The sequence below is a fragment of the Mobula birostris genome, chromosome 12 (genome assembly GCF_030028105.1).
Source record: "Mobula birostris isolate sMobBir1 chromosome 12, sMobBir1.hap1, whole genome shotgun sequence".
Classification (NCBI taxonomy): Eukaryota; Metazoa; Chordata; class Chondrichthyes; order Myliobatiformes; family Myliobatidae; genus Mobula; species Mobula birostris.
In genome coordinates this window covers 60,366,896-61,427,548 of record NC_092381.1, presented here as the reverse complement: position 1 = coordinate 61,427,548, position 1,060,653 = coordinate 60,366,896, and the positions used below count along the sequence as shown (strand labels likewise).

Genomic DNA, 1,060,653 nt, shown 5'->3' with positions numbered 1-1,060,653 from the left:
CTGAAATTTGTTATCTTAGCAGCAGCAGTTCAATGCAATACATAATATAGAAGAGAAAAAATAATAAATAAATTACAGTATATGTGTATTGAATAGATTAAAAATCATGCAAAAAAACAAATAATATACATTTTATGTAAGGTAGTGTTCAACGGTTTAATGTTCATTTAAGAATCGGATGGCAGAGGGGAAGAAGCTGTTTCTGAATATCTGATTGTGTGCCTTCAGGCTTCAGTACCTCCTACTTGATGGTAATAGTGAGAAAAGGGCTTGCCCTGGGTGCTGGACCTTTCTGAGACACCTCTCCTTGAAGATGCCCTGGGATACACACACAGCAGATGAAGCTTTAAGTACCAAACTGTAAAATGATTTTATTTAGGAAGAATGGAAGAAATCAAACAGCTAGTTTTAATGGATGCCCAGGAACCAACAGGCTTGATGATATATGCCGACAAATCTTTGAAACTGGCTGAACAACTTGAGAAGGCTGCTAAAATATAGAATCGATGTATGAATTTTTCTGGAACACTGGTTTTACCTGAACTAAAATATTCAGTTTTGAGCACTAAACTTTAAGAAACACATCAAAACCTTGGAGAAGGTGCAAAAGAAATGATAAATAGAATGCTGATATTCTATTTGTAATTATTCTGTGCAAAGTCTCCATCCTAAATGGATGACTCTTCATAATAAGACTGTGACATTTGATACTAGGGAATACATCAGTTCTGCTATACCTTATGAAATCTCTTCTGAATGCTGTAGCTATTGATGAGATCACATCTCATTCCTTTATATCCTGGCAGGTGTAAATTCAGCTTATGAATCTCTACTCAAGCAACAAATCTACTGTACCTTCACAGGAATCTGGTGAACCTTTGCTGCAATAATGCAAATATATTTCCTTAAGTCAAGAAATTAAATTTGCATTTAATCTTCAAGATGTAGTTTCACCAGGCATCTGTACAGTTCCAGTAAGGCAACTTTTCTCTTGTATTCAGATAGTACTGTAATAAATTTCAACATACAGTTTCTCCTAATTGCTGGCTGAAATTGTACATTAACTTTCACATACAGTGAGACCTGGGACCCTAATAATGTTTCGCCAATAATATAATCTACACTTCTGTTTCAGACTTTGTGACTTCCTGATCCTCTCATCTCTCTCCATTCACCCCTCCTCGTCTCTTGGCATTTCCTTTGCAACTTACAGAACCTGTCCCTACACCACCTCCCTCATCACTATCCAGGGACTTAAACAGCCTTTATAGGTGTGGTAGAGATGCATACGCACCTCTTCTGACCTCTAACTGCATTTGATGATCCCAGTGTGGCCTGCTCCACATCAGTAGGACCAAGCAAAGACCAGGCAACCAGTTTGCTGTTCATTTGCACCCTCTCCCCCCCCCCTCACCCCCAGAGACATCTTGTGCCTCCAGTGACATGTCACTATTATTCCCCATTCTCATAATGACTTGTTGATTCTAGGCCTTCTGCACTGACACAATAAGACCGAATGCAAGAATGGCTCATCGTATTCCACTTGTGTAGCCCGAAACACAATGGTATGAAAACTGAATTTTCCTTTTTCAGGTAATTCACATGCTCTGTGTTTCTTCCCCACCCTTGCTGGTTCACCCAGGCACTACCCCCATTTGCTTCCCTTTTCCATTTCTGTTTCTCCACCCACATACCTATCCACCTGGGCTGCTTTGTCCCAGCCTACCGTTCCTTATGCCTCCCCTCTATCTGTCCATCATCCCTCTCTTATCTGCAGTGTGAACAGCAGCGGGCTGAGCACACAGCCTTGAGGAGCACCAGTGCTCAGTGTCTTCAGCATGAGAGATGTTGCTGCCCACACTGACTGACCGTGGCTTGGCTGTTAAGAAGTCCAGTGTCCAATTGCAGAGGGGGGTGTTGAGACCTGGTAAGGACAGTTTTCCCACCAGTTTCTGGGGCTCGATGGTATTGAACGCTGAACTGTAGTCTATAAACAGTAGTCTGGCATATGAGACCAACTTGCCTGGTTTCGCCTATTACTTACTAGACCTTGTCTCAGCTCTCCCTTTCATCTGCCCATACTGATTACCTTCTGTCCACATGCTCAGCCCTGAAGCCGGATCATGACTCATCAATTATTCCTTTGATTCCACAGATGCTACTTAATTCTTCCAGCATTTTTGTTTGCGCCAGATTTTGTCATCTGCGGTCTCTTTGTGACTATATTGTATTTCTACTTTTTACCAAAACATTTTTCCACATCATATTCAATTTGACATGTCTTTTCCATTCGATTAACCTGTCTCCCCCCAACTGTCACTCAGATTTTTATCAGCAACATATGTGGCTATATTGTGCTTAATCTCCCTTCACCTACAGTATGCCATTGAAATAGATTGTGAACAGTTGTGTCCCTAGCACTTGTTCCTTGATTTAAGGGTTCCCTTTGGGGAAACCTTCTAAGGGGGCTCGAGTTAGTGTGGAAACTTCGGGGCTTTGACTCAAGAGGCTTCAACAAGAAGGGCCTCAGGCCAAAGAAACAGGTAAGAAGGGTATGTTTTTCCTTTCAGTATTGCTGATTTGGTCTTAGTTGCCCATTGTACAGTGCAGGCAGGATGGCAGATATGGCAGTGGAATGCTCCTCCTGTAGGACGTGGGAATTCATGGAGCCTGATAGTCTCCCTGTGGGAAGTGCAGCCAACTCCTGCTCCTGAAAGCCCGCATTAAGGGGCTGGGGCTGGATGAAGTAAGGATCATCCAGGAGGCAGAGCAGTTGCTAGAATTAGACAGGTGGTTACACCCAAAGGCACAATTCAGGGAGTGGATGGGTGAATACTGAGAGAGGTAAAGGGAGAAAGAAGTCCCCCTGAGGCCATTCCCCTCAGCAACAGGTATACCCCTTTGGATTCTACTGGGGGGGGGGGGTGATCTATCTGGGCAAGGCAGCAGCAGCCAAACCAATAGCACTGTGGTCGGCTCTGAGCCTCAGAAGGGTAGGGTGAAGTCAGGCAGAGCAAAAGTCATAGGGGACTCGATAGTTAGGGAGACAGATAAGAAATTCTGTGGCAGCAAATGAGATGCCAGGACAGTGTGTTGCCTCCTAGGTGGTAGGGTCTAGGATATCTCTGAGTGGTTGCAGAATATTCTTGAAGGGGAGGGTGAGCAGCCAGATGTCATGGTACATGTTGGTACTGATGATATAGGAAGGAGAGGGGTAGAGATCCTGCACGGTAAATTTAGGGGGTACGAAGGAGGCTGAAGTGCAGGTCCTGCAAGATGGTAATCTCCAAGTGCATTGAGCCAGGGAAGGTCAGAACAGGAAGATAGAACAGATGAATGAGTGTCTGAGGAGATGGTGTAGGGGGCAGAGTTTCAAGTTCTTGGATCATTGGAACCTTTTCTGGGGAAAGGGAGGGAAGCCAACAGCTTGGGAGGGAGCTAATGTGATTGGGGGGGTTTAAACTGGATTTGCAGGGGAGTGGGAACTGAAGTGAAGAGCCAGAGGATGGGGTGGTTGGTGCACAAGTAGAGCAGCTTGTAGGGAGTTTGTGAGGAAAGGTAGACAGATGATGGAGCAAAGATGCACTCGGCCAGATAGTTTGAGATGTGTCTATTTTAATACAAGGAGTTTCATAAACAAGGCGGATGATCCATACATGGAACTATGACATTGTGGCCATTATAGAGACTTGGATGTCTCAGGCAGGAATGGCTGCTGAGTGTGCCAGGCTTCAGATGTTTCAGAAAGTACAAGGAGGGAAGCAAAAGAGGTGGGGGTGTGGTATTGCTAATTAGGGATAGTATCATGGCTGCAGAAAAGGAGGAAGTCATAGAGAGATTGTCTACTGAGTCAGTGTGGGTGGAAGTCAGAAACAAGAAGGGAGCAATAACTCTACTGGATGATTTTTATTGATCCCCCACCCCCACCCCCAATAGAATCAGAGACATCGTGGGGCAGATAGGGAGGCAGATTCTGGAATGGTACAATAATAATAGGGTTGTTGAGCTGGGTCATTTTAACTTTCCTAAAATTGACTGGCATCTCTTTAGAGCAAGGTGCTTGGATGGGGTGGAGTTTGATAGGTGTGTTCAGAAAGGTTTCCTGACGAAATATGTAGATAAGCCAACTAGAGGAGAGGCTGCACTTGATCTGATATTGGGAAATGAACCTGGTCAGGTGTCAGATCTCTGAGAGCATTTTGGAGGTAGAGATCACAACTCTATCTCCTTTACCATGGCGCTGGGGAGGGATAGGAGCAGACAGCTTGGGAAAACATTTAATTGGTGTAGGGGGAAATAAGATGCTATTAGGCAGAAACTTGGGAGCATAAATTGGGAGCAGATGTTCTCAGGGAAATGCATGACAGAAATGTAGTTGTTCAGGGAGTATTTGCATGGTGTTCTGCATAGGTATGTTCCATTGAGGCAGGGAAAGGATAGTAGGGTAGAAGAACCATGATGTTCAAAGGATGTAGAAAATCTAGTTAGGAAGAAAAGAAAAGCTTACAAAAGGTTCACGAAACTAGGTACTGTCAGAGCTCTAGAAAATTACAAGGTTTCCAGGAAGGAGCTTAAGAATGAAATTAGGAGAGCTGGAAGGGGCCATGAGACCATAAGATATAGGAGCAGAAGTAGGCTATTTGGCCCATCAAGTCTGCTCCACCATTCAATCATGGGCTGATCCAATTCTTCCGGTTATCCCCACTCCCCTACCTTCTCCCTATACCTTTTGATGCCCTGGCTAATCAAGAACCTATCTATCTCAGCCTTAAATGCACCCAATGACTTGGCCCCAACAGCTGCTCATGGCAACAAGTTCCACAGATTTACCACCCTCTAACTAAAGTAATTTCTCCGCATCTCTGTTCTAAATGGACGTTCTTCAATCCTGAAGTCATGCCCTCTTGTCCTAGACTCTCCAACCATGGGAAATAACTTTGCCATATCTAATCTGTACTTCTAGAAATGAATGTCAACATTGTATTCACCTTCTTCACCAATGACTCAACCTGGAGTTTAACCTTTAGGGTATCCTGCTCTCAAGTCACTTTGCATCTCTTCATTTTGAATTCTCTCCCCATCTAAATAATAGTCTGCCCGTTTATTTCTTCCACCGAAGTGCATGATCATATACTTTCCAACATTGTATTTCATTTGCCACTTCTTTGCCCATTCCCCTAAACTATCAAGTTTCGCTGCCAGCTCTCTGTTTCCTCAACACTACCCGCTCCTCCACCTATCTTTGTATCATTGACAAATTTAGCCAGAAATCCATTAAAACCATAGTCCAAATCATTGACATGCATTGTAAAAAGCAGCGGTCCCAACACTGACCCTTTTGGAACTCCGCTGGTACTGGCAGCCAGCCAGAATAGGATCCCTTTATTCCCACTCTTTGTTTTTTGCCGATCAGCCAATGCTCCACCCATGCTAGTAACTTCCCTGTAATTCCATGGGCTCTTATCTTGCTAAGCAGCAGCCTTATGTGCGGCACCTTGTCAAAGGTCTTTTGAAAATCCAAGTACACCACATCTACTGCATCCCCTTTGTCTACTCTGCTTGTAATTTCCTCAAACAATTGCAGTAGGTTTGTCAGGCAGGATTTTCCTTTCAGGAAACCATGCTGGTTTTGGCCTATCTTATCATGTGCCTCCAGGTACTCCCTAATCTCTTCCCTAACAATCGATTCCAACAACTTCCCAACCACTGATGTCAGGCTAACAGGTCTATAGTTTCCTTTCTGCTGCCTCCCACCTTTCTTAAGTAGCGGAGTAATATTTTCAATTTTCCAGTCATCTGGTACAATGTATCAATTCCAAAGAAGAAACATACAAATTAGCCAGAAAAAGCAGCACACCTGAGGACTGGGAGAAATTCAGTGTCCAGCAGAGGAGGACAAAGGGCTTAATTAGGAAAAGGAAAAAAGATTGAGAGAAAGCTGGCAGGGAACATAAAAACTGACTGTAAAAGCTTCTATAGGTATGTGAAAAGAAAAAAGATTAGTTAAGATAAATGTAGGTCCCTTACAGTCAGAAACGGGTGAATTGATCAAGGACATGGCAGACCAATTGAATAACTACTTTGGTTCTGTTTTCACTAAGGAGTACATAAATAATCTTCTGGAAATAGTAGGGGACCGAGGGTCTAGTGAGATGCAAGAACTGAGGGAAATACATGTTAGTAGGGAAGTGGTGTTAGGTAAATTGAAGGGATTAAAGGCAGATAAATCCCCAGGGCCAGATGGTCTGCATCCCAGAGTGCTTAAGGAAGTAGCCCAAGAAATAGTGGATGCATTAGCAATAATTTTTCAAAACTCTTTAGATTCTGGACTAGTTCCTGAGGATTGGAAGGTGACTAATGTAACCCTGCTTTTTAAAAAAGGAGGGAGAGAGAAACCGGGGAATTATAGACCAGTTAGCCTAACATCGGTGGTGGGAAAAATGCTAAAGTCAGTTATCAAAGATGTGATAACAGCTCATTTGGAAAGTGGTGAAATCATCGGACAAAGTCAGCATGGATTTGTGAAAGGAAAATCATGTCTGACAAATCTCACAGAATTTTTTGAGGATGTAACTAGTAGAGTGGATAGGGGAGAACCAGTGGATGTGGTATATTTGGATTTTCAAAAGGCTTTTGACAAGGTCCCACACAGGAGATTAGTGTGCAAACTTAAAGCACACGGTATTGATGTGGGTAGAGAATTGGTTGGCAGACAGGAAGCAAAGAGTGGGAATAAACGGGACCTTTTCAGAATGGCAGGCAGTGACTAGTGGGGTACCGCAAGGCTCAGTGCTGGGACCCCAGTTGTTTACAATATATATTAATGATTTAGATGAGGGAATTAAATGCAGCATCTCCAAGTTTGCGGATGACATGAAGCTGGGCAGCAGTGTTAGCTGTGAGGAGAATGCTAAGAGGATGCAGGGTGACTTGGATAGGTTAGGTGAGTGGGCAAATTCATGGCAGATGCAGTTTAATGTGGATAAATGTGAGGTTATCCACTTTGGTGGCAAGAACAGCGAAACAGATTATTATCTGAATGGTGGCCGATTAGGAAAAGGGGAGGTGCAACAAGACCTGGGTGTCATTGTACACCAGTCATTGAAAGTGGGCATGCAGGTACAGCAGGCGGTGAAAAAGGCGAATGGTATGCTGGCATTCATAACAAGAGGATTCGAGTACAGGAGCAGGGAGGTACTACTGCAGTTGTACAAGGCCTTGGTGAGACCACACCTGGAGTATTGTGTGCAGTTTTAGTCCCCTAATCTGAGGAAAGACATCCTTGCCATAGAAGGAGTACAAAGAAGGTTCACCAGATTGATTCCTGGGATGGCAGGACTTTCATATGAAGAAAAACTGGATCGACTAGGCTTATACTCTCTGGAATTTAGAAGATTAAGGGGGGATCTTATTGAAACGTATAAAGTTCTAAAGGGATTGGACAGGCTAGATGCAGGAAGATTGTTCCTGATGTTGGGGAAGTCCAGAATGAGGGGTCGCAGTTTAAGGATAAAGGGGGAGCCTTTTAGGACCGAGATGAGGAAAAACTTCTTCATACAGAGAGTGGTGAATCTGTGGAATTCTCTACCACAGGAAACAGTTGAGGCCAGTTCACTGGCTATATTTAAGAGGGAGTTAGATATGGCCCTTGTGGCTAAAGGGATCGGGGGTATAGAGAGAAGGCAGGTACAGGGTTCTGAGTTGGATGATCAGCCATCCAACGGCGGTGCAGGATCGAAGGGCCGAATGGCCTACTGCTACACCTATTTTCTATGTTCCTATGTTTCTATGCCAGAATCTATCGATTCTTGAAAGTTCATTGTTCATGCCTCTGCAGTCTCTCCATCTACTTCCTTCAGAACCCGAGGGTGCATTCCATCAGTTCCAGGAGATTTATCTACCCTCAGACTATTAAGCTTCCTGAGCGCCTTTTCAGTAGTAATTTTCACTGCACGTACTTTACTTCCCTGACACTCTTTAATGCCCAGTATATTGCAGATGTCTCCCACTGTGAAAACTGATGCAAAATACACATTCAGTTCTTCTGCCATCTCTGCATCTCTCATTACAATATCTCCAGGGTCTTTTTTATTGGTCCTATATCTACCCTCAACTCTCTTTTACGCTTTATATACTTAAAAAATCTTTTAGCATCTTCTTTGATACTAGTCACCAACTTCCTTTCATAATTCATCTTTTCCTTCCTAATGACCTTCTTAGTTTCCTTCTGCAAGTTTTTAAAAGCTTCCCAATCCTCTATCTTCCCACTAGCTTTGGCTTCTTTGTATGCCCTCTCTTTTGCTTTTACTTTGGCTCTGACTTCACTCGTCAGCCACGGTAGTGTCCTTCTTCCATTCGAAAATTTCTTCTTAATTGGAATATATCTGCTTGCACTTCCCTCATTTTTTGCAGAAACTCCAGCCATTGCTGCTCTGCTGTCCTTCCTGCCAGTGTCCCTTTCCAGTCAACTTTGGCCAGTTACCCTCTCATGCCATTGTAATTTCCTTTATTCCACTGAAATACTGACAGATTGGATTTTAATTTCTCCTTCTCAGATTTCAAAGTGAACTCAATCATATTGTGATTATTGTTCCCTAAGGGTTCCTAAACCTTAAGCTTTCTTATCACCTCTGAATCATTGCACAACACCCATTCCAGCACAGCCGATACCCTAGTGGGCTCAACAACAAGCTGTTCTAAAAAGCCATCTCTCAGACATTCTACAAATTCTCTCTCTTGAGGTCCAGTACTGACCTGGTTTTCCCAATCCACTTTCATGTTAAAATCCCCAATGATTATCATGACATTGCCCTCCTGATATGTCCTTTCTATCTCCTGCTGTAATTTGTAATCCGCATCCTGGCTGCTGTTTGGAGGCCTGTATACAACTGTCATTCGCGTCCTTTTACCCTTGCTATTTCTTAACTCAACCCATAGGGACTCTACACCTTCTGATCCTACGTCATCCCTTTCTGATGATTTAATATTATTTCGTATACACAGGGCCACACCACCCCCTCTGTCTTGTAACCTATCTTTCCGATATACCATATATCCTTGGATGTTCAGCTCCCAGTGGCAGCCAAGTTTCAGAGATGGGCACAATGTCATACTTGCGAATCTGTAGCTGAATTTCAAGATCGTCCATTTTCTTCCTTACACTGCGTGCATTCAAATATAACACTTTCAGTCCAGTATTTGTTGCTTTCTGTCTTAACTGCACCACACCTCTATTGCCCTGTAACATCCTACTGGCTGCGATTATGCCTCATCTCCTGCCTGTCCCTTCTATCATCTCTATTGCACGCTATCTTTGATTTATTTCTGTTTTTCCCCTTCCTCATCCCTATCACTCTGGTTCCCATCCCCCTGTAAATTAGTTTAAACCCTCCCTAACAGTTCTATTAAACCTGACTGCTAGGATATTGGACCCCTTTGAGTTCAGGTGTAACCCTTCCTTTTTGTACAGGTCGTACCTCGCCAGAAGAATCTCAGTGATCCAGGAACCCAAAGCCCTGACCCCTACACCAGTCTCTTAGCTATGCATTAATATGCCTGATCATGCTATTCTTGCGCTTGTTGGCACTAGCACAGGCAACAATCCTGAGATTACTATCCTGGAGGTCCTGCTTTTCAGCTTTCTCCTTAACTCCCTCAGTTCTCTCTTCAGGACCTCCTCCCATGAGAATGCCTTGGTGAGCAGGATTACGGAAGAGCCCAAGGTACTCTACAGGTATATGAAAAGCAAGATGTGAGAATAGGTCCAATCAGGTGCAATAGTGGAAACATGTGAATGGAGTCGGAGGAGGTAGCGGAGGTGCTTAATGAATGCTTTGCTTCAGTATTCACCAGGGAAAAGGACCTTGGCAATTGTGGGGATGACTTACAGCAGATTGAAACACGAGCATATGGACACTAAGAAAGAGGATAAAGCACTAAGTTAGATAAGTCGCTGGATCTGCATGAGATATACCCCAGGCCTCTGTGGGAAGAGAGAGAGGAGGTTGCTGAGCCTCTAGCAATGATCTTTGCATCATCAATTGGGATGGGAGAAGTACCAGAGGATTGGAAGGTTGCAAATGTTGTTCACTTGTTCAAGAAAGAGAGTAGAGATAACCCAAGAAATGACAGACCAGTGGTGGGCAAGTTGTTGGAGAAGATCTTGAGAGGCAGGATTTATGAGCATTTGGAGAGACATAATCTGATTAGGGATAGTCAGCATAGCTTTGTCAAGGACAGGTTGTGCCTTATGAGTCTGATCTAATTCTTTGAGGATGTAAGAAAACACATTGAAGGTAGAGCAGTGGATGTAGTGTATATGGATTTCACTAAGGCATTTGATAAGGTTCCCCATGCAAGGCTCATTCAGAAAGTAAGGAGACTTTGCTTTGTGGATCCAGAATTGGGTTGCTCACAGAAAGCAAAGGGTGATTGTAGATGGTTTGTATTCTGCATGGAGGTCGGTGACCCCAGGGATCTGTTCTGGGGACACCCCCCCCCCTTTGTGATTTTTATAAATGAGCTGGATGAGGAGGTAAAAGGGTGAGTTAGTAAGTTTGCTGATGACACAAAAGTTTGGGGTATTGTGGGTCTGGAGGGTTGTCAGAGGTTACAGTGGGACATCAATAGGATGCAGTACTGGGCTGAGAAGTGGCAGATAGATTTCAACCCAGATAAGAGTGAAGTGGTTCATTTTAGTGGGTCAAATTTGAAGACAGAATATCATATTAATGGTAAGACTCTTGCAGTGTGGAGAATCAACGAGATCTTGGGGTTCGTGTCTATAGGACACTCAAAGTTGACAGTACTGTTAAGAAGGCGTATGGTGTGTTGGCATTCATCAATCGTGGGATTGAGTTCAAGAACCCTGAGGTAATGTTACAGATATATAAGACCCTAGCTAGACCCCACTTGGAGTACTGTGTTCAGTTTTGGTCACTTCTCTACAGGAAGGATGTAGATACTATAGAGAGAGTGCAGAGGAGATTTACAAGGATGCTGCCTGGATTGGAGAGTATGCCTTATGAGAGTAGGTTGACTGAACTTGGCTTTTCCTCCTTGGAGGGACAGAGGATGAGAGGTGACATGATAGAGGTGTATAAGATGATGAGGGGCATTGACTGTGTGGCTAGCCAGAGGCTTTTTCCCAGGGCTGAAATGGTTAACACAAGGGAGAATAGTTTTACGGTGCTTGGAAGTAGGTATAGCGGGGATATCAGAGGTAAGTTTTTCACTCAGAGGGTTGTGCGTGTGTGGAATGCACTGCCAGTAATGGTGGTGGAGGTGGATACAATAGGGTTTTTTAAGAGACTCTTAGATAGATACTGTACATGGACCTTAGAAAAATAGAGGGCAATGCGGCAGGGAAATCCTAGGCAGTTTCCAGAATAGGTTACATGTTTGGCACACCATAGTTGATCTAAGGGCCTGTAATGTGCTGTATATTTCTATGTTCTATTGAAATTGTCTCATTGGGACTTTTTTTCTTTCACATTAACCAATCCTCAGCCATGTCACTATATTATCTCTAATACTATGGTTCTAATTTTGTTTAATAATCTCTTAAATGGTAGTTTATCACCTGTGTGGATTTATGCAAACACAAATACAACATATCGGTAGGCTTACCCTTATCTTTTCAGCGTTTTCCAATCTTAAATGGTTACAAGAGATTTGACAAACCTGATTAACCTTCCTTCCATCCATATCGAGTCTGTTCAGTCCGATCATTATTTCCCAAGTTCACGATTACCTCTTATTTTATGGCAGATTCTAAATGATTGCTTTATCAGGAATATCACAGTAATTCGTCTATAATTCTATTTTTACCCCCTTTTTTTAAATAGTAAGATTGCATTTAGTATGTTCCAATCTATGGAACCATTTCAAAATTTGGAATTTGAAACATGACAACTTGTGAATCCACTTTTTTGTTAGCAACATCCTTCAGAACTGTAGAGTGCATCTCATTAGGGCCTGGGGATTTATTGCTCTTCACTTATAATAATTTCAATACTTTAAAAAAATTAATGCTAATTCCTTTGAAGCCCTTATTCACCCTAAATCAGTAGTTCTTCATTATTTCCTGATTTTCTGCCTTACATAAAGGTAGACTCAGAATATTCATTTATTTATTATTTTGCCATTTCCTTATTACCCCAATGTGACTTATGCTGTCATATTCTGTAAGAGACACACCCAATTTAATTTCTAAAGCTTCCTCTTTATAGAACTGTTAAAGGTCCTACAATATATCTTGTGTTGCTCAGTAGGTTATTTTTGTGTTTGTTTCTCTTTTCTTATCAAAGCCTTAGTCCTCTTTGGCTAATTCCTGAACTCTGCCCAATCCTCAAGTTTATTGGGTTTTTTTTTTTGGCTTGGCAATGCTGTTAGCTTCTTCCTTCATTCCTGACGAAGGGTCTCGGCCTGAAACGTCGACTGCACCTCTTCCTACAGATGCTGCCCGGCCTGCTGCGTTCACCAGCAACTTTGATGTGTGTTGCTTGAACTTCCAGCATCTGCAGAATTCCTGTTGTTTCCTTCATTTAATATTATTTTAATGTTGTGGTTTCTCCCCGGGATGGATCAGTTTTTCTGCTATATTATCTCAAGCGGATATATTATTTTACAGGGATATATTATTTTACGTTAACTCTTTATTGTTATATCTTCTGATGCAATTTCCCAATAATCTTTAGTTTTATGCACAAATCCTCTTTTAACCAAGGTCAACAAACCATTTGCCTTTTGAAATGCCAGTAGTATCTGAACTTGGTTTGTCTCAGTTCGGCTTGAAGCTTGTTCGTATCGTTATTACCATTTGGGAACAGGCAGTTTAAACGGTTTCAGCATGGACTGGACGGGCCGAAGGGCCTGGTTCTTTGCAGTAATTTCCTATGACTATTTCCATTGTCATTTATTTTTGTGTATCAAAAAACTTGGAAGCGTTACATTTGGTTCCCCACCCTCCGTTCCCGAGCCAGATTATTAATTGAATCATGGCAATCCAATAATTTCAGGATAATTTTTCGACAAAATTAGCATTTTATTTCCGGGATTTCTGCGTATTTAAACTCTTTCTTATTGTACAATATGCCTTTCTTTGAATGCGGAATTTCTCTTCCTGCTGATATGGACTATTTATTTATAAAATACTTTTATTTACAAATTATTTTCAATCCCTCACTACGGCACTGAAGGGAAGTGGTTGGACAAATTCACTTGGATTTAGCCAAATAGTGCGCTGATGACTGACGGGCTGATCTTCCATATGATTGGTTACCCAGCCTGAACGGATCGCGGATTGGTGACCTCCGCTCCTCCAGTAAAAAGTGGTGAGTCCTCGCAGGTTGCGAGTGCCTATTGGTCAAATGGTTTGCAGTATTTGCTGATTGGTAAAAGGATGCTACGCGTTGGCCAGCTGCACCCGTGGCAGCGTCGCTGATTGGATGGTTTCGGTTGGTAGGGGAAGGGTGACAACGCAGAGCTGGATCGGCAGGAAGATGGCGGGGATCAAAGGTAGGATGCGCCTCAACAGTGCCCACGAAACTGCGTTTGGAGTCTTCCTAGTGAGGCCTCAGCTATAGTAGAGGCCTCACTCGGATGACGGGGGTCGGTGCCCGCTCGGTCGGAAATCACACTACCGTCATATTCACAGCGAAAAACCTCGGCTTCTCCTGGGAAGCTGGATCTTGTTGGTCAGCAGCGGAACTCCTCCCAAGTGCCGCTCTTCACTCGTGAGCCCTGACAGTGAGTGCCAATTGTACAGTATAACAGCGGGAGCGATTCCACCCTCCTGTCCTGCAACTGAGAGTTGGGCGTATTCCCTCCTTCCCTTGTGTAGGGTCATAGTGGAACAGGCTTAGTATCTGAGATGGAACCCTAATGCTGTATACCACTCAGTGTCATTCTGATTGTTGAATATCTTCAAGCCGAAGCATTTCCTCCTTATTTATGGTCTGAAACGCTAGACAGAAGAGACTACAGATGCTGGAATCTAGAGCAATAAAAACAACAGCTGGAGGAACTCAGCGGGCGAGGCAACATCGGGAGGAAAATGGACAGTTCCCTCTACAGATGTTGACTGATCAACTGAGTTTCTTCAGTTTATGTTTTGATTTGTCCTGACGAAGGGTCCCGGTCCGAAACGCCGACTTCCTATAGATGCTGCCTGGCCTGCTGCGGTCACCAGCATTTTCTGTGTGTGTTGCTTGAATTTCCAGCATCTGCAGATTTCCTCGTTTTTATATTTTGATTTGCTTGGTTTTCATTTAACAGGGATAAAGTGTGGTACTCACTACCGTGAGAAAAAATGTTTCAAATAAGCAATTAGTTTCTCAATTGCTAAGAAAACATGTGTTGAGTGTGGATGAGGGTTCTTCCTCAAGCTCTTCAGCTGTAACTTATTTTTGGTAGAGCCAATTTCTCAAGTGGCTTCTAAATGTCATTACACAAATCCATATCTGAGGCCCATAGGGAGACGTGTTGGGCCAAAAGCTTGATAAAGGAACTGGATTTTAATTCAGGGATTCAGATAGAGAGATTTAACTAGTGAAGGCTGTCAATGAAAAACTAATAAAGTTGATGAACTCCAAGGCTAGAAGTTTTTTTTGAGTGGAGAAAATTACAGAGATGTTGATCAGCTCTTAAAACAGATAACTAATGTGAAGATAATGCAGGCTGGTATGAGTTGGCATACGGGCAGCAGTGTTTTAAATTGATTTGAGTTTTTGTATGGCGGGAGAATGGTTTCAACTGGGAGTTCACTGGAATAGTCAAACTGAGAAGAGACAAAGCTGTGATTGGTTGTTTCAGCACCTAAGGTGTAAATAAGAGTTGTTATACGTAGGGAGTGATATATTTGGTTTGGGATTGGAAACTCAACTTTGAGTCAGATAGGATGTCAGGGTCCGGTTTCTCTTTGATATTCTGAATGGTTGAGTATGGCTCTTAAGAACAAAAATTGTGGTGAGGTATTGACCTTTTCATTTTTTATTGAACGATATTAATGCCCATAGTGTATAGTTTATCAGGCAAATAGTGACGTTAGAGGGAGCCAGACAGTCCAAGTATTTTGATGGACATGTTATTGATAACTTGCCAGATGCAATAAATGGAGTGGCTAAATCAAAAGATTTAAGATTTCTTAAAGCAAATTGCATTTGGCTGAAATGATTGAATTCCTGGAGATAATGGAGAAGGCTAATCAACGAAATTTAGTGGGTGATTTCTAGATGTTAGGAATACATTCAGTAGCGTAACACAGGAGCCAAGAGGATGTTGGTTAAGTATTGGCTCAGTGGAAGAAATTAAACTGTAAAGCTCAGAGGATGTTTTTCTCTCTTCAGGACCTCCTACCATTTCCGAATATGTCATTGGTTCCAATATGTACTACGTATGTCATTGGTTCCAATATGTACCACGTATGTCGTTGGTTCCAATATGTACCACGTCTTCTGGCTGTTCTTCTTTCCCCTTTACAATGCTGTAGACGTGACCCTAGACATTTCTGACCCAGGCACCTGGGGGACAAAATACCGTCTGGATGTCTTTATTACATCCACAGAATCTATTGTCTGCTCCCCTAATGATGGAAACCCCTATCACTACTGCATTCCTCTTTTCCCTCCTTCTCTTCTGAGCCACTGAGACAGACTCAGTACCAGTGACCTGCTCACTGTGGCTTTTCCTTGATAGGTCAATCCCCCCCCCCCCAATCAGTATCCAAAGAAGTATACTTCCTGAGGAGAACTGCCAGAGGGGTACGCTGCACTGGCTGTCTATTTCCTTGCCCTCTTCTGACAGTCACCCAGGTACAATTGCAAGGAAAAGTTTCTGAACCCTCTGCAATTACTTGTTTTTTTGTTGTATTAATTGCTCATAAAATGTGGTCTGATCTTCATCTAAGTCACAATAATAGACAAACACAATCTGCCTCAACTAATAACACACAAACAATCATATTTCTTTTCATCAATGCTGAGTACACCGTTTAAACAATTCCAGTCTAATTCAAAAATGCATGTGAACCTCTGGGGTAATGCCTTCTACAAAAGCTATTTGGAGTCAGGTGTTCCCATCAATGAAATGATCTGAAAGTGATAAGAGAGCTTAAGGTTAAGGTTCCCTAGGGGAAACAGTGATCACAGTATGATTGAGTTCGCTTTGAAACTTGAGAAGGAGAAGCTATTTTCCAGTGTGTCGGTATTAAAGTGGAATGAAGGAAATACAATGGCATGAGAGGGAAACTGGACAAAGTTGACTGGAAAGGGACACTAGCAGGAAGGACAGCAGAGCAGCAATGGCTGGAGTTTCTGTGAAAAATGAGGGAAGTGCAAGCAGATATATTCCAATTAAGGAGAAATGTCAAATAGAAGAAGGACACTTCCGTGGCTGACAAGTGAAGTCAGAGCCAAAGTAAAAGCAAAAAAGAGAGCCTACAAGGACGCCAATGCTAGTGGGAGGATAGAGGATTGGGAAGCTTTTAAAAATTTGCGGAAGGAAACTAAAAAGGTCATTAGGAAGGAAAAGATGAATTATGAAAGGAAGCTGGCGACTGATATCAAAGAAGATACTAAAAGCTTTTTAAGCATATAAAGGGTAAAAGAGAGTTGAGTGTAGATATAGGACCAATAAAAAAAGACGCTGGAGATATTGTAATGAGAGATGCAGAGGTGGCAGAAGAACTGAATGTGTATTTTGCATCAGTCTTCACAATGGAAGACATCTGCAGTATACTGGACATTCAAGACTGTCAGGGAAGTGAAGTATGTGCAGTGAAAATTACAACTGAGAAGGTGCTGAGGAAGCTTAATGGTCTGAGGGTGGATAAATCTCCTGGACCTGATGGAATGCACCCTCGGTTCTGAAGGAAGTAGATGGAGAGATTGCAGAGGCATGAACATTGATCTCTCAAGAATCAGTAGATTCTGGCATTGTACCAAATGACTGGAAAATTGAAAATATAACTCCGCTATTTAAGAAGGTTGGGAGGCAGCAGAAAGGAAACTATAGACCTGTTAGCCTGACATCAGTGGTTGGGAAGTTGTACGGAATTGATTGTTAGGGAAGAGATTAGGGAGTACCTGGAGGCACATGACAAGATAGGCCAAAGCCAGCTTGGTTTCCTGAAAGGGAAATCCTGTCTGACTAACTTACTGCAATTTTTTGAGGAAATGACAAGGAGGGTAGACAAAGGAGATGGAGTAGATGTGGTGTACTTGGATTTTCAGAAGGCCTTTGACAAGGTGCCGCACATAAGGCTGCTCAGCAAGATAAGAGCCCATAGAATTACAGGGGAGTTACTAGCATGGGTGGAGCATTGGCTGATGGGCAGAAAACAGAGAGTGGGAATAAAGTGATCCTGTTCTGGCTGGCTGCTGGTTACCAGTGGAGTTCCACAGGGGTCGGTGTTAGGACTGCTGCTTTTTACGATGTATGTCAATGATTTGGACTATGGGATTAATGGATTTGTGGCTAAATTTGCCGATGATACAAAGATAGGTGGAGGAGTGGGTAGTGTTGAGGAAACAGAGAGCCTGCAGAAAGACTTAGATAGTTTAGGGGAATAGGCAAAGAAGTGGCAAATGAAATGCAGTGTTAGGAAGTGTATGGTCATGCACTTTGGTGGAAGAAATAAATGGGCAGACTATTATCTCGATGGGGAGAGATTTCAAAATTCAGATTTGCAAAGGGACTTGGGTGTTAGCCTCCAGGTTGAGTCGGTGGTGCAGAAGGTGAATGCAATGTTGACATTAATTTCTAGAGGTATAGAATATAAGAGCAGGGATGTGATATTGAGGCTCTATAAGGCACTCATGAGACTACACTTGGAAGTATTATGTGCAGTATCGGGCTGCTTATTTTAGAAAGGATATACTGACATTGGAGAGGGTTCAGAGAAGATTCATGAGAATGATTCCAGGAATGAAAGGGTTACCGTATGAGGAACGTGTAGCAGCTCTTGGGCTGTATTCCCTGGAGTTCAGGAAAATGAGGGGTATCTCATAGAAACATTCCAAATGTTAAAAGGCCTGAACAGATTAGATATAGCAAAGTTATTTCCCATGGTAGGGGAGTCTAGGACAAGAGGGCACAACTTCAGGATTGAAGGATGTCCATTTAGAACAGAGATGCAGAGAAATTACTTTAGTCAGAGGGTGATAAATCTGTGGAAATTGTTACCATGAGCGGTTGTGGAGGCCAAGACAGAGATAGATAGGTTATTGATTAGCCAGGGCATTAAAGGGTATGGGGAGAAGGCAGGGGAGCAGGGATGACTGGAAGAATTGGATCAGCTCATGATTGAATGGCAGAGCAGACTCGATGGATCAAATGGCCTATTTCTGCTCTTATACCTTATGGTCTTAAATGAGATTGGCAGTGTGGGTTGTAGAAGTGCCCTTCCCTATTAAAAATGACACAAAGTCAGTTTACTGACAGAGCTTGCTCATCACAAGAAAGATCTGTTTATGTGTACCATGCCTTGATCAAAACAACTTTCAGAGGATCTTAGAAGAAGAATTTTAGAGATGTATGAAGCTGAAAAAGGCTGCAAAAGCATTCCTAAAGACCTGAGTGTTCATCAATCCACAGTAAGGGAAATTGTCTACAAATGGAGGAAATTCAGTACAGTTGCAACTCTCCCTAGTAGTGGGCATCCTGCAAAGATCCCACCAACTGCACAACATGCAATGCTGAAGGAAGCACAAAAGAACCCAAGAGTAACAGCGAAAGACCTGCTTACTAAAGTCTCTGTTTATGTGCCCACCATAAGAAAAACACTGAACAAGAATGGTGTTCATAGGCAACACCACTGAGGAAACCACTGCTCCCTTTAAAAAAAAATCATTGCTGCACATTTCAGGTTTGCAAAAGGCCAAGTGGATGTTTCACAACACTTCTGGGACAATGTTCTGTGGATGTATAAGACAAAAGTTGAATGTTTTGCTAGAAATGCACAGCACTGTGTTTGGAGTCAAGAGGGCACTGCACACCAGCACCCAAACCTCATCCCAACTGTGTACAGTGGAAGGGCATCTTGGTTTGGGGCTGCTTTTGCTGCCTCAAGAGCCTGGACAGTTTGCATTGAATGATTAAACAATGGTTCAATAAAGACATGAAACGTACAATTGTCAGTTCAGCCAGATTTAGTTTGTCTAGTAATGTGACTTAGATGAAGATCAGACCACATTTTTTGAGCAAATAATGCAGAAAAACAGGTAATTGCAAAGCGTTCACAAACATTTTTCTTGCAACTGTACGTGCCTCCTGCAACTTAGGGATGACTACCTACCTGTAGCTCCTGTCACCACCTCATTCTGTATGAACCAGAAGTCATCATGCTGCAGTCTCTAAGGAGCTACAGCACGGTGCACTTCATGCAGATGTAGTTAGCAGGAATCCAAAGTTCTCTCATCTCACTCAAGGAACTCTGGACCAATTCTCAGCAGACTAGCTATGGACTAATAGACAAAGTGGAACAAAAAATAAACTTAGAACCTCCAACTGTGCTTCCTCAAGCCTGTTCTTGGTTGAGCCTGTTGAGCCAAAGTTGGACCACTCTAACACTGCCCCACTCCAAAAATGCCCACTCCACTAACACTGGCTCAGTGAAGACTCACTACTGACAAGACTGAGTTTTTAAATGGTTCCTGCCCTCCAAGATTTTGCTGTCACTCATAAAACTATAACTCATCCCTGACGAGACTTGTAGTTTTCTTAAATACTACCAAGGAATATTTTAAAAATAATTTGAAAAATTGTATTTAAATCCATTTTGATTCTGTTCATGGGAAGTTTACGTTGGGCTATACACAAATAAATTTGAATAGTATCAAGAGAAAAAATGCTTTACAAAATGAATACAATACTAGGCCTTATTTTTGCTTGACTCAATAGCTGTTGTGTAGCAGTATAACTTCGGGGTTGATATCTTTGATCTATCAGTTGCTCTGTTGGAGAGTGCAGAAGAAAATCTTGCTGCATGTGGGGTTTCAGCATACCATGTTTCCTTTTGGAGTTACAAAGCTTATGAATGGAAAATGCTTGAAATATTCATCAGGTTGCACAGGTTAGTTCACACTGGAGCATTGTGTGCAGTTCTGGTCACCACATCAAAGGAAGGATATGATTGTGTTGAGCAAGTGCAGTGGAAATTCACCAAGATGTTGTCTGAAATGGAGGACTTTAGTTTGGAGATGTAGAGCGAAGGAGGCTGAATGGTGATCAGATAGAAGTTTATAAGATTATGAGAGGCATAGGGTAGCTAATTAAAATATTTTTCTAATGAGTGTATTATCAAATCGGGGGCATAGGTTTACTGTAACAAGAGAGAGCTTTAAAGGAAATTTGAAGGGTAAGTTTTTTGCATAGTGGTTAATAGCTCGAATGCCAGTGGAGGTGGTGGATTCAAGTAGAATTACCATGTTTAAGAGACATTTAAACAGATACTTAAGTAGGAGAGGCATAGAAAGATAGAGACGTAATGTGATTAGTGTAATGAGCAAAAAGATTGGCATGGACGAGGTGGGCCAAAGGGCCCATTTCTATGCTGAACAACTCTGGCTTTGATTAACGTTTCAAGCTAGTCGCATTTCATGAGAGCCCTTGCATTAAGATAAGATACTTTACTGAGCTCTGGTTGTATGTCATTGTATTTTCATTGAAATGGCAGCCAACATTTGTACAAATTAGGCTGTTAAATACCAAATACGATTTAGTGGGAGTTGGAGTTAGGATCTAGGAAAATGCCCTGCTTTTCAAATAGCATAATTTGACTCTAAGTATAACAGATAGGCATTCTAACCTTTGGTTTTCATGCCTCACCTGAAAGATGTACTCAACCAATTTTTGAATATATAGGTGAGAGAAACCAGTTTTGGATCCGTGATGGAAAATCTGAATATTAGTGGCAAAGGCCTGGAAATTGTCCTTTTTTTTGGGGTAGCACTTGGGTATAAATAACAAAACAAGAAAACTAATCAAATACGGGCCTTTATTTCAGATGATTTTGAAGTTTAAAAAATGTATGTAGATCAGCTATACAGCACCTTGGTCACACTTCATCTGATACATTATTCCTTTCTGGACACTGTGTCAAAGGGGGCATATATTTAACTTGAGAGGAAGGAGTGAGGAGTAAAGTGTCGGCTAAAGATCTAGGTCTAGATATTTGATCTAAGCATAGCACATAACAAGCTATTCCCTCTTGTGGTCCGACCTTAAAATAAGAATTATCTTATTCGGGTGTGAAGCCAGTGGTTCATAGAATTTTCACCTCTGGCAGATTTTGATTGCTGCGGTCAAAATTTTTTAAGTGTTACTGAAAAAGAACATGAAGGTATGCAGTTAGAGGGGCAGTGAAAATGTGATTGGCTAAAGACTCCCTTCATAACCAAAGATGTTTGAGGAGCTGTCCAAACTGCCACTTATGTTCCAAGCTCCTCCACCAAAGCATACTAAAATATTCACTAGGAGAATTCTCAAGTTGTAAAGTGGGCTTGGTTCTGCAATTTCTCGCTTGAGCCTGAATGTTTTCACTGGACCAAACTCAAAGTTTGGTGATAAGTTAATGTGAGAGGATTGAGGTGGGAAAGGGTTTGTCACCATTTTTGATCTTGATGTTACTATTCTAGAGAAGGAAAAGCTCAGATTGATGGAAGCATGCAATTTGTTGAAAACAAATATTAATCAGTACCATACAGGATGCCCAAGGCTTGAGAGGTCTGGAGGAATTAGACTAATGAAATGTAGAAGAAATACAGTTATCAAATTAGAGATCTGTAATGACAAATGAGCAGTGACTGTACAAGCAACATGATGGATTTCACACTGAGGATTCATAGAGTTCCTGTAACAATCTGTGGTGGAGGAATGGGTATGCTGTTCTCTTCATTGAAAAGAAGAGCACATCATGTGTATCCAAAAAATTATTCTGTTTCTTTTATTAAAAGCATGCTTTTATAATTCAAACTGGAACACTGTTTCTACAGTTAATGCAGGAGCACATTGTATGTTAAGTAAATCCGCAATACTTTGAAAAATGTTAAATAGTACCCCTCACATTATGGGATGTTTGCATTCCTAGAAAATTATCCATAGCACTAGAAGCCATCACTCTGAAATTATCTGAAGCTAGGGGACATGTGTCTGTATTATACAGTTTGTTTGCAAGTAAATGCAAAGAGTCATCGAACAACATGCTACAAGCATGGAGACCTGATTTGCATGAGAACCTGTTAGAAAGAGAGTGGTCAGGAGCTTGTTCCTTAGTTTAAACTCAATCAGTGAACACTCATTCTAAATTACTACAATACGAAATGGATAACCAGACAGTACATTACTCCACTCAGGTTGCATCACTTTAACCCCAACATTCCAGACGCACGCAATAAATGTAATCACCAAAAGGGGTCTCTGTTCCATTGTATGTGGGAGTGCCCCCAGATAATCTGCTTCTGGAAGAAGGTACTGGATTTGATTAGTCAGATTATTGGAAAGAAGGTGTCCCTTGATCCTAAATTATGTATTCTGAATATTTATCCAAAGGACTTTGTAACCTCCAAAAATGTAAGGTCTCTGCTTAATATTTGTATTTTGGAAGCCAAACGCTGAATAGCCTATTCATGGAAGAAACCAACAACCCGTGGGCTCTCACAATGGCTGAAAGGAATGACTTCTTATCTTGCTCTAGAAAAGATAAGCTACATCACAGAAGCAAACTTGGCAAATGTTGGGAAATTTGGGACATTTTCTATAAGTTTCTGGAGAACAATATTCAGGATGATGAAAGTAACGAACTGAATTGACTGCTTTTTTTAATGGCGAGGTGTTTGCTTTTTTGTGTTTTTTTTCTTTTGATTTGTTATGTACTTTATTTTGTCTTTAAATTTGTTGTACTTTCAAACCTATGGATGATCTAATGTATTTTCATTCTGTAAAAGCAATAAAGAGATGTTTTTAAAAAAATTATCCATATCACAATATTCTTGTTATGTGAAATTGTCTCACTTGCATGAGTCAATTGAACTGAGATGGAACAAAAAATAGTTTTTCAATTGTTATTTTCCCCCCATTTTGTAACAGCAAGTTTTATTCCATTTCTTAAATCTTTGGGTAATTACTTGTGAAATCGTAAGGGCAAACCTCCAACACCTGAACAGCCATACTCCTTACTTTATTCTTGGTTGGTGCAACTGTAACGAAACCCAATTTCCCCTGGGATCAATAAAGTATATCTGTCTGTCTATCTATCTATCTATCTATCTATCTATCATAATGTAGCCATTGTCTGTGTAGTGCACATGCTGAATCTTGATGATGTTTATTTTTATACATCTTCCAGAATTTGGGTATCATTTGCAAGGCCAGCACTTATTTTCCATCCGTAATTGTACTGGAACTTGGTGATTTATTGATATACGAGGGGTGATTGATAAGGTCGTGGCCTAAGATAGGAGGAGTCGATTTTAGATTGCCTAGCACATTTATTTTTCAACATAGTCCCCTCCTACTTGTATACACTTAGTCCAACGGTCGTGGAGCATATGGATCCCTTCTTTGTAGAAGTGGCCCACAGCAGGGGTGATTGATAAGTTCGTGGCCTAAGGTAAAAGGAGATGAGTTATACAGCTCTCGTTGCATGCATGTGCAGTTTAATTCTTTGAGTGAAAATGCAGAAAGTCTGAAGTTTCTCCTCATCTCCTACTTTAGGCCACAAGACACCGACTTCTACAAAGAAGGGATCTGTATGCTTCATGACCGCTGGACTAAGTGTGTAAATTTAGGAAAAATAAATGTGCTAGGTTTTCTAAAATTGACTCCTTCTACCTTAGGCCACAAACTTATCAATCACCCCTCGTATTTAAAAGGTTCATTTTATTATCAATGTATGCAGAATACAGCTCTGAAATTTGTCTTCTCCAGATAGCCATAGAATACAAAAACCATACAAGTAGTTGAAAGAAAGGTGTCAATCTCCTCTTTACAAAAAGGTAAAGAAACAAAAATTCACAAACTGCTAACACGTTCAACCCCTCTCTCGCACAAAAACTAACAGATCACCCAACCCCAAGCCCCCAATATACAAAAAAGAATGGCGAGAACATGTAAAAAACATAGAATTGAAAGAAGCCAATATGAACTACAGTCCAATCTATAAATCTCAGAATTTCAATATATTTATTGATAGGTTTCAGAGAGCTTTTTAAGTGTCAATCAACAGGAATTCTGCAGATGCTGGAAATTCAAGCAACACACATCAAAGATGCTGGTGAACGCAACTTTGATGTGTGTTAAGTGTCAATCATATTGGTTTGTCACGAACTGCAGTTAGGCCAGACCAGTAAGGATGGCAGATTTGTGGTCATCATTGCTAATGACTTTTTTAAAATTCAAGATTGTTAATCAATTTTATCTGAAAGTACCAAGACTTGAGTGTCAGCCACTAGTAAGTTTTAAAGTTAGTTTGTGTTCAAAAGTATGCATATATTTCAACACAAATACTTTAACATATTTAATTCTGCAGTTTTAAGATTGAGGGGGAAAAGAGTTGGAGCAGGGTGTGATAAATTATTTCCTGTTCACTTGAAAGGTAGAGATTGATGAGGAATTGTGAGAAATGCAATGCATTGTGGCATTCATTACATGTGTAATGTGTAATAGAAGAGAAGTTCAAGTTGGGAGAAGATTCAGTAATCATCGTGAACAACTTTTAATGAAACTTGTCACGTGAAAACACTGAGATTGTCTAATATCCACATTATGTAAATAGTTTGTAAATGCTGGATAAGATACATATTTGGATAACTTGCCCTCTCCATTTTACTTGCAGCTCTAGTTGGTTTATCCTTCAGTGGTGCCATAGGCCTGACTTTCCTCATGTTGGGATGTGCCCTTGAACAATACGGGTAAGATTCTGACTTTTTTCAGTTAAACTCTTACCAGAAAATAATGTTCCTTTTAATTCTGTGGATGTTGCTTGTTCCCTCTACAAGACTGTTTAATGAGTCAGAAGTTACATTCAGTGGTAATTAGCTACCTCTCTTCAGCGTTTTGCTTTCATATTTGTGTAGAACAGCAGGCGGAACCATTAGGAGTCCTGATTACTGTTCAATAAATCGTGCAGAAGTGTGATAATCTAGCTGAGATCATTCATGGACTTGAAACTATTCAGAGCACACACGTGAAGATTTTGTACTTGATTGATGTGTTAAGAAACAGTGATAATTAGTTAAATTGTACCATCATCTTCTGGAAAGGAGCAGCATTGGAGTTTAAAAAAAAGTGCAAAACTGAAAAATATATTTTACTGAATTTGTCCTTGTTTCAAAATAGAATGATGTGTTATCTCAAGAGCAATATGTTATATAGCCCAGAACATATCTGTAGAACCACAATTTGTTTATCTTGAACATGAACTTTCTTGGTTAAGCCCATAGTCTAATTGTTGTAAGTAGACATGTTTTAAAGTCATTTAGTTAATGAGTGAAATTTGGAAATGGGTAGATGCTAGTAATTCCTAGCTTCAGAAGTAGCCAATCGGGAATAAAAAACTACATTTTAATCTTGTTATACAAAAATACAGGTTTTATAACTTAATACACTTCCAGCCAACTTATTATAGTAAGTTTTGGACCAAGGATAATGTTCTGCTGAGTAGTATTGTGTCATGAGTTTATTAGCATTGGTGGTGATTTTGTTATTTTGGAAATGCAGTCTGGATCCTGATGGTCTGACATGGCTTAAGACCTGCTAAAAGGGTGAACCTTTTATGGTAAGAGAATGGTAAAATGGTAAGAGAAATCTAGTGGTGGTCCTGGAATTGGAAAGTACATGCAATTCTTTATATGTGAAATTTAGTGGATCCAGCAGAACTGGGAAAAGGGCAAAGTATTGGAAAGGACAGAATTTGATGGTGTGAACACATTATTAGAAGGTGTTCCAGTTCAACGGCAGGTTTTGCAGTTTTGTAGGTGCTTGGGAAAAGCTAGGCCTGGAGTAGGAGACAAGGTGCAGATCTGATGTCAGTTGCCTCTTTTCGACCAATCAAATTCTTATACACAATCTTATATCTATTCCACACTTAACTATGTCCCCTTATTTGTTACTTTCTATTGTGCCTCTAGTTCAAACAAATTGATGTTTTGCTCCAATGTTTTCAACAGTTCCATTTAATATCAGAGAATGTATACAATATGCAACCTGAAAATCTTGTTCTTTGCAGACATCCATGAAAACAGAGTATCCCAAAGAATAAGTGACAGTAAAAACATTAGAACCCCAAAGCCCCCCTACTCCTCCTCCCACGCACACAGCATCGATCCTCTCCCTCCCCCAATTACTTCAGCAAAAAGCATCGGCACCCTCCAGCCACCAAGCAAGCAATTGGAAAACCTCCAGGAAAGGTCATGATCTGCAGCACAGCAGAAATAGTCGTTCACCCAACAATTCTTCCTTGTTTCTTGTTCCTACATAGTCTTCTTTACCTTACCATTTATTCCAGTTTGATCATTTAACTGCATTTCTTTTAAATGTAATTAAGAGAATATTTGCACAGTGCAAGCACAAAGACCTGTGCCATTAAAGAATCAGTATTTGAAAAGAATGAGGATCAAAGTATGCTGAAGTTGGCAGTAGAAAGGTCTACAGAAAGTGGTGGATGCAGCCCAGTGTATCACAAGCAAAGCCCTTCCCACTTTTGAGCACATTTACATGGACCGTTATTGTAAGAAAGCAACATCCATCATCAGCAACCTCCACCATGCTACTACCGTCGGGCTGGAGGAACAGGAGCCTTGGATTACGCATCAAGAATGGTTTAATGTCGTCAAGATTGTTCGATGTCGTTTCCAGTACATAAATGTACATGAGAATGAAATAATTGTTATTTTGGATCTGATGTAGCACAAAAGAAACACAGTAAGATAAAGAACGCAATTATAAAAAAGCACAATAAATCTAAGCTTATATACATTGATTGTATGTCCATAAAGTGATGCCAGCACAGGCGTGTCTGTACATAAAGTGATTGACTGGAAATAATAAAGTAGTGGTGGTTACCCTATAACTATCAGACTTCTGAACTGTTGAAGACTCATCACAACTCTGAACTAATTTCACAACTTACAGCCTCGCTTTCAATGACTCCACAAATCGTGTTTCAGTATTACCTTGTTTTGAACAATCTTCTTTTGCACGTTGGTTGTTTATCAGTTTTTATGTTTTAGTTTTTCTAGTGTATAATCTTAGTGTTTCCCTATTTTCCTGTTAGTACCTGTGAGAAAGTGAATCTCAAGGTAGTATATGGCAACATACTGTATACGTACTTTGATAAGTTTGCACTCAGTGGCCACTTTATGAGGTACGCCTGTACATCTGCTTGTTAACGTAACTATCTAATTAGCCAACTATATGGCAGCAACTGAATGCACAAAAGAATGGAAACATGGTCAAGAAGTTCAGATGTTCAGACCTAATATCAGGACAGGGGAGAAGTGTGATCTAAGTGACTTTGACAGTGGGATGATTGTTGGGGTGATTTGAGTATCTCAGAAACTGCTGATCTCCTAGGATTTTAATGGACAACGGTCTCTAAAGTTAACAGAGAGTGGTGTGAGAAACAAAAAACATCCAGTGACTTATCAGTTCAGTGGGTGAACATCCCTTGTTAATAAGAGAGGTCAGAGGAGAATGACCAAGCTGGTTCAAGTTGACAAGAAGGCGACAGTAACTCAAATAACCACGCGTTACAGTAGTGTGCAGAAGAGCACCTCTGAATGTAAAACTAGTTGAACCTTGAAGTGGATGGATTTTGCAGCAGAAGACCGCAAGCATAATTCAGTGGCCACTTTATTAGCTTAAGGAAGTACCTAATAAAATGGCCACTGAGTGTTCTTTGACTTTGAGTAATAACCAATTCAAGAATGCAATGTAATCACTCCTTGTTAATATATTTTGGTGTTCAAGCTTTCTCTCAGTTGCCCATTTGCTATGATTTGAAGATCTCAAACATCAAATTTGTTTAAATTTCTTACTGCTTTTCAGCTCTATTATATTTTGGCTACTAATTTAAGTTCCCTCTTTTAAGAGACTTAAAAGTATAAGTGAGAGCGTTTTATGAAACGTTAACCTGGTTTCAGTTAGAGGCATATGCAAGCCCTTTTGTCAGTAGAATTTATAAAGGTTTAAATCTTCTTACTTTAATTATTTTTCATTTTCATTTTTAACTCCACTGCAGCATTTACTGGCCCTTGTTTGTGCTGATATTTTACTTCCTGTCACCTATCCCGACCTTTATTGCACGAAGATTGGGTGATGACACCGATGCAGCAAGCAGTGCCTGTCGTGAACTTGCATATTTTTTCACCACAGGGATTGTTGTTTCTGCCTTTGGGCTCCCAATAATACTTGCTCGAGTTTCAGTGGTAAGTCCTTCCTAAACCTGACTGAAAACTGTGTTGTCATTCTAGCTTATTATCTATTTGTAATTTTCTGCTTGTCAAAAATAGGATATTTGTGCTGTAGGGTGGAAATATGTCCAGCCACCACGGTAGCATAGGGGCTAGCGTGATACTGTTACAGCTTGGGGCATTCCAGAGTTTATAGCTCAATTTCAGCATGCTTCTGTAAGGAGTCCCTGTACATCCTTCCCGTGGAATGCGTGGATTTTACCCAGGTGCCTCCGGTTTCCTCTCTCAGTCCAAAGGTGTACCGGGTACTTCAATTGGTCATTGTAAATTGTCCCGGAATTAGGTTAAGGTTAATCGGGGTTGTCGGGTTGCTGGGACAGCATGGCTAGGAGGATCTACTGTGCACAGTCTCTCTAAATAAAATAAAATCAACCAAGTATGCAGTGAAATAAAGGGATAAGGGCAATGTTTAAAGGTAGACAGGTTCTTGTATTATTAATGAGGTGGAATTAGATGGTCTTAATGATGCTACAGCTCAGTAGTCATTCGCTAAACATGGTGAAATATGATAGGAAGGTTACAAACAATCTAGTTTAATTGGAAATGGTGTCCAGAGAGGGAGATGGAATTTATGACTGAGGAAAACAGTTCTTTTGATAGTGACTGGATCTTCCCAAGTAATGACATCCAAATAAATTGCTCTTTCACTATTGCCAGATAAGGTGGTGGAGTCAGATACAATCATTATGTTTAAGATTCTTTTAGAAAGGTGCTTAAAAAAAGCAGGGAGTGGGATACAGGCCTAATGTGGACAAATGGGATTAGTGTAGATGGACAAAAAGATCTATAAGTAATCTTGCAATTCAGGGAGCACTGGGTCATATTTCTGTACATATAAGAGCAGACAGTCATTATGGTTAATGTTATTGAGGCGATTGACATTTATGTAAAATAAAATACAGTAATAGACCAGGGAATCCAGATTGAAGCAGAACAGCTTATAAATGTTGAATACATTGTCAAATACTGCATGTTTGAGATTTACATTCATGTGCTACAGTTTCCAATGTGCTCACTTAATATGGGTATAATACAATAATCTTGTGTTACTAAGATGTGTATTTGATATTTGATTAGTGTACCAGTTAATTTAATAGAATATATACTGAAAATTTCAAATTATTATCAAGTTTGGGACATGATATCAGACAGCATTTGTAGATTACAAAACAATTAAAGCTTCAAGACAAATGACCTTTTAAAATCCAATTTTTTAAATTCTTCTATTTTGCCCTTCTCTTCATACCATTCACATAACAGCATGGCTGAAGGTGGGGAAATTGCAAAGATGGGGTTACTAATTCTTTCATACAGTTACACAGCACTGAAATTGGTCCTTTGGTCTATCACATTTATGCTAACTTTTGGTCCATCTACACTAATCCCTTTTCTCCACATTAGGCCTGTATCCTATTCCCTGCCTTTTTAAGTGCCTGTCTAAAAGTATCTTAAAAATAATGATTGTATTTGACTCCACCAATGTATCTGGCATCAGGTTTCTAGACCATAAGATATAGGAGCAGAATTAGGCCATTTGACCCATCGAGTCTGCTCTTCCATTTCATCATGGCTGATCCATTTCCGTCTCAGCCCTAATCTCCTGCCTACTGCTGTATCCTTTCATGCTCTGACAAATCAAGAGCCTACCTCTGCCTTAAATATACCCAATGACTTAGCCTCCACATTCAGCTGTGGAAATGAATTCAATGGATCTATCACTGTCTAGCTAAAGAAATTCCTACTCATTTCAGTTCTAAATGGATGTTCCTCTAATCTGAGGCCATGTTTTCTGATCTTAGATTTCCCAAGCTATAGGAAACATCTTTTCCACATCCACTCTATAGAGGTCTTCCAACATTTGACTGGTTTTAATGAGATCCTCCCTCATTTTTCTGAATTCCAGTGAGTACAGGCCCAGAGCCATCAAATGCTCCTCATATGATGAGCCTTTCTATCCCGGAATCATTTTTGTGAACCTACTTCGAACTTCCTGGGGTGTAGACCATCTGGTCCAGGTGACTTACTTATCTTCAGACCTTTCAGTTTCCCAGGCACCTTCATCCTAGCGATGGCAACTTCGCTCACTTCTGCCCCCTGACGCTCGAACTTCTGGCATACAGCCAGTGTCTTCTACAGTGAAAAATAAATGCAACATACATAATTAGTTTGTCTGCCATTTTCTTGTCCCCTATTACTACCTCTCCAACATCATTTTGCAGTGGTCTAATATCTACTTTTGCCTCTCTTTTACACTTTGTATATCTGAAGAAACTTTTTGTATTTTCTTTAATATTATTGGCTACCTTACCTTCATAGCCCATCTTTTCCGTAATGATTTTTTAACTTGTCTTCTGTTGGTTTTAAAAAGCTTACTAATCCTCTCACTTTCCACTAATTTTTGCTGTATTATATGCCCTCTCTTTGGCTTTGACTTTTCTTGTCAGCCATGATGCTCTGCTGTCATCCCTGCTAATTTTGGCCAGTCCTCTCTCATGCTACTGTAATTCCCTTTACTCCACAGTAATACTAATACATTTGACTTTAGCCTCTCCTCTAATTGCGGGATGAATTCATCTTATAATGATCACTGTCCCTTTACCTTAAGCTCTTTAATTAATTCCAGTTCATTGCACAACGGCCAATCTAGAATAGCTAATTCCCTCGTGTGCTCAATCACAAGTTTTCTAAAGAGCTATCTTGGGATCTAGCACCAACCTGATTTTTATAATCCTCCTGCACATGGACCCTCCCTCCCCCCCCCATGACTATCATAACATTGCCCTTTTGACATGCATTTTCTTTCTCTCGTTGTAATTTGTCGGCCACAACTTAGCTACTGTTCTGAGATCTGTATGTAACTTCCATCTGGGTCTTTTTACCTTGCTGCTGCTTAGCTTGACATGCAATGATTCTACAGCTTCCATTCCTGTGTCACCTCTTTCTAATGATTTGATTTCATTTTTTTACCAGCAGAACCATCCCACCACCTCTGCCTACCTGCCTTCTTTTGATACAAAATGTATGCTTGGATGTTAAGCTCCCAGCTATAATCTTCTTTCAGCCACTATTCAGTGATGCCCACAACGTCATACATGCCGATCTGCAACTGTGCTATGTTCATATTCCTTATTCTATATACTCCGTGCAGTCATATGTAACACCTTCAGTCCTGCATTCATCACTCTTTTTGATTTTGTCTCCTTTTTACTTTGCAACTCATATTGACTGCAATTTTGTCCTATTGTCAGCCTTTCCTTGCTAGCAATGCAGCAGTGTGTTTGTAAACCTACTACCCCATCATCAGCCCTAGCAAACCTGACCGCGATGATATTGGTCTCCCTCAGGTTCAGGTGTAACTTGTCCCTTTTGTAAAAGTCATACCTTCCAAAGCGATCCCAATGATCCAGTAATCTAAACGCCCGCTGCCTGCACCAGTTCCACAGCTATATACTCATCTGCCAGATGCTCATATTCTTACCCTCACTGGCATGTGGCACAGGCAGCATTCCAGAGGTTACTACCCTGGAGGTTACGCATTTTAGCTCCCTAAAATCTCTGTTCAGGACCTCCTCAGTTTCCACCCTATGTTATTGGTGCCAATATGTATGAAGACTTCTGGCTGCTCACCTCCCCCTTTAGACCTGATCGAAGACACCCCTGACCCTGGCACCTGGGAGGCAACATACCATCTAGGTGTCTCTATCGCATCCACAGAATCTCATCTTTTTTCCTTTAGCTATGCAATCTCCGATCACTATTGCAGTCCTCTTCAAATCTCTTCTCTTCTGAGCCACTGTCCCAGACTCAGTGCCAGAGGACCCAGTTGCTATGCCTACCCCCTCCTTCCCTTAGGTTGCCCTCCCCCAAACACTTTTCATGAGATTTTAACACTTTCCCCTCAAATCACCTTTAAAGCTCCTTTCTGTTATATTAAACCTATGTCCCATTGTTCTTGATAGCCCTAGCCTGGAAAAGAGATTCTGACTATGTACCTTATTTATACTTGTTAAAATCTTATGCACCTTGGTCAAAGTATCCTTTGGCCTTTGCTCCAGGGCAAAAAAAGTAGGGCTGTCCAATCTCTCCCATAAACTAAAGTTGTTCAGTGCAAAACTGGACAAGTATGGCCCAGCCAGTGTTTGGTAAAATTGCAACATAACCTCCACCTTTTATTTTCTAAGCTCCAACCTGTGAAAGCAAGTGTGCCATATGCCTTCTTCGCCAACCTATCCACCTGCGTTACCACTAAAGTCCATATAAATAATTTTGTATCACCCTGCCTTTGTCAATCTTCTTGGTTGCTTCCCTTTAAAAGAAATTGATCAAATTATCCTGCATAAAGCCACACTGACTATCTTTGATCAACCTCTGTGTTTCCAAATGATCCGAAGATGATCCCTTAGGATTTTCTCCAATAAATTCCATACCACTGATATAAATCTCATTTAAACCAACAGTAGATTTATTTCCAGTCATCAGTCCCTGTACCTTTATGTTCAAAATGAAAATTTATCTCAAGGTTTATGAAATGTATCACCAAAAATATAATAAAAATAGTTCTGAAAATGATGCACCTCAAGTTAAAGAGGAAACATAAACATAAATGTTACTACTTTTTGAATTGCTATGTAATCCAATCAATATGTTGAAGTAAAAGTTAATTACTTCATTGACCCATTGATTGTCATCTGAAGTATAGTTAAAAAATACCCATTTACATACTTCTATAGTTACTTCAAATTGTAGGCTTCATTGGGGATAATTTTCTTCATTATGGAGAGCAAGAGCATGAACAGATCAGAGCTAAGCCAGCAATGAATAACAACTTTGCAGATAGCTAATTTGTAGTGGAACGTTTATTTGAATGTGCTTGCTGCAGTAGGGTACAGGTAATGTTCAATTTTTTAAAAACCTATTATGTTGAGATTGCTGTCCTGTGTTTCATATTTCAGATCCAGTGGGGAGCCTGTGGACTCGTGCTGGCAGGCAATGCAGTAATCTTTCTCACCATTTTGGGCTTTTTCCTAGTGTTTGGTAGAGGGGATGACTTTAGTTGGGAGCAATGGTAGTTTTGCAATGAACCCTGGATATGATGACCCTTTGATGCTGAACCTACTAAAACTCCAACTAAAGTGCAGTGTGTACCATCTGTAAATGCAGCATTCAAAAATAACCCAAGATTTATTTGTATATTAAATTTAGTTATTTCATGACCTAGGTCTGTGCTAATCTCGCAATTCCAAAATAGTAAAATTTTATTTGAACACAAAGATGGGCCTTTGCAAATATTTGCCTGTGTTGACCAATGAACAAAATATATTGTAGGGTGCATGATGACATCTACTCCGATGAGAGGAAAACATACTCCTTGGTTCTTGAAAGGTGCATCAAATTTTTCGTTTTAATACATTGTATAAACAAAAGTAAAAAAAGTAAAACTAATGGAGGAGTTCTGATGTGATTGGTGGCGTTGTTAGTTGAATTTGACTGGGGGATTTACCATTGGCCCACTCCTCCGGTATAGAGAGGTATAAATCCTCTTGACTAGTTAGTTATTTGTTCTGCCTCTTTTTAGTCAAAAAGACCATCATTATTGACCTGGCATTTACCTTGATGTCAGAGCTTTTACAATGCATCTTGAGCAACTATATATTATTTCCAATGAACAGAATGTCACCATTTGCTCTTTCAGAGTTTGTCTTTGCCATTTTGATATGCTTATATAAAAGTTCATTGTGCTTTAAGAACTTAAAATGCAATGTATTAAGTTATCCTTAAGATCTCTAGGATCTTTTTCTTTTTGTACTATATGCAAGACAAAAAGAGGTTTGAAATGCTTAGAAACAGAAGCACTACTCAAAAATTCTTGACAACCATTGTATTGTGTTCTACCCTTTCTAATGCTGACTGTCTCATATTTTGAAGAAAGGATTATTTGACTAAAACAGACATTTATTGTATCTTCTATGTATTAACATTAAAGTTAATGTAAAGAGTATCTCCACAACTCTCATGTTGTACCTAGTGGAGAAAGACTTCTGAAATTTAAGTATCTAAAAAGAATGTGATGGGGTTATGGGAACATTGAAGCTGATTACATTATGTGGTATTTGTAACCAATAATTTCACAGTAAATTATCGATATTGTATACCCTTCATGAAAGGTTTTATTTCAATATTAAGCCAAGCCCAAAGATATATGTATAGATGCAGCATTAAATGCCATACTTGTGGTAACTCATTGGCACCATGCTGTGCCTACTGTTGTTAATACATTGACTTATGTTCTCCCAAGTGGAACCAAGAATAAGAAATACATTAAACTTAAAGCATGTGACCATCTTGACAATTTCTATATTTTGTTTCCAGAATGATTTTGTAACTTGCAGGCTTATCCATGGAGCATGCTTTTTTTTGGAAGAAGCTTTGACTACATATTGTAGAATATGTCAAATGAAATTATAAAGGCTAGTGTTTCATAATATTAGATGAATGTCTAATATGATATTTGTATGCTTATTCAATGCTGGCATTAAGTATTTAATGGCATGGTTTCCATATTTGTAGTTAATATTTCCTTGATTAAATTTGGCCTTGTTATTTGAAATGCAGTCAAAAGCTAATTGGAGAAAAACATTCTGAAGTCAGTATCTCTCCCATTTTGTTATTTGTGTATTCAATTTCTTAAACCATAGTCTCTGGTAAAGCAAAATTGTAAACAAAACCTTGATTAAATGTTGAAGTTGTAATTTGCAAATGAAGATTATGCCCATCTTAAATAGTGTCCTTTTGCATGTATAGAAACTGAAATATTGTGTGCAAAATTATTCATCATTCATTTATATGCTGGCAGGGCACAGGTCATGAATCAGTTCCTTGCCTTCAGATCATTTAAATGTTGCACTAAGTTGGAAACTTGTTTTGACTATTCCTGTTGGTCATTTGATACAAGTAAACTGTGGAAGAATAACATTAATTATTGATCTTCAAATTTAGAAGATATTTTTAATAGATTTATTTGTGGAGGCAGGGATTTACTTTTTGTTAAATGGGGTTCCCTTTGGTTGAAGTTTCTTATTATGACTCTGTAAGAATATTGTAAGCTTCAAATGCCACAGATTGCTTTTAAACTTTTGTATGTGAATTGTTTACTGAATGTTATTGTCAATAAATTTTCAATACTTTTTCCACTGCATACCTTGTAAGCTAAACTAATTGTAGAATAATGAATTTGGCTGATACAGTATCTCAAGTTGATTCTTATACAGTTTTGTGTTTGAATTTAAATGTAAATTAATAAAATGCAACTTTTTTGTTACCTGAATTGATTACATGTTCCAGGAGTTCATATTAGGAACAGGAGTATCTTCCCATTTCAACACTGATAGTAACCATATTAAGATAAGTGGTTGGAAGCAATTTAAATCTTCCATTTTATTTTCTCATCTCAATTATCCAATTATATAGCAAAGTATGTGACGCAAGTCAATTTATTGCTATTTCCATGCTTGGGTCATTGCTTATGAGGAACTGGAGTACCAGGATCAGTCATCAAACCTGCAGACAAGGGTGATTGTATTGTGGTCTGGCAGACTGATTTCTACCCTGCGGAGGCCTACCAACAGCTCTTGGATACCTCCTCTTATCAACCCCTAGGCTATGATACCACCGACAAACTCCAGGTCATCATCTTATGCACTGTCAAAGATGTCATCACATCAGAAGATCTCCCTTCTATGGCCTCTAAGCTAATAGTTCCTCAACCATGCACTTGCCACTTTTACTTTTTTGCTGAAGGTTCACAAACAGTACTGTCTTGTTAGGCCCATTGTTTCTGCCTGCTCTTGCCCCACCAGACCTGTCTCCAAATATATTTGCTCCATCCAGTCTCCCCTTGTTCAGACCCTTCCTAACTACTGGGACATTTTGCATGCCCTCTACCATATGGACAACTTCTCACTCCCCAGCCTCATCTTCTCCATGGATGTTCAGTATTTATACACCTACATCCAGTTTGGAAGATGCAAGATCCGCTACTTCTTTCCAGCACAAAGGTCCAACCAGTTACTCTACACCAGCACTGCCATTGGCCTGGCTGAACTTGTTAGAACTATGCCTGACCTTTAGTTAGCTACGGAGAATGATCTCTGTTCCAAAACTGTTGGTACCACTCCTCCAAATCTTTCTCTGTTACGTTGATGACTGCATTGGTGCTATTTCTTGCACTGATGCAGAACTCATCAATTTTATCAACTTGGCCACCAACTTCCACCCTGTTCTCAAATTCACATGGGCCATTTCTGACACCTCTTCCTTTTTTGAATTTCCCCTGCATCTGTTGCCCACCTCATTTCTCTCAATGCGAGTGGTTCCCATGCTCGTTTGCTTATCAGATTTTGGCATTGGTAGCTTTTGGTTTTCCTGCTACCTGCCTTCATTAGTTGTGTCCAGTTTTCATCTAGAGCTATGAAGAAAGATTTTTGACCTGAAAATTGGATTGTCCATTTTCATCCATACATGCTGTCTCAGACTGCTTGTGTTACTGCAGATTGCAACACCTGCAGTCTTCTGTGACTCCATGCTAATTATGTGACCTGTTCTCTGGTTGGTACGTTTGCTTGGGAGAGGCTGCTGCCTGGTTTGTCTATCCTGCTTTGTGGCTTTGTATGGTTTTGTGCAGGTAGCTTTGGTGGTTTTTCCACTGCTTTCAGACAGGAACTGTAAATTGTTATACCTCTAATCCAAGCAGAATAGTAGGGATTACTGTGACATGGTAAATTATGAGTGGTGCTGGGATTGAGATCATGGTCTTTGAACACCTTGCAGCTGGCAGATCAAGGCTATATCATATTTTGAGGTGAAGAATCTACATCATTGACTTCCTTTTCTGACCGGTGATTCATGAGTAAGGGGAACTGATTATTTTGGGTTCTCATATATCTTGATTGTTGGGATGATGTGAACAATGACGGCAGGCTTGTGAAGTATGTTTGCCTTCTGGATATTTAGTGCAGGGCCCTTTTCATTTTTCAGTGAAAGAATTAACTAGGGTTTAGAGCTCCGGCATAGCCTAAAACATTAACATAGTTGCTGTCTCTATTGATGTGGCCTGACCTATTGAGTATTTCAAGCATTTTCAGTTTTTATTTAAATTTGTTTGCATTTTTAGTTTACTTTTGATTTTTAACATTTGCACTTGTTTTACTTTATTCTGCCTAGCCCCATTGACCCTCACGTGGACTGTAGCCCTCCATACCCCTCTCAACTAAGTACTTATCCAAACTTGTCTTATGTGTCGCAGTAAAAACTGCATCCACCACTCCTGCTGGCAGCTCATTTTGCACTCATGCCACCTTCTGAGTAAAGAAGTGTCCCTCAGCTTCCCCTTAAATATTTCATCTTTCACCCTATCCCTATGACATCTGGTTCTAGTCTCACTGAACCTCTGGGAAAAATCTTAAACAGAAGGCAAGCTGCAGATGCTGGAAATCCAGAGCAACACACACAAAATGCTGGAGGAACTTGACAGGTTAGACGGCATCTATGAAAATGAATAAATTGTTGACATTTTGAGCCAAGACCCTTCATCCGGACTGGAAAGGAAGGGGGAAAACTCCAGTATAAAAAGTTGGGGGGAGGGGAAAGATGACAAGCCAGAAGGTGGGTGGGGAAGGTACCCAATATCCAACACAACATTCTCCGCAATTTTCACCATCTTTAAGAGAATCCTACCACCAAACACTTCTTTACTTCCTCCCACCCTACTTTCCACTTTCAGCAGGGATTGCTTCCATGATTCCTTTGTCCTTCTGTCCCTCCCCGCTAATCTGCTTCCTACAAGTGAGAGAAATGCTTCACCTCCTCCCTAAATCCATTCAGGGCCTCAAACAGTCCTTCCAGGGGAGGCAACACTTTTTCTGCAAATCTGTTGTTGTCTATTGTATCTGGTGCTTCAGATGCTGCCTCCTCCATATCGGTGAGTCCTGACCTAAGTTGGGGACTGCTTTGTTGAGCACCTCCACTCCATTCATCAAAAGTGGAATTTCCTGGTGCCGACCATTTTAATTCCTATCTCCATTCGTGTTCCATCATGTTGGTCCATGCCGTTGTCTTCTGCCACGATGAGGCCACTTAGGGTGGAGGAGAAACACCATGTATTCTGTCTAGGTAGTCTCTAATCTAATTACAGGAACACTAATTTCTCCTGGTATTTTTTTTCTCTTTTTTTTTCTTTTTCCTTCCCCCTTCGCTCTTCTATTCCTCACTTTCCTGTTACCTCTTCTCCTTACCTGCTGGTCACCTTGCTCAGTGCCCCTCCTCCTTCCCTTTCTCCCATGGTCCAATCTACTATCAGATTCCTTCTTCTCCAGCCTTTTGCCTTTCCCACTCACCTGGCTTCACCTATCATCTTCTAGCTTTACCTCTTTCCACTCTCTCCGCTTTTTACTCTGGCATTTTCCCCCTTCCTTTCCAGTCCTGATGAAGGGTCTCAGCCCAAAACATCAACTGTTTATTCATTTTCAAAGATGCTGAGATCCTCCAGCATTTTTGTGTGTTCTGTGGAGAAAGGCTGTTGCCTTTACCCCATCTATACCTTTCATAGTTTATATATTTCTATCAAATCTCCCCTCATTCTCCTCTGCTTCAGGGAATATAATCCTAGGCTATTTAACCTGTCCTTATAACTTAGGTCCTCATGTTCCAGCAGCATCCTTATAAGTTTTCTTTGTTCTCTTTCAATTTCATTGATAATTTTCCTACAGGTAAGTGACCAGAACTACATACAATACGCTGAATTTGGACTCACTAATGCCTTGTGTCACTTCAACATAACCTCTCAACTTTTGTACTTCATTTTCTGATTTATAAAGGCCATTATGCCAAAAACACTCTTTCTGACCCTCTATGGCCCTATCTTCCTAAGACACCATCTCCAAGAAATTATGGATCTGTATTTCCAGATCCCTCTATTCTACTGCACATCTCAGGGCCTTACTGTTCACTATGCAAGTTCTGCCCTGGTTTGTCCTCCTGAAGTACAACACCTTAGACTTGTCCGCTTTAAGTTCCATCTGTCAATTTTTCTAGCAGGTCCAAATCCCTCTGCAAGCTTTGAAACCCTTTTTCGCTGTCCACTATGCCTCCAATCTGGTTTTAAAATTGTAAAAGATAATTGCTCAGTCCTTTATAAATGCACAGTCCATCAAGCTGGTGACCAGCACTTTTTGTCTATTTTGGAATATGCATTTTACTCCTCATCATATCCATGAAGCAGCTGGACACTGAAGGCCCACTGAAAGCCAATAGGATTTGAATAGCAAAATTGGCATCATTTTTGACATGCTGATTAATTGCAACATTATAGGCAAAGGCACCCAGCATGTTCTCTTTAAAACCTGGGGGTGTTTAAATTAACAGGAAAAGGCACATATTCTCTAATCGTGCCAATTATATCTAGTGTGAATAAGTTAGAAACTAAAATTACTGTCTGGTATAATAACTGTTAAATATAGCTTTCAGCTCACCATTTGGACGAATAGATCCTGTTTCATCCATCTAGAGCACAGGGAAACTGTTGAGCTGATTATAAGCAAAATGAATCCTTTGAATATTGTTGGAGACAGAATGTTCTCAAGGAAAGTAAGGCTACTAACAGCAGAAGGTCATTTAGTAATTTGAAGTGTGCCTTAGAAAGTTTAGATAATGCATGGAGTGTATATTATCCTCACTTTATCATGTTCAATTTTGACTAGTTTATATTTAGATATGTTTTATAAAGTTACCATGTTTCATCAGATTACACCTACAAATGTATTCTACTTGGATATGGTTGTGCATGAACGGGACTGAGTGCGACTTGGCTGAAGTAATTCTTTGGTGTTTGGGTGGAGGAATAGAGCCATAGAGCACAGAAGCAGGGCCTTCAGTCTACCTAGTTCCATCTACAAGCACCTGAATCATATCCCTCCAAACACTTTCTATCCGTGTACCTATCCAAGCTTCTCTTAAATGTTGAATTGAACCATGTCTATCAATTCCGCTGGCAACTTGATCCATACTTGCACCACCTGCTGAGTGAAGTTTCCCCTCAGATTTCCTTTGAATATTTCACTTTTCACCGTAAACCTAAGACCTCTAGTTCTTGTCTCGCCCAATCTTGGGGGGTGGCGGTGGGTGGGGGGAGAGCCTACATGCATTCACCCTATCTATACCACTCATGATTTTGTGTACCTCTAAAAGATCTCCCCTCATTCCCCTGTGCTTCAGGGAATAAAATCCTAATCTATTCTACCTTTCCTATAACTCAAGTCCTCAAGTCCTGGCAACATCCTAATTTTTCTCTGCATTCTTTCATGCTTTTTTTGATATTTTCCTGATTGGAGGTGATCAGACCTCCCTCCACACAGTACTGTAAATTTGGCCTTGTCAATGTCTTGAACAACTTTAACAGGCAACTCCTGTACTCACTGAAGGCCAAGGTACTACAGAATCTCTTCACAACCTTATCTGCCTGTGATGTCACTTTCAAGGCATTATGGATTTGTATTCACAGGCATTGATCGTGTGGATAGTCAGAGGCTTTTTCCCCAGGACTGAAATGGTTGCCACAAGAGGACACAGGTTTAAGGTGCTGGGGAGTAGGTACAGTGGAGATGTCAGGGGTAAGTTTTTTACTCAAGAGAGTGGTGGGTGCGTGGAATAGGCTGCCAGCAACGGTGGTGGAGGCGGATACGGTAGGGTCTTTAAGAGACTTTTGGATAGGTACATGGAGCTTAGAAAAATAGAGGGCTACGGGGAAATCTAGTAATTTCTAAAGTAGGAACATGTTCGGCACAACTTTGTGGGCCGAAGGACCTGTATTATGCTGTGGGTTTTCTATGTTTCTATGTTCCTTTCTCTAATGCACACCTCAGTGCCCTACTGATCAGTGTGTGAGTCATACTCTGGTTTGTCCTTCTACAGTGGAACACCTCACACTTGTGTGCATTAAATTTCATTTGCCATTTTTCTGCGCATTTTCCCATCTGGTCAAGAACACACTGCAAGGTTTGCTAGCCATTCTTGCTTCTCTTTATGCCCCCAATTTTACTATCATCTACAAATTTGCTGATTCATTTTACCACATCATTAACATAGATGATAAAGAATAACACAACCAGCACTGATACTGTGGCACTAGGTACAGGAGTATCTGTGCATAAGATGACTCTGACAAGAAATGATAGAGCATGTGGTGGGGTGGGTTAGTGGGTGGAGGTATTGATCAGCCTCACTGCATGGGGAAAGTAACTGTTTCTGAGTCTGCTGGTCTTAACATGGATACTGTTTTGTCTCCTCTTCAGTGGGAGTGGGACAAGCAGTCTATGAGCAGGCTGTTGAAGTGCAGTTGCCTTTGTGGAATAATCTAAAACAAGAGCTTCAGGTTAAAGAGTTACTGATTTAAGACATAAAAAGGGAGGAACATCTTTTCCCAGAATGCTCCCACTCTTTTTCCCCAGAGAACTGTATTTTTGAATGTATTTAAGACCGAGATAGATTTTGCATTGAAGGGTAATTGCAGGTTATTGTGTACAGGTAGTAAAATGGAGCTGAGGCCAACATCAAGCCAGCTAGGCTCTTTTTGAATGTCAGAACAGCTCCTACTTAAACACAAGGAAATCTGCAGATGCTGGAATTTCAAGCAACACACATAAAAGTTGCTGGTGAACGCAGCAGGCCAGGCAGCATCTATAGGAAGAGGTACAGTCGACGTTTCGGGCCGAGACCCTTCGTCAGGACCCTGACGAAAGGTCAGGTCCTGACAAGTCCATGCCTTCTCTACTTAGAGTTTAGGGATGTTAGGTAGATTTAAGAACTCGGTGGTGTAGGAAAAAGTGTTTTGGATGATTGTTTTCCTCTCTTCTGAGGAGAAGCTGCATCATCTATCACCTTCGTACTTGACAGTTGAATGGTGTTTTGAAGGTTGGATTGTCAAATTGTGCTTTACTGTGGAGGTGTAGTATGAGAGAGAGAGCGAGGGAGAATAATTGGGAACACCTGCTTCTAGAAGATTTTCAAATGTCTGAGAGTCATCCACCAAGCTGGGTGTAGTCTAACTTGAACAGACTTTGGTCTACTTAAACAGGAAATGTTAAGTTTTTTTCTAGTTTTATTTTTAAAGTGCAGTTCATTATTTATTTGGAAATCAAATAAAATACTTCTAAATTAATGTATTAAAAGGAACAAGTACTTTAAGCATGTTATGTCTTAATTATGAAAATTACAAGTAATGAGGTTTGAAATGTTTCATAATTGGGTGAGGGAAGGTAGTGGGGGCTGGAACAATAATCTGTTGATGACTTTCATGTTCCAGGATGTGAATGGTTACTACAGTATTTGATTAGTTCTTAAGTATCTGAAAGAATCTTAGTCAACACCAAAATGTTACAGCTAACTTGAACCAGAAACACACTCAATGTGTTCTTTGTACAGGGTAACCTTAAGCAATGTTTTTGAACTGCAGTGGAAAGGCATTTTTCATATAGCTTTTGTAATAGAATAGCTGTTCTGGGCAGAATATTATTACCAATAAAAAAGCCAGATTGTCATGGCTGGTATTGATTCCTGGCTCTAGTACAACAAATTTATAGAAAACTGCTGGCTGAATTTGATCTATGTTTTAAAGGTAGAAATTAAAATAAAAATAGGCTGAATTTGTGAAAAGGATTGTGCAGTGATTAACTTATTTACCATTCTGTTTTCTTTTCCCTGTTCAATAAACATGATAAAACTTAAATTATGTACTCAAATTTTAGGAAATATATTCTTTGGGATTATAAATAAATTACATAATTTCAGTCTAAAATGACAAGCAGTTGTGAAGGAGAATCAAGGAACTAATTTCAGAAAGGATTTAGAATTTGGCTGGCCTTAAGCTGTTCAAAAATCCTAACAAATACATTACTTAAATTATAGGATTTTAAGGAATCGAAGGACTGAAAGGCACCATTTAATCCATCATAGCAAAGTAGAATCAACCCAATGCATGTCCTTTCCCTTTCGGCTTGATTTATTAATTTGGTCTTTATCAAATATTTATCCACTTTTGGATTCAGCCTTCATCATTGTTTCCAGTGAAAATTTTGCATCCTTCTAACCTCCTGAAAGATGTAATATTTTCTATCCTTTCATTAATTATGTTATAAATTTACATTTCACGTTTTGTAGTGGAATTGTTTTTTCATCTTTTATCTTTAAAAAGAGTAGTCATAATTTGAGTTCAATTGGGTATACATTTAACTTCTTTGTAATGGGAAGGGTCCAACGTTTCCCTTTATCTTTATTCCTGGTATCTTTCAGAAATATCTTTTGTACCCTTATTGTGGTTATTGTTGTGTTTAAATACAGGTGGAACATTCCATTCTCCTTGCTATCAATTAGAAAGATCAGTGAGTGAGAATTATTTGAATCAGAGCAGAAAAGAAATTGAATGGGTAATTGAAAGATGTTAACCAGGTTAGTTATCCAAATGACTTTGCAGGTGAAGGTCGAGATTAGTAACATGGAGTTGGATGGAAGGGAATATTTGGATCATGTCAAGCCAATGTAGTTCACCAAATTCTGAATTAATTTCTGTAATTATATTATAAAATCCTACATTCTCATTTATTTATCATTGAAATTGGATATGTAAACTTCTCATGCTGTAGTTACATCCACTTGTTACTGGATGGTGCTAAAGTGCCTCATTTGGGGGAAGATGTAATTATGGTGTAGGTTTTCGTAAATAAAACAACAGAGGCGTTTTAAGTTTAAGGGAAACCATAACAACTCCTTTATTCTCAACCCAACATAGAACATAAAGTGCGGTAAAAACTTCACGACATTACATCATCATGTCAGTCCAGCCTCTTGAAGTGAACCCAACCCAATATCGGTGGTTGTGAATTATGCCTATTTCCATCCATTACATTACCCTGTGCAGAACTTCACCCCCCACCCCAAGAATTCACCAAAACTGCCATTGTAAGCCTGTCTGGAGCTCAGATGAGCTGTCCGGCTCAGGTCCTGTGTTCCAGGCTGGAGTAACAACAACTGCCTCTGGCTTGTCCAGAGGTGTGTTGACATGCTTGTGGTCCTGTTGTGATGCTGGGGCACGGTAACGGAATCCTCTAAATCTTGGTGGGCTGGTTTAAGGTGATATACCGAAATCCATTCAGGTTTACCCCTCCTATCTATGATAAAAGCCTTTTCTCTCCATTCCAAAATGTGGAATGAGCCATCGTAAGGAGGCCTAAGGGAATGGTGGTGTGTGTCATGGTGGATGTATATGAACAAGGTAGAATGTACATCAATAGGAACCCAAGAGTGCTGTGCCCCATGATGGGAGGTAGGAATAGGTGCAAAGGAATTGAGCTTACTGAGGAGGGTGAAACACTGTTGAGTGGCCGATCAGGTGGTCTTGGCATTAGGAATAAAACCACCTGGCACTCGTAGTGGCTGCCTGTATACCAACTCAACCATGGACAACTGCAGGTCCTCTTTTGGAGTTATTCTGGGGCCTAGCATTTCCCACGGAAGACAATCATGCCAACATTCATCAGTCTGGGAAGCCCTCAGATGGACCTTTGAGGAGCGGTGGAACTGCTGCATAGGTCATTGGACTGTGGGTGATACACCATGGTGTGATATAGCCTAACGCCAAGGTTCTGGGCCATCACAGCCCAGAAGTCTGATGTGAATTGGGGAACGTAGTCAGAGGAAATATCAGCTGGGGTGCCAAACTGAGCTATACAGGTGCTGACGAACGCCCAAGCCACATCTGCAGCTGTCATCGATGTGAGAGGGATGACCTCTGGCTAGCTGGTGGTATGGTCCACCTTGATAAGGAGGAGCATGAAACAGCAGGAGGGGTAAGAGGACTAACCAAGTTCACATTGACATGGTAAAACAGTGGCTTAGGGATCTCATAAGGTGCCTGATCATGACAGTTAATTTTCGCTCACTGGTATTCAACACAGGCTGTACTCCAATCACACACAGTCCTCTCTAATGCCATGACACACAAACTTTAGTGCAATCAGTGTCTGTGAGGACTTCCGGCCCGGATGCAAGAGGTTGTGATTGGAGTTAAAAACAGTGTGCCTCCAGTTTGTGGGCACTATGGGGCAAGAGTGACTGGTTCAAGACATCGCATAGGAGAGAAACCCCAACTTCCCCAAACTTAATAGCAGGCCTGTGACCCTGGACCTCTGGGTCAATAGATTGGTCAGGTGCCAGGCTGATATAGTCAGCCCCTATGTGTACAGCCTCAAGGGCTAGCCATGAGAGCCAATCAACCTATGGCATTATTTTTTTTCCCTTTAAGTGTTGTGTATCAGCTGTGAACTTTGATAAGTAGGCCAGATGGTGTTGCTGCCATGCAGACCAAGGGTCTGATATTTTGGCCATCATGTGCATGAGGAGTTTGTTGTCAATGAGCGCTGTGAAATGGTGACTCTAGTAGAAAATGAAAATGGTAGACAGCCAGGTAGAGACCGAGAAGCTCACGGTGAAATGTGCTGTTCTTTCTTTCAGGGGGGTGGAACTGCCAGCTGAAGAAGGCGAGAGGCTGCCACACGCCTCTGATCAACTGTTTGTGCTCAGCACCCACAGCATAGTTCGAAGAGTCAGTAGTGATGGCTAGGGGTGTGTTGAGGAGTGGATGCGCCAGTGGGGTCGTGTTAGAAAGAGCTCATTTGGTGTCATCAAATGCTCTGGTCATATCTGCTGGCCAGTCAAGCACGTGATTAGAGGCATTCCCTTTAAGGGCACTATGCAAAGGGGCATAAGGTCATGGATTGAAACGGTGATAGAAATTCACCATACCTAAAAACTCTAGTAATTTATTAGTATTTGGGGTGATGGGAAATATAATAGTAGCTATTGATGGGAGGGGTTTTGCCCCTTCTGTGGAGATATGATGGCTGAGAAAGTCAATGGTTGACAACCCAAACTGGAATTTAGCAGGATTAATAATCAATCTGTGTTGGTTTAAGCACTTGAAAAGTGTGAGGAGATGTGATACCTGTTTGGATTTGGATGCATTGGCGATAAGTATGTCATCCAGGTAAACAAAAAACAAGAAACTAAGCGAAAGTCTAAGTTTTTTAATACAGAGTCCATCAGCTGTTGAAAAGTCTGTGCTGTATTTTTCAGTCCAAACAGCATGTGTAGAAACTCAAAGAGGCCAAATGGGGTTATCACAGCTGTTTTGGAAATGTCCTCTGAGCACACGGGCACCTGATGTTAGCCCCAAACTCAGTCAACTTTAGAAAAAATTAAATGTCTGGCTAAACATGTTGAAAAGTCTTGGATGTGTGGGACTGGGTAGTGATCAGGGGTGGTAACTTTGTTAAGGCGTCAGTAATCATCACATGGGCAGCAACCACCATCAGGCTTAGTGACCATGTGGAGGGGCAAAGCCCAGCGGCTATTTGGCCCATGTACAATACCAAGACTTGCCATGTTAGTAAGCATACCCTTTGCGGTTGACAGCTTTTCTGGGTCCAGTCTACAGACATGGACATTGACTGGCAGGCCAGTTATGGAAATGTGGTGCTTGACCCCATGTTTTTTGACTAGTGGAGAATGTGGGCTTGGTGATGTTTGGGAAGTTACCCAGCAATCGAGTAAACTCGCATGTGGTGGTGCATGCATTTGACAGATTTGTTGAGGGGAACTTACTGAGGGAGCAGGGTAATGAACCAAAATCCTTGACATCCACAAGTTGTCAGTTCTTAAGATCAACAAATAGTCCTTGTGCACACAGGAAATCTGCACTGAGCATATGTCCAGCCACTTTAACCAGGACGAAGTCCCATGTGTAACATCGTCCACTGATGCAGAGCGTCACATGTCACGTCCTGTAAGTTTGGGTCCTGCTGCGATTGGCGGCTTCCAGCGAGGTGTTGTCGCTCTCTGCCTTCTAAATAACAGATGATGCTGGCAGCACACTCACTTCAGCATCCGTGTCACACAAGAAGCATCATCTAAAAGGATGTCTGTAATAAACAGTAGATGGCCCTGGCAGCTGGAACTCATGGTGTTCACAGACCTCTGATGTCCTGATCCTCTGGCACTGTTGAAGCTGTAAGGTGGTCAGCACTTCCTAGCATTTGTACCAAAGTGAGTGTGGTAAAAGCACAGACCCACCATTGGCTGTTTCGCAGCTGCAGCTGTGTGTGTGTTGGAGGCCCTGCTGACCGGGCTTGTTGAGGCTGGGAACAGAGGAGGAATGATGTATCTCTACCTGGCTGAGTGTGGACTATCAGCTCTTTTAGCAAACTCCCTATCGTCACTCACAAGTACGTTAGTGCGAGCTATGCAAAATTGCTCAGGCATTTGTTGCGTAAAGAGTTCTTTAAAAATAAAACAAGGATGGTGATTTTCCTGGAGTTTTCCTGTAGTTCATTAGCTCTGAAGGCCTAGCATCCCCCAGGTCAAGCAAGGAGAACAACTGTTTGATGTGCTCAGATTCTGATAGTCCAAAAGTCTGTAATAAGCGAGTTTTCAGTGTGTGGTATTTATTGCGTTCAGACTAGTGTTCAAGCAGACTCACCACTCTCACTGCTGTGGAATTTGCCAAACGATACTACTATGTAGTAATATCGGGTGTTGTCTGCAGAGATTTCTCACAGCATGAACACAAACCAAGCAACGGCATTTTGCTCCCAAAACTCCAGCAGTTTTAAAGTGACTGCATTTGTTCAATTATTCTGGAATCGACCTACAAAATTGGGGTCACCAATGTGGGTTTTTATAAATAAAATGGCAGAGGCATTTTACGTTTAAGGGAAACTGTAAAATGTCCTTTATTCTCAACCCAACACAGGACATAAAGTGCGGTAAAAACTTCACCTAATTAAGTCATCACATCAGACCAGCCTCTCAAAGTGAACCCCAATCCAATGTCGGTGGTTGTGAATTATACATATGTTTCCACTCATAACATTACCCTGCAACAGTTTGCCAAGTTTTCCATTACCATTTTAAATGTGAACATAAAAACTTAAAGGAAAAATCTGACAGAAGATTTGCAAGCATATTTTGGCATAATTAGTTTGCTATGGAATGAATTGCAGGACCACTAATTTACAATGACTGTTACTAAATTCTGCTTGTAAAAAGATATTGATACTTTATCTTGCTATTTGAGAATTCCATATTACAATCAATAATACTCTGAAAATTAGGCGAATGTCATTTTTGCATATTCTTTTCCCTTTAACTCATTTTAAAATATCTTTTCCATTGCTTTAAAGTTGTGAATGCAGAGTAAGTTTGTAAGCACGTGCACCAATTGCATAGTAGGAAGTTGTTGAGGATATTAGGAGAAAAAAATGCTGGAAGAGCTCAGCAGTTTGGGCAGACTGTTTGGAGAGAGAACTGGAATTAATGTTCCCAATTTGATAATTGAGAACTGATGAAAGATTATTGGCCTGAAATGCTAAATCTGTCTATTTTCACAGATCATGGAATTACTGGTAATTAGAAATATATAGAAGGAAATTGGTTTCATCATCTACTTAAGTTGTTGCTGGGATAGGAAATGGGTATCTACCTACTGGGATTTGGGAGAGACGACAGTTTTTTGTCATTATGAACTAGAAGTCTGCTTCACTCAAGGATTTGCTCAAATTCAACAAGAGGAACATCAGCAAAGGCAATAACAGGTATGCTGTGATTAGCCTGTTTAGTTTTCTGTCTCAATTTCTTCAGAAATGAACAATGTGAATTTTACTTGAATTAAGAATTTGCTGTTTATCCTGCAATTATACTTCCATTTTCCTGTATGAATAAGTAGAATTTCATGGAAGAGACCCATAATTCACAGCTAACAGAATGATGCTGTTATATCATGGAAATGTGAGATGCCAGGATGTTTTTTGAAGTGTTCATTTAAAAAAAAAACTACACTCTGTTTTTGGATTTTGGTCCTGACGATCATGAGACATGTGTAAGAGAGAAAGGCTATTCACATCATTTCTTTACTGATCCTTCTAATTAGATCCCATAGTCCATTTCTTTTCCTTTCATAGTATCTAGCCAATATCTCAGGATCCTTCTTTTCATTATTGAACTACTGGTCACATTGTATGGTAATTTGTATGAAAAACCTCCTAACATTGTTATTACATTTTGCCTTTTACTGGTATGAACATGTATATCTTTGAAGTTCTTGTTTCATATAAAGTGAAATTTGAGATTTTATTGTGATTATTATCTCCAAAGTGTCTGCTTTAATAGCTGATCAACAACTTCTGATTCCAGTAACATAATTTAATGATCCATATGGATATTTTAATTCCACCATGGACAGTCCCAAACCCGGCTGCAAAAGGCGGGTTGGGCATGAGGCCAGCAACCCCATTCTGTAAAAACCCAGTGCTACAGAAACTCCAAAGACCTCATCCCTAGGAGAGGAAGGTTCTTCGATGGACTACACCTGGGGACAACTTGAAAGACTGGCCCAGGACAGAGGACTCTGGCAAGCTGCTGTCAGTGGCCTATGTCCCAGTAGGGGTCATGGGCTTAATCAGAAAATATGGAATTGGAATTGGTTGATTATTGTTACGTGCACAGTGAAAAAAACATTTTCCATAGAACCATAGAACATTACAGCACAGAAACAGTCCTTTTGGCCCTTCTTGGCTGTGCTGAACCATTTCTTTGCCTAGTCCCACTGACCTGCACCTGGACCATATCCTTCCATACACCTCTCATCCATGTACCTTGTCCAAGTTTTTCTTAAATGTTAAAAGTGAGCCCTCATTTACCACTTTATCTGGCAGCTCATTCCACACTCCCACCACTGTCTGTGTGAAGAAGGCCCCCCCTAATGTTCCCTTTAAACTTTTCCCCCTTCACCCTTAACCCATGTTCTCTGGTTTTTTTCTCCCCTAGCCTCAGTGGAAAAAGCCTGCTTGCATTCACTCTATCTATACCCATCATAATTTTATATACCTCTATCAAATCTCCCCTCATTCTTCTACGCTCCAGGGAATAAAGTCCTAAACCTATTCAACCTTTCTCTGTAACTCACTTTCTCAAGTCCCGGCAACATCGTTGTAAACCTTCTCTGCACTCTTTCAACCTTATTAATATCCTTCCTGTAGTTTGGTAATTCCATATACATCATTTCATTACAACAGTCTTGGAGATAGTGCAAGGAAAAAAAAAATGCAGAATACAGTAATGTGTTACAGAGAAAGTGCAGAGCAGGCAAACAATAAGATGCAAGGCCATAACAAACTTGTGAGGTTTAGAGTCCGTCTTATTGTACTAGTGGACCATTCAGTAGTTTTACAACAATCGATAGAAGCTGTCCTTGAGCCTGATGTTGCATACTTTCAGACTTTTGCACCTTCTACTCAATAGTAGAAGAGAGAATGTCTGGGGTGAGTGGTGTGTGATTATGTTGGCTGCTTGGTAATAACATCTCCTCCACATTGATAATCAACATAGGTGAATCTCAGGGATGCATGCTTAGCCCACTGCTCTATTCTCTCTACACTCATGACTGTCTGACTGAACATAGCTCAAATGATGACACCACTATTGTCTCAAATGACAATGAGGAGGCATACAGGACTGAGGTGGATCAGCTGGTTGAGTGATGTTGCTACAAAAACCTCACACAACGTCAGCAAGTCCAAGCAATTTGACTTGTGGACTTCAAGAAGGTGAAGTTGGGAGAACACACACGAGACCTCATTGTGGGGCCAGTGATGGAGAAGGTGAATAGATTTAAGTTCCAGGGCATCAACGTCTCAGAGGATCTATGCTAGGCCCAACGCATTGACGCCTTCACAAAGAAGGAATGCTAGTGGCTCTATTTCATCAGGAGTTTCAGGAGATTTGCTATGTCACCATTGACTTAAATTTCTGTGGACGTACAGTAGAGAGCATTCGCTCTGGTTGCATCTCAGCCTGGTATGAAGGCTCCAATGCACAGGATCGCCAGAGGCTGCAGATTGTTGTAGATTCAGGAAAAATGAACAGACTATTTTCTGTTCTATGAGGTGCCATAAAGCCAAAGAAAATACTATCCTAGACTATAATCACTGAAGTGTTTCAGTTCAGGAACAACTTGTAGCAGCTTTGGTTTTGTTGTACAAGTAGTATATTTTTAATTGGTAAAATCGTGAAACACAATTATAATAAAACTCATTGTAAATCACTCAGCTGTATAGTCTTCAAGATCAGTGGACCAAACAAATGTGTCAGAATGATGATAGACACATTTCTCACTCATAATTAAACTTCAAAAATTTCTTGAAGTCCTTAAACTCCACTGTTGACTATCTGGCATTCCCATCCCAAGCTACAAGTTGTGACCGATGTTAGGACTTGGAGCAATCAATCTGTTTCACAGCAAAGTATACTTATTCAGCAGACTGAAAAGCAAACATTTAGACTATACACTAAATTTATTTAAACAGGAACTAAGATATTCTGAACTATAGCAGACAGAACTTTTGACCAAGATTTCACTAATGTCTAATAAAAGTAGCAAAATACAGTAGGTGGCGGAAAATGCAGATTATGTTGTTGACAATATTTTTAGGTACTAGTGCTAGTTTGTTACAGAGTGGAAGATGACTGAGTTAATATTTCTGCTTGGAAAAATGATATCACAATAGACAACTGTTATCCTACTTACATATAGTCTCTTCATGGTGCACTTTATGATACATTTAATTTTATAGGGCATGAGGATTCAAGTTTATACCTGGTATTGGATAGCAAACTCTGCAATATTCCAGACCTTCATTGCATATCAAAGGTGTATGTGGAGAGAAAAATGTGAAGAGTGTTAGATCAATATAGGAAATTCAAATAAATTGTCAGTAATTTTGTTTCTGATTATTCATTTTAACTTTTCCATTCAAACTTTCTGATCTAGTAATCTAGATGTCTGGATAAACAATCCAGAGACCAATTCAAATCCCACCAAGATCATCATACAAAAATCCATTTGATCACATATGCCCTTCAGGGAACTGAATTCTCCATCCTTGCCCGGTCTGGCCTGTACACAACTCCAGAAGCACCCCAAGCAGTTGGCTCTTAAGTGCCCTAACAAAGCCACTCTGTTAGCTACTCATGCTTCAATACTGTTGCATTCAAACAGAAAGAAATAAAAATGGACATTGATACCGACACTGAATTTCAACATAAAGTTGGTCTCTATGTGGCCAACCTGGCAAAATCCTCCTCACAAACATCTAGGGCCTAGACTAGACTGGGAGACTGCTTAGGCAACAGCTTGGTGTGGCTTTTCTCACAGAATGATACCATTAAGATACTGTACCAGACACCTCTATCACAAGCCTTGGGTACGTCGTGTCCAATGGCAGTACAGCTCACAAGAGGTGATAGCACAAGTGATATATATTTAAGAAAGAGTATCTGTTAGAGCCCTCAACATTGACTCCAGATTCCATGAAATGTCATGGTCGCTGGTCCAATGGTGAAAAGTTCTTGTCTACTTTCCTCAGAATTGAGCAATCTTCGAAATAATACTGAAAATGGGAAGATTACAGAATGAACTCTGGATGAACTTCAAGAGTGGTTTGTCAGCACCAGCACTTACCAAGCTGGCTGAGTATCCAAGGCAATAGCTGCCAGTCAGAATCTGTGGTAGCAACTGGGTGAACCAACAGGAGGATTGACCAGTTTACCTGTGGCAGGTGTATCAGTTTCCAAAAGCATTTATAGCCGTGACACTGAGCAATCCTTGACTTCATGCTGCCAAAGGTGCATCTACTAAGTACTGATTTGAAAGAGGTGAGTAATTATGCAATTATTTTGAGTTTAATCATTGCAATAAATTTAGACTAATTAGTAGAAATTTGTTTTGCACTTTGACGGAGAAGTGTCTTTGCTGTTGATCAGTGTCAGAAAACCCACATTAAATCCACCGTAATTCAATGTTGTAAAATAATAAAACATGAGTACTTTTTATCAAAATTGTATATATATGAAACACTCTGGTTTTGTTGGCTGTGTAAGTCTAGGGAAGGCAACCTCTGGCCCCACCAAATTTGGGAGATGGAAGCACAAGCCCCCCACAAAACCCCCTGTTTCTGGGATGCTGTGTAAAATTCATTACCCTATTACAAATAGGGACCACGAAATAACAGATAGTGCATTGCATTCAATTAAATGATTTAGCTTTATAATTCTTAATTTGACTAAAGGGTTAGTAAAGAAAAAACAAAAAGAAAAGGGCCGATTTTAATGAAACAGTCTAATGAAACAGGCTGCACAAGTTGGAGCTCATGGTTTCCCATTTGCTGATCCTCCTTTGGTTTCCCCAGGCTTCGTTGAATCATGGCCCCGCTCTGGGTCGAGCCCTACAACCTCTTCTCTCCGGCATCCTCTCCCTTCATCTCCTGCCGAACAAAAGACCCCACTCACCCCGGTGTCAGGCACACATTGTGAAAAACACACTCCCTTCATTGGACAGCTCATATTCCAAAGCACTCGTTATCTCTAACCATAACTGCTTCTACAGAAAGACAATAGCAGTGAAACCTTTCCCAGGGTGTTACATATATTTTCCCCATTCTTTAAATTGAATCTCTATTTAAAAGACTGGAATCTCCGATCCTATACTAGGTCAGATTGATCAACACTGGTGCACCTCAGGGGTATGTGCTTAGTACACTGCTCTACTCTCTCCATACCAATGACTGTGTGGCTAGGCATAGCTCAAATACCATCTATAAATTTGCTGATGATACAACCATTTTTGGTAGAATCTCAGATGGTGACAAGGGGGCATACAGGAGCAAGATATGCCAACTAGTGGAGTGGTGTTGCAGCAACAACCTGGCACTCAACGTCAGTATGACGAAAGAGCTGATTGTGGACTCCAGGAATGGTAAGATGAAGGAACACGTACCAATCCTCATTGGAGAAAGTGAGCAGTTTCAAGTTCCTGGGTGTTAAGATCTCTAAGGATCTAACCTGGTCCCAACATATCGATGCAGCTACAAAGAAGGCAAGACAGCTTCTATACTTCATTAGGAGTTTGAAGAGATTTGGTATGTCATCAAGCACACTCAGAAACGTCTATAGATGTACCGTGGAGAGCATTCTGACAGGCTGCATCACTGTCTGGTATGGGGTGGGGGGGGGGCTGCTGCACAGGACCGAAAGAAGCTACAGAGAGAGGGTTGTAAATTTAGTCGGCTCCATCTTGGGTACTAGCTTACAAAGTACCCAGGACATTTTCAAGGAGCGGTGTCTCAGAAAGGCAGCATCCATTATTAAGGACCCCCAGCACCCAGGGCATGCCCTTTTCTCACTGTTACCATCAGGTAGGAGATATAGAAGCCTGAAGGCACACACTCAGTGATTCCCCTCTGCCATACGATTCCTAAATGGACGTTGATCCCCTGAACACTGCTTCACTTTTTTAATATATATTATTTCTGTTTTGCACGATTTTTAATCTATTCATTATACATATACTGTAATTATTTTTTTCTTCTATATTGTGTATTGCATTGGACTGCTGCTGCTAAGTTAACAAATTTCACGACACATACCAGTGATAATAAACCTGATTCTGATTCTGATGCAAAACGAAGAGCTTCACAACATATGCCAGTTATATTAAACCTGATTCTGATTCTGACTGAAATGGTATGATCTGGCTTCATGGGCTTCCAGAGTTCCAGCAGGTCTTCACACCACCAGGTTCAGGAACAATTATTACCCCTCAACCATCACGCTCTTAGACCAGAAGGAGTAACTTCGTTCGCCTCATCACTGAACTGTTCCCATAATCTATGGGCTCGCTTTCAAAGACTCTTCATCTCATGTTCTTGATATTTATCACTTATTCTTTATTATTTTTTTCTTTTTGTATTTACACAGTTTGTTCTCATTTGCACGTTGGTTGTTTATCTGTTCTGTAGGGTGTGGTCTTTCATTGATTCTATTGAGTTTCTTGTATTTACTGTGACTGCCCACAGGAAAATGAATCACAGGGTCGTATATGATGATACGTACATACTTTAATAATAAATTTGCTCTGAACTTTTGATATTAAAAGACCATCTGGGCTGAAATGGCCGGTTTCTATGCTAAATATTTTATAGTTTGCTTCACTCATTAACTAGAATTCCATTAATTACCCTCCTCCCTTTCACCCTCAGATTTATTTCTTCTCAAGCCTCTGATTGTGCTTTGCTTGAATATTGCACTTCGTCTTGATGCCGAATATTCATTTTTCATAATTCTACCTGTGATGTTTAAAAGTTGAGAACAGATTTAAAAGAGGTGCTGAGAATTGCAGGAATTTGTGGAAACAAGGAATTATTTCCATTATGTTTGGTAAATCTGAAACATAAGATTAATTGAAAGAAAAAACATGGAGCTGGGGATAACTCCTGTACATAGTTTATTCTACTTTAGTGAGGCGTGCATTTGTGATGTGGTGGCATAATGATGTATGCTATTCACATACTTTTACATGTAACCTGTAATTAATTAGGAGAACAACAAAGAATGCTAAATCAAACAATATATTTACAATATTACTCACATTACTGATATATTAAATACATAACACTCCTCCCTGGTTAGCTATAAATTCCAACTCAATATAGAATGCATCTTAACTTGTTTGCATTCTGTATATATACAGTATACTATATAATATAAATACTATATTGATCTCTACAGCGTGTAAGTTGTCCCATTCAGGCCTAAAGATTTAATTTCTTACTTTTGTGGGAAAATGCCTTTCCTGACAAAGGGGTCCAATCTGCTTGGCTGGTGAGGCTCTTGACTGTGAAACTATTTCAGACTCTGGGGCATCCTCTATGGTGGTTGTAGAAGTTGACTCTGACACTATAGGAAGTGGTTCTAACATCTCTGGACACCTTTCTTCTCTAACAATTGCCTCTGCTCTCTTCAACTGACTGATGTGTCATCTCCAGCTGACATTAGATGCAAACTCTGCTGCACAGGAGAGTGGTCCAATTCTGTACTTAATCTTTAAAAGTACCCACTTTTGCTCATCTCTGTAGTTCCTTGCCAGGACTGCTTGTCCAGGAGTAAAGCATCGAACTTTGTTTGAGGAACCCTCAATTTGTCTCAGCTTTCTATTCTGCATAGTACTTCTGAGACTGGCTTTGAGGAGATCGAAGCATGAATGCAGCACAGGAACAGCATAGCTGATGAGTGTTGGTTGTGGAGTGTGCTGCATTGTGATATACAAGGAGGAATTTGGTGAGCTTTTGATTCAGTGTCAGTGTGGTGTGCTGTGCTGATATTGCTTGCAGTAAATTCTGGACAATCTTTTCCACCAAGCCATTTGTCGCTGGGTGGTCTGGGACAGATGTAATACATCTTATTCCATTCATTTTCAGGAATAACTGAAACTGTTTTGCCATAAACTGTAGTCCATTGTCACTTACAGAGCATTCTGGAACACCAGTCCTTCAGAAGTGGCTTCTCACACATCAGCACGTGCGAGGCTGTAGTGGAGGCTATTAGTAAAACTTCTGGCCATTTTGTAGCTGCATCATCTGGGCATGTTGACATCTTGAACAGTTCATGGGAAGCTATTTGATCTGCTGGTCTACTCCAGGCCACCAGACAAAGCTTTGGGCCAATGCTTTCATTTTGACCATGCCTAGATGACCACATGTAGCTTCTCCAACACTTTTGCTCTCAGCTTGGATGGTACAACAATTCTCAATCCCTACATCCGGCCTCTGGTTGCAGTAAGCTGGTGACGCACTCAATTGCAGCAGCTTCTATGGGGTCAACAAAAAGTGCTTTAGTGCTTTTTAAATATATCTTTTTACGATGGTAATACCCTACTCGATACTAAGAACTTAAAGTACTGCAAGTCTACCCCATCAGTGAGCTGCTTGTTGGCGGAGAAAATGAAGGAGCTGTGCATCGTGCTACTGTCTGCATTGAAGGAGGCGTACACTCAATATTGAGTGATCGGCTTGTTCACTTTTCTTGTAATGGCAAGACCCTTTTGGGTGTTGTAAATGTGGAATGCTGCAAGTTCAAATCACTGTTTTATTGGCGGAGAGCAGAGATGGGCGGCGGGGAAGCTGCGTGGCTTCAGTCTTAGCAAGGACTAGGCCTGAAGGTGTGGTGTCACCTGTCTTCAGCCGCCAGGAGAGAGGCGTCGGAGCTGGTGCACTCGCAGCACCCAGGCTGGAGTCGGCGCTGCACCTCCCGCCAGAGTTTGCTCAACAGAAGACGAGCTGTATTGTGGTCGACTGCAGAATTCTGCAGCATTTATGGACTCAGGATTTAGACGATATATATATTTTTTGCATGGCTGTATCTTACTGATATCTTGTATGTGCTTGCAATCTTGTATTTGTGAGGACGTGGTCCGAAGCTGTGGTGTCACCTGTTTATAGCCAGCAGGAGAGAGGCATCCAGGCTGGAGTTGGTGCTACCCTCCAGTGCTAGCTTGGCAGAAGACAAACTGTATTGTGGTCGACGGCAGATTTCTGTGGTATTCATGGCTCGGATCTGGACTTTTTTTTGTGTGGCTGTATTTTACTGATGTATTACATGTGCTTGATATCTTGTATGTGCTATGTGTGCTTTGAGCTGTGTGACTGTTGGTACTGTGTTTTGTACCTTGGCTTGACACTGGAAAAACGCTGTCTCATTTGGCTGTATCCATGGTATTCACATATTGTTAAATGACAATTAAACTTGAATTGAATTGAGCATGAAGCAACCTATGTCAATGGCAAGTTCATCCTGGTGCTGGTAAAGATGGAGGAACTGGAATTTCTGCTGGTCATTCCAGCCATTTTGAGTTGCCATGTAGACCTGAGACAGTGTGGGATCTTTTCTCTTTTGCCTTTGGATCATCTCTGTTGTAAAAGGAGAGACATTTGATTTGCATTGGGGAGAATACATCAAGAGCAATGTCCCCTTTTGTAAATTTTTTAGGTATTTCCTTTTCCTTTGCTGACAGTCCATTAGCATTTCTATGTTTAGTCATCCTCTTAAATTCAATCTTGTAATTGTGCCCTCCAAGAAATAGAGCCCATCTCTACATTTGTGCTGCTGCTTTTAGTGGAACACCTTTCTGTGGATTGAAAATGGGTATCAGTGGTTGATGACCAGTAATGAGGGTAAATTCACTTCCATACGAGTACTGGTTGAAATGTTTTGTATGCCAAACCAGACTCAAACTCTCTTTTGTCAATCTGTGCATAATTTTTCTCTGCAGCGGTAAGGGAATGTGGTGCAAGGTCCATGGGGCATTCATTTCTATCAGTTTAGCATGTCACATGACTGCACCTATACCATAAGGCGAGGCATCACAGGCAAGCTTCCCTATTTGGTGTGAATCTTAATGTGTGAGTACAGTGCCTGATGTCACCATTTCCTTCTCCGTTTGGAAAGCCACCTTACAATGCTTCGTCCATTGCCGTTTCCTCCTCATCTATAGTAATGAGTTCAAGGGGTGGTGCACATTAGCTAGGTTTGGCAGGAACATATTATAGTAATTGATAAATCCTAAAAAGGAACCACAATTGTAACATGCCCTCTGGCATTCACTGCTGCTTGAATTTTCTCAGCATACTTGTGTAATACTTGTGAATCAATGGTGTGATCACAGTAAGTGATGGTTGGTTTAAAGAATTCACACTTGTTGCATCATTCTCAGAGCCCATAATCTTTATAACACTGTCTTGAGATTTTGGAGCTGTGCTTGTCATCCTTTCCAGTAACAATGATGTCATTCAAGTAACGCTGAGTGCCTGGATGGCCTTGCAGTATCTAGTCTATAGCTTTCTGCCAGAGTGCGAGTGCAGCTGCTACTCCAAAAATAAGCCTATGGTAGTGATATTACCTTTTGTGTGTGTTTAGTGAGAAACACTTTGGACTCTTATTCCATTTCCATCTGTAGGAAGACCTCAGCTAATTCCATTTTGATGAGGTACAGTCGACGTTTCGGGCCGAGACCTTTTGTCAGGACTAACTGAAAGAAGAGATAGTAAGAGATTTGAAAGTGGGAGGGGGAGGGGGAGATCCAAAATGATAGGAGAAGGCAGGAGGGAGGGATGGAGCCAAGAGCTGGACAGGTGATTGGCAAAAAGGATATGAGAGGATCATGGGACAGGAGGTCCGGGGAGAAAGAAAAGGGGGAGGGGTGAAGCCCAGAGGATGGGCAAGGGGTATAGCGAGAGGGACAGAGGGGAAAAAAAGGAGACAGAGAAAAAGAATGTGTGTATGTAAGTAAATAATGGATGGGGTACGAGGGGGAGGTTGGGCATTAGCGGAAGTTTGAGAAGTCAATGTTCATGCCATCAGGTTGGAGGCTACCCAGACGGAATATAAGGTGTTGTTCCTCCAACCTGAGAGTGGCTTCACCTTTACAGTAGAGGAGGCCGTGAATAGACATATCAGGGAATGGAACGTGGAATTAAAATGTGTGGCCACTGGGAGATCCTGCTTTCTCTAGCGGATAGAGCGTAGGTGTTCAGCGAAACAATCTCCCAGTCTGTGCCGGGTCTCGCTAATATATAGAAGGCGCATCGGGAGCACCAGAAACAGTATATCACCCCAGCCGACTCACAGATGAAGTGTCGCCTCACCTGGAAGGACTGTCTGGGGCCCTGAATGGTAGTGAGGGAGGAAGTGTAAGGGCATGTGTAGTACTTGTTCTGCTTCCAAGGATAAGTGCCACTCCCCCTCGTACCCCATCCTTTATTTATTTATTTATATACACACATTCTTTTTCTCTCTCTCTTTTTTCTCCCTCTGTTCCTTGTCTGCTGAAGTCTGCTGTGGCATTATCCAATATCTTAATTTACTTTAGGATGATTCTATTACAGGGGATGTGGCACGCAAATAGTGGAAGAATCTCCAATCAAGCCTAGTTGTCTCAGCCACTCAAATCCCCACAATGCTGGCCCTCCTGTTTTTGTCACATACAAGACAAATATGGCTTGTTTTTTGTTATATTTCACTGTTAAAATGTCATTCTCACAGGAGTTATTTTTACTCCAGTACAGGCTCTCAGTTGGATGTCTGTAGGCTTCAGTTTGGTATCTTTGAATTGCCATCCGAACTCATTTGTGGAATGACTGAAACAGCTGAGCTAGTGTCCAATTCCATTTTAATTAATTTCCCATTCACTTCACTATACCCCATATTGCTTGTCTATGGTTAGCTTTCATATTTTAAATCTCAAGGCTATCTAAACCCATGACACTTTCATGATTATCAGATTTTTCCTCAACAGCATGCAGATTAGTGCTCTTTTTGAAAATGCAACTTGACTTTTTATCTTTTTCTTTTCCCTGTGCAGTCCATTTACTTGTGTCTGCCTGACATGCTCTTTGTATGAGTCCAACTTTGTTGCATTTTCTGCAAGTTTCACCTTTAAATCAGCTTTGGTCTGGTGTATTTGAGCCCTTGCCACAACAGCAGCACAATTTGTTTAGCCAGGCTAGTTTCTGTTTAGATGTTGCAATTTTGTTGATATTCCCTTTCATTCCTGACTGTAACTCCATTGTGTCTCTATCTGCTGTTTCCATTGACACAGCAATTTCAACTGCTCTTTTAAATGTTAGTTGTTCCAGTTAGGAGCCATTCTTAAATGCTTTCTTGTGACCCCTGTTTCCATCCAGGGGGTCAGTGTGGACATGGTTGAGGATTACAAATGCCTGGGGATACAAATTGACAATAAACTGGACAGGTCAAAGAACACCGAGGCTGTCTACAAGAAGGGTCAGAGCCGTTTCTATTTCCTGAGGAGACTGAGGTCCTTTAACATCTGCCGGACAATGCTGGGGATGTTCTACGAGTCTGTGGTGGCCAGTGCTATCATGTTTGCTGTTGTGTGCTGGGGAAGCAGGCTGAGGGTAGCAGACACCAACAGAATCAACAAACTCATCCGTAAGGCCAGTGATGTTGTGGGGATGGAACTGGACTCTCTGACAGTGGTGTCTGAAAAGAGGATGCTGTCGAAGTTGCATGCCATCTTGGTCAATGTCTCCCATCCACTACATAATGTACTGGGTGGGCACAGGAGTACATTCAGCCAGAGACTCATTCCACCGAGATGCAACACTGAGCGTCATAGGAATTCATTCCTGCCTGTGGCCATAAAACTTTATAGCTCCCCCCTTGGAGGGTCAGACACCCTGAGCCAATAGGCTGGTCCTGGACTTATTTCATAATTTCCTGGCATAATTTACATATTACTATTTAACTATTTATGGGTTCTATTACTATTTATTATTTATGGAGCAACTGTAACGAAAACCAATTTTCCCCGGGATTAATAAAGTATGACTATGACTATAAGGTTCCATAAATTACCCAATCTTTAATTCAACATTCAGCCACTACAGAACTGGTAGTCCTCAGACAATTTCTTCAATTCAGTCATGTAAGCTGAAATGATCTCCCCTTCCTTTTGATTGTGCTTATGAAACATAAAACGTTCTGCAATTACCAATGGCTTCAGATCTAAGTGTTCCTGCATTACTTTCATGACATCAGTAAAGCTTACTTAGGCTGGTTTGGTTGGAGCAGTTAAACTTATAAGGAAACTGAGTTCATTTCCATCTATTACACTCAGCAACACTGGCACTCCCTTTGCATTGGTTATTTCATCTGCTTCACCTCTGTTTTTATGATTATTATCATCCTGTTTAGAAAGACTGGATCGGCTAGGCTTAAACTCTCTGGAATTTAGAAGATTGAGGGGGGATCTTATTGAAACGTATAAAATCCTAAAGGGATTGGACAGGCTAGATGTAGGAAGATTGTTCCCGATGTTGGGTAAGTCCAGAACGAGGGGTCACAGTTTGAGGATAAAGGGGAAGCCTTTTAGGACCAAGATGAGGAAAAACTTCTTCACACAGAGAGTGGTGAATCTGTGGAATTCTCTGCCACAGGAAACAGTTGAGGCCAGTTCATTGGCTATATTTAAGAGGGAGTTAGATATGGCCCTTGTGGCTAAAGGGATCAGGGGGTATGGAGAGAAGGCAGGTACAGGGTTCTGAGTTGGATGATCAGCCGTGATCATACTGAATGGCGGTGCAGGCTCGAAGGGCCGAATGGCCTACTCCTGCACCTATTTTCTATGTTTCTATGTTTCTATGTTTATGAACCTGTGAATTATGGTTTGTAATTTTGTAATTATGGTTTGAATTATGGTTTGTAGAACTGGAGAATGGCTCATGTTGTTCCGTTGTTTAAAAAAGGATCGAGAAGTAATCCAGGAAATTATAGGCCAGTAAGTTTGACGTTGGTAGTGGGTAAGTTATTGGAGGGAGTACTAAGAGACAGAATCTACAAGCATTTGGATAGACAGGGACTTATTAGGGAGAGTCAACATGGCTTTGTTCATGGTAGGTAATGTTTGACCAATCTATTGGAGTTTTTCGAGGAGGTTACCAGGAAAGTGGCTGAAGAGAAGGCAGTGGATGTTGTCTACATGGACTTCAGTAAGGCCTTTGACAAGGTCCGCATGGGAGGTTAGTTAGGAAAATTCAGTCGTTAGGTATACATGGAGAGGTGGTAAACTGGATTAGACATTGGCTCAATGGAAGAAGCCGAAGAGTGGTAGTAGAGGATTGCTTCTCAGAGTGGAGGCCTGTGACTAGTGGTGTGCCACAGGAATCAGTGCTGGGTCCGTTGCTATTTGTCATCTATATCAATGATCTGGATGATAATGTGGTAAATTGGATCAGCAAATTTGCTGATGATACAAAGATTGGAGGTGTAGTGGACAGTGAGGAAGGTTTTCAAAGCTTGCAGAGGGATTTGGAGCAATTGGAAAAATGGGATGAAAAATGGCAGGTGGAGTTTAATACAGACAAGTGTGAGGTATTGCACTTTGGAAGGACAAACCAAGGTAGAGCATACAGGGTAAGTGGTAAGGCACTGAGGAGTGCAGTAGAACAGAGGGATCTGGGAATTCAGATACAAAATTCCCTAAAAGTGGCGTCACAGGTAGATAGGGTTGTAAAGAGAGCTTTTGGTACATTGGCCTTTATTAATCAAAGTATTGAGAATAAGAGCTGGAATGTTATGGTGAGGTTGTATAAGGCATTGGTGAGGCCGAATCTGGAGTATTGTGTTCAGTTTTGGTCACCAAATTACAGGAAGGATATTAATAAGGTTGAAAGAGTGCAGAGAAGGTTTACAAGGATGTTGCCGGGACTTGAGAAAGTGAGTTACAGAGAAAGGTTGAATAGGTTAGGACTTTATTCCCTGGAGCGTAGAAGAATGAGGGGAGATTTGATAAAGGTATATAAAATTATGATGAGTATAGATAGAGTGAATGGAAGCAGTATTTTTCCACTGAGGCAAGGGGAGAAAAAAACCAGAGGACATGGGTTAAGGGTGAGGGGGGAAAAGTTTAAAGGGAACATTAGGTGGGGCTTCTTCACACAGAGAGTGGTGGGAGTGTGGAATGAGCTGCCAGACGAGGTGGTAAATGCGGGTTCTTTTTTAACATTTAAGAATAAATTGGACAGATACATGGAAGGGAGGTGTATGGAGGGATATGGTCCGTGTGCAGGTCAGTGGGACTAGGCAGAAAATGGTTCGGCACAGCCCAGAAGGGCCAAAAGGCCTGTTTCTGTGCTGTAGTCTTTCTATGGTTTCTAATTCCAGAACAGAATTCTAATCAAAAGATAAACACAGGGCACTGGAAGTAATATGTGTCTACTTAGTTTTTACTTCAGTGAGGCATGCACTTGTGATGTAATGACATAATGACGCATGCCATTCATATACTTTCACATATAACTCAATGAATTATGTAGAGTAGAGCTACTAGGACTTGACGTTTCAATCCGTATGGTAAATTGGCACTCTCGATGTTGACAGTGGGTTTGGAGTGGTGACAAGGAGGGAGGGTAGGTATGTCATCGGGGTCATCAGGTGGGCACCCTCCTTCTTTGATGTTTTGTTGTTAAGCCCACGACGTCTCCAGAGGGCTCAATGGTGCTACCTGGCGTCCCAGATACACCCCCTTCAGTTCCATACCCTCCTGTCTTCATCTTGCAGCCCAGTTGTTGTATTTCCTTTTAATATCAATCCAATTGCTGCTTTCTTCTGCTGCATTTGACAAGGACTTGATTGCTTGTTGGAGGGAGTGACCCCTCACCCCCATTTTCTTCAATAGACTGGTCGTAGATGTAGCAACGAATCCCCTGCATCCCACTTCTACAAGGAAAATCTTGGTCTTCCAGCCGTTCTGGGCAGCTTCAGTTGCCAGTTCAGAGTACTCGGTCTTTTTCTTCTCATAAGCTTCTTCAACACCATCTTCCCATGGTACTGTCGATTCCACAACGTATGCCAGCTTGGCTGTTGTGGACCACAGGACCATGTCTGGCCGGAGTGTTGTAGCCGCAATGTCTGGGGGAAACACAAGAATGCTTAGTCAAACAATATATTTACAATGTCATTCAAATATTACTGTAGTATGAAATACACAACAATTTCCATGCCAGGACCACTGTTAACCACCGGTTTAAGATAATAAGCAGAGGGGAATGAAAATGTTTATGATCACCGTCTGTTGTTATGACTTGGAATGTTCTACCCAGTAGCTTAGTGGGGAAGTAGATTCAATAGAATGAGAGAATTATAATTTTATTTGTTTAAAAAAACAACTTTGTAAAGCCTTAGGAAAGAGCAGGTTTGTGACTCTGATCAATTAGTCCTTGTTGGATGCAACACAGCCATTAGGCTTTTCTGTGCATCTTAGCCACAGAAATAGATAATCCTCCTGTGCTATAGTGGCCAACATCTTAATCCCACAGAAGTAATGGTAGTTAACTCCCATTTTCTGACTGCTTTAATATCCTGTTATACCCATTTAAAAAAATATTTAAATGTAATAATGTTTATTTTTCCTCACTTATGTAGAATTTTCTTTTCAAAGGCCTTTGAACAGGAATCCTCCAAAAGGTAGTGGATTGGTCCAGTACTTCATGGGTAAAGCCGTCCAACCATTGAGCACATCGACATGAAAAGCTGTTATAGGAAAGCAGCATCCATCAACAAAGATCCTCAGCACCCAGGACATGCCCTTTTCTCACTCCTGCCATCAGGTAGAAGGTACAAGAGCCACTGGACTCTCACACCAAGTTTAGGAACAGTTACTACCCCTCAACCATCAGGCTCTTGAATAAAAGGGGATAACCACACTCACTTGCTCCATTATTGAAATGTTCCTACAACCGATGATCTCACTTTAAGGACTCTATTTCGTTATCTCTTGTTCTTGTTATTTATTGCTATTTATTTATATTTGCATTTGTACAAGTTGTCTTCTACACTCTGGTTGATCTTTCATTGATCTGTTATCGTTAACTATTCTATAGATTAGATGAGTATGCCCACAAGGAAATAAATCGCAGGTTTATATATGGTGACATATATGTACCTGTGTAATAAAATTTACTTTGAACTTCCTTTTAGATAAAATCTCCATTACTATTCCCATCATGGCATTGGAGTGGGCCTTAACACCAAAACATCAAAGGTATCGGAAACTGTATTGTTTCATGGTCTCTAATATCATATGCATCCTTTTTAGTTTTTACCTTGGCTGAGAGAGGTACTTACTGATAGGCTTATTTCTTTATCATCAAATAAGTCTGAAATCAAGTATGCCTCTGTGTGATACCATCTGTAGAATGGAATCAGCACACTGTTGCAGATTTTCATTGAACTTATTTAAATCAAATGTCAATATTGAATTATGGTTACTATGCTTTGCTGCTCATTGATAAATGTGAAGATAGAATATAATAGTGTTTCAAAATCAATTATATCAAGCAAGGACAACATTTTATATATTATTTACATGATAACTAATATTTCCGCAATGATCTTGATTTTTTTTGGTTCATTTTTAATTTCAACTGGAGATTACTCAATAGAGCACAATGTGACTGATGCACATGTGCGTAAGAACTCTCAGGAGCAGCAAAGGAAAATTTCAAACACAATGACTAGAGTCAGAAGAATATTACAATCTAATCTTGATGCAAGGTGGAAATGGTTCTATATCTGGCAGATGGCATTTAGAGTTGAAAAAAGCATTGTTACTGTTATGGACAGGATTAATACCAAGGATATAATTATGATATGTGGAAGGATACAGCACCTTTCAGGCATTTGGCTCAGGACATCATGCTGATCTTGTTGCCAATTTAATATCTTACTCCTATGTATCATCTATGCACATATTCCTGTGTCATTGATATATATCAGAGGCCCCAACACGGATCCTTGCAGACCACTACTGGTCACGGGCCTCCAGACAGAATAACATTCTTGCACATTTGTTTTTTTTATGGGGGAAACTAGTTCTGAATCCAAACTTGCAATTCACCCTGGAGACTATGTACCATTATCTTCTGAATCAATCTACTCTGAGGGACCTTATTAAAGTCCATACTGATAACATCAACTATGAAGCACCTTTATCACCACCTCAAAAAAAATTCTATCAGTTTTATAAGGCATGGCCCAGCCTGCAAAAGCATGCTACTGTACCTAAGCAGGCAATGTTTTTCCATATATGCATTAATCCTATCCTTTAAGAGGTGACAAAAGGGTGTACAGGAATGAGATATACCAGCTAGTTGAATGGTGTCACAGAAACAACCTTGCACTCAATGTCGGCAAGACCAAAGAGCTAACTGTGGATTTCAGAAAGGGTAAGATGACGGAACACACACCAGGCCTCACAGAGGGATCAGAACTGGATCATCAGCTCTCCTTTAGACATCTCCTCATGTTAGACGTGGACTTGTCTGACAACAGCTGCTCCCAATCAACATTCCTTAGCTCCTACCTTATCTTGTCATAATTTGCCTTCCCCAATTTAGTACCTTTTCACAAGATCCAATTATATCTTTACTCTTAACTATCTTAAAACATAATGAGCTGTGGTCCCTAGTCCTAACATGGTCACATTATTTGCTCTGTCACCTGCCCTGCCTCATTTCCCAATGTCTAGTATCAAAGTTCAAAGTACATTTATTATCAGGGTGTATATAACATGTACAACCCTAAGATTTACCTTCTGGCAGGCAGCCACAAAACATAGAAGTAATAGAATCCACAAAAAACCCCACCCAACAAAGACTGTCAAACATCCAATGAACAAAGAAAGAACAAAACGTGCAAACAATAAAAAAAGTAAACAAATAATATACAGAACATGAACCGCAGAGTTCCTGCAAGTGAGTCCACAGCCATGGAACAAGTTCAGTGCTGAGGCGAGTGAAGCCTCACAGAGTTATGAGCTGAACACCGGTTGATCTTTGACCTCAGCCTCGATGTCTTAATCTTTTTAATTTCGTTCGGCACTTAAATCAGATGAACATTGGCTAATGTATGTTTTGTCCCCTAGCTGGATTCTCCATATACTGTTTCAAAAACCCCTCTTGGATGCACTGAAGAAATACCGCCCCATCTAAGCTTCTTGTATTAAGGAAGTTCCAATCAATACTGTGAAGTTAAAGCTTCCCACTATGACAAACCTGTCGTTTCTGCATTTTTCCATAATCTGCTGACATAACTGTTCCTCCTCCTTTCTGTGGCTATTGGATGGCCTAAAGTATAATCCCATCAGCATAATTACACCTATCCTATTTCTGAGCTCCACCCAAACTGCACTTGTTTGATTTTCACTTATCAGTAGTGCAAGCCCTTCACCTCTTTTACCCCCACCCCCTGTATCACATCTAAAACAACAAAACGTAGGACTATTGAGTTGCCATTCCTGCCTGTCCCTTTCACGCCCAGGTCTCTGTTATGGAAACAACATCATAATTCCATATATTGATCCAGGCTTTACGTTCATCCTCTTTTTCCATAATATTCCTAACATTAAAATAAGCACATTTCAGCCTATCAGTCCTACTACATTTATTAGTCTGTGCCTTGCTGTTCTTTTCACTTTTACTTGTCATACCATCTTTCTTGTACCTGTTGCTCTGCTACTGTGGTTCTCATCCCCCTGCCACTAGTTAATCCCTCCAAAGCAGCACCAGCAAACCACCCAGTGAGGATCATGGTTGCTCTCCAGTTCAGATGAAAACTGTCTTGTTTGTGGGGTTGTAGCTGCCCTGAAAGAGAGCCAAATGGTCTATAAATTTGAAGTTCTCCCTCCTGTATCTGCTCCTTAGCCACATGTTGAACTCATAGTCATAATCATACTTTGTCGATCCCGGGGGAAACTGGTTTTCGTTACAGTTGCACCATAAATAATTAAATAGTAATTAAATAGAACTGCATGCTGTATCCATTTCTCACCTCACATATGAGATTACAACCCGAAGTCCTGCTTTTTAATTTTATGCCTAGCTCCCTAAAACCCTTTTGCAGGTCCTTATCCCTACTGCTGCTAGTCCACGTCATTGGTTCCATCAGTATCTAAAGAGGCATGTCTATTGGTAAGGGGAATGTCCACAAGGTGTGTCCAGTCTGTTAGCTGAGTGAACATCGCAGAGCTGTAGTGTACCACCCTGGTAAAGGTTTCACTGCTAATGTGATGCTCTTTCTGTCGAAGCAGTTTTTGGGTTATGGTTAGAGATAACGAGTGCTTTGGAATGTGAGCTGTCCAATCGGGAGTGGGTTTTATTTTTGTATGCCTGACACTGGTATGAGCTGAAGGGTCTTTGTTCAGCGGGAAATGGAGAGAGAAGAAGCTGGAGAGAACCGGTCATAGGGTTCGAGCTGGTGGGAGATCATGATTCGATGGAGCAAGGTGCAGAGGTTAACTGAGGATCGGTGAATATGACTTTTGGAAGAGTTGAGCTCCAACTTGTGCACATTTGACTGTTTAATTGTAATGGGCCCTTTTTGTTTTTCTTTCTTTTCTTTACTAACCCTATAGTTAAGCTAACATTCATAAATATAGTTCCTTTATTCGTATGCAGTGTGCTGTCTGTTATTTCTTGGCACCAAGTTGTAACAAGGTAGCAAATTACACAGCATCCATACAAACCGGTGTTTTGGGTAGGAGAGCCGTGCCAATCTCACAGATTTGGTGGGACTGGAGTGTGTATTCCCTAGATTTACGCAGCCCAAGGAAACGAGGGTTTCAGTAGTCATTAGGGAGACTGCAAGGTTCCTTGACTGTTCACGTCTTACAGGAGGGGCAATCCGCTGCCCTCCTGCAAGATGTGAGCAGTCAGAGAACTGGTGCAGGTACCTCAGGTGCACCTCAGAGAGATGGGTGTCCAGCAGGAGAAGTAAGGTAGGTCAGCAGAGTGCAATAATGATAAAATGATATCCTTTTATCTACACTGTCAAAGATCATAGATTAACAGGAAAATAAAATTCTTACCTGAATCTTATTTGCCATTCACCTGTGCCTCCTCACCAAAACTTCTCAAGGAAAAACATCATCTCCCCATTCCAACACTGGCCTACCATCATAATGGCCACTCTGCTCAAATCTACTTTCTTTTCATTGGTAAAGTGTATAGCAACTCAAACAATAGAAACAAATAACTTCTTCAGACTTGCTGTCTCCTCTCCGTTGCTTCTCTGGCTGCAACAATTGTTGAGAGAAAAATGCAGAATGGTCAGTTTAAGTCTGTTGGGTGAGACGTCTACCTAGAAAGTCTTAACTTGGGGAGCTTGATTTTAGGGTAAGTGATCAACAGTTTAGGATAGAAATAAGAAGAAATGTTTGAATGGCTGTAAGTTCTTGGAATCCTCTGAGAAATAGGATACTCCATCATCATGTACATATTTTGGACATTAAGGAAATTGAAGGAAATGGTGGGAAAGTGGTTGGAGTACAGAATTAACTGTAGTCTTTTTGAATTGCAGAGCAACATGAGAAGCTCGAAGGCTTAGTTCTTTCTCTATATTCTGATATGTATGTCTCTAAAGATTTGGGGCCTGCACTGAGAGGATTAAGAAAAAGGAAATCATTAAAAAGGAATGCTGAAACGATCCAATATTACACAAAAAAACTACAGTATTTTAGTTATTTTTGACACCAAGTTTTGGCTTAGTTTTAGGAGTGATGTCAGTTCTGGTTTCCTAGATATACTTCTTTGAAAGAGTATTATTGAAGTACAAACTAGGCAGTTAGATCTTTTTGTTCAGGAAAAGTGGTGACAGTTGAAATATTTAAAATGATGAACATTCAGATTCATTCCATATGATCAGGGTAATTGAATTTAATTATAGGGCAACAAGTCTTCCAAGAGGACCACAACCTTGTCATAGAGTTTGGAGGCTTGCATGCCTCAATAACCAGGAGAACTATGTTGGCTTTGTGCTTTGGCTCTTGGTAGGGTCACTCGTGCCAAACAAGTCAAAGGGTAGAGGCCAGATTAAGAGCGGTCCACCGGTCCTCCAGGTTTGGAGGTTCAGTTCAGGGCTAACAAGCCTGACTAGTCAGAATAAATTGTCATGGAAACAGCAATGAAGAATCCTTCTATACAGACAGAGATGAAGGTCCTTCATTGCTGTCCTAAACGCCAGTGGTGTAATGGGCAGTAAGTAAACAACAGAGCAACAAGTAGAATTGCATGTAAATTACATAGCTAAAACTAGGGTGATTTTTGATTTTTACATAGGATCACTGAACTTTGGAATCTAGCTGACTAGTGAGTGCAAATTTGCTGATACTTCATGGGAAAACTGGATGAGTTTCTGGAGAAGTGTAATATCATGTGGAAAAGGTAAGCACCATAGTGTCACAGACAAGAGAAAATCTACAGATGCTGGAAATCCAAGCAGCACACACAAAATGCTGGAGGAACTCAGCAGGTCAGGCAGCAGTTATGGAAAAAAGTACAGTTGACGTTTGGGCCGAAACCCTTCGACAGAATGTGGTGTAATGTGCTTTGTGGTTATTGTAATATTTTAAACTCATCTTTGAATTGATTTGAGAATAACAATTTTCAACAATGACATTTTTTCTCTCTGGAATGCTCCAACATTGTTGTCTTTTTTTTTTTTGCCGGCTTGATGGCTGTTGGTTTGTGTTGGATTTCACGTTGCCAAGATTAAACATGACTGTTCTGTATTTTCAAATGTTGATGCAAAATAATCAAAAAAAGACAAGCAGATAAAAACTGCACAGCTGGAAGATTTGGCTCCACTGTATTTCAGTGTTCCAAGCACTGCACTGGTTCTGCTTGTGTCTGGCATTTGGGTATACATTTGTTGTGTAGCTTTTCTGGCTGACACACTTATAAATGTGTGCTGGAAGTATAAAGTGTAGGCAGATCAAGACATCAATCGAAATGTAATCCTTATTTGATACCAGTGCTCCAAATTAGAACATAATGATCCAGCTAATATCTTACTTCAGCCTTGTGTTACGAAACATGCGTCAACTACAAGCAGCAGGATGAGGGGGAAGGTACTAATGTATAACGTGCCAATTCTTCAAACTCATTTCAGCACAGAAGCCCCTACTTTGCTGAGAGCCAAGAGAACCACAGAACTTATCAAGAAGGGAGAATGCATCAGGACCTGATGGAGGGGGCATCTTAAAACAACCTCTTATCCTTTGATGCAATATTCTTTGACTTCATACCACTAAAAACTGTTTGATCCATATTCACTAACAAACCTGGACTGACAAGACTCTGAAAGACTGTATTCTCAGGAGCAGCTAGTACTCTGTTGCTGTAAAACTTGGTGGAGAGAAAATTCACATAGAGGGGGAGTTCAGATGCAAATTCACAACTGGGAGGAAGACTGTTATGTTTTTGTAACTCCAGAAACTAATTGAAAGAAAAATACAGAAGCCTGGAAAAACTTGTCTACTTCGTTTTTTTTTGGGTGAGGTGCTCACATATGACGTGTTGGTGTAATGACGTATGTCATTCATGTATCTCTTACATAATATAACCTGCAAGCAAAGAATGTTTAATCAAACAAAATCTTTGCAGTATTACTGAAATATTAAATACACTACAAAGAAAACATTCTGCAGGCCCATAGAGGCATGATGTACTTCAAGAAAGTTGAATTTGATTGCAATAACTAGAGGGGCTTTCTGAATTTGAATTTATTTAAATCTTGCACCCATCCCACAACGTGAGGGAGTAAAAATCTTTGTGTTATGACTCCGTCACAATGTACAGACGTGAATTTAAATGTCTAATGGCTTGTAGAAAGAAGCTGTCCCATAGCCTGTTGGCCCTGGCTTTAGCACTATGGTACCGTTTGTCAGACAGAAGCAGCTGAAACAGTTAATGGTTGGGGTGACTGGTGTTCCCAGTGATCTTCCAGGCCTTCTTTCTGCACCTGCTGCCGTAAGTGAGGGAGGTTCACATCCACAGTTGCGCTGGGCTGTCCGTATGACTCTTTGCAGTGCCTGGTGATCAAGGTTGGTGCAGTTCCCGTACCAGATGGTGATACAGCCAGTCAGGGTGCTCTCAATGGTGCCCTTGTAGAAGGTCTTTAAGGTCTTTCCTGCTGTTTGCCAGGGTTCTCTTCAATTTCTTCCTTCCCAAGGTCAAAATGGTAATCCCTGTCCAAACTATGTCACTTCCACTCCAGAATGCAGTTACTTCAACTTTGCTTATTGAACTGGCCACTATTGTGTATGTGCATGCTCGCGATCACCCTGTGTACAGAAAGTATAAGACCTTCCATAGTAATGAGGCCTTAATTACAATTAGTGTATTTAGTGGCCAGGCCACATACTTTGTATGCCCAATACTGGACTCTGAGCTCCATCGTGGCAAGAGACTATCAGGTGGACAGATGAAAGAGCCAAAGGATGTTATCAAAGCCTTCTTTCAAAATGTGTTACATCTTCACCAACTTTGGGAATCCCCAGCTCATGACTGCTTAAAATGGAGAAGGAAGATTTGGGATGGTACTGACAACCTTAATATTGACGAGATGGCGGTGGAGGTGTGGCCTGACCCTATGTAGTTTGGGGAGCACACAAAATGCTGGGGGAGCTCAGCAGACCAGTAGTTGGGGGACATCTTTGATCCGTCCGCCACAAAAGGCAGGATTTCCTGGTAGCCTTCCAATTTAATTTGACTTCCCATTCTTATTCTGACATGTTGGTTCATGTCCACCTATCACCTCCCAGCTTTTTACTTCATCTCCCCTTACCCAGCTACCAACCTTCCCCCTCACCTGGTTTCACCTGGTGCCAGCTTGTACTCCTTCATCTAACCCCCAACTTCTTATTCTCACTTCTGCGCCTTTCCTTCTGGTCCTGGTGAAGGAGCTCAGCCTGAAGTCTGTTTATTTTCTTCCACAACAGTGCGATCACTCAAGTTCAGTATGATGTTCTCCTAAGGGGTTGTCTATTGGTCTGTCCTCAGGTAGCTGTGGAGGCCGATCTACGATGCAGGTATTCTGATGCAGCGTGGGCGAGAGTAACTGGTGGCTGTGGAGGCCGATCTACGATGCAGGTATTCTGATGCAGCGTGGGCGAGAGTAACTGGTGGCTGTGGAGGCCGATCTACAATGCAGGTATTCTGATGCAGCGTGGGCGAGAGTAACTGGTGACTGTGGAGGCCGATCTACGATGCACGTATTCTGATGAAGCGTGGCGAGAGTAACTGGTGGCTGTGGAGGCCGATCTACGATGCAGGTATTCTGATGCAGCGTGGGCGAGAGTAACTGGTGGCTGTGGAGGCCGATCTACGATGCAGGTATTCTGATGCAGCGTGGGCGAGAGTAACTGGTGGCTGTGGAGGCCGATCTACGATGCAGGTATTCTGATGCAGCGTGGGCGAGAGTAACTGGTGGCTGTGGAGGCCGATCTACGATGCAGGTATTCTGATGCAGCGTGGGCGAGAGTAACTGGTGGCTGTGGAGGCCGATCTACGATGCAGGTATTCTGATGCAGCGTGGGCGAGAGTAACTGGTGGCTGTGGAGGCCGATCTACGATGCAGGTATTCTGATACAGCGTGGGCGAGAGTAACTGGTGGCTGTGGAGGCCGATCTACGATGCAGGTATTCTGATGCAGCGTGGGCGAGAGTAACTGGTGGCTGTGGAGGCCGATCTACGATGCAGGTATTCTGATGCAGCGTGGGCGAGAGTAACTGGTGGCTGTGGAGGCCGATCTACGATGCAGGTATTCTGATGCAGCGTGGGCGAGAGTAACTGGTGGCTGTGGAGGCCGATCTACGATGCAGGTAGTCTGATGCAGCGTGGGCGAGAGTAACTGGTGGCTGTGGTTAGTGGTTGGGTCTTTTGGTTTTTCAGTCTCACTTTTTGCAGTCGCCGCTTGTTCACTGTGGCACTGCTGAGGTTGTTCTCATGTAACACACAGCTCCCTCTTGAACAGATTTCTTCCAGATGTATCTATTGAGTGCAATGCCTTCCAGTTTTCAGATGCAATGTTGAATTTCTTCAGCCTGATTCTGATGTTGTCTTTGAACTGTTTCCTTTGCCCACCAGTGGCTCGCTGATCTTTCTTCAGCTGGGAGTAAAAGATCTGTTTGGGGAGATACACCCTCCATAGCTGCCACCTGACTTAATGAGTTCCTCTAGCATATTGTGTGTACTGATAACTTGAAGTTCCTTTATTGGGGGTAAACAGTGTAAATGGCAGAGGGAATATGCTACCCCTCAAACTTCTTACTGGTGTGACAGCTCACGTGCCTTCTGCAGCAATGCCTGCAGGTCTCACATTGCCTTTGTCCATCACTAATAATCATAGGAATGAAGTGAGAGGAAGCCATCCTCAATCCTGAAAGACTGCCTGAGGGGAGGGAGGCAGATGAAAAATGCCTCTGAGTTGTCCATCAGTTAAGAGATTTTGGATGCAGCATGTTCATCGGAATCTTGTGTGAATTGGGCAGCATATGCTCTGCATCTAGCTAATTCCAGTGGCTGGCTTCTTACCCGGAACAGCCAGAAAACAGTTGCTGGCCAGGTGGGAACATTGCACTGTCAGATGACAGGTGAATGTCAAAGGTCATTGGTGGAATGGGCTTCCACATTCCGATAAACATAAGAGTTTATTGGAGCAAGGAAAAGAGAGCTTTTCTTGTGAGATTGTCGAAGCACCTGTGGTTCTTAGCCCATTTGGATTTCCATCAATGGATGGCATTGTTCTGCTCAGACCTACAGTTTTGGGTTCCTGATACCATAATTGGAAGCTGATCCGTAGTATTCCTCTGGATACCTGTAGGTGTCCATCTCAATTGTTCAAGGAATAAGAAAAAAAATTGGTTGGAATGGGACATTAGTTACATTTAGTTATCTGATTAACTAAATTAACTAACTTATGTTTACCTAGCTTCCAGAAGGGTTAAAATCACACATATTATTCTTCTTTAACCAACTGTAGAAAATACACTGTATAGTTGGCACATGTTGCTCACAGATGTTTTCCAGATGTGCTATACTATTTCTTAATTTAAAATTGAGGAACTGAGTGAGAGAAAGATAAACCAGAAGCTTTATTTTTTGAAGGTATTAGAAGCAGCGGATATTCTGTAGGTCAAAAGTAGATTTGCCTGTTTCATCTGGCTCATTGTATGTATGATTATTTTCATAAGTCATTTGGGCACAGATATATGAGTACAATTCCAGAGTACATGGGCTTATATTTTTTTCCCAGAAAAAAAAACCGTCTTGAAATTCAGGTCATCAGCTTTATGCTTCACCCATGAACAGTAGACAGAAAATTTTGGCCTGCTGAAGTAAACCTCTTAAAGGCAGATTAACCTTTTGTGGCCATGTATTGTCTTTTGGAATTTTTATTCATTGATACCTGTATTTGTGCCACATGCTTTCAGATAGATCTTTATTTACTCATTTCTATGGCTTTCCTTTATTTATATCTCCTTAGACTCTTTCAGTGCAATGCAGAAAGAAGCGACTTCACTTTTGGAGTCCATAACAGTTCCTTCAAAGGGTGGTTCAGTTAGCTTCCACCCTACAATTATTTCTCTATTTATTTATTCTATTTTTTGAGTGTTAGTAAATTTTGAGTTTATTTCCACTGCTCTGTTAGGCATAGCCATTCATTTATTAAGTAAGTTTGTTCTCATGTAACCTCTTCTCTTGCCAAACACTCTAAATATGTAAAGTTTAAATAATGTCACATGGGGTGGGGGGTAAGAGTTGTTCTACATTACAATATATGAATCCTTCATGATTTTAAACACATTTACTGAATATCCTCTTTGCCGTCTCAGCTCGATTGGGTGCAGTTGACTTAGAAACATAGAAACATAGAAAATAGGTGCAAGAGTAGGCCATTCGGCCCTTCAAGCCTGCACCGCCATTTATTATGATCATGGCTGATCATCCAACTCAAAACCCCGCCCCAGCCTTCCCTCCATACCCCCTGACCCCCGTAGCCACAAGGGCCATATTTAACTCCCTCTTAAATATAGCCAATGAACTGGCCTCAACTGTTTCCTGTGGCAGAGAATTCCACAGATTCACCACTCTCTGTGTGAAGAAGTTTTTCCTAATCTCAGTCCTAAAAGGCTTCCCCTCTATCCTCAAGCTGTGGCCCCTCGTTCTGGACTTCCCCAACATCGGGAACAATCTTCCTGCATCTAGCCTGTCCAATTCCTTTAGGATCTTATACGTTTCAATCAGATCCCCCCTCAATCTTCTAAATTCCAACGAGTACAAGCCCAGTTCATCCAGTCTTTCTTCATATGAAAGTCCTGCCATCCCAGGAATCAATCTGGTGAACCTTCTTTGTACTCCCTCTATGGCAAGGATGTCTTTCCTCAGATTAGGGGACCAAAACTGCACACAATACTCCAGGTGTGGTCTCACCAAGGCCTTGTACAACTGCAGTAGTACCTCCCTGCTCCTGTACTCGAATCCTCTCGCTATAAATGACTTCACCAACCTATCCATGTAACTCATTCCAGGCAACCTTCCTATAAATTTCTATTGCACCTTATCCAAAGCCACCTCACCCTTCACAAAGTATGGTGCCCTGAAATGAACAATGCAAAGTTTTATAAGTCTGACTCCTTACTTTTATTCTTTATCCTAATGTTCCTAATGAACAGCATCCCTCTCACTTTGCTTACTGTTTTGTTGATTTGCTGTGCCACTTTAAGAATTTATGCATTCTTTTATTTGCACCACTTCAAAATTGATCCATTTATATTGCATTGTTTTGACTCCTTCACCATCAAAGGATTCACCATAATATAAATAACATCAGATATGCTGATGACATCGTACTAATAGCTGACTCAGAAACAAAACTTCAAGAACTACTCACTAGGGTGGCAGTAGAAAGTAATCGCAGAAGCCTCTCAATCAACACCAAGAAGACAGAAAGCATGGTCATCTCCAGAAAGACAAACATCCCACAATGTGTGATCAAGATCGGAAATACAAACATCAAACAAGTCAACAAATTCAGATATCTTGGCAGCCTAATAACCGGTGATGGTAGGTGCAACACAGATATCAAATACAGAATAGCAATGGTGAAAGAAGCTTTCCAAAAAATGAAGACCATATTAACAGACAGAAAGATGAGCACGTACACTAAAAACAGAATATTGCAGTGCTACATTTATTCTACCCTGACTTATGAAAGTGAATGCTTACCATTTCTCCAGCAATGGAAAAGAGACTAGAAACAGCTGAATTATGGTTCTACAGGAGAATGTTAAAAATATCATGGACCACACACACATCAAATGAAGAAGTTCTTAGAAGAGCCCAGCAGTTCGATCACTCATACCAACAATAAGAAAAAGACAAATCAGATTCCTAGGACACATCATGCGGAAAGATGAATTAGAAAAACTCATACTCTCTGGAAAGATCAAGGGGAGCAAACCTAGAGGAAGACCTCGGCTTATGTACATCAAATGCTTAGCCAGGTGGCTACACATCAAGGAAATGGAAGTTATCCAAAGAACGAGGGATAGGTCTACATGGAAAACCATGGTCACCAATGTCCGCATTGGATATGGTACCTAGACAGACAGGCAGACCACAATGTGATCACCTGCGATCTTTTTCCATGAATCTCATTTACTATATGTCTGTCCATTTCACAGATAGTCTATTTTAAGTCTGTTATCTTTCATTTTTGTTGTTTTTGTTGTCTTATGGACAAAAGCATTTAAATGATATAAAAGTGCACAATTTTGAATCTTCATATACCCAAAGTTGTATCATGGCTAAAAGAGTAATGGAATTAATGCACACATGAATAGCTATAGTGTTTTGTACATTTGCCTAAATTCTTGGAATCTTTTCCACCCTCCCCAACCCTTTTTATTTACAAAGAATTTCCTCTAGAATGATATGTGTTCTTAAAATGCCAAAATAAACATAAAATTCCAAAGATACATTTTAAAGTATGGGCTGTAACTTCAAGTAAACACAATAAATTTGGATGTCTTTTGGAAAAGTTGATCATTAACTGCTTTGGGATTCAAGGAAAGTAGACTCCCTGACCTTTTATGTGTGGGACCTGCTTTTGAAACAAGATTATGTTGATCAGATTTGAGGTTAAATGAATCCCACATCTGCACTTTTAAGTTTTAAAAGTTCAAATGACTCTATCTCAAAGGACAACAGGAGAGCTGCTGGCCTGATTTTTCTGCCAATATTTATCCCTCAGCCAATATTAACTGAACAAATTCATACAGCTGATAGGAAACGTTTGCTCTGTGCAAATGGACTGCTGCATTTGGACCCAATCACACCTGAAAAGTACTTATTTGCTTTCAAAGAACTTTGGGGGCCCCTGAAAGGGACAAAAAGCTCTCTAAAAGGGCAACTCTTTACTCTACATTGAAGAGGAGTATTTTAAAGAGATAAGCTCTGTGCAGCACATAGACTGTTTGGGAAATAGGAGCTTGGTTTTGCTGCAATGTGAATATTTAGGATTCTGAAAGGCTTTTTAAAAAGTTAAATCATACCTCAAAAGCTCTCAAGTCACTAGGAATGTTTTCGTTCAGTGATATGGAAGTTATTCAAGAGATTTTAATCATGTAAGTATTGTTAAAACATATTTTCCTGATCTTTTTGACTTTTCTATTAGCACCTGTATGCAAATACTTGTTAATGAGTTTGTCAGTGGCACACAGATAAGTGGTGCAGATAGAAGTAGAGCATAAAGAAATTAATTGATTAAATATAAAGTGGAAACTGTGCTAAATAAAGTGATAAACAAGTTGAGATCCAAAGTGATTTAAAGAAATATGTACATTGATCATTAAAACATATCATTGATAGATTCGAAAAATAATTTTAAAAAAAGAATTTTGATCTTTATGTCTGAAGAATCTGAATATGAGGGATTAAAAGTTACACATTGTGCGACACACACAAAATGCTTGAGAAACTCAGCAAGTCAGGTAGCACTTATGGAGGGGATTAAACAGCTGACAATTTGGGTCCGAGACCCTTCAAACCTGAAAGTGCCACTACACTCTACCGATTCCCTATTGGATATGGTGCAAGTCGTTAGATTCTGGACTAGTTCCTGAGGATTGGAGGGTGGCTAATGTAACTCCACTTTTTAAAAAAGGAGGGAGAGAGAAACCGGGGAATTATAGACCGGTTAGCCTAACGTCGGTGGTGGGGAAACTGCTGGAGTCAGTTATCAAGGATGTGATAACAGCACATTTGGAAAGCGGTGAAATGATTGGACAAAGTCAGCATGGATTTGTGAAAGGAAAATCATGTCTGACGAATCTCATAGAATTTTTTGAGGATGTAACTAGTAGAGTGGATAGGGGAGAACCAGTGGATGTGGTATATTTGGATTTTCAAAAGGCTTTTGACAAGGTCCCACACAGGAGATTAGTGTGCAAACTTAAAGCACACGGTATTGGGGGTAAGGTATTGGTGTGGGTGGAGAATTGGTTAGCAGACAGGAAGCAAAGAGTGGGAATAAACGGGACCTTTTCAGAATGGCAGGCGGTGACTAGTGGGGTACCGCAAGGCTCAGTGCTAGGACCCCAGTTGTTTACAATATATATTAATGACTTGGATGAGGGAATTAAATGCAGCATCTCCAAGTTTGCGGATGACACGAAGCTGGGTGGCAGTGTTAGCTGTGAGGAGGATGCTAAGAGGATGCAGGGTGACTTGGATAGGTTGGGTGAGTGGGCAAGTTCATGGCAGATGCAATTTAATGTGGATAAATGTGAAGTTATCCACTTTGGTGGCAAAAATAGGAAAACAGATTATTATCTGAATGGTGGCCGATTAGGAAAAGGGGAGGTGCAACGAGACCTGGGTGTCATTATACACCAGTCATTGAAAGTGGGCATGCAGGTACAGCAGGCGGTGAAAAAGGCGAATGGTATGCTGGCATTTATAGCGAGAGGATTCGAGTACAAGAGCAGGGAGGTACTACTGCAGTTGTACAAGGCCTTGGTGAGACCACACCTGGAGTATTGTGTGCAGTTTTAGTCCCCTAATCTGAGGAAAGACATCCTTGCCATAGAAGGAGTACAAAGAAGGTTCACCAGATTGATTCCTGGGATGGCAGGACTTTCATATGAAGAAAGACTGGATGAACTGGGCTTGTACTCATTGGAACTTAGAAGATTGAGGGGGGGATCTGATTGAAACGTATAAGATCCTAAAGGGATTGGACAGGCTAGATGCAGGAAGATTGTTCCCGATGTTGGGGAAGTCCAGAACGAGGGGCCACAGTTTGAGGATAGAGGGGAAGCCTCTTAGGACCGAGATTAGGAAAAACTTCTTCACACAGAGAGTGGTGAATCTGTGGAATTCTCTGCCACAGGAAACAGTTGAGGCCAGTTCATTGGCTATATTTAAGAGGGAGTTAGATATGGCCCTTGTGGCTACGGGGGTCAGGGGGTATGGAGGGAAGGCTGGGGCGGGGTTCTGAGTCGGATGATCAGCCATGATCATAATGAATGGTGGTGCAGGCTCGAAGGGCCGAATGGCCTACTCCTGCACCTATTTTCTATGTTTCTATGTTTCTAAGTCATGGAATTTTAGTTTTAAGGGAAACAAGTTCAATGCATCCTTTTGGGTGTCATATCTGTGTGGTAAACCATATATATGTTGTAACTGGGTTAACTGTCTGGACACACCCCTCTGCTGACTGCCCCTGTGGCTCCTCCCACTGATTCCTGTATAAAGGTGTTTCACCTTGCCCCTCCCCCTCAGTCCCGGGGCAGACACTCAGCATGGAGGTCATATTGTACAGCGAATAAAAGCCTTTCAGTATTTTACCCAAGTTCAGTCTTTTGGAGTTATTGAAGGTGCGCTTCAATTTTATTCGCTGTACATTTTAAAGCATGGAACACACGCTGAGACCCGACAGGTTAGACCACGATCTGCAAACGCCTGAAGCTGGAAACGCTTTCGAACTCTGGCTGGCCTGCTTTGAAGCGTACCTAGAGGAGATTAATGCGGCCGACCCCGTAGCGAAGCGCAGAGTTCTACTCTCCAGGGTCAGTCCACGGGTCTATTTGCTAATCAGAGACCAGCCGAGCTACGACGGCACGATGAGCGCCCTCAATGGACAATACCTGCGTCCGATAAACAGCGTCTATGCTCAGCATCACTTAGCGACAAGGCAACAATGGCCCGGAGAATCAAGTGCTGAGTTTGTCCAGGCCCTACGGACACTTGTGTGAGCCTGCAATTGCCAGGAGCTGACGGCGGTGCAGCATGCAGAACTCCTAGTGAGATATGCCTTTGTCACAGGAACCAGGTCAGTGTATGTGCGCCAGCGGCTGTTGGAAAAAGCCGATCTTACCTTAAGTTCGGCGATCGAGCTGGCCGACACGCTGGATGTCGCTCTGCATAACTCCGAGGCTCTCCAGGCACACGATCCCCCGATGGCCTCGTGGGCGTCGCAGACCCCGCAACCCGCCGGTGAATCGACCTCGGCTTCTGCCAGTCGCCAGTCCCTGCAACCCGCCAGCGAATCGACTTCGGCTGCCGCCAGTCGCGAGTCCGCGAAGTACTACTTCTGCGGACTGGAGAAGCACCCCTGGAAATGCTGCGCGGCCCGATAAACTACTTGCTCCAGCTGCGGAAAGAAGGGCCACTTCGCCAAGGTCTGTAAGTCCAAATCGCGAGCGGGATCGAGCAGTGCTGCGTGTGAGACATGGGGGTCGCCATCTTGCCTGTTGCCATCTTCCTTGCACGCCGCCACCACGTGCGAGACATGGGGGTGGCCATTTTGGTTGGCGCCCCTCCCACCGCCGACGACCAATGGGTGCTCACAGGGCATCCCACCGTGCTGGACCAAGACAGCGACTCAACCCTGGCCTCCGTGACCTTGACCAAAGCGCTCTCCACCAGCTCGCAAGGTCAATGATGGACATCCTGGTGGAGGGGCGCAGGACAAGCTGCCTGTTTGACACAGGCAGCACGGAGAGTTTTATCCACCGGACACAGTGCAGCATTGCGGACTCGTGATACGGCCGGTAAGTCAGAGGGTCACCATGGCTTCCGGGTCGCATACAACAGACATCCGGGAGGGGTTGTGTAGCGAATCTAGTGGCGCAGGGCACAGAATATCTAGACTTTACGTTACTGGTCATACCTCAACAGTGTGCCTCTGTGCTACTGGGGCTCGACTTCCAGAGCCACCTGAAAAGCGTGACAATGAAGTATGATAGGCCCCTCCCATCAATTACTGTCATAAATCCCCAGTTTCGTAGGGATACATCACATACCCCGCTACTGACCACACACACACACCGACCTGCACATCCCACCCAACACCATGCCAACTGCCGCACCACTGACGCCACTTGCGGCCTCTCCACCCTCAGGATCCCTCTCCCACCGCTGTTTGCCAACCTGACCCCGGACTGTAAACCTGTGGCAATTAAAAGCAGGAGGTACAGCGTGGGGGACAGAGCCTTCATTAAGTTGGAGGTGCAGCGGCTGCTCAGGGAGGGGGTCATTGAGGCTAGCACAAGTCCTTGGAGGGCGCCAGTGGTCGTTGTTCGGAACGGGGAGAAGAATAGGATGGTCGTGGACTATAGCCAGACCATCAATAGGTTCACGCAGCTCGACGCGTACCCTCTACCCCGCATCGTGGATACGGTCAATCAGATAGCACAATACAAGGTGTACTCGACCATAGATCTAAAATCCGCTTACCATCAGCTCCCCATCCGCTGGGAAGACCGCGCTTACACCACCTTCGAGGCGGATGGCAGGCTTTATCAATTTCTGCGCGTCCCCTTTAGTGTTACGAATGGGGTAGCTGTCTTCCAGAGGGCAATGGACCAGATGGTGGACCAGTGCCAACTGAAGGCCACGTTCCCATATCTGGATAACATCACCATCTGCGGTCACGACCAGCAGGATCACAACAACAACCTCCAAAAATTTCTCCAAGCGGCCAAAGCCTTCAATCTCACCTATAACAAGGACAAGTGTGTATTCGGGACCACCCGACTTGGGTGCGTCGTGGGGAATGGAGTCATCGGCCCTGACCCCGACCGTATGCACCCCCTGTTGGAACTCCCTCTTCCCAACACCCTCAGAGCCCTCAAATGGTGTCTGGGCGTCCTTTCATATTACACCCAATGGGTCTCTAACTACGCAGACAAGGCCCGCCCCCTGGTCAAGTCCACCACATTCTCCCTCTCAGCCGAGGCCCGCGCGGCCTTCAGCCGCATAAAAGGGGACATTGCCAAAGCAGCAATGCATGCGGTGGATGAGGCCATTCCCTTCCAAGTAGAGAGTGACGCCTCCGACTTCGTGCTGGCTGCTACCCTCAACCGGGCGGATAGACCGGTGGCGTTCTTCTCCCGTACCCTTCATGGCCCTGAAATTTGGCACTCCGCGATAGAGAAAGAGGCCCAGGCCATAGTGGAAGCTATTAGGCACTGGAGACACTATCTCGCCAGCAAAAGGTTCACCCTGCTAACTGACCAGCGCTTAGTCGCATTCATGTTTAATAATCAGCAGCGGGGCAAAATCAAAAATGATAAAATTCTGAGGTGGAGAATCGAACTCTCCACCTACAACTATGACATCATGTACAGGCCTGGGAAGCTCAACGAGCCCTCCGATGCCCTATCCCGGGGAACGTGTGCCAGCGCGCAGATCGACCGGCTATATGCCCTACATGTAGATCTTTGCCACCCGGGGGTCATCCGGCTTTTCCACCGTGAAAGCCAGGAACCTGCCTTACTCCCTTGAGGAGATCAGGACGATGACCAGGGACTTCCAAGTCTGCACAGAGTGCAAACCGCACTTCTACGGACCCGAAAAGGCACAACTCATCAAGGCCACCCGCCCCTTTGAGCGACTGAGTGTTGACTATAAGGGCCCCCTTCCCTCCACTGACCGCAATGTGTACTTTCTTAACGTTATTGACGAGTACTCGCAGTTCCCCTTTGCCATCCCCTGCCCCAACACCACTACCATGTCAGTTATAAAAGCCCTGCGCAAGCTCTTCACTCTGTTCAGATACCCACGCTATATCCACAGTGACAGAGGGTCCTCGTTTATGAGTGACGAGCTGCGCCAATACCTGCTGGCTAGGGGAATTGCAACTAGTAGGACCACGAGCTATAATCCCCAGGGGAATGGACAGGTGGAGAAGGAGAATGCCATGGTGTGGAAAGCCACACTCTTAGCCCTCAGGTCAAAGGGACTGCCGGTCTCCCGCTGGCAGGAGGTCCTTCCCGAGGCGCTCCACTCCATCCGCTCCCTGTTATGCACAGCCACCAATGCCACCCCTCATGAACGGCTCTTTTCTTTTCCCAGAAAGTCGACCACTGGAACCACCTTACCATCTTGGCTGACGTCCCCGGGGCCAGTACTGCTCCGGAAACATGCGAGGAGCAATAAATACTCCCCGATGGTCGAGAGGGTTCACTTACTTCATGTGAACCCTCAGTATGCCTACGTGGTTTTACCTGATGGGCGGGAGGACACTGTCTCCATCCGCGACCTGGCGCCCGCAGGAGCACCGGGCCCCTACCCTGAACACTCTATGGTGACTATTGACCCCGTACCCATCAATGTATGTACCCATGAGACACCGCGCACTCCAAGCCCTACACAGACACCACATGACACTCCCATACCAGGCGCGATGCACACACACGAGGGATTAACAACACCTAACGTGCTGACACCTCAAGTCAGGCCGGAGCCAGCACAACTGCTGTCGCCGATGCAATCACCACCGGTGCTACGTAGATCACAGCGACGGACTCGACTGCCTGATAGACTTAACCTGTAAGTATACTTGTTTTAAATATTGTCAGTCACTTCACCCCGCGGGACTCTCTTTTTTAAAAAAAAAAAGGAGGGGTGAATGTGGTAAACCATATATATGTTGTAACTGGGTTAACTGTCTGGACACGCCCCTCTGCTGACTGCCCCTGTGGCTCCTCCCACAGAGTCCTGTATAAAGGTGTTTCACCTTGCCCCTCCCCTTTAGTCCAGGGGCAGACACTCACCATGGGGGTCGTATTGTACAGCGAATAAAAGCCTTTCAGTAATTTACCCAACTTCAATCTTTTGGAGTTATTGAAGGTGCGCTTCAGTCTGTGACCAGAGGTGCATTGCAGGGATCAGTGCTGGGACCTTTGTTGTTGATGAATATTGGAGATATCATTAAAAGGTTTTCAAATTAAAAAGGTTTGTTTATTTAAAAAGGGAGCTTCACGGGTGTTTGGCCATTGCAGAGGCCCTATCAGTGGTGGGAGCAGAGTACTGCAAACTAAATAAAAGTACAGGAGGGACAAGCAGAGCGGCCATTTGTTGAGAGTAGGCCAGTGGAGAGAGTAGAAGTGTCAGGCCTTGGTTTAAAGGAAGCTTTGGCTCGGAGAAGCTATTGGCTGTGGGAAAGCTTCTGTTATGGTTTTCTTTTTGTTTTTCTCTTACTGGTCTTGGTATAGGAAATGGCAGTTGTGGTTTCTTCATGCCGGATGTTGGAGACCTGGGAGACCCAGAGTCTCCCAGGGAATTACATCTGCATGAAGTGCATCTGGCTGCAGCTCTGTGAAGACCATGTTAGGGATCTGGAGCAGCAGCTGGATGACCTTCGGCTTGTACGGGAGAGTGAGGAGATAATTGATCAGAGTTACAGGGAAGTAGTCATCCCGAAGTTGCAGGAGACGGATAGCTGGGTTATTGTCAGAAGAAATGGAAATATAAATAGGCAGTTAGAGCAGAGCACACCTGTGGCCATTCATCTCAAAAATAAGTATACTGATTTGGATAATTCTGTGGGGGATGACCTCCTGGGGGAATACCACAGCGACTGGGTTACACGCACTGAGCATGGGTCCATGATGCAGAGGAAAAGAGAGAAAAGGGAGCGGTGGTGATAAGGGACTCAATAGTGAGGGGAACAGACAGGAGATTCTGTGGGTGTGAACAGGATACCCGGATGGTATGGGTCAGGGACATCTCAGATTGCGTCTACAACATTTTGGAGAGGGAGGGCGAGCAGTCTTGGTACATATTGGTACCAATGACATAAGAAGGAAAAGCAAAGAGGTCCTGAAAAGAGATTTTAGAGAGCTAGGTAGAAAGCTGAGAAGCAGGACCTCTAGGGTAGTAATTTCTGGATTGCTGCCCTTGCCACGCGCCAGTGAGGGTAGAAACAGGATGATTTGGCAGATAAATGTGTGGCTGAGAAGCTGGTGCAGGGGGCAGGGCTTCAGATTCTTGGATCTCTTCTGAGGGACGTATGACTTGTTTAAAAGTGACGGGTTGCACTTGAATCTGAGGGGGACCAATATTCTCATGGGTAGTTTGTTAGAGCTGTTGAGGAGGGTTTAAACTAATTTGGCTGTGGGGTGGGAACTGGAGTGATAGTCCTCAGGATAGGATGGATGGTAAAAAAGTAAAGATAGCATGCAGTCAGACTGTCAGGAAGGGCAGGCAGGTGATGGGACATCCAACAGGGTGAGTATCAGTACATTAGGGATGCAAAGTCAAAAAGGCTGGCAAACATGGTACTCATGGTGTTGTATCTCAATGTGCGGAGTATAAGAGGTAAGGTGGATGATCTTGTTGCGTTATTACAGATTGCCAGGTATGATGTTGTGGCCATCACTGATTTGTGGCTGAAGGATGGTTGTAGTTGGGAGCTGAATGTCCAAGGTTACATGTTATATTGGAGAGATAGGAAGGTAGGCAGAGGGGGAGGCGTGGCGCTACTGGTAAAGAATGGCATCAAATCAGTAGAAAGATGTGACATAGGATCGGAAGATGTTGAATCCTTGTGGGTTGAGTTGGGAAACTGCAAGGATAAAAGGACCCAGATGGCAGTTATCTACAGGCCTCCCAACAGTGGCTGGGAGGTGGACCACAGATTATAACAGGAAATAGAAAAGGCGTGTCAAAAGGGCAATGTTATGGTGGTCATGGGAGATTTTAACATGCAGGTTGATTGGGAAAATCAGGTTAGTAATTGATCTCAAGAGAGTGAATTTGTTGAAAGCCGAAGAGATAGCTTTTTAGAGCAGTTTGTCATTGAGCCTACTAGGGGATCAGCTATACTGGATTGGATGTTATGTAATGAACTGGAGGCGATTAGGGAGCTTAAGGTAAGAGAACTCTTCGGAACCAGTGATCACAGTATGATTGAGTTCAACTTGAAATTTGATAGGGAAAAAGTAAAGTCTGACATCGCAGTATTTCATTGGAGTAAGGGAAATTACACTGGTATGAGAGAGGAGCTGGCCAAAGTAAATTGGAAGGAGCTGTGAGCAGCAATGGTGTGCATTTCTGTGAAAAATGAGGAAGGTGCAGGACATGTGTATTCCAAAAGTGAAGAAATACTCGAATGGCAAAACAGTACAACCGTGGCTGACAAGGGAAGTCAAAGCTAATGTAAAAACAAAAGAGAGGGCATACAACAAAGCAAACAATAGTGGGAAGATAGAGGACTGGGAAGTTTTTAAAAACCTACAGAGAGCAACTATAAGAATCATTAGAAAGTAAGAGATGAAATATGAAAGCAAGCTAGCAAATAATATCAAAGTGGATAGTAAAGGCTTTTTCAAGTATGCTAAAAATAAAAGAGAGTTGAGAGTGGATATAGGACCACTAAAAAATGAAGCAGGAGAAATAATAACAGGGGACAAGGAGATGGCAGATGAACTAAATGAGTATTTTGCATCAGTCTTCACTGTGGAAGACACTAGCAGTGTGTCAGATGTTGTAGTGTGTGAAAGAAGAGAAGTGGGTGTAGTTACTATCACAAGGGAGAAGGTGCTCAAAAAGCTGAAAGACCTAAAAGTACATAACTCACCCTGACCAGATGAACTGCACCCTAGGGTTCTGAAAGAGGTAGCGTTAGAGATTGTGGCAGCATTAGAAATGCTCTTTCAAAAATCTTTGGACTCTGGACTGGAAAATTACAAATGTCACTCCACTCTTTAAGAAAGGAGGAAGGCAGCAGAAGGAAATTATAGACCAAATAGCCTGACCTCAGTGGTTGGGAAGATGTTAGAGTCAATTATTAAGGACGAGGTGATGGAGTGCTGGGTGACACAGGACAAGATAGGACAAAGTCAGCATGGTTTCCTGAAGGGACTATCCTGTCTGACAAACCTGTTGGAATTCTTTGAGGAGATTACAAATAGGATAGCTAAAGGGGATGCAATGGATGATGTATATTTGGATTTTCAGAAGGCTTTTGACAAGGCACCACACATGAGGCTGTTTTCCAAGTTAAGAGTCCATGGTATTACAGGAAAGTTACTAACATGGTTAGAGCATTGGCTGATCGGAAGAAGGCAGTGAGTGGGAATAAAAGGATTCTTGTCTAGTTGGTTGCCAGTGACTAGTAGTGTTCTGCAGGGGTCGGTGTTGGGACCACTTCTTTTTATGCTGTATATGAATGATTTAGATGATGGAATAGATGGCTTTGTTGCCAAGTTTGCAGATGATACGAAGACTGGTGGAGGGGCAGGTAGCGTTGAGGAAGCAGGTAGGATGTAGAAGGACAGTCAGATTAGGAGAATTGGCAAGAAAGTGGCAAATGAAATATAATGCTGGAAATTGCATGGTCATGCACTTTAGTAGAAGAAATAAACGTGCAGACTATTTTCTAAATGGGGAGAAAATCCAACAATCTGAGATGCAAAGGGATTTGGGAGTCTTTGTGGAGAACACCCTAAAGGTTTACTTGCAGTTGAGCCGGTGGTGAGGAAGGCAAATGCACTCTTAGCATTCATTTCAAGAGGTCTAGAATACAAGAGCAGGGATGTGATGCTGAGGCTTTATAAGCCACTGGTGAGGCCTCACCTTGAGTATTGTGTACAGTTTTGGGCTCCTTATCTTAGGAGAGATGTGCTGGAATTGGAGAGTGTCCAGAGGAGGTTCACAAGGAAGATATCAGGAATGAAAGGGTTATCATACGAGGAACGTTTGATGGCCCTGGATCTGTACTTGCTGGAATTTAGAAGGATGAGGGAGGTTCTCATTGAAACCTTTCAAATGTTGAGAGGACTAGACAGAGTCGATGTGGAAAGGATGTTTCCCATGGTGGGGGAGTCTAGGACAAGAGGGCACAGCCTCAGGATAGAGGGGCGTCCATTCACAACGGAGGTGCGGAGAAATTTTTTTAGTCAAAGGCTGGTGAATTTGTGGAATTTGTTGCCACATGCAGCTATGGAGGTCAGGTCATTGGGTGTATTTAAGGCAAAGATTGATAGGTTCTTGATTGGATACAGCATCAAAGGTTTCGGAGAGAAGCAGGAAATGGGCTTGAGGAGGAGGAGGAAAAAAGGAAGAGCCATGATTGAATGTTGGAGCAGATTTGATGGGCCAAATGGTCTAATTCTGCTCCTATATCTTATGGTCTTATAAATTACATGAAGAAGGTTGTATAAAGATACAATTTGATATAGATTAGATGAAAAGTTGGATGGAGAATGGGGAGGTGGCACTTAATCTTGACAAGTGCAAGCTGATGCATTTTGGCAAGTCAAACAGGGGTAGGACAGGTACAGTAAATGGTAGGATGCTCAGGCATCCTGATTAACAGAGGGACCTTGAGGTTCATGTCCATGGTACCCAGACAGGCTATGGGTTATAAAAGTTGGGATGCTATGTTGCAGTTTTACAAAACACTAGTTACATTGCTCATGAAATGTTGTATGCAGTCAAGTTCAGGTGTAACTGTCATTCAACTGTACATGAACACCAATGAATACAGCCAATTGAAACACCGTCCCTCCACGGTCAGGGTGCAAAACACAGTACGAACAGAATTACACAGCACAAGGCAGGACGATCACATATGAGATAGCAAGTAAACATCCAGTCACGCAAAAATATTTATTTAGCCCAAGTCCCTGAGTGACATTTTCTGTAACTTGTTAGTGCATGGGCATTATTGGCAAGAACAAGTCACTGCAGTCTCAGCGGTCCACAGATGAAAGTTCACAAGCATGCACACAATCCAGCTTGTCTTCCCCCAAGCAAACGCTGGATGGTAGCACCGACAGGAGGTGCTAGCCCCCGACTTAGCATGGATGCCGCACTACACCGCCTCTGGCATCTCCTCTGCTGGGCTGCTGCACCAGGAAAGCCCACAGCTTGAGGCCTGGTCCTCACTACAACCGAGGCCACACAGCTCCCCTGGTTTCTGTCTTCCCAACAAACAAGGAAAACGGACTTGCAGTATTTTACATCACCTATGTCCGACAGGGTCTTGAGATCGTAGGAAAATGTCCAAGACAGTCACTGCTGTTGGAGTGCTCAATGCTTTCGTGCACCGACTCCGATGCCTTTCTGTAGCAGGCAGTAACATGGTCAGCATCAAGTACAGCTCTCGAGTTCTCTGACAAAGAGCCACTCTGTGGTGGGGTAAATACTTGAAGTTCTTAATGTCCAGCATTGTCTTGTGATCATAAAAAAGCCAAAGCACCTTTGGTTGGCTCCCAAGAAACTGTTGCATCTAAACGCGCTGCCATCTTATCAGAAGCAAGAGTAAATCTGCAGATGGTGGAAATCCAAGCAACGCACACAAAATGCCGGAGAAGCTCAGCAGGCCAGGCAGCAGCCCGAAACGTCGACTGTATTTTTTTCCACAGATACTGCCTGGCCTGCTGAGTTCCTCCAGCATTTTGTGTGTATTGCCATTTTACTGGAACTCACTCTGATATAGGATGGATCGGTTGCACTTGAATATGGAGGAGATTGACCAGGAAGTTGCCTGGTTGAAGGACTTTAGTTGTAGGAAGAGATTGGATGGGTTGTGCTTGCTTTTCCTGGAATAAAAGAAGTTGAGTGATATATAAAATATTAAGAGGAATGTATAGGGTAGCTAGTCAGAATTATTTTCGCATGGCAGGTGCATTAAACACAAGGTTTAGATTTAAAATCAGAGAGAAAATTTAAGGGGGTTTTAAGGGAAAAGATTTTAAAAAGAGAGTGGTTGATATCTTGGAATGCTGTTAACTTACTGCCCGTTACACCTGCTGGCATTTAGGGCAGCAGTGAAGCTCCTCCATCTATGTCTGTCCTTGGCCATCTTCTCTATTGTGCCCTGGGTGTGGTTCAGGGCTCTCATTTCTTTCTTTATGATATAGCGCCAAGTTGTTTCTGGTCTCCTGTGTTTCCTCCACCCTTCAGGGATCCAGTGAAGTGCTGTCTTGATGATGGATTTGGCCTCTTCTCATCACGTGCCCAGTCCATCTCCAATGTTTCCTCATGATGATTGTGGTTATGTCCTCTTGATGATACTGAAGCAGTAGGGTGTGGTTGGAGATCTTCCTTTGTCAGAAGATATGGAGGCTCTTGGTATGAAATGATGAAAGCTTGACAAGGTCGCTCCCTGTCATGTGCCAGCTTTCTCACCCGTACAAGAGTGTGGACAGAACACAGCTCTGGTACAGCTTCACCTTGGTGTGGACGCTATACTTGGTTGATCACTATATATTTCCCATTGATCTGAAGATGTTTGTAGCTTGGTCCTTGCTGCCACCATCCTGCTGAATGCTGGTGCACAAGTAGGTGAATCTGTCGGTGCTGGCTAAGTCAACGCCATATGCCTTGACGGGAGTAGGACACTCTACATTGAGAGTCATGGTCTGTTTTCTCTGGCTGATTCTGAGTAATCTGTTCACCAAAAGTACACAGGCGCTGAGTTTTCTCTTGCATCTGCTGCTGTGTGTGATAGTAACGGAAGGTCATCTAGAAAGTTAAAGTAGAGAATAGAGTCCACCTCATGTCTCTCTAGTTATCTGTCATTGTTTGCATCATAACCCAGTCAATCACCAGGTTAAACAACATCTCTGACATCACACAGCCTTGCCTGACCCCTGTCTTGATTTCAAAGCTCAGGTTGCTGTGCCCAACTGTGCAGGTGAAGTTAGCAGAGAAACTCTGGATGAGCTGGATAACTTTGGAAGGGATCCCGTATGATCTGAGAATTCACCAGAGGCTTTCCCTGGGGATGCCAACAAAAGCCTTTACAATGTCCACAAAATTCACATGCAGTTGTCTCTGCCACTCTGAGCACTGCTCTGTGATGTTATGCAATGTGAAGATGTGGTCAGCACAGTTCTGTTCTTCCTGAAACCAGCTTGCTCAAGTACACATTGACAGCAACTATAATCCGTTAGACAATGACTATGGTGATAATCTTGCTAGGCACAGACAAAAGTGTGATGCCACATCAGTTACTGTAATCACTTAGCACTCCTTTCTTGGGAATCCTAACAATGACTCCCTTTGTCCATTTCTTGGGTACTTGGGCCTGTTCCCAGATTATAGTAAACAGTGGTTGCAGGATGGCTGCTGCAACCTTTGGTTTAGCTTTGAACAGGTTGGCATTAAATTGTTGTGTTCCTTAGTGGCTTAGTTACAGCAACACTTCGGCAGGCCTGAAACGTCGACTGTACCTCTTCCTAGAGATGCTGCCTGGCCTGCTGCGTTCACCAGCAACTTTGATGTGTGTTGCTTGAATTTCCAGCATCTGCAGAATTCCTGTTGTTTGCCTTAGTATTTTTGTCTTTTTTTTTATGAGGCTGATATGCTAGCTCGCTGCTGAACCCAACACAGATGGAAAGCATGCAAGGAGCTGGCTGGATTCGAACCCAGGACAACTCACCTTGAGGTCTGGTGTGGATGCCACTACACCTCCGGACAGCTGGTCTATGCAGTAATTCTCTGAAATTGTACATCGTGCTGCTTGTTCTTTCTCAGTTGTCAAAAGCAGACCATACTTGTCTCTCAGAGGACCACTGGATTTGGCCTGCAACTTTCTGCTTACCAATTTTGAAATCTTGTATATATTTCCCTGGTCATTTGATTGGCTGGTTCTTTGGCCTACGCTGCATGGTCTTCCATGTAAGACTCTCTTATTCTTTTTACAAGTCTCTTCACTTTCTTATTAGCTTCGGTGTAGGATAGTTGAAGTTTCATCTTGAGTCGTGTTGACTTTGCATCTAGAGCTTTCTTCTTAATTTTTCCATTTTTCCTCTAAGGCTGTCCATGTTTCCTGCTGTATCCATTCTTTGTTATTTTTTTTCAACTGTCTGTCCTAGACAAGCCTCACTGCTCTCCTTGAAGACTGAGGTGATATGTTTCCACATTGTGTCGATCTTGTCTAACACATCCTTGTCAAGGTCTTCCAAGGCCTGGAATCTGTTCTTAAGGTGAATGATGAATGCAGATCTCACACTGGTTTCCTTGAGCTTTTCAACATCAAAATGTCTTTGTACATGTGTTCTGGTTCCAGTGCTTCTCAGCTTGAGTTTCATCACTGTTACGACAAGGTGGTGATCACTTCGTGTATCTGCTCCTCTCTTCACCTTTACATCCTGTAATGATAGTCTCCATGTATCATTGATCATTAAATGGCCTATCTGCCTCTTGTCGTGCCCACTGGGTGAGAACCATGTCAATTTGTGGATTTCATGGTGTGGAAAGATGGTCCCTCCTCAGATCAGGTTGTTCATGGCACAGAATTCTACCAGTCTTTCACCGTTGTTGTTCATTGTTCCACGTCCATGCGTGCCCATGACCCTAGTGAAGTGTGAGTTGTCATTTCACACTTTTGCATTTAGATATTCCATGACAATGATTACGTCATGGTGTGGTGTTAACTCCACCTCCGATTGCAGCTGTTTGTAGAAGACATCGTTTTCTTCAATGTCAATATCGTTAGTTGGAGTATAGCACTGCAACACAGTCATGTTCACTTGTTTTTTCATTCTGACTCTCATTAGCCTATTGTTTATTGATTTCTACTCCATCAAGGACTCCTCAGTTCCTTTCTTCAAAATGACAGCTACACCATCATGATACTGAGAACTTTCTCTTCCTGAGTGTAAGACTGTTTCTCTAGTTGCTGCCTTTAGTCTGCCAGACCCTGTCCATCTGCTTTCACTGAGACCCGGTATATGTAGGCTGTAATGATGCATTTCTGCAGTTATTTGTGCTAGCTTGCCAGAGTTGTACATAAGACCATAAGACCATAAGACAAAGGAGCAGAAGTAGGCCATTTGGCCCATCGAGTCTGCTCCGCCATTTTATCCTGAGCTGATCCATTTTATCCTATTTAGTCCCACTGCCCCGCCTTCTCACCATAACCTTTGATGCCCTGGCTACTCAGGTACCTATCAATCTCTGCCTTAAAGACACCCAATGACTTGGCCTCCACTGCTGCCCGTGGCAACAAATTCCATAGATTCACCACCCTCTGACTAAAAAAATTTTTTCGCATTTCTGTTCTGAAAGGGCGCCCTTCAATCCTGAAGTCATGCCCTCTCGTACTAGACTCCCCCATCATGGGAAACAACTTTGCCACATCCACTCTGTCCATGCCTTTTAACATTCGAAATGTTTCTATGAGGTCTCCCCTCATTCTTCTAAACTCCAAGGAATACAGTCCAAGAGCGGACAAACGTTCCTCATATGTTAACCCTCTCATTCCCGGAATCATTCTAGTGAATCTTCTCTGTACCCTCTCCAACGTCAGCACATCCTTTCTTAAATAAGGAGACCAAAACTGCTCACAGTACTCCAAGTGAGGTCTCACCAGCGCCTTATAGAGCCTCAATATCACATCCCTGCTCCTATACTCTGTTCCTCTAGAAATGAGTGCCAACATTGCATTCGCCTTCTTCACTACTGACTCAACCTGGAGGTTAACTTTAAGGGAATCCTGTACGAGGACTCCCAAGTCCCATTGCATCTCAGAACTTTGAATTCTTTCCCTATTTAAATAATAGTCTGCCCGTTTATTTTTTCTGCCAAAGTGCATAACCATACACTTTCCAACATTGTACTTCATTTGCCACTTCTCTGCCCATTCTTCCAATCTATCCAAGTCTCTCTGCAGACTCTCCGTTTCCTCAGCACTACCGGCCCCTCCACCTATCTTCGTATCGTCAGCAAACATAGCCACAAAGCCTTCTATTCCATAATCCAAATCGTTGATGTACAATGTAAAAAGAAGCGGCCCCAACACTGATCCCTGTGGAACACCACTGGTAACTGGCAGCCAACCAGAATAGGATCCCTTTATTCCCACTCTCTGTTTCCTGCCAATCAGCCAACGCTCTATCCACGTATGTAACTTTCCTGTAATTCCATGGGCTCTTATCTTGTTAAGCAGCCTCATGTGTGGCACCTTGTTAAAGGCCTTCTGAAAATCCAAATATACAAAATCCACTGCATCTCCCTTGTCTAGCCTACTGGTAATTTCCTCAAAAAATTGTAATAGGTTTGTCAGGCAGGATTTTCCTTTAAGGAATCCATGCTGAGTTCTGCCTATCTTGTCATATGCCTCCAGGTACTCTGTAACCTCATCCTTGACAATCGACTCCAACAACTTCCCAACCACCGACGTCAAGCTAACAGGTCTATAATTTCCTTTTTGCTTCCTTGCCCCCTTCTTAAATAGCGGAGTGACATTTGCAATTTTCCAGTCCTCCGGAACCATGCCAGAATCTATTGACTTTTGAAAGATGATCGCTAATGCCTCCGCAATCTCCACAGCTACTTCCTTCAGAACACGAGGGTGCATTCCATCTGGTCCAGGAGATTTATTGACCTTTAGCCTATTCAGCTTCCTGAGTACTTTCTCTGTCGTAATTGTGACTGCGCACACTTTTCTTCCCTGCCACCCTTGAGTGTCCGGTATCCTGCTGTCTTCCTCAGTGAAGACTGATGCAAAATACTTGTTCAGTTCCTCTGCCATCTCCTCATCTCCCATTACAATTTCTCCAGTATCATTTTCTATCGGTCCTATATCTACTCTCACCTGTCTTTTACTCTTTATATACTTGAAAAAGCTTTTAGTATCCTCTTCGATATTATTTGCTAGTTTCCTTTCATAGTTAATCTTTTCTCTCTTAATAACCTTCTTGATTTCCTTTTGTAAAGTTTTAAAGACTTCCCGATCCTCTGTCTTCCCACTAATTTTTGCTTCCTTGTATGCCCTCTCCTTAGCTTTAACTTTGGCTTTGACTTCTGTTGTCAACGACGGTTGCATCCTTTTTCCACTCGAAAATTTCTTCTTTTTTGGAATATACCTGTCTTGCACATTCCTCATTTCTCGCATAAACTCCAGCCACTGCTGCTCTGCCGTCTTTCCTGCAGTGTCTCTTTCCAGTCAACTTTGGCCAGTTCCTCTCTCATGCCACTGTAGTTTCCTTTACTCCACTAAACACCGACACATCAGATTTCGGCTTCTCTTTTTCTAATTTCACAGTGAACTCAATCATGTTATGATCACTGCCTCCTAAGGGTTCCTTCACCTCAATCTCTCCAATCACCTCTGGTTCATTACACAATACCCAATCCAGTACAGCCGATCCCCTAGTGGGCTCAACAACAAGCTGTTCTAAAAAGCCATCTCGCAGACATTCTACAAATTCTCTCTCTTGAGATCCAGTGCCGACCTGATTTTTCCAATCTACTCGCATGTTAAAATCCCCCACAATTATCATAACACTGCCCTTCTGACAAGCCTTTTCTATTTCCAGTTGTAATTTGTAGTCCACATCCCTGAAGCTGTTTGGAGGCCTATAAATAACTGCCATCAGGGTCCTTTTACCCCTGCTATTCCTTAGCTCAACCCATAAAGATTCTGCACCTTCCGATCCTATATCACCTCTTTCTAATGATTTAATATCATTTCTTACCAATAAAGCCACGCCTCCCCCTCTGCCTACCTTCCTATCCTTCCGATACACCGTGTATCCTTGGACGTTCAGCTCCCAGAGACATGCATCCTTTAGCCAGGTCTCAGCGATGGCCACACATGGCTTGTACATTCCAAAAATCAATTTAGGTTTGGTCTTGATAGTTTTCAGGGCTTCCTTCATCATGCTGGTAGCTTCCTCTTGGTTTTCACTACTGTCAGCCATGCAAATCCTGGGCGGAGACTCAGGAATACCATCGCACACAGATACAGAAAGACTTTTCAATGCTATTTCTGTAACAGTTTTGTTCGACCAGTCAGGCCCTCAGCTGAACCCCCGAACCTGGAGGTCAGGTGGATCTTTCTTAGTCTGCCCTCTATCCTTTGACATACTTGGCATAGTTGACCCTACTAAGAGCCAAGGCATAAGGTCCTGACTCCAGGCAGCATAGCTCTCCAGGTCACTGATGCATGCAATCATCCAAACCACTTCACAGCTGTGGTCTTCTTAGAAGGAACTCTGTTAAAGGAGCTGTAAAAAATCAAATAAATCGCTGTGTTTATGAGACAATTAGACAGACATATAAATTGTCAAGGCATAGAGGGATATTGAAAGTTCAAAGTAAATTTATTATCAACAGATATGTCACCAAATACTACATTGAGATTGATTTCCCTACAAGCATTCACAGTAGAATGGAGAAAAATGATATAATCATTGAAAAACTGCACACAAAGAATGACCAATGTGAAAAAAAGACAAACTGCGAATAAAAAAACATAAATAAATAAATAAGAAAATCCATAATACTGAGAAGATGAGCCCATAGTTTGTGGAATCGGTTCAGAGATGAGGTGTGTGAAGTCATCGACCCTGGTTCAGGAGCCTGATGGTTGCGGGGTAATAATTGTTCCTGAATCTGGAGGCGTGAGACCTAAGGGTCCTGTCCTGTCCTGTACCTCCCTCCCGATGGGAATAGCGAAGAGAGAGAATGGCATGGATGATACATGCTGCTTTCATGTGGCAGATATGCTCAGTGGTGGGGATCGCCCGGGCTGTGTCCATCACTTTTAGAAGGCTTTTCTGTTCTAGGGCATTGGTGTTTTTATACCAGACCATGATACAAACAATTAGGATACCCTGCACTATGCACCTACAGAATTTTGTCAAAGTTTCAGATGACATGCCAAACTTGCGCAAACTTTGAAGAAAGTAGAAGCACTCCTGTGCCTTATTTGTGATGGCACTTGCGTGCTTGTCCCAGGACACATCTTCTGATATGATACCAGAAAGGAATTTAATGTCATTGACCCTCTTCACCTCTGTTCCCCTAATGCAGACTGGCTCATGGACCTCCGGTTTCCATCTTCTGTAGTCAATTGGGAAAATGGGGTTATTGTAAATGGTTGGTCTGGACATGATGGGCTGAAGGGCCTTTTTCTGTACTGTATAACTCTATGACTGTATGAACGTTCATTTAAAAAGGTTCACTTGAACCACCTTAAGAGCGGGATTCTGGAATCTGCCAATTCTCATTGCAAAATATAATACCATAAATTTATTCTAATGCTCTCATAAATGTCAGTCTTATGTGTTTGCACTCTTAATAGGCTACTTAACATGTTCAGTCTTCTCCATATATCCTCATTATGTTGAAGTGAAGACTTACCTGAATCTCCCACATGCCAATTTTTTTTTTCATTCTCTGGATCTCTCAATTCCAAATAAAATATGTGGTTCAATTGAAAATAGGTTTAAATCAGACCAGGGCAATTTTGCACGCAAATTCTGCCCCTGACTTTTCATCAGGATTTTCATTTGTACAACCCTTTATTTTATTTTCTCACACAAATGCTGCTAAAAGTAGTGCAATGTCCAAAGTCACTGTGATTCTTAAATTTATTCATCTGAAAAGGTATTATTTTTAATAGTTCCATAATGTTTTATGGAAGCTGTTTTCCCTAAAACTGTGCTATTTAATAGGCTAACACAACACACATTTTTGTACTTGCTGAGGCATGTGCCCTCTTGCTATCTTTACACAACCTTTTCAATAAATTCCAAAGTTATTCTCAGTTCTTCAAGCTTTGGGTTAATTCCAGGCTGCTCCTGCTCATTGCTGCTATTTGCTGCATTAGTGAAGTACACCTGAACTTCATCTTCTTTTCATTCAGCCAAAAAGAGTAGTTGTATCAGATAGCGAAATTGCCTTCAGTGGAATTCCCCAGCCTGTCATATTTCTTTAAGATGTAAAAGAAGGCTCTTTGGCCCATTAAGTCTACACTAATCATCAGATACCATCAATACCAATCTTACACTAATCCCATTATATTTTCCCACATTCTCATCAACTTCTCCAAGATCCTACACTCACTTACAAACTAGGGGTAATTTACAGTGGTCAATAAACTTACCAACATGCATACCTTTGGAATGTGGTGGAATCCAGCACACTTGTGGGAATCTCAAGGCGTTACATAGAGAATGTGAAAGTTCCACTCAGCCAGCACCAGAGTTGAGGATTAAAGCTGGTGACCGGCACTGTGAGGCGGCGTTTCTACAAGCTGCAGCTTGTGTCTCCCCTAACAGACTGCATTAATATTCGTTCCTGTGCAGACCTCGAAGTATTCTCTTGCCTAGTTGCAGCCCAGATGAGTCTCCATACCCCTTGTGCCAAAAACAAGCCCTCTGCAACCATTTGTCGCCAGCATCCTCTTTGACTTTCTACCATCAGGCAGGAGACTCCGATGCATAAGAACAAGAACGGTCAGGATGGGAAGCAGTTTCTTCCCTCAGGCCATCAGGCTTCTGAACTCCCAGCTGCATCGCACTCGAAGTGTCACCGGTTAATCTGTTCCGTACCTGGCAATATTTAATTTATGCACTTTAGTTTGTTATTTATATGTGATTCATCTATAGAGTTTCTCCTTGCCTTCATAAGTTCTCATGTGTTATGTGTACTACTGTGCTTTACACCCTGGTTTGGAGAAATGTTATTTCTATGTGCATTATACATTATGTACGTTGTATACGTGTATATAGTTAAATCAGAATCAGGTTTATTATCACCGGCATGTGTCATGAAATTTGTTAACTTAGCAGCAGCAGTTCAATGCATAATATAGAAGAAGAAGGAGAAAGAAGAAAAAAATAATTAAATCAATTACACTATACGTATATCGAATAGATTAAAAATCATGCAAAAACCAGAAATAATATATATTAAAAAAGTGAGGTAGTGTTCACGGGTTCAATATCCATTTAGGAATCTGGATGACAGAGGGGGAGAAGCTGTAGACCTGACCTGACTTGACTTGACCCTGGGAGCACTCTTACACCGTCCCTTTCATCATGCCACATCCATTCATTCAGTAGCAAAACTCCCTTGTAGCTGAAGGGGTGTAGCTTATATTTTGATGTGTCCCTTTAAGAGCTTTCAGCAGAGATCACAAGTGAGATTAATTGCAGCTGTGAATAGTTGCAGTCAGGCAATGGAATACAGAGCCACTGAAACAGACACAGTGAAAGAGAATCCCAACAACACTGCTCTGTTGAGGATCTCGGTTGTTTTAGCACATTTGCAAACAGCTTTAAGGTGACTGACAACACTGCTTTACCACCATTATATGGGAATAAAGCAATTTCTCAGCTTTGACCTTTAGATAGCCTGCTGAGTGCTATCACTAACTCTCACTCAGTAACTGGCCATCCTTACACATTTCACCAGCTATTCCTATTGTACAAAATAGTAACCTATTTTAGAAAATGGATCTGTTGGTACATTTTTTATTGATGTTTTTCCATGGATTCAAAGAAGCAATAGGTTACTATGTTACTTTAGACACTTTATTTTTATATTTACAACACATAGTGGGGATGTAAATCATGGCAGAATGCAGCAGCCCTTCACTCGTGTGAATGTCATCATGAAAAGATAAATCGTTGGTGCTTAGTGAGTGAATGAGTCATGGGGTGTGGTTTTGAAATTAAGGATCAGGAAGATTCAGGTTCAAACATCAATCTGGCTAAGTCAAATGATCTTGCTCTAAAATAAGCTTCAAGGTCCTTGGGGCACAGTTTCCATTTGTAATGGTTACCTCTATTTAAAATCACTAGTAAAGATAGGAAACCACTCAGCTGTGATGACCCATTAGGAGGAATAGCCCACGTCCTCAGACCAAGATATTTTTTGTTGGCAGTTGTGTTGTAACAGAATTTTACTTGCTTGACTGATGTGGCACTGCTTCCAGCTAATTCCAGGAATGGGTCTAATTTAAATTTTACTGATGGCCACTGGTCACCCAGCATGATTCCTGATGGAAAATTCCTGTCATTGGCCTTTGGCATGTCCAATAGTAGATTGCTTGGCAATGTGATCTTGGCCAACACATGCTTCATATAATGTGCCAGATTAAATGAAAATTGACAATTTTGCAATAAATCAATGAGCCTGTATTTAATTTTTAATATATTTCTAAAGGCTAAATGAATTGTTAGTACCTTTTTGCATAGAGATAATCCCTACATCTCATCGATGTGACAGTATTTACGGACAAGATAGCATCATGACATGTGGTTACTAAAGCAACACACACAAAATGCTGGTGGAACGCAGCAGGCCAGACAGCATCCATAGGAAGAAGCACAGTCGGGTCTCAGCCCGAAACGTCAACTGTGTTTCTTCCTATGGATGCTGTCTGTCCTGCTGCATTCCACCAGCATTTTGTGTGTGTTGCTTGAATTTCCAGCATCTGCAGATTTCCTCATGTTTATGTGGTTATTAAAGCTTATTTGCCTGTTTTTAGGTAGTTATTTCAAAGATCTAGGAAAAATAGGACTGTAAGATGGCTCTAAGAACAGAAATATGCAGAAATCTAGCATGATGGGTCCCCAGTCATTTTTCTGCCCCAGAATTACTCAAGGAAACCAATAGGGAGAAAAGTTTCTCTTTGAATGTCTAGACTAAGATATGAAGAATGTACATTTGGGCAAAGCCCAAGAAGGCTTCTGGAAATTCTGAAAACGTACTCCAGCAAAAATCACAACCTTTGCGGAGAGAATTTTAAGAAGAAAATTTCCTCCATTTTTTGTTGTCTTGGTACCAATATGAATATAATGTATAGATCAATTACAATAAATTTAGGACAACGTAAATAAGGATTCGATATTAAATGAATATAAGATCATAAGAAATGTGAGCAGTATTTGGCCTGTCATCCCTTACTTTCAAAATGATTGTGGTTGATCTTTCACCCCAGTACCACTTAAAAACCATAGAAACCATAGAAAAACTACAGCACAGAAACAGGCCTTTTGACCCTTCTTGGGTGTGCCGAACCATTTTCTGCCTAGTCCCACTGACCTGCACAAGGACCATATCCCTCCATACACCTCCCATCCATGTATCTGTCCAATTTATTCTTAAATGTTAAAAAAAGTCCACATTTACCACCTCGTTCATTCCACACTCCCACCACTCTCCATGTGAAGAAGCCCCCCTAATGTTCCCTTTAAACTTTTCCTCCTTCACCCTTCACCCATGTCCTCTGGTTTTTTGTACAGGCGATGTTTCAGGCCAAGACCCTTCGTCAGGACTAACTGAAGGAAGAGTTAGTAAGAGATCTGAAAGTGGGAGGGGGAGTCTCCCTCTCCCCCTCCCACTTTCAAATCTCTTACTAACTCTTCCTTCCCCTCCCACTTTCAAATCTCTTACTAACTCTTCCTTCAGTTAGTCCTGACGAAGGGTCTCGGCCTGAAACGTCGACTGTACCTCTTCCTAGTGATGCTGCCTGGCCTGCTGCGTTCACCAGCAACTTTGATGTGTGTTGCTTGAATTTCCAGCATCTGCAGAATTCCTGTTGTTTTTCTCTGTTTTTTTTCTCCCCTTGCCTCAGTGGAAAAAGCCTGCTTGCCTTCACTCTATCTATACGCATCATAATTTTATATACCTCTATCAAATCTCCCCTCATTCTTCTACGCTCCAGGGAATAAAGTCCTAACCTATTCAACCTTTCTCTGTAACTGAATTTCTCAAGTCCCGGCAACATCCTTGTAAACCTTCTCTGCACTCTTTCAACCTTATTTATATCCTTCCTGTAATTCGCTGACCAAAACTGAACACAATACTCCAGATCTGGCCTCACCAATGCCTTATACAACCTCATCATAACATTCCAGCTCTTATACTCAATACTTTGATTAATAAAGCCCAATGTACCAAAAGCTATCTTTACGACCCTATCTACCTGTGACACTACTTTTAGGGAATTTTGTATCTGTATTCCCAGATCCCTCTGTTCTACTGCACTCCTCAGTGCCTTACCATTTACTCTGTATGTTCTACCTCGGTTTGTCCTTCCAAAGTGCAATACCTCACACTTGTCTGTGTTAAACTCCATCTGCCATTTTTCAGCCCATTTTTCCAGCTGCTCCATATCCCTCTGCAAGCTTTGAAAATCTTCCTCACTGTCCACTACACCACCAATCATCAGCAAATTTGCTGATCCAATTTACCACATTATCATCCAGATCATTGATATAGATGACAAATAACAATGGACCCAGCACTGATCCCTGTGGCACACCACTAGTCACAGGCCTCCACTCAGAGAAGCAATTCTCTACTACCACTCTTTGGCTTCTTCCATTGAGCCAATATCTAATCCAGTTTACCACCTCTCCATGTATACCTAGCGACTGAATTTTCCTAACTAACCTCCCATGCGGGACCTTGTCAAAGGCCTTACTAACTTTGCTAACAAATTCTCTGATTCCCTTCATAAACAAGCATCTGTTGACTCTGACTTGAACATGTTTAGTGACTGACTCTCTGAAGGCCTGCAATTCAAGTGGAGGATTCCAAAGATTTCTCACCTGTGGATGAAGAAATTTCTTCTCATTTCAATATGGAATAATTGACCCTTAAATTTGAAACTGATCCCTGATTCCAGTAATCCCACCCAGGGTAAACAGTATCCCTGGATCCATCCTGTTCATAAGGGGTGTATTTAAACCCTCTTGCAATAATGTCCAAACTATTGTTTCCTTTCCCGATTGTTTTATGTACCTGAATGCTAATGTTCCGTGATTCATAAGGCTCTGAACACCAGCACCTTCCAAAGCTCGCTATTTAAAGCAAATCATGCTTTCCTATTTCCTACAAGTGCTCTAAGATTATTTTCCACATGCCATGCCCTCATCCATTCACTGAACATGACTATATCTTCCTGACACGTTTCTGCAACCTCTTCTTGTGACATATCTTAAGCAATTTTGGAAATAGTACAGTTGGATCCCTTATCCAAATTATTGCTATAAATTGTAAATATTAGAGTTCCAACAGTAATCTCTATGGCATTAGACACAGCCTTCCAACTCAAAAGTGACCCATTTAGCCCGGTTCTTGTATTATAACATTAACAAATCCTGTTGATGTCAGTATATTACCCCTGCCTAATTTTAACCCATGTAATTCATTGTAATAAACCTTACTGAAAGTATTTTGAAAATACATCTAATAGTTTCCCCCATGTTCTGTGGAGTAAAACATCAAAAACTCTTTGCAAACAGGATTTCCCTTTCATAAATCTTTTTGAAATGAACAATCATATTAATATTTCCAAAATGCTCCATTACTATTCACTTAAGAATGAATCTTAGCATTTTCCTGTTTGATGTCAGACTAAATAGGTTATAAATTTGCTCTTTCCTTGCTCCCTCCTTTTTAAATTGTGAGATTGTATTTGCTAATCTGAATCTGTGAGAATTGTTCTAGAACTGATGGAATTTTAGAAGATGACAAGCAGTGCAGCCACTACTTCCATTGTCACCTGCTTCAAAATCTTATGACACAGGGCATTAGCTCCTAAGAATTTAAGGGCTATCAATTCTATTAATGTCTTCCATATTATTTTTACAAACTTTTTTTTTTCAACTCATTATTCTCTGTAGAGCTGTTGTTCACAATTTCTCATTTTTAATGGCTGCTGTCAACAGACACACTATGTTTAGCTTATTTTATATTTTGTTTCTTTTATTGCCATTCTTACGGTCTCATTTTATGTTTCTCACTAGATTACTTTTATATTCTATCTTTCCTTTCCATATCAACATCTTGGTCTTCCTTCGCCAAATTCTGAAGTTTTTTCAATCCTCTTACAAGCCTTTTCCTTTGATCTAATACCAATTTCTAATTAACAAGACAGATTCTGCTGATGTTGGAAATTCAAAGTAACATACACAAAATGCTGGATGAACTCAGCAGGTTTGGCAGCATCTGTGGAAAGAAGTAAAGAGTCAACATTTCAAGCTGAGACCCTTCAGGGTTTTCTTTAGCATTTTGTGCAAGTTACAAATTTCTCCTTGTCTATAATTGAGCTGTTTTTAATGTTTGAGATTTTACGCCCAGGGATATACATTTGTTATAAACCACATATTATTTGAATGTCAGTCACTGTTTGTTCACTGCTGTTTACCACATGCACCATAATCAACTTAGGTTTTTGCGTTTGTGGTTTGCTTTGTTTATATTTACGACCTGATTTCATATTGAACTAAACCATCATAAGTATTTCTGTAAAATTTTATCTGGCCAAGTTGATTCTACTTACTGGATTTTGGAGTGGAGCTCCATAACTCTCTGCCATTTTAATTCAATACTTTATTATTAGGATGATCCCCTTCTTTTTTATTTTGCCTGTCTCTTGTAAAAGTTAAGAATCCTGGAATATTTAAGTTGGTAAATTGGTTTAAAATTGTTACATGTACCAAAGTATAGTGAAACATTTGTCTTGTATATCATTCACACAGATCAATTCATTACACTAGCCCTTTGAGGCAGTACAAGGTAAAAGAATAAAGCAGAGCAAAATAAAGTGTTATAATTGCAGAGAAGGTGCTGTGCACGTAGACAATAAGGTACAAGGCCATAGCAAAGTAGATTGCGAGGTGAAGAGTCCATCCTATGGTATTCAATAGCTGTCCTTGTGCTTGGTAGTACATGCTTTCAGGCTTCTCCTCCTCAATGTGAGAGAGGCGAAGAAGAGAGAATGTCAGGGATGTGTCTGTGTGTTTGGGGGGGGGGTGTCTTTGATTATGTTTGCTGCTTTATCGAGGCAGTAAGAACTGTAGACAGAAACCTACAGATGTTCATTCCTAGGAGCCTGAAGCTCTCAACCCTCCTAACCTCAACATCGTTGATGTAAACAGAAGCATGTGTACCTCCAGCCCTCCCTTCCCTAAAGCCAGTGATAAGCTCTTTTGTTTTGCTGATTTTGAGGTAAAGATTGTTGTTAATAACACCATGTCACGAGCTTTTCCTGCACTTTATCCTGTACTTCCTGGACTCATTATTATTTGAATTATGGTCCACTACCGTGGTATCATCTACAAATTTGTGCATGGAATTAGAACACAGTATGATCACACAGTTGTGAGTGCATCTGGATTTGAGTGGGGTCTGATGATGCAGTCTTGTGGGGCACCGGTGCTGGGAATAATTACGGAGGAGATGTTGCTACCGATCCTTACTGATTGTGGTCTGTTGGTCAAGTTGCAAAGGGAAGTGTTGAATCCCAGGAATAGGAATTTGGAGATGAGTTTGATTGGAAATAGAGTATTGAAGGTGGAGCTGCAGTCAATAAAAATAGTCTAACTTCGGTGTCTTTACTGTCCAGGTGCTTCAGAAATGAGTATAGAGCCAGAAAGGTGGAGTCTTCAATAGGCCTCTTTCAGCAGTAAGCGAATAGTAGTGGGTTGAGGTTGCCTGGGAGGCTGGAGTTAACGCATGCCATGACCAGCCTCTGAAACACTTCATGATTAATTATCAATTAGGTAACTTTGTAACCTATAGTACTGCGCAAAAGTCTTAGGCTAGGATGTCTAAAACTTTTGCACAGTACTATATTTGTCAACGTGGAGCAGGGAGCAAGTTTGTATGTCTGGCAGGAGCAAAGAATGTTAGGAGTGCCACGTGAGGGGTGTGGGACAGGTGGCAGAGAAAGAGTGCCAGGGCAGAGGGTAGCGTGGGTGCAGACACTCCGAGTCCTGAGACACCAGGAAAGGTCATTTGATTCCAAACAATTGGTTTATTGATCATTACACAATGTCTCTCTGGTGCTTCCCACTCCTTCCCCTCTCCCTTCCCCTTTTCCCAAGCATGATTCCCCTCTCCCTGCCCCCTTCCCACTCTCAGTCCTTAGTCAGTCCTTAGTGGAGATCCATATCAGAATTAGGTTTATGATAACTCACATATGTCATGAAGTTGTTCTTTTCTAGGCAGCCATGCAGTGCAATATATAAAATTACTACAGTACTGTAGTAAAAGTCTTAGGCACTCTAGCTATATATATGTGTGCCCAAGACTTTTGCACAGTACTGTAGATTCATTAATGATTTGGAGACAAGACTGTATGCCTTTGTTTAGATTTGTACTATTAATTTATCTATCATTATTATGAGTGTTGTGCATACAGATATCGTTTTTTTGCTGTTTTTAAGTTATTACCTCCTCTTAACAAACTCTGGTTATGCTACTGGGCCTTATCATTCTGTTCTTTCTCTTTTAATTTTCTAAATTCCCCTCACCAGAACTCTCCCAAACACTATTTAGCTAAAAGTCTTTATCTACAGCCCCATTTATTGATTATGGCTTGAGGATGGCAGTCTGCAAAATGTTAAAAATGGTTTGCTGCAGGTCAAATTTCTTCAGTTTGATTTGCTCCTCAGCCAGCTTCATAATTTCACCATTGCTAGACACCACAGATCCCCTGGGAATACTGGGGAGACTATTAGCATTCATCAGTATGGAGGGCAGTAAATGCTTTGGGAAAACCGACTTGTCCAGTTAAACATGGGAATCCAGAAGCTGCTGCCAGGAAATCCCTGTTCCTCCACTGGATGTAGTCTCAGTGCAGTAAGCTGCATTGAAAGCAAAAATTACTAAGACATTAAGTTTCTAATAAATCATTCTTGCTGTAAAATCATTGTAATGTATTACATATTGTTAAATGAGGTGTAATTAAGTTTTTTATGTCTCATAATCATTGCTGAACAACCTCCTAGTTGTGAAAATTTGATTTTGTATGTTTGGATTTTCTTTCCCTCAGTATAAGGGAATGAAAACTCAACTATATAAAGGCTTTGAGTGGGTTTCCTATCTTAGGCAAATGCTGGCTGGTGGCGTAGTGGCATCAGCACCGGACTTCGGAGTGAAGGCTCCAGAGTTTGAATCCAGCCGGCTCCATTGCATGCTTTCCATCCGTGCTGGGTTGAGCGTCGAGCTAGCAACTTGACCTTGTAAAAATATGCAATCCTGCTAAAAAAAAAGCACTGTCATAGCGGTGTCCTGATGACTCCACTCGGAGTTAAAGGCTTCCTTCTTCTTCTATCTTAGGCAGGGGTACTGAATAAAAAAGTCAGCACATTATGTTGCAGTTGTACAAGACAGAGTTTAGGCTACTCTTGGAATATCACTTGCAGTGTCGAAAGGATGTGGTAAGTGCTGGAAAGAGTGCAGAAGAGATTCATCAGGATTTATCCTGGATTGGAGAGCTTTAGTTACAAGGGGAGAATGAATATGCTGGGATTCTTCACATTGGAGCACAGGAGGTTGATGGGTAACCTTGCAGAGATTTATAAAATTATGAAGGGGATAGATAGGATAGCTAGCCACAGTCTTTTTCCAAGGTCAGAGGGGCCTGAAACTGGTGAACCCAGGTTAGGGATGAGAGGGAAAATAATTAAAAGAGAGCTGGGTAGTAGGTTTTTCACCTGGAACAGACTATCAGAAGGGATGGTAGAGACAGGTACACCACAGCATTTAAAAGGCAGTTTACAAGTGTATGGATAGGATTGAAATAGAGTGGGAATAGAAGAAGAGGAGAGGGGGAGGGGATTTTTTTTTACCAGAAGGAGAAACTGATTTTCATGCCATCAGGTTGGAGACTACCCAGACAGAACATAAGGTGTTGCTCCTCCACCTTGAGAGTGGTCTTATCGTGGCACAAGAGGAGGCCATGGACCAACATGTCAGAATGGGAATGGGAGTCGGAATTGAAATGTTTGGCCAGAGAAGTCCTGCTTTTGGCGGATGGAGCAGAAAAGCACGATGAAGTATCGGCTCCAGTTTATGATGGATCTTACCAAAACATTTCGATTGGCTGGAGTATGTCAAAGTAGTATCTCTGATTGAAGAGGAATCCTGAGACACTGGAGCCAAACACAAATGAGTAAAAAGCAAAACAATATTTCTAGTTGACTGTTTAATATATATTCCAAAGATACTAATTGCCCAAATAATGTTTTCATCAATGAGATGAAAATTGAACTTTTGTGTAAGATTGTTTGTGATCTAACATAATTAGTGCATATGTTTCATATGTTTGATATAATTTTACCACTTTGACAGTTTGATTTTCTGACGTTCTATGATTATTGCTGCCAAAATGATAAAGGTGAATAATTTGATTCTAGATTTTGGAACCTTTATTGATAGTGTGATTCAAGTTTATGAATTTATTTATTGTATATGTCACAATGGTATGATCATGTGGATTTAAGGATCCATTGATAAAAGTATTCTACGATGTGATCAGTTGTTAATTGGGTCTCTGTTATTTTGCAGCTTTCTCTTCTTCCATATGTTGGTCCTTGTGTACAAGAAAGCTCAATGGATTATAACATTAGTCTGATATACAAGGACTTGCTTGAGTTAAAGCTTAAAAATAAGATGTCTGATTCTTTCAGCGAAGTGTAATCCCGATCTTTAGTGATCAGAACTGGAAGCCTTGACTGTTCACCTTTCATATAAAAACACAGCTAAATGTTGATGTTTCTGGGGTTTGTTTTAAATTGTGTTTCTGAATATTTCAGATTAGGAAATACAGTGCAATATGCAGGTAAAAGTTTAGACCTTTGATCAGTCTGGCTATTTATCAGGAAGGAAGTGGAATTCATGAGGGCTGTAGTTATTGTAAAAGATAAATGTAATTCTATCTAGCTTTTGTTTTGTTTTAGAACTATCAATGAAATCAAAACTTCCTAAAAAAAATGGCAGTTTGTGTAAAATATACTTGCAGTATCAGCACCAAGTAATTGAGCAGTTTTCGCCTTAACTGAAAGCTTTTATAGTAAATCCAAAGATGATCAAAAGAAAGGCACTATTTCTAAAACAAAAGACAGCACGACATCATTAAATGTTGGGCCTGAGCTTTGTGGAAGTTGCCAGCAGATCTCCATCACACGGCTGGCATTTATATACAACATCCCTTGCAAATGTCCACAAGCTCAAGACTCTCACAAGAATGCACATGTCCCAAACTTGCTGGTCAGGCTGAAATGGTGACTTGCTAGCTCTACTCACAGATGAACTGCACCCGAGGGTTCTGAAAGAAGTAGCGTTAGAGATTATGGTGGCATTAGAAATGATCTTTTAAAAATCATTGGATTCTGGCATAGTGCCAGAGGACTGGAAAATTGCAAATATTATTCCACTCTTTAAGAAAGGAGCAAGGCAGCAGGTCAGAAAGTTAGCCTGACCTCAGTGGTTGGGAAGATGTTAGAGTCAATTGTTAAGGATGAGGTGATGGATTACTTGGTGACACAGGACAAGATAGTACAAAGTCAGCATGGTTTCCTTCGGGGGAAATCCTGCCTGACAAACCGATTGGAATTCTTTGAGATTAGTAGTAGGATGGATAAAGGGAATGCAGTGGATGTTGTATATTTGGACTTACAGAAGGCAGTTGACAAGGTACCACACATGAACCTGCTTACCAAGTTAAGAGCCCATGGTATTACAGGAAAGTTACTAACATGGTTAGAGCATTGGCTGATTGGTAGGAGGCAGTGAGTGGGAATAAAAGGGTCCTTTTCTGGTTGGCTGCCAGTGACTAGTGGCGTTCTGCAGGGGTCGGTGTTGGGACCACTTCTTTTTATGCTGTATATAAATGATTTAGATGATGGAATAGATGGCTTTGTTGCCAAGTTTGCAAATGATACAAGGATTGGTGGAGGGGCAGGTAGAGTTGAGGAAACAAATAGGATGCAGAAGGACTTAGACAGATTAGGAGCATGGACAAGAAAGTGGCAAATGAAATATAGTGTTGGAAAATGCATGGTCATGCACTTTGGTAGTAGAAATAAATGTGCAGACTATTATCTAAACGGGGAGAAAATCCAAAAATCTGAGATGCAAAGGGACTTGGGAGTCCTTGTGCAGAACACTCTGAAGGTTAAATTGCAGGTTGAGTCATTGGTGAGGAAGGCAAATGCCTTGTTAGTGTTCGTTTCAAGTGGTCAGAATATAAGAGCAAGGATGTGATGCTGAGGCTTTATAAGGCACTGGTGAGGCCTCACCTTGAGTATTTAAACAGTTTTGGGCCCCTCATCTTAGAAAAGAATGAAAGGGTTATCATACGAGGAATGTCTGATGGCTCTGGGTCTGTACTCGCTGGAATTCAGATGGATGAGGGGGGATCTCTTTGTAGAGGAGCACTTTGGTTCTAGTGATCATAACACCATTAGTTTCAACTTGATCATGGACAAGGATGGATCTGGTCCTAGGGTTGAGGTTCTGAACTGGAAGAAGGCCAAATTTGAAGAAATGAGAAAGAATCTAAAAAGTGTGGATTGGGACAGGTTGTTCTCTGGCAAGGATGTGATCGGTAAGTAGGAAGCCTTCAAAGGGGAAATTTTGAGAGTGCAGAGCTTGTATGTTCCTGTCAGGGTTAAAGGCAAAGTGAATAGGAATAAGGAACCTTGGTTCTCAAGGATATTTCAACTCTGATAAAGAAGAAGAGAGAGTTGTATGACATGTATAGGAAACAAGGAGTAAATAAGGTGATTGAGGAGTATAAAAAGTGCAAGAAAATACTTAAGAAAGAAATCAGGAGGGCTAAAAGAAGACATGAGGTTGCCTTGGCAGTCAAAGTGAAGGATAATCCAAAGAGCTTTTACAGGTATATTAAGAGTAAAAGGATTGTAAGGGATAAAATTGGTCCTCTTGAAGATCAGAGTGGTTGGCTATGTGCGGAACCAAAAGAAATGGGGGAGATCTTAAATGGGTTTTTTGCGTCTGTATTTACTAAGGAAATTGGCATGAAGTCTATGGAATTAAGGGAAACAAGTAGTGAGATCCTGGAAACTGTACAGATTGAAAAGGAGGAGGTGCTTGCTATCTTGAGGCAAATTAAAGTGGATAAATCCCCAGGACCTGACAGGGTGATCCCTTGGACCTTGAAGGAGACTAGTGTTGAAATTGCAGGGGCACTGGCAGATATATACGGGTGAGGTGCCGGAGGATTGGAGAGTGGCTCATGTTGTTCCATTGTTTAAAAAAGAATCGAAAAGTAATCTGGGAAATTATAGGCTGGTAAGTTTGACGTCGGTAGTGGGTAAGTTATTGGAGGGAGTACTAAGAGACAGAATCTACAGGTATTTGGATAGACAGGGACTTATTAGGGAGAGTCAACATGGCTTTGTGCGTAGTAGTTCATGTTTAACCAATCTATTGGAGTTTTTCGAGGAGGTTACCAGGAAAGTGGATGAAGGGAAGGCAGTGGATGTTGTCTACATGGACTTCAGTAAGGCCTTTGACAAGGTCCCGCATGGGAGGTTAGTTAGGAAAGTTCAGATGCTAGGTATACATGGAGAGGTGGTAAATTGGATTAGACATTGGCTCAATGGAAGAAGCCACAGAGTGGTAGTAGAGGATTGCTTCTCAGAATGGAGGCCTGTGACTAGTGGTGTGCCACAGGGATCAGTGCTGGGTCCATTGTTATTTGTCATCTATATCAATGATCTGGATGATAATGTGGTAAATTGGATTAGCAAATTTGCTGATGATACAAAGATTGGGGGTGTAGTGGACAGTGAGGAAGGTTTTCAGAGCCTGCAGAGGAACTTGGACCAGCTGGAAAAATGGCAGATGGAGTTTAATACAGACAAGTGTGAGGTATTGCGCTTTGGAAGGACAAACCAAGGTAGAACATACAGGGTAAATGGTAAGGCACTGAGGAGTGCAGTAGAACAGAGGGATCTGGGAATACAGATACAAAATTCCCTAAAAGTGGCATCACAGATAGATAGGGTCGTAAAGAGAGCTTTTGGTTCATTGGCCCTTATTAATCAAAGTATTGAGTATAAGAGCTGGAATGTTATGATGAGGTTGTATAAGGCATTGGTGAGGCTGAATCTGGAGTATTGTGTTCAGGTTTGGTCACCAAATTACAGGAAGGATATTAATAAGGTTGAAAGAGTGCAGAGAAGGTTTATAAGGATGTTGCTGGGACTTGAGAAACTCAGTTACAGAGAAAGGTTGAATAAGTTAGGACTTTATTCCCTGGAGCATAGAAGAATGAGGGGAGATTTGATAGAGGTATGTAAGATTACGATGGGTATGGATAGAGTGAATGCAAGCGGGCTTTTTTCACTGAGGCAAGGGGAGAAAAAAACCAGAGGACATGGGTTAAGGGTGAAGGGGGATAAGATTAAAGGGAACATAAGGGGGAGCTTCTTCACTCAGAGTGGTGGGAGTGTGGAATGAGCTGCCAAACGAGGTGGTAAGTGTGGGTTCTTTTTTAACATTTAAGAATAAATTGGACAGATACATGGATGAGAGGTGTATGGAAGGATATGGTCCGTGTGCAGGTCAGTGGGACTAGGCAGAAAATAGTTCAGCCCAGCCAAGAAGGGCCAAAAGGCCTGTTTCTGTGCGGTAGTTTTTCTCTGGTTTTCTATGGTTTTTCTATCTCATTGAGACCTTTCAAATGTTGAAAGGCCGAAACAGGGGGGATGTGGAAAGGATGTTTCCTATAGTGGGAGAGTCAAGGACAAGAGGGCACAGCCTCAGGATAGATGGGCGCCCTTTTAAAACAGAGATGCGGAGAAATTTCTTTAGCCAAAGGGTGGTGAATTTGTGGAATTCGTTGCCACGTGCACCTTGGAGGCCAGATTGTTGGGTGTATTTAAGGCAGAGATTGATAGGTTCTTGATTGAACATGGCATCAAAGGTTATGGGGAGAAGGCCGAGGAGTGGAGCTGCGGAGGAGAAGGAAAAAGGATCAGTCATGATTGAATGGCAGAGCAGACTTGATGGGCCAGATAGCCTAATTCTGCTCCTATGTCTTATGGTCTAAGTTGTAGGTTATTCTACCAATAAAAGAGAAGTTTCAGATGAGCCTGAAATTTGCATTGATCACGTGATTACAATCAAGTTTTCTTACTTCTCTGACCAGATCACCGAAAGTAGCTCAAATTTAATTGACTCTAACATTGAAGTAATTCAACATCTCATAATCAACTAAGTTATTTGATATATGATCAACAATACCCCAAGGTATTTTTAACCAGTTAGCCTGACCTTAAAGGTCAACAAAGGAAAGTCTTTCACAATTTTAGATTACCCAAAAGCACATTACAGGCATTCTTTGCATATTTACTGTTATAATGCAGAAAATTGGCAGATAGGTTGCACATAATTATTTGGCAAGAAAATATCTGTTATTCATTGAAGTACAATCTATCACTGCATCTTTGGGATTCACTAAAGAGAGCAGAGTTTACAGCACTGAAAACTGAACTGACAATATACCTGCCAAGGTTGCAAAATAATCACATACCATTCTCAATAAACATGCAGCACAATGTCCCATGGGTGGAAAAAGCAATGAAAGGTTTACCAGTGCTCTGTGGTTACAGGTTGCATTATTTCAGCTGATTATATTCAAGCAGTGCCTGGTTGTACACAACAAGCAATTACACCTTGGTGACTGACAATCTCTGCACCAGATCCCTGGACATGGGTGACACTTCTGATTATAGTTTGATAGATTTTCACAGATGCAAGCCATCTATCTGATTTAAGAACTAATACAAGAGTAGAGATTTAAAGATCAAGAGCTGAAAGATTGGCTTTATTTGTCACCTGCTCGAGAAAACAAGACAGTGTAATGTGTTGTTGGCATTAAATCAAATCAGCGAGGGTTGTGCTGGGCACCCTGCAAGTGTTGCCATACTTCCAACCCCAGCAATAGCATACTCTCAACTCACTTGCCCTAACTGTACATCTTTGGAATATGGGAGGAAACCAGAGCTCCTGGAGGAACCCCATGTTGCCACGGGGAGAACATACAAACTCCTTACAGATGGCAGTGGGAATTGAACCCAATATTACAGCTGATTGTCATGAAATATTAAATACTAATTTCAAAATAGTGCTTCTTTAGCCATTAAAGGAATATTTGTTTAACTAAGATTTCAGTGGATTATGAAATAATGATGGATTAATCAAAATCAAATAACATTAATTGTGAAAAACAAACTGACGTCCATTATTAAATTGTATAGATGTAATTTACTCAGACTTTATGTCCAGATTATAAAAGATCTGTGAGGAAATGAATCATGTTTTCCAGAGGTGATGTTATGAACCCATATTGTCAGAGCGCAGTGTGGCGCAGCTGGGTCAGATTAGTCGAGGACCTTGGGATTTAGAAAATTGAGTGTTAAGGCATTTACTTTTATATGCTTCAGTGAACAAGTTGACAATATCTTGGAGCTTGGCTTCTGAAAGTGCACAAACACAAGCAGACTGCGAACTGTAGCTTGACCACTACCATTCCTTTAATGGTTAATGTGCCTCTAAGAAGCACTATTTTAAAATTAATATTTCATATTTCATGCCAATAAGCTGTAAGATTGGGCAATCTTGATTCTGGAGTGTTTTGGCACAGTCCTCAAAGTTACCTCCAGTTCCACTGGAAGTTTGTTGAAGGTAAGGTTACGAAGATTGAATAGAGTATTTGACTGGATGCCTCTTCACTTTAAGAACTGACAATATTTCAAGTGTGTCTCATTATCTGTTATTATCTTAACCTCTTTTGTTATTGCCTCCACTCTTCCAGTTTACTGGCAGCATTCTCTGCTCGAGTGAAACCAGATGCAACATAGTTATTTAACTTCACTGCCACAGCCCTTGCTTCCACAAGATAACTTCTTTTTGATCCTTATTGCAGACTATGGATGAGATTTCATATAAACTATATTCAATGTCTAATCTGCACAAAGGGATTAAAATCTTGATTACAAGACAAAGAAGCAATTTTCTTCCCCCAATGTTGAACACTTCCATGTGAGTTGTTGAAAATATCCAGACCCTACCCAGTACGTTTTTTGGCATTAATTTCATGATGATAATTTTGTGAAATCCTGGAAAATTAAAAAAAAAACTTTAATTTTGTTATGTGGAATTAATTCTTCCAGCCGCATTGGCTGTGGTTTAACCTCCAAATATTGATGGACTCTGCCAAGTTTAAAGCTGATTTTAGCTAATTAAGAGCTGTTTAAATGGTTGCTCATATTTCCAAAATGATGATGTGAACCAGAGGGTAGAAGAAATAATATAAGTAAATTATTTTAGGGTTAATTTTCACAAAGAGTAGGAGTCAAGATAAGTTAGATTTGATGAGCTATAAGAAAGAAGAAATAGACCTGGGAAGGTGGGAGGAATTTGGATAACTTGGCAAGCACAATTTAAGTTTTTGCTTTGTGAAATTAGAGTAATCTTTTAAAAAATACAAAAGAAGCTGAAATATTGTGACCCATTTTATTTTTCAATTTGTGATGAAGAGACAGCAATTGATGTTAATTTTACTTAAAGATTTCAATAAAAATAATGGACAATTTTCAACCCAAAATATTGACATTCAACCGCCACCCCCCCACACACACATTCTACTGTGTTCCACCTGATTGTTTGTTGCTCCCGATTTCAGTACCTGTAGTCTCTTGAGTCTGTAAACAAAAATTAAGCTGTAGCGTGCTGGTCCTGATTATCTCGCTGTTACTTGTGCATGTACTTCTCTGCTCATGGTCCGACGGCCTTTCTTGCTAGCCTGCAGCATTATTGCCTCCAGTGGCAAAGTCAGAATCATAAAGCGGATTCTGCATTGTCGGAGAGAGCTAGCAGTTCAGCAGGCATGTATGGAGTTTAAGGTACACATGATATAAATGTAAAGGAACAAAGGAAGGGGAAGGGCAGGATTGGGTAGGCACTGAGAAAGAGAATGCCCTAGAAAAGTCAAGAATGAAATCTGTGAGCTTTGTGCCCAGTCCACTTCCCCAATAGGCAAGACTTCACATGTATCACACTCAAATAAATCAGGCATAAATAACTTCATATTTTAGGCAAAGAGGGCTCTGAGTAAAATGCACTCTAATCCAGCAACTAATCCTAGATGCTTCACACACATAGCATTTTTAGTGCATGCAGGTAGGCACAACAAAAGGGCTGTTTCCAACGAAGCGTTTTCAATAAGGTTGCATGTCTAAATAAATACTTATCAAGTACTTGTAAAAATGGGATTTAATTGCAAGTGAAATTATTATTTTCTTTCACATGTATATTTATGTATATTGTATATAAATATTATAAAAATTCACCACACAAGGAACTCTTCAGACTTTGGAGATTTTGATTGTTTGGGTTTTCACAATTCTGTCTGTCAAGTTGTGTGAAGTGTGAGCTGATAATGGGTGCAGGTGTGGCAATAAGTTTGTCACTTGATCAGCATTGAGAAATACTCATACGAAAGTGTAAATGGGAGTGAGTTAATATCAAGTCAAAGTAGATTTATTATCAAAGTACATATATGTTACCATATCCAACCCTAAGATTTGTTTACTTGTGGGCATACGCAATAAATCTATAGAATAATAACCATAACAGAATCAATTTAAGACCGTTCAACTAGAGTGTTCGACCAGAGTGCAGAAGACAACAAACTGTGCAAATACAAAAAGAAGAAATAACAATAATAAATAAATAAGCAATAAATATCGCAAATATGAGATGAAGATTCCTTGAAAGGGAATCCATTTGTTGTGGGAGCATTTGAATGATGGAGTAAATGAAGTTGAGTGAAGTTATTACTTTTGGTTTAAGATCCTGACGGCTGAGAGGTAGTAACTGTTTCTGAACCTAATTGTGTGAGTCCTGAGGCTCTTGTACCTTCTTTCTAGATAGATAGATATACTTTATTGATCCCGAGGGAAATTGGGTTTCGTTACAGCCGCACCAACCAAGAAAAGAGCATAAATATAGGAATACAAGAACCACAAACAATCAAACAACAAAATGCAAACTATGCTAGATGGAAATAAGTTTCTAATGGCAGCAGTGAGAAGAGAGCATGTCCTGGTGTTTGGGGTCCCTGATGATGGATGCTGTTTTCCTGTGACAGTGTTTCATGTAGATGTGCTCAGTGGTTGGGAGGGTGTCACCATGATGAACTGGGTTGTGTCCACTACTTTTTGTAGGATTTTTCATTCAAGGGCATTGGTGTTTCCATTCCCAGGCTGTGATGGACTCTCCACTGCACATCTATGGAAGATTGACAGTTCTAGATGTCATGCTGAATTTTCGCAAACTCCTTAGGAAGTCGAGATGCTGCTATACTTTCTTCATAATTGCACTTACATGCTGGGTCGCCCAGGACGGGTCTTCTGAAATAATAAAACCTAGGAATTTAAAATTACTGACCCTCTCCACCTCTGATCCTCCAATGAGGACTGGCTGATGAATCTCTGGTTTTCCTCTCCTGAAATATATAATCAGCTCCTTGTCTTGGTGATATTGTATGGCAATGTAATTTTGGTGGAAACATACATAACTCACAACCACTGGCATTGAGTTGGGGTTCACTTTAAGCAGCTGGTCTGACATGAAAATATAATTATGTAAAGGACTTTTACTGCGCTGTGTGTTCAGTTTCTTGGAGTTTAGTAAATGAGCTGTTGTGGTTTTTCTTAAGCATTAAATGCCTCACATCATTTTGTGTGTGAAAACCTACAACATTGAGTAAGAAGTTGTTGTTATGACACCACTCAGCCAGGTTTTCAATCTCCTTCCTATATGCTGATTCAGCACCACTTTGACATGGTCTATAGCAGTAGTGTCATCAGCAGTCTTGAATATGGCATTGGAGCTGTGCTTAGCCACACAGTCATCAGTGTAAAGTGAGTAGAGCAGGGGGCTTAGCACACAGCCTTGTGTGGCACCTGTGCTGATGAAGATCCAAGGAGGAGACACTGTTGCTAATCCAAACTGACTGGGGTTTGCAAGTGAGGAAGTCAAGGATCCGATTGCACAAGGAAGTATTGAGGCCAAGGTCTTGAAGCTTATTGATTAGTTTTGAGAGATTGACGGTATTAAATGCTGAGCTGTAGTCGACAAATACATCCTGATGTATACATTGTTGCTGTTCAAATGTTCCAGGGTTGAGAGAAGAGCTAATGATATAGGATCTGCTGCGGTAGGGAAGTTGGAGTGGATCTACGTCTCTCCTCAGGCAGTAACTGATATGTTGGCATGATGGTAGGGGTAGGCATCTGTGGCTGACAAAGGGAGTTAAGGACTGCATAAAAACCAAGAAAAGGGCATATAAAGTAGAAAAAGTGAGGGGGAAGTTGGAAGATTGGGAAGCTTATAAAATCCAACAAAAGGCAACTAACAATGCTATAAGAAGGGGAAAGATGGAATATGAGGGCAAACTAGACAAAATATCAAGTTTTCTCAGTTATATACAGAGTAAAAGTGAGGCCAGAGTTGATATTGGACCACTGGAAAGTGATGCTGGTGAGGTAGTAATTGCGGACAAAGAAATGGCTGATGAACTTAATGGGTACTTTGCATCTGTCTTCACTGCCAGAAGTCTGTGAGTGTCAGTGAGTAGGAGTGAGTGCCATTGCTGTTACAAAGGAAAAAGTGCTAGGCAAACTCAAAGGTCTTAAGGAGGATAAGTCACCTGGACCAGATGGACTACATCCCAGAGTCCTCAGAGATGTTGGAGAAGAGATAATAGATGTATTCGTCATGATATTTCAAGAATCAGTCCCAGAGGACTCTTTAAGAAGGGAAGAAGGCAAAAGAAAGGAAATTATAGGCCAGTTAGTCTAAACTCAGCGGATTAGAAAGTGTTGGAGTCTGTTATTAAGGATGAGGTTTCAGGGTACTTGGAGACTAATGAGAAAATAAGTCAAAGTCGGCATGATTTCTGTAAAGGGAAATCTTGCCTGACAAATCTGTTAGGTTCCTCAAGGAAGTAACAAGCAGAGTGGACAAAGGAGAGGCAGAGGATTTTCAGAAGACATTTGATAAGGTGCCACATATGAGACTGCTTAACAAGATAAAATCCTATGGCATTACAGGAAAGATACTGGCATGGATAGAGGAATGGCTGACAGGCTGGAGGCAGCGAGTGGGATTAAAGGAAGCTATTTCTGGTTGGCTACCAGTGACTAGTGGTGTTCCTCAGGTGTCAGTATTAGCACCACTACTTCTGAAATCGTTTGTCAGTGATTTTCATAATGGAACTGATGGCTTTGTGGCAAAGGTTGCAGATGATACGAAGATAGGTGGAGGGGTATGTAGTGCTGAGGAAGCAATGTGATTGGAGCAGGACTTAGACAAATTGGAAGAATGGACAAAAAATGGTAAAGAGAATACAGTGTTGGGAAATGTATGATAATGCATTTGGTAAAAGAAAAAATAGTGTGGACTATTATCTAAATGGGGAGAAGGTTCAAACATCAGGGGTGCAGAGGGACTTAGGAGTCCTTGTGCAAGACTCTCAGAAGGTTAAATTACAGGTTGAGTCTGTGGTAAAGAAGGCAAATAAAATGTTGGCAATTATTTGAAGGGGAATAGAATATAAAAACAAGGAGATAATGCTGAGGTTTTATAAGACATGAGTCAGGCCACATTTGGAGTACTGTCTGCAGTTTTGGGCTCCGTATCTCAGAAAGGATGTGTTGTCATTGGAAAGTGTCCAGAGGAGATTCACGAGGATGATTCTGGGAATTAAGCAGTTAACATATGAGTCATGTTTGGCAGCTTTGGACCTGCACTCACTGGAATTTAGAAGAATACTTGAGGATCTCATTGAAATCTACTGAATGTTGAAAGGAGTAGATGGGGTGGATGTGGAGAGGATATTTCCTATGGTAGCGGTATCCAGAACTAGAAGGCACAGCCGCAAAATTGAGGGGTGACCTTTTAGAACAGAGCTAAGGAGGAATTTTTTTAGCTGGAGAGTAGTAAATCTGTGGAATGCTCTGTCACAGACGGCGGTGGAGGCCAAGTCCGTGGGTATATTTAAGGCGGAGTTGATTGTTTCCTGATTGGTCAGGGCATCAAAAGATATGGTGAGAAGTCAGGCGTATGGTGAGTGGGATCCAGCAGCAGCCATGATGTAATGGCAGATCAGACTCGATGGGCTGAAGGGCCTAATTCTGCTCTTATGGTCTTGTGGTTTGATGTTTCATCTCTAACCTCTTAAATCACTTAATCACTGTGGATGTAAGTGCTGCTGGGTGATAGTTAGTGAAACAGATCACCAAACTCTTCTTGGCCACCAGTGTGATTGAAGACTGTTTGGAGCAGGTGGATACCACACACTGCTGAAGCAGGACGTGAAAGATCTCAGTGAACACACCAGCTGGTTGATCAGCACACATCATTAGTACTTGGCCAGGTGTCCCATCTGGGCCGGATGCTTTTTGTGGATTCACCTTCCTGAAGGCTTCTTGCACATCAACTCTAGAGGCTGAAATCATTGATTATCGGGAAACATTCGTTTGTGATGGTTCCTGCATGTTTTGACAGTCAACGGGTATTAAACTCACCTGGAAGCAAAGCCCGGTTGTCCCCATGTCCTTTGATTTAACTTTGTAAGAGGTGATAGTATTCAAGCCCTGCCACAACTGTTGAGCATCCTTCATTGATTTAGGTTTGGTCTGAAGTTTCCACTTTGCCCATGAGATGGCTTTCTGGCGACAGTACCTGAACCTCTTGTAACTTTCATCTTCACCAGACTTGAATCAGATGCGGTGAAAGCTAAAGAGAAATAATTGTTTAAGTAAAAGAGTAAAACCAGTGAAAATATATATTTTAAAATCTATTGTACAACAGCAATTAATGGCTAAAGGAATAAGCCTTCACAATTAGATATTTAATTTTTAGTGAACAAGCTGTTGATTGCCAGTAATTAATAATCATCTCTTCATTAAAAGATGCTTTTGTGCAGTGAGTTTTGTTCATATGCACAATATTCTATGTGTTCCCACAACAAGATGAATGAGGGATTGTTTCAAGGAGGTAATTTTGGAATAACGCAATTTGATTAGTACATAGTGGCACTTCACCACGTCAGTCTGTGCTCTTCAGCTGAAGGTGGTTTGCAAATTTTTCCACACATTTTGAAGAGTGCTGTTGGTCCCATTGGTTTCTTAGCAACAAACCCTGACTGTGCTAAAACAATCAATGGAACACATACCTTCCAGCCTCAACAGATCTTTGCATATGATTTATGAATGTGATAACTAGTGGAGCTTTGTACTAAACTGTGTGAGGAATATAGAAAGCAGTATATACAGAATTCTTTCAAGGGGTAATGAAAAATGGAAAATGCTGGGAGCATCCGGAAAGTTAGGCAGCACCCATGGAAGGAGAAATGGAATTAATGTTTCGGATTGAAAGCCCTTCATCAGAACTGAACAGAATTTAATTCTTTATTTAATTCTTTAATCCTTTTGAAGGATGTTGGAAGGGGAAAGGTGGATAGGTGTAGAAAACATATTTTACTACTGTGCACATTCTGTTCTAATTTAAAACTAAGTCATGTTATCAGGCAGATAGAAGATTATTCATCCAATTATTCAATGCAAGATTGTGCGCATATCAGTGTACCTAAAATGCTCAAGTATCATTCCATAATCACAACAATCAATGGAAAAGCAAAACCATTGATAGGTGTTGGTAAAATTAAACTTGATATTGTTACTGAGACACAAGAGACAGCAAATGCTGGAGCCTGGAGAAAATAAAACAAGCTGCTCCAACTCAGCATGTTGAATAGAATCTGTGGAGGCAAAGAGGTGGTCGACATCTTGGGTCAAGACTTAGCATCAGTGTTGGGTGTTATTGTCGGACTTAATATGGTTATGGTATGCAAAGATAGGAAATGAGTGAGAATTTTCAGCAGAATATTTTAGTTTCACATTTCCCATATCAGCATATTTTCCTTCCATTGCCTTCCAATACTAAGGTAGCTTAACTATTTTAACAACTGATTTTATTCCTGCTGGGACAAATCTGTCGACAATATTCATATTTTTCTAACTTTCTTCCTAATTCATTTGCCGAATTCCATGGCATAGAAAATTCACTTGTCTTCCAATTTTGAGTTTTGATGAAGAATCTACTCCTGCAAACTTCAATATACCTTCTCATACTCATTGTGGCAGCTGATGTCTATTCCTAGCAGTTTGTTTTCCTTTACTTTTGCAATATACACAGTTTTATTTACTTGAATGTATTTTGAATTAAGACCAGGAAAGTTGTTAACACATTGAGTAAATCCTCCCTTTGATCTCTGAAGGAAGGCAACATCTGACAGAGGATATTTTGATCCGATTTAAAATATGTAAGCAGATGTTGCATCTGTCACTCACTTACCCTGTCTCTGGGCCCAAATGCCATGAATACCACTGGCTGAAAAGTGGACTGTCATGAGGGAGGGGTGCTGGGAGCGGACCAAAGTGCAAGACACAGACACTGAGGTACTAGGAACAGGACTAGGTGTGTCAAGAAAGCCAGGGAAGTGGGGAAGAAACGACGCTGGACATGACACGGGCCCTGGACGAGACAAGGATTCAGGATCTGGGCTAGGACTTAGACTAGAGACACGGGACCGTGGAACTAGGAATGGGGAGCCTGGACTAGGACCCTGAGCCAAAGACTGGACAGGGGCCCAGAACCTGGGTCTTGACTCAGCTCAGGACCCAGATTTAGGTGAGGACAAGACGTGGCTACAGGACGGGATGAGAGACTCCTGGACAGGACAAGGGGGCTTCAGCCCAGGACGAAGGATCTCCAGCACCAGGCTGGGTGAGGTGCTCCTGGGCTGGGCAAGGCACAAGGACAGGACAAAGCCTAGACTTGGTCGAGGGAGACGGGAACGCAGAACACAGAGCCTCGGTGGTCTTGGGAGACGGGAACGCAGAACACAGAGCCTCGGTGGTCTTGGGAGATGGGGACATGGAACACAAAGCCAGGACAACCTCCTTGGGAACAGGACCTAGGGCCAGGACTCATACATGGAATGCTGAACACAACATGACAGTTCACAACACAAGGTAGCGGCAAACAGCCAGACCTACCTAGTGAAGACATGGACACAGAGACAGTTCCCAACACAAGGTGGCGGCAAACAGCCAGACCTAATTAGCAAAGGCTTGGACACAGAGGCAGTTCCAAACAGCAGAAAGACAGTTCCTTATCTAGACACAGCAAGGCTCCGGACTTGCTCTGGTAGTAGAACTTGACGGCAAGCATAGGCGAGGACGCAGACAAGGCTTCAGGCGAAAGGTAGCAGGTGAAGCTTCAGCCAAGGGAGGGGAGGAGAAGGGAAGGGAACAGTCCAGCACTGAAGCTCAACCCAGGAGCTGTTTATGTAGCCAGCCCAAAATGAGAATCATGTGTCTCAATTAAGGCACCAACAGAACAAGGAAAAATTGGAAAACCTGGAATAAGGATCAATGGACTGGTCCGTGAACCAGAATGGGGACTTCACGGACCAGACCATGACACAGACAGGCTAAGACTGACTTTTCAAGTAGTGGATGTTTTCTCCTCCAATAGTTTCTAAGGGTTGTTGGCATTTATTGTTACATGGACATGATTAATTTTCACTTTAAGGAGAAAATATTTGTGATTATCAAATAGAGTGAAAGATTGTTGTGGTGAACAGAGAGCACATTACCCTTAAGTAATGATGGTTTAAGCAACTGCATGGTGGGTTGATGTTTCTTCATTACTTCAAATTACACCTTAGTTACGTTTATATCTGTCATGGACCGGTCCATGAAGTCCGTATTCTGGTTCACAGTCCGATCCATAGCTCCTTATTCCAGGGTTTCTAGTTTTCCCCCGTTTCTGTTGTAGGCACATGATTCTCGTTTTGGAGCTGAGACAAACACCTCTGCAAACCAGGGATTCTCTGCTGGACTGTCTGTTCCCCTCTTTGTCTTTCCCCCCTTGCCTGACTCTGTACCTGCTCACCTAGCCTGGACACCCCACCTGTATCGCTGAAGTTTTACTGCTGGAGCAAGACCAGAGCCTTGTTAGGTCAAGATAAGGAACTGTCTTTCGTTGTGTGGAATCGTTTCTCTGTGTTCACGCCTTTGCTACGTAGGTCCGGCCGTTTGCCGCTACCTTGTGTTGGGATCTGTCCCTTCATGTTCAGCATTCTGTGTATGAGTCCCGGCCCTACGTCATGTTCCCAAGGAGGGGTCCCGTCTCTTCTAGTCCAAGGCTCTGTGCTCCCGTCTCTTCTAGTCCAAGTCTCCGTGCTCCCACCTCTTCTAGTCCAAGGCTCCGTGCTCCTGAAGGCCCTCATCCGGTCCGTGCCTAGTCCAGTCCTATCCGAGTCCTGTCCATGTGCCTTTACCTGTCCTTGCGTCTAGCCCTACCCAGGAGTGCCTCACCCAAGCCATGTCCAGTCCTGTAGCCTCGTCTTGTCCTCGCCTAGTTCTGGAGTCCGAGCCCCAGGTTTTGGGTCCTTGCCCAGTCTCTGGCTTGGAGTCCATACCCAAGCCTCGAAGTACCCTAGACCCAAGACCCAAGCCTCAAGCCTCAAGACCCCAAGCCAGTCTCCAAGCCTCAAGCCTCAACCCCCCAAGCCTGTCTCCAAGCCTCAAGCCTCAAGACCCTAAGCCTCAAGCCTCTAAACCCCAGCCTCCAGTCCTGCAGTCATGTCATGTCCTTGCCTGGTTCTGGGGCCCGAGCCCGAGGCAAGAGCCAGGTTCTGGGTCCTTGTCCAGTCTCTGGCTCAGGGTTCAAGCCCAGGCTCCTAGTTTATAGTTCCTTGTCCGGTTTCCCTGTTTCTTGTCCATGTCCTAGCCCAGGTCCTGCATCCTTGTCCTGTTCCCAGTACTTCAGTGTCTGTGTCTTGCATTTGGGTCCGTTTCCCAATGTCCCCCATTGTGACAATATCACATGCTTACTGAGAAGCAGCAGTGACTTAAAATATATAGAAGCTTTTTGTAAAATGATTACATTCTGTATTTAGAACGTAGTATAAATCACTTAGCCAATGCCATGAGCGTCTCATGTTTCTGCCAAGTCTGTTTCTCCAAACAGTAAAGAAACTTGTCTTGATATTGCTATTTACATGTTATTCTCTTACTCGCCCTCGGCCACTGAGATGGGCATCAGAATATCGATTGCTGTTAAATGTGATAGATGAGGGCTTGAGGAGGGCTCACAGGGTTAATTGGAATGATGAGGCTCAATTGAATGGCGCTGTGTTCTCTGGACTGTGGAAGAGATAATTAGTTTCGCACAACCTTGAATTTCATTTCAGAGCCTGGTTTGCTGGTTTCTTTATTTTGTTAGGCCAGTGCCTCTCATGCACTTTTCTGGATCCAGGTAACTTAACCTTACAAGCATACATCACACTGGGATTATTTTGAGTGCTTTTAAAATGTAAGCTTTAGCATTAATTTTTTTTAGATTTGCTCAGCCAACATATCTGACCACATGGATATACCGTACTTAATAGACATTAATTGAAAAGGTACTCTGGAATGAATGTTCTGCAACACATTTTTAGAACCTTCTTTTAGATTTCAGTTCATTCACATTTATTTTAGCATCTTTAGTCTTCTATCACAGACACAAGAGAAACTGCAGATTCTGGAAATCTTGAGCAACACACAAAATTGCTGGAGGAACTCAGCAGGTCAGGCAGCATCTATAGAAGGAAATAAACTACTGAGGTTTTGGTCCGTGACCCTTCATTAGGACTGGATAGGAAGTGGCAGAAGCCACAATAAGGTGGGGGGAGGGGGAGTACAAGGCAGCAGGTGTTAGATGAGACCATCCCTCCCTGCTGGTATGTTCTGGCACTTATCCTTGCAAATTGGACAAGTGCTACATCTGCCCATAAACCTCCTCCCTGATCACCATTCAGAGCCCCAAACACTCCCTCCAGGAGAGGCAACGCTTCACCTGTGAGCCTGTCAGTCACCTATTGTATCCAGTGCTCCTGTGCGGACTCCTCTGTCAGTGAGACCCAATGTAGGTCGGGAGCAAATTTGCGCTGTCTATCAGAAACTGCAGGATTTCAATTTGACCTCCCATTCTCATGCTGACATGTCTGTCTATGTCCACTGCCATGATGAGGCCAAACTCAGGTTGGAAGAGAAACACATCATATTCCATACCTGTAGCTTCCAATCTGATGGCATAAGCTCAATTTCTTGAACTTCTAGTATCTTCTCCCTACCTCCCCCCCACCCATTGCTTTCTTTCTCAATTCCCCATTCTGGTTACCCTCTCTGCTCTTTTCTTCTCCTCCTCCACTCTCATGAACTGCACATCACCTCTCTCTGGTTCCTTCCTACTTCCCTTCAGTCCTTGGTCAATTTTGCTCTCCTATTAAATTTCTCCTTCAGCCCTTTACCTCTTACACCTATCACCTCCCAGTTTCTTACTTCACCCCCCTCTTCCACCCACCCACCTTCCCCCTCACCTGGTCTCACCTATCCATCTGCTACCTTGTACTCGACCACCCCCACCCCATATTTTAATTCTGGCTTCTCTCCCTTCCTTTCCAGTCCTGATGAAGAACTTTGGCCTGAAACCTCAACTGTTTATTTTCTTCCATGGATGCTTTATGACCTGCCAAGTTCCTCCAGCATTGTGTGTTTATTAGTCTTTTATCAGGTTTGCTAAATTGGTCATATTTAGATCATAAGCATATGAGCAGAATTAGGTCATTTGAGCCACTAAGTCTGCTCCACCAATTGGTAATGGCTGATTTAATCTCAATCATATTCTCCTGCCTTATAATTATATAACCATATAACAATTACAGCATGGAAACAGGCCATCTCAGCCCTTCTAGTCCGTGCCGAACTCTTACTCTCACCTAGTCCCACCGACCTGCACTCAGCCCATAACCCTCCATTCCTCTCCTGTCCGTATATCTATCCAATTTAACTTTAAACGACAATATTGAACCTGCCTCAACCACTTCTGCTGGAAGCTCGTTCCACACAGCTACCAATCTCTGAGTAAAGAAGTTCCCCCTTATGTTATCCTTAAACTTTTGCCCTTTAGCTCTCAACTCATGTCCTCTTGTTTGAATCTCCCCTACTCTCAATGGAAAAAAGCTTGTTCACGTCAACTCTATCTGTCCCCCTCATAATTTTAAATACCTCTATCAAGTCCCCCCTCAAACTTCTACGTTCCAAAGAATAAAGACCCAACTTGCTCAACCTTTCTCTGTAACTTAGGTGATGAAACCCAGGTAACATTCCAGTAAATCTTCTCTGTACTCTCTCTATTTTGTTGACATCTTTCCTATAATTCAGTGACCAGAACTGTACACAATACTCCAAATTTGGCCTCACAAATGCCTTGTACCGTTTCAACATTACATCCCAACTCCTATACTCAATGCTCTGATTTATAAAGGCCAGCATACCAAAAGCTTTCTTCACCACCCTATCCACATGAGATTCCACCTTCAGGGAACTATGCACCATTATTCCTAGATCCCTCTGTTCTACTGCATTCTTCAATGCCCTACCATTTACTATGTATGTCCTATTTTGATTAGTCCTACTAAAATGTAGCACCTCACATTTTTCAGCATTAAACTCCATCTGCCATCTTCCAGCCCACTCTTCTAACTGGCCTAAATCTCTCTGCAAGCTTTGAAAACCTACTTCATTGTCCACAATGTATACTAACGCATCCAATTTACCACCCCATCATCCAGATCATTAATGTATATGACAAATAACATTGGACCCAGTACAGATCCCTGAGGCACACCACTAGTCACCGGCCTCCAATCTGACAAACAGATATCCACCACCACTCTCTGGCATCTCCCATCCAGCCACTGCTGAATCCATTTTACTACTTCAATATCAATACCAAATGATTGAACATTGCTAACCAACCTTCTGTATGGGACCTTGTCAAAGGCCTTACTGAAGTCCATATAGACAACATCTACCGCTTTACCCTCGTCAACTTTCCTAGTAACCTCTTCAAAAAATTCAATAAGATTTGTCAAACATGACCTACCATGCACAAATCCATGTTGACTGTTCCTAATCAGACCCTGTCTATCCAGATAATTATATATACCATCCCTAAGAATACTTTCCATCAATTTACCCACTACTGATGTCAAACTCACAGGCCGATAATTGCTAGGTTTACTCTTAGGACCCTTTTTAAACAATGGAACAACATAAGCAATATGCCAATCCTCCGGCACCATTCCCGTTTCTAATGACATTTGAAATATTTCTGTCAGAGCACCTGCTATTTCCACACTAACTTCCCTCAAGGTCCCAGGGAATATCCTGTCAAAACCTGGAGACTTATCCATTTTTATATTCCTTAAAAGCTCCAGTACTTCCTCTTCTTTAATCATCATAGTTTCCATAACTTCCCTACCTGTTTCCCTTATCTTACACGATTCAATATCCTTCTCCTTAGTGAATACCGAAAAAAAGAAATTGCTCAGGATCTCCCCAATCTCTTTTGGCTCCACACATAGCTGTCCACTCTGATTCTCTAAGGGACCAATTTTATCCCTCACTATCCTTTTGCTATTAATATAATGGTAGAAACCTTTGGGATTTATTTTTACCTTACTTGCCAAAGCAACCTCATATCTTCTTTTAGCTTTTCTAATTTCTTTCTTAAGATTCTTTTTACATACTTTATATTCCTTGAGCACCTCATTTACTCCATGCTGCCTATATTTATTGTAGATATCTCTCTTTTTCCGAACCAATTTTCCAATATCCCTTGAAAACCATGGCTCTCTCAAACTTTTAACCTTTCCTTTCAACCTAACAGGAACATAAAGATTCTGTACTCTCAAAATTTCACCTTTAAATGACCTCCATTTCTCTATTACATCCTTCCCATAAAACAAATTGTCCCAATCCACTCCTTCTAAATCCTTTCGCATCTCCTCAAAGTTAGACTTTCTCCAATCAAAAATCTCAACCCTGGGTCCAGACCTATCCTTCTCCATAATTATATTGAAACTAATAGCATTGTGATCACTGGACCCGAAGTGCTCCCCAACACAAACCTTTGTCGCCTGACCTGTCTCATTCCCTAACAGGAGATCCAACACTGCCCCTTCTCTAGTTGGTACCTCTATGTGTTGCTGCAAAAAACCATCCTGCACACATTTTACAAACTCCAAACCATCCAGCCTTTTTACAGAATGGGTTTCCCAGTCTATGTGTGGAAAATTAGAATCTCCCACAATCACAACCTTGTGCTTACTACAAATATCTGCTATCTCCTTACAAATTTGCTCCTCCAATTCTCGCTCCCCATTTGGTGGTCTATGATTCACCCCCATAAGAGTTACTACACCTTTCCCATTCCTCAATTCCACCCAAATAGCCTCCCTAGACAAGCCCTCTAATCTATCCTGCCAGAGCACCGCTGTAATATTTTCTCTGACAAGCAATGCAACACCTCCCCCTCTTGTCCCTCCGATTCTATCACACCTGAAGCAATTAAATCCAGGAATATTTAGTTGCCAATCACACCCCTCCTGTAACCATGTTTCACTAATAGCTACCACATCATACTTCCAGGTATCAATCCATGCTTTAAGCTCATCCACCTTTCTTATAATGCTCCTAGCATTAAAATAAATTCATTTAAGAAATTTTCCACCTTATACACTCTGCTTATCACTAACAGTGCAAACAACTTTACTATTTTCTTTTTCTTCCTTCTTCCCTACATCTGTTCCTACACGCTTGTTCCCCTCCACCCTTGTATCTAGTTTAAATCCACCGAAGCCTCTAGAGCAAACCTACCTGCAAGAATATTTGTCCCCCTCCAGTTCAGATGTAGACCGTCCTGCTGGAACAGATCCCACATTCCCTGGAAAACTGCCCAATTATCTATAAATCTGAAGCCCTCCCTCCTGCACCATGTCTTCAGCCACGTGTTGATCTGCGCTATCTTAGTATTTCTAAACCCGCCTGCATGTGGCACTGGTAGCAATCCTGAGATTGCTATCCTGCAGGTCCTGTCCTTTAACTTGGCACCTAACTCCCTAAGCTCACCTTTCAGAACCTCTTCACTCTTCCTACCCACGTCATTGGTCCCTACATGAACCACGACATCCAGCTGCTCACCCTCCCTCTTGAGAATACCAAGAACTCGATCTGAGATATGGTGGACCTCGGCACCAGGGAGGGAACAGACCATCTGGGATTCTCGATCTCTTCCACAGAACTTCTTATCTGTTCCCTTAACTATTGAATCCCCTATCACTACTGCTCTCTTCTTTTCCCTCCTTCCTTTCTGAGTTGAGGGTCCCATATTGGTGCCAGAGACTCAACCACTGCAACTTGTCCCTGGTAGGTCGTCCCCATCAACAGTATCCAAAACAATGTATTTTTGGTGGGAACGGCCACAGGGGTGCTCTGCTCATTCTGTCTATTCCCCTTCCCTCTCCTGACAGTCACCCAGCTACCTGTCCCCTGACTCTTAGGGGTGACTATCTCCCTGTAATTCCCATGTACTTCTGCCTCTGCCTCCCGAATGATCCGAAGTTCATCCAGCTCCAGCTCCAGTTCCCTCACTGGGTTTGTCAGAAGCTGCAGCTGGATGCTCCTTTTGCAGGTGTAGTTATCAGGGATGATTGTGCTCGCCCTGACTTCCCACATCCTACAAACGGAGCACTCAACTGCCCTAACTACTCTTAAGGTAATTAGATTTATTAAAGGAACTTACCCAACTTTACCTCACTTGGAGTGAAGCTCTTCCTCAGCCTCTGCTCGCCGAAGCTTCTACCGGTAGTTTTTGACACCCAGACTAATAAGGAACCTATCTACCTCCACTTTAGATATACTCAATGACTGGGCCTCCATAGCCATTACTGGCAATGATTTCCACAGATTCACTACCCATTGACTGAAGAAATTTCTCTTTATCTCTGTTCTGAATGTATATCCCTCTGATGTGAGGCTGTGTCCTCTGGTCCTAGACTCACTCATTATAGGAAACATCCTCTCGGCATCCACTCTATTTGGCCTTTCAATATTTGATAGGTTACAGTGAGCTCCCTGCTCTCGTTTTTCTCCCTATTTATAAAATAGTTCACACCTTTATTCCTTCTACCAAAGTGTGTGACCATACGCTTTCCTACATTAAATTCCATTAGCCACATCCTTGCCCATTCTTCCAATCTTCCCAAGCCTTTCCAAGACTTTGACCTATATTATCATGGTCCTCTAATGCCCTGAAACTTAATCCTTAATAATGGACTCCATCATCTTCCCAGCCACTGAAGTCAGGCTAAATGGCCTGTAATTTCCTTTCTTTTGCCTCCCTCTCTTCTTAAAGAATGGAGTGACATTTACAATTTTCCAATCCTCCAGAATCATTTGAGAATTTAGTGATTCTTGAAAGATCATTATTAATGTCTCCATGATCTCTTCAGCTACCTTCTTCAGAACACTGGGGTGTAGTCCATCTGGTCCAGGTGACCCATCTACCTTCAGATCTCTCAGTTTCCCAAGCACCTTTTCCTTCGTAATGTCAACTACACTAACATCTGTCCTTTGACACTTCCGAATTTCAAGAATAATGTTTGTAATTTCCATCGTGAAGAGAGTCACAAAATACTTATTAAGTTCATCTCTCATTTCTTTGTCCCTGTTACTACCTCTCCAGCATCTTGTTCCAGCTGTCTGATATCTACTCTCCTTTCTTTTTTACTCTTTATATATCTGGACAAAAACTTGATATCATTCTTTTACATTATTGGGTAGCTTGCTTTCATATTTCATCTCTTCCCTCCTTATGGCTTTTTTAGTTGCCTTCTGTTGGTTGTTAGACGCTTCCCAATCTTTTAACTTCCCACTAATGTTTTCTATATTATATGCACTCTCTTTTGCTTTTATGCTGTCTTTGACTTTTCCTTGTCAGCCATGGTTGCCTCATCCTATCTTAAGTATGCTTCTTTATCTTTAGGATGTACTTCTTCTGCACCTTTCAAATTGCCTATAGAAATTCCAGCCTTTGATGTTCTGCCATTATGCCTGCTAGTGTCCCCTTCTAATCAACTTTGGCCAGCTCTACTCTTGTACCTTTGTAATTTCCTTTACTCCACTGTAATACCAATACATCTGACTTTATCCTCTCCCTCTGAAAATGCAGGGTGTATTCTATCATATTATGATCACTGTCTCCCAAGGGTTCCTTTACCTTAAACCTCCTATCAAATCTGGTTCATTACACAACAGCCAATCCAAAATTGCCTTTCTCCTATAGGGCTCAATCACACTGCTGTAAAAAGCTATCTTTTAGGCATTCTGCAAATTCCCTCCCTTGGGATCTAGCACCAACCTAATTTTCCAGGTCTATCGGCATATTGAAATCCCCCATGACTATCGTAACGTTGCCAGTTTTACAAACCTTTTTTAGTTCTCATTATAATTTGTAGCCCACATTCAGGCTATTGTTAACACAAAATAATCTGCAGATGCTGGGGTCAAAGCAGCACTCACAATATGCTGGAGGAACTCAACAGGTCGGGCAGCATCTGTGGAGATGATCAGTCAACGTTTCGAGCCGGAACCCTTTGTCAAGACTGAAAAGAGAAGGTGCCGGGCTGCCCCTTCCCTCTTCAGTCCTGATGAATGGTTCCGACCCAAAACGTTGACTGATCATTTCCACAGATGCTGCCCAACCTGCTGAGTTCCTCCAGCGTGTTGTGAGTGTTGTTTTGGCTATTGTTGGAGGCCTGTACATAACTCCCAACAGGGTCTTTTTACCCTTGCAGTTTCTTCATTCTACCCGCAAGGATTCCACATCTTCTGATCCTATGTCATCTCTTTCTAAGGATTTGATTTTATTTTTCACTGAGAGCCACTGCACCCTCTCTGCCTACCTGTCTGTCCTTTTGATACAATGTGTATTCTTGGGTGCTAAGCTCCCAACTATGATCTTCTTTCAGCCACGGCTCAGTGATGCCCATAATGTTGTACTTGCCAATCTCTAACTATGTTACAATATCATTGACCTTATTCCGTACGCTGCGTACATTCAAATATAACTCCTTCGGTCCCATATTCATCAGCATTTTTGATTTTGCCCCCACGTTGCGCTTCAACCCATCCCACTGACTGCAAGTTTGCCCTATCATGTGCCTGTCCTTCCTTACAGACTTGCCCACAAGGATATTGATCATCCTTGGGTTCAGATATAACCCACCCTTTTTGCACAGGTCATACTTGCCTCAGAAGAGATCGCAAACAGTCTGAAATCTGAAATCCTGTCCCTTGCACTACTTCCTCGGCCACACATCATCTGCCAAATCATCCTATTCTCACCTCTGCTAGCACATGGCACCAGCAGCAATCCAGAGATGACTAAACCTGGGGGTGCTGCTTTCCAGTTTTCTACCTAACTCCCTATATTCTCTTTTCTACTTATGTCATTACTACCAACATGTACCATGACTTTTGACTGCTCGCTCCAGCACCCTTAGAATACTGTGGACCCAATCCAAAATATCCCTGACCCTGCATCTGTGATGCAAAATACCGTCCGAGTGACTTTTTCACATCCACAGAATCTCCTGTTTGCTCCTGTAACTGAGGGAAGGGTAATATCTCTCTTCCAAGTGAACATGATATGAATTTTATTTCTTCAGAGCTATTTCTAATCTATCTGGAATTCAAAAGCAACAGAAGTTATTGGTTTAATACCCTGCTCTCGTCCAACACTACATCACTCTGCTTCTCTCTCCTTCCCTTCTGAGCCACAGAGCCAGACTCGCTGCCCAAGACCCTATTGCAGCGCTTCCCCTGATAGATCATATCCAAAGTGGTATACTTAATTTCAAGGGGAATGGCCACAGGGTACTCTGGACTGGCTGCCTACTTCCTTACCTTCCCTGGCAGTCACCCACGTATCTGCCTCCGGAAGCTTCGGGGTGACTGCCTCTCTGTAGCTCCTATCCTCACCTTCTCATTTTCTCTTATGACCTGAAGGTCATCGAGCTGCAGCTCCAGTTCCTTAACACAGTCTCTAATGAGCTGCATCTAGATGCACTTTGTGCAGGTGTAGTTATCAGGGAAACTGGAGGTCTCTCAGAGTCCTGACATCGCAGACGAAGAACATACCATTAACTCTGGACCCATTCTCCATGCACTGTGTAATAATAGATGGTGGGGGGGGGGGGGAGAAAACGTACTTGAAATTTACTTTGAACTTCCATCTGTGCTGCCTAAGCCTGTTCTCGCCAAAGTCTCCCTCTCTAACACTGTCCCATTCCAACAATGGCCGCTCTGCTTTCACCTCCCTTCTTTTTATTGGCTCAAATAAAACTCACTCCCAAGTGAAGGGGGTTAAAATGAGTCAAATCTTGTGAATTGAATTTTACTATTTGTGAGTCAGGCTTAGGTGTATTTATGATCTGTAAATTCTTAAATATAATCAACCTTTGTTAATAAATGCATCCCATCTGCCCATCATGAACATTCTCCTTACACTTGTTACCCTTCCCATCTCCCTATCTTTATGCCATGCTCCCCATTTTCTCCTGTCAGATTTCAACATTGTCAGCACTTTGTTACTTCTACCTGGCCCTCCCAAGTTCTGGCTTCATTCTCATTTTCCCCCGTCCCCGTCTGTTCACCACCCATGCTCCTAATCCAGATCCAACTGTCACCTCCCAGCTCTTGATCCATGCCTTCACCTTATATACTGGCTATCTACCCTCTGCCTTTCACTCCAAATGACCCTAAACATTGTCCATTTCCCCCCACAAGTGCTGCCTGATCCACTGAGTTCGTTTTGTGTTGCCCCAGATTCCAGCATCTGCAGTCTCGGGTCTCCATTGATCCTAACCTGTTCCTTTTCAAAAATAGTTTCCTCACTCCCAGTGTTTTTGGAGGTAGGTTGTTTGTTAATCTTTTTGGACCAAGAAAAGTAATGGATACAATGGATAAAAGTCATTGGGTATATTTAAGGCAGAGCTTTATAGATTTGTGATTAGTTAGGGCATGACAGGATACAGGGAGAAAATGGGAGATTGAGGCTGAGAGGGAAATGGATCTGCCATGATAAAATGGTGGAACAGACTCAAAGGGCCAAATGGCCTAATCCTGCTCTTATATCTTATGGTTTTATGGATTTATGGATATTGTTTTTCATGAAAGAATTACCATGGAGCTATATTTCAATCAAAATAGAAATTTAAAAAGATGCCCATCAAAAGTAGAAAGCTTTGCCCTGGTCTAATAAAAAGTATTCTGAACTGTATTCACCAAGATAATGAAAATACAACAACTCTGCCTATTAAGTAAGAATCAGATACATCATGTGCTTAGTCAGGAACATGAAACACCTGGAATACTGGAGACTGTTTGTTGCAATAGATTTTGAGTGAACTGTAAGGTGTCTTCATCATTGCTCCGTACATTAACAGAAGCATATTTGATGTTAGACTTTCATCATATCAGTCATGTTACTCCCTTAGGGGAAGGTGATTGATGTCACCAGCAGATGCCCTTTGTGCACATGTTAGCATTGCACTGTAGATGAGTGAAATTTTATAGCTTCATTGGAGATGGTTCCCACTGAGGGAATCCAGCTAATGGTGGAAATAGGAAGTTACACTCAGAGGCCACTTTATTAGGTATGTCCTGTACGTTCGTGGTCTTCTGCTGCTGTAGCCTATCCTTTCAGGGTTCGACGTGTTGTGTGCTCGGAGATACTCCTCTGCACACCACTGTTGTAATGTATGGTTATTTGAGTTACTGTCAGTTTCTGACCATTCTCCTCTGACCTCTCTCATTAACAAGGCACTTTTGTCCACAGAACTGCTGCTCACTGGGTGCTCTTTTCTGCTTTTAACACCATTCTCATAAACTAGTGTGTAAAAATCCCAGGAGATCAGCAGATTTTTCACACAGAGGGTTGTGGTTCTGTGGAATGCTCTGCCTCAGAAGGCAGTGGAGGCCAATTCTCTGGATTCTTTCAAGAAAGAGTTAGATAGAGCTCTTAAAGATAGTGGAGTCAAGGGATTTTGGGAGAAGGCAGGAACAGGTTACAGATTGTGGATGATCAGCCATGATCACAGTGAATGGCGGTGCTGGCTCAAAGGGCCAAATGGCCTACTCCTGCACCTATTGTCTATTGTTTTGAGATATTCAAATTACCCTGTCTGGCACCAACAATCATTCCACTGTCAAAGTCAATTAGATCACATTTCTTCCCCATTCCAATGTTGAAACTGGATCTCTTGATCATGTCTGCAAGCTTTTACACATTGAGTAGCTGCCACATAATTGGCTGATTAGATATTTACAATTACAAGCAGGTGTATAAATGTATCTAATAAAGTAGCCACTGAGTGTCAATTTACTCCGACCCCATGACAGATTATCCCCCACTTTCTGAGCACATTCAAATACATGTGATCTGTATCTAAACTCTCATTCTCCCACTTGCGTCTCATCCTGTCCTGGCACCCTTTACCAATGCACTGCCAGTCCAGCAGTATCACTATTTTAGAATGCGTGTCCACTTTTCAGAGCTGCCAATGAATTGCTTGGCCCTTGCTAGTTAACATGAAGTGACAGCTCTTCAAAATCTCTACATTGCTTCCAATCGCTACCCACCTCAGCTCCCATAACTGTATCATCTGTAAGCTCTGCCCTCAATATTTCTTTCCCTAAACACCTCAGTTTCTTCTCTTTCAAATATTCTTTGAAGCTTGAGTCTTAGAAGCCATAGGTCCTTATGAATGAGAAGCCACTTCAGCCCGTCAAGTCCATGCTGTCTCACAGACCAATCCCATTCTCTATTAATTTTCCCCATAATCAGTTCTCTCAAGTTTATAGTACAGTCTTTGCTGCTGTATCAATCTGCAGCAAAGTAGACCCAGTAGTACAAATGACAAGGAGTGAAACTGTAATTCGGTAGTGCTGGCAGGTGTATAACAAATAAATATATTTTAATCAGAATATTTCTTCTCAGGTATACAGTGGAGTAATTCTTTGAGATGAACGCTTTTGATTGCATATGCTCTGATCTTATCAGCTTTGCAGATTATTCCCCTTTCATGATATTATTCTCCTTGAGGGTATGTCTCTTTCCAGTGTTCACGTTTATGGAGGACTCCTATTTTAATGATGTTAAACACGACAACATCTTGAGAGTCTGACATTACTTTATTTGTTTTTGATATGTTATCCTTGCTTCAACATGCTTCAATCTCTAAATTTTATGGATTGTTCAGAGGGCATTTGGTCTATATTTGCTTGGGATATTGCCTGTGGAAAATTTAGGCCACTATCATTTTGTTCAGTATAGCATTGCCTGAAAGAAAATGACATTGGGTTGTAAATGATACCATATAAATGTAAGACTTTTCATTATTGTACATTACATGTGGATTCCTACATTAGCACAAATCCTTACTTTCAGTGGAAGAAGACAGAAAAGTGTTGAGTTGAAGAAAATCTAGAGAGAAAAGAATACAGTAGTTAAGAATTGGATTTCTTCTGAATATTTCTGACAAAATGTTAAGCGTGATTATGACTTTTAAAATTTATATGTTCCTTAGGAACCTTGAAACTAAGATAGGTATAGATTCAACAGAATGGGATAACATAAGTTGAAGCCCTGAAAAGGTGATGACTAATTCAAGTTTGATTCTTCAAGGGTAAATAATAACAATGTAATTTGTTTGGAGTCAGACATGAATCATTGTTCTTAATTGAGCTGAAGATATAATAGAGATTCACAGATAGCAATGTGGAAACTATTTCTCAAAAACCCCTTCCAATCATTAAATTAGTATATTCTGCCTGTTTTCCAGAAACTCAAGGATCTTTTACCTTGTGTGTTTCAATGTTTTGATCAGTGCTCTTTCACTTTTAAAGTGCCTTTCCACAAAGACTTCACCTGCCTTCATTTAGTCCGTAGTATATAGGTGATAGAACAGTATACCACAGGAACAGGTAATTCAGCTCTCCATGTCTATGTCAACATACTGTCAATTTAAACTCATCCTGCCTGCTTACATATTGTCTGCTCCCCTCCCCCATTCATTCCCGGTCATGTGTCTGTCTAAATGCTTCTTAAATATAACTATCATATCTACTTCTACTTCATCTCCTTCAGCACTCTGTATGTTTAAAACAAAACCTTGCACTTCTCCTTTAAACTTTCCAACTCTTGCCTTGAAACTATGTTCTCTAGTATTTAACCTTTCCACCCTGGGGGTAAAAAAGACCCTGACTCTTTATCTTTCTCTGCCTTTCCTCATTTTATTTACTCCTATTAGGCTGCCCCTCAGTCTCCATTGCTCCAGAAAACACAAGTTTGTCTGATCTCTCCTTATAATTAATGCACTCCAATCTAAGCAACACTGTGGTGAATCCCTTCTGCACCTTCTCTAAAGCTTCCACGTCCTTTAACTAGACAACTCATTCCTATAACAGGTCTGGCCTCACCATTGATAGATCTTTTTTTGTTGTATTCATCCCTCCATAATCTTCTCTGTGATTTAAAAAAATGGCACTTTATCTCTCTTTCCAACTTTTGATAAAGGATCTGAAAAATATGAAATGTCAATCCTGTTACTTTTTTCATAAATGCTGCCTCATCTGTTAAATGTTTCTAGAATGTTCTGCTTTTACTTCGCATTTCCAGCATTTGCATTGTATTGAATTTTGTTTAATGATGTTTGGTTGCTCTGAAGCAATTACTGTTCTCTTGAAGTATAGGGGCAGTTATGATATGGGAAACACCATGGCCAGGTTGTGCTCAGCACAGTCTCACAAACAGCAGTGGGTCTTTGAAAAATAAATATTACATTTATAAACAACATATTGGATTTTTAATAAAACGTCACCTGTACTCTTTTCCATAGATGTTGCCTGGCCTGGTGAGTTCCTGCGGCATTTTGTGTGTGCTGCTCGGATTTCCAGCATCTACAGATTATCTTTTGTTGATGATATGGTAAATCTTTCTAAACACTGGTTAAGTCTAAATTGTGTTCAATTGTGAACATCACAGTTTTGGAAAGAAGGATGTCAAAGACTGGGAGAAGGAACAGAGGGGATTTACTATATGGTATCAGGGTATGAAATAGAACATAGAACATAGAACAGTACAGCACAGTATAGGCCCTTTGGCCTACAATGTTGTGCCGACCCTTAAACCCTACCTCCCATATAACCCCCCACCTTAAATTCCTCCATATACCTGTCTAGCAGTCTCTTAAATTTCACTAGTGTATCTGCCTCCACCACTGACTCAGGCAGTGCATTCCATGCACCAACCACTCTCTGAGTAAAAATCCTTCCTCTAATATCCCCCTTGAACTTCACACCCCTTACCTTAAAGTCATGTCCTCTTGTACTGAGCAGTGGTGCCCTGGGGAAGAGGCACTGGCTGTCCACTCTATCTATTCCTCTTAATGTCTTGTATACCTCTATCACATCTCCTCTCATACTCCTTCTCTCCAAAGAGTAAAGCCCTAGCTCCCTCAATCTCTGACCATAATGCATACAAATAATTCTCAGGTGGAGAGATCAAACAAACAGTGGTTGTTATTCTTAAAATGGAAAAAGTTCAAAGGCGCTCAAATCATGAATCGGATTATTAAAACAAGAAGAATCTCTTTCCAGTGGCAGAATTCTTGGTAGCCAAAAGACACAATCGTACAGTCTTTTCATTTAAATGCAGTAGTGTGGTTTTGTATGCTTTACCTAAAAGGCTGTTGAAAATATCTTCATTATTAACATTCAAAACAGAATCAGACAAATAGTTCACAGGGAAAACACATGCAGTGCTGTGGGAGAAAGCGGGGTAGTGAGATTTAGTGGGTAATGGCTCTTTTACATAATAGGCACAATGGCCTTCTTTTGTGCCTATATCATTTTGTAATTCCATGGCATTGTACCAGCTAAGGGGGGCCCATTTCCCCTTTCCTAATAACTAAAATTGCTTTGACACCCTTGCTTGAAATTAGCCAGAAAGTGCCCATTTTCTTATACTCCTGAAACTTGCCAATGCTAGCTCCTTTCTGTGTAGTATTAAACATATAGATTTAGTAATGTGATTGTGAGAGCTTTACAGAATGCTATCTACAAAAGCTGTACTATTCCCATGTCTTGGGGAAGAATACCAATGTGAAAATTGCAAATCATAGTGGAAAAAAAGTTTATGTAATTGTAATCAGATGTGTGTCCGTTATAACACGAACATTCCGTAATCTGCTTACAGTTAAAAACAACATTTATCAAACTAGTTTTTTTTTAATATAACAGGTAGGCCTAATTAATATAAAGAAAATACATTGCAAAATAAAATTCTCCCTGGAAACAATGGTGGAAACGTTGTTCACATACTCGCTTTTAAAGGCGAAATTAATATAAATTCGGAAAAGGCATTGTCGTTAAAATTATCGACAAAACTTATAAGCTTTCTTTGAAACTGCTCAAAACTCCTGATCAGAATTTTGCATAATCTTCTGATCCGTTGTATAGTTATGAATATTGCTCCCAATCCAAGCTATAAATGATTGATATGGGGCTTTTCCGATCCTTTCTATGGATGCTTATTAACCAATTCATTCGCAGGGATATTTGTTACCTTTTGGTCGTGCACCTGCAATTGTTCATACTTCCGTACTATGTACAGCACATACTATGTATTACACTTCACTGCCTAATTTCATTCTTTTTATTGCAGTTTCCCCGCCCCCATTATTGAATTGATTATGGATCGGGTTAAATTCCTAGTCATGTGTGCCCAACTGATGCCTACGCTCGTCTCTTACAGATCTGTTTTCTTTCCACGTTATTGAACGGCTTCAGATGACTGACTTGTTTTTTTTTCCCTTCTCGACCTTCTCCTGAAAGTGTAAACTTGCCGCAATTGATCCTGATAATACCAATCATTTCTCAGTTTCTTTGCTTTCTGCACGGTGATGGCTTAATCCCGACCTGTCAGTGTCCTTGTCCTAAACCCTCCATCGCCCATATGTTTGTCTTCATCATACCTCCTCTTAGGTATTCGACTCATGCAATTGCCCACCTCTTGCCCCCTCGGATCTGTGTCTGACGCAGTCACTACCCACTTCCTCGCTATATTACTCAGCGCTCATCTCTGATCCATGTCGACACAGAGTTGTTGTAACCTACTCTGATCAGTGCCCGGAATGAGGTGCGGTAGCCACGTGTGAATTAACGTCAGTGAAGCAGGAGCCAGGCTCGGGGCAGCCAGTCACGGGCTCTGCGCGACCGCTCTCCTGCCGTGAGGTAAGAGGAAAGGCTCGCTGCATTCTCATCTGTCTGTGTCGCGGTAACGTCCATTACCCAGCCCGACTGTTAGTTGCCGTACCGGCATGGGCTCTTATCACAGTTATCGTGATGTTCGCAGAGTGATTCTTGCAGTGAGGGAGCCTGTGAGTCTTTGACAGGAGTTGGGATAAGGGGCTGCGGCATGTAAGTTTTAAAAGACTGTTTTCGTTTACTTTTGGAGAGAGCTGTCAGCGGGGAGCGTATTTTAGATGTCAGACATGAAATACCGTTTGCAGGGCACTCAGATCTTGCAGGAAAAGTGAAATATAAAAGTTTATGTGAAACGAAACTTGCTGGGATTAAATTTATCTGATTTAATTTGGTGAAGAATCTAGTTTGGTCTTTCAAAGATCTGCTTTACTTTCTATCCGTTAATACCAAATAGAGAATGATGAGTGATTAGAGACGTTTGCATTTCGAGGAATACAGATTCGTGGAATGGGTGGCATGACCCTCTTGTTTTTGAGTGTAAGGAAGGGCCAAACCCTCTGCGCATCAGTACTGGACCGTCAGCGGTATCGAGCTTTTTGCATAGCTCCGTGCTAGTTACGCTATTCTACGTCGGCAGGTAAAAGTTTTGCCGAAAACTTCTTTTAAAGACCACGCCTTGCTTTACATTGTAACATTTTAGCAGAGTATAATTGTGAATACAAACAAACAGAAGATCACCGAATGCAAATCGGATTCCGAAAGGAGACGAAACCGCCCGCCGAAGATATATGCCAACTCTGAACACAGGAAAAAGTTGAGCAAATGTTTCCAAACAACTTGATAAGTCGGCTGGCTTTCACAATGGATTAATAGCTTTGGGTATATTTAAGCAAGCGAAATTGGTTTTCACTATTGTCACTTTGTTGAGCAAACATTGGCATTAGTATTTAGTTAAAGTTATTGTCAGATCCAAAGTCATCAGCTGCCAAATATCTAGATTCCCACTTGTGATAGGTATGGGGCAATAATTCCTTTGCTGAAAGATTGAAATTGAGTGGATTAATCTGTCACTGTCACCTTCGGTGGGGCAGATGGATCTATCCTTGCAGTATTTTGTATTTCTAATCGCTGTGCCACTGGCTACTGTTAGCCCCGGGCTTCCCTCCTGCCTCTCAACCTCTCTTATATGTATCCCCCAACAGATAGATCTACGTCAACTGGTTTAGACAGGGGTTCGCTAAATCTTCGAATGGGTATGACCATCTATGATTTATTTTAGTATGTTAATGTGGTCTGAATTTATATTCCAGTAAGCTTTGCGCTGTCTGAAGTATTCCTGACCACAGTGATGCCCTGATGCTGCTTCTCATTTCTGCATGCATTTCTTACCAACATTTCTTACTTGTTATTGGAGGATAATCTGTGAGAACTTGAAGATGCGGTTTATTTTAACAGTAATCCAGTGTGTGAGATTAATTATATTAAAATCAATTTTGATATTTGTGCAGTTTTAACTTTCTTGCAAACAATTATGAAGATGTATTTCTACCAGTAACAGGAGATGGTCTACACACACTAACTGCTGGAGGAACTCAGCAGGCCAGGCAGCATCTATGAAAATGAGTAAACAGTCCATGTTTCAGGCTGAGACCCTTCATCAGGACTGGAAAGGAACTGGCAAGATGCCTGAATAAAAAGGCAGGTGGGGAGGGGAGGGAAAGAGGACAAACTCAGGTGGATGGGAAAGGTAAAGGGCTGGAGAAGAAGGATTCTGATAGGAGAGGTGAGTGGACCATGGGAGAAAGGGCAGGAGGAGGAGCACCAGGGGAGGTGATAGGCAGGTGAGGAGAAGGGAAGAGGTAAGAAGCCATAGAGGGGAATAGAAGAAGAGGGAAGGGGAAGGAAATTTTTAGGGAAGGGGAAGGAAATTTTTGGGGAAGGAAATTTTTAGCGAAAGGAGAAATCAATGTTCATGCTATCAGGTTGGCGGCTACCCAGATGGACTATGATGTATCGCTCCTCCACCCTGAGAGTAGCCTCATCATGGCAAAAAGGGAGGCCATAGACCGACATGTCGAAATAGGAATAGGAACAAGAATTAAAATGGTTGGCCACCAGGAAATTCCGCTTTTGGTGAATGAAGCGGAGGTGTTTCACAAAGCGGTCTCCCAATTTACATCAAGTCTCACCAATATAGAAGGGGCCGCAGCAAGAGCACCAGGTATGATAGACGACCCCAAAAGGTTTGCAGGTGAAGTGTTGCCTCACCTGGAAGGACAGTCTGGGGCTCTGAATCGAGGTGTAGGAGCACGTGAATGGCTGGAGTAGCATTCTGTCGCTTGGGGGAGGGGTTAAGTGCTAGGAGGAAGACTCATGGGGAGGGATGAATGGACAAGGGAATCACAGAGGGGGCGATCCCTGTGGAGAGTGAGGGGAAGTAGAGATGAGCTTGGTGGCAGGATCTCTTTGAAGGTGGGGGAGGTTGTGGAGAATGTGTTGGATGTGGAGACTCTGGGGTGGTAGGTGAGGACAAGAGAAAGTCTATCTTTGTTAAGGCAGCGGGAAGATGGGGTGAGCACGGATGTCCAGGAAATGGAGGAGATGCAGGTGAGGGCAGCATCAATAGTGAAGGAAGGGAAACCCCATTCTTTGAAGATGCAAGAATTCTCTGATGTCCTGGAAAGGCGAGCATCATCCAGGGAACAAATACGATGGAGATGAAGAAACTGAAAGAAGGGAATAGCATTATTACAGGACAGCATCGATTTCTCCTTCCAGAGAAGTGTGTGTTGCTCTGGATTTCTAGCATCTGCAGTATCTTTTGTGTATTTAGGAGATGATCTAATGTTTGTGGCGTGTCAATGTGTATTTGAAATATATTATTTAAGTTCTGAAATTAAACTTGCTAATAATAGAATCATTCAAAACAATCTTATTGTTAGCACACAATCTTCCCCCACTACTTTTATGCAATTCTACTTCTACATAAATAATTCATTATCCTGCATTGTTCACTGCTGTTCAGCCAAATGGCTATTAGGGGAATCCTTATATTCCCATGGGGAGGGATCACTGCACACACCCAGCAGGCAGATGAGTTAGTTTTCCCAGCACAACCATAGCAAAGCAACAGGAAGCTGTTTGGCTTGGCTACTACAATACAAGTGCTTAAGATTAGAAGTATAGACAGTAATAGCTTAGTCATGAATGCACACGTTTGATGTGTCCTAGATATGTCCATTTCGGAAGTCCTTGTACTGCCTTTGGAGTGGTCAGTAACACTTGGTGGGGTCCTTTCCAGTGAAGCTCAAGCCTCTTTCTAAGATGGTTCTTTACAAGAACGAAGTCTCCTGGGTGAACTCGATGTTCATCTTCCAGTTCCTCTCCTTCTTGGTGGGCCTAATTCACCAGTGAATACAAGACCTGGAGAGATTTGGTTAGTGCCAGGCTATAACCTATAATTTCACTCAACATTTGATTCAGGTCCATCGCAGGTAATTTTCGGGTCAGCAAATCAGCCTTCCAGGGGATTCTTACAGTCTGCCATATACTATTTTGGCTGCCGACAGACCATGTTTGTTCTGATACTGAGTTCTCATCTGGAACAAGACTATCGGCAGCACTTTGAGCCAATTTTGACTGATTTCTTGTCCTAGTTTAGCCAATTTGTTTTTCAGTGTCCCATTAGCCCTTTCAATTAGGCCAACAGCCTGCGGTGTGCGGGGGCAATGGAATGTCTGTTTAATACCCAGAGCCTGGCATAGTTGGCGATTAATCTCACCCACAAAATGAGGGCCATTGTCAGAAACAACTTGCCCCAGTACCCCAAATCTGGGAATGATTTCTTTCAACAAAATACGCACCACGGTATCGGCTTTGTTACCTGTGGTGGGATATGCTTCAATCCATCTACTAAAAACATCAAGAATTATAAAACCATACTTATAGGTGTGGTAATTCGATAAAATCGAGTTGTAGTTGGCAGAAAGGGTGTCTTGGCAACCGGGCATATCCCTTTGGGCATGAGTTGCCTTTTCCTGGATTATGTTCTTGGCATATCAGACATCGTCTAGCAACATTCTCTACTACCTTCTTCAGGTCCCGGCTCCACACATTGCCTTACCATTCCCTCCTTGTCAAGGTGAGTTCTGGTTTGTACAAAATCTATAATATGGCCCAGTATAGTTTCGGCACGTAGACCTGATGGGCAGGAGTAAGCCCGAGGCCCTCGGTCGGTGGGTAAAAACATCCAGCCGATTTCCAGGTGGCTTTCTATTTTCCGGAGGTGTCCCTCTGTAAAACATGCTCATCCTTAATTCCAGGCACACCCTTTGATTCAGAAACGGGGGATTCATTTTTACCCCGGCGATTCGTCACTTGGGGAACAATCAGTGCTCTGGTAAGGGCAGCTTGTTTCACAGCCGAGTCAGTTCTGTTGTTTCCACTGTTACATACCCCGTAACTGGGTTGCCAAACCAGCAGAAATGGACCACTTAGTTGGAGCCTGGATTACTGGAACTAAGAAAGTTTTATTAAAGAAATAAGCAACACAGTACTCTATTAGTAAGGATATAAATGCAACAGGTTAGCAATGAATAAACACACATGTACACAGAACTAGGATAATAGGATCAATCAAGCTCTATCGCAGTCTAGGGGTAAAATGATCAGTCACAAGTGACACAGAGTTCAGTTCAGTTTCAGTTCGCAGTAATCGCTGTCGTGCCGTTGGGGAGAGAGGGAGAGAACGAATGAATATGCAAATCGGATTCCAAACAGACCTTCGATATTCCTCGCAGTTAGCTTTCGGGCGAGCCCTTTGTAATGTCTTCTGAGGTCACCGACTGTGACCCCTCCGTTCCAGATACGATCGTTCTTCTGCGGTGAACCCGGCACCCAAGCAAGGGCGGACACACACACCGGGTACCCGCCCGACCGCACCTTTCCACCCTGTGCGTCTATGGCTGGTCTCGTGACCAGACCTCCAAAACTCCCACCATCTTGTGGGGGCACACCACTTCCAGGGTCTCGTTACCTCATGGTGTCATGTGTCTGTTGCCTTAGCGAACCTGTCCCTTTTTATCCCCCTGCTGGGGTATTGCCTGTCCATCAAACTTCAAACAGTTCAGGTTCAAAGCAAACCGGTCTCTGACAATACTCGGAACTGTGTCTCCTTTTCGTTAATCCCTTTTGTCTCTCTCTCATTAGCATTTTGAATGTTCCCCCATTGTCCTCTTATTGGCATCAATCTTCTGATAATTTGGTCTGTTGTCACACCACGGTCAGTCTCTCCAGTGTGTGCAGAGCGTTTAATAATGGCCAGTTGTGCAGGAAGACAGATGGTTGTCGATGTAAATTTTATTAGTCATGGGCATGCCAGAGGAGGTGACATAACACCTAGCTTTCCAAAGTTGGCCGAAGTCATGAATCCCTAGCTTTCCAAAGTTGGTGACTCCAAAGGCATATCTAGAGTCTGTAAAAATAATGGCCGATTTTCCAATGGCTAGGATGCAGCTCTTTTGCGTGCAAAGAGTTCAGCTTGCTGCGCCAAGTGAGGAGAAAGAAAGGAAGCAGACTCCGCGGTTTCTATGTCGGAAACAACAGCATAGCCTGCATGGCGCTGGCCCTGGTTGTCTATAAAGGAGATCCCATCTACATAGAAGACTAAATCCGGGTTAGCGATGGGGACGTCAGTCATGTCAGGTCGGACTTCTGTCAATTGGTGATTTATTGTTACACAATCATGGGGAGGTGAATCTAGACGTTCAGGTGGGCATATTAAAAAGGTGGCTGGGTTCATAGAAGAATGGGAAAAAATGGAGAAGGGGATTCTGTAGGAATCTGTTTAATACAGACAAGTGTGAGGTTTTGCACGTTGGAAGGACAAACCAAGGTAGAACATACAGTGTTAATGGTAAGGCACTGAGGAGAGCAGTGGAACAGAGGGATCTGGGAATACAGATACAAAATTCCCTAAAAGTGGCATCACAGGTAGATAGGGTTGTAAAGAGAGCTTTTGGTACATTGGCCTTTATTAATCAAAGTATTGAGAATAAGAGCTGGAATGTTATGATGAGGTTGTATAAGGCATTGGTGAGGCCGAATCTGGAGTATTGTGTTCAGTTTTGGTCACCAAATTACAGGAAGGATATAAATAAGGTTGAAAGAGTGCAGAGAAGGTTTACAAGGATGTTGCCAGGACTTGAGAAACCCAGTTACAGAGAAAGGTTGAATAGGTTAGGACTTTATTCCCTGGAGCGTAGAAGAATGAGGGGTGATTTGATAGAGGTATATAAAATTATGATGGGTATAGAGAGTGAATGGAAGCAGTATTTTTCCACTGAGGCAAGGGGAGAAAAAAACCAGAGGACATGGGTTAAGGGTGAGGGGGGAAAAACTTTAAAGGGAACATTAGGGGGCACTTCTTCACACAGAGAGTGGTGGGAGTGTGGAATGAGCTGCCAGATGAGGTGGTAAATGCGGGTTCTTTTTTAACATTTAAGAATAAATTGGACAGATACATGGATGGGAGGTGGATGGAGGGATATGGTCCATGTGCAGGTCAGTGGGACTAGGCAGAAAATGGTTCGGCACAGCCAAGAAGGGCCAAAAGGCCTGTTTCTGTGCTGTAGTTTCTATGGCTTTCTATGGAGAAGGACCTCATATCTAGTGCGGTGGGAATTGACAAGGCCCAGGAATTTACGCATCTGAGTTGGCATAGTGTATTAACAATGGGGGTTAATTAGCACAAATCGGGGGCTAAATCTGGCACCTTCTGGTCTATTACGATCTGTACTACATTGGTGCCACACTTGAAAACTAAACAAATAAATCTTTCTTTCTGACAAACTAACACACTAGATTTTTTTCAAAAAAAAGTATAATGTAGTGTGCTTATATTCAGAATTGGACAAAATCAAAAATCAACCTTTCCTCACAAGGAAAGAAAACAAATATTAAAATATAGTGGATTGCTCCAGCACTGAAAATTTTAATGAACGTTTTTCCCTTTAGATGGCCTCTGTGGTTTGCTTTGAAAAACTGAACTAGACATTTCTTTCTGACAAGGCCACAGATTGTTAATGCAGCCACAATGATAAATAATGAACGTCTTTATCGGATTTACAGCTTTCCTAGAAATACTTTGTCTTTGTAATCTACTAACTCGTTTTAAGTGGCATTCTGAAGCTTGAGTGGATTCTAACCAGTTCATATTGTTGACTTTAACTTTGTCGGCCACCTTGCCGGGCAGGGCTCGGAGGAGAGCACAGTACTGTGGGGACTGGTTCCTAGCTACGTAGAGCGGACCTCCCGATCGTGCAGAATAAACAGCGTTAAAGCATTCTGCAAATCATCAGGGGTCTCACCTTTCCTGGGTTTACACTCTAAGTTACGTTTATGGAGGGGACCAAACGTGGGACAAGGCGTCCAATATATTTTCAATTATCCGCGGTTTGGTTTGGCAGGTCGCGCTTAACTGGTCGTAGTTGCCATGTCTGAGCCAAGTGCCGAATCGTGTCTGATCGATAGGAGTAAAGGCGGCCATAGCCGGGGGTGGGATCTCAGGAGTTAGCGGAATAGTCAGGACAGTTCTTAAATAACTACAGAACCCTTGGGGTCGACCTTTTTTGTCAGGGGCTGCATTCAGTAACCACAGAGTTCAGAAGGGATCCAGGGCTTATGGATCTGCAAAGTAGGTGCTTGTCCCGCCACTCCGGCTTCTGGGTTAGGAACGGTCCTCATAGGCAATTGATACAGAGTTTGTATCGGTCCCGGTGAAACCAATGGCCCTGGTTCGGGGGTCCAGTCCGGGAAAGATCCAGTTTGACTGCATGTGCGGGCAGAAACGGGTACTGGGCTTCCCAGCCGTTTTGGAGGAACTACATCGGTCGGTGGCGATGCGATGACTGTGGAGTTGGCGCCTGGGACACCAGGGCGAGAACCATATGGGGGTGGGGAACCTGACCGTGGTAAAGCAGGCGCCGATACAGTTGTGGGTAGTACGGAGGGATTATTAGGTCGCTTTAGCCATTCCCAGTCATCATCAGTATCGTTTGGGGAATCGGTCGGTATGTCTGGATAGAGGCGGGGTACCCCAGAATTATTTTTATTTTCTGTTTCCCTTTCCCATTTATTCTTTCTTCCATGGCCAGTATGTTTTGTCTCTGATACAATTTCTTTCTCCGTCCCCTTTGTCTGTTTCTATCCCTTACACCATTCTTCACAAATCGCTCTCAACTCTTGCCATCTCCACGTACGTCTAACCCTCTTCGCTTGGCATTATCGGTCCAACAATTTAATTTATGTCTTTCTTCTTTTATTTTTGCCTCTTGTCGCCATAGGCCAATCAGGCGACCATACTCTTTCCCTGCCTTCCCTTTCCATAGTCCCTGTTCCGCCTACCGTATTACATTTAAATCAAATGTATCCTCCTGCAGGCCAATAGTCTTTCCCCACATGTTTAGACAATTCAAATGACATTTGTCTCAGTTTCCTTTCATTGTCTGGATATTTGTATATTATTTTCTGTAACGAACTACTCCCCCACCCCCTCTTTGTCTAAGTGCGCACCCATCGTATTCCGGGGGATTTAGGAGAAGACTGGAATTTCTCAATTATTCCGGGGGATTCGAACCACCTGTCTCCTCTTTCCGGGGGACTCAAACCGCCCGTCTCTTCTTTATTCCCTTTGGGCCCCATCAGTGGATTTTCCCCTGCCAAAATGAGGGAACAAACAGAGTCGTCGGAGAGCGGAGAGGAACCAAGGTTAAAGTTTACCTTGTGGGCCCGTTCGTCTCTGATTTACCCCAACGGCCCGTTCGTCCACTTACAGTATTCAGTTTTGGCGAGGGGGGGTCTACCACATATTGGGACCTGCTCGCTGCTGCGCCAAGACGTCCATCTGCCTCTCTACCAGAGGATTTTGGGTTCAGACCCAGGAAATAATTGTCAAACACACTTTATTTAAAAGTACATACTGTTTATTAGCAAGCTTGCGTCGCTCAGTTGACAAAACAGAGTCGCCGATCACAGAGCCTGGGAAAATCTGCAATCAAGTGAGCACCCCGAGTGCTGTGTGGGGCTGCTGTTAACACATTCATACTCTGATTGTTGCTAGGCATCCTTGGCAGCTTTCCCATGTAACAATCCCTTCATTAGTTATCTTTGCAACATTATTAGCCAAGCTGCAAATAAATCAGATAGGTTTTAGCCCTTTTAATTCTGCATATTATTCCTTCACTGGAAGTAATGTTTTAAAAAGTCTCAAGAGCAGCGATTGTTAAATGTTCAGAGAGCGCAATAAAGAACCAGAAAAAATAAAGTCCATTGGCTTCAACATCTAGTCGTTGAGTTCCAGTGATTTCGGTATTAGTAGTAGTCATATACAGTGTGTTCTTCGAATATTACTCAGCGTAAATCGGGAGCGAACTTTGTTAAAATTTTGCTTATGATTGTACCCCTATATGGCAGGAGAAGCAGAGTTTGTTAGTTTGGATCATGAGCTCCATTACGCTCAAGAAATAACATTTGGGGATGTTTTATAGTTACAAAAGACTGTGAGAAAACAATGCAGCAGAATGCCAATGAGTCACAATGTTTTTGTTTTTCTGTTTCATTTTATGTTCTTTTACCAGTTACAAATTTCTCGTATAGATTACCTTATAACTGACTACATGTGAATTTATCTGCACTCAGACAGTGGAAGGCACAAACGCACCAGAACTTAAACCAACATACATCATAGCTTCCTCAGTGATTTTTGTAGTCACTCTCAAATAAAATGATCTTAAAGCTTCTTTATGAATAGTTTTAACAACAGGCTTCCAAGGGTCTACTCTGGGCAATTGAAAGTTAGAGGTTCAACTGTATTAGACGCAGGACAATTTCTACATTGATCAATAGAGTGTTTAAGGTTGATTCAACAGCCAGACAATGTGTGACTAAAATAATTTGTTCAAAGCATTAAGCGGTGTTGGTGATGCTGCTTTGCTGGCAATTCAGATGGTACAACTATGCAGTTTATTTCAGGTGATAATTTCTGAACAATGTAATATGAGACCAGAATATTTGTTGGAGAATTGTATGGCCAAAGTTTAACGATTTGACAGAAAGGACTATTAATTCCACTAATATCAAATTGGGGTCCAATTTTTAGTGTTGTTTGGTTATGTATTTACAGGTTATCAGCAATCTCTAATTGCACTCTCTAAACCTATGATAATAACATAGAAAAAAGCAGATGTGTTGTAAACCAGAAAAGGGAAATTTTTGAACTTGTGTCCAGTTACTACATGCAAATGTATTATTGTGAATCTTGTTTTAAAAAATGTGTGGGACATTAATAAAATTCTTTATCAGACCCCTTCTTTTTGACTGAGAAGCCTGGCTCCAGTCCACGATGTTTCCCTGTGATGCCGTCCATGCAAAGTGTAAAAACTCAGTAAAGTGCTCCTGTGGTAGGGAGTTATTGTGCTGGATATAATCTATCGATTTCAGTTCTGTAATGTTACACTGGGGTGATGTACTGTCGTTAGACAGACCCATTTCATGACTTATGATTATGGCTCGCAGACCTCCACCACCTATTTTAGATTGCACACTGAACAAAACTTGTTTTTAGAATCACTATAGATAATTGGGGAAAATTATTTATTTGTCAACAGAAATTGCAGTAAAAGCTATGGAACTAGTGGGAATCATGGATAATCAGAGTTTTCCATTGCCACATGTAACTAGAAATATGGCAGAGAGAATTATATGCTAATAATTGATCTCTGCAATTTTTAAGTCATTCAGTGGAAAATCTCTCAGCAGTATTTCTGACCTAATTTTTCTTTATACTAAGGATTGAGAAAATTCCCCTTTGATTATTTTAAAATAGCAAGATGCTGGTAAGAATATTAAGGCATTGCCATTATTACTGGATCTGCAGACTCATTTTGACGAGTGGGAGCTTAAATCTTTGGCCATAGATTTCAATATCAAAGCTATACCAATCAAAGTATTTCAGCAAAAATTGTGAGGATATTGATGTTGTGTGCAAAACAAGCACCATAGCAAATTGGTCAATGGCCAGAAGGGAAAAGTGTGTGAATCTTTTGAATGAATTAGTTCACTGAAGTTGCTGGTGTTTTCCAAATTTAAAAATTTAAATTTTGCAGGATTTTTTCTTTGTAGAAATTATTCTCACTCTGTTAGATTATGTTCTGCTGCAAATTAATTTAAACGATTTTTTACATGAATGGCAATATGCAACTTGGATGTCTTTATTCCATTTTGTACATTTCAGGTTCCCTTCAGCTAAGAAATGATGTTACTGGAACTTGTGACTGCAACCTTGTGCCTGGGTAAGTCAAAGGTTAAACCTCTTATGGTATCCCTTTGAAATATGGGTGATTAGTCTACAAATAGACTACAGATATTTCTATTCTTGGTTCCTATGTCAACAAAATGGACAGCTGTGATGGCAAGGAAGCAACTGGGCCTGTGATGTTATCCACGCCAGTTTGTTATTCAAGTCACCTACAGCAGGAACATAGAATTTTATTTCTTAGTGATTCTTTTGATGAAAGTTGTTCATTTTCTCCTTCAATGAAAGGAAAATTGTTAATTTATTTTTCAAACCACTTTTGGAAGAATATACAAATTTGCTCGATTGCATTTTATGTAGCAGCATGGCAGTTATACACTCAATGGCCTCTTTATTAGTTGACTGCTGTACCTATAAAGTGGTCACTGAGTGCGTGTTTGTGGTTTTCTGGTGCTGAGGCCATGCACTTCAAGTTTTGACATATTGTGTATTCAGGTATACTCTTCTGCACATCACTGTTGTAAATGTGGTTATTTGAGTTACTGTCACCTTCATATCAGCTTGAACCACTCTGGCTATTCTCCTCTGACCCCTCTCATTAACAAAACATTTTTTGCCCACAGAAGTGCTGCGCACTGGCTGCTTTTTGTTTCTTTCACCATTTGCCGTAAACGCTAAACTGTTATGCATGAAAATCTCAGGAGATCAGCAGTCTCTAAGATACTCAAACCACCCTGTCTGGAATCTACAATCATTCCACAGTCAATTACTTAGATCACATTTCTTTCCCATTCTGATGTCTGAACAAACCTCATGACCATGTCTGCATGCTTTTATGCATTGAGTTGCTGTCCCATGATTGCCTGATTAGATATTTGCATGAATGTGCAGGTGTGCATGCGTACCAAATAAAGTGGACACCAGGTGTCTATCTATTAGCTAGCTGTTGGCTTTATTGATCAATTCAAGAGTTAAGAGGTCTACCATCTGCAGGAAGCCCTTGGTTTGAGTTAGTGGCTCAAATGCAAGTAGCACAATGGTTATTGCAAAATGGAAGCAACATTAAAGCTGCAAGGACACAGGACCTGAACATATAGTCACACAGTGGACAGACATTGAGGAAGTGCTGCTGGGCAGCTGAGTAAACATGTGACAAGAAATGGAAGCACTCCACCTGTGGAGGAGCCTGCCATCACCACGAAGCACTGGGTGTAGTCAGGTCTCCCTCAATAGGGGGCACAATTGACAACATCCTTGCACCAGTGAATGACAAACCGCTAGATACAGCAACAGTCTGCAGCTTCAGACTGCTGGATGCCGGATGTATAGAAGATAATGTCCAGCATTTCCCTGAAAGCAAATGGCACAGTTGTCCTCATCGTGCTCACCTGGATGTAACTATTAGATTTTACTGAGAACCTCCTACTGGACTGCAGATCCTCAAAGCTTAGACTTCCCAAGCAACTTTGGTGGATGTGGCCAACTGCTGGGAGTTCTGCCTTCCTACTATCCTCTACCCCCTCTTCCTCCCAACAACTTTTTCTAATCTGCATTGTATCTGTTAATATTATCTGTGCTGATCAGTTATCATGTTACCTTTACGATCAGGGGAATCTTCACTAACACACTCATGTTTGGGGTAAATTAGATCATGCTGAAACTCTGAAGTCAAGACAAAAACCTTCGGTGCTAGGCACACTACTTGCTCGAGACATTGATCACTGTAAGATAAACCTTAGAACAATCTAAACACTTGCTGATTTGGAGCAAATAACCTGTAACTAATTCATTACTTTAAACAGCAGTGGCAGGATTGGAGTTTGGGGATCCTTCCTAAACACAGAGATGTTTTGAGTTGTGTGAGTTCAAGAGAGCTCATTAGTGGAAACATCGGACTCCGGTTTTACGGTGCTGGCATTGACTCAGCATTGGATGCTGAGTTACTTAATGATCTGCCATTCTAAGTATCTCTGGCAGCCGTTGGCTCACCTTAGCAACGTGGCACCAGGTGTAACTTGTGCCACAAATATGCATGGTCACATTGATCAGCATATTGGAATTAATTTGATAACCATGGGCCCAAAAAAAGAGAAAACTTGGGAGCCACATGTTGCAGTCACAGAATTCTTTAAGTACTTTTCTTTTGAATAGGTGTAAATTTTACATTTTAATGTACGGGGAAAATATTTTTTACATTCCTTTGGTATTAGTATAATATTGCTGTTATAAAATGTACATTGTCAGTGTCATATAAAGGTTGGAAAAAAGTCTTGTGTACAATGTTATGTAAAAAGAAACATGTTGAAGATTGTGCTGTTATAAGATAATGGTGGGAAAGTGATAGTTTCTACCATTTACTGTAATCTCTCCTCTCACACATCTCTTTTGATGAAGTTGTTGACATGTGGTTTGTCACTTTTCACTTAAACATTGGCATATTCATCAGAATTCTGTCTTGCATAAGACCACGAGCTTTATCAGGGAAGGAGAAAAATAGTTGACGTTTTAATATTTTGTTTTTGCAAGCCAATTTTTCCATCTGTACATGATCAACTATTTGGAGATTCTACTATTGGAGTAATGTTCTCTCTACCCTCCCCCTCTCCATTATATTCATTGTATCCATGAGTTTTATCCTCGGATTTTCACCATTCTCCACTTTGTTTTTAAATTATGAGCCCTTTAGCTTTTAATCCACAGTCATTTTTCCCACATACGATGGCCACCAGCCTGTCAAAATGCTAGTTACTTTGAATAAGAGTACTTGTCTAAACTAGTCAGTAATGTGTTTTCTCCACATGTGTTGAAAGACCGTGTTTCCAGCATTTTCTATCTTTGTTGCCTATTGATTTGTGCGAGGATTCTATTTGTCAGTATAGGGATAGTTATGTGGGGTAATGTAATGACAGTTTTTTCAAGATAGAATCTGTTCTATATAATTCACAAACATCATCACTGAGGTGCTATGTTCACTTTAAGAGATGGTGTCTGAAATAATGACATCAGTGCTTTTGGTTTGCTCGTAATGGTAACAAAGGGCTGTGGCTTTTGTTAAGCACATCAAATGACTTACGTGTTTTATTCACAAAATCCTACAATGGTGACTCTGGCGATCTTAGAACCACTAAATGACATGTCAACCAATGCAGTCGCTTCAAAGCTGCCAGAGTTTTGGGAGCAGTTACCGAGTGGTTTGTACAGGCAGAAGTCCAGTATGCGCTGCAAGAAATCACCATGAACAATACCAAATTTTATGACATTACAATATTGTTAAGTAGTTCCACTGCAGTCAGAGTGGGGTCTACTAGAAGACCTGCCTACATGTGATGTTTCTCACTCTGAAGACTCACCTATTACGGTTTTTGGACCGTCTGAGTCTGAGTGCGCCAAACATTTGCTGTCCTTGCCCGTCATGGGTGACGCTAGGCCTTCAGAACATGTGTTCTCTCTTGGGCAATCACCATCCTAGTTTTATTTTTAGAGAACTCTTTGTGCAACAATTGCCTAATCAAAATTGCACAACCCTCACTAATGCACCCATGAGGACTACAGGGAGCTTGCTAAAATGGCCGATAGTCTACACTCAGCTGGGCCGAATGCATCATTTCTCCTGCTTTCCCTGTCTCTATAAGCCCTGTCAGCAGAGCCTCCAGCAGACTCACACCCATGACTCCGAAACAAACAACATCTGGTTTATGTTTTTTTTTACCACACATGCTTTGGCAGGAATGCCAAGAAGTGCCGAGTGCATTGCAGCAAGACATCAAAGGTCTGTGAACACTGTGGGTTCCAGCTGCCAGGGTCATCGACTGTTCATTACGGACACTCTTTCAGGACCACGCTTCCTGTGTGGCACGGATGCTCAGGTGAGTGTGTTGCCATCATTGCCCATTGATTATAAGCCAGGCAGCAACAGATCCTTGCTAAAGGCTGCCAATGGCAGCTGGATCTGGACGTATGGGACACAGCACGTGATGCTGTGCTTCAGTGGATGAAACAACACATGGGACTTTATCTTGGCTAAAGTTGCTAGACCTCTACCCGGTGCCAAAGGGCTGTTAGTAGATCTTATGAACTGTCAACTTGTGAACGCAAAAGACTTTGGGTAGTTATTCTGTACCTCAAGCCTCACCAAGCCCACTTTTTCCAGTACATGGGGTTGAGCATCACAGTCCCACAACTGGCTCGCTGGTCCGTGCCGGTGCGCATAGACTGGACTCAGAAAAGCTGCTCAGCGCAAAGGCTGAGCTTGCTAACATGGAAATGCTTGGCACTGTACACAACTCGATTAGCCCTTGGCTTTCACGCCTCCACGTGGTCCCTAAACCCGATGTGCTTACATCCATGCAGCAACTATTGCTGCCTTAACGAGGCCATCAGCCCCAATCAGAACCTGGTCCAACATGTTTAGGACTTTCAGCACGGTTAGCCGGAAAGATAATCTTTTTCTGAAGTGGACTTAGTCAGGGACTACCATGAGGTGCCTGAGTGCACTGAGGGTGTTCCCAAAACTGCTGTTACAACACCATATGGCCTATCTGAGTTTCTGCACACGCTGTTTGGGCTGAAAAATGGAGCACAGACTTTTCAACGGCTGATAGACTCTGTGTAAAGACTTAGATTTTCTTTTGTTTTTACTTGGAAGGCATACTTATCACCAGCACATCCAAAACCAAACATTTATCACATCTCTGCACACATTTCAAGCTCTTAAGCCAATGTGGGCTGATTAATAACCCCACTAAATGCCAGTTCAGGTCGTCTACTATTGACTTTCTCGGCCACCACAACTCCTAATAAAGTACGACATGTCTGCTAAGAAAAGTTACCACCAGTATGACTTTTCCACTGCCCCGCACTACCAAAGCACTGCAGGAGATTTTAGGTATGGTGAATTTCTGTCACTGTTCCATTTCACGAGCCACTGAACTTATGCTGTCCTGGTATCGTGCTCGTAAGGCAATGCCAAACTCGCATGTTTGATCGGTCAGTAGATATGACCAGAGCATGTAACAACGCCAAATGAGCCCTTTCAAACGCGATCCTACAGGTGCACTGCTGCACGGCAGCAATGCCATTTGTCCTGCATTTTGGAAGTCACATACAGCTAATGTGAATTCACAAACATCTTCTTACCATGGTGGACGGTGCCACCAGGTGGCTAGAGGTTGTTCCTCTTGTATTGATGGCGGTTGCAGACGTGGCTCGTGCGTTCAACACCTGGGTCACTCAGCTCGGCATCCCATCTGATATTTCTTCCGATAGCGGTCCCCAATTCAAATCAAACCTCTGAGCTACAATGGTGTTAAATTGCAGCATATCACCCGCAGTCCAATGTCCTGTGTGAGCGATTTCACCATTCCTTAAAGGCTGCTCTGAAGGATGAGTGTTGGCACAATCATCCTCCGTGTGTCCTACCAGGGCTCAATATGGCTCCAAAAGAGGACCTGCAGTTCTTCTCATCTGAGTTGGTGTATGGGCAGACATTACAGGTGTTGGGTGATCTTATTCCTGGTCAGTGGCTCAGCAGTATTCTGCACTCCTTGGTAAACTCAATTCTTTTACACCTCTTCTTACTTCCCATCATGGCACACAGCACTCTTGAGTTCGAGTTGACCTACCTTCTGCCTCATCATTTCTGTCTGCCATGACACACATCAACATCCCCTTATGACGCATTTTGGAACTGGGCAGAAAAAATATATTGCAGATAGTGTTATGTACCCCTAGGGGTCATATCCCTATGAACTGTGCTTTTAAAAGAGAGAGCGAGAGTTGTACATCACAAGCACCTTGTTATTAAGACAGAGAGAGGTGAAGACTACTTTGAGATGGTGTTATGGTTTCTCTGCAGCATGTTTACACTTTTGCAAGAACACTGCCAGCTTCTGTGTTCTTACAGAGAGAGAAGGGAGGAGCTACTTGATGGACAGCTGGTGTTCAGCATGGTGAGATAAATAGAAGGTCAGCTGGTAGGCAGACAGACGCATGATTTTGGATACTGGATGAACTTTGTAGTGCCCGAGGAACGGTGGGTTTTTGGAGGATCGATCAGGAGGATTGATCAGTTGCTCTCGCAGTGTGGAAAAGGAGTGACCGGTGGGGAGTTATTAGTATGTCCAACCCTCCGCTGGGTTGATAACTCCAGCACAGGAAATGATCCCCTTGTTGTGGTCACATTCGGTGACTTCTAAAGGATTTTGGAGGACAACGGGAAGATCAACAGCATCAGCTCAGCTGAAGAAATAAACACCACCCTCTCTCTCTCCACCACTACTCAACTCAATACCACGAACTGAACTGAACTTTACTCATCACCATAAGACTGTATCCATTTACCCCTAGGCTTGAAGAAGCTTGGTTTTTCTATTTCCACACTTGTATACATATAATCTTTGCTAACCTGTTTAATATATCTGAAATTATATTACTGTATTGTGTAGTTACTAGTAAATAGTATTGGTGAATAGCAATACCAGACTCCAAAGTGTTTTCCATTTCTGCTGGTTCTTTAATCCGTCACAGGGTACATGACAATAGGAAGGGTAAACCTGAATGTATTTGTGGAGATTGTTTTAAACCAGCCCACATGAACCTGGATGGTTCCACTACCATACTCCATACACCACAACATGACCGTGTGTGTGCCAGCATACCCGTGGATGAGGCAGAAGCACTTACTGTCACCCCAGCCAAGCCACATAGGGCTCGAGTCAGACAGACTCACAAGTCTGGGAGGGCCTGTGTAGGGTAAGTAATGAGTGACAAGATGACACATATTGTTCATCATACAAACTGTTCTATGCAATTCACAAACACCATCAGTGAGTTGTTGTGTTCACTTTCAGAGATGGCGTCTGATGTAATGATGTCAATACAGTATAATGTTGTTGGTTTCTTCATAATAGGAGTAAAGAGTTGCAGTTTTGTTAAGCACATAAAATGTCCCTCGCATGTTTTATTCACAAAATTCTACATTAACACAGGAACAAAGGAAGTTGATCTTACACATTTGCAAAAGTGCTAAGTTGTGAAATGGACTATTATGAGCCAAATCAGGCAAATATTGTAGAATGCAATTGGTGATGCCTCCAAGGAATTTATAATTGGGGTCTCCAAATGTTTACACCACAAACGTCAGTGCTAATCTAACCGGCAGAGTAAATGGGAGGAGACAATTGAGAAAGAATTTTCAGTGAGTGGTGAATAGGACTTTATTTTGGGGCAATTCATTGGGAAACTTCCCTGAAGATTCCACAAGGTTGTAGTGTGAATTGCCGAATGACGCACAGTTGGGAACTGTGGTGGACTAAAGAAACTTCTAAGGTTGCATAATTCAGTAAAAAGACAAAATATAATTTTTTAAAATATTAGCTTCCATTTTCTCAGGTATGTTGGATCACAATGTGATGGAGGTTGTCTAATAGTTGCACAGCATTCCGGTTTGATGTCATTTGGAGTTCTGCATTTAGTTTGGGAATTTCCCCTGCCCTGAGATGCAATATAGCATAAAATGAGTGCAGTGCCAGGGCTAGAGAGTTTAAGTTACAGGCAGCAGCACTGACACATTTTAGTAATTTAATTGAGGAGTTTAGACTGATTATTAATTATTAAAATAATTGATATTGCGTAGTTGGGTCATTTTCTCGACAGTGTAGTTCAGAACAAAGGGATACGACCTTAAAAATAAATCTTACTCTACGGATGCGTGCTTAAAGGAAACATACTTTTTAATTTTGTCTCTCCTAGTGAAAAAAAGTTGTTGCATCTTGTGTACCTGAAAAAAATTACATTAGAGGTTGATTTTGGAGGCCATTGATTTTAAGGGCTGTTAAAATATGTATGTGTCCTTTGTATTAATTTAATAACGTACAGGTTTAGGTGTCTGGATTGGCCAACCTGTTACAGTACTATCGAAACAACTAAATGATTCAGTCTCTCCGGGTTAAGATATTTTATCTGAAATATATTTCTTATATTATTGGACAGGCAGCAGAATCTATTGATCATTTAGTTTAGAAAATGGTCAAACAAGCTTAGTCACCTGCAGTTTTCCAGATTCCTCAGAACTTCAAACCAGCAGTTAGTGAACAACCGGAAAAAAATGTCCCTGGCGATATTTTGTTTCTCTAAGTTTCTACCAATCTCCTGAAGTTGTAGCAAGTGATTGAGTGATCTTCCCTGCAAATTGTACGTAGCTATTTCATGAATTGCTGTATAAAATGTTGATTGGCTATTTTCATTGCATCTGTCTGACACTCATTTGGAATTAATTAAGAGAAGTACAAATAAGTTATTGATACTGAGGGACTATTGTTGGATTTTAGAGGCTTATGTAATTTAACACAAGTCTTTGATTCTCTGAGACAATCAGAAAAGTATTTCTACTTCAAGCATCAAAGTAAAACATTTACAACTATTATGTTCAAAGGCTAAATCTGAATGTTATGCAAAAAAGAAACTAACAGGTGAATTGGTTTATTACTATAACCCGTGCAGAGGTACAGTGAAAAACTTGTCTTGTATATCATTCAAACAGATCAATGAATTACCAGTCAATGAATTACAACAATACATTGGGGTAGCACAAGGTAAAACAATTACATGGAGCAGAATGAAGTGTTACTGTTACAGACAAAGTGCAATGCAGGTAGACAATAAGTGCAGTCATTTCAGAGTTGACTGTGAAGTCAAGAGACTATCTTAATGTACTAGGGAACTGTTCAATAATCTCGTAACAGCAGGATAGATGCTGTCCTTGAGCCTAGTAGTATGTGTTCAGGCATTTGTATCCCCTACCTAATTGGGTGGGGGCGGGTGGTTGGGAGAAGAGACAATCCTCAAGTTGAGTGGAGTCTTTGATTATTCTGGATATTTTACTAAGGAGGTGAGAAGTGTAGTCAGACTCCATAGAAAGGAGACTGATTTCCATGATGTGCTATGTTGTGTCCACAACTCTCTACAGTCTCTTGTAGTTGTGGGTAGAGCAGTTACCATACCTGGCTATGATGCATCAATTAAAAATTGTTGAGGATTAAAGGGGACATGCTGAATTTCTTTCGGCTCCTGAGGAAGTAGAGGTGCTGGTGAGCTGTCTTGGCTGTGATCTCAGCACGGCAGGACTAGGCTATAGGTGATGTTCACTCCGTGAAACTTGAAGGTCTCAACTCTCTTGACCTCAGCGCTGTTGATGAATGCTTCAATGATCAGCTTTTTGTTTTGTTGATACTGAGGGAAAGGTTGTTGATAGGTCACTAGGTGTCACAAAATCAAATTCTGTTGTCTCTAAGTTAAATTTCGCTACAAAGGTTCAATTGAATTGAATCAAAGATTTATTATCCAAGGAAAATAAATCTAATTCTCTTGTAAGTAATCCAGAATTTAAGAAATCTAATCTTTCAGCAAAGTTCCACAGCATTATTTTTTCCCATAACTTAAATTCCTGATTCCTAAACCACCTTCTTGGGTTGTTTCTTTACCTTGAAATAAGACTATGAAAAAGAATACTTTTTAAAATTTACATTTGCAACTGGTTCTATATATGATTCGATTCTAAATTTTTTCTGTTTCCCAGTTTTTTGTGGATTGACTTCAGTGGACTTATGTCTAAATGTAGCACAGTTTTACTGATTTATGAAATAACCTGCTGTGAATAGCCAGTTGTATTTGAGCTCTGTTTCCTCTGAAAGTTGGTACAATAAGTGATAAATCGTGATGAGTTACGCACAGTTACAGCAGAATATGTCGGTGCTACAAGGGTTTTGTAGTTCACTGAAGCTTGAGCTTATGAATAACTTGTTTTAAGAAACTTTGTCTGAAAATATGTCAGTTAGGAAGTTGGAGGTTACTTGGATTAATTTGCTATCTTTACCTTTTTGTGCCGTGTGATTCAGACTTGGTGTGTATGAAGCTTGTCGAGGCAGAGCAATGTTGTGTTAATGATGTCAATGACGTGATGTGTTGTGGTGCAGTGCAGTATATGATCGTCCTCTTTAGCCAGTGGTCCCCAACCTCCGGGCCGTGGACCGATACATTGCCGCGAAGAATACAGCGGTACAAAGTAGCCAGAACACACCCAGCACATATTTAAGAAGAAGGCCGAAATAAACAAGCTAATTAATTACCTTATATTCCATCTGGGTAGCCTCCAACCTGATGGCATGAACATTGACTTCTCTAACTTCCATTAATGCCCCACCTCCCCTTCGTACCCCATCCCTTATTTATTTATTATTATTATTATTTTTTTCTTTTCCCTTTTTTTCTCTCTTTTTTCTCCCTCTGTCCCTCTCACTATAACTCCTTTCCCATCCTCTGGGTTCCCCCCCTCCCCCTTTCTCTCTCCCTAGGCCTCCTGTCCAATGATCCTCTCCCTTCTCCAGCCTTGTATCCCTTTTGCCAATCAACTTTCCAGCTCTTAGCACCATCCCTCCCCCTCTTGTCTTCTCCTATCATTTTGAATCTCCCCTTCCCCTCCCACTTTCAAATCTCTTACTATCTCTTCTTTCTGTTAGTCCTGACGAAGGGTCTCGGCCCGAAACGTCAACTGTACCTCTTCCTATAGATGCTGCCTGGCCTGCTGCGATCACCAGCATTTTTTATGTGTTAATTAATTAGGTGCCGCCCAGCACGTAAATGTTGGCCCAGGTCAGGTTGCGTCGCCTCTGATCTGGGCCGACATTTACGTGCCAGGCAGCACCTAATTTATTAGCTTGTTTATTTCAGCTTTTTTTCTTAAATATATGCTGGGCGCATTCCAACTACTGCTGCACCACTGCATTCTTCGCGGCAATGTATCGGTCCGCGGCCCGGAGGTTGGGGGCCACTGTCTTTACCTAATAGTGCTTGTAGTCAGAAACAATCTGGTAGAATGGCAACTCTATTATAAATGATTCAATAAATAAATGCTGCTTGGAAGGCTGCTTGAAAACTCATGGTATTCGGCCTGACAGGCACAGATCTTTAGACTGCAAACATAAATGTGTATATTTTTATGAATAGTGGAAGACTGAATAATGCTGATATTCAGATGTCCTTGTGCACAAATCACTAAGTTTACATGCTGGTTCTGCAAACAATTCAGAAGGCAAATAAGATGTAAGAGGATTTGCATATCAGAACTGAGGACGTCTTGGAGTTATGCAAGACCTTTTTGAGTCCGCACTTGGAATGTTCTATACAGATACTGGGGAGTAATTGTACGAGGAGAAATTAAATAGACGTTGAATCTAGATTCTTTTGCATTTAGAGTTTCTCATTTAAACACACTGAATTATTAAAGGCATGACAGAATTCTCCTGGCTAGAGCTTTTAGAACCAGGGGCCTCAATATCAAAATAAGGGCTTGGCAAGTTGGGACTGGGATAAAAAGAAATTTATTTACACAGTATGTAGTGAAATAGGAATTCTCCGTCAACCAGTGCTGTCAAAGGATCAAATGGCCTGTTCTGCTTCTGTTTCTGAAATTCTGAGCGAGCTGATCAAAAGGCAAAGAGAAAGGTATTCTTGTTCACTTAAATTTAATGTTTCTTTTAACAAATCAATTTAAAATAATTTTTTTTTCATTGTAAAATTATTTCAAAGTTTAAAAGCTCCTATCAGGTTTGTTTTGTTTTGGTCAGTACCTCTGCAATCAGCTTTTCTTCACTGGTCCATGTTGCTGAATTCTAGTGGTGGAAACACAATCTGCTTCAGGCCCAGATGGGTGTAGCACTGCTTCAGGGTGTTCCAGTATGATCCAGCCTATTAAGTGCACCAAGCAATACGATTGCTAAATGTTTCACATCAGGTATAAACACAGGGCAATCTTAGTAATATACAATTGCCACAGATTCCCCCAAATCATTTACCTCAGTGTTCCACTTCCACAGGCAGTCTTTCCCAATATACTTGTGCTGAAAAAAATAATTTTAATTTCAGTATTGAATGCTGTGTCAATTAATATTAGTTATGTAATCAACATTGATTCTTAGTTTATTGAAATCCACATGTACCACTGAAGGAACCCATGATCCCATATCCATTGAGTTTCTAGTTGAACCATGTTTCTATGGAGGTATTATTGCTTGCTTGCTTTGCATGATGAATGATGGCCAGGTTCCAAGTTACTTGATTGCTAAAATGCGGGAAGAGTGAGAAAACAAAACATTTACATCAGAGCTACACACTACATTCAGATTGGTTCTCAGTTGAAGCTCTGCCATTAATAATGGCGAGGTAAGGTTCACGTAGTCTCTGAGATTTACTGCCTACATGTTCATTCGTTATGTGCCTTGTCATATGACGTGAATGATCTTGGTCTTTCCATGAACATGATTGGTCTTGGCAAATTTATCTACAGAAGTCCCATTGCCTTCTTCTGAGCAGTGTCTTTACAAGATGGGTGACCCTAGCCATTATCAATACTCTTCACAGATTGTCTACCTGGCATAACCATGACTTGTGATATGCACCAGGTGCTCATATGACCATCCACCACCTGCTCCCATGGCTCATATGACCATGATTGAGAGGCTAAGCAAGTGCTACCTCTTGCTCAAGGGTGACCCGTAGGCTAGAGGAAAGAAGGAACACCTTATACTTTCTTTGATAGACACATACTTCCACTCCGCCATCTAAACTGTCCACTGATATACCATTTAATACAAAACATAAGATACATTATATTACATGGCTTCTTCTGTGAAAATAAAAGTGAAACTGGAAATACATTTGTGTGTCACTTTATATTTGAATTTTGTAAATACATTTGAAAGGAGAAAAATTTATCTGAAGGTTAAAGGTAGACAGGGTCATAAAGAAAGCTCGTGGCCTTCATAAATCAAAGTATTGAGTACAGGAGTTGGAATGTTATGCTGAAGTTGTATAAGACATTGGTGAGGCCTAATTGGAAGTATTGTGTGCAGTTCTGGTTACCTATCTACAGGAATGATATCAATAAGTTTGAAAGAGGGTGGAGAAAATTACAGGGAAAGTTACAGGGAAAGGTTGAACAGATTAGGACCTTATTTCCTAGAGTGTAGGAGAATGAGGGGACTTTTGAGAAAGGTAATCAAATTTATCCAACTTTGTTATGAAGGTACAGATAGGGTAAATGCAAGCAGGTGTTTTCCACTGAGTTGGGGTGAGACTACACTAGAGGTTGTGGGTGAAAGGTGAAATGTTTAAGGGGAACTTCTTTTCTCAGAGGATAGTGAGAGTGTGGGATGAGCTGTTGCTCGTGGGTTCTATTTCAACACTTAAGAGAAACTTGGGTAGGTACGCAGATGGGAGGGGTATAGAGGGCTATGGTCTGGTTCAGGTCGATGGGTCTAGGCAGATTGATAACTTGGAATAAACTAGACAGGCTGAAAAGCATGTTTCTGTGCTGTAGTGTTCTATGACTCTGTGACTTTTAACTGAATCCATTAATCTTATTGGTAAAACCATCTGATTTATCTTATTGCAGGTGTTCCCAACCTTTTTTATACCGGGGACCCCTACAATTAACCAAGGGGTCCATAGATCTCAGGTTGGGTACCCCATCTTATTTGAAAATGTAATGCACTTCCTACAAAGGAAAGTTTTAAGAAGTAAGTTCAGAGGGTAACTCACATGACTTAGTAATGACAAAGTAATTTATTGTAATCTCATACTTTATTTCTGAAATAATTGATATTGTTTTGAACCTGTGTATTTGGTCAAGTGTGTCAGTGTTGTTACTCTCCAGCGTATAATAGCGCCTTAGGAAAAGCAATTGCTTACTAAGTGCCACCAAGTCACAATTGACATATCAGACATGTATAATTTGTTTTAGCTCACTGCACACCACTTCCTCCCTCTGTCCTGAGGGATCTGTGTACTCACTGGAATCTTTGCCATGGATTAATTGATTGATTAGAGATGAGGGATCGTAGTGCAAAGAATTCACACCGCGGTCTGTAAGGAGCTTGTGCGTTCTCCCCGTGACCACGTGGGTTTCCTGCGGCATCTCCGGTTTCCTCCCACACTCCATACTGGTTGATAGGTTAATTGGTCACTGTAAGTTGTCCTGTGATAAGGCAAGGGTTAAATTGGGGATTGCTGGGTGGCGTGGCTGGAAGGGCCAGGAGGGCCTATCCTGCACTATATCTTGATCAATCAATAAGTAAAACTGGGCAGAGTGCCAGCATGACATTTTTGAAAGGCCTTATATGCACCATTCATACATTGGAGCCAATCCAAGAGGAAAGTTCTGCAAACCAATCAGAACAATAACATAGGCAAAGTTATGTTGCAAAAAGGTGAGGAAACAACTGCTACTGAGTGTTTAAAACTTTTTCTATTCTTATTGTGATAAGGTAGGATTGGTTGGGGAGAAGGTTTGTGGTTAAGTTCAAAGTAAATTTATTACCAATGAACATATATCATATACAATCCTGAGCATTTTCTTGTGGGCATACTCAATAAATCTATAGATAATAGCTATACCGAATCAATGAAAAACAGCCCAGCTAGGGTGTTCAACCAGAGTGCAGAAGATAACAAATTGTGCAAATATGAAAAGAAGAAATAATAATAATAAAAATAAATAAGCAATAAATATTGAGAACATCAGATGAAGAATCTTTGAAAGTGAGTCCATTGGTTGTGGGAGCAATAACCCCATCCACCCAGACAAATCCTCAGCATAGTCATAACTCTAAACCTTAAGATCCCAATAAAGGCAAGTAGTATTGAACTAGGTTAACGAAGGCATGGACCAGATCAAAGTTGCAGAGTCAAGTGACACTTACGCTCCAGTAACAAGATCAAGAAACACAGGAGGGATAGTTTTTCCACAGCCTGTGTGTGTGTGTGTGGGGGGGGGGAGGGGGGAGTGTGGGGTTGGGCCGGGCCAGTGTTTGTGGGAAAGTAGGGGTTAGGGTTGAGGATAAGGGTAGGGTTGGGGAATGGAAGTGAGAGGCCAGAGGAGAAAGGGGTGTGGAGTTTAGGGTTAGCGGCAGGGTTGGAAGATGGAGATTAGAGCCTGGCGGGGAGAAAGCTCAGGTTTGGGGGTGTGTAAGCAAGGATTTGTGGTAGTGTGTGGTCTAGGGTTTGTGGGAATGTGTGGGCCAGGGTTGTGGGGGTGTCTGGGCCAGGTTTTGTGGGAACAATCCTATTGTCAGAGCTCTAATTTTATAGGTACAATCACCATTTAAAGGCCTAGTTATTAGGCTTAGTTTTGACCAGTTGAAGAGTAGGTATTGTTTTTCTGCATAGTTATTAGATTTCATTTCAAAGAAGACATAGCTTCCCTACTTTGTGTAGTTTTTTTGTGATCTCTTTTGTAACTGGGTGCGTGGGGGGTGGTGGAAGGAGGGTAGTTTTCCCAGCATTACATTAATGGAGAATAGTCCTGCTCCCTTTGGGGAGTAGGTTTTGTTTTTTGGTCTAGTTCTTAGGCTTCGTTAAAAAGAAGACATAACTTCCCCACTTTGTGTAGTTTTCGGTGATCCCTTTTGTACCTGGGTGTGGCGGTGTATTGACTGTCCTGAATAATTACATCTTTGGTTCTCTCCTTTCTTTGCAGGAGCATCTGTTTTAGTTAACGCACATGATCCAGAAAAAGCCTTTGAGATTCCACCATGGAATTTTACGATGTTTTGCACACTGCAGAAGCACGGAGCTACTGAAAAACACAGAAGCTGGCAGACCCAGTTGTACAGGAATTCAAGCTGTCTCCATTCTTCGCTTAGAGAGTATATGCGAAGTGCAAATACATCACGTTCAACGGACCAAGATGGCTTTAGCTGCTGTCTCTGGAAAGAGGCTGATGCGCATTGCCCTGCACAGTTCATCAAACAAGAGAAAAGTAAGAATCTATTTTCATCAGTTGCGTTGTGTTTGTAAGTGGTTCTTTTGATTTTAAAAGGACCTTAAAAATCCACAGCTTGTGTAAACATATTGAAGGAAATCCATGTATAAAAGTCACTGAGGATTAAGTCCAAATGTGGTAAAACTAACTGATAACAGATGTGTTTAGCCATGGAATTATAATTTGCTTGATGGTAACATTGTTAACCGGTGGATTTTGTAAAAGAATTGGCAAATTCTAGCAAAACTCTGTTGAAATGGAGATCTATTTGCAAAGGATTGATTTAACACAAAAAGCTTTTATTTATTATTCACTTGAATAATGGATCAGCCCTTTTACTTTTTGAGTGTAATCCAGCCCACAGAGGTCTATAGGAAAGTTCTGATCTCTGGCACTGCAAGTGACCTTTCTCAAATTAAAATCTGGTGGCCATAAACTCAAAGGATAAAATTGGCACGAGTAGGTATAGATTGGCACCAAGCTCTAACTTTTGCTTGGACAGCTGAATTCCTGTAGACACAACAGGAACTTGGTGGGGGTGGGGAGAAATTGCCAGGACAAAACTATTAGCATTGCAGTTTATTCAAATTGTGTTAATCTGATTGGCAAGGTCCTTAGTGTGACTAGAATGGCATGTCGAACATCAAATATGCTCCACTGTCTAGTCTTAACACCTCTAGCCGAAATTAAAATTTTAAAACGTAATCTTATATCTTTTAAAAAATTAGTTTACTTAAGAGTCTTATTTATAAATCTGAGATCAATTGCAAAATTGTTCCACAGGCCATTTCCTGGTTTGGAGGGCCCAATTTATGGATACTTGTACCTATGAATGACCTCCTAAATGCTGTTAAATTCAGATGTCCACACACACTGTACATATATCTGATCCTCTGGATGTCAGACTCATTTCCTCTTTCTCTCCACGTTTAGCATATGTTCTCTCTTATTGTTGTTCTCTGATTTTGATAATTATTCTACTCAAAACTGCAGAATATGGTTACCACATTGAGAGATTTTTGTGTATTTTATGGCTTATGGACAAAATTGACATGGACATCTGTAAAAACGGAACCTGTTCTTTACCCCTGGGATGCTTTGTATTAGTCAGACTGGGAAGTGCAGAAGAAGTCAGTTCACATCTGGCAACATGGTGGTCTTCAGCAAACAAGGAAGATAGAGGTGGGGGTCTTGGGGAGAAGGTACCTCGTGGCTGGGAAGGGTGGGAAGATAGTGGCCAGGTTTGTAGGATTGGGTGTTTGGCCATGAAGGATGGTGTGTGTGGAGAGTGATAGTGAAGCAGGTCATCTAGAGGAGTGACACTCACTGGGAGTATAATGAACTGTTAGAAATGGTGGTGGTGCTTGGAATGTGTGGAAATTTGTGTTCATTGACAGAGTGGGTGCGGCAAGATGCAGGATGAATATTCTCAGAAGGAAAACTTGTTAAGGTTGAGTGTGCAGGATAGGTAATAGGATTTAAGAACTCAGTAGGGGATTGGTGTCCGGCAGCACCCTGAGTTTGCCCTTCATGGGTTTTCCTCTGCTCTTGGGCAGGTACAGCTGATCAGAATTTGTGCATGTGTCTTTAAGGCCCTCCCTTTAGGTAGCATACAGACCTTGGCAAAAGCCAGGCTTGCCATGAAGGCATCAACCTGGTTTCTGGCTTCTGATTTTGACATGTAGGCAGAACCTGTGTCAGTCATAGGGCATAGAGCAGTAACAAGCCCATCTAATTAAACTAATTCCTTCTGCCTACACATAGTCTGTATTTGTTCATTCTCTGCCTGTTCATGTGTCTGTTTTAGAATCTTTTCATCAACACACCTAGCCTCACGTTCCACTTCTGAATCAAATGAGTATGTTTTCTCACTGCTTTAATGGAGCATTGGAGGTTATTGTTTAACTACAGATTATGAGGTATGTGTGGATTTAACTTTCCTCCAATGTTCTCAAAGTTTATTCGATCTACTGGGATACAGTAGGATATCTGAGAGCACTCCACAAAATTTAAACACGTATGAAATTGTTGATTCACCAGTCACCAAAGTAACTGACCAATTCTCACAGATATCTTGACTTTACCCCAGCTTCCTGCCACCCTAACAGAGATAGAGTTCCTCTTGTCTCTACCTTCCTTCCACGAGCCTGTGAATCGTGCTCTTCATTGTCTGTGACTTCTGCCATCTTCAACAAGATCCTACCACCAAAAAATGTTTAGCCCCCTCCCCCAACTCTCTAGTTTTCATAGGGATCGCTCTCTCCATGTTCACCTTGTATATTTGTCCCTCCCCACTACTGTGCTTCCTGGCACTTACCCCTGCAAGTGAAAGAAGTGCTATACCTGTATCTATCCATTCACCTCCTCCCTCACCTCCATTCAGGGCCCCAAACAGTCCTTCCAGGTGAGGCAACACTTCAGTTGCAAATCTGTTGGGGTTGTGTATGGTATTGAGTGCGTTCGGTGTGGCCTGCTCTACATTGGTGAGACCCAATGTAGATTGGGGGACCGCTTCATCGAGCACCTTCGATCCATCTGTAACAAGCAGGATTTGCCGATGGCTAATCATTTTAATTCCAGTCCCCACTCCCATTCCAACATGTCGGTTCATGGCTTCCTCTACTGCTCTGATGAGGCAACTGTCTGGTTGGAAGAGCAACACCTCATATTCCATATGGGTAGCCTTCAACCTGATGGCATGGGCATTGATTTCTCTAACTTATGGTAAGTTTTCCCTTTCCTCTTCCATTCCCTACTCTGGCTCCCCTGTTTTCTCTTGTCTTCTCATCTGCCTATCACCCACCCCCCCCCTCCCAGCTGCTCCTCCTCCTCCTCCCTCTTCTCCCATGGACCACTCTCCTCACCTGCAGCCCTTTACCTTTTCCAGCTATCATCTCACAACTTTTCATTTCATTCCCCTCCCGCACCCACCGGGCTTCACCTATTACCTTCCATCTTGCACTCCTTCCACCCTTCTCACCTTTTTATTCTGGCTTCTTCCCCCTTCCTTTCCAGTTCCCGGCCTGATACATGGACTGTTTATTCCTCTCCATGGAGGCTGCCTGGCCTGCTGAGTTCCTCCAGCTTTTGTGTGTGTGTGTGTGTGTTGCTAAAGAAACTTTTCCTTGACGCAGGAATTAAGTTTGAATTTTACCTTCATCTAAAGATGTTAGTGCTGGATAAAGCAACATTTTAATTTTAGATGTGCAATGCCACTTTCAAGTTGCAGTAAATGCTTTGAGCTGCAGAGGAATAAATTCTTTTCTTCGACAGCCTCCAAATGTTGTAACACTGATCACTTCTTTTCCAGACTTTGTACCTTTCTGACCGATTTCCACTTCTGCACCCTGCATTGGAAATTTGGTCACACACTGATTTTTAATGAACTTGTAAAGTGTGCTTTTTGGCATTGAGTTTGGCTTTAAGGCCCTTGTTTTGAATGTTAAATATTTTAAAATTCACTGTAAAGTGTGAGTTGCCAGTGGGTACCTTTACCTGGACCTCTTAGCCAATGAACAGACATTTGGTATGACATAGAGAGGCACAAAACACTGCAGATGTCAGAATCCAGAGCAACAAGTAATCTGTGGAGGAACTTAGCAGGTCACACAGTGTCTGGTAGGGTGTGAGGAAGCTGGTAAGGAGGAATTCTCGAAGTTTCAGGTCAATACTCTGCATCATTTGCGCAAGCATGTTGTGATTTGGCTTGTACGTGCAGTAAAAGAGTTTTCAGATATAGATTAAATGTGCATAACCATTTCTTGAAAATATGCTGAAAATCAAAAATTGGAGAAATTCTAGTTGATGTATTTTATTGTCTGATTATCTGGGAAGGCAGTGCATTGAAATTATAGACTCCTTACTGCAAACAGAAGATATAGTATTGCAGAGAGGTAGGATGATACTTTGTCTTTAATACATGTCCAAGTTACAGATCTTGTCATTATAGTTTAATCCTTTTAGTGTTGGCATCATTCTGATGTATCTGCACGGCAGGACTAAGGCACTGAGGAAATGCTCCAGTAGGGTGGGTGGCATGCCTGGAGGAAGAAATCAAGCTTGTTTCAGGTTAGTAATCTTTAATGAGAAAAGTAAGCAAGAAAGCCAGCTTTAAGTTCCAGAAACAGGAGGGATGAAATCGGGTGGAAAGCAGGAGAGAGTGAGTGATAAAAAAAATGTGGACGTGGTAATGGAATAACAGTTCGGAAAAGATGGGTCTAATGGATGTGGACCTTCCAAGAGGAGCACAACCTTGTTGTGACTTGGAGGCCCGTGTGCCTCAATGACCCAGGGACTTCTGTTGTCTGGAGTCAGAGATTTGTGGTTAGGCTGTCGGTAGGGTCACCAATGCCAAACAGGTCAAAGGATAGAAGCCAGACTAGGAGTGGTCTACCGGTCCTCCAGGTTTGGGTATTGAAGACGAGGCTAGCAACCCTGACTGGTAAAACAAAATTGTTACGGAAACAGCAATGGAGAATTCTTCTCCGTCTGTGTGTGACAGTACTCCTGAGTCTACACCCAGAACTTGCATGACTGTGAGTAGTGAAAACTGAGCCACTGACATGATGAAGAAAGCCCTGAACACCACGAGAGATGGAGGACCTTCATTACTGTCCAAAATGCTAGTGGTGTTACGGAGGGTAGAGAGAGACTGGATGTGAATAAAATCTGAAATGAGGATAGAAGTTGCTGGAAATATGGGGACATGAGAGACTGCAGATTCTGGAAGCGAGAGCAATAAATAAACTGCTGGAAAAACAGCAGATCAGGCAGCATCTGTGAAGCAAAATGAGCAGTCTACATCCTTCATCTGGACTGATTCAGAGTTCTGATGAAGATCATAAGACATAGGAGCAGAAACAGGCTATTCTCCTCATCTCTGTTCTGGACATCCCTCAATTCTGAAACAAATAGTGAAAACTGACACAAAATACTTAATAAGTTCATCCACCATTTCTTTGTCCCAGTGGTCTGATTTCCACTCTTGTCTCTCTTTTACTTTTTTTTTATGAAGGGACCTGACCTGAAATATTGACTCCATGAATTTTTCTCCATTTTGCTCCATGAATGCGGCCTGATCCGCTGAGTTGCACAAGCACTTTGCTTGTTGATGGAAATATGACCTGTAACATCTAGTTGTCAGTTTTCCTGTTAGCTGTGGCCAGATTCAATTGGAGCAGAGGTTTGTGCAGGTGTACTATATGTCTTTCAGTCTCAGTAGCCAACTTTCCATTAGCTTTTTTTTGATCTCCTTACAGTTATTTATGTGCTTGATCTTCTCAAGGAAGAATTCTTCAAAATTAAGAATGTAGGATCTCAATACTATTTAAGGGAATGAGAAAAAAACAGAAGATAACCATTTCACTTTGGCTGTGTTGCAGTTTGGCAAAAGTATGATGCAAATTATTTGTCCAAAAGAACTGACTATTTTTCGGTAGTAACTTGGTTGGAAAGTTGCCACTGTATTAACTTATTAGGAATGAGAAAATGTCTTGTTTTTTATCAGTTTTGCAAACATTTAAGGACTAGGCAATGCATGCTTTTATGATCATTGCTGAATCTGCAGAAATGCTGTGCACTTTAGATGTTAGTATCTTATTTAAGTTTGTGGGTGAAATTAAGGTGATTGATGAAAAGTTATAAAGGAACTGTTGATGAGAGGAAGATATTGCACCATCTGATAATACTTAAGTACACTGGACTGATCTGCAAGCTCAGTGGAACAAAGCTTCAATCACCTGAAAACAGTGGGGCATGATTTCTAATGTACTCTTGGTCCAAGACTTGTTCCACTTGTGAATTGCTGTTACTACAAATAAATTCACATTATTGTAAAGGACAGAATCTTCAAAGGCAAGAGTTATCTCATCATCTGATAGTTGTTCCAGAATATAAAATATTGAATATAGTTCCAAATATTGTATTTGACATAAAGCACAATAAGCAGTATTGCTACAATTTAGTAAAATTCACTAAAAACTCATTCGAAGTTCAAAGTAAAATTTATTATCAGAGTACATACATGTCACCATATACAACCCTGATATTCTTTTTCCTGTGGCATACTCAGCAAATCTATAGAATAGTAACTGTAAACTGGATCTATAAAATAGCAAGAGCATAGACAACAACAAACTGTTGAAGTGCAACTACTAATAAAATAACAATAAATAACCAGAATATGAAATAACAAGGTAGAGAATCCTTAAAGTGAGATCATTGGTTGTGGGAACACGGCAACAGATGAGTGTAATTATCCTCGTTTGTTCAAGAGCCTGATGGGTGAGGGGTAGTAACTGTTCTTGAACCTGGTGGTGCGAGTCCTGAGGACCTTCTACCTGATGGCAGCAGCAAGAAATGAGTATGGCCTGTGTGGAGATGCTGCTTTCCTACAACAGTGTTTCATGTAGATGTGCTCAGTGGTTGGGAGGGATTTACCCATTTCACCAACAACCATGAAAACACCTGAATGTATGACTGACTGGTTCCATCAGCCCTGTTTTATCACTTCTATGTTTTGAACATGTTCCAGGGTTGTAATTATTTTAATACCAAATGAAATGGTTTATTAGCTTCATTGTAGTAATTATGAACACTGTTTCCTCTAAACTCGGCAGTTGTGCAGCCGTGCAGTAACTGAAATAGCCTTTGTTGCCGTATAGCTGGAATTGTCTCTTATATAATGTTAATATAATTTTGAAATTTGTTATTTATTTGTGAACTACCTTGTAATTAATTATGTGTTAGTGAATCCATAAATTTTCTAAATAATAAATGTACCACAACTTTTACTTTGAAACATTTTAGAGCTTCAACGTATTTCAAATTATCGCACTATTACAAATTGTAACAATAAACACAGAATGGAAGTCAGTAGCTCATTGTTAATTAACTCCCAGCCAGCTGAATGCCATTGCTATAATATGCCCATTACAAAAAAAGCATTTAAGGTGCTGCACATTTTTCAGGCTGTGTAAAAAAATTTCCTGTTCAGAGTAATGGTTGGTCTGTGTAGCCGCGAAAAAAAATTAGAAAGAATGTTGATTATGAATTACAACTCCCTATAAAAATCAGGAAGTTTGTTGGAAATTACAACTTATCCCAAACTAGTTGATCAGTTGATAGCTATAGATGGCACTATTGCAACGTTGTAATTGTTTGTTAGCTACTCAGTGTAACTTGATAATTTAATGCTGGCAATTTTTTAATTCATCTAGAATGATCTTAGGCAGCAAGAATGTAATTTACTAACATTGAATTTCAGAACATTTGCTGAAATTTGCTTAAATTCTTATTAATTGAAACAAATGAATGATAAAGTCATACAATAAAACTAATTGAAAAATGCTTGTTTAAAATTAAAGAAGATGTAAAATTGGGTAAATGTTACAAGATTTAATTATCAAAAAGTAATTTAAATATTTGGAGCTGTAATTTTAAGATTGGAATATGATGTAGTTGCACTTTTAAATGCATTCATTGTCCTTCTCTCTGAACCTTTGGTTGTGTCACAACAGCTGTTACATTTTAACCTGGTTTAACAATCACCACCCCATCCGTTCCATTACTTACGCTATGTTTAAAGAAATATTTCTTAACATGAGCCATTAATTTCAGTATTACTGGTATGTTCTATATGATTTTTTTCTTGTAGTATAATATTTTAATACATTTCTAAATTTAAGTTCCTGATGAGTCTCCTAAGGTTATTTTTATTTGTCTGTTGTTAAATTTGAAGTGCTGGTTAACACTGACACTTGCTTCAGGACTGAAGTTGATGTGTTGTGGTATGATGGTAATGGTGGTAATTATGGAACACAAAGTAATACAGTTTAATCCATAGTATCTGCTTCGCTACAGAATGCCCTCTGGGCAAGAGCTTATTATATAGTTAAATATCTCACAATCCTATTTAAATTCCAGAATTTTATTCAGAATCTCCCTCCAGATTTGAATAACAGTACATTATTTCTAGTCTGTAAAATTGTTCATATAAATACTGGTTGTTTCAATGCCAATAAAAATCAATACTAGAAATGCACATGCATATCATACAAAAAAAAGTTCTTCCCACCAGTCTGCATTTTAACATTTTCAGCCACACAGCACTTTGTTTTCGAAAGTGACACTTGTAGATGTGAATGAAATGCTCAGGTTGACATTTATTATTACTGCTTAATTGTCCCAAGAAGCTCCTTGCAGAACATCTTCAATTGCTGTAGTCCATGAGAAATTCTATCAGGTGAGATAGGCGTTTTAATTACTGTAGAGGGGCTGCATTGCCTGAAGGTCATATGCAAAATTAGTAATATGAGAAATAATGGTTGTCAAGGCGTTGGCAGATGAACTAAGTGAGTATTTTGCATTAGTCTTCACTGTGGAAGACACTAGCAGTGTTTCAGAAGAGAGGGAATAGAAGTGAGTGCAGTTACTATTACAAGGGAGTAGGTGCTCAAAAAGCTGAAAGGCCTAAGGGTACATTAGTCACCTGGACCAGATGAACTGCTCCCTAGGGTTCTGAAAAAGCTAGTGTTACAGATTGTGAAGGTATTATTAATAATGATCTTGCGAAAATCACTGGACTCTGGCATGGCGCCAGAGGACTGGGAAATTACAACTGTCAATTGTTAAGGATGAGGTTATAGAGTACTTGGTGACATAGGACAAGATAGGACAAAGTCAGCATGGTTTCCTTCAGGGAAAGTCTTGCCAGATGAATCTGTTGGAATTCTTTGAGGAGATTACACATAGGATAGATAAAGGGAATGCAGTGGATTTTGTATATTTGGACTTTTAGAAGGCCTTTGACAAGGTGCCATGCATGAGGCTGCTTTCCAAGTTAAGAGCCCATGGCATTACAGGAAAGTTACTAGCATGGTTAGAGCATTGGCTGATTGGTAGGAGGCAGTGAGTGGAAATTAAAAGATCCTTTTCTGGTTGGCTGCCAGTGGCTAGTGGTGTTCCGCAGGGGTCGGTGTTGGGAGCACTTTTTTAATGCTGCATATCAATGATTTAGATGATGGAATAGATAGCTTTGTTGCCAAGTTTGCAGATGATACAAAGATTGGTGGAGGGGCAGGTAATGTTGAGGAAACAGGTAGGCTACAAAAGGACTTAGACAGATTAGGAGAATGGGCAAAAAAGTGGCAAATAAAATACGATATTGGAAAATGCATGGTTATGCACTTTGGTCATAGAAATAAATGTGCAGACTATTTTCTAAATGGGGAGAAAATCCAAAAATCTGAGATGCAAGGGACTTGAGAGCCCTTGTGCCAAGCACCCTAAAGGTTAACTAGCAGGCAGACTTGATGGTGAGAAAGGCAAATGTAATGTTAGCATTCATATCTAGAGTTCTAGAATACAAGAGTAAGGATGTGATGCTGAGGCTTTATAAAGCACTAGTGAGTTCTCACCTTGAGTATTGTCAACAGTTTTGGGCTCCTCATCTAAGAAAAGATATGCTGGCATTGGAGAGGGTCCAGAGGAGGTTCACAAGGATGATGCTGGGAATTAAAACGTTATATGAAGAATGTTTGATCGCTCTGGGTCTGTAATCGCTGGTATTTAGGAGAATGGGGGGGGGGGATTTCATTTAAACCTTTTGAATGTTGAAAGGCATAGACAATGTAAATGTGGAAAGGATGTTTCCCATGGTGGGGGAGTCTAGGACAAGAGGGCACAGCCTCAGGATAGAGGGGTGTCCATTTAAAACAGAAATGCAGAGAAATTTCTTTAGCCAGAGGTTGGTGAAATTGTGGAATTTGTTACCACAGGCAGCTGTGGAGGCAGGTTGTTGGGTGTATTTAAGGCAGAGCTTGATATGTTTTCAATTGGACATGACATCAAAGGTTATGGGGAGAAGGCCAGGGAGTGAAGCTGATGAGGGGAAAGAAAAGATCAGCCATGATTGAATGGTGCATCAATCATTGAAAGCCACATGGCTAACTGCAACCTCAGTTCAGAGGCAACAAAAAGGAAGCAAGGTGTTGGCATTGTCAATGAAGTTTATCATGAATGAATGATGTCAATAGAAATCGATCTTTCATAATATATAATTGGTCTAACTTCTGTCTCAGACTAGTATTTAACAAGATAACAGGCAGTGGTGGGATGCAAGGCAGCAAAACCCATCCATCCCTGACAACACACATCAAAATTGCTGGTGAACGCAGCAGGCCAGGCAGCATCTCTAGGAAGAGGTACAGTCGACACTTCAGGCTAAGACCCTTCGTCAGGACAAACTGAAGGAAGAGTTAGTAAGAGATTTGAAATTGGGAGGGGGAGGGGGAGATCCAAAATGATAGGAGAAGACAGGAGGGGGAGGGATGGAGCCAAGAGCTGGACAGGTGATTGGCAAAGGGGATATGAGAGGATCATGGGACAGGAGGCCTGGGGAGAAAGACAAGGGGGGGGGGAACCCAGAGGATGGCCAAGGGGTATAGTCAGAGGGACAGAGGGAGAAAAAGGATAGTGAGAGAAAGAATGTGTGTATAAAAATAAATAACGGATGGGGTACGAGGGGGAGGTGGGGCATTAGCGGAAGTTAGAGAAGTCAATGTTCATGCCATCAGGTTGGAGGCTACCCAGACGGAATATAGGGTGTTGTTCCTCCAACCTGAGTGTGGCTTCATCTTTACAGTAGAGGACGCTGTGGATAGACATGTCAGAATGGGAATGGGATGTGGAATTAAAATGTGTGGCCACTGGGAGATCCTGCTTTCTGGCAGACAGAGCGTAGGTGTTCAGCAAAGCGGTCTCCCAGTCTGCGTCGGGTCTCGCCAATATATAGAAGACCACATCGGGAGCACCAGACGCAGTATATCACCCCAGCCGACTCACAGGTGAAGTGTCACCTCACCTGGAAGGACTGTCTGGGGCCCTGAATGGTGGTAAGGGAGGAAGTGTAAGGGCATGTGTAGCACTTGTTCCGCTTACAAGGATAAGTGCCAGGAGGGAGATCAGTGGGGAGCGATGAGGGGGAACGAATGGACAAGGGAGTCGCATAGGGAGTGATACCTGCGGAAAGCGGGGCGGGGGGGGGGGGGAGGGAAAGATGTGCTTAGTGGTTGGATCCCGTTGGAGGTGGCAGAAGTTACGGAGAATAATATATTGGAGCCAGAGGCTGGTGGGGTGGTAGGTGAGGACCAGAGGAACCCTATTCCTAGTGGGGTGGCAGGAGGATGGAGTGAGAGCAGATGTGCGTGAAATGGGGGAAATGTGTTTAAGAGCAGAGTTGATGATGGAGGAAGGGAAGCCCCTTTCTTTAAAAAAGGAGGACACCTCTCTCGTCCTGGAATGAAAAGCCTCATCCTGAGAGCAGGTGCGGCGGAGACGGAGGAATTGCGAGAAGGGGACGGCATTTTTGCAAGAGACAGGGTGAGAAGAGGAATAGTCCAGATAGCTGTGAGAGTCAGTAGGCTTATAGTAGACATCAGTGGATAAGCTGTCTCCAGAGATGGAGACAGAAAGATCTAGAAAGGGGAGGGAGGTGTTGGAAATGGACCAGGTAAATTTGAGGGCAGGGTGAAAGTTGGAGGCAAAGTTAATAAAGTCAATGAGCTCAGCATGCGTGCAGGAAGCAGTGCCAATGCAGTCGTCGATGTAGCAAAGGAAAAGTGGGGGACAGATACCAGAATAGGTACGGAACATAGATTGTTCCACAAAGCCAACAAAAAGGCAGGCATAGCTAGGACCCATATGGGTGCCCATAGCTACACCTTTAGTTTGGAGGAAGTGGGAGGAGCCAAAGGAGAAATTATTAAGAGTAAGGACTAATTCCGCTAGACGGAGCAGAGTGGTGGTAGAGGGGAACTGATGAGGTCTGGAATCCAAAAAGAAGCGTAGAGCTTTGAGACCTTCCTGATGGGGGATAGAAGTATATAGGGACTGGACATCCATGGTGAAAATAAAGCGGTGGGGGCCAGGGAACTTAAAATCATCGAAAAGTTTAAGAGCGTGAGAAGTGTCACGAACATAGGTAGGAAGAGATTGAACAAGGGGGGATAAAGCTGTGTCGAGGTATGCAGAAACGTGATTTCCACCCAGAATAGAGATTCCATCGACATTTCCTCCCAGCTTCCTTGTTTCATGCAACTTTATCTTCAGTGAGTCTTCTGAAGCTTTGCAAGAAGTTTAGGAATAGAGCTTTGGGAATGCCTGAAACTTATTTTTTTGCTCGAGAGAATAAAGAGGCCGCAGGCAACATCCCTACATGTATACACGCCTGCAGGTTTACTCGGTGCAATGTAGTGTGGCCAGTTTACTTACTAGCCAATTCGTCTCTGGGGAATGGGAGGAAATTCGAGTATCCTGGGGAATGGGGAAAAGGGGTAAATTCCTAACAACAGCACCAAAAGTCAGTATTGAACCGTATGGCCCCAGCGTTTAACATTCAGTTATGGTTTGTATTATTTTAAATATGATGTGTTGGTCGCGGAACATCCAAATCTGCATTAATAGAATGGTAGCACCATGCAGCAGCTTTTAAATATAGTTCCTATTGTCCCATGATACCTGTGAGTTTTAGGTTCTTTCATGTTCAATGACCTGATTATAAGGAGGTCATCCTCGACCCCTTGATCTGTTTATTTGCTTTCTCTGTCATGGGTACAGTATTGGGGTCAGATGTTAACATTACTGCACACAGACAGATTCCTAGTGAAATGTGTTTGAGATTGTACTTAAAAGAAGGAAGATTATATTAAGCCACTGTATAAGAGAACCTTTTCCAGTCAAACAAAATCTTCATAGCATTTACACATGCCAGGCTCTGCCACAATGATGGGTCTTGCTTTTTAGCCCCAGGAAGCAATTTGACTACGGTGGATCTGCAAAACATAAATTCACACTTGTTGTGTACATCAGAGTTAATCGCTCAGCACTGACAGCAGGTTCTGGCATATTGGGCCTATACTTGCTTTGTCTGTTGTCTCCCCTTTGAATATAAGCAGTATGTAATCTGTTTACAAGCTTACGATTCTTCCTCACTGTTCTATTTCTATCTCACTTTAGTTGTCTTATAACTTGATAGCCCGTTCTTTGCTTTAGTGAGCTCTCCACTGTTAACTATGTAAACTGATTTGATGATAGATGAATTGTAAATGGCACTAAGTGAAAACTATGTCTAACATTAAGCAGGAACTACAGGCTGGTAAGCCTAACTTCAGTGGTGGGAAAATTATTGGAGGTGATTCTGAGGGACAGGATCTACCGGGATCTGGAAAGGCAAGGGCTGACTGGAAATGGTCAGCATGGCTTTGTGTGTGAGAAATTGAATCTTACCAATGTTACACTTTTTTAAAAGTTGATCAAGAGGATTGAAGAGAGCAGGGTAGTAGACTTGTATACATGAACTTCAGTAAGGCCTTTGATAAGATCTTGGGCGGGCTGGTTTGGAAGGTCAGATCACATAGAATCCAGGATAAGCTGGAAAATTAGCTTGGTAGTAGGTGTCAGAGGATAGTAATGGAGTTGTTTTTCCAGACTGGAGACCTTTGACTAGTGGTGTACCACAGAGGTCAGTGCTGAATTCACTGTTGTTTGTCATGCCTCTCCTCCTCTGTCTCTTCTTCTCTCATCTTCTTTTATCCTGACTCTTTGATCCTGGAGTCATGTAGCCCTGGCCTCATCCGCTTCTTGTTCTCTCCCTACTCTTGCCGCTTCCTGATGACGTTTAGTGTCATCTGTTGACCATAATGTCCCCCTTCCTTTCCGCACGGCATAATTAGGCTGACCACTTTTTTACCCTAATGCTGGATAGAAGATACGAAACAGTAACACCAAAGGATGCTGATTATTCTTGATGATGTGGTTGGTGCTCTGCTAAATGGATGTGATATAGTCACTGCTGTCTTTTGACTGCAGCAGAGGGTCTTATGGGTGTCTCGAAGTATGTCATTACAATAAGATTTAATTATCTCTTATTGATGAGTGGCAGTTAGATCCGTCCCAATCCTGCACATGCTGATGGTGGTGTTAGCAGAATGTGACCCCTCGAAATAGAGCTGCCCTGCCCTTTTGCTCCAGTAGGTGTCGCTGCTGAGGCTGGCCGTGCGCATGCGTCGGGCTGTCGCGCCCCGACTTCCATGTTGGCCGATCGGGTCTCGGGTTAAAAGGGAGCCTGTTTATTTTGGCGAATGAGCAATTTTATACGAATATATAACCCTGAACTTTGCCTGCATTCTGTAAGTTAGCACATTTTAATTCGATTTAGCCAAAAAAAGTACCACTGTAATGCACCGTTTGTGCTAATTGGAGGCCACAAACAGACAGACAGAGCATGAGAGTTTTGGTAGTATATAGATACACTTTAATTTCAGCTTGTTGATGAACTATTTAAGTGAAATCCATTTTGAAACAATGTTCCTGTTTCATGGAAGGTTATCTTTGAAAACTAGAATTAAATGATTGAGATTTATGTTTTTATCCAGAGGTTGGGGAAAATATTACAGAACTAGTGAGGAGAGTAAAAATTTTACCATTGGTGAACTGTGTATTGTCATTGCAGTATGTGAATTGGGCTTTACTTGTTCATCAGCAAACATGAGGAGTTAAAACAAACACAGAAATCCTAAAACACTCAGTGTCTGAGCTATTAACTGCAGTTCAGGTTACTCATGTGCTCATTTTCAAATTAGATTGGTTAAAATGATTATATTGCTCAGATGATTTTGATTGCTACAGCATGACCCATTAATGCATTAATGAGGAGCAGGAAAACAAAGTATTTTTTCCATTACTCTTTTAGTCAAAAGGGTCCAGGATCAATTGGATGTCCAGAGCTACCTTTATTCAGCCCGTCATAGGTGCAATATTCCTGCTCGATGTTTGATTTCACATCACAGGATACATTTCTACACTGAACCATTAGAGCAGGAACTAAATCATCTGAAACTATTTAACTTTATTTTTTCATGAACTTTTTCTATTTCTTGGGTTTCATTGGATTTTTTTTTGTTAATCATTTATCCTTGTCAGGTATAAGAATCGACATCAAGTGTTGGGCAACCGAAGACCTGACATTATTCGTCTGTACATTGGACCCAGAAGATTGGAAAATGAGCAAGTTTGCAAAGTACAGAATGAAGCATCAAAATCAGCTGTAAGTTAACAAACTAAATAATCTTTTTTGGTGACATAATCTAGCCAAAGGAAATTCCCTGAAGTCCAGAAAATAGACCAAAGTTGATTTTGTTTCCGGCAGTGCTGTGGGATATTTGGAGGCCATTCTCAAAGTAATGCGATATGGATCAATGCCTGAAATTCCATTCATGGTGACCATAGTTACATTTGTGTAAAAGTAGAAGTTGCTGCCTCCCAATGACATTATGTTCTGTTATTGGAGAACAACATTGACTGCTAACTTTGGCATGATTCCACAGCAAACTGGTCCATGAATAAAAAGGATGAATCAAATCTACTAAGAATCAGATGAAACTGAAATGGGGCCTCTCTCAATTGGCTACTTGTAAGGATTAGAGAATATTTATTTTGGCAACTTCTTATTTGTCTGGCAAATAACTTTAGCTGCTTCATCGAAGTTCGAAGAGTTCAAAGTAAATTTTATTGTCAGAGTACATGTATGTCACCACATCAGACTCTGAGATTCATTTTTCTATGGCCATACTCAGCAAATCTATAGAATAGTAACTATGACAGGATCAATGAAAGATCAAGTAGCGTGCAGAAGACAATAAATTATGCAAGAAGATAAATACCCATAAATAACGAGAACATGAAATTACAAGATAAAGAGTCCTTAAAGTGAAATCATTGGTTGTGGTAACATTTCAGTGGATGGGCGAGTGAGTGTAATTATTCCATTTTGTTAAAGAGCCTAATGGTTGAGGGGTAGTAACCGTTCTTGAACTTGGTATTGCAAGTCCTGCGGCTCTTGTACCTTCTACCTGATGGCATCAGCGAGAAAAGAACATGGCTTGGGTGGTGAGGACCTCTGACAATAGATGCTGCTTTCCTACGACATTGTTTCATGTATATGTGCTCAATGGTTGGGAGGGCTTTATCCAAGATGGCTTTCCATCCAGCATAGTATCAGAGGTGGGGATGTATGGGGATGACTATACCATGCTCAATTGCACATAAAATTCCTCAGTGAATGAGGCAGCCATGCCAACATGCAGCAATACAACATTCAGGCCTGGTAACAACAATTGTGGCATGAAAGTACCAGGCAGACACTCTCCAACAAGAAAGGATCTAACCACCTACACGTGAAATCCAATGGCATTACCATTGTTGAGTTCTTCATCAGCAGTGCTGTATTTCTGTGGTCATCATTAACCAGAACCAGAAATCTAGCTGAACCAGCCAGATTCATACCGTGCTACAACAACGTCAGAGGAAGAGATCATGAGGCAAATGACTTGCCTCCTAACAACCCAAAGACATTCCACCATATACAAGGCACAGTTCATGAATATGATGGAATATTCTCTGCTTTCCTGGGTGAATATAAGTCCAACAACTCTCAACTAGCTTGACACCATCCAGGACCCATTCAGCACCCCAAATATTCATTCCTCTACCAACATTGCACAGTGGTTAAAGTGTGAACTAACTACAACATCCACAACAGTTAACTGCCAAGCTATAACGGCAACCTTTCAAGTAGGACAAGTGTAGTTAGCTTAGGAGTCCCCTGCGGCTTGCCCGTTAACTTGATTTGAAAATTGATTTGGTTTAAATTGTGGAACTCCAGATCCTGAAAATGAATTAACAAATATAAACCTGCTGTCCCCTTTGTAATATTTTGACATGATGAAGATGATGCATGGGGTTAATGTCAGCCAGGTTTCCTGCTGCTTGGAAATGTGACTGATGATCCAGTGGCCTAGATACTTCTGCCCCTGACCACAATCTGTATTGGAGCTGGTTCTTGGTGGTGAGTGGTCCTCAAGGAGGTGCACTTCCAGTCTGTAGAAGAAATACTGAAAACTCCTCAAGTAGACTTAAATGCTAAGAAATAAAGTTCAATCAAAAACATTAAATTACAAAGAGTAATTAAAAATAAACTGCATTCCCTATTGTAAAACTGTGAAGTGGATGCCAAGCGCATCTGTTCTGTCTGTTCAGTTAGTCTAGTTTCACTATTTCTCTTCCAGAGCACACTGAGCAATTGATTTTTATGATCTACGTTCCACTGCCAGTGGTGGAGTTTAAACTCTATTGCACTAGCATCTGACTTGCAACTTTCAAAGTGTTTGCAAACAAGTCTGATAGTATCAAAAATTGGATGGTTGCTCATCAGTTGTTCACCAGAGAACCTTCAGCTGTGTTGGCGTGTGGCCAAGTGGTTAAGGCATCGGTCTAGTGATCTGAAGGTCGCTAGTTCGAGCCTCAGCTGAGGCAGCATGTTGTGTCCTTGAGCAAGGCACTTAACCACACATTACTCTGCAACGACACTGGTGCCAAGCTGTATTGGCCCTAGTGCCCTTCCCTTGGACAACATCGGTGGTGTGGAGAGGAGAGACTTGCAGCATGGGCAACTGCCGGTCTTCCATACAACCTTGCCCAGGCCTGCGCCCTGGAAACCTTCCAAGGCGCAAATCCATGGTCTCACGAGACTAACGGATGCCTATAGGTTAAAAACAATTCAATCCACTTTTTAAAAATCACCAAGAATTATGTTGTTTGTTTGTTAAGGAGAGGATAGATTAGAATCAGTTGTCTGTTTTATTTTAAGGAAGAAGTTGCAATCTTTCCAGTTACAATCTAACAAGACATTTCAGGAAAAGAATGTTGATAAACTTAAATGACTTTAAAAGACTTATTGTGATTTTGGATTGTGCTTCTTTGAAAAATTTAGAATGGATTAAACTGAATTAGAAGGCATATGCTATAATGAGAAGTTGAACAAATTAAGATTTTCTTTGGAGCGATGAAAGCTGAGGGAAAACTTGAAGAAGTTTACAAAATGATGTGAAGCATAAGTAGACAGCTGGTATTTGTTTCCCAGATTTGATCTCTCTAATACAAGAGGGCATGCATTTATCATCAGATGGAAAAGTTTAAAAGAGATCTTTGGTGCAAGTATTTTTTTTGCAGAGTGGTGGAAACAGATATGATGTGGGCTCTTGAGACATTTAAATAGGCATTTGAGTATGCAGAGAATGGAGGGAAATCGACCATGTCTGGTCAACACACACAAAAAGCAGGAGAAACTCAGCAAGTCAGGCAGTGTGAGTAGAGGGGAATAAACAGTTCATGTTTCAGGCCAAGATACTTCATCAGGACTGGTAATGAAATGGGCAAAAACCAGAATAAGAAGGTCGGGGATGGCAAGGGGGACAAGCTGGCAGATGATAGGTTAGAGAGAAGGTGGGTGGGTTGGTGAGGTAGGAGGAATGAAGTGAGAACCTGGCAGATGATAGGTGGAAGAGGTAAAGGGCTGAAGGAGGAATCTAATAGGAATAGACAGTGGACCATGGAAGAAAGGGAAGGAGGAGAGGAATCAGAGGAGGTGAGAAGAGAAGAGAAGCAGTGAGAGGGTAGTCAGAATGAAGAAAGGAAAATGACAGAAGGACAGGGGAAGAGAAATTACTGGGCTAAAGAAATCAACGTTGATGCCATCAGGTTGGATGTTACCTGAAAGGAGTATGAGGTGTTACTCCTCCAACCTGAGTTTGCCTCATCATGGCAGAAGAGGAGACCATGCCTAGGCATATCAGAATGGGAATGGGAAGTCAAATTCAAGGGGTGGCCACCGGGAGATCCTGCCTTTTATGGCAGAGAGTTCAAAGTTGCTCAGCAAAGAAGTCCCCCAATCCACACTGGGCCTCACCAATGCAGAAGAGTCTGCACGGGGCGCATGGGATATGGTAGATGACCCAAACAGACCTGCATGTGAAGTGTCACCTCATCTGGAAGGACTATTTGGGGACCTGAATGGTAATGAGGGAGTAGGTGTGAGGACACTTGTCACACTTGCAGGGATAAGTGCCAGGAGGGAAATCAGTAGGGAGGGATGAGTAGGCAAAGGAGTCTTGTGGAGAGAAATCCCTATGAAAGTTGAAGGGGTTGGGAGGGAGGAAAATATGTACTTAGTAGGCTAATGTCTGGGTAGGAGGGATTTAATTAGGCAGCATTTAGCTTAGTTAGTTCAGTGCATGGTGGGCCAAAGGCCTGTTCCTGTGCATGTCTCACATTTTAAGATTAGCTCCCTGTTTACTCACATTGTGGGGCGATCATGTATTGTGGACATCTTGTCCTATTTATCCCTGTTTACATTTCTGAGAGTACTGCTTCAGGGAGGAGTATAGTTCAATAGCAGCTGACAACCTGGTGTACTTCACATATTAACTCATTGATTATTGTTGGCCTGTGCTATACTTCGGAATTGTCAAAGGAATACAATCAGCTAACAGAACTAAACCTTTAGACTTGAAAGAGTGCCTGGTAGGAACGTTAACTGTGGTTACTACCACATGTATTGAGTGCTTACAGCTACATAGGTTTGTTTTACAATATTGAGATTACTGATCTTGAAGAGTAAAGGCCTTCTCTGACATCCCCGTTCCACTGAGAATTGGTACTTGAGTTGTCTTTTGCATCTGCTGTTTGCAGGTTATTTGACCAGAAGGAAAGCAACACCTCAACTTACAGTAGTAGTTGTGTGGAGCAGCAAGTAATTCAATGCACTATCCCTTCCCCCGATCTCAATCACAAGTATTTCATCTGGATAGAGCTGATTACCAATTCTGGAACCTTGCAGTCACCTTTGATGTTTGTCATGCCAATAAATGTAGGTAAGTCTGGAAGAATTATGCTCTTGCAGTGTTTAATGCAATAAACAATTTTGAGTGTATTATCATGAAGGATGAAATGAGAAGCAGAGCAAACACTTCAGCTTACATTAATAATTGTGTGTGTGGAGCAGCATGTAATGAATTGCACCATCCCCTCCCCTGATCTGAATCACAAGTATTTCATCTGGTTAGGCTGAGAAAAAGTATTATTTCTAATGGTGGTTGAATGACCCTTGACTAAACCTTTAAAGTCTGTTGACTGTGGAAGAAAGAGTTAGTCAAAAGTTTATGGAAAATAACTCGTATGCTTGATTTTACATTTTAAGAGTTTTCAGGTAGCTAAGGTATTGGATGGAGCACATTTAGAGCAAACAGCGTTTCACTTCAAGTGAGCAGAGTAACATCATCATTAGTTTCTGTAAAACATAGAATACCTTTGAAGATATTTCAGATCAGTCGTCCATACTGTAGCCCAATTATGTGGCACTTTTGGTTAGCCAATATGATGTTTTATTACACTTCACTGGACTGTAAGTGGATCTCCTGCAAATTAGATGGAAATTGGAAGAGATACACTCTTAGTAAAGGTGGATATAAAATCAATTTTATGTGAAATTTTCCATACTGTTTTCAGCTGCCTTTCACCACAGTAAATTCCAGATCAACTCTGAAACCTGGTATACTTTGTTTGGTATAAGGTTTGGGACCCAAAATCTTTTTTTTTGTGAATTCAATTTTTCAGTTTTCAGACTCGTTTATCTGAAGAATTTGTTAACCGGAGGTACATGTGGAATGAATATTTTCAATTTTACTTTAGGGTGTTGGAGTACTTTTACAAATAACAACTCAATGTTCTTTCTCTTCCCATACTTTGCACTCATCAATATGGTGCACTGCAAATCAATCCCTTCATCGGCTTGGGATTTAGTCAAAAGACTTGAAGTTGGCATTGGCAGCAAGGAAAGTTTCTCCATCAAAGGCAGGGATTTTGTTTTTCTCCTGACATGGCTCAACCATGCCCATGTTAGACCTGTTTATTTGTCCTTTTGGGCTAGCTTCCTATTGTCTCTTTTCTTTATAACAGCCCATTCTGAATGTTAGCATTTTCCTATCCTCAGTCCAAGTTACTTGATCCCCTTTCTTTTCTTATCTTTGTTGTATGCTAGTTTCTGCTGTACATCAATAATCTGTTTTAGCTACAGCAATATAGTTCCATTTCTCACCCCAGGCACTTTAAAAGTCTGAGCAAAATGCAAATTATGACTACCCTTTGGTGCTCACGATACTGGTTTATTAAGAATCAAGTCAAATATCCCCTATTTTAATAGATTACAATTCTATTTAATAGAATAAAATCAGTTAGTTTGTCTTTTGGCAGTGCTTAACTTAGTAGAAAATAAATATTTGGAACATGTGACCCAAATCGTGCCGTGTGAATAAATAACTTTACATTTATTTGAAAAGGGCACAGCCAATGAGTCACAAATGTTCTGCCTCTATGTCCAACAGCCCAGCAGATTCATTTTTCACTTCTTGTGGGTAAACTTGATTTTTCCTTCAAATGTTGCATGTCTAATGCAGCCAACACATTTGGGTAGCCTTTCCTGAGCAATTTGCTAACAACAGTCAATATCATGTTGCTGGGAGTTTCAAACATTTAAAGCTTAATTTCCCCACTTCTTTATAATCCCTGTGTCATCTGGCTGCTGCTTTCAGATGCACAATGCAGAATTAATAAACAAAGGAAATTTACACCACAGAAGCGGGGCATTCATTCTATCCAGTAGAATTAGAATTAGAATTTGTTTAAATCTTCCACCTATCACACAATGTGAGGGAGTAAAAATCTTTGTGTTATGACTCTGTTGCAATGTATAGAAATGCACAGTATCCGCCAGTTAAAAAAGAGCTGTCCAACCTCAATTCAGCTTCCTGCGCTTTGAGCTGTAGCCTGGTTCTTAAATCCATATCCAATATTTTTAGTATGTTGATGTTTCTTCCTTTAGCGTCCTTACAGGAAGTGACTTACAGGTACCAAAACCCGCCTGGGTGAGAAAATGTTTCCTCACTGGTGGGGTAATTAAATTAACATTCTATACATTATTCAAAATAAAGAACTTACTAAAGTGTGAAGGTGTACAGTTGCTGTGGTACAATAGTCTCTCTGAAAGAATAAACTCATATGAATGCACATATTTCCCACTAAGAATCAGATAACAAAGTTTTACATTGGAACTTTCAGTAAAGTGCTTTCAGGAAGAAAGACCTTAATCAATGAAAGATGACAAGACTCTTGATTATGCATCAGTCACAAAGAATTGATTATTATAATATATGCAAAGCACTTGCTGTGCTGCCTAATGCAGAACTTTGCATGCCTTAGACAATTATGTTTTTTTCTGTTCTAGGTTACAAATATATTTCTGGTCAGTAAAATAGTCAGCGCTGCATTATTTTCTTCATTGTCTCTAAGTATTCTCATTGATTATGTAAAATAATGGGAGTTGTAAGTCTGAACAGAAAACCACATTGAATGGAATATTCAGTTTCAAAAAGGACACAATGTTGAGGCATGTGAGAAAAACTTTTACCAACTCCTCTCTGATAAATTGATTACTATTTTTGTCAGTTTTGCCTTGAATCCAAGCATTTTTCAGGAATCACTTCTCAAGGTTAATTTAATTCTTGCTTTATTGAATATTTCTTTACTAAAGAGTTTGATATTATATTGTCAAGTCAGTGAAGACCTGAGTCAATTCAACATTTTATGAGAAACATATTAACCTGCCATGCCATCACAAGCTTGACAAACTCAACCATGTTCAAAACAAGGTATAACTTTCTTTTATCTGCCACATCATACTGAGTAAATACTGTAAAGGAGATCTTGACAGAAAATTGATGTAGGTGAAAGAATAAGATCAAAAGAAGCTACTTGGAAGGAACAAAGAAAAGCTCATATATTGAAAAACCGTAGCAGGTAATAATTATAAATTGTGAAGGAACTGATCAAATGATTATCTTCCAAAGAAAAAGGTATTTTTAAAAAAGTGCACTCTGTCAAACTGTGAGGACCATTATATGTGCCAAAATGGGCGTTCAGCTGTTCTGAGTGGTGGATCTTTGAATAGATGGCTCCAATCTGATGGCATGAAATTGCATGTCATCTTGATCCATGTGGTTAGCCCAGACTTGTTAAGAATTTGAAAAGATGAGAGCTCCTCTGTAGGTCCACTTGCTAAGTGCCCTGCAAATTGATGAACTGAACAGGAAGTCACAAAAGCAGCCTGCATTCTGAAAGGAGTTAACAATAGTAGCCAGGTGTCTTTCAAACTTTCTTTGTCCTGTGCTAGATTTAAGATTCTTCAGATATAATAGGAAAGGAAGCATTAGCACATTTGAAAGAGAAAAAATAACTGTAGTCTCTGAAATTCCAGATAGTAATGGAAAATGCCGTAAATTGAATCTGAATGTTTTCTTATTGGAAATAAAATAATAGTTTTGGATTTTGCAGGGATTATCTGTAATGTCAGTCAGCTTAATTGTATCAATGATATTTTTCTCTTTGTAATTTGCAGTGAAGGTAAATCCTCCCCAGAATCTTCAGACTGAAATGACAGTTGAAGGAATTTTCAACCTTAGTTGGTCAAGCCCAAACCCTGAACCATACCTCCTCCAGTTTGAGGTAAAATACTCCACAGGCAACCCAGAGAGGGTCTGGAAGGTATGCTAATTTTATTTAGAAAATATATTTGTCCATTTATTATCATTTTCAAACAGAAAATTAAACAATTATTTCCAAAACCCTTGTGCAAACAGCATTGACAAGATTTTCTTTGCATCTTCGATAAATGTGTGGCATATTTTTGATCATTAATAGTACTGTTTAAGGACATCTTGGTGTATAACCCTGATTCAAATTATCTTGCCAGCTATTTTTCCTCTTTGTTTCTAAAGCAAGTCCTGTACTTTTCCCAATGTGTGAGACCGTCTGTCACACTGTAGTAGCAAACAATTGCATCAACTCAGCCATGTAAAAAGAGAAGAACAAGGTATTCAGCTTATCGCATGTGTTCATAGGCCATTGAGAATTATGTGTTGTGATATTATATCACCTTCTTCTTCTTGAGCTCATCACCCCTAATGGGGCATTGACCTCCAACAGCAGCTTGCCCGAGTCCTCTGTCCTGGGCCAGCCCAGGTGTACAAGTTGTCCACAGGTGTAGCCCATCTTCTTGACTTCTAGATGAAGATCCTTCCTCTCCCAGGGACGAAGCCTTTGGAGCTTCTGTTGGCATTTCTGTAGTTCTGGGATTTTATGGGATGGGGTTTGCAGCCCCATATCCAACCATCCTCTTTTCACAGCTGGACTTGGGACCATCCACGACTGATTTATATCACCTGGCACAATGTTTTTGTGCATGGCACCTTCAGTTTATCAACATTCAGTTATGATTAATGCACTTTTGGACTTCTAGTCCAAATTTTCTCTTCATATGATCCACATACAAAGGGGGGCCACCAGGCACAACCAGTGGAATCAAATGACACACTTTTAAGCTACTGATATCAACTATTGGACAATCAAAGATTCCCCCACCATCTAAGCCATACTGACTTTTTGCAACTACCATTGAGCAGAATTACAGAAAGCTGAAATCCTTCACCACCAGGCTCAAGAACACTACTTCTCTTTAGCCAATTGGTTCCCGAACCAACTGGCAAAGCCTAGCAACACCATGACCGCTTCAATCACTTTGCACTAAAATTGACTTTTTTGTTCTAATTGTGTTCTTTCTTGTAAAAAATATGCATAATTTATGTTTAATTTATGTTTTCTTGGGAATGCTGCTTAGTTGATGCCATGTGCTTGTGGTGCTGCTGCAAGTAAGTTTTTGATTACACCTGCGCAGACATGTATATATGATAATAACTTGTTTAATAAAAGAGTGGCCAGCTCCAATATGATATCTCCCATCAGTCACATCAGCCCCTCTTGTCCCACTTCTGCATATCACAGGTGTTATGTTTTGTAACTTCAGAACATTAAACTATTACAAAGGAAGATATGGGAGCCCGTAATGTGTGTCTAACCAGGTATTACTTTAAGTGAGGTGCACACAGATCACATGGTAGTGTCATGACGTATGCAATTCACGTATTTATACATATAACTTGCAATGAATTACTTAAATAAACAAGAATGCTTAATCAACAACATATTTACAGTACAAGATTACTCAAATATTACTGAAATATTAAATGCACAACTCTCCCTTCTTAGCTATAAACTCCAACTCAATATAGAATGCATCTCAACTATACTGTATACACAGTATACTATATAATACAACTACTATATACAGACATCCACAGCATAGTAAATTTTGATTGTCCCATTCAAGCATCAAGATTTAGTCGCCGTGGAGGCTTTGTTACTCTTGTGGGATAACATCTTTCCTGAAAAGGGAGGTTACTCTGTGTGGCAGGTGAGACTTGTGGCTGTAAAAAAAAACCTCAGTTTCTTGGGCCTCCTCCGTGATGGTTGTAGGAGTTGGCTCTAAGACTGCAGGAAATGGTTTTGACAGCTCAGGACACCTTTCTTCTCCTTCCTCCTTCTTCCAGTTTGTGCATCTGATCTTGAGAAGGGCCATTTAGTTCACTGAAATATTCTCTTACTAATCCTTCTATTGCTCCTTTTACAATCTGATCTAACCTCTTGGTTTCCTCATCCACAACATTCCCCAATGAATCCTCTGTTTTTGTATCTGCATTGACTGCTTTCTTTTTGGCCTTCCATTCATCCTGCTGGGCTTTGATCTTTGCATCTATTTGGACGAGCAGCTATTTGTCCCCCTCTTGAAGTTCATGCAATTACCTTAAGCACGCAGAGTAAATTTTGGTTCCTTATTCTCACAAAAGTGGAATGTTTGCATTTTCTGAAGCTGCTTAACTCTCTCCCAGCTTAAAACCAAGCCACATTTCGCAAGTAACTGCCGGCTTAACACATCAGAAGCTTTCTCAGATATGTTGGCTACAAAAACTGTTGTAGTCAGACCACTGCTTTTATCACTTTCACAATTCCACTGGCCAGCAAGGCCCTTCCTTGGTCCAATATGCTTTCCAACCAGAGGCACAAAGGTTGGCACCAACACCTGTTTGCCCACTTTTGGGCCACGATTCATGCTGCACAGCATGGAGATAGTTTTGGCATCATCCAGTACCTTTCTTAATTCACTTTTAGTTGGCTTTATTGCAGGGGATATGGCATGCAAATGATGAATGGATCTCCAATCATGTTGTAGTTGTCTCAGCCAATCACGTCCCCACAATGCTGGCCCTCCTGTTTTTACTACATACAAACTCAATGTGGCTTGCTGGTTTTTGCATTTCACTGTCATGAATGTCATTCTCACAGGAGTTAACTTTTCTCCTATATAAGTTCTTAATTGGATATCTGCAGGTTTCAGTTCAGTACTTTTGAAATGCCTTTCAAAATCATTTTGTGCAATGACTGAAAGAGCCAAACCTGTGTCCAATTTCATTTTAATTAATTTGCTGTTCACTTCTGGTGTATATCACGTTGCTTGTCTATTGTTAGTTTTTAAATTGTAAACCTCAAAAGATCCCAGTCCTGTGTCATTCTTGCCATTATCAGACTTTTAATCAACAGCATGTAGATTAGTTCTTATTTTGAAACTCTAGCTTTTTCTCGTTCCTGCACAGTCCACTTATTTTGGTCTGCCTGACATGCTCTTTGTATGTGTCCTACTTTGTTGCATTTTCTGCAGATTTCACCTTTAAATCTACATTGGTCTGGTGTATTGTTTGGCCAGACCAGTTTCTGTTTAGATGTTGCAATTTTGTTCATACTTACTTTAATTCCTGACAATTGTGACAATTTCAACTGCTTTTTTCAATGTAAGCTGTCCTTCAGCTAGCAGCCATTTTGAATGCTCTTTTGTAAGATTCCACAAACTAAATGATCTTTCAGTATCATTAGCCTCAACATTGAACTGGTAATGTTGAGACATTCTTTTCAATTCAGCCATGTATGCTGAAATGGAATCCCCTTCCTTTTGATTCTGCTTACGAAGTCTAAAACAGTTTGCAATGATTTTGGTATTAAGTGTTCCTGCATTATTTTCACAATGGCAGCAAAGCTAATTTCCACTGGTTTCGTTGGAGCAGTTAAACTTTGAAGTGAATTTCCAACATCTGCAGATTTCCTCATGTCAGCAAAATTGGTTCTCATTTCTCATTGGCTATTTCATTTGCTTCAAAATACTGTTCAGTCAGCTCAGTATACATAAGCCAGTTATCCGTTGAGCAATGAAACACATCAATTTTTCTGATGTAGACAGCCATTTCTGCTATTTTTAATGATTATTATCACCCTCTACTCAATCTTAATGAACCCGTGAATACTTGTGTTTACTACCTTATCTTTAACTTGAAGGTTTCTGTAAGTGCTGGGCTGTATTTTTTATTCACTGATTCACTGTTCCTCACTACATTTTTTTTTTAACTTGGAAATTTCATTTCTCTTTAACAGGTTGGTAGCCTTTTCGAGTTTGTTTTAAAAATACCTTGTTGCCACTGTTACGTTTTGTAACTTCAAAATATTAAATGAATCCAGAGGAAGACACTGGAGTCTGAAATGTGTGATTCTATCTTTAAGTGAGGCATGCTCGTTTCACATGGTAGTGTCGTGACATATGCAATTCGCGTATTTTTACATATAACCTGTAATGAATTATTTAAACGAACAAGAATGCTTAATCAACAACATTTTTACAAGATTACTTAAGTATTACTGAAATATTAAATACACACCAACAGGATCCACTTATTTCATGACTCCTTAGCTCACTCTTACACTTCCACCAAACACTCGTCTCCCACAGCACCTTCCAATGCAACAGGAGAAAATACACCCATCTGTTCACCTCTTTCCTTCCCACCATCCACTGATTCAAACAATCATTTCGGGTAAAACAATGATTCACTTGCATTTCTTACAATCTAGTCTTCATTTGGTATTTGCAATGCGGTCTCCTCTGCACTGGGGTAACCAGATTCAGACTGGGTGATCGCTTTACCAAACACTTGCATTCAGTCTGCAACAGTGCTCCTAAGGTTCTCATTGCCTGTCCTGATTCACCACCCGATTCCCACTTTGACCCTTCTCCTACTCTGCTATAGTGAGGCCCAAAGTACATTCGAGGAACAACAGCTCAATTTTTTTTGTGCATTGCAAGACTCAGTATTGAATTCCCCAGCTTCAGATAACTTGCTCTTTCTGTTTTAAGACTGGCCATTTGCACTTACTATTCAACTCCTCCTTTCTTTCATTTGTACATTTGTATATTGGGGCTTGCTCAGTACATTCCAATATGCCAGACCATACAATATTACCTGCGCCTCTCAAAATTAGCAATATATTCCACCGGCAAAGGAGCTTCACTATCTATTCAATGGAAGTTTTATAGACATTCCTTTAGTTCTATCCATTGTCCTCTTTACTTTCTTTGTTGCTTAAATAAACTTGCTTTTTCTCTTTTACAGTTCTGATGAGCAGGTTTCTCTATCCACAGATGCTGCCTGAATGGCTCTGTTCTTCCTGCATTTCTGTGTTTCCCTCTTACGTAGGAGCTGAACTAGAGGGTTGAGATCTGGTTAGTTGCTATTTGTAGGTGGGATGACCTCACCAGGGTTACTGCTCAGAACCCAAACTAGGGTCTTGGTAACTATTCTTGGTGTTCATTCCCACTGCAGCCATTTCACTGCAGATAACCTCATAGCCCATGATTAGCTGTCCAACTGATTGGCCCTGATCTTGACTGAATTGCCACATCAATTGACAGCACCGCCTTACACCAGACCCAACACCTCCACTCCCTGACCAGGATCTGAGCCAAGCCTCCTCTGTGACCATTCCCTGACACTGCATCCTCCACTCACCATTGATTCAATCTACTTCTCTTTGACTCCTTCCCCCCAAGCTTGAGAACGTGTACCTGCCAGGCTGAAGGACAACTATCCCCCAATCCACTCTTAAATGGACTTGCTGAACACTCGATTTCTCAGTCTACCTCATCATGCCCTTGCATTTCATTTGTGTACCTGCATATCATTTTCTTTATAAATGTAAAACTATGTTTTGCATATTTTTCTTTTTTCATGAAATATGTTTGGAATAGTTTGTCTGGATGGGATACAAACAATTTTTTTCTGTATCCTGGACATGTGACAACAATAAACCAACCGCCATTACCTCAAACCCCTATTTTGAGAACCGCCCATTTGTATTTCTGGATCTCTTCTCTGTCCAATTCTTTGACAAAACGTTCCTTTTTCACGAAGCCAGTGGTATATAGTTTTTTAAGAAGGTGAGTAAGGGAAAGATATTCCAAAGTTCATTATCAGAGTATATTTGGCATCCAATTACAACAGCTTTCTAACTGGGGCTTCAGAGTAGTTTTGACAAAAGGATATTACAACTATATGGTGTCAGCTTCTAGCAGAAGCACACACATAATCTTTGTCCATTGGTCTAGACTTAATATAAATGTATGTATTTGTTTTAAGTGTGATTTTAGCTCCGATTGGCAAGTTCTGCTGATGACAATTCTATTATTTGGATAAACATAGATTTTCCATAATGTATAATGCTTAATTATTATCATTGTTGTAAAACACACATGAGTATATTTAAAGTTTATAAACTTTATCTTTTATTCAAATAACTTAATAGTGTTTATAAGCACTTGTAAGGAATCTAACGATTAATATGGCTGGAAAAAATGTGTTAGAGAGGCTAATGGGCTTAGGGCTGATAGATTCCCCTAGACCTGATAGATAGATTTTAGGATTCTACATAGATGGCTACAAAGATAATGGACAAATTGGTTGACAATTTTGCTAGATTCCCAAAAGCCTCAGCAGATCGGAAAACAGCACAGATAGCAATGGAAAAAAGTGACAGACAAGACAGGACATGACAGTGGGGTAAATCCTAGAATCCAATATTAAGGAGGTGATAACTGCTTGGCAAAAAATATATTGCATTGCATTTGGAGTTATTGTGATTTTATCAACAGAAAACATTGTATATTAATGTTTTTGAGTTCTTTTGAGTATGTTGTCAGCCAGATGGGTAAAGCGGAGCTAGGAGATGTAAAATTTCCAAAAGTTATTGGAGAAGGTGCTGCAAAAAATATTGCACAAATTAAAGGCATGTAGAGTTGAAGGTAATGTGTCAGAATAATGTGGTTACGGGCAATAAGAGGAAGGTAAGGATAATAGGTCCAATTTCAAGCTGGTGTTAGTGGGTTGCTTTGGGGATCACTGCTGGGTCACAGTTAATTACGATCTATATTAATGGTTTCAATGAAGTAATTGTGCATAATCTAAGTATGCAAATGAATTGAAGATGGGAAAGTAAAGTTGTGAGGAGCACACGTGCCTGCAGAAGGATATGTAAGTTCAAGGAATGGGCAGATGATGGCAGGTAGGGTATATTGTGGGAAAGTGTTATGTCTGTTTTGGTAAGAAGAGAAGGAAGCAGATTATTTTTTAAGTATAAGGATATTAAATGTTAGTGTATACAGAGACTTATTTGTCTATATACAATAACACACATTTAGCATGCAAACACTCCAAGTAATTAGGAAGTTGTTTGGAATGTTGACCTTGATTGCATTTGACATGCTTACAAGTAAGGAAGTCTTAGTGCAGTTACATGAGATCACAGCTGAAGTACTGCAGTCCATGTTAGACTCTTTATTTATGGAAAAGTATATTCACATCTATGCGCTGATGATCCACAATGGATCCCTGGAGTAACCTGGATTGCCGGATGAAGGATGATGAGCAGAATGAATACATGTTGTTTGGAGCTCAAAAGATCAAGGTGATGCTGAAACGTATGATTCTGAAAGGAACTGGCAAGGGTAGGAGGATGATATGAATGTGTTTTCCCAGTGGAGGAATCTTGAACTGGTGTGTTTGTCTCAGAATAGGGGATAGCCATTTAAAATTGAGAGAAGGACCAATTTCTTATGAGGGTCGCGAATCTCAGAAACGCTTGACCCTAGAGTACTGTGGAATCATTAAATATGTTTAATTCTATTATTAGAGATCAGGCAGGGAAGTGGGGATGAGATCTAAAATCAAGTTAATCATACCTTATTAAAAAGCAGAGCAGGCTATCCCTGTCCCTATATAATCTCTCCATGTTCCTGATTCTAATGTTTGTATGTTGATAATCCTACCTAATAGGTTAAGAATATCTGGCAAAACTCTTTGATTCTTCATAATTTGGAGAGTGGCCAAACTTATCGTATTGTCATTCGCTGTAAACGTCGTAGTGGCCCAGGGTTTTGGAGTGATTGGAGTGATTCCCTACAAGTGAACGTACAGGGTAAGTATTGCATTGCTGTACTCAATAAGTAGAAGGCAGGACAGCAAATAGAATGTCTGTTTTTTAAGCATTTACTTTATCATTAAAAATTATAGAAAATGTCGTTGAGCTCAAACAACTTAAACAAAGGGATGACTGTTTAGATTTCCTAAGTAATCGTTTTTGATGTGTTTTTGCATGCTAGTTATTTTTTTCCCATGGACATAAACTTATCTCTTTGAGGGATGTCCTTTTCATTTCTGGTTCATGCCATGATAATTACATATTTTCCCTGGTTAAAGGTTTATTGTATCATGAGGAACCTCGCCCAGAGGAAAATTTACCTACTGTAGATATTGTCACTTGTATTGGTTAAGGGAATAGAAGTAATTGTGCTTACTGGTTATTAATTGGCACCAGATAGTACAAGGGGCCAGAAGGATGGTACATTGTAAATGGTAGGGCATTGAAGAATGCAGTAGAACAGAGGGATCTAGGAATAATGGTGCATGGATCCCTGAAGGTGGAATCTCATGTGGATAGGGTGGTGAAGAAAGCTTTCGGTATGCTGGCCTTTATAAATCAGAGCATTGAGTATAGGAGTTGGGATGTAATGTTGAAATTGTACAAGGCATTGGTGAGGCCAAATTTGGAGTATTGTGTACAGTTTTGGTCACCAAGTTATAGGAAAGATGTCAACAAAATAGAGAGAGTACAGAGAAGATTTACTAGAATGTTACCTGGGTTTCATCACCTAAGTTACAGAGAAAGGTTGAACAAGTTGGGTCTTTATTCTTTGGAATGTAGAATGTTGAGGGGGGACTTGATAGAGGTATTTAAAATTATGAGGGGATAGATAGAGTTGACGTGGATAGGCTTTTTCCATTGAGAGTGGGGGAGATTCAAACAAGAGGACATGAGTTGAGAGTTAAAGGGCAAAAATTTAGGGGTAATATGAGGGGGAACTTCTTTACTCAGAGAGTGGTAGCTGTGTGGAACGAGCTTCCAGCAGAAGTGGTTGAGGCAGGTTCGATGTTGTCATTTAAAGTTAAATTGGGTAGCTACATAGACAGGAAAGGAATGGAGGGTTATGGGCTGAGTGCAGGTCGGTGGGACTAGGTGAGGGTAAGAGTTCAGCACGGACTAGGAGGGCCGAGATGGCCTGTTTCCGTGCTGTAATTGTTATATAGTTCTATGGTTATATAAGGAAGACTCCTACATGAATATATTAATTTATAAATCATTTTGCATTTTTTGGCAAAGGTATGGGCATTACACAGCTTTATCTGGGCTTGGTAGGAAGGAAAGTTAGGACTTTAAATAAAGCCTTACTAGTTGCCTCTGCTATTATTCCCGCAGTACATTCAACACCCAAATCACTCTCACGTAAAAAAAATCCTCATGTCACTTTAGGTTCTTTTACCAAACATGTTCATTATTTGGGCCCCAAGCTCTTGATCTGTCTGGCACTAGGAAAAGTTTATCTGTCAGCCAAAAGTCTACATGATTTTAAGTACCTACATTATGTATTTTTGCAATGTCCTCTGTTCCAAAGGGACCAGCCACATTTTCTCCCATCCGTCCTCTAGACTGAAGTCTCTCATTGCTGAAATAATTTTAGGATTTTTTAAATAATTATAAAACTGCAAAAGCCATTAAGTGCCACAAAGCTTCAGCTAAAAAAAAGACAGATCATAAACTGGGTTTACAGAAGTGGAAGGTTTCACTGTTCCAGCTTAAATCAAAGGTTGTGAAACTGAGCAGGAAAACCAAGGCACTTCTGCAAACATGGATTTATGTCCTTGAGCCAGGATTTCATTTTACACCCTGTTGTTGCTTGGATGACTTGCTGCATTCCATGTTAAAAGCTGACCACTGTGACTGACAAGGTTTGTCAGTGCTTTTACTGCTGTGTGTCTTCCTGAGAAAATGGACACATGTGACCTTTATAGTCTCTGATCAGTCGAAGGCTGTTGAGCATTTCTCATTTAAAATTCCTGTCACGTGTCTCAGCTGGTACAGCTTGGCAAGAGGCTGCACTGAGAGCTAAACACTGCTCTGTTAGCTATTTCTGAAGGGTTGTTTGATCAATGTCAATAGATAGACTTATGCTGTTACGAGATGACTGTGAATCAATTGCATAAAATGGTATGTGGAGCAGCATCTTTAAAGAAAAGAGAGTCCACTGTTCAGCTTGTTGAAGAGCAAGTTGAGTTTGTCCTCTTGCCTCAACCCTGGTCCCAATTGGCTTGTTTTTTACATTTTGAATAATTCCCCATTTTAGGTGCCACTGGGGTCCTGCTGTGGCACCTACCTTCAGGAATTCCCATTTCATTTATCTGTAGCTTCCTCTGTGGATGACCCTGGTGGATCTCCACACGACTTGCTTTCATTTAGGAGATCGGCAGATGCTCTCCCTGAGGTCTGTACTCTTTTCTTTAGATCAACCTGCAATATATCCATGAAAATAGGCATGTTGGATTGGAGAGCATATCTGTAAAATGATTTAAACTAGTTCTGAATAAAAATGGAGATGTAGATCATTGGAAAATGCCACTTGAAGCAATCTTAAAATGATTTTAGATAAAACCATCTGCAGGCAGACACAAATGATATTACTTAACCTCCTCTACTAATACACTTTCTGGATTTTCCCAGTCCTAGACTTGAAGATCCCAAAATCCATCAATTCTGAACTTCCTGAAAACTCACGGTACTCACAACAGCCTATGTAAATTTGGTTATCTCGAAATGATTATCCAAGTTTGGGTTTGGAAATTTGCCATATTTTTCAGGTGTTAGTTATGGAGAAGCTTGCTGGTTTCACTACTCTGGGAGAATTCAGCTCCACATATAGATTGTAAAACCTTCACACTATTGTTCATCAGTTAATGAATAATCCTTTCAGAATAGAAAAAGTAAACACGTTATTATAATAGAAAAGAAAATGAGTACAACTTCTAGTTGGTTGAGTGGTGGAGTTCATGCCCCTCAGTTTGAAATGTGTTGACTCACTCCCCATTATGGAACCTTGAACAATTTGGGAGTTATCATCAGACACTGAATGCTGTTCTGTCAGAGCTGAGTCTTTCAATTGAAGCCTTGTCTATCTGCTCTGAAATAATGCATCGGAACCAAAAGAAGGGGAGTTCCACCAGTTCGGACAAAATTTATTCTTATACCAACAAATCAGAATCAGATTTATTATTACTGACTAATATGACATAAAATTTGTTGACTTGCAGCGGAATTAACTGATCAGTTAATTCTTTGTTCTTGCCCGTGTACAAGTTTACTGCCAGAGCAATTTGCATGTTTTTATTTGCACACTGAAAGGATTATTCATTCACTGATGTACAATGGTGTGAAGACTTTGCTAATAAATGTGGAACTGAATTTACACTGAGATTGTACAAGATGCTCTAGGAGTTATGACACGTGGAACTTTCTGCCTTAATCTATAGCCCCCAACTCTCACCCCTACTTTCAACCCATGTGTCGGAATTGACCACCATCAGATCAGGCACGGGAGTGGACAACGTCCCTTCCTGGCCTCCAATTTCATAAGCCCTAACCTGGCATAAACAGATGCATTCCTTGAAAAGGACTTCCATGAGTAAATCTATCATTGAGAGGTCTCTGGGCCTCTGGACCTCCCTCTGCAATTGGATCCTCAACTTCCTGACTGGAAAACTACAGTCTGTGAGGATTGGTGATAACATATCCTTCTCACTGACAATCAACACTGGCACACCTCAGGAGTGTGTGCTTAGCCCACTGCTCTACTCTCTATAGACACATGATTGTGTGGCTAGGCATAGCTAGAATACCATCTATAGGTTTGCTGACAATACAACCATTGTTGGTAAAATCTCAGGTGGTGATGAGAGGGCGTACAGGCGTGAGATATGCCAACAAGTGGAATGGTGTTGTAGCAACAACCTGGTACTTTCATATCAGTAAGATGAAAGAGCTGGTTGTGGACTTCAGGAAGGGTAAAACAAAGGAACACATACCAATCCTCATAGAGGGATCAGAAGTGGAGAGAGGGAGCAGCTTTACGTTCCTGGATGTCAAGATCTCCGTGGATCTAACCTGGTCCCAACATATCGATGTAGTTATAAAGAAGGCAAGACAGCAGCTATACTTTATTAGGAGTTTGAAGAGATTTGGCAGGTCAACAAATACACTCTAAAACTTCTATAGTTGTACTATGGAGAGCATTCTGACAGGCTGTATCACTGTCTGGTATGGAGGGGCTACTGCACAGGACTGAAAGAAGCTGCAGAAGGTTGTAAATCTGTCAGCTCCATCTTGGACTCTAGCCTACAAAGTACCCAGGACATCTTTAGGGAGCAGTGTCTCAGAAAGGCAGCGTCCATTATTAAGGACCTCCAGCACCCAGGACATGCCCTTTTCTCACTGTTACCATCAGGCAGGAGGTACAGAAGCCTGAAGGCGCACACTCAGCGATTCAGGAACAGCTGCTTTGATTTCTAAATGGACATTGAAGCTTTGGACACTACCTCACTCTTTTTTTAATATACAGTATTTCTGTTTTTGCACATTTTTAAAATCTAAAATTGATTTAGTTTATTTATTATTATTATGTTTTATTTTATTTATTATTTATTTTTCTCTCTGCTAGATTATGTATGGTATTGAACTGCTGCTGCTGTTAACAAATTTCACGTCACATGCCGGTGATAATAAACCTGATTCTGATTCTGATTCTGATTCATTTTCATCATGCCCTTACCGTAATGAATCTAATACATCTTCTCCTGACCCTGCTTCTTCTCTCCTTGTGCAGTCTTTTCCCTTGCCCTCTATGCTGCAGCTTAATTTGATGCTCTGCCACTCTTTCTTGTTTCCTTGCACTAACAGTTTCATTTTGACGTCAGATGCCTAAACTCTCTGCAACCTCCATTCTTCATGGGGCTGGTGCAGAAAGTCTGAGCATCTGTGGAGAAAATACAGAGACTCTGGGCACCCGACTGCATTCCGATAACTGTCATCCTCCTTTACCGATTAACATTATTCTCATGTTGATGTGCTCAACATGACTCCATTCAATTCCTCTGTACAAGTAATGTTGCTGTAGGGGCCCATATAGATCTTAGCTATGACCATTTAAAACAAAGCCATTTGATACTATCAAAATCTTACTGGTACTAAATTACTGAAGGAATAGAATAGATCTAGGGAACCAGTCCCTAGGCTTAACTCTACATTTATTCTAATGGCAAATGAATAATATATTTGTTGTCTATTCTTGCTCTTAACTCAAATTTCCTCAGGACATGCCTGGGTGTTTTTTTCCCCCCCATCACTGTTTTAATTGGGTTGTCCGTCACCTAATTCTGGTGTGGATGAACCCTGGGTTTATTTACTCACGATCACCAACTGTACTTAAGATATTTTAGTTTAAACAAAGTAAGGGCTGAGAACCTGGGCAGTACTAACACAATTGTAGAGATGCTGCCTCATAGTTGAGGTGACTTGGGTTCAACCCTGATTTTCTGTGCTGCCTATCTGGAGTTTGCACATTCTCCTTACATCTGTGCGACTTTCTCCTGGGTGCTCTGGTTTTCCTTCCTACGATGTGTGAGTTAGTCAATTACCCCCAGTGATAGAATCTAGCATGTTGATTGCAATGTGGGGTAAATGAAATGCATGAATGTAGAATTAATGTCAATGGGCATTTCGTGGCTGTTGAGTAATGCAGTTGCTACTTTCCGCAAGGTTCGCTTACAGTAATTTCGGAAGTTTTTGCATCTATTATGCTACTGTTTTACCCTTGCCTCCCCATGCGATGAGGACAATTTAAGAAGAGAATAGATAGATTAAGATTCGATCAGCAATTTCGTAGATTAAGCTTTAGTGCGCCGTACGGTAACATCCTAGGCAGAAAAAGGTGAGGCTATATTTCACGGGTAGGCAACCTCAAGCACAAATGATTTTCCAGCATGCGTTATTCATTAATTTGAGGCAAAGCATAACTAGATTTATTTAAATGGATAATTCCCATATTTCAAGTTTTTTATGGCATTTATCTGGCCCACCGTCCACTCATTAATACGCAATCTGGCCCACGGAGGCAAAAGGGTTGCCAACCCCTGCTATATTTCCTTTTATAAGATGTTTGTCATTTGCTACAGAACTAATGAATAAACATGCAAATATTAAGAAAAATATTTTTCTTTTGACAGAAATTACTTATTACCCATCCCAAGTGCTGACAACTGTTGGCTCGGATGTCACTGTACGGTGCATTTTCTATAATCGGACTCTGACCAATTATAGTGTAGCCTGGTGGTTAAATATGCATGAGAAAATTCCAGAAGATAATTATGCTTTAATCAGTGATCATGAAACTAGTGTCACTCTCCTCAATGTAACATCAAATGGACAGTCTGGATTCAACATATTGCAGTGTTGCCTGCGAGATGAACAAAGAAGTATATGTAACTTTCGCTATGCTGAAATAATTATAATTGGTAAGATTTGCTCTAAGTATTAAGTAGCTTGCTTTCTGACACTTTAAAATACTTTGAATCTCTTATATTATTTTAATCAATTAGTACAGGTGTATAATTATTTCCCACTTTTATACCATTTAAAATAAATTTATCTTCCTCCCTTGACAGTGCTGGGTTACACTTAAAAATAGCCTGATAATTATTTAGTATGGAAAACAGGTACTTGTACAAGAAAAGCATCACACACAAAACACTGGAGGAATGCAGAGGGTCAGGCAGCATCTGTGGATGGAAATGAACAGTTGACATTTTGGGTCAAGACTGTTCATCGGCCTGTTTCAGGGTCTCAACTCAAAATGTCGACTCTTCATTTCTATCCATAGGTGTTGCCTGACCTGCTGAGTTCCTCCAGCATTTTGTGTGTGTTGTTCCAGATTTATAGCATGTGCGGTCTGTCTTGTGTTTTCAGAAGAACAGCAGTGTTTAGATTAGATTATAGTGTTTACTATAAAAAAAGAATGATTGGTCACATCATCTTCCCTGATCCTGAGAGGAGAGCATGAGATGAGCTAACAGGTAGGTATCCTAATCTTTAAGATTATGAAAGATCCAAATGAAGAATGCAAGTGGAAAAATGAAATATTTTTCTACCTGCTTAGAATAGCATAACTAAAGTTCACTAATATGCGGCAATCACATTTGTAAAAAGGAAATTCAAAAGAAAAATCCTGATCTAGTAAGAATATGACAATCTTTATCAAGGAATTTATTGCACATGTATTGAAGGAGAGGTTAGAGGGACTGAGAAGGAATAAATGGTTATTTGGATAGTTATATAAGAAATAAAAATGAATAATGCTGGAAACACTCAACAGGTCAGGCAGCTTCTGTGGAAAGAGGTATAGACTTATGATGTTAGTCAAAGCCCCTTCATGAGTTTAGGGTCTATTGAAGCTTCTTTGATCTGAAACATTATCTCTGTTTCTTTATCTACAGCTGCTGAGTGATTCTGGTAATTTCCAGCAATTTCAGCTTTTTGGTTTTCAGTTAAATAAGCAAAGTCAAGAGAAGGACAGTAGGAGAAGTAGTTGTTGGTTGAGTGGGTGGGTTGTCTTTATGTTGTATATCGTGAACAATTCTTTTAACATTACTCTCATAATAATTGATTTTGTGGATTTAATCATGCATAGGATATAAAATATCTTTTTCCCATATCTTTATTAAAACTACTTGTAACATTTCTTTATATTGATATTTTAATTAGACTCAAAAATTAATATTTCATGCCAGACTGATGGTGCATTGGAAACAATGATCTGCAGATGGCACACAAATATATGGAAATCAGAAGCTATCGGTGACTACAAGTTAAAATATTACATGCAAGTATAATGTCTTTATTTTTATATTGGGGTGAGGTTTAACTCCTGGTTGCTCACTGAAGGATTTTCACTGCCTTAAACTGATTCGGGCAGGTTTTCAGACTTGTTCAACGTCTTCCATGTATGTCCCCTGTCACCTCTACACCAGATTCACTTCGATAACTGTCAGCTTCACATATTAAAGTCCCCTTTACATAAAAGTTTATATTGTGAAATCTTCATGAAGGTGCAAATTGGAGCTCTGTCTATTTTATTTGAATAAAATAAACTTCCTGATCCAGTAAGAATATGACAATCCTTATCAAGGAATTTATCGCACATGTATTGAAGGAGAGGTTAGAGGCTGCATACCGAGTCCCCTCCTTTACTCCCTGTATACCCATGACTGTATCACCGCCCACAGCTCCAATCTGCTAATTAAATTTGCCAATGCCACTACATTGATTGGCCTTATCTCAAACAATAATGAAGTGGCCTACAAGGAAGAAGTCATCTCTCTGACACAGTGGTGTCAAGAAAATAACCTCTCCCTCAATGTCACAAAAACAAAGGAGCGGGTTGTGGATTACAGGAGGAATGGAGATGGGCTAACCCCTATTGACATCAATGGATCTGGGGTTGAGACTGATGAACTCACGCTGATTTGAGTATACTCTATATTACATTGACTGCTCTATTTATTATAAATTATTGCAAATTACTATGATTGCACATTGCACATTTCAATGGAGACATAACATAGACTTTTACTCCTCATGTATGTAAAGGATGTAAGAAATAAAGTCAATTCAATTCAATTAAATTAAATAATATGCCTTAACTCCAAAGTAAAAACAATATTTCCTTTTAACAGTTTTATCCCATTTCCATTTAAGTGCTCTCCAGATTGATTGACTATTTGTCATGGTATCAGAACTTTAGGACAAATTGGGTTGAATTTGTCTTAACTCATTTTTTGTACACCATTACTTAAAAACCAGCAGGGATCCAGTGAATCCAGATACTGGAGGTGAAAGCATAAAGTGCTAATTTCCTGTGCCATCTAATTTACAAACATATATTATCTGATTTGATCATAACTAAGTACATTTTTTTAAATTTTTCTCCTGGAAAAGGAAAGAGTCTTGGTGTGATAACTCGGAAGTTGAAAGCAATAGCATTGATGTTGAGGAATGCACGGTGCAAAAGAATGAATTTGGCCATTGTCTTATCAAGCCAATTAATGTCACTTTTGGCCATGTGATGTGGGTGGAATTCAGCCTTCAAGAGATGGCGTTCAAATCTGAACCAACCTGCGTGATTCCCATGGACGTGGGTAAGTTCAGCTTTAATGGTTCTACTAAGGTGTCAAGGTCCAGCCAAGGTTCAATTTCCTCTTAACGTTTGCAATTTGAAATCCCCACCTTGTTTGGTGGTCTACTGGCTATCATTTGTATTTGCTACCGTAGAGGTTTAATAAGGAAATACACTCTTCTGATTCAATCTATGCATTAATAAGTGAGAAACTCCTACCTAGTTAAGAGTGCCTTTTATTGAAAGGGATCAATTTTTTTTTAGGCCTGTATGTGGTATAAATGGAGAACTTTTTTGTCTTGAAATTGTTAGCTTCACAAACCTTGAATACCTACTAATGGTGAAAGGTTTACCCATATGTTGCCTGGGTGGGGGACTATAAGGAACAGTTCAATAAATGGATTGTTTTGGTCAGAACATTGGAGGCGAAGGGTTAACCTGATAGAAGCATATAAAATGATGAGAAGCTGAGGTGGACTGGATAGGCTGTACACTCCAATGGTGGAGCAGTGGAGAGATCAAATACTAGAGACTGTAGATTCAAGATGAGAGGGAGAAAGCTTAAAATAAAATATTTGTGAGGCAGGTTTTTTCACACATTGTGTTTAGAATGCATTGCTAGGAGAGGTGGGTGAAGCAGATACAATAATAACATTTAAGAGACACTTAGGCAGGCACAGGGGATAGAGCGATGTAGACAAAATGCAGGTCGGTGGGATTAATTTAGATTGGCGTCATCTTCGGCAGAAGTAGCGTGTGATGAAGGGACTTTTCAAGTGCTGTCCGATTCTATGCTCTATCAGGCCAGCTGGTCTGCAGAGAATTGGCAGGGATGTTTCCTTGCAGTTCAACTTGCCTCTAACTTCTCATTTTGCTCAATGGAGTGTGATAGTGACAGAGATGAGCTGGGTCACATGTGCTGAGTTCAGTGATGGATCAGAGACACTGAGAGCAGGGTGCACTTTTCACCTAGCCTCTTAGACTTGTGTCAGGGAGGGCTGGCATAAGAAACACAGCCCAGTCATTAAATAGAATGCCTAATCTTAATTTTAAAAAGTAAGTGCGAGCAAACATTTTATTTATTTATAATTCTAATGCTTTAATTGATTTCTAGTATATTAATATAGTTTTCGTTCAGTTTGTCATGTTTTGCTTATTTTATTAAATCATTTATATTATGTATTTAAATTTCATCTTGTCAGGGAATGGCCTTTGAAAGTAGGGAATCCTCGAAAGGCTGTCAGTTTGTCCAGGGGCATGGCCTGGGTTTATTTAAAGTAGAGGTTCTTGATTAGTAAGGGTGTCGAAGGTTACGGGAAAAAAAGCAGGAGAATGGGAGTTGAGAAGGATAATAAATCAGCCATGATGGATTGACAGAGTAGACTCAATGGATCGAATGGCCTAATTCTGCTCCTATGGATTTATAGTTTTATATCCATGAGCTGCCAGTCCTGCCTCTCTCTCAGCTATGTTTCTATTAAGGCTAGCCACTCCACACTCTGAGTTCATCAGCCTTACTTCTTAAACCTGGAGCAACAAAATAAATACAGTTTAACTGAGTATTCCTTTCTGTGCCCCTAGCTGTTCTGACTACTAAATTCTCTTGTTCAGAGTTTCATTCTTCATCCCATGACTTGCTCCTGTTCAGTGTCTATCTCTGCACCCCACGCTCCCATGGCCCCATCTGGCCAAACTATTTTAAACCCTCCTGTTTATCACTATTCTGCAAGGATATTCGTCCATTGGTCCAAGTGCAACCTATACCTCTTGTATGGGTTGCACCCCAGAAGAGATACTAATGATCCAAGAACCTGAATCCCTGCCCCTTGCACCAGCTTTTCAGCCACAAATTTGTCTGGCCTGATTTCTATTTCAGACTTTATTAGCACATGGCACCAAGACTAATCTGGAGATCACTACCCACAAGGTCCTGCTTCTAACTCCTTACCTAACTAGTGGTAAGCAAGATGTGGGATGATCGTGGGGATTGGTGTAAGGATGTTGTGGTCGTATGAGTTTACAGCTGGATGTGATCGGTTTAAACACAATCTGCTGCAATGAATTAGGAGTATATGCAACTTGTTACACCATTTATCATGGGACCAAAGTGAAACCCAGGTGATTTTTTCCAATTTGAAACAGCATGAAATCAAATATATCTTGTCCTTTTTTCCCTGAAACCTTTAAGTCTTCTTATTGCTTTATTAAAATGCTAATTTGTTTTAACCTATGTGAACTTATTTATGTAACATAAATTCCTTATTTTGTAAGTCCTTCAATACCCATCAGAATTCCTTTCTCCTTTTCATATTTTTAGTGAAACCTTGGGCACCCTCTAATGTTGATGCAGAAATGACCTTAAATGGAAGTTATCTAAATATAAGCTGGGAAAAGCCTCTTCTGCCACCTTACACACTTCTGTTTGAAATTCAGTACTCTGAGGATGGAATAGAGAGTAATTGGAAGGTAGGGTGATTGGTTAAAATTTTTAAAACTTAAATAGTATAGCCATGATTGTGAGATGTACATACACTCAACCTACCTTGTCACCTACCTTGTTGTCGAGGTGTGTCAGATGTAGGTAATTTCAATGTAAGGGCAATGTACCTTGCCTGTTTTCTACCACCCTCTTCCAGAACAATATTATGAGCATGCCTAAGGATGTAAAGTACTCGTCATGGAAATTGACTTGTGATAAATGAATCTTTCAACTAAATTTCTGTACATCTTTGTAAAGTCACAAGGAAAGAATAGCTTGTGGATTCACACTTTGTCTCTCTGTGGAAAAAAATAGCTTGGTTCTAATTCAATGTTGAGAGATAATTAGGTGTCCAATTCTGTATAGATCTTATCTACATTTCTTTACATTGACATATCTTCATGTATCCAGGCTTGCTTTGATCTCTTATTTTAAACATGATTAACTTAAAGATACTACGAGTGTAACTTCAGATTTAGATTTTATAGTATTGGGAAAAGAAGACTGCAGAAACAAAGCTCACTAAAGCATTTGGCAATTTGGCAACTAGCGAAATGTATAACTTGATGCAGACTGTGTAGCACAGGTTGCATGGTTGGAAGGTCTGCTATCTTGGGACTGCTCTAGAGGAAGCTTCAACAATGTTAACATTCTTCAAGTCAAAACTAGAAAAAAAGCAATTGCTAGAAAATAAAAGGAGTATTGTAGATAGAAGGTCCTTTAGCAACAACACTGAACATCTCGTTTACTCAGCACAATCTTCAGCTACAATATTCTGCAATTGTCAGACTTGACCTGGTCGGTGAGTGTTTAATATATTGCTGCAAGGGTATTCAGCCTTTAATCTCATTATTAGCAAAGCTGTTGATCATGGAACTAGCAGGCCTTCTCACAATGCTTTTAATTTCAGCGTGAAATCATAACATGTCACTCAGCTTGTTCACAAATACAAGCAATTATTTTCTGGAGGGTTGCATAACATATTGCAGGAAGTAGTTTCAAGTTTACTTAATGTAATCAAAAATGTTTTTGCGTGTCCAACAGATTAATTTTTCCTTCACTATTCCTCGTGTGCTCTTTCATTCTAGAGTACAGATTTCAATGTATCAGCTTCCTACAGGGACTGCCTCTGCAGCCCTTGTAAGTAATTTCAATGTGACCCAGCAGACAGACAATTTATTACATCAGATGCCAGTTTCTTTTTCTTTAAACTTGGACAATGTGTAAAACAGCAGTGTCTGCAAGATTTGTTTCCAGCCAGGCAAATTAGATTTCTTTCTTTAGTCTTCACTATAACCCAACAAGAAAGCAGCATTCACCATCCAGGGCATGCTCTCCTTTTAGAACATAGAACATAGAATAGTACAGCACAGTACAGGCCCTTGTGCCGACCCTCAAACCCTGCCTCCCATATAAGCCCCCATCTTAAATTCCTCCATATACCTGTCTAGTAGTCTCTTAAAGTTCACTAGTGTATCTGCCACCACCACTGACTCAGGCAGTGCATTCCACGCACCAACCACTCTCTGAGTAAAAAACCTTCCTCTAATATCCCCCTTAAACTTCCCACCCCTTACCTTAAAGCCATGTCATCTTGTATTGAGCAGTGGTGCCCTGGGGAAGAAGTGCTGGCTATCCACTCTATCTATTCCTCTTATTATCTTGTACACCTCTATCATGTCTCATCTCGTCCTCCTTCTCTCCAAAGAGTAAAGCCCTAGCTCCCTTAATCTCTGATCATAATGCATACTCTCTAAACCAGGCAGCATCCTGGTAAATCTCCTCTGTACCCTTTCCAATGCTTCCACATCCTTCCTATAGTGAGGCGACCAGAACTGGACACAGTACTCCAAGTGTGGCCTAACCAGAGTTTTGTAGAGCTGTATCATTACATCGCGACTCTTAAACTCTATCCCTCGACTTCTGAAAGCTAACACCCCATAAGCTTTCTTAACTACCTTATCCACCTGTGAGGCAACTTTCAGGGATCTGTACCCCCAGATCCCTCTGCTCCTCCACACTACCAAGTATCCTGCCATTTACTTTGTACTCTGGCTTGGAGTTTGTCCTTCCGAAGTGTACCACCTCACACTTTTCCGGGTTGAACTCCATCTGCCACTTCTCAGCCCACTTCTGCATCCTATCAATGTCTCTCTGCAATCTTTGACAATCCTCTACACTATTTACAACGTCACCAACCTTTGTGTCGTCTGCAAACTTGCCAACCCATCCTTCTACCCCCACATCCAGGTTGTTAATAAAAATCACGAAAAGTAGAGGTCCCAGAACAGATCCTTGTGGGACACCACTAGTCATAATCCTCCAATCTGAATGTACTCCCTCCACCACGACCCTCTGCCTTCTGCAGGCAAGCCAATTCTGAATCCTCCTGGCCAAACTTCCTTGGATCCCATGCCTTCTGACTTTCTGAATAAGTCTACCATGTGGAACCTTGTCAAATGCCTTACTAAAATCCATATGGATCACATCCACTGCACTACCCTCATCTACATGCCTGGTCACCTCCTCAAAGAACTCTGTCGGGCTTGTTAGACACGATCTGCCCTTCATAAAGCCATGCTGACTGTCCCTGATCAGACCATGATTCTCTAAATGCCCAGAGATCCTATCTCTAAGAATCTTTTCCAACAGCTTTCCCACCACAAATGTAAGGCTCACTGGCCTACAATTACCCGGACTATCCCTACTACCTTTTTTGAACAAGGGGACAACATTCGCCTCCCTCCAATCCTCCGGTACCATTCCCGTGGACAACGAGGACATAAAGATTCTAGCCAGAGGCTCAGAAATCTCTTCCCTCACCTCGTGGAGCAGCCTGGGGACTTATCCGTCCTAATGTATTTTAACAACCCCAACATCTCCTCTCCCTTAATATCAACATGCTCCAGAACATCAACCTCACTCATATTGTCCTCACCATCATCAAGTTCCCTCTCATTGGTGAATACCGAAGAGAAGTATTCATTGAGGACCTCGCTCACTTCCACAGACTCCAGGCACATCTTCCCACCTTTATCTCTAATCGGTCCTGTCATCCTTCACTCCTGTCATCCTTTTTTCTTCACATAATTGAAGAATGCCTTGGGATTTTCCTTTACCCTACTCGCCAAGGCCTTCTCATGCCCCCTTCTTGCTCTTCTCAGCCCCTTCTTAAGTTCCTTTCTTGCTTTCCTATATTCCTCAATAGACCCATCTGATCCCTGCTTCCTAAACCTCATGTATGCTGCCTTCTTCCACTTGATTAGATTTTCCACCTCACTTGTCACCCATGGTTCCTTCACCCTACCATTCTTTATCTTCCTCACCGGGACAAATTTATCCCTAATATCCTGCAAGAGATCTCTAAACATCGACCACATGTCCATAGTACATTTCCCTGCAAAAACATCATCCCAATTCACACCTGCAAGTTCTAGCCTTATAGCCTCATAGTTTGCCCTTCCCCAATTAAAAATTTTCCTGTCCTCTCTGACTCTATCCTTTTCCATGATAATGCTAAAGGCCAGGGAGCGGTAGTCACTGTCCCCCAGATGCTCACCCACTGAGAGATCTGTGACCTGAGCCGGTTCATTACCTAGTACTAGATCTAGTATGGCATTCCCCCTAGTCGGCCTGTCCACATACTGTGACAGGTATCCGTCCTGGACACACTTAACAAACTCTGCCCCATCTAAACCCTTGGAACTAATCAGGTGCCAAATCAATATTAGGGAAGTTAAAGTCACTCATGATAACAACCCTGTTATTTTTGCACCTTTCCGAAATCTGGCTCCCAATCTGCTCCTCTGTATCTCTGCTGCTACCAGGGGGCCTGTAGAATACTCCCAATAGAGTAACTGCTCCCTTCCTGTTCCTGACTTCCACCCATACTGACTCAAAAGAGGATCGTGCTACATTACCCACCCTTTCTGTAGCTGTAATACTATTCCTGACCAGTAATGCCACCCCTCCTCCCCTTTTTCCGCCCTCTCTATCCCTTTTAACGCACTGAAATCCAGGAATATTGAGAATCCATTCCTGCCCTGGTGCCAGCCAAGTCTCTGTAATGGCCACTGCATCATAATTCCGTGTATGTATCCAAGCTCTCAGTTCATCACCTTTGTTCCTGATGCTTTTTACATTGAGGTACACACATATCAGCCCTCCTACCTTACAGTCTTTACACCGTTTATTCTGCTTCTCTTTCCTCAAAGCCTCTCTATATGTTAGATCTGGCTTTACTCCATGCACTTCTTTCACTGCTCTATCGCTCTGGGTCCCATCCCCCTTGCAAATTCGTTTAAACCCTCCCGAACCATGCCAGCGAAGCTACCTGCGAGGATATTGCTCCCCCTCGAGTTCAGGTGCAACCCATCCAATCTATACAGATCCCACCTTCCCCAGAAGAGATCGCAATGATCCAAAAATCCAAAACCCTGCTCCTTGCACCAACTCCTCAGCCACGCATTCAACTGACATCTCCTCCAATTCTTACCATCACTATCACGTCGCACTGGCAGCAATCCTGAGAATGCCACCCTTGAGGTCCTGTTCTTCAGCCTTCTGCCTAGTTCCCGAAACTCACACTTCAGGACCTCATCCCTCTGCCTGCCTATGTTGTTGGTCCCAAAATGTATCACGACTTCTGGTTGCTTTCCCTCTTGTACCAGGATGTCGTGCACCCGGTCAGAGACATTCTGGACCCTGGCACCCGGGAGGGAACAAACCATGCGGGTGTCCTTCTCACGTCCAGAAAATCTCCTGTCTGCTCCCCTGACTATAGAGTCTCCAATGATGACAGCTCTCCTCTTCTCTGTCCCACGCTTCTGCACCACAGGGTCAGACTCAGTGCCGGAGGCCCTGCCACCGTGGCTCACACCTGGTCGGTCGTCCCCACCAACAGTATCCAGGACGGTAAACTTATTATTCAGGGGAATGGCTACAGGGGTGCTCTGCACTACCTGTCTGCTCACCTTCGCTTTCCCCCCTCTGACTGTCACCCAACGACCTGCTTCTGACAGCCTAGGTGTGACTACCTCCCTTAGCTCTCATCTATGATTGCCTCATTCTCCCTTATGAGTTGAAGGTCATCCAGTTGCTGCTCCAGATTCCTTACACGGTCTTCCAGATCGCCCAGCCGTATGCTGTTCTGGCAGATGTGACTCTGTGGTAGAGGGGCGTTCCCCCAAGACTGCCACATCTCACAAGAGAGGCACATCACCATCTCAGGAGGCATTGTAAAGACTAACTGCGAGCAAGCTCGTCCTCTGCCTCTTCTCATCAAAGCCTCTTCTCATCAAAGCCTCAAAGCTCCACTCCTTCACTGGCCCACTCACTCACTGGCCGCTTTCCATATTTTTTTGCTGCTGTCATCAGGAGCCTCAGGTTCCACACCTCCCGATTTAGGAACAGTTATTACCAGTCAACTTTCAGGCTCCTGAATCAGAGGGGGTAACTTCACACACCTCAATTCTGAATGGATTCCACAACCTATGGACTCACTTTCAATGAGTCTACAACTCTATTCTCAGTATTATTTATCTGCCAGAGCTTTTAAAAAAAATTTGCACAGTTAGTCTTTTGCACGTTGGTGATTTGTCAGTCTTTGTATGCAGTTTTCCATTGATTCTATTGTATTTCTCTGCTCTGTATGAATGCCTGCAAGAAAATGAATCTCAAGATAGTATATGGTGACATATATGTACTTTGATAATAAATTTACTTTTTACTTTTGTACTTTGTATAAGGACAGATTCTGTTGTGTCTGGTCATGCTATGAAGTCAAATGGCAGCAAGTATTACTGGATAACCATGAAGAAGCATAGATCATTATCAGAATGCTGGACAAGAACTGTGATGCGGCTGTGGTAGTGGCATCTGTATGACTATGGTGCTGGCTACAGGAAGTTAAACATTTGCTGTATAATTAGTTTCCTGTCTGTAGTGTGACAGTAGGAACTGTCATTAATGCTCCCCAATAACATGTTTATTTTGGGTTGGGCTATTCATTGAGATCCTTAACGTCTTGCTTCAGCAATATGAGGTACCCTCCTGCTTCAAACAGGCTTCAATTATACCAGTGCCTAAGAAGAACATGGTGATCTGCTGCAATGACTATCATCCAGCAGCACTTACATCCACATTGATGAATTGCTCTGAGAGGTTGGTCATGAAACATATCAATTGCTGCCTGAGAAGTGACTTAGATTCGCTCCAATTTGCCTACTGGAGCAACAGGTCCATAGTAGTTACAATCTCATTGGCCTGTCACTCAACCCTGGAACATCTCATAGCAAAGATATACACATCAGGATGCTCTTTTTTGACTATAGCTCAGCATTTAATGCTATCGTCCCCTCATAACTAATTAATAAACTCCTAGACCTTGGCCGCAGTACTTCCTTATACAATTGGACCCTCGATTTCCACACTTGCAGTTCAGATTGGCAACAACATTTCCTCCAAGATCTCCATCAGCACAGGCTGTGTGCTTATTCCCCTGCTCTACTCACTTTACACCTATGACCGTGTGGCAAAGCACAGCTCCAATGCCATATTCACGTTTGCTAATGACACCACTGTCATAGGCCGAATCAAAGATGGTGATGAATCAGTAGATTCGAGGGAGATTGAAAATCTGGCTGAGTGGTTCTACAACAACAACCTCCTAGTCAATGTCAGCAAGACCAAGGAGCTGATTATTGAGTTCAGACGAAGGAAACAAGAAGTCCACAAGCCAGTCCTCATCAGAGGACCAGAGGTGGAGAATGTCGGCAACTTTAAGTTCTTTGATGTTCTTATTTCGGAGGACCCGTGCTGGGCTCAGGACATAAGTGCAATTATAAAGAAAGCATGCAGAGCCTCTACTTCCTCAGGAGTTTGCGAAGATTCGGCATGACATCTAAAACTTTGACAAACTTCTATAGCTGTATGGTGAAAAGTATATTGAATCGAATTGAATTAATTTTATTACTTATATCCTTCATATACATGAGGAGTAAAAATCTTTACGTTATGTCTCCAGCTAAATGTGCAATGTGCAGTTTATAGTAATTTATAATAAATAGTATGTACAACAGGACAGTCAATATAACATAGAAATACAGTTGTGTCAGCATGAGTTAATCAGTCTGATGGCCTGGTGGAAGAAGCTGTCCCAGAGCCTGCTGGTCCTGGCTTTGATGCTGTGGTACCCTTTCCCGGATGGTAGCACCTGGAACAATTTATGGTTGGGTGACTCAGGATCCTTCGGGCCCTTTTTACACACCTCTCTTTGTAAACATCCCAAATAGTGGGAAGTTCACATCTACAGATGCGCTGTGCTGTCCGCACCACTCTCTGCAGAGTCCTGCAATTGAGGGAAGTACAGTTCCCATACCAGGCAGTGATGCAGCCAGTCAGGATGCTCTCAATTGTGCCCCTGTAGAAGGTTCTTAAGATTTGGGGGCCCATACCAAATTTCTTCAACCGTCTGAGATGAAAGAGGTGCTGTTGTGCCTTTTATGCCACACAGCTGGTATGTACACATCACTGGAAACACCAGTGACCTGGACTGACTGGAAACACCAATGCCCTTGAAAGGAAAATCCTACAGAAAGTAGTGGATACAGCCCAGTCCATCACAGGTAAATCCCTCACCACCACTGAGCACATCTACATGCAACACTGTTGCAGGAAAGAAGCATTCATCATCAGGGACCCCCATCAACCAGGACATGCTCTCTTCTTGCTACTGCCATCACGAAGAAGGTACAGGAGCATTAGGACTCACACCACCAGGTTCTCGAAACAAAGGGGATAACTTCACTCAACTTCGCTTGCTCCATCGTTGAAATGTTCCCACAACCAATGGACTAACCTTCAAGAACTCTTCATCTCATGTTCTTGATATTTATTGCTTATTTATTATAATTATTTCTTTATTTTTGTATTTGCACAGTTTGTTACTTTTTGCATGCTGGTTGAATGCCCAAGTTAGTGCGGTCTTTCATTGATTCTGTTATGGTGTTGGGCACGTGGCCAAGTGGTTAAGGCATTTGTCTAGTGATCTGAAGGTTGCTAGTTGAAGCCTTAGCTGTGCAGCATGTTTGTGTCCTTGAGCAAGGCACTTAACCACACATTGCTCTCGTGTCTGTGCGAGGTGTGGCGCCCTACACAGACTTCCAATCTGCACCTTGTAAGGCATGAAAATACCCGACACAGGCCTCTCAAGGTCTGAGTTGACGTTTCCCCCCCCCACCCCCGTTATGGTTATTATTCTGTGGATTTATTGAGTATGTCCACAATAAAATGAATCTCAGGGTTATATATGGTGATATACTGTATATGCATTTTGATAATAAATTTACTTTGTACTTTTTTGAGTTTGATAAAGAGCAAAGTCATCAGGTGCTATTCATAGGCACATGAAGGGTTCAGAAATCTGATGTTGGAGGGGAAGATGTTTCAAAAATATTGAGTGTTCTTATTTGGGCTCCTGTACCTCCTCCATGATGGTAGTAATGAGAAGAGAAGATGGTGAGAGGATGCCATCTTTTTGAGACACTGCATTTTGAAGATGTTTGGTATAGTGAATGAAGGGATATGGATCATGTGCAAGCAGAAGTGGTTTTCGAATTTTGCTTCATGTTTGACTCAGACATTGTGAGCCCAAAGATCTGTTCCAGTGCAGTTCAGTTCTATGCTCTATGTTCTAAGGTACAAAGGAGAATTACAGTTAATCGGGATCCGGAAGAATGCTATTCAGTAGATAAAGAGATATATGTGTAATGCAAAGGAAGATGGTGTAACTGATGGGGGCAGACACAAGTATTGTTAAGAACGATTGATAGGAACAGATAGAATGGATAAGAATAGGAACAGCATCCACTCCATCAGCGTCGTCCTCTCACCAGCTTAAGAACAACTCTAAGGCAATGTAATCAATTTCATTCATAAATTTCCTTATGGTATAGCATTTCATGGCAGTATAGAGTAGGAACTGAGTGTCATCCGGACAGGCTGCATGACAGGTTGCTGAGTCAGGGAACCACGGGCGTGAGTAGTGACATCAGTGGTGGGTAGCTCCTGGAGGTAATTTTGAGGGACAGGTCCATCAACAAGCTAATTTGGAATAGTCATCAATGCTTTGAGTGCGGGGAAATCATGTTCGAGAACGAAGAATTTTTTTGAGGATAGATGATGCTAGGGCAATGGAAGGTGTTTCTTGGTCTGGAGACCTGTGATGAGTTGTGTGCCAAAGAGGTTGTGGCTAGGACCTTTGTTGTGCATAATTAATATAAATAATTTGGATGTGAGCGTACAAGGCTTGATTAGTAAGTTTGCGGATCATACTAAAGTAGGTGGTATTATAGATACTGAAGAGAGTTACCAAGAACTACAGAGGGATCTTATTCATCCAGGAAAATGGGATGAAGATTGCCATAGGCACAAGAGATCTGAAGATTGCCAAATGGCTTTCAATTTGGATAAGTGTGAAATGTTGCACTTTGGAAAGTCAAACCAAGAAGGACTTGTAGACTGGTTGCACCCTGAGAGGTGCTGGGGAAAAGAGGATCCTAAAAGTACGAATACACAGTTAGCTGAAAGTGAGATCACAGAGAGACAGGGTGGTGAAGAAGGTGTCTGGCATGCAAGCTATCATCATTCAGACATTGAGTATAGTGTTGCAGTTGTACAAAATGTTGGTGAGACTGCACTAGGAGTATTGTGTGCACTATTGGTCGTCCTGTTATAGGAAGAACTTCATTAAGTGAGGATGTGCAGAAACGGTTTCTGAAAATGTTGCCAGGACTTGAGGACCTGATTTATAGGGAAATGTTGGGCAGGTTAAGACTTTCTTCCTTAGAATATAGGAGGTTGAGTGCTGACCTTTTGGAAGTGTATAAGATCATGAGGGGTAAGGATAGGGAGCATGCATAACAGCAGCATTCCAAACCAAATTGAGTCCTTAGATCTAAATCCCTGGAGCAGCCTGGAGCAGGCCCAAAGCCTTGGTATTCAGTTCTTCATATTAGCCGGGCAGGTCATCACAAAGTTTGGCAGATACGAAGCACAGCAGCTAGGGACAACCTCACAGCCTCAATGTCATGGAGAGAAGAGCCCTTAGTCTCTATGGGCTGGCATTTAAATTGACTGAACAGTAGATCGTACCTTCCATTAGGACCTGGGCTCCATTGTGGCGAATCACTCTGGGCCTAGAACACACCACCCAGTTGCTGTCTCTTCATCCTTCTGGGTAGAAATTCAGGATTTCCTTTGGTTCCACCAAGTTTGCGTGCAGTCAAATTTTACATTTCAATTTACCATCTAGAAATACATTGAAATGTTGCAGTTGTGGAGAAGTCTCAAGTTGTCAACATTTTAAAAAATGTTGCAATTTCCTTGCGAGCTGATTTCTGGAGGGAATTGGATAGCTCGCCATCAGTGATGTGAAAGTAAATGGTTGGGTGGGAGTGAGTACAACAAAATAATCTCATTGAAGAGCTCATATGATGATGTGAACTGAAATAGCAAAGCTTAAGTGGTTTATTTTTATCTGAATTTTTGTCATACAATTACTTCCACTGCAGTTACTGCTACCCACACAGATGATTAGAAATGAAACTATTATTTTAAAACTAACCCCTGTCTCGAGTGCAAAACATATTGGCCTGGAAATTCATTAATGTCCATTTTTGACAGCAAAGTGGGAGCAGGATAGTTCAAAAAGTTCAAAAGTAAATTTATTATTAAAGTACATGTTTGTCACCGTTCACAACCCCGAGATTTATTTTGTTAGAGGCACACACAGTAAATCCAAGAAACATTATAGAATCAATGAAAACCTGCACCCAACAGGATGGACAAACTACCGCTGTGCCGATGTGCAAAAACGAAAGAGAAAATAAGAAAAAATAATATATAAACAATTAATAATGAGAACATGAGGTGAAGAGTCCTTGAAAGTGAGTCAATAGGTTGTGGGAATAGATCAGTGATGGGACAAGTGAAGTTGAATGAAGTGATAACCCTCTCGTTCAATAACCTGATGGGTGAGGGTTCAGAACCTGAAAGGACAGCAGAAAATGGCATTGTACTATATGCATTACAGTTAGTTGCTCTCAGGAAGGGCTGCCCTTAAATCATTGCAGTGTTCCTAGCAGCAAATGGCCACAGTGAGGTCCAATTTTGCAAAAGTGCATTCAGCCCCGTGTCTGTATGTGCAGCAGTAGCAGAGGTAGTGTGATCTCCTGAGTATGATGCTCTCTTCAGGGGCTGTACAAGCCGATCTGGAATTCATGCATTCTGGTGCAGGTCTGGCAAGTGTAAGTGGTTAGTGGTCAGGTCATTTGGTTGTTCAGTCTCTCCCTTTGCAGATGCTACTCGTTCCCAGTGGCACAGTGAAAGTCAGTCTCATGTAGCACCACTTCCTCTTGAACAGATTTCCTCCAGGTGTACCTATGAGTACAATGTCTTCCCGGTGTTTCGATGTAATGTTGAATTTCTTCCGGCTGATTTTGATGTTATATTTCCTTTGTCCACCAGGAGTTCACTGACATTTGTTTAACTGGGAGTAAAAGATCTGTTTGGGGAGATGTGAGTTGGGCATCCAGATAACATGATCTATCCATTGGAGTAGGTATTGCTTTATCATAGTGGAGATGCTATTCATGTTGGCCTCCTTCAACATGATGATTATGTGAACCGTCCTTCCAGCTGAGCCTCAAAGTCTTTTCTACCTCTCTGTAAGTCCAAAGAAACCAATGACATGGGCTCAGCATTAAATTTTAATTCTTCTCTGAATCTCTTATTTCCTTTTTAAATGAGGCATTGTGTCAAGATGATGGGTATGGGAGCAAGTTGAGATGGCTGCAGAGTGGAGAACACATCCAGCCAAGAATGGAGAAAGTAAGAATGAGTGGGAGGGGCAAGAAAATGGTGTTTGGGTTGAAAGCAATAGAAGGAAATCTGGAGTTGGGTGGATCTAGTTAGGACCTCAGTTTAAAACTTGAAGCCAGTTGATCACTGGTGTGGGTGGTTGCTGGTAGATGTAGATGAGATGAGATCAAGGCCACCTGGTGCAATCTGCAGTGACAATTTCAAAATCTGCGGAAAGGATTTGGTCAGCAAAGGTCAGTAATATAAGGAGATACCTGAGTAGGCTGTTTTCTGAAGAAGTGTTCTTGAGTATGGAAGGACAAAGTCTTTGTTGTTCAGAATATTAAGTTAACTTATGATCTGCTTCTGTCATGACCTTCCTTTCATCACATAATCAGATGTGAGGTTTTGTGGTCCAACAGCCTTGGCTGCACCCTGTGCTCATATCTGTTTCTTGATATCACGAGGAGTGCATTGAACTGGTTGGAGGCTGGCTTCTATGCTGGTGAAGATCAGGGGACAAAGGCGAATGAGTCATTAGCTGACATTTTTGACTGAACACGGTTGTGAATGCTTCACCTTTGTCATTAACTGTGCATGTTGGACCCTGTCATCACTGACAATGGGATATATCTGGAGCCTTCTGATACCTGTCAATGTCTGCTAAGACCCTTATGCATCTCTGTTCTTCCCATTGTTTACTAGAGTAAATGATGAAATACATTTCTTTTCTGATTGCTTGTGCAATTCTTATTATTGCTGTTTCTCTTTGCAGACTTTATTTGCTGTCAATGAGACATTTATCATCACTGAAGTAGCTGATCCTTGTGCGATATATGTTGTCCGTGTACGCTGTATGAGGTTTGAAGGACCTGGATACCAAAGCGAATGGAGCAGTTTAGTGAATACAAATCTTGCAGACATCCAGGGTAATTTTTTTGTCTAGCTTTAGACTAATAAATAACCAATAAAGTTCCTCAAATAATTCTGTGAAAAATAGATTAAGGTCATAAGGTTATATTTGGTGTATCAATGTCATTTAACTTCAACAAGATGTTTTTACAAACGATGTTCTTCAGATTACTTATGCATTTTCTTACTTCCATTTTTGCTTCCTCCTTCTTTTATGCTGTCCCATCTCTGGTTCACACTTGTGCCTCATCTTTGGGCACAACTACAGGTCTCTTAACTGTACTGAACAGTGGCAGAAGATTATGGTTTTACTTGGTTTCATTGCTGGTCACAATCCCAAACACTTCAATAGGTGGAGCTTTTCCCAATTTCCCAATTAGTGCCAAAAAGTCCTAATAAAGAACAGCGGGCAATTTCCTTTGAAGGGTAACATGCTGATATTCACACCTGAAAGGTTAGAACATGGTTATGAAACAAGAACTGTATAAAATACATGTTTTATTTTTGAGCATTCAGTACAAATTTGTTTTGCGTAAATACAGTTATTTGGCGGGGGTGACAACTGTAAAAGTCATTCTATTAGAAATTATTCAATGTGCAAAACAAAAGTAATGATAAATCACTTCAAATTTTTTCAAATTGTTTATCAAAGTGACACTTTACAAAGTAATGACTTTTGCAGCAGTTTGTAACTAGATTAAAATATTCTTGATTGTTAATTTGGAAGACTCTTGGGCAGGGATTTGGGAGTTTTCCCTCATGTACACCCATTGCCAACATCTAAGTTTTCTGCATTTATAGCAGACTAAAGCAACTGTTCTTAGCACCTAATCTCAAATGAACTGTGGAATTTTTTCCTACTCAATTTTAGTAGCAAGTTATTGCTGAAACATTTAGTGCTCTAGCTGGAATTCTGAGTGTGCACCCAATATGTAATGAATTTAATGTAATAATAGTAACGAGTGCTGTGATTTTTCCAGGTTGAGGCACTGGCATAAAGCCCTTAAACCCAAAGAGAATTTTTGTCAAATTGTCTATGATTCATATTGTGCTATAGCAGTCTTGTGGAATGAGTAGTAAAGCAGCCTACCGTCTGTGATTACTACTGTACATATAGCTATATGTTTGGCATTTGGCATAATTACAAAATTGTTCTGTGTTACTGCAGCAATGCACCTGAGGTATTAATCTCTCTCTCTTTTGGGCTGATAGTGCTGACTAATTAATGTTTCCTGTGCTTGTTAGATTTGCTGCTTTTCTTTATTAAATGTCTATAGTTCAAGCAGTTGGATAATATCATATTTTTAGAATTACTTGTATTCTATATTAAAAATGTGAATACTTTTTTAACATTTTCTTCTGCAGAACCAACCACAGGGCCTGACTTTTGGCGATTTATTGATAGTGATCCCTTGACCAAGCAGTCAAATATCACTCTGATGTGGAAGGTAAAGAAATTTATTTTCAAAATAGTTTTTTAATGAGCTAAATACTTGCTGATCGTGCAGTGTGTAGCAGCAGATGGTGCCTTGGTTAGCTAATTCACTGTATTCCATCTCACTAAACTGCTTCTCTCAATCCAGTTTTTAAGAAGTCCTTTAGTGTGCTTCAGGCAATTTAGATAAAGAAGTGGATAATCTGGCCTAGGTCATGTTATGAGACATCTGCCACTTCTCAAATTCTTTTCTTTGTGTGCTCTGGATCTTGTTTAAATATGCACTTTTGGCTTAACAAGATAGAAAAAGAACAGGCAAAAAAGTGGAAACATATGTTGTAAACATGCATAAAAACCAACACTATGCATACGTTAATCCTGAATTTAATATTAAAATAAGATTTCTGTACCACGATTTCGATATCGTAGAGTAAAAGAAAAGTACAGCACAGAAGCAGGCCCTTCAGCCCATCTAGTCTATGCAATCCATCTAAACTGCCTACTCCAATCAACCTGCACCAGGACCATAGTCCTCCATATCCTTCCCATTGATGTACCTGTCCAAACTTCTCTTAAACATTGAAATTATGCTTGCATGCACCGTTTGTGCTAGCAGCTTATTCCACATTCTCATGACCGTCGGAGTGAAGAAGTTTCCCCTCAAGTTCCCCTTAAACTTTTCACCTTTCACCCTTAACCCATCCAACTAGTTGTAGTCCCATCCAACCTCAGCAGAAATAGCCCGCTTGCATTTGCCCTATCTATACCCCTCAGAATTTTGTACACCTCTATCAAATCTCCTCTCAGTCTTCTAAGTTCCAGTGAATAAAGTGCTAATCTATTTAATCTTTCCTTATAGCTCAGGTCCTCAAGACCCGGCAACATCTTGTAAACTTTCTCCGTTCTCTTTCAACCTTATTTGCATATATCCTGTATGTAGGTGACCAAAATGGAACACAATACTCCAAATTAGGCCTCATCAATGTCTTAAACAACTTCAACATAACATTCCATGTAATGAATTTCATGATGCTATACTGATGTAAAACAACACACTAAGCATTGGAGGAACTCTGAAGGTTTGGGAAGAAAGCGGTTGAGACCCTTCATCTGGATTGTAAGCAAGAGAGGAAAAGTATAAAAAGGTGGAAGGAAGGGATGGAGCCAGAATTGGCAGGGTATGGGTGCATCCAGGTTCTTTGTGTGCTGCTCCAGATTTCAGCATCTGCAGTCTCCTGTGCCTCCGGTGTACTGATACGATTTCACAGTGGACTTTCTGTCACCAGCTGGAGGAGGAATTCCCAGGCACATGAGTTTGTATTTTTCTTTGCTTATACACAACAGAAAATGGTCAGATGTCTGTATCTTACTTGCTCACATTTGAATAGCTGAGTATTTGGAGTAATTTGGAGCATCTGTTGTAATTTTTGAAAACGTTTGGGAAAACTCACTTTGGGAAATAACTAGTTTTTAAAGCCAACTTCTTCCAATAGTTCAGAATTTTCAGGAAGTGCCTGTTGCCTACCTGTGAAATCCAGAAATCTCACTTGTGATTAGAATGGGAGAAATAGAAAATGTAAATGTACAATCTTTGCTTAGTTAGAAAGAACTTGGCATTTATTGTGAGAAGTTTTTAAAATGAGTTGCTGATCAAGTGGTCTTTGGTTGAGAAAGTGGACTCTGTGATCCTGGCAAAAATGGAGCTACGATAGATGACATGGAGTCTTTTAGGACAGTGGGGCACTATGCAGCAGGCATAGTTAGTGGAGCTGCTGCTTCACACACTTGAGACCTGTGTTCAATGCTGTGCTTTGCTGTAATTCTGGATTTCCCACAGGCCTCCAATTTCCTTGCACGTGACAAAAGATACACAGATAGGGTAATTGGCCCTGGTAATTACCCACAGTGTAGGTGGCAGGAGAATTAGTGGGATGCTGATGAGAGTGTGAGAGAAAATAAATTATAGGGAATTTCGTTGGGAGATGGCACAGATGGGAATGCCCTGAAATTGGCATAGTTTCGATGGGCTGAATGGTGGAAGGCACTAGGGAAGGGATGCATTATTTTGATCCATTGTTTCTCAGGTTCGTTCATGTTGGCTTTTGGATAGTACTCTGCATGGTTTCAAGGAGTAAAATTCACAGTTCAATCTGTTCAAATTAACATGACATGAACAGATGCAGATGCAGATGAGAAGAGGTGGTTTAGATTCAGAATTAGGTTTAATATCACCGGCATATGTCGTCAAATTTGTTAACTCAGTGGCAGAAGTACAATGCACTGCATGATAATATAAAAAAAATAATAAATAAACAAATTACATTAAGAATATATATGTATATTGAATAGTTAAATTAAAAATAGTGCAAAAACAGAAAAAAGTGAGGTAGTGTTCATGGGTTCAATGTCCATTCAGAAATTGGATGACAGAGGGGAAGAAGCTGTTCCTGAATTGCTGAGTGTGTGCCTTCATGCTTCTGTACCTCCCTCCTGATGGTATCAATGAGAAGAGGGCATGTCCTGGGTGATGCGGGTCCTTAATACTGTAATAGATGTCGACTTTCTGAGGCACCGCTCATTGAAGATATCTTGAAGATATGGAGACTAGTACCTCTGATGGAGCTGACTAATTCTGTACTTATGCCCCTGTGCAGTGCCCCCCCCATTCCAGACGGTGAGTTGGTGATGCAGCCTGTCAGAATGCTTTTCACAGTACTTCTGTAGAAGTTTTCGACAGTTGTAGTTGTAGGTGACAAACCAAATCTGCTCAAACTCCTTATGAATTACAGATGCTGTCTTGCCTTCTTTATAGCTGCATCAATATGTTGGGGCCAGGTCATATCCTCAGAGATCTTGACACCTAGGAACTTGAAATGGCCCACTTTCTTTACTTCCGATCCCTCTATGACAATTGGTTCATATTCCCTCTTACCCTTTCTGAGATCCACCATCAGCTCTTTGGTCTTACTGACATTGAGTGCAAGGTTGTTACTACGCCACCACACCTAGCTGGTATATCTCGCTCCTGTACCCCCTCTCATCTCCATCTGAGATTCTGCCAACAATGGTTGTATCATCAGCAAATTTATAGATGGCATATGAGCTATGCCTAGCCACACAGTCATGGGAACAGAGATAGTAGAGCAATAGACTAAGCTGACACCCCTGAGGTGCGTCCGTATTGATCATCAGTGAGGAAGAGATGTTATTACCAGTCAACACAGATTGTGGTCTTCCAGTTAAGAAGCTGAGGGTCCAATTGCAGAGGGAGGTACAGAGACCCAGGTTCGGTAGCTTTTTGATCAGGACTGTAGGAATGATTATTTACCTATCTAACAGGCATTAGGTAATTTGTTTTTGCTAGTAATACATCTTTAAATTAATCACACCATTTCAATTTAAATAGCTTCACATAGTTCAAAGTAAGTTTATTATCAAAGTACGCTTATGTTACCATGTACAACCATAAGATTCATTTTCTTGCAGGCATTTACAGGAAAAAGAAATACTGTACAGTAGAATTATTTGAAAAACTGCATAAATAGTCAAAGACTGACAAAGAAGACCATTCTGTGCTAATAAAAGTAATACTGACCGTGTGAGTTGTTGGAGTTTGACATCTTGAAATGAATTGCTGCAGTTCAAATTGATTTTAACTAAAATGAACGAACACACACACACACTTTTATGAACTGATGCATGCTTGAGCAATACGAATGTGAATTAAAATTAAGAAATATAGATTAATGATACAGGAAGAGCTCAAATAGAAAGATAAAAATTACAAGTAAAACCATCTACACATTTCTGTTTATGTAGTGCATTTACCATAGCAAAGAAATTCTACGTATTTCACAGGATTATTACCAAATACAATCTGATAGTGAACCATGTAAGGAACATTAGTGCAGTTGATCAAAATGTTGGTCAAAGAAATTAGTCTTGAGCTGTTTAAAGAAAAAGAGGGCTGGAGAAGTCGGTACCTTGCTTCATAAACATAAGGCTGCTAATGGTGGAGTGAATATATTCCGGGATGGCCAGGAATTGGAGGAATGAGAGTTACAAAGTTTAGGGAAAGTGTCAACATGATTTTAAAAACAAGGATAAAAATTTTAAAATTAGAGGCTGGTTTAATTAGGTACCAGTATAAACCAGTGGTATGTGGAAGGAACTTTTCGTAAGGTAGCATGTGAGCAGCTTTTGAATATTCTCAAATTTATGAGGAAATAGGAAAGAGAGGGCCAGACAAAAGGTGGATTAAATGAGGCAGAGTGTTTTGATACCAGGCAGCCCAAGGCAGAAGTGGTTTATAATAAGATGACAATTGCTTCTATTGATACTTATGCAATAATTTAATAAACAATTATTAAACAATCTACAAACCCATGAAAACCAGCCAATGAGCGTGGGCATCCTGATTCTGTACCATTATAACAAGGCAGTGGAAGACAGCAAATACTAATATTAATTGATGTTCATTAACACCACCCTTTACAACACTGGGAATGTTTGGTTATTACATTGAGAGATTGTGTATTTTTCAATTTATATACATTATCGACTTGATGGTGATAAGAATGGAGACTTGTATTTCTGCTCAGGGTCAGATATGATGAAGACTGTAAATAGTCTGATCCAGATTCAGACATTTGGCATGGGGGATAATTTGTTAAGGAAACAAATTTTTGATGGTGACCAAATGACTTCCTTCATTGCAAGAAAGTGCAATTCCTTCGACAGGATTATACTATGGATCCACTCTCCGCTCCCCAATAGCTGCCAATAGATGGCGGAACAGATATGCAGGCAGATTAGGGAAAAGTACAAAAACAACAGGTTTTTCATATTGGGTGACTTCAGCTTCCCCAAAACAGGGTTCGATCTCTTTAGTGCAAAAAGGTTAGATGCGGTATTTATTGGGGGTAACCAGGAGAGCTTCCTCAAATGGTACAGTATGTGGATTATAGAACTAGAGCAGGAGCTGTACCTGGATCTAGTGTTGAGAAATGCGTCTGGCCAGGTGAAATGGCATACAGAGATTAATCACGGCAAGTGTGAGATGTTGTACTTTGGCAGATCGACTATATGGGGAAGGATGTGGTTAATGGCAGCAACCTTAATAGCATCAGAGGGTTACAGAGGGATTTTGGAAGTCTCTACCCATAGCTCCCTGAAAATGGCTGCACAAGTCAATGTTGTGGTAACGAAAGCACATACCATGTTTGCCTTTTCATTGGCTGAGGCAATGAGTTCAAGAATCAGGATGTTATGTTGCAGCTTTATAAAATTCTGGTTAGGCTGCACCTGGAATGTTGCATTCACTGCGTTACTGCAAGGATGTGGAGCCTGAGGAGAGGATATAGTAGAAGTTTAGCAGAGTTCTGCCCTGGTTAGTGGGCATGTGCTATAAGCAAAGGATGGGCATGCTTGGGATGTTTTCTCTGGAGTGGTAAAGGCTGAGGGAAGACTGATAGCAGTTTATAAAATTGAGAGGCATAGAATGGGAATCACGTTTATTACCACTGGATTTATATGTCATAAAACTTGTTGTTTTGCAGCAGTACAGTACAAAGATATACCAATACTATAGGTTACAAAAAGAAATATATAGCACAAAAGGCGGAATATTGAAGTAGTGCTCATAGGTTTCGTGGCCATGTTCAGAAACCTGATGGCAGAGGGGGAGAAGTTGTTTGTGAGTCAGAGTCTTCAGGCTACTGTACCTTCTTCCCCTTCCTAGTAACGAGAAGAGAGCAGAGAGATAAAGTAAGATAAAATGCTGGAGGAGCTCAGCAGGTCAGGCAGCATCGATGAAGAGGAATACACAGTTGACATTTCAGGCAGAGACTCTTCACTGGGACTGGAAAGGAAGGGGGAAGAAGCCAATATAAGAAGATGGGAGAGTGGAATGAGTGCAATCTGATAGGTGGTAGGTGAAGCCTGTGAGGGGGAAGGTAGGTGGCTGAGGCATGAAGTGAGGAGCTGGGAGATGATAGATGGAAAAGACTAAAGGAGAAATCTGATGGGAGAGGACAGTGCCTCATGGGAGAAAGGAAAGGAGGAGGGGCACCAGAGGCACGTGATAGGCAGATGAGGATTAGAGAAAGTGTAAGAGGGGATCCAGAATGGGGAATGGAAAAAGAGAAAAGGGAGGGGAGAAATAATTGGAAGTTAGAGAAATCAATATTCATGCCATCAGGTTGGAGGCTGCCTGGATGGAATTTGTTCCTCCAACCTAAGCGTGGACTAATCCTGGCAGTAGTGGAGGCCATGGACTGACATGTCAGAATGGGAATGAGGAGGGGAATTAAAATGCTTGGCTACTGGGAAAGCCAGCCTGTTGCAGATGGAGTGAAGGTGTTCGACATAGTGGTTCCCCAATGTACGCCAGGTCTCACCATTGCAGAGAAGGCTACGTTGGAAATACTGGAAACAGTAGATGACCCCCACAGACTCAATTTGCAGTGTTCCTTCACCTGGAAGGACTGCTTGGACCCCTAAATGGATGTGAGGGAGGATGAGAATGGGCAGATGTGGAACAACTTCTGCTTGCAGGGAGATCAGTGGAGAGGGATGTATGGACAAGGCAATCACCCTGCAGAAATGCAGAGTGATTTTGGGGTGGGGAAGAGGAAAAGATGTACTTGGTGGTAGAATCCCATTGAAGACGGTGGAAGTTGTGGAGAATAATTCCAGTCCTTTCTAGTTTCAAAATCATTTATCAGTCAAATCAGCCCACTGATAATGCCACAGCCTCTGCTCTCCACTCCAGCCTGTCCCACCTGGAAAACGGTGCCTCATACACCAGAGTGCTGTTTATCGATTTCAGCTCAGTGTTTAATACGATCATTCTTCAGAGGCTGGTGGATAAACTGTACTGATTGGGTCTCACTACCTTTCTCTGTAACTGGATCTTGGACTACTTGACAGAAACACCACAGCCAGCCCGCATTGGCAGCAACGTCTGTAGCTCCATCATGCTGAGCACTGGCACCCCTCGTGGCTGTGGGCTCAGCCTGCTACTGATGCATGGCTGCACTGATGGATCCAGTTCAAACTGAGTAAGCAGGTTTGCTGAAGGCACAACAATGGTTGGCCTCATCAACAATGACAACAAGACAGTGTACAGGGAGGATGTAGAGTCATTCGAGCACAGTGTGGACAAGACTAAAGAGGTGATTGTGGACTTCAGGAAGGTGCAGGCTGACCTGTTCTTACTGCACATAAATGGCTCATCCATGTGGGCAGTTAGGAGCACAAAGTTTCTGGGAGTGTACATGGTGGACGATCTCACCTGGTCTCTCAATGCCATCTCTTTGGTCAAGAGAGCACATCGTTGGCTGAAGTGCTTGTTCACATGCTGTACCATTCTATGTCCTAATTTATCACCGTTGGGTAAATGATGATGCTTTGTAAAATGTAGGTTTGATTAATTTCCATGAATGAACCATCTTGTTAGATTTAAGTGATATTCTGCCCAACTTATTTGGTATTGCAATTGTATTTACAAAGAAAATCAATAGAATATGAACCTGAAGTCATTATAGTAACAAAATGAGATTTTTTTTTTCTCTTCAATACAGCCTCTGACAAAAGGTGAAGCCATGTGCACTGTGAAGGATTATACATTGAAATATCAATCAAAAGAAAACATTACGTGGTTGAAACGTGTTGGAGATGTTACAAGTTACAGCTTTCCTCTGACAAATGAAATTAAAAGTGTCTCTGTGATTGCTATCAATTCTATTGGTTCTTCCAGAAGGAATTTTAAATTAATCTTGTCAAAGGACAACAGCAAAGGTTGGTTCAATATACTGCAGTTCACTCTGTGCTTCTTGGTTTTGTTTGCAGAACATAACAGGAATTCTGTGCAAAATTAGATTACAAGGAAGTTATGAATAGATTTGTTAATTGGAATGCTCAAATGGGTTATGAAAGCTTTGTATTCATTGATATTCTCATATTTTATTTAAAACACTTATTTTGAATCACAGCCGAGACTGTTCTTCATTCACTTCATGCCTCCGTAATAAACAACAGTTGTGTAGCTGTTTTTTGGAGAGTGCTTCCTCTTAATTGCCAGCCAACGTCTTTTGTGATAGAATGGAAAAGCCTGGCAAATAACCGTGTGAAGAACTTAAAGTGGATAAGGGCCTCTGAGAACCTTACAAGCATCTACATTCATGGTAGGTTCAGTTATGTAATTTAAAACAAAACTGGGAATTATTATGTTGCAAGACTTCCAAATATGTGCCTTATCAGAAGGGATGGAGCCTTTTCCACAGGGTATAAATAACTAAGCCGTTTTCACCGTAAACACACACACTGGTATTTTGATTAGGAATAAAGGTACAGTATGAATGTCTGGGAATTATGCTTTTGTACAGTTCTGTCGGGTCAGTGGTAATGGAATGGTCACAAGTTTAGTTTGATATTCTACTTGAAGGACAATTAGGTCTAATATTGAATATAAATTTAGATTAGATTATGAGGACACACAGTCCTCTTTTATTGTCATTTAGTAATGCATGCATTAAGAAATGATGCAATTTGTTCCTCCAGAATGATATCACAGAAACACAAGACAAACCAAGACTAAAAACACTGACAAAAACCACATAATTATAACATATAGTTACAACAGTGCAAAGCAATACCGTAACTTGATGAAGAACAGACCATGGGCACGTAAAAAAAAGTCTAAAGTCTCTTGAAAGTCCCATCATCTCATGCAGACGGTTGAAGGGAGAAACTCCCTTCCATGAGCTTCCAGCGGCCCAAACTTGCCGATGCAACATCCTGGAAGCATCCCAACCACAGTCCAACTCTGAGTCCATCCGAAAACTTTGAGCCTCCGACCAGCCCTCCGACACCAAGCACCGAGTACCATCTCTGCCGAGCGCTTTGACCCCAGCCCCAGCAACAGGCAATAGGCAAAAATAGGCAAAGCTGAGGATTTCGGGCCTTCCCCCCCGCCCCCCGGAGATTCACGATCGCACAGTAGCAGCAGCAGCGAAACAGGCATTTCAGAAGTTTCTCCAGATGTTCCTCCGTGCTTCTTCACATCTGTCTCCATCAAATCAGGATTGTGCATGGCATCCTACTTCACAAATATGACATCATATGGAGCGGCAGCGCGTGGTGCATCGCATCGCCATCTTCTCCTCCCCTTATAAGGATACAGGCCGTCACTGGGTTACAAGTGGGTTCAATTATCACAGATATACATAAGTTGAAAAATACACAAACTCTCTCAATGCAGTAACCATATCTTCACTGTGTTGCAAAGAGCAGTGTTAATGAGGGTCAATAACATGAGCATAAATTGTCTTGTGCTGCCTAGTTATAATGAATAGTACAGAACCGGGATGTCCCATGCTCAGTGGTTAGTTTTCATGGGTTTCAGCTTGTGTTCTCAAAAGACAATGGTGTATGATTACTGTGGAGAGGTTCCATATCAACAGCATTTTTTCCCCAAGACTGGGTCTCAGTTGAATTTAGTAATATCTATGAAAGCTCATTTGTATGTAAATGTGTCCATAAGTCAGTCATTCAAAACCTGTGAAGGGCCTAAAATGCAAATTTGCTTCATGCTGTTGTGGTCTGGGGATCATCCGTAGTTCATAGAATCATTGAAGTTTATAACACAGGAGCAGGGTAGTTGGACTATGAGTTTCAAAACAACTAAAAAAGGAGCTGTTTGGAGTAAATTCCTTTCTCAGTTCTTGATCTACAGCCCCACAGAGTTCAGCATTTTGAGTTCACATCCAAATACATTTTTCATAGAGTATACTGATGGATTGCAGCCTCTCCCTTTACAGCAGGAACTTCCAGAACTTCATTGTTCTCTGGTCTATAAGATATGGGAGCAGAATTAGGCCACTTAGCCGATCAAGTCTGCTACACCATTTCATCATGGCAGATCCACTTTCCCTCTCAGCCCCAATCTCCTGCCTTCTCTCTGTAACCCTTCATGACCTGACTAATCAAGAATCTATCAACCTGTGCCTCTGGCTTAGCCCCCACACGCGTCCATGGCAACGAATTCCACAGATTCACCACTCTCTGGCTAAAGAAATTCCTCCCCTCTATTCTGAAGCTGTGTCCTCTGGTCTTGGTCTCTCCCACCATCGGAAACATCCTCTCCACATCCACGTTATTGAAGCCATTCAATATTCAATAGATTTCAATGAGGTCACCCTTCATTCTTCTGAATTCCGGTGAGTAGAGGTCCAGAGCCATCAAACACTGCTTATATGATAAGCCTTTCAATCCTGGAATAATTTTCGTGGACCTCCTTTGAGTCCTCTCCGATGTCATCACGTCCTTTCTTAGATAAAGGGCCCAAAACTCTTCAAAGTACTCCAAGTGAGGCCTCACCAGTGCTTTATAAAGCTTCAACATTACGTCCTTGCTTTATATTCTAGTCTCCTCAAAATAAACGCTAGCACCACATTTGCCCTCCTCATCACCAACTGAGCCTGTAAATTAATCTTTAGAGAATCCTGCATGAGGACTCCCAAGTAACGTTGTACCTCAGAGTTTTGAATTTTCTCTCCATGTAGAAAATAGACTGTGCTTCTATTTCTTCTAACAAAATGCATGACCATGCACTTCCTGAAACAGTATTCCATCTGCCACTTCTTTGCACATTCTCCTAAACTGTCGAAGTCCTTCTGAAAAATACTTATTCAGTTCGTCCACCATTTCCTTGTCCCCAATTACTATTTCGCCAGCATCATTGTCCAGCAGTCTGATATCTACTCTCACCTCTCTTTTATACTTTACGCATCTGAAAAACTTCTGGTATTCTCTTTAATATTATTGGCTATTTCATCGTATTCCATCATTTCATTCTTTATGATTTATGATTTTTTTCATTGCCTTCTGTTGGTTTTTAAAAGTTTCCCAATCCTCTAACTTCCCGCTAATGTTTGCTCTATTATGAGCCCTCTCTTTGGCTCTTATGTTTGCTTTACTTCTCATGTCAGCCACGGTTGCATCATCCTGTCTTTAGAATACTCTTTATTCTTTGGGATGTATACACTGCCTATAAAAAGTGTTCATCCCCCGGTCCCTGGAAATTTTCATGTTTTATTATTTTACAACATTGAATCACAGTGGATTTAATTTGGCTTTTCTGACACTGGTCAACAGAAAAAGACTTTTGTGTCAGTGAAAGCAGATCTCTCTAACTCTCTCTCTCTCTCTCTCACTCACTCTCTCTCTCTCACTCACTCACTCTCTCACTCTCTCTCACTCACTCTCTCTCACTTTCTCTCTCACACTCTCACTCTCTCACTCACTCAATCTCTCTCACTCTCACTCTCTCTCTCTCTCTCACTCACTCTCACTCACTCTCTCTCTCTCACTCTCACTTTCTCTCACTCTCTCACTCACTCACTCTCTCTCACTCTCTCTCACTCTCTCACTCTCACTCTCTGTCTCTTTCTCCCTCTCACTCTCACTCTCTCTCTCTCACACTCTCTCTCTCACTCACTCTCTCTCTCTCTCACTCACTCTCTCTCACTCTCTCTCTCACTCTCTCTCTCACTCTCACTCACTCTCTCTCTGTCACTCTCTCTCACTCTCTCTCTCTCACTTTCTCTCACTCTCACTCTCTCTCTCTCTCTCTCTCTCTCTCTCTCTCTCTCTCTCTCCTCCCCCCCCCATAGGATGATGATGGTTTCTTTCAGTCAGTTAGTGGGGTAATTACCCCACTCCTCAGAAAGGAACAGCATGTGCGTGAGTGGATTTTAGGTGAGTAGGGGGTTGCACAGGTCCAGACCCACCCTCTCGACATCCCCTCCTGGACCCAGCGGCATGGTGGGGTCCAAGACGGCTGGGGGCAGTTCTGTTGCAGTGAAAGGCCAGACCAAGCTTTGCTGCAAGGGATGCCCTTACTGCGCTTCACGGCACGTGTTTGCTAGATGGCTGTCGACCCTGTGAGAGGGTTCATCCGCCCTTTGACAGGTCTTGTTTTTCATCCTGCAGGGTGTCTAGCCACCCTCCTCACCAGGCAAGCCTGGTGGGGGAGCTGGTTTAGTCGCCGACCACCCGACCATGCGACAGGTAGTACTGGGTTACATGGTACCAGTAGCACTCAGACAAGTGACCTGACCCTTAAATACAAGTATAAAGCATGAAATAATTACGTGTATTCACTCCTTTTAATATGACACACCAAATCATCACTGGTGCAACCAATTGGCTTTAGAAGTCACATAATTAGTTAAATGGAGATCTGATTTTGGAGACCTGTGTACAGTCAAGGCGTTTGAATTGATTGTAGTAAAAATACACCTGTATCTGGAAGGTCCAACTGCTGGTGAGTCAGTATCCTGACAAAAGCTACACCATGAAGACAACAGCACACTCCAAGCAACTCCATGAAAATGTTATTGAAAAGCACAATAAATGGATACAAGGAAATACCCAAGTCACTGAATATCCCTTGGAGTACAATTAAGTCAATCATCAAGAAATGGAAAGAATATGGTACAGCTGTAAATCTGCCTAGAGCAGGCCATCCTCAAACACTGAGTGACCATGCAAGAAGGGGACCAGTCAGGGAGGCCACCAGGAGACTTATAACAGCTCTGGCTTCAGTGGCTGAGATAGGAGAGACTGCACATACAACATCTGTAGCCCGAGTGTTTCACAAGTCACAGCTTTATGGGAGAGTGGCAAAGAGAAAGCCACTGCTGAAAAAAACTGACGTGAAATCTCAGCTAGAGTTTGCCAGAAGGCATGTGGGAGACTCTGAATTCATATGGAAGAAGGTTCTATGGTCTGATGAAACCAAAATTGAGCGTTTCGGCCATCAAACTAAATGCTATGTTTCGCATAAGCCAAACACCGTACATCATCAAAAACACACCATCCCTACCCTGAAGCATGGTGGTGGCTGCATCATGCTGTGGGGATGCTTCACTGCAGCAGGCCCTGGAAGGCTTGTGAAGGTAGACGGTAAAATGAATGCAGCAAAATACAGGGAATTCCTGTAGGAAAACCTGATACAGTCTGCAAGAGAACTGCGACTTGAGAGAAGATTTGTTTTCCGGCAGGACAATGACCCCAAGCATAAAGCCAAAGCTACACGGGAATGGCTTAAAAACAACAAAGATAGTATCCTGGAGTGGTCAAGTCAGAGTCCAGACCTCAATCCAACTGAGAATTTGTGGCTGGACTTGAAAAGGGCTGTTCACTCACAAACATGGATTCTGATGGAGCTTGTGCAGTTTTGTAAAGAAGAATGGGGAAAAATTGCAGTTCCAGACATGCAAAGCTGACAGAGACCTATCCACACAGACTCAAGGCTGTAATTGCTGCCAAAAGTGCATCTACTAAATACTGACTTGAAGGGGATGAGTAATAATGCAATCAATTATTCTGAGTTTCCAGTCCTTATATACTTCCATCCCCCATCAGGAAGGTCTCAAAGCTCTATGCTTCTTTTTGGATTCCAGACCTAATCAGTTTTCCTCTACCACCACTCTGCTCCGTCTAGCGGAATTAGTCCTTAATCTTAATAATTTCTCCTTTGGCTCCTCCCACTTCCTCCAAACTAAAGGTGTAGCTATGGGCACCCATATGGGTCCTAGCTATGCCTGCCTTTTTGTTGGGTTTGTGGAACAGTCTATGTTCCGTGCCTATTCTGGTATCTGTCCCCCACTTTTCCTTCGCTACATCGATGACTGCATTGGCGCTGCTTCCTGCACGCATGCAGAGCTTGTTGACTTTATTAACTTTGCCTCCAACTTTCACCCTGCCCTCAAGTTTACCTGGTCCATTTCCGACACTTCCCTCCCCTTTCTAGATCTTTCTGTCTCTGTCTCTGGAGACAGCTTATCCACTGATGTCTACTATAAGCCTACTGACTCTCACAGCTATCTGGACTATTCTTCTTCTCACCCTGTCTCTTGCAAAAACGCCATCCCCTTCTCGCAATTCCTCCGTCTCCACCGCATCTGCTCTCAGGATGAGGCTTTTCATTCTAGGACAAGGGAGATGTCTTCATTTTTTAAAGAAAGGGGCTTCCCTTCCTCCAATATCAACTCTGCTCTTAAACGCATCTCCCCCATTTCACGTACATCTGCTCTCACTCCATCCTCCCGCCACCCCACTAGGAATAGGGTTCCCCTGGTCCTCATCTACCACCCCACCAGCCTCCGGGTCCAACATATTATTCTCCGTAACTTCCGCCACTTCCAACGGGATCCCACCACTAAGCACATCTTTCCCTCCCCCCCCTCTCTGCATTCCGCAGGGATCGCTCCCTACACAACTCCCTTGTCCATTCGTCCCCCCCATCCCTCCCCACTGATCTCCCTCCTGGCACTTATCCGTGTAAGTGGAACAAGTGCTACGCATGCCCTTACACTTCCTCCCTTACCACCATTCAGGGCCCCAAACAGTCCTTCCAGGTGAGGCAACACTTCACCTGTGAGTCGACTGGGGTGATATACTGAGTCCGGTGCTCCCGATGTGGCCTTTTATATATTGGCGAGACCCGACGCAGACTGGGAGACCGCTTTGCTGAACATCTATGCTCTGTCCGCCAGAGAAAGCAGGATCTCCCAGTGGCCACACATTTTAATTCCACATCCCATTCCCATTCTGACATGTCTATCCACGGCCTCCTCTACTGTAAAGATGAAGCCACACTCAGGTTGGAGGAACAACACCTTATATTCCGTCTGGGTAGCCTCCAACCTGATGGCATGAACATCGACTTCTCTAACTTCCGCTAGGCCCCACCTCCCCCTCGTACCCCATCTGTTACTTATTTTTATACACACATTCTTTCTCTCACTCTCCTCTTTCTCCCTCTGTCCCTCTGAATATACCCCTTGCCCATCCTCTGGGTTCCCCCCCCTCCTTGTCTTCCTTCCCAGACCTCCTGTCCCATGATCCTCTTGTATCCCTTTTGCCTATCACCTGTCCAGCTCTTGGCTCTATCCCTCCCCCTCCTGTCTTCTCCTATCATTTTGGATCTCCCCCTCCCCCTCCAACTTTCAAATCCCTTACTCACTCTTCCTTCAGTTAGTCCTGACGAAGGGTCTCGGCCTGAAACGTCAACTGCACCTCTTCCTACAGATGCTGCCTGGTCTGCTGCGTTCACCAGCAACTTTGATGTGTGTTGATTCTGAGTTTAATAATTGTTATAAATTTAGACCAATTTGTAGAAATTTGTTTTCACTTTGACATGAAAGAGTCTTTTCTGTTGATCAGTGTTAAAAAAGCCAAATTAAATCCTCTGTGATTCAGTGTTGCAAAACAATAAAACATGAAAACTTTCGGGGGCCGGGGGAGGTGAATACTTTATAAAGGCACTGTATTAGGATCTTTTTATGCTTGCAGTTCCTTAGCTCTACCCACAATGATTCAACACCTTCGGACCCTATGTCACCCCTTTCTAATGATTTGATTTTATTTTTAACCACAGAACCACACCACCCCTCTGTCTACCTGCCTGACCTTTACATACAATGTGTATTCTTGTACGTTAAGTTCCCAGCTGTAATATTCTTTCAGCCATGACTCAGTGATGCCCAAAATGTCATATATGCCAATCTGTAACTGTGCTACAAGTTCAACTACCTTATTCCGTATACTGTGTGCATTCAAATATAACACCTTCAGTCCTGTATTCACCTTTTTGATTTTGTCCACCTTTTACATTGCAACTCATCCTGTTGAATTCCATTTTGCCCTATCAACCGCCTCTCTTTGTTAGCAATCTCACTGCACAATGCCTCTGTTTGTAAACCAACTGCATCATCCTCAGTGCTATCACTCTGGTTCCTGCCACATTAGTTTGAACCTTCCCGAAATGCTCGAGCAAAGCTGCCCACAAGGATATTGGTCACCCTCGAGATCAGGTGTTACCCGTCCCTTTCCCAAGAAGAGATCCCAGTTTACGGAAATCTGAACCAGAGATCATGGAAGAGGTTGAAAGATGAGAAGTGTAAGGGGAACATGAGGGGAAACTTCTTTACTCAGAGGATCAGGAGAGTGTGGAATGAACTGCCAGCACAAGTGGTGGATGCGAGCTCGATTTCAACATTTAAGAGGTAGATACACGGATATTAGGGATATGGAAGGCAATGGTCCGGCTGCAAGTTGATGGGAGTAGGCAGTTTAAATGGTTTCTCATTGACTAGATGGGCCGAAGTGCCTGTTTTCTGCTGTACTTCTCCAGGACTCTATGACACTACCTAGCTACCTAAAATCTCCCTTCAGGACCTCCACAGCTCTCCTCACTCCGGCACCTCAGTGGCAACACATCATCTGGGTATCTCTATTGCAGAATCTTATCTATGCTGCTCTGGCTATGGAATCTCCTATCACCACTGCAGTCCTCTTCACCTCTCTTCTCTTCTGAACCACAACACCAGACTCGTTGCTTGAGCATGTACAGACCTAGACCTTTTTTCCTTGTCATTATTCCCTAAACAATACAGTATAACAATTATTTACATAGCATTTACATTGTATTAGGTATTATAAGTAATCTAGAGATTATTTAAAGTATACGGGTGGATTTGCGTAGGTTACCGCGGATCGGGATCGATAAAAAAAAACCTGGAAGTTCTCTCTCCAGCACTCATTGCTTGAGCATGTATTAGGTATAAGTAATCTAGAGATGATTTCTTTCTTTTCAAATATTTTTATTATTATTATATTATTCAAAAATAACATGAGTACATCAAAGTAAGCAACACACAATGTTTCAAGGAGAAAAAAACTTTAAGTTAAAGATTGAAAAATTTTGGTGATAATAAAAAAAAACTCTACTAAGCAGAAAAAGTGGGGGGAACCCCATTAGGTGCTCAACCCCGGAGCCATGTGTCACACAAAAAGCTTCTAACGATAAACATCAAACCGCCAGCAAGAAAAAAATATACCAAAAATTTACTATTAGATCATGGAGGAAATCTATCAATTAACTCAAATGATAGTAACAAGCAAATGAACCCCATCTTTACTCAAAATCAAATAAAGGTTCAAAGGTTCGACTTCTAATTTTCTCCAAACTAAGACATAGCATTACTTGGGAGAACCATTGTGACAAAGTGGGAGCTGATGTATCCTTCCACTTCAACAAACTGGCCCTCCTAGCTATCAATGTAACACATGCAATAACATGTTGGTCAGACACAGAAATACCATAGATATTTTGAGGAATTATTCCAAAAAGCACAGTTAATTTGTTAGGTTGTAAATTAATTTTAAGTGCTCTGGAAATTGTCGAAAAAACTGACTTCCAGAACTGTTCCAGTACAGAACAAGACCAAAACATGTGTGTCAGTGTAGCTGTCTCAGTTTTACATCTATCACAATAACTATCAACATTAGGAAATATTTTAGACAGTCTCTCCTTCGTCAAGTGCTAATGAAATACAATTTTTCATTGAATCAGTGAATGACTACCACAGATCGAAGAAGAGTTAACCAGCTTCAGAATCCGCGTCCAATCCTCCATCATAAAAGTTAAATTGAGTTCCTTTTCCCAATCTTGTTTAATCTTAAATAAAGGAGGCTTATCCAATGTGATAATAAATTATAAATTCTTCCAATAGAACCCTTTGTCGAAGGGTTCATACTCATAATAGTATCTAACAGGTCAGCCTCCAATATGTAAGGAAAATTACTTAAATATTTTTGTAAGAAATTGGATCACTCAAAGAAGGCTTAAAAAAGTAATTTCGATAAATTAAACTACAAAGTTTAAATGTTTTTAAGATTAAAAAAATTGCGGAACTGGAGCCAAATTTGTAAAGAATGCTTAATCACAGGGTATAGGTTTAAATTAGCAACTTTAGCGAATTGTATCATTAAAGCTACTCCCAATAATGAGGTTAAATAAAACTGTTTCACAGCTTTCAATTCCAGGTCTGCCCAAATTGGCCGATCGTTCTTATCAACCCAATATAACCAAAAGGACATGTATCGCACATTAACAGCCCAGTAATACATTCTTAAATTAGGCAAAGCGAGATGAATTCCATGGACTCAGTGATTATGTTAGAGACTGAAATAAGGAAGGCCCAGGCAAATAGAGAGTCAGTAGTGGCAGTGTTCTTTGACATTGAAAAAGCCTATGATATGATGTGGAAGGAAGGATTATTAATTAAACTGCACAAGATGGGGGTTGGTGGGAGAGTTTTTAATTGGATTAAAGATTTTTTGTTTGGTAGAAAAATTCAAGTTCGGATTGGATCAGAATTATCAAAACAGTACATGGTGGAAAATGGCACACCTCAAGGTAGTGTGATTAGCCCATTACTTTTCATGATTATGATCAATGATGTCTTAACAAAGGTACCAGTGGATATAGGTAGGTCACTGTTTGCGGATGATGGGGCCTTGTGGAAAAGAGGCAGGAACATGGACCATATAATCAGGAAACTACAAGAAGCAATTGATGAAGTGGTGGAGTGGGGTTATGACTGGGGATGTAGATTTTCAGTAGATAAAACTCAAACTGTATTTTTTACCAGGAAAAGGGTTGAGGTAGGGAAGAAGTTAAGGATGTATGGGGTTGAATTAGAAAGGGTTGCATCATTTAAATTTCTGGGAGTTATATTTGATTCACGATTAACATGGGCAGGCCATATCAGGAAAGTTGAGGAGAAATGTAAAAAAGTAATAAATGTGATGAGATGTTTGACTGGTAGGGAATGGGGAGCAAGTTGTTCAGCTTTGAAGAGAATGTATGTGGCTTTAGTAAGATCTGTATTGGATTATGGAAATATAGTATATGGATCAGCAGCTAGGTCTCTTATAAGGAAACTGGATGTGATTCAGGCTCAGGCCTTGAGAGTGTGTAGTGGGGCTTTTAAAACGTCACCAGTGTCAGCCCTACAGGTAGAAATGGGAATAATACCTTTGGAACTAAGAAGGATGCAACTGATGGCAAACTACTGGGCTAACTTGCAGGGGCACAATGATTCTCACCCTACTAAAGGAGTGTTGCAGGAGTGCTGGAAAAATGGGAGGTTTCAGAGAGATACCTTTAGTTGGGTAGGGAATGATATCGCGAAAGAATGTGGAGTGTTTGATCTGAGGATAAGTCCTTCAGTAGTTTATCCGGTTGTAGCTCCATGGAAGCTTGTATGGCCTGACATAGACTGGCATTTGTTAGAGGCAAAAAGGAAAGAAAGATATAAAACAGATTTGGTAAATGCAATTAACTGTCATGTGATGGAAAAGTATAGTGATTATACTCACATTTATACGGATGGTGCGAAGGAACCTGAAACAGGAGTGACAGGATTTGGGGTGGTAATACCAGCAAAAGAAATTGGAATCAGCAGAAGAACATCTAATAAGTTAGGGATGTTTACAGTGGAGATGCTGGCAGTGTTGGTTGCGTTGCAATGGGTGTAGAAAGCCAGACAAGCCAAAGCATTGATATATTCAGATTCATCCTCAGTTCTAGCAAGTTTAAGGTCTATTCACACAAACAGTCAGCAAGATGTACTTCATGAAGTCCTTCAGTTAGTTACAAGAATTGCAAATCAGGGAGGTCAGGTAAAATTTCTATGGGTTCCAGCACATGTAGGGGTGAAGGGGAATGAGAGGGTGGATGAGTTGGCAAAGAGGACGTTAAAAAAAGAAAATATGGAAATGCACATTAGTATCAGTAAAGCAGAGGTTAAGTGTGTAATCTGGGAAAAAGTCAACCGAATGTGGCAAGAAAGATGGAACAGGGAGGGGAAAGGGAGGCATTTATATCAAATACAAAAGAGTGTTGCAGTTACTAGGGTAGGTAATGGAAACAGAAGAGAGGAAATTGTGTGGACTAGGTTAAGGCTGGGGCATTGTGCATTAAACAAAACATTGAAAATGATAGGGAAACACCAGACAGGATTGTGTGAGTATTGGCAGGAAGAGGAGTCAGTAGAACATATAGTTTTGTGTTGCAGGAAGTATGGGATACAGAGAGAGATGATGAGAAATAAATTAAGGGACTTGGGGATGCAGGAATTCACATTAAAAGGGTTGCTGGGCATGGGTGAGAGAGCACAAGTCCGGGTATTTTTAGCGTTTTTAAGGGGTACAGGGGTTTTTTATAGACTATGACGAATAAACAGGAATAGGATACTAGGATGGTCAAAGATGGGAGGGTGAAGTGTAGGTTTCTATGTGTGTGTGTGTGTGTGTGCGTGCGTGTGCGTGTGTGTGTGCGTGCGTGTGCGTGTGTGCGTGCACGCGCGCGATTGGGTGAAGGGATTTAGAATGTATGTCTAGTGCACATTCCGGAGCAGAGGGTGGCGGTAATGCACCATTAAGCTGGATGCCAACCGCCGTAAAACAAGATACAGACAGGCAGGCAGACCCCTGCCCTTTTTCAACTTTTGTAAGTGACGTTTACTAATTCTTGGTCTTTTATTATTCCATATAAAAGATAAACTAATAGAATCAATCCAATCAAAAAACTTCTTAGTCAAAAAACAGGGATCTTCTGAAATAAATATAAAAATTTTGGTAAAATCATCATTTTAACTGTATGGATATGACCGACAAGTGAAAATGTAAGTGGACTCCATCTACTAAATAAATACTTCATGGAGTCTACCAAGGGAATGAAATTGGCTTTATAAAGATCCTTATATTTTTTAGTGATTATAACACCTAAATATTTAAAAGAATCTGTGACTTTGAAAGGAGTATTATCATATATAGAGACAGATTCATTTAAAGGAAACAATTCACTTTTACTAAAATTTATTTTATATCCTGAAAAATCTCCAAATTCATTGAATAATTTTAGCAAGGCAGGAATCGATTCTTTGGGATTAGATACATAAACCAGTAAATCGTCAGCATAAAGAGAAATCTTATGAATGGTCTCATTCACAAGAATCCCATGAATATTTTTAGCTTCACAAAGAGCAATAGCAAGAGGTTCTAATATTAAATTAAATAACAAAGAACTTAATGGACAACCTTGTCTTGTCCCCCATGAAAGCTGAAAAAAAGGAGACCTACAGTTGTTAGTGACAACAGTAGCAATAGGAGCTTTATATATCATTCTAATCCAATTATTAAAACTAACACCAAAGCCAAATTTCTCTAAAGCATTAAATAAATATTTCCACCCGACTCGATCGAACGCTTTTTCAGCATTCAAAGAGACGACGCATTGTGGAGTTTTAAAAGAGGGTGAATATATAATGTTAAATAGTCTCCGAACATTTGAAAAAGAATAACGACCCTTTATAAAGCCTGTTTGATCTTTAAAAATAATTTTACCTAAAATATTCTCCAATTGATTGGCCATTATCTTTGACAGAATCTTAGCGTTGACATTCAATAATGAAATAGGTCTACATGAGGCACAGTCAGTAGGATCTTTATCCTTTTTAAAAATTAAAGAAATAGAAGCCTCATAGAAAGTAGAGGGTAAATCACCTTTCACAAAAGAATCCTTAAACATTTCCAACATATACAGCGAAGGTAGGGTAATCGGTGGACAGATCTAGGAAAGCTTATGGTTAGTCTGGAATCATTAGAGTTGAGTCATTTTGCAGAAGCTGATGTAACAGGTACAGGAAAATAGCTTGATAAGGAAGAAATTAAAACTCGTAGCTAACAGTAAGGTTTTAAAGGACAGGTGGGCAAGAGACAAAGCTTGATAAAAGAATTGGGCAACAGAAAAGTTGGGAGAAAGGTTAGTAGAATTTGGCGTTCAAGGCTACATAGATGAATGGTGGTTATGTCAGAACTCACAACTTGGTAGGAAATTTAATTAAAAAGGAATTGTCGTTAGATACTGTCATATCAGTGGAAACAGTCATAATAAGCATCACTTTGTTTATGAATGTAGGGATAAATGAAAGTGTGAAGTTACTGTTGATCCTCTGAAAGAGTGAGATAGCAGTAGTTTGATTTCATGCAAAACAAAACATAAATGCTTATTTATAAATGTCAAGAGTGACATAAATTGTTCCACTGCAAACAGTAATTCTTTATTCTTTGACAGTGAGGATAATCTATCATTATGTTACTGATTCAAAATGAACCAAAAAGTCTAATATGCATCTTAATATATGCTGCTTTCCCTGTGTGTGTGTGTGTGTGTGTGTGTGTGTGTGTGTGTGTGTGTGTGTGTGTGTGTGTGTGTGTGCGCGTGTGTGTGTGGTAACTTGGCTGAATCTGAATCTCCCACAATAGTGAACTGAAGAGCAACAATTTATAAACCAGCAGCAGAAGATGATAAAGTAGTCCTCTGTGAGGTTTTTAAAACACCAGGAGCCCAAATAATTCATAAAATAACAACATAAACAAACTTAAAGTTGTTGTACACAAGAAGACTTCTTTGCTATGGGCAACAAATATCTGTGGATCCAAAGCAGTGATTACAGAGAACTTACTCCTTCCAGACATTTTTATTATGTGCATTACTTTTTTTTTCTCCCATGGGCGAGGCTTCTATTGTAGGAGGCAAAAGAAACTCAGACCATTCTTGTTCACTGACATGTTTCTGGTATATAAAGCTGTTCATAATCTGAACACATAGCCTCAGCTTTGATGTTAACATTTTGGTGAAAGCAGTAACTATAGAGAAAAGGGAAGAATCGAGGGGGAGGGAGAGGGGGAGGGAGAGGGAGAGGGATTTCAGTGGTAGTCTAAAATGAGTGGTAACAATATAGCCTTACATGCTATCCATCTTTTTTCTACTAATTTATTATTATTATTATTATTATTATTATTATTTAGCTAGAGTGATGGTATTGAGTGCCAGCGACCCAGGGGTCAGTTCCGCCACTGCTTGTACATCTTTTGAACATTCTCTCTGTGACTTTGTGGATATCCTCCAGGTGTTCTGGTTTCCTCCCACATTTGAAAGACATACCAGTTAGTAGGTTAATTGCTCACGTGGAACTAATTCGGCAGCATGGGCTCGTTGGGCCAGAGGGGTCTGTTATATATATTCCTCTCTCTGTCCCTTTCCCTCTTGCCCCCTCTTTCCCTCCTTCCCTTGTCTCTGTAGTTATTGCTTTCACCAAAATGTTAACATCAAAACTGAGGCTATGTGTTCAGGTTATGCACTGGTTTATATACCAAAAACATGTCTGTGAACAGGAGTGGTCTGAGTTTCTTTTGCCTCCTGTGATAAAAGTGCCTAGCCCAAAGGAGAGAAAAAAAACGTATTGCACATATTAAAAATGTCTAGAAAGAGTAAGCTCTTTGTAATCACTGCTTTGTACATCATGCAAAAAGCAAACTTTATAATTGGAAGAAGCCTTTTGCCAAAAAATTCATGGCACTATTTAAAGAGAACAATGGTTTCTTCCATATTAAACCCATGACAATGTAGACTGAAATCAACGGATGTTTCTTGGAGTTATTGTAATGGTATTTAGCTATCCTGTTACTTATCATTAGTACACTTAGGTGGGGAAAAATTAATTGGCTGTGAAGAGCTTCTGAGAAGGTTAGAAGAGGCTTCTTCTAAATATAAAGTCTGCCGTTTGTATGACGTGCATTCTTGGCAGGTTGTGTTCAAATTCATGACAGCACCTGTGCCTTTACCCTCAATCTTCTTCCCAATTTAACACGAATCTGGTCATTACTTGCAATTATGTTTGTGGAGGTGTCTACATCTGGAAGAACCAAATTTTCAACTTGAGCAGAGTTTACTTTATGCTCTTAGATTCTAATTGATGTTAAATACCTTGGATGTCATTTTAGATACGGCCAAACAGCAGCCAAGAATAACTATCTCCAACAAATCAAAAAAAATCATAAACTTCACCGTGACATTGACTGACATTGTCCTCTTCAAATTTCCCCTAAATGAATTCTTGGGAATCAGTATTGACTAGAAATGTAACTGGACCAGGCACACACAGCATTAATTCCAAGAGGAGATCAGAGGCTGAGAACTCTGTACCAACTGACTCACTTCCCAAGTCCCCATTGTGCCCACTCTGCCACCAAAGATTTTCGACCATCTGCATGGTACAACCTTGCAACAGGAATACAGTGCTCTCGCTTTGATAAGTTTGGTTTCATTGACACTCAGAAAGAAACTTGACACTATTGGAACAAAGGAGCCTACTTGACTGGCGTCCAAATTCTCTTCATCAATCATATTACTTACATAAAAATTATCTTACAGATGAGATGGAATGTATCAGCTATCAGAAACATGTCCTTGCAGAAAATTCACAGACTCCCCAACAGTACCTCCTGGACCTGTGACCTCTATCTAAAAGGCAAGATAACAGCTGTAAGGGGGCATACAAATATGAACTAGGATCTGGAGTTAGCAACTCAGCGTCTCATGCCTCCCCATCATTTGATAACAAAATGTCTGATCTAATTTGAATTTCAACTCTGAATTCCTTTTTACCTACACGTCCCTCCTTTCTTGTCAAGTATCTGTTTACCTCTATGTAAAAATGTTAAAGTTTCCACCTGCAAACTTGCTACTATCTGAGAAGAAATGCTTTTACCTCATGCTTGGGTGACTTCTTTTATTCAACAGTGACTACTGATTCTAGATTTTCACTATGGCCTGGGTGCAGGTAGATGGGACTAAGCAGAAGAACAGGCTGGCAGAGACTAGATGGGCTGAAGGGCCTGTTCCTGTGCTCTAGTTCTCTATAGCTCTATGACACTATAATTGTTGTGCATTAGCACCGCTTTAAGCTTACCATTGCAATGTTTTATCTTTACAGACCATTTTTATCCATCTGTTCAGTACCAACTGACGATATATCCAATGTTCTCTGAAAAGGAAGGACAACCAAGCAGCCTTTATATGAAGATTAAAAATGAAGGTATTATTTAATTTTTTTAGTGCTGAGTATTTTAATTGGTAACACATACTTGCATAGGAGGAGAAGGTGATGATGGAACATATGAGTACTCAAACATTGTCCAAATAATACAAATTTATTCCAGTGGATTCCTTTACCATATAAAGGCCAAACAGAAGCTAAGAAGCATATCCTCAGGTCTTTTACTGCACTTGCATTATTTGATTCAACATCCACACTGTAAAGACCTAATTTCATTCCCTCTGCTACTGTTCAGTGGGTCCTCCCTTTCTTTCATTCTCTCAATAAACATTTGACCAGTGTTTTCAAAATTGTAATTGTTAAACCTTAGCCCTTATTTCATTTACAGTCCAATACAGAATTGGTATGATAAATTATTTTTAAGGCGATGGGTAGTTTTTAAAAATTTCTCCCATTCTGATAACTAAGCTGCTGCTTTTGTTTCATTATTGACTCAATGACACATACGCTCAGTGGCCACTTTATTACGTGTCTCCTGTACCTAATAAGGAGGCCAATGCTTCTGTAACCCATCCACTTCAAGGTTCGATGTGTTGTGCATTCAGAGATGCTCTTCTGCACATCATTGTAACAGTGGTTATTTGAGTCCTGTTGCCTTCCTGTCAGCTTCAACCCAGTCAGGCCATTCTCCTTTGTCCTCTCTGATGAGCAAGGCATTTTTGCTCATAGAAATACTGTTCTGGATTTTTTTTTGCATTGTTCTCTGTAAACTCTAGAGACTGTTTTGCATGAAAATCCCAAGAGATCAGTAGTTTCTGGGATACTCAAATCACCCTGTCTGGCACCAATAACCATTCCATAGTCAAAGTCACTTAGATCACATTTCTTTCCTTTTCTGGTGTTTAGTCTGAACAACAACTGAAAATGTCTGCATGCTCTAATGCATTGAGCTGCTGCTACATGATTGGCTGATTAGAAATTTGCATTAACGAGCAGATGTACAGGTGTACCTGATAAAGTGGCTACTGAGGGTATTTTCAACTGTACATCAACAGAGTTTGAGACTCGGTGCATCTCATGGAGATCTAATCCATGTAATCCTGAAGTCAAACTTGACAGGACTTGGTAAGATTTCTGAGTTTATTTAAGTGTGGTTTAATTTAACCATGCTTGTTTAGAATATTTCCAGAATTGCCAAGAGCAAATGGTGCCCAAGTGCAACATAGTACTAGGGGCAGAGAAATTATTTTTTGAATTTCCCCCTATGCCTTCCAACAACTCTTCTATATTCCACCTTTGGGCTGAAGGTTTATTTCTTCATTGCTTTCTTCACCCAAGATTTTGACGTTAAGGACCAATATCAATTCATGACTGCGTCATTATCATAAAACATTGCCTGAATGTTGTCTAGGTCTTGGTGCATTAGAAGCAAACATGTTAATGTATGACACTGCTGCATGCTGCAAGATTCAAACAACATTTCAGGCATGTGCTGATAAGAGCGAGATATGACTGATGACACAAAAGTAACAAACAATCATTTCTTAAAAAAGAGAGTCTAAACAGCTATCCCTAATATTCAATAGCATTTCTATTGCTCAACCCTGCTTTGACCAGAAATGGAATCGGACTGGCCTGTTAAATACTGTAGCTACCAGAGCAACAGAGTCTGAGTATCTTGTGCAAATGTTGTGAGCAGATTTGGCCTCATATCTAAGAAAGGCATTGGAGAGGGTCCAGAGGAGGTTTATGAGAATGATCCTGGGAATGAAAGGGGTTAATGCATGAGGATCATTTGATGGCTCTGGGCCTGCACTCACTGGTGTTTAGAATAATGTGCAAGGTGGGAGTGGGGGTGGTTTCATTCAAAGGCCTGAATAGAGTGAACATAGAACATACAAGTCTACAGCACTTACAGGCCCTTCAGCCCACAATGTTGTGCTGACCAGGTAACCTATAGAAACTGCCTAGAATTTCCCTAGCGCATAGCCCTCTATTTTTCTAAGCTCCATGTACCTATCTAAAAGGCTCTTAAAGGACCCTATTGTATCTGCTTCCAGCACTGCCATCAGCAGTGCATTCCACACACCCACCACTCTGTGTGGAAAAACTTACCCCTGACATCCCCTCGGTACTCATTTCCAAGCACCTTAAATCTATGCCTCCTCATGTTAGCCATTTCAGCCCTGGGAAAAAGCCTCTGGCTATCCACATGATCAATGCTCTCAACATCTTATACACCTCGATCAGGTTACCGGTCATCCTCCTTTGCTCCAAGGAGAAAAGGCCAAGTTCACTCAACCTATTCTCATAAGGTACACCCTCCATTCCGGGCAACATCCTTGTAAACCTCCTCTGCACTCTCTCTATAGTATCCACATCCTTCCTGTAGTGAGGTGATCGGAACTGAGATGTGGAGAAGATGTTTCCAATTATGTGAGAGTCTAGGATCAGGGGCACAGCCTCAGAGTGGAAAGATGTCCCTTTAGAACAGAGATGGGGAGGAATTTCTTTCACCAGAGGGTGGTGATTCTGTAAAATTCATTGCCACAAATAGTTGTGGAGGCCAAGTCATTGGATATATTTAAAGTGGAGTCAGATAGGGTTAGACCATAAGACATAGGAGCAGATTAGGCCATTCATCCAATCAAGTTTGCTCCGCCAATCTGTCATGGCTGATCTGAGATCTCATTCAACCCCATACACCTTCTCCCCATATTCTTTGATGCCCTGATCAATCAGGAATCTATCAACATCTGCTTTAAATATACCCACAGACTTGGCCTCCACTGCAGTCTGTGGCAGAGCATTCCACAGATTCACTACTCTCTGACTAAGAAGAATTCCTCCTTACCTCTGTTCTAAATGGTCGCCCCTCAATTTTGAGGCTGTGCCCTCTGCTTCTGGATACCCCCACTAGAGGAAGCATCCTCTCCACATCCACTTTATCTAGTCATTTCAACATTTGGTAGGTTTCAATGAGATTCCCCTTCTAAATTCTTCTAAATTCCAGTGAGTACAGGCCCAAAGCTGCCAAATGCTCCTCATATGTTAACCCTTTCATTCCTGGAATCATCCTCGTGAACCTCCTCTGGACTCTCTCCAACGACAACACATCCTTTCTGAGATATGGGGCCCAAAACTGTTGACAATACTCCAAGTGCAGCCTGACTAGTGTTTTATAAAGCCTCAGCATTATCTCCTTGCTTTTATATTCTATTTCCCTTGAAATAAATGCCAACATTTCATTTGCCAACATGATTTTTGATTAGTAAGCACGTTCAAGGTTGTGGGGAGAAAGGCAGGAGAACGGGGTTGAGAGGGGGGAAAAGTCAAACTTGATTGAATGGCAGAGTAGACTTGATGGTCCGACTTACCTAATTCTGCTCCCACTGTGTGTCTTATGGTCTTAGGGTCTCACCTCCTAATACCCAAAACAAGCCCACCATCTGGGAAGGACATCATGAATGTGATAGAAACTCTCCACTTATTTAGACAGGCATGGTGATAACAACACTCACAAACCTCATCTTTATCCAGGACTAAGCAGCCCATCAGGTGTGAAGATAGCACTGAAAGATATAGGAAAGCTTGCTTAGAATATGATTCTGAGTTGCAGGCTGGAAACGAGCCCACGGAGATAGTCTTTGTGGCCGAGTCACACGGTTGATTCAAGTGATTTTAATGGACAGCCAGGACCACACCAGTTCCAAAGGGATTAGGCTGCATATCAACTGCATTTGAAAGGCAGGAGGTGACATTATGGGAGACATCCAGGCTCAGAATGCCCAGGATTGTAATTAGATGCAATCCCTTGAAGCCATTCATGTCTTAAGTGCAGGAGAGAAGAGCGTGTAACATTGTAAGCATTAGTGACATGATTCATCCTGTGAATGTACATTCCTTTTTGTGACAATATGATGTGATACTCATGACTCATGGCATGGTATTATGTAGTCTATAGCTTTGCATCAGCTGCTAATGTTCTTTAAACGCAGCTTGAACCTGATGTAACTCCTCTATTCAGCAATAATACGAGGTCTTTCTAGAAGGATCTTTTTTTTTCTTCTGAAGTCACTGGCTTACTGTGACTTGAACAGAATTCAGCAACCTTCTGAATCAGAATCAGGCTTATTATCACTGGCAAGTGGAATGGAAGTTCTTTTGTGGCAGCCGTACAGTGAAAGACATGAAATTACTGAAAATTACAATAAAAATTAAATACAGTAGTGCAAAAGAGAAATAGTGAGGTAGTGTTCATGGATACCTCACATTGCTTGTGTGGGACTTTAAACTTGGCATTGCATCACACCACAGCACAGCTTTTTCCTTATTTGGTCACAGGATCAGAAACTAGAAACAGAAGCTGATCATTAATAATGGACACTGATGTGAGTTGGTGCACTCAGCTGCCTTCTTCAGCTATCAGATTACCTCCAATGCACACTCAAGACTGAACCGTAAACCTTAAGCTCTGAAGAACAAGGTAGCACTTACCCAGCCAAACAATAGAAAAAAAAAACACCTATTTTCATTTAATAATGACAACCCACTATATTACTCATGCTATGAGTGCATTTGTATTGACCTTTCTGTAACAGTTTAAAAAATGACATCAGAAATCCTATTTTTTCTTTCAGGAGAAGTGACACGAGCCAACAATGATGGAATGCAGAATGTCATTCTACCACTCGTATTTTTATCCTCGGTTTTATTGATTGGAATCTTTTTGATATCCAAGCAAAGGTATGTTTGCATATCTATTAGATTTAGGAATGTTAAAACTCATCAGAATGACTTGCTAAAGTTGTTTCTTTTCCCAATGTGATTTAAAGAATGCTTCAGAGATGATCTGAGTCACCAAGCTGACAAATTCTTAATTTTTCAAATAGTACGTTTGAAGTCAAGCTCAGAAATGGGTTTGGAGATTGGAGTTTTGCAGCAATTAAAACAAAATCATTATTAATTTAACTTGAAAATGAGACTTTTAAATACATCTGCAGTTTGCAGTTGTGCAGTGAGTATGACAAGGTAGCAGAATGAGCAGTTAATTGTACTCTCACAATCACAGGCCAAAACAGACCACACAATAAATATAGGGCTTCCTTCTGTTGCTCACGTTCTGAGAACAAATATTATTGAGAAAACAGCAGAAAAATGTCATGCAAAATGTAATAAAAAGCACAAGTTTTACTGTATCAGGAATGTCCTGTACTCAGAAGGACTGGATCATTCCAGCACCCTCTGCCCACTGTCACAACAGGTCCACAGCACATGCCATTTCATTGGCTCTTCACTCAATCCTGGAACATTTGGTTAACATCAGGATGCTCTTTATTGACTACAGCTCGGCATTCAATACTATCATCCCCTCAAACAAATCAATAAGCTTCAAGACTTTTGCCTCAATATCTCCTTGTGCAATTGGATCCTCGATATCTTCACTTGCAGATCCAAGTCAATGCAGATTGGCAAAAAATTCTCCTCCAAAATCTCCATTAGCACGGGGGCACCACAAAGCTGTGTGCTTTAGCTCCGCTTTACTTAGTTCATACTTATGATTGTTAGGCTAAGCACAGCTCCAATGCCATTTTTTTTTAGATTATGAGGACACGCAGTCTTCTTTTATTGTCATTTAGTAACACATGCATTAAGAAATGATACAATGTTCCTCCAGAATGATATCACAGAAACACAAGACAAACCAAGACTAAAAAAAACTGACAAAAACCACATAATTATAACATATAGTTACAACAGTGCAAAGCAATACTCTAATTTGATGAAGAACAGACCATGGACACGGTAAAAAAAAGTGTCAAAGTCTCTTGAAAGCCCATCATCTCACGCAGACGGTAGAAGGGAGAAACTCTCCCTGCCATGAGCTTCCAGCGCTGCAAACTTGCTGATGCAGCACCCTGGAAGCACCTGACCACAGCCGACTCTTGAGTCTGTCCGAAAACTTCGAGCCTCCTACCAGCCCTCCGACACCGAGCATCGAGCACCATCTCTGCCGAGCATTTCGACTCCAGCCCCGGCAACAGGCAATAGGTAAAGCCGAGGATTTGGGGCCTTCCCCTCCGGAGATTCTCAATCGCACAGTAGCAGCGGCAGTGAAGCGGGCATTTCAGAAGCTTCTCTAGATGTTCCTCCCTGCTTCTCACGTCTGTCTCCATCAAATCAGGATTGTGCACGGCCCCTATTTAACAAATACAATATCATTTCAGAGCTATTAAAAACTATTTAAGTTTGCTGGTGACAAAGCTGATGAAATAAAGGTTATGACAAATTAGCATGTAAGAGGGAGATTGACAATCTTTCTGAGTGATGCCAAAACAACCTCTCACTCAATGTCAGCAAGATCAAGGAGCTGATTATTGACTTCAGGAGGAGGAAACTAGAGGTCCATGAGCTACTTCTCATCAGGAATCAAAGTTGGAGAGAGTCAATGATTTTAAATGGCTTGGAGTTATCATTTCAGAGGATCTGTCATTGGTCCAGCACATAAGTGCCATTGCAATAAAAGCATAGAAGTGCCTCTACTTCCTTAGAAGTTTGCAGGCATTCAGTACAACATCTAAAACTTTGACAAACTTCGGTAGATGGATGGTGAAAAATATATTGGCTGGTTGCGTCACGGCCCAGTATGGAAACACCAATGCCCTTGAATGGAAAATCCTATAAAAAGTAGTGGATATGGCCCAGTCCATCATGAGGAAATTCCTCCCCAACACTGAGCACATCTACAAGGAGCACTGTCGCAGGAAAGCAGCATCCGTCATCCAGGCCACGCTCTCTTCTTGCTGTTGGAGGAACAGGAACCTCAGGACCCACCTCACTAGTTCCAGCAACAGTTATTATCCTTCAGTTCTCAGGCTCTTGTGCCAGAGTTAATAACTTCACTCAACTTCACCTGCCCCATCACTGAACTGTTCCCACAACATCTGGACTCACTTTCAAGGACTCCTTATATCATTTTCTTGATACTTATTGCTTGCTTATTTATTTATTATTATTATTATTTCTTTCTTTTTGTATTTGCAGTTTGTTGTCTTTTGCAGACTGGTTGTTTGTCCATTCTATGGATTTTCATTGATTCGATTGTGTTTCTTAGATTTACTGTGTATGCTTGCGAGAAAATGAATCTCAGTGTGGTATATGGTGACATATATGTACTTTGAGCTTTGTAGCTGTTCCAATGAATTCAATAAAATTAAGACTGATCTGAATCATGGTCTAAACTCCATCAGAATTGAGAATCTGATGTATTATCACTGGCTTTGTGATGAAATTTGTTGTGTAGTGGCAGAAGTATAGTGCAAAGATAAAAAAATACTATAAAGTACATGAATAGTATATAAAAAAAAGGAATAGTGAAGTACTGTTCATGGGTTTCATGGACTGTTCAGAAATGTGATGGCGGAGGGGAAGATGCTGTTCCTGAATCGATGCGTATGAGTCTTCAGGTTCATGTATTTCCTCCCTGGGAAGAGAGCAGGTCCTGGATGGTGCGTGTCACTAATAACATGTGCCTCCTTCTTCAGGCACCATCTCTTGAAAATGTCCTTGATGGCAGTGAGGGTTACACCCATGATAGTTACCATCACTTTGTATTCCTAGATTAACAAAAATCCTATTGAGTTCAGATTTAAAATTACTGAGCTAGCATCAATGACTTTCTGTGCAAAACAGCGGATCACTTCCAACACCCCTTGCTTAATTTCCCTCCTAAAAGGTGTGTCTCTGATTTTCATGTATGAGCCTGTGCTTTCTATACCCTTATCCACTGAGAAATGTTCTCTTCCATCTGCACTAACAATTCTTTTCAAAATCCTAAAGTATTGAGTTGATCAACAACGTTCCAGTTTACGTGACCCCCTTCTCATAACCAAGGTAACATTCTGGTGAATCCAGCCGGTATATCCTTGCTAAAGTTTCATAACCAGAATTGTACTCTTGTGCACAAACACTTGTATGCATCGGGAGCAGGAGGAGGCCTTTTGGCTCTTGAACCCTGCAGTCTGATTTAATAACATCGAGACTGATCTCAATTCTCTATCCATGAATGTGCAATAACCTTTCACTTTCCTGCCTTTCATGCATCCATCTACTTCTGCCTTAAAAATACCCGATGATTGGCTTTACCTCCTTTACGAGAATTCTAAAGATTCATAATCCTCTGAGGGGAAAAAGAACACTTCTTCTCTGTCCTAAATGAGTAAGTCTTTATTGTTAAATAACAACCCCTAGTTCTAAATTCTCTCACATGGGAAAAAAAAAACATCCTTCCACGTTCACCATATCAAGTCTCATGGGGCAGTGGTCCCCAACCTCTGGGCCGCAGACAGATACATTGCTGTGAAGAATGCAGTGGTGCAGCGGTAGCCAGAATGCACCCAGCACATCTTTAAGAAAGAAGCCAAGAAAAAACGAGTTAATTAATTAGGTGCTGCCCGGATGCTATCATGCCTCTCTCATTAGCCTAGCCTGTCCATCCTTTCCTTAAAAGGCAACTTGACTGTTCTAAAGGATTGGAGAAAACTACAGAAATGTGTAAACTCACCCATGTCCATCATGGGCACTAGCCTCCCCAGCATCGAGTACACCTGCAAATGGCAACGCCTCAAGAAAGTGACATCCATCATTTAGGACCCCCATCACCCAGGACATGCTCCCTTCTTATTGTTATCATCAAGGAGGAGGTACAGGAGCCTGAAGTATATGCTTATTGTTTCAGGAGCAACTTTTTCCCCTTTGCCATCGGATTTCTGAATGGACAATGAATAGAACCTCACTATTTTTTGCTCTCTTTTTTGCACAGCTTTTTAAATTTATTTTTATGTACAGTATAAAAATATTATGTATTGTAAACACGAGCAAATCTGCGGATGCTGGAATTTCAAGCAACACACATAAAATTTGCTGGTGAACGCAACAGGCCAGGCAGCATCTCTAGGAAGAGGTACAGCCGACGTTTTGGGCTGAGACCCTTCATCAGGACTAACTGAAAGAAGAGCTAGTAAGATGCCCCGCCTCCCCTCGTACCCCATCCGTTATTTATTTATTTATATACACACATTCTTTCTCTCTCTCTCCTTTTTCTCCCTCTGACCCTCTCACTATACCCCTTGCCCATCCTCTGGGCTTTCCCCACTCCCACTTTTCCTTCTCCCTGGGCCTCCTATCCCATGCTCCTCTCATATCCCTTTTGCCAATCACCTGTCCAGCTCTTGGCTCCATCCCTCCCTCTCCTGTCTTCTCCTATCATTTTGGATCTCCCCCTCCCCCTCCCACTTTCAAATCTCTTACTAGCTCTTCTTTTAGTTAGTCCTGACGAAGGGTCTCGGCCCGAAATGTCGACTGTACCTCTTCCTAGAGATGCTGCCTGGCCTGCTGCGTTCACCAGCAACTTTTATGCGTGTTGCTTATGTATTGCAATGTACTGTTGCCGCAAAAAACAACAAAATTTCATGAGATATGCCTGTGATGTTAAACCTGATTCTGGATACTGATTCTAAACATTACACTAATAAACCTTCTCAGAACCACTTTAAACTTCAAAGTAAATTTATTATTAAAGTACATACATAGATGTGTTGAATGGTTGGGAGGGTTTACCTGTGATGGACTGGGCCGAATCCACAACTTTCTATAGGGTTTTCCATTCAAAGTCATTGGCTGTGATGCAGCCAATCAATACACTCCCCACTACATACCTATAGAGATCTGTCAAAATTTTAGATGTCATGTTGAATCTTCGCAAACTCCTGAGGAAGCCGAGTGGCAGCTATGTTTTCTTCACAATCGCACTTACTTGAAGGGTCCAGGACAGGTCCTCTGAAATAGTAACACCCAGGATTTTAAAGTTGCTAACCCACTCTATTTCCGATCCTCCACTGAGGACTGGGTCATGCCCTCTGGTTTCCGACTCCTGAAGTCTATAATCAGTTCCTTGGTCTTGCTGAAATTGAGTGAGAGGTTGTTATTACTTTACTTTATACTTTATTGTCGCCAAACAATTGATATTAGAGCGTACAATCATCACAGCGATATTTGATTCTGTTCTTCGTGCTCCCTGGAGTACAAATCGATAGTAAATATTAAAAATTTAAATTATAAATCATAAATAGAAAATAGAAAAGGGGAAGTAAGGTAGTGCAAAAAAACCAAGGGGCGAGTCTGGATATTTGGAGAGTACGGCCTAGGTCCGGGTCAGGATCCGTTCAGCAGTCTTATCACAGTTGGAAAGAAGCTGTTCCCAAATCTGGCTGTACGAGTCTTCAAGCTCCTGAGCCTTCTCCTGGAGGGAAGAGGGACGAAAAGTCTGTTGGCTGGGTGGGTCGTGTCCTTGATTATCCTGGCAGCACTGCTTCGACAGCGTGCAGTGTAAAGTGAGTCCAAGGATGGAAATTGGTTTGTGTGATGCGCTGGGCTGTGTTCACAATCTTCTGCAGCTTCTTTCGGTCTTGGACAGAACAACTTCCATACCAGGTTGTGATGCACCCTAGAAGAATGCTTTCTACGGTGCATCTATAAAAATTAGTGAGGGTTTTAGGGGACAGGCCAAATTTCTTTAGCTTTCTCAGGAAATAAAGGAGCTGGTGGGCCTTCTTGGCAGTGGACTCTGCTTGGTTGGACCAAGTCAGGTCATTTGTGATATTGACCCTGAGGAACTTAAAGCTTTTGACCTGTTCCACTTGCACACCACCAATTTAAATGGGATTGTGCGGTCTGCTACTCCTGGAAGTCAACAACCAATTCCTTCGTCTTGCTGACATTGAGGGATAGGTTATTGTCTTCGCACCATCCCACCAGGTTCTTAATTTCCTCTCTGTACTCAAACTCATCATTACCCGAGATACGGCCTACAATTGTGATGTCATCAGCAAACTTATATATTGAGTTCGATGGAAACTTGGCTACACAATCATGGGTGTACAGTGAGTACAGCAGGCGGCTGAGTACACAGCCTTGTGGGGCGCCAGTGCTCAGAGTGATTGTCGAGGAGAGCTTGTCCCCTATTTTTACAGCCTGGGTCCTGTCTGTGAGGAAGTTGAAGATCCAGCTGGTATTATGACACCACTCAGCCAGAATTTCAATCTCCCTGCAGTATGCTGATTCATCAGCAACTTTGATTTGGCCCACAACAGTGGTGTCATCAACAAACTGGGATGTGGCATTGAAGCATTGCTTAGCCACATAGTCATAGGTGTAAAGCAAGTAGAGCAGAGGCTAAGCACATGACCCTGTGGTGCACCTCTGCTGATGGAGATCGTAGAGGAAATGTTATTGTCAATCCGAACTAAATGGGTCTGCAAGTGAGGAAGTCGAGTATACAATTTCACAAGGAGGTATTGAGTGCATTAATATCATTTCCGTAAATAAGGAAACCAAAACTATACTTAATATTCCAGATATATTGTCTTGTCAATGCCCTGCATTATGGATAACATTCTTACCTTTGTATTCAGGTTTTCAACCAATAGACAATACCATTATTACCTTTCCAATTACTCCCTATTCCTGTAGCAGGACATTCCCTTCCCTTGGCATCATAAAACTCGGTAATCTCTCACCAGTAAGATAACATGCTTTCTTAGTTTTCTTGACCAAATGTACACCATTACCTTCCCAACCCTCCCACATTATACTCCATTTGCTCTTTTATTCTATATTTCAGATACTAATGGCTTCCTGTCTATCACATCTACCTGACCTATTATCTTAAGGAAGTTGTGAGTGTGCAATCCAAACCCCTCTGTTCCTCTACTCTTTGTACTCTATTATGCATTCAAATACCTTGCTTGCCTTTTCCAAACATATTGCCTCACTTCCCAGGGCTGAATTCCATTTGCAGTCCTTTTCAAATTTCTGAATAGTTCATGAACGCCACCTCACTATCCCTCTTTTGCACTATTTATTTTAACTTATAGTCATTTTCAAATGTTGTGAACTGTACCGATGCCACTAACAACCTTTGTCAGTGAGAATAAACCTGATTATGACGTTAATCTATTCTGTTACTTATCTATTACTGTCTTTCTGCAATCTACAGCTCCAACACTCCTAATGTTGGTATCATCATACCCTTCTATCCATGATTCAACATTTAATCTGAATCATTGATAGAAAAACAGATTTAGTGTTTCAATACCCTAACACCTCTATACTTACCTGTTGCGAAAACTCTCACTGAGCTATACACTTTGCTCTCTGCCACTTGAGTTCACTTTGAATTCATCTTGCCACTTTCCTTGGAATCCTATGATCTAATCATCACCTACTGTCAACTTCTCAAAAAAAAACAGTTGTTATTCAGACATAACTTTTTCTCAAGCCTATACTGACTGTTCTTGATGAACTAGTGTTTTTCCAAATAATGTGCCAAAGATGCTATGGAAAATAACAGTCGTAAACTCAGGCACAGGTCAAACCAGAAGATGCTTGAGTCATTCTACTTATGGTATACTTATGTGTACAAAGTTTATTTTGAGGTCAAAATTACACATTATGAACAATTTGACCCAAAGACTTCTTCCAATAATTTTCTTTCTACAGATGTCAGCCTGACAGGCTATGATTTCTCATTCTATCATTTTTATGTTTTAACAGCTGTATGACATTAACAGTTTTCCAGTCATTTGGCGGCATGCCTCTGGCTAGAGATTTGTTAAATGGTCAGAGTCGCTGCTATTTGCTCTACTTTTAAGAGTCTGGGATACATTAGATGCACTTGTGATAGGTGGTTGGGATAGGCTTCTTCATGGAGGAAAGTGGAAGTGAGAGGTTGGAAAGTATTTTAGAGATTCAGGTCTGCGAATGCCTGTGAACTTGGTGATATGCATTAGTAGAATTTGAGAATGTGAACAAATGTTGTAGACTTGGAGGGAATGAGAGGAAGAGATGACTGAGATATGAAGTAATTTAAAATAAGGTTGAGAGTTATAACAGAGGTACCACTTAAGCCTCAAAGAGCACAGGAATCTTGGATTAGAAGTTAAAATGCAAACTGAGAGGCTGGTCAGGACCATGCAGGAAAGCCAAGCTGAGTTTTAAAGAGGCAAAGGAGAGAATTTCAGCAGCTAAGGCAAGAGCAGAGCCTGGTAATGATGCAGGGCTGAAAGCTGTTGGACTTTGTAATGTTCAGTTACAGGGTTCAAAGATCCTCTCAAGGTCAGATTTTGCAAACCGCCGTGCTGGTGACAGGAATAATCGAGTAAAGGGGCCACAAAGACTTTAACCTCCTAATTTTCTAGGGAGTAGCTAGGAGATTTTTCCTCATCCTCTAATGCTGTTGGACATGTCAGAGTTGATAGAATAATGAAGGGAGTTAGCAACGAGGTTGAGTTGTGACAGATTCTTGAAAGACAAGGTATTTGATAAATTCAAACCTAGCAAATTGAAAGGCCGTGTGATCACAAGGAAAGTGAGAATTTGGTCCCAAAATTGGTTCTGCTGTGGAGAGCAAAGGTGACAAGAAAGTAATGCTTGCCTTTTAGGTCATATTTCCAACGATATCAGGTAGATGAGAATCCTTGGAGGGCATTGGAGATAAATGTCAGAACAGAAAAAAAATCCTTGCAGTTGATTCTCTGGCTGCAACTGGATAAATAAGGATAGGACCGGATGTGTGGTTTAGCCTGGCAGGTGAAGAGGTATATTTGGGGAGGTTGGTATAGTCGATCCTGTCAAAGGATGCAAAAGGCACAGGGAAAATGCTGGTGGAGGTGCTGCATGATGGATTCAATCCTGGCCTCGGGGCATGTCTGTGTAGAATTTGCATGTTTTCCCTTTGACTGTGTGGGTTTCCCTGTCTGCTCTGGATCCCTTCTATATCCCAAAGGAGAGGGTTAGTTAGCTACTTTAATTTAAGAGAGTGGTAGAGTCTGGGGATATCTGAGGGAATTGGTGGCAGGATAACTTGGGATCATTGTTAATGGACGCTCGGTGGTCAGCATGGAGTCAAGTGGGCTAGAAGGACTGTTTCTGTGCTGCATAGTTTTATCTTTCAAAATAATCATGATAGTAACAAAAAGGAAGTCAACTAAGCATTCAGATTATAGTGTATAAGTAGATGGAATTAATTAATATCAACTTTTAATTATTTCATCAAGTACTGAAGTGTTTTTTTCACCAGCCAAATAAAGAACACATAATAAGGATGACCTGAAAACCAAAGACGGTTATTACAAGTAAACCCTTCTTATAGTTCTGCATAGTGAATTCCATACTAATGGTCAGTGTTTTTCAGTTAATTTAATAACAAGAGACAAACAGGTTTATTTTTTTTTTGCTGAGTTATAAGGACTGGTAAGTAATAACATGGCATGTGTCCACAACTGAACACAGCAAATCAATTAGTATTAATTAAACCTAATATTTAAAGAAATGTGTTAGCTGTAAGGGCATAAAATCAATGTCACATAATATTAACTGCAATGGTGGTAACATCATATCCTTCAGTGTCTCAAAGAAGACTTTCAGCAGATGAACATTTTAATGTTTGTCCAAAAGAAAGCAATTTGTTATTCCCACTGATGCCAGGAAGGTATTCATGTTCTCCAGCAAAGTATTTCCTCATTATTCCCTAAGATTGTTTTTTTTGGTGTACAACTGCTAACATTATTTTGCATTAATGAGCATTTGTTTGTAGATTGCTTGAATTAAACAAAGTAATTATCACGTGTATGGTTAATATGGTATTGAATCATTTCAATAAATCCCTTCTGATAGAATGTTTCTACCAAATAAAGTTTAGGTTTTTGATTTCATATCTTTAATTTTACAGCAATAGATCAATAATTTCATCTAGTTAATGAAAGTTCTCATTTCAGTACATTAGACATCCAGTAATTTTGCGGTATTTTAAAAAGTTTCTTTATTGGTAAATTGTTTTATTATTGTCACATGTACTGAAGTACAGTGAAAAACCTGTCTTGCATACAATTGTTCAGATAATTCATTACAACAGTGCACTGAGATAGTACAGGTTAGACCAATAGCCGTGCAGAAGGGTATTGTCATTATAATTTTAGTTGATATTTTCCTATAACTTAAAGAATATTTCAGGTGATTAAAATAATGGATCAAGAGTATTTTTTGTTGGTCTTGTTCAGTTTTTTTTCTCGGATGTATAGCCCTGTATATTTTTGTGTTTCTTTACCTTTATTGCGGCTACTCATTTGCTTCTTTGACTGATCTCCAAGTTCACTTTATTACTTACCCATTAATACCTGGTTTATTTGGGTTCAAGGCAGGCTTTAGTAGGAATTTCAAAGCATATTTCTACAATTGTGAGGAGCCACTACGTTGCATCAAGGCTTGTCATTATTTCATTACTGAATTAACTTGCTTTCAGATTAATAATTGAGATGAAAGCATCCAGCATTTTCTTGAACACAAGGCTAACAATCACCACAGTACACATAACTGAAGATCAGCTGAAAGTACTATTCAGCAGAGAGATGAAATTATGTGCGTGCTTGCTCTGCAATAAAACATTTAAATGAAACTGTTTCAGAAATGCAATGAATTAATAAGTAACATTCTTTACCATTAGAATAAGAAGTCTTGTCTGGAAAGAAGTTCCTAATCCTAACAAATGCTCGTGGGCTCAAGGAATTAACTTTAAAAAGGTGAGTTTTTAAATTCCCTTGTTCCTTCACTTGTTGTGAATTTGTCAATAATGAACATACAAGTTTGACTACAGAGACTTCCTAACCGGAAGACCACAATCTGTGAGGATCGGTGATAACATCTCCTCGCTGATGATCAACAGGGGTGCACCTCAGGAGTGTGTGCTTAGCCCACTACTAGATACACATAACTGTGTGGCTAGGCATAGCTAGAATACCATCTATAAATCTGCTGACGATACAAACATCGTTGGTAGAATCTCAGGTGGTGACGAGAGGGCGTATTAGAGTGAGATGCCAATTAGTGGAGTGGTGCAGCAGCAACAACCTGGCACTCAACATCAGTAAGACGAAAGAGCTGATTGTGGACTTCAGGAAAGGTAAGACGAAGGAACACGTACCAATCCTCAGAGAGGGATCAGAAGTGGAGAGAGGGAGCAGCTTCAAGTTCCTGGGTGTCAAGATCTCTGAGGATCTAACCTGGTCCCAACATATTGATGCAGTTATAAAGAAGGCAAGACAGCAGCTATACTTTATTAGGAGCTTGAAGAGATTTGGCATGTCAACAAATACACTCAAAAACTTCTATAGTTATACCACGAAGAGCATTCTGACAGGCTGCATCACTGTCCAGTATGGCTACTACACAGGACTGAAAGAAGCTGCAGAAGGTTGTAAATCTAGTCAGCTCCATCTTGGGCACTAGCCTACAAAGTACCCAGGACATCTTCAGGGAGCGGTGTCTCAGAACGGCAGTGTCCATTATTATGGACCCCCAGCACCCAGGGCATGCCCTATTCTTACTGTTACCATCAGGTAGGAGGTACTGAAGCCTGGAGGCACACACTCAGCGATTCAGGAACAGCTTCTTCTCTCTGCCATGCAATTCCTAAATGGACATTGAACCCTTGAACACTACTTCACTTTTTTAAATATACAGTATTTCTGTTTTTTGCACATTTTTAATCTATTCAATATATGTCCCGCTCCCTCCGGATGAACCGGACCTGATGGCATCGAGATTCATCGTCACCGAGGAGGACGTTAGAAGGGCCTTCCTGAAGATAAATCCAAGGAAGGCGACAGGCCCAGATGGCGTCCCAGGACAGGTTCTCTGGGTCTGTGCAAGGAAGCGAGCTGGAGTGTTTGCTGATATCTTCAACCGCTCCTTGCTTCAGTCTAAGATCCCCTCATGTTTTAAGAAGGCAATGGTAATCCCAGTGCTGAAGAAGAGCAAGGTGGCATGCCTGAATGACTATCGACCTGTGGCTCTGACATCAATTGCTACGAAGTGCTTCGAGAGATTGGTTATGGCACACATCAACCACAGCCTACCGGTCAACCTCGACGCTTTGCAATTCACCTACCAGAGCAACAGGTCAACGGCAGATGCCATCTCTCTGGCCCTACATTCCTCCTTAGAACACCTGGAGAATAAAGACGCATACGTAAGGCTCCTTTTCATTGACTACAGCTCTGCCTTTAATATCATCGTTCCAAATAAACTGATTCCTAAGCTCTGGAACCTGGGCCTTGGCACTCAGATCTGCAGCTGGATCTTCAACTTCCTCACAGACAGGACCCAAGCTGTAAAAATAGGGGACAAGCTCTCCTCTACAATCACTCTGAGCACTGGTGCCCCACAAGGCTGTGTGCTCAACCCCCTGCTGTAATCTCTGTACACCCTTGATTGTGTAGCCAAGTTTCCATCAAACTCAATATATAAGTTTGCTGATGACACAACAATTGTAGGCCGTATCTCGGGTAATGATGAGTTCGAGTACAGAGAGGAAATTAAGAATCTGGTGGCACAGTGCGAAGACAATAACCTATCCCTCAACGTCAGCAAGACGAAGGAATCGGTTGTTGACTTCAGAAGGAGTAGCGGACCGCACAACCCAATTTACATCGGTGGTGCGCAAGTGGAAAAGGTAAAAAACTTTAGGTTCCTCGGGGTCAATATCACAAATGACCTGACTTGGCCCAACCAAGCAGAGTTCACTGCCAAGAACGCCCACCAGCACCTTTACTTCCTGAGAAAACTAAAGAAATTTGGCCTGTCCCCTAAAACCCTCACTAATTTTTATAGATGCACCGTAGAAAGCTTTCTTCCGGGCTGCACCACAACCTGGTATGGAAGTTGTCCTGTCCAAGACCGAAAGAAGCTGCAGAAGATCGTGAACACAGCCCAGCACATCACACAAACCAATCTTCCGTCCGTGGACTCACTTTACACCGTATGCGTCGGAGCAGTGCTGCCAGGATAATCAAGGACACGACCCACCCAGCCAACAGACTTTTCGTCCCTCTTCCCTCCGGAAGAAGGTTCAGGGGCTTGAAGACTCGTACAGCCAGATTTGGGAACAGCCTCCTTCCAACTGTGATAAGACTGCTGAACGGATCCTGACCCGGATCTGGGCCGTACCCTCCAAATATCCGGACCTGCCTCTCGGTTTTTTTGCACTACCTTACTGACCAATTTTCTATTTTCTATTTATGATTTATAATTTAAATTTTTGATATTTACTAATTTTAACTATTTTAATATCTTTAATATTTAATATTTGTAATCCAGGGAGTGGGAAGCGCAGAATCAAATATCGCTGTGATGATTGTATGTTCTAGTATCAATTGTTTGGCGACAATAAAGTATAAAGTGTAAAGTATACTGTAATTGATTTATTTATTATTATGATTATTATAATTTTTTTCTCTTTTATATTATTTATTGCATTGAACTGCTGCTGCTAAGTTAACAAATTTTATGTCACATGCCGGTGATAATAACCCTGATTCTGATTCTGATGTTGAGTGAACAATTAGAGTAATAGATATTCGAGAGTGTTTGTGTAGAATTGAGCAAATATTTTTTGCACTGAATGTAGGATAACAAACAACGTTACACAAATGAGTGTGATACTGAGATTAATGTTCTGTGTACTGGATGATTGCAATTAAAATAATTTATTGTTGAGTTAAGGCCTTTTAAAAGTACCATAATCAAACACCGAATCAATAAAAATCTGGTTGAGGGAATCATATTAAATAAGCACTGAGTAAATAGGTTCAGTATATTCTCAGCTGATATATTAATATCAAATTAGATCAAATATTTTGCACACTTTGTAATTTTTCTTTCCAAGTGATTAATATCAATTAAATCGTATTTATAGCACACCTTTCCTATTCCCCATATGTTCTCCTGTGTTCTAGAACTGATGATTTACTTTTGAAATGCAGTCACTATGGTTAACTGAGAGTCAAAATACACTCAGCAGGTTCCCCCTAAAGATAATGTGATATAAGCAGATCATTTGTTTCGCTGATATTGACTGAGAATGCAGTATTAGCTAGGTCACTGGAAGACTCTACTTCTTTGTGAAATAAAAATATAAGATCTATTCAGTCCAGTCGAGGGGGCAGGGAGGCGTAAGCCATTTAATTCCTTGGGTACTTCTCAGAGGTGGGAGTACTACCAATGACAGGCGATGAATATTGTGACTAGTGTACTTTGGACTGTCTTTGAAGATAGGTCATGAATTAATTGAAATTTAGTGTTAAGTAGCTGAGGATTATATATAGTCCTTTATTACAACCACCGAAAATACAATACTCTTTGAAAAGAAGTGTGCAGAGGGGAAGAATTGACATTGCTCCCAAATATCTCTGTGTTTAGCATCTCCAATGGTGAAGACTGGTGAGCAGTTGACTTTGGAACACTATATATTGGTCTAGTTCCTTAAATTTCTGGAATTTAGACCGTAAGACCATAAGACATAGGAGCAGAAAATAGGCCTTTTGGCTCATTGAGTCTGCTCTGCCATTCAATCATGGCTGATCCTTTTTTTCCTCCTCAACCCCAGTTCCTGGCCTTCTCCCTGTTACCTATGATGCCATGTCCAATCAAGAATCTATCAATCTCTGCCTTAAATACACCCAATGACCTGGCCTCCACAGCTGTATGTGGCAACAAATTCCACAAAATCACCATCCTCTGGCTAAAGAAATTTCTTCACATCTCTGTTTTAAATGTATGCCCCTGTATCCTGAGGCTGTGCCCTCTTGTCCTGGACTCTCCCGCCATGGGAAACATCCTTTCCACATCTACTTCATCTAGGTCTTTCAACGTTCGAAAGGCTTCAATATGAGACCCCCCCCCGCCACCCCATCCTTCAGACCAGAGCCATCAAACATTCCTCATATGATAACCCTTTCATTCCTGGAATAATCCTTGTCAACCTTCTCTGGACGCTCTCCAATGCCAGCACATCTCTTCTAAAATGAGGAGCCCAAAACTGTTCACAATACTCAAGGTGAGGCCTCACAAGTGCCTTATAAAGCCTCAGCATTACATCCCTGCTCTTGTATTCTAGTCCTCTTGAAATGAATGCAAACATTGCATTTACCTTCCTCACCACCGACTCAACCTGCAGGTTAACCTTTAGGGTGTTCTGCACAAGGACTCCCATGTCCCTTTGCATCTCAGATTATTGGATTTTCTCCCCATTTAGAAAATAGTTCACACATTTGTTTCTACTACCAAAGTGCTTGACCATGCATTTTCCAACATTATATTTCATTTGCCACGTTCCTGCCCATTCTCCCAATCTGTCTAGGTCCTTCTGCATCCTACCTGTTTCCTCAACACTACCTGCCTCTGCACCAATCTTCATTATCATCTGCAAACTTGGCAATAAAGCCATCTATTCCATCATCTAAATCATTTATATACAGCATAAAAAGAAGTGGTCCCAACACTGACCCCTGTGGAACACCACTAGTCACTGGCAGCCAACTAGACAAGAATCCTTTTATACCCACAAGGATTCTTTTATTCCCACTCACTGCCTTCTTCCGATCAGCCAATGCTCTAACCATGTTAGTAACCTTCCTGTAATACCACAGACTTTTAACTTGGCAACAGCCTCATGTGTGGCACCTTGTCAAAGGCCTTCTGAAAGTCCAAACATACAACATCCACTCCATCCCCTTGTAATCTCCTCAAAGAATTCCATCAGGTTTGTGAACAAAGTTTTCCCTGAAGGAAACCATGCTGACTTTGTCCTATCTTGTCCTGTGTCAACAAGTACTCCATCACCTCATCCTTAACAATTGAATTTAACATCTTCTCAACCAGTGAGGTCAGGCTAACTGGTCTATAACTTCTTTTCTGCTGCCTTCCTCCTTTCCTAAAGAGTGGAGTGACATTTGCAATATTCCAATCCTCTGGCACCAAGCCAGAACCCAGTGATTTTTGAAAGATCATTGCTAATGCTGCCACAATCTGTAATGCTACCACTTTCAGAACCCTAGGGTGCAGTTCATCTGGTCAGGGTGACTTATGTACCTTTAGGTCTTTCAGCTTTTTGAGCACCTTCTCCCTTGTAATAGTAACTGCACCCACTTCTCTTCCTTCACACACTATAACATCTGGCACACTGCTCGTGTCTCCACAGTGAAGACTGATGCAAAATACTCATTTAGTTCATCAGCCATCTCCTTGTCCCCTGTTACTATTTCTCCTGCCTCATTTTCTAGTAGTCCTATATCCACTTTCTAGTAGTCCTATATCCACTCTCATCTCTCTTTTATTTTTTACATACTTGAGAAAGCTTTTACTATCCACTTTGATATTACTTGCTAGTTTGCTTTCATATTTCATCTTTTCCCTTCTAATGATTCTTTAGGTTGCTCTCTGTAGGCTTTTTAAAACTTCCCAATCCTCTATCTTCCCACTAACTTTTGCTTTGTTGTAGGCCCTCTCTTTTGTTTTTACTGCCATTGCTGCTCTGCTAACATGTCTGCCAGCAGTTCCTTCAAATTTACTTTGGCCAACTCCTCTCTCATACCACTGTAATTTCCCTTACTCTACTGAAATACTGCTACGCCAGACGTTACTTTCTCCCTATCAAATTTCAAGTTGAACTCAATCATACTGTGATCACTGGTTCCTAAGAGCTCTTTTACCTTAAGCTCCCTAATTGCCTCCAGTTCATTACATACCACCCAATCCAGTATAACTGATCCACTAGTAGGTTCAATGACAAACTGCTCTAAAGAGCCATCTCTTATGAATTCAACAAACTCTTCAATCTGTTGTTGCTCTCAGCTCTTCAATCCACCTGTCTACCTGAAATAAACACGGATCATTAAATTGAAACTCAAAAAGAATCATCAAAATCAGCAATCGTTCTTTCTTTTTTATTTATGATTTTTTGTACAAATTGAAGACTATTCACCCTAAAACTATCAGCAGATATTCTGATAATTACACCTCGCTTGCTTTTGTTAGTCAGATTCCCAGACAATGGAGAGTCAGAAGTAAGAAAATGGTGTTTTGTTACAACATTGGGAATACCTCATAGGACCTACGTAAATACCATCAAGGACACACCTCTTGCCATGACAATATGCTTCCTGAAATAGCAACTCAATTAATTTTCCAGTGGCTATATTAACAATGTAAGATAGTAATAAAAATAATTTTTAAATGAGGTGCATGCCTATATATGATCATATCATATGCACTCTTTTGATCAATTACAAAATAGCATTTCAGTATTATTTGCTTTTTTGTTATTCTATTGCAGATTAATGCAAGAAGAGAAATAGTGAGAACTTAAAAGTACAATATCGGATATTACTAGTCCACAATTGAACATAAAATTTATAAATAATGTTACTTGCTATTTGCTACTTGTAAAACCACAAATATTTTCATAATTAGCAGAAATGGCTGTTGCTGATGTTTCTTATTTTAATCTTTAGAAGGATCTTAAAATTATTTAAAATGTTGTCTTTCTTTTGCAGCCTGACGCCGCTGCCAATGTATTTGGGAAATACAGTCAAGGTGTATTACCTGTTTCCCCACAACTTGTGGAATCAGAAATATTTGCTGCAGCAATCATAGAAGAGATAATACAATTTAAAGAAGACAAAAGTGTAATTGCTGTGGATTCTGGAAGTGAGGTAGTAATGAAGCAAAATGCAAATTCATCAGATATTCAAGGTCTGAGTGAAAGTAATAACATAGATGGCAAAATAGAAGACAATGTGGAAACTACTTGTGCACAGTCAAAATCTGAATATTCGAAGATTATGATAGACGTGGAAATGGATCCACTTTGCACAAAACAGAAGTGCGTAAGCAGCTATTCCGATGAAGGTGTGTATTCAGGCAATGAAACTGACAGTTCTAGTAATGAATCTAATAACCTGTGGGAATTTCAAAAACATACACTCATGCAGTTAATCCAATTTGATGAAGCCAATTCAAGTTCTATTATTTCTTCAGAGGGTTTCTCTGAATCTCATGAACAAGAAAGCAAAGTCTTCTTCAATGGCAATGATGAAGGAGTAGATTTTTGTTACTTGGAACAGACTTCATTCGAGGACGTTGCTAACAGTAACATAGAAGGACACACTGTGCAAGAGCTGCCACTTCTGGAAAAATGTTTATCTCTGGACTTTCAGAATCCATCTGAAATTTATTCAATATCTTACCTGAATTCATTATTGAAATTCAGCCTGAATGGAGATCACCCTCCTCAGAGGGCACTCAGGTCATATATGCCTCAGTTTCAAACAGACTTCTAAGCACTGAAAAGCAAGCAATATTGATGACCAAATATCATCTAGCCATCTTAAAGGTTAGCCTGCAATTGACTGATGTTTTTGACTATGTATACATTACATTGTATCATTTTGTGTTGTTTAAATCCATTCCAAACCCAGGACGAGTGTGTTCATGAATAATGGCCTTATGTGTACTGAGCATTTCATTCTTGCACCCTATTAATTTGATTAGCTAATAATATTAGAAAGGATGGTAAGACAGTGCAATAAATTCAAAAAGCCATAAAAGATTAATTATTAATCAGTATTTATTGATAAGGTATTGAATTAAGTTCTATGGCTTTAAAAATCACAAATTAAGGCATAATATTTTGGAAGTGGATGGGATTTCAACGAGGTTAGAATGCCCAAAATAGAAAGTACATACAGGGTACCACTTAAATTTCAGACGCATGACATTAGTATAAGTACAAAGTAGAGAGTAAAGTTTAAAGGACTGAGGTGGTCTCTAGATTAAATTCTATGCCTTGATATCATTAAGTACCTTGATAACTTCAACGGTTTGAGTGTTACATTGGCATAAAGTGAGTACTCTGATGAATCTGATATGATTCCATGAGTGCATTAGAATGCATAGAACTCTGAGCCTGTACTGTCAACCTATTAAATAAATGCTGATACGACTTCTACTTTACATCATACACAAATAGAGGCTCTCATTGACGCATCAGTATCTTTTTATACAAAGAATAAATAAATTCAAAATATTCATTCTACTAACCAATGTCATGTACCATTACTTAATGCTGAATTCACCATTATTCCTTCAAGAAGCTTAGCACATATTTTTTTGAGCCTTGATTAAACTTGATGTCTTGAGGGCTTTGTTCAGTGTTAGCCTGGATGCCATTTACTTACTGTGCAGGGGCTTATATGTTTGGTGCCAATATGATGGTAACAAGTTTAATGCATGAACCTTGATATGATCTCCAAACACTAAGGGTCCACACTTTGTTTCTGGACTACAGAAATAAAAAATCAGCCAAAGTCCATGTAAAGAATCGTTGATTTATGTTGAAAGTCATTGAATCTTTACAGGAGTCTATTTTCCGGCATAAAACCAGGAAAGCAGATTCTTTTCTGAAGTAAATGGGATACTTTTTATCCAGAGAATAGTTGGAGATTAGTCTTTAAGCTGGTAACAGTGTGTGAAATTGGAATTAATTTATTATTGTCATATGGACTGAGATACAGTGAAAAACATTTTGCAAGTCATCATGTGCATCATTTCAACAGACAAATACATTGAAGACAAGGGAAACACAGCAGAGAAGGAAGAACATAGTGTTACAGAGAAAGTGCAGTGCAGTAATGGGGTAGGTTGTGAATTCCTTAATGATGGATGCAACCTTTTGAAGATGTCCTTGTTGGTGGGAAGGCTTGTGCCCATGGTGGAGATGGCTGAGTCTACAAGCCTCAGTAGCTTTTCTTGTTTCTATGCATTGGCGCCTCCATGCAAAGCAGTGATGCAACCAGTCAGAATGCTCCCCTTGGTAGAAATTTGCAAGTGGGGTATGCTGAATCTCCTTTGTTTTCTGAGGAAGTAGAGTGCAGGTGTGTTTTTTTTTGCCCTATGTGGTTGGGCACCAACAGACCATTGGTGATATTTACAGCAAGGAACTTGACCATCATCATTGATAATTACAGGAACATGTGCTCCACCCTGCCTCCTGCAGCTCTTGTTTTGCTGATATTGAGAGAAAGTTTGTTTTCCATGACAACATGTTCATAGGTTTTCTATTTCTTACCTGATTCAGCTGAAGCAGGTAAGTGCCAGCCATGTTTCGATGTGTCAGATCCCTTCAATAAGTAACTTTCACTTTAAATTCATCTCCTTTAGTTTCAATGACCTGGGTGTTTGCTGGGACTACACTGGGGAGGTAGGGACTTGATTCTGGTTTACTTGTTATTTGAGATCTGGTCTACTATGGTGAACTTGTAGAATCTGGCCACTGCATAGGAAATAAAGTAGGGAGGAGAGGACTCAACCTTGTGGGTCACCAATACTGAGGACAGTCATGGATGAGGCATTGCTGTCTATGCTTATCTGCGAACAAATGCAATCTTCTACCTGCTTCTGCAGTAATAAATAGGCCAAGGTTATCTGGGAAGTTGGAGATGATGTGACCATGACTAGCCTATTGAATCATGTAATGATGTTATCTGAATTGCTATGTTAGTGATTAATGAAGTGAAACACTCCCTGTTATCCTCCTCTTCCTTCAATCATTACAAACCACACTTACATAACATGGGCAAAATAACAACGATAGAGAAAGGATAGGAAAGGAGCATTTTCCATTTGAAGTATACATTGATTTACACTACTATTAATGTGCCTTTTGCAAAATTATACCATTTGAAAGAAATATATAGATATGAAATATTCCTTCATACATTTTAATGCTGAAAATATTTACATGCTAAAGTTTATTTTTTCACTAAATGAGGCTTGCAGTTGAAAATGTGGAAATGTAAAATTGTCCCTTATATCAAGGATTGGAATGTTTTGCATTTTGTGATTTTTTTAATTCTACATATAGTTTAGCATCTTTGTTATGTGTGTGGTGCTAAATGTTATAACTTACAACAAATTGTATATATTTGCATTTAATAACCTGTTTGGTTCATAAAAACATAAGAAATAAAACCAGAACTAGGCCACTCCACCTTTGTGCCTGGTTTACCATTCAAAAAGGTCATGGCTGCAGTTTTTGAATAAAAGTATCTCAACTCTCCTAAACTAACCCCACATTCCATGCTTCTCTTGCAATCCATGACACAGCGTTATCAAAGTCAGTGTTCCATCTATCCTTTTGCTGTACTCTATGGGTTAAATATTGATGAGTCATCTTCATCTCAAGTATCATTTTGTTTGGAAGAGCTGTGAATTATTTTTAGTTTGCAGGTGATGGATAGAGTGGCCTTTTGACCCACTCTTATATAACCAATATGCTTTTGTGTTTTTGTGGAAAAATATTATTTTTCTTCTCCATGTCTGTTTTAGTCATCTAACTATACTTCAAAATTTCCAGTTGGGAGATCAGTGTAAGAGATTCTAGATTGAAAGTCCATAATACCTATAAGAAAGGAGTTACTCCTCCTTTCCCCACCTTCTTACTCTGACTTCTCCCCTTCACTTCCATCCGCATGAAGGGTCTCGGCCTGAAATGTCGACAGCTTGCTCTTTACCATAGATGTTGCCTGGCCTACTGAGTTCCTCCAGCATTTTGTGTATGTTGCTTTGGATTTCCAGCATCTGCAGATTTTCTCATGTTTGTGATACCAGATTTTGAAAAATTTGTTTTAATAACAATTTTGTTACTTAGTATCGCAAAGGCGTTTCTTTGCTATAAAGGACAGGGGCATAGACGGTGAATATTTAGAGTCACTAGTTTTATATTTCTGTCACTGCTGCTCTACCCTTCAAACCATAATTATTTACAGTGGCCATCTAACCCTCACATATATTAGTGGTCAACAGCTCAAGCACCTTCTTGCCTGTGTTTCTTATTTTCATGGCAGTTTGTTATAAGACCATAAGACATAGGAGCAGAATTAGGCCATTTCATCATGGCTGATCCTGGATCCCACTCAACCCATACACCTGCCTTCTCCCTATATGCTTTGATGTCCTGACCAATCAGCAAACCATCAACTTCCGCTTAAATATACCCCTGGAGTTGGACACCACCGCAGTCTGTGGCAGAATATTCCACAGATTCATTATTCTCTGGCTAAAAAAACTCCTCCTTACCTCTGTTCTAAAAGGCCACCCCTCAATTTTGAGGTTGTGCCCTTGAGTTCTGGATAACCCCACCACAGGATACTCCTACCATAGGAAACATCCTCCCCAGATCCATCCTATCTAGCCCTTTCAACATTCAGTAGGTTTCAGCGAGATCCCCCCCATTCTTCTAAATTTCAGTGAGTACAGGTCCAAAGCTGCCAAACACTCCCCATATGTTAACCCCTTCATTCCTGGAATCATCCTCATGAACCTCCTCTGGATTCTTTCCAATGACAACACATCCTTTCTGAGATATGGGGCTCAAAATTGTTGACAATACTCCCAAGTGCGGCCCGACTAGTGTCTTACAGAGGCTCAGTATTATCTCCTTGCTTTCATATTCTATTCCCCTTGGAAAAATGCCAACATTGATTTTGCCTTCTCTAAAGCAGACTTCACCTGTAAGTTAACATCCTGGGAGTCTTGCACGAGGATTCCTAAGCCCCTCTGCACCTCTGATGTTTGAACATTCTCTTCATTTAGATAATAGTCCGCACTTTTGTTCCTTATACCAAAATGCATTATCGTAGATTTCCCAATACTGTATTCCATCTGCCACCTTTTTGCCTATTCTTCCAATTTGTCTAACTTCTGCTGTAATTGCATTGCTTCATCAGCACTACCTATCCCTCCACCTATCTTTGTGTCATCCACAAACATTTCCAAAAAGCCTTTAATTCCATTATCCAAATCATTGATGAACAATGTGAAAAGGTCCCACTACTGACTCTTGTGGAACACCACTAGTCACAGGCAGCCAACCAGAAGAGGCTGCCTTTATTCCCACTTGCTGCCTCCTGCCTATCAGCCATTCCTCTATCCACACCAGTATCTTTCCTGTAACACTTTTGTTGAGCAGCCTTATGCGTGGCACCTTATCAAATGTCTTCTGAAAATCCAAGTAAATGACATTCACTGCCTTTCCGTTATCCACCCTGATTGCTAATTCCTTGATGAACTCTAAACAGATTTTCAGGCAAGCTTTCCCTATTTCCCTTTACGGAAACCATGCTGACTTTGACCTATTTTATCATTAGTATCCATGTACCCCAAAAGCTCATCCTTAATAATAGACACCAACACTTTCCCAACCACTGAGGTTAGGCTAACTGACCTACAATTTCCTTTCTTTTGCCTTCCTTGCTTCTTAAAGAGCGGAGTGGCATTTGCAATATTCCAAATTCTTGAAAGATCATGACCAATACATCTGTTATCTCTTCAGCAACCTCTTTAGGGACTCTGGGATGTAGTCCACCTTGTCTAGGTGACTTATCCACCTTAAGACCTTCGAGCCAGCCTAGCACTTTTTCCTTTGTAATAGCGATGCACTCACTTCTGCTCCCTGACACTCACAGTCCTCTGGCACACTGCTAGTGTCTTCCACAGTGAAGACTGATGCAAAATACCCATTAAGTCCATCTGCCATTTCTTTGTCCCACATTACTAGCTCACCAGCAACATTTTCCAGTGGTCCAATATCAACTCTCACCTCCCTTTTACTCTTTATATAACTGAAAAAACTTTTACTATCCTACTTTATATTATTAGCTAGTTTGCTCTCTTTTTTCATCTTTTCCCTTCTTATAGCTTTTTAGTTGCCCTTTGTTGGATTTTAAAAGCTTCCCAATCATCCAATTTCCCACTCATTTTTGCTACCTTATATGCCCCTTCCTTGGCTTTTATGCAGTCCTTAACTTCCCTTGTCAGCCAAGGTTGCCTACCCCTTTCAGTTGAGAATTTCTTCTTCTGTGAGACATATCTACCCTGCACCTTGTGAGCTATTCCTAGAAACTTGAGCCATCTCTACTCTGCTGTCATCCCCACCAGTATTCTCCTCTAATTCACCTGGGCAAGTTTCTCTCCCATGCCTCTGTAATTCCCTTTATTCCTTTGCAATACTGTTACATGTGTCTTATGCTTCTCCCTCTCAAATTGCAGTATAAATTCAATCATATTATGATCACTGCCTCCTGAAGGTTCCTTTACATTAAACTCCCTAATGAGATCTGGGTTATGCATCATGCCCAATCTGAGATAACCTTTCCCTGAGTAGGCTCAAGCACAAGCTGCTCTAAAAAGCTTTCTCATAGGCATTCAACAAATTCCCTCCCTTGTGATCCAACACCAACCTGATTTTCCCAATCCCCTTGCATATTGAAGTCTCCCATTACAATTGTGTCATTACCCTTATTACATACCTTTTCCAGCTCCCTTTGCAATCTCAATCCTACATCTTGGCTACTATTTGGAGGCCTATATATGATTCCAATAATGTTTTTTTTTTAACCCTCACAGTTTCTTAACTCCATCCACAAAGATTCAACATTCTCTGACCCTGTATCACCTCTTTCTAAAGATGTAATCCCATCTCTTACCAACGGAGCCTCATCACTGCCTATGCCTTCCTGCATGCCCTTTCAATACAAAGTATATCCTTTGATGTTAAGCTTCCAAAAATGGTCTTCTTTCAGCCATGACTCAGTGATGCCCACAATGACATACCAACCAATCTCTAATTGTGCCATGAGTTTGTCCACTTTATTCAGAATGCTACATGTATTTAAATACAGCACCTTCAGTCCTACATTCTTCACCCTTTCGAACATTGCCTCTGTGGTACAATTTAACTCTTTCCTCTGTTTGCATTTGTACCCAGTCATTGGTTTATCCTTCCTTACATTCATGTTACATCATCTATTTTTAACCTGCTGGCTCATCCTCAGCTCTATCATACTGGTTCCCACCCCCTTGCCATATTAGTTTAAGCCACTTCCAACAGTTCTTGTAAACCTGCCCGTAAGAATATTGTTCCCTGTTGGATTCAAGTGAAACATGTCACTTGGTACAGGTCACACCTGTCCCAGAAGAGGTCCCAATTATTCAGAAATCTGAATGTCTGCCCCTGCTCCAATTCTTCAGGCACGCATGTATCTTCCACCTCATTCTATTCCTATCCTCACTGTCACGTGGCCCAGGAGCAATCCCGAGGTTACTACCCTTGAGGTCCTGCTTCTCAGCTTCCTTCCTAACTCCTTGTACTCCTTCCTTTTTTTTTTAACCTACGTCAGTGGTAACAAAAAGTACCACGACTTCTCGCTGCTCACTCCCACTTTTTGGGATATTGAGGACGCATTCAGAAACATCACGGACCCTGGCACCTGGGAGGCAAACTACCATTCCTGTTTCTTTTTTGCCCTTGAGCAGGAGCTCCCAATTTGTTATAATGTTATGGACCAATACCATTAAGCAAGGGGCCCAGGGTGGGAACCTTTGCCCTTGGGGAAAGTTATTTTATGATGTTATTTATTCAGCAGCAGGCTTTCAATTCACAACCTTTCCTTATATGTGTGGAACCACTGTTTTACAAAACAAATAGTACTTTTTTTTTCAGAAGTCTGCTTGTAGCTAATTTGCAAAATAAAATTGAAGCTAATAAGGAAAGACTGTGGAACATGTTTGAAATTAAGTTTCTAAAAAGGAAATCAATTTGTCTAGTATATAATGTGTGAGAAAAAAAATCTAATCATCACTAATGTGAATGCATGTTTTAAATGTGTAAATTTTACTTTGTAAACTGTTTTGAAGACCGCAGTAATTTATGTATAAAAGTGATAGATGCTGGTGTTGAGCTGTATTGACAGTGGGGAGCAATACAGCAAACTAAGGAAAAGCTTCAGTAGCTTGAACTATTAATGAATGTGAGTGTTGCAACGATTTGTTTTATCTACTTTTCAATGTAGTGTCTAGGCTGACTGTATTTGAAGTTATGGGATCAAATCTCTATGATTCCATCTGAAACTGGGATAAGTTGCAGCAGACAATAGAGTAAAATCAGGCAGCAAGTCCTTCCCAATCCTGACTTTATTTCCACAAACTGATGAAGGACAAAGTGGGGCTATAGCTTTTCTTTTCTTTTTATTTTGGCATGTGCCTGCGTGCGTGCGAGTCTGTGTGCGTGCGTCTGTGTGTGCATGCGTGCATCTGTGATGATGTCATTTTCATGGCTTTTACAAGGCGCGGAGCGAGAAAGAGACCGTGTGGCACACCACTCCTCACACAGACATTTTTGCAGTACTTTTCCCTTTATTTTACGAGGTTGAGTTGTGATCTCGACACTCAACCCTGCACGGATGGAAAGCGTACTCGGGAGCGGGCCCGACTGGTTTTGAACTCGGGAACCTCCGCTCCCAAGTCTGGAGCCGATACCATTGAACCACCAGCCGGCCCGGGCTATAGCTTTTCAATTGATATATATTCCCAACCCTCATTCTCACCATTATTCCTAGACACCATTATTCTTACCAGTCTTAAAATTTGAACATTTGTAACTGACGCAAAAGGGAAAAGAGAACTTCCTTCCCTCCAATTTTGGCCCAAGTCAGAAAATATCCAAAGTTCATTTGATGTGGCAACCATACCTCAAAAGTATTGTAAAGAATGATATTGAAAATGTATAAGACTGAAAAGTAAGAACAATCACTGAGAGTGGAAAGAGAGAGGAACAATATTTGGACTTTTGAATTTAATACTATGGGAGCTCATTCATATGTAGGGGTACCCATAAGTTGGGTGATTGTAACCCAGAGATCGCCTGTTCTTCTTTCCACTGTGTCTATAAGAACTCTAGTGCAAATTCAAAGTCTATGTTATGCCATTCTTCAACATCCCAAGTGAGCTTTCATTAGTAGTGCCTACTCAACCTCATCCAAAACATATTGCACTTCCCCTTCAAGAGAAACATACTGGCCTTAAGCAGAGCAGACTACATTTAACCTCCAGTATCCACTCATGATACTGCTACCTCCACCCCAACTGAAACAACAAAATGATGAAGAGACATCATGCACTCATCATTATAAAGTTGGCACATTTTCTGCATTTGACTGAACAGGGGTGGTTTATTCACAGAGCAGGATTGCTACACCGGCTTTTGGAATATATTGAAAGTTGGCCATCTAATTTCTACGACTTTTACTTTTGTTTTTACACGTAGTATTTGCTGCACAAGAAAACAGTCTCAGTAGAATTGAGCTGACATTAAATTGAATTGTTATATGATTTAGTAGTAACCTGAAGAACTTTGGTTTCTGCTCGGATGATCATCTATCGTCACGTGATGGAATAAAAGTAGCTGAATGACGGAACGAGCTTCATCTAAAGTCGTATGAACTCAGGAGAGGTAAATAAACTTTGTTCTGCATTCTTTGGTTCTTGGACTCCCATCATCTAAGGGTCTGAAGTAAAGGAAACCTGTAGATAAATAAAATATTTGAAATTAAGCCAGTTCAAGGCTTGGACATATCACAATTCACCAAAGCCTTAAAAGGCAGAAACAACTAATTCTGGAGATTCTGGATCGTAACTGCAATTTATTATTAATAGATTATGCGTAAAGGATTCATAACTTGTTTACCAGCCTGGCACACATGAAATTAGACTCACTCCTAAAAAAATAAATATTCACAGTAAATTTGAACAATATGCAAGCAATGGAAAGCTGGCATTGTCAAGCCTGATAAAATTGATTGTTGCATGTTTTCACTTGTGATAACATAAACTAAAAAAACATGATGAAGTGATGAAATTACAGTCTTGCATCAGGGAAACTGCCTCAAGCATGGAAAAATGTTGGATGGGACTAATATTTGAAACTCTACCAATAGTACCATTGCACAAAAAGAGGGACCAAGAGGTAGCATAAAACTGAATGGGAATTGATCCAGGAGGGAACATGTTTGCTTTCAGATGCCTTGAGCATTATGGGGACATTTGGATGGAAACTGCAATGTAATTCAAGTAATTTCAGATAAATGTAAGAGAATGTGATTCTTTTGAGTTTTTGGGACATGGACATCACAATTAAGACTTTCCCTGTGAAGATAGTGAAGTTAGTTTATGATGAAAGCACTCTTACACTCCTGCTGGTTGCCAAGTTGGAATTTTCAGGATCTAAAGCTGCTGGTGATGAAGGACGAGCAATATACTTCCATGTCAAGATGACAAGTGGCTTTGTGTTTACCATATTGTCCTTCTTGGTGCCAGAGACTGCTGGTTTTGAGGTTGTGGTTGGAACAGCTGGGCGAGTACCTGCAGTTCAGATTATAAATAGCACACACTGCATCCACTGTGTACCAGTGATGGAAAGAATGCAATGGATGAAATGGCAAAGAAGTTACTTTGTCCTGGGTAGTTTTTCAATTGCTGTTGGAACGCCAGTCGCTCAGGCAGGCAAGCAGAAATTATTCCATCACATCCCCTACTTTGTTCCATAAAGAAGAAAAAGCTTTCAGGTGTCATGAAGGTAGTCATTTCTTGCAGATTCCCCAGATTTGCTCTTGTAGCTTCCATATGTATGTGGCTGGTTCCATAAAGCTTTAGTCAGTGTAGTCCCATGATATCAATAGTGAGGGACTTCATAATGGTAAAGCCATTGAACATTCATGGATGGCTGGGAAGATGGGGTATATTTTAAAACTCCAATCCAGGAATAAAACTGGCATTATTGATCAGTTGCCTATGAGAAAATTCATTTTAGAAATCAGAAACTTGCTCAGTTTTATGCTTGCATACCAAGTTGAAAAGCTTGTCTGGTTCCTGAAAGTTTTGTGCACAGTTTTGGCCTGCTTACCAAAAGGAAACAGGGGAATTGGAGGCTGTACAAAGGAGATTCATTGAACTAACTTCTGGGATGAGAAGGTTGACCTACAAAGAGAGACTAAATGTTTGGGCTCGTATTCCTTGAAATTTAAAAGAATGAGCAATGACCTTATTCAAACATTAAAAAAAAACCTAAAGGGTTTCTCAGGGTAGGTGTTGGGATGTTTTCACTGCTGGGAGAGTTTTGAACAAGGAAACATAACTACAAGGTGCCAGTTATTTTAAACTGAGATACACCACCCTCAGCAAGAAGACATTTCTATGTCTCTCTGGAAATTTTGGTTCCACTGGGTGGTGAAATCTGGATCATTAGAAGAATTTAAGGAGGAGGTGAATATATACTCAATAGTTTGAGGAACAGAAGGGTAGCAGTCAGCATGGATAGGACTGATGGCCCACCCAGTTCCTATTTTGTGATATTCTTTTGTTCAAAACCAGTTTGAGATTAACATAACATTTGTGATTTATGCTACTTTGATTTATCAGACAACTTATGATATCCTTGTAAATGTATCTTTACCTTTTGCAAATTATCACCTGTAATCTTATATTGCAGATAACTATACGTGGAAAATGATAGGACTACATGATGCAATTACTTTGCTAAATAAAGCAAGCAGAATATAGAAAATAAGATTGAAGAAGGGTTAGAAAGACATTTTCATTTACACTTGTTTGGAATTGGCAGTAATATATTCAGTGATAACATTAAATATTGGAGACATGAAAGGAATGAATAGAGAGAGCACTGAATTGAATGCCCATTGGTTGCCTGGTCTAGTTTGAAAATGATGTTTAGCAGCCACCCAAATTACAGGTCTGTGTGTTATTGGCTGGAAATGTTCAAAGCCAGAGTGTGAAGTCAAAGAGTTATCCTTATATAGCTGTGTTGTATAAAATTATCACTTGTATCTTCCAATGCAAAATGACAGGTACTTTACATAATACGCAGTAACTAGGGAAATGAAATTCATGAATTGACAGCAAGATATGCATTCACTGATATTTTTGCGTCATCACAGTTTACAATTCTTACCCATGCAGTTTTATCCTCCAAAAATTGTCACTGCAGAATTAGTATCTTGGTTAAACTCTTATCTTTCTCTTTTTCATCAAAATTAAATGCTACAATGCTGTACATCAGATTATATATTATTACACTTACTTAAAATAAATATTGCTGTTTCCTCCCCATTTTGAAATTATTTCAGCCTGAATTGTGGCTTACTGCCTTATTCTGTCACCACAAAAGTTGAAAATGAAATGAATATGTTTAGGAAGTAAAAAAATGAGCAAGACAAATATAAATTAAATGGAACAATCTTCAAGTAGACACACATAAGGTCAAAGAAGCTCTGTGGATTCATGTGCATTAAACGTTTAGCATGAATAAAGCTGTTTAAAAAAGGACAGAAAATTCTAATTAGAGAACAAATATAAGGAAGTTCTGGTAAACTTTTCCAAGTGGTTAGTTGGCCTCACACTTCAGAACAGACAGCAAGATCTTTGCAATGGTGTAGAGAAGGTGTATTAAAAAATTACCAGGGATATGGGGCTTAATCGAGATACGAGAAAAGATCGAGATTTTCTTCGAGGAACAAGGGGTGACTAAGGGTAAATTTAATATTGTGGGTTGTTTTGAATGAAAGTTGGGAAACAGAAAGTACACATTTAAGATAACTGGTCAATAATCTTGAAGGGTGATAAGTGAACCAAACTGCACTGCCTGAAACTGTTTTATATGTACTTAAAAAAGGAGCATTTCTAAAATGATCGGAAAGATGGTTGATGGAACAAAATGGTTTCTTCTTTCAAAGAGTTGGCTTGGGCTTGATGGACAGAGTACATTTCTATGTTGTGTGCTTCTATAGGCTATACATTTCATTGCACATTAGTCAAAAAGCTGGCATTGTGTCAATGAAAAACTTATCAGCTAGACCAGCACTTGTTCTTTGAGCTGACATTAGTTGTTAAAAAGTATAATTTTGTGTGAGAAATTGATGTAGCCTTGTACCCTTTTTCTAGCAACTATCCATCATATGATGTCAAAGTTCACATTCAAAGTGCAGTTATTATCAAAGTGTGTTAAAATTATACAACATTGAGATTTGTCTTTTTACAGGCATCCACAAAACAAGGAGACCCAAAAGACACCTTTTAAAAAAAGACTGAAACACCGGATGTGCAGAGCAAGAAAACAAATCATGCAAACAATAAAAGCAAGCAAATAGCATTCAGAACTGAGGTTCTGAAAGAGAGTACATCTACAGACCCTTAGCTCAGAGTAGAGCCAAGTAAGCTGAGCCAAGCTGAGTCAAGCCAGCTCAACAGTAAACTGATGCCCAAAATCCATTTCCAACATGAGTTTCAAGTACGGTATTCTAAAATATAACTAATCCCATTGTGGTACAGAAACATGAAGCTTTTAATTATCCTGAAGTCTCAAACTGAGTTATTTAACGAATGAAGAACTTTACTACAGCTTTCATAGGCTGGTGTTGCACAGCTAGCCACCAAACCAGCCTCAGATGTACCAACACAGAATGGAAACCCAGTCACCACATCAGCAGGTGGTTTCAGCAGATATTCCTTCAACCTCAAATAGCCAGAGGTGTCAGAGCAAATCTGGCTGAAAAAGGTAAGTGGTTTTGTATTCATCCCATCAAAAATGAATAACAGTTGAGAAAGGCAATTGGCAAAGCTGTTAGAATTTATGACTGGAATTTTCCAGGGAGCTATATATAAGGGCAATGAATACCCTCATTGAATACCAGAATTTATGGGAGCCATGCACTGCATCCAAATGCCATTTCCAGATGTGAACAGAAAGGTTGTATTTATCTAAAGTAGAAGGCTCCCCACCTTCCAGCGCAAGAGATTCTTGAATTCTCCAATACTATGGTGAGCAGCAAATGGTCACATATGGTATATCTGAGCAGACCTCCCTGCAAGGATCCCAGTGCAGTGTTAATGAGTTGGAGTGACTCTGACATTCACTTTGAGATACATACATTTCTTGGGGCTTGCCTAGGACACAAATTAAGATTCCATGATCCTCATCACTTCCTCAGTGTAACAATGCATTGGATTCAGGGAGAGGTGATAAATATTAAGGTCAAGGTTTCAGGGTACTTGGAGACTTATGATAAAATAAGTCAAAGTCAGCAAGGTTTTTGTAAAGGGAAATCTTGCCTGACAAATCTGTTGGAATTCTTCAAGGATTAAAAGCAGGGTGGACAAAGGAGAGGCAGAGGATGTCATTTACTTGGATTTTTAGAAGGCAATTGATAATGTGCCTCACATGAGGCTGCTTAACTAGATATAATCCTATGGTGTTACAGGAAAGATACTGGCATGGATGAAGAAATGGCTGACAGCCAGGAGGCAGCGGGTGGGTATAAAAGGAGCCTTTTCTGGTTGGCTGCCAGTGACTAGTGGTGTTTCTCAGGAGTCAGTGTCGGGCCCACTATTTTTAGCATTGTTTGTTAATGATTTAGATAGTGGAATTGATGGCTCTGTGGCAAGATTTGCGGATGATATGAAGATAGGTGGAGGGATAGGTAGTGCTGAGGAAGCAATGCAATTGCAGCAGGACTTAGACAAATTAGTAGAATGGGCAAAAAAGTGGCAGATGGAATACAGTTTTGGGAAATATATGATAATACATTTTGGTAAAAGGAACAATAGCGCAGACTATTATCCAAATGGGGAGAAAATTCAAATATCAGAGGTGCAGAGCGACCTAGAAGTCCTCATGCAAGACTCCCAGAAAGTTAATTCATAGGTTGGGTCTGTGATAAAGAAGGCAAATGCGATGTTGGCATTTATTTCAAGGGGAATAAAGTATAAAAACAAAGAGACAATGCTGAAGCTTTATAAGATACTAGCCAAGCTGCACTTGGAGTATTGTCAACAGTTTTGGTCCTCATTTCTCAGAAAGGATGTATTGTCATTGGAGAGTGTCCAGAGGATATTCACGAGGATGATCCCTGGAATGAAGGGGTTAATGTATGAGGAGCATCTGGCAACTTTGGGCCTGTACTCACTGGAATTTAGAAGAATATGTGGTGATTTCATTGAATGCTACCGAATGGTGAAAGTACTAGATAAGGTGGATGTGGAGAGTATGTTTCCTTTGGTGGGGTATCCAGAACTTAAGGGCACAGCCTCAAAATTGAGGGGTGATATTTTAGAACAGAAGTAAGGAGGAATTTTTTTAGCTAAGGAGTGATGAATCTGTGGAATGCTCTGCCACAGACTGCAGTGGAGGTGAAGTCAGTGGGTATTTAAAGCAGGAGTTGATAGATTCCTGATTTGTCAGGGCATCAAAGGTTATGGTGAGAGGGCAGGTTTGTGGGGTTGAGTGGGATCTGGGATTAGCCATGATGAAATGGCAGAGTGGATTTGATGGGCTGAATGGCCTAATTCTCTCCTATGTCATGGTCTAATATCTGCTGTAGATCGCTGATCTGAGCATGGGATGAAGACGTCACAAGCTGTTTTGACATTGCTGCTAAGAGCAGGTGCACATGAGGCATTACCTGTCTGGCTGAAATCAATTTAGCAAGACAAGCAACAAAGCAGCATTGATGAAAATCCATACCACCATTTGACTACGCTCTATACCTCCTGAGACCCTGAACAACCAAATGCACACTTCAATTTGCTGTGTTGTATGCCACACTGAAATTGTTCTCTGGCAATTCACAAAAAATACAAATTTGATAGAATCAGTGCCCATGGTGTTGAATTGAATAGCCAAATTTGCTCTAATAAAACAGTGCAATTTCAGATTATAGTTTATTTTAGACAGACGTTTCCCTACTGCTTCTTTCAGATTATCAAATGTTACACATCAAAGGTGACTTTAATACATAATCTTTTGTTTCTTTACACAGTTATTAAAGCTCTGCCTCTTGGATTCAAACCTATACCATCTACAAAGGTAATGTAATGCAGCGGTGTTCTATAACTTTTCTGTTGAAATTATTTTCTTGAATGTACAACTTCTTCCCTTTGGCAATAAAAAATGGTGCTCATGTTTACCTTTACCTCAAATTAAAGCAGGAAAATATAGCCTGACTCTTTGACGGCATTATTGAAAAATGCATTGCTTGTTAAGGCCACCTACAGTTGACATGATAAAAAATTCCAGGTGTGATATCTGCGTAAGGGGTTTCGTCTTTTATGTTACTGTGTAGGCTAATCAAAATGGCTTCTTTGTTATGTTAACTGCTGAGAAAGTTCTCTCACCAGCTGCTTGTTTGGGTTATAGAGTGAGTTGTATTCAGTTGCTAACCAATTGGGATAGATGTTATTCTTTCTTGTGTGTCTGTAAGCTATTGTGATACGCGGGTTTTGGGCAGAAGGCACGATGGGGAGAGAGAGAGTGGACGCGATGCTGTGAGCTGGCCAACAGGGAGGACCATGAGCTGAACTCTGAGGTCCAGCGTCTTCAGTGAGGAGAGGAGATGAAGACAGACTTGTGTGGAGCATCTGGTCGACCACCGTGGTTGGTCCCAGGCGGCAGGTCGAGGTGGTCAGAGGGGATCGAATGTTGAGAAGAGGACCGTTACTAGAGCTCCAACTGTTTGTGCATGAAGAGGTTGAACTTTGATAAGTTTGGTGCCTTTTACTTTCCTTTTTTATCTTTATTAATTATATAGTTCCAGTGATATCTATAAATTGTAATCATTTAATCATATATGGTGTATTGTCTGTTATTTGGTGGGGTGGGGTACATCACACTGCATCCACACAAACTTGATTACCCAGTTTGGCGGGGCCAAAGGCTGCTCCCCCTAGACGACAGCGAGTTGAGCGACCCTGAGGCTTACCGGGGGGCTACATCTGTATTTTGATGAGTTAGCTGATGGCAGTTGAGAGAGGAATTACAATTCATCTCAGGTGTTTCTGTTTGGAAGAAATCACATAAATGCCTCTTCCTATTCCTGGTCCACTCTTGTAGGTATTAAGTGAAAAAAGTAAGTGAAGAAGGATGACAAAGTATCAGCAGCAATATCAATCAGAGTTACTCATCACTGCTTTGCAGAAGTCAAGAATAAATTCTGATAAGGGAACCATTGTTACAAAAAATTATGAAGATAAAATTTAGCATAATAAAAAGTGATGTTGTAAACAAGTTATCATCTATGAGGCATCTAAGAGCCAAAAATGGGCTCTGCAAATAATTATCTAAAATTTATTGAAATAAATACAAAGAAAGGAATACAAGGAATTGTTCACTTCTAACCTCCCTCAATTGCACTGTGTGTATTGTGCATCTCAATTTCAAATATCCATCTTAACTTTTCTATCTCTTAAAACATTGGTCCATGAAAATGAATTGTGCATCTTTCCGGGCCACACTTGAAAGGGCTATTGAACCTGAGATGTACTGATGGCAGACTGGAAGATATTTTTGTGGAGCCAGTGATATAATTAATGCTGTTAAAACTCCACCCCCACCCCATACAAACACATCAGAAATCACTTAAAGCACTTACTTGTTATTGTTACACACATAAAAGTTGCTGGTGAATGCAGCAGGCCAGGCAGTATCTCTAGGAAGAGGTGCTGCCTGGCCTGCTGCGTTCACCAGCAACTTTTGTGTGTGTTGCTTGAATTTCCAGCATCTGCAGAATTCCTGTTGTTTTTGTTACTTGTTATTATTTCTGTCTTGCTTAAGAATCAGAGTTTCAGTCCAGGCACATTCACTATTACTTGGCAGATAGTATGAACTTTGTGAATTGATAACCAACTACTCCCTTGCAGCCCAACAACTTGTTGACTATACCAGAGCTTATGTGGTCCATCTGTTACAAACAGTAATGACTGACCACAGTTAATCTAACAAACAGTTATTGATTGAGATTAGCATACTCCAATTGTTCAAGTGAAATGATGGCTGTTTTATAATTCTAGGTGTAATGGCTTCTCTGTAATGTTAACTAATGTAATGACTTCTCTGTAATGTTACCTGCTGAGGTAATGGTTTCTCTGTAGCAGAAATATTTGGGTTATGAATAGAGATAATGAGACTTTGGAATTCAGTGGCTAACCAATTGGAGAAATATTATCCTTTCTTGTGTGTTTGGGAATGGGGTTTTCGTGGGTTTTCGTCGAAGAGGGAAGAAGAGGAAGGACGCGTGTGGAGAGTGCTGGTAGACCACTGGAAGTTGTATACTGGGATCCGAGGGTCGGCGACGTTTGGCAGAGATCGATGGTGGAGGAATGCCTGCTGAGTGAGCTCCAACTGAAACTGTGACTTTAATTTGGGCCCTTTTTTGTTTTGTTTATTTTCATACTAACCCTATATTCAAATAAGATTCATAAAGTCTATCATTTAATTGCATATGGTGTACTGTCTGATATTTTGTGTTGCGGGTTTGTAATCGGGGTACATTACACAGCATCCACACAAATGTGAATACCCAGTTTGGCGAGGCCAAAAGCTGGTTCCCCTAGATGAATACCAGCGGGTGAACCTGTGGGTTACAATTTTGGGGCTTGTCCGGGATTGATTCTGTTGGATGCTGTGCGATCGCCTTGTTTAAACCAGTGCTGGTATGGATGCTGCTGGGGTGGAAAGCTGGTGTGCCTCTGTGGGATTACCGGTTATTAATACATGTGTGTTGAGTGGGGTGCATATTCGTACCCTGCATGAATTGTTAATTCAATTTTTGAGCATGCTTAAAGCAGTTGGCAAAGTTGAAATCATAGCACGAAAGTTTGATAAAATAGTGAGCTCAGACCTTGTTTTAATTCAGACTAGCACTGACGTAACAGCGGTGGAACTGCCAGTGTCGATCGGTGCTCTGAGGAGGCGGGTCCATGGGCTGTCCATACTGTCAGGGAGGAGGAGAAAGGAGCCCAGCAGGCTGGGTCACAAGCTGAGTTGCCTGCAGCTGGGGGTGGAGATTTGAGAGACAGGGTTCTATCATTTCTGCAGAGTGAGGGGAAAGAGTGGTCGGATTCGGAAAGTTTAATTAGTCCCCGTCCCCCAGTGGAGAGTGAGGATTCTGAGTTGGTATCAGCCCTTACTTCCCTGACGAATAAGTGGCCCAGCACACAGGCAGGGGGATCCCGCCAGAAGCTAAGAATTTTCTCTGGAGTAACGCCCACCCCCGAGGGGGAGGAGGATTATGAGACATGGGTGGAGCATGCCTTTCAGTTGTTGGGTGAGTGGCAGTGCTCTGATGTCAAAAAGCGACAGAGATTGGTTGAAAGTTTGAGGGGGTTGGCAGCCGAGGTAGTAAGAGGCGTGAAAGTTAACCAGCCCTCTGCTTCCCTTGCTCAGTATCTAGATGCATTAGTGAGTGCTTTTGGGCTGACCAGGAGCACACTGGAGCTCCTGGGGGGGGGTTTCAAAACATGTGTCAGGAGAACGGGAGAAGCTTTCCGCGTACCTTTTTCCGCGAGTGAGACAGCTAAATTGTTTCAGGCAGCTGAGGTGGATCAGCTAAGGATGGACCAGGTAACCAGGGTTCGTCCAGGCCCAGGACATGATTGCTTGGGGTCTCCAGCAGTCCCGTAAAATGCACCCCCCCTCCCTCATTTGCACGACTAATCAGAGAGGTGAGGGAGGAGGAGAACGCGTTGGGGCCACAAGAGGACTCCGTCAGCAGGGTGCCGTCCTTGGTAGTAGCCCCTTGTGGTGAAATGACTGGGGCCAGCTCAACCCAGGAAGTGGTAAAGGAGGTGAGAACTGAGATGTCCCGGGGGTTCCCGGCAGGTGTGGGCCCTCCATATGATAGGACCAGGAGAAAGGCCCCCGCAAGGGGATGGACTTCGCAGAGGGCTGTGGGTTGCTGGGGTTCCGTGAGAAGAGGATTGGCCGGTAGCGTGTGTTCAAACTGTGGGGAAGAGGGACACTTCCGGCGGGAATGTGAGCGGCAGGAAGCCCCTCGGAGAGCGAGCCCACCGGTATCCAAGCAGGGAGAGGTGTCGGGAAACTTAGAGGAAACCCAGCGAGGAAATGGCCTGGTGTCTCTGGGGGAACATGTTCCCAGCAATGTACCAAGGAACTCCCGAAAGCTAACCACCCTATTCCTGAAGGATTAGTGGGACCACACTCCATCGTTTCGCTACGAATAGAGGGAATTTATATTGAAGCCATACTCGACACCGGGTCGCAGGTCAGGAGTGGGAGAGCATTCCTGCCCCTGGGGTGAAGGCCATCTGTCAGTTTGCCATCACCGTGAAGGCAGAGGAAAAGGAGAGGTCGGATCGAGCAGTGGATCAATTGGGAGCTTCTGACGACACCATACCCCAAGTTTACTGTAACCTGACTGTGCTGAAGACCAAGCAGCTGCCGGACTTGAGTTCTGAGGAAGTGGCAGCTGCTCAGCAAGATGATCTGGGCATTGACACTATTTGGTCAGCGGTTGAAAAGGGAGACATGGCTCAGGCGGGGAGGATGAAACACGCTTCGGTGCCTCCATTACTGAAAGAATGGCCTCAGTTGAAGTTGAAGAATCAGATCTTATATCGGGTCACGTCACCCCCAGACCGACCTCAGTGTTGCCAGCTGGTTCTGCCCAAGGAGTATCGGAGGATTGCACTGAAGTTACTTCATTATGGTTCTGGACATTAGGGGGTGGAAAAGACCTATGGATTGCTCAGATACCGGTTTTACTGGCCCCAAATGAAGTTGGAGGTTGAAGAATACTGAAAGTCATGCATTCACTGCATACGGCGGAAGACACTGCCTACGCGGGCAGCTCCTTTGTCCCACTTGCGGAGTGCAGGGCCTCTGAACCTGGTGTGTATGGATTTCCTATCCATAGAACCCAATGCCAGCAATACAGCAAATGTCTTAGTCATCACGGACCACTACACCAGATATGCTCAGGCTTTTCCTACCAAGGACCAGAGGGCAACTACGGTGGCAGAAGTGTTATGGGAGAAGTATTTAGTTTATTGTGGCCTTCCCAGGCGGATACATAGTGACCAGGGACGGGACTGCGAGAGCAGACTCATCTATGAGTTACTGGGCATGCTTGGAGTTGAGAAGTTGAGGACCACGCCCTATCACCCGCAGGGCGATCCCCAGCCTGAGAGGTTTAATTGGACCTTGCTAGGTATGCTCAGGACCCTGGAGATCAGCAAGAAGAGCAGGTGGAATCAACATATTGGGCATCTGGTTCACTGTTACAACTGTACACGAAATAAAGCTACTGGATACTCGCCATATTATCTGATGTTTGGGCGCGAGATGAGGTCAGGTTGCCCATTGACCTTTGTTTTGGGACTGATGAGGGTGACTTACCACCGAAGCCTTATCTGAAGTATGTGTCTGATATGAGGGGAGAGCTGAAAAGGGCTTATGAATTGGCTGGGGTCGCAGCTGCCAAGCAGAATTGTGGAAATAAGAGGAGATATGATCAGAAGGTGAGGTTCTCCCAGCTCATGCTGGGAGATCGAGTCCTCATAAGGAACTTGGGGCTACCTGGAAAGCACAAGTTGGTTGACCACTGGGTGGCCTCACCCTATGTGATGGAGAGTCAGATGCCAAACCTACCGGTTTTCTGGGTGAGACCAGAGGTGGGGAAGGGGCCTGCCAACATTCTCCATCCGAACCATCTGTTGCCCCTGGGACAAGAGGTGCAGGTAGACCCGGAGCCTGACTTGGAGCCTACACCTAGTAAGAGGACTCTGCGAGAACGCGGGTCGACTGCAGGGCCCCTAGTGGGAGAGGTTGGGCTGGGACCCACCCCTGAGAGGGATACTGGTTTGGAGGATGATGATCTGGATGTGTGGTACATGCTGCCATTCGCTAACTCCCCATTAATTGAGGCAGACTCCTGGCCCTTCTACCACTGAGTCAGGTGAGGTGGGGGGGGGCTATCTGTGGGCAGCCTGGGTTACAGCAGGACCTTGAAGGAGAGGAAGCAGGGCCTGGACATGGGACAGAGGGCTCTGAGTTGCTGGGGAACACAGGTGATAGATCAGGAGAGGACTCTCCAAGTAGGCCCGAATTATCCCCAGTAGCGCCTGAGCCTGAAGAGTTAGGTGAGGAGGTATGAAGGTCTCAGAGAATTAGGAGACTACTGGATAAGTTGGCCTATGTAGCGCCTGGGTAACAGGGCGTGATCTCTACTGTTTTGGGGAGCAATGTCACTGCCTTTTGCACCTGGATTGGGCTTTGTGTTTTGCAGGAAGGGTTGGCAAATTATCTCAACGTCATGAGGACATAACTAAATTTGGTGGGGGGAGAATGTAATGGCTTCTCTGTAATGTTAACTGCTAAGGCTAATGTAATGGCTTCTCTGTAATGTTAACTGCTAAGGCTAATGTAATGGTTTCTCTGTAATGTTAACTACTGAGGTAATGGTTTCTCCAGCAGAAATGTTTGGGTTATGAGTAGAGATAATGATACTTTGGAATTCAGTGGCTAACCAATGGGAGAAATGTTATTCTTTCTTGTGTGTTTGGGAGCGGGGTTTTCGCGGGTTTTTGTTGCAGAGAGAAGAAGAGGAAGGACGCATGTGGAGAGCGCTGGTAGACCACTGGACAGCGTGAAATGGGATCCGAGGGTCCGAGGGTCGATGACATTTGGTGGAGATCGATGGTGGAGGAATGCCTGCTGCGTGAGCTCCAACTGAAACTGTGACTTTAATTTGGGCCTTTTTTTGTTTTGTTTATTTTCATACTGACCCTATATTCAGATTAAGATTCATAAAGTTGATCATTTAATTGCATGTGGTGTACTGTCTGATATTTTGCGTTGCGGGTTTGTAATCGGGGTACATTACACAGCATCCACACAAATGTGAATACTTAGTCTGGCGGGGCCGAAAGCTGGTTCCCCCAGACAAACGCGAGAGGGAGAACCTGAGGGTTACATAGGATTTCTAAATTCTTCTTTTAAATATTTTTGTGAAATGTTTCTTATTAATTTTGATGTACTGTTTCCCTCTATTACATCATGTTTTTCATACTCTTCCTATACAGCCAGATCTCAATATGGACAAATTCACTGCAATAAATTTAATTTCTTTGCAAAATCTGATGCTAAGATGTGCTGGGACCTATTAATGGGATCCTATAAGCAAGCTTAATTGTGTTACTGGAAACAGTGAAGAATGCAGTTGACCTTTTCCAGTGGCATGTAGCAACAATTATCTTGTATTAATGTATTTTACCATTGCTAGTTTGTGTTGTTTAAGAACTATATTAAATCAAAAACAAATTGTTCAGGTTCATAAATAACAGACATGTTACATTCCAAGTCTACATTCATGATCTTTCAATAATTATTATGAATCATATTTTGCACAGAACTTCATATAAATGAAGCTTAGTTATGATGGTGCTAAATGGCGACTCCTTTGTTTGCATCTTCAGAAACAGCTCTATTTCCATTTTTAATATCTCTATTTTTCCCTTTCAGGGATCTTTTGAAGACCCTGACCTGGAGTTACATGCTGACTTCAGTTCTTTGTGGGAATGGGACCTGCTCTTGGGGTTTCTCAACTGGCCGTTTTTCGACATGCCAAGGATGTGGCCTAAGAGTTCAGTTCACCTTGGGAGGTCTGGGATCTCATAGCTCTGGAGATGGGCGGATTGAAGGTCAGTGTCCCGGCAGGAAATCAGTGTGTCGTGGGAGTTGGAAGATCTCTGGCTGTGTGCCCAGAGACCAAAGACCTATAGACACAGAGCTTGGAAAAAGCGATGCAACAGACTTTTAACATTGTAAACCAGTGAGTTGTTTGTTATGTCTCCCCTCTCGCTGTGAAATAGAGGCACCTCTTTCTCCCTTATTCAGGAGAGGAGGGAGTCTGTAGTATGTCAATTACCGGGTGAACAAGTAGTCTTTGGGGTACTGCAAGTCTGTGTCTTTGCTGTTGTTTCGCTGCACACTTGAGTACTCAGTGGTGGGTGCCGATGTTTTCTTTTTGCCGGTGAGGGAGATGGGATCATTGCTTTGCTGCTGCTTATGGGCGGGAGGGAGGGGAGCTGGGGGGGGGGGGACTTTGGGGTTCTAACTTTTAACTGTCATTCATTCTTTGGGGCACTTCTCTGTTTTTGTGGATGGTTGCAAAGAAAAAGCATTTCAGGATGTATATTGTATACATTTCTCTGACATTAAATGTACCTTTGAAACCTTTGAAATTACACGGACTGATAGCCCTTTGTATTACTTAGATAAAGTTCAATTTTTGAAATGTTTTCTGGTCCTTATCTTGATCCTATCATGACTTGAATGTGATAGTGCCTGCCTATAATCTTGATGAACAATTAATAATTAAGCAGTTATCATCTACCTGTCAAAAGTTAAATAAATTACACTTGACATTTATTAGATTATATTAGATTAGATTCAACTTTATTGTCATTGTGCTTACAGATATAACGCCAATGAAATGCATTTAGCATCTGACCAGAAATGCAAGGAATAGTGTTATTTACAAAATAACTGCGAATATAATAAGTGCTACAGCACACAAATATAAAAGTACTGAGACAGTACAATACGGATGCAATACTGCTTAGCGCTGTGATGAGAGGTTCAGCAGTGTCACAGCCTCAGGGAAGAAGCCCTTCCTGTGCCTGCTGGTGCGGGAGCGGAGGCTCCTGTAGTGCCTACTGGATGGGAGGAGAGTAAAAAGTCCATGGTTAGGGTGAGATGCATTTATAAAAGAACAAAGAAGTATTCCCAGACGCATCGTTATTTAACTAGCAGTTTACAAAAGTAGCAGCTTATTATCTTCAATCTTCTTCCTGCTAGTTATTTTCACAATATACATGCACATACAGTACATGTATATACAGAATTGAGAGAGAGAGAGAGATGATGTACTTTGGGAAGTCAAAAAGGCATAGGGTACTAAGGAATGGTGATGAATCTTGATGTTCAAGTCCATTGTTTGCTGAAAATGGCAACCCTGGTAAATAGAGTGATGAAGAAGGCCTGTTCCTGCGATGTATGGCTTTGTCACTCTAAATAAACATACTTCTGCACTTCAGTAGGGGAAATTACAGAGATGAATTAAAAATGACAATGGGAAACTCTCTGTAAAATTCTCGTCATTGTATTTTGGAACCTGACACCAGCTTGTATAGAAAATCTGAGTCTAAGTTCTGATCTAGCTAAATTAAGGTATTTGCTTCATTTTTAGCAACTGGCATTCATTGATAATGAATAGTTGTTGCAGACACAAGAAGCGGTAGATATTGGAAACTGGAGCAGAAGAAACACTGAGGAACACAGCAGGCAATGCAGGATCTGGAGGGAAATGCATATTCGATGTTTCAGGTTGAGAAACTTGATCTGGACTCTAAAATCTGTTCGTTTTATGATGGGACAAACCTTAAAATTAATGTAGACAATAGACAGCTGTGCTGTTCACACATTTTAATATTTGGTGGATAGAATTATACATTTGCTTCTGATCATAATAATCAAATGTGCTAAAAATTCAGTAATTGAAATTGTTATTCAAGTACAATATTTGTACAATACATGTTGATGTAGGATATACACCAATTGTGATATTGGCATGCCACTTTTTTTTAGCCTCTACACCTATTGAAGAAAATTAGCTGAGACTTTGTTATAATATATTGTTGCATATATACCTTTTGAAACACAGAATTCAGAAAATGTTTTATATTTTTCAATCAATTTATTTGCAATTGTTACTATTTTCTGTCTCTATAATCAGTCAAACTCATATTTAAATGTTCAAAATTTTTTCAAAAATTACAAAGTGTAAATGTGTGAATCTATTTAATCTAACCAGTTCATTCCTTTTGCAGGATTTCAATATTCTCTCCCTGGGTAATTCTTGATGGTTGTGGGATTATCTGTCTTCATAGTAACATGTTGGAGATAATTTTAAGTAGATATACAGTAACGTGTTTCTTGCAGCAGTCCTAAGTTGCCACACTTTCCATATCAATGACTACTTCCAAGTTCAAGTTTATGTTTACTGTCATTCAACCATACGTATGTATCCAGCGAAATGAAACATCGTACCTCTGGGCCCAAGGTGGAAAACACGGTAAATATAGTTATGATCCAGCACATACAGTCACAAAATAATATTAGTACAAGTCTGGGTGGCATAGCCTGAAGATTGATGGTGCCTGTAATGCTGTTCTGGAACCATGTTCCTGTAGGAATACGCACCAGTCATCTACCCAGCAATGTGGAAAATGCACAGGTATATCCTGTATACAAGAAACAAGACAAGTCTAATCTATCCAATTACCGCTCTGTCGGCCTACTCTCAATCATCAGCAATGTAATGGAAGGAGTCATCAACAGTGCTATAATGCAGCACCTACTTGGCAATAACCTGCTTACGGATGCCAGTTTGGGTTCCATCAAGGCCACTTGGCTCCTGACCTCATCACCTCCTTGGTCCAAACATGGACCAAAGAGCTAAATACCAAAGGGGAGGTGAGAATGATAGCCCTCAACGTCAAGGCAGCATTTAACTAAGCACGGTATCAAGGTGTCCTAGCTAAAATGGAGTCAATGGGAATTAGGGGGAAACCCTCCGCTGGTTGGAGGTCAATCATCTCATCATTGCAGGAGTTCCTCAGGGAAGTGTCCTAGGACCAACCATCGTCAGCTGTTTCATCAATGACTTTCTTTCCGTCATAAGGCCAGAAGTGGGGATGTTCGCAGATGACTGCACAATGATGTGGACCATTCGTGACTCCTCAGATATACAGTAGGTGCTGGACAATATCCAAGCTTGGGCTGACAAGTGGCAAGTAACATTCAAGCACCAAGCAATGACCATCTCAACAAGACAGGCTCTAACCATCGTCCCTTGACATTCAGTGGCATCACCATCAATGAATCCCCTACTATCAACATCCTGGGGTTTACCATTAACAGGAAATCGAACAGGTCTAGCCATATAAACACCATGGCTATCAGGGCAGGTCAAATGCTAGGAATCTTGTGGCACTTAAATCACCTCCTGTCTCCCCAAAGCCTGTCCACCATCTACAAGGCTCAGGTCAGGCACACCCACACTCAAATGCACTGTGGGTGTACCTACATCTTCGGGACTGCAACGGTTCAGGAAGGCAGCTCATCACCACCTTCTCAAGGCCAACTAGGGATGGGTAATAAATGCTGGCTTAGCTGGTGACACCCACATCCCGTAAATGAATAAACTTAAAAAAAAACACACTAGTCCCAACCATGTGCTGCAAATTTGTGTCAGAACTCTAATCATCACAATCTTTATTTATAAACTACAGTTGTACTTATATCCTGCATTAAATTAAGTTCTTTGGCACTCACACTGCTGTCTTCATGGAAGCTCCAATTAATGTAGGATTCGGTTTGTTTAATGACTTCAATTAAATTTGTTCAACAATTATATTACATGCTTGCCACATAGCACTGAGTCTATGAATCTTAGTGCTAAGATGAATCCTTCAATGAGGCAAATTATTCTCTAACAGACTCCTGATTCCTCATTTCAAAATTTTACTCCTGCATAATTTCTGGTAGCTTAGAACTGTATACCTTAGTCTAATATATATATGCTTCAGTTCAAAGAATGTCTTTCTGCAGTCCATTCTGGCATCATTTTGTGCTGGTATAATTTTTGTGCAGTTACTGTTCGATATCTGTTATACAATATGTAACTATTTGTCATGTGCATTTTATCTGATAATCTTTGGAATTAGTTTTTGCATGTTGATCCCAATTCTGGTTTTGGATCTTATCCTATATGCCCATCCCCTCCCCGAACTTATTACTTCGTTCATTGATACCTTTCTGTTTTCTCTGCACAAGTGTGCTAATAGAGAGAGTGGGCACAGTTCAGCTCAGCACGTCAAGGACACCAGCTTCCCTTCTGTGGACTCTGTCTGTATTTCTCACCCTCTCAGTAAAACAACCAGCAAAATCAAAAACCCATCCATGCCGGATATTCTGCCTTCTCCTTTCCCCCATCTGGCAGAAGATACAAAAGCATGAAAGCATGTACCACCAGACTCAAGGATTCAAAGACTCAAAGCACATTTATTATCAAAGAACGTATAAATTATACACCTTGAGATCTGGTTGCCACAAAGCAAGAACTTCGAATGACCTAAATTAAAAAAAAGAAAGACCCAACACGACTGTGCAGAGAAAGAGAGAAAACAGAACACAAATCATATGAATGATAGAAGCAAGCCAACAGCACTCCAAAGCAGACAGAACCCCAGATCCGCTTCCCGAACTGCCGGAGTAAATCCAGGCCTTGGTCCCAGATCATCACAGCAGCGGGGTAAAAACACCGAGCCCCAGATCCGCTTCCCGAACTGCCAGAGTAAATCCAAGCCTCGGTCCCGGATTATCACACCAGCGGGGCAAAAGCACTGAGCCCCAGATCTGCTTCCCGAACTGCCGGAGTAAATCCACGCCTCGGTCCCAGATCATCACACCAGCGGGGCAAAAACACCGAGCCCCCCAGATCCGCTTCCCGAACCACCAGAGTAAATCCAAGCCACAGTCCCAGATCATCACACCAGCGGGGCAAAAACACTGAGCCCCAGATCCGCTTCCCGAACTGCTGGAGTAAATCCACGCCTCGGTCCCGGATCATCACACCAGCGGGGCAAAAACACCGAGCCCCCCCAGATCCACTTCCCGAACTGCCGGAGTAAATCCACGCCTCGGTCCCGGATCATCACACCAGCGGTGCAAAAACACCGAGCCCCCTCAGATCCGCTTCCCGAACTGCCGGAGTAAATCCAAACCTCGGTCCCGGATCATCACACCAGCGGGGCAAAAACACAGAGCCCCAGATCCGCTTCCCGAACTGCCGGAGTAAATCCAAGCCTCGGTACCGGATCATCACACCAGCGGGGTAAAAACACCGAGCCCCAGATCCGCTTCCTGAACTGCCAGAGAAAATCCAAGCCTCGGTCCCGGATCATCGCACCAGCGGGGTAAAAACACCGAGCCCCAGATCCGCTTCCCGAACTGCCGGTGTAAATCCAAGCCTCGGTCCCGGATCATCACACCAGCGGGGCAAAAACACCGAGCAGCCAGGTCAGTTCACAGCCTCGGCACTGTGGAGAAGGAAAGAACATTTGTGGAAGAGCGAGTGAAATCAGCCCAACCCTTGAGCTTTCAGTCTATCCATGCCAATGTTTAAATTGCCCAAGCACTGCGTACTGCCTCGCTTTAGGACCTAGACCCTGGTGCCACTATACGCTGGGCTGCCCAGCCTGAAGCCATTCTCAATCTCACCAAATCGGCTTGATGCTTGGAGTGGTCCAACCTTGCACCTGGGTTAGGTGGTTGGGCATCGAAACTCTTCCACATTGATTCTTCTCCAAAATGCTCACTTCATCTCCAGCAGTGATACCAACTTTGCCTGCACCTACGCCACTGTTTTACCACTATTAAATGGTTCCTTAGTATGATAGTAGAGACTCCTGACTGCCCAATCTACCTAATATTTTTGCATGTCATTGTTTTCCTCCACTGCACTTCCTCTGTAGCTGTTACAGTTTATTCCACTTTTTTTTCCCTAATGCACTGTATACTGATTTGATTTGTATGAGCATTATGCAAGGCAAACTTTTCACTGTGTCTGGGTACATGATAATAAAAAACCAATTCCAATTCCATCTTCTATTAAATGGTTACTTTAAAATATGTCAGCCAGACAGAAACAGCATTGAAAATTTGGCTTGAAAGTAGAAAGTGCAACTTCAGCACAATGGTCTTTGGTCGTCATTTTACTTAGTTCATAGTTCTTAGTTCATCATTGCTACTTGTCACTGGACAGTGCTTTGGCATATTGGCATAAGGCCGACTCTCATTCTTAGTTCTCCTACTACTTCTCTTTTCAGCTGATCCACCAACTTTTTCTAAGTCAGTAAAAAATCCAATTTTTAAACTCTTGGATTTATTTGTATCAAATAACATGTGGCATTGTATTGTCCACTGAAAGCATTGCCTAGTTCCTGTGGTATTCAGTCCTGAGGGAGAGTGCAGAGCACACCACGACCCCAGCCTTGCAGGATATTCAGCTGAACTTTATCAGTAACACTACTTGTACAGCATGTGGGAGAGACTAACTGTGTGGCAGAGGGATAACATTATTAACTACCACCACATTCTCCCTTTTTGGAAAATAAAGCATAACTAGAATGTACTTCTTGTCCAAAGAACTACATTGAAATTATAGTCACTGAAATTGAGTGATTGAGTTCACTTTACCCAGAGTACTTAACTTATGTACTTTACATAAACATAAAAAAGGATTGCCAACCTGCTGTCTCTGGTCTCTCTTTGTTTTTAATGGTCTCTCTCACTTTGTTTTCCTCCTTTGTCTTCACCAATTCCTTTTTTAAGAACAGTCTCATACAATGTTTTCAACATTAGAACTCTTTTTAAAAAAGAACACTAAATCCTATGGAGGTCAGGATAGACTATTTGAACACTCCAGCAAAGTGAGAGGGTTATTCTGTCTCTTTAGTCACTTGCCCTAAACTATTAGTCTATGGAGTACATTTCTGTGGTGGGACAGATAAACGACCATATCTAGTATAGGTTCTTGGAAGTGTTGGAGCGGATGGAGATTCTTCAACAGGTGCGTCCATCTCAGGCAAGTGGTTCTTGTCATAAGGATCAGGCCACTCTATTTCTTTCTCTACCTTTCATGGACTTTGAAGGTGTAAAAGTGCACACCTGTTCCACCTGATCTCACCTTGTGATGTTCTGATCATAAACGATCGTGATGTCTGCTGCCGGACTATTGTTTCGTTGGTGAATACCTCAACAGCTTCACCACTCCAAAGCAGCGACAAAGATTTTTCTCTGTGTCTGAGATCATGCACGCTCTTTGTTTTCTCAAGCTGTATTGTCTCAAAATTTCTCACTTTGTCTAAATTTGGTAAGTGGAGTTGTAGAAGGGAAGGAAGAACACAGGCTTGTTCTCAGTCTCTGGCTCATTGACAGTTCTGATGGACTATAACCATTTGCAAGAAGTGTGAAGTGATAAGCAAGCAGTGGTATTTTGGCTTCAGTAGAAGATTCTTAAGAGTTTGCACTGCTCTTTCCACTTCTCCATTTACCAGTGGACTGCTTGTCTGGTGTTTGAACTCATAGTCCCTAGCAAAGGCCTTGAATTCTGAGTAGCTGAATTATGGATCATTGCCTGACACAAGGGTCTCTGGTATTCCATGGTGAGTGAATACAGGTTTCAGGTGCTGTATAACTGCTGCTTAGGATGTGAGGACAGTTTAGACATTCCATGAGTAGTAATCCACAGTGAGAAGATATTTGTCTCTTCTCAGCTCAAAAATGTCTGTGCCTGCAACTTGCCAAGGAAGGTCTGGGAATTCTGTGGGACAGAAAGGTTCAGCATGAATTTTGTGCCACTCCCTGCATGTTTCACGTTGCTTTACATAATCCCAGCTGTGTGCTCATAGCAGGCATCCACACAGATTGCCTTGTCTTAGGTGACACTCTTCAATGCCTTGATGTCCTAGGTGGATTTGACTGATGATCTTGGCATACGTAGATTCAGAAATGATGAATCTAGGGGCCTTTAGCAGCAAACCATCAAGAGTGGTGAGTGTGTCTCTCTCAAGCCAGTAAAGTCTAAATTTTTGAAATCCTTTTGGAACAGTTGGCCATCCATGTTCACAGTACTGCATGACCTTGCTGCAGATTTCGTTCCATTTACTTTGTGATGCAGGAAAACTTTCACGAACCTGAGCTAAGTAGATGTTGATATCTTCCATGAGGGTAGAATCAGCTTCTGTCCACTCACTCACAGAGTGTCTGGTGTTGTGAAAGATTTGCCAGGGACATGTTGAATGTTATAACGGTATTGCATCTGCATCATTCGGAATCTTTGCGGATGTGGAGGCAAGTCATCCAAGTGTTTAGAGCTGAGGAGGCTTACAAGTGACTTGTGGTCTGTTTCAAGTAGGAATTTCATGCTTATCAAGTAGCAGATGATGTGTTCACAAGCCCACACTAGTGCCTGCATCTACTTTTTGATTTGGGAGTAACACTGTTCAGTAGGAGTCAATGCCCTTGATGTATATACCACTGATTTCCATACACCACTGCAGTATTGCATGAGCACTCCCCCTAGGCCAAAGGAAGAGGCACCTACTGAGACCTTGGTTGCATGTTCAGATCAAAGAATGCCAATGTTGGTGGGGAGATGAACTCTGCTTTAAGTGATGAGAATGACTTCCCCTGTGGTGTGTCCCAGGTACAAACGTTCATTTCAGCTTTGTTTCTATGCCAAATCTGGAATGAACATTTCCAGCTGGTTTGCCTTGCCAAGGAAACTGCAGATCTCTGATATGTTTGTAGGTTGTTCGATGTTCTGAATTCCAGCCAGTTTGTTTGAATTTGGTTTTACTCCCTGTGAGGATAGTTGGTGGCCGAAGAACTTCACATCCAACTGCAAATTCACATTTCTTTTTGTTCAGGGCGATTTCAGCCTGTTTCAGTTTCTCCAAGGCAGCTTTCACTCTTTTTGTCTTGTTCCTCATTTGAGCTTCTGAAGGTGAGAATATTCTGCATGTGGGACACTACTCCTTCCAGTCTCGCCAAAATTTGGTTCATCCTCATGGGCTGATGAGATGCCAAAAGAGAGTGTCTTAAAGGCATAGCATCCATATGATGTGATAAAAGTTGTGAGCTTCTGTGACTCTGGAGCTAAACAATCTGCCAGAACCCTGAGTTTGCATCTAGTTTGGTGAAAACTTTGCTCCACCCAGCTTACCCAATGTGTGCTCAACAGAGGGCAGAATAAGTTTCTCCCACCTCACTGCACTATTCAACTTTGTTAGATCAACACAAATCATCACTGTGCCATCTGGCTTGGGAACAGGAACAATACCCACACACCAGTCAGTAGGTCCATTCGCTTTAGTTATGATGTCAACCACTTCCACTCTCAAGTTCAGCTTTGATTTTGTTCATCAATGGGACTGGTACACACCTTGCTGTGGTCAGAGAGTAGGGCGTCACTCCTGGCCTCAGCTGAATAAGGCACTCTTTGTTCAGCACCCCCAGACCTGTGAAAAACTCTGGGTACTTCTCCTGCCACTGGACATGGTTTAGCAAATCCAACCTTGCAATGAGGTTCCATTTCTTGATGGCCTATCATCCCAGCAGTGGTAAGAAGAGATTCTGAACAACATATATATATATTTTTTAAAACTGTTTTTCATTTTTATAGATGGGGGAAAGTAAACATTCCTTTCACGCTCAGCTTATGTTTCCCTGGCCCCATGAGCGCTTTCTTTGTTGGGCTGTGAGGACGCTGAAGCAGGGACCCAATTGCAGACCGAGTACTGTGCACACTGTGATATTCACTGAGTAGCAAATCCAGAGGGGCAACGAAGTCAGTGTCAAAGTTCAGGCAGAGATCAAAAATTCCAGAGAAATCTAAAAAGCTGGAATCGACAGAGAGACAGCTGATACAAATGCTAGAACAGTTCAGGAAAACTCACTGGCACAATCTGATGAAAACACAGGACTGAAATACACTGAGCAATAAACAGAGAGGCAGATGATAGGTGGAGCACAATGAGACAGAAGTGGCAGCAAAACGGTTAACAATGAGAAACGGGTGAGAGGCAGAGTAATACAGGGGCTGGAGTAGAGCAGAAGCAGAGACAGGAACACATGGGGCATGGAAGCAAACAAGAGCACATGGCAATACAAAACCACAGACTGATGGCTAGGGGGAAAACACACAAAAAGACAGAGTTCAACTGGAGGTAATGACACGGTCTTAGCATAACGACTGTTTTCTTCACCAGTTTTGTGAACAGACATTCATGGATGGCTGTGATTATCTGTTCTAGTGTTCATTTTAAACATCACTGCCTCATTTTGTAACTAAACCATAGTAAACCAGCTTTGTCTATTTGAATCTAGAGCCCCAAGAAAAGCTCTTTTTCGTCTGAATCATGTCTTCTTTGACCTTCTGAACTGTTTTGAGTGACTCTGATTTTTATAATGGCCAACTCTATTGCATTGGTGGTATTTCACTTCTTTTGCTGGACAGAGCTCTTTAGATGGGGAATGGAGACTTGCCACATCTCCTGCAGTTGGACATTTTACCTGCTCTTTGTTTCACTTGTCTGTTTTATTTGAGCTGAGCTCTACTGTCACCTCCTTCCTGTAGTCTTTCTGACTGCACCTCATTTGTACCCTTTTTTGTGCAGCTTCTAGCTTTACCTCAGCATCCTTTTTTGTGCCTGAGATCTGCCTGTTGCTGACGAACATTCTCACTCTTTCTGACTATAGTGATAGTTTTCTCTAGCGTGAGATTTGCCTGCAACTGAAGTCTCTCTGACAATTTGGTGTCTAGTAGCCCAACAACAATCCGGTCTCTAATGAGCTCATCTCTCAGGTTTCCATTTGCACAGTGGTCTGACAATGCTGTGATGAAGTCATTTACACTTTCACCCGGCTCATGTTTTCTGCCCCCTCTTGTATCACATTTCGCTTTCTTGTGAAATATTCTTTGAATTTGTCCTGCACTGTTTTGTACTTCTTTTTCCGAGTATCTGTCAGTCCTAATCCACCCATGATTTCATCTGCTTTGTCTCCCATGCAGTATTTTAGTGTGTTTACTTGATGCTCTTTTAAAGCCTGAATGAGATTGCTTGCATCCGAGCCATCTCTCAAAGTCCCATGGTTTAGAGAAATTGAATGTCTCTGGGGCTTTATTTGGTAAGTAGATGTAGATACTGCAGGTATTTGCTCCATTTTCCTGTTTGCTTATTTATTATTTTATTTATTTGGACTACAAAAATTTTGTTCCTTTCTCTCCCTGAGAGTTTGACTGACTTCTGTGCTGTGTCTGTATCTCTGTGTACTTCCCCAGGCTAGTGGCCCACAGATTATTACAATGTATCCACTTGTGTGTGCAACTTGAAGGCATTGGTTAGCAACCCTGGCCAGTTCTCAGGTCTTGCCTCATGATGCATACAATTTACAATTAGCAGAGGCTGTTTTGGTTGATAAGTCTCTGGATATTTTTCATCGATTATATATGAACAGGTTTACAGTAAATACTTCCTTGTTGGGGATTTCACTTGGTCTGTGGCACCAATCCATTGACGGTCATCCACTTCTGACACCATGTTGTGTTCGATATTAAGGGATAGTGTAGATTACATTGAGATGTCAACCTTGCAGGATAGTCAGCTAAACTTTATTGATAGCCCTGCTTGTACAATATGTGAACTCCTCCCATGAGAAAGTGGCTACTGAGTGGAATAGGAATAACACTATTAATTACCACTACATCTACCCTTTTTAAGCTCTAAGGTGAGGATCCAAGTATTTATGTACTCCAGGAGTTCCCAAACTTTTTTTATGCCATGGACCCCTACGATTAACCGAGTGATCCGTGGACCCCAGCTGGGGAAACCCTGATCTACTGTTTTTCTGGTCTTTGTGTACTGAATAAGAGACATTATTTTGAGCATTGATTTCAGGGAGGAGAACTAGGAGGTAAGCTGCAAAATCTGGAGCAACAAATGAAGCAAGAGAAATAATTAAAATCATCTTTCTTTCTTTGTTGCCAATGCCTTGGAGTGAAATATATTTTTGTTGAATTGTAAGACTATCTGTCAGTCTACTTATTAAAGCAATACTGTCCATGTGAAATAAGAAAAATGTTTACCTTGTTCAAGACATAATTCCTGAGATGCACGTTTTCAGTGCCAGTGACAAGGCTTATTGCTTTTTATGGCTGGAGGTAGGTCAAGAAAAGTAGACCTCACGTAAATGGAGAAATCAAGTCTTCATGTATTTGTATGATGATTTATGAATTAACAGACTATACCTCAGAGTCAGAATGTCATTAACTATGAATATTGCAGATATAGTTACATACAAGACATCACTACCTGCAACGGACTGCATTCATTCATTTTTTTTCCTGTTTCCTATACTTGAATCTCTAACTTAGAGCTGATCGAAGTCCACTGAAACAGCTGAAGAACTAGAGAGATAATGCACAATTTTAAACACAGGAAAAATTATTTCCCCTCACTTTTTTTAAACAATGGTGTTGAAGTAGGCCATAAGTGATGCAGAAAGGTTGGTGGAACCTAACACCACCTTGCGTAGTCACTATACATTGATGCATTGTCATTAACTGTATGGATAGAACTCTTTTTAAGTGTTTGCTTATAAAATCAAGTTACCAACGTTACATGCTGTATTGGAATAAGATCATTATAGGTATCTAATTCAAGAGATTGGTTATTGCTTTCACAGCAATAATCTTCCATGAATGACTGTTTGCACAGTATCCTAGTAACACTTTAATTTGCTTGCATTTCTTTATGATTATGCAAGCATGACAAGTTTGATGCCAATGGAAATGATCTTTTCATGACTGATATAGATGGTATTTGTAAGTAGTTTTCCATCTGCCCTATGCTTTTCAGTTGGAGTCTGCAACAAATCAACAGCATTTAGCTAGGATACACTTACTGCTGTTAATGATTTCTCAAGAATAATAGAACCAGTTCAGCCATTTATTGCAGCTTTACAGTTGAAGAGGCCACTCCTTGTATTACTATCAATACTAATGGACTTTATGAAGACTTTATGTAATTTTGACAGTATATTGGTTGTAGAGATAGTGAAGTAAAGGTCTGTTCATTCTTATTAATGGAGAGCAATCCGTAATAGCCTAATAATGACCCTTCCTGGTTAAATTTCATTGACATAGCTACAAATATAAATTATGGAACATATTTTCTCAAGAGAAGATGAGAAAGAAGTTGGATCAATGCATTCAAAAGTTACGTACACAATAGATAGCCAGAGAATGTTTTAACGTGGCTGATATGCAATCATATTATATTTAAAGCAAGGCTGATGCTCCAAAGATGAGCTTGCAGTGTTGGATGGAAATTCTGTGAGATATTAAAGAAATTGTAGGAGTTCGCAAAGAGTTGAGAGCTTGCAACATTGATTTCTGTTCTGTTCTCCAACTGCTTGTATTTACTTTGCTAAGGAGGAGGGAGTAAAACAAGTACTACTTTACAAGGGCAGTGTAATACTGAGTAACACACATAAAATGCTGAAGAAACTCAGCTGGTCAGGCAGCATCTATGGAGAGAAATAAACAGTTGACATTCAGACTGAGGCCCCAGGTCCTCATGAGGTTATTTCTCTCCATTGATGCTGTCTGACCTGCTGAGTTCCTCCAGAATTTTGTGTATATTACTCTGGATTTCGAACATCTGCAGAACCTCTTGTGTTTACACACTTCAACGCTTGTGGGGCGGAAGGCCAGATTATATTGAGATGTTCAAAAGTGGGTGAACACAAGACCATAAGACATAGGAGCAGAATTAGGTAATTCAGCAAATTGAGTCTGCTCTGCTATTCCATCACGGCTGCTCCTGGATCCCACTCAACCACATACACCTGCCTTCTTGCTATAACGTTTAATGCCCTGACCAATTAGGAAAGAATCAACTTCTGCTTTAAATATACCCACGGACTTGGTGTGCACCATAGTTTATGGCAGAACATTCCACAGATTCACTACTCTCTGTCTAAAAAAATTCCTCCTTACCTCTGTTCTAAATGGTCACCCTCAATTCTGAGGCTGTGCTCTCCAGTTCCGGAGACCCCCACCATAGGAAACATCTTCTCCATATCCACCTTATTTAGTCCTTTCAACATTCAGTAGGTTTCAATGATATCACCCCACATTCTTCTAAATTCCAGTGAGTACAGACCCAAAGCTGCCAAACGCTCCTTATATGCTAACCCCTTCATTCCCGGAATCATCCTTGTGAACCTCCTCTGTACTCTCTCCAATGACAAAATATCTTTCCTGAGATATGGGGCCCAAAACTGTTGATAATACTCCAAGTACAGCCTGACTGGTGTCTTATAAATCCTCAACATTATCTCCTTGCTTTTATATTCTATTCCCCTTGAAATAGATGCTAACATTGCATTAACCTTCCGTACCACAGACTCAACCTGTAAATTAACCCTCTGGGAATCTTGCACGAGGACTCCCAAGTTCCTCTGCAACTCTGATGTTTGAAATTTCTCCCCATTTAGATAATAGTCTGCACTATGGTTCCTTTCACCAAAATGCATTATCATACATTTCCCAACATTGTATTCCATCTGCCACTTTTTTACCCATTCTTCCAATTTGACTAAGTCCTACTGCAATCCCATTGCTTCCTCAGCACTAGTTACCCTTCCACCTATCTTCGTATCGTCCACAAACTTTGCCACAAAACCATCAATTCCATTATTCAAATCGTCTTGAATACAAGAGCAAGGATGTGATGCTGAGGATTCATGAGGCACTAGTGAGGCCTCACCTTGAGTATTGTGAACAGTTTTGGGCCTCTCATCTTAGAAAAGATGTACTAACATTGGAGAGGGTCCAGAGGAGGTTCACAAGGATGATTCCAGGATTGAAAGGGTTATCATATGAGGAACGTTTGATGGCTCTGGGTTTGTACTTGCTGGAATTCAGAAAGATGAAGGGGAATCTCATTGAAACCTTTCAAATGTTCAAAGGCCTAGACAGAGTAGATGTGGAAAGGATGTTTCCCATGGTGGGAGAGTCTAGGACACGAGGGCACAGCCTTAGGGTAGAGGGGTGCCCTTTCAAAACAGAGATGCGGAGAAATTACTTTAGCCAAAGGAATTTGAGGAATTTGTTACCACATGCCCCTGTGGAGGCCAGGTCGTTGGGTGTATTTAAGACAGAAATTGACTGGTTCTTGATTGAACATGGCATCAAAGGTTACGGGGAGAAGGACAGGAACTGGGTTTGAGGAGGAGATTAAAAAAAGGGATCAGCCATAATTAAATGGCAGAGCAGACTTAATGGGCCAGATGGCCTAATTATGCTCCTATGTCTTGTGGTCTTATGGTCAATGTGAAAAGTAGTGGCCCAATACTGACATAGTGGTGAGGAACACTACTATTCACTGGTAGCCAACCAGAAATGGCCTCCTTTATTCCCACTTGCTGCCTCCTGCCTGTCAGCCATTCCACTACCCATGCCAATGGCTTTCCTGTAACACCATAGGATTTTAGAAAGTTAAGCAGCCTTGTGTGTGGCACCTTATCAAATGCCTACTGAAAATCCAAGTAAATGAGATCCACTACCTCTTCTTTGTCCATCCTGCCTGTTACTTCCACGAAGAACTCTAACAGATCTGTCAGACAAGATTCCCCTTTACAGAAACCATTCTGACTTTGACTTATTTTATCATCAATCTCCAAGTACCCGAAAACCTCATCCTTAATCATAGACTCCAACACCTTTCCAACCACTGAGGTTAGGCTAACTGGCCTATAATTTCCCTTCTTTTATTTTCCTCCCTTCTTTAAAAGTGGAATGGCGTTTGCAATTTTCCATTTCTCCGGGACCATGCCAGAATCAAGTGATTTTTGAAAGGTGATGACCAATACATCTGTTATCCCTTCAGCAACCTCTATCAGGACTCTGGGATGTAGTCCATCTGGTCCAGGTGACTTATCAAAGTACTCATTAAGTTTCTCTGCCATTTCTTTGTCCCCTATTACTACCTCACCAGCATCATTTTCCAGTGGCCCAGTATCAACTCTCATCTCCCTTTTACTCTATATATAACTGAAAATCTTTTAGTATTCTGCTTTACATTATTGGCTAATTTGCCCTTGTGTTTCATTTATTCCCTTATAGCTTTTTCAGTTGCCTTTTGTTGCCTATTAAAATATTCCCAATTGTCCAACTTCTCACTCACTTTTGCTACCTTATATGCCCTTCCCTTGGCTTTTATGCAGTCCTTAATTCTCTTTGTCAGCCACGTGTGCCTACCCCTGCCATTTGAGAACAACTTCTTCTGTGGTACATATCTATGCTACACTTTGTGAACTATTCCCAGAAACTTCAGCCATCTCTGCTCTGCTGTCAACCCTGCCAGTATCTTCCAATTCACCTGGGCCAGCTCCTCTCTCATACCTCTGTAATTCCCTTTGCAATACTGATACATGCGACTTATGCTTCTCCCTCTCAAACTGCAGTATGAATTCAATCATATTATGATCACTGCCTCCTAAGGGTTCCTTTACATTAAGCTCCCTAATGAGATCTGGGTTATTACATAACACCCAATCAAAGATAACCTTTCCCTGAGTAGGCTCAAGCACAAGCTGCTCTGAAAAGCCATTTCATAGGCAGTCAATAAATTCCCTCTGTTGCAATTTGACACCAACTTGATTTTCCAAATCCCCTTACACATTGATGTCCTCCATTACAATTGTGACATTAGCCTTATTATATGCCTTTTTCAGCTCACTTTGCAATCTCAACCCCACATCTTGGCTACTATTTGGAGGCCTATATATGATTCTCATAATTTTTTTTTACCCTTGCAGTTTCTTAACGCCACCCACAAAGATTCAACATTCTCTGACCCTATATCACTTCTTTCGAAAGATGTAATCTGATCTCTCACCAATAGAGCCACATCACAGCCTATGCCTTCCTGCATGTCCTTTCAATGCAAAGTATATCCTTTGATGTTAAGCTCTCAAATGTGGCCTTCTGTCAGCTACAACTCAGTGATGCCCACAATGTCATACCAAACAATCTGCTACTGCACGGTGAGTTCATCCACCTTATTCCGAGCGCTACATGCATTTAAATACAGCACCTTCAGTCCTGCATTCTTCGCCCTTTTGAATTTAGCCTCTGTCTGCATTTGGCTTGTCCTTCCTTATATTCATGTTACATCCATCATCTACTTATAAGCCTCAGCCCTATCATACTGGATCCCATTCCCTTGCCGTACTAGTATAAACTACTCCCAACAGATTAATGTCTGAGTGTCCTGGAGTAATACAGACACTTTGACCCACCAATTGGTCTAAATATCAACTACCTATTTACACTAATCATGCACTTATTCCGTTTTATTTACTCTGACAAATCTGTTCGAATTCTTTGAGAAAATAACAAGCAAGATAGGCAAAGGAGAATGGGTGGATATCGTGTACTTGGATTTTTCAAGGGCCTTTGATATAGTGCTGTACGTGAGGCTGCTTAACAAGATAAAAGCCCATGGTATTACAAGAAAGATACGTACATGGATGAAGCAGTAGCCGATTGACAGGAGGCAAAGAGCGGAAATAAAATTACCTTTTTCCGGTTGGCTGCCAGTGACTAGTGGTGTTCCTCAGTGTTCGGTGTTGGGACCACTTCTTTTTATGTTGTATGTCAATGATTTGGATGATGGGAATTGATAGCTTTGTGGTCAAGTTTGTGGATGATACAAAGATAGTTGGAGGCACAGGTCGTGTTAAAGAAGCAGGGAGTCTGCAGAGGGGACTTGAACAGATTAGGAGAATGGGCAAAGAATGGAAAATAGAAAACAGTGTTAGGAAGTCATGCACCTTGGTAGAAGGAATAAATGCCTAGAGTATCTTCTAATTGGGAGAAAATTCAAAAATCCAAGGAGCAAAAGGACATGGTAGTCCTGTGCAGGGTATTCTGAAGGTTAATTTTCAGGTTGAGTCTATGGTGAAGAAAATGCAATGTTACCATTCATTTAAGAGGTCTAGAATATAAAATCAAAGATGTAGTGCTGAAGCTTTGGAGGGCATTAGTGAGGCCCAACTTGGAGTACTGTGAGCAGTTTTAGACCCCTTATTTAAGAAAGGACATGCTGACACTGGAGAAGATTCAGAGAAGGTTCACAAGAAAGATTCCGGGGATGAAAGGCTTATTGCCTTCTTCTTCTTCATGTGCCTTGCACGTTACACGCTTGGGCGATCATGGCACTCCATATCGAACGATCCCTCGCAGCGTCAATGACATCTCGCACACTTAGATCTCTTAGTTCTTACACAATGTCCATATATTTTCTTCTTTGCCTTCCTCTTCTGCGTTTCCCAGACATAAGGCCTTGTAATGTAAGGCATTCTATTTCTCCCTTTCTGATGACATGGCCCAGGAGTTTAAGTTTTCTCTCATTTAATGTTCTCATTAAAGATCTTTTTATATGGGCACGTTGGAGTACTGTCTCATTAGTTACCCTATCTCTATATGATGTTTTCAGCATTCTTCTAAGAAACCACATTTCTGTTGCTTCTAAGTTCCTTTGGAGTTCTGGTGTTCTAGTCCATGTTTTGGAAGCATACAGCAAAATTGACCAGCTGTAACATTTTAGTAGCCTTGTTGTCATAGAAATGTGTTTGTTGGTAAAAATGCGTTTCATTTTTTGGAAGCTGGTTTTGGCAATGGCAATTCTTCTTTTTATTTCTACTAGCGTCTTGTGATATGAAAATACCAAGGTAATTAAAGCTGATCTTTTGTTCAGTCTCTTGGTTACCGATGCACAATTGGCAGTTGGGAGTATCCTGCTGTTTTGATATTACCATACATTTGGTTTTTTTTTTACAGTTGATGGTTAGACCAAAATCTGCACTTGTTTGTATTACTTTGTCTAGGAGGATTTATATGTCTTCTGCAGCACTTGCTATTAGGGTGGTATTGTCTGCATATCTTATATTGTTAATGTTAACACCTCCAATTTTTATTCCATCTAGGTGTTTTATTTCTCTGAGAATCATTTCACTATAGATATTAAATAATTCCGGTGAGGCAATGCATCCTTGTCTAACTCCTTACTGAATTTTAGTCCAACTGCTTATATTATCATCAATTTTTACCGCCGCCGTTTGATTCCAATATAAATTCTGAAGCAGTTGTTGGCCCCTTCCATCAATGTTTAGTTTAGCGAGAATTTGAAATAATTTCCTGATATTTAGTTGGGACCCAGCCACCCCATACACCCCAGGCTTATTGTATGAGGAGCAATTGTTGGCTCTGGGCCTTTACTCACTGGAATTTAGAAGAATGAGTGGGTACCTCATTGAAACCTATTGAATGTTGAAAGGCCTTGATAGATTGGATGTGGAGGGAATGGGTCCTACGTTATGAGAGTCTAGGACCGGCAGGCACAGCCTCAGAATAGAGGGACATCCATTTAGAACAGAAATCAGGAGGAATTTCTTCAGCCAGAGAGTGGTGAACCTGTGGAATTTGTTGCCACAGGCAGCTGTGGAGACCAGGCCATTGAGTGTATTTAAGGTGGAGGTTCTTGATTAGTCAGGGCATGAAAAGTTACAGGGAGAAGGCAGGAGAATGGGGTTGAGGGGGAATTGGAGCAGACTTGAAGGACCAGATGGCCTAATTCTGCTCCTATGGTTTCTGGTCTTATGTTCCCATCAATCCTGCCAAACTCTACTACTTCTTAAAACACTGCAGGAAGTTTACAATAGCCAATTAACCTACCAAATGAAAAATTAGAGTACTCATAGAAAGATAGTGAAAGGTCCACAAAGACTGGAAGGCCTATGACAAAGTCCTGGATGGGACGCTGGTCTAGAAGGTTAGCCCTCTTGGCCTTTAGGATGATGTAATAAATTTGAGTCAACATTGGCTTAGTGGAAAAAGACAGAGATAGTAACATAGAAACATATGTAATGCTCAGTTATATTGGCTCGTATATGTCTAGGGGAAATCCCATCCAGCACCTGCCTCAATGCTTCCCACGGAGTCGGTTTCCGCCTGAATCATTTCCAAACATCAATCATCAGCCAGCACACCCAGTATGTTTTACCAAGTACACTTTATAGATATTACTAATTCTAATTTTTTCTTAGAGAGTGGTTGGTGCGTGGAATGCACTGCCTGAGTCAGTGGTGGAGGCAGATACACTAGTGAAGTTTAAGAGACTACTAGACAGGTATATGGAGGAATCTAAGGTAGGGGCTTATATGGGAGGCAGGGTTTGAGGGTCGGCACAACATTGTGGGCCGAAGGGCCTGTACTGTGCTGTACTATTCTATGTTCTATGACATTAATATAAATTCGATACAGTAAAGGAAGTAATAGAAAAAAAAGGTGCCAAGACTCATCAAAGTCCAAGTTCTTCGTGCGGAACCGTTGGAGTTCAATGGATTCCTGACGACCATCCGAATCCTGTCGACTCACGGCTCGGGACCACCCGAAGTGATCGACCGGAGCCTTTCCGCATGTCCGCCGTCCTCCCCGTCTCTCCTCCGACTCCCCGCCAAAAACCCCCGCACGTCCGCCGTCCTCCTCGTCTCTCCGGCTCCCCGCCAAAACCCCATCCCCAGTCATATGATACAGCATTATCATCCAAAAACAAAATGATACATGAACACCCTATCTGTACTAACGCAAGCAACTGTCTAGCTACAGACTTTCTCAGCATTTTACATAACAAAGAAGCATTCCCCAGTATAACATAACAAAGAAGCCACTTTAAATTTAACATACAAAAAAAAGAAAGACCCCGTACACATAGAAAACCTACAGCACAATACAGGTCCTTCGGCCCACAAAGCTGTGCCGAACATGTCCTTGCCTTAGAACTACGTAGGCTTACCCATAGCCCTGTATTTTTCTAAGCTCCATGTACCTATCCAGGAGTCTCTTAAAAGACCCTATCATTTCCGCCTCCACCACCGTCACCGGCAGCCCATTCCACGCACTCACCACTTTCTGCGTATAAATAAAAAAAACCTACTCCTGACATCTCCTCTGTACCTACTTCCAAGCGCCTTAAAACTATGCCCTCCCGTGTTAGCCATTTCAGTCCTGGGAAAAAGCCTCTGACTATTCACACTATCAATGCCTCTCATTATCTTGTACACCTATGGTGAATTTCCCACTAAAGACCAGTGACTAGTGGTGTGCCACAGTGATCAGTGCCAGGTCTGCTGTTGTTTCTAGGACCATAAGATATAGGAGCAGAATTAGGCCACTTGGCCCATCGTGTCTGCTCTGCTATTTCATCATGGTTGATCCAATTTTTTTCTCAATCCCAATGTCCTGCTTTCTTCCCATATCCCTTCATGCCCTGACCGATCAAGAATCTATCAACCTCTGCCTTAAATATCTATAAAGACTTGGCTTCCACAGCAGCCTGTGGCAAAGAATTCCACAGATTCACCAATCTCTGGCTGAAGAAATTCCTCCTCATCTCCATTCTAAAAGGATGCCCCTCTAATTTGAGGCTGTGTTGTCTGGTTCTAGACTTTCCTATCATAGGAAACATTCCCTCCACATCCACTCTATCAATTCATAATTCAATAGGTTTCATTTAGGTTACCCCTCATTCTTATAAATTCCAGTGAATTTATGAGCCATCAATTCTGTTTTTCAAATCATTGACATATAATGTTAAAAGAATTAATCCCAACACAGACCCCTGAGGAACACCGACAGCCAACCAGAAAAGGCTGTCTTTATTCCCACTCTTTGCATTCTGCCAATCAGCCGCTGCTTTATCCATGCTAGAATCTTTCCTGTAATACCATGGCCTTGTAGCTTGTTAAGCAGCTTCATGTGCAGCGCCTTGTCAAAGGCCTTCTGAAACTCCAAGTACACAACTTAAATCAATTCTCCTTTGTCTACCTTGCTCGTTATTTCTTCAAAGAATTCCAACAGATTTGTCAGGTTAGATTTTCCCTTGAGGAAACCATCCTGAGGAAGGCCTATTTTATCACGTACCTCAAAGTACCCTGAGACCTCATCTTTAATAATCAACTCCATCATCTTCCCAACTACTGAGGTCAGACTAACAGGCCTATAATTTCCTTTCTTCTGTTTCTCTCACTTCTTGAAGAATGGAGTGACATTTGCAATTTTCCAGTCTTCTGGAACTATTCCAGAATCTTGAGATTCTTGAAAGATCAATACTAATGCCTCCAGAATCTCTTCAGCCGCCTCTTTTAGAACCCTGGGGTGTACACCGTCTGGTCCAGGTGGAAAGTGTATGGTCATGCACTTTTGGTGGAAGAAATAAATGAGCAGACTATTATTTAGATCGGGAGAGAATTCAAAATGCAGAGATGCAAAGGGACTTGGGAGTTCTTGTGCAGGTTAACCTCCAGGTTGAGTGGTGGTGAAGAAGGCGAATGCAATGTTGGCATTCATTTCTAGAGCTATAGAATATAAGAGCAGGGATGTGATGTTGAGACCCTATAGGTACTCGTGAGATGACACTTGAGTATTGTGTGCAGTTTTGGGCTTCTTGTTTTATTTTATCTTATTTTAGAAAGGATATACTGCCATTTCAGAAAGGATATACGCTCGACCATGGTTTTCAGTCAGGTGCCGAGTGCTCAGAGAGACTCGGCGGGGGGCGGGTGCCCAGTGCTTGGTTGGGGGCCATAGTCGAGTGGTCGGGGACTTGGGCCGGCTCCCCCACCGGACTTAGTCTGGTGAGGAGGGTGTGAGGACACCCAGAAGGACTAAATAAAAAACAAGACTTGACAAAGGGCAGATGAGCTCCTTGTGAGCCAACGGCCATCTTCTGTGGAAGAGTTTAAAGCCTCACTGCGTATCTATGAATCGTATGCTATGCACTTAGTTAGAAGAGACATGATGAACTTGGGCGCTGCACTGTGTGTCTGGACCTGCCCAAGGCCTCCGCCTAAGGGAGGGCTGAGCTCGAAGAAGCGGCCGCGGCTGGAGGCCGATACGGCCTCGAGCTCGAGTTTGGCGGGGGTGGCAGCGGGCAGTGCCAAGGTGGCCAGCGAGAACAAACTGGAGGAGAGGCTGTACTCGGTGCTGTCGTAAGATCAAAGAAGATGGAGGTGTATAGCTGCCAACCCCAGATTCGGGACGGCACCCACTGACTGACTGACTGCCATTAGAGAGGGTTCAAAGAAGATTCACAAGAATGATTCCAGGAATGAAAGGGTTACTGTATGAGGAACGTCTGGTAGCTCTTGGGCTGTATTCCCTGGAGTTCAGGAGAATGAGGGGTATCGCATGGAAACATTCCAAATGTTAAAAGGCCTGAATAGATTAGATATGGCAAAGTTATTTCCCATGGTAGGGGATTCTAGGACAAGAGGGCATGACTTCAGGATTGAAGGATGACTATTTAGAACAGAGATGTGGAGAAATTACTTTAGTCAGAGGGTGGTAAATCTGTGGAATTTGTTGCCACGGGCGACTGTGGAGGCCAAGTCATTGGGTGCATTTAAGGCAGGGATAGATAGGTTCTTGATTAGCCAGGGCATCAAAGGATAGGGGGTGAACGCAGGGGAGTGGAGATGACTGGAAGAATTGTATCAGCCCATGATTGAATGGAGAAGCAGACTCGATGGGCTGAATGGCCTACTGCTGTGGTCTTATGGTCTTATTTACCTTCAGAATTGAAAGTTTCCCAAGAACCTTCACTCTAGTATGGTAATTTTACACACTTCTTGCTCCCTGACACCTGGAACCTCTACCATGCTGCTAGTGTCTTCCACAGTGAAGGCTCATGCAAAGTACTTATTCAGTTCATCTGCCATTTCCATGTCCCCCATTACTACCTCTTCAGCATCATTTTCCATCATTCTGATATCCACCTTCACCTCTCTTTTACACTTTGTGTATCTGAAGAAAAACTTTTGGTTTCCTCTTTAATATTAATGGCTAGCTCACTTTCGTATTCCATCTTTACTTTCTTAATGATTTTTTTACTTGCCTTCTGTTGGTATTTAAAAGATTCCCAATCCTTGAACTTGCCACTAATTTTTTGCTCTATTATCTGCCCTCTCTTTGGTTTTTATGTTGGCTTTGATTTCCCTTGCTAGCCATGGTTATGTCATCTTGTCTTCAAAATACTTCTTCCTCTTTGGGATGTATATATACTATGCCTTACAAATTGCCTCCAAAAATCCCAGTCATCGCTGCTCTGCCATCATCCCTGCCAGTGTCCTTTTCCACTCAATTCTGTCCAACTCCTCTCTCATGCCTCTGTAATTTCCTTTACTCCACTGTAATACTGATACATCTGACTTTAGTTTTTCCTTCTCAAATTTCAGGTCAGGGTGAATTCAATCATATTATGATCACTTCCCAGAAGGGTTATTTTACCTTAAGCTCTCAAATCAATTCCAGTTCATTGCACAACATCCAATCCAAAATAAATGATCCATGAGTGGGCTCAACTATGAGCTGCTCTAGAAAGCCATCTCGTAGGCATTCTAGAAATTCGCCTTCTTGGAATCCCGCACTAATCAGATTTTCCCAATCTATCTGCATAATGAAATTCCCCATGACTATTGTAACATTGTCCTTTTGGCATGTATTTTCTATCTCCTAGGGTAACTTATACACCACATTCTCGCTACTGTTTGGGGGTCTGTCTATAGCTCTTGCAGTTCCTTAGCTCTATCCACAATGATTCAACACCTTCCAACCCTATGTGATCTCCTTCTAACGATTTAATTTCATTTTTTACCAACACAGCCATGTCACTCCCTCAGCTTTTCTGCCTGTCCTTTGGATTCAATGCATATCCTTGGACGCTAACCTCCCATCTACTTAACAAATATCATCTATGTTAATAATGTAGATGATAATATGCTACATTGATCAGCAAATTTGTGAATGACACCAAGATCAAGGGCATTGTTAACAGTGAGAAGGACTATCAAAGTTTGCAGCATGATCTGGACTTGCTGAAAAATGGACTCAAAAGTGGCAGATGGAATTTAATGAGACAAATGTGAGATGTTGCGTGTTGGCAGGACAAACCAGGACTTACACAGTTAACAGTAGGTTGCTGAGGTGTGTGGTAGAACAGAGTGATCTGGGAACACATACATAATTCATTGCAAGTGGCATCACAGGCTGATAGGGTCATGAAGAGAGCTTTTCGCATATTGGCTTTCGTTAATCAGGGCATTGATGTTATGTTGAAATTGTGAGTGAGTCCAAATTTGGGGTATTGTATGCAGTTCTGGTCACTTACCTTCAGGAAAGATATCAATAAGCTTAAAATAGTGCAGAGAAAATTAACAAAGATGTTGCTAGAACTTGAGGACCTGAGTTCTAGGGAAAGATTGACTAGGATAGGATTTTATTCAGTGCAAGACTGAAGGGAAATCTTATAGAGCTATACAATATTATCAGAAGTGTCGATAGCATAATTATATGTGGGCCTTTTTCCCTGAGATTGGGCAGAACTAGAATTAGAGGTCATAGGTTTATGGTAAATGTTTAAATATTTAGAGGAAACCTGAGGGAGGAACTTCTTGACTCAGAGGGTGGTGTTAGTGTGGAACAAGCTGCCAGCGCAAGTGGTGGATGCAGGTACAATTGCAATATTTAGCTGAAGTTCGGATAGGTACATGAGAAGTAACGGAGGGTGTGGGTAATCTAGGTGTGGGTAGATGGGACTAAGCAGAAAAACTGGTTGTAATGGACTAGATGGTCTAAAAAGCCTGTTTCTGTGCTCTATGATTATAACCAGAGGTCAGTTGTAAACCTGTATCACTTGAGAGGTGAGCTCTGATAGCTGTGTCTCTGCTGTCACTTGGGCAGTAATTTTGCCTTTTGTGAGTGATGGGAATATTGCCATTCTCAGTAGTGAGCAATCCCGAGGTGGATTTTATGATTAGACGATATAACGCACCTGATTCACCTAAGTGTTGGTATTTCTGTTGTTCATAGAGTTGTTAAATGGCCTGAATGAGGTTCAGATTGAATGGAAGCCTTGTAAAAGGATTGCTTACGCAAACGCGAGAAATTCTGCAGATGCTGGAAATCCAAAGTGACACACACAAAATGCTGGATGAACTCAGCAGGTCAGGCGGCATCTATGGAAAAGAGTAAACAGTCCACGTTTTGGGCCAAGACCCTTCATCAGGTCTGGAAAAGAAGGGGAGAGGAAGGTGAGGGGAATGGAGGAAGAAGTACCAGGTGGCAGGTGATAGGTGAGACCGGGAGATGGAGAGGGGGTGAAGTGAAGAGCTGGGAAGTTGGTTGGTGAAAGAGATAAAGAGCTGGAGAAGGGGGAATCTGATAGGGGAGGCTTACTGGTCTGCAATTCAACTTTGTTTTTCTTCCCCTTTTTATAAATGAGGTTATATTTACTTATCTCCAATCTGTAGGAACTGCTTCAGAATTTTAGAGGATGAACATCAATGTGTCCACTATTTAGGACAGAGATACGAAATGTCTTTAGTCAGATGATGGTGAATCTGTGGAATTCATTGTCACAGATGGCCGTGGGTACGTGACTTATATGCCACTACATGGCTTCTGAGATTCATCTTCTCTGTTCGCTTATCTATGCTTTCTCTTTGCCCTGCTAATTCTTGTGTTACCAATTTGTTTCTGTTTCATGTCACTCTATTTTTTTTGTTAACTATGAAGTTCAGCAAATTGTTGCTCTATGTTTCCCTCTTGTGGGAATATATCTAAACCTTATTCAAAGCATCTTTTTTCTTGTAGGCCTCCCACTGCTAAATTACAAATCTGTTAGATTCCAATTTACCTTGGCTGTACAAAATGTTCAAACTACTGAATTCATTCTTTCTCCTTTACAAGATATTTATTGTTCTTTGTCATTTCTTATGGCTAAACTATGGTATTTACTATTTTCCTAACAATGCTCCATTGATCCATTCTTTGCTTTTTCTTAGTCCATTCCTCAACTGATTTCACAGTGCCTTATGAAAGCAATAAAAAAAAGGAAAAAAAAATAGCAGATCAAATATTATCTCTGGAAAGGGAAACTGAGGAGCTGACTGATAAGACCATAAGGTACAGGAGCAGAATTAGTCCATTTGGTCCATCAAGTCTGCTCCGCCATTTCATCATGGCTGATCCAATTTTCCTCTCAGCCCCAATCTCCTGCATTCCCCCCATATCCCTTAATGCCCCAACCAATCGAGAATCTCCCTGGCTAAAAAAAGTTCTTCCTCATCTCCACTCTAAAAGGATGCCCCTCTATTCTGAGTCTGTGTCCTCTTGTCTTAGACTCTCCCACCATAGGAAACATTCTCCCCACATCCAGTCTATCAAGGCCTTTCACCATTCAATAGATTTCAATGCGGTTACCCCTTATTCTTCTGAATTCTCATGTTTTCAGGGCCAGAGCCATTAAACGCTCTTCATATGACAACCCTGGAGTCATTTTCGTGAACCTCCTCTGAACCCTCTCCAGTTTCAGCACATCCTTTCTAAGATAAGGGGCCCAAAACTGCTCACAATACTCTGAGTGAGGCCTCACTAATGCCTTCTAAAGTTTCAATATTACATCCTTGCTTTTATATCCTAGTCCTCTTGAAATGAATGCTAACATTGCATTTGCCTTCCTCACTACTGACTCATTCTGCAACTTAATCTTTAGGGAATGCTGCACAAGGATTCCCAAGCCCCTTTCTGTCTCAGTTTTTTGTATTTTCTCTCCACTGAGAAAATAGGCAGCCCTTTCATTTCTTTAACCAAAGTGCATGAACATACATTTCCCGACACTGTGTTCTATCTGCCAATTCTTTACCTATTCTCCTAATCTAAGTCTTTCTATAGCTTCTCTTCTTCCTCAAAACTACCTGCCCCTCCACCCATGTTGATATTGACTGCAAACTTTGTAACAAACCCATCAATTCCATCATCCAAATCATTGACATATAATGACAACAGAGACACATGTGGAACACCACTAGTTATCGATAGCCGACTGGAAAAGGCTTGCTTTATTCCCACTCTTTGCCTCCTGCCAATCAGCCACTGTTTTATCCATGCTAGAAACTTTCCTGCAATACCATGGCTTTGAAGCTTGTTAAGCAGCCTCATGTGTGGCACCTTGTCAAAGGCCTTCTGAAAATCCAAGTACACAACATCAAATGATTCTCCTTTGTCTAACCTGTTTGTTATTTCTTCAAAGAATTCCAACAGATTTGTCAGGCAAGATTTGCCCTTAAGGAAATAATGCTGACTGCAGCCTATTTTATCATGTGGCTCCAGTACCCTGAGACCTCATCCTTAATATTGAGTCCAACATCTTCCCAGCCACTGATGTCAGACTAACTATAGTTTACTTTCTTCTGCCCCTCTCCCTTCTTGAAGAGTGGAGTGGTATTTGCAATTTTACAGTGTTCTGGAACCATTCCAGAATCTAGGATTCTTCAAAGATGATTACTAATGCCTCCATGAGGAGTATGACACTTGACATGTATACGAACGATGTAAGATATAAAGTCAATTCAATTCAATGACACTTACATCATTCTCGCCATTCTGCAACAGTGCTATAAGTTCATCTACCTTGTTCCGTACACTGCGTGTATTCAGATACAACACATTCAGTTCTGTATACCCCCTTTTCAGTTTTGTACACCTTTTACATTGCAACTCACCCAGTTGACTGCAACTTTGCCGCATCAACAGCCTCTCCTCTCTACATGTTGCTGCTGTTCGTAAACCAGCTGCCTCATCTTCAGCACTATTATCTGCCTTTCCTTTGATACTTCTTGCATTTAAATATAGGCAGCTCAGGACACTAGTTGCGCCATGCTAAATCTATTGATTCCTTACTTTGTCTGAGGTCTTGACAATATCTGCCTCAACAACCTCTCCACCAACTGTCCCACAACCCTCATCTAAACCCCACCGTGCAGCATTAACAATACTCAGCATTGATCTGCTGAATACTTCCAGAACATTCTGTTTTTACTTCATGTTGAATTGGAAATGTGCTGATCAAGAAAGTTCTCCAAAGTGCATTGCAGAATATTACTTTCTCTTCCTGTCCATTACTATATTAAGAAAGTTGGATTCCCTCCACTTTTTCAATGTTTGGTGGTTTTTGCATTCAATTTAATTAACCTGCAAATTTGCTTTCTATGCTCCTGAAATGTACGAGAAGGCAAGGATCACAGCTGTTTGTAAATCATGGACTCTGTGCCAGTCTTGAAGTTTTAATCTTCAATCTTTTCCTCAGATGGTACACTTGAGGAAACAGTGACTTTCTGTCAGTGTGGTGAACATTTGCTGAGAGGTGAACCTCCTTGCAAATGGAAAGAGGTCATTTTTTTCAGAGTTTTGTCATGGATGTTGATTGTCAGGTGATAATGGGAGCAGATTGGTCGAAAACCTTTGTTTTATGGATGCTTTGCTTGGGCCTGTTCTCTTATACTCTTCAATATGAATTAATAATGATGTAGAGTACTCCACATGCTAAAGCAAAACAAGAGGTAGTATATTTACTGGTAAGGGCAGATTCAGAACATATGAGAAAGTCAAAGAGATGTTTACCGTGTTAAACACATAAATTGCTAGTGAGCTGAAGGTATAAAATGGTAAGCAGGAATATGAAGTGGTATTATGATTTTCTGACTTAGACTGATTCCTGGCTTAAAATGAAGCATGATTGGGCACCCAGCATGATGAGGATAGAGAGAAGAGGAAAAAAGAGGGATTGTCAGAATTGATTTAAGAAATATTTACAGTGGTGGAAAGAGAGAATATTTTCTGGTGGTGTTGAGGATTTAAAACCTTCTGTTTCAAGGATCAAGAAGGATGCCTTTGTTTAATTTGGGTTCATTCTATAGATAGCCACAAAATGGCTGAAAGATGGAAGAGTGAGTTGTAGGGATTACTGTTTGAATAGAAGGTTGCTGTAGATAACTGGGAACTTCAGCTACCCTGATATTGATTGGACTAATATCAGAGCATAGGATAAATAATGAGGAAGAATTCAGAATCCGAACAGCAAATTCCTGCCACAATGAGGAAGGAGTCATTGCTAGATTTGGTTCAGAAGTTGAGCAACTGTTCATGGTGGAGCACTAAGGGTGTTGTGATCTTTGAACCGTTAGGTTTGGTTTAGTAATGGAAAATATTATGCAGCTGTCAAATGTGCAGTTCTAATTTAGTGTTCATGATTAATTTGAATCAACACTGACAGGGAAAGCTGAAATAGAACAGTTGGTAGACTTGAAAAGGAAATGGTTTGGATCCTGGACATTCCCGGTAATGAAGTGAAGAGGTCCTTGGCTGATAAAAGAGATAGAAAGGAGGAGGATGTGTAAAAGGCAGATATGTCACTCATAACAGTCTAATAACACAAGTGAGATAAAGAGTGAATGTAGAGTGCTCAGAGAGGAAGCGAAAAAGGAAATGAGATCAAAGAGAATTGGAGAATGCCTTGCAGGAAACATGAAAGAACAAACAAAAGTATATAAATAGTAAGTGGGTAAGGTTAGGAGGGATGGGTTAGGTTAGAGTCTAAAAAGATCTATGATTGGCACAGAAGCAATGAGTGAAATATTTAATGTATATGTTTAATGTGAATCTACCAAGGAAAATGCTGCCAAGACATCAAAAAAGATAGGCAGCAGAATTAAAACCAAGAACCAAAAAATGGTTAGGTTAGATTAGATTATGAGGACACTCAGTCCTCGCTTATTGTCATTTAGAAATGCATGCATTAAAAAATGATACAATTTTCCTCCAGAATGTTATCACAAGAAACGCAGGACAAACCAAAACTAAAACTGACAAAATCATACAATTATAACATGTAGTTAAAACAGTGCAAAGCAATACCGTAATTTGATAAAGAGCAGACCATGGGCATAGTAAAAAAAAGTCTCAAAGTCCCAATAGCTTCATCGTCTCATACAGATGGTAGAAGGGAGGAACTCTCTCTGCCATGAACCTCCAAGCACTGCAAACTTGCCGATAAAGCACCATTGGAAGCATCCGACTACAGCGGACTCTGAGTCTGTCCTAAAACCTCGAGCCTCCAACCAGCCCTTCGACACTGAGCACTGAGCAGCATCCTCTGCCGAGCGCTTCGACCCCGTCTCGGCCGCCGAGCAACAAGCAAAGCTGAGGACTCGGGGCCTTCCCCTCTGGAGATTCTGGACCACACAGTAGCAGCAGCAGCGAAGCAGGCATTTCAGAAGTTTCACCAGATGTTCCTCCGTGCTCTCACGTCCGTCTCCATCAAATCAGGATTGTGCACGGCACCCTATTTGATAAATAACAGACATCACCACCGGAGTGGCCACTGCCAGCTGCGTTGCGCCACCATCTTCTCCTCTCCTGGAATGGTGAGTTTAATCTTAGTATCAGAGGGAAAAAATTTAATTGTTACAAAGAAGTCTGATTTGATAAAGCATCTAAACATTGATTTTTCAAAGGCAAGTTTTGTTTGGCTGATTTTTTATTTTTTATTTATTGATGCCACCCAGCAATCTGCCAATTTTATCTGAGCCTAATCCCGGGACAATTTACAAAGACCAATTAACTACCAACCTGTACGTCTTTGGACTGTGGGAGGAAACTGAAGCACCTGGAGGAAACAGGGAGAACATGCAAACCCCTTACAGGCCGTGGTGAGAAATCTCGGTCGTCTGTACTGTAAGGCATTGTGCTAACCTCTAGTCTAGTCTGGCCTGGGTTTTATGAAGATGTTTGATGTGATAACAAAAGGGTTGATGAAGACAATGCAATGGGCTCCTACCCACATGGCTTCACCTATCATCTTCTAGCTATCCTCCTTCCCCTCCCGCCACCTTTTTATTCTGGCATCTTCCCCCTTCCTTTCCAGTCCTGAAGAAGGGTCTCAGCCCAAAATGACGACTGTTTATTCACTTCCATAAATGTTGCCTGACCTGCTGAGTTCCTCCAGCATTTTGTGCGTGTTGTTATATTGCTGAATTTTCAGAAGGCAGTTTATATGGTTCAGAATTAAACGCTGCTTAGCAAAGTTGAAGCTCAAAGAATGAAAGGGTTAGCTACTGCACGAATAAGAAATTAGCTCAGGGACAGGATATACGATCATGATAAATGGTCGCTCTTCGGACTGAAGTAATTTAGATGCTGACATTTGTTATGGTTGGGCACTGTACTCTCGTTTTTTAGATATATTATTTACTGTCATGAGTACACAAAACAATATTTCCATATTTGTCAAAGATACAAATTTTAGAAGTATAGTAAACTGTGAGGAGGATAGTAGTAAATGTCAAGAGAACATAGATTAGCTGGGGAATAGGCAATGATATGAGGTTGAAATTTAACGCCAAGAAGTCTGAATTGATATATTAGGAGAGACACACTAGATTAAATGCTGCAGTTCTTAAAGGGGCACAAAAATAGCAAGTCCTGGATGACAAATCAAGTTCAAGTTTATTGTCATTCAACCCTATATGTGTATACTGCCAAATGAAACAGTGTTCCCCAGACCAAGGTCACAACACAATACATACTGTATAACTCACACACAGAACATGAAGTAATATTACCATAAATAAATTAACAAATAATAATGTGGATTTACAACACAAGTTAAAAAGTGAGAAAATATGACCCTACTGCCACTTCATACATGGTCAGACCTGTGTCATGGCAGGGAGTTCAGTTGTCTCATGGCCCGGGGGAAAAAGCTGTTTTCCATTCTATCAGCCTTTGTCTGAATGCAACAGTACCTCCTGTCTATTGGTAGATGGACAAAGAGATTATTGGATAGATGGGAGGGATCATTGACAATGCTAAGAGCCCCACATACAGGACTCCTGGTACATATCTCAGATGGGTGGAAGAGAGACCCTGATGATTCTCTCAGTGGTCCTTGCAAGCCTTTGTAGGGTCTCACAATCAGATGCCTTGCAATTCCTGTTCCAGATGGTGATGGTGCTCCTGTAAAAACTGTTTAAAATTGTGGGTGAGGGGAGCCTTGCTCCCCTCAATCTCCTCAGGAAGTGGAGATGCTGCTATGCTTTCTTGACTAATGCAGTAGTGTTGAGGGACCAGGTGAGATCATCAATTATGTGCACTCCCAGAAACTTGGTGCTCTTAACTCTCTCTGGGGAGGAGCAGCTTATGTGCAGTGAGGAGTGATCAGCCTGCACCCTCCTAAAGTCCACAATCATCTCTTTAGCCTTGTCCACATTGAGTCCCAATTTGCTGTGCTCACACCATTGGATTAGCCTTTCTAGCTCCTCTCTGTATGCCATTCGTCACTGTTGTTGATGAGGCCAGCTGCTGTTGTGTTATCAATGAATTTGATGGATCGGTTTGAACTGGATCTCATGGTTCAGTCATGCATCAGCAGTGTGAACGGTAGTAGGCTGAGCACGCAGACCTAGGGACACCAGTGCTCATTGCGAAGGAGCTGGAGATGTTGCTGCCAACACAGATTGACTGTAGTCTTTCTATCAAGAAGTCCAAGATCCAGGTAGAGAGAGAGAGGTGCTGTGATCCAACAAGGACAGTCTACCCACCAGCTTCCAAGGGATGATGATATTAAATGCTGAACTGAAGTCAATAAACAGCATCCTGGCATATGTGGCATTATTTTCCAAGCAGACAGGATGAAGTGGAGTCAAAGGCTATGGAATTATCAGTGGACCAGTGGACCAGTTTGGGAGATAAGCAGGAAGAAGGGATTTAATACGACCTATAATCAGCTGCTCAAAGCACTTCACTATTGTTGAGGTCAGTGCCACTACATGGTAGTTAATAAGGCCAGTTACTGTCTCCCAATTGGGCACCAGGATGATGGTGACTGTCTGCGGTGACAGTGGATGGACTGTTCCAGAGAGACGTTGAAGATGTCCGTTAGAACCTCTGGTAACTGGGTTGTACAGTCCTCCAGCACCCGACCAGCTGTGTTATCAGGCCCTGCAGCTTTACATAGATCAAGCCTGGCTAGGGTCTTACGCACGTCAGCTGTGGCCATACAGAGTGCCTGCTCCTTGGGGGAAGGGGGTCCTTCCTCTCTGGTACATCGTTCCAAGCATCAAACCTTGTGTAAAAGACATTCTCACTGAACAAGAATGGAAGATAGGCATTGATCCCAGTCTCTCAGCACTGCCGGGACCTCTGCTGTCAGCCATGGGTTCTGATTTGCCTTCACCGAGAAGTGTTTAATAACGGTGACATCCTGATGCACTTCTGTATGTTGCCAGTCACAGATCTCACATATTCATCAATGTTAATGTGATTGTCATAGGTAGCTGCCTCCCTGAACGTGCTCCAGTCCGTGTTTTCAAAACAGCCCTGTAATGCTGCGGCTGCTCTTTCTGGCCTGGTCTTGATCTCCCTTTGAACTGGTTTGACTCAGCAGTGGTCTTTCTGCAGGAATTAGCATGACAGATAAATGGTCAGATTATCCAAAGTGGGGGTGAGAAGCAGCACAGATGTTGGTATAAACCAGGTCTAATGTGTTCTCACGTCTGGTAGCAGTCAACCTGCTGATGGAATTTATGCAGGACTGTTTTTAAGTTAGCATGACTGAAGTCACCAGCAACAACAGAGAAACCATTGGGATATGTGGGTAGGAGGTCACTGTGAAGCTCATGTAGTGTTTCCCCAACATTTGCACGGGGGTGGGCGCACGTGATGTATACAACTACAATTGCAATGACAGTGAACTCCCTCGGTAAATAGAAGGGCCTGCACTTCACTATTAAAACTCTACCAGAGGTGAACAGTGGCTCATTTCTACCGAAGTGTTCACACCCCAGTTTTTATTAACGTACATTCAGTCCTCCTCCGCAGGTTTCAATAGAGGCCGTGAGACAAAACCCTCTTTGCTGGATGGTCATTTCAGGGGTGGTATCCTGGAGCCATGTTTCCATCAGGATGAGGGTGCAGTTGTCCTTTATCTCACACTGATTCGATTTTTGATTATGAAAAGGCAGGTTTACAAACACCACAAAAAACATAAAACCTTCATAATGGGTTACAAAATAATGGAAACGTTGAACCTTTATAATGTGAAGTACTGTATCCATTTCTGATCATTAAACATTCTGAAGGATATCAAGTGGATTTGCTGGATATGTTTCTCCTGATTCCACAAGGAATGTTGAGCCATCCCCTGGTATTGATCCATGTGTGCCATATTCCCATGAGACACTATTGAGAGAATACACCAACAGCTATTTTTGATATCTGTATACTGTCGGAAGGGGGCCTCTGCATCAAACAATTTCTCTGACTTCCGATTATGAAAAGTAAGGTCCAAGTCTTCAGATGGCAATGTACTACTGCTGTAAAGCATCAAATTTCATGCCACATAAGATCATGATGATAAACTTAATTCTGATCCTGATTTATCCTAGAGTTAGAATTAGGCTCATAAACAAAAAAAACACTTTAAAAGAATGGGGGTGGGGGGGAATTATTGGAAAAAAAGTGACACCTTGGGAATCAAAAACACATAAATTATAACATAAAAATATAATCTGATACTACATTACCACAGGTTGGTCGGCTTTCAACAAACACGTAAATTATAACATACAAATATAATCTGATACTACATTACCACAGGTCAGTTGCCTTTCAACAAACATGTAAATTATAACATACAAATATAATCTGATACTACATTACCACAGGTTGGTTGGCTTTCAACAAACTAAGTGGCCATGTATTTAAGTCTGAGGTCCTCTGTTGCCGGGGTCAACTATGGGTGTTGCATCCTGGCTGTCATGCGCAAGCCAGGGCAGGACCATATGCAAAGCAAGCTGTTGCCCATGCAGCAGGCTCCCCTTCTCCATGCAGTTGATGAATCCAAAGAAAAGGCAGAGACCAATACAGCTTGGCACAGTAGTTGCCAGTCAATGTTGAACTCAACGTAGGTCTGCCTTCGGGACGCTAGAGCCAGACTTTTCCTTGTGGTTTACCGCTGAAGCTTTTCCCATGAGGTGGGTATAGCCGCAAGGCAGTGGAGGTTTAAGATCAGAGTTCTTCTTCTCCTTGATAAGCTGCCAACCATGGCTGAAGATCCTCATCTTCCAGAAGTGACTGGTTTTAAGGAGTCAGTAACCTGCTTTTGCCCCTTCTCCTGTCAGTAGAAACAGTTCCACTGGACTTAGCAGCTAAGCCACTCGTGGCCAGGAGCTGAACTTGGTTGTCAGAGGCTGTATGAGACAGATGCTATCGAGAGCATTTAATAGGTAGTGGGAGCTTATCCCCACTATCAATGCCCTCCACCCCTCCGAGTTGACAACCGTGGCAAATGGATTTAAGCAGTCTTGTCCTTAACGTACAATAATTATATATTCAAATGTAATTGTAGTTTATTGTTCAAAATCCATTCATTTTTATATTTGTATGTTCTGCACAATATTTCTTAAATTTTACCCAAGTTTAATGTCCTGTCCTCCATTCCTTCTTATTAGTATCAAGTGAAAACTCAAGCTCAAAAAATTGGTTAATATCCATAAAGTTTGATGAATTCAGTCAATGGCATTGTAGGTTGTAGCTGTTTGAGAATACTACTTTGTTTCTATGTAAGCTTGTTTCCTGGAATGATAAAAGACTGTTTCCCTCCTCTGCTTCTTTTGCCTTTGAGGTACATTTCTAAATATGGCCTTGCAAATGTTTCCTAATGATAAACAATAAGTTGTTCCCTGATTAATTTTCTTGACGTTCCATAAAACATAGAACAGCACACCCCAGCAACAGGCCATTTGATCCACCATGTTGTGCTGAACTAATGAAACTAGTAATCAAAGCCCATTAAACTTGTCCCTTCTCCCTACACAATGGAAGGGTATGGACACACAATGGCACTCAGCTATCTTGCCATTAACGGTGTACTGTCTCTTTAGATCTGATCTCCAAAAGTGCATCACTTCATATTTTTACTAGGTTAAACTCCATCTGCCATTTCTCTACCCTATCTACAACTAATTTATATCCTGCTGTATACTTCGGCAGTCTTCAAGGATATTCACAACACCATCAATCTTGTATCGTCTTCAAACTTAACCGTCTACATTTTTGTTCTATATATCACCAACAGCAGAGGTCCAGTATGAATCACTGAAGAACACCATCTGTCATAGACATTCAGCTGGAATAAGTTCCTCTTCCCTCTGTCTTCTGATGGCAAAACAATTCTGAATATAACCCATGCATTTTAATCATCTGGATGAACCTCACATGAAGACCTTGTCAAATGCTAACTAAACACCTGTAGTGCAAAGCTCAAAGTGAATTTATTATCAAAGTACATATACGAGAACCCAGCTGGTGGCGCAGTGGCATCAGCGCCGGACTCCGGAGTGAAGGTTCCCGAGTTCGAATCCAGTCATCCAGCACGCTTTCCATCCATGCCGGACTGAGTGACGAGCTCGCAACTCAGCCTCGTAAAACAAAAACTGCACCGTGACAAAGAACGTGGGGGAATCACTCACAGAATCTTTCCTCCAAGACAACCACTTGAAAAAGTGGTTGCCGAGGCGCTGGCAGATTATGGCACACAAAAATCATATACGAGGGGTGATTGATAAGTTTGTGGCCTAAGGTAGAAGGAGTCAATTTTAGAAAACCTAGCACATTTATTTTTCCTACATTTACACACTTAGTCCAGCGGTTGTGGAGCATACAGATCCCTTCTTTGTAGAAGTCGGCATCTTGGACCTCCAGAAGTGGTCCACAGCAGGGGTCATTGATAAGTTTGTGGTTTAGGGTAGAAGGAGATGAGTTATTAACTTCAAGCTTTCTGCATAATCACTGAAAGAGTTGAACTGCACGTGCATGTAACAAGAGCTGAGTTATCCCCTCTGGTTCAAGAGCCTGATAGCTGAGGGATAATAACCGTTCCTGAAGCTGGTGGTGTTTGCCCTAAGGCTTCTGTACCTCCTCTTATGGCAGCAGCAAGAAAGAGCATGTCCTGGGTAGTGAGGGTTTCTGATGATGACATGCTTCAACCTTTCTACCTCGTTCTACCTTTCCTGTGACAGCACTCCATGTAGATGTGCTCATTGGTGGGAAGCACTTCACCCGTATGGACTGGGCTGTATCCATTATTTTTTTGTAGACCTTTCTGTTCAAGGGCATTGGTGTTTCCATACCAGGTTGTGATGCAACCAGTCGTCATACTCTCCACGACATGTTTATAGAAGTTTATCAAAGTTTTAGATGACATGTCAAATCTTCTCAAACTTCTAAGAAGGTAGAGGCGCTGTAGTGCTTTCTTTGCAAAAGCACTTGCAAGGTGAGCCCAGGACAGATCCTCTGAAATGGTAACACCGATGAATTTAAAGTTTTTGACTCTCTCCACCTCTGATTCCCCCATTGAGGACTGGCTCATGAACCTCTGTTTTCCTCCTCATGAAGTCAATAATCAGTTCCTTGGTCTTGCTGACATTGAGTGAGAGGTTTTTGTTGAGGCCACAGTTTAATTCTCCCTCCCATCTGCTGATTCATCACCACCGTTGATTCCACCAACGACAGTGGTGTCTTCAGCAAACTTAAGTTTGGCACTTGAGCTGTGCTTAGCCTCACAGTAATAAGTATAAAGTGAGAAGAGCAGGTGTTAACCATACACCTTGTGGTGCCCATGTGGTGATGGTGATTGTGGAGCAGATGTTGTTGCCATTCCGAACTGACTGGGATCTGTGTGTGAGGAAATCGAGGATACAGTTGCAAAAGGAGCAATTGAGGCCTGGGTCTTGGAGCTAGGATCTAATGGGGAGACTTTATAAAGCACAGCTGAGGCCTCACATGGAGTATTGTGAGCAGTTTTGGGACCTTTATCTTAGAAAAGATGTGCTGAAACTGAAAAGGGTTCAAAGAAGGTTCATGAAAATAATTCCAGGATTGAATGGCTAGTCATACGAAGAGTGTTTGATGGCTCTGGGCCTGGATTCACTGGAATTCAGAAGAATGAGGAGTGATGTAAATGAAACTTATCGATTGGTGAATGATTTTGATAGGATGGATGTGGAGAGGATGTTTCCTAAAGTGGGAGTGTCTATGACCAGAGGACACAGCTTCAGAATAGATGGGTGTCCTTTTAGAACAGAGATGAGGAAGAATTTCTTCAGCTAGACAGTGGTGAACCTGTATACTTCACTGCCACAGATAGCTGTGGAGGCCAACTCTTTGTGCAAACTTAAGGAAGAGGTTGATAGATTCTTGATTGGTCAGGGCATGAAGGGATAGAAGGGAAGGCAGGAGATTGGGGCATGAATCAGCCATGATGAAATAGTGGAGCAGACTTGATTGGCCAAATGACCTAATTCTGCTTATGGTCTTATGGTCTTATTGATTAGTTTTGAGGGGTTGATAATACTGAATGCCAAGCTGCAGTCAATGAAAAGCATTCTGAAATATGCATCTTCACTGTCCATGTGTTCCAGCATTGAGTGAAGAGCCAAAGAATTGGCATCTTCTTTTGACCTGTTGTGATGGTAGGCAATTAGAATGGATCCAAGTCGCTCCTCAGACAGGAGTTGATATGTTTCATCAGCAACCTCTAAAAGCACTTCACAGTAGATGTAAGAGAAGGTAGGAGGACAGCCAGAAGGTCAGACTTCCTGAAGTGCAGTCTAGGGATGGAACAGTAGGCACTCCTGATAGTAGTATAACAGTGGTCGAGTGTGTTCTAAGGTTCAAAGGTTCATTTTATTCTCAAAGTATACATGCACAATACAACTCTAATACTCCAGAGAGCCATGAAATACAGAAAAAACCATGGGAGTTGTTGAAAGAAAGGGCATCCACTACCCTCTGCTGGCATGAAGAAGAAGTAGAAAAGAACCAAATCCCCTACCCCTCCCTTGCACAAAAAACTAACAGATCGTCCACACGGAAAATGGCAGCTAGAACATCAAAAACCCCAAATCCCCAACCCCCTCCCTCACAAAAAAATGATGATAACATCAAATCCCCAACCCCCTCTCTCGCACACAAGAAACTACCAGATCGCCCACACAGAAAAACACAAACAAGAACATCATTCCCCAAATCCGCAACTCCTATCCTCTCACAAAAAGTAGCACATTGCCCACCCACCAATCAGCAACAAGAAAGAAAACAGCGAAATGTGAAAGAGACCAATATAAAGTACAGTCCATGATCACATAAATCTCAGAATACTGAAAACATCCTCTCATCAGCATTTGAGGAGTGTGGCCGCCTGAACTCAGTCCTTCCGTGAAGCATAACTGCCATGCCGGGACTGAATGCCCCCGACCCAGCTACCATCCACTATCGTCCCTGTGGCCTCCATTGAGGGCAACCACTGACCTCGATGATGTAATCTTCCTTGACACTTCAGATTGGAGTCATTCATGACCCCGCGTCCTGTCTCTGCTCGTGTTCTTGGTCCTCTCTGGACACTGCAGACCACTAGATCATTCGACTGAATTCTGAACTGCACATTACAGGCTACAACAGTTTCCGTAACACAATCAAGACAAAAAGAACCAGCCGAAGATGCAGAGAAAGTGAAATAATTGAAGAGATTGGCTATCTGGAAGATGTTGCCCGAGGAGTTGTTGTTCATTGGTGCCATCTTGATTAGAAGTGACTAGAAGTTGGGACCCTTTGTGCTGCAGTGAGATATGGACAACATCCATATGTCTACCCCCATCTACACCTTTGTCACGTCCATGAAAAAAATCAATTCAGTAAGGCAAGTGCTGCTCCAGGCAAACCCATGTTCACTACCCCTAATTAAGCCACGGCTTTCCAAATGCTCATAAATCCTATCCCCTGCGAGTCCTGTCCAGTATCTTCCCTCCACTGAGTTGAGACTCACTGCCCCTGGCTGCTGTGCTTCATGTCTGCAAACTTTACGATGATTTGCCCCAGTAATATGATGAACTGAAGGTTTTGGGACTATTCTAGGCTGCTCTGGGGATTTGGATCTAAGGGCTCAACTTGGTTCAGAATGCTGTTGTTGTTGTTCACATCTATTGTGTAAATGATTTAGTTTGCGTTTTTCCCCTTTCTCTGTGGGCACCGGCTGGGGGGGGGGGGAGGTCTTTTTTTAAAATTGGGTTCTTTCAGGTAACCAAACAGATCTCAAGGTTGTATAATTTATACATTCTTTGATAATAAATGTACTTTGAAACTTTGAAACCAATCCATAGTTTCCAGGATTATGCCCATTTCTCTCCTGGTCCTCAAATGTGGCTAGAGAGGACATGAATGACATTGGCCAAGGTTCCAGCAGTCTCATCTTTTGCATCTCTCAAAAACTTGGGACTTGACAACTTTAATGTGTTTCAAGAGACTGTACACTACCTCCTTCTTTATCTCTAGCATATTAGCCAGCACTGCACTGATCTCCTAATCCAGTAAGTCCTCCTGCTTGGTAAACACTCATACAAAGAACACATTTCAGGCATCCCTACATTCTCCACCTCCAAATACATATTCCCTTCTTTATCCTTCAGTGGTCTATCCTCTTGCTCTTGATGTAAGTGTACGGTGCTTTGGAATTCTCTCTAATCTTACTTGCCAAGAATTTTACATGAACCTCACCCCCTACCAGCTCTTCTAATTCCCTTCTTGACTTCTTGTCCGTCTACTTTATTATCCTCAAGGGCTCTTTTGATTTGTTTGATTTTAGCTTCCAAAACTTCACATACATTTCCTTTTCCTTCTTGACTCAATTCACCATGTCTCTCAACTTTGAAGGTTCCCCTACCCCGCCATCCTTCTCATTCCTTGTTACTGGGACATATCTATCTTGTACTCTGTCTTTCACCCTCCGCACGTCAGATGTGGATTCACCCAAAACCAGCTGTTCCCAATTAACTCTTCCTAATTCCTCACTATTATCCACAGAATTTATCCTACTTCAATTTAAGAGGCATACTTGTTGTGCGGGTTCATTCTTATCCTTACCTGTAGCTATCTTAAAATTTAAGGATTTTTGATCACCAATCCTTTACTGTTCTTCCATTGAATGGCAACTAATCTGACCAGGCTCATTCCCCAACATAAGGTCCAGTATGTCTCTTCCTGCTCTTGGACTATCTAAATACTGATTTAAGAAACCCTCCTGAATGTACCTAACAAATGCTACCCTCTTTAAACCTCTTGCACTAAGGAAGTCCGAGTCTACATTAGGGAAGATGATATAGACAACCACAGCAACCCTGTTGTTTTTACACCTGCATATCTGTTCCTCAACGTCCCTGTGGCTATCGGGGAGGGAGGTTCGTGGCAGAATTGTAGTCACCTTCATAATGATTGCACTTCCTTATTTTTGAGTTCTACCCATATAGACACAATGCATGAACCCGCCTTTATGTATTCTCTAAGTTGAGCTGTGATATTGTCCCTGATTAATAGCACAACTTCCCCAACCCCCTTTCACCTCCTCTCTATGGTTTGTTTTTAAATCTCAAAACCCTGGAACATTCAGCATCCATTCCTACCCCTCTCTCAACCAAGCCTTTGTTATGACCACAACATCACGGGCCCATGTCCTGATCCACGCTCTTAAGTTTATTCCCTTACCCGTAATACTCCTAGCATTAAAATACACACACACCAACCCTGCCATCCCATTGTTTCTATTACTTTATGCCTGCCTGTTCTTACTGGTTATGACATTTATCTTTCTCTTAATCACTCCGTTTGATGACTTGGTGCTCTGGTTCCCATCTCAAGCTAGTTTACTCCCTCCTGAGTAGTACTAGTGAACCTCCCGGTCAGGATATTGGTGCCCCTCTGTTTGCAATGCAATCTACCCCTCTTGTACAGTCACTCCTGTACTAGAACAAGGTTCGAATGATCCAAGAACATGAAACCCTGCCAACTGAATCAGTTTCTCAGCTAATCCTTCATCTGTTATATATTTCTTTCTATTTCTGCCCTGACTGGTGCATAAAACTGGGAGTAACCACATATTACCACCTTCGATGTCCTGCTTTTCAGCCTCTTTCCTAACTCTCCACACTCACTGTGGAGGACCTCTTCACCCTTTCTACCTCCCTGGGTCTTTGACGTCAATGTGCACCATGGCCTCTGGCTGTTCAACCACACTCTCCACCCCCAGAATGTTCTGCAGCTGTTCTGAGACATCCTCAACCCAGCACTATCCACCACAGAACCTCTTGTCCCCTTGACTATCAAGTCTCCTATCACTATTGCTCTGCCTGACTTTCCCCATCCCTTATGAGCATCAGAGCCTGTCACGGTGCCATTGATAACATTGTGTCCTGAGAGGTCATCCGAAAAGGTATTCTCATTGTGAGGGGAAAGGTTACAGGAGGATCCTACACTGTCCTTGCCTCTTCTGCTGGTCACCCAACTCCAAATTATCTGTGGCCTTTACTCTTAGGCATGACCACTGTACTAAAGTCCTGTCCATACTGCTCTTGGCATCCCTGATGACCCAAAGTAATCCAACTCCAGCTCCAGTTCCTTAACAAAGTCAGTCAGGAGCTGCAACTGGATGCACTTCCTGAAGTGATGTCATCTGGGACACTGACAGACTTCCTGGTCTCCCACACCCTGCAAATGGATCACTGCCCTAACTAACATTCCAGCTACTCAAATAGAAACACTAATTCTTAGAAAAACCTCACTTGCACCAACCTGCTCAGCCTCTGGAACTAAAGTCTCAACCCTCCTACTCAGCAGCAACACCTACGCCTCAAACATCATCAATTCCTTAAAATGGCCGCTCTGCTAGCACCTGCTTTCTTCTTGCACGTCTTCTTCTGAAGTCCATCACCCTTAGTGGGGCATAGGCCTCCAAGGGCAGCTTGCCAGAGTCCTGAGACCTGGACCAAAGGTTGAATGGCCCTGTGGCTTCCAGTTTCAGCATGGTACTCCATGTGCCTTCTAGCCAAAGAATATTCCTCTCCCAGCGATTTCTGTTGGTGTTTCTTTGGCACTTGGTTTTTACAGGATAGGGTTGCTAACCCTATTCCTAACCTTCCTCCTTTCATAGCCGGGCTTGGGACCGTCCATGGCAGAGCTTTCCCTTTCATAACTGCAAAAATAAGCAACTGGACAAATGAGTTCTTAAGTGAAAAATAATATTCAAAAAGGTGTTGCCTCCACACCCCCACACCGCTTCTGTGGCTGCTGCACGTGGACAAACTTGATCAATGGTCAGAAACTTAGTGCCTATTGAAAGCAGAATGAATTTTGCCCAGCTACTCACACCGGAGGACATGAAATGGAGTTGCTGATTTATTATCTCGCTGCCAGACTGCAGGGGACAGGGAAGGGGGAAAGTCACTGAGGATAGAGTTCTGGCCGTAGCCAAGAGATTTTGAAAGATTTTGTGTCTGCAATGGAAATGGACTGTCCCCAGTGGCACTAGGATAGAGTCATGGAGAAGTCTGGTAGAGAAACAGGGTCTTTGGCCCATATAGTCCATTCCTAAACTTTTTAAACTGCCTATCGCCATTGACATTCACAGGGACCATTGCCCCTTCATACCCCCTACTATCCATGTACCTATCCAAACTTCTCTTAAACATTGAAATCGACCTCACTTGCACCACTGGTGCTGGCAGCTCATTCCACACTCTCACAACCCCCTGAGCGAAAGTTTCCCCTCACTTCTCTCCTTTCACCTTTAACTCATGACCTCTGGTTATAGTCCCATCCAACCTCAGTGGGAAAAACCTACTTGCATTTATCCTATCTATATCCCTCATAATTTTGTGTACCTCTATTAAATCTCCTCTCAATCCTCTATGTTCTAAGGAATACAGTCCTAACCTATTCAGTCTTTCCTTTTACTGTAACTCAGGTCCGCCAGTCACAGCAGCATCTTTGTAAATTTTCTCTGTACTCTTTCATCATTGCTTGCATCTTTCCTGCACACAATACTCCAGATTAGACCTCACCAAAGTCTTATACAACTTCAGCATAACATCCCATCCCCTGTACATTGATTTATGAAGGTCAATGTGCTAAAAACTTTCTTTATCACACTACCTACTTGTGATGCCATTTTCAATGAATTACAGATCTGTATTTCCAGATCCCTTTGTTCTTCCACATTCCTCAGTGCCCTACTTTTCACCGATTAAGATCTACCCTGTTTGGTCCTACCGAAGTGCGAACTCTGCACTTGTCTACATTAAATTCCGTCTGCCATCTTTCAGCCCATTTTTCCAGCTGATGCAGATCCCTCTGCAAGCCATTATGTCCACTATACCCCAAATGTTGGTGTCATCAACAAATGTGGCTGATCTGGTTATAGGACCTAGCACTGACCCCTGCAGTAGACCAAATGTCAGAGAGGCAACCATCAAGAACAAGAACAAGAAAAGAACAGGCAATTCTTGAAGTGTGGTTCTCTACAGAAGGATCCATCAACAAACACATCAACATAGATCCAGTATATGAACCCTTACAGAGAAAAGAGAAACAAAGTCATCAACAATCAATGAATTATCAGTAATCTCGCAATCTGGACAGCGAAGCGAACACTTCCAATGGACCTCTCTCAAAGCTAGCCAGTCAGAATCTTCTACTGCTAAACTGTTCACAGTGTTTTGAAACAGCCAACAAGATGACAATGTCCAATTAATATCCATTCAGATTCCGGAGGAGTATATAAACTGGCATTCTGAAGAGACAACACCCTCAACCGCGCACTGAAGATGGCTTCTCGATTGGAGCCAAAACGTCTGCCTACATTTTGCCAAGCTCGGTGATCAACCAAACTTCCATCCACTACCACTCTCTGGCTTTTCCCACAAAGCCATTGTCCAATCCAATTTACTACCTTATCTTGAATGCTGAGCAACTGAACCTGCTTGACCAACCTCCCATGTGGGACCTTGTCAAAATCCATGCAGACAACATCACTGCCTTGCCTTCATTTACTTTCCTAGTAACATCCTCGAAGATCTCCATAAGATTGGTTAGACATGACCTACTATGCATGAAGCCATATTGACTATTTTTAATCAGTCCATCTCTATCCGGTCCCTTAGAATACCTCCCAACGACTTTCCCACAGCCAATGTCAGACTCACCAGCCTATAATTTCCTGGTTTATATTTAGAACCCTTTTTAAACAGAACAACAGTGGCTATCCTCTGGTACCTCTCCAGTCACTAAGAATGTTTTAAATATCTCAGCTACGGCCTCAACAATTTCAGTACTTGCGTCCCGTTGGGTCTGAAGGAACACTGTGACAGGCCTGGGGATTTACCCACCCTGATGTGCCTCAGGGTAGCAAATACCTCCTCTTCTGTATTCTGTACAGGGTCCATGAAGTTGATGCCGCTTTGCCTCCCTTCTATAGACTCTATATCCGTGTTGTGAGTAAATACAGATGCAAAGAATACATTTAAGATCTGTTTTGGCTCCACACAAGGATTACCATTCTGATCTTCCAGAGGACTAAATTAGTCCCTTGCTGTCCCTTTCCTCTTAACATGTCTGTAGAATCCCCTAAGATCCTCCTTTACCTTGTCTGCTAAAGCAACTTCATGCCTTCTTTTAGCCTTGCAGATTTCTTTCTTACGTGTTCTCTTGCATTTCTTGTACTCCACAAACACCTCATGTGTTCCTACTTACCTATACCTGCTATGCACCTCCTTTTTTTTCCTCTTAACCAGGACCTCAATATCTCTTGAAAACCAAGGTTTCCTACACCTTTTATCTTTACCTCTTATTCTGACAGGCACATATAAGCTTTGTAATCTCAAAATTTCATTCTTGAAGGTCTCCCACTTTCCAAGTACCCCTTTGCCAGAAAACAGGCCATCCCTATCCACACTTGCCAGATTATTTCTGATACCATCAAAATTGGCATTTCTGCAATTTAGAATCTCAACCCGCAGACCAGACGTATCTTTTTGCATATTTACTTTGAAACTAATGGCATTGTGCTCACTGGATGGATCTACTGTGATAAGTGTTTTGAGAGGTTGGTCATGGCTAGAGTCAACTCCTGTGTAAGCAAGAACCTGGACTTGCTGCAATTGGCCTATTGCCACAAGAGGTCTACAACAGATGCAATCTCAGTGGCTCTCCACTTGGCCTTGGATCTCCTGGACAATAGCAATACCTATGTCAGGCTGCTGTTTATTGACTATAGCTCAGCTTTCAATACAATCATGGTGCTAATCAACAAGCTTCAAAATCTGGGCCTCTGTACCTCCCTCCTCAACTGGATCCTTGATTTCGTCATCGAGAGACCACTGTCTGTGCGGATTGGAAATAACAAATCCTCCTCGCTGACAATCAACACTGATGGCCCCTCAAGGATTCAAGGATGAGTGCTTAGCCTACTGCTCTACTCTCTCTATCCTCATGATTGTGTAGCTAGGCACAGCCAAAATACTGTGTATAAATTTACCTATGACGCAACTATTGTTGGCAGAATTTCAGATGTATGGAGAGGCCACTGCACAGGATCAGAAAAATCGTGCAGAAACTTGAAAATGCTGCCGGGGCACCTTGGACACTATCCTTCCCAGCATCCAGGACACATTCAAAAGGGGATGCCTCAGAAAGGCAGCATCCATCATTAAGTATCCCCATCACCCAGAACATGCCCTCTTCGCATTGCTACCATCAAGGAGGAGGTACAGGAGCCTGAAGGCACACATTCAACGTTTCAGAAACAGCATCTTCCCCTCCACCATCAGATTTCTGAATGGACAATGAACTCATGAACACTACCTCAGTACTTTTTCCCTCTCTTTTTGCACTCCTTATTTAGTTTTTTTTTAAATATATACTTCTTATTCTAAGTTATAGTGTTTATTATTATGCATTGCAATGCACTGCTGCCACAAAACAACAGATTTCCTGACACATACCAGTGATACTAAACCTGATTCTGATCCTTCTTTCCCAATCCAAGGGATTTGTTTTTAGCAGGTGAATATCCAGATCATTGCTGGAAACACTCAGCAGGTTAGAGAGGAAATCTAAAACTGTTGTTTTGATCACAGAAATTGGGAGAACCATTCCAGAAAAAAATGTCCAGATAATTACTGTTGGGTTAGTTTGAATTCATTCACCCAATGTATGTCACCTGATTCAATCTTCACTGTGCTCGGTATAGTTTTTCTGTTGTAGCAATTTACTGCTAATCATAAGGAATTGTTAAGAGCAAAGTCATTGATTATTCTGATTTTCTTTCTTATGATTATGCAATGCCCTCTGAATCTGAATAGATTTCTAACACCATATTTGTACTCAAGCATGAAGATTAGTCATATGGACAAGATGCTAACAACTCCATGTTTCTCTAACTTTGAGCATATCCCAGTCAGTATGAATATAACCAGAGTGTTGAAAATTGAAGGGAAGCAAATGATATAAAAAACAGACAATGCTGGAAATACTCAGTAGGTTAGACAGGATATTTAGAACTGTGTTGCTTTGGTCACAGAAATGGGCAGGACCATTCAAGAAAAAAATAATTAATGGATCTCGTCTTAATTTGCTGTATATGATATGATACATTTTAATGTGGGGTATTTCACAATATTATTCAACCCCGTCCAGTCATTAATATACTGTAGGTATATGAAATTAAGCCTTTGCCCTAATACTGATTCTTAGGGAGTGCCACAATTCACCTTCCTCCATTCCAATATCTGTCTCTGTCACTGATCCAACTTTCTATCCATTCTATCGGTGCCCCTTTCATGTCATGCAATATTATGTAACACATTACAAAACCTTTTGCTTTGTTCTTCAAGCATCCTCTGATTATCAATCCAAAAAAAATTGTTGCTGAATTTGTATCTTAAGAATTTTATTTTTTGTTAAATATGTTAAAGCTCAAAATAAACTCAAAATTAGTATATGTATCTATCAAACACTATCCACTGCATTACTCTCATAATCACTATCTATTATCTCAGCAAGAAATCCCATTGTTGATTAAAGATAATCTTTATTAGATCTGTTCTCGTTTGCCCTAACTAACTTATTAACCTCCAGATGATTACCAATCTTGTCCTAAATCAATGTTTTAATTTATTTTTCAGCACCAAAGTTAAACTGACTAGCTCATAGTTGCTGGGCTTATGCAATAATGGAGTAATATTTGGTATAGGAATTTCATTTCTTATTTTTCATTTTTCTTTTTATCATGTTTAATTACATTAAGAGTTTGGGAGGCTTGGTATACTTGCGTTATCTGTAGTTCATATTTGCATATGTTAATTATCAATAATGTATTCCCGATCTATTTGTACTAATATTGTTGTTATGTTTATGAATTTGAAAATTAATAAACAGATTGAGAAAGAAAGAAAGGAATTTCCATGGACCACTGGAAGATAACGGTCATTTCAGTAGCAATTTCCTCCCATATTTCACTCGTAAGGCTGGAATAACTTCCACCCACTCTTTGTGACTTATCTTCTTTAAGTTCAGCCTGCTTTTTTAATACTTCCATGATATCAATTTTTAAGATACCTGAAGTCTCAAATATATATTTCTTCACTGTCACTTTGGAAGTTCCTTCTTTCCTTGTTTTAATTGTCTGCCCCATTCCCACTCCGGTTTCTCTTCTCTAAAGGAAGAATCCTACACTGTTCCTTGAGGAACAACATTTCTTCCTCCATTTGGACCTCATACTTGATTTCAATAATTTCAATATTTCAGGTAATCAGCACTTTTCTCCTCCATTCACAGATATTTACCGGATATTTCAATTTCAATTTGCTCTGCTGTCTCTAACTCCTGGAATTTCAAATAATAGTTACCTTGGCAACTTCACTCTGAACTCTGTCAGAGATATTCCTTTCATTATTTGCACCCTCTCTCACTCGGAAATTTAAAACAGATTTTATTTTTTATTTTTCTAGCTTTACTGAAAGGTCATTAACCTGAAATGCTGACTAATTTTTTCCTCAATGGATGTTGTCATTTTGTTTTACTTGCATTTTCTGTTTTTGTTTCTACGAAACTGTGGTATAAAGGGAGGATGGGAGGATGAATACAGGGCCCTGGCGGAGGACTTGGTCAAATGGTGCAAGCTGAATCATCTGCAGTTCAACATCAGTAAGGCAAAAGAGATGGTGGTGGACTTTAGGAAGACTAAGTCTGCACTGCTCCATTACTATCGATGGCGAGGATGTGGATGTGCTGAGGACCTACAGGTATCTGGGGCTGCACCTGGATGACAGACTTGAGTGGAGCACCAACACAGAAGCTGTGTACAAGAAGGGCCAGAGTCACCTCTAATTCCCGAGGAGACTGAAGTCCTTTGGAGTATGCAGACCTCTCCTTCACATGTTCTACCAGTCTGTTGTTGCCAATACAATCTTCCAGGCGGTGGTGTGCTGGGCAATGGCAGCCATATGGGTGATGCCAAGAGGCTCAATAAACTGATTAGAAAGGCAGGCTCTGTTATAGGAATCAAACTGGACACTCTAGAGGCTGTGGTAGAAGAAAGGACCCTACAGAAAATCCTGGCAATTCTGGGCAATGTTTCTCACCCTCTGCATGCCATCTTGGCTGAATAGAGGAGCAGTTTTAGTAATAGATTAACATTACTGTGCTGCTCTAAAGAGCGCTACATGAGGTAATTCTAACCCTCAGCCATGAGGCTCTATGAGTCAACCTATAGCTGGGGAAGTGATGATCTGTTCCTGTTAGACCGTTTGAGATAACTTATTTTTTTATTCTTTCTTACCTCTCTTCTAATATTTGTATATCTGTGCACTTGTAATGCTACTGTGACACTGTAATTTCCTTTGGATCAATAACGTATCTATCTATCTATGTGAACTAGTGTCTTAAAAATTGATTTTGTTATTAAATATCAAATGTTGCTAATTATGTTGAAGTTCAAATTGAATTCAATATTAGTATATATGCATATATTCAGCAACAAAAGTTACCCTAAATATATTTTTAAAGAACCACAGTGGCATTTAAAAATTAGAGCAAGAGTAGATCATTGGAGCCTAGTCCACCACACAATAAATCATAGCTCAAAAATACATCTTCATTCCCTGTCTCTCAAAGACTTTTGTATTTAGAAATTTATCTTTCCCCTGCTTAAACATATTCAGTGACTTGATCTCCATAGCCACTTTTGGTAGAGAATTCCAAAGATTTACTACCTCCTAATAGAAGAAATTTCTCCTCATCTCAAACCTCAATGTCTTTCCCTGTATCCTCAGACTGTGATCCTTACTTATAGACCCTCAAGCAGGGAAAACATCATCCTTGCGCTCAGCTCTTCCAGTATATGTGAAGTTGATCTAATCTCTCATCATAGGGCAATTTAATACAAAAGAGTTTTTAATTTATTGATTTCCTTACGATCTGATATCATAACAAAAGGTATCTCTGGAAGTATCGCTTTATCATTTCAGCAAGAGAAAACAGAAGAGGTTCTTATGACAATGGAGGATTAGGGAGACCTGAGAAAACAATTTGAAAGGCTACATGGTGACCCTTGTGACAGAATCACCTTGCATTGCACTAATAATTGCTGCCACAAGGGAGAGCTATTGTTAGTATTTGTTGGTAAATTTTCCACTGTGCTACCCTTGCACAAAGAATAAAGGAGAGGATAACCTCTAAAATCATTTAACTCTCATGGCTTATGTGACTGTATCTAAAGAGAAAGAAGATGGGGTATATGAAAATATGAAGTCAAGAGGTGATGTGTGAAATGAGGGTTTTGTTTTGGATTGTGAAATCATCCTTGCAACTCTATGTATGACAGTTTTTGTGCTGTACAATCCTTAAGGACCTTTAAGTTTCATTGATTCTTTTTTTCTCTTCCTCTAGAGATTTAATATTCAGGGATTTCATTTTTCCCTAATTGCCTTTCTCATAAGGAAGCTTGTAATTTGCAAAGAGGAAGTCCATAAAGAATTTACTTCACTTTGGACTGCCTACCCCAGTGGTCCCCAACCTCTGGGCCACGATGCATGCAGGGGTGCAGCGGCGGCTGGGACGAACCCAGGACATCTTTAAGAAAAAAGCCGAAATAAACAAGCTAATTAATTAGGTACCACCCGGCACGTAAATGTCGGCCCAGATCAGAGGCGATTGCCGAGAAAACGCCTCTGATCTGGGCCGACATTTATGTGCCGGGTGGCACCTAATTAATTAGCTTGTTTATTTCGGCTTTTTTCTTAAAGATATGCTGGGTGCGTCCCAGCTACCGCTGCACTACTGCATGCTTCATGGCTGGGTATCGGTCTGTGGTCCGGAGGTTGGGGACCACTGGCCTACCCCATGTTGCCAATCCTAAGTGATACAAACTGAGTCACTGGCGATTGGTTAGTGATGCTAAAGGGCTTTAAGCTATAGAGATATAGAATAACTCAGCACAGATTTAGGCCTTTTACCCCAACCATTCCACTCTGTTTTGGAGCCTACCCACTTGTCCCAATTCATGCATTTGTCCTATATCCATCTAATCCTGCTGTTCCATGTACCTATCCAAGTCCTTCTTAAATGATGCTATTGTACCTGCCTCAACCATTTCCTCTGGCAGCTTATTCTCATACTTACCACCCTCTGTCAGACGAAGTTGCCCCTCAAGTTCCTCTTAAATCTCTCCCATCTGACCATAAACCTGTGTCCCATAGTTTTAGCAACACACACAAAATCCTGAAGGAACTCAGCAGGCCAGGCAGTATCTTTGGAAAAGAGTACAGTCAATGTTCCAGGCCAAGACCCTTCAGCAGGACTGGAGAAAAAAGCTCCGGTTTTAGATTCCCTTGCCACTCAACCTTATCTATGCCTTTGCAATTATAAAAGTTGCCCCTCATTCTCCTACATTCCAAAGAATGTAGTCTGGCAACCTCCCCCTATAATTCAGGCCTCCTAATCCTGGCAACATCCTCCTAAACCTTTTCTATACTCTTTCCTGTTTAACCCCACCTTTCAAAACTGTTCACAATATTCCAAGTGTGGTTTCACCAATGACTTACGCAGCTGCAACCTAACGTCCCAGCTTCGAAACGCAGTGTCCTGACTGATTAAGGCCAGTATGCTAAACATCTGTTTTGTCATTCTGTCTATCTGCGATGCCGCTTTCAATGAAATATTCCCTTGTACTGCTAGGTTCCTCTGTTCCATTACACCGCTTGTGCCCAACCATTCATGGTACAAGACCTACTGTGGTTTGACATTCCAAAGATGAATCACCTCACACTTACCTGTATTTAAATCCAACTGCCACTCCTCAGCCCCGTCCCCTAACTGATCATGATCCCCCCACCCCATAATCTATGATACCTTTCTTCACTATCAACAACACCTCTTAATTTTATGTCATCAGCAAACTTACTGATCAAGTCTAGTGCGTTCACATCCATATCATTTACACAAATAATGAATAAAAAGGATCTCAACACTGACCCCCTGCGGTACACCACTAGTCATTGGTCTCCATCATGAGAACCAACCTTCAACCTCCATCCTTTGCTTCCTACCTGTGAACCAATTTTGAATCCCTGGATTCCATGGGACCTAACTATCCAGACCAGTTTACCATGCGGGACCTTGTCAAAGGCCTTGCTGAAATCCGAACAGGCAACATTCATTGTCTTACTCTCATCTGAGTCAAAACCATAACTCAATGTCCTCAATGCCTCAGTGGCGTTTGTCTAGTGATCTGAAGGTCGCCAGTTTGAGCCTTAGCTGAGGCAGCGTGTTGTGTCCTTGAGCAAGGCACTTAACCATACATTGCTCTATGTCTGTGTGAGGAGTGGCGTGCCACACAGTCTTTTGATCAGCGCCTTGTAAGGCATGAAAATGCCCAACGCTGGCCTCTTAGGCCTGAGTCGATGACTTCCCCCCCCCCCCCCAATGTCCTACATAAAAAAACCTTTAAAATAGATATAAAAGATCAGGAATATAACTGCACACATACAAAATACAGGGCACAGCATTAATTTTCAGTTCCAAATATTCCACTTTGTCTGGATATTTTTGCCTTATCATGCCCAGTAACGTCACAATAGTTTAGTTCTTGTATTTCTGGCTATATACTTCTTGCCAGGAGTTATAGTCTAGAATGACAATCAAAATGTTTTAAATGCATTTTCTGTATTTTTGTCTTATGCTATAAATAACTGTTTTAACCTGGTTATAGGTGTTAGCCTGTTTTAACCATAGTCTGGAATAGTTTGTGACAAGATACTCTTGGTTCCTTTCATTTTGCAAGGCTAAAAATTGATTTGTTGATGGAGAGACTGGCTTGAACAAGGAGTGGAAAGTAGACATTGCACTAATACCTTCCATCATTGATCTTGGGACAAATGCCAGTAGCCTGCATTGTCCTTGATAAAGGGACACCAGCTTTGTAATAAGCTCCTTAAATTACAAATGATCAATATCAATGAAGCCTTTAAAATCACCAGGGTTTTATAAGTGTGAAGTCTTCAGACTCTAATAGCAAATAATTTTGGATTAGGATTGTGTCTTGAGGGTGCAATGCAGTGTTGTAAAAAACCCATATCTTTAAGTTGATTACAGAATTAGTAATTCATGAACATTTCTGAAAATCTGTGACTATATTTATGGGTGATATTTGGGATTTACCTTTAGACATCTGATGGTGATACTGAACAGGAATTAACAGCATTTAATTTATTTCTGCTGGCCATTTGGAGGATTTCTGAATGGAGCCCCTTAACCAAGCAAGTGTCTGCCGTCTCAGTAGAAAAATATGTGTCCCAGGAGGTAGGTGGAAGTGAGAAATAAGAGAAGATAATATACAATAGACTAAGATCTTAAGATGGAGAGCAAGACAATTAATTCCTTGTGCAGGAAATGCACATTCCACATATCACAGACTCCACTCACTCAGTGTTCAAGAGAACCTACAATTGGCCTCTGCTACTTTGTACTTTGAAGAGAAAGACATGATATGTATCTTTTGGATATCTAAATAATTTCATAACCCAGACCCTAACCTTTGTCGTCTTTGCCTTGCATAAGTAATATCTCTTATACCCAGCTGCTCCTGCAGCATAGTAATCATTATTTTTCAATAGGATATTTCACAATTTTCATTCAGACCTGTAAATATAATCCCTCTTGCTGTCACTGTCAAAACCGTAAAAAGCCTTCAGAATGTTTTGGAATGTGACCTCAAGATCCTCCACCTGAAGCCATGTCATCGTGTGTTGGTGGCCTTGAGGTTGATTGGTAAGATACAGCTTTTAAGATAAGTGCTGCTCTGGGAAAGGGTTGAGGTGAGAAAATATGGCCAGTGATTCAGACCAGCTAGTCTGAGCCATTATAAGCAATAACAGCTTGGAATCTTCCCCTTTGGCCTCCAGTGTGAACACTGATTTTGAATGTGTGGAGAGTAACTAATAGTTGTTCCTATTGTCCACTTGTTCCTCTGTCTTTTCCATATTTATACATCTGAAGATACTTCTCAGTGTATTTATTATTGAACAACTCTTTACCTAGAAAATAGATTTTATCTTTTTTGGTACATTAAACCAGATTTCTGTCTTGGTATTATTTTTCCTTACTTCAAAGACATGTAATCACACTTTCTGAAGGAGGGACTTCAGGAAATTAGAGCTAGGTGCCACAATCAAGTGAAACAACAACTAAATATTGCCTGTTCTCGAAGAGCTTTCACTGCTGTGTAGGATTTTAAAGCTGCTGAGATAAGGTTAATTAAAAGCAATTCCTTCAATGGGATTATGTTATCGTACAGTGAGAACAACTGATTATTGTGAGCAGAATGAACACTCTTCAGCTGAGAGTGGCTTCTCATTTCAGAATCAGAACCAGGTTTAATATCACAGGCATAGGTCATGAAATTAGTTAACGTTGCGGCAGCACTACAATACAATTCATCTCCTAAGTTACAGAGAAAGGTTGAACAAGTTGGATCTTTATTCTTTGCAGCGTAGAAGGTTGAGGGGGGACTTGATAGAGGTATTTAAAATTATGAGGGGGATAGACAGAATTGACATGGATAGGCTTTTTCCACTGAGAGTGGGGGAGATTCAAACAAGAGGACATGAGTTGAGAGTTAAAGGGCAAAAGTTTAGGTGTAACATGAGGGGGAACTTCTTTACTCAGAGAGTGGTAGCTGTGCAGAACGAGCTTCCAGCAGAAGTGGTTGAGGCAGGTTCGATGTTGTCATTTAAAGTTAAATTGGACAGCTACATGGACAGGAAAGGAATGGAGGGTTATAGGCTGAAGGCAGGTCGGTGGGACTAGGTGAGAGTAAGAGTTCGGCACAGACTAGAAGGGCCGAAATGGCCTGTTTCTGTGCTGTAGTTGTTATATATGGTTAATACATGATAGATATAGAAAATACTGAATTACAGTAAGTATATACTGTGCCTATAAAAATATTCCCCTCTTGGAAATTTCATGTTTTATTATCCTACAACATTGAATCACAGAGGATTTAGTTTGGCTTTTATGACACTGATCAACAGAAAAGACCCTTTTGTGTCAAAGTGAAAGCAAATTTCTATAAATTGGTCTAAATTTATTATAATTATTAAACACAAAATAATTGATTGCATAATTACTCACCCCCTTCAAGTCAGTATTTAGTATATTCATCTTTGGCAGCAATTACAGCCTTGAGTCTGTGTGGATAGGTCTCTATCAGCTTGGAACATCTGGACACTGCAATTTTTCCCCATTCTACTTTACGAAACTGCTCAAGCTCTGTCAGATCGCATGGGGATTATGAGTGAACAGCCTTTTTCAAGCCCAGCCACAAATTCTCAATTAGATTGAGGTCTGGACTGACTTCGCCACATCAGGACATTAACTTCTGTTGTTTTTAAGCCATTCCTGTGTAGCTGTGGCTTTATGCTTGGGGTTATTGTCTTGCTGGAAAGCAAATCTTCTCCTAAGTTACAGTCCTTTTGCAGACTGCGTCAGGCTTTCCTCCAGGATTTCCCTGTATCTTGCTGCATTCATTTAGATTATGAAGACACGTAGTCATCTTTTATTGTCATTTAGTAATACATGCATTAAGAAATGATACATTATTTCCTCCGGTGTGATATCAAAACACAGGACAGACCAAGACTAAAAAAACTGACAAAACCATGTAATTATAACATATAGTTACAACAGTGCACAATACCATAACTTGATGAAGTCCATGAGCACAATAAAGTTCAAAGTTTCTCAAATGTCCCACATCTCACGCAGACGGAGAGAAGGAAGAAAAACTCTCCCTGCCATACCTGACCACGGTCTGACTCTGAGTCATCCGAAAACTTCGAGCTCTGCTCAGCTCTCTGACACCGAGTACTGAGCGCCATCTCTGTCCGAATGATTTGACCTCCTTCTCGGTCGCCAAAAGCAGGCAGGGCCGGGGATTTTGAGGCCTACCCTCTGAAAGATTCCCGACCACACAGTAACAACAGCAGCAAACGGGCGTTTCAGAAATTTCTCCAGGTTTCTCTGTGCTTTCACGTCCATTCTCCATCAAATCAGAATTATCCACGGCCCCTACTTAACAGATACAATATCATTTTTCACCGGAGGGCTGCGCACACACAGGCGCGCCACCATCTTCTCCTCCTGCTTTTATCCTCTACCTTCACAAGCCTTCCAGGGCCTGCATCCCCATGGCATGATGCAGTCTCCGACGTGCTTCACGGTAGGGATAGTGTGTTTCTGATGATGTGCGGTGTATGGCTTATGCCAAATGTAGCATTTAGTCCGATGGCCAAAAAAGCTCAATTTTGGTTTCATCGCACCATAGAACCAAATCATCCAGCTGACTTTAGAGTCTCCCATATGGAAGGCAAGGGCAGGATTGAGTGGTGGATCAATTGGGAGCTTCGGATGACGCCATTCCACAAGTTTACTGTAACCTGACTGCTCTGAAGACAAATCAGTTACGGAATTGAGTCCTGGGGAAGTATCAGCTGCTCAGCGACATGACCCGGGCAACGGTACCATTTGGTCAGTGGTTGAAAAGGGAGACATAGCCCAGGTGGAGAAGATGAAACATGCTGCGGTGCCTCCATTACTGAGAGAATGGCCCAGAATGGAGTTGAGGAACTGGATCCTATATGGGTCACCTGACCTCCAGACCGACCTTGATGTTCCCTGCTGGTTCTGCCTGAGAAGTATCAGAGGACTGCGTTGAAATCACTTCATGATGATTCTGGACATTTGGGGGTTGAAAAGACCTATGGATTGCTCAAAGATAGGTTTTACTGGCCCTGAATGAAGCCGGAGGTCAAAGGATACTGCAAGTCGTGCATTCGATGCATATGGAGGAAGATGCTGCCTACGCGGGCAGCTCCTTTGTCCCACTTGCAGAGTGTGAGGCCTCTTGACCTGGTGTGTATGGATTTCCTGCCAACAGAGCTAGATGCCAGCAACATGGCGAACGTCTTAGTCATCACGGATCACTACACCAGATATGCGCAAGCTTTCCCTACCGAGGGTCAGAGGGCATCCACAGTGGCCAAAGTGTTATGGGAGAAGTATTTAACTTATTATGGCCTCCCCAGGTGTATACATAGTGATCAGGGATGGGAATTTGAGAGTAGGCTCATCCATGAATTACAGAGCATGCTCGGAGTCGAGAAGTCAAAGACAATTACTTATCACCTTCAGGGTGATCCCCAGCCCGAGAGGTTTAATTGACCTTGCTAGACATGCTTGGAACCTTGGAGGTCAGCAAGAAGAGCGGGTGGAGTCAACATATTGGACATCTGGTCCACTGTTCCAACTGTACCCGAAGTGAAGCTACCGGATACTCGCCATATTATCTGATGTTTGGGTGCGAGGCGAGGTTACCCATTGACCTTTGTTTTGGGACAGACTAGGACGACCTACTACCGAAGACTTATCTGAAGTATGTGTCTGATATGAGAAGGGAGCTGAAAATGGCTTATGAACTAGCTGAGGTCGCGGCTGCCAAGCAAGACCATGGTACGTGTGCTTGCAACACTGTGTGTCCGACAGAGTGATCAGCAGCACTGGGGCTCCACAGGGAACTGTCTTGTCTCTCTTTCTCTTCACCATTTACACCTTGGACTTCAACTACTGCACAGAGTCTTGTCATCTTCAGAAGTTTTCTGATGACTCTGCCATAGTTGGATGCACCAGCAAGGGAGATGAGGCTGAGTATAGGGCTACGGTAGGAAACTTTGTCACATGGTGTAAGCAGAATTATCTGCAGCTTAATGTGAAAAAGACTAAGGAGCTGGTGGTAGACATGAGGAGAGCTAAGGTACCGGTGACCCCTGTTTCCATCCAGGGGGTCAGTGTGGGCATGGTGGAGGATTACAAATACCTGGGGATACGAATTGACAATAAACTGGACTGGTCAAAGAACACTGAGGCTGCCTACAAGAAGGGTCAGAGCCATCTCTATTTCCTGAGGAGACTGAGGTCCTTTAACATCTGCCGGACGATGCTGAGGATGTTCTACGAGTCCGTGGTGGCCAGTGCGATCATGTTTGCTGTTGTGTGCTGGGGCAGCAGACACCAACAGAATCAACAAACTCATTTGTAAGGCCAGTGATGTTGTGGGGATGGAACTGGACTCTCTGACGGTGGTGTCTGAAAAGAGGATGCTGTCCAAGTTGCATGCCATCTTGGACAATGTCTCCCATCCACTACATAATGTACTGGGTGGGCACAGGAGTACATTCAGCCAGAGACTCATTCCACCGAGATGCAACACAGAGCGTCATAGGAAGTCATTCTTGCCTGCGGCCATCAAACTTTACAACTCCTCCCTTGGAGGGTCAGACACCCTGAGCCAATAGGCTGGTCCTGGACTTATTCCTGGCATAATTTACATATTACTATTTAACTATTTATGGTTTTATTACTATTTAATTATTTATGGTGCAACTGTAACGAAAACCATAAGAGGAGGTATGATCAAAAGTTTAGGTTCTCCCAACTCATGCTGGGAAATTGAGTCCTCATAAGGAATTTGAAGCTACCTGGGAAGCATAAATTGGTTGACTGCTGGGCGGCTACGCCCTATGTAGTGGAGAGTCAGACGCCAAACCAGAGGATGGGAGTGGGTCTGTCAAGATTCTCCATCGGAATCACCTTCAGCCTCTGGGACAAGAGGTGCGGGTTGACCTGGTGCCTACACCTAGTAAGAGGACTCTGTGGTGTCGCAGGTCGACTGAAGGACCAACAGCGGGAGAGATTAGACCGGCCCCTGCCCCTGAGTGGGATACTGATTCAGAGGATGAGGAAATTGGGGTGTGGTATATGCTGCCCTTTGCTACCTCCCCACTGATTGAAGAAGAGACTCCCAACCTTCTCCTGTTGAGTCAAGTGAAATCGGGGGGGGGGGGGCGCGGGGGCGGGGTGCTATCTGTGGGCAGCCAGGAGTCCAGCGGGACCCTGCAAGGGATGAAGTGGGGCTCGGCCAAGGGACGGAGGGGTCCGAGTTGAAGCGGGGCACAAGTGATAGGCCTCACCAGGTAGACTAGAAGTATCCCCGATAGTGTTGGAACATGAAGAGTTGATGAGGGGATATGGAGTTCTCAAAGAATCAGGAGACCAGAGGCTGGCCTTTGTACCACTGAGGGAACAGAGTGTGGCCTCTACCACTTTGGGGAGCTATGTCACTGCCTTTCACACATAGAAAAAATAGGTGCAGGAGTAGGCCATTCGGCCCTTCGAGCCTGCACCGCCATTCAATATGATCATGGCTGATCATCCAACTCAGAACCCTGTACCAGCCTTCCCTCCATACTCCCGATCCCTTTAGCCACAAGGGCCATATCTAACTCCCTCTTAAATATAGCCAATGAACTGGCCTCAACTGTTTCCTGTGGCAGAGAATTCCACAGATTCACCACTCTCTGTGTGAAGAAGTTTTTCCTAATCTCAGTCCTAAAAGGCTTCCCCTTTATCCTCAAACTGTGACCCCTCGTTCTGGACTTCCCCAACATTGGGAACAATCTTCCTGCATCTAGCCTGTCCAATCCCTTTAGGATTTTATACGTTTCAATAAGATCCCCCTCAATCTTTTAAATTCCAGACAGTATAACCCTAGTCGATCCAGTCTTCCATCATATGAAAGTCCTGCCATCCCAGGAATCAATCTGGTGAACCTCCTTTGTACTCCCTCTATGGTAAGAATGTATTTCCTCAGATTAGGGGACCAAAACTGCACATAATACTCCAGGTGTGGTCTCACCAAGGCCTTGTACAACTGCAGTAGTACCTCCCTGCGCCTGTACTCGAATCCTCTTGCTATGAATGCCAGCATACCATTCGCCTGCTGTACCTGCATGCCCACTTTCAACGACTGGTGTACAATGACACTTAGGTCTCGTTGCACCTCCCCTTTTCCTAATCGGCCACCATTCAGATAATAATCTGTTTTCCTGTTTTTGCCACCAAAGTGGATAACCTCACATTTATCCACATTAAATTGCACCTGTCATGAATTTGCCCACTCACCTAACCTATCCAAGTCACCCTGCATCCTCTTAGCATCCTCCTCACAACTAACACTGCCGCCCAGCTTCGTGTCATCCGCAAACTTGGAGATGCTGCATTTAATTCCCTCATCTAAGTCATTAATATATATTGTAAACAACTAGGGTCCCAGCACTGAGCCTTGTGGTACCCCACTAGTCACTGCCTGCCATTCTGAAAAGGTCCCGTTTATTCCCACTCTTTGCTTCCTGTCTGCCAACCAATTCTCTATCCACATCAATACCACTACACCCCCAATACCGTGTGCTTTAAGTTTGCACACTAATCTCCTGTGTGGGACCTTGTCAAAAGCCTTTTGAAAATCCAAATATACCACACCTGGGTTGGCCTTGGTGTTTTGCAGGAAGGGTTGACAAATTATCTCAAAGTCATGAGGACATGACTAAACGTGGTGGGGGGGAGAGTCTGACACCCTGGGAAAGGTTTCACTGCTAACGTAATGGTGAGCTTCCAATGTGCACATTAGACTGTTTCATTAAAATGGGCCCTTTTCTTTTTATTTTTCTTTACTAGTCAAATTAAAAATTATAAAGCCAAATCGTTTACTTGCATATGGTGTACTGTTTGTTATTTCGTGGTACTGATTTGTAACAGGGTAATAAATCATGCAGCATCAACACAAACAAGAGGTTTTGCATCTCAGATTTCACATGTTCGATGGGGCCAGAGACCGTCTTCCCCAGACTAATGCCGCCGGTCGAACCTGAGGGTTACATGTATATGTATATCAAATAATTAAGTTAAAATAAGAAGTGCAAAAACAAAAATAAATTTTAAAAAGTAGTGAAGTAGTGTTCATGGGTTCAATGTTCCGAATCGCTGAGTGTGTGCCTTCAGGCTTCTGTACCTCCTTACAGTAACAATGAGAAGAGGGCATGTCCTGGGTGATCAGGGTCTTTAATAATGGATGTTAACTTTCTGAAGCACCGCTTCTTGAAGATGTCTTGGATACTACGGAGGCTAGTAGCAATGATGGAGCTGACTAATTTTACAACTTCCTGCAACTTACTTCAATCCCTTGCAGTAGCCCCTCCCCACAAACCAGACAGTAATGCTCTCCACTGTACATTTGTAAAAGTTTTTGAGTGTTTTAGGTGACAACCAAATCTTCTTAGACTCCAAATGAAACATGCCCACCACCTTGTCTTCTTTATAGTTGCATCGATATGACCAGGTTAGGTTCTCAGAGATATTGACACCCAGGAACTTGAAATTGCTCACTCTCTCCAGTCTATGAGGGTTGGTTCATGTTCCCTCATCCTATCCTTTCTGATGTCCACAATCAGCTCTTTGGTCTTATTAACATCTTCATCAGGGATGATGCCTAGGCATGTTTCGTCCAGTGGTACGTCTGTAGAAGTCATTGTCCATCTCTCCTGATTGGTTAGTCCTCATCCAGTCAGGTTTCTGCTTTCCCACTTTGTTTAAAATTGAATTCCAGTTCTTACTTGGAGAAAGACCTTGTTGTATCATCAGTAAATTTATAGATGGCATTTGACTTATACTTAGCCACACAGTCATGGGTGTAGAGAGAGTAGTGGGCTATGCACACATCCCCGTGGTGCACTAGTATTGACTCTCAGCGAGGTGGAGAAGCTATTCCCAATCCGCACAGACTGTAGTCTTTCAGTTAGGAAGTTGAGGATCTAGGTGCGGTGGGGGGTAGGGGGTGGGTACAGAGGTCCAGGTTCTGTAGCTTTTCAATCAGGACTGCAGGAATGGTTGGTGTTGAACACTGAGCTATAGTCAATAAACAGCATCCTAACATATTTATTTGTATTTTCCAGGTGACCCAAGGGTGCATGGAGAGCCACTGAGATCGCATCTGCCGTAGACCTATTGTGGTGATACGGTCCAGGTCCTTACTCAGTTTGGAGTTAATTCTAACCATGAGCAACCTCTCAAAGGATTTCTTCACTATAGACTTGAGTGCTACTGGACGATATTTGATAAGGTAGCTTATACTGTTCTTCTTGGGCACTGGCATACTTTTTGCCCTTTTGAAGCAGGTGGGAACCTCATAGCAATGAGAGGCTGCAAATGTCTTTGAATACCCCCACCATCTGGTTGGCACAAATTTTCGGAGCCTTACTGGGTTACTCCATCAAGGCCTGCTGCCTTGTAAAGGTTCACCCTCCTGAAATGTTGGCCTCCAAGACAGAGATCACAGGGTCACCAGATGCTGCAGGGATCCTCACAGCTGTAGTTCTATTCTCCTTTCAAACGGAGCATAAAACACATTGAGCTTGACTGGAAGTGAAGCACCATTGCCAATCGTGATGTTGGGTTTTGCTTTGTAGGAAGTAATGGCTTACGAAACCTGCCAGAGTTGGTGTAGAGCCAACATTGCCCCTTACCTCTCTCAGAATTGTTTCTTAGCTCTTGAAATAGCCCTTTGCAAGTCATACCTGAATTAATTCAGTGGCTCGAAATGAACGATTTTCAATCTGTGCTATTAATTTCTGACAGATGTCTCTTAATGCATCCATTCAATTTGTACTTGATCAGAGTTGCTATTTAATAGTTCAGTAATATTGTAAATATATTGGTTGATTAAGCATTCTTGCAGTTGACATAAGGCACTGTGGGTTTTCTGTAAAAGTACTTAAATGGTATACACATCACACCATGAAGTATACACATTTATCTCCTGGCTCCTTGTTTTGATTTCAATTAGTTTTAATGTTTTGAAGATGCAAAACATAACAGTGGTGATTAGAAACTTTTAAATGAACCTGAGACAAATACCTACATGTTGAAGTGCGGCGAGGTGTTCGAGTTTAAAAGAAGAGCAGTGAGAAATGGTTGAGTTAAAAAAAGCACAACTTTTTTTTTCTTTAGAGCAACACATCTTCCTCACAAAAGGATAGGCAACTGAGTAAAAAAAAAGGTTGAAAATGGAAGAATTCTGTGGTTCATAAACAGTGGGTACTGGGTGATAATAGTCATTGAAAAGAGCAGAAATGCTGGCTACATTGGAAAAATTGATCTGATAGATTACACAACAGGTAACTGGATATTGCATATCGAATGGATTGAGCAGTACTATAAAACAAATGGAATAACCAATGAGAAACAAGTGCCAGTTTTGTTGAATGTATTGGATTTAAAGGCATACAGTTTGCTTCAAACTTTAACTGCTCCAACCACACCAACTGAAATTAGCTTTGCTAAGATCATGAAAGCAATGCAGAAACATTTAGAACTGAAACCATTTTTGATTAGAGAATGCTTTAGATTTCATAAGTGGAATCAAAAGGAAGGGGGGTTCATTTCAGCATAAGTGGCTGAATTGAAAAGATTGCCTAAGCATTGTCAATTTGGAAATGGACTTAACGATGCACTGAGAGATCATTTAGTTTGTGGAATCTTACAAGAAAGCACTGGCTCCTAACTGAACCACAACTCACATTTAAAAGAGTAGTTGAAATAGCTGTATTAAAGGAAACAGCAGACAGAGTCGCAACTGACTTGCTGTCAGAGAAAACAAGGTGAGCGTGAACAAAGTTGCAAAGTCTAAACAGAAACTGGCTTGGTTGAAGAAATTCTGTAACCGCTCTGGCAGGGACTAACATACACCAGACCAATCCAGATTGAAAAGTGAATCCTGGCAGGAGGATGGGAACAAGTATGAGTATGAGCTGAGGATGCACCAGCAGGTTTACAAATAAATGATGGGTGTAACACGAATGTAAGGAATAACAAGCCAATGATTAGGTACACATGGAGACAGAGCAAAGAGTTAAATTGTACCACAGAGGCAAAATTCAAAAGGGCAAAGATGCAGGAGTGAAGGTGCTGTATTTTGGTAAGTATAGCATTCAGAATAAGGTGGACAGCCTGGTGGTGCAATTTGAGATTGGTTAGTATGATGTTATGGGCATCATTGAGTCTCAGCTGAAAGAAAGCCATAGTTGGGGGCTGAACATCAAAGGATATTCTTTGTATCGAAAGAACAGACAGGAAGGACTAGGCGGTGGTGTGGCTCTGTTGGTAAAAGATGGGATTACATCTTTAGAAAGATGTGACATAGGGTCAGAGAATGTTGAATCTCTGTGAGTGGAATTAAGAAACAGCAAGAGTAGCCAAGATGTGGGGTTGAGATTGCAAAGGGAGCTGGAAAAGGCATGTAATAAGGATAATGTCATAATTGTATTGGGCGACTTCAATATGCAAGGGGATTGGGAAAATCAGGTTGGTGTTGGATCACAAGACAGGGAATTTGTTGAATACCTATGGCTTTTTAGAGCAGCTTGTACTGGAGCCTACTTATGGAAAGCCTTAGATTTGGTGTTGTGTAATAACCCAGATCTTATTAGGGAGCTTAACGTAAAGTAATCCTTAGGAGGCAGTGATCATAATATGATTGAATTCATACTGAAATTTGAGAGGGAGAAGTATAAGTCACATGTATCAGTATTGCAATGGAATAAAGGGAATTACAGAGGCATGAGAGAGGAGCTTGCCCAGGTGGATTGGAGGAGGATACTAGTAGAGATGGTGGCAATGCAGAGATGGCTGAGGTTTCTGGGACTAGCTTACAAGGTGCAGGATAGATAGGTCCCGCAGAAGAAGTTGTTCTCAAGTGGCAGGGCTAGGCAACCGTGGCTGACAAGGGATGTTAAGGACTGCATAAAAGCCAAGGTCCCAGAGGACTGAAAGATTGCAAATGTCACTCCACTCCTTAAGGAGTGAGGAAGGCAAAGGAAAGGAAATTACAGGTCAGTTAGCCTAACCTCAGTGATTGGAAGTGTTGGAATCTATCATGAAGGATGAGATTTCGGGGTACTTGGAGACTAATGATAAAACAAGTCAAAGTCAGCATGGTTTCTGTCAAGGGAAATCTTGCCTGACATATCTGTTAGAGTTCGTCCAGGAAGTAACAAGCAGATGGACAAAGGAGAGGCAGTGGATGTCATTTACTTGGATTTTCAGAAGGCATTTGATAAGGTGCCACACATTAGGCTGTTTAACAAGATGAAATCCTATGGCATTACAGGAAAGATACTGTCATTGATAGGGGAAAGGCTGACAGGAAGGAGGCAATGAGTGGGAATAATGGGGGCCTTTTTTGGTCGGCTGCCAGTGACAAGTGGGGCTCCTCAGGGGTCAGTATTGGGATTGCTACTTTTCACATTGTTTATCAGTGATTTGAATAATGGAATTGATGGCTTTGTGGCAAAGTTTGTGGATGATATGAAGAAAGGTGGAGGGGTAGGTAGTGCTGAGGAAGCAGCTGGACTTGGACAAATTGGAAGAATGGGCAAAAAAGTGGCAGATGGAATACAATGTTGGGAAATGTACGAAAACACATTTTGCTAAAAGGAACAATAGTGAGGACTATTATCTAAATGGGGAGAAGGTTCAAACATCAGAGGTGCAGAGGGACTTAGGAGTCATCATTGAAGACTCCTAGAAGGTTAATTTACAGGTTGAATCCGTGGTATAGAAGACAAATGCAATGTTGGCATTTATTTCAAGGGTAATAGAATATAAAAGCAAGGAGGTAATGCTGAGCAACACACACAAAATGCTGGAGGAACTCTGCAGACCAGCAAGCATCTATGGAAAAAAGTGCAGTCAATGTTTAGGGTCGAAACCCTTCGGTAGCCCGAAACATTGACTGTATTTTTTTTCCATAGATACTGCCTGACCTGCTGAGTTCCTCCAGCATTTTGTGTGCGTTGTTCAGATTTCCAGCATCTGCCATTTTTCTCTTGTTTGAGAGAACCTAAGGCTTTCTGAGACACTTGTCTGTCCACACTGGGGGTATTGTCAACAGTTTTGGGTCCCATATCTCATAAAGGAGATGTTGTCATTGGAGAGAATCCAGAGGAGGTTCATGAGGATGATTTCAGGAATGAGCAGTTAACATATGAGGAGCGTTTGGCAACTTTGGGCCTGTAGTCACTGGAATTTAGAAGAATGAAGGGGGACCTCATTAAAATCTACTGCATGTTGAAAGGACTAGATAGGGTGGATGTGGAGAGGATGTTTCCTCAGGGGAGATGTCCAGAACAGAGGGCCCAGCCTCAGAATTGAGGGTAACCCTCAATTTGCAGGGGTAAGGAGGAAATTTTTATACAGAGGGTAGTGAATCTGTGGATTGCTCTGCCATAGACTGGACTGGAAGCCAAGTCTATATTTAAGGCGGAATTTGTTGACAGCTTCCTGATTGGTCAGGGCATCAAAGGATATGGCGAGAAGGCAGGTGTATGGGGTTGAGTGGGATCTGGGATCAGCCATGATGTAATGGCAGAGCAGATTCAATGGGCTGAATGGCCTAATTCCACTCCTATGTCTTATGGTCTAAAATGAAACAAAGTAGGACGCATGCAAAAATTATGTTGTGTAGACTAGTGGTCCCCAACCACCGGGCTGTGGATCGGTACCGGGCTGCAAAGCATGTGCAACCGGGCCGCGAGCCGTGAGGAAATGATATGATTCAGCTGCACCTTTCCTCATTCCCTGACATGCCCACTATCGAACTTTAATGCACGCGAGGTCAACAGTGACCCAAGATGTGCAAAGGAATGTGTCTGTGACCTATTTGCGAATGTTTCCGGTGAATCTTCCATGTCAGCGCGGGAAAAAGATCAACTCCTCCAGCTTGCAAATGATGGCGAGCTAAAAAGTATGTTTGACATAATATCTCTGCCAGCATTCCAGATCAAAGTCAAGGCTGAATATCCTAAGATAGCCACGAAAGCACTGAAAATGTTGCTTCCACTTCCAACATCATATCGCTGCGAAGCGGAGTTTTCTGCGATAAATGCAATGAAAACTAAATTGCGGAATAGACTGGACATAAGGAACCCCCTTTGAGTATCTGTCTCCCATCACCCCTCGATGGGACCGTCTTGTTGCAGGAAAACAAGCCCAGGGCTCCCACTGATTCAGCGATATTGGTGTGTTGCAATGATTTTATATGTTCATGTGAGGAAAGTATGCGCTGTGTGTTTAATATCCAAACATTTCTTAAAATGTTATGATGCTATTGACTTATAAGTGACTTATAATTCAGTTGTCCCCAACGTCTGGGCTGCGAAGAATGCAGAGGTACAGCGGTGGCCGGAACGCACCCAGCACACCTTTAAGAACAAAAGCAGAAATAAACAAACTAATTAATTAGGTGCCACCCATCAGGTAAATGTCGGTCCAGATCAGAGGCGATTGCGTTCCGGCCACCGCTGTACCGCTGCATTCTTCATGGCAATGTATCGGTCCAAGGCCCGGAGGTTTGGGACCACTGTTATAATTGACTTATCACTATATTCATGGGAGGAAAATATGCGCTGTGTGTTTAATATTAAATTCATTAGATAAACCCCTTTAGAAACAAAATTGAGTGTATTAGCCATTTATAAGTGACTTATAGTTGACTTGTCACCTATATTCCCATCATGATTAACACACCCCCACCCCCACCCCGGTCGGCCAGTCCGCAAGAATGTTGTCAATATTAAACTGGTCTGCGGTGCAAAAAAGGTTGGGGATGCCTGGTGTAGACAAAGATAAATCGACTGTACAGAGAAGAGAAAACTAAAAAAGTCAAGTTGCAGTTTCAAAAGGAGCACTAATCTGCATTCCATTGATGAAAAATAAGGTAATGATGAAAATGATACAGGACTGAGTTCCTTGAGATTTACAGCGTGAAAATTAACACGAAACAAGCAATATTGCTTACACGAGAAGTGAATGGCAAATTCATTAAAATGGAATTGGATATTGGCTCAGCTGTTTTAGTCATTCCACAAAATTAGTTTGAATGGCATTTTAAGGGCAATAAATGGAAGCCTGCAGGTATCTAAATAAGAACTTATACTGAAGAAAAGGTAACTCCTGTAGAATGGCATTTGTAACAGTGAAATACAATGAGTCACATTGAGCTTGTACGTGGTAAAAATAGGAGGGCCAGCATTGTGGACTGTGATTGGCCAACTCAGCTACAACTTGGTTGGAGATCTATCCACCATTTGCATGTCATATCCCCTGCAAAGTCAACTGAAAGCAAATTAAGAGAGGTACTTTATGATGCCAAAGTTGTCTCCATGCTCTACAGAATGAACTGTTGCCCAACAGGGGGAAGCAGGTGTTGGTTCCAACTTCTGTGCCTTTGTTTGGAAAGTGTATTGGACCAAGGAAGGACCATGCTGCTCAGAGGAAGCGTAGAAGTGACGAAAGCAGTAGTCAGGCTACAATAATTTTTGTTGGCAACATATCTGAGAAAGCTTCTGATATGTTAATCGTTAGCTCGTTCCTGTTTCTGTGGGTCTGTTTCTCAATCTCTTGGCATCCTCCATTGGTACTTTTGTAATCAGCACATTTTCATTTCTATACATATCTCTTTCAACATCTTTTTACTATTTTCATTTTAATTAACCTTCTATTATTTGGCATGTATTGAAATGGGAAACCATGGAGTATCAATCAGTTACAGCTGAATGAAGAAAAGAAGTAACAAAAGTAGATGGGGGTGAATTGGGTGACTTTCAATTCTCCTAGATGATCATTGTATTCATTTCACTTAGTCAAAGATCACAATGAAAAAGACAGCTATCAAATCCTCCTAATTCATTAATTAAAAATATTCTTAACAAGCCTTCCCCTATTATAGTGTTCAGTTATTTTTCAAATGATACTAAGGAACTCACTTTCTAAACTGTCTTAAAATTACCTATGCATAATTAGATTCAGTGTGCTCTTGTTCCCTTTCTAATCTCTGCTAAAGTAATGATTCCAGTCTCAGGATTTTACGTCCATAACCAATTTCTCCATCTCCATGAAGCAAAACTATTTATTTAGAATCCAACACATCATTGTGAAATACTGTATATTTCTCAGCATGTATTGAAGAGTTTTAAATACTTCAGCAGTCTTTTATGAGCCTTGGCAACAGAATATTTACCACATAGCTGTGGTCAGAATATTCCTTCAACCCGTTAACTTAATACTAAGTTTATATACAAATCAATACTGTCTTGGTAGAATCACATTTTTTTGAATGAAACTCTTGAATCTGGAGATAACATAAATATAATCAATACATACCATTACAACCTATAAAGTATACATTCAGTGACCACTTTATTAGGTGCACCTGTACCCTAGCTTATTAATGCAAACACCTAATTAACCAATCTCTATGCATAAAAACATAAGGACATAGTTAAGAGGCTCAGGTGTTGTTCAGACCAAACATCAGAATGGGGGAGAAATATGACCTAAGATGATTGGAATGATCGTTGGTGCCAGATGGGATGGTTTGAGTATCTCAGCAACTTCTAATCCTCTAGGATTTTCACGTACAACAGTTTATAGACAATGGTGCCAAAACAAAAAAAAAATCAAGTGAGTGGCATTCTGGAGGCAAAAAAGCCTTGTTAATGAGAGAGGTCAGTGGAGAATGGCCAGACTAGTTCAAGCTGACAGGAAGGTGACAGTAACTGAAATAACCATGTGTTACAACAGTGGTGTATGGAAGAGCATCTCTGAATGTACAACATGTCAAACCTTGAAGCGGAAGGGCTACAGCAGTGGAAGGCCACAAACATACAGTCAGTGGTCACTTTATTAGACATAAGAATGTACAGAAATCTACTATATACCCTCTGTAATTTAACAATATCCATGGCAGCATGTGCAAATTTTTACATAAGGAGTTAAAAATTAAAACGTAATGGTTTCTTCAAGACCTCTTCACATACAGTCACTGAAATCTCTACAAGAGATTGTTTGAGCTCAGAGAGCAATTATTCATATGATACAACCCTTAAAGCAGATAGCAATTATCTGTTCATAGCCAATATTATATATATGATGCTGCTTTCTCATTTTGTGTTGAATTTGTTGATTCTCCAGGTACTGCTGGAATACAATCCACCTCTGTACCTCATAATGCACTCTCATTTCCAGTCTTATTTGAAACATTTTATGTTGAGTACTCGTGAACAGTAGGCTGATTCCCCCACTTTAGGAAACATCCTATCCACATCCACACTACCTAGGCCTGTCAATATTTGATAGGTTTCAATGAGATCCCCCCTCCCATTCTTCTAAACTCCCGCGAGTAAGGGCACAGAGCCATCAAATGCTCCTCAAACTTAAAACTCTTCATCCCCAGAAACATTCTCCCGAAGCTCCACTGGACCTTCTCCAATGCCAACACATCTTTTCTTAGATGAGGGGCTCAAAATTGCTCCCAAAACTCCAAGTGCAGTCTGACCAATGCCTAATAAAGCCTCATCCTTACATCCTTGCTCTTATATTCTAGTCCTCTTAAAATGAATCTTGACATTGCATTTGTCTTTCACATCACCGACTCAGGCTGAAAGTTAACCTTTAGGGAATCCTGCCCGAGTTCTCTCAATTCCCCTTGCACTTCAAACTTAGGAAGAATAAACATGAGAACATCTGTAGTTGCTGGAAATCCAAAGCAACACACACAAAATGCTGGAGGAACTTAGCAGGCCAGGCAGCATCCATGGAAAAGAGTAAACAGTCAATGTTTCAGGATGAGACCCTTCATCAGGACCCCACTCCACTGCAAAGTCTCTTCCAGGGATGCCTACCCTGAAGAAGTTTAAATCTTCCCTTTGACGGGAGTTCAGTGAAACTCTCTCTCACTTTTTTATTGTTTACACAATTCCATGAATGCTGCTTGACCTGCTGAGGTCTTCCAGCATCTGCAGATTTTCTCATGTTTAGAAAATAGGTTATGCCTTTATTCTTTCTACCAATGTGCATGACCGTACACTTCACTACATTATATTCCACTGCACTTCTTTGCCCATTCTCCCAAGTCATTCTTCTATGTTATTCTGCAGACTCCCTGCTTCCTTAGCACTACGTGCCTCTCCACTTATCTTTGTATCATCTGTAAATTTGGACACAAAGCCATCAATTCCATCAGCCAAATCATTGACATATAACGTGAAAAGAAGACATCCTAAAACAGACCCCTGTGGAACACCACTAGCCACCAGCAGTCAACCAGAAAAGATCCTCTTTATTCACACTTTTACCTCCTGCCAGTCAGCCACTCTTATGTCCATGCTAGAATCTGTCCAGTAATGCCATGGGCTCTTATCTTGTTAAGCAGCCTCACGTGCAGCACCTTGTCAAAGGCCTTCTGTAAATCCAAGTAAACAGCATGTACTGACTCTCTTTTTGTTTATCCTGCTTGTTATTTACTGAAAAAATTCCAACAGATTTGTCAGGCAAGATTTTCCCTTAAAGAAACCATGATGACTTTGGCCTATTTTATCATGTACCTCCAAATTACCTGAAACCTCAACCTTAATTATCGACTCCAACATCTTCCCAACCACTGAAGTCATGTTAACTGGCCTGTCATATCCTTTCTTCTGCTTCCCTTTCTGAAAGAGTACAGTGACATTTGCAATTTTCCAGTCCTGCGTGAACATTCCAGAATTCAGTGTTTCCTGAAAGATCATTACTAATGCCTCTACAATCTCTTCAGCTACCTCTTTCAGAACCCTGGGTGTAGTCCATCTGGTCCACGTAACTTATCTACCTTTAAGCCTTTCAGCTTCTCAAGCACCTTCTCCTCAGTAAAGGCAACTACACTCACTTCTGCCACCTGACACTCTTCTGGCACACTGCCCATGCCTTCCACAGTGAAGAATCAAAATACCTAATCCTATTATTGGATAGCTTACCTTCATATTTCATCTTTTCTCTCCTAATGTTTTTAGTTCCCTTCTATTGGGTTTTAAAAGCTTCTCAATGCTCTAACTTCCCACTAATTTTTACTATACATGTCTTCTATTTTCCTCTTATGCTGTCATTAACCTCCCTCGTCACTCACAGTTGCCTCATCCTCTCTTTAGAATACACCTTCAGCCTGTGGTGTATTTATCCTGTGCCAGGCATGTTGCCTCCAGAAACACCAGCCACTGATGTTCTGCCATCATCCGTGCTAGTGTCCCCTTTCAATCAACTTGGGCCATTACCTCTCTCGCGCCTCTGAAGTTCCCTTTTCTGCACTTCAATCTTCTCCCTCTCAAACTGCAGAGTGAATTCTATCATATTATGATCATTGCCTCCTAAGGGTTCCTTCCCTTTAAGCTCCCTAATGAAAACTGGTTCATTACAAAACACCCAATCCAGAATTGTGTTTTGCTGAGTGGGCTCAAGCACAAGCTGCTCTAAAAAAGCCATCTTGTTGGCATTCTACAAATTCTCCAGGTCATACCTGCCCCAGCAGAGATCCCAATGATACAGAAATCTGAAACCCTGTCCCCTGCACCAGTTCCTCAGTCACTCATTCATCTGTACTATCATCCTATTCCTACCCTCACTAGCACATGACACTGAGAGTGATCCAGAGATTACTACCTTGGATGTCCTACTCTTCAACCTCTTCCCTAATTCACTATACTCACTGCACAGGACACCCTCCCCTTTTCTCCCTATGATGTTGGTGCAATGGTGGAACACAACCGTTGGCTGCTCACACTCTGTCTTGGCAACCGCTCTGAGGCATCCGTGACCCTAGCACCTGGGGGGGGGCAACATACCAACTCTTTTGTGGCCACAGAATCTCCTCTCTGTACCCTTGACTATCGAGTTTCCTATCACTGTCACTTTACGTGACTTTACTCTTCCCTGCTGAGCCAGAGCCAATCACCGTGCCACTGACTTGGCTGCTGTTTCTGTGCCCTGATAGGTCATCCCCTCCCCACCCCCAGAGGTATACTTTTTGCTGAGGGGAATGGCCACAGGGGAACTGTAAACTATCTGCTTACTCCCCTTACTTCTCCTGGTGCTCACCCATTTACTATCTGAAGCCTGTGCTCTAGTGATCAATGTCTTTTCAATTTTAAAAAGATAATTTCTAGATTTACATCTTTTAGTTTTCCCAATGTCCAATTTCCTTATTTCTGACCAACTGGGAAGTGTGGAGTCTCACATGCAGGTAAGTCTCCTTCTCCCTGTGGCTATGTTGTGAAGTTTTCTCTGTTTTAGTTGCCTCCGTCACTGTCACCTCCACCACCTCTGCCATCTTCCCTTCAAAACTGGTTTAGAAAAGAGTTATCCATTCATCCATATTTTGTCAAGAGTAAACCTTGTTGTGGCAAGCGACAACAGGAATTCTGCAGATGCTGGAAATTCAAGCAACACACATAAAAGTTGCTGGTGAACGCAGCAGGCCAGGCAGCATCTCTAGGAAGAGGTGCAGTCAACGGTTCAGGCCGAGACCCTTCGTCAGTGGCAAGTGACATTACTTCATATTTGTGGTGGTGTATCACCATATCAGTGACATACCATTTAGACTGAGATTGTAAAGACTGGAAGAAAATATAAACATCTGAATTCAAATCCTATCCTTGTAGCTCTGGAAATTGGTTTGTCACAAATATCCATTTGTATCATTAGTGCCATTCAAGAAAATAGCCTGCTCTTACCTGCTGAACTTGATGTGACCAGTCCCACGTGGTTAACTCCAAATTAACACAGCAAGCTACTCATTTATAGCTCATGAATGGACATAGGCACTGAATTTGATGTGGCAAAGTAATTCCCTGCCTAAGCAACCTCGTAAAGTCCTCTTCACAAACATTGAAGTCTGTTGTTGCACAAAGAAAGATGTAGTTTTTGGAGATGCGTCCTCCCAATCACAAGACATTACTGCAGAAACTCCTGAGAGCACTGCCCTCAGCGCAAACATGTTCAGCTGTTTCACCAACGATGTTTTTCCTGATAAAGCCAGAAGTGATAACATCCACTTGTACATTACTCCTTGATATAGGTTAATGACTTCAAACAGCAAAAGAGAAGTGGTGGGCATTTGTGTTAGATGTAACTTGTGGGAGTACCGAGAAGGAAGGAGAGGGGATTGGAACCTATGGGATTGCTTTTCTAGGAGCCAGCATAGTGATGGACTAAATATTTTTCTGTCAGTGGAATTATAAATTAACTCAATATTACTATAGCCATAGCATGTTATTTTTCATACCAGCCTGAGGGTTAGTAACTATTGCTTTAGGAAATTGTATTCTGTAATCCTGAGCAACAGTGTCTTTACTGTACAGATGCTCTTTTTTTGCTATTTCCTTTATATTCATAATGTCCAAACCTTCCGCAAGGTTTCTCCCATGATTTCCCCTTCCAATTTCTCCAATGTTACAATATTGTGATACCATTTTATAAACCATGGTTGGTCCTCAAATCATAAAATCTCTGACAAAATAATTTCATGCAACAACACACACAAAATGCTGGAGAAACTCAGATCAGGCAAGAATGAAGGAGGGAAATGAATAGTTGATGATTTTGGCCAAGATCCTTTAGCTGGACAAATAATGAAGGGTCTCAGATGAAGGGTCTTCATTCCCCTCCATAGATGCTGCCCTGCTGAGTTCCTTTAGCATTTTGTGTGCATTTCTCTGTATTTCAAGCATTTGCAGTTTCTCTTGTGTCTCCAAAGTAATTTCATGTTTTCATTCTGACCTTTGTCTTTGCCTCAATATGTTTGTCGACAACGTGTGTTCATAGACTTGCTGTTAAACGGCTCTAACTATCTCTGCTGCTGTGACATGAAATTTATTTTCAACCAGCAATAAAGTATAAAATTTGTTTTAATGCTCATAAAGACTTCTTTATAGGGTAGTCTTGATAAGACTTCTGCTTCGGTATTTTGCTTGGTTGTTCTATTAGTCATGTCACAGTTGCACTGAAACATAGATATGTCTCACTTGCTTCTTTGATGTTACCCCATGGGAATAGCTGACTTCAGAAACAAAGTGACCGGCAGTGACTTGAGGTATATAACTAATCCCTTAAATGGACATTCCCTCTTCTCCCCTCTCCCATCAGGCAGAAGATACAAAAACCTGAAAGCACGTACTACCAGACCCAAGGACAGATTCTATCAGACTCTTAAATAGACATCTTGTACAATAATAGTAGCCTCACAATCTACCTCATTATGGTCTTGCACTTCATTGTTTATCTGCACTGCACTCTTTTGGTAGCTTTTACACTTTATTCTGCATTGTTATTGTTTTACCTTACAATGCAGTGTGTAATGAGTTGATCTGTATAAGCAGTATGCAAGGCAAGCTTTGCACTGTATCATGTGACAATAATAAACCAACACCATCACTAATAATATAATTAGTCTTCCCATCAAAAATAATGATGAATCCCTTACATTATCTTGTTTATTCTTGTCTGGAATATTTTAAGTAATGATTTTACCTCATGGTAATTCAGTTACTTTAATTTTGAAATTTGTGTTTTTCTCGTTATAACTACTAGTCCCAAATGTGATTTATAAATATATATTCCTTACATTATTCATTCACCTCAATGTTATGCACACTTTTTTATTACAGTTGTTTTCTTTTCATTCAGACATGGTTTGAATGGAACTGCAGAAGTGTGAAGAGCTCTGTTTTACTTTGTAAATAGAAAATGTGACCTTGATTCCTACATTTAAAACATCTGGCAGCACCAAACTGACATACTTAAGCTGAGTGTTTCCCGTAGCAACAGTAGCAGGGTTTCCTGCCGTACCCAGCCTTCATGCTGCTCTCACTCACATGACCCAGACACAATTTCAGAATTCCCTCCCACCAGTGCTCCTGCTGTTGGTTCACTACTTCTTTAATACAGATGTCTGTTTCCTTCACATTTTAAAGGTAATTTCAACACATGTAGTTAATGTGCATACCTGTTCAAATGTTAAGTAACTTGCAATGGAAGTTATGAACAATTCCTGCAAACTATGGACTCACTTTCACTGACTTGTCATCTCATGTTCTCAATAGAGAGATAGATACTTTATTGATCCCAAAGGAAATTACAGTGTCACAGTAGCATTACAAGTACACAGATATTTATTATTATTGTTTCTGTTTTCTCTTTCTGTATTTGCATAGTTTGTTGTCTTTTGCACATTTGTTATTTCACTGTCCTATTGGGTGTGGTCTTTCATTGACTCTATTGTGTTTCTTGTATTTACTGCGAAAGCCCACAAGAAAATGAATCTCAGGGTTGTATATGGTGACATATATGTACTTTGATAATAAATTTACTTTGAATTTTGAACATATCAATTTATATCTTAGTGCACAATCCAAAACATGCAGAAGTTGATGTAACTGATTTTTCAGATCAACGATATACAGTGCCTTGAAAAAGGATCCTGCCCTCAACCCAGTGTTCACTTAAATCTGTATTACAACCAGGGATATTGATCAATTGAGAATTTTTATTTGTGAATCAATTTCCCGTTTTTTTTCCACAGTAGACCTCCCCACAAAAAAACAGGGAAAATTTTAAAGCATGAAAAACTAAAAATTTAAAAACAGAGAAGTCAGCAGTTTGAAAGTATTCATCCACCTTTGCTCAGTACCGCTCCACAACTAACTTGGTACAGCTTGAGCAATTTTGTAAGGAGAAATGGATAAATCTTGCTCCAGCACATTGTGCAAAGCTAGTAGACTGATCCAAAAAGACTTTTAAAGATAGCTGTGAGAGGTGGTTCAACTATGCACTGAGCCAAGGGGTGGTGAATATTTCTGATTCTCTGCTGATCTCTGGTTATGTGTTCAAACTGTATAGCTTTTCATTATCTCCAATAGCACTGGCTTAAAGCCATTTTAGAATTTCTCTTTATAATTGGACATCAGTTGTCTGAGAGGATGCAAGAAAGTTTACCAAAGCCTCACATGCATCTGGCCACACTTCAACTAAAAAATTCACTGTCTTATGCTCACATTGATGGCATACCAAGTATCTTTGCTCACTGTTAAAATAATGCTATCCACCCAAGAAAACATTTCTGTCCTTTTAAAGTACTAATTGAGCAGCACCTGTACCTTGTTATAGCCAGTGTCATTTCTAATACAGTTAGTTTATGACTCATCTTCTATTTTGTATGCCTAACACCCTGACAGTTGTTTAGTTTGACTGTTTATCCATGCTTAATTCTGCATCTGCTGCCTTTATTTTCTTCTATTAAGCTCAAGTCTATACTTTAGATCTGTTGCAATGAACTGTAAGCTTATTAACAGGCACAACCTTCTTATGTAGTCATGTACTCTTTTATAAACCTCAGTCACTTCTTTCCTTTTAATGATCATCAACATTATGAAGAATGCTGTTTGGGTTCTTGAATTTAAACAATGCCCACTGACAGAACTGCAAACTTGCACATAAGGAGCTGAATGTGTGTGTGGTTTATTCTACATTTTACAAAATGACGTTGCAACACAAAGATCAGTAAATATCATGAACTAACTATCCTGATCCAACCATGTAGATGCTATGGCAAAGAAAGCATATCAGCATCTACTTCTTCAGGGAGCTACATAAATCTGGCATGGCCCCACTGACCTCCACCATTTTTTACAGGTGCACCACAGAAACATCCTATCTGGCTGCATTGCAGCTCGTTATGGCAACTGCTCTGCCTGAGACTGCAAGGAACTGCAGAGAGTTCAGGACACAGCTCAGCACATCATGAAAAACAACCTTTCCTCCATGGATTCTGTCTACACTTCTCATTGGTTCAGTAAAGCAGCTGATATAATCAAAGACCCTTTCCAGCTCATGCATTCTCTTCTCATCAGGCAGAAGATACAAAGGTCTGAAAATATGTACACCAGGTTCAAGGACAAATTCTATCTTGCTGTTAGAATTGAACAGACCTCTTATACAATAAGATGGACTCTTGGCCTCACAATCTGATTGGTCATGGCCTTGGACAATATTGCTTGCCTGTGCTGCACTTTCTCTGTAACTGTAACATATAAAAAACATCATTGTTCTTTCCTTCTATTGCCGTAAGGTACTGACGTGAAATGCTCTGTATGGATAGTATGCACAACAGTTCACCGTACCTTGTGAAAATAATAATCCAATTTACCAACTTAGTCATATGACATAATCTTGAAAGAAGTAAAATCTTTAAAGAAACAACAGTTTTTCAGGATCAATATTAAATATTCTATATATTACAAATATTCTTAAATAGAGATTGTGAGGTTCAGACAAGAATTTGAAAGCACCATGCTTTCTTAATCATGCTTATATTCACATCTGAAACTTCCCTGACTTAAGTTTGTTCGATTAAGTATTCTTAACAGGATATGTCATTGCTTAGGAATGGAATATTTTTCCAGATTTGCATTGGAGTTCAATACCAAGATTACCAATTTATTTTAGGGACAGATTGCAGCTTAGCAAGCTGTCGTAACAAATTTTTGTAGAACATTATATGCTAAACCAGTATATTATTATCATATATTGAAATAACTTTTTCAATCATTTTCTGTCATTTGTCCATTATGTAATTATCAGTATCATACTGTAGCTAATTATACCCATTTACGTCCATAGATTTCATCTAAATTTTATTTTGATTTTAATATCTTCATTTTGTGAATGACAAAGATGAATTTATTGCTCATATTTATGCCACACAGACTAAAACTCCCAAATTACCTTCTGGTAAGGGTTTGGTATTTGACTAACCTATTAGTCAAACATCATTTATGCATTTAAAAATGGCAACCAGAATTTCACATTATGTAAAAATCCCTATTGCTATAGAGTCTGAATCATGCTGCACTGAGATGAGCCTTTATAATTATCCTGTCACCAGTATAGTTCACATATACTTTAAACTTTATTTGAAATGAAAATGCAATATATCCATAAAAATAAACTGGAATGGAAAGCGTGTGCACGTAGGCACAGCTGTGATGTCTTTTATGTTTGAATATCCTACCTAACCTCACTATATATGTAAGAACGTACTAGATATCTCACCAAACATAAATAACTAAAGATACAGCAGTGTGCACAGCAGCCAATGACCAACTGTTTGAGCAAGAGGTAACTTATAAATTACACTCCCTCAATATTCCCACATTCTTATTTTTATTATGGATTATCTGATAGTGATCTAAAACCGAATCTCAGTATATTTCTCCTAGCTCTTTTTTTCCCATTTCCATGAAAACAGTGTGTTTCAAAACACCATTAAGTGAGATATTTCATGTGGTATCTACTGGGTACTGAACAAGGAGCTTGATGATTTAATGGGCTAGAAGTGGTATAGTGAATTAAAATACATGGAGTACCTGCACCAGTCTCATCGGTGGCTGTTGGGGAGGGAGTGAATAGGAAGCCATTGTGCATGCAAGTGCCAGAATTTAAGGGCCTTTTGAAAATATTTTATCATAATACTCAGTCTGAATTCATGCAAAATGTTTCTTTTATTTTGCATAGGAGGCTAATTTATACTGTTTACAGCACAATTAATAATGATGGCCTGCTGGGGCCTCAAAGCACTGTAGCATGGAGAGGATGCTCAACATATTTTGAAGTAGTGATGTACTATAGATAATGCTCTGTTTTATTCAGTTAATTGGTGCTGCAATTGAAACATTCCTTCTTTTATAACAGTTTTAAATTCAGCCTCCATTATTGTTTGATAGATTTATTTTATGTTTAAAAGCATTCTTGTAAATATGTGCAAAGAATGCAGAATAGGTAAACAGACTGATAGATACTTCAATAAAATCAACAGAAATAAATTCCACATAAACATTTGCATTTCAAGAAGAGGATATTCTCAAAGAAATTAGAACTGAAGATTGATTTGTCATTTTGGAATCTCTCTGTCATTGTTGTTTGTTGTTTTGAACATGTAGTCTTGAATAAATAATCTTTATCCTGAACCTTGTGCTCTCATTTGTGTATTAATGATTTATCAACACCAGTCAATCTATTTTCAATCATTATCGCCTCCATTGTTTTCATTTACAGTTTCACTTGCATATATTATGGATGATAAGAAGCATAAATAGAGTGGGCATTCAGTGCCTTTTTCCCAGGGCAGAAATGGCTAACATGAGATGGCGTAATTTTAAAGTGATCGGAGGAAATGACAGAGGTAAGTTCATTATGCAGAGAGATAAGTTCATTATGCATGGAATGTACTGCTGGAGATGGTGGTAGAGGTAGACACACTGGGGACATCTGAGAGGTTTTTAGATTGGCACATGGATGAAAGACAAATGAAAGGCTATGTGAGAGGGAAGGATTAGATTGATCTTAGAGTAGGTTAAAAAGTTATGCCGAAAGGTCTGTACTGTGCAGAAATGTTCTATATCCTATGTTCCTAAGGTAGTATCCAAGACATCTTCAGGGAGTGGCGCCTCAAAAAGGTTGCATCCATCATTAAGGACCCCCACCACCCAGGACATACCTTCTTCTCATTGTTACTGTCAGGAGGAAGGTACAGAAGCCTGAAGGCACACACTCTGCGATTCAGGAACAGCTTCTTCCCCTCTGCCATCTGATTTCTAAATGGACATTGAACCCATGAACACTACCTCACTATATTTTTTTTGAATTTCTGTTTTTGTGTGACTTATTTTAACTATTTAATACACATACATATGCTTACTTTAATTTAGTATTTTTCTATATTTATAATGTATTGCATTGTACCGCTGCTGCTAACAAATTTCACAACATACGTCGCTGATATTAAACCTGATTCTGATTTGATTTTAATTCTTAGTGATTGTTAGTTGTCTAGCTTGCTAATAAAATATTTTAGTAACAAATACAGCTTGCCTGGTATTCTTCCTCATTTCTTTTGTAAGATCAGTCATACCCTTTGTTGACGTGCATGTGCTATTGTATATCATGAAATTAGGCATCAGTGCAACAATAGCTATGCAATAATAACAGTCAAAGCAATGTAATTCAGATTCATTAATTGATCTGGTAATCTCTTTCTACAATTCTGTGCTGCAGGAGAGGATATTCAGTGGTCAGAGAAAGAGTGAGAGAAAATGTATAGAGCAGGAGTTCAGGATCTATGTTGACAGGGTAGGCGGAAAGATAAAAGACAAAGATGGTCTGTTTGGAAACTGGAATCAGTAATGGTTTCATTTAAGGAAGCCAACTAATAAGTACTTTATTGATCCCGAGTGGGAAATACTTTTGTTACAGCAGCAACATTTAAAAACACACATAGCAGTGTGCAGACTTAACTAATAATATACAGAATAATAATATACATGATAATAATTTACCAATGTGCAATAATAATGTATGAAATAATAAAGCAGAGACTATTGTGCTATGATGTGTGTTCTCCTGTCGCACAGAGATGAACTGTTGTATATGCTTATTGCATTTGTTAGGAAAGATTTTCTGTAATGATCCTTGTGACAGTGAAGAAGGATGAGTCTGTTCGAAAGGGTGGACCGCTGCTTATTCAGTAGGTCATGGAGAGGATGTGGCAGATTGTCCATAGTGGATACCAATTCTTTTAGTAGCTTCTTCTCCACCACTGATGCTGTTGGGTATATACGGTAATGTTTTGTTTGATTGACCTTTGGGAAACATGGAGAAGCTTTTCTCAAAAACTATGAGTTAACTAGAATGTTTGTCAAAACAAGTTGTAACATGTTTGATGAAATCAACATGAATATCTAGAGATTTCATTTGGAAATATAAATTTGCTACTACTCTATTACTGTCATAGTCCGGTCTGTGAAGTCTACGTTCCGGTTCACGGTCCAGTCCATCGATCCTTGTTCCAAGTTTTCCTGTTTTCTCCCTTGTTCTGTTGGGTGCTTTAATTCAGGCACCTGATTCTCATTTCGGTCTGGCACATAAATACCTCTGCAAACCAGCGACTGTTGGCTGGACTGTTCCCTTCCCTTCCCCTTCCTTCTGAAGCCTTTGCCTGCGTCCTCGCCTGTAATGCCGGCAGGTTCAACCGCCAGGGCAAGACCGGGCACTTGCTGTGTCAAGGTAAGAAACAGTCTGTTGTTGTTTTGAATTGTCTCTTTGTGTCCTTGCCTTCGTAGGTAGGTCCAGCTATTTGCCACTACCTTGAGTTGGGAACTGTCTTTGTGTCCTCGCCTTCACTAGGTAGGTCTGGCTGTTTGCCACTACCTTGTGTTGGGAACCGTCACTTTGTGTCCACGCCTCCACTGGGTAGGTCCAGCCGTTTGCCGCTACCCTGAGTGGAGAACTGTCTCTTCGTGTTCTGTGTATAGAAAGAGCCCTGGCCCTTTGTCCTGTTCCCAAGAAGGGGATCCTGGCTCTGTGTGCTGTGTACGAGTCCCGGCCCTACGTCCTGCTCCCAAGGAGGGGCCCCAGCTCTGTGTTCCATGTTCTTGAGTTCCAAGCCCAACCTCTGAGGTTCCTGTCTCCCAAAACCAAGTCAAGGCTTCGTGTTCTTGTCCTGTCCATGTGCCTCACCCAACCCAAGAGTACCTCGCCCAGCCCTGTGCTGGAGCTCCCTCATCCAGTGCTGGAGTTCCCTTGTCCTGTCCAGGAGTCTCACATCCAGTCCTGTAGCCACACAAAGACGTGTAGCCATGTCTTGTCCTAGCCTAAACCCAGATTCCGGTTCCAAGTCAAGACCCAGGTCCCTAGTCCCAACCAAGACCTAGGTTCCGGGTCCTTGTCCAGGGTCTAGTTCAGGAGTTCCGTGTCCCTAGTCCAGGCTGCTTGTTCCTAGTTCCGTGTCCAGGTTCCATGTTTCTTGTCCATGTCCTAGCCCAGGCCCTGCATCCTAGTCTTGTCCAGGGCCTGTGCCTATGTCCAGCGTCCTTTCTTCCCCACTTCCCTTGCTTTCTTGACACACCGAGTCCAGTTCCTCGAACTTCAGTGTCTGTATCTTCAATTTCGGTCCGCTCCCAATCCCCTCCTTGTGACAGTTGCACTTCCCATCACCTTACAGAAGGCCTTGAGAGGAACAGTCCAAGGTAACTTGTACTATGTGGAAAAGAGAATTATGATTTACTGAGGATTCTGTTTACCACTTTGAGGTCCAAAGGGCATACTCTACACCCTCTCTTTTCCTATCAGAAGTCATTTGCTGATTAGTTCCATACCAAAGCCACATAACTTAAAGGTGACGTGAAGCTATGCTGGTTATTACTGTCCACTTGCAAATGATACCTGGATCTCCGGTTTCTTTGGGATTCATGTTAATAATGGCAAATAGAGAGCAGGAATTCTGCATTGTCTGACCACCCATTGGAAGCCTAGATCCAAGTCAGCTCTGACATTTTTCCTTCACAAATGCAATTTTGAATTGCACAGTTTAAAAAATGAATAGTTGAGAGGAAGTGGAGAGAAAAAAACTGGGAAGTATTTTAATATCCCCTCTTGACCATTAGGCCAAAACTATAGGCAAGTTTTCCATTCCCAAATAAAGAGGATTCTCAAATGCTTCTTTGGATTGATGTGCCTGTTCCGTTTTTGGGTTTTTTTTGTGCAGGGTGAGGGGATTTGGGGTTGATGATTGTGCTGTCTTTTTTGTCTTTACTGGTTTCATGGCTACCTGGAGAAGAATTTCAGAGTTGTATACTTTGATAATAAATGAACCTTTGGATATAAAATTATCACTTTCCTCAGCTTATGTTTTCTGTCTTGTTGAATGATTAAGTGGATTAACAGTACAAAAATTTACATACATTTCCATTGAGAAAAAAGAATTAATGAGGATATTCATCCTTGAGGTGTAATAAAAATTAAAAGACATGGTTGAGTAAAATGATGAATAATAAAGAATAACATTTACACTGCTAACAACAGGAGCAAATAGCATTATCTGTAATGTGGAAAATTATGATGTTCATCCAATCTTAAGTAGCCTTACAAAAGGAATAATGTGTAGCAAGAGTTCTTTATGTTCCAATAACATACCCATTGAAAATTGTTCCTAGAAATTAATGCTATTTTCTTACAGATATTACCTTCAGTTATCCATCTGGTAGTGTGCTTTGGTGGGATTAAGACACTATTGTTCATCTTTCATACAGGGCTAAAATTACACCCCACTGTTTCTTATCGAATCACCACAAGGCTTTACGTCCTTGGTGGGATTCTGAGCAGAAGATCCAACAGTGAGGAAATTGATATTCCCTTTGAAGGAGATTACCTTTAGACTGAAAGAACGTTAAATGAGTAGAATAGTAAATGTATCATAATCCTGAGTTTTTAAAATTTGGGGATTAGAATGACAGATTTTGAATGTTATTCCTATTAATATCCAAAACAGTTATAATTCACTTTTTAAAGTGCTATACACTATTATAGTACCTTTCCCAGTAAACTCCATAAATTTTAAGAGGGCATGGGAAATTAGGCCCTGGTCAGATTAAAGGGACCTAGAAACTGGGACCCATGTGATTTTTTTAGGGCCCACAGGAACCAGAGGGGCCCTGTGTGTTGAAGGGAGAATGGCAAACGGAACCCCAGTGGAGTTCAAGGGATCAGAGGAACCAGGCCCCTGCTAAGTTAAAGGAAGCATGGAAAATAGGCCCCTAATGAACTCAAAAAGGGCATAGGAACTTGTGCCAAGGAGAGTTGAAAGGGAGTGCTGAAAGCATCATTTGGTAAACCAGATTTTGAACCATTGGGATTTTCAGATGGTCAGATTTCAGATTATTGCAGGTTTACTGTATGCCTTATAGTTTGCTGCTTCTTTGAAATAATTATCCAAAAAGTAAACTCATTAAATATGTTGCTCATAAAGTATTGCCAATTTCAGTGTGACATCCATAGGCTATGCCCTAACCATAAGTAGTATAAGGCAAGTTATACTGTAAAATTTCTTGCTCACTTAACACTTGTGCAGCAAAATAGAATCAGTCACTTTGTCTATGTGCTCCTTCATCCCTTATGTAGATACCGTTCAATGCCATAGTCAGTGGGTGAAATGGCCAAAAGCAGCTTTCAAATGAAAGTATTATGGAGGAGTTGGGTTCTGAATTTATTTGATCCTACACAGTGATTTTTGGAAGGTGACTGATGAAGAATGAACCTGGCATTGGCCATGGAGAACTAAACCTTGTGGTCTATCAGAATTTGAATCTTGAAGGACTGGTAGCCATTCAAAGATGTAAAATGCTTTGAGTTCTAAAGGGAAACCTGAGGCACAACATATGTGCAGTGTCCCATTGCTGAACATTTGGGAAATGACAATCATACACCCATTCAGTTCTATTTTATGTGCTGATGGATATAAAGATAAAATTCAAGCATGTCTTTTTTTTCCCTTGAAAATAGAGCATTTCTAACTTCCTGAAATCTCCAGTAAGCAACAAGTTAGCCAGATTCAGAGGTTAGGAAGGTGAGTGTGACAGTGTCCTTGACCTCAGGTAATAAAGCAGTCTAGCCATGAGTCTAAGTTACAAGGTTTGTTCAAAGAAGAGTGCATATTTTAGTGACAGTATACGTTGTAAACCTCTGAGATGTTGATGCTAACAATGTATCAGAGGCCTGGGTTCCTGTAGATGTTATGGTGATAGGATAATTGACTGACCATTTCATGGCTTTTTCCTCAGGGTGCCCAAACTTGCTGCTTCTGGGCTAATGCAAATAAGTATGAATCACTATGGAAGCATTCATTACAAGAAGTTTCTAAGTCCTGAAATACAATGGCATTGAGTAGAATTTTTGTGGGCAATTGGAAATGTTTCTAGTAGGCAATTTCCACTTCCATAGTATTGTGAGGCAGATTGCAGCAGGCAGATGACATTTGAGGCCAAGACCCTTCTTGAGGACTGGAAAGGAAGGGGGAAGATGACAGAATGTGAACTAATAGGTCATTGTTAGGGGTTGTAAAGCATCAAACTACCGCCAGCAAGGTTGTTCTTTATGTTCTTTCCAAATCATTGGTCTCAAAACTCCTCACTGTCCATGACCTCAGAAGAGCAGATCATAGAAACATAGAAAACCTACAGCACGATACAGGCCCTTCAGCCCACAAAGCTGTGCCGAACATGACCCTACCTGAGAACTACCTAGGCTTCACCCATAACTCTCTATTTTTCGAAGCTCCATGTAGCCATCCAGGAGCCTCTTAAAAGACCCTATCATTTCTGCCTCTACTACTGCTGCTGGCAGCCCATTCCACGCACTCACCACTCTCTGCATAAAAAAACTTACCCCTGATATCTCCTCTGTACCTACTTCCAAACACCTTAAAACTGTGCCCTCTCGTACCAGCCATATCAGCCCTGGGAAAAAGCCTCTGACTATCCACACGATCAATGCCTCTCATTACCTTGTACACCTCTATCAGGTCACCTCTCATCCTTCATCGGTCCAAGGAAGAAAGGCTGAGTGCACTCAACTTGTTCTCATAAGGTATGCTCCCCAATCCAGGCAACATCCTGTGTAGCCTCCTGGTAAGCCTCAGGCTTGCTCAGCTCACTTTCGTCTAGGGGGAGCAGCCATCAGCCCCGCCAAACTGGATAATCAAGTTTGTGTAGATGCCATGTGATGTACCCCACCACGCCAAATAACATACACCATATGCAATTAAATGATTACACTTTATAAGTATTTCTTGGTGATGGGTGAGTAGAAACAAATACAATAAAGGTGCCAAGTCAGTAACTCTATCAGTTCTGCGCACAAATAATTCGTTGGAGCTCTTACAGAACCAGGTCTCTCTTTCTTCCAGTTGATGTCTTCCGAACTCCGCCGACCTTCGAATGGGACCACCTTCAGTGGTCGACCAAACGCTCCACACGACTCTGCCCTCATTTCCTCTCCTCGCCGAAGACCCTAGGCCTCGGACTCCCGCTCGGGGTCCATTCCGTCACCCAGCTCACAGCATCGCGTCTCGTCTCTCTGTCCTCATCGCGCATTCTGCCCAAAACCTGCGAAAACAATAGCTTCCAGACACACAAGAAAGAATAACATCTATCCCAATTGGTTAGCAAATGAGTACAATTCTCGTTATCAGTAATTATAACCAAAACAAGCTGCTACAGTTAATGCAGCAGTTAACATTACAGAGAAGCCATTTTATTATAACATAACAAAGAAGCCATTTTATTAGCCTTAGCAGTAACATAAAAGAAGAAACCCCTTACACTTGTAAATCTCCTCTGCACCCTTTCTATGGTTTCCATGTCCTTCCTGTAGTGAGGCGATCAGAATTGAGCACAGTACTTCAAGTGGGGTCTGACCAGGGTCCTATATAGCTGCAACATTACCTCTTGGCTCTTAAACTCAATCCCATGATTGATGGAGGCCAATTCACCGTATGCCTTCTTAACCACAGAGTCAATCCACACTGCCAGGAGTCTTTCAATTAACACTATATTCTGCCATCATATTTGACCTACCAAAACGAACCACCTCACACTTATCTGGGTTGAACTCCATCTGCCACTTCTCAGCCCAGTTTTGCATCCTATCAAACAACAGGAATTGTGCAGATGCTGGAAATTCAAGCAACACACATCAAAGTTGCTAGTGAACGCAGCAGGCCAGGCAGCATCTCTAGGAAGAGGTGCAGTCGACGTTTCAGGCCGAGACCCTTCCTCAGGACTAACTGAAGGAAGAGTGAGTAAGGGATTTGAAAGCTGGAGGGGGAGGGGGAGATCCAAAATGATAGGAGAAGACAGGAGGGGGAGGGATGGAGCCAAGAGCTGGACAGGTGATAGGCAAAAGGGATACGAGAGGATCATGGGACAGGACGTCCCGGAAGAAAGACAAGGAGGGGGGGGACCCAGAGGATGGGCAAGGGGTATATTCAGAGGGACAGAGGGAGAAAAAGGAGAGTGAGAGAAAGAATGTGTGTATAAAAATAAGTAACGGATGGGGTACGAGGGGGAGGTGGGGCATTAGCGGAAGTCGATGTTCATGCCATCGGGTTGGAGGCTACCCAGACGGAATATAAGGTGTTGTTCCTCCAACCTGAGTGTAGCTTCATCTTTACAGTAGAGGAGGCCGTGGATAGACATGTCAGAATGGGAATGGGATGTGGAATTAAAATGTGTGGCCACTGGGAGATCCTGCTTTCTCTGGCGGACAGAGCGTAGGTGTTCAGCAAAGCGGTCTCCCAGTCTGCGTCGGGTCTCGCCAATATATAAAAGGCCACATCGGGAGCACTGGACGCAGTATATCACCCCAGCTGGCTCACAGGTGAAGTGTTGCCTCACCTGGAAGGACTGTTTGGGGCCCTGTATGGTGGTAAGGGAGGAAGTGTAAGGGCATGTGTAGCCCTTGTTCTGCTTACACGGATAAGTGCCAGGAGGGAGATCAGTGGGGAGGGATGGGGGGGGGGACAAACCATCTCTCACTGCTCCCCACCTGTAATTTCTTCGGCTCTTCAACTTTTCGACCACACTTTGACTCAGACTCGCTATCACAGCCATATATCCTTTCTTGGAACGTGCCTCCGTCGCCAACTTACTCCAGTTGGCTTTAGGATTCGTTTCCGAGCCTCTCAATTTGGACCTTCTGAGGATCCCAGGTACTCACACTTTATTGACTCTGCCTCTCGCCGCTTCTCCCGTCAAGCTCTGAAGGCGACTATCTCCGCCATGAGGAGGTACTTGGTGTCCCTATCCCAGACCCTTCCACACCTTCGGGACACTTTCTTCGCCGTCTGTAATGGTCCTACCCGTTATTTCATCCTCCGTCGGATTCACGCCTGCAATCGCCGTTTTTTTGACTTTGTCATGTTAGGCAAAGAACGCAAGATCCTACATCTGCGGATCCCAGAGCCTGCTGGCCGTGAAGCTAGCAGGCATGAACTTCAGATTGCCTCTGCCATTGATCTCGCCGGCTCCAACACCTCAGGGCATATTCAAAACCCGGACTCCAGCAACGACCATGGACACCTTCAAAGCGATTGCGCAACCACCAACTGCGACTCCAGCCTTGAACTCCAGTCCGGGTCTTTATGTGCTGCTGTTGTGACTCCCGTCTCCCCTTCCCCCACCAATACTCTGCAATCCCATCTCTTTCAGATCCCACCATCAGCTCGTGGGCCCTCAGAGGCTCCTTCTTCCTCTCACCCCAACCCTCCCCTTTCCATTGACACCCCCAGCCTCCCCCCTCCCCCCTCTGATCCCAGCTCTCATCCGTGCCGGGTCTTTACCATCCCCTCCGACCTTCAACTGTCGGAGGCAGAACGCTCTGTCCTCAGTAAGGTCCTCACCTTTGTCCCCCTTCGCCCACACCTCAGCGAGTTCCGTGTTCGCCATGATGCAGAACTTTTCTTCCGCCGTCTCCGTCTCCGAGCCTACTTCTTCGGCAAGGACTCTTCCACCCCCACCGATGACCCCTTCTCCCGTCTTCAACCCTCCTCTTCTTCATGGACACCCCGCTCTGGTCTTCTGCCTGCTCTGGATCTCTTTATCGCTAACTGCCGACGGGATATCAACCGTCTCGACTTCACCCTACCTTGTCTCCATTCCAACCTCACTCCTTCGGAACGCTCTGCTCTCCACTCCCTCCGCACTAATCCTAACCTTATTATTAAACCCGCCAATAAGGGGGGTGCTGTTGCAATCTGGCGTACTGACCTCTATCTTGCCGAGGCACAGCGACAACTCGCGGATACCATTATTTACCCCTCGATCGTGACCCCACTAAGGAGCACCAGGCCATTGTCTCCCACACCATCACCGACTTTATCCGCTCAGGGGATCTCCCATCCACTGCTACCAACCTTATAGTTCCCACACCTCGCACTTCCCGTTTCTACCTCCAACCCAAGATCCACAAACCTGCCTGTCCTGGCCGATCTATTGTCTCAGCTTGATCCTGCCCCACCGAACTCGTTTCTGCATACCCCGACACGGTTTTATCCCCCCTTGTTCAATCCCTTCCTACCTATGTTCGTGACACTTCTCACGCTCTTAAACTTTTCGATGATTTTAAGTTCCCTGGCCCCCACCGCTTTATTTTCACAATGGATGTCCAGTCCCTATATACTTCCATCCCCCATCAGGAAGGTCTCAAAGCTCTACGCTTCTTTTGGATTCCAGACCTAATCAGTTCCCCTCTACCACCACTCTGCTCCGTCTAGCGGAATTAGTCCCTACTGTTAATAATTTCTCCTTTGGCTCCTCCCACTTCCTCCAAACTAAAGGTGTAGCTATGGGCACCCGTATGGGTCCTAGCTATGCCTGCCTTTTTGTTGGCTTTGTGGAACAATCTATGTTCCGTGCCTATTCTGGTATCTGTCCCCCACTTTTCCTTCGCTACATCGACGACTGCTTTGGCGCTGCTTCCTGCACGCATGCAGAGCTCGTTGACTTTATTAACTTTGCCTCCAACTTTCACCCTGCCCTCAAGTTTACCTGGTCCATTTCCGACACCTCCCTCCCCTTTCTAGATCTTTCTGTCTCTGTCTCTGGAGACAGCTTATCCACTGATGTCTACTATAAACCTACTGACTCTCACAGCTATCTGGACTATTCCTCTTCTCACCCTGTATCCTGCAAAAACGCCATCCCCTTCTCGCAATTGCTCCGTCTCCGCCGCATCTGCTCTCAGGATGAGGCTTTTCATTCTAGGATGAGGGAGATGTCTTCCTTTTTTAAAGAAAGGGGCTTCCCTTCCTCCACCATCAACTTTGCTCTTAAACACATCTCCCCCATTTCACGTACATCTGTTTTCACTCCATCCTCCCGCCACCCCACTAGGAATAGGGTTCCCCTGGTCCTCACCTACCACCCCACCAGCCTCTGGCTCCAACATATTATTCTCCGTAACTTCCGCCACCTCCAACGGGATCCCACCACTAAGCACATCTTTCCCTCCCCCCCCTGCATTCCACAGGGATCGCTCCCTACGCGACTCCCTTGTCCATTCGTCCCCCCCATCCCTCCCCACTGATCTCCCTCCTGGCACTTATCCGTATAAGCAGAACAAGTGCTACACATGCCCTTACACTTCCTCCCTTACCACCATTCAGGGCCCCAAACAGTCCTTCCAGGTGAGGCAACACTTCACCTGTGAGTCGGCTGGGGTGATATACTGCGTCTGGTGCTCCCGATGTGGCCTTTTATATATTGGCGAGACCCGACGCAGACTGGGAGACCGCTTTGCTGAACACCTACGCTCTGTCCGCCAGAGAAAGCAGGATCTCCCAGTGGCCACACATTTTAATTCCACATCCCATTCCAATTCTGACATGTCTATCCACGGCCTCCTCTACTGTAAAGATGAAGCCACACTCAGGTTGGAAGGAACAACACCTTATATTCCGTCTGGGTAGCCTCCAACCTGATGGCATGAACATCGACTTCTCTAACTTCCGTTAATGCCCCACCTCCCCCTCGTACCCTATCCATTACTTATTTTTATACACACATTCTTTCTCTCACTCTCCTTTTTCTCCCTCTGTCCCTCTGAATATACCCCTTGCCCATCCTCTCGTACCCTATCCATTACTTATTTTTATACACACATTCTTTCTCTCACTCTCCTTTTTCTCCCTCTGTCCCTCTGAATATACCCCTTGCCCCCCCTTTGTCTTTCTTCTGGGATGTCCTGTCCCTTGATCCTCTCGTATCCCTTTTGCCTATCACCTATCCAGCTCTTGGCTCCATCCCTCCCCCTCCTGTCTACTCCTATCATTTTGGATCTCCTCCTCCCCCTTCGACTTTCAAATCCCTTACTCACTCTTCCTTCAGTTAGTCCTGACGAAGGGTCTCGGCCTGAAACGTCGACTGCACCTCTTCCTAGAGATGCTGCCTGGCCTGCTGCGTTCACCAGCAACTTTTATATATTATTTGCATCCTATCAATGTCCCATTGTAACCTCTGACAGCCCTCCACTCTATCCACAACACCTCCAACCTTTGTGTCATCAGCAAATTTACTAACCCATCCCTTCACTTCCTCATCCAGGTTATTTATAAAAAATCACAAAGCGTAGGGGTCCCAGACCAGATCCCTGAGGCACACCTGCCTCCATGCAGAATATGACCTGTCTACAACTGCTCTCTGCCTTCTCTGGGCAAGCCAGTTCTGGATCCACAAAGCAAGGTCCCCTTGGATCCCATGCCTCTTTACTTTCTCAATAAGTATTGCATGGGGTACCTTATCAAATGCCTTGCTAAAATCCATATACACTACATCTACAGCTTTACCTTCATGAATATGTTTAGTCACATCCTCACAAAAATTCAATCAGGCTCGTAAGGCACAACCTGCCTTTGACAAAGCTATGCTGACTATTCCTAATCATATTATTCCTCTCTAAATGTTCATAAATCCTGCCTCTCAGGATCTTCTCCATTAACTTACCAACCACTGAAGTTAGACTCACTGGCCTATAATTTCCTGGGCTATCCCTACTGTCTTTCTTGAATAAGGGAACAACATGTGCAACACTCCAATCCTCCAGAACCTCTCCCATCCTCATTGATGATGCAAAGATCATTGCCAGAGGCTCAGCAATCTCCTCCCTCGCTTCCCACAGTAGCCTGGGGTACATCCCGTCCAGTCCCGGTGAATTATCCAACCTGATGCTTTCCAAAAGCTCCAGCACATCCTCTTCCTTAATATCTACATGCTCAAGCTTTTCAATCCACTGCAAGTCATCCTTACAATCACCAAGATCCTTTTCCATAGTGAATACTGAAGCATCTCCCATTTGGCCCTTCCGAAGATACCTATGTCTGCCTGACCTCAACTATCTTAGCATTATCCTAATTATTCATCTGGGTGATTTTTCACTGCTGATTCTCTATCTGAAAGCCCCGCAATCATTGCTCCACATTGATTCTTGTCAATTCTGTAATCTCTGGACATCTTGCTACTGATTTTACTGCATGAAACATTCCCCCTTGATCCATCCCACTTTCCAAAATATCCCCCCTTCCACAGTCATCTCACCTTGTAACTTTGCCACTGATGCATTTAACTTTCACAGTGGTGCAATTAAATATGCAGATGGTTGTAGTCTAGAAATAATTAGCTACAAAACATTTAGCACAGAGTGAAACAGGGAAATCTGTTTGAATTTTTTTGGCTATCTTTGTTTCATGCCTCAATTACCATCTCCTTTCCCCTTGCATCATTGTCCCTTTTGAAATACTCAATCCTACCCTCTACCTTATCAACAATCTTCCTGTTTGCTTTCTGCTTCCCTCCCGTATATCCTGTCTCTGTCCTTGTTTCAAATCTATTGATTCAGAAATGTTATCAGCTAGTGCAACATTTTTGTCTGTTATATGATAAAATCTTATAAAAACTGATCACGAAATGCAGTTGTGCTCATTGGTGATTAAATTAAATATGCAAAGACACGTACTTAGTTTCTGTTTTTGTTCTCAAAATGTGAACACTGCTGCCAACAACGGCATGTACGGTCCAGATCTAATCACTCCAAAATGAGGCAAGTCAGTGTCAATCACATATAGACTAGACCGGTAAATGATGGTAGATGACAAAATTGGGAAGGGAGTTTTGCCAACATGTAAATGTATGAAACCTTTTAACAGTTCTTAAATGTCTCTAACATGCAAAAGCGCTAAAAAAAATCAAATTCAATTTAAAAGTTTATTAAACATATTTTAAAAGAGTAGAATATTAGGTAAAAATAAAATCAGAAATAAACTTAAGCAAATATTTTTAAAGAAAAACTTAACTTTCTCTTTGCTTCCTAAGTTATTGCCCTTCAGACAGCATCAGAACCAATAAGGACCCTAGAGACACCACAGACTGCAGATGCTGGAATCTGAAGCAACAACCAGTTTGCTGTAGAAACTCTGTGGGCTGTGAGGAATCTGTGGGAGGAAAGTTGTGGACATTTTGTGTTGGAACCCTGCATCAGGACCCCACAGACGAAAGTTCAAATGCAAGGTTTCAACCTGGAACATCAAAACTCCTTCCCCTCACAGGTGTTGCTCAACCTACTGAGTTGCTCCTGTAGATTTTTTTTTTGTTGCTGAAACTTAATGAGTTTTGGATCCTGTATAGTCAGACTTAGCACTTGATCTGAATGTGATGCCCTAATAAAAGTATGGAAACAAGTCTTCTGGGTCATCCAGTCTGCGCTGATTATCAACCACCATTTTCACTAATCCTACATCGATCTCACTTTCTATTCTTCCCACATACTCCCAACTCTCTCCAGATTCTACCACTCACCTACACACGAGGATCATTTGACAGTGGAATGCCTTTTCAGAAAGCCTTTGATAAGGTCCCACATAGGAGATTAGTGGGCAAAATTAGGACACATGGTATTGGGGGCAGAGTACTGACAAGGATTGAAAATTGGCTGGCTGACAGAAAACAAAGAGTAGCGATTAACGGGTCCCTTTCCAAGTGGCGGGCAGTGACCAGTGGGGTACCGCAGGGTTCAGTGCTGGGACCGCAGCTGTTTACAATATATATTAATGATTTAGATGAGGGAATTAAAAGTAACATTAGCAAATTTACCGATGACACAAAGCTGGGTGGCAGTGTGAAATGTAAGGAGGATGTTATAAGAATGCAGGGTGACTTGGACAGGCTGGGTGAGTGGGCAGATGCATGGCAGATGCAGTTTCATGTGGCTAAATGATGAGGTTATCCACTTTGGTGGTAAGAACGGGAAGATAGATTATTATCTAAATGGAGTCAAGTTAGGAAAAGGGGAAGCATGATGAGATCTAGGTGTTCTTGTACATCAGTCACTGAACGCAAGCATGCAAGTACAGCAGGCAGTGAAGAAAGCTAATGGCATGCTGGCCTTCATAACAAGGGGAATTGAGTATAAGAGCAAAGAGGTCCTTCTGCAGCTGTACAGGACCCTGGTGAGACCACACCTGGAGTACTGTGTGCAGTTTTGGTCTCCAAATTTGAGGAAGGACATTCTTGCTATTGAGGGAGTGCAGCATAGGTTCACAAGGTTAATTCCCAGGATGGTGGGACTGTCATATGTCGAAAGATTGGAGCGACTGGGCTTGTATACTCTGGAATTTAGAAGGCTGAGAGGGGATCTTATTGAAACATATAAGATTATTAAGGGTTTGGACATGCTGGAAGCAGGAAGCAGGTTCCCGCTGATGGGTGAGTCCAGAACCAGAGGCCACAGTTTAAGAATTAGGGGTAGGCCATTTAGAACAGAGTTGAGGAAAAACTTTTTCACCCAGAGAGTGGTGGATGTATGGAATGCTCTGCCCCAGGAGGCTGTGGAGGCCAAGTCTCTGGATACTTTCAAGAAAGAGATGGATAGAGCTCTTAAAGATAGCGGAATCGAAGGTTATGGGGATAAGGCAGGAACTGGATACTGATTGTGGATGATCAGCCATGATCACAGTGAATGGCAGTGCTGGCTCAAAGGGCCGAATGGCCTACTCCTGCACCTATTGTCTATTGTCTATAATACATTGATCTGAAAGTATGGAAACAAGTCTTTTGGGTCATCGAGTCTGTGCTGATTATCAACCACCATTTTCACTAATCCCACATTGATCCCATTTTTTATTCTTCCCACATACTCCCAACTTTCTTCAGATTCTACCACTCACCTACACATGAGAAACATTTGACAGTGGAATGCCTTTGGAGTGAAACCGACACTTGGAGGAAACCGAAGCACCCGGGGGAAATCCGTTTGGTACAGGGAGAATGTGAAAGCTACATATAGGAAGCATATTGATCCAGAGTGAAGCTGCGAGGTCTGCCACTATTCCACCAACAAGAATAGACTTGCTGCTGATCTTTGGGTGAACTGAGACACAGATTGTAAAGGATCAAATGACGTAGAATCTTTGTGAGTAAAGTAACTAAAAGAATAAAAATAGCCTGTTGCGAATTATATATAGACTTCTGATAGTAGGCACAATGTGGGATATGAACTACATCTGGAGAGAAAAAACAGGCATGAAAGAAAAATAATGTTACAATGGTCATGGAGGACTTCAATATGCAGGTAGACTGGGAAAGTCAGGTTGGCAAAGATTCCCAAGAGAGAAAAAAAAATCTGTAGAATGCCAATGAGATGGCTTTTTAGAGCAGCTTGTGGTTGAGCCCATTATGTAAAATGTAATTCTGGTTTTGGTGTTGTGTAATTGACTAGATTTGATTAGAGACTTAAGGTAAAGGAACCTTTATGAGGTCATGGCCATAAAATGTTAGAATCTACCCTGCAGTTTGAGCATGAGAAACTAAGAACAAGTGTATAGGCATTACAGTTAAGTGAAGGTAACTACACAGACCGAAGAGAGGAGCTGGCCAAAGTTGGAAGGGGATGATGATGGAACAGCAATGGCTGGAGCTTCTGGGAGTAATTCCAAAGACTCATGATAATTTTATCCCAAAGAAAAAGGAACTTTCTAAAGGGAGGATGAGACAACTGTTACTGACAAAAAAAGTTAAATACTGCATAAAAGCAAAAGAATAGGCAAAAATATTGCAAAAAGTTAGTGGATTGGGAAGCTTTTATAAAACAACAGAAGGCAACCAAAAGAAGTAATAATGGGAGAAAGAACAAAATATGAATTTCAACCAACTAACAATATAAAAGAGGACAAAGTTTTTTTCAGATACGTAAAGAGAGGCAAGCTTTGACATTGGACCAAAGCAACAGCATCTGCAGGTTTTCTCACGTTGTTTGGACATTAGACCACTGGACAATGACGTTGAAGAAGTAGTAAATGGGAACAAAAAAATTGCAGAAGAACTGAAAAAATATTTTGTATTGGTCTTCACTGTGGAAGACACCAACAAGTCAGATATTGAAGAGAGTCAGGGGTAGAAAAGAGAATAGTTACTATTACTAAGGAGAAAAAGCTTGGGAAGCCGAAAGGTCTGAAGTCACCTGGACCAGATAGACCACTTCAGGATTCTGAAAGAGGTAGCTAAAGAGATTGTGGAGGCACTAGTAGTGACTTTTGAATGGCAGAGTTGGGAACGGTTTCAGAGGACTGGAAAATTGTGAATACTACTCTACTCTTTAAGAAGGAGGGAGGCAAGAGACAAAACCTTATAAGCTGATGAGCTTGATACCAGTGGTTGGTAAGATTTTAGGGCCCATTCTTAAGCGTGAGGATTTATGGTACTTGGAAGCAAGTGGTAAGTTTGGGCAAACTCAGCATGGTTTCCTGAAGAGGAGATCTTGTCTGAGATATCTGTTGAATTATTTGAAGAAATAACAGTCAGGCTAGACAAATGAGAGTCAATGGGTGTTGCTTACTGCGATTTTTAATAGCCCTGTGGCAAGGTATTGCATGCAAGGCTGCTAAACAAGATAAGAGCCCATGGCATTACAGGAAAGATACTAGCATGAATAGAAGATTGGGTAACTGGCAGAAGGCAAAAAGAGGAAATAAGGGAGCCCTTGTCTGTGGTTGGCTGCCAGTGACTAGTGGTGTTCCACAGGGATTGGTGGGGCTGCTGCTTTTCATGTTATAGGTTAATGATCTGGATGACGGAAGATATAAAGATAGGTGGAAGATTTGTGGAAGATATAAAGACAGGTGGAAGATTTGTGGAAGATATAAAGATAGGTGGAAGATTTGTGTAAGATATAAAGATAAGTGGAAGGTATAAAAATAGGTGGAAGATTTGTGGAAGATATAAAGATAGGCAGAAGATTTGTGGAAGATATAAAGATAGGTGGAAGATTTGTGGAAGATATAAAGATATGTGGGGGACAGGCAATGTTGAAGAAGTAGGGAGTCTGTTGAAGGACGGACAGGTTGGGAGAATGAGCAAGAAGGGGTAGATGGAATACCGTTTTAGAAAAGTGTGTGGTCATGCACTTTGGTTGAAGAACTAAAGGCTTAGACTATTTTCTAAATGGGGAGAGAATTCAGAAATTGGAGGTGTAAAAGGGGCTTGGGAGTCCTAGTGCAGAATTCCCTAAAGGTTGAATTGCTAGTAAGGAAGGCAAGGGCAACACTAGCACTCATTATGAGAGGACTGGAATATAAAAGCAAAGGATGTAACTGTGGGAGTTGCAGTAAGGCAAGGGTTAAAATAATACAGTATCTGGCAAGGATAGAGTGCAGAGAGCCCAGGGAAGAAAGATCTTTTAAGAGCATAGGTTACTTTTGCACACCAGGGGTCTGCACACAAGATGTGCAATCTAAGTCACACACACCAACTAAGAGACAATTGTTTTACTAGGTTCAAATGATCAGCTGTTGTCAGCTTGTAGTTTCTATTGTGAATAGTGATTGTTTTGGCAAGTAAGACATTTAAACATATGTATTTCACCACTTCTACAACTGCTAGACAATTCTGTATAAAAATGGCATTTCTCTGTTCATAATTCAGATCAGTGTGGTGACAGGGGCCAGGCTGTTCTCCTTGTGCACAAGTAAATTAAAGTGTGGTTGAGTCCTATGAGTGCATGTGATCTAGGTCCAGTTATTTTATTTTATTATTGGCGACAACAGTTCCACTGAGATGGCTAACTCTTGATGTCATTATATGGGAGAAAAGAATTCAACTCCAGTAGCTAAATCCTAGGCTGCTCATATTTGAGTAAGGGACTGAGTCTGGTGCTAGAATGCAAATTTCCTCTTGTATGGGGTAGTCAAGAGACATCAACAGCTTAGTTGCTGACATAGGAAAGCTGGAGCATTAAAAGGTGGGTGCTCTGATCTGGCTCAGGTCCTGCGGGAAGCACAGGACAAAGGGTTGGGTCCCGCAGGAAGTGCAGGAAAATTAACTCTGGTCCTGATTGGGTCCTGCAGGAAGCACAGGAAGAAGCTGCCATGGTTTAGAGTGGTTCATGTGCAAAGTTACCCTGGTCCAGGTCACGTCACGCAGGAAGCATAGAAAAAGTTGCCTTGTCCAGGTCGAGTCCAACAAGAAGCACAGGAAACCTTCAGTAAGTGTGTGGTTAAAAAAAGGGGAATTCTGAAATGTGTGTGCCTGTGTACGTATTTATATGCACCCTGATTGTGTATGTGTAAATGGTGGCGTGAAAGTCTCTTGTCCCCAGACCTCTGAAGGATTCCAATAGCGTGCATCATAGACCAGAAAGCATTACATATGTTGAGAGGTATGCTGTATGGAGGAATGGACTAAATGAGTGTCTGTCGGCACTTTGTTAGAAAAAGGAAAATGTGAGAAGGCTTGTGGCCTGTGTTTGTTCAATGCAGGAGCGAAATACAAAAATGGTCAGATGAATTCTGTAAAAAAAAAAAGCAGAGAAAGTGAGTTTAAAAGAAGTAAAAGACACAGAAAGGACAGGCAAAGGATAATAGTGTCTACCTCAATGTTTGAAAAGAAACATTTGGCACTAGATTCTAAGGGTGAACTAGATGACTATAACTTGCTGTATCCTGTCTTCTTCAGGCACGGTTTCAATAAAGCTGTGGCATTTCTTGAGTATTCAGTGAGGCCTGTGTTCCCAATAGTAATGTAGGAGATCGGAGACAGAGGGGTGCAGAGTGGATGAGACATATGTTGATTTGAGTGTACCTTGAACTGATCTAGTTGGAGCTCTAAGAAAATTGTTTCTTCACACTGTATATTGGCATAAAATACATAGGGTCGTACAAAAGATGTCAGCTGGCACTTTACAAGCTTAAGTGTCATTTTCTTTGGTTTTACCTCCTGATCTGATATTGGGAAAAATGCTAGTGGATATGCAGTATGTGTACCTCATATGACAGCCGAGGTGTCACAGCTACCATCCCTCCTGTTCTGCTCAAGCAACTGATCTTTTTTGCATAATTGAAAGGCTGCATCCTTGCAGCCAGTACCACAGCGAGTATTTGTCTAGACTCTGGAATTGCCTTAGACCTGGAGTCCACAGATCCCTTGCTTAATAGTATTAGTCCATGTCATGGAAAAGGTTGGGAACCCCGCCTTAGAAATAGAATATGACAATAGACAATTATGGAAACTATGTGGGCTTCTCATCTCTTCAGGAATCTCAGTAAAACACTGTGAATTAACTATAAATCTTTTCTTGTTTTTTAACTACTTACTGCAATTCTTGTTATAAAATATGTGGAACATACTAACGGGAAGGATGAAGTAACTGGAGGGAACAAACGAGCTGACTCCTTTGCTAAGCCAGCAAAAGCAGATCTTTACGGCTACCTAGCACTCCAGTGTGATCAGGCTGCCAATACTTCCCAAATTCTTTTGATGAACTAGTACAATTACAGTGTGATGCCTCATTGGCTAAACAGATGTTATGGACTAAAGAACACTATGTGCAAAACTATAAAGGATAACGGGTATAATCGTAAATGAGAGATTTTTGACCATTGCAAGAAATGTAGCAGCCACTGTATGATTTGCCAGAGACATAATCGTGAAAGACGCTGCAGGTATCTGCCGCCACTGCGTCCACCCCCAGGCAGCTATTTGTGCATCTTCAAATGGACTTTATGCAGTTACCTAAATGTGTCCGTTGTGATTATGCACATTATTGTATTTGTTATCTCCTTGGGTAAAAGCTTACTCAACTCAGAGAAGTGATGTAACTGTTGCTATTTTTAAAAAATTACAGTGGACAACAAATTTCTTTGGAAGTGTTGCTTCTTCAGAATTTTTTTTTGTTTATGATAGATTGGTTGAAGCTGGACACATATATAATTTCAGACTACTTCTATCATGTAGGAATTTGGAGAAACAAGAAATTAACTTTTATTGAATATAATGCGTTATATTGCATAATGGTGCTGATGCTTTCCAATAGTTCAACAAAGCTAAAAAATGCTTTGTTGATGATTTTCATTTGTACTCAGCATCTAAAGCTTCTCGCTTAAGTGTCCAACAATAATCAGCCGGCATTGATGGATTTCAGTTTCCCTGATACCATTTCTCCATGACCACAATGTTCTGGTGAAACCTTTCACCATGCTCATCTCTGACAGTGCCAAGATTTGTATGTAAGATGTCTAAATGGGAATACAGAAAATGAATCTTTAGTGACATGTTGTACTTTATGGTTTTGTATGTGTGAAGCATGTTGTCAACCAGCTACATGTAGTTTGTGCTCTGTAGTTGCCAAGAAAATTTTGAATAACTTCCTTGAATGCCTTCCATACGATTTTCTCCTGTCCCATTAGAAGCTCTTCGAATTGGCTGTTATTGATGACCTGTTTGAATGTGGACCAACAACAATGCGTTCCTTAATGTTGGCATCAGTTATTCTGACTTAAATTGTGAATCGAAATAACAAATACAGGAGATTTCAAAATAATGATGCAGGATAGGGAAATTTCACAGTGATTTTCATGATCGGTAGTCCAAAATTCATAAGATACACCCAAAGTATTCAGGAAGCAAATCTTTGTTGTCTAGTGTTAAGAGAATTTATTCCTAGGTTTGGGATCCCTGAGTAAATCTCAAATGATAACAGTCCTCAATATATCAGTAAAGTTCTATAGGAGTTGACAAAAGCCTTGCAGTGTAAGCATAATTTCACCTGCCCTTACCACTGTCTTACGGGGCAGCTGAAAGACAGAGCAGGGCCCTGAAATTAAGGTCAGTAAATTGCAAAAGAAGACCAAGCAAAGGTGGGCAGAAGTGCTTCTACTGGCCCTTGTGGCACTGCATTGCACTCCAATTTGTGTAACAGGCCCATCTCTGGATGACGTAGTTTTGGAACGTCCCATGAGCTTGCCAGTCTATTTAATTAAACAGATGAACATTTATGAGTGAAAGCATGTTGCATTATTGTTTAGCATTAACACAAGTTCTTAAAGGTTCCCAACAACAGGGTCAGAAGGTCGTGCTGGCTGCAGAGTGCCACACATACCAGCTAGGAGATTGGGTACTGGTGAGAATGAAACTTGGATATGAATGAACTGCCTGGAGCCCTGCTGGGAAGGTCCACTCTAACTGTTGTTGACCACATATACCTCTGTATATGTCCAAAGAAAGCCAATGTGAATACACACCTCACACGTTAAGGCAGTGGAAACACCAAACCAGGGAACAGGTGGCCAGAAAAACCTTGATGGCAAGGATCGATAGGCTGAATCCTTCATCTTTGCTATTCGTCACCTTAAGTAATCACTATGCATCATAAAGACATAGGTAATATCAGCATCTATTTTCTCTGAAAATGCGGAATTATCTTATGACGGTAATACTCCTAACACTTTTCTTCAACTTAGTTATGAATATGTGTTGTGTACTAACCAGTCAGGTTGTTAGGTGTGCTCTAGAAGGCCTATACCTTCAGGAGGTCAATTGCCCCAACTTGTTTCCACTCCTGGATTGTAGTGGGTTTGATTCTGTGTTTAGTTTGATAACAAACCAGGAATGGTAAAAGGAGCAGGGAATGGCACTGCCCATAGGAATGACTCTTGCCATGCAACTGTCTTAAGGGTTTGTATCAACCTATCCACAATGGATTGCATAACTTCCAGCTCTAAAGCTGCTTCATAAGGATAAGGGTGAAGTTTGCTATCATAACCACCAAGGGGTTGGACGAGACTTGGGTAACAGTACATGCAATGTCTATACTACTGGTAACCCTCCGAATCCCATTAACAGTATTTAACTGGGTATGTAATCATCACGGCTATCAATGGCTGCCAGAAGTATCCACTCTACAATAGGATTTTTGACCTGAACCAAAGCCATGGAGGGGTGGTTGTTATCTGGCCTACGTAGTACTATATAGAGTATGTACCACCTGCCTACTCTCTCCCTACATTTACTTTGTGTGGCTACCATCGGAGGACTACAGAGACTGAGCATTTCTGGATTGTAGTGCTCCCATTCTGGGGATTTGCCAGACTGGCTCATGAGAGGATCAAGTGCCTGAGTGCTGGAGATATTGACTACATGGTACGAGCCAGACCATCAATGACATTACTGCTAAAATGTTGGCAATCTTCACTGTGGCCCGTCAATTCAATTGGCACTAAACTTCTTGTTGGCTGAGAAGGCTGGTGCCAGGAATGTCTGATACAGCTGAGAACATCACCAATCTAGCTGTGCACACCCAGCTGGATGCTGATACGATTAAGAAGACTGGAAAAGACTTATGTAGGACTCTGTCATCACCATGGGCATCCTTTAGCTGATTTCACTCTTTACAAGTCGTAGTAATACTCCCTGCTGTTTGTAATATTCATTGTAATCTCTTGCCTGATATTACTCTGTGGAGTGATGGTCACCAGGCAACTTCCTCCATCATGGTCAAACAGTCAACTGTTCCTGTTGAAACCGTCACAGAGTTCAGAGGCTCTGTGCTATTGAAATTCAGTAAATTTGTGGTTTCCTCTGCAGGGCAAAAAGGAAGTTCCAGTAAGGCAAGGGTTAAAATAATTTGTAGGCAAGGGTAGATTGCAAATAAAATGTTGACAGGCCAGATAAGAAAGGTCTTTGAAGAGCATAGCTTTTCTTTGCATACCAGGGATCTGCACACGAGATAATCAATCCAAGGCATATGCACCAACTAAAGGATAATTGCTTTACTAACTTCAAAATATCATTGGTTGTCAGCTTGTAGTTTCTAGTCACACCTACATCGTGAATGGTTATTGTTCTTACAAGTAAGGAATTCAAACATAAATAGTTCACCAAATAGATAATATCTGTAACTGCAAACCAATTATGTATAAAAATGACATTTCTCTGTTCATAATTCAAAACAGTGTGGTGACAGGGGTCATGCTGTCTCCTTATGCACAAGTAATACAAAGTGTGGCTGAGTCATAGGAATATGTGCGTTCTAGGTACAGTTATTTTATTTTATTATCAGTGCTGAGGCTTTATAGGGCATTGCTCAAACCACATCTGGATATTGTGACCACTTTTGGGCCCCTTATCTCAGAAAATTTGTGCTGGCCTTGGAAAGGAGGTTCATAAGAATGATCATGGGAATGAGAGGGTTAATACACAGGGAGCATTTGAAGCCTCTGGTCCTGTACTCAAGATTAAAAGGATGAGGGGGCATCTCATTGAAACCTACCGAATATTGAAACACCTGCATAGAGTGGATGTGGAGAAGGTGTTTTCAGTAGTGAAAGAGTATAGGACCAGAAGCTACAACTCAGGATAAAAGGCTATCCTTTTAGAAAAGAAATAAGAAGGTGATGAATCTGTAGAATACATTGCCACAGATGGCTGTGGAAGCCAATTCATTGAGTATACTTAGGGCAGTGTTTGAGAGGATCGTGATCAGTGAGGATGACAACAGTTATGGGGAGAATGCAGGAGAATGAGCTTGAGAAGGAACAGTGCATCATGGTGGAGTGGACTTAACAGGCCGAATGGTGTGATTCTGCTCCTATGTCTTATAGTGTTATGGATATTGAAGGTTTGGCCCAAAGTAAAATTCTAATGGGATCTGCCAACAAAGCTGTGCATGCAACTACACCTTATATAGATTATTGCTGAGGATACCTTTCTTAATCAAAATGTCATGTGCTATATGAGATATCCAATAAGACACCTTGGATTAAGTTAATAAACCTCCTGGTCTTGGAGAAAGATTGTTGATTGTGCAAGTACTTGTGAATGCCAGAGTTCTAGAGATTCTTTATGTCAACACCAATAATGCAATAACACCAACAACACCAATGAGACCGACTATTGTTACTGGTGTCCCCTTGAGCATTCTGGAAAGAGGATGTCTTGGATGTCCTTCTTTTCCAAAAAGCAATTGCAGAATTATGAAATGGACAGCAGAGAAATGGGCCCTTTTGACTCCCAAACCCTTGCATTAGGTCTGTTTCCTATCTAAGTACTTAACCAAATGTCTTTTAAACATTGTAATACTGTCTGCCTCTATCCCCTCCTTTGAAAGCTCTTCCAGATGACCACTACTCTGTGTGAAAAACTAACCCCTTGGACCACCTTTAAATTTTTCCCCTCTCACCTTAAACCCTATTGTTTTAGACTGCACTGCCTAGGGGAAAAGATTCTGGGTATATGTCCTATCTATGTCTCTCATAATTTTATAAACCTCTTACATGGTAGCCCTTCAGTTTCCAAGATTCAAATGAGAACAAATCCAGACATGAGAAAATCTATAGATGCTGGAAATCCGAGCAACACACACAAAATGCTGGAGGAACTCAGCAGGCCAGGCAGCATCTCAGCCTGAAATGTCGACTATACTCTTTTCCATAGATGCTGCCTGGCCTGCTGAGTTTCTCCAGCGCTTTGAGAATAAACCCAGCCTATCCAATCCAGGGGGCATAGTACCTATTTCCAAGCACCTTAAAACTGCGTGAGATGTCAGGGGTAAGATTTTCACACAGAAGGTGGTGGGTGCATGGAATGCACTGCTGGCAGGAAGCGGATACAATAGGGTCTTTTAAGAGCCTCTTAGATAGGTACATGGAGCTTCGAAAAATAGAGGGCTATGTGTTAGGGAAATTCTAGGCAGTCTTTAGAATAGGTTACATGGTCAGCACAACATTGTGGGCCAAAGGGCCTGTAATGTGCTGTAAATTTCTATGTTCTGTGTTCTCTCCTTATAACTACAGTGCTCCATCACAGGCAAAATTCTGGTGAACCTCTTCAGCCTAACAACAGGTTTCTGGTCTTATTGTACACTCTGTAACAGTTTGTTTAGAGAGCCCTAGGCCTGACAGAATTGAAGATTTAATTTACTTACCCTGTATACTGCATGGGGTAGGGTCTGAAACCATTCCTATTTCTACAACTGTTATCTTCTTCCTCTTTGTTTTCTAATTGGTGTGTAACTGTTAGAAAAGCCCACAATCATCACACAGGAACATTGCAAGGATCACTTTCACATTTCACAACAGTATGCAGCCAGTACAAAAATACTGAAGTAAACTGGAACAAAAAGCATACAACATAATACAGGCAGAATGTTTCCTAAAGCTTGGGTATAGCCAAGAGCACAGTAACAGAAATTCTTCTTTTCTGACTTTGTCCACCCACTGTTTTGAACAGATTGTGGAGCTGGCAGTTACAATATGGAAAGAGACAAGAAAAAATATTTTTACTGTGTCATTTGACCTCAATCTGCATATATTAATGAGGCTCGCACCTGGTTCTGGCTGAAACTTTCTACCTAAATTAAGGTTATCTTGAAAATCTAAATAGTGGTTTAGCTGTGACGTTAGCACAGAACCATCTGAAATAGAAAGCTATTCACCAGTGTCACTTTTAACTAATATATTGCTGCTTCTTGCAGAATATATGCTTGTTATGGAAACTCTTAATATGACCTGTCAGCATTTATCACCCATGGAGTTGAAAAAAGATTCCATAAGGATTGTATCGGTACTACTGTACAAAAATAACTCATTGCCCCATTTCTAATAGTGGGCTCCAAAGCATGTAATTATTCTTTTCTACTGAGTTCAATAAATCAGCATCACAGATTACAATAGTTTATGATTTAAGACAATCAAAATAGACTTTATGATTAATTAGAATTAGATACAGAAGTTGACGACAATGAAAATGACTCTTCCTACACAATAGGTGACATTATTTAACAACTTTTTTTATAATGATACACTCTCAATTAATAACTTGGGAATATAAGAACCCAAGGAGAAGAACTGACAAGGCCAAAATTTGTTACCTGTCTTTAACTGCCTTTGGTAAGGAACTGCTCTCTTCCATTGCTGTTCGGTAAGGAGTTACACATTTTGATCAAGAAATTGTGAAGAAGCAGCAAAGTGAGTCCGAGGGTAATCTGTCGCCATCAGAGATTCATAATGTAATTGTAGTAGTTCCTGTGTTTTCACTACATGTACTTCCGGATGTTTGGGATGCGATATTGAAAGAAAATTACTTAGTAGGTGAAGTACATGTAGCATTTGGTACGTTCTGCAGCCAATGTGGAGTGGAGTACAGTTAAGGTGATGATGGGCTGTCAATCAAGCTATGCATGTCCTGCTGAGTTCCTCCAGCACGTTGTGAGTCCTGCATGGAGTAGAGTCTTCTTGGTCGAGGTTTACGTTGCACTATTCCAGGTAATAAAGAGAATGCCAACATACTTATAACTTCTACAGGGATATTTCTGTTGCATACCCAACTTCTGAACTATTATCTTGGCCACATTATTTTGGTTACCAGCCTATTAATGTATTGGACTTTAATATGTGGGAGCTAATGATAAGCGTGTCTTTGAATATCAAGTTGGATTAATAAGAAGTTCTCTTGTTAGGGCCAGTCATTGCCTAGCTCTTGTGTTTTGTAAATGAATTTGACATTTATCCACCCATACTTGAATAGGTTGAAGAGTTGCAAATGGAAAATACATTTTGTGATTACAAATGAAAAGGCCCACTTCTGACCTTATGTTGAAAAGAAGGTCATTGATAAAATAGCTGAGGGTGGTTGGGTCTTAAACACTTTGCAGATGAACTCCACAATAATGATCTGGGCTGGGATGTTTTACTTTCAATGAGCACAGCCATCTTCCTTTGTAGTAGGTACGACTACAGCTAACAGATAATTGTCTCATTTATTTCCCGTCCTAAATTTTATCAAGGCATCTTTACATCACTCCCAGCAGATACTGCGACTGAACAACCAGCCTTTGACTGCTGTTATATTCATAGTAATTTTATGATAGCTTTAGATTTATGTTAATATTATAGTTTCAATTATAACATAATTTTCTTTTGTTTATTAATCTTTTTATTGATTTAAAAAGAGCATATATAAAGACAAGAGCAGAATTATCTCAAATATATCAATCACAATACAAACAGAAAGTGAAATAGACATTATCAAAATCATACATAGTATTAAGCTAATATGTAGTATGTAATAAAAAAGAAGACAGTTAATTCTCCTCATCAATTCATGGAGAGAAAAAAAAACTCAATTTTTAAATGAAGAAAAAAAAACCCACTACACTATACCAGAAAAAGAGAAAAAAAGGGACTAGGCAGAAAAGAAAGACTTTCTGATCAAATCTAAAACTTCCAAAAAAAAAAAAATTGGAAGAGTAATAAATCAAATCAAATCAAAATATTGAATAAAAGGTCACCAGATTTGCTCAAATTTAAAGGATGTATGATTTTATACTAGGTTTGAAATTGGTATAATTAACTCTAAGATTTAGACAAAGTCACGTAGAGTTGCGAGAGGCAAGCTTACTGAGATTTATTGTAAAATGATCAAGAAATATAATGGCAAACATTCGAGGAGATAAATTCATAAATCCCAATGAATATATTTTCTTTTCAGGAATAAATTAATGGAAAATTGGTACATCCACAAGTAATTAGAGAAGTTGAGCACAGTATTTAATTAAATCAAAAGCTTTACAATTTACCATAAAGTGTTGTGAAATATTTAAAAATCAATAAAGAATTATCAAAAATGCAAAAGAAGATAATGGTAGAGCTTTTACAAGTCTGCGAAAAGAAATGGATTGGTGAAAGTAAAATTTCACCCCTTAGAGGTGAAAACTGGTACAATTATAATAAATAGTATGTGAATGACAGACACATTAAATGAATAGACTGTGTCTTCACAGTTGAAGACATTAAAGATGAATGAATTTAGTGGTTGAGAGGGGTGGCAACAAATGTCTACTCTGCCACAGTTGAGCCAGAGGTGCCTGATGGGACAGAAGTGTGGATAATTTGTGAGGTGCTGTCCTCCTTTGGACACTTATTCAAGGAAATTATGTTTAAGTATTTAAGTATGCATATAAGGCCGAACTACTTGCTTTGGATTTTCACAGAACATCTGATGATTTGCTACATAAGATGCTATTATATAAGAACAGATCCCTTGAATAAGATGGGATAATATGGATTGGAGACTGGTTAAAGGACAGGAAACAGAGATTTAGAAGTGATAAATGACTTATTACAGTGTAAGTGCTGAAAAATCAGAGGCCTTGATGCTTTACTATCTATACTTCTTCACCTATGACTTAGACGAAGGGACCAAAAGTCCCAGATTTACTACGAATGCATGACAAAATTGTTATGGAGTTTCTGAGGATGCTTCAAAAAGGTTGCAAATAGATATAGACTAATTATTTGATTGTACAACAAGTTGGCAGATTAACCATGTTGGCAAGAGTGTGAAGTTATTAATTTAGCTGAAAGAAAGGAAAAGCGGAGCTTTAAAAAATCATGAGTGATCAATTAATGTTGGCTATTCTGGACCTTAGGATGTAACTATGAAAATGGACAAGGGAGAGCCAGTGGATATAGTATACCTGGACTTTCGGAAAGCCTTTGATGAAGTCCCACATAGGAGATTAGTGGGCAGAATTAGGGCACATGGTATTGGGGACAGAGTACTGACATGGATGGAAAATTGGCTGGCTGACAGACAACAAAGAGTAGCGATTAACGGGTCCCTTTCGGAATGGCAGGCGGTGACCAATGGGGTACCGCAGGGTTCAGTGCTGGGACCGCAGCTGTTTACAATATATATTAATGATTTAGATGATGGAATTAAAAGTAACATTAGCAAATTTGCCAATGACACAAAGCTGGGTGGCAGTGTGAAATGTGAGGAGGATGTTATGAGAATGCAGGTTGACTTGGACAGGCTGGGTGAGTGGGCAGATGCAGTTTAATGTGGATAAATGTGAGATTATCCACTTTGGTGGTAAGAACAGGAAGGCAGATTATTATCTAAATGGAGTCAAGTTAGGAAAAGGGGAAGCACAATGAGATCTAGGTGTTCTTGTACATCAGTCAAAGAAAGCAAGCATGCAAGTACAGCAGGCAGTGAAGAAAGCTATTGGCATGCTGGCCTTCATAACAAGGGGAATTGAGTATAAGAGCAAAGAGGTCCTTCTGCAGCTGTACAGGACCCTGGTGAGACCACACCTGGAGTACTGTGTGCAGTTTTGGTCTCCAAATTTGAGGAAGAACATTCTTGCTATTGAGGGAGTGCAGCATAGGTTCACAAGGTTAATTCCCGGGATGGCGGGGCTGTCATATGTCGAAAGATTGGAGTGACTAGGCTTGTATACTCTGGAATTTAGAAGGCTGAGAGGGGATCTTATTGAAACATATAAGATTATTAAGGGATTGGACACGCTGGAGGCAGGAAGCATGTTCCCGCTGATGGATGAGTCCAGAACCAGAGGCCACAGTTTAAGAATAAGGGGTAGGCCATTTAGAACGGAGTTGAGGAAAAACTTTTTCACCCAGAGAGTGGTGGATATATGGAATGCTCTGCCCCAGAAGGCTGTGGAGGCCAAGTCTTTGGATGCTTTCAAGAAAGTGATGGATAGAGCACTTAAAGATAGCGGAATCAAAGGTTATGGGGAGAAGGCAGGAACTGGATACTGATATGGATGATCAGCCATGATCACAGTGAATGGTGGTGCTGGCTCGAAGGGCCGAATGGCCTACTCCTGCACCTATTGTCTATTGTCTATTATTGACATTTTTAATTGTCCCTCAACTAATTGGCTTGCTGGGCCAGGTCAGAGTGAACCAATTTGAATTTAGGGTGACAAATCAGCCAAATTGGGAAAGGCTAGTAATTTTCTTTTATAACAATAGCTTTATGGTCAGCATTGTTGCTAACAGCTTTTCATTCCAATTTAATACTTTCAATTTATATTCTCTAGGGATTTAAACTCTTGTCTTCCAGCCAATGTTTCTGGATACTATTCCCATGATTAGACCACATTTACCACCTTACACACATGTTAGCTTAGAAAAGCAAATCTTTTTAGAATGTCTGAGGTAACACATCTGGACTGCCTTGCCCAGTAAACTTACGGTGAAGAAGGTTGTTCTTGCATTAGGATGCGTGTGACAAAGAGATTGATTTCTGGTATATAAGAAATATGTGGCTTAGAAAGATTTAAAAAGTAACCTTTGCGAACTTCATAAAGTTGGCAAAGTTGATTTTAAAAGACTATTATCCTGATCGGAGAGTTAAGAATCTGCTCTCAGGATAAGGAGTTGATAGTCTAGGACTGAAACAAAAAGAAATGCTTCCACTCAAAACTTTGTGTGGCTTTGCAATTTTCTAACTGGAGTCTGCAGGGATGCTGGTCAAGGAGTGCATTTAAGACTGAAGGATATCACGAAGAGAGCCTTCAGAATCCTTTAAAGGGCTGAAGGCGTGTTCTGTGGATGGTGATCTGTAGAACGTGGAAGTTGATGAGATTGTAGTGAGTATGAAAGGAATCCATTTCTTATGGAGGGAGGAGGAGCCTTTCATTCAGAATTGTGGAAAAAAAGATCAGAAAGATTAAGGCCTCTATCATTAAAATATAATTCAGTACTGTAACTCAAGGAAGCAAAGAATTTGACAAAAAGCAGTGAAATTTGGATGGAAATTTCCAATTGGAGGTCAGAATATGAATGTACTGGAAAAAGGAGTGAGGTTGATGAAGAGGCGAGATGGAATCCTAGGACTGGAATAAAGCATGTTCCATAAATTACAACAAGAGGAAGTCTAGCTAGGATCTGCATGGATTTCTATAGTGAAACCTTTCACTTAGAGGAAGTGAGTGGAGTCAAGGGAGAACTTTTTCAAATTTTCTGCTGCAGAGGATTGCTGTAAACAAGACTATTTGGTCTCCGTTCATTGAAGGTGTGAAGTTCTGGTCTTTTGCTCTTAATTTGTATGACCAAATACTATGTCTGCAATTACGTAAATGTATAACTTTATAAGTCATCCACACTCATTCTCTCCCATTTGACATAAACATCAGTCTAAACACAATACAGTTGAATTTTACTTCACCTTATTCATATTGCCAACAAAATCTTTATCCATAACCTTCAGAAACAGTTTTTCAATTTATCCCATGTTACCTTCCAATTTCTATGAACAATAACTTAATTAATGATGCTCTTATCCTGTACTCGTTCTTCATTATACCTACCCTTGCTGCTGCTCTGGATATTCCATTAATTTCCTTCAGTTCTATTCTCTAGACTTGCTCGCATTTTATATCTCTTCTCGTTCACCCTTGACTTTTTAAGGCTAATCTTTTTAGGATAAAATTGTATCCAGCTCCCATGGAGTTTCTCACAATGACTCAGAAACATAGAAACATAGAAAACCTATAGCACAACATAGGCCTTTTGGCCCAAAATGCTGTGCCGAACATGTACTTACTTTAGAAATATCTGACAGCCCCCCACACTATTCACAACACCTCCAACCTTTATGTCATCAGGAAATTTACTAATCCATCCCTCCATTTCCTCATCCAGGTCATTTATAAAAATCACGAAGAGGAGGAACCCCAGAACAGATCCCTGAGGCACACCACTGGTCACCGACTTCCTTGCAGAATATGACCCATCTACAACCACTCTTTGCCTTCTGTGGGCAAGCCCGTTCTGGATCCACAAAGCAAGGTCCCCTTCGATCCCATGCCTCTTTACTTTCTCAATAAGCCTTGCAAGGGGTATCTTATCAAATGCCTTGCTGAAATCCATATACACTACATCTACTGCTTTACCTTCATCAATGTGTTTAGTCACATCCTCAAAAAATTCAATCAGGCTTGTAAGGCATGACCTGCCTTTGACAAAGCCATGCTGACTATTCCAAATCATATTATGCCTCTCCAAATGTTCATAAATCCTGCCTCTCAGGATCCTTTCCATCAACTTACCTACAACTGAAGTAAGACTCACTGGTCTATAATTTCCTGGGCTATCTCTAATCCCGTTCTTGAATAAGGGAACAGCATCTGCATCCCTCCAATCCTCTGGAACATCTCCCGTCCCCATTGATGATGCAAAGATCTCCTCCCTTGCCTCCCACAGTAGCTTGGGGTACATCTCCTCTGGTCCCGGAGACTTATTCAACTTGATGCTTTCCAAAGCTCCAGCACATCTACCTTCTTAATGTCTATATACTCAAGCTTTTCAATCCACTGTAAGTCATCCCTACACCCACCAAGATCCTGTTCCATAGTGAATACTGAAGCAAAGTATTAATTAAATAATAATTAAATAGGTTCACTAGATTAATTCCTGGGATGACCGGACTGTCTTACTCAGAGAGGTTAGAGAGACTGGGCTTGTACACACTGGAATTAAGGAGATTGAGGGGGGATCTGATTGAGACATATAAGATTATTAAGGGATTGGACAAGATTGAGGCAGGAAATGTGTTCCAGATGCTGGGAGAGTCCAGTACCAGAGGGCATGGTTTAAGAATAAAGGGTAGGTCATTTAGGACAGAGTTGAGGAGGAACTTCTTCTCCCAGAGAGTTGTGGAGGTGTGGAACGCACTGCCTCAGAAGGCAGTGGAGGCCAATTCTCTGGATGCTTTCAAGAAGGAGCTAGATAGGTATCTTATGGATAGGGGAATCAAGGGTTATGGGGACAAGGCAGGAACCGGGTATTGATAGTAGATGATCAGCCATGATCTCAGAATGACGGTGCAGGCTCGAAGGGCCGAATGGTCTACTTCTGCACCTCTTGTCTATTGTCTATTATAAATATCTCTGCCATCTCCTCTGGTTCCGTATACACTTTTCCACTGTCACACTCGATTGGTTCTATTCTCTCACATCTTATCCTCTTGCTCTTCATATATTTGTAGAATGCCTTGGGGTTTTCTTTAATCCTGCTCACCTAGGCCTTCTCATGGCCCCTTCTGGCTCTCCTCATTTCATTCTTAAGCTCCTTCCTGCTAGCCTTACAATCTTCTAGATTCTTATCATTACCTAGTTTTTTGAACCTTTCGTAAGCTTTTCTTTTCTTCTTGACGAGATTTTCAACAGCCTTTGTATACCACAGTTCCTGTACCCTACGACCTTTCTGTCTCATTGAAATGTACCTTTGCAGAAGGCCATGCAAATAGCCCTTGAACATTTGCCACATTTCTGCCATACATTTCCCTGAGAATATATGTTCCCAATTTATGCTTCCAAGTTCCTGCTGATAGCTTCATATTTCCCTTTACCTCAATTAACAGACCTAACTTGTCTGTTCCTATCCCTCTCCAATACTATGGTAAAGGAGATAAAATTGTGTTCACGATCTCCAATATGCTCTCCCATTGAGAGACCTGACACCTGACCAGGTTCATTTCTCAATACCAGATCAAGTACAGCCTCTCCTTTTGTAGGCTTATCTACATATTGTGTCAGGAACCTTTCTGAACACACCTAACAAACTCCACCCCATCTAAACCCCTTGCTCTAGGGGAGATACCAATCAATATTGGGGAAATTAAAATCTCCCACCACGTCAACCCTGTTACTATTACACCTTTCCAGAATCTGTCTCCCTATCTGCTCCTCGATGTCCCTGTTACTATTGGGTGGTCTATAAAAAACACCCAGTAAAGTTATTGACCCCTTCCTGTTTCTAACTTCCACCCACAGAGACTCACAGACAATCCCTTCATGACTTCCTCCTTTTCAGCAGCTGTGGCACTATCTATGATCAGCAGTGCCATGCCCCCACCTCTTTTGCCTCCCTCCCTGTCCTTCCTGAAGCATCTTAAGTTTGACACTCTAAGTAACCATTCCTGCCCCTGAGCCATCCAAGTCTCTGTAATGGCCACAACATTATAGCTCCATGTACTGATCCATGCTCTAAGCTCATCTGCTTGACAACAGCTATATGCCCTTAAAATATTATAAGAATGTGAATTTATGTTGTTAAAGGCAATAGAGTTATGTCTGATTCTAGTTACACCTGATGCCTGCATGCATGTTTTACAAACAGCAAGAGCCATATGTTGAGAATGTTCTTGATGTTCTTACGAACTGCAGCCATCAGTATTGAATCCAATTGCAGTGCACTATAATTTGCTTTGTTTACACAGTTCTTAAAAATCAGATGAAACCAAGCACTTTCTAATGGGTTGTCGTGCTCTGTTTACACAATGCCATATTTTTTTGTAATGTCTCAGCAGATTGAGCATGAACTGTAATTCAACATCATCTGCAATTGTACATAAATGGTTTAAATTATCAATGACAATCTAATGATTGGAGAATGATTTATCCCAGATGATTTTATGTGTATGATGGGTTCCTTAAGGTTGTTTTAGCTAGGGGAGGGGGTAGTGGGGATAAGTTCACACTACTCATTAACTGTTTCCAATGGTGTGCACCTCAAATAGCCTCGAACGACCAAGTTCAGCTCCTGGCCATGTGTGGCTTAGCTACCAAGCCTGGCAGACCTGCTCTATTGACAGGAAAAGGGGTGAAAGTGAGTTACTGGTGTCTTAAAACCAGTTGCTTCAGGCAGATGTGGTCGGCAACTCATCTAAGGGAAGGAAAGCTCTCATCTCAAACTTTTTGGAGCATGCATCATCCAATGGTACGCAATAATTCCAGCTGACAACACAATGTTACGCAATAACTCCAGCTCCATCGCTATCGAGCAACTCACTGATGGGATAGTCCTGCAGGACTTGATGTTCTTGGTACCCAGCAGTGACTTGCAATCGTAGTAAAAAAAAGACTACAAGATGAACAAACTCTAGGAGAAGATGACGCTAGCGAACAACACAACCATGGACGGTTAAAGAAACTACTTCTTTCACATCTTAATTTTCTTTCAAAATGTGTTTCTGCCACAGTTGGAGCCTGTGATCAACATTTTGGTGGTGTGTTATTAGGCTGATTGAGTAATCTGGCGCTTTGCTGTCTCGGAGGAGGTTGGTGAGGGGTGCAGACTTTAGGCCAAGAAGCCTGGAGGTGGGGTGTGAGCCCATAATTGACTCTATTTCTCACTGATCTCACTGATTAAAGCATTGAGGAAGATGAGATGAGAGCAGAAGGCAAGCGAGTGTTCGGCTCTGTCTACCAACAGCGCCTACTGCTGCCAAAGGAAGATGTCTGCATGTGGTCTCTCTCTCCCTCTTGCTCACTGCTCCCAGAGGAAGGTCCCTGCGCTTGAATGGTCTCTCTCTCTCCCTCGATGCTGTCGGAGGATGGTGCCAGAGTCCTAGGTCTTAGGCAAGGCTTAATCGACGTGATTTAAGGATTGGACTCAGTAGTTCATATTATGATGTGTTTCTGGTTTCTAGTTACTCCTTACTTTTGTTGCTATTTTCGGCGATTTTGATAGGGGCGGCCTGCAGATAATGAATAACACAGTGCTACATTTAACTAGAACTGAGCTGAGCCGAATATACCTGCATTCTTTTGATTTTGAGTTTTATATTCTGTGTTTTTTGCCATTTGCATGATTTGTTTTTTTTTGTATGTGGAGGGGGTTTCTTTGAATGGTTCCATGGTTTTCAAAGTTCAAAGTACATTTACTATCAAAGTATGTACCAGTTGTATAATCTTGAGATTTGTCTCCTTACAGACAGCCACAAAACAAGAACCCCAAAAAGACCTATTTAAAAAAAATGACTCACCAACACCCAATGTGCAGAGAGAGAGAGGGAAAAAACACAAATCACGCAAACAATAAAATCAACCAATGGCATCCAGGACAAAAGTGAGTCCATAGACACAGAGCAGGCCACATCCTCAACCTCAATTCAACACACAGCAGGGCAAATCTTCATGAAACCTGCAGACACGAAGCCCGGAAGAGCCTGAGCAGGCCACATCCTCAGCCTCAGTGCCACAGACAGCAGAATAAATACTGCAGAGCAGCAAGCAGAACTGGCTCAACCTTCCCCGACACCCAGCCTTTTCAGTCCATCTGGCCCAGTGTTTAAACTGTCCAAGCACCAGGTTACCCCTCACACTAGGAACTGGGCCCTGGACCCTGCCACCACCTTCCAGCCCGTACCCAACCTCTCCAAATTGGCCCAGCACTTGGATCAATCAAACCTCAGGGTTGTATACTGCAAACATACTTTGATAATAAAATCTGTGAATCTTTGTATCTTTGAATACACTGTTGAGTGGACCCGGAGCGGTTGCTGTGCTGAGCATGACACCATCTTACTGTAGACCCTGTCATTTATCACCCGTGTGCTACATAGAGCATGAGAACAGGCCATTTGGCTCAACTTGATTGCCAGAGCTAAATGCACATAGAGATCACCCCACTCCATTGATTCAAGCAGACAATCTAATGGCAACACTTCAGTATTGAGGGTACACTACATTATTGGAGGCAGCCTTCCAAATGACAAGTTTAACTCGTACATTAGGTGATGTGAATGGTCCCATGATACAATCTGAATTCTGATGTTCTATCAAATATCCATTCTTCAACCAGAAACAAAAGCTACATATTCTTGCCTTTTATTTTCTCGCTAGAGAACCATATTGCATGTAAAATTGCTCTGCCTTACTGACATTACAACAAGGAGTACATCATAACATTAAATTGTTGTGGTGTGAAAAGGGATATTTCACATAGCAATTGCTGCTATTTCGTATAAAATCTTATTTCAGAAATCTTAACCATATCAAATTTCTTATTACTGTATTGCATTTTGTATACGGTATCATTTAGAAATGACGAAGTATTATATCCAACTGTGACACCAAAAGTCACATTTTAAAGGTACGAAAAACCTGTTTCTTTAGCATATATCACAATTTCAGGACATTACAATGTTGTTTATAGTTAGAAATATAGAAAACCTACAGTACAATACAGGCCATTCAGCCCACAATGCTGTCCTTATCTTAGAAATTACCTGGGCTTACCCATTTTTCTAAGCTCCATGTACCTATCCAGCAGCCTCTTAAAAGACACTCCACCACCATCGCTGGCAGCCCATTCCACGCACTCACCACACTCTGTGTAAAAAAAACTTACCCCTGACATCTCCTCTGTACCTACTTCCAAGCACCTTAAAACTGTGCCCTCCCGTGCTAGCCATTTCAGCCCTGGGAAAAAGCCTCTGACTATCCACACGATCAACGCCTCTCATCATCTTATACACCTCTATCAGGTCACCTCTCATCCTCCGCCGGTCCAAGGAGAGAAGGCCGAGTTCACTCAAACTATTCTCACAAGGCATGCTCCCCAATCCAGGCAACATCCTTGTAAATCTCCTCTACACTCTTTTTATAGTTTCCACATCCTTTCTGTATTGAGGTGAACAGAACTGAGCACTGTACTCCAAGGGGGGTCTGACCAGGTTCCTATATAGCTGCAACATTACCTCTTGGCTCTTAAACTCAATCCCGTGGTTGATGAAGGCCAACGCACTGTTTGCCTTCTTAACCACAGAGTCAACCAGTGCAGCAGCTTTGAGTAGACTCGGACCCCAAGGTCCCTCTGATCCTCTACACTGCCAAGAGTATTACCATTAATATTATATTCTGCCATCATATTTGACCTATAAAAAAATGAACCACCTCACACTTATCTGGGTTGAACACCATCTGCCACTTCTCGACCCAGTTTTGCATCCTATCAATGTCCCACTGTAAGCTCTGACACTATCCACAACACCCCCAACCTTTGTGTCATTAGCATTTACTAACTCATCCCTTCACTTCCTCATCTAGGTCACTTATAAAAATCACCAAGAGTGGGGTCCCAGAACAGATCCCTGAGGCACACCACTGGTCACCGGCCTCCATGCAGAATATGACCTATCTACAACCACTCTTTGCCTTCTGTGGGCAAGCCAATTCAGGATCCACAAAGCAATATCCCCTTGGATCCCATGTCTCCTTACTTTCTCAATAAGCCTTGCATGGGCTTTGCTAAAATCCATGCACACTACATCTACTCCTCTACCTTCATTAATGTGTTTAGTCACATCCTCAAAAGAATTCAATCAGGCTTATAAGGCAAGACCTGCTTTTGACAAAGCCATGCTGACCATTCCTAATCATATTATGCCTCTCTAAATGTTCATAAATCCTGCCTCTCGGGATCTTCTTATCAACAACTGAAGTAAGACTCACTAGTCTATAATTTCCTGGGCTATCTCTACTCCCTTTCTTGAACAAGGGAACAACATCTGCAACCCTCCAATCATCTTCAACCTCTCCGATCCCCATTGATGATGCAAAGATCATTGCCAGAGGCTCAGCAATCTCCTCCCTCACTTTCCACAGTAGTCTGGGGTACATCTCGTCTGGTCCCGGAGACTTACCTAACTTGATGTTTTCCAAAAGCTCCAGCACATCCTCTTTCTTAATGTCTATATGCTCAAGCTTTTCAATCTGTTGTAAGTCATCCCTGCAATCGCCAAGATTCTGTTCTGTAATGAATACTAAAGCAAAGTATTTATTAATTATCTCTGCTTTCTCCTCTAGTTTCATACACACTTTTCCACTATCACACCTGATTGGTCCTATTCTCTCACATCTTATCCTCTTGCTCTTCACATACTTGTAGAATGCCTTGGGATTTTCTTTAATCTTGCTCACCAAGGCTTTCTCATGGCCCCTTCTGGCTCTCCTAATTTCATTCTTAAGCTTCTTCCTGCTAGCCTGTTAATCTTCTAGATCTCTATCTTTACCTAGTTTTTTGAACTTTTTGGAAGCCTTTCATTTCGTCTTGACTAGATTTTCAACAGCCTTCGGACGCCACAGTTCCTGTACCCTACCATCCTTTCCCTGTCTCATTAGAACGTACCTATGCAGAACACCATGCAAATATCCCCTGAACATTTGCCGCATTTCTGTCATAGTTTTCCCTGGAAACATCTGTTCCCAATTTATGCTTCCAAGTTCCTGCCTGATAGCTTCATATTTCCCTTACTCCAATTAAACACTTTCCTAACTTGTCTGTTCGTTCGAATTGTGATCACTATCTCCAAAATGCTCTCCCACTGACAGACCTGACCAGGTTCATTTCCCAATACCAGCTTCTCCTCTTGTAGGCTTTTCTACATATTGTGTCAGCAAACCTTCCCGAACACACCAAAAAAACTCCAACCCATCTAACCCCTTGCTCTAGGGAGATGCCAATCAATATTTGGGAAATTGAAATCTTCCACCTCGACAACCCTGTTATTATTACATCTTTCCAGAATATGCATCCCTATCTGCTCCTCTACGTCCTTGTTACTGTTGGGAGGTCTATAAAAGACACCCAGTAGAGTTATTGACCTCTTCCTGTTTCTAACTTCCACGCACAGAGTCTCAGTAGACAATCCTTCCATGACTTCCTCCTTTTCTGCAGCCGTGACACTATCTCTGATCAGCAGTGCCATGCCCCCACCTCTTTTGCCTCCCTCCCTGTCCTTTCTGAAACATGAAAAGCCTGGCACTCTGAATAGCCATTCCTGTCCCTGAACCATCTAAGTCTCTGTAATGGCCACAGCATCATAGCTCCAATTACTGATCCACGCTCTAAGCTTTGTTCATTATGCTTCTTACATTAAAATAGACACATCTCAAATCATCAGTCTGAGCGCGTCCCTTCTCTATCAACTGCCTATCCTCCCTCTCGCACTGTCTCCAAGTTTTCTCTATTTGTGAGCCAACAGCCCCTTCTTCGGTCTCTTCCGTTTGGTTCCCACCTGCCAGCAATTCTTGTTTAAACTCTCACCAATAGCCTCAGCAAACCTCCCTGCCAGGATATTTGTCCTCCTCAGATTCAAGTGAAACCCGTCCTTTTTGTACAGGTCACGCCTGCCCCAAAAGAGGTCTCAATGATCCAGAAATCTGAATCCCTGCCCCCGATCCAATCCCTCAACCATGCATTTATCCTCCACCTCATTCTACTCCTATACTCACTGTCACGTGGCACAGGCAGTAATCCTGAGATTACTACCTTTGAGTTCCTGCTTCTCAACTACCTTCCTAACTCTCTGTAGTCTGTTTTCACGACCTCCTCCCTTTTCCTACCTATGTCGTTGGTATCAATATGTACCACGACCTCTGGCTGTTCACCTTCCCACTTCAGGAAATTGTGGATGCGATCAGAAACATCCTGGATCCTGGCACCTGGGAGGCAAACTACCATCCGTGTTTCTTTCCTACGTCCACAGGTTTGCTTGTCTGACTCCCTAACTATAGAGTCCCCTATTACTGCAGCCTTCTTCCTTTCCCTACCCTTCTGAGCCATAGGGCCAGACCCTGTGCCAGAGGTGTGGCCACTGTTGGTTCCCCCGGGTAGGTCGTCCCCCCCCCCGCCATATAGTACTCAAACAGGAGTACTTATTGTTAAGAGGGACAGCCACAGGGGTACTCTCTAGTATCTGCCTCCTGCCCTTCTCTCTCCTGACTGTTACCTACTTACCTGTCTCCCAAGGTCCCGGTGTGACTACCCGCCTATAGCTCCACTCTATCACCTCCTCATTTTCCCTGACCAGACGAAGGTCATCAAGCTGCATCTCCAGTTCCCTAAGGAGCTGCAACTCAACGCACCTGGCGCAGATGTGGCCTTCCGGGAAGTTGGGAGTTTCTTAGACTTCCCACATCTGATGCCCAGTACAGAAGACCGGCCTCACAGACATACTTCCTGTTTCTATTCTTCACAGATAACCTACCTGGCCTCGACCCGTAATCACTGAAGCCCCATTGAACCAAAGCCCTCCTTCTCTGTCTCCCGCACCTCCAACATCTGCTCTGTAAAGCTGAGTTAGAGCGTTTATTGAGTCATTGTACTTATTGAGCAGTTACCTTAGTTACATTCTTTCATTGCCACTTAATTTTTAGAGGAACTAGAAAAACAATTCAATAACGAGTTTTTAAAAGATCCCTTTCATTGCGCTCTTCCAAATCTGAAGGCTAATTTAAGAATTTACGTAAAATGTGTTAATTTTGTTCAAGCATAGGACTCAGAAGAGGATAATAATATTATAATTGTATGAATAAATGCATTTTCTGAAGTGCTTCTTCCTGAAAGATTCCTTATTTTTAGTTGTAGATAAGGTGTAACGTACATCAACAGCAATTATTTTAGGGGAACTGATTCATACTTCAACATTCTGCTTGGGTAGTTCTTTAGGATCAAGTGTGCCTTGCATCCATTCCAGTTCCATTAACTCTGTGATGTCTGACCAGCATTAGTGTTCCCTCCCAGGCCATCACCCCTGGTTATTTAATTCCAGTCACTGGGCCTCCTCACCTGCCTGTGGGACCGATGGATTTTGTCACGATAAACAATCTGCTAGAGGAACTCAGTGGGGGGGGGGGGGCATCGACTCAGACCAAGAGAGGCCTGCGTCGGGCATTTTCATGTCTCACAAGGTGCAGATTGGAAGTCTGTGTGGGGCGCCACTCCTCGCACAGACTAGAGCAATATGTGGTTAAGTGCCTTGCTCAAGGACACAAGGAGCTCAGTGGTTGAACAAAATCTGTGGGAGGAATAGAATTGTTGATGGTTCTGGCCAAAATCATGCATCACATCCATAGTTTTTTTTTGCTCCAGATTCCAGCAACAGCAGTCTTTTGTGTCTCCAGATTCTGTCACAGATGGGTTGGGTAGATGTACCTGTTGGGAGGTGCAATACTCCCTCAAACATTTATGCTAGCTTCTGTGGGCTCTCAAGCTCCAAATGCCCTATTCAATGTTCCTTCTCTATTTTGCATGGTCACCTGACAGGGATTCTCATCACTCAACAGGGATCTTGCACTTTTTCAATTGGACTTTACAAATATCCTGTAATTATTTATTTGTCCATCTGGTAATATTTCCAGAGTTCAGAGTAGACTGTCCATATTAACAGTCTGGTGTCAGGCATGCAAAGAAGACCAGGCCATAGGAAGCAACTGACTGCAATTGTCACCTTAATGCTGGGGGGGGGGGTGTTGGTGTGGCAGATTTTGCTGATGCTGGTTTGCTTATCAGTCAACAGATTTCGAGAATATTAGAGATCATATGGATGGGTTCATTACAAGACCATAAGACACAGGAGCAGAACCAGGCCATTCGAACCATCAACTCTGCTCTGCCATTTCATTATGGTTGATCCATTTCCCCTCTCAACCCCATTTTCCTGCCTTCTCCTCGTAACCTATAGGACCATACGACATCCACTCCAGTGTTTTACGGTGCTTGCTATTAAACAACTCATTATATGAACATAATTAAAACCATTTCTGCAGAGCACAACAGGAGCGTTGTGCTGGGTTTGAAGTCTTGGTCTCCAAGCAGCCGTTTCTTTAGAAGGCTAACGACTTCACTGCAGCATTGATGGTTTTAGTGAATTGAACCACTGTTTGGTCTATGTATTCCATTGAGCTTTATTGTCAGAGGGTGATGCTGTACAGCAGGGACAGATGGTGGATGACCTTTATCTTCAGTGTATTAACTAAGCTTTGCTTCAGGTAACAAGTTGACAATAACAACCTTTCCACATGTCTGGACCCCAAGCACCAAGCTGTTTTCTGTAGCTGGTGACTGCAGCTGGAGTGCTATTAATCTTAGAGAGTAGGTGATTTACGATGAATGATTTACCACTTGAGCTGTAGATTAGCTTCGTGGTGGCAGATAGTCTGAGCAGCGACTGCCCTGATGCAGGCTTTTGACCAGAAATGTTAACCATACCATGGCCTTTCCAGCTGCTGCTCCACCCACTGGATCCACCCTGCAGTTTACTTTTTGCTCCAGAGAGCAGTGTACAGACTTGCATTTTGCTCTGCTGCCACAGCCCAAGGTCTCCAGATGCTTTGACATCGATATCACTGTATTAAATGAAAGATAATAGGCAGGTGAGGACAAACTCAGAACTCAACTAATGGGTAAATCTTCTGGAAGGGCACTGTGGGTGGACATGGATTTTCAATGAAAAAGTGAAGGGATGGAAGAACAGTGAGTTAAACAGCATTTGTGGAGGCAAGTCTATTTTTCTGAGAATACAAATTGGATAGGCATGGACGTTGCTGTCAATAATGAGTTAATCCTATAACTCAGAATCTCCCCTTGTTGGTCAAGCAAAAGTCTTATGGCCTTCCAACTTACTTTACCAGAGGAACAGTTTGGTAGGGACGCCAGAATTTACACCCCAATCCTAATTCTTTGGGTGCGGCAATTAATCAACATTTATTTAGCATTCTTCATCAAAACAAATTATTCTGGCAAAATTATAGTACAACATGACGATCTTGAGGTTTCACCACAGAGTGTTCGTATTTACACATAAATAGACGACTTACCTGCCAAAAAACGGGCAGCAGCCACTGACGTAATCAGCGTAGCGGAACCCAGGGCGAGTTAATTGCAAAGCACACGCCCCTTTTCAATGCCTTTGCGCATGTTACTGGTACTACACTTTGCACTTCATTCAAATGCATGCGGAAAACCAGATGGAGCTGTCAGAGGGAGACAGATAAACGTACGGCACCTTGCCAGGCTAGAAATGGGGCTGTAAATACAGAGAGCGGCAGGAGACTGTCGCATTGCCCAGGAACCTGACCTTCCTTAGCAACACTGCCTTCACTTGAGAGTGGGATCAAGTAGCCCGACAGGACATTGGCCGTGGAGCGCAATAGCCCGCAGGAACCGGACACCACCGCTCGCGTGAGCCAGGCAGCCGGAGAACAGAGGCTCGAGCTTCAGCTGGACATTCACTACCAGCACGGGCTCGACTGCTGGACACCGAGAGGGACAGTCTGACGAGGCTTTCAAACGCTTAGGTTTATTTTTAATCCCACTCTTCGCCACCTCGTTTTCCCACCTTCAGTCCGACGACAACACTTGTCTTCCGATTCCAAGGTAAGACTCGGGGAATAATCCGTAGTGTGCTGAGTTTGTGTTCACATTCTCATAGACATAAGCAGATAACAGATGAGCTGCACTGTACGGTTCCCGGTGAACACTCACAATAAACAATGCACAGTCGACAGAGGTTTCTTCTTCTTGGGCTGCCCTACTTGGGTGCTAGCAAGTACTTGGCTGATCTTGTATTTTATTTGTATTCCGTTTTGGTAAATTATCCATTGCCCCTCCCCCTTCCCATCACCCTTACATCATTTTAAAAGACGTTTTAAAGTACACAAATTCCTTGTGGCCCAGAATGGCACGTGTTGGAATATACACTCCCAGAACTGACCAGCTGAACTCCTGTTAAAATTTTGTGTGTTTTGAAGTTTTCTTGTCTTTGTATGGTCGCTAGCAATATAGGCTGGAACAGACTCGTGCCTTCCCTCCCTTTCATTGGTTGGTAAAGCTGTTCAAACGTACCGACCAGAGGGTGATTTCGAACGGCTTGATTGTAAGAAGGTTCCCTTCCATATCTTCACTTTTTCCATCTGAAACACCGAAGCGCTGAATGTACTGTATCTGCTCTTTTTATACGCAGAATACAAAGAAACACTATTTTTAGCTGCAGTGTTTAGTCTTCCTGTTTGCTAAGCATAGCAAATAGATCGTAAACCTGTAAACGTCCAATCCTGCAATTGTTGTGAGGACATCCAAATGGAGTTCAATGATTGAAACAAGACGAACCATTACCGAACAATAATGCAGTTTTGATCAGAAAATATTCATGGAGAATTTTGTATCAAACCGAAAGAAAATAGCTTTAGGATTTGATCATAGTCATCGTTCAAATTTTTCCGATGTCTTCGCAAACTTATAAAATGAAAGCGAGTTACCAGTCCACTTATTAATGGCAAAAACACGATGCCCTGTTGGTATAATTGACAGGTTCAGCAAATCCTGATTAATTGATTTTCGAATTCGAGTGAGTTCAAAATAAAAAAAACGTATTTCTGTTTCTTCAAGTTTAGTTTTGACTGTTATGGACATACTAAGTTTTTTTAACGTGTTTGACCATTAATATCATGTACTAAAACACTTGTGATATTAGAATCTTTGGCATTTCTTGCTTTATTAGTTCTTCCGTCAGGCGATACAGGACAATTGAACATGTAGACACTCCATTGTAGAAAGAATATTGAAGTAGAAAGGAAGCTTGAAATGTTGCATTTGTTCACTGGACCATTCTGACTTTCCAAACAGAATTGTAAAACTGAATTCTTGTTTTGCCAAAAGAAAGCATGTTAATGGATACTAAATTGTTTTGAAAACCTTGACTTACTGTCCATACATATCAATTGATTATGACAGTGTATTGAGGAGGTACAAGGTAAAATATAAACACGGCAGAATAAAATGTTACAGTACAGTAAAAGTGCAGTATGGATCTATCAGGGACATTGTTAAGCATCAGATTGCACAGTAAGTAAGTAACAAATGAAAAAGGATATTTTAACTGATTTAAATTGAGAAACTTGAAGAGTTTCCACACAAAGTAACTACTGTTGAAACCAAATAAACCGTGACATTTGATAGGAGACTAAATTTAAACCCCTTACAGAGTAAGCATTGAGAAGTAGCATGGCTGATAGTTTTGAGAGAGAGCTAGTACTGATGCAAGAATAAACTGAACAGTGTTGAAATGTATGCATATCTGTGTATCTCAAAATATAGGAGAGGCTGCATTCATCACAGATGTGATAAAGCTGGCATCCCATAAGGATGTGTCTAAAACCTATACTTTTTACACAGATTTGTGTTTGGGAAACAAAATCGACCAGAATTTGTAATTTTGACACTACAGAATTCATGCTCTTTTTGAGGTTTGTGGGTCTGTAGCTGCTGTAGAATGAGAACTGCAGCAGTCAAACAAGCTGTTAATCTGGACCTTCCCCTGTGTTAACCAACTCTAATGTGTTTAAAATTTAAATACTTCCCAGTTGTATAAAGATGCTTGTTTATAGAATGAATTGTTTAATGTGAATAGTGCATTATAAATTTTAATTTGCCTGAATCCTCATTTGTTAAATAAGCAGTTGCAGGCACTGCAATAACTCATCTGATTGTCCTACTCATTTGCACTCTAGTAAGGATGATGCTGATAAAATTTCAGATTAATTCGAACAGACTGGCACATAAGCACCGCAGATACTGCTGACTGGCAATAGGCAGACATTGATGTTCACAAACTCCAAAGCATGGAGTGCTTTTTATTGGCCTCTAGTGGCTAATGAGATTTCTAGTAAAATTTCAACTATACTATTGTTTGGCCTAGATTTATTTCTGTGTCGCCTGAATGGTGTTCCATCTTTCATCTTCATAAACCTGAGTCTTTCTACCCAAACTCTTTCTCTTGTCCATCAACTCCACAGAGTTAATCTCCATAGGCTCCCAATCTATTTCCATGGGCTCAGGCCCCTCTGTGGCCTCAAACCCTTCCTCCCACCCCCATCCCTAGAACTTATCTGGCCCAGTTGCTGGATCTGTTCTGCTAACTCTGCATTCTTGTGCATTTTGCAACATAGCTGTCAGGTTTTTGTTGTCTGGATTTTGACTTCAGGATTACCTATGTTGTTTTATGACTCCACTCTTAAAATGCATTTTCATATCTAACTCTTAACTAAGGTTTTGGTACATGTCCTAATATTTTTTTCTATGAAATTGTCGGCTTTTTCATCTTGTTTAATCTTGTATGGAGCTTTTTTGAGCAAAATACCTCCTTATGTAACATAAATGCAAGTTAGTAATGTCATAGTGAAGAGATGTCTTTAGTTTTTAATTGGTAAATTAGTTTATTATTGTCAAAGTACTGTGGTGTAATGAAAAACCTGTACACTGTACATCAATTCGTTACAGCAGTACAACAATACAAGGTAAACCAGGAGTGCAGAAGAGTGTTGCAATTAGAGAGAAAGTACAGTGCAGTTAAGTGCAAGGCCATAACAAGGAAGACTGAGGTCGAGTTAATTTAGCATATTAGGTAATTGTATATTGTCTTATAACAATGGGATAGATGCATGCTTTCAGACTTTTGTATCTTCTGCCTGATGGGAGGGGAGAAAAATGAATGTCCAGAGTAGGAGTATATTTGATTATGCTGTTAGCTTTACCAAGGTAGAGAGTCCATGGAGTGGAGGCTGGTTTCCATGATGTGCTGAATTGTGTTTTCAACTCTCTGTAGTCTCCTGTGGTCACAGGCAGAACAGTTGTCTTATCAAGCCATGATGTATGTGGACTGGATGCTTTCTAAAACTGGTGAGGGTCAAAGGAGACGTGCCATATGTTTTTGGGCTCCTGAGGAAGTAGTGATGTTGGTGTGCACTCTTGACTGCAGTATTTATGTGGTTGGATTTTAAAAAAAAAGGTTATTGGTGATGTTCTCTCCTAGGAATATGAAGCTCTCAACTTTCTCAACTTCAGCACCATTGAATTAAACAGGAGCATGTGCACTGTCCCCCTTCATGAACTCAATGACCGGCTATTTTGTTTTCCTGGCACTGAGGTAAAGGTTGTTCTTGTGACATCATGCCATAGGCTCTCTCTCTCACTCCTTTTTCTGTACTCTATTATTATGAGATACAGCCCACTATGGCTGTATCATCTGTAAACTTGTATATGGAGTCGGAGGAGAATCTGGCCACACAGTCTTGAGTGTATGGGGATTATAATAGGGGGCTGAGGACACACACTTGAGGGGAACTAGTGTTGATAATCGTTATTGAGGTGTTGATACCTATCTGTATTGATTGCAGTCTGTTGGTTGGGAAGTCAAAGTATTTGGCTGCAACGAGAGGAGGTGTCTTAGTCTCGCAGTTTGGAGATCAGTTTGTTTGGAATGATAGTAATGAAGGTGAAGCTGTAGTTAATAAACAATAGTCAAATGTTGGTGTTTTTATGGTTCAGATGCTCCAGAGATATGTAGGGAATTGCCATGCACTGTAGACCAGATTCAGTAACAGGTAAGTTGCAGTAGGTCAAGGTTGTCTAGGAGGCTGGAGTCAATATATGCCATGACCAGCTTTTTGAAGCACCCATGATGGAAGCCAAAGCTACCGGGCATAGACATTGAAGTATATTACTTGGTTTATTCAATAGCTGAATGATAGTGATGCCCTTAAGCAAGTGGGAATCTTCTATTTGTTGCATAAATTAAGTCATTGGAGAAAAGTACTGGTAGAAATGAAGCAGCCTCTTTATTTGACTAAACAAGGTACAGCAAGCATCATATTGATAGTCCTTCAGTGGAAACATCTGACTGGCCTAATGCTACCTGATATTTTGTGTGGCAAACATTAAAGGACAATCCCATATTTACAATGTATTCACAATGCTTTCTTTGAAACTACACATAAACTTCACATCTCTGAAATCACACTCACACCACAGATGTCTAAATGAATTCTGATCATCATTGTCCGGTCTGGGAGCTGCACTTTAAATGTAAATCTACAATCTATATTCAGAATTGAAGATCGGTGGCTGAAGTTATTTGCTAAATGTTCAAAACCCAAAAATCGCTCTAACAGTCCCTGCTCTTGGCCGTCCTGGACAAAAATAAATTCGTAGCAGAAAGGCCAAACTCAAATAGGGCAGCAGAAATGCCCTGCTATGGAATTCCCTCAATTACATTATGTGCATTTACCTCTAGCCTATCTTCCCTAATGGTACCTACAAAATGCTAAGCAGAGTGATTGTTCCAGAAATTTGAACAACAGTCTTTAGAAATGTAGCTTTGTGTGTATGCCTTTTGGCTCTTTCTCCATTGGCTGATTACAGCTTAATCAAATTTCTTGTCTTCACCCCTTCACTCTCTTTCCAGAGGCACCAGCAAGTTAAGTTCATCAGGCTCAAGGGTCCTCTAATCAATGCACGGGAAGGGGCTGGGGTGGTCTCTATTCGAATGCACGGGAAGGGGCTGGGGTGGTCTCTATTCGAATGCACGGGAAGGGGCTGGGGTGGTCTCTATTCGAATGCACGGGAAGGGGCTGGGGTGGTCTCTATTTGAATGCACGGGAAGGGGCTGGGGTGGTCTCTATTTGAATGACTGCAAGGACCTCTCCCTCATGGCACTAACTTCCGAATTGTCCAGTTGATCGCTGAGCCCAGCCACTGAAAGGGGTTAGCTCGCTTGCGTTCAGCCTTGGGATGACTGCCTTCAGAGGCCATGTGCAATCTTTCTCAGATTGCCATGCCATCAAAGTTATGGAACCTGATGTCTCTGCCTTAACTCTGTGTCCTGTGGTCACCTTCCCGTTTCCTGTGGGTGTGTTTCCATTAACTGTGATCAGGTCTGGTGTGGTCAGCTGATGTTCATCTCTTAGGTTCTCTGTAACTACATGTTTACTGGGTACACTTGATTCCCCGGCTCTCTCTGGGGGCAATGTGAAGATGAGTCGTACGGTGTAACCCGAGTCCAGTGTTTCCTCTGACTACCTCGCCGAGTCTGCACACAGACGCAAGTGTCACTTGTTAAAAGTGCTGTCTGTGGTCCCAGTCATCTGGGAGCAAGCCCTGCTCTTTTCTGGCAGCACCCTCACCATGTCTTGGTCGCCCTGCTATCTCCTTCCCATCTGGCTCTCTCTCTCTCTGATCAGCAATGTGCTGCTGTTGTTTTGCTTGGCCCTTTAACATATTAAGTTGGTTACAAAGGCCCTTCACATACTGTCATTCTATCCCTGTAAGTCCCAAGCTCACCGCAACCTATAATTACCCCATCAGAGAGTCACATGGCTTGCCCTATCAGTAATTCGTAGGGGACTGAGACCCAGCATGCGGTTTGGGGTTGCTCGCAATCTCATCAGAATTCCTGGTAGTACATCAACCCATGTCTTTCCCATCTCAGCTATAGCTTTGGCTAAGGCATTCTTGATTGTAAGGCATCCTTTCTCCTATTCCTGAACTCTGAGGGTGGTAGGGTATGTAGAACTATTGTTGATTCCCTAAGAGTCAGCACATTTCCCTAATCACTTTCCCTGTGAAATGTGCTCCCTGATCTGAGTCCACCTGGACTGGGGTTCCCCACCTTGGGAGGTTTTCTTGAACTAGAATTGGTGTTGATCCTTGTTGGGAAAGCGTTTACCCACTGGATGATGTGATCTATAATTACTAGACAACTGCTGTTTGGCAGGAGCCCTGTGAAGTCCATCTGGATGTTATCCCAGGGTCCCCTTGGCCATGGCTAGTTTGTCAGCTGTGGCTTTAAGCCCTTACCAGAGTTATACTGGGCATAAGTGGTACCACAGTAGCAGAACTTCTCAACGTCCCCAACCATCCCTAGCCATCACTAGTCTAGCCAAAGTCTTGTGATCATGCTCTGTCTTCCCTGATGTATCACCCTCTGGTATGACATCAGGAGGATCTTCCTAATGCATGGTGGGGCCACTGCAACTCCTTCCACCCCATGGGTCCAGATCCTATCTGGTCCCTTTTCTCCCTTTCTCCTCTATATATTTTTTTATTAAACGGTCTTAAGTCATTTCTTCCTGCACACTTGCAATTTCAATTGCCTCTTGTTCCTCTGTTTTCTTGACATTGATGTCTGCCCACTCATTTCCTTTCTGCTCCTCACTCTCCCCTTTCTGCTCCTCACTCTCCCCTTTCTGGTGAGCTTTTACTTTAATTGCTGCCACCTCTGCTGTCAGACTCACTGCTTTAACTGTTGTCGTATTCGGTACCCGTGCTGAATACCTGCCCATATTAAGGTTACAAATGCTCGTCGTGCCAATGCCATCAGATAATCATGCTCACCCTGATGGCATACCGGCTGTCTGTGTATGCATCACTTAATGTCCACGATACATTCTGTGAAATCGGACGTTATATGATTTGGACGTTGTGCAAACACCATATTATATACTTAGCAAACCTATATGGAGTTCCGTAGTGTACCTGTATTGACTAAATAGCCAAGAACTTGCACTAAAACTGTATACTGTACACTATAATAAATACACTATAATTTTTAATTTCATTTTAACCTTTTTTTTCACTTTTTAAACTTTTATGTAAACACTTTCTTAGCCTATATCACACACAATTTATCAACGATGATCAGGATTGTCCACATCACTGTTCTCAACTTCCCCATAGTGTTCCACTGGAAGAGTTTCAGGTCGAATAACCTGCGTTTGGAACCCGTGATGCACTTTACGGTAATATTTTCAAAATAAAGTTAAACAGAGAGATAATGCTACTTCGCTCAAGAAACGTGCGATACACGAGATTGGTTATGTCTGCTACGTCACGTTCTCCGATCGGAACTATGGACGTATATGCGATTGGACATTGTCCGAATGGACGTTAAGCAGCGCACACCTGTATATTTGTTCGTCTGCCTTTACTGTAGGGTAGTGCTTCTATCAGGGCCACCGGCTCTGCCACCTGGACTGAGAAGCCCCCTGGCAGTGCTCCTGAATCTCATTTGTCACCAGTTTGCTTCACCATGGCCCACCCAGTCCATGGCTTCCTGTCTATGAAACTCCAAGACCCATCCGTTTTTTAAAAAAAAAATCCTGTTCTTCCCCTTCCAGAGGTTGTTCCTTCACACTGGTATCTTCTTCCTATTTCTACTTGGCTCTTGTGTGTCTCCCCCCTCTGTTTGGATGGTGCTCATGGGATTCATTTCACTATTGTTACTGACTTGTGAACAACTGTCAGTGGTTCAGTTTTTATAGGATACTGCTTACATAGAAACATAGAAAATAGGTGCAGGAGTAGGCCATTTGGCCCTTCGAGCCTGTACCACCATTCAGTACGATCATGGCTGATCATCCAACTCAGAACCCTATACCTGCCTTCTCTCCATACCCCCCGATCCCTTTAGCCACAAGGGCCTTATCTAACTCCCTCTTAAATATAGCCAATGAACTGGCCTGAACTGTTTCCTGTGGCAGAGAATTCCACAGATTCACCACTCTCTGTGTGAAGAAGTTTTTCCTCATCTCGGTCCTAAAAGGCTTCCCCTTTATCCTCAAACTGTGACCCCTCATTCTGGACTTGCCCAACATCAGGAACAATCTTCCTGCATCTTACGGGATTTATGCAAGCCCCCTTTTATTTTAACTGGGTGTATCTTTACTCGACTCCACTCTTGCTTGTGTCTAGCCCACACTCCTGGGAACTGCTGACAGTAACCCATGGACATCATTCTGGCTCCAGTCCCTGATGATCGAAGATTCTGTGACTACGCTGACTATTGTGTATTCTGGTTGTACGTGTTCACTTCCCCTAGCTTGTCCATACTATTTCTCCCTTTCCTCAACCTGTAATGGCCATTACTTCCCTTGAGATGTTCTTTCCAAGGATAGCACCCTCGTTATTTGGACAGACCCAGAAGTACAGTGGAACCTGCACCTTGCCGATTTCGAGTATCTGTGACTTGCTTCTTTCTGCTTTCACTGTTTTCCTCTTGCACCTGTAATATTAATAGCCTGTCAAGTTGTTGGCAAGGGTAGGTCAGTTGTTGATACTGATGTTCCTGTGACAACTAACATATAGCATTGCTGGCCCCTAACAATGCTGTTGTATACAACTGTGGGATAAGGGTGCTGGCAGTGGGGGGCTGCTGTGACATCTTTTTCTGCCCTAGAAACCACCTTCAGCAGCTCTATGATCTGACTGACAGTCAGATCTGTCAGATTGGGTGCTGATGAGGTGAGAGATTGCACGTCTGCTGTGACTTTTACCTGCTTTTTTTTTATATAAATCCAAGAGTATTTTCAATAAACTTGCTCACTTTGACTGCTAAAATGGCTGGCCACATGATGGGTTGCACAAATGTATCCCACTCCTGACCCCAAATGTTGCATGAATAAAGTCACGGGAAAAAAGTACTGGTAGATATGAAGCAGCCTCTTTATTTGACAAAACAAGATAGAGCAGGCATCGTTTTGAGACTCTTTTGGTGGACAGGTCTGGCTGGCTCAACACTACCTGTTATTTTATGTGCTAAACATCAAAGGACACTTCCATATTTACAACGTATCCACAATGCTTTCTTTGAAATGCACACAAACTTCAAACCTCCTGATTCACACTTGAACCACACCTAGCAAAATTAATTTTAATCAGCATTGTCTGGTCAGTGATTCAAGGCTTTGATGAATCTATTGTTCAGAGCTGTTTTTTAAATTAAATCTATAATCTACATTCAGATTTGAAGTTTGGTCACTAAAACTATCTGCTAAACCCCAAAAGTCACTCTTAACAATATTGAAGCAGGTGAAGTTTAAAAATGTGTGCAGATATACTTGCTGGGCAATCTACATAGGGTCTGAGGACGTTGCCGGGGACACTATCTGAGCCAGATGCTTTCAGGGTTCACTCTCCAGAAAACTGATCTTGTTTCTGTTACGTGTCCACATTTTTGTCTTCCTGGGAGTCCATAGTTTCGTTTACTGTGAGCATTACATGTCCCCAGTTTCATTTTACTGGGAGTCCACAGTTTCGTTTCTATGAGCGTTACCTTATGACATATGCTGATGGTATAAAAGAAATTTGGACATAGTGCTGAGGAGGAGTTGAAGGAAAGAGAGAGAGAGTGAAGATTGTAGACTTCGAGCTATCAAGGAACAGCTCATGATCAAGAAGGGTAAAGTCTAATGCTTACCCATACCCAAAGGATTGGGTTAATCAGCGGCACGCTGTGCATTGTGGAGACGTATCTGTCCTTCATATGATCCATGAGTGTGGATTTCATGACAGTCACTTTGTGAAATCGCTCTTCGTGGACGTCGGAACAGCATTCCTCGGCTGGGATCTTCGGTAACCGTTTCTTCGTTCGCTAGCCGTGGAATCTTTGGAATTCATCGTGATCGCCTCGTCGCTGCACTGTGAATCCACAAGTCTCTCCTCTCACCTATTTCGTGAATTACTGGGACTCTCTGAACTGCCACTTTAAGACTGTGCTTCAGTAAGATTTGTTAAGAACGGGTTTGACTGTAAGGGAGCTATAGAGGCATAACACTGTTAACTTCTGTTTAAGAAAGTAGTTTATTTAATTTTCTATATTTTTGAGTAGATGTTAATAAATATAGTGGTTTTAATATTAAAACCCGACTCAATTTGTTATCTCTTACTGCTGCTATGTTACAGAATCGTAACATTTCTGCATTGGTGGCTGTAGGTTCAGGTGCTTTGAAGGCTGTTGGGGTGGATGATGACATTCCAATTTCCTTGTGTCAAAAATCTGCATAGAATTAATTAAAATCACTGGGATGGGATGTACTGTTGTCGGCAATGCTGCCTGACTCTGTCTTGTAGCTCATTATAGCATGTCAGCCCTGACACAACTGATGGCTGGTCAAAGACTTCATTTTAAACTGGTATTTTTTCCTTGGTGTCCCTGACAGCTTTACAGGGTTCACGTTTTGATTTCTTATAAATATCAAGGTGATCATATTTGAACACCGTAATCTTAGACTTAAGTACAAAGTGGTTCTCCAGGTTTATCCATGGTTTCCTGTTTGGGAACAATCAGATCGCCCTCTTTAGTACACAGTCCTCTACATACTTTTGTTGAAGTCCATCAAGGTGGCAACATGCTCATTTAGGCTAGTTGGTGAGTCTTTGAACATGGACCTGTATACAGACTGCAGTCAAGTAGAATCTCATCTACTGTATTTCCTCAGATCAGCACTGTTGAACTTTCAGTGCCATGTCCTCGTGTTCAATTTGTTTGTATGTGGAGGTAAGGTCTGATTTCCAAAAGTGTGTGTGGGTGGTGGCTTGATAAGCATCTTTGGTTGTTTAGCAATGGTCAAAACTGTTTGCCCTCTTGGTGGGACAGGAGACATGCTGTTAGTATTTTGTAGCACATTCTTGAAGTTGACCTGATTGAAGTTACCTGCAGAGAGCACAGACGAACATCTGGAGAAATTTCTGAAATGCCGGTTTGCTGCCGCTGTTACAGGGCGATCGAGAATCTTCCGGAGGGAAGGCCCCAAAATCCCCGGCTGGTGGTGACTGAGACTGAGGTCGAATCGTTCGGATAGAGATGGTGCTTGATACTTTGTGTCGGAGGGCTGATCGGAAGCTCCAAGTTTTCGGACGACTCAGAGTCGGACTGTGGTCGGGCATGGCGGGGAGAGTTTTCTTCCTTCTCCCGTCTGCGTGAGATGTGGGACATTCGAGAGACTTTGAACTTTTTTTTTACTGTGCCATGGCCTGTTCTTCATCAAGTTATGGTATTGTTGCACTGTTGTAACTATATGTTATAATTATGTGGTTTTGTTAGTTTTTTCAGTCTTGGTCTGTCCTGTGTTTTGTGATATCACAGCGGAGGAATATTGTATCATTTCTTAATGCATGCATTACTAAATGACAATAAAAGAGGACTCCATGTCCTCATAATCTAATCTAATAAAGAGTGCCTCAGTGTATGCTATTTCTAGGCTGCTTTCCACAGTTGATTGAGTGCCGGATTCACGGCCACCTGTGGTGGGATGTAGACTGCCATCAGGATAGCTAAATTGAACTCCTGTGGCGGGTAGCATGGATAACATTTCTGTGTTTGATATTTTTACAAGCTGATTGAGCTGGAACTTGTCAGGACCCTCGTGTCTAAGCACCATGAAGCAGAGCCCTCCACCTCTTGCTTTGCCTGGGGAATCCATACAGTCCATTGGGTGAATTGAGAAGCCCTCACGTTGTATGCTCCAGTCACATGAAGCAGATAGAAGCCATATTTTGGGCTGATGTAGCACACAGCAATAATATTTGTTCTTTGGGGCTAAACATTGTTGAATAGTTATTCAGTAGGTTATACTTCGAGGTTGCATTATGGTCATTGCAGGTGGTGAGTTGGAGAAGTGTCTCTACCGAAGGAGGTATAAAGTGCTCCTTCGCTCCACTAGCCTGTGTGTTACCTTTGGCAAGGTGTAGGGCTTATTTAGCCCCCTGATCAGTGTCATGTGAAGCCATGGGAGCAGGTAGTGGATGTTCATATGAGCAGGTGGTGCATATCGTAAGTCCTGGTTATGCGACCACTAATGCCAGGCAGACAATCTCTGAAAAGTATTGATAATGGCTGGGTTCACTCATCTTGTAAAGACACTGCCCAGAAGAAGGCAATGGCAAACCACTTCAGAAAAAATTGCCAAGAAAAATCATGATCATGGAAGTAACATGATCGTCCACATCATGTGACACGGCACATAACGAATGAATGATAGTGATATAAACAAATCTTGGGTAGCTGACTCTTATGCAAACCCATTGCATAATTTGTGTTTTATCTGAGACAAGCAGACTGGTGATGTTTATCATGGAGAACCAGTCTTGGATCCTTTACGTAAAGAATTCATTCTCAGTATTTGCTACAAGTTGGGAAGGAGTTCAAAATGGTGTTGGTGAAACACAGCTATGCTTTGCTGGAAGGCTTTAAAATTTCTAAATGTACTTCTCCTGAAATACCCCCACTGCACTCTGTGGCCTGTAATTTCCCTTTAAGTTGTGTACTTCTAAACTGTCTTAATGATTTCACAATCTTCTGAAAAACTTAACTATCAAGAATGCAGGTTTGACACCTTTATGCAGATGAAGGTACATCACCACAGCTGGAAGAGAGGAGGAGGGGAAGGCTCCAAATCAGACTAAAACATTGGAGTATGACACTTCCTCTACCCAGTATCTTGTTAGGAAATGTAAAGGTCACTGGAGAACAAAATTGAGGTCCAAAGGGCAAGACGATTGAATTGGAGAGAAATGAGGGATTGCTGCCTTCTGTTTCACAGAGACATGGCTAACCTCAGGCAAGCCAGATATGTTGGTAAGAAATGAGGGCTTTTCAATAGACTGGATGTACTGGACTGCTGATTCTGGAGAAGGCAAAAGGTGGGGTTCTGTGTTTCATGATAAACACATAAAATGGTGCTTGGATGTAGTACTCTTGTTTCCCCAAATTGCAACATTTAATGATTAAGTGTGAACCATTCTGCTTATGAAGACAGTTCTCCTCTATGAGTTTACATACCGCCAAGCACGATGCCAAGCCAGCACTCCATGTACTGAGTGCTGTGATCAGTGAACAAGAAGCAGCCTGAGCTGATGCATTTCAAATAATTGCTGGGGACTTCAAACAGGCTCATTTGAAGAAATCTCTGTCCAATTATCATCAATATGTTACCTTCAGCACAAGGAATTCCAACACATTCGACCGCTATTATACCATGATTAGAAATGCTTACCGTTCGACCATTGGTGGTAGATATAGGAACAATACAAAATGACGCTGGAGATATTGTAATGAGAGACGCAGAGATGGCAGAGGAACTGAATGTGTATTTTGCATCAGTCTTCATGGTGGAAGACATCTGCAGTATACCACACATTCAGAGTACCAAGGAAGTGAAGTATGTGCAGTGAAAATTACAACTAAGGAGGTGCTCAGGAAGCTTAATGGTCTGCGGGTGGATAAATCTCTTGGACCTGATGGAATGCATCCTCAGGTTTTGAAGAAATTAGCTGCAGAGATTGCGTAGGCCTTAATGATCTTTCAAGAATTGATAGATTCTGGCATTGTACCGGACGAATGGAAAATTGCAAATGTTACTCCACTATTTAAGAAGGTTGGGAGGCAGCAAAAAGGAAACTATAGACCTATTAGCCTGACATCAGTGGTTGGGAAGTTGTTGGAATCGATTGCTAGGGATGAGATTACGGGGTACCTGGAGCCACATGATAAAATAGGCCAAAGCCAGCATGATTTCCTGAAAGGAAAACCCTGCCTGCCTAACCTACTGCAATTTTTTGAGGAAATTACAAGCGGGGTAGACAAAGGAGATGCAGTAGATGTGGTGTACTTGAAGGTGCCGCACATGAGGCTGCTTAGCAAGATAAGAGCCCATGGAATTACTGGGAAGTTACTAGCATGGGTGGAGCATTGGCTGATTGGCAGAAAACAGAGTGGGGATAAAGGGATCCTATTCTGGCTGGCTGCCATCTACCAGTGGAGTTCCACAGGGGTCTGTGTTCAGACTGCTGCATTTTACGATGCATGTCAATGATTTGGATTAATGGATTCGTGGCTAAATTTGCCAATGATACAAAGATAGGTGGAGGAGTGGGTAGTGTTGAGGAAACAGAGAGCCTGCAGAAAGACTTAGATAGTTTAGGAGAATGGGCAAAGAAGTGGCAAATGAAATACAATGTTGGGAAGTGTATTGTCATGCACTTTGGTGGAAGAAATACATGGCAGACTATTGTTTAGATGGAGAGTAGATTCAAACTGCAGAGGTGCAAAGGGACTTGGGAGTCCTTGTACGGGATCCTCTGAAGGTTAGCCTCCAAGTTGAATTGGTGGTGAAGAAGGCAAATGCAATGTTGGCATTCATTTCTAGAGGTATAGAATATAAGAGCAGGGATATGATGTTGAGGCTCTATAAGGCACTCGTGAGACCATACTTGGAATATTGTTTGCAGTTTTGGGCTCCTTATTTTAGAAAGGATATACTGACATTGGAGAGGGATCAGAGGAGATTCACGAGAATAATTCCAGGAATAAAAGGGTTACGGTATGAGGAATGTCTGGCAGCTCTTGGGCTGTATTCTCTGGAGTTCAGGAGAATGAGGGAGAATCTCATAGAAACATTCCAAATGTTAAGAGGCCTGAACAGATTAGATATGGCAAAGTTATTTCCCATGGTAGGGGAGTCTAGCATTAGAGGGCACGATGTCAGGACTGAAAGATGTCTATTTACAACAGAGATGTGGAGAACTTACTTTAGCCAGAGGGTGGTAAATCTGTGGAATTTTATTGATATATAATCTTCTACAGCTATAAAATACAAAAGTTCAACAAATTAGTGTGTGTGTGTGTGTGTATATATATATATATATAAAAATATTTAATAAAGCTGAGGAAAAAAACTAATGCTAATAGAAAAAAAAATGTAAGAAAAAGAAGGAAAAAAGAGAACCCCAACTAACTACAAAAAACCCCTACTAACTACAAAAGGAAAAAAAACATTAGGAACCAACTCCCGGAGCAATATGTCTTACAATTTTAAAAAAATTATAAATATATATATTAGAAAGAACAACAACAACCAAATCACATTTATATAACATAAATTTGGAAGGTAACCATATAAATTAATTCAAATTAAATGATAATATTTGGCAAAAGAGCCCCACCTTCTCTCAAAATCGAATCGGGGATCAAAAGTTCTACTTCTAATTTTTTCCAAGTAAGGCATAACATTACTTGGGAAAGCCATTGAATTAGTGTAGAGGCAGAAGTATCTTTCCACTTCAATAAAATAGCCCTTCTTGCCAACAATGTAACGATTGCAATTACTTGTTGGTTTGAAAATGAAATACCCTGAATATGATGTGGAACTATTCCAAATAGAGCAGTCAATGTATTAGGCTGTAAATTAATTTTCAAAGCTTTAGAAATTGTAGAAAATAAAGATTGCCAAAGAGATTTTAATGAGGAACATGACCGGAACATGTGTGACAAAGTAGCTACTTCATTTTTACACCTATAACAATAGTTGTCTATATTAGGAAATATTTTGGATAGCCTCTCCTTTGTTAAGTAATAACGTTGAACAATTTTAAATTGAATTAAACAATGATTGGCACATATTGAAGAAGAATTAACCATTTTCAGAACTCGCAACCAATCTTCATTAACAAAAGTCATATTAAATTCTCTCTCCCAATCTTGCTTAATCTTTAGTAAGAGGTTATCTTTTTGCAGTAAAAATAAATTATAAATTCTACCAATGGAACCTCTCACTAAAGGATTCATATTCAAAACAGTATCCAACAAATCAGATTCTTGCATATATGAAAACGTAGAAACATATTTTTGTAAAAAATGTCTAACCTAAAAATATTGCAAGAAATATGTATGAGAGAGAGAATATTTGCTAATTAACTCTTCAAAATTCATCAATCGACCATCAATAAACAAATTTGCAAAAGAATAGATCCCCTTATTTCTCCATAAAAGAAAAATGGGATCAGTAATTGAAGGTTTAAATAGCAAATTTCAAAACACAGGGCTAGGCAATTTAAATTGTTTAAAATTAAAAGAGTTGTGAAACTGAAACCAAATCCGTAAGGACTGTTAAATAACAGGGTAGAGATTTAAATTGGGAATTTTAGCAAGTTGTAAAGGTAATGGTGCTCCTAATAATGAAGTTAAATGAAATTGTTTAATAGCTTTTAGTTCCAAATCAATCCAAGCTGGTTTTTGGCTCTTATCAGGCCAATATAACCAAAAGCATAGTTGTCGAACATTAACAGCCCAATAATACAATCTAAAATTTGGTAGCGCAAATCCACCATCTTTTTTGGATTTTTGTAAATGAAACTTATTAACTCTTGGTTTTTTTATTATTCCAAATAAGGGACAAAATAGTAGAATCAATTTGATCAAAAAAATTTTTGAGTTAGAAAAATAGGTATATTTTGGAAAATATATAAAAATCTAGATAAAATCATCATTTTCACGGCATGAATACGACCTATTAAAGAAAGTGTAAGAGGATTCCATCTAGAAAATAATTGTTTCATAGAGTCCAATAAAGGAAATACATTAGACTTTATAAAGATCTTTATTTTTTTTGTAATGATAATACCCAAATATTGAAAAGAATTCACAATTCTAAATGAAATATCATTATATATAAAAACAGCAATATTTAAAGGGAAGGTGGGAAGCCTTCAAAGCAGAAATTTTGAGAGTGCAGAGTTTGTATGTTCCTGTCAGGATTAAAGGCAAGGTGAATAGGAATAAGGAACCTTGGTTCTCAAGGGATATTACAACTCTGATATAGAAGAAGAGGGAGTTGTATGACGTGCATAGGAAGCAGGGAGTAAATAAGGTGCTTGAGGAGTATAAGAAGTGCAAGAAAATACTTAAGAAAGAAATCAGGAGGGCTAAAGGAAGACATGAAGTTGCTTTGGCAGTCAAAGTGAAGGATAATCCGAAGAGCTTTTACAGGTATATTAAGAGCAAAAGGATTGTAAGGGATAAAATTGGTCCTCTTGAAGATCAGAGTGGTCGGCTATGTGCGGAACCAAAGGAAATGGGGGAGATCTTAAATAGGTTTTTTGCGTCTGTGTTTACTAAGGAAACTGGCATGAAGTCTATGGAGTTAAGGGAAACAAGTAGTGAGATCATGGAAACTGTACAGATCGAAAAGGAGGAGGTCCTTGCTGTCTTGAGGAAAATTAAAGTGGATCAATCCCCGGGACCTGACAGGGTGTTCCCTCGGACCTTGAAGGAGACTAGTGTTGAAATTGCAGGGGCCCTGGCTGAAATATTTAAAATGTCGCTGTCTACAGGTGAGGTGCTGGAGGATTGGAGAGTGGATCATGTTGTTCTGTTGTTTAAAAAAGAATCAAAAAGTAATCCGGAAAATTATAGGCCAGTAAGTTTAACGTCGGTAGTAGGTAAGTTATTGGAGGGAGTACTAAGAGACAGAATCTACAAGCATTTGGATAGACTGGGACTTATTAGGGAGAGTCAACATGGCTTTGTGTGTGGTAGGTCATGTTTGACCAATCTATTGGAGTTTTTCGAGGAGGTTACCAGGAATGTGGATGAAGGGAAGGCAGTGCATATTGTCTACATGGACTTCAGTAAGGCCTTTGACAAGGTCCCGCGTGGGAGGTTAGTTAGGAAAATTCAGTCGCTAGGTATACATGGAGAGGTGGTAAATCGGATTAGACATTGCCTCGATGGAAGAAGCCAGAGAGTGGTGGTAGAGAATTGCTTCTCTGAGTGGAGGCCTGTGAGTAGTGGTGTGCCACAGGGATCAGTGCTGGGTCCATTGTAATTTGTCATCTATATCAATGATCTGGATGATAATGTGGTAAATTGGATCAGCAAGTTTGCTGATGATACAAAGATTGGAGGTGTAGTAGACAATGAGGAAGGTTTTCAGAGCCTGCAGAGGGACTTGGATCAGCTGGAAAAATGGGCTAAAAAATGGCAGATGGAGTTTAATACTGACAAATGTGAGGTAATGCACGTTGGAAGGACAAACCACCGTAGAACATACAGGGTTAATGTTAAGGCACTGAGGAGTGCAGTGGAACAGAGGGATCTGGGAATTCAGATACAAAATTCCCTAAAAGTGGCGTCACAGGTAGATAAGGTTGTAAAGAGAGCTTTTGGTACGTTGGCCTTTATTAATCAAAGTATTGAGTATAAGAGCTGGAATGTTATGATGAGGTTGTATAAGGCATTGGTGAGGCTGAAACTGGAGTATTGTGTTCAGTTTTGGTCACCAAATTACAAGAAGGATATAAATAAAGTTGAATAGTGCAGAGAAGGTTTACAAGGATGTTGCCGGGACTTGAGAAACTCAGTTACAGAGAAAGGTTGAATAGGTTGGGACTTTATTCCCTGGAGCGTAGAAGAATGAGGGGAGATTTGATAGAGGTATATAAAATTATGATGGGTATAGATAGAGTGAATGCAAGCAGGCTTTTTCCACTGAGGCAAGGGGAGAAAGAAACCAGAGGACATGGGTTTAGGGTGAGGGGGGAAAAGTTTAAAGGGAACATTAGGGGGGGGCTTCTTCACACAGACAGTGGTGGGAGTATGGAATGAGCTGCCAGACGAGGTGGTAAGTGCTGGTTCTTTTTTTAACATTTAAGAATAAATTGGACAGATACATGGATGGGAGGTGTATGGAGGGATATGGTCCGTGTGCAGGTCAGTGGGACTAGGCAGAAAATGATTCGGCACAGCCAAGAAGGGCCAAAAGGCCTGTTTCTGTGCTGTAGTTTCTATGGTTTCTATGGAACAATTCACTTTTATTTAAATTGAGTTTGTATCCTGAAAATTTTCCAAAATCATTTAATAATTTCAAAAGATTAGGAATAGGTTCTTCAGGATTTGAAATATAAACTAAAAGATCATCTGTATAAAGAGAGATCTTGTATATGGTCCCATTTATAGAGATACCATGAATGTTTTTAGCTTCACGAATTATTATAGCCAAAGCCTCCAGTATGAGATTAAATAATAAAGGACTTAATGGACGCTCTTGTTGAGTACGTCATGAGAGTGAAAAAAAGGGAGACCTGAGATTATTAGTAATAACGGTAGCGATAGGGTTCTTGTATATCATTTGAATCCATTTATTAAAATTATTACCAAAGCCAAATTTCTCTAATACATTAAATAAATAAATCCATTCAACTCTGTCAAATGCCTTTTCTGCATCCAGAGAAATAACACATTGGGGTGTTTTGGATAATGGTGAATATATAATGTTAATCAATCTCCGAACATTAGAAAAAGAATAATGGTCTCTAATAAAGGCTGTTTGATCCATAGAGATAATTTTATATAAAATGTTTTCCAAACAATTAGCCATTATCTTAGAAAGAATTTTAGCATCCATATTTAATCACGAAGTAGGTCTATAAAATGAGCATTCAGTAGGATCGTTATCTTAAGGATTAAAGAAATAGAAGCTTCATAAAAAGAAGGTAAATTACCTTTCTCAAACGATTCATGAAATATTTCCAAAAGGTATGGGGAAAGTAATTTTTCAAATTTTTTGTAAAATCCTACCGAACAATTGGAGCAATCAAGAGTCTGTTTCAAGACCTTGTCCTCAATACCTCCTTGAGAAAGTGGATCCTCTGTTTCCTCATTTGCAGACCCCAGTCAGTTTGAATTGGCGACAACATCTCCTCCACAATCACGATCAGCACGGGTGCACCTCAGGGCTGTGTGCTTAGTCCCTGCTCTACTCACTTTATACCTGTGAATTTGAGGCTAAGCACAGCTCTGATGTCGTATTTAAGATGTTGATGATGCCATTGACATTGGCTGAATCAAATATGACAAATTGAAAATATGGCTTGGTGATGCCACAACAACAACCTCTCACTCAATATCAACAAGATCAAGGAACTGATTGTTGACTTCAGAAGGAGGAATCCAGAGGTCTATGAGCCAGTTCTCATCGGGGATCAGAGGTGGGGAGAGTCAGACACTTTAAATTCCTTGGAGTTATCATTCAGAAGATCTGTCAGGGGCCCAGCACATAAGTGTCTTTACACATAAAGCGCAGCAGCACCTATACCTTCTTAAAAGTTTGTGAAGATTTGGCATGTCATTGAAAACTTTGACAAATTTCTTTGGATGTGTGATGGAGAACATATTGTTCGGTTGTATCACTGCCTGGTATGGAAGCACCAATGCTCTTAAATGGAAAAGTTTACAAAAAGCAGTTTTACAGCCCAGTCAATCCCATCTGAAGCCCTCACCACCATTGGGCACATCTACGTGGAGTTCTGCTGCAGGAGAGCAGCAGCAAGTCTTGATGAAGGGTCTCAGCCTGAAATAGTGACTGTTTACTCTTTTTCTGTAGATGCTGCCTGGCCTGCTGAGTTCCTCTAGCATTTTGTGTGTGTTGCATCCATCATCGAGCCCCCACCATCCAGGTCATGGTCTCTTCTTGCTGCTACCACCAGGAAGGTACAGGACCCTCAAGACCTATGCCACTAGGTTAAGAAACAGATATTATCCCTCAGCCATCAAGCTCTTGAACCAGAGGAGATAACTTCACTCTTTCTATCATTGTCCTGTTCCCACAACTTGTGGATTCACTTTCCAGGACTCTTCATCTCCTGTTCTCGTTATTTATTTATTATTCTCCTTTTTGTCTTTATACAGTTTATTTTTTTGCACATTGGTGTTTGCCCATCTTGTTGGATGTGATCTTTTATTGATTCAGTTGTGTTTCTTTGTGAATGCCTGCAAGAAAGTGAATTTCAGGTTTGTGTATGGTGACATATATGCACTTTGATCATTTACTTTGAGCCTTGACTTTTCTTTCTCTACTGCTGAAGCTGCAGGGCAGTTGTTTAAAGAGCATTGTTTGAAACGTACTTGAATAACTTTAGTCAGTCATCCTGGGGTAATGAGTGAAAGGAAGAAACTCATGAGACTAAGGGAATCACATCTTCCAGGGGTAACTTGAAAGCTACAATTTTGGTGGTGATATATTCACTTTTTCTTGATGAGTTGTCAATTTTTAACATCCTGTTTTATTGGCCAGTCTTGTTTTGTTTTGCTTTTCAGTTGCCCTTCAGGATATAAATTCATGTGAACATAAGTAGGATCATCTGGCAAGATCTTTTTCTAACGAGTATCTAGAAATGACTTGGAACAAAATGTGTACTTTTGTTAGATATAAAATAGATAGAAATTGCCTCTTGTCTGTTGACTTTGTAATTCTTGGGAGAATCTCAGGGTTGATTTTCTAAATGCATATTTCCATTACAAAACCAAATTTTTTTTTACCTTGATAGTGGTTTATTTATGACCTGAGTTTTCATTTATAAAAAAAAAGACATGATTTTCTGAATCTTCAACAGTTTTGCACTTGTTTCATTTATAAATATATTGTACTGTCAATTCACGTTCCTGACAGGAATGGCAGGAGTGATGAAATTGTCTTTGCAAAGAATGTAAATGTATTTGTATGCAGTTGTTTAATATCTGGGCAGAGTACTATATGATTGAAAATTCCTATTCCTTGGTGAGTGCAACTAAGCAAAGGTTGAAATCTTCTGTTGATGTAAATGTGTCCATAACCACAGCTTACGGTCCAGTGGTAATCCATCACCAGTTCTATCATATAAAGAAAGCTCTTGAGTCTGTTTGTTCATTCACTTATGGGATGTAGGTATTGTGAAGGCCATGTAAATATGTCCCATTCTAATTTCCCTTGCAAAGTTAGTCTCACCTTGAGCTGCAGACTGTGTCAAAGGCACTTCCGCTGCACTATGAGGTAGGGAATGTCAATATTTATTTCCATTTACAATAAAAGATGTTTTATATATGCAGGCTTTCATGTTTCATAGCATCTGCTACCCTTCTTTGAAGTAGTAGAGTTCCATGGTTTGGTAGGTACAAATGAAGAAGCCTTGAATTTGTGATTGAAGTTATCTGTATTGATGGCTTAAAAAAACTATTTCTCAGTACATGTGACAATAATATAATTTTACCAGCATGTGAATAGTAAGCAGGAAGTCGGACCAATTTGGGACAAATAGTGGACAGCACTAGAGGTAAAAGCCAAGGTTAAAATGTATCTGGATGCTAAGGAAGAGACTAGTAAGAGTAAAGATGGTGGATAGGCTGAAAATTGATAAACAAGTTATACAAGAAAGACTATCTATGCTTAGCTGATAATCTGCCCATCCAGATGGCTTAGACCCAAATTGAGTGTTGGTGATGGCATTGAAAATAGTCGCCATGATCTTGCAATATGCAATAGTCATGGAGGAGATCTTGGAGATTGGAAATTGGCAAGTTTGATGACTTTGAAGAAAAGATGTAAGAGTATTCCTCATACCAGCAAGTTGGTCAAATTAACATTAATGGTAGGAAAGGATTCAGAAAGATAACCAGGAGAAAGATTAATAAGTACTAGAAATTTGAATTAATTGAGGAGAGCCAGCAAGGGTTTGTTGAAGATCATGTATGATTCGTCTAATTGAATATTTCAATAAATTAACAAGGGTGATAAGGAGAAAGAGACTGAGGTTGTCCATATGGATTTTGAGAAAAGAATTTGATAGAACATTATCTAAAAGACTAGTTGATAAAATTGAGGCTCGTTAATGAGGAGGGTTAATGTCATCTTGGATTAAAAATGAAAATGTCTTATGGCAGAGAGCAGAGGTTTATGATAAATTTTGTTTATCAGATTGGAGGATGACAAGTAGAGCTGATCCCCAAAGAACATCGTGGGGATGCTGCTTTCCTTAACATGCAGTGGCATGCAAGACTTTCTTTTTTTTTTCAATCTTTGTGTTGATTTTTTTTAAAAGGTGTGTATACAAACAAGAGGAGAATATCTCTGGTATACATGCCAGTAACAGTACATACAGAAGGTAAAATAAACAATATCAGAATCACACATAGTGTTGATCTACAAGGTATAAATTTGATATAGAATGTATAATACAGAAACAAAATGTAATTCATTCTCCTCTTATCAATTTATGAAGAAAGGAAGGACTATTAAAAATTATTGTATATATAAAAACAAGAAAAAAACCCACTATTCTAAACAGGAAAAAAAAAGGACTGGGCAGTCCATCCTGAGAGAAAAACCAAGAGAAGAGAGACTCTCTGATCAAATCCAAGATTCTGAAAAAATAGCTGGAAGAGAATCAGTACAAAAATCAGATCATATGAAAATATTGAATAAAAGGTCACTAGATTTCTTCAAATTTAAAGGATGTGTCCAATGTCTGACTTTTATTTTCTCTAGACTTAAACAGGACATGATAGAGGAAAGCCAATAAAAGGCGGTAGGAGGGTTAGGGTCCTTCCATTTAAGTCAGATGGCTTTCCTAGCAAATAGGGTTGAAATGGCTATCATCTGCTCAGCGGAAGCAGGAGTATATCCTCTAAGATTGGAAGACAAGACCTTAATCCTATTATTAAACATACATTAAGAATTTGGTTTCAGTTTCACAGATTTTTTGAATTAAATAATTTTGTCCTTTCTAGCAAAATATATCGTAATTATTTTTTTAAACTATTAATTTTAGATCAGGCTTTTTTAATTTGGAAAACCAAAGGAGTAATAACGTTTTTGGATTTGTTTATAGGGGATTGTTTAATGTCTTTTACTCAGCTAGCAGATAAATTTGATTTATCCAATGTACACTTTTTTAGATACTTACAAATTAGGAATTTTTTTTACGTACTTTGCTTCCAAGTTATCTTTCTGCTTATCCATCTAATATAATAGATACCCTGTTCCAGGTTAAACCACTCCAAAAAGGATTAATAGCTACAATTTATAAATGGTTATTGAATTTACGAATTATATCTAATGACAAAATTAAAGCTGCCTGGGAATTGGAATTTCAAGAGTTACTTTTGATAATCAATGGAGTAAAATTTTTCATCTGGTAAATACTTCATCTATTTGTGCCTCTCATTCTTGATACAGTTCAGGGTAGTGCATCGGGCACATATGTCAAAAGATAAGTTAGCCTGTATTTTTCCCAGTATTAATCCTATTTGTGATAGATGTAATACTCAGGTGGCCACTTTAATTCACATGTTTTGGTCTTGCATAAAGTTGGAGAATTTTTGGAAAGATGTTTTTAAAACCTTATCAAAAGTGCTGGATCTGGATTTACAACCAAACTTATTTACAGCTATTTTTAGTGGCATGCAAAACTCTGGGCACCCCGGTCAAAATTTCTGTTACTGTGAATAGCTAAGTGAGTTAAAAAAATGACCTGATTTCGAAAAGGCATAAAGTGAAAGATGACACATTTCTTTAATATTTTAAGCAAGATTACTTTTTTATTTCCATCTTTTACAATTTCAAAAAATAAAAAAGGAAAAGGGCCTGAAGCAAAAGTTTGGACACCTTGCATGGCAGTAATTAGTAACACCCCCTTTGGCAAGTATCACAGCTTGTAAGCACTTTCTGTAGCCAGCTAAGATCTTTCATTTCTTATTTGGGGGATTTTCGCCCATTGTTCCTTGCAAAAGTCTTCTAGTTCTGTGAGATTCTTGGGCCGTCTTACATGCACTGCTATTTTGAGGTCTATCCACAGATTTTCGATGATGTTTAGGTTGGGCAACAGTGAGGGCCATGGCAGAACCTTCACCTTGCATCTCTTGAGGTAGTCCATTGTGGATTTTGAAGTGTGTTTAGGCTCATTATCCTGTTGTAGAAGCCATCCTCTTTTCATCTTCAGCTTTTTTTACAGATGGTGTGATGTTTGCTTCCAGAATTTGCTGGTATTTAATTGAATTCATTCTTCCCTCTACCAGTGCTACTGGCTGCAACACAAGCCCAAAGCATGATCTAAGCACCCCCGTGCTTAACGGTTGGAGAGGTGTTCTTTTCATGAAATTCTGCACCCGTTTTTCTCCAAACATACCTTTGCTCATTGAGGCCAAAAAGTTCTATTTTAACTTCATCAGTCCACAGGACTTGTTTTCAAAATGCATCAGGCTTGTTTAGATGTTCCTTTGCAAACTTCTGACGCTGAATTTTGTGGTGAGGACGCAGGAAAGGTTTTCTTCTGATGACTCTTCCGTGAAGGTCATATTTGTGCAGGTGTCGCTGCACATTAGAACAGTGCACCACCACTCCAGAGTCTGCTAAATCTTCCTGAAGATCTTTTGCAGTCAAACGGTGGTTTTGATTTGCCTTTCTAGCAATCCTACAAGCAGTTCTCTTGGAAAGTTTTCTTGGTCTTTTAGGCTTAAACTTGACTTCCACCGTTCCTGTTAACTGCCATTTCTTAATTACATTATGAACTGAGGAAACAGCTACCTGAAAACGCTTTGCTGTCGTCTTATAGCTTTCTCCTGCTTTGTCGGCATCATTTATTTTAGTTTTCAGACTGCTAGGCAGCTGCTTAGAGGAGCCCATGGCTGTTGATTATTGGGACAAGGTTTAAGGAGTCAGGGTATTTATAAAGCTTTGAAGTTTGCATCACCTAGCCTTTCCTAATGATGATTGGGAACAAGCCATAGCCCTAATAAGCTACACACATCAAAGTTGCTGGTGAATGCAGCAGGCCAGGCAGCATCTGTAGGAAGAGGTGCAGTCGACGTTTCAGGCCGAGACCCTTCGTCAGGACTAACTGAAGGAAGAGTGAGTAAGGGATTTGAAAGTTGGAGGGGGAGATCCAAAATGATAGGAGAAGACAGGAGGGGGAGGGATAGAGCCAAGAGCTGGACAGGTGATAGGCAAAAGGGGATACGAGAGGATCATGGGACAGGAGGTCCGGGAAGAAAGACAAGGGGGGGGGACCCAGAGGATGGGCAAGAGGTATATTCAGAGGGAGAAAAAGGAGAGTGAGAGAAAGAATGTGTGCATAAAAATGAGTAACAGATGGGGTACGAGGGGGAGGTGGGGCCTTAGCGGAAGTTAGAGAAGTCGATATTCATGCCATCAGGTTGGAGGCTACCCAGATAGAATATAAGGTGTTGTTCCTCCAACCTGAGTGTGGCTTCATCTTTACAGTAGAGGAGGCCGTGGATAGACATGTCAGAATGGGAATGGGATGTGGAATTAAAATGTGTGGCCACTGGGAGATCCTGCTTTCTCTGGCAGACTTCTCTAACTTCCGCTAAGGCATCGACTTCTCTAACTTCCGCTAAGGCCCCACCTCCCCCATCGTACCCCATCTGTTACTCATTTTTATGCACACATTCTTTCTCTCACTCTCCTTTTTCTCCCTCTGTCCCTCTGAATATACCTCTTGCCCATCCTCTGGGTCGTTCCCCCCCCCCGTCTTTCTTCCCGGACCGCCTGTCCCATGATCCTCTCGTATCCCCTTTTGCCTATCACCTGTCCAGCTCTTGGCTCCATCCCTCCCCCTCCTGTCTTCTCCTATCATTTTGGATCTCCCCCTCCCCCTCCAACTTTCAAATCCCTTACTCACTCTTCCTTCAGTTAGTCCTGACGAAGGGTCTCGGCCTGAAACGTCGACTGCACCTCTTCCTAGAGATGCTGCCTGGCCTGCTGTGTTCACCAGCAACTTTGATGTGTGTGGCTTTAATTTCCAGCATCTGCAGAATTCCTGTTGTTTGCCCTAATAAGCTAATTAAGGTCTGACAACTTGGTAAAAGTTATCTGAGAGCTTAAATCTCTTGGGGTGCCCAAACTTTTGCAAGGTGCTCTTTTCCTTTTTTTCCTCTCTAAAATTGTACAAAACAAAAAATAATACACTAATCTTGTTTAAAATGTTGAAAAGAGTGTTTCATCTTTAACTTTATGACTTTTGGAGATCAGTCATCTTCTACTCACTTAACTATTCACAGTAACAGAAATTTTGACCAGGGATGCCCAAACTTTTGTATGCCACTGTATGTAAATGACTTAAATATTGGAATACAGTAAAATTTTAAACATTTGTGCATGGTACCAAAGTTAGCTTGACAAATAGAGAATATTATAATGTACAGAAACTGTCAGGTTAGCGGAATTAGCATACAAGTGGCTGAGGAAATTTAATATAGAGAAGTACGAGGTGACACAGCTTGAGAGCAGGATGGGAGAAGTGAAATAGGTGATTCTGTTGTTCTGAAGAATGTGCAGGGACTGAGTAACCTGTGGTTCATGGTGCATAGATGGTTAATGGTGGTTCGACATATTGACAAAGTGGTTAACAAACCAAAAGAAATTTTGAACTTCATGAAATGTGGTATTGAATACTCAAGCAGGGACGTTATCATGAACCATTGCACAATTGTGGTTATACAATTAACATATTGTGTCCAATTCTAGTCAACACACATTAGAAAAGATGTATGCATCTTTCAAAATGCAGAAGAGATTTATTAGTGCATGAGACCAGGGATATGAGAGTTTTGCTATCAGATTAGGATGGACCAATCAAGAATCTGTCAACCCCTGCCTTAAGCATAGATAAAGACTTGGCCTTCACAGTTATCTGTGGCAATGAATTCCATAGATTTACCATTCTCTGGCTAAAGAAATTCCTCCTCATCTCTGTTCCAAAATGCTGCCCCACTATTCTGAGGCTGTCCTCCTGATCTTGGACTCTCCAACCATAGGAAACATCCTCTTTACATTCACTCTATCAAGGCCTTTTACTATTTGATAGTTTTCAATGAAGTCACCCCTTATTCTTCTGAGTTCTACTGAATACAGGCCCGGAGCCATCAAATACTTTTCACATGACAAGCCATTTAATCCTGGAATAATTTTCATGAACCTTCCTTGAACTGTCTCCAGTTACAGCACATTTCTAGGATGAGGGCCCAAAACTGCTCCCAATACTCCAAATGACTCCTCACCAGTGCTTTATAAAGTTTCAACACTACATCTTTGCTTTTATATTCTAGCCATCTTGAAATCAATGCTAACGTGCATTTGCCTTCCTTACCACAGACTGCAAACTAACCTTAAGCGAATCCTGCACAAGGACTCCCAAATCCCTTTGCGCCTCAGTTTTTTGTATTTTCTCTCCATTTAGAAAATAGTCAATCCTTCATTTATTCTACCAAAGTGCATGACCAGACACTTCCTGACACTGTATTCCATCTGCTGCTACTTTGCCCATTCTCCTAATTTGTCTAGGTCTTTCTGTAGCCTCTCTACTTCCTCAAAACTACCTGACCCTCCACCTATCATCATATTGTTTGCAAATGTTGCAATAAAGCCATCAGTTCCATCAGGCAAATCATTGATATATAACGTACAAAGAATTGATCCCAACACAGATCTCTGTGGAACACTAGTAGTCACCAGCAGCCAACCAGAAAAGGTTCACTTTATTCCCACTCTTTGCCTCCTGCCATTTGGCCATTGCTTTATCCATGTAAAATCTTTCCTGTAATACCATGGGCTTGTAGCTTGTTAAGCAGCCTCATGTGTGACGCCTTATCAAAGGCCTTCTGAAAATCTAAGTACACAACATCAACTGATTCTCCTTTGTCTAACCGGTTATTTCTTCACAGAATTCCAACAGATTTGTCAGGCAAGATTTTTCCTTGAGGAAACCATGCTGACTATTGCCTATTTTATGATTTGGCTCCAAGAACCCTGAGGCCTTATCCTTAATATTTGACTCCAACATCTTCCTATCCACTGAGGTCAGGCTAACTGGCCTCTGGTTTCCTTTCTTCTGCCACTCTCATTTCTTGAAGAGTGGAATGACTTTTGCAATTTTCCAGTCTTCCGGGAGCATTCCAGAATTTAGTGATTCTTGAAAGGTCATTACTATTGCCTCCACAATGTCTTCTGCCACCTCTTTCAGAACGCTGGGGCATGCATTAGCTGGTCCAGCTGATTTATCTATCTTCAGACCTGTCAGTTTCCCCAAATATCTTCTCCTTAGTAATGGTAACGTCACATAATTCATGACCCCTGACCCCTGGAATTTCCACCATACTGTTAGTGTCTTCTCAAGTACCTATAAATGGGATTAATACAGAAACGAATTTGATTTGCATGTAAAAGTTGCTGGTGAATGCAGCAGGCCAGGCAGCATTTCTAGGAAGAGGTACAGTCGACGTTTCGGGCCGAGACCCTTCGTCAGGACTAACTGAAAGTAGAGCTAGTAAGAGATTTGAAAGTTAGTCCTGACGAAGGGTCTCAGCCCGAAACGTCGACTGTACCTCTTCATAGAGATGCTGCCTGGCCTGCTGCGTTTGCCAGCAACTTTTATGTGTGTTGCTTGAAATTCCAGCATCTGCAGATTTCCTCGCGTTTTGATTTGCATGGATGTGCTGAGCGCAAGTCTGCTCTGTGCTGTCTGACTGTATAAATGCATAAATTTAGTTTTGCCAAAGCCATTAATACTTCACATGGCCAAATGATGTCTCACTGCTGAGGGCCAGCACGCTTGTAATTCATCTTACTTATCTTTAAACTCTGACTGTATTGAGTTCTGCATAGGAGTCTAAGCGTTGTGAGCACACTATTGGCGAATATGACCTGGTTCACAACATTACTGATGCTACTATATGGGCTGAGAGTAGTCTGATAGCTTGATGAAACTACTTCTGTACCTGTGAGGGTTGGAATTTTCTTGGCAGATGCGTTTTGAAAGCTTGGGTGCATTCTTTTCCACCCATTATATTGGAGGTTTGGTGAATACATAATTAACTCACTGATAAATGCTCATAAAAGGTTTATTTTTTTCTGGCTTAAATTTTTAAGAATACCAGCATACTGCTGTCCTTTCATGAATAACACCAAAATCTTGGATCTGTTATTTTAGATCAGATTAGATTATGAGGACACTCAGTCCTCGTTTATTGTCATTTAGAAATACATGCATTAAGAAATAGTACAATGATCCTCCAGAGTGATATCACAAAAAAAAGGACAAACCAAAGACTAACATTGACAAGATCACATAATTATAATATATAGTTACAGCAGTGCAAAGCAATACCATAATTTGATAAAGAGCAGACCATGGGCACGGTTTTAAAAAAAAAGAGTCTCAAAGTTCCGATTGACACCCGATAGTCCCGATAGCAGGTGGCAAAAAAGGAGAAACTCTCCCTGCTGTATACCTCCAGGTGCCGACAACTGCCGATGCATTGGAAGCACCCGATCACAGCCGACTCGGAGTCCATCCGAAAACTTCCAGTCTCCAACCAGCCTCTCCGATACAGCCTCCCGAGCACCATCCGCTGCTGAGCGCTTTGACCCCGCCCTGGCAGCCGAGCAACAAGCAAAGCCGAGGACTCGGGGCCTTCTCCTCTGGAGATTCTGGATCACACAGTAGCAGTGGCAGTGAAACAGGCATTTCAGAAGTTTCTCCAGATGTTCCTCCATGCTCTCACATCTGTCTCCATCAAATCAGGATTGTGTACGGCACCCTACTTGACAGATGACAGATAGCATTCACCGGAGTGGCCGCTGCGCGCTGTGTCGCGCGGCCATCTTCTCCGATTATTTATTTTAATCTTCACCAATTTGAGCCCATGTTCTTTGCTATAACATCCTGGTTTATTTAGAAAAATACAGCATTGCATGAATGTATGCCTTTCATGATGAAGATGTCTCCGAGTTTAAGGGAGGGGCCATGAGCTTCATCTGGAAGTGCACGAGGACGTTGTCCCCCCAAAGATCGGTCAGGGTCTATCCAAATCCGAAACCCTGGATCAACAGTTCCATGCACACTGCACTCATCACGCGAGACAGAGGTTTCGCAGCCAGTAACCACCAGAACTCAAGAAGTGCAGTTACAATCTACACAAAGTCATCGAGGCAGCGAAATGACAATACAGGGACAAGATCCAGACACAACTGTCCACGAACAACACACGCAGCTTATGGCAAGGTCTGCACACCATTGAAGATTTAAAAGCTAAATGCGATGGTGCTGCTGACATTGCTGCCTCTCTACCAGATGAGTTAAATCTTTTTCACGCTTGGTTTGATGTCGCCAACACTGAGTCCCCGGGGAGAGCCGCTGAAGCGACCTGCACCTTGGTCATCTCTGAGGCTGAAGTACACGGGTGTTTCCAACGAGTTGATAGTCACAAGGCTGCGGAACCAAACGGCAACCCAGGGCGGATACTTGGAGTATGCGTGGCACCACTGGCTGGTGTGTTTGCAGACATTTTTAATCTCTCCCTCTCCCAGTGTAGAGTGCCCTCCTGCTTCAAAACATCCACCTTTGTCCCTGTACATAAAAAGACCAAGGTAACCTGTCTGAACGACTGGTGTCTGGTCACACTCACCTCAATAATAAGCAAATGCTTTGAGCTGCTCATGGACTATATCTGCAGCATGCTACCACCCACACTGGACTCCCTACAATTTACCTACCAACACAGCTGATCAACAGATGATGTAATAGCCAATACTCTACACACTGTGCTTACACCTGGAGAGGAGGGATGCTTATGTGAGAATGCTGTTCTTGGACTACAGTTCAGCATTCAACACACAATTCCCTCCAGGCTCGACAAGAAGCTCAGAAACCTCGGCCTTCACCCCACTTTCTGTAGCTGGATACTGGACCTCCTGTCAGATCACCGGCAGGTAGCAAGAGTGGGCTCCCTCACCTCTGCTGCTCTGACCCTCAACACAGGAGTCTCTCAGAGCTGTGACCTAAGCCCCCTCCTTTACTCTCCGTACACCCATGACTGTGTTGCCACCTATAGCTCCAACCTGCCAATTAAATTTGCTGATGATACTATATTGATTGGCCTCATCTCAAATAATAATGAGGCAGGGTGAACAGCTTCAAGTTCCTTGGTACACACATCACTTGGTTTATACATATTGGCTGTGTGGTGTAAAAAGCATAACAGTGCCTCTTTCATCTCAGACGGTTGAAGAAGTTCGGCATGAGTCCCCAAATCCCAAGGACTTTCTACAGGGGCACACTTGAGAGCATCCTGATTGCCTGGTATGGGAACTGTACTTCCCTCAATGGCAGGACTGTGCAAAGAGTGATGCGGACAGCCCAGCACATCTGAACTTCCCACCATTCAGGACACTTAATGTGACAGGTGAGTTAAAAAGGGCCCAAAAGATTATTGGGAACCCAAGTCATCTAACCACAAACATTCCAGGTGCTACCATCCGGGAAACGGTACCGCAGCATTAAAGCCAGGACCAACAGGCTCCGGGACAGCTTCTTCCACTAGGCTATCAGACTGATTAATTCATGCTGATACAATTGTGTTTCTATGCTATACTGACTTCTGTGGTACATACTATTTATTACAAATTACTATAATTAGCACATTCAGACAGAGATGTAATGTAAAGGTTTTTACTCCTCAAGTATGTGAAGGGTGTCAGAATACAATTCAATTCAAGCCCATGTCAACCATTGTATCTATCCAGCTAGTCCCAATTTCCTATATTTCACCCATATCCCTCCAAACCCTGCTGCTCCATCTACCTGTCCAAATATTTGAAACCTTTTTTCCACAACTTTCCGTGTATTTTTTTTTCTTATTCTCTTCTTTTGAGGGGGAGGGTGTGAGCTGGAATTTGCTGGGAAGACCAGAATGTACAGCTCATTCTTAGTTGCCTCAAAAAAGTGGTGCCTGGCTTCCTCCATGTATCACAAGTCCTTCTGATGAAGCTACTTCCACAGTTTTGTTGAGTTGGAATTTCCAAAATCATATTCACAGGTGATGAAGATGTGATTATATAGTTCCATATCTGAGTGGCGTGGAACTTGAAGAACGTGAGGTAGCTTTGCTTCCCGTGTCCACTGCTCTTTTTGTCCTTGATGACAGAGATGACAGCTAATGCTGACAGAGTAGCTCGTGCAAATACCTATAGTGTATCTTGCTGTGGTAAATTCTGCAGCTACTGAGCTAATGGCAGATAACACCACTTCATGGAAGAGGAATCAATTGAGTACGAACTTTGAGAAGACTCAAATCTTTCATCTCCTCAATACAGCCTCGCACCCATTCGTCCATTTCTCTTTTGTTTCTTGGTCAGTATTTAATAATTGTGTATGAATAATTTTTGTGTAGTGGGGCTTATTTGGTGTTTTTCTAAATTGACTTTCATGTGGGGCATGTCTCAGATCATTTCGGATACATTGCTTGCAGTGACTTTTTTTCTGTATTAACTTCTGATTTGCTTGTGATAAACAGATTTCTCCACTCAGTATTAGATAACTGATTCACAGATCCTCCCTAGGTTACAAATGCCTAACTTGCATGCAGCTGTACATATGAGCATTTAGGGGCTGGTGCAATGTATTTGGTGGCTGCTGCAGGCATCATCTATCACCTGGTTCATGGCTGCATTTCCTGTTATATGAACCAAGTGGGTTGTGAACATTTCAGAGAAAATGAACCTTTCTGTGTCCTGGGGAGAACTGGTACCAGTAATATCTATCAGTGTAAGGTTGTCAATGGGTCAAAAATAAACTTATGCTTGGCAAAATAAATTCACCCATTTCCCTGGTCATTGCACTCCAGAAGAATAGGCCTACTAGAAATCTGTGTTATACACTGTAACTCTGCTTTATTGAAATGGAACTGTTCAAAGTATTATCAAAGTACATTTATGTCACCATATATAACCCTGAAATTCATTTTCTTACAGGCAATCACAGTAAATACAAGAAACACAACAGAATCAATGAGAGACCACATCTAATAGGAGTGACAACAACCAATGTGCAAAAATGAAAATCAAACTGCAAATACAAAAAGAAAGAATAAGTAAGCAATATGTCCCTGGCACCTGCGAGGCAACATCTCATCCTGGAATATTGCTCTCATCAGTAGAACCTCCTGTCTGTTCCCCTAACCAATGAATCCACTATCACTGCAGCTTGCCTCTCTCCCCCCCCCCCCCCCCCCACTTCCCTTCTGAGCCACGGAGCAATCTTCAGTGCCAGAGATCTGGCCGCTGTGGCTTTCCTTGGCTATATCATCCCCCAACAGCATCCAAAGTAATATAGAATTAAAACAAATTAAACATATAAAAAAAGATCTACCTACAACCTTTGCCTCTCCTCGCTGGAACCTCTATGAGCCAAAGCCAGAGCCAAACCCTCTCGCACTGTGCACTCCGCATAAACCTACCTCTTTTTTTATTGACCCTTGTCATGTGTCTAATTTGCACAATCCAAAGTCTCCTTGGCAACTGTGGCACACAGAATGTCGCGACTGCTCCCACTCACTACCTTTCACTACACATGCCAACATTTTCTCAGAGATGGTGGCACACAGAATGTCCTTACTGTCCTTGCTCGCTTCTGTTGAAATCTCTCTCCCTCTACTCAATCTAGCATCTCCTTGTGAACTGTGGTGGGATGTTTTTTGATTCCTCTAGAAATGAATGCTAATATTGCACTTGTCTCCTTTGCTATCAACTCAACCTGTAAGTTAATCTTTATGGAATCCTGCACGAGGACTCCCAAGCCCCTTTGTGCATCTGATTTGAATTTGCTCCCCATTTAGAAAATAATCCATGCCTTTATTCCTTCTACCAAATTGGCAAGATTGTACATTTCCTTACACCATATTCCATCTGCCACTTGTACATTCGTCTAATCTGTTCAAGTCCTTCTGCTGACTTCCTCAATACTATCTTTTCTCTCCATCTGTCTTTACATTGTGCGCACACTTGGCCACGAATTCATCAATTCCATCATCCATATCATTGACATATAACGTAAAAAGAAGCAGCCCCAATACTGGCCTCTGCAGAACACTAGCAGCCATGCAGAAAAGGATCTCTTTGCCTCCAAAGGTCAACCAATCTTCTATTCATGCTAGTATTTTTCCTGTAATACCATGGGCTCTTATCTTGTTTAGCAGCCTCAGGTGCAGCACCTTGTCAGAGGCCTTCTGAAAATTGAAGGAAACAACATCCACGGATTCTCAGTTGTCTATTATGCCTGTTACTGCTTCTGAAACCATTCCAGAATCTCGAGATTCTTGAAAGATCACTACTAATGCCTCCACAATCTCTTCAGCTACTTCTTTCAGATCATAGGAGTTTTGTCCATCCGGTCCAAGGGATTTATTTACCTTTCAACTTCCCAAGCACCTTCTGCTTAGTGATGGTAACTACACTCATTTCTGCCCCCTGAAACACTCCAATTTTTGGCATGCAGTTTGTGTCTTCCACAGTGAATATCAACTTTAAATACATATTTAGTTTGTCCACCATTTCTTTGTCCCCACTGCTACCTCTCCAGTGTCATTTTCTTGTGGTCCAACATCCATTCATTTTTTTCCTCTTCTGTATAGCTATGGTGGTTTGTGCAATATTTTGCACACAGTTCTCCTAAGATGCAATATTCTATATTTAGAGCTAGGTATACAGTATGAACAAAAGCCTGGCAATCTACTTCCATATCTTAGACAACTGCGTAGGGTCACCATGAGTCAATGACGACTCGATGGCACTCAATAACAACAACAGCAATGTACAGTACATTTTAAGCCGAACCTTCATATCCCCGTTGTGTATTTTTTAACCACGAGCACTTGCTTTGGTCTGAAGGGGGAAAAAAATCTTTTATCTTATTGAGGCTTTATTAAATCATGTAATTTTTTTTCCCTGTCCTCTAAATTTTACTCTTCAGTTTGTTCATAACGAGCCATTTTCAGGTCAGTCACACTGGTGCAATGAATTTTTTCAATTAGATGAATCGTTCCTCCTATCGATTTTTAGAGAATATTTTCATGTGTAGATTACTGTACTATTGGAAACTAGCAGAGTGCTTTCTTCAGCACCAGACAATATTTATTTTGCTTTAGTAATGTAATGGAGCCAAATTTGGCACAGCATTATTTTGAATGCTAAAAAAAGAAAGCAAGACACAGAATGTATTTCTGTGCAGGTCTTGCTTAGTGAAACATGCTGCACCTGCACTATTTATTTTCAAAGTTGTGTATCAATCCGCATTTTTGCTGATTTTCCATGGGATGCAGCTTTTTTTAAGCTAAGTTTTCTGAAAGTTGTTCTTGCTCTTGGGAAATTTACTTCCTCCAGTTTAAAAAAATATTTTGTCTAATTATTTTTAAAATCAATGGAAGGCTAATTATTGGTGAGTATAGCTTTATTCAACCAAATTTTTCTAGTAAAGCCAAAATATGATTGATTAATTTAGCTATTAGATTCCCAGTCTAAACTTGAATTTCCTTTGGCTTTGGTCCTTTGGACAACACAGAACAAGGGTAGGAATTGCAGTTGAGTGGCAGGGATCTGAGGAGTGTGGTAGAAAAGAGGGATCTGGGAATACAGATCCATAGTTCTTTGAAAGTGGTAGATAGGTTCATAGGGAAAGCTTTCTACACATTGGCCTTCATAAATCGAAGTATTGTATTCAGGAGTTGGAACGTTGAAGTTGTATAAGTTCATTTAGAGTATTGTGCATAGTTTTGGTCACCTACCTACAGAAAAGATATCAGTAAGACTGAAAGAGTGCAGAGAAAATTTACAAGAATGCTGCCAGGACTTGAGGTCCTGAGTTATAAGGAAAGGTTGAATAGGTTGGGACTTTATTCTCTACAGCGTAGAAGAATGAGGGGAGGTTTGGTAGAGATGTGCAAAATTATGAGCGAGATAGATAGGGTAAATGCAAGCGGATTTTTTTTTTCCTGCTGAGGTTGGGTGAGACCAGAGCTAAAGGTAACAGGTTAAGGATGAAATGTGAAGTATTTAAGGGGAATATGAGGGGGAATGTCTTCTCTCAGGGTGGTGAGAGTGTGGAGCGAGCTGCCAGCGGAAGTGGTGGATGTGGGTTTGATTTCAACATTGAAGATGGGAGGAATGTGGAAGGCATGGTCCAGGTGCCGGTTGATGGGACTACCCATATTAATAGGTCAGTATAGACTAGATGGGGTGAGGGGCCTGCTTCTGTGTTGTCATGTTCTATGTCACTATTACTGCAATAATTAAGTATTGTTCATGTCTTATTGGACTAGTGCATCTTTTCCATGTTGTCATGGTAAATCAGTTTATCATTTCAGTACGACTTCAGAAGATAAACTGTCCTTGGTTACTGATATGTGCATATTTGATACTGGAACATCAGAACAAGTAGGTGTCTAGCTTGATTTTTTTTACTTCCTTTTGAGTTGGCTGTCTTGGCTGGAGTGGAAGAGGTTGTATAGCATTTGAGAGTTTAGCAATAATGTGATGATGTGGGCAAGACTTAAAAAGATTCATGATATTATTAACTTTGAAGTGTAAGTGCCCTAAGATTCTGTGATGTCCTTGTATTTGCATAAGCATTTGCTTTTGGTATTATGTACGCAATCATGCAGCTTTTCAAATATATTTTTATAGTTTGAAGTAATGTTATTAAATTTAACACTGAAAGAACAATTACTTTTCAGAGGCTTTCAAGTAACCTCTATTTTGCTGCAACCTTTCCTTTTGAAGGGAGTGTGAATTGTATTGAATCAAATGCACAACTTGGAAGTGATTCTTCAAGGCTATTCGTTGTTTTGTTATGGCCGGCTGTTTATTGACTGCTTTCAAAAGGAATAAAATTATGTTGTTTGCGTATGTCAGTAAATCACTTTTATTCAGCAGATGCTGTGGCATGTATTTGAAGCATTATCGTCCAAGATATCCTGCAGTGGCAGGGAGAATAGCCAGAGGTCGTGGTACATATTGGTACCAATGACATAGGTAGGAAAAGGGAAGAAGTCCTGAAAAAAGACTACAGGGAGTTAGGAAGAAAGTTGAGAAGCAAGACTGCAAAGGTAGTGATCTCGGGATTACTGCCTGTGCCGTGCAACAGTGAGAATAAGAATAGAATGAGGTGGAGGATAAATGTGTGGCTGAGAGATTGGAGCAGGGGGCAGAGATTCAGATTTCTGGATCACTGGGACCTCTTTTTGGGCAGGTGTGACCTGTACAAAAAGGACGGGTTGCACTTGGATCCCAGGGGGACCAATATCCTGGCAGGGAGGTTTGCTAAGGCTACTGGTGAGAATTCAAACTTGGAATTGTTGGGGGGTGGGAACCGAACCGAAGAGCTGGAGGAAGGGGCAGTTAGCTCACAAATAGAGAAAGCTTGTAGACAGTGCGAGAGGAAAGAGAGGCAGGTGATAGAGTAGGGTTGTGCTCAGACCGAAGGTTTCAGATGTGTCTACTTTAATGCAAGGAGTGTTGTGAACAAAGCGGATGAGCTTAGAGCGTGGATCAGTACTTGGAGATATGATGTGGTGGCCATTACAGAGACTTGGATGGCTCAGGGACAGGAATGGTTACTTCAAGTACCGGGTTTTAGATGCTTCAGAAAGGACAGGGAGGGAGGCAAAACAGGTGTGGGCGTGGCACTATTGATCAGAGATAGTGTCATGGCTGCAGAAAAGGTGAACGCCATGGAGGGGTTGTCTACGGAGTTTCTGTGGGTGGAAGTTAGGAACAGGAAGGGGTCAATAACTTTACTGGGTGTTTTTTATAGGCCGCCCAATAGTAACAGGGATATTGAGGAGCAGATAGGGAAACAGATCCTGGAAAGGTGTAATAATAACAGAGTTGTCGTGATGGGAGATTTTAATTTCCCAAGTATCAATTGGCATCTCCCTACAGTGAAGGGTTTAGATGGGGTGGAGTTTGTTAGGTGTGTTCAGGAAGGTTTTTTGATACAATATGTAGATAAGCTTATAAGACGAGAGGCTGTACTTGATTTGGTATTGGGAAATTAACCTAGTCAGGTGTCAGATCTCTCAGTGGGAGAGCATTTTGGAGATGGTGATCATAATTCTATCTCCTTTACCATAGTATTGGAGAGAGATAGGAACAGACAAGTTAGAAAAACGTTTAATTGGAGTAAGGGGAATTATGAGGCTATTAGGCAGGAACTTGGAAGCATAAATTGGAAACAGATGTTCTCAGGGAAAAATACAGAAGAAATGTAGCAAATGTTCAGGGGATACTTGTGTGGAGTTCTGCATAGGTACATTCCAATGGCACAGGGAAGTTATGGTAGGGTACAGGAACCGTGGTGTACAAAGGTTGTAATAAATCTAGTCAAGAAGAAAAGAAAAGCTTACTAAAGGTTCAGAGAACTAGGTAGTCTTAGAGATCTAGAAGATTACAAGGCTAATAGGAAGGAGTTTAAGAAGGAAATTAGGAAAGCCAGAAGGGGCCATGAGAAGGCCTTGGCGAGCAGGATTAAGGAAAACCCCAAGGCATTTTACAAGTATATTAAGAGCAAGAGGATAAGACGTGAAAGAATAGGATCTATCAAGTGTGACAGTGGGAAAGTGTGTATGGAACTGGAGGAAACAGCAGAGGTACTTAATGAATACTTAAGTGTTCACTACGGAAAAGGATCTTGGTGATTGTAGTGATGACTTGCAGCAGACCGAAAAGCTTGAGCATGTAGATATTAAGAAAGAGGATGTGCTGGAGCTTTTGGAAAGCATCAAGTTGGATAAGTCGCTGGGACAGGATGAGATGTATCCTAGGCTACTGTGGAAGGCAAGGGAGGAGGTTGCTGAGCCTCTGGAAATGATCTTTGCATCGTCAATGGGGACAGGAGAGGTTCTGGAGGATTGGAGGGTTGTGCATGTTGTTCCTTTATTCAAGAAAGGGAGTAGAGATAGCCCAGGAAACTATAGACCAGTGAGTCTTACTTCAGTGGTTGGTAAGTTGATGGAGAAGATCCTGAGAGGCAGGATTTATGAACACTTGGAGAGGTATAATATGATTAGGAGTAGTCAGTATGGCTTTGTCAAGGGCAGATCATGCCTTACAAACCTGATTGAATTTTTTGAGGATGTGACTAAACATATTGATGAAGGAAGAGCAGTAGATGTAGTGTATATGGATTTCATCAAGGCATTTAATAAGGTATCCCATGCAAGGATTATTGAGAAAGTAAGGAGGCATGAGATCCAAGGGGACATTGCTTTGTGGATCCAGAACTGGCTTGCCAACAGAAGGCAAAGAGTGGTTGTAGGCGGGTCATATTCTGCATGGAGTTCGGTCACTAGTGGAGTGCCTCAGGGATCTGTTCTGGGACCCTTACTCTTCGTGATTTTTATAAATAAGCTGGATGAAGAAATGGAGGGTTAGAAAATTTGCTGATGACACGAAGGTTGGATGTGTTGCGGATAGTGTGGAGGGCTTTCAGAGGTTACAGCGATTGACATTGATAGGATGCAAAACTGGGCTGAGAAGTGTCAGATGGAGTTCAACCCAGATGAGTGTGAAGTGGTTCATTTTGGTAGGTCAAATATGATGGCAGAATATAGTATTGATGGTAAGACTCTTGGCAGTGTGGAGGATCAGAGGGATCTTGGGGTCCGAGTCCATAGGACGCTCAAAGCGGCTGCGCGGGTTGGCTGTGTGGTTAAGAAGGCATACAGTGTATTGGCCTTCATCAATCATGGAATTGAATTTAGGAGCCAAGAGGTAATGTTGCAGCTATATAGGACAATGATCAGACCCCACTTGGAGTACTGTGCTTAGTTCGGCTTGCCTCTCTACAGGAAGGATATGGAAGCCATAGAAAGGGTGCACAGGAGATTTACAAGGATCTTGCCTGGATTGGAGAGCGTGCCTTATGAGAATAGGTTGAGTGAACTCGGCCTTTTCTCCTTGGAGTAACGGAGCATGAGAGGTGACCTGATAGGGGTCTATAAGATGATGAGAGGCACTGATCGTGTAGATAGTCAGAGGCTTTATCCCAGGGCTGAAATGGTTGCCACAAGTGGACACAGGTTTAAGGTGCTGGCGTTTAGCTGCAGAGGAGATACCAGGGGTAAGTTTTTTACTCAGAGAATGGTGAGTGCATGGAATGGGCTGCTGGCAATGGTGGCGAAGGCGGATACGATAGGGTCTTTTAAGAGACTTTTGGATAGGTACTTGGAGCTTAGAAAAATAGAGGGCTATAGGTAAGCCTAGTAATCTCTAAGGTAGAGGCATGTTCGGCCCAACTTCGTGGGCCGAAAGGCTTGTATTGTGCTGTAGGTTTTCTATGTTTCTATATTTGGAAATGTAGTAAGTATCCACTAATGGGCTGAACTGAACAGAAATGGCTAGCTTCCAGGTTGAACAGATGTAGCAGTAGCTTCGGTACAAACTAATTGCTTTACTACTATTCAAATAGAAAAATAATACTTTGGAGTCACAATGGATTTACTTTATGTTGGCTGAGTTATCAATTAGAGGTGAAACTGGTTGTGAAATTGCAGCCACGGTTTGTTTTTCTATCTGATAATATAAAAGGATATTAAATTCTGCCAGCAAGTAAGAGAATTGGTAGAATCGGCACTTACTGAAAGTACCACTCCTCAGAAATAAGTTGATTTAATTTCAGAATCAGGTTTATTATTGCATACTTTATACTTTATTGTCACCAAACAAGCGTGCAATCATCACAGCGATAATTGATTCTGCGCTTCGCACTCCCTGGAGTACAAATTGGCAGTAAATAGTAAAAATTTAAATTATAAATCGTAAATAGAAAATAGAAAAGGGAACATAAGGCAGTGCAAAAAACCAAGAGGCAGGTCTGGATATTTAGAGGGTATGGCCCGGATCCAGGTCAGGATCCATTCAGCAGTCTTATCGCAGTTGGAAAGAACATAGAATAGTACAGCACAGTACAGACCCTTTGGCCCACAATGTTGTTCTGACCCTCAAACACTGCCTCCTATATAACCCCCCACCTTAAATTCCTGTTCTCAAATCTGGCCATATGGGTCTTCAAGCTCCTGAGCCTTCTCCTGGAGGGAAGAGGGACGAAAAGTGTGTTGGCTTGGTGGGTCGTGTCCTTGATTATCCTGGCAGCACTGCTCTGACAACGTGTGGTGTAAAGTGAGTCCAAGGATGGAAGATTGGTTTGTGTGATGTGCTGGGCTGTGTTCACGATCTTCTGCAGCTTCTTCCGGTCTTGGACAGGACAACTTCCATACCAGGTTGTGATGCACCCTAGAAGAATGCATTCTACGGTGCATCTATTAAAAATGAGTGAGGGTTTTAGGGGACAGGTCAAATTTCTTTAGCTTTTTCAGGAAGTAAAGGTGCTGGTGGACCTTCTTGGCAGTGGACTCTGCTTGGTTGGACCAAGTCAGGTCATTTGTGATATTGACCTCGAGGAACTTAAAGCTTTTGACCTGTTCCACTTGCGCACCACCAATGTAAATGGGGTTGTGCGGTCCACTACTCCTTCTGAAGTCAACAACCAATTCCTTCGTCTTGCTGACGTTGAGGGATAGGTTATTGTCTTCGCACCATGCCACCATCTATTACTGACATGTATTTTGAAATTTGTTTTGTGGCAGCAGTGTAAGACAAAATTTACTGAAAGTTACAATAAATGGTGCAAAAGAGGAATAGCAAAGTTATGTTCATGGACCATTCAGAAGTCTGATAATGAAGGGGGAAGAAGCTGTTTTTAAAACATTGAATCGGGGTCTTCAGTCTCCTGTACTTCTTCCCTGGTGGTAGTAAAAAGAAAATATAATGGTTGTTAAGGGTCCTTAATGGTGGATGCTATCCAGAAGAATCACCTTGTGAAGATGTCCTTTATGAATGGAGCAGACGGCATCTACAACCCTCTGACAGCGTCTTTCAGTCCTCCTATACCAGGCTGGAGGCAGTGAGGCAGAATACGTTCCACTGTATATCTGAAATGTACTAGTTTTTGACATATTAAATCTCCTCAAACTCCTAATGGAAGCTACCAGAATGAACAACGTATGTTTAAGCCATTTCAAACAATTTGACCATTTTGCACTAAGGTGGAAACAATTACATTCTGACAACTGGCAGGATGTTCTATAGTCTCTCCAGGATTATTCTTGTTTCTCTTCTTGAATATTGGAACAACAATTAGCTACTCACCAGTCCTCTGAAATATTGCCTGTGGTTAGAGAGGACAAAGATATATTGATCAAGGAAAATAAACAACCCTCAGGCAGAGAATATGTGGACTGGAGCTAAGGGAGGTTTGGTAAGTGAGAAGTGGCCATGAGAAAAGTTACTGGGGTAAGAGAATGAGAAATACCTCCCTCTTTTTCTGGAAATTTGAAGCATAAGTTAACATATTCTTGACATGTAGCAGATAGATGGCAGTATGGGTTTGGGAACCATGCTGATCAATATATCAAAAAGTCCAAGTTTAGTCAGTCTCCATAAAGCTAATACTCTCCAATGTGGTTCCTATTGAACCTTTCCTGCACCCTCTCCACATTCTTCCTGTAGTTTAAAAACTAGAACTACACACAATATTCCATATGATTTCACTTTTTTAAAAAAAATACAGCTGCAACAAAACCCCATAAAATCAGATGTTGAATCAATAAGCCCAATATGGCCAGACTGATATAGTAGTTGCAGAGTGTCGCACTGCTAGTTCAGTGAGGTTTCTGTCAATGATGACTTTCAGGAATTTACTGCTGGAGAATTTGATAACTGTAATTCCTTTGAGTGTTAAGTAGAAGTGGTTGGGCAGTCACCAATTGATCATTGGCCAGGGATGTATCTGGCTTGTATGTTATTTGCTACATAATCATTGAACACTTTTTAGATCATTAGGACATGGGCTTAATTACCGAAAAATTTGTTATAGAACTGAAAAATGTGGAATCACCAACAAATACTAACACTTCATACCCAAGTGATAGAGAGAAAGGAGGTAGGTAAGCCAATGGGTACTTGAATGTTATTCCACTCAAAATATTATCCTCAGGAATTCATGTGACTGATTCTGATATCCAAGAATCTCAATCACCTTCCTTTATCTACGCTAATCCAACTAGTGGAAAGTTTTCCCCATAATACCTTAAGACATAAATTCTAATAGGGATGTTTGAAGCTTTATGTGGTTGAATACTGCCCGGGCTCCAAGAGCAGTCATTTTCGCCTTACTCCTGGAATTCAATATGATTTGACCAAATTGTAATAGGGTCTGGTGCATTTGAAGCCAAGCTAGGCAAATAAAAACTAAAATTGTTAGAATAACTGATCACTATGGAAAGAGAAATAGAGTTAAAATTCTTCAGGTCAAAGACTATTTAGAGCATCAACAAGCATGCTTCTTGTTATTAAATGGCACTTAGAGAGGCATTATCCATAACTCTTACCAGTTGTCCATCATTTAAGTGATGTAACTGAAGTAGCATAAATTGCCTGCAATTGAATTCCATTACATCTTGTGAATAGGACATATCTAGGACATTTTTAATATTACGAGATAAATGCTAGGGACAATGTGTTTCAAGAAACAGTTCATTTTGGAGTCCAAGACTTCACCATTATAGCCACTATGATACCAGGACTCGGGGCCTTTACTTCACCATTATAGCCAGTATGATACCAGGACTCAGGGCCTTTACATCACTGTTATAGCCAGTATGATACCGGGAGTCAAGGCCTTTACTTCACTGTTATAGCCAGTATGATACTGGGACTTGGGGCCTTTACATCACCGTTATAGCCAGTATGATACCGGGACTCGGGGCCTTTACATCACCGTTATAGCCAGTATGATATCGGGACTCGGGGCCTTTACCGTGCTGAGACTACTTACCCTGTTTTAGATATCATGTTTGTGAATTAAGCTGGTCAAAGATCAACTTCTCCAAAAGTTGGCTGTAACATTCTCTATTGGCTATGAGTATTTACAACTGGATGATCAAGGATGACAGAGAAACACACACAAGCTGCTGGAGGGACTCAGCAGGCCAGGCGGCATCCATGGAAAAGGGTCTCGGCCCAAAACGTTGACTGATGCTGCCTGGCCTGCTGAGTTCCTCCAGGTGTATGTATGTGTGTGTGTTGCCTGGATTTCCAGCATTTGCAGATTTTCTCTTGTTTGTGCTGGGAGAACAGAGTTGTGACCTCAACTGTTAATTCGAATCGTTTATTTTGGAATCCCATTTCTGATTTCACTAGTGCTTATCCTCACAGGGCTCCATTAGGTTCATAGGTACATTTAATGTCAGAGAAATGTATTGAGCATTTCAATTCCATGTCTCACAGATGCAAAAAGGCTCCAAGCCAGAACTTCCTCACAATCTCCTTTAGCAAAACTATCAGCATGTTCACCTCTTCCCTTTGCCGTTGTTTATGTCATTTCCCCTATTAATGCAACACAACTAAATTAAGAAGAGTAGAATAGCAATACAAAATACTGACAAATCCAAATAGGCTTCATCAGCCCATACTGATGGTGGAATTCAGGAGTATGATACAAAAGATTCAGAGAAAACAGTTCAAAGACTGCTAAAAATAAAGATAAACTATTGTCCTAGTTTGTATTCTAAAACCTAATAGAGATCTTTTAGTTAGTAAAGACATCTAGAAAAATGTAAATATGTTCATGGTGGAATAAGATTAAGTAGAGTGTGCATTTTTTTTGAATCGGGTGTGACTCTCACAGAGCCATACAAGCTAGAAAGGGAACGCAAACACGAGGAATTCTGCAGATGCTGGAAATTCAAGCAACACACATCAAAGTTGCTGGTGAACACAGCAGGCCAGGCAGCATCTCTAGGAAGAGGTACAGTCGACGTTTCAGGCCGAGACCCTTCGTCAGGACTAACTGAAAGAAGAGCTAGTAAGGGATTTGAAAGTGGGAGGGGGAGGGGGAGATTCAAAATGATAGGAGAAGACAGGAGGGGGAGGGATGGAGCCAAGAGCTGGACAGGTGATTGGCAAAGGGGATATGAGAGGATCATGGGACAGGTGGCCCAGGGAGAAAGAAAGGGGGGGAGGTCCCAGAGGATGAGCAAGGGGTATAGTCAGAGGGACAGAGGGAGAAAAAGGAGAGAGAAAAAAAAGTGTGTATATATAAATAAATAATGGATGGGGTACGAGGGGGAGATGGGGCATTAGCGGAAGTTTGAGAAGTCAATGTTCATGCCATCAGGTTGGAGGCTACCCAGATGGAATATCAGGTGTTGTTCCTCCAACCTGAGTATGGCTTCATCTTTACAGTAGAGGAGGCCGTGGATAGACATATCAGAATGGGAATGGGATGGGGAATTAAAATGTGTGGCCACTGGGAGATCCTGCTTTCTCTGGCAGACAGAGCGTAGGTGTTCAGCGAAACGATCTCCAAGTCTGCGTGAGGACTCACCAATATATAGGAGGCCACATCGGGAGCACCAGACGCAGTATATCACCCCAGCCGACTCACAGGTGAAGTGTCGCCTCACCTGGAAGGACTGTCTGGGACCCTGAATGGTGGTAAGGGAGGAAGTGTAAGGGCACGTGTAGCACTTGTTCTGTTTACAAGGATAATTGCCAGGAGGGAGATCGGTGGGGAGGGATGGGGGGGGGCGAATTGACAAGGGAGTCGCGTAGGGAGCGATCCCTGCGGAAAGCAGAGTGGGGGGGAGGGAAAGATGTGCTTAGTGGTGGGATCCCGTTGGAGGTGGCGCATCTGCTCTCTCTCCATCCTCCTGTCACCCCACTAGGAATAGGGTTCCCCTTGTCCTCACCTACCATCCCACCAGCCTCTGGGTCCAACATAGTATTCTCTGTAACTTCCGCCTCCTCCAACGGAATCCCACCACTAAGCACATCTTTCCCTCCCCCCCCCCCGGCTTTCCGCAGGGATCGCTCCCTACGCGACTCCCTTGTCCATTCGTAACCCCCTATCCCTCCCCACTGATCTCCCTCCTGGCACTTATACTTGTAAGCAGAACAAGTGCTACACATGCGCTTACACTTCCTCCCTTACCACCACTCAGGGCCCCAGACAGTCCTTCCAGGTGAGGCGGCGCTTCACCTGTGAGTCGGCTGGTGTGATATACTGTGTCTGGTGCTCCCGATGTGGCCTTCTATATATTGGCGAGACTCGACGCAGGCTGGGAGATCATTTTGCTGAACACCTACCCTCTGTCTGCCAGAGAAAGCAGGATCTCCCAGTGGTCACATTTTAATTCCACGTCCCATTTCCATTCTGATTTGTCTATCCACGGCCTCCTCTACTGTAAAGATGAAGCCACACTCAGGTTGGAGGAACAACACCTTATATTCCGTCTGGGTAGCCTCCAACCTGAAGGCATGAACATCGACTTCTCAAACTTCCGCTAATGCCCCACCTCCTCCTTGTACCCCATCCGTTATTTATTTATATACACACATTCTTTTTCTCTCTCTCCTTTTCTCCCTCTGTCTCTCTCACTATATCCCTTGCCCATCCTCTGGGTCCCCCCCCCACCCTTTCTTTCTCCCTGGGCCTCCTGTCCCATGATCCTCTCATATCCCTTTTGCCAATCACTTGTCCAGCTCTTGGCTCCATCCCTCCCCCTCCTGTCTTCTCCTATCATTTTGGATCTCCCCTTACCCCTCCCACTTTAAAATCTCTTATTAGCTCTTCCTTCAGTTAGTCCTGACGAAGGGTCTCGGCCTGCAACGTTGACTGTACCTCTTCCTAGAGATGCTGCTTGGCCTGCTGCGTTCACAAGCTAGAAAGGTGGTACCATTACTGCTTGTAGGATTCTTCAGAGGATGGATAATGGAGGTCCTGATCAGATGTCTGTTCTTATTGAAAGGACAATTATGAAAGAGAATAAATTTGAAACTAATCTGAAGAAATATTCCAGTGAGTGAGTAGTCAATCTATGGAACCTATCTCGAGGGAGTTTATAAAAGCAATTAGTATTGATTAATTGAAAATGAAACAAGATGGATTTCTTTTAGAAGCTAGCATGTTGTAATGTACGAGGAATCTGAGACATGGCAAGGGATAATTGGGTTTTGCTTGAGATAATGAAGTGACTTTGGTTACAATTTTCACTGCCAGTAGGGATTCTTCACATGTTTATTAAAAACTATATGAAGGGGATAGGCGAGTGTTGTCACTGCTAACCATGCTGTTGCTTGGCTGCTATTTGTAAAAGGCTAGGATTACTTAAAGATAGCTTGCACTTAATTCAAGGGAAGGACATGGTAGCCAGCATGGCATGAGCCTTGGAAATTTTTACAGGTGTTCTGTGGAGAGCATTCTCACTGGTTGCATTACTCTGACATGGAGACTCTCAGTGCACAGGATCATAAGAGGCTGCGGAAGTTTGTAGACTCAACCAGCCCCATCACATGTACAGGCCTGCCCACCAATGACATCTTCATAAACCAATGCCTCAAGAAGATGGCATCTGTGATTTAAGGATCCTCACATGCCCTCGTCTCATACTTTCCATCAGTAAGCTGGTACAGGAGTCTGAAGATGCACTAAATGATTTAGGAATTGCTATTTCCTCTTCGCCAAATTTCTGAATAGTCCATGAACCTATGAGTCCTTTGGCCAAAGCTGACTTGTGTAATAAAAAGACAATCAATTCTCCCTGATGCTGGATACATTTCTTAACGAGCTGAAGCTCAGGTGGTTCATCCCTTAGCCATCGTGGGCTGGGATGCACTCCATGTACAGTGGGTAATCATGACTGGCATGATTACCAGACACACCAACACTGTAGAATGAGATGCAGCAACTGAGCAGGTTTAATGACTTCACGTGTAGTGAATACATCTTCAAAATGCAATATTCTACCAACAGCTATTTAATTTCAAATATTGCTTAAAACATCACACCTCTATCAATCTGAAGTTATTCCTAAAATTCCATATCAATTTTACAGAATTAGCATTATTTCTTACCTTAATTCCATATATTAAATCTTGCACACATGGACAAATACTTCACCATAACAGCTTTGTTACCGTACAAAAAAATGAATTGAACAACACCGAAGGAACATTTTCTTTTCTCTGGCAGAAAATGTGTAAAATGAGAGGAATTAATCAGCAAGGGGAAGAATGCACTTGCATGTTCATATTCCAGGAAGGAGATGATGTGGTGACCTTGTTTCTATAAAACTTTAACCAGTAACAGATGGAGATAATGGCAATCCAACTCCAATGTTTTTCCAGCACAACTCTTCCAGCATAAGAGCTGCAAATAAAACAAAGACACCGTCCTTTCTATCCTAATCTCACTTTTCCGTACCCACCCTCCCACCCCCCCAATCAGAGAGGAAAGTTCGATTAGGCCAGGCTGTGAGGGATAAAACAAAAATGGAAATAAAGGCCACTGACAGTCAATTTCAGTCAGCCTTCATTTTCTCAGTCATCTCAAGGGGATTTGTTTTTTTTTCCCCATTCTTAATTTATAACTCACCTCAAGATGTGACCATTACAGCAAAGGACCCAGTAGGAAATTACATAATAGATGACCATAAGATTTAAGATGGTAACTATAGAATTCTGAAGGAACCTGGGATCTCAAGGTCACAGGAGTCTTCAGAATTTGACGAAATTCATTTTGTGTCCACGTATTGCACTTACTTTAAAAATGCTCATTTACAGTACATGATTCGCTGGCAGAACCAGAATTTGCTACTAACCCCCAAATGCCTTTGAGAAAGTATTGTGGTTATTACACAATGCCTGTACCCATTTGGAAGGAATTCCAACACTTTCTCTGGGAACAAAGCTTGTAGCACTCCTATAATCCAGAATAATGAATGACTTGGAGATGAATGCCGCAGATGGAAGTGACAGTACTCCCACATGCATGCTGCTTTCTAGCAGGCAAAGGGCATGAATTTGGCAAGTGCTTTGAAAAATGCTGAGGCAATTTGCTGCAGTAGATTCTATAATTGACATATCTGGCTGGAATCGTAGGTAGCAGATGAGCTACAAATCATAATTCCCTGCTTTCTCTAAGATATTATTGACATTAGAGTGCTAGAGCTGTGCTTATCTCAGAGTAGTAGTACTTCTTCACACTCATTTGTACTGAGCTAGAAGCTTTCTACTGAGCACGAGAGATGCAAACTTCACTTCTGACTTTGTAGCACAAGTCTGAATGTGGCCCAGGACTGTTGCATGCAGGTATGCATAGCTTCATTATAAGAAGCTGCAAATCAAACTGAACATCGATCAGCAAAAATCGATGGTTCCAATGTTATGACTAATGAAATGTCATTGTTAGAGCAGCAGAAGACAGCTGGGGCGAATTTATTGCCCTGAGGAAGACTTGTCACTTTAAGCTGAAGGTGTTATTTATTTATTGAGATACAGCCGGAAGAGGCCCTCCCAGCCCTTCATGCCACATTGCCCAGCAACCCCCAATTTAACCCTTGCCTAATCACGGGACAATTTACAATGACCAATTAACCTACCAACCAGTGTGTTTTTGGACTGTGGCTGTAGACTGAAGCACCAGGAGGAAAATCACAATGACTATGGGGTGAGCCATTTGTGTTTGAGCCTGTAAAACCAATGCCTAATATGGGACAGTCAGCATAGCTTCGTGTGGAGCAATTCATGAATTACTAGCTTGAATTTTAAGGAAGTGACAAAGGTAGAGCTGTGGATATTGGCTACATGGATTTTAGTCAGGCGTTTGATAAGGTTTCTCATGAGAGACTCATCCAGAAGATTAAGATGTATGGGATTAACAGTGAATTGGCCATTTGGATTGAGTATTAGCTTGTCCACAGAGGTAATGGTCAATGGGACTAACTCTGGTGGGAGTTTCATGGCTTGTGGGGACAGCTCGCAAGTGCTGTTACACTTCCAGTGCCAATGTGGCATACCCCATACCCACATTTCACTACCTGTATGTCTCTGGCATGTTGGAGGAAACCGGAGCACTGAGAGGAAACCCACAAAGTCATCTGGCAAGCATACGAACTGCTTACAGACAGCGATGGGAGTGATTACCAGATCCATAAAGTAATAATGCTGACCCCTACTGTGCCAGACCCAGAATGCACTTTAATGGAAAGACCCTAAACAGTGTTGATGTACAGAGTTATCTTGGAGTCTAAGTCCATCATTTCTTGAAAGCGGCTACAGGGTTTAATAGGGTGGTAAAGAAGGTAGTTGGCATGCTTGCCCTTTAGTTCAAGAGTCAGGAAGTTATGTTGCAGCTTTATAAAATATAACCCTGCATCTGGAGTATTGCATTCATTTCTGGTCACCCCATTTATACGCAGGGTGTTGAGGCTTTGGAGAAGGTGCAGAAGATGATAATCAGTTTGCTGATTGGATTTGAGTGCATGTGCTATAAGGGGAGTGTAGACAAGAGTTGTTTTCTGTGGGGCGGAGGAGGCTGAAGACAGATCTCATAGAGATTTATAACATTATGAGGGGCGTAGATAGCCAATATCTGTAACCCGGGGTCGTAATACCTAATACCAGTGGGTTGCATTTTAGGTGAGAGGGGTAAGTTGAAAGGAGATGTGCGGGACAATATTTTCACACACAGTTGTGGCCACTTGAAATATGCTGCCTGGGGTGATATGCACTGGAGGTGTTCAAAACGTTCTTGGGCACATTTATGTGCAGGAAACAGAAGGATACGGGCATTATATGGTATATGCAGAAGGAATTAGTTCAGCACAATGCTGTGGACTGTAGAGACGGTTCCTGTACTGTATTATTCTATGTTTACTTTTGTCCTGCAGGCTATGTAAAATTATACAATAAGTTTATTACATGAAGTAGTTATGTGATTACTGAGAGACTTGGTGGTCTTGACATGCTTTATAGGGAGGCACAATTACAAACTTTACATGCTGTCATTAATAAAATTTGATTATGATAGAAATTTATTTCTCACAATGGAAATCCTTTTAGAATTCCCATTAGCTACATTATAGATGTTTTTGTTTTGCCTCTGTTGGCATTCACTGTGCTTCAAATAAAATGGGTACTTTTTACTTGAAGTGAAGTGTTTATATGTTTCAACATTAATGATCAATTAAGCATAAAATATTTATGAAATTTATTCTTATCAGGAAGGAGGGCTTTTACAGTTTGACTTTATTTGCTTCTGTAACACAACATGATTCATTAGCAAGTCATTGAACTGGTTGGCACAGATCAAGGAGTGAGGTCATTTGTATCAATACAACCACTCTTGTGATTGACATACTAGAGGATAAAGTGATGGATATGGTTTTCACCAGTAACTGGGCTGATGCTGTGAGTTGGATCTTTGGATGATCTATTTTGTAATCCATTTAAGTGATTCCTCTACAGGTAAGAACTTTTGATAGTTGGCTAACATTTGGATATGAATTCATAAGTCAAAATGTACACAGTAGAGATAGAATGAACTCTGTTATTAGTAATCATATATAAAGCAAAATTACCAATCTTTCAGACTGGAATATATAATTGAGGGGAAACCCCTTGGTTATTATCATTCCAAGATGAATAATGAAGTTAATAATCATAATAGTAAAATTACTGTTCTATGTTCATTGATTTTTAATGTTCAATTAATTATTTAATATTTCTTGAATAGTCTTTAGTCTGATTCTGTTATTTTTAGAAGATTGAACCTCCTAGCATACTCCAGTAAGACGGAATGTTAATTCTATTCTTGGTAAAGATATTGAGTGTTTAGAAGGACCTTTGGTGGGATGGTACAAATTATAATTTGATATTGTATTATAAAAATGAAGTATGGTTTTTTAAAAGCCATATGCAAGCCAAGAGGATGGATGAATTAGCCACGTGCGAACATTTTCATACCCACTCATGAATACAGAAAATAGGTGAAATAAAGCCATGTGGCTCCGTGAAACTGTTTTATCATTCAAAAATACAATTAATTATCTAGCAGAATAACAAATAATTTTACGAGTCTATTTGTAGGTGGAGTATAAATCTGTGCTATTTCATATTATACTTGCTTCATTGACTGCATCCATATTTACAAATTGATGTGTGGCTTAGGGAAAACATCACATGAACAGTAGGCAGGATGTAGAGCAAGATCCCTGTGTGTTTTTTTAAAACTCTGTCCTGAGATCTAGAGGTAAAAGATGGGGGGAGAAGTGGCCCTTGGTATAGAGGGCAGAAATGTTACAGAAGGTAAATAACAAGGGCATTAGAGGAATTAGCCAAGGATATGACTGCAGTATCCCTAGACTGTGATCATGGTGACACAAGAAGTGTAATGACCACACATATGGAACTCTTCAGGGATATGGTGTGCTTACTCCTCTGCCTTCAGCCTCCATTAATTAGGAGGCCTCGTCCAGGGTCCTCTCCTCTGACTCATCTTACTGGAGGCTTATTACTAAAGCCCCTTTTTCTTTTGAGGCTTTATTTCAATAATGAGCAGAAATTTCTTTAGTAATGACCTAACTAAGCCCAAAGAGCTGTCATTTTGAACCAGTGACCAATAAGCCAGCAAGTATTAAAGGACTCTTTCCTGAAGTGTAGGTATAGGATTGCTTCCTGCCACAATTTTTAATCTATTCTACTATGTGAAGCGTGGACTGAGTTGCAGGAATATGGCCCAGTATGGTTGGACGAGCATCCACTGTTGCAGGAGGACTGGTGGCGTTGCTTCATATTGTTCTTTTTGGCTGTGTGTATCTGATGTGGACAGAATTGCATGATTGAATGTCTCAACCTGCATGTAGTGAGTTATCGTGTATCACATGCAAAATGCGTAAAGAGGCACTTATGGTTCAAAAATCTTACAATCTACTTTTTGATTATTTTTGTTTACTATCACTCACAGACATTTGGCATTTAAAACAAAATCCTGAATCAAACCCTTTAAACAAGGCAATTTTTCCTCAGAAGATGATTCTTTGAAATGACAACTCTTAATTTCACTCTTACTCAGCCATACAAAATGATGCCAATTTTTTTAAATTGTCTTTCAGAGAGGTTATGCCTCATTCTTGGACACAATAGAGAACATGCAACCATTCCCCAATCTCATTCATTGGAAAGCAGCTTCATTCCTTTCTAGTGATGATCACTTGTGTACCAATGATGAGGCCATCTCTGACCACCTCTCAATATTTTTCATTATTGGTTCCAAGCTTACATTCTTCTGTATCTGCCTTTGGTGCAAACATTCTGATTCGCTTGCCTTGCATTTCAAAATCCTAGCCATCTCGTCTTTGGCTTCAAATTCACTACAGCATTTTGTTGTTGCTGGCCTGCTCTGCTGCCTTTGCCTTGGAACGTAATACCTTCTCACCCTGGCTTTTCTTCCTGGTATCACTTGCATTTCCCTCCCATTAAGACGAGTGTGTCAAACTAAAAACATATATGACACATACTGTGGACATTAAACATCAAACTGCACAGTCACAGTAAAAAGAGTCCTACGGCCACGAACGCACATCAAAGTTGCTGGTGAACACAACAGGCCAGGCAGCATCTCCAGGAAGAGGTACAGTTGACGTTTTGGGCCGAGACCCTTCGTCAGGACTCACTGAAGGAAGAGCTAGTAAGAGATTTGAAAGTGGGAGGGGGAGGGGGAGATCCAAAATGATGGGAGAAGACAGGAGGGGTAGGGATGGAGCCAAGAGCTGGACAGGTGATTGGCAAGAGGGATATGAGAGGATCATGGGACAGGAGGCCCAGGGAGAAGGAAAATCTGGACTATTCCTCTTCTCACCCTGTCTCTTGCAAAAATGCCATCTCCTTCTCGCAATTCCTCCGTCTCCACCACATCTGCTCTCAGGATGAGGCTTTTCATTCCAGGATGAGGGAGATGTCTTCCTTTTTTAAAGAAAGGAGCTTCCCTTCCTCCACCATCAGTTCTGCTCTCAAACGCATCTCCCCCATTTCACGCACATCTGCTCTCACTCCATCCTCCCGCCACCCCACTAGGAATAGGATTCCCCTGGTCCTTACCTACCACCCCACCAGCCTCCGGGTCCAACATATTATTCTCTGTAACTTCCTCCACCTCCAACGGGATCCCACCACTAAGCACATCTTTCCCTCCCTCCCCCGCCCCGCTTTCCGCAAGGATCGCTCCCTACACGACTCCCTTGTCCATTCGTCCCCCCCATCCCTCCCCACTGATCTCCCTCCTGGCACTTATCCTTGTAAGCGGAAGAAGTGCTACACATGCCCTTACACTTCCTCCCTTACCATCATTCAGGGCCCCAGACAGGCCTTCCAGGTGAGGCGACACTTCACTTGTGAGTCGGCTGGGGTGATATACTGCGTCCGGTGTTCCCGATGTGGCCTTCTATATATTGGCGAGACCCGATGCAGACTGGGAGATGGTTTCGCTGAACACGTACGCTCTGTCTGCCAGAGAAAGCAGGATCTCCCAGTGGCCACACATTTTAATTCCACATCCCATTCCCTTTCTGATATGTCTATCCACGGCCTCCTCTACTGTAAAGATGAAGCCACACACATGTTGGAGGAACAACACCTTGTATTCCATCTGGGTAGCCTCCAACCTGATGGCATGAACATTGACTTCTCTAATTTCCGCTAATGCCCCACATCCCCCTCGTACCCCATCCGTTATTTATTTATATTCTCTCTCTCTCTCTCTCTCTCTCTCGCTCTCGCTCTCGCTCTCGCTCTCGCTCTCTCTCTTTCTCTCTTTCTCCCCCCCCCCTCTCTCCCTCTGACTATACCCCTTGCCCATCCTCTGGGTTTTTTCCTCCCCTCCCCATTTCCTTCTCTCTGAGCCTCCTGTCCCATGATCCTCTCATATCCCTTTGCCAATCACCTGTCCAGCTCTTGGCTCCATCCCTCCCCCTCCTGTCTTCTCCTATCATTTTGGATCTCCCCCTCCCCCTCCCACTTTCAAATCCCTTACTAGCTCTTCTTTCAGTTAGTCCTGACGAAGGGTCTTGGCCTGAAACGCCGACTGTAGAGATGCTGCCTGGCCTGCTGCGTTCACCAGCAACTCTGATGTGTGTTGCTTGAATTTCCAGCATCTGCAGAATTCCTCGTGCCTACAGCCACGAGCCACGATTGGATCTTGCAGCGTGAGGCCCAAGACTCCTGCACCTTCCCCCAGCAGTTGCAAGTGGGAGATCAGGCAGATGCGCTGAACACCCATTCACCTCCTTCTCTTGTCCTCTCCAATTTCAATTTGCTCGGTGCTTTAATTGGCAGGGCATAATGGAGCCGACTATTGAGTTTTGGTTCCAACATTAGGAAGCACCGGCCGCGCACTCCACTCTCAGCCTCCTCGAATTCCCCAAGAGATAACAAAAGCACCAGATCACTCACAGCCCAAAAATACATCATAAAAAATGGAAGTTACAGGCTGAAATTGCTGACAGTCCATAACTGATACAGTAATCTGTAACTGAGAAGCCAATTCTAATTAAAAATAGCAGTTTTCTGTTCAAACTTACGAACATTGTGGGTGACAGGGCCCATGCTGTGCTCCTTGTGCACAAATAAATGCAAAGCATGCTCGAATCATAAGAGTGAGTGTGTTCTGGGCCCAGTTATAGGCACAACAGTTACTCTGATACATGCTGCTACGTTGGCTAATTTGTAACACTTAAGAGTGACCACACAGCCTTCAGAATAGCTGAACTTTTGCCTCCTCTCTTCTAAACATTAAACACTAACCTTTCTCACTTTACAGGTTAGATCACAAAAATCATTCTGACTGTGCTGCCAAATTTTATATTCTTGCCTTTCCAAGAGCTTCACGGGTGAATCCTTCCCAGGCATGTTTCTTGCAAGCTGAAGAACCGAAGAATGTTTTTTATTAGTGTCAGTGATTTCCTGTTTGTTTTTTTTATTTTTAGGTTGGTTCTAAACTCTTATCTCCTAGTCATCCTTGACCCATCTGCAGACTTTGTCAATGGGTGCTCTCTCTTCCTTTGTTCAATTCACTGAGCTACCACTCCTCTGGTTCTATTCTCATCTTGCAAGCCAGGCAATTATTGCAATGGGTTTACTTCCTGATCCTCCATTATCTCTGAGGTCCCTTGAGCATCAACCAGTGGTTCTCTCCAATTATGTGAAAGCATCACAGCTTCTCTAGAGATTCCCTTTCACCATAAGATTTAGGAGCAGAATTAGGCCATTCAGCTCAGGTATTCGCTCATGGCTGATTTTATTTTCATAGAACTTAGAAATGTACAGCATATTACAGACGCTTTGACCCACAATATTGTGTTAACCACATACTCTAGAAACTGTCTAGAATTTCCCTACCGCATAGTCCTCTATTTTTCTAAGCTCCATGTGCCTATGGAAGAATCTCTTAAAAGACCCTATTGTATCCACCTCTACCACCTTCGCAGGTAGTGCATTCCATGCACCCATCACTGTGTGGAAAAATTTACCCTTGACATCCCCCTTGTACTTACTTCCAAGTACCTTAAAATTATACCCCCTTATGTTAGTTATTTCAGCCCTGGGAAAAAACCTCTGGTTATTCATACAATCAATACCTCTCATCATCTTATACACCTCTATCAGGTCACCTGTCATCCTCCGTCACTCTAAGGAGAAAAGGCCAAGGTCAGTCAACCTATTGTCATAAGGGACGCTCTCCAATCCAGACAATAGCCTTGTAAATCTCCTCTGCACTCATTCTATTGTATCCACCTCCTTCCTTCAGTGAGTTGACCAGAACAGAACACAGTACTCCAAGTGGTGTCTGACCAAGGTCTTGTATAGCTGTAACATTACCACACAGCTCTAGAACTTAATCCCATGGTTGATGAATGGCAATACATCATATGCTTTCTTAACAATTTTGTCAACCTGCGCAGCAGCTTTGAGTGTCCTATGGATACGGACCCCAAGATCTGTCTGATCCTCCACACTGCCAAGAGTTTTACCATTAATATTACATTCTGTCTTCAAATTTGACCTACCCAGATGAACTACTTCACACTTACCTAGCTTCAACTCCATCTGCCACTTCTCAGCCCAGGTCTGCATCCTGCTGTAACCTCTGACAACCCTCCAGGCTATCCACAACACCCACACAACAGGAATTCTGCAGATGCTGGAAATTCAAGCAACACACATCAAAGCTGCTGGTGAACGCAGCAGGCCAGGCAGCATCTGTAGGAAGAGGTGCAGTCGACGTTTCAGGCCGAGTCCTGACGAAGGGTCTCGGCCTGAAACATCGACTGCACCTCTTCCTACAGATGCTGCCTGGCCTGCTGCGTTCACCAGCAACTTTGATGTGTGTTGCTATCCACAACACCCGTAACCTTTGTCATCAGCAAATTTACTAACCCACCCTTCTACGTTTGTACTTCCCATCCAGATCATTTATAAAAATCACAGAGGAGAGGTCCCAGAACAGATCTCTGTGGAACACCACTGGTCACCACCTCCATGCAGAATACAAACCATCTACAATCACCCTTTGCCTTTAGTGGGCAAGCCAATTCTGGATCCACAAAGCAAGGTCTCCTTGAATCCTATGTCTTCTTACTTTCTGAATGAGCCTTCCATGGGGAATCTTATCAAATGCCTTACTGAAATCCATATACAGTACATCCATTGCTCTACCTTCATCAATGAGTTTAGTCACATCCTCAACAGATTTAATCAAGCTCATAAGGCATGACCTGCCTTTGACAAAGCCATGCTGACTATCCCTAATCATATTATGCCTCTCCAAATGCTCATAAATCCTGCCTCTCAGGATCTTCTCCAACAACTTGCCCACCACTGAAGACAGATTCATTGGTCTATCATTTCCTGGGTTATTTCTACTCCCTTTCTTGAACAAAGGAACAACATTTGCAACCTTCCAATCCTTTGGAACCTCTCCCATCCATATTGATGATGCAAAGATCATTGCCAGAAGCTCAGCAATCTCCTCTCTCACTTCCCACAGTCGCCTGGGGTACATCTCATCAGGACCTGGTAACTTATCTAACTTGATGCTTTTCAAGAGCTCCAGCACGTCCTCTTTCTTAATGTTTATATGCTCAAGCATATAACTCTATCAGTTCCTAGTTTCTTGAACCTTTTATAAGCTTTTCTTTTCTTAACTAGATTTTCTGCATCCTTTGTACACCATGGTTCTTTTATCCTACCATCCTTTCCCTGCCGCAATGGAACATACCTATGCAGAACTCCATGTAAGTATTCCCTGAACATTTGCCACATTACTGCTGTGCATTTCCCTGAGAACATCTGCTCCCAATTTATGTTCCCAAGTTTCTGCCTAATAGCATCATATTTCCCTCTACACCAATTAAATGTTTTCCCAAATTGCCTGCTCTTATCCCTCTCCAGTGCTATGGTGAAGGAGATAGTTGTGATCACTACCCCAAAAATGCTTTCGCACTGAGAGATCCGACACCTGACCAGGTCCATTTCCCAATACCAGATCAAGTACAGCCTCTCCTCTAGTTGGCTTATCTACATATTGTGTCAGAAACCTTCCTGAACGCAACTGACAAACTTCACCCCATCTAAACCTCTTGCTCTAAGGAGATGCCAGTCAATATTAGGAAAGTTAAAAATGTCCTATCACAACAACCCTATTATAATTGCACTGCTCCAGAATCTGCCTCCCCCATCTGTTCTTCAATATGCCTGTTACTATTGGGGGTCTATTTATATAAAAAAAAACACCCCATAGAGTTATTGCCCTTTTCCTGTTCCTGACTTCCACCCACAATGACCTAGTAGATAATCCCTCCATGACTTTCTCCTTTTCTGCAGCCATGATACTATCCCTGATTAGCAATGCCACGCCCCCACCTTTTTTTGCTTCCCCCGCTGTCCTTTTTGAAACATCTAAAGCCTGGCACACTCAGCAGCCATTCCTGCCTCTGAGACATTCCAAGTCTCTGTAATGGCCACAACATCATAGTTCCACGTATTGATCCACGATCTAAGTTCATCCGCCTTGTTTATGATACTCCTTGCATTAAAATAGACACATCTCAGACCATCAAGCTGAGTGCATCTTTGCCTGCTTACCCTTCCTCATAAGCTCCCTACAAGCTGCCTCTACTGCCTACCAACTGCCCCATCCTCTGCCTCTTCACTTTGGTTCCCACCCCCTTGCAATTCTAGTTTAAACCCTCCCCAATAGCCTTAGCAAACCTCCCCACCAAGATATTGTTCCCCTCAGATTCAAGTGCAACTGTCCTTTTTGTACAGGTCACACCTGTCCTAGAAGAGGTCCTAAAGATCCAGAAATCTGAAACCCTGCCCCCTGCTTCAATCCTTTAGCCACGCATTTATCTGCCACTTCATTCTTTTCCTAACCTTACTGTCTTTGGCACAAGCAGCAATCCTGAGAATACAAGGTCCTGCTTCTCAGCTTCCTTCCGAACACCTTGTATTCTGCTTTCAGGACTTGCTCTGTTTTTCTACCTATGTCGTTGGTACCAAAATGTACCAGGGCTTCTGGCTGCTCACCCTCCCATTTCAAGTTATTGTGGATACATTCAGAAACATCACAAAGCTTGGCACCTGGGAGGCAAACTACCATCCACTGCCATCTTTTTCATTCCCAATGAATCACCTATCTGTTCCCCTAACTATAGAGTCCCCTGTTACTGCTGCTATCCTCTTCCGTTCCCTACCCTTCTGAGTCACAGGGCCAGACGGTGTCAGAGGCATGGCCACAGGGTTGCTCTTCACTACCTGAAGCTCTCCCTTCCCAGTCACGCACTTATTTTTCTCCTTTGGCCTTGGTGTGACTACTTACTTCTAGCTCCTATCGATCATCTCCCCACTTTCCCTCGAAGGTCATCGAGCTGCAGCTCCGGTTCCCTAACTTGGCCTCTAAGGGGCTGCAGTTCAATGCACCTGGCACATGCTGGAAGTTCCTCTCAACCCTATCTTTCTGCCTTCTCCCATAACCTTTGGCACCATTACTAATCATGAACTTATCAGCCTCCGCTTTAAATATACCTAATGACTTGGTTTCTACAGCCAACTGTGGCAACGAATTTCGGAGATTCACCACCCACTAGCTTAAAAAAAAAAAAAAAAAAAAAAAATCCTCCTCTCTATTTTAAAGAGATGTCCAATGCCAGCTCATCCATTCTTAGATATGGGACCTAAAATTGCTCACAGAACATTTAGAGCAATTTGATCAATTCTTCATAAAGTCTCAGCATTGCATCTGTGCTCCCAAAATGAATGCGAACCTTGCATTTATCTTCCTTACCACCAACTCAACCTTTAAGATAACTTTTAGGGAATCATGCACTAGGGCTCCCAAGTCCTTTTTGCATCTCTGATCTCAAAGTGCTTTCCATTTAGAAAATAGTCTTTGCCTTTATTCCTTCTACCAAAGTGCTTGACCAAGTACTTCCCTGCACTGTATTCCATATGCCATTTCTTTGCCCAACTCCTAATCTGTTCACATTTTTCTGCAAGCTCCTTGCTTCCTCAGCATTATTTTCCCCTCCACCCATCTTTGTATCATTCACAAATTTGGTTACAAAGCTATAACATCAGTCATCCAGACCATTAACATGTAGCATGAAAAGCAGTAGAACTAACAACAACCCCTGCAGAATGCTACTGGTTAGTGCCAGCCAAACAGAAAAGGCCTCCTTTATTCTCCTCGCCACATTTTCTAAAGGAAGATGAGACAATCGTGACTGACAAGTCAAAGACAGCATAAAGGCAAAAACCAACAGAAGGCAACTAAAACAGGAATAAGGCGAGAAAAGATGAAATATGAAGGCAAGCTAGCCAATAGTATAAAAGTTTTTGAGGAAGTGATGAAGGTAATTGAAAGTAGAGTTGTGGATGATGTCTACATGGATTTTTACTAAGGCTTTTGACAGGGTTCCTCATTGGAAGCTCATAGTGAAGATCAAGATGCATGAGATCCGCAGTGAACTGGCTGTTTGCATCCAGAATTAGCTTTCCCATGGAAGGTAAAAGAAAGGGCATACAATATACCAAAAACTAGTGGAAAGCTGGATGACTAGGAAGCATTTAAAAACTAACAGAAGGCAACTAAGAAAGGAATAAGGAAATAGAGGATGAAATATGAAGTTATACCAGATGCACATATGGGTGAAGAAATGGCAGATGCTGTTTAACCCAGCCAAGTGTGATGTGTTGAAGTGTTGCACCTTGACAGGTCAACAGTCTACTATTAATAGCAAGGCCCTTAACAGTGTTGTTGAGGGAGACAGTTAAGTAAGTGCAGTGAGATCTTGGGGTCCAAGTCCATAGGCCCCTTGAAAGTGGCCACACAGGATGATCCGGTGATAAAGAAGACATGTGGCACGTTGCCATTATTAGTTGAGGAACCGAGTTCAAGAGTCAGGAGGTTGCAACTTTATAAAACTCCTGTTTGGCAGTGTCAAAGGTACTGTGTTGAGTTCTGGTTGCTCCATTATAGGAAGGAGGTTGCAACTTTGGAGAAGGTGCAGAAGTGGTTTATCAGTATGCTGCCTCAATTGGAGAGCATGTGCTAAAAGGAGAGGTTGAACAAACTTGAGCTGATTTCACTGGAGTGGTGGAGCTGAGGGAAGTTTATAAGATTGAGAAGTATAGATGGACAGCTTTATCTTATTCTCCGGGTTTGAAATATCTAATGAGGCGAGAGGGAGAGGTTTCACATTTAAGGTGAGAAGGGAGTAAGTTCAAAGGATATGCGAGAGGCAGGTGTTTTTTTTTCTACAGAGTGGAGTGTTCCAGGAATGTCCCGCCTGGGGTGTTGGAGGAAAATATAATAGAAGCTTTCACAAGGCTCTTAGGCATCTGAATCTGTAGGAAATGGAATAATTTGGACATTTTGAAGGCAAAAGTTGGGCATTTAATTACCAATTAGTTTGGTACAACATTGTGGGCTGATGGGCCTGCCCCTGTGCTGTAGAACTGTTAGTTTTCTTGCATTTTTCATGTAGTTTGACTTCCATATGCTTGCTTAATATTTTAAACAATCACCTATATATGTGTAATTGTTGAACAAAATTTCTGGTAATTTCTAGTATAGTTTATTCTGTACTTTCTAGAAGCTTCTCAGTTTTTCTGCAGCAGGTCTCATGCCACTTGAATCTGGTTATTTTATAGGTTTACTGTCATCACTGGAATGTTGTTATCTCTAGTTAGGGTCAGAGATGAATGAGACTTTTTCTTTGTTTATTCTTTGTTTTTATAACACTTAGTAAAATGGCTGTAACTACTGTGTTTTATGCCTCATCCTTGACTTTCTAAGAACCTCTGATTGGTATCACCAGACCCAATAGCAAGCAGCATCCTTTGTTAGTTTTGTTGACTCTTTAGTTATTCATTGGGTGTAAGAATGATTTGGGTATGAATGGGCTACAAGTTTGATACTAAATTAGAGGGTCTTGTTAGTATAGCAAGTCGCAATGAATTGCAAAAAGATCTTAGTCAATCCCTGACCTCAGACCTCTGCTGTCTTGCGGCTATACTGTTATAAGGATCTATCCCTTAGTAACGATGATCAGAGAGGCACAGAGAGAATTCGTATTTACCGACAAGTAACCTTTATTGTCGCAACTAAAAAGCATGTGGGTTCTCAAGCTAACTAGCTGTGTTCACCCCCACTAGTATTCCCTGACCCTCCATGAACAGAAGAGAAAAGATATTACCCAGAAAAAGAGTCTGCGCTGGCTTGGTGTTCCTTGTGCTTCCGGTCTCCATGTGTATGTGGGGGGGTCCTCCTCATCCACGGTGGTTGTCTCTAGTTTCTGAAGAGTCATTGCTGTTACGTATTTGGAAATCCTGACACTTATGGTGCTCCTCATCAGGTGAACTGATGGATTCTATTCACCTGACCTACCTGGGTCACCACCTTACTGGCTCCAGTCCAGAGCTACAACCAATATTGTTCTATGGCTTCTGCACCACCCCACCCCCCCAACCTCATTCTGCTCTGACTGGTTCAAACTAGTCAAAACGAGGTGACACTGAGTCAAACGAGATTACAGATCACTTCTCTGGTAAGTCTGGCACTTTACAGAGTAAATAGCTACTCATCTGAGAATGGTCTCCGGTTTAGCAGGTCAGTAGTTAAAGCTCCTTGTGTCCACATTCAGTTGCCCTGATTAGATTATCTCAGAGCAAGAATCAATTCAGAGTGCACAAAATGGGGGGTGGGGGGGAGATGGGAACAGACAATTGATTCGTCTGCTTCCTCTGTCCATGTTTCATCTAAATCCACTCATTTGTGAACTGCGGTTCCTCCTGGCCAACAAAATACACTCACAGAGGAGGCTCCGGGAAGTAAGCTCCAAGGGAAAAATCTGGAGCCGGGACCTCTAAGGCAATCTTGTGTTGAGTTCAACGCTGACTGGCAACTCCTGCAAAAAGCTGCTCGTGCCAAACTGTATCGGTCTCTGCCATTCCTCTGGATTCGTCGGCTGTGTAGAGAGGGTGTAGCCTGCCACATGAGCAGCTGGTTGGTCTCCATATCATACTGCCTTGGCTTGCGTATCAAGTAGGCAGCTGGGGCACATCATCCGTGGTTGACGCTGGCGAATGGAGGAGCCTTTTGGTCATTTAGGAAGATGGGCTAAGGAATGGCAAATGGATTTCAATTTGGATCAGTGTGAGGTGAATGCCAGGGCACCGACAAGTGTTTTGAAGCAGAGGGATCCGCAGAGTGCAGGTGCATAGTTCACTGAAAGTGGCCGCATGATTAGACAGGGTGATGAAGAAGGCCCTTATTTGCTGGCCTTCAGTCAGGGCATCATGTTTAGGAAGAGATACATTATGTTACAATTATAAAGGTCATTGGTGAGGCCACACTTTGAGTTGTGTCACCCTTTTCGGTTTTGGTCACCCTTTTGAAGAAAATGTATTGTCAGGCTGGAGAGGGTGCAGAAGAAAATTGAGGCTGTTTCTTGGACTGGAGGGTCGGAGTTGTAGGGGAGTTGGCCATGCTGGATCTTTATTCCATGGAGTTACCTCAAAGTTTAAAAAAAAAACAAAAATCATGAGTGGAGTGGATGAGTGAATGGGCATAGTCTTTCCCCCTCTGCCCCCTCTGTCCCCCCCCTGCAGAGTTGGGGAGTCCAAAACTGAAGGGCACAGATACAGGAAAAGGGGGAAGAAATTTAACAGATCTGAAAGGTAACTTTACACAGTGGGTAGTGAATACTTGGAATGAGTTGCCAGATGAAGTGGTTGAGATGGGTACAATTGCAACATTTTAAGAGGCATTTGGATAGGTCTAAATTCGGCATAGCAATTTTAGAATCACTTCTTCAAATCACTTCCTCAATTGTCATCACATAAATTATTTCTTGCAAGATAATGAAACTTTTTGAGCATCATTGCTGACATTTTCAAATTTTAATTGTTTACTGAAATTTTCCTTCTGAGCCGTAAAAGTTAGTCAACTTGCCAGCAAGACTTTTTTCTTCAGATGAGATGCCTTTGGGAGCTTGAGTGAGTGGGATTGCTGAATATCCATTTTATTTTAGTCTGGTTTTCTGTGTAAATAGTTATTAAAAAAACGGCTAAGGAAATGTGTTTCAGGAAATGGCTGATGCTCATACATGGCATTAATATTGATAGAAACAAAGTTCAAGTGTGCCTGCAATTTCCCAAAATGTGCTTCTTTGGCTTTTTCCACTGGGAATAATCAGATTTTGCTGAATGTAAAACTATAGATACTTAAACTGCAACTAAATTCCTGCAGACAGCTAAGGCGGCAGCCAGCAAGAACTTTTTTTTTGGTTTTGCAATGTATCACTTAATTCTCCTAATGGTAAAAAAGACTTTGCTTTATTCACTTTCTTTTGGGGTGTGAATGTTGCTGGCCAGACAATTTATAGTCATGCTGCAATTACCCTACGTCATTTTCGATTTCTTTCCACAACGGTAAAAAATGAATGCCTAAGCTCATTCTAATGCAGAAAGCAGTATTCAAGACAATATTTATAAGGATTTGAAGCACTAGTTGGATTAAGGGGAATTAATTTTACAGTGTTGGAAATCGTATAATTTCAGGGAAAAGAGTAGCACGAAAATACAGACTAAATTTCTCAAATCTCATTGCAAATAAATGGACAAAAAAAATTACTGCCCTCTCATTTAATTATTAAATATAAAGTTAAACCTAATATTTTTCTGTGGGGGATGTCTGTTGTTCTGTCTGACATTGCTCAAGATAATCCACTCACATGAAATGTGAACAGATCTTGAAAGATTAAATCAGCAAAATAGTAGCTGCTCGACCAGAGAATTTGAACTGTGTTGGATTTTCAGGATTGTAGATTGTTTACTAAAATTTGGTGTAGGTACTTTTTTTTGTAAGAAGTGTGGAATATACTCTGCTATTTCACCTTCCTGAAGTGCTGTGTTAATGTGCCATTCATAATCACTGTATACTGAGAACAGCTGAATAATATTACATCTTGTAAATCTGTTAAGTACCTCAGATCTTTTATAGGCAATCAAACCGAACTATCATTGAAAAGGTGATGGTGAGCCAGATTCCAGAGATTGCTTGGTGTTGTTTGGTAGGGTGTTTCGAGGTATAGACAGACTAAAGCAATGTGTTAGATTTGATGTTGGGTAACATGAAAGTGAGCATGCAGCCTTATCCTGCTGCATGATTTTAATCATACTTGGTGTTGCCCTAGCACTGAAGTAGGATTGGTATTCCAGGATGATAACAATAGGGCTAGGCAGGGCCATTTGATTGCAGGTTTGAAGGAAGGCATTTCAGCTAAAGTTTAGAACTGGGAAATTTCTGCAGGACAACTCTCTTAATTGAGTTTCAGTCTCCAAATGATTGAGATGTATCACTATGGACTGTATGTTGTTTTAAAGTAGTGTTTTTACAAGTATCCGATAAGATCAGCATTTATTAAACTAGTGAAAAGTAATAGGATGAAATATGGGGGGGGGGGGAAGCAAGAGACAATTCAGAGGGGTACTTTCAGGTAGACATAGACCAGACCAGAAGAAAATGGCAGATTTCCTTCCCCGATGGCCTTGTTGAACTGGATGGGTTCTTACAATAATTCGGTTGTTTCTGATGTCTTCATTGCTAACACTAGTTACTCCTGATTCCATGTTATGAGCTGAATTTAAATTTCACAGTTATCGTGCTGTGATTGGTATTCTGATTTCTGGTTGTTCAGGTTTCTGGATTACAATTGGAGTAAGTAATTTCACCACCACCAGCATACTGATCTTCAGTAAGAAGATTGGATTTTGTCTCTGTGAGGATTGTGTAGTGATTACTCTTATCAAAACTGTCAGGGACATGTGCAAATGACATTAGTGTGGGCAGGGTAACTTCCTTTGTATTGATGTATTTGCCAAATGCAACTGAATTTGTTCAGCTTGGTGGTGCTACGTCCGCTGCTAAACGATTCTTGGTAAGAAACTTTGAAGTCTCCAACCTAGAGTGCATTCTACATCAAATTTCAAATTAACATTTATAATCAGAGTACATACGTGTCACCACATACAGCTCTGAGATTTTTTTCCTGTGGGCATACTTAATAAATCTATAGAACAGTGTCTGTAAACAGGATCAATGGAACTCAAACTGTGCAAATGCAAATATAAATAAATCACAGATAAAGAGTCCTTAAAGTGAGATTATTGGTTGTGGGAACACCAAAAATAGAATGTGTAGCTATCCCCTTTTGTTCAAACACCTGATGTTTGAGGAGTAGTAACTATTCTTGAATCTGGTGGTGAGAGTGCTGAGGCACCTGCACCTTCTACCTGATGGCAGCAGCAAGAAAAGGGCATGGCCTGGATAGTGAGCATCTTTTGATGATTGATGCTGCTTTTTTTTTTAAGGCAATATTTCATGTAGCTGTGCTCAGTGATTGGGAGGGCTTTACCTGTGATATACTGGGTCAAATCCACTATCTCTTGTAGGATTTTCTGTTCAAAGGCCTTGGCATTCCCATACCAGGTTGTAATGCAGCCAGTCAAAAAACTTTCCACCACAAATCTATCGAAGTTTGCCAAGGTTTTTAATTCCATGCCAAATTTTCATAGACTCCTGAGGAAGTAGAGGCACATTTGTATGGCATGGCCAGGATGGTCCTATGAGATGGTGACACCCAAGAATTCAAAGTTACTGGCCCCCTTCACTTCTGATCCTTTGAGTACTGTGTTATGGACCTCTGGTTTCCCTCTCCTGAAGTTTGCAGTCAGTTTTTTTGATCTTATTGACATGAGTGTGAGGTTGTTGTTATTATAACACTCAGCCAAATTTTCCATCCCCCTCCTATCTGCTGATTCATTACAACCTTTGATACGGTCCACAGCAGTGGTGTCATGAGAAAACTTGTATATGGTGTTGGAGCTGTACTAAGCCGCACGGTTTTTAGGCATAAAGTGAGTAGAGCAGGGGGCTAAGTACACATCCTGTCCTGCTCACATTGTTTCCTACAAGAGTGGCTCAGGGTAGAGAGCACTGACTCATCAGATGTGAAATGATAGGAAGTACCAACTGGAACTTTCCATACCGTGTTTAATCTGATGCTATGAGACATTGATGTTTAGATGTGAAGGACCCCTTCTCTCCCCAGCTTCATTTTATGCTAACTGCCCTATATTGTGCTGACTCCTCTGCGGTCTATCCTGCTCATCATACAGAACTTGCCCAGAAATAATAATGAATTTTGGACATGGTCTGAAATATTATATCATACCTTTTAAGTATGACTATATGAGGCACTTGATTAGTCTTTTGAACACCGGTCCCAGGTGACTGAGAAGAAAACTTTAGAAGGCTGTCCTACTTGGTTACAGTTGCACTATTAGAAATTTAAAGCCTTCAGATGCACTTTTACCTTCAGCAAATATATCTAAGATTAAAAGTAGGAAACAATCTTGCTCAAGCTGATTCATGAGCAGTAAATAGTTGAGGACAAAGGGAAATATAATTTGACACAACTGGCATACAGACATGGGACAATAATGACTTTTATTACAACTTGTACACAACATGATATGAAGATCACATGATTCTAACTGACTTCAGATGTTATAAAACCTCTGGGTTATTTAGTCAGCATTTATTCTAGGCTGTGTATGAAGAATAAGCAAAAAGAAAAGGTAGTTCAAGTGATTGTTGGTGTGCTGTATACCAATGGCAAAGTGTTCACCTTCAATTTGCTTGTAGCAGCTGATTTAAGTATTTTGAGACTTAAGCAAGGTCAGAAAACTTATAAATAAAATAACATGACAGTGGTTTATTTTAACCTTCCTACTTCAACAAGCTGAATTTGTGGTTTAAACCCAGCCACATTTGGTTTGACAATAAACGGTCAGATCCATAAACTTGCTCTTTGTTCCAGAATTTAATTTTCTGTTTTTAATGTAATCCACCTGACTGACAATCCACCATTCCAGCTGGGAAACAGCAGCATTGGGAAGTTGATCGCTGCATACATAGCAGCTTTTCAGTGGCAGCTTCAACTTTCAAATAAGTATACCTATTGAATTTTTAAAATCTCAAAGAATGAATGCACATGGACGCAAGAGCTGCCTGTCATTCAGTAAAATCGTCTATGATTACCAATATTGTATTAATTTACTCAGTAAGTGTTAAATTTCCTGTTTTCTTAATTTAAAAAGAATCTACCAATCTCTGTGTATTCATATACTTCCTGGGAAGAGATTCCAAAGATATGCAACATCGTTCTATTCCTTCTCGGGTTGCAATAGCATATCTTTTCTCATGATTTTCTGCCCCAGTTCTGAATTCTCCACAATGAAGAAATAGCGTAACACTGTAAATACTCTTCAGAGGAAGGGGTAACTAGGTGGTCAGAAAAGATTTTAAAGATGTCATCAAGGCCTTGATTAAAATAGAAGATCTTCAGGAATCACTGGCCCATGGCCACTTGAACTGGAGAAGGTATATCTGGGATGGTATTCAGAACCTGGAGGTCATGTATTGGGAGCACAGAGGCCCAGTGTAACTGTTGCAAGGATCAGACACTCACAGGCTATGCACCCTCCCACACCCTTGCCTCGTTTTGTTCCATTTCTGATAGGGCCTGTGTTCTCACATTGGTCTCAGCCATCAAAAAATCTTGAGTAGTCAAATTATTCTGAACCTGAAATATTGCCTGAGAAAATTTAGGAAGACTTCTCATTCTTCTAGGTTCCTTTTTAGTATTGGCAAATTTTCCTCTCCCTTCTCACAGAACTCCTTTATCCCAGGAATAAATCTCTTGAATCCAAGCTGTACCACAAAGGGAAGGCGGTCATTTCCTAAATATGGAAATGAATAGTGCGCATGATTTTCCAAATGAGATGCATAATCCTCAGAATAACGGTGCTTGTTCTCAACATACCTACTGATTAGAAAGTTGATGGACAACAGAAGTTGGTGGAATTGCCTATAGTGAGGAAGGTTTTCAAAAGATACATGGGGTATAGGTCAGTTGGAGATTTTATAGTTTAATTTAGACATGTCTGAGATGATGCACTTTGGGAGGTCAAATGAAAGAGGCAAGTATAGTCAATGGGAGCATTCTCAGGAACATTATACCAAGTCATGCAATGGTATTCTCCACTTAGGGAATATTCCCTTGGGAGAACATATGTGACTCAAGTGATTGCACTACCTTAGGAACGCTGATGTAGAAAGGGGTCTTGGTATGTAAGTGCATAGCTTTCTGAAGGTGGCAATACAAATAGATAGGTTGTAAAAGCTGTTGTGTATGGCATGATTGCTGCCTTAATTTGGAGCATTGAGAATAAAAGTTGAAGTTATGATGCAAGTGATAAAACTTTCATTAGGCCACATTTGGAGTAGTGTGTGGCATTTTGGTCACCACGTTAAAGAAAGATGCAGAATGGGTTCAGCGAGATCTTCCCTTGATCGTTGAGTATTAGCCATACGGAGAGGTTGGATAGTCTTGGGTTGTTTTCTCTGGACCATTGGTGGTTTAGGGTTTTTATTTATCCCTAAGCCATTCTCAGTATTTATTTCCATGCTTCCAGCTCTGGGTAAACTTTGTTTTTTCCTAATTTCTGATGATCTGTGCATTTGCAAGTCATTATTAGTTGCCTGGACTTTTTGCTCTGGAAATCTCTAAACCTTTCCACATCCCTCCTCTTCCCCATTTAAAAATTACTTTGTCCATGATTTTGATCAAACTACCAAATATTTTCTTCTTTGTATGAGCGTCAATTTACTTTCTAATGCTTACTTAACAATAATAAACCTCAAAAGGTTTGCGGAGGAGAAATCTAAATGGGAATGCAGAAAATGCATCTTTAGTGACATGTTTCACTTCATAGTTTTGTATGCTTCAAGCATGCTGTCAACCAGCTGCATGTGGTTTGGTGCTCTGTAGTTGCCATGAAAAATGTTAACATCCGTAAATGCCTTCCATGCGATTTATTCCGGTCCCACCAGAAGTTCTTCAAATTGCCTGTCATTGATGCCCTGCTTGATTTGTGGACAAACAAAAATGCCTTCTTTCATAATGGCATCAGTTATTCTGAGAAACATATGTCTCAAATATCAAAATCCTTCATGGAAATTTTTGTGTCTGGTAATGGCAGATTCTATCCTTAGAGTCTTGAACCCAGTCTTGCCTTTGACAAACTCAAGTCTCTGACCAGGTCATTTAACTTAGATTGAGTTATCAGGAAGGAAAATCCTGCCTGGCTAACTGACTGAAATTTTTTGAGGAAATTACAAGCAGTATAGACAAAGGAGATGCAGTAGATGTGCTGTACTAGGATTTTCAGAAGGCCTTTGACAAGGTGCTGCACATGAGACTTAGCAAGATAAGTGCCCATGGAATTACAGGGGAGTTGCTGGCATGGGTGGAGCATTGGCTGATTGGCAGAAAACAGAGAGTGGGAATAAAGGGATCCTATTCTGGCTGGCTGCCAGTTACCAGTGGAGTTCCACAGGGGTCGGTGTTGGTACTACTGCTTTTTACGATGTATGTCAATGATTTGGACTATGGGATTAATAGATTTGTGGCTAAATTTGCTGATGATGCAAAGATAGTTGGAGGAGTGGGTAGTGTTGATGAAACAGAGAGCCTGCAGAGAGACTTAGATAGTGTAGGGGAATGGGCAAAGAAGTGGCAAATGAAATGGGTAGACTATTATTTAGATAGGGAGAGAATTCAAAATGCAGAGATGCAAAGGGACTTGGGAGTCCTTGCGCAGGATACCCTAAAGGTTAACCTCCAAGTTGAGTTGGTGGTGAAGAAGGCGAATGCATTGTTGGCATTCATTTCTAGAGGTATAGAATATAAGAGCAGGGATGTGATGTTGAGGCTCTATAAGGCACTTGTGAGACCACACTTGGAGTATTGTGTGCAGTTTTGGGCTCTTTATTTTAGATAGGATATACTGACATTGGAGAGGGTTCAGAAAAGATTCACAAAAATGATTCCAGGAATGAAAGGGTTACCATATGAGGAATGTCTGGCAGCTCTTGGGCTGTATTCCCTGGAGTTCAGGAGAATGAGGGGGGATCTCATAGAAACATTCCAAATGCTAAAAGGCCTGAACAGGTTAGATATGGCAAAGTTATTTCCCATGGTAGGGGACTCTAGGACAAGAGGCATGACTTCAGGATTGAAGGACGTCCATTTAAAACAGAGATATGGAGAAATTACTTTAGTTAGATGGTGTTAAATCTGTGGAATTTGTTGCCAAGAGCAGCTGTAGAGGCCAAGTCATTGGGTGTACTTAAGGCCGAGATAGGTAGGTCCTTGATTAGCCAGGGCATCAAAAGGTATGGGGGGAAGGCAGGGGAGTGGGGATGACTGGAAGAATTGGATCAGCCGATGACTGAATGGCAGAGCAGACTCGATGGGCCAAATGGCCTGCTTCTGCTCCTATATCTTATGGTCTTATGGCTCACTTGATCTAAAGGGTTCAACATCTGTATCTGTATGTGTCGTTTTCCATTCCTGACTTGTGCATCATGGCATCTTCATCTGTCTCCTCTAAACTCCATGTCTTTGGTGGCTTTGGTACTGGAAGACCATCATCATGTGGTGAACATTTCGTGGCTGAAGGGAGATTGGGGGTAGTCAGTAGATTTCTTGTTTTTAGCAGAGAAACCAGACACACTGGTCAGACATAAGTAGCAGTCTGTCACATGATCCTTCTGCTCTCACCATATCATTGGGATAGCGAACATCATTGACTTCTGAGTACCTCTGAGAGAAGCCCTAAGATGGACAGCCGATGTTATGCAACAAATGTGAGGAGCCCAGGCTTTGTCATGGTCATCAATTTTACATTCAAAGTAGAGCCCTTAGGCTTTCTTAAGAGGAGTCGTGCTCCATCTTTTAGAATTAAGCGTATATTCACCACAAATATAACAAAGTACCGTAGTTATTACAACATTAACAAGACATTTTGCTATCACAAATGCTCCTGAAAATACGATTACTTTATTATAATAAGTATACCCAATATGATATTCTCATAGAGTATGTGCGTCAACGTGATCACAAACTGATATACATGTAAACACAATGCATAGAACAGTGTGTGCATGATGCTTTTATAGCCTTTCTAAAGCCTGTCCTGCCTTGCAGCATCTGCCCTGCCTGAGCATACACAGGCATGCCTGGACAAGATAGAAAACTTTTCAGCTGACATCTGCAAAATTTTAATTGACTTTAATAATGGGTTGAAATAACAAATTTAGGCTTTTTTTTAATAGTGCATGATAGAGAAATTTCACGGTGATTTTCCGATCGGCAACCCAAAATCCATAAGATACACCTAAATATATTCAGGAAGCACAATCTTTATTGTCCGATGTTAAAGGAAATTATTAACTTTATAACAGTAAAGTACAGAAAGAAAAATGATTAATAAAGTAGTAAAAGAAACAAAGTAATACTTATCAATAAATTACGAAGCCATGGCACACTGGAGGGGACTTCTTGTGTAGGTAACGCTCAGTATATTGGCTCGTATATGTCCAGGGGAAATCCCATCCAGCACCTGCCTCAACACTTCCCACGGAGTCGGTTGCCACCCGAATCAATCCCAAACATCAATCATCAGCCAACACACCCAATTTGTTTTACTAAGTACACTTTATAGATATTACTAATCCTATGACATTAATATAAATTCGATACAGAAAAGGAAGTAATGAAAGAGAGGCGTCAAGACTTATCAAAGTCCAAGTTCTTTGTGTGCATCCGTTGGAGCTCAATTGATTCCTGACGACCACCCGAATCCTGTCGACTCACGGCTTGGGACCACCTGAAGTGATCAACCGGAGCCTTTCCGCATGTCCGCCGTCCTCCCCATCTCTCCTCCGACTCCCCGCCAAAGCCCCGTCCCCAGTCATATGATACAGCATTATCATCCGAAAACCAAATGGTACATGAACACCCATTGGCTAATAGCATCCTGCTGTCTGTATTAACCCAAGCAACTGTCTAGCTAGAGACTTTCTCAGCATTTAACATAACAAAGAAGCATTCCCCAGTATAACGTAACAAAGAAGCCATTTTAAATTTAACTTACAAAAAAAGAAAGACCCCATACATCTATTTGATATTTCAATAATATTTGAGTAATCGTATATACTGTTTATTTGATTAAGCATGCTTGTTTTTAATTTATTGCAGGTTATATGTATAAATATATTAATTGCATATGTCATCATGCTACTACGTGATATGTGCACACCTCGTTTAAAGTAAACTGAAGTTAAACCCGTATTACTAGATTCCTGTATCTTCCTTTGAATTAATTTATCTTTTGAAATTATGAACACAAATGGTGACAAGGTATTTTTTAAAACAACCCCAAGAGAGATATTGCCCTCTTGAAGCGCAGCGAAGCATTCGAGTTCTTAAAAAAAAAAAAGCAGTGAGGAATGGCAAGTGAATATTGCAGCCCAGCACATGTAGTGATGGTAGAGTGTTTTTTTTTAAAAAAAAGCATCACAGACTATGTTCTTTGAAAAGGAAGACATGATCGAGTATTAAAATAAATCGGAAAACATAAGAATTTATAGGTTTATAAAGAGTGAGTGCAGGGTGATAATCATAAAATCACAGCAGAATTGGCTGGCTATGCTTAAAAAAAAAAGATGGGTTTGATTACACAAAAGATAACTTGATTTCATACACTGGGCAAATAGAACAGTATTATGAAGCAAATGAAATAGCCAATGCGAAACAAATACCAAATTTGTTAAGTGCATTGGGATTAAAGGCATACAGTTTGCCTAGAAACTTAACTGCTCCAACCAAACAAGCAGAAATTAGGTTTGCTGATAATTGTCAAAGTAATTCAGGAGCACTTAGAACCAAAGTCATTGTTGTTTGCAGAATGTGTTGGTTTTCGTAAGTGGAATCAAAAACAAAGGGGAGTTCATTTCAGCAAATGTGGCTGAATTAAAGATGTTGTCAGAGCATTGTCAGTTTGAAAATAGCCTTAATGGTGTACTGAGAGATTGTTTAGTTTCTTGAATCTCACAAGAAAGGATTCAAAACCGGCTTCTAACTGAAGCACAACTTGCATTTAAAAAAACAATTGAAATTGCTGTTTCAATGAACCACAGACAGATGAAATTGAGATGCAGTCAGGAATTAAAGTGAGCATGAGTAAAATTGCAGTGTCTAAACAGAAACCAGCCTGGCTGAAGACATTGTTACCACTGTGGCAGGGGCTCACATACACCAAACAAATACTGGGTTAAGGGTGAAACTTGCAGTAAATGCAATAGAGTAGGCCACATACAAAGAGAATGTCAGGCAGACAAAAGTAAGTGGACTGCACAGAGAAGAGAAAAATAAAGTCAAGTTTTGCAGCAGTTTCAAAAAAGGCACTAATCTGCACGCTGTTGATGAAAAATATAATAATGATGAGACAGACAAACGCCACTGTATATAACCTTGAGATTTGCAATGTGAAAACTAACAATAGACTAGCAATATGGATTCTGCTGGAGACTGAATGACAAAGCCTCCTGGTTTGACTGTTTCAGTCATTCGAAAAAAAAATGAGTTTGAATGGCATTTCAAAGATACCAAAATGAAGCCTGTAGATTTCCAACCAAGAACCTGTACTGGAGAAGAGATAACTCCTTGGGATAACATTAGTAACAGTGAAATATAACAACCAACAAACAACATTGAGCGTTGTGGTAAAAACAGCATTGTGGGGGATAATAGGCTGAAATATCTACAACTTGATTGGAAATCCATCCATCATCTGTAAGCCACATCCTCTGCAACAGTCAACTGAAAGTGAATTAAGAAAGATGCTGGATGATGCCACAACTGCCTTCATGCTGTACACCATGAACTGTTGCCCAACAGAGGATAAACAGGTGTTGATGCCAACCCCTGTGCCTCTGGTTTCGGAAAGCATATTGGACCAAGGAAGGATCTTGCTCAGAAAAAATTGTGCAAGTAATGAAAGCAGTCATCAGAAAACAACAGTTTTTGTAGACAACATATCTGAAAAAGCTTCTGCTAGGTTAAGCCGGAGTTTACTTGCGAAATGTAACTTGGTTTTAAGCTGGAAGAGAGTTCAAGGAGTTTCAGGAAAGTTGCAAGCATTCGACTTTTGTGAGTATAAAGAACCAGAATCTATTCTGCGTGCATTAAGGTTATTGTATGAACTTCAACTGGGAGACTAAAAACTGCTTGTAAAAGATGATGCAAAGACCAAAGCCCAGCTGGATGAATGGTAGGCCAAAAAGAAAGGAGTCAATGGAAATAGGAAACAGAGGATTCATCAGATGATGTTGTGAATGTGGAAACCAAGAGGAGAGGTCAGATTGTAAAGGAAGCAATAGATGGACTAATAAGAGAATACTCCAGTGATCTAAATGCACTTTCCCAAGATCAAGATGCAGAAACTAGAAGAAGAGAAAGGAAAGTGAAGAAAGGTATCCTGAACTGTCAGAACCATTTCCTACTGTCTCAGAATGAACCCCTACAGCCACTATGGAGGACGCTGTAGAACCTGAGATTGCTTCAGTCGCAAATCTCACCTGCCAAGCAATGACCTCCACCCCCTTGTCAGGAAAGACATTATCCCACAAGACTAAGAAATCCTCCTCAACAATTAATCTTTAGGCCTAAGTGGGACAATCTAAAGTTTACTATACTGTGGACGTCTGTGTATAGTAGTTGTATTGTGTGTGTGTGTGTGTATTTACATTCATGTATTCTGTACATGTAACATGCATATGTTATATGTATAAAGAAGTGAATTGCATACTTCATCACACTACCACGTGGTATGTGTATGCCTTGCTTAAAGTAAACATGAAGTTTGATCAACCTTCTCAGACTCCCTTCTCTTCCTTTGAATTAGTTTATGTTTTAAAGTTACAAAATCGTTGAAATTTTCTCTGCACTCGAGCATCTATCTTTCCTGTAGGTAGGTGACTAGAACTGAACAGAATTATCTAAATTTGGTCCCACCAATGTCTTCAAAACACTTTGCAATCAATGAACATTCCTGATGAAGGGTCTTGGCCTGAAATGTCAACTGCTTTAACTTTTACATAGATGCTGCCTGACCTGCTGAGTTCCTTCAGCATTTTGCGTGTGTTATTCCTGTACTCTGTGCCCTGATTTATGAAGACCAATATGCTAAATGCTGCCTTTACTACCCTATCTGTATTGTCATTTTCAAGGAATAATGGATCTGTATTTCCAGGACGTAATTCTGGAATTGTGGTTTGTTATAACTAATGACATAGCCTAGATGAAAGTTCTGTCCCACGCCACATCTACTGTTCCCTGAAACTTCCATGAGATTTTTGGGTCCATTAGTTTTTAAACATTTTTAGAGCGTAAGAAAAGTTTGTGGCTGCATTAAATTTGTGAAGCAACAAGTCATACTCGGATGCAGATGAAGAAACAGTCAGCTATTGGACAAATTTAAATAAAGATCTTTTTAAAAATAGTTAGGAAACCTTGTTAATGGGGAAACTAAATATTTACAGAGGTGCATTTCATGAAGATTTGAACAATGATTTCAATTACAAGAGAAAAATTAAAGGTTCTTGTACAACTTTACCAATTAAAAATTTTGCTTCAGTAACATTTTGTGTTAATTTACCTTGACTTTCATTTCATGGGTACTTAAGTTCCAAATTCTGTTTAATTCTGGATAAAATGTTCTTCAGCTACATATGTGAATGTTATTACCTTTGAGTGTATTATTTTGTCCAATGTGGATGTTAAGTTTTGTGAGGAAGTGGTAGAAAAGATGTTCTCTTCCCCTCACCCCCCACCCCCCAGCCTACCACAGAAACTACAAATAATTTTGTGGTGAGAAGGAAGTATCAACTTACATATACAGTGCCTATAAAAAGTATTCACTACCCCCTCCCCCCCCCCCAGAAGTTATAATGTTTTATTGCTTTACAACATTGAACCAGAGTGGATTTAATCTGGCATTTTATGACACTGATCAACAGAAAGACACTTCCTGTGAAAACAAATCTCTCCAAAGTGATTTAAATTAGTATTTTTTGTGCAGTTGTTAAGTCGAGTCCAACTCTTTGTGACCTCATGGACCATAGGGTCCATGGGGTTTTCATAGTAAGATATGGAAGTAGATTGCCAGGTCTTTGTTCCACGCAGATACTGCTGCTGCCCAGGCTGGGACCCGGCTGGGTTTGAACTCAGGACCATCTGCCTCGAAGTCGTGTGCTGATGCTGCTACACCACCAGAAATTACTTTCTTTTCTCCCCCATTTTTGTATTTGCAGTGTTTGTTGTTTGCACATTGGTTGTTGTCCATCCTTTCGGGTGTGGTCTTTCATTGGTTTTATTGTGCTTTTTGTAATTACTGTGATTGTCCGGAAGAAAATCAATCCCAGGATTGTACCTGGTGACATATACCATAGAAACTACAGCACAGAAACAGGCCTTTTGGCTCTTCTTGGCTGTGCCGAACCATTTTCTGCCTAGTCCCACTGACCTGCACACGGACCATATCCCTCCATACACCTCCCATCCATGTACCTGTCCAATTTATTCTTAAATGTTAATAAAGAACCCGCATTTACCACCTCGTCTGGCAGCTCATTCCATACTCCCACCACTCTCTGTGTGAAGAAACCCCCCCTAATGTTCCCTTTAAACTTTTCCCCCCTCACCCTAAACCCATGTCCTCTGGTTTCTTTCTCCCCTTGCCTCAGTGGAAAAAGCCTGCTTGCATTCACTCTGTCTATACCCATCATAATTTTATATACCTCTATCAAATCTCCCCTCACTCTTCTACGCTCCAGGGAATAAAGTCCCAACCTATTCAACCTTTCTCTGTAACTGAGTTTCTCAAGTCCCGGCAACATCCTTGTAAACCTTCTCTGCACTCTTTCAACCTTATTTATATCCTTCCTGTAATTTGGTAACCAAAAACTGAACACAGTACTCCAGATTCGGCCTCACCAATGCCTTATACAACCTCATCATAACATTCCAGCTCTTATACTCAATACTTTGATTAATAAAGGCCAATGTACCAAAGGCTTTCTTTACCACCCTATCTACCTGTGACACCACTTTTAGGGAATTTTGTATCTGTATTCCCAGATCCCTCTGTTCCAGTGCACTCCTCAGTGCCTTACCATTAACCCTGTATGTTCTACGTTGGTTTGTCCTTCCAACGTGCAATACCTCACACTTGTCAGTATTAAACTCCATCTGCCATTTTTCAGCCCATTTTTCCAGCTGGTCCAAGTCCCTCTGCAGGCTCTGAAAACCTTCCTCACTGTCTACTACACCTCCAATCTTTGTATCATCAGCAAACTTGCTGATCCAATTTACCACATTATCATCCAGATCATTGATATAGATGACAAATAACAATGGACCCAGCACTGATCCCTGTGGCACACCACTAGTCACAGGCCTCCACTCAGAGAAGCAATTCTCTACCACCACTCTCTGGCTCCTTCCATCGAGCCAATGTCTAATCCAATTTACCACCTCTCCATGTATACCTAGCGACTGAATTTTCCTAACTAACCTCCCATGCGGGACCTTGTCAAAGGCCTTACTGAAGTCCATGTAGACAATATCCACTGCCTTCCCTTCATCCACTTTCCTGGTAACCTCCTCGAAAAACTCCAATAGATTGGTCAAACATGACCTACCACGCACAAAGCCATGTTGACTCTCCCTAATAAGTCCCTGTCTATCCAAATGCTTGTAGATTCTGTCTCTTAGTACTCCCTCCAATAACTTACCTACTACCGACGTTAAACTTACTGGCCTATAATTTCCTGGATTACTTTTTGATCCTTTTTTAAACAATGGAACAACATGATCCACTCTCCAATCCTCCGGCACCACACCTATAGACAGCGACATTTTAAATATTTCTGCCAGGGCCCCCGCAATTTCAACACTAGTCTCCTTCAAGATCCGAGGGAACACCCTGTCAGGTCCTGGGGATTTATCCACTTTAATTTTCCTCGAGACAGCAAGGACCTCCTCCTTTTCGATCTGTACAGTTTCCATGATCTCACTACTTGTTTCCCTTAATTCCATAGACTTCATGCCAGTTTCCTTAGTAAACACAGACGCAAAAAACCTATTTAAGATCTCCCCCATTTCCTTTGGTTCCGCACATAGCCGACTACTCTGATCTTCAAGAGGACCAATTTTATCCCTTACAATCCTTTTGCTCTTAATATACCTGTAAAAGCTCTTTGGATTATCCTTCACTTTGACTGCCAAGGCAACCTCATGTCTTCTTTTAGCCCTCCTGATTTCTTTCTTAAGTATTTTCTTGCACTTCTTATACTCCTCAAGCGCCTTATTTACTCCCTGCTTCCTATACACGTCATACAACTCCCTCTTCTTCTTTAGCAGAATTGCAATATCCCTTGAGAGCCAAGGTTCCTTATTCCTATTCACCTTGCCTTTAATCCTGACAGGAACATACAAATTCTGTACTCTCAAAATTTCTGCTTTGAAGGCTTCCCACCTACCGATCACATCCATGCCAGAAAACAACCTGTCCCAATCCATGCTTTTTAGATCCTTTCTCATTTCTTCAAATTTGGCCTTCTTCCAGTTAAGAACCTCAACTCTAGGACCAGATCTATCCTTGTCCATGATCAAGTTGAAACTAATGGTGTTATGATCACTGGAACCAAAGTGCTCCCTACACAGACTTCTGTCACTTGTCCTAACTCGTTTCCTAACAGGAGATCCAATATTGCATCCCCTCTAGTTGGGCCCTCTATATATTGGTTTAGAAAACTTTCCTGAACACATTTTACAAACTCTAAACCATCTAGACCCCTAACAGTATGGGAGACCCAATCAATATATGGAAAATTAAAATCCCCTACCACCACAACTTTATGTTTCCTGCAGTTGCCTGCTATCTCTCTGCAGATTTGCACTTCCAATTCTCTTTGACTATTGAGTGGTTTGTAATACAATCCCACTAATGTGGTCATACCTTTCCTGTTTCTCAGCTCCACCCACAAGGACTCAGTAGACAAGCCCGCTAATCTGTCCTGCCTGAGCACTGCTGTAATATTTTCCCCGACAAGCAATGCCATTCCCACACCTTTCATTCCTCTGCCTCGATCACATCTGAAATATCGGAACCCTGGAATATTAAGCTGCCAGTCCTGCCCCTCCTGTAGCCAAGTTTCACTAATTGCTACAACGTCATAATTCCACGTGTCAATCCACGCCCTCAACTCATCCGCCTTCCACGCAATACTCCTAGCATTGAAATATATACACCTCAGAAGATTTTTACCACCACCCACAACCTTTCTATTAGTGGATTTGCTTGAACTTTTAACATCATTTATTTTCACCCCAGCCACACTGTCAGCTCTGGTACTGTGGTTCCCATTCCCCTGCAAATCTAGTTTAAAGCCCCCCCCCCCAATAGCATTAACAAACCTCCCTGAAAGGATATTGGTCCCCCTGTAGTTCAAGTGTAACCTGTCTCTCTTGTACAGGTCCCACCTGCCCCAGAAGAGGTCCCAATTATCCTGAAATTTGAAACCCTGCTCCCTACACCAGTTCCTCAGCCACTTGTTCATCCTCCAGAGCATCCTATTCCTACCCTCACTGACACCTAGCACAGGTAGCAATCCTGAGATTACCACCCTTGAGGTCCTGCTTTTCAACTTCCTACCAAGCTCTCTATACTCACTCTCCAGGACCTCCTCACTCTTCCTTGCTATGTCATTGGTACCGATGTGCACCACGACATCTGGCTGATCACCCTCCCACTTCAGAATGTCATGCAATCGATCAGAGACATCCTTGACCCTGGCACCTGGGAGGCAACAAACCATCCTGGATTCTCTGTCATGACCACAGAACCTCCTATCTGCACCTCTAACTATTGAGTCCCCTATCACTACTGCTCTCCTCTTTTTCCCCCCTCCCTTCTGCACTGCAGAGCCAGACCCAGTGCCAGAGATCCGGCTACTGCAGCTTGTCCCAGATAAGTCATCCCCCCCAACAGTATCCAATGCAGTATACAGTATGTACTTTGATAATAAATTTACTTTGAACCTTAAGATATGAAGAGTGTTTGTTCAAATGGTTACAAGGGCTGTTTCAAAGTTTTTGATTGTGATGAAACTATGTAATAGTAAATTGTTATTTATTAAACATCATTCCTGATTTTTAAAAAAATCTTTTCTATTTACTGTGGTGACAAGGAATATTGTAATGTATACACAATGGAAGCTACTACTTTTGATCTTTAAATATTTGTCAAAAATCTAGCTGTTATTTCATCTATCACTGTGTGATTTGTTTCACTAATTTATGCCCCCTAAATATACATGAATGGCTTAAATTCTCCCTCATCAGAACTATCCCTGCTACCACCACGTACATGTTTAGTTTGCGAGGGATCAATTGGGTGTGAAGAAAATATCTCTCCAGTTCATTGCTTGATTTCTATATGCAGGTTTGAATCTCACAGACTGACTCGACCATATAATCTATTTTAATCTCATGCCTGCCATCAGCTTGTGAAAGAAAGAAAGGAAATTCTCTGGAATATTAGAACATAGAAATTCCCGAGAACCAGTTTATCAGTGGAAACAGTGTGGGGGGGGGGGGTGTTGGGGTGGGAGAGTCATTGTAACATTATGTAAAGAGAGATGCATTTCGGACAGACTGCTGTCTCCTGTCCTCTCTATTGCTGTGCCGAGAAGTTGGTGAGGAGTTAGCTGCTAGCTCATGCTCCCACAGTTAAAATGATCTCATCACCATGTGGTTCATTGTGGAGTGAAGCACAGAGGTAATGTGTGGAAGCTGTCTGTGAGATCTGATATTAATTAGGCAAATTAGGATGAGCAGTTTGGTGTCTAACCTGTGAAATCCAGTGCTCACAGCTGTGGCCTAGGTAGTTTACTGAGTGAGGGTGTTGCTCAGAATTAACAGCAGCTGCTCTATATGTTGCCCAGGTTCTAGAATTTCTCACACCTTTTTGGATGTGATGCCAAATACTCCTTCCTTTTTCTTTGGCTGCACGGTGCTCCCCAGCACACAAATGACTCTGTGAGAACATTCTTAAAGGCAAGTAACCACTGGTAAACTTGTCCCCATGTGAAGGCAGTGCTGCGAAGGCCTACGATCATTTTGCCAGTCAGAAAGCATCTCTGAGCACCATGTATTAGTGTTGAGCAGCTGTACCACTCACCCTAGCTTGTCCTCATGGGCAGCCTCTGCATATTGCCTGGGTGGTTCAGTGAGTCATGTATTGTTACATTTCATGTATTGTTCCATTGCCTCTGGAGAGACAACAGAAGGCAAGGGTTAATATTACGTTCCAAGCACAGTAGCACACAGACCTAGCAGTTGTCTTTTTTTAAGTGTGGAGCTGTTTGCAATCCAGGACCCAACAGCACTGTAATAAATCAATGGCTTGTATGATTGTGCTACATGGGGAATCAATGAATTTCTAATACCTTTCTTCTTATTTTATTTTCTGTTTTTTAGGTTTCAGTATCATATTTCATCAAATGTATCCCCAAACTCATGTTCATAACTAAACTGTAGTGATTCATCGAACATTTATTCATATAACATTTCAACATTACTCTTGACCTAAAGTTATTTGTTTGTTTAGTTTTTATCCCCTTGGCTGTCCTCGCTGGCTATATATTAAGCTGTCTTTTTCTACCATTTCTTCAAATTGTGAAAACTAACCAAAGAAGGAACATTATTTATCAAGTGTAAGTTTAAGTTTACACCACCAATTGAGTGATTGTGGGATTAAGCCAAGTATAAATTGCTTTGAGAAATCATGTATATTTTCGTTTTTGAAATCTCAGCCAAAGTCAATCTACCCTTGAGTCTGGATGATACTATCAGCCAAAAAGGCTTTTAGGAAATTTTATTGGAAGACTTCAGGAGAGTAAGATTTTCTTCCTTTTTGCACTGGTAGTGCATCTTCAAAGTAATAAGGAGATGGGGCAGGGATATGATTTCATTGGTCATGGTCTTATTGAATGGTGAAGAAATTTGATTGACTGAATAGCCAATTCTGCTTTTATTTCATGTTCCTTGTTCAAGTGGAATGATTTGTTTACACAACAACATAAAGCTTCTGGTTCATTTGTTCACTTAAATAAGATTTTTAATATTAAATTTGTAGTTTCAGCAATAAATTAGAGGCCTATAAAAGCACTGAATTTGGGTGGGGGGGGGGGAAGAAGAGCTACCACTTCATCTTTTGAGAATCCTATTCCCTTAAACCATTCAATAAGGTTGTGACTAAGAATGTATAGGCAACCTTTCTGTCTGATCCTCATATCCCTGAATTCCGTTGAGAAAATTTCTTTGAGTCTCATTTTATCACAAGGTAATCAAATGAGCGACTGGATTCAGTGAATCTATTACATTCACATTTGTTGAACATGCAAAATAGAGGTGCGCATTTTTTTAATGAATAATTCCTATATTAGTTTTATAAATTGTAGTGATAAATCAAGGCATCAGAAGGTTGCTATTTTGTTACCTGTCAGATGAAATTTTGATCTCCTCATGTTCAATTTCCTTATAAATTACACACGGGCACCATGTTATCATAGCAGTGAGTGTGACGCTATTACTGCTCAGGGTGTTAAAGTTCAGTCCTGCCATGCTCTGTAAGTACTGTGGTCCGTATGTTGTACCTGTAGAATGCATGGGTTTCCTCCAGGTGCTCCAGTTTCCTCTTACGGCCCAAAGAATAGTTAGTAGGTTACAGTAATTGAAAATTGTCCCAAGATTAGGTTAGGGTCAAATCAGGGGTTGCCAGGCTGCATGATTCAAAGGGCTAGGAGGGCCTATTGCACGCTGTGTCTCTTAAATATATAAAATGGAAGAAATTTGACAATTAAATAGGATGTGATACGATTTAAATGCCAAACAAATCCAGAGAATGTTCACTTCCCTATGTATTGAAATAAGTCTTCAGAGTAATATAAAGAAGTTAGGATAGATGACCCAAGGTGGGGAAGATGCTTACTTAGCACAAATACTAACAAAACCATGGTGGACATGTTTGTTTTGCTGATCCTGTAAAATTCAATACAAAAAAATATTACTGCAATTTTCTTTAATAAAATCCCCTACTGAAGGTTCAGTTTTAGTCATGCTGATTTGACAAGTGTGTTTATATTCGATTTATACAGGTTCAGGCCATCCTTGTGTCTGAAGTAGTTAAATTTATAATTGTAATATCTGGCATGAACTTAGTTGCATGAATTTTATTATGTGAACATTTGCCATAAATGCATACATTCAATGAGATTCAAATAATTTAAGCTTTTCAGGCACAGCATAATTTCAAACCATTTCTTTTGCAATTCTTTAGAGGTGCCAAATCATTTTGATCAGAAATATAGAGTGTGTGCTGTTCATTGTAATACCAGCATACAGTTACATCGCAGACACAAATATAGTTGTGATCATTTGCTGCTGCAAAGGACACTGGAGTTGTGGGCAGGTTGGTCCAGGTCATGGGTGGTTTTCATGAAGGAGAGCAGTAGTTAAGTAGCTGATTGACAGATCAGAACAAATACGGCTTTGAGTGCCAGGTTGGAATGTAGGAAACAGGTCTTGCATTGTGGATAAGCTTTTTATGGAAAGGCAGATGGTTTTGAGAGGCAAAGGTGCAGGTTTGACAGTGGAGGAAATTGGATTGGGTAGATCCAGGTTGTAATTTCATGGTGATTTTCATGATCAGAAGCCCAAAATCTATAAGATAAACCCAAAAGTATTCAGGAGGCAAAAATCTTTTCTTTTTGTCCTAAGTAATTTAGTACTATGTTTGGGGAAAAATAGCTGATGTGTAATCTACAAAATATCAGCACAAGATTCTGCAGGTGGTGGAAATCCAGAGTAACACACACACAATGCTGGAGGAACTCAGCAGGTCAGGCAGCATCCATGGAAATGAAGAAACAGTTGATGTTTCGGGCTGAGCCCCTTCGTCAGGACTGGAAAGGAAGGGGGACAAAGCAGAATAAGAAGGTGAGGGAAGGGGAAGAAGTACTGCTCGAAGGTGAAGCCAGGTGGATTGGGGAGGAAGGACAAAGCTGGGAGATAATAGTGGAAAAGGTAAAGAGAATGGATCTGATGGGAGAGAAGAGTGGACCATGGGAGAAAGGGAAGGAGGAGGGCCCCCACGGGGATGTGATAGGTGAGGAGAGGAGGAGAAGAAGTAAGATGAGAGCCAGAGTGGGGAATGAAAGCAGAGGGAAGGGAAAGAAATTACCAGAAGTTATAGAAATCAGTGTTCATGCTATCAGTTTGGAGGCTAACCAACTGCAACATGAGCTGTTGCTCCTCCAACCTGAGGATGGCCTCCTTGTGACAGTAGAGGAAGCCATGGATCAATGTGTTGGAATGGGAACTGGAGTTAAAGTGGTTGGCCATTGGGAAATCCTGCTTGTTGTGGATGGAGCGAAGATGGTTGGCAAATTGGTCCCCCAATTTTTGGCGAGTCTCACTGTTGTAGAGGAGAATGCATCGGGACCACTGGCTATGACCCCCAGCAGACTTGCAGGTGAAGAGTTCCCTCACATGGAAGGACTGTTTTGGGACCTGAATGGTGGTGAATGGGCAGGTGTGGCACTTCCGTTTGCAGGAATAAGTGCCAGGAGGGAGATTAGTGGGGAGGGACAAGTGGACAAGTGTCGGGAGCGATCCCCACAGAAAGCGGAGAGTGGGGGTAGGAGGTGAAGATGGCGGAAGTTGCAGCAAATATGTTGGATTCAGGGCTCCTGGGTGGTAGGTAAGGACAAGAGGAAGATGGTTAATGTGGTGGGAAGATGGAGTGAGGGCAGATGTCCAGAAAATAGAGGATTTGCGACATTAATGGTGGAGGAAGGGAAACCCTATTCCTTGAAAAAAGGGGACATCTCTGATCTCTGACATATTGAAATAAGTAAGATGGGTTGCAACTAAACTGAGAGGGGAACAAATACCCAGACTGGGAGGTTTGCTGGTGCTACTTGAGAGGGTTTAAACTAGTGTAAGACTTGTTGCATCTAGTGGCATGATCTCGGGGGTGGCTCCCCCTCCCTGACCAAACTTTAGCACTCTTATTTGGGTAGATGCTGCGTGTTGTGTCCCCTGTGTAACATCAGTACCCCGAAATAATGTTCTGTCCACAACGTGAGGTTAAACGATTAAGATTTCTTATTGAAGTATGGGGTTAGTAGAGAAACAAAAGAAAAAGAAAACAAATAAAAGATGCCGATAATCTCATCAACATGTCCAGTGCACAAATGTTGGAGCTCATGGATTCCCTTTCGCTGATCCTCCTTCGCTACTCGGCCCCTGGGCTCTCACCCCGAGCCCAGGCCCAGCAGATCTGGCAGCTGTCTCCTCAAGCCACGTCTTCTCTCTTCATCCTCCTCGCGCCTTCTCTTCCAAGCCCGTGCAAACTGACAGCTTTCACACAGAAAGTATAACATCTATCCCAATTGGTTAGCAAATGAATACAAGTCCAGTTATCACTAATTATAACCCAAACATACTGCTATAGAGAACCACTGTCTCAGCAATTAACAGTACAGAGAAACCATTTTATTCACCTTAGCAGTAACATAAAAGAAGAAACCCTTACACTAGTTTGGCTGGGGGATGGGAACCAGAGCATCAGGTCAGAAGAATGAGTGTAGCAGATGAGAGGTACAGTACATCAAAACTGACGTACCTACTGAATCAGAAGTAATCCAGCACTACTATTACCTTTGAACTCTCAGAAGCCACTGGAACCCAAATACACCCCTCTACAGTCTGGAGAAGGCTTGCCAGAAACCAAGCCTTGCCACTTGGAAGAAACTCTTCCAAGTAGTCTTCGTGGAAGAGTTTCTGGCCAAAAGACATTCCTCTGAAGTGGAAACAAACCCAAGAAACTGGCCTACAAAACACATGAACTGGGGTGCTGAACAATGGTAGCAAGTGCTCTGGATTGACCAGAGTATTTTTGGCTATGAGGCAGTTTGTCTGTAGGAGAGATAAAAAGCACTACATGGATGAGTGTCTGCAGCCAACAGTGAGGCATGGCAGAAATTCCCTACAGGTTTGGGGCTGTATTTCTGCAAATTGAGTTGGTGATCTGGTCAGAATTAATGGAATCCTCAATGCTGAAAAATACAAGCAGATTCTCATCCATCACACAATACCACCATGGAAGCATCTGATTGGTCCCAAATTCATCCTGTAGAAGAACAATGACACAAACACAAACCAAGACCATAAAGAACTATCTTCAGTGAAAAGGAGAACAAGGAATTCTGCAACAAGTGGTATGGCCTCCAGAGCCCTGATCTGAATAACATTTGAGGCTGTCTGAGATTAGCTGGGGAGACAGAAGCAAGCAAGACAGCCAAAGTCTGCAGAACCATGGCAAGTTCTCTAAGATGCTTGGAACAACCTAACAGCCAACTTTTGAAGATTGATCTTTTTTAAACATCTTAAAACAATGTTGCTTACTGAAATACCCTTGGCTGTGACTGTGGATTTGAGCAGTAGTAGTCCTAAATGGGACTATAGTGGATTACAGTTAATTGGGACACATTGGGACCAGTACATTTTGGGCCAATTAAGCAGCTGTCGCAATGAACCAAAAATTCATGGAAATGGTTAAAAATGTACAAAAAAGGATAAACTACCATTTAACTAAATATCAAATTATGTATTTAAATAAAGTACAAAACAAATTAGAACACTACCAGTACTTCTACAGAAACATAAAACTCTGTATTAGTTCCTAATATCTGTCAGTGGAGGGATTCATCCAGTGCCTTGTTCTTTTGATTGATTGTAAATTAACAAAATCGGTGCGAGTAATGGATAATCTTCATTTTCATTGTAACATTCAAGATGATTGTCAATATCTTCAAATTCTTAGTTCTTAACTTGTTGAAGTCATGAAATTATTTCATTTCCACTCCTAGCAGTTTCTGGCATCTCCAAACCAGAATGCTTGAAACCACAGTAAGAAAACAGTTCTGAATTGTCTTATACAAACTTCTTGCCAACTATCAAAGACAAATTGTCCAGTTTGTACTGAGTTTTGAATTGGTGTCTGTCAGCCCAAAGGGATAACAAACATAAGTGCACACAACTGATACAATTTAACTACTGTTCACTCTAAGCATGGTGTAGTGTCCATCCACTACACAAGTACACGTGACTGATGCTAGTTACAAACTGCTCAGCAACAGTTTCCTGTCCTAGTTCAGCTGCATAGTGTCCCAAATAAATAAAGAAAATCCCGGCTGTTTACTTGATTAGGTTTTATTCTTTAAGAGTTGTCCCAGGTAAGCAGCTGCCCCAGTTAACTGGAATCCACTGTGTTTGATGATTCCCTTTGGAGCTGCACGTGAGTCATACTTATTGGCGCCACCTTGAACTTTTTGATCAATATTATGTGGAAAATACTCAGCTGGTAAGGCAGCATCTGTGAAAGAGAAAAAAGTTACTCTTTCAGATCCAAGAACTTTTTGGCAAAACTGAGGAAATGGAAAACAAATCAGTTTGTTGCAGAGTTGCTGAAGGAGAAATTGTGAAACAAAGTGAATCGTTTTCTGTTAGGGTGAGGCCACATGAAGTGTTAATTATTGCTAACAGCAAGGCTGTATGGCATTGCCATGTGTAGTTTCATGAGACTGACATTATGTTTTAGGGCTTGCTGTTGCTGCAATTAAAGTTTTTGCTACTCCTAGTCCAGCTCTAAAAATCCTTTATTTTTGAACATGAATCAAGGATAGATTGCTTTTGTGGTAATATCTGTGGAATGAGTGTGAGACTTGGCTAAGGATATATGACAGAGTAAAATTCTGGGGTTGTGGTGGCGCACAGCATCAAGAATGCCTCATCTGATGTTCACTGGTTATGGAGCTAAATGGAAGATGTTCTCAGTGTGAAAACTGGGCATTGCCTTCGTCAAAATTGCATGGAAGTCACTGTTCTTAAAGATGAAAGATCCTGGTATAGGTAGGCTGTGTTGATCAGGTTAACTGGGACTTAACAGTGTTGTTTCTCTCACCACCATGTGCTACATGCCTGATCTAACAGTTGTGTTATATGGATCTTGGGGAGGTTGTTTAGTATCGGTGCTATTGATCCTCTGATGGTAATGGACATTGACGTCCCTTAACTGGTCTGTATCTTGCTACGTCAAACTAGACAGGACTGAGATAACAACACACATAAAAGTTGCTGGTGAATGCAGCAGGCCAGGCAGCATCTCTAGGAAGAGGTACAGTCGACGTTTTGGGCCGAGACCCTTCGTCAGGACTAACTGAAAGAAGAGCTAGTAAGAGATTTGGGAGGGGGAGGGGGAGATCCAAAATGATAGGAGAAGACAGGAGGGGGAGGGATGGAGCCACGAGCTGGACAGTTGATTGGCAAAAGGGATGTGAGAGGATCATGGGATGGGAGGCCTAGGGAGAAAGAAAGGGGGAGGGGTGAAGCCCAGAGGATGGGCAAGGAGTATAGTGAGAGGCCTTCTATATATTGGCGAGACCTGGTGCAGAGTGGAAGACCGTTTCGCTGAACACCTATACTCTGTCCGCCAGAGAAAGCAAAATCTCCCAGTGGCCACACATTTTAACTCCACGTCCCATTTCCATTCTGATTTGTCTATCCACGGCTCCTCTACTGTAAAGATGAAGCCACACTCACGTTGGAGGAACAACACCTTATATTCCGTCTGGGTAGCCTCCAACCTGATGGCATGAACATTGACTTCTCTAACTTCCATTAATGCCCCTCCTCCCCCTCGTACCGCAATTGTTATTTATTTACTATTATATTTATATTTACATATTCTTTTTCTCTCTCTCCTTTTTCTCCCTCTGTCCATTTTGCTATACTCCTTGCCCATCCTCTGGGTTTTCCTCCGCTCCCCCTTTCTTTCTCCCTTGGACTCCCGTCCCATGATCCTCTCATATCCCTTTTGCCAATCAACTGTCCAGCTCTTGGCTCCATCCCTCCCCCTTCTGTCTTCTCCTATCATTTTGGATCTCCCCCTCCCTCTCCTACTTTCAAATCTCTTACTATTTCTTCTTTCAGTTAGTCCTGACAAAGGGTCTTGGTCCGAAATGTCTTCCTAGAGATGCTGCCTGGCCTGCTGCATTCACCAGCAACTTTTATGTGTGTTGCTTGAAATTCCAGCATCTGCAGATTTCCTCGTGTTTGAGGACTGAGATAGGACAGCAACTAGTAGTCTGCCAGAGGATTCCTTGTGTTTAAGTTTAACGTGTTGAGGTTTCCCACCGTTTCCCTCCTGGCTGACGGAGATGGAACTCACATCTTCTTATAACACATGAAGAGCTTGGAAGATTGAGTGAAAGGTATTATATTCTGAGTAAGACTCTGTATGGTTTTTGAGTAGTCTACAAGACAGCTCTTGTACTTATACCATATCCTTTGTTTAGTTTTGAATTTGATCCTTGGGTTGATGCCAGATGTCTTGTTAAAGTGTTATTTTCATATTTTTGTAGTGTCTTAATACAGCTGAATGGCATTTCAGAGTAGACATTTGTCTAGGTATAAAATCAAAACCTGATCCAACACATGAGCTTAAGGACTGGTAGATGTTTTGACGCCCAAGCTCAAAGATGATTCTAAATACTATCATGGGGTTTTATTTTTAATGAAAAGATTTGTTTATGAAACCAATGCCCTAAGTTAACCTCACACACTTCTAAGCTGTCATCTCTACTTTTAAGGTTTGGTGACCTAATTTTGACTTTAGATTTTTATCAGACTAGCAAAGTTGCTGCTTAAATTGTTAGATCAGAGTCTGGGCAAAGACCAAGATAACGAGAAAGAGTAACAGCCTCATTAGCTGCTTGCTGCTCTCAAGAGGCTGAAAGCAGTGTGCTTGTGAAGGATAAGCTTAAATAAAATGTTTGAATGATAGCATCCTGGGTGATTCAATATATTGCAGTAGTTGGAGATATTTGTAACCTATCAGAACAAGACCTGATGCCTTGGGTCTCAACTTTCTCATCTTGATCTGCCAGAAATGTTATTGGGATTTCACAAATGGTAACCCTAATGCATCAGTCAAGTAATTTATCAAAATATAAAAACTTTGCTTTCAAAGTCAATTTGCAGACATCCCACCTCTCCCGGAAATTCCGGGAGTCTCCCGCATATTAATAGTGGCACCCTGATGCCCACAAGCTATATACAATGTCACGGAAATCAATTTTTTTGAGAGTGAGCGAGAGAGCGCAAGACAGAAAGCAAAAGAGAAAGTGCAAGAGTGCCCACGAGAGAGAGAGAGAGAGAGCGAGAGCAAGCAAGCGAGAGATAGGGAGGGAGGGAGAGAGGGGGAGAGAGAGGGAGAGAGAGAGAGGGAGAGAGAGAGAAGAGTGTTCCAAAAAAAAAGAAAATATAAATAGTACATCGCCCCAGACTACACTGAAGTGTACCCCTGCCTAATAGGGGTCAAAAATTATGACAGTGTTGCTCGCTGTGCTGTTTGCAACAGTGACTTTTCTATTGCCCGTGGTGGGTTAAGACTGTAAAAGACATGTTGAGGTGAATTTAACAAGTGTCATTCATTCTTTCATTCATTAGCATAGCTAACGTTATTTAAACTAGCTGGCCAGCTGCTAAGGAGCCATTCAATTGCAGACCTCCCACCTCTCCTGGGAGTCTCCTGCAAATTGATGGTGCTGCCTCCCTGAAATGAGTTTTTGCAAGGTGGGATGTCTGCAGTATGTGTGGATGCTCATGTCTGTACTGGCCATAATGATGGTAGTGTGCCATGTGTGTGCCCAGTATGTATGTCTGTCCTCAACTCAAGCAGGTGGCAAGCCCCTTTTCTAACTGTCAGAAATGCTGACGTTTAGTTTGAGAAATTCCCTGGATCGATAGGATTTATACCAACCTGCTGAGGGAGGCAAGGAAGGAGATTGCTGTGGCTTTGAGACTCATGAGTTTTCATTGGCTGCAAATAAGGTACAGGATTACTGGAGGACGGCAAAATGGTTCACAGTTTTTCAAGAAACCCAGCAGGGATTGCTGTGGTCCTGCAAGGCTCACATCAGTAGTAGGGAATTGCTGTATGCATGTGTTTTGACATAGAGTATTAATGATCAGATAGAAAAGCAGGGACTAATCAGAGGTAGGTCCTGTATGACAATTTAAACTGAATTCCTTGAATTTGTGATAGTGTATCAATGCAAACAAGGCAGTAAATTGTGATTTACATGGTAAAGTCTATTGAAGACCCATACATAGAGATTGCTTTAAAAGGTTAGAACCCACAAAAGACGTTGACCAACAGGATCCAAAACTGGCTTGGCAAAAGGAGAAGGAAACTGATATTTGAACATTGTCTTTGGTAGCAGAGTCTGAGAAACAGAGTGGCCTCAGTACAAGTCCATAGATCCTTAATGATGGCAATGCAGGTAGACAACTTGGTTAGGAAGGCATATTAGGGTACTGGCCTTGAAGCACACACAAAATGCTGGAGGAACTCAGCAGGTCAGGCAGCACCGATGGAAAGGAGTACAGTTGATGTTTCAGGTCGAGACCCTTCAGCAGGACGGCATTAGTCGGGACAGTAAATGAGAAGCGGGGAAGTTATGTTCCAACTTGAGGGAAAAGACCTTGGTTGGACTTCAGTTAGTACTGGGTGCCAATTTGTCACCAAAATATAAGGATGTGATGGTGCTAGACAGGGTGCAGAGAAGATTCACCAGGATGTCATCTGGGGATGGAGTAGTTCAGTTATAAAGAGAGGCTGAAGAAGCTTAGTCTCTTTACCCTGCAGCAGAGGATAATAAAAGGGACCATGATTGAGGTATATAAAATTGCGGTGTATACTGTAGGTAGGATAGAAAGCATGGAATTAGGATAAGGGAGAAGAGATTGAGAGAGGGTATGAGTGGGGCCCCACCTTCACCCAGTAAGTAGTTAAAACTGGATCACTGACAGCCTGTGAAGTATTATCCAGATCAGGGGTTCCCAACCTCGGTTCCACAGACCCCTCGGTTAATGATAGAGGTCCATGGCACGATAAAGGTTGGGAACCAAAGATCTAGATGGATACTTGAATTATTGGGACATAGAGGGCTCTGGGCCAAGTGTTGGATGATGGGGTAAATGCAGGTTGGCATAGATGAGTTGGAGAAAATGGCCTGTTTTCATGCAGCGTGATTCTTTGAGTGTGAAAATAAGGGAACAGCTACTCCAGACTGGTGTGAAGACATTTATTTAGCCCAAGAGAAATGAACCTTTGAAATTCTTTCCCCAAATTGGCTTTGGTGGTTCAGTTAGTGAGTATAATAGAGATAAATCAATAGTTTTTTGTCAGCAAGGAATAGTACAGGAGAGTGCCAGAGTAGTAGAAAATCAGCCATGATATAATTGAGTGGAGGACTGGCACAACAGTTCAAGAGACCTCCTCTTCAAGTTCTTCAATTTTTTTTTATTGTTATGAGCTTTTTCCTTGTAACTTGGGTTTTTGCTGTAGGCCATTTCTTGCAGTGCTGTGAGCTGCGTTCAAAACAACAGATTTAGAATTGTGAGTCAGTTGGGTAAGAGTAAATGCAAAAAGAAGAATTTTTGAAAGTCTGAAGCACTGATTTATTTTAAAGAAAGAAACAACTCTCTATAAGTAAACTTATTGAAATGTTTAAACCTAAAATCATGCTATATTTTCCAGCAATTCAGCTTGAGAGTTTAGGTTCAATCTAAATTCAGAACCTTTTGACACACCCATGAATTTCTCTTTCATTTATGACATATGATGCTACGTCAGTTTTTAATATCAGATGAGTTTTATTGATTTTCATTTATCCAAGCTCAGTAAGGATGAGAGATGAAAACTCTTTGAACAAAATTAGGTCAACCCTGATCTAATTGAATGATGGAACAAAGGACAAATAGCCGATCCTCTTTCCTGTGGTAGAACTTTTAAGTGGATTATTCGTTCAGGTTAATATTCCCATTGTATGTTACTTCATTTTATCTTCTATTCTATATTCCCAATGAAGCCTTTTTTTTCAAAATTAGATTTCTTTTATTAAAAATATAGATCACATTAGAGTGACAGTAATAAACTATTTTTTTCTGGTAATCTCATCTGTTTTTCCTCTATTAGATCTGTTGTATTAAAAGTGTGTCGTTAGCATTGATCCTTTCTAAATGTTTACACCACAGATGCTCCTAGCCATAGACCAAATGACCTCAGTATAACAAATTGTCTTTTATAACAGAATAATAAAAGAGCAAGATGCCACAAATTACTGCAATCTTGCTCTGGAGCACAGGTATACAACAGGCTCAGCACACAATTATTAGTCTGTTCTAAGAAGCTGGGTTACGCCAAGGCTGTTATACATGACTTGTTTACTAAAATCTATTGTATGTCTTTGTACAAGTGACAAATTGGCCTTTTGATCTATTTGTTATCAAACATAGATTTCACTTTCCTGGTACAGCTAACCCATAAACACTGCCACATTTGTCACTTTCTGTTTGATTGGATCAGCTGCATGAATTTGCATTTAGTATTTGGAGATAACAAAGGCATTACTGCAAAAAATATTCATTAAAATTACTGTCAAGTAAATGACTATATTCCCAAAAGTAACTTTTATTAATGTATTTATCTAATACTTTTCATACAAACACTGTAATTCAAAGTGATTTCCAATAGGATGATATGAGACTGAAAATAAAAGATGACACGATGTTAGTCAAAAGCAAGGTTAAATACTGTAAATAAGTTTTGAGCTGGCATTTAAAAGATTCAACTAAATCTGCATCACTTATAGTTTTAGGTATCGAGTTCCACAGTTTAGGAGAGTAGTTACAAAAAGCTGACCTGACAGTTATCGTTTGAGGAGATTGCTTAAGTTCAAGAGACCAGCAGAAGAAGACTTGAAAGCTCAAGCAGGGTTATAAAATGAAATTGATTCTGTGATGTACTGCAGTCCCAGACCATTGAGAGCTTTAAAACAGGTAAGAGAGCTTTAAAATAAATTCCTAAAAGCTATGGGAAGTTGATGCAGAGTAGTTAGAATGTGAGTGATATACTGTCTCATTCCCGGTTTTGGTTAAAAGTCTAGCAGTAGCATTCTAAATAAGTTGAAGTTTGTCAATAGGTTGCTTTGTAAAGCCAGTAAAAAGTTGCAGTAATCTAGTCTATTCAATATAAAAGTGTGGATTAGTTTTTCTGCTTCATTACATGACAGAAACAGATGCCTTTCTAATATTTCTTAAGTGTAGAAATGCTGCCCTGGTCACTTCCTTTATCTAGGATTTAAAGCTCAAATCTGAATCAAGGATAACACCTAGGCTTGTTACTAATTTTACAGGGAAGCTAAGTCCCCAAGCTTATCAAGAATATGATCTCTTTTTGGTTTTGGGACCAACAGAAGTATTTGTTTTACCTCCATTTAGTTTTCAAAAACTACTGCTCATCCGGAAGTCAGAGAAAATGGGATATTATCATTATCAGGTTGAACGAAGATAGCCAATTGTGTGTCATCTGCATAACTGTGGAAATCAAGGTTGTACTCTCTATGACGTCTCCTAAGAAGAGCATGCGTAAGGAGAAGAGTAGTGGCCCAGGTCAGCTTCCCTGAGCAACACCAAAAGGTATATTGTATGTCTTAGAAAATTGGCTCCAAGACAGACAAAGCTTTTTCTCTCCAAGATAAATCCAACTGAGGGTGCTACTAGAGTGGCCAATCCGGTTCTCAAGGCAACCTAGGAGTATGTTGTGGTCAATTTTGTCAAAGGCATCACTTAGATCTTGTAGAATTAGAACAGAGACCCTGTTGGCATCAAGATTGCTGACAATTTTGGTAAGAGCCATCTCTGTGCTGTGGTTTGCTCTTAAAGTTGACTGAAACTTTTCTAGAATATTGTTCTTATTCAGAAAGTAGAGTTGGCTGAAGATGACTTGCTTAAGGATCTTGTGTAGGAGACGTTATGTCTTACTTTGTGTAAGATTTTATGTAGAACAGTGGTCAGTGAGTACCTTACTCTCAAGGTTTGTCTATTTAAGTAGAGGTCTGCCAGCCACCATTTTGAAGGCATCTGGAAAAACTCCAGTTTCAAGGGATATGGTAATAAATTTTCCAGCAGAATTGAAAACTCTACTAAAAGAGTCTTTCAAAAGTGTGGTAGGGACAGGGTTAAGACAGCAAGTAGATGATTTACTCTTTATTACAATCTATATATAGAGTTCTGAATCGGACATACCTGTCTATGCTGTCTTTTTACAAGGTTGGCTATAGAGGTTACCAGTATCTGTAGTTTATACTCTCCCTAATGGAGTAATTTTGTTGATTTAAAAAAAAAAGAAATATTGTGAATTTCTCACATTTTATGGCAGATGCTTGACTGAGGATACTGTAGGTTTGGACAGGGCTCAACAGTTGGTTTCTAGTTGAGAATAATACTGTATTCCTGAATTGCTACTATTCTTTCTAATGATGTGGGAAAAATGGGCTCTTCTTACAGAGAGTGCAGCAGCGTTAAGAGGTTAGTTTTTCCTTGAAAATATTATGGTGGACTTCTATCCCAGTTTTCCTCCATTTTCTCTCAACACCCTAAATGATCTTTTGAGCTTGCGGATGGAATTATTTAACTGTAGTGATGCTTCACTAAGTGATTTCTTTTTAATCCTAAGTGGGTTAATGGTCTGATAAACTGCACATGTTTAATGCTTTTTCTGACCATAAACCACAAAGCATACTGACCAACTTAGAATTATGTCTTTCTACTGATATAAAACTTAACAATAAAACTCATAACAGCTATTTATTTGGCTTAATTTAAAATACTTTTGGAAAATGTAATTAACATAAATTGAAAGTTCATGATAGTCTGTTGCTTGCCATTTTTTTAAAAAAACTATTATTTTGTGGATCTTGTCATTGACAAGACAGCATTTGTTGCTAATCCTCACCATTCTGTTAAATACTTTTTGGTTAGGAATATATTTGCTCTCACATCAGCACATTTTCCCACTTTGCATATATTAGCATATTCTTTAAAAATTATTTCAAAACGTCAGTCATTCTAGGATTGGATTTGATGCAATTGGGGGGAAAGTCTGATTATGCTATCCTTCATAATTTCATCATCAAAATAAAAATTAAACTTCAATACCCGATCATTCTTCATTTTGAAAACTTCCAACATATCAACCTTCATCAAACTTGTGTACTAATAGCAGATGCGAAAGATGCCACTAAAATCTTTCCAAAATCTTCAAAATCCACTACGAAGATGATCAAATTGACACCTACATCTTCTTCTAAGCCAGCATCTCCATTATTGAAGTTCCTGTTGTATTCAGCTCTGTCAGGCTGACTATATTGAATATGTAGTATAGGACCTCAGAAGTGGACACTATTTGGAGCCCTGATTTGGAAAGTTATTTTCATCTGTCCAACTGAAAATATTCATGGATATTCTCAAAGCCTACCAAAACTGCAATATCTCTACTAACTGCAGATTCTGTGACCCAAATGGAGAGGGTACTTTGAGCATGGTATCAAGAGCCTCAAGATTGTTCATTGTCTACCAGAACGAGTTTCAGCTTACAAGCTACCCATCGGCCTCTGAAGTCAGGCACTTCCTGTGAAAGATTCTGTGGTTTTTGCACTGGCCTCATCAGTAATCTCCAAATCCACAGAAATGGGATGAAAGAGTCATCCTCTATCCTGGAAGACTGCATAAGAACAGTAGAAGTATTATTTTTAACTTGATCTTGCTGTAGCCATTTTAAGGCCTATAAGGTTTGGTATTTTTATTCTATGTGTTTGGTTGAATAGACAGATCCAATTTGCACTTGATACTTGACCTTTGTTCATGGTTCCAGTAAGTTGTTGAACTGCAGAATGCAACAGGGTGATAATTGTTCATACGAGAATGAGTATCCCGTACTGTGGTGCCAGCAATATTCCTTGGGCATGTGAGGGAGTAAAAGCAAATAATGGAGTGTAATCAACAAGAATTCTGCAGATGCTGGAAATTCAAGCAACACACATCAAAGTTGCTGGTGAACGCAGCAGGCCAGGCAGCATCTGTAGGAAGAGGTGCAGTCGATGTTTCAGGCCGAGACCCTTCGTCAGGACTAACTGAAGGAAGAGTGAGTAAGGGATTTGAAAGTTGGAGGGGGAGGGGGAGATCCAAAATGATAGGAGAAGACAGGAGGGGGAGGGATAGAGCCAAGAGCTGGACAGGTGATAGGCAAAAGGGGATACGAGAGGATCATGGGACAGGAGGTCCGGGAAGAAAGACAAGGCGGGGGGGGGACCCAGAGGATGGGCAAGAGGTATATTCAGAGGGACAGAGGGAGACAAAGGAGAGTGAGAGAAAGAATGTGTGCATAAAAATGAGTAACAGATGGGGTACAAGGGGGAGGTGGGGCCTTAGCGGAAGTTAGAGAAGTCGATGTTCATGCCATCAGGTTGGAGGCTACCCAGACGGAATATAAGGTGTTGTTCCTCCAACCTGAGTGTGGCTTCATCTTTACAGTAGAGGAGGCTGTGGATGGACATGTCAGAATGGGAATGGGATGTGGAATTAAAATGTGTGGCCACTGGGAGATCCTGCTTTCTCTGGCGGACAGAGCGTAGATGTTCAGCAAAGCGGTCTCCCAGTCTGTGTCGGGTCTCGCCAATATATAAAAGGCCACATCGGGAGCACTGGACGCAGTATATCACCCCAGTCAACTCACAGGTGAAGTGTTGCCTCACCTGGAAGGACTGTTTGGGGCCCTGAATGGTGGTAAGGGAGGAAGTGTAAGGGCATGTGTAGCACTTGTTCCGCTTACACGGATAAGTGCCAGGGGGAGATCAGTGGGGAGGGATGGGGGGGACGAATGGACAAGGGAGTTGCGTAGGGAGCGATCCCTGCGGAATGCAGAGAGGTGGGGGGGAGGGAAAGATGTGCTTAGTGGTGGGATCCCGTTGGAGGTGGCGGAAGTTACGGAGAATAATATGTTGGACCTGGAGGCTGGTGGGGTGGTAGGTGAGGACCAGGGGAACCCAATTCCTAGTGGGATGGCGAGAGGATGGAGTGAGAGCAGATGTACGTGAAATGGGGGCGATGCGTTTAAGAGCAGAGTTGATAGTGGAGGAAGGGAAGCCCCTTTCTTTAAAAAAGGAAGACATCTCCCTCGTCCTAGAATGAAAAGCCTTATCCTGAGAGCAGATGCGGCGGAGACGGAGGAATTGCGAGAAGGGGATGGCGTTTTTGCAAGAGACAGGGTGAGAAGAGGAATAGTCCAGATATCTGTGGGATGTTAATGGAGTGTAATGTCATATGAAAACGTAGCAATGGTGGGAGTTCCACAAATGTATAGAAAGAAGCACCTGCGTGTAGTGTAGGTCGAAGGGATCAGTGACAAGTCATATTCTCATTGTATGCATTGGGCAAACTCCAGCTCCAACCAGAGAGTTCAGACATCTGTGCTTATTGCACAATTGCATCACAATTGCCAAATACCCCATCATTAATGTTCCTTCTTCATCTAGCAACCATCTTCATTGATATTTTAGAAACCTGCCTGGATCTGCTGCGGAAGTACTTTAGCTTCAGTCGTTTTCTTGGAACCAGTCAGAAACATGATGTAAAATCCTCTACTTGTCTGAATAATTGCAGCTGAACCAAGAAACAACAAAATTTATACAAAACAACCTATTTCAATGACACAGTAGTCCCTTGCCTTAAAACCATGTAGTCTTCCCATCAAGAAACAGCATGGCTGTATTGCACCACTTACAAAATACTCGAGCACAGCAAGCAGCTCCCACATCAGTTAGGACAACAGGCTCAAAGGAACATCTCACCTGAGTTCCTTCCAAGTTGCCCAGTACGCCAACTTGGACATATCACTTGTTTCTTCTTTGGTCATGATCAAAATTCTATAACCTCCCATCTAGTGATGTTGTTGAAGAACCTTACAATTGGAACTTGAGGCAGTTTAAGAAGGTGGGAATCCACTGCTTTTTCAAGGAGTAAATGGTGAAACATAAATATTAGCCTTTCCAGCAGCAGGCAAACCTATCAATGTAGTAAGTTTTAAGTTTCTTTCTGTCAATGGATGAATTTTTGACAGGTGTGTGTGCTTGTTATGCAGTATTCAGCTTTGTTTGCAGTGAATGTGAGAATATTGGACACAAAATGCAGTACAAAATAGATTTACGTTTTACATAACATTGGCAGTTACAGCAGTTGATTGTGATATAATTGTCAAGTGTGGAACTCTAATCATTTTGGTTTTGACATCCTTCAGTTTAAGCTGAACGAAGGAGTTTACTATGATAAAGGAAGCAAGTATTCAGGTAAAAACAATGTAGGCTGGATGAAGCAACTTTGATATATTTGATCTGCTACAGTAGTTATTAATGCACAGACAAAAGCCACAAAATTGTAATCATGGGGTTGAAAATTTATTACTTTTTGATAATTGCCTTGTGTCTCATTTATTTTACTATAATACTTTACAAGTACAGTTTTGGATGTACCATTTGTAGGCTTGTGGTTGACACAAATTGATTGCATGTTTAAGACCTGTGATAAGGACAATAAATAGCAGTTGGTTGTGTATGAATTGCTATAATTGGCCAATTCTAGAAGATTGATTTATGGATAAAAAATGGTATGACGTGCACTGAATGGAACACGGAATCCATATGGGTTTGAGGGCAATGGCCCTGGATGTGTATAATACAAAGAGTTTGGAATATGAGAACAAAGGGGCAGGAGTAAGCCAAATTATTGATCAAGCCTGCTCAGCTTCTTTTCAAAATCATGCCTGAGTTTTTAAACCTCAGTGCCATTCTTACAGCATCATTGCCATATTAATCAATTCCTTTAATATCTGGAAATCTATTGATTTATGTTTTAGTGGCTGAGCCTTCTCTGCATACCAGAGTACGAAACTCCACTGATTGACACCCTCTAAGTCAGGGGTTCCCAACTGGGGTCAAATGACTGCTTGGTTAATGGTAGGGATCCATGGCATAAAAAAGGTTGGGAACCTCTGCTCTAAATGAAGAAATTTCTCCATATCTCAATCCTTCTGAGGCTGAGCCCGGATTGGGATCCGTGAGTTGTCCTATATCCAGCTTGTCGGTCCTTGTAAGAATGGGGCACGTTCCAGTGATCTGTCCCCCTCGTTCTTTTCACCACAAGAAAATATAGTCCTCATCTACTCAACCTTTTCTCGAAGAGCATACTTGGCATCTCAGCAGCTTGTCCCATGAATGCACCGTTCAAGTATATAATTTTTTAATAAAGAGTCCAAAGTTACATATTGTAGGTGTGATGTCGGCAAGCCTGTATAGACTGCAGGACATCTTTACTCCTGTTTTTTAATCTCGTGTAACAGAAGTCAACATACCATTTGCCTCGATAATTGATTGCTCTGCAGTAGTGTAGCCAGCAAAACTCATGCCACACAGCTTAAGCAAACTTGATTGCTGCTCTGTCTGTGTGGAGTTTGCAGGTTTTTCCCCGTGGCTGCATGATCCATTGATATGTTAATTGACCTATTTTGTGTAGATATGCTGTGGAACCTGGGGAGACTTGAGGGGGATGTGGGTGAATTAAACAGAAATAATGGGATTATTGTAAATGGGCATTTGATGGTTGGCACAGACTGGCCAAAGATCCTGTTTCCATGATGTACAAATATGACTCTGACCTGTGGGTTGGTTTTCAGCAATTTGTCTCTTGGGCACCTAGGTTACTTTGAATCAATCCTACTTAATCTTTCCCCATTCTGCAGAAAATTCTGCTTTCCTATTGTTTTGCCTCACAATGGATAACTTGATATTTTTGACACTACATTGCTTTAGTCATGTTCCTTCCCACTCGGTTAGTTTATGTACATCTTCTTGAAGCCTCATTGCATCCTCCTCCATACTTGCGATACCACCTAGCTTTGTATTATTAGCGAAGATAGAATTATGGCATTTGATGTCCTTGGCCAAACTGATGATTGTAGTTCATGAATAGTTGTGGTACAAACAGCTATGTTTGTGGTATTCTACCAGTCACAGCCTGCAAACCTGAGCACATTGATTTGTTCACTCTGTTTGCATCTGATAATAATTCTTAGCCTGTGCCAATATATTACCCTAATTCTGTGTTCTCTGACCTGTTTGGGACATCGTAAAATTGCATCTAATTATATCTGCATTTTCCTATTGTTGCATCCTCAAAGAATTCCAGTAATTAGTCAAATGTGAAATTCCTTATGTAAATTCACACAGCATAGTAATGAAACAAAGTTCAAAGCACACTTAATATCAAAGTGTGTATACTATATGCAACTTGATCTTCATCTCCTTACGGAAGATGACCATTGATAAATGGATAAATGAACCATTTAGATGTACCATTTAACCACCTTCTCCATGCCAACCATCAAATAGCCACCTGTTGCATTTATCAGCATTTGTTCCATAGCCTTTAGATGTCTTGGCAATTCCAAGCCTCCTGCTCAGGCAGTACAGTACAAATTGAAATCACCTGGATGATTTTTTTCCCCCTCAGATTTCCCCATTGCCCTCCGCCCTCCCCCACAAGCCTACTCCCAACACCCTCCCCCCACTCCTCATTGTAAAACTATGCCCCTGGTTTTAAACAAATGTTATGGGAAAGGATTTTGGTATCCACCCTATTTAAGCCAAAAGGAGCTGCATGTAGAAAACTTGATCTCCTATTGAGGTTTGGAATTAACCTTCAATGCAGATTATGAATTTCTCCCAGTTTTTTTTTATCTCTGACAGTTTACTGGGTCATGTTTTAAGGTCTAGGGATGGATTTTCCAGAGACTTTTGAACTAATCATAGTAAGTTTTTAATATTTTCTCAAACGCAGGTCAAACGGAACAGATGTGATTTGTGGTGTGCAGAAATTGAGCTGTGGCAGTAAATAGCAGACGTAAGGAAGTCTGGGTTTATAGGTTGGAGCTTGCTATCTAATTCGGAACTACTGTCATTTAAAGACACCAAAACCTAGATTTTTGCGCATACATTGCGAAATGTGATAATTCCTGAAGTTACTGACTGGTTCAGAGAACCAATTTTGTCATTTTGCTCTGTTGTTGGATTGTACATGCTAATGACTGAGCCTAGTCTTTCTAAGATAGCTTGGTGTTAGGCTGGTGGCCCAACCTGGGGTATAGGTTTCAGGAATTTGTTAATTTTGATGGGAATTGTTGGATTTGGGATTAGGAGGCCAAAAGAGAAAGTTATTTTTGCTTTTGATGCTAGATTAATAGTTATAATTATTTTGAGTTCTTATTTTGTTTATAAAGATTCTTCAGTTTGTATTCCATATAGGTTATAATATCTCAATGTCAGGGACTTGAATAAATTTAGAATTCCTTGGTGTCTTTTACTGTTGGCAAAACTGGGAGTGAAGCTTTGTTACCAGTTGAGTTTCTCAGTAGTAGTGAGAGAATGAGGTCTCCTCACTGCTCCACTGCTACTGCTGAATATGTGTTGCTGAAGGTCCAGGATACTGTGAACTGGTACGATTAGCACATTTCATGTAGGCCAGCTGAATCCTGGTGGGGGGAGATTGCAGTGCTGGGAGAGCATGATCTAGTCCGTAATCTGACACTCCACTACTGTGGTGTTTCGGTATTCATCTTTGATCAGAGGAAATTTTACCCACTCTACTGGAATTTGAGGGATGTTTGACACATACCACTCCCAATGAATGTAATTGCATAATTTTTATATAAATGTGTGCATATGGGTTTAGCAGATTGACTATTAAGAGGGTGGTAATGAGCTACTGCCTTGAATCACAGCAGTACTTGAGTGTGGGTATGCCTACAATGCTATTGGAGAGAGTTTCAGGATTTTGACGTAGCAATGGTGAAGGAATAGTGAAATATTTAGAACTCAATATGGTGTGTGTGGCTTGGAATGCAACTGTAAGATTGGTGGTATTCACATGCACTGGTCCTATGAGCTGATAGAGGTTGTGGTTGGAAGAGGCTATCTGAAGAGTTTGAGGGAATTGCTGAAATGCATCCTGCCAATGCTGTGTGCAGCCTCTACTGTGCATCAGTGGTGTAGTGAGTGAGTGGTTGTGTATGGGATACTGTTGTGCTCTGTATGATTTGAGTGATACATGTTCTGTATATACAGCCGCTTGAATGTCGAAGCTGGAGTCATCCATGAAGAGTATTCTATCACATTCCTGACTCGAAGTTAAGTCAAAACTAAGTTGATGTTTTCTATTATAGAGATAAAATTTCTTTGGGTGTAAATTGGGAAAAATCTGGTTAAGATGACACTGTCTGCAGAAATAAATAGCATTAGTTGTGTTGGTGTTTCTAAGATTTTTATTAAAGAAATTGCAGAGGTGATACTATAATTGTCAATTCCCTGTCAATGGAAGAAAATTTTTAACTTACATGTTATGGGAGAGCACTGGAGCTGGGGCATTACTGGTTGTAAATTATTTGAAGGGAACTACAGAAATTGTAGTTTTCCTTTAAAATTTTCATTATTCACTAAAGTGGACCTTTTAATACAAACTTCAAAAATATATGTTTGTGTAATTACAAAGCTGTGATTATCTTAGCAAAACATGCCCACTGATGCCACTAATGTAATAAATAACAAAGCTGAAGTGTTCATTATCTATTTTTCATGTTGAAAGATATTACTGTTTTTCAAAGTAAAAAGATTAAATACTTGAATTAAAAACAATTGTGAAAAGATTGCCAGATCTGACTTAACATATGAAGAAGAGTCCTAAGTTTAAATTTGGATTTTGGACTTAGATTAATATTTTATCCAATGTGTCAAATTTATAAGTAATTCCTTAAAAACAAGCACTGCCATGTAATTTACTTTGACTGTTTCAATATCAATTGTTTTGTGTTTTACCGGCTTGTATTACTTTTCATTCATAGTCATACTTTATTAATCCTGGGGGAAATTGGTTTTCGTTACAGTTGCTCCATAAATAATAAATAGTAATAGAACCATAAGTAGTTAAATAGTAATATGTAAATTATGCCAGTAAATTATGAAATAAGTCCAGGACCAGCCTATTGGCTCAGGGTGTCTGACCCTCCATGGGAGGAGTTGTGAAGTTTGATGGCCACAGGCAGGAATGACTTCCTATGACACTCAGTATTGCATCTCAGTGGAATGAGTCTCTGGCTGAATGTACTCCTGTGCCCACCCAGTACATTATGTAGTGGATGGGAGACATTGCCCAAGATGGCATGCAACTTAGGCAGCATCCTCTTTTCAGACACCACCGTGAAAGAGTTCGGTTCCATCCCCACAACATCACTGGCCTTACGAATGAGTTTGTTGATTCTGTTGGTGTCTTCCACCCTCAGCCTGCTGTCCTAGCACACAACAGCAAACATGATAGCGCTGGCCACCACAGACTCACTCGTAGAACATCCTCAGCATCGTCCAGCAGATGTTAAAGGACCTCAGTCTCCTCAGGAAATAGAGACGGCTCTGACCCTTCTTGTAGACAGCCTCAGTGTTCTTTGACCAGTCCAGTTTATTGTCAATTCGTATCCCCAGGTATTTGTAATCCTCCACCTTACAACCTTAAATGTTTTGTTACAAAAACTTACAGAAATCAAGTGAATTCAGTACTTCTGCTTGTACAGTGGGGAACTCTAAAGGAAGTCAAAGTCAGAGTGTAAGGATTGCTTTTATTGGCTCTGTTCTAAACCAATGGGTTTTGAGTGTAGCTACTTGTTGCGTACCTTTGGATTAATTCTGAAGCATTTTCTCCACTGAGCACTGGTTGATTCTTCTTTCTTGTTTTTTATAATACCTGACTCAGATAGAAGTATAGTGTTCCCTATAGTGGGGAGGTGTAGGACCAAAGGGCAAAGCCTCAGTATACAGGGACGTCCATTCAGTATGGAGATTAAAAGGAATTTCTTTTGCCAGAGGGTAGTGAATCTGTAGAATTTGTTGCCATGGGCCGATGTGGAGACCAGGTCATTGGTTGTACTGTTTGTATTTAAGGCAGAGGTTGATAGGTTCTTGATCAATCATGGCGTGAAAGGTTACAGGGAGAAAGCAGGAGAATGCGTTTGAGAGGGAAAATGGGTCATCCATGATGAAATGGCAGAGCAGACTCAATGGACTGAATGGCCTGATTTTCCTATCCATTGTGGTCTTGAGTAAATTCAGATATTTCCTATCTAGTGTTATAGAGAGATGCTAGTGCTTCAATAATTGACAGGGCAAATTTATACCAGCTGTGCTATTTTATTTTTAGGATTTTGGAGTGTCTATGAAAATTGTTTCACATCAGTATAATGTTCTACACTCCAATTCCCACCAATGAAGTAAAGACAGATACTTATCACTATTCACTCTTTAAATACCCATTTAATTATAATTTTCCAATGCATTGCCTTTGTTTTGAACTGTAGACTAGTAATGCTTTTGCTTATTGCATGCGAATTAGTTCTTTGCTGTTGCATTTACTTTCACTATTTTAATACATCTGTATCTGCACCTGAACTGGAGGGAGGTGGGGCTTGTCTCCATGTGGGAAGGTTTGCTTGTGCTGCACGGGGGCTTTAAACTGGAGTTGCAGAGTGAAGGGAGCCAAAGTGCCAGAGCAGATAGTGGAGTGGATGGGAAATGTGTTGCTAAGCCTACATGTGAATTTATGAATTGAAAGATTGAGCATGGTAGGACTGAATTTCACAGTTGTGTATATTTCAATGCCAGGAGTATTGTTGGAAATGCAGATCAGCTTAGGACATGGATCAGCACGTGGAATTATGACATTGTAGACATTAGTGAGACTTGGCTGCAGAAGGGACAGGACTGGCGGCTCAGCATCCCAAGGTTCTGTTGTTTTAGACATGATAGAGCAGGAGAGAATAAAGGGGAAAGGATGACATTACTAGTCAGGGAAAATATCATAACACTACTCAGATAGGACAGGTTGGAGAGTTCATGTGCTGAGGCTGTATGGGTGGAACTGAGGAATAAGGAAAGGATGACCATATCAATGAAATTCTATTATAGACCATCCAACAGTCCATGGGATTTAGAGGAGCAAATTTGTAGCAAGATTGCAGACCGTTTCAGAAAACGTAAGGTTGTGATAGTAGCTGATTTTTAACTTTCTACCTATTGATTGGAACTCCCAATCTGTGAAAGGACAGGATAGGATAGAGTTCATTAAATGTGTTCAGGAAAGTTTCCTTCATCAGTACATAGAGGTCCCAACTAGGGGGCATGTGATACTAGATCTCCTGTACCCAGGGCTGACATGCTGTTACTTGGACCCTGTGGGAGGCAAGTTCAGAAATTGCAGGAACCCTGCAGAGATATTTAGAACATCCCTAGTCACTGGTGAGGTGAGAGAAGATTGGAGGACACCTAATGTTGTCCTGAATAACTATTCTTGGGCTTCCAGCTGGGTACAGGTATTGAGTTTAAACGAAGTTTCGATGACAACCTCTGCCATCTTCATCAAGGATGATGTCTGGGTATGTCTAATCTGGTGGTATTTATACCCCTGTAGTCCATCCCCTCCCTTGGTTAGTCCTGATCCAATCAGGTTTCTGCTGTCCCACCTTGTTTACAATTGAATTCCAGTTCTTGCTTGGAGTGAGACCTTTGTTTTTGTGAAAATTCTTATCCTCTAGTTTTATTTCAATGGCTTCCTTCGCCAGGTGGTCCCAAAACCCATTGGCACAGCACATTAGTTTTTTTGCTGTTGAGGTCAATCCTATGACCATTGCGAATTCAATGTTTTGCTACCTCCAATTTCTCCGGGTAACCCAAAACGGATACACTTCCTGTGATCCTTGATGCAGGTTTCCACCATCTGTCCCATCTGTCTGTTGATACACTGCTCCACATTCACAGGGAATCCTGTAAATGGCAACGTCCTGATTCCCAGGTCATCTTTCACCTACATAAGCTGTGATTTGAGTTTCCTTAAGGGTTTATGGGTGGTATTCATCCAGTATTTCTTCAGAATCCTGGTGATCCTTCCAAAAACCATGGAAATGTCGGGGAAGACAAGCAGTATCAACAGATTCTTCCTAATTGTTAAGTTTCCTGGTTTTTCCATCAGACCTTTTAAGGACCCATTTGATTTTCTTCACCTTGTTGTCATTCTGATTGGACAGGGACTAACCAATCAGGAGCAATGAACGACAGGGTATAAATACCACCAGACTAGATGTGTCCAGGCATCATTCCTGATGAAGATGCAGTTTGTCATCGAAATGTCGGTTGAAATCGATACCTGTACCCAGCTGGAAGCCCAAGAGGAGTATATGCTGTGAAAGCACTGGATCCTAATGTTCCATTGTTTAAGAAGGGCTCTAAGAATAAGCCAGGAAATTATGGGCCAGTAAACCTGACATCAGTAGTGGGTAAATTATTGGAAGGTATTCTCAGGGACTGGATATATAATATTGGATAGCCAGGGACTGATCAGGGATAGTCAATATTGTTCTGTGCATGGTAGGTCATGTCTAAGCTATCTTGGAGAGCTTTTGAGGTATGTTACCAGGAATGTTGTTGAAGGCGAAGTAGTGGAAGGCGAAGTAGTGGATGTTGTCTACATGCTCTTGAGAAAGGCCTTTGACAAGGTGCCATATGGGAAGTTGGTCAAGAAGGTTCATTCGCTTAGCGTTCAATATGAGATAGTAAATTGGATGAGACATTGGCTTCACGAGGGAAACCACAGGGTGATAGTAGATGATTGCCTCTCTGACTGGAGGTCTGTAACTAGTGGAATGCTGCAGGGGTGGGTGTTGTTGTAATCTATATCAGTGATCTGGATGATAATGTGGTAAACTGGATCAGCAAATTTGCAGATGACAACAAGCTTGGGGTGTATTGGACAGCAAGGAAGTTTATCAAAGTTTGCAGTGGGATCTGGACCAGCTGGAAAAATGGGCTGAAGAATGGGAGATAGCATTTAATACAGAGACAAACTAGGGGAGGACTTGCATGGTAAGTGGCAGGGCACCGAAGAATGTGGTAGAACAGAAGGATCAATAATTCCTTGGAAGTGCCATCACAGGTAGATAGGGTTGTAAAGAAAGCTTAGTTGGGGTGTTATGTGGAAGTTGTATAAGATGTTGGTGAGGCTTAATTTGGAGTGCTTTATACAGTTCTAGTCATCTACCCCGATGAAAGACATCAATAAGTTTGAAAGAGTGCAGAGAAAACTTACAAGAATGTTGCCAGGACTTGGGGATCTGAGTTATAGGAAAAGATTGAATAGGTTGGGATTTTATTTCCTAAAGCCTAGGATAATGGGAGTTTTGATAAAGATATGCAAAATTATGAGAGGTATAGATTAAAAGCAAGCAAGCTTTTTCCACTGAGGTCTGATGAGACTAGACATCATGGGTTAAGGTTGAAAAGGGAACATAAGGGGGAACTTCTTCATTCAGGGTGATGAGAGTGTGGAATGAGCTGACAGTGGAAGTGGTAGATGCAGGTTTAATTTCAACATTTAAGAGAAGTTTGAATAAGTACATGGATGGCAGGGCTATGTACTGGTGCAGGTCAATGGGACCAAGCAGGTTAATGGCTTGGCATGGACTAGATGGGCCGAAGGGTGTTCTTCTGTGCAGTAGTGGTATGTGACTTTGACTATGACAGTATAGTGTAGATCAATTATTGTTTGGGTGGCTACCATTGCAAGGATGATTTAATTTTCTTCTTTTGTGGCCATGGAATCTTCTATGTCAGTGTCTTCATTAACATTTAACTTTCAACTTGTAAATGTTCTAGATATTAAACATTAGTTTTTATTGTCTGATTAGAATATACCCAGTAATGTAGTTAACCATGCTAAATATTACCCCTTGCAAACCTTTGTTCAAAATTGTTAAATGTTTCTAAAATAGAGTGTAGTAATTTCTAAAAGGAGATTTGGAAACAGGATGAGGAGTGGAGTGTTCAGTGCATTTGAGTGTTATGCCATTTAGCTCAATCAAGGCTGATCCCATACATTGCATTCCTGTTGTCTCTCTCTTTTGACGTCTTGTTTAGTTGATCCAATCCCTCCTTAAAATTAAGCTCTGACACCTTGTATATTATTGATGTTTTATTAAATAAATTACTAAAGAGGAAATGTATTTGATATTATATTTCATAGTGAAGCTAGGTTAATGATTTCCATGTAAATAGATACCCTCAAACTTTAACTGAGTAATACATTAACTATTTACAACAGGCACTTATTTTTGTTTCTATCATTTATCTGAGGTATGTTCAGGATATAATGGACTCTGAGAATGAAAAGGTATTAGCTGATGTTAGTCAGGTGGTTCAAAGAGGGACTTTTTGTGTGTACATGAGAACTCCTCTTGTGTCTTTGAATGATTCTCTATAGGTGAAGTGCAAAGAGTCAAAGGCCAGAACCCTGATGAACTTGACAGACAATGGTGATTGTAGAACGAATATAACAGCTGTAAATTTAGTTGTGATCATTGATACCAGTTTGAAATACCTGATTGGTGCCTCATTAATGTGAAGTGTTGAATCCCATTTTGGGAAAATTTGTGTTTTAGGTTTCTATGGCAATAATTTCAAGTTGATGTTTTCAGCCATTAGAATAGTCTAGTGAAGATCCAGGTATGTTTTAATTGTCTGTGTTCTCAAGTGTTTTACAAATAACAGTAGTTTAATAACATTCAAACTAGTATGAGTTTAGATTTTGAGTTAGCTTTCTAAAGTAGAAATAAATTGGGTCACTCTCAGATGAACTCAATGCATTTTATGCTCAGTTTGACCGTCAAAACATGGAGGCACCTTCACGAGCTGCCACAGCTCCCAGTGACCCTGCTCAAAACTAATCAACGAGGTTCAAGGCCTTGCACTCAATGCCTCCTTGTGCAATTGGATCCTCTATTTCCTCACTTGTAGACCCCATTCAGTTCAGATTGGCAACATCTCCACAATCTTAATCAGCGCAAGTGCACCACAATGCTCTGTACTTAGCCCCCTGCTCTATTCGTCTTACGCTTATGACTGTGTGGCTAAGCACAGCTGCAATGCCATATTCAGATTTAGTGACAACACTACTGTCATAGTCTGAATCAGAGGTGGTGATGAGTCAACATGTAGGAGGAAGTTTGAAAACCTGGCTGAGTGGTGCTATATCCACAACCTCTCACTCAATGATAGCATGACCAAGGAGCTGATTATTGACTTCTATAGGAGGAAACCAAAGGTCCATGAGCCAGTCATTGGAGGATCAGAGGTGGAGAAGTCAGCAACGTTAAATTCCTCTGAGTTATTATTTTGGAGGACCTCTCCTGAGCCCTAAGTGAAATTACAAAGGAAGCACAGCAACACCTTAACTTTCTTAGAAATTTGTGAAGATTCAGCATGGCGTCAAAAACATTGACAGACTTCTATAGATGTGTACTGGAGAGTATTTTGTATCATAGCCTGGTATGGATCTATCAACTCCCTTGAATGGAAAACCACACAAAAAGTGGTGGATATGACCCAGTGCCTTGTGAGTAAAGGCCTCCCCACCATTAAGCACACCTGTACAAAGTGTTGTTGCAGAAAAGCAGCATCCGTCATCGGGGACCCCCACCACTCAGGACATGCTTTCTTCTCAGTACTGCCATCAGAAGGTACAGAGGCCTCAAGGCTCACACCACCAGGTTCAGGAACAGTTATTACCTCTCAACCATCAGTCTGTTGAGCCATCATTGGAATGTTCCCGGAACCAATGTACTCACTTTCAAGGCTCTTCATTTCATGTTCTCGATGTTTTTATTATTTCCTTTTTGTATTTGCAGAGTTTTTTGTCCATTGCACACTGGTTGAGCCCCACATTGATGTGATCTTTCACTGATTCTATTATGCTTATTATTCTATTATGTGTTTATTGAGTAAGCCCGTAAGAACATTAATCTGTAGTAATGGTGACGCACATGTCCTTTGATGATAAATTCACTTTGTACTTTGACCCTGTGATTTCACTCTCTGAAGACTTTGTGTGAGCATCCTTCAGGAGGGTACACCCAAGAAAAGCTTCCAGCCCAGACAGGGTATCTGGATGAGTACTGGAGACCTGTGATGATTCAGTGATATCTTTAACCTCTTGTTTCGGCAGTCTGAGGTAACCGCGGGCTTCAATTATACCGATGCCTGAGAAGAACATGCTGATCTGCCTCAATGACCATCATCCAGAAGCACTTGCAGTGCATCCACTGTGATGAAGTGCTTTTAGAGGTTGGTGATGAAACTTAATCAGTTCCTGCCTCAGAATCAACTTGGATCTACTGCAATTTGCCTACCGTCACAACAGGTCAACGCCAGATGCTATTTCATTGGCTCTTCACTCAACCCTGGAACCCTGGGCAGGGAAGGTGCATACATCAGGATGCTCTTCACTGGCTACAGTGTGGTATTCAATACTATTATCACCTCAAAACTCCTAAATGGACGTTGAAGCTTTGGACACTACCTCACTTTTATAAAAAATATACAGTATTTCCATTTTTGCACATTTAAAAAAATCTATTCAATGTACATAAAAAGTAAATCAATTATGTTTTATTTTTATTATTATTTCTCTCTCTGCAAGATTATGTTTTGCATTGAGCTGTTGCTGCTAAGTTAACAAATTTCATGTCACACGCTGATGATAATAAACCTGATCTGATTCTGAAGACCTAGGCCTCAATACCTCCTTGTACAACTAGATCCTTGACTTTCTCACTTGCTGGCCCCAGTCAGCTTGAACTGGCAGCAACAACTCCGACATGATCTCCATCAGCACAGGTGCACCACAAAGCTGTGTGCCTAGCCCCCACTCTAATCATTGTATTCTTATGACTGTGAGGCTAGTCACAGTTCCAATGCCATATTTAAATTTGCTGATGACACCATTGTCGTTAGCCAAATCAGTGTAGTTGGAGTCAAGTGGTATTTCAGCAGCTGTGTACAAATGAATCCTTTGACAGATGTAGAAGTTTAAGACCCAGCTTAAGAGAGAAATCAAGAGGGCCAAAAATGTAAATGCATACTCATTCTATTTATCACTGCAGAAGACAAAAACATTTTTAGCATCTGTGCACTTGAACTAACTTGAATTGACCACGGTTGTCATGGGCCAAGAAGTTTGTGAATCTTTTTGTGCCAGATGTGCAACTGATTCTTAGTCAGGTCTTCTTGGGCAGCCGGGCTTTTCTTTGGAATCCTGAATTACTGTTCATTTGAAGTGTATTTGTATGTCACCAAGACAGCTGAGGTATTTGTATTCAAGTAACCAAATACACATGGAATGAAAAGCTGTTGTCAGTAATAGTGAGCACAAAGCCTCTTGACTATCACTTAAATATCCATCCCATTCATTGCAAGTTCTCGGAAAAAAACTAACATTCTTGCCTGGTGTTTCCTCAGCAATATGATCCACTCTATACTGCTGTTTGAAATAGTCATGCAATTCATTTGAGGACAGTTAGGACTGGGCAATAAATGTCCCCCCCCCCCCCCCCCGCCACCTCCAATGACATCCACAATCTAGGAATAACATATATGAATTAATTTTCATTTTCATGTAAAGTGAAAAGTGATTAATTTTGGTCTAAAAGTATAGAATTAAAGGACTGAATCAGGAGTTATAGGTTAGTAACTCTCCAAAAATGATGCAAGAAATTGAAAAAGTGTAGTGGCACATGAGATCCATCTTTCTCTGTTTTTATAGAGTTAGGGTACAAAAAAGGTAAACGTACTGAACTTCTGCTATGGTACCACAGCTGGAATAGTTTCTGGACTTTGCATTTCTAGGAAAGTTGTAACACTCTGTTTAGATTGATAAGGATGAAAGTTGTTGTCAATTAAAACACCTGTGTCAGACTTCTATTTATTGACTACAAGCTCTGGACCCTGGGTGTCTCAGCAACACTGCCCTGCAATTAGATCTTTGACTTCCGAACCAACAGACCTGTCAGTAAGAATAGGAAGCAACACTTCTGGCAAGATTACTCTAGATGTTGGTGCTACATGTATTTGCTTCCTCAGCCCTCTACTCCCTGTATATTCATGCCGGATTATGCTATAACTCCATCTACAAGTTTGCGGATGACACCACCATAGTGGGCCATATCTCAAATAATGATGAATTAGAGTCAGAGTCCAGAATCCCTGTTCCTTTCCAATCCCGATGAAGGGTCTCTGCCTGAAATTTTGACTGTTTATTCATTTCAATAGATGTTGCCTGACCTGCTGAGTTCCTCCAGCATTTTGTGTGTACGTGTGTTGCTTTGGATTTCCAGCATTTGCAGACTTTCTCGTGTTTATTCTTTCTAAGTTGTTGGCAGTTTTATTTTTGCTTTTCAGGTTCTAGTGACGGAATTCTGAAAATAGCTCATGTTATTCCTGGTGTCTTTTTAATTGAACTTCATCCATTATAATGTGTTTCCTACCACTACCAACCCCATCTCTATGATGAGCATAAAAGGTTTTCCAGATATTTTGGAAATCTTGAGCAGTGCAAACAAAATGCTGGATGATATCAGTAAGGCAAGCAGCATCTATGGAGAGGAATAAACAGCAAACATACAAAATGCTGGAGAAACCCAGCAGGACAGACAGCACCTATGGAAAAGAGTACAGTCGATGTTTTGGGCTGCGATCTTTCAGCAGGACAGGAGAAAAAAAAGATGAGGAGTCAGAGTTAGAGGGTGGGGGGAGGGAAGAGATAAACTACAAAGTAGTAGATGAAACTGGGAGGGAGGAAGTAAAGAGTTGGGAAGTTGATTGGCGAAAGAGATACAGGGCTGGAGAGGGGGGAATCTAATAGATGACAGAAGGCTATGGGAGAAAGAAAAGAAGGAGGAGCACCAGAGAGAGACGGTGGGCAGACAAGGAGATAAGGTAAGAGGGGGAAAAGGGGATGGGAATGATGGAGGGGGAGGGTGTTCGAGAAATCAATGCTCATGCCATCCAGTTGGAGGCTAACCAGACAGAATATAACGTGTTGCTCTCTCCAACCTGAGTGAGGCCTCATTGTGATAGTAGAGGAAGCCATAAACTGACATGTTGGAATGGGAAGTGGAATTAAAGTAGGTGGCCACTGAGGGATCCAGCTTTTTCTGGTGGATGGCATGTAGGTGATCGGTGAAGCAGTTTCCCAGTCTACATTGGGTCTCACCGATACACAGAAGGCAGCACTGGATACAGTAGATGACTCCAACAGGACTCATGGGTGAAGTGTCAACTCACCTGGAAGGACTATCTGGGGCCCTGAATGGTAGTGAGGGAGGAGGTGTAGGGGCAGGTGTGGCACTTGTTCTGTTTGCAAGGATAAGTACCGAGAGGGAGATCAGTGGAGGGGGTGAATGGACAAGGGAGCTGTGTAGGGAGTGATCCCTGCGGAAAGCAGAAAGTGGTGGGGAGGGAAAGATCTGGTTGATGGTGGTATTCTGCTGGAGATGGCCAAAGTTTTGGAGAATTATGTGTTGGACCACAGTTGATGTTTTGGCCAGGACTAGAAAGGAAGGAGGTAGAAGTCGGAATAAAGTGGTGAGGAGAGAGAATGAGTACAGGCTGGAAGGTGATAGGTTGGGGGGAAGGTGGGTGGGGAAGTAGGATGAAATAAGAAGCTGTAAGGAGATGGGTGGAAAAAGTAACGGACTGAAGATGAGGGAATATGATAGTCATCTCTAAAATACCAGGATGAAAACCATTAACATCACTGATATTTTGGGCTTTTGCTTTTTTTACGTAACATACTTTCTCATTTTTTTCCCCCTTTCTTCATTCTCTTTATACCTTTGGTTCTCCTCAATTTCTGATGTGTTTATGTAACTTCCATGAGGATTGTTAAAGATGTTGGTTTAAGGAATGAGCTATTCTCTTGATCCAGTTGCTTTACTTGCCTGTATCTCTTGGGCGGACCTATGTACTCTATAGTTTCGTCATTATCTCTTGCTCGCAGAAGCTCTCAGTATCCTTTTTCATACTTTTTATATTTCTTTGCTTTCTTATTCTATGTCAGAACTATTATCAACTTTATCATCCTCTTTTGCTCTTCTAGTTCCTTAGGCTTATCGGGGATCTCAATCAGCTCTGTAAGCAGGCTGAGGAAGGCAGAAGGCATTCAATTTAGATGAGCGTGAGGTTTTTTGCATTTCAAGAAGCTGAAGCAGGATAGGATGGTCATGGTGAATGGAAGGTCTCTGGAGGGTGTTGGACAGAACAAGTATTGAGTTTGCTCTTCTGAATCAATCAGACTGCTGTGTGTATTTAGATAAAGGATTTTTAATTGGAATTTTTGACCATGGGTTGTTGGTTTCAACTTATTGCACTGATTCCTGATGTAAGCAGGGTCATAGTGAAAGGTGCCGTGAATAAAATTGGAGATTAGAGCTTTTGTTAATCTATTTTTCAAGGCACAAACTGAAACAGCTGAAGGTCTGAACTCTAGTATTTACTAAAGGTTGCAAAGAATATGACCACGGAGGACAGTATGTGCAGTGTTATGAACCTTTGCATTATATTTATTTTATATCGAAGAATAAATAGACATGAGTATTTAAAACTGTAATTTTTAAGCATATGTACTTAATGTTTTTCAATTAATTCCATCACAGAAATCACAAATCACAGAATGTATCTAATTTTTTTTTGCTCCTTCAAATATTTTCTGGTAGTTTTTATCTTTCCTAAAGTTTCAAATTTAACTTGGAAATATTAAGCCTTAATATGATTGATAGTAATTTTATTCTGATGTGTTTATTGTTGCTTTGTTACAGGGGATACATGAACTTGTAAGGAGCTGGCAATCTGCTTCTCTGAAATAGAAGTGCTGGAACTGTAGAATCCCAGTTATTTTCATAATGAAAAAAAGTAGAAGTGTCTTGGCAGTAAGTGCGGAAGATGTAAGTCAACAGTATGGGTTGAATACCCAATTTAACAGTACAAGTTCAAGCTTTATTTACTAAAATGTTTTTCTAGATGTACTGTGTTAACTTTTTTAAAAAAAATTCTTAGTTATTAGTGCTAAACTTAATGCTCATACTATTTCAGGATTATTGGATATCGCATAGATTTGGGCGTGATCCCCAGACCTGGAAAATTTCCTTCTCTCTTACTGGATTCTAATCCTCCCTTACTGAAAATGATTTAGAATCTCCTATTTTTTTTTTTTTTTGTGGTCATTATTCAACACATTGAGTACATGAAATGTTAGTATATTAAGTAGATTCTTGTGCTTTCACACATGGTTTGGAGTGGAGTGAAGTGTTCACCTGCCATAAGAATGTACACTTAAACGGATTTCTAGAACTATGCACTTAATTGTACTTTAGCTTCTTTGCTAGGAAAGTTTGGTTAGGAGTAGTATTGATGAAAATGTACCCTCTCCTCTAATGCCACCAATTCTCTTTCCCCACCCCCTCCCCATCCCTGCATCCAGCTCTAATCCCTGCTGGCTTCTCCATCCCCCCTGACTTTCTCCTCTCTGAGATGGAAAGTTCTGTCCTCAGCAAGGGCCTTTGCCTGCACTTCAATGAGTTCCTCATCCACCATGATACTGAGCTCCTTGTCTGTTGCCCTAGCTCACTTCTTTGGCAAGAATTCCCCACCCTGCATTGATAATCTCTTCACCCATCTCAAAGTCTCCTCCTCTTCTGCTGTGGACTTCTTTTTATCTCTGTTGTTGATGAGACATCAACCAGCTTGACTTTAGCACTCCTCTCTACTCCTCAAAAATTAATCTCTCTGAACACTTCCCTCCACCCTCTCCACACCAACCTTGCCATCATTATCAAACCCGCAGACAAAGCGTGTGCTGTTGCAGTGTGATAGACTGACCTCTACCTTGCTAAGTGCAGGCAACAACTCTCAGACAGCTCCTCTTGTCCCTTGAAGAGGACCCTGGACCTCACTCAAGACCATCAGAAAATTGTCTCCAACTCCGTTGCCAAGCTCATAGCTGGAGACTGTCCATCCACGTCCACCAAGCTCATAGCTAACTTACCCAACACTGCTCGTTCCTACCTCCTACCCAAGATCCACAAATCAGACTGTCTGGGTAGGGCCACCGTTTCTGCCTGCACCAGTCCCAAATGAACTTCTGTCCATATACTTTGATTCCATTTTATCTCCCTTGGTTCAGTCCCTTCCGACCTACATGCATGACACTTCACATGCTCTCATTTCCTCAAAAACTTTGAATTCCTGGGCCCTAATTGACTCACTGTCACCATGGATGTCCAGCTCCAATACTCTTCTTTCTCCCCCATCAAGAAGGCCTTAAAGCTCCCTGCTTCTTTCTCGACAACAGACCCGACCAATTCCCTTCTACCACCACCACCCTCCAGCTGGTGGAACTGGTCTGCTTCCTCAACAATTTTTCCTTTGGCTCCTCCACTTTCTCCAAACTTAAGGTCTAGCAATGGGCACTCACTTGACCCTCAGCTATGCCTGCTTTTTCATTGATCCAATGTAGATTGGGGGCAGTTTTGTTGAGCACCTTTGCTCCATCTGCAAAAAGTGGAATTTCTTGGTGCCCAATCATTTCAAATCCTATCTCCTTTCCCTTTCTGGCGTGTTGGTCCATGTGCCATGATGAAGCAATTGCGGGTTGAAGGAGAAACACCTCATGTTTTGTCTTGGTAGCATTCAACCTGATGGCATGAACATTGATTTCTCCTTCCAGTAATTCCCACCCTCCCCTTTGCAGTTTTTCTGTTCTCTTGCTCTGGCCTCTCACCTCTTCTCCTCAACTGTCCATAACCTCCCTCTGGTGTCCCACCTCTTTTTTCTGACAAGATCCACTCTTCTCTCCTATCTGATTCCTTCTTCTCCAGCCCTTTAGCTTTTCCACTTATCACCTACCAGCTTCTTATTTAATCCCCCATCCACCTGGCTTCACTTGTCACTTTCTAGGTTGTCCTCCTTCCCCTCCCCCGACCACCTTATTCTAACTCCTTTCCCCTTCCCTTGTTATCCTGATGAAGGGTCGACTATTCATTCATTTTCATAAATGCTGAATTCTGCCAGCATTTTGTGTGTGTTGATGAAGAAATACTATTGAAGTTCCCCAAGCTGTCAAAGCTTCCTGCAATGCATCTCTTTGGGAATTTCCTGAACAGTCAAACGAGGAGTGAATTGGTTTTAATGTAGTTATTTTCTTGAAATTACAAAGTTGAGGAGATTTTATTTTACTTTCATTTGGGAGATTTAACATTCAACTACTTTTGCCACTCTTTGAAAAGTGAGATGCTCAAACATTCTGTATGATGCAAATTATGGGTTATTTGTCACATAATTTATTTATGTATTTCTGTGTACCTATTATATCTACTCTGTACGTTAGAACAGTTAAACGAAGTACATATTATTAGCTCCAAACCAATTTCTCGTGATAAAGTCTTAATCAGGTTTATTATCACTGTCTTATATGATGTGAACTTTGGTGTGTTGTGGCAGTACTACTAAGCTTTCTATATAAATTACAAAATAAACGAATAGTATAAAAAATCAGAAATGAGATTGTTTTTATGGACCATTCTGAAATCTGGTGATGGAAATGAAGAAACTGTTCCTAAACTGTCGAATATGAGTCTTGAAACTTTTGTATCCCTTCCCTGATGGTAGTAACAAGACGAGAGCATGTCCTGATGGTGAGGAACCTTAATGGTGGATACTATGTTTCTGAGACACCTCTTCTTGAAGCTGTCTTCCATGGTAATGAGAGTAGTGTCACAGTTTAAACTGGTTGTGTCTACAACTCTCTGCAGCCTTTTGTGATTCTCTGCATTAGAGTCTCCCCACCAGGCTGTAATGCAGCCTGTCAGAATGCTTTCCACCATACACCTATAGAAACTTGCAAGTGTCTTTGGTGACATACTAAATCTCAAACACCCAACAAAGTAGGACTGGTGTCATTCCTTCATGCTTGCATCAATACGTTGACCCAGGATAGACCTTCAGAGATGTTGACACCCAGACACTTGAAGCTAAGAACGATACATCAGTTCTCATTGAGGGGTCATCCCTGGTCTTGTTATTGTCAAGTGTGAGGTTCCTGTTGAGACACCACGCAACCAGTCAATCCATCTCATTCTTGTATGCCTCCTTGATGGCATCTGAGCTTTTACTGACAACATGTGGTGTCATCTGTGAATTTATAGATAGCATTTGAGCTGTACTCAGCACATAGTCTTGAGTGCTATGATCAATTTTTTTTCCCAATTACCTGGTGAAACAAATTCTATAAATGAGAAAATCTGCAGATGCTGGAAATCCAAATCAACACACACTATATGCTGGAGAAACTCAGCAGGTCATGCAGAATCTATGGAAAAGAGTAAACAGTCAATGTTTCGGGCTGAGACCCTACTTCAGGATTGGAAAGGAAGGGGAAAAATAAGTAAGAAGGTGGGGGAGGGGAAAAAGAAGAACAAGGTGGCTGGTAATGGGTGAGACATGGAGGGGGGAGGGGGCGAAGTAAAGAGTAGCATTACCAGAAGTTCAAGAAGCAGGACTGGTGAAAGTCAAGGGGGGAGCATTATGGTAGGCTTATTCAGAAAGTCAGAATGCATGGGATGCAGGGAAGTTTAGCCAAGTGGATTCAGAATTGGCTTGCCTGCAGAAAGCAGAGGGTCGTAGTGGAGGAAGTACTTTCAGATTGGAGGGTTGTGACTAGTTGTGACCAGAACCACAAGCATTGGTTCTAGGACCTCTACTTTTCGTGATTTTTATTAACGAGCTGGATGTGGGGGTAGAAGGGTGGGTTGGCAAGTTTGCAGATGATACAAAGGTTGGTGGTGTTATAGATAGTGTAGAGGATTGTCAAAGATTGCAGAGAGACATTGATAGGATGCAGAAGTGGGCTGAGAAGTGGTAGATGGATTTCAACCCGGAGAAGTGTGAGGTGGTACACTTTGGAAGGACAAACTCCAAGGCAGAGTACAAAGTAAATGGCAGGATACTTGATAGTGTGGAGGAGCAGAAGGATCTGGGGGTACATGTCCACAGATCCCTGAAAGTTGCCTCACAGGCAGATAGGGTAGTTAAGAAAGCTTATGGGGTGTTACCATTCATAAGTTGAGGGACAGAGTTTAAGAGTCGCGAGGTAATGATGCAGCTCTATGAAACTCTGGTTAGGTCACACTTGGAGTATTGTGTCCAATTCTGGGCCCTCACTATAGGAAGGGTGTGGAAGCATTGGAAAGGGTACAGAGGAGATTTACCAGGATGCTGCCTGGTTTAGAGAGTATGCATTGCAATCAGAGATTAAGGGAGCTAGGGCTTTACTCTTTGGAGAGGAGGAGGATGAGAGGAGACATGATAGAGGTATACAAGATATTAAGAGGAGTAGGTAGAGTGGACAGCCAGCGCCTCTTCCCCAGGGCACCACTGCTCAGTACAAGAGGACATGTCTTTAAGATAAGGGGTGGGATGTTCAAGGGGGATATTAGAGGAAGGTTTTTTACTCAGAGTGGTTGGTGCGTGGAATGCACTGCCTGAGTCAGTGGAGGCAGATACACTAGTGAAATTTAAGAGACTACTAGACAGGTATATGGAGGAATTTAAGGTGGGGAGGGGTTATATGGGAGGTAGGGTTTAAGGGTTGGCACAACATTGTGGGCTGAAGGGCCTGTAATGTGCTGTACTATTCTATGTTCTATTACCAGAAATTTGAGAAATCAGTATTCATGCCTTCAGGTTGCAGGCTAACCAGACAGAATACAAGGTATTGCTCCTCCAACTTGAGTGTAGCCTCATCCTTGGAGTAGGCCATGGAATGACATGTTGGAATGTGAATGGGAAGTGGAATTGAAATTGATGGCCACTGAGTAAAGGTGTTTGGCACAGTGTCCCAATCTACGTCAGGTATACAGGAGGCACACCAGGAGCACCGGATACAGTAGATGACCGCAACAGACTCTCAAGTGAAGTGTCACCTCATCTGATGGTGGAGGAAGGGCATCTACTTTCTTTGAAGAAGGAGGATATCTCAGTTGTTCTGGAATGAAAAGCTTTGTCCTGAGAGCAGATGTAGAGAGGGAGGAACTGAGAGAAGAAAATGGCATTTTTACAAGTGACAGGGATGGGAGAGGTATAGTTCAGACAGTTATGAGAGTCAGTGGATTTATAAAAGATGTTAATAGATAGTGTCTCTAGAGGTGTATATGGAGAGTTTGGGAAAGGGGCTACAGTTGTTGGAAATGGATCAAGAAATTTGAGGGTAGGGTGGAAGCTGTAGGCAAAGTTGATGAAATTGATGAGCTCAGCATGGGTGCATGAAGCAGCAGCAATGCTGTCATCGACGTAGCATAGGAAGAGTTGGGGAGAGATGCCGGTGAAGGCTTGGATCATGGACTGTTCCACGTAGCCGACAAAAAAGCAGGCATAGCTGCGACCCCTGCAAGTGCCCAGGTCTACACCTTTGGTTTGAAGGAAGTGAGAGGAGCTGAAAGAGAAATTATTGAGGATCAGTTCCACCAGGAGGAGGAGAAAGGTGGTAGACAGAAACTTAATTGGGTCTGTTGTCCAAAAAGTGGAGAGCTTTAAGGCCTTCTTGATGGGGGATGGAGGTGTATAGAGACTAACTATCCATAGTGAAAAAGAGAGGACTGGGGCCAGGGAACTTAATCAGTGAAAAGATCAAAAATGGTGAAGTGTCACAGATGTACGTAGGAACAATCTGAACCAGCAGGGATAAAATAGTTGAAGAATGCAGCACAATTTCAGTGGGGCAGGAGCAGGTAGAAACAATGATTCTACCTGGATAGTCAGGTTTATAGATCTTGGGTAGGAGTTAGAAATGGGAGGTGTGGGATAAGGGAATGATAAGGTTGTTGGCAGCGGATGGGAGATCCCCAGAATTAATGAATTCAGTGATGTTGCAGGAGACTTGGCACGGAGAGGGAGGCGATGGAAGAACAGCCCAATGACATGGTATCAATGTCACTGAGTTGTAGGCACAGCAGGACAAAGGTGAGGTGCTCACTGAGGACAGAACTTTCTGCCTCAGAGAGGGGAAGGTCGGAAGGAATTGTGAAGACCTGGCATGGATGAGAGCTGGGATCAGAGTGGGAGAAGAGGATTGGGGTGTTCAGGAAAGGTGGGGTTGGAGGAAGATGGAGGCTCTGTTGACTTGAGAGCTGACAGTGCGGCCTGAGCGACACGGGATTGCAGAGTGGTGATGGGGGAAGGGGAGACTGGGGTTCCAGTAGCAGCTCGTAAGTTCTTAGCCTGGACATGCTGTTGGTCAATGTCCAGATGAGGCGGAGGTATAGGTTGAGCAATTACCCATTTGAAGGTGCCAGGGGTCCTTGGAGCCGGCATTGATGGCGGTGGAATTAGGGTTCTCAATCTGCTTGGGATTGCTGGAACTGGTATTGGTGATGTTGGTGTCACTGATATAGAGGTGTCCAGAGCCACTGGGGCGGGGGATTGATTCGGTGAGATTCATAATCTGGGGGGATCTGATGGTATTGAGGTTGGCAGCAGGAATCCTTCCAGACTTCCGGCCTAAAACATCGACTGTTTACTCTTTTCCAAAGATGTGCAAAACAATTCGCATGCTCATTTCATGTGTTACCACTCATTGTTCCTATCATTCTGGTCATTTCTTATTTTCTGTTGGGGCGCAAAATCCAGTGTAAGAAGTTGTGCCCCATTTTCGTCAGTTGGTAATGGATAATTAGGCAAATGACAAGGGCCGTTTAAAAGTAATTAGTTTTAAGCTGAGCAGCCTGAGGCAGGGAGATGAGGCTTTGACAAGAGTGCAGAGGTTGAGGTTTCTGTCTTTCTTTATTATTGCATAGGTAGAGCAGCAAGAATGGATCCCTGGGAAGTGCTGTGCTCATCTTGACTGGTGTAGTCATCGGGAGTCCTCCAGTCTCCCTGACTTCCCACACCCGTGAGAAGTGCATCCGGGTGCAGCTCCTTCTAGACTGTGTTAGTGAGCTGGAGCTGGATGCCCTGTAGATCATTTGAGAGAATACGAGGTTGATAGACAGTAGTTACAGGGGGGGCAGTCACACCGAAGTTCCAGGAGGCAAGGAGCTGGCTGATTGTCAGGAGAGGGAATAGGCAGATAATTTAGAATATCCTTAGAGCTGTTCCCCTCAATAACAAGTACAGCACTTTTGATATAGCTGGAGGGGTGACCTTCCAGGGAAAGATGCAGTGACCAGTCTCTGGCATGGAGTCTAGTTCTGAGGCTCAGAAGGGAAGGTGGTGGAGGGGTCGATGAGGAAGAGTGGTGGTGATAGGGAATACAGTATTTGGGGGAGAAGGCATGAGATTTTGTGCATGTGGAAGATGCACCCAGATGGTATGTTGCTTCCCAGGTGCCAGAGTCAGGGATGTCTCATTTTGGGCCCACAGCATTCTTAAGGGGTGGGGAGGGGGGAGAGTTAGCAGCTAGCAGTCCAAAGTTGTGGTATGTATTGGTGATAACAATGTAGGTATGGAAAGGTCTGAGGTCCTGAAGAGAAAATGGGTAGCTAGGAAGAAAGCTAAACAGGACCTGAAGGGTAGGAATCTCTGGATTGCTGCCTGTGCCACACACCAGTGAGGGTAAGAATGAGATGATATGGTGGATGAATGTATGACTGAAGATTTGGTGCGTGGGGCAGGGTTTGAGATTGGTAGATCGTTGGAATCACTGCTGAGGAATATATGGCCTGTACAAAATGAATGGAATCAGAATCCTTTATTATCACCAAGTATGTGGACACATACAGGGAATTTGACGCCGGTTTCCCTGAGCTCTCGCTGTACCAGGAGTTGCACTTGAACTTGAGAGATTGTTGGAGAGAGTTTAAACTAATTTGGCAAGAGGATGGGAAACTGTGATGGGTCAGATGATGGAACAATTGGTGTCAAGGTAGATGCGAAATGTAGAGAGACTGAGGAAGGAGAGGCAGTGGACTGAAATGTTGTCAACTGGACTTTAATATCAGAAGTATCAGAAACAAGGGTGATGAACTCAGCATTGGTCAGTACATGGAACTATAACATTGTGACCATTCCAGGCACTTGGCTGTCAATAGGGCAAGAATGGCTGCCATATGCTCAGGGGTTTAGGTGTTTCAAAGGGAACAAGGAGGAAGGTAAGAGGTGGACGAATGACATTGGTTATCACAGCTGCAGAAAGAGAGGACATCATGGAAGGATCATCTATGGAGTCAGTGTGGGTGCACATTAGAAACAGGAAGGGAGTAGTCTTTCTTTTGAGAGTATTTTGTATGACTGCCAATAGCAACTCAGGAGCAGATCATTGGTAGATTTTGGAAAGGTGCAAAAATAACAGGATTACTGTCAAATTCCCTAATATTGATTGACACCAGATGGAACATTTAGTCAAGAGGAAGAAGGAAAGATACTTCAGATTTAGGAGAAGGAAGGATACTTAAGGTTTAGCAAGCAAAAATCAGGCAGGGTTCATGAGAGTTATAAAGAAGCCAGGGAGAAGCTTAAGAATGTACAGTAATTAGGGGAGCTAAAAGAGGGTGTGAGGTGGCCTTAGCAAATAGGATATAGGAAAAGCCCCAAAGCATTCAACATGTATGTGGACAACAGGAGGATGACTAGAGAGAGGGCAGAACTGACCAGATTTTTTTTTTGAAAAAATGGAAATGTGCTTGGAGTCTGAGGAGGTGAGGAAGGTCCTTAATGTATTCATCAGTGAGAGATCTATAACAAATGTGAGTTCAGTGCAGAGTAGGCTAATGTATTGGAACATGTCAAGTTAAGAATGCAGGTGTGCTGGTACTTTTGAAAAGCATTAGTGTAGATAAATCCCTGGGATCAGACAGGATATATCCCAGGTTAATACGAGAAGTAAAGTTGGTAATGATCGTTGCATCCTCACTGCCCACACAAGTAGTACTGGAAGACTGGATGGTGGTAAATGTCATTCCTCTGTTCAAGAACGTTAATAACGATCTTCTTGGAAAATATAGATGAGTGAGTCTTAACATCAGTGGTAGGCAAGTTATTGGAGAGGACTTCGAAAACCAGGGTTTGGAGAAGCAGAGTCTGGTTAGGGATCATGTGCATGGCTTTGTGAGAGGCAGGTCATACCTTGAGAACTTGATTGACTTTTGCGAGGAAGTGACAAAACAAATTGAGGGTAGAGTAGTAGATGTGGTGTGAGGTTCCCCATGGTACGTTTATTCAGAAAGTCAGAAGGCGTGGGGTCAGGGAGATGTGGCTGTATGGATTTGGAATTGGCTTGCCAATTGAAGGTAGATGATACTAGTGGATGGAACATATTCTACCTGGAGGCTCATGACATGTGATGTTCCACAGGTATCAGCTTTGGGAGCCATTTTTTTTATGATTTTGATAAATGACTTGGATGAGGAAGTAGAAGGATGGGTTAGTTGGTGGTGTGGTGGATAGTGTAGAAGGTTGTCTTAGGTTACAATAGAATATTGATCAATTGCAGAGCTAGGTTGTGAAGTTGCAGGTGGAGTTCAACCTGGAAAAGTGTCAATTGATTCATAGTGGCAGGATTCTTTGTGTGGAGGAATAATGGGATCTTGTGCAAGTTGATAGAATGGTTAAGAAGGTGTATTGGCCTTCATTAGTTGGAGGACTGAGTTCAAGAGTCACGAGGTAATGTTGCAGCCCCATAAAACTCTAGTTAGATCACATTTGGAATATTGTTTTTAGTTTTGATCACCTCATTATTAGGAAGAATGTGGAAATTGGAGAGGGCACAGAGGAGATTTAATGGGTTCTTTCTGGATTAGAGAGCATGTGTTATGAGGAAATGCTAAATGAGCCAAGACTTTTCTCTATGGAGTGAAGGAGGATGAGAGGTGAATTGTAGAAATGTCTAAGTTGACAGAAGGCTTAGATAGAGTGGACAGTCAGTGCCTCTTCCCAGGGTGGCAATGGCTAATACTTTTAATGTGCTTAGAGGTAACTATAGGGAAAATGTCAGAAGTAGGTTACTCACAGTGGTAAGTGTGTAGAGTGCACTGGTGGGGGTGGTGAACATTTAAGAGACTTGTAGATCAGCATATGGAGAGTTATTTGGGAGGGAAGGATTAGAATGATCTGGAGTAGATTACAGGGATGTCACAACATTGTGAGGCCTGTACTGGGCTGTACTCTATGTTCCATGTTTAGTTACACTATTTCTTCTGTTAATGTTTGTGTGGATCAATGCACACTCAGCCTCATTTCATTATCTGAAGAGATTTCTTCTAGACACTTCTAGACAATCTTAATATTTCCTGGTTTCTTACCTTAATGCTAGACCAACTGAAAATAACACATTACCTACTTACTTAATAGGAATTGCTGTATTTAATCACCCTATCCTAGTTCTAACCAAGTAGGCTTAACTATTTAGATCTGTAGAGACCCAAAATACTGCACTTGGAACCTGGAATAATAAACAATCTGTTGGAGAAGCTCGATGGGCCAAGCAGCACCTGTGGGAAGAAAGGAGTTGTTGACATTTCAGAAAGGGGATTGAGAATATTTGGATAGCTGCTGGAGGGAGTTGAGCAAGAACACAAAAGGCTAGTAGTGCTGGGATCTGCCATTCACCATTCTCCTAATGGTTCCTGTGACCTCTTTATCAGATTTCAGCACTGGTCACCCTTTGTATTCCTCCTTATCTCCTTCCACTTCCCTGCCCTACCTTACACCATCTCTCTCAATTTTTCTATTTGGCAGATGAATGATGTATGAAGGCTTCCACCGTCTCCCAATTCCACACCCCATCTACCCTCTCTTACCTAGCATCGCCTTCTTGTTATCCTTCTTCCTTACTTGGTCTACCAATCACCTCGGACACCTGTCTCTCCACTCAGAGAATCCTCTGTGTTCTCTACTTCTACTCCAGATTCAGAGTTTCCATCTGAAATTTCTTTCCTTCCACAGATGCTGCTAAACCTACTGAGTTCCTCAATCAGGTTGTTTGATGTTTTGGATGTGTATTTTTATTTCCTTTTATAGACCCTCTAAGACCTCCTATTTCTTCTTGTAGTATGGATCCTGGTGCATAAAGGTCTTCGCTTTGTTATTGGTCTTTTAATTTGTAAAAATTAGAAAAATAGATTCATTTAGGAAAGATTCCCAAATTTTAGTTTGGTAAAATAATTATTCAAAGCGGAATCAACTCAATATTTAATGATGTGTATTGCAGAAGGTCATCCTGTCTTTTATTACATTATTAGAAAAAATAATCGGTCTCTGTCCACTCTCTCCATGCACAGATCATCAGGCCAGGGCTTTGATTCCTTTGTAGACTAATTTGAGAACTAAATAACAGAAAAAGGTGAATATAGCCAATAGATAGACAAATCTGATGAAAGACCGCTAATATGAAATGTTAACACCTTTAACTCTATTTCTTCTTCCACATATATTGCATGTTTCCAACACCTATTTCTGATTCTCAGCATCTGCAGTTTTGAACCTCTATTTGTGAAAATTACACAGGCTGCTCTATAGCTGGGGTATCAGGCAGACATGCTCATTGATCCTTTTTTTTTAATTAACCTCGAAGTCTTTCTTGGCGGGGAATTGATTATACTGTATTTAGAAACATAGAAAACCTACAGCACAATACAGGCCCTTTGGCCCACAAAGTTGTGCTGAGCATGTCTCTACCTTAGAAGTTACTAGGCTTACGCATAGCTCTCCATTTTCCTAAGCTCCATGTGCCTATCCAAAAGTCTCTTTAAAAACCCTATCGTATCCGCCTCCACCAGCATTGCCGGCAGCCCATTCCACACATTCACCACTCTCTGAGTTAAAAAAAACTTACCCCTGACATCTCCTCTGTACCTACTCCCCAGCACCTTAAACATGTGTCCTCTTGTAGCAGCCACTTCAGCCCTGGGAAAAAGCCTCTGACTATCCACACGATCAATGCTTCTCATCATCTTATGTACTTCTATCAGGTCACCTCTCATCCTCCGTCGTTCCAAGGAGAAAAGGCTGAGTTCACTCAACCTATTCTCATAAGGCATGCTCCCCAATCCAGGCAATATCCTTGTAAACCTCCTCTGCACCCTTTCTATGGTTTCCACATCCTTCCTGTAGTGAGGCGACCAGAACTGAGCGCACTCTCCAAGTGGCGTCTGACCAGGGTCCTATATAGCTGCAGCATTACCTCTTGGTTCCTAAATTCAATTCCACGATTGATGAAGGCCAATGCACCGTATGCCTTCTTAACCACAGAGCCAATCTGCGCAGCTGCTTTGAGCGTCCTATGGACTCGGACCCTAAGATCCCTCTGATCCTCCACACTGCCAAGAGCCTTACCATTAATACTATATTCTGCCATCATATTAGAACTACCAAAATGAACCACTTCACACTTATCTGAGTTGAACTCCATCTGCCACTTCTCAGCCCTATTTTGCATCCTATCAATGTCCCGTTGTAACCTCTGACAGCCCTCCACACTATCCACAACACCTCCAACCTTTGCGTCATCAGCAAACTTACTAACACTTCCTCATCCAGGTCATTTATAAAAATCATGAAGGGTCTCAGAACAGATCCCTGAGACACACCACTGGTGACTGACCTTCATGCAGAATATGACCAGTCTGCAACCACTCTTTGCCTTCTGTGTGCAAGCCAGTTCTGGATCCACAAAGCAATGTCCTCTTGGATCCCATGCCTCCTTACTTTCTCAATAAGCCTTGCATGTGGTACCTTATCAAGTGCCTTGCTGAAATCCATATACACTACATCTACTGCTCTTCCTTCATTAATGTGTTTAGTCACATCCTCAAAAAATTCAATCAGGCTCGTAAAGCATGACCTGTCCTTGACAAAGCCATGCTGACTATTCCTAATCATGTTATGCCTCTCCAAATGTTCATAAATCCTGCCTCTCAGGATCTTCTCCATCAACTTACCAACCATTATTCGATAAAATTGTATCTGATTCATTTCTGAGTCAGAATCAGAATCAGGTTTAATATCACCGGCATATGTTGTGAAGTTTGTTAACTTTACAGCAGTAGTACAATGCAATACATAATAATAGAGGAAAAACTGAATTACAGTATCTGTGTACGTATATAATTTTTTTTTCTCAACCATTATGGGTGGTGTATATGTGTGTTTTTCCCTCAAACTCAGGTCCTCTACCAGAGGCCTGAGAGTTTGAGGGTTCTGAGCAGTATCTTTGCTGCTCCTAATAGTGCACTTGTCTGGACCAAAATCTCAGATGTTGTTCCTGGGATTTGTTGGAGCCACTCTTTAGTTGAGATGTCATAGGTCCAAGTGCTCCTGGCACCTCCAAGACTACATTGGCTTTAAGCTTCCCTTCCACATTCTTTCTAACTTGCTGTTTCAAGCCCTGGTATTTCTCCAGCTTCTCGTATTCTTTCTTTCCGATTTTACTGACATTTGGATTTACCACATTCATTACTATTGCATTCTTCTGTTCCTTGTCCAGTATTACTGTGTCAGGTTGGTTGGTCACTACCTGCTTATCAGTCTGTATTTGGAAGTCCCACGGGATCTTAACTCTGTAATTCTCCCATTTGGACTTGGGATTGTCCAATCTCTACTCAGCGCAGATGTTCCTGTACACAATTCCTGCAACTTAGTTGTGCCATTTAGCGTAAGCCATCCTGTCTGAAATTTGCACCCTGCTATGTGTTGGATGGTTTCCATAAGATACAGGAGCAGAATTAGGCCATTAAGCCCATGAAGTCTGCTCCACCATTTCATCGTGGCTGATCCAATTTTCCTCTTGGCCCCAATTTTCCTGCCTTATCCCTGTATCCTTTCATGCCTTGACCAGTCAAGAATCTATGCCTTAAATATAAAAAAAGACTTGACCTCCACAGCTGCCTGTGACAAAGAATTCCGCAAATCCACGACTCTTGGGGTAAAGAAATTCCTTCTCTTTGCCATTCTAACAGGATGCCCCTCTATTCTGAGTAAGTGTCCTCTGGTCTTTGATCCTCCCACTGTAGGAAACATTCTTTCTGCATCCACTGTATCAAGGCGTATCACCATTTGATAGGTTTCAATGAGGTCTCCCCTCATTCTTTTGTATTCTAGTGTATACAGGGTCACAGTCATCAAAGGATCTTCATATGACAAGCTATTCAATCCTGGAATCATTTTTGTGAACCTCCTTTGAACCCTCTCCAGCTTCAGCACATCTTTTCTAAGACAAGGGACTCAAAACTGCTCACAATACTCCAAGTGAGGCCTCACCAGTGCTTGAACATTGCATCCTTATTTTTGTAATCTAGCCCTCTTAAAATGAGTTTCAGTGGATTCCTTGCACAGTCTGCATCTTGGGTCTTGTCTAGTATGATGGACCCATGCTTCTATTGCTCTTGTGCTCAGTGTCTGCTGTTGTGCAGCCATGAGCAGTGCCTCTGTGCTGTCCCTCAGCCCTGCCATTTCCAGACATTTGCAGAACTTTCTTATGTCAGCCACCTCTGATATCTGGCGATGGTACATATTGTGCAGTGGCTTGTCCTGCCGTGGCTTCTGGTTCTCTGGCTCTGTTTCACCCACTTCCATTTCCATATACTCTGCCTGCTGCCTGAGGTCTTCTAGCAGATCATCCTTGGGGACAATCTTCCCGACATACTCATGGATGTTTCGCATTTCTTCCAGGTCTGTGGCCTTAACACTTCCAAGTCCCTATCCTACTTTATTCTAACAGGTGTAAAGTCACTTGACTTTGGACTTTAGATAGAATCCTCCACGTATTGTTAGTAGTTTCTGGGTCTTGACGTCAACGGCTTCCAATTCATTCCTTGGCCAGCCCACTTTTGCGGCTGGAATATGATGACTGGTGGATCAAATGATTGATGGCTTTGACTTTGTTCTTCCCATTCAGCTGGCTTTTTAGGACCTCTCTCTCACTCTTTGGTGGTACTTGGATGTTGTAGCCTTGTTTGTTTCCTCATTGTGGCTTCCATGCACCTCCAGGATCCTCGGGTATTTGTTGCTGTCCTGTACATCTGGTATGTGGCCTTCAGGTTCAATATATGGTGTAGCGTGTGTGTGTGTGTGTGTGTGTGTGTGTGTGTGTGTGTGTGTGTGTGTGTGTGTGTGTGTGTGTATGCATATATCTATCTATATATATTATAAAATATATAAGTTTGTATATGTAGAGGCTAGTGCCCATGATGAGTTGACTAATTTTACAACTCTCTGCAGCCTACTTTGATACTGTGCTGTAGCGCCCCCCCCCCGCCACCACACACCAGATGGTGATGCAGCCAGTTAGAATGCTCTCCACAGTATGTCAATAGAAATTTATGAGTATTTTAGGTGACATTCCAAATCTCCTTAAGCTCCTAAAGAAATATAGTTGCTGTCTTGCCTTCTTTATTGCTGCATCGTTATGTTGTGACCAGGTTAGGTCCTTAGAGATATTAACACCCAGGAACTTGAAATGGCTCACTCTCTCAGTTCTGATCCCTCCATGAGGACTAGGTGTATGTTCCCTCGCCTTACCCTTTCTGAATTCCACAATCAGCTCTTTGGTCTTACTGATGTTGAGTGCGAGGTTATTGCTGAGACACCAGTCAACTAGCTGGTATATCTCACTCCTGTATGCCTTCTGGTCATCATCTGTGATTCTGCCACCAATGGTTGTATTATCAGCAAAGTGATAGATGGTATTGGAGCTCTGCCTAGCCACGCAGTCATGGGTGTAGAGAATGTAGAAGAGGGCTAAGCTCACATCCTGGAAGCACGCCAATGTTGATTGTCAGCAAGGTGGCGATGTTATTTCCAATCTGTACAAATTGTGATTTCTTGTATCCTAAAGCCAACTAATGCACTGAAGGCAGAAGATAATTTTTGGGTTACTTTGAATGACACTGTCTTAAAGCTTAGATGTGAGAGATGTTGTGTATACTACTGGTATTTCATTTGAAAGCAGTGCCACCTCCTCCACCCCTGCAATAACTGTCTGCTGTGTTGTTCCAACTTTATGCAAATTCTGTGTGATTAATAGCATTAATCTCTCTGACTCTAACTCTAGATATGGCAAATTAAGCCAGATTTCTAGAGAGACATGTAATGCATTTATGCTAATCTTGCATTCCTCTGATCCAAGAATGATTTTTTAACAAAACATGGGATTGCACTGAGTTTTCCAACTAATGTTCAGATGCCAGGCATGGAAATAAGAAAATAACAAGTCCCCTGCTTTGAAAATATACTTTACATGCCAAAGCAGTGGTTTCCAAAGTGGGTGATATTTCACCTCCCCCGAGGGGGTGGTGGGATTTTCTGAGGGGATGATAAAAATCTGATTTCAATGAGCACATATTCGCCTTATCTCTTGCTAACCCACCATTCTCATAGACTTTGCTCGATGCCTGTTATAGGTGTTGAAAAGCCAAGTGACACTTCTGTATTTGGCATATCATAAGAAATCGTTTTATTTCTGGGCACGGACAGCGCATTATTGCCGTTCAGTACTTTAGAACAGTGTTAGCATGTACGATTTCCATACTCTAATCCTGCAGTGACATAATTCCTGTGAATGAGGGAATGGCTTTCTATGGGGTAAAGTTCAGAACCTGCCCTTTCAAATGGCCTTGACTGAATTTCTCTAGCCCACTGTATACAATATTTCATTGCCAAATCTGGAAAACCCCATACAATTGGAGAAGAACTGATTCTGCCAGCAGTAAGGGAGGTTCTCAGTGTAGTTTTGTATAAGTCACCAGACTAAATAATTAAAGTAATTCTGCTCAGTAACAACTCTGCTCAAAGATGAATAGATGAAATGTCTGAGAATGTAGATGACATATTGTGCAATATACTTAGGACAACAGAATTTGCTCTGCAATTGGATGAATCAAATTTGTCAGTCAATGAATTTTTGCTCCTTGGCTACGTTCACTTCATAAAAGATGAAAGCATGGTTGAAGAGATGTTATTTGCAAGGGGACTAGAAACAAATATGAAGGGAGAGTTATTATTCCAGGTTTTTGGGGAATTTTTCAAAGAGAAGGGCATTCTGCTGTCATCAGAATTCTTGCTTTTGCAACAGATGGGACACCATCAATGACAGGATGCCACCATGATGTTATTACTTTCTTGAAAAAAGCTGTACCTAAAATATTTACCATTCACTCTGTAAATCATAGACAACATCTTGTTGCAAAAAAAAATCTGTGTTGGCTCACAAATCCTTAAATATTGGTATCACAGTAGTAAACAAGATCAAGTCCCATGCTCTCAATTCTTGACTATTTTGAGAGATTTGAATTGACAGTGATGAACAGTTTGAAAGCGTGCTGTTGCACACAGAAGTCAAGTGGCTCTCAAAAGGAAACTGACACACACTTATGCACTTTTTGAAACTGATAAAGTTGTTTGAAGACCCAATTGCTTCATTCAGTAATCAAAACAAGAATGTTTGGCATGAGATTGCTTATTTGTCAGAATTATTCAAAGTTTAATGAAATTAATCTTCAATTGCAAGGAAATGATGTGAATCTTATTAAAGTCAAATCAGTCCTCTCCACATTTCTGTTTAAGTTAACCCTATTTAAGTGTATCATTGGTTGTAATAATCTTTCTTCAATTTCTGAGCCTCGGAGTTGGAAGAACAAGAAAGAAAGAATTCCAGATGATGATCTACAAGTATACTGCACCCACCTGGGTGAACAGCAGAAAAATAAGTCAGAGATTTCACACAAAAAATGCTGGTGAATGCAGCAGGCCAGGCAGCATCTATAGGAAGAGGTACAGTTGACATCTCGGCCCAAAACGTCGACTGTACCTCTTCCTATAGAAGCTGCCTGGCCTGCTGCGTTCACCAGCTTTTTTTGTGTGTGTTGCTTGAATTTCCAGCATCTGCAGATTTCCTCGTGTCAGAGATTTCACTTTTTTTTTCTCGATCCAATCTCCAGATTGGGTAATAAATCCATTCCTGAACACTGAAGCTGAAGTTCCAAAAATCACATCAAGATTTTTAGTTGCAGAAAGAAACCTTTGAATGCTATCCTGCACTGTGAAAAAGGTCAAGGTGTTCTTTTATCGTCCTTCCAACATCATATTTAGTGAAGCATGTTTTCAGTGCCGTTGCCAAATTCTTTCAAAGAGACTAAAATAACTGAATGTGGGATCTGAGATTCCCGAGTGACATTCAGTCTACTGTTGAGAAGCTGATGTCATTGCACCAAACCCATCCATCTCATTGAAAAGTGAAAAAAGCAATGAATGGTGAATAGTTGGACCACTAATGTATGCTCTAAAGTTATTGAAAATCATTTTACTGTAATTAAAGATATAATTTGTAGCTTTAAATATATTAGAATAATTCTTGCAATTATTTGTCGCTGCTTCAAATTTGCAGTTCCTATTTTCTTTGTGCATCATAAATCAAAATTCTTTATAGTTTTTATGTAATTGCAAAATGGGGTGGTGGTTTGGTGATGTGGTTTGGGAGCGAAGGGGGTGGTAAAAAAGTTTGGAAGCCAAGTTTCAGAACTTATTAAATTCCTTTAAAATCACTGTTCGAAAGGAATTTAAGAAGTCAAGGGATTCCAGTATCAATTAATTAATGAATACTAATACTATTATTGAATAATTCCATGTATGCAGGATGTGACCAAAGAGTTTCTGAATGAGGCAGATGGGCGTTATCAACTTATTAAAGGGGAAAAAAAACGTAGCAATATAAACTATAGGCAGATTTAAAAATTGGGCACACATTCTATTGTTAAAAAACAAGCTTTGAGGTTTTCATTCTGAAACTTGCAAAACCTGAATGGAATTTTCAAACTTTATTTGGGCAAATTATAATTAATATTTCAAATATTATGAGACAGTAAATAAATTATTGGTTTAAAGAGGATAGAATTAGAACTTTCATACCATTCGTGTAGTGGAGTGGTGGAATGAACCATCGAGAAACTATTTTGGCAGTCTCACAGCTTCAGCAAGTTTGTGTCAAGTTGAAAAATCGAGTTTGGGACTGACAAAGATTGTGAAAAGTGCAATGTACATTATGATAATTTAAGCATCAAAAGAAGCAAAGAATATTGCGAAAGAAAGATTTGGACAGTTTAGTGAGCAATGGTACATGGACAAGAAGCAACCACCTGTTGGAGTGTATTTGGAACATTTCATTTTTTATTTCCTCACATGCAAGGTATGACTAACTCTTCTGAAAGAATGCAAGGCACATTTACAGTATAATGAACCTTGATACTTTTGATAGGGTAATAGGATTGGAACTCTACTCTAACAAGGTTGATAATAAGCTGCAGTCAGAAAGGTTTTAGAGTTCAAAGTTTATGCAGATATGGGAAAGCCACTGTCACAGTTTTAAGTTGTAGTGTACCTTTTCGGTAATAAGGGTTTACTGTTTTCACCAGAATTTTGAAATTGCTGTTTTGTGATGATTTCAATTTATGGCTTTCTTTTAAGATGGAACGAGAAATAGCTGGTGCAGATATTTCCATTAACAAAACAGAAATTAGCATCAAAGTGATCTCCTGGCTTAGTTTTGATCAGAGTTGGATAAGTTTGTGGCTATTTTCCTCTGTTGGATTCTAAAATGATTTTTAATTTCTTTCTGAAAGTATCATAGCTTTATATAAAATGGCTTATCGCACAAAGATTTATGCCACTTTTTAAATAGATGATAAGTAAAGAAGGTAGTGTAAATTGACTTCAGGATAAGTTGGAGATGAGTGAAGGGATTGGAAAAAAGAGTATGTTGAGGTGGTGAGCAGCTGAGGAACAACCATGGAATAAAGGAGCAACTTCCTTGGTGAATTTTTTTTTACTATTAATTATCTTGGGGAAAGTTTTGAAAGCTGATTTATATCTCGGGGGAAACCAATTAAATTGAAAAGTGTTTGTCAGCCGCCTACATCACGATGACTCTTACCACTCATGAAGAATGAGTCTACTTATTAATTGTTAGCCATGTTGTCATATTTTCAGTTGTGACAATTCTGGTTTCCAGATGAGTTTTTTTTCCCCTCCTCCTTGCCTTTGGGCGTACTTGAGTGCTCACGTACTGCAGTTGTGGGTGGATTTTTTTTTACTGGTGGAGCAAGAATATTCACAGAATATAGAATAATTCAAATGTAAAATACAATAGCATGCAAGATTGTAAAATTGTACAGGTGGTTGAACACTATCTGAAATGGGGTTGCTGTCAAATGGGATAATGTTTAAAATCTGTTTATTAGGTATTGAAATTAACAAAAAATGCAAGCAGCTGCTATTTTTCCAGCAGTTGAGGGTGGGGGGTGTTGGGGGGTGTTGGGAGGTGGGAAGATGTCATCCATTGTAAAACGTTGATTTATCAGATGATGAATATTTTTGAGCTCTTCAGTTTGCACAATATCAGGAAGGACTTCAGTTTAAATGGTGAGGTCAAGTGGCAATGACCCAGTGCTGCCTCAGCATCTGATTGATTTTTCAAATTCTTTCACTGCTCTGTTCTGTGTAGCAAGTAATATTGGTGGGAGGGCCCAAGCCTTGACGGAATTTCACTTGTTTTTACTATTTGCGTGGAGAATCTAGTGCTGAACGTGGAGTATTGATTCCCAAGAAAGAAAAGATCAATGCACACCCTTCCCTTGCTTGTGGCCCTTGTAGCTCATGTAGCTCTGCAATTTCGGTCAAGACCATTAAAAGAAATTCAATTTGGTTTTGCTATCCTTTTAATGTCTTTCAAACTGCTAAATGCACTGATGATTTTCCAAACATGAGTTGCTGGGATTTCCACAGTTTCACTAGTGGTTTGCATTAGCACTGTTCCTTGAACAGCAGATATGTGTGGCATTCCAATTTGGAAGTTACTCAATTCAGCAAAAAAAAAGACTCCTGCCTGGCTAATAAAGATTTAGTTTTCTGTATGAGTCATTAATGCTTGCTTGACCAAGGTAGATGCTTTTCATTTTCTAGTTTGAAGAAAATACTGTTCGGAATAGGAATGAAGTCTCTTACCAAGGAATTGCACAAGTTTCAGAAGAGATCTAATCTGGAGTTTGAAGTGTAAGGTGTTACACATTGGCAGGTTGAATTCTGGGGGAATGTATGCAGCGTGATGGTATTGGGTTTGCTGACTACGAGGTTCTAAAATCAATCGGAGACTTTAAGCCCTATCAGATGAGTACTTTCACTAAACTACCCAATCTTTAAAGATTAGTTTACATCCCTGTTTATTCTCCATAACAGGTTTGAGCTGCCAATACTCACTATTTGAGTGGTGGGTCCCCGCTCCCTACCAAGGAGAAGGTACTTGCAGCTAACAAAGTAGTTTAAACACAGTTCATTTATTTTCAGTGATACATGCTTAAATCCAAACAACATTCTTAAAAGACATTTAAAACTCTCAGTGGATGTCTATGTGAGAAAACATTTCCAAATTACAAATGATTTCTAAAATATAAAGGATTTCCAAAAGACGGGTGCAATCCCTGTTAACTATAAAACATACAGATACAGATGAATGAATCATTAGTTGCAGAAACTGAATCAGAGGAATGTATTCTAGTCACCTGGTCTTCCTATCATTCTTGTTGATGTTCTTCAGCCACTTCTAAGAATCCTTAGCTGCTCTCTACATTTATACACTTCTTCTACCACTTGGGTGACTTCACACATATTGGATATTTCCTCAGTTACCCCTTTAGCAAAAATGATCTAAAAACATTGTGGGGATACAGATCTTGGCTGATGTACATAGTTCACAATTAATGCTGTAAAGATAACGTGTAAATAAATATTACAATTATAAACACATCAGTTATTTGATATGCTAAATGATATTGTCCATCTGGATCTAAAAGCTTCTGTGAACTAAGCAACTTAAGAGTCACCTCATCTATGAAATAAACCAGATTAAACTACCCACTGTCTTGTACTGCTTTTCAGCAGTAATAAACCTAATATAGTGAGCAAAATATTACTTCTCAGACAATGTACCTACTATCCACAGTGCTTATTTGAGTAACTGTTGTATAGACAGTACTTGTTTTAACTTGAACTGACTTGAGGCCCTCCATTGGTCAGGGTGGACTGTGGATGTTCTCTCCCAACTGTCTCTGTGATATGCAAGTCGGTATGCAAGCCACAGAAGTGTGATATAGAGAGCAAACTGTTGCCCATGCAGCAAGCTTCACCTCTCCACATAGCTGATGAATCTAAAGAAACAGCAGAGATTGATACAGTTTGGCACCAGCAGGATGTGGGAGTGGCCAGTCAGCATTAAAGTCAACATAGGACTGCCTTGGGGATTCCAGCTCCAGATTTATCCTTTGGGTTTACTCTCAAAACCTTCCCCGGTGAGCAGGTATAGCCATAAGCAATGGAGGTTTGAGATCAGAGTTTTCCTTCTCCTAGACAGGTATATGGAGGAATTTAAGGTGGGGGGTTTATATGGAAGGCAGGGTTTGAGGGTCGGCACAATATTGTGGGCCGAAGGGCCTGTACTGTGCTGTACTATTCTATGTTCTGTGTTCTAGATGAGCTGCCAACCATGGCTGGCAAGCCCCATTTTCCCAAAGCGACTAGTTTTAAGGTGTCACTAAACATCTTTGCTCCCTCTATCTGTATAAGCAGTTCCATTGGACTTAGTAGCTAAGCCACACATCAAGGGCAGGAGCTGGACTTGGTTGACAGAGGCTATTGGAGATGCATGCCATTGGGTGCATTTAGTAGGTAGAGAAACTTATCCCCAGTACCACCCAGACTATGACAGCCTTAAAGAACCTCAAGCTGATTACTGCTTTCCATTTCCATTTTAAGAAGTGAAGACTGACTTCTATTTATGACTAGAAGTCAAACAACTGTTAGTTGGAAGTTTACTTACAATGGTTGGTAATCTTAGAAGTGGCAGCTGCTGTTTAGAAAGCAAGGTTAGCAAACAATAAAAAGGCCTTCTGACCAGGAGTGAATACCCATCACAACAGTCAGTGGCAGAACCCTTGACAGCACTGATGTCGAGATGGATCTTATGGTCCAAGTCCACACCTCTTTGAAAGTGGAAATGCAAATAATTGTAAAGAAAGCATATGGCATGGTTGCCTTCATCACTAGGACATAGAGTATAAAAGGCAGGAAGCCATGCTGCAGTCATTTAGAAATTCTGTTAGGCTTCATTTCCAAGCAGAAGGGATTATTTCAGAATCAGAATCAGGTATATTATCACCGGCATGTGACGTGAAATTTGTTAACTGAGCAGCAGCAATTCAATGCAATACATAATCTAACAGAGAAAAATAATCAATAAAATAAAACAATAAATAAACGAGTAAATCAATTACATATATTGAATAGATTAAAAAAACATGCAAAAACAGTAATACCATATATTTTTTTAAAAAGTGAGGTAGTGTCCAAAGCTTCAATGTCCATTTAGGAATCAGATGGCAGAGGGGAAGAAGCTGTTCCTGAATCACTGAGTGTGTTGCCTTCAGGCTTCTGTACCTCATACCTGATGAGAAAAGGGCATGCCTTAATGATGGCCGTTTTAATTTGGCATCATACTCAGCACAGACATTGTGGGCCAAAGGGTCTTTTGCTATGTTGTATGGTTGTATGTTCTAAAAGAATTATTTATTGCAAGTGATGGTACATAGGCTAGCGTTGGGCAATTGAGCGCACTGCTCTGCATTCTGGTGTATATGGGATACCACTTATTTATTTTACCTTCAAGTTATTCAGTTTCCTCGAAGAAAGCCTTCTAAAGGAAAGGAGATAAAAAAAGGGAATGAATGAATAATAAATAAAATAAATAAATAATGGATGGGGTATGAAGGGGAGGTGGGGCATTAACGGAAGTTAGAGAAGTCAATGTTCATGCCATCAGGTTGGAGGCTACCCAGACGGAATATAAGGTGTTCCTCCAACCTGAGTGTGGCTTCATCTTGACAGTAGAGGAGGCTGTGGATAGACATATCAGAATGGGAATGGGACGTGAAATTAAAATGTGTGACCACTGGGAGATCCTGCTTTCTCTGGTGGACAGAGCGTAGGTGTTCAGCAAAACGGTCTCCCAGCCTGCGTCGGGTCTCACCAATATACAGAAGGCCACATCGGGAGGTCCGGACGCAGCATATCACCATAGCCGACTCGCAGGTGAAGTGTCGCCTCACCTGGAAGGACTGTCTGGGGCACTGAATGGAGGAACAACACGTTATATTCCGTCTGGGTAGCCTCCAGACTGATGGCATGAACTTTGGCTTCTCTAACTTCCGTTACTGCCCCTCCTCCCCTTCGTACCCCATCCCTTATTTATTTATTATTCATTCATTCCCTTTTTTATCTCTCTCTTTTTTCTCCCTCTGTCCCTCTCACTATACTCCTTGCCCATCCTCTGGGCTCCCCTCCCCCTTTCTTTCTCCCTAGGCTTCCTGTCCCATGATCCTCTCCCTTCTCCAGCTTTCTATCCCTTTTGCCAATCAACTTTCCAGCTCTTGGCTCCATCCCTCCCCCTCCTGTCTCCTCCTATCATTTCGAATATCTCCCTCCCCCTCCCACTTTCAAATCTCTTACTATCTCTTCTTTCAGTTAGTCCTGATGAAGGGTCTCGGCCCAAAACGTCGACTGTACCTCTTCCTAGAGATGCTGCCTGCTGCATTCACCAGCATTTTCTATGTTCGTAGCCAACATAGTCATCTGTTGTTACAACAGATATATTATGTCTATACTTTCTTCCATTTATAAGATGGATTGCATAGAAGGCTAAATTCTCAGTTTTTCTATTGACCTTTTATCTAGAAAACCGGTTCCTCATGTGGGGTGAAAAATATTTGAAACTTGGTGTCCACTTTGGGAGCAGATCTCTAAACCTGCAATATCACCTTGGACCTTCACTAACCCCTTCCAAATGATGATCATTTCTTCAAAATCAAACTTTTTTAGAAAAATGAGCTCTTCACAGGGTTTGGAGTTGGTCACTAGCTGCCTGTTTGCACACCTGATTCGTTTGGTGATTCATAATAAATCAACTATAATATTTGAATAAGAAATAAAGCGTTTCCCGCACTGCTTGTAACAAAAGTTGGAAGGCAATTCAGGATGAAAGGGAAAATGGTGAATTGTTTGGAAGTTTATCCATATCTTATTATTCCCTATAATAAAGACTGAACAAGAGTCAGTATACAACAGACCAAAATCAAAGTGTTCTTGAGTAAATGTTAGGAAATCGATGGAAGGTATTTAAACAAAGATAAAATATTTAAATATAGTAGATTCTGGTTAAATGAGCCATTGGTTAAATCAAGGCAGCCACTTATTTGGGACAACACAACTCTTAAAAGATCAAAAATTAATCAAGAAAAAAAAATGGGGTTTCCTTTATTTATTTTCGACACTGTGCCTCTTAATCGGACAGGAGACCTTTGCCAAAGGTTCTAACTAGCCTCAGTCACGTGTACTTGTATGGCTGTTAAACATTTTTCTGTGCTTAGCGTGAACAGTTTTTAAATAGCATCAGTTGCATGTGCTTGTGTTCAAAAAACAGTGATTTTTGTCACTGATAGTTGGCAAGAAATCTGCAATGCAAGAACTTGAAATTGTTATGTTCCCTGCAGTTTCAAGCATTCAGGCTTGGAGATTCCAGAAAAGGCCAGGAGTGAAAATGAAACAATTTCACGACTTTAACAAGTTAGGAACTACAAAGAATTTTAAGGTACATGTTTCCCCCGCCATCCGAAGGTAGAGCGTCCTATGAAATGGTTCGTAAGCCGGAATGTCGTAAAGCAAAGAAGCAATTACCATTAATTTATACAGGAAAAATTTGTAAGCGTTCGCAGACCCAAAAGTAACCTACCAAATCATGCTAAATAACACACAAAACCTAAAATAACAGTAACATTTAGTAAAAGCAGGAATGATATGATGAATACACAGCCTATATAAAGTAGATTTTCAATACAGAGAACAGTGTGGCAATGATTGTATTTTCCACAATCACTGCTGCACTGTTCTCCGTAGCGAAAATCTCACGCAAGCGCTGTCAGCAGAAACACGGCGCAAGCGCTCTCCAGTAACCTTTAACCTATGAAGCTGCCAAATCATACCAAATAACACGTAAAAATACACAGCCAATATAAAGTAGAAATAATGTATGTACAGTGTAGTATCACTTACGGGAATCGGGAAGACATCGAGCACACTGATGATGGTGTGTTAGGCTGAGTCTTCGGAGGTTGGGGTGGTGCAGTGGTCCCCACCCTCCAGGCAGCGAACCGATACCGATCCACGAAGAATGCAGGGGTACAGCGGTGGCCAGAACACACCCAGCACATCTTTAAGAAAAAAGCCGAAACAAACAAGCTAATTAATTAGGTGCCACCCGGCACATAAATGTCAGCCCAGATCAGAGGCAATTGCCGATTGCGTCGCCTCTGATCTGGGCCGACATTTACGTGCCGGGCAGCACCAAAGTAATTAGCTTGTTTATTTTAGCTTTTTTCTTAAAAATGTGCTGGGTGCATTCCGGCCGCCTCTGCATTCTTCACAGATCGGTATCTGTCCACGGCCCCGGGGTTGGGGTGGTGGGACACTGAGGTGTCATCTGTTTCCATCAGGGCAGGCAGGTCATCTTCTTCTATGTCTGCCTGCCTCGATGTCGAAGGTTGAAGTTTGTCGTCTGCTGTGGCTGATGTGGAAGGCTTGCTTGACTGTTTAGCCTTGTGCATTTTTAGATCATACAGTTCTTTGTAAGCACTCAAACCATCCTGCAAATATGCCCTAAACCGACATACCTTTTCAAAATTAAAGTCGTACTTTATCATTGCAGCGAAAATCTCACGCAGTTGCTTCACGTTCAGTTCCTGGACGACGTCACTTTCGGTCCGTTCACTACTGCATTCGGTTTCAATTGTAATCCTTTCCTCTTCCAATTGCATCAGCTCTTCATCTATCAGTTCTTAGTCATGAGATGCCAAAACCTCTTCAACATCATCTTTGTTAACTTCCACAAGCCAAACTCACTTTGTCCTTGCTTCGTTCACCACGATCGAAACGCTTAATTATGTCTACTTTTACACTAAGTGTAACACACTTACGAGCTTTTTTAGGCTTTTCCAATACCTTAGAACTCATCTTGCAAACAGCTGCTCACAGCACGTGTTTAAGCAATGCTGGCTAGAAAGCAGTTCCGAATCTGGGGAGGGCGGCTTCTCGGGGCGCGCGCTGCTTTTTGTCGCGTGCCGCTTTTTTTTTCGCGTGCTGCCTTTTTTTGTAACAGTGAAAACACCTTCTGTTAGCGAAAACAGGGAACTAATGTAGGTCTTTCGTAACAGTGAGATTTCGTAAAGCAAATGTTTGAAAAGTGGGGGCCACCTGTATGGACAATCATCTTGAATATTTTGATGAAATGAAAATATAGATTATGCAATTGTCAAAGGCATTGTATGAAGGTAGTCCACTACGTGTCTAACTGGAAATGAACAAAATCAGTGCAATCTAAAGAACACGGAATGAATGCCTCTGTCAAGAACTATTAGGAACTGCAGTTTTATAGTACTGTAGTAGTATTGTTAGTGTTCTATTTTTGTTCTCTTTCATTTAAATATATAATTTCTGATTCGGTTAAATGGTAGTTTATATTTTTTAATACATTTTCCACTATTTCCATGAAGTTTAGCTCATTGGGGTAACCACTTAATTGGGCCAAAATATACTGATTGCGATGTGTCCCAATTAACCAGAATACACAGTACTTTACATTGGCACTGAGGGACCAGTACAAATTAACAAGGCCAAGCATATTTTCTATTTGGTATGGCATAGGCATCTATGCTGCCAATCAGAACGTGAATAGTCCAATCAGAAATTAGTGAGACAGGAATGAGAATTCCAGTTACAGAAGGTTAAAGCAGAGGCAGACGGAGATTATACATTATGTTGCAGAGATTAAGGAACCTTGACTGCATACAGACTTAGCAGTTACTTGATACACAGCCATCTACAACCCTTCACTCATTCTACCGGTATCACATAGCAGCAGCAGTTTGACCCATCTACAGGGTACACTGCAGCAACAGACCAACACTCATTAGACAACACCTTCAAAACACACAATCTCTATCAGCTAGGTGAAAAGCAGCAAAAGCCTGGGAACTCCACTACATGGAAGTTACCCTCCAAGCCATATGTGATCCTGACATGGAAACATATTATCATTCCTAAGCAATTGCTGGGTCAGAATCTTGGGTCTCACTCTCTTGCAGCACCCAGACCTCAAGGAATACAATGGTTTAAGGTAGCAGCTCTGCTGTGCGCAGTCAAGGTGTTTCAATTGATTGTAGTGAAAATACACCTGTATCTGGAAGGTCCAACTGCTGGTGAGTCAGTATTCTGGCAAAAACTACACCATGAAGACAAAAGGACATTCCAAGAAACTCTGCAAAAACGTTATAGGAAAGCACAGGTCTGGAGATGGATACAAGAAAATTTCCAAGTCACTGAATATGTTAAGTCAATCATCAAGAAATGGAAAGAATATGACACACCTATAAATCTGCCAAGAGAAGGCCATCTCAAAAACTGAGTGATCGTGCAAGGGGACTAGTGAGAGAGGCCAACAAGAGACCCATAACAACTCTGGAGGAGTTACAAGCTTCAGTGATTGAGATGGGAGAGACTGCGTATACAACTGTTGCCTGGGAGCTTCACCAGTCACAGCTTTATGGGAGAGTGGCAAAGAGAGAGCCAATGTTGAAAAAAGACTCACTTAAAATCTTGGCTAGAGTTTGCCAGAAGACACGTAGGAGACACTGAAGTCAGCTGAAAGAAGGTTCTATGGTCTGATGAAACCATAATTGAGCTCTTTGGCCATCAGAATAAACACAATGTTTTGCATAAGCTAAACACCGCACATCATCAAAAACACTCCATCCTTACCGTGAAGCATGGTGATGGCTGCATCACGCTGTAGGGATGCTTCACGGCAGCAGGCCCTGGAAGGCTTGTGAAGGTAGAGGATAAAATGAATGCAACAATATATACAGATATTCTGGAGGAAAACATGATGCAGCCAACAAGAGAACTGCAACTTGGGAGAAGATTCGTTTTCCAGTAAGACAATGATCCCAAGCATAAAGCCAAAGCTAGGAATGGCTTAAAAATAACAAAGTTAATATCCTGAAGTGGCCATGTCAGTGTCCAGACCCAATCTAACTGGGAATTTGTGGCTGGACTTGAAAAGGCCTGTTCACTCATGATCCCCATGCAATCTAACAGAACTTCTTCCCAATATTTTTATTAGTTTCTACATAGAAGAATACAGAGTACAAGAAAGTATATACAAGGTCAAAAAAGATTTTTAAAAACTACCAATTACATTATATCTATCCATAATCACAATCTTATTACCCCGTATTCGTGTAAGTTAATCAAAAGTTATATTGAAATATTCTAATTTATTACAGAAAGGATCTAACCCCTACCAAGACTGAAGCTGTTTATTAAGGAGAAAAAAAAAGTAAAATATCTTCTCGTATAACAAAAATTAATAATAGCCAACATCTGAATTTAAATAACAAATTGAAGGTTTTGAAAGTTTTGAAAATAATTCAGAAAAGGTTCCCACAATGTTTGAAAGTCTTGATGAAATTCAGAAATTGAACAATGAATCTTCTCTAAATCTAAGCATGACATACGTCGCATAACCATTGAGCATGAGTAGGAGGAAAAACATCTTTCCATTTAAACAAAAGCGCCCTCCTAGTTATAAGAGAGCTAAAGGCCAAAATATGTAAATCAGTTGTCTTCAACTTGATATCTTGTCCTGCAACAATATCGAATAAGGCCATCATAGGATTAGGCTTAAAATTGACTTTGAAAAGTAAAGAGAAAGTTTGAAAAACTTCCTTCCAATATTTTTCAAGACCCGGACAAGTCCAAAGCATATGAATTAATGAAGCTTCTCCATTATTACATCTGTCACGGTAGGGAGATCTATCCAAATAAAAATGAGAAAGCTTATCTTTAATCATATGGGCTATGTACCACCTTAAGTTGTATGAGGGAATGACGAGCACATAGCGATGAAGTATTAACCAGTTTAAAAATTTCATTCCAAGTTTCCTCAGATATTGATGTCTGTAAATCTTGTTCCCAGAGTTTCTTAATTTTGTCTAAAGGAACAGTCATCGTCTCCAGTAACATACCATAAATATTAGATATTGAACCATTATGGAAAGGTGTCAAATTAAAAATTACGTCTAGTAAGTTCTTATCTGAGCTTATAGGAAATGTGCATAATTGAGATCTTAGAAAGTCTCTGATTTTTAGATATCTAAAAAAGTGAGTTTTGGTTAAGCTATATTTAGCTGACAATTGCTCAAATGATAAAAGATTTCCTCTGACAAACAGATCCCAAAATCATTTAATACCCAACCTGTCCCATTCTTTAAGAACTAAATCAGTCATGGAGGGTTTAAAAAAAATTAGATTCGATGAAACTTGAAAAGGAAAATCTCAATAAACCAAAATGTTTCCTAAATTGTATCCAGATCCTCAGAGTATGTTTCACTATTAAATTATCAGTTAGTTTACTTACAAATAAAGGAAGTGAGGATCCAAGAAGAGAAATAATAGAAAATTTATTAACAGAGTTAGCTTCTAAAGAAATCCAGACCAGACAGTCTACACGATTAATATCTGGCAGAACTTGAGTAACGTGTAAAGAAGAATGAGGAAAAATTGCAATGTTCAGATGTATAAAGCTGGCAGAGACCTAGCCACACAGACTGAAGGCTGTAACTGCTGCCAAAGATGCAGCAATTATTGACTTGAAGAGGGTGAATACTTATGCAATCAATTATTTTGTTTTATATTTGTAATTAATTTAAGATCACTTTGTAGACATCTGCTTTCATTGACACATTTTTTTGTTGTGTCAAAAAAGTCAAATTAAATCCACTGCGATTCAATGTTGAAAAACAATAAAACATGAAAACTTCCAAGGGGGGGGGGGAATGAATTCTTTTTATAGACACTGTAAATGCTGGAGCAGAAAAATAAAAGCAAATAAAGCCCTAGTCATTATCGCCAGAGAAGGACAACACAAAATTGGTGATGTGGTGCTTCAGATTGTAGAACCTTCATTAGATCCTTCGTTAGATCCTACCTGGAGATTTGCATTTACTCCTGGACACCACTAATATACTGGCCTTGCAAGGAGTTCAGTACAGATCTAGTACAGTGGAACAAGCTGAAAGCGTTAAATTATTAGAACATTTAATAAATTTCACTTTAAATTTAGATAATAGGATGCTGATCAAACAGAAATGTTTAAAATGACAGAGTTTCAGAAGAATTGATACAGAAAACCTTTAAGAATGCAGAACAACAGTCATGACCTTAGAGTCACAAATGAGCAATAACTCAATTGAGAAAGCTTATCTGCACAGGTAATGCAGAACATCTCTGGCAAATGCAGACTAAATTCAGCAAGATATTAGAAACTAAGCAATCTTTAATAAGAATATGAAGCGCAGAGAGGCAAATACAACTCACGGCAAGCTACCAGGTAGAATATGATTCTGCTAGTATTGGATTAGAAATCCATGAAGTCTAGAGAATGATCCGGAGGCAGGACAGGAAGGAAATTTAAATACTGTATGATTAATGAATACTGGAATGAAAAGTTAGAATCAATAAAAACCTACTGCTCAATTCTCAAAATCCCATTACAGCAATGTGACTGATTTTAAACTGTCCTCTTAAGTGGCCTTACTTGAGCAAATTGTGAACTGCTAATGACAAAATATAGTATCAATTTAACTGAAATGTTCCAGTTGAGGCATTGGATTCATAAGGGAAACTGTGGTGCATTGGACTATTAGCTAGAATTCTGGACCACTGGTTCAGAGATATAACCGTGAATTGCATAATGGCATCTGGTGAATTTAAATTCAAGTCATTAAATATTCAGAAATTAACAAGCTATTCATGGTAACAGCAACAATAAAACTACCAGTCATAAAAAATTAATGGGTCACTAATATCCTTCAGGGAATGATATCTATCATCCTCATACTTTCAGGTCCAGAAGCAATTCTAAACCTATCATTTTGTTGACTCTTAACTGCCTCCACCAGGTCTGGGGCAATTAAGGATTGTATTACATAATTTCTGTTTTAAAGTTGAGTGTTATGTTCATACGCCTACAACTACTGAGGAGATGGAAAAAAAGCTGGAACATGAAATAAACTTTTATTCAGTAAAATCACGCATCCAAGAAACTCACCAGTGCATTCAGAGCATGACTACTTATTGTTTTCTCCCCAAGAACATTCGAGACATTGTCAAGAACAACAACCAGTGAAAATCACTGCAGTCAGGTGCTTCCAATGGTGCGGCATCGGCAAGGTTGCGGCACTTGGAGGTTCATGGCAGGAAGAGTTTCTCCCTTCTACCACCTGCGTGAGATGATGAGGCTATCGGAACTTTGAGACTTTTTTTTACCGTGCCCACAGTCTGCTCTTTATCAAATTATGGTATTGCTTTGCACTGTTGTAACTATATGTTATAATTATGTGGTTTTGTCAGTTTTCGTCTTGGTTTGTCTTGTGTTTCTTGTGATATCATTCTGGAGGAACATTGTATCATTTTTTAATGCATGCATTTCCAAATGACAATAAACGAGGACTGACTGTCCTCATAATCTAATCTAATCTAATCTAAGGTGGTCGCAAGTGGTTGATGAGGCGACACCAGGGATGACTGTCTATAATAACTACATAGAGCACTTTCCCCATGTGCTTGACGATCTGACCTGATACCCAGGTGTTTTAAGCATTGCAATACCCGCTACCACACTGTCGCTTCAGGTTTGAGTGACTTCACTCATTGTTGTGGCTATCTTTGTGGATCTGATCATCTGCTGTCTTGGATGTTGGATGCTGTGGCAACAGTGCATCCAACACTCTGTGCAGTTTCCTTTCCAAGAGCCTTTCCCTTAAGGGCCTGAAAGTCGTGATACAATTCGATATGTCAGCAGAAAGGTGTTCAGAGCCATGGCTGATGCTCCTTCCCCTCTAGATTTCAAAAGCTACTCTTTGAAGGTATCCACAAACATTTTGGCTTGGCCATAGGTCTGTGGATGATATGGGGTGAGCAGATGTGAATATTTCCACTGTTCTGGCAGAATGCAGCACACTGCCCTGCACTGAACAGGGTGCTTATTTCAGAAATAAGCATTTCTGGCATCCCAAAGTGGCTGAAGATCTTCGCTGTTGATTTCATAGGTAATACTTCTGGCCATTTGGAATAGGATTTAACTAGGACAAGGTAGATACCCCCACTGATTGGGACGGCAAATTCAATATGTACTCAACTCCAAGGTCTGGTAGCCTGAGGAATGGTTGTGGATTGGCTCTCCTTGTATTTTTGCTGCCTTAGATCAGTGCGTACACAGCTTATCTATGAATGTGATACCTTTGTCTATGCCCGGTCAGTAAAAGTTTCTTGCCAGGTCTTTCACTTAATTGATGCCTGGGAGACCATGGTGGAATTGTTTCGGTACTGTTGGTCAAAGTGTTTGCGGAAACATTATTCTATCTCAAAAAATTAGGCAGGCATCCACAGTTAAGGGCAGTATATGATGTATTCCTCATATTTGATGGCCACCTGTTAATGAGATATCTGAGATACACTGAAGAGGAGGATCTGCAGCCATTTCTGCTCTGATCTTATTGACCGTGACCGGAAAACCTTCAGCAGCATCTGGTAAACCTGGTAGACTTTGCAATCAACTGAAAATGCAGCCATAACTGCATCTTTGTTTTCAGTAACCGGCTGATTAACAAGTCTGGAGAGGGCATCTGCCTGACCAAGTTCATAGTTGATGTGTATTTGATTTCAAAAATGATAGGTTAATAGCATCATCTTTATAGGCAGTTAGCTGTAAACACTGGGATGCCTTTCTTAAATCCAAAGACATGGTTTGTGACCAGTAAAGAGTGAAGCATCTGCCATAAAGCATCTTGTGTAATTTCTTCACAGAAAAGAGGGTTCCCAAAGCTTCTTTCTTGATTTGTCCATAGTTCTTCTTTGCTGTGATTAATAATCTGACTGTGTGCATGACAGCTTTTTCAGAACCATTAGGGAGGATATGGTATATGACAGCACCTGCCCCAGAGTTGCATGCATCCGTTGTGACAACAATTGGCAACTTTGAGTTGAAATGCATCAAGAGAAGGTCAGTCGACAACATATTCTTCACTTGATCAAAATCCTCACGGCATTCGTTGGACTATTTCGTCACGGCACAATTGTTGAGCAGGGCAATGAATGGCTCCCTCAGCCCGTGAATTGCTGGGAGGAAGGCAGAATAATGACCTGATCATGCCCCAAAATGATTATAAGGTGCTGACATCTGATGGTGGAGGCATCTTTACGATAGCTATGATGCTCTCTTACTTTCTGTATACCCATGACCATGTCACCCACAGCTCCAATCAGCTAATTAAATTTGCTCATGACACTACACTGATTGGTCTAATCTCAAATAATAATGAGGCAGCCTACAGAGAAGTCATCACCCTGACACAGTGGTGTTAAGAAAACAACCTCTCCCTCAACGTTGCAAAAACAAAGGAGCTGGTTGTAGACTACAGGAGAAATGAAGACAGGCTAACCCCTATAGACATCAATGGATTTGGGGTTGAGGGTGAACAGCTTTAAGTTCCTCAGCATAAACATCACCGAGGATCTCATGTGGTCTGTACATCCCAGCTGTGCGGTGAAAAAGGCACAACATCACCTCTTTCACCTCAGAAAGTTGAAGTATGGTATGGCCCCCCCAAATTCTAAGAACTTCCCACAGGGGCACGATTAAGGCCATCCTGACTGGCTGCATCACTGCCTGGTATGGGAACTGTACTTCCCTCAATCATAGGATTCTGCAGAGAGTGGTACGGACAGCCCAGCACATCTGTAGATATGAATTTCCCACTATTCAGGACATTTACAAAGACAGGTGTGTAAAAGGGGCCCGAAGGTTCATTGGAGACCCGAGTCACCCCAACCACAAAATGTTCCAGCTGCTACCATCCGGGAGACAATACAGCAGCATAAAAGCCAGGACCAACAGGCTCCGGGACAGCTTCTTCCACCAGGCCATCAGACTGATTAATTCATGCTGATGCAATTGTATTTCTATGTTAGATTGACTGCCCTGTTGTACATAATATTTACTATAAATTACTATAATTGTACATTGCACATTTGAATGGAGACATAACAGAAAGATCTTTACTCCTTGTGTATATGAAGGCTGTAAGTAATGAAGTCAATTCAATTCCAAGCTTTCAGGAGCTGGGTGAGAACCATGCTTATCTATGATGAACCCCAGATACCTGGAGGCCATCAGGAAGCTACATTTTTCTGGCCAAAGTTGCAATCAAAAATCTTGTAGTTTGCTCAAACGTGGCCTAGTCATTACCACAGTTCTGTCTGATCTGTGCCCATCGTAATGATATTGTCAAAGTAAGCAGCAACACTGTCAATACCAATCAGTGTGGTTTCCATCAGCTGTTGGGAAATTGAAGGAGCTGTTTTTACCACTAAAGGCAGATGGAGGAAGGAAAACAACCCTTAGGCGTTGTAATGGTAAGAAGCATTTGTGAATTTTTGCCACCTCTACCTGGAGATAGACTTCAGCCAAGTTCAACTTTGTAAAGAAACACCCTCCATTCAATTTTGTGAAGAGATCTGCTAGTACCAGTTTTGGGTATTGGTGTCTCCTGTGCCACACTGAGACCAGATGAGAAGTCTGCACACAACCTCACTGTACCATTGGCTTTCTCGCTGATGGCTATTAGAACTTCTGAACATGAACAGTTAACAGTTTTGATCACACCACTTTGCTTCAGGTGATCTAGCTCTTTCTCCATAAGAAAAGGAAATAAGAAATTGGAAAGGCTGCACATGGCACTGGTCCCTCAGGATGGAAGACTGAAAGAGATGGAGTACTGCTTGCTGTTTTGTGCAGCGATCTGGACCATCTTGAAACACTACTGCATAGTTCTGTTATAGTTATTGTTGTATGGACTCGTGTACTGTGCGGCATGGTGCCGACAGACATGATTTGAAAGGCCAATGTCTTCGTACTGACCTCATCCAGAGGGAGACTCCAGAGATTAAGCCTGTCCATCAAGTCAATGGCAAAGATGTTCAGATCTGTTGCCTAGTGAGCTAGCCCCATCTGCTCATATCTAGCCCATAGCCCCCTAACCCTCTCCTATCCATAAACTCATTTAGGTGGCTTTTAAATATTGCCAATGTGCCCACCTCAACCGTTATTTCTGGCAGTACTTTTTTCCTTTGGATGAAGAAAGGATCCTTGGTGTATATCACAAGAAGCGGCAGAAGAAGAAACACTCTAGACCTTGTTCTCATCAGTCTATCTGTTGCAGATATGTTGACCCATAACAATAACTGGTAGGAGTGACCAAATTGTATGGTGCAGCCACTACACTAAATGAGATTGGTTCAGAATACATCTCACTTCTTAAAGGTGGGAATCTGATAAGTCCTGCGCATCCTTGGGAGCAATGTAATTACATTCAGTCTGGGAAATGAACCAGGTATTCTTAAATGGAGATGCCAACTTACGTGTGCTTACATACACGATCACATACACTCGAAACCAAAGAAGCAGCTTGTTCTAAACAATGTGAGATAATTCCACAACTAATTGAACACAACAACCTACTGTTAACTTGGCAAATCAATTTGTCAACGTTGGGCAGTGAAAAATTTATTGAGTAATACAAAGAACTAGTCACAAACAACCTGCTCAGTCTGGGTTCCACCACGGACTCTTTCATCCCTGCCTTGTTCCAATTTGACCACAGAAATGAATTACTGAGACAAGCTAAGACCTTTTGTATCAAGATACTATTACAGGCAGCTTGAGAAAAATTAGGTCAATAGCAATAAGGGGAAGAATTCCCACTAGCTGATATTACATCCAACACAGATCAAGAAGCTTGCGGTTATCAGAGACCAATTACCTCATCCACACAAGGTGTGAAAGCCAATTACATCCACAGCTAGCAGAACAACTATCAGATGAAAGTGACCAAAGTGGAAGAGCACCGCACTATCTCACTATCTACACAACACCATCGCCGAAGATGCTTCCCAAACAATTATCCAAGGCTCAATCATCAGATTTTATCAATAACCTTCACTCCACCTTAACAATCAGGTGAAGATTTTGCTATTTATTAGGAATGAGGAATAAATGATATTATGATTATTTTAAAAAAATGTTAAGGAAAAGTAAATAAGTGACTGACCTCTGTGACAGTCAAAATCAAAGTCTGCCCCGAGCCTTTTGTAGCCCATCAGGCCGGTGCTTATGCCGGTTTCTGTGGCATGAAGTGACTGAGAATATGAGACTCCCCCCGGATAGGACGCCAGTCTATCTCAAGGTTAACCCCTAGCATTTTGCCGGTACCCATTTTCAGCTGGGTGGAGCAGTGTGTGGTTAAGTGCCTTGCTCAAAGACACAACACGCTGCCTTGGACGAGACTCGAACCCATGACCTTCAGATCGTGAGCCCAACGCCCTAACCACTTGGCCACATGCCACAATCTGTGACACGGGGCAGAATTTAAAGATTGCAATCTCATGGTTTTGAACTTGATTCAAGATCCAATTCTTTTAAAACTCTGGTTTACCTACATCATCTTTCCAATGCCCTTTGCTGTTACATGAAGCAATTCTGGTGTCTAGATAATTTAAAAAAAGAAACCAAAACCTTCCAATAAAAGCAACAGTTCTACTTGGAGTGCAAAATGCAAATTATTTTCATTGACATTCAATGTAAGAAAGCCAAATTACATTTATTTGTTCAGCATTATATTTTAACTTTAATGCTCATGAATTTAACCAAAATATTTAAAATGGAATATTATTTTAGATACTCAATAGCAATGTTGACAGAGATGCGATGGGACAGACAGGGAGCGAACTTGGTGACTCACTGTATTTCTAAGTGCAGGAAAGGCTAACAAAAGGTGCTGCCAGAATTGAATGACCACTATTATTAAGGGAGAAAAGCTAGTGCTGTTTTTTTTCCAAAAGAGAAATCAAAGATGGCCAAAGTAATTATTAAGTGGTTTTCTAAGGCAGAGTTTGCTATATTTGCCAATTAAACAAAAAAAGCATGGTAAATAAACAATAAGCACAAGAAAATCTGCAGATGCTGGAAATCTAAAGCCACACACACAATATACTAGAGGAACACAGGTGGTCAGGCAGCATCTATGGAAATTAATAGATAGTCAATGTTTCGGGTCAAGACCCTTCTTCAGGAATGAGAAGGAAGGGGGAAGATACCAGAATAAAAAGGCGAGGGGGAGGGGAAGGAAGAGAGCTAGAAGACGCTATGTGAAGCCTGATGGTTAGGAAAGGAAAAGGGCTGGAGGGAAAGGAATCTGATAGGAGAGAAAAGTGGACTACAGGAGAAAGAAAAAGAGGAGGGGAATAGAGGAAAGAGGGTGGGAGGAAAATTTGTTTATCGGAAAGAGAGATCAATCTTCATGCCATCAGGCTGGAGGCTACCCAGACAGAATAGAAGCTGTTGCTCCTCCATCCTGAGGGAGGCCTCATCTAGGCACGCGAGCAGACAGGTCGGAAAGGGAATGAGAATCAGAATTTAAATGTTTGGCCATCAGGAAGTCCCGCTTGTAACAGATGGTGTGAAGGTGTTCGACAAAGCGGTCCCCTAATTTACAATGGGTCTCACCAATGTAGAGAAGGCATTGGGAGCACCGGACACAATAGACCAGCCCAGCAGATTCACAGGTGAAGTGTTGCCTTGCCTGGAAGTAATGTTTGGGGTCCTGGACGGAGGTGAGGGAGGAGGTGAATGGACAGGTGTAGCACTTAGGCTGCTTGCAGGGAGAAGTGCTGGGAGGAAGATTAGTGGGAAGGGACGAATGGACAAAGGAATCGCAGAAATGGGGGCAGCGGCAAGTGAAGATGGCGGAAGGCATGAAGGAAAATGTGTTGGATACAGAGGCTCATGGAGTGGTAGGTAAGGACAAGAAGAACTATCACTGTTGAGGCAGTGGGAAGGTGGGGTGAAAGCAAATAACCGGGAAATGGAGATTTGGGTAAAGGCAGCATCAATAGTAGAGGGAAGGATACCCCATTCTTTAAAGGATGAGGACATCTCTAATGTCCTGGAGTGAAAGGCCATGTCCTGAGAACAGATACAGCAGAGGTGAATAAACTGAGAAAAGGGAATAGCACTTTTACAGGAGATAAGGTGGGATGAGGTATTGTTGAGATAGCCGTGGGAATCAGTAGGGTTATAGAAGATGTTGGTTAACAGTTTGTCTCCAGAGATGGAGATAGAGAGAGATCAAGAAGGGAATCAAGTGAATTTAAGGGCAGGGTGAAAGTTAGAGGCAAAGTGGATAAAATTGGTGAGGTCAGCATGAAGCAGTGCCAACACAGTTGTCAATGTAGCAGAGGAAGAGCTGGGGAGTATTACCAGGGAAGGTGCCAAACATGGATGGTTCTACGTAGCCAATGCAGAAGCAGGTGTAGCTGGGGCCCATGTGAGTGCCCATCACTACCCCTCAAACTTGGAGAAAGTGGGAGGAGCTAAAGGAAATATTGTTCAGAGCGAGGACCAGGTCTGCCAGACAGAGGAGGGTGTTGGGGTGGGAAATTGGTTGGTTCTTTCATCAAGAAAGAAGTAGAGGGGTTTGAGGCCTTCTCGATAGGGCATAGAAGTGTATAGGGACTGAATATCCATAGTGAAGATGAGGCAGTCAGGGTCAGGGAATTGAAAGTTACTGAGGAGATTGAGGGCATACAAAGTATCACTGATATATGTGGGATGGGACTGAAGCAAGGAGGCTAGAATGGAATCGAGATATGAAGACACTAGTTCAATGGGGCAGGAGCAAGCAGAGACCCAAAGAGTCTGGTTTGTGGATCTTGGGTAGGAGGTAGAAGGGGTTGTAAGGAAACTATGAGTTTTGTGGCAGTGGTTGGGAGATCTCCAGTGTGGATGAGGTCAGTGCTGGTGTCAAAGAGGTTTCTGATGGTCTGGACTGGGATCCTCTTTGAGGGCTAGGTATCTTGAGAGTTGCCACCTCACCAAGGTAGAGGTCAGTGTGCCACACTACAACAGCACCCTGTTTGTGGGTTTGATGACAAGGTTGAAATTGCTGCAGAAAGAGTGAAGGACAATACGTTCAGAGGGAGCAAGGTTGGGGGAGGAGAGAGAAGTTTTGAAGTCGAGACAGTTGATGTCTTGTTGATAATTTGAGATGAAGAAGAACTTTTCATTTCATTCAGTGTCTAAGAAGAGAAGGAGGGTTGAAGACAGGAGAAAAGTTTATTAGCATGGGATGTGGAATCCTTGCCAAAGTGTACTCGGAAACTGAGGAGATGAGAGAAGAACAGACGCAGAACTCAGAGTTGCGGGCAAAGGGAATCAAAGGTGAAGCCCTTACTGAGGAGAGAACATTCTGCTTCAGAGAGGGGCAGGTTGGAGGGAACGGTGAAAACCCGGCAAGGATTAATGCTGGGGTCAGATGGGGTAAATAACAATTTGGAATTCAGACAGAACTTAAAAATGTGTAACTCATTACCAAGCAGATTCATTGAAGTGAGCTGCACAAATGTATTGAAAGGGAAGCTAGATTATGATGGATAAAGGAATAATGTTGGTCATGATTAAATTATAAAAGGTGGGAGGAAGCTCCAGTGGAGAATAAACACATTTCCAATTCAATGAGGCAGAGCTGCTTGCTCCATCATTTTTCATGTAATCTATCACTATGACATCACTCTATTAGGTTTTCTTTGTTACTTGTCACAACACAGCTAACATAACATGTAATAATTTCTCCTGTCATCCCTACATACCCGTTTTTAACCACATCAATGACAAAAGCAGCTGCCAACTATTCATAACCAGGAGATGACTGATGCAAGGATAAATTCAGAAAGTTAGCTTGGAGCCGGGAGCAGCAATGCACAGTTGACTTCAAACAGAAGAAGCTGGTGGGGGTTACTGGGGTTGAAGTGCAGCAAAACAGTCATTCATTGATGCGCCAATGTTTTCTGATACTAGATAAGGAGGGCAATCGCATCAAGCATCTTATCCAGTTGATCTATTACAAATCCTATAGGATTTTTAAACTTTGGAAGAACCAAGAGCATTTGCTGGGAAAGCCAGAGTTCAATGCTCATTCCAAACTGCCCTTGAAGTGCAGCAAGTTTCCTTTTATCACTGTAGCCTGGGCTGGCTATACTGCCCTCAATCTGTAAGGGAAGGTACACGAGCTCAAGGATGAGCCTGAAGAGTAATGCATTTACAAGAACAGAATGCATTCAATTTCAAATGGAAACTTACGGCTGTTGCATCCCAGTGAGTGCAGAAATTTCCACCACACTTCAGACTTCTGTCATTAGGTGATGAAAAAGACATTTTGCTGAGGCAAGACTAAGTATCATGCCTCTGATTTGCTCTTGCATCCCCAAGTATTTATGTGACTAATACCGTGAAGCTTCTTGCCACTGGTAAAATCACACAACCACTTCACGTGACCACCTCATTCCCACGATATTGATGTTGAAGATAGAAATAGACTACCACTTACACAACAAAAAGTTATTTTGTACAATACAGCTCAGATTTGAACTGTAATTTTTTGTCTCTGGCTAGTTCTTGTTGCAGACATCCCACCCTGCAAAAACTCATTTCAGGGAGGTAGCACCATCAATTTGCGGGAGACTTCCGGGAGAGGTGGGATGTCTGCAATAGAGTAGCTCCTTAGCAGCTGGCCAGCTAGTTTAAATAACATTAGCTATGCTAATGAATGAATGACACCCGTTAAACTCACCTCAACACGTCTTTTACAGTCTTAACCCACCATGGGCGATAGAAAAGTCACTGTTGCAAACAGTGCAGCGAGCAACACTGTCATTATTTTGACCCCTATTAGGCAGGGGTACACTTTAGTGTAGTCTGGGGTGACGTACGTTTTATATTTTTTTTGGAACACTCTGCCATGGCGTGCTCACACTCTCTCTCGCTTTCTCTCGCTCGCTCTCAAAAAATTGATTTCCGTGATATTGTATATAATTTGTGGGCATCAGGGAGCCACTATTAATATGTGGGATGCTTCCGGAACTTCCGGGAGAGGTGGGATGTCTGTTGTTGAAACAGGCCAAGCTTATTCACCAAATTCACTTCAAGAGCAATGAATAGTATTAGATGATGCTACTTCTGACCTTCTGATGGCTCACAAAGAACTCCAGGACCTGATCTGATTAGGCAGTGAAACTACAACCATCTTCATTTTGTTAGACAATATTTTAGCCAATAGAGTATTATCCATCAGATACATAACTGCTTCATGTTTTTGCCCAGGCTGCTCAATACCACATTTGCACACATATATTGATATCAAAGCCAGTAATTTAGGTACGCCTATAGTATTCAACTCTCACCTACATTTTAAACAACGTATTGATGAAGGTCAATGAACAAGTGGTCCTGATAGAATTGAAACAAAGCATTGGACTTGAGTTTATTGGTGGGTAATTGAGCCTTCCTACTGCTCCTAACAATAATTAATCAGCAAAATAACGCAAGCTGAAGGCAACAAGTTGATATTTGGACAGATTTCTTTCAGACCTGGTTTTCATCTACACAATCCGACTGAGTAATGTTCCACCCTGTCACAAATTTGCCAATATTCCATGTTAATGAAACATTGATAATGACCAGGCCGGTTCCACAATCAGATCTTCAGCTCAATAATGAGGATATTAGAATGTTTGCAGCATCCAGTGCATTCGGCCATTTCTCCTTATCATGAGGTATGATTACGACTTGCTGAATAATAACTTCTGTGAAGGTGGAAACCTTCTTAATTGACCAATATGGATCATTCACTAGAAATATTATTGTGAAACCCATACTCCTCAACCTTGTGCTGAGGATTTTAATGGGATGTTAATGAAGCCTTCTCAAATTATTTAATGTTTAATTCTTTATTTCCATTCACAAAATGATATTTAGGACTCCAGATTTTGTTCCAATCTATTGACTCTTTTATCACTTTGCTCCAGTTATAATATACTCCTTCTACTATGTAGCATTCACACTGTCCAGTCCTGTGACTTCACTGAATTACCAACATATCTTTAGGCTTGCCTAATCCTGATCCTGCTCCTTTTGTTTTCCTCAATGACAACTGTATTCGAAACAGACAGGTTTCAGGGAAGCGGTGGTCAAATAGACCCCTCACTTTTAGGCTCCTGTTGCAGATCCAGTGACGTTGATCAGGATTTGGTCAGGTTGCCAGTTGTTATGTTATTAAATTAATTTTGATTATATTGAAAGATAGAACGCAGAGCTGTTCTATAGTCTGGACTGACTAATGAACTACCACAAATAAAGTCTCCTCAATCTCAAATTAATTTAAGAGATACAGTGCAGAACAGGCTGCTCTGGCCCAACGAGCCACACCACCCAGATACCCACCTGTTTAACTCTAGCCTTACCACAAGACAATTTACAATGACCAATTGACCGACTAGCCAGTACATCTTTGGAATGTGGAGGGAAACCGGAGCACTCAGAGAAAACACACGTGTTCCACAAGGAGGAACATATAGACTCCGTACAGATGACACTGGAATTGAAAGCAGTAACTCCAGTGCCCTGAGCATTAACAGAGCTCCACTAACTGCTGTGCCACCATGGAGCCTCCAGCAAGAAAAATCACAACACTAAGCTAAAACACACTATAACTCCTTGCCTGCTCTTCATCCTCTGGGCTCCTCTCCCACTTTCTTTCTCCCTAGGCTTCCTGACCCATGATCCTCTCCCTTCTCCAGCCTTCTATCCCTTTTGCCAATCAACTTTCCAGCTCTTAGCTCCATCCCTCCTCCTCTTGTCTTCTCCTATCATTTCGGATCTCCCCCTCCCCCTCCCACTTTCAAATCCCTTACTATCTCTTCTTTCAGTTAGTCCTGACGAAGGGTCTCGGCCCGAAACGTCGACTGTACCTCTTCCTATAGATGCTGCCTGGCCTGCTGCGTTCATCAGCATTTTTTGTGTGTGTTGCTTGAATTTCCAGCATCTGCAGATTTCCTCATGTTTGCGTGACTATGTTAGCTATTTGAAAAGGTAGTTTTACATTAATTTATTTCTAAGAAAGTCCTTTTCATAATTCTGAGTACTAAGTCCCCTCCTTTACACCCTGTATACCCATGGCTATGTCGCCACCCGCAGCTCTAATCTGCTAATTAAATTTGCCTACGGCACTACATTGACTAGCCTATGCTGAAATAATAATGAGGTGGCCTACAGGGAAGAAGTCATCTCTCTGTCACAGTGGTGTCAAGAAAGCAACTTCTCCCTCAATGTCGCAAAAACAAAGGAGCTGGTTGTGGATAACAGGAAGAATGGAGATGGGCTATCCCCATCAATGGATCTGGGATTGACAGGGTTAACAAATTTAAGTTCCTTGGCATCCACATCACCGAGGACCTCACGTGGTCTGTACACACCAGCTGTGTGGTGAAAAAGGTACAACCGCACCTCTGTCACATCAGATGGTTGATGAAGTTTGGTATGGGTCCCCAAATCCTAAGAGCTTTCTACAGGGGCACAATTGAGAATATCCTGACTGGCTGCATCACTGCCTGGTATGGGAACTGTACCCCACTTAACCGTAGGACTCTGCAGAGAGTGGTGTAGACAGCCCAGCGCATCTGTAGTTGTGAACTTCCTATGATTCAGGACATTACAAAGACAGGTGTGAAAAAAGGGCCCAAAAGATCATTGGGGTCCTGATTCATCCCAATCATAATCTATTCCAGCTGCTACCATCTGGGAAATGGTACCGCAGCATAAAAGCCAGGACCAACAGGCTCCGGGACAGCTTCTTCCACCAGTCCATCAGACTGATTAACTCACGCTGATTTGAATGTATTTCTATGTTATATTATTACAGTCTGTGTTACATTCTATGTCACAAACAGTCATAGCAATAGCTGGACAAAGTTTCTAGCTATATCCAAAAGCAAGAAATTTCAACTACTCAGACAACTGAACTGCAAGGTGACAACGAAGAAACTTAGGAAATAATTTTCTACCAAAGGCTCAAGGGAGAATCTTAAATAATATATTGCACCTAATTTGTATCTACAAACTATACAAGCACTGAATGGGTGTTAAAAAAAACAAAGTGCGCAGAGCATTAAGATTTTATTACTTCCTAGTGGGAACATAACTGATACGTAGATGACTCCCTGGAGAAACTTGAGAAACAATGGGTATAGAAAATCACAGAATTCAATTGATACTTGTGGGACTAGGCAAATAGTAAGACAAAGCAAAAAAAAACACAATTACTTCTGGCTGCTTCCAATATTAAATCACATTATATTATATTTAAAAAAAACCAAGACCAGACTTAATCCCTCTTAGAAGCTCCATTAATATTATCTTTTCACAGTTACTTGGCCGGCTGGTGATGTAGTGACATCAGTGCCGGACTTCGGAGCGAAGGCTCCTGAGTTCGAATCCAGCCGGCTACCTTACTCGCTTTCCATCCGTACTGGGTTGAGTGTCGAGCTAGCAACTCGGCCTCGTAAAAATAAGAAAGCCTGCTAAAAAAAAAACGCCATCATGACGGCGTCCCGATGACTCCACTCAGAGTTAAGGGCTTTCTTCTTCAGACAGTTAATCGGGAGAAGCATGTAACAATGAAAAGGGAGACATGCATGAATTAATGACTGATTCACGAATCTGGTCCACCTTTTGAACATCAAATGAGGTATTAGCTGAGTTAACCAAAACTTTTGTTGGAAAGGTCTCCAAATAGAAATTGGAACACAAAGACAACTCCAAATAGAATTTGCTGCAAAAGAAATATTAATTTCCAAGTTTATGTCAAAAATATATAAAACTGAGGGCAAAGCACATCTGGTTTTAAAAAAAAATGTTAGAAATCAAAAAGGAACTAAATTCTGAAAACACTCAAGCAGGTTTGGCAACTTTTGTGGGAAGAAATAGTTCACATTCCAGATTTAAATTAAGTCATCAGAACTAGGATAATAAGAAAGCAAATTAGTTTTCAGAAATAGAGAAGGATAAGAGAGAAAGCAAGTTAATGCAACATTATGCTTCTTTGTGCCATGTGTTCTTAAACATTAACAGAGGCAGTGGGACACTTTCACGTCAATAGTTTCCATGCCTCAAACCCCAGATGCTTGATTTTTATCATGAACATATAATCTCACTCTAAACTTCCTACCCACATTACAAGGGCCTGAGAATCCTCTGTTAAATCAGTTTTCCCTCAGCAACATTCGTTTTCCATGAACTCATCTTCACATTGAACCTTTCCTTCAACTTCACTCACATTCTCTAGGCCAAACCTAAAATACTTGCATAGGATCAAACTGCAGCTCTATTTTTTGAACAAGCTTTGCTTTTGTTCCTCAGTTCTTGATCAGTACATGAATAACCAGAATGCTGCCATTTCCTGCACCCAGAGCTTGAAATTTTATTTTTTTTGTTGCCAATTCCCACCCTCCTTTTACCCTCCGAGTTGGCCCATGTGTGCTGATCTTTCTCTTCTGGATGTCTCAATTTCAAGGGACAAATGAACTACCAATGTTCATTACAATCCAACAGTTAACTTGACTATTCCTTCCTCCCAAAGAGATTCCACCAGGGTCACCATGCCATTCTCCAAGTTCCACTATTTCCATTGAATTTGTTCTGATAATAACACATTTCTGAACAGATACTGGGAATATTTTCCTTCTTCTGAAATCTTGGCTTTCTGTCCATCAGTAATATAGTCCACCTTGATTCTACTTCCCCGACATGTTTTCTCTCACCTCTGCTCATTCTGGATTTAAAAAGAACAGAGTACCCTTGCCCCTGAAGTTCCACCATCACTTATTCAACCCTCCTGCACCCCCCTACACTTTCAGCATACTGAAGTGTTTGCTCCCTCTGATCTTTTGGTCATCTCTTAAGACCCTACCACCTACTGCTCATCTTTTTGCAATACATAGGCTACTCTTTCTCACCCTCTTACAAATGCTGGGCAAGAAAACCATGGTCAGAGGGCATTGAAGTGGAATGCAGCCATTAAGTTAACAATTATTACATTTACTAATTCTAATTTAGTGAGGGCGGAGCTACAGTGGTACTAGAGAACAGCTTCTTTCCACTTATCTAAAGCAGCAGCTTATTTTCGACCTTTAATGTCAAGGTGGACCAGTTCTATCAGTGCCCTTGACCTGCAGCTACACTCAATTGTGGTTCTTTGCAGCGACGGGACCTGCTCTCGGTGTTCACTGACCGGCCATTTTTCGATATCCCAAGGTTGCAGCCTAGGAGATGAGTGTGCCTCCGGGGTTCCATGGCTTTGCGGCCCTGCGGAGAGCCAATTCCAAGCTGGTGCGGCCAACTGAAGTGTCTTGCGAGAAAATGGAACATTGGGAATAGATGTCGGAGGTCTCTGTAAATATTACTCCCTCATTAAGAGTGTGCTGCCAAATCTTGAGTCTGAGAACTCAGAAAAAACAATACAGCAGAATTAACACCGTAAATAAGCAAGCTGCTTGTTTTTGTTGGTCTCCCCTCTAGCTATTGACTGTTCTATTTATTATAAATTATTTAAAAAATTACTATGGTTGCACATGGCACATTTAGATGGAGACATAACATAAAGATTTTTACTCATGTATGAAGGATGTAAGAAATAAAGTAAATTAAATTCAGTTTGATAATTTTCTTCCTTATCAGCTTTAACAAAAGCCAGCGATGGACATTGATGGACAGTGGTTGTTTTCTTGACACCACTGTGACAGAGAGATGAATTCTTCCCTGTAGGCCACCTTGTTATTATTTGAGCTTAGGCCAATCAATGTAGTGCCGTTGGCAAATTTAATTAAAATTTATTGGATCTCATCAGTTACTTTAATACTGGTGATCCCCGGCTTGGATTTATTCACAGTAAGGATGTTGATAATGTCACGTGTCCAGCAACAATGGATATGAAATTGAGTCAGGTTATATAAACAAACAACGATATTTATTAACCTCTACTCAAAACATAGAAAAAATAAACAAACTAGCTTAACAAAAAGTTAAACGTTATGTAGCTATCTCGAACAAACAGTCAAACTTAGAAATAGTTCTTAATGAGTTCTCATTCAAGCACAGTCTTAAAGTAGTAAGTTGAAAAGTCCAAGAGATTTTTACAATCTTTAAGGAGAGACTTCCCCGAAACAATGATTTCTTTAAAGTAAATGATGAATCTGCTGATCATAGTCGAGCGATGCCCTGTTGAAGCAATCGTGAAGAAATAAAGGAACTGACCTTTCGGTTGGCGGGTGGTCACTGCACAAACCATCCTGACCTATGCAGGGTTTAACTCAAACGTGCCTGCCACAATTTCCCAGAGGATTCAGATTCTAAACAGTCGATCACTTCCAAAAGACCGAACGTCATTAACTTTACCCGATCATTTGTTCCTGTACTCTGGTAAGGTCTCCAATACTAGACTGTAAAGGAAAGCAAAGGTGCAACAAACAAAAAGTGGCAGCAATTGGCGGAACTGCTGGCACAATGTGTTTGCACCTTAAAATAGAAAGTAAAAACTGCATCACACTTTGGCGGCTTCCTTAAATACTGTAGGGAACATGCCCTCATGTGACATAACATCACCCCACGGTCATGAGACAATTACATCATCCCACTCACAAGACCATTACATCATCCCACTGTCCTGTGATCAAACTGTGGACATGTAACAATAGTCCAGTGGAAGCATTAATGGATACCAAGTCGTGACTGAAGTAATGTATTAGTGAACAAAACAGAGGGATCTGGCTGTTGAGGAAAGCTATTTCTAGCCCATGCAGTTCTGATTATGCATTGCAGATAACTCAATGTCACCCAAAGTGGGCAGGGGCAGGCAGGAACGAGAGATGCATGGATAATGTTGCTGGTACATACCCGTCCCCACACTAATGAAGCAGCAATCCATTGACATTATAAGCCCAGTGGAATTACTCTTTGAAATGATACAACTGCAGTGTATGGACAAGGATTGTATTCCAAGTAATTTAAAGGTTTTTTTTATATGGATTGTTATAATATATGGCACATTATTGACATTTTTCATAAGACTTCCACTGAGAGAGATAAGTACAGATGGGGAGAAATCGATCCAAGAGACTACATGAATATCAGCTAGCTGTAACAAGACACGATTCTCTGTCAGTCGTCTCAGTACATGAAGACCAAGAAGGGGACTAGTTCATCTGGGAAACTACAAAAATCCTAACAGAAGCACAAAACAAGAAATCAATAGAATTCTTCGAAGCTTGTTTCTCAATGGAAGACTCTGTGAACAGGTATATTGAACCTGTGCATCTACAGATCGGGGCTGAGGGTTGAGCTAATACTCAGGACAACTGATAAACATTGATAGGGGCAAATGGAGATCACTCAGCTATCTGCTTGGCCGAGATGCAGCAGAGACTAGTGACCAGCATGGTGACCAGCCAATCAGAACAATATAAATGCAAGCACTCGGCAGAAACAACACATTTGCTCACTGATGGTGTCACCTCTCAATTGGTGACATAACATTTGCAATCTAACCTCCACGCCGGAGAAGAATGCTACAAACAAGAGGCAAGTGCAGTTTGATATTTCTTCATTAGTTGCAAGAAGATTCATGTCATGACAATGCCCTCTAGTGACCTAAACACACCATCTGAAAATTGAAACAACAGGTATTCCTATGATTGAATTTAAAGCATCCTATTTGTATCTTCATTGCCTGTACTAGGGGTGACACTATTTTATCTATGATGTGACCTTGGATGGAAAAACAGCCGAAGTTTTTGATAGTGGTGCCAAGTCAAGTTCAGTGTATTGTCATTTAACTGTACACATGTACACCAGCAAATGAAACAATGTTTCTCCAGCATAAGGTGCACAGCACAGTACGTATAACTTACACATGACACATAAAGTAAAATTACCATCAGTTAACAAATAATGAGGTGCATTTACGACGCAAGTCTAAAAAGTAAACTGTATAATGCTACTGGCAGTTCATATGTGATGAGACCTGGGTAGTGGCAGAGAATTCAGTAGTCTCACAGCCTGGGGGAAGAAGCTGTTTCCCATCGTAACAGTCCTTGTCAAATGCTATGATACCTCCTGTCTGATGGTTGGAGTGCAAGGAAATCGTGGGACGGATGGAATATTTGATGATACTAAGGGCCCTGCGTATGCAGTGCTCTTGATAATTATCTCACCTATGTGGAACAGAGACCTCGATGATCCTCTCAGCTGTCCTCAAGTACTTCGTCGGGACTTGCAGTCGGGTGCCTTGCGATTCCTGTACCAGCTGGTGGTGTAGCTGGCCTGGACACTCTCACTGGTAATATTGTGAAAATTGATTAGCATGGGTGGGCGGCCAAGCTCACCTCTTCTCTTCAGGAAGTGGAGATGCTGCTCTGCTTTATTGACCAAAGAGCTGGTGTTGAGGGCCCAGGTGAGATCAACCATCACGTGCACTCCCAGAAACTCAGTACTTCTAACTATCTCCACTGAGTAGTCGGGACTGGTCGGCTTGACCTTCCTGAAGTGCACGATAATCTCTTTAGTCTCGTCCACGTTGAGACTCAAGTTGTGGTACCCGCACCATTCTACCAGCTGCTCAACCGCCTCTCTGTACACTGTCCCGTCATCATAGTTGATGAAGCCAACCAGTGTTGTGTCATCAGTGAATCTGATGATTCTGCTTGAACTATGTGAACAGCAGTGGGCTGAGCATGTAGCCCTGGAGGATGCCGGTATTCTGTGTGATGGAGCTAGAGATATTGCTGTCAGCATGGACTTCATCAGCAAGAATGTAGAAAACTGCTTACCAGAGAGGTCAGTTTGTGTGTTCTAAAACTGAAACCACAGATGAACAGAGAAATCCACTCCCTTTTGAAGTCCAAGAATGTGGGTAGAATTGAACTATACAAAGAATTGAGATATGACTTTCATGATGCTCTGAGGGATGCCAAGAGTCAGTCCAAAATAGGAGTCCCAGACCAGCCACTGTCTCATCCCAATACCTTAGAAAAATAGGGCAGTGTGCCTTAAAGTCTACTGCTCAGTGTCTCTGACTTTCATGAAGTGCTCTGAGAAGCTGATCATAGCACACATTAACTCTAGCCTTCCAAACATCTTCGGCCCACTGCAATTTGCCTACCATCAAAACTGGTATATGGCAGTTGACATCTCCCTAGCGCTATGCTCATCTCTGGAGCATTCGGACAATAAAGCCACCTACATTAGACTGTGGTTTACTGACTACATCTCACATTCAATACCCTATAATTCCAAGCAATCTGATCTCCAACCACTTGGAACTTGGTCTCAATATCTCCCTTTGCAACTGTAGTTTTGACTTCCTAACCAACTGACTGCAATCAGTAAGGGTAGACAGGAACACATCAGTCATGATTATTCTTAACACTGGTGCCCTGCAAGTCTGCAGCCTCACCTCCCTGCTCTAATTCTTATACGCTCATGCCTGTGTGGTCATATTCTGCTCTAGATCCATCCACAAACCTGAAGATGACACCACTGTTACGGACAGTACCTGAAAAAAATTATGAGTCAGAGTACAGGAAGGAGCTAAAGGGAGCCTAGAAACATCCTTCAATGTCAGCGAGTCCCTGTTGTCTGGCCATTGCCTTCAGGAAGGGGAGGGGGTGGGGGTCAGTGCACATGCTCTTATTTATATCAGTGGTGCTGGTGCTGAGGTCAGGAGGGTTAGGAGCTTAAAGTTCTTTGGAATGAGCATTACCAGTAGCCTGTCCTGTAACCACGTTGGTGCCACAGCCAGGAAGACTCACCTGTGTGTAACACCTAGGTAGCACTGGTCTTACCACATGTGACTAGTCACCATACTCTTTGAGAAAATCAAATTACACTGAGTGCTAGTAGACTATCAGAAGAGCCAGGTATCAGAAAGAGGGAGTGAATAGAAACCATACTCTTCTGGGGATAAGGTTTTTTTTAATAAGAAGAAAAACTATACTAAATACTTACATGAGCAAGAACAACTCAAAATTCCAACATTTTGTTGATAAGTTCCAAATCTGAGATATTAAACCATAACAAATTCCTTTTTAATTAGAAGCAGTGAGATTCCTTTATTACTCTGATCTAACTAACTAGACCTAGTGTTACTCCCTGTTTAAAAGTTTACAGACTGAACTTTCCTTTTTACTTATCCCTAGTTAGTTAGAAAACCAAATATAATTCCTATTCTCAAGTATTATATTTAATTTCAGTTTCAGTTCCAGGCAGCATATCTACAAGTTTAATTTCAAATTCAAAAATTATATATACACAGTTTAACTCCTTTCACGACAATTCTCCAACATCACAACTTTTAAACAAAGTAAATCTCATTCAGTAACTTCCAAAGTCTTTGCAAAAGTAGTCAACTCTTGCAGAAAATCAAATTCAGATTCTTCGAATGAAAATAAACTTGTGCATCCAACTGTATAAAATCCTCTGCGTCATTACACATTTCGTTCCCGCGCTGGTTCTTCACCTTGGGTGGCACACCATCTTGTTTCTTAGTTCATTGGATGAAATAGTTTATCATCCACGGTAAGTCAGTTCATAAACTTGTACAAAAACTTTACCAAATCCCTTGGTATGATTTTACAAAACTAATTCCTGACTACACGGTAGGGATTTTGGACACTGGTCTCTGCCGATATTGTCTCGTTATAGCTGTAGCTTCAATAAATCTTTTATTGCTATCATCTCTCCTCCAGGAGTTTCACCCTGAGGATTTCCAGTTAGTAAGATAAAGATACTCACTACTAATTCCACTCAAACAGTTCATGTCTTCAGTTTCTAATAACACACACAAAATGCTGGTGGAACGCAGCGGGCCAGGCAGCATCTATTGGAAGAGGTACAGTCGACAGTGTCCTGATGAAGGGTCTCGGCTGGAAACGTCGACTGTACCTCTCCCAATAGATGCTGCCTGGCCTGCTGCGTTCCACCAGCATTTTGTGTGTGTTGCTTGAATTTCCAGCATCTGCAGATTTCCTCGTGTTCAGTTTCTAATCGTTGCTTTGTTTTTCTCCTTATCCATACGTGCGTCCAGCCCCGCTCCGCCCTCACATAGTGTTGTTTTTCAAATTTTCTTTTTTTAAAATTGCTAACCCTTGTTTTTATCCCTCTGCAGGTGGAGCTTTCTGACATTACATCTTGGGGTTTAATTAATCTGGGTTACTTCCTCAGAGAGCTAAACTAATTTGGCATGTCCCCTTTGACTCTCACCATTACAGCATGTCGTGGAAAATGCAGCTAGTGCTCCTTGTAGATGTGCTGAAAGGTTGGGTGGGCTTTACCTGTGATGGACTAGGCTGTACCCACTACCTTTAGTAGGCATTATTGTTTCCATACCAGGCTATGATGCAAGCAGTCAGTATACTCTCCACCGTGCATTTATATGAGTTTGCCAAAGCTTTAGATCAGGGGTCTAATTGTGGTTTGATTGTGGTTTCCCTTCTACCGTCATCAATGATGCCCTCACCCGCATCTCCTCCATTTCCCGCACTTTGGCCCTCACCCCATCCTTCCGCAACCACAACAGGGACAGAGTTCCCCTTGTCCTCACCTACCACCCCACCAGCCTCCGGATCTAGCACATTACCCTCCGCAACTTCCGTCACCTTCAACAGGACCCCACCACTAAGCACACCTTTCCCTCTCCACCCCCTCCGCTTTCCACAGGGATCGGTCCCTCCGCGACTCCCTTATCCGCATGTCCATCCCCACAGATCTCCCACCCGGCACTTATCCCTGTAAGCGTAAGTGCTACACCTGTCCCTACACCTCCTCTCTTGCCACCATTCAGGGCCCCAAACAGTCCTTCCAGGTGAGACAACACTTCACTTCTGAGTCTGTTGGGGTCATCTATTGCATCCGGTGCTCCCTGTGCAGCCTTCTCTACATCGGTGAAACCCGACGCAGATTGGGGGACCACTTTGTCGAGCACCTCCACTCAGTCCGCCACAACAGACAGGATCTCCCGGTAGCCATGCACTTCAGCTCTGCTTCCCATTCCCATTCAGATGTATCCATACACGGCCTCCTCTACTGCCATAATGAGGCTAAACTCAGATTGGAGGAGTAACACCTCGTATACCGTCTAGGTAGTATCCAGCCCCTTGGTATGAACATAGAATTCTCCAACTTCCGGTAATTCCCTCCATCTCCCTTCCTCTATCCCTATTTCACTCTGCTGCCTCCCCTAGCTGCCTATCACCTCCCTCATGGTTCCGTCTCCTTCTACTACCCATTATTTTCCTGCCTATCACCTCCCTGCTTCCCCTCTCCCAGCCCTTTGTCTTTCAAATTACTGGTTTTTCAACTGCACCTACCAGCCTTTTTCCAACCCTCCCCCACCTTCTTTCTTTAGTCCTGACGAAGGGTTCTGGCCCGAAACATCGACTCATCGTTTCCACTGATGCTGTCCGATCTGCTGAGTTCCTCCAGTGTGTTGTGAGTGCTGCTTAGATCAGGGGTCCCCAACCGTTTTTGCATCGTGGACCGGTTTAATGTTCACAATGTTCTTGTGGACTGGCTGGGGTGTGGGGTGTGTTAATCATGACGGAATATAGGTGATAAGTCAACTATAAGTCACATATAAGTGGCTAATACACTCAATTTCATTTCTAAAAGGGTTTATCTAATGAATTTAATATTAAACAGACAGTGCATATTTTCTTCCCATGAATATAGTGATAAGTCAATTATAAGTCACTTATAAGTCAATAGCATCATAACATTTTAAGTAACGTTTGGATATTAAACACACAGCGTGTATTTTCCTCATATGAATATATAAAATCATTGCAACACACCAATATCGCTGAATCAATGGGAGCCCTGGGCTTGTTTCCCTGCAACAAGACGGTCCCATCGAGGGGTGATGGGAGACAGCGATACTCGAAGGGGGTTCCTTATGTCCAGTCTATTCCGCAATTTAGTTTTCGTTGCATTCATTACAGAAAACCCTGCTTCGCAGAGATATGATGTTAGAAATGGAAGCAATGTTTTCAGTGCTTTCGTGGCTATCTCAGGATATTCAGCCTTGACTTTGATCCAGAATGCCGACAGAGATGTTATGTTAAACATACTTTTCATCCCACCATCATTTGCAAGCTCGAGGAGTTGATCTTCCCGCGCTGACATGGATGATTCACTGGGGACATTCACAGGTGGGTCACGGACCCATTCCATTGCACGTCTTGGGTCATTTGCGGTTGGGAAGTTACGCTCGAATTCTGTCGACAGCGAAGTTAGGTGGTCGCACACCAGCTGTGAGAAGGACGGTGCAGCCTCAGTCTCTCCCAAAATCCCAGCCAATGTTGGGAACATGTCAAATATGCCCCTGTCCACTCACTGTCCCCACAGTTCCAGTTTGGCTTTGAAAACAGACACTTTATCTGCCAACTTGTCATTCTCCCCTGAAGTGACAAATTGAGTTCATTGAGCAGGTTGGAGATGTTACACAGATAAGCGAGTTTTGTTGTCCACTCCTTGTCACTGAAGTGTGCTGCCAGTGGTGACTTTTTTCCTGAAAGAAATCTCTGTAGCTGCTCTCTCAACTCAAAAACCCTGGCCAGGGCTCTGCCCCTTGATAGCCACCTGACTTCAGTGTACAAGAGAAGGCGTTTGTGCTCTGCATCCATTTCCTCGCAAAGCTGCTCAAACAGATGTGAGTTAAGGGCTTTTACTTTGATGTGATTGATAACTTCAACAACATCATTCAATACGCTGTTAAGATCAGGTGACATTTTTCGGCTAGCCAGCATTTCCCTGTGTATTACACAGTGTGTAGACTGGCATTCAGGAGCAACCTCTTTGACTCGGGTAGTGAAACCAGACAGCTGTCCAGTCATAGCTGCAGCCCGTCTGTGCATATTCCAACACAAAATGACCAGTCCAGTTTGCCTGACATGTAGTCATTCAAAGACTTGAATAGTTCTGCCCCAGTTGTGTTCGTTGGCAGCGGCAGTGCACACAACATATCCTCATGCACATTGTCTTGAAATATATATCGCACATAAACCAGCAGTATTGCCTTGTTGTCGATATCGGTAGTCTCATCGACCTGGATAGCATACCATGGTGACTCGTTAAGCCGTTCCAACAGCTGTGCTTCGATGTCCTCCACAATGTCATCGATTCTCCTTGAAACTGTGGTAGCTGAAAGAGAAACCTGTGCCATCTTGTTAGCTGCAGCTTCTCCCGACAGTTCATGGCAAATGTCCTTGGCAGCAAGCACAATCAATTCTTCACCAACAGTGAAAGGCTTCTTAGCCTTAGCAATACGGCTAGCCACTAAGTACAACACTCACAGAGCAGCAGCATTTGTGGAAGTGGTGGCTCTCAGCACTTGCTTCTGTCCCGCTTGCTGATGTTTTTCCCGCTCAAAAAACTCAATGGGTTTTTCATTAAGTTCAGGGTGCTTGGAGTCAAGGTTCCAAAGCAGTTTTGAGGACCTCATTGCCTCATTAGACAGCTTGTCTCTACATATCATACACAGGGGGCTTGAAGCGTGTGAGTCACCGGTCGCAATAAAGCCATATTTTATGTACAACTCGTCGTATTTTCTGTTGAAGGAAGCTTTCTTTTTTTTGCAGTCTGGGCCTCAGCTGTCTCTGCGTGATCATAATCGTGAGGTCTTTTATGTCCCCTACCATGTCTTCCAAAGAAACTCTGAAGCGATGTTTGTTTTTCACTCATTGAGTAGTTGTAGGTTATACCGACTGATGACCTCGCGTGTGTTCAAATTCAACAGTGGGCATGACAGGGAATGAGGAAAGGTGCAGCTGACTCGTATCGTTTCATATCACTAAATCATATCGTTTCCTCGCAGCATGGTAGCACATGCTTTGCGGCCCGGTACCAGTCCGCAGCCCGGTGGTTGGGGACCACTGCTTTAGATGACACGCTGAATCTTTGCAAACTTCTAAGAAAGTAGAGGCACTGACAAATCGTCTATCTGACGACACTTGCGTACTGGACCCAGGACAGACCTTTTGACAGAAGAATTTAAAGGAATTGACCTTCTCCACCTCTGACCCCTTGATGAGGACTTGCTCATGGACTTCCGCTTTCCTCCTCCTGCAGTCAATAATCAGCTTTTTTTTTTGCTGACATTGTATGTGAGGTTGTGGCACCACTCAGCCAAATTTTCAACCTCCCTCCTTTGATTCGTCAACAACAATGGTGCCCTCAGCTATCTTAAGTATGGTATTGGAGCTGTACTTAGCCTCACAGTCATAGTCATACTTTGAGTAGAGCCGGAGGCTGAGCACACAGCCTTTGCCAATGGTGATTACAGAGGAGATGCTACCAATCTGAACTTACTGGGGTCTACAAATGAGGAAATCGAGGCTCCAGTGGGGCACAAAGATGTATCAAAGCCTAGGTTTTGGAGCTTATTGATTGGCTTTGTGGGGATGATGGTTTTGATTTCAGAGTTCTAGTTTAAGACTATTGAATGCTACAATAAGGTGAACTCTTGACCTCCCATCCTACTTCATTATGGGTTTAAGCCTTGTCTACCTCCAGTGCAATTTCTCTCCAACTACCATTTTCTTCTGCATTCTGTTATTATTTTCATTTGTACTGTCTCAATACAGTGTTGTAATGAAATGGTCTCTATAGCTGGCTTGCAAAACCAAGTTTGTCACTGCACCCTTGTACATCTGATAAGAACAAACCAATTTACTGATTTTTATTCTAATCCCTCTAGGTTTCCACAGTCAGAGCAATATGACAAAGTTGTATTGTTTAAGGAAAACAATATGCCACTTCACAATTTCTGTTTGTAAACATTTCCAATAATTGCACTATTAAAGAGTCAATACTTATTGAAACAATGATCACGTTAGATAATAAACCATTTATATATTCCCCACAAATCATTCAAATTAGATTTATGACAATTTTTAATGTACAAATTATCATTTAAACAAATCAAAAGATTTAAACTAATGCGTATTTCACAATTTGATGAAATGAATATTTGGGACTTGGGTGTTTCATGTATTTTTGCCCATCACTAGTGATCCTGAAAAGAGTGCAGGTAAGTGGTTTGTTTAAGCATTGACATGGATACAGTGGATTCTGGTTAGTGGAATGCATGGGGACTAGTAGATTTTGACGCAGTTAAGCGACTGCCCCAATTAGCCAAAGTTTCATGGAAATAGATAAAATGATATATGTTAAAAAAAGACAAACTACCGCTGAGCTCAGTAACAAATTATGTATCTGACTAGACAAATAAACAAATTAGAACACTACTGATGTTACTAGTGGTTGTCCGTCATATCCATTGAAGACAGGAAAACTGTGTTGGGTAAGTTTTTAAAGAGGAAAAGATGACACTGAGGCAGTTCTACTCTTCTGACCTCAGATGTTCTGGTCAGTTGGGACAAGTAGTCGGCACAACTGGGGTCTTCCCTGGTTGCAGTAAATGATCATGACTACTTCTGTGCCTCTTAATGCATGTCACTCTCTATGTAGTGTTGCAGAACTGCCATCCTGGCCGTTGGATCTCACCGTAGATCTCATCTGCCCAGTCTTCTGGAGCTGACTTTGCTTACTAGGCCAGGCATGCCCCCATTTCGCCGGGGTATGAGACCTGCTGGCTTCACTCATGTGGTTTCGCCCACCTGTCAAAATGGTGTATGAGAGTGTGGACGCTGTCGTGTGCAGTTGGCTACTTGGAGTCACGGCTTTGAGCTGAGGGTCTGGGTGGGGTTCAAAGTTAACAATCAAGATGCTTGTTAATACCTTCAAATTCTTTGTAGTCCCGAACTTGAAGTAGTGAAATACTTTCATTTTTTCTCCTGGTTGTTTCTGTCACTTCCAAGTCTGAATGCTTGAAACTGCAGTGAGTAATACAGTTCTGAATTGTCTTACTGCTTACCTCTCACAGACGATTAGTGACAAAAATCACTGCTTTTTGAACACACACATGCAACTGATGCTATTTTAAAAACTGTTCGTTCTAAGCATGGTGCAGTGTCTAATGGCTACACTATGTGCATGTGACTGATGCTAGAAAGTGTTCAGCAACAGCTTCCTGTCCCAATTAAAATGGCATATTGTCCCAGATAAGCAAAGGGAAACCTGGCTATTTTCTCAATTTGTTTTTGTTTTTTTAAAGAGTTGTCCCAAATAAGCTGTGGCCCCGATTAACCAATGGCCCAATTAACTGGAATCCATTGTATCTGCTGAAGCAGGTAAAGTGAACAGTTTCTACAACCATTAGTCTTTCCTGGTTTATTTTTTGTTCCTGTGAACCAGCACAGACTCAGTGCAGTAAAAAATGACCTATATTTATCCTGGACCTTTACAAATTCTTCGTTGATAATTAGTACTGAACTTATGAACTCATCTTTTCAAACCTTTTCTCTATTTTTGTGTAAGTTGCTTGTTGAATAATTTTTTGGTGGTATTTGTTGCAGGCATTCCTGATATCATCATTGTGGGAAGATTTAAAGGTCATGCATTGAATTATAATTCAAAAAAATTGATCCTTCCATGTGTCATAGTTTGTGCTAATGCATTTCCATGGTTAGATAATTTGTAGCTTTTTCACTTAAAGTTGGACCGAAGCTAGGTTTGGGACTCAGTTCAGTATCAATAATGTAGGAGATAATACATCAATTACATATTAATGTGCTTATGTAGTGCAGAAAGAGTGGCTAGATAAATTATCACCAATTCATGGACTCGAAAATTCCATGCTGTTTCTGACATTTCTGGGCCTAACATTGCTAATTTGTTTGACTGCCCACATGTGGGCCCTGAACTCCAATTTTCTCCTTCAAAAGCTCTGGCCAGATTGCCGTGATATTTGCTGTTTATTCACCAGCCTTCTTGCTGCATTTTAAGCTGATGACACAGCAATCTTTATCTTTGTGTTATATAGGAAACACAATGGCACTATGGAAGAATACAAATGTAGGTGTAGCTGCTCAGATTACCCAAGGCAAGATCCTGTTAGAGGCTGCTTTATACTGAAAGGTTGAGTGGTATTTACGGCAGCAGGGAATGTGTATGTGCAGTTGTCAGAACCAGGTTTACTATCACCAACTTATATTATGAAGTTTGTTGTTTTGCAGCAACAGTATGTTACTATGTTATAAAATAAATAGTACAAAGGCAAATAATGAGGTAGTTTTCATGGACTGTCCAGAAATCTGATGGCAGAGGGGAAGAAGGTATTCCAAAAACAATGGGCGTGAGTCTTTGGGCTCCTGTACATCTTCAGTGATGGTAGAAACATGAAGAAGCTGTGTTCGGATTGCTGAGGGTCTTTAATGAAGGATGCTGCCTTCTTGATGCACCACCTCTTAAAGATGTTCTTTTTGTTGGGGTGTATTGTGTTGTCATGGAGCTGGTGGAGGCAACAACCCTTGGCGTCCTCTAGCAATCCCATATATTTGAGGCAGGCTGGCTAATCCACTGAATACATTCAGAGTTTCCTCTATTTCAGAGTTGTATCGTCTGAAATTTTAACTCTCATTTAATTTAACGTGTTGAAAAGTGTTTGCCTCCACTCAAGTTGCACTCTGGAAGGTGATAAGTGGAGACTCAAGAAGCTCGTGCTTACTCCCATTCTCCCCTGTCCCTTTCCCTCCCTGGATGCCGCTAGCCACTTAGAGATTTGTTTTGGAAGCTGACAAGGCAATCTCTTAAATGGCCCACCGCTGTGAGGCAGCAGCTGTTGTATCATCATAACTGTTGAATAAAACAACATCTCCTAGGAACCCACTTCCACTTACAACATGGGATACAATGGGGAAATAGAGGAATTGTGATACAGACAGTTTTATAGTAATACAGTTCTTGGCAACACCAGGCATTGCCTCTTCTAAAACCTGATAGCACTAGTGAAGTTAAAAGAATTCACACAGTTGTTTTTTATTTATATGTTGTAGTTGCAGAGTTAGGTGGAAACTGTTCTATTTTGTCTCCTGTTCTGCAATTTTTTGATTAATATCATTATTTCAAAAATTATGTTGATTCCAGGAAAAATAAGAAAGTGTTAAATACTCTTGTAGATACTGAAATCATTTTGTTCCTCTTTCATTCTTTGAAAGACTAGGTGCCGACTGTCGACCAGATTGCTTCCTTTTTCTCCTGAGGGTTTTGATTTTTAAATGTTCTTGTGTGGGGATGCCCACATTTTTTTGTGCCTCCAGCACTTTGTGGTTGAGAACAGTTAACTCGGTGTGGCAAATTTTGGTCACTAATATCATGTTTTGAGCGATAATCCAGATTCTTTGTGTAGAGCTTTGTTTTAATTCAACGATTTATACAAGTTTTGATCAAGGCTATAAATACTATTTCAGCAGTTTTAAGTACTTTAACCAGAGCGACTTGTAATTACAATAGATCAATAGAAAGTAATATAATTTATTGAACAAATGTCTTGATTGTATTAATTTTTAATACTGATTCATGAAACCAGTTGAATGTCATGCCGTGTGAAATGCGTCATGGTATAAATGTGGTGGGAATTGGCATAGCTTTCTTTAGCTTTTAAGATACTTTTGGATAAGAACATGGAGCTTAGAAAAATAGAGGGCTATAGGTAAGCCTAGTAATTTCTAAGGTAGGGATGTGCTTGGCACAACTTTGTGGGCCGAAGGGCCTGTACTGTGCTGTAGGTTTTCTATGTTTCTGAATTTGTCATGCATGTTTATTCTCATGCACTAGCAAATTGACACAGAATTACAAACAACCAAACCATGATTTATTGCTGTTTGATGAGAGATTAAAGCAAAGATTCATTCTAAAGTGAAACTTAAATCCCTTGCATATAGTGGACTCCTTTTATTCCTAAAAGTTTCAAATATTTATCTCCTCTTTAGAATGGTAACGAATTCCCAGAACATGGTCTTAGCAAATCTTATACTTCTTCTGGAACCACGCTTGGAGTGGATTTACGAAGAGGGAGAAGAAGATTCTCTGGTAATCTTCAGTTGCCACCATTGGCTTGGAGGCAGGGGGAAAGAGCGAAGACTCCAGAAAGAGACAGCATACCAAGGCCGACCACTTTGCCATTGCAAACCCCTCCACGGATAGCTATTACACCTGTGGACCAAGATTGGTAAGGCTATAACCTGAATTTACAGTATGGAATTTAACTGTGACATGCTTATGGTGGATAAATGTTTCTGATTGGATAAGTGAAGGCAAGATGGAGATGTAGGAAGGTGGAATAGACTATTAGGTCCAGAAAGGTGGCTGGGGAGGGGGGGTGCCGGGGGGGAAATGAGGTTATAGTAAAGAAATTGACATGGGAGAACATGCAGTTATTCTTATCCACCAAAATTCAAAGTAAATTTATTATCAAAGTACATGTATACCTCCATATACAGTACATTCCTGAGATTCGTTTTCTTGCAGGCATACATGGTATATCCAAGAAACACAACAGAGTCAATGCAAGACTGAACCTAACAAGATGGACAAACAACCAGTGTGCAAAACACAACAAACTGTGCAAATACAAAAGAGAGAAATAAGAATGATAGCTAAGTAAATAAACAATAAATATCGAGAACATGAGATGGAGTCCTTGAAAGTGAGTCTACAGGTTGTGGGAACAGTTCAGTGATGGGGGAAGTGAAGTTGAGTGAAGTTATTCCTGCTGGTTGAGAGGTAATACCTGTTCCTGAACCTGGTGGTGTGGGTCCTGAGGCTTTTGTAACTTTTTCCTTATGGTGGCAGCTGCGAGAAGAGAGCATGTCTGGGTGATGGGGATCCCTGATGATGGATGCCGCTTTCCTGCGATAGTGCTCTGTGTAGGTGTGCTCAATGGTGAGAAGGAGTTTACCTGTGATGGACTGGGCTGTATTCACTTCTCTTTGTAGGCTTTTCTGTTCAAGGGCATTGGTGTTTCCATACCGTGCTGTGAAACAACCAGTCAATATACTCTCCACCACAAACCAAAAGAAATTTGTCAAAGTTTTAGATGTCATGCCGAATCTTCACAAACTTCTAAGGAAGTAGAGGCACTGCCGTGCTTTCTTCATAATGGCACTTACATGCTTCGTGTGGCCAGCAGCATCAATGTGCTCACCCTTCTCCTCTGTTTCAAAATTCATGTGAAACTTTGCTCTCCAGGAATCCGGGCACTCTGCTCCCTTTGTACCTTGTCCTAGCTACTGGCTGTTGTTTATTGTATTGCCAAAATGTGGCACAGGCAATCCCTTGCATGACAGGTAGGTTGCATTCTGACAAAAAGGTGCACGTTGTGATTTTCCATAATTCAAAGCTGCGTCATCTGCGCATGTGTTAAGAAATGCAATTTGAAAAAAAATGTTTAATTACTTCAAATAAATCCTGTATGAATTAATTTTTGGGTAGTGATTTATGGATTTTGTAATGGGAAATTTCAGTACCCAGAATGGCTATTTTGCAAGGTTGCCTGTACTTGGGTTTTAGATAAAAGCAAGATGCAAATTTGCAAAGAGGACTCAAGATCAAGATTCAAGATTATTATCCTTCTGTACATGAGTGTAAAGGAGAATGAAATGATTGTTACTTTGGATCTGATGCAGCTTTAAAAAGTCATTAAGCATAATGAACACAAAAAGGAAAAAGGATGCAATAAAATAAAAAAAATCCTATAAAACATAATGTACAAGTAATTGTTCGTCTGTTGCCGTGTGTACATAAAAGTAGTTTACAGTATGTAAATAGACTGATTGTATGTTCATAAAGTGATGCTAGGTAATGGTGGCGGGAGTGGAGGGATGTGTTAATGGAGGTGCTGATCAGCCTGACAGCTTGGGAGAAGAAGCTGTTTTTGAATCGAGTGGTCCTAACATGGCTGCTTTGAAGCCTCTTTCCTGGTGGGAGTGGGACATACAGTCCATAAGCAGGGTATGTGGGGATGCCTCATGATATTGCTTGTCTTTTTCTAGCACTTTTCTTTATATGTCCAAGATGGCAGGTAGCTTGGTGCAAGTGATGTGTTGGGCAGTTTTAACCGGCTGTTGTAAGCCCTTTTGTCTGCCACAGTACTGCATGTAAGATACCCTCAGCTGCGCATCTGTAGAAGACCGTGAGAATTGATGTGCCTAGTTCAGCTCTCATTAGCCTCCTCTGAATGTAGTGGCAGTGGTGAGCTTTGTTACCTTTCTTAGGCAGCAGGAGAATGAAGGGCACATATATACACCATCTACAGATTGAAAAGCAGGAGAGTAAGTGTGAGATTTGAGCAGAACGAACCACGAGTTGTGCTGCTGGTTGTTACCTAAGCAAAGGCAGCTTTAAAGCAACCGAGTTTGATTCAGTCTATTTGGGCAGGTTGCTTGATTTACAACTAAATCCCTATTGGAATCTCCAGCTGCCAGTTGCATGTCATCTCCTCCTGAAAGAAAGGTAGGTGTCAATGCCATAGAGTGTATTTGGATGATGCAGTTGAAATGTGTGTGAGAGATATAGGTGTGGGATTTGCAAGGATGCTAAATGTGAGGGTTAAGTGAAGGATCTGATGATTCTGGTTAGAAATCATTCAGTCACATCAGGAAATTCTTACTACAGCATGTTGAGATGTGTTATTATTTCACTCCTCTTATAGTAGAAGACAAATGGTTTCCCTGTGTTTACACAAATTTCTTTATTTGCATACCTTACTTCAAGGTAAACCACCATGTCAGTAACTAAATTAATTATTTTTACCTTCCCAGGTATCTAATATGCAGGAAAAAATGCATATTAAAACAGACTTGAGCTACAGGCCTGGAAACCCTTTCTCCGGGATGTGTAATTTAACTGTTAACGTTTCATTTATCACTTACCCAACAGCCTAGATTATTCACTCAAGGCACAGTGAACTTGATACCCTCCATGAAGGACATGTACTGGGCAGCATTTGCCAAGTTCCTGTACAACACTGAGACATAAAGACTCGTGGTTAATTATCCTTAGTCATCTGATAGTCTTTATTTCTTGTCTTTCTTACTAAGCTGGGTCATATTATGATCTTGGTTTTCATGAACACGAATCAATTTTTCCTTACTGTGCAGCAATTATCTGCATTTGATAATTTTGGCCAAAGCAGTCCAAGAGCTGTTTTGGATTTTTTCTTTATTAAGCTCCAATTAATTCTTGCAATTTTAAACCATGCTTACAGCATTCACCAGCATAGCATATATGGCAAGAACAAAACTAACCAAAATCAAACAAACTAACATGAATGCACATGGCTCTATAGGGCTGGCCAGTGGTGTAATGGCGTCAACACTGGACTGAGCAGATGGTCCTGAATTTGAATCCGACTGGGTCCCAACCTGGACAGTAGCAATATCTGCATGGAAACGCTATGGACCCTATCCATAGGGTCGCCCTGAGTTGACAATGACTCAATAGCACTCAACAACAACATGGCTCTATAAGCTTAAATGTTATGACAAATCAATAATTGCACAGGAATTGGCAGATTTCATTACTCTGAGTCCATGCACTCTTTTTCATCTTGAAGGCCCTGACCCAATGTAGGGTTTGATCAGGGCTTGTTACAATTTGATTCATATCTTGCTCAGCCACTTGCCTGGTTTTAGCTGGCACCAAATAGTCTCTTTCGTTATAAGTTTCCGATTCTGTGGCACACTGTTAAGTGTTTTATTGGCATAATTAATTGTCATTCTGGATTAGCTAGACTTAATGACGGCCAAGTCTACCAAAGCATCTACATTTGTTTAGCTTCCCCCTTGGGCATTTCTCCATCTTTCATGGAGTATGTGTATCATTCATTTTCTCCTGTATTTATTCAGAAGTGAGGCAAGGCGGAATCAACTTCATTGACCTGATACAATTTGCAGGTGTTTGTTGTCTTGAGGCAATTCGGGGTGGATAAATCCCCAGGGCCTGACAAGGCATTTCCCCAGACCCTGCAGGAGGCAAGTGCAGAAATTGCCAGGACCCTAGCAGAGATGTTTAAATTATCCTTCCTGACTGGTAAGATACCAGAGGATTGGAGGATAGCTAATATTGTTCGCTGTTTAAGAAAGGCTCTAAAAATAAACCAGGAAACTATTGGCTGGTGACCCTGACATCAGTAATGGGAAAGTTAATGAAAGGTATTCTAAGGGACCAGATAAATAACTATTTGAATAGACATAGACTGATTGGGGATTGTCAGCATGGCTTCATGTGTGGTTGGTCATGTCTTACCAACCTTAGAGTTTATTTTTGGGAACTACCAGGAATGTGGATGAAGGCAAGGCAGTGGATGTGGTCTACGTGAACTTGACAAGACATATGTCGAGGTCCCATATTGGGATGTTGGTCAAGAAGGTTCAGTCACTCAGGATTCAAGCTGAAGTAGTAAAAGGAATTAGGCATTGACTTTGTGGGAGAGGCTGAGAGTGATGGTGAATGGTTGCTTCTCTGACTGGAGGCATGTGACTAGTGGAGTGCCACAGGGCCCGTGGTTGTTGATATAGATGACAATGTTGTTAACTGGATCAGCAAATTTGTGGATGTCACCAAGGTTTGAGACAGTAAGGAGGGTATCATAACTTGCAGCAGGAATCTGGACCAGCTGGAAAAATGGGTTGAAAATGGCAGATGGAATTTAATGCAGACGCATACGAGGTGTTGCATTTTCGTAGGACCAGCCAGGGAAGGTTTTGCACAGTGAACGGCAGGGTACAGGGGAGTGTGGTAGAACAAAGGGAACTGGGAATACAGGTCCATAGTTCATTGAAAATGTTGTCACATATAAATAGGGTCATAAAGAATCCTTTTGGCACAATGGCCTTCATAAATCAAGGTACTGAATGTAGGAGATGGTATGTTGAATTTGTATGACATTAGTGAGGACTAATTGGGGTATTGTGTGCAGGTTTGGTCCCCTACTGACAGGAAAGATATCAACAAGATTGAAAGAATAGAGAGAAGATTTACAAGAATGTTGCATGGTCTGGAGAACCTGAGGTAAGGAAAAATTGAATAGGTTAGGACATTATTCTTTGGAATGTAGAAGATTGAGAGGAGATTTGATAGAGATGTACAAAATTATCGTCTGTATGAGGGGTATAGATAGGGTGTAAATGCAAGCAGGCTTTTTCCACTGAGGTTGGGTGGGACTACAACCAGATGTCATGGGTTAAGGATGAAAGGTGAAAAGTTTAAGGGGAACATGGGGGAAACTTCTTCACTCAGTGGGTCATGAAAATGTGGAATGAGCTGCCAGCACAAGTGTGCATGCGAGCTCGATTTCAACATTCAAGAAAAGTTCGGCTAGGTACATGGATGGTCGCGGTATGAAGGGCTGTGATCCAGGTGGAGGTCGATGGAAGTCGGCAGTTTAACTATTCAGCACGGACTGGATGGGCTGAAGGTCTTGGTTCTGTGCTATACTTTTTTTAAATGATTCTATAACATATATAAAATTGTAACCAGGCGTTTGCTACTCAGCTTCATGAGTTGTTTCATTATTTAACCGTGGCTCATTTACTTGAGTTATTCCCTTGATTCCTTTTAAATTGAACAATCAATCGATCTTGGTTTTGGATGAAACCAGTGACTGAGCTTCTACAAGTTCTTTAGGCTGAGAAATCCAAAGATTCAATACCGTTTGAAAGAATTTCTCATCATTTCAGTCTTTAGTGACCTAACACTTTGATAGTTCTCAACTCCTCTGCCAAGGAGCACATCCTCAACTTAATTACCCTGTCCAGTCTTCTATGAATTTAGTGTATTTCAATGAAGTCACTGTTTATTCTTTAAACCTCTTTTCTCTAAGGCTTTCCAACTCGATCTCTCCTCACCTGACAGGTCCTCCATAGCAGAAACAGATCATCAACCTTGAATTCCATTAGATTTAACTTAAGATTTTAGATTGAATGATATTAACTGCCTTTTCAAAACAGACATTATAGTGTCCTTTCTTTTGTAATCAACACCTATAAATTGTAGGATAATTTTTATTTGTGGACACATACTGAGATAAAATCCTGCTAATTGAAGCTATAACAACCACTTTGGTTGTGAATGAAGGGTTAGAATCTTTGTGAAGCTAAGTTTTTTTTTAAAGTTTAGTAATCATGCATAAACTTACCAATAACAGAATGTACTCACGAATATAAAATGAAGGACAAATGCTGAAAACTTACAATAAGAATGCAAAAATATGAAGTGGTTATTAGCATCTAAATTCAGAACTCAGAAATCTTTGGTTGCAACTAGAAGTTCATTTTAAGGAGTGTAAAATCAATGTATTTGCTACCTCTAGTGGTAATATTGGTTGCTGCAAGTTAGAACAAGCCTTTTCCAGGTGTCCTTTGAAATGTGTTTTTGTTTCCCCTTTAATCATGCCTTCCCCTCTACCATAATTGCCTGGGCTTCTGGTGATGCTTCTGCTTTTGAATCCTTTCTTACTAACCAGAATAAGGATAGGGCCCTCTTCACCCCGCGCAAGATGAATCAGAAGGTTGTTATATGGTATTCATACTTTGATAATAAATGTACTTTGAACTTTGAGCTCACTGGCTTCTTCATTCTATAATGTTAGCAAACACCAAGTGTTTCCCTTTCCTATTGCAAAGTAATTGTTACTTTCTCAATCACTTGGTTTGTCCTTCCATTTTTACAAACCACTTTCCTTCTCATCATTTTTTTTTATCCAGCTGCTGTCAATGTAGCATCTGTCTTTTGAGCTTTTCCTTTCCCACAGTCCAGGGATCCAGGCAGTCAATCTGAGTGAAATATCACTTCTTCCAGTGTAATGTAGTTTATTTAGTGTTCACTGTCATTTACAAAAAAACAAATGCAGATTGTGCCAGGTTTGCAGCACACCCCCATTCCCCCATTCAATATGCAAGGGTAATGTGTACTTCTAGCCACTTGTCAATTTAATGATCCACCCCCGTTCCCACCCCGTCCATAAAATGGCCAAGCCATTTATCATAGATTATCAACCCACAGTCATCCTATACCTCTGAGCTGTCAGAAAAATAGCAATGAAAGGAAAATCCAGTTTCAGTCCATGACATTATGTGTAATATTGTCCATTTTGTGTTACTAGTTGGGAATATAGTGTAGGGAAGTGTATGGTCATGCACTTTGGCAGAAGGAATAAAGGTGTAGACTATTTTCTGAATTTTTCTCCCCATTTAGAAATCAGAGGAGCAGAGGACTTGTGCAGGATTCCCTAAAGGTTGACTTGTTGGTTGAGTCAGTGGTAAGGAAGGCAAATGCACTGTTAGCATACATTTCGAGAGGATTAGAATGTAAAAACAAACAGAGGCTTTATAAGGCATCGGTCAGACTCTACTCGGAGTATTGTGATCAGTATTAGGGCCCTTGAAAAGATGTGCTGACATTGGAGAGGGTCCAGAGGAAGTTCAATTGATTAATTCTGGGTGTGAAAGGGTTAACGTCTAAGGAGCATTTGATAGCTCTGCACCGTTACTCGCTGGAGTTTAGAAGAATGAGAAGGGGGTTCTGATTGAGCTCCACTGAAGATTGAAAGGGCAAGAAAGAGTGGATGTGGAGAGAATGTTTCCTATAGTGGAAAAGTCTAGACCCTGAGGGCATGGCCTCAAAATAGAGGGACATCCACATTACAGAGTTCTGGTGGAATTTCTTTAGCTAGATGGTGGTGAATTTATGGGATTCATTATCATTGACTGCTGTGGAGGCCAAGAAATTAAATATACTTAAAGTGGGTGTTGATAAGTACTTGATTATTGGGATATCAAAGGTTACTGAGAGAAGGCAAGAGAGTGAGGTTCAGAGGAATAATAAATCGGCTATGATGGAATAATGGAACAGACTTTGTGGACCAAATAACCTAATTTGCTTCTATGTCTTGTGGTCTTATTCATGGTAGATAAAGTAAAACTGTTGCTGTAGTTTAATTTGAGGTTAATGTAGCAATTGTAATTACTTTATTACTTTCCAATGATATTTAAATAACTAATGTTAAATTAATAATTAAAAGATAAGCCAAAATAATGATACTTTATTTCCTTTAGTTGTTGTTGAAAGCTAGAAATTCACAATTGAGACATCTTTGAGACATCTGGTGTCTGCCAACTTTAAAATTAAAATTATATTTTCTTTCCTGAAGTACGGTATTTTTGTTCCAGCTTGAGTTGAATGGGACTGGTTGATAACATTTCCTTACTGGCTTTGAGTGAATAATGTAGTATATTCTACCAATTATTTGCCACTTTGCAGAGTTTTTAAAAAATTGTAGGTCTGATAAGGATCTGAGTGAAGATGTTCTGTAGTTTACTTTTCTCAAGTATTTTTTAAAGGAAACAAACATTATAATGTACAGGAACTAATTCTCATTAGTTTCTATGCATGGGGCAAGCTATCACATGATGTTTTTAGCAACAGATGCACAAAGCAAGCGTAAGTGCAGTAGTTGAATCTCCAGCTTTCTCTCAAAGTTTCAGTGACTTACATTGATGAGGTGTAGCTACACAGATGTACTGTTTCTTACTCGTATTCAGCCCACGTTTCCTATACAAACCTGGTCTGTAAATAATGGGAGTTCCACTTGGCAGTGAAGCTCTGCTGCATCTGTCAGACTATTTTAGTCGCTAGATTGGTCCACAGCAGCACACACAGAATGCTGGAGGAACTCAGAAAGTCACTCAGCATCTGTGAAGATAAATAAACAGTTGATGCGTCAGGCTGAGGCGCTTCACTAGGATTGGAAAGGGAGGGTGGTAGACACCAGAATAAAAAGGTGAGGAGAAGGGAATGAGGTCAAGCTAGAAGGTGATAGGTGAAGTCAGGCGGGTGGGACTGGTAAAGAGCTGGAGAAGACAGAATCTGATGGGAGAGCAAGGTGTACCATGGGAGAAAGAAGAGAAGGAGGGGCATCGGGAGAGGTGATGAACAGGTGAGGAGAAGAGTTAAGAGGCCATAGTGGGGAATAGGAGAGGGAAGGGAGGGGAAAGGGAAGAAAGAAAAAGTATTACCAGAAGGAGAGATGAATGTTTATGCCATTGTGTTGGAGGATATCCAGATGGAATATGAGGTATTCAGTTTACTATACCACTGCTCCTTACATTGGTAAGACCCGATTTAAATTGGGGGACTGCTTCGTCGAGCACCTCTGCTCTATCCCTCAAAAGCGGAATCTCCCGGTGGCCAACCAGTTTAATTCCTGTTTCAACATGTCAGTCCTTGGCCACCTCTTTTTCTACAATGAGGCCACACACAGGGTGGAGGAGCATCCTTCCATAAACTACCCACATGGCTGCACCTGTCACTTTCCAGCAGCTTCTTTCCGTTTCCCTGTCATTTCACTCTGGCACCTTCCCCCTTCCTTTCCAGTCTTAGCCAAAACATTGAATGTTTATTCATTTCCATAGATGCTGCCTGACCTGCTGAGTTCCTCCAGCACTTTGCGTGTGTGTGTGTGTGTGTGATGCTCTGGATTTCCAACATCTGCAGAATCTCTGGTGTTTAGATTGGCTTTCATTTGATTTTGATGCTACAAATAACTTGATTATTGTGATACATGGAATATTCATGACAGATCAACTCACAAATGTAGCAAAAAAAATCTTATTTCCGATTCTGTTGGAACATTTTTACAAATCCTGAGTCTATCTTTACTACGTTTATCTGTGTTGATCACGGACTTGTTGCAATTAGTGTAAGAAGGCAGCGGGCTGCAATTAGTGCGAGAGGTGGTTTATTTGTGTCACAGGGCGAGGTTTAAAAAGAGCTCTAGGCTTTTGGTCTTTACAGCAGATTGCAATCAGTGTGAGAGAGTGTTTCTTGGTGACGTAGCGTGAGGTTAAGTAAGAACTCCAGAGCTTTTGACTCGGTATTGGCTGATTGGTAGGAGGCAGTGAGTGGGAATAAAAGGATCCTTTTCTGGTTGGCTGCCAGTGACTAGTAGTGTTCCGCAGGGGTCAGTGTTGGGACTGCTTTTTATACTGTATATCAATGATTTTGATGATAGTATAGATGGCTTTGTTGCCAATGTTGTAGATGATATGAGGATTGGTGGAGTGGCAGGTTGTGTTCAGGAGATGAGTGGGATGCAGAAGGACTTAGACTGATTAGGAGAATGGGCGAGAAAGATGCAAATGAAATACAACGTTGGAAAATGCATGGTCATGCACTTTGGTAATAGAAATAAATGTGCTGACTAACTTCTAAACGGGGATAATATCCGAAAACCTGAGATGTAAAGGGACTTGGAAGTCCTTGTGCAGAACATCCTGAAGGTTAACTTGCAAGTTGAGCCAGTGGTGCGGAAGGCAAATGCAATGTTAGTATTCATTTCAAGAGGTCTAGAATACAAGAGCAGGGATGTGATGCTGAGGCTTTATAAGGCACTGGTGAGGCTGCACCTTAACTATTGTGAACAGTTTTGGGCTCCTCATCTAAGAAAAGATGTGCTGGCATTGGAGGGAGTCCAGAGGTGGTTCACAAAGATGATTCCAGGAATGAACAGCTTATTATAAGAGGAGTGCGTGGCTCTAGGTCTGTACTTGCTGGAATTTAGAAGAATAGAGGGGGGGATCTCATTGAAAACTTTTGAATGTTCAAAGGCCTAGACAGAGTAGATGTAAAAAGGATGTTTCCCATGGTGAGGACAAGAGGGCACAACCTCAGGATAGAGGGGCATCTGTTTAAACGGAGATGTGGAGAAATTTCTTTAGCCACAGGGTGGTGAACTTGTGGAATTTGTTACCACAGGTAGCTGTGGAGGCCAGGTTGTTGGGTGTGTTTAAGGCAGAGCTTGATAGGCTCTTGTTTGGATGCGGCATCAAATGTTACAGGCAGAAGGTCAGGGAATGAGGTAGAGAAGGGGAAAATTAAGGATCAGCCATGATTAAATAGCAGAGCAGACCTAATTCTGCTCCTATGTCTTATGGTCTTGGGGTTCCTTTTGGTAGACTGCATTCAATGCAGGGCCAATAGGAAGAAGAGAGGTGTAAGCAGAGCAGTGGGAGCGGGCCGGTGTTAGTGTGGCCAGGCGCTGGCAAGCATGGGCAAAGGTTCTAAGTGAATAAGTTCCTTGTAGGTTTTTATTTCCGTTAATGCATTGCTAATCCATTGAGAACTGTTTTGGAGGTAGAGGAATTTTCTCTTTGTGAGATGTGGGAGCTCTCCCTGATAACTGCATCTGTATGAAGTGCATTGAGGTGCAGCTCCTTAGAGACTGTTAAGGAACTGGACCTGCAACTAGCTGACCTTTGGCTCATTCAGGAAAATGAGATGATAGATGGGAGTTACAGGGAGGTAATCACCCCTAAGTTGCAGGAGGCAGGTACCTGGGTGACCGTCAGGGGAGGGAAAGGGAATAGGCAGCCGGTGTAGGGTGTCCGATTTCTGGATCATTGGGATCTCTTTTGGGGAAGGTATGACCTGTACAAAAAGGACAGGTTGCACCTGAACCTGAGTTTGCAGATGATACGAAGATAGGGGGAGGTGCAGATAGTGTTGAGGAAACAGGGTGTCTGCAGATTCCCCTCCTCTTGGTCAGACTGGAAGAAGGGGCAAAGAAGTGGAAGATGGAATATAGCATAGGGAAGTGCATGGTCATGCATTTTGGTAGAAGGATTAAAGGTGTGGACGATTTTCTAAATGGGTAGAAAATTCAAAACGCAGAGGTACAAAGGGACTTGAGAGTCCTTGTGCAGGATTCTCTGAAGGTTAACTTGAAGGTTAAATTGGTGGTAAGGAAGGCACATGAAATGTTAGCATTAATTTTTAGAGAACTAGAATACAAAAGCAAGGATGTAATGCTGAGGCTTTATAAGGCATTGCCCAGACTACAATTGGGGTATTGCGAGCAGTTTTGGGCCCTTTATCTAAGAAACGATGTGCTGGCATTGGTAAGGGTCCAGAGATGGTTCATGGGAATGATTCCAGGAATGAAAGGGTTAACACATGAGCATTTGATAGCTCTGGGCCTGTACTCATTGGAGTTCAGAAGAATGAGGGAGGAACTCATTGCAGCTTATCAAATATTGAAAGGTCTAGATAAAGTAGATGTGGAGAAGATGTTCCCAATAGTAGGGAAGTCCAGGACTGAAGGGCACTGCTTCAGAATTGAGGAACATCCATTTTAAACTGAGATGAGGAAAGATTTCTTTAGCCAGAGAGTGGTGAATAGGTGGAATTCACTGCACAGACAGTTGTGCTGGCTAAGGTGGAAGTTGATTAATCACAGAATCAAATGTTACTGGGAGAAGGCAGGAGAATGGGGTTTAGAGGGAAAATAAATCAGCCTGGAATGGAATGGCTGAGTAGACTCGATAGGCTAAATGGCCTAATTCTGCTGTATGTCTTAGGATGTTATGGTCTTACAGTCCTGTTCAGCATGCATTGCTAGTCATTGTCTGTAGGTGGCAGCAATTGTTTTTCTGTGAAACAGGCAGGCATTTCTTGGAAGCAGCAACACTCAAAATGCTGGAGGAACTCAGCAAGTCGGGCAGAATCTATGGAGGGGAATAAACTATCAATGTTTTGGACCGAGACCTTCATCGGAACAGGATCTTGGCCTGAAATGATGACTGCTCATTTCCCACTGTAAATGCTGCCTGATGCTGAGTTCTAGCGTTTTGTGTGTGGTGCTTATGATTTTCAGCATCTGAAGAATCTCATGTTTATTTCTTCGAAAAAGGTTTGGAAAGTGTCAATCGTCTAAGAAGGGTTGTTACAGGACTTCCACCTACTCTCCTGACTTCACTGTTATCCAGTCATGGTGACCACTCAGTAAAAACTTGAAAAACAAGTCAGAGCCCATCGCTGACCAGGTGAGGGTGAGTGTTCATGTTGTGGCAAAATATTAGATTAGGTGGAGGAGACCTCATGGTCTTCATAGTTGTATTATATTATTAATTTATATTGCACTAGAGTTTTGATGTTGAGGGCCATGAGATTGTTTTTAATCTTCTGGCATATGAAGAGGCAAATTAACTTGTAGTTTTATTGGACGAATGCTTCTCCTATGCCAGTAACTTTTTTCCTAATCAATTGCTTGCACACCATCAAAGACTCCTTATCCTAAATTTTTGTAGCCTCAGCTCTTGCATTCCTAAATTTATTTCATTTCACTGAAGCTGGTGAGACCATACATGGAGTATTGTATTCAGTTTTGTTCACCCTATATTAGGAAGCATGTGATTAAACTGGAAAGAATGCAGAAAAGATTTACACTGATGTTACCAGGATTGGAAGATTAAGTTATAGCGAGAGGTTAGATAGGCTATCCTTTACTCATTGGATTATAAGAGATTGAGCAGTCATCTCATGTAGGTATATAAAATCATGAGGGGCATAGATAGTGAGTGGTCTTCTTTCCAGTGTTGGGAATTCTAAAACTAGAGAACATATATTTAAGGTTAGAGGTGAAAGGTTTATTAAGAATCTGAGGGGCAATTTTTTCTTTACACAGCTTGCAGTGGTTAGATAGAACAAGCTGCTCAAAGAATTGCTTGTGACAGGTGCATTAGATACATTTAAGAAGAATCTAGACAGCTACATGGATGACAAGGGTGTAGGCAGATAAGAGGAAAGTGCTGAGAATGGGATTATCTTGAATGTTGATCGTGGTTGACAAGGATGTGTATGGATTGAAGGGCCTTTTCCCATGTTGTACAACTCGAACTCTGTGACTCTAAGTTAAAGATTACAACATCTGGTTTTCAGAAATGGTGGGCAAGCCTTACATCTGAATGAGATGGATTTTTTTTGTTAACCGTATACTGCAATTTCATTAATGATTGTAAGCTACTTCTGTAAAGATAGATGACTAGAAATCAGACTTCAATCTTTCTGGCAGGTGAGTTACACTACCTCCCACTTGGACCTCACACAAAGATGAGCCAAAGCCATGAGACATAGGAGCAGAATTAGGCCATTTGGCCTATGAAGTCTGCTCTGCCTTCAATCATGGCCGATCCTTGTCTCCCATCTCAGCCCCACTCCCAAGCCTGCTCCCCATAACCTTTGATGCCGTGTCCAATCAAGAACCTATCAAGCTCTGCCTTAAATACCTCCAACGACCTGGCCTCCACAGCTGCCTGTAGTAATAAATTCCACAAATTCACCATGTTTGAAACTGTTGTAGTTAACACCCAGAGTAAAGAGCCAAAGAGGCTCCTTCATGGTTCCCATTGAGTTTAATGCACCTGGTGGTACTCCGATGTGCTCCAATCTGCGGAAGGTTTATCAGCCCTTGGCTCTCATTTCCCCAGTAAGATAACAGCAGCATACCACTATGACTTAAAACAGTTGGAGCCAGCTACTTCAGTAAATCAATCAGGATTTATTCAAGTGTTAGGAACTATGCAGCAGCCTGCAAAAGAGGATGTGAGGGTTGAGTGTGTTCTCCAGACTAATTATTAATGAAGCATTCAGTAATATCGTTTGGAATGTGAGGAAGTTTAAAATGGGGTCTGTGGTTTAGCACATTTCTTTAGGGAACTTCTTTATTGTCTGTGCCATTGCCTCTCCCCTCTGCTCTGCTGAGCAATAAGACCATGGTGTTCTTCTACACCTATCTCTTAAGCAGCCTTAGGCATCGACTTTTTTAAAATTTGTTCTTGGTATTCTTCAGCCTTTTCCCATTTCACTCAGCTCTGGATTAGTGTTCAGCTTTTCCTCTGACACCAGCAGCTGCTTTTGGAGATCTAGATTATGCTGCAAAGGTATTCTTCCCCATCTGCAGTGTGCTTCCAGACCGATGCATATACTGGAATTTCATCTGCAATATACCTGTGGTGTTTTCACAAACATTCTGTCATGCTTGACTCTTGTATCAGTGGTGAGCAATGGTGCCATGGCCACCAGTTGGAGTGATGAGCATGAGAAATAGCGGGAAGCCCTGGCTCTCCAGGCTCATGCTCCGGGTAGTGCTAGCCACAGAAAATCTGTTAGTTTAGTCTTTGAGGATAAATACATTATGTGGTCTTCCCACAAATGAACATTTACCTTGCATAAATTCTTCTCGTGATCCATATCAACCTGTAAATTATAGGAATGGAAAACTTTCTTGTTCTTCAATTGCAGCAAAGTATTACGGCTGAGTGTGGCCACAAGACTCAGGGGATTTGCTGCCTGCAGTCCTAAGAAACCAGTAATAAAGGCTAGACCAGGGACTATGATGCCATCTAATGTTCATTGAAACAGAAGTGCAGTAAAGCTCCAATAGTCACTATCAAATTACTCAGAACGTTTGGCATTTGTGTCGTCAGGTGATACTTGCCGTGACTCTCTTTAGATTCATCTGAATCTGTCGGCTGCACTGTCATTAGACAAAGGGGTAGAAATAATTTTATTGTGTTAACACAGCAATATAGACCATCTAAGCACTGTATGTTCAATTTCAATGTTAATAAAACTGCAGTGCTGGGTTTCCCTGTGTAATGCTACAGTGAATCTGACATTGTCAGTGCAATGTTCCTTTTAGTTATACGTCACATTCACGCTACTCCCAGAATAACTTAGTAGGTGAGAAGATATAAAAGAGCAATGAAATCTTAGCAGCGAAAACGTCTGTAATCTTTTCTTCAAGGTTCTAAACCATTTTTGTTACTTTCATGCACATTTTTTGTTAATAAAACATTTATATACAGTACACATTGAACTGTCCGGTGTATATCACTCATTCATAAATAATGTCCAAACATTTTTGGCTGGGATTCTCATTTATGGTCCCTGTGGCATATCCAGCCAAGGAGGGGTTTCATTATTTCACTGCCCTATTTTCTTCTGCTACCAGAAACCTTCTCCATTTGTCATATTGGTGTTGTTACCATGATCTTTAGATGATTTCTTTTCTTCTGCCTCATGCAGAGGCTGGCTATGCGAAAAGAGAAAGCAGGGGAAGTTGTTGACTCAGGTATGATAACATTTTATAAGTACATAGATAGAAAGTGTTTTGAGGAATATGGGAAATATGTGGGCATGTGGGACTAACATGATGTGCACCATGGTCACCGCGAATGAATTGAATCGAAGGCCTATCTCCAAGCTTTGCTATTCTGATATGATGACACTATCATTTCCTTGGAATGCTGCGTATAAAGATTTAATACATTTTAGAACTTGGTGGTAAATTTTCAATGTACAATAGCATCCTTGCCTTGTGTGGGTCTTAACAGAAGTCCTGAGTATCGTAATAAAATCAGCATGCTTAGCTAATTGGTGCAATAATGGTTACTTGTTTACACATGATATAAAGTTTGCATTTATCTCTCTTCAATCTCATTAAATAGTTGATTACCGACTAGAATAAAATAGATTTACATTGGATAAAAGTAACTCTTTAGCTTTTGAAAGAAAATGGGAGAAAAGCAAATTCTGCTCCTGTTGTCGGAACTAACAAACGAGAGTTATCTTTGAATTGCAGATTGTTGATTAGACCACACTTAAATGTGAACCTCTATTCTTTTTTTTTGTAATTTATTTTTTTATTGAATTTCATCATCAAAGAAACATTTCCATAAGATGTATTTCAGATACTGTAATATATATTATATAATCATATTTGTCACAAATCTCCACATAATATTTTTCTGAGGTATACACTTATAGAAAGGGGAGGAAAGAAAGAACAATCGAAAGAAGGAAACTATGTACAGGGTAGGGTTACAACATATTCATTGACTTGTGAGAATAAAATCAGGCCTATAAGGCGTTATGTAGTTAAACCATTTTTTCCAGTATGAATAAAATTGTTCCAACATGATTAACAGATGCTGTTATCTTCTCCATTTTGTAAATGTCCTTTGTAATTTCCATCCATACATTTAAAGTTGGGCTGTCCTGTGATAACCATTTCCTGGTAAGGGTTTTTTACCAGCCACCAGCAGTACATTCATTAAATATTTATCTCTTTTCAACTATTCTTGAGGTATATACCCAAAATATATGGTCTTACTCTCTGAGGGTGTTTCACATTTAAAGATGTCTTGTGGGGCATTATGTATCCCACTCCAATAGTCTTTGATAACGGGGCATTCCCAGAAAATATGGTAATGGTTTGCATTTTGATTTCCACAATTTCTCCAGCAAACAGGGGGGTTACTATCATAATGGGATTTCTGAGAGGTGTAATAAAATATCTTATCAAGTTTTTCCACCCGAACTCCATCCATTTCTGTGAACTGGTACACTTCCATTGATACCTACATATTATTGTCCAGTCTTCCTCAGATATTATTATCCCTCCTTCCTTCTCCCATTTTGTTTTAATGTATGAAGTCGAATGTGTTTTAAGATTTGACAAACCCTTAAACACGCTTGAAATGATTTTACTACCGTTGTCTGAATTATATGCTTTTCTAAATAGTTCTATCAGACATGTACCTGCCTTGGTTACATTTTTTACCATCCTATTAACATACTGTCGCATCTGTAAATACCAGTAAAAGTCTTGTTTTTATAATAAGTGTTTCTCTTTCAGCATTTCAAAACTGAACGGTGTTCCTTCTTTCATTATATTGCAAATAACTGTAATTCCTTTAGCTGTCCAGTCCTTAAATCTAGCATCCAGTTTATTCCGCATAAAATCGGAGTCATATGCACACCATTTAAGAATTGCAATGTCTCTCTCGTTTATATTCTTTTATAACAGTTTTCCATATTTTAAGAGTCCATTTCACCCACGGGTTGTCAATATTATTTATGTAACTCTGTAGGTTGTTATCAGCCAAATTGCCTGTATGGGGATGGAAAGTATCCTCTCCTCAATGTTTTTCCATTGAGCGTCATATGATGGGTTGCACCAGCATATCACGGCTGTCAAATGTGCTGCAAAATAATAATCTCTAAGAGAAGGTAGGCCCCATCCCCCCTTTTCCTTGGCTAATTGCAAAGTTTTGAGATGAACCCTAGGCCTTTTACCTTGCCATATATATCTTGATAGCATCTTGGTCCATTCATTGAATTGATTAATCTCTATTTGTAGGGTCTGAAAGAGATGTAATAGTCTGGGCAGTATATTCATTTTAATAGATTCAATCCTTGAACTGAGACCAAGAAAAGGAATTAGATTCCATCTTGTTATATCTTCCTTAAATTTTTTTATATATAGGCTGATAATTGAATTCTGATAATTTTGCCAAATCTTGTGGCATAATGATGCCCAAATATTTGATGGACTCTGTTTGCCATGCCCAAGGATATCTACTTACAATTTCTCTTGGTGGGCTATATTTTTATGAAAGTGGTTGGGTTTCATCTATGTTGATCTTGTATCCTGATAATTGGCCATATTGTTCAAAGGATTGCATCAGTTTAGGTAAAGAGTATGTTGGTTGCCCTAGGTAGATCAAAATGTCATCTGCGTAACAGGCCAATTTATGCTCTGTCCCTTTAATAGTAATTCCCCTGATATCTTCATTTTGTCTGATGTATTGAGCTAATGGTTCCAGATATAATGCGAAGAGTAGCGGTGACCATGCACGACCCTGTCTCGTGCCCCTTTCTAGGGTAAAACTATTAGATCGGTATCCATTGATTTTAATCCTAGCAGTAGGGTTGTCGTATAGTGCCTGTTTAGTTTTAATAATTGTGTCATGTATGTAGTCCCCCTGGCCACCCTCAGGGTCGCTCGGCTCGCTGTTGTCTAGGGAAACAGCCTCGGCCCCGCCAAACTGGGTAATTCGTTTGTGTGGATGCTGTGTGAGGTACCCCACCCCGCCCAAATAACAGACAATACACCAGATGCAATTAAATGATTTACAGTTTATAGATATTACTGGAACTATATAATTAAAAGAGAATAAAATATAAAAGGAAAATAAAAGGCGCCACACTTATCAAAGTTCAATCTCTTCATGCACAAAACCGTTGGAGCTCAAGGACCTTCTTCTTCACCCTGTGACCCCTCGGACCACCTCGACCGGCCGCCTGGGACCGACAACGGTGGTCGACCAGACGCTCCACACGAGTCCGTCTCCGTCTCCGTCTCCTCGCCGAACGTCCCGCTCGGGGTCCGACCCCGTTAGCGGACTCACAGCACCTGGTCCATCCTCTGTCTCGGTCTCCCGCCTTCTGCCCCAAAACCCCGCGCATACAGTATCTTCAAATACACCAAAACCATAACAACTATCCCAATTGGTTAATAGCACTTTCTTATCACCCTCTAAACCACAATAAGCTGCTAGCGCAAACTTTCTCAGCGTTAAAGCACAACAAAGCCGCATTCCCCAGATGAACATAACAAAAACGCCATTTTAATTAGCCTCCGCAGTAACGTAAAAATCGAAACCCCCTTACATGTAGACTAAATCTATGTAAAACTCTGTAAAGAAAATTCCAATTAACCGAATCAAATGCCTTTTCAGCATCCATGCTGATCACTATTGCTTCAATTTCATTTTTTTATATGATCCATAATGGACAGTGTCCTTCATATATTGTCTTGTTGTATAAAACCTGTCTGATCATTATATATCAGTGTGAGTAGAAACTCCTCTCATCATTTGGCCATGATGGAGGTAAATACCTATAATCCACATTAAGAACAGATATTGGTCTAAATGACCCACATTCCATTTTATCCTTGCCTTCTTTCGGTATAGCTGAGATTATTGCCTCCTGCCAGCTGGGTGGCATTTGCGCCTTTCTTAGGGCCCAGTTCAGTGTGGGGAGTAAAACAGGAATTAATTCGCTTCTAAACTCTTTATACCACTCTGCCGTATATCCATCTGATCCTGATGACTTGCTTAATTTAAGCCTACTAATTGCAGTTTTTAGTTCAATTTCAGTTATGTTAGCAGTCATCGTTCTACTTTGTTCTTTGCTTAAAGTGGGTAACTCTAGAGAATTCAGGAAGGTGTCAATTTGGGTTATGCTTCCCCCTGGAACTTTGGAATATAGAGTTTTGTAAAACATTTCAAAAGCTTCTTGAGTTTCACTTAGCTTATTTTTTAATCACTTTTGCTCTCGGATCCCTAATTCTATGAATTGAATTTTCTGCAATCTTTTTTTTCAGTTTCCATGCCAGTATTTTCATAGATTTAGATCCACTTTCATAGTGTCTCTGTTTCAGAAACATTAAATATTTTCTGATTTCTTGTGTAGCCAAACTTTTAATTTCATTCCTTTTTTTCTGGCATGTGCCTGCGTGCGTCCGAGTCTGTGCATGTGCGTCTGCGTGTCCATGCGTGAGTTCGTGATGATGTCTTTTTCATGGCTTTCTACAAGGCGCGGAGTGAGAGAGAGACTGTGTGGCGCGCCACTCCTCACACAGACATTTTCGCAGTATTTTCCCTTTATTTTATGAGGTCGAGTTGCGATCTTGACACTCAACCTGGCATGGATGGAAAGCGTACTCGGGGTTGGACCCGACTAGTTTTGAACCCGGGAACCTCTGCTCCCGGGTCCGGCGCCGATGTTGTTGCACCACTAGCCGGCCCATTTAATTTCATTCCTAATTTTTAAAATTTCCTCTAGTGTATCCCGTACCAAACTCAATTTGTGTTTTTTTTTTCTAGTTCCTTCAGCTTATTTTGTAATTCCTCAAATGTTTTATTCCTTATTTTTTTCTTATATGAAGATATCGCTATAATTTTCCCTCTAAAGTCAGCCTTCAGAGTATCCCATAGAATGGGAGGTGAAACCTCTCCATTATCATTGAATTCTAAGTAAAGACCAATTTCTTTTTTAAATTGTTCCATAAAATCGGGATCATTGAGTACCAGGTTTGCCCTGCCATCCGAAGGTAGAGCGCTCCTATGAAATGGTTCGTAAGCCGGAATGTCGTAAAGCGAAGAAGCAATTACCATTAATTTATATGAGAAAAATTTGTGAGCGTTCGCAGACCCAAAAATAACCTACCAAATCATGCCAAATAACACATAAAACCTAAAATAACACTAACGTACAGTAAAAGCAGGAATGATATGATGAATACACAGCCTATGTAAAGTAGAAGTGCTTTTCCACAATCATTGCTGCACTGTTTTCCGTAGTGAAAATCTCACGCAAGTGCTCTCAGCAGAAACACTGCGCAAGCGCTCTCCAGTAACCTTTAACCTATGAAGCTGCCAAATCATACCAAATAACACGTAAAAATACACAGCGGATATAAAGTAGAAATAATGTATGTACAGTGTAGTATCACTTACCGGAATTGGGACAGTGCCGAGCACACTGATGATGGTGTGTTAGGCTAAGTCCTCAGAGGTTGGGGTGGTGCAGTGGCCCCCACCCTCCGGGCCGTCGACCGGTACTGATCCGCGAAGCATGCAGGAGTACAGTGGAGGCTGGAACACACTCAACACATCTTTAAGAAAAAAAAGCCGAAATAAACAAACTAATTAATTAGGTGCCGCCTGGCTCGTAAATGTTGGCCAGATCAGAGGTGATGCAATCGGCAAACTGTCTGTCAATCTGCCCATCTACCTCCTCCCTCACCTCCATTCAGGGCTCTAAAACAGTCCTTCCACATATGAATCTGTAGGGATTGTCTGTTGTATTGGTGCTTCTGATACGGTCTTCTCTACATTGTTGAGACCTGACATGAATTGGGGGACCGCTTTCTCGCGCACCTTCATTCCGTCTGCCAAAAGGGGAATTTCCTGGTGGACAACTATTTTAATTTCTGTTCCCCCATTCCTATTCCAATATATCAGTCCATGGTCTCCTCTTGTGCCACAATGAGACCTTTCTCAGGGTGGAAGAGCAACAACTCATATTCTGTCTCGATGCTCTCCAACCTAATGATATGAACATGGATTTCTCCTTCTGGAATTTTTTTCCCTTGTCCTTCCCTCTGCTTCTTTTTCCCACTTTGGCCTTTTCCCTCTTCTCCTCACCTGCCTATCACCTCCACCTGTTGTTTTTCTTCTTCCCTTTCTCCTATGCTGCACGCTCCTTTCCTTTTAGATTCCTTCTTCTCCGACCCTTGCTTTTCCTACACACAGCTTCACCTATCACCTTCCAGCTAGTTTTTCTTTCCCTCTCCCCACCTTTGTATTCTGTCATCTTCCCCCTTCTTTTCCAGTGCTGAAGAAGTGTCTCTGCTTGAAACATCGACTGTTTATTCATTTCCGTAGATGCTGCCTGACCTGCCGAGTTCCTCAAGTATTTAGTGTGTGTTGCTTAGGGCATCTGAGTTCAGAGTTCAATTCCAGTGCTGTCTGGAAGAAACTTGTATGCTCTTCCCATGAATATGTGGATTTCCACCAGGTGCTCTGGTTTCCTCCCACAGTCCAAAGACGTACTGGTTAGTGAGTTAATTGGTTATTGTAAATTGTACAATAATTAGGCTAGGGTTAACTAGTTGGGTGGCTGGGCAGTGTCTTGTTGGGCTGGAAGGGCCCATTCTGAACTGTATCCCTAAATAACATTATTTTTATTTCACAAGTCTTCTCAAAGCCACTGGTGACCTCCTTTCTCTGACAGACCATTTGACCCCCATTACAGGCAGTGCAAGATCTTTTGCTGTAGACAATGTGTACGTTGCCAAGAGGCAAAATAACCAGACAGTCCAAGATCAGCTCTTGGATCTATATTTAGTTATCAGCATTTGTCTCTGACATGAAAAGATGAGCAAGTGTGTTTGCATAATATTTCCTGGTTCATCTGCTGCCAAGGTCAAAGACCATTTTTGGATTGGTAGGGAAATCATTTGAGGCACTGGCCTCATTTCAGGGAACAGCATAATCAGGGTTATGATCTGTGTAAATGGTGAATGGATGTGAATGCACTGGGGACTACTGTGATCCAAACACTACAGCTTTATCTACATTATTCAGCCGAGTGTATTTCTCTTTGCAGTCAATATTCTAGTTATTCACTTTAACAGCTTTTCAGAACCATCTTCCATTGAACAACATGGCACTGACATAATATATCAGCAGCCAAGTTAAACTTTATCTCAACTGGGTGATGAACTAGTTCATCAGCAGACTGTGGCAACGTTAAAGCCTTTCAATGAGTTTCAGTCTATCTCTGCTTCATATTCACTTCACAACAACCAGCACAGTGGAGTGGAGAATTGCTAGATTTGGTAAGAGGTCATAATAATTTGATAATCCCAGATATGTCATCAGCTAAATTATGCTTTGGTAATTGCTTTTGCCTTGTGTCCTTTAGTACTGCTCTGTGTTAAAGTCTCATATTTTATTCACCAGACGAGTACTCTTCTCTTCCAATAAAGGCTGCCTTCTTCACTCTGCTTAACACTTACAGATTCTGTAGGCATTCTCCTCTACAGACTCTCAGACAGGAAATTGTTCAAGTGCTAGTGACCCAAGGAATGTGCAGCAGCTATCCCTCATGGTTTTCTGAAAGATAACAGGTATAGAAAAGGCTCTGAAAAATAGGTGGTTGTTTATAAACGAGCTGTAATGTATGTGGACATTCATAGGCTACTTGGACTGAACCTTCAGCACTACCTGCTGATCTGTATAGCTCATAGTCGGTATGCTGAACAGCTGCCCTCCGGTCAACATTGTGAATAAGGATGGTGGTGAATATTAGTAGCTCAGGTTGAGGCATTTGATGTTGCGGTGTTCATTGAGCTTGGCAATTAGCTGACAGGTGTTTTGTCACCAGTCAGGGATATGTTTCGAAATAGATGCCACCTATAAATGCCTAAGAGCCAAGGAAACACAAGCCAATAGAATTTAAAAGCAACTGAAGGCAATCCAATCATCACTGAGGCAAGCAAACGGGGGGGGGGGGGCTACATAAACACGAGCACTCCCAGAGAGGCACCCACAACTGCGTACTGAGGATGTCACTCCAACTGGAAATGAAATGTCTGCAAACTAATTGACAAGCTTGGCTAACACCACAACATAATTGTAAATAACTCTTCTATTCTAGAAATGCCATACTTTTGCGGGGAGATTTGATTAACTGTTGACTTGTATTCTGTGCAAATCATGATGGATTTGTTGCATTGACAAAGTTGATACACTCCAGAGTGCTAACAGGTTCAATTATTTTCTCTCTGGGAAGCCAGTGAATTTCATCCTCCAATTTTGGTTTCATTAAATATGCCTTATAAGGTGCTAAGCTGAAAAACCATGGTTCGGATTCTGCAGCGTTACTAATGATAATGGTTTTAGACTTTGTTTCACTATCACATCAGCATCACCAATGACTCAAATACTTTCACTTATATAGGTTTCAAGTTTATTTGTCTCCTTTAAAGTTTGGTGGTGATGTTTTCTGGCCACCCAGTGGTATATTCAGCCTAGCTCATCAGTCTAGTGCTGTATTCAAACTCAGATGGAATTATTTATTTTCATCATAATTATCAATGGTTCAACTTCTGTAAATCAGTCTTTTTCATTAAACATTTAATGCTCCTTTGAATTAATTTTCACTTCCTTTACGTGAAATAGTGGAAATAAGAAATTATGAGCTCCTTCAGTTTCTTTCTACTATTTAGTTTACATTTGTTGTGCAAGTTTTGGTGGTTTGAGAAGCCAAACTGCATAATTAAAATTTTTCTTACCTGAGCCAGAATTCAGAATTTGCATGCTTATGGACTCTTATGGATGCTGCTGAGTGATTCTTGCTCCTGGCCAATGTTTTTTTTTACTTATTCTGCCAATTCTGTCGAGTGGGCTGAGATTGATAGTGCTCATTGATCCAAGGTATGCCGTGGTGTTGTAGGTTAATATTGATTCAACGAAGCATTTATAAAATGTCTGGAAAATGAATGGCTGGACCTGAAGTTTCTGCATCTTCCTAAGAAAAAATAGTCACTGTTGGCACTTGGAGAGTATCAACCCACCATTGGTTTTGCAGGTAATTTTGTTATCTATAGTTGTGCCGAGGCACTTGTATTCTCCAACACGCTTTATCAACTGGCCACTTATTTCCAGGGTTGGGACAGTGTACTGTTGTTTTCTGAAGTCCTGTACCATTTCCTTCATTTTACTGGGGTTCACTTCCAGATAGTTGTTTGTACACCATCCAGAAAATGTATTTATTTCTTCATTGATACAACGCTGAGATTCACTTTCTTGTAGGCATCCTCAACAAATAGAATATAGAATAATAACCATAACAGAATCAATGAAAGACCACCCAACTAGGGTGTTCGTCTAGAATGCAGAAGACAACAGACTGTACAAATACAAAAAGAAGGAACAATTATAAGTAAGTAAATAAATAATATTGAGGACATAAGAGGAAGAGTCCTTGAAAGTGAATCCATTGGTTGTGGGAACATTTCAATAATGAGGCGAGTGAAGTTATCCCCTTTGGTTCAAGAGCCTCATGTTTGAAGGGTAGTAACAGTTCCTGAATCTGATGGTCTGAGTCCTGATGCTCTTGTACCACCTTTCTCATGGGAGCAGTGGGAGGAGCGTATGTCCTGGGTGGTGGAGATCCCTGATGATGCTGCTTTCCTACATTTCACGTATTGTAGATGTGCACAATGGTTGGGAGGGCTTTACCTGTGTTGGACTAGAACATATCCACTATGCTTTGTAAGCATTTCCGTTCAAGGGCGTTGTCATTTCCGTTCCAGTGTTTGATGCAGACAGTCAATGTAGTATTAGGGGAATATATGAAAAGAGGATTAGCTAACCAACAGAAAATATTAATCTCAAGATTCAATCATGTCTAATCTTATTTGAACAATGGAACAGACGAAAGGAACCATATGGCCACTTCACTTTTCTTATCCATAGGTGTAATAGCATTTGTCTTTTCCACAAAATAGCCCTGGCTTCTCCCAGCAATGGAAAATCCCATTGTTCAATGTAAAACATGAAAGGTAAAATAAAATGAAGAAAATAACTATAATACTGAAATGATCAACCCACCTTTGTTGTCCTCCTGTGCCACAGCTGTTGAAATTTGGAGAGAGTAAATTGTAGGTGGATTTTATGATTTTAAACATTTTAATATTCCTTTATTTCTCTGTGTTTGGGTGGGTGAGGTGTTTAAAATTATTCATCAAGTATATGCTGATCGCAAAACTCAAACTGGGCTTAGGAAGTGTTTTTGTGAGTTCACCGGCCATTGTGCACCTGCAGCTCAAACACAAGTCTCATTATTGAATGATATTGGAACACAAAGGTCCACAACATACAATGGAATCTTCTACTCACTATCGTGCTGGCTCCCAACTTGAACAATCTAAAACTAATACCACTCCTTCTCTGTTCCAAATGTTGATGAAGTTTTCTTTCAGTAAGTGATTGGTCTTTGTGTCAACCACAAGAGGGGTTACAAAGTTTCTATTCGATAAACTATTCATGTATCTTAATTTCTCCATCTAATTCTGGCTCTTAGTGTTAGTTTTCATTTGACAATAGTTGGGATGCTAGAAGTTGGTCTTTGATAAATTTGTCTTAAGCTGTTGCAAAATCAGTCAGCCTACTGTACTCCTGATATCATTTACGTTAAATCAATGGAACCAAATGTTGATTCCACATAGTGTCTAATGCATGAGACCTCAAGTGTCTAATTCTTCAACATACAATTAGCACTAAAAGACAAAACACATTTCTGTTCCTTACTCACTTTTAACTGTTATGCTCATTTGGGTAAACAGCATGTTATAATCAAATTTGTTATTATTCTTTTTGTCTGTCTGCCCAGTATTTAGCCAATTAACATCACTAAACCAGATCACTTAATGTTGCTGGTTATGGAATCTTGTTTTTGCATTTTCTACAAAACAGCAATGACTGTGCTTAAACTTTATCAGCCTAGAATTTGAAATGCATAGCAACCTATCATTAGGTACCACATGATCCAATTTTGATTTGGTACTGGAAATCATTTCCCAGAGAAATTGCACCACTTGAGAAATTCAGCAGGGCATTAGGTGCAATCCACATTAATGTACTTGACATTTTCCTGGTGTTAGGCATGCTCCAAATGTTGAAGCTGACAACCTCATACTATAATTTTCACTGGAACTCAAAACATATTGCGCTAGATTTTTTTTACCCCCTCTAAAGCATACTCTGCAGACATTGGTAGTCTTGACTGACAGTTTTAGAATTTACTACAGGATGTTTAACCATTTAAGTCAACAGAGTAGACATAAACTGGAATTTTCTCTGTGGAGAATTTGGCTGCTGAGTCACTCATTCAGTGGAGATTTTGATGCCTCTCAGGGTGGATTGGGCTCCTTGGAGAAGGTGGCCCATAGGCAAAGTGCTTTTTTTCCAGAATATCTCCTAAGCAGCACATTGTCATCTGCAGATGTCGCACAGCCTTGCCAATCAAAAGAAGCAACTGGTGCTAGAAGAAGAAAAACAAGGTGACCTGGAACACAAGGCTATGAAGTGGAAGCTAGAAAGCAGCATGTGAAAATGTCTACAGGATTTTAATCTTGTAGCAAGATTTCATACAAGGTATTGCAGCAAATGTCAGCAAGATTTTGACTCTGCAAATGCAAATGGAAGTTTGCAGATCACACTGACGTACAGTATCCTGTGAGGATTGTAAAATTTCTTTCAGCTTCCTAGGTGGGGTTGGTGTTGTTATGGCCGCCCTGTTATACCTGACTTGCCTCCAGGAATGTCTCTTGATATCTAGGAATGCTTTTCTCTTCATTCAATGTGGATGCTCACTCCACCTCACCTGCAGCCTTGTTCCTTGATGGCACCCAAAGTATGTGTTGCTGGTGTCTGGCGGCTAGTGAGGATTTTGCCTTAAAGGGCTTCTCTGGTTGCCCTGCAGCAAAGTGTAGGCAGATGCATGTTGTGTATAAGATGGTGTGTGATACATTTGAAAATTGTGCAGATCCATTTTAGTGTGCGTTACTGAGTTCAAAACATCTTTCTGATGAAGCTCACGGTTTTGCGGTGGGCCATGTTGGGCATTATTGCAAAAAGCATTCATATCTTATTGTACTGAAAAACAGATGAAGTGGAATTTCTACACATTCATTTGCTATAATTTGGTAGTCTTAATTTGTTTTCTTCAAATTCTGTTGCCTTTATCTTGGTTTAATATACAAAGATATATTAGTTGGTACAATAAACAGTTAAACATTGGGGAGTTATAAATGTAGTTTACACCAGCACTTCTTCCAGTGTCTACACTCAGTCTGGTCCAAAATTTATCAAATATACTTGAGGAATTTATAACATTTCTTTTGCTTAACAAATTCCCTGAACATTTAATGTCCTCAAACTATAACACAGTCTATTTTAAATGAAAGTATAAATCAGTTTTTCTTTCAAGAGTACTCACAATGCATCACAACGACTTTACCTCCTTGCTCACGAGCAATGCAATCTGTTGAGTCAAAATTGACATTTCCATCTTATTAGACAAGACAGTGATGAAAAATGGGAAAAAGTTGGGTATTGCAGTGAGCTTCATCCCAGTTCAAAGTAAATTTATTACCAAAGTACGTACATGTCAATATGTATTAACCTGAGATTCATTTTCTTGTGGGCATTCATGATAAAAACAAAGAAACACAATAGAATCAGTGAACAGACTACACATGAGCAAAGATGGACAAAAACCAATGTGCAAAAGCCAACAAATTGTGCAAGTGCCCAAAGAGAAACAAAATAATAAATATAATAGATAAATAAGTAATAAATAATATTGAGAACAGGAGTCCTTGAAAGGGTGCCAATAGGTTGTGGAATCACTTGGGGTCTTGGTGTTGGGGTGAGTGAAGTTGTTCACTGTGGTTCAGGAGCCTGATGGTCGAGGGGTAGTTACTGTTCCTGAACCTGGTGATGTGGGACCCAAGTCTCCTCTACCTCCTTCCTGATGGCAGCAGCAAGAAGAGAGCATGGACTGAGTGGCGTGTGTTCTTGATGGATGACCCTGTCCTGCAACAGTACTGCTTGTACATGTGCTTGACGGTGAGAGGACTTTACCTGTGATGGACTGGGTTATGTCCACTACCTTGGGTAGCCTTCAACCTGATGTCATGAATATCGATTTTTCTAACTTTTTTAACCATGCCCCCTTCCCTCTTCTTCCAATTACCACTCTGGCTCCCCCTCTTACTTATTCTCTTCTCCTCTCCTTAGCTGCCTATCACCTTCCCCTGGTGCCCCTTCTCCTTCCTTTTCTCCCAAGGGCCACCCTCCTCTATCAGATTCCTTTTCTTCACCACTTTCCCATTTCCACCTACAGTATCTTCTCACTTCATCTGCCCACACTCCTCCCCCCCACAACCCTGTTAGTTTCACCTATCATCTTCTAGCTTGTATGACTACCTCTCTCACCAACTTCTTACATCGGTTTCGTCCACCTTCCTTCCCAGTCTTGATGAAGGGTCTCAGTCCAAGACGTCGACTAATTATTCCTTTCCACAGATGCTGCCTGACCTGTGGAGTTCCTCCAACATGTTATATATGTTACCTTTTGTATCTTTGGCCACACTTGAAGGGTCAGATTGTCAATTTAACCCTCGTCTCTTTGCTATTCTGTCATTCCAATATTCAGAACATTTTAACCGTTCTTTTGGTCATATTTCCTTGGTGAGTATTTCCTTGGTAAATTCCTTGGTGTCCACATTTCCGAGGGTCTCACCTGGTCCCTGAACTCCTCCATCCTGATCAAAAAGGTGCAACAGCGCCTTTATTTCCTCCGGAGCATGAAGAAAGCTCACCTCTGTACCAGGATACTGACAGACTTTTACTGCTGTACCATTGAGAGCATACTCACCAACTGCATCTCAGTGTGTTATGACAATTGTCCCGTATCAGACCACAAAGCACTCCAGCGTGTGGTGAAAACTGCCCAGCGGATTATCAGCACCCAATTACCCACCATTGAGAACATCTACCATAAACGCTGCCTGGGCAGGGCGAAAAGCATTATCAGAGATGCATCTCACCCTAACCATGGACTTTTTACTCTCCTCCCATCCGGTAAGCTCTACAGAAGCCTCCGCTCCCGCACCAGCAGGCACAAGAAGAGCTTCTTCCCTGAGGCTGTGACACTGCTGAACCTCTCATCACAGGGCTAAGCAGTATTGAATCCGTATTGTACTGTCTCAGTACTTTTATATTTGTGTGCTGTAGCACTTTTTTTATTTGCAATTATTTTGTAAATAACACTATTCTTTGCATTTCTGGTCAGATACTAAATGCATTTCATTGGCTTTGTATCTGTACTCAGCATAATGACAATGAAGTTGAATCTAATCTAATATACTCTATTTCCTTCATTCCTGCTGTGTATGAGTAATCTAATTTGCAAGTTGCTGTATAGATCAACTTCGAGTATTGCTTTTAAAATGAAAGTAATATCAAATGCCCCTCCTATAAATATCATTGAATTTAGAACTTATTTCATACAAATTATACTTTTGACTAGGTCCCATGTGGTAGGCTGGTCCAGAAAGTTAAGGCACAAGGGATCTGTGGCGTGGTGGTAAACTGGATTCAAAAATTGGCTTCAGTGGATGGTTGTTTTTTCTGCCTGGAAATCCATAACAAACAATGTTCTGTGGGAAAGGCACTGGGTCCCTTGTTGTTTATACTGTATATAAATGAATTGGGAAAGGAGAGGATATAATTAGTAAGTTCACAGACAACAGAAAAGTTGGTGGAGTGGTGGCTAATGTAGAAGATTGTTTAAAGACACAGTGGGATATAGATCAAATTGAAAATTGGTAGAGTGGTAGTAGATTGAATAAGATCAAGACAAGAGTGAGGTAATACATTTTGGGAGGCCAAATTCTGCTAGGATTTACAAATTAAATAATAGGGTGCTTGGGGACATCGTCACGCAGAGAGAGCTTGGGTTCAATTCCATAGCTCGCTGAAAATAATGACACAGGTGATAGGACAATGAAAAAAGGTGTTTGGTATGCTTGCCTTTAAAGGCAATGGAATGACTACAAGTTCAAGTTCAGTTTGTTGTCATTCAACTGTACACATGTATACTGCCTAAGAAAGCACTATTTCTCCAGACCAAGGTGTACAACACAATGCACATAACTCATACACACCATGCAGCAATTAAAATTATCACTAGTAAATTAACAAATAATAAGATGCATTTACAACACAAGTTTAAAAGGTAAACAGTATGGTGCTACTGGCGCTTCATGCATGATGAGACCTCAGTGGTGACAAGGAGTTCAGTAGTCTTGCAGCCTGGGGGAAGAAGTTGTTTTCCACCGTAACCATTCTTGCCCTAATGCTATGGTACCTACTGCCTAATGGTAGGGGGTCAAAGAGGTTAGTGGTCGAACAAGAACTATAGAAACCATAGAAACTACAGCACAGAAACAGGCCTTTTGGCCCTTCTTGGCTGTGCCAAACCATTTTCTGCCTAGTCCCACTGACCTGCACACGGACCATATCCCTCCATACACCTCCCATCCATGTATCTGTCCAATTTATTCTTAAATGTTAATAAAGAACCCGCATTTACCACCTCATCTGGCAGCTCATTCCATACTCCCACCACTCTCTGTGTGGAGAAGCCCCCCCTAATGTTCCCTCTAAACTTTTCCCCCCCTCACCCTAAACCCAAGTCCTCTGGTTTTTTTCTCCCCTTGCCTCAGTGGAAAAAGCCTGCTTGCATTCACTCTGTCTATACCCATCATAATTTTATATACCTCTATCAAATCTCCCCTCATTCTTCTACACTCCAGGGAATAAAGTCCTAACCTATTCAACCTTTCTCTGTAACTGAGTTTCTCAAGTCCCGGCAACATCCTTGTAAGCCTTCTCTGCATTCTTTCAACCTTATTTATATCCTTTCTATAATTTGGTGACCAAAACTGAACACAATACTCCAGATTCGGCCTCACCAATGCCTTATACAACCTCATCATAACATTCCAGCTCTTATACTCAATACTTTGATTAATAAAGGCCAATGTACCAAAAGCTCTCTTTACGACCCTATCTACTTGTGACGCCACTTTTAGGGAATTTTGTATCTGTATCTCCAGATCCCTCTGTTCTACTGCACTCCTCAGTGCCTTACCATTAACCCTGTATGTTCTACTTTGGTTTGTCCTTCCAATGTGCAATACCTCACACTTGTCTGTATTAAACTCCATCTGCCATTTCTCAGCCCATTTTTCCAGCTGGTCCAAGTCCCTCTGCAGGCTCTGAAAACCTTCCTCACTGTCTACTACACCTCCAATCTTTGTATCATCAGCAAATTTGCTGATCCAATTTACCACATTATCATCCAGATCATTGATATAGATGACAAATAACAATGGACCCAGCACTGATCCCTGTGGCACACCACTAGTCACAGGCCTCCACTCAGAGAAGCAATTCTCTACCACCACTCTTTGGCTTCTTCCATTGAGCCAATGTCTAATCCAATTTACCACCTCTCCATGTATACCTAGCGACTGAATTTTCCTAACTAACCTCCCATGCGGGACCTTGTCAAAGGCCTTACTGAAATCCATGTAGACAATATCCACTGCCTTCCCTTCATCCACTTTCCTGGTAACCTCCTCGAAAAACTCCAATAGATTGGTCAAATATGACCTACCACGAACAAAGCCATGTTGACGCTCCCTAATAAGTCCCTGTCTATCCAAATGCTTGTAGATTCTGTCTCTTAGTACTCCCTCCAATAACTTACCTACTACCGACGTTAAACTCACCGGCCTATAATTTCCTGGATTACTTTTCGATCCTTTTTTAAACAACGGAACAACATGAGCCACTCTCCAATCCTCCGGCACCTCACCCGTAGACAACGACATTTTAAATATTTCTGCCAGGGCCCCCGCAATTTCAACACTAGTCTCCTTCAAGGTCCGAGGGAACGCCCTGTCAGGTCCCGGGGATTTATCCACTTTAATTTTCCTCAAGACAGCAAGCACCTCCTCCTTTTCAATCTGCACAGTTTCCATGATCTCACTACTTGATTCCCTCAATTCCATAGACTTCATGCCAGTTTCTTTAGTAAATACAGACAGAAAAAACCTATTTAAGATCTCCCCCATTTCCTTTGGTTCCGCACATAGCTGATCTTCAAGAGGACCAATTTTATCCCTTACAATCCTTTTGCTCTTAATATACCTGTAAAAGCTCTTTGGATTATCCTTCACTTTGACTGCCAAGGCAACCTCATGTCTTCTTTTAGCCTTCCTGATTACTTTCTTAAGTATTTTCTTGCACTTCTTATACTCCTCAAGCACCTGATCTCCCTGTTTCCTATACATTTCATACAACTCCCTCTTCTTCTTTATCAGAGTTGCAATATCCCTTGAGAACCAAGGTTCCTTATTCCTATTCAATTTGCCTTTAATCCTGACAGGAACATACAAACTCTGCACTCTCAAAATTTCCCCTTTGAAGGCTTCCCACCTACCAATCACATCTTTGCCAGAGAACAACCTGTCCCGATCCACGTTTTTTAGATCCTAAAAGAGTTGGGATGCCATTTGCACCTGTATGAAACATTAGTCAGTCTGCACTTGGAGTATTATGCACTGTACTGGTTGCAGCATTGCAAAAAGAATGTGGCAGCAATAGAGAGAGACTGCATGAGAGACTCACCTTGATGGTGTATGGGATGGAGGGAGGGTTGTGGTTGTAAAGAGAGATTGGATAGCTAGATTTATTCTTACTGTAACTTCATGTGTAGAAGACAGGAATTTTAAGGTTAGAGGATGGAAGTAGAAAGGCAACATCAGAAGCAAGTTTTTTTATACAGTACGGTGGGTCACTGGGGTAGTGAAAGCAGACAGTTTGGTAGAGTTTAAGAAGCTTTTAGATAGTCGCGTGAATATGAAGGGAATGGAAGGATATGGATAATACACAGGAGAAGGACATTTAATATAAATTGGCATCAAGATTGGCACAATGTTGTGGCAGATTGGTCTTTCCAGTGCTGTATTGTTCTATGTTCTAACTAAGGCTAAGTGGCAACTTTATGGATGTTTACAAAGTTATGAGGGGCATTAATATGACCAGATTCATTCTTCATGGCAGGGGACTCTCAAATTAGAGTGCACAAGTTTAAGGCTGAAAGGGAGAACTTTCCACACAGTTTTTCCACGCTGGAAAATACTGGTGAATACTTGGAATGAACGGCTGGAGGTGGTGATAGAGGCAGATACAATTACAATGTTTAAACAGCATTTGGACAAGTGCTTGGACAAGAAAGGAGTTGAGAGGTATGGGCTTAATGCAGGCAAATGGGATGATCTTGGATGGGCATTATGATTGACATGGATGAAGTTAGCCACACAGGCCTGTTTCTTTGCTGTATGTTTCTATAATTAGAGTCATAAAGCTATAAATGATGAAAAGCAGGCCCTCAAGCCCTCAACCTCTCAACCTAACTCATCCATACTGACCATTGCCTCACTAAGCTTGTTCCATTTGCCTTCATTTGGCCCACATCCTTTCAAACATTTCCTTTCATGCACTCTCTTAAATGCTGTATTTTACTTTATCGCTTCTAGCAGCTTGTTCCATTTTTGGGCCACCCTCTGTGTGTGTTGAGCGGGGAGGTGGGAAGATACCCCACAGGGCTTTTTTATCTTAAATCTTTCCCCCTCACTTTAAACAAATGTCCTCTAGTTTGGGACATCTTTGCCTTGGTTATTCACCTTGTCTCATTGTTTTGTAAGCCTCTATAAAGTCACACATTAGCCTTCCATGCTCCAAGGAAAAAAAATCCTAGCCCATCCAGCCTCTTTTTATAACTAATCCCCTCCAGTCCTGTTCACATCCTTGTAAATAATGTTTTCACCCTTTCCAGATTAAATCCATCTTTTCTATAGCAGGGTAGCCAGATCTATGTACATTACTCTAAATGTGACATCGCCATTACACAGATCTCCAAGGTGTTCCAACTCTTGTACTCAATATCCTAACCGGTGAAGGGAAGAATGGTAAATGCCCTCTGCATCACTCTGTCTACCTGTGTCATCACCCTCAAGTAATTATTAACTTGCATCTGTTGATCTTTATGTTCTATGGCACTGCTCAGGTCCCTAGTTTTTACCGTGAAAGTCCTATCCTGGTTTGTCTTGCCAAAGTGAGCACCTTGCGTTTATTTGAATTAAGCTTCATCTGCCAATCCATGACTCACTGGCTGAGTTAGAAACATAGAAACTGGATAACCTCTCTCTTCACCATACCACCAAAGTTAGTGTCATCCATAAATGTATTAAGCATGCCAGTTGCATTCGCATCAAAGTCAGTAACATAAATGCTGAGCAATGGTGTATCCAGCACCTGTTCCTGACCATACCGCTCATTATGGGCCTTTAATCTAATAACCAGTCTTCTACTATCACTGTCAGTTCTCCAACTGCCAAGCCAATGTTGTATCCAATTGGCTAGTTTGCCTTGAATCCCATGTGATTTAATTGTCTAGACCGGCCTACCATATAGTACCTCATCAAAGCTCACATGTCAGCTGCTTCTTGGTCATCTCTTCAAGCAACTCTTAATCAAATTTATGAAACACTATTTCTTGTATGAGGTAGGCAGTGTTGACTATTCGTATTAATTGGTCCTTTCCTTTCTAAATACGTATAGATGCTTTCTCTCAGTATTCTCTCTAATAATTTATCTACCACTGATCTTGGGCTCACCAGTCTAAATCTGAGGGTTTACTTCTGCAGAGAGTTGTGGACACAGCTCAGCGCATCATGGAAACCAGCCTCCTATACATGGACTCTGCTGATACTTCTTGCTGCCTCAGTAAGGCAGTCAGCATAATGAAAGACCTTGCCCACCATCAGACCCATCTCCCATCAGGCAGAAGATACAAAATCTTTCAAGGCCAGCTTCTATCTTGCTGTTATCAGCCTATTGAATGGTTCTCTGGTATATTAAGATGTACTCTTGACTTCAAGCAACACACATCAAAGTTGCTGGTGAACGCAGCAGGCCAGGCAGCATCTCTAGGAAGAGATACAGTCAACGTTTCAGGCCGAGACCCTTTGTCAGGGAGAAGGAAAAGTGGGGGAGGGGAAAAACCCAGAGGATGGGCAAGGGGTACAGTGAGAGAGACAGAGGGAGAAAAAGGAGAGTGAGAGAAAGAATGTGTGTATAAAAATAAATAGCGGATGGGGTACGACGGGGAGGTAGGGCATTAGCGGAAGTTAGAGAAGTCAATGTTCATGCCATCAGGTTGGAGGCTACCCAGACGGAATATAAGGTGTTGTTCCTCCAACCTGAGTGTGGCTTCATCTTTACAGTAGAGGAGGCTGTGGATAGACATGTCAGAATGGGAATGGGATGTGGAATTAAAATGTGTGGCCACTGGGAGATCCTGCTTTCTCTGGCAGACAGAGCGTAGGTGTTCAGCAAAATGGTCTCCCAGTCTGCGTCGGGTCTCGCCAATATATAGAAGGCCACATTGGGAGCACCGGATGCAGTATATCACCCCAGCCAACTCACAGGTGAAGGCCTCCTGTTCCATGATCCTCTCATATCCCCTTTGCCAATCACCTGTCCAGCTCTTGGCTCCATCTCTCCCCCTCCTGTCTTCTCCTATCATTTTGGATCTCCCCCTCCCCCTCCCACTTTCAAATCTCTTACTAACTCTTCCTTCATTTAGTCCTGACGAAGGGTCTCGGCCTGAAACGTCGACTGTACCTTTTCCTAGTGATGCTGCCTGGCCTGCTGCGTTCACCAGCAACTTTGATGTGTGTTGCTTGAATTTCCAGTATCTGCAGAATTCCTCTTGTTTACTCTTGACTTCAGTCTACCTTATGATCTGGCACCTTATTGTTTACCTGCACAGCATTTTCTCTGTCGCTATTACTTTATTCTGCATTCTGTTATTGTTTTATCTTGTACTACCTCAATGCAATTCAAGCTTTTCACTGTACCTAAGTACACATGACATTCGGAACAAATTTAAATTCCAATTAACCTTGATGCCTTTCTTATATAAGGGTACAGCAGTCTTCAGACACCTTGCATGCAGCTAGCTATGATACAGATTAGATTAGATTATGGGGACACACAGTCCTCTTTTATTGTAATTTAGTAATGCATGCATTAAGAAATGATACAATATTCCTCCGGTGTGATATCACAGAAACACAGGACAGACCGAGACCGAAGTCTAACAAAAATCACATAATTATAACATATAGTTACAACAGTGCAACAATACCATAATTTGATGAAGAACGGGCCATGGACACAAGAAAAAAGTTCAAAGTCTCTCGAAAGTCCCACATCTCACGCAGATGGGAGAAGGAAGAAAATTCTCCCTGCCATACCCGACCACAGTCCGACTCTGAGTCGTCCGAAAACTTTGAGCCTCCAATCCGCCCTCTGACACCGACTACCAAGCACCATCTCTGCCAAACGCTTCGACCCCAGCCTCGGTCACTAGCAGCAGGCAAAGCCGGGGATTTTGGGGCCTTCCCTCCGGAGATTCTCGATTGCACATGTAGCCCCCCGGCCACTCTCAGGGTCGCTCGGCTCGCTGTCATCTAGGGAAACAGCCTCGGCCCCGCCAAACTGGGTAATTCGTTTGTGTGGATGCTGTGTGAGGTACCCCACGCCGCCCAAATAACAGACAATACACCAGATGCAATTAAATGATTTACAGTTTATAGATATTACTGGAACTATATAATTAATAGAGAATAAAATATAAAAGGAAAATAAAAGGTGCCACACTTATCAAAGTTCAATCTCTTCGTGCACAACAACCGTTGGAGCTCAAGGACCTTCTTCTTCACCCTGCGACCCCCTCGGACCACCTCGACCGGCTGCCTGGGACCAACAACGGTGGTCAACCAGACGCTCCACACCAGTCCGTCTCCGTCTCCTCGCCGAACGTCCCGCTCGGGGTCTGACCCCGTTAGCGGACTCACAGCACCTCGTCCATCCTCTGTCTCAATCTCTCGCCTTCTGCCCCAAAACCCCGCGCATACAGTATCTTCAAATACACCAAAACCATAACAACTATCCCAATTGGTTAATAGCACTCTCTTATCACACACTAAAGCAAAAACAAACTGTTAGCGCAAACTTTCTCAGCGTTTAACACAACAAAGCCGCATTCCCCAGATTAATATAACAAAGACGCCATTTTAATTAGCCTCCGCAGTAACATAAAAGTCGAAACCCCCTTACACACAGTAGCAGAAGCGGCGAACTGGGCATTTCAGAAATTTCCCCAGATGTTCCTCTATGCTTCTCATGCCTGTCTCCATCAAATCAGAATTGTGCACGGCATCCTACTTACAAATATGATATAATTTCACCGGAGAGCAGCGCGTGCTGCGTCGCGCTGCCATCTTCTCCTCCCGCCATCTGGCAGATCAATAGATATCTACTTTCCACCATGTCATATGATATACTTGATCAGGTCCAAGGAATTGATCTACCTGTCTCTGTGTTTTAAGACCTCCAGCACAATCTCTTGGACAATGAGTACTCTCTTCACTGTAAACCTCCATTGTCTTTCTCGATGGTAAATTCTATGAAAAGCCTACACGTTAAATTATTGACATATATTACATTAAAAGCAATGTCTTTATGTCATCGTGATTTAAAGTTTAAAACTTAAAAAGGTGATTTTGATCTTGCTACTCTCCATCAAGAATAGTAAAATCAAATTCACTAAAATTAAGTAGTCACTTTCTTTCCAATGCAGGAAATATAATGTTGATGTGCTTTGGTTTTAATGCAACCTCAAAGACCCCTACTATCTAATTTTAAATGCATGCCTATGTTTTTGGTCTAATCATATCAATAATTGAAAAGCTTTACCTTCCAGATTGTTGTTTATTTGCAAATTGATGGAAATTGATGCTGGTTGAGTGAATTGAAACTTAAGAGTATATATTTAAAGAAAGAATGTACGTGTACATTTGCTAAATGTGTAACTGTGGTGAAGGACCAAATTAATGATCTGAATCTCTTCTAACATTGACAAATGTAAGAAGTTATTTTTAAACCTGATGGAACCAGTTACTGTAACTTTTAACTACACACTACATAAATAGCAAAGTTTCTCCTCTCTTTCTACCAAACTAGTAGTGGTTTCCTTTTTTAAAATTCAAGAAATCATGCCAAGTGTTTTTGAGGTTTGACAGCATATTGTGTTTGAAATACTTTCACCAGTTTTACAGAGGCTTAAAATAGTCTGTGTTTTTAATCCAAGTGAATACCTCCATCAACTGTAACACAGTTGCTGACTTACGAAGTAAATTGAAACATTTCCAGTTTACATTACTGTTAAACAGATAATTCAGATAACTAATTCTGCTTTCTCCATTTATATCAATTTATTCAGCTCAAAGAGGAGAATTTATGTTAGGTACCAGGCTACTTTTGGTGGGGGGAGGGTGTGGTTGAAGGGGGCTTCTAGACTTGTTGACTGGCAGACCTCAATTTGTCAGAATTGATCATAAAAACTTCATCCACACTAACCTAACTCTTAACACTGGTAGTCCCTAGGGTTGTATGCTCAACACTTTGCAGTGCTTCCTGTGTGGTCAAATATACCACCAGCTCAACCTTCAAGTTCATTATATAGGTCAGATTGACAACAATGATGAAACAGTACAGGAAAGAAGTCACTAACTCAAAAACCTGACGTTTAAGCAGCATCTATGGATGAAGGGTATTAATCTGAAAAGTCATCTGCACATTTCCTTCCATAAATGCTAGCTGACCTGGTGAGTTCTTCCTACCTTTTCAGGTTTTGTGACATCTTCAAGATCAAAGATATCCATATCACCAGCAACTTCCATACGGTTATGGTGATTCTGGTAAATTGATCACCATCTGTCCCTTTCCCCTCTTCGCCTGGCCCATGTCACACATTCTTCAAACACTCCCCAAAGTTCTTCCTTCAGTCCTGACGAAAGGTTTCGGCCCGAAACGCCGACTAATCTTTTCAACTGATGCTGACTGACCTGCTGAGTTCCTCCAGCGCATTGTGAGTATCTCTTCCCCTTCTCAACCTTATCATCAGCCCATTACTCATATGCTTTCCACTAATTCCCCTCCCCAGCTCCTTCCCTTTATTCCATGTTCCAACTTCCTCTCCTATTAGATTGCATAATATTCAGTCCTTTGACACTTCAACTGCCAGCTTCTGATGCAATTCCCACTCTTCGCTCAACATTCATGCTGTCAGTTGTAGGCCGCCCATGTACAATATAAGACTACGGACACATGTGTTGGTTTGGGAATGGGTAGAAGAAATAGAATGGCTAGCAACGGGGAGATCTGGATGGCTGGGTGAATGGAGCACAAAAAGTCAATGAAGAAGACTCCCTTCCTTTGGTCTCACTGACATAGAGGAGGTCACTTTAGAAACAATGGATGCAATTAAAGAAGGCTAGAGGAAGCTATACGAAAGACTGCCTCACCTGCGTGTTTGTGAGAGATGAGGTACAGGGATAATGTTACATTTCTTACTGTTACAGAGGAGGGATCACTCTCTCTCCATGACTCTCTGGTCTGGAGGGATGAGCGGAAGATGTGGCTTGCAATAGGATCACTTTGTAGCTGGTGCAAGTTGCAAAGAATGATATGCTGAATATACAGACTGTTGGGGCTGATAGATGAGGACCAGGTGGACTCCGACATCTACACCTCCTCCCACGCTGTCACTCATAAGGTGCTGTTCCTTTTTCTTTCTCCGTCTTTGTTACATCTACACTCGATATGAGGCCTTCCACTCCAGTGCAATTTTTAGAAAATGGGATTTCCTCTCCTTCACCTGTTATAGATTGAGACCTCCCCCACATATCCTCTATTTCCTGCACTTCTACTTTTACTTACTAATGCTCTGACCCCATTTCCTCATCCACCTCCCCAGAAAGAACGGGAGTACTTTATATCCCTCCATTGATGCTGCCTTAACCACTGAGTTCTCCCAGATGCCAGCTTCTGCAGTCTTTTGTGTCTCCTTGGAAGGCAGTGTTGATCAGGCACACTCAACATGACTTTGGTAGGAGGTCTTGTCTGACTAAATTGATCACTTTTTTGACAAAGTGACAAAATATATTGGTATGCAGTTGTTAAGGAATATATCAAATGAAGTTTAATCCAGATGTGTGCAAGCTGGTGTATTCTGTGAGTTCTAGTAAGGGTAGAATATATAACCATGCATCATAGCCCCATGGGCAGTTCTGAGGAGCAGGGGGACCCTGCTATATATCCATATATCCAGCATAGGTAGACAACATGAAGAAAGCATTTGAGATGTTGGCCCTTATTGGCTGGTGTGTGGAATGTAAGAGCATGGTGATCATGTTACAGTAAAACTTTCATTAGACCTTAGCTGGAATACTGTGTACATTTCTAGTCACCACAATATAGGAAGAACTTGATTGGATTCCATCAGGATGTTGCCTAGGATGGAAGGATTGGATAGTTTGGTTTTGTTTTATTGGAGAACAAAGCGTAATATTATGAGGGGCATAGAAAGGTTGTAGAGTGAGGAAGCTTTTCCCTTAAAAGAAGCATCTAAAACCAGAGGGCAGAGATCGCAGGTTGGGTGTCAGAGGGTTAGAGGAGATCCGAGGAATTGACTTAATGTAGTTCCGATTTGGAACGTATTGCCTGAGAAAACACTTTTTTTTTAAAGTATCTAGATGAGCTTTTGAAAGACAAGACATGGATTGCCTCTAGCCAATTTTTGGTAAATGGGATTATCCCTCCATTTAACAAGGCTACATTAGTCTTTCAGATTATTTTCATTTCTCTACATTTCTGAACTTCCACTTCCTCAGCATTTGAGTTTATTTTTAAAAAAATTGAATTCACCTTTTTCTTGGTTCACTGCCCACTCACCCTGTGCTGAAAGCCATTTGTCATGGTTTTGCTTATTCATTAAGTCTGTGAATGTCCCTTTGTAATTTTATTCTGTGTAATTATTTGCTGCTATCTACAATATTTACCTGTCTCAGCAATCAGAGACAGCTATGCAGAGTTGATCGTATGGCTCTCTATTTTGTTATATAGGTCCTTAATGAGTGTGGTGAATAGTTGGGGCCTGAACACAATCTTTATGGTATATCATCATTCATTTCCTTCCATTTCAAATGTACATTCAATTCCTAGTGCCTTCCCTATCTCTTAACCCTCCCAATAATTTCCTTTATTCTTGTAACCTTGGAGCTGTTAATTTCTTACCTGGACCCCTATTAACACTATGTTGTCTTTTGGAGATGCACAAAAACTGGTCTCCTGTTCAGTTAGGTTAGAGATAGTTTATTGCACAAATTCACATTGAGTTGCAAGTAAGAAATAATTGGCATACCAGCTTTGTCGAGTTGCTACAAGTCCTGTGGATTATGCACAACACAGCAGTAAAGAAGGGAATGAAAACTCAGGACTGGCAAAGTTTGCTACTTTCTTTGGTCGGTGTTCAGCTTTCTGAACATTATACCCATCCAGAAAAGTACTGAGTATTTTATCAAGCTGTAGATTTAAGCTTTGCAGATGGAGCACAGGCCTGAAGGTGCTTTAAAATGCACCACACAATGTCCAGTAACTAGACGGTGTTATTCTGGTAACTGGGGAATTAATGTATTTGGTTCAATTAAGTTTTAAGCTTCTAGCCAGCAGTAATCCAAAGATATAAGCAGCAAGTGTTGCAGTTGTAATTGCATCATTAAAGGTAAGGTAAAGTGTCAAAGAGCTATTGAATGTGAGAATGGAAGTGGCGTGCCCCATTTGCCTTTTATGCAGCATTTCTGTTGCCCTTGTGCATGAGCTCAAAACCACTGCAAGTACTCTCTGTTGTAATTTAGGCACTCTCGAGGGGGCAAGGATATTTTGTTTTTGAAGGATACTTTGACTACACCTGTGAATCTTTTCTTCTGCCTGCTTGGAAATCTCTTCCCACTGGCGGAGATCAGAACTGATTGTTTATTTTGGGAGTCTACCATCAGCATTTCTCTGGTTTTCTCAGCAGAGGTCCTGAAGTCTGCATTAGCATGGGTTTAACCCCATAGTGGCACCCTGACTATGCTGCCAGCTGTGCCTCTGGTGCAGAGGTGAACTCTTTGTGGAGTGAAACAAGACGGTGAGAACTTGTGCATATTTCTCAGCTTTGGGAAACCTTTCATTTGCGCAAGTCTGGAATAAGAACAGCAAGCCCTGAGAAATCAATAGGTAGAAATGGCTGCTGGCAAAACATTAATTAGACCACCACCTTCGATTTTGATTCAGTTACTTAAAATATTTTTAAAAGCATGTGCTTTCCCTTACTGTTTTGATTCCTGCATGTGCCAGTGATTTCAACAAGCTAAAAAGACATTCATTTTCAAAAATACTGTAATTTTCCTTGAAGTTATTCAAGTTTTTTTAAAGTGGCAGGTCAGATTAGTTTTAATATAATTTATATAGGCTTTTAAAACTTTTGCAAAGTATCATTAGTTAAAGATAAATCAGGAAACCATCTCTGCCTTGAAAAGATACATAACTTTCTAATCTAATCTAATCTAATCTAACTTCTGCATACTAGCACGTATATTTCAGCCAAGTAGAATGATATCTTGTGACAGTTTCTTGGCTTTAATGTATTCTTTGAAGAAATAGATTATTTTTACTGAAGTAGGAAAGTTCATTTTTTTTTTGCAATTAAACCACTTAATGTTGAAAAAGGACACCCTGTTTAGCTCTCACGGGTTGTTAATCTTTTTCATAAACTATTGGGGTGAAGTAAATCTGAATGAAAATTTCAACTCGATCTTGAATGCTTGTTCTGTATCATGCATCATCATTACCAAACCAATTGAATGTTTTGTGGGTGATGATAAATAAATGATAAGAATTTTGTAACAGTTCTTTCCAAAACAGTATTCAACAAATTACTTGGTTTTTATTTTGAAGCATTAACATTTTACTTGGGTGATGCCTTGAGCTGAATGAATTTCATGCAGTTCATTGCGTGCTTCAGAGGCCTGCTTCATCCACTAGGCGGCTTCTGACATAAATGATCACACACTGACTAATATTCAAGACATCTATCAGTACTGCTGGAGCTCTTGTAAAAAGCAGCTGGCCATCATTACGTGTGGCAAGATAGTCTGGACAAGTCTAAGGTTTACAGAGGTTTCTTTTTATTGAAATTGTTTATTTAAATTTTTGCTTTAAGAGCAAAATATTTTTAACAGCTGCTTAATGTTGTTGTGCTGAAACCTTTTCCTACCAGCAAGAATATCTGAATGCAACACAGGACAAGTATTTTCAATGGCACGAATTTGGTGAACATGAACAAAATGACAACAAAGGACGTTTTTCGTTGTGAGCTCACGGCTCCTGAAGAGGATTCTTGCATTAGGATCTTTAAAGAGCATATGCATTTGGAACTGGAACCGTCCAAATTAACAGAAAAGAGAGCCACCTCTCCTAAAATCTCTCCTCGGAGCTCCCCAAGAAATTCTCCACGTCTGTTTAGAAAGTTGTTGGTGAATAAAAGCATTCGTCAACGCCGACGGTTTACTGTTGCACATACATGGTAAGAGCTTAATTACAGCAATATGTATTTTTAAATTTTAGATAAAATGGGTCATGGGGGACATTCTAATAAAAATTATCAGCAAAATGATAGAATTAGAGGAATTGCATTTGATTAATAATATACCTTGTTATCTATCATGTAAGAAATAAATTCATTGTACTTTTTCTGCAAGGCAAACTGGGAAGCATGACCCATTGATAACAAGCTTAGCATGTTTACTATTGAAAATGTCTTGTTGAGAGCTTGCAATGCAGTGATGGTTAGCAATGATTGCAGTTGCACCTGCAGAATGGCTGTATCAGCAGCACAGTGAATAAGCCCCTTTATCATGTCATTGCAAAGTGTGTGGTTCTAAATTGTATCCCTTTGTAATTGAAGGACACTGATAAAGATCTCTTCAAGGGCCAAGTATTGATACCATCACTGCTTTGCTTTCAGGATTATTCACAGGAATACAGCAGTGTTACTAAATTTAAAAAAAACAGTTGTAAGTACGATTCTATTGGCTGGTGTGAAATATCTGCAGTGTAGGAGCCACTTGTGTTATAATTTAACTCTGAAGCAGGTCCCATGCTATCATTTTAATTAAAAATAATTTCTGGCAGATAGTTATTATTGGGTTAAGTGAGAGAGCCAAATTTAAAATTCTCTGTGTGTTTTCCTGTTGAAGGTATAGTGTTCCTCCCTCAGCTGTTAATGAACTGCTCCATTGATGACATCGTGGTCTGACTCTGATGCTGCTCTCAATTTGTTCAACCCATGATATCATCCAATAGAACGGCTCATAGATCAGAATGGGGTACTTCGTAACTTTAACATTTATATTTTAAGGTGTACACATGAGTTTTTAATTAATTATTCAGATAAAATTGTCATTCTATTTATTGCTAGCAGAATTTTTAAAGTAATTTGTTATTACATAAACCTCAAAGTTCGTCACAGCCTCTGTTGTGGCAACACAGTGGTACTCATGATATCATTTGGAACCACTCACCACCCACTTCTTATTCTCCCATTGCACTTAGCAATCTTGTTGCTCTAAATACCTCTGGTCTTCCTCCTCCGTGTGTGAAATGCTAGCAGCACTGGTATTCAGTCTCTCTCTTCTTCTCCTAGTTGATTAAGAGCAAACATTAATATTAGAAAGGTTACCCAACAATAGCAGAGTGACTGAAAGAGATACATTATGGAAAATAGCACCCATGTTGCCTGGCTGCAGAGTGTGGCACAATGGAGGTTTCTTCTCGAAGGTGCACCTCTTTGAATACGGTTCATGACAAAATGTAACCAGTGTTCTGCTAACTGGGCAGAGGCTCTTTTATTCAGTAGTTATGAGTTTTGATTTTGCTTTCAAGCTATTCTATGTTAATCCAGAGATTCAGGTTCAAATCTCATCACAGCAGTTAGAGAATTTAATTTCAGTTAATTAAATGTCTGGAATGAAAGGTCAGCATCCGGGCTGATGACTGTGAATCTAACAAATTGACGTGAAAATACATCCAGTTCAATAATGCCTTAAGGGAAAGAAATCTCTCCCTGTCTGGACAGTATATGACTCCAGTCCCCAGGCAATGTGATTTACTGGTAACGTCTTTCTGAAGTGACCTAGGAAACCACTCAGTTGGAAGGCAATTGGGAATGGGCACAAAATGTTGATCCTGTCAGTAGCGGCCATGTTCGGTGAATTAAAATTTAGTTTCAGCAGATTGGAATTTTGCTAACAGGTTAGTGCTTACGATAGTTTAAATTTACTTTATCTATTAATCTATTTCCTTTTCAACACATTCATTTACCTGTTTGCAGATGCTTGCTCCACTTGCAATTAATATGTGAAAAGAGTAAGTTTAAAACTAGCATTAAAGAGATCAATAAAGTCCAGCTGCATACCAAATTATTCTGAATTCGCCTTGCTAAATTGCATCAAATCAGCTAGGGCTTTTATATTTGTTTTCCTTGAACCATAAAAAGTCAGTCATACAGCATAGAAAAGGACCCATTAGCCCAACCAGTCTATGCCAATCAAAATGCCTATCTAAGCTAGTAATTAACATGTGTTTGCCCTGCATCCCTCTGTCTGTACATGTCCCAGTGCATTTTAAATGTTGTTTAATGCACCTGCCTTTGCTGCATCTTCTGGCAGCACATTCCACATACGAACCACTCACTGGGGTAAAATGTTGCCTCTCAATTGCTTATTAAATCTCTCCCCTCTCACCTTAAAAGTATGCCCTCTGTTTCTTTACCTAGCCTTGGTGGGGTTGGGCGGGGGGGGGGGGGGTGAACTATGCTTTCACTTTTACCTATGCCTTTTATGATTTTGTACATCTCTATCAAACAACCCCCCCTCCCCCATTCTTCTACATTCCTAGCCTGCTCAACCTCTCTCTACAACTTAATCCCTCAAAACCTGGCAACATTCTCAAATCTCTTCTGCACTCTTTTCAGCTTAAAGGCATCTCTCCTATAGCAGAATGATCTGGACACAATATCCTCAATGCAGCCTCACCACCATCTTGTACAAAAGCATCGTACTATCCCAACTTTTATAATCTGTGCACTGACAGATGAAGGCCAGCATATCAAAAGCCCTCTTCACCATCCTATCCACCTGCAATGTCACTTCTAGGGAACCATGAACTCCTAGGCTCCACTGTCCTACAAGACTAGCCAGGCTCTACTGTTCACTGTAAAGTCTGACTCTTATTTTTCTTCCCAAAATGCAACAGTTCACACTTATCAGAATGAAACTTCACTTGCCATTCCTCAGTCTGCTTATCCAGCTGATCAAGATTCTGCTGTAATCTTTGATAAAGCCATCTTCACTCTTTGACATCACATATTTTGATGCCATCTGCATATTTACTAGCCATGTCCTTATTCATTCTTATCCAAATCATTGATATAATTTGCTAACAACAATGGACCTAGCACCAACCCTTGAAGCACACAACAACTCAAAGCCTCTGGAAACAACCTTCCACCATCATCCTCAGTTTCCTACCATTAATATAATTATGTATCCAATTATCTAGGTCTCCCTGGATCCAATGCAAAATAACTTTCCATAGCATTGTATCATATGGAACCTTATCAAAGTCCAAATGGATTACATCTACCTCCCTACCTTTATCTTCTTGATTACTTCCTCTAACAGTTCATTCAGGTACTCACTATACTCTCTGTAAAGTTATTGCTGAAGTCTCTGTGTAAAATCTCTGTATCCTCTAGGTTTAGACTCTGGAACACTGGGGAATAGACTATGACTGTCCACCTTATCCACACCCTTTACAGTTTTCTAAACCTTTTTGAGGTCACCCCTTATCCTTCTGTGCTTCAGGGATTACAGATCCAGCGCGGCCAGCCTCTCCCTATAACTCAGGCTCTCGAGTCTAGACGTTAACATAGTGTATCTCTTCTGTAACCTCCCTAGCTTGACATCTTTCCTATAATAGTGACCAAAACTGTACTCCAAGTGAAGCATCACAGATGACTTGTATAACTGGAGTGTAATATCCCTACTCCTAAACTTGATGCCCTGACTGATGAAGGCCAGCATGCTAGGCACCATCTTCACCTCCTTGTCAACCTGTGTAGATGTTTTCAGTGAACTGTGCACTTGTACTTCCTGGTCCCTCTGCTCCACACTCTCATTCGTATCCTGCCATTCATTATGTAAGTCTCACGCAAGTTTGACTGTTGAAATGCATCATTTCACACTTATCTAAGTGGAAGTCCATTTGCCATTAGACTTATAGAGCACTGCAGCACAGAAAGAGGCTGTTTGACCATCCTAATCTATGCTGAATTGTTATTCTGCCTATTCCTATCAACCCATCCCAGGACCATTGCTCTCCATACTCCCTTCCATTCACGTACTTAACCAAACCCCTTAAATGTTGGAATCGAGCCCAAATCCACCACTTCTGCTGGCAGATTGCTCCACACTCTCACCACCCTCTGGGTGAAGAATTTCCCCCTCAAGTTCTCATTAAATATTTCAATCTTTATCCTTAACCTATGAATTCCAGTTCTAGTCTCACCCAACCTCGGAAGCCCCCTCATAATTTTGTATAACTCTATCAAATCTCCCCTCAGTTTCCTGCACTCCAGGGAATCAAGTTCTAACCTATTCAACTTTTCCCTATAACTAAGGTCCTCAAATCCCAGCAACATCCTTGTAAATTTTCTCTGTACTCTTTCAATCTTAATTACATCCTTCCAGTAGCTATGTGACCAGACTGTGCACAATACTCCAAATTAGACCTTACCAAGGTCTTAAACAGATCCAACATAACATCCCAACTCCTATACTTAATAATTTGATTTATGAAGGCCAATGTGCCAAAAGCACTTTTTGCAACCCTATCTATTTGTGACGCTACTTTCAAGGAATTAAGGATCTGTATTCACAGATCCCTCTGTTCTACCGCAGTCTTCAGTGTGCTATTATTCATGATGTGAGCCCTACCCTGGTTTGCCCTGTCATAGTCCCTCGCCTCACACTTGTCTGCATTAACTTACATTTGCCATTTTTCAGCCCACTTTTCCAAGTGGTGCAGATCCTGCTCCAAACTTTTATAGCCTTCCTCGCTGTCCATTACAGCCCCAATCTCGTATCTTCCACAAATTGCTGATCCAGTTTACCACATGAATATCCAGATTGTTGACATGGATGACAAATACAACTGACCCAGCAGCTCAGCACATGTTACGGGCCTCCAGTCAGAGGACCAACCATTTACTACCACTCTTTGGTTTCTCATGTGAAGCCAACGTCTAATCCAATTTACTAACTCATCCTGAATATCAAGAGACTGATCCTTCTTGACTAACCTCCCATGTGGGAGTTTGTCAAAGGCCTTGCTAAAGTTCATGTAGACAACAACCACTGCAGTTCCTTCATTAACGTTCCTGATAAGCTCTTTGAAAAACTCTATGATTGGTTAGACATGACTCACCATGCACAGCCATATTGACAATCTCGAATCAGTTCCAGTCTGTCCTAATACTTAAATATCCATTCCCTCAGGTATGGATATAATTTCAATAATTTTCAATGATTTGCAATAATTTACTCACTACTGACAGCAAGCTCATTTGACTATAATTTTATGGCTTATTGTTCAGAATCTGAATCATCACTGGTATGTTGTGAAATGTGTTGTTTTGCAGCAACAGTACAGTGCAAGTTACAATTATTTTATATATACGTATATAGCAAAAAGAGAGCAAAAAAGAAAAAAAAAAGTAGTGAAATAGTGTTCATGAATTCATTCTCCCTCAGAAATCTTATGGCAGGGGGAAAAAACTGTTCTTAAAAACACTGGATATGTGTCTTCAGGCTCCCCTACCACCACCTTGATGGTAGCAATAAAATGAGAGCATGTCCTGGGTGATGGGGGCCTTCTTGATGGATGCTATCTTTTTAAGTCTTCACCTTTTGAGATGTCCTGGATGTTGTGGAGTGTCCATGAAGGAGCTGGCTGAGTTTACAACCTTGTGCAACTTTTTCTGTTCCTGTGCGGTGCTTATCCATACCAGATGGTGATGCAACCAGTTAGAATGCTCTCTACAGTAAATCTGTGGACATTTCTTAGATTTTGGTGATATACAAAGTCTCCTCAAAATCCTCATGAAATGTAGCTGCTGTTGCGCATTCTTTGTAATTGTGTCATTATGTTGAGCCGAGGTAGATCTTTAGATACGTTGGCACCTAGGAACTTGAAACTGCTCACCCTTTCCACTGCTGATACCTCAATGAGGACTGAAGCGTGTTCCCTCAATTCCTTCTCCTGAAGTCCACAATGAATTCCTTGGTCTTACTGATGTTGAGTGCAAGGGTGTTTTTGTGACACCATTTAACCAGCTGATTTATCTCACTCCCGTACACCTTTTCATCACCATTTGAAATACTGCCAACTATAGTTGTGTGATTAACAAATTTATAGTAGGCACCTGAGCTGTGCCGAGCCACAAAACTCAAGGGTGTAGAGAGAGTAGAGCAGTAAACTAAGCACACATTCTTGAAGTGTGCCTTAGAGCCTTTACTGGACATCAGAACAATAGTAGCCATCATCCAGTCATCTGACACCTGGCTAAGGATGTGTTAATTATCTCTGTCAGGGCCTCTTCAGTTTCTTTACTGGCCTCCCATGAGGTCTGAGGGGACGTCTTGTCATTCCCTGGGGATTTATCCATCCTAGTTTTCCACATGACTGCAGGCACCTTCTATAATCCATATGTGGTCCATGACCTCACTGCTGCTTTACCTTTCTTCTCTTTACAATGCGTTGCAACTTGCATCACTATCAACAGGACCTCTAATTCAGTATGACCTGCTAATTATGCCGTGTATCAGAATCAAATTATTTATCTGAATAATAAACAACAGTTGCCAATACCTATCCCTGGGGCACGCCACTGGTCACAAGCTTCAAGTCAGAATCATCCTTCAACCATAACTCTCTGCTTCCTATCATCAAGCCAATTCTGAATCTATCTCACGATTTGTCAGATAGGATTTTCCACATACAAAACCATTCTGACTATTCCTAATTTAGCCTTGACTATCGAAGTAGTGGTATATCTTGTCCTTCAGAATTCCCTCCAATAATTTCCCTACAACTGAAGTCGGGCTCGTTGGCCAAGATTTCCCTGGCCTGTTCTTGCTCACCTTCTTGAACAATGGAACAACAGTAACCACCCTTTAGTTCTCTGGAATTTACCAGCAGCTAATGATGAAGCAAATATCTCTACAAGGGCCTCTGTGATTTCTTCAATGACCTTCCATAAGGTCCTGTGTGTACTTATTTAGGCCCTGGAAATCTGCTCACTTAAATAATCTTCAAGGCTGTAAATACCTCCTTCCTTATAATATACATATGAAGCAAGACTTCACTATTTATTATCTACATTTCTTTGGCATCCACAATATTCTCATTAGTAAAAGTCAGCCATCTCCTGTGCGTTCATACAAAGAGGGACCAAATGATAATTAAGTGTATCTGGTCATCCTTTTACGGGTCTGTAGTTCCCGAGTTTATCTTTGCTCCTTTTCTGAGATGGTTCTCTGGCACCTCACCTGTGGCGAATGATGTTGCATATTTCTCAGCCAGGTCTCCCAGAATTTCTCCTTTAGCTTCTCACAGTGCTCTAGGATATATCTGAACATGCCCCAGAGATTTATCTGCTTTCATGTATAATAACATGGCTAGCAGCACCTCTGCTGTAATATGGAATATTTGCAAGACATCACCATTAACCAACTTAAGTTCCATAGTCTTCATGTATTTCTCCATAGTAAAAACAGTAGAAATGTTTATTGATTACCTTGCCCATTTCCTCTGGCTCCAAACAGCAATGTCCACTTTGGTCTTTTGCTAGTTACTTTCTCCCATATAATTATATATTTCATATAATTATGAAATGTCTTTGGGTTTTCCTTGGTGTTCCCTGCTGAAATTACATTATTATTTTCATTTTTGCTCTTCTGATTACCTTATTAAATATGGTCCCACATCCACTGTTCTGTTCCAGGGATTCCCTTGATCCCAGCTACTTTTAATGACCTAGCTCTCTTCATTTTCCTTATCATTTCCTCAGTATCCCTCATCATTCAAAGTTTCCCATGCCTGCCTGCCTTGCCCTTCACTCTGAAAGAAATATGCAAACGTTGAGCTCTCATTTGCTGAAGATCCCTTTTCATACAAACAACCTATTTAAATTAACTTCTGCAAGCTCCTGTCTAATACCATTTAAAATTTGCCTTGTCACAGTTTTGACCTTTAATTTGTGGACCCAATCTGCCCCTTTGTATAACTAACTTAAATCTAATAGATTTATGATCATTGGTCCCAAAGTGCTCCCTTACTGACACCTCAATCGCTAGTCCTGCCTTATTACCCATGCGTAGATCAAGTTTTGCCCTCTCCTTAGTAGCACCTTCTATATATTGCCTAAGCAAACGTTCCTGAACACACTTAACAAATTCCACCACATCTTAGCTTTAGCACTATGACAGTCCCAGTCTACGTTAGGCAATTTAAAATCTCCTATAATTATAAGCATATTTTAGCATGTTTGACTTAATTTTTCTCAAGTAACATTGTCCTTGGTCTTTGAAGCTATTGAATTAGCATTGTGATAATTAATATTATGCAGAGATAATTTGTCTTTTCTCATGTTTCCTGCACAGTAACCACTATTAGAACATGATTAAAAAAAAAAGAAAGCTGGGTCTAATGCTCTGGGAAAACCATCAATAGTGCCATGACTATGACTAAGGACTGAGTTATCCTTTATTTTGTCCTTCATGGGCTAAAGGAGTGAACACCAGCAATAGGAATCCTCTGGTTGTTTTAAACAACATTTATCCAGGGTAAATTAGAAAATAATGATGGGATTTCAATAAAAATATTGCCATAATAGCACATGTATTTAAGGTAGGAGAGTGATGTTTAAAGGAGATGTGTAGGGCAGTTTTAATTTGTACAGTGTGGCAGGTGAGTGGAAGTTGTAATTGCAGCAGTCACAATAGTGGTGTTTAACAGGCTATGAGATGCACATGAGGGGAATGGAGGATCATGGATTACTTACAGGCAGAAGAAAGTTGGTTGAATTCAAGGGCCTGCTCCTTGCAGTAATGTTCTATGTTATATTGTTTATTGCCCTTGTGTGGAGGAGAGCTTTCACCTAGTTTCACAGCTCAATTTACTGTGATCACCGTAGCTTTCATTATTCAGACATAACCTTGATTTGAAATAGCAACATTAGAACAGGCCACTTTGCTGTCCGTTTTTGTGTTTATCTTTCACAAGAACCTATGTGATTTCCTACTCTAGTTTTCGTTTTATTTTCTCTTCTTTGAAAGACTTGAACCACTTTAAAATTATGATGATCTCTGCTTCAATCACTAACTCCTTCAGAATAACACACATCAAAGTTGCTAGTGAACGCAGCAGGCCAAGCAGCATCTGTAGGAAGAGGTGCAGTCGACGTTTCAGGCCGAGACCCTTCGTCAGGACTGACTGAAGGAAGAGTGAGTAAGGGATTTGAAACTTGGAGGAGGAGGGGGAGATCCAAAATGATAGGAGAAGACAGGAGGAGGAGGGATAGAGCCAAGAGCTGGACAGGTGATTGGCAAAGGGGATACGAGAGGATCATGGGACAGGAGGTCCGGGAAGAAAGACAAGGGGGGGGGACCCAGAGGATGGGCAAGAGGTATATTCAGAGGGACAGAGGGAGAAAAAGGAGAGTGAGAGAAAGAATGTGTGCATAAAAATGAGTAATAGATGGGGTACGAGGGGGAGGTGGGGCATTAGCGGAAGTTAGAGAAGTCGATGTTCATGCCATCAGGTTGGAGGCTACCCAGACGGAATATAAGGTGTTGTTCCTCCAACCTGAGTGTGGCTTCATCTTTACAGTAGAGGAGGCCGTGGATAGACATGTCAGAATGGGAATGGGATGTGGAATTAAAATGTGTGGCCACTGGGAGATCCTGCTTTCTCTGGCGGACAGAGCGTAGATGTTCAGCAAAGCGGTCTTCCAGTCTGCGTTGGGTCTCGCCAATATATAAAAGGCCACATCGGGAGCACCGGACGCAGTATATCACCCCAGTCAACTCACAGGTGAAGTGTTGCCTCACCTGGAAGGACTGTTTGGGGCCCTGAATGGTGGTAAGGGAGGAAGTGTAAGGGCATGTGTAGCACTTGTTCCGCTTACACGGATAAGTGCCAGGAGGGAGATCAGTGGGGAGGGATGGGGGGGACGAATGGACAAGGGAGTTGTGTAGGGAGCGATCCCTGCGGAATGCAGAGGGAGGCGAGGAGGGAAAGATGATGTGCTTAGTGGTGGGATCCCGTTGGAGGTGGCGGAAGTTACGGAGAATGATACGTTGGACCCGGAGGCTGGTGGGGTGGTAGGTGAGGACCAGGGGAACCCTATTCCTAGTGGGGTGGCGGGAAGATGGAGTGAGAGCAGATGTATGTGAAATGGGGGAGATGCGTTTAAAAGCAGAGTTGATAGTGGAGGAAGGGAAGCCCCTTTCTTTAAAAAAGGAAGACATCTCCCTCGTCCTAGAATGAAAAGCCTCATCCTGAGAGCAGATGCGGCGGAGACGGAGGAATTGCGAGAAGGGGATGGCGTTTTTGCAAGAGACAGGGTGAGAAGAGGAATAGTCCAGATAGCTGTGAGAGTCAGTAGGCTTATGGTAGACATCAGTGGATAAGCTGTCTCCAGAGACAGAGACAGAAAGATCTAGAAAGGGGAGGGAGGTGTCGGAAATGGACCAGGTAAACTTGAGGGCAGGGTGAAAGTTGGAGGCAAAGTTAATAAAGTCAACGAGTTCTTTATGCGTGCAGGAAACAGCGCCAATGCAGTCGTCGATGTAGCGAAGGAAAAGTGGGGGACAGATACCAGAATAGGCACAGAACATAGATTGTTCCATACCTCACCTACCACCCCACCAGCCTCCGGGTCCAACATATTATTCTCCGTACTAGGAATAGGGTTGCCCTGGTCCTCACCTACCACCCCACCAGCCTCTGGGTCCAACATATTATTCTCCGTAACTTCCGCCACCTCCAACGGGATCCCACCACTAAGCACATCTTTCCCTCCCCGCCTCTCTCTGCATTCCGCAGGGATCGCTCCCTACACAACTCCCTTGTCCATTCGTCCCCCCCATCTCTCCCCACTGATCTCCCTCCTGGCACTTATCCATGTAAGCGGAACAAGTGCTACACATGCCCTTACACTTCCTCCCTTACCACCATTCAGGGCCCCAAACAGTCCTTCCAGGTGAGGCGACACTTCACCTGTGAGTCGACTGGGGTGATAAACTGCGTCCGGTGCTCCCGATGTGGCCTTTTATATATTGGCGAGACCCGACGCAAACTGGGAGACCGCTTTGCTGAACATCTACGCTCTGTCTGCCAGAGAAAGCAGGATCTTCCAGTGGCCACACATTTTAATTCCACATCCCATTCCCATTCTGACATGTCTATCCACGGCCTCCTCTACTGTAAAGATGAAGCCACACTCAGGTTGGAAGAACAACACCTTATATTCCGTCTGGGTAGCCTCCAACCTGATGGCATGAACATCGACTTCTCTAACTTCCGCTAATGCCCCACCTCCCCCTCGTACCCCATCTGTTAATTATTTTTATGCACACATTCTTTCTCTCACTCTCCTTTTTCTCCCTCTGTCCCTCTGAATATACCTCTTGCCCATCCTCTGGGTCCCCCCACCCCCCGTCTTTCTTCCCGGACCTCCTGTCCCATGATCCTCTCGTATCCCCTTTTGCCTATCACCTGTCCAGCTCTTGGCTCTATCCCTCCCCCTTCTGTCTTCTCCTATCATTTTGGATCTCCCCCTCCCCCTCCGACTTTCAAATCCCTTACTCACTCTTCCTTCAGTTAGTCCTGACGAAGGGTCTCGCCTGAAACGTCGACTGCACCTCTTCCTACAGATGCTGCCTGGCCTGCTGCGTTCACCAGCAACTTTGATGTGTGTTGCTTGAATTTCCAGCATCTGCAGAATTCCTGTTGTTTGCGTTTAAACTCCTTCAGAGTATTCAGAATACCTATTTAATTTTCTGTTAGATATCCTCAATGCATTGGAAATATTGAAAACATCATAGTTTTTCGTAACTGACATCATTATAGGAATTTGTGCTTATAGATTGCCTATATTTATTGAACACATTTCTGTAATTCTGTGCCCAAAATTGCATACTATGTTCTAACTGTAGCCAAAATTTTTGTGAAAGTTTGTCATTGGTTCTTTACTGTTTGGATTCTTGAAGAGGAAGTGCAAAGAGGGTGTTTGTGGTTGAAGAAGAAATCAGAGAACAGTGGAGGCAAAACAGATCCTCAGAGGAGACAAACTTAGTTTGGGTGTGAGGAATGATAGTATAGTTACTGCCCAGGCAGATGTAGCAGAAAGTGTTGGAGATCTACCATTTATCCCCTCTGGTTAATACGTTATTTCACTAAACAACTAAACAACCATGACATTGAACTTAGTTGGTTTAATGACAATGTTAAACAGTATTTTGTGATTAAAGATCCAAAAGAAGCAGATGAAAGGGTCCAAAAATAATATGTGGGTATGCAAGTCAAAGGTTGCCAATGGATCAAGGACAGAGACAGAAAAGTTATCTACTTTCAGTCATTAGTGACTTTAGTAATTATTAGGTAGTATGACAAAACAGACATCTAATTGAATCATGATTGGAGAGCTTCAGCTAAGGAGTTCTGAGAAAGATAATTTGGTATTGACATGTTCAAGGATTGGGGAGAAGAGACTGTAATTTGTAATGACTAAGGGGAAAAGTTTTTTTTGAATGAGTATGTAATGACAAATTTTAAAGAGTGTCTGAGGTGAAAGAACCATTACAATATTGTTTATGTGGGTGAGAAGATAGGAAGTTGGAGTTAACAGATTAGTTGATTACCAGGAAGCAAAAGCTGGCTCCCATGTACAACATGGGTTTGGAGGAGGACAAGAACTGAGATGGAGATGAGATTAGAGGAAAAATAGATGTGCATTCAGAGGTTAAGTGGAAAATTAAGTTACTTAAGGTATTTGATCAGATGATGTCAACCATTAGTGACAGTGGTCCATGAGATCCACATGACCTTGTTAGATATGAGTAAAAAACGTAGAAACATAGAAAATAGGTGCAGGAGTAGGCCATTTGGCCCTTCGAGCCTGCACCGCCATTCAGTATGATCATGACTGATCATCCAACTCAGAACCCTGTACCAGCCTTCCCTCCATACCCCCTGATCCCTTTAGCCACAAGGGCCATATCTAACTCCCTCTTAAATATAGCCAATGAACTGGCCTCAACTGTTTCCTGTGGCAGAGAATTCCACAGATTTACCACTCTCTGTGTGAAGAAGGTTTTCCTAATCTCAGTCCTAAAAGGCTTCCCCTTTATCCTCAAACTGTGACCCCTTGTTCTGGACCTCCCCAACATCGGGAACAATCTTCCTCCATCTAGCCTGTTCAATCCCTTTAGGATTTTATATGTTTCAATCAGATCCCCCCTCAATCTTCTAAATTCCAACGAGTATAAGCCTAGTTCATCCAGTCTTTCATCATATGAAAGTCCTGCCATCCCAGGAATCAATCTGGTGAACCTTCTTTGTACTCCCTCTATGGCAAGGATGTCTTTCCTCAGATTAGGGAACCAAAACTGCACACAATACTCCAGGTGTGGTCTCACCAAGGGCTTGTACAACTGCAGTAATACCTCTGAGTACTACTGAGTAGAGATTGGACAAATCAGATGGATTTAAAAAGTTAGTTTCCCTTCGGTTATATAGTGTTTGGCTATCTCTGAACTTCAGGATAGTTCTGGAATAAAGAGCAGTTTTGGAAGAGGAGAACATTATTTCAGAGCACTTCATAGAGTTCAGCCAGATCTCTTTCCATATATTAAACCAGTTGTGCCCATGAACATTCAAGTGTGTCCTTTTGAGCTACGTAACTGAGCATGAGGGCTGTCACAAGAGAGACATCTGACTGAGAGAACCAGTGATTTTGATTAAGATGGTGGGATAAAAAATAGTGGATTGGGTGTGGTCTCTATCCAGAGGACTTGTCCCATTTCAATTTAACTTCAACAACCTGGTTACAATAAAATCCACCAGTCTGTTCAAACCATTGTGAACAGCTGATTAATTGTTAACAATTTTTTTAAGTATAGTTGCTTCATAAAAATTGCAGTTGGTTTTTAAATAACTAATTTTCCACTGTAAGCAACATTAAGTATTCCCTTTTGCTCACTTCTGTTGCTTTGAGAAGAGCATGAAAATGTCATCTGAAGATCCTGTGGTGATGGTGCTTGCCAGGCGATGGTGGAGAATTCCTATTCTTGTTCTTCAGGATTAATGATAAAATTAATAGCACTGAGGGCTGAACTATTAACGTATACAAAGTATCAAATAATCTCTTCCTTAAACGCCAACTGATCATAGAACTAACTAAGTTAGTAGGTTTAAGCTGTTTGGAATGAAGACACCAGATGGAGGTGACCAGGGATAATACAGAGCATCAGTCTTTTGAGACAGCAAATTTATCGTGCCAGTCTGGTAGTAGTTGTGCGCATTTCATTAGTCTCAACCTACAAATTAACAAATTCTCAAGTATCATTATTTAGCATTGTATGATTTGGACTCAGCTTCTAGATTGCTTGTTCATTACCTCAAGTCACGAATACTTCTTAAATATTGGCCTCTTTATTGAAAACAAATAATGTGCTGCATGCATCATGTGAACAAGCAAAGTTTTAGATACATACCCCTTCTGAATATTTGCATATGACCAGTTCAGTGTAACCTTAAACTCTAAGCCAATGAGTTCTCAAATCACAGATTAGAACTGGAAGCTGTAACCACCTAAACTTAAGATGAAAGCGCTCACAACTGAGCGAGTTGATAATACACTGACCTGGAAAATGGAGAACTGCCGGCAAGGTGTCCTTCACAGGTCAGTTTATCTCCAGCTCTTTACCCATACATTGTAATACTATCATCAGACAAGCTATAGGTCAGATGCTGGCTAATCAGAGCTCCCACTTAGTCATTGAATGTATTCAATTTACACCCAGCCCTTCAACTCTGCATCAACATAGCAGGAATAGGAACAGAGTTGTCAAACTGGAAACTCTACTATTGCTTAAAATTGCTAATTATTTTGATTAGTGTTTGTGTCCACTGGAGATCAATTAATTTATGACCTGCAATTTTATATTTACTAATGTAGAAATGACATTGTGAGAAAGCATCAAAGGAAAAAAATATAATTGACCAATTCATTCTTCTCCAGTGCTATTTTAAACTACAAATGTAAAAATTCTGCGTAGATTCTCTCTGGCCCATATTCATAACGCTCTTTCAATCACCATTCTAATTGAGCCTGGAGGCTTCCATAGAAAAATCATTTTTACTATTGCCTCAACCAGAAAACCATTGGATCGTAGACAATAAAACATAGAAACATAATTAGGCCATTTGGCCCAACAAGTGCGCTCTGCCATTCCATCATGGCAGAGTTATTATCCCTCTTAAGCCCATTCCCCTCTGTCTTGCTGTAACCTTTGACCCCCTTCCTAATCAAGAACCCACCAGTCTCTGTTTTAAATATATGCAATGACTTGGCCTCCATAGCCATCTGTGGCAATGAATTCCACAGATTCAGCACCTTCTGGTGAAAGAAATCCCCCTTCATATCTGTTCTAAAGGGACATTCCTCTATACTGAGGCTGTGACGCCTGTCCAAGACTCCCCCCTATAGTAATCATCCTACCCATGTCCACTCTATCTAGGCCTTTCAATATTCGATGGGTTTTAATGAGATACCCCCTTATTCTTCTATAGTCCAGCAAATCAGGCCAAGAGCCGTCAAATGCTTCTCATAAGTTAACTCTTTCATTCCCAGGATCATTCTTGGGAACCTCCTTTGGAACCTCTCCATTGCTAGCACATCCTTGTTTAAATAAGGGGCCCAAAACTGCTCCCAATACTTCAAGTGGTGTCTGGCCAATGCATTATAAAGCCTCAGCATTACATCTTTGCTTTTATATCCTAGTTCTCTAGAAATGAATGCTAACATTGCATTTATTTTCTTTATCACTGACTCAACCTGCAAGTTAACCTTGAGGGAATCCTTCATTAGGACTCCCAAGTCCATTTGCACCTCTGATTTTTGAATTTCCTTCCTGTTTAGAAAATAGTCTAAAGTGTAGACCATTCAGTTTCCAACTTGTTGTCCATGGACCCCTCTGTTAATGGTAGGGTCCATGGCATAAAAAAGGTTGGGAACCCTGGTCTACATCTTTTCCTTCTACCAAAGTGTATGACCATACGCTTCTCTACACTATATTCCATCTGCCACTCACTTGTCCATTCTCCTGATCTGTTTAAGTCCTTTTGCAGACTTCCTGCTTCTTCAACATTACCTGCCCCTCCAACTGTCTTTGTATCTTCTGCAAACTTGGTCACAAGGCCATCAATTCCATCATGCAGATCATTGACCTATAATCTGAAAAGAAGCGGTCACAGTACCAACCCTGGCAGAACACCACATATCACCACCAGCCAACCAACCAGTAAAAGCCCCATTTATCCGCAATCTTTGCCCCCTGCCAGTCAGGCGACCTTCTTTCCTCTAATACTATGGGCTGTTATCATGTTTAGCAGCATCATGTGTGGCACCATGTCAAAGGCCTTCTGAAAATCCGAGTATCAAAATTCATTCATTCTCCTTTGTCTATCTTGCTTGTTATTTCCTCAAAGAATTCTAACAGATTTCTCAGGCAAAATTTCCCCTCAAGGAAATCATGCTGACTTTGGCCTATTGTATCATGTGTCTCCTGTGCCCCAATTGATCATTTGTCTCGGACATATCTGCAATTTCCTAGTGTCATTGCAAAATACACATTTATTCAATACCAATCTCCTCTTAACAATCTATCCTCCTCTATGAAATGAAACACTAGTATAATTGATTGAGTAACACGGTCCTGATGAAGGATATCAGCCCAAAATGTCTGCTGTTTATTCCCTTCTGTAGACGCTATCTGTCTTGCTGATATCCTCCAGCATTTTGTGCGTATTGTTCAAGATTTTCAGCATCTGCAGAAACTCCTTTGTCTATAATTGGTTAAATTCTTCAGTTCTACAGCAAAGTGCAGGTAGAATGTATTATTAATATTTTATTATAGTTAAATTATTTCTCAAGCTTCTGCCCCCTCCCATGGTGGCATAGTAGCACAGTGGTTAGTGTAACACTATCAGAGCACCAGCAATCAGTAATGCTGTCTGTACATTCTCCCCATTACAATGTGGGTTTCCTCCCACATTCCAAAGATGTAAGGGTTAGGGTTAATAAGTTGAGGGCATGCTATTTTGGTGTGGGAAGCATGACGACACTTGCAGGCTGTCTCCAGCATATCTTCAGCTTGTGGTTGTTGACGCATTTCAGTGTATGTTTCAATGTTTTGATGAACATATGACAAATAAAGCTATTTTTTAAATTAAATTTACTAACCAGCCAGAGAAAAAAATTCCAAAGAATCTTTCATTGTGGCATAGTGGCACAACAAGTAGAGCTATTCCCTCTAGACTTCTGTGATCTTTCTCATGCCGTCTACGAACAGGTTTAGGTTTCTCTGTTTCTGCATTGATTCTTTTGGGTATATTGATGTCCTTCCACATCACAAGCGTGGTTCAGTGCAATAATCGCCCTAGTTTGTAGCTGTGAAGAGCTGATGGTGGAGTTGTATGGAGACGAGGATATAGAACAATTGTAGCGGAACAGTGTTGCTGAAGAGCTGACAAAATTAATTTGCTGAAATACTGTCTTGTACAGTAGATTGTAAGAAAATATGGAAATGCCTACTGTCATGCTGAACAGAATGATTTGTTGAGGTTTCAGCAAACATGATTGCATTAAGCTCACAAGTCCTTCATTGGGCGACAAGACTATCAATTAAGTTTGAACATATAGCCAAATATAGAGGTGTATTTTCAAACACATCAAGGAAAACAAATTATAGGTTGTCTATGCAGAATAATCAGCAACAATGCTCAGTGTAAAGCAGAGCATTTTCTTAGGCTAGTGAGTGACATATAACCATCTATCCAACTCTAGTCTGTTGTCTTAAACTTGCTGTCAGCTGGTACACGTCTCAAGCTAGGATGAGTGGCAAAGTAATAACACATTCAAAAGAAGCTATAAAGGTTCACTGAAAATCTTCCTATTTTCACTTGTTAATTTTGAAAGTGGTTGACTGTTTTGTTTTCATTGCTCTCATCACGTGGGTAAAAAATGGTGAGACCCTCCTGTAAAGCCACCATGCTCCCTCAGCTGGAGGTACTTCCACAGTGTTATTGGGTAGGGAACCATGATTTTCAGCCAGATGTAATGAATAAACAATGATATGTTTCCAAGTTGGGACATTGTATACCCTGAAGACCTTTCATGTAGTTTGGTTTCCAGGCACCTTCAATGCATGACTGTGGATGGTTGTGCATTTAGGAAGCGCTGTTGGTGTGCTGTGTGTTTAATAAGGTGCAGACTGCAGCCAGAATGTGGTGATGTCAGGAAATGTTTAGGATTATGGGTTCAGTGCTAACCGAATGGGCTGTTTTGTCCCAGATGCTCGATTTCATGAGTGGTACTGAAACTGCATTCACCCTGACAAGTGGAGTATGAAGATCATATTTCTGATTTAGGCTTTGTCGAGGAAGGCTGAGCTTGTTATTGACATGTATCTTTCTTATTGTGATTGTTGGGAAGCATGTATCTTTTTAGTGACTGTTACCTGAAACTAAAGCTGTCCAAATTTACTGTTAGAAACTTTTATTTGTGAGTACAGATGCAAAGTAGTGTTTGCCTGCAAAAATTTAGATTTATTTCTATTTTTCTGTGTAAATGTATTTATCATTGAGTACAACATTCTGCCAAAAACGTTTGTCTAATTTGGGAGTATGAGATTTAAAATTAGTGCTTCGTAACAATAACCAATAGCAAAAAGACAATTCAAACTTGTTTTTTACTGAGTAGTACAATGGTATTGAAATGGCTTTCATTCTGTGACATAACTAATTTTTACACATCTATAACAAAATATCTTGTTCTAGTCAGAATATAACCTAAGGCTTGCTATTCCTTTTATTATTCAAGCATAGAATGGAACACTAAAAAATCCTTGTTGAATGAGGTGCTTTATATGTCATGACTATTGCATTGATGTATCGGTCTTCTAAGACCAGCCTGTATCATGGCTTTCACTCTTTTAAGAGAAATACAGGTGCCCTCGGTATAGTGGGGGTATTGCATTTCTAAAGAAATGGTCTGTATCATAATCTTTCAAAGCAAAAACTAGCATCATACGTACACGTGTAAAGAAATGGAAGTTGAAAAAATTAATTCTGTAGTTACTTTTTTTCCCCACTTGAAATCTGTAAGAGCATTCTTTTCTGTATCTCAAATTTTGGGCAGTGATTTGTGAACTTAGTAAGGTTGAATTTCTATAACCTGAATGGCCATAACATGGGGATCATACGTTTCAGCCTGTCAATTTAATTTCACTTGCCTTCGTAACATCCAAGACTCAAGCCACCTTTCCAGGTGCAGCAGTAATTTATTTTCCAATTTAGCTTTCAATTTAGTTTATTGCATTCAGTGGACTTTGAATAGATGAAATCAAATGCAAATCAAGTAATCTCTTTGCAAAACACATCTATTCAGTCTTCAAATTTGACCCCATGTTATCAGTTGTCTGTAAATTTAATTTTAAATCCTACTCCAAATCTGGTTGCTGTTTTTGACCTGCACTGTTCCAATGAACATGCGAATGAGGAAGAGGATTTGGCTACTCGGCACTTCAAGCTTACTACTCATTTAAAAAAGATCATGGCTTATCTGATAATATTCTCAACACTGGATTACCCTTAAACCCTTACTTATCAAGTATCAATCTAGCAGTGCTTTAAAAATTGAAGACAGTGCTTCCACTCCTTTTTTGACAAAGAGAGTTCCAAAGACCTTTCTGACTGAAATCATTTTGCCTCTTCTGTCTAAGATGGAAGTAATTTGTTTTGAAACAGTGACACCTTGGTTACAGGTTCTCCAGCATCAGCTTAACATCAGTTTTGTCACAAGCCTTTACCATTTACCTGTTTCAATTTTTTTTTCTCTAAATTGCTTGCAATGCATTGACATCCTTCCCTGAAAAAAGATAATTGCGCTGTACGCGTGCTTCAGTTGTGATCTCACTAATGGCCAAAATACTTAAAAATATAATCTCCCCTAGTAATAAACAATGACAGTATTAGCTTTCTCAATTCTTTGCTATTACTGAATACTAGCCTTTTATGCATTATGCTTTAGAACACCCAGTGTATATGAAGGTTATAAATAGGGTCGTACACTATATTGAATCCCATTCCATTTATGTGGCTGTGTTGTTCCTGCTCTGCTCATCTGACTTTCAGTTGTTAAGTGATGAACCGTAAATTAATAAGCCCTCCAGAAACAAGTTTTCTTAAAAAACTTATTTTCTTTGAAATGCAGTTTTTGAGAACCAGACTTGTGCTGAAATAGTCCATTTAATGAGTCGTGCTGCTGTCTCATCCAGAAATGGAATAAAAGAATCCTCTTAAATACTCCATATGTTTATAAATATATTAAAAACCAATCTTGTAAAGCCCATTTTTTAAGTTTTTTTGTAGGTAAAATATGTTGCTCTTAAAAACAAGGTATAAATAGGCTCAGATGATAATTGCACCGTCATGTGCACTGAGAAACTCAGGCTGATAAGGTTTCTAAGTTCCATCCATGGTCTACAGTATACTAATCTGCACTTCAGCAGTAAACGTTGTCCATTTGGTTGACCTGGAGAAAGAAGGAGAATATCAAGGAATCCTTTTCATGCTGTAATTTAAGTAAAGCTTGCAGAAATATGCATGAATGGTTGTTGTGGAAATAGTTCTGTATTTAAATAACCTTCTGACTAAGTTTGCATACAGAATTTTCAACAATTATGACTCCACCACAGGTCAGTATCTGCAAAGACAAATTGGGGAGGGAGGGTAGATTGAAAAAAACAAAACTATATTTGTTTTTTTCATGTTACTTGGTGCAGATGAATCCCATTCCATTCCTGTCCTGATTCCTTTTTTAAAGTCAAATAAAAGTATTGAACTCATTACTTATTGAAGTTAATTATTACAGTCAATAACATTTTAACTGCATCAGTCAACCAGAAAAATAAGTTCACCTTAATGTTTGTGCAACAACAAATCAATAAATAATTTCAACATGATAAAAGGCCCAAGCAGTAGTGGGTCAAATAATCAAAACATTGAGTAGAAAATTAAAACTACAAAATGTTTGAAATGTTACTTTGTGCTAGATTCCTACAATTTGAAATTTATTTTTTGTTCATTAAATGTATGTAAAATATACATAGAAATGTCCTACAGGTTAAAAAGAAGATCTCTCCAATATGGATCTCACATTGCATTGAATAATTACACTTTTTTAACTCTCAAAATTGTACAGATTTGCTTCAAAATTCAGGTGATAGTTACTCATGCTCAGAATGTTGCCATTTTAAAACATAGAATAAAAACACAAAAATGCAAAACCTGCTGGTGCTGGGTATCAAATTTAAAAATAAATCCTGAAGATACTCATCAGGTCAGGCAGCATTGATAGAAAGAGAAAAAAGAGTTAACATTTCATGCAGATGATGATCTCATCAGAACAGCAGCCTGCACTGATAATGCACCCTTAATATGAAAACCTCTGAAAACATTTTGCTGGGTTTTCAGTAAATATCCTCTGACTAAAGAAGTAAGCTCTCAGAAAGGTAAATGAAAACTTGAAACGGAGCTTTTTTGTTTTGGAAATATACAGCACGTGTTGACAATTTGAGAGGGAAAAACAGCTAAGAGTTAAACTGAGGCAGGTGATCCACATAGATCAGGCTTCTGCTGAAGCTGGCAGGAAAATCTCTGACAGCTACTTCGTGATACTGTTGCCTATGTGCAGGACAGAGGGGGTGGATGCCTTCCTGGTCAGCGTGAACCAGGAGCCGGCCTTCAACAGGATATCATGTACATACATAATGGATGTTGTGCTCTCCAAAATGTATTTTGGTGAGGGAAGCAGAAACTGGATCCAACTGCTCTGCACTGATAACTATACATCCACTGATGTTCATATCAGTGAGCAGGAGACACAGTATCCCTTCAAATCTGAAGTCGGGTAGCATTGTTCACTTTCCCATCTTGCGTGTATGCTATTTAGAGCCCTTTCCCAAATCCATCAGGAAGGATGGGCGCTTACGTTAGACAGGTGTCGTTGTCAGCACACTTGTCAAAACTACCCTGTACATGGATATGTCGCTGTCTTCTGCTCAGATCCATGGTCATTTTGCAGATTGGTTGGCAATTATGACCAGCTTAAGTTGGCATCAGGGGCCAGAGTCAACTCCAGGAAGTGCAAGGCCACTGTCTTTGGTAACTGACCCAACCGACCCTTCACAGTCAGACTCGACTACCTGAAACTGCTGGGGAACTGGCTCGGAGGGACGGAGGTATGTAACAATAGTTGGCCGAAGATGATTGGGAAGGCAAAACAAAAATTGGGTCTGTGGAATGACATACTCTGTCAATAACTGCTTCTTCATTTGTGTACATTTTATACACATTTTTATCATGAATAAAGTTTAATTTTGAAATTGCAAAAAAGTCCACTGCATTTACTCCATTGTGTGGGTCCTGACGAAGGGTCTCAGCCTGAAACCTCGACTGTGCTTCTTCCTATGGATGCTGTCTGGCCTGCTGTGTTCCACCAGCATTTTGTGTGTGTGTGTGTTATTGAATTTCCGGCATCTGTAGATTTCCTCGTGTTTGTGTGGGTATAAGCCTCATTTCTCATGGGGTACTTGGTTTCTCAGCTCTGCCATGCGATTTCTATTTCTATGGTATTTTAGAGAAATAACATTCATTCCTGTTATGAACTTCTGGACCTTGGCCTTTTATGACCTTAAATAACTTAGGCTACCTAATATCTGACTCCTGTAAGAAAGTTAGTTCATTATCTTTGAAATGTTATTCAAACTCATTTTTTGGAATGACTGAAACAACCAAACAAGTGTCCAATTCCATTTTATTTTATGTTCCTTTCACTTCTCGTGTAAGCCATATTGCTCACCTATTGTTGGTTTTCACATCACAAATCTCAAAGCCAACGAGTCCTGTGTCTCTCTCATCATTATCAGATTTTTCATCAGCAGCATGTAGATTAGTGCTGTTTTTGAAACTGCAACTTTTTATCTTTTTCTCTCCCCTGTGCAGTTTCCTTTATTTTTGTCTGTCTGACATGCTCTTTATATGTTTCCTACTGTGTTGTATTTTCTGCAAATTTCAACTTTAACCCTGCATTGGTCTGGTGTATGTGAGCCCCTGCTACACGGTAACACAATTTGTTCAGCTTGGCGGGTTTCTGTTTAGGGATTGTAATTTTGTTCACATGCACGTTCATTCCTGACTACAACTCAATTGTGTCTCTGTTTCAATTGATACAGCGATAGCAACTGCTGTTTTAAATTTGAGTTGTGCTTCAGCTTGGAGCTATTTTTGAATGCTTTATAAGAAAATTCCACAAACTAAACTATTTCTCAGTGTATCATTAAGCCTATCAATTGACAATGCTCAGACAATTGTTTTCAATTCAGCCTTGTACACGGAAATGGACTCTCCTTCCTTTTGATCCTGCTTATGGAACCTAGAGTATTCTGCAATCAATAATGGCTTTGGTTCTAAATGTTCCTGCATTATATTCACAACATCAGCAAAACCCATCTTAATTGCTTTGATTGGTGCAGAGAAACTTTGAAGCAAATATATGCTTTTCCACTAATAGTTAGCAATTGCATTCAGTAAAACTGGCACCCATTTCTCATTGGCTATTCCGTTTGCTTTAAAATACTGCTCAATTCGCTCAGTTTACAATATCCAGTTATTTCTTATGCAATTGAACCCATCTATCTTTCCAATCTAGCCAGCCATTTCTGCTTTTTTTTAAATTTATGGTTATTATCACCCTGTATTCACTCTTTTTGAACCTGTGAATTTGCCCCTTTTCTTTTTTTAACTCAGTTGACTCTGTCCCTTCTTGAAGAAGCACAAGCTGCATTTTTTTTATAACTTCGATGTCTTGTTGCACTTCACTCGTCAGTAGTTGTCTCAGGTTCATTTAAAACTTCCTCATCGCCAGTGTTATGTTTAGTAACCCCAAGACATAAAGCTGATTGAAAGGAAAACACAGAACTGGGAGATGCATTTCTTTGTTTCATTTTTGCTTTAGCAAGGTGCACACGTATGGCATGGTGACATGATGTGTCATTCACGTAATTTTACATAAAACCCATAATGAATTATATAAAAATGAAGAATGCCTAGTCAAACAATATATTTATAATATTAGTCATATATTACTGAAATATTAAATACATGTCACCCATCAGTGGAAATAATATCCACTAATATTAATATTGTGAAATTAATTAGAACCTTGGGAATAGGTGCAGTATAAATTAGGATAATGTTTTTTGTCACTTGATTTACACTCTGAGATATTAATTACCCTCTTGTATAGTAAACATGGTTAGCAAGTTTTGGTTACTAAGAATTAGATTTTTACGTAGCCTGCAAAACCTCAGAAATATAGTCACAGACCCATTTCCCATTCTACTGGCATCTATTTTAGGTGCACTTGATACATCTCTGAAATTAGGAACAAGTATATTGTTTGTAAGGTCCTGAATTAGGGTCTCAGCTTGAAATGTCAGCAGTTTATTCTTTTCTATAGATGCTGCCTGGTCTGCTAAATTCCTCCAGCATTTTGTGTGGATATTTTTGTAGGTCTCTTGACAACTTGCTTTTCACATATCCCAATCATTAATGTCTCTTGCTAGTGCCTTTGTTGATAGAAGTTAGTTTGGATATTGGTTAGACTACCTTGAGCGGAACACCTGCAAAATATGTGAAAAAATATAATATGGTTCTCAGATATACAAACATGGAGTTATCTACGAATCATTTAAGTGGATGCAAGTCTAACCCAAAAACATTAATGTTTTAAAAACTTTGAAACAGCATCCACAAAGCTCCTCCCCTTAACTTTTATCTAAAACTGGCTAAACACTGTGATTTTAATTTACCTAATTATCATAATTGTAGTCTGACAGTGATAAATCTCACCTAGATGTGCTCCGATCCTGACTCAGCTAATGGCTGGTATATGTAACAGAATTGCAAATGAGAAAGGGCATTTTGTTATCTTGCATAAACACCCTACAGTCCACTGACTACTAAAACTATTTTTCTTGAATACTTCAGTTGTCCATGTCCATTTTACCTGGAAAAGGCATTTCAGGTGTTTGTCATTTTTTTTGGATAAAGAAATTCTTTCTGACATCCATCCTAAAGTTGCCAATACTTCTGTAAAACTGTTCATCTGGCACCCTGGTACTGGACTAGTAGGTCTACTGAAATGTTGGATATTATTCCAATTAATATTCACCTTTTAACACTAAGCACTTTTTTAATTCACTTTTTTTTACAAGATGTTATGCAGCAATATAACAAAATTTCCATTTAACCTGATGAATTTATCAGCACAGGAAATTCGGGCATGTCTAAAGGAAGTGGAGGGTGGAGGCTGAACTAATTGAGTTTGCAGTTTGGTTGATTGGTGACACCGACGGTTGGGGGAGCTGAGTTGCTTTGGTTGTTGCGCAGACCAGGTCTTCATGCTACGACATTGGCTATGACAACCGCATGGGACCAAGTGTGGGAGGCGGTGTGGAAGAAAACGCATGTGCGCTAGAATCAGTGCTAGATTGGAGGCTGGCCCCTGTAGGCCAGCTCTCCACTATTCGCTTCTTGGAAGACAAACTGGATTTGCCTTCAGCTGAGGCTAACTATTTGCTGCTGCTTGCAGATTGGTGGCCCTAGGACAAAATCCCATTTACAAACAATCCTCAGACCGTGCCATTCTGGGGTCTGTGCTAATATTTTGTGACCGTTTGTGCTATTATGACTATATGGTGCTGTGTGTGACTGTATGCACTGTGTTTTGTACCTTGGTCCCGGAGGAACACTGTTTCATTTAGCTATATACACTTGTATGGTTGAATGGCAATTAAACTTGAACTTGAAGTTTCAAGAGAGCCCTGGCAGTTAAAGAGTACATGGGAACTGGGGTCCCTGGTAGATTCCAGGGAACATAGGAATCAGCACCAAGAGAGTTGGGTGCCAAACTTTTCGGATTTTAGAGCAATCGGGCATGGATTATTGGGGTTTTATGGTAGTCTGTGCCTGTGCTTTTCTTCTCCAATTTCCACAATTTAAAGGGACTTTTTAGATTTATATTTTTATATAATTTATAATCAGAGAGCTAACTGAAATGGATGAAACTTCCAATTTTTTTTTCATCTCCTAGACCTGTCGCACAAAGAATCAGCCTTGTCTTCTCCTCCACATACCTTAAGTGAATTAAAATAGGCAACAAGAACTAGATCCAGTACTTAATGTGGCCAAAATAAGCTCCATCTCATTTGATCCATTGATTCCCTCTTCAGAGTAATTTATTGTTTACCTACTTTATATTTTCTACGGAACGGTTAACCACAAGTGAGATAAGACCAACGGTTGTATAATTTTATGCATTTTTCCTGTTGTTACAAATATAGTAAGTTTCTTTAAACTAGAAAATACATCAACTTTTGGCTGACTCTGAATTCATAATTCTAAATGACCCACTTCTGTGATGACTACGTTTCATATCAAAGACTGATTACTCAAAAATTTCAGTAATTTAATCTTTGGAGTGTGGTGATGACCTGAAAAAAAAACCTGGCAGAGAAAATACCACTGAAACTAGGAAATAATTCTCACAAATTTTGGAAGAATATGCAATGAGCATATTTACTGAAACCTACTTGTGACTGAATGAGCTGCATTTCTAACAATTGGAACCAATACTCCCATGATGCAATGTGTTGAAACGGAACCTGGCTATTTCCATTAATGGTTCACGGTGTTATCCAGGCCCACGTACCAATTGCTTAGAAGATTAACTTCCGAATTATGTCTCCACAGGATTGACATTAAACTAAAAAATTCTTAATGCATGGTATTTACTTTAAAAATAGCTACTTTAATCAGAGGTAGTAGAAAGCTTTGCTATTTAGATAGAACTGCTGTGATATTTATTACATTATTATATCCTCCATGCAGTACTGCAAACACACATTCTGACATTTAATAAGATGTGGACTTTTCCCTGTGCAGGTAGATTTAATTTCTAACAAAGATATCCTGTCAACCCAAGCATTTTCATTTGCTCCATAACAATATATCTAACATGTTTTAACTTTTGAGAGGCTATTTCGTTTAATTGCATATTGATGGGAGACAGATCAGTGAAAATATTTTTATTATTCATGGTGTACATTGCCTGATATTAATACATGTTAACAACTCCTGTACCAGCTCCACCTGTTATTAAAAGGAATTCTAGTCAGCCTTTTTTTCTTTTTCCTGTGAACAGATATTTACAGTGCCTTGAAAAAGTATTCGCCCCCCAGCAAATATTTTCACATTTTACTGTCTCACTTTCTAAATTTAAAATATTTTGAAATAGAATTTTTGAGCTAATCTACAAAACATTGTGCATGTCAGAACAAAAGAAAGACTCCAAAACGTCAACAAGTTACTAAAAATTAAAAACCAAAATTGTGAGGCTGGAAAAAGTATTTGTAATTGCTGTGCTAACTTTCTTCAGGTGCAATATACTGTATTCCCTTACGAACTCACCCAATTTGTTGATGTAGAAACCTGTTTTCAATGAATTTCTAAGAATAGATACCCCCCTCTCTGTAAGGTCCAACAATATGGTAGATTTTCAACGGAGCTGGTAAAATGAAGACGAGAACATTCAACACGGGTTAGGGAAATGACAGTAGAGAAGCATAAATCTGGGGAAGGGTACAAGGCCATCTCAAAGGCATTGAACATTCCTAAGAGCTCAGTGCAGTCCATCATGAAACCACAGCCACACTGCCTAGGTCAGGCCGCCCCTCTAAACTTTAGTCATCGGAGAAGAAAGGCACTTGTAAAAGAGGCTGCTGTGATGCCAGCAGTCAGTCTGAGGAGGCTGCAGAAGTCAGTGGCTGTAACTGAAGATGAAGTTCATGGGTCTGCAATCTTAAAGGTCTTGCACAAAAAGGGCTTTTATAGAATAGTGGCAAGGAAGAAGCACTTGATAGTAAAAAAAAACACCTGTGCTTTTCAGCAGCAGGGACTGGAAAACTGGTCAGGACTGATGGGAAGATGAATGTTAAATACAGAGAGATCCTGGATAAAAACCTGCTTGCCCTTGCCAGAAATCTTAAACTGTGGAGGAAGTTGGTCTTTCAGAAGGATAGCGATCCAAAGTGCACTGCCAAAATAAAAATGGAGTGGCCTCAAATGGAGAAAATTGATGTCCATGAGTGGCCCAGTCAGAGTCCTGACCTTAAGAGTCCACTGCTGTTTCCCAACTAACTTGGCACAGCTGAAGCACTTTTCCAAGGAGGAATGGGAAGACCTTGCTTCTTCATGTTGTGCAAAGATAATAGAGACTTACCCAGAAAGACAACAGCTGCAATAGCTGCAAAGGGGTGGTTCATTTAATACTTCTGAACCGCTGACATTTCAGCTTTTGAATTTTTACTTTTTCATGCTTTACAATTTTTCTTGTTTTTTTTTGGTGGGGGGCTCTACAGTGGGGAGAAAAAGCAGCTTGTGATCCAGAGATAGGAATTCTCAGTTAAATTGATTAATATATGCTAGTATGGGTAGACAATTGGCTGTCTGCTAGAAGGCCAAGAGTGGGAATAAAGGAGGCTTTTTCTGGTTAGCTGCCGGTGACCAGTAGTGTTCCATGGAAGTTGGTATTGCGACAGCTTCTTTTCACGTATGTTAATAATCTGGATGACAGAATTGATAGCTTTGTGGACAGCTTTACAGATGATACAAAGATTGGTGGAGGGGCAGGTAGTGTTAAGGAAGCAGGGAGTCTGCAGAAGGACGTGGATAGATTAGGAGAATGGGCAAAGAACTGGCGTATGGAATAATGTTCAGAAAAGTGTATAGTCATCTACTTGAGTAGAATGGATAAAGATGTAGACTGTTTTCTAAACGGAGTAAATGGAGAAACTGGAGTGCAAAGAGACTGTGGCATCCCAGTGCCATAGGTTAATTTGAAAGTTGAGTCAGTAGTAAGGATGACAAATGTTAGCATTCTTTTCTAGAGGACTACAATATAAAAGCAAGAATATAATGCTGAGACTTTGTGAGGCATTGGCAGACCACATTTTGAGTATTGTGAGTAGTTTTGGGCCCCATATCTAAGAAGGGTTGTGCTGGGGCTGGAGAGGGTCCTGAGGAGGTTTACAAAAATGACCCTGGTAATGAAAAGGGTTAAAGTGCAAGGACTTTGGCCTTGGGCATGTACTTGCTGGAGTTCAGACGAATGAGAGGTGATCTCATTCTAATGTACCAAATATGAAAGGCCTGGATAGACTGGACAATTGAAAACAGTCTCTGAATAGAAGGATATCTCTTTAGAACAGAGATGAGGAGGAATTTCTTCAGCCAGATGGTGATGAACTTGTGAAATTCATTGCCATAGATGACTATGAAGGCCAAGTGTATTTAAAGTGGAGGTTGATCAATTCTTGATTAGTCAGGGCATCAAAGGTTACGGGGAGAAGGCAAGTGAAAGGGCTTCAGAGGGAAATTAGATCAGCGATAAAAGAATGGTGGAGCAGACTTATTGAGCCAAATTGTGCTGAACGACCTAGTTCTGTTCCTATGCCATGTGGTTTGATAAACGTCCCTGTGACAGTCCTGACTGGTCTTTCTTTTTCTGTAACCATTTAGTACTGAGGCACATGCACTCATTTTGGCATTACTCAACTACCATGTAAGATAAAACTTGCAGGGCAGCCCTCAAGCATTGCCATGCTTCCGGTGCCAAGATAACAGGCCCATAACTCACTAACTTTAACTGTACTTCTTTGGAATACCAGAGCACTCAGAGGAAACCCACGCGGTCTCAGGGAGAACGTACAATGTCCTTACAGACAGTGGCAGGAATTGAACCCTGATCTTGCAGCTGACTGCTGTGAAGCATCGCATGTTCCCATGCCACCCATATATATCACTATATAGGGATGAAATTGGGAAGCTTTCTAGGGCATGGTGGTCAAACTTAACATTTTAGGGTTATATGATTTCATTGTTTAAAATTTCATCTTGAATTTCAGCTGAAATTCCAATTGACCCTTAATTTCCTCTTATTTTGATTTTTGAGTATATCATACATTGGCTATCTATTTATTTTATCCTTTCTTCAATATTCCAAGTAATGGTCTGACTTTATTGTGAATACGCCAAACTTATTTTGTTGGGGGATATCCATTAGGAATCAAAGAAGTTAAAGTACACTATTGCAAGAATGCCGATTTTGAATTTTAACAACAGCCATTCTTGTTATAGCAAGGACAAGATTTGATTAAAAGGACGGTGGATTGTTAATGTTTATCACTGGATCTGGAGTTTAAAAGGTGAAAATGGAGAGATCTGGTTAAATCTTAACTGGCGTGCTAGTTCAGTTCTACTCAGCATATCTTTGGAAGGATATAAAGTATTATTCTTGGACTAGCATGATATAGATTCAGTCAGGTAATATGGATCAACACACATCAAAGTTGCTGGTGAACGCAGCAGGCCAGGCAGCATCTCTAGGAAGAGGTGCAGTCGACGTTTCAGGCCGAGACCCTTCGTCAGGACTAATATGGATATTGCATTTGCTTGTTTTAGATATTAGATAGTTAATTCCTTTATTTCTGGTGGGTGGGGGGAGGAAGGAGATAAGATTTCTCATCTGGTGGAGGTCCAGTGCAAGGAGCTATTACTTTAAAAAAAACTAAGGGTGAAGATGATGACAGTAATCATTGTTTATGCTCATGTTGAAACGGAGCATTGATATTTTCACTTTGGATTGATTCTTAATGGAAAGAGCAAAAACTTCCCCACAAAATTGGAAATCTAAAATCTACTTCTTAAAGATTTTCTGGCCAAGTCAACTGAAAACTTAAAATTAAAATTGAAAACATTAAACTTGAGAATGGCCAAATGCATTAAGACTTTAATATTACATGCTGGTGTTAATTGAAAACTTAAAACTGAAAATGGTTGATTGATGTTAAGTATTAGGGGTAAGTATAGTTAAAATACAGGTTAGCCTAATCTAATTGGATAGTGAAACTGCAGAAGGGTACAGAATACTTTATTTCTTTCCCTGATGAGATTACCTTGGTTTGAAACCACTGCAAACTCTTCTCTTATTCTAAGTTCAACTGAGATAACTTTTATAGATTTGGTTTTAAACAGATTCATTTCTGGTGTGCATACACTATTTTGCTGTTACTTGCATTCATCTTATTTTAATTGTTTCATCTTCATCTATTTCAAATTTCTGAGCAATAATTGCTTTTTGTCAAATCTATACAGAATTAGAAAATCGTTTAGTAATTATGTGCATCAGCACAGTGTTATGATTGATTTCTTGCAACTACTTTGTATGAATCTGTATCAATGTGAATTTGAATTAGATTACCACCTTTAACTAAACAGATAATATTCAAAAAAAGGTAGGTATTTCATGTTAGCCTTCTTGATAAACAAAGATTAGTACATATAACCTTCAACTTGTGGTCTTGTAAAATGATGCCCTACAATCAGGGTTGAAATGGCTGTGAAATATTTTTATGCATGGTGTGTCTGCTCTAATCAGGAGGTCAGATGCTAGACTGAAATCAGCCTAGAGCTTCATTCATATTAATTAGATGATCTTCCAACACATGCTGCTTATATACGGAGAGCCTCCAATTAAAACAATTAACAATTGTCTGTTTGCCTTGCAATGTCACACAGTGCAAAGGTGCAGGAGAAGTCTGGGGAGAGTATGAGAGGAGCAAGGGGTGAGGGGAAATCTTACTAATTGTAGACCCATAGAAAACAGAAAATAAACTTGCCTTCCAGCTGCTCTTTAAATAAAATTTTAGGAAAATCTTAACAGAATTAGAAAATCTGATACCTGCGTGGTCCAAGATTGCTGATTTTCCTGAGGTACAAGAACAACTGTTAGGTTTCAATAATATAAAATGAGGGTTTAAGTGGTCATTTAATATAGATAAGCCTAAAAATAAAGAGTAATTTCTTCCCCTCAAAGATTTAGTTTATTTTGGAGCTTGGTGAATTTACTGAAATAGGACTACAACACATGACAAATCATGTGATTACAAACTCTGAAATATTTTGATGTGTTAAAGTGCAATCTAAACATATGCATAGTTTATTGTAATACTTATGTAGATTTTTCCATTAGATTTGCAAAAGGAGTGTTCAGGAAAAATGGAAGGCATTTCCTGGCTTGTGAAAGAATCTTCATGGGACTTAAAACATAAACTTTGCTCTTTAAGATGGGTTGCAAAGTTTGTGACAGGTTGTTTGGTTTCTCTGGGTATTGAATTATTACTATTATGGCAGCAGAAGTTTAATTTGTGACAGGAGTTTCTCTAGCTGCCATGATGATGGTGTTATCAATGCTGCCGGGAGTGAGCAGGTCTGACATTAGTTGGTTTGTAATGTTAAACTGATACCAGCACTGCCAAATTGCGATTCCATGCTCCAGATAATGTTTTCTGTTAGTGTTTCCGCCAAAGCAATTTGATAAGAGTGCAGTGCTTTCTAAAATTATATAAAGTTACTAAAATTAACCAGGGAGCTGTTTGCTGGGTGCTAAAGACCATTTTACCAGCTTAACAAATTTTGGAGAAACTAGACATGGGTGTACTATTCCCCATGATGGGTGCATTAGCAATATTCATACAATATAGAGATAGACTTTTTGGCGAACTGAGTCAGGACTGACTATCCAACACTAATACTCTCATCAATTCACCAAAATCCCACCATTCATCTACATGTAGCAGCAATTTACAGTGGGAGCAGCCTACCTACATGTGATGCACCCAAAAGGAAGCTGCACCGCTGTATACATGTGCATGGTTGAATGATAATTAAACTCGAACTTGGAAGTAACTGTTTGAGTCTAGTGCTTCTGGAGTGGATGCTGCATAGCTACTTCTCTGATGGGAATGGGACAAATAGTCCATGAGCATGGTGGGTGGGATCCTTCATGATATTGCTGATCTTTTTATGGCATCTTTAGGTGTATGACAGGGAGGCTAGTCCCAGTGATGCATTGGGCAGTTTTAACTATCTGTTGTAGTCCCTCCATTCCAGTGCAGTGCAGTTCCATACCACACAGTGATGCAGCATGTTGAGATTCTCTCCACTGCATCTCTGTAGAAGGTCGTGAGTACCTTTAGAGTCTGGACCATAGATCAGCTCTCTTCAGACTTCTTTGGGAAGTAGAACCATTGGTGAGCTTTCTGAACTGTAGAAGATATGTTCTGAGACCATAAGAGGTCGGGCGAGATGTGCATTCCCAGGAGTTTGAAGCTGCTCGCAGTTTCCATTAGTGTACTGCCGGTGTATCTTATTTTCCTTATGTAACAGGATGATAGTCTTCTTAAAGTTGCTGTGAACCACACTAAGAACCTAATACCTTCCCAACAGCATGAAAGAACCTGCCAGCAGGAATATTGAACTTGTTCTTATGCAACCTGTCCTCCTCTACATGCCCTACCTACCCTGGAAACATTTCCAGTGATCTAAAAATTAAAACCCTCACTCCTGTATTTCCCATTAGATATGTTTTTTCCTATATCAGAGCCAAGCTTTTGTCACTAATATATTTATGTAACTTGTTGTTTTCTGGCAGCGGTACAGAGCGGGCAGAGCAAATTGCTATATGTTACAATAAAAATAAATAAGTAGTGAGATAGTGTCTATTGGTTGTTCAGAAATCTGATGGCAGAAAGGAGGATGTTGTCCCTAAAACATAGAGTGGACCTTTAGGCTCTTGTTCCTCCACCCTGATGGTAGTAATGAAAGAGGACGTGTCGTAGATGGTGAGGTTCCTTAATGATAGATGCCGACTTCTTGAAACACCATTAGTGATGGAGAGGCTTCATAAATAATCCATTGATTACAACCTTAGAAGTCCTGATAACTCCATAAATTCATAGGGGAGGATCTCACCCTTTTTTTTGCTAACCCATGTCATTGATTCTGACGTGTATTCTGACCACTGGCTTTTCAGCTTCTTACTTCAGAATGTCCTGTGGATGCTCTGAGACATCACTAATGCTGGCACCAAGGAGGCAGCATGCTGTTCAACTGGTCATATTTAGTCATGGTGTTCTAAAATCATCCTGAATCACAGCCATAGAAACTGTGATGCGTCTGCACTTTAAGTGAAATATGCATATTCAGACTCCTCTAACTTCTCCTTGATGTTAGTAATGAGAAGAGGGCATGTCTTGGATGGTGATGGTCCTTCATTATGGGTACTGCCTTTTAAATATGTACTAAATAGTGGGGAGGGTTGTGCCATAATGGGGTTGGTTGAGTTTACAAGGCTCTGCAGGTTTTTCCGATCCCATGTATTGGTGCCGCCTCTATGCCGGACAATAATGCAACCAGAATACTCTCCACAGTACATCTGTAGGATTTTCCTAGTCTTTGGTGACATGCCAAGTCTCCTCAGTCCCAGGATGAAATACAGCTATTGGTGCGCCTACTTCATAATTGCATCAATATATCCACCCAGGATAGATCATCAGAGATGTTGACATCCAGGAATTTAAAGCTGCTCATCCTTTCCAATGCTGACCCCTCAGTGAGAACTGCTGTGTATTCTCATGACCTCTACATCCTGAAGTCCACATTCAATTCCTTGCCTCACTGATATTAAACACAAGGTTGTTTTCGTGACGCCATTCAACCAGCCAATTTACCTCACTTCTGTATGCCTTCTTGTCACCATATGAGATTCTGTCAACAACAGCTGTGTCATTGGCAAATTTATAGATGGCATTTGAGCAATGCCTAGCCACACTGTCCTGAGTGTAGAGAGAACAGCTCAGTGCTCTGATCACATTGTTGAAGTGTGCCTGTATTGATCGTCAGCAAGCAGGAGATGTTACTTCCTATCTACACTCACTGTGGTCTCCCAATGAGGAAGTCAAGGATCCAGTTGTAGATGGAGGTAAGATGCCCAGAATTGAAATTTATTGATTAGAACAGAGGAGATAATGATTTTGAATGCTGAGCTGTATTCAATAAGCACCACCCTAATGTAATTATTACTGTTGTTCAAATGGTTTAAGGCCAAGTGGAGAGTCAATAAGATTGTATCCACTGTATGTTCTTTGTGGTGGTTGGCAAATTGCAGCAGGTCCAAGTCCTTGGTCAGAAGGGAATTAATTCTAGTCACGAACATAGTCTCAAAGCACTTCATCATAGTAGATGTGTGTGTCACTGGGTGATTTTCGTTGAAGCAGCTCACCCTGCTTTTCTTGGCTGTTGGTATGATTGGTACCCTCCTGAAGCAGGTGGGAAACTCTGACTGCAGCAGTGAAGTGAGAGGTTGAAGGTGCCCTTGAATAGTCCAGCCCGCTGGATGGCATGGATTTTTCAGTGCCCTGTCTGGTACACGATTGAGATATGAGGATTCACCTTCAGGTGTAATTTTAATCTTGTAGTAAGTAATGGCCTGCAAACCCTGCCATAGCTGATGTGCATCCGATTTAGTCTCTCACTTCACTCAGAATTGCTTTATTGCTCTTAAGATAGATTTCTGTAGATCATACCTGGACTTCTTTTAAAGTTCCGGATCTCTGCTCTTGAGGGTCACAGATCTAGCCTTCAGCAGATTGCGAATCTCCTGGTTCGTCCACAGTTTCTGCATTGGGTATGTCTAGTACATTCTCAAAGGTATGCACTCATTCACACAGGTTTTGATAAAGTTGGTGACAACTTTGGCATATCCATTCAGATCTGAAGATGAATCTCTGAATATGGTCCAGTGTATGATTCAAAGCAGTCCTGCAAGCACTTCTCTGCCTCCTTTAATGATTACTTCATGATCCTCAGTCTCAGGCTGTGGATGCACCTACAATATTCGTGTGGACCAGTCCTTGTAGTTGGCCTCCCTCAACCCTGTATCTGGAATCAGGCCTTAGACACTCTTGCTCGTTCGGATTGCATCAATAATGTGTTGAACATTAGCATTTTCCTTACCTCAGCAACCAAAAAATCCAAGGAAAGCATCATAGACACAGTGTTTTTACGTTATACCCCAACTTGACATTCAAGAAAGAGTACAGTCATCAGTCTTTGTGATGTGCCAGTCATAGCTGAAAGCTGGTTGTGTGGGTAAACTACAGAAGTGCATTTTGGATTTATTGTTAAATGTGTTGGAGTAGATTAAATTTAGATTCTTAGAGACTGTTAGTGGGTGAGTTATGTGTATGAAGTAGATGAGGCAGTATTCAAAGTTAAATCTGCATTTGTTGTAATGTGACATTTAACAAGGTATTAATTGACAATCACTCATAATAGCATCAATCTTGTTGCATTGCATCCAAGTCCTCTATTTCTGACCCTTGGAGATGGCTAAGGTTATGATTTCACACTGTTCTTGAATGCAAATGAAGGACATCCAGTCATTCTCAGAAACAGGTATTTACTTTCGCCTTCTCAACATCCCTCAGGTGTTGGAAAATCTGGAAACTGGGGTGCTCCTCTGGAATGCATCCCAAGGCAGAATAAGTTTCGAGGAACCTGCTGCAACTACTTAAACTAAATAGGCTGCACTTTAATATGGTAGTCTACTAATAACTGCTACCAGCCATGAACAAAATTAGGACCCATATTGGAGGAAAGATCCTGGGAAGAGTGAGGATGGTGTGGGTAAACCTGCTCCGTACTCACTGTTCCCAGTATAGTAATTGCATAAATGAACAGGCAGTAAGAAATTGGTGAGCTGCCTCTGGGGGAATCTGCAGGTAGTAATTATGCTTTGCAATCTCTCTGCTATGTTTTGGGTCTTAATCTCACTTAACTCTCATTGAGACCATGATACAGATCAAAATATTAAGACAAATGATGTATGTTTGAATTTCTGGGCTTCTTGTTATCTCTCTTCCTTTTAAACCTTTCAACATGTCTTTCCTTTCTTGTTCTTTTCCCAAAAATTCAAATGCTGGATCTATTTCACTGCTCGTCCCAGTGAATTCCACATCCTCTTCCTTCAATAAAGGCATCTCTCGAGTTTTCTATTCAATGTATGGTGATCTTCTAAAATTTATTACCTTCCAATTTGAACTCCCACACAATTTTTCATGTTTATTTTTAAATGATGTCATGAGTCTTGATGTCATCTGTCTGCATGCAGTTGGTTCAAGCGATTTAGGAGGAATTAGGGAGCTGGATGATCTAGTTTTATACTTGCAGAAAATGAGCTACCTCATTAGGACCAAAGGAGGAAAAAAACCGGGTAGCTTTATGCTGAGGTAGTCCTGAGCTTAGAAGTGTATACTTTAATGGTCGGTGTTACTAATGACATGTGTTACATATTTCAAGATATTTCTCTTTGGAAAGCTATGAGTGCATTGATTTTATTCCAAGATGAATACCAGACATTTGTGTTGCTGACATCAATTCACAGCCTTTAAATGGAAAAGGAAACAACAGTTTAAAAGGGAGCACAATCGCGAGGAATCATTTAAATTTTTATGAAGACTGGTGATGTACATCAGTACCACATTTTGAATATTTTTTGCAATTTAATTTGATCTAGAGATGTAAAACATTACTATTATTTTGTCATCTATGTTAGTGCATGAAAAAATAAATTCAGGTATTTACATTTTTCTTTGTACATAAAGAAATTTTGAATTCAGGAAGACCTAGAGTTCAATGAATGCTATTCATTTTATCCAAATAATTTTGAATATGCACATTGAGATATGTGGTGATTTTATGTTCATTGCTAATCCAGATTACCTAATTAGCAATAACATTACCTAAATATTTCATGATTAGATTTTTACATGCTAATAAAGCAAATAATGTTTGCACTGTATTCCAATTTAAATTTCAAGTACACTGATCTCACTTATTTAACAGTTGCTTGGTGTCCTCTGTCCAATAGAAATCTTGACTTTATCCTTTTCAGATAGTTTATTTGGAATGAAAAATTGTAACTTTTGGTGTTACTTGGATGTATATTAGAAGTATGTTATCGATCTTTGTTTTCAAGAAAAAGACAAACCAAGCTATGAAAATTTTCTTTTCTAATTACTCTCTTTGATTCTCTGGATACCAGATCAGTTACTTGTCTCATAAATAACCATATTTATGTCTGAGATTAGACAGAGATTAATAAGGATTTTTAACTGTGCCATCCTTGTTTAGTTCCAAGAGAATCTTATTGTGTGTAATCACAGATCTCATTCCAGAGGCACAACACATAAACTACATGTAATCTTAGTGTCAATAATGTCAAGGGAATAAAGTGCTGAGGTAACTTAAATAAGACTTGTGATCCAACTACCCTTGCTTCCTGAGATGAGCTTCCTTGAAGTTGCTATGAGTTTGTGAGTGATTTTGATGCTGAGGTTTGAGCAGTCAAGCTGTCATTTCTGACCCAGAAAGACAACCGACAAAAGCAGTGTGGTGTACAGCACCTGTGGAAGCTGCACCAAGAATTATGTCAGCCAGACAGGATGAAACTCTTCACTCATTTACAGGAACACAAACTGGCAGAATGGAAACATGATCCACCGTCACTGATCTTGTTGCATGAAGACTGAGAAGGACACCACCGTGGAAGTTCTGTTGCAGGCAAACACGAAGCAGACGTGAGAATTTTTAGGAGCGTAGTTCTCGTCTGATAACTCCATAAACACACACATCAAAATAGATGCCATTGACAAACCCTAAGAGACAAAGAAACATGAGCAAATTGAATTCAAAGGTCAGCTGAAGGGCTAGCCAAACAGGTCCAAGGCAAGCCAACGGGGGCCTATATAAATGTGAGCACTCCCAGAGAGAAGTATCAACAACTATGCACTGAGGATGTTACCTTGACTCATGATGAAATGTCTCCAAGCTAATTGTAAAACTCAGCAAACACTGTGACATCAAAATCGTGTAACATTTTCAAGCTTCAAAAGTGTGTGATGAGTCTGCATTTGTCATCAAAATTTAACATGAATTCAAAAAGGATGTGTATGACGAACTTCTGATTTTCAGTTTTGGTTTGCATAATATATTTTGTGCCCATCAAAGTGAGGGATGTGAAATGTGAACCGGGACAGGATGAGATGTATCCCAGGCTACTGTGGGAGGCAAGAGATGAGATTGCTGAGCCTCTGTCAATGATCTTTGCATCATCAATGGGGATGGGAGAAGTTCCGGAGGACTGGAGGGTTGCAGATGTTGTTCCATTATTCAACAGAGGGAGTGGAGATAGCCCAGGAAATTATAGACTAGTGAGTCTTACTTCAGTGGTTGTTAAGTTGATGGAGAAGATCCTGAGAGGCAGGATTTATGAACATTTGGAGAGGCATAACATGATTAGAAATAGTCAGCATGGCTTTGTGAAAGGCAGATTGCGAGCCTGATTGAATTTTTTGAGGATGTGACTAAACACATTGATGAAAGTAGAGCAGTAGATGTAGTGTATATGGATATCAGCAAGGTATTTGACAAGGTACCCCATGCAAGGCTTGTTGAGAAAGTAAGGAGGCATAGGATCCAAGGGGACATTGCTTTTTGGATCCACAACTGGCTTGCCCACAGAAGGCAAAGGGTGGTTGTAGACGAGTCATATTCTACATGGAGGTCGGTCACCAGTGGTGTGCCTCAGGGATCTGTTCTGGGACCCTTGCTCTCATGATTTTTATAAATAACCTGGATGAAGAAATGGAGGGAGAGGTTAGTAAGTTTGCTGGTGACACAAAGGTTGGAGGTGTGTGGTTCGTGTGGAGGGCTGTCGGAGGTTACAGCAGGACATTAATAGGGTGCAAAACTGGGCTGAGAAGTGGCAGATGGAGTTCAACCCAAATAAGTGTGAAGTGGTTCATTTTGGTAGGTCAAATATGATGACAGAATATAGTATTAATGGTAAGACTCTTGGGAGTGTGGAGAATCAGAGGGATCTTGGGGTCCGAGTCCATAGGACACTCAAGGCTGCTGCGCAGGTTAACTCTGTGGTTAAGAAGGTATACGGTGCATTGGCCTTCATCAATCATGGGATTGAGTTCAGGAGCCGAGAAGTAATGTTACAGCTATATAGGACCCTGGTCAGAACCCACTTGAAGCACTCTCAGTTCTGATTGCCTCACTATAGGAAGGATGTGGAAACCATAGAAAGGATGCAGGGGAGATTTACGAGGATGTTGCCTGGATTGGGGAGCATGCTTTATGAGAATAGGTTGAGTGAACTTGGCCTTTTCTCCTTGGAGTGACAGAGGATGAGAGGTGACCTGATAGAGGTGTTTAAGATGATGAGAGGCATTGACTGTGTGGATAGTCAGAGGCTTTTCCCCAGGGCTGAAATGGCTAGCATGGGAGGGTGCAGTTTTAAGGTGCTTGGAAGAAGGTACAGAGGAGATGTCAGGGGTAAGTTTTTTTTGCACAGAGTGGTGAGTGTGTGGAATGGGCTGCCAACGATGGTGGTGGAGGCGGATACAATAGGGTCTTTTAAGAGACTCCTGGATGGGTACGTGGAGTTCAGAAACATAGAGGGCTATGGGTAACCGTAGGTAATTTCTAAGGTAGGGACATGTTTGGCACAGCATTGTTGACCGAAGGGCCTGTATTGAGCTGTAGGCTTTCTATGTTTCTATGTGAAAATAGAGCTCTTTTCATAATTGAATGTGCATTAACAGCATACAAGAATCAGAGTGAAGCTCTGCTTCTATCATTCTCCATCTCAACTGAATGAAATTCCCAATATGCTGATTGAAGATGGGGAATGTTCATGAAGGACGCTGTAGATAGTTTGCAGAATGTATGATGCAGTTCTGGACATAGAGGCTGAATATAGTGCAGTATGCGATTCAGTTTAGCAGCAGTCTGCAAAGTCATTATTTTCCCCTGTAGGTAGGAGAAGGTGTTTCAGGAATCTTCAGTCATCTGTTGAAGGCTAACTTGCTGGACTTTGGTGATATCCTACAAACCTGATTAAAAACAAGCTCAGTGTTGAATGGATTTATTCTGAATATTCTAATCTGGCAGAATCTATTTGTGTAGCAGTAGAAGTTCAAACATCACTGCTGTACTGCTTTTGATGGGACAACTGCGAAGACTAAATTGTCCACCAATAACATGTTGGAGAGGATGATTTGAGCAATGTAAAATTATTTTATTCAGTTTCTGCTAGATTTGCATGCTCCTTTGGATTCGGCACACACACTCAGACAGACTTCCCGGTACACCAAGTATTTCATTATGTAAACCCTATGTGCTTTCTTCTGTAGCATGCCCTTGAAATCTTCTTTTGAGTTTTTTTTTGTCAGAGAATATATGTGTAGCCTTTCCTTTTGGCACTCTTACTCCTGTCCTGATCACAGTTCATGTGCTATATTTTTGTCTGAGCCTTTAGTTTACCTAAGTTAATGGGCTTGTTCATCAAATCAAATGATAGTGTGTCTTAATTATCACTTCCTTTGTGTTGTTTCTTCACTGCCTGGTCAGGTTGAACTTAATTATTTGGAAGATGAAAGACACAAGGCCAGTTGTCATGAGATGAAGGAGAAAAAGGTGGTGGTTAGATTAATTGCAGGTTGTAAGAAAGGAAGGTTATGAAGGAAAACATTTATGAAATACTATTAGCTTCAGTTTATTCAGCCTTGCTCTGCTTGCTATGGGTTTGTCAGTGTTATTTCCTATATTGTCATCTTTGTATTTTCTCTGGCAATGAGCTCATGCTTCAGCACCGGCTTTCCTCTGGCTGCTGCTGCTGTTCCCCAGTGTCTCACACTTTCTCCTGCAAAACAGCTGTGTTCAGAATTGCCATGTGATTTTGTAAAGTGATGCAGCAATCATAATTGAATTTCTGAAGGGGCTTTGGACTTGCAACTCTTTAAACTGTGTAAATGCTTGGTAAGGACACTGATTGAAGAAAGTTCTTTGTATGTAAGTGATAGGAGTGTGAATAATTGTGCAGTGGCATTATGTAGCACTTGAGGATGCATTCACTAGCCTTCACCATTCCTTCAAAGTTATTAAACTTACACTACAATCAGGCCCTTGGGGATTAACAGCTTGTAAGGCTGTATTCTCCTACTATCACTTGAGCTGTGAGTAACATTTTCAATAACGTTCTAAAAAGAAGTATTAAGCTTGCCATTCAGTGTACATTCAAATGAATGAACTCAAAGTTCCTGAGCTAGCTCTAACTTGCTGCAGGTTCTGTGGGTGGACTCTTCACCCTAAATGATGAATCTAGCAATGGAACACTGGTTGGGAAATCACTGGTGTAGCTCAGCAGACAGTCCTAGGACCTTGATGTTCATGTGGGAATACCAAACCAGCTGACACTTCCAAGGTTAATTGGTGGCAAATAGCTGCATAATGTGCTGTAGTTTCTCAGCAACTTCAAGCTCATGATATGATTTTGTATGGAGACTCCCTTTTATGGAATTTAACACAATACTTCAATGAAACACTGAGCTTCTACTGTTTCTGGCTGCTAATAAGACAATATCCCCCTGGATCTCTGCAAAGTCTTCTGTTGGTTAGTTTTTAATCACCATCTCAGGGCTAGGTGCAGTACTTCTCTGATCTATTGTGCACAATGTCTCATCTTCCAGAACTCTGCAGGACAAACAAAGAGCATTACAATTTTGATTTACTTTTGTGAAAGGGGTTCTTCAGTATTGCCGACAGCCTGGACCCTAGGAAAATAGTATTGTTTCTACAGGGTTTGCTTGCCTTTTCAAATAATGGTGAACTGGTGCAGAGTATAGTCACTGTGATGTTATGCATGGGCATATTAGTTTCTTTTCATGGTTTGACTGAAAATACTCTTTTTTTTCATAATGAAGGTTATTAAGTCCTTGAGATCTCTAGATGCATCATTAATGAACATCCACACCTCTAGAAAGCCAATCACATGGTAAAAGTATTGTACAAGTGGTTGTTTTTGGCATCTGATGAAGAAAAATAAAAGACTGTTCTCTTTGTCTTTGTGACTTACTCTATAATGCACTGACTAATATAGCAAATCTCACTAATGATTGATTGAAAGAATAATTTGTAAATATTCATATATGTGACTAGTAATCACAGCAATGGATAGCCCTGGCCATACGTCTGACCTTTTCTGGAGTTTAGTTTTGAGCAGATGGCATAATTCTGTTGACAGCCTGATTCATGAATAATTGATGGTGGAAGACAGCTGCCAATTGCTTAGTTTCTGACTGGGATGTCAGTACTTTGGCAGCATATGCAATGTATGTCTGACTGCCTACAGTGAATTAATACTGTTTTTGCATTATATATCATTTTATGCAAATGTAATATTTCAGTGGATGCAGAAAAAAAAGCTTACTAGGGTGCCCATTATAGCTACTAAGTCTGAAGTCTCAGTGTATCACAATTGAGTTGAAGATAAATGTAAATAAAATAGTCCTTGTTACTTCATTTGAAACTACTTTTTCTTCTCTCCCTAAGCAAGAGGCAGATTTTGCCTACCTGTTCTGTTGCTAATAAGGCAGAGGAGACAGTTACATTTCTTCAATACATTTTAAACAATTATCTTATTTTCTGTAATTTTCCTTCAAATCTTTAGGAAAGACTTTTTTATTCTAGTGCTGTGGAAGATAACTTAAAATGAAGTTGTTGAATAAACATCCTTAAAGCCTTTATTAATTCTGCAGTTAAAAGAACCCAGGAGCTTATCTGCCAACATTCCAGGATCTTCCTGCTGGCTGTAATTGTGCACTGCTCTTTTGCAAAGGAGTGCAAGTGAAAACTTACTTTGTATGTCCATAACTGCCTCTGGCAATCATAGTACTGAAGTATTCAAGGCCCCAAACTGCTTTCAGTCATGAAAAGAATGTCAATCATTACTCTCCACTTCTTGCCACATGCAGTTTTAGTTCTATTTTCTCACTTTTCCTTAAATCCCAAATGCTACTTTTCCTACCAGTTTTCCATTTCATTGGAGACTTATTCCATTATATCAATTGTAACCCTCAGCCACCCTTCTCATTAGCTGGCCTTAAGAATATAGTGCCGACTGCTTTTGATATCTGCATTTCAAAATGATAATTTATACTGTTCGTGTAGAATTTATCACAGTAATTATTCAGCAACTTATTTAAGATTATTAATGTAATTAATGTTAATGTACAGGAATTTTTGGAAACCCATTTGCTAGGTTGCTTTCTTGAGGTTAACACCAGAAATGGATCAAACTCAGCAACGTAGCAACTTTAAGTTCACAATCACTGAAAGTTTATTCCTTTGTAGTACATAAAGCTTCAGTATAGTTTGGCAGAAAAGTTTGGGTTATTAAATATTTCTAATGTTTAGAGATGCAGCACAGAATAGGCCCTTCCAGCTGTGCCACCCCTGACAACCTCTGATTTAACCCTAACATAATCACAGGACAGCTTACAACGACCAATTAACTTACTACCAGCATGTCTTTGGACTGTGAGAGGAAACTGGAGCACCCAAAGAAAACCCACAGCTTCCACAGGGAGGGAATATGGACTCCTTACGGAGGATGCCAGGATTGAACTCTGAACTCTTGATGCCCTGGGCTGTAATAGCGTCACACTAACCACTGTATTACCCTGGCATTCCACGGTAGTCTGTTGTTTAATCATGTCTTGTTGCTGAAACATCAATTGATCTAAACACATTTTAGAAGCTGTACAACTCATGTATGTAATCAACTGTTTCAGTTGACAAGATTGAAACTGAAAGGGAATTGATGGATTGCATGATGAAAGCAGAGAAAAAAATCAGCTGGCATCCATTTACAAAGTGCACTCGAGAGTTATGATTGCTTATGAAAGAGATATTTCTTTGTGGACAAACAAGTGCAAAAGCAAATACATACATATGTTAACAATGAAACACTTTGTATTAATGATCTATAATGACAGTAAAGGATGCAGTATTAGGATCACTGTTACAATTTATAGCTTGCCAACAGACACAGATGACCGATGGCTGACCTCACATCTGGATAGATTTTTAAGAATTGCAGTTAGTAACTGCCAGAGTAAATTATTTTTAAGTAATTTGAATGGCTGATCTGCAGGCTGATATTTGCACACAAACACCTGCACACACTGGGCCCTTTTATAGTCTACTGTAATTTTTCAAACATTTTGATAAGAATAGATTAGTGGTCCTCAACCTCCAGGCCGCAGAGCATGTGCTACCAGGCCGCAAGGAAATGATATGAGTCAGCTGTTGAACTTGAACATAGGGTTGCCAACTGTCCCGTATTTGCTGAGACATCCCGTATATTGGACTAAATTAGTTTGTCCCATATTTTCCCCGCTAAGGTAGAGTGTTCCTATGAAACCTTTCATGCCAAAATGGCGTGAAGCAAAGAAGCAATTACCATTAATTTATATGGGAAAAATTTTTGAGCATTCCCAGACCCAAAAAATAACCTAACAAATCATACCAAATAACATGTAAAGTGGAAAATAAATAACAGTAGCATATAGTAAAAGCAGGAATGATATGATAAATGCACAGCCTATATAAAGTAGAAATAATGTATGTACAGTGTAGTCAGGAAGATGAAGGCAAAACCAATTTGTGGGGAAAAAATCGGCATGTACGTGCATGCACACATCACATGAGCACGTCACGCACGCGCACACAGGTGCCCGCGCAAGGCTTCATGGTTATGGTAGTCTCCGTTGGGGTAAAGTGTCCCGGGATTTGCCTGCTACTATTGTCCCTTTTTTGGGAGTGAGAAAGTTAGCAGCCCTAACTGTAAAAGACATGTTGAGCTGAGTTCAACCCTACTTGAACATCACCCCGCCCACCCCGGTCAGCCGGTCCGCAAGAATATTGCCAATATTAAACTGGTCCACTGTGCAAAAAAGGTTGGGGACCCCTGGAATAAATGATGTGACTGTTTTTGGAATCTGGTGCAAAAAGATAACAGCTGGAAGAATTCAACAGTTCAAGCAGCATCTGTGAAAGCAAAAAGATACCTTGTTGAGATCCTTCTATAGACATTTACATGCAAGACATGACTCCTTGCCTATGGTTCTTGTGTACTCTGGGAATTCCAGAAATGAAGGCATATTGTCTAGAAATAATAGTGTTGGCTGATGAATTCTTCAGTGGCCAGTTTACAAGATAATTTATCTTGCTTTTATTTTGCTTGATCACAGACTATCTAATTGAATTGAGGTCTCTCTTCAGACAAATTCAAATAGCAGCCCAAAAAATGAAACATGGAAAAGACAAAGAACAAAAAATAATCAAAGCCAAGGAAAATATTCTTCAAATTGCTTTAAAATGCACCATTTTGGGAATGGTGGTTATGTTGAAAAAAGTGACCTTAAATTAAATGGTGAACCACTTTTTGACTAAAGCTTTATAAATTAGTTACAGTATTGTTTGTTGACTGTTTTTCTTGAACACCTCATATGGCTGATGAAGTTGCCTGCAGCCTTGCTGATATAATGTTTTTTTTATTGGATATAATCCATCGCAACATTATAAACTATTGTCTCATTGGCAGACTGAAGTCTGTTGTTTACCTGTGCTAAGCAAGTGAAACACTGTTAAATATATTTTTATGATCCATTATTTGACTCTTAAGATATTGGAGTTTCAGAGTGTGGGTTGTGCTTATCAGAGTCACTTATCTCAATAAATTTCCTTAAGTGTTCAGCCATTTTTATGATACTATCAGACATGTGCAACTGGAGATGTTGGAATATGGAACCACAAGTAAATTGTAGGAAGAGAGTGCGCAGAGCAACATCCATGGAAACAAAGGGATGATTAATAATTTGGGTTATTTAATTTTAAATCAAAACTTTTGGCAATAAATTGTAGTAAAGATAGCTTAATTAAACATCTGCAGTCTTCAGTGAAAAGCAGTAGGGTTTCCTCATAGCATACAAGATGGCATGGAGCACAATTGGTCTCTTAGAAATCCATTTCAACAATGATTCTTTTCTTTCAAAATTCTTTTTGAGAAGGTGTAAGCATTAGAAGCTAATTGGGTGTACTCCTAGAGCGAAGACTGGACAACAATGTACATTAAACTGGTATCCATTATATACAGTGCAGTCAGTACATAATCTATATTTTGCCTGCTTCGCTAACATAATTGTTGAATTTAACCAGCTCAAAGTGCTTTGATTGTCTTGTTAATTCAGTAGGAGCTGACTTTCTGGTGTGACGAACTCCAACTGAAGTTAGGCTGCATATCCTACAACAGGGTAGATATATGGAAGCTGTAAGTGCTTTCTGTAACTTAAACAGTCTTTCAGAAATAGCATAATTGTAAAGCATATGAGATCTAGGGTTTTGCAGTGTTGTATTGAAGGGAGTGGAAAATGCTGGAAATGCTCACCAGGTCAAACATCATCTTCACAGAGAGAAATGGAGTTAACATTTCATGTTGATGATTTTTTTAAGAATACTTTGGTGTTTTTCCTTTATTAATGGTCATTGTTCTGAAATGTTTAACTGTACATCTCTCTGCAGAGATCCTGCCTGACCCAACTGAATGTTTCTAGCATTCTGTTTTTCTTTCGGATTGCAGCACTGAAAGCCAACTAGGGAGTAGAGAGGAGCAGTAATATCCAGTTTCTGCAGGGCGCTAGGAGCCCCTCGATGCACACACCCAAATCGTAGTTGGAGAAATATCTACCCGTGGTCACAGCCAAGAGTGAAACCTTGAGAGCCTCTGCACAGATTTCGATTTATCCTTAAGAGTGAATAGAGTTGTAAATACACCTTCACATAATATACCTCAATTACAAAATGAGCCTCATACCCAGCTTAATTCACCTCACCATCAGAACTCACCAACTGATAACTTCTATCAGTCTGTACCCAGATCTAACACTAATATTCCCCACCACACCCTCTTGTGCTTGGCACAGCTGCACCACTAATTTCACCTTGACCACTTAGAAGAAGAATGAGCGTATTAGCTTTATTTGTCACAAGGACATTGAGACATAGTGAAATGTGTTGTTGGTGAGGACAGTCTGAGGATTGCAGTGCTCCTGGCACCAGCAAAGCATGCCCACAACCTACCAACCCTTACTAACTCGTATGGCTTTGAAACATTGGCGGAAACCCACACAGTCACAGGCAGGCCGCACAAACTGCTTGCGAGAGATTGAGTCCTGGTCACTGGTGCTGTAAAGCGTTGCACTAGCTGCTGCACTGCCAGGCTACACTCGCTTAAGACAAGATGGTTTTCAGATGCACTTAGAGCTCAGCTTATTTAAAAACTTTCCAGTTACTAGGAGCCATATGCAAAGTGTGATCCAAAAGGACAAAACTTTAGAGGATTTATTTAAGTAAATCAGCAATATTTTCCTTTTTTTTAGGATACTTTATACTGCCATTCTTTTTTTCTGCAATCAAACAGGTTTTAATTGCATATATTCCTACATCTTTACAAGTACTTCATCTTATTGTAATTTCACTTTATTCTGAACTGGTTCTCTCTGGTCCTGGTGAGCTTTTATTTCTAAAGCTATTGTTGTAACTTACAGTTGTCCATTATATGCCTCCTATATGTCATGCCATAATAGTTTTATAGTAAGACCCGCTGAAAAAAATGACAAGTTATTGGTATTCATTCTGTAAGCAACAAACAACCTGCTGGCACTCATCAAGGGTGGGGCAGCATCTGGGAGTGGGGGTGGGAAAAGCAGGAGGAAGGAACTGTTAATATTTCAGGTCAGTCCTGAAGCAGGGTTTTGACCTGAAATGTTGATACTTCCTTCACCCCACCACACCCCTTCTCAAAAGATGCTGCTCAACCAGATGAGTTCCTCCTGCAGATTGTGTGCTGCTCTTTGACTTTGAAACTGGTAAGGGCAAAGTTGGGAATTGAGCCGGAAAGTATTTCTAACAAGTGTAGTCTTCTGCACTGTAATGCAAAAATGTGATATTTTATGTGTTGCATGGAATATTAATAATGTATAAAAGCTACGTGGTTTCTAACAGGATTTTTGTATTTGCACAATTTGTTTTCTTTCACACATTGGTTCTATCTGTGTGTGCAGCTTTTCAATGATCGTATTGTATTTCTTTGTTCTATTGTGAATACCTGCAAGAAAATGAATCCTGGGGTAGTATATGGTAGCATATCCCACCATAATAAATTTACGTTGAACTTTCAACTTTGTGGTAAGTATGCAACATCTTAACTCCAATAGCACAGAGCATTTGTCTTTCTTTAAAAATTCTTGTATTCAAATTGGTTCCCATAAATACCCAACAGGAATCACAGGTTGCTGATCAGATTTTTTGAAGAATGGTTTTTTCTCTTGGATACAAGTAACTGGCATTTTGGTTTTTTTCTGAGAATTCCACAAGTTATATGCACAAAACTAGAGAGTTAGGTTTTTGTTTGAAATTGTGAATGTCACTTTCTTGAGGGTATGTGAAAGATTTTGACAAGTAATTATGTTAACAAGTGAAAAGATTTGAATGTAATAAATTGTTCAGCTTTCAAATGGCCAGACAACCAGAGAGTAATTGGCATTGCTATGACAATGATAATGTTTTAAGGTGACCTGTAGTGATGTTATTTATACAAATAGAACCAGAAAAAAATTGAAGAAATGTAAGGTTGTATATCCTTTTTTAAAAAAATCACCCACCGAAGTAGTCAAATATAATTTGTAAGATAGAAAACGGAGTCTTGATAATAATGACTTCCATTGTTCAAGTGACAGAAGACTATGCAAGCTGATAAATTCAACAAGATAATTTGTCTTCATTTAAATTCAGACTGTTGGTAATAAACTTTGTTTCATGAAAGGGTAGAATAAAGGGATCATAACTATTATATGTGAACAATAGTATTTCATGTCCCAAGAAAATATTGGCTACATAGGCTTAATATAATGACGTGGAAGATGTTTCCAGTCACATTTTGGCCATGACCAGTTCCTCTGAAAGAAACACGTTAGTTTAAATAATTAGCTATAATGATACAGAGTACAAAAAAAAAACAACTTGTTTAATGTAAATCGCATGGAATGGCAAAAAATATCCACTGGTGGTATGCTGTTCTAGTTCACGGAAAAGGGTAGTAGCTGATCATGAGTTTGACTAATTACCATAGAGTAAATGCTGAACTGAATTCCAGTGTTTTACAATAAATGGTGAAAAATTGAGAGGTCAATTGCTTGAAGGAGTTTCATGAGACAAGTAGTAATTGTGATTGAATGGTTCCCACAGAATATGGTTTAACATCAATAAACACAAAATATTTTCTAAAATTAAAATTAAAATTAGATGGTCAACTGTGTATTCTGTTTATGAATTATGGTGCTAACAAGTTGTGTCAAAATTCTCTTTTGATCCTTTCTATTCCCATGTCTACGTTCTTTTGAAAAGAAAATACTTATTTGACTTAAATGACTTGGATAAAAATATATATTGGTGGATTAGTAAATTTGCAGACATTATAAAGTTTGATGCAGCAATGGGGAGAGTCAAGGGCCATCTAAAAATAAAGCAGGATATAGATTACTGATATGCATAGAAAATGGAAGGAGTTAATTCTGAGCATGTGTGAAGTGTTGCACTTTGGGATGCCAAAAGTATGGGGAAAGTGTACAGTTAATACCAGGACCTTTAACAGCAATGAAATGCAGAAGGATATTAAAATGTCAGACCACAGCTCACTGAAAGTGACCACGCATGTAGATAGAATAGTAAAGAAGCACATAGTGTGCTTGCCTTCATTGCCCAGGGTATTAGTTATAAGAGCAAGGAAGTAACACTGCAACTATATAGAACTTTGGTTAGGTCATGCTTAGAGAAAGGTGTGCAGTTCTGGTTGCCCCATAAGAGGAGGGATGTGGAGTCTTTAAAGAAGGTTCAGAAGAGGTTTAAAAGGATGCTGCCTGGATGAGAGGATGTGATCCAGATGGAAAGATTGGACAAACATGGGATTGTTTTCTCTGGAGTTCAGTAGGTCGAGGGGAGACCGGATAAAGTTCTATAAAGTTATGAAATGAATAGATAGGGTAGATGATCAGAATCTTTCTCCCAGGGTATAATTATCAATTATTGAAGACACACATTTAACATGAGTGGAGGAAAGTTTAAAGAGGATGTGCAGGGCATGTTTTTCTTTACAGAGTGGCAGATGTCTGAAACGGGCAAATAGGGGAACTATGAAAGCAGGTATGGTCTTTAAGGAGATTTTTAGATAGACATGTGAAATTTGCAAAGAATAGAGGATATAGATCATGTATAGGGAGAAATATGTAATCATATTTAGTGCAGACATTGTGAGCAAAGACATCCTGCGTTGTCCTGTTCTACATTTATCTGTTTTCTTTTGGAATAGAGGTTATTCTCTGATACTTTTCTACTTGGATTTTTTCATCTGGAAGGATAGAGTCATAGCTCATGGCAGCTCAGAAACAGGCCATTTGGCCCATCCAGTTCATGCCAAACTATTAATATGCCTAGTCCCATTGACCTGTGCCCACTCCATAGCTCTGCAATCCATGTAATTATCCAAATTTCTATGAAATATTGAAATCAGCAACATCCTTTGCACCACTTCTGCTGGCAGAGGATGCTGAGCCTTTAAAGACAGTGGGCAAGATCAAACACCTTAACAATGAGGTTAATGAGCTGAAAGAAGTAGCACCCATGGAATAAATAGTGGAAAGCTTATATTTGTTTTTAAACTAAGGAAACATTAGATGTACAGTAAACAAGAGAAAGATGCTAGAAATCCAAGCAGCACACACAAAGTGCTGCAGGAACTCAGCAGGCCAGGTAGCATCTATGGAAAAGAGTACAGTCGACGTGACTGAGACCCTTCGGCAGAACTGATATACAGTAGTTACTTTAGGTAAAGAATTTAAAGTGTATAATGTATAATGTTACCTGGGTTTATAAACATAGCATACAATTCACAATTTTTTTTTCTTAAGGGTGCAATCTCCTCTAAAACATAAACTTTATTCCGATGTGGATAGTGAAGGAATGTTTTAGAATATTTTCAAGAAGCCAAGTAACTTAGGCCAAGGTCAAAAATCTTAATAATATGTCTCATAAATATATATTCTTTACATGCAAATGCAGGTGAGTTAAACAATAAATCACAAGAGTTTAAAAAAAAATTGATATATTTATACAATGCATTGTTGGGGTCTTAGAGTATGGCTTGTAGTTTCAAAGCCCAATACATGGGAAGCAAAGCCAGAGAGAATATCAAGCATAGATTACGCAATGTTTCCTCCGGAACAGGAAACTGTAGCATACAGAAAAAGTTGAGATACTGAAATACTTTGAGAAAGCAGGAAGAGGTAATAAACTATATTAATATTATTAAGAAATGTATTGAGACTGCTTATATTTGTTTTAAAACGAAGGAAGCAGTAGTTACTTTAGGTAAAACATTTAAAGTGTATAATGTTACCAGGGTTTATAAACATAACTTAGAAATGTAGGATACAATCCACAATTTTTTTCATAAGGAGACTGTTTCTGAATAAGGAGGAACTTATGCGTAAGGATAGTGAAGGATAGAAATGAAGAAAGATCATATTTTTAAAAATGTTAACTTGGTGAGGGAGAGAACATTGGAGATGAGGTAAGGAAAAATTGGATAAATACTTCGTGATGAAGCATAGAATCCTACAAGGAGAAGGCAGTTAGGATGCAAAGGACCAGTAGATAAGTTGGACTAAAGAGATTCTTGAATTTTAAGCTTCTTTCACCCCTCTGATGCTTCCCTCCATTATGCCATGTAAATACTTGCACTTTGAATAGCTTGAGCATATTTGGCCACAGGGTAGTGCAGCAAGGCAGAAGAGTGGTACAGCCTATGCCAAGCTAAGTCCTGGCCTCTGGTATTTGCACGTTTTCCCTGTGGGTACCTCTTTATGTGTTCTGGTTTCCTTCACGTTCCCAAGAATGTGTGAGTTACTAACTTGTTGCTGGTATGTGGGTGAGTAATAGAGTCTGAAGGCAGTTAATGGGGAAATAGGTGAGAATAAAATACGAATAATGTAAATGAATACTTGAAGGCCAATCTGGACGGGGTGAGCTGAAAGGCCATGCTGTATGTTGTACGGCAGTAAGTTGATTCTTTTTGAATATTTGCTATTTTATTTTCCATGCCGTATGTCATTTTCTTGTTATTTGCAGAATACGTGCCTTCTGTGCCTCCTTTGTTCCAGGATGTTTTCCTTCTGAATAAAATATTGTTAGAAGTTCTTGGAATTTAAAATAAAAATTTCTTTTCCATAATTAAAGCCATTCTCTGTTATATAGGCATCCATTAGTCTCGTGAGACCATGGATTTGTGCCTTGGAAGGTTTCCAGGGCGCAGGCCTAGGCAAGGTTGTATGGAAGACCAGCAGTTGCCCATGCTGCAAGTCTCCCCTCTCCACGCCATTGATGTTGTCCAAGGGAAGGGCATTAGAACCCATACAGCTTGGCACCGCTGTCGTCACAGAGCAATGTGTGGTTAAGTGCCTTACTCAAGGACACAACACGCTGCCTCAGCCAAGGCTTGAACTAGCGACCTTCAGATCACTAGACAAAAGCCTTAACCACTTTGCCATGCGCCAACACATTCTCTGTTATAATTATGCACTATATAACTTTTTTTAGTACTTTTGATAGCTTATTAAATCCTTGCAGACTTATTTAATTATTACTGCAGATGTGTTGGATTGACTATTTTCACAAGCACTGCTAACAAATTACGTTTCGATGGCTTGGGCATTACAGGAGAATTTCTTTCTTTAGTTCTAGTAGTGGTTTGTTATCCAGTTATTTTTAGGAAAAAAAATGAAATCCAGCCTATTATTCAATGTATTAACTGTTTTATAGTCAGTGGGCAAACCAAAGGAAAGTTTTGCTCCCAAAGAATGTATTTGTGTTAATCATCCAATCTGCGAAAATCTGTGGCTTGCTATGCATCCAGCTGAATCAATGTAGCAATGAAATTGACTGTACACTCTTCACTTTTCTTTAAATATCTTTCTTGTGAATTGTTCAAGTTGTTTTGATTGCTGAGTGTCGCGTAAGTAATTTGCCCCGGGTGTCATTTTAATATTTTCTCATTTTCCCCTCCCTCTCTAAAATGCAATTGCTTGTGTTGTAGAATGAACATAGCACTTTACTGTTCTACTGCACACGAACAAACCCTTTGGCACTCCATATACGCACTGCCCAATGTGCCAATCACATCTGCCTGCACATGATCCGTGTTCCCGCCTGTGTATGTTTCTGTCTAAACCCTTCTGTAAGCACTGGCAGCTCCCATATACTACACCCAAGTGGCCACAAAGAGAAAGTCCTCTTTTTTTTTATATAAATAAAAGACACATTGAAAATTAAATATACAAATTTTAGTGCTCAGCAAGAATCTACATTTCCTCATAACATCATTTATATGTACTGGGGGAGAAAGATGAATGTGATTGAAAGAGAAAAGGACACTGGTGTTCTTTAGAAAACTCAGCAACAGCCTTTAATATTTCCAACTGTAGCAATACACGCAGCATCTCTGTGCAGCTCTTCTGTTTACAGAAATCCTCTCTTATGTAATAGACAAATCACAATCCAAAAGCCCAATTCATGGAATTACATTTGCTCTGATGGAACTTACGTTGGAGAAAAATATAAAATACAAGTAAAACAGCAAATTTTATCTGTTTATATTATTTTCAGTGAGTGCTCTTGCCACATGCAGGTTTAGTTGGGCAGGTTTAATTTAACTGTGGTAGGTGAATTTTGTTTCCTTGCAGTTTTGTTCTGTGAGTTTTCCATGTTAATTTCCTTTAGAAATCTGAAACAGGGCCAACAAGTTTAAGTGCAAGTTGTAAATCCAAATGCCCGCTAATACTTGTTACCAGTTGCATTATTAAGCTGCCTTACCTTTATTTGTAATGTGCTTAACAGTACACGTCTCCTTTCAAACTGAAGGCTGGGAGGTGTTCAGCCACAACAGACATTTGACTTTAAAAGCAGGTACAGATTTCCAAAGCAAATCTCTACAGTACCCCGCTCCCCAAGAAATAACATCTGCATTATTCACATTGATGTAAATCCTATATGAAAATATCTCCAATGATACTGTGAAGTTCAATGTGAAATAGGGTTTCATAATATGAAAAATCACAATGCAAATGTTTTTCTCGGGGCACAACTGCTTCTCAATGCAGGGGTCATCATAGTATCAAGTTTTCAAAGAAAAAGTAATATCCTTTCTTCCACTACAAATTCTAAAAACACCTACTGAATAAGTTGGTCAAAACATACAGTAGTTATCATTTAAATTTGTTCAATACAAATGATGCATTGAACAAATTATATTCCCCAGTGTAAAGTTAAACTTGGGGCTGCCATCTGACTGCTGCGTGATGTGATTGAGGGAAAATAATCAAGTAGTTGATCAAATATCAAAGAAGGGCTTTAATGAGACATAAGACCATAAGATATAGGAGAAGAAGTAGGCCATTCGGCCCATCGAGTCTCCGCCACCATTCAATCATGGGCTGATCCACTTCTTCCAGTCATCACCATTTCCTTGCCTTCTCCCCATACCTTTTGATGCCCTGGCTAATCAAGAACTTATCTATCTCTGCCTTAAATACATCCAATGACTTGGCCTCCACAGTCACTCATGGCAGCAAACTAAAGTAATTTCTCCGCATCTCTGTTCTAAACGGACGTCCTTCAATCCTGAACTCGTGCCCTCTTCTCCTAGACTTCCCTACCATGGGAAATAATTTTGCCATATCTAATCTGTTCAGGCGTCATCATCGATAGAGTGGATGAACTATTATAAAATTTTTGTTACATCGAGAAAAGATTAATGAAATGGAAAATCAATGAATGGAAAATTGCAGGTAGTGCATCCAGAATGTTCCATACGCCGTTCATAGCATGCAAGGCCTTTGCTAGTGATGCTAATTTAGGGGCAAGTTTTGGTCTGTACTTCTATTATAACACACATTGATTTTTTTTCTGAATCTATTACTTGTAGTTTGGACGCATTAGTCAACAATGTTTAGAAGAATTTTCAACAACATTGAAACAAACATCAAAATTCAAGCTATATTCCTTGTCTGACTACTTTCCTAACTTTTGTTTGACAACTTTAGAATAACTTGTATTCTTATCTTTTGTCCTCCTGCTATTGTCACTTTGGTAATAGCATTACAATATTAGAGGACTAATTTAAAATATATAGGAATTAAACAAACAATCTAGCAGATAGGACTGCATTTGACTATGTACCAGGAAAAAAATTATTTCTTGTATCTCTTATCAATAGCAGAAAGAAGTATCTATGTTCATTATGTAAACAGAAGCTAATGTCATTATTTTCATAACCATGTGTCATAGCAAGATAAATACAACTGAGATGCAGCTGGTGGTTCTATGAAATTTATGTCCAGGATACAGTTTGAGTGGTTTCTTTCTGGGTACGTTTAAGCAGCATGTCCAAATGAGATTACAAGGCAACCACATTATTTTAAAAACAATTCTGACGAGGTGATGAAGTACAAAGCAATTTCAAGCTCCTCCTAAAATAGGCATCATGAAATGGAGGAATCTATTCTTGAGGTGTTTAAAAGCGGGAAACGCTGCAATGCATCAGCTCTGCTTGCACATTCTTGGCAAGTTGTAATGACAGGTGGGCTTAATGCTGCAGCTCATGTAAAAGGCTAGAGGGACATCTTGAAGTTTGACAGATTACCTATGTGTGTCTGCATTTCTAGTTGTGATTCAAATCTTCATGTGTAGCAACTTTAGTGAGTTACTGAAATATGATTGTTAATTAGGTTTTACTCACCCCACAAACAACTAATTGCAAAATTCTTACTACTATCAATTTAGAACATAGAATATAGAATAGTACAGCACAGTACAGGCCCTTTGGCCCACTATGTTGTGCCGACCTTTAAACCCCACCTCCCATATAACCCCCCCCCACCTTAAATTCCTCTGCCTACTTGTCTAGTAGTCTCTTAAATTTCACTAGTGTATCTGCCTCCACCACTGACTCAGGCAGTGCATTCCATGCACTAACCACTCTCTGAGTAAAAAAACTTTCCTCTAATATCCCCCTTGAACTTCCCACCCCTTACCTTAAAGCCATGTCCTCTTGTATTGAGCAGTGGTGCCCTGGGGGAAGACGCTCTGGCTGTCCACTCTATCTCTTCCTCTTAATATCTTGTATACCTCTATCATGTCTCCTCTCATCCTCCTTCTCTCCAAAGAGTAAAGCTCTAGCTCCCTTAATCTCTGATTATAATGCATACTCTCTAAGCCAGGCAGCATCCTGGTAAATCTCCCCTATACCCTCTCCAATGCTTCCACATCCTGCCTATAGTGAGGTGACCAAAACTGGACACAGTACTCCAAGTGTGGCCTAACCAGAGTTGTATAGAGCTGCATCATTACCTCGCGACTCTTAAACTGTATCCCTCGACTTATGAAGGCTAATACCCCATAATCTTTCTTAGCTACCCTATCTACCTGTGAGGCAACTTTCAGGGATCTGTGGACATGTACCCCCAGATCCCTCTGCTCCTCCATACTACCAAGTATCCTGCCATTTACTTTGTACTCTGCCTTGGAGTTTGTCCTTCCCAAGTGTACCACCTCACACTTCTCTGGGTTGAACTCCATCTGCCACTTTTTCAGCCCACTGCTGCATCCTATCAATGTCTCTCTGCAATCTTTGACAATCCGCTACACTATCCACAACACCACCAACCTTTGTGTCATCTGCAAACTTGCCAACCCACCCTTCTACGCCCACAACCAGGTTGTTAATAAAAATCACGAAAAGTGGAGGACCCAGAACCAATGCTTGTGGGACACCACTAGTCACAACCCTCCAATCTGAATGTACTCCCTCCACCACGACCCTCTGCCTTCTGCAGGCAAGCCAATTCTGAATCCACCTGGCCAAACTTCCCTGGATCCCATGCCTTCTGACTTTCTGAATAAGCCTACAGTGTGGAACCTTGTCAAATGCCTTACTAAAATCCATGTAGATCACATCCACTACACTACCCTCATCTATATGCCTGGTCACCTCCTCAAAGAACTCTATCAGGCTTGTTAGACACGATTTGACCTTCACAAAGCCATGCTGACTGTCCCTGATCAGACCATGATTCTCTAAATGCCCATGGATCCTATCTCTAAGGCTATGTCCACACTAGACTAGATAAATCCGTAACCGAAGCTTTTTCTCTTTGTTTTAACCCTTCATCCACACTAAAACGGCGTTTTCATCCCCCGAAAATGGAGATTTTCAGAAATGGTCCGCAGAGTGAATAAATCTGAAAGTGCCTAATATCCATTGTAGTGTGTACGGGGTACCCGGAGCTTTTTAAAAACACTGTCATGACGTGCCGGAACAGATGGCGGCAGCGCGGCATTTCATTGTTTTCTTGAAAGCAACCCCCCCCCCCACACAACCTAACAATTTCAGAACGGACGGCAACGAGACTGAAGCTAGAAGAGTTATAAATGTACTCACCAAATACTTTGACCCATAGCTTACTGAATAAATAAGTACACTCACTTTGCCCTGTTTTCTGTCCTTCCTTGTATAAAGGTGGTTTACCTATTTATGCGAGTACTTCTCTGACAATAGATGTGTAACAGCCTAATGTAACATTGTATGGAAATACAAGATAACACTGATGCAGACATGCTTTATACATTTAACAAGGTGCTTTATTAATGCAACAGAGTTAGTCAGTTTTTCAATGTTCGTCGTCAGCCGGGTCACACTGTCCATGAACTCCCTGTCGGTTGCCTCCATACGCTCCAGTATTTGTTTCTCTTTTAGTTTTAAGCCCTCCTGTGCAAGAGCCAAGAGCAATTCCTTTTAAGTTTCTCTACTCTGTAACTGGACAAATAGGCACCAAGTATACCGTTTCCTCTTCGCTTGTTTTCTGTGTGTCCTGCATATGCCCAGTAGGAGGAGATTCGCCCAAATATCCGTTCTAATGTGGACGGAGATATTTTGAAAAACGCTTGGTGTGGACGCCTATAGCTTTTACGCAGAACTGGCATTATCAAAATTATCTGGTCTAGTGTGGACATAGCACGAGAATCTTTTCCAACAGCTTTCCCACCACAGAAGTAAGGCTCACTGGTCTATAATTACCCGGACTATCCCTACTACCTTTTCTAAACAAGGGGACAACATTCGCCTCCCTCCAATCCTCCGGTACAATTCCCTTGGACAACAAGGACATAAAGATCCTAGCCAGAGGCTCAGCAATCTCTTCCCTCGCCTCGTGCAGCAGCCTGGGGAATATTCCGTCAGGCCCTGGGGACTTATCCGTCCTAATGTATTTTAACAACTCCAACACCTCCTCTCCCTTAACGTCAACATGCTCCAGAACATCAACCTCACTCATATTGTCCTCACCGTCATCAAGTTCCCTCTCATTGGTGAATACCGAAGAGAAGTATTCATTGAGGACCTCGCTCACTTCCACAGCCTCCAGGCACGTCTTCCCACCTTTATCTTTAATCGGTCCTATCTTCACTCCTGTCATCCTTTTGTTCTTCACATAATTGAAGAATGTCTTGGGGTTTTCCTTTACCCTACTCGCCAAGGCCTTCTCATGCCCCCTTCTTGCTCTCCTCAGCCCTTTCTTAAGCTCCTTTCTTGCTACCCTATATTCCTCAATAGACCCATCTGATCCTTGCTTCCTAAACCTCATATATGCTGCCTTCTTGCACCTGACTAGATTTTCCACCTCACTTGTCACCCATGGTTCCTTCACCCTACCATTCTTTATCTTCCTCACCGGGACAAATTCATCCCTAACAGCCTGCAAGAGATCCCTAAACATCGACCACATGTCCATACTACATTTCCCTGCAAAAACAACATCCCAATTCACACCTGCAAGTTCTAGTCTTATAGCCTCATAATTTTCCCTTCCCCAATTAAAAATTTTCCTGTCCTCTCTCATTCTGTCCTTTTCCATGTTAATGTTAAAGGCCAGGGAGCGGTGGTCACTGTCCACCAGATGCTCACCCACTGAGCGATCTGTGACCTGACCCGGTTTGTTACCTAATACTAGATCTAGTATGGCATTCCCCCAGTTGGCTTGTCGACATACTGTGACAGGAGTCCGTCCTGGACACACTTAACAAACTCTGCCCCAGCTAAACCATTGGAACTAGTCAGGTGCCAATCAATATTAGGGAAGTTAAAGTCACCCATGATAACAACCCTGTTATTTTTGCACCTTTCCAAAATCTGCCTCCCAATCTGCTCCTCAAGATCTCTGTTGCTACCAGGGGGCCTACAGAATATTCCCAATAGAGTATCTGCTCCCTTCCTGTTCCTGACTTCTACCCATACTGACTCAAAAGAGGATCCTGCTACATTACCCACCCTTTCTGTAGCTGTAATAGTATCCCTGACCAGTAATGCCACCCCTCCTCCCCTCCCCCCCCACCCCTATCACTTTAAAGCACTGAAATCCAGGAATATTGAGAATCCAATTTATTCCTGCCCTGGTGCCAGCCAAGTCTCTGTAATGGACACTACATCATAATTCCATGTATGTATCCAAGCTCTCAGTTCATTACCTTTGTTCCTGATGCTTCTTGCATTGAAGTACACGCACTTTAGCCCTTCTGCCTTACTACCTTTACACTCTTTATTCTGTTTCGCTTTCCTCAAAGCCTCTTTGTATGTTAGATCTGGCTTTACTCCATGTACTATACTTGCAGTTCTCGCATGACCTTTATCCTCCTCCAACTCACTATCCGCTCTAACACTCTAGTTCCCCTCCCCCTACAATCTAGTTTAAATCCCCCGGAGCAGCACTAGCAAACTTTCCCGCAAGGATGTTCATCCCCCTCCAGTTCAGGTGCAACCCGTCCTGTCGGAACAAGTCCCATCTTCCCTGGAACAAGGCCCAATTGTCCAGAAACATGAAGCCCTCCCTCCTGCACCAACTCCTTAGCCACATAGTTAGCTGCATTATCTTCCTACTTCTAGCCTCACTAGCACGTGGCACGAGTACCAGTCCTATGATTGAAATTGTTTTGCCAACATTTTTATTTTATTGTTATGTTAAAACAAATGGCAATTGTAGTTTTAAATTTCCTTTCCAAGCACTATTGAAGATGCAGCAGAAAATGAAAAACAAAAATAAGTAACTTGTATTTAAAAGGAAGATCAATAATGCTTTGTTCAGTAATAGTGTTGTTTTAATTACAAGATCACCACATTTATCATGTAACTTTCATTTTAGAATTAGTGAACACCAGTAAATATGCATTTAAGAAAGAATAAATAGTTGATACAATTTTTATGCTATAAAGAAGCATCTTGTAACATATTGCCAGCACAGAAAGAAAAATATAAATTGATGGTCTTTCTTCTCTAGAAAAATATATTCTCCTTATTTGGTAATGATATCACTTTATTCACTTTAAGTGTATTATTTCACAGTTTTAATTCATTTCATATTCATTTCCAGAGGACTATAATGTAAAAGAAAGGACATAATGCTGAGGCTTAATAAGGCATTGGCAATACTACATTTGGAGTATTCTGAGCAGTTTTGGGCTCTATATCTGAGAAAGGATGTGCTGGGATGGAGAGGGTCCAGAGGAGGTTTACAACAATGATTCTGGGAATTAAAGGATTAATGTAGGAGGAGTGTTTGGCTCTTTGCCTGAACTTGCTGGTGTTTAGAAGACTGATGGAGAATCTAATGGAAACCTACTGAATATTGAAAGGCCGAGATAGAATGGACATGGAAAGCATGTTTCAATAGTGGGAGAGTCTAGGACCAGAGGACACAACCTCAATAGAAAGATGTCCCTTTAGAATAAAAATGAGGAGGAATTTCTTTAGCCAGAAGATGGAGAATCAGTGGAATTCATTGTCACACACTGCTGTGGAAACCAAGTCATTGGGTCTACTTAAAGTTGAGTTTAATAGGTTGTTGATTAGTAAGGGCATCAAAGGATACGGGCTGAAGTATAGGGGAGATCGAAAATAAATCATCCCTGATCGAATGGTGGAGCAAGCTCAATGGGCCGAATGGCATAATGCTGTTCCTATGTCTTGTGGTCCCATACACTTCATTCAATACTCCAGTTCATTACTGCTCTCTTAAAATGTTCTCAGGAACTCAGCTTCCTCCTGCTGTTACAGTTTCATGTGAAAATGAATAATAATTGTGAGGTCAGATAAATCTTCAATGAAAGGAGCATTACAAATATTTAATTCTGTGTTTTGAAAGGTAGTAAAATTTAGATTGGATTTTGTGTCCCTGAACTAAAAATATTATGTCGAATGTAAATAATCTTGTTCAAAGAATGTGACAGACATTGTTGCAGGTCTTTCCTCTCAAATTATTTTGCAAATAAAAGTGCAAACGCGTGCTGGGATTAACTGGCACTATTTAACGCCCTTCTTATAATTGTGGTACTCCCATCACGCTGAATTACTTGACAACCAAGTCATCCTGTGAAATAGATCAAAAATATATAGCTATTTTCCATTGTTCTGTTTCCAACATTAAAAACAAGTGTTCAGGATGAGCAGTGAAGGGATTGTCTAGAGGAAAATGTTGGTTTCTATTCAGCCACACTCATCAGCACTCTTTCCCCAGAGCTCCATCTCGCCTCCCTATTGTGGTCTATTCAATATTTCAGTAATACTGTAGGTATAGTGTTTGATGAAGCATTCTTTGTCTATATGTAAAAATATGTGAATGGCAAATGTCATTACACCACCACATCGTAAGGGAGCACCTCACTAAGTGTAAAAACTAAATTAAGCATACGTGCATCTTTCAGCTTACTGTGGTTTTCCTTTGTTTAATTTTATGTTTTGGAGTTACAGAACAGAACAGTAGTGACAAGGAAGTTTTAATCAAATGCGGGACAGTTACCTACCTGATGAAGTGCAGCGAGACTTCAGAAGAAGGGGACAGAGTAGGTCGAGTTAGGGGAAAAAAAAGGCAGAAACCAGACAAGTCCACGGGTTCATAAACAATGCGTACTGGGTGATAATAGTAGTAAATTAAAAAGAACAGAAATGGCTAGTTATATCAGAAAGATAGATATGTTCAATTGCACAGGAGATAACTGGAATATGTATATTGAGTGAATTGAGCAGTATTTTAAAGCAAATTAAATGGCATGTGCAAAGAAAGTGCCAGTTTTTCTAAGTGCATTAGGTGAAAAGGCATACAATTTGTTTAAAAGGTTCGTCGGAGACCCCTTGTCGGGGTCTCGGCCTGAAACGTTGACTGTACCTCTTCCTATCGATGCTGCCTGGCCTGCTGCATTCACCAGCATTTTTTGTGGGTGTTGCAGCAAATTAATTAAAATGGAATTGGACACTGGCTCAGTTGCTTCAGTCATTCCACAAAATAAGTTTGAATGCATTTCAAAGATAATAAACTGATGCCTGCGGGTATCCAACTAAGAGCTTACACTGGAGAAAAGACAACTCCTGTGGAAATGACATTTGTAACAGTAAAATAGTACAAGCAATATTGATCTTGTATCTAATAAAACAAGAGGGCAAGTGTTGTGGAACATGATTGGCTGAGACAACTGCAACTTGATTGGAAATCCATCCATCATTTGCATGCTGCAATCCCTGCAATAGAGTCAACTGAAAGTGAATTAAGAAAGGTACAAGATAATGCCACAGCAGTGTACAAGGATGGCAATGAAAAACACAAACATATCAAGGATAAAATCGTGTTAAATGAAGATGTCACACCATAGTTCTACAAAGCCCATCCTATTCCTTATACCATCTGTAATAATGTCATCTAGATCTAGATCACATGAAGGCTGAAGAAGTTCTTTCCAAAGTTGACTGGAACACATAGGCAACTCTAGTGACCCTAGTAACCAAGAAGAATGGGTCTATCAGGATCTGTGATGATTTTAAAGTCGCCATCAACCCAGTACTGAAAATAGATTAATACTTTCTGCCCAGGATAGAGGATATCTTTGCAAACCTTTTGTGGAGGAAACACTTCAGTAAAGTGGATTTAGGCCTACGTACAGATGGAGATGGAAGAAGAGTCCAAAATGTTTCTCATGATAAGCACTACAAAAGGCTTTAGCACTACAATCTGCTTGTTTTTGGAATAGTATCTGCACCTACACTGTGGCAGAAAGCCATAGGTCATGTGCTGCAAGGGAGTCCATGCTCTCAGTGTTACCTGGATGACATTTTGGTTGCTGGTGGGGCTGATAAGGAACTTCTCCAAAATCTCAAGACAGTATTAAAAAGATCAGGAGATTCTGGTCTCAGAGCCATGATGTTACAAGTGGGAATATTTTAAATTAAGCATCACTTACAGTGGTCACGTCATTGACGATTTACACAATCATACTGATTACACAAGTGTGCTGAGGAAAGTCAAGCAGTAGTGGATGCTCCATGGCCAAAGGATGTGTCACAGTTGCTGGCCTTCTAGGATTTGTCAATTACTGTAATAGGTTCTTGCTGAACCTGGATACTGTGCTTCACCCCTTGAACTCATTACTACAGAGCAGAAAGAGATATCAATGGACAAAGCAGTACGAGGTGACTATCCAAAAGGCAAAGGAAATGGTGATGGCTGACACTGCTCACACACTATAATCCACGTTGTCTAGTGAAAATTGTCTGTGATTCCTTATAGTACAGGTGCAGTTATGTCACATGTTATGAGTGATGGAAGTGAATGCCCCATAGCTTTTGCATCACATTCCCTTAACCTCGCTGAGAAAAATTAATCGCAGATTGATAGAAAGGCCTTGATATTTGTTTGGGGTATAAAACATTTCAACCAGCACTTATGGGAGAAATCTTACCCTCATCACTGATCATCAACCATTGGTGTCCATTTTCAATCCACTGAAGGGTGTTTCACTAACAACAGAAGCTCAGATGCAGAGATGAGCTCTGTTTCTTTGGGTACATAATTAGAAAATCAAATTCAAGAAGACAGCTAATCATAGAAATGCTGGTAGATTGTTTTGGTTACCCTGCATGAGGAAATACCTGAAATATATGCAAAAGTGAACACTTCTCTTGATGTATTCTCCCTAATGCAAATTGAAGGTCTGCTTAATATGGCAGAGATGATCCAAGGGGAAACCAGGAAATACCCCACACACTCTGAGATCTACAAGGCCACCCACAATGGCTGGAATGTGCAGAAGAGATCTCAGTTCACCTATTTTTACCAGTGCTGGGCTCCACTTGCCCTTGACGGGCCTGCCTTTTTGTGGGGATTGAGAGTTATTGTACCATCCAAGCTGAGAGCTAACTGTTGGAGAAGTTATATATATGCTGGTCATCTAGGTATGGACAAAATTAGTGTTGGCCTGAAGCTTTGCTTGGCAGCCTGATTTAGATCAGCAGATAGAGCAGCTTGCCATGCACTGTCTGGGATGCCAACATGTCCAGAGGAAATCTGTCCAGAGCTGTCAGAAAAACACTTTATGCAGTCCTAACGTCAGCTCTGACAACCACCATGGAGGAGGCTCCAGAACCTGAGATTGTTTCACAGCCACAAGTCTCAAGGGCCAAGCAGAGTGATCCTCCTTGTCAGGAAAGGCTTTACGCACATGTAAAATGACTAGAGAACAGTACTTCCCATTTTTGGATTGAGATGCTCTCTGTATTGAGTTGGAGTTTATAGCTAAGCAGGGAGTTGTGTAGTGTATTCAAAATTTAAGTAATGTTTGAGTAATATTTCAAATATATTGTTTGATTAAGCATTCTGTGTTGTTTATATAATTTATTGCATATTTTATATAGAAGTAGATGAATGGTATATGCCATTACACCACCACATCATAAGTGCATGTATTGCTAAGAGTAAGAACAAAATTAAGCATACATACATCTTTTGGCTCCCTGTTTTTCTTCCAATTAATTTTGTTTTGGAGTTGAAAAACATAACACCTATGTGAGGCTCTTTTACAATGCAAGGTCTTACCAATAATACACGCAAAATTCTGGAGGAACTCAGCAGGTCAGGTAGCATTTTGGGAGAAAATTGAAGAGTTTATACCAATGACATTCACCAGAAAGCTACTTTTGGGGAATACACATCAGCATAATTTGGATTTGGTGCCTGAATTATTGGTGTGGTTAATCAGAAATTCTGACCCATTATATTTGAAGTAAGAAAATTCCCCACTTGTGAGATTCTACTGATACTGCTAATCTCACCTTGCAGCAAGGTTATAAAGCTTCAAACAAATTTATAATTTTGTAAATGTTCCTTTTTGTTGTGTCTGTTTACATATATCAATTAAATAAATGCACACACGCTGGGGATGGCTTTAACTGGTATTCACATTGCAACGAGAGAGAGAAACAGTGTACATGTGCAGACAACAGATCAATACGTAGTGCTAAGGGAGGGGTTCATTGCTGTAAAAGAAATAGATCCATACATTACGTTTCCTCCTCTAGATTAATGCAACATAAAGCTGCATATGTACAAAACATTCAAGTTCCCTTTCATGAACCCATATTCCAAATAAATATGCTTTTCACAACAACAGTCCATAACTAACTAACTTCACAGTCTTTCGGGTGGTGTTCTGTCTCTTTCAGGATAGCGCCTCTCGGCGTGTGGAGTGGCATCGGGTTTGGTAGGTGTCTTGTCAATGATAATGTTCTCGTCATGCCTCTGGACCAGTGGAGTGGCATCGGGTTTGGCAGGTGTCTTGTCAATGATACTGTTCTCGTCATGCCTCTCGGCGTGTGGAGTGGCATCGGGTTTGGTAGGTGTCTTGTCAATGATAATGTTCTCGTCATGCCTCTCGGCGTGTGGAGTGGCATCGAGTTTGGTAGGTGTCTTGTCAATGATAATGTTCTCGTCATGCCTCTCGGCGTGTGGAGTGGCATCGAGTTTGGTAGGTGTCTTGTCAATGATAATGTTCTCAGCGTGTGGAGTGGCATCGGGTTTGGCAGGTGTCTTGTCAATGATAATGTTCTCGTCATGCCTCTGGACCAGTGGAGTGGCATCGGGTTTGGCAGGTGTCTTGTCAATGATAATGTTCTCGTCATGCCTCTCGGCGTGTGGAGTGGCATCGGGTTTGGCAGGTGTCTTGTCAATGATAATGTTCTCGTCATGCCTCTGGACCAGTGGAGTGGCATCGGGTTTGGTAGGTGTCTTGTCAATGATAATGTTCTCGTCATGCCTCTCGGCGTGTGGAGTGGCATCGGGTTTGGCAGGTGTCTTGTCAATGATAATGTTCTCGTCATGCCTCTGGACCAGTAGAGAGGCATCAGGTTTGGTAGGTGTCTTGTCAATGATAATGTTCTCGTCATGCCTCTGGACCAGTAGAGAGGCATCAGGTTTGGTAGGTGTCTTGTCAATGATAATGTTCTCGTCATGCCTCTCTGCGTGTGGAGTGGCATCGGGTTTGGCAGGTGTCTTGTCAATAATAATGTTCTCGTCATGCCTCTCGGCGTGTGGAGTGGCATCGGGTTTGGCAGGTGTCTTGTCAATGATAATGTTCTCGTCATGCCTCTCGGCGTGTGGAGTGGCATCGGGTTTGGCAGGTGTCTTGTCTAAGACGACGTTTACGGTTTCCCATGTCAGATTGCTGTCAGTGGCATGATCATTACTGAGAAGTAAGTCCGGTGACAATAACGTATCTGTCTTGTTGGATGCAGTCGACTCAGGTATGTTCTTCGGTTGAGAATCCAGTATCTGGTCCATATGATATCTCCATGTCTGATCTCCAACATCCACTTTAGTGGTCTGGTTCTCGTAGCTATCCTACCTGGTGCCTACCTGCCATCTCAGTAGTCACACGCTAGGACTTCCTGTCCAATCTTGAAGCTCCTTGCTGCGTCACTTGGCAACTGGCTGAACTGTTTATTCTGTACTTCCCTCTAGAGGTCTATGCAAGATCTCAGGTTCCTGCTCATGAACAGCATTATAGGTGTTTGATTTGTCATTGCACGAACAGAGTTCTGATACACAAAAAGAAAGTTGTCCATCTTGTGCTGTAGAGAAATGTCCTCCTTGTCCATCACTTTAATGGATTTCTTGAAGTTTTGGATAAACCTTTCAGCCAGCTGATTCTTTACTGGGTGGTGAGGAGCTGAGTTGAATTGCCTGATGCCATTTTTCTTCAGGAACCGTCAAAATTCTTCTGACATGTATTGTGGTCCGTTGTCACTCACAGTTTGTTCTGGTAAGCCATATCTGGTGAAGGTAGTCCTCAGGGCGGAGACAGTCTTTGCTGAGCTGGTTGACTTCATTGGTATAACCTCCAGCCACTTCGAATGAGTATCTACAGCAATCAGAAACATGGAGTCTATGAATGGTCCTGCAAAATCAATGTGTACCTTTTGCAATGGTGATGATGGCTGCTCCCCTTGGTGTAACCATGTCCGTGGGGGTACATTTTGAACTTTTTGGCATCCCAAACAGCTTTTGGCTAGATCTTCAATCCGTCTATCTATTCCCAGCCACCACACATAGCTCCAGGCGAGGCTCTTCATCTTGACTATACTCAAGTGTCCTTCATGCAGAGATTCTAACACTCTGGTGTGCAGTTCAGTGTGAACCACAACATGAGATCCACACATCAGGGTTCTTTGACATACTGACAGTTGATTTCATCTCGCTGAAAACTCTGGAAACCTAGGGTTATAATGAGCTGGTCGTCCTTGCATGGTGATTTTATAGACTTTTGACAATACCAGGTCATTCCTTGTTTCCTTTTATATTTTAGAATTTGTTACTGGCAACTGGTCCACCAATGCAGTGTGAAACACTTCTGCTGGGTCGCAGTATGAAGACTTTTCTTCAGTTGCCATTAGTAGGAGACATGACAAGCCGTCAGCATTGCTGTGTTGTTTGGTGCCCATGAACTCTAGGTCATAAGAGCGTGCTCCTAGGAATAGTGCCCAACGTTGTAATCAGGATTGAAAATGGACACAAGGCTGGTGATCTGTCACTATGGTAAACTTTTGTCCGTAGAGGTAGTAGTGAACTTCTTTATACCCCATACTAGATTTCAGTTAATCTGTGCGTAGTTGTGTTCTGTGTTCATTAGTAATCTTGAAGCAAATGCAATTAGGTGTTCAGATCCATCTTTCATAATATGTGACAGAACGACTCCACAGCCATAAGGGGATGCATTGCACACCAGTCTGATGGACAGGGATGGAGCATAATGGGTGAGCAGTTCATTGGATGTTATTAGTCTGTTTGTTTCTTTGAATGCTCTTTCACATCTTTCTGACCACTCCTACTTTGCTCCTGTCTGTAACAGTGCGCTCAATGGATGCAGCACTGTAGCAATGTTTGGGAGAAACCAGTGGTAGTAGTTTACAAGGCTCAAGTATGACCTGAGTACACAGCACCGGGTTGATGCTCACCTTGAAATCCCCACATATGCAAACAGCTCCAGCCTTCCCTTTCTTGAACACCGGGACAATGGGTATGACCCAGTCGCTCCACTCAACCTTGAAGGGAATTCCAGACGCTTCCAAGCTCTGAAGTTCAACATCCACTTCAGAACGTAGTGTGTAAGGCGCTGGACGCACTTTATGGAATCTTGGTCTTGGTGTTGCATCCAGTTCAACACAACAACATATCAATTAAATAGAAGCATGCATGCTGGAGGTGGCTTTAACTGGTCTATTCACATTTCAATAAGAGACAGAGAACAATGCACGTGTGTAGACAACAATGCATATGTAGATAACCGATCAATATGTAGTGCTAAGGGGCGGGGTCATTGCTCTAAAAGAAATATATCCATACATTTCACTTTTTCTTTAAATATACCCCACAGTTGGACTATGATGGGCCACCATGCTAGAGGCACTCTGTCAGCCTTATTGTCTGATACAGTGAACAGAGCTTTCTGTTGTGCCTTAGAGGCTCCATTAGTCTATGGTAGTCAATATCTTATAGTTTAAAATATTTTGAAGATTTGAAAATGAATCAAATTTAAACCATGACTGTAGGAATATATGACTGTTTGAGGAATTGATTCACAATCTGATAATGGAAACTAATTTCGCAAGCTTTTGAAACTGATTTATCACCAATAAATGTTTTAAAAATATCATAGTTATGCATGCAAATGCTGCAGTGATTTTCTGCTGCGTAGAGTCTTGGAACCTGTCCTGGCAGTAGCCGAGGGTTAAATATTTGCCAGAACACTAGGAGACTGATAGGAAAAGAGCAAAATAGTTGGAGTAATGACATAACTTTATCCCAGAGCTGATACAGGCAGGATGAGTTGAATGCCCACTAACATTTGATTATGTTAATTTTTATTTTAAGGAGAACCGTGCAATCTGTTATTTTCACTTAGGGGAGGAAAAAAACAAACAAGCCTCAATATAATGTTTTAAATGAGAAGACATTGATGACTAAAATGATTTTCCTTTTGTATTCATCTCACTGGGGCCATGATACATTGTGGACATCCACTGGCTCAGAATCATGCAGTCAATGTGCCGACTACTTGCTCTCTGCTTATTGTATTCACTTTGCATGTATCCAGTGCCAAATGTTTTGTTCATTAGATGCATTAGCAGGAGGGCTTAAGTCATTGCTTGGCAGTTGTTTTAAAGCTAAAGGTCAAGGTCAGTGAATGCAGCCTTGATCATTACATCTGATCAACTGCTGCACAATATTTAGTCACAGATCAACTTATCAAACCCTTTCATTTACCTATCAACCGTCACTATCAATACCTAATGCTTAAAGCTACAAAAGATTGATGTATGCATACAATAAATCTCGTATTAATTGGTCACGCATCTTTGTGAAGAGCTTGAAGCACATCCTTAAAAGAATCTGAATCAGGTTTAAGATCACAGGCATATGTCATGTAGTTCATTGTTTTGGAGCAGCAGTACAGTGCAATACATAATATTTTAAAAACTAAATTATAATAAGAAATATTTATACAGTGAGTTCTGGTTAATTGGGACACATCAGGACCAGTATATTTGGCCCAATTAAATGGCTGCTTCAATTGGACTCTTTCCTGGGAAATAAAAGAGACAAACTACCATGAGAGTTACCGCAGAAGTCAGGCGTCAGGGTGACTGCTGGGCCTCAAAGGCACAGTGTTGCTAGCGGGCTTCGGGGGCCAGTCGACAGATGATATCGGTGGGCTGGGGGGAGGGTCTGGAATATATTTGCACATATTCTGCATTGTTGTATGTTTACTGATATTCAATATGGGTGTGTTTACTTGTGTGCATCAAGCCACGGCGTCATGAGGGTGCGGACTCTTTTTACAGGATTGTGATCTTGTGTGTGCTTGCGGTGTGTGTGACTTTGCACCTTGACCCTGTAGTGATGCTGTCTCATTTGGCTGTATTTATGTATGGTTAAATGACAATTAAACTTGATTTGAATTGAATTGAAAATGTCCTTGAACAATCCTGTCAAATGGTTGGCACAGGTTTTCAGTGCCTGATCAGGAGCACCATCAGGGCCTGGCCTGACGCCTTGTCTACCCTCTTGAAAGATGTTCTGACATCGGCCTCTGATGCGGAGATCACAGGGTCACCAGATGCTGCAGTGATCTGCACAGGTTTAGTTTTATTCTCCCTTCCAAAGCACACAAATAGCATAATACTAAGAAATGTGGATAAATCTTAGGATGCACCTCTGCAGTCCTTTCATTATGGGGCAATGCTTTTATCTTTGTTGCTGAAGGGGTGGAATACAGTAGTAGTGAGGCCAGACTAATTTAATGCAGAATGTTTATTGGGCACACTTGGAAAGCTGTCTAGGATTCTGGTTTCCCATTGCCAGGATGATGTGCAGATACTGCAGAAGATGCAAAAGTTTTTGGATAAATTGCTTGGACCAAAGAATCACTTTGTTTGGACCTGGCTGTTTGTGCCGGGATTATATCTTCAGAGTATGGGTGTCTAAGGAGAGATTTAACTCCCCGACTTAAAAAGTGATTTAAGTCAGAGGTAAGAGGTTAAGTGATGAAAAAGTCAAAAACTCTCACTACATTTGGAATGTGCTGGATAGAGAACTTGGGAAGTGTAGCGGCTGTGGACTGGGAGCTGGGACGTGGGACTGTTTGAAAGTTAATTTGTGGATATGATGGGCTGAATTGCCACCTATGCTTTAAGTCTCTATGGTTCTATAACCTTCATCAACTCATTGTGGAATCATTCATACTTTGACATCTGCTGATTTGCTTCTCAGCTTCTATTGCAGGGCATGCAGCTTCCCGCAGGGTGCTAGAATGCAGCCTTAGAACACTCACATACAAGCTCTTCTCACAGCCAAAATGTTCCTTTTGTTTACCAGTGCTCAGTGGGGATTCCGGTGGCAATAGTCCAGAGATGGTATTCAGAACTGTCCAAAGATGGTTTCGCCAGAGTATGGAGCTAAAAAACTGTCTCCGTATATCTATGGCTTTGTCAGAATTAGTGTTTTATGCTGCTTTGCTTTCTCTGCACTCTTTGGACGTTAGCAAACCTTTATCAAGATACTGTACAGATGGCACTTGGAAACACTTGGAGATGCAAACCACAGGAAGCTTAACCTAAAAGGAGTGAGGGCCTTATAACTCATTCTCATCGCCAATTCTCTCAACTCCAAAGGGGAAATAGTCTTGTTTGTCTAAACTGTGCCTATGGCTCCCTGGAGCCTGATCTGACTCATTAAACTTATGACTCAGAGGTGAAGTTGCCACCACTGTGCCAGGCTGACAAAGCGAAGGTCATTTTTACATAGGCTGAACACATTCTGCTTAACAACTTGTACTTTTTGACATACTGCAGAACCTTAAGTAGGTTCCACTTAACATCAAGCCAGGTACATCCAGTGGGTTTCAAACTGCGTCAACTCAAGTAGGGGTTTTTATTTAATGACCGATAGGAGCCCAGGAAACATTTAAAGGCCGCCTCTTGATTAGAAGTTCTGCTATTTTATCTCCCAGTGCAGCCCTTGAGCCTTGTTGCTATTAATCAATGGTTACTGAATCAGCCTTGAAAGGACAATATAATCTTGATGCAAAATTTTAGGGTTTTCTACACAAACAAAGGATTATTCAAACATGGAGCAGGATACTCCAATAATTGTTGGGCACAATTTGCTCACAAGAAGACATTGGATAAACAGTTAGAAAAATAAATGTAGAGTAATGGGAGTAGATGAATCTGACATGGTGCAGGCATAATGAGCGAACAGTCCATGATTTTCTGATTAGCATTGTGTTAAATTTAATTGTAATAGATTACTGCTGCTTTTGTAACAAAATTGATTGGCAAATCCTGACTTATGATTCCGAACAGAAAACTTGAGTGGACTCCTGGGACACTATATCAATTTCAGACAGTGAACAGAATAATGAAGCAGTGGAACTGTTGGTTAGATGCAATTAAGATGAACCATAAAATAATAAGCTGATTAGGTTTTTAAAAAGAAAGATTTTTTCTTGTATTTTAAAACTGTTAAGGTCATAATTATTGTATGCCACAATAATGTATTATAAATTATTGGTTTAAAGGTTAAAATCAATGGATTATGAGCTACTCCTTTTGTGAAAGTCTTTATTTTTTAAAAATTAAAGATTTTAAACACTTCAAATGAATCAACTTTCAGTCAAATTCAGGCCATGTTTACATAATCTGTTTAAATAGTTTACCCCAGGCAAATGTGCCTCTTACTAAGTAAAATGGAATATACAGTGTTCCGGATGGGAATCAATGTTCTTTGTAACTAAAATGCCCCTTTCTTAATTTTGAATTCAGCAACCTGGAGTTAAATAGTAGTAGTTTCTAAACTACTAAATTCCTACCTTTTGATAATATGTTACCAGATAATTTCCTGCAACACTCTTGATCTCTCATATTCAGAAAAACACCTGTTTTTCTTTTACTGTAGTCTAGTACCGCCCGTCAAAGTTTTGTTCATTCTCTTGATTTGTCCGTTAGTGAGAAAGGAAAGCTATTTTACCATCATATTGGCTATATTAAGCATAGGACAGAATTGATTCCTCAAAGTTTCACTTTTCTCTGACTGAATTATCCCCATGGGGAAGCCTGTTGCTTGAACTATTGAATAAGAAATCAACATTTTAGTTGAAATGAATAAGCAGGAAAATGTAATCTTTGAGTTTTGATGCACCAAAGTAATCCAGGTGGATTGAGAAGGGTGTGATGTCAAAAAATTGGTGATTAAAGTGGAAAGAGAACAGCTGGCAAATTATTTTCTGTTGTGTTCTTATATCTATCTTTCTCATATTTTAAATATTTTTATTGAATGAAAATATACCGTCAATGGATTCTTTGGTTGGATAATTTAGAAAGCTATCCTTGTTAGAAGGAGTTGATTACCACTATCACAAATGCCACCATTAACATAGCAGTGGGGTCCCTCCAGTCTGTGCCAGGTTCAACAAAAATTTGAATTACAAGTCTTTGACTTCCTCATTGGAAAACCACAGTCAGTACGTATCAGAAATAACTTCTCCTTGTTGACAGTTAACACTGATGCACCTCAAGGATGTGAGCTTAGCCCACCGCACTACTCTCTCTACACCCATGACTATGTTGGTAAGTACAGAGTGGTGTTGCAACAACAAACCGGCACTCGACATCAGTAAGACCAGGGAATTGTTGACTTAAGGAAGAGTAAGTCAAGGTAACACACACCAGTGCTCATCAAGGAATCGGTAGTGTTATGTTTTGTAACTCTAAAACTTAAAACTAACTGAAAGAAAATTACGAGAGCCCGTAAGAGTATGTACGCTTCATTTTTACTTTAGTGAGGTGCGCACATTTGATGTGATGGCATAATAATGCATGCCATTCATGTACTTTTACATCTAACCTGTAATGAATTATTTAAACAATAAAGAATGCTTAATCAAACAATATATTTACAATATCACTCAAATATTACTGAAATATTAAATATACTCTTCTCATCCCTGCTTAGCTATAAACTCCAACTCAATATAGAATGCATCTCTACTTGTATTTTAAAATTTAAAATTTTATTTTTAAAATTTTAAATTGTTCCATTCATGCCTAAAGATTTAATTGCTGTAGAGGGGTTCTTAGTCCTGTCCGATAACGTCTTTCCAGATCTGTTTGGTAACCATGCTTGTCAAGTGAGACTTGTAGCTATGAAACAATCTCAGGTTTTGGGCAAACATGAGGAAATCTGCAGGTGCTGAAATTTTAAGCAACACACATAAAAATTGCAGGTGAACATAGCAGGCCAGGTAGCATCTATAGGAAGAGGTACAGTCGACGTTTCAGGCCGAGACCCTTCGTCAGGACTTACTGAAAGAAGAGCTAGTAAGAGATTTGAAAGTGGGAGGGAGAGGGGAGAGCCGAAATGATGGGAGAAGACAGGAGGGGGAGGGATGGAGCCAAGAGTTGGAAGGTTGATTGGCAAAAGGAATATGAGAGGATCATGGGACACAACCTTCCAGCTCTTAACTCCATCCCTCCCCCTCCTGTCCTCTCCTATCATTTTGGATCTCCCCCTCTCCCTCCCACTTTCAAATCTCTTTACTACCTCTTCTTTCAGTTAGTCCTGATGAAGGGTTTCGGCCCAGAACATCGACTGTACCTCTTCCTATAGATGCTGCCTGGCCTGCTGCATTCACCAGCAATTTTTATGTGTGTTGCTTCAGGTTCTGGGGCCTCCTCCACAGTGGTCGTAGGGATTGAATCTGGGACTGCAGAAAGTTGTTCTGATGGCTCTACTGGCATTCCAAACAGTGTATTGCAAGCTGCTGATCCGATGATCTATCCAAGGCCACCAAACAAAGCTTTGAGCCAATGCTTTCATTTTGACCATGTCTACATGACCGGCCTGTAACTTCAACACTTTTCCTCTCAGCTTGGACGGTACAACAACTGTCAATCCCCACGTAAGGAAATTCCCATCAATGGCAAGTTCATCCCGACACTGGAGCAATGGGGGAACGAGAATTTCTACTGCACATTCCAGCCGTTTAGGGTTGTCGTGTTGACTTGAGGCAGATTGAGATCTTTTCTGCTTTCCCTGTGGATCATCTCTGTCATAGTAGGCAGACTTTTGATTTGCATTAGGGAGAATACATGAAGAGGAATGTCCTCTATTTTGTCCATTCCCATTTCTTCCCAATCTTTTGTAATGAGTTCAAGGGGTGGAGGAGAGTAACCAGGTTTGGTAGGAACCTGTTGTAGTAATTGATAAATCCTTAAAAGGACCACAACTCTGACACATTCTTTGGCTTTGGAACATTCACTACTGCTTGAATTTTCTCAGCACACTTATATAATTCTTATGCATCAATAGTGTGACCATAGTAGGTGATGCTTGATTTAAAGAATTCACACTTATCGCATTGTGCTTTGAGCCCATAATCTTCTAATCTTTTAAAACCCGTCTTAAGATTTAGAAGATTTTCCTTGTCATTCTCACTGGTAACAATGTTGTCATCTAGGTAACGCTGAGTGCCCGGGCAGTCTTGTAGCACCTGGTCCATAGCTTTCTGCTAGAAGACAGGTGCAGATGCTATTCCAAAAATAAACCTATTATAGTGATAAAGCCCTTAATGAGTGTTTATGCTGAGAAACACATTGGACTCTTCTTTAACCTCCATCTGTAGGTAGGCTTCAGATAAGTCCACTTTACTGAAGTGTTTCCCTCCAGAAAGTTTTTCAGATATATCTATCCTGGGCAGAAGATATTGATCCACTTTCAGCACTGGGTTGATAGTGACCTTAAAATCACCACAGATCCTGACAGACCCATCCTTCTTGGCTACCATGATCATTGGCATTATCCATGTGCTCCACTGCTGCCCTCAACCTTGGAAAGAATTCCTTCAATCTCCATGTGATCTAGCTCACTGGCTACATTATCACAGATGGTGTAAGGATTGGACAGGCTTTGTAAAACCTGGGTGTGGCATTTTCATTTAACATTATATTACCCTTAATATGTTTGCCACTGCCACAAAACAGCAAATTTCACAACTTACAGCAGTAATATTAAATGTACTTCTCACTCTGATTCTGAAATCTTCCCACTCTATTCTAAAGACTAGCTTGATTTGTCACATGTGCATTGAAGCATACAATGAAATTGTGTCGTTAGGTTCAAATCAAGTCAGCAAGGACTGTACTGGGGAACCCACAAGTGTCCCCACACTTCCAGCGCCAACACAACATGTCCACAACTCACTAATCCCAACCTGTACGTCTTTGGAATGTAAGAGGAAACTGGAGCACCTGGAGGAAGCCCATGTGGTCACAGGGAGAACATACCAACTCCTTACAGGCAGAGGCAGTATTAAACAGGGGTTACTGACTCTGTAATAGCTTCACACTAACCACTGTGCTATCGTGCCACCATAAATTTTCATTTAGAATCTTTCTCAGTTGTGATAGAAGTTCATCAGCCTGAAACATCTCTTTCTCCTCAGATGCAGTCAGGCCTGATGAATATTTCCAACCTTTCTGATTTTATTTTATTGAGGTTTCAGCATGGAATGTAGATAATCTTTAGGACAACATGTAAACTTGTGTGCATTTTACATTCTGTGTTCTGGTTTTCGGGGCCAGCTTGATTTCCCACATAGATTGGTGTGGGACTAGACATTTTGACTAACATTCATAAATAAAGATCATGATGTATAATGAGGGAAGTAAATTATAGGTTATAATATTCATTTTTTATTCTTGTGTGTAATCTAGTCCTTGTATAGGCCTGGATCAAAGCCATGTTGAGGACCTGAGGAAGGCACTTTACTTATAATGACCTGAATACAATGATACTCTTCAGAGTTCACTGAGTGTTTCTTACAACAGCTCAATGTTTATAATTTAATGATGATTGATATTTGATGAAAGGTTAGCAGTACTGTTGATGTTGAAATTAGTGTATGAATTTAAAGCGAGATCTCTACAAAATACTTGAGATAAATTTGCATGGTTGTTAAGCTGTTGTGCTGTAAAGACCAATGGTAATGCAGTGACTGCATGAAAAAGGATCTAGTGCTTTCCCTTCTCGGGCTTCTAGATGGGTACATATATCAATTATAACTGATATTTTGATGACGAACTCTGCCATCTTCTTCAGGGATGATAACTTATGATTTACTTCCCTCATTATACATCATGTTCTTTATTTATGAATGATAACTCAAAATGTCCGGTCCTACACCAAGCTATCCCTAAAGAAGATGGCAGAGTTTGTCGGTGAAACGTCGGTTATAATTGATACTTGTACCTGCTGGAAGCCCGAGAAGATTTGATTTGACATTGACTGTATTTATTCATCTTGTCTATAAAATTATGATAAAATTTAATTATCTCCCACACCATCATCGACTTTATCCGCTCAGGGGATCTCCCATCCACTGCTACCAACCTTATATTTCCCACACCCCGCACTTCCCGTTTCTACCTCCTACCCAAGATCCACAAACCTGACTGTCCTGGCCGACCTATTGTCTCAGCTTGCTCCTGCCCCACCGAACTCATTTCTGCATACCTCGACACTGTTTTATCACCCCTTGTTCAATCCCTTCCGACCTATGTTCGTGACACTTCTCACACTCTTAAACTTTTCGATGATTTAAGTTCCCTGGCCCCCACCACTTTATTTTCACCATGGATATCCAGTTCTTATATACTTCCATCCCCCATCAGGAAGGTCTCAAAGCTCTACGCTTCTTTTTGGATTCCAGACCTAATCAGTTCCCCTCTATCACCACTCTGCTCTGTCTAGCAGAATTAGTCCTTACTCTTAATAATTTCTCCTTTGGCTCCTTCCACTTCCTCCAAACTAAAGGTGTAGCTATGGGCACCCATATGGGTCCTAGCTATGCCTGCCTTTTTGTTGGGTTTGTGGAACAATCTATGTTCCGTGCCTATTCTGGTATCTGTCCCCCATTTTTCCTTCGCTACATCGACGACTGCATTGGCGCTGCTTCCTGCACGCATGCAGAACTCGTTGACTTTATTAACTTTGCCTCCAACTTTCACCCTGCCCTCAAGTTTACCTGGTCCATTTCCGACACCTCCCTCCCCTTTCTAGATCTTTCTGTCTCTGTCTCTGGAGACAGCTTATCCACTGATGTCTACTATAAGCCTACTGACTCTCACAGCTATCTGGACTATTCCTCTTCTCACCCTGTCTCTTGCAAAAACGCCATCCCCTTCTCGCAATTCCTCCGTCTCCACCGCATCTGCTCTCAGGATGAGGCTTTTCATTCTAGGACGAGGGAGATGTCTTCATTTTTTAAAGAAAGGGGCTTCCCTTCCTCCGCTATCAACTCTGCTCTTAAACGCATCTCCCCCATTTCACGTACATCTGCTCTCACTCCATCCTCCCGCCACCCCACTAGGAATAGGGTTCCCCTGGTCCTCACTTACCACCCCACCAGCCTCCGGGTCCAACATATTATTCTCCGTAACTTCCGCCACCTCCAACGGGATTCCACCACTAAGCACATCTTTCCCTCCCCCACTCTTTCTGCATTCCGCAGGGATCGCTCCCTACACAACTCCCTTGTCCATTCGTCCCCCCCATTCCTCCCCACTGATCTTCCTCCTGGCACTTATCCGTGTAAGCGGAACAAGTGCTACACATACCCTTACACTTCCTCCCTTACCACCATTCAGGGCCCCAAACAGTCCTTACAGGTGAGGCAACACTTCACCTGTGAGTCGACTGGGGTGATATACTGCGTCCGGTGCTCCCGATGTGGCCTTTTATATATTGGCGAGACCCGACGCAGACTGGGAGACTGCTTTGCTGAACATCTACGCTCTGTCCGCCAGAGAAAGCAGGATCTCCCAGTGGCCACACATTTTAATTCCACATCCCATTCCCATTCTGACATGTCTATCCACGGCCTCCTCTACTGTAAAGATGAAGCCACACTCAGGTTGGAGGAACAACACCTTATATTCCGTCTGGGTAGCCTCCAACCTGATGGCATGAACATCGACTTCTCTAACTTCCGCTAGGCCCCACCTCCCCCTCGTACCCCATCTGTTACTTATTTTTATGCACACATTCTTTCTCTCACTCTCCTTTTTCTCCCTCTGTCCCTCTGAATATACCTCTTGCCCATCCTCTGGGTCCCCCCCCCCCACTTGTCTTTCTTCCCGGACCTCCTGTCCCATGATCCTCTTGTATCCCCTTTTGCCTATCACCTGTCCAGCTCTTGGCTCCATCCCTCCCCCTCCTGTCTTCTCCTATCATTTTGGATCTCCCCCTCCCCCTCCAACTTTCAAATCCCTTACTCACTCTTCCTTCAGTTAGTCCTGACGAAGGGTCTCGGCCTGAAACGTCGACTGCACCTCTTCCTACAGATGCTGCTTGGCCTGCTGCGTTCACCAGCAACTTTGATGTGTGTTGATCAAAATAAACCTACCACTTTTTTCAGTGGGTTAGGCTCTCTCATTTCTTTGGGAAAATATTGATTTTCTGAACAGAGTGAAGAAGGAGGATGACTGCAAAACTTTCCCAATGGGATAAGTCTGTCCTTGCTTATGGAGAAAAGAACTATTTCTTGAAAATATTTACTTGAGTAGTACATTTTGGAGCAAGTAAATGCGCCAAGGTAGTTATGCTAAAGTAATAGCTTAAGCCTATATTTTACTTGTGTACGGGTCAGATATCAACCTTACCAATATGCAGCTAGACACTGACTGCAGTCTGAACCTGATGTCAATGATGTGAAGCTGGAGAGCAAGAATGATTCAAGTCTTAATGAAGGGTCTTGGCCTGAAAGGACGACTGTTTATGCTCCTCCCTTGGTGCTGCCTAACTTGCAAAGTGGACAGTTTAATACTTCCCACATTATAGCCCATTTGTCAGTACTCTTCAAAAACATATAACTAATTTATTTCACTATAGCTTCATAACATTCTTCTGCCTTTTTATTCAACTTTATTTATTGGTGCCTTCATCCAAGGCATTCATGTAGAAAGTAAAATGTTGCTGTCTCAGTACTACTGTGCCTGTGGCACATCAGTTATTGCATGCTGCCAGTCAGAAAATGATCCACTGTGCCTACTATTTGTTTCCTATGAGCCTGCCAATTCTATCCATGTTAATAAATTATCTCCTATACTATGCAATAACCTTTGATGTGACCCTTTCTCAAATGCCCTGTAGAAATCTAAATGTAGTGCATCTCCCATATCAATGTATTACTATTTCAAAGGATTCTAATAATATTTCCCTTTCAGAAAGTTATGTTGACTTCTCTGATTGATTTTTTTTGGCGCTGTGCCACAACGTTTTTAGTAATAGTTTCTATCATGTTTCATATAACACATGTGAAGCCTGTAGGTTCTTGCTTTCTGTCTCCCATTCATTTTCAATAAAAGAGTTACATTAGCCATTTTCCAATCTAATGGAACCTTCCCCAATAACATGCAGGATTTGGGAAAATTAAAACAAATGATTCAAGTATTTCACTGTACACCTCTTCTCAGACTCCAGATTGAAGTCCAATAGAACGTGAAGCCTTGTCAGCTCCAACTCCAACTCAAATAGTTTATTAAGAACAACTACCCTAAGGATCATAATTTTTCTCTGTTCTTTCCTTTCTTACAATTTTTAATTTAGCTATTTCGAGATGTTGCATATGTTATAGTGAAAGTTGATGCAACACACTATTACTAAGTTGCCACATACAAAATTACTGTGCAGGACATTGAGCACATAGAGTTGAGGTGAAGGATAGGGGCTAACTCATGGAAAACAAAAAGTTACAGAGAAGTACAGCACAGAAACAGGTCCTTCGGCCCATGTAGTCTATTCCAAAACCATTTAAACTGCTTACTCCATCAATCTGCACTGGGGGCCATAGTCCTCCATACCCCTACCATCCACATACCTAACCAAACTTCTCTTAAACGTTGAAATTGAGCTCACGTGTACCACTTGTGCTGGCAGCTCATTCCACACTCTCATGACCCTCTGAGTGAATAAGTTTTCCCTCATGTTCCCCTTAATTTTTTCACCTTTCACCCTTAACCCATGACCTCTGGTTGTAGTCCCACCCAACTTTAGTAGAAAAAGCCTGTTTGTATTAACCTTATCTGTACTTCAGAATCAGAATCAGGGTTAGTGTCCAAGGGTTCAAAGTCCATTTAGGAATCGAATGGCAGAGGGGAAGAAGCTGTTCCTGACGCTGAGTATGTGACTTCAGGCTTCTGTACCTTCTTCCTGATGATGCCAGTGAGAAAAGGGCATGCCCTGGGTGCTGGAGGTCTTTAATAATGGACGCTCCCTTTCTGAGACACCACTCCTTGAAAATGTCCTGAGTACTTTGTAGGCTAGTACCCAAGATGGAGCCAACTAAATTTACAATGCTAGCGGAAGTTTGAGAAAGCCACATTCAGGTTGGAGGAACACCACCTTATATTCCGTCTGGGTAGCCTCCAACCTGATGGCATGAACATTGACCCCAAACTTCTGCTAATGCCCCATCTCCCCCTCATACCCCATCCCTTATTTATTTATATACACATATTCTTTTTCTCTCTCTCCTTTTTCTCCTTCTGTCCCTCTCACTATACTCCTTGCCTATCCTCTGGGTTCCCCCCCCCCTTTTCTTTCTCCTTGGGCCTCCTGTCCCATGATCCTCTCATATCCCTTTTGCCAATCAACTGTCCAGCTCTTGGCTCCATCCCTCCCCCTCCTGTCTTCTCCTATCATTTTGGATCTCCCCTCCCCCTCCCACTTTCAAATCTCTTACTATCTCTTCTTTCAGTTAGTCCTGACGAAGGGTCTCGGCCCGAAGCGTCGACTGTACCTCTTCCTAGAGATGCTGCCTGGCCTGCTCCATTCACCAGCAACTTTTATGTGTGTTGCTCGATATGTTGGGACCAGATTAGATCCTCAGAGATCTTGACACCCAGGAGCTTCAAACTGCTCACTCTCTCCACTTCTAAACACAAAATAATCTGCAGATGCTGGGGTCAAAGCAACACTCACAACACGCTGGAGGAACTCAGCAGGTTGGGCAGCATCCGTGGAAACGATGAGTCAACGTTTCGGTCTGGAACGTTTCGGTCCTGACGAAGGGTTCCAGCCTGAAACGTTGACCCATCGTTTCCACGGATGCTGCCCGACCTGCTGAGTTCCTCTAGCGTGTTGTGAGTGTTGCCTCTCTCCACTTCTGATCCCTCTATGAAGATTGGTATGTGTTCCTTCGTCTTACCCTTCCTGAAGTCCACAATCAGCTCTTACGTCTTACTGTCGTTGAGTGCCAGGTTGTTGCTGCGGCACCACTCCTCTAGTTGGCATCTCACTCCTGTACGCCCTCTCATCTCCGCCTGAGTTTCTACCAACAATGGTTGTATCGTCAGCAAATTTATAGATGGTATTTGAGCTATGCCTAGCCACACAGTCATGTGTATATAGAGAGTAGAGTAGTGGACTAAGCACACACCCCTGAGGTGCACCAGTGTTGATCATCAACGAGGAGGAGATGTGATCTCCAATCTGCACAGACTGTGGACCCAAAATACTCTGCAGAGGCTGGGATCAAAGCAACACCCTCATAACTACCTCGACTATACCTCTTTCCACCCTGACACATGCAAAAATGCCATTGCCTATTCCCAGTTCCGCCGTCTCCGCCGCATCTGCTCCCAGGATGAGGCTTTCTGTTCCAGGACATCTCAAATGTCCCCTTTCTTTAAGGATCGTGGTTTCCCTTCTGCCATCATCAATGATGCCCTCACCCGCATCTCCTCCATTTCCCACACTTCAGCCCTCAACTCATCCTCCCGCCACCACAACAGGGACAGAGTTCCCCTTGTCCTCACCTACCACCCCACCAACCTCTGGATCCAGCACATTATCCTCCACAACTTCCACCACCTTCAACAAGACCCCACCACTAAGCACATCTTTCCCTCTCCACCCCTCTCCACTTTCCGCAGGGATCGATCCCTCCGTGACTCCCTGATCCACACTTCCCTCCCCACAGATCTCCCACCCGGCACTTATCCATGTCAGCGTAAGTGCTATACCTGCCCCTACACCTCCTCTCTTGCCACCATTCAGGGCCCCAAACAGTCCTTCCAGGTGAGGCAACACTTCACTTGTGAGCCTGTTGGGGTCATCTATTGCATCCGGTGCTCCCGATGTGGCCTCCTCTACATCGGTGAAACCCAACGCAGATTGGGGGACCACTTCGTCGAGCACCTCCGCTCCGTCCGCCACAATAGACAGGATCTACCGGTTGCCACCCACTTCAACTCTGCTTCAGATTCCCATTCGGATATGTCCATACATGGCCTCCTCTACTGCCATGATGAGGCTAAACTCGGGTTGGAGGAGCAATACCTCATATACCGTCTTGGTAGTCTCCAGCCCCTTGGTATGAACATAGAATTCTTCAACTTCTGGTAATTCCCTCCCCCTCCCTTCCCCTATCCCTATTTCACTCTGCCCCCTTCCCCCAGCTGCCTGACGAAGGGTTCCGGCCTGAAACGTTGACTGATCGTTTCCATGGATGCTGCCCGACCTGCTGAGTTCCTCCAGCGTGTTGTGAGTTTTGCACAGATTGTGGTCTTCCGGTTAAGAAGTCGAGAATCCAACTGCAGAGGGAGATGCAGAGGCCCAGGTTCTGTAACTTCTCAATCAGGATTGTGGGAATGATGGTGTTAAATGCCGAGCTATAGTCAATGAACAACATCCTGACATAGATGTTTGTATTGTTCAGGTGGTCTAAAACTGTGTGAAGAGCCTTTGAGATTGCATCTGCCATTGACCTATTGCGGCAATAGGCAAATTGCAATGAATGGGTCCAGGTCCTTGTTGAGGCAAGAGTTCAGTCTGGTTATTACCAACCTCTCAAAGCATTTCATCAGCGTAGATGTGAGCGTTACCGGGCGATAGTCATTAAGGCAGTTCACATTATTCTCCTAAGGCACTGGTATAATTGTTGCCTTTTTGAAGCAAGAGGGAATTTCTGTCCGTGGCAGTGAGAGGTTGAAAATGTCCTTGAATACTCCCGCCAGTTCGTTAGTTCTCATAAAAGTTTGGGTTAAATGAGTTGTATTAAAAGCGGCAATCAGCAACTCATGGGGTTTCAAAGGGATCGTTGCTGCGGCCTGGTTAGATGTAAAAATAAGTGGTTTTAACATATTGTAACAAGGATAGATAGAGCCTGCAAAGAGAAATAGATAGGGTAAGTGAATGGGAAGGAGGCTGGTATATGGAATATTATGTGGAGGAAATGTTAGGCTTTTATATTTCGGAAAGGATGAATGATAAAGCATTTGAGACGACAGAACTTTGCAGTACAAAGGGACCTAATAGTACATGAAAAATAATCTGTTTAGCATGCAAGTAATTAGTAAAGCTGACAAAACGTTTGTCCATATGGCAAGAGGTAAGGTATCGTATATAAAAGAAAGGTTCATTTGAGGCTTTTAGAATGAAGGTGAGACCATGAAGTACTGCACTCTGTTTTTGTTTACGAAGTTAAGATAAGTTATGATTGCATTTGGGCAACGCAGAGTAAGTTCATTGGGTTGATCCTGGTTTGAAGGATTGACGTATGATGAGCAGTTGGGCAAGTTGGAGCAATGGGTATTGGTACATAAAAGAACTAAACATTAATGATGTTTAACATAACATGAATAACATAAAATCTTGGTTCTGATAAGGGTATTAAAGCATACTTTCAGAATAAGTGGAGATGAGAAGCATTTTCTTGTCAGCAGGTCACAAATCTTTCACTTTACTGCCATTTAAATTCCAAGGGAGTGGAGAGGATGGGGAGAACATGTAAAATTGCTTTTGAGGCCAAGATTATATCAACCATGATCTTATTCCATGGCAGAGCTGGACTGACCCACTGACTAATTTACTCCTGCTTATGTTGTTCGGTCATTCTTTATATTTTTTGTTACTATCCTTTGCTGCTGTTGTTCCTTTCATAACATTATTGGTCTTTCAGTATCTTCGTTGAGTGATGAATTTTGATATGTGTTTTTCTCCCTGGTATTTCAAAACTCTCTTAAATAATCAATCATACTTCTGGTAAGATGACAGTGCGCTCAGTTGTAGCGGCCGCTCTGGGTCCAAACAAAGATGTCATTGTTCATCTTTTGCAGCTTTTTTGTGATCACAAGACACTGCCTGATATTGAGAATGTCAAGTACTGCAGGTCTGTCCCTCTGGTGAGCTGCTCAATGGCATTGGAGCTGGCCTTGTTGTGTATTGTGCTGCCTCCTTCTATAGCCACACAAGGAGGAAGGCGTTAAAGGTGATGTGTGGCCCAACAGATGGTGCAAGTGGTTGCCTTGGATGTTGTTCTTGTAATCACAAGGCCCTGATGGACATTGGCAATGCAGAATTCTGCAAGTCCGGTTTATTGGTTTATTGGTTCATTGGCAAGACTGATGGCAGGGGAGCTGCGTACCCTCGGTTGTTGCATGGACCCTGGGCCCTCAGGCGGTGGGGTCATGATTTGCAGCCACCCAGGGCTGGAGACACTGGGGGCGGTGTTGGAGAGAGCTGAGGCCTGTGCTGGATTGCGGGGCTGGCCCTTCCTATTGGTCTCGTTCTCCGGTGTTCACTCATTGGAAGACAAACTGGATTGTGTCTGTCCGTAGCCACACTAGTATGTGATGTTGATGGCTGCGTACTTGTTCTTGCAGAAACGTGGCTCCAGGACAACATTCCACGCACCATCAATCTGCAGGCCATGTGACTTGGGCAAGATTACTTCAGTGTTTTTGCTATCGTAACTCATTCTGACTGTTGGTACTGAGCTTTGCTTGGCCCTAGAGGACCACTGTTTCATTTGGCTGTGTTCATATACATTATCAAATGACAATTGAACTTGAACTTGAAGCTTGTCTTTCTCTATAAGACATTTTTTTTATTTTGAGTATGGAATCAGGGGTGAACAGTAACCTGTTTCGCTCTTCAGAGTAAAACCACCTGGCCCAAAACCACCCTAATCGTATCTAAAGAATGGCTTGAACCAGAGTTTTTGGTGCTTCAAACATTTATGGAAGGTCAAAGAGCTCATGAGATATTGTCAAAACATGGCAAAACAAAAGGTTTCTGTTGCTGTTGGCGGGTGACTTTCCTGTCATAGTAGCACAAGATGGGGGTAAGATTGTGCAACCTGATTGAAGCAAAGACCCATTAAGCTATTTCGTGATTCGTGAGGGAAATTAGAGAGAGAGGGGGAGTTGAGAGGGAGAAACAGAGAGCTAAAAGACTTCTAAAGGCAGTGAAAGGCAGTTCAGAGATATACTTTACATAGGAAAAACTGAAGATACATTGGATGATGATTTTACTGTGCACCTCTTTTCATTCTGCAGGAGCAACCCTAAGCTTCCAGTTGTCTGCCATTTTTGAGTTTGCATTTCATTCGGACTCGATGCCTAATTCACAGTTTCAGATAACCTGCCTTTTCTGTGTGCTGGACTGAACTGGCTTGAGCTAAAGAGAGGTTATCTATTGATAGACTACCAAACCAAAATTAACTCATTCTTTCCCAGCATTACCCTTCAGACTTCAGGTCTGCGCAATAGCCCTGCATAGTTCACAACCTCCTACACTCCCCTGTTTCCATTTCTAACTGCCTCCAGTAATCTATTAACCTGATTAAACCCACCCTCACCCTATCAGAGATGTACCCCTTGCCCCTAACCATCAATTTCTGCTCTCCCTTCCCCTTAAACTAACATCCCATTTCCAAAGAAAGGCCTCTGACCTGTTATATTAACTATGTTACTCACTCCCCAGTTATTGCCTGACCTGCTCAGTCTGTCTAGCATTTTATGCTTTAACGTAAGAATCGCAGTATTTGCAGTTATCTGATACATAATTGTTCATTTCAAACATTTGAATGCTACTGAACCAGAAGTTTTGAGTGGCACAAGCAATGAATATCTAAAACTCTCAAGACAGTGACAGTGAAACTACTTCATAGAAAAAACAGCGCCCAGAGAATGCTTACATATTGAAATTGTGCTTGGAAATTCCTGCTGAGTGCAGGTAAATTTTGGCCGTGGTGTTTTAAGTATTTTCCCCTGGTGCATCTGTGTGATAAATTGTTGATATAAAAGTACAGACAACTATACGTCAGTGGAGGTTTGGTTGAGTTTCTCTTTATTGGATAAAGGTGGGTGTTGAAGTTTTCCATAACACAAAGCCTCACCATCTGTTCCTGTATCAAGAAATGTGAGTTTAAACTAAAATTGTGTTGATATGTTTTCTTTAAAATATATTCCTAGGCAGCAATTTTTATTAAACATCTCAAATTTTTGGATTGTGATTTGTGAATTTTGTAAGGGTGAATTTCCATAACACTAGGATCATTTCTGATACAGGTAATTAGCAATACATTTTTTATTATTATCACTTTGTAGGGTACAAATGAAATGTTGGAACTTATCTTTAATTGTTAACTCTGAATAGATCAGAGTTTGCCATTGGAATAGGCTGATAAAAATGAACACAGATTGAAATAGTGCATGTTCTATGATGGATGTAGTCTCCATGGCAACAATGACATCAATGCTGTAACCAAGTAAGGTAGAATTTTTTTTAGTAATTATGAATGATGCTGGTGATTCAAGAAAATTTCAACAATAAGATAGGGAAGTTGATATCCTGAATTGCTAAGTGAAATTCAAAAGTATTTATTAACAGTTAAGAAAATGAATTAGTAATTTTCAAGTATAGTTTTATTTTTGATTTGCTGCTAACATGCAAAATCATTTAAACAGAATTTGTGAAAAATTATACGTTTTCTTAGCTGTGTTTATGTTATTTTTTTCCCATCTGCAAAAAAAAAAGATGTTTAAGATGGATTGTACTGTGGCTGTGCAATTTTCACACAAAATAAAATTTAATATTACATGTTTTTGTGTAACACAGTTTAATGGTTTTAAGCAGAAAGAATAGAGCCATATACCACTGTCATTTTGCTGAAATGATGAATTGGTATTTGGAATATTTATTTCATTCATTTTATCCCTTCTATTTGAGGGTTCCACAAGGAAAAGCATTTCTTTCATGGATGAAATGATGCCACATTGATGTTATAGATTACTGAATTTAAAAAATGTCGCTGAAGATTTTGGAGAATAGCAAATTTTACACCTTAGACTAGATTTTAGGACACAGTTCTTTCTGCAGTGAATTACTGTTATTTGAATAACATTGGTTGAAGGGCTGTGGGGCAGAGGGGACTTCTCCTGCAGGAAAGCAGGTGAAGAGAAAGATAATTCCTCTTTAAAATTATCTGAATAATTTAAAATATAACATTGTCAGAAAATGAGTCACTTATCTATAAAACAGGTGAATGGAAGAGGAGGAAACTCCTTTACAGAAAATAGCTTTGTTTTAGATTTTCAGTCGGCCTTTGTAGTTGAGCATGCAGTAGCTTGAGGAAATACTTTGATCATAGAGCAACAATTCTGGCAGTTCAACAACAATTTGCAATTCCAAAAATTACGAGAAATTGGATAGTGTGGCCCTCACTTTCATTGGTAGCACAATTCAACCTATTCATGGATTTGTTTGCAAAGGGAATTACAGAATTCAGAGTAAATTTGGAAAAGCCCAGGATCCTCTCAGATGTGCTAATGCACAAGGAACCCAGATATAAGCAATGGCATGCAACCTAGGCCCTAAGTGTCCGGCCAGTGGTTAAAGCAGACCACGCAAGCAACAGCAAATTGTCAGGGTGCTTGGAAGACTTCCAACCCCATTAGAGGTACAACACGGTAACAGGCCCTTACGGCCCAATAAGCCTACACCACCCATGTGACCAATTAATCTGCTAACACCTATGCCTTTGGAATGTGGGATGAAGCTCACAGAAAGAATGTACAAACTTCTTACAGACAGTGTAAGATTGAACCCGGGTCACTGGCGCTACAGTAGTGTGATGCTAGCCGCTTCACTATCATACTGCCTGTTCTGCAACCCTTTATACATTTAGTCAAAAACCTTTCAACCACCACTTTAAATATACTTAATGACTTGGGCTCCACAGCCATCTGTGGCAATAAATTTCACAGATTCACACTCACTGGCTAAAGAACTTCCTCCTCGTCTCTCTTCTGAAGGATATCCTGATATTCAGAGGATTTGCCCTCTGGTCCAAGACTCTCCTGATATATCAAACATCCACTTTACGTCCACTCTAGCCAGGCCTTTCAAGATTCACAGGTTTCAATGAGATCTCCCCTTCATTCTTCTGAACTCCAGCGAGTATAGGCTCAGAATCATCAAATGCTCCTCATGCATTAACCCTTTAATTCCTGGGATAATTCTCACAAACCTCCTCTGGACCTTCTGAAATGCTGGCACATCTTTTCTTAGCTTTGGGGCCAGAACTGTTCACAGGACTCCAAGTGTAGTCTGACCAATGCCTTATAAAGTTTCAGCATTACATTCTTGCTTTCAAGGCATGAAAAGATACTGGGAGAAGGAGGCCGATGGAGGAAATGGATCAGCCATGATGAAATGGTGGAGCAGACTCAATGGGCCAAATGGCCTAATTCTACTCCTATATCTTATGCTCTTATGGACTTATGGTCTTTCATACTCTAGTCCACTGGAAAAGAATTAGTACTGACCGAACCTGCAAGTTGACCTTTAGGGAATCCTGCAATAGGAATCTCAAGTCCATTTGTACTTACGACTTTTGAATTTGCTCTCTATTTCAGGAACAGTCTGTTCCTTTATTCCTTCTACCAAAGTGCATGACCATACACTGTATTCCCTACACCGTATTCCATCTGCCACTTCTTTGCCCATTCCCCCAATCTATCCAAGTCTTCTGCAGACTCCCTGTTTCTGTATCCCTACCTGTCCCTCCGCCTATCTTTATATCATCTGCAAACTTGGCTACAAAGCCATCAATTCCATCATCCAGATCATTAACATATATCATGAAAAGTAGTGACCCAGCATGAATCCCTGCGGAACACCATTAGTCACCGGCAGCCAGCCAGAAAAGGCCCCCTTTATTCACTCTCTTTGTCTTCAGTTAGTCCATGCTGGTACCTTCCCTATAAGACCATGGGTTCCAATTTTGTTTTGCAGCCTCACATGTGGCACCTTCTCAAAGCCCTTCTCAAAGTGCAAGTAAACAACATATACTGATTCTCCTTAGTCTGTCGTGCCTGCTATTTCCTCTAAGAATTCCAGCAGATTTGATAAGTGAGAAACCATGTAGGAACCTTAAGGAAACCATGTAGATCTTGCCACCTCTGCATGCCAACTTGGCTGAACAGAGACACACTTTTAGTAATAGACTAAGACAACTACACTACTCCAAAGAGCATTATATGAGGTCATTCTTACCTTTGGCACTTTGGTAGAAGGAACAAATGAACAGACTATTTCCTAAATGGAGAACAAATTCAGAAGTCGTAGGTACAAATGGACATGGGATTCCCAGTGCAGGAAGTGATGACCTGTATAATGAGTCAACATATACAGTATCTGGGAAGTGATTACCACGTCCTGTTAGACTGTTTGAAGTAACATTTTTTATTCTTTCTTACTTCTCTCCTAATATTTGTGTATTTATGCACTTGTAATGCTACTGTGACACTGTAATTTCCTTTGGGATCAATAAAGTATCTATTTATTTAATCATGTGCCTCTTAAGTACTCCAAGACCTCATTCTTAATAATGGACTCCATCATCTTCCCAACCACTAAAGTCAGGCTAACTGGCCTGTAATTTCCTATCTTTTGCCTCCCACTCTTCTTAAAGAGTATAGTGGCATTTGCAATTTTTCGGTGCTCTGAAACCATTCCAGGATGTAGTGATTCTTGAAAAAACAGTAATAATGACTCTACAATCTCTTCAGCTATCTCTTTCAGAACCATGGAATGTAGCCAATCTGGTCCATGTGACATATCTACATAGTTTCAAGCCTCTCCACTAACTAAGAACCTTCTCCTCAGTAATAGCAGCTATGCTTATTTCTGTCCCAATGCTCAAATTGCTGGCATATTTCTCTCATCTTCCACAGTGAAATCTGACCCAAAATATTTATTTGGTGTGTTCATGATTTCCTTGTTCCCCATTGCTATCTCTCCAGCATCCGATGTCAACCCTTACCTTTATTTTACCCTTGGGATTGAGTACCAACCTGATTTTCCTAATCTATCTGCCTTTGAAAGTCCCACGTGATGAATGTAACATAATGTTGCCCTTTTTACATGCCTTTTCTCTCTCCTGTGTTCCCCTCTATGGATTCTTTCTGATCCGCTGATATCCTCCAGGGCTCTGTGTGTGTTTAAATAAATAGGTGCTTCAGGCTCTTCAGAACTGGAATTTAGAAAACCTACACTGGGATTTCAACTTTTTTAAAAGAAGACTTAACATTTTAAATAAATAATATTCATACCAAGATTTAAGTGGTATTGAACTGGGAAAAAAACTATTCTTTGAGCCATTTTGTAAGAAATAGTGGTTTTGGATCTTTATTGATATTTAAGTCCATCTGATTGATGCTGGATTTTGGAGTGGTTCATTGGATTCTACTTTGCATTATTCTTCGTAACTATGACAGCAGATATGTGATGAGTACAGATCAGAAGTCTTCATTAATTGGTAATACTGCTGTTTAATTTGAAAGGTGAATTTAAACAAAATTAATCTGAAGTTGGGCAGTACTAATCAGTACATTTGGACATGCTGGGACATAGTGTGTATCCCACCCAGTGTTGGTTTAGGTGAAGCAATTAGTTATGAAATAAAATTAAAGTGGGAGAATGTTATCTGGAGAACTGACAGTACATCTCATACAGTGGAAATATATAGGTCAGTAGCTTGAGGTGCCAATTTTTGATGTCTGCTTTCAATCAGTAAAGTAAAAATAGGATTGCAGAAAATTCCACACTTAATATCTTGTTCCTCTCACTAGCCTATCAGCCATTCCTTCCCCTCATTCTTTCCCTTCTCCCCTTCTGAGTATTTGGCTTTACTCCTTCCTTATTGATTCTCCCCTTTTAACCCCTCCCCTCCTTTACTATGTCAGTCCCTTGTTCTTTTCATCATTCCTTCAACCAATCTTTGTTTCCCTTTTGGCCCTTGTATCTGCCTCTCATTGTTTTTATCTCTCTCTATCGTCCACATCCATGTTCTTGTCCATTCATTTTCCCCCTTTTCTCTCCACCCACTTCTCATCCCTCTGCCTCATTCACCCCTTTCCTTCTCAGCCCTTTCCTATGCCATCATCACCTAGTCTCTGCCTTTCTCATTTCTCCTTGTCCTCTGCACTCCTGCTAGCCCCCATTATTCTTCTTATCTCTTTTCCCACTCTCCTATTCATTTTATCTCCTTTTTACTCTGCATAACTGTTCATTGATCCTCATCCCTTTTACTCATTCCTTACTATCACTGATCCCTTTATTACTTCTACTCCTCTCCTAGGATGGCAGGACAAACGCATGGAAAGTAATGTTCGAATTCCTTAGTCTAGAAGAATGGGTTCAAAGTTGAAAGTACATTTATTATTGAAGTATGTATTCTGTATACAACCTTCAGATTCGTCTTCTTGCAGACAGCTACAAAGCAAAGAAACACCACAGAACTGGGTTAAAGAAAAACCTCACACAGCGTGACCATTAAAATGTACAAAAAAAAGAACAAATCACGCAAACAACAAAAAGCCAATGTGTATTAATATTTCAGTAATATTTGAGTACTGTGTGTATGTGTGATATATATATATATATGTTGATTAAGCATTCTTATTTGTTTAAATAATTTATTATGAGTTTAGGTACTGTATAGGTATGTGTATTGTGTGTGTCATCATGCTACCACGTGATATGGGCATGCCTTGCTTAAAGTAAAGCATGAAGTCTGGATCGCATTTCAGACTCCCGTGTCTTCCTTTGAATTAATTTAATGCTTGAAGTTATAAAACAGAACCATGGTGATGGGGTGTTTCTAAAATGAAGCCAAGACAGTTACTGACCTGGTGAAGTGCAATAAGATGGGCAGGTTAAAAATAAGCATAGCAAGAAAAGGGTGAGTTTAAAAAAGAGTAGCAGAACATATGCGGGGTCAGTCGAGTTTTAAAGAAAGTCAGAATGTTGAAGAATTTGTGGGTACATAAAATGTGAGTACCAAGTGATAATAAAAAAAAGCAGGAATAGCTGGCTGCATTGGAAAGACTGTTGTATTTGATTACACGGCAGATTACTGGATTTTGTATATTGAATGGATTGAACAGTATTTTGCGGCAAATGAAATAATGAATAGGCGACAAGTACCAATTTTGCTGAGTGCCTTGGGTTTAAAGGCATACAGTCTGCTTCAGAGTTTGACTGCTCCAACCAAACCAGCAGAAATGAACTTTGCTGATATTGTGAAAGTAATGCAGAACTTTTAGAACCAAAACCATTAGTGATTGCAGAATGCTTTAAATTTCAGTGTACATGGCTGAATTGAAGAGATTGAGCATTATCATTTCAGTGATGGGCTTAATGATGCACTGAGAAATTAGTTTTTGGAACCTTACAAGAAAACATTCAAAAATGGCTCCTAACTGAAGCACAAATTGCATTTAAAAGAGCAGTTGAACTCACTGCTGCCATCAAGAAGAAGGTACAGGAGCCTGAGGACTCTCACCATCAAATTCAGGAACAGTTCTTGCCTCTCAACCATCAAGCTCTTCAACCAAAGGGGATAACTTCACTTGTCCCATCATTGAATTATTCCCACAACCTACTTTCAAGGGCTCTTCATCTCATGTTCTTGATATTCATCGTTTATTTATTTATTATTGTTATTTCTTTCTTTGTGAATTTTGCGGCAGCTTGTTGTCTTTTGCCCAAGTTGTGTGATCTTTCATTGATCCTGCTATGGTTATTATTCTATGGATTTATTAAGTATGCCCATGTAAGAGATAAAGTCAATTCAATTCAATTCACAAGAAAATGAATCTCGGTGTTGTATATGGTGACATATTTGTACTTTAATAATAAATTTGCACTTCATTAATACATTTGCTTTGAACTTTGAAATCCAAGGAGATCTCTGAAAGTGAACAGTTGATAAATTTCAGCTATACATAGCATAAATTCTTTCAGAATCTCCTGAGCCCCTTTTGTCAATATGTGTTTCTATCCATTAACAGCTTTCACTTGTTCTAGGATGGGATAAAAGTACAATTTAGTGAAAAGAAATGGAAATGTTTTAGTAGATTGGAAAATGACTGTTGAATGTTGTTCTTAACCTTTTCCAGCTGTTCTTTGCTGTTGGCATGTATCACTGGTAATATGTTGTCTGAATATTTTATCATGTATTTTTAGCTGCTTTTTATGATTAAGTGTTGGAATGGATGGTCTGTCTTCAGAAATTTAGCCACCAGGAGTGGTTTGGGATAGAGGGAAGGGAGTGTGGTGCTGGAATCCATTTTGTGTTTCCTTTATCTACCCTCCTGTTGTTTGGTCTTCCTACACTAGGTGGTGGTTTGCAGTCAGGAAGATATAAATTACCTTGTCCATTATTCATCATGGGAAGGGTAAAACTCTGACCAAAGGGCAGTGGTCCCTCATACTACAAATTCTGAAGCAATGCATCTTCCAATAATTAGAACATCAAAGTTAGATGCATGGTCATGCAAGATGCATAATTTATATCTTACTGCTTTTGACTTATGACATGATATGGTGCAACATGTGAACAACCCTGATCTTCTGCCATTTGCATTGTTTTGCTCATTGTATGTAGTTAGCTAAGTTTTAGGATCAAACTTTATTGCATTGCCTGCGGCCCATGAGTTATATTTTAGTCAGTAGTGACAGTGCTGCACTGTACAGGGAACATTTGTTGTATCATTTTGACCACTCTGTACTGAAAGTGATTTTTTTTTGTTCTAATCATGTTTTCTTGTAAAATTGTGCATAATTTATGTTTTTGTGAATGCTGCTTATACGATACTATGCACTATGATGCTGCTGCAAGTAATATTTTAATTGCACCTTTACATGCACGTATTTGGGCTCGTAACAATAAACTGGACTTTCAGTTTCAGGCATAGAGTAACACACAGGCATGGTATAAACAGTCTGGAAACAGGCCATTCAGCATAAATTTGACTTTCAACTTTAAAAGCAAGTCTCAACTGCCCTCTTAAACAGACATAAAATATGGTGTGATTCTACTCCAGAGATAGTGTATTCTGGCTAATAGTTATACTTCAGCCAACATCACAGAGCATCAGACTACCCGATTGTGGAAATAGCTGTGTGTAAATTGCCCAAGTATTTTCCAAACATAACAAATAACTGCGCTTTAGAAGTACTTTATTATTTGAAAGTGTTTCATAAATGCAGCTTTCCTTCCTAATCTCTTACTCATTAAGCTATTTAACTTGCAAAATATATAATACGTTGCAACATGTTTTGAGATCAACTGACTACTAATCTTATTTTTTTCCACAGGTAAGTAATTCCATTGTATCTGAGAATTCAGACATCAGCTAATTTGGTAAGATATTCCTGAATTTGAGACCAATGTGCACTCCAACTATATAATGACTATATATTGATGTTAATTTGAAGTATTGAAATAGTATTTTTATTTATTCAGCTGTGTTGTTAATTCTTTATTAAAAGTAATTATATTTTTTGTATAAATGGAATTGACTTCACAATTACAACCACACCAAATTCTATTCATGGTCTTTTTCCTGTGTAACTACTTATAATTGCATTTTTACTTGGATGTACAGTGAAATTTTCCTCATGAAATGAATTCCAAAGTAGTTGTAGATCAAATTAATTATTACACTAATTTTCATGCTGATGAAACTGGAAAATTGTTTGAGCCTTTCTACAGTATAGAACAGTAGAGCAATGGACAGGCCATATGGTCCACAATCTTGTGCCAATATTGATGCAAATTCATATTAAATGTCCTCCTCTAGTGTATCATTCATATTGCTCCATTACCATAATATTTATCTTTCTATCTAAACTCCACCAAACTGCCTTCACCCACTACTAGCCAGGGTAACCCATTCTAGACACCTACCATTCTCTGCATTAAAAAAAATTGCCTCTTATATCAACGATATACCACCCCCACCTTCCTCAGTACCACCCAACCATTGGTGTTTGACATTTTTTGTTCTGTGGAAAAGATTCTGACTGTCTTATGACTAGCTTGCCTCTCATAATTTGAAAAATCTCTAGCTTGTCTCCCATCAGTCTCTGACACTCTGAGAACAACCCAAGTTTGTCCAACCTTTCCTTATCACTGATGCCCTCTAATCCAGGCAGCATCCTGGTAAACCTCTTCTGAAACCTTTCTAGAGCCTCCACGTCCTTCCTATAATGTGGTGACCAGAAATGCACACAGTACTCCTAGCATGATCTGACTAAAGCTTTATAAAACTGCACGATGACTTTCGCAGTCTTATGCTGAACGGCCCTACCAATGATGGCCACCATTCCATGTGTCTTCTTTACCATCTTATCCAATTGTGTAGCAAGTTCCAGTGAACTATGGACCTGAACACAAAGAACCTATTACTTCAGCGTGATCAAGGAGCCTACCATTAAATGTGTGCTTTCTCCTTTCATTTAACATCCCAGACAGCACCATCTCAATCTGCCCAAGTCAAACTCCATCTGCTACTTTTTGCCCTTTCTGACTTATTTAGTTTCTCAAATATTCTGTTGTTTTACAATGTGTATCAAGTTATCTTACCAGCTCAAAATTATCAGAGTGTATAACAGTTCAACAACATAACGTCCCACTACATCATTATTCTTCCTTTTCTGTTAAATTCATCATTTACATTTTTATTTTTCATTTTTAAATCTTTTTATTAATTATTATTGAAAATCAACGACAAAGAAAAATACATCAAAATAATCAAGACAACATATCCATATGTAGAATAAGAGTTAAACTATCAACCAAACTAAACAGTATATCAATAATAAAAAAAAATGTTAAAGCTATTTTTTTGGAAAAAGGAAAGAAGGAAAAAAGAACCCCTACTAACTAAAACAAAAAAAACCCCAATAACAAAAAAAAAACAGGAAAAAATGCCATTTGGAGCACAAACCCGGAGCCATACAAGCTTCCATAAGAAAAAAAAGATATCAATCCGCCAACCAAATCCATTTACCCAAGAATCAGAAGAGGACCATCTTAATTAACTCAAATCAAATGATAATAACGGGTAAAAGAGCCCCACCTTTTCTTGAAGTCAAATCTAGGATCAAAAGTTCGACTTCTAATTTTTTCCAGACTAAGACATGACATCACCTGAGAGAACCATCGTATCAAAGTGGGAGCAGAAGCATCTTTCCATTTTAATAAAATAGCCCTTCTGGCCAATAATGTAACAAATGCAATTACGTGTTGGTCTAATACAGAAATACCGTGAATATATTGAGGAATTATACCAAACAAAACTTGTCAATTTATTAGGTTGTAAATTGATTTTTAAAGCTTTAGAAATTGTAGAAAAAATAGATTTCCTAAACTGTTTTAATAAAGAACGCGACCAAAACATGTGTGTCAATATAGCTATTTCAGTTTTACATCTATCATACTGACTATTAACATTAGGAAATATTTTAGACAATCTCTCCTTTGTCAAATAATAATGATGTACAATGTTAAATTGAATTAGAGAATGACTGGCACAAATCGAAGAAGAGTTAACCAACTTCAAATTTCGCAACCAATCCTCTGTTATCAAGGTCATGTTAAACTCTCTTTCCCAATCTCGCTTAATCTTAAGTAAAGGATAGTTATCCTGTTGTAATAGTGAATTATAAATTTTCCCAATGAAACCTTTCACTAAAGGGTTCATTTTTAAAATAATGTCTAACAGGTCAGAATCTTGTATATATGGAAAATTACTTAAATATTCTTGAAAGAAATGTCAGACCTGAAGATATTGCAAAAAATGTGAATATTTAGTTACTAATTTCTCAAAGGACATCAATCGGCCTTCTTGAAACAAATCCATAAAGGAAAAAATTCCTTTATTCCTCCAAAGAGAAAAGGTAGGATCACTAAGTGAAGGTTTAAATAAATAGTTTTGATAAATTGAACTAAAAAGGTTAAATTTTTTAAGATTAAAAATCTTACGAAACTGATACCGGATTCGTAATGACTGCTTAATCATAGGATTTATATTTAGAATAGAAATTTTGGCTAATTGTACAGGTAAAGGAGCTCCTAATAACGAAGTTAAATAAAATTGTTTCACAATTTTCAATTCCAGATCAACCCATAGTGGTAACTTCATCATTTACAAGCATCAAAAATATTTTTGCTTTATTCTTAGGTGAGGAATCATGTTTGAGTTAAGAGGGTTGGAAAGAGGATCTTAAATGCAATGAACTCTTTGTAATTAACTTTATAAAAAAAAGTTACATTTCTGGCTAAATCTGATTAGAATATTCAAATATGCCAGCCTACAAAAGCAGCAACATAAATAAGCAGCCAGTGAGGAACTGCGTATCCACCTTCCACAGTCACAGGTGCTATAGTTGATTTTTTTTTCTTCTGGCTTGTAGTGTAAAAGCAACTAGCACAGGCATTTTCCACATCTGGGTGGCACATCTCTAGTTAGTATTATTTTTTGGTTAGTTCAGGGTTCATTACTTCCTATGTGCTACAATTTTCTTCTGATAGATTTTGACCACTCATACTTTTTTACCCGACTTACTGCCAAAACTTATTGCTAAATTGAATGAGGTAATTATAGAGAAAGTGTGCAAATGTATTCTGAGTTCACACCTTGGTTTTTTATACATTTTGAAGTCTAATATTTGCGTTCCTATAAGGGAGTTTTGGTTGTCAAGAACACATGCTAGAAAAGAGTCGACTACTCAAGGGCGTCAGGCATTGCATGCATTGTATGTACATTCTCCATTTCAAATCTGCAAATACAGAAAGCCATTCTCTTTCCCTACATCCAGTTATTTCGCATTAGTGGCACGAGATTGTCAACTGAATAAATGAGTTGATGTTGAAGGTGAGAGGATAAATGTAGAATAGCAAATAAAAGGAATGCTATGTGTGCATATCTTTAATTGAAAAATAAGAACCAGAGAGTGCTGGTTCTCCTCTAATCTATTTAGTCATAAGGGTCCAGCTTCAATTTTTATGATTTAATGTGGCATCATGCAATTTATTTACAGCTATACAAGTGATTCATATTATGTCTGTGAGAACTGTTTTTTCGTTCATTTTCCTCTGGTAAAAATAATTACTTGTTTCCAACAGATTGTTTTTAAAAGATGTTTAGATATAATTTAGTAATACATTTCATATACAGTACTGTGCAAATATTTTAGGTACAAAATGTCTTAGGGTGCTGAAGACATTTGCACAGTACTGTATTTGTTAACATGGAGTGGAGGGTGAGTTTGTAAATCTGGCGGGAGCAAAGGATGTTGGGAATGTAAGGAGGGTTGTGCACCATACAAGGTGTGTGGGACAGATGGCAAAGAAAGAGTGCTGGGGTGGGTGGGGGGGTTAGCATGGGTGCAGACACACCCAGCCTTGAGACACTAGACAAGGTCGTTTGATTCTATACAATTGGTTTACTGATCAGTACTGAATGTCTCTCTGGTGCTTCCCATGCCCTCCCCTCTCCCTTCCCCCTTTCCCACCCATGATTCCCCTCTCCCTGCCCTCTTCCCACTCTCAGATCACAATAGACCCATATTAGAATCAGATTTATCACAACTCACATATGTCATGATTTTTTGCAGCAATACATAAAATTACTACAGTACTCTGCAAATGTCTTAGGCACCCTAACTATATATATGTGCCTAAGACACTTGCACAGTACTGTATCATCTTGGAAATGAGTAAAGTTATAATTGTGAGAGGCCTTTGAGCATTTGTTTCTTGATTATAGGTACAATGCATAGATGTCTTAGGTTGAAAAGATTATGTTTATGTTGCATCTAGTTGTGATTGTGGAAGTCCAAATCACAAAATAGAACAATGAATTTAAAGAACTGGCTAGTCAAATCATTATTTTGTGTTTCAATAGCTACAAATAGCTATGCTTGTAGTCCTGAAAGTTTGTCTTTCTGGCCTCAGTGAATGAGTTGGAGAAAAGCAACAGAAGCATAAGTTGCTTTCCATAGATTTTGAAATTATTTTTGTGCAAATTCAAACATAGCAAACTTGAACAAATATTGTGTATTTTCAATAAACTGTTCTATTTCTACTGTTATATCTTTCTTATAATTATATTACTCCAATGACTTAAAGTCAGGGGAATGCTGGGCTATCTATAATATGGATTAATTTTACTGTACATCTTAAAAAATGGATGTCCTGCACTAATTCAATTAGTGTATGTCAAAGAACTTAAAGCTGTTCACCCTCTCAACCCCAGATCCATTGATGTCAATAGAGGCTAGCCTGTCTCCATTCCTCCTGTAGTCCACAACCAGCTCCTTTGTTTTTGTGACATTGAAGAAGAGGTGGTTTTCTTGACACTACTGTGTCAGGGTGATGACTTCTTCTCTGTAGGCTGTCTCATTATTATTTGAGATTATGCCAATCACTATAGTGTCATCAGCAAATTTAATTAGCAGTTTGGTGCTGTGGGTGGTGACACAGTCATGGGTATACAGAGAGTAAAGGAGGGGGCTTAGGACACAGTCCTGAGGGGCACCTGAGTTGAGAGTCAGAGGGGCAGAGGTGAGGGAGCCCACTCTTACCATCTGCCTATATTTTCACCAAAAGTTATTTTTAAAAATCCAAAAAAGTTATGAATAATATTTTGAGTTTGTTTTCTTGATTTCTTTTTCTCTTACATTTCCTCAATACTAGCACTGGACTAAAGCCATGGTGCCTTATGTTATTAGATAATTGGTTGAAGGAAAGGATAGATAGGAGTTCACTATCTAAATTAACAATCAATTTTTTTCATATTTCCTGTAAGAAACTGTTGAATAGCATTAAAAATTCAATTCAAAGAATTCAATTTCTTTGGGTCTTTTTGCTAAAAACACTAATTGAATTTCTTCAAAAATTGTAATACGGTTTGCTTTATGTTTAGTTTTACAATGCAGGGTAGAGAAGGGGAGAGTTAAATTCTCTCCATCTGTCATAGAAGTAACAGACCTACAATTCCTCTTTGTTATCATGCTTTCTCCATGAGCTTCTGTTGACCTGCCAATTCTTCCAAATGATTCAGACAGAACTTTCATGAATAATCTGAGATTTCAGGGCTTGCACTGAACTTCATTGAATAATAACTGCATAGTAGAATGTGTGTTATGGCAGCATCCTTCAGAAACTTCTAGCTGCACAACAGAAAATGCTATAACTGTTTTGGTGTTGTATTTATTAAGATGGGATCTAGATGAAAAGATGTTTTCTACTGGATTCCAGCTCCTGGCACAAAAGGATCCATTTCCTAGCCTATCCTTCACTATTCCATCATGATGCACAGGTACTCAGAATACAGGTACATCACTTTAGAACAGAGATGATTGGAACTTCTTCAGCCAGAGGTGGTGAATGTGTGGAATTCATTGCCATAGACGGTTGTGGAAGTCAAGTCATTGGGTATATTTAAAGCAGAGGTTGATAGGTTCTTGTTTAGTAAGGGTGTCAAAGGTTACTGGGAGAAGGCAGGAGAATGGAGTTGAGAGCGATAATAAATCGGCCATGATAGCAGAGCCGATTTGATTGGCTGAATGGCCTAATTCGGCTCCTATGACTTATGGTCTTGCAATCATGCCAACTGATCTATCCTAAGTACTAAATGGTTAAGTTTTATTTTACTTCACTTGGCTATAACCGACACACCAATCGTGAGCTGGAGAGCTACAACAGAGGAGGCAGCATACAAGTGCGGGAGCCAAGTTTAAAAGGGGAAAGCTTTACGGCACTCAGCTATAACCAGCACACTAATCGTGTGTTGGAGAGCAGGGGAGGTTCAGGCCTGAATAGAGATCTTGACAGGATGAAAGCCTGGGCAGACGACTGGAATGTCACCTTTGAGCCTACTAAGTGCAAGGTGATGGTGATGTCTAGGAAGAGGAATCCATCTAACCCTGACCTGTACTTTGGGAACTGCAAGCTGGATTTAAAGAAGGAGCTAGTAATCCTTGGTGTTAATATTGACAGCAAGTTGGTGTGGGATAAACACCTTTCCACTATTTCAAACAAGGCTAGACAAGGGCTTGGAGCTCAGTGGAAAGTAGCATCCAAACTAGACAAAGAGGGCAGAGCCATGGTTTACAAAGCCCAGGTACGAAGTATCATGGAGTATGCCTGCTTATCATGGATGAATGCCTCACAGAGTGTCCTCAGCCAGCTTGATTTCATTCAAAGAAAGACTCTCAGGATTATAGGTGTAGATGAAGCCACAGCTCGTGAGAAACTAGCCATCAGTAGCTTACACCACAGATGACAGGTTGCTGCAGCTACTGTGCTATATAAAATGCACACCAGCCACAGCCCTGCAGACCTTCACTCCATGCTGCCTTCATCTTATGAGAGACGGCGCACAACATGATCAAGTTTATCTATGTCTGCTCATGCTGTTTCTATGCCTGATGCGAGAACCTACACACTGGATAGAAGCTTCCTTCACTGTGCTATCAGAATTTGGAACAGCCTTCCAGATGCTGTGGTTGGAAATATCTGTGACGATGGGGTTCAAACCTTCAAGAGTCAAGTGCACAAACACCTATCATCTCTAGGAGGGAAGTCACATGCTTCTTCATAAGCTATCATGAAGGGGACCAGGTTGGCAATGCTTGGTTGTTGGTAGGTAGGGTTAATACCTGACTTTCAAGAGCACTTGTGAGTGATGTTCTGGCTGGACTTAGTCCTTAAACTGCTGGAGAACAGTGTGGAAAGAACAGGTGCTGTTTTCTCCCGGTAGGGATTACTTTTTAGTTCCTACTGCTCCTGCCACGTTTTGTCACTCTGCAACCTTATCCTTCAATCTCTTTGAATTATGGAGGACAGCATGTGTATCAGTGTCTCTCTCCAGCAGACTTCATCATGATCATCATGACTCCAGTATTTCTACTATTTCTCAGCTATTTCTCAGCTATCGCTGAGCAGCAGTGAACCATCTGATTGGCCTATCAGAGTTCTCTTTGGGAACTAGTTGACTTGATCAGCATTTCTGATCTGGCTATTGTTCACGATTGCATTTAATCAAAAAAAAGGGAGACACTGCCTAGCGGAGTGGTCACCGTCGGAGTGGTCTGAGTCAGGGTGGTAGGGCTTTGGTGAGGTAAGTGGACTTCATTTTTCCCTTGCAATTTTTGAGGAATAGAGAGCATGTCTGCAGGTTAGTACTTAGCTCTGGGTGCCAGATGTGGGAATCCTGAGAATTTTCCAGTCTCCCAGACAGCCACATCTGTGCCAGGTGCACTGAGATGCGGCTCCTAAGAGACCGTGTTAGGGACCTGGAGCTGTGGCTTGGTGACCTACAGCTTATTAGGGAACATGAGCAGGAGATAGAGGAGTTAGTCACCCTGAGGCTGCAGGAGTTAGATAAGTGGGTGACTGTCAGGGAAGGGAAGGGAAGAGCTCAGATAGTAGAGAGCACCCCTGTGGCCATCCTCCTCAGAATCGTTATCTCATTTTGGATTTTCTTGGGGGGGGGGGTGACCTGACAGAGGATGACCACGCGATCGGGTCTCTGGCACTGAGCCTGGTTCTGTGGTGCAGGAGGGAGGGAAGAAGATGAGGAACGCAGTAGTCATAGGGGATTCCATAGCGAGGGGAACAGACAGATCTGTCAGCCTGACAGAGATACCTGCATGCTGTTTTGCCTCCCAGGTGCCAGGGTACGGGATGTCTCGGGTAGTGTGCAGAGTAGTCTGAAGGGGGAGGGTGAACAGCTAGAAGTCTTGGTACATGTTGGTATCAATAACATTGGTAGAACAAGGGAGGAGGTCCTGAAGAGAGAATTCAGTGAGTTAGGTAGGAAGCTAAAAAAGCAGGAAACCAGGGTAGTAATCTCAGGATTGCTGCCTGTGCTACGTACTAACGAGCGCAAGAATAGCACGATCAGGCATATTAATGCATGGCTGAGAGACTGGTATAGGGGGGAGGGCTTCAGATTCCTGGATCACTGGGGCCTTTTCTGGGGGAGGTACAACCTGTCTGAAAAGGACGGGTTACACCTAAACCCAAAGGGGTCCAATATCCTAGCAGGCTGGTTTAATAGAACTGTTAGGGAAGGTTTAAATTAATTTGGCAGGGGGATGGAAACTGGAGTGATAGGGCTGAGGAAGGGGAAAACAGAAGTAAATCAAAGATAGCGTGCAACAGAGATGATAGAAAAACGGGCAGGAGATGAAGCATAATCACAGCCATTGGGATGAGTTATAAATACTGGACTGAAAATATTATATTTGAATGCACGCAGCATAAGAAATAAACTGGGCGATCTTGAAATTCAGCTACAGATTTGCAAGTATGATGTTGTGGCCATCTTTGAAACTTGGCTAAAGGATGGCTGGCATTAGGAGCTCAGCGTCCAATGATATACGGTGTATCGGAAAGATAGGTTAGTAGGCAGAGGGGGTGGTGTGGCCCTGTGTGTAAGAAATAATATTAAATCATTAGAAAGAGGTGACATAGGATCGGAAGGTGTAGCATCTCTATGGGTTGAGTTAAGAAATGGCAAGGGTAAAAGAACTCGAATGGCAGTTGTATACAGGCCTCCAAACAGCAGCCAGGATGTGGATTACAAAATACAGCAGGACATAGAAAAGGTGTGTCAGAAGGGCAATGTCATGATAATCGTTGGGGATTTTAGCATGAAAGTTGATTGGGAAAACCAGGCTAGTACTGGACCTCAAGAGAGGGGATTGGTAGCATGTCTAAGGGATGGCTTTATAGAACAGCTTGTTGTTGAGCCCACTAGGGGATCAGCTGTGCTGGATTGGGTATTGTGCAATGATCCGGAGGTGATAAGAGAGCATAAGGTTTAGGAACACTTAGGGAACAATAATCACAATATGACTGAGTTCACTTTGAAATTTGAGAAGGAGAAACTAAATTCCAATGTGTTGGTACTTCAGTAAAATAAAGAAAATTGCAATGGCATGAGAGGGGAAATGGCCAAAGTTGACTGGAAAGGGACACTAGCAGAAAGGACAGCAGAGCAGCAATGGCTAGCGTTTCTGAGAGAAATGAGGAAAGTGCAAGACAGATATATTCCAAATGAAAAGAAATTTTCAAATGGAAGAAGGACACTGCGATGCTGACAAGTGAAGTCAGAGCCAAAGTAAAAGCAGAAGAGAGGGTATACAAGGAAGCCAAAGCTCGTGGGAAGATAGAGGATTGGGAAGCTTTTAAAAACTTGCAGAAGGAAACTAAGACGGTCATTAGGAAGGAAAAGCTGAAGGGGACTTTGCAGTCCTTACGTTTATCTGCCGTTCATTCTTTGGGGCATTTCTCTGTTTTCGTGGACATTTGCAAAGAAAAAGCATTTCAGGATGAATATTGTATACATTTCTCTGACATTAAATTGGACCTTTGAACCTTTGAATTATGAAAAGAAGCTGGTGATTAATATCAAAGAAGATACTACAAGCTTTTTTAAGTATATAAAGGGTAAAACAGAGTTGAAGGTAGATATAGGACCAATAGAAAATTACACTGGAAATATTGTAATGAGAGATGCAGCGATGGCAGAGGAACTGAATGAGTATTTTGCATCAGTTTTCACAATGGAACATACCTGCAGTATACAGGACATTCAACAGTGTCAGGGAAGTGAAGTATGCGCAGTGAAAATTACAACTGAGAAGGTGCTCAGGAAGCTTAATGGTCTGAGGGTGGATATATCTCCTGGACCTGATGGAAGACACCCTCGGGTTCTGAAGGAAGTAGCTGGAGAGATTGTGGAGGCATGAACAAAGATCTTTCAAGAATCGATAGATTCTGGCATTGTACCAGATGACTGGAAAATTGCAAATGTTACTCCGCTAATTAAGAAGGGTGGCAGTCTGCAGGAAGGAAACTATAGACTTGTTAGCCTGACATCAGTGGTTGGGAAGTTGTTGGAATTGATTGCTACGGATGAGATTAGGGAGTAGCTGGAGGCACATGACAAGATAGGCCAAAGCCTGCATGGTTTCCTGAAAGGAAAATCCTGCCTGACTAACCTCCTGCAATTTTTTGAGAAAATTACAAGCAGGGTAGACAAGGGAGATATAGTGGATGTGGTGTACTTGGATTTTCAGAAAGCCTTTGATAAGGTGCCGCACATGAGGCTGCTTAGCAAGTTAAGAGCCCATGGAATTACAGGGAAGTTACTAGCATGGGTGGAGCATTGGCTGATCAGCAGAAAACAGGGAGTGTGAATAAAGGGATCCTATTCTGGCTGGTTGCTGGTTACCAGTGGAGTATCAAGAAGACTTTTCAAATTAGTGTTGCACACAGAATAACTCATAATAGCACATGCATGAAAAGATCTTGAACACCATAGTTTAATAAAGAATTATTCTCATCAGTTATCGGCATCACTTAATTTGTAAATTACTTTGAAATCAATTCCAAAGTACAGCTAAGATAGACGAAGACTTAGCTTTTTTGCATATTGGACATTTTTCGTCTTAACCAAATGGCTTAATGATGGACAATTACAGAAATGATTTTTGTTTTGGTGTCCTTTGTTTTGAATACAAATAATTTCAATTTTACTTGACTGCATATTACCAAAATAAGACTAAGTATTTTGTGGAAGAGAATATACTGATATTCCTCTGTTAGAATTTAGAAATCACTTAACCTTAACTTGTACTTAAGCAATGAAATATATCACTGATGTAACGTGGGAAACAACCACCATTTTGAATACTGAGGTCACACACTGCGGGGAGATCAGTTTATAGAAAGTCTTTTAAATGTTGCTCGTGTTGAAGTAAATGTTGACCAGGGCTTCAAAATCAGTGGGAAGCACCAGAGAGACATTCTGTAATGATCAATAAACCAATTATTTGGAATTAAATGACCTTGCCTTGTGTCTCAAGGCTAGGTGTGTCTGTACCCATGCCACTCCCCACCCCGGCACTCCTTCTCTGCAACCTGATCCACATCTGAAAGACAAAAAAATACTATAAGTTACAATAATCAATGGTGCAAAATTGGATAATGAGGTAGTGTTTGTGGATTCATGGACTGTTGAGAAATCTGATGGCGGAGGGCAAGATGCTGTTCTTGCAAAGCTGAGTGTAGTTCTTCAGGCTCTTGATGGTAGTAAGGTGAAAAAGATAGGGTCTTTAATGATGGACACCACCTTCTTCAGGAACTGCCTCTTGAAGATATCCTCTGTGATGGGGAGGTTTGTATTTGAATGGAACTGGATGAGTGTACAATCTCTGCAGCTTATGATCCTGTGCATTGGTGATTTCTGACCCTATCAGGCTCTGATGTTACACTGTGATGCCTTGGGTTCCTGCTCTTCACTTTTCCCTAGGAGTCCTCTCTGGCAGCCACATTTATTGATACGGTGGAGATGTCCCCTGAGCTTCCAGCTGCTGTACTCACTCCCTGGGCGCTTTAGAGTCTTGTCTACATATTCTGAAGATCACTAGTTCTTTTAAATGTCTTTAAACAGTATTGAATACTGCCATGTGTGGACTGCAGATTTCTGAGTGTAATTAATATTTCAGTAATATTTGAGTAATATTTTAAATATATTGTTTGATTAAGCATTCTTTGTTATTATGTAATTCATTATAGATCATATGTAAAAGTACGTGAATGGCATACGTCATTATGCCACCATGTTATAACTGTGCATTTCACTAAAGTAAAAACAAAATGTGCACTTTCTCTCAGGCTCCTGTGCTTTTTTTTAATTAGCTTTATATTTTGGGGTTACAAAATATAATTTTTTTCAGCTGCAGTAGTTATAAACAAGGGTATTTTATAATTCTCTTGGGAGCTTAACACGCAAAATACCAAGGGATTCTTTCTGTTGACCTCAGAAGACATTATCTGATTGAAATCATGTAAGATCAATCACAGAATAGGACTGGAACCTCGGAATACATAGTAGACAATGACACTGTGGACGGTCTGCTTCCAGTAGCTTGCCTAAGCAGGAAGGGCACTAGAGAATCAGCAGTGTTCTTGATTGCCATGTGTGCCACATTTGATGATGCTGCATGGATCACTGATGTGTAGGGAGCAAACAGGGTGCGATACAAATTGAAAAGGAGAGCCATATAAAATAAAGAAATTGAGGGACCGTTTCTTTGAGCACTTTGTTCTAGCCGCTGCAAAAGACAGCATCCCCGGTGACCACCTATTTCAATTCAACTTCCCATTCCTTTCCTAACGTGTCTGTCCATGGCCGCCCCTACTGTCGCGATGAGGCCATACACAGGTTGGTGATGCAATACCTGGTATTCCATCACAGATACCAACCACTCCTCCATGGGCTCTGGGCTCTGTCTGCACTTCTTTCTGCCTCAGTAAAGCAGCCAACATAATCAAAAACTCCACTTACCCCCCCCCCAACATCCTCTCTTCTATCCCCCCATTGGGCAGGAGATACAAAAACCTGAAAACATCTATTACCAGGTTCAAGGATAGCTTCTATCCCATTGTTATAAGACTACCGAATGTTTCTCGTGTGATAAGATGGACACTTGACCTCAGTCTACCTTGTGACTTTGCACATTTCCTCTATTCTGTAACAGTTTATTCTAACCTATGACCCTAACCCCAATCTCCACTTTACAGCTATATTAACAAAGTTATATGTTTACACCACCAAATTTAGACATAATAAAAGAGATGAACAAATTTCAAATATTGTAATGTTATGTTAAAACGTAGTTGGCGACGGCCATCTTAAATTCATCTAAAGTACATTAATCATGTATTCAGAAAAGGATAAATCCAAGCAAATAATATATTACAACTGAAATTTTTTTAAAAACTTATTTTTTTCTATGATTTGTAAATATATATCAAACCCAGAGCTATATTAATATTAAGGCAAGCAAAAAAAAATTAAATCAACCAGGTCCTGTGCAGACATCCATAAAATGCGGAACAGATTTTCTTCAAAGCAACTATAGAAATGTACTAACTAGTAACAAATTAAAAAAAAATAAATTAACCAAGTCCTGTATGGACATCAATAAAACGTAGAACAGACTTTCCTCAAGGCATCTATAAACATCTCCCAGCTTGGGGTTGCCTATTCAAGCTGCATTGAACATGGATTTAAACCCCTTATTAAATTCCCAACCTTCATCTGGAGAGTTAATCTTCTGTGGCAGAGAGTCAGGTGGAAAAATTATCAAACGTGCTGGATAACAGAGTGACAGGCGACATTTTATTTTATATAACTCAACCATCACTTCCCTGTATTTCCTTCTTTCGGCAAAGATCTCTGGAGCAAAATCTTCCACTATACGAATTTCTGCTGCATTGTAGATTAGCCTACCCCTTTTTCTTGCCCCTCAGAGTATAACTTCTTTGGTTGTAAAATAGTGCAGCCTATTTATCAGTGGTCGTGGATGTAGTTCGGGTGAGGGCTTAGATCGTGAGATTCGATGAGCTCTATCGAGTACAGGGTATGCTTCAAGAATCTCGCTAAAAAGTGAATATAGCATATCTGAAAAGAACTTTAACAGGTCACCGGTTTCAGTATTTTCAGGCAAGCCCAATATACGTAAATTCCTCCTGCGCATTCTGCTATCTAATCAATTGTTTTTTCCTTCGTACTTGATAATTCCAAAGTAACTTCATTAATTTTCTTTTCCATAGATGACATGTTCAATTCTTGCTCTTTAATAGTTTGCCTGAATAACTCCTGTTCCCTCTCAATTCGATGAGTTGTCTGTTTGAGTATCTGAAATTGAAAATCCAAATTCTTCAAAGATTCTTGAACAGTAGAGATGGATTTTTCAAGCTTTCCGTTAGCATCCATCAGTTTATTAATCTTTGTCAATCTTAGTGTTAAGCGAACCGAATTGGAGTTTTATATTTTGTATTGAAGGGAGTATTCTTTCTGAAGTAGAAAGTTCCTACGATTTCTTTGTTTGTTCCATTTGTTCTGTTTTGGAAAAGGTCTTGCCGCCTCTCAATTCAATACCAGATCAACTTCCTGCCATCGTAGTTAAGTCATGAATCCTTCAATAAAAATAGTGAATCTTCAAACTTAAAATGGATCTATCAGTGGAATGTAAGATATAAAAAATTAGAGCTGTGGTGAAAAACGCGTCTCACTCGATTCGCTGCAAAATGGAGTATTCGAAAGGTTACTTTGCAGCCTGTCTTACCCTGACTGCCATGAAGGAGACTGCAAATAACACAATTTGTCAAGGAGTCTCTCATCTTGAAGAGAGATCGTGACTGATGCCTGTTATGCAAGCAACACTTTTATACCCATATATGAAGGAAAGCTGTCTAATCCTGCACAGCACTAAATAGATCAATTAGAGCATAAACATTTTAGATGACATGCCAAATCTGTACAAACTTCTAAGAAAATGGAAGTGCTGAAATGCCGCCTTTGTGATGGCATTTAGTTGTTGGTCCCAGGACAAATCTTCTAATATGGTAACACTAAGGAATTCCAACCACAGGTCACGTAATGAGGACTGGCTTATGGACCACTGGCTGCTTCTTCCTGTCATCAATAATCAGCTCCGTAGTTTTGTTGAAGTTGAGTAAAGGGTTTTTGTTCTGGCACCATTCTACCAGATTTTCTGTCTCCCTCATATATGCCAATTTGTCACCATCTTATACACGGTATTGGAATTGTACTTAGTCACACAATCATAGGTATGAAGAGAGTAGGGTAGGGGACGAAGCAACACAGCCTTGTTGTGCACCTGTGCTGATGGTGAATGTTGTTGTCAATCTGTACTAACTGAGGCCTGCATGTGACAAAATTGAGGATCCAGTTGCATCACCTAACTTAAAGGTGACTAAACCAAGGCTAGCTTCTATTAGTGTTTATCTCTGACTTTTTGAATTGCATAGTTTCAACTCATTAATTTTCTTCATCTCTAAACGAGATTTCCCGTAAGTTTAAAACGGGCATCTAAGATTTTAAAAACTTGGAACTTTAGCATAATGGATGAGTATTGTCTGGTGTCACATTAGTTAAGTAATTAGCAGATCTTCTATGGCATTACTGATGATTTCCCAGATCGTATGGAGTTGCAAAGGGAAGGTATGGGTACTTATTACATTGAAAGCAACTGGACACTTACAGTTGGAGAAATTCAATTCTGTAGCACAGAATCAGGCCTCTTTGTCCTAGCTTGTCCTTACCACACTATTAGTCTGCCTAGTCCCATCAACCAGCACCTAGACCATAGCCCTCCATACCTCCCCCATCCATGTACCTATCCACATTTCGCTGAAATGTTGAAATCACACCAGCATCCACCACTTCCGCTGGCAGCTCACTTCATGCTCTCACCACCCTCTGACGGAGGAGGTTCCCTCTTATGTTCCCTTCTTAAACATTTCACTTTTAACCCATAACCTACGACCTCTAGTTCTAGTCTCGCCCAACCTCAGTGGAAAAAGCCTATTTACATTTTACCCAATCTATACCCCTCATAATTTTGTGTATCTCTATCAAATCTCCCCTCAAATGAAGCTCTTAAGTAACAGATACAAATTTATTAAAATTCTCAGCACATACGGCAGAATACATTCTTTGTCTTTCTTTCTAGTCTTTTACCTCACCATAAAATTTGAAGGCCTGTATTTCTGAGTGGTGATGACAATGAAACTATTAGAATATACCAACATAACTCCATAAAACTGATGGAATTCTGGGAGGACTCTCTGGCCCTAAAAGGTGAATTTCATATACTTAAAGAAAACCCTGTGATTTTCCATCTCCCAGGGAGAATGAAAATCTAGCTGAGTGGTGTCATAACAACAACCTCTTACTGAAGGCAACATACACAAAAAGGCTGGAGGAACTCAGCAGGCCAGGCAGCATCTATGGAAAGGGGTAAACAAGCAACGTTTCTGGGTGAGACCCTTCATCAGAATCTCTTACTCAATGTCAGCAAGACTAAAAAGCTGAATATTGACTTCAGGAGGAGGAAACCAGAAGTCCATGAGCCAGTACTCAACAGAGGATCAGAGTTGGAGAGGGTTAGCAAATTTAAATTCCTTAATGTTATTATTTCGGAGGTCCTATCCTGGACCCAGCAAGTAAGAGCAATTACAAAGAAAGCGTGCCAGGGCGTCTACTTCCTAAGGAGTTTGTGTAGAGTTGGCAGGACATCTAAAACTTTGACTAACTTCGAGAGATGTGCAGTGGAGACTATATTGACTGGCTGCGTCATGGCCTGGTATGGATACACTAATGCTGTTGAATAGAAAATCCTACAAAAAGTAGCGGATTGAGCCCTGTCCATCATGGGTAAAGCCCTCCCCACTATTGAACTCATCTACACGAAATGCTGACACAGGAAAGCAACATCCATCATCAGGGATCCCCACCACTTAGGGCTTCTCTCTTTTCATCGCTGCCATCAGAAAGAAGGTACAGGAGCCTCAGGACTCACATCACTATCCTCAAATAACAGGCTCTTGAAGCAAAGGGGATAACTTCACTTAACTTCACTTAACCCATCATTGAAATGTTCCCACAACCTATGGACTCACTTTCAAGGGCTCTTCATCTCATGTTCTCGATATTTGTTGTGTATTTATTTATTTATTATTTTCTCTTTTGTATCTGTACAGTTTTGCACACTGGTCGTCTGCCCTGTTGGTGTAGTCTTTCATTGATTCTATTACGGTTATTGGATTTATTGAGTATGCCCACAAGAAAATGAATTTCAGGGTCGTATAAAGTGCCATATATGTACTTTGATAAAAATTTACATTGAAGTTTGAATTTTTTAATTTATACAGGATGTGAAAAGATTTACCCTTAGCTTTTGGCATTTCTGTCTCTCCCTGATCATCTGTATATGTTACAATCTTTGCATTTATAAATATAATTAAAACTTGCACATTTGGTTTGTTGCTGTGGCCTGCAAGTTACTAAGAAAGATCAAGTGCTCAGTGAGCTTGATGATAGTAGTTAGGTAATGAGGAGTTTGAAGTAATAGTCATTGGCAGTAACTGTCAAAAAAGATGTCCTTAATGCAGGAATTGCTGGATTACTCTTTGAGGTCAGAAGTGAGCACCGTTGCTCCATCGCTCACATAAATTGTGGGTCATGAATTAAAGTCACTTTCATTTACACTTATACATGAAAAGATTTCTCAATTCATAATCCAGATCATTTTAATTTGATAGGTAAAGTTTTCTTCTTTAGCTTTGGGAAGAGTGGCGACCACAAAGATTCATGTCCTGAGTGTCAGTTTTGGATATCCCATCTTGATAGCCCGTCAAAGATGGACGTGATTGGGCAGCACAGGCTCGTTCTGCTGGAAAGACCTGTTGCTGTGCTGTACCTCTAAATAAAAATTTAAAAATATGTGGTGTCCAGTCCCTTTCACCACTGCCACAGGAACAGAAAGCTGCCCCAAGCCAGCCCATTCTACTTGAAGAGGTTGTTTCCACATGTATAATCTTTGGACAAGTCCACAGCGGACTTGGAATTCAAGGTTCAGTGCACATCATTTGTGAAAGAAGACCACTACCCAGTAGCTTCAGCCAAATTATCTGTGGAGCAATATTTCAGCTTTTATTTTTAAATGCAGAAGAATTTGTAGACTGGATATGCTAGAATGAGATGAGAGCACATGTAGGTTTTATAATGGCAGGCCTTTTATGCATGAAATGCACAATAAAGTGGCTGAGAGATCTCTGATCTCCAGTAGGTAGCCATAAATTTTCCTTGGCAACATGAAAGACTGCAGATACTGGAATCTGTGGCATTGAACAATCTGATCAAAGATGGTACAGGTGATACACTGCCATGCTGTGCAGGCAGCTAACAAGACTACTAATAATTCTACTAAATGCAATCCTTTTTGGGACTACAATCACTGCTATTCACAGCTTATAATTTCCCACAGGGGCATGTGCTTTTGAACTATCTGTATGACCTGGCATTTTTAGTGGTATCCTGAAGGATTTGGCAAACTGGACTCTTGAGAAAGCTGGTACGGCTATGGCAGCCATTGCTGGAGCGGACCTGGGGCCAGACTGAAGCAGTGGGGCCTGGGCCTGAGAGCTGATAGCAAACCAATGTTCGGCTGATTTAAGCGTCAAGCCAGATTAAAAAGATTAAGGCGAAGAGAATGAGGGCAAAGAATGAACTGATGTTCAGCTCACTTCTCTGTGAGACCTTACTTGCCTCAGCACTGAACTGACTCTGCATCTGTGGCCTGCAGCCATCAGCACTCACCTCAGCACTGAGCCTGGCTCCACAGCTGTGGGCTGTGGCCTGCAGCCATCGGCACTCACCTCAGCACTGAACCTGGCTCCATGGCTGTGGGCTGTGAGCTGTGTCCTGCAGCCATCAGCATTCGCCTCAGAGCTGACCCTGGCATTATATTCTTGTTGCAACTGTGAACTCGTTATGATGCAGCAATGCCATCATCATGCCATTGAAATATTAATGTTTAGTGATAACTGGTTCCAATTGCCTATGTCCATAGCTACTGATAGCTTAGGAGAAGGATACAGCATGAAAAGTGGGTGGTTAATTAAGGAAATAAATGGACTAAGAGCAGAAATGTAAAGTTGAAAATAGATCAGTGAGGTTCTTTCCATTTACAACACAAATCTAACAGTTTTTCAGCTTTGACCGGGCTGCTTATGGCAATTGTCTAGCAATTTTGCAGCAATTGCTAATGTGGCTCAGCTCTTCCTTGACACAAATTGCTAGTGTTTTAAAACAATAATGATAGTCTGCACCGTAAACTGTTATTTTCCCAGCAATCTTTGAGTATTTCCCTGTAAGAGTGGGGCTGTGTTCTTCCATGTTTTGGAGTAAGCATGAACTTCAATCTCTCCAAGTTTAATTATTGCTTGAACTAGCTTTGCTAGATTTTGCAGAATTCACTTTGAAAATCGGCAAGTACATTGTTGAAAAAAGGAAAATAGCACGGGCAGTGAAAGCAGTGGTCTAGCAATTAGATCACATAGTGTAGGGCTTTTCTTCACCATAATTTAATTTTTATATTTCAGATTTAAATTATGAAAGGATGGTGCCGTTGGTGAAATACATTGTGAACACCATGTAATGTACACTAATTTAATGTACAGTATGAACATGGAGTGTTGCCATATGTAGAACAATATTTGAAACATTGGCAGCTGCAATTGTTCAGGATTTATTCCTTGAGAAGTATGAGTGACCATTTGTGGAAGCCCATTTACATTGCCTCCATTTCCCATGCATCAACGCTCACCCCATCTTCCTGCCACTTTTGTAGTGATATAGTCCCTCTTGCCCTCACCTACCACCCCATCAGCCTCCGCAACCAACACATTATCCTCTGCAAATTCCACCATTTCCGAAGGGATCTTAGCACCGAAAATCTCTTTATCTTCCCCCTCTCTCTCCACTTTCTGCAGGGATTGTTCCCTCCACAATTCCCTTGTCCAGTTGTCCCTCCATTCAGGGCCCCAAACTGTCCTTCCCAGTGAGGCAACATTTCTCCTGTAAATCTGCTGGAGTTGTCTATTGTGTCTGGTGGTCCTGATGCGGCCTCCTCTACTTTTGTGAGACACATTGTATATTGGGGGACAGCCTTGTTGAGCACCTCTGCACCATCCACCATAAGTGGAACTTCCCAGTGGCCAAACATTTTAATTTTGATTCTGATTCTGTTCTGACTGGCCAGTCCATGGTCTCCTCTTGTGCCTAAATGAGGTACGTTCAGGTTGCAGGAGCAGCACCTCTGGGTACCCTCTAACCTGATGGCATGAATATCGGTTTCTCCTTTTAGTAAAACAAATTCCCTCCTCCCGCTTTCTCTATTCCCTACTTTGACCTACCTATTACTTTTCACTGGGTCCCCTCCTCCTTCCCTTTCTCCTACTGTCCACTCTCCTCTCCTATCAGATAGTTCCTTCTCCAGCCCTTGACCTTTCCCATCCAGCTGGCTTCACCTATCACCTTCCAGCTAGCATCTTTCCCCTCTCCCCTCCTTTTTATTCTGGGATCATCTCTCTTCCTTCTCAGTCCTGAAGAAGGGTCTTGGCCCAAAACGTCGACTGTTTATTCTTTTCCATAGATATTGCCTGACCTGCTGAGTTCCTCCAGAGTTCTAGAATTCCGTTCCCTGCTGTTTCTTAAGAGCTATCAGCTATTTGCCTTGATCGCTGCATTCCACTGAAATGATCTTTGGAGGCTGTATGACTGCTCAAGAGAACACTATCTGATAAAATGACTGAGTTTGGTGCAATGTTATTGCTCTGTTTATACCTTAGAAATTTAATTGCATAATGCTTTTTTTAGCATTGTGCAATTAAAATTAATTTCCCTCTCCCCATTCTCCAAACCAAAAACTTGGTTTGCATCACTTGAGAAATTGGATAGGGCACTTCTGAACATAGAAACAGGAAAAAATAATCCTGGAGGAACTCTGTGAGTCAAGCAACATTTTTGGGGGATGATAGGGAATTATTGGTATACCAAGATTGAGTGGAACATCTAAGCACACGGCAGTCTCTTCATTTTGGACCAATCCCAACCAAGCTGTCAAGGTTGATGCCTTTCTAATCAGACAGACTAACCTCTACCTTGCAGACATCACGATATTTCTCTTTCACAGTGTCAAACTTCATGGTGCCCTAACCCCACATTTCCTGCTTTATCTCTTAAACCAAAATCCACAAGGAGTACTGTCTTGGTAGGACCATTACCTCTGCTTCTCTGGCCTCACTGAATTTATCTGTTCATACTTTAGTCCACTTACAGGGCATCTCTCTACCCCCCAACAACTACTTCATCTTCTGACTCTTGCCAGAATTCTCTGCTTTAAGCAGAGAACGGTTCCATAAGATCCATTACTTGCTTTAGCCAGAATCATATCATCTACAAAGGTATTTATATGATTATCCTAAGAACCTTCATAGAGAGCGCCCTGATTAAAGTATCTATACTTGAAACTGGAGATCACTATAACTTAATGGCTTACCTCAGTTCTAGTCAAGCAGAAATGCTTTAAGTGTGCAGTACCCTTAGAATCATAACAGTTTGAATACTTCATTGCTTTTTGCCAAGCAATGTATTTTTATCAGAGGGACCAATTAAGATAAAAAAAACACTTCTGATTTTCCAAGGTTAGACTTGGCACCATATTGCTGCAGTGAATGTTGAGACACAAAGGCAGTGTGGACACTGCAGTGGTATTCCAGAGTGGTCAGGTGACAGGATGGGGGCGGGACTAGTCCATGCAGAGGTTTTCTCCTTAGATCTTACAGCAATCAAAACAAAGAGTGCATGATAATAGTCAGTGCATTATGTTCTTGGATGTAGTGCCCGGCAAGCATACAGCTGTGCGTAGATAATTATTTGCAATGACGTAACAACCCTCATCACAGATTACCAGGATAGCAGACTACATTTTATCCCTATCACACTTCCAGTATCATCACGTGGTCCCATGGTCCATGCACTTTATTTGTCTACTTGCACTATACTTCCTCTGTAACTGTAACGCTCTTTTTTGCTTTCTGTCTTTCTTTACCATTTCGATGCAATTATGTTTGGCATGTTCTGATTGGATGTCTCACTAAACAAAAGTTTTTCACTGTGTCTTGGTACATGTGACAATAATATACCAATAACAATACCACTCTCAGGTCTGGAGGACGTTGTAAACTTTATTGCCCTATTTTCATAAGGAAGGAGACCATTTTGCATACCATTTGAACCTTTGCGGCAACTTCTGCTTGTTGCAGATTACCTTATCTGCAAGACACAGGGGAAAGTAAAATCAAAGAGCTGTTACGATAATTGTGATCCATTTCTGTATTGGAATGATTTGCAGTAGACTCAAGTATTTCCAGAACTGAAAATTAGATAAGAGTGTTTCACTGCTCAGCTGGAGGTGGTTATTTAAAAAATATAATTTAACTTTGTGAAATTGATTGCGTGATATTGATTGATGCTAGGTATTAATTAATGTGCATAGATCAACTGTACAATCCTAATGAGGTGGTGTGGAGAATGCTCTGTATCAAGATTCTGGTGATTCAACTGATGTCCTTTCATACTTTTCAAGTTCAATAACATTTTCTCATAATGGATTTGAACCTTAGTTTCAGCCTCATCTTCTCTCGCTGTTTCTTCTGGCTTTCTGACTTTTTCAATAATTTTCCTCCCTCCCTGCTGTGATTTTCTATTAATGACAACTGGAAAAGGCAGTTGATTAAAATCAAGCAAACAAACTCTTTGATTATATTTGTGTTTCTTCAGAAACCCTCAACCCATTGCTTTCTAATAGAGTTTAGTCCAGTGTTGATTTCATTTAATTACAAATCCCAGGGGCACTGGTAACAACACCAATAGTGGAGATTTGTGCAGAAAGGAACCCCGCAATGCTAATAGCCAGTATCAAATAACTGCAGTAAAGTGAAGAAGTAACAAAAGAAACAGCAGATTTATAAGTTTAGAATGCACAGTAAGCAACTTTATGAAAAACAATTGGTGCCAGCCTCTAAAACAGATGTTTAGCAATCATTGTGGAAGTGGCGTGTATTTTAAATATAAAGGGAATACTTTGCTGAACCTATTTAAAATCCTTGCATTAATTTGCTGTTAGCAACTCCTACACAAGTTTAATGTGGCCTTTGTGAAGATCACTTTACCTGGCACTAGGTCCTTGGAAAAGTTGAGTAATTGGACTGATCTGAGAGGAGTTAAGGATCTTTCATGACACTTCCACTTTAGATAAATTATCAATGAGCCCAAGACTCTGTAAGTTGTGTATGTTGGAAGAGAATTTTGTTTTTGGGCATTTCCATATTTCACTCAATGTTGGGTGTTTTGGTAAAGATCTTTTTTTTGATATTTTGTTTCTTCTTCTCGTCAAGATTGTTTTTAGTTTGCATAGCATTGTGAAAATTGATGCACTTGGGTGTTGCTTCAGTGTGTTGTAAAATAGCTTGTCACTTCATATAAGGAGAAGAAACTCATAACTCACTAATTGCAGCTGCAATAACACCTGAAGCTTTCAATTTCTCCCCAATGAGATCCATAAGAATCAATGCCAACTGAAATATGTTTACCTTTACCACTTAATGATGCAAGCTGCCTTGAATTGGTACCATCCAATGTGCAATTTCTAGGTAGTATTTGAAATAATGACAATGCTTCTTGTAGAAGTAATGGTTTTTTTTAACATTTACTTGTGTTATATGTAGAAAGCTTCACAGAGACATACAATGCAGAAGACCCATTGTTTTATGTTTTTCTTGAGAAAATTATGTTATCAGTCCTGCTCCCTTAGACCTCTTCCCATGTTTGTCTAAATATTTTAGTCAAAGTTTTTATTTAAATCCCTTTTAAAAGTTATGTCTCATATCTGATAGTACCAGTTTGATATGTCCTGTCAGCTTCTATTTAGGTGAGGGGCAGCAATGGTCTCAAGTTTCCTGTGAAAATGAGGCATCCACTGAACATGACATGAAGCCTTTAACTGAAGGTCTTTGACTAAGTGCAAGATACCACCAATGAAAACCATGAGAGAATAAGATTTATTCAAATATAAACCATATGACTTCTACCCTAAGAATAAGTTTGCACTTAATATGCAAAGTCTGGCCTTTGAAATCATCAGGACACGTGAAAAGTCAATGTATGGGAGTAGCCACGTTGTGAATGTATTTTTAGAAGTAGAGAAAATCTTGATTAGGTTTGCCACATTAGATAGTCTACCTATAATCACCATCCTCTTAGTTCAAGAAAATTATTCATATTTGATAAAAGTGGGAAAGAGGCTTTCTGTTATCAGTCAGTATTGAAGAAGCTTTAGGTATAAAGGTAATCAATTAAAAAGTTAGATCAGGTCATTCCATAGTGATGCAGGTCTAATTAGATCTGAAGAATTGCTTTTTAGATACTTCAGTCTACTTTGTTTTGGACCTGACATTCCTCCTCTTGGGTATTCTGTTGATCTCCATGCTCTTCCTTCTCCTTGTGGCTTTAATTATTTGAGTGATGGTGGGAGGTAGGTGTTTTGGAGTCCAGGAGTCCATCTTATTGTACTAGGGAGCAGTGGAGTAGAAGTTGTCCTTAAGCTTGGTTGTATGTCCACCATAGAATGTATCGTATTTGGATGCATCATGGCTTGGTATGGCAACATTCCCTCTTCTCCCGTGATGGGAAGGGAGTGAAGAGGGAATGTCCAGGATGGGTTGGGACTTTGATTTCGCTGGCTGCTTTACCGAGGCAGCAAGAAATATAGACAGAATCCGTAGAGGATGCTGGTTTCTGTGATGCACTGTGCTGTGTCAATGATTCCCTGCAGTTACTTGCAGTCACAGGCAGAGCAATTGCCATACCAAATCATGTTGCATCTGGATAGGATGCTTTCTATGGTGCATTGTTAAAAATTAATAAGAGTCGACAAGGACATGCCAAATATCTCTGTCCTTCTGAGGAAGTAAAGGCATCGGTGAGCTTTCTTGCCAAGGCATTGACGTGTTTGGACCAGGACAGACTATCGGTGATGTTCAATCCCAGGAGTTTGAAGCTCTTAACCCTCTCAACCTCAATGCCATTGATGTAGAGAGGAGCATGCACTGCCACCTCCCCACCTCCCCCCCCCCCCACCAAAATTCAATGACCAGCTCTTTTGTTTTGTTGACATTAAGGGAAAGAATGTTGTTATGACACTATGCTAATGAACTTTCTATCTCCTCCCTGTACTCCAGCTCATCATTATTTGAGAAATGATTCATTACAGTGGTATTATTAGATTATTAGATTATGAGGACACACAGTCCTCTTTTATTGTCATTTAGTAATGCACGCATTCAGAAATGATGAAATATTCCTCCGGTGTGATATCACAAGGTATACATAGGACAGACAAGACTGAAAAACTAACAAAAACCACATAATTATAACATATAGTTACAACAGTGCAACAATACCATAACTTGATGAAGAACAGGCCATGGCACAGTAAAAAAGTTCAAAGTCTCTCGAAAGTCCCACATCTCACGTAGACGGGAGAAGGAAGAAAACTCTCCCTGCCATGTCCGACCACAGTCCGACTCTGAGTCGTCCGAAAACTTGGAGCTCCGATCAGCCCTCCGACACCAAGTACCGAGCACCATCTCTATCCGAACGATTCGACCTCAGCCTCAGTCGCCAGCAGCAGGCAAAGCTGGGGATTTTTGGGCCTTCCCTCTGGAAGATTCTCGATCGCCCAGTAACAGTGGCAGTGAACCAGAGTTTCTGGAATTTCTCCAGCTGTTCCTCTGTGCTTTCACGTCTGTCTCCATCAAATCAGAATTGTCCACAGCCCCTATTTAACAGACAATATCATTTCACCGGAGAGCTGCGCGCGCTGCATCGCGCCGCCATCTTCTCCTCCCGCCACCTACCTTTATTATCTGCAAACTAGTAGGTGTCCTGCAACAATTTGTTGGACATTCCTCACAAGGCTTGTGTTATTATATTTAATGACCTGCAATGTCCCAAAGCACTTTACAATTTTAAAATTTGATCACAGTTGTAAAACAAGAAATGTGACAGGTAACTTCAGATTTCAAAATAGTTCCACAAATAGCCATGTGATAATAGCCAGTAAAACAGTTTCATTAATTTGGTTGTAGGAGAAATATTGGCATAAGTGTCAGGGAAAGCTCTTTTGTAAACTCTTTCCTAATTATATAACCAAATTTGAGAAAAATCTAATATTTTATTATCAGCTAAATTTCTTTTTTTTTAATTTAAATTTAATGATCATTATCCCAGATTCAGGTCATTAACATATTCTTGTTTCTTTTTTGGCAATATACAAGGACTATGTAGGTAAATAATGTGCAAAAGCATGCAGAAAATATATTAAAATATATCTATTAACATTTAGTGAAATACATATAGTTGTATGCATTGTGCCTTCAGTGTTTCTTCAGAGGAATAGGTGTTTTTTCTACAAGCAGCTGGTTCTTAACTAGTAATTTACTTTGCAGTCAGGTGAAAAAGTGGTAAGACAATTTAAATTTCTTGCTTCTTTGGCTAATTTGTTTCTTGTGATTTAACTTAATCTTGTAATGAGTTATTAGGGTGGCTTCCAATACCATTCTCCTGTATTTTGTAAATAGCAACACTAAATACTGCATTGAAGTCTGCACACACAAACCTGTATTACCAGTCTGACCCTTAAAATAAAGAGAATTCATAAAGAATGGGGACTTAGGCCAAGTTTTGCTCCATTTGGTATGTCTATCTTTGGAATAGAAATGTCTTGTTTTATCTTTGTTGTTATTTGTAACAGTTGGTAATCTAATATCCTTGAATCCTTCAGAGAATGACCAGATAGCACAATAGATCTTCATTATGAAATTCAAACAAGTTGCCGCAGTGCAGAGTGGATGATGTTACTTATATCTGTCTCTGACCTTTTAATGCTCCAGTCACTTTTATAATTGCTTGTTGTCTCCATAATCTAGCTCACCATACTGTGCTTACTCCAAAAATGCTGAGATCAAATATCATTTTGAAGTATTCCGGGAAATTTGTCGAGGAGTTTGAAAGCTCAAAATCAAGGAACCAGGTTAGTTGGGAAGGAGCAAAAAAAAGCAAACTGCTGGAGGATCTGAGTGGGTCAGACATCTGAGGAGGGAAATGGGGTCATCTGGTCTAGGGTGGAGACTGAGTGCAGGGAGAAATTCATAGAAGTGAGAGGAACTTGTATTCAGATGATAACCTAAAGTGTAATGCTAGCAGTTATCTAACTCCAGTGTACTTAATTTAAAAAGACTTTGTATGCGTCAGTTTGCAGTAATCGTACAATACCTCAATGTTCTTGTATGTGAAGGTATTCATAAACTCAACTTTATCATTCCAATTAATGCTAATGTTTCATTTTGTTCCTTGTCCAAATTGACTTTTGATGTCCATTATGACAAACCCATAAAGTCATGAAAACAGACCATTTTACCATTCCCCCCCCCCCCATGTTCATGCTGACCAGTACTTACCAGGACCGTAGCCCTTTGTTTAATGTTGATGATTCAAGGGTTCATCCAGACAGTACATTCCAGATTTTAATCACCTAGGTGAAAAAAAATTCCTCCCTAATCTAAATTTCCCACCGTTATGCTAAACTTAAACCCTCTGCTTTTTAACTACCCCACTAGGCAGAAATGCTTTTTTTTAAAAAACTCTACTCTATCTATGCTCCTCATTATTTACATATTTTATTCTGGTCCTCCATTGAGCTTCTCTGCTCCAAGGAAAATAAACTCAACATATCTAGTCATAGAATAATACAGCATGGAAACAGGCCCTTTGCCCCAATGTGTCCATGTTGTCCATCTCGGGATCTCTGGTTATGACTGAAATAGTCCATCCCAACCAAATACTGGTAAACCTTTTTGTTGTATATTTGAGCAAAATTGTGTGTCTGAATATATATAAAATAAACATTCATGTTCATTTAAATAATTAATTACAGGTTATATGTAAACTATATTAATTGCATACATCATCATGCTACCACATGATAGATACACACCTCACTTAAAGATGAAAGCAGACCTGCATTCCTGGACCCCTATGTTTTGCTTGGAATTAGTTCATGTTTTGTAGATTACAAAACATAATGCTCCTCTGCACCCTGCCAAGGTGCAGTGGCCTCTTTCCTATAGTGCAGTGACCAAAACTGCTCACAGTGCTGTACCTGTTGCCTGACAGGTGTTTAACAATGCTGTACCACAGTAAAAGTGCTCTTCCAATTTTGTATTCTATGTTGCAGTTTAAGGCGGCAAATATCTCCTTCACTACTTGCGTTGTCACCTTCAGGGATTTTTGGGTGTATATACATTAAGGTTCCTCTGTGTCTCAATACTCAGTAGGATACTTATCTTTGTACAAGTACTACTTTTATTAATCATATAAAAATGCATCAGCATATCAGGATTAAATTCCATCTGAATCAACTGTGCCCATCTTATTGGGTTTTCAGTATAGTCCTGTAACTTAAGACAACCTTCCTCATCATCAACAATGCCACTGTGAATTTCATAATCATATCTCCTACATTCCCATTTCAAATTATTAATGTAAATAACTAACAGTTACAGTCCCAGGACCAATCCCTGAGCACTAATAGTTGCAGACTTTCAATTATAAAAAGAGCCCTCCACATCATCTGCTGCTTCTTATTACGAAGCCAGCTTGGTGATGGTATTGTTTATCATTGTCACAAGATACAGTGAAAAGCTTGTTTTGCGTACTGTTTATATAGATCAAATCATGTCACAGTGCATTGAACTACAGTAAGGTAAAACAAAAACAATGCAAAATAAGGTCTAAAGTTCAGTGTAGGTAAGTGATAAAGTTCACCACAAGATAGATTGTGAGACTGAGAGTTCATCTTATCAAACTAGAGGTCTGTTCAGGACTCTGATGGAAGCTGTCCTTGAACCTGATGGTATGTGCTTTCAGGTTTTTGTATATTCTGCCTGAAGGAAGTGGGAATGTTTACAGCTAGGAACTTGAAGCTCTGAAGTCTTTCAAGCTCAACACTGCCTGTCTTCCTGAAGTCAATGGTCAGCTGTTTTGTTTCACTGACACCATGTAGTTAAGCTTTCGATCTCCTTCCCATACCATAGTTCTGCCATAACCCCAAGCTGTTATTAACCACTCAGTAATACTCAATTTAAACTGGATTCCAACAATATCAACCAGATGGCAAGGCTATTAGCTACATTTGGAAGCTGTTACTGACCTGCCTATGTCAGGTGAGGGCAATGAGCATTGACTGGTGCTCAACTCTCAAGGTTTTGTATGTGTCGGATAAGTCATGTAGCTTCTACAGTCATGAGTTCATCAGTGCAATGCATCTGTCCATTCTGAGCATTTATGAAGGGATTCTGTGGACAATGCGCTCAAACCACCATCGAGAAAGCAACATCCCTTCGACACAGTTAACCTATCTAATTATGAATAGTTATTTTGCCCTTTGCAAATGTCAATACATCTGGTTCTTTGTGAAGTGCAAATGTCAGCCAGCCAGATGGTTCACTCAGACATTTTACTATTGTAATCAATTTAAAATAATTTGCATTAATGTACTCAGAAAATCAGACTCGTTATATATAAAAAAGGATTTTGCATAACATGGCTGCCAAGATGGAAAATAATAGGAGCAAATATGCTATTGTTGCTTTGTCTCTTTTAAAAATTTAGCTTATCAAACACAGATAGCAATTATTTTTGAGTAATAATTTGAAGTACCTTGTCAATAAGGAATGAGAAAATCTGCTTTGGCATCTGTAGTTTTACTACCAATAATTTATTAACATCAATATCTTCATTACCAGCAACTGTATATGTGTTAAAAGCCAAGGTTTTTGCAGCAAATAAACAATGGTTTTGAAAACATGTTGCTGTAAATTATCTACAGTCGTGGGAGTAGTGTATGCCATTTCAACTACAAGATTATTCCCTCCAAATTTTCCACGCCACACTTTGTATTAATTTTGATCCTGCTTGAATATGTGTGGGCATGAGATCTGGTGCTATTGCAGTATTTAAGTAATTGCAGAACTATTTTAAGTCCATGCAAGATGCTTGTTAACTGGGCTGGGAATTCCTCCAGAGCCTCAGTGACAGATGATTTACTATTTGGAATTAACGTGAAAATATACATCTATGGGACAAAGAGAAGGAAGTCAATGAAGAAAATTAACATGAAAACATGCGTCTATAGTACGAAGAGAAGGAAGTCAATAAAGAATACAATGCAGGCCCATCTAAAAAGCTGTTTGAATTGACAAACCTCCAGATTAGCGAAAGAAAGAGGATTTACAATAGCTTTCCCTAAAAACTGGTTTACTACTAAAGACACTTACCTTATAGTTATGAATTTTATGTCTACCTGTAAAGATTTCAAGGAAATTCTTAATATACACATGCTCTGTGGCTGGTCTTTCACTCACTCTAGAATGTTGGGGGGAGGGGGGAGGGGGGTGGGGGGCAGAAGAAAAGCCTCATTGGCACATTAGCTTCACTCTCACTCGCTTCAAGAAATATCCACTTATACTGTTCTGGTGTGTGTTCACGTGCTTCATACAGCACAGAAAAGGGTCCTTTGGACGATCGAGTTGACTGCCTGAGCTAATCCTATTTGCCACCATATGGCCCATATCCCTCTGAGTCTTTGCTAGCCATTAATTTGTCCCAATGTCTTTTAAATGTTGTAATTTTGTGCTCCTCTACCACTTCCTCTGGCAGCACGTTCCGTATACCCACCATTTTCTGAATGGGAAAACGCTTCCCCCTGAATCTTTCTCCTTTCATCTTAAACCTATGTGCCTTATATTTAGACTCCACTGCCCTGGAAAACAAAGACTGTGACAATTCACCTCATCTTGCCTTTCATGATTTTAAATATGATACGGTCACCCCGCAACCTCCTGCACTCCAGATATAATAGCACCAGCCTATCCATTCTCTCCCTACAACTCAAGCCCTACTGTTTTGCCCAAATTCTTGTGAGTTGCCTCTACTTTTTTAGAAGTCTGTCCCGCACACCACTGTTAAGGAGAAGGCTTACTTGAGTTACTGTCGCCTTCCTGTCTGCTTGAGCCAGTCTGGCTATTCTCCTCTGTTCTTCCTTATTAACAAAACATTTTCACCCACAGATCTGCCGCTCACTCGATGTTTTTGATTTTTAGCACCATTCTCTGTAAACTCTAGAGACTGCTATGTGTGAAAATCTCAGGAGATCACCAGTTTCTGAAATACCCCGTCTGGCACTGACAATCATTTCACAGTCAAAGTCACTTAGATCAGCATTTGTGCCAATCTTCACCCTGAAATGTCAAGTGGACGATGCACCGTATCTTTGTCCTAGGCTTCCTGGTTTCATAATTTATCATCTCTGCCCAAACAAATTTACTTTTGATGTACCTGGAAATGGTTGAATGCATATGATAAGCTGTAGAGCTGGAAAATAGTGTGGATTTTGGTCCTATAGTTTCGCATTCATCTTGATTCATGCCACAGGTTAAGCTGCTGCAGTACTGCTGAAACATTGGTGTTCACTATGTCTGAAGTTGCCTAGGTAGATCATGTCAATACAAAGTAGAATACTCTAATCTACTTGGGCGGTGTCTTTCAAATCAGTGTATCCTCAAGCAACAGCAAAGAAAAAGTCATTGACATCCCTCTCAAGGGCACTTACTTGCTAGTTCAACATTTAAGAGAAGGTTGGGTAGGTGCAAGGATGCTAGGGTTATAAGGTGCTATGGTCCTGGTGCAGGTCGACGGGAATAGGCAGTTCAAATGGTTTGGCATTGACTAGGTGGACTCAAGGGCCTGTTTCTGTGCTGTACTTTTCTATGACTCTGTGACTTTTATACCCTGCTCACCAATTCCTAGTTGGGTTTCAGCAGGACAATTTCATAGCAGGCTTCATTGTAACTTTGGTCCAAAATCTAAGAGCTGAAATTAAGAAGCGAAGGTGATGTGGTTTGTCCTAAAGTAAAGACATCATTGGACCAAATGCAACACTCAGGAACTCATATAAAAGTACAACCAATAGAAATCAGAGGAAAAATCTGGCCCAATTGAAGCCATCCTTGGCAAAAATAATTAATTTCTAACAAACACAACCATTTAATAACCCATAATTATTTAGGCAGAATCAACTCAGCCATCTTCATCATCAGTGACCCTTCCTCTCCAATAGGTTGAAAATGGAGATGCTTGCTGATCTTCCATTTACAGTTCCTCAAATAATGTATCGGTCCATTCCCTCGTGAACCAAGAGCTGAATATATATAGTTTTATCCTATTGTTATTACACCTTTCGTTAATCTACCTGCATATGTGCTCTTCAGTGTCCCAGTGGCTATGGGGAGGGGGTGAGGTCTATAGTAGAGTCCTGTGAGAGTGATTGTACCCTTCCTATTTTTGAGTTCTACCCATATAGACTAGTAGACATATCCTCCATTAAGTCCCCTCTGAATGCAGCTCTAATATTGTCCCTGATTTGTAGTGCATCTCCCTCTTCCCCCAACTCTTAAATAGGCATGTGGGTGCAAAAAATGGAAGGCTATGTGAGAGGGTAGGATGAGTTTAATCGTGGAGTAGACTAAGGAGTTGGCACAATATCATGGTCACAATATCTAAGGCAACTTATCACCTATTGGAAGTACAGTATTCTCGAATCCTATAAATAAGGGGCAGCACAGTAATGTAGTGGTTAGCACAACGCTTTATGGTACAGGTGACCCGGGTTCAGTTCCCACTGCTGCCTTAAGGAGTTTGTACATTCTCCTCATGACCACGGGGGTTTCCTCTGGGTCCTTCTGTTTCCTCCCAAGGTCTGGGGATGTGCTGGTTTGTACGTTGATTGATCATTGTAGATTGTCTTGTGACTGGTCTAGGGTTAAATCGGGGTTCCTAGGTGGTGTGGCTTGGTGGACTGGAGGGTCCTGTGCCACACTGTATCTCAATAAATACCGAAGTAAATAAATTGGGCAAAGATTGGTGGTGGTGGATGGGGGGAGGGGTGGTGAATTCACATATTATAGAAATCAGTATTACAAAGTATGAAGTCAATTAACCTCCTTTATTTGCTTGAATACTTGCCTGGAAGCTGTTTTGTCACAGTACTGTAATCAGAGAAAGGCATAATGCTCATAATAAAATGATTAGTGTTTAAAGGGCAACATGTGCACTGACAGAAACCATTATGAACATTTTATTCCCAATACAAGAGAACAAATCTCTGGTGTCACTGATGGTGTCAGATTGGAAGCAAAGTCTGGAAATTGTTGGTAATAACTTTGGATATAAACACTTGTAATAGATTACTCTCTGCCATCTGACAGAAGATGTATCTTATTTACTGATTATTGCATAGATAGGTGTAATGAATCACTACTGTGGAAAATGTACACTGGAATAAAACTCAGAGACACTGAGATATATGTAGTGGACCCTGTTGAAACAGAGTATTTTAAGTAACAGGTTTAGAGCATTTTGTTGGTTGTATGTACAGATATTGTTTCCAGCATTATTTTGTAAAACTCAGGCAACCCCACATTCCTGTACCATGTCCTGAGATGACAATGAAATTGGCAGCAATCATAGGTTGATCCAAACATTTACAGCAGATCAAACAAATTATCCAAACCAAACGTCATGTAGGGGCAATGCAGTTGAGATCAAGTTGACATAAGTGGGCTTGGAAGCTGCTGATTCACACTAGCAGTGAATCAGGTTCAGTCCTGACCTGTACTGCCAGCAGCATGGAGTTTGCACACTCTCGCTGTCGCCTCAGGATTTCCTCCAGGTGCATTAGTTTTTTTGCATCTCAAGGATGTCCAGTAGGTGGGCTAATTGACTACTTTATATTGTCCTGAATGTGTAGGTGGGTTCTTAAGGGATTGATATGAATTTAAGGAGAATAAAGAAAAACTAGTGCAGGATTAGTATAAGTGAACAGTTGACGGTTGGCACAGACTTGCTGGTCACATGGCCTATTTCTATGCTATAATATATTTCTATTTAGAGATGAATTGAATGAGGGAGTATGCTGTACACTTAAACTATGCTAACAATTAGGCAATTCTATGGAATGTGTGGATAGAATTAGGAAGTTGTAAAGTAAGCTGGCAAACAATATTGGTCAATGGAGAAAAGGAAACTCAAGCCTTGGACATTGTTCAAATGAAATTCAGCAAGCACATTAAAGTACAGCCTTCCAGTGTCAATATTGAGTTCATTTATTGCAAGTCATAATGAGTACCCCATATTTTATGGTACAGCAATTACTGTTAATACCTTTATCATTTTTAGCTTCTCTATATCACTCTTTTGGTTTGTTTCGTTGCTCAATTACAGCTCCCAGTTTGCCCTGTGCTGTCATTCCTTTTGACTCCATTTCTCCTACCTACACTCTGCTTGCACCTTATGTTTCTTCTGATGGAAACTCATCAGGAGAAATTATTTATTTCCTTGCTTTGGAAGGGAGAGGTAGCCAGAGTGTGGTTCTGTTCTGCAAAGAGAGAGCTGTGATCTTCAAATTCACTCCGATGCTGCTTCAAACAAAATATGGTAAAATCTTGAACTATTTCCTGCTAAACATAGTTTAGGCTTGTCCAGAGACCTATCATGCTTTTGTTATAGATCAACTGGATTGCTGAAAATGTCCTGTGTTTTCTGTTTTCTGTTTTATACCGAAATGATAATACTGAGTCTTTACCGGAACAGCCTACTCATGATTCCTTTACAGAATTCTATTCGAATTGGCCTATCATTAAGTCTCTTGATACATGGAGTGATAACAGAGTAACAGTCCTGATTAGATTTCAATTGTCATAATCATTATGAATCAGTCTACTATCGTGATTATAGTGTTTCCTCAATCTCTTCCAAGTGTTTAATTACTATAACAATGCATGTGTTTTAAATCAGTTGACAAAATAGATAGTGCTGTGATAAATGTGAGCTAGTAAAGGGTTAATTCAATAGCAGCTGGTCTTGTAGGCTGTCCCAGACATCAACTTTCTCCAACATCATGTATTATTGTTCCCGCAACATCAATGGAAAACCTTAAAACTAGAGTTAATGGCTTTTGTTAGCTGTGATGAAGAAGGGCAGAACTGGTCTAATTAGATGTTGTTATACCTCAGAGGCCAGGTTCGGTTTATAGCTTCTTGCTGTTTAAAAATTACTCTATCCACCTCACTAACAAAATGGATGATTTTGCAATTCCTCCTTATTGAGTTTCACTTAAGAATCTCCTGTAACAACTTTATGTTGCCTTCACCTAAATTTATGGTGCTAATTAAAATAGAATTGCCATCCCATTATAGGAAGGATGTGAAGACTATGGAGAGGGTGCTGAATAGGTTTACCAGGATGGAGCCTACCTTAGAGGGCAGGAGATATAAGGAAAGGTTGGACCAACTTGGGTTGTTTGCTAGAGTGCTGGAGACCAAGAAGGAACCAGATAGAAGTTTTCTAAAATATGAGAGGCGTAGAGTAGACAGTCAGAATTTGTTCCCCAGCATAGAAATATCAAACACCAGAGGATGTGATGTCAAGGTTTGAGGGAGAAGGTTTAAAGGCGATGTGAGAGGTGATTTTATGCAGAGAATCATAAAATCTCTGATTGGGGGTAATAGTAGAAGCTAGCAGTCTGGTGGGTTTTTTAGAGCCTTTTAGATAGACACGTGAATCTGAAAGGAATGGGGGTTATGGATGATACGCAGGAAGAGGGTGTTTATTATAAATTGACATCAAGATCAGCACAACATTATGGACTGAATAGCTGTACTGTTCAATGTTCTAACTCCTGAAGTCAAGAACCAGCTCCTTCTGACCATGAGGCAAGCATGCCATTTCCTGAGACTGGACTGGCATCTTAAATTTCCTACATTGAAGGATAAGACATGGATATCATTGGCAAGACTAGTATTTATTAATCTGTCCCCAAAATTGTGTGGCCTGCTTTGATTGTCAAGTCAAGTTTATTGTCATTTGACTATATGCATGTATACCATCAAATGAGATAACATTTCTCTTGACCAGAGTGTAAAGCACAGTAGTATACATACATATAACACACAATAACTTAGGAAAGAAAGAATAAAATCTGCAAATGAATTCCGCAGATAAATGAAGTAAATTGTATAAATTAAATACTGTGGGGTACAGTACAAATTAAGCTGTGACGCTTCGAAAGTGCTGTGGCTGGGAGTTCAGAAGCCTAATGGCCTGACAGAAGAATCTGTTTCCCATCCTGACCATTCTTGTCTTTATGTATCTGAGTCTCCTGCCTGATGGTAGGAAGAGGATGTTGGATGTACAGGTGGGATCCTTCATAATACTAAGGGCCCTGCGTTTGCAGCGCTCCTGATAAATGTCCTAGATGAATGGTAGGGAGATCCCTATAATCCTCAGCTGTTCTCACAATCTTTTATAGGGACTTCTGGTCCAATGCACTGCTGCTCCCATACCAGATGGAGATGCAACTTGTCAGGATGCTGTCAATGGTGTTCCTATAAAATTCAGTTAAGATTTGTGGGAAGGGAGGGGAGCCTCACTTGCCTTAATCTCCTTAGGATGTGAGGTCATCCATGATGTGAGCTCCCAGGAACTTAGTACACTCAACTCTCTCTATGGAGAAGCCAGACAGGGGTGGTTCATCTGCTCCTTCCTAAAGTCCACAGTAATTTCCTTGGTCTTCTCCATGTTTAGACTTGGATTGTGGCTCTCACACCAGTTCATCAGCCATTCAACTTCCTCTCTGCACTCCGTCTCATCATCATTGTTGATGAAGCCAGCCACTGTTGTGTCATCCACGAACTTGATGGCATGGTTGGATCTGAATCCTGTGACACAGTCGTGTGTCAGCCGTGTAAACGGCTGTGGGCTGAGCACACGGCCCTGAGAGCACCAGTGCTCAGAAGAATGGGACAAGAGACGTTACTGCCCACACAGACTGACTGTGGCTTTTCTGTTAAGTGCAGGATCCAGTCACAGAGGGAGGTGTTCAGACTTGGTGAGGACAGTTTCCCCACCGGTTTCTGGGGTATGATGGTGTTAAATGCTAAACTGAAGTCTCTAGTGGGGCTGAGGAGGGGAAAGAAAAGGATCAGCCATGATTGAGTGGTGGAGCAGACTCGATGGGCCAAACAGCCTAATTCTGCTCTTATGTCCTATGTCTTATGAATAATATTTGAGCTTGGTCTAATAGCTGCCCATTAATATTTGAATGAGACAAGACCATCTCCAAAAGGGTTTTGATATTTGCTGTTTGGCAGTCAGCAAAATAATAAATGTCAATTTCTCTATCATCAATATTCTGACTGTCACCATTACCAAATAGTTATACAAGCCACATAGAACTTTACATTTAGCTGTGAGTTGGATCTTGGGCATTCCACAGCAATTGCAAGAGGTTCACCTTTTGATTCTCCAAAATCATTTCACCCCCTACAAGGCAGAGATTAGGAATATAATGTCACAACTCAATTGGCCTCAATGTGTGCAGCTCAAAATATGAAAACACGATCAGCATTTCATCCACTGCTTTAAACTTCAACATCTGCACCCCTCCCCACCCACCTCTGGCATATTGTGCCTACAATATGTACCATCAATGTGGTGAATGGCAACAATTTAGAAAATATTTCAATAGCACTTCTATATCTAAAGGACAAATGCAGCAGATACATGGAATATCATAAGTTCCACTTCATATGCCATAGATTTGGAATTATGCCTTCAGTATTCCTTCAAATCAAAACTAAATCCTGAAATCTTTCCAATAGCATCCAAAATGCACCTTTGCTAAGTTGAATGCAACAGTTCAAGAGAGACACCTCCCACTAGTTCTTCAAAAGCAACAAACCGTTAGCAAAAATCCCACTACTTTTGTCAGTGATCCTCTCATCCCACAAAGGGTAATATTTAAGCAGTAATTTGAACAAATGATTAATACTTTCAACTAGACTGTTCCAATTAGAAATTAAATATTTACATTCCCTTTTAGATGGAAACATCTGAGAGGTAATGAGATATGGAGGCATTATTGCAGTAAAATCATCATCGTATTAGTGATGTCTATCTTACCGTAGCTGGTTGCGATTGGATTCCCTCCTGGGTTTTCATTACATGTGTGAACAGAAAACAAAGCCATAAACTTTTTAAGAGGTGATCCTTTGCAATATCATTCTTAACTGATTCTTCAGACAAGTTAACGAAAATTTGGAAGTCATCGATGGGTTAGATTGAGCCTCTCCCCCTCAGGCAGCAAAGCAACTTACAATAATTATCATTCTTTCCAGTACCTTCCACTGGATAGCTGAGTTAACTGACAATGCATATCTGGTACTGTATGAATCCTGTTTAGATCTTCATCAGTCAACTCTGTAATAGTTGAGCACTACTCCAGGGAGATAGAGGAAACACAGCAAATGGAGCAATCTGTTGATTTTGAGTACTTAACCAAGAATTTGAGAAATGGTGGAGAAAATAATTTTAGATCAATAAGGACAGAGCAAACAGAGAGTGGAAGTCCATACGAATGTCGCAGAATAAACCAAATGCCAGAGTTTATATAAATTGGAACATAGTTCATCTGATTCTGAAACAATGAACAGTGCCTATAAAAAGTATTCCCCCCCTGGAAGTTTTCATGTTTTATTGTTTTACAACATTGAATCACAGTGGATTTTATTTGGCTTTTTTGACACTGAGCAACAGAAAAAGACTTGTGTCAAAGTGAAAACAGATCTCCATAAAGTTAGCTAAATTAATTACAAGTGTAAAACACAAAATAATTGATTGCGTAAGTATTCACCCCCTCCAAGTCAGTATTTAGTAGATGTACCTTTGGCAACAATTACAACCTAGAGTCTGTGAAGATAGGTCTCTATCAGCTTTGCACATCTGGATGCTACAATTTTTACCCATTCTTCTTTACGAAACAGCTCAAGCTCTATCAGATTGTATAGAGATCATGACTGAATAGTCCTTTTCAAGTCCAGCCACAAATTCTCAATTGGATTGAGGTCTGGACTCTGACTTGGCCACTCTAGGACATTAACTTCATTGCTCTTAAGCCATTCCTGTGTAACTTTGGCTTTACGCTTGGGGTCATTGTCTTGCTGGAAGACAAATCTTCCCTCAAGGCGCAGTTCTCTTGCAGACTGTGTCAGGTTTTCCTCCGGGATTTCCCTGTATCTTGCTGCATTCATTTTACCCTCTACCTTCACAAGCCTTTCAGGGCCTGCTGCAGTAAAGCACCCCCTCAGGATAATGCATCCACCACCATGCTTCATAATTGGGATGGTGTGTTTTTGACGATGATGCGGTCTTTGGCTTACGCCAAACATAGCATTTAGTCTGATGGCCAAAAGGCTTAATTTTGGTTTTATCAGACCATGGAACCTTCTTCCAGCTGACTTCAGAGTCTCCCACATGCCTTCTGGCAAACCCTAGCTGAGATTTCATGAGAGTTTTTTTTTCAACAGTGGCTTTCTCTTTGCCATTCTCCCATAAAGCTGTGACTGGTGAAGCACCCAGGCAACAGTTGTTGCTTGTGCAGTCTCTCCCACCTTGGTCACCAAAGCTTGTAACTCCTCTGGATTTGTCACAGGTCTCTTGGTGGCCTCACTCACTAGTCCCCTTCTTGCACGGTTACTCACTTTTTGAGGATGGCCTGCTCTAGGCAGATTTACAGCTGTGCCATTTTCTTTCCATTTCTTGATGATTGACTTAACTGTACTCCAAAGGATATTCAGTGACTTGGAAATTTTCTTGTATCCATCTTTTCACTTGTGCTTTTCAAGTACCTTGTTGCGAAATTGCTTGGAGTGTTCTTTTCTCTTCATGGTGTAGATTTTAACAGGATACAGACTCGCCAGCAGTTGGCTCTTCCAGATACCTGTGTATATTTACTGTAATCAATTGAAACACCTTGCCTGCACACAGATCTCCATTTAACTAATTATGTGACTTATAAAACCAATTGCCTGTATCAGTGATGATTTGGTGTGTCATATTAAAGCAGGTGACTACTTATCCAATCAATTATTGTATGTTTTATATTTGTAATTAATTTAGATCACTTTGTAGAGATCTGTTTTCAATTTGAGATGAAAGAGTCTTTTTCTGTTGATCAGTGTCAAAAAAAGTCAAATTAAATCCACTGTGATTCAGTGTTGTTTAACGATAAAACAAGAAAACTTCCAAGAGGGTGAATATTTTTTATAGGCACTGTAGTTAAATTTTATGTATAATGAAAGGAATCCAAATATTAAAAATTAGTTCATGGGTAGGATCAATCTATCATAAAATGCACTGAAAACCACGTAGATGAATGCCCTAGATTATTTTCTGTTATGATACCATCCATATTTATGTAGAAACCCCAACAAATGCATCATGACTCTTGATATAAATTTCTGATTGTTTGCAGATCTTTTCTGTTGCTTCAGCTGAAGGACTGTGTATAACAACAGCTAACCTGCATATTCAGCTCCTGACATGACAACTTCCACCAACCCAGAAATATTACTACTACTTAACCTGTCATGTCACATTTATAAACTCTTTCACCTCCTCTGCCCCGCGCACCCCCCAAGATAAGGTGCTTTCCACTAGCAACACCCCAAAGTATAGCACATCGTTTACTCCCTCCCTTCTCCAAGTGCTTTACTTAAACTCTCATCATCAAGACAATTTCCCATTCTCTGCTCTCCATTCACTTGCTCATTTTCTTGTACCTCTCTTGTCCATCTCTCTTCCACTTTCTTCTCTGTTCCCCAATTATTGTGTCAGGATGCTTGACAATGGCATGCAACACATACAAAGTGCTGGAGGAACTCAGCAGCCCAGGCAGCAATGATGGAAATTAATAAACAGTCAACGTTTTGGGCTGAGAACCTTCCTCAGGACTGGAAAGGGAGGGAGAAGACACAAGAATAAAATGGTAGGGTGGGAAAGGAGGACAGTTACAAGGTGAGGGGTAAAGAAAGCCAGGTAGGAGGGAAAGATGAAGGGCTGGAGAGGAGGGAATCTGATAAGAGTGGACACGGGAGAAAGGGAAGAAGGAGGAGCACTAGGGGTGTTGATAGGCAGGTGAGAAGTGTTAAAAGGCCAGAGAGGAGAATAGCAGAAGAGGTAAGGGTGAGGTAAGAAAGTTTTTACTGGGAGGAGAAATCGATGTTCATGCTATCATGTAAGAGGCTACCCAGACAGAATATGAGTTGATGCTCATCCATCCTGAGAGTGGCCTCATTGTGGCACAAGAGGAGGTCGTACACAAACATCTTAGAACAGGAATGGGAACAGGATTTAAAATGGTTGGCCACCAGGAAATTCCAATTTTGGTAGATGGAGCAGATGTGCTTGACAAAGCGGTCCCCCTGTCTATGACAGGTGTCACCAATGTAGAGGAGGCCACTTCAGGAGCACTGGATATAATAGACAACCCCAACAGAATCACAGGTGAAGTGTTCCCTCATCTGGAAGTACTGTTTGGGGGCTAAATAGAGCTGAGGGAGGGTGTGACTGGGCAGGTGTAGCACTCTGGCCACTTGCAGGGTTAAGTGCCAGGAGGGAGATTAGCAGGGAAGGATGAATAGAAAAGGGAATCATGGAGGGAGCAATTCCTGCAGGGAACAGAGAATGGAAGGGAGATAAAGATGTATTTGGTGGTAGGATCCCTTTGGAGATGGTGGAAGATGAGGGGAATGATGTATTGGATGCAGAGGCTCATGGAATAGTAGATTAGGACAAGAGGAACTCTATCCCTGCTAAGGCAGTGGGAAATGGAGGAGATGTGGGTAAGGGCAGCATCAATGGTTGACAAAAGGAATCCCCATTCTTTGATGAAGTAAGAGACCTCTGATGTCCTGGAAAGGAAAGCCTCATCCTGGGAGATGAATGAGCTGAGAAAAGGAATAGCATTTTTACAGGAGACAGCATGGGAAGAGGTATAGGCAAGATAGCCGTGGAAATGGTGTCTTTATAAAGGATGTTGTTAAAAAGTTTGTCTCCAGAGATGGAGACAGAGAGGTTGAGAAAAGGGAGAGAAGTATCAGAAATGGACCAAGTGAATTAAAGGGCAGGGTGGAAGTTGGAGGCAAAGTTGATGAAATTGACAAGCTCAGCATGGGTGCATGAAGCAGCACCAATGTTGTTGTTAATGTAGTAAGGAAGAGTTGGAAAGTATTACCAAGGAAGGCTTGGAAAATAGACTATTCTACATAGCTACCAAAGAGGCAGGCATAGCTAGCTCCATGCGAGTGCTCATGGCTACCCCTTGAGTCTGGGAGGAGCCAAAGCAGAAATTATTTTGAGTGAGGACCAGTTCTGCCAGATGGAGGAGGTTGGTGGTGGAGGGGACTGGGTGGTGCTTATGTTGAGAAAGAAATGAAGGGGTTAAAGGCCTTCTTGATGGGGGTTGTAGAAGTGTGTAGGGTCTGGACTTCCATGATGAAAATGAGAGTGTCATGGCCAGGAGGTGAGGAGATTGAAATCATGTGAAGTATTGCAGATGTAGGAAGAAAGGGGCTGAAGCTAGGGGAATAGAATAGAGTTGAGGTATGAGGACACAAGCTCAGTGGGACAGGAGCACATAGAGACAATGGGCCTACCCAGACAGTCAGGCTGACAATTACATGCCTCTTTCCCGTTCTCTTAATTGTTTACCCTCAATGAGGTAATAGTTGGGTTTTAGAATCAGTCATTGAAAGATACAACATGAAAAAGACCCATTGGCCTATTGAGTTCAGAGTCTATACTAATCGTCAAATACTACTTACCCTGATCCTACCCAAACCTATTTTATTCTTCCCATGTTCCCACCATCTACTCTTCCCCACGTTCTACTAGTCACTTTCATGAGGTGGAATTAACAGTGACCAATTAACCTACCAAACTGCACATCTTTAGGATGTGGGACAAAACTGGAAAACCCAGGGGAAATACACCCAGAAACATGAAGATTGTGCAGACTCCATATTCCGAATTTCAGGATCACATCTCTGAATCAGTGGTGCTGTGAGGCAGTGCCTCTACCAGCCGTGCCACTGTGAAGTAACATTAGTAATTTAGTTGTTAGTGATAGAAAAACAAATAAAATGAGCATTCATCTACCTCAGCTCCATGCTCCTGCATTATCCCCATTTGCCTTGATTTCATTAATGTACAGAAATTTATAAATATCTGTTTTTAATACACTCAGTGACATAGCCCTCATAGCTAATGGGGGTGGTGTTTTCAAAAGATTGTCTTTAGTAATTTCTCAGTATTTCTGTTCTAAATGGCCTACCGCTTAATCTGTGGGTATGAATCATGGATCCAGACCCTTCATGCAGGGAAGTGGTTTACCTGCATCCATCCTATCGACTTAAAGGTTCACTTATTGTCAAAGCAGGTATCCATATACAACCCTGAAGGTTGTCTTCTCCAAATAGCCATGAAACAAAGAAAGAACACGAAAGTTGTTCAGAGAGTAACAGCAAACCCACAACACCTCCCCACACAAAAAATAACAGCATCCCGATCATCAACCCCCCCAAACCCCCTCCCCCCACACAAAACAGAACAGGAACATCGACCCCCCCCCCAAAAAAAATAACCCCTCCCCTGCATAAAAGAACTAACAGAACATCAACCCCCAAAATACTCCCCTCACACAACAACACGGAAAAGGAACAAGCAATAAAAATACAGAATATAAAAACCATAAGGCTGAAGAAGTCCACAGTCCATAAACGCAATAGTCCAATCCATGAATGCAGAACCATGATACAATTCTATAATATCGCCGTCACTCATCGAAAGAGAGGGACACCACACGAGGCAAAGAGGCCTTCCCTGCCTGCCACAGCGAGCCGCCACTCACAGATTCCTTCTCTGTCAGCGATCAAAAGGAAGGTGGATGGTGCTGAACTGGCGATCGCCTTCTGCCTTCACCTCAATGTCCGAATCTTCCTCGATGCTTTAACTGGCAAAATGGAGTCGAACATCGGCTCGCGTCCCATATCGAAGTTTCTTCTCATCGAGTCTGTCCGAGTAGGCACTTGCTTGCTGGAATGTTCTCAGGGACAGCAGAGCGCTAGATTACTCAAACGATCTCCAAACTGTAAATTGCCGACTCTAACAGTCCCAGAAACTAATTTAAGGTGGAAAAACTGACATAACAGAAGTAAAAAAAAAAAAAGATATTTTTGTGAGCAATCTGGAAGATGTCCTGTAAGGAATTGTGAACTTCAATAATATCGCCTCTCAGTTTTATAAACCCCGTAGAATGCAGGTATAGCTTTGGCAAACCTGCCATATAGAGAAACCAGTCAGGTGAATCTTCATTGAATTTCATTTTTGGCAAAAATACTTGCTTTGTATATAGACCAAACCTGACTACAATACCCCAGGTGCAATTGAATTAAAATTTTATATAATTGCAGCTAGGCATCTTTACTCACCACCTCCAGTCCTCATGTGATAAAATCCAACAGATCCTCAGCCTTCAGGTCACATTAGTTTTCGGTGATGTGTGTAAGGACACTTGGGTCCCTTTTGAACATTAACATTTCCTAATCTGTTAACATAAAAAAAACTTTGCATTTCTGTTTGGTGTACCAAAGTCAATGACCTCACATTTTTCTACATTGCATTTTATCTGCCATGCTATTATCCACTCACTTGGTCTGTCTGTATCTCCTTGAAGACTTTATGTCCTCATTGTAAGAGCATCTTGCTTCATTGGTATTTTTGGCAATTTTTATGTTTGATTCTGTTAAAAAGAGACACCAAGTTCTTATTTAAGGGGCTGTTTCCTTATTGCCCCTTGCAAGTTCTTTTTGTAAAGGACACGTATTTTCCATCACACTTCTTGGTTGAGTATTCTGGCAAGCTCACTCTCATATTCTGTTTTCCTTCACTTTATCAATTTCTTGGTTCTCTTTTACTGCTTTTTTTTTACCAACATTATGAGATTCTATGAATTTATTACTATTGTAAATTTCTCCAGACAATCATAAGCAGACATTTCCTGGTGGATCTTTTCCTGGAATGCATTCTTAGCTAGCCTCCCACTTTTCACCCTCCACAAACCTATCTTTATATTCAGACCTCTTTGTAACCTTGCTGTTCCCGGTCTCTCTTATCTCTACATCACTCGAAGAGCTCAGCGTTCCACCAACTTTGGCCTTGTGCAACTCCCAATGCCTTCTGTCTGGGAATGGTGACTGCTTCTCAGTTTTCTAGGCCATAAACTCCGTCCCTGTGTGTTTTTAGCTTCTCCCTTGAGGCAGCATAAAATTTATTTCTGGGGCCCATTGTGGTATCTCCTTTTGGCTTGAAGGCAGTTTTTATCTGACTGTGCTTCTGTGAAGTGCTTTGGGCAAGCAGAATACGTCACGCGTGCTCTGTAATGTTATGCTATGCTATGTATGCAATTTATTGTCAATATTTTACTAGTGGCAATATGAATTAGTCAGTATTTGCAGCAAGCAGTAGAGCAACAAGCAATGAAAACTCAGGTGAAGTGTTATAAAATGCACCATAAATCTTCTTTTAATGCAGACACCTTGTCAGATAACCTCTCTTCCAATATGCAATATTTCTTTTATAAAACTGATATAGGAAAAGTGAGTGATCAGAATACCATCTGACTTAAATTTTAATTAGACTGCTCCCTCTTTCCAAAGAACGCATTATATAGAATGTAATAGAATGCAGATTATTTAAACAGTGCAAAAGCTAATTAGTATTTCAAGTTGGACAGCAGAACCTAATTATGTGGGTGTGTCCTAAATGCTGATCAGTGTAATACAGGGATAGCAGAAAAGTTTTTGATGTATTTTACCATGATTGGATTTTATTTTATTTCAACCTCATTCTAAAGCTCCTCTTGGAAAATTAGACATTATGAATACTCTCAAAGAAAATAAATGTTTTCAAAAGTAGTATCAGCTATTTCTAAAAATCTTTTGAATGAACATGCAGTTTTTTTTTTAACCAAATTAGAAATCTCATTTTTACTTAATGGTAAGAATTTGGAATCTAATTCCATCAGTCCCTGTTGAACAGGATCCCTTTTTAAAGCAATGGTGAACCAACAGATTGCAAAATTCAATATCCAAGCAGATATGTACCAGACGCAAAAAAAAAAAATTCTTTATGTGTCCTTTCAAAGCTGGAGGAGGTAATTTGCCCATTAAGCCTATACTTGCTCTCAATACACAGTAATCAGACTAATTTTCCCTCATATTTTCTTGTAATTTCTATTTTTGAGTAAGCCCTTCACCTCTCACTAGTTCTCCTGCCACATTTGGTGGAAACTAGCCAATTTATGTTTCAGTACGACTTTAGAATGTCGGAGGAAATCAGAGCCTCTTGTGGACACCTACATGTTCACACAGAGAAGATGTGTAAACTCCAAGGTCAGGATCAGGCAAGAGTTGTGAGACCTCAGAACTAACCGCTGTGCCACTGCTCTGTATGGTGCTTAATGATATCTAGCTGCACATGAAAACTTCTTTAAAAAATAAACTGACAGCTTCCAATCAGTACTTATAACATTTTGCAGAGGAAGATTTACATAAAGCAGAAAAGAATCAAACATGCAGCATCTCCCTCATCAGTGTGGCAGAAATCATTCATTCATTCAGGTGCCTTGCCGTTCGGCATGGGCGATCATGTCTCTCCATCTATCACAGTCCCTGACCCTCCGAATTGTAGTTGTTGCCTCCCCTGTTTCTAACCATGATGTTATTCCATCTTTCATTTTCATTCTCTGTCTGCCTCTGCTTCTTTTTCCTTCCAGCTTTCCAGTTGTAATGAATTTGTTCTTCATTGTTATTTGGAATTCATTTTTGATATCACTGTTTTTTCTCAAAAGTCCCAAATTTAGCTTTGGCTCTACACTTGGTCTTTTAAGCTTTCTGAGTCTCAGGTACATCACGCTGATTATTGATACGTGATCACTGTAGCAGTCTGCACCCCGATATGTTTTGCATGATTTCAGAGCATTTCTAAACCTTCTCCTTATAAGCACATAATCAATCTGGTTTCTGGTGCTATCCCCGGGTTCTTCCATGTCCATAGTTTTCTCAGGTGTTGCTTAAAGATGGTATTACCAATTATATGATCTTTTTCTGTGACCCATGTAGCTAGTCGTTCACCTCTCTCATTTCTCTCACCTGTGCCGTAATACCCAGTAGTGTCCTCGTCCCTGGTCTTGCTTACTTTTGTATTGAAGTCACCTTGAATAATGGTATTTTCTGAGCTTTTACATTGTCTTAATGCTGTTTCTAGTTCGTCATAAAATTGATCAATGCTTTCTTCACTGCTGTCTGCTGCTGGGGCATAAACTTGAACGATGTTCACGTCCAAAGGTTTTGCATGTAGTTTCACAAGTAACATTCAATCTGATATTGTCCAATAGCCTTTTATTGATTTTGCATGTTCTTCATCTAACATAATTCCAACACCTTTTTCATGTATTTCTCCTCCTGAGTAAATGATGGTATATCCCTCTGAGCTTGCTTTACCAGCTCCTTTCCACCTCGTCTCGCATGTTCCCAAGATGTTGATTTTTATTCTTTCCATTTCCTGTTTGATGTTGTCTAGTTTACCAGGTTGGTTAAGGGTTCTTACATTCCAGGTTGCTAGTCTGATTTTATTTGCTTTTAATCTGGTGACAGTCGCTGGATAACGGTCGAGGTTCACCTGTGGCGCATGAGATCCTCTACCAGATGAGGCTCCTTCGGTGAAGGCTCCATTCACATCTTTGAGCTGAGACCGTAGTTGATTTGAGTTCATGATTGTACAAGAGAGGAATACTGAAGTGGTTTCCTGTTGCCTTCTTCAGTTGCAGTGTCCATACTGGATGGGTAACCCTGGCCATTGATCAGCAGATTCATCTGCCCAGCGTTTTTAGTTTTACAGTCATAAATTCCAATTGTAGAATCTGCTTGTAAAACCATTCACCACCTGCAAACCATGGCTTCACGTGACCCTGATTGGGAGGCTAAACAGGTACTACACCTTGCCCCAGGGTGACCTGTAGGCTATCGGATGAAAGGAGCACCTTACAGCATTGCACAGCACCGACACCAAGTGGCAGAAATAAGATGCTCTATTCTACAAAGGAAAAATATTGCTTTTTGTATCCCCTATGCCACTCTAACTCTATTATGCATCAGTGGTTGTCAGAAAATATAAGTAATGGTATAATGTTTGCCAAGACACGACTCATGATAATAAAATATGTAAATTTCGTAGTTCAGCACAAGTGTGCATTAAGTTTAAAAAAGAAATAATTATAGTTCATGAACATATTTTGATCATCTTAAAGAAATATATTCTTAAGGGTTTTTGTCAAGCTCCTTTATTATTTTATTCATAGGATAATCAAAAAATAGTTTTGATACTTAAAAGTAGTCTCAATAGACAATCATATTAATGTCGAATGTTGCAGCTTTTGCAAATCTCTGTCCTGGCAATTGATGTGAATTGATGCTTTCCACTGTAGAACAAACACTTGCTCCCCATGACATTTCTCCAACAAATGGCAATGTTCCAATCTTCCACATGACTGCATATTATTTTACAATTTCTCCATTCTTATTCTTTCATGCTTTATTAGTATCGTGGTCGTTATCTATGTTTGTTAGACAGTCCACTAATATGACTGGCAAAGAATCAGTTTGTTGGTAAATCTGCACTATGGTGGGCTGCTTCACTTTTTACAGAAGGTTGCTCACCTCATTCTGTCAACTCAGGATGAAACCTTATACATATATGAATGCAACAGTGATGTTTTGAGGTTGAAGTGTTCACTATTAATCAGAGGAAGGAGCTAAAGAGGTCATTATAATAAGTGGAACATCTGAAAATTCTCCTAGGACACATCCAAGTAGAATGTTCAGACTTTTTTTTTCATAATATCCTTCCAGTCAGTACACCAGATGGGGTTGTGTGAAAATGGGGGACACCTCCCTTTCCCTAATTAGGGAGAGAGAGGACCTGTGGTTTGTTGAATGCTGGATGAAATGTGTTAGTTTTTGGGGTAACTGCAAGGTCTGTGTCTTTGCTATCGCCTGGTCCATGCTTGTGCTCAGTAGCGGGTGCGCTTTTTTTTGCCGGAGAGAGGAGGGTTCGTTGCCTTGCTGCCGCTTACACGCGGGAGGGGGTAGCTGGGGGGGGGTACTTTGGGGTTCTCACATTCAACTGTTGTTCATTCTTTAGGGCACTTCGCTGTTTTCGTGGATATTTTGCGAAGAGAAAATTTCATTTCAGGATGTATATTGTATACAGTTCTCTGACCTTAAATTGAACCTTTGAACCTCTGTTTTGGCTGTACAGAAGCATTCTGTATCATTGTGTATCACGGGTCCCCAAAGAACTACCACATCATGATTGCATCGTATTTTGTGACAAGTTCTCATGATAGAGATTTAGGAGGCCACTTTGCACTGATGACTGTGAGGTTGATAGCTGTTCAAGATCATGGAAGTATCTTGTTGAAAGAGTGATAGGAAAGACTGGACTGGAAAAAAAGCCTGTATAAACAAAGGAAAATAAAATAAGTGAGCTTGGATTTATGGATCACTGACTCAATACTTATAGCATGTGAGCATGCTGTATATTCTTACTAGCTTCCAAATATTTATCGCGTCTGTCTGTTCAAGCCATATCCCGGTATACTGTTTGATTACATTGTGGTTATACTAGATGAAAGCAACTGCTGGATGAAATAATGGAACATCATTCTGAATGCAGCCTTTCCTGCTTTCCCAAAGCTTTAAATACAAGAACTTCCAGTCAGTACAGCAGATGGGGTTGTGTGATAATCTCTACTTGGCTGTCGCCTGCCAAAGTGTAAGGGTATGCCTCAGCAGATTCTACAGTTACTGCAGCTGTCTGCATGAATCCTGGTTGCATTGCAATGCTGACGTCAAAATGAGTATTCAAATGAATCTGGTGAATCCAATAAACCCCACAGGAATTGAATGAATAGCAAGAGCATAAAAGCATTTAGATGAATAATAAATGCTGACAATTTTCTACAGTTTCCAGCATAGTAAAAGATCAGCAAATATCTGATTCAGAATCTAGCTTGGTTAATGACATTGTACTAAGTTAGGTAGTGTTAATAATATCTTTATATATTAAAAAAACACTTTAATGTAGTGTCTGACGACATTGTTCTGCCTGCAGACTGTGTTGAAGAGCTTCATGTTTTGAAGAGAAAAATAAACTAAGCTGCAGCAAATATTTTGAAACAATTTAAATAAAAATTGCTTGTTGAGGCATCCAGAATCTAGACCAGAAGAGATAAATTAGAATATTTAATTCAATGTAAATTAAACCAAAAGAAGAAAAATAGAGGAAAGAAAGTTTAAAAAAGGGAGAAATGGTAAAAATAACCAATATATATTTTTCAAATTACAGCAATAGTGACAACTTGAAGGAATGGGACCTTATGCTTGTAAAAGTAATGCTTGTAGAGGTGCTGCTTCACAGAGCCAGAGACACAGGTTCAATCCAGGCCTCTTTTGCTGTCTGTTGTGGAGTCTGCACATTTTCCCTTTGAGCAAGAGGGTTTACTCCGATTGACTGTGTGCTTTGGTCTTCTCCCGAAGATGTGCAGGTTGGTAAGCTAAATGGCCTCTGGCAATTTTCCTGGTTTACGGATGAATAGTAGGATCTGAGAGAGTTGATGAATCTGAATCAGAATCAGGTTTATTATTACTGGCATGTGATGTGAAATTTGTTAATTTAGCAGCAGCAGTTCAATGCAATACATAATCTAGCAGAGAGAGAAAAAATAAATAAAATAAAACATAATAATAAATAAACAAGTATATCAATCACGTATATTGAATAGATTATTAAAAATGTGCAAAAGCAGATTCATATTTTTAAAAAAAAGTGAGGTAGTGTTCAAAGCTTCAAAATCCACTTAGGAATCAGATGGCAGAGGGAAAGAAGCTGTTCCTGAATCGCCGAGTGTGTGCCTTCAGGCTTCTGTACCTCTTACCTGATGGTAACAGTGAGAAAAGGGCATAATCATACAATTTAAAGGTTACTTACTCTTGAATAGGCAAGTCTTAACATTTTTGGGACATTCAATGGGTACATGTTGGAACTATGTCCTTTATTTGCTTGAATGCTAAATTTCAATGAGATATTAATGTTATCAAGGGTCGGCAGGAAAGGGCAAACGAGTTTAGGTGCGGCAAACGAGTTTTGGTGCACGTATACAGATTGTTACATATTGGTACCATTGACATAGGAAGGAAAAGCAAAGAGGTCTGGAAAAGAGAATTTAGAGAGCTAGGTAGAAAGCTAAAAAGCAGGACCCTCCTGGATAGTAATTTCTGTGTTGTTACCTGTGCCATGCACTAGTGAGGGTAGAAACAGGATATTTTGGCAAATTAATGCATGACTGAGAAACTGGTGCAGTGGGGAGAGGTGGGGGAGGGAGTGTTAGAGGGGTGGGGAGAAGGGGGAAGAGAGGAGGGGAGAGGGGGAAGAGGGGTGGGGAGAAGGGGGAAGAGGGGAGGGAAGAGAGGGGGTCAGGGCTTCAGGTTCTTGGATCATTGGGAGCTCTTGTCGTGGTGGTATGACCTGTTCAAAATTTACAGGTTGTGCCTGAACCTGAGTGAAACCAATTTTCTCGCAGGCAGGTTTGTTAGAGCTGTTGGAGAGGGTTTAAGCTAATTTGGCAGGGGGTGGGAACTGGATCAAAAGGACTCAATAGAATAGGTGGTAAAAAAGCAAAGATAGCGTGCAGTCTGACTGTCAGGAAGGACAGGCAGATGGTAGTACGTAATTGCAGCCAACAGGGTGAGTATAGGTGCATTAGGAATGCAGAAACAAAAGGAGTAACAAATACAGGACTAAAAATGTTATATCTCAATGCATGGAGTATAAGAAATAAGGTGGATGATGTTGTTACAATATTACAGATTGGCAGGTATGATGTTGTGGCCATCACTGAATTGTGGCTGAAGTATGATTGTAATTGGGAGCTGAATGTCTAAGGTTACGTGTTGTATTGGAGGGATAAGAAGGTCGGCAGAGGAGGTGGTGTGGGTCTGCTAGTAAAGAACAGCATCAAATCAGTAGAAAGATGAGGCAGTGGATTGGAAGATGTTGAATCTTTGTGGGTTGAGTTAAGAAATTGCAAGTGTAAAAGGACCCTGATGCCAGTTATATACAGGCCTCCCAACAGTAGCTAGGATGTGGACCATAGATTACAACAGGAAATAGAAAAGGCGAGCCAAAAGGGCAATGTCGTGCCAGTCATGGGAGATTTCAACATACAGATCAATTGGGGAAAATCAGTTTGGAAATGGATCTCAGTCAGTGAGTTTTTGAATACCTTCGTGATGACTTTTTAGAGCAGTTTGTCATTGAGCCTACGAGGGGATCAGCTATGCTGAATTAGGTGTTATGTAGTGAAACGGAGGTGATTAGGGAGCTTAAGGTAAAAGAACCCTTAGGAAACAGTGATCACAGTATGATTGAGTTCAACTTGAAATTTGATAGGGAGTAAGCAAAGTCTGGCGTAACAGTATTTCAGTGGAGTAAAAGAAATTACAGTGGTATGAGAGAGGAGATGGTTAAAGTAAATTGGAAGGAGATGCTGGCAGGGATGAAAGCAGAGCAACAATGGCGTGAGTTTCTGGGGAAAATTAGGAAGGTCCAGGATAGATGTATTTCAAAAACAAATACTCAAATGGCAAAATAGTACAACTGCGGCTGACAAGAGAAGTCAAAGCAAGTGAGAGGGCATGCAACAATGCAGAAATTAGTGGGAAGACAGAGGATTGGGAAGTTTTTAAAAGCCTACAGAGAGCATCTGGAAAATTGTAAATGTCACTCTAATCTTTAAGAAGGGAGGAAGGCAGCAGAAAGGAAACTATAGACCAGTTAATCTGACCTCGGCGTTTGGGAGGATGTTGGCGTCAGTTGTTAAGGATGAGGTTATGGAGCGCTTGATGACACAGGGCAAAATAGGACAAAGTCAGCATGGTCTCCTTAAGGGAAAATCTTGCCTGGTGAACCTGTTGGAACTCTTTAAGGAGATTTCATGTGGGATAGATAAAGGGGTTGGAGTGGATGTTGTATATTTGGACTTTCAGAAGGTCTTTGACAAGGTGCTACAAATGAGGCTGCTTATCAAGGAATCCATGGTATTACAGGGAAGTTGCTGGCATGGTTAGAGCATTGGCTGATTGGTAGGAGGCAGCAAGTGGGAATAAAATGAACCTTTTCTGGATGGCTGCCAGTGATAGTGGTGTTCCACAGGGGTTGGTGTTGGGTCCACTTCTTCTTATGCTGTGTACCAATGATTTAGATGATGGAAAAGATGGCTTTCTTGCCGGGTTTGCAGATGATGCAAAGATTGGTGAAATTGCAGGTTGTATTGAGGAAATAGAAAGACTTAGACAGTTGAGGAGAATGGGCAAGAGATTGGCAAATGAAATACAATGTTGGAAAATGTATTGTCTTGCATTTTGATAGTAAAATAAATGTACAGACTATTTTCTAATGGGGGGAAAATCCAAAAATCTGAGATGTAAAGGGACTTGGGAGTCCTTGTGCAGAACACTCTAAAGGTTAACTTACAGGTTGAGTCAGTGGTGAAGAAGGCAAATGCCATGTTAGCATTCATTTTAAGAGGACTAGAATACAAGAGCAGGGATGTGATGCTGAGGCTTTAAAAGGCACTGGTGAGGCTGCACCTTGAGTGTCGTGAACAGTTTTGGGCTCCATATCTAAGAAAAGATGTGCTGACTTTGGAGAGGGTTCAGAGGAGTTTCACAAGGATGATTCCAGGAATGAAAAGTTTATCATACAAGGAACATTTTATAGCTCTGGGTCTGTTCTTTCTGCAACTTAGAAGGATGGGGGGTGGGGGATGTTCTCTTTGAAACCTTTCAAATGTTGAAAGGCCTAGATGGAGTAGATGTGGAAAGGATGTTTTCCATGGTGGGAGAGTCAAGGCCAAGAGGGCACAGCCTCAGTATAAAGGGGCATCCATTTAAAATAGAGGTGCAGAGAAATTTCTTTAGCCAGAGGGTGGTGAATTTGTTGAATTTATTACAACAGACGACTGTGGAGGCCAGGTCATTTGGTGTATTTAAGGCAGAGATTGATAGGTTCTTGATTGGACATGGCATCAAAGTTTATGGGTAGAAGGCCGGGGAGAGGGGCTGAGGAGGGGACAAAAGGATCAGCTATGATTGAATGGTGGAGCATACATGATGGGCCAAATGGCCTAATTCTGCTCCTATGTCTTATGATCTTAAGATCTTATCTTGTTTCATTTCCTTCTACCAGATCTAAGTCGATGTGACTTTTTAAAATGAATACTGAAACTACTACTTTTGATTGTAGATTTCCCCCAATATTTAACTTTTTGTCTTTCAAACAAAATTTTATACAAAACCAATTTGTGCAACATGAATTCATAGTAGAATTTCACTTTAGTTTGGTTGCTCACATCCAAATGGTTCTGTTGATTACCAGAGAATGTATACGGTATACAACCTGAAAAACTTGTCTTTTCAGAGAAATAGAAGAACCCCAAAAGAATGAAGAATGCTAGAACTGCAAAGTCCCCTCTCCCCGCAAAAGCAACAGCAATCATCAAAGCATCAACCTCTCCCCTCCCCACCCCCTGCACGTTTCAGCAAAAAGCAAAAGCTGCAAATTGTAGTGTTCTTGTGAGGTGTATGATTAATCTCACTTTGTCAAGTCTCAACCCTTGCAACCTAACTGCAGCTTCCATCTGGGTTACCAACACCACTCTCCTCGAATACTTCTTTACCAAGACCATATTGAGTGAAATTGCCCTTGTCTGGTTTTACTCTTATCTGCTAATTTGTAGACAGGCAATCACCCTGCAGTGGCTCTATTTCCATTTACGCCAGTAATCCCTCAATGGTCCATCCTAATGCCTTCAGTTTTAGTTCTTTATCTCTTTTATATGCATCTGCCGGAAGCTTCATCTGAGAACAAAACACCACTTTCTGCACACGCACTGAAACCAGCAGCTCAATCTTACCTCAAAGCATCTCGACTTTTGGTGCCTCTCATTTGCCATGCTGCTTGTCCAGTATTCAAAATGAGTGAACAGAAATCTTCGCAAGCCCAACAACAGGGAGACTGAAGCCTTTGTCTTTGATCTATGTTGTAAAATTCATGTGCTCAGCATAATTTGTATGCTTCTCCCTGCCTGTGGTCTAAAGCCATCAGACCTTTCAGACTTGGATCTGATTTTGGTACCAATGCTGTCCACTTGCATGTGCATACCATTACCAAACCTTATGCAACTTTAGCTCACCCATAGCTGAAACTACTCCCGCTCCCCTTCCTATGGCTGGCCACCCTTGTTTGAGCTTGTGTAAACTTGTGCTCATCCAAAACACTTCTCCCCATTCACTGACATCTGATCTGTTCACTTATCTTCTTCGCATTCTTTGACCTGTGCTGTATATTACAATGATAGTGCATCTATTTCATAATTCCTTTGCTTGTTTTCAAACCTTGCACCCGCCCACCCCCCCCCCCCCCCGTCTTGCCTCTTCCTATCTCTGCAATGAGATCTTTCTGCTCCTCCAGTCCCCTGATCTTTTAACACTGTGCCTTTGGCAAAATGGGATGCATATTTGCATTTCTGATATTTTGAAATACTTCTTTTCTATTTTATTTGATCTTACTGAAAATCATTACACTACAACTTGGAGTTGTGTGGCAACTGAATTGGTGTTTTATGTGAGAAAATCTTGTACTTGCATGTCCTTCAAAGCTTACTGATTAATGGGAATTTATAATAGTCAAGGACTTTAAAAGTCAGAATGTTACTGAGATCATGAAGGATCATTTCCAGAAGATAAAAATCCCGGTATTCATTGAAACAGATTCAACTCTGTCAACTTGCTCTACTCAGGTATATCATTGTGTACATGCAGAACAGGGCGTGAGCGTGTACCAGATCAGCTTGGACCAGGAGAAGGCCTTTAATCACATTGCATGTGCACATCATGGACAAAATGGGTTTTGGGGAAGGAATCAGGAATTGGATAAAATTGATAACAGTAGCACAATCAAAATTAATTGTTGGGGAACAAGAAGCTTCCCCTTCAAATCAGGAATCAAGTAAAGCTGCAACCTTCTTTCAAGCCCTTGTCCAAATGCATCTGGAAGAACATAAGTCGAAGCCTGCTTGTAGATGTATGACATCATGGTCTTCTGATCAGATCCACTGTTTCTCTGCTGGTTCATCAGCATTTATAACCAGTTTAAATTGGCCTTGAAGGGCTAGTTAACTGAGGTGGTCCTTACCCTGCTTCTACACTGTAGCAGTTACCTGAACCATCATATGTTTTATCTGGTGATACAGTCTGTATAGTCTCTTTCAGGTCATGGTGTATATGTCTCCAGAGTAAAGAAGAACAAATATACCAAATATAATTGTCATCCTGATGGCCCACTGTATATGTGGTGCATAGGTAGTGCCAGAATGTGCAAACACCAAGAATTACAGAAAGACTTCATTGCTGTTCCAGAAGAAAGAAAATTGATGAGATAAAAAGGAACATGTCTGAAATAATATCAGTAAAGTTGGATAATACACAGCAGATAAATCTGAAAGACAAAAAAACCACATTTCAGATGTTATCAACCATTTTAGTTCTTGCAATCAGACGTTAAATTTAAATTTTAATATGAACAACTATTTTGGAATACTTCACATCTAATTAATTATTATTGAAGTGTGCTTGCTGCTACATATGTAAGTAAACACACTATTTTATTGGACACAGTAAAATTGCACAAATTGCCAAGAATTAAATAGAATATGTGCCACAGAAAGTATGCATTCAACCCAATCAGACCAATGCTGCCATTTTAGCTTCACTGTCTTTATCCTCATCCAAATCTATCAGCATCTACTATACTCCCTATTCACTCATCTGCTTGACCAGGCTTGCTTTACGTGCATCTATACCGTTTGCCTTAATTGAACGATCAATGGCATAATAAAGAACTTTCTTTAAAAGACAAAAAACCTCATCCTCGATTATGGTGGAGCTCAACCCAAGAATACCAAAGCCAAACATGTTCAGCCTGAAGCATTGAGTGGGTAAACCATTTTGATTTATTTTTGCGAAACCCACCATCACTGAACCCAGCCTTATGCTAATGTGATTTCCTTTAGGTGATATGTACAAATATACTGCTGACAGCCTTAGATAAAGTAGACTCCAAATTTACATCAGCAGTTTTATCTCACCACAATGGTTTCTAATTTAAAATTCAAAATTCTCAATTTTGGAAGTGTCATAATGAATAATTTCTCAGTGTTTGGAATAAAATTTATAAACCAGAAAGGAATTGCCAATTTACTACATTCTGAGGAGCTTACCAATCTAAATTAGAATGTAACTGCAAGTCGTGGACAGAATGTATTAATCACACAAAATTAACTTTAAATTTGAACTATTCATCCATTGAGACTATTAATAAAATTTGCAATACTCTTGAACTTTGTTTAAGGATTCCAACTACAGACTGTTTTTGATGTGCTTATGAGTCACACAAAGATAAGCAGAGGAGTACAAACTGTCGCACACAGATACTGAGAAATTAAACCCATTTGCAACAAAATTATAGAGGAATAATTGTCTTACTGTCGTTCTGAATTAATTACTCAGGTCAATGAACTGTTACATCAATATTATCCACATAGCTCCATTTTAAATATCAATAATATCTTGTAATTGTACTGCTATTGAAAGCAAGTTCACTTGCTATATGAGATTTGTGATCTGTAAAATCACAATTTCGTAAATGGAGTTCAACAGATATGTCCTCTTTATTACGCTTTACACACAGACAACTGAGGACAAATTTCTGCCCATGTTGCTTATATAATATTAAGGTAATTGGAGGAAAGTATAGGGAGGGATGTCAGCGGTAAGTTTTTTTCACATAGAGGGTGGTGGGTGCATGCAAGGCCCTGCCAGGACCAGCAGTAAAGGCAGGTACATTAGGTCATTTAAGAAACTCTTAGAGAGGTGTAACTCTTGCTTCAGCTAGTGGCTTGATATAGACCCCTGGCCCCGCCAAACTTAAGAATTCTCATTTGGGTGGATGCTGCGCGATGTGTCCCCTGTTACAAATCAGTACCACAAAATAACAAACAGTACACAATATGCGATTAAACGATTGAGCTTTATAATTCTTCATTTGACTATATGGTGAGTAAAGAAAACAAAAAAAAAGAAAAAGTGCCCATTCTCATGAAACAGTCTATTGCTCAAGGTTGGAGCTCACTGATAAGGCCGTTCGTCCACTATCGACCTCCTCCGATCGTCGCTGACCTTCGGACCCTCGCTGCAAGTTCACTCCATCCGAGGTCTACCATCTCTCCCCATTCGTGTCTTCTCTCCTCATCTCTCCCCGGCAAAAGACTGCGATTTCCCGGCTCCCAGACACACAAGAAACAACAACATCCCGCTCATTGGCTAGCATGCCCCGTTATCTCTGGTCATAACCTAAACATTGCTGTTACAGAGAAGCCATCACCTCAGTGTGGAGCATTACGGAGAAGCCATTACATTAGCAGTGAAACCTTACAGCATGTTACATAGGCAACACAGATAAAATGCTGGGAGAGCTCAGCAGATCAGGCAGCATCTCTGGAAAAGAGTAAACTGCCGACATTTGGGCTGAGAACCTTCTTCAGGACTGAGAGGGAAGGGGTGAAATGCCTGAATTAAGAGGTAGGGGAAGGGGAAAGAGGCTAGCTGGAAGGTGATAAGTGAAACCCCGGTTGGTGGGAAAGGTCAAAGGCTGGAGAAGAGTTAATTTGATAGGAGGTAGAGTGGATAATAGGAGTAAGGGAAGGAAGTCAGGAGGAAATGACAGGCAGGTAAGAAGTAAAGGGTCAGAGTGTGGAACAAAGGGCTGGGGGGGGGGGGGAGGGAGGATTTTTGTTCACCAGAAGGAGAAATCAATATTCACGCCATCAGGTTGGAGGCCAACCAGAAGGAATAAAAGCTGTTATTCCTCCACCCTGTGGGTCTCCTAATCTTGGCACAAGAGGAGGCCATAGATCAACATGTTGGATAGGCACATAGAAGATAGGAAAATTGGGGGCTATGTAGGAGGGAAGGGTTAGATTGATCTAGAGTAGGTTAAAAAGGTTGGCACAACATCATGAGCCAAAGGGCCTGTACTGTGTACTGTATCGCTCTATATTCTATGTACAGAGAAAGCTAATCTCACAAGCTTGAGGCTTTGGTAATGCCAGACCTGCAGAGTTTCTTAAGTATTAGATATTTTCCTATTAATATCCTAATATACTTTAAATTCATTTTTATTTTGAATATTATGCAGTATAATGAGTTTCCCAGCAAAACTGATAAGTTTAACTGAAGAAGTGGAAACAGAACCTTCATAGGTGTGAAGGGAGTGGGAGGAGCTGGAATCTGAGGTGTTGAGGAGAGCATTGAAAGCCCAGACTCCGGTCTGTGCAGAGGAGAGCAGGAACCATCCAATCTGCAAAATCATTGGGATTTCTGAATAACTGGGCAAAATATAATCGGAGTTACATCATGAATAGTGATAATATTCAAGCAAGTTAAGGATGAACAATGTAGAGGATATTATAAGCTAGTGTACATTATTGGTATTGCGTTGTTAGAGTCAGTCTTCCTATTAATTTGGATATTTAGTATTTAGTGCTAATATAACTAAGTTTAGTTGTGTTCCGATATAAACAGAAATTGCTGAACAAGCCAGGCAGTTTTTGTGAAAAGCAAAACACAAATATTTCCTGGCCTGTTGAGTATTGCCAACATTTTCTATTTCAAATTAAGATTTACTGCATCTGCTGTTTTGTTTTGCTTTTTAATATAGGTGTGCTCAGTGTCTTTATCAAATCCATTGCATTTAACATGCATTTAATTTAGCAAAGTGCAATTGTATCATTTTATTACTGGCTTATATTTTGTGCTTTCCACTGACAGATTGGCTTTGAATGTATTCATGGTGTGTTGTCTGTTCATCTTGCAAGAAAATGAATATACATGATTCGGATTTTCCAATACATATTTATATCAACACATTAAAATCCACAGTGGAAAGAGAAAGCAGTATAAAAGTTCCACCCACATATTTCCAAATATTACAAAGTAGAACTACTTATTTAATGATGGCATTTTTTGTTCAGCTACAAAATACACGTGGACTAAGATGTTAACTGTCCTGTGCTATCACCAGTGGGATCATCAGTTGATCTGCCACCTGTCTTCAGGAGTTTCGGCCCGCCTATGATCAAGACTCCCTCGAGGTGGTGGGCCAGCAGTGCTAAAGCACCACCTCCCACTAGTAAGCTTAAAAACTTGGCATATGCCTCTATCAGAGTTATTGGTCACTTCCATCCAACAGATAGTCTACTCTTCAGGTGTCTATGCAACTACTGAAGGGTTTGCAAGGTATGTATACACTGTCTGACTATCTGCCCCTCTGGACATACTTGGTCCACACCCACACTGACCCTTTCTCTGCTGCCTCAGCTACAGCCCTGCTGGTTGACTTGATCTCTCTTCTAGTGAAGCCAAGGTCATGCAGCCACTTCTGGAGAGTGAACGCAATAAACCCATGGCAGCCTACTTTGAATGGATAGCATGAGACCTTCCAACCTCTGTCTCTGCACTCTGATCTTAATTCTGCATACTTGGTTAACTTGCGCTCATGGGTTTCATCGATTTTGTCTTCCCAGGGGACTGTGAGTTCACCAATAACCGCTTCCCTACTGGTGTCAGACCATATGATTATATCTGGACGCAATGTAGTGAAAGCTATTGCTCCGGGAAATTGCCTTTCCTGTCCAGGTCAGCCTTGACACACCAATCATTGGCTGAAGAAAGTATGCTTGATCGTGAGCCTGCGCTGTACACCCTTGACTTGGAACCTTCTTTCACAAATGATATGCGATGTTCTGTGCAGCATGGGGCATGAGATAAGTTGTGCTGCAGTACTCTCTGCTCCACCGCTTCTGTTACAACTTTGAGAACATTGTTATGTCTCCCAGTGTACATGCCGCTGGAAAGATTGACTCCGCATGCACTCAAGATATGTTGAAGTGTTCCCTTCTCGCCACAAGCAGCACACCTGTCTGTCTTATCTTCATACCAGGTGCTGAGGTTGGCAGGTGTTGGGAGCAGATCGTACGCTGCTCTGCATAAAAAAGAAATGCGGAGCAGTTCCATCTGCCACAGAACATTCCAAGATAGGTGTCATTGTTCAACACTTTCCCACCGGGTCCAAGCCCCTTGTTTGGCCAGGCCAGCTGTTTTAGTTAACCTCTTCTCCTCTTCTACCTCTCGTATTTCTTGTGTTACAAGCTCACGGCGCTCCTTACCTATAGAAGATGACCACCACTTGTGGGTTGTCCATCCAAGTCCCTGGTGGCCTAGCTGGATAGCCCCATCCGCCTCCTTGTGCTTCAATCTAGACTCTGCCTCATCAACTGCTACATGAGCTGATCACTTCCTGCCTGATCTCACATCCGGCCGGGTGTTCTTGATGACAGGGTCTTTTGAGTCTCGAAGCATCAAGAATGATCTTACCTTGGCTACTTTGACCTCCTCAACAAGGGATTGCACTGGGATGGTAAGCTTTGTCTGGCTACTGTGGATTGCAACGTTGGTGAGGCTGCTCTGTACTCCAAGCCACTTCTTCACATACTTGCTGATCTTCCGTTCCATTGCCTCAACATGGGACATTGCCACTTTGTAGACAGTTAGTGGCCACATTATCTGTGGCGTCAGTCCGTACTGCAAGCACCACAACTTCAACTTGCCGGGCAAGCCACACTTGTCAACAGACATCAGAGCTCTGCTGATCTGTCCTCCTGTCTCTTTAACCCTCTCGGTGTCTCTCAGCTCCTCTGTGTACCATCGCCCGAGGCTCTAAACTGGTTGGTCCTGAATGGATGGAATCTCCTCTCCACAAAGGGTGAAATGAAAGTCAACCAGTTTTCCTCTCCTAAGAACAAGGCTCCTTGACTTCTTGGTCTTGAACTTCATTCTTCCCCAATCCATTAGCTCCTCGAGCCTAGATAGTACATTTTCCACTGCCTCCGTGCTGGGACCCAAAAGGGTAAGATCATCCATGAACACTCGTATTGGTGGTAACTCCTCTCTGCCATCAAGTGCGACACCTGGTCCCACTGATTCTGCAGCCCTCACAATATCCTCCATGGCTAACACAAAAAGGATGGGTGAAATTGCACATCCCATTGGGATTCCAACATCCAAGCTCTGCCACCTAGTTGTAAACTACTGAGTGGAAAACCTCATCTGGAAATCGTTGTAGTACTGAATAACAAATTTCCTCACCTTAGCAGGAATCCATAGGAATTCCATCGCAAACTCAATCAGGACATGGGGAACAGAACCATATGCATTTGCCAGACCAAGCCAAACTACACCCCAGATTTCTTCTCAACCTTTTTGACTCCTGGATGGTATGCCATATCATACTAGAATGTTCAAGGCAACCTGGGAAGCCTGGTATTCCTGCCTTCTGCACAGATGTATTTACTAATCCATTCTCAATCACAAATGAAGATATTCTTTCTGCCAGAATGCCAAACATAATCTTCCCCTCGACATTCAGGAGTGAAATTGGTTGGAACTGATTCAATGTAGAAGAATTCTCTTCCTTCGGGATGTATACTCCTTCAGCCTCATTCCATGACAAAGGAACAACACCTTGTCTCCACACCACCTTTAACAATCTCCACAAGTATTTCCTCAGCTGTTCACTCTTCTTGGACACCTTATACGGCACTCCATTAGGTCCTGGCACTGAGCCTGACCTTGCCTTTCTGATGATCGAACTTCACTCCTGGCTTGGTAGGCTTCACAAGCCCTGAAATGTCAAGCAAAGGAGCCTCCTGCTGTTCGTTAGAGTAAGTGCTTGCCAGGTGATCCTCAAGTTCTTGTTGAGAGATGTTAAGCTGCCCGCTCTTACTTCGTTCAAACAGTTTCTTTGTGAACTCGTGAGGGTTCTCAAAGAACGACTTTCTTGCCTTCTCTCTCTTCTTTCTCTTTTTACATTGTGACTCTGCACGATGGAGTGATGCTAACTTTATTTGAAAATGCTGTGGGAGATCAGCAAGCCCTGGCTTGTCACCCTCACTTGCTACCATCCACCTCTGTCTCAACGATCTAAGCTCTCTCCTCAACCTACTAATCTCCTTCTGGCGCCTGCTTGGTTGCTGTGTAGGCTTTGTTTTCTTCAACTCAACCAAACCAAACCTGTACTTTCCAACGTCGTAAATCATATCGCCCATCACTTCCAACTTTCTCTTTGATGTTCCCCTGAGAGTGTTCTCCAACATCATACTGATAACCTCATCAACTACACGCCAGACCTTCTCATCTGCCATTGCTGGCCACTTGACCTTCCTCTTCTTCTCTACCTCCTCACCACCGCCATCATGCGAAGAATCTACCTGGGAACTGTGGTCTGAAACCTGACTTAGGTTATCTCTCGTCTGACCTGGAGTATGATGACACTCTCCAGAGCGAATCGCTGTGGCTTGTGAATCAGTGGTTGAAAAGACCACATCATCTGTGCTTGGTGAAGTAATCTCATCTTCATCCACTGGGATGGAATAGCAACTTCAACTTTGCTTGGTGGACTCGTAAACCTTTAATGCTGGAAAACGCTCTCCGACACCAACACACTGGACACTCAGAGCCTCTTATCCTAGCTCTTGGTCGTAGACATTCCCTGTAATTAACTGTATTCGTCCGATTGGGTCCATCATTCTCCCTCCCTCTTGGAGGACCCCAAGGGTATGTTTCTCCATGTAAACTAGAAGCTTCAAGAGGTGGGTGCTCTTCTGAGCTGGTGCCCGGACTGCCAATCCTGACACCCCCGGTGCCAGTCTTTCCTGGCTGTCCGCTGTCTCTCCACGCTGTCACCGGACTATTCCTGGTTGTCACCTTCATAAAATAGATGCAATGATAATAGGGTAACACATACAAAATGCTTGAGGAACTTAACGGGTCATGTAGCATCTGAGGAAAGGAATAAATAGTCGACATTTTGGGCTGAAGTCCTTCATCGGGATTGGAAAGAAAGGAGGAAGGTGCCAGAATATGAAGGTGGGAGTGAAGTGAGTAGCTGGGAGGTGATAGGTGGAAAATGTAAAGGCCTGAAGAAGAAAGAATCTGATAGGAGAGGAGAGTGGACCATGGGGAAAAAAGGGAAGAGGAGAGTCACCAGGGGGAGGTGTAGGCAGTTGAGGAGAAGAAAAGTGGTAAGAGGGGAACCAAAGTGGGAAATGGAAAAAGAGGGAACGGGGAGGGGGAACAATTACTGGAAGTTAGAGAAATTGATGTTCATGCCATCCATTTGGAGGCTTCCCAGATGGAATATGAAGTGTTGTTGCTCCAACATGAAAGTGGCAGTAGAGGTGACCTCAGGCTGACATGTCAGAATAGGAATAGGGATTGCAATTAAAATGGCTGCCCACCGGGAAATCCTGCTCATTGCAGATTGAGTGAAGGTGCTCAGCAAAGCGGCCCCCAATCTATGTCAAGTAGATTGGAGGAGCAACACCTCATATTCCACCTTCCCCCCCCCCACCTTCTTATTCTGCCTTCTTCTACCCTTCCTCTCCAGTCTTGATGAAGGGTCTTGGCTTGAAACATCGACTGTAAATTCCTTTCCATAGCTGCTGCCTGATGTACTGAGTTCCTCCAGCATTCTGTATATGTTACTCTGAATTTCCAGCATCTCCAGAATCTCTTGTGTTTGTGATAATGATTATAGTTTTATTTAAACCAAATAAAAGGACAATGAAACATGAGCAGTAATCAGTAAATAGAATGCTACGCTGGCTTGAAATAGAGGATTGCTGCAAAATGTTAAATTTCAATATTTTGATTATTTTTTCAATTTTAACAAATTCATCTATGAAAAACAACACTATTTCCAGAAGCTTACAAGAGGCAGTAAAAGTAAACTATTGTAGAAATCCGCGCTGAAAAATGCTGATCCGAATGATGAGGTACATAGTCTGCAATCAAAGCATAGTCACGTGTTTATGCAGCTGCTTCCAACTATTGATATTTCTAAGCAACAATGCATAAATTTACACTTTACCCCCTGCAGAATGAAGGATGAGCCAGCTGTCTTAGCAGATAATTAGAGGTTTGTACCTCTAAAACTCCAACTCTCCTAGCCTACCATTGATTACAGTTTGGATGCTTCCTTGTAGCTTTGTCTCTGTTTCCTTGCTTGATTATTGCCAGATTATCAGTTTCAAATTACTTAGTAATTTCAGCTGCTGGACCTATGGATGCCATTTGCTATTGTGTAGTATTCTGACATGTATCAATCAGTGCTTTTACATGTGTGAAAGAGGGCTGATCAGCATCTATTTGCGTACATACCAATGAAAATTGCCCAATATGCTGTGCAATCTTTCCGTAACGCCTTGTGTCAGCTTATTGTCTCCAGACTTTGTGGTCAATCTTGGAAGAATGACTTATACTGCTGACCTTAAGGGAAATTGCCCAAAGATCTAGTGATCCCTTGAGCAACACACACAAAATGCTGGAGGAACTCAGCAGGCCAGGCAGCATCTATGGAATAAAGTGTAGTCGATGTTTTGGGCCAAGACTCTTTGGCAGGACTGGAGATAAAAGAGGAGGAGTAAGCCTGCTGAGTTCCTTCAGCATTTTGTGTGTGTGTTGCTTGGATTACCAGCATCTGCAGATTTTCTCTTGTTTGTGGCAATCTTTCGAACATGTGTTCAACCATTCTCACCATGATCTTTGTCAGCTACCAGTTTTGGCGAGTTTCTGGCAAAGCTACCAGCAACAAAGCAGGTATTGACAAATTCTGTTGGACTGAACAAACCTGGAAGTGAAAACACAATTTTCATTTCACCATTTAAGCAATATATAGCTCTGACCAGCATTTCACAGCTAAAATGAATTCCTTTATTTGTTTGCTTTACTTCTCATTGTCCTCCATCAGACAGTTCTACAACATTGAAATCACTTGAGCAATCCTGGCATCAGCTTCTTCTAAAAAATAAAATAAAAATTGGAACATATACATATAGTTATGGTTGCAGCTAAAATATCATAATTTTTAAAGAAATCCAAAGCAATCCAAGTCCATTCACACAATTAATTTATTTCATAGGATTATAGCAATTATTAATTGGTAAAAATGATTTGGTACATAATTAGAACTTTGGTTACATCTCATAAAAACAAAAGAAACCTTGGGTCTAGACTGTTTGGCCCCTTGTGTCTACTTTGTCGTTCAATAAGTGTTGCCTCAGAGTCACTTTCCCACACAAACTCCATATCCTTTGATTTATTAATATCCAAAAATATATTAATCTCTATCTTGAATATATGGAAGACACATTTCTCTGCTCTCTGGTGATTTGTCATCCACTTATCTCAATCTTCTCAAGGCTCCTGGGTTATTTTATGTAGAAGGTACAATGTAAATAACGGTGCTTCTCATAAGATAATACAATTCCACTAATATAAAAGACACAAGAGGTACCGCAGTTGCTGAAAATCTAGACCAATACACACAATGTCCTTCAGGAGCTCAGCAGGTCAGGCAGCATCTATGAATGGTAATAAACTGTCCATACTTTGGGCCAAGACCCTTCTACAGGACTGGGCTGATGTCCAATAATATAATGCTCATAAGATAATAGCCGGCCAGTGGTGTAGTGGCATCAGCACCGGACTTTGAGGTGAGTGGTCTGAATCCAGCTGGCTCTTTGCACACTTTCCATCCGTGCTGGGCTGAGCACTGAGCTTGCAACTTGGCCTCGTAAAAATCAGACAAAATGCTAAAGAAACAGCAAGGTTGCCACCCAATGCACCACAAGGCGCGGACAGGAATAACATAAGATAATACAATTCCATCTATTTCTACCTTTGCATCTTTCTATTATTATTAATGATGATTGACTGTTGTACATATAGTCTAATTGATGTATTGTGAAGCCATATTATAATATATACAAAAGAGTATATTTGGCCACGTTGCATAGAGCCTGCTTTGCCATTGGCTGATCTGTAACCTAACTTTGCCCCTTTCCCCAGAAAATCATTGATCAATGAACAATCTATCATCAATTGCTATTTGTAGGAAAGCTACAAATTCTACCCTTCACTGGGTCCTGCACATTTGTTGGCTGTTTTAATTTGTTCACTGTCTTAACTGGAAATGTTAAGTTAAATAACTTTGATAAATGATTTTTTGAACAAGTTTTGTTCCATTATCATGCTGAATGTCACAAAGGGATATTTTGCCTGACATCTAATGCTTTAAATTGTTTACATTAAATATCATTTGTCTTTGGTTCATTCAATTACAGAACTTTGCAAAAGCCATTAACTGGGCTATTAATCATATTTTGATATTAACCTTATCTTCAGTTTTGCAAACACCTCGTTGATTTTAGCCTCCATGCGATTTATATTAGAAATGTTATCGGTGAAACAAAGATTCCTGGACAGATTTCATTCAGAGACTCACATGCCATGCCTCTTATAAATAGATTTTGATTCAATAACAATAGTTAAAGGGCACATGGACAGGAACGTGTATGGAGAAATTTAGAAGGATGGGTCAAACACGAACAGATGCAACTAGCTTAAATTGGAATCTTGGTCACTATAGACCAGTTGGGCTGAAGGACTTGTTTCCATGCTGAATGACTCCTTTTTTTAAAAAACTTATTTAGCCACTGTCTTGTTCTATGCTAAACTTGAATCTGTTTGTTTGTACCTACAATAGTGAGTTTATATCACAATATAACTGACTTTCCCAAACCCACATAATGGATGCTGCCCCTCATGCCTGAAAGAGATCAGCTCTAACAGCAAGGATGTGGACCTTTTGATCTACTTTTGAGTTTCAAACTCCACCAGAAGTTATTACCACCCCACCCTCGCCACCCCCCACTCCCAGACCATTGGGTGAGGGAATGGCCTGCTTATGATTGCCAATTCAATTCTGCACTGTATCACAGCTGGCTACAGGAATCAAGTAGTGTAGGAGAAATCAATTACCATATGGCAAGACTTATAAGTTTTCCAATTGATTGTTCTACCTATTTTAGATATCAGCTTATTTGGGAATACATTCCATGAAAATTTGTCAGATTGTATGAAATATGAAAAATAAATAAATAAAGACTATTGTGTGCATTTCAAAGCTGTGAATGATGGAAACCAGATGGTTCTCTAATGTAACTCTATGTATACATGGACTGAAGATTAGACAAACAATTACCTTTCAAAGAGATGGGAACGAATAAGCATCTGTTTAACTAACTGTTTGAATAAAGAAAGACATAGTATACTGAAGTCAGTGCTGATGCAAGACCATTAAACAGTCACGGAAACTTTAGAATGTGTAATTTTTGGGAAAGAAAATTATTTACAATTAAATGCAGTTGAATTTTTTTTGTTGGTGTTTCAGTAGTTTCTTAATGTCATGCAAAAATAATTAGTTTCACATTGCATTTCCTAGATGTAAATAATCAGGAATCTTCTGACCTATGTGTTTCCCATGTTTATGACAGTTTTCCATAAAAGGTCTCATGGTTTTATAATTTTTATCTCTCTTGTATACTCCAGAAAATCTTTACAACGTTGCTGAAATGATTTGCCATGCCTGACGTTGAAGGTTATCAATTTATTATCTCAGCTATTTTAAACCTGTACATTAAATTCTTTGTAAAATTAAGATAGAAGTATGATTTTTGAGGTACTTGTATAATTGTGAATAATTATGCTACTCAAACTCCAGAGTGAATGGACCTGGTGAGAAGGTGTTCTAGTGAAATCCTGTTACATGTAGCATTTTTATTTGATGTTGCATTCGTAATTTCTAGCTCTCACTGCTGGATATCCCTGTGCCTGCTGGGTCGCACTGCAGAATATATTGTCCACAAGATCTACAGCTACTTCTGACACAATAGACTCATGCTGTTACTTAATATTTATATGTAGTTGGAAACAAAAGTTACATGGTACACTATTGTAAAAAAATTGTTTAGTAAAATAAAAGTATTGGAAATAATCATCAGCAATAAAAATTCATAACTATATAAAGTTGGCAATGAAGTTGTTCTTGCAAATCCTTGAAATAGCTGTAGTGGCTGTAGATAACCTGGTAATATATAGACTGCAATTTCAATCAGGCCACATTCATATAACCCTAATACAGTTAAACCCTCTGGAAATATAGATATTTATTGAATAGGGTCAGGACAATCCCATCACTTTGTTTTCTGTTACAGTACAGACACCATACATTCATGTGTAACTTTCAAACGGTGAAGAATAAAGGAAAGACAGATGTTAATTTGCTTTTATTCTGGTCTGAGTTCTGTGGTGTAACAGTCGAGGTTCTGGCATGGTTACCTACATTTAGTTGCATCCATTGCATTCTCTGTAACTATTTTCTCAAGCAATTTTCTCATGAAACACTCTGCTTATGCATGTGGCTGCTGTTCATAAATCATGCTGCAGTTTCTTTGGATGTTTCCCACACCACTGCTCTTCACTATGTTCTTAATCCTGAATAACTACATTATAGTACTAAAGTGTTGATGAATCAGTTGTTTTTTTATTGATCTGAATTATGCTAGTTTGAAGCAGTCTTCACTTTTGAAATCTACTTTTCTTCTGAGGGTAGTAATTACTCAGTCAGATTAGGTGATTGGCTCGTATTCATAGTTCATTATGGTGTGATTGAATAATATGCATTGGCTTTATGTAAGAATATGATTCATCCCACACAACAACCTCCTGCTCAGTTTATCCAATATTGTCAACAATCTTGAATCTCATTGCAAAGACATCATCTTCCCCACAGGAAATCAGACTTCTGAACCAATCACCTCTTTTATACCCCCTTCCTGGTGATGCTGTCTCTGTCTCTTAATTCTGCCTGTCTCGGTGATTCCATTATTGTTACTTTAGCATTTCTTTTTGCACTAATTCAGGTTGTGCTGCTGTCTTTTCACCATTTTGCTGTGCTTTGCAACACTCGGTTATTTTGCCCTCATTGCTGTATTATTACTGGGTATGATGTTCACTCTGTAAGCTTCATTTGAGCAGGGAATTTCATTGCACCCTTGTGTATATGACAATAAAGTAATCCAAATCTCATTTGTACTGCTGAAAACTGTCAGACTTCCCTGTTCCCTCTCTGTTCTGATGCTGGATGTGCACTCAAAAGGTTTACTACAGCAATCATTTCCACAGACGCTGCTTGAACAACATTCTCCTTTTTATATAGATTGGAACAGTTTGGACTTGAAGATAATGTGACAGAAGTTGAGCATTATTTAATTTATTATCCAAACATATGTAAGACTCGTTGTATCTAGTGGCATGATCTTGAGGATGGCGCCCACTACCCGGCCAAACTTTAGCACTCTTGTTTGGGTGGATGCTGCATGTTGTGTCCCCTGTGTAACATCTGTACCCCGAAATAACATTCAGCCCACAATGTGCAGTTAAACGATTAAGATTTTGTATTTAAGTATGGGGTTAGTAGAGAAACAAAAGAAAAGGAAAACAAATAAAAGGTGCCAATAATCTCATAAATGTGTCCAGTGCACAAACGTTGGAGCTCACGGATTCCCTTTCGCTGTCGGCCCCTGGGCTCCTGCCCCGAGCCCAGGCCCAGCAGGTCTGGCAACTGTCTGCTCAACCCACCTCTTCTCTCTTCATCCTCCTCGCGCCTTCTGTCTCAAATCCTGCACAAACAACAGCTTTCAGATACACAAGAAAGAATAACATCTATCCCAATCGGTTAGCAAATGAATATAAATCCCGTTATCGCTAATTATAACCCAAACATGTTGCTACAGAGAACATTACCTCATTAGTTAACATTACAAAGAAGCCATTTTATTAGCCTTAGCAAGTAACATGAAAGAAGAAACCCCTTACACATACAATGGGGGTTAAAAAATAAAAGTTTTAAAAAATAGGCAAGTTGGAAGGCTATGCTCCAGGGTGCAAGGAACTTTCTGTATCATCATTTTGTTGGTGGTAAGCAACACACATGCAATGTTAGCGTTCATGAGCAGGAATTTCATTAGCCAGAGGGTGGTAAATCTATGGAATTCATGGGCACAGACAGCTGTGGAGGCCAAATCATTGGGTATATTTAAAGTGGCATTTAAATAGGATTGAGGGGAGCAAAGCTGAAAGGGCAAATTGACTAATTCTACTCCTACGTTTTGTGACCTTATTGCTCATCTTCCTATTTTTAGACAGTCCCTCAGTATTGAGAATGACTTGCATCCACCTTGGTTATGTGGGTTCTGAGGTGACTATTGATGCCAATGTGAGAATGACAGACTTTTCCACAGATGGCATTAGTGGCGGTCATTGGGGTTGGTGGGTTAGTAGTTTGTGAGACAGAGTGGCCCTAATAGGGTGGGTGAACGGGTAAGTAGTGCGTGACTTGCAAAGGGCTTCTTTGTGCTTCTAGTTAATGGCATTGAAGTTCCATCATGCATGCTCGCTTTTAGGCCAATGGTTCCCAGCTATGTGGGGTGATATTGTATATTTTCAAGGAAGATTTGGACATGTCTTTTGGATCTGTCTCTCTTTGCCTGGTAACTCTCCCCACAACTGTACTCAAAGCTTTTCTGAATTCCCCCAAAAATGATCCTGATTCTGAGATTTTCCAATGAGTAGCCTAATGTCAGGTTAAAGGGTCATGGGATAAATAGAGCTGCCCCATTATGACAGGAGTTGCCCCCAATCTGTATGGATACAGCATGGATGAGCCTCAGCACGGATGCAGCTTTGGAACTGGTTGCTGCTATAAACATGTGCTCCTGCTGCCTCCACACAGGGCTCCCACAGAGCCTGTCTTGGTCATGACCAGTGCCACTTCTGCTACGCTTCTCACAGGATGCTTACCTCAGTAGTTTCCTGACAAAGTGAGCAGCTCAAAACCTATATGCTGGAACAGACCAGCTGCTAGCTTCTGTCATGGCTCAACAGGTAGTACCGATTTAAATGATTCACTCCTTAGCTGGCTGAAGTCATCCTGGTTGGGACATGTATTAGTTAATGCAGTGAAATCTATGGACGTAGTCTAGCTGTTGAAACAGGAGAGAGAGAGAGAGAAAGAAAGAAAGAAACTCATCCAGCAACAAGCTTAACTAATGTGGTCAGCTCTGAACTCAAGGGTGATCTATTAGGTGTTTAAGCGTGTTAACTGTCATTGAAGAGAAAAGCTGCAACATACGCTGTCAGATAGATGATGGTTAAAGAAGTGTATGAGGACCGTGCATATTGGAGATGAGTACACATCCATGCAGGCAGACACAATGGTGTTGGGCTCATTTTCTGGCCAGTCTAACTGTATGAGGTAATCGGACCATTTAGAGGAGAAGAGACTTCTGCTCATAAGGGAAATAATCAGATGCTTTTCATGGTGTACAGGCATGCAATAAGAAAAATGCTTGACTATATGTAGTTGTGGTCTTCTAATATTGTGGTTGTAAGTTGCATTGCATCTGAGTGCAAAGAGTTGGTAACTTGAATTGTCAAATAGCTTTGTTACACTTCTATGTTTTTTTTAACACCGGGTCTAGATAAATTGCTGTTTATCTCAGAACAAGAGATTGAAAGTCTTAGGAGGCAGAATTATTCTTTATAAGAAAACAACCCATAGTTGGCCAGAACTATTTTCACTAAACATTGGGCTTTCCATGGTTTAAACACTTTTTAGATGTTTTTATTCAGGAAATGAGGCAAGGATCAACAACAACTTTACAGTTAGAGCCATTTCAATTTTTAGGTTCCTGGGCATCATTATTTTGCAAAACATCATGTGGGAGAACCATATTTCCTTCATTAATAAGAAAGGCTCAGCAGAGGATGTACGTCCTGTGGCAATTTGTAGAATTCCTTCTTCCCCAGAATATTATGGCGCAATTCTACACTGTCACCATAGAGAGCATCCTCAGTATTGTTAGGTGCCTCATCCTCTCATAATATATGAAAACTACAGCAAATTCTCCGGTCAGTAGAAAGTACAAGAAGAGAACAATCAATATTGACCATTGCTGCAGGTAAAATAGTGAATTCATCATTGTGAAGCCTTGAGTTACATTTGAAACCTCTTTGATCAGAGTTGTCTCCATGCTGATGGATAATAACCATTGATCAAGCTCCCACAGCTCATTAGCTGGAAACCAGCATCTTCATTTTTTTTCAGTCCTGATGCTGAAAGTTCACCTGAAACATTTAGATTTTGTTCCCTCCACAGATGATGCTCAACCTGCTGAGTTGTTGAGGATGTTGCTGTGCTTCAAGGCACTGAGATATAAAGAGAGATTGAACAGGCTAGGACTTTATTCATTGGAGTGTTGGGGAATGAGGAGTGATGTATAACTGTATAAAATAGAGTGAATGCAGACAGTCTTCCCAGAATTGGGGAATCAACAACCAGATTACAGAGACTGAGAGTGAGAAGAGAGAGTTTTAATAGGAATCTGAGAGGCAACTTGTTTTTTTATCCAGAGGCTGGTCTATACATGGTCTCTTGTTCCTCCTTAATTTTCCTGTCAGTCTAAAGCACGTCAGCAGGAAAAGCAGAACTGTTACTTCACATGCTGTACTAGTCAATTGCTACCTTCTGAAAATTCAGGGCGAAGTGACTGAAAGTTTGCATCTGGGGTTTACAGATTAAACTAAAATGTTTCCTTTCTTTTATTTTCATGTAAAATTCTAGTGCTTGCATTGAAATTGAAGCTGTCTTTTAATCTACACATATTATAATTGCTCTCTTCTATAGTGCCTGTGCAAGAGAGAAAATAAAACTAAAACCTGTCCACTTTTATGTCAGTAATCAGTGGACGAATGAATTAAAAATGAATTAACTCAGAATGCATAAACCTAAGATGCGACTATATTACGATTTACAATGGATGAACACTGTCTTAGGTTTGCCTATATTAGTATTTCTCCCTCTCTTTATGAACACTGTGTCGTTTTATGTAGAATCCTGCCTCCCTGTGGCTAAATTAATAAATATTCAATTGAGACAAGACCAAACATAAACCAAGAAACTGATATATTTCCTGTAGGTTATGGAACTGAACAAAATATTGTTGTTTATTTCATGCAACTTCCAATAGCACAGAAAATAACAAAAGATTGAATTGCCAAATATAGTGCCTAGCAATCATTAACCAGATTTCTTTTGCCACTTTTCCTATTAAAGCTTAGTTCAGACAGTATTTCTATCTTGGTTGTGTAAATAATAGATTTGACTGCTGATTTTTCCTTCAGCTCTCTGCATTAAGGGAGCTTTTACTGAATTTGAAATCAAAATGTTTTAACCTTAATCAGAAATATTATTACCCTTGGTTTGCTTCATCCTCAACCATTTGTTCAGCTAAGGTTCTTGATAATCTGATACACTCAAGATATCAAACTTTCAATAAGTTTCAATTTCCCAATTTGCTAATGAACTGTTTTGTCTCAGATTAAAATGCAAATAGAAATGCCACTAGTGATGTCCATAAGACCATAAGATACAGGAGCAGAATTAGGCCATTTGGCCCATCGAGTCTCCTCTGCTATTTCATTATGTCTGATCCATTTTTCCTTGCCGCCCCAGTCTCCTGCCTTCCCCCTATAGCCATTCATGCCCTGATTAATCAAGAATCTGTCAACCCTTGCCTTAAATATACATAAAGACTTGTCTTCCACAGCTGCCTGTGGCAAAGAATACCACAGATTCACCACTCTCTGGCTAAAAAAATTCCTCCTCATCTCTGTTCTAAAAGGATGCCCCTCTACTGAGGCAGTGTCCTCTGATCTTCGACACTCACACTGTAGAAACATCCTCTCCACATCCACTCTACCAAGGCCTTTCACCATTTGATAGGTTTCAATGAGGACACCCCTCATTCTTCTGAATTCCGGTGAATATAGACCCAGGGCCATCTAAAGCTCTTCATATGATAAGCCATTCAATCCTGGAATCATTTTCATGAAACTTCTTTGAACCCTCTCTGGTTTCAGCAATCCCTTCGAAGATAAGGGGCCCAAAGCTGCTCACACTACTGTAAATGATGACTCACCAGTGCTTTATAAAGTCTCAACATTACATCCTTGCTTTTATATTCTAGTCCTCTTGAGATGAATGCTAACGTTACATTTGCCTTCCTCACCACAGTTATCTATTATCAGTCAATGGATTTAATTCGTCTGGCCAATCTGACCAAACCGTTTGAGAATTAGAAATTATTAGCTTTTTGTGTTCTGATTTTAATAATATCTAAACATTATCCTGAAGATAACTAACCAAAGCTATTCATGTTATAAAGCCTGTCGCTCATTCAATCCCAGAACTTGATATTTTGCTTCCTGGCAAACAGACTGGTGTATAGCTGTGAGGAGGGGGTAAGGAAAACACCAAAACAGCCTTCAACCAAGAAAACGGAAGCAGTAAGTTCTCCCCTTCGGTTATTTTGCTTTATTTTTAACCAGGAGTGGAGCAACCCCTTTATGCGAGAGCTGTCGCTTCTACATAGCTTCTGCTCTGAATTACAAACAGGATCAGCCCTGAGATCTCAGGTGATCGGTCTGATGTGCTTTTGGTGACAGTTATTCAATATAATGATCTTGAGAATGAAATTCAATGTGAGCATGAGTAGAACGGACCAGGTGAGGACAGGCAGGTTTCTTTCATAAATGACATCAGTGAAGCAGATGGTTTTCACAAGACAGTGCTTCCAGTAACCATTAGCAATACTGGTGTTCTTTATGTTCTGAGTTTGTTTAATTCAGTGGATTGAAATTTTCAGCTGCCATGATGGACTTTGAATTTGTGCCTCCAGAACCCCACTATAGTAATAATGTCAACAGATTAAAACATTAAACTCTGGATTAAAAAATCAAAAAGTTGTAAAAGATTGGAATGCAGATTGAAAAGGAATATGGTTGAAACCTTGAAGTTGAATCTCCAACAGAGTAAATATGATTCTTTTCAAGTGAAAAGCTTAAATGATAGGCCAAGGTACAATGCAGTGCATTACTAAGTCTGAAGAAAATAAAAGACAATACAATAAAGGAATAAACACAACAGGTTCTGCGTATGCTGGAAATCTAGCGTAACAAACAGACTGCTGGAGGAACTCAGCAGGTCAGGTAAAATGGATGGAAAGGATTAAAGAGTTGGCATTTTGGGCTGAGGCCCTTCATTAGGACTATGATGAAATAAGTGAAAAGGCAGTGTAGAGGATAGCAAAGTTGAGTTTCACCTCTGTAGGTTATAAAATGAAGTGAAAACTGTGAATTGCCGGTTTGAGTTTAAGAGTCATACAGTATGAAAACAAGTCCTTCAGCACACCAAGTCTTCAAGCACCCATTTACTCTAATCCAATTACATTCTCCCTATATTCCCATCAATTTCCCCAGATCCCACCACACAATTTACAATGTGTGGGTTATCACACAATTTACAGGGATAAGATACAGTGGCAATCAACCTAACAATCTAAATGCCTTGGGGAGGAGCAGGGGAGAGAAACTTAGAGCACCTGGAAAAAAAACCCACACAGTCACAGGGAGAATGTGCTAACTCCTCCCAAAGCACTGGATGCCAGGGTGGACACAGTCATTGTGGCTGTGACGCAGCAACTCTGCCGTCTGGATCATTATGTAGCTTTTATTCTGAGAAAGAATGCTTTGAAATTAGAAAGTACTTGGATGAATATTTATTGATGCCTTTGTATATTAAGTTATAGATAGAGCTGGAAAGTAGGATACACTAAATAGATTTTCTTCATTTAGCATGTTTGCACTGGGTAAACTGGCCATCTGGTTACTGATCAATGAAGCTTAACTTGACCAAAATCTGATTTTAATCCAATCTCTATATGCTGTAACATTTTTGTATATGTCAAAGAAGAAGTTTATTTCAGTACCAGTGTAATGTAAAAACAAATACCTTTCATGAAGAAAATCTCAAACACAATAAAAGTAAAAAAAAATGCAGGGACTAAATGGAAGGTGAGAAGTTGATTTGTGAAGAACTCCAAACTATCTTTTACTCTTCTTTTGCACATCGTTATCTGCGAAGCTAGAAACATTTTTTGGTTTTTTTTGTAAGTGTCCTCTGTTAGGTCTATGTCCAAATGCCTTGCATTGAATTGACTTGAATTGACTTTACTTCTTACATCCTTCACATACATGAGGAGTAAAAATCTTTACGTTACGTTTCCATCTAAATATGCAATGTGCAATCATAGTAATTTGTAATAATTTATAATAAATAGAGCAGTCAATGTAATATAGAGTACACTCAAGTCAGCATGAGTTTATCAGTCTGATGGCCTGGTGGAAGAAGCTGTCCCGGAGCCTGTTGGTCCTGGCTTCTATGCTGCAGTACCATCTCCTGGATGGTAGCAGCTGGAATAGATTGTGGTTGGGGTGACTCAGGTCCCCAGTGATCCTGCAGGCCCTTTTTACACACCTGTCCTTGTAAATGTCCTGAATCATGGGAAGTTCACGACTACAGATATGCTGGCCTGTCCAATCAGCGCTTACAATCTGATCCAGGCCGTGTGCAAACATTGTGTTTACCTCAGTGTAGCAGATAATTTTCATATGAAACATCTGCAAAGAGCCCAACCCTACCTCCTTAACTCTGATTTAGAATGATAGTTCTTGTTTGTGGAAGGACAGATTTCAAGAAAATAAAATTGACTGAATTCTGCCACCTACTGTCGGAACAATGAACTTCATCCTTATGATACATTTTTAATATTCTAGGCAGTACTTGCAATGACTGAATAGAAGTCAAGAAGCAACAGGGAAACTTATATTTTTTTTAAATCATGGAAATGAGGGCCACGGAGAACTAGCACAGAGACATGAGGCCTGAGGCAGATCAGACATAATTGTATTGAATGGGAAGGCAGGATTGAAGGGCTAAGTGAATTACCCTGCGCCTGTGTTCTTAAGTTGACATGCTGCCTTGGAGAGGATTTGCGCAGTATGTTAGGGTGACATTTTCATTTGTATAACATGCCATCAGTTTATAGTTAAATATCGGTCAAGGTAAGCTTCTTTGCATAGAATCACAGAATTGTTACAGACATTAGAGTTTATTTCTACCCGTCCATGCCAACTCTGTCAGTAATCCAATCAGTCCCACTCTCTAATTGTTGAATGCAACAATTGAATCTTATATCAATTTGACCCCTCACAGTACATTCTAGATGTGAACCACTTGTTGGGCAAAAAGATTTTCTTCATGTCACATTGAGCACTTTTACTGATTACTAGCTTGCTACAATTTTGAGTTTGATCGTGACCGAGCCATTGTTTTATAAAGTCATTGTTGTAATAGGTGTTGATCCCCCTGCCCATGGAAACAAATTCTCTTTATCTGCCTTTCACTACTTTTAAATTCCCCAGTCAGATTTGTCACAACTACTCTATCCAAAGATTCCACACTGACCATTATGCACCCATTTTTGATCCTACATTAATCCCATTTTTAGTCTCCCCACATTCTCATCTACCTCAACAACCATAGCTTCTATTGTGTATTCAAAATACTGAAATACTTTATCTCCAGAATCTCATCTACAACTTTAATAAATTTGTATCATTCCTGAGGTGAGCCACGTAGAGCTGGGCATTACAATCCAGTTGTGGCCAAGTTAGTGGTCTACAGAGGTTCATTGTGACTTTTTTGCTCCAGTGTTCTTTCCTGTATCAATGAAGCACATGGTCTATTCTTCATTTTTCTGTGGAGCTTGAGGAAATTTGCTATCTCACCAAACAGGTGTACAGTGGCGAGCAGTCTTACTGGTTGCATCACAGCCTGGTGTGGAGGTTCCAATGCACAGGATTGCAAAAGATTGTAGACGATTGTAGATTCAGCCTTGCTTTCCATAAGGACATCTTCAAGAAGTATTGCCTCAAGAAGGCAGCATCCAACATTAAAGACCCTCACCACCTGGGATAGGTCCTCTTTCTGTTACTACCATCAGAGAAGAGGTAGGCACAGGATCCTGAAGACAAACACTCAACATTTTAGGAATTCCTTCTTCCCCTCTGCCATCAGATTTCTGACTGGTCCATGAATCCATGAATACTACCTCATTGTTCAGTTTTTATACTGTATATTTATTTTGTAACTTGTCATTTTTATGTTTTGCATTGAACTGCAGCTGTAAAGTATTGTTTCACAACATATGTCACTAATAATAAACCCGATTTTGATTCTTATGCTTTAGCTCACTCTAATGGATTATATAAATATATAGTATCCCAATAAATATATAGTATCCCAATGCCTTTCTCTTCTTGTACCACTTTTGAATTGTGCATGCTACATTCCCACTTCTTATTACCAAAATATATATTTTCAGCTTGACATTTTGCTAGTTAGTGTCTCCACAAATGAGTCAGGTGCTGGGCAGTTCTTATAAGATCTTGGGCAGGTAACAGTTCTGTTTCATAGGATTTGAGATAGTTAATCTTGTAGTAGGTAGCTAAGAGCAATTATAACTACTTGTATTTATAATTCTGATGTTGATTTCCTAGTTCCCATCAACATTAATGAACTTAACTTTCAGTGTTCCTATCGTAGACTTGCTCCCCATCACTGCTTTATTTCATTAAATGTTCTTGTATTCTTTATTATTTCTAGTATGATCAATTAAACTATATTTACTAAATATTATATGCTGTTCAAATTAAACAATCGCTATCTACAATGGCTTAGAGGACTACCTGGTTCTGATTATACCTAATCATCTGGAAGTCAGGAGTTTCCAAAAGAAGTAACACTTTGTGATTTTTAATTCATAATGTAGAGGAACAAAATTGCATGGAAGTCGAGCAATTCAGAGAAGTGGAGACATGACTAATTTCTTCCTCTAGGTTAAAATGGACAAGCTGAAGTTTATATATGTATCTTTGTAATTCATCCCAAGAAAAGTGACAGCACATTGCAGTGGTCCAGTATACCAGAAAAAGGTCCAAGGACAAAGTGTCAGAAGTGCCAGTCTTATTCCAAACACAGGACTCATTACTTCCGGTCCAATTTCTACCCAAATGAAGTTGAGTTTTTCAGGCATGATCACTTAAAATTATTCAATTGGAACAAAATACTGCAGATACTAGAAATCCAAAACGAAACAAAAAATTGGTCAGCAGGTTGAGCAGCATCTGTGGAGAAAGAAATGGATTTGCTGTTTCGTGTCAAAGGCTGTTCTTCAGAATTGGAAAAGTAAGAAGACGAATGTGTTTTATGTTGCAGAGGGGCAGACAGAAGAGGCAAAAATACTTCAAAAGGATTATTGGTTGGAGGATAGGGGGAAAAAATAAACAACTAAAGCAAAGAGGTACAGCCTGATCTGAGGAAAGAAAAAAATAAAGACATGAGGCCATTGAAACTATAGAGACTGATAGGCTGAAAGCTGAGGATGTTATACATTGACCTGGCGTAAATGAGATGAGATGAGAAGGTGAGAGCAGAAGTGTGGATGAATGAAGAATTGCCTCTGAAAATAAGGAAAGTTTATTCTTGGATTGCATATATTATCACATGAGGGCTGTCAGGCTTGGTATATTGCATGATGTTTGAAATTAAAATCTTAATTAAGGATAACTCTTGTTTCCTTCAAGAATGTTACTCTTCATCCTGTTTTAAGCTTCCAGTGGTCTTGCAAGCAAAATGATCAATTTTGTATAAAGTTAGTGAAAGTGAGGAGAGTAATTGTGGTGTGAATGTGTTAGCAACTGAAGTTAGTGGATGTAATTTTTCAGGTGGCTCAATGGTTCCAGTTACTATCAGAGAATGTATACAGTGTACAGCCTGAAATTCTTATTCTTCACAGACATCCACGAAACAGAAGGAAAAACCTCCATACAACGAATTACAGAATAATGTTAGAACCCCAAAGCCCCTCCTCCCCTCCCATGCACAAGCAACAGCAGCAAAGTATCAACCCTCCCCCTCGCCTTCCCCCCACCTGCTTCAGCATGTATCAGCCCCCACCACGTGCCCACTCGCCGTGCAAGCAGTAGCAAAGCCCCCAAGGAGACGATGATCTGGAGTCCAACAAAAACCACTGTCCATCCCAACAGTTCAAAATCGCACAACCTCTGTGTGAGAGAGAGAGAGAAAATAAAAAAAAAGAGAATTCCTGCCACCGCAACAGGGGAGAGCAGCAGCTTGCTGTTTCAATGTTACAGTCTATAACATCACTTTAGTTCTAGTTCTCCTGACTCGAGATCAGCAACAGACTGTCTCTCACCATCGAGAGAGAGAGAGAGAGAGATTACTGGAGCGCAAAGGCCTCCAGTGGCCGCACCCACTGTTTCAATATTCCAATCTCCCATGACACCAGCGAGGAATCGGGTTGTCTACAAGGCTGCACCCTGAAGGCTCACATCTTACAGGCTGTTCCTGGAGATATCAAAAATACTAGGCTGCTCAGTGAGCTTCAAGAGTGGGAAGCCACTCTGCAGTTTTGGTGCAGCTGTAAATCATGGGCTCCAACAGGATTCTGACCACCTTGAAAAGGAAAGAAGTAACATTAAAGGAAAGATGAACTAGAAGAAATCACCCTCTGGTGCCATATTTAGCTCCTCCCCCTTATGTATTGATGTGCTGTATACTTAACAATGTGCCGGAGTGGTATGCTAGAATTGTTAAGCCTCATTTGTAACTGTCCAAAGGTATTTTGTGTCACGTTTCAAACAATAAGTTTTTATCTTATTAGTTTTGGCTGTATTCAAACATAAATACCAGAAGCAAAATATCTCCTAACCCCTGTTCCTAACCCAGTGGAGCAGCAGTCCATAATGGTCATTGTGGGAAGCTTTTGGTATTTGTATTTGTAGCCTTATATTAAATTTTTGATGATAATGTATTTTGCTATTATATTTTCATTGTTCAAAAAGGAACTTCTGTTTCTCCTTCCTTAATATTCACTGAATTAGTTGGCACGTGACCAAGTGGTTAAGGCATTGGTCTAGTGATCTGAAGGTCGCTAGTTCAAGCCTTGGCTGAGGCAGCATGTGTGTCCTTGAGCAAGGCACTTAACCACACATTGCTCTGCGATGACACTGATGCCAAGCTGTATGGGTCCTAATGCCCTTCCTTTGGACAACATCGGTGGCGTGGAGAGGGGAGACTTGCAGCATGAGCAACTGTCGGTCTTCCATATAACCTTGCCCAGTCCTGCACCCTGGAAACCTTCCAAGGTGCAAATTCATGGTCTCACAAGACTAACGGATGCCTATATATATATATATATATAAAACACCTCAAGCTTAATGGATATTACCTGACTTTTAGTGAAGTACTGCAAAGAACATTTCCTGATTCTTCTGCACTGATTGTTTTGAGTAATTATTGTGAGTGTCAGTGTCAGAGTTTGACTTGACCTATCATGGATTTTCAGGCTTTATCACAAATAATTGGTTATATCAGCTTGTTCGTCTGAATTTCAAAATATAACATATGTATGATTTTAAGAATGATTGGACCTTCAACAATCAGTGGTGAATCCTAAATGATTTTGCGAATAAACATCACTAATGATGTATGTTTTTGAGACTTCAATGTTCAGTTCATATATTTGCTAATTATTGACATTTAAAGTGGTTATACAATTCCTTATATATTATTTGGCTTCCATTCCCTCCATAGAAATCATAGAAAGGATATAAGAACATTTAACAAAATAAAGCAGGAGTAGGAGAGCGGAGCAGGTTGAAGGATGGTAGTATTGTGGGAAATAATCTCTTTGTTGAAACAATATCTAGCAAAAAGAAGCTGGGAAACTTTATAATCACATAACACAGATGGAGGCTGTTCTACCATTATGACCATGACGGCCTGTCAAACTAGTTCATTTCCTCACCTCTTTTCTTTGGGCTTTCATATTTTCCCCTTCAAGTGTGTAACTAATTCATTTTAAAGTTTTTGTTACAAAATCATCAAGCTACTATGCTTTTAAGCAAACGAAAGAAAATCTGCAGAGGCTGGAAATCAAAGCAACATACACAAAATATCGATGGAACTCAACAGGCCATGCAGCATCATTGGAAAAGAGTAAACAATCGCCAATTCAGGCTGAGACCCGTCATCAGGACTCAAATAGTCAACGTTTCAGGCCAAAGCCCTCTTAAGCAGTTCTTTTTAATGGGCTTCTCAATTTGTCATGTCATATTCAAAGATTTGTATTCTGCTATCTTTTTCATGCACCTACATTAATATTGTACAATGTAGTTAATATTATCTTTCTGCATCCTTCCTGCAAAATGTGTTATTTCACATTTCTCTGTTTCCTAATGTATCTATCAGTCCAACAGTTTACAATATTTCCAAATTTTGTCATTACAAACTTTAAAATGATGCTTAGTGTGCAACAGACCAGATAATTATATATTTTAAAAAGAACCATAGAACCATAGAAACTACAACACAGAAACAGGCCATTTGGCCCTTCTTGGCTGTGCCGAACCATTTTCTGCCTAGTCCCACTGACCTGCACACGGACCATATCCCTCCATACACCTCCCATCCATGTATCTGTCCAATTTATTCTTAAATGTTAAAAAAGAACCCGCATTTACCACCTCGTCTGGCAGCTCATTCCATACTCCCACCACTCTCTTTGTGAAGAAGCCCCCCTAATGTTCCCTTTAAACTTTTCCCCCCTCACCCTTAACCCATGTCCTCTGGTTTTTTTCTCCCCTTGCCTCAGTGGAAAAAGCCTGCTTGCATTCACTCTATCTATACCCATCATAATTTTATATACCTCGATCAAATCTCCCCTCATTCTTCTACGCTCCAGGGAATAAAGTCCTAACCTATTCAATCTTTCTCTGTAACTGAGTTTCTCAAGTCCCAGCAACATCCTTGTAAACCTTCTCTGCACTCTTTCAACCTTATTTATATCCTTCCTGTAATTTGGTGACCAAAACTGAACACAATACTCCAGATTCGGCCTCACCAATGCCTTATACAACCTCATCTTAACATTCCAGCTCTTATACTCAATACTTTGATTAATAAAGGCCAATGTACCAAAAGCTCTCTTTACAACCCTATCTACCTGTGACGACACTTTTAGGGAATTTTGTATCTGTATTCCCAGATCCCTCTGTTCCAGTGCACTCCTCAGTGCCTTACCATTAACCCTGTATGTTCTACGTTGGTTTGTCCTTCCAACGTGCATTACCTCACACTTGTCAGTATTAAACTCCATCTGCCATTTTTCAGCCCATTTTTCCAGCTGGTCCAAGTCCCTCTGCAGGCTCTGAAAACCTTCCTCACTGTCTACTACACCTCCAATCTTTGTATCATCAGCAAACTTGCTGATCCAATTTACCACATTATCATCCAGATCATTGATATAGATGACAAATAACAAGAATTTTCCTAACTAACCTCCCATGCGGGACCTTGTCAAAGGCTTTACTGAAGTCCATGTAGACAATATCCACTGCCTTCCCTTCATCCACTTTCCTGGTAACCTCCTCGAAAAACTCCAATAGATTGGTCAAACATGACCTACCACGCACAAACATGACCTACCACGCACAAAGCCATGTTGACTCTCTCTAATAAGCCCCTGTCTATCCAAATGCTTGTAGATTCTGTCTCTTAGTACTCCCTCCAATAACTTACCTACTACTGACGTTAAACTCACCGGCCTATAATTTCCCAGATTACTTTTCGATCCTTTTTTAAACAATGGAACAACATGAGCCACTCTCCAATCCTCCGGCACTTCACCTGTAGACAGCGACATTTTAAATATTTCTGCCAGGGCCCCCGCAATTTCAACACTAGTCTCCTTCAAGGTCTGAGGGAACACTCTGTCAGGTCCCGGGGATTTATCCACTTTAATTTTCCTCAAGACAGCAAGCACCTCCTCCTTTTCAATCTGTACAGTTTCCATGGTCTCACTACTTGATTCCCTCAATTCCATAGATTTCATGCCAGCTTCCTTAGTAAATACAGACGCAAAAAACCTATTTAAGATCTCCCCCATTTCCTTTGGTTCCGCACAAAGCCAACCACTCTGATCTTCATGAGGACCAATTTTATCCCTTACAATCCTTTTGCTCTTAATATACTTGTAAAAGCTCTTTGGATTATCCTTCAGTTTGACTGCCAAGGCAACCTCATGTCTTCTTTTAGCCCTCCTGATTTCTTTCTTAAGTATTTTCTTGCACTTCTTATACTCCTCAAGCACCTGATTTACCCCCTGTTTCCTGTACATTTCATACAACTCCCTCTCCTTCTTTATCAGAGTTGCAATATCCCTTGAGAACCAAGGTTCCTTATTCCTATTCAATTTATCTTTAATCCTGACAGGAACATACAAACTCTGCACTCTCAAAATTTCCCCTTTGAAGGCTTCCCACCTACCAATCACATCTTTGCCAGAGAACAACCTGTCCCAATCCACGCTTTTTAGATCCTTTCTCATTTCTTCAAATTTGGCCTTCTTCCAGTTCAGAACCTCAACCCTAGGACCAGATCTATCCTTATCCATGGGTCAAATTGAAACTAATGGTCTTATGATCACTGGAACCAAAGTGCTCCCCTACACAGACTTCTGTCACTTGCCCTAATTCGTTTCCTAACAGGAGATCCAATATTGCATCCCCTCTAGTTGGTCCCTCTATATATTGATTTAGAAAACTTTCCTGAACACATTTTACAAACCCTAAACCAGAGAGTGGCCTTTCTCTCAATCTTGAGAGACAAAACTGCGTACATCATTTCAACTTTTTAGCTGCTTTCTGAGCCTTGATATCTTTGTTTCCATGTTGTTACTTCCCTTTGATACTTTATTTGTCAGTTTTACTAGCATATATTAAGTCATTTTTGCCAAACACCTTATGAAACCTCACACTCAGGGGGACATGCCCAGCAGCCAGGGTTATGCCCTGTAACTATATACCCAATAAAAGTCACTCAGTGAGTGGATTTGTTAGTTCCATGTGTGTATCTTTACTGCTGCTCAGATGCCAGCATTTTGGGTCCAGAAACAATCATTGCATTCCTTCTCTCAATCACTGAGGAGCCATCAGTGTATAGAATCAAATCTTTGGCAGAGAAGTAATCCACAGGTCTCTTCTTGAATTAATTCTGTGACCACGTGTTTCTTGTTGACATGTAAGACCATAAGATGTTGGAGCAGAATTAAGCCATTTGGCCCATTGATTCTTCTCTGCCATTCAATCATGGCTGATCCTTTTTTCCCCTCCTCTACCCCATTCCCTGGCTTCTCCCTGTAGCCTTTGATGCCGTGTACAATCAACAACCTATCAAACCCTGCCTTAAATACACCCAATGACCTGGCCTCCACAGCTGCATGTGGTTACAAATTCGCCACCTTCTGGCTAAAGAAATGTTTCTGCATCTCTGTTTTAAATGGACTCCCCTCTATCTTGAGGCTGTCCCCTCTTGTCCTAGACTCCCCCACCATGGGAAACATCTTTTCCACTACTCTTTCTCTACCCTCTCTAGGCCTTTCAAGATTCAAAGGTTTCAGTGAGACCCCCCTCATCCTTCTAACTTCCAGCAAGAACAGACCCAGAGCTATCAAACGTTCCTCATATGGTCACCATTTCATTCCCAGAATCATCCTTGCGAACATCCTCTGAACCCTCTCCAAAGCCAGCACACCTTTTCTAAGATGAGGAGCCCAAATCTGTTCACGATGCTCAAGGTGAGGCCTCACCTGAAGCCTTATAAAGCCTCAGCATCACATCCCTGCTCTAGTATTCTAGACCTCTTGAAATGAATGCTAACATCACATTTGCCATTCTCACCACTGACTACAAGTTAACCTTTGATGATGATTTTGAGGACACGCAGTCCTCTTTTATTGTCATTTAGTAATGCGTGCATTAAGAAATGACACAATGTTTTTCCAGAATGACATCACGGAAACACATGACAAAACAACTTAAAAACTAACAAAACCACATAATTATAACATATAATTATGACGGTGCAAAGCAATACTGTAGTTTGATAAGAACAGACCATGGCACGGTAAAAGTCTCAAAGTCTGTTGAAAGTCCCATCATCTCACGCAGACGGTAAACCTCCAGTGCCGCCAAATTGCTGATGCAGCATCCTGGAAGCATCCGACCACAGTCTGACTCCAAGTCCATCCGAAAACTCCGAGCCTCCGACCAGCTCTCCGACACCGAGCACCAAGCACCGAGTACCACCTCTGCTGAGAGCTTCGACCCCGGCCCTGGCAATAGGCAAAGCCGCGGATTTGGGGCCTTCCCCTCCGGAGATTCTCGATTGCACAGTAGCAGCGGCAGCGAAGCAGGCATTTCAGAAGTTACTCCAGGTGTTCCTCCGTGCTTCTCACGGCTGACTTCATCAAATCCGAATTGTGCATGGCCCCCTAGTTACACATACGATATTCATTCGGAACAGCCGTGTGCGCTGCGTCACGCCGCCATCTTCTCCTCCCTCCTTTAGGGTGTTCTGCACAAGGACTCCCAAGTCCTTTTGGATCTCTGATTTTTGGAATTTCTCCCCATTTAGAAAATACTCCGCACATTTATTTCTACTACCAAACCGCACGAGCATGCATTTTTCTACATTGTATTTCATTTGCCACTTTCATTCTCCTAATCTGTCTAAGTCCTTCTGCTTCCTACCTGCTTCCTCAACACTACCTGCTCTCCACCAATCTTGGTATGATCTGCAAACTTGACAACAAAACCATCTTTTCCATCATGTAAATCATCGATATACAGCATAAAAAGAAGGGGTCCCAACACCGACCCCTGCAGAACACCACTAGTCACTGGCAGCCAACCAGAAAAGGATTCTTATTCCCACTTACTGCCTCCTACCAATCAGCCAAGCTCTTACCATGCTAGTAACTTTCCTGTGATACCATAGGCTCTTAACTTGTTAAGTAGCCTCATGGGTGGCACCTTGTCCAAGGCCTTCTGAAAGTCCAAATATATAATGTCTACTGCCTCCCCTTTATCTATTACACTTGTAATCTCCTCAAAGAATTCCAACAGGTTTGTCAAGCACGATTTTCCCTGAAGGAAACCATGCTGACATTGTCCTGTCTTGTCCTGTGTCGTTAAGTACTCCATAACCTCATCCTTAACAACTAACTCCATCATCTTCCCAACAACTGAGGTCAGGCTAACTGGTCTATAATTTCCTTTCTGCTGCCTTCCACCCTTCATAAAGAGTGGAATGACATTTGCAGTTTTCCAGTCCTCTGGCACTATGCCAGAGTCCAATGATTTTTGAAAGATTATTGCTAATACCTCCATAATTTCTACTGCTACCTCTTTCAGAGCCCTAAGATGCAGTTCATCTGGTCCGGGTGACTTATGTACCCTTAGGTCTTTCAACTTTTTCAGCACCTTCTCCTTTGTAAAAGTAACTGCTCTCACTTCTATATAGGGTGATTTGCCCAGTTTAACAGGGATTCTTAATGCAAGTGCTATATACAATCTTACCTTTAAAGTCTAAAACACTTTCAGTTGTTCTTCATTAGGTCACAGGGTTGTCAGAGCATTTCTTGACCTTCAGCAGATTGTTAAGCGATTGAGCAATAGTCGATTGATCTGCTACTAGCTTGTCAATACATTAGTTAGCAATAATTTTATCTGACATAGCTGTCAATCTTTTTTATTTCATCACTATCATTCTCACATGAATCACTAGGGGCCGCTGTAGAGACCTTCTACTGCATCCTGAATTTCTTTGAAGTTCAGATGGTGGCGCTGTTCCTGGAGTCTTGTAATGCTCCCAAGTACGGATGGTGGCACTATATAATGAGACTATTCAATGTGAGCTGCAATTCCTCAGGCAGAGCTCCGGAATTAGGTGTTCCCCAGGGCGGAGCACCAGCAGTAGCATTTCAAACAGACCACCCACTTGAAGTCTCAGTGGTGCGTTTCCATTTTCTTTTAGTTTGCTTTGAAACTTCATACAATGCATATTCATTGAACTACAATGTTCTTTTGCTCACTCATTTAATGCAGAAGTTTCCTCTTTAGACACTTTAAGCTGTTTTCGTAGTTTATCACATTTTTGGCATTTCTTTTGATTAGTCAGACTATTCGCATCGTTAGTTTTCAATCACTCACACATATTACTAAGCTTGTTTTTAATCTTTCCATTCATTCTTTCTACTAAGCCTGCTGCCTGAGGATGGTAGCTGTAATGGAAATGTTGGTCATGCTGTAAGGCCTTATATACTTCCTTTATTACCTTCCCGGTAAAGTGGTAAACATTTAGCTACTGTAATTGCATCATTCTTTCTACAAGGAAATGCTTCACCGCTTCATGAAAAAACATCAATGATGGCCGGTGTATATTTATATCCTTCACACGAAAGTAATTCTATGAAATCCATCTGTACAGTCCATCAGAGAGCAGTGTATCAGACCCTTCCACCTTCACTAGTTTTCCTGGATTTTGTAAAACCTGTATCATGCATTGTTCACAAACTTGAGCTTGCAATAAGCCAGGGGCATACTATATTTGATTTTTACGTTCTAGCAATACCCTTTACAGCCTCCAGGTAAAGAAGGTACTGTGCCCCACAGGGTGGTGGAGCATTTGGGTTGATGGTCACTATATACAGCTCAACTAGAGTCATAGAAAAGTACAGCACAGAAGCAACACAAAATGCTGAAGGAACTCAGCAGGCCAGGCAGCATCAACCGAAAAGAGCACAGTCCACTTTTTGGGCTGAGACCCTTCAGCAGGATGGGTCTCAGCTCGATAAGTGTACTGTACTCTTTTTCATAGATGCTGCCTGGCCTGCTGAGTTTCTCTAGCATTTTGTGTGTGTTGTTTGATTTCCAGCATCTGCAGATTTTGTTTTGTTTGTGGTCAGCACAATAGACAATAGGTGTAGGAGTAGACCATTCGGCCCTTCAAGCCAGCACCGCCATTCACTGTGATCATGGCTGATCATCCACAATCAGTATCCAGTTCCTGCCTTATCCCAATAACCTTTGATCCCACTATCTTTAGAGCTCTATCCATCTCTTTCTTGAAAGCATCCAGAGACTTGGCCTCCACAGCCTTCTGGGGCAGAGCATTCCATATATCCACCACTCTTTGAGTGAAAAAGTTTTTCCTCAACTCTGTTCTACATGGGGCTACCCCTTATTCTTAAACTGTGGCCTCTGGTTCTGGACTCACCCATCAGCGGGAACATGCTTCCTGCCTCCAGTGTGTCTAATCCCTTAATAACCTTATATGTTTCAATAAGATCCCCTCTCAGCCTTCTAAATTCCAGAGTATACAAGCCCAGTCGCTCCAATCTTTCGACATATGACAGTCCCCTTGGCCCTTTGGCTCATCTAGTCCATGCCAGACCATTTAAACTGCTTAACCCTTTGACCTGCACCCAGACCATAGCCCTCTATACCCCTGATATCCATGTATCTATCCAAATTTCTCTTAAGCATTGAAATCAAGCTCGCATGCTCACTCCACACTCTCATGACCCTCTACGTGAAGAAGTTCAGATTCAGAATCAGGTTTATTATCACCGGCGTGTTTTGTGAAATTTGTTAACTTAGTGCAGCAGTTCAATGCAAAACATAATATAGAAGAAAAATAATAATAATAAACAAATAGATCTTATTCAGTATACTTTATACAGTATACATATATTGAATAGATTAACAATTGTGCAAAAAGCAGAAATACTATATATTAAAAAAAAGTGAGGTAGTGTCCAAGGGTTCAATGTCGATTTAGGAATCGGATGGCTGAGGGGAACAAACTGTTCCTGAATCACTGAGTGTGTGCCTTCAGGCTTCTGTACCTCCTACCTGATGGTAACAGTGAGAAAAGGGCATACCCCGGGTGCTGGAGGTCCTTAATAATGGACGCTGCCTTTCTGAGACACCGCTCCTTGAAGATGTCCTGGGTACTTTGTAGGCTAGTACCCAGGATGGAGCTGACTAGATTTACAACCCTCTGCAGCTTCTTTCAGTCCTGTGCAGTAGCACCCTCCATACCAGACAGTGATGTAGCCTGTCAGAATACTCTCCACGGTACATCTATAGAAGTTTCTGAGTGTATTTGTTGACATGCCAAATCTCTTCAAACTCCTAATAAAGTATAGCCGCTGTCTTGCCTTCTTTATAACTGCATCAATATGTTGGGACCAGGTTAGATCCTCAGAGATCTTGACACCGAGGAACTTGAAACTGCTTACTCTCTCATGTTCCCCTTAAACTTCCCACCTTTCACCCCTAACCCATAACCTCTCGTTGTAGTCTCACCCAAACTCAGTGGAAAAAGCCTGCTTGCATTTATCCTATCTATACTTTTGATAATTTTGTATAACTCTATCAAATCTCCCTTCAGTCTTCAATGTTCCAAAGAATAAAATCCTAACCTACTCAATCTTTCTTTATAACTGAGTTCCTCCAGTCCCAGCAACATGCTTGTAAATTTTCTCTGTACTTCCTAAACCTTACTTGTATCTTTCTTGTAGGCAGCTGACCAAAACTGCATACAATACTCCAAATCGGGCCTTACCAACACCCTATACAACTTCAACAAAACAACCCATCTCCTTACTCAATACTTCGATTTATGAAGGCCAATGTACCAAAAGCCTTTTTTATGACCCAATCTACCTGTGCCGACACTTTCAATGAATTGTGGATCTATTTTTCCAGATCCCTTTGTTCTACTGCACTCCTCAGTGCCCTACCGCTCACTGTGTAAGAACTACCCTGGTTGGTCCTACCAAAGTGCAACACCTCACACTTGTCTGCATTAAATGCCATCTGCCATTTTTCAGCCCATCGTTCCAGCTGGTCCAGATCTCACTGCTTGCTTTGACTGTCTCCCTTGCTGTCCACTATACCTCCAATCTTGGTGTCATCCACAAATTTGCTGATCCAGTTAACCACATTATATCCAGATAATTGATATCGATAGCAAACAATAACGGACCCAGCACTGATTCCTGCAGCACACCACTAGTCACTGGCCTCCAGTCAGAGAGGCAACCATCTACTACCACTCTCTGGCTTCTCCCACAATGCCAATGTCTAATCCAACTTACTACTTCGTTCTGAATGCTAAGCGACCGAACTTTCTTGACCAACCACCCATGCGGGACTTTGTCAAGTGCCTTGCTTAAGTCCACGCAAACAACATTCAGTACCTTGCCTTCATCTACTTTCCTGATAAATTCCTCAAGAAACCTCATAGGATTGGTTAGACATGACCTGCCATGCCTGAAGTCATGTTGACTATCCTTAGTCAGTTCCTGTCTACCAAAAATACTCATTTAGAATACTTTCCAATAACTTTCTGACTACTAATGTCAGTCTCACCAGCCCATAAGTTTTTGGTTTATTTTTAGTGCCTTTCTTAAACAGCATCTTACCCATTTCATTTGGCTGGAGGGCCCAAAGTTGCAGTGGAACCTTGGAGAGCAGAGGTTCCAAATCAGCACTGAATGGAAACAGCCCTCCTACAACTTCCTGTTCAAAGGTTGCCTCTGTTCCTAATGTACAAGAGAGCAATAAAGGAAAGCCCTTTCCTCCTTCCAAACACCACTGACTTCATCCAGTCATTGACAAGACCTACCGACCTGACATTCCTTGCAGACCATGCCATTGGTCAAAGGTCCTTTGTTGCCCTACCCCTGGAACCTGCTAGACTTAGGTAAGGTTTCCTGTTCTGCTGATTTTGTATTATCCACTGAACCTTGTAGGCAAGCCATGATGCCCCCCCCCCCGCAATACTAGAATCACGCACATACATTTCAGAAGTGCATAGGACAAATTTTCTTACTGATATAGTGATCCACTTTCTACAGTGAAGATAACAGCAACACTCACTGAGTTTTAGATCTAAGCGGAATCTAGAGAAATCTCCAGAGGCTTTCAAGGCACTTGCACAAAAGTGTTTCCAACTCCTTGATAGGTGGGTAGTGAGTAACTGCCACTTAAACAAAATTGGTTGACTACTACTGAAATAATATAGTCCACCATTGCTCTCTGATATACACATATTAAGTCCCTCAGGAATGTAGGTAATAGTAGCTCCCATCTTACAGAATAAATCTCTTCCACATAAGTTTACAGGCAGATCCGGAGAAAGGACAAAGGTATGATGTAAATCCTGATCCCCTATGCTAATCTCCATGGAGTATGATGTTCTTGAAGCCCTGAAATTTAACCTCATATAATTCAAACTTTGGGCCTAATGATACTCTCATTAATGTTTCCAAGTCCATAATGCTAGGTTTGTGACACAAAACAATAGCTTTAAGTTTCTGAAGAGCTTTTTCTAAACCTGTCTCTGGATCAGGCAGTTCTACTATTGTGCGTTATTACCAATTTCTAGTCGCCCTTCCTCACCCTACTTGGTATATTTTCTCAAGCACGAGAAAATCTGCAGATGCTGGAAATCCAAAGCAACACACACAGAATACTGGAGGAACTCAACAGGTCAGGCAGCATCTATGGAAAAGAGTAAACAGTCAGTGTTTTGGGCCAAGACCCTCTTGCTCTTGATGTGTGTATAGAATGCCATGGGATTCTCTTTAACTCTAGTTGCCAAGGACTTGTCATGTCCCCTCCTGGCTTTCCTAATTCCCTTCTTGAGTTCTTTTCTGGCTTTTTTATAATCCTCAAGGACTCTGTTTGATTAAAGTTTCCTAAGCTTCGCATGCTTCTCCTCTTTCTTCTTAACTAAATTCATTACCTTCCTCGATATCCAAGGTTCTCTTACTTTGTCATCCAAGTCCTTCCTTCTGACTGGAACATAACAAAACAACCTCTCCCTCAATGTCGCAGAAACAAAGGAGCTGTTTGTGGATTAAAGGAGGAATGGAGACGGGCTAACCCCTATTGACATCAATGGATCTGGGGTTGAGAGGGTAGACAGCTTTAAGTTCCTCGGCATCAACATCACCGAGGTCCTCACGTGGTCTGTACGCACCAGCTGTGTGGTGAAAAAGGCACAACAGCGCCTCTTTCACCTCAGACGTTTGAGGAAGTTTGGTATGGGCCCCCAAATCCTAAAAACTTTCTACAGGGGCACAACTGAGAGCATCCTGACTGGCTGCATCACTGCCTGGTATGGGAACTGTACCTCCCTTAACCGCAGGACTCTGCAGAGGGTGGTGCAGACAGCCCGGCGCGTCTGTCGTTGTGAACTTCCCATGATTCAGGACATTTACAAGGACAGGTGTGTAAAGTGGGCCCATAGGATCATTGGGGACCCGAGTCACCCCAACCACAATCTATTCCAGCTGCTACCATCTGGGAAACGGTACCACAGCATAAAAGCCAGGACCAACAGGCTCCGGGACAGCTTCTTCCAACCAGGCCATCAGACTGATTAACTTACACTGATTTGAGTGTACTGTATATTACATTGACTGTTCTACTTATTATAAATTACTATGATTGCACATTGCACATTTAGATGGAGATCTAACGTAAAGATTTTTACCAAACATGCATGTGAAGGATGTAAGCAATAAACTCAATTCAATTCAATACCTGTCCTGTATTCTGTGCAATTGGTCTTTAAGCACCCTCACATGGCACATGTGACTTGTCGAAAAATAGTAGTTCCCAATTAACTCTCCCAAATTCCCACCTAATGTTCTCGTAATTTACCCTGCTCCGTTTTAGTACTCTCCCACAAGGTCCATACTTATCTATAGCTATCTTAAAAGTTAAGAAGCTGTTGTCACTGTTCCCTAACTATTCAGCCACTGAAACATCTCTTTCAAATCTTTTTATTATTATTATCCAAAATTAACGCGAGTACATCGAAGTAAACAACACTTACCATGTCTCAAGAAAAAAAACATTATTTTAAAGATTGAAAAAATTTTGGTGATTAAAAAAAACCCTACTAAGCAAGAAAAAGTGGGAAAAAAAAACCATTAGGTGCTCAACCCCGGAGCCATGCATCATACAAAAAGCTTCTAAAGATAAACATCAAACCACCAGCAAGAAAAAAAAAGTACCAAAAATTTACAATTAGATCGTGGAGGAAATTTATTAACTCAAATGATGATAATGAGCAAATGAACCCCATCTTTTCTCAAGATCAAACATAGGTTCATAGGTTCAGGCTATGAACCTATGCTCAGGCTCATTACCCGACACCATGTCCTGTACAGTCCCTCATTTTGTTGAACTATCTACATATTTACTCTGCCCCATCTAAACCTTTTGCACTCAGAAAATACCAATTTATATTAGGAAAGTTGAAATCCCCCATGACAACCCTTTTGTTTTTACACCTTTCCTTAATCTGCCTGCATATCTGTTCCTCAATGTCCCTAACCTATTGGCTACTGGGGCGGTGGGGGGGGAACGCGGTTGTAATACAATCTTATTAGCATGATTGCACCATTTTGATTTTTGAGCACTCCCCATATAGAGTCAGTGGATGAGCCTTCCATTATGTCTCCTCTGAGTGATAAGTAATGCAACTCCTCTGTCTCTGTCTCTGTCTCTGTCTCTGTCTCTATCTCTATCTCTATCAAAATATCAAAACCCTAGGGCATTAAGTACCCATTCCTGTTCCTCTCTCGACCAAGTCTCTGTAATGACCACAATATCATAGTTCCGTTGGCTGATCTATGCTCTACATTCATCACCTTTACCTATAATAGTCCGAACAGTTTTTCCTGGCCCAGACATCTCTCCACCTTCCTCTCCATCCTTCCGCTTTCTGTTCTGGTGCTCTGGTTCCCATCCCCCTGTCAAACAGTTTTAACCCTTCCACATAGCCCTAGCAAACTTCCCAGCCAGGGTATCGGTTCCCTTCTAATTTAGTTTTGGTGCAAGCTGTCCCTCTTGTACAGGTCACTCCTGTTGCAAAAAATTTCCAAGTATTTAAGAACCTGAAACCCTGCCCCCTGCACCAGTTCCTCAGCCACTCATTTATCTGTACCATCCTCCCATTCCTGCCCAAATGAGGACGTGGCAATCCTGTAATCCTGAGATAACTACCTTGGAGGTTCTGGCTCTTCAGCCTCTTTCCTAACTCCCTATACTCACTGTTCAGGATCTCTTCCCCTCTCTACCTAGGTATGCATTGGTACCAATGTGCACGACGGCCTCTGACTGCTTACTCTTCCTCCTGAGAATATCCTGCTGCCATTCTCAGACATCCTTGACCCTAGCAGGTTGTTGATTTCCTTTTATTTTAAGACAGCTGGACTACGCTCCAAAATCATTCCCGAGTGAGTCATGTTTCATGTTGACATATGAATTCAGGAGTACCCTTGTAAGAATTGTATAACCAAGTTAGCTTTAAGTGAACTTTCTCTGCAACAAAACAAACAATTTTTGAGTTCACCCATGCATCGGATATTCATGTCTAATCAACTTACCTTTAACGGCTGTGGCACAACCAGGAGTATGTTTATCTTGGATTCAGAATGTTGCTGTTTTAAGCCCTACTCCAGAGACACAAGTGGCAAATGAAATACAATGTTGGGAAGTGTATGGTCATGCACCTCGGTGGAAGAAATAAACGGGCAGACTATTATTTAGATTGGGAGAGAATTCAAAACGCAGAGATGCAAAGGGACTTGGGAGTCCTTGTGCAAGATATCCTAAAGGTTAACCTCCAGGTTGAGTTGGTTGTGAAGAAGGCGAATACAATGTTGGCATTCATTTCTAGATGTATAGAATATAAGAGCAGGGATTTGATTTTGAGGCTCCATAACGCACTGGTGAAACCACATTTGGAGTAGTGTGTGCAGTTTTGGGCTCCTTATAGGATCTACTGACATTGGAGAAGGTTCAGAGAAGATTCATGAGAATGATTCCAGGAACGAAAGGGTTACTGTATGAGGGACGTCTGGCAGCTCTTGGGCTGTATCCCCTGGAGTTCAGGAGAATGAGGGGGGATCTCATAGAAGCATTCAGAGTGTTAAAAGGCCTGAACAGATTAGATATGGCAAAGTTATTTCCCATGTTAGGGGATTCTAGGACAAGAGGGCACGACCTCAAGATTGAATGATGCCCTTTTAGAACTGATTGTGGAGAAATTACTTTAGCCAGGGGGTGGTTAATCTGTGGAATTTGTTGCCACGAGCGGTTGTGGAGGTCAAGTCATTGAGTGTATTTAAGGCAGAGATAGATAGGTGCTTGATTAGCCAGGGCATCAAAGGGTATGGGGAGAAGGCAAGGGAGTGGGGATGACTGGAAGAATTGGATCAGCCCATGATTGAATGGCGGAGCAGACTCAATGGGCTGAATGGCCTACTTCTGCTCCTATATCTTATGGTCTTACCAGTATGAAATTCTAAGCTAATAAGTTGCAGTATTGAAGGTGCACTGCATTGCTGAAGATATTGCCCTTTTTTATTCCTTGAATGGATGCGGGCTTTTCCAGCTGAGCCAACATTTACTTGTCCATCTCGATTTGTCCACGTGAAGGCTGTGACCAGCATCTACTTGTCCACCCCTTAATTGCTGAGAGGAAGGTGGTGATGAACTGCTTTCATGAATTACTGCAGCCCTTGAGGAATGGGTATCCCCACAATGTTGTTAGGGAGGGAATATGCCCAACAGCAATGAAAGAAATGCAATCCATTTCCAAGTCGGGGTGGTGTGGCTTGGAGGGCAATTTCCAGATGGTGGTGTTACCTTGTTTTAAGTGCCTTTGTTAAACTGATGGGCCTGTTTCTCTGACCCTGGTGAACCTAAAAGATTCCATGTAACAATTCTGAGAAGAATAGGAAGTTATATCAATACACTTGTCAATATTTGTTCTGCAATCAGTATCACTAAAACAATTTATTTGGTCACTGTTGTTTGTGAGATATAACTGTTCAAGTTGGATTTTGTGTTTCATACTTGGCAACAGTTTCTGAAAGATAAAGCAAAGATCTATAGACAAATATAAAAGAATAGGAGGTGAATTTTTTGAAATATAAAAATATGTTTCAAGTCTTTATAGGATAGCTAGGGAGATGAACGGGCATTTAGGGGAAAGAGTTACAAATTTAAAATAAGCACCAAAATAAAATAGGAGCAGGAGTTGGCCATCAGTTCCTTAACACCTGCCCCACCATCTAATATGATCAAGGCTCATTCATCCTGGCTTTAACTCCTCTTCTGTGACATTTCTCTCTACCCCTATGTTCCTTGATCAGTCAAATATCATCCACTCCACTTCAAGTACATCAAATGATTCGGCTTCCATCACCTCACAGGGCACAGATTCCCAGAGGTTCACCGTACCCTGCAATGAGAAATTTCCACATACCTCAGTTTTAAAGGGCTATCCCCTTACCTTGTAGTTGTGTCCTCTTGTTATTGAACATTCCAACATCAATCCTGTGGAGCCCCCTAGGATCTTATGTGGTTGACTTTGTTCCCATTCAGAACGGAGTGATTGACAAGATTAACCTTTCCAGGAATTAATTATCTAACATCTAATAAAACAGGCACCATAATTTATTCACAAAGCTTCTAATAGTCATAGTTATAAAGCCTATGGATCAAAGCAGTCAGGTTTTATAATGTATGTGGAAAGATCACTTTCAATTAGCTGCTGTTGAATTCTTGCCTTTCATAGGAAAGTGAGCTTTCTATCTTGAGCTTATTATAGCTTCAAAGTTAGTCTGTCAAGATCCAGGATGGCTTGCTTCTATTTTAATTCTATTATTTCTGAGGTGTTTCCCGAGTCAATGTGATATCCGTAGGGGCAGCACAAGATTCTTGAATGTGCATGAAGATCAGTACGTACTGTGGAAAGTGTTGTGCTCCTTCAGTCATTTTTGTTGGGGTTTTGTGTGCTCCTAATGAGAAGGTGGATGTTGGAAGCTTTATCTTTCCAAGGGATTTGAACAATTTTGCAGAGGAAGCATAAGTGGCGTGTTGCCAGTATTTCAAAGCGCTTAGTGAAGATTGTAGATCTTTCTGAAGCATAAGGAGGGTGGCATTTCTACTGCTTATTTGTTGGTCATTAATGTACTGTTTTTGAGTTCTGATCTCTCTAATCCCCAAACAGCATAACACTCTGCTGGTGTACTGGGGGCTGTGGAGAAAATTGTCATCGACATAAATCATCAATGAGAATTTCCACACATTTCAGGATCTTACTCTGGATATTTATTGGTGGAGGATGTGATATGATCACAGTTTGTGGAGTTTTTCTTATGGATATCTAGGGTAAGATCCATTTTCTTTCACTTTGGAGTGAGTAAGTCAAGACTTGGAGCTGGGTCTCCGAATATGTGTGTATGTCATCTGTTTACTGATGTTGGTCCAAGAGTGAAGATGATGAGGGTTCATCCTGCAGGCTAGCTCCATGTCGGCAGGAATCTTTTGCAGTGGAGGTACAGAATTACAGTGAGAGATATTGCTTGACATCATTCAACACTGGGACTGTGTCAGTGGTGAAACCACTGATGAGAATTATGTGAAGGATGTATGATTTTGATATACATCTGAGGAGAACAAGATTTCAGAAGAATTTCCACAGTATCTCTTGGATGAAGGCTTATACAATGTCAGAAAGGACCATGTATACTGGCTAATGCATTTTACCTTTTCATATTTTCTAACAACATAGAAAACCCATTTAGCTCGTCAAATTTATGCAGGCTCTTGGGTCTACCCTCTAAATCTCAGTCCCTGCATTTGTTTCCAAAAAATCCATTCTCTTACACATTGTCATTAATACCTCTTCTCATTAAACTACCCTTGTATTATTTTGTGGTGAAAGCCATTGTGCCTCATGATGGACAGAATCTACTCGGTCTTCAGCCACTAGGAGAGATCAGTTGAGGAAGATCATTGCAATGACTTGCAGACATTTGGAATTTGGATCTATCTCTTTTAAGAGATAGTAATGATTAAGACCATAAGACGTAGGAGCTGAATTAGACCATCTGGCCCATTGAGTCTGCTCCACCATTCAATCATGGCTGATCCTTTTTTTTTATATCCTTCTCAACCCTAGTTCCCAGCCTTCTCCCTCAGCCGTCTTTGATGCCATGTCCAATCAAGAACCTATCAATCTCTGCCTTAAATACACCCAATGACCTGGCCTCCACATTTGCATGTAGCAACAAATTCCACAAATTCACCACCTTTTGACTAAAGTAATTTCTCCGGCATCTCTGTTTTGAAAGGGTGCCCCTCACTCCTGAAGCTATGCCCTCTTGTCCTAGACTCTCCCACCATAGGAACCAACCTTTCCACATCTACTCTGTCTAGGCCTTTCAACATTCAAAAGATTTCAGTGAGATCCCCCCCTCATCCTTCTGAATTCCAGTGAGTACAGACCCAGAGCTATCAAACGTTTTTTGTATGATAACCCTTTCATTCCTGGAATCATCCTTGTGAACCTCCTCTGGACCCTCTCTAATGCCAGCACATCTTTTCTAAGATGAGGGGCCCAAAACTGTTCACAATACTCAAGGTGAGGCCTCACCAGTATCATAAAACCGCAGCATCACATCCTTGCTCTTGTATTCTAGACCTCTTGAAATGAATGCTAACGTGGTATTTGCCTTCCTCACCACTGATTCAACCTGCAAGTTAACCTTAAGGGTGTTCTGCACAAGGAATCCCAAATCCCTCTGCATCTCAGATTCCTGGATTTTCTCCCCATTTAGAAAATAGTCTGCACATTTATTTCTACTACCAAAGTGCATGATCATGCATTTTCCAACATTGTACTTCATTCGTCAATTTCTTGCCCATTCTCCTAATCTGTCTAACTCCTTCTGCATCCTACCTGTTTCCTCAACACTACCTGTCCCTCCACCAATCTTTGTATCATCTGTAAACTTGGCAACAAAGCCATCTATTCCATCATCTAAATCATTTATATACAGCATAAAAAGAAGTGGTCCCGACACCAGCTCCTGTGGAACACCACTAGTCACTGGCAGCCAACCAGAAAAGGATCCTTTTATTCCCACTCACTGTCTCCTACCAATCAGCCAATGCTCTAACCATGTTAGTAACTTTCCTGCAATAACTTGAGCTCTTAACTTGGTAAGCAGCCTAATGTGTGGCACCTTGTCAAAGGCCTTCTGAAATTCCAAATAAACAGCATCCACTGCATCCCCTTTATCTATCCTACTTGTAATGTCCTCAAAGAATTTCAACAGCTTTGTTGGGCAGGATTTTCCCTGAAGGAAACCAAGCTGACTTTGTCCTATCTTGTCCTGTGTCACTAAGTACTCCATCACCTCATCCTTAACAATTAATTTCAACATCTTCCCAACCACTGAGGTCCGGCTAACAGGTCTATAATTTCCATTCTGCTGCCTTCCATCTTTCTTAAAGAGAGGAGTAACATCTGCAATTTTTCAGATTTTTGTAAGATCATTTCTAATGTCACCACAATCTCTAACACTACCTCTTTCAGAACCCTATGGTGCAGTTAATCTGGTCTGGGTGACTCATGTATCTTTAGGTCTTTAGCTTTTTGAGCACCTTCTCACTTGTAACAGTAACTGCACCCACTTCTCTTCCTTCACTCACTACAACATCAGGCATATAGCTAGTGTCTTCCACAGTGAAGACTGATGCAAAATACACATTTAGTTCATCAGCCATCTCCTTGTCCTGTTATTATTTCTCCTGCCTCATTTTCTAGCGGTCCTATATTCACTCTCATTTCTTGAAAAAACTTTTACTATCCACTTTGATATTATTTGCTAGCTTGCTTTCATACTTTTATCTTTTCCCTTCTAATGATTTTTTTTAGTTGCTCTCTGTAGGTTTTAAAAACTTCCAATCCTCTATCTTCCTACTAATTTTTGCTTTGTCGTATGCCCTCTGTTTTGCTTTCACAGTAGCTTTGACTTGTCAGCCATGGTTGTACTATTTTACCATTTGGGTATTCTTCATTTTTGGAATGCACATGTCCTGCACCTTCCTCATTTTCCCCAGAAACACATGCCATTGCTGCTCTGCTGTCATCCTTGCCAGCAGCTCCTTCCAATTTACTTTGGCCAACTCCTCTCTCAACCACTGTAATTTCCCTTACTCCACTAAAATACTGCTACATCAGACTTTATTTTCTCTCTATCAGATTTCAAGTTGAACACAATCATATTGTGATCACTGGTTCCTAAGGGTTCTTTTACCCCACGCTCCCTAATTGCCTCTGGTTCATTACATAACACTCAACCTAGTATAGCTGATTCCCTAGTAGGCTCAAAGACAAACTGCTCTAAAAAGCTATCTCTTAGGCATTCAACAAACTCACTCCCTTGAGATTCATTACCAACCTGATTTTCTGATTGACTGGCATGTTAAAATCTCCCATGACTACTATAACATTGCCCTTTTGATACGCCTTTTCAATTTCCAGTTGTAACCTGTGGTCCACCTCCCAGCCACTGTTGGGAGGCTTGTACATAACTGCCATCAATGTCTTTTTACTGTTGCAGTTTCTTAACCCAACCCACAAGGATTCAATATCTTCCGATCCTATGTGACATCTTTCTACTGATTTGATGCCATTCTTTACCAGCAGAGCCACACCACCCCCTCTGCCTACCTTCCTATCTTTCCGATATAGCGTGTAGCCTTGGACATTCAGCTCCCATCTACAACCGTCCTTCAGCCATGATTCAGTGATGGCCACAACACCATACCTGGCAATCTGTAATATTGCAACAAGATCAGCCACCTTATTTCTTATACAATGTGCATTTAGAGTACCGTATTTGCTATCCTTTCTGATTCTGCATCCCTAATGATTTGATACTCAGCCTGTTGGCTGCAACTAAGTCCCATCACTTGCCTGTCCTTCCTGACAATCTGACTGCATGCTATCTTTACTTTTTTAACCCATTTTTCAACTCATACAGATTCAGCCTTCTCTTTGCATATGAGTAAAATTAGGTTCATAACTTGTGTCCAGATTTAGGAGCTTGAATACATATACCAGCAGAAATAAGGTTAATTTGGTGTTTGGGCTTTACACTGCTTGTGGTTCTGGAATGGTGGGAAGTTTGCGTCATATAGTACATTGTGGAATGGAGTCAGGGTCACTCTCATAGTCTCATGGTTCAGGAATTCCTTGAAGTTCTCTCTCTAACAGGCACTAACTTCTTCACAATCCCTGACAAGTTCTTCATCCCTGGCTTTCACTAAGAAGAACATTTGGAATGTTTGCACCATAAATGATCTTGACATCATAGAAGAATCCACATGTGGTCCTTATTCTGACCCCAGTGATATTAATTTCACTGGTTGGGAAACAGCTCCAGCAATTTTTATTTTACTGTACACTGGCAGTCCGTTCCAAGTAAAATAGAAAATCCACTTCAGGATTCAGTATGTGCAGATTACAGCTCACAGTAACAGGAGTCTAAGAAAGTTTTTGTGTGCATGTATTACGGTATATTCGGATTACGCAGATCTGAAATGTCAGAGAGATACCACTAGCTACGATGATTCTTCGCTCTTCTTTATGGGACTTTCCTGTAAAACATCCCAATAAAGTACATTTCTCCTTCAGTGACGAAGATATTAAACGAGCTCGTCTGTCTGCTAAACTCGGGTTTGTAATTTCTTTCTGCACAGGAGTGTTTCTTTCATGCTTTGAATAGCTGTTAAATTCAGAAAATTGATCTAGCATTTCATGAATATGTTTTTGTATAATTACACGGCAAACATTTGCTTGGCTTTATTTATCTGAACTGTCAGGCTTTGGATAATTTTGCTGTTTTTATTATATCATAACAAATAGTGAAATGGAGGTTTCACCTGAGTATACTTTCTTGGGTCTGAAATATAACTGCATCAAGTGCATGAGGAAAAACATTGAGTTAAACTTGTGACGTGAAATATTAACAAAAGTATGTGAATAAAATTGTAATGAAGACAATCTATTTGTGAGGACATTCACTGCATTTGTGGTGAGGATAAATTTGTACAGCTTCTCCCCAGTTTACGATTGCCTTACTTAAAATGCATCTGGTACATACAAACACAAACATTTGGGGGACCTGGAGTATGGATGTTCTGGCTGTCGTGGGGCAAACATTTGCTTGGTTTTATTTATCTGAACTGTCAAGCTTTGGATAATTTGCTGTTTTTATGATATCATAACAAATAGTGAAATTAAAGTCTCACTTGAGTACACTTTCTTGGGTCTGAAATATCTTCGGCCACTGCCACACTTCAGATATGAACTGTTTGTGTTGGAAACACTGTGGGGACAGGACCTTGGAGTTATCTGGCGAGAAGCTGTGTAGGTGTTGCATTCATTAATATCGTACAGCTTAATACAATTTAAAAGTTGGTATTTCTACCAATTGGCTCATAAAATTAAAACATTGTTACTTTTAATTTTGTGCTTTACCATGATTATTTTAACCATTGTTTGTACGCTAATTTTGATGCATTAGTCGATTTTCTGTTGCCCTCCTTAAACCTCATCCTACTTGGCATTTACAAGTATGTTTACAATTAAAGGTTACTTTTTCAGTATGGCAATAACTTCAAAACTTAGAAGAAAACAATGGTTGAAATGATGTGTCTTAGATGTGTTTAATCCTTACTGTTATATTCTACATTTAGTGACTCAAGGTGGTATTATTTCCATAGCTTTTCATACATTTAAATAACTTCTTTAAAAGTTTTATTGATCTGTGACAATTGTAACTGCAAAGCTTTTTTTTTTACTTTATTCACCCTTGAATGACAACAGTGGGTCATTTCATCATAAGACCATAACACAGGAGCAGAATTAGGCCACAGGGCCTGTCATGTCTGCTCTACTGTTCGATTATGGCTGATTTATTTTCCTTCACAACAACATTCTCCTACCTTCTCTGTGTAACCTTTGACACCCATACTAATGAAAAACCTATTAAACTCCACTTTAAATATACCCAATGGCTTGGCCTCCCCAGTCATCTCTGGCAATGAATTCCATAGATTCTCTGCACTCTGACTAAAGAAATTCCTCCTCTCTGTTCTAAAGGGACAGCCTTCTATTCCGTGACTGTGTCTTCTGGTCTTAGACTGTCCCTTATTGGAAACATCCTCTCCATGTCCACTTTATTTAGGCATTTCAATATGCAGCAGGTTTCGAAAAGATCCCCCCTCATTCTTCTAAACTCTAACAACTAGAGGCCCAGAGCCATCAAAAACTCCTCATACATTAACAATTTCACTCCCAGTATCATTCTTGTAAACCTCCTCTGGACCGTCTCCAAAGCCAACATGTGTTTTCATCAATAAGTGGTCCAGAACTGCTCAGAATACTCCAAATGTGATCGGATCATTGCCTTTTAAAGTCTCAGCATCACATCTTGGTTTTTATATTCTAGTCTCTTTGAAATGAATGCTAACATTGCACGTCCTTCCTTTCTACCAACTCAAACTGCAAGTTAACATTTAGAGAATTTTCCACTAAGACTCCCAAGTTCCCTTGTACATCGGATTTCTGAATTTGCTCCCCCTTTGGGAAATTGTCTATGCCTTTAGTTCTTCTACCATTATTACCTCTCCAGTGTTTTCTTTTTCCCAAGGGTTCTGTTGTTCACTCTTGCCTCTCCTTTACCCATTATATATCTGAAAATAAAACCTTTTGGTATCCTCTTTTATATTATTATTGGCTAGCATACCTTCATAATTCATGTTTTCTGTCTTAATTGCTTTTTTAGTTGTCCATTAGTTGGTTTTTAAAAGCTTCCAACTCCTCTAACTTCACTCTAATTTTTTCTATATTTTATACCCTCTCTTTTGCTTTTGTGCTGCCTCTGACTTGTCAGTCACGGTTGCTGCAACCTCCCTTTAAAGTGCTTCATCTTCTTTGGGATGAACTGATCTTCAATCTTCTGAATTACTCACAGGAACTCCTGCCTTGCTGCTCTCCTGTCATCTCTGCTAGTGTCCTTTTCCAATCCAGTTCTCTCTCATGCCCCTGTAGTTTTCATTACTCCACTGTAATACTGATTCATCTGATTTTAGCTTCTCCTTCTAAAGCAGCAGGGTATATTCTATCGTATTATGATCGCTGCCTACTGAGGGTTCTTTTACCTTGAGTCCCTAATCAAATATGGTTCATTACACAACACCCAATCCAGAATTGCCTCTTCCCTAGTTCACTCAAACATTGTCATAGAAAAGTACAGCACAGAAACAGGCCCTTCAATCCATCTAGTCTGTGCTGAACCATTTAAACTGCCTACCCCCATCGATCTACATTGGGACCTGAGTGCTCTGTACAACATGAACTGCTCCAAAAGCTATCTCATTAGAACATCAGCGAGCAGGACAAGTCCTTCAGCCCACAATGTTGTGCCGACCTTTTAGCTTACTCTAAGTTCTATCTAACTCTTCTCTTACATAGCCCTCCATTTTTTTTATCATCCGTGTGCCTACCTAAGAACTTCTTAAATATTCCAAGAAATTCCAAGCGAGGTCTAATGTTGCAGTAGCTGCAGCATTATTTTGTGGCTCTTGAACTTAATCCTCAGACCAATGAAAGCCAACACACCATACACATTCTTAGCAGTGCTATCAACTTACATGGTAGCATTGAAGGATCTATGGATATTGTCCCCAAGATTCCTCTTTTCCTCCACACTTTCAAGAATCCTGCCATGAAATGTATATTCTGCCTTCAGGTGCAACCATTCAAAATTAATCACCACACTTTTCTGAGTTGAACTAAATCAGCCACTTCTCAGCCTATCTCTGCATCCTGTCAGTGTCCCATTGCAACCTTTAACAACCCTCCACACTATCCACAACTCCACTAACCTTTGTGTCATCTGCCAACTTACTAACCTATCTTTCCACTTCTTCGTACAAGTCGTTTATAAAAATCACGGAGCAGAGGTCCCAGACAGATCTGTGCAGAACACCACTGGTCACTGACCTGCAGGTTGATACTGTCCATTTTTTTACCACTCTCTGCCTTCCATGTGCAAGTCAATTCTGTATTGACAGAGCCAAGTTTCCCTAGATCCCATGCCTCTTGATTTTATGAATGAGTTTCCCATAGGGAACCTTGTTAAACACTTTACTAAAATCCATATACACCACAGCTACTGCTCTACATTCATCATTGTGCTTTGTCACATTCTCAAAGAATTCAATTAGGATCACGAGGCATGGCCTGCACCTTGCAGAGCTATGCTGATTATCCCTAATTGTAGGCATTCTCTTAATTCTGGGATCCAGCACTAACCTGATTTTCCCAATCTACTTCCATATTGAAACTCCTATGACCATGACCATTGTAACATTGCCCTTTTTACATGCCTTTTCTCTGTCCCACTATAATTTCTACCCCACATCCTGGCTGTTGTTCGGGGGCCTGTATATAATTACCTTCAGTGTCTTTTTAACCCTGCAGTTTCTATGCACGATGGCTCTACATCTTCTGATCCTATGTCACTTCTTTCTAAGGATTTGATTTCATTTTTTACCAACAAACCCAACCCATCCCCGCTTCCCATCTGCCTGTCCTTTTGATATGGATGTTAAAGTCCCAGCTGGGATCCCCTTTCAACTATGACTTACCTGCTACTTTATAATTGTGCTGCAAGATCAACATTAATTTGTATACTGTTCATTGAAGTATGAAGGATCAAGGATTAACTTTATTCACCAAATGCATCGACATGTGTTAGAACTTTGCTGTGTTGTGTTAGTGTGACTTGTAACAAAATTGACATTCAACAATTATAAAGAATAAAGAATTTTATAAGAATAAAGCTAGAGGCTAAAGTACAAATGTGGAATGAAATGTGCATAAATACATTAAAGTGCAAAGGTAAATTACAAAATAAAACATCAAAGACTATTGAAGAAGCAAAAAATCTCTAGCTATATAAATAAAAGGAAAATCATGAGGTGGATGGGCTTACTAATATATATACACAATAAACTCACTTTTAATGGCAAGAAATTGTAGAAAATATGGGCCAGATTTTATAATGTTATGACAGCTATTTCGTGTATAACTATCATGTTTACTTTTTTTAAGTGGGGCACGCTTAGGGCTTCAATGTGTAAACTCACTGATAGCAATTTGCTGGTGTTTCTTAGATTGATCTGCAATTCTGAACTCTTGGGTTCAATGTCATCCTTTACAGGAGGAATAAATTTCAATTCTGAATTTTAAAATTTCTTGAAATATAAATTACATTTTGACTTTCCTTAAAACCACCAGAAATTGTATTCATAGTAAATCCTCTGAAATGCTAGTTTTGATATCTATTCATACAAACCTTATATTTATCTTGGTTTTCTGCCTCAATAATCTGCCTGTGCATATCTCTCAAAAAGACAAGAGATTCTGCAGATGCTGTAACTCCGGAGTAAAACACACAAAATGCTGGAGGTACTCATCAGGTCAAGTAGCACCTATGGAGAGGAGTAAAGACCCCACTTTCAATCCGAAACCCTTCATAATCCGGTGCCTGATGAAAGTTCTTGAACCAAAACATTGACTTTTTATTACTCTTCGTTGATGCTGCCTGACCTGCTGAGTTCCTCCAGCATTTTTTTGTGTGTTACTTTCCATATCTTTCCTTGTTCCATTGATTTCTTGCTTGTCTCTGCACTTTCAAATTATTATGTCAGGCCTAATTAACCCCCAATTTTGGTCATGATCTCAGCAGAAGCTATTGATGTTCAGGAAACTGGACCTAGGCATTACCATATAACATTACTTCTTAATGGTTTCCTCACTGTAAGTTAGTGGGATTTGGATCAGATACATTTATATGCAATATCCAACTTCACATCATAGCATTACCATCAGCTGCCTTGCCCCATGGACAAAAAAAAAACTCTACTTCTCTTTCCTCCTTTAAGAAACTTTGAAGATGATGTGCTTATAACTGATGGACAAGAGTGAAAATAAATATGAGTGGGCCAGCAGAGAAGGATAATTATTACATTGTGTCTAATTATCAGTAAGGTTGAGAAAGATAATGATTAAAAGTACCATGGTCAGACCTCTACCATTCTTATGTGCTGATGAAACGTAATCTCACAGTCACTTTACAAAAATCTTTCTGGAATTACTTGTTTAATTAAACTCTTCCTCCTATTTTCAACCAAAGACCACCTTTACAGTGTTTCTAGACTTCATTTGTGTCACATTCAAGCATGGTAAAATAGAACTGCAAAACTAAAACCAGTTTTCAAGGCTGCAAACTTTGATATTATGCCAAACACTTAGACTAAGTCCAAATGCTGCAGAAATCTAAGGTCCTTTCACTTTGGACTTTGTTCGTGTTGGCATATATTCTGAGTTTTTAAAGAAATGAAAATAAAGTGCCTCGATGAAAGAAAATATAATGTTACTGGTTTAGTATTTTCATGGTAAAATAAAGAGAATCATGAACTTTGATCCCTAAAAATTGGTAAAAGTTTGGGAATATCGTCTAATAAAGAACTGTTTCTTTGGTACAGTTGTTGTAAGTCACTGATAACCATAAATCTGAAAATTCCTTGTGTATCAGATGACATAAAAATAAGTACATGCTGTTAGAAAACATATCCTTCTGATCATTGTAATCATGAACACATAAATACATGTAAGGAATGTAGGTCCAACACAGTTCAGAGATCACAGTCAAGCATATCAAATGCAGAAACAGAAAGACAATCATTCAGTGGTTGTTTCTTTTCAACTGGTACCAGAAATTTCTGTTTGAGCAATATAAGAAGGTTTCTTACCTGACTCTTTCCTGTAGATTAACAGGGTTTTGGATCAGTAAGGATCAAAACAAAAAGTCAAGCAGGTGGAACCATTGAGCCGATGGTATATATTGCCTTGGATTTTTTAAGACACAGTTTGTTGTTGTGTTTAATTGCTTGAGGTCCAGAGGCCCAGCAATTTTCACCAATACTTAGATGTTGAAAGATTATATTCATTGATTTATTGAATGAATGGGTCCATCACTCATCCCAGTTCCGGTGAAGTACAAACATTGGTGAAGCCTATTTACTAAACAACTGAAATGTGTAGATCATCAGTGTGGCGTATCATACAAACTGCAACACCTCCAACAAAACAGCATTCCCTCACTATTGTAATCTGTTGCCAATTTTGATTATATAATTAAATTCTGAAGCAGGTGCTACATTACTATCTTTAAATCTGTAAAAAAAAAACAGTGCACTCTCATTGTTAGAATAAATTATCCTCCATCTACTATCTTATATCAAACACAAAAGTATAGGACTGCTTTAATTTGGTTCTGGGTAGATACCCTGTGCAAATCCCAAGATAGGTGTAAGGCCTAACGTATACTTAAATATCATGCTCATCATAGAAGCAGTAACTTGGAAATGAGGTGGTAAGTCCTAACAAATAATTCACTGGACCATACAGCATTTTACAATGCGGAGCAAGCGAGCCTCCTCTTGCCCTGGCCAACATGTGCACTTCAGCCTCCATTACTAAATACAGAGAAAAAGCAAATTTTCGGGGATTTTGCCATGCAAAAATATTGCATTGTTTTTCCTGTCTGTACACCATTGGCTATAAATTGTTACAACATGTCCCAAGAAAATTGCATCTATATAGTGAATTCTTGTAATTTCCACTAAAGTTGGTAAACTATTAAGAGCAATAGAAAATATGTCTCTTTGAAATATGTGGGATCATCTTCTGAGATTTATTCTGCATCTGACTGATCAGTGCCAGATGTAGAGTGCTGAAAGGGTTCTACTTTCCAAAATCACTAGTTTGGTTAATTTGTTGTTATTGCTGCATGTACTGAGATACAGTGGAAGGCTTTTGTTTTATGTGCTATCCAAGCAGATCATGTCATATGTAATTAGACAGAGATGGTAAAAAGAAAGATACAAGTGTTACAGTAACAGAAAGAGTGTATTGTTAATTTAACGTGGATGAAAGCAACTTCGTGGTTTTCAACTCCCCAGTGTGTAATGCCTGAACTGTATAAACATGGCTGAAGGGTTTTATGATTGACAGTTATTCCTGTGAATGTGGTTATTGCATTTGTAATATAAGTTAATTATTGAGAAAAGCTGTATGAAATATTGGCTGTTCTTTTTACTCTGAGGTAGTACACATATTGTATGAATCAAGCACATGCCACACATGAGGCTACTTATCAAGATAAGAGCCCATGGAAATACGGAGAAGTTACATACATGGATAGAGTGTTGGCTGATTGGCAGGAAACAGAGAGTGGGAATAAAGGGATCCTATTCTGGTTGGCTGCCGGTTACCAGTGGTGTTCCACAGGGGTCTGTGTTGGGGCCGCTTTTTTTTTACATTGTACATCAACGATTTGGATTATGGAATAGATGGCTTTGTGGCTAAGTTTGCTGATGATTCGAAGATAGGTGGAGGGGCCGGTAGTGCTGAGGAAATGGAGAGTCTGCAGAGAGACTTGGATAGATTGGAAGAATGGGCAAAGAAGTGGCAAATGAAGTACAATGTTGGAAAGTGTATGGTTATGCACTTTGGCAGAAGTAATAAACGGGCAGACTATTATTTAAATGGGGAAAGAATTCAAAGTTCTGAGATGCAACGGGACTTGGGAGTCCTCATGCAGGATACCCTTAAGGTTAACCTCCAGGTTGAGTTGGCAGTGAAGAAGGTGAATGCAATGTTGGCACTCATTTCTAGAGGAATAGAGTATAGGAGCAGAGATGTGATGTTGAGGCTCTATAATGCACTGGTGAGACCTCATTTGGAGTACTGTGGGCAGTTTTGGTCTCCTTATTTAAGAAAGGATGTGCTGACATTGGAGAGGGTACAGAGAAGATTCACTAGAATGATTCCGGGAATGAGAGGGTTAACATATGAGTAACGTTTGTCCGCTCTTGGACTGTATTCCTTGGAGTTTAGAAGAATGAAGGGAGACCTCATAGAAACATTTCGAATGTTGAAAGGTATGGACAGAGTGGATGTGGCAAAGTTGTTTCCCATGATGGGGAAGTCTAGTATGAGAGGGCATGACTTAAGGATTGAAGAGTGCCCATTCAGAACAGAAATGCGAAGAAATTTTTTTAGTCAGAGGGTGGTGAATCTATGGAATTTGTTGCCACAGGCAGCAGTGGAGGCCAAGTCATTGGGTGTATTTAAGGCAGAGATTGATAGGTATCTGAGTAGCCAGGGCATCAAAGGTTATGGTGAGAAGGCAGGGGAGTGGGACTAAATGGGAGAATGGATCAGCTCATGATAAAATGGCAGAGCAGACTCGATGGGCCGAATGGCCGACTTCTGCTCCTTTGTCTCATGGTCTTTTAATATGGTGACATTTAGAAAGTTGAATGATGAATTTAATTTTTCAAGAAACTATAATTTCAAGTTTGTCTTTTAAGCAGCCAGAAATCAGTTCAGAAGGTACATAAATACTTACAAGAATCAGTATGGTTTGAATTAGGGATTCAGTGCAAGTTTAACCTTTTGCATGATGACAATTGGACCAGATCCAGTAGTGGGACTAAAGACTGAGTTAAATTCAGGGATTCAGTGTAAGTTTAACCTTTAGTGAGATGACCATTGAACCAGATCCAGTAGTGGGACTAGAGACAGAGTTAGATTTGGAGATGCATTACAAGTTTAACCTTTTGAGTGGGGGATTCAACATGTAGGTACAGTGGATTGGGAAAACCAGATTGGTGCTAGAGATGGTAATCTTTAAAGAAGCTGGTGACTATAATCTTTTGCTTATTGCAGCAGAGATATACCAAAGATTATGATCTTCCACCATCCAAAGGTAAGCCAGAAATTACTGTTGACAAAGCCTAGTTTTAGTTAATAAATTTTAAGTAGTATTCCATGATAGGTCTAAATCATATTGAAGATATGGACTTAGCTCTGATTCACTTTAACACTTCTATCGTTGGAGAGAGAGGAGATCAAGCAGCAGGCTACAAGTTTAATGTTGAGCTAAGAAACTTATGCAGTCGCAAAGCAAATGCTGGAAATCTGAAAATCTTCTAGAAGATAATCTTTTATGTGTATGACCCTTCTCTCAAACTGCCTTGTTCTTCAGTTCTGCAGAAGGATTATTGCTCTGAAAATTATCCGCCTGTTTATTTGGGCAAACCTTCTCAGTCATTTTCTTGGCAATTCCAACTTTACATTTTTATCGTTCATTTATATACCTAATTTGAAGTTAACTATAAAATGATTGTCAGTTCTTTTCCTCACATGAATTATTCACCTTACATCATTTTCCAGGCTTCAGCTGAGCAGTGAAATTATACGGCACAGAAAAAGGCACTTTGGCCCAAATTATCCATGCTAACCAAAGTGGCTTCCTGAACTTTTTCCATTTGCAACTTTTCTGTGTTTGGAAATGAATTGACTTTGGAGGTAGCCTTGATATATTATGAGAAATATTTATCACTTTGGCCACGCATTACTACTGTCTCAGTGTGCAGTATGTAAGCCCAGTTTCAGCATTGTAAATCCAGTTGTGTATTTGAAGCAATTGCGCTTCAAATAGCAACCATGCTATTAGATGCTAAATAATCAACACTATGGGGTAGAATTTATGCCCATGGATTTTGCAATGCCCTTGGTTATTCTTGCTAGGAAAAAGGAGGAGAAATAGTGTGAATTGTTTGCTCACATAAATTTTCTGTGATTTCATTTAGCATCATAGGAGAATTACTGACGCCCCATGCCTTTCATTTTGTCTTGGCACAAAAGGGTTTCTCTTTCTATGAAAATATTGTTCATATTTTATTCAGAAACACAGCATGTCAAAATAAAAGGGTAGAATTGAAGTTGGTTTATATTTTCTTAAAATTGTGAGTTGAGACTGCAGATTGTAACTTCTATGCTCTAACCTTAATTACATTAGTTGGAATAGTGACAAGAATACTATGTTTGCCCTTAATAACCTTTGTTTTGTAGGTGGATAAATTGACCAGTTTTCCTGGTCACTAGATGACATAAACCTTAATTGAAATGTAAAGTCAGATCCTTATGTTTGCCTAAACTCATAAAATAAAGTTGTAACATCTGCATGACAGATATTAGGTGCAGAATCACAGCATGACGCAGCACAAAGAAGTGATCGAGGCATACAGCACAAAACAGGACTTTCAGCCATCACAACCAAACAGAGCACCATGCATTCACTTACACTCATCCCATTTTTTCCCCTTCCATCCCTGTGTACTTGCTGGACATAATTCACCTGCTACCCAACTGCACTAGGGGCATATTTTTCACTCTCAATAGTTTTTTCTTTGGCTCCTTCCACTTGCTTCAAACAAAAGGTGTAGCCATGGGCACTCACATGGGTCCCAGCTATGCCTGCCTTTTTGCTGGAACAGTCTAGGTTCCAAGCCTACACTAATATCACTTCCCAACTACATTGACGACTGCATCCATGCTGACCTCATTGACTTAATCAACTTTGACTCCAACTTCAACCCTGCCCTCAAATTTACCTAGTCCACTTCCGACATCTCCTTCCCCCTTCTCGATCTCTGTCTCTCTCCGGAGACAGCTTATCTACTGATATCTTTTATAAACCCACTGATTCTCTCAGCTACCTGAACTATACCTCTTCCCACCCTGTATCCTGTAAAAATGACATCTCCCTCTCTCTGAATTCTTCTGTCTCCAACACATCTGCTCTCAGGATGAGGCTTTTCATTCCAGAACTAAAGAGATGTCCTCATTCTTCAAAGAAAGGGACTTCCCTCCTTCTATCATCAACGCTGCCCTCACCCTCATCTCTTCCATTTTGCACACATCTGCCCTCACCCCAATCTCCCTCCACCCCAGCAGAGATAGGATTGCTCTTGTTCTCACCTACCACCCAACCACCCTCCACATCCAGCACATAATTCTCTGTAACTTTCTCCATCTCCAGCAGGAGCCCACCACCAAGCACATCTTTCCCTGCACCCACCCCCCAATTTCTGCTCTCTACAGGGATTGCTCCCACATGGCTCTGCTGTCCCATTCATCTCTCCACACCAATCTCCCTCCTGGCACTTCCCCTTGCAAGCATAACAAGTGCTACATCTACCCTACACCTCCTCCCTCACTACCATTCAGGGCCCCAAACAGTTCTTCCAGGTGAGGAGACACTTCACCTGTGAGTCTATTGGGGTTATATCTACTGTATCCAGTGCTCCCAGTATGGCGTCCTGTATATTGGTAAGACCAGACACTGATTAGGAGACTGCTTCACCGAGCATCTACCAGGAATAGCGGGATCTCCTGGAGGCCTCTCATTTTAATTCCACTTCCTTTTCCCAGTCTGACATGTCAGTCCATGCCCTCTACAGCCGCACTCAGGTTGGAGGAACAACACATTATATTCTGTCAGGGTGGCCTCCAACCTGATGGCATGAACATTAATCACTCAAACTTCCAGTAATTTCTCCCACCCCTTCACTATTCACCATTCCCATTTTCCTCTCTCACTGTATCTCCTTTCCTGCTCATCACCTCCCTCCGGTCCTCCTCCCCCTTCCCTTTCTTCCATGGCCTTCTGTCCTCTCCAATCAGATCCCCCCTTCTCCAGCCCTTTATAGCTTTCACCAATCAACTTCTCAGCTCTTTATTTCACTCCTCCTCCTCGCCCAGTTTCACCTATCACCTACTGCCTTGTACTTCTTCCTTCCCTCTCCCTGTCTTCTTACTTAAACTTCTCATCTTTTTTTCTGCAGCCCTGATGAGGGTTTTAGCCTGAAATGTTGACTGTTTACTCTTTTCCATAGATACTGCCTGGCCTACTGAGTTCCTCCAGCATTTTGTTTGTGTTGATTGGATTTCCAGCATCTGCAGATTTTCTCTTGTTTGCAATTTACAATATTTAAATAACTTTTTACCCAGCAAATCTTTTCACATGTGGGAGGAAGCTAAAGCACACAGGAGAAACCAGTGCAGTCACTAGTAGAATGTGCAAACAGTCTAGGATGACATCAGCTATAGATAATGTTTTTTATCATGTGAGGTCAGAAATGAAAGGAAATAGCCTAGGACGCTGATTGGAAAGCCTCAATCTTGATGCTACTGGACTTTTTTTCCTGCTGCTGGGCCTAGGTACAGTGCTCAAAGGTTAGAGAAATAAGGAAAGAATCTGAAGACCCTTGCATTCCTGGAATAGTAAATAGTTTTGATTGGGAGATTAAATATGCCATAGGTACTTGCACTTTTGCTGAACTTCATCCATGCTTAATTACCTTTTTAACCTCCAGTAGTTCAAATGATCAGCTGGGGTATTTTTTCTCTTGCACCATTATGAAAATATTTTGTAATTTTTCAATCTTCAGAAGTTGACTATAGACATTGACTATAGTTGACTTCGTAACCTGAGAGATTTTATTTTTTTTGCCTGGGAACTCTGAGCTCTGGGTTTCTCTGCATGCTGTGGTATTCTAACTCCACAACCATATGATATTTTTTTCCCCTTGGCAATCTTCCCTGGAAGTCTGTCTCGTGAAATTTTCTTCAGAGTAGTTTCTGAAAGTACTGGTACAATCCATTTTGCAACACCAGTTTCATTTGCCATTGTGTTTCTACCCTATATCCTTTTCTGAAATATATTTTGGGAACTTGAAATGAAGTTGCTTAAACAATATGATAAACGGTAAAATTTCAATTCAGCTGAGACGAGATTGATCCAGTACTTGTATTCAGCTGTATGCCCAGTCAGACACACTGCTGATTTTTGAACTAAGTACAAGCATACCCAATGTGGTCAAAACAGCTGCAACTTGTAACCGAAACTGGACTGGATTTCTCTTGGTGACGCCTTTTACAGCGACAAGGTCTTCCATTTATACCTTGGAATAATCATTTGGGAGCAAAGGGAGAACGAGTTTCTCCATCTGGTACTGTAATTGTAGGACTAGCTGTAGGACACATAAACCTATTCAAGGGAATGGGTTCTGGCTTTGAGCATATCAGGAACTGAAATTTTAACTGCACAAAAGAATACAATTCAATTGTGCTCCATCTACTTATTGTCAATCTGCTCTGAGCAGTTTGTCAACAACTAAAGTAAGATGAACAAATCCCCGCTTGGTGCAAACTTCCCCTCAACAGAGTTCAGGAGCATAATAGCTGAAGCTTTCCCTGTTCAATTATTACTGTGAGGTTTCCTTGATGTGTATCTTCAGTTTCCTTTTGTAAACTCTCTTGGCCGAAAGTAAGTGAGGGGATGTGTTTTTCACCTGAATTGCAAACAGCATCATCTACAATTTACGGCCCCTGTGATTTGGAGTTTCTTTAGTGCTCCTGCTAGTACGTTCATCAGACAGGTCAGCAGTTCTTCTGGTTATGGGACTGCTTAATGGAAATTCGGTGGAATCCAAAGGCTAGGCCCAGTCCAGAAGGCCATAGTGGAATGGGATTTGAGGATGGGGGTTTGGATAATATCAGAAGGAATAACGGGGTGAATGGTACAATCTGGTAACCATTCCCTTTGCGTAATAAACAATATGGTAACATTGGAAACAGTACAAAGGTGATTCACTACGCTGACACCATGAATAAGAAATTTGTCCTAAAAACGAGAGACTAAATCGTTGGGCCTGTTTTCCAAAGAGTTAAAAGCATAAGAAGTGGCATTGTTCAAACATGTAAGAAGCTGAAGTGGCTTAGCAGTGTAGATATTGGGATGCTTTTGCTTGTGGAAAAGTGCTCAGGAGGACAGTAAACAAGACAAGGGAATAATCATTTAAAACTGAAGTACATAAGGAATTTCTTTTTGCAGAATGTGATGTATCTCTGGAATTCTCTGGGTGATGGAAGCTGGATTATTTGAAGTATTTAAAGTGGAAGTGGAGAAATACTTGATGGTTTGAGAAATAGCACTGGAGCTGAATATGACATAGATCAGCCATTATCATAATTAAAAAACATGGAACATAGAACATTACAGTACAGTAGAGGCCCTTCAACCTTTTAAACTGCTCTATGATCAATTTAACCCTTCCCTCCTACATAGCTCTGCATTTTTCTATCATCTAAGAGTTTTCTAAATACCCCTGATGTCTCTACCATCACCTATGGCAAGGTGTTCTGAGCACCCACCACTCTCTGTATAAAGAATTTACCACAGGCAACCCACCACCTAATACAGAACTCCATCAACCTTCATATCATCTGTAAACTTCATAACCTACCCCTCCATTTCGTCATCAAAGTCATTTGTAAAGATCAAAAAGGGCACTGTCTCCAGAACAGATCGCTATGGAATCTGGTCACTGACCTCAAGGCAGTGTCCATCTGTTATTCCCCTCTGCCTTCTATGGGCTAGCTAGTTCTGTATGGACACAGCTAAGTTTCCCTGGATCCATGTCTCCTAACTTCCTGAATGAGCCCTCCATGGGATTACATGGTGGGGCAGGTTTGAAGGACCTGATAAACTACTACTGCTCCTATTTTCTTGTGATAGATTGAACACCAATAGGAAATGGCAGCATACACGGAAGGTTGGTGCATCCTGTGAATTGCTGGAGTTGCAGGGTGTCGGTTGTTCGGAGTATACAAGCGTGATTGTAGGAAGGTGTCCATGAGTCAAGGGAGCTGTGAGGCTGGGCTTTAGTCTGTAAGTCAACGTTTTTCAGGCTATTAGAGTCAGAATTTGGATTGGGGATCATGATGGCAAATGGGGGCAAAAAGGTCCTAGTGAAATGATTGGTTGTTATGAACCTGGTTGGTAGAAGGGATTTGGTGAAGGAAACATGTTGAGGGTCATGACCTAAGGAATGCTGGGGAAAGTAGTTGATAAGTGGCCTGAGTATTCCAACGTACATGAATTGGGATCACAACACCAGACTGAAACCTACTCACTGAGGTCTCCTTTAATTTACTAGTCGACAGATGAGATGGTCCTTTGGAAAACAGGATGAATGTTAACTGCCCAACCACAGTCAATTACATGGGTGGCACTCAGAACTGACATTGAAATGAGAAAGATATCATTACTGTACTTTCTGATGTACCAAATAGCTGATTCAGAATGGGAAGTGTCACTTTGAATTGTCCTTGTGGTGTATTGCAATGTAGAAAACATGCAATGGCTCTGTACTCTGAATATGTCATATCCATTGAGTGAATGTCTAAGCTTTGGTGCTTCTTTCCCTTTTTCACTAAATATATATATATATATATATTACTCTTGATTTCAAGCAGGACAGAATTTAATTTCTTCCCTAGCTTCAGTATTACAATGCTTCAGGAACTATCTAATGTTTAATGGATTTCATTTTATCTGTTTCCTTCACATGTGTAATTCTTTCTGCATACTTATTACTTTCAGTTTTTGTTCAAGTTTTTATTAATCGTCTTGGATTTTGTAAAGTCTCTCTCCAGTATATTGTTCTGCATCCTAATAAGTTAAAAAGCGAATTTGTTGTTTTATTTACTTTTACACATCAATTCCATGAGAGGAATCTTATTTTGTATTTCTGTATTTTGGGTCATGATTACTGAATTCTTTAAGGGCTAATTTCTGGAACACAGACTGCCATAATGCAAGGGTCACCTATCCTAGAAACAAGAAAACCAGAAAAGAGAGCTGTTGCTTGGTCACTCTCATTCACTTATCTGGTGTTAGAACTCTATTGGCTTAGAATCAAGCCATTTACCAAGTTGTTAATTGATCTTTGGTTCAAGCAAACTAAAAGAAATTTGAGCATTGTAATATGATAGATAATTTTAAAGACGGTTACAAACAAACATGTGCCAATGAAGCATTTTTGTGTGTGCATTTTCTAATAGTTTTGATGTGGAGAATGGTCCCTCTCCAGGCCGGAGTCCATTGGATCCTCAAGCTAGTCCTGGATCAGGGCTTGTATTGCACACAAATTTTCCAAGCCATAGTCAGCGCCGGGAATCCTTTCTGTATCGCTCAGACAGTGACTATGAATTGTCACCAAAGTCTATGTCCAGGAATTCATCAATTGCAAGTGAAATGTAAGTAAGTTGTAACATCTTAGCACGTTAACACTTGACAAATTTATACTGTGAAACATATTTGCAGGTCAACCATGGAAACAATATTTAAGCATTATCGAAAGCAGTAATTTTATGTCATCCGCTTTAATCAAAACTTTCCAATGAGCTTTCTAACCGCTTGGTTCTTTTTGACTGTGTAACATAACTTGATAAAGGCAAGATTACTCGTATACATTAGCAATCACCTAGTCTCACAACAGCAACCACTGATATGAAATCTTCCCTGAATAATAATCCTTCAAAGTGAAAAGACATTTGTGTTCTAATGACAATAAGGATCAATCTTCTCACCAAAGTTCAAAATTCAAATTTATTATCAAAATACATATATGTCACCTGAGGTTTATTTTCTTGCAGGTATTCACAGTAGTTAGAAAGGAATACAAGGGAATCAATGAAAAGATACACACACACACACACACACACACACACACACACACACACACACAGCCAATGTGAAAAAGAAAACACACTGCACAGCTGTTTCCAACTACGTTTTGAAAATCATGCTGTTGAGATTTACTTATACTGGCAATAATGCCCAACTAACAGCATGGTCCTCAAATCCATCATCACCACCTGCTGCACCAGGCACATAGTCAAACACATTTATTGATTATTTCTGGAGTAAATGGTGCTTACAAACTTACAGTAAGAGCTGATTGAAGGGCATAGCCCATGGAATTACAATTCTATTCTCAAATGAATTGTGGAAATGTTTGAACAAATGTAATGTATGAAAGTTCACCATGATTTTAAACAGAACGAGCTTCACCCATGTATTACAGAGATGTGAACTATCAATTGACAAGAGCTTATTGTGCAGCTGCAATTTTTAACTTCCTGAACAAGAATTTCAAAATAGTTAACACATCTATTCTGCTAAGTTCCTTTCTGTGGTGGGCTGCTGCATTCAAATTCAGAACACTTTGGCTTCCCCACCATCACCCTATCAGACTGCAGTTATTTTAATTTTGGTTTCTGGTTTTATAAATCTTTAATCAGAAGGGTGTTTAAGGAAACTCACTGAGTTAAAAAAAAAACCTCTACTGAATGATTCTTTTTATATTCATGCATTGTTCTGAAACTACCAATTCAGACTGAAGTACCCTTTTAAAGACAAGTATTTTGCCTGAATATTCATTTTTATGTGAAGCTAGAGAATTATTATGAAGCAATATTCATTCACTTATCATGCATGATCACAGAACTGTTACCATTCCATTTGTTCTAGTTTGACCAATACCCAATGAAAATATATAATGGATATGGGATTCTAGCTAATTGATTTATCTTCTCCTTTGTCATCAGGCATTATGATCAGATTTCGAATGGTACTATAAACAAAACAATACATTCAAAAGTCAAACCTGGGACTATTTTATTCTGATGAACCTATTACACAAAGAAATTAGTGACTCCAAGAAGAAACTTTGAGAGCAGTTTATTAATAAATAAGTCAAAATAAAATTAATGTTTCACTTATATTTCATTAATACTGACCAGATCACATGAGGAACTGGTAAATGATTTGAAAACACTGGCAAACAGACTGTTACTTTTCTATCTGCTGGCATTTGCACATCTCTGCTTAGCAGTTAGCAGTAATGGAAGTGGAAGCAAGCATTTTAACGTGGTGAACTGGAATGGTAACAGTGCAAGAAGCACACAAACTGTGTCTGATATTTGGACTACAAGTTTTTGCTAGTTAAGAATCATATTCTATTGCTGGATTAAGAATAAACTTACGCAAGGCTGTTGCTCATGAGCACTTTCCCAGTAACTATTATGTAAAAGTGCACCTGTTGATTACCAAGTAAAGAACTGGGCTAGAATGGGAAGGTCCCACAGCCTATCATTTTCTGCATATCCAGTCGTACCTCTGATTCTCGTCTTCTAGTAATGAATGAAAGAGACTGCAAATATCCTGTGCCATAAGAACATTTCAACATATTATTTATGAGCAGCATGAACTCAAAATCCCAACTGGTTACTATGACAAACAACAAGTTAGCCTCTGCTAATATCCATGCAACCTGACCCAGGGTGGGATAGTCCTTTCAGAATCAGAATCACGTCTATTATCGCTGACGTATGTTGGGAAATTTGCTGTTTCTGTGGCAGAAGTACAGTGGAAAATGTGAAAAATCATGATAAAAATGCTAAATTGTTTGTTACCTACATCAATGATCAGGATGATAATATAGTAAACAGGATCAATAAATTTGCTGATGACACCAAGGTTGAGAATGTAGTGGAAAGTGAGGAAGACTATCAAAACTTGCAGCGGGATCTGTACCAGCTGGAAAAAATGAACTGAAAACATGGCAGATAATGCAGAGAAATGCAGGTGTTGCACTTTGGGCGGACCAACCAGGGTAGGACTTACATAGTGTGTGGTCAGGAATGGAGGAGCGCAGGAGAACAGAGAGATCTGGAAGTACAGATCTGTAAATCCTTGACAGTGGCGTCACAGGTTTATAGGGTCATAAAGAGAGCTTTTGGCACATTGGCCTTCATAAATCAAAGTACTGAGTACAGGAGATGGGATGTTATGTGGAAATTGTATACGGCATTGGTGAGGCCTGATTTGGAGTATTGTGTATAGTTTCGGTCTCCAACCTAAAGGAAAGGTGTAAATAAGATTGAAAGAGTACAGAGAAAATTTACAAGGATGTTGCCAGGACTCCTCCAAGAGGACCACAACCTTGTAGGGTTTGGAGGCTTGCGTGTCCCAATGACCCAGAGAGCTCTGTTGGTTGAAGTCAGGGCCTTGTGCTTTGGCTCTTGGTAGGGTCAACCATACCAAATGAATCAAAGGATAGAGGCCAGACTAAGGTTCGGGAGTTCAGATCAAAATTAACAACCCTGACTGGTAATAAAAAATATCATGGAAACAGCAATGAAGAATCCTTCTATAGCTGTATGTGACTGTATGGACAGACAGAGGTGGAGGGCTTTCATTGCTGCCCTAAACACCAGCTGCTTAAAGGATAGTAATTAAATAAGTTGCCAGAACTTGAGAATCCAAAATATATCAAAAGGTTGAATAGGTTAGGACTTTATTCACTAGAGCGTAAAAGAATGAGCGGAGATTTGATAGAGGTATACAAAATTATGAGGGATATAGATAGGATAAATGCAAGCAGGCTTTTTCCACTGAGGTTGGGTGAAACAAGAACTAGAGGTTATGGGATAAGGGTAAAAGATGAACTGTTTAAGAGGAATATGTGGGGGAATTTCACTCAAAGAGTGGTGAAAGTATGGAACGAGCTGCCAATGGAAGCTGTGGAGGTGGGTTCAATTTCAACAATTACGAGAAATTTGGATGGGACGGAAATGGAAGGATATATCCTGGAATGAAGTTGATGAGACTAGGCAGAGTGATAGCATGGCACAGACTAGATGGGCCAATGCACCTGTTTCTGTGCTGTACTGTTCTATGGCTCTATTATTCTATGACTCTAAATATAGCGCAGAAGAGGAAGAGTGAGCTTGTATCCATTGATTCATGAATTATTCAGAAATCAGATGGCAGAGGGGATGAAGCTGTTCCTAAAATCTTGAGTGTGCATCTTCTGGCACCTGTACCTCCTTCCTGATGGTAGTAATGAGAAGAGGGCACATCCCAGATCGTGAGGGTCCTTAATGATGGATGCTGCCTACTTGAGGTCCTGCCTTGCGAAGATAACTTGTAAGGTGGGGCGGCTTGTGCCCACAATGGAGCTGACTAAGTCCAAACCCTCAGTAGTCTTTTTTGATCTTGTATATTGGAGGTTGTGATGCAACCAGTCAGAATGCTGTCCTCAGTACATCTGTAGGAATCTGCAATTGTCTTTACTGACATATCAAATTTCCTCAAACTCATAAAGAAATACAGTTGCTGATGTGCCTTCTTTGTAATTGCATCAATGTGTTGGGCCCAGGATAGATCCTCTGATTTGTTGACACTCAGGAACTTGAAACTGCTCACCCTTTCCACTTCTGATCCCCCAATGAAAACTGGTGTATGTTATGGCGAAGCCTCTTCCGGTGATGCCTACACCGAAGAAGTTTAGATCCTCTCTTCGACGGGAGTTCAGTGAAACTATCTCTCACTGCTCCCCATCTGTAATTTCTTCGGCTCTTCAACTTTTCGACCACACTTTGACTCAGACTCGCTATCACAGCCATATATCCTTTCTTGGAACATGCCTCCGTCGCCAACTTACTCCAGTTGGCTTTAGGATTCGTTTCCGAGCCTCTCAATTTGGACCTTCTGAGGATCCCAGGTACTCACATTTTATTGACTCTGCCCCTCGCCGCTTCTCCCGTCAAGCTCTGAAGGCGACTATCTCCGCCATGAGGAGGTACTTGGTGTCCCTATCCCAGACCCTTCCACACCTTCGGGACACTTTCTTCGCCGTCTGTAATGGTCCTACCCGTTATTTCATCCTCCGTTGGATTCACGCCTGCAATCGCCGTTTTTTTGACTTTGTCATGTTAGGCAAAGATCGCAAGATCCTACATCTACGGACTCCAGAGCCTACTGGCCATGAAACTAGCAGGCATGAACTTCAGATTGCGGCCCCTGCCACTGATCTCGCCGGCTCCAACACCTCAGGGCATATTCAAAACCCGGACTCCAGCAACGACCATGGACACCTTCACAGCGATTGCGCAACCACCAACTGCGACTCCAGCCTTGAACTCCAGGCCGGGTCTTTATGTGCTGCTGTTGTGACTCCCGTCTCCCCTTCCCCCACCACCACTCTGCAATCCCTTCTCCCTCAGATCCCACCGTCAACTCCTGGGCCCTCAGAGGCTCCATCTTCCTCTCACCCCAACCCTCCCCTCTCCATTGACACCCCAGCCTCCCCCCTCTGATCCCAGCTCTCATCCGTGCCGGGTCTTTACTATCCCCTCCGACCTTCAACTGTCGGAGGCAGGATGCTCGGTCCTCAGTAAGGGCCTCACCTTTGTCCCCCTTTGCCCACACCTCAGCGAGTTCCATGTTCGCCACGATGCGGAACTTTTCTTCCGCCATCTCCGTCTCCGAGCCTACTTCTTCGGCAAGGACTCTTCCACCCCCACCGATGACCCCTTCTCCCGTATTCAACCCTCCTCTTCTTCATGGACACCCCGCTCTGGTCTTCTGCCTGCTCTGGATCTCTTTATCGCTAATTGCCGACGGGACATCAACCGTCTCGACTTCACCGCACCTTGTTCCCATTCCAACCTTACTCCTTCTGAACGCTCTACTCTCCACTCCCTCCGCACTAATCCTAACCTTACTATTAAACCCGCCGATAAGGGGGGTGCTGTTGCAGTCTGGCATACTGACCTCTACCTTGCCGAGGCACAGCGACAACTTGCGGATACCTCCTCTTATTTACCCCTCGATCGTGACCCCACTAAGGAGCACCAGGCCATTGTCTCCCAAACCATCACCGACTTTATCCGCTCAGGGGATCTCCCATCCACTGCTACCAATCTTATAGTTCCCACACCCCGCACTTCCCGTTTCTACCTCCTACCCAAGATCCACAAACCTGCCTGTCCTGACCGACCTATTGTCTCAGCTTGCTTCTGCCCCACCGAACTCATTTCTGCATACCTCGACACTGTTTTATCACTCCTTGTTCAATCCCTTCCGACCTATGTTCGTGACACTTCTCACGCTCTTAAACTTTTCGATGATTTTAAGTTCCCTGACCCTCACCGCTTTATTTTCACCATGGATGTCCAGTCCTTATATACTTCCATCCCCCATCAGGAAGGTCTCAAAGCTCTACGCTTCTTTTTGGATCCCAGACCTAATCAGTTCCCCTCTACCACCACTCTGCTCCGTCTAGCGGAATTAGTCCTTACTCTTAATAATTTCTCCTTTGGCTCCTCCCACTTCCTCCAAACTAAAGGTGTAGCTATGGGCACCCATATGGGTCCTAGCTATGCCTGCCATTTTGTTGGGTTTGTGGAACAATCTATGTTCCGTGCCTATTCTGGTATCTGTCCCCCACTTTTCCTTCGATACATCGACGACTGCATTGGCGCTGCTTCCTGCACGCATGCAGAACTCGTTGACTTTATTAACTTTGCCTCCAACTTTCACCCTGCCCTCAAGGTTACCTGGTCCATTTCCGACACCTCCCTCCCCTTTCTAGATCTTTCTGTCTCTGTCTCTGGAGACAGCTTATCCACTGATGTCTACTATAAGCCTACTGACTCTCACAGCTATCTGGACTATTCCTCTTCTCACCCTGTCTCTTGCAAAAACGCCATCCCCTTCTCGCAATTCCTCCGTCTCCTCCGCATCTGCTCTCAGGATGAGGCTTTTCATTCTAGGACGAGGGAGATGTCTTCATTTTTTAAAGAAATGGGCTTCCCTTCCTCCACTATCAACTCTGCTCTTAAACACATCTCCCCCATTTCACGTACATCTGCTCTCACTCCATCCTCCTGCCACCCCACTAGGAATAGGGTTCCCCTGGTCCTCACCTACCACCCCACCAGCCTCCGGGTCCAACATACTATTCTCCGTAACTTCCGCCACCTCCAACGGGATCCCACCACTGAGCACATCTTTCCCTCCCCCCCTCTCTCTGCATTCCGCAGAGATCGCTCCCTACACAACTCCCTTGTCCATTCGTCCCCCCCATCCCTCCCCACTGATCTCCCTCCTGGCACTTATCCGTGTAAGCGGAACAAGTGCTACACATGCCCTTACACTTCCTCCCTTACCACCATTCAGGGCCCCAAACAGTCCTTCCAGGTGAGGCAACACTTCACCTGTGAGTCAACTGAGGTGATATGCTGCGTTCGGTGCTCCCGATGTGGCCTTTTATATATTGGCGAGACCCGACGCAGACTGGGAGACCGCTTTGCTGAACATCTACGCTCTGACTGCCAGAGAAAGCAGGATCTCCCAGTGGCCACACATTTTAATTCCACATCCCATTCCCATTCTGACATGTCTATCCACGGCCTCCTCTACTGTAAAGGTGAAGCCACACTCAGGTTGGAGGAATAACACCTTATATTCCGTCTGGGTAGCCTCCAACCTGATGGCATGAACATCGACTTCTCTAACTTCCGCTAGGCCCCACCTCCCCCTCGTACCCCATCTGTTACTTATTTTTATGCACACATTCTTTCTCTCACTCTCCTTTTTCTCCCTCTGTCCCTCTGACTATACCCCTTGCCCATCCTCTGGGTCCCCCAGACCTCCTGTCCCATGATCCTCTCGTATTCCCTTTTGCCTATCACCTGTCCAGCTCTTGGCTCCATCCCTCCCCCTCCTGTCTTCTCCTATCATTTTGGATCTCCCCCTCCCCCTCCAACTTTCAAATCCCTTACTCACTCTTCCTTCAGTTAGTCCTGACGAAGGGTCTCGGCCTGAAACGTCGACTGCACCTCTTCCTAGAGATGCTGCCTGGCCTGCTGCGTTCACCAGCAACTTTGATGTGTGTTGCTTGAATTTCCAGCATCTGCAGAATTCCTGTTGTTTTCTGGTGTATGTTATCCTGGCTTTGACTTCCTGAAATCCATAATCAGTTCCTTGGTCTTTCTGACAATGAGTTCAAGGTTGTTGCTGCAATACCACTCATCCAGCCTATCTGTCCCACTCTAGTATGCCTCCTTATTGCATTCATACCCTTAAGACAACTTAAGGAATTGAGGCTAATAGCGATTTTGCTGTCTAACTTCATCGTAAATTGATCACTGAACTCAGGTATCTGTGCTTCACGCACCATATTGCACTGATCAATCAAGTTATCGAGAAAGCAGTAGTGCAAGTCAGTTATACAACCTTTACAACTTGATTTTCAAGTAAACCGATATTCGTCACCAATGGCCAGTAATAAATCTTTTCTAATTTTATTTACTGCCATGGTTATCTCCACTGCTTCCAGTAAATTCCACATGATGAAATTTGAATGACTCCTTAGACCTACTTTGTGCCTGAAATGTAAATAGTGTCAGAATTGAACAAGAACTGAAAGCAATGTCCAGCTGGATCAACAAGGAATTCTAAGTTTTCTTTCATGAATGCCCAGTACCAGTTAACAAACTCCAAGCTGGACTTTCAGTTACTTCAATTCCATCCAAAACATACAAAAGGAATTTCCAGAAATGACATTCAGTCACAACATAGCAAAACATAGTTATGATACAGTATCAGAAACCAGTGCAAAAACACATGGTTGTGCTTTATAACATTTGTCAGTATTCCATCTTTAGTCAACATGAGGCAGCTTTAAAATGATATAAACATTTTCATAGAGTAGTGATTTTGATGAGAATAAAATCTCCAAGGCATATTACACAATCACCATTATGCCAAGAAAGGATGTAGAAAGAGGGGAATTTGGTTACAAATTTGGATTTTAAAGAGGGTATCAAAAGAGACGAGAAAGTTGAGGGAATGGAAGAATGTAATAAAGATGTATGAGTCTTGCAGCTTAAGGCCTAACCTCCCATATTCAAGAGAAAAAGGATATCAAAGAAGTCCATGGCAAGGAAGTTGTGGGGATGCCTTATGATCATATCAGTTTAGGCCAATAACAGGCCAAAGGATAGTTTGACAAGAAATGGGTGAATGGCAGGATAATTCACACCGCAGAAAGCCCATCATTTTCACCTTCCCATTCAACTTAGTGATTTATTCCAGGGTTTGAAAGTAACTTACAGTATTCAGCAATATTAAAAGAAAGGAGTATATGGAGATTTATTGCTAAAACATGGAAGAATACAGCACAGTACAGGTCCTTCACCCTTGATGTTGTCCTGACCTTTTAACCTACTCTATGATCAATCTAACCCTTCCCTGCCGCACAGCTCACCATTTTTCTTTCATCCGTGTGCCTATACAAGTGCCTCTAATGTACCTGCTTCTACCACCACCCCTGGCAGCATGTTACATGGACCCACCATTATCTGGGTAAAAACCTATCCCCTGTACTTTCCTCCAATCACCGTAAAATTACGCCCCCTCATATTTGCCATTTCCACTCCTGGAAAAAGTCTCCAGCTGTCCACTCCATCTATGCCTCTTATCATCTTGTACACTTCTCATCCTCCTTTGCTCCAAAAAGTATAACCCTAGCTCTATCCTCATAAAACCTGCTCTCTGATCCAGACAATGTCCTGGTAAATCTCCTCGGTGCCCTCTCTAAAGCTTCCACATTTTTCCTATAATGAGGCAACTAGAAACGAAAACAATATGAGGGGTGATTGATAAGTTCATGGCCTAAGGTAGAAGGAGGCAATTTTAGAAAACCTAGCAAATTTATTTTTCCTACATTTACACACTTAGTCCAGCAGTTGTGGAACAAATGGATCCCTTCTTTGTAGAAGTCAGCGTCTTGGACCTCCAGTAGTACTCCACAGCAGGGGTGATTGATAATTTGGTGGCCTAAGGTAGAAGGAAATATTAACCTCTAACTTTCTGCATTTTCACTCAAAGAGATGAACTGCACATGCATGTAACGAGAGCTGTATAACTCATCTCCTTCTACTTTAGGCCACGGACTTATCAATCACCCCTGCTGTGGACCACCTGGATGTCCAAGGCGCTCTCATTACATGCACGTGCATTTCAACTCTTTGAGTGATAATGCAGAAAGTTTGAAGTTAATAACTCACCTCCTTCTACCTTAGGCCACAAACTTATCAATCACCCCTGCTGTGGGCCACTTCTACAAAGAAGGGACCCGTATGCTCCACGACCGCTGGACTAAGTATGTACATGTAGGAGGGGACTATGTTGAAAAATAAATGTGCTAGGTTTTCTAAAATTGACTGCTTCTACCTTAGGTCACAAACACTCCTCATACTCCAATTGCGGTCTTACCAAGTTTAATAGAGCTGCAACATTACCTCAGTCCCAACTAATGAAGTACAACTCTCTATCCTATCAACTTGTGCGGCAACTTTAAGGGATCTATGGATGTGGATGCTAAGATGCTTTTGTTCCTTCATGCTAATAAGAATCCTATCATCAACCTCCAAGTATTCTCTACTCTGCCTTCAATTTTGAACTTCCAAAGTATATCCCATCACACTTTTTAGATCCTCATTTCCCAAATCCAATTCCCTAAAGCCATTGCGACATCTGCATACAATAAAATTCTTGGTAACCTGGTACCAGCAGAACTTGGGTTAATCAACTTTATTTTAGATGTTTTGCAGTGCTATAGTACATTTTTCAGTGAACCAAGTGAATTTAAAGGGAGCACAGGAAGCAAAGCCCAGTGAGTGTTAAAGGATTGCAGGACAGAACCCTGCTGAGTTTAGAGGTTGTGTGGAAAATGGGGCTCTGGTTGCTTTAAAGGAAATATGGGGAATGGGCGCTAGTGTGTTCATAAAGTACAGGAATGTGAATGGTTGTTTATAAGGAATGCTGGAAGCAGAGCCCTTGTGAGTCTTCAGGGAGCATGAGAACGGGGGCCATAAAATTCTAGGATTCACACAGAAATGGAACCTAGGAATATAGCTCCATGAATGTGGTATTAGAGCCGGGTGAGTTTATTGGGAGCTTGAGAAAGAGGTTCAGGTGAGTTTATAAGTAATGTTTGGAATGGAGTCAAGGTAAGTTTATAAGCATCACAGTAAACTGGGCTCCAGTGAGTTTATAAGGACCATGGGAACAGGGCCTTGATGAGTTTAAAGGGAGCATAGGAAACAAAACCAGATGAGCCAGTGCCAAACCATTGTGATTTCTGACCAATGAGATAAAGACTTATCAGAATTTCAATTCATCTTGAAGATGTATTGCACTCCACGTAAAGACATTAAGAAATATAAACAACAGATCTTAAGTATATTTTTTGCAAATGAATTCTTAAACAAGAGAGCTCCCCACACTCTACTATTGAGGTATATATTTGGCTCTGAATGAATCTTACGGATTTTATCTCATTTATTCTAGTAGTAAATATTATTCGTTGTTTATATATGTTCTCATAACATAGTAATCAGTTAACCCATTTGAATCTATTCTTGCTCTTTCTATCTGTGATAATCTTTTGTTCTTTCTCATTTTCCTTTTCCCAGCTTACAGTTTCCTTCCACTAACAACAAAGTTCTAAGTTTAACGGTTCAATAGCTCATGCCTCTGTCATGTCCTATTGGTTCCATTTTTCAGATCAGACATCTTTGTGTCCAAAATTCAAAGCCGCCATGTTGAAACCTATGACAAAAGTTTACACAGCAAGAAGTGATGGTGTCACTCCCATTATGAAGCACAGTGATTTGTACTTTGTATACTAATTTATTAACATTCATTCTTCGCATTCTAATCAATGTGAAAAATAATGTCAAATGCCTGGACTGACTTTATTTTGTTTTGTTTTATCTTTTCAGACATGGAGATGACTTGATAGTTACACCGTTTGCACAGGTATATTAAATTACATTTTCTTTTCATTGTGAGTTTTCCTCCTCTTCTCCTTTTGTCTCTTATTTTCCTTTCTTTTTTTCCCTGATTCCCTGGTGTGCTTGTTTTATCCAGAAATGCACGAAAGCTAACAGCCTGTTCTCGGAACTATGAGAGTCACTCTGAAAATTGGAATCAAATGTTTTATGAGAATGGTCCACTGGGACAGCTGTTCTTGGATATTTTCCTTTGCTTTCAGTATGAAGAAACCCAATTAATCCAGCTGTACTTAAAATGTTGCTAAAAATTGTCTTGTGTTTCACTCTTTGAAAAAAATTAGTCCCATTCTTGTACAAATCACATGATACCTTATAATACCATTACGAAACAGTGTTGGGGCTTTTCTGCTAAAGTTAATGTCAGTTGTACAAGCAAACTTAGCTGGAATTTTCTGAGATCTCCTGTAACAGCTACTCTACCATCTCCCTCATTATCCTCTGTTTCCAGTATATTTTTGTGGAATTACTTTCAAAGAGTATAATGTCTGTTCAATAAGTAGGAATGTTAGTTATTTTATTTATTTTTATTTAGAGATTTAGCGTGGAGCAGGCCCCCACCCCCACCGGCCCAATAAGCCGCGTGGCCCAACAACCCACCTATTTAACACTAGCTTAATCAAAGGACAATTTACAATGACCAATTAACCTACTAACCAGTACGTCTTTGGACTGTGGGAGGAAACCCATGTGGTTAGCCAGGAGGATGCAAAAACTCCTTACGGGCAGTGCTGGAATTGAACTCCAAACTCCAGAATGCCCCGAGCTGCAATAGCGTCATGTTGACAGCTATGCCACTATGGCACCCATTACGATTATATATATGTATTCTGCCACAAATGTATTAACAAGTGTGAGATCCCACCATGCAAATCAATGGGCGTCTGACATCATAAATAATCTCAATCTCAACTCATTGTGTCCTTGACAACTTTCTGGCAAGAATCACGCAATATACAAAATGCTTGAGGAACTCATCAGGTCAGGCAATATCTGTGGAGGGGAATAAGCAGTGAACGTTTTGTGCTGAGATCCTTCATCAGGACTGGAAGGACCGGGAGAAGGGCAGGAACTAGAGTAAGAAGGTGGTTTTCTACCCAAGATCCACAAACCTAATTGTCCCATTAGGCCCATTGTTTTTGCCTGCTCCTGCCCCGCTGAACCTGTGTCCGCATGCTTTGACTCCATTTTGTCCCCCTTGTTCCAATGCTTCTTCCTACACCTCCGCAGAGCTCGTCAATTTTATCAACTTTGCCTCCACTTCTACACTGCCCTCAACTTTTTCTTGATCCATCTCTGACACCCCTCTGTCCTTTCTCGATCCCTCTGTCTCTGGAGACCAACTGTTTACTGACATCCTTTACAAACCCATTGACTCTCACATTTATCCTGACCACACCTCTTCCCACTATTTCTCTTGTAAAAATGCCATTCCCTCTTCTTCATTCCTGTGACTCCACTGCAACTGATAGTTTCCATTCCAAAACATTTAAGATTTTTTTAAACAAATGGGGTTTTCCTTCTACCACCATCTTTGTTGCTGCCCTCACCAGCATCTCCTCCATTTCTGACACATCTGCCCTCATACTATCCTCCTGCTATTGTAACAGGGATAGAGTTTCCCTTACCTTTACCTATACCCACAAGCCTCTGTATCCAGCACATACAGACTTAACTTCCACCTATATCCAATAGGATCCTACCATTCATACATTTTTCCCTCCACCCCCCCCCATCGCTTTCCATAGGAATCACTTACAAGGGAGTGTGACTCACTTATTCACTTGTCCCTCCCCACTGAGTTCCCTCCTCATACTTACCCTTGTGACCCTGCTAAGTACCACACCTGCCCCTACACCTCATCTCTCACCACCACTGAGGGCCCCAAACATTCCTTCCAGGTGAGGCAACATTTCACCTGCAAGGCTGTCAGTCACCTATTGTATCTGAAGCTCCTGGTGCAGTGTCCTCTACTGCAGTGAGACCAGACACAGATAGGAGGACCGCTCTGTTGAACATCTTTGCTCTGTCTGCTTCAACAGCCAGGATCTCCCAGTGGCCACCCAGTCCAATTCAACTTCTCATGCTCAGACTGACATGTCTGTCCAAGGCCTCCTCTCATGCCATGATGAGGGCAAAACTCAGGTGGAAGAACCAGTACTTCATATTCTATCTGGGTGACTTCCGACCTGATGGCATGAACATTGATTTGTCTAACCTCTGCTAATCACTCTCCCCTGTTCACTCCCACCCCCAACTTCTTACTCTCTTTCCATTCCCCATTCTGACTACTCTCTCGCCCTTCTCTTTCTCCACCCTTATGACTTCCCTTTGGTTTCCTTCCTTGCCTCTATTCTACAGTCCACTGTCCTCTCCTATCAGATTCCTTCTTCTTCAGCCCTTTACCTCTTCCACCTATCACCTCCCAGCTTCTTATATCATCACTCCCTATCCGCCCATCTTCCCCCTCACCTGGTCTCACCTATCATCTGCCAGCTTGTGCTTTTCACCCTGCCCCATCTTTTCGTTCTGGCTTCTGTCTCCTTTCATTCAAGTCCTGATGAAAGATTTTGGTTTGAAACATTGACTGCTCATTCTCCTCCATAGATGCTGCCTCTCCTGCTGAGTTCCTCCAGCACTTTTGTGTACTGTGCAAGATTTCAAGTATCTGCAGAATCGCTGGTGTCTAGGAATCACACATAGGAAGGTTTCAGCAAGGACTGCTGGAAGACAACTTGTTAACAACTAAACATTTTCCAATAATGAGAGGCTGGGAAGCAATTTCCTGTTCTGATGTTTTATTTCTTCCCACGGCCTTAGTAACAATGGAATGAAATTAGTGGACTCTGGTAACACAAACATTTCAGTTCAAGTTTATCCTAGTGCACTTGATTGCACCATCTTGCCCAAAGCCTTGCTCAAATCAACTATTCTATAAATGAATGGGAATTGAATCTAGCACTTACTTCACCTTTTAACTAAGTTTCAAATTAGGCAATTCTCTCAAAGCAGATTATCTGAAGACCATTAAAATATCTTTAAGTGAACAAACTGCTTTTATTTTTTTAAGGTACTGGCCAGCTTGCGGAGTGTGAGGAGCAATTTCTCAATACTAACAAATGTTCATGGAGCCCCAAGCAAGTAAGTTCATCATAAAAGTTAAATAATGGGGATTTCTAACCTGCAGGAGCATGTCGGTGGCATGATGACTCATGTTTGCACTGGGCTGTGTCTGCTGTTTAGGTCCCAGCTCAGTTGTTCTCTTTTAGTGTTTTTGTGGATTTCTGGGGATAGTTTTGGGGATAAACAGGGTTTTAGGGACATGGATGTGAGGTAATTAGGGACATCTGTGGACTAGGCTCCGATGTCCGACAGACCAGCGTGGACAAAGGCTGATGGCTCCCTCGCGGTCAACCAGTTGTTGGCAGGACCTGGAGTCAGAATTCTGTGCAGGCAAGAGGAAAGAGGTCTGATGCCCCCTAGGTTCACAAATCAGTGAGACTGGAGTTCGAAACCTAGTGTTGAGTGATCAGCAATTCCTGAGGTCGATGCCAAGGATTGTCCTGAGGATTGAATCAGAAGTCCGGAATTCGAAGCCCGTTGGCTGGACTCCAGAGCCTGAAAATCAGAGTAGAGTACACTAGAGTAGTTGAAAGCTCAATGTCCGCATGACCATGTTTAAATCTTTGTCTACTGGAGGCTGAAGAATATGGTTTGTCTTGGGAGTAGAGGACTGTGTATGGCATGGGTGGGATGGAGGAATGGGGTGCTTGTTCTTCTATTTCTGTTTTGTTGCTTGTTGTATTTGACGTTGTTCAGCAGAGTATCATGAGCATGCTATGTTGGCGCCACACTTGCGGGCTGTTCCCAGCATCCCCTTGGGTGTGTTGGTTGTAAACACAAACAATGCATTTCACTGTATGTTTCAATGTACATGTTATAAATAAACTTGAATCTTGAATTTTGAATGATGAAAGTGTATGACTGGATCACATTCTGCTGTAGTGCATCTGTTTCTGGATTTGATGATGGTGCATGTACATCCAGCAAGTCACTTACTTGTGAACCTGGCTGGCTCATGTTGCACAAGTAATATTAAGAGCTGAGGCTTCATAATTGTAAATCCAAATACTGCAGAACCTGAAAATCTGAAATAAAAGCAGAAAGTAATAAAATTGTACCTGTAATACTCAGCTGGTCAAGCACATCCCATCTTTGACCTGAACTGTTAACTCCATTTAAGACCACAAGACCATAAGATATACGAGCAGAAGTAGGCCATTCAGCCCATAGAGTCTGCTCCGCCATTCAATCATGGGCTGATCCAATTTTTCCAGTCATCCCCACTCCCTTGCCTTCTCTCCATACCTTTTGATGCCCTGGCTAATCAAGAACCTATCTATCTCTGCCTTAAATACACCCAATGACTTGGCATCCACAGCTGCTCATGGCAACAAATTCCTCAGATTTACCACCCTCTGACTAAAGTAATTTCTCCATATCTCTGTTCTAAATAGTCATCCTTCAATCCCAAAGTTGTGCCCTCTTGTCCTAGACTCCCCTACCATGGGAAATAACTTTGCCATATCTAATCTGTTCAGGCCTTTTAACATTTGGAATGTTTCTATGAGATCCCCCCTCATTCTCCTGAACTCCAGGGAATACAACCCATGAGCTGCCAGACATTCCTCATATGGTAGCACTTTTGTTCCTGGAATCATTCTTGTGAATCTTCCCTGAATTCTCTCCAATGTCAGTATATCCTTTCTAAAATAAGGAGCCCAAAACTGCACACAATACTCCAAGTGTGGTCTCATGAGTGCCTTACAGAGCCTCAACATCACATCCCTACTCTTATATTCTATACCTCTAGAAATGAATGCCAACATTGCATTCACCTTCTTCACCACTGACTCAACCTGGAGGTTAACCTTTAGGGTATCCTGCACAAGGGCTCCCATGTCCCTTTGCATCTCTGCATTTTGAGTTCTCTCCCCACCAAAGTGCATGACCATACACTTTCCAACATATTTCATTTGCCACTTCCTTAACTATCCAAGTCTCTCTACAGACTTTCTGATTCCTCAACACTACCTGCCTCACCTCTCATCTTTGTATCATTGGCAAATTTAGCCACAGATCCATTATTACGCAGTCCAAATCATTGACATACATCGTAAAAAGCAGCTATCCCAACACCGACCCCTGTGGAACTCCACTGGTAACGAGCAGCCAGCCAGAATAGGATCCCTTTAATCCCACTCTCTGTTTTCTGCTGACCAGCCAATGCTCCACCCATGCTAGTAACTTCCCTGTAATTCCATGGGCTCTTATGTTGCTAAGCAGCCTCATATGCAGCACTTTGTCAAAGAGCTTCTGAAAATCCAAGTATACCACATCCACTGCAAATACTTTGTCTACCCTACGTGTAATTTCCTCAAAAAATTGCAGTAGTTTAGTCAGGCAGCTTTTTCCTTTCAGGAAACCATGCTGGCTTTGTCCTATCTTGTCCTTGGTGTCAAGATCTCTAAGGATCTAACTTGGTCCCAACATATTGATGTAGTTATAAAGAAGACAAGACAGCGGCTATACTTTATTAGGAGTTTGAAGAGATTTGCATGTCAACAAGTACACTCAAATCTTCTTTAATTGTACAGTGGAGAGCATTCTGACAGGCTGCATCACTGTCTGGTATGGAGGGGCAACTGCACAGGACCAAAAGAAGCTGCAGAAGGTTGTAAATCTAGTCAGCTCCATCTTGGGCACTAGCCTACAAAGTACCAGGACATCTTTAGGGAGCAGTGTCTCAGAAAGGCAGCGTCCATTATTAAGGACCTCTAGCACCCAGGACATGCCCTTTACTCACTGTTACCATCAGGTAGGAGATACAGAAGCCTGAAGGCACACACTCAGTGATTCAGGAACAGCTTCTTCCCCTCTGCCATCTGATTCCTAAATGGACATTGAAGCTTTGGACACTACCTCACTTTGTTTAATATGCAATATTTCTGTTTTTGCACATTCTTTTAAATCTATTCAATATACGTGTTTGATTTACTTCTTTATTTATTATTAAGTTTTATTTTATTTATTATTTTTTTCTCTCTCTCTGCTAGGTTATGTATCGCATTGAACTGCTGCTGCTAAGTTAACAAATTTCACGTCACATGCTGGTGATAATAAACCTGATTCTGATTCTGATGTGCCTCTAGGTGCTCCATAATCTCATCCCTAACAATTGATTCCAACAACTTCCCAACCACTGATGTCAGGCTAACAGGTCTATGGTTTCCTTTCAGCTGCTTCCCACCCTTGAAAAAGCTTTCAGTATCTTCTTTGATATTAGTCACCAGCTTCCTTTCATAATTTATCTTTTCCTTCCTAATGACCTTCTTAGTTTCCTTCTGCAAGTTTTTAAAAGCATCCCAATCTTTTATCTTCCCACAGCTTTGGCTTCCTTCTATGCCCTCTCTTTTCCTTTTACTTTGGCTCTGATATCACTTGTCAGCCACGGTAGTGGCCTTCCTCCATTCAAAAATGTCGTCTTATTTGGAATATATCTGTCTTGCACTGTCCTCATTTTTTGCAGAAACTCCAGCTATTGCTGCTCTGCTGTCCTTCCTGCTAGTGTCGCTTTCCAGTCAACCTTGGCCAGTTCCCCTCTCATGCCATTGTAATTTCCTTTATTCCACTGAAATACCGACACATTGGAATTTACTCAAATTTCAAAGTGAACTTGATCATACTGTGATCACTGTTCCCTAAGGGTTCCTTAACCTTAAGCTCTCTTATCACCTCCGGATCATTGCACAACACCCAATTCAACACAGCCAATCCCCTAGTAGGCTTAACAACAAGCTGCCCTAAAAAGCCATCCCTTAAACATTCTACAAATTCTCTCTCTTGAGGTCCAGTACTGGCCTGGTTTGCTCAATACACTTTGATGTTAAAATCCCCAAAGATTATCATGACATTGCCCTTCTGACATACCTTTTCTATATCCTGCTGTAATATGTAATCTACATCCCGGCTGCTGTTTGGAGGCCTGTATACAACTGCCATTAGGGTCCTTTTATCCTTGTCATTTTTTAACCCAACCCCTAGAGATGCTATACCTTCCAATCCTATGTCATCCCTTTCTAATGATATAATATTATTTCTTATACACAGGGCCACACCACTCCCTTTGCCTACTAACCTGTCTTTCCAATACACCATATATCCTTGGACGTTCAGCTCCCAATGGCAGCAAAACTTTAACCAAGTTTCAGAGATGGCCACAACGTCATACTTGCCAATCTGTAGCTGAATTTCAAGCTCATCCACTTGCCTTTTCATCAGACACTGTTTGATGACTTTCAGATGGTTTCCAGAATTTTCTTTTTTTTTTTTGTTTAGCGGTTCTTTGCTGTAGTGGTCCAGCATTTGGCTTGGGGGCAGGGAGGTGCAGAGAGAAAGGGAGTTTGGATAACTTTCAGACTTCAAAAGATCAAAATCAAGAATTTACTGATTGTATGCCGAGAGATTGTCATGATTATCATCCTCGAGCAAGGGTAATGAACCTTTTCAAAAGTTCTTATTACCACATTTAATTGCATCTGTGAAAACATATCTGCATCTAATTACTAAAATTTAGCCCTAATATTTACATGAGTACCACTGATTTCTGAGAGCTCAGAAGACCGAATAGAAAATAAGGCCAAGTTTAATTTCTTTTGTGGCCAGCGCATTTCATCAACCTAATGAGACCTTAAAAATGTAAGATTAGGATCAGCTTAGGATTAGGTTTGAATTTGATGAAGTGATATTGACTATTTCCCTCCACTGATACTACTTCACTTGCTGAATTCGTCCAACTTTTGTGTTTGTTGCTCAAGTTTTCCAAAATCTGTAGAATCCTTTGAGTCTAGAATTAGGATCTGAATCTCTTTGTGAACTCATCAAAAGGGCAGATCGTTACCATCCATGGTGGAGATCATGTAGTGCAGTAGAATCAGCACCTTCTTAGGGGTGTGCACAGAAGGGATGTCACAAGAAGCATCATCAATGTCACAAGATTTGCAGGCAGAGCTTCAGCTTTCTTGGAGGTGCAGTCCTTCAGCCACATGACACTGCCATGAGCGGACCCACTGTTCGTTGACCTTGATAGACATGTACTTCCTCTGTTTGTGACAGTAACCATGCCCATCTCATCTTTTAAAAGCTTGCAGTCATGGCCAACAAAATACCCAGGTTTGTCCAGCCAGTTATATTAAACATATACAGTAAAGCTATAAAGCGTTCTTCTGTGAGTTGATTACCATGGCTGAAGATTATTTGAACTTACTATGATATCAATACCCAAAGTGAGGTGTGAGTCAATTCTCTTTAATAAGTAAGTCTAACACAATATGTTAGGAAGGCAAATCAACATTTATTTGAAATAAAATGAAGTAAATGCACAGCTATGAAAAAATAAACATCTTCAATGATTTCAAACATCCTCAAATGATAGTTTTATACCAGTTGTTAGAATCTAAACTCATCCTTTTCAGATGTGGTTACATAGAACTGATCTAAATGACTCAGTCAACAAAATTGACACATCTTGATGTTGGGAAGGAGGATCAGAAGCCTGAAGGCACACACTCAGGCACAACTTCTTCCCCTCTGCCATCCAATTTCTAAATGAACATTGAACTCATAAACACTACCTCACTACTTTTTTTTTGAACAACTTATTTTATCTTAACTATTTAGTAGGCATATAGTATATATTCTTAATTCATTTTTTTATTTATATTTGTTTCATTGTACTGCTGCTGTAAAGTTACCAGATTCCAAGACATATGCCAGTGATATTAAACTTGATTCTGGCTCTGATCGTATTCCTTAATGACAATGGCACTTTACAAAGTTCCTGTTCCACCTAAACCAACAGTCTTGACTGACTTCTGACCAGAAAGTTCCACTGTACGCTACAGTCATAAGTTTTCTTGCAGAAGTGAAATCAAATTACATTACATTGGGGTCCTAGATCTATTTGAAAACCTATTTGATGATAGTTGTCCAATTCTCGTTAAAGTGCAACACATTCTCCATCATCCAAACCACAAGCTTGGACCACATTGATAATAGAAACTGTTCTTCCTGTTTCCTCATGTTTCTTTATGTGCAGCTATTTGTTTTCCAAAATTAAGGCTCTTTTCACACCCCACACAATAGTTACGGCCCACGGAGGTCAGCATGTTAAACCCATGGCCACTTTGGGTGAGAGCTAGACCCACTTTATCAAGAGACAGTCTCATCCCCTCACTCCTCAGACCCGCAAATTATTTTCCTACATATGAGATTTTGGATCCCTTTTGATTACTGCCCTTTGAATCTTGAATACTACACCTAGAAGTATATCCAGACCTCAACCACGCAGTTCCGCTAACTGCATTACAGGAAAGATGTGGAAGCTTTGGAAAGATGTAAAACAGTTCACAAGGATGTAGTGTGGATTAGAGAGTATCAGTTGTAAAGAGAGATAATTGTAATCTCTAGAGCATCAAAGGCTGAGGGAGAAGCTAATTAAAGTACATTAAGTCATGATGGGTTGATAACTAGTCTTTTGTTCCCGCTGTGGAAGTGTCAATTACTATAGGGAACTGTTGCAAGAGGAGTAAAATGTAAAGGGGATTTATAAAACAAGTTTTTGTTTGACACAGAGTGGTAGGTACCTGTGATGGAACCTAATATGACAGCAAACAGGTGTTTCAGTCCCATGAACTGAAAGAGAGTTGAAGGAACTGCACATGGAGCAGGCAGATGTGCAGTATGAAGTTGGCATCGTGGTCGGCATACATGTGAAGGGATGAAGGGCCTGTTCCTGCACTGTACTGCTTTCCTGTTCTATGTTCTTATAGACGTGAGAAATATGAGAGCCTTCTGAATTCATCCTTCTCTTGGATCAATGCTACATAATACGATAACACTACTGCAGATCAGATTGGTGAATTTGGCCATGTGCTGCAAGGGCTACAGTTCAGCCATCCTGATCACTGACTATTTGCATTAGTAGAGTGCTGCTGTAAATACAGTGAATATTGTTGGGTTACATCATAGTTTGACGAAACATAGAGCCCTAAAGTAAAAATTGGTTGATGCTTTTGATATAAAAATCCCTAATTCTAACCTGCTTAATAAACTTCCTGGCTTTACCGTGCACAATATCCAAGCTAATCCCTTCAATCATGTTAATATTAGGGGTGATAAATTTAATGTGAAAGGCACCCAAAGCAAGAATTGTCAATAGTTGTATGTATGCAAGTGCATGACTGCCCTCTTTAGAGGTTTTGCAATGTAGCCAAGTGCCGCTTCCAGGTGTGAATGCTTAGCCATCTGGACCAAAAATGGGAAGTTCCCCTCTCTGCAAGTTGAGCAGTGAGTGTTGAGGCAACACAAAGTTACATACTGTTCCTGAGGCAAGTTTTCTCAGAGCGAAGCTGATTTTGACTTCTGATGATGAAAACGATGAAAGCAATGGAAACACATCTGTGATTAAGTTTTTCTATCCTGGGGAGGGGGTACAGATGTAAGCGAGGGCTCTTCTGCAGAAAGATTGCTTATATAGTCATTACACCATCAGCAGTGTTTATAAAGAGTGTTTTCCTGTGAAGTTTAAGTGGAGAGGTTTCATTCCTCATCCTTTAAATGTCCTTCTTATAACTTCCACTCATTTCTGATCAGATGAATGTAGAACCATTTTTGTTCTTACAGGTTTCTAATGAATATGATTTAGGAGCACGAGCAGCTCACCCAACCCCTAGGTCTTCTCTGCCATCTAATGAGATCATGGCTGAACTAATAGTAACCTGAATTCTGTATTCCCATTTACCTGCAGTAACCTTTCTCCTCCTTACTTATAAAGTATTTGACCACTTTTTCCTTAAAAAATTTTCAAAGACTTTCCTTCCCCCACCTTTAAGGAAAAGAGCTCCAAGTATACGCAACTGAAAGAAAAAAATAATTACATCTCCTTCTTAAGTGGATGATGCTTTATTTTTAAACAATTATCCCCAATCATAGATTTTTCCATAACAAGAAACATCCTGTCAGGACCTTTCAGGTCCCTTTATGGTCTATATTTTCCAGCCATTGCAGACCCTGCCCGCCCAACCCTCCCCAAATGAAGAACAACTCATTCCAGATATTAGAATCTCAGAATAATTTCAAATCACTGGTATATCTCATGAAGTTTGCTGTTCTGCGATAGCTGTTCATTGCAATACATAGTAATTTTTAAAAACTGTAAATTACAAAAATATATGTATATAATAAGTTAGATAAATAATGCAAAAAGAGAGCAAAAAAAGAAAAATGAAGAAAAAATAGTGAGGTAGGGTACATGGGTTCATGGCTTATTCAGAAATCTGATGGCAGAGGGGAAGAAGCTGTCCTGAAACATTGAGTGTGTGACTTCAGGCTCCTGTACCTCCTCCTTGATGGTAGCAATGAAAAGATTTGTCTAGTAAAGCTTCTCTGAAGTACATCCACTGCAATAATTCCTGAAATAACCAGACCAGTCATTACAGATGTGATCTCAGCAAGGCTCTTTATAATTTTCATGCTTTTGTTATGTTGCCTGGCAATTAAAAACAACATTTTTGCTAGTCTTCCCAATTAATTGATCTACCTATATACTAGTCTTTTGTGAATCATGCATACTCCTAGATCCCACTATAAGTACCTGTAAAAAATCTGCAGTTCTTTACCATATAGATCAAATGATTTTTTAAAATTTTCCTGAAGCCACATTGCAACACCTCTGTTCATCCACTTAACCCAGATTCCTTGTAGCCACCTTCAGTCAAACTCAGCATTTATTGTCATGTGCACATGTCCGTTTGCAGAGGTCTAGTGAAAAACTGGCCTGCAGCTCTATCACAGTCAAATAGCTTCATATGAATAGTATTCACAAGGGAAACATAAATTAAGCACTATTTTACAAGAAATGAATTGAATTGAATCAAATTGAAATGAACACAATTAGAACTAAGTGGTCATGGTGTTGCTGTACTCTAGTGATTAAGTTGTGTTGGTTGGTTCAAGAACCATGTGTTGGGTGGAATTAGTTGTTCTTGAACCTGGTGGTGTAGGACTACAGAATTCTGTACGGCTTCTCTGCTAACTGTTTGTCAACTTATTTAGGTATTATTAGCAAAACTACTACATTCTGTGCCTTCATCTGAAATATTTATATTAATTGTGAAAGTTCAGACCCCAGCAATAATCCCCATACCCTGTCACTTATGATAGCTTGCCAATCAGCAAAAGGTCTTCTTTTGGCTGCTGTCTGCTCTGTTTCTCGCAATAAATTTTGATAAGGCTTCTTATCAAATAACTTCTGTTAATCTAAGTGTTGTAGATCCCCCAGTTCCATTTTATGGGTAGCATGTATTTTTTCCCTCAAAGACACCAAATCTTGGCCAAAGCTGATTTTCCTTTGATAAAACCATGTTAATTTTGCTTGATTACCATAAACATTTCCATATGCGCTGATTTATCTTTAATAATAATGTTTAATATTTTCCCAGTGACGGAATTAAGCTAATAACCTGAAGCTTCCTGTTGCCTGTCTCTCTTCCTGTCTTCTGGCATTTGATGGGCTGTAACTGAAACCTTGAGTGCATGCAGTGACTGGGCTCCAATTTTCAATCTGTTTGTCTTTTGTCAAGAGGTATTGTAACATTTTGTTACACCATGCAGGACAAATGTATGTAGTCCTTTAAATATTATTGCAATTTGAGTTTTCAGCATTAGTAAAAGCTTTCTGCACAACAGAACTCAAGTAGATTGAAAATGAGATCCCAATCACTAGACCCAGAAGTGGTTTCAGCCACCACCTTACTGTGAATGAACAGTCCTAATGCCAGAGCAGTAGAAAGTCCTGCCAAAGCAAATTGTGGACATAGCATGCAAATATTGACATCATTAGGTTCTCTGAATGCCAGGGTTCTTAGAGCACACTAAGTTTCACAACAAAACAAAATCCTTACTAATGAATTTAGGCATTTTGAATGTAGAATGTTAAACAACGATGTCCTCATTTTAATTAAATAAAAACTTGGAAGGAATCACCTGGTTAGCTAATCTTGTGAATAAAGTGTGTTGCTGTACTGTAGGGATCAGATATGTCTACCAGGGAATTATTGAGCAATTAAAAATCACTGTTACATGAACTGGATAAAGAGAGTTCTGGGGCGGGGGGAGTGGTATTGGAATAAGCTTCCAATTACAATCCCTTGTTACTCAGACTGGAAAGAATACATTTTTGGCAAGATTGGAAATAAGCATGGTTTTTTGCAACCACCTGGGGTAGAACTGTCAAGGCTCTCGAATAAATTAAAATGTGGATGTGGAACTAAAAGTCTGCCAGTAAATTGAAAACTGTAGTGTTGAAGTCAGAACTTTAATTGAATCCAGGGGTGTGTATAAGAATAAGTAATCCAGACCTATCTTTTTCCCAGGAAATAGTTAGTTGAAGTCAAGCAGAATACAAATCAAAATACTAGAACATCCTGAGTCAAGACCCATTTCTTTTTGCAGAAAAGCATATTTGCTGTAGATAGCTACTAGAGGGCGTACTTCACCATATTGTGATGAATTTTTGAGGAACATACAAACAAAAGCGAGTGCTATTTCTAATATGTTTAATTGGATTAAAATTGGTTTAACCTGAGTTACTTTACCTACTATGTTTTAAAATAATTTACTTCTTTGATGTGAAACGTAATGAATATTTTGAAATTAGTGTCTAACCTAAAGGATCAATTGTCTCCTTATGTATCACAGCTCCTTGTGGAGGGTTTCCCTGTATTCTTTGTGAATCTCTATCACTTCATTGAAATAAGCGTGTAGGATTCCCAGCGTAGATTGGCCATATGCTCAGACTGGAATACGCTGCAGGCGTTTGTTAGCATAGCTGATGGAGCCAAAAACTGATGGTGAGGTGAGAGGCATCAAAATTTGCACCATTTTGTAGCAGTTGTCTTTAATATTTCCATTTTGCTACTGGGTTAAAATTGACTAGGATGAGTTTAATAGCCCTAGGAGAGAGGAAAAGCACTCCTTTTATTGAGAAAAATCTGAATTCAGTAGCACGTACATCTACTTTGATGAAGTGCTTTGAGAGGTTGGTGATGAAACATATCAACTCTTGCCTGAAGAGCAACTTGGATCCACTCCAGTTTACCTACTGTACTGTCACAATAAATCAACAGCAGATACCATTTGACTCAGCCCTGGAGCACCTGTACAATGAAGATGCATACATCAGATGCTCTTCATTGACTACAACTTAACTTTCAACTCTATCATCCCATCAAAACTCATCATTAAGCACCAAGATCGGGTACTCAATACTTTCCTGTACAAATGGATCCTCAATTTCCTCATAGACAGACTCCAATCAAAACAGATTAGCAACAACATATCCTCTACATTCACCATCAGCACAGGTGTACCACAGGGCTATGTGCTTCACTCCCCTGCTCGACTCGCTTAACATCTATGATTGTGTAGCTAAACACAAGCCCGGTGCTGTATTTAAGTTTGCTGACAACACCACTGCTGTCTGCCAAACAAAAGCTGGTAAACAAATTAACATATAGAAAAGAGATTGAAAATCTGATTGGTGCCGTAACACCAACCTCTCACTCAATGTCAGCAAAACAAAAGAGCTGATTATTGACTATAGGAAGCAGAAGCAGAAGATCCATGAGCCAGTCTTCTTCAGGGAAACAGAGGTGGAGAGGGTCAGTAACTTTAATTTCCTTGACACTATCATATCAGAGGATCTGTCCTGGAATCAGCACGTATGTGCCATTACAAAGAAGGCATGAGAACACCACTACTTTCTTCGAAGTTTGAGCAGATTTGAAATGTCTTCTATAGATGTACAGGGGGAAGTATCCTGACTCGCCCAGCCTGGTATGGAAACACCGATGCCCAGGAATGGAAAAGCCTACAAAAAAAGTGATGGATGCTGCTCAATCCATCTACAAGAAGAGCTGCCACAAGAAGACAGTATTCATCGTCAAGGACCCACCATCCAGGCCATGCTGTCTTCTCACTACTACCTTGGGCCTGAAGGTCAGGAGCCATAGGCCCCACACCACCAGCTTCAGGAACTGTTGTCACCAGTTAGTAATGATCTTTCAAGAATCACTAAATTCTGGAATAGTTCAGGAGGATTGGAAAATTGAAAATGTCACTCTGTTCTTAAAGAAGGGAGGAGGCCAGTTAGCCTGACATCAGTGGTTGGGAAGATGATGTTGGAGTCCGTTATTAAGGATAAGATTTTGGGGTATTTGGGGCATATGATATTATAGGTCAAAGTCAGCATGATTTCCTTAAGGGGAAGTCTTTCCTGACAAATCTTTTAGAAATCATTGAGGAAATAACAGGCAGGATAGACACAGGAGAGTCAGTGGATATTATTTACTTGGATTTTCAGAACGCCTTTGACAAGGTGCTGCACATGAAACTGATTAATGTGAGACCATGGTATTACAGAAAAGATACCATCATGGATAGTGGATTGGCTGACTGGCAGGAGTGGGAGTAAAGGAGGCCTGTTCTGGTTGGCTGCTGGTGATTGGGGTTGGGTGTTGGGACCACTTCTTTTCACGTTATATGTCTATGATTTGGATGACAGAATTCTTAGCTTTTTGACCATGGTTGTGGATGATACAAAGACAGGTAGTGTTAGGGAAGCAGAGAATCTGCAGAAGGACTTAGACAGATTGGAAGAATGAGCTAAAGAAATGGCAGATGGAATATAGTATGGGGAAGTGTCTAGTCATGCACTGTGGTAGAAGGAACAAAGGCATTAAATAGTTGAAAGGAGAAAATTTAAAAATCTGAGCTGCAAATGGACTTGGGTGTCCTTCTGCAGGGTTTCCTAAAGGTTAACTTGCAGTCTGAGTCGGTGGTAAGAAAAGCGAATGCAATGTCGGCATTCATTTCAAGAGGATTAGAATATAATGCAAGGATGTAATGCTGAGGCTTTATAAAGTATTGGTCAGGCCGCACTTGGAGTATTGTGAGAAGTTTTGGGCCCCTTAACAGTAAAAAGATGTGCTGCTGTTGGAGGGGGTCCTGAGGAGGTTCAAGAGAATGATTCCAGGAATGAAAGTGTTTTAATGTGTGAGGATCATTTGATGGCTCGGAGCCGGTACTCACTGCATTGGATGATGCCTGGTTAGCTCCATCATGGGCACTAGCCTCCGAAGCATCTAGGACGTCGTCAGAAAGGATGCATCCATCAGTAAGGTCCACCATCACCTAAGACACACCTTCTTCTCATTGCTACTATCAGGAAGGAGGTACAGGAGCCTGAAGGCAGACATTCAACGATTCAGGAACAGCATCTTCCCCTTGCCAGATTTCTGAATGGACATTGTACCCATGAACACTACCAACACTACCTCACTACTTTTTTTTTGCTCTACTTATTTAATTTAACTATTGTGTGTGTGTGTGTGTGTGTGTGTGTGTGTTTCACTGTAATTCACAGTTTTATTATGTATTACTATGTATTGCTGCTGCATAACAGCAAATTTCATGTCATACGCTAGTGGTATTAAACCTGATTCTGATTCCGAGCTTAGAAGACTGAGGGGGGATTCTCATTGAAACATATTGAGTATTGAAAAGCCTAGATAGAGTGGATGTGGAGAGGATGTTTCCTGTAGTGAGTGAGTCTAGAGCCAGAGGTCACAGCTTCAGAATAGAGGGATGTCCACTTAGAACAGAGATGAGGAGGAATTTCTTTAGCCAGGGGGTAGTGAGTTTGTGGAACTCATTTCCAGGGACAGCTGTATAGGCCAATTCACCGACTTTATTTAAAGTGGAAGTTAATAGGTTCTTGATTAGTCAGGGAGTCAAAGGTTATAGGGAGAAAGCAGGAGAATGGGGCTGAGAGGAATAATAAATCAGCCATGATGGAAAAGCAGATCAGACTCGATGGTCTGAATGGACTAATCTGGTCCTATATGGTCTTATGGTGAGGGAAGTGGAATGGATAAGGGCTCATTGGAGGATGTCACATCCACTCATTTTGATCACATCTGTTTCTTATGTCTAGCTGAAGCAGGGTTACTTAGAGATGGTTGACTTCAGCAAAGGAGGTCACAGACAGCCTTGTTGGGTGATCTCAATTAGCTTGGCGCCTGCAAGATCCAGATTTGGACTGTGTCCTCTCAGCATGAACGAAGGCAATCTGTACTGACTGGCTGACAGGCAATAACAAAGGATGGGCAAAATGGCAGGAGCGCAATCATAAATGCATTTAGTGCAATGTGAGCTTGGGTCCTTAATTTAATTACATGTTGTGCCAGGAATATAATGAATTACTAAGTGACACGAGCTGCTAAAACGTGCACTTCATTTACTCCACACTGCAGAAATGAATGTGCATCACGTAAATGTCACAGGTTTAGATATAATAAACTGCATTCACTTCTTTTTTTAAAAGGTGATTCACATGTTCAAACATACCTTATGATGTTACTTGAATTTCTCATAAAATATCTTGTGTCATTTCTTTCGCAATCTTCATTGGATCAACTTCCAGAAAACAATTTGATCACACAACTTTTAAATATTTCCTGGTACAGTACATCTCTCACAGAAGTTAAGTGATTTACATAGACACTTCTAATTTAGCCTCTCAGGTTAACAACTTTGTATGGCAGACTGCCACTCTCACTCCAGCTCCTATTTGCAAAAGCCGTCTTTGTCAGGTGGTGTTTATATACAAACGATATAAATTGTTTAAAATCTCTCTCTCTATGCCCTAAGTAATAATTTTGTTTCTGTAACAATTGGTTTTCTGCTGTTCTCTCAAATTTAGCTGAACTGAGCCCAATGATTTCCTGAGTGTTCTACAACTGCGTAATGAAGGTGTGTGACCCATTGTAAAATGTAACATTGTTCTGTTATTCAGCAAAATGTTTGTTAAATATTGTCTTATTATTAAACTTAAACCTCTTGAGAATACTTGTTTCTTAACTTGACAATCCTCATTGATCTTGCTGCCATACTATTGGATAACTGGTGCATTTAATACCATTTTACTTTCAGAATGAGCTCATTAGAAAAAAATAAAACTGATTTTCATTATCAAAGACTAACTCTTTTTCCACATCACAACATAGGAAAATGAATCTTGATTTTTTCTGATAGAACATTCTGTTGTAACAGTGGACCCATATGTATCATACTGATTCATTTCAAAAGACGAGTTATTTGTTCGGAGCTATTAATATTCTTTGCACAGTAGTTACCTCCATCATCACTGGTCCAAAATCCTAGAACTCTCTCCCTAGCAGCGTTGTGGGTGGTTGCCAGTGGTGCAGCGCTAGCCGGAGCGCACCGGAGCGCATCCGGCACCTCTTTAAGAAAAAAGCAAAATAAACAAGCTAATTAATTAGGTGCCACCCAGGGTGATTTGAGTATCTCCGAAACTGCTGATCTCCTGGCATTTTTACGCACAACAGGCTCTGGAGTTTACAAAGAATAGTGCCAAAAACAAAAAAAATCCAGCAAGTGCCTGTTCTATGAGTGAAAACATCTTGTTAAATCCACTCGCTGGATTTTTTTTTTGTTTTTGGCACCATTCTTTGTAAACTCCAGTCTGTTGTGCATAAAAATCCCAGGAGATCAGCAGTTTCTGAGATACTCAAATTATCTGGGTGGCACTTAATTAATTAGCTTGTTTATTTCGGCTTTTTTCTTAGAGAGGTGCCAGACGCATTCCAGTGTGCTCCGGCTAGCACTGCACCCCTGGCGGCTGCACGCCTCAAGGACTGCAGCTCACCCTCACCTGCTTCAGGGCAATTAGGGGCGGTCAATTAAATACCGACTCAGCCTGTGAAGCCCACATTCCCTGAATGGACATCCATAGAAAAAAATCAATAAATATTCTTTGAAAAGGTTTCAGTGGCCTTTTGCGATCTTGTAAAACTATTTTCACTGTAGTGGCTCAGCTATTTTGTACACCTGTATACTAGCCCTACAAGATATTCTTTATCTAAAATTCTGGCAGTTACCTCAATGTTCTTGATGCCAGAATGTTTGATTTCTCAATATATTTGATATGATAGTTCTGCAGCACTATTTTTCATAATCTCATACTGTTGGTAATAGAATGGTTTCAAGTCTTCATTTGTGTATTTGTATGATGAAATGCATTTTAATGGATTTATGGATTTGTACAGCATGGGAACAGGTAGTTTGTCCCAAATCATCTATGTCACCCAAGATGTCTTTCCAAGTTAATCCTATTTGCCTGCATTTGGCCCATATCCCCAAACTTTTGCTATCCATGTATATGTCCACATGTTTATTTAATGTTATAATTGCACCCATCTCTTCCATTTCCTCAGGCAACTCATTCCATATACCCACTGTTTGAAAAAGATGCCCCTCAGATCCCCTTTCCTGCATCCTCTGTATCTTGATCACATTATTTCTATAACTTGGTGATCAGAATTGCATACAATACTCCCAACAAAAATTTTGTACAACTGTACGGTGATGCCTTATTTGTCATGGACGATGAAGGCAAGCCTGTCATACCCTGTCTAACTGTGTTTTCATTTCAGGGAACCTTGTTCTTATACCCCTAGGTCTCCACTTGTCTGACTTAAATTCCATCTGCCATTCCTTTTGCTTTAATTTCCCTGCTGATCAATATCCTCCTATAACCTTAGATGACCTTCTCCACGATACCAGCAAATTTGGTGTCGTCTGCAAGCATACCAACCATACCAGCTACTACATTCTCATGCAAATCATTAATATATATGACTATCAGCAAGAAATCCGGCACTGATCTCTGCAACAAACTTTACTCTGAAATCCACCACCAGCCACTGCTTTATACCACTAAGCCAATTTTATATCCACTTGGCAGGTTCCCTCAGGATCCCACATGTTCAAACCTTCTGGACCATCCTACAATATGGGACCTTCTCAAAAGCATTGCTAACATCCATAGACAATGCCTACTGCCTGCGATCATCAATTCTCTTCTTTGTCTCTTCAAAAAAATCAGGTTCGTGAAATATGATTAGCCTCACACAAAGCCATGTCAGTCCTTGCCTTTTCAAATTCAAATAAATTGTATCTCTCAGAATCCCCTCCAGGAGCTTTCACATCAGTGATATCAGGCTTCCTGGATTATTCTTGTAGCCCTTCATAAATAAATGCATAACATTAGAATTTCTCCATTCTTCTAGTACTTCACTCTTGGCTATGCAAATGCAAAGCTCGCTGCAAGGGCCCCAGCAATTTTTCAATAGGTTTTAATAGGTACATTTAAAGTCAGAGAAATGTATACAGTGTACATCCTGAAATTCTTTTTCTTCGCAAACATCCGTGAAAACAGAGGAGTGCTCCAAAGAATGAATGACAGTTAAGTGTTAGAACCCCGAATCGCCCCCAGCTCCCCCCTCCCACATGTACACAGCAGTAAAGCAACAAACCCCACCCCCTCAACCAGTGATAAAGCATCGTCAGCCCCACTGGGCACGCAAGCATGCAGCAAAGCATCAATAAAGGCACAAACTTGCAATACCCCAAAGACTGCAAAGACCCCAAAGTTCACCCAGTAATTGGACATACCACAGGCTGTCTCTCTCCCTAATAAGGGAAAAAGAGGTGTCCCTATTTCACAGCGAGAGGGGAGGCATAACAAAGCAACTCGATGATCTATGATGTTAAAAGTCTGTTGCGTTGCTTTTTCCGAGTTCTGTGCCCATAGAATTCAGGTCTCTGGGAACACAGCCAGCAGCCACCTCGCTGCTTACGATTTTTCATTTCCCCCACTGCATCAGGCAGCGGCACCAGTCTTGAGTCTGCCTGCCTCCAGAGCCACAAAAATCCGGCACCCTGAAGGTGCGTTAGTCTTCCAGGCCACATCGTTGGCATATCAAAAAGTGACCAGTCGTGAGGCCCTGAGAGCGGGTCTCATTTCCACAAAGACCCGAGGTCAGCTTGTAACTCCAAGTCAGGGTCTTCAAAAGAACTTTGAAAAGGAAAAAAAAGAAATATTAAAGATAGAAATAGAGCTGGTTATGAAGATGTAAGCAAAGGAGTCGCCATTAGGCGCCATTGTCCAACTAAATTCTGCCCTCCCTGGCTTTCCACAATGTCCTAAGATGCAGCTGGTCAGCCCTCAGTGATCTGTCCACAAAATGCACTTCAAAACATCAACAGGACATCCATGAAGAGGGTGAATCCTTGCATGGCATTGGGACCTGATGGTGTATCTGGAAGTTACTGAAAATCTGTACCAAGCAGCTGACTGGAGTATTCAAGAATATCTTCACTGCTGTGCTGTAAGGTTCCCACGTGCATCCTTGGGTATCAATCATATCAGTGCCCAAGAAGAGCAGGGTGAGCTGTTTCAATGACTATCACCTGGTAGCACTCACATCTACTGTGATGAAGTGCTTTGAGAAGTTGGTCATGGGTAAAGTTAACTATTGTCTTAGCAAGGGACTGGACCTGCTGCAATTTGCTTTTTGACACAAAAGGTCTACAGCAGATACAATTTCACTGGCTCTCCGCTCAGCTTTGAAGCACCTAGATAATAGCAAGACGTACATCAGGCTGCTGTTTATTGACTATAGCTAAGCTTTCAACACCATCAACCGTCGCGATTAATCAGCAAACTCCAAAACCTGGGCTTCTGTACCTCCCTTTGCAACTATATCCTTGACTTCCTTATCGGGAAACCACAGTCAGTGCAGATCAGTAATAACATCTTCTTCTGGGGGAAGGCACCAGAGGTGGCTGCAGGATGCAGAGGAGAAGCTACAGGATTGCTTCGAGTTGGTGGACTGGGCCATGTTCAACATCTCACAGGAGGATCTGAATTAGTACACCATGGTTCTCATGGACCTTATAAAAACACTCATGGTCAAGTCTGTCCCCCTATCATCATTCAGAGTCTTCAATATTAGCCTTTCCCCAGATTAGGATTTTAGCTTGTGGACCAGTCCTATCTTTTTTATTTCTACATTAATATTGATAGAATTTTGGTCACTTGTGCCAAATTGCTCCTTTACTGAATTCTGTTACTCATGTAGTCTCATTTCCTGAGAGCAGATCAAGTGTAGTCCCTTCTCTCATAGGTGATTCCACATTAAAGCTTAAGCAAACTTTTCTGGATGCATACCTGCATAAGAATGATAGCTTCATGTATCTTCTCAGCAATCTCTATTGCTATGGTTAAGACATAGAACAGTAGAGCATAGGAAAACGCCCAAGCTACTTAAACAAAAGCACCTAATTAAACCAATCCCTTCTGTCTGCACATGGTCCACAGTCCTCCTTTCTTTGCATCATGAGTCAATCTTAAAAGTGTCTTAAAGAACTATAATGTATCTGCTTCCATCAGCATCAGGACGTTATTGCCAATTTTTAAATGAAGCCCATGCTGTTCGCGCCTGAATTCTTATCTGATATATTTTTCATTATTGCATTTCCAACTACGTTTTCTCTCCATGGTCTATGTTTAACCAGTCATATTGTGATAATAAATCATAAATATCTTCTGCTGCTGTTCTTTTTTCCACTTTTCCTTCTTTCTCCATCCTTTGTTAATTCTGTTAAAGTATCATTTAGATAGGTATTGCCCACAGACATTGGAGCAGCTCATCCGAGAGCTACTCTTCGCAGATGATGCTGCCCTTGTTGCCCACACAGAGACAGCCCTGCAGCGTATAACATCCTGCTTCGCAGACACAACTGAGCTCTTCGGACTGGAACTCAGCTTGAAGAAAACAGAAGTTCTCCATCAGCCCACACCTCAGGAAGATTACCACCCTCCCCGCATCACCATCGGTGAGGTAGAGCTGAAGACAGTCCACCAGTTCAGCTACCTGGGGTGCACCATCTTGTCAGATGCCAAGATCGACAAAGAGATTGACAACAGACTGGCAAAGGCAAACAGCGCATTCAGCAGGCTGTACAAAAGAGTCTGGAACAACAAGCACTTGAAGAAAGGCACAAGGATCAGCTTGTACAGAGCCATTGTACTGACCACCCTCCTGTACGGCTCTGAGTCGTGGGTCACCTACCGTCACCACCTACGACTCCTTGAGCGTTTCCACCAGCGCTGCCTCTGCACCATCCTCAACGTCCACTGGAGTGATTTCATCACCAACATCGAAGTCCTCGAACAGGCGGAGGTCACCAGCATCGAGGCCATGCTGTTGAAGATGCAGCTGCGTTGGGCAGGACACGTCTCCAAGATGGAGGATCATCCCAATATTGTGCTGTGTGGCGAACTCTCCACTGGCCACCGTGACAGAGGGGCACCAAAGAAGAGGTACAAGGTCACTGAAGAAATCCCTTGGTGCCTATCACGTTGACCATTGCCAGTGGTCTAATCTAGCCTCCGATCACAAGGCCTGGCGACACACCATTAACCAGTCTATCTCCTCTTTTGAGAACATACGCAGGGCTGGCATTGAGGACAAAAGGAGAAGGAGGAAGAACCGTGACACAGCAGCACCAAACCCAGAACAGAATTTCCCTTGCAGCCGCTGTGGTCGGACCTCCCTGGCCCGTATTGGCCTCTTCAGCCACCAGCGAGCCTGCAGCAGACGTGGGCAGCCCCCTTCCTAAATCTTGAAGCTAAGCCATGATGATGATCAGTTAAATAGGTATTGCCTGCTATGCCACTGGCGTTTAGGGCAGTAATGAAGGCCTTCTTCATTGCTGTTTCTGTAACAATTTTTTTTTGACCAATCAGGGTTGTCAGCTCTGAGCAGAACCTCCAAACCTGCAAAATCGGTGGACCCCTCTTAGTCTGGCCTCTACCTTTGACCTGCTTGGTATGGGTGACCCTACCATGAGTCAAAGTACAAGGCCCTGACTCCAGCCAACATAGTTCTCCAGGTCATTGAGCCATGCAAGCCTCCAAACCCTACGACAAGGTTGGGGTCCTCTTGGAGGTAAAGTATCAGTAATGAAATCAAAATCTGGCAGAATTTATCATCATACTCTGCCGTGCCTAGGGATTGTATGAGTTCTGAAATGTTACCAGTTTTCCTTGCCTCCAAATTGCTTCTATTTTCTTTCTGGCTGCAATCCAGTTTTTCACCAAAGTAAGCTTCTCTTTCTGTATGAATACACACTTCCATTGTATTCATATATGTATCTGTGTGAATGCTTCAAATTTTCAAGGATTTTTTTTTAGCACTTGTGCAAACATTTTGACCGCAAAGACACCAGTTTATATCTCATACTATGTAGTGCATTGTAGTTTGAAAGCTCATCAGAGATTATTTTAATGTCACAAATTTGTTTTGTATTAAAATACAGGCCCTTGGTACATTAATTGTCACATTTTCTTTGTTTTCTACTTCTATGTTCTTTTGAACATTAAGCCTGTATAATTTAGTGAAACATTGATTCCTATCGACCCTTTGTATAGATTCTTTTAAGTCATTAATTGGTACAGTTCATTGTTTGATACTTGGTTAATTTTAACTTGTTATCACCACATTAGCAGCCTTGTTCGTGTTGGGTGCTATCATTGTGGTACTGCCTGGTAAATCTGCATTGTCTTCACTGGAGTGGATCAAGTGAGCCAAAACTGTTTAATTCTCTGCTTATAGAAATTCATAAGCAGAATTCATTTTATCTTTATTTATCTAATACTTCCTCATTTTAGGTTATCAACAGTTTTCTCAGTCTTGCCTAGAACTTCTGATTTTGCTTGAAAATGCATCAATCACCCCTGTCTATAATTCTAAATTGTTATTGAATTTGGATCTTGGATTAAATGAACTTTTTTAGTTTTGTTACCATTTATATTAACTGTAAAAATTGATCATCTGTAAAGTTCCATATTTCATAACTTTGAATAAATTTGCTCATTGATTAAGCTAAAAACCAAACTTAGCATTCAGTGTACAATGCAAGGTGCCAATGTTGCATCTTAGAACAAGGCCTTCAGTGGAACAAGGTGTTTATTAATAGGTTCACCTGAGCCTAAGATTGTTTGTGCCAAATTTTATGCTCTCTAAAACTTCGAAGGGTCTCAAAGATTTCCTAACATTCCTGAACTAATATTAATAAGCAGAATTGTTCTGTTGCTCTCCTGTACAGCATCATTCTGTCCAGGAAGTTTCCCACCACTATCATAACTTCCATTTTTTGCTTGCTCAACAGATGTTCCATGCATAAATGGAAAGGTTACAAGAGCAATATGAGATGTTCACCATATAAGCAGGACCATGATGGTGCTGGTCCTCCAATTTGTCTTTCCTTGTTCACTTTTGTCATCATTACCCTCTATTTGGTTCGACAAATCCAGAAGCATAAGTAAGATTGTCAATGTAACCTGCTCAAGTCTGAGTAGCCATTTTGTCTTTTTCTTCTGATGCTATTCTTGCCAAGACTGGCACTCAAACCAGGGCACTTGAAGTTTCTTGTCATTTTAGGATCTACAAAATGTAATGGCAGCATTAAATGGTTTGTTAATTTAATCAGAATGCCTTCTTAATGTGAAGCATCTGCTGAGAGCTCCTATCCTGATACGTACACACACACCTGACATTACTCTATTGGCTAGGTATGTGACCCAATTTTTCTCAAAATTAGTGCTGGTATTTGCCTAGGAGCCTTTCCATCTGTATTGTTCTTCCTTCTCAGGCAGAGTTTTGGCCACATCCTTTTCCCACACTTACTGGCACTCAGTCAAGGTTAGCAGTTACTAGTCCCTTGGAATGCCAATGGGTCAGGTGACAGATGTATCCTTATTCAAGTAAGGTCTGCTCTTGTTTCTTCGTACAGGATCCCTTCCTTGTATCCTTATTATCCATTTATAATATGTACAATATACTGTAGTTTCTTATTTGAACTGCATCTGGTGCTTAGAACATAAAAGTTATGGAGACATCAGAAGGCCAGCTGAAACACAGCTGTTTAGTCCACTCTGTCCAAATGCATCTGTGCACACATACCCTCAGTAGGTCATGTATTTTTGCTGGGTGTGACTGATTTTCAGAATGTCACTGGAGAAAACTAGTTTCTGTCAAATGCTGGATGGAGTAAATAATCAAATGGTCTTGAACTAGTTCAGAAAATCCAGGTTCTACAGTACTCTAAAGTAATGTGGCTGTTGAGAAATGGACAACATAGAAGAAATAATTAAATACTGTAACAGTTCAAAGACACCAGGGAACTTCTAGCTTTCTCGACAGTACAAGACACTTTGGCAACTAAATTACAGGAGTAGGTCGGCTGCCAGCAAATATTTAGACACAGCATGTTTGGAATCTGAAATGCACTACCTGAAGGTGTGTGGAAGCACAAACTGTGGCCTTCAAGAGGAACTGGATAAATTTGTGGTGAGGAAAAAATGTTAGTCAATGGAGAAAGAGTTGGTGAACTGGAGAAATGTTCTGGTAGAGAACTGGCTCAGACACTGTGTTAAATAGTCTCTTATTCCATGATTCTAGGATATTCAAAACTGGCTTAAATATATAATTCCCACTGGGGTGTTGGAAATCCTTGTACTTCCTCACTATTTCCAGTAATCTTCTCACTTGAGGCACAATGTTTACATTTATTGATTTTAGCTATATGATCACAATTATTTTATTTGTAAGTGCACTGCCCATTTATGAAATATAGATATACAACAAATGAAAACGATAAGACCAACTAAGTAATCAATTTTGTTCCTGTAACAATGATGGCTGCAGTTTTATAAACAGCACTTCGACATTTGAGCCATCTAACACTCATCCAATTCTACCCACTCAGCAGACCTGTGTAATCTCCTGAGAGAAACATAAAAAAGGCTACTAATAATAAAAAAAAATCATTTGAAAATGTCCTTTTCTTCCCTATCCTCACAATTGACTAAAAGCGTCAATTGTTATCATTGTTATCGATAAAGATTCTTGGGAGTGATGGGCTCCTTGCATAGGTCTAGTTATACAGATCTGAATGTCATTCACAGCCCCTCTGAACAGAAAACTGATCTCAGTCAAGTCATTTGAGGGTGACCTCCAAATGTCACTATAACTCTATACTAGGAAATGATTTTGAGAGTTTTGACTGAAGTTGGCTATCTTCCTCAGTAGAAAATACATGTATTGCTGTTAGATAAGGACCTCAACAGAAAAGTAGTTTGCCATTTCTCAACAGTGAATCTTGTGTGAAAGACTGATCTAAAGTAAATACCAGAGGAGTGCAGCCACCCTTATATCAGCAAAGCTTGATATCTTCAGAGATGGGAAGGTGAAGACTGGAAGGGAAAAGGGTGTTAGGATAAAACTCACTGGCAGCTGTAAATATTGAGGAAGTTGAACTAACTGTTATGTTTCCAGTTAATCTCAAACAGATCGAAATACTTTGAGACAGTTATAAGCTGCTGAGTGCTGTCTTGAATGATGATAAACATTACCAGGAGAGTTGACTGGCTCTCATAATCCTCAATAAATGAAGTGGTACTATTCAAAAGAGTTTTGCTTTGGGAGTGTGGTTGTTGAAAATGCTGTTGGTGAAGATTTTCCTTCTCTAAATAGATTTCCAGCGGTAACTGCACAAGTTGATTGGATTGTTAAGAAAGCGTGTGATATGTTGACCTTCATTGGTCAGGGGATTGAGTTCAAGAGCTGTGATTTTTATTGGAGCACCAAGGATAACGTCCTGCCCAGCTGCATCACCATCTGGTACGAGAATTGCAAGTCATCTGACTGTAACTCCCTATAAAGGATTGCAAGGACTGCTGAGAGAACCATCGGCATCTCTCTCCACTCAGAGATATTTATCAGGAGTGCTGCATTCGCAGGGCCCTTAGCATTGTCAATGATCCCTCTCGTCTATCCAACAATCTCTTTGACCCCTACCCTCAGGCAGAAGGTACCGTAGCATTAGGACAAGAGCTGTTAGGATGGGAAACATCTTCTTCCCCCAGGCTGTAAGGCTACTGAACTCCCTGCCACCACCTGGGTCTCATCACTTTTGAAGCAGCAGTAACCGTTAACTGATAACTTTTTAACTTGTGTCATAAATGCACATTATTAATTGTTAATTTACTTGTGATAATATGTGTTGTATGTGTGAGTTACATGTTCTGTGTTGTTGACCTTAGTCCGGAGGAAAGTTGGTTCATTTTTTTTGGTATACACGTGTACAGTTGATTGACAATGACTGAACTTGAACTTGAAGAGTCGTGAGCTCTATGTTGCAGCTCTATAAAACCCTAGTTAGACCATACTTGGTATGCTATATTCAGTTCTGGTTTGCTTCATTAAAGGAAGGATGTGGAATCTTTAGAGGGGTGCAGCGATTTATTAGCATGATGCCTGTATTAGATAGCATGTCTTATGAGAACTGGTTGAATAAGCTAGAGCTTTTCTGTTTGAAGCAAAGGAGCATGAGAAGTGTTTTAACAGAGGAGTACAAGATGAAAGGAGGTATAGATTAAGTCGATAACCAGATACTATTTTCCCAGGGTTGAAATGGCTAACGTGAGAGGCTAAAATTTTAAGATGATTGGAGGAAGGTATGGAAGAGATGAGAGAGGGAAGTATTTTTTTTACACAGGGAGTGGTAGAGTGGAACTGTAGCACAGTGGTTAGCACAACGCTTTAAAGTACAAATGACCCAGGTTCCATTCCCGCTGCTGCCCGTACAGAGTTTGTACATTCTCCCTGTGACCACGTGCGTTTCCTACTGGTACTCCGGTTTCCTCCCACAGTCCACAGGTGTACTGGTGTGTACATTAATTAGTCATTGTAAATTGTCCCGTGATTAGGCTCAGATTAAATCAGGGGATTGCTGGGTGGCATGACTAGAAAGGCCCACACCACACAGTGTCTCAAAATAAGTAAAATATGGAATGCCCTGCTGGGATGGTGGGAGAAGCAGATACATTAGGGGCACTTAATAAACTCCTAGATAGGCACATGGATAATAGAAAAAAATGGAGGGCTATATAGGAGGGAAGGGTTAGATTGACCTGAGAGTATGTTAAAATCTCGGCACAACGTGGTGGGCCAAGAGCCTGTAATATTCTATGTTATATATTTTATATATATATCTCACCCATGAAAAATTTTCCATAATTCTGCTTTTTTTGGCCTTGATCACTTTGGTACTATCTTCTTATAGACCACATTCCTTAAATGTCCAAGTCTCTTCCTTTTGGTAGTTTCAGACAATAAATATAAATCTATTCTAATATTATCTATGAAATGCTCAACCTCTGCCTTCCATCAAAAATTGCCACAATGTGCAGCTGCGGCAATTATAGATGGATGGCAGAGCTCGAGCACAGACAACTCGTCAACTCAGTCCCCTGACTAATGAAGGCCATCACACCATATGCCTTCTTAAAAACCCTATTAGCTTGCATGGTTGCAGCCCAAAAGAAAAAAAAATCTTCACCAACAGCATTTTAACAACCATCCCTCCATAACAAAACTCTTCACCATTTCAGTGCTGTTCAATTTCTATATTTCATGAATGTACAATTTGTAAATTCTGCTAATGCTTTATGAATTATTTAGAAATCGGAGGATTAGGAAGTACATTTTCATTCACAAAGAGAATAAAGAAGATAAATTACATCAAACTGATGTGAGTTGTTTACAAAGGCCCACCCACAGTTTTAAAGTGGGTGCTACCCCAAAGAAGCTGACAACTCAAGTACTCATACAATGATCACTAGAGGCATAGAAACAGATTGATCGACAGGTTTTGTTAGTTAAAGTTCGAGTCTAAAGGACATTCCTTCACTAGGATTAAAGGACAAAGTGGCAAAAGTAGAGTACAAAGTAAATGGCAGGATACTTGGCCGTGTGGAGGAGCAGAGGGATCTGGGGGTACATGTCCACAGATCCCTAAAAGTTGCCTCACAGGTAGATATGGTAGTTAAGAAAGCTTATGCAGTGTTAGCTTTCATAAGTCGAGGGATAGAGTTTAAGAGTCGCGAGGTAATGATGCAGCTCTATAAAACTCTGGTTAGGCCACACTTGGAGTACTGTGTCCAGTTCTGGTCGTCTCACTATAGGAAGGATGTGGAAGCATTGGAAAGGGTACAGAGGAGATTTACCAGGATGCTGCCTGGTTTAGAGAGTATGCATTATGATCAGAGATTAAGGGAGCTAGGGCTTTACTCTCTGGAGAGAAGGAGGATGAGAGGAGACATGATAGAGGTATACAAGATATTAAGAGGAATAGATAGAGTGGACAGCCAGCGCCTCTTCCCCATGGCACCACTGCTCAATACAAGAGGACATGGCTTTAAGGTAAGGGGTGGGAAGTTCAAGGGGGATATTAGAGGAAGGTTTTTTACTCAGAGAGTGGTTGGTGCGTGGAATGCACTGCCAGAGTCAGTGGTGGAGGCAGATACACTAGTGAAATTTAAGAGACTACTATACAGGTATATGGAGGAATTTAAGATGGGGGGGTTATATGGGAGGCAGGGTTTGAGGGTCTGCACAACGTTGTGGGCCAGAGGGCCTGTACTGTGCTGTACTATTCTATGTTCTATGTTCTGTAAAATTATAGAGGTCAAGACAGCAGAGCTTATTTTTGCAGGTTTGATTGGAACAGCCAAACTTCAAAGCAAACTATATGCCTTTAAGCCTAATGCGTCTGGCAGAATTAGTACTCGTTTCTTGTCGGTTATTTCATTTGCTTCAAAATACTGTTCCAATAGTTCAGTATACATAAGCCAATTACCCATTATGTAATCAGACTTGTCAGTCTTTCCGATGTAACCAGCCATTTCGTGATTTTTTTAATGATTAGTATCACCCTGTACTCACAACTTATGTACCCTGAACTCTTCCACTTCCTGCCTTAAAAAAAAGCCAATCATATCTTCCCTTGTGAAGAACATGTGTTGGCTGCTTCTGTTTTAAACTTGACCACCTCTCCACGTGATGGGGTGTCTTCTTCACTCTCCGATGTTCCTGCTGTGCTTTATTTTATTTCAAACATCTGGCTCCACTTTAACAGGTCAGTAACTGTCTCAGGTTCATTTTAAAATACCTGGTTGCCAATGTTATGCTTGTAACTTCAAAACTTTAAATCAGTTCAAAGAAAAAGTGGGGAATCTGATATACCTGTGTAACTTCAAGTTTACTTTAAGCAAAGTGCACATGTGTCACATGGTAGTGTGATGTCCTTTGCAGTTAACATAGCTTTACATATAACCCGTAATTAATTATTTCAACAAACAAGGATACATAATCAACAACATATTTACGAAATTACTTATGTAATGGCCTCTCTGTAATGTTAACTGCTGAGTTAATGGTTTCTCTGTAGCTGCGATGTTTGGGTTATGACTAGAGATAACGGGACTTTAGTATTCAGGGCTATCCAATGGGAGGAATGTTATTCTTTCTTGTGTATCTGGGAACCGGAGTTTTCCACGGGTTTTCGGTCGAGGAGAGCGAAGAGGAAGGATGTGTGTGGAGAGCGCTGGTAGACTAACAGACGGCATATACTGGAATTCGAAGGTCCGAGGGTCAGTGATGTTTCAGCTGAGGTTATTCGTGGAGGAATACCTGCTGCGTGAGCTCCAACGTATTTTGAGACTTTAACTGTGGGCCCTTTTTATTTTTGTTCGTTTATTTTCCTACTAACCCTATATTCGAATTAAGATTCATAGAGTTTATAATTTGATTGTATATGGTGTACTGTCTGATAATTTGCATTGTGGGTTTGTGACGGGAATACATTACATAGCATCCACCCAAACCTGAATACCCTGTTTGGCGGGACCGAAAGCTGATTCCCCTGGACAAACATGAGCGGCAAACCTGGTGGGTTACACTTAAAATAGCTGAAATATTAACTACACAACAATTAGACCTTCATGAGTCCTGCACAGGTGTCTGATTGTGGTTTGGTATTTGTAAAATACTGGGAAGAGGGTGTTAAGTAAGCCTGTGGTCACCTGACAGAGACAAGCAGCAAAGAGAAATAAATGGGCATTAGGTACAAAAGTTAAGTTAAAAAAAAATAAAGGGGACTTACCTCTAAGAAAATCCAGGTGACTAAATCCATGATTGGTAAGTCGCATAAGTTCATGTGATAGGCATATATTCCCATCCTATTAGAAACAGATTTAGGAAATGGCTCAGAACTTGTTCGTCCATCCCTTTGCTATTTCAATTAAGAAACTTCACCACTTGTAAGTAACCTGAGAGGACCCTGAATCAGCCATACCAATAACTGCTATATGTTGCTGAGCCTAAATGATGGCACCTGGACCAATGTAATCCAATAGGTTCAATGTTGGTTCCTGGAAATATTAGATTAAATGGACCTTTCTCCCTCCCCCTTGTTCCTACATCACAGTGTTTCTTGTTTATCATCACCCTTCTAATCACTTCAATTGAAATTGCCTTTGACTAACCTTGTTTGAGTTAAACATATTAATGTAAGTAAACCATCCAGCTTTTGACCTTATTTAATAATTAAGACAGAATGTAGCTGATGTGTCTCAGTATTATTTACTTGATTTTTTAAGACACTTACTTCATTTAAATTTGCCCATCTTAGTTGTCAAAATTACATTTCAACCCATCAAGTACAATCTTTTGGTACAAATTCTAAGTTTCTGGTACTTGTTTTGAGGAAAAGTCCTAATTGTTTTCCGTTTTAAATGACCTTTAAAATTATGCCTCTTGTAATTCCCTCACTAGAAGAGGTATTGTCTCTAGCTAAATGATTCTGTGATTTAGCTTAATGATTATATGTTCCTCATGATTAAATTTAATCAAAGTTAATAATTATTTTCTTACCATCATTTTACTTAAGTGCTCCTTAAGTGTGGAGAGAGCCGGATGTTCACAGTGGCATCCAATGTGTCTTGAGCCTTATTTCTGCTAAATCACATGGCATGCTGTCCCAGACAGGTCATTGCAACAAATGCTGGCAACATGCTACTACTTGTACTTATGTTGAGTTTGATTGGAACAGCCAGAATGGGAATTGAATGGTATTATTCAAATAAGAGATGAGCAGAGTCTTGGGATATGCTTGTGACTGAAACGGGTATTCCTATAAACCAGACACCCAGAAGGCATTTGATCTCCAAAGTGTAGACTACGGTGGAAACAAAAACTGGATGAAATTAATATAAATAATGTTTGCTTCACCTGTAAAGTATGTGTTGTGTAGTTAATATTTCAGTAATATTTGAGTAATTTTGTAAATATATTGTTGGATTAAGCATTCTTTGTTGTTCATATAATTCAGAGTAGTTATATGAAAAAATAAGTGAATTGCATACATCATCACACAACCACAGTGAAATCAAATGCAAGGGTAAACTCACAATTTGGACTCCTGTGTCTTCCTTTGAATTAGTTAAGTGTTTGGAAGTTACAAACCATAACAGTGGCGATGGAGTAATTTTAAAACAAACCGGAGACAACTACCAATCTGTTGAAGCACAGCGAGATGCTCAAACTAAAAATAAGAGTAGAGGGGAATGGAGGGTAAAGAAACACAGCCTCGCACATGTCGAGGCAGGTGAGTTAAAAAAAAAGCAGTGTAACACATGTTCTTTGGAAACAAAGACACGATCAAGTATATATAAAAAAATCAGAAAATGGAATAATTCATGAGTTTATAAAGAGTGAGTATCGGATGATATTCATTAAAAAAAAAAGCAGAAATGGATGGCTACATCAGACATATTGATGTGTTTGATTTCACAAAAGGGTGGCTAGAGTACGCACACTGATCTAATTGAACTGTATTTTGAAGCAAATGAAATAACCAATGAGAAATGAATGCCAATTTTATTTGCACGTTTGAGCTTGCATGTGGTACAAACAAAAGAACCAGCATCGTGCGGGCATGATTGGCTGAGGCAACTACAATTTGTTTGGGGATTCATCTGCCATTTGCATGCCACATCCCCTGCAATGAAGCCAACTGAAAGTGAATTAAGAAAGGTACTGGATAATAGCAAAACTGTCTCCATGCTGAACACCATGAACCATGGCCCAACAGAGGGCCAACGGGTGTTGGTGCCAACTTCTGTACCTCTGGTTGGAAAACATATTGGATCAAGGAAGGATCATGCTGCTCAGAGGAATCATGAAAGTGACAAAAACAGAGATCCGACTACAGCAATTTTTGTAGGCAACATTTCTGAAAAAATTTCTGATATGTTATTCAGGCAGTTACTTGCAAAACTGTGGCTTGGTTTTAAGGAGTTCGAGGAGTCTCAGGAAAGTTGCAAACATGTGGCTTTTGTAATTAAAAATCTAAAGTTACTGTATGAATTTCAAATGGAAAAGAAAAAGCTGCTTTGTAACAGTAGATGCAAAGACCAGAGTTCAGCTGAATAAATGGAAGGCCAAAAAGAAAGAAGTCAATGGAGATACAAAAACAGGGGATTCATCAGATGATGTTGTGTTTGAGGAAACAAGAGGACATATCAGATCGTAAAGGAAACAATAGGATTAATAAGAGAATATTCTAGTGAATCAAATGGATTTTTCCAAGATCATGATGAACAAACTAGAAAAAGAAAAAGGAAAAAGAAAGGTGTCCAAATCTATCAGAACTATTCCTGCAGTCTCAGAGTCATCTCCTACAACCACAAGAGAGCAGGCCCAGAACCTGGGATTGTTTCACAGCCACAATTCTCACCTGCCAAACAAGGAGATTCCCCTGGTCAGGAAAGACGTTATCCCACAAGAGTGAGAAGTCCTCCGCAGCAATTAAATCTTTGGACTGAATGGAACAATTTCAAGATTTACTATGCTGTATATAGTAGTTGCGTTATATAGTGTACTGTGCATATAGTTGAAATGCATTCGTTGTTGAGTTGGAACTTATAGCTAAACAGGGAGGAATATTTCAGTAATATTTGAGTAATCTTGTCAGTATATTGTTTGATTAAGCATTCGTAGTTTATATAATTCATTATGGTTACATGTAAAAATATGTGAACTGCATACATCATGACACTACCACGTGAGATACGCACGCCTCACTTAAAGTAAACACAAAGTTAGACTCACATTTCAGACTCCTGCGTCTTCCTTTGAATTAGCTTTCATGTTTTGAAGTTATAAAACATAACGTGAGTGAAACTCAGCAGGACGGAAGTGGAGAAAGTAAAAGGTTTGGATCTCTTGAGTTGCACATGAAAATGGTTGGGAATGTTTGTCGTGACCTGGGTGTAAACCAGAGTATGGTGAACAGAATAGTTCCTTTGAAATGGTGAAGGGGAAATATGAAGATGTCAGAGATGGCAAAGAATGACCTATTGTTTATGGAGGCTCATGTTGGTGGGGGGGGGAACAGCCGAAAATTCTTATAATTTTGAGAAGAATGGGGAAGGTAGAGACAGAAGAGAGAGAGAGATGCAAAAGACTTAATTAAAGAGAAAGAAGGAGTTGTACAAAGCTTTACTATGAAAGGTTGTGTCATCATGCAATATGATTGCGGTGTCTAAACCGTTTGTGCAAGAAGTGAGATGGGAGAACATTTGGGCAAGATATCTTTGATTTGCAGTGCATTTACAGCTGGAGAAAGGAAGGTCAAGGAATTAGCTTTATTTTAGGCCGAGTCCCATAAAAATCCAGCCCTATTCTTGTATTCAGAACATTGCTACCCCTATTATTTTCCTTCCTGATGTTATAGCATTCATCGATTTGAAGAACTGCTAGGGCTTTGCTGCCAACCCTAGAAGCTGTATTTGAGTACAACAGCTGTCAGAGGGAGGTCAGAAGTCTGATCCTGTCAGAATTCTGTCAGGAGCTTCAGCTTTGTGAAGACACTGCTAAAGCGAGAACTGTTCTTATAACAGAGGTAGTTGTGAGGAAATCTGATAATGCATTTTAATTCATGAAGGGTTCAGACAGAGTAGATAGAAGAAAACGGTCCCCATTGGACAGCTCAGTGGTTCAGCTTGCAACACTTCTGCCTCGTAGATCCCTGCAACCCCAGTTCGATGATGGCTTCAGATGACAAATTACGACTGATGGAAGTTGCATGTGACCATGGGGGTTTTCTCCCACAGCTCAATAAAATGGTGTAAGAAAGTATTGTGAGTGGATTGAGAGGATAAAATGGAAGTATTTGGCAAAAGAATCGAAAGTAGCCTGAGGGAGAACTTCACGTAGCAAGTGGAGCCTGGAGTGCAGTGTCAGGGGTAGTTGAGGAGGTAGGGCCACTAAGGAAGTTAGCATATCTCTCTCACAAAACTAGTGACCCAGGCTCAATTCCACCGCTGTTTGTAAGGAGCTTGTATGTTCTTCCTGTGACTGCGTGGGTTTCTTTCGCGTACTCTGATTTACTCTCATATTCCAAAGATGGAAAGTATTCTTAGAGATGGTATATATAATTATCTGGATAGACAGGGTCTGATTAGGAACAGTCAACATGGATTTGTGCGTGGAAGGTCATGTTTGACAAATCTTATTGAATTTTTTGAAGAGGTTACTAGGGAAGTTGACAAGGGTAAAGTGGTGGATGTTGTCCATATGGACTTCAGTAAGGCCTTTGACAAGGTCCCACGCGGAAGGTTAGTTAGGAAGGTTCAATTGTTAGGTATTAATATTGAAGTAGTAAAATGGATTCAGCAGTGGCTGGATGGGAGATGCCAGAGAGTGGTGGTGGATAACTGTTTGTCAGATTGGAGGTTGGTGATTAGTGGTGTGCCTCAGGAATCTGTACTGGGTCCAATGTTATTTGTCATATACATGAATGATCTGGATGATGGGGTAGTAAATTGGATGAGTAAGTATGCAGATGATACTAAGATAAGTGAAGTTGTGGATAATGAAGTAGGTTTTCAAAGTTTGCAGAGAGATTTAGGCTGGTTAGAAGAGTGGGCTGAAAGATGGCAGATGGAGTTTAATGCTGATAAATGTGAGGTGTTACATTTTGGTAGGACTAATCAAAATAAGATATACATGGTAAATGGTAGGGCATTGAAGAATGCAGTAGAACAGAGGGATCTAGGAATACTGGTGCATAGTTCGCTGAACGTGGAATCTCATGTGGATAGGGTGGTGAAGAATGCTTTTGGTATGCTGGCCCTTATAAATCAGAGCATTGAGTATAGGAGTTGGGATGTAATGTTGAAATTGTACAAGGCATTGGTGAGGCCAAATTTGGAGTATTGTGTACAGTTTTGGTCACCAAATTATGGGAAAGATGTCAACAAAATTGAGAGAGTACAGAGAAGATTTACTAGAATGTTACCTGGGTTTCATCACCTAAGTTACAGAAAAAGGTTGAACAAGTTGGGTCTTTATTCTTTGGAACGTAGAAGGTTGAGGGGGGACTTGATAGAGGTATTTAAAATTATGAGGGGAATAGATAGAGTTGACGTGGATAGGCTTTTTCCATTGAGAGTGGGGGAGATTCAAACAAGAGGACATGAGTGGAGAGTTAAAGGGCAAAAGTTTAGGGGTAACATGAGGGGGAACTTCTTTACTCAGAGAGTGGTAGCTGTGTAGAACGAGCTTCCAGCAGAAGTGGTTGAGGCAGGTTTGATGTTGCCGTTGAAAGTTAAATTGGACAGCTATATGGACAGGAAAGGAATGGAGGGTTATGGGCTGAGTGCAGGTCAGTGGGACTAGGTGAGAGTAAGAGTTCAGAAGAGCCGAGATGGCCTGTTTCCGTGCTGTAATTGTTATATGGTTATATATGGTTATATGGGTTTGAGGGTTAATTAGTCACAATGGTGTAATTGGGTGGTGCAGGCTCATTGGACCAGAAGGGTCTGATACCATGCTGTATCTCCAAATAAAATCTGCAGCATTTTAAAGGCAACTGGATAAATATCTAAAAGGAACAAATTTGCTGGACTCTAGAGAGATGGTGGCCAAGTGAAAAGCTGTATTGTTCCTCTGTAGAGCCAATATGGATTTGATGGAGGGAAGGCATTTCGCCGTTCTGGGATTCCCATGATTAGTAAGTGAATCCCAGGTCTAGATTCCAAATCCATGGAAATCTACTGTGCATGAATCATCCCATTCTCAATTTACATCAGATTTATTTGTAGTTTGACTCAAAGCCAGGAGAATCAGCTGACTTGTTTTTAACTGCTCTAGGGCTAGAGTCAGAATTTTGTTATTACAATTTTCCATTATTCAGGTATTTTGTTTTGCAACTAAAAGGTGGGGTACCTGCTCAGAAAGTGCTTTACAGTGTGGCTACATGACTAAATTGAAAGAAATTCTTTGGTCCTGTAATCATACTTCAGGAATAAGACATTAGAAAACAATAGAAGAGTAATATATAAAACTAGTATAAAACTAGTTTTTCCTGTTTGTCATTTTTATTATTTGTTTTAATCTGCATTTATTAACCATCTATTATGTTTTCAAATTTTTCTATTGCAGCAAGGTATGAAATTAGGCTATGGTCTAATTTGTCTCATTTTCTTTTCCATAGAAGATCTCCAGCCACAAGTCAACCACCCCTTACAAGAATCAGTCTGACAGGTACCAAATTCTTTCTTAGAAATTACATGCAAACTCAGATGAGGGTATTTGATTCTTGGCTCTGTGTATACCATTCAAACACGACCATTGGTATGAAATCTACTCAAACCTCCCTCTTTTAGGCACAATGCTGATTTTACATAACTATTCTCTCTAGTCTAACATTGTGTTGTTTGCATTTAGCATTTTGTTCATTAGTTTGGCTGGAAAATGATATTCATTTTCTTGCCTTCCTTATACAGTTCTTGTGTAACTTCAGAGATGAAATTGTCAGGTAAACTAAGTATTATTGCTTGAGAAGAAAATTGCTCACAGTTGTAATTCAGTAAATTGATTTATTATTTTCATGTGTACTAACATACAGTGAAAAACTTGTCTTGCACACCATTCATACAGATAAATTCATTAAAACAGTACATTGAGGTGGAGCAAGGTAAAATAAAAACAGAAAGCAGAATAAAGTGTAACAGTTACAAAGAAGGTGCAGTGCTTTCCCAAAGCAGTGAGAAATGCTGGCAGTGTCCATGGAGGGGAGGCTGGTTTTAGAAACATAGAAAACCTACAGCACAAGACAGGCCCTTCGGCTCACAATTCTGTTTTAGGAATTTTAGAAATTACCTAGTGTTACCCATAGCCCTCTATTTTACTAAGCTCCATGTACCTATCCAGGAGTCTCTTGAAAACCCTATCGTATCCACCTTCACTACCGTCGCCGGCAGCCCATTCCATGCATAAAAAATTTACCCCTGACACCTCCTCTGTACCTATTTCCAAGGCCTTAAGACTGTGCCCTTTCATGTTAGCTATTTCAGCCTCTGACTATCCACACAATCAATGCCCTCATCATCTTATACACCTCTATCAGGTCACCTCTCATCCTCTGCTGCTCCAAGGAGAAATGGCCGAGTTCACTCAACTATTCTCAGAAGGCATACTCCCCAATCCAGGCAACATCCTTGTAAATCTCCTCTGCACTCTTTCTATAGATTCTGCATCCTTCTGCAGAAAGGTGATGAGAACTGAGCCCAGTACTCCAAGTGGGGCCTGACCAGGGTCCTATATAGCTGAAATCCATACACACTACATCTACAGCTCTACCTTCATCAATGTGTTTAGTCACATCCTCAAAATATTCAATCAGACTCATAAGGCATGACATGCCTTTGACAAAGCCATGCTGACTATTCCTAATCATATTATTCCTCTCCAAATGTTCATAAATCCTGCCTCTCAGGATCTTCTTCATCAACTTACCAACGACTGAGTAAGACTCACTGTTCTTTAATTTCCTGGGTTCCCTCTACTCACTTTCTTGAATAAGGGAACAACATCTGCAACCCTCCAATCCTCTAGAACCTCTCCTGTCCCCATTGATGATGCAAAGATCATCGCCAGAGGATCAGCAGTCTCCTCCCTCGCTTCCCACAGTAGCCTGGGGTCCCGGTGACTTATCCGATTTGATGCTTTACAAAAGCTCCAGCACATCCTCTTTCTTAATATCTATATGCTCAAGCATTTCAGTCCGCTTTAAGTCATCCCTACGATCACCAAGGTCCTTTTCCGCAGTGAATACTGAAGCAAAATATTCATTAAGTACCTCCGCTATCTCCTCTGGTTCCATACACACTTTTCCACTATCACACTTGATTGGTCCTATTCTCTGGTGTCTTATCCTCTTGTTCTTCACATACTTGTAGAATGCCTTGGGGTTTTCCTTAATCCTGCTCACCAAGGCCTTCCCATGGCCCCTTCTGGCTCTCCTAATTTCATTCTTAAGCTCCTTCCTGCTAGCCTTATAATTTTCTAGATCTCTATCATTACCTAGTTTTTTGAACCTTTCGTAAGCTTTTCTTTTTTTCTTGACTAGATTTTCAACAGCCTTTGTACACCTCTGTTCCTGTACCCTACCATCCTGTCCCTGTCTCTTTGGAACATACCTATGCAGAACGTCACATAAATATCCCCTGAACACCTGCACATTTCTGCCGTACATTTCCCTGAGAACATCTGTTCCTAATTTATACTTCCAAGTTTCTGCCTGATAGCTTCGTATTTCTCCTTACTCCAATTAAACACTTTACTAACTTGTCCATTCCTATCCCTCTCCAATGCTCAGGTAAAGGAGATTGAATTGTGATCACTATCTCAAAACTGCTCTCCCCCTGAGAGACCTGACACCTGACCAGGTTCATTTCCCAATACCAGATCAAGTACAGCCTCGCCTCTTGTAGGTTTATCTACATATTATGTCAGCAAACCTTCCTGAACACACCTAACAAACTCCACCCCATCTAAACCCCTTACTCTAGGAAGATGCCAATCAATATTTGGGAAATTAAAATCTCCTACCACAACCATACTGTTATTTTTACACCTTCCCAGAATCTGTCTCCCTATCTGCTCCTCGATGTCCCTGTTACTATTGGGAGGTCTATAAAAAACACCCAGTAGAGACTCAGTAGACAATCCCTCCATGACTTCCTCCTTTTCTGTAGCTGTGACACTATCTCTGATCAGCAGTGCCATGCCCCCACATCTTTTGCCTCCCCCTGTCCTTTCCTGAAACATCTAAAGCCTGGCACTCTAAGTAACCATTCCTGCCCTTGAGCCATCCAAGTCTCTGTAATGACCACAATATCATAGCTCCAAGTACTGATCCACGCTCTAAGCTCATCCACTTTGTTTATAATGCTTCTTGCATTAAAGTAGACACATCTCAAACCATCAGTCTGAGCACATCCCTTCTCTATCGCCTGCCTATTCTCCCTCTCACACTGCCTGCATGCTTTCTTTGTTTGCGACCAATCGCCCCTTCCTCCGTCTCTTCAGTTTGGTTCCCACCTCCCAACAATTTGAGTTTAAACCCTTCCCAGTAGCCTCAGCAAACCTCCCTGCCAGGACATTTGTCCCCCTTGGATTCAAGTGCATCCCGTCCTTTATACACAGGTCACACCTGCCCCAAAGGGGGTCAAGGGGTCCCAATGATCCAGAAATCTGAATTCCTTCCCCCTGCTCCAATTCCTCAGCCATGCATTTATCCTCCACCTCACTGTAATCCTATACTCACTGTCACATAGCACAGGCAGTAATCCTGAGATGACTACCTTTGAGGTCCTTCCTTCCTAACTACCTGTAGTCTGTTTTCAGGACCTCTTCCCTTTTCCTACCTATGTCATTGGTACCAATACATACCACGACCTCTAGCTGTTCACCTTCCCACTTCAAGATATCGTGGACGCGATCAGAAACATCCTGGACCCTGGCACCTGGGAGGCAAACTATCATCTGTGTTTCTTTCCTACGTCCACAGAATTGCCTGTCTGATCCCCTAACTATAGAGTCCCCTATCACTGCTGCCATCCTCTTCCTTTTCCTACCCTTCTGAGCCACAGGGCCAGACTCTGTGCCAGAGGCGTGGCCACTGTTGCTTCCCCCAGGTAGATCGTCCCCCCAACAGTTCTCAAACAGGAGTACTTATTATTAAGGGGGACAGCCACAGGGGTACTCTCTAGTATCTGACTCTTGCCCTTCCCTTTCCTGACTGTTACCCACTTATCTGTCTCATGAGTCCTGACGAAGGGTTCCAGCCTGAAACGTTGACTGATCGTTTCCACTGATGCTGCCCGACCTGCTGAGTTCCTCCAGCATGTTGTGAGTGTTGCTTTGACCCCAGCATCTGCATATTATTTTGTGTTTACGAAGGTCATCAAGCTGCAGCTCCAGTTCTCTAACACGGTCCCTAAGGAGCTGCAGCTCGACGCACCTGGCGCAGATGTGGCCATCCGGGAGGCTGGCAGACTCCTGGACATCTCAAATCTGACACCCAGTGCAGAATACCGGCCTCACATATATACTTCATATTCCTCACAAGTAGCTTACCTCGCCTCGACCCGTTATCACCAAAGCCCTCCTACTCTTGTCTCCCTCTACTGCATTGCCCGCTCTATAAAACTGTCTTCTTTTAAGTCCTTTCCACTGTTTCACTGTTGTACTGAGCTGTGTTCACCACTCTCTGCAGTTTTCTGCAGTCACAGGCAGAACAGTTGGCAAACCATGCATCCGGGCCAGGTGTTTTCTGTGGCGCATTGATAAGGACACTAGTGAGAGTGAAAGGGGACATGCCGGATTTCTTTAGCCTCGTGAGGATGTAGATGCGCTGGTGTGTCTTCTTGATCATGGTATCAACATGGTCGGACCGGGGCAGGATATTGGTGATTTCCACTCCACGAAACTTGAAGCTCCTAGCTATCTTGACCTCAGCATAATTGACACGAACAGAAATGTGTGGCCAGCCACCTCCTGAAGTCAATGACCAGCTCGTTTGTTTTGCTGCCTTTGAACGAAAGGTTGTTGATATGCCACCACGTCACCAGGCTCTCGATCTCCTTCCTGTGCTCCGAATCATCATTACTTGAGATGCAGCTCATGATGGTATTACCTGCCAACTTGTAGATGGGGTGAGAGCAGAATCTGGCCACGTAGGGGAGTTATCAGTGTATGGGGAGTAGAGGATGCTGCCTTATGTGGCATCAGTGTGAGAATAATCAGTGGTGGAGGTGTTTATTTATTTTGTTTAGAGATACAGCACAGATCCACTCCTGCCAGCCCAGCGAGCAAACCGCTCAGCAATCCACTTATTTTAACACTAAACTAATCATAGGACAATTTACAATGACCAATTAACCTACTAACTATGACTTTGGACTGGAGCACCCGGAGGAAACCAACATGGACATGGGAAGAACGCACAAACTTGCTTGCAGAGGACGCTGGAATTGAACTCCAAACTCCGATGCCCTGAGCTGTAATAGCGTCACACTAACCGCTAAGCTACTGCTGTGCCCTGCGTTGCTGCCTATCATGACTGATTACAGTCTGTTTGTCAGGAAGGCAAGGATTCAGTTGCACAGTGAGGTGTTGAGTCCCACGTCTAGGTGCTTGGAGATGAGAATGCTTGGAATTATAGTATGGAGATGGAACTGTAGACAATAAACAATAGTTTAATCTAATAGCTCAGAGAGCATAACGCCAAGGAGAAGGCATCTGACGTAGACCTGGTTTGATGGTAGGCAAGTTGCAGTGGGTCAATAGTGTCTGATTGGCTGGCGTTAATATGTGCCATGGCCAGCCTCTGGAAGCAACTTTCATGATGGTGGATGTCAGAGCCACTGGGCAGTAATCGTTAATGCATATTACCATGTTTTCCTTCAGTATTGGAATGATAATAGGGTTCTTAAAGCAGGTGGGACCCTCATATTGAAGCAGGGAGAGGTTAAGCATGTCTGGAAATACCCCCACCGTCTGATCTGACCTTGGACTGTGACAATCCATCATACCTATATACCTCTTGGTCATGCTTCAGCCTGCTATGCTGCAGAGAAGATAGTCCCAGTATATCCTGTCACTCCTTATAACTCAAGCCATCTAGTTGGTAACATTGTCATGAATCTATTTTGCATTCTTTCGAGCTTAATCACATCATTTCTATAGTATGGCAACCAGGACCGCACACAATGCTTCAGATGCAATCTCACCAATATCTTGTACATATGTAACATGATTTTGTAAGTCTTATACTCAGTGCCCTATATGTATCATATAACTTCTTCACCACCTTGTCTACCTGTGACACCACTTTCATGAAACTATATGCTTCTACCCACAAGTGTCTCTGTTCGACAACATTCACCAGAGTCTGACTTTCACTTTGTAAGTCTGCTCTGATTTAACTTCCCTGCGGCACACCACTGTTCACCGTCCTCCAGTCTTACAAATAACCCTCCATTATCCCTCTCTGATTCCTTCCCCGAAGCCAGTTTTGTACCCAATTGGCTAGCTCACCTTGGAGCCCATGCGATCGAATCTTCCTGGCCAGCCTGCCATGCAGAACCCTGTCAAAGGCCTTGTTAAAGCCCATACAAACAACATCTACTACCTAGCTGTCATCTATCCATGGTCATCTCTTCAAAATAAAAGTCTTTCAAACTCAGGAGATGAACAATCGATGAACTATAATATGCTGGTGGTGTAGTGGAATTTGCATGGGACTTCAAGGCAAGTGGCTCCAGGTTCAAATCCAGCTGGCTCCTTGGGTGCTTTCCACCCATGCTGGTTTGAGCGTCGAGCTAGCAACTTGGCCTCAAAGGAAAGAGACAAATACTGAAGAAGCAGCAAGGTTGCTACCCAAAGCACCACAAGGCGCAGCAAGGAACAGCAAACTGTACTTAATAAAGTGGCCACTGAGTGTATCCATGTAGTTTTCTGTTGCTGTAGCCCATTCACTTCAATGTTCAACATGTTATGCTTTCAAAGATGTTCTTCTGCACACCACTGTTGTAATACATGGTTTTTTTGAGTTATTGTCAATTTGTCAGTTTGAACAGGTCTGGGCATTCTCCCCTGACCTCTCTCATTAGCGAGATGTTTTCACCCACAGGGTTGGCGTTCATTAGATGTGTTTTGTTTTTCATACCGTTCTCTGTAAACTCTAGGGAATGTTGTGCCTGAAAGTCGCAGGAGATAAGCAGTTTCAGAGATATTCAAATCACCCTATGTGGCACCACCATTCATCCAATAGTCGAAGTCACTTCGGTCACACTTCTTCCCCATTCTGATATTTGGTCTGAACAGCAACTGAACCTCTTGACTATTCCTGCTTGCTTTTATGCATTGAGTTGCTGCCGCATGATTGGCTGATTAGATATGTGCATTAACACAGTGTCTTTAAGTCGACATTTACTTTCCAATCATGCTTCCTTCAGTTGATACTCAACTATCAGCATAGCCGCCAAGTGTCTTCTTTAAAAACTTCCCCCAAAGTGCTTCTATATTATTTTTTTCTGTACTCCTTGTGATAATCAGTTCCACATCCTAATCATACATGTATAAAATTTCACTAAGGAATTCTGTAAGATGATTACAGATACCAATGCAAAACAAAATTCGTATCTAAGTTCAAAACTTCAAAGTACATTTATTATCAAAATATGTAAAAAAAAATTATACAACCTTGAGAATTGTCTGCTTACAGGCAATCACAAAGCAAGAAACCCAAAAGATGTATTTTTGTAACATAGCAATATGTTATACTGCTGCCACAAATCAGTAACAATTAAAAAAAAAGACCGACAGCCAGTGTGCAGGAAAAAAACACAAATCATGCAAATAATAAAAGTAAGCAACGGCATGCAGAACCAGACTGGGTTCATAGACCCGGAGCTCGGAGCCAGAGTAGGCCCATGGCCTTGGTCTCAGCTCATCACACAGCAGGGCACATCGTCGCGAAGATCGCAGACATGAAGCACGCGGCAGCCAGAGCAGCTTCACGGCCTCAGCGCCGTGGAGACAGGAACAAGTGTCACGGAATTATTAAGTGCATAAGCAGTACTAAATTACTTTCAAGAATTTATGGTAAAATCTGAGTTCAGGGAATGATTTTAGTGCGATTGATATTATCATTTGTTTTAACAGGCATTTCAAGTGGTATTTTTTTCTTTGAGTAATTATTTATATCAACTCCAAGAAATATTAGCAGTCATTTGTAAATTCAGGAACAATTGCTCCTGGTTTTAGAGACGTTGATCTATGTAATTGCTGACTTTCAAGTGCATTTATATAGAACCATAGAGTCATAGATCACTATAGCACAGAAACAGGCCCTTTGGCACATCTTGACTGTGCTGAACTATCAATCTGTTTAGTTCCATTGACTTGCACCTGGGAGTTGCTAATGTATGTGGACCATGGCCCATGCAGTATTATTGTCTGTGGAAAAAACAGAAAAGGAGTACCATAAATGTTGTTCTATTTTCAGAATCAGAATCAGGTTTATTGTCACTGATATTAGTCATGAAGTGCACTGATTTCTGGCAGCAGTATAACATATGGCTATGTTACAAAAAATAAACGAATAATAGTGCAAAAGAGGAATAGTGAGGTAGTGTTCATGGGTTCAAGAACCATCAGAAGTCTGCTGGCAGAGGGGAAGAAGCTAAGACTTTGAAAGAGGGCCTTTAGGTTCCTGTACCTTCTCCCTGATGGCAGTAATGAGAAGAGAGCACGTCCCAGATGGTGAGGGTCCTTAATGATGGATGCTGACTTCATGAGGCATCCATCAATGGTGGAGAGGCCTATGCTTGTGAGCACCTCACTAAAATAAAATGAAGTAGATATATCATTCTCCAGACTCCCATGTTTTTTTAATAGCTCATGTTGTTACAAAATATAATATGGTGACGAATGTTATAAAGTGAGCCAGAGATGCCAACTTAGTTGTTGACGCCATTTTACCTGTTGAAGCACAGTGAGACATCTGAATTTTTTTAAAAAACACAGTACGTTTTCTCCACGAAGGGAGAAGAGTGGTTGAGTTTTTTAAAATAGCCTGATTATGATTCTGATATTTTTGGTTGAAAATCTGCAGAGTCATAGAACACTACAGCACAGAAACAGGCCCTTTGGCCCATCTAGTCCTTGCTGGGCTATTATTCTGCCTAGTCCTATTGACCTCCACCCAGACCATAGCTCTCCAGTCCCTCCCGTCTATATATTGATCCAAATTTCTCTTAAATTTGAAATTGAACCCACATCCACCACTTCCACTGGCAACTCATTCCTAACTCACACCAAATGCGGAGTGAAAAACATTCCCCTCGTATCCCCCGTAAAAGTTTCACCTTTCACTCTTAACCCTAGTCTTATCCAACCTCAGTGGAAAAATTCTGTTTGCATTTATCCGATCTGTACCGCTCATAATTTTATTTACCTCTGTCAAATCTCCCCTCATTCTTCTAGCTGTAGTGAATAAAGTCTTAATCTATTCAACCTTTCCCTACAACTCATGTCCTCAAGTCCTGTGGACATCCATGTAAATTTTCCCTGGACTCATTCACTCTTATTGACACCTTTCCTGTAGGTAGGTAACCAGAACTGCACAACAATACTCCAAATTAGGCCTCACCAACATCTTAATCAACTTCAACATAACATCGTAATTCCTGTTCTCATACTTAGTGATGAAGGCCAATGTACCAAAAGCTCTCTTTATGAGACTATCTATCTGTGACACCACTTTCAAGGAATTATAGATGTTGAATTCAAGCATGTTGATGTTTTGAGTCAAAACTCTGCTTCAGGACTGCAGCACAAGGATGACGAGACTAAGCCAAGTTGATAAATCTAACTTTATACAAACTCTTAACAATTTAAAACTTTAAAAACTTGTAAATTGATTGGATACAAACATTAATAATTGAATAAATAGAATACGTTTAAATAAACGTTGTACCATCTGGACAGATTACGTAATCCAGTCTCAGGTAAGTATGACTCCAGTAAATGTTGGCAATTCACCGATCTTCAGCTCAGAGTTGGTTAACTGGAGTCTGAGGTACAGTATCAGGCAGAGGGGGAATTACCTGGTCATCAGCATGCAACATGTTTAGGTAATATGGCTGTTGGGGCTGAGTGGCTGCCTGCAGGTTGTGTGATGCTTGCAACAATGAGAAGGTTAAAAACTGCATGAATTGTATGGTTGAGCACCAAGCGATAGAGATTTGTGGTACACGATGATGCAGTGCAAGTGGATGATACTAATAACACAGCTGGTAGGAGATACTATTTGAAGATAAATTCACTGTGACAATTTGTATGAAGTTGTTAGATTGTTTCTGCACTGTATCCATCTTCTTTTGGTGAACTGTCAAAGTGGGCATGCTCTATTGTATTTTCACATTGCCTCCCCAACCCCAACCTGTACTGCAAGGCATCTCCTCCCCACCAATCCTTGCCCCGTGTGAATTAGAGAAACAGGATCTCTCACTGCTCACCTCCTAATGCACTATCAGAAAATATTAGTGCAGCCATTGTGTTTGTTCAGCCACTGATCAAGGCTTTGATCAATTTTCAAATGGTTCCTATGACTTCTTTCATTAAAAAGGTACAATCTGTTTTTAAGTTTCATTGGCACAAAGGATAAACGGATTTTTTAAAGCTGTAGGCAGTCAAGCTGAAGTGACAGCTCCTTGAGCAGTCATGGAAAGCATCAAGCAACCCATCTGATATTATCTTGTCCTGTCCATATTGTAATACATTTGTTAATAATGTGCCAGAAATACCATGTCTATTTCTGAGTAGTTGCCATTTGTCAAAACTTGTGCAACCAGTTTTAACATACATGACTGTTTTATTTTGTAGTTTTAGTCACCTATTCTTGGATTGCAGGATGGTGCTTGTAGAGTTATTGACATTCTGGAATCTTGTAAGTGTGGCAAAGTGTGGGCAACATAAATAACTTAGAGCTGAAAAAGTGGTGAAATAGACCCTAATACAAATTAAAAATTGTAAAATTAATATTTCACAGGTAAATAGTGCTTTATATAATCTGAATTTGGTTTTCCTTGTCTGCTGATAAAACCTAAAACCTTTGTTTGTGGATCCAAAGCAAAGATAATCATCTCTACCATTGATTTAATTAGTTTGAGCTCACATACATTCATGCTAAGGAGGAATTGATTTATGCTCTTCCTCTTAACAACGTCAGAAAAAAATCATTTCATAACCAGCTTTAATTGCCATTTATTTTCAATCTTATTATGGCATAATCAATTTTAACTTTACAAGTGCTTCTAAGGGGATTCTAATATCTACTTTGATTAAAGCAGTTTTCAAAATGCTGTATTTTGATTGGCTGCAACTGTTGTTATGGCCACTTTTGTAGCCAATGGAAACCTTAAAGCCGAGAAATGCTGCTGAACAAATACGTCCATTGGCACCCAGAGCCATTAATACCTGGATAAGTAACCTTGCCGATAAAGTGTAGAGGGATAGTTTCTTAAATATCAGTTATGGTATTGAGCATTTTTGATATTTCACTTGTGTGTGAACCATTGTTAATCTTGTGTACAGTATCTATCTTCCAGAAGCATTTGTTCAAAGTGAGTCACTGTTACAATTTCCTGTTACAATAATTGTCACGGCTGAGGTGTTCATCATTCCTGTCAGCTGTTGTTGATGATCCTTGATTTAAGGCTCCATCAGAGCAACTTTACGTAATCAAAGCAGGAAAATGTAGCTCAGTGATTTTGTTCCTGTTTCCTGGCTATAGACACACTTGGGTGCACTTTCCTGTATCCTGTTCTGCTGGCAAAACATAAAAAGCTAGTTTTGAAAAATAACTCCTTTTGAAGAATTTCAGATGACCATTTTTCCATCTGGAAATTACAAAACAAAACCTTACTTTATGATATGTCTAAGGATTACAAAAGTCAAGTAATTCTTGCAATAAACTGATTAATCTAATTACAGCTAGCAATGTATTTCCAGCAAAAAAGTCAAATGATTGATATAACATGGGCTCCTTTATATTAGGAAAAGAGGAAAATAACATTTCCGTTAACTTCCAGTGTTTTGTCCTCTGTGTCTACCGGTCTGATTCAATGTTCGCAGACTTTTCCTGTTTGTCAATTTTTGTGAAGCTAGAGGAGAAGAAAGAGTTGGCTGCAATATTGATTTGATTAGACAATTACAATTACATTATTAAAGAGCAGAGTGAATTAAATAATTAAGTTGAATTTAAAACATTTAAAGCATTGTGGTTTAATATTTAAGACAAAGGTTGCAAATATCATTATCTATGATGATTTGAGGACTACTGTGTCAATGCAGAACATGGCCTGCGTTAAGGAGATAAAAATCATTTCTCATGAATTAGCACAATTCCTGTACTTCATCTTCAATAATTTGTTAAAGAAATAAGATTCTGGCTAACATTGAGAAAGAAGCAGTCTTCCATAAAACCACAAAATTATCTGCTTTTGGCACTTAGAGAACCTTGCATGTTGATTTCTTATAGTGGTACTTCTCAAAGAATTCTTATCAAAGTTGGGTATTTCACAGGTATGATTATGAAGCCAATTTTAAAATTGCAACCGAAATAATGAAAATCAAGCTTATTGTTGCTCGAGTGGGTTTCTTGAAAGTAAATATGACTGTTGGTGCATTTCAAATCTTAATCAATCCCATGCTCTGATACTTATATTTATCAATAAGCTGTTGCTCTGTTGGAAAAGTTAAATATTGCTTGGCATGTGACATTGAAATGGCATATGAGCTTATTAATTGCACAAAATAACTGTGTTCTTTAGATTGCCTGTAGTAAATGCAAAGTACTTGTATCCAGCTGCTTTGGACATCATGATATAATTTCTGAATGAAACAGCTCTCTGAGACTACATTTCACTTTGAAATTTTGAACACCCATGTGCTAGATAACAACACTAATACTAAAGCAAAATACTGCAAATGCAAGAAGTGTAAATGAAAATGGAAAGCCAGGCAGCATCTCTGGGGAGAGAAACAGGGTTAATATTTCAGGTGAATCATCTCTCGTCACAACTGAGGAAGAATTTGAGTATTGACAGTCTCTGATCGAAGTCCACACTCAAAAATCTCTAGTGCTTCTTGATTTTGGCTGAACCTTCAGTCATTTTGAATTTTTTGGTGCATTCAGTTGCCAAATGGTTGATAGCCTTTTAGTTATCAAGGGTGGTGTATCCTTTCAAATCATTCGGTGATAAAATCCATTAATATTGCTGAATGCCTTTTTTATTATAACCAATAAATATGAAAGTACTTACTTGTCGCAAAGTTTAGAGGGTAAATCTCCATGGCTCCCAAGTCAATGTGGAGTTAGCTGATTTTATTGGTGGCATACAATCCTGATTTTTATTGGTCTGCTACAATCATAAGAGGGAAACAACTGGTATTATTGAATGAGTTTGCATGCCTGTGTACACATCGGTGTATTCAAGTGTACGCATGAACAAGTACCCTTTGTTACCCGCTGACTAAATTAACCACCTGCCTAGCCTACGTTCCTGACACTCAGATCCAATTACACTCTGGATCGCAAATCTTTCTATTCATCCCAATTCTAAGAAATAATTTTGCTGTCACTGTAATTGTGGCCTATTCCGGCAATTGTGAAAGATTAAGTCACCTGGGACTGAACTCACTGGAATTCAGAAGGATGAGAGGATATCTTATAGAAATATATAAAATTATGAAAGGGATAGATAAGACAGAGGCAGGAAAGTTGTTTCCACTGGGAGCTGGGACTAGAACTAGGGGACATAGCCTCAGGATTTGGGGGAGTAGATATAAGAAGGAGATGAGGAGGAACTGCTTTTCACAGAGAGTGGGTATTCAGTGGAATTTTCTGCCCAGTGAAGCAGTGGATGCTTCCTCAATAAATATGTTTAAGAAAAGGTTTGATAGATTTTTGCATGGTAGGGAAATTAAGGGTTATGGGGAAAAGGCAGGTAGGTGGATATGAGTCCATGGGTAGATCAGCCGTGATCTTATTGAACGGCGGAGCAGGCTCAATGGGCCAGCTGGCCTACTCCTGCTCCTATTTCTTATGTTCTTGTTTTCTTATTGATAGTCGTAGCCAACTCAGCAAATAAGTTCTTAAGCACCCTGCTGTATTTTTATTCATGGAGTTGACCTGAACCCACACTACAATTTATCTACATTGGAAGAAACATTCAACAATATTATAATAGGCCATTCATATGGTCATGATCTGATGTGACTGATGTCCCAGCTTCCTTCAAGAAGCGATGCCAATATCTTTAATTATCCACTAAAGAACATTTGACTTGATAGATATGGGTGTAATGCTTCCAGTCAGCAGACAGAAGGCATATTCTGTTTTTCCCTCTATATGTATTTCTTTCTGAATAAGTTAAAATGGGAATTTGCTTTTGAAGTTAATTTGTGTCTGTAAAAGTACAGGAAGAGTAACAAATATCTCACATTAGTATTCCAGAAAGGCTCAATAAAAGTGCCTACAGGGAAGAAAACAAAATAACTAAACCTGAGAAATAGAGAAAATGCGTTTATTTTTATATTGTGGTATGATTTTGAAAGCCTATCTTTATTTGTAACATTAATATTAAAATAAGGGTGTACAAAGCCATTAGTTCATTAGATTATCACACTAAAGGATAGATTCCAAAATGGATATCAAAATATATACTCCACAGTACTTCCTTCTAATTACAAATGTGAATATCCATTTCAAATGTGTATGCTCCATTTTAGTGCAATAAATAACAGAAGTGCAGTAAATCACTCAATATAAGGTCTAACAAGCTACAGACATCTACAGGTCAAGATGAAATGTTTGCTTACTTGAGATAGCTACTTCATACCCCTCCTCCATCATCCCATGTGTTTGGGGTGCAAACCTAATGTATGGTCAGCGAGTTGGGATTTTGTTTCTTTCTTATGCAGTTACTGTGATGCCACCTAGAAACTGAGAGACTAGATAAGGTAAATTCAGATTCTTACAGGTACCTGGGCTCCTACAACAACAATGACCCTTAGGTGAATAACAGAAGCTTGCTGATCATAACTGAATTTAGTGTAAGTCACTAAATTCAAAACAGGCACAATAGTTCATCTTGTGTTGTTTACAGTAATCAGATTTTCCAAGCCACTGTAAGAAGGAAGTGATGACAACTAGGAGTTGTGAGCATTGGTATCTTAACCTTTGGATCTTTGATGTCTATATCATTGAGTGTGGGTTTGCTATCAGTCAAGTTATCTTGAACAGTTGATGACAGCATAATTTCAAATAATGAAGTTAAATTGGCAGCTAATTTCACCTATAATTGTCAGAGTAAGGCTCATAGATGCAAAATTTTTGCCAGCAGCTACAGGACATACACTTAGTCGAAATATTGATCAAACCTAGCTAGATGAATTGATTTAGTGGTTAGTTCTATCAACTTTAGATTTGAGATGGGTACTGCCTGGCAATTAGAAAAATGGGTTGATTTTCTCATCAGTCTAATATCTTTGGATTTCCAGAAATGTGTCAAATATTTTGCATCATATTCAAGCCAGTAAGTAGGAGCCATTATTCCTTCTGATAACCTTGTGGACTGTGTGTGAGTAGCTGAAGACAAAGTAAATTAAAACCTTAATTATGAGGAGTTTGCTTACATGCATGCTTGTCAAATTCAGAATGATATCATGACTATTATTAGTTAGAAATGGAGACATTTTAACAATACTCTCCTCAAGATCTGGAGTTTGAAATCTATTTCAGACAGATATGAAGTAAATTTCAATTACCTTGTGGCAGAAAGGACCTGCGTGAAATGATTGTGAAGTTTCTCACCTTATTACTTAATAGCTGTGAGTATATAGCAAAAAGATACATTATAAACATGAGGAAGTCTGCAGAAGCTGGAAATCCAAAGCAACACACACAAAATGCTGGAGGAACTCAGCAGGTCAGGAAGCAACTATGAAAATGAATAAACAGTTGACATTTTGGAGTTACGTTAACCCAGCAGAATCAAAATCAAGTTTATTATCACTATCATATCTTGTGAATTTTATGTTTTGCTGCAGCAGTACAGTGCAAGACATACAAATTACTTGAAGTTACAAAAATAAATAGGACAAAAAGGGAATAACAAGATAGTGTCCATCGGTTCAGAAAGCTGGTGGCAGAGGGGAAGAAGCTATTGATTAAGTGTTGAGTGTGGGTCTTCAGGCTTAATGACCGATGCTTGGTTCTCGAGACACTGCCTCCGAAAGATGTCCTCAGTGGTGGGGAGGGTGTGCCCATGATGGAATTGGCTGAGCCCACAGTCCTCTGGAGCCTCATTTCATCTGCACATTGGAACCTCCAGAAGAGGTGATGATACAGTCAGTATTCTCTCCCACAGTACGTTGGTAAAGTTTTCAAGAATCTTTGGTGATTTACCAAATCTTTTGAGGGAAGCACGAGAGTGTTTGGAGGAGAAAGTAAGAAAGACTAAAAAGCAAGCTAATGCTCTATAATATAATAATGTAAGTCCATTGCAAGTTGTAAATTATTGCCTACTTTGCAAGTTCACCATATTATTTCAGTAAAGTACATTGAGACAAGTGGATCCAAGGAAAGCATCTGGTCTGGACAGAGTACCTGGCCGAGTACTGAAGACCTGTGCTGACCAACTGTCTGGTGTGTTCGTGGATATCTTCAACCTCTCGCCCCAGCAGTGTGTGGTACCCATCTGCTTCAAGCAGGCTTCAGTCATACTGGTGCCCAAGAAGAGCATGGTGATCTGCTCAGTGACTCTGGCCCAGTGGCACTTACATACACAGTGATAATGCGTTTTGAGAGGCTGGTGTTGAAACATATCAGCTCCTGTTTGAGTGGCGACTTGGATCCACTCCAGTTTGCCTACAAAGCAACAGCTCCTCAGTAGATAATATTTCATTGGCTCTTCACAGAGCTCTGGAACATCTGGACAACAAGGATGCATACATCAGGGTGCTCTTTATCGATTATAGCTCAGCATTTAATACCATCATCCCCTCAAATCTTTTCGGTAAGCTCCAAGACCTGAGCCTCAATATCCCCTTGTGCAATTGGATCCTGGATTTCCTCACTTGCAGACCCCAGTCAGTTTAGATTTGTAAAGAACATCTCCTCCACAATCTCCATCCGCACAGGAGCACCACAGGGCTATGTGCTTAGCCCCCTGCTGTGTGGTTAAGTACACTTATGCCTGTGTGGCCAAGTACAGCTCCAACACCTTATACAAGTTTGCTGATGGCACCACTGTTGTGGGCTGTATCAAAGGTGGTGATGAATCAGGATACAGGAGGGAGACTGAAAATTTGGCTGAATGGTGTAATAACAATAAACTCTCACTCAGTGTCAAAAAGACCAGGGAACTGATTGTAGAATTTAGGAGAGGGAAACCAGAGGTTCATCAGCCAGTAATCATCAGGGAATCAAAGGTTCAAAGGTCCAATTTAGTGTCAGAGAAATGTATACAATATACATACTGAAATGCTTTTTCTTCGCAAACATCCACAGAAACAGAGGAGTGCCCGAAAGAATGAACGACAGTTAAACGTAAGAATCCCAAAGTCCACCCCCCCAGCTCTCCTCCCTCCCGTGCATGTAGCAGCAAGCAACGATACCCCCTTGCCCCACCAGCAAAAAGAAAACATCAGCGCCCACCACCGAGCACTCAAGTGTGAACAAAGCAGTAGCAAAGACACAGACTTGCAGTTACCCCAAAGGCTTCGCGTTTCACCCGGCATTCGACATACCGCAGGTTCTCTCTCTCCCTAATAAGGGAGAAGGAGGTGTCTTCATTTATCCCAGCAAGTGGGGAGACATAACAAACAACTCTCTGGTTTACGATGTTAAAAGTCGGTTACGTCGTTTTTTCCGAGCTCTGTTCCCAAAGATCTCAAAGATCTTGGGCCTTTGGGCCCACAGCAGTAGGTTTTCCAACTCTCCCGACACCACTTGGGTCTCTTGCCATGACACTGACCCTCGATCCACCCACCTCCAGAGCCCTGAGATCTTAGGCTTCCAAATCCAAGCTGGACTCTCAGGCCATACCCTTGGCATGCTGAACAATGGCCAGTCCTGAAACCCTGAGAACAGGTCCTATTCCCACAAAGAACCGAAGTCAGTGTGTAACTCCAGGTCAGAGTCTTCAAAAGAACCTGAAAGGGAAAAATAAAGATATTAAAGATGGAGATAGAGCTGTTTCCAAAGGTGCAAGCAAAGTAGTTGCCGTTCAGCGCCATCTTGACTTCGCTCCGCTTCTCCACCTCAGAGGTAGAAAGGGTCAGTAATTTTAAATTCCTGGGTGTCACCAGCTCAGAGAACCTGTCCTGGACACATCATATGAGTCTTACTTCAGTGGTTGGTAGGTTGATGGAGAAGATCCTGAGAGGCAGGATTTATGAACATTTGGAGAGGCATAATATGATTAGGAATGGTCAGTGTGGCTTTGTCAAAGGCAGGTCGTGCCTTACGAGCCTGATTGAATTTTTTCAGGATGTGACTAAACACATTAATGAAGGTAGAACCGTAGATGTAGTGTATATGGATTTTAGCAATGCATTTGATAAGGTTCCCCATGCAAGGCTTATTGAGAAAGTAAGGAGACATGAGATCCAAGGGGACATTGCTTTGTGGATCCAGAACTGGCTTGCCCACAGAAGGCAGAGAATAGTTGTAGACAGGTCATATTCTGCATGGAGGCCAGTGACCAGTGGTGTGCCTCAGGGATCTGTTCTGGGTCCCCTTCTCTTTGTGTTTTATAAATGACTTGGATGAGGAATTGGAAGGATGGGTTAGTAAATTTGCTGATGGCACAAAGGTTGGGGATGTTGTGGATAGTGTGGGGGGCTGTCAGAGGTTACAGTTCGACATTGATAGGATGCAAAACTGGGCTGAGAAGTGGCAGATGGAGTTCAACCCAGATAAGTGTGAGGTGGTTAATTTTGGTAGGTCAAATATGATGGCAGAATATAGCATTAATAGTAATACTCTTGACAGTGTGGAGGATCAGAGGGATCTTGGGTTCCGAGCCCATAGGACACTCAAAGCTGCTATGCAGATTGACTCTGTGGTTAAGAAGGCATATGGTGAATTGGCCTTCATCAATTGTGAGATTGAGTTTAAGAGCCGAGAGGTAATGTTGCAGCTATATAGGACCCTGGTCAGACCCCACTTGGAGTACTGTGCTCAGTTCGAGTCGCCTCACGACAGGAAGGATGTGGAAACCATAGAAAGGGTGCAGAGGAGATTTACAAGGATGTTGGCTTGATTGGGGAGCATGCTTTATGAGAATAGGTTGAGTGAACATGGCCTTTTCTCCTTGAAGCGTCAGAGGATGAGAGGTGACCTGACAGAGGTGTACAAGATAATGAGAGGCATTGATCGTGTGGATAGTCAGAGGCTTTTCCACAGGGCTGAAGTGGCTAGCACAAGAGGGCATAGTTTTACGGTGCTTGGAAGTAGTTACAGAGGAGATGTCAGGGGTACATTTTTTATGCAGAGAGTGGTGAGTGCGTGGAATGGGCTGCCGGCAGCGGTGGTGGAGGCGAAAACGATAGGGTCTTTTAAGAGATTCCTGGATAGCTACGTGAAGCTTAGAATGATAGAGGGCTATGGGTAAAGCCTAGGTAGTTCTCAGGTAGGGACATGTTTAGCACAGCTTTGTGGGCTGAAGGGCCTGTATTGTGCTGTAAGTTTTCTATGTTTCTATATGAATATAATTGCGAAGAAAGCACGACAGCACCTCTACTTCCTCAGGAGTCTGCAGAGATTCAGAATGTTTTCAAAAATCTTGGCAAACTCCTATAGATGTTTTGTGGAAAGTGTGCTAACCGGCTGCATTATGGCCTGGTATGGGAACACCAATGCCTTTGACCAGAAAATCCTCCAAAAGGTGGTGTATTTGGCCCAGTACGTCAAGGGTAAAACCCACCCAAGCATCTGCACATCTACGTGAAACATTGATGTTGAAAAGCAGCATCCATCATCAAAGATTCTCACCACCCAGGCCATCTTTTCTTGCTGTTGCCATCAGGTAGAAGGTACAAGTACCTTAAGACTTGCACCATCAGGTTCAAGAACAGATACTGCCCCTCAACCATCAGGCTCTTAAACAAAAAGGGAAAACTACACGCATTCTCTTTCTGGTGTTCCCACATCCAATGGTCACATTTTAAGCACTCTTTATCTTGTTACTTCATGCACTCATTATTTATTGCTATTTATTTATATTTACATTTGAACAGTTCATTGTTCATCGATCCTGTTTACAGTTACTGTTCTTTAAATTTGCAAAACATGCCTCCAGGGAACAGAATCTCAGGGTGGTGACATGTATGTACTCTGATAATATATTTTACTCTGGATTTTGAGGATTCCGAGGCTTGGAAACATGACTACATGAGCATGGTATAATTTATTTCATCAGATCCTTTGGCCAGCTCTATTTCTGGCACAATGCTAAGGCAACATACCAAATGTATAGAAAAAATATCTATGCTATCTTGGACCATGCCTCGGAGCTGAACAAAAAGCTTCAGCCTTGTTTTCTGATTGTTTATGGCATCTGGGCCTCTGCTGCAGCTTCCTGCTCTTTCTTTAACACACCAGGGCTCTGATTCACATGTCCTTTGAATTTCATGAGGACTCTGTTTCCCAGCTTCCTTCAGTCTCCCCAGGGACTAGTTCCTGTGCTCCTTTGAAACTCATTGGTCCCCTTTTCCATAGTTCCTTGAAAATTACTGGGTTCACTGACAAATTACAAGTCATAACACCCGAAGCAAAGCGAATTATAAGAGTGATAAATTATTAACTGGGATAACATCCAACCATCTGCAAGATCTGCACACCCAGCACCCTGAGTGTATTAGATTAACAAAATTTTACCATATTTTCAAATCAGGAAGATGAGCAACGTGGGAGGAGTGGTGCTCCAGGCATCTGCTGTTAGTGGGGGAGGTTTAATAAGTGCTGTCAGAGTGCATGTATTTTGTAGGTGGTACAAGCAATGGCCGCTGTGCATTAGTGATAGAGGGAATGAATCTTTAGAGTAGATACCAATCAGATGGACTGCTTTGTTCTGAATGGGGTTAATCTCCTTGAGAGATGTAGGAGTTGTACTTGACAAGGCAAATGGAGAGTTTTCACATACCTGCCTTGTGCCTGCGGAATGTAGAAAGGTTTTGGAGTATCGTTCAGCAGAGTGCACACTCTGCTCGTGTAATCATGCTATGTTGAGCACACTATGTTGGCACCAGAGGCACAGCGACGCTTGCTGGCTGCCACCAGCATATCCTTGATGCAAACGGTGCGTTCCACTTTATGTTTCCATGTGTCGAGGCTAATCTTTAAAAAATCTTTGATTTAGTTGTGGTGTTTATGTGGTTGGTTTGGTTGGGTTTCTAGTCACTGGATATTAAGCCATAAAAGCAGAATTAGGCCATTTTGGCCCATCAAATATGCTCTGCCATTTCGTCATGGCTGATTTATTATCCCTCTCAACCCCATTCTCCTGCCTTCTCCCCATAACCTTTCACTCCCTGGCTAATCGAAAATTTATCAACTTTCGTGTTAAATACTCCCCCAGTGACCTGGCCTCCATAAGGGACTTGGCACCGGGAGTACCATTAAATGTATAGGGGAATTGTTTAGAACTACTCTTGTTGGAGGCAATTGTCTTGCCTAGACTGATTCTCTTGTTGAAGAGCTGGTTGACTGTTGTGCAATCATCATCTATTCGTGAACTGAAGAAGGAACGTCATCAATGAAGCATCTAAAGATGATTGGTGTGAGAATATTGTGCTAAGCACTTCCTGCAAGGAATACATGTTATGCAGCCATGTCTTGGATGGATCTGATTCTAAGTTACGGGGATCTGAGTGCCCATTATAATCAAAGTCCTTTCCATGGAGTGTGACCTGAACAGTTGGTCTGTTTTCCCCTTGATGCTTATTGATCAGTTTTATTAGGTCTGTCAATGGCACCTTGATGTCAAGGGCAGTCACTCTCATCTTCAGAATTCAGCAGTTTGAGTTGTAGAGTTATATAGCACAGAAAATGACCTGTTGACAATCAATTACCAATCTGTTCTAGACGGGTATGTGTATTTGGGTCAAGTTTAGATAGCCATCTTGGATAGTCATATGGATATGTTGGGCTGAACAGACTATTTCTGTACTGTATTACTCCATGACTCATCTGCTATCATTTGATCTGTAGTTGCTCATGTAGATGCTTCCTAAATGTTGTGAAAGTACTTCCCTCTGCCACCACCTCAGCCTCTTCCACTTTAAGGAAAAACACAACGAGGTTATCCAAGCACAGTCTGGGTGAAAATATTCTTCGTCAGATCCCCTCAAAACTTCTTATCCCTTACTCTGGTAACCCCCAGTTACGGACACCTCTGCAATGAGCAATAAAACTCCTACTATCTACCTTAACCATCGCCCTCATAATATTAAATTCTTCTGTTAACTCCCCCCCAAGTCTCCTCTAAAATATAGCATAGTACAGTATAGGCTCTTCAGCCCACGATGTTGTACTAACTTCTTAACATATTCCAAGATAAATCTAGCCATTACTTCCCATATAGCCTTCATTTTTCTTTCATCCAATTCTCTTAATTGTCCCTAATGTATCTGACTCTACCGCCTACCTGGTAGTGTGTTCCATGCACTCACCACTCTCTGTGTGAAAAAACTTACCTCTGACATCCCCTGTACTTTCCTCCATTCACATTAAAATCATGTCCTCTTGTATTAGCTATGCCACTTGGGAAAAAAGTCTCTGGTTGTCCACTCTATCTATGCTTCTTACCTTATGTGCCCCTATCAAGTTGCCTCTCATCCTTCTTCACTGCAAAGAGAAAAGCCCATGCTTGCTTAACCTTACATAAGACTTTTTTTCTAATCCAGACACATCCTGGTAAATTCCCTTTGCACCCTCTAAAGCAATGATTCCCAGTGGAGGCAGTAGCACCCCCCAAGAGGGCAGTTATGTGTCCTAAGGGGGAGTTAGGGGAAATAGAAGTCGTTGGGGGGGCATTCAAGATTCTTGGGGGGGGAGCAAGCTGCACCCCAACAAGGCACGAGACCTGAATGATGGTTAGTAGAGCAGGAGCTTCCAAAAAAAGGATGAGGCACTAGAACACAGGAAGAACCATGGTTCTGCAGGTGGTGAGCAGTCGTCATCACAAAGCATCTGAAACTCAGCAATCTCATCCGACCTTACCAACCTTTGCGTGCTGATACCATCGTTCCATCCGTGTGAATCTGCTGCCATCGTCAATATCCGACAGGCATTCCCAGTTGGATTTTTAATTTTAATTTAGCCCTGTTAATGATGGATAAATACATACGCCGCAATCTCTATGAATCTGAAGATGGTGAAGCCTTGAATTCTAATCCTGCTAAGAAACAAAAGCTACAGAAGGTGTGTCAATAAAATATTACATACCCAGAGTATGGTTTTATTCCACTCCTGTCAGATCAGCGATGCCCCATGTGTCTTATTTGTAATAATGTACTGTCTAATGAAGCCATCAAGATTGCAGTAACACACTCTATAAAAGACACCCTGAAAAGGCTACTTATAGTATTACTCAGTTCTTGAAAATGAAAGAAGCATTTGAAAGGTGTTGCAAACTCAAATCCTTTGCCAAGAAAACTAGAAATGACCTTGATAGTGATTTCATTGCTTCTTATAAAATTTCCAAAATGATAGCAAAGTGTGGGAAATCCCATATAATTGGTGAAAGAATAATAATAGCTGCTGTATCAGAAGTTGCTCATCACTGCTCTCAAAATGAATACCAGTATTTTTAAATCATTTCTGTGTAATATATCTGTAGTTCATCATATTGATGAAATGAGTGAAGACATTGAGCATCAACTAAGCACAGAACTACTAAAAACAGAATTTGGGACACAACTGGATGAGTCAACTGTGTGAGACAATGAGGCATTGCCAATAGCGTATGTATGGTTTATCAAAAATGGATGTTTATGAAGAGATTCTCTTTTGTAAAAAGTTAAAAACAAATATCAACAGAGACTCAATCCATGGCGAGCTCAAAATGTATATTGAGGATAAAAGTATTCCAATTAGGAACATGATTGCTTGTGCAACAGAGAGAGCACCATATATGAGAGGTCACCATGCTCATTTAGTGACATTTATGAAAAAGGAATTCCAAGTCTGTTTGCAATCCATTCTGTAATTCATGGTCAGCATCTCGCAGCCAAAAACTTCAGCCAGTGACTTTTTTCAAGCATGACTCTTATAATATTTGCTATCAACAGTATTAAAGCTCATCCATTAAATAGAATTTTTCGCCAGTTACACCAAGATAACGAAGAGTTTGAATGCTTGCTTCTTCACACTGAAGTGCATTGGGTGTCAAAAGGTTCCTGCTTAAAATGTTTCTTTGATCTTTTTGACACTGTGGTTGAATTTTTGTTCAAAGTCGACAAGAGCTTAGGAAACAAGATTGAATTTCTATGTGGAGATGTGGCGTACCTAGCCGATCTGTATGACAAAATGAACATTCTAAATATGAAACTGCAGGGTGAGAACTTCAATTTAATCTAGACAAAAAGTGCAATGTTCATTTTATCAGAAAATTGGAAATAAATAAGCAAAACTTTGGGAGAAGAATGTTCTCACAGTTTCCCCATATGGAAAGTATGGCACTCTCTTCCACAGATGGTGATTTGCAAGAGTACTGCTTAGACCTGTAGTCACTGAAGAAGGATTTTCAGAATTGATTCAAGGATTTGAATGATATGGAATTCCAGACCAGGTATTTAACTCATTTCTTTGCAAGGTGGAAGAACAGGAAGAGAGCTTGCAAGAAGAAATTATCGAAATTCCGAAGAGCAAAAAATGCTTTTCAAAAATGTCAGCTTTTGTGAAATGTGGCAACAGTGTCATACGAAGTTTCCTGTCTTTAGAGGAGCCAAACTGCTCTTCCTTGCATTTCCATCCTCCTACCTTGTTGAAAGAGGCTTCAGTGCAGAGAAGTACATACTCAGAAAAAAACAGAAACTGCTTGGACATTGTTACGTAGATGGACTTAAGACTTTTGCTGTCACAACTTGAACCAGATATTTCAACTCTTGCTAAAAACCATCAAGCTCAAGGATCACGTTGATATTGAAGCTGCTGTACAGTGCCCAGGTACTGTGTAAGCTAGGATTAAAGACAAATAACAATTTAAAGTAGAATAATGTTTCTCATGTTAGCATATGGTAGACATGTTTTTACACTATGGGGGTACTGGAAAGTATATTGTTTCTGGGTTGAACTCTATCTGCCACTTCTCAGCCCAGCTCAGTATCCTGTTGATGTCTATACTATCCACAACACCACCAATCTTTGCACCATTTGCAGACATACCAACTGTTTCACATACCCAAATCCCTGCAGAACACCACTAGCCATGACCCTCCAGCCAGAATACACTACAACTAAAGATTATCTTTATTTGTCACAGACACATCCAAACATGGAAACATGCAATGAAATGCATTGTTTGCTTCAATAACTAAGAAGGTCCAAGGATTGTGCTGGGGGGAGCCCTTGAACATTGCCACATCTCCAGTGGATTTTTAGCAGGCCCACAACTCACTAACCCTAAGCATACATCCTCAGAATGTAGGGGAGACTGGGGCACCCAGAGGAATCGCACACTGTTATAAGGAGCTCATATAAACTCCTTACAGAGAGCAGTGGGAATTGAACCCTGATTGATGAAGAGTGAGGTGTACCCAGAGTGAAAATGAGGTACTGTTCCTTAAACGTCCACTTCGGGCTTCATTGTGACAGTCGAGGAGGTCACAGACCCATAGATCATAAGACCATAAGACAAAGGAGCTGAAGCCGGCCATTCGGCCCATCGAGTCTGCTCCGCCATTTTATCATGAGCTGATCCATTCTCCCATTTAGTCCCATTCCCCTGCCTTTTCACCATAACCTTTGATGCCTTGGCTACTCAGATACCTATCAATCTCTGCCTTAAATACACCCAATGACTTGGCCTCCACTGCCGCCCGTGGCAACAAATTCCATAGATTCACCACCCTCTGGCTAAAAAAATTTCTTCGCATTTCTGTTCTGAATGGGCGCCCTTCAAGTCATGCCCTCTCGTACTAGTCTCCCCCATCATGGGAAACAACTTTGCCACATCCACTCTGTCCATGCCTTTCAACATTCAAAATGTTTCTATAAGGTCTCCCCTCATTCTTCAAAACTCCAAAGAATACAGTCCAAGAGCAGACAAACATTCCTCATATGTTAACCCTCTCATTCCTGGTATCATTCTAGTAAATCTTCTCTGTACCTTCTCCAACGTCAGCACATTCTTTCTTAAATAAGGAGACCAAAACTGCCCACAATACTCCAAGTGAGGTCTCACCAGCCCCTTATAGAGCCTCAATATCACACCCCTGCTCCTATACTCTATTCCTCTAGAAATGAATGCCAACGTTGCATTCGCCTTCTTCACTACCGACTCAACCTGGAGGTTAACCTTAAGGGTATCCTGTACGAGGACTCCCAAGTCCTGTTGCATCTCAGAACTTTGAATTCTTTCCCCATTTAAATAATAGTCCGCCCGATTATTACTTCTGCCAAAGTGCATAACCATACACTTTCCAACATTGTACTTCATTTGCCACTTCTTTGCCCATTCTTCCAATCTATCCAAGTCTCTCTTCAGACTCTCCATTTCCTCAGCACTACCGGCCCCTCCACCTATCTTCGTATCATCAGCAAACTTAGCCACAAACCATCTATTCCATAATCCAGATCGTTGATGTACAATGTAAAAAGAAGCAGCCCCAACACGGACCCCTGTGGAACACCACTGGTAACCGGCAGCCAACCAGAATAGGATCCCTTTATTCCCACTCTCTGTTTCCTGCCAATCAGCCAATGCTCTATCCACATATGTAACTTTCCCATAATTCCATGGGCTCTTATCTTGTTAAGTAGCCTCATGCGTGGCACCTTGTCAAAAGCCTTCTGAAAATCCAAATATACAACATCCACTGCATCTCCCTTGTCTAGCCTACTGGTAATTTCCTCAAAAAATTGTAATAGGCTTGTCAGGCAGGATCTTCCTTTAAGGAATCCGTGCTGAGTTCTGCCTATCTTGACATATGCCTCCAGGTACTCTGTAACCTCATCCTTGACAATCGACTCCAACAATTTCCCAACCACCAACGTCAAGCTAACAGGTCTATAATTTCCTTTTTGCTTCCTTGACCCCTTCTTAAATAGCGGGGTGACATTTGCAATCTTCCAGTCTTCCGGAACCATGCCAGAATCTATCGACTTTTGAAAGATCGTCGCTAATGCCTCTGCAATCTCCACAGCTACTTCCTTCGGAACACGAGGGTGCATTCCATCTGGTCCAGGTGATTTATCTACCCTTAGACTATTCAGCTTCCTGAGTACTTGATCAGAGTGGGAGTGGGAGTGGGATGTAGAATTAAAGCAGCGGGCGACAGAAAGATCAGGGTTGCCGCTGTGAACTGGATGCAGATGCTCCATAAAGTGATCACTCAACTTGCATTTGGTTTCTCCACTGTAGAGGAGAACACCGAATGCAGTGCACTGGATTAGAAGAGGTCTGAGTGAATCACTGCTTCACTGGGAAAGGCTTAATACCTTGGCGTTGGGAAGAGGTGAAAGGACAAGTGTTGTATTGCCGGCACTTGCAAGGAAATGTCTACAAATAAGGGTGGTGGTTGGTGAGAAGGAGTCATGAAGGAAACGAGGGATGATTAGCCAGATTGTACTCATCCTGCTTTTTGTGAGCTGGACTCTTCTGGGCAACTTTCCACATTACTGAGCTGATTCCAGTATTGTAACTACTGAAACAGCTAGTCAAGAGGTGCAACTCATTCTGGAGTGCAGGTCCTCAGTAATACAGCTGGCATGTTGTCCATTCCCGCAGCCCGGCCTAGTTCCGTTTCATGTCAGGCATTCTTTTCTAACTTGATGCAGAAGCGGAAGCGGAAGGCTGACTGAGCTGACTACAGTCCTTTCTCTGTATCTGAAAATCCTTCCACAAAATGGGCAGGCAATAAACACTGTCTGAGTTTCACGCATCAGATCTTGGAAAATAGTCATCAAAAGAGGTCACTTCATGTATCACTGCTGTTAAAAGCCATTGAATTGTTTTTAAATGTCCCTGATGTGTACAAGAATGATCAACAGAAACTGCGTAGTGTAAATAAAGCATCAAGGTTCAGTAAAATAAAGAAAAAGAAACAAAGCACTACATACATATAACACTTTGCACACAACCTTGCTCCAAATTCACTGGCTACTTAGTTTAACTGTATGACATGTCGTGTTTCTAGCTGGCATCTGACCTCCAGCTCGTCTCTGACTTCCTGTGTTTCAATAGACAGGCATGGAAGTCAGGGACAAGCTGGCCTACAGGGAGAACTTAGCAATAATTCCCTACATAGCTGCCAGCCAAGTGTGAGTCTGATGTAGCACATTAAATAATCAGTGAGAAAATTACTTTTATTTTGAATAGTTCAAATGTAATTTAGCATTTGATGGCCCTCTGTTCTGCTAATCACAATTAGAGCCTCAAAGTTGAAAGAGGAATAGCAAGACAGCGAAGTATTTCAATATTAAATATTCACTCGGTAAACCTTCACAAGTTCTTATGAACTGTAACTCCCCCAAATCTCAGAAGGTAAAAACATTATACAATATGAATTTATGCCATTTCTTATGTCTAATTAGTCCAAATATTAACAGTCTCACCTTATCTGTGCAACAAAGAATTAGTAGAGTTTGATTGACATGTCAGTAGTTAGTGTTTTATCTAGCAATGAAATATTAAAAGCATTCTGAATTATCAAAAGTCCCAAATTTCAAATTAAATCTCAAAATTTACTGATCAGAGTGTGCAAGTAAAGAATAATGACAACTACTTGAAGATAAGTAAGTTTTTCACTAACATTTGCACACTAGCCAATTCTAGTTGAAAGCAGATTAGCAGATCATCTCAGGATTCATGGCTGAAATGATTGCTGCATGTGCTTACAGTCCCTGCATCCTGAAGAAAAATCCATTTTGTGGGATATTCTTTAATATTTTTTCAGAATCCCTTGTAAAATTTGGGTCACCAATCTGCATAAAGCTGTAAGATCACCAGAAGTGAAGATTTCTGACAATGCTATGTGGTGAATTATAATTGGGGAGGCACAGTCAAGTTGGATTGGTTTCTTTGGGAGAAAAAGGAAGATGAAGGAAGATTTAATCATGAGTCCTGTGTAGGGTAAGCAAAAAAGATCATTTTCCCTTTGGCAAAGCAATAACTGAGGGACATGGATTTAAATTTTTGGTAGGAGGCTACAGCTGAGATGAAAAAGAATGATTCCATTCAGTGATGGCATCTTGCCACTGAGTGTCCAAAAGGTGAGTGGTAGCAGAAGGTCTCTCCACTATTAGAATGTCTATGGATGAGCATTTGAAGAACTATAACCTGTTGGGGTATGTACCAAGAAATGGGAAATGGCATTAATGTAAAATTCATATTTGGCTGGCATGCATAGAATGAATTTAGAATGACTTTCACCATAAGACCCACAAAAAATACCCCACAAATTTCCATTAATTCTGTGCTCAGTTTTGTTTTTGATCTGTACTTGCTAAGATGTCCCATCCAAGCTGGTTCCATTTGTGACGTATGACCCATAACATAACATTCTAGTCCATGTACCTGTTCAACTTTCTTTTAAACTATTTTATTGTACATGCCTCATCCATTTCCTTTGGCAGATCATTACACATGGATACCACCCTTTGTGTAAAAAAAAAGTTGTCCTCAAGATGCTATGAAACCAATGCGCTCTAAACTTTAACCTATGCCCCTTAGTTCTTGATTCCCTAATCTTGGGAAAAAGACTGTGTGCATTCACCCTATCTATGCCCCTCCTGATTTTATGCACCACTATAAGATCACCTCTCAACCTCAAGTCCTGGCAACATCCTTGTAGATCTTTTTTTACATTCTTTCCAGCTAAGTGGGATCTTTCCCATAGCAGGGTAACCAAAACTGAACACAACACTTCAAGTGCAGCCTCACCTGTTTCGTCCATGAACAACCGCACAATGTCCTTCCAAAGTTATGCACTGATTTATGAAGGCCAGCGTACCAAAAGCCTTCTTCAGCACCCTGTCTATCTGTGACTCCACTTTTAGTCAACCAAGTACGTGTGCTCCAAGGTTCACTTTGTCCCCCAACCTTCCCCTAGCCCCTGCCATGCACTAGTTGCAGACCCCCAGTCTGAGAGGCAGCCTTCCCCCATCTGCTTTCTACCACCAAGACAATTTTACATCCAATTAGCCAGTTCTCCCTCGATTTCACGTGAGGTAACCTTACAAAACAGACTACTATGTGGAACATGATACAGGTTATCTGCAAGGAAATAATTCTGGCCACCATTTTCTCTGGCATCTACCTTCGCCAATGGAATGCCCAGTGGCATTGCATTGAGCTTGTGCTATGACCCATTGTAATCCTGTAATCTAGCACACCTGTGGGATCCTAAAAGCAACTTGAAGAAAGAACGAAAGGGCCCCCTTCCCCACTTCCCCCATTCCCCCTCCTGCCGTCCTCGGCCGTCTCTGGCAGCTAAGAATGTACCATATCTAAATGAAAATTTAAATAAACTGTGCTGGAAACCTGAAATAAATACAGACAATTTTGGAAACAGTCTGCGGCAATACCTGTGGAGAGAGAAATGCTTAACCCACTGAATGCTTGCAGCAGTTTCAGTTTTTCATTTTGGTGTACCTTCAGGCCAGAAGCTTTGTTCATGTTTCTGTTCTGTAGATCTCAGGTTAGACCCTCTGAGCTCAGAATGTTACAGAGATATCTTCTATCACAAGTGTAGAATGCTATGTAATGTATTATAAAAATATTGTGTAATGTACCTAAGTGCAAATGTACTTTTGGTGATCCAGTCAGGATTAATTGGAAGAGTGTTAAGATTTCCTTAACGTACATAGCTTTCCTCATATATATAAGACCATAAGATATAGGAGCAGAATTCGGCCATTTGGCTCATCGAGTCTGCTCCGCCATTCCATCATGGCTGATCCAATTTTCCTCTCAGCCCCAATCTCCTGCCTTCTCCCCGTATCCCTTCATGCCCGTATCCCTTCAAGCCCTAATCAATCAAGAATCTATCAATCTCTGCTCTAAATGTACATTAAGACTTGGCATCCACAGCAGCCTGTGGGAATGAATTCCAAATATTCACCACTCTCTGGCTAAAGAAATTCCTCCTTATCTCCATTCTAAAATGATGCTTCTCTATTCTGAGGCTGTGCCCTCTGGTCTCAGACTCTCCCACCATAGGAAACCCTTTCATTTCCTCCGCCAAATTGCATGACCATACACTTCCTGACACTGTCTTCCATCTGCCATTTCTTTGCCCATTCTCTTAATCTGTCTACGTCCTTTTGTAGCCTCTCTACTTCCTCAAAACTATCTGCTCCTCCACCTATCTTCATATTGTCTGCAAATTTTGCAACAAACACGTCAATTCTATCATCCAAATCAGTGATATATAATGTAAAAAGTATAAGTCCTAAACCAGACCTTGTGCAACACCAGTAGTTACCAGCATCCAACCAGAAAAAGCTCCCTTTATTCCTGCTGTTTGCCACCTGCCAATCGGTTCGATTTGGATCCCACAAACCGCCTATGGGTCGTAGGGGCACTTTTGCATGTCTTGATCTAGTGAGGCCTGACAGCACCTCCAGGACAGACCACAGCCAATGTCCTAAAACTCTGTGGCTTGCCCTGGTCTCGAACACGTGGCTGTTGTAGTTCTTTGGGGAATTCATCTGCCCTGGCTGGTGAATTCGTTGACAAGGTCTTTCGCCCAGTGGTGCCATGTTAACACCACCCCTTCACATTGTTTAGCCGGTCGGTTGACGTGGTGTACTGGGGTATGTCACTTGGAGGTAAACGTGAGAAATTTAGGAGGTGGATGAGGACCAGTGATGTCTGTCCACCAACAAGGTAGAGTGTAGCTGCCAGACATCAAAGGTACTACCTCAATGCAGAGCCCCCTACACCCCTCCTGCCAATCAGCCACTGCTTTATCCATGCTAGAACATTTCCTGTAATACCACAGGCTCGTAGCATGTTGGGCAGCTTCATGTGTGGCACCTTGTCAAAGGCATTCTGAAAGTCCAAGTACACAACATCAACCAATTCTCCTTTGTCTGTCCTACTTGTTATTTCTTCAAAGAATTCCAACGGATTTGTCAGGCAAAATTTTCCCTTGAGGAAATCATGCTGACTACGGCCTATTTTATCATGGGCCTCCAAGTAGCCTGAGACGTCATCCTTAATATTTGACCTCAACACCTTCCCAGCCACTGACTAACTGGCCTATAGTTCCCTTTCTTTTACCACTTTCCCTTCTTGAAGAGAGGAGTAACATTTTCAATTTTCCAGTTTTCCAGAACTATTCCAGAATTTAGTGGTTCTCAAAAGATCATTATTAATGCCTCCACAATCTCTTTCAGAACCCTGGGGTGTACACCATCTGGTCCAGGTGACTTATCCACCTTCAGACCTTTCAATTTCCCAAGAACCTTCTCTCTAGTAACAGTAACTTCACGAACCTTATGACCCCTGGAACTTCCACCAAACTGCTAGTGTCTTCTACTGTGAAGACTGAAGCAAAATACTTATTCAGTTCTTCTGCCATTTCTTTGTCCCCCTTTACTACGTCTCCAGCATTTTTTTCCAGTGCTCCGATATCCACTCGTCTCTCTTTTACACTTTCTGCATCTGAAGAAACTTTTGGTATTCTCTTTATTATTGGCTAGCTTACTTTGGTATTCCATCTTTACCTTCTTAATGATATTTTTTGTTGCTTCCATTGGTTTTTAAAAGTTTTCCAATCCTCTAACTTCTCACTAATTTTTTGCTCCATTTTATTCCCTCTCTTTGGTTTTTATGTTGGCTTTGACTTCTCTTGTTAGCCACGGTTGTGTCATCTTGCCTTTAGAGTACTTCTTCCTCTTTAGGATGTTAAATAGTTTATATTTAGTCAAGTATAAAAAAATGAAAATGGTATGAGGTACCAAAATGCAAATCTATCAAGTCTGCAGTTGGCACTTTGATTGAGAGATTACAGTATGTGACCTGTTAACTGAAATGGCAATTCACATTACATTTGCTGACCATCAGTCTTGATAAGCATAGTTTTGTTTAATGTTATCTCCTCATGCATGTGGTATTGGATGGCTAGAACAGTCATTTATGTATCACTTATTAGACTGTTTAAACCAATCAGCACGACTGAATCAATATCATTGAATTCTGATAAGATGGTACGATGGCGGCACACTTGGACGCAATGGCTTCAATAGGGTCAGCCAAAGGTGTTATTGTCTTTTTTAAACTCATTTTTTACGATTGCATGACTCTGCTAGACATTAAGAACTGAAAGTTCTGCTGGTCTATCCCATCAGCAAGTTGCTCATTGGTGGGGAAATGGAAGGAGCTGGACTTGATGCAGACTGTGATGCAGCCTGCAACAGAGAGGCCTGGCGTGTGAAGGAACTGACCGGTCTAACCGTGAGTGATCATCTTAGTTGCTTTACTTGTGGTCACAAGACTCTGTTGGACATTGATGGTGTGGAATGCTGCAAGTCCAGTTCATTGCTTTCTTGGCAAACGGCGGGGGTGGACAGCGGGGAGTTGTGTAGCTTCTTTCATAGCGGGGACCATGTAGCCTGTTTGCAGCTGCCCAGGAGGAGGCGTTGGAGTCGGGGGTTCCACCAGACTGCCAGAGGCAGTGTGGCATGGCGTCAGTACTGGAGTCAGTGCTGCTCCCTCAGTGTTTGCCCGGCAGAAAACAAGCTGTGTTATGTTCAAATACAGGCTGCCGCAACACTCATGGAGTCAGGGACTTGGACTATATTTTTCGTGTGACTGTATTTTACAACTATCTTATATGTGCTTGCTATCTTCTATGTACTTTGTGTGCCTTGTGCTGTGAATGAATGTTGGTACTATGTTTTGCACCTTAGCCCCGGGGAAACACTGTTTTGTTTGACTGTATTCATGTATGGTTGAATGACAATTAAACTTGAACTTAAAATTGATAATCCTGATTTTTGATTTTTAATCTTTCTCACATCATCTATTCGAGCTATGTCTGTATATTGCATTTGGACTTGATCCTTAAATCCCATAACAATCCAGAGACAAAATGTGCAATGCCTGTTTACCAGGAATAATGATGCCATTATTTCTGTGCAAATGAGCTAAGAATTTACTCAGGTTTTGTTTGCTCCAGAATTTTCCCTGATTTGTTTTTATCATATTTTAAATGACAAGAAATGTTCTCAGCATTTCTTCTTTTAGGGAGCTGTCAATCTCAGCAGGAGGAAAAAACAAGGGTTGAAGCACTAAGCCTCCAAACTGTCAACAGGGAGGTTGGTTTATGAAACTAACCAGATGACTAAGCCATGTCATTTAGGATCAGGATGATTCATTCATTTACCCTAAAACAGATGTTTAGTACATCACTGTCCTACTTTATAATTCAATGGGTGATTATATCTGGGAACTTACCTGATTTAAAATATTTGCAAGCCACAATAGGATTGTAATTTAGTAACTCCCAACCTGGAGGTAAATTAAAATTGACATTTCAACTGCAAAATATACATTTAATTACTCAGATGAATTATAAGGCTCTACACAAAACTTCACAATCAATCTGTTAATGTGTTTTCATTTATATATGCTATCATAATGGAGTCTACATGTTTAATTTTAAATTTGTTTAATTTGAGAAAAACACATTTAATTTACCTTATTATAACTTAATATACTTTAAATTGTTGAATGAATTGATAGATTGTAGTTGTGCTTAAATTATACTAACCAACTAAATTATGCCAGATTAAAGTTAATTAAATGTAATCTATTAATATTTTACCAAAGTAACAATTATTTTACTTTTTCCACTCCAAGACATATTGCATCAACTATCATACTGAGTGAATGTTCCCTAGACAATAAAATATTGTCTTGTGGTTGGATGAAGTAGAATCAAATTGGTATTGTAAACCATTGATTTCCTTTGACCTCCATGCCCCAGTGGCAAGCGTGCAGTTTCTCTGTAGACAATATTGAATTATATCAGGTCATCAATCCCTATCCTTATGATTGTTTGTAATGTTGTGAATCATAGTCTAAGATCTTAAAAATTCCTATTGCAACCATGGCTGATCTTATAACTCAGCCCCAATTATCTGCATATAATCTCATATCCTTGATTCCAATAATTTAATATTGCTGTTGGATGCCCTCATCAGAATAAACAAATATTAAATGTCTGCTTGTGGAGCAGGCCGGAAAATATCTACCCAATAATCATTTGCAGAACTACTGGCGTGACCCCGTTAAATGCACCGTAAAAATGTACGGCTCTTTATAAGAAATACAATTCATTTGAATTATCCCTGACTAGTTTCCCAAAACTATCGATGTAATTTATCATAAATGTCTTGTTTATCTTTCTTTTTAAAACCAATCTATACTTAACTTTATTTTTCAAATAGTGTTGCCTGAATATACAGCTGTATAAAACTGCATATTTTAAGTCATAATATGATAAACAATCATAGAATTATTTTGTCCTATAGATTGTTACTCCGTGCTTAAATATATACCTGTACCGTGCTTGTTGGCAGTAATAAATGTTCAGTGAGCCCTGTGCGTCATCAGCATGAAGCTTGGCATGTGCAATGTGTTAATTGCTACAATGCAAATTTATTCACTGCTAAGACTTGCCACCTACGGTTCTAAATAAAATAATCTTGCCCACTTTGATCCTATAAATCTGGACTGGATGTATGGATTTCTGCTTCATGTACAGGCGACTGAAAACTGAAATAGGGCCATAAAGTAGGAATTATTTCATTGGTTCTCCAATTTTGACTTTTGAATTTTTTGAGCTAACCAGTCCTTTATTCAAGTTGAATGCAATATAGCACTTTCATTTATATACACATTCATGATATCAACAATTATATAGATACAGTGACAAATAAATAAACCCACAAATTTACAGTCTATTTCACACTCTTTGTACTTAATACCAATAATTTACACAAATAATTTAAAACCAGGTATTGAAATATTTTCTTAATCTGTTTTTTTATGGAGATTAAGGTAATAACTTTTCTTTAAATCTGTCTCGGTGTCTGATATGGTAACATGATTTTATAAAAAGGAATAGAAAGAAACATCTGCTGATATTCATCACCATTAATTTCTTTCTACATGTGAACACTGTTTCTCTCTACAGATGCTGTGTGACCTGTCGAGTATTTCTGACATTTTTATCACAGATTTTTGATGAGTATTGACTTTAAGCAAGGCTTGCAAATCTTACCCTGATTTAGACTCTAATTACGTCTAGGTTTAAAAAAAAATGCATGGTGTCTTTCCCTGACTGGTTGCTTGAATTTACCTACATTTTATAGTAGCACAGTGGTATAACCAGGAGAGCCACTGTCTGACAGCAATAGAAACCCTGATTCAATCCTGACCTCCAGGTGCTCTCGGGGTGGAGTATGTACCTCCCTCCCTGTGCATGGGCGGATTTTCTCAGGGTGCTCCACTTTCCTCCCACATCCCAAAAACGTGCTCATTGATAGATCAATTGTCTGCTGTAAATGACCATAAATTATATGGGAGAGAAGGAATCGGGGCAAAATTAGAACATAGAATAGTACAGAACACAAAGAGGCCCTTCAGTTCATGCTGTCTATTCTGACCATAATGCCAATCTAAACTAATCCCATCTACCTGCACAAAACTCATATCTCTCTATTCCTTTCTTGTTCATTTACCTCTCTGTGTGCCTCTTAAACATTGCTATTGTATCTGCTCTAACTATTTCCCTTGACAGTGGATTCCAGGGACCTACACTCTCTGTGTAAAACAAAAAGCTTGCCACATAAATCTTCTTCAAACTTTTGCCCTCTTGCATTTGGCATTTCCTTGCAAGGAAAACAGCTCTATCATATCCTATATGATAGTCTACCATATCATATAACATCCACGCTCACCCCATCTTCCTGCTACTTTGACAGTGATAGAGTTTCTCTTGGCCTTACCTACCACCCAATGAACCTCCATATCCAACACATCATCCTCTGCAACCTATGCCACCTCAAAAGGGTTCCTACCACCAAACATATCTTTACTATTCCCTTTAGCCTTTACCTTCCTTCCTTAGCTTTCCACAGGGATCGCTCCCTCCATGATTCCCTTGTCCATTCATCTGTCCTGGCATGTATCTCTGCAAGTGGCCAAATTGCTACAATTGCCCATTCACCTCCTCCCTCACCTCCTTTCAGGACTCCAAACAGTCCTTCCAGGTGAAGCAATGCTTACCTGCAAATCTACTGAAAGCATCTATTGTGTCTGGTGTTCCCGATCCGGCCTCCTCGACATTGGTCGGATCCGTGGTAAATAGGGGGACCAGTTCGTTGAGCACCTCTGCGCTATCTGCCAAAAGCAGAGCTTCCTGGTGGCCAAACATTTTAATTCTCCTTCCCATTCTCATTCTGGCATGTCAATCCATTGCTTCCTCTTGTGCCACGATGAGGCCACCCTCAGGGTGGAGGAGCAATACTTTATGTTCCATCTGAGTAGCCTCCAACCTGATGGCATGGGTATTGATTTCTCCTTCCAATAAAAAAACCTTCCCCCTTCCCTCTTCTTCTATTCACCACTCAGGCCTCTTACCTCTTCTCACTTGCCTATCACCTCCCTTTGGGTCCCCTTCTCCTTCCCTTTCTCCTATGGTCCAGTCTCCTCTCTTATCAAATTCCCTCCTCTCTAGCCCTTTACCTTTCCTACCCACCTGGCTTCAGCTATCACCTTTCAGCTTTCCTCCTTCCCCTCCCCCCACCTTTCTATTCTGGCATTCTCCCCCTTTCTTTTCAGACCTGAAGAAGGGTCTCAGCCCGAAATGTCAACTATTTACTCATTTTCATAGATGCTGCCTGACCTGATGAGTTCCTCCAGAGTTTTGCCTTGAATTTACAGCATCTGTAGAATTTCTCACTGTCTATCATATCAATGCCTCTTATAATTGTATATATTTCTATCAGGTCGTCACTCAGTCTTGTACAATCCAGCAAAAAAGAATCTAATTTTGTCCAACTACTCCTTGTTGCTAGATCTCCTTAATCCAGACAACATCTTGGTGAACATCCTGTGCACTGTCTCCAAAGCTTCCATATCATTTCATTAATGTAGTGACCAAGTGCACACAATATACCAGATGTGGCCGAAGTAAAATTTTATAAGCTACAACATGTTATACTCAGTGCCCTGGGGAAGGTAAGCATGCCATATGCTTTCTTCACCATTTTCATGGAGCCATGGACTTTCACCCAGATGATCCCTCTGAACATCAGTACCTGAAGGATACTGCCATTTACAATATACTTTCCTCTTGCACTTGACCTCCTAAATGGACCATCTCGCACTTGTCTGGATTAAACTCCATCTGCCATTCTTCTGAGTTGATGAGAATCTGGGAAGAATAATAAATGGAATGAATGTAGGATTGATGTGAATAAGTGGTGAATGGCGGGCACAGACTGAGTGAGCCAAAAGAATCATTTCCTTGCTATATCTGCCCTTCACTCTAGGATTTTCACTGGAACTCTATTGAATAAAGTCAGCACTTTAACAACAGGGAAGACCACCCCACTGCTAATGTGTCATCCCTGTTCCTGAGGTTATGTGCTCAAGCCCCACTTCAGAAACTTAAGCATACAATCTGGAATTGAATTGCTGTACCATGCTGAGAGAACATGCACCATCAGAAATTATTAAACTAAGGCCCATCAGGTGAACAAATGTGTTATTATTATACTGGGGTTACTTACGAGCAGCTACACTTCAAACATGCTTAATTGGATAAAAGAAGAATTTAGACTTAACAAGATTTTGCAAAGCACTGTATAAAAAGTAAGTTTGTTCTTTGTTATCAAGAGTCTAAATGAAATCAGTTCATTCTCTAAAGACCAGAAAACAGACAGGATATTTTTTATCAATGTGGCCAAATTACACAACGGGAAGGGTATTTACTAAATGAGCCACTTCAGGCATTGAGAGGGTATAATAATATCAATGAATAATCTGGAATTAGTATTTCTGAAATGTTTGTAGATTTCTCTTAGGCCTGGGCTTAATTTGTAGCACAGTCTGGCATCCTTCTGCATTCAATGTGGTTGTTTCACCAGTCACAGATGTGAATTTATGTAAAACCATAGACACACTGTCTGAACCCCTTGTCTTCCTAACATTCTGAAAAAGTAAAATAGAAGCAAAATTAATGATTGTTGTACAAGGAAAGCGGTTAGATTTCATAGAACCATGTTGAATCAATTGGAATTGCACTGGAAAAGTTCCAGTTTCTGAGTTCAAAGAGCCTTTATGTCTTTATTGACGTACATCCTGCCATTTCTTTGGGATAAAGATTTACTGGTTCAATTTTTAATGTACTCCATGAGGAACTTTGTAATTCTGATGGTTAAGGGGCAAGTATAAATTTTCAAACTGGAATACTAATGTGCTCAAAGAATTTGACTACTTGAATATTATATTCTTCACTGAACTTAGTGTATTTTTGATGTAAAAGAAAAAATAATCAATGCAGTAAATCTTTGATAAAGCTAAATAAATGAGAAATGCATGGCAAGGGCAGTTAATATAAGAAACAAAATATCTTAACATTTCAGTACTTCTATTTAATAATGGTGTCTATTTTTCTTTCAGATTCTATGCATTCACATAAGCAAAGATTTTTAAAAATATATTTCTAGCCATGGTAACATAGTCATTAAGTTACTGTATTCAAATCCAAGGCCCAAACCAATAATCAAATTCAACCATAGAAATTTAAATTCATTTAATTAAATAAATATGGGATATACTTTGAAAAGTTCGTTTAAGTAATGGTGACCACAGAACTATTAGTTTGTGTTTAAAAATCCATCTGGTTCATAAATGATACTCAGGGAAGGAATTCTGCCATCATTAAATCTGGCCTATATGTGATTCCAGAGCCACTAGTGAGGATGGCAAACCATATTAAACTTTAGTATTGAAGTTATTACAGATTACACCCCAAACTGGCTTTACTTTCTGTAGACCTAGCTAAGATATACTGCGGACATTCTCAATGCTCTAACTGAATGTGACTGAGGCCAAGAAATAATGTCCATTTCAATTATAAAAGTGCTCGAGAGGAACAAGAATTCATGTTTTTTCAGGTGCTGATTTAGGAAGTCATTCTCACAACCACAATGTTGTGTAAGTTTAATGTTTCTTGTCAAAACTAATCCAGAATAATCAGAATCCAGTTCCCAGTCAATAAATCCATTTCATGTGTTCTTGGTTATCCTCGACACAACTCTGAAAGCTGGTTTCATGCACCCAAGTAAATATTTCAGTTATGCTATTGACGTCATTGAAGTCATTAATTGGACACAAGGCCCTCCCAGCTGCAGAACCTGCCAAAACACTGAACTCCACGCATACTGTATTTAGAAAGGAAGTGCAGTATTACTGAATGCTTTCATGATGTCCTTTTCATGAAACTAATCAATTCAATACTAAATAGAAATATACTTTATCAAAAATTTTTGAGAACCAGTGTTTGACATTTTAAACAGGAATGCCTTGTGTGTTTTGTCCCATGATTTTAACATTAAAGGCATGTATCCAGTTTTTTTCATTAGTACTAGAATATTCTTTGTTTTTCGTTTAATTAGTATATTTACAATTTTATTCAAGTTAAGATGATTGTGTCTCACACACTGTTTATCACAGGTATGGTTAACATGAGTGCAGATTTGAAAATCTGCACAGTTCAGCAGACCTCCTATTGTATAAAAATAAATATGATGGTGGTAGACTAATTTATGACAGCCTTCCACTTTCGAACACCATTCAAAATCCTCGGCACCGAATCAGGCTCAGAGGTTCCAAACATTTTCAGTTGTATTCCATTTCAGATAGATTTGTATCTGCTGCCTAGCCCCCACCATTCCTGCAGTCCAGTGGCAAACTTTGCTTAAAATTGTTCGAATTAGGCCCCACCCCAGCCTTATCGGACTCCCAACTTCAGTATGAGAATACATGACCTAGGTTGAAGCATTGGCAAAGTTGGGGTGTAATTGCAAGATAAAGGGTCAGTCATTGAAAAAGGAACTGTGTAGAAATTTCTTCTCTCAGACCATTGTAAGTCTTTGGCATTTTCTGGCCCCAGAGGGTGGTGGAGGCCGGAATATTGGATAAATTTAAGGTCGAGGTAGATGAGCATTTGAAATTTTGAGGATTTCAGGAAATTTGCATAGAAGAGTTTGCATAGAAGAGGAGTTGAGGCATGCGCAGTTCAACAGCCATGATCATTTTGGACAGCAGAGCAGGCTTGAGGGGTTGCAGTCACCACCCACTGCTCCTGTTTTCCTTTATGTTCCTATGAGGTTGGGCGAGGGATGGATCAGGGTGTAATTTGCACGTACTGTATTATAGAGAAAGGCATGCTCCTCCTGACATACAACGGTAAATGGCGGAGAAACCGAGGAGTCCAGAGACATGGAGAATCAGACAAACATTAATATATTTGTTATTACTGAGCCCTTGCTGATTCCAGCCAGGTCTGTATTCAGTCAACTGATAGAGGATAGGAGTGGGAATTTGTGAGATAAAGGGACCAAGTTTGTGTTCTTTGGGGATTTCAGCTGTAATTATGAGAGTAGCAGTGCAGAGAATATTTTGGGAGCAGGGCATCCAGGAGTTTAAGTACAGCTCAGGCTCTAAATTGGTTTGAAAATGGAACACCAGAGTTCAAAGATTTTTGTAGAAAACTGATTAGTGAATAGGCTCCTCGTTAAGTTCCTGTTTTATAAATTATAGGCTGTTAAGGTAAGGAATTACAGGTCATCTTGACAGAGTGGAGAGTGCATTCTGTACAATGTGGGAAACCATGGGCACTTTCAGTATCCTTGGCAACCAAATATGCTGGAAAAACCCCTCTACCAGCAGGAGATCATACTCTAGTCTTGGAGCTGGAGCAACAACTGGAGTCACTGTAGTCCATTTGTTAAACTTTTACAAGTAGATAAGCCGTTAGGCAACTAACAGGCAGAACAGGAGGAGGAGGTAGATAGTATAGCAGTCTCCTCTGTCATCCTCACTCACTGATAGATTTTTCCATTTGGACACCTTGAAAGACAATGGTTCTTCAGGCGAGTGCAACCAGTCAGGAACTTGGTGCCACAGGTGCCACACCTGCCGCTACATGGCAGGGTTAAGGAGATATACGTGAGAGCAATAGAGAAAGGGTAACTGACAGGTAGGAGGGCAGTTTTGTGGTCATAGGCACATGAAGGAATAAAGGTCGATACTGAAATATCACAGGGTATCGTGAAGGGAATGCTGCACAGCCAGTGGGCAACATCCATATCAGGACCAGCAGCATTGGTAGAAAGAGAAATGAGGTTCTGTGGTCACAGTTGTGGGAGATTGATAAATAGTTTTAAAGGAAAAAAATCAGGATTTCAAAGGGAGGAATCTCTAGATGACCTCTAGTTCCACATATATTCAACCATGGTAATCATAAACAAACATTTGGGCAAGCACAGTAGCTTAGGAGGTAATGCTACTTCCCACACGCCTCCAATGACTTGGGTTCGTTCAATCCTGATCTCTGGTGTTGTCTGTGTATGTGTGTGTGTGGGGGGGGGGCTTAGATTTTCTCCCTGTGAGCACATAGGACCCCCCTCCAGATTTCCTGTTTCTACCCTCATCCAGTGCTGAATGTGTGCATGGTAGGCTTATTCAGAAAGTCAGAAGGCATGGGATCCAGGGAAGTTTGGCCTGGTGGATTCAGAATTGGCTTGCCTGCAGAAGGCAGAGGGTGGTGGTGGAGGGAGTACATTCAGACTGGAGGATTGTGACTAGTGGTGTCCCACAAGGATCTGTTCTGGGACCTCTACTTTTTGTGATTTTTATTAACGACCTGGATGTGGGGGTAGAAGGGTGGGTTGGCAAGTTTGCAGATGACACAAAGGTTGGTGGTGTTGTAGATAGTGTAGAGGATTGTCAAAGATTGTAGAGAGACAATGATAGGATGCAGAAGTGGGCTGAGAAGTGGCAGATAGAGTTCAACCCAGAGAAGTGTGAGGTGGTACACTTTGGAAGGACAAACTCCAAGGCAGAGTACAAAGTAAATGGCAGGATTCTTGGTAGTGTGGAGGAGCAGAGGAATCTGGGGGTACATGTCCACAGATCCCTGAAAGTTGCCTCACAGATGGATAGGGTAGTTAAGAAAGCTTATGGGGTGTTAGCTTTCATAAGTCGAGTGATAGAGTTTAAGAGTCGCGATGTAATGATGCAGCTCTATAAAACTCTGGTTAGGCCACACTTGGAGTACTGTGTCCAGTTCTGGTCACCACACTATAGGAAGGATGTGGAAGAATTGGAAAGGGTACAGAGGAAATTTACCAGGATGATGCCTGGTTTAGAAAGTATGCATTATGATCGGAGATTAAGGGAGCTAGGGCTTTACTCTTTGGAGCTTTGGAGAGAAGGAGGATGAGATGAGACATGATTGAGGTGTACAAGATAATAAGAGGAATAGATAGAGTGGATAGCCAGCGCCTCTTCCCCAGGGCATCACTGCTCAATACAAGAGGATATGGCTTTAAGGTAAGGGGTGGGAAGTTCAAGGGGGATATTAGAGGAAGGTTTTTTACTCAGAGAGTGGTTGGTGCGTGGAATGCACTGCCTGAGTCAGTGGTGGAGGCAGATACACTAGTGAAGTTTAAGAGACTACTAGACAGGTATATGGAGGAATTTAAGTTGGGGGCTTATATAGGAGGCAGGGTTTGAGGGTCGGCACAACATTGTGGGCCGAAGGGCCTGTACTGTGCTGTACTGTTCTATGTTCTATGTTCATATTGTCCCCAGTATAGGTGAGCAGTAGGTGACTTCGAGTGACATTGGTACGCAAAGGAGAAAATACATGGAAACAGCTGGGGAGATGGAACTCATGAGATTTCAGCAAACATGGGCTTGCTGAACCAAAAGGCCCTTTTTGTATCATAAGGAAGTAGAGAAAAACAGGATGAAAGAGCAGACAAATGCATGCTGGAGAGGTGATGCAGGAGGGGGGACTTGGTACTGTATTCCTGAAGAATTGGATATATTTATTGATTAAATGAAACACATGCAAGCCAGACAGGTTATATGTTAAGAGGAGTAAAAATGATAATCCTCATGGGGAATTTGCTAGTATTGTTGGGGAAGTTGTAAATTAGCAGGGATTGGAAACAAGTAGTTAAAATCAGAAGGAGAAAATCTAAGCAAGAAGTGGAAGGTAGGAATTCAGGTGAAATTGTATTTGGGAAGTCAAGGAAAAAAAGAAAAGACAATAGTTCAGGGAAGTCTTAAGAGTAGTGTATCAGAAAGAGCCAGTCAGATTAGAAGTGTATGAAGCAAATAGACTAGGGAGAAAGGGAGATAAGATGAAAATTAAAAGCACTTTATCCAAGTGTATTTGAAACAAGATAGACGAGTTGATGGCACAAACAGAAATCAATGGATATGATTTAATAGCTATTGCAGAGACGTGGTTGCCAAGTGACGCAAGTTGAAAATCAAGTGTTCAAGGTTAAAACATAAAATAGTGCAAACACTCAGCAGATCAGACAGCATCTATAGAAGGTGAAACAGCATTAACATTTCAAGTTGAAGATCCTTCTTTTTTTCACCTGAGACATTAACTCTTTTTCTCTTTCCACAAATGTTGCTTGATCTCAGGAGTATTTCCAGTATTTTCAGTTTTTTATCTTAATTTCCCAGTGGACATGTTCTCACTGTTTTTGTCAGATTCTCAGGGATGTTTGCACTGCAGCCATATTTGTGGATGATACAAGAAAGGTGAGTTAGCAAGTCATGAGGCTGCAAAGTTGTGTAGTTGTGCCGAATACAGGGGCAAAGATGATTTGATATGGCTTTACAGTATGAAGGTGAGACTGTACTGTACTTGAAGAACTATGGACAGTTTTGGGTGCCACATTAACGGAGGAAGAAGTGCAGAGAAGGTTTTCTAAATTGATCCCTGAGATGAAAAGGTTGGGGTTGGAAGAAACATGCAGTAGGTTTGGCTTAAACTTATTGGGGCTGAGAAGAAAATTGGATCAGTCATGATGAAATGGCAGAGTAGACTCGATGGGCCAAATGGCCTAACTCTGCTCCTATGTCTTACGGTCTTATTGGAGTTTAGCAAAAAGAGAGGTAATTTTAATAAAATATAGGAAATTCTGAGAGGAGTTTATCAGGTGGATGTTGAAAAGATATGTCTCTGATTGGGGGCATAGTTTTAGAATCCTATAATTGTGCACTGCGTACTAAGACAGATCTTGTAGGGTAGGACTGTGATAACCATTATTAACTGTATCTCTGGCGTTTGGAGTGTTCCACTATAGTCAGTTTCTTCTTCAATGCCACAACATATTTTTCCCAACTTATATAAGCTTCTGTAAGTAACAGACTGCAAAATGCAGAGCCAGTTATATATAACTGTTTATCCCATCCTATCTTTCCCAAGAGACGAACTGCAAGACAAAATTCGCCATAATCACTGCAAAAATAGCATCCACTTCCATTCCTGTTTCTTTGGCAAGGAAACTGACCCCCACACCACACTAATGACCCCTTCTTTCATCTCCAACAATCCCCTTCCATGGAGCACAACAGCACAGAAACAGGCCCCTTGGCCCATCTAGTCCGTACTGGTCTGGTCTTCTGCTTAGTTCCATCCACCTGCATCTGGACCCTCTATACCACTCTCATCCATGTACCTAAGCAAGCCTTTCCTGAATGACATAATTGAACCTGTATCTATTCCTTTCACTGGCAGCTCATTCAACATTCGGACCACCCTCTGAGTGAAGAAGTTTCCCCTCAGATTCCCTGTATTTCATTTTAACCCTATACTCTGACTTCTAGTACTCATTTCACGCAGACTGAAGGGAAAAAACCTACATGCATTCACCTTTTTCATACCCTCAGGTGTATCCTGTACCTCTATAAGATCTCCGTGCATTCTCCTGAGCTCCAGTGAATAAAGTCCTAACCTGTTCAACCTTTCCCTATAAGTCTGTCCTCAAGTCCAAGCAATGTCCATGTAATAGAAGTCTTGGGATTCTCTTTCACCTTGTCTGCCAGAGCAATCTCATGTCTTCTTTTAGCCCTCATGATTTCTCTCGTGTTCCCTTGCATTTTTTATATTCCGTAAGTGTCTCTTTTGATCCTAATTGCCTATACCTGATACTTGTCTCCTTCTTTTGCTTTACCATGGCCTCAATGTCACTTGATAACCAAGGTTCCCTAAATCTGTTAGTCTTGCCTTTTATTCTAACAGTAACATACATATTCTATACTCTCAATATTTCACCTTTGAAGGCCTCCCACTTACCAAGTGTCTCTGTCAGAAAACAACCTGTTCCAGTCCGCACTGATGCCATCAAAATAGGTCTTTCTCCAATTTAGAATCTTAACCTAAGGATCAATACTATCCTTCTCGATAATTCTCTTGAAAGTGATGGAATTATGAGCACTGGATCCAAAACAGGACAGAGAATATAGCTTAGAAATACAATTGCGTCAGCATGAATTAAGCAGTCTGATGGCCTGGTGGAAGAAGCCGTCCCGGAGCTGGTTGGTCCTGGCTTTAATGCTGCGGTAATGTTTCCCGGATGGTAGCAGCTGGAACAGTTTGTGGTTGGGGTGATTCGGGACCCTAATGTTCCTTTGGGCCCTTTTTACACACCTGTTGCTGTAAATGTTCCCATGCATAGATGTGTTGGGCTGTTCCGCACCACTCTCTGCAGAGTCCTGCAATGAAGGAGGTACAGTTCCCATACAGCCAGTCAGGATGCTCTCAATTGTGCCCCTGTAGAAAGTTCTTAGGATTTGGGGACTCATGATGAGTTTCTTCAACCGTCTGAGGTAAAAGAGACGCTGTTATGCTTTTCTCACCACACAACTGGTGTGTATAGTCCAAGTGAGATTGATGTGTATACCAAGGAACTTGAAGCTGTTCACCCTGTCAAACCCAGATCCATTGATGTCAAAGGGGTTAGCCTGCTGCATTCCTCCTGAGTCCACAACCAGCTCCTTTGTTTTTTGTAACATTGAAGGAGAGGTTGTTTTCTTGACACCACTGTGTCAGGGTGATGACTTCTTCTCTGTAGGCTGCCTCATCATTTGAGATAAGGCCAATCAATGTAGTATCATCTGCAAATTTAACTAGTAGTTTGGAGCTGTGGGTGGCGCAACAGTTGTGGGTATACATAGAGTAAAGGAGGGGGCTTATGACACAGCCTTGGGGGGCTTCTGTGTTGAGGGTCAGAGGGGCAAAGGTGAGGGAGCCCACTCTTACCACCTGCCAGCGATCTGACAGGAAGTCCAGGATCCAGCTGCGCAAGGCAGGGTGAAGGCCGAGGTCTCTGAGCTTTTGTTCTAGATTTAGGTCTGGCATCTGCAATAGTTTGTCTTCAGGCAGAAATAATAATTGCATGTACATTTGAGGCAGACCAATGAAGGATTCAAAATAAGAAGATGCCAGCCAAATTCACTTTTCACTTACCTCAGAATTTGTCACATATCACTTGTTCATTAATAATTACCTTGTTGGACTTTTATTTTTCTAAATCATCTTCTTAAATGTTAAAAATACAAGCACTGGGCAGAAGCTGGGTATTTGGCTGTATGTGTCACAGCTCTTGACATACTAAACCTTTTCCATAATCATCATCATCATCATTACGTGCCGTGCCGTATGATGTGGGCAGTCATGGTCTTCCATCTGTTTTTAATCTGAAAAATTACAATAAGCTCTTCAAAACTTTTGCCTGTCCATCTCTTTGTGGAACTCATGAATGTCATGAGCTGTCAACCGCGACTTTTCTTTCATCAAGTTTTCCCATCACTACAAGATGTTTGAGCTTTCGTCAGTAACTGTCCCAGAAATCCCAGCTGCTGCTTCCTGATTGATGATATCAGCTCTCTTTTTATTCCGGCTTTTCACACTTCCTCATTCTAAGGGTAGAAAGACCTTAATGGGAGTTATCTACAAGCCCTCAAACGGTAGTCTGGATGTAGGGTGTAAGTTGAATCAAGGGTTAAAATTGGCATGTCACAAAGGTAATGCTACAGTTGTTATGGGGGACTTCAACATGCAGGTAGACTGGAGAAATCAGGTTGGTACTGGACCCCAAGAAAGGGAGTTTGTGGAGTCCCTCCAAGATGGATTCTTAGAACAGCTTATACTGGAGCCTACCAGAGAGAACGCAATTCTAGATTTAGTGTTGTGCAATGAACCGGATTTGATCAGGGACCTCGAGGTAAAGGAGCTATTAGGAGGTCGTGACCATAATATGATAAATTTTAATCTACAATTTGAGAGGGAGAAGGGAAACTCGGAAGTGTCAGTATTACAGTTGAACAAAGGGAACTATGGTGCTATGAGGGAGGAGCTGGCCAAAGTTCAATGGAACAATACCCTAGCAGGGATGACAGTAGAACAGCAATGGCAAGTGTTTCTGGGAATAATGCGGAAGGTGCAGGATCAGTTCATTCCAAAGAGGAAGAAAGATCCTAAGGGGAGTAAGGGGAGGCTGTGGCTGACAAGGGAAGTAATGGACAGTATAAAAATAGAAGAAGTATAACATAGCAAAGACGAGTGGGAAGCCAGAGGATTGGGAAACTTTTAAAGAGCAACAGAAGGTAACTAAAAAGGCAATATGCAGAGAAAAAATGAGGTACGAAGGTAAACTAGCCAAGAATATAAAGGAGGATAGTAAAAGCTTCTTTAGGTATGTGAAAAAGAAAAAAATAGTTAAGACCAAAATTGGGCCCTTGAAGACAGAAGCGGGTGAATTTATTATGGGGAACAAAGAAAGTTGAACAGGTACTTTGGATCTGTCTTCACTAGGGAAGACACAAACAATCTCCCAGATGTAATAATGGCCAAAGAATCTAGGGTAATGGATGAATTGAAGGAAATTTATATTAGGCAGGAAATGGTGTTGGATAGGCTGTTGGGTCTGAAGGCTGATAAGTCCCCGGGACCTGATGGTCTGCATCCCAGGGTACTTAAGGAGGTGGCTTTAGAAATCGTGGACGCATTGGTAATCATTTTCCAATGTTCTATAGATTCAGGATCAGTTCCTGTGGATTGGCGGGTGGCTAATGTTGTCCCTCTCTTCAAGAAGGGAGGAAGAGAGAAAACAGGGAATTATAGACCGGTTAGCCTGACGTCGGTGGTGGGAAAGATGCTGGAGTCAATTATAAAAGATGAAATTACCACACATCTGGATAGCAGTAACAGGATTGGTCCGAGTCAGCATGGGTTTACGAAGGGGAAATCATGCTTGACTAATCTTCTGGAATTTTTTGAGGATGTAACTATGAAAATGGACAAGGGAGAGCCAGTGGATGTAGTGTACCTGGACTTTCAGAAAGCCTTTGATAAAGTCCCACATAGGAGATTAGTGGGCAAAATTAGGGCACATGGATTGAAAATTGGCTGGCTGACAGAAAACAAAGAGTAGCAATTGACAAATCCCTTTCAGAATGGCAGGTGGTGACCAGTGGGGTACCGCATGGTTCAGTGCTGGGACCGCAGCTGTTTACAATATATATTAATGATTTAGATGAGGGAATTAAAAGTAACATTAGCAAATTTGCCGATGACACAAAGTTGGGTGGCAGTGTGAAATGTGAGGAGGATGTTATAAGAATGCAGGGTGACTTGGACAGGCTGGGTGAGTGGGCAGATGTATGGCAGATGCAGTTTAATGTGGATAAATGTGAGGTTATCCATTTTGGTGCTAAGAACGGGAAGGCAGATTATTATCTAAATGGAGTCAAATTAGGAAAAGGGGAAGCTCAACGAGAACTAGGTGTTCTTGTACATCAGTCACTGAAAGCAAGCATGCAAGTACAGCAGGCAGTGAAGAAAGCTAATGGCATGCTGGCCTTCACAACAAGGGGAATTGAGTATAAGAGCAAAGAGGTCCTTCTGCAGCTGTACAGGGCCATGATGAGACCACACCTGGAGTACTGTGTGCAGTTTTGGTCTCCAAATTTGAGGAAGGACATTCTTGCTATTGAAGGAGTGCAGCATAGGTTCACAAGGTTCACAGTTTAAGAATTAGGGGTAGGCCATTTAGAACGGAGTTGAGGAAAAACTTTTTCACCCAGAGAGTGGTGGATATATGGAATGCTCTTCCCCTGAAGACTGTGGAGGCCAAGTCTCCGGATGCTTTCAAGAAAGAGATGGATACAGCTCTTAAAGATAGCAGAATCAAAGGTTATGAGGATAAGGCAGGAACTGGATACTGATTGTGGATGATCAGCCATGATCACAGTGAATGGCGGTGCTGGCTCGAAGGGCCGAATGGCCTACTCCTGCACCTATTGTCTATTTTTTACTCTGTCCTTCCATGATATTTTCATCATCCTTCTCAAAAACCACATTTCTGCAGCTTCAAGTCTTCCATCATTTTGCGTTGATTTTGTCCATTGTTCACTTCCTAATGTTCATGTAGAATTAAAATAGCACTGCAACACTTTGAGGTTTCTACCCATAGAAATTATATTATTCTTTAGTATCTTGCTCAAACACTTGAACATGCATTTAGCAATCCCAATCTTCCTTCTAATTTCACCGTCAGCCATACCATCAGATGTTATCGTAATCCCTAAGTAATTAGACTTCCAAGTTTGTTTAATTGTTTTGTTTCCCACTTTTGGTTCCCATTTCTGTATTTCTTTCTTTGTTACAACCATACATTCAGTCTTCTTGCAAGTTGATGGTTAATCGTCTCTTTGAATTTTCTTTGGCAACTTTATCCTTGTTAACCTTTTCCTCTAGCTATAAAACACTAGTCAAGAGCAAATGAAAATATTTTCCACTTATCTCAGTGAATGCATCTTCATGTATATTTAAGAACCCCCAGGACACTATATCATCCCCTGAATCCTTCACTGCCCCCAAGACCAAAGCACCACACACACAGTGTTTCCCATCTAAAAATACACTGTGGTTCGTCAACCAGGCTACTCTGGCAGGACCCCTAACCCAAGTTCTCTGCCAAGAGAAAGGACAACAGAAGCAAAGGCATGGGAATACCACCATCTATAGGTTCTTCTCCAATTTTCCCACCATTTTGATTTGGGACTTACTAAAATTTCCTTGTTGAGTTTAAATTCTGGAGCAGTCCACCAATAGCACAGTGTGAGTATTTTCACCAGAAGGACTGTAGTAGTTTGGGAACGTGGCTGGGATCACCTTTTCAACTACAGTTAGGAATGGCCAGTAAATCTGATGCCTACATCCTGGTAACTAAATAAATAACCATAAAATAGTTTAACTTCAATGAGAAAAGCATGAAAGCAGTGTACCAACTCTATTCACAAGACAAGAGATCTTGTAGATACTGTAAATCTTGAGTAATACACAAAAATTTGGAGGAATTCAGTAAGTCAAGCAGCATCTATGGAGGGGAATAAACAGTCAATGTTTTGGGCCAAAACCCTTCATCAGTACTAAAAAAGAAAGGGGTAGGGCTCAGAATAAGAAGGTGTATGAAGGGGAAGGAGTACAAACTGGCTTTGATCCCATTACGGACTACTCAGATTTCATGGAAAGGTCAGGACATTGACAGCAGTTACTATCTAGTTTACTTTGATTTTTTTAAAATTATATTTTAATCTACAGCTGACATATTGGATGCCGCGATGTTACCGGTCCATTGTTTCAGGCCTTCTTGCACCAGGGAAAGTAATCCATTTTGCCTTTGTTTTCCACCCTGAAATAATATCAGGGTCATGATCATCAATTAATCCTGACTTGTTACATACACCTGTTAGGGTGCATTTTCCAGTTACCTTATAAGGTAACCGTAGCTTTCAGCCAGGAGCAGATATCATCAGATGGTTCCCAACCTTCACAGAGTGTTTCGACCCTTAACCACGACACTCTCCAGTTGGTGGCCAGCAGTGGTGGCCAAATCTCTGCCCATCTGCTCTTGGCTTCCAGCTTCCCTCCTCTCGCCTACTCCAAATCCAACAAGAGGCTCGTTCTGCCTCTTCCCCCATCCTACGAGCTGCTTGTTTTTTGCTCCTTTCGTCCAGGCCCAGATCTGACAACAACCGCCATGCTGATTTGCCTGGGATAGTTAATCTAGATCTGCTTATTACTTTTTTAACTCCTTTGTCAATATCTGGAGTGAGGAAAGGAAAGCAGAACAGATTCACAAGGCTGTTGTCAGGACTGGAGAACTTGAGTCATAAGGAGAGACTGGATAGGCTGGGGATTTTGCCCTGGTGCATCAGAGGCTGAGGGGTGGCCTTATTAGAGATCACAGCTCTTTCCCAGCATAGGGGAAAGTAAAACTAGAGAGCATAGATTTACAGTGAGAGGGGATAGATTTAAAGTGAATTTAAGTTTTTGACGCGGAGGTTGGTGGGTATATGGAATAAGCAGCTAGAGACAAGCACAATTACAACTTTTGAACTACATTTATACAAGTTGACAAATTTCACGACACATGCCTGTGATAATAAACCTGATTCTGATTCTGAAGAATGTGGATGGGAAATGGTTAGGGAGATATGGGCAACTTGGGTGGCATGAACAACGTGGGCCAATGGGCCTGTTTCCACTCTGTATAATTTGACAACTCTATCATCCAATGAAAACAGAAATTGCTAGAAATATCTAGTTGCTCAGGTAGCATTTGTGTAGGAGAAATGGATAAAACATTTTCATATGGTTTCAATTTCTATTTATCTGATGAATATAGTGTTACATACCTCATGGGTATCTTGTGACTGTCTTATGACCATGATGTAATTGAGTATCTGATGAGCATGATGTAATGGTCTTGTGGAGGTCACATGATGTAATTTTCCTGCCGATGTGCGGTCACGTGATATAATTTAGGGGCTCGTAAGGATTGTTCCAATTTTGAGCTTGAGTGCTTGTTTAATTATCAATCTGATTTGGAAAAGGGAAATACCGAATTCTTTGGTTTGTTTGGTCTATGGGTGATATTTGACAGCCGTGAATATTGACGACTTTATGGAATTGCTAGACCCGGAGTTTTTGGCAAAGGCGAGAAAGGGTGATGTATCCGAGATTGCTAGAAGGTTGGACCTTAAAGGAATTACGAAGGTTACAACAAAGTCAGTAATTCAGAGAAAAATTGCGGCACACTATAAAGAGTTGGGTGTTTTTGATGAAGCAGCGTTAGATATATTTCCATTAAGTAATGTAGAGATGCAGTTACATATCGAACAAGTAAAGTTAAAGCAATTAGAAGCTGATTTGGAATGAAGTCGGTTAGAAGCAGAGAAACAGAGGAAATTTGATCTAGACATGGAGAAATGAAAGTCCGAGAATCAGTCCTCGGGTTCTAGGAAACAGTTCGTTGCTAGTCAAGAGGTTATTTTGGCTCCTCCATTTAGTGAAACGGAAATGGACATATATTTCCAACATTTTGAAATTGTTGCTCTGATTTCAGAGTGGCTGAAAGATAAATGGCCGGTGATGTTACAAGGTGTAATTACGAGGTAAAGTGCAACAAGTTTATACAGCGTCAACTGCTGAGCAAGCACTTGATTATGATATTGTGAAGCAGCATATTGTGAAAGTCTATGAACTGGTTCCAGAAGCTTATAGAGAAAGATTCAGAAATTTGAAGAAATCTGTGGAAAAAACTTATGTGGAATTTGCCTACGAGAAATCTGTGTGTTTTGAGAGATGGGTTTCCTCTAAAAATGTGAGTGGGGAGTATAATAAATTAAAAGAGTTGATTTTATTGGAGAAATTTAAAAGGTGCGTTCCTGTTGAAGTGAGGACATACTTAAGTGAAAGGGACACTGCTACATTGCAGGAGTCTACTAAATTAGCTGATGAGTATGCTTTAATTAATAAGAGTAAATTTTCTCCAGGTAGAACTTTTAAAAGGGAAAATAGCACAGAGAGTCAAGGTAAACCAGAAATTAAATCTGAAGTAAGTGGGAAAGGCAAAGATGAAGGGAAACCTGTGATGGAAAGACATTTTGGTCTTATTTGTAATTATTGTAAGAAACCTGGACATGTAATAGCTAACTGTTTCCGATTGAAGAAGAAAGAGAAGGAAGCAGTCCCAGATGCTTGTGTGCAGGATATTGAATCACCTGTAAATCCACAGAGTTCGATAAATACCAATGAAGTTTTGTCAGAGTCTGACCAAGTTAAGAGGGGATATGAATATTTTATAACCGAAGGATTTGTATCCTTGAAAGAGGGATCCTCTCCAGTGCTAATAAGAATCCTTAGAGACACCGGAGCTTCTCAATCACTAATGTTAGACAGTGTTCTAATGTTTAGTGATGAATCTGACACTGGTGAGGTAAACACTAGAAGAGGAGTTGGGAGTGCCCTTATGCCGGTACATTTGAATAGAGTAAATTTAAGGTGAGGGTTAGTTACAGGGCCTTTTAAAGTAGGACTACAACCCAGTTTACCCGTGAATGATGTTTCTCTTTTGTTAGGGAATGAGTTAGCAGATGGACAAGCTTTTCCTGAAGTGCATTTGACAATAAAGCCTATTTCTGAGGAATCACAGAGGGATTCTAACACAGATTCTTCCTGTGTTGTAACCAGAGCTACGGTTAAAAAGACTGAAGTGCAGAATGGGTCAGTTACCCATGACTGTTCAACTCAGGATGCGAATTTTGAGGATGTGTCAGAAACTTTCTTACCTTCATTATTTGATCAAGATTCTTGTGATAAGACTGACCATGAAGACTTGTCTTTATCTCAGAAGGAGATGATAGTAGAGCACAGTAGAGACTCTGAGATTATCAAATTAAAGGAACAAGCTCTTCCAGATAGTGAAATTGAGAAGGTGCCAGTAGGATATTATTTCGAAAAGGGAGTATTAATGAGGAAATGGCGATCACCTACAATTCCTGCAAGTGAAGAATGGGAAGTTAATCACCAGGTAGTAGTTCCTAAAGTTTATCGAAATGAGATTTTAACTATGGCTCATAGTATGCCTTTGGGTGGCCATCAAGGTGTAAAGAAAACTGTGAACAAGGTTTTTAAACATTTTTACTGGCCTAGTTTAAGAAAAGATGTGGCGACATTTTGCAGGACGTGTCGTACTTGTCAAATTGTAGGTAAACCTAATCAAGTTACTCCAGTGGCCCCACTGCAACCTATTCCAGCATTTGGTGAACCGTTTTCCAAAATTATTATAGATTGTGGAGGCCCATTGCCAAAAACTAAAACTGGACATCAATATTTGCTGACCATTATGTGCACAGCGTCTCAGTTTCCAGAGGCAATACCTCTTAGGAATATAACAGCCAAAACTGTGACAAAAACTCTTATAAAATTCTTTACTTATTTTGGGTTGCCTAAGGAAATACAATCGGATCAAGGTAGTAATTTTATGTTCTGGATTGTTCCAGCAGATAGTTTATAAACTGGGAGCAAAACAGATGACCTCATCTGCATATCATCTAGAATCGCGAGGAGCCTTGGAGAGATTCCATTCTACCCTTAAAACTATGATTAGGACGTATTGTGTGGAAAATGAAAAGGACTGGGATGAAGGCATACATTTACTACTTTCTGAAGTACGGGAGGCAGTGCAGGAATCATTAGGATTTAGTTCTTTTAAACTTGTGATTGGACATAGAGTTCAAGGACCTTTGGCCTTATTGAAAGAACTGTGGATTAATAAAGAGGTACACACTAATTTTCTGGATTATGTTTTAAAATTTAAAGAAAGATTACATAAAGCTTGTAGCTTAGCCAAGGAAAATTTCAAATTGGCTCAGGAGAAAATGAAAACTTGTTATGATAAGGAAGCTAGAATGAGGTCATTTAAGCCTGGAGATAAGGTGTTAGCTCTTTTCCTGGTTGAAATGAACCCATTACAAGTTAAATTTCATGGTCCTTATGAGATTAAATCTAAAGTAAATGATGTGGATTACGTAATAAAAACGCTAGATCAAAGAAAGGCAACACAGCTGTGTCATATAAGTATGATAAAACTGTATTATGAGAAACAGGCTGCTACTATGACTGTTGTCATCAATAATAATGAGTCTGATCCCATTGGGAACTTAACGGATGATTCATTTGAATCTCATTTTAAACCCAACATTATTTCTGCCAGATTACCAAACTCCACAATTCTGGAAAATATTGATGAAAAATCAGCTCATTTACAGCCAGAGCAGAGAGAGCGGATGAAACAGTTAATTTTTAAATATAGGGATTCATTTTCGGACGTTCCTAGAAGAACCACTGTAGCTTTGCATGATGTAAATGTTGGAGATGCAAAACCAATAAAACAACATCCATATTGGATGAACAGGGGAAAATGTGAACTTGCTGAACAAAGAATTAAGTATATGTTAGAGAATAATATTATTAGACCTTCTAATTCGAAGTGGAGTTCACCATTGTTATGGTGCCTAAACCAGACAATAGTATTCGGTTTTGTACAGATTACAGGAAGGTGAATGCTGTGACAAAAACTGATGCATATCCAATCCCTATGGTAGATGATTGTGTGGATAAAGTTGGACAAGCAAATTTCCTTACAAAGATTGATTTGTTAAAAGGTTATTGGTGTGTTCCATTGATGGATAGAAGTAGAGAGATTTATGCACTTGTAACCCCACCCGGGTTATATGAATATAATTTTCTTCCATTTGGGATGAAGAATACACCAGGTTCTTTCCAGTGGATGATTAATAGTGTGATTCATGGGTTAAAAGATACAGATGCTTATATTGATGTTTTAGTTACAGGAAATAATACTTAGAAAGCACATATTACTGTGGTGGAGAAACTATTTGAAAGACTTTCAAAAGCTAACTTAACTATTAACTTAGCTAAAAGTGAATTTGGTCATGCCACGGTGATCTACCTAGGTTACATTATAGGTCTGGGCTCAGTTAAAGAGAATAGTTAAGGAAGTAAATCAAACTCCAATTTAGCAACAAAGTTTGATGTTACAGGAGTATAATATTTTGATAACTCATATTAAAGGTAAAGATAATGTGATCGCTGATTGTCTATCTAGATGTTAAATGTACAATGTAAATTTTTTATGGAGTGGTATTTTAACATTTGTAACACTCCTACTGTATATTAGTTTGCAAGATGCTGTATGATAATACTGTGTATATTGTGTAAGTAGTAAATTTTATACATTTGTATTTTTTTTTGTAAATAGTTAATTGTTAAAATTTTGCTCCTAAAAAGACCAATTTATTTTGGAGGGAGGTGTTACATACCTCATAGGTATCTTGTGACTGTCTTATGACCATAATGTAATTGAGTATCTGATGAGCATGATGTAATGGTCTTGTGGAGGTCACATGATGTAATTTTCCCGCCGATGTGAGGTCATGAGACAATAGAAACAAAGAAAGCCGACAGCACAATACAGGCCCTTCGGCCCACAAAGCTGTGCCGAACATGTCCTTACCTGGGAACTACCTAGCTTTACCCATAGCCCTCTATTTTCCTAAGCTCCATGTATCCATCCAGGAGTCTCTTAAGAGACCCTATCGTTTCCGCCTCCGCCACCGCTACCGGCAGCCCATTCCATGCACTCACCACTCTCTGCGTATAAAAATTACTCCTGACATCTCCTCTGTGCCTACTTCCAAGCACCTTAACACTATGCCCTCTTGTGCTAGCCATTTCAGCCTTGGGAAAAAGCCTTAGACTATCCACACGATCAATGCCTCTCATTATCTTGTACACCTCTATCAGGTCACCTCTCATCTTCCGTCACTCCAAGGAGAAAAGGCCAAGTTCACTCAACCTATTCTCATAAGGCATGCTCCCCAATCCAGGCAACATCCTTGTAAATCTCCTCTGCACCCTTTCTATGGTTTTCATGTCCTTCCTGTAGTGAGGTGACCAGAATTGAGCACAGAACTCTAAGTGGGGTCTGACCAGGGTCCTATATAGCTGCAACGTTACCTCTTGGTTCTTAAACTTAATCCCACAATTGATGAAGGCCAACACAGTTTCTCAATAAGCCTTGCATGGGTTACCTTATCAAATGCCTTGCTAAAATCCATATATACTACATCTACTACTCTACCTTCATCAATGTGTTTAGTCACATCCTCAAAAAATTCAATCAGACTCATAAGGCACGACCTGCCTTTGACAAAGCTATGCTGACTATTCCTAATCATATTATGCCTCTCCAAATGTTCATAAATCCTGCCTCTCAGGATCTTCTCCATCAACTTACCAACCACTGAAGTAAGACTCACTGGTCTATAATTTCCGGGGCTATCCCTACTCCCTTTCTTGAATAAGGGAACAACATCCGCAACTCTCCAATCCTCCAGAACCTCTCCCATCCTCATTGATGATGCAAAGATCATCGCTAGAGGCTCAGCAATCTTCTCCCTCGCTTCCCACAGTAGCTTGGGGTATATCCCGTCCAGTCCTGGTGACTTATCCAACTTGATACTTTCTAAAAGCTCCAGCACATCCTCTTCCTTAATATCTACATGCTCATGCTTTTCAGTCCGTTGCAAGTCATCCCTACAATCACCAAGATCCTTTTCCGTAGTGAATACTGAAGCAAAGTATTCATCTTCTCTCCCATCTCCTCCGGTTCCATGCACATTTTTCCACTGTCACACTTGATTGGTCTTATTCTCTCACATCTTATCCTCTTGCTCTTCACATACTTATAGAATGCCTTGGAGTTTTCCTTAATCCTGTTCACCAAGGCCTTCTTATGGCCCCTTGTGGCTCTCCTAATTTCACTCTTATGCTCCTTCCTGCTAGCCTTATAAATCTTCTAGATCTCTATCATTACCTAGTTTTTGAACCTTTCCTAAGCTCTTCTTTTCTTCTTGACTAGGTTTACAACAGCCTTTGTACACCACAGTTCCTGTACCCTACCATCCTTTCCCTGTCTCATTGGAATGTATCTATGCAGAACCCCATGCAAATATCCCCTGAACATTTGCCACATTTCCGCCGTACATTTCCCTGAGAACATCTGTTTCCAATTTATGCTTCCAAGTTCCTGCCTAATAGCCTCATATTTCCCTTTACTCCAATTAAAGGTTTTCCTAACTTGTCTGTTCCTATCCCTCTCCAGTGCTATGGTAAAGAAGATTGAATGGTGATCACTAGCTCCAACATGCTCTCTCATTTTGAGAGACCTGACACCTGTCCAGGTTCATTTCCCAATTCCAGATCAAGTACAGCCTCTCGTCTTGTAGGCTTATCTACATATTGTGTCAAGAAACCTTCCTGAACACACCTAACAAACTCCACCCCATCTAAACCCCTCACTCTAGGGAGATACCAATCAATATTTGGGAAATTAAAATCTCCCACCACAACAACCCTGTTATTATTATTTGTTTCCAGAATCTGTCTCCCTATCTGCTCCAAAATGTCTAGTATCTTCTTTTTTTAAATTCTTGTACTAACAGGACTCATCTCTTGCACTTATCAGTACATGCCCAAATTCATGTTATTGATTGAACACTTTGCTGTTCCACATAGCGTCACATAAAAAAACACAAGGCAAAAGTGGTGGATACAGCCAGTCTGCACTGGTAAAGCCCTCACCACCACTGAGTACATTTACAATGAGCAATGCCACAAGAAGGCAGCAAGGAACTCTGCCATCCCAGCTGTACTCGCATCTCACTACTACCGTGGGATAGGAGGTACTTGAGTCTTAGATTCCATATCACCAGGTTCAGGAACAGTTACCCTCTAACCATCAGCTCTTGAACCAGCATGGATAACTTCACTCAGCTCAACTCTCAACTGATTCTACAGCCTACAGACTCACTTTCCAGACCCTGCAACTCATGTTCTCAGTATTATACAATTTGTCACCTTTTGCACATTGATTGTCTGCAAGTCTTTGTTTATGTATAGTTTTCACAAATTCTGTTGCATCAGCCTACAAGAAAATGCATCTCAAGGTAGTATATGGTGCCATCGAGTATACGTACTTTGATAATATATTTACTGTGACTTTGATCAAACCAAATTGTTCTTAATAGCATTGTAGTTTTAAGTATTTTCAGTTTATTGAATAATTTAAGTCAAAATTGTATAAGATTTTCATTAAAGAGAATGCCATTATATTTTAAAACATTTGCCTTTCATTCAACTTCAAAAAAGGCAGGATACTGGCAGTTTTTAGATGAAGAACTAAGGAACCAAGGTATATGAATGGGGAAGGAGCATTGGTGGGTTAGTCAGTTGCCACTAATGGAGGCAGGGGGTAGAATGTATGACATCGTGGGGTGTGTGGGGTGGTGGGGGTGGGGAGATAGTATGTGATGAGAATGAAAAAGCTCATGTGAGTCATAGGTGTCTGGCTATACCAGGAGGAGATATATAAGGAAAGTATATGATTTCATTGAGTAACTTAAATGTGAAAAGGGATGATGGTATACGGACATATGGAATGGTAATAGAAGAGACAAATAAACTCATTTTTACTTATTTAAAATCATAAGATTTCGTAAGGTCTTCAGGTCTCTTCCTAGTCTACTTTTGTAATCAATATTTATAAAGCCAAAAATCAGAGGCCTTCTTGCATATGAACAAAATGGGTGAACCTTCTTACTGACTTTGGTATTTTACTGGCAAGGCAAGAAAATGATCTTAAATAGAGGAGTAGGCATGCAAAGCTGAATGCACCTCTCCTCCTTTTACATATCTTCTAAAATCCCATTGGAAGGAGAATTGGTCAGAATTTTTTCTGCAATTTAATTTTTTTCAGTGAGCACCCTTGCACCTTGTAGTCCCAACTATTGTCTTATTGATCTCCAAGTGCACTTACTTCATTAAGTGCGAATGAAGGTCAATGCAGCTCTTACTCCAACAGTGATCTTAAGGTGAGATCATCTGAAACACTTTCTGGTGCCACAAGGTGAAAGTGAGAAGTTTTGAGAATGGCAAAAAACAAGGCTGAAAAGTTTGACTAAGATTTTATGCTCCCGCGAACAACTATTGGCAGTGTTTATACCATGCCACCAATACACAGCCAAACAACTTACTAAATTAGCACCTTCAACAGAGAAAAAATGTCTCAAGGTCCATCACAAAGATGTGCTGGTAGGTGAATTGTGACTGTAAATTGCCCCTCAGTCTCAGTAAGTTACAAAAGGGAACATGGTGATCAAATGGAGAAAATAATTTGCAGAGCTCCGGGATGAGGGGGACTCATGGGATTTCTCTGCTGCATGCTGGCATGGACTCTGTGAATGAATGCTTTCTTATTAAGTGTATTAGTCGTACTAACAGCAGAAAGGTACATCAGTTAGACCAGGTTTCTACGAGATAGCATATTGGCTGTATAATCAGAGTGCCCAAGGCATGCTTTCACTCCTTGCAGGTTAAAATAGCTTATTTTTGTAAATGTAATGAATAGCTGTTGCCTGATATGTCCTTACAGTATGGTAGAATTTGCCCTCGAATATCCCAGAATTACGGAGCATCCTTCTTATAACCATCTCAGCCTCACTTCCTGACTGCTCTCATTCTTTCTCCAAAGTGATTAATAGTTTCTCAGTGACATGCTTTATCCCAGCAGCTATAAAGTAACTCAGCATCTGATATTCTCCTATTTTACTTGATGATTCTGAGTTTATTTTAACAGATTTTTAGTATTTATTACTTAAAGTTGAAGTAATTTCTTATCGAAGTACATATATGACACCATATACTACCTTGAGATTCACTTTCTTGCGGGTATTCATAGTAGAACAGAGGAATGCAGCAGAATCGATGAAAAACTACACACAAATGAAGACTAGCAAGCAACCAATGTGCAAAAGAAGACAAACTGTGCAAATTAATATGAATAAATAAAACTCAGAACATGAATTATAGAGTCCTTAAAAGCAAGTCTTATCAGTTCATATTTGAGGTGAGTGAAGTTATCCACACTGGTTCAGGAGCCTGAAGGGCAGTAACTGTTTATTCTGCTGAGCATTGTAGAATCTGTCTGCATCCATTTGAAAAGATTGTGAGGCATTTGTCCTTATTGCACTGGGCATGATTGGATTTTATTTTCTACTTCATTTATCAGCTATCTGTATGGATATCTTTGAATGAAATTGCGTCGTTTCAACTTGAACAAATTCTTTTTATTGATATCCGAATTTAGGTCAGTCAGTTGAATCAGTCAGTCACTATCTCAAGAGGCACTTGTTCTGCCTATCATTTTCTTATCCTATTTGGCGATTAGTGTGGTGCTAAGGGATTGAAAGATTGCAATACCATGCCAGTCATTGTAACCTTGGTGATGGGAAAATTATTGGAAACAGCTATATGGAAGGCATACATTAAATTTAGAGAGGCATAGATTAGCCAGCATGAATTTATTTTAGAACGTGTTTGTCAAGGTAATTAGGGGTAGGACATTTAATATAATCCATAAAGGTTTTAGCAATGCTTTTGTCAAGTACCACATGACCAACTGGCCGAAACCCCTTTCCTCAAAGTAAGATAGAAGCAGCCTTTGAATATATTTAAGGTAGTGGTAGATAAGAAAAAAATGTGGATGCTTCCCCTGGGTAGAGAGGACTGGGAAGTTTTGGTTACAGGCAGATCCGTAAAATAGCAGAGGAGACTGGAAGGGATAAATAACCTCCTCCTGGTTTTTATTGTTTGTATTTTAAATGTCCACCCGAGGAGACTGCAATTCAACAAGAAAATTGGCTGTGCTACCTGCTAGAACCTGACCAGCATCCATTTCCACTTGTTACCATTGGGAACCATAATTGTCAGTGCCTGCCAACGTCACCACTCTCTTGATTTTGCATCCAGTTCAGACATACAAGGCTAAATTTTTGGAAGTTTTGCAAAATTACTCAGCAGTCTTGAACTCGTGCATCAAGCTCATCAACAAATTTGGAAACACAATCTTGTTAACCAAAATATTTCACTGCAGAGTTTTCTCAGTTTTCTTGAGTTTCTGTTTTAATCAGAGTGTAGAATATAATAATTTGCAATTTATGTGTCATTACAAGATTAATCCAAGCAACGTTATCAATAGCAAAATATTCCATTCCCTGGAGTATGGAATCGATATGTTACTAATACTACCAAATCTTCTGTATTAATATTTAATGTCCCTTCACAATTTGCCTTTATCTTAGGGTATAGATCTGATCTCAATAACTTCTTTTGAACCTTCCACTCACCAGCCTCACTCAGACTGCTCACCTTTGAACACTTGAATCAGATATGCCAAATATCACCTCTCTCACCAGTAGTGTATGTCAAAATGTGTTTTTTTAATTTGCATTAATTACATCTTCCTCTCTCCACTCGAAGTGTTTGATCTCAGTCTGCAGTTGTCTGCCAGGCAGAAAGCATGGACTGAAGTGAAGCAGTTGGCTGAACTTTCTGTTGTTCCATTGCAGCAGCCTGCTCTGTTTCATTTGGAATAAAAATCAGTGCAGAGGAGGATAGAGTGTTCAGAGGACTCTTATTGTATTTAAAAAGGGCAAGGAAAAAATTGTTTTAGAAAAAGTGAGATGCATCAGCAAGAGAATGCAAAAGTTAATTTATGGCTGATGGTATCTGTCTTTCCATGGTTTGTTCTTGACCTCTCCAGGAGTTAGAGAGCTGGGTAGTTGGTGATGATTCAGGAATCAGAGACCTAGGTACTGTACTGGTGATGATTTAGGAATCAGAGACTTAGGTACTGTACTGGTGAGGATTCAGGAATCAGAGAACTTGGTACGGTACTGGTGACGATTCAGGAATCAGAGACTTAGGTACTGAAAACACTTGCCACCAGACTCAAGGACAGTTTTTACTCTGCTGATATAAGATTATTAAATGGTTTCCTAGTACAACACAATGGACTTGGAATCCTCACAATCTACCTCATTATGTTCTTGCACCTAATTGTCTACCTGCACTGTATTTTCTCTGTAAGTGTTGCTATTGTATTCTGTTATTGTTTATAAAGCACTGTGTAGTGATTTGATCTGTTTGAACAGTTTGCAAGACAAGCTTTTCACTGTGTCTCATATATTTGACTATAACAAACCAATTCCAGTTCAAAATTCAATGGGCCTAGGTGTTTGCAAGGTGAACGTTTGCCAAAAGCAAATAGGACACAGAGCATAGAACATAGTACAGGCTTTTTGTCCCATCAATATTGTGCCAATCTTCCATTCTGCCCCAATATCAATCTAACCCTTAGATCCTACATAGCCCTCCATTTCTCATTCATCCTTGAGCCTAATAGGGTTTCTTAATTGCCCCTAATATATTTGCGTCTACAATCACCCTTGGCAAGGCATTCCATGCACTCACGACTCTCTGACTTTCTCCCTGTACTTTCCTCCAGTAAACTTAAAATTATGCCCCCTCAGATTAGCTGTTTCCATCCTGGGGAAAAAGTCTGTATTTATCCATTCAAACGATGCCTCTTATCATCTTGTACACCTGTCAAGTCACCTCTTATCCTCCTTCACTCCATAGCTGGGTCTCATGAGAGTACCCATGGCTAAACGTTTGATTTGGAGAGAGTCCAACTAGTCAGAAGATAAGTTGTCTGGTTCTGTCTGCATTGAAGAAAGAAGCAGAGAATCCTGAAGGTTTTGTTATGGGGGATAGAAGTGTCCAGGGACTGCAGATCCATGGTGAAAATGGGAATAGAAGGTACCTCTTCCTAGAGATGCTGCCTGGCCTGCTGCGTTCACCAGCAACTTTGATGTGTGTTGATAGAAGGTCCTGTTTGACTCTGTTTGCAAGGATCGTACCACTCTCCCCAAGTCTAGAAGAAGTTGCAGAGTTTTGAATGTCACTCAATCAAACATCCCCTGCACTGACTCTCTCTACACTTCCCAATGCCACAGTGAAGCAACTAAACTAACCAAGCACAACACACAAAATGCTGGAGGAACTCAACAAATCAGGCTGCATCTATGGAAGGGAATAAACAGTCAAGACCCTTCATGAGACCTGGCCTCAACTGCTGAGTTCCTCCAGAATTTTGTGTTGCTCTGGATTTCCAGCATCTTCAGAATCTCTTGTATTTAACTTAATCAAGGACAGCAGACATTCATTTTTCTCTCCCTCCCACTGGACAGAAGGTACAAAAGCTTGAGATTATGTTCATCAGAGCACAGGGCAGCTTTTATGACACTGATTGGGACTTTTGAGTGGGTCTCTCAAGCAATAAAAGATGGACATTTGATCTCCCAGTCTAACTCATCGTATTTATTATCTGTTTACTTACTTACGTATTACCTGTTATGCCTGCTGGTGTTTAAGGCAGCAATGAAGGTCCTCCATCCTTGGTGGTGTTCAAGGCTTTCTTCATCATGCCAGTATCATCTTCTCCATTTTCACTACTGTCAGCCTTGCAAGGCGCAGGTGGAGATTCAGGAATACCATCACACTCAGATGTAGAAGGATTCTTCCTTGCTGTTTCCGTAACAGTTTTGTTTGACCAGTTGGGGTTGTTTGCCCTGAGCTGAACCCCTGAACTTGGAGGATTGGTGGACCACTCTTAGTCTGTCCTTCACCCTTTGACCTGTTTGGCATAGGCTGTCCTACCAAGAGCCAAAGCATAAAGCCCTGACTGCAGCCAGGGTAGCTGTCTGGGTCACTGAGACACGCAAGCCTCCAAACCACAAGAAGGTTGTGGTCATCTTGGAGGATTCATCTGCTTGCACTTTACTTCCTCTGTAGTTATAGCACCATGTTCTGCCTTCTTCTTTCCTTTTCACTCCCTTGGTATAATTATGTACAGCATGATTTATCTGGATGGCACACAAACAAAGCTTTACACTATATCTTGCTGTATGTGATTTTATTAAACCAATACCAATTTGTATAAAAATCATCATTGATGAGTCCAAAGTTCGGGGCCTAGAGTTTGGAGTCCCATCCTCAGCAGACCTTTGGGCTGATACTGAAGTTCAATCAAAGGTCCAGAGGTCGATGCCCGATGGTAGAAGCCAAGTCTGTGAATCCAATAGGGAAGTCAGGGGTATGATCTCAGTGAGTCCGTGAGTCCAATGGAGGCTGGAGGCCCATCCTGTCCTGGGGTAGGAGGGTTGTTTGTCTGTCTCAGTGAGTGCGAGCGAGGAAAGGGACTCATTTGCTGTTGTTGTTTTGTTATTGTTTTCCTGTTGTTGATTTGCTTATTTTGTTCTGCTAAACATGGTTGACATGCTACGTTGGTGCTGGAATGTGTGGCAACACTTATGGGCTCCCTCCAGCATATCCCTAGGTTGTGTTGGTTGTAATGCCAACAATGCATTTTTCTGTATGTGTAAATGTATGTGATAAATAAATGAATCTGAAAGAGAGGTTTGGTCTTCTTATCTGCACTATTCCATATTGTTTCTACATTGTATCTGTTGGTCTTTAAGTTACATGCTAATGGGAACAACTCCTCTCTACTCACACACTCTAAATCAATTCATGACCTTGTCCACCTCCATCAAACCTCCTCCTTCTCAACTACAAGGAGAACAACATCAGCCCTTTCCAGAACAACATGCACAAAGTGCTGGATGAGCTCAGGAGGCATCTATGGAGAGGAATAAACAGTCAACATTTCAGTCTGAGACTCTTCCTCAGGACCCTTCCTTTTCCAGTCTGATCTTATCACTGAAATCTCTCATCCTGTGATAAGTGAAGTAACTCCCTTCTTTAGCTTCTCTGAGATCACCAGTTCTTTTCTAAACTATGCTGCCTGAAGTCACACAGTGGTCCAGCTGTGGACAAACCTAATTCAAGATCACTTTAGAAAAATATTAGTGACTAAATATCTTGTAAGTTGCAAAGAAGAAGAAGATTTTGCTATCTTTGCAACCTCTCAGTGGCTCAAAACAGGCTCATTTTCAAACCTTTCATTGTTCTAGTGAAAGTTTAACTTTATACTCTCACTGAGCTACACATAATTTGAAAAAGTAGAACTGGGATTGGGATTGGAATTGGTTTATTATTGTTACATGTACCAAGATACGGTGACAAGCTTGTCTTGCATACTCTTCATACAGATTAAATAATCACACAGTGTATTGAGGCAGAACAATGTAAAACAGTAACAGAATGGGTGGCGCAGTGTTAACAAAATGCTTTATGTCATCTGCAATTAGAATTAATTTCCTGTTGCTATCTGTAAGGAATTTGTACGCTCTCCCCAAGGTGCTCCAATTTCCTCCCACATCCCAAAGACATACAAATTAGGGTCAGTAAACCGAGGCTGTGCTCTGTTGGTACCAGAAACATGGTGACGTTTGCGGTCTGCCCTAGCACATCCTCAGACTGTGGTGGCACTTGGGCAAGTGACACACTTTACTGTACTTTTCATCGTTTTGATGTACATGTGACAAATGAAGCTAATCTTTATCCTTTAAAGTGTTATAGTTACAAAGAAAGAGCAGTTCTGCTAAACAATAAGGTACAAGATCAGAACGAGATAGAACGTGAGGTCTAAAATCCAACTTATCACATTAGGGAAGTCAAGAAACTTATAGTCTTATAACAGCAGGGTAGAAGCTACTCTTGAGCTTTCATGCTTTCAGCTTTTGTATCTTGTCGAACAGGGGAGAAAAACGAATATCCAGAGTTATTGACTTCTTTGACTATGCTGGCTGCTTTACTGCAGCAGTAAGGACAGAATCCGTGGAGGGGAGACTGATTCATGATCTGATGAGCTGTGTCCAGAACTCTCTGCACTTTCCAAAGTGAAAAACCATAGCTTGTTCATCCCTATACTCATAAGACACGGTCTCCGTTCCAGGTAACATCCTGGCAAATCTCCTTTCTAAAGCTTCCATATCCTTCTTATAATGTGGTGACCAGAACTGAATATAATATTCCTATGGTCTAACCAGGGTTTTATAGAACTGCTACATTTCCTCATGGTCATACTAAGTTAAAATTTCAATGAAGAGCATTATGTAAGACTAGACAACGGGGTGACCTGTTGGGCACCCTTTGAGAGAAGGGTAGTGCAGTCTGATGTGACCAGAATGAACATTAAATTTTCCTGATCACTTTGCTTTGGAAATTGAAGAAGAAAACCTCAGTTTATTAAAGAAGAACAACGTGTAGCAAGGCAAATATAGCTCCTCCTCGTTTAATGAAGGACACTTTTGATGGCATCATTTCTGGTTGATCTGCCATCCTTGTGCCTCTCTTTGTCATTCTGGAGATGTGCGATCCTTTCATCCGTCATCTCTTCATCTCTTCTGCTGTTTATTCTTTATCTCTGATCTTGGAGAAGTGCATTTCCCTGCTCCTTTGCTTCTTCCTCTCTCCTCCTTCTGTGCCTGTTTTTGTCATTCTGGAGATGTGCAGCCCTTTCATCCCCCGTCTCTTCATCTCTTCTGCTGTCTGCTGTTTGTCTCTGATCCTGGAAACGTGCATTTCTCAGCTCCTTTGTCTCTTCCTCTCTCCTCCTATGCCAGTTGTTGTCATCTTGGAGACATGCATGCCTCTTCTCCTCTGTCTCTTCTTCTCTCATCTTTTTTGTCCTGACTCTTTGATCCTGGAGTTGTGCGGCACTGGCCTCATCTGATTCTTGTTCTCTCCCTCTCCTTGCCACTTCCCAGTGGCGCTTGGCATCATCTCTTGACTATATTGTCCCCCTTCTGTTTCCACACAGCATAATTAGGCTGACCATATTTTTTTTACCCTAATGCTGGATAGGAGATACAAAGCAACAACGCCAAAGCATCCAGGATGCTGATTATTCTTGATGATGTGGTTGGCGCTCTCCTAAATGGATGTGATATAGTTACCGCTGTCCTTTGACTGCAGCAAAGGGTTTGATGGGTGTCTCGAAGTACGTAATTACAATAAGATTTATTTATCTCTTATTGATGGGTTTCTTATTGGTGTTGGGCACATGCCCAAGTGGTTAAGGCGTTCGTCTAGTGACTTGTAGGTCACTAGTTCGAGCCTCAGCTGTGGCAGTGTGTTAGTGTCCTTGAGCAAGGCACTTAATCACACATTGCTCTAGTCTGTGTGAGGAGTGACGCCCCACACAGACTTCCAATCTGCGCCTTGTAAGGCATGAAAATGCCTGACATAGGCCTCTCATGGTCTGAGTCGACGTTCCCGATGGATCTCAGTTTGATCTGTCCCAATCCTGCACATGCTGATGGTGATTAGCAGAAAATGACTGCTCAAAATAGAGCTGCTCTGCCCTTTTGCTCTAGTTGGTGTCGCTGCTGTGAGTATCATGAGTTGCTTCTGAGGCTGGCAGTGCGCATGTGTCACGGTTTCCATCATGGCTGACATCGGCTCGGATGAACGCAGGCTGTTGATTTTGGCGAGTGAGCAATTTTATAGGAATATATAACCCTGAACTTTGCCTGCATTCTGTAAGTTTGTGCATTTTAAGTCGATTTAGCCAAAAATAGTGCCGCTGTAATGCACCATTTATGCCAATTGGAGGTCACAAACAGACAAACAGAGCATGAGAGTTTTAGTAGTATATAGATAAATAGAAATTCCATCTGATAATAGCATCACATTTAGAGTCATAGACAGGTACAGCACGGAAACAGACTCTTTGGCCCATCTAGTCCATGCTGAAACCATTTAAACTGCCAACCCCCCATCGACCTGCTCGGGGACCAAATCCTCCATATCCCTACTATCCATGTACCTATCCAAATTTCTCTTAAATGTTGAAACTGAACACGTATGCACCACTTATGCTTGCAGTTAATTCCACACTCTCACAACCCTCTGAGTGAAGACGTTTTCCTTCATGTTGCTCTTAAATTTCTCACCTTTCACCCTTAACCCATGACTTCTGGTTGCAGTCCCACCCAACATCAGGATAAATACAAACAGGCTTTTTCCACTATCTGTACCCCTCATAATTCTGTATACTCAAATCTCCTCTCAGCCTTCTACTTTCTAAAGAATATGCTCCTATCCTATTCAGTCGTCCTTGTAACTTGGGTCCTCCAGACCTAGCAACATCCTTGTAAATTTTTGCTGCATTCTTTCAAACTTGTTTCCATCTTTCCTATAGGTAAGTGACCAGACCTCCACACGATTCTCCAAATTGGGTTTCACCCATGTCTTATACAACCTCATGCAAGTTGTATATAACATCCCATCTTCAGTACTCAATACATTGATTGATGAATACCAATATGCCAAAAGCTTGCTTTATGACCCTATCTATCCGTGAAGCCGCTTTCAACAAATTATGTACCTGTATTCCCAGATCTCTGTTTGACCACACCCATTAATGCCCTACTGTTCACTGTGTAAGACCTTCCCTGGTTGGTCCTACTGAAGTGCAAAAACCTTGCACTTGTCTGCATTAAATTCCATCTGCTATTTTTCAGCTCTTTTTTCCAGCTGATACAGATTTACAGTGATTATAAGATGCAAAACAAAACTCAACAAGAGATAAAGAACTATGGTGGAGAGGAAACAGAGCAAAAAGTGGATCAACACACTTCTATTGCATTTGAGAATATTCATTCACAGGCCTGTAAAACTAACATGGTCACTCAATGATTACAGTGGAGAATACTTACAAGTATTTCAAGAAAACAAAATAAATTTAAATTAAGAAATCTTTTCAGCACAACGTAATTCATTCAAAATAAAATGATAGCATTGTGGGGCAGTGAAGTTATCCCCTTTGGTTCAAAAGCATAATGGTTGAGGGGCAATAATTGTTCCTGAATCTGGTGGCGTTGGTCCTGAGGCCCCTGTACCTTCTTCCTGGTGGCAGCAGTGAGAACAGAGCATGGCCTGGGAGTTTGGGACCCCTGACGATGGATGCTGAATTCCTGCGACAAAGCTTTATGTTGATGTGCTCAATCGTGGGAAGACCCTTACCTGCAATGGACTGGACCATATCCACTAATTTTGTAGGATTTTCCATTCAGGGCATTGGCGTTTCCATACCAGGCTGTGATGCAGCCAATGGATATAGCCTTTACTACACATCTACAGAAGTTTGTCAAAAGTTTAGATGTCCTGATGAATCTTTGCAAACTCCTAAGGAAGTGGAGGCACTGCCAAGCTTTCTTCGTAATTGCACTTACTTTCTGGGCCCAGGACAGGTCCTCCAGTGTAATAACTGAGGAATTTAAAATTGGTGACTCCCTCCACCTTTGACCCTCCAATAAGGACTGGCACCAGTATCTTTGGTTTCCTCCTCCTGAAGTCAATAATCAGCTTCTTGGTCTTGCTGATGTTGAGTATTGAGTAAGAGGTTGTTGCTGTGGCATTCAGACAGATTTTAAGCCCCTCTCCTATATGCTGATTTGTCACCACCTTTGATTTGGCCTACATCAGCAAACTTGAATGGGGCTTTGGAGCTGTGCTTAGCCACACAGTCATACATGTAAATCAGGTAGGGCAGGGGTGAGAGCACATGGCTTTGTGCTGCACCTGTGCTGATGGTGAAGATGTTGTTGTTAATCTGAACTGACTGCGTTTTGCAAGTCAGGAAATCAAGGATCTAATTGCACAAGGAGGTATTGCAGACAAGGTTTTGAAGCTTATTGATTAGTTTTGAGGGGATGTTGGTATTGAATGACAAGCTGTGGCTGATAAAGAGCATCCTGATGTATGCATCTTTGCTGTCTAGATATTCCAGGGTTGAGTAAAGATCCAATGAAGTGGTATCTGCTGTGGATGTGTTGCTCCAGTAGGTAAATTGGAGCAGATCCAAGTCAAATCTCAGGCAAACTGTAATTACAAAAGAAAATAAATAAACAAGCAATAAATATCAAAAACATGAGATGAAGCGCCCTTGAAGTCAAGTCCATAGGTTCTGGGAACAGATAGGACATGGGGACAGAATTAAGCCATTCAACCCTTCAAGTCTGCTTTGCCATTTGATCATGGCTGGTCTATTTTCCATCTCAACCTTTAGTGTTGGAGTTGAGTGAAGTTATCCCCACTGGTTCAAAAGCCTGATGGTTGAGGGGTAATAATTGTTCCTGAACATGGTGGTGTGGATCCTGAAGCTCCTGTACCTTCTTCCTGATGGCAGCTGTGAGAAGAGAGCATGGCCTGTGTGGTGGGGGTCCCTGATGATGGATGCTGCTTTTCTGTGATGGTGCTCCTTGTAAATGTGTTCAGTTACCCGTGACGGACTGAGCCATATCCATTACTTTTTATATGATTTTCTGTTTAAGGGCATCACTGTTTACATACCAGGCCAAGTCAGATTCATGTTTATTATCACTGGAAAGGTTATGAAATTTGATGCTTTGCAGCAGCAGTACAGTAAAAATATATAAAATTACAAGTTAGAATACGAAATTAAAATTAGTTCAAAAATTGAACAACTAGTGACGTATTGTTTATCGGCTCAGAAATCCGATGGCAGAGAGGAACAAGCCACTCCTAAAACTTTGATTGTGTGTTTTAAGGTTCCTGTACTTCTTCTCTGATGATAGTAATGAGAAGAGGGCATGTTCTGGGAGCTGAGTGTCCTTAATGATGGATGCTATCTTTTTGAGGCACTGCTTTGTGAAGATGTCTTCTATGGTGGGGAGACTAGTACCCATGATGGAGCTGGTTGAGTTTACAGCAGCTTTTTACAATCCTTTGCATGGGTGCCTCCATATCAGACAGTGAAGCAACCAGTCAGAATGCTCTAATGGTACATCTATAGAATTTGTTAACATGTTTGGGGATATACCAAAACTCCTCAGACTCCTAATGAAATATGGCCACTGGTGTGCCTTCATAATTGCATCAAAATGTTGGATAAATCTTCAGAAACATTGATATCCGGGAACTGGAAGCTGAATGTGAGTAAGTTCTAATTCTTTCAAAATAAAAGCAACCATGAAACTACAAGGTTGTCATATTAAAAACACACACACACACACACACACACACACCCCTACACCTGGTTCACTAATGTCCTTTAAGACAGAAGATATGTCATTCCTACCTTGTGATTTTTAATAACTGTTGTCTCAATTCGCGGGAAATTGAGGGAAGGATAATAAATCTCAGTTACAGCCACATTCTGTGAAAGATTAAATAAAAGTACTTTAATTTTCCCCAAATGTAACATACAGTTGTTTTTGAAAGAATTCCTAGGACTTTGACTTCACTTTTCTCTGTAGATTTATTTTCTTTACTTAAGGCCAAAGGCCTGATGTTGAGGCCAAAGCCAGCAAATTACACAAGAGGCTGGACATCCTTGAGTACGGCTCGCCACCTACTCCCCAAAGGATTCCTTTATTTGCACAGGAAATATTGGGAATATTTTTGTCAGAATGAATGAATTTCAACCCCTTCCAAGATAGACCATCCTGTCCGAATGCAATTACATCTACTGCCTTAGCATTTGCTCCCCTCACCTGTGACATACAGTGACTAGAGAGATCCATCTACAAAATGCATCATACGTGTTCCTTGAACCTATTCCAATACCTCTTAAACTAACAGTCTTAACCAACTAGAAAAACATGGGGAAAGCATATATCACAACACCGACATTTCCAAGATTTCCTTTAGATCGCTATTGTGACCCGAAAATATATTCTTGTTCCTTTATTATCATTGGGCCTAAATCCAGGAACTTCCTACGCAACATTCAGAGTCAGAATCAGGTTTAATAACATTGGCATATGTCATGAAATTTGTTCTTTTGCAATAGCAGTACAGTGCAAAACCTAATAAAAATATAAATTACGGTAATAATATATATACAGAATATAAATTAAATAAGTATTGCAAAAGTTGTCCTTTCAGAAATGTGATGGCAGAGGAGAGGAAGCTGTTCCTGAAATGTTGAGTGTTTGTCTCCATACACCTCTACCTCCTCCTTAAATGGTAGCAATGGGAACAGGGCATGTTCTGAGGATGGTGATGAGGATACATAATGGTGGATGTTGCCTTTGTGAGGCATCAACCTTTGAAGATGTCCTCAGTGCTGAGAAGGCTAATGCTCATGATGGAGCCGACTGAGTTTGCAATGTTTTGCAGCTTTTTACAATCCTGTACAGTGGCTCCTCCATACCATACAGAGATGCAACTATACAGAGTGCTCTCCATGATACCTCTGCAGAAAATCCATCAGCTAGGGGCTGTGAGTGTTCAGAAGGCAACTTAGCACCATCTTCATGGGAACAACTATGAGCATGCTTTAAATATCATCCACATCCAGTAAATGAATTAAAATTTCCTACAGTAAAATCTAATTAGTACCTGGAATGAAAAAACATACCAGTTCATGAAAAGTAAGAGGTGATAAGTCACATAGAAAAGAAATTGAGTGCAATATCTGAACACAATATTTGCTGATTACCAGTGGAAGGTTATCACAGGTGATTCCACAACATTATATAAGATAAAGGACATGAGGTCAATGAGAGAGGAACAGTTTGTAGAATTGGAAGGTGAGATGGTGGGTAGTGGTCATGAGGTAAAAGACTGTAGAAAGGAGAGGTGGAAGAGAGCACAGAGGATTAGAATGGAGGAGGGGAAATTGAAGGAATAGAGAGAAGGTAGGAAATTAGAGAACTGGGGAGAATGCAAGGAATTGTAAGAGTGGGAAAAGAGGGTGGGGACTAGAATGTGGTGAGCTGGGAGTAGAAACAATCGTATTCCCACTCCGATCAGGGTGGAGGCTGCATAACATCCATGTTTGGACCACCAGACTCAAACACAGTTCCTTTCCCCAAGTAGTAAGGCTAATCAACACCTCCATCCACTAACCCACCCCTCCACATTCCCCACCACCACTATTTTATTCATTTTCTGTCAGAGTCATCTTATGCACAGGCACTCCTGTACCTAGAGTCACTGTATGTATAGACAATCAATCTATACAACCATCTTATGTATTTATAATTGTTTTTATTAGTGTTCTTATCTTAATTTTGGGGGGGGGGGCTGCATTGGGTCTGGAGTAACGATAATTTCATTCTCCTTTACATGTGTGCACTGGAAATGATATTAAACGATCCTGAACCTTGAATTTTGAGAAAGGACGGGGAGGGAGCAGAAATCGGAACGAGGAAAGGACTTGGAATGTAAACGGAAGAAAATGTATGTGGGCAGAGAAAGAAATCCAAGAGTGAAAAGGACTAAGATTCAGAGTTGGGGGGAAAAAAAAAAATCAGAGGAGCTTGCTACGTAGAAGATTTGGAGTTCAATTAAGTAAAGGGCAAATTAAAGGGAGCAAATGGAGAGGACTGGAGGGGAAAGAATACTGTGTATCGGGAATGGTTAGTCAGAAAGGGAAATACAAACCACTGGAGGAGTTCAGCAGGTTCCTTTAACCATACATCTAACATGCCACTGCCCTGTGTCAGTTGCCAGTGTGCACTGCTGCACGACAATGGTGCCAGTCAGTCTAATTGGTTTTATTGTATTGCTTACACTGTCTGAATGCACTTTACATCCACAAATTTTGTAATTTTATTGTATATTAATGTGTGCACGCATCGCTGTCAAAATATGAGATCCATTAAAAATTAGATATGTACCTCTCTCAGGTCATCTGTCAGCCTCCTTCACCCCACAGAATGTAAACCCAGCTTTTCAGATCCCTCCTCATATCTATGGTCTTCAGATCCAGACCGTATCCTGGTGACTGCTCTCTGTGGTGCAACCACATCCTTCCTATGGTGTGGTGACTAGAACTGCATACATAGAGTGCAGTCTAACCAGTGATTTGTAAACTATAAATATGAGAAAGTCTGAAGATGCTGGAAATCCAAAGTGCCACACACAAAATGCTGGAGGAATTCAGCAGGCCAGGCAGCATCTACGGAAAAGAGTAAACAGTCAACGTTACCCTCCCCCCACCATTTTTTATTCTGGCATCTTCCCCCTTCCTTCTCAGTCCTGAAGAAGGGTCTCAGCCTGAAATGTCAACTGTATCTCGTTTCCATAGATGCTGCCTGACCTGTTGAGTTCCTGTAGCATTTTCTCTGTAAAGATCTGTAAAGTTTCATACAGCAACCCTGCTTTTATTTTTCTTTCCCAATCTATGAAGGCAAATGTGCCATATCCTTCCTTACGACCCCATCTACCAATGTGGCTGCTTTCAGGGAATTATATTGCAGACAAATCCCAAGATACCTCTGTACGTTAACACTCCTTCGTGCACTAAGACATACTGGATATGTGAGATCTCATCTGACTTCCAAAGTGTGTCATTTTATGCTTATGGATTAAGTCCCATAAAATCGCAGGATGAGGTTTTCCTTTCTAGATCATCAGAGACGTCCCCCTTCTTCAAAGCACAGGATTTCCCTTCCTCCACCACTGATGCTGCCCTTACCCACATCTCCATTTCCTGGATATCCACACTCACCACATCTTCCTGCTGCCTTAACAGGGACAGAGTTCCTCTTGCCCTGCCCTCACCTACCAAGCCCATGAGCCTCTGCATCCAACACATCATTCTCTACAACTTCTGCCATTTTCAATGGAACCTTACCACCAAACACATCTTTACCTCTCCCCCCCCACCCCCCCGCAATTGCTCCCTCCATGATTCTGTCATCCATTCGTAACTCCCCCCTAACAACCCCCCTCACTGCCCCCCCCCGGTCTTATCTCTGAACATTACAGAAATCTATACCTGCTCATTCACCTCCTCCATCAGCCCCATTCAGGGCCCCAAACAGTCCTTCCAGGTGAGGCAACACTTCATCTGCAAATCCCTTTCCAACACTTCGGTTCATGGCCTCCTATTCTGCCATTATCGTCACTAATCAGAAAACAAAATAACTAAAATAACTGAGCCCAGAACACACACACCTTTATGAAACAAACATTATTTATTTTATTTGTGCACCAGGAGAACAGAATGGGCCCCTGTCACCCACACTGTTCTGAATCCTGAGCAGATATCTGATTATTTTTAATGCAGAATTGGCTTATCAGTTATGGATATTGACCATTTGGTAACTTATGCACATTTGAATTCCTTACTTGCAAGATCAACAACCATTCACAATAGAGGCGATAAGAGTCAATCAAAACTTCAAGCAGACAACCAATTATTTGGTTATTTGAATAGGTTCCTAACATATTCTGGTATCTGTCCCCCACTTTTCCTTCACTACATCGATGACTGCATTGGTGCTGCTTCCTGCACACATGCTGAGCTTGTTGACTTCATTAACTTTGCCTCCAACTTTCACCCTGCCCTCAAGTTTACCTGGTCCATTTCCAACACCTCCCTCCCCTTTCTAGATCTTTCTGTCTCTATCTCTGGAGACAGCTTATCTACTGATGTCTACTATAAGCCTACTGACTCTCACAGCTATCTGGACTATTCCTCTTCTCACCCTGTCTCTTGCAAAAATGCCACCCCCTCTCGCAATTCCTCCGTCTCCTCCGCATCTGCTCTCAGGATGAGGCTTTTCATTCCAGGACAAAGGAGATGTCCTCCTTTTTTAAAGAAAGGGGCTTCCCTTCCTCCACCATCAACTCTGCTCTCAAATGCATCTCCCCCATTTCACGCTCATCTGTTCTCACTCCATCCTCCCTCCAGCCCACTAGGAATAGGGTTCCCCTGGTCCTCACCTTCCACCCTACCAGCCTCCGGGTCCAACATATAATTCTCCGTAACTTCCGCCACCTCCAACAGGATCCCACCACTAAGCACATCTTTCCCTCCCCCACCCCTGCTTTCTGCAGGGATCGCTCCCTACGCGACTCCTTTGTCCATTCGTCCCCCCCATCCCTCCCCACCGATCTCCCTCCTGGCACTTATCCTTGTAAGCGGAACAAGTGCTACACATGCCCTTACACTTCCTCCCTCACCAGCACTCAGGGCCCCAGACAGTCCTTCCAGGTGAGGCGACACTTCACCTGTGAGTCGGCTGGGGGTGATATACTGCATCCGGTGCTCCCGATGTGGCCTTCTGCATATTGGCGAGACCCGACGCAGACTGGGAGATCGTTTCGCTGAAGACCTATGCTCCGTCCGCCAGAGAAAGCAGGATCTCCCAGTGGCCACACATTTTAATTCCACATCCCATTCCCAGTCTGATATGTCTATCCACGGCCACAGTCATCGATGTAGCAAAGGAAAAGTGGGAAACAGATACCAGAATAGGTTACTGGCCTCTTACCTCTTCTCTTTACCTGCCTGCCATCTCCCCCTGTGCTCCTCCTTCCTCTCATGATCTACTTTCCCCTCCTTTCAGATTCCTTCTTCTCCAGCCCTTTGCCTTTTCCACTTATCAGCTTCCAGCTTCTTATTTCATCCCCTCCCTCACCTATCACCTACTACCTTGTCGTACTCCCCCCCCCCCCCACTTTCTTATTCTGGCATCTTCCCCCTTCCTTTCTAGTCTGGCTGAAGGGTCTCGGCCCAAAAAGTTGGCATCATTTCCATAGATGCCGCCTAACCTGAGTTCCTGAAGCATTTTGTGTGCAAGCCCTAACATAACCAATTCCCCTCCACCGCCACTCTCCTCCATCTGGTGGAACTGATTCTCACTCTCAATAATTTCACCTTTGCCTCTGCCCACTTCCTTCAAACAAAATGTGCAGCCATGGGCACTCACATGGATCCTAGCTATCCCTGCCTTTTTGTTGGCTATGTGGAATAGTCTATGTTTGAAGCCCACACTGTTATTACTCCATACTTTTCCTACGCCACATCAACAATTGCATTGGTGCTGCTTCCTGCACCCATGCCGAGCTTGTCGACTTCATAAACTTGGCCTCCAACTTCCACCCTGCCCTCAAATTTATCTGGTCCATTTCTGACACCTCCTTCCCCCTTTTCGATCTCTGTCTCTATCACTGGAGACAGCTTATCTACTGATAAACCCATTGATTCTCATAGCTACCTGGACTATACTTCTTCCAACTCTGTGTCTTGTGAAAATGCCATCTCCATTGCCAATACACCTGCTCTCAGGATGCAGCTTTTCATTCCAGAACTAAGGTGATGTCCTCCTTCAAAGAAAGGGACTTCCCTCTCTCTATCATCAACACTGCCCTCACCTTCATCCCTTCCATTTTGCACACATCTGTCCTCACTCCATCCTCCCTCCACCCCACCAGGGACTGGATTACTTGTCTTCATCTACCACCCAATCGGCTTCCATATCCAGCACATAATTCTCTGTAACTTCTTCCAATCGGAACCCACCACCCAGCACACCCTTCCCTGCACCCCCCCCCCACTTTCCACAGGAATCGCTCCCACACGACTTCATTGTCCATTTGTCTCTCCCCCTTGTTCTCCCTCCTGGCACTTATCCTTGCAAGCAGAACAAGTGCTACACCTGCCCCCACACCTCCTCCCTCACTACCATTCAGGGCCCCAAACAGTCCTTCCAGGTGAGGGAACACTTCACCTGTGAGTCTGTTGGGGTCGCCTACTCTATGTGGTACTTCAGGTAGAGAGACCTGACGTAGATCGGGAGACCGCTTCACCAAGCACCTATGTCCTTTCCACCTGAAAAAATAGGATCTCCCACTGACCACCCATTTTAATCCACTTCTCATTCCCATTTCAATATGTCAGTCCATGGCTCCTCTACTGCTGCGATGAGGCCACACTCAGGTTGAAGAAGCAGCAACTTATCTTCCTTCTAGGTAGCCTCCAACCTGTTGGCATGACCATAGATTTCCCCATCTTCCGGTAATGCCTCCTCCTTCACCATTCCCATTCTCCTCTCTCACTGTATCTCCTTACCTGCTCATCACCTCCCTCTGCTGCTCCTCCCCCTTCCCTTTCTTCCATGGCCTTCTGTCCTCTCCAATCAGATCCCCCCTTCTCCAGCCCTTTATAGCTTTCACCAATCAACTTCTCAGCTCTTTACTTCACTCCTCTGCCTCGTCCAATTGCACCTATCACCTACTGCCTTGTACTTCTTCCTCGCCTCTCCCATCTTCTTATTTAAACTTCTCATCTTTTTGCTGCAACCCTGATGAAGTGTCTCAGTGCCAAAATGTTGACTGTTTACTATTTTCCATAGATGCTGCCTGGCCTGCTGAGTTCCTCCAGCATTTTGTGTCTGTTGCTTGGATTTCTAGCATCTGCAGATTTTCTCTTGTTTGCCAAAATTCTATCCAACTTCCCACCTCATCTGTCTCCTGCTGTACCCTTTCTACTCATAATACCACCAACTTTCATGTCATCTGCAAATGTACTCACTCTGTCTTCTGCTTTTATATCGAAGTAATGAATATCAGAAACAAGGGAACCAATACTAACCTCTGCAGTTTGCCACTGTTCACATACTTCCACTCACAAAGTTATTCTTCCACCATCACCTTGGCCTCCTGTTACCAAGTTCATTTATTTTATCCAAAAGGGAACAAACACAGAAATTGTTGGAAATGTTGGCAGTTTAATCCGCTTCTATGAAGGAAAAAATAAATATTTTTAGTTTAAAATTCATTCTACTGTAAGATTTCCAAATAATTGCATAAAGCTTTGCTAAACACATATCAGTAAAATCATCAGCAAGATTTAATGACCTTCCAAACCACATAATCAGTTCCAGAAAGAACTTAAGCTTTATTACCTGACCTCTAAATGATCCAGTGTCAGCTGGAGTTACGGTTGAACATTTGGATGGTCTTAAATATTCCCAGCAGGAACAGCAAGACGGTGTAATGCTTACAGGAGAATAGATAGCCCATAGTGAATAATTGGCTATGAGGTGCAGAGCATCATTATTATCAGTAATTGATTAATTTATTCAGTTCGCGTTTTATGTTAGGATTGGGGAAAATCCAGTCCAGGCTTTCCAAGTGGTTTGTGTCACCGTTCAGTAAGATTTTCTGGCTTTTAACGAGTAACAACGTTATTCATTCAGCTAACACTTAATACAACTGAAGCACATAAGATACAAAGTAGGAAAAAGGGACTACCCTTGTGTGGGCTTTGATGGAGTTACATTTTTATTAAGTTAGAGAAAGCCCACAAGGCAACAAGTGTCCGGCAAAAATCGGGCTGTTCTTGTGATGCTGAGGGGTTTCCCTAAATCTGTAAGACTCCAAGGCGAACTTTCTTTCAACTTACGAAACCTACAAGCGTGCTCCGTAACGTAAATGCAATATAAATTAAAGTTTGTCATAGTTTCGCTAAGGAGTAAACAGTACTGTTGACTAATTTTATGCTGGAAACGTGACGTCCGATTTGGGAAATCTTCGCTATTATGCAAATTTCATGGTGTCATTTCTCCACTCCCCTTCCACGTTTAGAAGAGCGTTCCTGGCTGATATTCTGAATCTGAAGCTTGTCAACAAACGCAAAGATAGCTGTCCCGTAACTCTGATCATTAACTGTGAAGGACTGTGAGGCTCGCACGATGAAGGAACATTGTGGTCGGGCATTGGGCTGCCCTAGTAATTCTGAAATAGACACGATGCAGCAGTTAAACCCTGACTACATGCCTATGTGCTTGTTTACAGAAGAAAACTACCAAAAGTTAGCTATGGAGACTCTGGAAGAATTAGACTGGTGTTTGGATCAACTTGAGACAATACAAACATACCGGTCAGTCAGCGAGATGGCTTCGAATAAGGTAAACAATTGTTTATTATGTTTTCATGCTTGACAAAATAAATGGAAAAACACTAATATCTCTGACATAAAATGTAGTTGTGAATTATCAGTATATTATGATTAAATGCTAATGTGCACCTATGGTCAAATATTTTATCAACTTTACACCAGAATGCATTCATGTTTTTAAAAACTTTAAAATCTTCAAAGAAAACTAAAACCCTTATTTAGATGTGTGTGTATATATATATAATTTTTTTAACCTGTTGCTCTTAGATTGTATTGCTGCCTAATTATTAGTGAAATGAATACTTTGAACAGCTTAATGTTACTAGTTTTGTTTTTAATATCATCACAATTATTCATATATTTTAGTGCATTTAGTAGACTTAAACAATAGAATAGTAACAGAATCATTAACAGTTCAAAAACAAATATATGCATATTTTAAATAGAGATCATGTAATAGCTCATATTACAGTACTGCACTGAATCTGAAATATGACCTCTAATAATTTTAAACATGTCTATGTATTCACCAGTTATTATTTGTGTAGAATGACTAAAGGTATTATTTAAAATGTCATGAATTGACATGTTTAATTCTGTTCTTGTATGCTTACTCATTAGTATAGTGTCGAATATTATGCAAAGGATACAGTACAGCTAATATCTATTAACAAAATATCAGTAATTTAAAGAGTTTTCATTTCTAGTTTTGTGCTGAAGTTTATCCGAACACTCTTGTGAGTAATACCATCAATAGTTGTAAAGGATCTTTGCTCTGCCTCAACAGTATGGTTCATCTACCATGTCAGAATTCCGTTGTTTTGTTTTCTATGGAATTTCCCATGTTTTCCAGTAAAATCAACAAATAAGTATGAGCAAAATAGGAATGGTCCTTATTCATCACATGCAGGACTGTTAAATTATGGAAATGGAATTCATTTAATCAATCAGGGCTGTATTTGGATCCAAGTACCAGAAAAGAAAATTTAATATTTTTAATATATCTGTAGATATTGATGTAAGAATGATTTTATGTTTGAGTTAGTATTACAAACTGGAGGCACTGACTTTAATTGTTTCAGTTCTATAACACTTAACTTTTTCATTTTAACACCTATATCAAACGCTACCACAGTTCACCAGGTCATTGCTGCTTAACTCAACATGGCAAAGCAGAAAATGGCTTCCATGCAACAAGGGTCAACAGTTGTCAAAATGGGTAGCGCACAACTCATGCGATATGAACATCAGAAGCTATGTTACCACACAAAATATGACAAAGCAGACCACAGTGTCCTGAAATAACAAATCCACTGCCTGGAGCTCTGTATTTCATGAGTATCTACAACATACCCCACAGTCTTGCAATTATAAGGGATAATAATTATCTTGGCAACAGGAATATTGCAATTATTTCTTTCTTTATGACATGGATGGATGTCATTTAGCCCAGAAAGTCTATGCCTGTTCTCAGTGCATTTATATTATTTCCTATTCCCCACCTATTAACCTGTAAACTATTCTCTGTTGCATTCCAATTTTCCTGCCTCCCATTTATATGAATGGAAAATTTGTAGCAGTCAGTTTAACAACGAGCACACCTTAGGGATATGGAAGTAAACTGGAACACCCTGTGGAAAAGTCACATGGCCATAGGAAAAATGTGGCAACTCCACAGACACAGAGACAGACAGACAGACACACACACACACACACACACACACACACACACACACACAGATATCAGAACTGAACTGGCACACTGGAACCATGGAACAGCTACATGAGCTGCAGCACCAGGGCACTGGCAGAGTGGTGAGGAACTGGGCAACAAATAAACGCCTTCCTCCACGGATTGTCTTCGTGCAAACAATACATTCAGCTGGGTTTTCCAATCCACTCAGCCCCAGGTGGCCACATGAACAGTCTCAAATCACAGCTAACCTCTGGTTACAGTCAAGAGATCTACTTAGCCACATTGTAAGAATGAAACAAACACAAAATAAACATTCTGAACATATAAATCAAAGCATGCTGTATTGCAAAGCAATGCCCCCAATCAAGTTTTTTCTTCATTTTCAGAGTGCCTATTGTTCATGTACTTCTTCTTCTCTTGTTCAGTGCCTTCAGAATGGATCGAGCTTGAATAATGCAAAGTTTCTGACTAAATGTTCTTGGCTTTGGAGGATGACCTGAAACAATGGTTCTGCATCTGAACCTGGTTCGGTCAGGGTTGGGTGCCTGATGGATGAGAACAAGAGAGAAAAAAAATATATCAGGATTTTCTGGTATTCATTGTCATGACAGAAGTTAAAATCTGTTGATTTTGCTGAACTACAATCTGAAATATGAGCCAGAAATATTGGCTGAGTTAACGACTGGGCTAATGAGTTGCTGCTACTTCCCTGCTGTATGGAATGGGCTCCAAGCATGATGCAAGGCCCCACTTTGGTCCTTGCCACAATACACAGGTTTTCTGGCAGGCTTCAAAACCATAATGTGACATCTGTGTAGGGCTTGTCTTATCTCGTGTGACTGGTCGCCACATTCTTTATGAGAAAATCAAATTACATAGTACTACACTAGGCGCTAGTAGCCCATCAGAAGTCTAGGTATCGGAAGGAGACAGTAAATAGAAATCAAACACTGTATATAATAATATATACAAAATATTGATATGAGTAAGAACAATTTAAAATTCCAATGTTTTGTTTAGATTCCAAATCTCAGATATCAAACGAAAACCAAATTCCTTTTCAGTTAGAATCAGTGAAATTCATTAGAATAACCTTTGTTACTCTATTTTCACTAACTAATTAGATCTAGTGTAATCCCCTATTTAAAGGTTTACACACTAACAATTGCCTTTCTATTTATCCCTAGTTAGTTGAATAATAATTCAGCTCAAGTCAGTATCCCTACAGATTCAAATTCAAATTCCAAGATTATATATATATCCAGCTTAACTCCTTTCAAGACAATGCTCCAACATCACAACTTTTCAGCAAGGTAAATCCCATTGTAACTTATCAAAGTCTTTACAAATTAATCATTTCTTGCAGAAAATCAAATTAAATCCTTCGAATGAAAATAAACTTGGACATCCAACCGTATTAAATCCTCTACTTCATTAAACATTTCGTTCCCATGCTGGTTCTTCGATCTTGGGTGGCTCACCATCTTGTTTCTTGGTTTGTTGTCTGAAATAGTTGATCGTTCGTGGATAGTCATTTCACAAACATACACGAAAAAAAAACTAACCAAATCCCTTGATATTGTTTCACAGAACTAATTCCTGGTTACACTTTAGAGATCTTGGACACTCGTCTCTGCCAATATTGGCTCGTTATAGCTGCTGCTTGTTATAGTCATAGCTTCAGTTAGCCCTTTTATCACTATTGTCTCTCCTCCAGGGGTTTCACCCTGAGGTTTTCAAGTAAGTAGGGTAGAGATACTTAATACTAATTCACTTTTAACAGTTTATATCTTCAGTTTCTAATAAGTTTGCTGCATTTCTCTTTCTTGTCTGTGCCTGTGTCAGTTGCGCCTCGTTCTCACAGTTTTTCCTTAAGTTCTCTTTATTAAAAAAATTGGTAAACCTCATTTTCATCCCTCCACAGGTGGAGCTTTCTAACATTACGTATTTGGTTTGAATTAACCTGGGTTACAATAACATTTTAACTTGCATATCATTCAGCCTTCAATGTAATTGGTTAGTCCTCTGCAACAAAGTGTGTGTGTTTGCCAAGCTCTCTGCTGGGTTTGGCGGGGTGGGGGAGGGGGGTGAAGCTGGCACCTTTATTATCTGTGTGCTCAAGTTATGGACATTTTCAATATATGAGCGGGTGGTTAAGGATGTTAGACCGTGCGTGATGTGTTCTTAATCATGCTTTACGATATTGCCTGGCTAGGTACTTGCAGCTTTAGAGTTCCTGAAATGCATGGAGGAATGAATTTTATAAGAGGTTGGGATGAAAAATAAAAGCAAATTCTTTTGTTCTGTGTAGTGCTGAATTGGAAAAGGTGGTAGGTCAAAGGGAAACTGAATGTGAGAAGCAACACACACAAACGCTGGAGGAACTCAGCAGGTCGGGCAGCATCTATGGAAATGAATAAACAGTCGACATTTCAGGCTGAGGCCTTTCTTCAGGACTGGAAAGAACTGGGGGGGGGGGGAGGGAAGATGCCAGAATAAAAAGGTGGGGAGAAGGGAAGGAGGATAGCTAGAAGGTGATAGGTGAAGCCAGGTGGGTAGGGAAGATAAAAGGGCTGGAGAGGAAGGAAACTGATAGGAGAGGAGGCTGGACCACAGGAGAAAGGGTTGAAGAGAGGACCCAGGGGGAGACAATAGGCAGGTGAGAAGAGGTAAGAGGCCAGAGTGGCGAATCGAAGAAGAGGGGAGAAGAATGCATGTATGAGAATAAACTCTTCCATTGTTTCAACCCATCCCCAGCCTCTGCTTCAGCAATGGCCTGTCCAGTTGTACTAAGCATGGGGCTGTAAAAGCTGCAACACTCATCCATGTCTGTTACTGCCTGTTATTCTGGCTGTGCACCTTTTTGATCTGCAAAGGAGATGTCCCAGTGCATTTCTTTTTGGTAAGATATTTGGTCAACTTAATTGATATAGTTGTTGAAGAAAGTTAATTGTAAAAAGACAGGATGTATAGTGATATCCAAAAAGAAGGAGAATCCTATCAGCAGGCTGAGAATAAACAGGGAAGACATAAAACAAATACAGAACTTTTGCTACTTAGGAAGCTGGGTGACATCAGATGGCAGGTGTGACATGGACATCAATAGAAGAATAGGGATGGCAAAAGACACCTTTACGAGAATGAAGAATATACTGACCACACTAAACTAGGCATGACAACCTGCCTCAGAGTACTGAAATGTTATGTTTATCCAGTTATGTTATATGGATCAGAATGTTGGACAATATCTAGTAACATGTGGAAACAAATTGAAGCAGCAGAGATGTGGTTTTTAAGGAGGATGCAAAGTATATCATGGATGAAATGAATATCTAATGAGGGTGTCATGAACAGAGCAAGCACAAAAAGAGAAATAATGTATGAGATCATGAAAAAGCAATGTAACTTCATTGGCCTTGTGATTAGGAAAGAGGAGTTAGAATGCATGGTAATTATGGGAAAGATTGAAGGGAAGAAAGCAAAAGGAAGGTAAAGACAAATGATGATGGGGACAACAGCCAGAGAACTGGAAATGAATACCAATGAATTGATCCACTTGACCCGAAACAGGAGAGTGAGGGCCATGGCAGTCAAAGCTCAATCTGGGCATGGCACCTGATGATGAAGATGATGATGATCTGGTCAACATTCTGTCCAAAACATAGAGGGAACAAGTTCCTAGAAACAAATCAAAAAATCATTTCTGAATGAATCAAAGAGACCACAAATCTAACTACAAACGTTTGTACATGTATGTATTTAGAACATAGAACAGTAGAGCACAATATGAACCATTTGGCCCACAATGTTGTGCCAACATATATAAACCTACTCCATGATCAACCTAACTCTTCTCTCCTACACTGCCCATACTCTCTATTTTTCTTATATCCCTGTGTCTATCTAAGAGTCTTTTAAATGCCCTTATTGTAACTGCCTCTACCATCAGTCCTAGCAGTGTTCCACTGCTCTTTGTTTTTATAAAGAACTACTCCTGACATCTCCGCTAAACTTTCCTCCACTCACCTTAAATGCATGCCCCCAGCATTAACTTTTCAACTGGAAAATTTCACAGATTAACATCACTTAACTTCAAATTCAAGCAACATATTGACAAATTGAAATGAATTGGAAATTTTGAATGTTTTGTAATTAAGTTACAAACCATGATTTGTAAAGGTAGAATTAACTTTTTTTACTGAACGGGGTTTTTGAGGGAACTGTTTGGGGAGGTATAAAAATATCTCCACAGTGCTTTAGTTAAATGTGTTGAATTTTTGATTTCTCAGCCAGAAAGTATGAAGTGTGAGGAATAATTGTTTTGAAATACTTTTTGTTCTCAAGCATATTAAGTATAAGATGCATTATTATGAAAATCAAAGCTCCAACATAAAACAAATTAATGTCTCCCAAAAAGAAAAAGGATTTTTTAAAAAACGGGGTTCAATGTATAACAATAATGCCTTAAAGTTTTAAAGTGTTGTCCCGAGAGAGAGAGAGGTTGCAGCTAAAGTATGGAAATCACAATAATATTTCATTGTGGTTGAAATAAAGGTTAAAAGTTATCCATGATTGCTTTATCAAAAACAGGATGCTTGTATTCGTGATAACTATGAAAGGAAGACAAGTCAGTGGAACAATGTGGGGTGGAAATTGCAATAGAAATGTGAACACATCTACTGCAGTTGCACAAGCTGTGACTGTTTTCTGGCGAGATCATTGCTGAGTTCCTGACTGTGTTGCTAAACCCAAAAGACGTCATTGAAGACTGACAGGAGGCACCGGGTATCTGCTTAAAGAGTGACTTGTACTTCCTGTCTCGTTCCTGGCTACTTAACAGTACAAAGGCACTAAAGTATTTGGAATGTAGGCGTGTGCAGCTTCAACCTTTCTATTCAAACTGATTGCAAACAGTAAACTAAAGGCAACTATGATTACCAATAATTAAAGGGGATCTATCATAAAGATCGTGGCAGAATTTTAAATTCCTCAGGAAAATCAGCTGCAGGCAACTGTACTAACTTTTTCACTGAATTGTTGATGTTAGTACTGCTTGGATTGAAAATGGGAATATCCAGAAAAGAAAACAGGCCATATTTTGACTGTTAGTTTGAAAGTCTAAATAGTACATGTTCTACCATTTATTTAATATATTTGCTTGGTGGACCACACTGCATCCAGCAAATTAATGCTGTGTGGTCTATCTAGCAAACACACAGCCAATACATTGCCTTTTGCTTTCTTCTTGGCATCTAATTACTCAACTACCTCACACAGTATTTCAACAAATACTGTAAAGAGAGAGAGTACACTGTTATGGGCAGGTGTGATGACCAGAGGGATTTGGGGGTCCTAATTCATAGCTCCCTGAACGTGGCTATACAGATTGATAGGGTGGTTAAGAACCATATGCTTGGCTTTATTAATCAAGGCATTGATTTCAAAAGTCAGGAAGTTATGTTGCCAGTTTGTAAAACTCTAGTTAGGCCACATCTAGAGTTTGCATACATTTCTAGTTGCCCCATTCTTGGAAAGATGTTGAGGCTTTGGAGAGGGTACAGAAGAGATTTACCACGATGATGGCCAGATTAGAGGGCATGTGCTATAAGAGGGGTTGGACAAACTTGGGTTGTTTTTGCTGGAGTGGAGGAGACTGATGTTATATTTTGTAACTCCAAAACACAAAATTAATTGAAAGAAAAACGCAGGGAGTCCAGGATAAATATGTACTCTTTATTTTTCCTTTAAGTGAGACAAACCCTTATGATGTAGTGGCATAATAATGTATGCCCTTCATGTACTTTTACATAGAACCCGTAATGAATTATTTAACCAAAGAATACTTAATCAAACAATATACTTGCAATATTACTTAATACTACTGAAATATTAAATTACACAACACTCCTCCCTGCTTAGCTATAAACTCTAACTCAATATAGAAGATATACTTTATACAGTCCACTATATAAATCAACTACTATATAGACATCCACATCATGGTAAATTTTAAATGGTCCCATTCAGGCCTAAAGCTGTGGTGGATTTCTTACTTTTGTGGGATAATGTCTTTCCTGACAAGGGGGATCACTCTGCTTGGCAGGAGAGACTTGCGGCTGTGATACAATCTCAGGTTCTGGGTCCTCCTCTGTAAAGGTTGTAGGAGTCTTCTCTGGGACTTCAGGAAGTGGTTCTGACAGCTCTGGACGACTCCTTTCTTCTCTAACAATGGACTCTGCTCTCTTCAGCTGATTGAGGTGTTGTCTCCAAGTGATATCAGACTCGATCTCCGTTGTGCAGGAGAGTGGTCCAGTTCTGTCCTTCATCTTTCCAGAAGTATCCGTATTTGTCACCTGTGTATTCCCGTGGGAGAATTGTATGTCCAAGAGTGAAACATTGAAACTCCTTGTTTGAGGGGCGCTCAATTTGTCTCAGCTGTTTGTCCTGCATACGACTTCTAAGATTGGGTTTGAGCAGGTTCAAGCGTGAATGCAAGGGATGACCCAGGAACAGGAACTGGTGAATTATTGGCTGTGGAGTGTGTTGCATTCTGATATGCAAGGAGGAAATTGGTGAGCTTCTGATTCAGTGTCAGTGTTGTGTGTTCTGCTGACCTTGCTCGCAGTGAGTTCTTTAGACTGTGGACAAACATTTCCGCCGAGCCATTTGTTGCTGGGTGGTGTGGTACATATGAAGTGTGTCTCACTCTATTCATTTTCCAGAATGAGTGAAACTGTGCCCCCACCAGCTGTGGTCTATTGTCACTAACTAAGTGTCTGGAATATCAGCCTTTGTTTATGTGTTGAGAAGTCTCTTCTCAATGTGTGAGGCTGCAGTGGAGGCTACTGGGAACACTTCTGGCCACTTTGCAGCTGCATCCACGACTACCAGAAAATTTGTGCACATGAATGGTCCAGCAAAATCCACATAAATGCTTTTCCAGGACAGTGCAGGCCATTCTCAGGGATGGAGAGATGCTGCTCTTAGCATCTTCTGGATGTGTTAGCATCCCAAATAGTGGATGGCAAGCTGCTCATTGTGCTGATCTATCCCAAGCCACCAGACAAAGCTTCGAGTCAACACTTTCATTTTGACCACACCTAGATGACTTGTGTGTAGTTCCTCCAACATTTTACCTTTCAGCTTGGATGGTACAACAACTCTCAAGCCCCACATAAGGAAACCTCCATCAAGGGCAAGTTCATTGTGACACTGGTAAAAATGAGGGGAGAAGTTTCTGCTGCATATTGCAGCCATTTTGCACGGCCATGTAGACCTGAGAGAACGTAGGATCTTTTCTGGTTTTCTTTTAGACTTTTGATTTGCATTAGGGAGAATATATCAAGAGGAGTGTCCACTTTTGAAACATTTTCAGTTATTTCTTTTTTCAAGGGCAAACAAGACAATCATCAGCATTTCCATGATCAGTTGTCCTCTTGAATTTGATCTTGTAATTATGCCATCCAAGAAACAGAGCCCATCTTTGCATTTGTGCTGCTGCTGTTGTTAGTGGAACAGCCTTCTGTGGATTGAAAATGGACACTAGTGGTTGATGATTAGTGATGAGGGGAAACTCTCTCCCATATCAGTACTGGTTGAAATGGTTCACACCCTAAACCAGACTCAAGGCCCCTCTGTCAACCTGTGTGTAATTTTTCTCTGCAGCAGTAAGGGAATGTGATACAAAGGCTATGAGGTGTTCACTTACATCAATCATAACACGTGACATGACTGCTCCTGCATTATACCATAAGGCGAGGCATCACAGGCAAGTTTCACTGAATGATATAGATCTTAATGTGTGAGTACAGTGTCCGACGTTGCCATTTCCTTTCCTTTTCGCAAAGTCACCTCACACTTGTTGTCCATTGCCATTTCTTCCTGATCTGTAGTAATGAGTTCAAAGCATGGAGCCAAGTAGCCAGGATTGGCAGGAGCCTATTAATATAAATTGAAAATCCCGAAAAAAAAACCCACATCTATGACACATCCTTTGGTCTTGGGGCATCCAACACTGCTTGAATTTTCTCAGCGTATTTGTAATCATTGAGGTCAATCATGTGACCTCAAATGATGCTCGGTTTAAAGAACTCACACTTGTTGCATTGTTCTCTGAGCCAATAATCTTCTAATCTTTTGAACACAGTCTTGAGGTTTTGGAGAAGTTTCTTAGCATCCATACTGGTAACAGTGATGTCATCCATGTATCACTGAGTGCCTGGGCAACTTTGCAGCCTCTGGTCCATAGCTTTATGCAGAGAGCAGGTGTAGATGCTACTCCAAAAATAATCCTATTATAGCGATAATGCCCTTTATGAGTGTTTATGGTGAGAAATATTTTGGACACCTCTCCATCTCCATCTGTAGTAGATCTCAGCTAAGTCCACTTTACTGAAGTGTTTTCCTCCAGAAAGATTTGCAAATATCCTGGGCAAAGGGTATTGATCTACTTTCAGTACTGCGTTGATGGAGATCTTAAAATCACAAAAGATTCATTCTTCTTGGCTACTGGGACCACTGGCATTGCCCATGAGCTCCACTCAACCTTGGAAAGAATTCCTCCATGCATTCTAGCTCACTGGCTACTTTCTCGTGGATGGTATAAGGAATAAAATGGGTTTTGTATAACTTAGGTGTGGCATTTTCATTTGACACTATTTTACCCTTGATTTGATTGAGATTTCCAGTGCCATCACTGAACACCGTAGAGGCATCATCCGGTACCTTTCTTAAAATGCTTTCAGTTGACTCTATTACAGGGGATGTAGCATGCAAATAGTGGATCGATCTCCATTCAGATTTTGGTAATTTTTATGAATAGATTTTAAATTGAGGATAAGATTTAGAGTCAATTTTAACTGAAGAAAACCCCTTCCTGAATTTGCATGATATTGCTCTGTTTACTTCCAACTATATTTTTATAAAGTATAACAACTAGAGTAACATTGTCCTAAAAATAGGAATTGCTCTTGGAGAAATCTGTGTAAATAAATCAGGAAATGCTGCACCTGAAAGCAACCTAGTTTATTAAAAACCTCCATCACCCAGTACATGCCCTCTTCTCATTGATACCAGTGTTTAAAATAAAATGTTGCCATGCTCTAGATTGTGCCCCTCACGAGGTTGCTGTGGTCCAGGTTATGTCCTGCACAAAGTTGCTGTGGTCTGGGTCAGGACCCACACAAAGCACAGGAAAGTTCAGTAAGTTGTGTTGTAAAAACAAAAGGATTCTGAAATGTGTGTTGCTGTTTTGTAACTCCAAAATATAAAACTATTTGGAAGGAAAACAAGGGAGCTGGGAGACAGCTCGTGTATTGAAAGTTTTATTTTAACTGAGGTGTGCATGCATCATGTGGTAGCACCATGACATATGCAATTCACACATTTTTACATATAACCTGTAATGAATTATTTAAACAAACAAGATGCTCAATTAAACAGTATGCTTGCAATATTACTCAAATATTACTGAAATATTAAATACACAACACTCCTCCCTCCTTAGCTATAAACTCCAACTCAGTATAGAATGGATCTCAACTTAAGTACGTAGTATACTATAAAATATAATTATTATACAGACACCACAGCACAGGAAATTTTAATTTGTCCCATTCAGGCCTAAAGATTTAATTGCCTCAGAGGCTTTCTTATCTTGTGAGATAATGTCTTTCCAGACAAGCGGGATCAATCTGCTTGGCAGGTGAGACCTATGGATGTGAAACAATCTCGGGCCCTGGGGCCTCCTCTGTGGTGATTGCAGGGGTTAACTCTCATGGCAGTGATTCTGACAGCTCTGAACATCTTTCTTCTGGATGTATTGGCATCTTGAACCGTGCATGGCAAGCTTCAAAGGACGATGTGCATCACACTGTGTGAGAACCGTGTCTGACATCACTATTTCCTTTAACTTTTGGAAGGACACCTCACACTGCTTTGTTTATTGTCATTTCTTCCCAGTCTGTCGTAATGAGTTCAAGGGGTAGAGAACAGTGGCCAGATTTGGCAGGAATCTTTTATAATAATTGACAAAATCTTAAAAGGGTTGCAACTGTAACATATCCTTTGGCTTTGGGGCATCCGGCCCTGCTTGAATTTTCTCAGTACACTTGTGTAATTCTTGTGTGTCAGTAGTTGACCACAATAAGTGACGTTTGGTTTAAATAATTTAAACTTGTTGCATCATGCTCTGAGAACATAATCTTCTAATCTTTTTTAACACTCTGTTGAGATTTTGGAGATGTTGCTTGTCATCCTCACTGGTGACAATGATGTCCTCCAGGTAATACTGAGTGCCTGGGCAGCCTTGCAGCTCTTGGTCCTTAGCTTTCTGCCAAAGTGTAGGTGATGATGCCACTCAGAAAAAATAAGCCTGGTAGTTATAGTGATAAATCCCTTTGTCTGTGTTTATGGTGAGGAACACTTGAGACCCTTCTTCCATCTCCATCTGTGGGTACACCTCAACTAAGTCAACTTTGCTATAGTGTTTTCCTCCTGAAAGATTTGCAAAGATATCCTCTATCCTGGGAAAGGATTTTGACCTGCTTTCAGTACTGGGTTGATGAAGACCTTAAAATCACCATGGAACCTTACATAATTCTTGGCTACTGGGACCACCAGCATTGCCCATTTAGCTATCTGGCTATTTGAATTTGCCAATACCATCCTTGAACACTGCTGTACCTTTATTAATTCGCTTTCAGTTAAATCTTTTGTAGCGCACGTGGCCGCAAAAGAATGAAGTTGTAGTTGTCTCAACCAAACACAGTCCCACAGTGCTGGCCCTCTTTTTTGTACCACATACAAACACAATGTGGCTTGTTGGCTGTTGCATTTCACTGTTATGAATGTCATTCCCACAGGAGTTATCTTTTCTCCTGTACAAGTTCTTGATTGGATGTCTGCAGCCTTCAGTTCAGTATCTTTGAAATATCATTCAAACTCATTTTGTGGATTCACTGAAACAGGCAAGCCAGTATCCAATTTTATTTTAATTAAGTTGCCATTCCCACTTGCCATAAGCCATATTGCTTGTTTCTCATTAGTTTTCACATTGTAAATCTCAAGGCTATCCAGACTGTGTCACTCACATCATTATCAGAATTTTTAGCATGCAGATTAGTACTCTTTTTAAAGCTGCAAATTGATTTTCTATCTTTTTCACTTCCCTGTGCAGAAAGTTTATTTTTGTCTGCCCAACATGATCTTATTATGTGTCCTATTTTGTTGCATTTTCTGCAAGCTTTTCCTTAAAACCTGTATTGATCTGGTGTATATGAGCTCCTGCCACAACAGTAAATTTTTTTTTAATCCAGGAAGGTTTCTGTTTAGACTAGGAGTTCCCAAACCTTTTTATACCATGGAACCTTACCATTAACCAAGGTGTCCGTGGATCCCATGTTAGAAAACCTTGGTTTAAACATTGCTATTTTGTTCATGCACACTTTCATTTCTGACTGCAATTCAATTGCTTTTCTGTCTGCAGTTTCTATTGCTACAGCAGTTTCCACTGCTCTTTTAAATATGAGTTGTGCTTCAGTTAGAAGCCAGTTTTGAATATATTGTAAGATTCCACAAACTAAACAATCTCTCAGTGCATCATTAACCCCATCACAGAACTGACAATGCCCAGACAATTTCTTCAATTCAGCAACGTACGCTAAAATGGACTTCTTTTTGATTCCACTTATGAAACCTAAAGTATTCTGCAACCAGCAATAGTTTTGGTTCTAAATGTTCCTAAATTACTGTCACAATATCAACAAAGCTCATTCTGGCCGTTTTAGTTGGACTATTTAAACTTCTAAGCAAACTCTATACTCTTCCATCGAGTGCAAAACTGGCACTTGTTTCTCATCAGCTATTCCATTTGCTTTAAAATAGTGCTCAATTCACTCAGTATACATCAGCCAGCTATCTTTTGTGCAATCAAACATGCCCGTCTTTCCTATGTAGCCAGCCAACTCTGCTTTGTTAAATGTATGATTATTTTCACTCGGTACTCACTGTTTACGAACTTATGAATTTGTCCATTTTCTGCCTTTTTAAAAAATTCAGCTGGCTCTGTCTCTTCCTGAAGAAACACATGCTGTGCTGTTTTTTTTTACTCATCTGTTTCTCATTGCGTTTTGTAAGAAACTCGTACGTCTCACTGTGCTTCAACAAGTGAGTAGTCATTTTGGGTTCGTTTCAATCTTCCCTTTCATCATTGTTACATTTTCTAACTCCAAAACTTAAAATTAATTGATAGAAAAACAACTAAATACAGGGATAAACATGTACTCTTCATTTTTACTTTGTGAGGTGTGCACTTATGACCTGGTGACATAATGACATATGCCATTCACGTACTTTTACATATAATCCATAATAAATTATTTAAACAAAAAATGCTTAAACAATATCTTTACAATATATTACTTAAACTTTACTGAAGTATTAATTACACAACGGCTGAGAGAAGATTTGATGGAGGTTTATAAGACAATAAGAGACATAGATAGAGCAGACAGATAATATCCTTTTCCCAGGGCTGAAATGTTTAATACCAGAGGGAATGCATTTAAGGTGAGAGGAGGTAATTTCAAAGGAGGTGTAAGGAGCAGGTCTTTTACACAGAGAGTGGTGGATGCCTGGAATGCATTGTCTGAGGTGGTGATAGAGGCAGATACATTAGGGGGTTTTAAGAGATGTTTAGATAGGTACATGAATGTGAGGAAAGTGGAAGGATATTGTCAATCTGTAGGCAGAAGGGATTGGTTTTATTGGCCATATGATTACTAGTTTAATTGGTTCTGTACAGCTTTGTGGGCTGAAGGGTCTATGCTGTACTGGTCTATGCTCTATGTTAACACTAATATCATAAATTGGTGGGTTTGCAATGTTAAAATTAAAATGACCTCAAAGCTATTTTTGCTCCCTCATGATTATCAGCAAATTTTAAGTTTGTAGATTCCAAGCAAAAACTTACAAAGATATACAACATTGTGGTACAGCAATTAGTGCTGCTGCTTCACAGAGAGGTACTTAAATGAGATATTGAAGAGTTTTTTTTAATATTGATTCTTCTTGATGTATATCTCCTGCATATTTTTCTTACCATGTCTGTAATAATTTTCTTCCTTAATTTAGACACTAACTTTTCTTGTGGATCATCATAAAAGTATTCAACAAATGTACCTTCATGACTAACTGTATCTCAGCCCAGTTCTTACCAGAGGCATCCTGGACATGCATTTCTTGTTGTGGTAGAATTTTCATTTTGAATGACCCATTGATCATGTAAGCACGTGCATAATAATAGTAGAGGACTGGCAAGTTATAACATGGAAGTTGTTAATCGGAACTTCCGGCTGAATACAAGGAGCATCATTGAGTGAGTTGAGAAATAAGGAAGAATGACCATCCATATCATGATCAGATTGATTTTGAGCTCTACAGCAATATGCTGGCTATCCTACAAAACGACATTCTTCTCTGGTAACACTTCACTAAACATATAGATTAAGCCATCAACAAATTAGAGGTACTTGATCAGAGAAGCTTTATTGATTATCATTCTTAAAACTGTATTCACCAACACTAAACTGTAATGTTGATACTTTATAAAGCGCTGGTGAGACCTGACCTGTAGTATTGCGAGCAGTTTTAGGCCCCTTATTGTAGAAAGGGTGTGCTGAATTGGAGAGGGTTCGAAGGGTATTCGCAAAAATGTTTCTGCGTTTGAACAGTTTGTCAAATGAAGAATATTTGATGGCTCTGGGTCTGTATTTGCTGGAATCCTTAAGAATGAGGGGTGACTTCATTGAAACCTATTGAATGGTGAAAGGTCTTGATAGAGTGGATGTGGAGAGGATGTTTCCTATGGTGGGAGAGTCTTAGACCAGAGGACACAGCCTTGGAATAGAGGGGCGTCCTTTTAGAATGGTGATGAGAGGAATTTCTTTAACCAAAGAGTGGTGAATCTGTGGAATTCATTGCCACTGGCAACTGTGGAGGCCAAGTCTGTATGTATATTTAAGACAGCGATTGACTGATTCTTGATTGATCAAGACATGAAGGGATATGGGCAGAAGGCAGGAGACTGGGCTGAGAGGAAAGGTGGATCAGCCATGATGAAATGGCGGAGCATACTCACTGAGCCAAACGGCCTAGTTCTGCTTCTATGTCTTACGGTCTAAGCAATCTGCACGAAGGCATTACTTAAAGAATTAATTTAAGTGGATGCTCATTATTAAGCTACATTGTTGGCATAACGTCTGAGTGTCTGTCAACCAACAATATCTGTTTCCACAAGCAATAATATTTCTGACATGTCCTTAAACTAGTTGATTGTTCCTAAATATAGTACATTGTTTTCCAAAGATTCGTGGAATGATATCTTATCCATAAGAATCTGTGATGGAACCATCTTTCCGTTGATGCTAAATTTGTTTATGCGGATTTGGACAACCTGACTTTCATGATGTGTTTGCTCACTGCTTTGTCTGCTTCATGTTAAATTTCTGAAGTTCCTTTATGCTGCCATGATGTTGTGATTCCCAGTTAAAAAGGGCAAGGTTTCCTGCTGATAATCTTGATAACCATTATATTTTCCATTTGCTTTTCAACTGATGTCACAATTCTATCTGAAGTAGTGATAAATTGAGTTACATTTGGGAGAAAACGTTTTGAGCATGTGCTGAATGATAGGGGAATAACTACAGATGACAATTCAGGTCATGAATTTAAATGATTGTACGTTAGTCCAAATGGCAGGTTCGTGCCCTAGTCTACTGAGAGCTTCCCACACTAATCTTTTCTATTAACTATATAAACATACATGTATAAATAACAGAACTTACTTTATCTGCCAGGACATTGACTCCCTTTAAACTGATTTGAAAGGATACATTTTCAGAAGTATTCTAAGCTGAAATTTGCACTGCATTTGAAAATTGTTCAGATGCGTAAATAAGAATGCAGGTAGGTCATATGTTGACTATTGAAGATGATGTACAACGTGCTGAATCAGTCCAGGTACACAGGTTTGTAGAATGGGAATTGAGGGGAAAGAATTTCTCAAAATACTAATAGGTAGTGACAACTAACTTAATTTATTTTGGATGAGGAAGCCAGTTGACCTTCCTCTGTTGATCCATCTAAAGAAATGCAGAGCCTAATTGTTTCTTAAATAATTTTATGCCGATTGTCTTCTCCATCTGGAAATTTGTTCAAGTTGTTGAATTTCCTGATTACTTCTTTGAAATATTCTTATATTAGAGTTCCAGTTCAAAAATATGAGCACACATGTATATGTTGCCACTAAAATGTAACATGTAGCAGGTGCTATCTTTTCGATAAAGAGTTAAACTAAGGTTTCAGCTCCTTTCAGGTATAATTCAAAGGAAACAAGAGAATTGTGCTCCCATATGTAAATGGCTACTTAAGATTATTGAAAGACTATATCTGATCACTATCATATTGCTATTTGTTTCAACTTGTGCATAAATTTGATTCTATGATGCCTGTATGTCGTCAACAACTATATGGATATCCTGAATGGGAAATGAAAGGTACTCTTTAAACTTTGATCCTTTCCAATTCCATTTTATTCCACTGTTTTGGCTTAAACTAATACATTCAAAAATGATTTAAATCCTTAACAATTTTGTGTAACTTTTATAGTGTTAGTTTAGTTGTCTGCTTTGCTGGTTGTACCAAGCTACTTGATTCTTTCCCGACAAGTTGAAGCCCAAGATTAGTCATGCTGCTTTACAACATTTCAGAAACAATTTTACAAGGTGTGTTCTATCTTGAGCTTTGTAATAACTGGAGCAGTAAGACAGATAGTGCTGTCAAGTTACTTAAATTGTGTTTGATAGATAATGATAATTTGCACCTTGCACCTCCAAATACTGTAGATGATAGGCATAAATAAAATGTCAAAATATCAAACCAATAATGTCAGCCGCTCAAGAGTAGCATTGAAATAGTTGCAGATGAAATTAGAAGTGTCTGTGGGTGCATTAATAGGTTCAACGTTTTCAAATTTTAATGGGGCACAATCACAACGTTCATAGGAAATTATATAGCAGGAGTCCAAGAAAGTAATGGTTGAAGTTTATGGATATAGCTCCCCCTATGGATTAGCTTCAGTTGACCTCACATAATTTAACATTGTGGGTTTCAGTTCTGTGCATTCATAGCCCCAGCTTAAATTGGATAATACTGTTACCCAAGTTGGATTGTATTGTTACTCATGAAAAGTCCTTTCTGATTATGAATAAAACAACATCTTGCTTCATGCTTTGCATGTCATGGAAAGTTATAAATGTTCATAAATCACAGCCTCAGCAAATACAAGGTTAAAACAGTTTTATTTAATTAGGAAGTAATCTCATATGAATATCAAAATTGCTGCTATGCATGTGAATCTCACTGGTTAGGCAACAAACATTCCTGTTAGTTCTCCTTTATAACCAGCTTCATATACGGTCTTTGAGTCAGTGTACCTAATCTATTGGCAAAGTGAATGAACTACCAGACCAGTAGTTTATAAGTTGTGGCGATATCCGGTTGCTGATGGCAAGTATTTCCTTTTAGGTACCCATTTTGATTTTCTAATTCTGACCTGATTCTGTCTCTTATGGGACAATGGCAGTCCTGTGTAAGAGAATGGATGATAGATATCGTTATATGATCATAGGAGTTACTTGCATAGGTTCTATGCAATAATTACTTTTAATAATATTATTATCAATATATACATCCATAACAGGAAGAGTATAGGCACCTGCTGAATTTCCACCTTGTCATGTGTTCTTTTAGAAATGAGTTAATTTTGATATTAAGCCTCTTTTAGTGATAGATGTTTTAGGGTCCCCTCAAACTGCTTTTGTATCATACCCAAGCACTCCTCTGTCCAAGTGATAGTGAGCATGGAAAAAAATTATTGGTTCATCACTAAGGAAGACTAAGGTGGCTATCAACAGGAGGCTTCATATTTGACAAGAGATGTCATGATGTCCAATGACAGGAATTCTCCAATTGTTTCTAAGCATAATTTTATTTGGATTTGCATGCACCATCGTCCCTTCCTCAGGTGGAGGTGCTTCCAGGCATTTCCTTTCCATAGAATGGTACTTTGGGCCAGGAACATCTGACCCTCCCCTCACTGACTTCCCAGGGAGAGCAGAGTGAGCTGCTTCAATGGCTGTCGCTCAGTGGCTCTCCCATCTACTGTGACAAAGTGCTTTGAGAGGTTGATCTTGCCTAGAATCAACTCCTACCTAAGCAGGGACCTGGACCTGCTGCAGTTTGCTTGTTGCCTCAATAGGTCTGCAGCAGATGCATTCTCCTTGGCTTCCACTCAGCCTTGAATCACCTGGACAATACTAATACCTAGATCAGGCTGTTATTTATAGTTACAGCTCAGTGTTCAACACAATCGTACCTTCAGTTTTAATCAATATGTTCCAAAGCCTTTGGCCTCTGTACCTCCCTCTGCAAATGGATCCTTGACTTTCTCACTGGGAGACTGCGGTCTGTGCTGATTGGATTTAGCATCTCCTCCTTGCTGACAATCGGATCTTTTTATTTTGCCAAGCTCAGCCAATATTCTTTGTTCAGATTCTTGTCGTAAATGGGAGCCACTCTTCAGTACTTAATGTAAATGGCAGGCAATAATCAGTGAAGTTAAAAGGACAGCTTTGCAAACATACACACAGTCTATAGAACACAGGATGCTGGCCCACAGCGTCTGGGCTGATTTCTCAAGAGTCACAGTGTAAGATAATGGAGTTACTCCTTACTCGATCTTCATGATTTTAATTTTGGGAATATTGGCACCCCAGCAAAATTCATAAAACAGATTTAAAACTCAGTGGTTTTCTACAGTGCCTTGAAAATGTATTCAGCCCCCACAACTATTTTCACATTTTACTGTCTCATTTTCTAAATTTAAAATATATTAAAGTAGGATTTTTGAGCTAATCAAAATGTTGAGCATCATGTTAAATCAAAAGAAAAATTCCAAAATCTGCCAAAAATTTACTTACAATTAAAAAACAAAATTGTGAAACTGAAAAAGTATTCATCCCCTTTGTAATTACTACGGTAACTTTCCTCAGGTGGAATGCTTTATATTACCTTACCAACTCACATAATTTGTTATGTAGAAAATTGGAGGAGCACCTGAATAAATACCCCCTCTGTCTGTAAGGTTCAATAGTATGGTAGATTTTCAACAGATTAAGCCAAAAGGGCATTCAAGGCAAGTCAGGAAAATGATAATAGAGAAGCACAAATCTGGGGAAGGGTACAAGATCATCTCAAAGGCACCAAACACACCTCAGAACTCAGACCAGTCCATCATGAAAAAGCAGAAAAAATATGAAACCACAGTAGAACAGGCTGCCCCAATAAGCTTAGTCATCAGAGAAGAATGGCACTTGTAAAAGAGGCTACTGTGACACCAACAGTCACTGGAAGTGTGTTGCAGAAGTCAGTGGCTGCAACTGGAGATGAAGTTCATGGCTCCACAGTCTCCAAATCCTTGCAAAAAAAAAGGAATTTATGGAAGAAGCCTTGGCTTTAAAAAATATATATCTTTGCCCATAAGGACTTGGTAAATGACCATTTAGAAGTTGCTGTAAAGATGTGGAAGAAGGTCTTGTGTGAGGAGGTATGGGCAAATCTTGCTTCATCACATTGTGCAAAGCTAATACAGCCTATATAAAAAGACTACTGGCTGTCTTAGCTGCAAGAGATGGCTCAACTAAGTACTGAGCAAAGGGGGATGAATTCTTTTGAATTGCTCACATTTCAGGTTTTGAATTTTTAGTTTTTCACGCTTTACAGTTTTTCCCTGTTTTGTGGGCTCTACTTTGGTGGGGGGGGGGGAAGGAAGGTGCATGTGATTCACAAATAAAAATTCTCAGTTAAATTGATGAACACCTCTAGTTGTAGTACTCATTTATATATACAAAGGGTTGGGGGCTGAATATTTTAAAAGGCACTATATCTGGAAAAAAGATTCCTAATTACTAAGGAGTAATTAAAGTACAAAGGATTTGCAAAGCACTGGAACAATTCCTACTAACTAAAAAGATATACCAATGAGTCACAGATGAAGAAATCGTCCCTCACAGAAATCAAAGGTAGAGGAATGGATTCCAATTAGCTGTCTTTCTATCATTCTTCTTATGTTTCTTTACCATTCTTAATAAGTCTGTCTGCTCTCTACATTTATGCTGTTTTTTTTTGCCACTTTGGTGACTTCATGCGTATATGATATTTGTTCAGATACTGTATCTTTTTACGTAAACAGTCTAAGCTTCTGGAGACAAAGTTCCCAGTTTCCAACAATTAAAGCTATGAATCTGACTCTGACCACACAGACCTTTGGACTATTAACAGTCCAGCTATTTGATAAGCTGCTATTATTTGAAGGACCCTACAAGAACACAAATTTTATGTTCTAAGTTTGGTAGAACAGGCAAAAGCAAACTTTAAAAAAGAGAAAAAGGACAAAATGGTTGAGTGAGAATGGAATAATCTAAAGCTGCTATACATGGTTTGTAGTAACAGTCTAGAACGATGTCTTTTACATCTGACATGCAACCACTCAAAGATGATTTTGACAACTTATTCATAAATTTGAATTTGTTTTCAAGCCATAGCCATGCTTGAGTTTACTCTTTTTGTAACAACAAGGATGAAAGTTACAGCATTGAAATGGAATATTTTATTTTATTTTGTTTAGAGAAACAGTGCAGAATAGCCCCTTCTAGCCCTTCAAGCTGCACTGCTGACTAACCCCCAATTTAATCCTAACCTAATCACCAGACAACTTACAATGACCAACTAGCTTACTAATCGGTGTATCTTTGGACTGTGGGAGGAAACCAGAGCACCCAGAGAAAATGTACGTATTCCATGGGGAGAACGTACAGACTCCTTACGGAGGATGTCAGAATTGAACTCCCATTCTCCACTGCCCCAAGCTGTAATGACATTGTGCTAACCACCATGCTACCATGGCACCCCAAGGGCCTGTTAAATCCTTGTGAAGGGAAAATACTACTACAGTAACTATCCTCTGCATTTTTCTGTCATTTGAGAGGAATTCATAAAAGTGAAGTTGTGTAAAGCAATTTTTACACCAATGCATCATCGTAATTCTAAGCCAAATTAGAGGATTACACCGACGTATTGTCAGAGATTCCGACTGGAAATTACAGTCATTGGGTAAGGACAAGATGGAGCATTTCTGTGATTCCCTCTGGAGTCATATGAATTGTTGATCTTCATTGTCTTGGTTCAATGTGAAGAATGACTGTTTAGCTGGTATTTCATTAGACCTCTGCTCTATTACAAATCGCTGTATGTTACTGAAGAAAGATGCAATGGCCTAATCATAATCTAGTGACATGATCTTTTGAAAAATTTGAAGCAGTTCATTCACACCTTTGGAGGATTATTGACTGTGTGGATGAACAGAGTTTCCAACTCCAGGAAGAATGCCCTGGTTTTTTGTACTCTTGTGAAATTGACCCATCAGTCACATTAGCCCTAGGCTGTAAAACATTTACCATATCTATTGTTTCATTGGATGTGAATGATGCTGGCATTTATTTTCCATCCATGACTGCCCTTCATGCTATTTCCAAGTGGTAATAAAGAATTAACCACATTGGCGGATTTCAAAAACATACAGTTCTTTTGTCTGGACAGGAAATTTCCTTCCCTGAAGCACAGCAGTGAATCATCTGAGTTCTAAATGGCAAAACAATTATTCCACAAATATTATTGATAGCTTTTTGATCCAGATTCACTTAATTACTTGAATTCTAACCCCATTTACTGTTTGAGGGATTAGAATTTGTGTCTCTAGATCAAGAACTGAGGTCTCTAGATGGCTATTCGGTAATTTAACCACTCTGTAGCTATCGGCATTAAATCTGCCCATTTAATCCTAAATGTAAGCAAACTGGCCTCTGGCAATAGATCAGTATTCTTCACAGGCACTATTGTGATTTGCATTTCAGTCTTCCGATGAGCGCCCTTTCTGACGTACTATAATGGAACCTCAACATTAGCATGTACACATGTCAGAATTGGTTTGTAATGTTGAAGGGTAGTCTTAAATGTTGTAAATGTGCCTCTGTTAAACCTTCTGCTAGGACCAAGTCAAATTTTTAATGATGGTTGTTTTAATGAAATGTTGTATTATCAAATTGAATGACTCCTTTCAGTGAAAACTATCATATTTAAAACAGATAGTCCTAGGTGAGCAGTTTGGTTAGAGTAACGACACTGCGGGGAAAAAAATACCTCTCTTCATTCTTGATTAATACCTGGTGACCCCTTGAAAAGAAGCTCCATGAGCTTTCTCCTTCACCTGTGAAGCTGTACGTAATCTCATAATTTTTTTTATTTTATTGTTTGAGATCACAGAAAGCAGGCAAAATCTATGGAGATCATAAGAATAATTGTCAATTGATTTTTTAAAACCAAACTTTAAACAAATTAAAGTGAAGTTATTAAATCTTATTACATAAGGTACACTGGCCATGATCATTGGAGAGGTTGTGTTGGTTTATGTGTTCACAACAATTGCTTCTTTGAATTCAGTGGCAGATGCAAGTTAAATTATTATGCAAAATAAATGAGAATCCAGGCAACTTCTTTGTTCATCGGTAATGTAATATATAGCAGGAACTCTTTAGGTAGCTAGTTGGAGCAATAGTACAGGATATGATACCAGTGGAGTTCTAATGTTCAATTTGTGATGCTATTTTGACTTGCTCAAGATTCTCGGGGGCTCCTTAATGTAGCTGCCCTCCCATGTTTTAATGCTCTTTATCAGCAGTGCAGAGAAAGCCAAGGTGATGTCACTGCAGCTGAGCTGAAAGCCAATCAGACACAGAGTGAATAGCATTTTTATGCAGGCACTGTGCTTCATCTAGGATTTAAAGGAGAACTGTTATGGGGAGTGCAGGTTGTAGTACAAGCTTTAAATAATCATCAATGTATCAGTTTCTTCAATATTGGGACTTTCTCCATTGTCTGAGAAAGGTAGTTTCTCTGTAGAATGTTTAATGAAACCATACAAAACATTGTGTTTATAGTTAGGAATGTCTCGCCTGGGTGATCTCAGTAAGGTGGAACTGATTTATTAGGATACCATTGTTAAGCACTCACTCAGTAACTTGGTTCTACTTGCTGGCACTATATCCATAGTTTCAAATAACATTAGTTAAAAACCTACACATGTACAAATATCAGCAAATAGCCTCTTAATAAAATACTTGCTTCTGAAAATATATCTGTTTTAAATTTTAATAACTCCTTGAACAAAAAACAGCTAAATGGAATTCATCAGTATAACAAACCTTAATTTTATATTCTGTGTGTCAACAGAGAAATCTAAACCTCATAGAATTACTCTAATTATTATTGTAAATCATTGTAATACCTTTTTTATTCTCCTTATTTTGTACAATTGAGAAGATTGGTTCAGATCATACCTCTATCTTAGACTGCTAATATGCCTAATCATTTGTCATTATGTTGAAAAGTATCTGACAGTACTGTAGGAGGGTGCTAAAATCAGATTCTATTCTCCACTGAAATGGGGACACCATCTGCATTTGATTTACATAAATAAGACATCTAATTTACATAAGTATTGGGCATCCTCCATGTTCTGTCATTTCCTATATTGTGCTTTAACGATCTAGATTCTGTAAGCTTGCAGACAATAGATATATTTTGCCCCTTTATACTGAGGCTAATATGAAGTAACACCCCCACCCCCTCTAGCGAAGAGACCAAAGCTATTCATAATTCATAAGAGCTGTGAAGTGCACACACTTGTATGGTCTCAGTTCCATGTGACCCCCTGATTTCATTATCTCAGTTCTGTCAGTGCAAATGCGCAGATAGATCCTGGGAAAGATACTATTGCATGAACTGGATTTTCTCAGTCAGTGAAAGAGTATACTGAATTTTGGGACAAATTTTCTTCAAACATTTAAACTGCTAATGAAGCATTGTGACCATTGCTGTTGAAACTCTGCGTGTGGAATTGACCAGCTAGATACTTATTTTGTACACGGCTGTTGTTGCTTCTGTTGGGCCAAAATGCCTGAAGCAAATTATTTACTGTCTGTTTCTTGGGGTTATATCAAGGTGAGTAAATTAATTATGAAATGCTTTTGAAACTGCTTTTTTTTGTGAGATTACGTGGCTTTAGGTTAATATGCTGAAACCTCTGAACCTCAGACTTTATTTCCATATTGACAGTTTATTGCACTTGCTAATTTAATTTCAAATGAATATCAATAAAGTTCATCAGAATTAAAATGTTATCTTTATGAGCAGAGACAAATAAATGAAACAAAAAGAGACTGACCAGGAATTTCCACTATCACATTTTGAATATAAAAGTTTTTATTTTTAAAAATAATGTATAATTAGAACAAGCCGTGCAGTGAAGGGGATGAGAAAAATCTTCAAATATACTGTATGTTCTTTTATTATTCTTTTATTAATATTTAACATTCTGAGTTCCAAAGTACATGTTTACAATTCTTTTATAAGTCATCACAAATATCTTTACAAATATGTTATAAGATTTCAGATTTTATAATGGAGTAATAGAGAATTAAGCTGCTATCATATTCAGAAAAATATTTAATATATGATCTCACTAAATTTACGATTGCATACTTTATATCAAAATAAATCCAGCTATTTGTTTAGGGAAATTATAAAACTGAGCTTCCATATGGTCTATAGATTAAATACAATTTTAAATACCCATTTTTATCAACCATTTTAAAATAAATGCTAAAGGTAAGATTAACATATGTTTTCCCGTAATGCTGTGTCTTAGAACTAATTCATTAGCAATGTAGCTACATAATTACAATACCATTGTTTATTGTGTAAGTAAATAATTTTGTATGCAAGTCAAACACTACTTCATCTGTTCTAAGCTCTTCCTTATTCATAATTAATATTTAAAATTTGAAGCATCAATTATTTGGGAACAATTCCTATATAACTGAAAATAGAACAATGAACCTATTTAAAATGCATTTTAGAATATCAGCTAGGTTTATACAGAGCACAGTTAAAATATTACAAACAATACCTGACAAAAAATGTGAAAATTTACATTTCCTTTCACTCTTGAGGAATGTATAAATTGATGAAAATATCTGATTCAAAAGTGATATTGAAATGGTTGATAAAAATAGTTGGTGATAATTCCTCTTTTTGTCTTTGCAACAGTTTAAGAGGATGCTGAACCGTGAGCTCACCCATCTCTCAGAAATGAGTCGGTCAGGCAACCAAGTATCTGAGTTCATTTCCAATACTATTTTGGGTGAGTCTGCTAAAGCACCTTTCATTTGCACTGCATAAAAGCAGAGACATTATTTGATAGTTTCAACAATTAAGAGCTTCCTTTAAAATAGTTAATACAATCTGAAATTACTCTGCATTGCTGCACCATTCAGAAAATACTTACTTTTAGTACCTTTTGCATTATTGTCCTATGCATCCCTGTCATTTAAATGTTTTTTTGAGATTTACATATTAACTGCAGATTTCTACTGGCCTTGTGATCCAGTGAATAAGCCTTAGTTGTATCGTTGATCCCACCATTACTCATTTCTTGGGTAAGTCATTCCCAAGTCCACAGCTCAAATTCATTATAAGAAAATTATATTTTTCTAAAGAAGAGTAGAAGTGTCCCGCTTTTGGAGTATTAAGAACAATAGAAGAAGCAGGATGTTGCTCCACTGTGCCTTCGTATCCAATCTAGCGTGCAGTGATTAGAAATTTGGCAAGTCCCCATTAGGGAGCTTATCAACAGAATGATTCTGTTTTATCAACAGGAAGATTCTCTAGAATGAATATATGTTCTACAGATTACTAATTTCTTTATGTATAACGTATTCTAAACTTTTGTATCTTTCCAAACCACTTGTGTACGGATAGTTACATATTTTTCTACCTCCTCCCACTCCTGGCAATTATAAAGATAATTTTCAATAATGTTGGTAACATGGCAATGTGAATTGTACAAGCACTAGGATAGAAATCGGGATCCATGTGTGGGATCTACTCTGAAAGCTTCCCACAACGTTGATGATTTTCACCGCAATCAATTGCAATAACACAAACTCTGCTTATCTTGTCTTCTCCAAATTCATTCTTCTTTTGGAAAGCAAGTTAAACCAAATCACTGCCTATGACTCAACTAAATGTAGCATATCTCATGGCATTAATGAAAGATTTCCTGATTAGCATTCCATTTTCAGTTAACACCAGCTAGTATAAAACCACATTACCCAGTTATGTATAAGCTGCTGACTGCAGGATCCACCTGGTGGAGTTGGATTCAATCTCTGACAGTACATTGACAGTGATTGCACTAAAATATAGTGATTTCTTTCTACTTTATTAATCCATGTTTCTGACAATATAATAAATATCAATCCACAAGCATTTGTTGTTAGAAAGTGACTGGCTTGAGAGCAGGTTTCCTTGGAAAAATAAGCAAAATATTAGCTAAGGAATTTTAAATAGTATTGATGGCAGCTATTAAAACAAGTTGCAAAGCAGGCTACCTTTTTAGAAATTATAAGTGGAAATTTAATTTCTTTCTGGTAATGTCTGCTAATGACTAATGAGTCTGCCAATAGTAGCAGAGAATCTGTTCACCTGGATGTCCCGTGAACCATCTGGGCAAGGGGAGGACTTTATTAAATCTGCAAGACTCAGCAAAGCCTCCCTGGTTCTGATGGACTCTTAAAGGAAAGGTTTTAATTTATTTTCTTGTAGCTGCACAACTCGGACGTGTATGAATTACCAAGGATTTTAAGATTGTTCCCAAGCAGCAATTGGCCCACCACATCTTACTGAAATCGTGTCTCAAGTAGGGAAAGCCCTACCTGTGGAAGTATAGCAATGGTGGGGGCAAAATGATACAGTCAGTGCTGGAAACACTTTCAACGCTATAAAAATTGTTCAGCTGGCTCTTAGGTGAGGTCCATACTGTGGTAAACCATGTGTATAGGTTGTAACTGGGTTACCTGTCTGGACAGGCCTGGACACACCCCTCTGCTGACTGCTCCTGTGGCTCCTCCCACAGACCCCTGAATAAAGGCGTTTGTGCCATGGCTGCTCCTCTCAGTCCAGGACAGATACTCAGCATGGACGTGGGTCCATTTTACTTGTTAATAAAAGCCTTTCGGTATTTACTCTACTTCCAGTCTTTTGGAGTAATTGATAGTGCATCACATACCCTGTGTGCTTTGGTCTCTCTAATCATCTTAAAACTACAGCACAATTCAGGCCCTTCAGCCCACAAAGCTGTGCCAAACATGTCCTTACCTTAGAAATTACTTAGGGTTACCCATAGCCCTCTATTTTTCTGAGCTCCATATACCTGTCCAGGAGTCTCTTAATAGACCCTATCGTATCTGCCTCCACCACCATTGTCGGCAGCCCATTCCACGCACTCACCACTCTATAAAAAAAAACTTAGCTCTGACATCTCCTCTGTACCTACTGCCAAGCATCTTAAAACTGTGCCCTCTCATGCTAGCCATTTCAGCCCTGAGAAAAACCCTCTGGCTATCCACATGATCAATGCCTCTCATCATCTTATCCCCACTCTCCCCATCTATAGTATTTTTACATGGGGAAATGCTCTAAGATCACCTGAGCCATTTCAACTAGATTAGCAATCCAGAGCCACCTGGATCTATTTGATTGGGTACCAATATAACTTTTGAGTGAATTCTACAAAGAGAACTTTCCTTGCATGCAGTTTAATCAAATTTGAAACAAATATTTAATATAAGCCAGCATATTAGACATATGCTGCATATACTGATGTGCAATTATATAATCAGCTATCTGCTAAATTGGCAAAGCTGTGTGGAAATCAAATTTTCTGTATCTATCCAAGCATGTTCTGTTTTAGCTATGAACTATTTGATTGGCACCCATGGAATTTGCAGGCTTTTGCTTCTAATTCCTACATGTGTTATTTTGCTGTTTCATATTGTTTATCATTGTGAAGCAATTTGTTTGGTAGGCTAGTGGGAAAATAGTTAATTTTCCATCTAATCCCTTTGAACGTGTGAACATCTGAATTGACCACATGCCTTCCTTTTAATTATTTGGATTATTTTCCAGAGTCCTATCAAAATACTCCCTGAGGCTTTTTTATGTATTTGCTGACCAATGTGAAATCAGTTAATTGGTTTTAATTGCCTCTATTTTCACTACAAATCTGATACTGATTTATTCTGTGGTGTGCTTTCCACTCGTTGACTCAATTATTCACAGAAGTGGAATAAATAATTTTATGGTTCAATTGGTAAAGGAGTTTCCTCTCCTGATGACTCACTAGGGACAGCCATTCAAATTAATTATCACTTAACCATATATGAATATAGCCAAAGGAAACAGCATTCCTCTGGGCTAAGGTGCAAACGACAGTACCAACAGCACCTAGCACATAGCGTAAATATATAATCATGTGGTTATGGTTTCAGAAAAACATAGTCACAATGAAAAAAAACAATATAGCCAATATGTCTGAGTGGCATGACTAGATTTACGGGATGTTGTCCTTAGACTCTAAGACCATAAAAAATAGCGGCAGAATTAGACCATTCTGCCCACAGAGCCTGCTCCGTCATTCCAGCATGGCTGTTTTATTATCACTCTCAGGCTCATTCTCCTGCCTTCTCCCCTAATCTTTAACACCCTGGTTAATCAAGAACATATCAACCTATGCCTTAAATGTATCCAATGACTTGGACTGCACAGCTGTCTGTGGCAATGAATTTCACAGGTTCACCACCTTCTGGCTAAGGATATTTTTCCTCATGGACATTCATAAATTTTGAGGCTATGCCCCCTGGTCCTAGGCAACTCCACTAAAGGAAGTAAAATCACCATATCCACTTTATCCAGACATTTTGATAGGTTCCATTGTGATCCCTCCTCATTCTTCTAAGCTCCAGCAAATACAGGCCTAGAGCAATCAAACACTACTGGTATGTTAACTCTTTCCTTCCTGGGATCATTTTTGTGACCCTTTTCATTGCTAGCACATCTTTTCTTAGATTAGGGGTCCAAAGCTGCTCACAATATTCCAAGTGCAATCTGACCAATGTCTGTCTTGATCATCTTGCTTTTCCACTGAGCGAGCACCTGAGAGCAGTACAGAGTGAACACCAGAGGGCAGCACCAACAGAAGGGACCGGGCCCCAACACAATACTAATTCCTGTACACACACAGAGATGCTTGCCTCGGTATCTCTTCTCATGGCCTAGGCCTTGTCCTCACCACAACCGTAGCAATGCAGCCCTCCCCCTACTGTCAGTCTCACCAGTGAACCAGAATTGCAGTATTTTAGTTTACCAGTGCTCTGTAAAGTCTTGTGTTCCCACTAAAAATGTCCAAGACAATCAGTCCCACTGATTGTTTGATGGTATGCCACAGCACAACAATGGTACAGAATACGCTGGGATAGTCCAGCAGTCCAGCAGTGACCTGCAACCATGAAAAAAGACATACAGGAAAACAAATATACCTTTGATTAGATCCACAGTGGTTGCTGCATCCAAGTATGCCGCCATCTTACTCAGTACAAATATAAATGCCATAAAAATCACTAATGATTCTGACACAGTCACTGTAATGCCCAGGGAGTGGATCACAACTAGGGAAATCTAAATATCATGGTCTTCTAAACAGTAGAATAGTAAACAGTAAATAGTTGTAATATAAACATAGATTTTATTTTGAAATGTGAAGCTGAATTAGCATGTAGCAGAAAGTCTGAATCGTATAGTCCATCAAAACCACTCCCCAGATCTGATCATTTCTCATTCAAACAAGTTGAAAATTTGAATTTGTCCAGACTTTTTTGATGGAATGCTCAGTGAGTGCAACATTTCCTATTGTTCAATTCTTTTGCTGACCTAATCAGCTCCTAAACATGTACTTTTGCCAAAGACATGGCCCAAAATTTTCTTGTTTTCTCTGGTAGTTCTGCAGTGAGCTGCCAACACATATCCACTATGTCGAAACATATCCAGGATATTCTGAATCCCCAAGTTTATTGACAAAGCTTTGCTGGCAAATTAATGGCTGCTCCATCACAGATTCTACTAGGGGATAGATTTGCTGTGACACTCCAGCATCTAAACTGGGGTATTTACTCAGGTTAGTTCCTGAGCACAAGATCCACAGACCTATTATCCCAATGGAGACTCGATGCTGCATTTTTTAATTATTTAAGAGTTCTTATAAAAAATGTATATTATTTTACTTGCCCTCATTTTAATCATTTTGTTTGTTTCTGAATGTCATGAAGATAAGCAACTTCGGAAAAATTTGACATTTGGGAGTTTTTTGGGTAGAGCCTGTTCTGGCCCACATATTCACTCAGTGATCACTTTATTAGGTACACCTGTACACCTGCTTATTAATGCAAATATCTACTCAGCCAATCACGTGGCAGCAACTCAATGCAAAAAAAAACCATGCAGACTTGATCAAGAGGTTCAGCCATTGTTTAGACCAAATATCAGGATAGGGAACAAATGGGATCCAACTGACTTTGACTTTGGAGTGATTGTCAGTGCCAGACAGTGTGGTTTTAGTTTCTCAGAAATTGCTGATCTCCTGGGATTTTCACACACAACTGTTTATAGTTTACAGAGAATGGTATGAAAGACAAAAAAAAAATCCAGTGAATGGCAGTTCTGTGGGCTAAAATGCCTTTTTGATGAGAGAGGTCAGAGGAGAATGGCCAGAATGGGTCAAGCTGACAGGAAAGTGACAGTAACTCAAATAACCACGTGTTACAACAGTGGTGTGCAGAAGAGCATCTCTTAATGAATAACATGCCAAACCTTGAAGTAGATGGCGTACAGCAGCAGGAGACCACATCAGGTCCTACTCCTGTACCTAATAAAGTGGCTCCTCTGTGTATGCCTCAATTACAGAAGTTTCTAGTGCCTTATAAAGGTTGAGGGACTATGTCAATTCTTTTCTAGTAGTAACAAATTTTAAAGTGAGATTGGCTAATCTAGGGTCTCAGGGAAGAGCGTAAAACTGAGGGAAGCCTTGAAAGAGTGAATTGGAAAGATCAGGGATAGGAATAACTAGAGATCTTCAACTTGAGATGATTGGCTGAAGAGAGCTTTGGGAAAAAAAATTGTTGTACCCAAAAGAGCAGTTGTGTCTGGAAGTCATAATGATGGGCACAACAACAGTCCCAAGTGCTTTCTGTTTACTCAGCAAGACTGGGGCAATCTGTACAGAGTTAAGGAGTTCATGTTTCAGATCAAAAAAATCCTCATCAGAGGAGGGAATGTTAAAAAAAACAACAGGCGTGTTTTTAACTTACAGAGAAGTGAGAGAAATTTAACAGCATTTCTTGTTTTTATTTCTCATTTCTAGGATCTGCAATCTATACTTCAAATCACTACCAGTAAAACTAATGCACTCTTGCCCAACTTTACTTTTATCAAATTCATCTCTCAAAGAAGTGACAGATGAAACACAAGTCTTCTACCTACTTTGTGGTTTCCATGGGAAAAAATAACTTTATGGAGTTTCATTTATCATCTTTGAAATTTAAACACCTGGTCCTTTGTGTCTTCTTTCAAAGAAACTTTGCATTTGGTATATTTTTCTTGAGTTCTCATCAGTCGAATCTCAAGCATCACTCAGCTACAGCTTGTTAATATGAGGTTACTTCTTTGTCCTCTAATTTTCTCCTCATCTCTCCTGAAGGGCATGTTCTGGAACGTCCTTCCAATTTGACTGTGTAATGTCTGCTACCTAGTACTGGTTGTTATAGTTCAGGCTTGGCACTGTTGTAATTCAGTCTGACTGAAGATCTGTGACCGCTCATTTAGAAGATGACGGAGCACTGCTGAGACAGTGTCATTAACCTTTCTGTGCTGCTCACCATCAGCATCCAATTTGCCAAAGAAATCTTTGAAGGGGAAGCCCTTCACTGATAGTACAGAGTGAAAAAACATCCAATAATATCAGTTTGATAAGATGCTTGTGAATAAGGCCTCTGTGATGTGCTGCTTTGATGCAACCAGGTTCAGCTGAACTGCTTTCTTTTGCAAGGGTCTTTAATTAAGTTGTGGAATAGACCCTATGAATTCTGGTGTATAAATTATCCTGGTTGATTAAGCCCCTTATCCTCCGAAGAATATAATGACCTGTTACCTTAATAGTTGAAGACAAACCACAGTGGGATGTCATCAATTCAATGTGTCTGAAGAGAAACTGAGGTTTTGGTGCTGAATGCAAAATTCACGCAGATCCAGTAGATGTATTCTGCATTGAAATATAATTATGGGATTTAAAATGAAACTGATAAAATATTTTGGAAAAAGAAATAGAGAAGTCCATGACATAATTAATATGCTGCAATCCTAATCTTCAAGGTTCTATTATAAATATTAATTGCAATTCCCTTTTACTGTTTGGGAAGTAATCATTTGTTTTAGATTATTTTCTTAATCACATCTTCAGACTTCTAATTGTTAAGTACATCAAATTTAGATTTTAGTGAACATTCCAAAAAGACACAGTGTCAAAGTTCAAAGTAAATTTATTAACATAGTTACTATATACAACCCCGAGGTTTATTTTCTTGTGGGCATACACAGTAAATCGAAGCGCAACAGAATCAATGAAAGACCACACCCAGCAGGGTGGATGAACAGCTTGTGTGCAAAAGACAATAAACTATGCAAATACAAAAATAGTAAATAGAGAACATGAGATGAATAGACCTTAGAAGTCTATAGATTGGGGGAACAGTTTAGTGATGGGGCAAGTGAGGTTATACCCTCCAGTTCAAGGGTCTGATATTTGAGGGTTAATAACTGTTCCTGAACCCCCTGTACCTTCTTCTTGATGGCAGCAGCAAGAAGAAAATGTGACCCGGGTGGTGGGGGTGCTTGATGATGGATGCTGCTTTCCTGCGACAGCACTCTTTCGATTTATTCAGTGGTGGGGATGGTTTTACCCACGGTGGACTAGGCTGTATCCCTACTTTTTATAGCATTTTCCATTCAAGGACTTGGGTGTTTCCATACCAGCCATGATGTAACCAGCCAATATAATCTGCACATATCAGAACTTTATCAAAGACTTAGATGTCATACCGAGGTTTTGCAAACTTCTAAGGAAATAGAGGTACTATCATGCTTTCTTTGTCGTGGCATTTAAATGCTGGACCAAAAACAGATCCTCTGAAATCTTAATGCAAAATTTAAAGTTGCTGACCCTATCCACCTCTGATTGCCCCGATGAAGACTGGTTTATGGACCTCCGGTTTCCTCCTCCTGAAGTCAATAATCAGCTCCCTGGTCTTGCTGACATTGAGTGAAAGGTTGTTGTTTTGGCACCACTTAGCCAGATTTTCAATCTCCCTCCGATATGCTGAATCGTCGATAGTCATTGAGGCAGGTTGCCACACTCTTCTGTGGTACTGGTATAACTGGCCATCTTGAAGCAAGTCGCTACCTCAGATTTCTGAAACGAGAGGTTAAAGATTTCGGTGATCAGCACTGGCTTTTAGTACTCGCCCAGATACTTTCCTTGGGTTCACCCTCCTGAAGGATGCTCTCACGTCGACTTCACAGACTGGAATCACAGGGTCATTGGGAACTGCAGAAGCTCGAAGAGCTTCGTCCATGTTTTGACGGTGAAAGTGGACATAGAAAGCATTGAGCTCATCTGGGAGTGAAGCTCCATTGTTGCCCAGTTCCACTTTGTAAGAAGTAAGAGCATTGAAGCTCTGGCACAGCTGTCGAGCATCCTTCAGTGACCTAAGTTTGGATCAGAACTTCCACTTTGCATGTGAGGTGGCTTTACGGAGATCGTACCTGGACTTGTATCATACTTGGTCACCGAACCTGAATGCCACTGATCTGGCCGTCAGCAGATTTCATATCCGTTGGTTCTTCCAGGCCTCCTGGTTGGGGAAGACAACTGTCTTATAATGTCTTTGACAACCCTGGTGTATTCATTCAGATCCTCCAATGACTACTTGAACACAACCTAGTCTACTGACCAAAAGCAATCCCGTAGCTGCTCCTCTGCTTCCAGCAGCTACTTCTTTCTTGTCCCCAACTCTGGAGCACTGCTCTTAGGCCTCTGCCTTTGTGCAGGTAGGAAGAAGACAGCCAGATCAGACTTCCCAAAATGTGGTCTGTGAGTGGAATGATAGCCATTCCTAATCTTACTACACCAGTGGTCAAGTGTGTTGGGACCCTTGCTGCTGTAGGTTATATGTTGATAATAATTGGGCAGAGAGTTTTTTCAAAGTAGCCCGATTGCTATCAGCTTGCTATTTACAATTGGATAGCATTATAGTGTAGGCCAGTGTTAATAATTTAAAAGGCACCCTGAAAGGTGTCAGTTCATGAAATGAATATGTCATACTATTGAGAAGGAAAAGAAAACAATTCAACATGATCCTGGAACTGTAATTGTTAATCTCTTTATTGATGACAAGTTTTGAGGAATACCAATATTTTGTTGCAAATATAGGCAAATCTGGTCTGCCACACCTTCTCCCAAACACCCTCCCCACTTCACCCTGCTCACATTATCAAACAGACTCCCCAAGTAACAAAGGGTGGGAACTGTTCATCAGTTGTGATTCTTAGCCTAGGAGCATTAAAGCCAGATTAATCATGCTCTCACTACTCAGTCTGAGTTTACACAATGATCATGTGAAACACTGGCCTACACTGTGATGCTGTCCAATTGTGAAGAGCAAGCTGATCGCAGAGGCTGCTTGGCAAAGCACAGGAGAGCTATTGGTGCCTATGCAAATTTATACATTCAGAACAAATAAAATAGAAACTGCTGAAAGTATATTTAAATGCCACTACTTCTCATCAAAAAATGCTTTGAAATAATTAGCAATATACTCCATTGTGAAAGCTATGGTAATAATGAAGATACAATTCAATGTTGACAATGGTCTGCAAGGAAAATGGAGTAGGCTGCATAAAGGGCAGTCACTCTGTAACTGCCCACATTCCCTTCTAGATAAAATTATGTCCACTTCAAAAATTCTGAACTTTCCCAATAGGTCTATGTTCATTTTAGGTTTACTATTATTATGTACTTTAAGTGAATAATTACACTCACAGTGAAAAATGTCCCCTATTTTAGTATTCTTCTCTATTGTATTTTTCTTTTGAAGATAAAGCAGAATTTTATTTTTGGATTTCTAATTTATCCCAAGGTGTCATATGTTCTGTTCTCTTGTTACAGACAAGCAGAATGATGTGGAGATGCCGTCCCCCACACAGAAAGAGAGAGACAAGAAGAAAAAGAAACAGCTCATGACACAGATTAGCGGAGTGAAAAAGCTGATGCACAGCTCCAGCCTCACATATTCAAGCATCCCCCGATTTGCTGTCAAAACTGACATGGAAGATTGCCTTTCCAAGGTACAATTCAAGCCTCCATGTGAACTTTTATAGCAATGGAATATTAGAAAAGGAGTTCACAGTTTTGCAGCCCAGCTTGTTCTATTTTTCAGTGGGATTTTGGCTGATCCACAAGTAATGTCCCTCAGTGGACGACATTCCAGCAAGTTCAGGTTTTCCAGTAAATACAAGCTAGATCATAATGATCAAAGATCATTACATCCTTCCAATGTGTAATGCTCTGACTGCTCACAGTATACAGAATCAGAATCAGGTTTATTATCACCGGCATGTGTCATGAAATCTGTTAATTTAGCAGCAGCAGCACAATACAATACATGATAATGCAGAAAGGAAAAAAAGTAAATCAATTGCAGTAGGTATTCCCACCATCCAGACCACGTCATCAATTTGCAGCTACTATCGGGCAGGAGTACTGAATCTCCTTGCCACCAGGCTCAAGAAGAGTTACTTCCCTGCAACCAGTTGGTTGTTGAACCAACGGGTAAAGCCCTGGTCACTACAACTGGTAAAGTAAAGCCCTGGTCACTACAACTGGTAAAGCCCTGGTCACTACAGCTTAGCAACACTATGTCCACAGTGCTAAAATAGACATTTTTTCTTGTTCTAATTGTGTTTCTTGTAAAAAAAAGTGGATTATTTATAGACGTTTTATTCACAAATGCTGCTGATGTAAGATTATGTGTCTGTGATGATGCTGCAAGGTTTTCATTGCATGTTTGCATGCACATGCTTGTGCACATGACAATGAACTTGACTTCATTTTGTAGCAGTACAGTGCAAAGACACAAAATCCATAAAATTTTGGATCTCCCTCTCCCCATCCCACTTTCAAATCTCTTACTAACCCTTCCTTCAGTTAGTCCGGACGAAGGGTCTCGGCCTGAAACGTCGACTGTACCTCTTCCTAGAGATGCTGCCTGGCCTGCTGCGTTCACCAGCAACTTTGATGTGTGTTGCTTGAATTTCCAGCATCTGCAGAATTCCTGTTGTTAATATAATAATAATCATAAATAACTAAATCAATTACACATTACATATATTGAATAGATTAAAAATTGTACAAAAAAACAGAAATACTATATATTAAAAAAGTGAGGTAGTGTCCAAGGGTTCAATGTCCATTTAGGGATCGGATGGCAGAGGGTAAGAAGCTGTTCCTGAATCGCTGAGTGAGTGCCTTCAGGCTTCTGTACCTCCTACCTGATGGTAACAGTGAGAGAAGGGCATCAAGACTTGTGTCTGCATCAAGACTAGCATGTCCTTTATAGAAATGAAACTGTTGTATTAGCACATTTTAGATAAAAACTGTGAAATGATATGTGTGGATGCAATATTTCCATACGGTTTTCATAAATATCTGAGGAATTTATTGTAATTGCTGTATTCCAATGTCCTTATCTTTGCAGGAACTGGATGACCTGAATAAATGGGGACTTAACATATTCAAAGTGGCAGAGTTTTCAAACAATCGACCTCTCACCTGCATTATGTACAGCATCTTTCAGGTCAGTAAGGTCAAGCGAGCAGTGAATTCTGGATATTTCTAGTTCAGTTGTTACTACTATTGAATATATTTCAATGCACTAGTTAACAAAGTAAAAGTAATTATTTTCTGCACAAAAAAGTTAAATGAAATGCAGCCCAAAATGATTCTATGTTGATTTTAAATTGATGTGTAATTTACATTTTTAATCCATTTTCAATAGGAGAGGGATCTGCTGAAGACATTTCGGATCCCAGTGGATACATTTGTTACATACATCATGACACTGGAGGACCACTACCATTGTGACGTAGCCTACCATAATAGTCTGCATGCTGCTGATGTTGCTCAGTCTACGCATATTCTTCTTTTAACACCAGCACTAGATGTAAGTACAATGTAAAAAAAGGAGTTGCATTGGATTCATTATAACCAGAGAATACTCTTAAAGTCTTTTACAGCCAGTTAAATGTTTTCTGAAGTGAAATGCACAGAATCACTACCAAAACATCTTGTTTCCCAAACCTATTTCATTCTTGCCTAATTCTCAATCTATTACAACCAGAACTATTGCACCTCTTTTCCAATAACTCTTTCTGCTGCATGAAACAGATTATCTTTCTATGTTCCTACAATGATTAAGTTTATGCCCTAAACCCAGGATCGCCTTTCAATTCTTGCTGATTATTATCTGCAGCTATCAGCATGACACAGTGATTATGATAGAAAATGTATAATTGTAGATTTGCCAAATCAAAGCTTCATTTCATTATAGTACTGAGTTATTAGTTATATAATGTTTTAGTTCATCACTGATTCAATTATTTGTAAATTGAATTATCTAATTCTGACTATCGGTAGCCTTCCCCACTTCAATCATGGGTTTACAATCAAATACAACTACTGTTTGTTCTGTTCCCTTTCCCAGGCCTAGAAATACTAAAGCTAATTACCATCCCATAATCAGTAACCAAGTTGAAGTGAGCTAAGTTCAGTGCGGAAATAGGATAGAACTTGTAAACCTCCTAATCAGCATTGTTCAATAATATATTACACAATATATTTTCTCGATAAGCTATCAAACAAGATTTTGAAGTTATGGATTTCAACATTTTGTGCAAAAGTAGGATATGTAGTTTTGTTCCTCGCTTTCATCGGTTAGTTCCAGTTCTGGTCGCCTCGCTACAGGAAGGATGTGAAAACCATAGAAAGGGTGCAGAGGAGATTTACAAGGATGTTGCCTGGATTGGGGAGCGTGCCTTATGAGAATAGGTTGAGTGAACTTGGCCTTTTCTCCTTGGAGTGACGGAGGATGAGAGGTGACCTAATAGAGGTGTCCGAGATGACGAGAGGCATTGATCGTGTAGATAGTCAGAGGCTTTTTCCCAAGGCAGAAATGGCTAGCACGAAAGGACACATTTTTAAGGTGCTTGGAAGTAGGTACAGAGGAAGTGCCGGGTAAATTTTTTATTCAGAGAGTGGTGAGTGCATGGAATGAGCTGCCGGCGATGGCGGTGGAGGTGGAAACGATAGGGTCTTTTAAGAGACTCCTGGATAAGTACATGGTTCTTAAAAAAAAAATAGAGGGCTATAGATAATTTCTAGGTAATTTCTATGGTAAGGACATGTTTGGCACCGCTTTGTGGGCCAAAGGGCCTGTATTGTGCTGTAGGTTTTCTATGCTTCTATGATTACTTTCTAGTCCCATGGAATTATTTTCCTCCAGACCAATTAGAGACAATCATCAATGATATTCTGGGACTTGGGCTTATTTATCCAGGACAATAAAATGTCAGATTGTATACATGAATTCCCATGATTTAAAAGGCAAACCTGGCATTAACAAGTGCTTGTGAATGTCTTTGCGTACATTAAATAGTTTCCAAACATAATACATTGAATAAAAGTTCATCCCCCATTGTTGTCGGTGGAAGAACACATCTGACATTCAGTCGGTAAACTCCCATAGCAGTAAATATGAGATCAGTGATTGTGTTACAACAGTCAATTCGTACTATTTTGTGCCCTTGTTTTGCACATTATTACTACCATGTGGTTCTCACAGGAACAGATTGCAAACAATTAAATTTATCTACAGTGAATCCAACACATTCTGTTCCACAGTTTTTTTTATTAACTGGTACAGTATTAGAAAGAAAAGTTAACGATCCTAAATATGCAGTTATTGCTATCTTTTGCTATTCATTCATGTTTGTTTGATATTTTGTTTTCCAGGCTGTATTCACAGACCTTGAGATACTTGCTGCAATTTTTGCTGCTGCAATCCATGATGTGGATCATCCTGGTGTCTCAAACCAATTCTTAATTAATACCAGTAAGTGCATAGAAGATGATTGATACTGTAACAAACTTCAACAATTGCATAGACTGTAGAACATTGAATAGTATAGCATGGACAGACACTATGGCCCACAGTACCTGTATTCATTGTTATTTCTATTCTTTAGCATATGATTTCTGATTCAATTTAAAATGTCTAAAAAATTCATCTTTCTTCCTTTGTCCATTTATAGTAGTTCTTTCTGAAGTAGTACTTTTTTGTTGTAAGGCTTTCTATTGTAAGTGATATGAGCTGGATCCTGGAAAATGAGACCAGCTGGTATAGACATCTTGATTGGCAAGGACAAGATAGACCAACATCCCTGTTTCCTTGCCATAAAACCCTGAATATTTTCACAGGCATCAGTTGTCTTTGTGTAGTCTTCCTATTGGCTTTGTTGTAGAGTTTACAATGGAAGAGATTTTTCCTAACCAATGTCAAGTCCAAGATAGCAAGTGGAACTTTTCAATTATCTGTGACCACCAATGCTGAGTGGATGGTGCACTCTCATTCCCCTTGATATTCTCCTCCAAACAAATGGTTTCATTGACTTGGAGGCGCTTTGAGCAGCTGATACTATGGCATGTGTTTAGTTGTGATTATTAAGGATGAATTCTTAGCCCAAAATTTTCAAACATCTAGCATTCGACTTAAGAAGCTTACCTTCAATTTTAATAAAAATGAAGGGATATAAATTGACAAAGCTATTAAACCATTAATGCCAATCACATATATTCTACCCTTTAAAAGTAGAGAAATAATAATATCTGAGAGAATATCTTTAATTGCTAAATTTTATCTGTCATATCAACACAGTTATTGATCTCGTGTATTCCTGTTTCCCTATTTTGGTTTTGTCTGTTTAACACTTGGTGACTAATTTTGTGTAGGCGGAGTGAGCAATGAGTATAAAGCCTCCAACTGGTTGCAGTTTCTAAAGGAATCTGTTAAGATTCATCACGTATTATGTTTTTGTTGCTGTTTTAATCCAGTTCTAAAATGGAACAATTTAAGCCTATTTCCAATATATTTTTTGTTCCTAATGAATTGCGTCAATACAGATGGATGTTTCTCCGGACTTTTTTTCTTAATGGTGTCCAGGATGTCTACCATCCTAGGTGCCTTATGTAATTGGCTATTGTTTGTAGCAGAGCCAAAAGACATAATACCAACAAATTTACTTGGCAATTGAACACTTAAAACTGCACCTAAACTGGTAGAGTAGAGTGGGATGATTTACATGGATGATCTGCTAGTCAGCTGTTAGGTAGCAAACAACAACGCCTAGCTTTCTTAACCCATCCTTTCCCCCAATCCAACATGATTGTTTTATTTTGAATTATTTTAAAAGGGAAGCCCTGTATGTACTTGTGTCAACCCTTAAGTATTGTAGCATTCTTGTACTTTAATAAGCTGCACTGATTTTTTTTTTGGCAAAACATATTACCTAATTCACAAAGAATCAACATCACATGGGTGTCTTCAGCTTTCTTTTCATTGTCTTCACTGTCTTGAACCTGCTTATTTTTCAGATTCCGAGTTAGCACTGATGTACAACGATGAGTCTGTGTTAGAAAACCACCATCTGGCTGTAGGTTTTAAACTGCTGCAAGAGGACTCCTGTGACATTTTTCAGAATCTTACCAAGAAGCAGCGGCAGATGCTAAGGAAGATGGTTATTGAGATTGTAAGTAATCAGGCCTGTGGACTCGGTGCTATAAACTGACAGGCATCTTTTTGTTTCTGTGGAGATCTAAAACCTAAAATAGTTGATCAAATATCCAATATTGTTCTTTGTTCTAGGTGTTGGCCACAGACATGTCAAAACATATGACGTTGCTGGCAGATCTCAAGACCATGGTGGAAACAAAGAAAGTGACGAGTTCAGGTGTTTTACAACTTGATAATTACACAGATAGAATTCAGGTGTGTAGCTTGACCAACAACATTCAATGTCTACATGAAGTGCTGTTGAGGGTGCTGTTCATTTTTTCCAGGGCATCTGGTACACCCCTAATGAGATCATTATTCTCTTAACATCCATTTCCACACATGCTATTATAAATGAGATTAGAACTACTGTGGAACTGTTTTAATATGAATAGATGCATGCCCTTATGGTTTCTTGGTTTTTATACTATTTAAAGCTCCCTTTATATGGCAACATTAGCAGGGGGTACCTTGCAGCATACACAAAAGATCCATAGTGCCTTTATATTCATCCACTACACACTGCACAATAAAAGAAGAAAACAGCTAGCAGATGGGCCATTCAGAACCTCATCTCCTGCTGAGTGAAGGAAACAAGTATTGTCTGCAAGGAATTTCAGTGATTATTCAATTGAGTGTCCTATCTTAAGAAGCCTGAAACATGTAATTGCCTGGTACAAACTAAAAAGCACTGTGCTTCCAAACTGTCTGTCAACGATTTGGATGGGAATGTATAAAGCATGCTTAGTAAGTTTCCGAAAGATACTAAAATGGGTGGCATTGTAGACAATAAAAATGGTTATCAGGATTTACAGAGGGATCTTGATCAGCTGGCCAAGTGGACCGAGGAATGACAAATGAGTTTAATTTTGATAATTACAAGTCGTTGCATTTCAGGAAGACAAATGGGTGTGGGACTTGCACACTGAACAGTAGGGTCCTGGGAAGTGTTATAGAACAATGGAAACAGGAGTACAAGTGAAGCAACCCCTGAAAGTGACCTTTTGGCACACTGACCTTCAGTCAGGGCATTGAGTAGAATGATTGAAATATATATATATATATTGCGTAGGAGGTACATTTGGAATATTGTGCTCTTTTTTTCATCATCCTGCTATATGAAAGACTCTATTAAGCTGGAAAGAGCGCAGAGGATTTTTATAAAGATGTTGCCAGGACTCAAGGAACTGAGTTATGGAGAAAGGTTGAGCAGGTTGGGACTTCATTCACTGGAATGTGGGAAAATGAGCGTGATTATGAGAACATCTTTTTTCCCAGGTTTGGAGAATCAAAAGCTAGGCTCAAGCTGAGAGGGAAGAGCTTTAATCAGAATGGGAGGAACAACTATTGCACCCAGACAGTCATTGGTACATAGAATGAGCTGTCAGAGGAAGTGGTTGAGACATATAAACAAAATTTTAAAGGTACTTGAGTAGGAAAGGGTAAATGGAACTACCTTAGATTATAATCTTGGTCCGAGCGGACTACTTGAGTCAAAGGACCTGTTTCCATGCTATATGACTCTGACTTTCGACTTTATGATCCTTAGTATCAATATAGTACACTGATAATTAATTTAATTTATTTAGAGATACAGTATGGTAACAGGCCCTTCCAGCCCAACGAGCCATTAATTTACCAACCTGTTTGTCTTTAGAATATGGGAGGAAACCCGAGCTCCAGGGGAAGCCCACACAGTTCCAACCTGCTCAAACTCCTTACGATAGCAGTGAGTCAGAAGCAAGAGGTCAGAAAAGTCACAAAATACCATCACATTCACTTCTATTAAAATAAACAGGCGTTTGCAGTGTATCACTGCTGTCGAGCTTTGTAGAAAAGACAGGCTAGAATAATATGCCTCCTTTGATGCCATTATTAAAATAATTCTGTAATACTGATCTTCAGCAGTCTGGTTAAACATCTGTTATTTTGGTTGCAGGTTCTCCGTAACATGGTACACTGTGCTGATCTGAGCAATCCCACAAAGTCTCTAGAGCTGTACAGACAATGGACGGATCGAATCATGGATGAATTCTTTCACCAGGGAGACAAAGAACGGGAGCGAGGCATGGAAATAAGCCCAATGTGTGACAAACACACAGCAATAGTTGAAAAATCCCAGGTAGGTGATAAGTTCTGTAGTTGTTGAATAGTGTTCAAAAGGTCCATGAACAGTTTTATTATTATCCTGACTTCCTTGTTTATGTGCACTGTGCCTCTATTTATAAACTGAAAAATATTGATATTTTAAAATAGCATTATTAGATTGATCTTCTGTCTTCAAAGATTTGTCTATTAAGCCTGCCACTCTTGTGCACCCTTTTTGTGTCATTTAAATTATATTGACTTTTGTTCAAAAAGATACCACTTCACACTTCTCTCATTATGCTTTATTCAGCTTTTGTCTGTCAATTTTCCATAGGGGGCCTTTGCTGTCCTGAACTCTGTTACTTTTTGTCACCATTTTGTGTGCTACATTTTAAAGTTTTTTGTCGCCTGTATTAAAATAATGCCCTATTCTGGGTCACTAATGTACATCAGATCAAGAGCAAACAATCTTGTGAAGCGCAACTCCATTCATCACTTCAGAGCTTTCTGTAATAGGGTGAGAGAGTGGATTAAGTGTCTTTGATTAATGGAAAAGGAACAGGCTTATTTGATCCTTGGTCTCTATTCTTATGTAATCAGTGCACTGGATTACTTTCTGTTCTCCCTACTCCTCCTTTGGTCATTTATGTAAGCAAGAATGCATTTGGCCTTGTGGTGCCAGTTCAAATAGATTCCAAATGAAGCACTGAGACAGCATTCTCGTTCAAAAATTACAGACTTATATTTCCATCTTTACATGTGTACATTTTAAATCTATGTTCTTAATTTGTTTTAATTCAGGTTGGATTCATTGATTACATTGCACATCCATTGTGGGAAACGTGGGCAGATCTCGTTCATCCTGATGCACAGGATATTCTAGACACATTGGAGGACAATAGGAATTGGTATCAGAGCATGATACCCCAGAGCCCATCCCCTTCCCCTGATGAGCAAGAGAAAGAAGGACAGTGTTCCACTGAAAAATTCCAATTTGAACTCACACTAGAAGAAAATGAGGATTCTGAAGAAACTGAGAAAGAGGAAACAAGTCAGGGAGAAGAGGACAGTAGCTGTCAGAGTTGTGAAACAAAAATCTTTGTTGCACTGGAGTCCGAGAACCAGGAAACAGAGATGGAAGAAGCACAAACAGATCCACTCACGGAAGACACAACACCCGTAGATACGTAAATTTTCTAAAGATGTGGACATATGCTTATTGTCACACTTGCAATTTATCTGTAGGAAAGAAGCCTATGATATGGGTTTATAATCCTAGATAGACATTTGCTGAAGAAAGCTTGCCGTTATGGTTCAGATGATGAACTATCATGACACCAAGGTTGGAAAGACAATAGTGGTGGAAACATTTAGAAGTTTTGATGTAGGGGCTTATTGACAAGCAATGTTTATTTGAAACTGGTGGGCACAAGCCATCCAAAAGTAGGGATGAGCATGCAAATGAATGACACAACACTGAGAGATTTTGTATTGCAAGACACTGAAACTGCATTCCAGTCTCAACAATATGAAATAGCTTTTCATGTAGGAAAATGTTCTCTGTTAAGTCAATGATGTCTTAGGACTGTGTGCCTTTTGAAAAACGTTTCTGTCCTTCCAAAAGTATTTTATTTTAAGTGAACACAATTTACTAAAATCCTAACAGAATTTTTCTACATATGATGAATAGTGGCATGAACAAATGAGAATTAAGTCTTCCGTTTCCCATCATAGACAAAATGGCAATATCTTCCAGTTATCAGTAAATTGTTTATAAAGTGTATTCTTTGGTGTATCTTTACTTTTGAAAGTTAAAAAGGGGACAAACAGTTTAAACACATTTTTTAATGTATCCCAACTATTATGGTGGTTTAGAAACATTTTCTTTTTTATACCTGCCTTTTTTTAAGAAACGTTCTTGGGATATTCTAAATACCGACTTGTTACACATTACCACAGTTCTTCAAGGAGGAAAGGCAATTTAACTTTACTCTGTAATGCAAGTTTGAAGATCTGAACACAATATCAAGTCATTGATTCTGTGAAATATACCAAATGATAATATTTCCAACTCACAGTTCACCCTGAAACTAACAAAACAAGTGAGAAGGTTGAATGGCTCACTAAGTTTGAGCCTTCAGGGCAAGAGTTTGGATCCAGCTCAGAGTGATGTGTTGAAAGAAAAATGAAGAAAATTTGGGCACTCCACTCTGGCATGGACCCTTCAGAAAAGTTGCTCACCACCCAAAGATTTGGTCTAATTTGATGTTAATTCTGAGAAAATACCTGGATCATATGTTAGGATAATGAAAGAATCCTAGGATTGTATAGATGAAAGGAAGCAGTAAACTTTCTTTGGATCAAACATGTAAAAAAAACACAAAAATGATACATCCCCATAATGTCAGTTAGCATTTTTTAAACTCATTCACACCACATCCTTTGGGAATTAGGATCTGTTTATTGGGAAATGTAAGGAATTTTTCTGCTGGAAATGTTCTGGGAGTTATGTCATGTCATTTTCCAGGTTGTCAAAGCAGATGCATGTGCCAAGCTCAGACCTTTGTAGAAAGACACGAGTTTCATTAAGAATTGTGATTTCTTGTGTAACTTAGCAGCTTGGATTCCAGTCTTTTTAGTTCAAAGAAATCTCTTAATCCCTTTAGAACATTTTCTTTTTGGTTTCTGTATTAGTGATATATGCTGGAAAATTATTAGTTAATTTTTATTAACCAACAGTGTTAATAAGTTCAAATAAATTGTGGGCTAATTTTGATTTAATTAACAAATGAATTATATGACATCACCAGGATCAAGTAAAAATTATCTTTTCTTTTTTTCTCTTTTTACTCTTCAAAATGGAAACTTTTGATTAGGAAGAGGTTTCAGCTCTATTTTCATAATTTCACTTCTTAAAAACTGGTATTTTGGCGCACACATATTGCCTGATCCACCATAGGCCAAAATTTTTCAAACACACATTACCAATGTTAGGTATGATCACCCACAATTATAAATTGTCTTTTCAAACGGTAATATTTCACTGGATAATTGGGTAGTTAGAGGGCGTTGGAAGAGCATGGCGATGCCTTCCTCCTTTGCTTATACTCTGAAACCATGGCACCACTTTTCATTGTTCCTATTCATGATCTTAACAGTCATAGAAAAACATTGTCTACGTGCAGCTACTTCTAACCAACAATTTTAGAACAAACTCTGGCAACATGAGTTTGTATTAGGAGACCTTGGTGAGCATTTAGATTTTTTACATGTATCATGTAGAACTAAGAGACTGTTCACTTGAATGCTTTTATCCTTTAATTTATTTAGGTGTCTTGCCATTCTTCATCAGCTTGGGCATCTTTTGTATAGCATTGCAACCATATTCTTAGAACACATCCATTTTCTATTTAGAGCTCTGTATTTATACCATGTACATACTGTATAATGTTTGCTGTAAATTATTAATTTATACAGGTACATTAACATTGCCTTTAAAGTGGTGGTGTTGCTGTGTAGAAAATTTCAGGTGAAAATTCCCTTTTTACCTTTTTTTTAATAATGGTGTAATATAGAATAACCTGAACAGTGGTGATAAAGAGACATATGGAACCCAGAGGTCACAGATATTAAAGTTTTTCAGTTATCTGAAGTAATCCACCATAGATTCCAGTTTAAAACTATTCAATGTGCAACTATGAAGCAATGTCTGGGATAACTGTTAAAAAGATAAAGCAACAAAACACAAAAAAAAAATTGCAGTCTGATGTCAGTACCTTTTAAAATACGTTTTAAGCTTTTGGTCCAAATTGTGTTAAAAAACGGTTCAACAGATTGAAACGTCTGCATGAGTAATGGGTTTATATGTCTGTTAAACATTGCAATGTTTCAGGTGGTGATTTCCTTAATGTTTTCTGAGTCTCACACAATGTATGGTACAGTATTGTATATTGTGTTCAGAAACCTTTTAAGAGATTTTTATATGAAGTGATTAAACAAAAGCATGGATATATTTTATGTTCCTTCAATTTTATTGCATTTTGGAAGTTATTAAATAGCACGATTGGTGCTTTTAAAGTCAGTGAGTATAATACTCTGCATTTTAATTATTTTTCTCATCATGTCCTCTTTTTATCCTGGTCACCCAGCATGCTTCACTCATTGTAATCTCTCCAGTTGCTATTCTTTATTGTCCACTCTAATTGCTCTCCAGAAGTTTGGCCTCCTTGAACCACTGCAGTCCTTGTACTGAAGCTACTGCTGTGAAGCAGCTTAACAGGGAATGGAAGAATTTTGCTGCAGCAGAACTGAAAGATCCAGTGTATTTCCAGTTCAGAATAGCGTGCTGGTTGCATTGAGATGCTGTTCCCGTATACTGCCTTTAGCCTTCCGTCACAATAGATTTCATTCTTTGTTTCTCAGTGAGTTTCTGCATTTTATTATTGTTGCACATTGGAGTCACGGACTACTGAAAATGAAGGGAGAAAGTGTTTAAGGCAGGGGTTTGAATACCTGAATAAGGTTAAGATGTTGAAGTACTAATGGGACTGGCACGTAAAGAGTTTCCCATCGTATGGCTTGTGCGTTGTAAATGGTGGAACGGCAATGGCAAATGGAAAGTTAAGCCTGTTTTTGCAGAGTATCAAGTTTCCCCTTAGTGATGACCCCAGGCTGTTGAGGGAGTTAAATCTGAAGGTAGTACCTTTAAATGGTAGGTGATTTGTAGATGTATTACAGGAAATGTCCATTGGCCATGTCCATGTCCGAATGTTATTTGATAGCTTTCATTGCAAATTAGGCCATGCTGTGTGAGGGCACAGCATCCCCTTACCTATTGAACTACAGGTGAAACAGATCAGCCAGCAGTAAACTCAAATGTTGTCCTTTGTGCAAACTGAATTCTACCCATTTCCCAAATACTTCAGTTCTGCCAGGACGTCTCAGCTAAATGCTGTCTTGAAGTCAAATCTCATTTCTGAAGTTTAGTGTTATCGGGCTGCTTCCTCCTGCCACCACGTATATCTGTAACTTTCCAAACAAGGATTGTTGGCAAAGTTTGCCACTGGACTTTCATAGCTGATGTTCATACGGAGAGTATTACTGAATGCTAGTCAGCAATGGGAAGACTGGTTGATTTTCTTTATTTGTTCTGTGGTTATCAATAGAATTCATATGTTGCCTTGTTAAACTGGGTAAGCAAAGACAGATTGTAAAAAGTAGTTTTAGTCTGTGATGCTTAGTTTTACGTGACTGATTTACCAACTTGAATGCTCAGGAATTCTTCTCAACTTCTGGAAAGCACTAACCATTTGTATCTCTGGTTATGTTTCTGGAGGTCACAAGTAGGCAATGTGCTCAAACACAATAAGGAGTCATATAGAGTTGTACAACATAATATCAGGCTCTTCTGCCCATTGTGTAATGCTGACTATCATGCTTATCTATATTAATCTTATTTCCCTGCACTAATTCCATAGCTTTTCACATGCCTTGCACACACAAGTACTTGTCCAGATGTTGTTACTGTTTCAAAGTTCAAAGTAAATGCATGAACAAAGCACATATATGTCGCTATATACAACCTTGAAATTCACTTTCTTGTGGGCATACTCAATAAATCTATTATAGAATAATAGCCATAATATAATCACCGAAAGACCGCACCAATATGGGCATTCAACCAGTGTGCAGAATACAATAAACAATGCAAATACAAAAAGAAACAAATAAATATCAAGAACATGAGATGATGAGTCCTTGAAAGTAAGTCCATAGGTTGTGGGGATATTTCAATGATGGGACACATGAAGTTGAGTGAAATGAACCCTTTGACACAACAGCCTGATTATTGAGGGGTATTAGCTCTTCCTGAAACCGGTGATGTAAGCTCCTGTACCTTCATCCTGATGGCAGTGGTGAGGAGAAAGCATGACCTGATTGGTGGGAGTCCCTGATGACGGATGCTGCTTCCCTGCAACAAGGTTTTATGTAGATGTGCTCAATAGTGGGGAGGGCTTTACTCATGATGGACTGGGCTGTATCCTCTACTTTTTGCAGGGTTTTCAATTCAAGGCCGTTGGTGTTTCCAGACCAGGCCGTGATGCAACCAGTCATTACACTCTCTACTACACATCTGTAGAAGTTTCCCAAGGTTTTATATGTAGTGCTGAATCTCTGCAAACTCCTAAGGAAGTAGAGGCGTTCCCATGCTTTCTTCATAATTGCACTCATGTGCTGGATCCAGGACAGATCCTCCAAAATAATAACACCAAGGAGTTTAGACTCTCTCTACCTCTGATTTTCCATTGAGGGTTGGCTCAGGAACCTCTGGTTTCCTTCTCCTGAAGTCAATAATCAGCTCCTTAGTCGTGCTGACTTTGAGTAGGAGGTTGACATCATGGCACTCAGCCAGATTTTCAGTCTCCTTCCTACATGCTGATACATTACCACCTTTGATTTGGTGTCACCAGCAAACTTGAATTTGGCATCAGAGCTATGCTTAGGTATACAGTCATAAGTGGAAAATGAATAGAGCAAGGGCTAAGCACACAGCTTTGTCGTGCACCTGTGCTGATGGAGATCATGGAGGAAATCTTGTTTCCAATCCAAACTGACTGGGTCTGCGAGTTAGGAAATGGAGGATCCAATTGCACAAGGAGTATTGAGGCCAAGGTCTTTCTCCTCCCCGTCTTACCCCATCCGTTGTTTATTTTTATTCCCCCCCCCCTTTCTTTTTTTTCTCTCTCTGTCCCTCTCATAATCACTCCTTGCCTGCTCTCCATCTTCCTCTGGGCTCCCCTCTCCCTTTCTTTCTCCCTGGGCCTCATGTCCCATGATCCTCCCCCTTCTCCAACTCTGCATCCCTTTTGCCAATCAACTTTCCAGCTTTTAGCTTCATCCCTCCCCCTCCTTTCTTCTCCTATCATTTCGGATTTCCCCCTCCCACTCCCCCTCCCACTTTCAGATCTCTTACTATCTCTTCTTTCAGTTAGTCCTGACGAAGGGTCTCAGCCTGAAATGTCGACTGTACTTCTTCCTATAGATGCTGCCTGGCCTGCTGTGTTCCATCAGTATTTTGTTTGTGTGTTGCTTGAAGCTTAATGATTAGTTTTGAGAGGATGATGGTATTGATTGCTGAGCTGTCGTCAATAAAGAGCATCCTGATATAAGCACCTTTGCTGTCCAGATGTTCTAGGGTTGAGTGAAGAGCCAATGCGATGGTATCTGCTGTGGACCTGTTGTCAGGGTAGGCAAAATGGAGCAGATCCAAGTTGCTCCTCAGGCAGGAGTTAATATTTCATCACCAACTTCTCAAAACACTGACTCAATCACCTCTTCTGACAACTCATTCCAGTTATATGTACCAGCTATTCTGTGTGAAAAGATTGTCCCTTGTATCTCTTTTAAACCCTTATTGTCTCGCATAAAAATCAATGCCTTCTAGTTTTAGATACCCTACTATGGGAAACAAATTCTGCCTATCTAGCCTATCAAGGCCTCCCATAATTTCATGTACATTTATCAAGTTATCCCTGAGTCTCCTTTGCTCCAGGGAAAATGGACTCAGCCTATTCAATCTCTCACTATAACCCCAAGATCACCAGAGTAAACAGCATCATCTGCATCCCCTTTCTCAATCTCCCTCACCTCTCTCCACTATTTCGATCTCTCTGTCTCCATCTCTGGAGCCAAAGTGTCAATCGACACCTTTCATAAACTGATCGATTCCCACCATAATCTTGACTATACCTCTTCCCACCCTGTCTCCTATAACAATGTTATTCCTTTTCTCAGATCCTTTGTATCCACCGTATCTGTTCCTAGGATGAGGCTTTCCTTTCCAGGCATCAGAGATGTCCTCATTCTTCAGAGAAGAGGTTGCCCTTCCTCCACCATTGATGCTGCCCTCTTCCATTTCCCAAACATCCATGCTCACCCCATCTTCCCACCACCTTAACAGTGATGATGGTGTTTGCAGGTGATAGGAAGATTGGTGCAGGGGTAGGAAATGGTGAGGAAGCAATGCAGCACTTAGACAAATTGGAAGAATAGGCAAAAAAAGTGGCAAATGGAATACGGTGAGAAATGTATGATAATGCATATTGGTAAAAGGAACAATAGTGCAGACTATAAATAGGGAGAAAATTCAAACATCAGAGGTGCAAAGGAACTCGTGCAAGACTTCCAGAAGGTTAATTCACAGATTGAGTCTGTGGTAGAGAAGGCAGATTCAATGTTGGCATTTATTTCAAGGGGAATAGAATATAAAAACAAGGAGATAATGCTGAATCTTTATAAAACACTAAGCAGGTTACTTTTGGAGTATTGCCAACAGTTTTGGGACCCTTATCTCAGAAAGGATGTGTTGTCATTGGAGAGTCCAGAGAAAGTTCACGATGATTCCGGGAATGAAGGGGTTAACATACGAGGAGTGCTTGACAGCTTTGGGTCTGTACTCACCGGAATTTAGAAGAATGTGGGGGAATCTCATTGAAACCTACCGAATGTTGAAAGTACTAGATAAGGTGGATGTGGAGAGGATGTTTCCTCTGGTGGGGGATATCCAGAAATAGAGGACACAGCCTCAGAATTGAGGGGCAGTCTTTTAGAACAGAGATAAGGAGGAATTTTTTAGCGAAGGAGTAGTGAATCTGTGGAATGCTGCCCCACAGACTGCTGTGGTGGCCAAGTCTGTGGGTATATTTAAAGCGCAGGTTGACAGATTACTGATTGGTCAGGGCCTCAAGGGATATGGTGAGAGGGCAGGTATATGGGGTTGAATGAGATCCGGGATCAGCCATGATGAAATGGCGGAATGGACCCGATGGGCTGAATAGCTTAATTCTGCTCCTATGTCTTATGGTCTCTTGTTCTTACCTACCATCCTGTGGCCTCCACATCCAACACAACATCAACATCTTCCACAACTTCCACCATCTCCTTAGGATGCCTACCACCAGGCATATCTTTACCTTACACCCCCTGCCCCCCATTTTCCACAAGGATCGCTCCCTCCATGATTCCCTTGGAATTTATCCTTCTCCACTAATCTCCCTGCAGACATTTATCCCTGTAGATGGCTAAAGTGCTACACCTGCCCTTTCACCACCTCAATCACTTCTATTCAGGGCCTCAGGCAGTCCTTCCAGGTTAGGAAACCTTCACGTGTGAATCTCCTGGGGTCATCTATTGTGTCTGGTGCTCCCAGTGCAGCCTCCTCTATATTGATGAGATCCATCATAAATTGGGGAATCACTTCATCAAGCACCTCCGCTCCATGCGCCAAAAGCGGAACATCCTCGTGGCCAAACACTTTAATTTCAACTTCCATTCCTGTTCCTCTTGTTCCAAGATGAGGCCACCTGCAAGGTGAAGGAGAAACACCTTATATTCCTTCTGGGTAGCCTCCAAACTGATGGCATGAATATAGATTTCTCCTTCTGGTAAAAAAAAATTCTCCCCCCACCTCCTTTTCTTCTATTCCCCACACTGGCCTCTTAACTCTTCTTGAGTCTATCCTGTCTATCACCTCCCCTTGGTTCCCTCCTCTGTCCCTTGTCTGGTTCCCTCTCCTCTCCTATCAGATTCCCTTCTCTCTCGCTCTTTATCTTTCCTACCAACCTATCTTCACCCATCACCTTCTTGCTACCCTCCTCCCCCCACCCCCTACCTTTCTATTCTGGCATCTTTCCCCTTCCTTTTCAATCCCGAAGAAGGGTGTCAGACCAAAGCATCGACAGTTTATTCATTTCCATAGATGCTGCCTGGCTTTCTGTGTTCCTCCAGCATTTTGTGTGTGTTGCTTTGGATTTCCAGAATCTGTAGACTTTAATGTGCTTATCATCTACATGTGATATATACAATGTTAATATACAAAAATGTAGTCAATTCCTCACTCCTATCAATATTGTCCAACTTACACATCAGAAACCTGAACCCAATGTACTTTATTGCCCAGAGAATGTTCTGCAGAAATTGTTGTATTTTAAAGATCAACACAGACCTCCACTCTATGACCATTTACACATCCATTATTCCAGACTAGCTAGTTGTTTCCCACTTAACACTGTCATGGTCCCAGCAGCCCTGGAAACCACTCTGTGTAAGGGAGCATTTCATCCACATTGTCTCTTCTTTTCCTAATAAACTCTAATTCTATTAGAAGCCAGGCATTTTTCCAGCATCTCTTTGAGGGGATTTGTTGACATAGAAATACTGCTTTGCTGCGAAGTTTGCATCTTTCAAGTACCCAAGGAGGCTAAAGTATTATCACAGTACAGTGGCTGCACTGAATACTAACTGAAACAGTAAAAGGGAAGCAAGAGGAACATTAAAAAAGCATTTGGGGAATTCCAATTTAAAGAGAAATAAAATAAATGAACACTAGCTCTGGATGTGTGAGGTATCACTGAAATATATGTCTGTCTAAATTTTCTTCATTATTCACAATTACTGCTGTATTGTCAAAAGGAACTGCTGACTGATTTTCCACAGAAAGGATCAAATTAATATCAGCTAAATCAGAATGTACCTATCGCTAATCATTTGAGCTAAATATGGCCTCCAGGTAATTAAAGCCTTGACACATCATCTGGTGGTTCTATAATGATTTTGACGATGAACTGAATCTTTCATCCAACACCAAGGAAAAACCCTCATACACTACCTTCAAGATCATGCTATTTCAATTCTGCCATGTTTGCACACATTTGTCACAGCTTTATAGGCACCAAGGCCTCAAGTGTTGGAATAGTTTCTCCGAAAGATTTCTCTTCCTATTTCAAATTTTTAAAACTCTTTTCCCCTCTGATGCCCTCCTTAAAATCTAACCAGCCAAGCAGTTGGTTTTTAATATCTTTGATCAATGAGATTGAAATGTTTTGAGACAGTTCACAATGCAAGCCAAATTGTGAAGCTGTTTATTGGGCAGATGCAAAATTAGGGAGCAACACAGAGATAAATTGGATGTAGGACCAGAGCCATTGGGTACGTCAAAGTATTCTAAGTCCATTTATTATCGAAGTTGTATGCTGCATGCAACCTCGAGATTCGTCTTCCCCACAGACAGTCACGAAACAAAGAAGAGCCATGGAACCTGTTCAAAAAAATCCATCTAGCTTCCCTTCTCCCACATGCAAAAAAACCGTGCAAATGGCAACAAAAAATGAGCAAAAAGCACAGAATATAAAACACAAAATCAAAAGCCATATTTCAGTTCAGCTCAGTATTCCTTATCTACAGGATGCCCTGATTTAACATTTGCCTAAGCTATCAACAAAAAAAAATAGGAGAGACCAGATAAACTAGAAATAAACATAGTGAGAATTATCCAATCCACAAAACTGCATAGATTAAACCTTGCTCCAGCACCGTCCTCTGACAACATCGAGGGAGAGAAAGAGAGAGAGAGATCATTCAAGTACAAGGGCCTTCCCTTGGGAGCAGCAAGTAAGAGGGAGAGAGAGAGACCATCACACACAGGCACCTTTCTCAAGCAGCAGTGAGCGAGAGGCAGGTAGACAGCGTTGAACACTCGTTCAGCCTCTTCACCTGCCTTGACAACTTCAACCTTGGCGTTTCATTCGGTGAGATCGGTGAGAAATGGAGTCAATCCCGGGCCGGCGCTGCATCTCCTGCCTTCCTGTCCTCTAAGCTGCACACTTCACTCACAGCCTCAAAAAACCTCCACCTTTTAAATCTACTCCTCAGCTTTTCCCTCCAGCCTTGCCAAAGGGGTTCGGCCCGAAACGTTGACTGTGCTCTTCTATTAGATGCTGCCTGACCTGCTGAGTTCCTCCAGCATTTTGTGAGTGTTTCTCAACTTCTGTATTCAATTCCCTGATAGGTGATGGCTAATGTGTCAAATGTTTCCTTCACCACCTTATTTAACTGTGACACCATCTTCAGTGAGCTATGAATTTGCACTTCTCAGTCTGTCTGTCACAATGTTCCTCTTGGCCCTACGGTCACTGTGCAAGTCTTACCCTGGTTTGATCTCCTAATACACTCTACCGCTCATTTATCTGATTGAAAGTCATTTGTTAATCCTCAACCCACATACCTCACTCATAAAGATCTCACTCTAATGCTTCATAATCTTCTAGATTGTCTTCAAGACCACATATTTTAGAATCATCTACAAACTTACTTGCCTTGTATATTCACATCCAAGTCATTTATATAAATTACAAACGACAAAGGTCCCAACACTGACACCTGTGGGATACCATTAGACACAGGCTTCCATTCCAGAAAAAAGCCTCAACTCAGCTTCCAATCACTGAGACAATTATGAATCCAATCAGCTATGCCCCCTAGATTCTATGTGATCTAATCTTACAGTGTAGCTTGCCATGAGGGACGGTGTCAAAGCTCTTGCTAAAATCCGTATAAAAAAACTTCCACTGCACTATCCTCTCGGTTACTTCCTCAAAGAATTCTAACGTCAGACATAATTTCCCACACATAAAGCTGCACTAGCTCTCCTGAATCCAACCCTGACTCTCCAAATGCATGTAGATCCTGTCCTTCAGAATCTCTTCCAGCAATTTATCCAACATGATGTCAGATTCACTAGGCTGTAGTTTCCTATCTTGTTTTTGTAACCCTTTTTAAATAATGGTACTACATTGGCCTCCACATTTGTGACCAGAGATGAAGCAAAAATCTCTGTACGGTCCCCCGCAATTTCTTCTCTGGTTTCCCACTAGGTTTGAGAATCTACCAGGTTTATCCATTTCAATAGACTAAGGCTTCCAATACCTTCTTCTTGCTAATTTGTATATGGCCCAACGCAGCACCACGCTCAGCCATTTCCTTAGCTTGTATTGTTTTCTCCATAGTACAAATTGTGGAGAAATATTTATTAAAAATCATTCCCATTTCTTTTGGCTCCACACACAGAAGAACCTCAATATCTTTTACCCTAAATGTCCCAGCCTTCCTGTTCACCCTAACAGAAGCACACAGATCCTGCACTCTTGACATCACTCATCTAAAAACTTCCCACTTTGCAGACGTTCATTTCCCTGCAAGCAATCTCCCCCACTCATCCTCTGCAAGGTTCTGCCTATTGGCTCCAAAATTTGCTCTGTCCCATTTCAACACGCTAACTTATGAAATGGTCATAACCTTCTCCAAAACTCTTTTAAAACTAAAGGTATTATGGTCTCTGATCCAAAATGCTCACTAACACAAACTTCCACCACTTGTCCAACCTCATTCCCCAGGAGGAGGTCCAGTGTGGTTCTCTCTTTAGTAGGTCCTTCCTTATATTGATAAAGGAACGTTTCAAAGGTTTCAAAGGTACATTTAATGTCAGAGAAATGTGTATGATATACATCCTGAAATGCTTTTTCTTTGCAACCATCCATGCAAACAAAGGAGTGCCCCCAAAGAATGAATAACAGTTAAAAATTAGAGCCCTAAAGTACCTCCCCCCCACCAGCTCCCCTCTCTCCTGCACGTAAGTGGCAGCAAGCAACGATCCACCCTCCCCAACCAGCAAAAATAAAGCATCGGCACCCACTACTGAGCACTTAAGTGGGCAGCGAAGCAACAGCAAAGACACAGACTTGCAGTACCCCAAAGAATACTCGTTCACCACAGGCTCTCTCTCTCCCTAATAAGGGAGAAAGAGATGTCTCCGTTTCACAGCGAGAGGGGAGACATAACAAACAACTTGCTGGTTTATGATGTTAGAAGTCCATTGCATCACTTTTTCTGAGCTCTGTGACTAAACTTCTCAGGTCTCTGGGCACACAGCCATAAATCTTCCAACTCCCATGGTCTCCTGCTGGGACACTGACCTTCTATCCGCCCGTCTCCAGAGCCACAAGATCTTGGCCCTCCAAAGGCAATCTGAGCTCTTGTGGGTTCCATTCCCGCAAAGAACTGAAGTCAGCATGTAACTCCAGGTCAGGTTCTTCAAAAGAACCCTGAAAGAGAAATAGAGTTGTTTCCGAAGATGCAAGCAAAGGAATCACTGGTAGGTGCCATTGTCTCTCCTAAGCTCTTCCTGGACACATTTCACAAATTCTATTCATTCCACTTCTTACAGTATAGTTGGATGAGCCAATATGAGGGAAGTGATAACCTCCCATTGATACAACCCTGTTACGTTTACAACTAGCTGCAATCTCTCTACATATCTGCTCCTCTAATTCCAGCTGACTTTTGGTGGGGGTATAATACAATCCCAGTATTCCATACTTTGTACCCATTTGGCCTTACTGGATGACCCCCCCAAAGGACATTTGTTATGACCTCCTTTATCAAGAAGCCAACACACCCCCCTCCCACTCCCACCAGGGCATTTGTCACACTGAAACATCTGTATTACCTATTGTAAGAAAATAACAAGCTGGAGAGACAAAGCAGAATTGGTGGATGTGGTGTACTTGTATTTTTAGAAGGCCTTTGACAAGGTGCTGCACATGAGGCTGCCTAGCAAGATAAGAGCCCGTGGATATCAGGAAAGATATTAGCACGAATAGAGCACTGGCTGTTTGGCAGGAGACAAAGAGTGGGAATAAAGGGAGCCCTTTTTTATTGGCTGCCAGTGTCTAGTGATGTTCAGCAGGGGTCAATGTTGGGACCATTTTTTTAAATGTTGTTTGCTTGACTGCTATGTGCCGTGTTGTATGATGTAGGCGATCATGGTCTTTCCATAACCATGATTGTTCTTGGAAAATTCTCCTATAGAAGTGGTTTACCATTGCTGCCTTCTAAGCAGTGTCTTTACAAGACTTGTGACTCCAGCCATTATCAAATCTAGCTGGCATCAGTGGTCGCTTATGCATCAGCTGCTCATACAACCATCAACCACCTGCTCCCATGGCTTCACATGACCCTGGTTGGGGGTGGGGAAGCCAAGCAGGTGCTACAACTTGCCCAAGGGTGACTTGATGGCTAGTGAACGGAAGGAGCATTTTGAACCTCCTTTGGTAGAGACATATCTCCACCCCGCCATCCACGTTGTACATCAATGATTTGGATGACGGAACTGATGGCTTTGTGCCCAAGTTTGTGGACGATATAGTGATTGGTGGAGGGGCAGGTAATGTTGAGGAAGCATTGAGGCAGCAGAAGGATTTAGGAGAGTGGGCAAAGAAGTGGTAGACGGAATACAGCATGAGGAGGCCTATGGTCACGCACTTTGATAGAAGGAATAAAAGCCTAGACTATTTTCTAAATGGAGAAAGTTCAAAACTCTGTGGTGCAAGGGGACTTGGGAATCCTCGTGCAATATTTCCTAGATGTTAACTTGCTGGTGAGTCATTGGTGAGGAAAGCAAATGTAATGTTAGCATTCATTTCAAGAGAACTAGAAAATAAAAGCAAGGATGTAATGCTGAGGCTTTATAAAGCATTGGTGAGGCCTCACTTGGCATATTGTGAGCAGCTTTGGCTCCTTATCTAAGAAAGAATATGCTGACATTGGAGAGGGTTCAAAGGAGGTTCATGAAAGTGATTCCAGGAATGAAAGGCTTATGATATGAGGAGTGTTTGATGGCTCTGAGCCTGCACTCAGTTGAACTTAGAAGAATGAGGTGGCGGGAGGGATCTCGTTGAAACCTATTGTATGTTGAAAAACCTAGATGGAGTGGATGTGGAGAGGACGTTTCCTATAGTGGGTGAGTTCAGGACCAGAAGGCACAGCCTCAGAATAGAAGGAGATCCATTTGGAATGCAGATGAGATGGAATTTCTTTAGTCAGAGGGTGGTGAAATGGTGGAATTCGTTGCCACAGGCAGCTGTGAAGGCCAGGTCATTGGGGATATTTAAGGTAGAGGTTGATAGATTCTTGGTAAGTCAAGGTGTGAAAGGTTACAGGCAAAAGGCAGGAGAATGGGGTTGGGAGGGAAATGGATCAGCCATGATGAAATAGCAGAGTAGACTCGATGGACCGAATGGTCGAATTCTGCTCCTATGTCTTATGGTCTTATGGTATGCTGAATCACTGAGCTGCCAGTCCTTGCCTTCCTTCAGCCATGTTTCTATTATGCCTGTGATATCTGAGTCCTCAGATCCAATCCAAGCCTCAGTTCATCCATCTTCTAAATCAAACCTTTTGCATTGAAATAGATGCAGTTTAAAGCAATGGGCTTTTGTCTCTCTTTGTGCTCCTACCTATCCTGACAACTAAACATGCTGTCATTGACAACAGTATTATCCCGATTTCTCATCAGCTATTCTACAGCTCAGCTCAGAGTCCCACACCTCTACCACTCCTTTTTAAATGTTCCTAAGTAGCACTAAAATATCTCCCAGCCAGAATATTGGTGTTTAGTAACAGTAATGTGTTAGTTACCTAAGGGTGATGGAAAGGAGAATTTGGTGCAAGTTACCATACACATGATGTGATTTAAGTGACTTTAACCATGAAATGATTGTTGGTTTGAGCATCTCAGAAACTGCTGACTTCTTGGATTTTCACACATTATTGAGAATTTACAGAGAAAGGTTTGAGAAGCAAAAAACATCTAATGAGCTGCAGTTCTGTGGATGAAAACACCTTGTTAACAACAGAGGTCAGAGGAGAACAGCGAGGCCCTGTGGGCTTATCCATCTTAATGCATTTCAGAAGAGCCAGCCACTACTTCCTCATTAATCTCAAAATGTCCCAGCACATTAGCACACCCCACTCTGTTTTCACTATCTTCTAAATCCTTCTCCTTGGTAAATAGTGACACAAAGTTCTCATTGAATACCCCAGTCTTCAAGCACAAAATCCCTCCACCCTTGAGTAGTCCTACCCTCGCCTTAGTTATCCTCTTTTTCTTAATGTATGTATGAAATTCCTTGGCATTCCCCCGATCCTGCTTCCCAAGGATATTGCATGGTCTCTTCAGTCTTCCTAGTTGCCTGTTTGAGCACTTTGCTGTTAAATTTATGCTCCACAAAGGCCCAGTTTGATTTTAGCTTCGGAAACCTTATGTATAAGGATAAGACATGAGAGAATAGGACCAATCAACTGTGACAGTGGAAAAGTATGTATGGAACCGGAGGAGACAGCAGAGGTACTTTATGAATACTTTGCTTCAGTGTTCACTACAGAAAAGGATCTTGGCGATTGTAGGGATGACTCACAGTGGTTTGAAAAGCTTGAGCATATAGACATTAAGAAAGAGGATGTGCTGGAGCTGTTGGAAAGCATCAAGTTGGATAAGTCTCCAGGACTGGGTGAGATGAACCCCAGGCTACTGTGGGAGGTGATTGCTGAGCCTTGGGCAATGATCAATGGAGAGGTTCCAGAGGAGTGGAGGGTTGCAGATGTTGTTCCCTTATTCAAGAAAGGGAGCAGAGATAGCCTCGGAAATTATAGACTAGTGAGTCTATAATGAGGAAGTGGAGGGATGGGTTAGTAAATTTTCTGGTGACACAAAGGTTGGGGGTGTTGTGGATAGTGTGGAGGGCTGTCAGAGGTTACAGTGGGACATCGATAGGGTGTAAAACTGGGCTGAGAAGTGGCAGATGGAGTTCAACCCAGATAAGTGTGAGGTGGTTCATTTTGGTAGGTCAAATATGATGGCAGAGTATAGTATTAATGGTAACACTCTTGACAGTGTGGAGGGTCAGGGGGATCTTGGGGTCCGAGTCCATAGGACGCTCAAAGTTGCTACGTGGGTTGACTCTGTGGTTAAGAAGGCAAATGGTGCTTTGGCCTTCATCAACCGTGGGATTGAGTTTAAGAGCCAAGAAGTAATGTTGCAGCTATGTAGGACCCTGGTCAGACCCCACTTGGAGTACTGTGCTCAGTTCTGGTCACCTCACTACAGGAAGGATGTGGAAACCATAGAAAGGGTGCAGAAGTGATTTACAAGAATGTTGGCTGGATTGGGGAGCACGCCTTATGAGAATAGGTTGAGTGAACTCGGCCTTTTCTCCTTGGAATGGCAGAGGATGAGAGGTGACCTGATAGAGGTGTATAAGATGATCAGAGACATTGATCATGTGGATAGTCAGAGGCTTTTTCCCAGGGCTGAAGTGCCTAACACGAGAGGGCACAGTTTTAAGGTGCTTGGAAGTAGGTACAGAGGAGATATCAGGGGTAAGTATTTTTACGTAGAGCGTGGTGAGTGCATGGAATGGGCTGCTGGTGACAGTGGTGGAGGCGGATACAATACAGTCATTTAAGAGATTCTTAGGTAGGTACAGGGAGCTTAGAAAAATAGAGGGCTATGTGTAACCCTAGGTAATTTCTAAAGTAAGTACAGGTTCGGCTTAGCATTGTGGGCCGAAGGGCCTGTATTGTGCTGTGGGTTTTCTATGTTTCTACGTAAACTTCTTTTTTCCTTCCTGACTAAATTTAGGCTCTCTCAGGTCAATCAAATTTCCCTTATCTCACCATCCTTGTCCTTACTTCTTCAAAGACTATGCTGATCATGAACTTTAATCATCTGGTCTTTAAACATCTCTCATGTGTCAGATGTGGACTTGTCTGACAGCGGCTGCTCCCAATCAATGTCCTTTAGCTCCTATTTCATTCTGCCATAATTTGACCTTCCTTATTTAGTACCTTCCAGAAAGATCCAGTTTGATTATCCACATAACTATTTTAAAACATAATTAGTTGTGGTCACTAATCACAAAATGCTCATCCACTATCAGGTCTGTCACCTGGCCTGGCTCATTTCCTAGCAGATTCTCTCCTCTTGTTGAACTGTCCACATACTCTTTCAGAAAGCCTCCTGGATGCACTGAATAAATCCCAAGTCTCTTGTATTAAGGAAGTTTCAGTTAATACTAAGGAAATTAAAGTCTTGCACAATGACAACCCTGGTGCTCCTGCTTTCTTGCTTACTGCCCGTTAAGCTGCTGACATTTACAGCAGCAACAAAGGTCCTCTATCTCTGTCTGTCGGTGTTCAAGGCTTCCTTCATTGTGCCAGAGGCTTCCTCTTGGTTTTCACTACTGTCAACCACGCATGTTCCAGGTGGAGACTCTGGAACTCCATCACACACAGATGTAGACGAACTCTTCATTGCTGTTCTATGGGTTTTGTTTGACTAGTCAGGGTTGTTAGCTCTGAGCTGAATCCCCAGACCTGGAGGAGCCGTCGTCCACACTTTGTCTGGCATCTACTCTTTGACCTGTTTGGCATGGGTAACCCCACTAAGAGCCAAAGACCTGACTCCAGCCAAAATCGTGCTCTGGGTCATTGAAGCACACAAGCCTTCAAACCACGGCAAGGCTATGGTCCTCTTGGAGGTATTGTTCCTGCATCTCTTCATAATCTGTCTACATATCTGTCCCTCCACCTCTCAGTGGCTATTGGAAGAGGGGTCATATAATATAATTCCATCAGCATAATTAAATCTCTCCTATTTCTGAATTCCACCTAAATTGCCCTCCAGTACTGCTATGACATTCTCCCTTAGCAGCAGTGCAACCCCCACCTCTTTTATTCCCCCTCTCTGTCATGTCTAACGCAGAAAAACGCAGGAACACTGAGCTGCCAGTCTTGCCCCTCACACAACCAGGTCTCTGTAATGGTAACAAGATCTTAATTCCATACACTGATGCAGGATGTAAATTCATCCTCCTTATGCATAATCCTGCTAACACTGAAATGAGCACAGTTCAGCCGATCAGCCCCAACACATTTATTAGCCTGTGCCTTGCTGGCCTTCTTTTCAGTCTTATCTTCATTGCCTCATTGCCCTCAATCCTATCACTTGTCCTGCTGTGGTTCCCATCCCCCTACATATGTACTGTGCATTTGTGCAGGAAATTCTGATTTCTGAAATGCAGGGATGACATCAATTTATCGTCCCTAACAGCAAGGTATAGAATGTACCAGCATAAGCTTTTTTAAGCCTTTAAGGAAGAAGATGAAAATGTTGGTTTGTTGTTTAGATGTGTTGATTTTAATGCAAAGACTATTAAGAGTAAGGCGACAAACTTAGAGTATGAATCAGTGTATGGAACAATGACATGGTGACAATAACAGAGACCTGATTGAGAGAGGGACAAGACTAACTGCTTAACATTCCAGGATTTTGATGTTTTAGAAGAGATAGAAAGGGCGGTAAGGGAGGACAAGGTGTTGAATTACCTTTGAAGAGCAATATCACAGCTGGATTCCGAGGGTAAGAAATGAAGGGTTCATCGACTGAATCTAAATGGGTAGTCTAAGATCTAAGGGGTAATGGGTAATCTAAGCTCCAAACTTGGGCCTTAGCACTCAGATCTGCAGCTGGATCTTCAACTTCCTCACAGACAGAACCCAGGCTGTAAAAATAGGGGACAAACTCTCCTCTACAATCACCCTGAGCACCGGTGCCCCACAAGGCTGTGTACTCAGCCCCCTGCTGTACTCACTGTACACCCATGATTGTGTAGCCAAGTTTCCATCAAACTCAATACAGTTGTCCCCCGCTTTTCAAACGTTCACTTTATGAAACCTCACTGTTACAAAAGAACTACATTAGTACCTGTTTTCGCTTTCAGAGGGTGTTTTCACTGTTACGAAGAAAGGCAGCGCGCGTTAAAAAATCAGCGCGCGAAAAAATCAGTGCACGATAAAAGGCAGCACGCGCCCCGAGCGGCCGCTCGCCCCTGGATTCGGAACAGCATTGCTTAAACACGTGCCTGTGAGCAGCCGTTAGCAAGATGAGTTCTAAGGTACCGGAAAAGCCTAAAAGAGCTCGTAAGGGTGTTACACTTAGTGTAAGACTAGACATAATTAAGGGTTTCGATCATGGTGAACGAAGCGAGGACAAAGTGAGTTTGGCTTCTGGAAGCTGATGAAGATGATATTGAAGAGGTTTTGGCATCCCATGACCAAGAACTGATAGATGAAGAGCTGATGCAACTGGAAGAGGAAAGGATAACAATCGAAACCGAACGCAGAAAGTGAAGCAACTGCGTGAGATTTTCGCTGCAATGATAAAGCACAACTTTAATTTTGAAAGGGTACTTAGGTTTCGGGGATACTTGCAGGATGGTTTGAGTCCTTATAAACAAACTGAAAAATGCGAGAGGCTCAGCAGTCAGGCAAGCCTTCCACATCAGCCACAAAAGACAACAAACCTCGACCTTCGACATCGAGGCGGCAGTCATAGGAGAAGATGAGCTGCCTGCCCTGATCGACGATGAGATGACACCCCGATGTCCCA

The 1,060,653-nt window shown here is 41.0% G+C and overlaps 3 protein-coding genes and 1 long non-coding RNA gene across 16 annotated transcripts; 3 read left to right on the top strand and 1 right to left on the bottom strand.

Annotated features, from left to right (window-relative positions):
- Nucleotides 1-13,443: 13,443 nt before the first annotated feature.
- LOC140205961 (leptin receptor gene-related protein) lies at nt 13,444-35,793 on the top strand. Its single transcript, XM_072273881.1, has 4 exons — nt 13,444-13,518; nt 24,833-24,908; nt 28,238-28,424; nt 33,422-35,793. The coding sequence occupies exons 1-4, from the start codon at nt 13,449-13,451 to the stop codon at nt 33,536-33,538; spliced, it is 450 nt and encodes a 149-aa protein (XP_072129982.1). The 5' UTR covers nt 13,444-13,448; the 3' UTR covers nt 33,539-35,793.
- Nucleotides 35,794-142,859: 107,066 nt separating this feature from the next.
- Nucleotides 142,860-379,183, top strand: lepr (leptin receptor). Of its 9 annotated transcripts, none has more exons than XR_011888022.1 (25): nt 142,860-142,947; nt 154,211-154,268; nt 169,761-170,042; nt 185,025-185,148; nt 189,630-189,811; nt 193,390-193,535; nt 201,095-201,236; nt 207,428-207,715; nt 208,962-209,079; nt 210,195-210,394; nt 212,690-212,838; nt 225,486-225,639; nt 226,988-227,070; nt 234,641-234,857; nt 235,052-235,243; nt 251,756-251,857; nt 256,459-256,564; nt 267,378-267,453; nt 274,264-275,102; nt 283,945-284,057; nt 287,658-288,173; nt 290,434-290,480; nt 297,930-298,108; nt 361,281-361,447; nt 376,879-379,183. XR_011888022.1 is itself a non-coding variant. In XM_072273875.1 (19 exons), exons 2-19 carry the CDS (start codon nt 154,229-154,231, stop codon nt 275,047-275,049), a joined length of 3,387 nt encoding a protein of 1,128 aa, XP_072129976.1. In that variant the 5' UTR covers nt 142,860-142,947; nt 154,211-154,228; the 3' UTR covers nt 275,050-277,753. The 9 variants fall into 9 exon arrangements, 1 of the variants encoding a protein (XP_072129976.1); XR_011888018.1 differs by having other exon boundaries at nt 283,942-284,057; XR_011888019.1 differs by lacking the exon at nt 142,860-142,947 and adding an exon at nt 143,001-143,133 and having other exon boundaries at nt 283,942-284,057.
- Nucleotides 379,184-423,270: 44,087 nt separating this feature from the next.
- Nucleotides 423,271-1,043,544, top strand: pde4ba (phosphodiesterase 4B, cAMP-specific a). Of its 4 annotated transcripts, none has more exons than XM_072273878.1 (17): nt 423,271-423,649; nt 541,510-541,635; nt 603,710-603,948; nt 864,474-864,668; nt 876,054-876,090; nt 879,193-879,263; nt 914,577-914,623; nt 995,585-995,697; nt 1,021,666-1,021,759; nt 1,031,729-1,031,907; nt 1,033,317-1,033,415; nt 1,033,617-1,033,781; nt 1,035,629-1,035,728; nt 1,037,267-1,037,421; nt 1,037,538-1,037,660; nt 1,039,384-1,039,566; nt 1,040,334-1,043,544. In XM_072273878.1, the coding sequence occupies exons 2-17, from the start codon at nt 541,594-541,596 to the stop codon at nt 1,040,721-1,040,723; spliced, it is 2,232 nt and encodes a 743-aa protein (XP_072129979.1). In that variant the 5' UTR covers nt 423,271-423,649; nt 541,510-541,593; the 3' UTR covers nt 1,040,724-1,043,544. The 4 variants fall into 4 exon arrangements, with proteins under 4 accessions (XP_072129979.1, XP_072129978.1, XP_072129977.1 ...); XM_072273877.1 differs by having other exon boundaries at nt 914,574-914,623; XM_072273876.1 differs by lacking the exons at nt 423,271-423,649; nt 541,510-541,635; nt 603,710-603,948 and adding an exon at nt 647,902-648,155 and having other exon boundaries at nt 914,574-914,623.
- LOC140205960 (uncharacterized) lies at nt 981,216-995,278 on the bottom strand. Of its 2 annotated transcripts, XR_011888026.1 has the most exons (5): nt 994,693-995,278; nt 994,380-994,526; nt 990,777-990,905; nt 987,126-987,203; nt 981,216-985,906 (listed from the first exon to the last, which is right to left on the bottom strand). It is a non-coding gene; the product is annotated as an uncharacterized lncRNA (long non-coding RNA). The 2 variants fall into 2 exon arrangements; XR_011888027.1 differs by lacking the exon at nt 990,777-990,905.
- Nucleotides 1,043,545-1,060,653: the final 17,109 nt, after the last annotated feature.

Bases quoted from the DNA above. Each gene is read 5' to 3' on its own strand.
- lepr (XM_072273875.1), top strand. From the start codon at position 154,229: ATGATGTTACTGGAACTTGTGACTGCAACCTTGTGCCTGG. The intron at 185,149-189,629 runs GTAAGTTAACAA...TGCTGTTTGCAG, and splicing joins ATGAAGCATCAAAATCAGCT to GTTATTTGACCAGAAGGAAA. The intron at 209,080-210,194 runs GCAAGTATAATG...CTCCTGGAAAAG, and splicing joins TACAAGTTAAAATATTACAT to GAAAGAGTCTTGGTGTGATA.
- LOC140205961 (XM_072273881.1), top strand. From the start codon at position 13,449: ATGGTTTCGGTTGGTAGGGGAAGGGTGACAACGCAGAGCTGGATCGGC. The intron at 24,909-28,237 runs GTAAGATTCTGA...ACTCCACTGCAG, and splicing joins TGTGCCCTTGAACAATACGG to CATTTACTGGCCCTTGTTTG. The intron at 28,425-33,421 runs GTAAGTCCTTCC...TTCATATTTCAG, and splicing joins TACTTGCTCGAGTTTCAGTG to ATCCAGTGGGGAGCCTGTGG.
- pde4ba (XM_072273877.1), top strand. From the start codon at position 541,594: ATGAAAAAAAGTAGAAGTGTCTTGGCAGTAAGTGCGGAAGAT. The intron at 876,091-879,192 runs GTATATTAAATT...TATTTTTTTAAG, and splicing joins TAGTTACACCGTTTGCACAG to GTACTGGCCAGCTTGCGGAG. The intron at 1,033,782-1,035,628 runs GTAAGTACAATG...TTTGTTTTCCAG, and splicing joins TTTTAACACCAGCACTAGAT to GCTGTATTCACAGACCTTGA.